We start from the raw sequence: 1,054,133 nt of genomic DNA, 5'->3' as shown, positions 1-1,054,133 counted from the left end.
AAGCATATTGCAACAAACGGTGTATTTCTATCGCTACTCGTTTAGTTTTTATTGCCGTTTCAAATATACCGGTCATTTTTGAAACACCCTGTATCTTGTGCATGCATGTGTGCAGAGGTAATTTTTCGATAGCTGCTTGAGGCTTGATCGTTTTTAACTGTGCAAACATACCAACGTACACATGCTTGATGGTGTGAACCGACAACGTTCATGCTTGTACTAGCAAAACTCATTTGTGAGGCAATCGTAGCGGCGCTATGTCCATGGATATGCAAATTAATTGGAAAGGCTGGAAACGTTTGCTAAACAGCACGAAAGCTAGCTTGGTTGAGAAGCACTAAATCGAAAGTTCAAATGGCTCTAAGCGCTATGGGACTTAACATCTGAGGCCATCAGTCCCCTAGAACTTAGAACTACTTAAACCTAACTAACCTAAGGACGTCACACACATTCATGCCCAAGGCAGGATTCGAACCTGCGACAGTAGCAGGCGCGCGGTTCCCGACTGAAGTGCCTAGAACCGCTCGGCCACGCGGCCGGCACTAAATCGAAAGCCTATAAAGATAAGGCAAAGAAAGATGTTGCACACGTTATACCCGGTCCAGTAACAGTAATGTGCCTATATTCGACCGTTCCTTGCTGTAAGACAACTGTAGGAGCAGCACTATGACCTTCCTGGACATTGAAAAAGCGTATGATAGTGTACACAGAAGCAAAGTGTGGAAAGCCCTGGAGAACAGAGAAGTAGCAAAACAGATTATTTGGAGCATAAGGGAAATGTACCATGGAAGTGTGAGCTGTATGAAAGAGGGAGGAGTGAGATCAGCTTGTATTGAACAGAGGAATGGCTTGAGGCAGGGAAGTGCACTTTCACCATTACTATTCATTGTAGTGATGGATGATATAATGAGTACAGTAGCACAAGTAGTTGGTGAAAGGAAGATGAAAGCTACGGTGTTTGCAGATGATCTGATGATTTGAGGGAATGAGGAAGAGGAAGTACAAGAGGAGTTGGACGTATGGGAACGAACAGTACAAGAATAAGGGATGAAATTTAATATAAGTAAGAGTGAGCTGATTATGACAACAAGAAAGAACAACTGGAATAATAATTAGTGAAGAACGATTGAGGAGAGTGGAGAGTTTTAAGTACCTAGGAAGCCTGATACAGGAAGATGAAAACAACGACAGAGAATTAAACGAGCGGGAGACAAAAGCAGAAGCATTTGGGAAGAGTGTAAGAAGCCTGATATGGAGTAAGGATGTACTTCAAATCAGGTAGGTTCTGTACCGGTCATACTATGTCCCAACCCTGACATATGCATCAGAAACCTGGGTTATGAAAGGAAGAGAGAAAAGCAAAGTACAAGCTAGTGAGATGAAATTCTTGAGAAACAGTATTGGAGTGACAAAGATAGACAGGTTAAGAAATGATCACAGAGTTAATGAAGGTGGAACCATTACAGTAGGGCAAAGAAAAATCAAGGCTGAGATGGTATGGACGCGTTAAGAGAATGGAGGACAAGAGGATACCCAGGAGGATAGACGAGATGAAACTGGAAGGAAAGAGACCAAGACCGAGAGACAGATGGCTGAAAGGAGTAGAGGAATGCGTCCAGAGGAAAGAAGAAGACTGGACCAAGGTGAAGACGGAGAGATGGTGGCAAGTCAGAAGACGATGGAGAGGCCTATGTTCCATACGGACCCTGCCAGAGGCTGGAAACTGTCCAGTACGCTGGTGAAGATGTGCAGTGAGCACCCACGGATGGCAGGTGGCAGCACTAGCAGTGGAGGGATGTAAAGTGTGTTGGGGGATGCGGAAAGCAGAGCAGGCATTGTCGCAATACGGAAGGGAAGAGATTAATCCGACGTCCTAAAAGACATGATTATTGGCTTTTCCGAGCGGAGTGGCAGGGTAGTTTCAGGCACCATGTCGTGGATCGAGTGGCCCCTCCCACCGGAGGCTCGAGACCCCCCTCGGGCACGGCTGTGTGTGTTGTTTTTAGCATAAGTTAGTTTAAGTATTGTGTAAGTCTAGTAACCGATGACCTCAGCAATTTGGTCCCTTAGGAACATTTGAACATTATTAGCTTTCTGACCAAGGGTGGACGCATTTCCGAAACGGCTCAGTTTGTAAACCGTTTGCGTGCCGTCCTGGTTACAGTACACCGTGGATGGCAAAATAGTATCCAAAACTGACGCCGAGACAACTGTGATACACCACGTGCAACAGACGACAAGTGTGAACGATGACTACTGAGATATGTACAAGTGAATAGACATGCAACTGCCCGATAAACCAAGAGGCTACTAACAGTGTCTTCTCACTGAGCGTTCTGCGAATGTTGCTATGTATGGGCCTCCGCAGCAAGCACCTGGATGCTGGAATTTGCACGTCAGTACCGCGACTGCATGTCCACTGGTGACAGGTGGACTTTTCAGATGAATCGCATTTTATGCTGCATCGGAGTGACTGGCGTTGACGTGCACGGCGCAGAATGTCTGAAAGCAAACAATCTGCAACAATCGTCTAAATGGGCCCATGAACACAGACAGTGGACTGTTGATGACTGGAAACATGTTGCCTGGTCGAATGAGTCTCGTTTAAAATTGCATTGAGCAGATGGACGTGTACGGGTATGGAAACAGCCCACGAATCCGTGGACCCTGCATGTCAGCAGGGGACTGTTGAAGCTGATGGAGGCTCGTTAATGGGGCGTGTGTAGTTGGAGTGATGTGGGCCCCTGATATGTCTAGATACGACTCTGACAGGTGACATGTACGTACGCATCTTGTCTGATCGCCTGTATGCATTCATGTCCATTGTGCACTCCGATGGACTTTTGCATTTCCAGCAGGATTATGTGACACTCCAGTCCACACGTCCAGAGTTGCTACAGAGTGGCTTCAGGAACACTCTTCTGAGTTTAAACACTTCCGTTGGCCACCAAGCTCCGCAGACATGAACGTTATTGAGTATATCTGGGACGCCTTGCAAAATGTTGTTCAGAAGAGATCTCCATCCCCTCGTATTCTTATGGATTTATGGACAGCCCTTCAGGATTCATGGTGTCAGTTCTCTCCAGCACTACTTCAGACATTAGTCCATGCTAAGTCATGATACAGCATTTCTGAGTGCTCTTGGGGGCTTACATGATATTTGCCTCTTCAGTGTGCCATGACATTATGGACAATGTAGTGAGCTTGTGTACCGTTTAGTATTCGTTTTACTAGGAAAGTTCAACTGTTTGTTCAGTACTCTAGTCATGCTATTCATCTTTCAGTGTTTGAAGTGCATGGTTAGGCTTATATTGCCTGTTATGCCCATTGTCTGTTCTGTTTAGTCAAGAAAGTTATGCGTTAGTGCTTCAGCATGCAGCTGAAAGTGTAAGTAATTTGTTAAATTATTTTGAATTGTGGAAGTACTGTCTAGCCTCAGTTAATTTCTACCAGCACGATATTAGAGTTTTTCCCAGTGGCTGGCAACTGATATGCAATTGCGAGCTTACTTTTGTGGGGAGAGTAAAAGGCTTGTGTTTTCCTGGTCTATTTTGTGCCGTGTGTTCGGAAATCGGGTGTAACATCATAGGAAGTGGTTCTGCTGTGACGTGCTAGCAGGGACCAGGTACACATGTGTCGGGTATGCATTGGTAGTGCAACAGTTAGAATTCTTCCTGCAATCAGTACCCACAAGTTGTTGTCAGGGTCGGTTTGTAGCAAGTGTCAGCGAGATATTTGTTCCTCATTTGTTGGGATCGCATGTTAGGGAACCGGTTATACTTCCACTGGGAGTGGTTCTGCTGTGACGTGTCATCAGTAATGAGACACATGTCTGTCGTGTGTGTGCTATTTTAACAACGTGAAAGATAGTGGCGTATAATTTGGCCTACTGTTGTGTTGTATTAGCTTATACGAAGGCCATGTAGCTACTGTTTGAAATCTGGTTGATTCAGTGTCTTGGTGTTATGACGCGAGTAGTGTTTACTGATGGGGAAATAGTTTCCACATTTCCGAGAGGACAACCGGAAAGTATCTCGTGTGTATACTGTGTGCAGAACCAATACTAAACTGAGACTGGTACCCACTGTGCGTTATATGTCAATTCAGTGGACTCATCCCTGGATATGTCGTTTCTGAGAGCTGTGCCTGACACAGTATTACATTTGTCTGACTGTATTTTGGTTTGGTATGATCTTCTTCTTGCTTGTTCGTAGGTTGTGTTTCCTTGTATTGGATTCGTACGTTCCCCATTGTAATTTCTGAATGATTTGTCTTTTGGGTGTGAAACGTTGGACAGAAAAATTTGTGCCAGAGGTGTGAGAGATTGCAGGGCACTCTCACTTCTCATTCGGTGTAGGGAATACAATCTACTGCGATTTGACTTCTTACATCATGATGAAATGGTGGGCAGTAGTTTATGGCCTTGTTTGCTTGCTCTAGAGAAGGAAATACGGTGAGCTTTACCTGCGTTCAAAGGAACAGAGTGCCAACTTAAACGACTACAGTAAAAGCACGACACTGGTAGGCCAATGAAGCACGTTTTTCTGGGGAACAATGAGGAGACATTTCCAGACGGCTGTGTGCCACGGTCACATTGTGCAAAACACATTAACTTGGCGCCGGAGAGGAGGCAGACGTCCAGTTGTACGGCCTAGCGCCGAAATGTCGCTGACAGCGCATTGTAGACTGGGAATAAAGCAGAGGATGGACCGTTGTTATGGAGCAAGCGGTCAAAAAAATGTAAACGTTCTGCAAATGTCCATGTGACAGGAAAACTGGCGTCCAGACATCCAGACTCTGTTTCAAAAGATGTTTGTGAGAGCATGAAGCTTTTTATGAGTTTATGGCCATTCTTTGGAAACTTTGAAATGGACGCAACAGGGGAGTAAACAAGCTGTTTATGGAGGGTGTGCTTCCATCCTGTATTGTGTTAGCAAAACACATGGCAAACACGTGGGAAAGAGGCTGTGAAGCTGAATCTTTTTTCTGTTTTCTGCCCATTAGCGTTAAAGTCTCTGACTGGTCAAATTGGTTTGCAGTGCAAAAACCATTCTCTGAGCTTAGAATGCCGGGCTCCAGCTTGTGATTGGCTTCTGCGAAAGTGGGGGAAGTCAAGAAAAGAGAAATGTGCTTTTGGATCCAAGCTGAGGAGGAAGAGATGAGAAAGGAAGAAAGATCACTCTTGTACAAGTCTCTTGTACTGGCGCTTCGTTAGTAAAGAACTGCAGGTCTCTACCTAAACTTGTGTCCTTTGCTATTGTGCGACTTAGAACCTGGGCCAGTCACCTTCTGAAGCGTCAGAGGTACTGCTTATATCATCACGGTCACAACAAGTGATGCCTGCATGTACTTATTTGTCTTGAGTCGGCCGTCTAAACATTTGACATAGTTCAACATGCGCAGTCATGGCACAGCATCAAATTGGTTTAGTAGACCATCAAACGGGTGCACCTGCACACTGGAATCCATTGAGGTTTCAGAGGCTCATAGGGAAGTACCTGCATTCTGAATTAACCGAACGCAAGACCGCGACCACGTACTTGAGTTTTTCGGGAACGCGCATTTAATAACAGATTGCCGCCATCCATGACTTCAGTCTCCGAACGCATCATGGTGTGCCGCCTTGACCAGCAGGATGGTAAAGTATTCGCTGCTGCGATGTACGGCTATAATTCTCAGCACCCTGTTCTTTCAAACCATATTTTTCTTTTTTTTTTTGTATGGTAGGATATAGATGCTTGGTGGTGGCGTAGTTTGATGCCATAACCTGGATTCACGTGTATGAAGTGAGATAGAGCAAGTTTAGTGTCGTGTGTCGATCCGAAGGAGATCACTTTGTCCCCCATAGACCCCATGTTAGTAAGGCGCTTGTTAAATAAAAATATTTTTGTGATGTTTCTTTGTTAATTTTGTTGTCTTGCCATGTTTAAGATCAATAAATCGATTGTCAATTAGACTATAACTTCTCCCTGAGTTCTAATTAACAGTTTCTTCGCATTTTATTATGGCAGTCAATATCTGAAACATAAGGGGTAGCGTTTTCACTTGGTGTCCACTGCGTGGGTCTTTTACTTCATTATATTCTTTCAGGTGTTCAATTTCAAGCAAGACCAGCGGCGAGTGGAAGTCGCTCTGGAGTCGCTAAATGAAGTGTAACTTAACGAATGATGATCGTGCCAATACAGACATTTTATAGTAGGCAGAAAAACGGGCGCTTGATTCGTTTTCGCGGAGGCTGCCATCCGAAATGTTATGGAAAGTATGGATGGAGTTCTTGAGAACACTGGAAAGCCAGTGACAACTGCAGTAGCTATGACTGAAACTGATACTGTAATTGGACCAAGGCAGAAGCGGGTAGTGTTTAATGAGGAGATTATGTGTTGTAATTGTGGTGATTCGGGCCACATTCTGTACAAAACCACAATGTCAGAGGCGCAATCAGGTGGGACCTCTGTTCAAAAATGTCCACAGGCACTTACATGGTGGAATTAGCGTTAACACTCGCGCCCTGCGTTAAACGGTACAGGGGGAGGTGTGACCACTATGCAACGTTTCTACTAAGTTCGAGTACGGGACAGACCGATGCAAAATCAGTGGCAGACATCTGTCTATGTGGCTGTGTATAGGGAAGGTCGTGTAAGTTGTTGGATACACGATTACAGGTACCCGTGGTAGCAAGGGTGTGTTGAGGGCAGTGGATTTGAACCCACCATGCTGTGTGTTAAGTGGTGTGGGTGGTACTCGTGTGAATTCTCTTGGTTCCACGTTGTTGGGTTTCCGAGTGGATGGAAGAAACATCCGAATGTCTGTGGACGTTCTGCCATTCATAGGCGTTAGCTATGACGTCATTCTGGGTCTGGATTTTCTGTGTAATCATCACGCTGAAGTCGATCTGCAGCATCGCACGACAAACCTGGATGGGACATTCTTCCATGTCTGTTTTATGGCTGCAAGAGCTGAATTATCGCGAGGAGCACCCGAGACGTTGTGTAAGCTGGTTAAATTGCGTACACGGTCTCTTAGACTCGATTCGTGGGATATAATAGCCAAAGGAACAGGAAGGATGGCCTGGATGAACGTAGGTACTAATCAGCCGGTTCATACCATGTATGAGGTAGAGTCCTTGCCAGACAACGATGTTCTACATCAGGCGTGAATTTTTGTATGACGAAGTTTGTCATGTGTGCAAGAGTTAGATGGTAGCTGAGTAGTACCCGTCAGTACAGATAATTTTGGTTCAGGGGAGGCGAGGCTGTCTACAGGAACCCTGACACCTTACTTAAAAGTTTTGGAGGATGAATTAGAATGGGATTTCAATGTAGAATGTCAAAAGCTGGGACAGTCTGTCGATTTAAGTGCACTGAGAGAAACAGTGTCGCATCTGGAAGAGCGTGAGAGAGTAGATACGGAGGATATGCATGACTGCTTAACGCACCTTGATCCACTATCAGCTACACTTCTGGCACAACACAGAATTCCCATTGGCAACAAGCTGCCAGTATACAATAAACCATAGTCTCCTCCACTATTTGTTGATGGTAAGGGAGGAGTTCAAAAATGGCTCTGATCACTATGGGACTTAAATTCTGAGGTCATCAGTCCCCTAGAACTTAGAACAACTTAAATCTAACTAACCTAAGGACATTGCACACATCCATGCACGAGGCAGGATTCGAGCCTGCGACCGTAGCGGTAGCGCTGTTCCAGACTGTAGCACCTAGAACCGCTCGGCCACTCTGGCCGGCGAGGAGTTAACAGACCAATAATTTCGGGATGGAATCATAAAAGAAAGTACTAGCTCCTGGTTAGCCCCTTTAGTAATTGTGCCCAACAGGTCCTCAGACTAAAAAACGCTTATAGGTTCTGCTGCAGTTACATACTACTAATCTTCGAATGGTCACCGATGCACAGCCCATGCTCAATATCACAGAGGCAATGCCGCTACTCCCTGTTAGAATTATGCAGCAGCTATGACCAATTAGAAGTAGCAGCAGAGGATTGGATTAAGACAGCATTTTGTGCCCCATTTGGACTCTTCCAAAATCATCAGATGCCTTTTGGTCTGTAATATGCATAGGCCATTTTCCAACACTTATTAGACGGAGTTCTATGAGCTCTGAAACCAAAGCAATGCCTATTATATTCAGATGACATAACAGTACATTCCAAGGACATCTAGGAGCTCATGGTGCATCTGTGGGAAGTATTTGAATGGTTGTGTACTGCATGGCTGACCCTCAGAAAAGTGTCACTTTGTGTTCCAGGATGTCCATTATTTAGGACACATTATTGGCCAGGACGGGGAACATTGGACAATGAACCACACACGGCCACTTTACGGTACCTTCATTGATACGTAGGTTACTACTGTGGATCTGCAGGTTAGAGGAAGGTCAGTGCGGGATTTGGGCAGCTCTACGTCTGAGGCAGCACCAAATTACATAGAGAGCAGAGGAAACAATATGTTGAGCACTATGTGAAGAACTGCATCTTTGTGCTCAATTAGTCGAGCCAAGTCGTCAGCAAATACCTTTGTGAAGAGTGGCTGAGGAAGAGAAACCTTTCCAATTAATTGACTTCAACATGCTTGGCCCTTTTGCACAAACACCAGTGGGAATTCATATGTACTAGCCATAAATGATCATTTTCCACGTTCCTTGGCCTTGATCGCCACACCAAACCAAGGAGCAGACACACTGGCTCACGCTTTCATTAACTATTGGCTACTGAAACTCGACACACGAGAAGCAGCAACAACAGGCCAAGGCACGAACTTTGTGTCAGAACTGTTTAAGCACCTATGTCGACTACTGCACAATCAAGCAAAAGGCAGAACAGAGAGACTGCGTAGGACATTGAACAAAATAAGTTATTATGAGAATAATAGCCACAATAAGCAAGACACCCTATTACAACATGTCGTGAGTGCATACAATTCAAAAATACCTGAAACCAGAAGTCTTTCTTCCTTTAGTGTGTAACTTTAAGGCTGAAGGTCCTTTACAAAGGCTGTTTTCTAGGTCAGTTCCGTCGTTTAAGATGATGAAGGATCTGAGGAAGTACTATTGTCCATGATGGAATCACTAGAGTGCAGAAGCAGGCAAGTCACTGTTTGCCCCACAAAGCGAATACACACTGTACCTGAGTCATCAAAATATATTCTGTTTTTCTCTGAGAAGCCTGCAACTAACTGCCACATGGATGTCATTAAAAAATGTTTTCCAGAAGATGGGGTCATAATGTACTCAGTATCAAAACCAATCGTGGTCGTTGCCATCTGCAATGAACAAAGACATTTCAGTAGTGCCCAGAGCATAGAGGTACAGTGTCAGGGATTGCTAATGAGTAGTACGCCATGCAACATTTCAGTTCACACTTCCCAGCTATTTGCCATCATTACCGCAACCAGAACTTCAAAGGCGAGCTAGTCGTTATCTTGACTGCTGGGCCTACCACTCGAAATCTTGGCCGAGGAAAACCTGACTAAATACCACATTACAATCAACTGTTCTGGCTATCCTGGACGAGATGATATCTGCGCAAAACAGTCGTGTGACCATGAAAGACCTACTCAATCACATAAGAAAACAGAATGAACAATGCAACACACTCATAACCATATGAAATAGCACATCAGCTCTCCATGTAATTTTGTGCTGCCTCAGACGCAGAGCTGCCCAAATCCCGCACTTACCTTCCTTCAACCTGCAGGTCCACAACAGTCACCTAGGTACCAGTGGAGAATTGAATCAACCACGCTGAACAATAATAAATTGTGAAAGAAAAGAGAGGAGAAAAAAGTAAAGAGGGTGCAGAAATTCAGAGCTCAAGCATCATAGGAGTGAGATACTGTATCTAGTGTAAAATAAAACAAAAAGGAGGACACGCCAAAGTCTTCTTGAAGCAATGAAGAAACGTTGATACAGGGTGTTTCAAAAATGACCGGTATATTTGAAACGGCAATAAAAACTAAACGAGCAGCAATAGAAATACACCGTTTGTTGCAATATGCTTGGGACAACAGTACATGTTCAGGCGGACAAACTTTCCAAATTACAGTAGTTACAATTTTCAACAACAGATGGCGCTGCAAGTGATGTGAAAAATATAGAAGACAACGCAGTCTGTGGGTGCGCCATTCTGTACGTCGTCTTTCTGCTGTAAGCGTGTGCTGTTCACAACGTGCAAGTGTGCTGTAGACAACATGGTTTATTCCTTAGAACAGAGGATTTTTCTGGTGTTGAAATTCCACCGCCTAGAACACAGTGTTGTTGCAACAAGACGAAGTTTTCAACGGAGGTTTAATGTAACCAAAGGACCGAAAAGCGATACAATAAAGTATCTGTTTGAAAAATTTCAACGGACTGGGAACGTGACGGATGAACGTGCTGGAAAGGTAGGGCGACCGCATACGGCAACCACAGAGGGCAACGCGCAGCTAGTGCAGCAGGTGATCCAACAGTGGCCTCGGGTTTCCGTTCGCCGTGTTGCAGCTGCGGTCCAAATGACGCCAACGTCCACGTATCGTCTCATGCGCCAGAGTTTACACCTCTATCCATACAAAATTCAAACGCGGCAACCCCTCAGCGCCGCTACCATTGCTGCACGAGAGACATTCGCTAACGATATAGTGCACAGGATTGATGACGGCGATATGCATGTGGGCAGCATTTCGTTTACTGATGAAGCTTATTTTTACCTTGACGGCTTCGTCAATAAACAGAACTGGCGCATATGGGGAACCGTAAAGCCCCATGTTGCAGTCCCATCGTCCCTGCATCCTCAAAAAGTACTGGTCTGGGCCGCCATTTCTTCCAAAGGGACCGAGCGAGGTGGCGCAGTGGTTAGCACACTGGACTCGCATTCGGGAGGACGACGGTTCAATCCCGTCTCCGGCCATCCTGATTTAGGTTTTCCGTGATTTCCCTAAATCGCTTCAGGCAAATGCCGGGATGGTTCCTTTGAAAGGGCACGGCCGATTTCCTTCCCCATCCTTCCCTCACCCGAGCTTGCGCTCCGTCTCTAATGACCTAGTTGTCGACGGGACGTTAAACACTAATATCCTCCTCCTCCTTCCAAAGGAATCATTGGCCCATTTTTCAGATCCGAAACGATTACTGCATCACGCTATCTGGACATTCTTCGTGAGTTTGTGGCGGTACAAACTGCCTTAGACGACACTGCGAACACCTTGTGGTTTATGCAAGATGGTGCCCGGCCACATCGCACGGCCGACGTCTTTAATTTCCTGAATGAATATTTCGATGATCGAGTGAATGCTTTGGGCTATCCGAAACGTACAGGAGGCGGCGTGGATTGGCCTCCCAATTCGCCAGACATGAACCCCTGTGACTTCTTTCTGTGGGGACACTTGAAAGACCAGGTGTACCGCCAGAATCGAGAAACAATTGAACAGCTGAAGCAGTACATCTCATCTGCATGTGAAGCCATTCCGCCAGACACGTTGTCAAAGGTTTCGGGTAATTTCATTCAGAGACTAGGCCATATTATTGCTACGCATGGTGGATATGTGGAAAATATCGTACTATAGAGTTTCCCAGACCGCAGCGCCATCTGTTGTTGAAAATTGTAACTACTGTAATTTCGAAAGTTTGTATGCCTGAAATTGTACTGTTGTCCCAAGCATATTGCAACAAACGGTGTATTTCTATCGCTGCTCGTTTAGTTTTTATTGCCGTTTCAAATATACCAGTCATTTTTGAAACACCCTGTATATACGCTGAAGTTTCTGTTACAATCAGACCAACAAAGCAGGAATTCGCAGGACTGGATTAAGGTCGGGACACACATAACCACACCGAGCCCGTGCCAACACATGGCCGAGTGTTGGACGTACTACGGCAAGAAAGAAAAACAAGGCATTCGAACGTGTACGGGCACACACCACCGCACCGCTCCAGCACCGTCGTGGTGCTTGGAGACCGCGCCAAGGCCGCACCATCACGGACTAGTTCAGTTTACTTTTTGGCGGAGAACGGTGAGGGCTTGTGCAACATGGAGAGCGAAAACGTTATTGATGAAGTGCGGAAATTCCCTGTTCTCTACGATCAAAGTGATGATAGAGTATATCAGGAGTAGATGCCTAGCCGGCCGCGGTGGTCTCGCGGTTCTAGGCGCGCAGTCCGGATCCGCGCGACTGCTACGGTCGCAGGTTCGAATCCTGCCTCGGGCATGGATGTGTGTGATATCCTTAGGTTAGTTAGGTTTAAGTAGTTCTAGGGAACTGATGACTACAGCTGTTAAGTCCCATAGTGCTCAGAGCCATTTGAACCATTTTTTTGAGTAGATGCCTATCGGGGTGAGATGCCTAAAGCTGACATTTCCGCCGGCTCTCAACAGATCGCGACACCAAGCTGCACTGCAGTCGCTAGCTGTAGTATGGGGCGAAGGCAGCTCCGTGTATCGCTGTGATAATTGTTCAAATGTGTGTGCAATCTTATGGGACTTAACTGCTAAGGTCGTCAGTCGCTAAGCTTACACACTACTTAACCTCAATTATCCTAAGGGCATGCACACACACTCATGCCCGAGGGAGGACTCGAACCTCCGCTGGGACCAGCAGCACAGTCCATGACTGCAGCGCCTGAGACCGCTTGGCTAATCCCGCGCGGCGCTGTGGTAATTGTTGTCCGCTTTGGAAGCAACAAATACAAGGTAAGAGCTAAAACTGACGCCTTGTTAATAGTGTACACCTATTTTCAAGAGCGTACGAGCGTCTGAATTATGTAGCAGAGCCAAATGCTGCACATGTTGAGGGTAGAAGATACCTTCAGTTTAAGTTACCCTCCGCCGTTGCCACACAACAACAATGTCGTGCCAGTCACGGTAAGTGGCATCTCGCCCCGACCCTCAGGAAAGGCGCCACTGTTTTCTCGGGGTAAGATGCCGAGTCGTATCCCTCAGGTATACAGACTTTCTTTTCATAGGAAATGCCTCGAACGTATGCTAGAACACCAAACAGGGGTCAGTGGTCTGAAGAATCCATAAAAATGGCTATAGAACATGTAAGGACAGGTGGAATGAATTGTTTTAGAGCTTCCCAAGAATATGGGATCCCATATAGAACTCTGAAACGACATCTGGTGAAGAAAGATGAAAGGAAGCATGGCATGGACCCACAAAGTAAGCAATATTCTATTAATTATAATGTTTTCTTTGATTATCGAGCAAAATAAGAATAATTTATAACTAAAATATTAATTCACCTAAATATTAATGATTGAATTAAACTTTTTTAATTCCTCAAACTTTTCTCAGTGATGAATAACTATCACAATTATTGTTATTATTTATAGGTAGCCTTGGTGAAGAGAATGAGAAACAATTGCGCACTTACATAAGACAGTTGCAAATGTGTGGATTTCTACCAACTGGAGAAACTCTTCGTAGGCTGATATTCCGGTTTGCGGAAAGAAATGGAATTCCTCATAGATTTTCTAAAGAAAATCAAATGGCAGGTTGGGACTTGTTACAGTCCTCTCTCAAATGTAACGCACAGCTAGCTACGAAGAAGCTACAAGGTCTCTTTATTGATAGGGCTATGGGAATGAATAGAGAAGCTATTGCACCATATTTTTCTTTAGTTCTGGATGTCTTAACAGCAAATTCTTTACTGGCTAAGCCTGGCCGCCTGTACAACATGGACGAAACTGGGTTTCAGATGAACCCTAGGCCAGACAAAGTGATAACAGAAAAACGTTCTCCTTCTTTGTATCAAGTAATTTCCCAAGAGAAAGGGGAAACCATAATGGTAACCACTTGCTGCAATGCTGAAGGCAACTTCATTCCTCCAGCGTGGATTTTAAAAGGTAAAAGAAAGAAGTCTGAATGGTAGGAGGGACTTCCGAATGGTTCGATTGTATTTATGATTGAGAGATCAGGGTATGTCAACTTTGATATATTCATGAGTTGGATGAAAGACCACTTTATTCGCAGAAAACAACAAGGAAAAGTAGTTCTGCTTCTCGATGGGCACATCTCACATTCTACTGATTCAGATATGCTTGATATTGCAACAGAAAAAGATCTGATTATTATTTGTTTACCTCCGCATTCAACACACTACCTTCAGACTCTTGACAGGTGTGTTGTCCAATCACTGAAACACGCTTTTTACAGGACATTGTGTCATCCTGGACATAAAGTCTCAAGGGCACAGTTCCGCCTTCCTCAGCGAAGCCTGGAAGAAAGCAGCAGTTCCATCCAATGCTCTATCTGGGTTGGAAGCTTGTCGCTTGTACCCATACAACCCGGAAAAAATTCCAGAGGAGGCATTTCAAATTTCTGAGCTGGTTGCTACTGGTGTGGCAGACAATAATGAAGGATATAACACCGACTGAGAGGATCTGCTCAGGTTGTTCTCCCACAGAAAAGCAATAGGAGACTTGAAGCACATGTTGATAATGAGCCACTGCCCCGAACATCGTTCGAAGAAATTAGTCCTATGCCTATCTCGGATCCATTACCATCTAGGCGCAGAAAGAAAGTCGCTGAAGTTCTCACAGAAGGGAGTCGAAAAGAAGCAGCAAGAGCTAGGTCACAGCGAATTAAAAGCAAAAAATCAACTCCAGGTCGGTCTAAGTTTAGAAAACCAAGTAACTCAGCAAATGCCAGTGATTATTGTGCTGAGTCTGCCAAGAATTACTATGATAAAAATGGACTACAGGTGGGTTTGATTCAGTGTGTCATCTGGAATAAATGGTTGCATGAAACCTGTACAGAGGACGAAAACCTGTGCAGTAACTGTGCAAATGAATTCTGATTTCATTTGGATGCTTTCTTGTCATTTGCTTATTCTTAAATGTATTTATATATTTGTTCTGTATTCTATTCCTTACAAACGTAATAAATTTGCTTTTTGAATTACTTATGTAGTTATGTTATATCATAAATACACAAAACTAGTGCTGAAATCTCCTTGGAATACAACTGTCATCTCGCCCCGATGCGTCGGGTGAGATGCCTAAACGACACTGTTCATAAAAAAAATTAAATACACATATAATTACTAATGGTTTCGTAACGCCAACTGGCCTTTACATAGAAAAATCTCATCAGTGAACAATATTTCAGTGCTGGTCCTAAATCTCCAATTCTAACTCTTTTGATACTCCAAACCTTAAGTGTGGCATCTTCCCCCGATCTACTCTAAATATCGGAATGTCGAATATAAGCAAAGGGTGTGGAAAATCATTTCCGAGACATAGGTATGTTACATTTTTATATTATGTCATTTTGTATACAGGGTGTTTTTGAGCTCTCTGGACATGCTTTGTAAAAATGTTGCTATTTTGTTTTTTTCAATACATAATTTTTATCTGAAAAATAAATATTTCTACAAATATTTCTATTTTTCTACAAAGCATGTCCAGAGAGTTCAAAAACACCGTGTATAGTTCATGTACAGGTGTTTGTCAATTGAATTTACGCAGAATTACCGCACGAACACAGTTGAATTTTCCACAGTTGAAAGTTAAAAGTTCAAAATATTAACGCTACTTGTAGGTTAAAAGCCACAGTTAATTGGCGTCAAATCTTGGGTGCACTATATTCCCAGTGCAGCCCTCGCTTGCCATTCTACACTTTCAACTGGAGAGTTGAAGAAATCCTTGAGTATTTCTCGCACTGCAAACGCTTCTCGTGTTGATCCTCCTCGTAGACGGGGTAGGTCTTGAAGGTTGCAGGCCCTGCCAGGGAGTCTGGTGCTCCCAGTACCATCGTAGCTTTCATTTAATGCTGCCATGTTACTTCCTTCATTTTGTCTTATGAAATTGTGGAGGATGCATGCAGCTAGTATTAAAGTCGTTATGTTTTCAGGATTTCCTTGTAACCGTCGGGAGAATATGCGAAACTTCTGTACTAAAATTCCAAACGCATTTTCAGAAATCCTCCTGGCTCGGCTTAGACGGTAGTTAAATATCCTCTTGTCAACTGTCAAACCTTTTCCAGGATAAGGTCTCATCATACAACTTTTGAGAGGAAAGCCTTCATCACCTACAATTACCATTGGCAGTTCGAAATTTGTTCCAGGTAGTGCTCGACTCCTGGGAATATTGAGCTGGCCATACTCCAGAGCTCTTCCAAAATTTGCGTTTAAAAAAATACCTCCATCCGAGTTTTTCCCGTAGGCTCCGACGTCTACTGCAATGAAGTCGTAGCATGGGTCAATTAAGTCAAGAAGTACAGTGGAACATGAGTGTTTGTAATTCCAGTACAAAGTGCCTGATAACTTCAGAGCTTGAATGATAACATGCTTTCCATCCACGGCACCAATGCAGTTAGGGAACTGCCACTTTTCCCAAAACTCAGATACTACAACGTTCCATTTTGCTTCATCTGGCACAGCCATGACCTCCTTTAGAATAACGTCCACAATTACTTTACATGTGCTGTGAATGGTAGCAGCTGCAATCGATCTGCCCAGCCTGTAGCTGAATGAAATTATTTTTAAAGTATCCCCAGTTGCAAGAAACGTGAAAACAAAGATATTTTGATAGATTGTGACTTACAATTATTATTCTGAAAGAGTATTCTTTGTTTTTAGGAGAACCAGAAGAGTGCAGGAAAAGGTGGGCTTCAATTCGAGACCAGATTCGTCGAACTCTACAGAAGAGGAAGATAAAATCAGGACAAGCTGCATCCAAAAAACAGAAGTACAAGTACGAAGAAATTTTGGAATTTTTGCTCCCCCATATTGTGGAAAGAGAAAACCTCTCAAATGTGCCATCAATGGAAAACCAAAGGGACGATTCTGAAATTGACCTAACAGTGGAAGAGCCTGAACATGATCCTGAAAGTGAGCTTGAGAGCCAAAACGAACATTTGCAATATTCTGGAACCAGTTCTCAGACTACAGTTCATCCCACCTCTCCAATTCCTCCAGCTGAGTCCACGAAAGCCATTCCTGGGAAAAAGAACCACTTTGATAGGCCATTGAACATTAAACGAAGAGGATGCCACCATGAAAAACCTGCTCAGGAGTCTCTTTCGAGCTAACTTATGGCGTTCATATTAGCCGAAAAAGAGGCAGAAAAAACAAAGTCAGTGCAACCAATCCTCAACAGCACCTTGTTGATATTGTTCTTGCTGGCTTGGCTTCTACTCTCAAATCTTTCGACCTAGTATTGTTGAACCAGATAAAAACTGTAATTTTCACCACTGTGCAAGAGTTTGAGTTGAAGCAGATATCGAAGAACGAAAGCCACCAACAAATAACAACTCGCTTCGTTTGAATATGATGAGCGATAACTCATTTTGAAGAGTCACAGGCAGCAATAACTCCTACTCAGATTCATCATTCACCAGTGAATCACCTCAGTACAATTCCCATAACGTGGGTTGTCCTACATCGTATTTTGATTTGTAATAATAATAATAATAATAATAATAATATGTTTAATATCAAAAATTTTACAATTAAAGTATTTATTTTTTGACATTATGTGTTTCTATTACAAGTAGTACAAGTAGTACTATAATTTACAAAATTTTTTTATGTCTGAAAATTATGAGTTTCACCAGTAAAACATGGGGCTTGAGAATGAGGAACCTGCGTGAAAATTGTGATCATCTCATTTTGAAAATATGTGTATTTAGTGACCTTAAAAACGCAGAAAAATATGGGCACATACCTTAATCACACAGCCAGACGTTCTCTTGGTGGAATACATCTCCTCCAGAAAGTTTCGTTCTTCTTTAGGTGTTCTTGCAATTTGTTGAGGAGAAGATGGAAAGTATTTTGCGTCATTCGAAAATATCCTTAGAACTTGCTTTCATCATCAATGAGATGAGGAAATAGGGTATTAAATTCCCCTTCAATAGGTCTTGATTTCCATGCACTGTCCACCCAGGATCTCTTTCTTCGCCTCCTCAGAGTTTCCTCTTCTTCTTCTTCTTCTTCTAAAGCCAAGGCACTCATCGCTAGTTCACTGTTCCGAAATATTGAAAACATGATCGAGATCAGAAAAACTCACCTTGCTGGGAACTAAACTGAGAAAATACTGACGGCTGTCGCTCGGAGCAGTGACGGGCCAGTGTGTTCTCCTACCACCGTCACCAACAGTCCGTGCCGCAGCCTCTGCTCGGGATGGACGCGGTGCGGACTCGGTGCGGCTGTGTGTATCCCGACCTTTAATCTAAGGACGGAGGACATGTAACAGCTCAAAGACCGACAGCCGGGCCGAGCAACCAGAAATAGACCACAGTTAACGGCCAGTGCCCTGGCAGCTCAACGACGTCAGCAGCCACGGCTTCCACAGTCGGCGTTTCAGTGTGATGGACGTCACGTGAGTTATCTCCACACATTCGACCGACCTACTGATTACGCCCACCAGATTCTCTGCAGCCTCGAGACAGAGGGCCTTCCGCAACAGTCAACACGCGGAAAAGGGATTTAAACCACCAGGAACAGGCCGTCAACCAGTCGTCACAGCCGGCCATCCGATGACACGCAGCCCGCGTCAGTCGTCGCCGCATCTATGACTCTGCCTCCGCCAAGCCTGTAACCAACGACCTCTGCTGGAGTGTCCAACTGGGGGAAGATCGTCCCCGCCTCGCTGTCGCACCGCCAGCACACAGCCGCCAGCCACTGTCTGCCAGTATGCTGTGACAGCCGGGCCGTCGTCACCGTCCACGGGGAGCGCCTGTGTCGGCACCTCGTAGCGGTCTGATGGGGTACGAGAAACTCTTCCTGTCACCTGCAGTCTGTTTCAGATGTGCTGATCCATATCTTCCCATATTCATCAATAAAGTGTTCTGTCGACTGACTAGCTGCCTTCTTCGCCCGCTCCATCGCCAACCTTTAGCAGAGAACAACTCGCCCACCCCTACGCTACAATAAACTCTGATCCATGTTGTTGTTGTTGTGGTCTTCAGTCCTGAGACTGGTTTGATGCAGCTCTCCATGCTACTCTATCCTGTGCAAGCTGCTTCATCTCCCAGTACGTACTGCGGCCTACATCCCTCTGAATCTGCTTAGTGTATTCATCTCTTGGCCTCCCTCTACGATTTTTACCCTCCACGCTACCCTCCAATACTAAACTGGCGATCCCTTGATGCCTCAGAACATGTTCTACCAATCGACCCCTTCTTCCAGTCAAGTAATGCCACAAACTCTTCTTCTCCCCAATTCTATTCAATACCTCCTCATTAGTTATGTGATGTACCCACCTAATCTTCAGCATTCTTCTGTAGCACCACATTTCGGAAGCTTCTATTCTCTTCTTGTCCAAACTACTTATCGTCCATGTTTCACTTCCATACATGGCTACACTCCATACAAATACTTTCAGAAACGACGTCCTGACATTTAAATCTATACTTGATGTTAACAAATTTCTCTTCTTGAGAAATGCTTTCCTTGCCATTGCCAGTCTACACTTTATATCCTCTCTACTTCGACCATCATCAGTTGCTCACCCTCTGTTACATGAGTTAGCAGAATTCCTTAACTTCATCTCCTACGTGGTCTCCAATTTTGATGTTAAGTTTCTCGCTACTCTCAGCACTGCTACTTCTAATTACTTTCGGCTTTTTCCAGTTTACTCTCGATCGGTATTCTGTACTCATTAGATTTCATTCCATTCTATGGATGCTGTAATTCTTCTATACCTTCACAGAGAATAGCAACGTCACCATAAAATAGTATCAGTAATATCCTTCACCATGAATTTTAATCCCATTCTTGAACCTCTCTTTTATTTGCATCATTGCTTCTTATATGTATAGTTTGAACGCTAGGGGCAAAATACTGCATCCCCTGCATACAGGTTTTCATTCGAGAGAATTATACACCGAAGCGCCAAAGAAACTGGTATAGGGATTCATATTCACACGTAAACAGGCAGAATACGGCGGTGCGGTCGGCCACGCCTGTATAAGAAATAGTTCAAATGGCTCTGTGCACTATGGGGTTAACATCTGAGGTCATCAGTCACCTAAAACTAAGAACTACTTAAACGTAACTAAGCTAAGGACATCACACACATCCATGCCCAAGGCAGGATTTGAACCTGCGACTGCAGCAGCAGCGCAGTTCCGGACTGAAGCGCCTAGAACCACACCGGGCGGCCTTGTATAAGACAGCAAGTGTATGGTGCAGTTGTTAGATCCGTTACTGCTGCTACATACAAAAGAATGGCCCTGACAAACATTAACCTATACCTTTCACAAATCACTTACCTCACAAAAATCTTCGTTACTCGAACTACTACAATACAGCGAGCACCACCACTACCAGCTAAATAAAAGATTCAAACTACTGAAGGCACTAACTACTGATAGGCATAGTTAGCAAATGAAAGATTTTGATAGACAACAAACAATGTATTTACCTCAATAGTGTTCAAAAGTCATAATGTATATAGCAGTTCATGATATCCAGTATTACAAATTTCAAAACTCCACCATCTCTCTCCCCACATCCACCTCTGCTGGCGGCTCACCTCCAACTGCACAATGCAACGCGCTGTTAACAACCAACTGCCCAACACTACAATGCAAATCAGCCACAGACTGCATGCAGCACAGCCAGTGATTTTCATACAGAGCGCTATGTAACGTTGCCAATAAGATAACATAAACAACATACTTACATTTTACAAATTGTTTTGGGCAGCCGCCAATAATGATTTGATAAAATTTTTCATAATTACAATAACAAAGATATCAAATGCACACACATCCTGATACAATGTTGGTCAAAAGCTAAAATTTTCTCACAGTCCATAAAGACACTCTTGATTATTCATCACAGCAAAATTGCAGTGTTTTTCTCAAAGTCTGAGCAGTAAAAGAAAATGCACATGGAAGTAGTGGATTTCCATGCAGTCTTGAAGAAGTAGTGTTGTCCTTCCAATGGGAAGACAGTGCTGACTCTCGACATGCAGACAGGTAATGGGCCACAACAGAGCAAACCCACAGCAGAGTCATTCGAAGTTTTGAAGAATATTGGTAGGTAGGTCATCACAGAGCAGACCCACTGTAGTCCTAGTAGAGATTGTGGTGTTGGTGGGTCTCCAGAGGTGCAGACCCACTGCAGTCCTTGTAGAACTAATGGTACTGATGAGTCAGCAAAGGTGTAGACCCACTGTAGTCCTTTTCAAAAATCCCTACAAAAAATGGCCCTGACTAACATTAACCTATACCTTTCACAAATCACTTACCTCACAAAAATCTTCGTTACTCGAACTACTGCAATACAGCGAGCGCCACTCCTGCCAGCTAAATAAACGATTCAAACTACGGAAGACACTAACTACTGATGGGCATTGTTAGCAAATGAAAGATTTTGATAGAGGACAAACAATGTATTTACCTTAATAGTGTTGAAAAATCATAATATACATAGCAATTCATGATATCCAGTATTATAAATTTCAAAACTCCGCCATCTCTCCCCCCACATCCACCTCTGCTGGCGGCTCACCTCCAACTGCGCAATGCTACGCGCTGTTCACATCCAGCTGCCACTGCCCAACACTACAATGACAGACAACAATGCAAACTAGCCACAGACTGCACATAGCACAGCCAGCGATTTTCATACAGAGCGCTACGTAACGTTGCCAATAAGAAAACATAAACAGCCTACTTACATAGGCCCCATGCTCCCCACAAAAAATTTTACAAATTGTTTTGGGCAGTCGCCAATAATGATTTGATAAAATTTTTCATAATTACAATAACAAAGAAATCAAAGGCACACACTTATTGATACAATGTTGGTCAAAAGCTAAAATTTTCTCACAGTCCATAAAGACGCTCCTGATCGTTCATCACAGTAAAATAGCAGTGTTTTTCTCAAAGTCTGAGCAGTAGAAGAAAATGCACATGGAAGTAGTGGATTTCCATGCAGTCTTGAAGAAGTAGTGTTGTCCTTCCAATGAAAAGACAGTGCTGACTCTTGACATGCAGACAGGTAATGGGCCACAACAGAGCAAACCCACCGCAGAGTCAGTCGAAGTTTTGAAGAATATTGGTAGGTAGGTCATCACAGAGTAGACCCACTGTAGTCCTGGTAGAGATTACGGTATTGGTGGGCCACCAGAGGTGCAGACCCACTGCAGTACTTGTAGAAATAATGGTACTGGTGAGTCAGCAAAGGTGTAGACCCACTGTAGTCCTTGTAGAAATGGCCAGCAGCTATCTGTTGTGACTGTGCAGGTGCACAATCCCCATTGAAGAGTCTTGCAGATAATATAGCAAGTCCATAACCACCACATGTGCACTCACAAAGTTTTTGGAATTGTCCTTAGAACCAGCAATGCCGTCATCCAGTCCCTTGCTGAAATATTAACACACGTGCAAACACTAACAGTCCCTACTTCTCACATATTGTCCATATACTATCACCAACAGAAACGTGTGCAGTGAAATGTAACTTACAAGTTAATAATATGACGAACTGGTATCAATTACAATTTTATAACATAAGAATACAATAACAATGGTACAAAATACATCATTAAAAACATAATAATGCAGATAACATTTGTAGTAATAGGGGCTTTACAAAAGAATGGAAATAAACATATACATCAGTGTTACAGCAATTATGACATAAGTAAATACATAAAAGATCAGAATAATTATTCAAACATCAACTTCGCACATGAGCAACAAAACAGAACAGATAAATAATGTCTAAACATCTTTACAAAGTAAATAACATATTATTAGAAAAAATCCACAACATAACTCATATCAGCTAAACACATAAAGACAGGAAACACAAATATACAAGAGTACACGAACACATAGCAGAATAACGCAAGAGGAAAGGGCAGGGTTTGTTTTCAGTGTAACATTTGGTACTGCAATCCAACGTAAAACTTCATTCCATAGATCTTTTGTCTTATTTCAACATTTGTTTCCACCAAAAAAAAATCCTATCCAAGCATGCTTTCTGTATTTATATGTTCACATATTTCTTACCTCATAATTTATTTTCCATTATCTTACCTCATCATTTATTTCCAAGAAAATCCTACCTAAACCTGTTGTCCCTAAACCCTACTTTTTTGTTCATATCCTCTTTCAAAATACTTTTTTGGCCAAACCATTTTCTTATAGCTTCTCAATGCATTTCTTCCAATTCATCTCAACTCGTTCTCTCATATAGCCTACCCCATCTTAAGCCAACTTCAATCTACTGAGCTCAGATGCTAAACTAAGGAATGAGGCAATGTAGCAGCACAAAACAATTAACACAAACAGCAATGATAAAAAATACAAATGGCAAAGCAAGGAGCATAAATTAGCAAAGCAAATGCAATATTACAACTAATATAAGGCAATGCGCAGCAAACAAGAAAAATAAATCAGTAGTAAAACTGGCTTAACAGAGTAATACAAAGTCAAATTCAGTAACACTACACCTGGTAAACAGCAGCAGCAAATGCAATAACTTATATCTAAACATGACAAAACTCAAGCAGAAAAAATATTACAGTAAAAATGGCCATGTTTAATACCTATGTCACATCTTAACACTAGGGTGATGCATCACCTTAACTGACACTACTAAATAAGTTACCCAGTCATTGACAAAAATTATGTATGCAATTCCTGTGAAGGGAAATGTCTTTTTGTGCTCCCTCGTGTTTTTGAAGTAGATTATAAAATGGTTATTTACTGGATCTGTAGGCATAAAATATCTATATTAGTACATCTATTAAATTTTATTTTAACCAATGCTGCAGTGCAGCTAGAAACTAGATATCAAACAAAATGAGTAATCTCTCAACTAGAAAGACAATATATGCAAGATGTTTCTCATCATTTCATTAGGCATTTTAGTAAATATCATAAATTAAGAGCTCAACAGTGTTATCATATGTTTTCAAGTTTGAGTGTGTCGTATTTGCGATGCTTTCTACAAAGGAATGTCAATAGCGAGGATAATGGCCTCCCCCCTTTTTTTTTTACCTGTGCCTCTGAAAGGCACAAACTAATGGCTTTTTCTCCAGGCGACTGGCACACCTGGGCGCCACCTGGGTGACTTAGCTTCCTTACCGAAATATTTACGACAGCAGTTTGCGCTACAGTGACAGTCTCATATGAAAAATTTCACAGGTCGAGAATTTGCGTTGCAAATGTGTAGAAACAAAATCCTATGAATATAACAGTGTTCAAAAAGTTTTCATCGGCATTGTGATACATTCACGCATTTACACACATTTCATAACTCTTAAAGTACGATTCTTGGTTTCCAACATCCTTTTTCACAAGTCAGAGTCCCTAACCACTACTCATTATTCATATACGTATTCGTCAACACTTCTTCGATATTTCATCAAAATAAATACGTAGCATAATCAAATTCCTCATTTACGGTAGCATCATCTTATTGATCATAAACATACCTCAACAGCATAATACACATTGTCGTCATAAAAATAACATCATAACACCTCAGTCAAATCTCAAAAACGTCGTAGCTTTCAGCTATAATGTCAAAACCTAAAAAAAATTCTCTGCTCATTTCAATAGTGTCATCTACCTCAAATGTACTTTAAAAATCGTGATCCCATACCAAATATATCATTCAAAGTTCTCATAATATCACAATGGGTCCGAAAAAATATGAACAGTTAACAAAGTACGGACAAAATACAATTTCGTAAGTGTGAAGTTACCCAACTGTGTAATTGCATAAAGATGTGTCACTGATGTAGTAAAAAAAATGTTTATCTCTCAGTTAAATGATCAGATAGCTGTGTAATTTGTGTGTTAGAGAAATATGGTACCGATGTGTAAAGTTGTATAAACAAATACCGTATTAGCTAGGGCTCCTTGTGCTTGCCAAACACATGGTACACAAAGTAAACGTGTACCACCCTGAGGATTAATGTAATTATACCCTCAGGTGTTACAGATTACAGCAATGGAATGATATGTATCACGGAAAACCTTTGTATCATTGTACTTCAAATATCTAAAAAAATAAATGTTTTAAGTACAAAATTAATCACTGAAATACGTGTACTGTAGCGCTAAACTGTGCGCCTTGTTGTAAGATAATCTCTGTGGAAGTGTCGTAGTTATCGTCCTCCGAAAGCTAAGTTCTGCAGAAGTCAATGTACTTACCTCATGATAAACAAAAGTGAAATGCTTTGTGCATAGATATCGTAGTTATTACACTTATTGTTGTGATGAAGAAAGTACTGTACTGTAACGTATTGTTGTGCTACGGAAAAGGCTGTCTCATTGTAGCTATACCACAAAAGTTACTACTAAAACATGTTTTACTTTCCAGAATAAAACAGAAAACTGTGCAGATATAAAACAGAAACACTGCAAAAGCAACACTGTAAATTGTCACTCATTAGTAGCGTCGTGATAAAATCGTGTAGCTGTCACATAAACTAACCACTATGTCATCTGGTATCTCACTGAAAGTACTTTAAATCCAGAATGTATTTTCAAGTAAACCAAAATGTTGCATTAAAATCTCATTAGCAGAACCAGTATGTGTCCTAAGTGTGTAAGCCTGATAATCGTGCAACTAACAAGCAAGAATGTACAAATACAACACTGTGTCGTCTGTTCACTATAACAATGCATTAGTGTCTGGAATCTGTTCCACTACGCTTTTCGGCAGTGCATTTGCACCGGCAACATTCACATTTTGACAAGCAGAAAATGTGTCTTGACTTATTTGAGAAAACGGTGAGGACACTAAACCTTAATCTACAGTATTTGCAAAATTGTGTCCTGTCATTTCAGATTCCTGAGGCGAGCTATTGCCGACCGATCGATCGATAGTGCTTCCCTGTTCACTAATTGTTTCACTGCCTACGCCATTGTTTGCCGCCCGCTCCATTTCCCTATGCACAATTACCAAATTACTATGTTGAACATTATTTAATTCATTACACGGTGGCGCTAACACACTGCTTTCGTCTTCACTGTCATTTCTCAGTTTACTTTGGAGCCTAGTATTACGTTTTTCACACGCCATTATTGTCACAATATTTCACACGACAACACAGGAAAACACAATTTGAAGAGCAAAAATAAGAGAACCCATTAACATAGTTCTGAAAATAATATCTAGTTAATTGCAAGCGCAGCAGCGAAATACTTGCTGCAAATCTACATGCATGCCACAACTGTTTTACTGTACAACAATGAAAAACTACAACTACAAAGGAAATTCTCTCTATAATTACGTGCTAGCATTAAACAAAAACTAAACTAATTACAAGAAAAAATCAGAAGATTCCAGTGAGGTATTCTCGGCTAAGGGTCGACATATGAAACGTCTCCTTTGAACAATTTATACACGTGACTGGGCTTAAACTGATACAAATTATTTTTAGCGCAACGCAATCTGACTTTCAAAAATCCCTACAAAAAAATGGCCCTGACTAACATTAACCTATACCTTTCACAAATCACTTACCTCACAAAAATCTTCGTTACTCGAACTACTGCAATATAGCGAGCGCCACTACTGCCAGCTAAATAAAAGATTCAAACTACGGAAGGCACTAACTAGTGATGGGCATAGTTAGCAAATGAAAGATTTTGATAGAGAACAAACAATGTATTTACCTTAATAGTGTTGAAAAATCATAATATACATAGCAGCTCATGATATCCAGTCTTACAAATTTCAAAACTCCGCCATCTCTCTTCCCACATCCACCTCTGCTGGCGGCTCACCTCCAACTGCGCAACGCTACGCGCTGTTCACTTCCAGCTGCCGCTGCCCAACACTACAATGGCAGACAACAATGCAAACTAGCCACAGACTGCACACAGCACAGTCAGTGATTTTCATACAGAGCGCAACGTAACGTTGCCAATAAGAAAACATAAAAGCCTACTTACAATAGTCGGCGTACGAGTGATGGGACACAGCATCTGTTTTTAATCCTAACACTCCGTTCTTAATCTTCCAATCTTACTGGTCCCTCATGGTTCTTGTACTTATAATATTACCCGTCGTTTCTTATAGCTTAACGAGCTATGTGGCGCAGTGGTTGGCACAATGGACTCGCATTCGGGAGGACGACGGTTCAATTCCGAATCTGCCATCCTGCTTTAGGTTTTCCGTGATTACCCTAAATCGCTTCAGACAAATACGGGGACGATCTCTTTGAAAGGGCACGGGCGACTTTCTTCCCCATCCTTCCCTCATCCGATGAGACCGATGACCTCGCTGTTTGGTCCCCTCCCACAAACCACCCAAACAACCGATATACAGGGTGTTACAAAAAGGTACGGCCAAACTTTCAGGAAACATTCCTCACACACAAAGAAAGAAAAATTGTTATGTGGACATGTGTCCGGAAACGCTTACTTTCCATGTTAGAGCTCATTTTATTACTTCTCTTCAAATCTCATTAATCGTGGAATGGAAACACACAGCAACAGAACATACCAGCGTGACTTCAAACACTTTGTTACAGTAAATGTTCAAAATGTCCTCCGTTAGCATGCTCCACCCTCCGTCACATGGAATCCCTGATGCGCTGATGCAGCCCTGGAGAATGGCGTATTGTATCACAGCCATCCGCAATACGAGCACGAAGAGTCTCTACATTTGGTACCGGGGTTGCGTAGACAAGAGCTTTCAAATGCCCCCATAAATGAAAGTCAAGAGGGTTGAGGTCAGGAGAGCGTGGAGACCATGGAATTGGTCCGCCTCTACCAATCCATCGGTCACCGAATCTGTTGTTGAGAAGCGTACGAACACTTCTACTGAAATGTGCAGGAGCTCCATCGTGCATGAACCACATGTTGTGTCGTACTTGTAAAGGCACATGTTCTAGCAGCACAGGTAGAGTATCCCGTATGAAATCATGATAAGGTGCTCCATTGAGCGTAGGTGGAAGAACATGGGGCCCAATCAAGACATCACCAACAATGCCTGCCCAAACGTACACAAAAAATCTCTGTTGATGACGTGATTGCACAATTGCGTGCGGATTCTCGTCAGCCAACGCATGTTGATTGTGAAAATTTACAATTTGATCACGTTGGAATGAAGCCTCATCCGTAAAGAGAACATTTGCACTGAAATGAGGATTGAAACATTGTCGGATGAACCATTCGCAGGAGTGTACCCGTGGAGGCCAGTCAGCTGCTGATAGTGCCCGCATACGCTGTACATGGTACGGAAACAACTGGTTCTCCCGTAGCACTCTCCATACAGTGACGTGGTCAACGTTACCTTGTACAGCAGCAACTTCTCTGACGCTGACATTAGGGCTATCGTCAACTGCACGAAGAATTGCCTCGTCCATTGCAGGTGTCCTCGTCGTTCTAGGTCTTCTCCAGTCGCGAGCGCGAGTCATAGCCTGGAATGTTCCGCGCTCCCTAAGAGGCCGATCAATTGCTTCGAACGTCTTCCTGTCGGGACACCTTCGTTCTGGAAATCTGTCTCGATACAAACGTACCGCGCCACGGCTGTTGCCCCTTGCTAATCCATACATCAAATGGGCATCTGCCAACTCCGCATTTGTAAACATTGCACTGACTGCAAAACCACGTTCGTGATGAACACTAACCTGTTGATGCTACGTACTGATGTGCTTGATGCTAGTACTGTAGAGCAATGAGTCGCATGTCAACACAAGCAACGAAGTGAACGTTACCTTCCTTCAATTGGGCCAACTGGCGGTGAATCGAGGAAGTACAGTACATACTGACGAAACTAAAATGAGGTCAACATGGAAATTAAGCGTTTCCGGACACATGTCCACATAACATCTTTTCTTTATTTGTGTGTGAGGAATGTTTCCTGAAAGTTTGGCCGTACCTTTTTGTAACATCCTGTATAGATTACTTCTAATTTTCGGAATTTCGAACGTCTTGTACCATTCTACATTTTCTAACAATTCCTTCAGAACGAAAAATCCTACGAACGTCTCTTGATATTTCTTCAACCTTGCTTCCATTATCAATCGCAACATCAGCACTGCCTTTCTGGTCCCTTTAGCTTTCCTTAAGCCGAACTGGTCGTCAGCTCACAGATCTTCAATTTTGTTTTCCAGTCTTCTGTGTATTATTCTTGTCTGCACGAATTTTTAAGCTGATAGTGCGATCATTCTCGCACTTACCTGCTCTGTCTGTTTTCGGAGTTGTGTGTATGATATTGTCTTTTTGTTGCTGCTTCTCCTAGTTATTTTAGAAATTCCGGTACAATGTTATCTATCCCTCTTGCCATATTTGATATCAAGTTTTCCATAGCTCTTTTAAATTCTGACTCTAATACTGTATTCCCTCTCTCTTTCACATCAAATCAAATTTCTTCTCCTGTCACAAAACATAATTTCTGCTCCTCATATAGGCCTCGAATTTATTCTTTCCGCCTACCCAGTGAGATTCCCATTGCTTTCTTAATGATTACACTCTTCCTCCTCAGTTTGTTTTGGCAAGTTTATATGCTGAGTCATTCCGACGATCACTTCTTTTTCGATGGTTTGACACTTATTCTGCACCCATTTCGTCTTGGTTTCTTTGCACTTCGTATTTGCTTCATTCCTAAGTATCTGCATTCCTTCCTTTTCCTGAACATTTTTGTACTTCCAGCTTTCATCGATGAACTGAAGTATTTTCCCCTACTACCCAACGTTTCTTCGAAGTTACCTTCCTTGTATCTACGTCTGTCTGTACAGCATCTGTGATTGATATTTTACAGATGTCCACTCCTCTTCAACTGAACTGCCTACTGTGGTATTCCACATCGCAGTACCCGCATATACAGTGAACTTCAAACGCATCCCATCATTCCTCAGTACTTCGGTATCCGACTTCCTTCCGCTCTGATTCTTCTGGACGATTCTCTTTAATTCAATTTACTCATAATAATTACTGAATTGTGATTTGAGTCTATATCTGCTCCCGAATACATCTACAAATCCTTTGTCTGGTTTCTGAATCTGTGTCTGATCATGATGTAATCCAGCTGTAGTTTTCCAGCGTCTCCGGGCCTCCAAATGGTTCAAATGGTTCTGAGCACTATGGGAATTAACATCTGAGGTTATCAGTCCCCTAGACTTACAACTACTTAAACCTAACTAACCTAAGGACTTCACACACATATCCATGCCCGAGACAGCATTCGAACCTGCACCCGTAGCAGCAGCGCGGTTCCGTATTGAAGCGCCTAGAACCGCTCGTCCACAGCGGCCGGCTCTTTGGGCCTCCACTTAGAGTTCTTAAACAGAGTGTTTACTGCTACCATCTTAAATTTATTGCAGAACTGAATATGTCTTTCTACCCTCTCAGCCCTACTGCCAAGCCCATATTCTCCTTCTTCTATTTCTTCCTCTACAACCGCATTCAAATCCACCATGATTATTAGAGTATCATCCCCCTATTACATACCGAATTAAACTACTAACATCCTCATATATTTTCTCTATCTCCTCATATTCTTCTTGCGACGTCGGCATGTACACCTGAACTACTGTTGTTGGCGCTGGTTTGTTGTCGAATGCGATGAGAGAAACGCTATCACTACACTTTTCACAGTAGCTCACTCTCTCCCCTGCCTTGCTACGCATAATGAATCTACTCCCATTATACTATTTTCTGCTGCTGTTGAGTTACCCGGTATTCTTCTGACCAGAAATATTTATCACTTTGCATTTCCATTCATTGAGGCCACTGCAGCTAGACTGGGCTTTTGAATTTCCCTTTTCAAATTTTCTAGTTTCCCTACCACGTTAAAACTTCTGACATTCGACGCCCCGGCTCGTAGAGTGTTACACTTCCATTGGTTGTTCCATTTGTTTCAGATGGCCATCTCCCCCTTGGCTGCCCCATCTCAGAGATTCGAATAGTGGACAACTCGGAATCTTTTGCCAGTGGTGATTTCTACGTAGATTGGAGCTAAGTTCAGTGTGAATTTAACTATTCATTTACGTATGCAGAAGTTTTAATCATTGTTCAGTTGTTGTTAAGGTGACATAGAAGGTTTTCAAGGATATTGTCACGTTACACTGAGGTCAGAAGATACGAGTTCACGATATGTATATATACAGATGGCGGTAGTATCGCATACAGAAGAATAAATGGAAGTGCATTGGCGGAGCTGTCATTTGTACTCAGGTGATTCACGTGGAAAGGTTTCCGACGAGATTGTGGCCGCACGACGGAAATTAATAACAGACTTTGAACTTGGAGCTAGAGGCTTGGGGATAGCTCATTCTGGAAATTGCTAGGAAATTCAATATTCCGAGATCTACAGTATCTGGAGTGTGTCGCGGATACCAATTTTCAGGCATTACCTCTCACATGGACAATGCAGTGACCGACGGTCTTCACTCCAAACATCTAACAGTCGTTATGTACACGGTGTTTCAAAAATGACCGGTATATTTGAAACGGCAATAAAAACTAAACGAGCAGCGATAGAAATACACCGTTTGTTGCAATATGCTTGGGACAACAGTACATTTTCAGGCAGACAAACTTTCGAAATTACAGTAGTTACAATTTTCAACAACAGATGGCGCTGCGGTCTGGGAAACTCTATAGTACGATATTTTCCACATATCCACCATGCGTAGCAATAATATGGCGTAGTCTCTGAATGAAATTACCCGAAACCTTTGACAACGTGTCTGGCGGAATGGCTTCACATGCAGATGAGATGTACTGCTTCAGCTGTTCAATTGTTTCTGGATTCTGGCGGTACACCTGGTCTTTCAAGTGTCCCCACAGAAAGAAGTCACAGGGGTTCATGTCTGGCGAATAGGGAGGCCAATCCACGCCGCCTCCTGTATGTTTCGGATAGCCCAAAGCAATCACACGATCATCGAAATATTCATTCAGGAAATTAAAGACGTCGGCCGTGCGATGTGGCCGGGCACCATCTTGCATAAACCACAAGGTGTTCGCAGTGTCGTCTAAGGCAGTTTGTACCGCCACAAATTCACGAAGAATGTCCAGATAGCGTGATGCAGTAATCGTTTCGGATCTGAAAAATGGGCCAATGATTCCTTTGGAAGAAATGGCGGCCCAGACCAGTACTTTTTGAGGATGCAGGGATGATGGGACTGCAACATGGGGCTCTACGGTTCCCCATATGTGCCAGTTCTGTTTATTGACGAAGCCGTCCAGGTAAAAATAAGCTTCGTCAGTAAACCAAATGCTGCCCACATGCATATCGCCGTCATCAATCCTGTGCACTATATCGTTAGCGAATGTCTCTCGTGCAGCAATGGTAGCGGCGCTGAGGGGTTGCCGCGTGTGAATTTTGTATGGATAGAGGTGTAAACTCTGGCACATGAGACGATACGTGGACGTTGGCGTCATTTGGACCGCAGCTGCAACACAGCGAACGGAAACCAGAGGCCGCTGTTGGATCACCTGCTGCACTAGCTGCGCGTTGCCCTCTGTGGTTGCCGTATGCGGTCACCCTACCTTTCCAGCACGCTCATCCGTCACGTTCCCAGTCCGTTGAATTTTTTCAAACAGATCCTTTATTGTATCGCTTTTCGGTCCTTTGGTTACTTTAAACCCCCGTTGAAAACTTCGTCTTGTTGCAATAACACTGTGTTCTAGGCGGTGGAATTCCAACACCAGAAAAATCCTCTGTTCTAAGGAATAAACCATGTTGTCTACAGCACACTTGCACGTTGTGAACAGCACACGCTTACAGCAGAAAGACAACGTACAGAATGGCGCACCCACAGACTGCGTTGTCTTCTATATCTTTCACATCACTTGCAGCGCCATCTGTTGTTGAAAATTGTAACTACTGTAATTTTTAAAGTTTGTCCGCCTGAAAATGTACTGTTGTCCCAAGCATATTGCAACAAACGGTGTATTTTTATCGCTGCTCGTTTAGTTTTTATTGCCGTTTCAAATATACCGGTCATTTTTGAAACACCCTGTATGAGACTGTATGGATTATCACCGGATGTCCACAAAAATTACCCACATGCGGCCATAGCACCACCAGATATCAGACACAAAGTAGCCGGTGAAACGGAGAGGAAAGAACTGCAAACTGACCCACCGCACTTAATGTACAACCACCAAGCTGTTCTAGCTCATCTTAAGTCGAGTAAGAGCTTTGTCCAACGGACAGTACCGCAAGAAAGACGAGTTGAGATCCGCACGGATCTTTATGGCTGGTCTCTTTGCAAAATACGAATACTCACACCCAAGAGAAATTCACACAAGGGCAGCAAGCATAGTAATATAGATGGAGACCACTAGACACATTAAGGACAGGAATCGTAAAATGTAAAGTAACCACGATCAGCTAGGTTTTCTCTGAAGATGACCAATATGAATGCGGAGAAACACAGACGATTGAACATATCCTCATGTGCGGAAGGTTGCAGTTTGTTTGTACAGTGGAAGATCTATTTATATCCAGTGATAAGGCAATTAAAGCTACAGGGTTTTGGAAGAAGAGAATTTAGATGTTCTCGCCCGGACAAACAAAGTATCCAAGTGTCTACCATCAACATTCGTACGTCAAATACGGAACATTTTCAAGTGAGACAACCATACCTCTGAGGAGTGGCCGTTCAGTTTATATCACTTTCAGTTAAGTTATCCTTGTCCTTGGTTTTGAAAGCCGAAATTAATAAAGAGAGTTGTTATGTTGCGACGATTTTATTTTTAAATGAGACTACGCCACACCAATGTTAGCACTGTGGCCTCAATTGTACCGGAGGTGCAGACTGTGTGGAGGTCGCTGTTGAATATTAACGCATCAGTAAAGATCGCAAGGTCCTATGAATTGTACTGACCTGATGTCTTCACTGCAAAAATGGTTCAAATGGCTCTGAGCACTATGGGACTTAACTTCTGAGGTCATCAGTCCCCTATAACTTAGAACTACTTAAACCCAACTAACCTAAGGACATCACACACATCCATGCCCGATACAGGATTCGAACCTGCGACCGTAGCGGTCGCGCGGTTTCAGACTGTAGCACCTAGAACCGCTCGGCCACCCCGGCCGGCTCTTCACTGCAAGTGATCGTTCCAGCGCAGGGAAATGCGAGGCACCGGATCTTCATTTGGTACTGTAAGCGGAAATTGATTACTACTGTGAGTGACTCAAACATTTAGGCTCAGGCATACAGTTAAGTGACAAGGCCGATATTTCAAAAGGGATGCCAGTTATTTCATTCAGCAAGTTTATGTTGATTCGAATGCAAAACCACACTCATTGCAAAATCGTGTACTCACATCGACAGGCGATCTACAATTCCAAAAACAAAATAACCCACTCATGTAATAAATATGAGTTTCATACACTAATGAATAGATAAAAAAATTTAATAGTCTATAAATGGTCTGCACTGCGCGCAGGCTGGCCGCAAGGAATGCATTTCTACAGGCAGCCGACAATATTTGATATCTGTCTCACCCGCCCATACTCGTCTGTACTGGTTGCCTGTGTGGATCATTCCTGCGGGATATCGTTCGTAACAACACGACAATGCACAAAGTGGTTTCGGGCTGATAACAAATTTTCGTATGTTTGGAATACTACTGTCAGATTATTTTCATTAGTACTTTCTAATGACTACATTGATGATAGGCAGTTTATACACCACTGACCATTAAAATTGCTACACCACGAAGACGACGTGCTACAGACGCGAAATTTAACCGACAGGAAGAAGATGCTGTGATATGCAAATGATTAGCTTTTCAGAGCATTCACACAACGTTGGTGCCGGTGGCGACACCTACAACGTGCTGACATGAGGAAAGTTTCTCATACAAACAGCAGTTGACTGGCGTTGCCTGGTGAAACGTTGTTGCGATGCCTCGTGTAAGGAGGAGAAATGCGTACCATCAAGTTTCCGACTTTGATAAAGGTCGGATTGTAGCCTATCGCGATTGCGGTTTATCGTATCGTGACATTGCTGCTCGCGTTGGTCGAGATCTAATGACTGAATATTGAATCGATGGGTTCAGGAGGGTAATACGGAATGCCATGCTGGATCCCAACGGCCTCGTATCACTAGCAGTCGAGATGACAGGCATCTTACCCGCATGGCTGTAACGGATCGTGCAGCCACGTCTCGATCCCAGAGTCAACAGATGGAGACGTTTGCAAGACAACAACCATCTGCACGAACAGTTCGACGACGTTTGCAGCAGCATGGCCTATCAGCTCGGAGACCATGGCTGCGGTTACCCTTGACGCTGCATCACAGACAGGAGCGCCTGCGATGGTGTACTCAACGACGAACCTGGGTGAACGAATGGCAAAACGTTATTTCACGCAAGAGACAAGCGGGAACTTCTGGGCTGTGAGGCCCGCATCTCGTGGTCGTGCGGTAGTGTTGTCGCTTCCCACGCCCGGGTTCCCGGGTTCGATTCCCGGCGGGGTCAGGGATTTTCTCTGCCTCGTGATGGCTGGGTGTTGTGTGATGTCCTTAGGTTAGTTAGGTTTAAGTAGTTCTAAGTTCTAGGGGACTGATGACCATAGATGTTAAGTCCCATAGTGCTCAGAGCCATTTGAACCATTTGGGATGTGAGGAGGCCAATCGCTCACAATAGCGGGAGGTGGGGGGGGGACATCCGCTGACTGAGAATTGCGTACGGAATCCCGACCCATGGCTGGCAGCTTTCTCTTTTGATCCCGGCTCTCAGGGGCCAGAGCAATGGACGCTCGCTATTATCACAATGACTGGGGGCAGCTTTATTGCTAAAGTCTCATGTTTTAGGCAGGAACTCGAAAGCTCGGGGCCACGGCTGTGTTATTGTTTTGAGACGCTTCAGAGAAATGGTCGCTAAGCGCCCCTGGAAAGGCAACAGAATGGGGCCACACGTCGCACCAAATTATCATATTCCGTTGGCTCCGGTCGCCAGAAAGCTGCCCGTGCAAAGTCCTGTGACTTGCAAAGGCTGTGACAGGTTGTTGGACTGTTATATCAGCAGACGTTTGCAGTCACCGTCGGCAGTTATTGGGCGGGATTAGTGCTGGCGCCTAGGTTGACAGAGTTCAGTAGTAGGAGTCTAGACGAATTTGTTATAAGACCACAACTGGCGAAAGCTTTGTTTACCGGCATCCACTGGCTGAGTTCTTCCACTGTGGGGCGATCGCTCTCTGGACGGGGCGGGAGAGAATGTTGAGGAGGTTTGGTTCCCGGCCATCTGCTGTTATTGCAGACTAATTTCAATCACAGTTTTACTTGTACTGTCGCCCGAGTAAACACTTAGTTTACTTAGCGCTCATGCTTCGATCGGTTCCAAGGCGGAGCCCATCTCCATGCAGCCGTCATCAGCACTCCGTCTTGCGCCGTACTGTCTGTAATATTCGAGGCCAGGCCTGTAGGATTTAAGTTGATTCTTCACTCGCCCAAAATTCGACCTGAGGCTTCTCAGCATTGGCATCCGTAGAATCACTTTGTCTCCTTAAGTGATACCGTGGCGCCGGCCGCGGTGGTCTTTCGGTTCTAGGCGCTGCAGTCCGGAACAGCGGGACTGCTACGGTCGCAAGTTCGAATCCTGCCTCGGGCATGGATGTGTGTGATGTCCTTAGGTTAGTTAGGTTTAAGTAGTTCTAAGTTCTAGGGGACTGATGACCTAAGATGTTAAGTCCCATAGTGCTCAGAGCCATTTGAACCATTTTTGATACCGTGGTACTGCATCCGATTAGCCACTTTGCTTCCACTTCTCATAGTAGAGTAGCACACTAGATTCCACACAGTCGTTTGCACTAGGTTCTTGCCAACACCTCTATCAGGTGAGGACTAATTACGTGTTTGGTTTATGTTAATGTACTTCATTGTATTTGTACAAATTCATAAGCAGTTTGTGTTCCATTTATAGAAAATAATGGTAACTGTAAATTTTTAGGACGGAATTTATCTGTTAACAGTGACACCCACCTTCCATAAGAGGCTAGCCACCACACATGGGTTTATATCAGGGCCATTATAAGATTGCGTTATATACCTTATGCACATGCAGTATAAACCCACTTGTGTGTGATTCGCGTAACATCGTATTCTGCCCCATAACTTTCATGTCAGTTACGGGTACCACTATAGGAAACATGCTGCTAATTTCCATTGTGATTTTATGGCGGGTTGTCATATTCTACAAAGTTCAGTTTGACATTGAATATATAATGTTAAAATCTACAACTAAGTTCTACAACTGTGTTAACAGAAAAAGACTGAAGAGAAAGAAAGCTACAATTGTGAATTGAAAGCAAAAGAAAAACCTACCACCACATTACCTTCTGTCCCCCAATCGTTACACTGGTCATCAGCAGTATCAGAAATGCTCAAGATTGCTGACCATGCAGTCCACTACATCTACGTGTAACCCTATATTAAACAGTTGCCAAAAGATCGTGCGTAACTCGGCAGCAGTCGAGCCTTCGCATTACCATTTGGGCCCCTACAACTAAATTTTGTATACAATTTAAACAATTGTGCAGCGTTAGTGAACACATTGCATCATTAATTAGCCTGCTCATCGACATCTCGTTCCAAATCATCGTCATCTCTTCCCGAACTTTAAACGTCCAATGGGTTTTCCTCCCCACTGTTTCAACGCTCAGCTCCTTCTCGAGGTTCACCTACGGCTGCTGTTCGTCTTGTATGCATACGTTCTAAATCTCGCTGATCTTAAACAATTTGGTCACCAGGTAAGAGTACTTCGACATCAATAGGCTTACAATGAGGTGGCAAAAGTCATGGAAAACCTCCTAATATCGTCCCGGACTCTCTTGTTCCCGGCGTAATGCAGCAGCTCGACGTGGCATGGACAAGTCGTATGAAGTCCCCAGCAGAAATATTGAGCCATGCTGCCTCGATAGTAGTCCATAATTGCGAAGTGTCGCCGGTACAGGATTTTGTGCACGAACTGATCTCTCGATTATACCCCATAATGTTCGATGGGATTCATGTAGGGCGATCTGGGTGGCCAAATCTTTCTCTCGAACTGTCCAGATTGTTCTTCAGACCAATTACGAATAATTGTGGCCCGGTGACATCGCGCATTGCCATTCATAAAAAATTCATTGTTGTTTGGGAACGTGAAGTTCATGAACGACTGCCAATGGTCTCCAAGTAGCCGATCATAAGAATTTCCAGTTAATCATCGGTTCAGTTGGGCTAGAGAACACAGACCATTCCAAGCAAACACAACCAGCACACCATTATGGAGCCACCACCAGCTTGCACAGTACCTTGTTGACAACTTAGGTCTATGGCTTCGTGGGGTCTTCGCCACACTCTTACCAAATAAAATCGAAACTCATGTGACCAGGCCGCAGTTTTCCAATCGTCTAGGGTCCAAGAGATATAGTCACGAGTCCAGGAGAGGCGCTGCAGATGGCGTCGTTCACTTAGCAAAGGTTGCTGCCATAGCCCATTAACGTAAACTTTGCCACTGTCCTAAAGGATACGTTTGTTGTACGTCGCACATTGATGTCTGCGGTTATCTAACGCAGTGTTAGTTGTCTGTTAGCACTGACAACTCTACGCAAACGCCGCTGCCCTTAGTCTTTAAGTCATGGCCGTCGCCCACTGCATTGTCCATGGTGAGGGGTAATGCCTGAAATTTGGAATTATCGACACCTTCTTGACGCTGTGGATCTCGGAATATTGAATTTCCTAACGATTTCGGAAATGGAATGTCCCATGTCTCTAATCCAACTATTACTCTGCGTTCAAAGTCTGTTAATTCCCGTCGTGTGGCAATAATCACGCCGAAAACCTTTTCACATGAATCACCTTGGTACAGTCCGCCCCTGGTAGCTGAGTGGTCTGCGCGACGGAATGTGATACTTAACGGCCCCGGTTCGATTCCCTGCTGGGTCGGAGATGTTCTCCGCTCAGAGACTGGGTGTTGTGTTGTCCTTATCATCATTTCATCCCCGTCGAAGTGGCGTCAATCCGAAAGACTTGCACCAGGCGAACGGTCTATCCGACGGGAGGCCCTAGCCATACAGCATTTCCATGCCTTGGTATAAATAACAGCTCCGCAAACGCAGTGCCATTTTATGTGTACGAGGTACTACTGCCATCTATATACGGTAAGTCCCATCGCTATACCATGACTTTTGTTACCTCATTGTATGTCCATACAGTAAAACGTGGTCTCCAGTTCTGATGTTAAGTTTCTCGGAACTCTCAGCTCTGCTACTTCTCGTTACTTTCTGCTTTTTCGGTACTGCAGTGCTCTTAATATTCTCTTGGCAGTAGATTTACGTAAATTCCATTCTTCTCCTTTATGACCTATTGTGTATATGTTCAAACCAACCAGGCCGTTCCCCCTTATTTCTAGGTATAAATTAGAACGAATCACTACATATCCCGGCGTCTCTATTACTCAATGACGCAGAGAGCTGTGATGATGGTTGAAAGACTCAGAAATTTCACACTGTACTGGCAGTTTGCTTCTCCAGACGCTGCCTTGCATGACTCCTTAGCCAGAGAATTAGCCAGCTGTCAGTTCTGTAGCGAAATAATTAGTTTATTTTTTATATTTATCTGTGTGGTCTACAAATATTATGACGGTATTTGGAACCTGTTTTGCGGACTCTACGTTTTGGCTGAGGGATGAACCAAGTGCATTTACTTCCTGTCGTGGAACGCAAATTTAGTTATCCCGAAATACGAAACGCTGCCAATAGAAGCGCACCATGCGCTTCAGTATGGTGTCATAAGATTTAGTATTTGCAACTATATGGTTCCAGATACCTTTACAAATCTCAGACATGGTGTACGAGGGTAATCCCAAAAGTAAGGTCTATTTTTTATAAGTATATAAACCTATTTATTTCTACAATGGTTTACATCAAATGGTTCAACTGGCTCTGAGCACTATGGGACTTAACATCTGAGGTCATCAGTTCCCTAGAACTTAGAACTACTTAAACTTAACTAACCTAAGGACATCACACAGATCCATGCCCGACGCAGGATTCGAACCTGCGACCGTAGCTGTTGCGCTGTTCCAGACAGAAGTGCCTAGAACCGGTCGGCGGTTTACATCAGTTTACAGCTTGAACATTTAGCTATTTTTCGACATAATCACGATTTCTGTCGATGCATTTTTGTAGACGCTGTGGCAGTTTTTGTATGCCCGTGTCATACCGGCTCGCCGCCATGCTGTTCAGAAAGTTATGAACCTCTTCTTTCACCTCGTCTTCGGAGCTGAATCGCTTTCCGGCCAAATGGTCTTTTAACCTAGGGAACAGGTGATAGTGACCATGTTCTGCTGAAAGTGTTGCAGGAGAGCAATGGTTTGCCGAGCGATGTGTGGGCGAGCGTTGTAATGGAGAATGTGTACGCCCTTGCCCAGCATTCCTCTTCTCCGGTTCTGAATTGCCCGTTTGAGTTTTTTCAGAGTTTCACAGTACCTGTCAGCGTTAATTATGGTCCCTGTGGGCATGAAGTCGACCAACAATACCCCTTTCCGATCCCAAAAAACAGTTGTTATGACTTTACCGGCAGACTGTGTTTGTTTGAATTTCCGCGGATTTGGCGAAGAAGAATAGCGCCACTGGCGTGATTGTTGCTTGGTCTGAAGTGTAAAGTGGTATGCCTAGGTTTCGTCACCCGTGACAATTGAGTCCAGCAAGTTGACCTGTTCGGCGGCAAGGCGGTGAAGAAATGTGCGGGAAGCATCAACTCGTTGCCGCATGTAGTCCTCATTCAGCATGCGTGGCACCCATCTTGTGCACACCTTCCGGTAGTTCCGTGTTTCCGTTAAAATTTTGTGAGCGGCGCTTCGGGAAACCTCAGGAACCAACGTGCAGAAATGAACCAGGGTGATCCGCCGATCTTTACGCATACTTTGCTCAAACTTTCAACACTGTCTCCTCAGAAACTGACGGTCTCCCGCTCCTTTGTTCGCCGTGAATTTCGGTCCGACCAGCTGCAAACTCTCTACACCACTTACGAACATTTGTGACATCCATGCACGACTCACCATACACTTCCGTCAATTGGCGATGGATTTCAATTGACGCAGTGCCCTTTGCGTTCAAAAACCAAATAACTGCGCGCAATTCGCACTTGGCGGTAACATCCAACGGGAGCTCCATTCTCAACGGCTGCTAAGCCAAGACAGCACCTCAACGCGGCGTGTGCATGTTTACACACAGCGCGTAAAGCACTCTTCATAACAGTGTAACCAACTGCCACACAAACAGAGTTCTGTACTGATAAAAAAATAGAAGAGCTTAGTTTTGGGATTACCCTCGTACATATGCAAACTGCAGCGAAGAATCACGGCCTTAGTGGAAATTTTCATTCGTCACTTCGGTTTGCATATATACTAGCAGAGAAAAGTCGCCGCACCAAAAAATAATTAATGCTGGATGTCACTTTGTGGGATGGAGTTCCATGCCTGTTCCACTTGGCCGGTCAATACAGGGACAGTTAATGCTGTTTGTGGATGACGATGGAGTTGTCGTCCGATGATGTCCCGTAGGTGTTCGACTGGAGACAGATCTGGTGGCTGAACAGGCCAAGTAAACATGTCGAAACCCTGTAGAGCGCGTTGGGTTTAACAGCGGTATGTGGCCGAGCGTTATCCCGTTGGAAAACACCCTCTGGAAAGCTGTTCAAAATGGTTCAAATGGCTCTGAGCACTATGGGACTTAACATCTGAGGTCATCAGTCCCCTAGAACTTAGAACTACTTAAACCTAACTAACCTAAGGACATGACACACATCCATGCCCGGGGCAGAATTCGAACCTGCGACCGTAGCAGCAGCGCGGTTCCGGACTGCAGCGCCTAGAACCACTCGGCCACTGCGGCCGGCTGTTAATGAATGCCAGCACAACAGGTCGAAGCACCAAATTGACGTATAAATTTGCAGTCAGGGTGCGTGTGATAACCGCGAGAATGCTCCTGCTGTCATACGAAACCGCACGCCAGGCCATAACTCCTCGTGTAAGTCCAGTGTGCCTAGCTCGCAGACAATTTGGTTGCAGGCCCTCAACAGGCCTACTTCTAATCAGCAATAACTATCACAGGCACCGACGCAGAACCAGCTTTCAGAGATAACACAACAAACTTCCACCCTACCCTCCAATGAGCTCTCGCTTGACACCAATGAAGTCGCAAATGGCGTTGATTTGGGATCAGTGAGCCGGCCGAGCGGTTCTAGGCGCTTCAGTCCGGAACCGCGTTGCTGCTGCTGTCCCAGGTTCGAATCCTGCCTCGGGCATGGATGTTTCTGATCTCCTTAGGTTAGTTAGGTCTAGGGGACTGATGACCTCAGATGTTAACTCCCATAGTCCTCAGAGCCATTTGAACCATTTTTGGGGTCAGTGAAATGGACGGTACAAAGCGTCTGGCTGGGAGCTGTTCTTGAAGTAACTGATTTGTGACAGTTCGTTGTGTCACTGTTGTGCTAGCTGCTGGTCAAATCGCTGTTGCAGATGCAGTACGATGTTCACGTGGCCCACCGGAGCTCCGTCTTCTTGCGACCGTACATTCCCGCGACCACTGCTGCTAGCAATCATGTACAGTGGCTGTACAGAAAAAGGAACATCCGGCTTCTCGTAGTTCTATTATACGACCTCTCTCAAATGGGAGGTGTTGATAATGGCGTCTTTGTCGCCTTAAACGCGTTCTTATCTTACGGCAACTCATCACGTCCAGTCTAAATGGTAACAAACGCTCACAACCGTTACAGCGTGTATTTAAATTAAACACTATTTACGTCCACATATTGGCGCTACTAGCGCCATCTTATGAGACTTGCGTGAAATCTAAATTAGACACCTTCTTTCAGCCGTAGAAACACGCTTACCCACTTCCGTTTACGTTACGCAACTCCTTTTGACGCTGCGATTATCTTTCGTCAGCGTATACGTATAAAATTTTCAGTAGCTACCTTATCAACACAAGCCTGGAAACGAAGGTTCACTGAGGCCAACATGATAAGCGAGCGGTCTTGGGCGACGTAACAGGCTTGGTCAACATTGAAACGATAGCGCAGTGCAACGTCTGCAGCATGCCTCTGCAGATTGCCGTACTGTGTTGTGGACGTTAAGGGTTTTACCGCCCGAGCGACAGACGGCCATGCGATCGCGCTTTCAGCCCGAGGGGTCAACGTCTGCATTATCAGAAGAACGGAGAATGAGGAAGTAGAGTCATTTGTAAACAGCCCAGAGTAACCTCAAATGGCAACAGATAACTTGTTAGCAAATTTTAACATCTTGGACAAGTGAGATATTATCAAGTCCATGAATTCTTCCCCAACTACTTAGTAGAACAATTCTACATTTACATCGATTCTCTGCACCCTGCTTGAAGTGCATGACAGAGGGCACTTCCCATTGTAACAGTTATTAGGGCTTCTTCCCGTTCCAGTACAGAGCATATGATAATTAATGGCGTAAGCAAATAAAGTTGAAAGGGCACGATACTTGAATCAATGAGGTTGCAGGAAGCTTAGGCTCTAAAACGCATACCTTGAGAGCTATGAGCACTTCTTTATCTTCGCTTGTATCGGACACATCTCTTCTACCGAACAAGTGTTCACAGCCTGGTACTCTTCTCAATTAATATGTTTCTTTCTGGTGAACTAAACTTGGACTGTTTCCCTAGTTTCCCGTCTTTAACTTCGTGTATCTGTGTTGGTGTAATGAACAATGCAAACAGTATGACGGAAACACTATGTGGTAAATGTATCGCCAAAACTGAAATTGGGTATTATATTTTAATTAACGTCAAATAATTAATTAGGAAGCCAAAATTCAGCCTGCCGATGTGGCCGAGCAGTTCTAGGAGCTTTAGTCCGGAACCGCGCTTTTACTACGGTCGCTGGTTCGAATCCTGCCTCGGGCATGGCTGTGTGTGATGTCCTTAGGTTAGTTAGGTCTAAGTAGTTCTATGTCTAGAGGACTGATGATCTCAGATGTTAACTCCCATAGAGCTTAGAGCCATATGAACCATTTTGAGCCAAAATTGTAAAGTGACTGTGAAACTCTATTGTGCGTTACAGCGAGCAGTGCCATAATGAGTGACGTCACAATTCGTGCCAACACACAAGGCCAAGAGAAATAAAAAGAAGTACTACATAAATAAAAATTGAATTTTGAAAGAATAAATAACCAAAAATGTTTCTATGAAAATGCCTTGTGAATTCTATGTACGAAATCTGACTAAACAAGCATTCAAACTCTAAATTATACACACGCAAGTGCAACACTGCACTGTGAGGATAATGAAATGAAATCTGAAATGAAGTTTATCTAAATTGAACTGATAATGGCTTTTGAAAATCAAAGCTGATCGAGAATGATGTAACTGCAACCTGACTAGTGTAAAACTGGCTCTAATAAATTTCGTATGGCATACCTGTGGCAGAGCAAACTCGGTACTGCTCTAAGTGATGAACATAAGACATGCAACGCAGCAGTAGCAAGCAAGCTGAAAGGCAATAAACATTGCGCAGTGCAATACAAGGGCATGCAGCTTTTTTTTTTTAGGTCAGACTTTTAAGAGACTGTGTTCCGCTGTGTGCAATGCTGCGATACACATAATCAGAAAAAATGAAAATTCTTTCGAGAGGACGCAGTGGTGGAATTTGAATTTTCTAAATGACTCAAAGTAATTTACCCTTTAAAAACTATATTACGAATACTGATAGTCATTCCTCAGTTTTGTAATAATCGTGGAATGTCTAATAATATTTACAAAAAATATCCTTTGTAAAAAAATCTCTCTGCCATGAAATTAATTACTGAAAATGATAAAATCTATATTATGTGGGTGCTGAACAATAAAATTAACTAACCGAAACCAATAAAGAAAAATACCATTAAAACCTTCTGTTACTCAGACATATAACCACACGCAAGCTGGCAGTGCAGCAACATTACCTAATATCTTCACTTGTCAAATTAATCTGTACTAAAATTCATCATTCTCTGTATCTTTATTTCTGCTTTGCAAGCTATTTGAGACTGCTTAGTAGTACAGCCAACATTATTGTTTGGAAAATGTTTAGTGTACAGATAAGAAACGTCCACTGAAAATATAAAGCTCACATCACTTTCCTTGAGTACAGAAAATAAACTAGAAGCCTTACAAGCTCTTAAGGTATGCGCTTTAGAGCCCATGTTTACACTATTTTTCCCTTGTTTTGGTCTATACTATCTCCTCCCAAAATATGGAAAGCAAAGATCTTGCAGTACAAGAGATTGTTTATCAGAATATGGAAGATGAAGTGCTCATAGTATCTCAGGTATGCGTTTTAGAGCCCAGAAGTGACCCTTACTAAAACAGACTAACAGGTGATACTGAACATATTCAGAGAAAAGGCTTACGAAGGTCACTTTTCTATCCTACTTGGCGTAGGTGGAACACAGAATATGATCACCAGCATTGACAGTGATGCAGGGCTGATGGAATACACAGGCGGTACCTGTAGCCGAACAGCAGAGCGTAACGAGACTACAGAGTTTTTCGAGACAAAATTATTTTAATGGTCGAGATCGCAGTTGTATAACATTCAGTGAATACTAGTTGTAGCTAAACATTCAGCCGTCTTCAGATCAACTAACGGATCAAGTGCAATGTCTGATCATAAGATTAGATAATGACAAACTGTCATCAGTCGTTGTCGTTTATCTAATCTTATGATCAGACACTGCGCTGGAACTGATAAGAGAAGTGCAGTGGATGAATATTCAACTCTAACTACACTCATGCTCATAAATTAAGGATAATTGCAGAATGTGGTGCCACACAACGTGGTACTACACACAAATACCGCTAATAGCATAGGCACATAGGGAACACGCACGACACAGATGTGAAAGTCCACGGTATTGGTGATAGGTGACAAAACTGTCCCGAAACACATGTGCTACAAAACGGCACTGTTTCCTACGCATGTACCCCAACATCAATATGGGGTATGATCACCATGCACACGTACACAGGCCGCACAACTGGTTGCCATACTCTGGATCAGGTGGTCGAGCTGCTGGGATATAGCCTCCCATTCTTGCACCAGTGCCTGTCGGAGCTCCTGAAGTGTCGTAGGGGTTTGACGACGTGCAGCAATACGTCGACAGAGAGCATCCCAGACGTGCTCGATGGGGTTTAGGTCTGGAGAACAGGCAGGCTACTCCATTCGCCTGATATCTTCTGTTTCAAGGTACTCCTCCACAATGGCAGCTCGGTGGGGCCGTGCGTTATCATCCATCAGGAGGAAGGTGGGACCCACTGCACCTGACCTGTTACAGTTCCTCTGTCAAACACACCCACACCATCAAACCACGACCTCCATACAGGTCCCTTTCAAGGACATTTAGGGGTTGGTATCTGGTTTCTGGTTCACACCAGATGGAAACCCGGCGAGAATCACTGTTCAGACTATACCTGGACTCGTCCGTGAACATAACGTGAGACCATTGTCCCAATGACCATGTACTGTGTTCTTGACACCAGGATTTATGTGCCCTCCTTTGACCAGGGGTCATGGAATGCACCTTGCAGGTCTCCTGTCGAATAAACCATGTCTGTTCAATAGTCTGTAGACTGTGTGTCTGGAGACAATTATTCCAGGACCCGAGCAAGGCTACCTGCAGTACTCCGTGGCCATCTGTGGACACGAATGGTGAGATATAGGTCTTCTTGTGGTGTTGTACACTGTGGACGTCCCGTACTGTAGCGCCTGGACACGTTTCCTGTCTGCTGGAATCGTTGCCGTAATCTTGTGATTACACATTGTGGCACACGAAGGGCCCGTACTACAACTTGCTCTGTTTGACCAGCCTCCAGTCGCCCTAGTATGCTACCCCTCATAATGTCGTCAATATGTGTTCTTTGAGCCATTTTCAACACAGAGTCACCATTAGCACGTCTGAAAACGTCTGCGCACGTACTCAAAAATGGCTCTGAGCACTATGGGACAACATCTGAGGTCATCAGTCCCCTAGAACTTAGAACTACTTAATCCTAACTAACCTAAGGACATCACACACATCCATGCCCGAGGCAGGATTCGAACCTGCGACCGTAGCGGTCGCGCGGCTCCAGACTGAAGTGCCTAGAACCGCTCGGCCACACCGGCCGGCGCGCACTTACCCGCTGCACCGTACTCTGAAATGCACCAACACACCTCTGCGTATGTGGGCTGCTGCCAGCACCACCATGCGACGGCCGCAGGTCAAATGCACCGCATGGTCATACCCCGAGGTGATTTAGACCCGCAAACTGCCCACCAGAGCGTTGTTTCACCATGTATCAGCATTATCCTTAATTTATGAGCATGAGTGTAGTAATCACTGAATGTTACACAATTGCGAACTGTACTGTTAAACATTTTTATCTCTAAAATTTTTTAGCTTCATTGAACATTTTAGTTTGTCTGTCTCTTTCCTAGCTATGTCAGAAAATAATAAACAGCAGGGCAGGTGGTTAGCCAGAAGCGAAATCGACAGCGTGATGATAGTCGTTGTAAGCGTGTGCAAAGAGTCCAGAACGCGAACCGAATCGAAAAGTGTAAACGCTTCACTATTAATGGCGTGTATCGAAGGCTACAGAGAACGGTGAGAACAGCCGGACAAGTGCTGGGCTGCGGTGTTTACAGGCACCGTTCCTTCAGTGGACGGACCGACGTGACTCGCCGCGGTAGTGTGGGCTCCCTCCATGAGAGTAAGCTGAGGCTGTGGCAAAGACCTTCTAAAAGAAACTAGACTTCCCGAGGGCGCTCCAGGCGCGGGGTATATTGAAACTTCGGCTGGACGTAAGCAGGACCAACGGTATACACAGACTCTGCAACAAGCTTGTGACGTCACACTAGTCGGCTAATGCGCCACACTTCGCGAACGTTCGGCTCCGTGCACGGCCCACGGGAAATCAATATTTAATTAAAAAGGTACCCACTTAAGGTCTTAAATCTGATGTGTGCTATCGCGAACTTGCATACATTTAAACAAGCAGACAAAAATTATTAAACTCGTCTGAAATAGTTACTCGCTCCCCGACGGAGACGGCTGCTGGCACTGGTAAGACCTGCAGGGTCACGTGCTGTGGCGTACGCGCCGCGGCCTGTCTTCTCGTGGGCCTTGGGTGGTAAGAATCTGGTAAGTTATAGTGTATTGGGGTTGTGAGGATGCAGATCGTACCCTACTGGCCATTAAAACTGCTACACCAAGAAGAAATGCACATGATAAACGGGTATTCATTGCACAAATATATTATACTAGAACTGACATGTGATTACATTTTCACACAATTTGAGTGCATAGATCCTGAGAAATCAGTACCCAGAACAACCACCTCTGGCCGTAATAACGGCCTTGATACGCCTGGGCATTGAGTCAAACAGAGCTTGGATCGCGTGCACAGGTACACCTGCCCATGCAGCTTCAACAAGATACCACAGTTCATCAAGAGTAGGGACTGGAGTATTGTGACGAGCCAGTTGCTCGCCCACCATTGACCAGACGTTTTCAATTGGTGAGAGATCTGGAGAATGTGCTGGCCAGGGCAGCAGTCGAACATTTTCTGTATCCAGAAAGGCCCGTACAGGAACTGCAACATGCGGTCGTGCATTATCCTGCTGAAATGTAGGGTTTCGTACGGATCGAATGACGGGTAGAGCCACGGGTCGTAACACATCTGAAATGTAACGTCCACTGTTCAAAGTTCCGTCAATGCGAACAAGAGGTGACCGAGACGTGTAACCAATGGCACCCCATACCATCACGCCGGGTGATACGCCAGTATGGCGAAGACGAATACACGCTTCCAATGTGAGTTCACCGCGATGTCACCAAACACGGATGCGACCATCATCATGCTGTAAACAGAACCTGGATTCATCCGAAAAAATGACGTTTGGCCATTCGTGCACCCAGGTTCGTCGTTGAGTACACCATCGCGGGCGCTCCTGTCTGTGATGCAGCGTCAAGGGTAACCGCAGCCATGGTCTCCGAGCTGTTAGTCCATGCTGCTGCAAATGTCGTCGAAGTGTTCGTGCAGATGGTTGTTGTCTTGCAAACGTCCCCATCTGTTGACTCAGGGATCGAGACGTGGCTGCACGATCCGTTACAGACATTCGGATGAGATGCCTGTCATTTCGACTGCTAGTGACACGAAGGCTTTGGGATCCAGAACGGCGTTCCGTATTACCCTCCTGAACCCACCGATTCCATATTCTGCTAACAGTCATTGGATCTCGACCAACGCGAGCAGCAATGTCGCGATGCGATAAACCGCAATCGCGATAGGCTACTTTCCGACCTTTATCAAAGTCGGAAACGTAATGGTACGCATTTCTCCTCCTTACACGAAGCATCACAACAACGTTTCACCAGGCAACGCCGGTCAAGTGCTGTTTGTATATGAGAAATCGGTTGGAAACTTTCCTCATGTCAGCACGTTAGTTTCAGGCTTTAATATTGAATATGGTGCATTTGGTTTTACTTTAATTTTTTTAGCTGAGAAGGTGTCGCCACCGGCGCCAACTTTGTGTGAATGCTCTGAAAAGCTAATCATTTGCATATCACATATTCTTGTTCCTGTCGGTTAAATTCCGCGTCTGTGGCACGTCATTATTGTGGTGTAGCAATTTTAATGGCCAGTAGTGTATAACTATTGGTGCATACGTAAAGTATTTGTTAGTTGTAACTATACTGTCTACACATTCCAGCATACGTGAAGAACAATGTTAGCGTTATGCAGCCTGTTTCGTGCTATCGCGCAATAGGGGTGAGAGTGTCATTGATATGATACGCCAGTTGGAGTGGCAGTCACTGAAACGAAGGCGGTTATCTTTGCGACGAGATATATTTACGAAATTTCAATCACCGACTTCCTCTTCCGAATGCATAAATATTTTGTTGACACCCACCTATGTAGGGAGAAATGATCATCATAATAAAATAAGAGAAATCAGAGCTCGAACGGAAAGATTTAGGTGTTCCTTTTTCCCACGCGCCATTCGGGAATGGAATGGTAGAGAAGTAGTATGAAAATGGTTCAATTTAACCCTCTGCCAGGCACGTAAGTGTGAATTGCAGAGTAACGATCTACATGTAGATGTATTGCCACGCGTGTTAGCCGTGCGCTATGAGGCGCCTTGCCATGGTTTATGCGGCTCCCCCCGTCGGAGTCCTCGCTCGGGCATATGTGTGTGTGTGTGTTGTCCTTACCATAACTTAGATTAAGTAGTATGTAAGCATAGCGACTGATGACCTCAGTAGTTTGATTCCATAGAAAAAAAGCTTAGTATTTTCGGAATCGATACATCACTGATTTTGCAATCTTTTTTTGCCAGTAGCTGCTATTTTGGATGGTACAATTCATTTTGTGATTCTGTAAAATAACTCAGATATTGGCGCGAGCACCACGCGGTCCGGTATCAGGATTCACGTGCATATTGCATTTGGCACGAAGCGACAATAATGTAGTGCACCACATACAGGAAAAATCACGTGATGCTAAATACATTTCATCTCAAAAATTTGGAGCAGTAAACAAGGTTCATGCTAATGTAACAACCTGCTTTTAGTTGTGAACAACCTGTTATGGCAAATTTTTATAGTGTGCAAAAAATCGCCGGCTGTGGTAGCCGAGCGGTTCTAGGCGCTTCTGTCTGGAACCGTGCTGCTGCTACGGTCGCAGGTTCGAATCCTGCCTCGGGCATGGATGTGTGTGATGTCCTTAGGTTAGTTAGGTTTAAGCAGTTCTAAGCCTAAGGGACTGATGACCTCAGATGTTAATTCCCATAGTGCTCAGAGCCATTTGAACCATATTTTTTTTTTTTTTTTTGTAAAAAGTCAGTAAACAGTTACTGGTTGCAGTGCACTCATAAATTAAATAGCTATCTTGTAGCTAAATACTTCAATGAGACATTACGTTTGTGACATAAGTCAAAGGAAGATGTGTTATAAGCAAAGGCGCATAGGTTTACCCTAACAATGGCGCCGAGGCCTCTTCCAAATTTTCTGCTGTTCGCAGTAGACCACTCACGGGATGGGCTGTAGTATGAAGCGCTAGTATCTCTGGCCTTTGCTCCACATCGGTACTTAGGTCGGGGGAGGAATCTGAATGACTCTTGGATATTAGAGTCTTGTTCCACCCAGGCAAAAGTGTCATGAGGATTCTGAAAAAAACTGAACTGACAAACGTCTGAAGATAGATGGAAAGTATCCCGTGAATGGCTGCTTAGGACGTTTCAAGAATCACATTTAAGCGATGAATCTAGAAATATATTAGAACCTCCCACATATATCTGCTATAAGGATCGTGAAGACAAGATGAGATCAATTACAGTGCAGAGTGAGAAATTTAAGCAATCATTCTTCGTGAGTTCTATAGGATGTATGGCAATTAATGACGTAAACGCATACAGTTGCAAGTATACAGTACCAGAAATACTTCCAAGACATGTCAAATGAATGTTTTGTAAGTAATCTCCTTTGCAGATAAAAAAAAATCCTTGAATGCTTCATGCTACCCAGCTTACAGATATTTATTAAAGGGCACCTTCTATACACCATGAGTTGTACTTGAAATGTTTTCTTTGCCGAAACCGGTTTTCGGCGAACTGACCTCTCGATTATGTCCCATAAATGTTCGATTTGATGCATGTCGGGTGATCTGGCTCGACTTGTCCACAATTTTCTTCAAACTAGTCGCGAATATCGTGCGCGGTGACGTGGCGCACTGTCGTCCATGAAAATCCCATCGTTGTTTGGGAACAAGCAGCCAAACATAACCACTTCCAGTTAATGATCGGTTCAATTGGACCAGCGGACCCAGTCCGTTCCATGTTAACACAGCCCACACCATTGTGGATCCACTACCACCTTGTACAGTGCCTTGATTTTTGGATGACGTCTGTTGCCATTCTTGTCGATGGGTGTGACCTGTGCTTTCTTACAGTTCCATAATTATCAATGGAAACATAAACTAAGAATTTTCTTTAGTATTTACTAGTCTTATGAACTGGTTTCCGACCGTCGGAGCCCTCGTCCGATAATAACCTTTCGTAGAAAATTAACTTTCTAAGTTAATAATAAAGTTTGAGAAAAATATTACGTATGAAAGGTGTGTTGCAAAACTCACAGATTAAATGTCATCTTACTCAGGGCTATCGTACCATAGGAAACATTAAAATTACCCATTGAAGAAGCAACTGTTAAATGAATTTGTGGAGAGCACTGTGCCACAAGGGACAAAATTGTGGACACAGACAAAAATAAATAAGTAAATAAATACTATCCGCAATGGAAATAGTGAGTTGGAGAAGATGTTAGGAATGAAGAGATCAGCTGGATGATGGAGATGGACTCAATTTTGATACACGAACAGAAGAAGACAAGGAGAAATATATTACCATATGGGTTGTCTAAATGGTGATAGAATACCTCAGAAAATGTGGGCAAATGTATTAAGTTTCTTTCCTTCCTCTTTCCAATACAAACCCATCGCTTTCGTAACACAGCAAGGGTTAAAAGATAAAAATATAAACGACATTACGTGTTCCACTTACTGATTGTATTACATATAAATGATTTGCAGTTCCGTGCTCATACCATGGCGATCGCAATTTGATTACATATAGCACATCTCCATGCAATCCTGATGGAAACAGATATGTATCAGCGTCAAAAAGTGAGCTGCTAAGAAATTCAAAATAATTATTAATATTCTTAAAAATGACTGTTCCGGTAAAGAAGTGTACATAATTACAGAGCAGATTTACATGTGGCAACTCCTCCCCATAAATGGGTTGGGTTGTTTGGGGTAGGAGACCAGACAGCGAGGTCATCGGTCTCATCGGATTAGGGAAGGACTGGGAAGGAAGTTGGCCGTGCCCTTTCAAAGGAACCATCCCGGCATTTGCATGGAGCGATTTAGGGAAATCACGGAAAACCTAAATCAGGATGGCCGGATGCGGAATTGGACCGTCGTCCTCCCGAATGCGAGTCCAGTGTGCTAACATGTGGCAGAACAGTAGAACATACATGATTGAGAAAAAGCAGCAAATCACTAAAACGTAAATACAAAACTATTTCTTCCTTCACTTCTCCTGTTCCCATTCACATGGGGTCGACACTCTTCGCTTCTCTTTTCTTCTGGCTCGATACTTCCCTTCCCCTCAGGTGTTTCTCTCTCAACGTCTTATGTACACAGTTTACACTTTTTGTGGTTGGTCTTCCTCTTTCTCCGTCACCTTCCACTACCATCTCCACCATTACCGTGTGAACAAACACTGAAGCGCCAAAGAAACTTGTATAGGCATGCGTATTCAAATACAGAGATATGTAAACAGGCAGAATGCGGCGCTGCGGTCGGCAACGCCTATATAAGACAACAAGTATCTGGCGCAGTCGTTCACACGTAGACCGAAACTACTGCGCAAACATCAACACTGTAGACCGATAACACTACATACGCGCCCAATACGTTTCCGAGAGAGAGTCAGATACCTAGGTGTCTGGCTGGACCGGAAACTCACATGGGGGGACCACATCGAGTACGTTGCCAACCGAGAGCACGCGAGGCTCAAACAGCTATACGCAATGCTCAACAGGGAAAGCACACTGAATAGGAGGGTGTAGAGGTCCATATATATGACGCTGATTAGACCTCTGATGACGTACGCAGCTCCCGTCTGGGGATATGCAGCTCCTACACGACTGCGCCGCCTGCAGATCATACAGAAGAAAGTGCTACGAATCATTAGCAACGCTCCACGCTATACACGCACCGTGGATCTTCACCATGAATACCGCCTTGATACCCTCAAGGAAGTATTCAAAAAACACGCCACACGACTATACAGGAACTCGAGACACTCGAACAATCCTTTCATCCTCACTCTGGGAAACTACGCTCACAACCATAGGTGGAAGCACAAGCGGCCAAAGACACTGCTAGCTAGGGCATAGCCACCTATGGTAAACCAACATATGCAAACAAGCGACAAAAGTCGGCAAGCCCCTGCATATCAGCAACACTGACTGGTAATTACCAGCTGCTATTAGAGCCGACCAACAGGCCACAGCAGGGACACCGACGAACTCGTCCACTGACGCACAAACAAACCGCCAACATTACCTTACACTGTGCTTCCGATATATGACCTATCGGACACAAAAACGATACAAAACCTAACTGTTGCAGGCTGCTGACGCTGAACGAGAACTCTACACCAGCACCCAGCACCAGCCTCCGAGCAACACAACCGCACAATGTCAAGGTATCGACATGCATGATACCCACTACTAACAAAGCCTATCCTTGCACGACCTATCGCAGGCAGCAAGATATCCACTACTGCTCTTACCACCCGACCTAACTATCTCAGAGGTTTTTTTCCCTTGGCTCTTGCCTTGGCACTTTTTTCCCTCTGCCCATCAAACCGCTACCCTTCGTTCGATTTCGACCCAATCTATCTCCAGATGAGCGCGTATTAATGGTTAACCTTAACCAGACGTACGCAAACATTGCAGTACCCACATCCTGCGACATCTCACTTAAGTGAAAACTAACCCTTATGCAGAGATGGCAGTAGACCTATTGTATTGGCCATCATGCCGGTGTGGGGCTCCACCTCTCAACTCTATTAAAAAAGCGCAGCCGTTAGATCGGTTACTGTTGCTACAATGGCTGATTATCAAGATTTAAGTGAGTTTGAACGTCATGTTATAGTCGGCGCACGAGGTATGGGACATAGCATCTCCGAGGTAGTGATGAAGTGGGGCTTTTCCCGTGCGACCGTGATTATCAGGAATCCGGTAAAACATCAAATCTTCGACATCGCTGTAGCCGGAAAAAGTTCGTGCAAGAACAGCAAACACAACAATTTTGCCGGATGCGTGCGCTCTTCTGGTTCGTCCACTGAGCCTTCAGGTGACATGTAAGTAAGTATCCTGTCTGATCACCTGCATCCATTCATGTCCATTGTGCATTCCGACGGACTTGGGAAATTCCAGCAGGACAATGCAACACCGCACACATCCAGAATTGCTTCAGAGTGGCTCCAGAATGCCTTGCAACGTGCTGTCCAGATGCTTACGTACGTGTCACCTGTTAGAGTCGTATCTAGACGTACCAGGGGTCTTATATCACTCCAACTGCACACGGCCCAAACCATTACAGAGCTTCCGCCAACTTGAACAGTCCCCTGCAGACATCCAGGGCTCATAGATTCAGGAGATTGTCTCCATACCCGTACACATCCGTTGCCCGACCAGGCAACATGTTTCCAGTCAACAACAGTCCAATGTCGGTGTGACAGGGGTCGAGGCGAGGCGTAAAGCTTTGTGTCGTGCAGTCATCAAGAGCGCACGAGTGGGACTACGAAAGCCCATATCGACGATCTTTCGTTGAACGGTTCGAACGCTGACACTTGTTGATGGCCCAGGATTGAAACCTGCAGCAATTTACAGAAGGGTTGCACTTCTGTCGCGTTGAACGATTCTCTTCAGTCGTCGTTGGTCCCGTTTTGCAGGATGTTTTTCCGCCCGCAGCGATGTCGGAATTTGATGTTTACTGGATTCCTGATATTCACGGTACGCTAGTGAAATAGTCGTACGGGAAAAGTCACACTTCATCGCTACGTCGGAGATGCTGTGTCCCATTGCTCGTGCGTCGACTATAGCACCACGTTCAAATTCAGATGGCTCTAAGCACTATGGGACTTAACATCTGAGGTCATCAGTCTCCTAGACTTAGAACTACTTAAACCTAACTAACCTAAGGACATCACACACATTCATGCCCGAGGCAGGATTCGAACCTGCGACCGTAGTAGCAGCGCGGTTCCGGGCTGAAGCGTCTAGAACCGTTCGGTCACAACCGCCGGTGGCACCACGTTCAAAACACTTAAATCTTGATAACCTGCCATTGTACGAGCAGTAACCGATCATCACTGTGCCAGACAGTTTTTGTCTTAACAGGCGTTTCCGACCGCAGCGCCGTAATCTGCCTGTAAACATATCTCCGTATTTGAATAGTCATGACTATACCAGTTTCTTTGACACTTCAGTGTATATTTCAGAATATTTTCTTTGTCCTCCCTGAGGGTTCAAATATTTCCCGGCGTAATCGTTTTTGCATTGCTGTCGACCAAAATTTGTCTAAAAAGACATGCTCGGGTTGGTCATACACTAGACATATGTCTGCTACACCTGCAGCTCAGCTCAGCTCAGGGTGTCACCTTGAGTAAACTCTCCTGGTAGCGTATTTTTTGTTGTTCAGACCAGCTACGTGGCAGTGCATTGCGAAATGCTCTTATGAATACGTGTGGGTGTAGTTTTTTCGATTCATTAGTAAACACCTAAAATTGTCTGTGTTTCAAGAGGCTTTATCAGCTGATACCGACAAAGATAAAGGGTCCGCTCCTCTGGTATGTAACATTAAGCTTGTTGGTGTGTGGTAAATTGCGTGTTTCGTCGTTAACGGTAGAAACTGCTTATAGGTGCCGGAATTTCTGTCGTTAATGTCGTGAGCCGGCAAAGGTGGAGTGTTATCCTCTCGCTTGCCTAACAAACCGTCTGGTATGTTTCCTGTGTTAACTTACTTTGATTCGTTCGAATTGATCCTAACAATGTTCAGTACCGAACGAATGTGCTGTACTGCAGTTTTGATATCGGTGTTTACTTTGTCAATAATTGTCTCCTGTTTCGCAGTCAACGTTTCTACCTCATCGACGTAAGTTCTGTGTTATGTTAGAAATTGTTGTGCAAGTGTGACATCACCGTCAAACATGTCTACACCTGCACTGTCGTTTAATTCCTTTACAACGGTACAGACGTGCTGTTACTGAAGTTTTATGAAACCGACCTCCTCCGTTAATTTTAGTGTCTTTCCGGGAAGATCTTCGCAAACTGTTTCAGATCAGAAATGTCTGTTTGATGCCACGGTTTTTGCTAATTCATCATGAGCAGTTTGTAGGTCGTCTTGTTTCACAGTTAGCTCATCTCATCTAGCTGCAGTTTCCTTTCGTACTTTTACTAGTTTCAAAAATTTCTGATCGAATTTTGATCAAGATTTGTAAGTTTTTGATAGAGGTTCTGATAGATTTTTTCAAACATATCTTTTAGAAATTGCATGATCCCATTTGCGTCGCTTGTATCAACTGAGGCAATGTTGCCTAGTGTTTGTGATGCTACTTCTACATCTACATCCATACTCCGCAAGCCACCCGACTTCGCTCATAAAGACACCCTGTTCGCGCGACATCGTGGTGCCTGAATTTTCCTGTCGTCTCGCGATACCTCTTTCATAACTGCTATGGAAAAAAATACTTTCGGGTGTTGAGCGTGATGTTAATTTGTCCGCTGTCTGCATTAAAATATTGGTTCAAATGGTTCAAATGGCTCTGAGCACTATGGGACTCAACTGCTGTGGTCATTAGTCCCCTAGAACTTAGAAGTACTTAAACCTAACTAACCTAAGGACATCACAAACATCCATGCCCGAGGCAGAATTCGAACCTGCGACCGTAGCGGTCTTGCGGTTCCAGACTGCAGCGCCTCTAACCGCACGGCCACTTCGGCCGGCTTTAAAATATTCCTACCGAAATTTTCTCATTTATATTTTCGTTAAATCCATATCGTGACTGCTGCTAATGGTTTCGTTATTCTGACAGCGTTCCATGTCGATTGTTTGTATTGGCACATCCACATTCACTGCTTCCTGAGTCTGATTATTTATAATATTTACATTACTTTGGTTACCTTTTGTTTGCTCTAATTTTAATGGGTAAACATATGTTCACAAGTGAATATATTACAGTGAATCGTAATTTTTCTTTACATACTGGACAATATTTTTAGCGCGGTATCGCGCCCAAGATGGCTGCTACTTGCTACGAGAATGTTCTGTGTAGCACGAGATTGTTAACACAGAATGCTACGTTCTCCTTAAAGTTGTTACTATAAAAAACTACATGGATGAAACCTATTCGTGCTGTTGAATCTAACTGTACATCGTTTGACTGGAAGAATGGTACAAAATTCCCTTAAAACCACACAGGACCCTCCGAGACGACTGGAAGCTGTTTTGAATGCCAACTGGTTTCCTACTCCGTATTAGGCATTGTAATATATTGTCTTTCTGGTATTACCATGTTTCTGCCACCCACCCTCCCCCCTTCCCTGTGCTGAGAGATCAGTTTTCAGTATCCAGCATAGCAGGCCAGACCAGAGAAAGCAAGTGCCAGCACGGTGAGTGCAACATCCTGGAGCCTTTTTCCGCTGGTCTCACGTGGTCTGGAAACCACTGGAAAGAAGCATACTTCGTCGATTCCCTGTCAGGGCACCCATTTGGTAGGACGAGGCCACCTTCCAACCCCACACAGTGCTATCTGGTTCTCTTTATTACAGTATGATAATCACGGAAATTGACATATTTCTTGGGTTGCCAATGATCTACAACACTTAAAACAGAGCTGTAACAACACCAAATCCTTTCCACATCGTTCTGCTCTTCCTCACGTTCATCCAACATCAATACTTTCCTGCGGACAACACCATCGCCAGCCAACAATTTGACTATGCTGCTGACCCTGTCTAATACTGTTTCTATTCTAGTGACACGCTGAAAAGTAGATTATCAATCATTACTTATCTGTACGTATTATAAACTCGATTATCCTGATGAGTTCTTCTGTCTGTATGTGAAACTAATCTGAGGAAGTACGGTAGGGATTTTGATAATGTTTTCTCTAGTAGATAGACTAATTTGCGAGGAAACTGTGTATGTAATTTATTATCGCTACGCCAACCAAACCGTTCGGCTGTAGACACATCCGTGTGAAGCTTCAGTGTGTCACTAATACACAGGGTGTCCCAGGAGAATGGTCAGTATTCAGGGATATGACAGGAAAGATCATTCGAAGAAAAAAGTCAAGTAAACCCAGGCTCTAGAATGTATACTTTAAGAACACAGAGCAGTTGTTAAGTAGAAGAGATGTGAATCACACAGCAGCTAAGATGAACAAGTGTTCATTGCTCTTTAGGTATACAGTTTAGAGCCCAGTTATACTAGACAATATTTTCTTATTTTGGTCCGTACTACCTACCACCTCCCAAAATACTGAGAGCTACGAGTTTGCAATAAAAGACATTTGTTTTACAGTACCGAAGATGCAGAAGTGCACATAGCTCATGTATTTTAGATTACGCGTTTAGGATACTTTTCGCTTTGAGTGATCGTTCCCGTCATTCCTGAACACTAACTAGGACATTCTGTATATATTCCAATAAGTTTTTGCTTTCTGTTTTCAGCCCAACTTTAACCAGTATTCTGCGTATTACAAGTGAACGCAGAAAAAATTTTAAACCAAAGAGAGACGGAGTGAAAAAAATTAAAATGTCTTCTATTCCTGTCAGCTATTTAGTTTCAATCGTGTGAAAGAATAGACTACATTAGAACATTTCTGTACTGTATGTAAGTAAAAAATTTGTTTAGAAATGAAGTCGTGTTGTACTAGATGTAAGTTATTTACCATCTTTTTATAACTGAAATATCCATACAATTCGTCATCTTTGAAAACTGTACATGTAGAACTTGTGGGGGTTGCTTCACTGGGGTATTAGACGCCAAAGAAGTAATCAAAATTCTCAGGTGTACAGTCTACATACATTCTTCAGTAATTCTGTATGTTTTTCCACGACAGTATCAAACACTTTTCTTTTTCTTATACCTTTGTCACGAATCAGCGCAGGGTCGGCATGATTACTTACAGATTTATCATGGTTAGTTTAATGGATGGCCGGATGCTCTTCCTCTCGCCGCCCCATAACCCCCTAGGACGGAACACGTATACCTCCAAACTATGAGCGCGTTGTGTTATTATGTGGAAGTGAGCGCAAGTTTTCTAAATGTTTCCGAATAGGTTAACAGGCACAAGAGTTGGGAACCAGTCCCCTATTCACTTAGTGGGATGTGGGAAACCTCCTGAAAACCACATCCAGGCCAGCCGGAACACCGACCCCCACCGTTAATCCAGTGGGATTATTCGATCCGAGGCCGGCGCATCTCCCCATCCCGGAAGCGGCGTTTCAACAAGCAAGGCTGTTCCGTCGGATAATACCACAGTTTCACACATTGTAATTAAGACTGCAGCAGAACTTCCACAGGTATCCATTTCTGGCGTGCTCACATCGCAAGGAAAGTCTTGATGATGAAACTGCGACTACGAAATGTATATCGCTGTAATGAAAATACTGTATAGGCGGTAGACGGAGTTTGTAATCGAGTTTTCAGATTCGAAGAGTGTCCAGTATTAATGTACAGACTGATCCATAAAAATTCATCCATCTTCACAAGACTACAGCTTCTGCATGAATGAAAATGGAAACTTGGGATGAATCTTAACTAGCACGTCAAAAATAAAAGCTTGCCTTGGAGCTAGTTGTAAGTAGGCAGTTCTTGTGGTTGCCGGTAGGAGTCTGCCTGGTGCAGCTAGCTCGCTCGTTGGTTACCAGTGTGCCTCAAGACGAGGCGAAGATGAAACAACAATACAAGGCGTTTTACATTCTCCAAACCAACAGGTGCAAGTCAGTGGCAACTGCGCGGCGTGATTTTCGACGGGAGTACAGCATTGTGCCTCCAACAGCGTTAGGGCCTCCAAATCACCTATCTCATTGTTTATGATTTTACTGATGGAGGTTTGTGGAAGACTCCGTCTACATGTCTATCCTTCCGACAATTCTGGATGGACTGCGACGTGGCGTAACTGCAGAAGTGAATGCAGTAATTCCAAACGCGCTCGCAAAAGTACTGGGCGAGTTTGAGTCTCGTCTACATCAATTGGGGGGGGGGGGGGGGGGAGGGAGGGGAGTTCCCAACCTTTCTTAGATCATTACCCCTATGTGCAATCAGACATTAGCTAGTATCCCCGCCGCTCTCCTCCCCCCTCCCCCACCCCCTCCCACTGTCTTTTGCCCCGCCTCACATTATCACCAACTTTAGCACATAACTAAGCCGAAGAATGAAAGACTGTTTGGAACACTTATTTTTAAACCGATGAAAGATGTGACAATTGAATGATATTTTGTGTGTGTGTGTGTGTGTGTGTGTGTGTGTGTGTGTTAGAATGAATGATGAAGCAATTTGCGGTGCATCGTAAGTGCTATTCACAACTCGTTCTCAGATAAGAAAGCTAACTATCCACAGTGACGGTAGACACTTGTTACAAAACATACTTCCCCTGCATTACTCCTCTCAATTGTAGCATTTGTTTGACCTGCATAGTGCACTCCCATTTAAAGTCAAACAAGTTCAGATGTGTGCATTATACTTACTGTTCATACGTCAATTGATTCCTTACTTCTGAACCGGCACAAATTGGACGACTGTTAGTGCTGTGTCTAACCAGTCTTTGTCTAACCAGGGTAATAATAATAATAATAATAATTCTGCACTCAGCCTTTTGAAACTAGTCGTGCTATCAATTAATTCATTTGTCTGTTTCGAAGCGAGTAACGAAGCAATTTCTGGACGACTGCAGGTACTATCTACAACTAGGAGAAGACATTTTCTTGAGATAGCCGGCAGCTGTGGCCGAGCGGTTCTAGGAACTTCAGTCTGGAACCACACGACCGCTACGGTCGCAGGTTCGAGTCCTGCCTCGGACATGGATGTGTGTGTGTGTCCTTATGTTAGTTAGGTTTAAGTAGTTCTAAGTTATAGGGTACTGATGACCTCAGATGTTAAGTCCCATAGTGCTCAGAGCCATTTTTTTCTTGAGAAATTTAGCATTTGTAACGTGTATGTCTGTCTTTTATAGCCAGAAATGTACGGGACAATGTTCAACGTACGTGTGTAGTGGATAGACAATGTAAAAAATCTGTAACCTCCACCAGATTAATGCTACGAACTGAAAAAAGTAGTTATTGATAACTTTTGTAGTCAGTATTATCTTCTTACAAAATTGTGATAATAGTAATGATGTTTTGAAAAAAATATAGTTTCACGACTGAAACAAAATCAGATCGTTTAGTTTTTACCCCTCAGAAAATTTCATTTTACCTCTCGGGAGGGTAATTACCCCCAGGTTGAGAACCAGAGGTCTAGATGTTCGCCTGTTCGTCGTGCGTCCGGTGGGCGGCACATCTAACGTTTCTGAAGATGCGAGAGGCACCCAATAAGTAAAGCAACACGTTTTTTTCACAAGTTTCGGCTGAAAAAACGCAGAATTTGTTGTGGGACATCGTGGAATATTCCCTCTTCAGCTCCTATAGTTTCATGACGTTTCGATAGGTGGCGACGCTATAGTAGCCCTCAAAATGGCGTCTGTAAAGGAAGTGCAGTCCAAGCAGAAAGCTGTCATTGAGTTTCTTCTGGCGGAAAACCAGAGCACCGCAGCTATTCATAGGCGCCTTCAGAATGTCTACGGAGACATGGCAGTGAACAAAAGCACGGCGAGTCGTTGGGCGAGGCGTCTGTCATCATCGCGAAAAGATCGGGCAAACCTGTCCGATCTCCCGCATTCCGGCCGGCCACACACAGCTGTGACTCCTGCATTGTTGGAATGTGTGGACATCCTCATCCAAGGTGATCACTGTCGAACACCTGGCTGCTCAGCTGGATGTCTCCGTCGGTAGCACCGACGCAATCGTCCACCAGTTGGGGTACTCAAAGGTGTGTGTCTCCAGGGTTCCTCGCCACCTAACAAGACCGTAAAGAGCAGCAAAGGACTGTCTGTGCAGAATTGCTTGCGTGTTACGAGGCTGATTGTGACTATTTTTGTCGAACATCGTCACAAGCGATGAAAGATGGGTTCACCACTTTGAACCGGAAACAAAACAGCTGTCCATGTATAAGTAGGCTGTTCAGGTTTTTAGGTTGGTAATGTCACGTAGCGCTCTGTATGAAAATCACTGGCTGTGCTGTGTGCAGTCTGTGGCTAGTTGGCATTGTTGCAATATTCGCTACTGCAGTGTTGCGCAGTTAGAGGTGAACAGTGCGTAGCGTTGCGCAGTTGGATGTGAGCCGCCAGCAGTGGTGGATGTGGGGAGAGAGATGGCGGAGTTTTGAGAGCGGGTGATCTGGTGTTTGGCCGGCCTGGGTGGAAGAGCGGCTCTAGGCGCTACAGTCTGGAACCGCGCGACCGCTACGGTCGCAGGTTCGAATCATGCCTCGGGCATGGGTGTGTGTGACGTTAGGTTTAAGTAGTTCTAAGTTCTAGGGGACTGATGACCTCATAAGCTGAGTCCCATAGTGCTCAGAGCCATTTGATCTGGTGTTTGTGTACTCTTGTGTATTTGTGTTCTTCCTGTCTTTATGTGTTTATCTGATAAGAGTTATGTTGTAGAATTTTTCTAATAATATGTTATTTTCTTTATAAATTTGTTTAGACATTATTTAATCTGTTCTGTTTTAATGCTACTGTGTGAAATTAATGTTTCGAAAACTATTCTGGTTATTTTATTTATTTACTTATAATTCCTGAAACACTGATGTATGTGTTTATTTCTGTTCTTTTGTGAAGCCTGTATTACTACAAATGTTATCTGTATTATTATGTTCTTTAATGATGTATTTTGTAACTTTGAAATTGTATTCTTATGTTGTAAATTTATAATTGTATAGACACTAGTTCTTCAAATTAAGTTTCATTTCACTGCATACGTTTCTGTTGGCTGTAGTATATGCATAATATGTGAAAAAAAGGGAATGTTAGTGTTTGCACATGTGTTAATAATTCAGCAAGGGACTGGTTAACAGCATTGCTGGTTCTAAGGACAATTACAAAAACTTTATGAGTGCGCAAGTGGTGGTTTATGGACTTGCTATACTGTCCGCAAGACCCTTCGATGATGATTGTGCACCTGCACAGTCGAAACAGATGGCTGCTGACCATATCTACAAGGACTGCAGTGGGTCTGCACCTTTGATGGCCCACCAATACCGTACTCTCTACCAGGACTAAGTGGGTCTGCTCTGTGATGACCTACCTACCAATATTCTTCAAAACTTCGACTGACTCTGCTGTGGGTTTGCTCTGTTGTGGCCCATTACCTGTCTGCATGTCATGTGTCAGCATTGTCTTTCCGTTGGAAGGACAACACTACTTCTTCAAGACTGCATGGAAATCCACTACTTCCGTGTGCATTTTCTTTTACTGCTCAGACTTTGAGAAAGAAACTGCAATTACTGTGATGAATGATCAGGACTGTCTTTATGGACTGTGAGAAAATCTTTGCTTTTGACCGACAGTGTATCAATAAGTGTGTGCATTTGACATCTTTGTTATTGAAGTTATGACTTTTTTTTCAAATCTCTATTGGCCACTGCCCAAAAAAATTTGTAAAATTTTTGTGGGGAGCTGTTTATGTTCTTTTGTTGGTAATGTCACGTAACACTCTGTGTGCAGTCTGTGGCTGGTTGGCATTTTTGGAATATTCGCTGTTGCAGTGTTGCGCAGTTGGATGTGAACAGCGCGTAGCGTTGTGCAATTGGAGGTGAGCCGCCAGCAGTGGTGGATGTGGGGAGAGAGAGGGCAGAGTTTTGAGAACGGACAATATGGACGTGTGTCCATCAGAAACAGTAAATCTGTAAGACTGGATGTCATGAACTGATATGTATATTATGACTTTTGAACACTATTAAGGTAAATACATTGTTTGTTCTCTATCAAAACCTTTCATTTGCTAACTATGCCTATCAGTAGTTAGTGCCTTCAGTAGTTAGAATCTTTTATTTAGCTGGCAGTATTGGCGCTCGCTGTATTGCAGTAGTTCGAGTAACGAAGATTTTTGTGAGGTAAGTGATTCATGAAAGGTATAGGTTATTGTTAGTCAGGGTCATTCTTTTGTAGGGATTCTTGAAAGTCAGATTGCGTTGCGCTAAAAATATTGTGTGTCAGTTTAGTGTTGATCAGAATAAGTAAAGAGAGAAATGCGTGAGTACGTTCAGTTCTGCTCAGCTGTTAGAAAATCAAATAACGTAAGGGGTTTACCAGCACAGTAATTCACTAATTTTTCTAAGGGGATGTTTCATATGGAGTGGCGCCACACTACTCCTCCTCCGAAGGAAAAGTTCAGAGTCGCACTCTCAGCCGGTAAAGTCAAGGCGACGGTCTTCTGGGACTCTGAATGGGTTATTCTGATTGATGTCCTCCCTCATGGCGCAACGACCAATTGTGACGTTTATTATGCTATACTCAGGGAATTGATGATACGTCTTCAGCGTGTTTGTCGGCACAAAACTGCAAACGAACTTCTTCTTGTACATGACAACGCAAGGTCTCACGCAAGCCTGCCGAGAGGAGCTCACAAAACCTCAAAACCTCATTGGACCGTTCTTCCTCTCCCACCCTACTGCCCGGATTTCGCACCTTCCGACATCCATCTGTTTGGCCCAATGAAGGATGCACTCCGCGGGAAGCAGTATGTGGATGATGGGGAGGTTACTGATGCAGCAAGATGTTGACTCCGACGTAGATCAGTAGAGGGGTACCATTCGGGCATACAGGCCCTCCCAGTAACGCGGCGTAAGGCCGTCGTACTGGTCGGTGATTATGTAGAAAAATACGGTTCTGTAGCCAAAAGTGTGTGGAATAATATGGTGTATTGGAATCATGAATAAAATCAATCTGCTTGCAGAGAAAAGTGTTACAGTACTTAGTAAACGCCCCTCCTAAATGAAAACCTGGATTCTAAAGGTAATTGGAATAATGTGCCACACGTTTGCGTCTGCACTCATGTAAATGATACCCGCTTGTGAAGATCGATATGTTTCTTTTAACATAAAAACCTTATTGTCCTACGCGTACATTGAAATTTACCCCTAGTTTTTGTCTTCACTCGTGCAGAAATTACACCCCTATGAAGTTGAATAAATCCTTGTGAAATACCTTCTCTATCATAGCTGATGGTGTGAAAATCTTCCTATTAACACGTAGAAGGTCGGAATATTTTTCTGCCAAGTCACTGCGGAGGAAGAGTTAAGGATGAAATATACAGACTCAACTAAGAGAGTTTTCTCACCGACTTCCTCCATATTTGATATATCTACACCCGACAGGCAAGAGGCCAAGTACTGCATGTGATTGAGGACTGAGGAGGGGACTCCCAAGCACATTGTGTTCACGTGCCCCAATTACGCACGAGCTGCCTCGATCGAGAGGCAGCTTTTAGGTGCAATAGAGGTGGGAGACACGCTCCTTAACCATGAACAGATAAAAATGTTTGCAAAGATGGGTAGTAAGAGGCATATTCAGAAAGTAAGTGTAATAGATTTTTACATTTTTTTGTAGAAAAAGTGTATTTGAAAAAAATTACAGGATACTATTGATACACTTGTTCACTGTTTTTCTACATGATCGACATCCCATTCAAAGCATGTGGTGTGCCGCGGCACAAGTTTTTTTATGCCCTCCTCAAAGAACTCCTCTGCCGCTCCCTCCCACACTTCAGAACCTGTTTCAGCAACTGCTCCTAGGTTGAAAATTTAATTCCACTCATGTGAATTTTCATGGAGGTGAAAAGATGATAGCCTGAAGGTGCGAAGTCAGGAGTATACCGGGGATGGTTCAAAACATCTCAACCAAGTGAGTCCAAGAACGGCTTTGTGGCTGAGGCTGTATAAGGACGGGCGTCGTCTTGCAACAAACACAGTCTCATATATATATATAAGTTGCGAATGTGGGTCTCACGGGAGGCGTGCCAGACATCCTACAGTCGCACTATCCTCTGTGTCCTCGGTGGCTAAGATGGATAGAGCGTCTGCCATGAAAGCAGAAGATTCCCGGTTCGAGTCCCGATCGGTGCACACATTTTCAACCGTCCCCGTTGACATATCAACGCCTGTATGCAGCTAAGGGTATTCATTTCATTGTCCAAGCACACTCGTCAGCATTCCCCTCCTTTGGTTTTGAATGCTCCTTGCTCTTTCTGGCCTTTTTTAGGTTCTCACAATATCGTTGCGCATTGATGGTCTCCCCCTGAGGAAGAAATTCGACCGAGGTAGTACCCTTTCGGTCCCAAAAGGCACACTGATGCCATGATTTTGTTTGCCCGAAATAATAGTTTTGATCTTTTTGGCAGATTTGGAATTGATGTAACGCCACTGCGACGACTTTCTATCTCAGCCGTGTAATGAGCCATCCACGTTTTATCTCCAGTCACAATATGGGGTGCTATCGACCTGGTTATTCTTGTGCTGTTGGGTCAGCTGTTTTGGACCCTTCTTAGACACAGTTTCCGGTGTCCCCACCTTTCTGTTAGTGTCTCGTATAAGAGCGTTCTCGAGAGTTGTGGAAACATCGCATAAACTTCATCTATTGTCTATCCACGGTCTTCCTTAACAGTTTCCTCGACTTTTTGGACTAACTAATCAGTCAAAATGGAAGGTCTTCCACACGTCTCTTCGTCATGAACATTTGTTCTACCTTCACTGAACTCCCCACACCACTTAAGCACGTCTGTTCTGCTCATAAAACCTTCGCCGTAAACCGTTTCGATTCGTGAAAAAAATTGGTAATATTATTCTTTCCGCGAGTAGGAAGCCGGTTACAGCACCTGGATCGTGCTTGACGGAATCTCTTACCGATATCTTTCACGCATCTGGACGCTGCAACGTGAGTTTACGTACTACTGTCTTCCTGCGATGCTCAGGCCAGAAGATCTTCCGTCACTCAGTATTCTAAGCCGTCAAAAAATAAAATAACCACAGCCCGTTATGGTCACAATACACATACATTCTGAACGCGTCTCGTAACTTTAACCAAGCTCAAAGAGAGTATGGCAGACATAAGTTCAGAATCAAAACATAAGAAGAAAATCCCCATGTACTGGTGAGGGCCAGCAACACCGACACACCAAATAAAGGACAAGCACCGATAATGACAAAAATAAACTAGGACTGAAGAGCTGTAGTCAGTTTAATTTGTAATCTAGAATACTTAAGACGCTGACTAGGTATGCAAAGTGGTAAATTATTTCATAGTATCTGTCAATCTTCTCGCGATAAGTACTGGTAGTCGCCGTTTGGCGTGCTGGAAGGCGAGAGAATTCTAACAATTGTAACAACACACAGTAATAAAGAATGTAAAATGTAAACCACAAATTAATAAATGCGAAAGAAGTAGATGTTCTTTAGATACAGCTTGTCGCATCATTAAATCTGATACACATTCTGCAGCCTTCGGTACCAATGGGTACCGATAGTTTAATTTACAAGTAGAAAAGTTCTTATGAAACATGTTAACTAAAAGTCATTATTTCATGGATGACTATTAATATTTTTATATAATTAGGATGAAGTTCTTATACTGAAATCCGTAAATCTGTTAAATAATTTTTTTTTAAATTATGTATCCGTTAAATGAAACAATATATTTGACAATGATGTAAATCTGTTAACCCTCTTCGCTTCAAAAATTATCTTCTTACTTCTTGTTCGCACTTGCGAGAAGGGCGGTTGTGTGATGGGGTATTGTGAATACAACTGCAGAAAGCAGAAATGTTTGGTTATGAAAAAAAGAGTCTTGTGGAACCTTTTACGAGACGTATTTTGTCAACTAGATGTCTGTACAGAAGATTCAATGAATAAACCGTTTTATTTGACGTTTAACAAACCATCAACTCTACGCACCTATAAATAGTATCTTTCTTTCCACTGTCAAATCTGGAGACCAACTTCAAGACAATCAGCTAAGTAAAAGGCTACATTTTACTAAAGTGAACATGTCATTCAGTGACAGTTCTTTCAGAGTAATGACTGAAGTCCGCTCAGCACACACGTCATTCAATAGACTTTGTTGACGTGGTGTCTTACGATCTCTCTCTGCATCTACATGACTAGTCTACAACACCATATTTAATTTCTTGGTTCACAGGAACGCTATCTGATTATTTGTCGACCGTTTTACTCTCTAATAGCACGTGGAAAAAATGAACACCCAAATTTTTCCGTGCGAGATCTGTCTTACCTCACTTTACTACGATGTTCATTTATCCCTTCTACGTGAGAGTCCACAAAATATTTTAGCATTCGAAGGAGAAGGTTGATAATTAAAATTTTGTGAAAAACTCTTGCCGCAACGAAAAACGCTTTGGAATTAATTATTTCCACCCTGACTAGTGTACCATATACATGACATTCTCTCCATCTCACGATTATACAAAACGTGCTGCCATTCTTTGAACTTTTTCGATATCTTCCATCAACGCTATCTAGTAAGGATCTCATACCGCACAGCAATACTCCAGAAATGGAGTGACGAGCATGGTTTAAGTAATCTCTTTGGTAGATATGCTGCACCTTCTAGGTTTTAACGAAATGTAGTCGTTCGGTTCGCCATCCCAACAGCGCCAACCCTCGTAGTTCCCAGAGGAGAGGTTTTCAATGTGTGTGATAAATGTAAAAAAAATGTAAAACAGAAAAAAGTCGTACACTGCCTCACAGACTTGGTTTATAGTCCAGCAGAGTATGTGATGGACGTCCCGTACTGCACTGTGCTCATTCTGTACTGGGAGGACAAGGTCGTAAATCGGGTCTGGTAAGAGGGAATAAGAATCGCAGAGGACATGGCGACCTTGTGCACGATGTGGCGTGCGGGTGAGGCCGCCCCGGCAGCCCCCACCACCCATCTGGCAGCGACGCCACGCGGGTTGCCTGCAAAGAAGGCGGAGGCGCGCCCAGTTGCCGCGCGTCCTCAGCAGGGGGCGTCAGAAGCGGTGAGTACTGCAGCAGCTGCCGATCTCAGCACGCTTCTCATCCCTATACCTGCTCAACTGCTTACAGAATATACACACGGTGGCCAGAAACAGTCTCAAAAACCTGTAAGTGTGCTGCAGGAGAGGCTGTACTGAGAAAATACAACTGTTAAGAAAAAAATTCGATATTTTGCGCCGTTTCCGCAGTTATTTAGCATTGAAGTTAGGCATTCAGGCCGCAGTGAGCGCCAATTCATGCAGCCTGCCAGAGGCGGTGTGGCGAAACGTGCTTTTACTCACCTAGCTTACATTCATCACTTCCGAAAAATGCACATCTTGTAATGAGCATTTCGCAAGTGGTGACTCGCGGATCCACAGATGACTGTGCATTACCGCATTTTTAGCTCACGCAAGTGCTTGAATTTACTCGCGAACCGACCTGATTGGCTAAATAACTCGAAAACGGCGCGAAGTATTGAATTTTTTTTCTTAACGACTATTTCTCATCGCAACCTGTCCTACAACACCCTTAAAAACTTTACAGTATGTTTCTGACCATCCTGTATACATTCGCTGTTTATCCAAGGTACCAGTTGTTTATTTTTCGGAATGTTATATTATGTATACGACGACAGATCTGAAATTTCTCCAAGCGTTTCAGAGTTATGTACTACATGGATTTCTTTCTACCAACAATCACATACCAAGGTGTTACTTGTCATCAGCACTGTCACCACACAGCATGTCCTTTTTTCTTTCTTTCTTTTTCGTCATCAGTCGTATGACAGATCTATTGCTGCCCGCCACGAATTTCTCTCCTGTGACAACCGCTTCATCTCAGAGTAGCACCTGGAAGCAGCGCCATCAATTATTTGTTGCATGTATTCCAATATCTGTCTCCCCTACAGTTGTTACCCTCTATAGCTCCCTTTAGTACCATGGAAGTTATTCCCTGATATATTACCACATGTCCTATCATCCTGTACCTTCTTCTTGTCAGCATTTTCCGCACATTTCTTTCCTATCCGATTCTGCGAATAACCTCCTCATTCCTTATGCTATCAGTCCACTTAATTTTGAACATGCTTCTGTAGCGTTACGTCTAAAACTCAACGGATTTTCTTCTTTTCCACGTTTCCGACTGATCATGATTCTCTTTCATACAATGCACTGTTTGAAATGTGCAGTCTTCTAAATATATTCCTTCTAATTAAGACCGATGTTTGATACTAACAGACTAGCATATTTCTTTTGGGCAGGAATGCTCTCTTTTCCAGAGCTAGTCAACCTTGTTTCGTCCGTCAAATGTTATTTTGTTTCCCAGGTAGCAGAATTTCTTCACTTCGTCTACTTCGTGGTAACCAGTTCTGGTGTTAAGATCATAGCTAATCTCATTTCTACGGCTCTTCATTACTTTCGTGTTCCTGCGTTTTACCGCCAATCCTTGAGTGTTCAGCAGACTGTGCATTCCATTCAACAGGTCCTGAAATTCTTCTTTATTTCCACTGAGAGTTACAATGTCATCAGCGAATCTTTATCAGTGACATCTTTTACCCCTGACATTTGATACCACTCTCGAAGCAAACAACGCATCTCAGAATACCCCAAATCCACTGAGGTTGTTAGTGAAGCACTAAATGGTTCAGAATCTAAGGTACAATTCAGGCGAGAAATTTCCGAGCATTTTGCAACTAAAAAAGAGGTGAAATAAGGTGACAGGAACTCTCCGTGCAAAATGGTTCAAATGGCTCTAAGCACTATGGGATTTAACATCTGAGGTCATCAATCCCCTAGACTGAGAACTACTTAAATCAAACTAACCTAAGGACATCACACACAGCCATGTCCGAGGCACGATTTGAACCTGCGACCGCAGCAGCAGCGCGATTGCAGACTGAAGCACCTAGAACCCCTTGGCCACTGCGGCCGACTCCGTTATTTTTCAATTATGTTTTACAAAGTTAGAAAGAGTAATCAAAGAGTTGCAGAACTAAAATCAGAGCTTAAAATTGATCACCCAATCAAAATAGGGAGAACCAGTATAAGGACAGACTGCTTATTTTTTGCACATGACCTAGCGATTCGATGTGAGGACATTCAATCAGCGCAAAAATAAGTAGAAATTCTTAAGGAAATAACACACAGAATGGGGCTCCAAATATCGTCTGAAAAAACAAAATACATGTACAGCAGTAGCTTGGCACCAAAATTCTGACATCTAAATGTGGGAAAATCGAGAGAGTTTCGCAGTTCAGATATTCAGGAGAATGTATTCAAGAAACTAACCCTGAAAAGACTTGGTTGGTTGACTTGAGGGTGGGAACCAAACAGCAAAGTCATTGGTCCCAACAGATTAGGGAAGGACGGGGAAGGAAGTCGGCCGTGCCCTTTCAAAGGAACCATCCCGGCATTTACCTGAAGCGATTTTAGGGAAATCACGGAAAACATAAATCAGGATGGCCGGACGCGGGTTTGAACCGTCGTCCTCCCGAATGCGAGTCCAGTGTGCTAACCACTGCGCCACCTCGCTCAAAGCCGGAAAAAGACTGGTTACGAAATTCGTTGTAACAAAATGGAAGCAGCTTCAAGGCTTACAAGTGACATTTATAACAAAAAACGCATCTCAGAATACACCAGCTGAGGCACTACAACGGGTCATCAAACGTGAGTGTCTTTATAGGGCTCAGACACTCATTTTAAACGAAAAGATAGACACTGAAGAAATCAAAAAGAGAGATGATAAGTGGTGTAAATTTGAGATCTAAATTATATTGAAGAAGCAACGTACAGACTAAGGGCAACCGTTCGGTTAGCCGTGCGGTCTAACGCACGGCTTTCCGGAGTGGGAAGGAGCACCTTGTCTCCTGCACGAATCCGCCCGGCGGACTTGTGTCGAGGTCCGGTGAGCCGGCCAGTCCGTGGATGGTTTTCCGGCGGTTTCCACCTGCCTCGGCCAATGCGGGCTGGTTCCCCTTATTCCGCCTCAGAAACAATATGTCGGCGATTACTGCGCAATCAAGTTCTCCACGCACGCGTACACCACCAATTCTCTACCACACAAACATAGGGGTTACACTTGTCTGGTGTGAGACGTTCCCTGGGGGAGTCCATCGGGGACCGAACCGCACAATAACTCTGAAAGAGTGGAACGGTGTGGGGCGGCGGAGGGGTGAAGTGGACTGCGGTAGTCGTCCTCGGGTGGTGGACCACTGCGGCTGGGGCGAGGACGAAGCCTCTCCGTCCTTTCTAGGTCTCCGGTTAACATACAATACAATACATACAACGGCAAATAAAGAATCTTTAAACTGTACCAAGATGTATTCGGATGTGAAAAATTCCGGCTAAAATTCTATGGGCATATAAAGAGAATGAAGCCAGCCAGAGTAACTAAACAGGTTGTGGAATTCTACGAAACTCGCAATAATGCCAAAGTTGAAACGATTAAAACGTACCGGTTCATTAAAAGAAGAAACTGAAAGATGCAGGTGTATCACAACTGGATGTACAAAACTGGAGAATAGTTAGGCAGAAAATTCAAGACATATTTTGCCTGGCAGAAAAACCCAAGAAAACCGGAATAATTTTGTCCGGTGAGCAGAAAACTGCACATTCTGAAAGTATGAAAGTGACGTAGACACAAAGGAAAGTTGAAATAAAGCGCTGAAAATGCCCCATGTTCTACATCGTGTGGTCAAGTATGGCCCAAATGTGAATAAAAATATAAGTTTAGTTTATAGAGTATTTTCAACTTAGTTATAAATATATTAACTCACTAACATGTTACCGTTAAGAAATATATAATTTTGCAGTTAGTTGTAATTTATTTACACAGTAACATAACATAGCTCATAACATAGGTGGATAGTATCCTTAATTTGTTAAGTAGAGTACATGGGCAACCACTTAGTAGAGTCTGGGAAATCTCGCATCTCGGGCTTCGGTTCGTTTTCACCCACGACTCTATCTCCTTTGATAGAAAGGTAGTTCTTACCCCCAAAGCGATTATGTGTACTAAGTTTGGTTATAATGCGCAGGAAAGAGGTCAAAATTGACTGCCAACATATCAATAAACAGTACAAGATGATGAATGTGTGCATGGATGTGAGAGTGATTTGGAGTCAGTGAATGAACTTTTATCGAAGGTTTGTTTTGTAAGAATTTCTCAATTTTAAAGATTTTAATCACACGCGTCTTGGGATATTCTAGTAATGTTGCCAGTAATCGCGCTGTTGAACGATCGAAAGCGCTGTGGGATTCTGGACCGGTTTTTCTAGCATATATTCCGTCTTTAGAACGTTGGGCACTGACTGACACAGAAAAGGACGACAAAATGTGCTTCACAAAAATGGTTCAAATGGCTCTGAGCACTATGGGACAACTGCTGAGGTCATCAGTCCCCTAGAACTTAGAACTACTTAAACCTAACTAACCTAAGGACATCACACACATCCATGCCCGAGGCAGGATTCGAACCTGCGACCGTAGCGGTCACGCCGTTCCAAACTGACGCGCTTAGAACCGCACGGCCACACCGGCCGGCTGTGCTTCACAGCACAGCACAGCTCAGTTATAAAGACAATCCCGAAACCGTCATCACACCGATTCACAGCTATTTTAAATTATTATTTGGAACTGATTTGACAATCTTAGAGATACTTCAGATATTATTCAACTGTCAGAGAAAACCGGCATTTCCCTGGTATTTATTTGCAGCTGTACGTCCACACACGTACCACGCAGCGTATGGCCTTGTGATTAATATTTATACGTCGTACAATGACACAACTTCGTGGGTACATTCCGCGGCATATGTGCTACTGTCTGCAAAATGCGTCGCGTATGGAGTTGGTAGCAACGAAGTAATAAATTTAAACGTCATGCACGAAGCGGCAGTTTCTGCCACCTATCACTGTTTATTGAGTCATGTCTTCTGAACTATGTGTCAATACAATGATACACTATTGGCCATTAAAACTGCTACACCAAGAAGAAATGCAGATGATAAACGGGTACTCAGTGCACAAATATATCCTACAAGAACTAACATGTGATTACATTTTCATGCAATTTGGGTGCATAGATCCTGAGAAATCAGTACCCAGAACAACCACCTCTGGCCGTAATAACGGTCTTGTTACGCCTGGGCATTGAGTCAAACAGAGCTTGGATGGCGTGTATAGGTACAGCTGCCCATGCAGCTTCAACATGATACCACAGTTCATCACGAGTAGTGACTGGCGTATTGCGAAGAGCCAGTTGCTCGGCCACCGTTGACCAGACGTTTTCAATTGCATCTACATCTACATTTATACTCCGCAAGCCACCCAACGGTGTTTGGCGGAGGGCACTTTACGTGCCACTGTCATTACCTCCCTTTCCTGTTCCAGTCGCGTATGGTTCGCGGGAAGAACGACTGTATGAAAGCCTCCGTGCGCGCTCTAATCTCTCTAATTTTACATTCGTGATCTCCTCGGGAGGTATAAGTAGGGGGAAGCAATATATTCGATACCTCATCCAGAAACGCACCCTCTCGAAACCTGGCGAGCAATCTACACCGCGATGCAGAGCGCCTCTCTTGCAGAGTCTGCCACTTGAGTTTATTAAACATCTCCGTAACGCTATCACGGTTACCAAATAACCCTGTGACGAAACGCGCCGCTCTTCTTTGGATCTTCTCTATCTCCTCCGTCAAACCGATCTGGTACGGATCCCACACTGATGAGCAATAAGTATAGGTCGAACGAGTGTTTTGTAAGCCACCTCCTTTGTTGATGGACTACATTTTCTAAGCACTCTCCCAATGAATCTCAACCTGGTACCCGCCTTACCAACAATTAATTTTATATGATCATTCCACTTCAAATCGTTCCGCACGCATACTCCCAGATATTTTACAGAAGTAACTGCTACCAGTGTTTGTTCCGCTATCATATAATCATACAATAAAGGATCCTTCTTTCTATGTATGTATGAGATATCTGGAGAATGTGCTGGCCAGGGCAGCAGTCGAACATTTTCTGTATCCAGAAAGGCCCGTACAGGACCTGCAACATGCGGTCGTGCATTATCCCGTTGAAATGTAAGGTTTCGCAGGGATCGAATAGAGGGTAGAGCCGCGGGTCGTAATACATCTGAAACGTAACGTCCACTGTTCAAAGTGCCGTCAATGCGAATAAGAGGTGACCGAGACGTATAACCAATGGCACCCCATACCATCACGCAGGGTGATACGCCAGTATGGCGATGACGAATACACGCTTCCAATGTGCGTTCACCGCGATGTCACCAAACACGGATGCGACCATCATGATGCTGTAAACAGAATCTGGATTCATCTGAAACTGCCATTCGTGCACCCAGGTTCGTCGTTAAGTACACCATCGCAGGCGCTCCTGTCTGTGATGCAGCGTCAACGGTAACCGCAGCCATGTTCTCCGAGCTGATAGTCCATGCTGCTGCAAACGTCGTCGAATTGCTCGTGCAGATGGTTGTTGTCTTGCTAACGTCCCCATCTGTTGACTCAGGGATCGAGACGTGGCTGCACGATCCGTTACAGACATGCGGATAAGATGCCTGTCATCTCGACTGTTAGTGATACGAGGCAGTTGGAATCCAGCACGGCGTTCCGTATTAACCTCCTGAACCCACCGATTCCATATTCTGCTAACAATCATTGGATCTGGACCAACGCGAGCAGCAATGTCGCGATACGACAAACCGCAATCGCGTTAGGCTACAATCCGACCTTTATCAAAGTCGGAAACGTGATGGTACGCATTTCTCCTCCTTACACGAGGAGTCACAACAACGTTTCACCAGGCAACGTCGGTCGACTGCTGTTTGTGTATGAGAAATCGGCTGGAAACTTGTAATCATCTGCATTTCTTGTTGGTGTAGCAATTTTAATGACTAGTAGTGTAGATGATAATAACAATAATAAAATTAGTAATAATAATAATAATAATAGTGTGATGAGTTGGTTCAGGACAGAACTAAAGAAGCCTCGGACAAGCGCCGTCATGGTCTGGGACGACGCTTGAACCCTATGCCCGCCCACAATGGTAACGACACTGCTAGCCAACTGGAAAATGATTTAAATCCAAATAGAGGTGTTTTGCAGAATATGCTTCCTGCAACCATCCTAGAAGGAAAACAAAGACAGAGGATGAGATGGTCAGATGAAGTTAATCGACACCTCATGTTCTGTTATTACCAAGCAACAAACCTAGGAACCAACACAACTGGATACAGATCACAAGTATACACAACATTTATTACCAGATACCCAGAATTAAAATTTTTAACAGAACAACGACTAGCTGATCAGATCCGTGTAATAATCAAAAATAACAGGATACCCCAGTCAGAATTAGAAAACATCAAAGTACAACAAATACTGGAACAAAATAATGTGCAATCAGAAGAAGAAGAAAATACAGTAATGGACTCAAACATCGCAGAGCAAACAAACAAAGAACAACATGCATCAATTAAACAATCAGAGGAAATCGAAATCTTAAGACAGCCACCAGAACAAGCACAAATAGAACACGAAGTGACACACATGTTAGATATAGAAGAAAAATTTCAGCTGACATATATAGAATAGAAAGACACAAATACAGACATTAGACCATTCTTGCATAGACCGCCAAATAACCCACAAGTCGAAACAACAATAAAAACTATCAACACAACCATACACAACAAAATAAATGAAAACACAACTATGGAAGAGTTACAACTACAGGTTTATATAGGAGCACTCACTACACTAAATATACACACTAGGCAGAGATCAGAACCAACCAACACAGAGAAGAAACCCACAAAACCAGCATGGCAACACAGGATACAGAACAGAATAGAAAAGCTGAGAAAAGGCATCAGACAGCTAACACAATTTATAAGAAATGAAATGTCAGAAAAAAACGAAAAAGGTTAGGTAAAATCTCACAACAAGAAGCGATAGAGCAATTAGATGAAAAGAAGCATAAATTACAAGCATTGGCCAAACGACTTAGAAGATACAAAAAAAAGTGAAAATAGAAGGAAACAAAACCAAACATTCAACACAAACCAAAAGAAATTTTACCAGACAATAGATAACACACACATTAAAATAGACAATCCACCAAACATAACAGAAATGGAACACTTCCGGAACAACATATGGTCAAACCCGGTACAACGTAACAGGCATGCACGGTAGATACAAGCAGAAACAGACACATACAAGTTGATACCACAAATGTCTGAAGTGATAATTTTGCAACATGAAGTCACCCGAGCAATTAATTCTACTCACAATTGGAAAGCTCCTGGAAAAGATAAAATAGCAAATTTCTGGCTAAAGAAGTTCACCTCAACACATTCACATCTAACTAAATTATTTAACAGTTACATTGCAGACCCATACACATTCCCTGATACACTTACACAAGGAATAACTTATCTGAAACCTAAAGATCAAGCAGACACAGCAAACCCAGCTAAGTATCGCCCCATAACGTGCCTACCAACAACATACAAAATATTAACTTCAGTCATTACACAGAAATTATTGACACATACAACACAGGACAAAATTATAAATCATCGTCATCATCTTGGACAGTTTCCAGCCACTGGCTGGGTCTGTCGGGAACACAAGCCTCTCAATCGTGTCCTGTCTTTCCACCATTCCCCCTCTTCCACCTTCGTCCAGTTCTCTCCTCTTCTCGTCACACATTCCTTCACTCCCTTCATCCATCTATCTCTTGGTCTTCCTCTGGGCCTCTTCCCCTCCAGTTGCAGATCAAACATCCTCTTTGGAATTCTTCCCTCATCCATTCTCTTCATGTGTCCATACCACTGCAGTCTTGATTTTTCTATCCTGTCCTGTACTGGTTCCTCCTTTAGTCTTTCCCTCACATACACATTTCGCAATCTGTCTCGTCTTGTTACACTCAACCTGCTCCTCTGGAACTTCATTTCACTAGCCTGTATTCTACTTTTGTCGCTTTTGTGCATTACCCATGTCTCACTTCCGTATGCCAATATGGGGACAAAGTAGATTCGGTATATAATTCCCTTGGATTTCTGTGGCACCCCCTTGCTCCAAGTAAGCCCCCTAATGCATTTGTAGAACTGCCTTCTTTTCTGCACTTTTCATTTATTTCCATTGCGTTTCCCCCCTTACTTTCAATCATGCTTCCCAGGTACTTGAAGTTCTCTATCACTTGTAGTTTTTCCCCTCCACAAGTTATATCCACATTTGGCCTATTCTTCTTCCTTGTTGTGACAATTATTTCACTTTTATTTGCAGAGAAATGCATTCCATATTGTGCTGCCATTGCCTCCCATACATCTAACTGCTCTTGCACCTCCTTCTCGCAATTTCCCCATAACATCAGGTCATCGGCAAAAAGCACTGCTTTCATTTTATGATCTCCAATTGCATCTGATACTTGCTGTAGGATTTCATCCATAACAATAATAAACAATAAAGGCGAAAGTGCACTTCCCTGTCGCAGCCCATTTTCCAGCTTGAACCATGCAGTACGTTCCCTCCCCACTTTCACACAACTCTCACTTCCCTCATACATTTTTCTGACTTTTCGTGTTATCTCTTCATCTATCCCTTTTGAGTTCAGCACATGCCAGAGCTTGTCCCTACAGATACTGTCATACGCCTTCTCAGTATCTAAAAAGGCCATGATTAAGTCCTTCCCGTACTCATAGTGCCTTTCCTGCAGTTGCCTTACCGCAAATATGAGGTCCGTTGTTGATCTTCCCGGTCTGAAACCATACTGCTCCTCTTGCAGTCTACTTCCAATACTGCTTCTTATTCTCTTCTCCAGGATCTTTTCATAGTTTTTTCCACAGTGGCATATCAGGGTGATTCCTATGTAGTTCTCACATCTCCTTTTATCCCCTTTCTTGAAGATTGGGACTATAATTCCTTTCTTCCAATCCTCAGGAATTCTGTTCTCCTTCCACACCACCCTCAGCACTCTGTATAGCCACTGGGTTCCTACTTCTCCTGCTGCTCATATCATATCCACTGTTACTTCGTCCCAACCTGGTGCCTTGCCCCCTTTCATCCTCTTTGGGGGAACAAAATTATAAATGAAGAACAAAAAGGCTGTTGCAAAGGAGCACGAGGATGTAAAGAGCAACTGATAATAGATGCAGAGGTGACATACCAAGCTAAAACTAAACAAAGGTCACTACACTATGCATACACTGATTACCAATAAGCTTTTGATAGTGTACCCCACTCATGGTTACTACAAATATTGGAAATATACAAAGTAGATCCTAAATTGATACAGTTCCTAAACATAGTAATGAAAACTTGGAAAACCACACTTAATATCCAAACAAATTCAAATAATATCACATCACAGCCAATATAGATTAAGCGTGGAGTATACCAAGGAGACTCATTAAGTCCTTTCTGGTTTTGCCTTGCTCTGAACCCACTATCCAACATGCTAAATAATACAAATTATGGATACAATATTATTGGAACATACCCACACAAAATCACACATTTGCTATACATGGGTGATCTAAAACTACTGGCAGCAACAAATCAACAACTCAACCAATTACTAAAGATAACAGAAGTATTGAGCAATGATATAAATATGGCTTTTGGAACAGACAAATGTAAGAAAAATAGCATAATCAAGGGAAAACACACTAAACAAGAAGATTACATAATGGATAACAACAGTGACTGCATAGAAGCAATGGAAAAAACAGATGCCTATAAATATCTAGGATACAGACAAAAAATAGGCATAGATAATACAAATATTAAAGAAGAACTAAAAGAAAAATGTAGACAAAGACTAACAAAAATACTGAAAACAGAATTGACAGCAAGAAACAAGACAAAAGCTATAAATACTTATGCTATACCAATATTGACCTACTCATCTGGAGTAGTAAAATAGAGTAACACAGACCTAGAAGCACTCAATACACTTACACGATCACAATGCCACAAATATAGAATACATCACATACATTCAACAACAGAAAGATTCACATTAAGCAGAAAGGAAGGAGGAAGGGGATTTATCGACATAAAAAACCTACATTATGGACAGGTAGACAATTTAAGAAAATTCTTTCTAGAACGCGCAGAAATTAGCAAAATACACAAAGCAATCACTCATATAAATACATCGGCTACACCACTGCAATTTCATAACCACTTCTACAACCCTTTAGATCACATAACATCAACAGATACGAAGAAAGCAAATTGGAAAAAGAAAACACTACATGGCAAGCACCCGTATCATCTAACACAGCCACACATCGATCAAGACGCATCCAACACATGGCTAAGAAAAGGCAATATATACAGTGAGACGGAAGGATTCACGATTGCAATACAGGATCGAACAATAAACACCAGATATTACAGCAAACATATTATTAAAGATCCCAATACCACAACAGATAAATGCATACCTTGCCAACAACAAATAGAAACAGTAGATCACATCGCAAGCGGATGTACAATACTAGCAAATACAGAATACCCCAGAAGACATGACAATGTAACAAAAATAATACATCAACAGCTTGCCTTACAACATAAACTTATAAAACAACACGTTCCCACATACAAGTATGCACCACAAAATGTACTGGAGAATGATGAATACAAATTATACTGGAACAGAACCATTATAACAGATAAAACAACACCACATAACAAACCTGACATCACACTCACCAATAAAAAGAAGAAATTAACACAACTAATCGAAATATCCATACCCAATACAACAAATATACGAAAGAAAACAGGAGAAAAAATTTAAAAATACATCCAACTGGCTGAGGAAGTCAAGGACATGTCGCATACTATCAACTACAGGAGTCATACCACACAATATCCACCAGTACATCAATGCAATACAGCTACATCCAAACTTATATATACAACTACAGAAATCTGTAATTATTGATACATGTTCAATTACCCGAAAGTTCCTAAATGCAATATAACACATACCGTACAGTTAAAAGGAAGTGACGCTTGATCAAGGTCCGCGTCACTTTCCATTTTTAACCAGACTTAACGTCTGAGAAAGTAAAGAAATAATAATAATAACAATAATTCTGTTTGGTTTAATGGCTTGGTGCAATTCTTTCTTTTGAACTGATTGACTTGAAAGCAAGCTTAAATTTGTTATAACGCCAAGGAACCGTAGGTCAGGGCTTACCCACTCGCTGGTTTTGAGCGTGAGAACTCGTTCTTGCTCACGCTCTTCCTCGTGAGCAGAGCAGTTTCTGGAGGAAAAATACGGGAAAGGAAGGTGTAAAGGACATGGGCTTTTATAAGAAGTTTTAAGGCTTAAAAGGAAGCTCCCTAAAGAGGAAGAAGAAGTGGAAGAATCGAAGTGGGTGTGCCGGTCGGATGAGCTACGAAACTGCATTACTTTAAGTAAAGTACTTGTGTGGCTTGACAGATGCTGATTTAATAAAAGAATAGTGGGTAGTTGTAAGCTGAAGATTTATGTCAACTTCGGGTAGAACAGTTTCAAGTGGTGCCACTGTCAAACATGACAGTCGTGTATCCCCACAGCACTCATGAGGTGTCCCACAGCCAGCTCGCAAAACCTTAGCAAAGAGTTTGTTGTACTCCATTTGCTTCAGCGCTCTTTGGAAGTGTCGATATTACAGGCGCACAGCCGGATGTGTCATCTAGTGTCATTCTTAGCAGCTTTTAAGAAAGTGTAAAAAATGGAATTTTTTAGTTTACGCATTTACTGACGGAGCGCCTGTTGCCAAGGGAGAAAATGAGGATCCGTAGGGCAACTGAATGGGAAAATGAAAAAGCTTACGGTACCCAAATATGGCTAATCTGCAGCTTGGAGTACCTGATCTGTAAACCGACAGGGAATTTTAAGACAATCTAGATTTCGCCAAGCATCTCCCTCTAGATCGATTTCCCCGTTTATACAAGTCTCCACACGGCTCACCATCCCATTCCCTGTGACGATTGTGTACAGCACTCGCTTCTCGTAGGCCTGGGCTCATCGTCCGCTCGCGGAGTACAGTCGCTGTGAAACCCTGCCGTAGACTTCAATAAGTGACAAATTTCAACTTGATGTCTCTACCCGTTCCTGGGAAAAGGTTCTAGGCGCTACATTCTGGAGCCGGGCGGCCGCTACGGTCGCAGGTTCGAATCCTGCCTCGGGCATGGATGTGTCAGATGTCCTTAGGTTAGTTAGGTTTAAGTTGTTCTAAGTTGTAGGGGACTGAGGACCTCAGTAGTTAAGTCCCATAGTGCTCAGAGCCATTTTTGAACCCCTAAGGATAGATGCATTCTTGTGTTGATCCATTGCGCCTTCCAGAATGACGAGATCACCTAGAGAACACTACGAAAACATCCCCCACACCATAACGATCCCTCCTGTCACCACTCAGTGGACGTCCAGTTACGGTATCGGCATGCAAATATCAACATTCGTTCTCGATGAAAAGCAGTCAGAGCAGTTGGAACCAGGCACCTCCCGTACAGGCCAACACGCAGGAACGTTCGCTGAACGTTCGTCGAGGATACAGTGCTGGTATCTCCTTGGTTCATCTGCGCGGTCAGTTGCTCAACAGTTCCACATCTATTCTCCCGTACACATCTCCGAACCGTTGTTGAGCCCTGTCATCTATGGCCCGTGATGCACCACAGTTGCCTCGCGCGCCGATTTTGGGTAATTCCATTTTGCCATGCACGCTATACTTTAACCGCGGCGGCAAGCGAACAGTTTACAAACTTCGCCGTTTCGGAAATGTTTCCGTCCTTACCCCGAAATCGAATGATCATGTTCTTCTGGAAGTCGGATACATCGCTCTGTTTCCGTATTATGCAACGAGTGCACTGTTTTCTGAGTCTCCCCGAGACGCTTTATACACCGTCCACTGTTAGAGCTTCCACCTGCCGTTAGTGAGTGGCTATTGCACGTTGACGTGGATGGGTGAGGGTCACATTGATATGACTGAACCGTGCAGAAATAAGAAATAAATTCATCAAGAAAAGTATTTGGAACTATGATCGTGAAGAATGGACACTGGGGAAACACGAAGAGAAAATTACAGAAATCAATAGATATGTGGATATGCAGAAGAGACACAAAAACATCCTGGACTGAAAAGAAATATAATAAATACTAAAACAAAAAATTAAGAGGGAAGGACAGTGACTAACATGTTACACGGAAGAAAGAGGAAATTGATTGGATACCTAATTCGACATAAAACTTGCATGAAAACATCTTAGAAGGTGAAATCCTGGGAAAAAATGAAGAAAAATGCCAAGAGTATCCATATTCCCAAGTGTTATCATTGAAATGAACAGCCTCAACTACAACAAAATGGTAAAGATGACGTGAGATAAGGTAGGATGGCTACATCAACGAGGCGTTACTTTTAATGTCTAATTACGATTGCTGAAATATGTTTGATTACTTCCATGTTACAGAATTCTTATGAAAAGGTTTCACAGAGATGACTAGCAGACACAAAATTTGTTGATTCTCTTAAACAATTTAGTGAAGAAACATGTTCTGAGGTACAAATATTTATCTTCAGGCAAAAATGGCAGTACAGAGAAACATCTGAGAAAAGTTCACATAGCTGTTAAAATAGTTCCTTGCAGTCTTGGCACGTACTGTGGTCATTCTGTGCGGAAAGAGAGGAGTATCCTAATATTAAGGAATATTCACTGTTTTGGTGGTCTATTCACATATCTTTTTAGTGGATCACTCTATCTTGTTGTGGTGTGTCCAGTTACCTCCGTTCTTGTGGTTCCTTGGATCTACAGTAGTTAAGGATACTTACGAACGATGCTTTCAACGCGCCATAACAATCAACTCTGCAATGAAGTCGAAACAAGATGGCCGTCAAAACAAAGCTTGTTTCAGTTTAACTATCAATGTGTCGATCCTTGCAATGTCTTCTACCAATCATTCAATATGAACACTGTGAGTGATTATTTAAAAAATTTTATGTGGACAGCAGATCAACAAACGTGAGAATTTCCTTATATTAGGTTCCGCAGAATGGTCACAGAACATGCGAATAAATGGCGTGTGACGAGGGCCTCCCGTCGGGTAGACCGCTCGCCTGGTGCAAGTCTTTCGATTTGACGCCACTTCGGCGACTTGCGCGTCGATGGGGATGAAACGATGATGATTAGGACAACACAACACCCAGTCCCTGATCGGAGAAAAATCTCCGACACAGCCGGAAATCGAACCCGGGCCCTTAGGATTGACAGTCAGTCGCGCTGACCACTTTTTTTTTATTAATCTCATTTTTTTCGTGGTATCTGCTCGGGGCGGACATCGCAAGACGCCCGTTTCAGTTCGTCGTTGATCCGTTAACTCAGTTTTTTTATTACAGAGGGCAGCTAACCCTCTGACCGAACACGCCGAGTTACCGTGCCGGCGTAACATTTTGTTCTGTATTGTTCGCTGAATTTGTTAAGGGCGTACGTCCGATGACACCCGTTCAGTTTGTTCGTTCATCTGTTCGCTCAGTTTTTTTATTATAAAGGTAACTAACGCTCTGACCGAACACGCTGAGCTACGCTGCCGGCAACCACTCAGCTACCGGGGGCGGACAGAACATGCGAAGACTGTAAGCAACAGCTTTAATATGTATATATACTTTTGTTAAATGTTTTTTTATTGCCATTATGGCCTAAGGATTATGTTTGCACTTCGAAACATGTTACTTCACTAAATAATTTAAGTAAGTCGACAAATCTTGTGACTGGTAGCAGTCTCTAAAAAATCTTTTCATATATATAAGACAGTCACAGTCGATTAACAGTCAAGATGGCTTTAAGCAGGCCTCTTAGACTATGACGGCAATGACCCCGCATTGCTCATGTTAAGGTTCATTGAACGGCTGTTATTCCCTTTTCTTGTTGTTCTTTTTCGAGTTCGGAGCGCAACTGCGTGTGCGTGCGTGGCAGAAGGCAGGTTTTCTTGTCGCGTGATTTCCGCGGGCACGCAGGCTCGCTTTCTTTTCCGTAATTTAAGTTGTGACGGGGCTGCCTCCTGCTTCCGCCGTACCTCCCTCGTGGCGAGACTGTGGACGCCACAAAACCAAAGCAGCGTAGCGAAAACGCTGCGTAGTTTGGTTCCGTTTGTTTTGCTTGTGATTGAGTGCACTGCAACATACAGCTCGTTGTGGACGTGGTACCGGTGTACCTTTATCACCACCTTAGATTCGCCAGAGTTTGTCACAGAACCAGTGCACATTTTTGAAGAACGCGTCAGTTTCCAGAATGAAATTTTCATTCTGCAGTGCAGTGTGTGCTGATATAAAACTTCCTGACAGATTAAAACTGTGTGCCGAACCGAGAATCGAACTCGGGACCTTTGCCTTTCGCGGGCAAGTGCTCTACCATATCAAAATAATCCCCCAGACTGTGGCAAAGCCATGTCGCCGCAACATCCTTTCTTCCACGAGTGCTAAAAGTTCTGCAAGTTTCGCAGGAGATCTGTGAAGTTTGGAAGGTAGGAGACGAGGTACTGGTGGAAGTAAAGCTGTGAGGACGGGTAGTGAGTCGTGCTTGGGCAGTTCAGATGGCAGAGCACTTGCCTGCGAAAGGCAAAGGTCGCGACTTGGAGTCTCGCTCCGGCACATAGTTTTAATCTGCCAAGAAGTTTCAACACGTCAGTTGTTCCGCACAATTCCAACATAAGCACGGCGAGTTGATACTGATCATATATAATCAGTATCAACTGGAAAGTCTGCAATAAATGTATCGACGACATCAGAAGGCTGCTTACTACCAACTATAGAGTGCCCAAAGGAAGCGCATAGCACACCGATTGTTCGAGCTGTATTCCGTGTCACTCATGAGGAAAATCACTTAACTTTTCCCTGATATTTCCCAAGACATCTTTCCCTTCTCCCAACGTGCATAAATTATGGTCTACTTCTGCTGCAGTTCTGCGCCTCCTTAACTGCGCTTGCTTAACTGGAATAGAGTTGTGGCACGAGCTCATCAGTAATATTCCTCTTGCAGACAATATCGGTAATCTTGCTATTACAAACTTTAGTCTCACTGCTGGTCCCGCTATAGTCACTAATCTGGTCGCTATGCACTGTCCTAAACTGCGATGAACTGTACCCGCTCTGCGAGTGCACTGACAGAGGCCAAACTTGATGAGTGAGTAAGTGGAGCCCTCCGGTCAGCCGCGGCCGCCTAGATGCACTATGTGATCAAAAGTATCCGGACACCTGGCTGAAAATGACTTACAAGTTCGTGGCGCCCTCCATCGGTAATGCTGGAATCCAGTATGGTGTTGGCCCAAGCTTAGCCTTGATGATTGCTTCCAATTGCTTCCACTCTCGCAGGAATACGTTCAGTCAGGTGCTGGAAGGTTTCTTGGGGAATGGCAGCCCATTCTTCACGGACTGCTGCACTGAGGAGAGGTGCCGATGTCGGTCGGTGAGGCCTGGCACGAAGTCGGCGTTCCAAAACATCTTAAAGGTGTTCTACAGGATTCAGGTCAGGGCTCTGTGCAGGCCAGTACATTACAGGGATGTTTTTGGCGTGTAACCACTCCGCCACAGGCCGTGCATTATGAATAGGTGCTCGATCGTGTTGAAAGATGCAATCACCATCCCCGAATTGCTCTTCAACAGTGGGAACATCGATGTAGGCCTGTGCTGTGATAGTGCTACGCAAAACAACAATACGTGCAAGCTCCCTCCATGAAAAACACGACTACATCATAACAACACCGCCTCCGAATTTTACTGTTGACACTACACGCGCTGGCAGATGATGTTAACCGGGTATTCGCCACACCCACACCCTGCCATTGGGTCGCCACATTGTGTACCGTGATTCGTCACTCCACACAACCTTTTCTCCACAGTTCAGTCGTCCAATCGTCCAATGTTTACGCTCCTTACACCAAGCGAGGCGTCGTTCTGCATTTACTGGCGTGATGTGTGGCTTATGAGCAGCCGCTCGACCATGAAATCCAAGTTTTCTCACCTTCCGCCCAACTGCCATGGCCCTTGCAGTGGATCCTGATGCAGTTTGAAATTCCTGTGTGATGGTCAGGGTAGATGTCTGCCTGTTGCACATTACGACCCTCTTCAACTGTCAGCGGTCTCTGTCAGTCAACAGACGAGGGCGGCCTGTACGCTTTTGTGCTGTACGTGTCCCTTCACGTTTCCACTTCACTATCACATCGGAAACAGTGGACCAAGGGCTGTCTAGGAGTGTGGAAATCTGGCGTACAGATGTATGAAACAAGTGACAACCAACCACCTGACCACGTTCGAAGTCTGTGAGTTCCATGGAGCGCCTTATTCTGCTCACTAGCGATGTCGAATGACTACTGAGTTCGTTTATACGGAGTACCTGGCAATTGGTGGCAGCGCACCTAATATGAAAAACATATGTTTTTCCGGGGTGTCCGGATACTTTTGATCACACAGTGTACGTGCTGTTGAGAGGGTGTTGGCGGCGTGTTGCTTGTGGGTGTGTCTCTGGCCTCTCTCGTGAAAGGCGCGCGTGATCCGGCTCCTACTATCGATCTTCGCGCAACATCTTTGCCGATCGGTGTGCTGGCGATAGCTTACGTCAGCACACTCTTCATCTTTGATGCTGCGAAACAAATCTCTTTTATTGCAAGCTATTTACTTTCCATATTTTGATGATGATAGTATGGGCCAAAACAAGAAAAAAATATCCAGTAAACATGGGCTCCAAAGTGCATACCTTAAGTGCTATGAGCACTTGTTCATCTATGCTACCTTGAAACACATAGCTTCTACTCAACATGGGCTCGCATCTCTTAAGGTACGCATTCCAGAGCCCACGTTTGGTAGATATTTTGCTTCGAATTACCGTTCCCCTCATCTGATTATTCGCCATTCCTCCAGGAACATACTGCATTTTCAGTTTCCAGTCAGTAATGCTCTTAAACTTTCCATGCGAAGCCCGATTTGGTGGTTAAACTCGTTTTGCTTATCATTTCAAGCAAATTGCTGTATAAAGTGAATTGCTGTATAAAGTGTAAGAGATAGAGTGGTTCCATATCATTATGGCATGATATTCGATTGAAGGATAATTATTTACGCCGAGGAGGAATCAAATAGTCCGGTTTCATATTTGCATGATATTCAGTCTAAATACAATTGATTACGATAAGGACGTTTGATGTCCATTACCTTACGGAATCATCTTTTGGAGCAATGCAGTTAAATTAAGTAAGTGGTATATAAAATAAACTGTTAAATTAAGTAAGCGGTGTATAAAATAAACTGTAGGTGTAGTGTTTCAAGTGATACAGAAACTTCTGAGGAATAGCTGTGCTTGAGCACGGAGACAAGACTTTAGAAAAATTGTGACACTTTAATAGGACTTATCGATCTAGCAGATGTGTTCAAACAATTAAAGTGAAGCAGGATATTTGAAATTCTCAAAAAATGGGTACGACCTATTGGGAAAGGCAAGTAATACACAATGTGTATTAGAACCTGAAGGGAAAATAAGAATGGGATGTAAAGAGAGATATTCTCAGACTGAAATAACGAAAGGTGGAGATACAATCTTCCCCAGTACAGATTAGCCTGTACGTCGAGTGGGCGATGGTAGAAATAAAAGAGATTCAAGAGTGGGATTAAAATTCAGGATAAATGATAAGATTCGCTGATGTCATAGCTATTCTCAGTGAAAGTGAGGAAGAATTACAATAACATTTGAATCGATTTAACTGACTAACGAGCACAGAATCCGAACTGCAAGTAATGCACAGGAAGTCGAAAGAATTAAGTAGCAGCAGATAGAAAAAGCCACTAAGTTAAAATCAATATAGTGCACCAACTAGTTGACGAATTGATGTCCGAGCGCGGTGGCACAGTGGTTAGCATACTGGACTCGCATTCGGGAGGACGACGGTTGAAACCCACGTCTGGCCATCCTGCTTTACGTTTTCCCTGATTTCCATAAATCGCTTCAGGCAAATGCCAGAGTGGTTCGTCTGAAACGACACAGCCGACTTCATTTTCCCATCCTTCCGTAATCCGATTGGACCGATGAACTCTCTGTTTGGTCCCATCCCCCTAAATCAACCAACCAACGAAATGATGGAATTCTGCTACCACGGAAGAAAAATGATGCTTGATGGCCGAAGAATGAAGTTGTAAGAAGCAGGATAGCAGAGGCAAAGGGCATCCCGTGCACTAAAATTTTTTTTCTGGTTCCATGAGTAGAAAGGAGAGTGCGGTGTGGAGGGACAGGCACCACGACCGCCGCGGGGATGAAGGAGAGCAGAGTTCTCGTAGTACTTCGAACGGTCACAGTTGGCGGTTCATACCGATTGCTTGCTCTGGTACAACTGACGCGCGTGAGAGACAGTTTTCGAGAAAGCTCTTATTTACGTAGTCGTTTATTTTCGTTATTCCTAGTACATCATAAAGGAACATACGCACACCTATTCACTGCAAACTGAACGACTGCTCGCTACCGCCCTCTATAATGGTAGATACCATGCGTTGACAGTAGATACAAAAGGCACGAAGCGTTCCGAATTATATCAGAGAGTTCCGAACAGAACTATAGATCTCAGCAAAAAAGGAAAAGTAAGCAGACTACAGTTTGTGAAATAGCACCTCCAACAATGGGTTTACACAGGTGGGTGACATTTGGGAAAGTTTTTATCCGTTAGATAAAACAAATGTGGGACTATCTAACAACAAATATTTATTAAGTAAATGAATGAAAAAGTATGACATACATAAATAAATCAAAACTAAAATTATTGATAAACATACGTTTACACTCTTAGCTCATAATACAGATATTTCTCTATCTTTGGCAACAGTAAACTCCTGAATGACTTCATTGAAATCCAAGCATTATGTCAGCTTACAATCAGCAGACACCGTTGCCAACCCACACAGTCGTACCTCGCCCATTGTTGACCTCAGGTACGTTTTAATCAGTTAAAGCTTCCAAAAACTTCTTTCTCTATATATGTCTTTAATTTTACTAACGTCGTACAAAAAATAAAAAAAGTTCGCTGTGACAGAGCTGTTAAAATCTTTCCCTAAGAGCACATATATAACATCGAGTACTTTAAAGCAAAAATCTGTTTTGTACTGCGTTTCTGGATTTAAAAAAAAAATGTTCAAATGTGTGTGGAATCTTATGGGACTTAACTGCAAAGGTCATCAGTCCCTAAGCTTACACACTGCTTAAACTAAATTATCCTAAGGACAAACACACACACCCATGCCCGAGGGAGAACTCGAACCTCTGCCGGTACCAGCCGAACAGTCCATGACTGCAGCGCCTGAGACCGCTCGGCTAATACCGCGCGGCTGGATTTTCAGTTTTCTAGCCTTTTCACTCATACTCAAACTGTTTCTCCTTCTGTGTCTTTCATATCTGCGTTGTACCATCTACGTCCGTTTGTTCTGTGTCAAGTTGTTCAAATGGCTCTGAGCACTATGGGACTTAACTTCTGAGGTCATCAGTCCCCTAGAACTTAGAAATACTTAAACCTAACTAACCTAAGGACATCACAAACATCCGTACCCGAGGCAGGATTCGAACCTGCCACTGTAGCGGTCGCGCGGTTCCAGACTGTAGGGCCTAGAACCGCTCGGCCACCACGGCCGGCTGTATCGACTTGTATTTCCAGTTCCTAATGATTTTGTAGGTAATCCTGTAATATGAGGTCTTGCTTACAGCTTCTGAAATATTGTATTTTCGAGCAAACCAATAATTGTCTATATGCCTGTGGTAATACTTTGTAGATTTTTGCTGACAACGTTAATATGGTGTAATATACTGTTGTGTACAACTTTGTATATAACGGTAAAGAGAGGTGAGCTACAGAGTGCCGCGGCAAATGCTGGACAGGAGCAGAAATGATCAGTGGACAAGTTAATACAAGAACCAAAAGATTTACTTGACTTATATTTCTCCGAATGTACAAAGACTCATTACAAATAATGCAGCAAGTAACAGAGTCCAGCTGTCATAAAGTCAACAAGGGTGTAGCTCGCTGTACTTCAAATGGTTCAAATGGCTCTGAGCACTATGGGACTTAACATCTGTGGTCATCAGTCCCCTAGAACTTAGAACTACTTAAACCTAACTAACCTAAGGACATCACACACATCCACGCCCAAGGCAGGATTCGAACCTACGACCGTAGTAGTCGCGCGGTTCCGGACTGAGCGCCTAGAACCGCGAGACCACCGCGGCCGGCAGCTCGCTGTACTAAGCACTAACGATGCTGTCGCAGTGAAGTGGCTCCAAACTTGCAATACCGTTGCCAAGTGTGACGTCCGTGGAGTCATATCGATATATAACACCATATCACCACTGATCAAAGGAAGGTAAACTCACAAATAAGGTTTGCCAAACTGCCAGCCTCATGTGAAACCATCCTCTTCATGTTCTTGTCTTCGCTTATTTCAACTAGAGCATCATAGACATCTCATATTTCATACTTAACACGGGCGAGTGCATCAAGCCTACTTTCCCACCTTATTGTTCTCAATGGTTTTAATGTTAGTGCAGATATATGATCATTCAAGACAGCCGAATGGATGCAGAAAAGGAACCATGAATTTTAAAAGAATGAAACTGTGTATTCTGATGTCTTTGCAGCATAATTCAAAACTAGATTTTGGGAATGATTGCTACAGGAAATTAAAATATCTTAGGATTCATATGTAAAATCCGGTTTTGTATCCCTAGGTTCTTGCCTTTCATACTAGAACCGTTATCGTACTCTTGCCTCCTATGTCCTCCAAAGGTATTTTCATTTTCTCTACCTGTTTAAGGCTACGTCTGTAAGCCCGAAACCAGAAGTGACCTACAGCTACAAAGGCAAGGAAATGGTCACTAATGTCTATATGAAAATTGTCAATATAGTACCATCCTCGTTAACGAAACGCACTATCATTATTTGCTCAATACCAGAAATGTTAGAAGTACAGTTCAAAATTATATTAGCAACTTTGAGTAAAGCTTTAATTTTTTTTTATAGAAGATATGAATTATTCCACTTTCTAAGTTTTTCCCCAGATAATGATGAGACTTATTTTCATCACCTGTTGTTCTCCATATATCTTCGCAGGAAGCAAATCAAATTTTCCAACTGATTTGACCGACTTTAAAAATCGCATTGTTGTAAGAAAATATTTGTCTGAAGCTCATCTCAAAAGAAGACACTGTCAATCCAAATCTGCACTTTTTGAATAAACTAACCATTTTCTCTGACCAATTTCACAACTGTACAAATTGCAATTTTTTTGAAGTAAAGCAACGTTTGAAATCATCCTTAGGACAGCTGCCAAATTCACTTATTTGGTCTGGAGGACCTCTTTTGACTGAGGTCATCCTAACAAACTCGTCTATTTTATCAGATCATTTTGTGGTATCTCAATCGATTACATAATTTCTGCTTTGAGTGTGAGATGTGCAATTACAAGACTGAACTGGAAAACGTTTCACATTCATTCGAGAGCTCGCACAAAATGGCCAATTTACACTACGATGTTGAAAGTGCATATTCACCTGCCGAAAGCTTATCCTGATTTATGTCTGCATCTGCATTTGTGTGTAGATAATTTTTATCAAAACCTTCTTTAGGTCGAAAAAATCGAAAATTTCAATTTTTATCCACTTTTTTGTATACCGACTGCCATAAAGGTGTTTCCTGCCGTCAGACACTGTAACACTTGTAGTTCATCAGCCACAGGCGTCATCAGTAGTATATTATTATATATTATGTCCCAGAGCTTTTTGTAGGGAAGAATCAAGGAAAAATATTATGTATGGAACATAATAGGCTGTATCCTATATTTAGAACAGTTTAAAAAAGACGGTTGATAAATTCCTATAACCTAGATATTCTATTACATTATAGTGGTAAAATTGAATAAACTGAAATACATTTAGTAATAAACATTTACGTGCCATCATTCCCTTGCCTTAAAAAAAAGACTACATTGATGAATTGCCTTGTACTTTGTTCATAGTAATTACTCTTGATACATTCACTAACTATTTTTCTTATTGTACAAGAACGTCTATTAAGTGTTATCAGTTAAACTTGGAGATGTTCGTTCAACGGTGTTAATTTTTTGTGAATTAAGATACAAACAATTGAAACTGCTTTTCAAAAGATATTGGGAGGGTAGTTCTCCCTGTTCTCAGCGGTCATGACGCCCGTGTACATAAAATTCGTAATATAGCCTAAAGAAAAACATTCGCAACATAGCGTAAAGAAAAACGTCACGACGCAGTGAGAAAGTCTTTTCACATCACATCAATAATCCCGGGAAACTGTAAGCTGAATGTACAAATATAAACTTTTAACATAATCGTAGCTGTGGTCTTGACTGGACAGCAGAGTACAAGAGAAATGATAACGACTGGTGACAGAATTTTCTTCATCTACACGATTATTGCTCAAGATTAATACATAAAAATAAATGCGTTTGGCTAATGAAATATGTTTCTAGCAATTGGAGATCTCTATCAGCGATACAAACCACTGTTAGACCACCATATCGTGTTTCATTCGCTACTTAAACAAAGGGAGCGAACGCTGTTTCACTACAATACAGCTGCCAACCGTCTGCTGCTAGAAGCCGCGAGAGTAGGGTTTGCAACATCGCTGTGGAAACAGAGTGACATAAGCGAAGACAACAATTGCGCCGCAATACCTGCAGCACACCTAACTACTCATTGTCGGCGGTATACGTAGACGCTTCCTCTGTACAAAGTGGATGGTCATAGAACAGCGAGTGAGAAAGTCCACCTTCACACTCTAACAACGCTACCACAGCAAAGGTCAAAAATTAATCATGATTGTAGTGTTGCTCACGCTGCTAAATATTGCATTTTCGGGCAACAACAAAGTTATACTATGTGGCAGGTGTCATTAGAGCACAGTTAATAAAGTAATTTAATGAAATAATGGATAAACTAGGCAGTCATCTTTTCGTGTTTCCCACGCTGGTCTCGTTGTGAACTCATGGCTCAGTCGTCGAGAAACCTAGGTGGTGATGATTCCAAACTAGGATGCAAAGAGGCCTAGGTGTTATTCTGCGATATTCAAAAGTTTTATAGATGTGTTTCATAAACCATTCTTGAAGATTAAACTTTTGCAGGTTAGGAGAATGGCGATGTAAAAAAGTAATCAGCACTCCGAATTTAAGTTACACTTCTTTTTTATTACTTTTGTCGCAATATCACGTAACTCACAAAACATCACTTCACAATATAAAACATACTTGAAAATATCTTCCTCACTGTTAAAGTTCACATTTCATAAACTGACTACAATTTGCGTCTTTTCAACATGATGACCAAGACAAGACTCTCCAATAACCGCTTACGCGCCCAAAAATCAGAGTTACAAGTACGACAAAGATCATAGTGACAAAAGAAAGAATACACATAAGAATAATATCATTGCAATATAAACATATCGATGTATCGAAGTACCTCTACATTAATGAAATCAAATCTGAATGTTGTCACAGAAATATGTTAACTATTTTACAGAAACACAGTAGAATATTGCTGGTATCGATAGGTTGAGGTGACGTGCCATAATGGTCACGTAATTGAAGTTCCATTACAACACGGAGCCACTGAGACCGCCAGCAAAGCGTTGGTTTGAATGGGCGCCTCCAGAAGTGCACGGGCTCCGTGCTTCTATGGCGCTCAGTGGAGAACCGCAGCCACCGCAGAAGCGTCGCTGGGCCCCCGCTCGCGGAACACTGCTCCTTATAGCGGCCTTCACACGTCGCCATTCGGTGGCGCTGCTAAACAGCCAAGCAGCAGGTAACGTCGCATATTAACAGTCGGCTCGTGACGTGCTGGGATTGCTGCTCACTGGAATTTGGTATTGCGGTCGTGTAGGCTATACTGTTCGCTAGAGATGGAAGTCAATACAGAAGACTTCATCTGTGATGCTGAAAAACATCCCTCGATATGCGACATGGAGAGTGAGTTATATTCAGATAAACTTCAAAAAATTGAAGTTTACACCGGATGTAGGGGGCAAACATTCTTTAGAGAAAACGATTGGGCCGGCTGAAGTGGCCGTGCGGTTCTAGGCGCTGCTGTCTGGAACCGCGAGACCGCTACAGTCGCAGGTTCGAATCCTGCCTAGTGCATGGATGTGTGTGATGTACTTAGGCTAGTTAGGTTTAACTAGTTCTAAGTTCTAGGGGACTAATGACCTCAGAAGTTGAGTCCCAGAGCCATTTGAACCATTTGAAGACGATTGGTAAGCGCCGCTCACATTGCTTCCCGCTTGTGTGGGATCTATTGGCATGTCATATAACACACAAGTACGCAAAGTGTCTTCAAATATGTATCTCTCACGAACAAAACATTGCAACAAACAGCAAGTTTTGATAATATCTGTAGCAAATTCTGAAGGTACATTCGAAAGCCAATAAAAAATTCTGCACTCTTTAGCAAGAGCGCCAAAAATACATTCAGCTTATCATCTAGCTCGACAGAGACTCTACCTGAAAACTCTTTGAAAAGGAAATGTCTCCGTAATAACGCAGTAAGATGATGACCTACCGAAAACTTAACCATCAACGATTACAGAAGGAAGTAATCACACTCTTCATACAACTACCTGCTTTGACGAAATTTAGTTTCATTGTCAATTAACTTCTTATGAAGAAATCAACTCTTGAACATAGTTCAATCTGGCGATCTTCTATTTGCTCCATCGTCAATAAACGTGTGTCTGTTGTGGGGATCATCCATGGAAAGCAATTTGCTTATTCAATTTAAGCCGTCCTCACACGGGGCGAGGCACCTGACGTACACGTGGACACGGGCGTGATATGAAACCTCACGAGAGACAGCGCCATCGTCGTACAATGCGTGCTGTTCAATGTGATCAACGCTCTCCAGCGCCCGTTGCCGACTTTATTTGCCTCGCGAACTTAAGTTGCTTTACAAAAATGGACGCACGTGAAATAGCTGCGTTAATTTTATTAGGGATTGTCGAAGAAGAGCGGAGAAAATCGTGAAGAAGATTCTCGGCTCGTCGATGGCTTGAATAGCGAATTGCTGGTAGAGAACATAACATAATGGTGTACAATGATCCGAGATACTTACTGGTAGAATATTTTGACTAAAGTTCAGTCTTGATCATACCATTTATGTTTCAATGACATAGGTAACCGGTTTCGGTTATTTTTACATAACCATCATCAGACCCATGGCTCCCTTAGGATGGTAGGCGGAGCTCTCCTCAGCTGCTACGAAGTTGCTACGAGTTGACTTCGTAGCAGCTGAGGAGAGCTCCGCCTACCATCCTAAGGGAGCCATGGTTATGCAAAAATAGCCGAAACCGGTTACCTATGTCATTGAAACATAAATGGTGTGATCAAGACTGAACTTTAGTTAAAATATAATAATTTATTGATCACTGTATGCCAAAAATGTTTACCAAAATTTTGCTGGTAGAAGTTGTTCATAAAGTCATTTGCATTTTCATCCAATTTTCGGTTTCAAATTCAATATATACTTATCAACCAGAACATTATGACCACCGACCTACTATCGATATAAAGAGCGATCTGTCTGAGTTCGACCGAGGGCAGATTGTGATGCCTGGAGGCTCGGCACGAGCGTTTCGGAAACTGAACGTCGGTTGTTCGAGGACTGCTGTGGTGAATGTCTTCAACGCGTGGTGAAACCACGTCCAGACCTTGTGGGGTTGGGCGGGCACCCTCATTACAGGTGTCGGACGTCGTAGGCTGGGTAGACTGGTAAAACAAGACAGGCGGCGAACTGTGATGGAACTAACATCAGGCACTAATGCTGGGCGGAGTAGCGTCTGTACAGTGTCTAAACATACAGTGCACCGAACACTCCTAAAGATGGGCCTCCGCTGCCGACGACCTATGCATGTGCCAATGTTAACACCTCGACATCGGCAAATACGACTGAAATGGGCATGTTACCATCGGCATTGGAAGATGGCGCAGTGACAGAGCGTTGCGTGGTCTTATGAATCTCGATACCTTCTTCATCATGCCAATGGGAGGACGCGAATCCGGCGTCTTCCAGGAGGACACCTTCTTGACACCTGTAGTGTGGGAAGGAGGGGAGTTGGCAGCGGCTCCATTATGCTCCGGGGAACATTCTTGTGAGCATCCAGGGTCCAGTGAAGCGCATGCAAGGCCCCAAGACAGCCGAGGAGTATCGTAGTTGCAGACGACGTACAACCCCCCATGACGATCAGTGACGTTTCTCAAAAAGGTAATGCTCCATGTCACAAGGCCAGGAGTGGGACGGAGTGGTTTGAGGAACATGATGGCGAGTTGATGTCCTGGCCCTCCACCTCTTCAGATCTGAACTCGATCAGACACATCTTGGGCGTGACTGAACATGACAGAGCTCATAGCCCTCCTGTCTGGAACTGACGGGAACTAGGCCTCTCCGTGGCCTAGGGGTAGCGTCTTTGACTCATAATTCGAATCCCGCCGCTGCTTAAATTTTGATTAATAATCAGCATTGGCGGCCGAAGACTTCCGGCATAAGAGATCACTCTCATTCTGCCGAGGGCCTTGTCAAAGAAGGCAGAGGCGCGGGCACTCTCTTGTCCTAGTGGTGGGAAACTGCCCCTAAAGGCGGAAGAATCAGCAATGATCAATGGCATGAGGATGCAGAAGGCACTGGAAACCACTGCATTAAAGATATGTAACGTGTATCCACAGGACATGTGGCCTGTAATTGAAGAAGTGTCATGATGATCTCTCCATTGGCAAAAGATTCCGGATTAGTGCCGCATTCAGATCTCTGGGAGGAGACGACTAAGGGGGAGGTTACCATGAGATAAAGATTGAATACTCAACGAAAGGATAACGTTCTACGAGTAGGGACGTGGAATGTCAGTAGCTTGAATGTGGTAGGGAAACTAGAAAATCTGAAAAGGGAAATGCAAAGGCTGAATCTAGAAATATTAAGGATCAGTGAAATGAAGTGGAAAAAAGACAAGGATTTCTAGTTAGATGAGTATAGAGTAATATCAACAGCAGCAGAAAATGGTATAAGGGGAGTAGGATTCGTTATGAATAGAAAGGTAGGGGAGAGAGTATGTTACTGTGAACAATTTTGTGACAGGGTTGATCTTATCAGAATCGACAGCAAACCAACACCGACAACGATAGTTCATGTATACATGCCGACGTCGCAAGCCGAAGATGAAGAGATAGAGAAAGTGTATGAGGATATTGAAAGGCTAATACAGTATGTAAAGGGGGATGAAAATCTAATAGTCATTGGGGACTGGAATGCTGTTGTAGGGGAAGAAGAAAAGGTTACAGGAGAATATGGGCTTGAGTTCGGTAACAAGTTCCAGCTAGTAACAGCGAATACTCTGTTCAAGAATGACAAGAGGAGGAGGTATTCTTGGGAAAGGCCGGGTGATACGGGAAGATTCCAGTTAGATTACATCATGATCTGACGGAGATTCCGAAATCACATACTGGATTGTAAGGTGTACCCAAGAGCAGATATAGACTCAGATCACAATATAGTAATGATGAAGAGTAAGCTGAAGTTTAAGACATTAGTCAGGAAGAATCAACACGCAAAGAAGTGGGATACGAAGTACTAAGGAATGACGAGATACGGTTGAAGTTCTCTAAGGCTATAGATACAGCAATAAAGAATAGCTCAGTAGCCAGTACAGTTGAAGAGGAATGGACATCTCTATACAGGGTCATCACAGAAGTTGGGAAGGAAAACATAGGTACAAAGAGGGTAACTGCGAAGAAACCGTGGGGAACAGAAGAAATACAATTGATCGATGAAAGGAGGAAGTACAAAAACATTCCGGGGAATTCACAAATACAAGTCGCTGAGGAATGAAATAAATAGGAAGTGCAGGGAACTAAGACAAAATTGCTGCAGGAAAAATGTGAAGACATCAAAAAAGAAATGATTATGGGAAGGACAGACTCAGCATACAGGAAACTCAAAACAATCTTCAGTGACATTAAAATCAAGGGTGATAACATTAAGAGTGCAACGGGAATTCCACTGTAAAATGCAGAGGAGAGAGCGGATAGGTGGAAAGAATACACTGAAAGCCTCAATGTGGGGGAAGATTTGTCTGATGTGATAGAGGAAGAAAAGGGAACCGATTTAGAAGACATAGGGCATCCAGTATTAGAATCAGAATTTAAAAGAGCTTTGGAGGACTTAAAATCAAATAAGGCAGAAGGGATAGATAACATTCCATCAGAATTTCTAAAATCATTGGGTGAAGTGGCAACAAAACGACTGTTGACGTTGGTGTGTAGAATGTACGAGTCTAGTGACACACCATCTGACTTTTGGAAAAGCATGATCCACACAATTCCGAAGACGGCAAGAGCTGATAAGTGCGAGAATTATCGCACAATCAGCTTAACAGCTCATTCATCCATGTTGCTTACAAGAATAATACACGGAAGGATGGAAAAGAAAATTGAGGTTGCGCTAGATGACGATCAGTTTGGCTTTAGGAAAGGTAAAGGCACGAGTGATGCAATTCTGACGTTGCGGCTAATTTTGGAAGCAAGACTAAAGAAAAATCAAATTCATAGGATTTGTCGACCTGGTAAAGGCGTTCGACAATGTTAAATGGTGCAAGATGTTCGAAATTCCGAAAAAAGTGGGAATGAGCTATAAGGAGAAACGGGTCATATACAATATGTACAACAGCCAAGAGAGAGTAATAAGAGTGGACGACCAAGAACGGAGTGGGTGTAAGACAAGAATGTAGCCTTTCACATCTACTGTTCAATCTGTACATTGAGGAAACAGTGATGGAAATAAAAGAAAGGTTCAGGAGTGGTGAAAGGCTATCAATGATACGATTCGCTGATGACATTGCTATCTTGAGTGAAAGTGAAGAAGAATTACATGATCTGCTGAACGGAATGAACAGTCTAATGAGTACAGAGTGTGAATTGAGAATAAACCGAAGAAAGACGAAGGCAATGAGAAGTAATAAAAATGAGAACAACGAGAAACTTAACATCAGGATTGAAGGTCACGAAGTAGATGAAGTTAAGGAATTCTGCTACCTAGGCAGTAAAATAACCAAGTAAGGAGAGCATCAAAAGCAGACTAGAAATGGCAAAAAGGGCCTTCCTGGCCAAGAGAAGTCTATTAATATCAAATGTCGGCCTTATTTAATTTGAGGAAGAAATTTCTGAGAATGTACGTCTGGAGTACAACATTATATGGTAGTGAAATATGGACTGTGGGAAAACCGGAACAGAAGAGAATCGTAAAATTTGAGATGTGATGGTACATACGAATGTTGAAAATTAGGGGGACTGATAAGGTAAGGAATGAGGAGGTTCTGCGCAGAATCGGAGAGGAAAGGAATATGTGGAAAACACTGATAAGGAGAAGGGACAGGATGATAGGACATCTATTAAGACATAAGGAAATGACTTCTATGGTACTAGAGGGAGCTGCAGAGGGCAAAAACTGTAGAGGAAGACAGAGGTTGGAATATATCCAGCAAATTAAGGACGTAGCTTGCAAGTGCTACGCTGAGATGACGAGGTTAGCACAGGAGAGAAATTCGTGGCGCGCCACGTCAAACCAGTATGAAAACTGATGAAAAAAAAAAAGTGACTTGTGTGTGCAGATGCGCTGACAACCCCCACGCGTCGGCGCTATTATCCGTGCCAGAGGTGGACATAACGGCTGTTGGATAGGTGGTTATGTTCTGGCTCATACGTATAGATATGGTATAATGTTACTTTGCGCGTGCATAATATCCATATTCTTGATGTCGAATTTACTACCAACACTAGAAAATAACATACTTCCGTACATAGAGCCGGCCGCTGGTGGCTGAGTGATTCTAGGCGCTTCAGTCTGGAACCGCGCGACCGCTACGGTCGCAGGTTCGAATCCTGCCTCGGGCATGGATGTATGTGATGTCCTTAGGTTAGTTATGTTTAAGTAGTTGTAAGTCTAGGGGACTGATGACCTGAGATGTTAAGTCCCATAGTGCTCAGAGCCATTTGAACCATTTGAGCCTTACATAGATTTCAAGATCAAGATTCGCTTCGTAATTTCATTCGAATGGAAGAGAAGATTTTTTCGAAGACATTTACCGGCACGATACGTAAATGAACCAGTCCATTAACGCATTGAGAGGTATATACACACCTCAAAAAAAGTTTTGCATCACCTCGCTTCCGAGAGTTCCGAAACCTGTACAGAAAATTGGAATAGACATCAACATAAAAATCATTTCCGCCATTTTTATTGCTCATTAAAACCACACAATGCATGTTGTACCACCGGACAGCGAGACCTTCAGAGGTGGTAGGTCCCTCAGAGTGGTTGGTGTGTCACGTCGTCCATAAACAGCTCTTTTCAATCTATCCCAGGCATATTCGACAGAACATTTATTGTTACTATTGCAATTTCGGCCTTATGGCTACTTTCAAGTAACACTGCAAAGTTACCTAAACACAAAAATACAAAAGTGAACCATAGGGTATATATACATAATTAAGCAAACATTTCATTAAGAAAGTAGCTTAATTATAAAAATTGGAGATAAATGTACATTCTGTCAGAATGTAAAACTATCTGATATGAGTACATGTCGTCGTCAATATGCAGCCTTTTGACTGTGAGAGTCCCGATGAGTACGACACTTATTACATCGTAACATGTTGTTAAGTATATATTGAACTTAGGATGTTACTATCGTTCTAATAATCTATCACACATACAAGTTCAGGTACACTGACAACATGTGGAGCTAAGTAAGTTGGCGCGAAAATACATTTACTAAAGATACTGCCTGTGCACGTAGCAAAGATAGTGCACACCAAGGATACAACTTATAAGCTTTATATCGTAAAGTCTTTTCATCTGTCGACATCATATAGCTTTCTAAATAGTGCTATGATTGTAATGGGCAGTAGGATAGGATGGGAATATTTATTTATAACGTAATAGGGGATAATGCATGTGTTATCTGTTAATCATATTCGATAGAGTTCATGTCTGGAAAACATGCTGGTCTATATAGTCGAGCGCTGTCGTTATCCTGAAGGAAGTCACTCACAAGATGTGCACGTTGGAGGCGCGAATTGTCGTCCATGAAGTCGAATGCCTCGACAATACGCTGCCGATATGTTTGCACTATCGGTCGGAGGATGGCATTCACTTATCGTACAGCCGTTACGGCGCCTTCCATGACCACCAGCGGCGTACGTCGGCCCCAGATAATAACACCCCAAAACCGAAGGGAACCACCACCTTGCTGCACTCGCTGGACAGTGTGTCTAAGGCGTTCAGCCTGACCGGGTTGCTTCCAAACGCGCATTATTCAACATGGTGGCGTTGCTGTCAGGGTTCCTCCGAGCCACGATCCGTAGGTAGTGGTCATCCACTGCAGGAGTAGCCCATGGGCGGTCTGAGCGAGGCATGGCATCGACAGTTCCTGTCCCTCTGTATGTCCTCCATGTCCGAAAAACATCGCTTTGGTTCACTCCGAGACGCCTGGACACTTCCCTTGTTGAGAGCCCTTCCTGGCACAAAGTAACAATGCGGAAGCGATCGAACCGCGGTATTGACTACGGACATCACGAGCCGTGTACCTCCTTCCTGGTGGAATGACGGGGCCTGATCGGCTCTCGGACCCCCTCCGTCTAATAGGCGCTGCTCATGCATGGTTGTTTACATCTTTGGCCGGGTTTAGTGACATCTCTGAACAGTCAAAAGGACTGTATCTGTGACATAATATCCACAGTCAACTTCTATCTTCACGAGTTCTGGGAACCGGGATGATGCAAAACGTTTTTTGATTTGTGTATATTTTCAGAAACTTTTGTCATCATCATCATCATCATCATTTAAGACTGATTATGCCTTTCAGCGTTCAGTCTGGAGCATAGTCCCCCTTATAAAATTCCTCCATGATCCTCTATTCAGTGCTAACATTGATGCCTCTTCTGATGTTAAGCCTTTTACTTCAAAATTATTCTTAACCGAATCCAGGTACCTTCTCCTTGGTCTACCCCGACTCCTCCTACCCTCTACCGCTGAACCCATGAGTCTCTTGGGTAACCTTGCTTCTCCCATGCGTTTAACACGCCCCCACCATCTACGCCTTTTCGCCCTGACTGCTACATCTATAGAGTTCATTCCCAGTTTTTCTTTGATTTCCTCATTGTGGACACCCTCCTGCCATTGTTCCCATCTAGTAGTACCTGCAATCATCCTAGCTACTTTCATATCCGTAACCTCAACTTTATTGATAAGGTAACCCGAATCCACCCATCTTTCGCTCCCATACAACAAAGTTGGTCGAAAGATTGAACGGTGCACTGACTTCCTTCTTGCAGAAGAGAGTAGATCGTAGCTGAGCGCTCACTGCATTAGCTTTGCTACACCTCGCTTTCAGTTCTTTCACTATGTTGCCATCCTGTGAGAATATGCATCCTAAGTACTTGAAACCGTCCACCTGTTCTAACTTTGTTCCTCCTATTTGGCACTCAATCCGTTTATATCTCTTCCCACTGCCATTACTTTCGTTTTGGAGATGTTAATCTTCATACCATAGTCCTTACATTTCTGATTTAGATCTGAAATATTACTTTGCAAATTTTCAATAGAATCTGCCATCACAACTAAGTCATCCGCATATGCGAGACTGCTTATTTTGTGTTCACTTATCTTAATCTCACCCAGCCAGTTTATTGTTTTCAACATATAATCCTTAAATAATATGAACAACAGTGGAGACAGGTTGCAGCCTTGTCTTACCCCCGAAACTACTCTGAACCATGAACTCAATTTACCATCAACTCTAACTGCTGCCTGGCTATCTATGTAAAGACCTTTAATTGATTGCAAAAGTTTGCCTCCTATTCCATAACCTCGTACAACCGACAATAACTTCCTTCTAAGAACCCGGTCATACGCCTTTTCTAGATCTATAAAGCATAGACACAATTCCCTGTTCCACTCGTAACACTTTTCCATTATTTGCCGTAAGCTAAAGATCTGGTACTGACAACCTCTAAGAGGCCGAACCCACACTGATTTTCATCCAATTTGTCCTCAACTAATACTCGCACTTTCCTTTCAACAACACCTGAGAAGATTTTACCCACAACGCTTATTAAAGAGATACCTCTGTAGTTGTTACAATCTTTTCTGTTTCCATGTTTAAAGATTGGTGTGATTACTGCTTTCGTCCAGTCTGATGGAACCTGTCCCGACTCCCACGCCATTTCAATTATCCTGCGTAGCCATTTAAGACATGACATTTCACTGTATTTGATGAGTTCCGACTTAATTTCATCCACCCCAGCCGCTATATTACACTGCAATCTATTAACTATTTTCTCCACTTCCTCAAATGTGATCCTATTTCCATCATCATTCCAATACCATTGTACATCGAAATCTGAAACATTACTGATCGTATTTTCCCCTACATTGAGCAACTCTTCAAAATATTCCCTCCATCTGCCCAAGGCATCAACGGGATTCACCAGCAGTTTTCCTGACCTGTCCATAATACTTGTCATTTCCTTCTTACCTCCCTTTCGAAGACTGCTAATTACACTCCAGAATGGGTTTCCAGCAGCTTGACCCAAAGTCTCCAACCTGTTTCCAAAGTCTTCCCAAGATTTCTTCTTGGACCGAGTGAGGTGACGCAGTGGTTAGACACTGGACTCGCATTCGGGACGACGGTTCACTCCCGTCTCCGGCCATCCTGATTTAGGTTTTCCGTGATTTCCCTAAATCGTTTCAGGCAAATGCCGGGATGGTTCCTTTGAAAGGGCACGGCCGATTTCCTTCCCAATCCTTCCCTAACCCGAGCTTGCACTCCGTCTCTAATGACCTCGTTGTCGACGGGACGTTAAACACTAACCACCACCACCACCATCTTCTTGGATGCTGCAATTATCTGTTTGGCTTTGTTTCTTTCTTCAACATAACTTTCTCTGTCTACCTGAGTTCTAGTATGTAGCCATTTTTGATACGCCATCTTTTTCTTTTTACAGGCTGCCTTGACTGTGTCATTCCACCAAGCTGTTTGCTTCATCCTACCTTTACACACTACTGTTCCAAGACATTCTTTAGCCACTTCTAGTACTGTGTCCCTGTACCTTGTCCATTCCTTTTCCAATGACTGTAATTGACTACATTCAACTACCTGGTACCTTTCTGAGATCACTGTTATGTACTTGTGCCTGATTTCCTTATCCTGAAGTTTCTCCACTCTTATCCTCCTACGTATGGACCTGACCTGCTGCACTTTCGGCCTCACAATACCAATTTCACTGCAGATTAAATAGTGATCAGTATCATCAAAGAATCCCCTGAATACACGTGTGTCCCTCACAGCCTTCCTGAATTACTGATCTGTTATTATATAGTCAATGACAGATCTGGTTTCCCTGCCTTCCCAAGTATACCGGTGAGTGTTCTTATGTTTAAAAAAGGATTTTTGATTACTAAGCCCATACTGGCACAGAAATCCAAGAGTTGTTTCCCGTTCCTGTTGGCCTCCATATCCTCTCCAAATTTTCCCATAACCTTTTCATACCCTTCTGTTCGATTTCCAATCCTGGCATTAAAATCACCCATGAGCAGAACACTGTCCTTGTCCTTTACTCTAACAACTACGTCACTGAGTGCGTCATAAAAACTATCCATCTTATCTTGATCTGTCCCTTCACAATGCGAATATACTGACACAATCCTAATTTTCTTGTTAGACACTGTCAAATCTATCCACATCAGTCGTTCATTTACGTACCTTATTGCAACTACGCTGGATTCCATTTCTTTCCTGATGTAAAGCCCTACACCACCTTGTGCTATTCCTGCTTTGACTCCTGACAGGTAAACCTTGTATTCTCCCACTTCCTCTTTTTTCTCACCCCTTAGCCGAATGTCACTAACAGCTAAAACGTCCAACCCCATCTTACTTGCAGCCTCTGCCAACTCCTTCGCAGAGTAGCCCCCATTGATATTAATAGCTCCCCATCTCCTTACCATTCGTTTGCCGAGTCGTATCTTAGGAGTCCCTGGTTTGTCAATTAGAGGTGGGACTCCGTCACCTCCAAAGGTCCGAGGCATTTTGCTCTGATTGTTGCCAGCATCATATTTAAAGTACCAGGAAAGCAGGTTGCTAGCCTTGCTGGCCCCGGGTCCCATTGGGTTTTACCCCTAACGGTTGAGGGATTTGGTAGTCTTTGCCGTCTGAGCACAAAGGTGACCACGACTCAGAATATGTCCGAGATGCCCAGCCTTATTCCAAAGTAACTGGTATCCTGACTGTCAGGACCACTTACTTGGCCACTCATACGTTGCCCGTGGTTCATGAACTAGGACATGACAACAGGAACCCACACCATGAAACCTTTGTATTATCAAAAATTTGCAGCGTGTAACTCGTGTTTAGTTTCATAGACAGGCAGTCACGATAAGATTTCTGGCCACTGAGGAAACATTCCAGTCGTTGGCCTTTGTAACAAGAACTGAAGCAAATACATTATTTACAATAAATAATATTGATTTTTGAGGTAGTACTTCTATTAAATGAATAAGAAAGATCCAGAATCTCTTACAGGAGAAATTGAGCAAAAAAATTTATAAGGCGCAAACCTCCTGCCTTGTTGACTGTAACTCATGTTCTCACGATTCTATCCACTGCGCTAGACATTCGTCATAACAAGCGCGTCTTCGTATATGCTTTATAATCTCTAAAAACTGCATCTACAAGTGTCGTTTGATATTTAATATGAAAATTGTGCCAGAAAGACACAATTTTCATAGATTAACACTGTTCCGTAGCACTGCAACGGTATCGTTTCGGAACACAGCAGTTATAACACTAAAAACAACTTCTGGTAGTCTTTTCCTACCGATATGTAGTGTCCTGTCATTTTATTATAACTTATCGTAGCTAAAACAACCATTTTTCTAGAGATCTTCAATTTGTTGATGCTCTAAAAAGGGTTATATTCGTGCCACGTACTCCGTGAGAAAGAAAACCCACCAAATACGATGTTTAACGCCATACAATATGGTGGTTCCTATCTTCTGCTTGTAACGTAAAACGATATCGCATTTCATGGGCTGTTACTCTCCAAGAGGCAAAAGTCTGACGTGCCATTCTGTATTTCAAGCTCCGCATAGTGGCACGTGGAATTCCACGCTGTGGCGTCACCAGCTCCTCATCCACGAGCTTAAGAAAGGTAAATACGAGGCATTCTGCAGACTCCACGACTGAAGCGAAACACGGCGGCGCGGGAGCAGCGGCAGATCAAAGCGGCGGCAAAGAAGTCCCTTCTCTTTCTAGTAACATCGCTCCGTGTGAACGTTCGGTAGATCTTGTGAGAGGGTACTTACACATAAATGCTTTATTTGTTGAAAAAGACCGTATAAATCGCCAGTGCCTGTTTGGCGTGTCCGTTGTACATAAAGGATGTTCGGATATCGAGAAGGCGTGCTTTCCGACATGCCTCGACGTCGATTTATGGCTCAAAACAAGCAGTTTTGAAAGCACTTTCATTTAGTGTAGCGAAAAGTAACAGTCAAACCCTAGATTAAGTTGATGGAACGCAAAACATTTGAGATACGACGAAACTGGATAAACAGTTCATGCAGTGCATTTTAGTTGCTTCGGCTTTGTTTGTTCGATTTTCCCCTATTGTCTTTATATTAATATCTGTTGATAATGGCTTCAACACCGAGACAGAAAAGGCAATGAGGGAAAACTTAAAAGAAGTTACAGGCAAAGCAGAAAAAAATTTAGAGGAGTGGGGCAACAAGAAGAGCAGTGTAAATGGTATTAATGCCAGATCCAAAGGAGAGAGAGTGGTGAGGGAAGATGCCACATAGCTTTCCACGTGCAAACGACGCGTTATCACAAAGTCAATATTCAAAAGAGTATACATGTGACGGGCAGAGCATAATTTCCTTATTCTTTACTAATTTGTTAGAAAGTGTTCATTTTTGTCAGCGACACTATTGCTTAAGATTGCTGTATAGGATCTGTTAGGTTATCATATGCTGACATTTATCTTTAGTTCTGCAGTATACATTTTATTCCTTTCTTAGTGATTTTCAACTTGAAGGCAGAAACTGAATTGGTAGCACTGTCGCTAGCAAACTTTCACTTTTGAAAGAAGCATCCAATATGACAAACTCCAGCGCTTAATTTGTCACCTGTTTCACAATATCGTAACCCATAAAATTTTATGAATAATATGTATTTCCAGCTTATTCTTACACTTCCCCATTTATACAAAACTTTCGTTATGTTGTTGATTAATCCTTTTGGAGCCGTATATAAGATTCCCCCCCCCCCCCCCCCCCCAGAACCTGCCTCCCTGGACAGTGGCACAGTTCGCCCTCTACTATAACCAGCCCTCATCAGAGAGAAACGTATCTAGAAATGTGTGATCGTTCTATAATGAATATAAAGTCTGTAACCCAGATTTCAGGAAGATGTAACCCCTCCTCTTTTTTCGAATGCATATGATTGGATGTAGATGCACGGCGATACAAAAAATTTCGAATCTCTCGCAGCTGAATTTTGTAAAACTTGTATATATAAACTCAATGTACACAATAATAAATGCCCATGCCCCGACAAATGATAAAAATAATAAAAAAGAACACAGAGAAGAGGTAGAAAAATTTTGGGAGCTCTTAGATCAAACGACGAATAACATTAATAAAAATCACATCAAAATTTTAATTGGAGACTTCAATGCCCAGCTAGGAAGGGAAAAGAGATATAGAGACATAATAGGGAAATGGACAGCACAAAGAAGAACAAACAAAAATGGCATAAGACTAGTGGAATTTTGCAGAAACCATGACATGATCTCAAAGTCGACGTATTTTAAGAGAAGACCAAGTAAACTAAAAACTTGGAAACATCCAGACTGGAAAAAAGGAGAATGGCAACTGGACCATGTCTGCATGGATAAGAATTACCACAAGGAAATTTACAATGTGAAAGTACTGAGAGGGACAGATACCGGATCAGATCATTACATGATAAAAATTAAAATTAAATTAACCCCAATAGCAAAGAAAAAATCCCACCAAAAGAAGAAGAGAACCTATGACCCTCATAAACTGATACAAAATGAGGATTATGAAGCACAAACCAGGGATATAAAAATAACAGATGATCTGGAAGAAATAATTCCCAAATTGAAACAAATAGCTGAACAAGTTGCCCCTATAAATCCAAGGAAAAAACACCAGTGGTGGAACGATGAATGTGATGAAGCAGTGTTGGGTCGACACCAAGCCTGGTTAAGGCATCAAAATGAAAAAACAGAAAAATCATATTTGGAACTCACAAAACAAAGGAAGACAACACAAAAAATAATAAGGAGAGTTAAACGTCAGTACCAAAAAGATATACTTCTAATGATAGAAACAAATAGTGAAAAAACAAACTCAAGAGACTATTACAAAATATTTGGCAGACAATTACAAAGATATGATCCTCCAACATTAATGTTAAAAGATAAAGATAATAACCTAGCCCATAGCAATAGTAAAAATACAGAAATTCTAGCAGAAACATTTAACAAGTTACTAAATTGTGAAGATCCCCCAGAACTTCTTCAGATAAACACAGAAACCCCAATTAAAACACCAGCAGAAAATATAAATCCACCTACAATTAATGAGGTCTACAGAGCTTTGAAAGAACTCAAAAACTACAAAGCAAGTGGAGAAGATCAAACGTTTGCTGAACTTTGGAAATATGCAGCAGAACCAGTAAAGATAGCATTACACCAATGCATAGTAAAAATCTGGAATGAAGAGAAATTACCAGAAAATTGGACTACTGCTATAATACATCCATTACATAAGAAAGGAGAAAAATCAAATCCAGACAACTATAGAGGAATTTCCCTTTTGGACTGCACGTATAAGATCATGTCAAGAATACTATACAACCGCTGTAAAGATCAACTAGAACTGGAACTGGGAGAATATCAAGGAGGATTTAGATCCTGGAGAAGCTGCCCAGAACAGATAATCACCTTGAAATTAGTTATGGATGTCTACAAAAGAAGGCAAAAACAACTAGTCATAACCTTTGTAGATTTCAAAAAGGCGTATGATTGCATCCATAGATCTTCAATGATGAAAATATTAAGGAATTTTGGACTTCATCCTAAATTAATAAAAATGATACAGTTAACCTTAACAAACACCAAATCCAAAGTAAAATTTAGAGGAGAAATATCTGAACCATTTACGATTAAAACAGGGTTGAGACAGGGAGATTGTTTATCACCATTGCTATTCAATTGTGCTCTTGAATATGTAATGAGAGAATGGTACAAGGAAAATCCTATGAATATTAAAATTGGAACTAAGAAAGATAAAATAAACCTAAATTGCTTGGGATTTGCTGATGACCTAGCATTACTAGCTAATAATATTCAGGAAGCCACGAAACAAATAACAAGCTTACAAAATATAGCACAAAAATTAGGACTCCAGATATCATTTGAAAAGACTGAAATAATGGTAACGGATCCACTTGTAATAGATCACATCACAGTGAACAATAGGGAAATTAAAATAGTGAAACAATTTAAATACCTGGGTGAAATTATAACACACAAATTGGACGAGAAACCTGCATGGCGAGCAAGAACTAATAAAATGATAAAAGCTCAAAAACTAACATGGTCTACGTACAATAAAAAATGTCTATCAATTAAAACAAAATTAAAACATTACAAGACGGTGGTTCAACCAGAGGTTACATACGGAAGTGAAACTCTTTTTAAAGTCACCCAGAAAAACAGAATTGACAAAATTTTAAAAGTAGAGAGAAGAATTGCTAGAACATGCATAAATAAGAAATATCAAAAAGCTGGGCAATGGCGGATAGTTCCAAATGAAGTGGTATACAGAGAACTGGAGCCCATCACCGATACTATACGAAAGAAAAGGATCTCTTTTTGTGGTCACATTCTGAGGACACCAGAAACCAGATTATCAAGGAAAATTATTGAGAAACTCTGGAATTTGAAACAACAAGGAGGATGGCTTAAGGAAATAAGAGAGGATATGGAAGAACTGGAAATAACTCTGGATGATTTGCAGAACAAAACGCCAAATTTAAAGAAGTTGAGGGACACAGAAATAAGATTTAAACCAAAAATTGACAAACGACATACAATGAAAAGGGTATTTACAGATGAGGAACGACGAAAAGCATCGGAACGAATGAAGAGATACTGGGCCACTCGGAAGGGGAAAATACCAAAGAAGAGGACCAGAAATGATTGACTGAAGTGGTCCAATGAGGCCGTAAAAGCAGAAGAAGAAGAAGAAGAAGAAACTCAATGTTTTGTTATTGTTGTATTGAATAATTATACGATTCCTCTTCGCCTTTAGGTATATGATAGTTGTAATTGCTGTATTCGGTTATCATACAATCCATCTCCAGTAGATAGGCGATAGTGGTGTATCGATAGCATGTTCTCAAGTTACGTCAGTAACAAATTTCAGTAGTGGTGTAACGATAACAAATCCGAAGTTCGATCATTATGATCAGGTAGTCAAAAGTGGTGTAACTACATTACCTGAAGGTGTATCAGTAACAATTTCCAACAGCAATGTAACGATGATATTTTCGAAGTTCCATCCGTAACATATCCCAAAACTGAATGTTGATCCAGTTCTTGATACCTTTGATTGTGACTCGATATCCTTGATTGTGAGACACGTGCAGTTACTGAAAACCTGATTAGGCATATTTTAACAGTGTAGCGATGATATTTTTTCAGGTTTTATCAGTAGCAAATTCCAAAGGTTGTGCAAGTTGTATCATTAACATATCCCAAAATTGAATATAGTCCCATTTGTCGATACCTTTGATTGTGAATCGATACCCATGATAGCGAAACGCGTGCTGTTACTGGAGACACTTTGCATATTTGCAGTTGGAAGTCCATTTGCTTCGTAAACATCTTTCAGTATCTGGCTGAAAAGAAGTGTCCTCTTTAATGTGTCGGATCGCGAACTGTCCGGTGTACCCCCAGGGATAAAAAATAACATAACATACCTTTGTTAATGAATCTTGTTTGGTGCTTGGAGATAAGCAACAGTTCTTAAGTAATTGACTGAGAGAATGTCGTTTATTGTCCCAGAAATAAATTAACAGATTTTCTCAATCTATTTCTTCTGGTCAAGGCGTTATTTAAATGAAAATTTATGCAGAACAGTCTCATATCTACCAGAGTTTTTGCGGGGCTCCGTTCAGTTATCTGGTGATTGCCAGAATTGGAAATTATCTCCCGAATATACCCGATTGAGAACTACGCCACTCGCAGTAGGCTGGGGTTAAAGGCTGAAACGAACAAACTTCTGCTATCATAGATACGGCATAAAATATGTAAAGTTAAAATCCACACTCGTGCATGGGTGCTACAGGGTTTGTTCTTTAGGATGGGTCAACTCGTCCGAAGACCGACCTTGTGCGCCGTTAAGTGCGCGACGCTGCCGTCTTCCCCCGCAGTTCGCACAATCTGCAACGTCACGTGTCTGTGGCAATATCATCGCCTGGACCATCAAATGGCGGTTTAGTTTCAACGCCGTTAAGGTACGCTGGACAGTCATACGCGCCATCGCGTCCATCAGAACCTGGAACAGGTCTCATCAATCGGAGAGCAGTCTCCAGTGGTGCCTGAGCACGCGTCCAACTTTCCGAGCAGTTGACATCACAGCTCGAGAAATCTCGGAATTTGTGTCTTCCCAGAACCATGTACATAAACGATAAGCAGGTCTCTGTAGTTTAGTGGTCAATGTAGTTGACTGCCATGCGAAGGATCAGGGTTCGATTCTTGGTACTACCAAGGATTTTTCCTTGGTTGAAGGACTGGTACAAGGTATATCCAACCTCGTGATGCCAGCTGAGGAGCTAGTTGATTCAGAAGTCCGGAAAGTCGGCAAAACGGCAGGGAGAGGGGACGCTGGTCGTATATCCTCTATACTGCATCTGTTTGGCAGAGGATGTCACGGCTGTCGGGTGACATGCTTTATGCTTTCAGGGCCTGGATAAAAAATTCGTTTCACACAGGGTGTTCCAGGAGGAATGGTCAACATTCAGCGATATGACCATTAAAGCAAAAACATCCAGTAAACATGGGCTCTAAAATGCGTCCCTTAAGTGCTATGATCATTTCTTTATTTTAAGTACTGTGAAACAAATCTCTTCCAACGCAAGCTCTTTGCTTTCCATATACTGAAAGGTGGTAGTTCAAATGTTTGGAAATCTTATGGGACTTAACTGCTAAGGTGATCAGTCCCTAAGCTTACACACTACTTAACCTAAATTATCCTAAGGAGAAACACACATACCCATGCCCGAGGGAGGACTCGGACCTCCGCCGGGACCAGCCGCACAGTCCATGACTGCAGCGCCTGAGACCGCTCGGCTAATCCCGCGCGGGAAAGGTGGTAGTATGGACCAAAATAAGAAAAAAAATCCAACAAACATGAGCTCTAAACTGCATTACTTAAGGGCTATGCCCCATTGGTAATCTTTGGTGCCGTGAAAAGTATCTCTTCTACTGAACAAGCTCTTAAGGTATACAGTTTCGAGCCCGTAAGGACCAGACAATCTTTCTCCTCCCAGAATATGGAAAGAAAAGAACTTGCTGTAGAATAGATTTGTTTTACGGTATCGAAGATGAAGAAGTGCTCGTAACTGTTAAGGAATGCATTTTAGAAACCATGTTTAACAGACTTTTTTGCTTCGAATGATCGTTCCTATCATGCTGCAGAATACTGAGCATTGCTAATGGAGAACCGCTTGCAAACGGTTTGTCCACCTCTATAGCCGAGTGGTCAGATGGTTGCCATACAGAGGAGCCGGGTTTGATTCCGGTGCTGCCAAGGATTTTTCCAGGGTGGGAGGACTGATACGGGATGCACTCAGCCTCGTGAGATATTTGAGAAGGAGCGGCTCGAAGGTCCGAAAAGTCGGCAAACCGGCCGGGAGAGCAGTATGCTGACGATATGTCCCTCTATACGCATTTGCGGCCGGTCGTCATCGCTTGGACCTTCAAGTCATGGATTTAAGAGCTTCTTTTATACAGTTTTATTCAGATGCCACTACCAATGGCTTTATGCAACTGATAATGCCTTCAAATACCACGCGGAATATTTCCATATTCTCTCGCTTTTTACGCGCAAGCTATTAATCCTTAGAAAAAGATCAATGAGACCTTTTTCTAGCAAATTTAATGTAGTTAAATTTTGTACTGGTACACGTTTACGCTAGAGGCCGCAGTTTTGGAATTATTCAAGAAGACCGTACAAAAGTGACTTTCAAACACGTTTTCCTCCAATAACTCGCATACAGTGGCCTCTAGCGAGAACGTATGCCAGTTCAATATTCAACTACATTAAATGTCCTACAAAAAGGTCTTGTTAATTTTTTTCTGTAGGACTAGTAGTCTGTGCGTAGGAAGCGAGAGAACTTGAAAATCTTGCGCGTGCTTTTTTAAGCCGTTGCGAGTTGCATAAAACCCACAGGCAGGGGCAGCTGAATAACCCTGTATGAACGATTTTGCTAACATGTTTTTGATGTTTGGTTTGTGGTGCGTTTAACTGCGCGGTCATCAATGCCCGTACAAAGACCCAATTTTTACACTGTCCAATCTAGCAATTGTCAAAAATGATGATGATGAGGACAACACAAACATCCAGTCCCCGAACAGAGGAAATCCCCAACCCGGCAGGGAATCGAACGCGGGACCCCGTGATCCAGAGGCAGCAACGCGAGCCACTGGATCACGACCTGCGGACTAAAATGTTTTTGGGGAGTCATGACCTCCTCCTTACCACGCCTGGCATCCGCTCCTGTTTGAAGAGATCTTGGTATGCACACAACGTGCACGGATAGCGAGGAATACATTACGGTTCTCATACTGGATCGGGTGCACGACGAGCGACAATTTTGGGATCTCTCTCCCTCTGTGCACACAGGTTTATTTCTTCTTTGTAGCTGCACAGGAATTGATTAGCGAACTTTTCCAAGTTTGTCGCCACGAATGTGCTCCTGCACAGGCAGAGATTTAGCGGGGACGGCGGAAGGTCGGCGCTATTTCGAGTCGGCGGTCGCGTGCATCATTACGGGCGGCGATGCGATGCGATGCGCCTTTGGCGACGTCGCGTGGTACGGCCCGGCGATGGCTGCCGCCTTATTTATGTGCGAGCGCCGCTTCCCGCCGCCGCCTGTCGCCATCGCCGTCGCGGTCGATCTCCGCGAACGACGCGACCGAGAACCGGCAACCGCCCACCGCTGCAGCGGCAGCAGTGGCACGCGGCTCGCGACGTCGCCTGCCCGTTCGCCGCTACGGATGTTCCGATACCATCAAACCATCGATACCTACACAGATGACTAGGACCCAAGATGTAGGAGAAGGAGGAGATTAGTGTTTAACGTCCCGTCGACAACGAGGTCATTAGAGGCGGAGCGCAAGCTCGGGTGAGGGAAGGATGGGGAAGGAAATCGGCCGTGCCCTTTCAAAGGAACCATCCCGGCATGTGCCTGAAGCGATTTAGGGAAATCACGGAAAACCTAAATCAGGATGGCCGGAGACGGGATTGAACCGTCGTCCTCCCGAATGCGAGTCCAGTGTGCTAACCACTGCGCCACCTCGCTCGGTACCCAAGATGTACTGCGATACTACTGTTGCACAGCAAATTTTCACTGAAGAGCAAAAGAAACTGGTACTACTGCCTATTATCGTGTAGGGTCCCCGCGACCACACAGAAGTGCCGCAACACGACGTGACATGGACTCGACTAATGTCTGAAGTAGTTCAAAATGGCTCTGAGCACTATGGGACTTGACTTCTGAGGTCATCAGTCCCCTAGAACTTAGAACTACTTAAACCTAACTAACCTAAGGACATCACACACATACATGCCCGAGGCAGGATTCGAACCTGCGACCGTAGCGGTCGCGCGGTTCCAGACTGTAGCGCCTAGAATCGCTCGGCCACACCGGCCGGCGTCTGAAGTAGTGCTGGAGGGAACTGACACCATGAATCCTGCAAGACTCTCTCTAAATCTACATCCATACTCCGCAAGACATCTGACGGTGTGTGGCGGAGGGTACTTTGAGTACCTCTATCGGTTCTCCCTTCTATTCCAGCCTCGTATTGTTCGTGGAAAGAAAGATTGTCGGTATGCCTCTGTGCGGGCTCTAATCTCTCTGATTTTATCCTCATGGTCTCTTCGCGAGATATACGTAGGAGGGAGCAATATACTGCTTGACTCCTCGGTGAAGGTATGTTCTCGAATCTTCAACAAAAGCCTTTACAGAGCTACTGAGCGTCTCTCCTGCAGTATCTTCCACTGGAGTTTATCTATCATCTCCGTAACGCTTTTGCGATAGCTAAACGATCCCGACGATCCCGTAACGAAGCGCGCTGCTCTCGGTTGGATCTTTTCTATCTCTTCTATCAACCCCCCCCCTCCCCCCTCCTCCCCTCCCCCCCTGGTACGGATCCCACACTGGTGAGCAACATTCAAGCAGTGGGCGAACAAGTGTACTGTAAACTACTTCCTTTATTTTCGGATTGTATTTCCTTAGGATTCTTCCAATGAATCTCAGTCTGGCATCTGATTCACTGACTATCAACTTTATATGATCATTCCATTTTAAATCACTCCTAGTGCCTACTCCCACATAACTTATGGAATTAACTGCTTCCAGTTGCTGACCTGCTATATTGTAGCTAAATGATAAAGGACCTTTCTATATTCGCAGCACATTACACTTGTCTACAATGAGATCCAATTGACATTCCCTGCACCATGCGTCAGTTCGTTGCAGGTCCTCCTGCATTTCAGCACAATTTTCCATTGTTACAACCTCTCGATATACTACAGCATCATCCGCAAAAAGCGTCAGTGAACTTCCGATGTTATCCACAAGGTCATTTATGTATATCGTGAATAGGAACGGTCCTACGACACTCCACTGCGGCACACCTGAAATCACTCTTACTTCGGAAGACTTCTCTCCATTGAGAATCCATAAGAGTAGGAGGAGGTGGAGGTCTCTTCTGAACAGAACATCGCAAGGCATCCCAGATATGCTAAATAATGTTCGTGTCTGCGGATTTCGCGGCCAGTGGAAGTGTTTCAACTCAGAAGAGTGTTCCTGGAGTCACTCTGTAGCAATTCTGGATGTGTGGGGGTATCGCACTGCCCTGCTGAAATTGCCTGTCGGAATGCACAATGGACATGAATGGATGCAGGTGATCAGACAGGATGCTTAAGCACGTGTCACCTGTCAGAGTCGTATGTAGACGTATCAGGGGTCCCATATTGCTCCAACTGCACAGGAGTACAGAGCCTCCGCCAGCTTGAACAGTCCCCTGCTGACATGCAGAGTCCATGGATTCATGAGGTTGTCTCCATACCCGTACACGTCCATCCGCTCGATACAATTTGAAACAAGACTCGTTTGACCAGGCAATATGTTTCCAGTCACTAACAGTCCAATGTCGGTATTGACGAGTCCACGCGAGGCGTAAAGCTTTGTGTCGTACAGCCATCAAGGGTACGCTGTAACCTCCCTCTTACTAATCGGCCTATCCTCTTTGCGATATAAAATATGACCTTGGATCGCACGTATGTCAATTTGATTTTTTCTAATTGTATAAGGCTATCTTTCCCGAAGAAGTGATATCGATAAGTAGGAGGAAAATGTGCAATCGACCCTTCTGATGGCAAGTCTACTAAAAGTAATTAAACCGAAAAGGGCTATAATTTGGAAAATGAAAGTTATTTTGTGCATTCACTCACGGACAACACTGGACAAAAAAGGCATACCACTGATCATGAATCCAAAAGTTACACTAATGAACGAAAAGGAAATAATTAAAAGTCGCCAGCCCACTAGGGCAATTTAAATCCAAAATTCTGTATAAGATGATGGGAAAGAAAAACATGCATTGTTAAACACTGATGTGGCAACTGAAGGTTGTCACGTTTTTTTGACACTAATTTAAAGTGAGTATGTAATGATAAAGATAACTGAGGAGTCACTCTTACGATATGTTTGGCATTAAATTTTGAAAAAGGCAATCGAGTAATGATTTGAAAATATGCAGTTAGACTGCATGTTAGTACTGAACTTCGTTACGTGAACAATGACTTTCAGTGACTTCAGCATAACGTCATCAAAGAATTTAAAAAAAAAGCAAGCACTTTTTACTTTGCCGTACTTATTTTGCAAAGTGGATATCATATTATTGTCTGAACAACTGAGCCTTTTTTACTGACTTGAACAGAATTAAGTACTAGAATACGTACCAAACCAAACAGCCATGTGCTCCAAGCTATATGTAAAATAAATAAAACTTCCGCACTCTTAATTTGTGCATTTCTTTAGATTTGGATTTTTTCCATTGATTGATTCTCAGACTTGAAAAATTAAATTACTTTACTTTAGTTATATACTGAAGCCTCTGTTGTACAACAGTTAATTGAAAGTAGACTGAGGCTAACATTCTTAAAAGAGAAATTATTCATTAATAAACTGGCTGTAACTATTAAATTTGTTTCTTATGACACTCAGCATATTAGGAAAAAAAGGAACTAGGATCCTGCTCGGTAACAATGTCTGGGTGGCAATGAGGACACAATCGCCCTGAGTTAAACTGATTATTATTTAAATAAATCGTATCAATCAAATCACATTCAGTTGCGCTGCTGGGTTAGCCATTAATACTTCCTACCAATGAACAGTCTTACTTCAGTGCTGTGCATACGACGAAGCTCGGAACTGCTGCTGTTGTTGAAGACGGTAGCATCTTGTGGGGCCACGGCTAATTATAGGAACAGGCAACCGTAATTAATACTGACTCTTCCACCAGTCCACTGTCCGTACTCCTGCTCTAGACATCTGGCCGGCGCGCCTACATGATGCCGCCGAAAATGGTACTCTCTACTGCGAGAGCGTTAACACCACACCGCGCTGGAACCTGTCTCTCACTCTCTCTGCGCGCTCTGCCCAACAACTCCCTATCCAAAGATTTTACAACGCACAAGCACTGCTATTATCGTTGCTAGTCGATACAAATAACAATTCCTTTGGCTTTTTCCCAGAGCTTATAAGTTTCACAGTAAAACACAGATAAATACAATGAAAAGTCATCAGATTTCTACCTAAATGTACACATACAGTGAAGCAATGACCTTACTTATTAAACGAAGGCGTTTAAATTACAAATATTTACATACAATTAAAAACAAGTTATATATCGGCAGCAGGTGCCATGCATCCTGCATTTCCGGTGTTACAACACGAGTGGTTCTTTGGCTCAGAAAGCCCACATCGATGATGTTTCTCTAAATGGTTTGCACACTTAACACTCGTTGATGGCCCAGCATTGAAATCTACAGCAATTTGTGGAAGGTTTGCACTTCTGTCACGTTGAGCGATTGTCTTCAGTCGTCGTTGGTCCCGTTCATGCAGGATCTTTTTCTGGTAGCAGCGATGTCGGAGATTTGATGTTTTACCGGATTCTTGATATTCACGGAACACTCATGAAATGGTTGTACGGGAAAATCCCCACTTCATCGCAGCCTCGAAGTTGCTGTGTCCCATCGCTCGTGTGCTGACTATAACACCACGTTCAAACTGACTTAAATCTTGATAAGCTGCCTTTGTAGCACTTGTTGTCTTATACAGGCATTGTCGACGTCAGCGCCATATCCTGCCTGTTTGCATATCTCCGTATTTGAATATGCATGTCTGGCGCTTCAAATAGATTATTAAAAGTGTTACAAGAAATGTATATGCAATTGCGAATGTGAACAAACTCCAACAGCTCAATGTATTGGTGACAGTCACAATTTGTATCCGACCAGGACATGAACCCGGATTTCCCGCTTTACGCGAGTAGTCGCCTTAACTGTGTCGGCCATTCGACCAAGCCTCGGGGATCGACTCACACTGCCGTATGTCACTGTGTATCTACATTCTGTTCTCGCGCAACTGCCCATGATTCCCGCACAGGGAGGAGGTTACAATTATTGTCGTGACACGAAATACTGTATTGCAGTGCCTCATTGCAGCATCGTAGTTTAAAATAGTTACTTGGCGCAGACGGAAGAGAATCAGATCTGGCTCATACTTTCATAACCGCAACGAGTGCTATGTTGCAGAAGAATCCATTGCCACAATCAACCGAACCGTAATCAAGATGTGCAAACGACAGTACGACAGCACCTCATGTGTCATTCAGCGAGCCTTCATCTACGGTGCCGTAACATGTAAACTCCGAGCTCAGCCACTCCACTGATGGAAAAGCGGAAAGGGTAGTGGAACTCGTAATAACTGAAACACCACGATGGGGACAAGTCAGCTGATGCCTCCGGATAATGAGGGCAAATGACGGCATCACCGGCCATGACATTATGTCCAGATTCAATTCTGAAGCCTCAACCTCAGTGTATGGTTATACGACCATTTCTGAAACCTCAATCTCAGTGTATGGTCATTCCATCTGTAACTCTGATCCTCTCGCTAGTTACAGGATAACTTGACTAGCGAATCGTGTTCTGCTGCCTGATGTCGAGAGAAGACTTCGCCTCCAAGTCCACGGCCAATCGGCTGTAGTGGACCTTAGCTACTGCTAGCTGCCACTGCTGTTTGGTCACCGCCGTGATTGAGGAAAATGCGGGAGAGCCTGGGCCTCCCCTTGTGAAGGACCGTACCGAGCAACTGCAAATTACCGCCTAAAACCTGTTGGGAGAGACAACTGAGAACCGCCTACCTGGCAATGCGATGTATTGCTAATTCGAGTCCTGAGCTTCTTCCTTCACGACACCCGCCGTCAGTGACACACCGAGGTGACAAGTCATAGGATACCTCCTAATGTGTTGTCGGAGTTCCTTTTCTCCAGTGTAGTGCAGCAACTCTACGTGGCATCGACTCAACAAGTCCTCTGCAGAAATATAGCGCCATGCTGCCTCCATAGTCATCTATTGCGAACGAGTTCCCGGATTTTGAGCACGAACTGACATTCCGATTACGACCTATAAATGCTCGATGGGATACACATCGGGCGATCTATATGGCCAGATCATTTGCCTGAATTGTCTAGAATGTTCTTCAAACCACTGGCGAAAAATTTTGGGCCAGCGACATGGTGCTTTGTCATCCATAAAATTCCATTGTCCATGAATGGCTGCAAATAGTCTCAAAATAGCCACACATAACCGTTTACAGTCAATGATCGGTTCAGTTGGGTCAGAGAACCGAGTACATTCAATGTAAACATAGCCTCCACCATCATGGAGCCATCAACAGCTTTCACAGTGCCTTGTAGACAACATGCATTCACGGCTTCTTGGGGTCTGCACCACACTCGAATCCTGCCATCAGCTCTTACTAACTGAAATCGGCACTCGTCTGACCAGGTTACGGTTTTTCAGTCGCCTAGGGTCCAACCAATATGGTCACGAGCACAGGAGAGGCGTTGCAGTCGATGTAATGCTGTTAACAAAGGCATTCGCCAAGTCGTCTGCTGCAGTAGCCGAATTCTGCCGCACTATTCTAACGGATACGTCCGTCGTAAGTCGCACACTGATTTCTGGGATTATTTCACTTAGTGTTCCTTGTATGTTAGCAGTGACAGCTCTACGCAAACGACAATACTCTCGGCCGTCAAATAAAGACTGTCGGCTACTGCGTTGTCCGCCATCAGGGCTAACGCCTGAAAATTGATATTGTCGGCACACTCTTAACACTGTGGATCTCGGAATGTTGAATTCCCTAACAGTTTACGGAAGGAAATGTCCCATACGTCTAGCTATAACTACCATTCTGCGTGCAGAGTCTGTTAATTGCCGTCGTGTCGAAAACCTTCTCACATGAATCATCTGGGTACAAATGACAGCTCCGACAAAGCACTGTCCTTTTATACCTTGTATACGCGATACTGTCGCCATCTGTATATGTGCATATCGCTATTCCATGACTTTTTTTACCTCTGTATATGCTGTCGACACTCACTTAAATGCATGTCCACCTTCAAGAGCGCTAAGGCAGGCCGCTCTAGCTGCGAGCGACCCGTGATGGGCCAGCGCCTGCACACTCCTGCTCCGGCCACCCGCATAACTTCAGTGTGGTGTCCTGACCTGCACAACGGACGCAGCAGGTGAGGCAGTGTCCCCGTTCCTTGTCGCGCTCGAGTGTGTGAATCTGCTTGTCTACCACCGCGCCGAAGAAGACAATCTACACCGTAAAATTACTAGTAATAAATATGATCCAAGGCAACGCCGTTTCACTGGCCCCTTAGGGTGTTGTTGTTGTGGTCTTCATTCCAGAGACTGATTTTATACAGGTCTCCATGCTACTCTATCCTGTACAAGCTTCTTCATCTCCCAGTACCTACTGCAACCTACATCCTTATGAATCTGTTTAGTGTACTCATCTCTTAGTCTCCCTCTACGATTTTTACTCTCCACGCTGCCCTCCAGTACTAAATTGATGATCCCTTGCCTCTGAACATGTTCTGCCGACCGATCCCTTCTTCTAGTCAAGTTGTGCCACAAATTTCTCTTCCCCACAATTCTATTCAGTACCTGAGTACTTATGTATTCTACCCATCTTATCTTCAGAATTCTTCTGTAGCACCACATTTCGAAAGCTTCTATTCTCTTCTTGTCTAAACTATTTATCGTCCATGTTTCACTTCCATACGTGGCTACACTCCATAAACGACTTCCTGACACTGAAATCTAAACTCGATGTTAACAATTTTTTTTTCAGAAACGCTTTCCTAGCCATTGCCAGTCTACATTTTATATCCTCTCTACTTCGACCATCATCAGTTATTTTGCTCCTCAAATAGCAATCTCATCTACTGCTTTAAATGTCTCATTTCCTAACATAATTCCCTGAGCATCACCTGATTAAATTCGACCACATTCCATTATTCTCGTTTTGGTTTTGTTGATGTTCATCTCATATCCTCCTATCAAGACACTGCCCATTCCGTTCAACTGCTCTTCCAGGTTCTTTGCTGCCTCTGACAGAATTACGATGTCCTCTGCAAACCTCAAAGTTTTTATTCCTTTTCCATGGATTTTATTTCCTAGTCAGAATTTGTATTTTGTTTCATTTTTCTGCCTGTGATGGGCAATACACATATTGAATAACATGACAGCCATACACACTACTTCCCGAGTTCGATCTCCTACACCAGTAGCGTCACCACAACACAAGCTCAACTTAGACGCCCACTAAAAATCTGGATCCGAGGGGTGGCCGCTATGTTATTCATATGAGTACTGCAAAAGTATCTATACCTACTCATATCGACACTTCAATTTTTGTATGCAAATGATGTAAATATGGTATTTTATTTGATTACTTACATTGGGCAGTCTGAAAGAGCACGCTAAATACCTCAATTTCTTTATTAATGGTAATCTTTAAACAGAAAGTCGTCTTTTAGAAGGTCTCTCAAAAATATCAATTGCTGTAAGTACTTAAGAGACAACTTATTTGTGTTCTGAGTCATACTTGCACCATATTTTGAAAATAGTCACTAGGCATAGATGCAGTAATGACGGCAACATGTTATTGAGCATACCTGTACAAGCACGGAAAAATGAATTAAGTCGTATTGATGCGTTACAGTAGACGAAGCAGCATCTTCCTCCGATTCACTTGAGCTACTTCGTTGCTCACAAACTATAATTTTCAGTTTTTGTATGTCTCGCCCACACGCTACTCGGTCTTGAAACTGTAGGTTTTGATGCGTTGGTCCAACAGAGTGGCAATGGCTGCATGGTCATTTAATTGATTTAACACATACCTCTTCTTCAGCTCTCTCCGTAAAATGTTCTTGCATTCTCTGACAGTTTATGGGTGTGATACTATGAAGTTATGTTGTCCAACAATGAATCATTTGTACAATTTTGGATATTGCACATATTTTGTCCAGAAGCTGTAAGTAGGCTGTTTATGTTTTCTCTATGTAAGTAGGCTGTTTAGGTTTTTTATTAGTAACGCCACCTCTAGGCTGTGCTGTGGGCAGTCTGTGGCTGCTTTGCATTGTTGTAATACTCGCCATTGTAGTGTTAGGCAGCTGGCTGTGAACAGCGCGTAGCGTTGCGCAGTTGGAGGTGAGCCGCCAGCAGTGGTGGATGTGGGGAGAGAGATGGCGGAACTTTGCAATTTGTCATGAACTGATATATATATATTATGACTTGTGATGATATTAAGGTAAATACATTGTTTGTTCTCTATTAATATCTTTCATTTGCTAACTATCCCTATCAGTAGTTAGTGCCTTTAGTAGTTTGAATCTTTTATTTAGCTGGCAGTAGTGGCGCTTGCTGTATTGCAGTAGCTTGAGCAGCGAAGATTTTTGTGAGGTAAGTGATTTGTGAAAGGTATAGTTTAATGTTAGTCAGGGCCATTCTTTTGTAGGGAATTTTGAAAGTCAGATTGCGTTGCGCTAACAAAGTATTGTGTGTCAGGTTAAGCACAGTCTCGTGTATAATTGTTCAAAGGGGACGTTTCATATGTCGACCCTTAGCCTAGGATACCTCACTGGAATCTTCTGATTTTTTCTTGTAGTTTGTGTATTTAGTGTAGCTTTTGTTTATTGCTAGCGCGTAATTGTAGAGAGAATTTCCTTTGTAGTTGCAGTCTTTCATTGTTGTATAGTAAAACAGTTGTGGCATGCATGTAGATTTGCACCAAGTATTTCGCAGCTGCGCTTGCAATTAACTAGATATTATTTTCAGTGCTATGTTAATGTGTTCTCTTATTTTTGATCTTCAAATTGTGTTTTTCTGTGTTGTCGTGGAAATACTGTGACAATAATGGCGTGTGAAAAACGTAACACTAGGCTCCAAACTAAACTGAGAAATAATAGTGATGACGAGCGTAGCTTATCAGCGCCGCCGAGTAATGAATTTACTAATGTTCAAAGTAGTAATTTGGTAACTGTGCACAGGGAAATGGAGCGGGCGTCAAACAATGGCGTGGACAGTGAAACAATTAGTGAAGAGGGAAGCATTATCGATCGACCGGTCGGCAATAGCTCGCCTCAGGAAGCCGAAATGACACGACACGATCTCGCAAATACTGTAGATTCAGGTTTTGCGTCCTCACCGTTTTCTCAAAGGAGTCAAGACACATTTTCCGCTTGTCAAACTGTGAATGTTGCCGGTGCAAATTCACTGCCGAAAAGCACTGAGGAACATGTTTCAGACACCAGTGCATTGTTATTACAATTAATGCAACAAATGGGACAAAAGCTTGAAAAGTTAGACACAATGGAACAAAATCAGAGACAAACACAGCAACAGTTAGACACAATGGAACAAAATCAGAGACAAACACAGCAAAAGCTTCAAAAGTTAGACACGACGCTTGAACAAACTCGTGAAGATTTAACTACTGAGTTACATAACATCGAATCGAAATGTCAAAAAGTCTGTAATGACGTAAAAACACAAATTTGTGAGCATTTCCAACCTATTTTTTCGCGGCATGAAAATGCACTACAGAATCACGAAGCAGCCATAAAAGAACTGCAAACTATTGTTCATGAAAATCACAACACCTTGCAAGCTAAAATTGACGCAGTTGCATCTACCGATTCGGTTACGCAACTTGCAAAAAGTCAAGAAAACTTAAAGGACACAGTAGATTCGATTTCAACACAAATGGACACTCTGAAACTTGGTTCAGAAAAACACACTGAGGAAATGTGTTCATTATCAGAGAAAGTAGTTGAACTTTCGGATCAGCTAAATAATTTATCTACGAAGGTAGATGATAATCTGAATGACGCAAAACCGGTAGTCTTTAATGACACAGAACAGAGCGAACAAATTAGGAAACTGAAACAAAATCTGAATCAAATTGATACGCAACACCAAAGAGAAATCCGGGAAGTACAAGATCAGCTGACACAGGTAATACAAGAATTACGTATTTCAGAAGACACTCGCGCTCCAACACGGGAAGAGGAACTTAGAAATACGCAAAAGCCACAAAATAATAACACAGGGCATTTCGGTAATTATGAAAGAAATTGGCAAGGTACACCGAATTTTGAGATGGAACGGCCGACACGACCTAACAATGACCGATATGCGACTCGCCGACATGATGATTTTGACTATAAGCTGTTCATTACTACACGTAAATTCAAAACATTTAAGAATTCTGGCAACGACATTCATCCACAAGCATGGCTCCATCAATTCTCTCATTGTTTTCCTCCCAACTGGTCATTGGAGCACAGATTAGAATTTATGTGTGGCTACTTAGAGAATGAACCAGCTGTAAGAATGCGATCGGTCATTCACGATTGCCACAGTGAAGGAGAATTTTACCATGCCTTCCTCTCAGCATATTGGTCTCAAGCCACACAAGACCGCGTAAAACATGGCATCATAATGATGAAACATTTCGAACAATCTGAATTCTCCAGTCTTGTGAAATATTTTGAAGACATGTTGCACAAGAATCAGTACCTGTCAAACCCATACAGCCCCTCAGAACTCATCCGCATTTGCTTAATCAAATTACCTGAACATTTACGACATATTATTTTGGCAGGACGTTGCAAAGACGACATTGAAGCTTTTCAGGGACTGTTACAAGAACTGGAAAGTGACACTGACAATCGCGGAACACAGGAACACAACAATTACAGATCACATCAGTCGCAATTCCGCGATGAAAGAAATAATAACTGGACACGACAAGGCTATTCCCACAACACATATCGTGACCAAAACAGACACCACCCGTATGACAACCGTTGGCAGAGTAGTAATAATTACAGGGAAAGATCACCTCTCCGTGGTAATGACTATCACAGAGACAATCAGAGAAACAGACAATATGGGAACCAAAACAATTATTATCAAGGGAGACAGAATAACTTTAGACGCAACGGTCCAGCGCGCAGTTACGATTCAGGGAGAAATTCTCCACCACTTAACCGACAAGAAAGAAACTACAGGAGCTATCGACATGGCGACAGACGATGTGATCGTAACGACAGACCTGAATTGCATCAGAACTGGCGGGATTTAAACAGGGCAGGGCCCTCTCGAGGAGGTAAATTTGTAGAAGTTAGGTCTCCAAATCCGAATAACGACGCGCGCCAACAAAGAGACAATAGGCAATGACTCACACCGCTGGCAGCCACAAAACATACTTATGAAACTGACGACGCAGCTGCCGTAGCTAGTAATTACGTAAAAATGGAAGACATTAGAGACATCTTACTCCAGGAACACGACATAAAACATAACAACATTGCATATCCTGTGATTCACATTACTGTAAATGACATAAAATTTACGGCAGTACTTGACTCTGGCAGTCCCATTTCAGTAATCAGTGAAACAGCCTTTAGCAAATGCAACAAATCGAACGATTGCCCCACACTTCCGTTACGTAAGATTAAATTACAAGGTGCAATCTTTGGAAAAGGTGTAGATGTACGCCAACAAACCAATTTAGAATTCTTTTGTCAAAGCCACAGCTTCTCTATGAACTTTCTCATTGTTCCATTATTGTCGACGGAAATTATACTGGGAGTAGACTTTTTAAATGAATACAAAGCAATCTTAAGCTTTCACGATGCTGAAATAAGTTTAGAAAAAGAAGGTAAGTCAGTAGCTTTGAAATTTGAAGATTGGCTCTCAAACCATGACGAGGAAATTAATCGGCTTTACCTTCTGTTAGACAACAGTTCGGACTTTTCTACGGAACTAGACACTAACAATCACTCTGCAAGTACTGACAGGGATGATATCGACGGCGCATTTGACACTAATAAGTTAATTCAGAATAAAATTCAAACAATTGAGAATTGTAATGACACTGATAGGCAGGACCTTTTTGAGATTTTACAAGAACATTCCACAGTTTTTACTCACAAAACAGGAACAATCAAGGGATTTCAATACCAATTTCGTGTTCGTGAGCATACTAAATTTTGTGTTAGACCATATGTAATTCCGGCGCATTATAGGGACCGTGTTAGAACAGAAATACAATCTATGCTTGACGAGGGCATTATTGAGCCTGCAGTAAGCTCATACAACAATCCGTTACATGTTGTTGAGAAGAAAAATGGATCGATCAGGCTTGTCTTAGATTCGAGACAAATCAATACTATCATTATTCCTGAAACAGACAGGCCGCAGACGATGGAAGAACTTCTTCAAAATTTTAATGGTGTAAAAGTGTTGTCTTCCATTGATCTCAGATCCAGCTTTTATCAGATCGAACTTCATCCAGAATGTAGAAAATACACAGCTTTCCTTTGTTTCGGCGTTTGTTATCAGTTTCGGAAACTTCCCTTTGGTTTGAACATTTCTTCAGCAGCATTCATTCGCGGGCTAAATTCGATATTACCTGAGTTCTTAAAACGTCACATCACCTTATATGTGGACGATATTCTAATAGCAGAAGCTTCATGGGAACTACATAATCGCATCCTCAACAGTTTGTTACGTATTTTTGCAGAATCTGGAATTACAGTTAACTTGGAAAAGTCTGAATTCGGTAGGACAAAGGTGAAGTTTTTGGGACATATTATTTCTTCTGAAGGCATTCAGCCGGATCCTGAAAAGTTAGAAGCAATCAGAGCCATTCCAGTTCCATCCACAAAAAGACAAGTCCGCAGTTTTCTAGGTCTCGTAAATTTTTACCGTCGTTTTCTGAATATGCAAATTCTTGTTACACCAAAACTTTGTTCTCTCACTGGAAAAAATACTATTTGGAACTGGGACGAACAAGCACAGTTGGAATTCAATTCTTTGAAAGAAGCGTTACTTCACGCGCCAATCTTAGCTCATCCAGATCTGTCACAAGATTTCTGCCTTAGCACGGATTCTTCTAAAGTCGGTCTTGGTGCCCATTTATTTCAAGAAGTCACAGAAAATGACACTACTGTTCAGAAAACCATTGCTTTTGCTAGCCGAGTGCTAACAAAATCTGAAAAAAATTATTCCGTTACTGAATTAGAAGCTTTAGCTATCGTTTGGGCATTTAACAAATTCCGTTTCTTTCTTTCTGGTAAGCACGTAAAAGTATACAGTGATCATCGTGCATTACAATTTCTTATGTCTTCAAAATTAAATCATGACAGGTTAAAACGTTGGGCATTGTTTCTGCAAGAATTGCGCTTCACAATAGTCTACATTCCCGGCAAGGAGAACATTGTTGCGGACGCACTGTCACGCGCACCGGCTGGGCTTGAGAAAAGTACCACAGAAGGCAACCTCGAGAAAAATTTCAGTATTCTTTACATTCAGAAAGTCGCCTTTGAAAACTTCATCACCACATCTTTAAAGGACATTGCTCATGAACAAGATAAAGATCCGATTTGGAAAGACATCAAGAGCAAATGGCATGAAAAGACACACACACAGATTCGGCATTATTACCTGGTTAGAAACAACATACTCTTCAAACGCTGCACTGTTGATGACAAGCTATGGGTACTTTGCATTCCAGACGATTTTGTTAATAAGCTCATTTGGTACATTCATTTCAGCTACGCACATTTTGGTCCACGAAAATGTTATCATATTCTTTGAACGACTTGTTATTTTAACAATATGGAAAAAAGAATTCGAAGAGTCTTATCTATTTGTAAACTTTGTCAAAAGGCGAAACCATCTACTGTCTCACATCGTGCTCCGTTGTTTCCTATTATTCCTTCTAAATTAAAAGAATTTGCTGCTGTTGATCTCTTGGGACCGCTTGTCAGAACATCCAATGGATTTTCGTACGTTCTAGTCGCTGTTGAACTTACTTCAAAATTTGTTTCTTTCACACCGTTACGTAAAGCCACCGGACGGTCTGTATCCAACGCATTTGTTAAAAATTTCTTACGTGAAGTTGGCCACGTTGCTAAAGTCATTTCAGATAACGGACCGCAATTTAGATCTGCTGTTTGGTCACGCATGCTTCGCAACCATAAAATCAAACCTGTTTTTATTTCATTGTACTCACCACATTGTAACCCCTCCGAACGGATTATGAAAGAAATCAATAAGCTTTGCAGGCTTTATTGTCACACAAAGCATCAGCATTGGGACAGATATTTACACTTATTTCAAAACGTGCTGAATGAAATGCCTCATGATTCCACTGCTTTACCACCTACTCTTGTACTGAAGAATGAAGAACCACCGAACAGAATCAGAGAGCTTGTACCTTTCCCAAATACACGTAAACTTCGACACAAAGACATAATTGATTTGGCTCTTAAAAATATAAAATCTGCAGCAGACAAAAGGAGAAAACTACACGGTAAAGCAAATGCAAAGAAATTGTATATTGGTCAGAAGGTTCTCATTAAAGCTCATTCATTGTCACATAAGAAGAAACACTTGAGTCACAAATTCTTTCTAGTTTACAATGGACCATACAGAATCCGACGTATACCACATGATAATTGCGTTGAAGTTGAAACTCTGCGTATTAGGAAGAGTAAAGGTTTACACCACATTTCACATGTAAAACCATTTATTGAAAGATAATCTGCTCTTTAACTTAGTCTTTGTCATAAAATTTTTCGCTTCACATTTCTAGTATGCTTTGTCAGATTTGGAATCTGTTAACATGTAACAATGTTTGAAGTGAAATATCCAGTCAAGAACCAAGAGAACTTATTTAAACAGAAATTACGAATGCATTGTTATAATGAACAGACGACACAGTGTTGTTAGTTGTACATTCTTGCTTGTTAGTTGCACGATTACGTAACGAATATCAGGCTTACATACTTAGGACACATACTGGTACTGCTAATGAGATGTTAATGCAACATTTTGGTTTATTTGAAAATACATTCTGAATTTAAAGTGCTTTCTGAGAGATACCAGATGACACAGAGGTTAGTTTATGTGACAGCTACACGATTTTTATCACGACGCTACTAATGAGTGACAATTTACAATGTTGCTTTTGCAGTGTTTCTGTTTTATATCTGCACAGTTTTTCTGAATTCTTCTGGAAAGTAAAACAGGTTTTAGTAGTAACTTGTGTAGTATAGCTACAATGAGACAGGGTTTTCCGTAGCATAACAATACGTTACTGTACAGTACTTTCTTCATTACAACAATAAGCGTAATAACTACGATATCTATACGCAAAGCATTTCACTTTTGTGTATTATGAGGTAAGTACATTGGCTTCTGCAGAACTTAGCTTTCGGAGGACGATAACTACGACACTTCCACACAGATTATGTTGCAACAAGACGCACATTTAGCGCTATAGTACACGTATTTGAGTGATTAATTTTGTACTTAAAACATTTATTTTTAAAGATTTTTGAATTACAAAGAAAGTTTTCAGTGATACATTTCATTTCATTGCTGTAATCTGTAACACCTGAGGGTATAATTACATTAATCCTCAGGGGGGTACACGCTTACTTTGTGTACCATGTGTGTGGCAACCACAAGGAACCCTAGCTAATATGGTATTTGCTTATACAACTTTACACATCGGTACCATATTTCTCTAACACACAAATTACACAGCTATCTGATCATTTAACTGAGAGATAAACATTTTTTTACCACATCAGTGACACATGTTTACGCAATTACACGGTTGGATAACTTCACACTTATGAAACTGTATTTTGTCTGTACTTTGTAAACTGTTCATATTTTTTCGGAACCATTGTGATACTATGAGAGCTTTGAATGATATATTTGGTAAGGGAGCATGATTTTAAAGTACGTTTGAGGCAGATGACACTTTTGACATGAGCAGAGAATTTTTTTTAATTATTGGAGGAAGCTACGACGATTTTGAGATTTGACTGAGGTGTTATGATGTTATTTTTACGACGACGATGTGTATTATGCTGCTGAGGTATGTTTACGATTAATAGGCTGAGGCTACTATATGAGTTATTTGATTATGCTTCATATTTATAATGACGAAATATTGACGAGTGTCGATGGATACGTATATGTGTAATAAGGTAAGGAGTAATGAATAGTGGGTAGGGACTCTTGACTTGTGAAAAAGGATGTTGGAAACCAAGAATCGTACGTTAAGAGTTATGACATGTGTGAATCATGTGTGAATGTATCACAATGCCACTGAACATTTTTTGGACACTGTTATATCAATAGCATTTTGTTTCTACAGATTTGCAACGCTAATTCTTGACCTGTGAAATATTTTTATATGACTGCCACGGTAGCGGAAACTGCTGTCGTAAATATTTCCGTACGAAAGTTAAGTGACCACCTGCACGTAATGCGTCGCGGGCACCCAGCTGTGTCAGACGCCTGGAGAAAAAGCCATTATTGCGAGCCCTTTTCAGCGGCACAGGTAGAAAAAAAAAAGGGGACGTGGGACGTGTCAAACACCTGGAGAACAAGCCATTAGGGTGTGCCTTTCATCGCTAATGTGACACCCTCGTTACTTGAAAACATATGATTACTCGCACTTTGTGCTAATTACTGAAATGCTTATGAATTGATGGGAAATATTCGTACATCTGCAGACCTGATTACGACAAGCGTCTTTCTACGAGAGTTGAGAGAATTTCTACTAACTTATGAAATGTCACATGACTACTGAATGATATTTTTATGCTTTGCTTTTCATAATTGCTTATTTCACTTGATATCTGGTTTCCAGCTGTGTTGCAGCATTGCTTTTATAAAATAAAATGCATTTGCTAATGTGAACACTTTCTGTCAACAGATCTATTAAATAATTATTTTATGATCCACATTCTTTAAAAAAGGAGCACTTGGAAAGGAAAGAACAATAAGAAGGAACTAGTAACTGCATTCATAATTTTCTTTTCAAGTAATTGGTAACTTTTTGGTAGAATAACTTCTTGTGGTGCACCACTTTAATTACTTAGACATTAAGATGTGATTATACATTTGCCTTATCTGCATTGTTATCTTTAGTGTACTATTTTTTCTGCTTGAGCTATGTCATGTTTAGGTATAAGTTACTGCTGTTTGCCAGGCATAGTGTTACTGAATTTTAATTTGTGTTACTCTGCTAAGCCAGATTTAATTTTTTTGTTTACTGCGCATTGGCTCACATTAGTTGTAATGTTGCATTGCTTGTTAATTTAGATTTACTGTAGCTTGCTTTGCAAATTTCCATTTTTTTTCTCATTGCTGTTTGTGTTAATTGTTTTATGTGCTGCTGCATTGCCTCGTCCCTTAGTTTAGCATCTGAGCTCAGTAGATTTAAGTTAGCTTAAGAGGGGGTAGACTATATAAGAAACTGACTATGGAGAATAGGTAAAGAAATGCATTGAGAAAACAGGTTTAGGTAGGATTTTCTTGGAAATAAATGTTGAGGTAAGAAATGTGTGAACATATAAATACAGAAAGCATGCTTAGATAGAATTTTTTTGGTGGAAACAAAGGATGAAATAAGAGGAAAGATATATGAAGTTTTGGGTTGGACTGCAGTACCAAATGTTACACTTTCCTATTGGTGTTATCCCACTATGTGTTTGTGTACCCTTGAGTATTTGTTTTCTTCCTGTCTCTGTGTACTGTTTCATAGAATTTTTTTCTCTTCTAATACTAAGCTATATTCACTATGAGGAGGAATACTGTTATCCTCAAATATAAGTTGCATTAATAATATGTTATTTTCTTTGTAAAGTTGTTTACAATTCTGTTCTGTTTCAATGTTCATGTGTGAAATTAATGTTTCGAAAACTATTCTCATTATTTTATGTATGTACTTATGTCACTATTTTTGTAACACTGATGTATATGTTTATTTCTATTCTTTTGTAAAGCCTGTACTACAAATGTTATCTGTATTATTATGTTTTTAATGATGTATTTTGTACCTTTGTAATTGTATTCTTATGTTATAAAATTGTAATTGTCACCAGTTCATGACATTATTAACTTGTTAGTTACATTTCACTGCACACGTTTCTGTTGGTCATAGTATATGGACAATATGTGAGAAGTAGGGACTGATAGTGTTTGCACGTGTGTTAATAATTCAGCAAGGGACTGGATAACAGCATTGCTGGTTCTAAGGACATTTCAAACAATTTTTTTTGTGAGTGGACAAGTGGTGGTTTATGGACTTGCTATATTCTCTGCAAGACTCTTCGATGGTGATTGTGCACCTGCACAGTCGCAACAGATGGCTGCTGGCCGTCTCTACAAGGACTACAGTGGGTCTGCATCTTTGATGACCCACCAATACCATTATCTCTGCAAGGACTACAGTGGGTCTACATCTTTGATGGCCCACCAATACCATTATTTCTACAAGGACTGCAGTGGGTCTGCACCTCTGGTGGCCCACCAATACCATACTCTCTACCAGGACTACAGTGGGTCTGCTCTGTGACCTACCTACCAATTTTCATCAAAACTTCGACTGACTCTGCAGTGGGTTTGCTCTGTTGTGGCCCATTACCTGTCAGCATGTCGAGAGTCAGCACTGTCTTTCCGTTGGAAGGACAACACTACTTCTTCAAGACTGCATGGAAATCCACTACTTCCGTGTGCATTTTCTTTTACTGCTCAGACTTTGAGAAAAACACTGCTATTCTCCTGTTATGTACGATTAGGACTGTCTTTATGGACTGTGAGACAATTTTAGCTTTTGACCAACATTGTATCAATAAGTGTGTGCATTTTATATCTTTGTTACTGTAATTGTGAAAAATTTTTGTCAAATCTGTATTGGCCAGTGCCCAACACCATTTGTAAAATTTTTTTTGTGGGGAGCATGGGGGCTATGTAAGTAGGCTGTTTATGTTTTCTCTATGTAAGTAGGCTGTTTAGGTTTTTTATTAGTAACGCCACCTCTAGGCTGTGCTGTGGGCAGTCTGTGGCTGCTTTGCATTGTTGTAATACTCGCCATTGTAGTGTTAGGCAGCTGGCTGTGAACAGCGCGTAGCGTTGCGCAGTTGGAGGTGAGCCGCCAGCAGTGGTGGATGTGGGGAGAGAGATGGCGGAACTTTGCAATTTGTCATGAACTGATATATATATATTATGACTTGTGATGATATTAAGGTAAATACATTGTTTGTTCTCTATTAATATCTTTCATTTGCTAACTATCCCTATCAGTAGTTAGTGCCTTTAGTAGTTTGAATCTTTTATTTAGCTGGCAGTAGTGGCGCTTGCTGTATTGCAGTAGCTTGAGCAGCGAAGATTTTTGTGAGGTAAGTGATTTGTGAAAGGTATAGTTTAATGTTAGTCAGGGCCATTCTTTTGTAGGGAATTTTGAAAGTCAGATTGCGTTGCGCTAACAAAGTATTGTGTGTCAGGTTAAGCACAGTCTCGTGTATAATTGTTCAAAGGGGACGTTTCAAAGCTTCTCTTGTCACCTATTCAAAAGGATTTAATGAAACTGGTTGAGATATCAGATGATGTAACACTACCAATTACGATTTGAGATATCAATTTTCTCGAACGTAAGAAGCTCTCCAATATGAAAAAGCTTGAATTCCACCTTATTGAAAAATCAGCACACAAGCAAAACAGTCTCTCACTCGTTGCTGGGATACCCGCATAAAATCGATTCGATACAAGTACTTTCCTTTCGATACCGAGGGTGTCGGAAGACTGATTATATTATGATAGTACTCGGTATCGAAACAAGAATATCGAATACTTACTTGTATTTACATGTATCAGAACATCCCTAGTTGCCGCTGACATGCACACCGCTTTCGACGTCAGTAGAATGATTATCCATGTTCAGACGCAGTCGATTGTAATGTATCGCATGCGAAGCCCAGTTCGCACTCTCACATGAAAACGTGAAGGTCGCGCTGAAAAGTCCCGTTTGCCCGTCCTGGAAGCTTCCATGGTGCCGGATGCGGAGCTACTCTCTGCATTGCCACAGATCTAGTCACTTTAGATAAGGGTCGCCAGCCTCGCTTTGACCCTCGAAACAGGGTTAAATTATAAGCCTTGTAGGTAGCTACCTAACAACATTCATGTAAAGTTTCCGAGGTACGATCCCTGGACTGGAATAGGTCCACCGCTTATAGTTGAGTGTATTGCTTCCAACTGGTTACTAGCAACTCCCGCCTATAATCACAACATAAAAATTGTAATCCACTACAATGTCCATAAACAGAACATTCTCACAAAAACACCGCACCACACCACATTTATTGGCATGAATTAAACTTAGCGAATTTCGTAACTTTTATTTAACACTATCTCCAGCTAGCTAGTGATACCACACTCTCCCGTGAGGTCTCTTTTGACCGAACATGTTCACTAATCCACAAGACTTTGAAATGTGCAGGTTGTAGGGATCGTTGCTCTGAGCGTGACGTGCTGAGGACCCACAGTGAAAAGTGCTATCTGCCTGCCACACCTACATGCTCATCACACAAATTATATCCAAACTGGTGTAAACCTTATGTTGCCTTAACCCAGCAAATTGCTTACCACAGTAACTGAAAAAGCTGTGTGATCTCAAGGTTGTATTGAATGCAAATTAGAGTAGTTCTCATTAGACATTTGGCACACAAATTAATTACATTTCCTACTAGGGAAACAGAATTCCCCTTACAAACTTTTAGGCAACGGCCTTGCCGCAGTGGATACACCGGTTCCCGTCAGATCACCGAAGTTAAGCGCTGTCGGGCGCGGTCGGCACTTGGATGGGTGACCATCCAGGCCGCCATGTGCTGTTGCCATTTTTCGGGGTGCACTCAGCCTCGTGATCCAATTGAGGAGCTACACAACCGAATAGTTGCGGCTCCGGTCAAAGAAAACCATCATAACGACGGGGAGAGCGGTGTGCTGACCACACGCCCCTCCTATCCGTATCCTCATCTGAGGATGACACGGCGGTCGGATGGTTCCGATGGGCCACTTGTAGCCTGAAGAAGGAGTCCTTTTTTTAAAACAAGTATTAGGACTTGAATAGTAGAAAATATTTTGAATTGGAAACCATTTCCGCAAAAGTACTGTTTCCGTGCTACAGCCATTTGAAAATAAGTTTGCTAAGTAGGTATCCAAGAAGGCAGTCATGGAGGGGGGGGGGGGGGGAGCTGCTTACGTCGGATCGGCTGATGTTATTTGACGCGAACGAAGGGTCGAATGATGTTTGGTTTTTGAGATTCCTATACAGGTAGAAGAAGATCTGATGGCACGAGTTGTCACTGCACGGCAGATTGCAGAGACCAGGTATGACAGAGCGTGCGTAGCACAGCATCATTCGTAGGTACAGTGTGTGCACCGATCTTTGTGGCCGCCTCATCAAACCTTACTTGTAGAGGATCAGAATGCTAACTCTCCTTTGAAAGGGACAAAAACGGTTTAACTGTAAACAATAGCGTTTGTGAAAACTGACTAACTTTTCTGTTCGTTCCTTTGGTTATTAATGACTGAAACTGTAAGATGATATACTGGGTCACACGTAATAAATTACCTGTAAAAGTAGTCGCATTACAAGATGTTTTCAGAAGGTTGTAGCACGGAGACGGTACGTTTCCGACCACGGGTCCCAATTCAAAATATTATCTACTCTATCCCCTCTACAAGTAGTTTGTAAGGGGAACTTTCGAGCACCCTGTTAGTTCTGTGTAGGGGCACCTGCATTACAGCAGAATGCCGTCACAGTGTGAGCACAATTCAGTTATGCAGAACAAATCGGTCAAGTTGGTTATTTAATGACGGTCGCCAGGCCTGAACTGTTGTTGGACAATAAAAAAAGGAGGAAAAATTCAGTTCTTTTAATCTCTGGACTCGTTTTCTTTAAACTGCTTCAAAAGTAAGGTGAACATTTTCTCGAAATAGGTCTATGAACAATTTCTTATTTAACGCTCGGATAAGAGATAGATCATCTCTACAAAATCTAACAAATCAAATTCCATAATGGAATGCACATTGTTGTGCCCAAAAGTACAATAAATAATTGATTGAGCGAAGATCGCTTGGGACAGACAGTTCTGCTAACAAGTAGTAGATATCTGTAATTGAACAGATGATTGGAACTACAATTGGCTTTACAGAAACTGTGCAGCCCGCAAAAGCAAGTTGAACGGGATCCAAGATCCAAACAAGGAAACACACTGAAAACGCAAAAGAAGCAGCGGAATTGTTCCTCACAAGTTGTGAACTGCTCAGAGGAAAAGCAGCGCTAGTGATAAAAAACGATACTTAGTCGATCGAATCAGCGAAAACTGCACCAGGCTGCGACCAGGCGCCTGTCTCTCTCTCTCGATGTGACCTCTCTGTCACCCGTCACCGCACCGACTGTTCGACTCCTGATTCATCTCCCCTCCCTAAGAAACACTATTTGTTGGGGAGGATTCAAAACTTTCGGCACAGTGACGACCAAAAATTCCTCTCTGCATGATGAAATGCAGGTGAAACCTGCCAAAACTAATCCGCTATCGCTTACAGTATGCTCATTAACTGCCCAGAGGCTGGCACACTATACAGGGTGGTTCATTGATAGTGATCGGGACAAATATCTCACGAAATAATCATCAAACGAAAAAACTGCAAAGAAAGAAACTCGTCTAGCTTGAAGGGGAAACCAGATGGCGCTATGGTTGGCCCGCTAGATGGCGCTGCCATAAGTCAAACGGATATCAACTGCGTTTTTTAAAATAGGAACCCCCATTTTTTATTACATATTTGTCTAGATGGCGCTGTAATAGTCACAAACATATGCCTCACAATTTTAGACGAACAGTTGGTAACATGTAGGTTTTTTAAATTAAAATACAGATAGTAGGTACGTTTGAACATTTTATTTCGGTTGTTCCAATGTGATACATGTACCTTTGTGAACTTATAATTTCTGAGAACGCATGCTGTTGCAGCGTGATTACCTGTAAAATCCACATTAATGCAATCAATGCTCAAAATTATGTCTGTCAGCCTCAGTGCATTTGGCAATACGTGTAACGACATTCCTCTCAGCAGCGAGTAGTTCGCCTTCCGTAATGTTCGCACATGCATTGACAATGCGCCGACGCATGTTGTCAGGCGTTTTCGGATGTTTACGAAAGCAAATATCCTTCAACTTTACCCACAGAAAGAAATCCGGGGACGTCAGATCCGGTGAACGTGCGGGCCGCTGATCAGAATTCCGGAATGATCACCTCTTCAAAACACAAACTCCATCCAGTGGGCCTACGACTTGTTGCTTCAGACACAGGGTTTAAGGCGAACCTCTCGGATTCGCGAATTCAACACATAGCCTTTCAGCCTATTAGAAATAGCAGTGGAATGAAGGAATTCTCATTGGCCATTTCCTGCTCCCGTTTTCGACGCTTCTGTAAGGATGTCGGAAACACCGAATGTCACTGGGGAAATAACCACTAAAATCTGATTAGTAAAAAACCCAGCCCATAAGCTCCTAGCTGAAACAAGCTTCCTGCTCCCAGAAACATGACCCTGTCCTTGAGAATGGCCATAGTGGTGGTACACCGTTACGGCCAGGAAATGAGATGTTACAGAGGATCAAGACAGTCATGCAGATGAAGTGTTTCTTGACTTCCGGAAAGCAGTTTACTCGGTACCAGACCAACACTTACTCTATTGAGCCGAAACATTAAGACCAACTCCTTAACAGTGACATGGCCCCGAAGGCGTTAGCTGAGATATATACCGTGGAAAACAGACAACACCCAATGGCCAATACCTTGAATACGTGCAAGTTGTGGGGAGTACTGGCGGGCACCATTTCTCTAATAAAAGTCCTTTTTACCTTTAAAGTTTTACTACTTTATTAACTTGATTTTAAAATAGTAAGTGAGCATTCGTTATCATGAACAGCAAGATCCTCAATATAGTTTCTTAATGAAAGTTCCTGAATCGTTATTTTAACAAATCAAAAAACCGCTCTCAGAATCAATCTACGACGCTTAAAACTCAAAATTCCTTTGTAAGCAAAGGAAAAAATTACTAATTGCATAACACAAAGTTAAATAAAAGATTCTAACGCCACATGGCAATACCAAAAGTTTCCTAGATATCCTGTGATCTCCAGAGGCAGTAAAATACTGATCACAAAATTTTAATTAAAACAAAACTTAAATGCAATAAAATCTGATTACTATCAACGTATGCTCAAACCCTGTAGCCTCTACGATTCGCACCATGTCACAAAATATTATCCTTCCTTTTAAACACTTTAAACCATAAATCTCCCTATATGTGATGCATACTTCATTATTACAACGAATTATGCCAAATAATGAAGGATAGATATTATAATTAATTAGGTATGTAAATCTTTTCCTTTAGAAATAAATAAAAAAGACACAAATCAACTCTTAAGCTCAGTGGTTACATCCGTTAAAAAATATACAATACATATCTTTTGATTTCGTCGTGGGCATGCACAGTGCTCTGCTTCAGGATCACATGCAGCACGGGAAAGATTTTCTACGATATTCAAAACGTTAACAGGGCGCAACCAACTTACACAAATTGCATACTCGGATTATACGTCGATGTGGATGCGGCTCGCAAATCTTGAAACGGGCGAAGGAGTAGATGCGGTACTACTGAACACTTCGACTATACCGCACCGCACCAAACAGCAGTACGGTGGGATGGACAAGAGACAAATCAACAACTGATACAAACAACCTCAGCAAGGCAGTAAGAAAAATATTTGGGTCTTTAAACTCTTGGAAGTGCCACTCCAAACCACAGAATGACGTCCCAAGCTAAATTACGAAAACACTATGGGTGATTTAGTCACGACAAGTAGTCTCGTAAAATACCATCAGAAGTGAACTGCAACTAACACGATTCATAAGCGTCTGACTGAAAAGCTCCACAGTCAATCTTTCCCTTACTACAAACACTTAACAGTACCTCCCAAGTTCACTCGTGGACACTACCAGAGTGTCAATTACTCGTTATAACTGTAGATACAGAGTTTAACGCGCTGAGGGCCGACTAAGGTCTCTTAATAAGACAAGCAATGATTCGGTCCCTCACTTGGACCCACCTTCGATCCAAAACAATTTACTTTAAAGTAGCTAAATAGATGACAATGCCGATATCAACGCTCTCCTCCCATGCAGCGCTATAACTGGAGACTGCAGTACCGAAGCAAAGTTTACACCACTCAACTCTGATATACGTACCACCAACGTGCACCTCTTCAGAATTCTCATGTTCACCTCATACACCAAACCTGCCGTAATTTGTCGGGATCCAAGGGTAGAATCAAGAAATCACTTCTCAGCCCTTGAGTGACCACACAATGATCGCCATCGGAACAACACCGGCCCTCCACACTATGATCTTCGAGCCCACGGCGTTCCGTCCCCAACCGACTGCTTCCCCGGGGCCCACCGACCAAGCGGCCTTCCCCTCCGGCACCGATGTCGCTCCTGACGCACAGTCCAGAGCTAACTCGCAACAACCCCCTCCTTCCTCATTCTCTCGTCTCGCGGCGCGCGGGAAGCCAACTCGCCTAAGAAATACAGCGACTAAGTTTAAATAGCGAACCGCACCGGCTCAAATAGTGCGTTGATCCACCTCTGGAATGCAACACAGGAGCAATAATGCGAGGCATAGACTCAACAAGACCTTGACAGGTTTCCGGCGAGGTTTCCGCTCAGACCACGTCAATTTCTGTAAACTATGCACCGGTGCTTTATGGCCGCGGATATGATGACCGATAGCGTCCCAAATGTGTCCCATCAGGACCACATCAGGCGAGTTTTGTGGCCAAGACATCAACATGACCTATCACGGCTCTGGGCTTGTTACACGGACAGTTATCCTTCTGGAAGATTCCACCGCTGGCGGGAAAGACAACAAGCATGGCGGAATCCATGTGGATCACAGCTGTTACGGTGCATTCAATCATTCCGCTAAGCCCATGGAAGCCCAGGTGAATGCCCCATAGCGTAATCCTCCTTACACTGGCCTGTGTCCGTGGTGCGGTGATTGTTTTGATTATCCATTGGACTGGATGACGCGTAACCGGGCAGGATCATTGACCTAGCATAACTCAAAACATGATTCATCCTACCAGGCGACACGTTTCCGTTGATCTACGACCCAGTCTCGATGGCTCCGTGTTCACTACAATCATAATTGACGATATCGTCGACTCAACATGGGAAAACGTACGGGTCATCTGCCACAGAGCGCTGTGTTCAACAATGCGCGCCGTATGGTGTATCACGAACACTTTTGCCTGCACCAACAGTGCACTCGGTCGTCATATCTCCCACAGTTCGCCGACTAACCTGCTTTACGGAGCAAGCAAGTCTCCGACCTCCATGTTCTGTGATGAGGCGTGGATATCCAACACCTTATGGCCTACGTGGTTTGACTGTACTTCAACCAGTTTCCATATATACCGATCTTCACCTACATCTACATAGTTACTCTGCAGTTCACACTTAAGTGCCTGGCAGAGGGTTCAACGAACCATTTTCATACTACTTCTCTACCATTCCACGCTCGAATAACGCCCGGGGAAAAGGAACACCAAAATCTTTCCGTTCGAGCCCTGATTCCTATTATTATGATGGTCATTTCTCCCTACGTAGGTGGGTGTCAACAAAATATTTTCGCATTCGGAAGAGGAAGTTGGTGATTGAAATTTCGTTAATAGATCTCGCTGCAAAGAAGAGCGCCTTTGTTACAGTGACTGCCACCCCAACTCCCATTACATACCAGTGACACTCTCACCTCCATTGCGTGATGACACGAAACGAGCTGCCCTTCTTTGCACTTTTTCGATGTCCTCCGTCAATCCTAACTGATAAGGATCCCACACGGCGCATCAATATTCCATCAGAGGACGGACAAGTGTAATGTAGGCTGTCTCTTTAGTGGGTTTGTCGCATCTTCTAAGAGTTCTGCCAACAAAGCGCAGTCTTTGTCTCGCCTTCCCCACAATATTATCTATGTGGTCTTTCGAATTTAAGATTCTCGTAATTGTAATTCCTAGGTATTTAATCGAATTGACAGCCTTTGGACTTGTGCGATTTATCGTGTACCCAAAATCTGTCAGATCTCTTTTACTACCCATGTGGATGACCTCGCACTTTTCTTTGTTTAGTGCCAATTGCCACTTTCCGTACCATAGAGAAATTCTCTGATGATATTACTAGACGGTAAATTACAGCGTCATCCGCAAACAATGTAAGGGGGGAGGGGGTGTGCTCAGATTATGACCTAGATCATTTATGTAAATCAGGAACAGCAGAGGGGCTATGACACTACCTTGCGGAACGCCAGATATCACTTCAGTTCTACTCGATGACTTACCGTCTATCACTGCGAACTGTGACCTCTCTGAGAGGAAATCACGAATCCAGTCACACAACTGAGACCTATTTTCTTTCTTGAATGTTGGTGTGACCTGTGCTACTTTCCCAGTCTTTAGGAACAGACCTTTCGTCAAGTGAGCGGTTGTATATAATTGCTAAGAAAGGCGCTATTATGTCTGCATACTCTGAAAGGATACTGGCTGGGCCGGCCGGAGTGGCCGAGCTGCTCTAGACGCTACAGACTGGAACCGAGCGACCGCTACGGTCGCAGGTTCGAATACTGCATCGGGCATGAATGTGTGTCATGTCCTTAGGTTAATTAGGTTTAAGTAGTTCTAAGTTCTAGGGGACTGATGACCTCAGAAGTTAAGTCCCATAGTGCTCAGTGCCATTTGAACCATTTTTTGATCCTAGTTGGTATATTATCTGAAGCGGAAGACTTGCCTGATGACAGTAGCAGGAAAGTTTTGCCGTTTCCGAGCTGCTTGTTCACAGAATCCGTCTTAACAATTTGACCTTTGTCAAAGTTGTTCACGTCAATGGCTTTCCCCAACTGCGGCCCATATCGTCGATAGAATGATTCTTAATAAGTCTCTGATCCGTTTATATAATTTCCTTACTGTTCCGGCGAAAGTCAAGCGCCGGATCGCGAGCCCTAATCGTTAGAGCAGTGAAGAAGACGTCAGCCAATTGCACGCTGATCGACCCCTTTCCAGGACGACAACGCGACGGCAGCGCCCTCTACTCGAAGAGGACATATACTTAAGTGCGGCGCCGACTGGTCACGGTCCAGTTCTACCAGTTCTACAGAAGCGACCTGGATAGTAGCACCCACTGTATCACTTCACTTGTACTGGAATCGCTATTCTTAAGGACATCGATTATATGACATGTCGTCCTTTGCATGCGACACATCTACGTATTTCTCAAAGTTAAGTTTCGTTGAATGGTTCGCACGATGACACTTGTTGATGGCCCAGCATTGAAATCTGCAGCAATTTGTGGGAAGGTTGCACTTGTGTCATGTTGAACGATTCTCATCAATCATCGTTGGTCCTGTTATTGCAGGATCTTTTTCCTGCCGCAGCGATGTCAGAGATTTGATGTTTTACCGGGTTCCTGATATTCACGGTACACTCGTGAAATGGTCGTATGGGAAAATCCCCACTTCATCGCTACCTCGGAGATACTGTTTCCCATTACTCGTACGGCGACTACAGCACCACGTCCAAACTCTCTTGAATCATGATAACCTGCCATTGTAGACGGCCCTTGTGGCCGAGCGGTTCTAGACGCATCAGTCTGGAACCGCGCTGCTGCTGCGGTCGCAGGTTAGAATCCTACCTCGGGCATGGATGTGTGAGATGTCTTTAGGTTAGTTAGGTTTAAGTAGTTCTAAGTCTAGAGGACTGATGACCTCATATTTTAAGTCCCATAGTGCTCAGAGCCATTTGAACCTGCCATTGTAGCAGTAGTAACCGATCAAATAACTGCGCAGGACACTTGTCTTATACAGGGTGTTACAAAAAGGTACGGCCAAACTTTCAGCAAACATTCCTCACACACAAAGAAAGAAAATATGATATGTGGACATGTGTCCGGAAACGCTTACTTTCCATGTTAGAGCTCATTTTATTACTTATCTTCAAATCACATTAATCATGGAATGGAAACACACAGCAACAGAACGTACCAGCGTGACTTCACCTCTTTGTTACAGGAAATGTTCAAAATGTCCTTCGTTAGTGAGGATACATGCATCCACCCTCCGTCGCATGGAATCCCTGATGCGCTGATGCAGCCCTGGAGAATGGCGTATTGTATCACAGCTGTCCACAATACGAGCACGAAGAGTCTCTACATTTGGTACCGGGGTTGCGTAGACAAGAGCTTTCAAATGCCCCCATAAATGAAAGTCAAGAGGGTTGAGGTCAGGAGAGCGTGGAGGCCATGGAATTGGTCCGCCTCTGCCAATCCATCGGTCACCGAATCTGTTGATGAGAAGCGTACGAACACTTCGACTGAAATGTGCAGGAGCTCCGTCGCGCATGAACCACATGTTGTGTCGTACTTGTAAAGGCACATGTTCTAGCAGCACAGGTAGAGTATTCCGTATGAAATCATGATAACGTGCTACATTGAGCGTAGGTGGACGAAACTAAAATGAGTTCTAACATGGAAATTAAGCGTTTCCGGACACATGTCCACATAACATCTTTTCTTTATTTGTGTGTGAGGAATGTTTCCTGAAAGTTTGGCCGTACCTTTTTGTAACACCCTGTATAAGCGTTGCGACGGCAGCGCCGTGTTCTGCTTGTTTAAGTATCTCTGTATTTGAATACGCATGCCTATACCAGTTTCTTTGGCGCTTCAGTGTATTTTCGTACTGCGAAAGGCTGAAAGAAAAGGGAAACTGCTGACGCTATATTATCCGAGGACGTGCAGCTCCACTACATCGCGCAATGATGACGGCTTCCTCTTAGGTGAAATATTCCGGGTGTGAAACATACACTACTAGGATTTCAGGACGACATTGTCGTCGAGAGAAACAAACAGCTTATGAGTCCGAGGCGAGAATAGGATTATCAACCAAAATTAAGTAAGTATACGCGGGAGTTGGTCTAATAATGAATACGAAACTAAAATTGTAGGTAAGCTACTACGAACTGTATAGTGGCAGTATTATCGTAACTAGCAAAACAAAGCAAACATCCATGACAGCAGTGCAAGTTTATATGCCTACTAGCTTCGCATGTGAGACTGATACACAAAGGATTGGTTTAAAAGAAATTACTGAGGTAAATGGAAATAAGCGTTTGGCATCACTTGCCGGGAGGCCCTTTGCGGGGCAGGTCCAGCCGCCTTGGTGCAGGTCTTATTATATTCGGCGCCACATTGGGCGACCTACGCGCCGGATAGGGATGAAATGATGATAAAGACAGCACAACACCCAGTCCCTGAGAGGAGAAAATCCCCGACTTTGCCGGGAATCGAACCCGCGTCCGTAGGACGGCAACCCCTCATGCTGGCCACTCAGCTATCGGGGCGAATATTACTGATATATTTAAGGAAGACGAAATTTAATTGTGATGCGGGAACTGGAATTTGATTATAAGAAAAGGATGGATACATAGTGAGTGAACGTGAACTGGGGGAAAGGAATTGAAAGGGTAACAACCTTCTAAAATTATATGCATGTTTATGATTACGAACACTTCAACGGGCATATTTTAGGCTATCGCCCTAGCAAGCTGCGCTAACGCCAATGCTCAACGGTCGGCGTTCGGAGTACTATTCAGCGGGCGCGTAAAACTTTGAGCTTCGTTTTCTCGAAAAGCGCATCTTATTAGAGCAGTATTTATTACATCTAAGTGTGTACTACTAACAAAGCGAAATATCGGTAACCCGGTGGGTGTATGCTTGCCTCGAGTCACAGGAACATTTATTCTCGCCTATCATGCCATTTAAATATTACTGATAGTTTTTCTGCCCTTTTCCCCCATGACGACGTCAGTTGTACGCTAGCTGCAGCCCCCTCTGCTACAAACGCGCCCCATGCTTTCATGTCGATCAGGCAGCAGGCTACACGATGGCTGGATGACGGTGTATCATTACTTTGAGAACAGTTAATTTTATTTTTGATCTTTGTATTAGCCATAATATTATTTTCATAATACAGATATCGATAGAGCACCTTTACGTGTTCTGCAATTTTTTTCTTTGCAGTACCATTTCACATTTCGCTACAAATATTGTTCTTTTTGAGTTCCAAATTATATGCTTTTCTCATCGGGTACGTCATCCAGCTAGAAGCCACACTTTCGCTTAGACTTTGGCCTCGCTACACTCACACATTCCGCATAGTTTCCCTTATAAGGCTATGTTGTGGTGTTTTTTGCAGTTTAGCATCACATCGATAAGCTACACAGAGAATTATAGGCGTTGCGTCATCGATAGTTTCTCGATTAACGACTAATAAGAGCTCAAAAACGCTACAAGTCTGCAAAGCGGATTGTTTACAAAACACTTGAGTACCTAGTTACAAAATACTGCCCAAATGTGAGTCTTGATAAATATATTGTTATACAATAATTTTGCCGTGCGGGGTAGCTGTGCGGTCTGAGGCGCCTTGTCAGGGTAAGTGCGGCTCCCCCCGTCGGAGGTTCGAGTCCTCCCTCGGGCATGGGTGTGTGAATGTGTTGTCCATAGAGTAAGTTAGTTAAAGTTAGATTAAGGAGTGTGTTTAAGCTTATGGACCGATGACTTGAGCAATTTGGTAAAAAAAATATAATAATTTCTTTTGTCCTAAATAATAGGTTCCTGTAATTTTAATTAAGTTATGTTGATAGTAATATGTTAAATCAAATAAATTACATTACATTAAGTTATTTACATTATACAATAAAAATAAAAAGGTCATTTCGAAAAAACAAAAATTAATAACTTTAAACATAAATGCATATAAATAAAAAACAACAAATTAACATACATTAAATAAAAAGAATTAATGAAGAGCTTTACTAAAAGGTTCCATTGATAGTATAAACAGGGTGATTCAGCTGCCCCTACCAATTGGTTTAATGCAACCTGCAACGCCTTCAAATACCATGCACAAGATTTTCATATTCTCTTGTACTTTACATACAAACTATTAATCCTACAGAAAAAAATTAATGGGATCTTTTCGTAGTAAATTTAATATAGTAAAATTTTGTACTGGGATAAGTTTCCGTTATATGCTATAGTTTTCGAGTTATTCAAGAAAAATGTTAGTGACCTTCAAACGCGTTTTTCTTGAGTAACTCAAAAACTTTGGCCTCCAATGAAAACGTATGACAGTACAAAATTTATGTACATTAAAGTCCTGCGTAAAGATACTGTTCATTTTTTTCTGTGGGATTAACAGTTTGTGTTTAGCGAGCGAGAGAATGTGAAAATCTCGCACATAGTTTTTTTGAAGCTGTTGCAGGCCGCATAAAACCCATCAGTAGGGCCAGCTGAATCGCTCTCAATGAAGTAAACAAACTTACCTCCATTAAATAACTCACCTCCTATAGTAGCACAAACTAACGTGTATCATACACATTATTGTAATATTATAAAAAGTCTTAAGTACACTAATGGCCATTAAAATTGCTACACCAAGAAGAAATGCAGATGATAAACGGGTATTCATTGGACAAATATATTATACTAGAACTGACATGTGATTACATTTTCACACAATTTAGGTGCATAGATCCTGAGAAATCAGTACCCAGAACAACGACTTCTGGCAGTAATAACGGCCTTGATACGCTTGGGCATTCAGTCAAACAGAGCTTGGGTGGCGTGTACAGGTACAGCTGCCCATGCAGCTTCAACACGATACCACAGTTCATCAAGAGTAGTGACTGGCGTATTGTGACGAGCCAGTTGCTCGGCCACCATTGAACAGACGATTTCGATGGGGATCCAGCACGCCGTTCCGTATTACCCTCCTGAACCCACCGATTCCATATTCTGCTAACAGTAATTGGATCTCAACCACTGCGAGCAGCAATGTCGTGATACGCTAAACCGCAATCGCGATAGGCTACAATCCGACCTTTATCAAAGTCGGAAACGTGATGGTACGCATTTCTCCTCCTTACATGAGGCATCACAACAACGTTTCACCAGGCAACGCTGCTCAACTGCTGCTTGTGTATGAGAAATCGGTTGGAAACTTTCCTCGTGTCAGCACGTTGTAAGTGTCGCCACCGGCGCCAACCTTGTGTGAATGCTCTGAAAAGTTAATCATTTGTATATCAAAGCTTTTCTTCCAGTCGGTTAAATTTCGCGTCATCTTCGTGGTGTAGTAATTTTAATGGCCAGTAGTGTAGTTAAGCTAATGGGTGCATATACCATTTTTAGAAACACATAAATTTTAATCACTAATCCTGCAGGGAACGCCATCAAAGGTTTAGCCTAATTATAGCGCACACAGACGCATTCAAGCCATCAATCTTCTGACACTCTACAGGGTGTTACAAAAAGGTACGGCCAAACTTTCAGGAAACATTCCTCACACACAAAGAAAGAAAATATGTTATGTGGACATGCGTCCGGAAATGCTTACTTTCTATGTTAGAGCTCGTTTTATTGCTTCCCATCAAATCACATTAATAATGGAATGGAAACACACAGCAACAGAACGTACCAGCGTGACTTCAAACACTTTGTTAAAGGAAGTGTTCAAAATGTCCTCCGTTAGCGAGGATACATGCATCCACCCTCCGTTCCATGGAATCCCCGATGCGCAGATGCAGCCCTGGAGAATGGCGTATTGTATCACAGCCGTCCACAATACGAGCACGAAGAGTCTCTACATTTGGTACCGGGGTTGCGTAGACAAGAACTTTCAAATGCCCCCATAAATGAAAGTCAAGAGGGTTGAGGTCAGGAGAGCGTGGAGGCCATGGAATTGGTCCGCCCCTACCAATCCGTCGGTCACCGAATCTGTTGTTGAGAAGCGTACGACCACTTCGACTGAAATGTGCAGGAGCTCCATCGTGCATGAACCACATGTTGTGTCGTACTTGTAAAGGCACATGTTCTAGCAGCACAGGTAGAGTATCCCGTATGAAATCATGATAACGTGCTACATTGAGCGTAGGTGGAAGAACGTGGGGCCCAATCAAGACATCACCAACAATGCCTGCCCAAACGTTCTAGTACTGTAGAGCAATGAGTCGCATGTCAACACAAGCACCGAAGTCAACATTACCTTCCTTCAATTGGGGCAACTGGCGGTGAATCGAGGAAGTACAGTACATACTGACGAAACTAAAATGAGCTGTAACACGGAAATTAAGCGTTTCCGGACACATGTCCACATAACATCTCTTCTTTATTTGTGTGTGAGGAATGTTTCCTGAAAGTTTAGCCGTACCTTTTTGTAACACCCTGTATATAGGAATGGACGTAAACACTAATATGCGATAATTGAAGAAAGTACTTTCTGTCATTAATTTCACGGTGGCTTGCTGAAAATGGCTGTATACGTAGAGTCCACACCACGACACGTTTGCTGCTCTCTCTGAGCAAAACCAGTTTACTACACTGAACTATGTAAGCACAGTAAAATGCACGCAAAGAACTCATTTACATGAATACTTCTACCCATACATGTGCCAAGAGGTGCTCCGTTCCACGCAAACCAATTTACGTTTTTGTTCTGAACCAATTTCAGTAGGCAATTTGCCTTGCAGTGGAAAATATGTAAAGAACGGTCCACCGTACGTTAACCACAGCTAGGCCGGCCGTGTCACGCTAAGCTAGAGCAGGAAGGAAAATTTTCCGCCTAACAAGTGGCGTTTGCCCGCAGCACGGCAGCGGTTAATACGGATAAACACGCTGCCGCCAGCGGAAGATCACGGGGACAAGCGTGCGGCGGCTCGAAGCCGCGTGGCCAAGTTTGAAGGCTGCGCTCGCAAAGTTGGCCCGCGTTCCGGAAAAGAACATTAAAAGTTGGGGCGCATCGCGCGCCTGCGTGAGCGAAGGCACGACATCCGTGTCTGCGCTCGATAGACGGCGTACGTAAGTTTCAATCTCTGCTCTGCCCAAGATCTCGCGCATACTGCTGGTCGCTAATTCTTTAGATGGAAGGAAGGGGAAAAATGTGAAATTATAATGTTATGTCGGCACCGATGTCACTAAATAGGGAAACAAAGCTCGGTTTGGACACAGATGGGGATGGAAACTGGCCAATGCGACAGTCTCCTGATTTAAGGAAATTACGGAAAATGTAAATCACGATGGTTAGATGTGACTTTGATATCTGTTCCTCCCAAACAAGAGTTGTAGTGGAAGTGACCTGGTTTTCGTAGTGTAACCTCCCCAACAGTAAAAAACAGTATAACTTTCACATTCAGTGTATCCTCCCCACAGTAAAAAATATATAATTCACATTTAGCGTAACTCCCAATAAATAAATTCCTTAACCTACCAATAATAAAATGTGACTAATCTCTCAACAAAATTGTGGCTCTCTTATAACTTTGCAAAAATTAGCTGACTGTGAATCTAAATTGGTAAATTTGCACGTCAGCAGTGCTGTGTCATGGCCCTGAAAGATCATACTGAATAAATTGAAAATTCTTATCTCAGTGAAGTCGCCGGATAACGCGTATATATCTGCTCGCATATGAAATTTTTCTAGCACAGCCCAGTGCAATGCTGGCCGATAGATTTGTCATGTATAAAAAGAAACAACTGATTTTTCTTTACAATAATCGGGATGACCATGGATTGGAGAAATTAGTTAATTCTTTAAATTGAGATTAATGATTGTCAAAAGTTAATTTTTATAAGAGAGATTATTACTAAGATTTTTTTTAAAACATTTACATGGGACTTGATATAACAATAGTACATATGCGCGAGGCTGCTTTTACCTTATACTACAACGCTCAGGCGCCGCCATAGCTCCCCACGACCGGCCCAGCCAACTCCATACACCAGACTGCAGTGAACTACTTACTGCTACTGCTACACAGTTCCTACTGCTGACAACACTGCTCTCTGGTCTGAGATTTTCTTATAGCTTACATATCGCAGGCAGCGCATGAACAATCCATCGAAATTACATCTGCTCGAGTGCGCTAGCAACAAATTCCTTAATCATGGACCTCTTACAGTAGTCTCATTCTCGGTAGCACCAGACTCGATCACCTCGAAGCTGTAAGCTGAAATGTGAGCAGAGTGGTGTTTGCCCAAAGACGTACAAAAGGTTATAATTTGAATTGCATAACACAGATATGTTTATTCCATGCGAAGTTTAATTATTAGAGCGGTGACCAGTTCATGCACCACGAAATTCATAAGCAAAGGTATTCGGGCCAGAACCTACTATTGCCTATCAACAGTCACAGTTCAGTGGTGAAGTTATTTATTCTATTATGACATATAAACAGTGCTCACATTTACACGAAAAACGTCACTGTTTTTACTTAGCACTGTCCTGAGGTAATCCATTGAACAAGATTATACTTCAGTATTTCATTTAATTCAGTCCAAAACGAGATTCACCATGTCCAACAATCACTAGTTTCTATGGCAATAGCCGGCTGGTGTGGCCGTGCGATTAAAGGCGCTTCAGTCTGGAACCGCGTGACCGCTGCGGTCGCAGGTTCGAATCCTGCATCGGGCATGGATGTGTGTGATGTCCTTAGGTTAGATAGGTTTAATTAGTTCTAAGTTCTCGGCGACTGATGACCTCAGAAGTTGAGTCGCATAGTGCTCAGAGCCACTTGAACCAATCTATGGCAATAACACTCTACGGTGCTTGCTGAACACATTACCGTACAATGAAACTTCACTAATTTAGGTAACGGAAATCATTCGAAAATTCTTTACGTACTAAGGTTCTTGAGTTGTGCGGTCATCGGTGAGCGTAATTTCGCGCACAGAACATGCATCACAGTGGCTCAATACTAACAGCGCGTCCGACAGAGACCCTACTCGTCAACGCTAAAACCGCGAACTGGCAATTTCCGGTCACACCCGACTACTTATAGATGGGCTAAAAGTAAACTGCCATTTCGTAAACTACACTACTGGCCATTAAAATTGCTACACCACGAAGATGACGTGCTACAAACGCGAAATTTAACCGACGGGAAGAAGATGCTGTGACTTTCAAATGATTAGCTTTTCATAGCATTCACACAATGTTGGCGCCGGTGGCGACACCTACAACGTTCTGACATGAGGAAAGTTTCCAACCGATTCCTCATACACAAATAGCAGTTGACCGGCGTTGGCTGGTGAGACGTTGTTGTGATGCCTCGTGTAAGGAGGAGAAATGCGTACCATCACGTTTCCGACTTTGATAAAGGTTGGATTGTAGCGTATCGCGATTGCGGTTTATCGTATAGCGACATTGCTGCTCGCGTTGGTCGAGATCCAATGACTGTTAGCAGAATATGAAATCGGTGGGTTCAAGAGCAGAATAGGGAACGCCGTGTTGGATCCCAACGGCCTCGTATCACTAGCAGTCGAGATGACAGGCATCTTATCCGCATGGCTGTATCAGAACGTGCAGCCGCGTCTCGATCTCTGAGTGAACAGATGAGGACGTTTGCAAGACAACAACCATCTGCACGAACAGTTCGTCGATGTTTGCAGCAGCATGGACTATCAGTTCGGAGACCATGGCTGCGGTTACCCTTGACGCTGCATCACAGACAGGAGCGCCTCCGATGGCGTACTCAAAGACGAACCTCGGTGCACGAATGGCAAAACGTCATTTTTCGGATGAATCCAGGTTCTGTTTACAGCATCATGATGGTCGCAGCCGTGTTTGGCGACATCGCGGTGAACGCATATTGGAAGCGTGTATTCGTCATCGCCAAACTGGCGTATCACCCGGCGTGATGGTATGGGGTGCCATTGGTTACACGTCTCGGTCAGCTCTTGTTGGCATTTACGGTACTTTGAACAGTGGACGTTACATTTCAGATGTTTTACGACCCGTGGTTCTACCCTTCATTCGATCCCTGCGAAACCCTACATTTCAGCAGGATAATGCACGACCGCACGTTGCAGGTCCTGTACGGGCCTTTCTGGATACAGAAAATGTTCGACTGCTGACCTGAGGAGCACATTCTCCAGATCTCTCACCAATTGAAAACGTCTGGTCAATTGTGACCGAGCAACTGGCACGTCACAATACGCCAGCACTACTCTTGATGAACTGTGGTATCATGTTGAAGCTGCATGTGCAGCTGTACCTGTACACGCCATCCAAGCTCTGTCTGACACAATGCCCAGGTGTATCAAGGCCGTTATTACGGCGAGAGGTGGTTGTTCTGGCTACTGATTTCTCAGGTCAATTCTAGTATAATATATTTGCCCAATGAATACCCGTTTATCATCTGCATTTCTTCTTGGTGTAGCAATTTTAATGGCCAGTAGTGTACATTACACTTTGAAAATCAGTTACGTTTGATTTTACTGTTCTTGATGAACTACAAGAACTAATGTGACTTTAGCTTATAAAAAATGTTGCAGGTCGAAATTTAGGAAAATACACAGACGGTATTTTTCTTACACAGTGTGAGTCCTCTTGCTTATGTTTATGGGAAAATTAAAATAAATTACACTATTTTGAATTACTCAGTTAATCAGTCAATTCTGTAAGTCTATGTCATTTTACACGGAAAATTTAAAATAAAAGTATATAGGGAAAGTTCGGAATCTAACAATGGTAATAGCAAAATTTCCAATTGAAAATAGCAATGGCTCTGAACTTGAAGTTTAATCATTTTGAAAGAAAATTTAGGTTAGGTAATTTAAAATACGTTATTGGAAAGTCAGAATCCTCAGCTTTCTGTTGTCCTGGGACATTATATGGAGTTCCGTTGAACAGCTCACAAAGTTTTACAGGTATCGAACTATAGTATAGCAGTGGTATTTCTGGAGTCAGTACAATCAAAAGGAATGTAGTAACAATAAATGTAAATGGGGAAAGCTTAATCACACTTTTGTAATGTTAGTATGTACGCTCCATACTTATATAACAGTATTAAAAAATTTAGTAGAAAATTGAAGAAAGGAAAAAAATTACACAGGCGAACGAAAAATTCTTTTTGAAAAACTTTTTTTACTTTGATAGCTGATCTTTATAGATTTTTATGAGCTGAATCCAAATCTAGCAGTAGTTTTTTTGCGTCACCCATAGTTTTCGAGCAATATGCTTTTTATTATATAGTATGAAAATCCTATGCTATACGGTAAACGGGGAAATTAATGAAACGCTTTGTTACAACATAAGCGTGGCTTGTATTTACAGTAAGCTACTTAAAACAATGATATGTGTTAATAGAGGTTTCAGTTGTCAGCTGGAACTGGTTTGTATTATCTTTCTCTTTTTTCTTTGAAGCTTATTGTGTAGCTTTTTCTACGATGAGTCGCTTGCTGAACTTCTCGGTGAAGTGACCAACAATAGTCCCCATCATGTTGGTGTTCCAGCTGCCTTGGTAGCGTTTTTCCATAACTTTAATGTCCCGGTGAAAACGGTCTCCTTGCTCCTCACTAACGTCTCCCATATTGACCGGGAAATAATCAAGGTGACTGTTCAAAAAGTGAACTTTTAGGCTCATTAAACATCCTAAAGTTATAAACTTCTTTAATATTGCAGCTGTAGTAGAAACACATTCTGGGTCATTTTCATGTTCTAAGAACTTTGTAACGACTTGCTTGAATGATACCCATGCTTCTTTCTCATTTAAAGTCATTGTGGATTTATAATTAACATAAACATCAATTTTCTAATGTCAGGTCCGACAAAGACGCCTTCTTTTAGTTAACTACTGAAAGATGTGGAAACATCAGAAAGTACTTCTGTTGGCATAGATTTTAAATCATCTGGTGGTTCAGGAACCTGCAAATCGACACCATACCCACTGGCCGGATGGCAGACGGAAGGCTAGGGTAGCTTATTACCTTCTTGTTTTTCGAATTATGACCAGTAATATCAACACTGCAAAAGTAGCAATAATCGGAATGATTTCTTGGCTCCCTCCATATCATAGGAACAGCAAATACAGGGCTATTACAAATGATTGAAACGATTTCATAAATTCACTGTAGCTCCATTCATTGACATATGGTCACGACACACTACAGATACGTAGAAAAACTCATAAAGTTTTGTTCGGCTGAAACCACACTTCAGGTTTCTGCCGCCAGAGCGCTCGAGATCGCAGTGAGACAAAATGGCGACAGGAGCCGAGAAAGCGTTATGTCGTGCTTGAAATGCACTCACATCAGTCAGTCATAACAGTGCAACGACACTGCAGGACGAAGTTCAACGAAGATCCACCAACTGCTAACTCCATTCGGCGATGGTATGCGCAGTTTAAAGCTTCTGGATGCCTCTGTAAGGGGAAATCAACGGGTCGGCCTGCAGTGAGCGAAGAAACGGTTGAACGCGTGCGGGCAAGTTTCACGCTTAGCCCGCGGAAGTCGACGAATAAAGCAAGCAGGGAGCTAAATTTACCACAGCCGACGGTTTGGAAAATCTTACGAAAAGGCTAAAGCAGAAGCCTTACCGTGTAAAATTGCTACAAGCCCTGACACCCGATGACAAAGTCAAACGCTTTGAATTTTCGGCGCGGTTGCAACGGCTCATGGAAGACGATGCGTTCAGTGCGAAACTTGTTTTCAGTGATGAAGCAACATTTTTTCTTAATGGTGAAGTGAACAGACACAATGTGCGAATCTGGGCGGTAGAGAATCCTCACGCATTCGTGCAGCAAATTCGCAATTCACCAAAAGTTAACGTGTTTTGTGCAATCTCACGGTTTAAAGTTTACGGCCCCTTTTTCTTCTGCGAAAAAAACGTTACAGGACACGTGTATCTGGACATGCTGGAAAATTGACTCATGCCACAACTGGAGACCGACAGCGCCGACTTCATCTTTCAACAGGATGGTGCTCCACCGCACTTCCATCATGATGTTCGGCATTTCTTAAACAGGAGATTGGAAAACCGATGGTTCGGTCGTGGTGGAGATCATGATCAGCAATTCATGTCATGGCCTCCACGCTCTCCCGACTTAACCCCATGCGATTTCTTTCTGTGGGGTTATGTGAAAGATTCAGTGTTTAAACCTCCTCTACCAAGAAACGTGCCAGAACTGCGAAATCGCATCAATGATGCTTTCGAACTCATTGATGGGGACATGCTGCGCCGAGTGTGGGAGGAACTTGATTATCGGCTTGATGTCTGCCGAATCACTAAAGGGGCACATATCGAACATTTGTGAATGCCTAAAAAAACTTTTTGAGTTTTTGTATGTGTGTGCAAAGCATTGTGAAAATATCTCAAGTAATAAAGTTATTGTAGAGCTGTGAAATGGCTTCAATTATTTGTAATAACCCTGTATATTTTTGGACCATTTTCTCAGATTTTCAACGTACACATAACAGACCTTACGTGGCGCCCAAGATTTATCTTCATCACCAAGTTTAGATCCAAAGTATGACAGATAAACCTTTTTCACAAAGTCTGTCATGTTTCTTTGGTGTTTTTTAATCACAAATTCACCACAAATATAACAAAAACTGTGCTTGTTAGTTTTGACGTGGCATCACTATACACCAAGGTACCTTTAAAGGGCTCTTTATCTCTTGTTGGCCAACATTTTCATAAGAACATCACCGTGCATAGACCATAGGTGTCCTTAAGACCTTAGTGCATAGGGTGCACTGTGTATCCGATGAAGATAGTTTGCTAGAAGAGATCACATACGTAGAACATTTTTAAATCGAATGGATTTTCTCCGCAACAAATTTGTAGAGCATTCAATGCAAAACCTAGAATGCAGGTATGTGATGGGGAAGGAGATAGTAATCCATTCAGATATAGTGCGTTTTTGCCCTATGTGGATGCTCTTTCCTCGAAGGTAAGCCGTATTCTTGAGAAACACTGTGTTAAGGTGATCTACCGGCCCCCAAGAAGACTGCAGCTTTACTCGGCTCTGTGAAGGACGATTTACAGCTTTGTAAAGCGGGTGTGCATCAGATTCCTTGAGGAAATTGTGAGAGGTCGTACATAGGTCAAACAACATGTGCCATTCACGAGATATGTGTGGGGCATCGAAGATACACACGGTTATTACAGCCACACAAGTCAGCTGTGGCCGCACATTGCATTGATACAGGGCATTCCATGAATTACAGTCATGTGAAGATTTTGACATCCAGCTCTTCCTTTTGGGAATCTGTCTTCAGGGAAGCTATAGAGGTTAGATTAGATAATAATTTAATAAATAGAGATAATGGTTTTAATTTGGACAAAGCATGGAATCCTGCTCTTGGGGTAATTGAACTGCAGAGAAATCGTCATGGTGTCACCGCTGCTGATCATACATCGATAAGCTAATCCAATTGTTGTACGCCTTCGCCACAGGCGGCGCATGTGTAAGCACGTTTCTTTGCCACGAACCAGCATCTCTGACCCGTATGCGCAGTACCGCCGCTGTGGAGCATTTAAGGCCGCGCTTGGCGTCTTGTTGTCAGTCTTGTGACTCACTCTGAGGATGGCTGGACGACACGCGGCCAAAATATCAGTGGAGGAAATTTTATTAGCACTGCTGCATGCCCGAAATTAATGGACATATAAAATATATCCTGAGTAATAGTCCCCAGCTATTATTTCGGGGTATGTTTAGAATACATTACCGTTAGTATCTTTTCTACGCACTCTGGTCCGACGTTTATAAATTTTTGAAAGTGGACATCAGTTTCTTTATCCCAAAGTCGAATACGTGACCTACAGGCTCTTTCAACATTTTTACCACCGCTTTTCGAATCTTATCGTTGTCGTCGGCAAATGCCTTTCAACTCAGCTATCGGACGTCTTAATTAGTTTGCTATCCGAGATTCGTTTTATGTCATAATTCAGTACATTTATTTATTTATTTGCTTATTTAGCCTGATTAGGGCCTTAAGGTCCTCTCTTACATCTGACCAGGAACAACACATACAGATATATTAGCAAACCATTCATGAAAATGATAACAATCTTAGAGATGATAATAAGAATAATAATAGTAACAATAATAGTTCAAAATAATGAAAGTAAGGATAAATGGCAATAATAACAGTAATAATAAAACAAAGTGCATTAAAATAATATAGACTAGTTTAGAACAACTTAAATCATGTGTAGTACTGTCAGAAAAAGAAAGGATGAAGAACAAGAAAATTGGAATGACAGTAACAGTGGCTGTTAGGAGAGGACGTGATTTAAGCAAATAACTCTGTAAGCGGGGATAAGGGTGATGTGTTGGCAGAAGAGCCAAAGCCGTGTTGCTAAAGGAGGCCGAAATGCACGCGTTTAAGATCACGCAGACTGGCGTGAGGTCTGGAACAATTAAAGGAGTTGAGTCTACTAAATAAAGTACGGAGTTGCTTGAATACTTAACTTTAATCCACAATTGGAGAACATCGCTCTTGAGGATACATTAATAACAATCTCAAAATAAACTGGTAATGGCGCCTTGCTAGGTCGTAGCAAATGACGTAGCTGAAGGCTATGCTAACTATCGTCTCGGCAAATGAGAGTGTATTTGTTTTTTTTATTTATTTTTATTTATTTATTTATTGTTCCGTGGGACCACATTTAGGAGAAGTCTCCATGGTCATGGAACGAGTCAATACATGAAATTATAACACGATTGTAGAAACAGATAAAATGAAATATAAGAAACATATTCAGGCGACAAGTCGTTAGTTTAAATAAAGAAAATCAAGAATGTAACACTGGAATTTGCTTAATTTTTTAGCTCTTCCAGGAGCTCCTCGACAGAATAGAAGGAGTGAGCCATGAGGAAACTCTTCAGTTTAGACTTAAAAGTGTTTGGGCTACTGCTAAGATTTTTGAGTTCTTGTGGTAGCATATTGAAAATGGATGCAGCAGAATACTGCACTCCTTTCTGCACAAGAGTCAAGGAAGTGCATTCCACATGCAGATTTGATTTCTGCCTAGTATTAACTGAGTGAAAGCTGCTAACTCTTGGGAATAAGCTAATATTGCTAATAACAAACGACATTAAAGAAAATACATACTGTGAGGGCAATGTCAAAATTCCCAGACTATTGAATAGGGGTCGACAAGAGGTTTTCGAACTTACACCATACATAGCTCGAACAGCCCGTTTTTGAGCCAAAAATACCCATTTTGAATCAGAAGAATTACCCCAAAAAATAATACCATATGACATAAGCGTATGAAAATATGCGAAGTATACTACTTTTCGTGTTGAAATGTCACTTATTTCAGATACTGTTCTAATGGTAAATAAAGCGGCATTTAGTTTCTGAACAAGATCCTGAACATGGTCTTTCCACAACAGCTTACTATCTATCCGTACGCCTAGGAACTTGAACTGTTCCGTCTCGCTTAAAACATGCCCATTCTGTCTGATTAAAATGTCAGTTCTTGTTGAATTGTGGGTTAGAAACTGTAAAAACTGAGTCTTACTGTGATTTAGCATCAAATTATTTTCCACAAGCCACGAACTTATATCATGAACTGCATTATTTGATAATTTCAATATTACACACAAGATCCTTCACTACCAAGGTGGTGTCATCAGCAAACAGAAATATTTTTGAATCACCTGTAATACTAGAAGGCATATCATTTACATAAATAAGAAACAGCAGTGGCCCCAGCACCGACTCTTGGGGAACGCCCCATTTAACAGTGCCCCATTGGGACTGAACATCATTACCACTCTCAATATTGCGGAGGATTACCTTCTGCTTTCTGTTCTTAAAGTACGAGGCGAACCAATTGTAAGCTACTCCCCTTACTCCATAATGTTCCAACTTCTGCAGTAATATTTTGTGGTCAACACAGTCAAAAGCCTTCGTTAAATCAAAGAAAACACCTAGCGTTCGCAACCTTTTATTTAATCCGTCCAAAACCTCACAGAGAAAAGAAACTATAGCATTTTCAGTTGTTAAGCCATTTCTAAAACCAAACTGTACATTTGACAGCAAATTATGTGAATTTAAATGCTGCAGTAACCTTGTATATACAACCCTCTCGATAACTTTAGCAAACACCGATGGCATAGAAATAGGTCTATAATTGTCAACATTATCCCTGTCTCCCTTTTTATAAAATGGCTTCACTACCAAGTACTTTAATCGGTCAGGAAACCGACCACTCCTAAAGGAAAAGTTACAGATATGGCTAAGTACTGAGCTAACATACGTGGAACAATACTTCAGTATTCTGCCAGATACCCCGTCATATCCATGAGAGTTCTTGGTCTTTAGTGATTTAATTATTAACTCAATCTCCCTCTTGTCAGTATCATAGAGGAGCATTTCAGGTAACAGTCTCGGAACACTTTTTTCTAAGAGCGCTATATGATTCCCTGTTGGGACTAGGTTTCTATTTAGTTCACCTGCTATATTCAGAAAGTGATTATTAAGTACTGTACATATATGCGACTTATCAGTAACACAGACATCCCCACTACGCACTGATTCTATATTCTCGACCTGTCTCTGCAGACCAGCCACTTCCTTTACGACTGACCATATGGTTTTAATTTTATCCTGAGACTTAGCTATTCTATCTGCATACCACATACTTTTTGCCTTCCTAATAACTTTTTTAAGCACCTTACAATACTGTTTGTAATGGGCTGCTGTATTTAGATTTTGACTGTTTCTAACGTTTTGATATAATTGCCACTTTGTTCTACAAGATATTCTTATCCCTTTAGTCAGCCACTCAGGCTGCCTGTTTATGCTAGTACCCTGTTTTGAACGTTCTAACGGAAAACAACTTTCAAAGAGCACGAGAAAAGTCTTGAGGAAAGCATTATATTTATCGTCTACTGTATCAGCCCTATAAACATCTTGCCACTCTTGTTCCTTGATAAGGTTTACAAAAGTCTGTACAGCAACTGGATCAGCTTTCCTAAAAAGTTGGTAACTATATTTAACATGTGTTGCAGCACAAAAATCTTTTGGACTTAAAATTTGTGCATCAAATGAACAAAAATATTGTCTATGGTTGTTCTACTGTTCCCTTGCACTCTCGTTGGAAAGAATACGGTTTGCATAAGATTATATGAATTAAGGAGGTCTACCAGCATCCTTTTCCTTGCACAATCACTTATACAATTAATATTGAAGTCACCACATATAACTAACTTTTTGTATTTCCTATAAAGTGAACCAAGAACCTCATCTAGCTTTAGCAAAAATGTTGTGAAATCGGAGTCTGGGGATCTATAAATAACAACAGTAAGAAGTTTAGCTCCACTAAATTTAACCACACCTGCACAACATTCAAACACCTTTTCAGTGCAGTACTTTGAAACATCAATTGACTCAAATGGGATACCGTTTTTCACATACATGGCTACTCCCCCACACCGCAAAGAGCTCCTAGAAAAGCTGCCAGCCAACCTGTATCCTGGTAAAAGAAGCCTCTGAATTATCTCCTTATTTAAAAAGTGTTCAGATATACCAATAATTTCAGAGTCAACATCTATAAGCAGTTCACAAACTTTATCTCTAATACCTTGTATATTTTGATGAAACATACTAATTCCCTCATTAATCGGATACCCAAGCTTTGTAGAAAGTGGCTTCTTTGTTAGAGAGACTTCCCTTAAGCAGGAATACCTATCAGCTGACTTCAATCTAAAAAAGGTACAGCTCTAACACCCACAACTACCGGAATTTTCCCATGAGTGATCCCACCACCCCCACCTATGCTGTCACCTACAAGTTTTGCCAACCTCCGCTTACCATACCTGTTGAGGTGCAGGCCATGTCTAGTGAAACCCGTCCTACAGATAGACTCCACCGACACCACTGAAATGTGACTCATGCCTTCCGTCATCAGCGCACCCCCAAGTCTCATGTTATTACGCCTGACGGCTGTATTAAGATGAGGCCGATCGTGACGCTGAAACAGTTCCACGAAATGCACATTCGTGTTGCCAGTCTGAGTGGCTATCTTTTCCAGGTCAACATCTATGTCATACTCCCCATCCCTATCAATACTATTACCAGCCCCACCCACAATCACTACCTGATCCTCTTTAGTAAAATCCCTACATAACCCCCCTATGTTAAAAGTCACCTGAGCCAATCCTGCATTAGGCTTCACAATGCTGGTGACCTGGTACTCACTCCCCAAAACTTCCTGCAACTGCTGGCCTACACCTCTGCTATGCGAACTACCTAACAGCAGAACCTTCTTCTTCCTCTTCGACTTTGCAACTGTTCTAGCCACCGTAACTGCTGAGGTCTGCTGCATACTTCCTACATCTACAGCTACTAGAGATTCCTCTCCACTAGACTCTGACAGTTGGTCATATCTATTACAAACACCAATAGTAAAACTATCTGAAAATCTCCTTCTCCTAGCAGATCTCTTGCCAACAGCCAGCTCCCATTCCCCAACCCCCTTCTCCCTCCTCATCCTATCTAGCTCCTCCTGTGCGTTTTTCAACTGCACCTGAAGGGCACAGATCTTACGCTCCTGCTCCTCTATCAACTTACTCTTGCTACATAACCTGCAGTTCCAGGAGAGGATCTCACCAGAATGCCCACTGGCTTCCCCACTGCATTCCCCCCAGTGAAAATACTTCGAACAAGTCTCACACCGTAATCCACTACTCACGAACCTACGGCAAAGCCCACACTTCTCACTCATGGTAAAATTTTACAATTATTGAAACAAGAAAACAACTTTATCTAAGTTACGCTACTACAATAAGAAGATGTTAAAAACTGACTACAATTATCACAAACTTGCTCTACAAGGGAAGTAACTACTATTATTGACAGTATTAATCAACAACAAATGAGAATATAACAAAATACTAACACAGAAAGAAAATCAAACGTCTAATGACAGTAACGAAACTGAAAGCAGTTCGCAAAAATTTCTTCTGAAGTTATTTCACCGTAAAACACCAAGAACACCGGTTGAAGACTACTAAAGTTCCTAAATAAACTACTATACACGAACAATTAATTAGTACTTAGCTTTCGATGCGCCGCTACAGCTGCAACTGGTGAACGCGGAATGTAAACACGGGTAAGAGGTTAAGTTGCTCGATACGAAACACTCACAAATATCAGGCCACAACACAAGAAATGCAGAGGTGAATGAAGAAACCACTAATAAGTCACTTATATAGTAAATATTATCACAAAAACAGTTAAAATATATATCTGAAACCTAAAAATAGATGAAAACTTAGAGAGCGATCTCACACGCCGTCACGCGCTTATTTGTCAGTGAACCATTCCCAGCAACGTCGACTGTACAACTGGGGCGAGTGCTAGGACGTCTCTCTAGACCTGCTGTGTGGTGGCGCTCGGTCTGCAATCACTGACAGTGGCGACACGCGGTCCGACGTATACTAATGGACCGCGGCCGATTTAAAGGCTACCACCTAGAAAGTGTGGTGTCTGGCGGTGACACCACATTCCTCACCCCGCAAATCGGCGTACGGTTGTGTTATAAGGCTTCCGCCCGCCGTGGGGAGGACCCCATGTTGACGTATGCGACGAGGTGGGGAGCCTAACAACAGGCGAGGCTGTGCCACTCGCACCCAGCCATTCGGTCCGAGGGGAGCTAGGAAACGCCTGAAAACCTAGTCCAGGGTGCACGCCAACATGCGGTGTATGCGCCCGCAGAGAGACAGGAGGGGCCGAAGGGTCGACCTCCATCAGAACGGGTCACCCGACGGGCGAAGACGCCATGTGGTCCGGAGCGGGCAAGAGTTCCATGGCGGAGGACAGTTGGTCACGGGAAGCGATCGGCGGCGCGTGACCCAGGGAGGCGCTTGGCGGCTGCAGCGAAGCGTCCACTGCGGGCGTCGCCGGCGGGAGAACAGGCGGCGGCGGCGGCGGCGGCGGCGCGTCGCCATGGGGCAAAATGGAAGGCAGCGTCGGTAACACCTGGGAATGAGGCGAGCCAGTAGATGGGTCCCCAGGACGCTGACCGGACGGCGCCGTCGCTGAAAGCAGACGGGGAGCGGCAGATCCCATGCGACGACAGAGGCGCAGCTGATTGAGATGCCGACGCGCCTCACCAGAGGCCCCCAAAACCAGATACATAGCGCGGTCGAGGCAGCGAAGAATGCGCCCTGCGAGCCAACGCCGTGAACCTCGAGAGTTGCGATAGTATACAACGTCGCCTGGAGCAAAAGCAGGCGTCTGCCGCTGCACAGGAACCTGATGGGGCGGATGTAGCAAAGACATCAAGGTTCGATGAGGACGACCGTGGAGCAACTCAGCCGGCGAGCGACCATCTCGGGGCTGAGAGCGATACGAGGACAAGAAGAGCAATAACGCGTCCTCCCGAGAATGCGACTCTTTGAACTTCAACATCTGTGACTTGAAAGTCCGGACCAATCGTTCAGCGGCACCGTTTGACTGAGGCGAACACGGCGCGGACGTCAGATGTAGAATACCATTGGCCTTGCAGAATGACTGAAATTCTGCGGACATGAATTGTGGGCCATTGTCGGAAACAATAGTCTGTGGAAGACCTTCTATGCAAAAGATAGCAGATAACGCTTGGATGGTGGCAGATGACGTCGTGGAACACATCCGGACAACAAAAGGAAAATTACTGAAAGAATCGACCACAACCAACCATCGAGCATTCCAGAATGGACCAGCAAAATCGATGTGTAAGCGTTGCCAAGGGGAAGTGGCTTTCGGCCATGCAAAGAATTTCCGCGGCGGTGCGGATTGTTGTTCGGCACACGCCATGCAAGAAGAGCACATATTCGTAATCGCAGCATCGATTCCGAACCAAGTACAGTGCTGACGAGCAAGTTGTTTCGTTCTCACGATACCCCAATGTCCTTGGTGGAGAAGCCGTAAGACAGAGGACTGTAACGAACGTGGGACCACGACCCTGGACTGATCATTATCAGAACGCAACAGCAAAACACCACATCGAACAAAAAGTCTCTCCTCGTGAGCAAAAAATCGGCGGACCAACGGATCCTTGATCCGTGACTTTGACAAGGGCCATTGAGTAGCAACAAAACGCAAAACGGTAGCAAGGACAGGGTCAGCAGCTGTGGCCGCAGCTACACGACGAAAATCAATCGGAAACGATTCGACCACGTCATCGGTTTTCGCATCAATGAACATGCAAGCAAGTTCGGAAGAATCGAATGCTCTATCCTCAGCAACAGGCAAACGGGACAACGCATCGGCGTTTCCGTGCTTAGCAGTGGACCGATACAAGATATCGTAGCGGTACTGCGAGAGGAAAATAGATCAGCGAATGAATTTCTGCGTTGTACGTGGAGGTACAGGCTTGTTCGGATGAAAAAGCGACGTCAAAGGTTTGTGGTCTGTGATGATGGTAAAGTGACGACCATACAAGAAATCATGAAACTTTGTAACACCAAATACGAGAGCCAATGTTTCTTTCTCAATCTGTGAATAATTTCCTTGCGCAGTCGAGAGCAATTTGGACGCAAAGGCAATAGGGCGATCATGCAATCCATCTTTGTGCGCAAGCACAGCACCGATCCCGAAATCCGATGCATCTACCATAAACAAAAGGGGTTTCTGGGGATCGAATGGCGTAAGGCAAGTAGTGGAAAGGAACGCCGATTTCAACTGGCGAAAGGCGCGTTCGCATTCCGCCGTCCAGATGAACGGAACACCCTTACGGCGTAAGCGATGAAGCGGAGCTAAAATGGAAGAGGCGTGGCGCACATATTTATGGTAGTAATTGCTTTTTCCCAGCACACTCTGTAGCTGCTTCAAATTCTGCGGCGAAGGCAAGTCTTGTATGGCACGGAGGTGCTCGGGACTGGGATGTATGCCTTGGTCATTGATTACATGTCCCAGATAGCGTAAGTCACGAGCAAGAAACACACATTTGTCCTTCCGCAAGCGAAGACCATTTTGTCGCAAGACCTGAAATAATGTTCTGAGATTGGCTAAATGTTCTTCTTCCGTCTTTCCGGAGATCACAATATCGTCCAGATTGTTTGCTGCAGTAGGGACCGAGGCGCAAATGGTTTGCAGATATTGCTGAAACAATGCAGGGGCGGATGCACAACCGAATGGCAGTCTTTTGAATCGATACAAACCAAGATGCGTGTTAACCACCAAAACTCGCTGGGATTCGTCGTCCACCGGTATTTGCAAGTACGCATCCGCGAGGTCCAACTTCGAAAAATATTTACCCGGGCACAGTTTGTCAAAAAGATCCTCCGGGCGGGGTAAAGGAAAAGTTGCAATCACTAATTGTGGAGTCACTGTTGCCTTGAAGTCCACACAAAGTCTCAATTTTCCGGAAGGTTTTGGCAAAATTACTAAGGGTGAGGCCCAGAGAGAAGCTTGCACACGTTCAATTACACCTTGTGATTCCAAATCGTGTAAGGTTCTTGCGACCTCATCACGCAATGCGTGGGGAACATTGCACACTCGGTAAAATTTCGGCTGCGCGTTTACTTTCAGTTCCAAATGTGCTTGATAGTTCTTAGCGCAACCGAGGCCTGGTGCAAAAATGTCTGCAAACTGTTCACATAGACGAGAAACACTGTCTGAAGGCACAATCTGGTTCACTGATAGGACCTGATTGAATATAGACAAGTTAAACAACTGAAATAAATCTAAACCAAACAAGATCACAGCAGAAGACGAACGAAGAACGTAAAATGACACAAGTTTTGTTTGTCCCTTGTATGTTGCAAGAAGGCTGCACTGTCCTAACACTGAGATAGCTTGTCCTGAATAACTATCGAACTTAACATTTGCAACATGCAACGGAGGTGTGCCCAGTTGTTTGTACGTGTCTTTATTGATCAGTGAAACTGCAGCTCCGGTATCGAGCTGGAATGAGATCACGTTGCCATTAATGACCAAATCTACAAAAAGTTTATTGTCCTGCTGATGACAAGAGCGACTTTCTCGTGCAACGTGAACTGACACTGGTACAGAATCACTTGCGACTTGACGGGATTTACTGCGACGTCGACGCACACTTTTTGTGGGATGAACACAGTCACTGTTAGAGAGAGTGGCACTGGGCGGAGTGGAATGAACTACATGAATTTCCATGGGCGAAGGTTCACGAGCCTGAGTATTCTTGGTTCGATTCCGATTCCGGCGCGAAGCAAAGGGCCTAGAATGGTTGGGAGTGTCCGATCTGAGCTTTTTCTGGCAAACACTTTGAACATGCCCTTTTTTATTACAGAAAAAGCAAATAGCCTGGCGTGATGGGCAATTCTCACGTGAATGTCTAGTTGCACACCACGGACATGATTTGAGCACTGCATTTGCTTGCTTGTGCGGCACACGTAGCAGAGAGCTTGGCGTCAGCTGCGCGGACGGGCGCTAGGGCTGTTTACTGTTCCGTGCAGCGAGACCGGAGGGCCGGTTAACGTGACACACTTCTGGCGAAGTTGCAAATGATTCCTGAGCAAAGTCAAGTGTGTCTTGCCGATCCAATATGTCTATCACTTGTTGAAGGGAGGGATTGACTAGTTTCAAAATCTGTTCCCTTACACGAACATCAGAAACGTTCTGTGCAATTGCATCACGTACCATAGTATCTGAATAATGGAGTCCACATTCACACTCAAAAGCACAATTCCTAGTAAGGCCTTGCAAAGTTGTAACCCACTCCCGATTAGTTTGACCGGCCGTACGTTTTGTACGAAAGAAAGTATACCTTTTTGTAACTACATTGACTGATTCTTTGAAATATGCATCTAATGCAGACAAAATTTCTTCAAAGGACAGAGTTGCTACGTCGCGTCGGGGAAACATTTTCACTATCACACGGTAGGTGGACACACCTACACAAGAAAGCAAAAAAGGCTGCTGCTCAATACCTTGAATTCTGTAGGCGGTGAGATGGAATCCAAATTGGCGTGACCACTCCGTCCAGCTTTCCAGTGCAGCATCAAAAGGACGAAAAGGTGGTACCACAGCATGTTGCGGCTGCGGTAGCGGTGGAGCGGCGGCTGCCGCATCGTTTTGTGTTGCACGTTGACCCTGGACGAGATGTCCAAGGGCATCCAAGAAGGCCTGCGTCTGCTGATTCTGCAAGCAATAAAATTCGGACAGTACATCTGGAGATTGTGGCGAAGCCATGACACAAGTAAATTATTGCAGTATAAAGAAGAAGACCGTTTTTATACTCGTCGCCATGTGATGTGTTGGCAGAAGAGCCAACACCATGTTGCTAGAGGAGGCCGAAATGCACGCGTTTAAGCTCACGCAGACTGGCGTGAGGTCTGGAACAATTAAAGGAGTTGAGTCTACTAAATAAAGTACGGAGTTGCTTGAATACTTAACATTAATCCATAATTGGAGAACATCGTTCTTGAGGATATATTAATAACAATCTCAATATAAACTGGTAATGGCGCCTTGCTAGGTCGTAGCAAATGACGTAGCTGAAGGCTATGCTAACTATCGTCTCGGCAAATGAGAGCGTATTTGTCAGTGAACCATTCCTAGGAACGTCGGCTGTACAACTGGGGCGAGTGCTAGGACGTCTCTCTAGACCTGGCGTGTGGTGGCGCTCGGTCTGCAATCACTGACAGTGGCGACACGCGGGTCCGACGTATACTAATGGATCGCGGCCGATTTAAAGGCTACCACCTAGCAAGTGTGGTGTCTGGCGGTGACACCACAAAGCGAAAAGTTGTAGGGGGAGGGGGGATTGAAGAGTGTGGGCTGCAGACCAGTATGTGGGAGAGATAGTTATTGCAAGAGAAGGTGAGCCATTAGCTGCTTTTTGAAGACTGGAAGCGATTTAATTTCTCTGATAGTTTGAAGAAGATTGTTCCAAAGTCGGGTTCCGGATACAGAAAATGATTTAGAATACATGGTGGTGCTGTGTGGTGGTACTGAGAGGATCTTACTTTGTTGAGAACAAGTATTTCTGCTGTGCTGTTCAGAGAGTAATATAATGGCTGAGGATAAGTAAGAGGGAGTCTGATGATTGAGAAGACGATGGAGTAAACATAAAATATAGTAGTCCCTACGTTTATCAGCACGTAGCCACGATAATTGTGTATAGGCTGGAGTGATATGATCGTAATAACGAACGTCACAAATATATAGGACGCAAGCATTCATCGCCAGTTCAAGCCTGCGAGAATTTTCGTACGAAAGTCCTTGAAGTATAGCATCGCCATAATCGAGAATAGGGAGTATTAGAAATTCTACGAGCTTCGAGATTCTACGAGAATTGTGAGTCGTCTCTCTGTAACTCGTCGGGATTGAGAAACATCTGCGGCCACTGAATTTCGTTCGTGACTTTTATTCAGCAGATTCGATATTCCACATGCACCATCAAGCTCGCTTGCGATTTCCAATGACCTAATCCGTCTATATGAATCAGTGTGTTGTAGTGGAATTCGTGGTTATATCCCAGCAGGGACGTTTTCTTCACTAATTGAACAATGTGAGAAGTGAATACAGAAAGTCTTCCACTCTTTCTTTCATCAGGAAGATCGCGTTTTCGTCCTTTGAAAGTCTCGAAACGACAACTTCACAATAAACAGAATCGAGTTTTCCATAAAATACAGCGTCTGTTACCCAGCCACGTACAATAAACGAGACATTTCGAGAGATATACTTGAAATGCTCCTCCATGATACTGACAAGATGGAGATTGAGTTAATAATTAAATCACTAATGACCAAGAACTCTCATGGATATGACGGGGTATCTAGCAGATTACTGAAGTATTGTTCTATGTATGTTAGCCCAGTACTTAGCCATATCTGTAACTTTTCCTTTAGGAGTGGTCGGTTTCCTGACCGATTAATGTACTCGCTAGTGAAGCCATTTTATAAAAAGGGAGACAGGGATAATGTTGACAATTATAGACCTATTTCTATGCCATCGGTGTTTGCTAAAGTTACGAGAGGGTTGTATATACAAGGTTACTGGAGAATTTAAATTCACATAATTTACTGTCAAATGTACAGTTTGGTTTTAGAAATGGTTTAACAACTGAAAATGCTATATTCTCTTTCTCTGTGAGATTTTGGACGGATTAAATAAAAGGTTGCGAACGATAGGTGTTTTCTTTGATTTAACGATGGCTTTTGACTTGACCACAAAATATTACTGCAGAAGTTGAACCATTATGGAGGAAGGGGAGTAGCTTACAATTGGTTCGCCTCTTACTTTAAGAACAGAAAGCAGAAGGTAATTCTCCGCAATATTGAGATTTGTGGTGATGTTCAGTCTCAATGGGGCACTGTTAAGTGGGGCGTTCCCCAAGGGTCGGTGCTGGAGCCACTCCTGTTCTTATTTATATAAATGATATGCCTTCTAGTATTACAGGTGATTCAAAAGTATTTCTGTTTGCTGATGACACCAGCTTGGTGGTGAAGGATCTTGTGTGTAATATTGAACATTATCGAATAATGCAGTTCATGATATAAGTTCGTGGCTTGTGGAAAATAATTTGATGCTAAATCACAGTAAGACTCAGTTTTTGCAGTTTCTAACTCACAATTAAACTAGAACCGATATTTTGATCAGACAGAAAGGGCATATTATAAGCCAGACAAGAACAGTTCAAGTTCCTAGGCGTTCGGATAGATAGTAAGCTGTTGTGGAAAGCCCATGTTCAGGATCTTGTTCAGAAACTAAATGCTGCTTTATTTACCATTAGAACAGTATCTGAAATAAGGGACAGTTCAACACAGAAAGTAGTCTACTTCGCATATTTTCATACGCTTATGCCATATGATATTATTTTTTGGGGTTATTCTTCTGATTCAAAATGGGTATTTTTGGCTCAAAAACGGGCTATTCGAGCTATGTGTGGTGTAAGTTCGAAAACCTCTTGTCGACCCCTAAGTGTATATTTTCTTTAATGTCGTTTGCTGTTAACGGTATTAGCTTATTCCAAAGAGTTAGCAGCTTTCACTCAGTTAATACTAGGCAGAAATCAAATCTGCATGTGGAATGCACTTCCTTGACTCTTGTGCAGAAAGGAGTGCAGTATTCTGCTGCATCCATTTTCAAAAGCTACCACAAGAACTCAAAACTCTTAGCAGTAGCCCAAACACTTTTACGTCTAAACTGAAGAGTTTCCTCATAGCTCAAACCTTCTATTCTGACGAGGAGCTCCTGGAAGAGCTGAAAAATTAAGCAGATTCCAGTGTTACATTTTCTTTATTTAAACTTACGAATTATCGCCTGAATATGTTACTTATATTTCATTTTATCTGTTTCTACTATCGTGTTATAATTTCATGTATTGACTCGTTCCATGACCATGGAGACTTTTCCATAATTTGGTCCCACGGAACAATAATTAAATATATATATAAATAAATACAGTAGAAGAAGAATGGATAGCTTTGAGAGATGAAGTAGTGAAGGCAGCAGAGGATCAAGTAGGTAAAAAGACGAGGGCTAGTAGAAATCCTTGGTTAACAGAAGAAATATTGAATTTAATAGATGAAAAGAGAAAATACACTCCTGAAAATTGAAATAAGAACACCGTGAATTCATTGTCCCAGGAAGGGGAAACTTTATTGACACATTCCTGGGGTCAGATACATCACATGATCACACTGACAGAACCACAGGCACATAGACACAGGCAACAGAGCATGCACAATGTCGGCACTAGTGCAGTGTATATCCACCTTTCGCAGCAATGCAGGCTGCTATTCTCCCATGGAGACGATCGTAGAGATGCTGGATGTATTCCTGTGGAACGGCTTGCCATGCCATTTCCACCTGGCGCCTCAGTTGGACCAGCGTTCGTGCTGGACGTGCAGACCGCATGAGACGACGCTTCATCCAGTCCCAAACATGCTCAATGGGGGACAGATCCGGAGATCTTGTTGGCCAGGGTAGTTGACGTACACCTTCTAGAGCACGTTGGGTGGCACGGAATACATGCGGACGTGCATTGTCCTGTTGGAACAGCAAGTTCCCTTGCCGGTCTAGGAATGGTAGAACGATGGGTTCGATGACGGTTTGGATGTACCGTGCACTATTCAGTGTCCCCTCGACGATCACCAGTGGTGTACGGCCAGTGTAGGAGATTGCTCCCCACACCATGATGCCGGGTGTTGGCCCTGTGTGCCTCGGTCGTATGCAGTCCTGATTGTGGCGCTCACCTGCACGGCGCCAAACACGCATACGACCATCATTGGCACCAAGGCAGAAGTGACTCTCATCGCTGAAGACGACACGTCTCCATTCGGCCCTCCATTCACGCCTGTCGCGACACCACTGGAGGCGGGCTGCACGATGTTGGGGCGTGAGCGGAAGACGGCCTAATGGTGAGCGGGACCGTAGCCCAGATTCATGGAGACGGTTGCAAATGGTCCTCGCCGATACCCCAGGAGCAACAGTGTCCCTAATTTGCTGGGAAGTGGCGGTGCGGTCCCCTACGGCACTGCGTAGGATCCTACGGTCTTGGCGTGCATCCGTGCGTCGCTGCGGTCCGGTCCCAGGTCGACGGGCACGTGCACCTTCCGCCGACCACTGGCGACAACATCGATGTACTGTGGAGACCTCACGCCCCACGTGTTGAGCAATTCGGCGGTACGTCCACCTGGCCTCCCACATGCCCACTATACGCCCTCGCTCAAAGTCCGTCAACTGCACATACGGTTCACATCCACGCTGTCGCGGCATGCTACCAGTGTTAAAGACTGCGATGGAGCTCCGTATGCCACGGCAAACTGGCTGACACTGACGGCGGCGGTGCACAAATGCTGCGCAGCTAGCGCCATTCGACGGCCAACACCGCGGTTCCTGGTGTGTCCGCTGTGCCGTGCGTGTGATCATTGCTTGTACAGCCCTCTCGCAGTGTCCGGAGCAAGTATGGTGGGTCTGACACACCGGTGTCAATGTGTTCTTTTTTCCATTTCCAGGAGTGTATAAAAATACAGTAAATGAAGCAGGCAATAAGGAATACAAGCGTCTCAAAAATGAGATTGACAGGAAGGGCAAATGGCTAAGCAGGGATGGCTAGAGGAGAAATATAAGGATGTAGAGGATTATCTCACGAGGGGTAAGATAGATACTGCCTACACGAAAATTAAAGAGACCTTTGGAGAAAAGAGAACGACTTGCATGAATATCAAGAGCTCAAATGGAAACCCAGTACTAAGCAAAGAAGGGAAAGCAGAAAGGTGGAAGGAGTATATGCAGGGTCTGTACAAGGGCGATGTACTTGAGGATAATATTATGGAAATGGAAGAGGATGTAGATGAAGATGAAATGGGAGACATGATACTGCGTGAAGAGTTTGGCAGAGCACTGAAAGACCTGAGTCGAAACAAGGCCCTGGGAGTATACAATATTCCATTAGAACTACTGACGGCCTTGGGAGAGCCAATCCTGACAAAACTCTACCATCTGGTGAGCTAGATGGATGAGACAGGCGAATTACCCTCAGACTTCAAGAAGAATATAATAATTCCAATCCCAAAGAACGCAGGTGTTGACAGATGTGAAAATTACCGAACTATCAGCTTAATAAATCACAGCTGCAAAATACTAACGCGAATTCTTTACAGACGAATGGAAAAACTAGTAGAAGCCGATCTTGGGGAAGATCAATTTGGATTCCGTAGAAATATTGGAACACGTGAGGCAATACTGACCCTACGGCTTATCTTAGAAGCTAGATCAAGGAAAGGCAAACCTACGTTTTTAGCATTTGTAGACTTAGAGATAGCTTTTGACAATGTTGATTGGAATACTGTCAAATTCCGAAGGTGGCAGGGGTAAAGTACAGGGAGCGAAGGGCTATTTACAATTTGCATAGAAACCAAATGGCAGTTATAAGAGTTGAGGGGCACGAAAGGGAAGCAGTGGTTGGGAAGGGAGTGAGACAGGGTTGTAGCCTCTCCCCGATGTTATTCAATGTGTATATTGAGCAAGCAGTGAAGGAAATAAAAGAAAAATTCGGAGTAGGTATTAAAATCCATGGAGAAGAAATAAAAACTTTGAGGTTCCCCGATGATATTGTAATTCTGTCAGAGACAGCAAAGGACTTGGAAGAGCAGTTGAACGGAATGGACAGTGTCTTGAAAGGAGGGTATAAGATGAACATCAACAAAAGCAAAACGAGGATAATGGCATGTAGTCAAATTAAATCGGGTGATGCTGAGGGGTTTAGATTAGGAAATGAGACACTTAAAGTAGTAAAGGAGTTTTGCTGTTTAGGGAGTAAAATAACTGATGATGGTCGAAGTAGAGAGGATATAAAACGTAGACTGGCAATGGCAAGGAAATGGTTTCTGAAAAAGAGAAATTGTTAACATCGAGTATAGAATTAAGTGTCAGGAAGTCGTTTCTGAAAGTATTTGTATGGAGTGTAGCCATGTATGGAAGTGAAACATGGACGATAACCAGTTTGGACAAGAAGAGGATAGAAGCTTTCGAAATGTGGTGCCACAGAAGAATGCTGAAGATTAGATGGGTAGATCACATAACTAATGAGGAGGTTTTGAATAGGATTGGAGAGAAGAGAAGTTTGTGGCACAACTTGACTAGAAGAAGGGACCGATTGGTAGGACATGTTCTGGGGCATCAGGGGATCACAAATTTAGCATTGGAGGGCAGCGTGGAGGGTAAAAATCGTAGAGGGAGATCAAGAGGTGAATACACCAAGCAGATTCAGAAGGATGTAGGTTGCAGTAGGTACTGGGCGATGAAGAAGCTTATGCAGGATAGAGTAGCATGGAGAGCTGCATAAAACCAGTCTCAGGACTGAAGACCACAACAACAACAAATAGATGCTGCCATTTTGACGTCAAATTTCTAACACCAGGAGAATTGAGGAAGTTTTGCAAGTATTAGATACACTCCTGGAAATGGAAAAAAGAACACATTGACACCGGTGTGTCAGACCCACCATACTTGCTCCGGACACTGCGAGAGGGCTGTACAAGCAATGATCACACGCACGGCACAGCGGACACACCAGGAACCGCGGTGTTGGCCGTCGAATGGCGCTAGCTGCGCAGCATTTGTGCACCGCCGCCGTCAGTGTCAGCCAGTTTGCCGTGGCATACGGAGCTCCATCGCAGTCTTTAACACTGGTAGCATGCCGCGACAGCGTGGACGTGAACCGTATGTGCAGTTGACGGATTTTGAGCGAGGGCGTATAGTGGGCATGCGGGAGGCCGGGTGGACGTACCGCCGAATTGCTCAACACGTGTGGCGTGAGGTCTCCACAGTACATCGATGTTGTCGCCAGTGGTCGGCGGAAGGTGCACGTGCCCGCAACCTGGGACCGGACCGCAGCGACGCACGGATGCACGCCAAGACCGTAGAATCCTACGCAGTGCCGTAGGGGACCGCACCGCCACTTCCCAGCAAATTAGGGACACTGTTGCTCCTGGGGTATCGGCAAGGACCATTTGCAACCGTCTCCATGAATCTGGGCTACGGTCCCACACACCGTTAGGCCGTCTTCCGCTCACGCCCCAACATCGTGCAGCCCGCCTCCAGTGGTGTCGCGACAGGCGTGAATGGAGGGCCGAATGGAGACGTGTCGTCTTCAGCAATGAGAGTCGCTTCTGCCTTGGTGCCAATGATGGTCGTATGCGTGTTTGGCGCCGTGCAGGTGAGCGCCACAATCAGGACTGCATACGACCGAGGCACACAGGGCCAACACCCGGCATCATGGTGTGGGGAGCGATCTCCTACACTCGCCGTACACCACTGGTGATCGTTGAGGGGACACTGAATAGTGCACGGTACATCCAAACCGTCATCGAACCCATCGTTCTACCATTCCTAGACCGGCAAGGGAACTTGCTGTTCCAACAGGACAATGCACGTCCGCATGTATCCCGTGCCACCCAAGGTGCTCTAGAAGGTGTAAGTCAACTACCCTGGCCAACAAGATCTCCGGATCTGTCCCCCATTGAGCATGTTTGGGACTGGATGAAGCGTCGTCTCATGCGGTCTGCACGTCCAGCACGAACGCTGGTCCAACTGAGGCGCCAGGTGGAAATGGCATGGCAAGCCGTTCCACAGGAATACATCCAGCATCTCTACGATCGTCTCCATGGGAGAATAGCAGCCTGCATTGCTGCGAAAGGTGGATATACACTGTACTAGTGCCGACATTGTGCATGCTCTGTTGCCTGTGTCTATGTGCCTGTGGTTCTGTCAGTGTGATCATGTGATGTATCTGACCCCAGGAATGTGTCAATAAAGTTTCCCCTTCCTGGGACAATGAATTCACGGCGTTCTTATTTCAATTTCCAGGAGTGTATAATGACATTGTTGCCGGCTGTACAAAGAAGCGACTTAACCTTGGATATTTATTTACTGGGCTCGTCTATTTAATTTATAAACGCTGTCTTTTACCTGCAGGTAAATTGTCGGACGCAATGGCGTCGGAAGGCGGGCCTGACCCGCGGGTGGAGTTCCTGGGCAGCTACGTGCAGAAGACTCTCAAACTGAAGCCGGAGAAGTGGGGGCGCGTCATGGCCACCGAAGAGTTCCGCCAGATCGTCATGGACTTCCTCAACAAGCCGGAGCCAATGGTGAGTGAGCAAAACACATTGACCCTCCAGAAAGCACAGCTGCGCCCAGATGCAGTACTCCATCTAACAGTAGTCTTGAGATATCACTCAGGAGGTTTCTTCGATTTGTAACCTGTACAACACGCTGCTGTACCGGAGTAAATACGTTTCGACTGTATGTTCTTCTGCTTTCTACACCATCTTTGGAATTTCACCATCGTAGATCTGATTTCCTAGGAGCCGCCAATGAAGAGGACGATGCATGTGACTGAAGAAATTGTTATTGTAGAAATGATTTTCCATCTAATTTTGCTTTCAGAGTTAATTGTTTGGCCTGGCCTGCTTACATTCATTTTGTTTCTTTTGGAAATGGTAAAGTTCTTCTATAACACCCGAAAAACATAATGTATTCTATAAATGCGAAGACACTTCAGCTGACGTTGATAGAACGACCTGTTAAAAAATTATCTTAAATGCGAGTCTGTGTGAATTATTTACTTACAGAAGTGTACCCCTTCGACTATACTTTTCTCAAACTACCATGTTTCAGTATCAAACTGCTATCATTATCTGAATCCTACACGTAGCAGTCGTTTTGATTGTGTTTATGTTCTCCAAAAAATGGTTCAAATGGCTCTGAGCACTATGGGACTTAACATCTATGGTCATCAGTCTCCTAGAACGTAGAACTACTTAAACCTAACTAACCTAAGGACATCACACAACACCCAGTCATCACGAGGCAGAGAAAATCCCTGACCCCACCGGGTATCGAACCAGGGAACACGGGCGTGGGAAGCAAGAACGCTACCGCACGACCACAAGCTGCGGACTATATTCTTCAAAATCTGTCACTAATCACACACAGATATTAGTTAAATGCGAGTGCCCTGTACTCTTAACTGTACTGCTACAAGACGTCTCCGTTAACGATTCACTACAGCGGAGAGACGTATACCTCTCAACCACTATAATAAGACAGAATAATATTTATCTGAACTGGGCAAACACTAACTGCAGTATGATATCCGCAGGTGCTCATAGACACCTTCTCTAAAAGAGTAAGTACATCAGGGTATTATTCGCATTACAAGCGGGTGATGTCAGCATGATAAAGAAATTGCGGCTAACATCAGCATTCCTGCTGAACAAACTCCACCTGCACAATAATTCATTCAACGATAATGAAGAACTCGCTCTAACTACTGTACTACCAAAAACACTTAGACCGAACTGCTGCTATCTACACTCCTGGAAATGGAAAAAAGAACACATTGAGACCGGTGTGTCAGACCCACCATACTTGCTCCGGACACTGCGAGAGGGCTGTACAAGCAATGATCACACGCACGGCACAGCGGACACACCAGGAACCGCGGTGTCGGCCGTCGAATGGCGCTAGCTGGGTAGCATTTGTGCACCGACGCCGTCAGTGTCAGCCAGTTTGCCGTGGCATACGGAGCTCCATCGCAGTCTTTAACACTGGTAGCATGCCGCGACAGCGTGGACGTGAACCGTATGTGCAGTTGACGGACTTTGAGCGAGGGCGTATAGTGGGCATGTGGGAGGCCGGGTGGACGTACCGCCGAATTGCTCAACACGTGGGGCGTGAGGTCTCCACAGTACATCGATGTTGTCGCCAGTGGTCGGCGGAAGGTGCACGTGCCCGTCGACCTGGGACCGGACCGCAGCGACGAACGGATGCACGCCAAGACCGTAGGATCCTATGCAGTGCCGTAGGGGACCGCACCGCCACTTCCCAGCAAATTAGGGACACTGTTGCTCCTGTGGTATCGGCGAGGACCATTCGCAACCGTCTCCATGAAGCTGGGCTACGGTCCCGCACACCGTTAGGCCGTCTTCCGCTCACGCCCCAACATCGTGCAGCCCGCCTCCAGTGGTGTCGCGACAGGCGTGAATGGAGGGACGAATGGAGACGTGTCGTCTTCAGCGATGAGAGTCACTTCTGCCTTGGTGCCAATGATGGTCGTATGCGTGTTTGGCGCCGTGCAGGTGAGCGCCACAATCAGGACTGCATACGACCGAGGCACACAGGGCCAACACCCGGCATCATGGTGTGGGGAGCGATCTCCTACACTGGCCGTACACCACTGGTGATCGTCGAGGGGACACTGAATAGTGCACGGTACATCCAAACCGTCATCGAACCCATCGTTCTACCATTCCTAGACCGGCGAGGGAACTTGCTGTTCCAACAGGACAATGCACGTCCGCATGTATCCAGTGCCACCCAACGTGCTCTAGAAGGTGTAAGTCAACTACCCTGGCCAGCAAGATCTCCGGATCTGTCCCCCACTGAGCATGTTTGGGACTGGATGAAGCGTCGTCTCACGCGGTCTGCACGTCCAGCACGAACGCTGGTCCAACTGAGGCGCCAGGTGGAAATGGCATGGCAAGCCGTTCCACAGGACTACATCCAGCATCTCTACGATCGTCTCCATGGGAGAATAGCAGCCTGCATTGCTGCGAAAGGTGGATATACACTGTACTAGTGCCGACATTGTGCATGCTCTGTTGCCTGTGTCTATGTGCCTGTGGTTCTTTCAGTGTGATCATGTGATGTATCTGACCCCAGGAATGTGTCAATGAAGTTTCCCCTTCCTGGGACAATGACTTCACGGTGTTCTTATTTCAATTTCCAGGAGTGTATTTGCGCAAAACCAGATTGCTGTGACGATGAGGAAATTAAAATTTAGGAATGGGTTACAGCCAGATGGCATCCGTCATGAATGTAGTTCCATAGAGACTTATAGTACAGGTAACCCCATAATTTACTACGTTTATTACTGAGGCTGTACGTCTTCGAAGGGTACCCTAGTTCTGACTATAAACAATTCCAGTAACAGCATTCGACAAACTGTAAACCCTATAAGCCTATTTGTCCCACGAACGCCATGATAAAAGATCAGAAAGGTCTCTCGTGCAACTATTCCCAACTATGGAGTTAGCAAGCGACATGTTGTGTTCAGGAAAAGACATAAGCTTCGTGCAGTCGGCAAGTGTCAGGAAATATATGATACACTCATTACGAGACACGTCTCTGTCGTTCTGCGAAGCTTGTACCAGCGTCTGGGCTCAATGACTGCCGTGACAGGGACAGAGTAACCGTGCAGAGGGGTGTCCTTTAACACGCACTGGTACCTTCATCCGCAGTTTTGGTATCCATTGACATCATCACCAGGGACCTATGTGCAAGCTATCTACTTACAAAACACTTGTACAGCCCATCCTGGAATTTTTTTCGAGTGTGCTGGACCCATTACAAACAAGACTAGTAAGTAAGTAGAACGCATGAGAAGAAGGGTTTTACTGGCACTCTCATCAGTAATATTATCATTGCTATCGCACAGTGAAGGTACTGAGCATGTCCTGCCGCTAGTGCGCTTTACGTACGACTAGCATCTGTTTGGATTTTTTTCCAGATTTCAAGACAGAGTTTCGTTGTGGAAAATATTAATATCATCTCGTCTTGATGTGTGCACTACGTTCCCAGCTTCTGTAAAGCGTCGCCAAACTTGGAGAGTTTGGGTTATTTTAAACTTGGCGCGTTTTTTTCGTTTCTTCTGCAACAGAATTCTGACATGTTTCGTGTACCATGGGGATTAATTTCCACTCTTGCTCATTTCTTTGTTATAAATCACTCAATTGTTGTTGATACTGTTTCTTAGAATCTGAGTCACACCTGGTCTCCACTTACGTAGTTAGTTGGGAAGGAGTGGAGGCCGTCTCTTAGGAAGGCGTTAAGTGAATTCTTTCTGATTTTTTTAAGTAGATGTTTTTTGCGTTGGTTTTTCGCGGTTTTAGATGTTACGATATTCAGCCTCGCTAAAACGACGTTGTGGTCACTAATCTATGTATCTGTCATGATGTTCCTTATTTACTCAGGATTATTTGTTGCTAAGAGGTCGAGTATGTTTGCGCAACCATTTGGAATTGGAGTGGGCTCATGAACTACTTATACAGGATAATTTTCCGAAAAAGCGTTTTTATGATCTCGGGTTATGTTTGATGCCTAACACCGATTTTAAACGTGCGTTTTCGCCAGTATACCGAGGGCAGATTGAAATCACTACCAACTATAATTACATAAGTAGGTACTGTCATACAAAGTATTAAGAAGCAGTACTCAGAAATGTAAGAATATACCGTAGTGTCCTATTTATTGCCCACAAAAGTACCGTGAGGACATGATTAGCTTAAATACAGCGTCCATAGACGCGTCTAAGCATTCTTACGTCATTCCTTACACGAAAGTGACGGGAAGAAACATTAACATGTTGTATGGTGGAAATACCCCCTTCCATGTACTCCACAGTGGTCTGCATAATATGGCTGTGGGTGTAGACTTCGGCGCTCCTTCTGTAGGAAATCGTTCTCATTCCATCACTGTGCAATTTATGACTGCACTGTATGCGCACAAAATAACTTGACCTATACCTGTGTATACGGAATATCAGGGGAAGAGACAACGGTAGTGGTAAAGACAACACATTGTGAACGCCCACTATTTCGTGGGGAAGTGCATTTCGCTAGCTGAAGCCTATGTGCAATCGCGTATCTTGCGGAACTCATAAGCTACAGCTAGTGAGTTTGCAAACGAATGTATTAGAAGGTTATGTCGGTACCACCAATAATTCGAGAAATATAAACGTCCAAAAGACAATAGCTTCTTACTACAAACACAAAAAGAACTAATCACGGTAACAAAGAACTAACCAAAAAAGAAACAAGTCTGCCAACACACTAGCAGAAGGAAATCTGATAAAAAAAGCAAAAAGATATAGTGTAGTGGGCAATGTCGCTTAGTACAATTGTAAGTCGGCTGTTTAGGTTTTTATATTGGTAACGCCACATAGCGCTCTGTATGAAAATCACTGGCTGTGCTGTGTGCAGTCTGTGGCTGGGTGGCATTGTTGTAATATTCGCTATTGTAGTGTTGGGCTGTTGGCTGTTAACAGCGCGTAGCGTTGCGCGGTTGGAGGTGAGCCGCCAGCAGTGGTGGATGTGGGGAGAGAGATGGCGGAGTGTTGAGAGCAGATGATCTGGACGTATGTCCATCAGAGATAGTAAATTTGTGAGACTAGACGTCATGAACTGCTATATATTATGACCTTTGAACACTATTAAGGCAAATACATTGTTTGTTCTCTATCAAAATCTTTCATTTGCTAACTATGCCTATCAGTAGTTAGTGCCTTCAGTAGTTTGAATCTGTTATTTAGCTGACAGTAGTGGCGCTCGCTGTATTGCAGTAGTTCGAGTAATGAAGATTTTTGTGAGGTAAGTGATTTGTGAAAGGTATAGGCCACTCTTTTGTAAGGATTATTGAAAGTCAGATTACGTTGCGCTAAAAAAATATTGTGTCTCAGTTTAGTGTTGATCAGAATAAGTAAAGAGAAAACTGAGTACGTTCAGTTTTGCTGAGCTGTTTGAAAATCAAATAACGTAAGGGGTTTACCAGCACAGTGATTCACTAATTCAAGGGGACGTTTCACAATATTGACAGTATAAATGAAGAACATTTGTCATGTGGAAATTGTGTATGAGTCCTCTGACAACCTGTTCATCAATATAATCTAAATATAATTTTCATTACTTTTTTCTCATTCTTCCACGTCTTCACTGAAATATTGGAGCCTTTGAAAGTACTTGTAGCTATGTCTTCCCCCTCCTTTATTTTCTTTAGTATGTAAGAGGAATAGCTAGTGGCTCCGGCAACCCTCTCAGGCACACTTCTTAATGAAATTTTAGCTACCTCGTTTGCCTCTCTCACCTTAAATGTAATGGCATAGCATATAATTCCACGCGCATGATTATGAAGAACTTCCCACGCACCCACTGTGTGTGAAGACAGCGATGCCATGGTATGTAGCAGAGCGGTAGCAATGAGAAAGTTGGAAGAGTGCTCGTCGCCAAGCGAAATTCAACTCAGGTGGCCGCCCTTCGGAACAAAGGGTTCGCCTCGCCTAGGTGCTGCGATATTTTACACGGCCTTAGCCTCCGGAGGCAACGGCCTTGCCGCAGTGGATACACCGGTTCCCGTGAGATCACCGAAGTTAAGCGCTGTCGGGCGTGGTCGGCACTTGGATGGGTGACCGTCCAGCCGCCATGCGCTGTTGCCATTTTTCGAGGTGCACTCAGCCTCGTGATGCCAATTGAGGAGCTACTCGACCGAATAGTAGCGGCTCCGGTCAAAGAAAACCATCATAACGACCGGGAGAGCGGTGTGCTGACCACACGCCCCTACTATCTGCATCCTCCACTGAGGATGATACGGCGGTCGGATGGTCCCGATGGGCCACTTGTGGCCTGAAGACGGTGCTTAGCCTCTGGCCATAGCTCAGTTTTCACTTCGGTTTGCCCGGCAGAGCTGACTTCAAGTTGCCACGTGTTGCAGATGCTGCTGGTGATGCAGAACAACGCGGCGCAGCTGTCGGTGGCGTCCGCCTTCCCGCTGAGCCTGAAGAACAAGTCGGCGTACTTCGTGAAGAGGGCGCGCACGCCGGTGCCGCGAGAGGACATCAACAGCTTCCTCATCCTGGGAGACCTCGCAGCCAGGCCCATAGAGCAGCTCGCCGCGCTCGTAGACGAGGTGAGCACACGTACACAGTGTCAGCTGTCTCTGCTTGTCGTTACACTCGCCTTCACGCTGAATGTGTAGACCATTAAGCGGAAAGCCACTAGTCTGTCAGCTGGTTTGACGCTATCTTCCACCATTTTCTATCTCGTGCAGATCTTTTCTTGTCTACACTATATTCCTTTCTAGGTAGGATTAATTTCTTCACTTCTTTCACTGTTGTGTCTTTTGCAGTTTTCATTTTAAGCAACTCATTACTCTTCTTTCTGCCACACTTCATTATCTCCCTCTTCGGTTTCTTTACCTTTAAGCTATATTATTGTGGTGTGCGTACTGTAAGACCTTCGGTACACACACCATCAGATTATTTGACTTGTCGCTCTAACGAAGTAGGCGAGTGTCAGCAATATGTCTCGTGGTCTTATTGTGGCGCGTTTATCTCCTGCCGTTAGGTCAGACGATAGAAATGCCACTTGCACGCTTAGAGTAGCAGATTGACGGTGACCAACTTTAAACAGAACTTGATTAATTTTCACACACATTTATTAAAATAATTAAAAGCATAGACATTGCGTAACTTGATTCTGGATGCTATTTACAATTGACAATCTGAAGTTCCTTTGGTCTTGGTACGTTAATCTTATTCTCACATATCTCTGATACTTGACAAAAGTGTCTATACATTTATCTTCATGGCTATGTACAGGAATGTGATAATCTTATTAGGTGCAGACTGAAATAGACTGGAACAGACTAATGCAGATTGGTACAGACTGGTGCAGACAAATGCAGACTGACTAATCGGAGGTCTGTACACTCGTTATACATCGCGCCTTCAGGTATCACTGCGCGAGTGTGATCCGCGAGGAGAAAAGGTTCTACGTTAGCAGCAATCTCATTGACTGCGTTACATATTAATACGCGGATCGGCGGAAGCAGAATTTTGTCCGTCTCGAAGGCAGCGCTATTTCGAAGTGCAGAGACGGACGAGTGCTGCGCCTGCGCTGTTGTGCTTAGCGGGGCGCGCTCTAGTGGGAAAGTTATGTACGCGCTGACGCTGACCACGTGGAACTATGTACACAACAATTATATTCCAGTTAAGCCCTCCATTCCTCCCGACGTGTCTTCCAAGAGCTTTTTACAGCCTACCAGAAGGGCTATGTCGTTTTTGAACCTTCCCATTGGTGCCTGACGTACCAGCTCCTTATTTTCGCGTAATCGCAGTTCGACACTTCCATGTACACTATCAGATCAAAGGAATTGAACGAAGAGTATGGAGAATTCATACGTTGCTGCAAAGTGCTTTAATTAAGTCAAGCGGCATGCCGGAGCGGTTTTTCGGTTTAGAACCCGTTGTTGTTGAATTTATGAAGGGTAAAGCATCTCAGGAACGAAAATTAGAACACCTGGAATGGATTGCAGACTTCTCATTTTAAGTGGACATGACTGCACCCTGCCACAGTAAGACACTGCAAGGTGAGAAACAACTTATTCTGATTTAGACAAACCCAGTCCAGTTCCCTGAGCACTGGCGTTGTAGAAAACGCGAAGTTTCAGGAATTCATTGTGGCTTTAAAGAATTACAAGGATAGTTTTCTAAACATTCTGAAGACAGTGCCAATCTTAAATCCTTATCGAGATGTATTCGAGACCCTTTGCCGTTTCAGTTGAAAGTGCCCCTGCACATGTGCAGATGTAACTGATTGTTCTGCAATATAATTTCCGTTTTAAGTACAAATCCTTTTATGTTAAAACTGTCCAGGATGTCTGCGTTGTTTTCGTGAGGTAGAGTTTCTACTTCACCACAATGAGGTTGCAAAAATGATATAATATTTCGATCAACATGTACGTGTGTATGACCTGTTTTCGATTACAAAACTAAATGAGTCGGGGTTACATGGCAACCTGAGTGCGAAAATCTGTGGTACTGTCTGCCTATGTCCGACAGTTTGTATTAGATAAAAATTATGTCTTCATCGCTCAAAAAAAAATTAATTAATTAATTAATAAAAATAAATAATACTGGAAATTTGTAAGTGATGTGTGCTGTCAAGAAATGTAAAATGTAAAACCAAGTCGCATGCAATGCGACTGCATTGTCATTTAAATTCGGCGCTTCCACAGTTTCCCCCTCTTCTCCCTCCTCCCATTAAGACAGCGTGCTGTGGCAGCTGAGGAAATGTGCTGCCAAGCTGAGCTCTACGGCACTCTTGCCTTGGCACGACTCGCAAGCCGAATTCTTGGCCGTCCCTGGTGTAGACCATACGAAAATGTAACAAAAACGCTCGGGGAACAAGAACCCTGTTTCGTAAATTTAGAGAACTTGAATCCGAAGAAGACTGCACAATCATTATGATGCCACCATCGTATATGTCGTATAGGCATCGTGAGAGTAAGACGAGATGTATTACAGCGCAGAGGTACATTCTTCCCTCGCTGACTACACGGATGGAATTCGAAAGGAAATCGATAATATTGGTGCCATGTACCCTCCGTCATGCAGTGTACAGAGCCTTACGGAGTACATTTGTAAATATAGATGCACATGTAGATGTAAATTACAGAAGATGTTCAGTGTAATATTTACGTAGAGATGAACGACTACATTAGATGGGAAAAGGTGAGAACATCATCAAACCAGTCGGAGTCTGATGATTTAAAACAAAAATTAAATGGCAAATGGGCGAGTCTGCATCTATGCACGGTTTAGTTGGTGCTGAGATGCTGAGTGCTGTGGAGGAGGCAGTATAGGAGAGCGAGGGCGAATAAAGCAATACATCTTGCAGCGAAGTTCATCCTAAAAAATAAATTGAAAAGGCGATTAAAATGTAAAAAAGAAGAGAAAATGAGTACGAAAAGGGATTGGTCTTAAGCTATGCATGTACGATGCAATGGACTTCTCAGAGAATTCGCAGTTACAGATCAGAAAGAGTACTTTTTTACATTCAGGACGTCAGAAAGTTCATTCAGCGTCCTTTCCGAAAAAGTGCGAGTTAAAAATTCAGTATGTTGATATTCATCTAAGAGAAGTCATATCTGTATCAAGCAAACTGTAGACTGTATTCTAACTTGATGCAGTTTCCTGCCGCATCTCTCCCGAATAGGGGTCAACTGTTTCTGTATTCATCCGTGAAGTTCGTGAAACAAATCGAGGAGTACCGAAAAACTTCATCCAACTAAAGAATGAGAAAAAAATTGTTTACTATCAAAAACAATCTTGATCACAATTTATTTATTACCGTAATAAATAAATTGTGATCGAGACTGTTTTTGATAGTAAATATAACACTTTGATCACTGTTCATTCCTACCATGTGTTCAAAAGTAATTGAGAAAAAAGCTTTTGGACATTTATGTGTTTATTTTGACACGCCATATTTTTAAATATGAGTAATGTAACATAAGCGAATAAAACATTAAGCGAAAACTAAAGCACACTCAAATCGATATGTCATGTTGCTGATCGCAAAGTAGGCGTACTACTATTGCACTCTGCTTAACGGATGGTTTAGTGGCGCACCATTGATTACTGAGTTGGAGAAGGGGGGAGCGTACTATCCAACTTACTGAACCGGACCCAGTAGATTCAAACACATATCACGATACAAAACTGATGTCGACTTATCTGCAGATCGTTCTTGTTTTTGGCTTCTGATGTACCACATTACGTCCAGCTTCAAATTATAAACCTTAAGTGCAACATACAGCTACATGATATCTTCACTATGCCAATAAAAATATTCAAATAAAAATAGATGGGCAGACTGCGAAACAGGAATATGGCTTGAAATACACCACCTTATCAGAAGTATTTGGACGCCTATGAACATTAATGTACGGTGTGTCCGCTCTTCGACGTCGTGAGGAACTCTGCTGGGGATACATTCAATGAAGGGTCTCAATGTCTATAGAGAAATGGCACGGCATTCTTCTTCAAAAGCTCAAACCAGAGACGGTAGTCATTTTGAACGCTGGGATCTGGAGCGAAGTCGACGTTCTAACTCATACCAAAGGTGTTCTTTTGGCATCATGTCGGGACTCTGGTTAGATCAGTCCATTTAAGGAATGTTATTGTACCCGAATTGTTCCTCTACCGCATGCAGCACACAATACCGCAATACCGTAAAATGTGTTCATACACTACTGGCCATTAAAATTGCTGCACTAAGAAGATGACGTGCTACAGACGTGAAATTTAACAGACAGGAAGAAGGTGCTATGATATGAAAATGATTAGCTTTTCAGAGCGTTCACACAAGGTTGGCGCCGGTGGCGACACCTACAACGTGCTGACATGAGGAAAGTTTCCAACCGATTTCTCATACACAAACAGCAGTTGACCGGCGTTTCCTGGTGAAACGTTGTTGTGATGCCTCGTGTAAGGAGGAGAAATGCGTACCATCACGTTTCCGACTTTGATGAAGGTCGGATTGTAGCCTATCGCGATTGCGGTTTATCGTATCGCGACATTACTGCTCGCGTTGATCGAGATCCAATGACTGTTAGCAGAATATGAAATCGGTGGGTTCAGGAGGGTAATACGGAACACCTTCCTGGATCCCAATGGCTTCGTATCACTAGCAGTCGAGACGACAGGCATCTTAACCGCATGGATGTAACGGATCGTGCAGCCACATCTCGATCCCTGACTCAACAAATGGGGACGTTTGCAAGACAACAACCACCTGCTCGAACAGTTCGACGACGTTTGCAGCAGCATGGACTATCAGCTCGGAGACCATGGCTGCGGTTACCCTTGACGCTGCATCACAGACAGGAGCGCCTGCGATGGTGTACTCAACGACGAACCTGGGTGCACGAATGGCAAAACGTCATTTTTTCGAATGAATCCAGATTATGTTTACAGCACCATGATAGTCGCATCCGTGTTTGGCGACATCGCGGTGAACGCACATTGGAAGCGTGTACTCGTCATCGCCATACTGGCGTATCACCCGGTGTGCTGGCTTGGGGTGCCATTGGTTACACGTCTCGGTCACCTCTTGTTCGCAATGACGGCACTTTGAACAGTGGACGTTACATTTCAGATGTGTTATGACCCGTGGCTCTATCCTTCATTCGATCCCTGCGAAACCCTACATTTCAGCAGGATAATGCACGACCGCATGTTGCCGGTCCTGTACTGGCCTTTCTGGATACAGAAAGTGTTCGACTGCTGCCCTGGCCAGCATATTCTCCAGATCTCTCACCAATTGTAAACGTCTGGTCAATGGTGGCCGAGCAACTGACTCGTCACAATACGCCAGTCTCTACTCTTGATGAACTGTGGTATCGTGTTGAAGCTGCATGGGCAGCTGTACCTGTACACTCCATCCAAGCTCTGTTTGACTCAATGCCCAGGCGTATCAAGGCCGTTATTACGGCCAGAGGTGGTTGCTCTGGGTACTGATTTCTCAGGATCTATGCACCCTAATTGTGTGAAACTGTAATCACATGTCAGTTCCAGTATACTATATTTGTCCAATAAATACCCGTTTATCATCTGCATTTCTTCTTGGTGTAGCAATTTTAATGGCCAGTAGTGTGTATTCCCGCATTTGGCGTTGTCTTAAGCGCAATAAGGGAACGACGCCCTATCCATGAAAGACAACCTCATAGTGTAACACCACCTCCCCTGTACTTATGGTACTAAGCACAACGGCAGATCCTTCCATCGGACTGCCACAGGGTACAGCGTTATCCATCGTTCCTAATCACTCGTTTCCATTCGCTCTGTACACCACCTCACTGACTACAGAAATGTGTAGCGTATGAGGAGCTACTGACCCATGGTACTCATTCTCTTTCACTCCCTGTGCATAGTCATTGTGATAGCTGGACAACTGGTAATACTTTGGACTTCACGACTAGTTCCTTCCGCTGATTTCGTGTGAATTTTCACACAGTGCACGACGGCTCCTGTCCGTCAGTGCATGAGGTCTGCCTGGTATGGTTTATCTGTGGCTGTACCTTCGTGTTTCCACTTCACAATCACATCACCAACAATCAACTTCGGCAGATTTAGAAGGATTGAAATATCCCTGATAGATCTGTTTTTCAGGTAACATGCCAAGACTAATCCACATCCAAAGTCACTGAGCTCTCCTGACGACCCATTCTGCTGTTACCGCTTTACTGTTTCTCTGCTGATAATACAATCGGCCCCGCCTGTTGTATACTGATGGTTACGCCTCTTGTGACATCTAGTGGTTAATTCCGCGTTATATAGAAGTGTCGATTGAAGACTGTCACAATTGACAGTGGAATAATGCAGGTGACTTCAGAATTTTTAGTATTTCTACCTCCAAATCTCCAAGAGCTGTCAATTTAGCACAAAGTGCTTTTTCATGTGCAGAGCAATGAAATCTGTCTGTCGATTGTTGCAATTTTTTGCTCTTTCGTTGTCAAATGAACCTTTAAACTCTTTCTGCATGATATTGTAATGTCGTTTCATAGTAAATTTGCAGTACCTGTCGATTATGCGCCTGCATAATAGATACTATGTATTCTTGTCATGTCCTGATATAGGTGGGAGAGGGAGAAAAGGGGTTACAGGTCAGTCTGCGCTCCCGAGCGCTACAGAGCAGAAGGCAGAAGGACAATTCACAGTGAAGGCATTTCATTGTTTTTTTCTATCTGAACCAACACTGGTACAGAAATACAGGTGATGAGACTTGGTAGGGAACTCGTTGTGGAGATTCTTGGACAAACAGGGTTTTTAAATAGTTGTTTATCCAGACTAACTAATCCTCTGGAGGCTAGTTCTAGGGTTAGAAAAAGCATGAATAACACTGTTACAACAGAAACCAGTGCAGAAGTCCCAGGAGTGGATACTAACCACAGTAGAAAATACTAGCAGCATCTTAAGGCAACAACTTACTTGCAAAACAAAACATACTGAATGAGACGCTGTTCACTGAGGCACTCCAAGTGAGAGTAGACTTACGCGGAGCTGGACCGAGGCTGGAGTCGACGGACGCGGATTCGGCGCCCAGATCGTCTCACTGAGAACTCCGCCAAAATGCGGAATCTAGGGGTTTTAAAGAGTCGCGTGGAGGCACTGTTTTTCCCACTTAAAGCCACCCTGCCAATCCCGCAGGTCTCTTGCAGGCGCCTGCCAATCGCGATTTAGTTAGGTCCCGCATACAGCTCCTAACGCGGGGATGTTAATGCAGTTGCACTGACCAAGTTCGTATTTGGTATCAACATTGTTCAGCTGAAAGCTAAACGTAACTGTTCTGCCAAATAAGGCTTGCAACATTATTGTTATACGTCATTTAGCCTTGCCCCTCGGGCCCCCTGGAGTAGGGACTGCTAGGTCAACCGTGTTTTGGCGTTTAACGTTGCTGTTCTCAGGGCCGGTATCAAGCTGGCTTTATACGCTAGTACGTGCCTGTTGGTTACAAAGTTCTACGGTGGCAATCTACCACAGCGTCTAGACGACACATGAAGTTAGCCGGCCGGTGTGGCCGTGCGGTTCTCGGCGCTTCAGTCTGGAACCGCGTGACCTCTACGGTCGCAGGTTCGAATCCTGCCTCGGGCATGGATGTGTGTGATGTCCTTAGGTTAGTTAGGTTTAAGTAGTTCTAAGGTCTAGGGGACTGATGACCACAGATGTTAAGTTCCATAGTGCTCAGAGCCATTTGAACCACATGAAGTTACATGTTAATTCCTTGAGGAGTAACTAGCGCCCTGGGACCGTGTCTGGGGGCACCTGCATTTTCGCAAGGCTCTCCCCTTACGGTTTACTTTTATGTAACAATATTGAACCGTCAATATATATATATATATAAAGTTAAGATCTTATTATTGGGAAGTTGTTAACGTCATACCTTGCAATCTCCTTTTCATAAAGAAAATTTGTCAACGACTGGAGTTTTTTTTAATTTTTGTCCTATATATATATATAAAGTTAAGATCTTATTATTGGGAAGTTGTTAACGTCATATATATATATAGGACAAAAATTTAAAAAAAACTCTTTTAAAAATAGCTCTATGCAAAGGATATTGCAAAGTTTGACGATAACAATACGAAGATTTTAGACTTGTTATATCAATAAGGGAACAATTCCAAAAAAAACTTTAAGTAGCTAGCTTGTACCAAGCAAAAATAGTTGTCTCTCGCCAGTTACATAACTTATATTTGTTACAAGATAAATATGAATAAGCCAGCACACATACCTTCATATTAAAGGCAGTCCCCAAAAAAAATTTTTCCTTAGCTCGGTGAGGGAGTGACACGTCTAAAGGGACCCAGATCACAATAGTCGCAATAGTTATTGGTGGTCTATAGGGCCACAGAAGATCAACCCCAAAACTTGCATTCCAAGCCACCATCTCTCCGAGTTACCCAAAACCAGAAGATGTAGCAAGGGCGGTGTCTGTACAGACTCTGAACCACAGAGACACACGACACCGACCCTAAATCACCCAATCAAGGTGTGAATGAAACGGCCCGACCAAGAAGCAATTACCACATTCCCGCGGACAGGCAAACGAAAACTGTGGTGGGAAGACCCCAACAAAACCACTGGTGAAGAAAATATATAACTCTGTTACATAAAAACGGTACCCAACTTCTCACACTCCACCACAGCGCCGGGAACACGTTGCACTTCCTCATGCTCGTCAGAGCCAACCGCTGCCTTTGGTTTCAAAGGCCGATAAGAAGACATACGGTCCCACGCGCTGATCTCCTGCACCACGACTTCTAAGCTTCATAAGCCACGTACATGCGGGTAAGGCAGACTTAGCCCCTGACAGCCAAGAGGTCGGCCAAAGCACGTGGCGAGCAGTTGACGACCCCCAACAACACGGCCCCGTTCGCGCCATCACCTCTCTCGGTCACCGCCCAGTACGTACTTCCCGATCGTCACGCGACCGTACACTTGCTCCACCTCCCGCCAGAGGGCGGTAGTAATCCAAACACCGCGCCAAACCGAAAGTGCAACCGCTAACACTAGACGCGAAGCGAAAGCACTCCGCCTGGCGCGCTTTTCGAAGAGCCAGACACCTACGGCTCAAATATCTCTCCTAGTTTCGTCTGCCCTCAGCATCTTCTCTGCTTCTGCGCCTTGGAGCGCCTGTCCTCCTTTCTCACAGCTTCAAGATAACACTACAGTAGCAAGGAATAATCAATATATTACATTCTATCGCTCCTTCTTACAGGCTTTAACTGTTGTATCCCCCTTTATTTTCGCTGTTTCAGTTAATTATTGCTTAAGGTCAATCCTTTCAAAACCCAGGCGATCATTGTAGGCAAAACCACCCCTTCTTTCCGCCTCCTCGATTTCTACATCACCATCTATGGCCGTCCTATCGCCCTCACCCCCACCCTTAAGTACCTTGGTGTCACCCTCGACCGTCGTCTCTCCTGGACCCCCACCTCCGGACGATCCAAGCCAAGGCACGCTCCCGACTCTGTCTCCTCAAGCTCCTTTCCGGCCGTACTTGGGGTCTGGACCCCTCCACCATCCTCCATACCTATAAATCCCTCATTCGCCTTTGCTACGCCCACCCTGCCTGGATCTCCACTCCCCCTACCTTTTACAAATCCCTTCAGGTCCTAGAACGCCATGCTCTTCGCCTCGCCTAACGCATCCGTCTCCCCTCCCCCATGCGGATCATGTACGACCTTATTCCCTTCCCCCACCTCCTCCTTTTCCTCGAACGGATACGGATCCTCTACACCTCCCGCCAACTCGATCCTCCTCACCCGCTGATCTCTCCCATCCTCTCCCGCCCCCGTCCGCTGCCGCGCCTGTACTTATTGGCATCTTTGCTCTCCCCTCTCCCTCCCCCTCACCCTTCTTCCCCTCTTGGCAGGTCCCCGGACTCGCACACGTTACGTGGACATTCGCGCGCCGGAGATCATCGCCATCCGTTTCTCGTGTGTGCCGTCGTGTTTTGTGTTCAGTGTTCACCGTCGCGCTCCATCGTTCACTTGTGCCATCGAAATCATCAGTGTTTGTGCGTCGTGTCAACAGTTTGTAGTGTGGATTATCGTCGAGTGTGAACGGCTCCATGTTTTGTATTCTCTGTCTACTGTTTTTTACACGCCATTACGTCAATTATAAGTATTCTTTCTGTTTTTATCATTGTCTCCTCTAAGGCTGAAGAGCGGCGTAGAATGCTGCTGCCAGCCTACTTGTTGTTTGTACAGGTATAAAATTACAATAAAGAAAAAAAAGCAGTGATTAGAGCAAAACATTGTCAAATTTGGACAACGCAACTTCGGCAGGCAATCATTCTTGGCAACTAGCCAGATACCTATTAACCCTTCCATTATTCCGGTAAGTATCTGCCAGAGATTCCTCTGCAGTATGGTCAATGTATTGTTCATAAGCTGCATACAGTTTGCGAGTGTATTTATATTTTTCTCATTTTTGCTGCAGATCTGATGATAGTCATTAAAGACCGAAACCGGTAATCTGTTAAACAAAAAGATTGTGACCATAGACGTAAATTAAAGGAAACTTATTACAAGTATTTTTGTAACGCTCTTCTTTTGTCGTTGCTGTAGTGACCAACGTAACAAACTTATAACGCCCGCCAACCGAGTCGCATGATCGATTTACGATCGCACGTTCGATATGTATCGTTTGGACACCGCGACTTCGATAGGCAATCATTCTTGGAAACTTCCCAGATCCTTATTAACCCTTCCATTATTCCGGTAAGTATCTTCCACAGATTCCGTTCATCTCGTTTAGCAGAGCTACAGAATCATTCGACGGCCACTCGGCTTCCCACGCACCAGAATTGTGACGAAGAAGACCTGTCTGTGTGAGAGGTGGGTGGGCTCGGAGAGTGATTTTGTGTGTGTGTCCGGGCAGGTGTTCGTGCCGCTGCTGTCGAACCCGGGCAACAGCCGCGCGTGGCCCAAGGTGGTGGCCCAGGACATCCAGCGTCACGTGCACTCGCTGCAGAGCACCGTCTACCAGGTGCGCGGACAGGTCAGCGGACACACCGTGCTGCCGCTGCCCGTCGGCGTCGACCGCGTGCACGAGGCAGAGCGAGCGCTCGTCTCCAGGTAACCTCTCTTCACTAACAACTAGCTGGCCGCCCCCTTAAGGGGAGAAGAAAGTCAAGTAAGCATCAAAAATTCGATTTTTAGATTTTAGCATATTTGAAATGCCCGGTCTTTCCTGCTTGAAACAGGTTTTGTTTTATATAACTACGACATTTTTTTCGTGAGATATGATGGTTTTCCTGACGCTCTGTGCAATCTGACATTTAAATGCCACGCCTTCCTTTTTGCGCCATGCAGAGAGAACGCACAGTATTCTTTTACTTCTTGTTTATTATTTCATGCCCGCACCGCGCGGGATTAGCCGAGCGGTCTTGGGCGCTGCAGGCATGGACTGTGCGGCTGGTTCCGGCGGAGGTTCGAGTCCTCCCTCGGGCATGGGTGTGTGTGTTTGTCCTTAGGATAATTTAGGTTAAGTAGTGTGTAAGCTTAGCACTTAAGTCCCATAACATTTCACACACATTTGAATTTTTTTTTTTTTTTCATGCCCACCCGGTTGGCCGTGCGGTCTAACGCACGGCTTTCCGGGCGGGAAGGAGCGTCTGGTCCCTGGCACGAATCAAAAAATGGTTAAAATGGCTCTGAGCACTATGGGACTTAACTTCTGAGGTTATCAGTCCCCTAGGACATAGAACTACTTAAACCTAACTAACCTAGGCACATCACACACATCCATGCCCGAAGCAGGATTCGAACCTGCGACCGCAGCGGTCGCGCGGCGGGCACGAATCCGCCCGGCGGACTTGTGTCGAGGTCCGATGAGCCTGCCAGTCTGTGGATGGTTTTTAGGCGGTTTTCCATCTGCCTCGGCGGGCTGGTTCCCCTTACTCCGCCTCAGTTATACTATATCGGCGATTGCTACGCAAACAAGTTCTCCACGTACGCGTACACCACCATTACTCTACCACGTAAACATAGGGGTTACGCTCGTCTGGTGTGAGACGTTCCCTGGGGGCTCCACCGGGGGCCGAACCGCACAATAACCCTGGGTTCGGTGTGGGGCGGCGGAGGGGTGAAGTGGACTACAGTAGTCGTCGTGGGGTTGTGGACCACTGCGGCTTCAATGTTTCCTACCCTGTATTTACTATCGATACTCGTTTTTGCGATCGTGTTTGTTATTGTTTTCGGGCGTTAATGATTGTATGTCATTTGGAAGCGTTTACCGAAAGCTGACAACCCTCAAATTTGGTGTTTATGGTGCTATTTTATGCTTCAATGATGGTGTAATTAGAAACTGGATGTTTTGGAATTATTGGCGATAAAATCTACTGGAAATACTGCAAAATCCTTGGTGCAAGAGAGAATCCGCAAAGCAGATATTGCTAATTTAAAATGCACAAAAGAAGCCAGACGGAAAAGAAGAGGGTCCAAGAGAAGAAAAGAAGACCAGTATGATTCAGATGATGCTCAGTACGGTGCAGGAAAATATTAGTGGTCAGTAATTCTCATCAATAACTATACTAGAATTGCAGTATTAAACTTTAAACGGATTTTTCTCAAAACTACAGTTTTTTTTTACTTTCAGGTACCATTATTTGTTAAACTAATGGTGTTAGACACATGAAATTTGGTCAATTTGTACTGCAGGTGGTAATAAGTTATTACAAGTAAATTGAGAACCACCAAACAAAATGGCTCTGAGCACTATGGAACTTAACTTCTGAGGTCATCAGTCCCCTAGAACTTAGAACTACTTACACCTAACTAACCTAAGGACATCACACACATCCATGACCGAGGCAGGATTCTGACCTGCCGCCGTAGCGGTCGCGCAGTTCCATACTGTAGCGCCTAGAACCGCTCAGCCACCCCGGCCGGCACCACCAAACAATCAGAAACTGTTTTATAATAATTAACGTACGAAAAAAAGTTAAATTTTACTAGTGAAAGAATAATTTTTTTTCTTCAAAACCATAAGAGATGTTCATTTTACTTGTAAATTGAGGCATATATATATATATAATATGCAGTAAAAATTTCATTGTTTTATCACTTATAGTTCGTTTTACAAGCGTACCTATTCAAAGGGTAAAATAGCATTGGCAAAATAGGGATAAAAATTTCCTTCCGTCTCCCCTTAACTGAGTCGTCGGCGCGTCTAATTGCCATGCAGGGGTCCCGGTTCGAATCCCAGTCCGGTACACAATTCACTCGTCGCCGCTCGTTCCGCGTGATATCCCGATGCAGCTAACATCAGTAATCCCTTCCCTTTCCTTTCCTTTCTCCGCCCTCCACCTTCAATTTACGTAAAATGTCCAAAAGTCCGCAGCAGCTGTATTTGTTCAGATCAATTATAAACTCACACAACCGGTTTCGCAACTTTTAACTTGCATCTTCTGGTGCAAATATAAATGCTGTGTCATAGGTTACAGAATGCCGCAGGGTAACAATTGGGGTGGCTAGTGAGGCGTGCGCTGTTCGCGCTCATGCCGTTTATTGCTCGTCATCTTTTTTTATGGTTCTGTTGCCTCGTTTTTCTTTTAATTCGATATACCGGCGTCACTAGGCGCTGGTTTCCTTGCCCGTGAGTGGCAGCAGCAGCGCTTATCGATAAGTGCACCGTCCTACTATCTCTCGAGCGACCTCGAGTATTTCCGGGTCGTCGTGTGTCGGGAGTTCAGTGGGGAGCTCGGTCGAGACGCAGCAGCAGTCGGGGACGGAGCGCCAGTGAGACGCGGACATTGCTCGCCGACCGCTGGCGACACACATGAACTGTCCGACGGAAGGAGATTGGAGCGGGACGACCGTTGGTCGGTCGTTCGGTTGGTCGTATCATCGGGAGACGTATATTTGGTCTTTTGACCGTTTCAGGGCCTCGTCACTTGGTCATCTTGCCGGACGTGTGTCGGTTCCTTCCTTGTGCAGAGGTGTCGGGTGGACAATTGCATGGTTGGGTCCGAGCCAGGGTGCCCGGGTCGCCGTGTCTCCGAATTCCGAACGGACATCGAGTTGAGTCGGGTTGGAGCTGCAGTCAGCTTCGGACAGCCAAGACTCGCCCGATCGTCGCCGACAGCCGTAAGTTCAGTGGGAACGACCTGAGTTGGTCGTTCGGTCGCTCGTCTCATCGGACGACGTGTATTTGGTCGCCGACTGCTTGTGGAAACTCTCTGTGTGTCGAATTGATTCGTTCGTGTTGTTCCACAGTGATTGCTTTTACGACTGTGCGGGTTCTTGTGCAAGTGTGTAGCTTCTGTGATTTCCAATGAGCAGATGAATGCTGCCTGCGCACTGGAATACGCAGTTGGTCGGTTGCAATAGAGGGAATTGATTAGGTTGTTGGTTGGTTCTTCGGCCGTCCCTAGGTCGTGTTGCCACCCGATTGTTTAGTTTACGCTTGGCTGCCTGTCTCAGCTAAACTGTTGTTAGACGTTTCTCCCCAGGCCGACCTTTGGAACACTTCTGAGCACCACTGTTTGTTGTTTGTGATTGTTATTTTATTTGGTCGCAGGTACTGTGCCAGGCCTTCAGCCGTGTATTAATATTGTCTCTTTTTATGTTTAGTATATGGCCTTCAGCCGAACTTCATAACAGCTTTAAGATTAGGCCTTCAGCCGTGTTTCTTTTAAAATTATTGTTTCTCTGTATTTAGGCCTTCAGCCGCGTTTGTTTCAAAATATGTGGCTTTAATATATAAATCCTTGTCTGTTAGGTTTCTCTTTAATTATCTTGAATTCTGGCTTTAATATAAAAATCCTTGTCTGTAAGGTTTCTCTTTAATTATCTTGAATTCATAAAACAGCCTTCAACCGTGCTCTGTAAATGTTTATCTTAAGGTTGTCTTTAATTATTGTTTGGGCCTGCAGCCGACAAGATACTTCAAGTTTTCTTAACTTGTTTTTCTGTTGTACTGCGTAAACGCTTATTTTTAAAGCCTCTCTTTTATTATGTTTTTAAAAATTTTATTGGGCTTTCAGCCGAATAATTAATTTGAATTTTAATTGGCCTTTAGCCGAAATTTGTAAATGCTTGGCTTTTAAAGAATTTCCTTAGCTGATCTGAAATATTATAAAGAATTTCCTTAGCTTATCTGAAATATTATTTCGGCCTTTAGCCGAGAAGTTATTTTAATTTTACTTAAGAAACACCTTCAGCCGTTACTCAGCCGTGAATTGATGTTTGTTGTTTTAAAGGAAAAACTGTGCATTGGTTCGAGGTTCAAATGGCTCTGAGCTTAACTTCTGAGGTCAACAGTCCCCTAGAACTCAGAACTACTTAAACCTAACTAACCTAAGGCCATCACACACACCAATGCCAGAGGCAGGATTCGAACCTGCGACCGTAGAGGTCGTGCGGTTCCAGACTGTAGCCGTTCGGCCACCCCGGCCGGCTTGGTTCGAGGAATAAAGTGTGAATGTTCTTGTATAACTAACAGTAAATTACCGGCCCCTTTCCACAACCTGATCCGCTCTGTTCTGCGAAACCAGATTTCAGTTAGGTAAGTTTTCAGCCCTTCTCAGTTGATAAAAAACCGTCGTCAACTGATAAAAAGACCATCTTCAATTATGTCTATGTTAAGTCGCGAACAATAAAATTTCCGATTAAAATATGCTCTTGTCGGCTTGTGTCAAGCAACAAAATGCCCCTCATAGATGTTATAGCCGTGTTAGTAACAGTTTTCCGGAAAGTGTTAATTCGCACTGAGCAGTATACGAGTGCACAAGCCCACAAATACGAAGCAGCTACCGCGATGGAAGACCAAATTGACAAGCAGAGGATCGAATCGAGATATATATCAAATGATCGATTCATGTGTGATCGATTGTTTTACAGAAGTTAGAAACAATGGACATGCTGTTACTACACGAGCACTGTGGTAGCTAGCGGGCAATGACTGCAGCAGCCTAATCAGCATTAGAAACTTTTGAACTCAATGCATGGAACACCTGGTGCAATTCATTCATAGGGAAACACGGAATTCTGCAGCATCTTGTCACTAAGGACAGCAGCGCCAATGACAAGCTTCCATTTGATGAACGATTGGGAACAGTAAGATTCTTTCAACTTCAAACCCCCAGTATAATTCTTGAATTTAACCTTAGTTTTGATAAAAGTACCGATTAAACATAATGTATCACGTCTCAAGTAAGATAATGTTATCTTTTGAGTTGAGAATCTTACAGAAATAACTGTCAACCAGTTGAGACGAATCTGTCGTAAAGTTTTGGATGAAGTTTTGCGACCTTACGTAAAATGTAGCCGCTTCTGCACATTATTGATTTGTGGGCTGTACAAAGCTATCCCTCGTTATAAGCCGGCCGTAGTGGCCGAGCGCCTGCAGTCTGGAACCGCGCGACCGCTACGGTCGCAGGTTCGAATCCTGCCTCGGGCATGGATGTGTGTGATGTCCTTAGGTTGGTTAGGTTTAAGTAGTTCTAAGTTCTATGGGACTGATGACCTCAGCAGTTAAGTCCAATAGCGCTCAGAGCCAATCCCTCGTTATACGACGGTCTGATTGTCGATGAAACCGGAATATCGACGTGTTAGAAGTAATTCTGTCAAAGTGTATGCCGTTCTGTCAACCGTACGACGTATAATTTTACTGGCAGGTGAAAAAATACATTCCTCCATTACAGAAGTGCCCTATTCTCACCCAACAGCAAACGGAAGCGTTGCAAGTAATAAAATCTACGCCGGGATTAGTAATCAATCGCAGCCTTCAGTTTTGGAGGAAATGCTTTGATACGTTTAGTTTGCCGTGAAATTATCGCCAGATCGCGAGGTATTTGGCAACGTTAATGATGTTGCTTTCCCTAATGATATTCGCATTAAAGAATGTGAAAGAATGTGACTGTGGCTTCGGAATACACTGGTTCTCTTGATGTATAAAAGCAAATATCAAAGCAAAAATTAATATACTGGAGTTTATATGTATTTAATTTTCATTATTATTAGTTACATAACATTATGTAAGATTTGTGATGATAAAATCTAATTTTAGTAAGAGTTGAAATACTTAATTCTTTCGCAAAAAGTTCCATTGTTTCTCGACATCAGTAAAATACTGATCCCATTGAAGTTGCATACTTCTGCGACAATAAAACGAAAAAAAAGACAATATCACATCAGATTTGAACACGGAGTACAAAAACTCGAAACTTTGCTCCTAGTTACTACCGTGCCAGCTCGGTTGGTGAAGCACCGCGCTTGCGAAATGAAGCAGTAGCATCAAGACTTTGTCATTTTCTCGGAAACTATTCAGTGTTACCACAAAGCATAATATAAATGTCCATTTTCACCCTTCTTTCACCAAGCAGAGTTTCGACTGTGTCAGAGAGCAATCTATTTCGGGTGCCGCTTGCCAGTATTCATTCCACTCCTTTATGATTTCCAATGTCATCCTACCATTTTTCATTAGGTCGTCATCTCTACTTATATCTTGGACTTCTCCACAGATGCCCCTTCTATCTGTTCACCAGGCTACATGTCCCAACCACTTCCGTTCAATTTTCATTAGAGCACGAATACGACGACCACTCCAGTTTGTTGTCTTATCCTTTTGCTTATTTTCCTGTCTTACTGAGTAATTTTCATCACGCTTCTCTACACTTGTAACTAAGGAACTCCCGTTTCAGTGATTTTTACGTTAACAGCTCATATCCGAATGCAGTATGTAAAAACTGGTGTTACGTACTGACTATGTTCTCCGTTTCAGACACGTCGGATTTTCATTTTGAAAACTATTTGGTTCACCAAAGGCATTACAGGCAACTGTTACCTTGTTCACCGAGCAAGAAGGCGCAGTGGTCAGCACAGTAGATTGGCATTCCAGAGAACTACAGTTCATATTCCCGTCCGGCCATTCAGTTTTAGATTTTATGTGATTCCCTAAATGTCTTAAGGCAAATGCCGGGATGGATCCTTTGTAAAGGCAAGGGCGATTTCCTTCACAATCCTCCCAAATCTGAGCTTGTGCAAAGGACTATAAACACTGAGCTTTCTTCCTTTTTTTCAAATGGTTTCAAGACTACATTTTCAATCTGTACTATTTTCTTCTCAGTATGTTGATTACACATTGTCCTGTTATTATTCCAACAGATTTCCAGGCCTATTTTCAGTCTTGTTCTACTAAGCTCATCCTTTATTTGTTGAAGTTTTTCTGCACTAGAAGCAAACAATGGCATTTTATCAGTAAAGGTACGGTGGTTCAATTATGATCAATTAACGTGTTTTTACGCAATTAAAAATCTGAAACCTCATTTTGAGTGAGCTGTCAGATTTGTAAACAACAAATAACCGAGCTACCTACGCTCAGAAAGATGGACTGTGGACTCAAACTCAGTTGCAATACCGTAAATAACACACATTTATTTAAACAACAATTACAATTATCCACATCTGTAAGAACGTCAGCATTACACTACTAAGAACTAATTCCCTGTTGTCAGCCCAAACAAATTCTGCTTGACGTGAGTCTTTCATACGAAGCCCATAGTCGACAGAATGCGTCGGTTTGTCTCCCGTTTCAAACGAAATGATATTTAATTCGTAATTTTACGTGGCCATTCGATAGAGCGCTACCAGATTAGTCTAGTGCAGTATTCGATTTATCGATTTGTATTAACATAAACAGAAAAACGTGGGACATAACGAGTACTCCAGCAGCGACTGAGCAGCACGCTTCTGTGTGACGGCGGCAGTCAGCGCGGGCCAGCGCGGTGCTGTCGCTGCTGCAGTACTCGTCACTCCTTGCGTTTTACTGTCCCTCTATCCATCAATCAAATGTCGCACTAGATTAATTTGAGACGTCTCTACCGAAGGAGTACGTAATATATGGTTTTAAAAATCATTATGTTTGTATATGAAGATGGTATCTGTTCTTTCGGACATGTCCGAGAGAACAAATACCATTTTCATATAGTTAAGGCTAACAGGCCATTGAACTTCTTCTTCTGTACGGATGCACATGTATTACCGAACTCTTATGGGGCTCGGTAAGGTTGTCTGCCGTGAATAACGAGTGAAATGAGCCGGGGATCTACGAATGTATTGTGTGGACTTCAAGTTGGGAATGTGTGTCTCACGGGGAGCGTGCAAGGGATAAGTCCCTGCAGCCGCACTATCCTCTGTCCTCTTGGTGGCTCAGATGGGTCCGTCGCTGCTTACGTCTGCCGGCATGGTAGCTCAGCGTGTTCGGTGAGAAAGCTGGTTGGCCTCTGTAATAAAAAACTGAACGGAAGGATCAACAAAAGAACTTGAACGGATGTCATGTGACGTCCGCAACGACCAAACACAATGATCAACAACGAACAAAATGCAAAAAAAAAAGAAAAAGAAGATAGCGTCTGCCATGTAATAAGGAGATCCCAGGTTCGAGTCCCGGTCGGGGCACACATTTTCAACTGTTCCCGTTGATGTATATCAACGCCTGTCGGCAGCGTAGGGTCTTGATTTAATTATCATTTCATTTTGTTTATGACTTGAAACGAACCGACGCTTCCCGTCGACTGGGCGTCGCATGAAAGACGTGACGAGCAGTAATTGTTTGGGCTGACACGAGCTGCACGATGCAAAAACGAAATTGCAAATATCTGCCGAAACACCAGAGAAAATGCGCCTGACGAACCCCACACACACACACACACATATATATATATATATATATATATATATATATATATATATATATATATATATATATATATATATATAGAGAGAGAGAGAGAGAGAGAGAGAGAGAGCACATACATATATAAGAGCAGATACAAAATAACAAGCGTCCGTGGTCCAGGAAATACCAAAAACTCCTTTGTCTACAGCGGCGGCGACGTGGTGGACCTGTACCTGAAGAGCGCCATTGAGGGCGTCATCATAAAGTGGGCGACGCAGATCAACGACGTGCTCAGCGAGGACTCGTCACAAGCCTTTGGCGCCGGCCACCACCCCACGCCTTCCGCAGGTAAGTGCTGTCAGTTTGTCCTGCCGCATTTTGGTGGAATGTTCCTCTGTGTGATCGGTGCTCGCCCCTGGAAACGGGAAAACAAAATTAATTTTTCTTACGAATTTTTTTCAGGGCTGTTTCCGCTGAGAAACTTATCGGGATGGCACAGAGTTAGCGTTTATATCTATGGAATTTTGTATTTATTCTATTGGTACGTGTTGCGCAATAATGTAAGTCAAATATCAATTCATTTGCGGAATGAGCTAGTAGAAAAGATCTAGTTGTGGCGCCTTTGACTAGTGGTCAAAACGTTATGACTCCCTGATTCCATTTCAGCCACTGGTTAAAATCATGAATAAAAACCATAAGCAATGGTGGCCGAAGACTTTTGTTATAAGGAGTCTTCTTCGTTTTGGCACCGGCCTTGTCAAAGGTCTGGGCTCACTCCCACCCTTAGGGTGGGAAACTACCCGTAAAAGGCGGAAGAATCAGCAGTGATCAACAGAATGAGGATGCAGTAGACAAAGCAAACCAATGCATTAAAGACGCATAATGTATATTCACACTAGATGTGGTTTGTAATTGAAAAAGTCTCATGGTGATCTCTCTACTGGCAAAAAAATTCCGTATTAGTTTCATATTTGGATCTCCGAGAGAAGACTGTCAAGGGGGAGATGACCAACAAATGGGTAACGAGCGGCAGTTGGAGCGCGGCACGTTAGAAGTTTGAATGTGTATGGAAACTAGAAAATATGAAAAGAAAAGTGCAGTGGTTCCGTCTCGATATAGAGAGGGCCAGTGAAATCTAATGGAAAGAAGATAAGGATTTCTAGTTAGACGAATAAAGGGTTAATATCAGGAACAGGAATAGTATTCCTTATGAATGGAAAGGTAGGACAGAAATCAAGCTACTGTGAATAGTTCAAAATCGACAGCAAAACGATATGGACAACAATAGTCCAAGTACGAGCATACGTGCCGAAGTCACTAGTAGAAGATGAAGAGATGGAGAAAGTATATGAGGATGCTGAACAAGTAATTCAGTACGTAAAGGGTGATGATGATCTAACAATCATAAGGGATTAGAATGCGATTGCAGTACGAGGATTGCCCAGAAAGTAATACACCGATTTTTTTTTTCTCAGCCGAAAACAGTGCTACGAATGCGAAACGTTACGTACGAATTATTTGAAGCCTCCTGAGTGAGTGCGTCAAGTTTCCGTCACTTCCGACAGATAGCGAAGCTGCAGGACCGTTTCAAAATGGCGTCTGTAGATGATGTACGTTACAAGCAACATGCCGTTACAAGCAGAGAAAGAAACTGCTGGAATATTCACAAACGCTTGTGCAAAGTCTATGGGGCATTTGCTGTCGACAGAAGTACAGTTAGTCGGTGGACACGGAGGCTGAGGTCATCAGAAGGCGGTTTGGTGGAGCTCCACGATTTGCAGCGGTCGGGAAGGCCATCCACGGCTATCACATCAGACGCATTGCAGCTAGCTGATGTTGTCATTCGAGAGGACAGACGCATTACGAAGAGACAGTTGGCGCTGAATCTGTCAATCAGGAATGGAAGTTCACACAGTGAAGCACTGGCTCCGCCACCAGAACAAGGATTGGTACCGACAGGGCATAAATGCCCTTGTTTCGCGCTGGAGGAAGGCCATAGAATGGGATGGAGACTACGTGGAAAAATTCGATGTGTAGATGAAACACCATTCTTTCGTGTGTATAATTCTCATTATGCTCAATAAAGAATTGTTGAAGAAAAAATGCGGTGCATTACTTTCTGGTCATCCCTCGTAGAAGCAATATATGGCAAATGGGCTTGGTATTATAAATGAGAGAGAAGAAAAGTTACTTAAGGCCTGCAATAAATTTCAGCAAGTGAACTCACTGTTCAAAAACAGTAAAAGCAGAAGGTATACTTGGAAAAGACTCGGGTAAACGGTAAGACACCAGCTGAACTACGTAATAATCAGACAGAGATTTCAGGACATTAGATTGTAAGGCATACTGAAGAGCAGATATAGACTCAGATCACAAGATAGTAATTTCGGAGAGTAGACTGAAGTTTAAGAGAATCGTCTAGAAGTATCCATGTGGTAAAATATGGGGTATTGAAGTAATGAGGAATGAGATCCATTTACTTTAAGACGGTAGATACATCGATAATGAATACCACAGAGGGCAGTTCCGTTGAAGAGGAACAGCTATCACAAATGTTGAACAGGCCGATATAGGTACGAGGAAGGCAACTGCAAAGAAATCCTGAGCAACCGATGAAATACTTCCGTTGATCGACGAAAGATAAAAAAACAAAAATCTTCAGGGAAAGGAAGGAATACGGCAATGTCAATCACTTAGGAACGAAATAAATAGGAAGTGCAGGGAAATAAAGGAAAAATGGCTACGGGAAAAATGTAAAGAAATCGAAAGAGAAAGGATCGTTGGAAAGACTGATTCAGCATATAGAAAATCCAAAACAACCATCGCTTAAATTTAAAACAAGGGCGTCAACATTGCAGTGGGAATACCACTGTTGAACGCAGAGGAGAGAGCGAATAGGTGGAAAAAGAACGCTGAAGACATCTACAATGGGAACGATTGTCTGATGACGTGATAGAAGAAGAAATGTGACTCGTTATGCAAGAAACGGGCTTCAGTATTAATCAGAGCTGCGGCCAAATAAAACAGAAATAACAGTTAACATTCATTCGGAATTTCTGGTATCATAGGGGGAAGTGGTAACCGACAATTCGAGTTGGTATGTAGACTATATGAGACTGTAAACACACCATGATACTAACGGGAAAATATCATCCACACAATCCCGAAAGTAGCAAGGTCATGTAAGCGCGAGAACTATCACACAACCAATTTAACATTTCATGCATACAAGTTGTTGACAATAATAACATTCAGAGTAATAGAAAAGAAAACTGAGGACCTATAAATAACGACCAGTTTGGCTTTAGGAAAGGTAAAAGGACCCGAGAGGCAGTTCTGATGTTGAGCTTGATAATGGACGTTATACTAAAGAAAAATACTGTAAATACACGTATGTAGGAATGTAAACGTAGAAAAGCATTCGACAACGTGAAATGGTGCAAGAGGTTTACACTTCTGAGGAAAATAGAGATAAGCTTTAAGGGATGTGCAATATGCACAAGAACCAAGAGGGAAAAATAAGATTTGAATATCAAGAACGAACTGCTTGGCTTAGAAAGGCTGCAAGGCAAAGACGCAGTCTTTCACCCCTTCTGTTCTGTCTGTACATTGAAGAAGCAATGACGGAAATATAAGAAAGGTTCAAGGGTTGGATTAAAACTCAAGGTGAAAGGATGTCAGTGAAAAGATTTGCTAATGACATTGCTGTCCTCAGTGGAAGTAAAGAAAGTTACATGATCCGTTGAGGGGATTGACAGTCTAATGCGTACAGAGTGTAGAAAAAAGAAAGACAAAAATAATAAGTTGTAGCAGAAATAAGATCAGCGATAAACTAAACAACAAAACTAGTGACCAAGACGTAGACGAAGTGAAGGAATTCTACTACCTTGGAAGAAAAATGACACACAACATACGAGACAAGAAGGATATACAAAGTATACTATCACAGGAAAAGAGGGTATCCCTGGCCAAAAGAAGTCTACTAGTATCAAACATAAACGTTAATGTGAGGAAGACATTTCTGAGGATGTACGTTTGAAGCACAGCATTGTACGTTGCTGAATCAAGGATTGTGGGAAAAAAAGAGAATCGAAGCATTTGAGATGTGCTGTTATAGAAGAGTGTCTAAAATTAAATGTACTGATAAGATAGGGAATGAAGAAGTTCTCCACATAATCGGAGAAGAATGGAACGTATCGAAAATGCTTACAAGATTGCTGTGTGCGTATACGAGCTGGGTTGATGGCACTTTGCTTTCAGCTCCAGGCTGTGTTGGCTTCTGTTACTCAGCTTTAAGCTGAAGTATGCGGGAATCATTGTTGTGGGCTGGCCGTGAGGATTCAACGGACGTCCAATGTGACCCACGAGTCTGCCGATTGGTCTGCTCCGGTGGCTAGTCCAATTACTGCTCGCATTGTAGTTGACCCCTCACTCGTGGTCGAGTGTGAGGTCGCCTCGAAGGGTGGCAGGCTGCGAAAGACTTCCCAGGAAACTGAACGTAAGGCCTCCCCAGTTAGTCTGAGAAACATTTTTCAGGCGCTATCTGCAACTGATGATGTCCCTCCGCCAGATACAGTTGTCGTTTCAGAGAAAACCTCTCAGCCTGCAAGATCCGAGCAGTCAGAGCATGTGGCATTATTGGTAGCTAGGAGCTCTAATGTTAGGTTCCTTATACGGCTCTTAGGGACATGGCTGCCAAAGGGGGGGGGGGCGAGGGGAGGAGGAAAGCCAGAGTGCACTATGCATGCGTACTGGGTGCAGTCATTCCAGACGTGGAACGAGTCCTCCTGGATGCTATGGACTAGAGGGTGCAGCCAACTGCAGGTGGTGGCTGACATCGGTACCAATGCTTTGGATCGGAAGAGATTCTCTCTGGTTTCGAGCCGCTACCTGAAGTGGTAAAGGCTGCCAGTCTTACCTGCAAGATGAAAGCAGAGCTCATAATTTGCACCATAGTCGACAGGACAGATTGCGAACTTCTGGTGCACAACTGAGTGGACAGTCTGAATCAGAGGCTCAGACGGTCCAGCGACCTTGTAGGCTGCAGATTCCTCGACCTGCGCCATAGTGCGGTGGGGTTTCAAGTTCCTCTAAATAGGTCAGGAGTCCATTACACGCAGGAGGAGGCTATATGGATAGCGGGAGCTCTGTGGCGTGGATTGCAACGTTTTTTAGGTTACTGGGTCTCGGGAAAACACAAAAAGGGCTTCAGTCTCAAAGAGTGCAGGTCGAACGCAAGAAGAATGTAGAAGTAGGAACCATCGGTATAACAGTTGTAAATTGTAGCTGTGTTGGGAAAGTATCAGAGCTCAAAGCGCTCATAGAAAGCACTGATGCTGAAATCGTTTTAGGTACTGAAAGGCCAGATATAAATTCACCCGAAATTTTTGCGGGGGACCTAACCGTGTTCAGAGAGGATAGGCTAAATACAGTTAGTGATGGCGTGTTTGTTGCTGTTAGAAGTAGTTTATCTCGAAGCGAAATTGATGTAGATAGTTCCTGTCATTTTTGGAACCGGGATAAAATAATAATTGGATCCTTTTACGGATCACCCAACTCAGGTAATACAATTGCTGAGAGGTTAAAAAAAAACTCGAATCTAATTTCAAACACGTACTCATAGAATTATAGTTGATGGTGACTTCAATTTATCCTCGATGTGTTGGCGAAAATGCATGTTTAAATCCGAAGATACACATAAAACATCATCCGTAATTCTGCTAAACGCTCTCTCTGAAAATTATTTCGAGCAGTTAGTTCATAACTCGAATAGTAAACGGTTGTGAAAACACACTCGAGCTCTCAGCAACAAATAATTCTGAGCTAATAACAAGCATCAAAAGGGATACAGGGTTGTCGTAGCAAGACTGAATACCGTAACTGCCAAATCCATCAAAAATAAACGAAAAATATATCTATTGTAAAAAGTAGATAAAATTTCGCTTGACGCCGTCCTGAGAGACAGTCTCCACTCTTTCCAAATAAACAATGTGAGTGTAGACCATATGTGACCTGAACTCAAAGAAATAGTATCGACAACAATTGAGAGATTTACACCTAACTAGTGTAGCCTGTGGTCGAAATTCGACCAATTGCGTCAGTGGACATGTTGTGTGATGGCAGATGTCATGTATCTTAAGGTGTCTGAAATTTTAGCCGCAGAACTGATCCGTGGCAAATGCTACATAATACTTACGTATATTCTTGAAATATTTTTTGCTTTCTCTTCAGTTGTTCCATAATTTGAAGGGAATATTTGACACACTGTGTTGAAAATAAATTTTGTGTTAATGGCGGCAAATTAATTTTACCCTTACAACAACTCAATGTGAATGCCGTTGTATCGCATAAAGTCATCTCAAACGCGAAATGATTTGCACTACAAAATCTGCACTGTAAGTTCATCAAACCACAATTACACTTCTCAAAATTAGTTGTAATTATGTTCAGCGAACATTTAAATGTATCTTTCAGAACGACAATAGAATTATCGTTATCAGCAAACTGCATTGTTCCTATTGCTTTCTCTAAGCAAAAATTGTCTCTCTCTAGTTCTCCGTCTTTCAGTCCGACTCGTGAATGTTCTTCTTCGAGGTGTAACCTAAAACAAATATAGTTTCCCTATAATACGAGATAGTAGCTACTCAAAATTAAGATACAGAAAATTAGGGACACTCTAAATTTTGTGGTGATGGCGGCATTCGAACACAGAGCTAGTTCCGTTAACGCTTGCTCAAGCGTGTTTGACAAGCATGGAGTTAGGTGTGTAGCCGCTCTTAGATCAAAGTAAGTGAAAAAACGACGATAACAAACAACGTTTGTTGTCCCCAACGGCTTCATTGCTACGTTTCGTTTTCGACTGTTGACAACATCAACAATGTGGCATTTGGTGCAATGTAGCTGTCCTACACACGTATGATACCGAAAACCAGTTATATGCAACATTTAAATACGAACTTCCTTCGATAGCAACTTCACGAAACGTTATTTTCGTGTGTCGTTTCTGCTGTAGCACCTGATCGTTACGTGTGATAGAAGCTAGCAGCAATGCCAGAGACTTTCCAAATGTGTGTGTCTACTTTCTTTTACCTCATGTACATACATTATTTTTTTCTTTTGTACCCATCTACTGCAAAATTCTTTCAGAGTTATGTAAGTTTCATTGGCCTCTTTCAATTTTCGATGCTCACGCATTAATATTATGATCGTTAAATAAAACGGATGCATTGTCATTATGAATGTCCGCATTGCTGCCACTTTCTCTACGCAAAAATTGTGTGTGTCTAGCTCTGCGTCTCTCACTCTGACCCTTTAGCACTCTCCTTCTAGGCATACCCTTAAACAAGTATAGCTTTCGCATAATAAGGGAAGTCGGAAATCCCAGTTATTGAAAACAAAGAAATTAAAAATTAGGAACTTACTTTAAATTTTCTGGTAATCGCACTAAATTATCACACATTTACTCTAACAGAAAAGTAAGTGAAATAACGATGCCAATATACAACGTTATCTACAGACTTCGTTACTACTATATATTGATTTTCACTGCTGACAACATTATCAACTTAGCAGTTGTCGCATTGTAGCTGCCCGGTATACATGTTACACTGCAAATAAACCGTGTCAACTTGCAAGCCTCTAGAATACCATTTCACAAAAAGTTATAACTTCCGTGTGTCATTTCTACCATAACACTTCATCGATTCGCAAGACAGAAGTTGGGAGCTCTTCAATTTAAGATGTTCAGATAGTGGAGATTTTAATGCGTGATAGAGAATAAAACATCAGTGTTATGAATGTAAAAGCTTCTACATCATTTTACCACTCTTAACGGCTACAGGCACATATTATTTTTTTCATTGTGTTCATCTGGGGTAAAGTACCTTCCGAATTATACACTGAACGCCGAAGAAACCGATATAGGCAATAATGCCTGTATAAGACCTGTACCTGGCGCAGTTGTTAGATCGGTTACTGCTGCTACAAAGGGAGCTTATCAAGGTTTTAGTGAGTTTGAACGTGGTGTTATAGTCGGCGCATGAGCGATGGGACACAGCGTTTCCGAGGCAGCGATGAAGTGGGGACTTTCCCGTACGATCATTTCACGAGTGTAACGTTAACATCAAGTATCCGGTAAAAAATCAAATCTCAGACATAACTGCAGCCAGAAAAAGATCCGGCAAGAACGGGACCGACGACGACTGAAGGAAATCGTTCAATGTGACAGAAGTGCAACCCTTCCGCAAATAGCTGCAAATTTCTGTGCTGGGCCATCAACAAGTGTCAGCGTACGAACCATTCAACGGAGCATCATCGATACGGGCTTTCGAAGCCGTAGGCCCACCCGTGTACCCTCGATGACTGCACGATACAAAGCTTTACGCCTCGCCTGGGCCCGTCAGCACCGACATTGGACTGTTGATGACTGGAAACATACTGCTTAGTCGGAAGAGTCTCTTTTCACATTGTATCGAGCGGATGGACATGTACGGGTGTGGAGACAACATCATGAATCCCTGGGCCCTGCGTATCAGCAGCTTTGTAATGGTGTGAAGCGTGTGCAGCTGGAGTGATATGGGACTCCTGACATCTCTAGATACGAGCCTGACAGGTGACACGTTAGTAAGCATCCTCTCTAATCACCTGCATCCATTCATGTCCATTGTGCATTCCGACGGATTGAGCGATTCCAGCAGGAAAATGCGACACCCCACAAGCCGAGAATTGCTACAGAGCGGCTCCAGGAACAATCTTCCGAGATGAAACACTTCCGCTGGCCACCGAACTTCACAGACATGAACGTTATTGAGCATATCTGGGATGCCTTGCAACGTGCTGTTCAGAAGAGATACTCACCCCCTCGTACTCTTACGGATTTACGGACAGCCCTGCAGGATTCATGGTGGCAGTTCCCTCCAGCACTACCTCAGGCATTAGTCGAGTCCATGCCACGTCGTGTTGCGGCACTTCTGCGTGCTCGTGGAGGCCCTACACGATATTAGGCAGGTCTACCACTTTCTTTGGCTCTGTAGTGTATAAGGATCATTGGTCTCCTTGTACAATTAATATTAAAAACCAGTACTTCAGTTTTTGTGTTCACGTATTAATATTATGATAAATTAACAATCGACGGAGCTGATCCCCCATGATACACAAAACAAGGCAGAACACTGCGGCAGAAACAACGAAAAAGCATGCTAAATTTAAAAGAAGGTAAAACCCACAAAATTGGTGGTCTTTTATAGAAGCTCGAAATTTAACACGAACTTCAACGCAAGATCCTTACAACTGTTTGCACAACGAAACTTTGTCTCGAAAAGTGGCAGAAAATTCAGAGAGATTCTGGATGTTAAGTATGCTAGCGGCAAGACACAATCAATGCCTTGTCTATGCGATAGGATTCGAAATACTGTCGATGACAGTGCTGATAAAGCAGAGCTATTAAGCACAGCTTTCCGCAATTCCTTCACCAAAGAAGACAAATTCAATATTCCAGAACTAGAATAAAGAACAGCTGCTAACATTAGTAACTTAATAGATATCCTCGAAGTAGTGAGGCAAATTAAACATATATTGTGTTCGAACATTATGAATTACCTCGAAGAGAACGGTCTATTCACACACAGTCAGTATGGATTTAGGAAATATCGTTCTTGTCAAACACAACTAGATCTTTATTCACACGAAGTGCTAAGTGTTGCGACTTGGCAAGACAGCCAAGACACTAGGAGGTAGCCGAAAGGCACCCGTTTAAGCTCACGCAGGCTGGCGTGAGGTCTGGAACAGGTAAAGTAATTATACTAGCAAAACAGGTACGTAGCTTCTGGAATACTTAACTTTAATCCGTAAATGGTGAACATCGCTCTTGACGGTACATGTTTTACAGCAACAATAGTAACTGGTAATGGCGCTTTGCTAGATCGTAGCAAATGACGTAGCTGAAGGCTATGCTAACTATCGTCTCGGCAAATGAGAGCGTAATTTGTCAGTGAACCATCGCTAGCAAAGTCGGCTGTACAACTGGGGCGAGAGCTAGGAAGTGTCTCTAGACCTGCCGTGTGGCGGCGCTCGGTCTGCAATCACTGACAGTGGCGACACGCGGGTCCGACGTATACTAACGGACCGCGGCCGATTTAAAGACTACCACCTAGCAAGTGTGGTGTCTGGCGGTGACACCACACTAAGTGCTATGGACGAGGGATTTCCAATTAATTTCGTATTTCTAGATTTCCAGGAGGCTTATGACACCGTACCTCACTAGCGGCTTGTAATCAAATTGCGTGCTTATGGAATATCATCACAGTCAAGCGACTGGATTCATGATTTCCTGTCAAGATAATAACTGGCGGAAAGTCATCGAGTATAACAGAAGTGATTCCAAGTGGTCCCCAAGGTAGCGTTATAGACTCTCCGCTGATCCTTATCTACGTACATAAACGATTTAGGAGGCGATAAGAGGAGCCATCTTAGATCGTTTGCAGATTATGTCGTCGTTTATCGTTTAGTAATCAGAACATCAAACCAAAGTGCAAAACGGTTTAGAAAAGACATCTGAATGGTGCAAAATTGGAAATTGACTCTAAATCATGAAATGTGTGAAGTCGTCCTTACGAGCACTAAAAAGAAACCGCTAAATTTCCGTCACACGATAAATCATACTCACACAAGTCTAAAGACTATAAAGTCAACGAAATACAGTGATTACAATTACAAATAACTTAAATTGGAACGATCACCAAAGACTGCGATGCAAGTGTTTTACTAAAGAGACTGCTTATATTACGCTAGTCCGCCCTCTTCTGGAGTATCGTTGTGCGATGTGGGGTCTGTATCAGACAGGATGGATGTAGGACATCGAAAAAGATCAAAGAAGAGAAGCTCGTTTTGTATTATCGCGAAACAGGGGAGAGAGTGCCACGGATATGATAAGCGAATTGGGGTGGCAATCATTAAAACAAAGGCGCTTTACGTTGCAGCAGGATCTTCTCATGAAATTTCGATCACCAGCTTTCTCCTCAGAGTGTTCGAATGGCTCTGAGCACTATGGGACTTAACATCTATGGTCATCAGTCGCCTAGAACTTAGAACTACTTAAACCTAGCTAACCTAAGGACATCACACAACACCCAGTCATCACGAGGCAGAGAAAATCCCTGACCCCGCTGGGAATCGAACCCGGGAACCTGGGCGTGGGAAGCGAGAACGCTACCGCACAACCACGAGCTGCTGACCCTCAGAGTGTGAAAATATTCTGTGGGCGTCGGCGTACATAGGGAGAAACGATCATCACAATAAAATAAGGGAAATCAAGTACTCGAGCGGAAAGATACAGGTGTTTGTTTTCTCTACGCGAGATTCGAGAGTGAATAATAGAGAGTTACTGTGAATATGTTTCGATGAACTCTCTGGCAGGCACTTAAGTGTGATTTGCAGAGCAACCACGTACATATAAGTTACCTGATGTGCAGCCTTATCTCCTTTTCTAAGGGGCACAATAGTTTAGCAAGCGACACTATGTTTATATCGTCAGTTGCGCAACTGATAATGGCGACATGGCCTACTGCCGAAGTATTGATCACGGAGTTGCAGCCGTACGCCCAAGAACTGTTTTCTCGGCATAAGTTTCTTTGCTTCGAACAGTTTGTTGCCAACGGAAGTTCACCTAAACTTGGCGAAAGTTTGTAAGGAGTCTGTCATATCATATTCAGCACTTGATAAATGGGTGACTGAATTCAAATGCAGGTTCACTTCTCTTGAATTTGAGCCAATCGAAAAACGCCCACAAACTGCAAACACAGTTGAAAATATCAAGAAACACCACAATATAGTATTTTGTTAAGTCTACAAAATACATACCTGCGGATGCGATATAGACTCGAAGAGTTTTCCAGGGACAAATTTCTTTTGATCTAGGAATCGTTGCAACTCAGAGACTAACAAATCTGTTGAATAGATAGACGCTCGAACAGTTTTTACATAAAGTCCCTGTGTTTTGCAACTTTTCTGGACAAGTGCATTGTCCTAATTAAAGACGATTTTTCTTTTCTTTTGCAATCCAGGATTCTTCTTAACCATTTCCTCCAAGTAGTTTTCGCTAGTGATTAATATTTTGTAAGGTAATGGGTAAGAAGGATCTCTGAAAACACTCCTCACAACCGCTTCGACAGCCAACATGAGCTTCGCGTTTTTCGTGCAACTGCCAGTCAGATTCGACCCACTGCTTTATTTCCTATTTGGCTTCTTGCATGGAACAGACTACCCATGTCTCATCGACAGTAGCAAACCGAATACCAAAGAAGTTGGATTCTTTTTAAATGATCAACAGAGTCCGGAGTTTTTAGACAATTGGTCAGCTGTCATCAGATTTTTTCATCATGAGTTCTTGTTTAATGTACGATTTATCCTGATGAGACTATGTCGTAGCTATTTCATAGATCATTAATCTGTACATCTCTAATAGAACACTATGAATTTGAATACAATCCTTTTTGTCGTTGACCATTGTGATTTAAAAACTACTATTAAAGCTGACTTTTAGACTGTCTTTGCAGGGGTTCTATTCAGAGTAACGTAACTATTGGGTACTGGTTTCTGATTTTTGCCTATATATCTTTCCATTTCGGTTGTGACGCCAATTTTGTGGCCCCGAAGAAGACCACTGCTAAGATATTTGTTTGTTCTTCACATGACACCTTATTATCTAGAAAGCAAACATAGGCCATTCAGTCGGGTTTTCTGGATAGTAAGAAATATATGGATTCAACATCTGTTTCTGGTACTTTATAAATTCCGCTGCTGGATTCGCCCTCATATTGCCCAGGTCGGCAGCCATTGTCTACTGAATTCGTCGGGCTTAGGACAGCACGTCAGCTGTGTTTCCACATTATAAGTGATTACACATTGCACTGTAACGTCTTAGAACTCATGCTTCCGTGATCACTTGCACCAACACAACTTAGATTCTTCTCTCTTTCTGTAGAGTATCTCGTCTACCCAGGATGGCAGTCTACTGCCATGTGGTTGAGTCCCTTGTGAAGTTTTCCTTGTCCTTCCTGGATACGGCGGCTGTAGTAGCGTCCAAGATGCACCAGATTGACTCGTTCCCCAGTGCTGCTCGGGGATCCAGCGCCCTTAATGCCTGAAGACCATTACCCGCTGCATCTCGAAGAGCACACAGTCCCACAATGTATGCTCTGGGGTGCCTACACTGACGCAGGCGCAACTATTATTAATCTGCATTTTGATTTTATACGCATGCTTATCAAACGGGCTATGATCAGTCAAGTAGTGTATCATTCCACTCGACCGCTGAGGAAATCTCATTTTTATTCTTTCCCTGATGTTAGTCATAAATTGTATGTCTTTCTTCCGGTGCCTAAAGAGTCCCATTCATTTTGCCACAGTTGCAATATGCCATCTTACTTTAACTTTTCGTTCTGGCGTCAGTTTCAAGTAACTTTCGTAGCTACTTACATTTGGACCATAAAGACCTCCCCTCTTCCTAATTTCCAAATCCAATAGCCATGTTCCTTAAATTACTAACAATGTCATTCGACGTAGTGGACTACAAAGATTGTCGAGACACTGATTTTACTGTGGTTTTCGGTTCAAACTGACGCGGGCTACTGGTCAAAAGGATTTTAATTAAATTGACACTGGACGTGGAAGATTTCACACATATCTTTCTCGATATTTTCATCTTTGGATCTGGCTTTGGGATATGCATCACGTAGATATATTTCAAGAGAACTACTGCACGTCTGAATATGGCTGTCCATTTCTCATCGCATGTAAATGATGAATCAGTCTCCTTATATGTCTCCTTATATTTCAATTGAACTTCTGTTGGTGATACATCCTGCAAAAGAAAGTTACATGTCATAGCGGTATTTCAGTTTATCCATCTGAGCGAACGGCACAAAGCATGACTACTTTGACAAGCCCTGTAAGTCAAATTAATGGGCATATAAAGTTGGCGGCCGATGACTTCCGGCATAAGAAGCCAGCCTCATTCTGCCAACAGCCTTGTCAAAGAGGGCGGAGGAGCGGATAGAGGTTCAAGGCACTCTCTTGTCCTAGGGGTGGGAAATTGCCCCTAAAGGCGGAAGAATCAGCAATGATCAACGGCATGAGGATGCAGAAGGCAATGGAAACCACTGCATTAAAGACACATAACGTGTATCCACAGGACATGTGGCCTATAATTGAAGAAGTGTCATGATGATCTCTCCATTGGCAAAAGATTCCGGAATAGTCCCCCATTCGGATCTCCCGGAGGGGACTGCCAAGGGGGAGGTTACCACGAGAAAAAGATTGAATAATCAACGAAAGGATAACGTTCTACGAGTCGGGGCGTGGAATGTCAGAAGCTTGAACGTGGTAGGGAAACTAGAAAATCTGAAAAGGGAAATGCAAAGGCTCAATCTAGATATAGTAGGGGTCAGTGAAGTGAAGTGGAAGGAAGACAAGGATTTCTGGTCAGATGAGTATCGGGTAATATCAACAGCAGCAGAAAATGGTATAACAGGTGTAGGATTCGTTATGAATAGGAAGGTAGGGCAGAGGGTGTGTTACTGTGAACAGTTCAGTGACCGGGTTGTTCTAATCAGAATCGACAGCAGACCAGCACCGACAACGATAGTTCTGGTATACATGCCGACGTCGCAAGCTGAAGATGAACAAATAGAGAAAGTGTATGAGGATATTGAAAGGGTAATGCAGTATGTAAAGGGGGACGAAAATCTAATAGTCATGGGCGACTGGAATGCAGTTGTAGGGGAAGGAGCAGAAGAAAAGGTTACAGGAGAATATGGGCTTCGGACAAGGAATGAAAGAGGAGAAAGACTAATTGAGTTCTGTAACAAGTTTCAGCTAGTAATAGCGAATACCCTATTCAAGAATCACAAGAGGAGGAGGTATACTTGGAAAAGGCCGGGAGATACGGGAAGATTTCAATTAGATTACATCATGGTCAGACAGAGATTCCGAAATCAGATACTGGATTGTAAGGCGTACCCAGGAGCAGATATAGACTCAGATCACAATACAGTAGTGATGAAGAATAGGCTGAAGTTCAAGACATTAGTCAGGAAGAATCAATACGCAAAGAAGTGGGATACGGAAGTACTAAGGAATGACGAGATACGTTTGAAGTTCTCTAACGCTATAGATACAGCAATAAGGAATAGCGCAGTAGGCAGTACAGTTGAAGAGGAATGGACATCTCTAAAAAGGGCCATCACAGAAGTTGGGAAGGAAAACATAGGTACAAAGAAGGTAGCTGCGAAGAAACCATGGGTAACAGAAGAAATACTTCAGTTGATTGATGAAAGGAGGAAGTACAAACATGTTCCGGGAAAATCAGGAACGCAGAAATACAAGTCGCTGAGGAATGAAATAAATAGGAAGTGCAGGGAAGCTAAGACGAAATGGCTGCAGGAAAAATGTGAAGACATCGAAAAAGATATGATTGTCGGAAGGACAGACTCAGCATACAGGAAAGTCAAAACAGCCTTTGGTGACATTAAAAGCAACGGTGGTAACATTAAGAGTGTAACGGGAATTCCACTGTTAAATGCAGAGGAGAGAGAAGATAGGTGGAAAGAATACATTGAAAGCCTCTATGAGGGTGAAGATTTGTCTGATGTGATAGAAGAAGAAACAGGAGTCGATTTAGAAGAGATAGGGGATCCAGTATTGGATAACATTCCATCAGAATTTCTAAAATCATTGGGGGAAGTGGCAACAAAACGACTTTTCACGTTGGTGTGTAGAATATATGAGTCTGGTGATATACCATCTGACTTTCGGAAAAGCATCATCCACACAATTCCGAAGACGGCAAGAGTTGACAAGTGCGAGAATTATCGCACAATCAGCTTAACAGCTCATGCATCGAAGCTGCTTACAAGAATAATATACAGAAGAATGGAAAATTGAGAATGCGCTAGGTGACGATCAGTTTGCCTTTAGGAAAAGTAAAGGGACGAGAGAGGCAATTCTGACGTTATGGCTAATAATGGAAGCAAGGCTAAAGAAAAATCAAGACACTTTCATAGGATTTGTCGACCTGGAAAAAGCGTTCGACAATATAAAATGGTGCAAGCTGTTCGAGATTCTGAAAAAAGTAGGGGTAAGCTATAGAGAGAGACGGGTCATATACAATATGTACAACAACCAAGAGGGAATAATAAGAGTGGACGATCAAGAACGAAATTCTCGTATTAAGAAGGGTGTAAGACAAGGCTGTAGCCTTTCGCCCCTACTCTTCAATCTGTACATCGAGGAAGCAGTCTAACAAATGACGAATGATAATCTGCAGAACCTACCTAACGTCCGATAACCAATGCAACGGTGGAACACCACGCCAAAGCCGGAACCGGCGGTCAGCGCAACGTCCTTAGAATGCTGTGTTTAGAACGTCCGAAAGGAAAAAGGAACCACTACTACCAGAGTAGAAGAAATACCAACCGATCCACAAATTAAGGAAACTGTCAAAACTACACGCCTTACCAGACAGCAGCGGCAAGGCGAGGAAACGTACACTGCCGTTGCATACACTAACCTCCAGGGCAGGTAACTGGGGCGTTAGCGGCCACCAGGCAGGAAAAATACCGCTGGTTGAACTTAACAAATACACTCCTGGAAATGGAAAAAAGAACACATTGACACCGGTGTGTCAGACCCACCATACTTGCTCCGGACACTGCGAGAGGGTTGTACAAGCAATGATCACAGGCACGGCACAGCGGACACACCAGGAACCGCGGTGTTGGCCGTCGAATGGCGCTAGCTGCGCAGCATTTGTGCACCGCCGCCGTCAGTGTCAGCCAGTTTGCCGTGGCATACGGAGCTCCATCGCAGTCTTTAACACTGGTAGTATGCCGCGACAGCGTGGACGTGAACCGTATGTGCAGTTGACGGACTTTGAGCGAGGGCGTATAGTGGGCATGCGGGAGGCCGGGTGGACGTACCGCCGAATTGCTCAACACGTGGGGCGTGAGGTCTCCACAGTACATCGATGTTGTCGCCAGTGGTCGGCGGAAGGTGCACGTGCCCGTCGACCTGGGACCGGACCGCAGCGACGCACGGATGCACGCCAAGACCGTAGGATCCTACGCAGTGCCGTAAGGGACCGCACCGCCACTTCCCAGTAAATTAGGGACACTGTTGGTCCTGGGGTATCGGCGAGGACCATTCGCAACCGTCTCCATGAAGCTGGGCTACGGTCCCGCACACCGTTAGGCCGTCTTCCGCTCACGCCCCAACATCGTGCAGCCCGCCTCCAGTGGTGTCGCGACAGGCGTGAATGGAGGGACGAATGGAGACGTGTCGGCTTCAGCGATGAGAGTCGCTTCTGCCTTGGTGCCAATGATGGTCGTATGCGTGTTTGGCGCCGAGCAGGTGAGCACCACAATCAGGACTGCATACGACCGAGGCACACAGGGCCAACACCCGGCATCATGGTGTGGGGAGCGATCTCCTACACTGGCCGTACACCACTGGTGATCGTCGAGGGGACACTGAATAGTGCACGGTACATCCAAACCGTCATCGAACCCATCGTTCTACCATTCCTAGACCGGCAAGGGAACTTGCTGTTCCAACAGGACAATGCACGTCCGCATGTATCCCGTGCCACCCAACGTGCTCTAGAAGGTCTAAGTCAACTACCCTGGCCAGCAAGATCTCCGGATCTGTCCCCCATTGAGCATGTTTGGGACTGGATGAAGCGTCGTCTCACGCGGTCTGCACGTCCAGCACGAACGCTGGTCCAACTGAGGCGCCAGGTGGAAATGGCATGGCAAGCCGTTCCACAGGACTACATCCAGCATCTCTACGATCGTCTCCATGGGAGAATAGCAGCCTGCATTGCTGCGAAAGGTGGATATACACTGTACTAGTGCCGACATTGTGCATGCTCTGTTGCCTGTGTCTATGTGCCTGTGGTTCTGTCAGTGTGATCATGTGATGTATCTGACCCCAGGAATGTGTCAATAAAGTTTCCCCTTCCTGGGACAATGAATTCACGGTGTTCTTATTTCAATTTCCAGGAGTGTAGTAACGCATAGAATGCAGCAGTTAGTAACAAGAAGTCGAAGAAAGCTAATGAGATCCGCCTTCCCCAAGCACTCCACTCGCTGTTCTTCGTCTCGGCGACACTGCGAACAGCAACACGAACTCAAGTCAATGGAGAATTGCGAGATGTCACGATGGTGGTGGTTTCACTGCTAGGATTAAAATCCACTCAGCTTAAAAGCTTGTTGGATCAGGTTGACGACTAGGTCGTGTACCCTCGCGACCACAGCCCTTCCATCTGGCAGTGCATGCGTGCCGCCAGCAGCCCCGGCGTGTTCCCGCACTGCCCTCTTGGATCTTCCGGAGTTCCCAACCGAACTGCCCACTCACACGACCCGAAAGCACAACGACTTCACCCCAATGTTAGGGCCACAGTTTCTACATATCGATAACGCCGATGCTGGCACTAGCCGACAGGCAACACTTGCGAAACCAAGTGGCGCCAGTCAACACAAGGAGAATACAAACAACCGCAACCATGTCAATTAAACGATACAGTCTGGACTCCAACAGAGGACAGAAATCTACAACAGCACCAATGCAAGCCGCAGCACGGCTCACTGTAATTTGACCTGAATTGCTGCATAAAATGCACCATTATAAAAGAAACAAAATTTCATTGATGTCAACGCTATCTCCGTACAAGGCTAAGATAGTTTTACTCTCGTACTGCTTTCAGGTTCCGGGGGGTACACTTTATCTAAACTGGCAGTTTTATTTTTATTCGTTCGGCTTAGAAATAAGACAAACTCATTTACATAAGAAATAATCCGGATGAGGTTTCAGTTGAACGATGGTATATAAAAAACATCCTTTCACTTATCGCGCTTGTTTTACCCAATTTAGTCTTGGAAAATTTCACAAATCTAACAACAAAACTACTGGATTTTGCATCAAGAGATAGTAACGTGGGCACGTACGAGGAGTATTCATAACGTTTCGACTATCACCTCAAAAAGTCAAGCCGTAACCATGAAATTTGGTGACGCTGCAAGCCCTTCTACACGTATTCGCGTTCAATGTGATACACTTCTCCTATAGACGCCTGACTTGGAGAAGACCTTGATTGTAGAAGTCTTCGTTTTGGCTCTTCACGAAATGTTGCAACTCGAAAATTATTTCTTCAACATTCTGGAATAGCGTCACACGTCATGTCTCTGACGTCCGAGGAAATCAGAACAACTGACTGGGTACCATGTCAGAAGAATACGGGGAAAGAGGCAAAATGTGACAGATGAACGAAGCAGCATGTGTGGCTGTATGTTGTGCAGAATGAGCTGGGGCGTTGTGTAGGAAAAACACCCCCTTGGGCAGTTTCCGTGACTCTTCCTCTTGAAAACGTTCATACCTTGGTTCAGGGACTTGGGTAGCACGCTCCTGTGACACCTTGCCCGTTAGGTCCACACTTTGGTTGTACCAAAAAACACTCAGCATCATACTGCCTGACGATGGTTGGGCCTTCGGCTGTTTCTGTGGTGACGAATCCACACGTTTCCACTGCTTTCTTCGTTTCTTTGCTTCGGAGTCATACTGATACACGCTACACTCGTCCATGGTGATTAGGGGACTGAAAAAGTCACCTGAATTGGTCTGGCACAGTTCCAACATTTCCACTGCTGTGTTGGATCAGCGAGCTTCTTGAATGAGTGATGAAACCCAGTGGTTTGCCACCTATGCCATGTTCAAAGTTACCATAAGTTATTTGAAATTGGACCATCACTGATTTCCACTTCTTCCACTATCGCCTTGATATTGGTGCCCAAGCCTTTGAGCACCAAGACCTTTCCACAAAGGAATGCTCTGCTACTTCGTTCTTCGTCGGTCGTTCAGACTTGTCTGACTATATTGGAAGCATTTGAGTCACTTACCCATTGCAATGTTGTCGTGCCTTGGTGCTGCACATTTGCATCAAATGCAGAAATCTAATTCTCTCACGACAATGCATTTTGTCGATGGGCTGGGCCATTTTCCTATGGCTCTTCTAGCGGTGTGCTATGGTAATGTGGCACGCGGATTTCAGTGTGTACCAGAACTCCACACAGGTACCTGCATACGTATGAAAATGTAATTACGTAACTTAATGTTCTCTAAATAATAGTCAAAACTTTGTGACAACCCACCATGAGTGAGAGATTGTTTACACAGAGGGCTTCTATACTAACCCATGGACCGTCAGGGATAAATACATCTGCTTATCGCTTAATCTTCATATTATACAGTCCATCGTACAACTAGAAGATTGTATAAGAATGTCTATTTCGCCTTCTTTTCCTCGATAATGTATTCGATTGGTGCACAGGTTCGCAGCGTTTTTCCATAAGTGTAATAAATACAAGAGAGACACATAACAGACTGTAGTTATCAATAGTACACTACTGGCCATTAAAATTGCTACACAACAAAGATGACGTGCTACAGACGCGGAATTTAACCAACAGGAAGAAGATGCTGTGATATGCAAATGATTAGCTTTTCAGAGTATTCACACAAGGTTGGCGCCGGTGGCGACACCTACAACGTGTTGACATGAGGAAAGTTTACAACCGATTTCTCATGCACAAACAGCAGTTCACCGGCGTTGCCTGGTGAAACGTTGTTGTGATGCCTCGTGTAAGGAGGAGAAATGCGTACCATCAAGTTTCGGACTTTGATAAAGGTCGGATTGTAGCCTATCGCGATTGCGGTTTATCGTATCGCGACATTGCTCCTCGCGTTAGTCAAGATCTAATGACTGTTAGCAGAATATGGAATCGGTGGGTTCAGGAGGGTAATACGGAACGCCGTGCTGGATCCCAACGGCCTCGTATCACTAGCAGTCGAGATGACAGGCATCTTATCTGCATGGCTGTAACGGATCGTGCAGCCACGTCTCGATCACCGAGTCAACAGATGGGGACGTTTGCAAGAGAAGAACCATCTGCACGAACAGTTCGACGACATTTGCAGCAGCATGGGCTATCAGCTCGGAGACCATGTCTGCGGTTACCCTTGACGCTGCATCACAGACAGGAGCGCCTGCTATGGTGTAGTCAACGACGAACCTGGGTGCACGAACTGCAAAACGTCATTTTTTCTGGTGAATCCAGGTTTTGTTTAGAGCATCATGATGGTCGCATCCGGTTTTGGCGACATCACGGTGAACGCACATTGGAAGCGTGTATTCGTCATCGCCATACTGGCATATCACCCAGCGTGATGGTATGGGGTGCCATTGGTTACACGTCTCGGTCACCTCTTGTTCGCATTGACGGCACTTTGAACAGTGGACGTTACATTTCAGATGTGTTACGACCCGTGAGTCTACCCCTCATTCTATCCCTACGAAACCCTACATTTCAACAGTATAATCCACGACCGCATGTTGCAGGTCCTGTACAGGCCTTTCTGGATACAGAAAATGTTCGACTGCTGCCCTGGCCAGCACATTCTCCAGATCTCTCACCAATTGAAAACGTCTGGTCACATCACTGCTCCTGATGAACTATGGTATCGTGTTGAAGCTGCATGGGTAGCTGTACCTGTACACGCCATCCAAGCTCTGTTTGACTCAATGCCCAGGTGTATTAAGGCCGTTATTGCGGCCAGAGGTGGTTGTTCCGGGTACTGATTTGTCAGGATCTATGCACCAAAACTGCGTGAAAATGTAATCACATGTGAGTTCTAGTATAATATATTTGTCCAATGAATACCCGTTTATTATCTGCATTTCTTCTTGGTGTAGCAATTGTAATGGCCAGTAGTGTATATCCTCCTTCACTATTCACAACAGTCTGCCAACGCTGGTGTAACTTTGTGATTCCACGACTGTAGAAATCACCTGGTTTTGGATGGATGTTATGGGCGCCCAACGGCGAGGTCATCAGCGTCCCGGTTTTGAGGAGAAGAACTCCTCGAGCCTTGTTCGGAAACATTTTCTCCGGCAAGGAAGTTCCTTGAAATTTGTTTGATAGAGAGCGGAAAAGTTGAAAATCTGAGGGTGGAAGATCAGGTGACTAACGTGTGTGCTAGCTTCCCTACTCAACGCCTGTAGTGTGTTTATTTTCAATCTAGCAGAATGCGGGCGGGCATTATCGTGGAGTAACATCACTTCACGCAGTATTCCTGGTCGGTGTTCTTGGATAGCAACTGCGAGACATCTCAGTTGTTGATAGTATATGTCAGCAGTCATGGTAACATCTCATGGAAGCGATTCGTAGTAGACCAACCAGTCTCTGTTGCGCCATGTCCGTAACATTACCTTTTGTGGATGCGCGCAGATCTTTGTATAGGGAGCTGGTGCTTTGTTTGTGCTCAACCATTCCGTTCTTTTACTCACGTTACCATAAAGGCACCATTTCTCACCAGTAATCATACAGGATAGGAATGGTCGGTGTTGTTCACAAGCCGATTGAGGACGAGCAAGCAGACATGCATATATGGTCACAAGGTGATTTTTGTGATGCGGTACCCACACACTCGATTTCTGAAACTCCACATGTCACAGAGTGATGGAACGATCACTGTGCATCACATTTTCCAGTTCTCGAGTAAACTGACGTGGATCATTGTCGATCAATGCGTTTCAACGGTCTTCATCAAACCCCGGAGATCTTCCTCAAAATGGTGGGTCACTAATGTCAAAACTATCCTCATTAAAACGAGAAAACCGCTTTCTTGCCGTGCTCTGTCCAACGGCATTTTCCCCGTACACGCTGTAAATGTCTCTAACTGCCTCCGCCAGTGTCTCTCCTCTTTTGAACTCAAACTGAAGAATAGGTCGGAAATGCTCCGATTTGTCCACTTGGCACTCCATTTTCTAACGTTCACAACTCCACTCACTATCTCCAAATTACAAAATGACAATATGAGAAGTGAAATAGCAACAGTGAACTATAAATGAAGAATGGCAATCGATAAACAAGCCCATAGCAAACGGAATGCCAACACGCAAAAGAGGAACAACACGAACTTATGCACCGACGTAATATCAGAATTATAATTGCTGCCGTAATGTGGTAGGTAGCAGGCTCTGCCATCAGCAATTATATAATCTGAATGTCAGATGTAGCATCTATGTAAGAAGATGACAGCTGTGTGATACGTACAACGTACACCAACAAATAAATTGTGCCTGTTCCAGAGATGACGTACTGGAACAAGCGGCTGGACAATCTCCAGCACATCTACGAGCAGCTGAGGGACGAGCGCGTGCGCAAGATGGCGGTCATCCTGGAGCGCACGGACAGCGCCTACTTCCCCTGCTTCAAGACCATCTTCAGGAACATCGTCGCAGGTCAGTCTGCAGCAGAAGCAGCAGCAATGCTCCATTTTCTGAGGACGCCCTAGAGCAACCGGTTTAACCGGTTTACAAGTTATAGTCTACTTCTAGCACTACCACACACTGAGGTGACAAAAGTCATGGGACAGTGATATTCGCATAGATGGCGGTGGCATCGCATACACAAGGTACAAAAGGGTTCTACATTGACAGAGCTGTCATCTGTACTCGGGTGATTCATGTGAAAAGCTTTCCGACCTGAGTATGGCCGCGCGACGGGAAGTAACAGACTATCAATGTAGAGTGATAGTTGGAGTTACAGTCATGCTCATAAATTAAGGATAATGCTGATACATGGTGAAAAAACGCTCTGGTGGGTGGTTTGCGGGTTTAAATCACCTCGGGGTATGACCATGCGGTGCATCTGACGTGCGGTCATCGCACGGTGGCGCTGGCAGCAGTCCACACACGCAGATGTGTGTTGGTGCATGTCAGAGTACTTTGCAGCGAGTAAGTGTGCAGACGTTTTCAGATGTGCTAATGGTGACTGTTGAACCGTAAAATTACTACTGGTTCACCAAAGGTTATTAACCTCAATAAATACACAAAATGTAAAGTGGAAGTACGTGCCAAGGAATAACTGGTGAAATTACACACAATTTTCAGTAACGCTTTTTATTCAAATTTGGTGCAAGACTTTACGATATTTAAAAAAACAACAATCATTTAACAAATAAGTGACAATTTACGATAGGAAAGGACTTTTAAATTATTATAAAAAAATTCACGCCAGTAAAAGGCAAGTACAGGCAAGCAATTTAACGTACACAACGCGACGCTGTATAATATTTCAAGCTCAGCTAAATTACGGGTGAATTTCACTCCATTCATTAAATGGCGCAGAATCTAACTTGTCTGCAACATATAAAGCCAATCCTGTTTACAAAAGTTCACAAAATAGAAATACCAAATCCCATGAGTCATGCACACGGGGGGACACTCACAATTAATAACATTAACATTTCCAAAATATATAAAAAAACAAATTTTACAAATTTCTGCCAGTTAACTTACGGCAAACACACACGCTCGCCAGGTAGGACGTGCGAACTTTACAACATTCTCCTTTCAAGGCAACAATTTCTACCCGCAATGAAATGGCGAACATTTGCATGGCAAGGAAACACACTAATAACCAACTACCGGTATAAAACACATATGCACGTTGAGTAAAAGCCTTAAAAGCTATTGAATTGGAAAAACACACAAAAGTTTTTCCTGACTAGAAACAATATCAAAAATCCACTACGGCGTACATTAACAACCTTGCTTAATTATAGCCAAATATACATAAACACAAATTTACGTAAGTTACAGCTTCCAGATGAGCAGGAATTCTTTATGCAATTGACTCGTTTTACCACGAGGCAAAAGAAATTTTTCTTCTTTCTTAGAGCACCTTTTACACGTGACTCTAGTAATACCAGTTATGGCAGGCGAGAGAATGGATCAGGTCTTAGTGCCTCGCATTTTAAACAGTACAGTCATTGGTGTCTTAGACTTTCACAGACATTGCAGAGGCTAACAGTCGAATAAACCCGTAGGTAAGCTGTAAGGAGAAAGAAGCAATCCGAACCACAGATATACTCTGACTCCCCCATCCCCCTTTCGTCCTCAAAAGGGGACAAACGGACCACCCTTTCTAATATTACCACCTTCCCGCGGGTGGGCAGACGAGAATGAATGGCGGGAAACCCCCAAAAACTACGGCTGGTATAATTAACAAGAATCAGTAAATTGAATTCAATTAAACTTCATAAAATCTGTTAACAATCAATACTCAACTTCTGGTGCGTTACGACTCCCAGGACTGAACCAACGCAGCACCTCCAAATGCTCTGCCGAGCCGCCCGCTGCCAGCCGTTTCAACGGACGCAGGAAGGCGCGCCGATTTTCAGAACCTCCTCGCCGACCGACAGCATACGGCCGAACTGCAGATTAGGCCCCTTGCGGACCCACGCTCAGGAAGATTCCTTTCGCGTCGAGCAGTTAACGCCCCATACCACGGAGCCGCTGCTCGCGTCGCTTACGCTGATACCGCGGTCTGCGTGCTGTCCCCCTAGCACCGGCAGAGAAGTCGCTTCTTCATGCCCCGACTGCCAACTCTCCACGACAGCCCATATAGCCACTTCTTAAACCCACGCGTACAGCCCACTTTTCCCCTTTCCCGCAAGAGGGAGACACCGAAGCCTTCAATTGCGACAACGGCGCCACCGCCAGAAAACGGAGGGTGACTGCTTCACGCATAATAAGAGCGGAGACATCAACATGCCTTCTGGACGATCGAAGAGTGGGCCAATGTTGTCTTCACAGATGAGTGCCGATTTAGTCTGGAGAATGATTCTCGATGGATTCGCATCTGGAGGGAATGTGGAACACGGTTTATGGATCAAAACATTGTTGAAAGAGGCCGATATCAAGGAGGGTCCCTAATAGTGTGGGCAGCGATTATTTTTACACTCAAACCCCTCTTCATGAAATTGTAAGGGTCAATCGGCAAGATTTAAATGCTGTCATGTATCGTGACGAGATCTTGAGACCTTATTTGCGGTTGTTGTGAAGTTCTGCGGGCCCAGACAACGTACTGAAGATTGCTGATGAACGATAATGCTCGACCTCATAGAGTAGGGAGATGGCTTGCATCACTTCAGCATCCACCAACCGCTCTCCAAGACTGTGAGCGGCCCTACAGGAAGATTGGGCGTTATTGCCCCAACATGAAACTGACGACATCATTCACGGCATGCCCCGTCGTATTGTTGCCAGAGGCGGTCACACGCCATACTGAGCACGTTAACCAGTTGTCGGATTGTGTGCGCAAATCCGTTAAGTTGTAAAAAACCAAGAACATTTTTTCTACCGTTATGCATGTTGCAGTTATTTACGTTCTGTATTCTTTACATTGTTTCTACATTACTATCGCCGGCCGGTGTGGCCGTGCGGTTCTAGGCGCTTCAGTCTGAAACTGCGTGACCGCTACGGTCGCAGGTTCGAATCCTGCCTCGGGCATGGATGTGTGTGATGTCCTTAGGTTAGTTAGGTTTAAGTAGTTCTAAGTTCTAGGGGACTGATGACCACAGCTTTTAAGTCCCATAGTGCTCAGAGCCATTACCATCTACATTACTATCACCTGTTTATACTGTTTTATGGCAAAATAAAAGCAGCCTTCCTAAATTTCCGTCTGTTGCTTTAATTTTGTACCAGTGTATGTCAAACATTTCTATCATTTTCTAACCATTTTCACAATTAAAGGTTAATTTTGTGTAAACTAATTTATAAACACCTTGTTGAACCGTGAATTTACTTTCATAACTTTTTCTTAAGAATTTACTTTATTTACTAGCGATTCATCAAGAACATTAACACATTTAATCACACTATGTGAGCGTGGAAGTAGTTGCCAGTGGGTAACTGATGAAAACAAATTACATTTATTTCAACAAATGGAAATTTTATTCCTAAAAGCGTTTTTTTTGTTTTTTTTAACAAAAAAAATGGTTCAAATGGCTCTGAGCACTATGGGACTCAACTGCTGAGGTCATTAGTCCCCTAGAACTTAGAACTAGTTAAACCTATCTAACCTAAGAACATCACACACATCCATGCCCGAGGCAGGATTCGAACCTGCGACCGTAGCGGTCTCGCGGTTCCAGACTGCAGCGCCAGAACCGCGCGGCCACTTCGGCCGGCTTTTTTTAAACAGATTTAAAATTATAATCAGAAAGCACCCTCTAAATATCAAGTTACAATTTATTCAGAGGCAGAAGGAACAAATTTTTGACAGTATGAGCTTTTGGGCTGAGAACCTTGGCGCTCCCTTTTGACACGGCCGTAGTCACGATCGCTCACAACAACCTCTGAAAGACTGCACTGGTGCAAATCTGCAACACACCAGACTACTTTAAACTAAAAATTTTAACAACTCACACAAGCTATGCACCCCGTAGGAGGGATGGAAATGGTACAAAACACTAACATTAAAAGGTTAACTTGCCACCGGAGGTGCAACTTGATTTTAAAAAAAGATCTTACGGTGGAACGGTGGCAACGTAATATACTAAAATGACCATTTAAATAAAAACCCATGAAATGCAGTCTTACATAAAACATACAAGGTTGGCCAAACATGCTCTACATTACACATATGCCGCCTTCCAGGATGATAGGCAAGATAAAAACATATTTCAGGAATTCGGCCGTTACACTTCAAGCAATAAATTCGTTAACACCGAATCCGACAAACATGACAGAGGCAGCTATTGACGTACGGCTGACCGACAGACAGACACTAACTGCCTAACAAGTGCGGACGGGATACAGACGAGCAAGCTGGGGACGAGAGACTGACCAAGAAAACAAGTAGAATTTAACAAGTAAATGAAACAAAATATCACGAATCACTTAGCTTCTAACAAACTGCGATTTCTGGCGAAGACCTGGCGCAGCACCCCCAAATCGCTCTCCCGAACCGTCCGCTGCCAGCCGCTTCAACGGACGCAGGAAGGCGCGCCGATCTCCCGTCTCACGGCGTCGCAGCTCGCACCGACCAGACCGATGTCGTGGGTTGGCTCCTGTTGCTCTCGTTTCGGCCGCGAAGCCACTACCCCCCGCTATACGGCGCGGCCCACTGGACTGACGTGGCGACCTCACATGCGCCGACGCTCAAAACGGACAAGTCATCTTGTGTCCCAGTGCGCGACCGACCAACTGATCGATCCAACCGCCGATGACCATTGCCTGAACAAAGTCGAGCAGACTGGCGGCCTAAACGCATACTAGCACTCCGGACGAGAGACAGACACTGACTGCCCCACAGTGACCCGGCTGACCAACTGACCCAGACTGACCGACTGGCGAGCTCATAGCGCCCCTTAAATGCACGTGAACAGGCAACTTTTCCCCTTTCCCACCAGAGGGAGACACCAAAGCTGCGATTGCTCAGCGGCGCCACCGCCAGAAACGAAGGGCGACTGCTTCACACTACGCCCTGCGGCGCGCTCTTCAAAACAGCAATTTTTACCACGGCTCACTCGTAGAAAGAAGGTTCAAATCGAAGCACGTTGGAGTAGTTATTCAGATATGAAAAGACTTGCACAGGATAGACCAGTGTGGAGACATGCATCAAAGCAGTCTTCGAACTGTTGAATACAACATCAGTTCCAGTATTTAAACTACACTAGCGTGCTTAGCATCATTTCAGACTACGACCGTTTCAAAAACTAACTGAGACGTTCGGCGCTTTGGTGGTTGCAGCGTTGGCGGAGGCGAAGGACATCGTGCTGTATCTGAAGCCGTTGCAGAAGCACTTCACGGCACTGGAGGAGACGGACTTTTCGGAGGTGCAGCCGCTGCTCAAGCCGCTGATGCACGTCGTCTGCCTGGTGTGGGCCAACTCCCGCTACTACTGCAACTCCGCCAAGATCATCGTGCTGCTCAAGCAGATTTGCAACCTCCTCATACAGCAGGTGCGTCACCTGCCCAACTGCTCACGAGTTCTGAGCGGCGACCTCAAGTGCGGTGAAGAGCGGTGTGTTTTCATTTGTAGTAAAGTGAAAGCAAGTTTGATAACTCATTATTACAGTCCTAGTTGCGATTTAATACAGTCTACACTGTGAACAGGCTGAACAGATCTGCAAATACCAGTAACTGACGAAACCTGTAATCAACTGCATTACATCGCAATACATTATGGTGTCTCTCTAATACGTCTTCCCTAAAACGTTTAGTCCACAAATGATTACGGAAGCGTCAGTGAATATATCTAAAACATGGCAGACAGAACTAACTGGTAATATCGCATTCGTTACTTTGAAATGACGTGTGTATTGACTTAACGTAAAAGTGCCACCATTCAAAAGTATGCCTCTCAAAATAAAACATTTATGTTGAAACAACCTATTATTTTTTTCCTTTATTGATTTTCGATTCCCCCCGAAGGGGGCAGCCTGGCAACAGCTTAGTACGCCGCTCTTCAGCCTACAGAATTGTTAAAACATAAGAAGAAGATAATAAACAATAAAAGCAGGCGATAAAACGGTGACTTAAATTGCAAAATGGCCGAAAATTGTGGAAGTTAAAACATAAAACAAATGGTTGACAATGCTAATAAAACACACAGGAAGCAGGCAGGTGGCCCGCATCTCGTGGTCGTGCGGTAGCGTTCTCGCTTCCCACGCCCGGGTTCCCGGGTTCGATTCCCGGCGGGGTCAGGGATTTTCTCTGCCTCGTGATGGCTGGGTGTTGTGTGCTGTCCTTAGGTTAGTTAGGTTTAAGTAGTTCTAAGTTCTAGGGGACTGATGACCATAGATGTTAAGTCCCATAGTGCTCAGAGCCATTTGAACCATTTTCTTGAAGCAGACAGGTAAAATAGTAGACAGACAATTTAAAAAAAACCACGGTGACAGTCTGGTTTCTGTTCGTAAGAGATATAAAAAAATCACACCCAGCAACAGTATATTTTCTGTTCGCAACACTTCGGAAAAGACGCACAACACTTAACACTAACTTAAAACACTGCACTAAAAAGTTGAGACGACGATGACACACCACAGCTAAGGGCAGATGGGGGGGGGGGGGCGACCTGGACAGATGAGGGGAGAAAATGGGGGAGGAGAGGAAAAACGAAGTTTGTGGGGGGGGGGGAACCGACAGAGGGAGAGACTCATAAGGAGGGTGCAGGGCAGACGCGAGAGGGAGTGGGGAAAGGCAGAGGAGGGAAGAGCAAAAGGACTCGGGGGAGAGAAGGGAGGCAGAGAGAGGGTAAAGGGGTAAAATGATGGAAGGAGGAAAGGGAGCCCAGGAAAAGGACAGAGGAAGGGAGGGGGAGGTAAGGACCAGAGTTGATAGGAGGGATAAATGGAGGGAGAGAGGGCATCATCTGGGAGGGAGCATCGATGGAAGCCACCTTGGGAAAGGAGATGAAGGGTGTAGAGGTGGAGGGTAGGGGGGATACAATGGTGAAGGTGCGGCAGAGGGGGTTGGAGAGGAGAGGAGCAACCAGTGGATGAGGAGGACCAAGGCGACGGGACATGTAGAGGACGCGGATATGTTCAAGGAAAAGGAGCAGATGGGGGAAAGGAATCAGGTCATAACCTATTATTTATATTTTATTTCTTTTGTAGATAACTGTGATGCCTAAAACAATTAGACGAAAAACGTTTGGATAAAAAATGAAATAAAATTCCATTCCAAAATCATTGTAATAGCTGTTCTTATCTACAATATGTGAGAAGCATTCAATATGTAATGCAACACTTTTTTTCTCGGCAGATTTCGATTGAAAAATGCTGAATTTGGTGCAGGACATCGTCGAATATTCTCGCTTCAGCCCCTATAGTTTCATTAAGTTCCGTTAGATGGTGGCACTGTAAGCAGCCTTCAAATGGCATCTGTGACATAGGTGCGTTCTAAGCGGAGAGCTGTCATTGAGTTTATTTTGACGTAAAATCAAAGCATCGCAAATATTCATGTCTGCAGAATGTCTACAGAGACCTGGCGGTGAACAAAAGCACGGTGAGTCGTTGGACGAGTAGTCTCTCATCATCGCAACAAGGTCGCGCAAACTTGTCCGATCTCTCGCGTGCCTAATGGCCACAAACACATATGAATCTTGCACTGTTGGAACGTGCAGACACTCTCATTCGAGGTGATCGCCGGGTCATAAGCATCTCGCTACACAACTGGACGTCTCTGCTACACTAGTCTGTACGCCGGAGAGGAGCTCACAAAATTTCATTGGGCTGGTCTTCCTCTTCCATCCTACAGACTGGATATCAGGCCTTCCTAATTCAACCTGTTTGGCCCAATGAAGGATGCACTGCGCGGGAAGCAGAAGTTGGATGATAGGAGGTTATCGATGCAGCAAGTCGTTGTCTCCGACATCCACTAGTAGATCGCTACCATGCTGACATCTGGACTCTTCCGGCAAGGTAGCGTGAAGCCGTTGCATTGAACGGAGATTATGTTGAAAAATAGTATTTTGTAGCCAAAAGAGAGGGGAATATTATGCTCTATTGGAATCTTGAATAAAACCGACCTGCTTTCAGAAAAAAATATGTTGTGTTACTTATTGAACGCCCTCGTATACAGCATAAAAGCGGAACATTTGCGATAGAGCGAGGTAGCACAGCAGTTTAGGGCAGTGGCGTTGAAGTCCACTTTTCGTCATTCTGGTTCAAGTTTTTCTGGTTTCCCTGGATCACTAGAGACGAATTCCAAGACAGTTTCTTACAGAAGGTCACAGTCAACTTTCTTCTCCAATCCTGCTCAAATCAATTTCCGTCTCCATCTGTGAGCAAACTGAAAGGTGTCCAAAGATTTCAGTGACAAAATTATTCAGACGGTCTAGCATACTACACTGAGTAGTTTGAGATAAGGAAGAAATGCACGGAAATGAATATTTGAGGCAGTAATAGGTCTTCAATAAGCAGTGGATGTGAGGCATGTATTTGCAAGGTGTTTCACAAAAACATCTGCCCCATTCTGGGTCTACATCTATACTCATGCTCATAAATTAAGGATAATGATGATACATGATGAAACAACGCTCTGGTGGGCGGTTTACGGGTTTAAATCACCTCGGGGTATGACCATGCGGTGCATTTGACCTGGGGTCGTCACACACCACAAGAAGACCTATATCTCACATTGTGCCCATAGACGGCCACGGAGTAACTGTTGTCTCCAGACACACAGTCTACAGACGACTGAACAGATGTGGTTTATTCGCCCAGAGACCTGCAAGGCGCATTACACTGACGATGACGCCTGGTCACAGGAGAGCTCCTGATGCCTGATGTCAAGAACACAGTACACGGTCATTGGAAACGTGGTCCCAGGTTATGATCACGGACTAGTCCAAGTATAGTCTGAACAGAGATTCTCGCCGGGTATTCATCTGGCGTGAACCAGGAACCAGATATCATCCCCTTAATGTCCTTGAAAGAGACCTGTATGGAGGTCGTGGTTTGATGGTGTGGGGTAGGATTATGATTGGTCCACTTACATCCCTGCATGTCTTTGACAGAGAAACTGTAACAGGTCAGGTGTATCAGGACGTCATTTTGCATCAGTACGTTCCTGCTGATAACGCACGGCCCCACCGAGCTGCCATCTTGGAGGAGGCGAATGGAATGGCCTCCCTGTTCTCCAGACCTAAACCTCATCGAGCACGTCTGGTGTGCTCTCGGTCTTCGTATCACTGCACGTCTTCAAACCCCTACGAGAGGCACTGGTGCAAGAATGGGAGGCTATACCCCAGCAGCTGCTCGACCACTTGATCCAGAGTATGTCAACCCATTGTGCGGCCTGTGTACGTGTGCATGGTGGTCATATCCCATATCGATGTTGGGGTACACGCGCAGGAAACAGTGGCGTTTTGTAACACATGTGTTTCGGGACGATTTTCTCAACTTACCACCAATACCGTGGACTTACAGATCTGTGTCGTGTGTGTTCCCTATGTGCCTATGCTATTAGCGCCAGTTTTGTATAGTGCCACGTTGTGTGGCACCACATTCTGCAATTATCCTTAATTTATGAGTGTGAGTATACATACGAACACCACAAGCCAGCGTACGGTGCGTGGTGGACGGTACCCCTGTACCACAACTAGTCGTTCCCTCTCCTGTTCCACTTGCAGACAGAGCGAGGGAGAAGCGACTGTCTATATGCCTCCATATGAGCCCTGATTTCTCGTATCTCATCTTTGTGGTCCAATGCGAAATGCATGTTACCGGCAGTAGGATCCCTCTGCAGGCAGCTTCTCTAAACTCTGTCAGTTTTGTTCGTCGATATGAATGTTTCTTCCCTCTAGGGATTCCCACTTTGACTCCCGAAGTACCTGGTGATCAAAAAGTCAATATAAATTTGAAAACTGAATAAATCACGGAATAATCTAGATAGAGGTACAAATTGACACCCATGCTTGTAATGACATGGGGTTTTATTAGAACCAAAACAATACAAAAGTTCAAAAAATGTCCGACAGATGGCGCTTCATCTGATCAGAATAGCAATAATTAGCATAACAAAGTAAGACAAAGCAAAGATGATATTCTTTACAGGAAATGCCCAATATGTCCACCACCATTACTCAACAGTTGCTGTAGTGGAGGAATAATGTTGTGAACAGCACTGTAAAGCATGTCCGGAGTTATGGTGAGGCATTGGCGTCGGATGTTGTCTTTCAGCATCCCTAAAGTTGTCGGTCGATCACGATACACTTGCGACTTCAGGTAACCCCAAAGCCAATAATCGCACGTACTGAGGTCCAGGGACCTGGGAGGCCAAGCATGACGAAAGTGACGGCTGAGCACCCGATCATCACCAAACGACGCGCGCAAGAGATCTTTCACGTGTCTAGCAATATGGGGTGGTTCTAATAAAACCCCATGTGTGTCAATTTTTACCTCTCTATCTACATTATTCCGTCGTTTATTAAGTTTTCAAATTTATACTGACTTTTTGATCACCCGGTATATCCGTGACGCCTGCATGCTGATCGAACTTACTGGTAATAAATCTACCAGCTCGCCTCTCAACTGTTCCGATGTCTTATTTCAATCTGACCTGGGGCGGGTCCCAAGTAGAGCAGTTCTCAAGGATAAGCCGCATTAGCGTCCTGTATGCGGTTTCCTTTACAGATGAACTACACTTTCCTAAAATTCTCCCGATAAACTGAAGTCGACCATTCGTCTTCGCTACCACAGTCGCCACATCCATTTCATACCGCTTCGCAACGTTAGGCCCAGATATTTAAATGACGTGACTGTGTCAAGCAGACACTACTAATGCCGCACTCTAACTTAACAGATTTATTTTTCCTACTCCTTCGCATTAATTTACATTTTTCTACATTACAAACCAACTGCCATTCATCACACCAACTAGAAATTTTGTCTAGGTCATCTTCTATCAACCTACAGTCACTTATTTTCGACACCATCCTGTACACCACAGAATTGATGTTAATAACGTCAAGCTAAAAGAAAGATAATACACAGTTGTTTGTGCTGTATCCACAGTACAATATGCCTCTGTTTGCAGTTTATGGTGGGTTGTCGAAGATGGGCATTACTTATAGACATTTGCACTGTCTGACACACACACACACACACACATACACACACACACACACACACACACACACACACACACACAAAAGGGCCCAAAGTATGAGGAGAAAATGAAATGAAATTTCTGGAGTTGAGAGGATATGCATTGTTATTTCAGTGATTACAAAGTCGAGTCAAATTTTCCCGTATGACACCACGATGGTCATCTGGGGTAGTGATGAACCAAGATTCATCGCTGAACACAGTGTGACACCATTAATCAGCAGTCACAGCACCACTCCCATCACTGCTGTTCGTGTTGTGGTTCTAACGGCACCCTAAGCGTGGGGTGGTAATTCGCTAGTCTGGCTATTGCTACTCTCCAACCAATAGTGTGGGATGATATCGAATGTTGCAGAGAGTCAGTTACTTGTTCTCGGATGGTAGGCACATAGGTGAAGCGATAATGATGTGTCTGGTGCGATTCTCCTTTACGATGGTCAGATATGGCCAGCTGGAAGCTAGACGGCGAGTGTACCTGCCCTCACGTTCTCATTCAGTCCAGCATCGGACCAGGGCCACTGTAACATCCGAATTCCGCATAAATCTGGACATTACACGGTTCAAATATCTGGCCAAACAGAGACCCACAATGAGGCCCATTTCAAATACTGTCAACTGCTGATAACGCTGTCTGATACGAATACGTGTCATCTCTGTGTCCTTCACAGTTCTCACTCAACCTTTGATGTTTTTTTTTCCTTTATTGATTTTCGATTCCCTCCCACCTGGGAACGGTCGGCTGACAGCAGCTTAATAAGCTGCTCTACAGCCGAGAGAAAAATTAAACAAACAATGGAGAGAGAACAAATAATAAAAAAAGGCGATAAAACGGTGACGTTGTTAATAACAGTAAAATGGTGGAAAGTTGCGGAACTTAAAATACAAAAACACGGCATTGACGATGGGGATGAAGACACACAGGAAGGAGACATGCAAAATTATAAAACAGGGCGACAGTCTGGTTTCTGTTCGCATGAGATAAAAACACAACTAGCGACAGTGTGGTGGCTGTTTGTAACACTGACAGTGGACGCACAACACTGAACACTCACTTAAAACAGCACTGTAGAGGGGACACGGTGACAGATGGGAAGGAGGAGGGACACGAACCGATGAAGGAGAAAAACGGGGGAGGGGGGGGGGGGGAGGAGAGGAAAGGAAAAAAAAGGGGCGAGCAGATGGAGAGAGAAGACAGAGAAAAAAATGGGGGCTCGGCGAATGCCAGGAGGAGTGGGAAAGTCAGTGGAGGGAAGATCAAAAGGCCTCAGGGAAAGAAGGGAGGCAGAGAGAGGGTAGGTAGGTGGGGAAAAGACAGGATGGAACTGGGGGGAGAGAGAGCCCGGGAATAGGACAGAGGAAGGGAGGGGCAGGTGAGCATCAGAGTTGATAGGAGGGATAAATGGAGGGAGAGAGGGCCTCATCTGGGAGGGGGAGTGAACGAAAGCCACCTTGGGAAAGGAGATGAAGGCTGTAGAGGTGGAGGGTAGGGGGGACACAACGGTGAAGGTGGGGCAGATGGTGGGGTTTGGAGAGGAGAGGAGCAACCAGGGGATGGGGGGATCAAGGTGGCAGGAGGTGTAGAGGATGCGGATATATTCGAGGTATAGGAGCAGTTGGGGGAAAGGAATCAGGTCGTAGAGGATCCACGTGGGGGACCTATCTTTGATGCTGTACACGCCCCATATATACTCTATCAGACCTGGTGACAACACTAACGCCCTCTGGTGGTATCTGTTCTACCTCTCTCAGAGAAGTACAGCGTTACTCATTTACATACCCATCGATAGTGTGTACGTGCATGACATTACCTTGACATAGTTGAGCATATTTGGGATTGCTTTCAACGTGCTGTTCAGAAGATATCTCCACCCCATCGTACTCTTACGGATTTATGGACAGCTCTGCAGGATTCATGGTGTCACTTCCCTCCAGCACTACTTCAGACACTAGTCGAGTCCATGCCACATTGTGCTGTGATACTTCTGCGTGCTCAAGGGGACCCTACACGATATTAGGCAGGTGTACCAGTTTCTTTGGCTCTTTAGCGTATAAACAAATGTGCTTAAGTGATAAGTGGATGTTTCGTTACGTTTCCTTTCGAATTGTTGTCTAATAATTCTACCTGCGTCACATTTAATTCAATCCCTCAAGAAGAAATGCATGAATCAAACTTCTGAACTGAAACCGTCGTAGAACGGAAACTGTACGTTTTTGGACAAGGGGTCCTATTCAAAATATTATGTTCTCACTCCCCTCTACAAGTTCTAGAAGTTTGTAACGGGAATTTCCGAACACACTTATAGTATAATTACATAAAAGTAGCGTATACTTCATAAAAAAAATGCACTGCGCCAGCTAACGACTACCTCAAAAAATCAGAGAACAATTTAGGAAAATGAAACTTGTTAGGTTTATTAAGTGCATCTTGCATAAGACCATAATCATATTTACCTTTTTTGTCCTTTCTCCAAACTTGGAATAAACACGCTTTCCACTTCTGCACCAGGTTGAAATGCACAAAAAATCCCACACAGGTACTAAACAAATAATTGACAAACATGAATGTTATTAATATATTGAAAATACACAACGTGCTTCTTATTAGATAGTTTCGGCGTGAATTAACCGTGGGCTATAAGCTCTATTTCACACTTCAGGAAAAGCTGGACTTTCCACATACTGAATTTTATTGCCGTTTACCGAAACACTTCATTGTTTTCGACACTGCTTAGCTGCAAACTATTTCCCAATGGAGTTTCGTTATTTACTCGGTAGTACAGTACACGCGTTCTGGGGCAGAGGGCAGTACACCAACCATTAGACATTCCACCTGAAAGTTCTGTTCTGTTTATATATTAATGAAATCTTTGTTATTTGGAAGTACTGCTTTCAAAAAGAAACGATGAAAACAGTGTACCCACCAATCATACCAAAAAAACTTCAGAAAGGTTTGACACCTAATGATAGCATACTTTCTTTCTTCTAGGCCAAAAAGTACCTCGATCCGGCTTCGATATTCCAGTCTGATGTTGATGAAGCCAAACAGAGGATACAGGAATGCATTGGCACACTCAAGTTCTTTAGGTAAGTTTTCCACAATTGCAATTTTATTTTGAAATTTCTCATGAAAATGCGATTGATTTTCAATTATTCACGTAATATCAGCAAAGCTGTAATTGGTTACTGCACAGACATACTGCATTTCATACTAAAATATGGGAGTACAGTAACTCACAAGGGAAGTGTCCAATCTGACAGGTCGAAAAGTGCCCTGAATTTTTTTATGCGGGTAGAATACACGGAAAGAAACACAATGTTAGAAATATAACAGCCAAGTTTGCCAAATTCCCAGCTCTCCAAGCAGTTGGAGAAGTGTACACCTCTGCCGAAGCTGTAGCAACAGCGCATGTGCAACACGGCGGACACATATCCTTGATTGAAAGTAGAGCAGTAAACATGTAACACATGGTACAACGCGATATTAATTTGTAAAGCGAATTTCAGTTTCCGTTGATAGTTTGTCTAAGGCAGTTGTTTTCAACTACTATTGGCTCAAATTTGCAATTCACGTGGTAATAATAATAATTAGTAGCTGCCTTTGTGTTATCGCTAAGTGTTAACAATGAGGATAGAATGGAATGAATTTGCTTTGTGATTTCTTCATATACTCGTATGCTTGTAATAGCATCTGTCTTTGTGCAGCTTCCAGAATTTCACAGTAATGTAAAATCCAGTTAATGCTTTCAACTTTGCAAAGATAAAATATGAAGAACGTGGTATGCAGTCGAAATCACCTACTTCTCCTGAAGACCTACACAGGTGTTATTTATTAGTTAATTTCTTCGACATTCATTGGAACGATGTCGACATTTCGTTAGATATTTTGGAAACATTAGAGGAAACAGGAAGTAACAAACAATTCCACGAACTGTGGTTCAAATGATGATTGTCGTTCTAATTAAAGTTCAGAGCAAAAACAGAATATTTTCCGGGCCGAAAGAAAGTATGACAGTAATAGGTTTCAGAGACGAAGAAAATGCTGTAAATTTTTTGGAGCAATGAAAGAAGAAGAACAATCTTAAGCTCAAGCAGTGTGCAAAGTTGGCTTTGTTTCATAGAATCTGAATATAAATTGTATAAATGGTAGAAAGACTTAGACGAAATACGAAATATGTGCCAAAACTAAACTCACAAAAGTGCGAAAGAAAAAGCATTTGAAAGGTTTAGAACAGCTCGTGAGAGTCAATATACCTTACCGAGGGAGATCTGAATTGCAGGTAAGATGAACATTACTGATTTCCTGACTTCTTTCAAGAAATTGTACAGAAAAGGAAGTCACAAAATTACGAAGTTTACTTCAAGTAAACGACAAGAAGAGAAGTCATTAATAGCCGTGCGGAGTGGTCGCGTGGTTAGAGGCGTCATGTCACGGATTGCGCGGCCACTCCCGCCGGAGGTTCGAGTCCTCCCTCGGGCGTAGGTGTGTGTGTTGTTCTTAGCATAAGTTAGTTTTAGTTTAAGTAGTGTGTAAGTCTAGGGACCGATGAGCTCAGCAGTTTGATCCCTTAGGAATGCACACACATTAGAACATGTTGAAGTCATTAATAGGTAGTACTATAGAGAAATTCGAACCCGATGTGAAGACGAAGCTTCTTGTGCATATCGCACTTTAATGTTTCGAGAAATCTGGCTACCTTGTTGGCCGAGGCAGGAATTGGCGAGCACGAAGACAAACAGTAGAAACACTCACTGTTTGCGGGTTGGTATTATCTTGCTGAAATGTAAGCCCAGGATGGCTTACCACGAAGGGCAACAAAACGGGACGTAGAATATCGTCGACGTACTGTTGTGCTTCAAGGGTGCCACATATGACAATCAAATGGATCCTGCTATGAAAAGAAATGACCCTCCAGACTCCTAGCTAGTGGGACGTATGGCGGGCGACTGTCAGTTTGGTATCCCACCCTTGCCCAGGGCGTCTCCAGACGTGTCTTCGGTCTGGAATTTCACTGACCGGAGTAAAATTGTTTTCAGTAATGAGCACCTCTTCAGACTGAGCCCCGATGACATGTAAAGAGGTGTCTGGAGTCGGTGCAATGACGATGAAACTCACGTGTATTGATGATCGCATCTCACTTCAAAACCCAGCTGCATACTGCAGTGATGCGACATGGTAACATCTGGGTACATATGGTTAACTCCTACGGAAATAATATTTTGTGGAATCATTAATTTTAACTGGCACAGTAATGTTGTTGTTGTGGTCTTCAGTCCTGAGACTGGTTTGATGCAGCTCTCCATGCTGCTCTATCCTGTGCAAGCTTCTTCATCTCCCAGTACTTACTGCAACCTACATCCTTCTGAATCTGCTTAGTGTATTCATCTCTTGGTCTCCTTCTATGATTTTTAACCTCCACGCTGCCCTCCAATGCTAAATTTGTGATCCCTTGATTCCTCAGAACATGGCCTACCAACCAGTCCCTTCTTCTTGTCAAGTTGTGCCACAAACTCCTCTTCTATTCAATACCTCTTCATTAGGTACGTGATCTACCCATCTAATCTTCAGCATTCTTCTGTAGCACCACATTTCCAAAGCTTGTATTCTCTTCTTGTCCAAACTATTTATCGTCCATGTTTCACTTCCATACATGGCTACACTCCATACAAATACTTTCAGAAACGACTTCCTGACACTTAAATCTATACTCGATGTTAACAAATTTCTCTTCTTCAGAAACGCTTTCCTTGCCATTGCCAGTCTACATTTTATATCCTCTCTACTTCGACCATCATCAGTAATTTTGCTCCCCAAATAGCAAAACTCCTTTACTACTTTAAGCGTCTCATTTCCTAATCTAACTCCCTCAGCATCACCCGATTTAATTCGACTACATTCCATTATCCTCGTTTTGCTTTTGTTGATGTTCATCTTATATCCTCCTTTCAATTCCGCTCAGCTGCTCTTCCAGGTCCTTTGATGTCTCTGACAGAATTACAATGTCATCGGCGAACCTCAAAATTTTTATTTCTTCTCCATGGATGTTAATTCCTCCTCTGAATTTTTCTTTTGTTTCCTTTACTGCTCGCTCAATATACAAATTGAATAAAATCGGGGAGAGGCTACAACCCTGTCTCACTCCCTTCCCAACCACTGCTTCCCTTTCATGCCCCTCGACTCTTATAACTGCCATCTAGTTTCTGTACAAATTGCAAATAGCCTTTCGCTCCCTGTATTTTACCCCTGCCACCTTTAGAATTTGAAAGAAAGTATTCCAGTAATATCTAGCTGCAATTTTCCAAAAAAAAAAAAAAAAAAAATTCAAATGGCTCTGAGCACTATGGGACTTAGCATCTGAGGTCATCAGTCCCCTAGAACTTAGAACTACTTAAACCTAACTAACTTAAGGACATCACACACATCCATGCCCGAGGCAGGAACTAAAAAGGTCTAATAATCTCATGTCCGGAAATGCATGATTTCCTTGCTAGAGACCACTTATTCAATCATACGTTGTTACAAAGAATGCCGTTTAATACAGCGTCAAAGGCAGCATGAATACGCTGCTCCACTGTCTCCACATCTGGAATGGGATCTGCATACGCAATATTTTTGAGATGGCCCCATAACCAGAAATCGCACGGGTTGAGATCCAGTGAACGAGCAGGCCATGCAACTGGACCCCCTCATACGATCCCTTGACCAGGGAAGACACGACTGAGATGCGTCCGAATGTTAACGGCGAAATGAGCTGGAGCACTATCATGTAGCAGCCACATAACCTTTCTAATTGTCAATGGCGCTTCTTCCACCTGGGGAGGAAAAGTCCCCCACAAGAAACGCCTATAGTTCCGGCCTGTTAGGCGACGTAGAAGGAAGACTAGTTCCAAAATACGGTCGCCAATCATCCCCGCTCACACATTCCATCTGCACCGACGCTGATGATTCACTGTCATCATGCCGTGGGGGTTCTGCTTACTGTCCAGAAGATTGTTATGAAAGCTGGACTACCACCCGTAAAGGTGGCATCTGTGAGTAGGATGGATGACACAAATTCCGGTATCGTGGTTGCCTGGTGAAGAAACCAGTGACAAAACTAAAATCTGGTTTCGCAGGAAAGAGCGTATCAGGTTGTGGAAAGTGGCCAAGGTCAATTACTGTTAGTTATACAAGAACACCCAACTTTATTCCTCAAACCAATGCACAGTCTTTCTTTAAAACAACAAAGATCAATTCACGACTGAGGGCCCAGGTAACTTCTCCAAAATAAGTTTAAATGATTCCTTCTAAAACACCAGGATTTAAAGTAATGGCTGAAGGCCTTACTTAAGTAAAATTGCAATATCTTCTCGGCTAAAGGCCGAAATAATATTTCAGATCAGCTAAGGAAATTCTTTAAAGACCAAGCATTGCTTGGCTAAAGTGCATATTAAGGAAAATTCAAATTAATCCTTCGGCTGAAAGCCAAAAAAAATTATTTTTTCTTTTTACATAATAAAAGAGAGGCTTTAAAGATAAGCCTTTACACAATACAACAGAAAAACATCTTAAGAAAACTTGAAGTATCTTGTTGGCTGAAGGCCCAAACTACACTCCTGGAAATTGAAATAAGAACACCGTGAATTCATTGTCCCAGGAAGGGGAAACTTTATTGACACATTCCTGGGGTCAGATACATCACATGATCACACTGACAGAACCACAGGCACATAGACACAGGCAACAGAGCATGCACAATGTCGGCACTAGTACAGTGTATATCCACCTTTCGCAGCAATGCAGGCTGCTATTCTCCCATGGAGACGATCGTAGAGATGCTGGATGTAGTCCTGTGGAACGGCTTGCCATGCCATTTCCACCTGGTGCCTCAGTTGGACCAGCGTTCATGCTGGACGTGCAGACCGCGTGAGACGACGCTTCATCCAGTCCCAAACATGCTCAATGGGGGACAGATCCGGAGATCTTGCTGGCCAGGGTAGTTGACTTACACCTTCTAGAGCACGTTGGGTGGCACGGGATACATGCGGACGTGCATTGTCCTGTTGGAACAGCAAGTTCCCTTGCCGGTCTAGGAATGGTAGAACGATGGGTTCGATGACGGTTTGGATGTACCGTGCACTATTCAGTGTCCCCTCGACGATCACCAGTGGTGTACGGCCAGTGTAGGAGATCGCTCCCCACACCATGATGCCGGGTGTTGGCCCTGTGTGCCTCGGTCGTATGCAGTCCTGATTGTGGCGCTCACCTGCACGGCGCCAAACACGCATACGACCATCATTGGCACCAAGGCAGAAGCGACTCTCATCGCTGAAGACGACAAGTCTCCATTCGTCCCTCCATTCACGCCTGTCGCGACACCACTGGAGGCGGGCTGCACGATGTTGGGGCGTGAGCGGAAGACGGCCTAACGGTGTGCGGGACCGTAGCCCAGCTTCATGGAGACGGTTGCGAATGGTCCTCGCCGATACCCCAGGAGCAACAGTGTCCCTAATTTGCTGGGAAGTGGCGGTGCGGTCCCCTACGGCACTGCGTAGGATCCTACGGTCTTGGCGTGCATCCGTGCGTCGCTGCGGTCCGGTCCCAGGTCGACGGGCACGTGCACCTTCCGCCGACCACTTGCGACAACATCGATGTACTGTGGAGACCTCACGCCCCACGTGTTGAGCAATTCGGCGGTACGTCCACCCGGCCTCCCGCATGCCCACTATACGCCCTCGCTCAAAGTCCGTCAACTGCACATACGGTTCACGTCCACGCTGTCGCGGCATGCTACCAGTGTTAAAGACTGCGATGGAGCTCCGTATGCCACGGCAAACTGGCTGACACTGACGGCGGCGGTGCACAAATGCTGCGCAGCTAGCGCCATTCGACGGCCAACACCGCGGTTCCTGGTGTGTCCGCTGTGCCGTGCGTGTGATCATTGCTTGTACAACCCTCTCGCAGTGTCCGGAGCAAGTATGGTGGGTCTGACACACCGGTGTCAATGTGTTCTTTTTTCCATTTCCAGGAGTGTATTAATCTGGAATAATTAAAGAGCACCTTAAGATAAACATTTACAATCACGGCTGAAGGCCTTTTCAAGAATTCAAGATAATTAAAGAGAAACCTTACAGACAAGGATTTATATATTAAAGCAACAGATTCCGAAAGAAACGCGGGTGAAGGCCTAAATACAAAGCAACAAGAATTTTAAATAAAACACGGATGAAGGTCTGGTCTTAAAACAGTTGCCATGAAGTTCGGCTGAAAGCCTTATACTAAACATAAAACAGACAATATGAATACACAGCTGAAGGCCTGGCACAGTACCTGCGACCAAATAAAATGACAATCACAAACAATAAACAGTGGTACTCAGAAGTGTTCCAAGGGTCAGCCTGTGGAGGAAACTCTAACAACAGTATAGGCGAGACAGGTAGCCAAGCGTAACACTTAAGAATCGGATGGCAACACGACCTAGGGAAGGTCGAAGAACCACCCAACAGCCTAATCAATTCCCCTCCACCAGACACACTCACTGCTCCATTTCAACCGACTGACTGACTGCTCCAGTACGCAGACAGCATTCATCTGCTCAGTGGAAATCACAAAAGCTACACACGGTTCCACGTAAACACACTTGCACAAGAACGCGAACAATCGTAAAAGCAATTACTGTGGAACAACAAGGACGAATCAGTTCGACACACAGAGAGTTTCCAGAAGCGGTCGGCGAACAAATACACGTCGTCCGATGAGGCGACCGACCGAACGACCAACCCAGGTCGTTCCCACTGAAGTTACGTGTATCAGCAACGGTCGAGTGAGTCTTGGCTGTCCGAAGCTGACTGCAGCTCCGACCCAACTCAACTCGATGTCCGTTCGGAACCCGAAGACACGACGACCCGGGCACACTGGCTCGGACTCATCCATGCAGAGGTAACTCTGGCCCATTGGCCACGACATCTCTGCACAAGGAAGGAACGGACCCACGTCCGGTACGATGACCAAGTGACGAGGCCCAGAAATGGTCAAAAGACCAAATACACGTCGCCCGATGAGACGACCAACCGAACGACCAGCCAGCGGTCGTCCCGCTCCAATCTCCTTCCGTCGGACAGTTCATGCGTGTCGCCAGCGGTCGGCCAGCACTGGCTGTCCGCACCTCACTGGAGCCCCGTCCCTGACTGCTGCGTTCCGACTGCCGCGTCTAGAATGCACTGCTGGTCCGTCCGCAACTGAGCTCCCAACTGAACTCCAGACACTAGCGGTCGCTCCAGAGATAGTACGACAGTGCAATTATCGATAAGCGCTGCTGCTGCCACTCACGGGCAGGTAAGGCAGGAAGTTAGTGACGCCAGTAAATGGAATAAGAAAACGAGGCGGCAGTACGGTAAGAGAAGATGACAAACAATAAACGGGATGAACACGAGCCGTGCACGGCTCAAAAACTGCTCCTGATGTGGAAAGTATGACGCTAGTAAGGCCTGCGCACGCTGTAAGTAATGAGGGTAGCAACAATTGTCATAGAGAATGTTCCACACGGTTGTCTTGCTTACCCTGTACTGGCGGGCCAACTGCCTGGTACTGACACGGCGATCACTTTGCACAATATTAATCACATTTTCCTCCAAGTCTGGTGTCCGAACATTTGGAGTGCGTCCTTCATGATTTCCTGCTTCTTGAACCGAGGTCTCAGACAAACGGCGAAACACTGTTACAAACATTGAAAGCTGTGGTTGCTGTCGGCGAGGATAGGCCTTTGCTGTTCGTCACCCGTCGCCACTTACCTTTCTGGAAGTAAACACCGCCGCGTGGTATTAGCCGTGCGGTCTAGGGCGCTGCAGTCATGGACTGTACGGTTGGTCCCAGCGGAGGTTCGAGTCCTCCCTCCGGCATGAGTGTGTGTGTTTGTCCTTAGGATAATTTAGGTTAAATAGCGTGTAAGCTTAGGGACTGATGACCTTAGCAGTCCCATAAGATTTCACACACATTTGACGTTTGACAAGTAAACATCATGTCGGCAAGCTCTCGTTTCGAGAACGGAACTACTGTGTGCAACGCTGTATCACATCCACTACAAGGTTAGTCAGCAAGAAAAGTGAATCGGACACAACTTTACCAATTACTACGGCAGAAGAGGGCCCTAGGGCGTGAGGTATGAGGAACAGTACCACCCTCTCGGAGGAAACCATGCATACTGTAATTGTGTATGGCACAGAGCAAATTAGATCGCAGTCTCTGTAAGAAAGTATGATTGAATAAATGGTCTCTAGCATGGAAACCATGCATTTCCGGATATAAGTTCGTTAAACCTTTTTTGTTCCGTATCCTCTTATCAAATAATCCCTAGAGTTCGTACACGGGGGAAAAATCATCATGCATATGGCTATGGAATGAATATATTAAACAGCAGTCGCTTTAAAATTATTGCCAAGCAAACTCGAAAACAAAATTTAAAACTCGAAGTAGAAATACTAACCGATTTCCCATAGCATTACCAAGTATAAAAAGAGAAAACGTTAGAACCGTTTTGAAATGGTTTTCGCTAAACAGTAATGAAATGTATCTACGCGTATTACTCAGAGCTAGTACGGAGATAGTACATTCCTGATTTCGCTACTGAAAAATGTCTTTTCTGCTTGAAGGGAGATATTCGATGATCGCAGAGAGAACTTGGCAGGCTACTTCAAGGACCGCGAACCTACCATGTGGACCTTCCATCCGAGAATGGTGTTCGAGCGTTTTGACAGCTTCTTGGAGAGAATGCAAACGATATTGGTAAGCCAACTTAGTTTTTCACACTTCTCATTCTATCTTTTTTTAACAAGTGTTTGGGATGCATAAAATTATGAGGGGAATGTCACAATAGGACAGCAAATCTGTAAAAACGTCGCTGACTACACTGATCGAATGTATTCGGACACCCGTATTTAGTGCGAAATTGACCCTTAGATGCCACGAGAGGTGTAAACGCCAGTATAAAAAGAGGCGGGGAACACTGTAATGTCAGCAGAGAAGCAGTAACAGAAAAATTGGTCAGTAAGGGGAGTTCATTGCCTTTGAACGTGGACCAATCATTGGATAAGAAATCCACCAGCGTCATTTGAACCCTTATAAAGCCACCAAAGTCAACTGTTGATGATGTGACTGCGAATTGGAAACGCCAAGGAACAACCACAGCTGACCAAGACAGGGCAGGCCTCATGTACTGTCGGCCAGGGACCGTCGAGAATTGTGGAGGATGGTTCTAAAAAGTCGCATGAAATCAGCGGAACAAGTCAATCATGACTCCCAAAGTGCTACCATGAGTCCGTCTAGCACAATGACTGTAACCAGGGAGTTAAAAGGAATGGGGTACAATCGTCGAGTATGTCCTCAAAGCCACATATTTCTGTTGTCAATTCTAAGCGATTTTGAGGTGATGTGAAGAGCGGCGCCAGTGAATGACTGCAAGTGAATGATCTGAAGTGCTGGATCACGCAGTACCCTGTGGCAATCCGATGGAAGGGTGTAGGTTTGGCGAATACCTGGAGAACGTTACCTGCCATCAGGTGTAGCGCCAGCAGTGAAGTAAACCAAGGTGACAAAAGTCATGGGCTACCTCCTAGTCTCAATTTTCCCGGCGTACTGCAGCAATTCGACGTGGCATGGACTCAACAAGTCGTTGGAAATCCCTGCAGAAATACTGAGGCATAGTCGTCAATAATTGCGAAAATGTTGTCGGTGCAGGATTTTGTGCACGAAATGACCTCTCATCTACATCTAAATCTACGTGATTACTCTGCTATTCACAATAAAGTGCCTGGCAGACGGTTCAATGAGCCACCTTCAAGCTGCCTCTCTACCGTTCCACTCTCGAACGGCACGCGGGAAAAAGGAGCACTTAAAGTTTTCTATGCGAGCCCTGATTTCTCTTATTTTATCATGATGATCATTTCTCCCTATGTAAGTGGGTGCCAACAGAATGTATGCGCAATCGGAGGAGAAAACTGGCGATTGAAATTTCATGAGAAGACCCCGTCGCAATGAAAAACACCTATGTTTTAATGATTGCCACGCCAATTCACGTATCATGTCTGTGACACTGTCTGCCCTATTTCGCGATAATACAAAACGAGCTGCCCTTCTTTGTACTTTTTCGATGTCATCCGTCAGTCCCACCTGATGCGAATCCCACATCGCACAGCAGTACTCCAGAATAGGGCGGACAAGCGTGGTGTAAGCAGTCTCTTTAGTAGACCTGTTGCACCTTCCAAGTGTTCTGCCAGTCTTTGGTTTGCTCTACCCACAATATTATCTATGTGATCGTTCCAATTTAGGATATTTGTAATTGTAACTCCTAAGTATCTAGTTGAATTTACAGCCTTCAGATTTGTGTGACTTGTCGCGTAATCGAAATTTAGCTGATTTCTTTTAGTATTCATGTGAATAACTTCATACGTTTCCTTATTCAGGGTCAATTGCCACTTTTCGCACCATACAGATATATAAATCATTTTGCAAGTCGTTTTGATCATCTGATGACTTTACAAGACGGTAAATGACAGCATCATCTGCAAACAATCGAAGACGGCTACTCAGATTGTCTCCTATGTCGTTAATACAGATCGGGAACAATAGAGGGCCTATAACACTTCCTTGGGGAACGCCAGATGTTACTTCTGTTTTACTCGATGACTTTCCGTCTACTCCTACGAACTGTGACCTTTCTGACAGGAAATCCCGAATCTAGTCGCACAACTGAGGCGATACTCCGTAGGCACGCAGTTTCGTTAGAAGATGCTTATGAGGAACGGTGTCGAAAGCCTTCTGAAATCTAAAAATATGGAATCAATTTGACATCCCGTGTCGGTAGCACTTAATTTTCATGAGTATAAAGAGTTAGTTGTGTTTCACAAGAACAATATTTTCAGAAACCGTGCTGAGTATGTGTCAATAGATCGTTTTCTTCGAGGTACTTCATAATGTTCGAATACAGTATATGTTCCAAAACCCTACTGCAAACCGATGTTAGTGATATAGGCCTGTAATTCAGAGCATTACTCCTACATCCCTTTTAAGGTATTGGTGTGATTTGAGCAATTTTCCAGTCTTTAGGTTATGTTTCATGTATGTTTGATGGGATTCATGTCGAGTGATCTGGGTGGCCAGATCATTCGCTCGAATTGCCCAGAATGTTCTGACGTGGCGCATTGTCATCCATAAAAATTCCATCGTTGTTTGGGAACATAAAGTCCATGAACGACTTTATATCGTCTCCAAGTAGCCGAACATAACCATTTCTAATCAATGATCGATTCAGACGGACCAGAGAACCCAGTCCGTTCCATGCAAACACAGCCCACACCATAATGGAGACGCCACCAGCTTGCACAGGGGAACTTAGGTCCATGGCTTCGTGCGGTCTGTGCTACACTCGAACCTTACCATCTGCTCTTACCAACTCACATCGGGACTCATCTGACCAGCCAACGGCTTTCCAGGGGTCTAGGGTCCAACCGATGTGGTCACGAGCGCAGGATGACCTAACGGATCGTTCGTCGTACGTCCCACATTGTTTTCTGCTGTTATTTCATGCATTGTTACTTGTCTGTTAGCACTGACAACTCTACGAAAACACCGCAGCCCTCGTTCATTATGTGTAGGCCGTCGGCCGTTGCGTTTTCCATGGTGAGAGGCAGAGCCTGAAATGAGGTATTCCCAGCGCAGTATTCACACTTTGGATCACGGAATATTGAATTCCCTAACGATTTCCGAAATGGAATGTCCCATGCGTCTAGCTCCACCTACCATTCTGTGTTCAGTGTCTGTTAATTTCCGTCGTGCGGCGACAATCGCGTCGGAAACATTTTCACACGAATCAGCTGAGTACAAATGACAGCTGCGCCAACATATAGCCCTTTTATACATTATGTACGCGATATTACCACCGCTTGTATATGTGCATATCAGTATCCCATGGCTTTTGTCACCTCAGTGCATATGCGATAGAGATGTGGCCTCAACGAGAAAACTTAGGGGTAAGATTAGAACAGTGGAAATGGATTATATTAGAATCCGGTAAACTCGTGGTTACCTCAATGCACAGAGGAGGTAATGTTACAGTATGGTTGTGTTTGTCTTGGTTGGGGTGTAATCCCCTTGTTACGCATTAAGAAATTGTAATATTAAAACATTTACATCACTGTGTAGTGCTTCCAGAGGAGGAACAGTCCACAGACGATGATTGCATCAGCATGATGATATACCCTGTCATAAAGCAGAATATGTGAGGTAATGGTTTGGGGTCAATAACATTCCTGAAATGGACTGACCTACCCAGAGTCTCGATCTGAACCCAATGGAACATCTTTGGGATGAGTTAGAACCTCGACTTCACTACAGACCCCAGCATCTAACATCAATACCTTCTCTGGTCTCGTGCCTGAGGAAAATTGGTCTGTAATTTCTCCACAGGCTCACTGAAAGTGTCCTCAGCAGAGTTCAAGGCACCATAAAGGTTCAGTGTGAGACACCCCCTATTAGTGTCCACTAATAGGTGTCTGGGTACTTTTGATGAGATAGTGGCCAGCCGTTGTGGCCGAGCGGTTCTAGGCGCTGCAGTGCGGAACCGCGCTGCTGCTACGGTCGCAGGTTCGAATCCTGCCTCGGGCATGGATGTGTGTGATGTCCTTAGGTTAGTTAGGTTTAAGTAGTTCTAAGTCTAGGGGACTGATGACCTCAGATGTTAAGTCCCATAGTGCTTAGAGCCATTTGAACCATTTGATCAGATAGTGTATATGTGGCAGTCTGGTGATGAGCCTAGGCTCCAGACTAGTTTTGGAAGAATAATTATTCCTTCAGAATTAATGTGCCTGGTTGCAGGTTTCTTCCCGACTGATCTATTGAATTATCCATTTGAACCTCAGACTGATATTTGGTACTAGCGATGGCGTCAGTTTGTGAGACAACTGTGGTAGCAGAGCGCTGGTGCCCGCAGCACTTCTTCGACACGGTGGTGGAGTTCCTGAAACTGGAGAAGGTGGAGATCGGCGGAATGAAGGGGCGCACGCTGTCGGCCAAGGTGTGCGGCGTGTACCACGAGTTCAGCGAGCTGCTGGTGCAGTTCGGCGCCAAGTCGTACGACGCGCTCGACCCGGAGGACGACTCGTTCACGCGCGACTACGCCGGCTTCACCGCCAGGATCTGCGACCTGGACCGCCGGCTCGCCGCCGTCTTCTGCCAGGCCTTCGACGACTGCGCGAACCTCGAGAGCGTCTTCAAGGTGGGCAGTGGCCGCTCTTCCCAAGCTGCAGCGCTCCTCTTGCATATCCATGTTGTGCACTGCCAGCTTTTCCTTTAGCTGTTCTTGTACGCTTTGAGCCAAAACATTATGACCACCTACTTAAAAGCGTGTTGGTCCACCTCCGGAACGCTATTCAGTAGTGGTTCTGCATGCCATGGATTCGACCAAGTACTGGATAAGTTTCCAGAGGTTTGTGGCATCAGATGCCATGGATTAGACGAGTACTTGATAGGTTTCCAGATGTTTGTGACACCAGATACCTAAGCACAGGTCACACTCTTTTATTACATACATCTGAAAGAGCGACTGACATACTATTTTTCCACGTAGTCGCCGAACACTTTGAGGCACTTATCATGGCTGAGCACAGCTTTGAAAGTCCTTCATCGTAAAATTCTGCGGCCTGAGACTTCAGACAGTGCGTCTCGCCCGCCTGGAGTTCCGTGTCGTCATCAAAGCGCTGCGTTGCAAGCCAATTCTTCATCTTGGGAAACAAGTGGAAGTCGCTTGGTGCAAGATCGGGGCTGTAGGGCGGATGAAGGAAAATTTCACATTTGAATGAATTAAGGAGTTCTTTAATGCGGTTTCCCGAGTGGAGTCGGGTATTGTCGTGCAAAAACAAAATTTTGGACGTCAACTTTCTTCGAAGTTTGTTTTGAATTGCTAAGGCTGCGCAAAGTTTGACAGTACTGGAGAGAATTTACGGTTGCTCCACGTTCGAGAATATCAATAAGAAGCACACCTTTCCTATCCCAAAACACTGTCGCCATCAACTTCCTTGCTGACAAGGTTTGCAAACATTTTCTTGGTTTTTGGGGGGACCTTGTATGCCCCCAGTCCATGGACTGTAATTTTGTCTCGCAACTGACATGTTTCACCCAAGTATCGTCACCGGTTACGATTCGATCCAGTAATGAATCACCATGTTTGTGGTAGGCCTCCAGAAATGTCAACGTTCACCCCATTCGCTGTTATTTATGGTGCTCTGTAAGCATTTTGGGCACCCATCGTGCACAAAATTTGTGGTAGCCTAGCTTTTGAGCAACAATTTCAAACAACAAAGTCCGTTAATCCTATCTAGTAAGGATCCCACACCGCGCAACAATACTCCAAAAGAGGTCGGAGATGCTTAGTGTAGGCAGTCTCCTTAGTAGATCTTTTATATCTTCTAGGTGTTCTGCCAATAAAACGGAGTCTTTGGTTGGTCTTCCCGACAATATTTTCTATGTGTTCTTTCCAAATTAAGTTGTTCGTAATTGTAATTCCCAGGAATTTAGTTGAATTTACGGCCTTTAGATTCGACTGTTATCGTGTAACCAAGTTTAATGGATTCCTTTTAGCACTCATGTGGATGACCTCACACTTCTCATTATTTAGAGTCAATTATCAATTTTCGCATCATACAGATATTTTTTCTAAATCGTTTTGCAGTTTGTTTTGCTCTTCTGATGACTTTACTAGCGATAAACGACAGCGTCATCTTTTTTTTTTTGGTCATCAGTCAACTGACTGGTTTGCTGCGGCCCGCCACGGATTCCTTTCCTGTGCTAACCTCTTCATCTCAGAGTAGCGCTTGCAACCTACGTCCTCAATTATTCCCTCATCTCTTAGCAGATGTCCTATCATCCTGTCCCTTCTCCTTATCAGTGTTTTCCACATATTCCTTTCCTCTCCGATTCTGCGTAGAACCTCCTCATTCCTTACCTTATCAGTCCACCTAATTTTCAACATTCGTCTATAGCACCACATCTCAAATGCTTCGATTCTCTTCTGTTCCGGTTTTCACACAGTCCATGTTTTACTACCATACAATGCTGTACTCCAGACGTACATCCTCAGAAATTTCTTCCTCAAATTAAGGCCGGTATTTGATATTAGTAGACTTCTCTTGGCCAGAAATGCCTTTTTTGCCATAGCGAGTCTGCTTTTGATGTCCTCCTTGCTCCGTCCGTCATTGTTTATTTTACTGCCTAGGTAGCAGAATTCTTTAACTCCATTGACTTCGTGACCATCAATCCTGATGTTAAGTTTCTGGCTGTTCTCATTTCTACTACTTCTCATTACCTTCGTCTTTCTCCGATTTACTCTCAAACCATACTGTGTACTCATTAGACTGTTCATTCCGTTCAGCATATCATTTAATTGTTCTTCACTTTCACTCAGGATAGCAATGTCATCAGCGAATTGTATCATTGATATCCTTTCACCTTGTATTTTAATTTCACTCCTGAACCTTTCTTTTATTTTCATCATTGCTTCCTCGATGTACAGATTGAAGAGTAGGGGCGAAAGGCTACAGCCTTGTCTTACACCCTTCTTAATACGAGCACTTCGTTCTTGGTCGTCCACTGTTATTATTCCCTCTTGGTTGTTGTACATATTGTATATCACCCGTCTCTCCCTATAGCTTACCCCTACTTTTTTCAGAATCTCGAACAGCTTGCACCATTTTATGTTGTCGAACGCTTTTTCCAGGTCGACAAATCCTATGAAAGTGTCTTGATTTTTCTTTAGCCTTGCTTCCATTATTAGCCGTAACGTCAGAATTGCCTCTTTCGTCCCTTTACTTTTCCTAAAGCCAAACTGATCGTCACCTAGCGCATTCTCAATTTTCTTTTCCATTCTTCTTGTAAGCAGCTTCGATGCATGAGCTGTTAAGCTGATTGTGCGATAATTCTCGCACTTGTCAGCTCTTGCCGTCTTCGGAATTGTGTGGATGGTGCTTTTCCGAAAGTCAGATGGTATATCGCCAGACTCATATATTCTACACACCAACGTGAATAGTCGTTTTGTTGCCACTTCCCCCAACGATTTTAGAAATTCTGATGGAATGTTATCTATCCCTTCTGCCTTATTTGACCGTAAGTCCTCCAAAGCTCTTTTAAATTCCGATTCTAATACTGGATCCCCTATCTCTTCTAAATCGACTCCTGTTTCTTCTTCTATCACATCAGGCAAATCTTCACCCTCATAGAGGCTTTCAATGTATTCATTCCACCTATCTGCTCTCTCCTCTGCATTTAACAGTGGAATTCCCGTTGCACTCTTAATGTTACCACCGTTGCTTTTAATGTCCCCAAAGGTTGTTTTGACTTTCCTGTATGCTGAGTCTGTCCTTCCGACAATCATATCTTTTTCGATGTCTTCACATTTTTCCTGCAGCCATTTCGTCTTAGCTTCCCTGCACTTCCTATTTATTTCATTCCTCAGCGACTTGCATTTCTATATTCCTGATTTTCCCGGAACATGTTTGTACTTCCTCCTTTCATCAATCAACTGAAGTATTTCTTTTGTTACCCATGGTTTCTTCGCAGCTACCTTCTTTGTACCTATGTTTTCCTTCCCAACTTCTGTGATGGCCCTTTCTAGAGATGCCCATTCCTCATCTACAAACAATCTAAGAGGGCTGCTCAGATTGTCTCCTCAATCGTTTATACAGATAAGGAACGGCAGGGGGTCTATAAGACTACCTTGTCGAACGCCTGATATCACTTCTGCTTTACTCGATGACTTCCCCTCACTTGTTAGTTTCTACGAACTGTGACCTCTCTGGCCGACCGGGGTGGCCGAGCGGTTCTAGGCGCTACAGTCTGGAACCCCACGATCGCTACGGTTGCAGGTTCGAATCCTGCCTCGGGCATGAATGTGTGTGATGTCCTTAGGTTAGTTAGGTTTAAGTAGTTCTAAGTTCTAGGGGACTGATGACCCCATAGTGCTCAGAGCCATTTGAACCATTTTTTGTGACCTCTCTGACATGAAATCACGAAATCAGTTGCATAACTGAAACGATATTGCATAAGCACGCAATTTGATTGCAAGCCGCTTGTGACGTACGGCGACAAAACCCTTCTGGAAACCTAGAAATACGGAATCAGTTTGAAATTCCTTGTCGATATCACTGAACACTTCGTGTGAGTAAATAGCTAGTTGCGTTTCACAAAATCGATATTTTCTAAATGCGTGTTGATTATGTGTCAATAGTACGTTCTCTTCGAGGTAATTCATAATGTTCGAACTCAATATACGTTCTAAAATCCTGCTGCACTGCGATGTTAATGATATGGACCTGTAATTTAGTGGATTACTCATATTGCCTTTCTTGCATATTTGTGTGACCTGTGCAACGTTCCAGTCTTTGCGTACGGAGCTTTCGCCGAGCGAGCGGTTGTATATGATTCTTAACTATTGAGCTCTGAAAGGAACCTAATTGCTATACAGACCGGAAGACTTGCTTTTATTAAGGGATTTAAGTTGTTTCACTACTCCGAGAATATGTACTTCTAGGCTACTCATGTTGGCAGCTGTTCTTGATTCTAATTCTGGAAAATTTACTTCGTCTTGTTTGGTGAAGGAGTTTCGGAAGGCTGTGTTTAGCAACTCTGTTTTGGCAGCGCTGTCATCGGTAGTGTTCCCATTGCCATCGCACAGAGAAGGCATTGCTTGTGTCTTGCCGCTAGCATACTTTACATACCATCAGAATCTCTTTGTATATTCTGCCAGGTTTCGAATCAAAATTTAACTGTGGGAACTATTATAAGTGTCTCGCATTGAAGTCCGCACCAGATTTCGAGTTTACAAGTTCGCCAATCTAGGGGATTTTGTGTTCGTTTAAATTTAGCATAATAATGGCGGAAATATGTGTGGGATAGTGTCTAGAAAAGAAGTTTCTAGCATGAATACAAACAGAAGTAAATTAAGGTAAAGGAGTGTAGTCGAACTACGAGGGGCGTTTGAAAAGTCTGTGCAAAAATAAGAACTACTTACGTGTTTGGGGTAAACCTCTTTTATTTTTCGACATAGTCTCCTTTTAGACTTATACACTTCGTCCAACGCTGTTCTAATTTGTTGATCCCTTCCGAATAATAGGAATTGTCCAAGTCTACAAAATAGCTATTAGTTGCTGCAATCACATCCTCGTCTGAATAAAATCCTTGTCCCGCCAGCCATTTCTTCAAATTGGGGAACAAATAGTAGTCCGAGGGAGCCAAGTCTGGAGAATAGGGGGGACGTGAAACGAGTTGTAATCCAATTTCCAATAATTTTGCGACTACAACTGCAGAGGTGTGTGCTGGTGCATTGTCGTGATGGAAAAAGACTTTTTTGCGGTACAGTCGCCGGCGTTTTTCTTGCAGCTCGGTTTTCAAACGGTCCAATAACGATGAATAATATGCACCCTTTTCCAGATAGTCGATAAGAATTATCCCTTGCGAATCCCAAAAGACAGTCGCCATAACCTTTCCGGCCGAAGGAAAGGTCTTCGTCTCTTTTGGTGCAGATTATCCCTTGGTAACCCATTTTTTAGATTGTTCTCTGATCTCAGCAGTATAGTAATATATCCATGTTTCATCCACAGTGATGAAACGACGCTTAAAGTCTTCCTGACCAGCTGCAAACCATCCTTGCAACACTTCACACGATTCCGTTTTTGGTCAAGCGTGAGCAATCGCGGAAACCATCTTGCGGATAGCGTTCTGATGTCCAAATGTTTATGGAAAATATTATGTACCCGTTCATTCGAGATGCCCACAGCACCAGCAATCTCACGCATCTTAACTCTTCTGTCATCCATCACCATATAATGGAGTTTATCAATGATCTCTGGAGTCGTAACCTACACGGGGCGCCCAGAACGTTCATCATCACTTGTGCCCATATGGCCACTCAGAAAATTTTGAAACCACTTATAAACTGTTCTAATTGAAGGTGCAGAGTCACCGTAATGTTAATCAAGCTTCTCTTTAATCTCCTGAGGCGTTTTGCCTTTCATAAAGTAAAGTAATGTAAACGGTGCAATTGAGGCTGTTGATTATTAATTAAAATTAATAGGATTTATAATAGTTTTATCCTTTACGTAAACACGAGCAGACGTGAAGAAAGGACATAAGTGTCTGACTGGCCAGAGAGGCCCAAACTGCCTTCCCGAGAGCCAGTCTTCTCCCATGTGGGACCTCTCTGTTGTTTTGCCAACATGGTCAGTGACTGCGCACAACAGGTGAGTCGGAGCCTTGTCTAACGACCAGAAATTTGCAATTCTGCAGCACTGATTTTCGCAGATCCTGGAAGAAACCTCAGAGAACTAAGCGTTAAAAAAGAATACTTTTCAAACGACCCATTTTTGGCAATTAGTTATTGTACAAGAGCAACGAAACTAGCGAAAAAATAATTCGATTATCGGGAGAGAAAGCTTGACGGACCCAGTCGAAAGTAAGAACACGTTCAAAGTGAATTTTGCGTAACAAGAAGGAAAACATGAGACTTGGATGTACTGCTACTGTGGGAGGCTTTTCAATTGCACATGATGTGTGATAGTACAGCTTCTGCTGAAAAGTCGCACTGGAGACCGATTGTGAAGCATAATTATCGGGCCAGCGTTATTTCTGCTAGACACTTACTTCATTCTTGTCTGGCCTCGCTGCAACATTCGTGCAGTCGTGTTGTTTCATTCCCAGATCTGCGTACAAAAACGAGATGGACGTATTCGTGGATCAAGTGTGTTAGCGGCAAGACACATCAGTGTCTTCTCTGCGCGATAGCAATGGAGATACTATCGAAGACAGTGCTGCCAAAGCAGAGTTACGAAACGCAGACACCCGAAATGCCTTCACAAGAGAAGACGAAGTAAATATTCCAGAATTCGAATCGAGAACATGAGTAACGTAGTAAATATACTCGGAGTAGTGAAGCAACTCAAATCACTTAATAAAAGGAAGTCTTCTGGACCAGACTGTATCCCAATTAGGTTCCTTTCGGAGTATGCTGATGCATTAGCTCCATGCTTAACAATCATATTCAACAGTTCAGTCGACGAAAGATCCGTACCCAAAGACTGGAAAGTTGCACAGGTCAAACCCGTATTCAAGATAGGTAGTAGGAGTAATCCACTAAATTACAGTCCCATATCGTTAATGTCGATATGCAGCAGGATTTTAGAGCATATGTTGTGTTCGAACATTATGAATTACCTCGAAGAAAACGGTCTATTGACACACCGTCAACATGGGTTTAGAAAACATCGTTCCTGTGAAACACAACTAGCTCTTTATTCACATGAAGTGTTGAGTGCTATTGACAAGGGATTTCAGATCCAGTCCGTATTTCTGGATTTCCGGAAGGCTTTTGACACTGTACCACACAAGCGGCTCGTAGTGAAATTGCGTGCTTATGGAATATCGTCTCAGTTATGTGACTGGATTTGTGATTTCCTGTCAGAGAGGTCACAGTTCGTAGTAATCGACGGAAAGTCATCGAGTAAAACGGAAGTGATTTCTGGCGTTCCCCAAGGTAGTGTTATAGGCCCTTTGCTGTTCCTTATCTATATAAACGATTTGGGAGACAATCTGAGCAGCCGTCTTCGGTTGTTTGCAGATGACGCTGTCGTTTATCGACTAATAAAGTCATCAGAAGATCAAAACAAACTGCAAAACGATTTAGAAAAGATATCTGAATGGTACTAAAAGTGGCAGTTGACCCTAAATAAAGAAAAGTGTGAGGTCATCCACATGAGTGCTAAAAGGAACTCGTTTAACTTCGGTTACAGGATAAATCAGTCTAATCTAAAAGTCGTAAATTCAACTAAATACCTATGTATTACATTTACGAACAACTTAAATTGGAAGGAACACATAGAAAATGTTGTGGGGAAGGCTAACCAAAGACTGCGTTTTATTGGCAGGACACTTAGAAAATGTAACAGACCTACTAAGGAGACTGCCTACACTACGCTTGTCAGTCCTCTTTTAGAATAGTGCTGCGCGGCGTGGGATCCTTACCAGATAGGACTGAAGGAGTACACCGAAAAAGTTCAAAGAAAGGCAGCACGTTTTGTATTATCGTGAAATATGGGAGAGAGTGTCACAGAAATGATAGAGGATTTGGGCTGTAAATCATTAAAAGAACGGCGTTTTTCGTTGCGAAGGAATCTTCTCACGAAATTCCAATCACCAGGTTTCTCCTCCGAATGCGAAAATACGACCTACATAGGGAGGAACGATGACCACGATAAAATAAGGGAAATCAGAGCTCGTACGGAAAGATATAGGTGTTCATTCTTTCCGCGCGCTATACGAGATTGGAATAATAGAGAATTGTGAAGACAGTTCGATGAACCCTCTGCCAGGCACCTGAATGTGATTTGCAGAGTACCCACGCAGATGTAGATGTAGATGAACAGAACGAACACTGCCAGATTGCTTTCGTCTGTCGTGATTTGGAACAACTGCCGCCGTTGTTAAGATAGGAGCAACCAAGAGGTGAAATCGGAAGCTCTAACTAATACGGACTGACAAACAGTAGAAACGCAAACTCTTTTGTGTGTGAGTCCCACCGCATACAATTCCATCTCTGGAACTGCCCAGCTGGATCGCCGCGCCGGAGCGCTCAAGGAATTACCTTAACCTATGGGTGTCAGTTGGTCGCAGTAAGGTTTCCATTCGCAGAATTGTTTCAGACGTGCTGTAAGCACGTGGTTGCGTGCTTACACTCGTGCGAACAAATAGTCCAGCAGTCTTTTAGGCTTGGGAACGTTGAGCAGAGGCATCATGCCGGAAGTCTGCACTGTGGGAAAGGAAAACTAGCAACAGGCGGTCCCCAACAAAAGCAGTACAGGGGATAACTGTTATTATCATTTACACCAAAAATGCCAAGGAACAGTGCATTTCCGTATCTCGCTTCTCCGCACTTGACACTGGTACCAGTAAACATCTCGTAGAACTTCAATTTTTGTGCAGTCTATCTGCACCAACTGCGTATTTCTTGTATAGCAGCTTATGGTCGAAGACAGAAAAAAAAATAACTACCGAACTTTTGGCTCCTTGGGATTTCTCATTTTCCAAAGATTTACACTGCCGAGTCCAATGCAGTTGTTCCTACCACAGGACACATTGTAGTTAATGTGATATTCAGTCCAGAGACTGGTCTGATGCAGCTCTCCATGCTACTCTATCCTGTGCAAGTTTCTTCATCTCCCAGTACCTACTCGACGGTTCAATCCCGTCTCCAGCCATCCTGATTTAGGTTTTCCGTGATTTCCCTAAATTGTTTCAGGCAAATGTCGGGATGGTTCCTTTGAAAGGGCACGGCCGATTTCCTTCCCAATCCTTCCCTAACCCGAGCTTTCGCTCCGTCTCTAATGACCTCGTTGTCGACGGGACGTTAAACATTAACCTAACCTAACCTAACCTAACCCAGTACCTACTGCAACCTACGTTCTTCTGAATCTGCTTAGTGTATTCATCTCTTGGTCTCCCTCTACGATTTTTACACTCCACGCTGTCCTCCAATACAAAATTGGTGATCCCTTGATGCCTCAGAACATGCCCTACCAACCGATCCCTTCTTCTAATCAAGTTGTGCCACAAATTTCTCTTCTCCGCGGTTCTATTTAATACCTCCTCATTAGTTATGTGATCTAACCATCTAATCTTCAGCATTCTTCTGTAGCACCACATTTCAAAAGCTTCTATTCTCTTCTTGTCTAAACTATTTGTTGTCCATGTTTCACTTCGATACATGGCTACACTCCATACAAATAGCTTCACTTAAATCTATAATCGATGTTACAAAATTTTTCTCCTTCAGAAACGCTTTCCTTGCCATCGCCAGTCCACATTTTATATCCTCTCTCCTTCGACCATCATCAGTTATTTTGCTCCTCAAATAGCAAAACTCCTTTACTACTTTAAGTATCTCATTTCCTAATCAAATTCCCTCAGCATCACCCGACTTAATTCGACTACTGTACATTCCACTATCCTCGTTTTGCTTTTGTTGTTCATCTTATATCCTCTTTTCAAGACACTATCCATTCCGTTCAACTGCTCTCCCAAGTCCTATGCTGTCTCTGACAGAATTACAATGTCATCGGCAAACCTCAAAGTTTTTATTTCTTCTCCATGGATTTTAACACCTACTCCGAATTTTTCTTTTGTTTCCTTTACTGCTTGCTCAATATACACATTGAATAGCATCGGGGATAGGCTACAGCCCTGTCTCACTCCCTTCCCAACCACTGCTTCCCTTTCATGTCCGTCGACTCTTATAACTGCCATCTGGTTTCTGTACAAATTGTAAATAGCCTTTCGCTCCCTGGAATTTGCCACCTTCAGAATTTGAAAGAGAGTATTCCAGTCAACATTATCAAAAGATTTCTCTAAGTCTACAAATGCTAGAAACGTAGATTTGCCTTTCCTTAATCTATCTTCTAAGATAAGTCGTAGGGTCAGTATTGCCTCACAATGAACAATATGACAATCAGCATGCACTACGTCCAAACATGAAATTAAAGCTTCATCGCCTATAGCAAATTCATTTGACACAAATATGACCAAGCCTCGGTGTTTGATAACCATGCCAGACTTGTTCTTCACATTAACAGTCACAGGTCGTCCCTCAACAATGCGCTTCAAAATTGACGCATACGGACGCCACCTAGACCACTCAAATTCTTCAAACACAATTACATTATGAACACGGAGGCGCGTGCAGGCCAAGACGTGCCTGACCGCCTTGGACATGTTCCAGACGCTTGCGCAACGCCTCGCCGGCAGGGGTATAAAAGGCGGAGCGACAGCTTTCTGATTACAGTAGATGCTACTTCTGTTGGCGGGAAACGTCACTTTGTTAACACTGTATTGGCTATTTGGAATCTTATTGAGTATTGTGTTTCTGAAGAGCGTTTTGCACAAGGTAATTTAACATATATACATGCATATTTAAAGTTGAGTGAAGCAAAGCTTTTAACGGAGGTTAGGAGCGGTCTTGAGTTTATGTTTGGTAGTATAAGTGGTGTGTTTGATGTTCAAAAATGTAGGAGTAGGAAAACAGCTTTGATGTATATAACTAAGTATGATGTCGAACCTATTTCTAATTGTAATGATTCTGCTTTGTCTTTTAACGTTCGTGTTCGAAGGTGGGCTGAACGTACTAAGGTTATAGATTATACGGACCCTTTTTTAGTTAATAACTGGTCACGTATTCGGTTCATTGAAAAATATTTCGAATCCTTTCAGGCTAAGAAGATTATAGTGAGTTCGTTGTCCGAGTGTCATTTGCAATATAATGGCTGGGCGGGCCGCGTGGTACGCTGGTATAACCAGGCCTTTCGGTCCAAGGTGGTGCGTAAAAAACAATTGTACCTTTATGGCGACACAAGTATTGGCAAGTCCACGTTGATTGAAAAAATCGTTTCTCGTAAGCAACATATGTATCTTCCTTTTTGTTCCGAATTCGGATTTGGCGGATATGACCCCCGTGTTCATAATGTAATTGTGTTTGAAGAATTTGAGTGGTCTAGGTGGCGTCCGTATGCGTCAATTTTGAAGCGCATTGTTGAGGGACGACCTGTGACCGTTAATGTGAAGAACAAGCCTGGCATGGTTATCAAACACCGAGGCTTGGTCATATTTGTGTCAAATGAATTTGCTATAGGCGATGAAGCTTTAATTTCACGTGTGGACGTAGTGCATGCTGATTGTCATATTGTTCATTGTTTATCTATGAAGGCGGAAATGGCGTCGGACTCGTCGGATATGGAGGCCCCGTAGGAAGTTGTTTGCCTTTCGTCGGATGAAGATGAACCGCAGGGTTCGCGCTGCACGCCCGAGGCGTTGGATACGCCGTAGGTCGTCCGGGTAATTTCTGATATGATCCCAGTTGCCATAAAAAAACGCCAACGCAGACATTAGCTGTAAACAACAATCTTTATTCAGAACGTTACTGCTCCCTTGCGTTTACAAAAAGTCATATACACTCTATTTCTAAAAACAAACGTTACATATTTCACTTCACTTTGTATTACATCATTCTTAGCAGGTTCATCTCCAGCAATTTGCAAACCATTATAAAAAGGATTCACACCTTGAAATATCTTATTTCTTGGTCTACATTGGGTCTCCAAATCCGTCCATGATTTAACTTTTGAAATATCAGCACTTGTCTCGGGCTTGGAATAAGTTACAAACTGAACGCCAGATGAACGTTCCGGTCTGAGACGAAATGGACCTATTTTATTGCTACAGGCTATACGAACTTTTCCCAAAGCTCCTTGGTCTTCAAAGATTTTCTTATTTGCTCTATCATACAATGTTAAACGTTCCACTCTTACATTAATTCTATATACATATGTTACTACTTTATTAATTATTACTGATGCATATTTGTTAGCAAAAAACTTAAACTCATCTGTTATGTCATAATGTTTTAATGTAGTAAAATTCATGGCGTTCTCATCGTATTTCTCGGTGTCACAAGTTGTCTAAGGAATCCAAACTGATCTTCTCCGAAGTCGGCTTCTACCAGTTTTTCCATTCGTCTGTAAAGAATTCGTGTTAGTATTTTGCAGCCGTGACTTGTTAAACTGATAGTTCGATAATTTTCACATCTGTCAACACCTGCTTTCCTTGGAGTTGGAACAGGACACAGCCATTTTAATCCTCAGCGTTAACCTTACAGCAGACATAGGACGTCAAATTAAGTACCTTTCAGCCGTCCAGTTTACAAACTTATTTTATCTGGCTATCAGTTTCAGTGTTTTAGTACGCCATCTTCAGGCCCCTGGCCGACGCGTGGGAAGAACCTGTCTCGGTTCTCATCAAAACAATGGCTAGCAATACTGGTATTAGTAGATCTTTGCTATAGCGATCACTTCAGCAATCATCTGCTGACTGTTCTGATGAGAACCGAGGTAGAATCTTCCCACACATCGGTCAGGGTCCTGAAGATGCGTAGTAAAACGCTGAAACTGGTAGCGAAATAAAATAAGTTCGGAAACTGGACGGCTGAAAGATGTTTAATTTGACATCCTATACCGAACAGCCGAGTCCCGCAACCATCTCTAAAAAGATGGAAATACAGAGACTTACAGCAGATAAGTGTTATCTACATGCGATGCCTTGAGGTGATGCACAGACCGTCTTGTCACAACACATCGTCGTCAGTTGGTCACACCCCTGGCCTGAAAGCACCACTGGGTGGACGACAAGATCACCTCTGGTTCGCATAGCCAGTAATTTCGACAGTAGGCGCTATATTTCTGATGTATTAAGGCTAGTGGCAGTCCCTTATGTTAGAAGTCTCCGTGACATTGTTTTCCAACAAGACAACACAAGACCGCTTGTTGCCTTGCTGTCATGACCTCGTTCGACGTAGTTCAACTGTTACCCTGGCCAGCAAGTTCCCCACACATCTCATCCACTGAAAACATGTGATCATGGGTTGCCGGGAAATGGCTCTGAGCACTATGGGACTTAACATCTTAGGTCATCAGTCCCCTAGAACTTAGAACTACTTAAACCTAACTAACCTAAGGACAGCACACAACACCCAGCCATCACGAGACAGAGAAAATCCCTGACCCCGCCGGGAATCGAACCCGGGAACCCGGGCGTGGGAAGCGAGAACGCTACCGCACGACCACGAGATGCGGGCAGGGTGGGGGGGGGGGGTTGCCTGGAGAATGACACGTCAGTATTCGCCAACCGCAAAGATTGATGAACTCTGGTATGATCCAGAACTGAAACACCATGCAGTGGCGTACACTTATATGTCATCGCATCTGTATTCGGTTCCATGCCTACTCGAATTAGAGTCATTCTTGGTGCCGCAGGTGACAGCTCTATGTACTAAAATTCAGACCCGGTGCAACCTCAAATCACCCACAAAGTTGACCGTTTATTCTTTCTACAACATTATATACACTCCATAAGTAAATTTTTTTAGTTGTTATACTTGCTGGTGTTTCAGTTTTAATGTCCAGCAGTGTACTTTGGTTACTTCCCTGCAGATGGTGCACTTAATATTCGTCTAAATTAGATTTTAGCGGAATTTCCATTATTCTGCAAACACGGCTGTTGTTAGAGCTCCAAAACTAAACGATAATGATTACTTATTCATTTTTCCATTATTCCACTGATCTGTCGGTATCTGTGTTAGTACATTCGCATTATGAATGTGTGATACTTTCCATCCCTTTTGGAGCTGCAGACATCTGCAATCGACCAGTATTCCTGACAAGAAAGCACACTAAACACATTGTTATCTTGACTGACCGCCATCTTAGCAAACTGCAGTCCAACCTAAAAACTTATAACTGCTGCCCAAAGAGTGAAGAGTTGCAAAAAAGTGACTGCAGGGAAGAACACCTAAGGTTTACAACAGCTGAATATTCATGATCAGTTAAAGCGAGCCTCTGCTTGGGCATCAGGTTACAAGGATAATGACATTCCAGTCGACGCTTCCAGAATTGTATGCCACCAATTCCGGAACAGAAGTTGTGAACATTTCACACCGTGCAACAGTAATAATTTTTAAACAACTACATCTACATCTACGTCTGCAAATCACACTTAAGTGCCTGGCAGACGGTTCATCGAACCACCTTCACAATAATTCTGTGTTATTCCACTCTCGAACAGTGCCCGGAAAAAACGAACACCTGTATCTTTCCGTGCGAACTCTAATTTCCTTTACTTTATTATGATGATCGTTTCTCCCTATGTAGGTCGGCGTCAGAAAAATTGGAGGAGAAAGTTGTGATTTAAATTTCGTGAGAAGATTCCGCCGCAACGAAAAACGCCTTTTTTTTAAGGTGTCCACCCCAAATCCTGTATCACGTTCTTGACACTCTCCTATTTTGCGATAATATAAAACGTCCTTCTGTTCATTGAACTTCCTCGATGTACTCCTTCTAAAAGACGATGGACAAGCGTAGTGTAGGCGGTCTGTTAGTAGATCTCTTGCATTTTCTAAGCGTCCTGCCAATAAAACGCCGTCTTTGGTACGCCTTCCCCACAACATTTTCTATGTGTTCCTTCCAATTTAAGTTGCTAATAATTGTAATTCCTAGGTATTTATTTGAATTTACGGCCTTTAGATTAGACTGATTTATAATTTCGCTTCCCGCACCCGAGTTCCCTGGTTCGATTCCCGGCGGGGTCAGGGATTTTCTCTGCCTCGTGATGACTGGGTGTTGTGTGATGTCCTTAGGTTAGTTAGGTTTAAGTAGTTCTAAGTTCTAGGGGACTGATGACCATAGATGTTAAGTCCCATAGTACTCAGAGCCATTTGAACCATTTTTTTGATTTATAATTTAACCGAAGTTTAACGGGTTCCTCTTAGCACTCATGCGGATGACCTCACACTTTTCATGTATTTAGGGTCAACTGCCAATTCATGCACCATTCAGATATCTTTTCTAAATCTTTTTGCAATTTGTTTTGATCTCCTGATGAGTATATTGGGCGATGAAGGACAGCGTCATCTGCAAACAACCTAAGGCGGCTACTCAGATTGTCCCCTAAATTCTTTATATAGATAAGGAACAGCAGAGGGCCTATAATACTACCCTAGGGAACGCAACTCGATTACTTTCCGTCAGTTACTACGAACTGTGACCTCTCTGACAGGAAATGACGGTTCAAATGGTTCAAAAGACCTAACTAACCTAAGGACATCACACGCATCCATGCCCGAGGCAGGATTCGAACCTGTGACCGTAGCGACTGAAGCGCCTAGAACCGCTCGGCCACTCCGGCCGGCTAGGAAATCACGAATCCAGTCACATAACTGCGGTGTTAGTCCACAAGCACGCAATTTCACTACAAGCCGCTTGTGAGGTGCAGTGTCAAAAGCCTTTTGGAAATCTGTTAGAAACCCATTTTAAATAGCACTCAAAACTTCGAGTGTATAAAGAGCTAGCTGTGTTTCACAAGAACAATATTTTTTTAAATCCGTGTTGACTGTTTGTCAACAGACCGTTCTCTTCGAAGTAATTCATAACAGGCGATAGACTAGATCAGAGAGTGATTCAATGAAAGAATCTCCTCGTATACTGACTGAGAAACCGAGCGAGGTGGCGCAGTGGCTAGACACTGGAGTCGCATTCGGGAGGACGACGGTTCAATCCCACGTCCGGCCACCCTGAGTTAGGTTTTCCGTGATTTCCCTAAATCGCTCCAAGCAAATGCCGGGATGGTTCCTTTCAAAGGGCACGGCCGACTTCCTTCCCCGTCCTTCCCTAATCCGATGAGGCCGATGACCTCGCTGTCTGGTCTCCTTCCCCAAAACAACCAACCAACCGACTGAGAATGCTGCCTTGTGTTTGTATCAACAGTCCAGTAAATACATCGTGCATTCTGAATTATGTTATACATTAGCAACTTTCTTTTGCAGTGGATCATTATATTGGAGAAGGTACTGAGGTGTGTCGCGTGTTGCTTTCCAGCTGGTGGAGATCGTGGGCTCGGTGCTCGATCGTCCTCTGATCAAGCAGGAGTTCACCGGCAGGTATGACGCCATCGTCGACATGCTGGATGCCGAGGTCACCACCTCAGAGGTAAAGCTGCTAAAATATTTCTGCAAAATGTGTTAATTTGTTCGACATTATAGCCTACCACTTGGTAAGCACGCTGATTAAAAAATTAATCACCCTAGGAAACTTCACGCTAAACCATGTAGCATTATCCTTGATAATGGCCTTCATTCGGGAAAGGAGAGAGGCCGGTATACGGTAGCCAGCTGAAACCATTCTACGATTAGATTCATTGAAGCTGCCGAATTGTGGGGATGTTGATTGTATATTGTCATCCACTGTTCCGAATGTCCACATCCATTTTCTGTTGCAATAGAGTTCCACTCACACCAACGCGGGACGGCAGGAGCGGGAAATTTGCTACACGTGTTTGCGCTGCGCGATGTGAGCCCGTACAGCCACGCACGGCTGCGTCCCAGTCACAGTTCGCATCGTGCACGGTATTTCCCGCGTTCCGCATCCGTGTCGCAAGCCGAGAAGCTCCTTACTCTCGTCAAGCAATACCCACTTCTGTATGACCTCAGTAATGAGGATTACAGGAACAACAGGAAGAAGCAAGTGTTGTGTACATAGTTCCGCGTGGTCAGCGCATACACAACTTTCCCACTAGAGCGCAACCCGGCTAAGCCCAACAGCGCAGGCGCAGCGATCGTCCGTCTCCGCACAACGAGTTGGCGCTGCCATAGAGACGGACTTAATTCTGCTCCCGCCGATCCGCGTATTAATATGTAACGCAGCCAATGAGATTGCTCCTAATGTAGAACCTTTTCTCTTCACGGATCACACTTGCGCAGTGATACATGAACGCGCGAGGTATTATAATGAGTGTACAGACCTCCGATTAGTCAGTCTGCATTTGTCTGCACCAGTCTGTACCAGTCTGCATTAGTCTGTACCAGTCTGTACGAGTTCTACATTTGTCTGTACCATTATATAGTCAAGTTTCAGTCTGTGCCTAATAACATTACCATATTCCTGTACTTAGCCATGAAGATAAATATATAGACACTTTGGTCAAGTATAGAGGTATATGTGAGAATAAGATTAACGTACCAATACCAAAGGAACTTCATATTTTCAATTGTAAATAGCATCCAGAACCAAGTTAAGTAATTTTTATGCTTGTTATTATTTTAATAAATTTGTGTGAAAATTAATCAAGTTCTGTTTAAAGTTGGTCACCGCCAATCTGCTACTCTAAGCGTGCAAGTGGCATTTCTATCGTCTGACCTAACGGCAGAAGATAAACACGCCACGATAAGACCACGAGACATATTGCTGACACTCGCCTATTCGTTAGAATGACAAGTCAAATAATCTGATAGTGTGTGTACCGAAGGTCTTACAGCACGCACACCACAAGTAGTTTTGTCAAAAACTGACATTTTGAGCCTGTGCCTGGGTACAAAATATAGGTTGACTCTTACACAGAAGATTACAGCAATCAACCACTTTTTACAATGCTATTTATTTATTTAAACAGCGCCGTTAACGGTTTCGAACCGACAGATTCACTTAGACGGCTAGTCCACGTTTTACGTTAGATTTCGCCTTTTGTTTCCACAACTGACGCGAAATGGCGCCGATTCTTCATCGTAAGCAACCGAAACATCTTCCCTTTAATAATAATAATTTGTTTTCATCACTTAAGATCGTTGTAAGGCACAATTACAGCTAAAAAAACGCTGTTTGGCATCTGTTTTTGGTTGTAGGGCACCACCACACCAAGGAAATTTCGTCAGTTGGGAAAACAAAAGGCTAAATCCAATGTAAAACGTGAACTATCCGTCTGAAGACGAACCTTTCGGTTCGAAACCGGTAACGGTGCTGTTTAAATAAATAAATAGCTTTGTAAAAAGTGGCTGGTTGCGGTAATCTTCTGTGTAAGGGTCAACCTATAACAGGAAGAAGGGTGGAGGATATGAGATCACATTGGGAAGCAGCTTAGTGAAGATGATAAGTACATAACTATTTTCAACTTCAGTTTTTGTACAAGTTTTAAATTACATTGATTAAATTTATCAAAATTATTGATTGAGATAATTTACACTCTTTTCGAGTATGTGAAACGTCGAAACTGTGGCTCTCGTCTTGAATCGTGTTCCAAATCTTGAAATGCATTTGTTCAATGTTCTGCTGGCTCCAGTAATTCAAAATTTTCGTCTTCATTGCCTATTGTTCTTAAATAGTTCTGAAGAATACAAGTTCTACGTACAATTAACGTGTCATTGTTGACAGGAAGTTCAATTGGTCTATAAAAAATTCTCAACTTTTCAGCTAAAATCCCAAAGGCATTTGCTACAACTCTTCTCGCTTTGAATAACCTTTTACTATAAAAGTTTTTCCTTGCATCTTGTCTCGATTGTCTATAGGGAAGTGGTCTCAAATACATTCCTTTAGTGTAAGGCCTTCATCACCTATAAGAACATAAGAACAGAAATCGTCTTGCTTAGGAAGGCTTTTCTTTCTTGGCACGTTCATTTTGAAACTTCCAAATCTTTTTCGCTTGTTTGAAGGTCCAAAAATATCTCTGTCACTGTTTTTCCCGTAACCTCCAATGTCAATACATAAAAAATTGCAATCTGCTCCAATGATTGCCAAAAGAACTATAGAATACTTTTTTAAGTAGCGGTGGTATTTAGAGTCACTGTTATTTGGACATTTCATACTTACATGTTTTCCGTCAATACTGCCATTGCAAATTGGAAATCCTCACATTGTTTCATATTTTTCAGCAGACGTCTTCCAGGTTCCCTCTGTTGGTGAATGCACCTGCATTTCCTGCATTCGCTCACACATTCCTTTACAAAATTCTGTAACAACCAGCTGTTGAAAACTCGACGCGAAAACTGTGTCCGATTGTGCTACAGGAATCACCAGCGGCCAAATACCTGAAATATTTTTTTTAGGTGAACAGCTTAAACAGAAGTGGAGGAATATAAGAGATGCTTATGGCAGGTATCTGAGAAGTAAAAAGAATAAACCAGGTGCAGGTACCCAAAAATCTATGCAAATTGGCAGTTGGCCCCGCGTATGGAGTTTTTTGTTTTTGTCGATATCGTATCGAATATTGAAGATGAAGAAAGTAACCAAAATCGGCATGAAATTCATAGGACACATGTTAATGAAGAGGAACAATATGAAGAACAACCGCCTGAAGATGTAGCTTCGTAACCTCAAGGTGGAAATATTGATCCTGTGGACATATTACCAAAAAATAGTTCTACGAAGCGTAAGCTAACAGCAAAACAGCTCGTACCAGAAGAAAAGTGTTCGAGTAACGTTGTTGTAGAGTACCTAAAAAGTAAAACAACTGACCCAAATGTGGATGACGTTGACATTATTTTTCCATGCTACACCCAGACTCTGAAGCAATTTTCACCAAACAGGCAGGCGAACATTAAAATTTCCACAAAACATGGCTGAAGAAGAAATGCTGCATTAACAGGAACAAATATTCCCTTCTGAATGTTCGCTCTCATATCTTCGACGTTGCTCGAGTTCCTCGCATGCCGCTCAATCTCTACCATTTCCTGAACTAACAACACAGTATAATCAGTCATCAGAAGTGAGACCATTTATAAAAGAATTACAACTCATGTTCCATGTATTTTGTACATTACCATATCAATAAATTTTATTTAATTAAGTAAATATAGCAAAATCAAAAAACTGCCAAAATTTTTCCATACGTGGGGCCCACTGTCATTTTGTATTTTTTTGATACTTTGACCTGTTTTGGGCTTCTTGGTTCTCAAACACTTGCCATATGTGTCCCTTATATTCCTCCATTTCCTCTTAAGGTGTTCACCCGAAAAAAGGTTTTAGGTATTTTGTCACTGGGCATTCCTATACTACAACAGGACACAGTTCGCATCAAGTTTTCAATAGTTGTACACGATGTAAAGCAATGTGTAAGCGAATACAGGAAATATAGGTGCATGATCCAACAGAGGGAATATGGAAGATCTCTGCTGCATAGTATGAAACAGTGTGAGGGTTTTCAAATTTCAGAGAAAGTATTTATGGAAAAAAAGAAATTATCAAATCATTTCATCGCTACATGTCATTGTAAGACGTTCTTCAGGGCATGTTGGCTCACAATTAGTATATTCAAGACACATAGGAATTAAAGGCATTAACTACCATTGGGCACTGATTTATATCAATGAGGAAAGTAAAAAATTTGTGTCAGACTACGATTTGAACCCGGATGTCCTGCTTACTAGGCAGAGGCGCTGATCACTATGCCATATGGGCTCATGGGTCCACAAAACTTCACGGACTATCCTAGCACACCTTTTAGTGAGTGGATGAGTTCGGAATTAGAGTGTGATAGGAGGCGTGCTCTAGTGCAGTACATGCAGCCAGGTGTGTTGACCACTGTGTCCGGACGGCGAGTGGCCAGCACATCTTCCTAGAAATCAGGATTCCAGGGTTCAGATCCCAGTCAGGCACAAATTTTCAACTTTCCCCATCGATATAATAAATGACTACCAGCAGCTAATGTCTTTAATACCTTTGTGTCTTGATTCATAATGGCAATTCGATCAGTATGGTCTCTGTTCTTTTGGACAAGTCCATAAGAACAGACACCACATATACGTAGTTGGTGTATTGCTTTTTAATGTCATTCTTAATTAAATTACAAATTTAATCAAAACAGTCAGGTGTCATTCTGAAGTAAATGTAAAATCTTTTAATATCTCTACGGAGCGCAGACATGGGCGTATGATATTCCTCGAAGTTGTACGTTTTGTATTAATTTCATGTAGGCCTATTGTTATTCTTAGTTTCGTGAAAAAATAAAATTTATAACAAACAAGGTATAGTCTGGTAATTTATTGTCTTATTGCTTATTATTCTAATGACTTACTTAGCACAATGATCCTCTTTAGCTAGAGCTAGTAACGAGAGCCTTTTCTTCACCTGAAGACATTAAGTAAAACACAATCTTAGCTCAAATTTTTAAAAAAAGTTTATTATTTTGAGTGAAACTCCCGTATAGGAAACGTTTCCCGACAATTACACAGGAAGAAGCCTAGAAAATGACATTCCCGTTCCCACTGAGGGGACACTGTCACGCACGTGAAGTGGGATTCTCGCTCCTGCTCTCCCGCTTTGAGATGAGTGGACTTTAAGACTGAGTGACTTAGCGGGCCTGTCGACCTGTGATAGGGTACTTGGTTGTTCGTCCAACCAGAAACTTATGCGTGCGGCCCTGCGAACCCGGCTGTTGTCTTCTTAGAAGGCAGGAGAGTCCACAGTAAACTTATCTGCTACTATGGATAGGACAGGACAACACTTGGTCACAGAGAATGTTACGAAAACATTTTTTTCATTCATTTCCATGGGTCCAAGTCGTGTTGTGGAAAGCCGCCACTAAACATCACAGAATCACCCCTGGTGTCAACTACACCTTCCACGCATCACCGATTAAGCACATTGCACCTACAGTGCACTCGACGCCTTTCGTAATTTCAAAAAGCAAAATCAGGACTCGTCCGCCCACATTAACTCGCCTCCATCCAGCTACTCTCAAGTTTCTATGGAGTTTGGCCCAGTGAAGAGGGTGAAGCTTTTTTGTTTTGCCACCGTGAGAACCCCAAAATGCCCATTGAGCCACTCCTTTTACAATGTTGCCTCGGAAAGTCGTTGAAAGGCATCCGCATTCACTGACAGCAACAATTTCTGTGATGGTGAAAGCACTCTGATTGACACTGCGTGACAGTCGCAGATGCACCAGTTCACCGTCAAGGCCAACAGTGAATGGTCACGTGAGTGTCTGGTGCCAATTCAGTACCATCTACTGCTACCAGTGTGCTTGTTTAACGGCGTGACTGGTGTCATATTTTACGCAGGACACATTTCCTCACAACTATTTCGTTTCGATTACCTCATGTCGCTGTGATAACAAATAAAAGAATTATTAACATTATACGATGGATGTTCAGTAACTACTGCAACGCAGTTTTTTTGTGAAAGCATGTTGGTTTTATTCAGAATACAAATGTACCATATTACTCCCCACTCTTTGGTTACAGAACCCCATTTTGAAACATAATTTCCGGCAACGCGACGGCCTAGTAGCACCTTACTGGAAAGGCTTGTATGCCCGTATGGTATCACTCTACTAAACGACGTCGGAGCTGCATTAATAATCTCTGCCTCATCGACGTACTACTTCTCATTGAATGCACCCTTCATTGAGCCAACATAAGGCCGTCGTAAGGTGCGAGTCTGGGCTGTAGAATGGATGAGAAGGAACAGCCTAATGAAGTTTTGTGAGCTACTCTCGGGTGCGCCGACTTGTGGGTGGCCTTAAACAGTAACGGGAAAGGAAAAGTTCGTTTGCATTTTTTGGCGAAGAACACGCTGAAGTCGTTTCTTCATTTTCCTGATGGTAGCACAGTACACTTCGAAGTTGATCGTTGCACCATGAGGAGGGCGTCAAACAGAATAACCACTTCAGACTCCCAGAAGAGCATTACCATGCCTTTATGGGCTGAGATTGCGACTGTGAACTTTTTCTTCGGAGGAGAGGTTATGTGGCAACACTGCACGGACTGCCGTTTTGTTTCCGATTTAAAGTGCTGAACCCATGTTTCAGCGCCTGAGACGATATTCGACAAAAAATTGCTACGATCAGCCCCGTAACACGGAAACACTTCCGCACAGATGCTCTGTCGTTGCCCTTTATGGTCTTCTGATAGGCGAAAAGGAATCCTGGTGACACACACCTTTGAGTGCCCCAACGAGTGGACAAGTGTGTCAGCACTACCAACAGAGGCGTCCAGTTGTGCAGTGAGGTGTTTAACTGCGACCCATCGATCACTTCGAATGAGAGTGTCCGCACGTCCCAACACTGCAGGAGTCACAGCTGTGTGCCGCACGCGTGTGATCGGTGAGGTTTGCGCGACGTTTTTGCGATAGTGACAGGCCCCTCGCCCAACGACTCACAGTGCTTTTGTTCACTGTCTGATTACCCAAGACATTCTGCAAGCGCCTATGGCAATTGCGGAGCTCTGTTGCTATTAGCAGACACAACCCAGCCCCAATAAGAAAAGAAATTGAGAAAAAGGAGATTTTTTAAATATTCTTAATAATTATGATTTATACTGTGAAGGAACGCAGCTCGCTGTCATACTCACCAAAGATGGTGATACGAGGTAGCGCAGAACCGCGATTCATCGTTTAACACTGTACGAAGACATTCATCACCAGTCCATGCTTCCTGGCCAACTGCAATTGAGCAGACAAACGGCAGCCATTTGCGTAGATTGTTATCGATATATTTTTTAAATACCTGTGTTTTACGTGTTTTTATTATGTTAAGTTCAACTGCAGTGACTTAACAGATAGTTTCTCCTATACTGACGTCAACACACTGACGGAAAAATGCAACTGCTGATCGTATACTCCATTTTGTAATCAGTGAAATAATAAAACATACTACCTCAACCCGTGAAATTTCGTTTCCTTTGATCCTCCCCCTCCCGTGTGCTTCCTTAATGTACGAAGGGCAGTCCCTCATAACCTAATTTTCACCGTTCAGGTGCCAAATTGAACAGCAATCAGCTCTAAAAAAAAAAAAAAAAAAAAAAAAAAAACGCGATTTTGGTGCCAGCGTGTAAACATAACCAGTCGTATCAGGCGAGTCTCACAGCCTGTCACGAATAATACACGAGGACCGTTGTAGTGGACTCATTTTCCATGACTAACCGACTGATACAACAATGTCACGCTTGTAAAAATGACATAAGGATTTGGCGCTGACCATGACTGGTACACGTCAGATGTCGCTTTCGTAGCAGTGCACAAGGCGCTGGCTGTAAAATCTCAAACTCTAAGTGTTCCAGCGGCCGGTCTCACTCATAGCACGGACGGAACACGGTATCATCCTTGCCCCCCCTCCAAAACCCAAAGATGGTGGTGCGAGGTAGTGCAGCACCGTGATTCATCAGGCCACGGAAACATTCCAAACGAAGCTGTTTGCTTCGTGTTGTTAACTGCAGCCAACGCATGGAACGGTAATTCGCTAGCCTATCCGCTGCTAGTTTCTGACTAATGGTCCGGGATGACACAGTATGTTGCAGAGTCCATTACTTGTTGGACGGCTGACCCACACGTGAAGAGGCTACGATGTGCTTGGTGCACAGTACGGTGTTCCTAGCTTGTGGTCGTCCAGCACCTTGACTACCAGTATGACGGCTCTCACGTTCCCATACAATCCAGCATCAGGGCAGTCAGAACAAACGCTCCACAAGTCTGTATGCTGCACGTTTCGAGCAGATGGCAATATGGAGACGCACAATGAGGATTCTGTCAGGTGCTGATAACAGTGTCTGTCATCAGTACTCGACATCTGCATGTCTTTCCCAGTAATCACTCAACATGTCTCGCTGTTCAGCCCCTCACCCAGGAATCTGGAGTACGAAGTTTCTATTCATTATAGAAATTTCATGTACTTCTAAAAGTAACTGGACAACTAGCAATTCTCTGGAATATAGTATGTTCTCTGTATCACCTACCAAATTTAGTTGTGGCATGACAAGAGGTGTCATCAACCAACTCATTTACATAAAAATGGCCATTTTAGCGTCTCGCCTCTCCCTTGATAAACTTTTTCGGATGCCCACGATTCCGCCGGCTGTTGCAGGAGCTGTACGAGGAGCAGATGGGTCAGCTGCAGCGGTGGGGCTTCATGCCGGTGGACAAGTGCATGCCGCCCGTGGCGGGCGCCCTGCGCTGGTCCGAGATGCTCCGCAAGCGCATCTCGGCGCCCGTCAACTCATTCGTCGCCTTGCAGCACCCGTAAGTACACGACCACCTCACCCCACTGCACACGACATTAGCACTTGCTCGTATCGAACGACTAACAAGACATGTATTCTCAGCGTTGGGTAGTTTCAACAAATAGGGTAAATTAACGTTACTTCATGATATCTAGTTAATCCGTGGTAGTTCGTATTTCCCCATTCACAAAGTTGCCTGAACTCCGAAAAGTTTCAAGATTTCGCCAACAGATGTCAGAAGAATACAGGACTCCAACGAGCTCTGACACGCCATCTTTTATCCCTTATACAAGATTTTGGACATTCTTTCTTGAATACTTGGGTGGTGGTCATTTTCCTTCAGTGAGATCAGTAGTGGGCATATTATTTTCATATGAACAGAATTTTCGGTTCAAAAATTGCGTATTGACATACCGGGTGATCAAAAAGTCAGTATAAATTTGAAAACTGAGTAAATCACGGAATAATGTAGATTGAGAGGTACAAACTGACACACATGCTTGGAATGACATGGGGTTTTATTAGAACCAAAAAAATACAAAAGTTCAAAAAATGTCCGACAGATCGCGCTTCATCTGATCAGAATAGCAATAATTAGCACAACAAAGTAAGACAAAGCAAAGATGATGTTCTTTACAGGAAATGCTCAATATGTCCACCATATTCCTCAACAATACCTGTAGTCGAGGAATAATGTTATGAACAGCACTGTAAAGCATGTCCGGAGTTATGGTGAGGCATTGGCGTCGGATGTTCTCTTTCAGCATCCCTAGAGATGTCGGTCGATCACGATACACTTGCGACTTCAGGTAACCTCAAAGCCAATAATCTGGGGACCTGGGAGGCCAAGCATGACGAAAGTGGCGGCTGAGCACACGGCATCACCGAACGACACGTGCAAGAGATTTTTCACGCGTCTAGCAATATGGTGTGGAGCGCCATCCTGCATAAACATCGTACGTTCTTGCAGGTGTTTATCAGCCAGGCTGATGATGATGCGATTCTGTAACATATCGGCGTACCTCTCACCCGTCACGGTAGCAGTTTTGCTGTCCAGCGCCATCTGTCGGACATATTGTGACCTTTGTATTTTTTTCGGTTCGAATAAAACCCCATGTCATTCCAAGCATGTGTGTCAATTTTTACATCTACATTATTCCGTGGTTTATTACGTTCTCAAATTTTACTGACTTTTTGATCACTCGGTAGACTGAAGGTAAGACACTAGTGCATCACATGTAAAAATTGGATTCATGTAACATTAAAGGTTTACAATGTGGAAGCTTAGTGTTGCATCCGTTTTTCTTGGGTTTTGCGAACAGTGATGGTGACCAAGTGGAGAAAAGATTTACGCTCCTATTGATTTGAAACTCTTAACAAGCATTGCGGCTGATGAAGGAATAAGTAAACATTTTCGGATCCCGTAAGGAGTGTGAAACTTTTGGCCTATCGAGATAGTGAGACTGTTGCAAAAATAGAAAGTCCGTGTTATGTCGCTTGAAATGGAAGTAAAAGTTATTAAATATGTGATCATTATGTAGTCTTTAGGTTTCGGACTTTCTGCTTGTAAAATTCGACCCAGGGGTCATAGGCTCTCTGAAACAGGAGGAATTAACCACCCGTGTTTAAAAGTAAAGGAAATTGCTGTCTAGTACTGGTGGGATAAATTGAAACAAAGATACGGTTTAACCCTCAGGACACCAGAAAATTTTTCACTTGTGAGCTCTTCTACGGCATCGATATTTTATTGTAAAAAAGCTAATGGCTGAACGTAATAAATGAAGTAAGTTCTCACGGCTTTGGAGATGTGATGAAACAGGGTTTTCATTCGTTCTCCGGTGACTGGGGAGCCACCAGAGCTCATTTCTTTGTGGTATAAATGTCTCCAGCATGAGCATCGTCCCAATGATGATGAGGATGAAAAACTAACTAAATCAGCCAAGGTACCACCAGTTCGTCTTTCCCCAAAAGACTGGACAAATGTGGAAATATTTCAGGAATGGTTCAAGCAGTTATTGGAAAACATTCCCCCTTATCGACCGATGACTCCGGAAACGCTGCTCATGACATTCCAAAACCTAGTACCTACTGTGACTTTACCGGCGCACACCACTCGTCTTCTTCAGCTATTGGCCATGGGTGTTTATAAGGCGTTAAAGGAAACTTAGAGGAAGCAGTTGGTCTTTTTCTTGCCTAAACTTCCTGGAAAAAACCAGATTGCCATGATTTCAACAGGCTCTTAGCCAATGCTTATTCTGACGCCTTCCAAACCACCATTAATCTGTAATACATTTTTCAAAACCTAGAATATTCCCATATAACAAAGCTGGTGTTCCAAATGATGCTCTGTATCCATTCCTTGTCACTCAGCAACGACCATCAGGAAAGATTGATACAGTAGGAGACGTTTAAAAACTTCCCATAACGTATCGGAAAGAATCAAAAGGAAGGAATAATGTTACTTCGGAAGAAAATGATTCTGCAAATAAACCTAGGTTCAAATGAGGTTCAAAAATTGCAGTTGTTTCAAAGAAAATGCCTTTTTTGCATGCTGCAAATCGAAATTTTTATTTTATTTATGCACCCAGACGCGTTTCGCCTTTTTTACAAGGCATCTTCAGTGGGTGTCCTGAATTATTACATGATTTGTCCATTTTTACACATAGGTTATGGTTTCACATCCAGGTTATAGATTTAAAAACTATTCCTTAACATTTTTATATGAAATCGAAAGGTCCTTGCAGGTAACGCCTAATTCATTGTTCAAAAAGGCCGCTGATGACAGTGTGGTGCATCTGATGACGTAAATAATATGACTGGGGCAAAATAAATGGAATTTATGGTATCAAGAAAAGTGCCAGAAATTGATAGACAAAGTCTACTTTATGGGTGTCAAATTTCTGACAAGTAACTGCAAAAATGTTAGTTTTATGTAAAAAGGCTTTCTTTCATTTTTTATAATAGTCTCATACTGCTTAGTCTTAAACGACATCTGGTGAAGTTCATTTTTCGTGATTAAATAGTCGCATCTATAGAGGAAGTATGATATATTAGTGAATTATTTTGCTATCACAGACTAACTTGAATATCACAATGTTATGAGCTTTCACTAGCACATTTTGCAGATTAATTTTAAGTAGTTCTAATATAGAAACTTCTTACTATCATCATCAGAATTTGTTGATAACGTATTTTTCTTGTCACAGAAAAGAAACATATATACATAATCCAATATTATGACCATGTGGAAAAAAACTGTAGTGTGACTATACAAAATCAGTAATTGTGCATATCTGTTAACTTTTGTTTATTTTCTATTGAGTATGTGGTTTCAAACATCCCATGAGAATATTGTTTAATGACTGGTAAAGTTGGTACACTGGTGTATTCTTTGAGTTAACACTCAGTCTAGCTGGAGAGTTAGGTTCATGGACTTTAGTTTTGCTTTGAGTCTGGGGGATAGTGGTGGCCATTAATGTGGAATTTTTTGTTGTTTATGAGATAGGAATAAGTTGTATTAGTTAAGCATTTTCTTTATTTTTCTCTGGAATCCAACCTCTAAATTCCAGAAAAATTGAAGAAACTGATTAACCAATCTAACTGCCTCCTATCTGATAAATAAGTAGAAAAGTTCACATTCATAAACGCCACTGACTCCAAACTCAGTGCACAATCAAAGATCCACAAACCTAATTGTCTAGGTAGACTGATTGTTAACTGCAAGCATACACCAGCATACAATCTTTACCAACTATTAAATAACATTCACAGGGAATTTTACACTTAGAAACCACATACTCCATAAACACGAGTTAACAACGCTCATAAAAGATGTAAAAATCCCCAGAGAAGCTAGATCTGCCTCATCTGACATTGTTAACCTATTCACAGATCTACCTATCAAAGAGACAATTGAAATTATTAGAAGAAACCTCATCAAGCACAAAAAACTAACCATACAAGAAATTTTGGAGTTGGTCAGTTTGCTTCAGCTAGTACTATCTTACAGCTGCACCTCATTTAATGATAAAACCTACCAACAGAAAGAAGGTTTGGCTAAGGGAAACAACATGTCAAGCTATTTGGCATACATCTTCATCAACTACTTAGATAATAATTTTTCTGAAGGGAAAAATAAACTTGCTGAAAAAATTGTTTATTACAGAAAATATGTGGATGACACCTTCCTCCTGTCTGAAGGCACAAAATATGAACTTGACGAACTTCTTTCATTATTCAGTTCACTGCACAATAAAACAGAGTTCACAGCTGAACATGAAAGAAACCAGTCTATAAATTTCTTTGACTTCAAAACTGTCAACAGCAAGAACACACACACACACACACACACACACACACACACACACACACACACACACACACAGATATATATATATATATATATATATATATATATATATATATAAAACTGACCTACACTGATACCATAGTACACAAATCATCACACCATCACACCATCCTAATCACATAAGTATGCTGCATTTAGATCCATGTTGATCACGGCACACACACTTTACGTATAAAACCCAAAGCACTAACAGAAGAAATGTATACCATCAAAGCAATTACTATAAATAATGGGTATTCAGAAAAATCAGTTGACAGACTATCCAACAACATACAAACCAACTTGGGTAATAGAAGCACTACATGATTAACAACTGATGCAATACATATTTTCACAAACATTCCCAATTTAGACATAGCATCACAAAAATTCCTAACTTAGAAACAGTAACATTATAGTAACCTTCTCCTCAAACAACAAACTTGGACACCCTTTACCTCACACACTAAACATCAACACCCAACAAAAGAAGGCAGTGGATTATATAAAGTACAAAGTAACAGTCACCCTACATTTCACTGAGGCAAAACAACAAGTATTTTCCCTATACATTATGAGCAACACACCGATTCTTTTAGACTTAACCAACACCCAACAAAAGAAGACAGTGGATTATATAAAGTACAAAGTATCAGTCGTCCTACATTTCACTTAGGCAAAACAAGAAGTATTTTCCCTGTCCATTACGAGCAACACACCGATTCTTTTAGACTTAACCACCTTGAGATATCCATAATCGCTAACAACATGTACCTAAACAGACACAGACTGCATGACATTCATAACAGCCTAACTGTACTCCACACAAAAATAATCTTACAAATTTTGATCTACTAGAACAATTAGACACAATGTTACACAGAGAAAAACATTCTGAAAACGGTTTGAATGAATTAATGGAGTTTAGTAGCCTCAGGTTTTTCAGTAGTTTTAAAAGTTTATGTTTTCCTATAGAAACACATATTTAATATTGCAAACATTTGATAACATATGTGACATATTCACAAAAAGATTATAAATAAATTATGTATAATTAATAATATTACAACTTCGTACCTCCTTTGAAATAGTATAGTTCAATTCTTATATCTTGGCGCCTCGCGCATGCCCGCCCAGACGCTGGAGATTGCTGCGTTGCCAGTTGCACACGACGCACGCGCCAATAGAAGCAGCGCCATAGTATAGCATAGTTCGCAAGCTTACGTGTAGGGGGGGGGGGGGGGGCGCGCAGTTCATGAAGTAAAGCCACCACGGCCGCATTAACCCTTTCGCTGCTACAAAGACGTGCTCTCTGCATTCCGCGCTGTGCGCGATTTTGTCACTGCACTGCTCGCCTGTGCAGACACATTGTGTTCCGACTGCTTTGACACTCTTTATCATTCGATTCCACAAAAACTATTTGGCTCAAAAATTAGATTTTTACCTATCTTCTTGACTGATACCTTCCCCCCATAAATGACTTAATTTTGTTTCGATGTTCAACGCAGTTATTATGCAGCATTAAATATAGTAAACCTTTGCACGAAATTTTCAAGAGTTTGCAGAGGTAAAAGTCCACAGAGTATACTTTCCGTATGGTCGATTTTAGTTGCCACAATGTTGAGAATGAAATGTGGACAAGATACCTATATATTTAATTTAATTTAAGTACCACATAAGTGTCGTATGTAATATTGAGAAATATTCCACCTTTCGCGACTGTAACAAAAGTTTTACTTATACTGGGCACGTTTGGCTTTATTTTAAAGCACTTCAATCAATCAACAGGAAGTAGACAAAATACATTAAACAAAACTGTGGACTTACAAAAATATTAGGACTTGAATATACCATCTGTCAGTGAAGTGCTCAGAACTATGTCAAATATAATTTTGTGTGTGACACACACAAACAGCATTTATTTGCTAAAACACTGATGAGCCAACACAAACGTTGAATATTGTGCTACCGCAGCACAAAACTACGAAAGGTGACTTGGCAATGGAGGACACAAAATACAGTCCTCTTATGATGCTTCAAAAGAGAGAAACGCGTCTGGTCTAAATAAGTCGCTTATTACAGTTGCAGAAGAGGGATATATTTCAATACCATTGGTAAAACTGCGACTGTGGAACAAAAACAAGAAATAGAACATGAATACCATTGTGCATGTGCCATACCTTTCACCGATGGAAGTATTTTAAAATAAAGCCAAACGCGCCGTGTGTATATAAAAACTTTTATTACAGTCGCGAAAGACGAAATATTTCTCAATATTACATACAACACCTATGTGGTACTTAAATTAAATGAGATATTGTTATACAGTAAATATTATATGAAATTTAGGTATCTTGTCCACATTTCATTCTCAACATTGTGGCAACTAAAATCGACCATACGGAAAGTATACGCTATGGACTTTTACCTCTGCAAACTCTTCAAAATTTCGTGCAATGTTTTACTACATTTAATGCTGCACATCAAAACAAAATTACGTCATTTATGGGGGGAAGGTATCAGGCAAGAAGACGTGTAAAAATCAAATTTTTTGGCCAAATAGTTTTTGTGAAATCGAATGATAAGTGTGTCAAAGCAGTGGGAACACCATGTGTCTGCACAGGCGAGAAGTGCAGTGATGACAAAATTGCGCACAGCGCGGAATGCGGGGAGCACGTGTCTGCAGCAGCGAAAAAGTTAATGAAGAGGCAAAGCACTAGAAATTTCATTCAAACGAATAAAATTCGTGAAGTAAGGCACTCCAATATTGTTTTTAAATAAAGAAAATATTAAGCACCGCACGAGGTATGAACTCATAACCTTTCACTTCGCAGCCTAACATCTTAACCGTTCCACTACCTCAGCTCATCAAACAGTGTAACTCCATACGGACTCTTTTCTTTGCTATCGCCTGAATTAGGAGTCTTATTGCTTGTTTGGTTTAATTAATTAATAGAATATGAAGCAATTGGTATAAAGAATGCTTTTTCCAAACTTTCTGTAAAAGAAAGTCTGCTATCAAGACATTGCTTTTGTTCTATTACTTTATTTATGACTGAACGTTTCTAAAACTGAAGACACTCGTCCATGCTCTGCACTGCTGTCGAGCTCTGGCAACGTCGTTCTCTGTTCATTGGCTGACTGTGTTTTGTGACGTCAGATGCGCAGACTCGGCCGCCAAGATATATGACGCGCACTTTAACACCTGTGTATTTGTAAAAATGCAACAACTTTACGTTGAAAATTCTTGTTTTGAATTGTGTTTACAAATGTGGTGTAGAATGGAAAGTATTTATATGTATATAAGTATGTCTACTCCTACCATACTTGAAAACCATGTATCAACTACAGGAAACAGTAAATTATTTTTCGATTTGTCTCTGTTTCGTAAACCTGATTCACAGCGTGCCACTTTATTAGTCAGTTCCACAAGGAAGTATACGCCATTATCTGTATGAAATAAAAGACACCATTATAGATATAAGTTTACACGATAATACATGTTAGTATTAATTGCATAATTACCTAGTAGTTGATCCAATCACCACCATTATCGATTATAGCTTGGCACCTTAGCCCTCTCTCCAGCAAATAAACCACATTTCCAAACTCTAAATATCATTTGACCCACTTCGCAACAAATGTCTTTGACTTTCAAAGAATTTTAGCAGCAGCTCCGTACGAAAGCTTTGATAATTTTGAGTGATTTACAAGGAACGCTGCCTTGTGATGCTTCAGATATTTTGCCCTCTTTTTCAACTACAACCGACAAAACGAAACAGTCAACCCACACTTAATCTATACAATGTGCAAAAGCGCATTGATTATGGATTAGAGGCAACTACGAGAGATATCGCTGCGGACATTACATTTAAAATTATAGCGTACACTGTCTTGTAGATCTGACTGTATATCACAGCAATCTTACTGGGGCCAGAAATAATCTAAATTTGGCGAAAAATTGATGTAGACTGTCAAAGCACCTGAAGATGAGCCCCCAGGGCTCGAAATGGATCGTGCATTAAAATAAAATCACAATTTGTGACTCGAGGTGGTTGTTCTTTATTTTACAAAAGTCATTATACATTCGCATTATACATTATGTAAATATGGCTGCATGCTGACTATTTAGGAGTGTTCTTTTTTATTTTTTACTAATTTTTTAAATTCAGATGCAAATTAGTTAGTCTTACTCATAACCTTTTACACATTATAAAAGCAGAAACAGAATAAATGGGCCACACAAAACATGAACTGAGCTTTAGCTGAATGGAGGCGTGTACTGTGGTCCAATGAGTCGAGATTTTGCCTCTTTTCAAAAGTTGAAAAGCGTGGAGTGCACTGATGGGTCATTGAGGCGTTTAACGAGCAGTGTGTCTAAGTAGGCCTCTATTGAGGCCGAAGGTGGTTCTGTGATATTTTTAGGGTTATTTTGTACCACATTTGGACACTCTCATTCAGGTTCTTTGAACATAAAGAACTCTGGTGTTTGGGCATAGGGTTTTAAACAGTAGTTGGGTATTTAAAATTCTCTCTGTGGCGAGTGCTGCAGTTTTGGTGGAAATGGTAAGAGTTAAGTGTATGTTGATTTATATATAAGGACAACAATACCTCATATATGTAAAGGGAAGGAATATATAGTATATTTAGATTTTGTAACAATGGCAACACACTGTTCCTAATTTTTTTATATATATAACTACGAGTCTCATGACATTCGCTGAATTTCTCCTGAAGTTTTTGCCGTGAAATCAAGAGCACTAGACTATCTTTCTGATGTCTATGCTTGTGGCACCTGATAAAATAAACACTGCAAAAGTAGGCTGTTAAGTTTGTTTGTTAAAAGCCTATGTGTGCCTTCGAATTTAAATTTATATGAAGACTTATGCCTAAGAACTTAACGTGGCTCACTTCTGTGATATCCTGATCATTTGAAGCTACCTTTATTGCATTTCATTCTAACGATTTAGCTTCACATGTCTTCATTTTTGTTTTAGCTACATTTATTTTCGGTCCATTTTGATGGAACCAAGATTCAAATTTCTCTCAAATATTTATGACAAGTTCTGGAATTTCCTAAGTCACCTCATTTTCAATTAGAAATGATGTATCGGCAGCAAACAAAACTGAATGAGCATCAGTATCAAGTGGTAGGTCGTCTGCGTAGAAAAGGAACAGATAGGACAGAATATCGAATCCTGCTGAATTCTTGGCCAATTATTTTCTAGTTTGAGGACCAATTTCTTGAATTTGAAGTTATTGTTGTTCTTTGTTCCCTATTCTGTTAAAGCTGAACCATTGTAAAGCAGTGTCTCTCTTTCAGTATAAACGTAATTTGCGTAGAAGTAAGGAGTGGTTCACTGAATCGAAAGCTTTTGTCATGTCACAGAATATTCCTATGACCTTTCTACTCTTATCTAATAGGAGCATATTTTTTGACTAAACTCATTGATTGCGACACCCCAGGGCATCTCGACTGGCCCACTTAATAGCTGATCTCACTCTCACAGAAATTGTCTGAACTTATTAGGACAGCTGGTGGAATGTAACATGTATTATACCCTTCAATTTGGTAACTCAACGGGGTCTAATCACTAATGAGTGTATCGTTATGAATATGGCATACTTGAAGAAGATAGTGGATTCTCTTTTCCACCGAAATGAGGACATTGTGAAGTCTGGCAGAAGTGGTGTTACAGGATATTAGCAAAATGCCTCTTGAGGATGACGAGTTCTTTGTCCAGTGTGATTACTACACCTACACGCCTAGAGCTACACGAGCACTCTGCAGTTCACAATTAAGTGCCTGGCAGAGCGTTTGTCGAACCACCTTCAAGTTATTTCTCTATCATTTCACTCCTGAACAGTGTGCAAGCAAAACGAACACTTAAATCTTTCTGTGCGAGCTCTAATTTCTGTTATTTTAATAGAATGATCATTTCTTACAATGTAGGTGAGCGCCAATAAGATATTTTCTCATTTAGAGGAGAAACTCGGTGATTGAAAGTTCATGAGAATAACCCGCCCCTACGAAATGATTGCCACCCCAGCCCGTGTATCATATCTGTGGCACTCTGTCACCTATTTCGCGGTAATATAAAACGAGCTGCTTTTCTTTCATCTTTCTCAATGTCCTCCGTCACTCTTGTCTGATGCGAATCCCAGGCCGCATAGCAATACTCCAGAAGAAGACGACAAGTGTAATGCAGGTAGTCTCTTCAATAGACCTGTGGCATCTTCTAAGTCTTCCGTTAATTGGTTAACCCACTCTATAGAGATGAAAATATTGTTCAATAAAGGTAAACCTATCTAACTTCGCAATATTAAGGAAGTAAATGAAAATCCGAATATTCAATATAGAAATTGCATATTTTAAATGTAAGAGACAATTACGTAATGAAAACTTTTGAAGTTATAAAATATAGTAAACAAAGTAGACATGCTACCTAATTTCACCATAGCATAACTAATTCTGTGGCGCTACATGCTTTAACTTCGTGAAAATGTGTTGAATTCCGAGATAATTTTGTTTTGTATTGTTAAAATTCGCTCAACGCATTTTTAATTCATTTCCGCATCAGTGTCACTGTCACAAACATTTACAAAAGTATTACACATAAAAATGGTAGCATCAGGTGAAACAATGGACGAGCAACTTTCATCGAACCATCACAGATAAAAACAACACTGAATCCAAGAACTTTTATCCTTACCACAGCAATAGCTCTCTTTACAAGTTGCACAGATGCCCTCATTTCTTGTCTTCTTTCACTTAAACACTGATTTCACTGTGTAATAGTGGTTTACTTGGTTAACGTTCATGCTGAACCCTATTTCCTGCATCTGTATTATGAAATTAACTTCTAGTTCGCTTGTAAGAGCAAACGATCTCCCCATTTTCCCAAATGTCACATTGTCTTTGTTGTCATCACTGTGGTCCATAGTTATTAAAGTACTCCACAGAATGGAGAAATGTTTAGCATCTTTGCATATCGATCACATTTCTTTCAAAAACTAATGAAGTGCTCCACAAAATTCATCAGCTGAATAAGACTGTCTTCTCTTGCTCACATAGCTCTCATTTCAACTGTAAGCTCTATATATATTGAGACATGAAACTTCTTTAAAAAATTGTATATGTGATTGTGAATATATTCCAGTATATAAAAAGTCGAATTGCTTTACACAAGCAAAGTATGAAACAAACATCTGAAGAACGAATAAATCACAATATATCAAAATGATGGGGCTATTTCACCCAGTCAAGAGGCTATTCCGCCCAGCGTATTTCTGTGTCAAAGTCGTAAGCATTTACCACGTTTTTTTGCACTTCTGCACTCACACATACTTCGTGAAACCATGTAGCACACTAAAAAAACAAAAAAAAATAACTCTGCCCGAACAGGCCCTGAGCCCAACGGTACCGACTGGCCGATGTGTCATCCTCAGCCCACAGGTATCAATGGATGCGGATATGGAAGGGCAAGTGGTCAGCACACCACTCTCCTGGCCGTATGTCAGTTTACGAGACCGGAACCGCTACTTCTCAGACATGTAACACCCCAGTTACATAGCACATTGCTAGCACGTCATCCAGAGGAGCTGCCTGTAACACTTGTTAGTGCTTGTTTGATATCTTCTTCAGACTATGAAGCACTTGGCTTTTGCCTTTTGTAATATACGAAACATCTGTAAAAAGGAAACAAAGAAAACGAGTTCCGTGGAATTTTCCCAATAATACCTCAATTAAACTAGTAATTTCACTGAGAAGAAATAGCCCCACGTGAACAGGGCGAAAAGCAACTCCATCTGCAGATATTTCGAAAGATGCAGCAAATCAGACCTTTGTGAATAAAGTCAGCAACATTTGTTGATACATACACTGCATATGTTCTTATACAGTGACAATAACAATTTAAAATGTCACGTTATTGTGCATTGTACACCTTAATTTGTAAGGTTGTTTTCCTTAACTATGGCAATAACCCATCACATTTCGCTCACCTCTAGAGCTTGTTCTTCTGTCCTGTCAATAATGTAACAAAAATACTCTTACTGCAACCACACGCGGCCACACAGAGATACTGGCGCACACTGGCAAACCGACCTTGACTCTGTGAGGAACTATTGCATCGTTGCAACATCTCTTATTTCAGGCTGAATATCCCCATGAGCGGAAGAGCCCCGCTCTACTCTAACCCTTCTACGCACAGTTGCTTGGACATGGAGCCATTGTTTCTGCTATGGACACAAAACTTAAGAGGAGTCGTCGTTTTCCTAAGCGAATGATTCAGTAATAAGGCTTCTAAGCGAAACTATGGTGACTAAGATTATGAGTATGTTCCACTGGTAATACAAATTGATATGAGTGTCTAACTAATTGCTTGACCCTTAATGAATGTGCATTGCAGGATCAGTGCAGCAAACCACGTATTTCTCTCCACACACCAGTGAATTACTTATATGATCTGAGACTTTCCCGGCGTATATGCTGTTTGAAGAGTTCTCGGGTGTCCAGCCGGGTACGATTGTCGAAGGTCCACGATACTTCGGCGAATAATCATCATCAGCACCACCTGATTATGGCGGAACGGTCACGCGCCGAAATATCGTGGGCATTCGACGATCGTATCCGGCTGGACACCCGAGAACCCTTCAAACAAAAAAACAATAAATTACTTGTTCCGCACACAGCGTTCATTCCCGCTCAAAATGACTTCCCCGTGTGAAGACATTCCTGCCATTTGTTGGGGACGGTTGGAACTGTGTGTAGAAGGCCTACCTTACTTAAAGACAAAGAATGTGTCTGCTATCACGAAGTAAAGTATGTCACGGAGTTAGGTAAGTTTAGCCTATTTTATGGCATTACGCAGGGTGCGTCAAAAAAATGTATACACACTTTGAAGCGTCAGAGAAAATTGATTTCCCGTTTTACAATGTTAAATTTCTGGAAATGGAAAGCTAAAGTCAAATTGGAAAAATAAATGTACTTTGCAAATGTGATTAATGTTCAAACTGGTGGCCTTCAGCATCAATACATTTCTGAGTACGAGTCACCACTGATTCCGACATCATACCAAAGTGTCCAATGAGATTTCTGTCCACACCGCCTGAATCTCATTCCAAAGTGTGTGCAGGTAACGTGGTTTACGTTTGTACACCCCATCTTTTACTGTGCCCCATAATAAGAAATCCAGCGGCGTGAGGTCTGGAGAGCGTGCAGGAAACTCGATTGGTCCCCTGCGTCCTATCCACTGGCCTGGCACATTGTGATCCAGGTATGCTGGTACGTGATAGTGCGGCGGGGCGCCATCTCGTTCGAAATAAAACTCATCATTACCGTATAATGCACGAATGGCAGGGAATATGGAGTGAGCAAGCATTGTTAGGTACGTTTCTCCAGTAACAGTACCTTCAGGGCGGAAAGGCCCAAATCAGTCCCCTTGCAGACAAACCACACCACACATTTACACCAGACAAATTCACAGCCTTTTCAACTGTAATGTAAGGATTATCTTCAGCCCAGTACACACAATTGTGCCTATTGACAGTTCCATTGAGTTTGAATTGGGCTTTATCCGACCAAATTATACTACCCATAAATCCCGGTTCACGTCTCACCATCTCCTGAACCCATTCACAAAATTCTAACCTTCGATCTGGATCGTCGTCACTTAGCTGTTGCACCAGCCTTGGAATGTACACTTGAAACTTGCCTTTCTTCAGAATGTGTAGCACACTACTAGCACTTACATTACTCTCACGTGCCGCTTGCCTTGAAGATTTTTGAGGCGAACTCTGAAACAGTTCCAAGACCGCAGTTGTGGAATCATCACTTGTAGCTGTACGAGGTCGCCTTGACCGACCTTTTCCCGGCGGGGTCAGAGATTTTCTCTGCCTCGTGATGACTGGGTGTTGTGTGATGTCCTTAGGTTAGTTAGGTTTAAGTAGTTCTAAGTTCTAGGGGACTGATGACCATAGATGTTGAGTCCCATAGTGCTCAGAGCCATTTTGAACCGACCTTTAAGCGCATCACACATTGTTCCATGAATTTCGAATTTGTCTCGTAGACTTGTAATTGTTGACCTTGAAGGTGGTTCTGTACCATACTCACTTCTCCACTGTCTTCGAACCGCAGCTACAAACTTGCAGTACCACTCAATTATCTGCTTCCGCTCTTCAAAGCTCAAACGCACGTCCGCCATGTTGTAGTTACTTCCTTGCGACTGCTGCCACCTGTTGAAGAAACATAACATTACTTTCTCACAGATATTTAACCTTGTTGAACGGGAAAGAAATTGTCTATGACAGTTCAAAGCGTGTATACATTTTTTTGACGCACCCTGTAGATCACTGCCATATGGAAAGTGGAAAAGAAGTCCTTAAAGAATAACACGACAATATTTCCAATTTATATTTCAAATTTTATGTCTTAAGTGGACTTGCCTTCGTATCGCAAGTGTTGTACTCGGCCCTGCTGATTTCTCACGTGTCTTGTTTCAGCATCGTTAGCAGTGCGCAGGCGCAAGCGATCCTGTCTCGCCACGCGAGCCTGCTGGAGCGCATGGACGCGTGGCAGAAGCAGATGTTCGCCGACTGGGCCGCGCAGGTGCCGCAGCAGTGCAGGGACAACCTCAAGCTGAGCCTGCTGGCGCGCAAGCAGGACGCTAGGGACCTGCTGCTCAACTTCCACCCGCAGGTCAGCACGACCGACATTGCATATTTGCCCTGTCTTGAAACGTAATGTTCCCTGGAATCACCGAAAGAGTCTGAAGTGTAAAACTTAAACAGCCCGAATTAGAAGATACCAACATCAAACTTCACGTGGCATCTACATCTGTATTAATTACACCTACTGCCTCGTGATGACTGGGTGTCTGTGATGTCCTTAGATTAGTTAGGTTTAAGTAGTTCTAAGTTCTAGGGGACTGATGACCATAGCTGTTAAGTCCCATAGTGCTCAGAGCCATTTGATCCAATTATACCTACAGCAATACACAGCAAGCCACCTTACTGGGTGTGATGTGTGGTATCCGGAGTGCGCCAGTCACACTACTCCCCCTCTCCCCTCACACTCGCTATTACACTCTCGGGGGGTATGAAGGAGTAACAACTGTCGCTAAGCCTTCGTATAAACTCGAAAATCAATGATTTTTCGATTACTAGTAAGAGTATCGACAATGGTTCCTTTACACATTGGTGATCGATGCTTGCTAAAAGAAGCTAAAAACTCCGATAGGGCACATTCCAACAAGGAACCCTTTGAGTGCGAGGTCACAAGTTAAATCTTTATTCAGGCTCATTTGAAAGTGTTGTGTTAACAATTGTTGTTGTTGTTGTTATGGTCTTCAGTCCAGAGACTGGTTTGATGCAGCTTTCCATGCTACTCTATCCTGTGCAAGCTTCTTCATCTCCCAGTACCTACTGCAACCTACATCCTTCTGAATCTGCTTAGTGTATTCATCTCTTGGTCTCCCACTACGATTTTTACCCTCCACGCTGCCCTCCAGTACAAAATTGGTGATCCCTTGATGCCTTAGAACATGTATCCCCAATTCTATTCAATACCTTCTCATTAGTTATGTGATCTACCCATCTACTCTTCAGCATTTTTCTGTAGCACCACATTTCGAAAGCTTCTATTCTCTTCTTGTCTAAACTATTTATCGTCCACGTTTCACTTCCATACATGGCTACAATCCATACAAATAATTTCAGAAACGACTTCCTGACGCTTAAATCTATACTCGATGTTAACAAATTTCTCCTCCTCAGAAACGCTTTCCTTTCCATTGCCAGTCTATATTTTATATCCTCTCTACTTCGACCATCACCAGTTATTTTGCTCCCCAAATAGCAAAACTCATTTACTACTTTAAGTGTCTCATTCCCTAATATAATTCCCGCACCATCACCCGATTTAATTCGCCTACAGTCCATTAACCTCGTTTTGCTTTTGTTGATGTTCATCTTATATCCTACTTTTAAGTCGCTGTCCATTCCGTTCAGCTGCTCTTCCAGGTCATTTGCTGTCTCTGACATAATTAAAATGTCATCGGCGAACCTCAAAGTTTTTATTTGTCCATGAATTCTAATTCCTGCTCCAAATTTTTCTTTTGTTTCCTTTACTGCTTGCTCAATATACAGATTGAATAACATCGGGAATAGGCTACAACCCTGTCTCAGTCCCTTCCTAACCACTGCTTCCCTTTCATGCCCCTCGACTCTTATAACTGCCATCTGGTTTCTGTACAAATTGTAAATAGCCTTTTGCTCCCTGTATTTTACTCCTGCCACCTTCGAATTTGAAACAGAGTATTCTAGTCGACGTTGTCAAAAGCTTTCTCTAAGTCTACAAATGTGAGAAACTTAGGTTTCCCTTTCCTTAATCTATTTTTTAAGATAAGTCGTAGGGTCAGTATTGCCTCACGTGTTCCAACATTTCTACGAAATCCAAACTGATCTTCCCCGAGGTCGGCTTCTACCAGTTTTTCCATTCGTCTGTAAAGAATTCGTGTTAGTATTTTGCAGCCGTGGCTTATTAAACTGATAGTTCGGTAATTTTCACAGCTGTCAACACCTGCTTTCTTTGGGATTGGGATTATTATATTCTTCTTGAAGTCTGAGGGTATTTCGCCTGTCTCATTCATCTTGCTCACCAGATGGTAGAGTTTTGTTAGGCCTGACTTTCCCAAGGCTGTCAGTAGTTCTAATGGAATGTTGTCTACTCCTGGGGCCTTGTTTCGACTTAGGTCTTTCAGTGCTCTGTCAAACGCAATATCTGTCACGCAATATCATATCTCCTATTTCATCTTCATCTACATTGCCTTCCATTTCTATAATATTGTCCTCAAGAACATCGCCCTTGTATAGGCCCTATATGTACTCCTTCCACCTTTCTGCTTTCCCTTCTTTGCTTAGAACTGGGTTTCCATCTGAGCTCCTGATATTCATTCAAGTGGTTCTCTTTTCTCCAAAGGTCTCTTTAATTTTCCTGTAGGCAGTATCTATCTTTCCCCTAGTGATACGTGCTTCTACATCCTTACATTTGTCCTCTAGCCATCCCTGCTTAGCCATTTTGCACTTGCTGTCAACCTCATTTTTGAGACGTTTGTATTCCTTTTTGCCCGCTTCATTTAATGCATTTTTTTATTTTCTCCTTTCATCAATTGAATTCATTATCTCTTCTGTTACCCAAGGATTTCTATTAGTCCTCGTCTTTTTACCTACTTGATCCTCTGCTACCTTCACTATTTCATCTCTCAAAGCTACCCATTCGTCTTCTACTGTATTTCTTTCCCCCTTTCTCGTCAATCGTTCCCTAATGCTCTCCCTGAAGCTCTCTACAACCTCTGGTTCTTTCAGTTTATCCAGGTGTCATCTCCTCAAATTCCTACCTTTTTTCAGTTTCTTCAGTTTTAAACTACAGTTCATAACCAATAGATTGTGGTCAGAGTCCACATCTGCCCCTGGAAATGTCTTACAATTTAATACCTGGTTCCTAAATCTGTCTTACCATTATATAATCTATCTGAGACCTTCCAGTATCGCCAGCCTTCTTCCATGTATACAACCTCCTTTTATGATTCTTGAACCAAGAACTATGATTAGGATATGCTCTGTGCAAAATTCTACCAGGCGGCTTACTCTTTCATTCCTTCTTCCCATTCCATATTCACCTGCTACGTTTCCTTCTCTTCCTTTTCCTACTATCGAGTTCCAGTCACCCATGACTATTAAATTTTCGTCTCCCTTCACTATCTGAATAATTTCTTTTATCTCATCATACACTTCGTCAATCTCTTCGTCATCTGCAGAGCTAGTTGGCATATAAACTTGTACTACTGTAGTAGGCGTGGGCTTCGTACGTATCTTGGCCACAATAATGCGTTCGCTATGCTGTTTGTAGTAGCTTATCCGCATTCCTATATTCCTATTCATTATTAAAGCTACTCCTGTATACACCTGACCAGAAGTCTTGTTCCTCCTGCCACCGAACTTCGCTAATTTCCACTACATCTAACTTTAACCTATCCGTTTCCCTTTTTAAATTTTCTAACCTACCTGCTAGATTAAGGGATCTCACATTCCACGCTCCGATCCGTAGAACGCCAATTTTCTTTCTCCTGATAGCAACGTCCTCCTGAGAAATCCCCGCCCGGCGATCCGAATGGGGGACTACTTTACCTCCGGAATATTTTACCTAAGAGGACGCCATTATCATTTAAGCATACAGTAAAGCAGCATGCCCTCGGGAAAAATTACGCCTGTAGTTTCCCCTTGCTTTCAGCCGTTCGCAGTACCAGCACAGCAAGGCCGTTTTGGTTGGTGTTACAAGGGCAGATCAGTCAATCATCCGGACTGTTTCCCCTGCAACTATTGAAAAGGCTGCTGCCCCTCTTCAGGAACCACACGTTTGTCTGGCCTCTCAACAGATACCCCTCCGTTGTGGTTGCACCTACGGTACGGCTATCTGTATCGCTGAGGCACACAAGCCTCCCCACCAACGGCAAGGTCCATGGTGCATGAGGGAAGGGGTGTTAACAATTATGACAGGGAAAATATTAGCTGCTAGTAACTCACCATGTGCATCAGAAGGGGGACGGAAAATAAGTGTTCGGGAGGTGCAGACATCAACCATCTATTGGTAGTATGTGTTACACTTCATGTAATGGGCATCGTCGACATCAAGAAATGTTCGAAACAAACCATTAAGTTCCACCATGAACGCCGAATTAAAACTGGCGTGTCGAATGGTTACACAGGTACACACCGTCAAGATTGAAGGCGAACTAATTGAGAGTTACAAACCGTTCAGGACTTTCAGCTAGATATCCACCCTTAAGGAATGCATATAGAATCATGTCGCTGTAACGGCATAATGGAAATTAATGGCATATGATGGCGTGCAACCGAATGCGAAACAGTCTGTCGTGGAGCTCATCGTGAAACTGGCCATCCTTTAAGGCGTAGCTGCAGGTAGTGCGACAATATGTTTTATAGGCACAGTAAAAATAAACAACCAGAGGCTTAATTTGTCCAGTTGTTTCAGGATCACCGACGTTGAGCGCTGTCGGGATGGGCTAGCACTTGAATGGGTGACCATCCTGTCTGTCGAGCGCTGTTGGTAAGCGGGCCGCACTCAGCCCTTGTGAGGCAAATTGAGGAGCTACTTGATTGAGAAGTTGCGGCTCCGGTCTCGGAAAATGACATACGGCCGGGAGAGAGGTGTGCTGACCACATGCCCCTCCATGTCCGCATCCAGTGACGCCTAAGGCCTGAGGATGACACGGCGGCCGGTCGGTACCGTTGGGCCTTCATGGCCTGTTCGGGAGGAGTTTAGTTTTGGTTTTAGGTGGTATGAACTGCAACGTCACACACTTTTCAGGAGCGATAGTTTGCTATAAAGGAGTATGATTTTATTACACAGACCAGAAATCAAGCAAAATCAAGATCTTTCGACCAGCTATTCACCAAAATCAGTGGTCATATCATGGTTGTAGTTCTCTTACGCCCATTTTCCCATGCTTGCTTGCTGTGATGTAAATATTCCCTACTACCCTACGCGCGCGAAAAATAGTCGGAGGAGGCAGAGCCCTTTCAACTTCTCGCAGAACAAGAAATAACTTTCCAGCCAATTTACCATCCATATTAACAGTCGGCATAATTCTATACGAAAGCATTAAGGCACTGATGTTAATTGACCTCGAACAACACTCTTAGTATCTCTAATTTCCAGGGTCCCTTTCATATGGCTCTGAGCACTATGGGACTTAACAGCCATGGTCATCAGTCCCCTAGAACATAGAACTACTTAAACCTAACTAACCTAAGGACATCACACAACACCCAGTCATCACGAGGCACAGATCCCTTTCGTATACATTTCCTCTTCAAATCAAAGTTGAAAACAAATTTCGTACTGAACGATGGGAAAAATTTGTTTATCTCATCTGCTCATTTTCGGACCATTTCCGCAGTTTGCTGTGCATCGTCAAATCGTTTGAAATTTAGTAATCTTAAGTCTTCCAGTTCTGTAGCACTGTTTGAAGTTCTACAAACATCCACTGCTTCGCTTGAAATCACTGTAATCTTCATCGCGCGCAATTTGATGTTCATAACCTAATAGGTAACTATCATGCACGTCCTGTAAATTGTATCGAAACACTCAAACACCAGTTTTTGTGAAAAGTGTTCCTTGTCCTCCCTTGAATATCCGTAGTTTTCTTTATGGACCACAAGGGCATATTGCTGCGGACTTATACTAAATCTCTTCATAATCGTTTTAACTACGCTGCGGATGATCTTTCACGTACGTAATCATATTCATTACCCGCTCCTTGAACAACGGTTGTCCTTTACTACGTTTCACTGGGGACGCGATTTGTGGCTTCCTGACGAAGATGAGTAACTACATGGTTCGACATCTGTTTCAGTATCACTCTCGCTTGTTAAGCACGTACCGTCATCATTGTACTCCTCGAGTACATTGTCCACACAGTCGAGCGTATACCAGACCACACATTCAAGAGACTCATCTTGTAGAAACATTAACATTTCATCTGCCACTTCTTTCTCAGTCTGCGAAATCCTTTGGGTTCCTTTCTGAAGAAATGTCAGCTTCGGCAGCTGTTGTTGTGGATATAATGCAATGTTCGCTTTGTCTATTGTTGGCATTGCTCCGTTTTGCATCAACACCACTAACACTGTAGCACTGTTGTGAATTAGTCACCGTTTAAACAGTTCAACTGCACTTCGTAGTCTCATGCTGTGCACACCATTGTAAACCTCGAGTCCCGCCCCCTGTTGCCATTAGCAGCCAATACCGTGAGTGCATGGCAGACAATATGTAAGGCATCGAATGCCATTAACATCATTGGCCTTTTACGACCTCGCACTCACTGGGTTCCTTGTAAGAAGAGTCAGTAACATCCAGCTCCTGAAATGACCACGACAAGAAAGGTAAATGAACGGGAGGAAATGGCTTCATGTTGTTTGATTTCAGTGATATATGTTTCTGTCCAACAGTTTATTTACAACTCCAACTTTCCTCTTTACTAACAAATAGTCACTTATTGAATATTTCATACTAAATATTACGGCCAAAAATAAATTACATTATACAACGATAGCTGTTATTACTCCTACACAGGTCATCACCATCTGGACGGAGAGTTAGAACTACACGAATGTGCAACATGCGGGATCAATAAAATCTATCTCTAGAGTTACCAGAATGAAAATTTCACTCTGCTTCGGAGTGTTCGCTGATATAAAACTTCGTGGCAGCTTAAAACCGTTTGCCCGACTGAGACTCGAACTCGAGACCCTTGCCTTTCGGAGGCAAGTGCTCTACCGACTGAGCTACCCCAGCACGAGTCAAGACCCATCCACACAGTTGTACTTCCGCCAGTACCTCATCTGCTACCTTGCCCGTGAAAGAAAAAGGTCCCGAGTTCGATTCTCGATCCGGCACACTCCTTCAATCTGCGAGGAAGTTTCTTTAATAATTGAGGAATTAGAGAGCAGAATAGTAAATGAGTCCCGACAGCAACTGCGCTCTGGTCAAAGGTGTACCAATTCCGCTTTTAACCTGCCAATGCTTGCCCGACGGGCAGACAGGCAAGCTGTTATACTCCCATCCAAGCCGATCTATGCCTAACCCAAGCAGGCTACAGAAATCTTGCTTGCCTGCCCGTCTTCCCGCTCAGCTATGCAACGTAACAGTTTATTATGTACACTTTTATTGTAGTGTTATAAATAGGTTCGGAAGCTGACGAATAGTCCGTTTAATATCAGAGTATTACAGGACGAGGTTCAATATACAGGGTGTTACAAAAAGGTACGGCCAAACTTTCAGGAAACATTCCTCACACACAAAGAAAGAATATATGTTATGTGGACATGTGTCCGGAAACGCTTACTTTCCATGTTAGAGCTCATTTTATTACTTCTCTTCAAATCACATTAATCATGGAATGGAAACACACAGCAACAGAATGTACCAGCGTGACTTCAAACACTTTGTTACAGGAAATGTTCAAAATGTCCTCCGTTAGCGAGGACACATGCATCCACCCTCCGTCGCATGGAATCCCTGATGCGCTGAAGCAGCCCTGGAGAATGGCGTACTGTATCACAGCCGTCCACAATACGAGCACAAAGAGTCTCTACATTTGGTACCGGGGTTGCGTAGACAAGAGCTTTCAAATGCCCCCACAAATGAAAGTCAAGAGGGTTGAGGTCAGGAGAGCGTGGAGGCCATGGAATTGGTCCCCCTCTACCAATCCATCGGTCACCGAATCTGTTGTTGAGAAGCGTACGAACGCTTCGACTGAAATGTGCAGGAGCTCCATCGCGCATGAACCACATGTTGTGTCGTACTTGTAAAGGCACATATTCTAGCAGCACAGGTAGAGTATCCCGTATGAAATCATGATAACGTGCTCCATTGAGCGTAGGTGGTAGAACGTGGGGCCCAATCAAGACATCGTCAACAATGCCTGCCCAAACGTTCACAGAAAATCTGTGTTGATGACGTGATTGCACAATTGCGTGCGGATTCTCATCAGCCCACACATGTTGATTGTGAAAATTTACAATTTGATCACGTTGGAATGAAGCCTCATCCGTAAAGAGAACACTTGCACTGAAATGAGGATTGACACATTGTTGGATGAACCATTCACAGAATTGTACCCGTGGAGGCCAATCAGCTGCTGATAGTGCCTGCACACGCTGTACATGGTACGGAAACAACTGGTTCTCCCGTAGCACTCTCCATACAGTGACGTGGTCAACGTTACCTTGTACAGCAGCAACTTGTCTGACGCTGACATAGGGTTATCATCAACTGCGTGAAGAATTGCCTCGTCCATTGCAGGTGTTCTCGTCGTTCTAGGTCTTCCCCAGTCGCGAGTCATAGGCTGGAATGTTCTGTGCTCCCTGAGACGCTGATCAATTGCTTCGTTCGTCTTCCTGTCGAGACACCTGCGTCCTGGAAATCTGTCTCGATACAAATGTACCGCGCCACGGCTATTGCCCCGTGCTAATCCATACATCAAATGGGCATCTGCCAACTCCGCATTTGTAAACATTGCACTGACTGCAAAACCACGTTCGTGATGAACACTAACCTGTTGATGCTACGTACTGATGTGCTTGATGCTAGTACTGTAGAGCAATGAGTCGCATGTCAACACAAGCACCAAAGTCAACATTACCTTCCTTCAATTGGGCCAGCTGGCAGTGAATCGAGGAAGTACAGTACATACTGACGAAACTAAAATGAGCTCTAACATGCAAATTAAACGTTTCCGGACACATGTCCACGTAACATATTTTCTTTATTTGTGTGTGAGGAATGTTTCCTGAAAGTTTGGCCGTACCCTTTTGTAACACCCTGTAATATACATACTCGTTTTGAGTTATGGTTGGCCAGAAAATGGTGGATTTAATTTCTGCTTTTTCCCTTCTCGGTGTTTTTCGGGCTTATTTATTTGTTTATTTATTTATTTTCTATACGAATGGTTTTCTCTGCAACTTTACCTTCCCTCGACGGTTATTGGCTATTGTCAGCTCGAACCACGACCAGGTCACCTAAGTATATGTTTTCTGTAGTAAGCAGAACCATCTCTGAAAATAAAGATCGGTGCAGTGGGGAAGAGTAACTTAGAAGGATAATGTGCCGAGGTGAAACAGCCAGAAACCTTGGTAACGAGGTCATTACAGGTGGAGCACAAGCACGAGGACGAGGATGAGAAAGCAAATCGGCTGTGTGCTTTTAAAGGAACCATCCCAGTATTCATCTTAGGCGATTTATGGGAACCATGAAATACCTACATGTGACTGGAAGGACTAGTACTTGGACCCTGCTCCTCCCGAATGTGAATCCAGTGTCCAAACAATCCCGCTCGATAGAAGAAGAATTGCTGTTGTCCACCGTCAAAAGTAACTTCTGGAGCTCCCGGTAATCCCTAAAAGTTCTTCCTTATATTCAACACGTATTCTCACACTGTCTCCTTCTTATTCAGTTTCCTCTACTTGCGTTCTTCGCTAATTTTTTGCCTTTGATCTCCTCTTCACATCTGCTAATATTTATGTGTCCTTTCTCCTAACCGTCGCCAACTATCCAATCTTTCTTTGTGATTTTGCAGTTAAAATCTATAACTATTGTAGTAAATATCAGATTTTCGATACTATGATTTTTTAAGTTTATTTCTGATTAAGAAGAGCTGACAATGTCTCCATTCAGCCTAATGAGAGCATATGATAAGCTACTTGAATTTTATTTTACAAAATTGCACTCAAGCTTCTAAAATGGGGACCAATCGAAAAGCTACCATCACCCTGGAAGCGGCAATATCGTTTACGTTTTAACCTCTTATCCTAATTTACCTGTCACATATCGCAAATAATAATTTAATTTACTGCAACATGTCGAGGATATTCCACAAATATTCTGTAATAATGGAATCTCAATCGACTGTCTTTTCAAGTGTACAGGCGCCCGCAGCTGTCACACTTATCCCATTCCTTCTCCCAATGTCCCCTTTGCATCCCACCCCCCGCACCTCCTCTCTCTCTCTCTCTCTCTCTCTCTCTCTCTCTCTCTCTCCCCTGTGTGTGTGTGTGTGTGTGTGTGTGTGAACTCATATCAGAACAAAAAATGTTTTTACGGCTGAGGTGATAAGATAAAAAAAATTGTTTTCTTGCGCGCTTGTTACAGCTGAGCGCTATCCTGCGAGAGGTACATTACTTGCAGCAGATGGGATACGAGGATATACCGCAAGAGGCCCTTGACCTGTACGAGAAGGGAGAGATCTTCCGCAAGTACACCAACAGCCTCAACCAGACCATCACCTGGTGCGTAGCTCCAGCAGTACCTACGTAATTTACTAATAGACTAGAAATAGTCACATGGTTAAAGATCAGTGGCCAGAAATATTACAACTGTATTGTTCATTAACAAATACCAACACTAGAGTACACGCCCTTGTCTTTCAAGAGCACAGGAATTGAGAACTGAGAAACTATTGTTACTTATGAAGCGAGACAAATTGTTTTATAATGATTAGAAAGTACGATTTTGCACCTAACGACTTATAAAAGAAAGTATAGTTGCCGAGATATAAGGGGCGATTAAAAAGTTTCCGTTTGAAGGCCATGGGTCCAGAATCAGTATACCAATCAGGCAAAATAGCCGTGGGCATTGAGGAAGTTATCCCACCCACGCAGCAGGTTGAAGATACACATTTGGTGTCCTGCTGCGTGAAAAGGCCCGTAACTGCCTGCTGCATATTCTCGTCTGACAGGAATAGTCGACCCTTCGAGGCCTTTTTTAACAGTCCGTCCGAAGGCGTGATAATCGCATTGGCAGAGATCAGGGTTGGAGAGCGGTTGCTCGAGTGCCTCCCTCTTTAATTGGCGTAACTTCTGCGTTGTGAAATTTGCGACATGCGGACGTACGTTATCTTGAAGTAGCAGCACACTTTGTCGCAATTTCCCGAACATTTCACACTGATTGCACACGTTTTTCATTTTCGCATAGATGTTTGCCGGTGTTTGGTCTTCGGCAGCCAAGAAAAAGAATAACAGCGCGTTGGTCCTGTTAAACGCATTTGTAAATAACGCCGCCTTGATTTACGTTTCCGCATGTACTACACTACTTCGGAAAGACACGAATGCCACACTACTCGCTTGCTTACATGTGGGTGCTTCTATATCTGTATCGAAGTCGCGCTATGTATAGTCGTATGCCCACTGGCTACGGATAGAAAAAGAAAGTTCCAAGTCGCTTATAAGGATTGTACGAGGCGTATTTTTTGAGTAAGTACCGTTTTGCCATACCGCGGCCGCAGCGCACTGGGTACCTACATCTGTTGTCTACGCACTGACGCCATTACAGTCCGATTCTTCCTTGTTTACGTTGTGTACGGAGTGTTTAAGATGCCTCCGATAATCGTGAGTCCCGCCGACTGTGAAGTACGGTTCAAATGGCTCTGAGCACTATGGGACTTAGAATCTCAGGTCATCAGTCCCCTAGAACTTAGAACTACTTAAACCTAACTAACCTAAGGACATCACACACATCCATGCCCGAGGCAGGATTCGAACCTGCGACAGTAGCGATCGCGCAGTTCCAGACTGAAGCGCCTAGAACCGCTCGGCCACCAGAGGCCGGCGTGAAGTACGGGCTGTTGTAAGATTTCTTAGTGCTAAAGTCCTAAAAGCAATCGATATTCATCGTGAGATCTGTGCAGTTTACGGAGAAAACTAATGAGTGATGGACTGGTAAAAATGTGGGCGAGAGCATTTAAAGACGGCCGCACAAATGTGCATGATGAACAACGGAGTGGGCGTCCTCCGGTCGTCAATGAAAGTTTGGAGCAGGATGTGGCCAATAAGGTGAGAGAAAACAGACGCTTTACGATTTCATCCTTGCGGGATGACTTTCCTAATGTTTCTCGTAGTGTTTTGTATGGCATTGTGACCGAGCACTTGAATTACCGAAAATTGTGCGCACATTGAGTACCCAAAATGTTGACGAATATGCACAAAACCAAACGTTTGGACAGTGCATTGACTTTCCTTGAGCGGTACCACAACGACGGTGATGATTTCTTAAGCCAAATTGTTACGGGCGATGAAACATGGGTGGCCTACGTCACACCAGAATCAAAGCAACAGTCCATGGAATAGCGGCATTCAGATTCATCCAGAAAAGTGAAGTTTAAGCAAACAATTTCTGCCCGGAAAATCATGTGCACAGTTCTTTGGGACAGGAAAGGAGTAGTGCTTGTGGAATTTCTGCCTTGTAATGAGACAATCAATGAAGCCGCTTACTGTAAGACATTGCACAATCTGCGCCGTTCAATTCAGAACAAAAGACGTGGCAAGTTGAGCAAGGGCATCATTTTGCAGCAAGACAATGCCTCTCCGCATGTGGCGAGTCAGACCGAAGATCTCATCATATCTTTTCGATGGGAAACTCTAGATCATCCTCCGTACAGCCCCAATCTTGCGCCCAGTGGCTACCATTTATTCCTGTATTTGAAGAAACACTTGGGCGGTCAACGTCTCCAAGACGATGAGGAAGTCAAGACAGTGGTGATGCAGTGGTTAACAAGTCAGGCGGCAGACTTCTATGAGGAGGGTATTCAAAAACTGGTACAACGTTATGACAAGTGCCTCAATATTGAAGGAAATTATGTAGAAAAGTAGATTAAGGTACAGGCTTCCATGTAAAAATAAAATTATTGAGATATCTTAGCATGTCTTTTTTTTTAATTTCAAAACGGTACTTACTAAAAAAACACGCCTCGTATTACAGGTCTAACTGCTAACCAAAAACATTCTTCAGACATACAAACTAACCGTTTTACTAGCCACTTCTGTGGCCTACAATAAAGAAATTAACCACCGAGCGAGGTGGCGCAGTGGTTCGACACTGGACTCGCATTCGGGAGGACGACGGTTCAATCCCGCGTCCGGCCATCCTGATTTAGGTTTTCCGTGATTTCCCTAAATCGCTTCAGGCAAATGCCGGGATGGTTCCTTTCAAAGGGCACGGCCGACGTCCTTCCCTGTCCTTCCCTAATCCGATGAGACCGATGACCTCGCTGTCTGGTCTTCCCCAAAACAACCAACCAACCAACCAATAAAGAAATTAAATCAGAAAATTATACCAGCTCAAACACAGTAACACCACGCACGATGGAAGTCCGACCCTGCCTTAAGAGTTAATCAACAGAATAATTACTCGAGTAAGCCTGGATTAGCATCATCGGAGACCACGTAACCGTCTACGATGCCGATGACGTGACGACTTCCAGGCTTCGACGTGTCGACGATCGGAAGATGAGGACGGCACCTCGGCTGCTACCAGGAGCGGCTCACTCGATGAGGACACCTCCCGTGCCTCGGCGCGGGCCTATGTAGTACGCCCGCTCCAGGATACATTGCTGACTACGCCCGGTCACGTGGCGAGAGGAAGAAAATGGAACAGTAGATACCGCGACCTCTGGTGGCGCAAGTGATGTCGCCTAGAGGCCGCCGACGAGAGTTTGCGTACGCCGGCAGAGAGGCAAAGCTAACCCCTACTCTGTCCGGGACCAGCTTCACTGTCTGGTTTCGCGGGAGGCCGGCACTGCAGGCGCTCGGCGTAGAGACTGCTGCAGCAAGGCCATCACACGGAAACTTTTTGATCGCCCCTTATAATATGGAATAAGCGAACTAAATACAATTGAAAACTCTTTTCTGGAGTTTTTTGAAATATCAGAGCAAATTGTAGATAAGTGAATGTTTTGATCATCGCAACACAGCGTGTATCAAAAATAATCATCCGATTTGGCACGTCTATATTTCTGAAACTAGTAGACATAGAAAATGAATTTTGTTTTTTGATGAACGGGACACTCATTTCATACCTTTCCGTAGGTGTTCAATATGCCCCCCTTGCGATGCATGGCATATGTCAGTGCTGTGTTCAAATTGTTCCCAGCAGCGAGCATGTCTTGAGTTACAACTTCCACAGTTGTTATGCAATGTCTCAGTTCATTCATTGTTGCTGGTAACGGAGGCACATAAACAGAATCTTTTATAAGCCCCCACAAGAAATAATCACATACAGTCAGGTTCGGTGACCTTGGAGACCAGAAATGTAACTCAGAATCATTTGCTCCAGTGCGACCGATCTGTCGTTCAGTAGTCCTTTGATTTCAAAATTCCCACACTTCCACATGCCAGTGTGACGGTGCCCCTTCCTGTTGGTAAATGAAGTCATTCGAATCAGTTTACAACTGTGGGAAAAGGAAGTTTTCAAGTATATCGAGATATGTGCTTCCTGTAACACTGTTCTCGGAAACGAAAAATGGACCATACACCTTTACTCGAGAAAGTGCACAAAACACATTAAGTTTTGCAGAGTCCCTCTCATGTACAAATTCATGTGATTGTTTTGTACCCCATATTCTCACATTATGACTGTTGAGCTTTCCATTTAAATGTTGCCTCGTCATTAAACACTAAACGTGGAAGAATAATGTCATTCTCCATCTTACCATGAACATAATTACAGAACTCCACACGGTGTTGTTTCTCACCTTCCCACCTTCACGAAGAGCTTGCAGTAGCTGAGTTTTGTAAGGTTTCATGTATAGACGTCGACCCAACACGCGCCAGTCGGACATCAGGAGCACGTTGAGCTGTCGTGCTGCACGGCGAAATGTTCATGCCATCATCTGATGCTCTGTAGCTCGTGGTCTCGCGGTAGCGTTCTCGATTCCCGAGAACTGGGTCCCGGGTTCGATACCCGGCGGAGTCATGGATTTCCACCTGCCCCGAGATGACTGAGTGTTGTTGTGTCGTCTTCATCTTCATCATTCATCCCCATTGCGTTCAGAGGAAGGCAACGGCAAACCATCTCCACAAGGACCTTGCCTAGTACGGCGGTGCGGGTCTTCTGTATCGTTCCCCTACACTCTGTCAAGAAGCATGGAACTTCATTCCCATTTCCATAATGCTCTGCGCTGCAAAAGGATCCACACCGTGCCTAGTCTGAAGATCATGCTGAACAGTTATTACCGACCCGCACTGCGCAAAAGGTAGAACACAAAATGCTTTCTGTTGTTCCGACACCATTTTCACTACATACATCGAAAAAGGTTTTGCATCACCCCGGTTTCGAGAACTCCTGAAGACAGACGTTGACTGTGGATATTGTATGACAGCCACAGTCCCTTTGACTCTTCAGAGCTGTCACTAAACCGCCCAAAGATGTAAACAACCATGCATGAGCAGCGCCTATTAGACGGGGGGTGTCCGACAGCCGATCAGTTCCAGTCGTTCCACGGGGAAGAGGTACACGGCCCATGTTGTCTGTAGTTCAACCATGCCTAGACGGTCAATAGCGCGGTTCGACGGCGTCCGCTTTGTGACTCTTAACATACAAAGTGACCTTTTGATGTATGTTGCCCTCTTTACAGCCCTTAATCTGTAAATAGCTGGACAGCTAAAATGGAAATATAATTACTGACTTCATCCTTCACATGTGACTCAAGATCCACAGACAGGTGCACTTCCACATTTATGTCTCGACTGGAAGTATGCTAGATTTCTGATAACGCAATTCCTACCTCCGAACTAACGGAGACAGCTACACTACTGCCCAATTAAAATTGCTAAACCTAGAAGAAATGCAGATGATAAAAGGGTATTTATTGCACAAATATATTATACTAGAACTGACATGTGATTACATATTCACGCAATTTGGGTGCATAGATCCTGAGAAATCAGTACCAAGAACAACCACCTCTGGCCCTAATAACAGCCTTGATACGCCTGGGCATTGAGTCAAACAGAGCTTGGATGACGTGTACAGGTACAGCTGCCCATGAAGCTTCAACACGATACCACAGTACATCAAGAGTAGTGGCTGGCGTATTGCGACGAGCCAGTTGCTCGGCCACCATTGACCAGACGTTTTCAATTGGTGAGAGATCTGGTGAATGTGCTGGCCAGGGCAGCAGTCGAACATTTTCTGTATCCAGAAAGGCCCGTACAGAACCTTCAACATGCGGTAGTGCATTATCCTGCTGAAATGTAGGGTTTCGCAGGGATCGAATGAAGGGTAGAGCCACGGGTCGTAACACATCTGAAATGTAAAGTCCACTGTTCAAAATGCCGTCAATGCGAGCAAGAGGTGACCGAGACGTGTAACCAACGGCACCCCATACCATCGCGCCTGGTGATACGCCAGTATGGCGATGACGGATACACGCTTCCAATGTGGGTTCACCGCGATGTCGCCAAACATAGATGCGACCATCATGATGCTGTAAACAGAACCTTGATTCATCCGAAAAAATGACGTTTTGCCATTCGTGCACCGAGGTTCGTCATTGAGTACACCATCGCAGGCGCTCCTGTCCGTGATGGAGCGTCAAGGGTAACCGCAGCCATGGTCTCCGAGCTGATAGTCCATGCTGCTGCAAACGTCGTTGAACTGTTCGTGCAGATGGTTGTTGTCTTGCAAACGTGCCCATCTGTTGACTCAGGGATCGAGACGTGGCTGCACGATCCGTTACAGCCATGCGGATAAGATGCCTGTCATCTCGACTGCTAGTGATATGAGGCCGTTGGGATCCAGCACGGCGTTCCGTATTAACCTCCCGAATCCACCGATTCCATATCCTGCTAACAGTCATTGGATCTCGACCAACGCGAGCAGCAATGTCGCGATACGATAAACCGCAATCGCGATAGGCTACAATCCGCCCTTTATCAAAGTCGGAAACTTGATGGTACGCATTTCTTCTCCTTACACGAGGCATCACAACAACGTTTCACCAGGCGACGCCGGTGAACTGCTGTTTGCGTATGAGTAATCGGTTGGAAACTTTCCTCGTATCAGCACGTTGTAGGTGTCGCCACCGGCGCCAATCTTGTGTGAATGCTCTGAAAAGATAATCATTTTCATGTCACAGCATCTTCTTGCTGTTGGTTAAATTTCGCGTCTGTAGCTCGTCATCTTCGTGGTGCAGGAATTTTTATGGCCAGTACTGTATTATACTACATGCTAATAATAGAGGCATGCATCAGTGCAAGAGGACGTGCCACTGGGTATCAGAGGTACGGGTGTGAACAGCAGTCTGGACCGCCACCTCTGAAGGTCTCGCTGTATTGTCGTACAAGATGCAATGTATGGTTTTCATGAGCAATAAAAAGGGCGGAAATGATGTTTATGTTGGTCTCTATCCCAATTTTCTGGATAGGAACATGAGGGCAGGCATATTCGCCGTCAAGGTTGCGGTGGACCACGTCTGACCTCCACAACGGAGGATCGGCGTATTGTGCACCAAGCACATTGTGTTCCCTACACATCCACGTCTGCCATTGAAAGAAATATTCTCTCATCCCGCGCCATTGGTTGGAGACTAGCAGCAGTCAACCTAAGGAATTACCGTCCCACGCATAGGCTGCCGTTCACACATCAGCAAAGACGGCTGCATTTGGAGTGTCATCGTGATCAGGAAGCACGGACGGCTGATGACTGGCGTCACATTGTACTGAATGATGACTCGCAGTTCTCCATTACCTCGAATGACCATCGTCGGCGAAGATGGCGTCGATCCGGGGAGAAATCCCACTCTTCTAATGTTTTGGAGACGCACAGCGGTGTTAATCCTGGCGTCATGGAGTGGGAAGCCATGGAGCATAGCTGTGACGGATGGTTGCGACTGACAGACCTCTGACGGCACAGCGTCTACACCTTCATACATCACTTATGGTGGGGTAAAATTGTGGTGCCAGTTTTCAAGAAAACAAAACTCGTCCACATATGGCAAGTGTCTCCATGAATTATCTGCATGATGCTGAGGTACTCCCGTGGCCGACAAGATCCTCAGATATTTTCACAGTAAAACATATTTAACTCCGTTGCAATGCCCGTCTGCAGGATTTAAAGGATCACTTAAAAGAGTTGTGGGCTAGCGTACCTTAGGAGGGGATATAACGGATTTATGACACCCTTTCCAACCGAATCAGTGCATGCTTCCAGATCAGACGGGGTGGAACGTTACGCTTACACATTGAAGAGCCAAAGAAACTGGTACAACTGCCTAATATTGGGTAGGGCCCCCGCGAGGATGCAGAAGTGCCGCAACACGACGTGTCATGGGCTCGAATAATGTCTGAAATAGTGCTGGAGGGAACTGACACCACGACTCCTGCAGAGCTGTCCATAAATGCGTAACAGCACGTTGCAAGGCATCCCTGATATGCTCAGTATTGTTCATGTCTGCCGAGTTTGATGGCCAGCCGAAGTGCTTAAACTGTGAACCAATTCTGGACGTGTGGGAAGTCGCATTGTCCTGCTGGAATTGCCCAAGTCCGTCGTAATGCACAATGGACATGAATGGATGCAGGTGATCAAACACGAGCGCTTACGTACGTGTCACCTGTCAGAGTCGTATCTAGGCGTATCAGAGGTCCCATACCACTCCAACTGCGCACGCCCCACACCATTACAGAGCCTCCACCAGCCTGAACAGTCCCCTACTGTCACGCAGGGTCTATGCATTCATGAGGTTGTCGCCATACCCCTACACGTCCATCCGCTCGATACAATTTGAAGCGAGACTCGTCGGACGAGGCAACATGTTTCCAGTCATCAACAGCCCAGTGTCGGTCTTGACGGACCCCGGCGAAGCGTAAAGCTTTGTGTGGTGCAGTCATCAAAAGTACACGGGAGAGTGGGCCTTCGGCTCCGCAAGCCCACATCGATGATGTTATGATGTTTCGTTGAATGGTTCGCACGCTGATACTTGCTGCAGAGCAGATTGCGGAAGGGTTGCACTTCTGTCGTCGTTAGTCCCGTTCTTGAAGGATCTTTTTCCGGCCGCAAAGATTTGGGATCATGGGATCAACCTGCCTAGTCCTTTGTAAAACTGATTCGATTTCCTTGATCATTTGAATAACACCACATACTGTCTCAACTCGTGAAGTTTGACACCTTCTGGGTGCTCACTGTTTTTGTCAGACTGTCTATACACAATATTCCACAGATGTAAACTAGTGACTCAAGAATGCCCATAGTGTTGATGTAAAGGGAAATAAGACCCCTGTTTGAGACCGTAAATTACTGGCCCAGAATATTTGCACACACGAGTGGGTGAATTAATTGTAGCTGCTGAGTTTGAGAGAGAGCGCTCCTGGCACCACGGCGAATCCATAGTTCTGCGTGCTACCTGAAGGGAATGCCATCAGACCTACTACTGACTGTCAGCGTGTCAGTAGACCGCGAGATGCGTGCTATGGCAACTTATTTGATAGCGACCTGATAGCGAGTGCCTGGCGCGTGGTGCATTCCACCCCAAAGTCCTGTAGGAACTATGAACCGTGTGTAATTAGATTTGGGGCAAACCTTCGCCACCAGCTTCACCACCGTGTCGGTGACAAGGATTGTCGTCGACTACAGCGTATTGTAACAGTGAATAAACCGGCCACAGTGCAGAAAATAACTTGTCAAGTAAATGTTGGACAACAATTACCAATGGGCAGAATAACCAGCAAGTAATATGGGAGTTATTCAGTCTTTTGCGACCATATAAAGCCGTAGTTGGACCAAACGGGCTTCGTTTTATTTAAAAGCATCCCCAGTAGTCACTGTAACTATTGTGTTTATCCTTTATTTTTTTAACAGGATCACAAACACTTCTCGTGTTTGAAATTACCTTTTAATAATCACGTTATTTCGCTTGAACATTATTTCAGTTTCTTCTGCTATACACTCGCGTCCGATTTTTAACTAATTGTACTGCACGAGCCACAGTATTTTCTCGTTTGCATGTTTTTATATATCCACATTCACCTCGTGATTGCTGGTATTTTGTTTGTATCGATCGCACAGAATGTTATCCTCTTTTTTGTTTGTTTTTTTATTTCGTATAGACGGTTTGCACTCTATTTAGCTGTCTAAAAATATGTTTTCCTTGTATACTTAAATATACGGGGAAAAAACATAAATGCTTTTTTACAGAATGAATAACTCAAGGTGTAACAATTTGTTCCACAATAAATACAATATGGTTATAAACTGTCTAAAAATCATGTAAGAATGTTGCAGTGTAGGTTGTGTTGACAAATAATTGTTAAGAAAAAAATTCGATACGTTGCGCCGTTACCAAGTTAATTAGCGTTTAAATTAGCCAATCAGGCCGTTGTTGGCGCAATTTCAAGCTGCTCGCCAGATACAATTAGTGTCAGTTGTTCTCATAGCGGAAAGATGATAGCGCACAAGACTGCTCAGTCTTTGGCTCGGATTCGATCCTTCCTACCGCTCCATGTACAATTTTTGTATCGCTCTCGTGTTCGGTTTTAGGAAACCAAACGAAGAACACGTCTGTCGACACCTTCTCTGACGGGTCGCTCGAATTTGCACGCGCAATATCCTGATTGGCTAACTTCAATGTTAATTAATTCGGAAACAGAACAACGTATCGAATTTTTTCTTGACAATTATTTTTCAACACAACCTGACCTGCAGTACCCTCACAAGATTTTCAGACAGTTTCTGGCTATCCTCCATTTAACAAAAACCTTGATGAGTAAATCAGATATTTTTGTATTATCAGTCCATATAATTTGCATAATTAATCATAGGGGTCTTCGAGAAATGAAAATATGAATACTATTAAAACTATAGATTTTTCCCTATACTTTTAAGGAAATGAGCAATCATTTCATAGTGGCGTACGTTCTTACTAAATCAAGTAGAGAAAACTGGTCACGGAAGATGGTATTTCATATTCAATAATGTCTTCCAAATTCCGATCTTTCACATTCAGATTTGGCACATGAAAACAATATGGGGTTTACATAACCTTCTGTCTCAAAATCGCACTCACATGCAAGAACTAGTATCACACCAACACACAAAAAAGTTTCATCCAAACAACTGCTTTACTTTTGAACTCCCTGTATTTTACATCTATCTGATCAATTAATCCAGAACTAACCAATAGATGGCACGAGACGCGGACTCGCCAATATACACAAAAGAACCAAAGAAACCGGTACAGCTGCCTAACATCGCGTAGGGCCCTCGCCGGCACGTAGAAGTACCGCAACACGACGTGACATGGACTCGACTAATGTCTGAAGTAGTGCGGGAGGGAATTAATACTGTGTATGATGCAGGGGTGTCCATGAATCTATGATAGTATGAGGAGCCGGATGTCTCTTCTGAACAGCACGTTGTAAGGCATCCCAGACATGCTCAATAATCTTCATGTCTGGGGAGTTAGGTAGCACAATGGACATGAATGAATGCAGTTGATCAGACAAGATGCTTACGTACGTGTCATCCGTCAGAGTCGTATCTAGACATATCAAGGGTCCCATATCACTCCAACTGCACACGCCGCACACCATTACACAACCTCCATCATCTTGAACAGTCCCCTGCTGACTTGATGGTCCATGGATTCATGAGGTTGTCTCCATACCCGTACACGTCCATTCGCTCCATACAATTTGAAACGAGACTCGTCTGACCAGGCAACATGTTTCCAGTCCTCAAGAGTCCAATGTCGGTGTTGACGGGCCCAGGCGAGGCGTAAAGCTTTGTGTCGTGCAGTCGTCAAGGGTTTACGAGTGGACCTTTCACTCCGAAAGCCCATACCGCTAATATTTCGTTGAATGGTTCGCACGCTGACACTTGTTGATGACCCAGCACTGAAATCTGCAGCAATTTGCGGAAGGATTGCACTTCTGTCACGTTGAACGATTCTTCTTCAGTCGTCGTTGGTTCCTTTTTCGCAGGATCTTTTTCCGGCCGCAGCGGGTCGGAGATTTGTGTTTTACCGGATGCCTGATATTAACGGTACACTCTTGAAATGGTCGTACGGGAAAATTCCCTCTTCATCGCTAGCCCGAAGATGTTGTTTCCCATCGCTTGTCCGCCGACTATAACACCACGTTCAGACTTACCTAAATCTTGATAACCTCTCATTGTAGCAGCAGTAACCGATCTAACAACTGCGCCAGACGCTTGACATCTTATAAACGCGTTACCGACCTCAGCGCCGTATTCTGTCTGTTTATACAGGGTGGTCCATTGATAGTGACCGGGCCAAATATCTCACGAAATAAGCATCAAACGAAAAATCTACAAAGAACGAAACTCGTCTAGCTTGAAGGGGGAAACCAGATGGCGCTATGGTTAGCCCGCTAGATGGCGCTGCCATAGGTCGAACGGATATCAACTGCGTTTTTTAAAATAGGAACCCCCATTTTTTATTACATATTCGTGTAGTACGTAAAAAAATATGAATGTTTTAGTTGGACCACTTTTTTCGCTTTGTGATAGATGGCGCTGTAATAGTCACAAACGGATATGTACGCCGTATCACGTAACATTCCGCGAGTGCGGACGGTATTTGCTTCGTGATACATTACGCGTGTTACAATGGACCGTTTACCAATTGCGGAAAAGGTCGATATCTTGATGTATGGCTATTGCGATCAAAATGCCCAACGGACGTGTGCTATGTATGCTGCTCGGTATCCTAGACGACATCATCCAAGTGTACGGACCGTTCGCCGGATAGTTACGTTATTTAAGGAAACAGGAAGTGTTCAGCCACATGTGAAACGTCAACCACGACCTGCAACGAATGATGATGCCCAAGTAGGTGTTTTAGCTTCTGTTGCGGCTAATCCGCACATCAGTAGCAGATAAATTGCGAGAGAATCGAGAATCTCAAAAACGTCGGTGTTAAGAATGCTACATCTACATCGACTGCACCCGTACCATATTTCTATGCACGAGGAATTGCATGGCGATGACTTTGAACGTCGTGTACAGTTCTGTCACTGGACACACGGGACGATGACAGGTTTTTTGCACGCGTTCAATTTAGCGACGAAGCGTCATTGACCAACAGCGGTAACGTAAACCGGCATAATATGCACTATTGTGCAACAGAAAATCCACGATGGCTGCGACAAGTGGAACATCAGCGACCTTGGCCGGTTAATGTATGGTGCGGCATTATGGGAGGAAGGATAATTGGCCCCCATTTTATCGATGGCGGTCTAAATGGTGTAATTTATGCTGATTTCCTACGTAATGTTCTACCGATGTTACTACAAGATGTTTCACTGCATGACAGAATGGCGATGTACTTCCAACATGATGGATGTCCGGCACATAGCTCGCGTGCGGTTGAAGCGGTATTGAATAGCATATTTCATGACAGGTGGATTGGTCGTCGAAGACGCACGATCACCGGATCTGACGTCCCCGGATTTCTTTCTGTGGGGAAAGTTGAAGGATATTTGCTATCGTGATCCACCGACAACGCCTAACAACATGCGTCAGCGCATTGTCAATGCATGTGCGAACATTATGGAAGGCGAACTACTCGCTGTTGAGAGCAATGTCGTTACACGTATTGCCAAATGCATCGAGGTTGAAGGGACATCATTTTGAGAATTTATTGCATTAATGTGGTATTTATAGTTAATCACGCTGTAACAGCATGCGTTCTCAGAAATGATAAGCTCACAAAGGTACATGTATCACATGGGAACAACCGAAATAAAATGTTCAAACGTACCTACGTTCAGTATTTTAATTTAAAAAACCTACCTGTTACCAACTGTTCGTCTAAAATTGTGAGCCATATGTTTCTGAGTATTACAGCGCCATCTATCACAATGCGAAAAAAGTGGTCCGACTAAAACATTCCCATTTCTTTACGTACTACACGAATATGTAAAAAAAATGGGGGTTCCTATTTAAAAACAACGCAGTTGATATCCGTTTGACCTATGCACCGCCATCTAGCGGGCCAACCATATCGCCATCTGGTTTTCCCCTTCAAGGTAGACTAGTTTCGTTCTTTGTAGTTTTTTCGTTTGACGCTTATTTCGTGAGATATTTGGCCCGGTCACGATCAATGGATCCCCTGTATATCTTTGTATTTGGCGCTTCAGTGTAAAAGGAGACAGAGAGCACTGCGTTGTCAGCAGAGAAGCAGTAATAGCAGAATGGGTCGGCCAGGAGAGCTCAGTGGCTTCGAACACGGACCTGGCATTGGGTGTCACCTGAGTAACAGATCCATCAGGGGTATTCCAACCCTTCTAAAACTGCCAAGTCGAACGCTGGTGATGTGAAGTGGAAACGCGAAGCACCAACACAGCTACACCAAGGCCAGTCAGACCTCGAGTACTGACGCACAGCGGTCTTCGAGCATTGCGTAGAGTGGACGTAGAAGGACAGCGTGAAATGAGCGAAAAGAATCACTCGTAAGCAACCCTTGAGGCAGCGGAAAGAGCCAGTGGATGACTAGAAACTAATGATTTTGAATGATGAATCATGCTGTTGTTTGTCGCAGTTTGATGGTTTGGACTGGGCGATTGCCTGGAGAACGTCGCCTGTCATCAAGTGTAGTGCCAACAATGACGTACAGAGGAGGTGGTGCTACTACGGGGGGGGGGGGGGGGGGTGATCTCCGTCATCCTCTAATTGCAAGCGAAAATCTGAAATTTTTTGTATTTTTCAGAACAGGTCCTATAATTTTGTGCACTTTTTCCTGTGTAAAATAGTACACAATTTATCTCCGTATGATCCTTAGAAATATTTTGTTTTTAATTTTATTACATTTTTACGCACCTGCGAAATTACCTAGTTTTCGACACATATCTCTTTATATATAGATATCTTTGAAACTACCATGAAAGGCTGTAATTTTCGCCTATCGATATACACTGAAGAGCCAAAGAAACTGCTATAAGCATTCGTATTCAAATACAGAGACATGTAAACAGCACACCGCTCTCACCGTCGCTATGACGGTTTTCTTTGACCAGAGCCGCTACTATTCGGTCGAGTAGCTCCTCAATTGGCATCACGAGGCTGAGTGCACCCCGAAAAATGGCAACAGCGCATGGCGGCTGGATGGTCACCCATCCAAGTGCCGACCACGCCCGACAGCGCTTAACTTCGGTGATCTCACGGGAACCGGTGTATCCACTGCGGCAAGGCCGTTGCCTTGCGAGTAATTACAAGGGGCATTCAAAAAGTTTCCGTTCGAAGGCCGTGCAGTCCAGAATCGGTATGCCAAACACGCAAAATCGCCGTGAGCATTGAGGCAATCATCCCGCCGATGCAGCGGGGTGTAGATACGCGTTTGGGTGAAGAATTGCGTAACTGCCTGTTGCACATCCTTCTGACAGGAATCGTCGACCGTTAATGGCCGTTTTTTCAGGAACAGAAGATATGACAATTGCGTGGACTGTAGGAGAGGTGCTCGAGCGTCTCCCACTAGGCCGGCAGGAGTGGCCGTGCGGTTCTAGGCGCTACAGTCTGGAGCCGAGCGACCGCTACGGTCGCAGGTTCGAATCCTGCCTCGGGCATGGATGTGTGTGATGTCCTTAGGTTAGTTAGGTTTAAGTAGTTCTAAGTTCTAGGGGACTGATGACCTCAGGAGTTAAGTCGCATAGTGCTCAGAGCCATTTGAACCATTTCTCCCACTACAGTTGGCGTAACTTGAGGTTGGCCTCCCAGATCGACCAGCTCATGTGTCGAATCGCCCCCAACACGGAACTTGGCGCACCAGTCCACAACGACATGCTGTCTCATACACATTATTCTTTCTCCGATGGATGTCTGCCAGTGTTTGTCCTTCGGCAGCCAAGAAAGTAATAACAGCACGTAGGTCCTGCTCGGTTGGTTGATTTGGGAGAGAAGATCAAATAGGGAGGTCATCGGTCCCTTCCGATTAGGGAAGGGTGGGAAAGGAAATCGGCCATGCCCATCGTGTGAGACCCAACACGCTTTATTTGTTCATGAGACCCAGAAACTATTAGATACAGGCTACCAAGTAGATGCCATTTTCCTTGACTCCCGGAAGGCGTTCGATACAGTTCTGCACTGTGGCCTGATAAACAAAGTAAGAGCCTACGGAATATCAGACCAGCTGTGTGGCTGGATTGAAGAGTTTTTAGCAAACAGAACACAGCATGTTGTTCTCAATGGAGAGATGTCTACAGACGTTAAAGTAACCTCTGGCGTGCCACAGGGGAGTGTTGTGGGACCATTGCTTTTCACAATATATATAAATGACCTAGTAGATAGTGTCGGAAGTTCCATGCGGCTTTTCCGAATGACGCTGTAGTGTCCAGAGAAGTTGCAGCATTAGAAAATTGCAGCGCAATGAAGGAAGATCTGCAGCGGATAGCACTTGGTGCAGGGAGTGGCAACTGACCCTTAACATAGACAAATGTAATGTATTGCGAATACATAGAAAGAAGGATTCTTTATTGTATGATTATATGATAGCGGAACAAACACTGGTAGCAGTTACTTTTGTAAAATATCTGGGAGTATGCGTGCGGAGCGATTTGAAGTGGAATGATCATATAAAATTAATTGTTGGTAAGGCGGGTACCAGGTTGAGATTCATTGGGAGAGTCCTTAGAAAATGTAGTCCATCAACAAAGGAGGTGGCTTGCAAAACACTCGTTCGACCTGTACTTGAGTATTGCTCATCAGTGTGGGATCCATACCATGTAGGGTTGACAGAGGAGGTAGAGAAGATCCAAAGAAGAGCGGCGCGTTTCGTCACAGGGTTATTTGGTAAGCGTTACGGAGATGTTTAGCAAACTCAAGTGGCAGACTCTGCAAGAGAGGCGCTCTGCATCGCGGTGTAGCTTGCTGTCCAGGTTTCGAGAGGGTGCATTTCTGGATGAGGTATCGAATATATTGCTTCCCCCTACTTATACCTCCCGAGCAGATCACGAATATAAAATCAGAGAGATTCGAGCGCGCACAGAGGCTTTCCGGCAGTCGTTCTTCCCGCGAACCATACGCGACTGGAACAGGAAAGGGAGGTAATGACAGTGGCACGTAAAGTGCCCTCCGCCACGCACCATTGGGTGGCTTGCGGAGTATAAATGTAGATGTAGATGTAAAGGAACCATTCCGGGATTTGCTTGCAGCGAGTTAGGAAAATGACAGAAAACCTAAATCAGGACGGCCGGACATGGGTTTGAACCGTCGTTCTCCCGAGTGCTAGTCCAGTGTGCTAACCACTGCGTCACTTCGCTCGGTATAGGTCCTCTTTCGACGCATCTGGTAATAGCGTCGTCATAAGTCAAGTTTGCACATATACTGCACATACGTCGAAAACACACGAATGTTACACTAATCCCTTGCCTGCACGTCGATGCTTATTTATCCGCATCGGAGTAGTGCTACGTTGCATATACACTGCAGCAGCGCTATCGAAAGGAAAAAGTTTTGATCGTCTCTTATACGCTACTAGCCTTTTAAATTGCTACACCAAGAAGAAATGCAGATGACAAACGGGTATTTATTGCACAAATATATTATACTAGAAGTGACATGTGACTACATTTTCACGCAATTTGGGTGCAAAGATCCTGAGAAATCAGTACCCAGAAAAACCACCTCTGGCCGTAATAACGGCCTTGATACGCCTGGCCTTGAGTCAAACAGAGCTTGGATGGCGTGTAGAGGTACAGCTGCCCATGTAGCTTCAACATCATACCACATTTCATCAAGTGTAGTGACTGGCGAATTGTGACGAGCCAGTTGCTCGACTACCATTGACCAGACGTTTCCAATTGGTGAGAGATCTGGAGAATGTGCTGCCCAGGGCAGCAGTCGAACATTTTCTGTATCCAGAAAGCCCCGTACAGGACCTGCAACAAGCGGTCGTGCATTATCCTGCTGAAATGTAGGGTTTCACAGGGATCAAATGAAGGGTAGAGCCACGGATAGTAACACATCAGAAATATAACGTTCACTGTTCAAAGTGCTGTTAATGCGCAGAAGAGGTGACCGATAGGTGTAACCAATGGCACCCCATAACATCACGCCGGGTGATACACCAGTATGGCGATGACAAATACACGCTTCCAATGTGCGTTCACCGCGATGTCGCCAAACACGGATGCGACCATCATGATGCTGTAAACAGATCCTGCATTCATCCGAAAAAATAACGTTTTGCCATTCGTGCACCCAGGTTCGTCGTTGAGTACACCATCGCAGGCGCTCTTGTCTGTGATGTAGCGTCAGGGGTAACCGCAGCCATGGTATCCGAGCTGATAGTCCATGCTGCTGCCAACGTCGTCGAACTGTTCGTGCTGATGGTTGTTGTCTTGCAAACATGCCCATCTGTTGACTCAGGGATCGAGACGTGGCTGCACGATCCGTTACAGCCATGCGGATAAGATGCCTGTCATCTCGACTGCTAGGGATACGAGGCCGTTGGGATCCAGCACGGCGTTCCGTATTACCCTCCTGAACCCACCGATTCCATATTCTGCTAACAGTCATTGGATCTCGACCAACGCGAGCAGCAATGTCGCGATACGATAAAGCGCAATCGCTGTAGGCTACAATCCGCCCTTTATCAAAGTCGGAAACGTGATGGTACGCATTTCTCCTCCTTACGGGAGGCATCACAACAACGTTTCACCAGGCACCGTCGGTCAACTGCTGTTTGCGTATGAGAAATCGATTGGAAACTTTCCTCATGTCAGCACGTTGTAGGCGTCGCCACCTGCGCCAACCTCGTGTGAATGCTCTGGAAAGCTAATCATTTGCATATCTCAGCATCTTCTTCCTGTCGGTTAAATTTCGCGTCTGTAGCACATGCTCTTAGTGGTGTAGCAATTTTAATGGCCATAGTGTACTTAACCACGGCCCCATCTCGTGGTTGCGGCGCAGTTTTCAGTCCGGCCGAATATTGCCATCTGTTCGCTAGCAGGTTTGGCCTTGACTCGCTGTCGAGGCCGATTTGCCGTGTCTGAGTAAAAACGTCAGACGTCTCTAGTTTCCGCCAGTGTGACGTGTTGACAGAAATCGTGTGCTCTCCTTTGCAGGTACAACAAGGTGTGCCGCAGCAGCATGCCGGTGGAGTTCGCGCTGGTGCGTGAGAGCGTGCAGGAGGTGGACGGGCTCATTGCCAAGGGGCAGTCCGAGCTCACCTGGGACGCGGGACCAGGTCAGTACGCTTCGGCTGGGCTGCTAGAGAAACGAGAAGCAGCAGAGGTGTTATCATTAGCCAATATGTTGTACGCTGCGTGTCGTGTTCAAGTTCTGGTGTACTTGAATTTCGCACAGTTTGTGGTAGTCCGCAGTTGCATCTTGCGTCATATTTAGGTACTCCATTTAACAATATTAGTTTTGCATCTTACAATGAGGGACCAGTCAATGCAATCCCCGATTCCGACGACATTCGACACACTAGTGGGAGCGGAGACGGAGGGAGAGAGGTGGGGGTGGTAGGGTTCCTGCACTTAACTTAGGATCCACATTTTTTATTTTTTTATTTATTTTTTTTTTTGGTCATCAGTCTACTGATTGGTTTGATGCAGCCCGCAACGAATTCCTTTCCTGTGCTAACCTCTTCATCTCAGAGTAGCACTTGCAACCTACGTCCTCAATTATTTGCTTGACGTATTCCAATCTCTGTCTTCCTCTACAGTTTTTGCCCTCTACAGCTCCCTCATGTCTTAGCAGATGTCCTATCATCCTGTCCCTTCTCCTTATCAGTGTTTTCCACATATTCCTTTCCTCTCCGATTCTGCGTAGAACCTCCTCATTTCTTACCTTATCAGTCCACCTAATTTTCAACATTCGTCTATAGCACCACATCTCAAATGCTTCGATTCTCTTCTGTTCCGGTTTTCCCACAGTCCATGTTTCACTACCATACAATGCTGTACTCCAGACGTACATCTTCAGAAATTTCTTCCTCAAATTAAGGCCGGTATTTGATATTAGTAGACTTCTCTTGGCCAGAAATGCCTTTTTTGCCATGGCGAGTCTGCTTTTGATGTCCTCCTTGCTCCGTCCGTCATTGGTTATTTTACTGCCTAGGTAGCAGAATTCCTGAACTCCATTGACTTCGTGACCATCAATCCTGATGTTAAGTTTCTCGCTGTTCTCATTTCTACTACTTCTCATTACCTTCGTCTTTCTCCGATTTACTCTCAAACCATACTGTGTACTCATTAGACTGTTCATTCCGTTCAGCAGATCATTTAATTCTTCTTCACTTTCACTCAGGATAGCAATGTCATCAGCGAATCGTATCATTGATATCCTTTCACCTTGTATTTTAATTCCACTCCTGAACCTTTCTTTTATTTCCATCATTGCTTCCTCAATGTACAGATTGAAGAGTAAGGGCGAAAGGCTACAGCCTTGTCTTACACCCTTCTTAATACGAGCACTTCGTTCTTGATCGTCCACTCTTATTATTCCCTCTTGGTTGTTGTACATATTGTATATGACCCGTCTCTCCCTATAGCTTACCCCTACTTTTTTCAGAATCTCGAACAGCTTGCACCATTTTATATTGTCGAACGCTTTTTCCAGGTCGACAAATCCTATGAAAGTGTCTTGATTTTTCTTTAGCCTTGCTTCCATTATTAGCCGTAACGTCAGAATTGCCTCTCTCGTCCTTTTACTCTTCCTAAAGCCAAACTGATCGTCACCTAGCGCATTCTCAATTTTCTTTTCCATTCTTCTGTATATTATTCTTGTAAGCAGCTTCGATGCATGAGCTGTTAAGCTGATTGTGCGATAATTCTCGCACTTGTCAGCTCTTGCCGTCTTCGGAATTGTGTGGATGATGCTTTTCCGAAAGTCAGATGGTATGTCGCCAGACTCATATATTCTACAAATCAACGTGAATAGTCGTTTTGTTGCCACTTCCCCCAATGATTTTAGAAATTCTGATGGAATGTTATCTATCCCTTCTGCCTTATTTGACCGTAAGTCCTCCAAAGCTCTTTTAAATTCCGATTCTAATACTGGATCCCCTATCTCTTCTAAATCGACTCCTGTTTCTTCTTCTATCACATCAGACAAATCTTCACCCTCATAGAGGCTTTCAATGTATTCTTTCCACCTATCTGCTCTCTCCTCTGCATTTAACAGTGGAATTCCCGTTGCACTCTTAATGTTACCACCGTTGCTTTTAATGTCACCAAAGGTTGTTTTGACTTTCCTGTATGCTGAGTCTGTCCTTCCGACAATCATATCTTTTTCGATGTCTTCACATTTTTCCTGCAGCCATTTCGTCTTAGGTCCCCTGCACTTCCTATTTATTTCATTCCTCAGCGACTTGTATTTCTATATTCCTGATTTTCCCGGAACATGCCGGCCGGAGTGGCCGTGCGGTTCTGGGCGTTACAGTCTGGAACCGAGCGACCGCTACGGTCGCAGGTACGAATCCTGCCTCGGGCATGGATGTGTGTGATGTCCTTAGGTTAGTTAGGTTTAATTAGTTCTGAGTTCTAGGCGACTGATGACCTCAGAAATTAAGTCGCATAGTGCTCAGAGCCAACCCGGAACATGTTTGTACTTCCTCCTTTCATCAATCAGCTGAAGTATTTCTTCTGTTACCCATGGTTTCTTCGCAGCTACCTTCTTTGTACCTATGTTTTCCTTCCCAACTTCTGTGATGGCCCTTTTTAGAGATGTACATTCCTCTTCAACTGTACTGCCTGCTGCGCTATTCCTTATTGCTGTATCTATAGCGATAGAGAACTTCAAACGTATCTCGTCATTCCTTAGTACTTCCGTATCCCACTTCTTTGCGTATTGATTCTTCCTGACTAATGTCTTGAACTTCAGCCTACTCTTCATCACTACTATATTGTGATCTGAGTCTATATCTGCTCCTGTGTACGCCTTACAGTCCAGTATCTAATTTCGGAATCTCTGTCTGACCATGATGTAATATAATTGAAATCTTCCCGTATCTCCCGGCCTTTTCCAAGTATACCTCCTCCTCTTGTGATTCTTTAACAGGGTATTCGTTATTACTAGCTGAAACTTGTTACAGAACTCAATTAGTCTTTCTCCTCTTTCATTCCTTGTCCCAAGCCCATATTCTCCCGTAACCTTTTCTTCTACTCCTTCCCCTACAACTGCATTCCAGTCGCCCATGACTATTAGATTTTCGTCCCCCTTTACATACTGCATTACCCTTTCAATATCCTCATACACTTTCTCTATCTGTTCATCTTCAGATTGTGACGTCGGCATGTATACCTGAACTATCGTTGTCGGTGTTGGTCTGCTGTCGATTCTGGTTAGAACAACCCGGTCACTGAACTGTTCACAGTAACACACCCTCTGCCCTACCTTCCTATTCATAACGAATCCTACACCTGTTATACCATTTTCTGCTGCTGTTGATATTACCCGATACTCATCTGACCAGAAATCCTTGTCTTCCTTCCACTTCACTTCACTGACCCCTACTATATCTAGATTGAGCCTTTGCATTTCCCTTTGCAGATTTTCTAGTTTCCCTACCACGTTCAAGCTTCTGACATTCCACGCCCCGACTCGTAGAAAGTTCTCCTTTCATTGATTATTCAATCTTTTTCTCATGGTAACCTCCCCCTTGGCAGTCCCCTCCCGGAGATCCGAATGGGGGACTATTCCGGAATCTTTTGCCAATGGAGAGATCATCATGACACTTCTTCAATTACAGGCCACATGTCCTGTGGATACACGTTATGTGTCTTTAATGCAGTGGTTTCCATTGCCTTCTGCATCCTCATGTCGTTGATCATTGCTGATTCTTCCGCCTTTAGGGGCAATTTCCCACCCCCCGGACAAGAGAGTGCCCTGAACCTCTATCCGCTCCTCCGCCCTCTTTGACAAGGCCGTTGGCAGAATGAGGCTGACTTCTTATGCCGGAAGTCTTCGGCCGCCAATGCTGATTATTTATCAAAATTTAGGCAGTGGCGGGGTTCGAACCCAGGACCGAAGACATTTTGATTATGAATCAAAGACGCTACCCCTAGACCACGGGTACAATTTTTGGGATCCAATTAGCAACTAATAAATACACGAAACCCTCCGTTGCCAAATTTACCTTTATTGTAATTTTAAGTAACGTGGAAGCCATAAAAGCATCAAACATAGAGGCAAAATGTACGCATCTAAAGGCGACTTAAAAAAGGAATAAAATTACTTAAATTTGTTTCCACAAGAGGAGAATACAACGTCCCAATTCGGACCTCGCTATCACTTGCATTTTTTTTTCCTTTATTGTATTTCGATTCCCCCCGAAGGGGGCGGGCTGGCAGCAGCTTATTACGCTGCTCTGCAGCCTACAGACTTTTTAAAATGTAAGGAGAAGTTAAGAAACAATAAAAGCAGGCGATAAAACGGGGACTTAAATTGTAAAACGGCGGAAAATTGGGGAAAGTTGAAACATAAAGCAAAGGGTTGGCAAAGCGAATAAAAATACACAGGATGCAGACAGGTAACATAGTAGACACACAATTAAAAAACATGGCGACAGTCTGGTTTCTGTTCGCAAGAGATCTAAAATCACACCCAGCGACAGTATGATGTCCGTTCGCAACACGTTGGAAAAGACACACAACACTGAACACGCACTGTAAACACTGCACTAAAATGTTGGCACAAAGAGGACACACCATAGCCTGGGGCAGATGGGGGGGAGGGGGGGGGGTGGACCTGGACAGATGAGGGGGAAAACAAGGAGGGAGGAGAGGAAAAACGAAAGGGGGGGAAACCAAAGGAGGGAGAGGACCCATAAGGGGGAGGAGAGGCAGGACAGACGCGAGAGGGAATGGGAAAAGGCAGAGGAGGGAAATGCAAAAGGACTCGGGGGAGAGAAGGGGGGCAGAGAGAGGGTAGGTGGGAAAAAAAAGAGGATGGAAGGGGGGGGAGGGGAGAGGGCGCCCAATAAAAGGATGGAGGAAAGGAGGGGGGGGGTGAGTATCAGAGTTGATAAGAGGGATAAATAGAGGAAGAGAGGGCATCATCCAGGAGGGGGAGTTGATGGAAGCCACCTTGGGAAAGGAGATGAAGGGTGTAGAGATGGAGGGTAGGGGGGACACAACAGTGAAGACATGGCAGGGGGCAGGGGTGGGAAAGGAGAGGAGCAACCTGGGGGTGAGGGGGATCAAGGCGGCGGGACGTGTAGAGTATGCGGATATGTTCGAGAAATAGGAGCAGATGGGGGAAAGGAATGAGGTCATAGAGGATCCACGTGGGGGACGGGAGGCATACACAGAAGGAGAGGCGGAGTGCATGACGCTCTAGGATTTGAAGGGACTTATAGAATTTGGAGGGGGGGGCAGATATCCAGGTGGGACTGGCATAACAGAGGATGGGACGGATTAAGGATTTGTAGGTGTGGAGGATCGTAGAGGGGTGCAACCCCCATGTCTGGCCAGAGAGGATTTTGAGGAGTCGGAGGCGGTTGTGGGCTGTGGATTGGATGGAGCGGAGATGAGGGATCCAGGTGAGGTGACGGTCAATGGTGAGGCCAAGGTAGGTGAGGGTGGGGGTGAGGCAGACAGGACGGGCGCAGACAGTAAGGGAGAAATGCAGGAGCCGGAAGGAGCGAGTGGTACGACCTACGATGATTGCCTGGGTCTTGAAAACACTTACATTTTACTGACATTAAATATAACAAGATAAATAATCATACATGTAACGAGGACAAATGAATAACACTATCAATCTTCACAGATGAGAATACGACTATATCCACGAAGGTTCGCGCCCTGGCAAGGGAGATACTTAACTCCAACTTGTAAGGTGATTACGGTAAGCCCTAATTCCACTCGACAAAGGTAGTAACGATATAAGCGAGACAAATGTACTGAAGGAGGATAGCCGGATGTGCCGTAGTAAAAAGTGCCACTATCAACCCCGTCCGGACGCGACCCCCGTGAATACGTCAGTTTCAGCTACCTGCAACATACACAGAGTCATTTGTAGCTTCTTAAAAACAATTAACATCAACAGACACAACGCGTAACACACTAATAAAATATAAACGACTACTTCACAGAACTAGCTCCTCTTTAGACAAAGAAAACAGCAGAATATTAATAATACGTAAAATACTTCTAACCTATAACAAACTAACGTACCACGTAACAGAATATCGTCTTGAGCTCATAGAATACTGACTTGCCTGTTTATAGGTCTTACAACTCAACAGTATCAGCTTAAGGAAACCCACGAATACAAAACTCGAAATATAACAGAAATAATTATTGAAACCACTGACAATGCTAGGCTGCCACACAGAGGAGACAATAGTAATTTACAGAGGCACAGAACCGGCCTTACATCTCCAATTTAGTATAATCATAATAAACAATTTTGTGTATAATAATTACTTACAGCACCATGACAACCTCCGAATAACACTTATTACCCAAGGTAGGTGCTGGTATCGAAAGGCACCTTTAGTAACACAGAGTTCGAGTGTATTCGCTTATTGGAAGGGTTTCAGCTTTACATCCGTTTCCACATAGCTCTCTGTTTACACACTTCTATAACTTCTGCAACTAAAGAAGGGCATATAAATGCACATATAGCTGACACAGATTTGAGCAGAATAAAACAGTACCTTAGCATGGCGCAAATGGCTTCATTTGCGCCGGCCGGAGTGACCGAGCGGTTCTAGGCGCTTCAGACTGGAACCGCGCGACCGCTACTGTCGCAGGTTCGAATCCTACCTCGGGCATGGATGTGTGTGATGTCCTTAGGTTAGTTAGGTTTAAGTAGTTCTAAGTTCTAGGAGACTGATGACCTCAGATGTTGAGTCCCATTTGAACCATTTTTGCTTCATTTGCTTCGCACGTGAGATATCTTCACCATTCAGTAATTCCGAAATATATTCAACAACGCGTGAGAGCAAGACGTTGCCGTGGTATCAGCTATTTACTTCACATAATTTCCTGCACAGACACAAGGCAGACGAAGCGTTTTCACATGCAACAGCGGCGAGCATCACACATTTCCTCCGTCACGCCATAGACACATCTCAATTTCAATAGCCAGTAACAAGAACCTATACGTGCAAAAAAGCCCCAAAACACAACAGTGCACCACCGCGATACCAAACCCGAGGTCCCATCAAGTCACTGCCGGGATCTCTCGCTGACCCTGCCGATAGCGTACAGGCGTCGTACCACAGGCTCACGGTAAAGGTCAACAAGCCACATCTCACCCTCCGAATATCCACTCCGCTGCCTCTCTTCTCTCCGTTAACCACCCGACCACCGGCCTGAATCGCGGAAGGCAAAGATGGTGACCCTATAATCGATGGCAGCGATGCCATTGTAAGTGCGAGAACACTGGCGACAGCCGCGCCACGGCTCAGGGGGGAAGGGAGGACTCGAAAATAGCTCCTCGTAACTACTCTTCCGTTTTCGAAAAGCTTAAGTTCGTAGATTGTGACTTAATGTTGGTTTCGGACAACGCAGAATCCTTAAAACACTCGAAAATAACTTTTTTCATGTAGACGCGCAACGTACAGTTTCTGAGAAATCTAAGAATTTGATGTTTACACGTTCCGGATATACAATGACAGAAAAAAATCGCAACACCAAAAAATAATTAATGAGGAAAATGAAATTCCGAGAATGCATTTATCTACGTAGCATGTATAGGTGATTAACATTGCAAAATCACAGGCTAATGTAAGCGCAAGATAAGCCATTGCAAATGTGAAATGCTCGTACATTAACAACCGATGTTACCATCAGAATGTTGAATGCCAGCATGCAAACGTGCATGCATTCTGTTGTACAGGTGCCGGATATCAGTTTGTGGGATGGAGTTCCATGCATGTTGCTCTTCGTCTGTCAATACAGGGACGGTTAATGCTGGTTGTGACCGAGCGAGGTGGCGCAGTGGTTAGACACTGGACTCGCATTCGGGAGGACGACGGTTCAATCCCGCGGCCGGCCATCCTGATTTAGGTTTTCCGTGATTTCCCTAAATCATTCCAGGCAAATGCCGGGATGGTTCCTCTGAAAGGGCACGGCCGACTTCCTTTCCCATCCTTCCCTAATCCGATGAGACCGATGACCACGCTGTCTGGTCTCCTTCCCCAAACAACCAACCAACCAATGCTGGTTGTGGATGATCCTGGAGTTGTTGTCCGGTGATGACTCATATGTGCCCAACTGGAGACAGATCTGGCGATCGAGCACTCCGAGGCAACATTTCGACACTCTGTAGAGCGTGTTGGGTTACAACAGCGGTATGTGGCCGAGTGTTATCCTGTTGAAAAACACCCCCTGAAATATTGTTCACGAGTGGCACCACAACAGGTCGAATCTCCAGAATGACGTACAAATTTGCAGTCAGAGTGCGTAGGATAACCACCAGAGTGCTCCTACTATCATACGAAATCACGCCCTACACTATAACTTCACGTGTGAGTCCAGTGTGTGTAGCATGCAGACAGGTCAGTAGCACTCCATCAACTGGCCTTCTGCTAATCACCAGACGGTCATCACTGGCATCGAGGCAAAACTAACTAACCTAACAAACGATGACAAGCAGATAGAAGAAGTGGACAGTGTTAAATCCTTGGGATTACAGCTAGGTAATAAATTCAACTGGGATGAGCACACCACAGAACTGCTGAAGCGTCTTAGCATATCCCTATTTGCAATGCGAATTGTGTCAGACATAGGGGATATAAAAACGAAAAAGCTGGCATACTATGCTTACTTTCATTCCATTATGTCATATGGGATTATGTTTTGGGGAAATTCATCAAGCCAAGCTAAAGTTTTCCGGGCACAAAAACGTGCAGTAAGAACTATATTGGTGTGAACTCAAGAACATCCTGCAGAAGCCGATTTAGGGAACTAAGGATACTAACTACTTCTTCCCAATATATTTATTCCTTAATGAAATTTGTCATTAAAAATATATCACTTTTTCAAACCAATTCATGGAATCAATACTAGAAATAAAAATAATCTTCATAAGGATTTAAAGTCACTTTCTCTTGTACAAAAACGTGTGCATTATTCAGGAACACACATTTTCAATAAATTGCCAGCAGCCATAAAAAGTTTAACAACCAATGAAATTCAGTCTAACAGAAGCCTAAAGGATTTATTGGTGGCCAACTCTTTCTACTCCATTGATGAATTTCTCAATAGAACCAACATTTTTGTGTGTGTAAACTTCTGAACCATTTCAGTAATTTGTTCATTGTAAACAAGTGTGTGTGTGTGTGTGTCTGTAAGTAAGTACGTAAGTACAATCTAACATCTGCGCCATTTCAGTGCAGCAATGTGTTCATTGTAAATAAGTATTGTAGTAGTTCTATTACTTGTTTATCATCTTATAAATAAATCAATAAATTATTTTAAATTCAGTGCATTAGTGTTTTTAAAATGATTCTTTCATATAGTGTTCATTAACAAAAATGGCGATCATTCCACTTGGGACCTGTGGAAGGCCGGCCAGGGTGGCCGATCGGTTCTAGGCGCTACAGTCTGGAACCGTGCGACCGCTACGGTCGCGGGTTCGAATCCTGCCTCGGGGATGGATGTGTGTGATGTCCTTAGGTTAGTTAGCTTTAAGTAGTTCTAAGTTCTAGGGGACTGATGACCTGAGAAGTTAAGACCTCAGAAGTTAAATGGCTCAGAGCCATTTGAACCATTTGAACCTGTGGAAGGTACATTAGCTTATTTGTTTCAGTTGTAAATATTTGTCATGTATTATTGTTTTTCTGACATGTTCCACATTCTTGAGGACCTCCTCACTACGGATCAATTGGAATGAAAGTAAATCTAACCTAACCTAACCTTATCATCAGAAAACACAACGGACCTCCTAACAGTCTTCCAATGAGCTCTCGCTTGCCACCACTGAATTCTCCAATGGCGGTGATTTAGGGTCAGTGGAATGCATGTCACAGGGCGTCTGCCTCGGAGCTGTCCCTGTGATATCAACTGCTGTTAAATTGCACTGCAGATGCAGTACGATACTCCAGAGCCATACGCCGAGTACGATGGTCTCCCCCCTCTACAGTGCCTCGTGGCCGTCCGGAGTCCGAACTTCTTGCGACCGTACTCGTGATTACCGCTGACAGCAATCGTGTACAACGGCTGCCTTCCTACCAAGTCTTTCTGCAGTATCCGCCGGCCGGTGTGGCCGAACGGTTCTAGGCGCTTCAGTCTGGAACCGCGCGACCGTTACGGTCGCAGGTTCGAATCTGCCTCGGGCATGGATGTGTGTGATGTCCTTAGGTTAGTTAGCTTTAAGTAGTTCTAAGTCTAGGGGACTGATGACCTCAGAAGTTAAGTCCCATAGTGCTCAGAGCCATTTGAACCATTTTGCAATATCCCAGAAGGAACATCCATCTTCTCGCAGCCCCATTAGATGACCTCGTTCAAACTGAGTAAGGTGTTGATAAAGGCGTCTTTGTCTCATTAAAGACGTCCCTGACTAACAGTCTCAAAGGTAACTAACGCTCACGACCGTTATAGAGTGTATTTAAAGAAAACCCGATTTCTATTCTCGTCGTGGCGCTACTAGCGCTACTCTTACGCGACTGGTGCGAAGTTTCAATCGACATCATCTTTTACACATAGAAACACGCATAGCAACTTTCGTTTATGCCTCACAACTCCTTTTTGGTGCTGGGATTACTATTTCCGTCAGTGTATTCGAGGAGGAAAGCGCTTGTGAAGTGGCACGGTGGCCTAGTGCCGTAAGTCCTGTCTGTTGAAAATAGTCAGTTTCCACGGGCATGGGTTCGAATGGCGCTGTTTGCACCAAAAATTACATAAAGCGCCTAACTTTGTACAGAAGCAGTTGTCAACGCCAATACTGTGCTATCGTATGGATGATATCTGCCGAAATCAAACGTCAATAAAAGTATCTTAGTTACCGTAATTCAAATTTGATTTTCATCGATTATTGGATGGCAAATATGCACTACGTCCAGGAAAATGGCTTGAAAGAGAGTGAGAGAGAGAGCGCGAGAGAGACAGAGAGAGACACAGAGAGAGAGAGAGAGAGAGAGAGAGAGAGAGAGAGAGAGGGAAGGAGGGGGGAGGGAGGGAGTGGGGGAGGGAGGAAAAGGGGGAAGGGTGAATTGGATACCAGCAATAACTGCGTAACACATTTTCCATATTCATATTCTTTAGTAACTGATTAAGGTTTAGTTATAAAAACAGGAAAAACATAGATACTGCACCGAGGATCAGTCTCGTGTTATTAAGCTCACAGATTACTTGTTTCCTTGTTTACAGAACATTTTTATTGTTTAGAATAACAATGTACAGTATTTATTTCGCGAAAGTCTTCATTCTTTTGCCAAAGCGGAAAAAGCATATCAAAACTTGAGATTCGAATCCACGATCATCGAAGTTGACTCTCATCTCACTCCTGGTCTTATACCAATTGATTAACTCCCCAGTGAGAAAGTTTTCTCCTCTTAAACTTTATCTCTAGTATATCTACATTAATAATTCTAAGAATCCTCGTAAACTGGGAAAGGGATTTGATAGATCAGTGTAAATAATCTCTTCATATTGTATAAATTCACACTTGGGTCTTGAAAAGTCTAAATCGCTCTCCGTAAAAATTATTATTTTTTTTCTCATGCCACAAGGTTACCGTAACATATCTGACAACAGTAAAAGCCAGGGGAGAGGGGTTACACTATTATCCCACTCACTCTTGAACACTTCCAACCTTGTCTGGGAAGTGGTGTGAGGGTGAGGGAGGAGGAAAATTATCATTTTGGAAGGTGCAATCCCCTACTGGTACATGCATGCGCCATTAAATGAGCCTGTTCAAAAAATTCAAATGGCTCCAAGCACTATGGGACTTAACATCTAAGGTCATCAGTCCCCTAGACTTAGAACTACTTAAACCTAACTATCCTAAGGACATCACACACATTCATGCCCGAGGCAGGATTCTAACCTGCGACTGTAGCTGCAGCGCGGTTCCGGACAGAAGCGCCTAGAACCGCTTGGCCACAGCGGCCGGCAAGCCTGTTCAACTACAAATTTTAGAGATCTCTGAGAAACGCGATCTGATAGCCCAAATTATTGAAGTACATCCTATTGTATCAAGATGAAAAAAATACAGTCGAAATAAAATAATTCTGAGATGGCCATAAGCTTCCGCAGAAACATCTAGCATCGCCCTGCAATGATCAAAATTAGATTCATAAAGACATTTCAATGGAATCTGCTTAAGGGCGTAACCACTTGAAATCCAGATTAGAAACATAAAATATCACAAAATTATGGAACTCACAACTGATGTCAGCCACAATTCGTTATTCAACCATACCAACAGTACATAAAATCTCGTACAACCAACTTCCGCCAAGAACGATAACCAAAATGATTATCACGTTGACGAACGTTGACTGCCAACTGATGAGCTACTCTAGTATCCAAAAGTTATTGTAATGTTCTTGTTGGTCGTATGGTGCTCAGCAAAGAGTGAAACTAGCTATCGTAATAAACGTATTTTTACATGGCAACCAATGCTTTTCTCAAAATGAAATCCTAATTTCAGAAAGCGTGGAGTACTGTGGTACAAGGTATTCCAATATGGCCTCAGCTTTAGTTCCTTCCTGGTGTTATCCGTAGGTAATGAACAGTGTAAATGTAGAGTAATATTTCATGTTTCCACTGGTTGGTAAATTTAGTGGTCCTTTCACCAACGAAGCCTTTTTTCTTTTAATTAATCTAAGATACGAGGTGCGAGAATAAAGTAATGAGACTGATGTGAAAAAAAATGTTGCTTACCGTTTTAGTCAAGGTCAGTGTTGTCTGCTCCAAAGTAGTTCCCTTCTGATTGCACACACTGTTTCCAGCGCTTCTGCCATTGATGGTAACATTTCTGGAACTCATCTTCTGTAATATCCTCCAAGACCCTCGTCACAGATTTTTCGACTGACCTCAAGGTAAAACATATCTTATAAATGCATTTGTGTTGTTTGAAAATGGTGTCCCCTGACCACCGTTTTGACTCTTGGAAATAGAAAAAAGTTGCACAGAGCAATATCTGGTGAATAAGGTGGCTGTGGTAGTACTGAAATTTGTTTTGAGGTTAAAAATTGGCGTACTGACAGAGCAGTATGGGATGGCGCATTATCATAATGCAGAATCCAATTATCAGCAATGTTGGCACGGACACGAAGAACTTTATAACGAAGTCTTTGTAAAATTCCTTTGTAGTAATACGGGTTAACCGTTTGTCCAGGAGGCACCCACTCTTTATGAACAATTCCCTTTTAATCAAAGAAGCACACAAGCATGCATTTCACTTTTGACTTTGACATGCGAGCTTTTTTTGGTCTGAGTGATCCCTTTCAGCAGCATTGCGAACTTTGGCGTTTTGTCTCTGGATCGTACTGAAAAAACCAATTTTCATCACCAGTGATAACATGGCTCAACAATTCTGGATTGATTTCCGTTTGCTCTAACAGATCGGCTGCCACATTTTTCCGTATTTCTCGCTGTTGTGGTGTGATATTTTTGGTGACCAGTTTTGTACAAATCTTTCTCATCCCAAGATCTTCAGTTATTATTAGATGAACCATTTCTCGATTGATGTTTAGTTCTTCTGCAATCATTTTCACGGATAATCTTCGATCAAATCGTACGAGTTCACGCACCCTACCCAAGTTGACATCCGTCCGTGCCTTCACCAAACATTTATGCCAACGGAAAACTTGAGCTCTTGACATAACCTCCTCTCCAAAAGCCTTCTGAAGCTAACCGTAAGTTGTCGTCGCGTTTTCACCCAATTTAACGCGAAAGGAAATGGCATACCGTTGCGCATTATTATACAGTTACATTTCAGTGACGAGAGACACAAACACGTGTTAACAAATTACAGCACAACTCACGACTGAGCAGTTGCATCGATGTGCCACTTGGACTAGAAGCAGTTATAGACCAAGATATTGTGCCGACACAAGCCTGCAGGGTTGCCACATCTTGCAAAGAAAATCAGTCTCATTACTTTATTGTCGCACCTCGTATATGTAGTTTGGTATGTTACATTCAAGCTTTATGTGTCGCCCTCTTTTCACTGACACTCTGTTCTTACACTAACATGAAGAGCAGCACTTAGCTTGGACGTCAGTGACCACATTATAAGAAAAAAAAATCTCTTTAACACCTCAATTTTTATCTCACTATTATACTTAGCACTCATTTTAAGAAACTATTTACACACTTACCAGACGTTTATGTAGTGGAACAGTGATGTTGAAATACTTCTCATTATGATGACGTGTGTGCCCTACAATTCATAAGGACAGTTGTAGTGAGATTTCCTGGTAAATGTAGGTCAGATATTTCCATGGAGATAGGACTGAAGGAAAATTACGTGAAAAATCGGTTGTATCCATAGGAGGGATCTAACAGGTGGAACAGGGTTGTCAGAAAGTGTGTAAGATTATAATTAGGCAGGGGAAAAGTGAATTGAAAGTTTCGTTTGGGTACAGACCTGCGCCATAGGTTATCGTTGATGGTTTGGTTAGAGTTCAGGAAACATATCTGCGAGAGGATGGCGTTTAAAATTACCCTCAGAAAGAAAGTAGAGAGTTTCGAAGTGGAGAGACAGCGGTAAGTTCCGGTACAGACGCTACAGCATTACAGGATTTTAAAGCATAGGTCATTCAGTGGTGTGACAGGATTTATGTTTACTGGGGATGTAGGACAGGCTAAGCTGATATACGTGTGTGGTACAGGATGAAGGTAGGAGAAGGTAGTCGAATACAGAAGCCAAGGAGAGGAAGGGGGGGGGGGGGGGGTTGTAAAGACGTGGAGAGAGTTGTCGAATTTTAGATAAGTGAGCATCAAATGGATGAAGGTCTTATATGTGTTGATAATCCGACGGCTAATCAGTAGTTTTAGGCTCTGATTTTTAGTGTTAATAGGTAGGAATCCCATGCTAGTTTTTAAGCAAGTGTTAATTCTAGATATTTTATTGAGGCAGGTTGTCGGTTGTGGACGCTTAAGAGGAGGCTCTTACGTCATTTCATACGATTATTGTATGGGATTTTGCGTGGTTGATGAAGATGGAGTGCTGGTGAAGGTGTTAAAGAGGAGCTTGACAGCGTCGAAATTCGTGCAGGAACTGGGAATGTTATTAGCTTTTATACTGGGGCCATCAAACTATATAATCAAAAGGAGCAGATATAACTTTATCTTCACGCTTGTTATTCTTAAGTGTCGTCAGAAAAATAATTCGCATGAATCATGAGCCATATCTACTATTAAACTATTATTAATTTGGTACAATGGAGTAGAAATAACTACTTTTTTGTTATCAAAATATGTTGCCAACCGCGAAATGGCTATTATAGCTGTTGGCAATACTCAATCCTTAGCTGTTTGCATTATTTTGAAGGTTATATTCACTGACCTCCCCCCATGAACCATGGACCTTGCCGTTGGTGGGGAGGCTTGCGTGCCTCAACGATACAGATAGCCGTACCGTAGGTGCAGCCACAATGGAGGGGTATCTGTTGAGAGGCCAGACAAACGTGTGGTTCCTGAAGAAGGGCAGCAGCTTTTTCAGTAGTTGCAAGGGCAACAGTCTGGATGATTGACTGATCTGGCCCTTTTCTCTGCCTCTTGATGACTGGGTGTTGTGGGATGTCCTTAGGTTAGTTAGGTTTAAGTAGTTCTAAGTTCTAGGGGACTGATGACAATAGATGTTAAGTCCCATAGTGCTCAGAGCCATTTGCTTTGATTTGCCCTTGTAACACTAATCAAAACGGCCTTGCTGTTGTGGTACTGCGAACGGCTGAAAGCAAGGGGAAACTACAGCCGCAATTTTTCCCGAGGGCATGCAGCTTTACTGTATGGTTAAATGATGATGGCGTCCTCTTGGGCAAAATATTCCGGATGTAAAATAGTCCCCCATTCGGATCTCCGGGCGGGGACTACTCAAGAGGACGTCGTTATCAGGAGAAAGAAAACTGGCATTCGACGGATCGGAGCGTGGAATGTCAGATCCCTTAATCGGGCAGGTAGGTTAGAAAATTTAAAAAAGGAAATGGGTAGGTTAAAATTAGATATAGTGGGAATTAGTGAAGTTCGGTGGCAGGAGGAACAAGACTTCTGCTCAGTTGAATACAGGGTTATAAATACAAAATCAAATAGGGGTAATGCAAGAGTAGGTTTAATAATAAATAAAAAAATAGGAGTGCGGGTAAGCTACTACAAACAGCATAGTGAACGTATTATAGTGGCCAAATTAGACACGAAGCCCATCCCTACTACAGTAGTACAAGTTTATATGCCAACTAGCTCTGCAGATGACGAAGAAATTGAAGAAATGTATGATGAGATAAAAGAAATTATTCAGGTAGTGAAGGGAGACGAAAATTTAATAGTCATGGGTGACTGGAATTCGACAGTAGGAAAAGAGAGAGAAGGAAACATAGTAGGTGAATATGGATTGGGGCTAAGAAATGAAAGAGGAAGCCGTCTGTTAGAATTTTGTACAGAGCATAACTTAATCATAGCTAACACTTGGTTCAAGAATCATAAAAGAAGGTTGTATAGATGGAAGAATCCTGGAGATACTAAAAGGTATCAGATAGATTATATTATTGTAAGACAGAGATTTAGGAACCAGGTTTTAAATTGTAGGACATTTCCAGGGGCAGGTGTGGACTCTGACCACAATCTATTGGTTATGAACTGTAGATTAAAACTGAATAAATTGCAAAAAGGTGGGAATTTAAGGATATGGGACCTGGATAAACTGATTAAACCAGAGGTTGTACACAGTTTCAGGGACAGCGTAAGGGAACAATTGACAGGAATGGGGGAAAGAAATACAGTAGAAGACGAATGGGTAGCTCTGAGGGATGAATTAGTGAAGGCAGCAGAGGATCAAGCAGGTAAAAAGACGAGGGCTAGTGGAAATCCTTGGGTAACAGAATATTGAATTTAATTGATGAAAGGAGAAAATATAAAAATGCAGTAAATGAAGCAGGCAAAAAGGAATACAAACGTCTCAAAAATGAGATCGACAGGAAGTGCAAAATGGCTGAGCAGGGATGGCTAGAGGACAAATGTAAGGATGTAGAGGCTTATCTCACTAGGGGTAAGATAGGTACTGCCTACAGGAAAATTAAAGAGACCTTTGGAGATAAGAGAACCACTTGTATGAACATCAAGAGCTCAGATGGAAACTCAGTTCTAAGCAAAGAAGGCAAAGCAAAAAGGTGGAAGGAGTATATAGAGGGTCTATACAAAGGCGATGTACTTGAGGACCATATAATGGAAATGGAAGAGTATGTAGAGGAAGATGAAATGGGAGATACGATACTGTGTGAAGAGTTTGACAGAGCACTGAAAGACCTGAGTCGAAAGAAGGCCCCCGGAGTAGACAACATTCCATTAGAACTACTGACGGCCTTGGGAGAGCCAGTCCTGACAAAACTCTACCATCTGGTGAGCAAGATGTATGAAACAGGCGAAATACCCTCAGACTTCAAGAACAATATAATAATTCCAATCCCAAAGAAAGCAGGTTTTGACAGATGTGAAAATTACCGAACTATAAGTCACAGCTGCAAAATACTAACGCGAATTCTTTACAGACAAATGGAAAAACTAGTAGAAGCCGACCTTGGGGAAGATCAGTTTGGATTCCGTAGAAAAGTTGGAACACGTGAGGCAATACTGACCCTACGACTTATCTTAGAAGCTAGATTAAGGAAAGGAAAACCTACGTTTCTAGCAATTGTAGACTTAGAGAAAACTTTTGACAATGTTGATTGGAATACGCTCTTTCAAATTCTGAAGGTGGCAGGGGTAAAATACAGGGAGCGAAAGGCTATTTACAATTTGTACAGAAACCAGATGACAGTTATCAGAGTCGAGGGGCATGAAAGGGAAGCAGTGGTTGGGAGGGGAGTGAGACAGGGTTGTAGCCTCTCCCTGATGTTATTCAATCTGTATATTGAGCAAGCAGTAAAGGAAACAAAAGAAAAATTCGGAGAAGGTATTAAAGTCCAGGGAGATGAAATAAAAACTTTGAGGTTCGCCGATGACATTGTAATTCTGTCAGAGACAGCAAAGGACTTGGAAGAGCAGTTGAACGGAATGGACAGTGTCTTGAAAGGAGGATATAAGATGACCATCAACAAAAGTAAAACGAGGATAATGGAATGTAGTCGAATTAAGTCGGGTGATGCTGAGGGAATTAGATTAGGAAATGAGACACTTAAAGTAGTAAAGGAGTTTTGCTATTTGGGGAGCAAAATAACTGATGGTGGTCGAAATAGAGAGGATATAAAATGTAAACTGGCAATGGCAAGGAAAGCGTTTCTGAAGAAGAGAAATTTTTTAACATGGATTTAAGTGTCAGGAAGTCGTTTCTGAAAGTATTTGTATGGAGTGTAGCCATGTATGGCAGTGAAACATGGACAATAAATATTTTGGACAAGAAGAGAATAGAAGCTTTCGAAATGTGGTGCTACAGAAGAATGTTGAAGATTTGTTGGGTAGATCACGTAACTAATGAGGAGGTATTGAATAGGATTGGGGAAAAGAGAAGTTTGTGGCACAACTTGACTAGAAGAAGGGATCGGTTGTTAGGACATGTCCTGAGGCATCAAGGGATCACAAATTTAGAATTGGAGGACAGCGTGGAGGGTAAAAATCGTAGAGGGACACCAAGAGATGAATACACTAAGCAGATTAAGAAGGATGTGGGTTGCAGTAGGTACTGGGAGTTGAAGGAGCTTGCACAGGATAGATTAGCATGGAGAGCTGCATAAAACCAGTCTCAGGACTGAAGACCACAACAACAACATATTCACTGATAGCCCTAACAAACTATTTCAAATTCAATGGAAGGCGAGTCATTCAGTGTCATCAGCACCTCGGAGTAGGTACACGGCATGGGATAGTTTGGGACATCAGCAGTGAATAGGAGATGAAACAGTGGTCATAGGGCGGAACCGTGGGGCACACATTGAGTTGGGCAGGAAATACGGTAGAAATGCTGAATACACTCATGAACCAAAACATTATAAGTACCTGCTTAATAGCCTGTTTGTCCGTCTTCGTAAAGAAATACGTCACTGATTCTGAGTATCGATAGTTTGTTGGAAGGTTTATGGAGGTATATGGCATTAGATTCCTACGCATAGGTCATGTAATTCACATAAATAACTAGCCGCTGATTTGAGTACGCGATGGTGGCGCTCGATAGCGACCCAAAAGGGATCCATAAGATTTATATGAGGCGAATTTAGTCTCCGAGACATCAACGTGAGTTCATTATAACGCTGCTCAAACCACGGTAGGGCAGTTCTGGTTCCCAGACACGGACAATTATGCAGCTGAAAGATGGCATCGCAATCGGGGAAGTTATCAAGCATGAAGGGACGCAGATCGTGGCTGTCAGCGTGTCTTCTATTATTACCACTTGTCCCACGCAAGCGCAGGAGAATGTCTCCCACAGCATAATACTGCTCCCACCAGCCAGCATCCGTGGAACGCTGCACGTTTCGAGCCGCCGTTACGTCGATGACGGCGTTTATGGAGACGACCATCGACCTAGCGTAGCAAGAATGTGATTCACCCGAAGAGCCCAAACGTTTCCATTGACTGACGGTCGAGTCCCGATAGTCCCGTGCCCACTGCAATCGTAATAGACGATGTCGTCGGGTCAACATGTGAACACGTAGGGGTGGTCTGCTGTGGAGCTCCATGTTCAACAATGTACGACAAACGGTTTGCTCCGAAACACTTATGCGTGCACAAGCATTTCGGCAGAAATGTTACAGATCGCCACTTGTTTTGTTTACAGAGCAGGCAAGCCTTTGAACCCTGACCGAGCGAGGTGGCGCAGTGGTTAGCACACTGGACTCGCATTCGGGAGGACGACGGTTCAATCCCGCGTCCGCCCATTCTGATTTAGGTTTTCCGTGATTTCCCTACATCGCTCCAGGCAAATGCCGTGATGGTTCCTTTGAAAGGGCGCGGCCGACTTCCTTCCCCATCCTTCCCTAATCCGATGAGACTGATGACCTCGCAGTTTGGTCTCTTCCCCCAGAAGAACCCAACCAACCTTCGAACCCCACGTTCTGTGCATTTAGAGCCTACTTGTAGTTTCACTATCCTTCTACCTCTTTCCGTAGGTGCTCACGACAGTAGCACGTGAACATTAGACTAGCTTCGCCGTTTTTGGGACACTCGTTCACAGTCTCTGCTTAATAATAATCTGCCCTTCGTCAAAGTCGCTTATCTCAATGGATTTCTCCCATATCTTCGCTAGAGTGATACCCGTCCGTATTTGCTCCACTTATATACTTTTGTTACCGTGCCCGCTACGTCACCAGGCGCCATCCAACACCACAGTGGGCGGTGGTCATAATGTTTCGGCTGATCCGTGTATGGTTGCATAGGGGGGATAGAAAGTGTGCAGTTAGGCAATTGTGGCACTGCTTTTCCTATTCATCTACATCCCCATGGTCTTGAATACCGTTGACTAGAGTAGAATTGTCTTCAGTGATGAGTCCCGCTTCGAACTGAGCCCAGATGACCATCGAAGACGTGTCTGAAGGCGCTCCTGACAGCGGTGGGATACCAACCTGAATGTCGCTCGCCATTCAGCCTGACAACTGGGAGTGATGATCTGCGGTCCCATTTCATTTAATAGAAGCGCTCCTTTGGTTGTCACCCGCGGCACCCCTACAGCACAGAGGTACGTCGACGATATTCTGCACCCCGTTTTATCGCCCTTCATGACAAGCGTGGGCTTACATCTCAGCAAGATAACGCTCGCTCGCACACGGAAAGAGTTTCTACTGCTTGCCGTCGTGCTTGCCAGACCCTACCTTGGCCAGCTACGTAGTCGGATCTCTCCCCAATTGAAATCATTTGGAGCAGTATGGGCAGGGCCCTCCAACCAGCTCGATATTTTGACGGCCTAACTCGCCAATTGGATAAAATTTGGTGCGACATCCGTGAGGACATCTAATAAATCTATCAGTGAAGGCCAAGCCGAATAACTACTTGCATAAGCGCCAGGTGGACCAACGCTTTATTGACTAGCTGAATTTGCAAAGCTCTTTCTCTTGAAAATATTATCCAATTTTTCTGAAATTGTAATCATTTGTTTGTCTTGTACGTGTACATCACATCTACCATATCCGAGCCATTCGGATTATTACTTCGTGGCAAGTCGCTTTTTTTATTTTTGTTTTTAGTGTGCAGTTGACATTAAGCATGTAACCGAGAAAAGTTTAGGATAGTTTTGAAATTTATTGAAATCGCTAACTGCTCTCATTAACAAATACTGGATGGATACAGCTTGGGTAACTTGTGGTACATTTTAAGCAAAAGGTGGTTTTTCAAGCATCTCAGTGCTTATGACGTCATGTCTCTTGATTTATGCTCCGTTCGACGTTATAAGTTTCCAGGTACACTCAGAAGTATTTGTTCATACTGTCTGAAAAATGTGTTGCAAATAGAAGTAAAAGTAAAGTTGTTATTGTTGTTGTTGTTGTTGTTGTGGTCTTCAGTCCTGAGACCGGTTTGATGCAGCTCTCCATGCTACTCTATCCTGTGCAAGCTTATAAACTAAAGTGTCATGTCTTATACCGTAGTTTTATTACATGAACAGCAAAAATGTGGTAAGTGGTTAACTCTTTCCCTTTCAAAACTTTTTTTGTGGGTGGGATGTCAGTCGTAAAAAAATTCGAGAAGATTTGAAATTATGTGTTAAGCTGGTTGGAAGTCGCTAAATGCTCTCATTCTCAAATACTGAATCAATGTAGTTTGGGTGATTTCTGCGCTGTGAGTTACCGTACCGCAAGACATATTCACATTTTGTAACTGTAATACTTGTCTTATTGTGGTAAACTTTTAACATAAAACTACATCTCTTAATGAGCAGATTATGACAATATTTTAAATTTTGAAATTCGCTCAATAGCTATATGAAATACGTAAAATCAAGTTTTTATTGCCCGCAGAAGCTGTCAGATAGTCAACCTGCAACTTGATCCCTGCACCATGAATCGTGTTTGCCGTTTAGTAATATACAGACTGGGCGAGAATTAACTCCCTATAAAAATTGTTTATAACTTTTTTCGTACTTAACCAATTTTCATAAAGTAAAAAAGTTTTGTACCTTCCAATGGTAGAATTGTCACGCATTGCTGAATTTCAACATAAGCCCCATCATTATCTACTAGTTTTCGTAAATGGATGTGGATGTTTGCGACAGACTTCTGAAGATAAACCATCGCTACATTCCCAAGAACTTGTCAATTTCGGTCCTCCAAATAAGCTTTCTCATTCACCCACCCCCAGAGAAAGAAACCGCAGGGCGTTAGACCACGATTTCTTGCTGGCCATTCTAGGGGGCATCGACGTTCCAACCAGCGTCGTGGAAAATAGATGTCCAGCCACGTGTATACAGGTTATACGAAGTGATGCTGGGCCTCATCTTGCATAAAGATTAGGTCATCGTAATTGTCTCATGTGAATACAGTACCGTGAACATAATTTTCAAGCATATTAAGGTACCGTTTTGCATTCATTGAGTTACGAAAGAGATGTAGACCCACAACTTCCGGGGATGTCATGCCGCACCACACCGTGACCTCTGCGCGATGCTGAGTTGTTCAACAACCACCCCCGGATGACCTGTTGCCCAACAATAACAACTGTGCCAGATAACAAAGCTCTCGACATGAAACCTGGCTTCATCTGACCACATATTACCGAAAATATCGGACCAATCTTCACACCAAGCAAGCATCATCTCCCCTTATTACAACTGATGATTACAGTATTTTGGGAATAATTCCTGGCAGTAATGTGGTTTCTATGAACGAAAATTCAGCTCTATCTTCGAAACAGTTTGGACTATGTATCGGATTAAACCAATTTCACGAGACGTCTGTCTTTGTGATTTCTGAGGGCTACGAGTGTACATTTCCTGAACCACTTGCACGTTTTCTTCCGTCTTGGATGTTGAGGGTCTTCTAAAATCTGGTACAGAACCTGTGTCCATTATCTTCGAGTCTTTGTGTCTACCGAGGCGCGAGGCCCTTTCAACATCTCTGTACTTGTACCACGGGTCGCCATACTTCGTACGAAGATGTCAGCTCAGTCCTCTCGCACCATGGTCTGCCATTGATATTTGCCATGGCATAAATGGGATATAATGTAACCAGCTAAAAAAAAGCTCCTATCAGAGAAGAAAAAATGCGAGTATGTTCCTGTTTATTTAAAGGATCTCACTCACTCATTCAGCCCAACTCACTGTCATTATCTCTTTGTGTCTCTCTGTAATTGTCTCCTGTCTCAGAGCCACAGTCCGTTCTGTCCTATTACTACACTTTCTTCTCATTGTTACTGTCTCCCTCTTGTTCTCTCTTACTGCTAATGTGTCATTCCTTCATTCCTACTGTTGCTGTCTCTTCTCACTGTCACTCTCTCTCTCTCTCTCTCTCTCTCTCTTCCTCGTTCTCATTGTCATATACTCTGTCACTCATTATCACTGGCTCTCACCCACTTCCACTTTCTCTTTCTCTTTGTTGCTCCTCCCCTGGCACTGTCTCCTTCACTCTTTTCTTAGCACTTTTCTGTCACTGTCGACCGTGTTCCACTGCCAATTTGTCTCTCTCTTCCTCTCACACTGCTACTGTTTCCTTCGTTTTTTCTACAGGGATCGAAAATTCCAGTTACAAACTTCTAGGAGTTGTAGAGGGCAATGAGTACGTAATATTTTGAACAAAAACCCATGTCCGGAAACGTACCGTTTCCGTGCTTCAGCTTCAGCCCGCTTGAAAAAAAAGGACATTTTTGTTGGGCTGATATCAACAGGATAGTCATGGTGGTGAGACGATGGGGAGGGTAACGTCGGATCGGCTGATGGTATTTGGCGTATGTCTTACCTCTCTGACCTGATTCGAGCCTCATTCACGTGTCTGGGAATGTTAGAGCAAAATGGCTGAGTAGACGATCGCGGAATACATCGACACGATCCTTCTGAATGGCGAAGCTCACGGTAATGGAAGACCTGCTCCAAGGAGACGCCGCTCTTCCGAATCGGAAGAGGCCGTACTGCATCACGTGGAAGAGAATCCGTCGACGAATACACGAGCAATTTCTCTGGCTATTAATGAGTGAAACAGTAAAGCAATTGATGCACTGACTCACACCGAATCAATTACTTGTAAAAGCGGTCGCGTTACCAACTTGTTTCCAAAAGATTGTAGTACGAAGGAAACGGTACGTTCCAGGACATGAATTCCAATTCAAAATATTATCTACTCACTCCCCTCTACAAGTCCCAGCAGTTCGTAACAGGGATTTCCGAACACCCTAAAAACACAACCACTGTCTACTCCCTTCCACTATTTATTACTTTCCCATCTCTTAGCCACTATCTTATTCTCTCTCGGCGTAACAAAGCGCAAATACGTTTGCATACCAAAATTTTTGGTAAAATTTTTAAAAGCGCTGAGGAAGGCAGAATGAGGGAGCTGGTACCACACTTTTCAGTCAGTCTTTTAAGTAAACAGGAACATATTCGCATGTTTTGTGCTCAAATACGTGCATTTTTCAGCTGGTTCCCTCCTTTTCCCGGCTGCAGCAGGGCATGTAAGTCGTATGAAAAGAAATGTAAAATTGAAATAAAGCAGACAGGATTTTACAAGCAAAAAAATTTGCATATGCTTCAGTACTACAGCATGGGATTCTCAGATGATAACGGAAACATTTTACAGCATATTTCTCGTGCTATTTCATCCCAGCTAAGTTTTCGTCTCATACCGGACTTTATGTATACAAATGGTTCAAATGGCTCTGAGCACTATGGGACTTAACATCTGTGGTCATCAGTCCCCTAGAACTTAGAACTACTTAAACCTAACTAACCTAAGGACATCACACACATCCATGCCCGAGGCAGGATTCGAACCTGCGACCGTAGCGGTCACGCGGTTCCAGACTGAAGAGCCTAGAACCGCACGGCCACACCGGCCGGCTTATGTATACAAGTGAATTTGAACCTCTGTACCTCGGAAACGGATAAAGGTATGATGAAAATTTTGAAGACCGTTCGAGATAGTGATCTTAGGAATGCATCGTAAAAATTACAGCCATTTGTTGCGCAGAGTCGTTTTGGAATCCTCGGCTGGGTTTTAGCCCGCTGGTGAAGGAAAAATATAACAACAACAAAAAAGCCATTTTTCGCTGTCTTTCGAGGAACTGTCCATGAACTAATGGTGCTTACATAAGTCTCATCAAGCCTCCGTAGACCACATAAAATGCAAAAAGAACCAATCGATTTCCTCCATTTGCTTAAGCAGGAGGAAGTCGTAATATTCATACTTTGACCCTGTACTGTAGCGTAGTGAGACTATGGGTTATTTGGTAAACGTGATAGCGTTACGGAGATGTTTAGCAAACTCATGTGGCAGACTCTGCAAGAGAGGCGCTCTGCATCGCGCTGTAGCTTGCTGGCCAGGTTTCGAGAGGGTGCGTTTCTGGATGAGGTATCGAATGTACTGCTTCCCCCTACTTATACCTCCCGAGGAGATCACGAATGCAAAATTAGAGAGATTCGAGCGCGCACGGAGGCTTTCCGGCAGTCGTTCTTGCCGCGAATCATACGCGACTGGAACCAGAAAGGGAGGTAATGACAGTGGCATGTAAAATGCCCTCCGCCACACATCGTTGGGTGGCTTGCGGAGTATAAATGTAGATGTAGATGTAGGTGTAAGACGATTCTTCGGCTGGATTCAAATGGTTCCTAGCCCAAGGACTATCCAGAACACTTAATCCTACCTTTTTATCACCAGTAGAACCCGGGGTATAAGCATCTGAAAATCCCATTTTTATGCAGGGCGTTTTGGAACATATTAGTTATGAATACTGTCGCATGAATACCGATAAATTCTGCCATTGTAAGGATCAAGATGCTTTCTTTTTAGAAAAATTAATTAAGTATCAAAAAAGTTGTAAACGATTTTCAATAAGGCGTTAATTCTGACCCACCCTGTAAATGGGAGTGCGAGACACGAGTGATGTGATTGTGTGCGCAGAGCTGTGGGAGTACATCGAGAAGCTGCACGGGCTGGTGCACAACCTGGAGAAGCGGCTGCAGCGCACGCAGGACAACGTGGAGCGCATGCGCGCCGTGCTGGCGCCCTGGAGCCGCTCGCCCGTCTTCACGCGCCGCGACGGCCGCAAGGACGCGCTGCTCAGCCTCGACGACCGCCACGACCGCGTCCACAAGCGGTACGCTCTCACCTAGGACTGCCTCACACGGAGACACAACGTCCCCAAGCTAAGGCCCATGTAAACCATCAAACAGTTCGTCAGACGCCACTAGTCTGTCAAATTACAATACTGGCCATTAAAATTGCTATACCACAAAAAAATGCAGATGATAAACGGGTATTCATTGGACAAATATATTATACTAGAACTGACATGTCATTACATTTTCACGCAATTTGGGTGCATAGATCCCGAGAAATCAGTACCCAGAACAACCACCTCTGGCCGTAATAACGGCCTTGATACGCCTGGGCATTGAGTCAAACAGAGCTTGCATGGCGTGTACAGGTACAGCTGCCCATGCACCACAGTTCATCAAGAGTAGTGACTGGCGTACTGTGACGAGCCAGTTGCTCGGCCACCAAATGACCAGACGTTTCCAATTGGTGAGAGATCTGGAGAATGTGCTGGCTAGGGCAGCAGTCGAACATTTACTGTATCCAGAAAGGCCCGTACAGGACCTGCAACATGCGGTCGTGCATTATCTTGCTGAAATGTAGGGTTTCGCAGGGATCAAATGAAGGGTAGAGCCACGGGTCGTAACACATCTGAAATGTAACGGTAACGTCCACTGTTCAAAGTGTCGTCAGTGCGAACAAGAGGTGACCGAGACGTGTAACCAATGGCACCCCATACCATCACGCTGGGTGACACGCCAGTATGGCGATGACGAATACACGCTTCCAATGTGCGTTCACCGCGATGTCGCCAAACACGGATGGGACCATCATGATGCTGTAAACAGAACCTCGATTCATCCGAAAAAAATGTCGTTTTGCCATTCGTGCACCCAGGTTCGTCATTGAGTACACTATCGCAGGCGCTCCTGTCTGTGATGCAGCGTCAAGGGTAACCGCAGCCATGGTCTCCGATCTGATAGTCCATGCCGCTGCAAACGTCGTCGAACTGTTCGTGCAGATGGTTGTTGTCTTGCAAACGTCCCCATCTTTTGACTCAGGGATCGAGACGGGGCTGCACGATCCGTTACAGCCATGCGGATAAGATGCCTGTCATCTCGACTGCTAGTGATACGAGGCCGTTGGGATCCAGCACGGCGTTCCGTATTACCCTCCTGAACCCACCGATTCCATATTCTGCTGACAGTCATTGGATCTCGACCAACGCGAGCAGCACTGTCGCGATATGATAAACCGCAATCGCGATAGGCTACAATCCGACCTTTATCAAAGTCGGAAACATGATATTAGGCATTTCTCCTCCTCACACGAGGCAACGCCGGTCAACTGCTTTTTGTGTATGAGAAATTGGTTGGAAACTTTCCTCATGGCAGCACGTTGTAGGTGTCGCCACCGGCGCCAGCCTTGTGTCAATGCTCTGAAAAGCTAATCATTTGCATATCACAGCATCTTCTTCCTGTGGGTTAAATTTCGCGTCTGTAGCACGTCATCTTCGTGGTGCAGCAATTTTAATGGTCAGTAGTGTATTTGGTAGTGTACGTCTGTGTTTGACGTGTTTGTCCAACATTGACTGTATTTGACGTATATTAGAGAAATAATGATTGACAGCCGATTTGACAGTTTGGTGGATGTTGTTTGTGTTGATGTTTCTCCACGCATGTTTAGCGATAAATAGTATTTATTACGGTTTATCTCACTGTAATGTGAATTTCCACAATTGGGGGAACTACAATCAAGGATTAAACCAGAAAAGCAGTAACAGTTGCGAAAATGATAGAGATGTTGCGTATTTAAAACGCATATATTACGCAGGAAGGCTTTGCGCTCAAAAGTAATGCAACACATTTTCTTTCTGGTTGATTTTATTCAGGGTTGGGTTGGGTTGTTTTGGGGAAGAGACCAAACAGCGAGGTCATCGGTCTCATCGGATTATGGAAGGACGGGGAAGGAAGTCGGCCGTGCCCTTTGAAAGGAACCGTCCCGGCATTTGCCTAGAGCGATTTAGGGAAATGACGGAAAACCTAAATCAGGATGGCCGGACGCGGGATTGAACCGTCGCCCTCCCGAATGCGAGTCCAGTGTGCTAACCACTGCGCCACCTCGCTCGGTATATTCAGCATTCCAACAAACAGTATTATGCCCCAATCTTCTGGCTACAAAACCCAGTTTTTCGACATATTCTTGGTTCAATGCGACGGTCTTATGCCATCTTACTGGGAGGCCCCGTATGCTCGCGTGGTACCACTCTACTGATGGACATCGGAGCCAACGTCTTGCTGCATCAGTAACCTCTCCATCATGCACGTACTGCTTCCCACGGAGTGCATCCTTCATTGGGCCAAACAGATGGAAGCCAGAAGGTGAGAGTTCTGATCCGTGTAGTGTATGAGAAAGAAGAGTCCGATGAATTTTTTTGAGCTCCTCTCGGGTGCGCAGACTTGCCTGAGGCCTTGCGTTCTCTTGGAGAAGGGAAAGTTTGTTTGCATTTTTGTGCCGACGAAGACGCTGAAGTCGTTTCCTCAATCTCCTGAGGGTAGCACAACACACTTCAGAGGTGATTGTTGCACCATGAGGGAGGACATCAAACAGAGTCCCAGAAGACTGCAACGATGACTATACCAGCTGATGGTCAGGCTTTGAACTTTTTCTTCAGAGGAGAGGTGGCGTGACACCACACCATGGATTGCTGTTTTGTTTCTGGCTCGAAGTGACGAACCTATGTTTCATCGCCTGTGATGATGTTCGACAAAAAATTTTTACTAGTCTCATAACCCGTAAGCAATTCCACACCGATTGTCCTTCGTTGCTCTTTATGGTCTTCTGTTAGGCAGCAAGGAATCCAGCGGGTACACACCTTTGAGTACCCCAGCTTTTGGATGAATGTGTCAGCAATACCAACAGAGACGTCCAGCTGTGCAGCGATGTGTCCGTCGATCACCTCGAATGAGAGTGCCCTCACGTTCCAACACTGCTGGAGTCACAGTTGTGTGCAGTCAGCCCACATGCGGAACATTGGGCAGGTTTGCGTGACCTTGTCGCAATGGTGACAGATGGCTCGTCCAACGACTGATCGTGCTTTTGTCAACTGCCAGGTCTCAGTAGGCGTTCTGCGATGCTCTGGCTTTCGACCAAAAGAAACTCAGTGACAGGTCACTGCTTCGAATGCACCTCCATTGCAGATGCCATTTTGAAGTCTTATGTATAGCGCCATCACCTGTCGGAACTTCATGAGACTATAGGGGCTGAAAAGGAAATATTCCACGATGCCACTCAACAAAATTCAGAATTTCTTTTAACCGAAATTAGATGAGAAAATAAATGTGCTGCATTACTTATTGGATGTCCCTCATAGTAACAGGAGTGTAATACGAAAAAGAAATCGAAGCTCTCCGGTTCTTCCACAGATGATGCGTATGCATCTACATTGCAATATTTAAATGAACTTTCACCAGAGGACGAAGCAGACGAGAACTTTTCGTGTAACTGGGTCCTCCTTTTCCATATGAGTGCAAAGTAATTCTACAAGGTTATTAAAAGTCAGAGTCACAATTCTGAGAAACTTGTGAGCATCAGGTTCTGAGTGTAATACATCCTTTGGCAGCTTTTCGTGGGTATATTTATCTCTTAATTTCGGCCATTTCGTCAACCAGCGTCTTCTTTTCTTTTCCTTCTTAATGCTAAAGTCAGTGCAAGAAATGCTCTATCTGCAATACGTCGACAGATAGCATCCCAGACGTGCTCGATGGGGTTTAGGTCTGGAGAACAGGCAGACCACTCCAGTCGCCTTATATAATCTGTTTCAAGGTACTCCTCCAGGATGGCTGCTCTGTGGGGCCGTGCGTTATCATCCATCAGGAGGAAGGTGGGACCCACTGGTGCAAAATGACGTCCCAATACACCTGACCTGTTACAGTTCCTCTGTCAAAGACATGCAGGGGGTATGTGCGCCAATCATAATCCCACCCCACACCATCAAACCACGACCTCCATACAGGTCCTTTTCAAGGACATTATGGGATTGGTATCTAGTTCCTGCTTCACGCCAGATGAAAACCCGCTGAGAATCACTGTTCAGTCTATACCTGGACTCGTCACATATCCTGGGACCACTGTTCCAATGACCATGTACTGTGTTCTTGACACCAGGCTTTATGGGCTCTCCTGTGACCAGAGGTAAATGGAATGCACCTTGCAGGTCTCCGGGCGAATAAACCATGCCTGTTCAGTTGCCTGTAGATTGTGTGTCTGGAGACAACTGTTCCAGTGGCTGCAGTAAGGTCCCGAGCAAGGCTACCTGCAGTACTCCGTGGCCGTCTGCGGGCACTGGTTGTGAGATATCGGTCTTCTTGTAGTGTTGTACACTGTGGGCATCCCGTACTGTGGCACCTGGAGACATTTCCTGTCTGCTGGAATCGTTGCCATAATCCTGAGATCACACTTTGTGGCACATCGAGGGTCCGTGCTAGGACCTGCTGTGTTTGACCAGCCTCCAGTCACCCGAGTATTCTACCCCTCATAACGTCATCAATATATGTTCTTTGATCCATTTTCAACACACAGTCACCATTAGCACGTCTGAAAATGTCTGCACACTTACTCACTGCACTGTACTCTGACATGCACCAACATACCTCTGCATCTGTGGTCTGCTGCCAGCGCCACCGTGTGACGACTGCAGGTCAAATGCACCACATGGTCATACTCTCAAGTGATTTAAACCCGAAAACCGCCCAAGAGAGCGTAGTTTCACCATGTATCAGCATTATCCTTAATTTATGAGCATGAGTATAGTTCACAAGCGCGGCCCGCAGTGGCATTAATCGTTGCCAAAGATAATTCTGTTTCGGGGCGATTGCGGGGTTCAGATTTATATTTCGTCGCTGCCACAGTCGGGAAGGCGAAAAAACTTGATTGATTCTCCTTGGATCTGTTTTTAATTCCATAGAAAGGTTATCACATTAATCACATATGTTAATGTTGAAGTCGATACAATGGCAAATATAGAATTCACATCCGAATCAGCAGGTGACCCTGCTGTGCTGCATAGCAAGTTAATTGCTTCCGGAAAACCTACATATGAACACAATGAACAAAAGCAGAGAGGGGGGCGGTGACGGGGTGGAGGCGAACCAGACTTCTAATCTCAATAATGACGCCTAACCATGTGCAAGTATTTTATTCCTTCCTGAATTTAAAAAAGGACAGAAGGATAGTGGTTAGCTACTACCTCTAACTTCGACAGCATAAGTATTCAGGAATTAAAATAAGAATAATAAACAGTTTTATATATTACTATTGACATCAGTACTGAATAGCGATTCAGGGTGGAAAAATAAGTAAAACCATATTGTCGTGCATGTTGCTCTGCAATTAGAGATTAAGACACAGTCCAGTCACATTCATGTAACCTTCATCTATGTTCGACATCATTGTGCAATAACCACTCACTGAAAGCAGGTGGCAACACTTGCAGTGGAGAGTATATAACGCGTGCTGAGGGGACATGGACACAGAAACCCCCCCCCCCCCCCCCCTGAGACCCTGCACCCCATCCTGGCCTCCTTCCCCCCCACGTCCTTCCCTACCTGGCCCTCTTTGGCACGCCCCCCTCCCATCTCCCCCCTCTCTTCCCCACCCACCCTTCTTCCCTTCTCCCTTATCTCCTTGGTCCTGGCAGATCCTCTGTTTTGATCATCGTCAGTGTGCCACGTCAGTGTTGTGATTAGTGCTGTTTCTCCTGTGCATCGAGAGGTGTGATTTTAATTATTTTAACTGTGTGCTGGCCTTGTCCTTAGTGTTGCTGTCAGTGCTTACTATGTGCTACGCCATCTGTCAATACTTTTATGCTCCGGTCATACTGTTCCTTGTGTTCTTTTAATCATCCCAGTGTGTGCTTTTTGTGTGTGCTACTTTTTTAATGTTTTTATCTCCATTTTACAGTCGCCCCTTTTTGTCTATTGTCTTCCATGATGTCCCCCTTTTTTGTATCTATGTTCACCATGTTTTCTCCTTTGTTATTTTTAAATGTCTTCTATTGCTTTTTCTGTCTTTCGGCTGAAGAGCAGTGCATATGCTGCTGGCAGCCTGCCCCGATGGGGAGTTGAAATACAATAAAGGAAAAGAAAGGACGCAGAAAACAGTGCAGTCGTTCTTGTAATGTGGAAACGGAGCGATTTATCTGACCTGCAAAAGGGCGTGATCATTGAATTTCAGGCCAAGTGTGGAAGCATTTCTGAAATGGATAAGTTCATAAACTGTGCTGCTGTGGTTGAAGTATACCATGCATGACAAAATGGCGCTATGCCAACTGTGATGCACTATGGGCCATAAATGACATAATCTTCGTTGATCCATTATGGATTGTGGGACGAGGGCTGCCATGAACTTCTTGATGCAATAATTTATCAACAGCCGTATGTATTGTAGAAATTTATTTTATTTTATGAACTTCTATGTGCTACCAGTTTCGGCATTACATTGATGCCATCTTCAGGCCCCACTCGTCATGCTCTAGAGCATAAAACACAGTGTGTTGACGTCTTTTTGAAACTATTATTTGCCCCACTGTTTTGTATTTTAGATTAGATTCACGGATCCAGTTATATGGCTCCTTCCATGTATAGCGATTTTACGACTATGACGAGTGGGGCCTGAAGATGGCATCAATATAATGCTGAAACTGGCAGCACATAAAAGTTCATAAAATAAAATAAATTTCTACAATACATACGGCTGTTGGTAAATTATTGAATCAAGAAGATAAATGACATAGGTGAACTACAGATGCAGAGATGTGTACGGGCGTATAGATGTGCAATTGTTGAGCAACTGGCCATCCAGATGGACACTGGAGCTACCAACAATGTCTCCTCAATGAACGTTCAGCGAAAGTTGCTGCGTACGGGCCTTCACAGCAGTTGCCTGCTTCATGCACCCATGCTGACTGCTGTTCAATGGCGACGAAGGCTGGAATTTACACGCCAATACCGCAACTAGATGTCCACTGAGTAGGTCCTGCATCAATCGTCAGAAAGTTCCAGGTCAGAGGAGGGAGCACTATGGTCTGGGTAACGTTTTCGCGACATTCCCTGGGTGATCTAGTCATTCTGGAAGGCACAATGGGTAACACAATTATGCATATATCCTTAGGGATCGTGTCCATCCCAACATGCAGTTCGTTTTTTCCTCGGTACAATGGTATCTACCAGCAGGACAATGCAACGTGCCACACAGCTCGCAGTGTACGTGTGTGATTCTAAGAGCACTAGGACGAGTTTAACGTACTCCCCTGGCTAGCAAACTCTCCATATTTCATCCAAATCGATCGAGCCGTTCGGGCAGTGGATCCTCAACCCACATACCTAGGGCAGCTGGCCACGGCACTGCAGTTGGCATCACTCCACATCCCTTTGGTACCTTCCAGAACCTCACTGACTTTCTTTCTATCTTTCGCTTACGCCACAGTCGCACAGCGATCGCAGGGTCGGCGTGGTTACAACAGATTTGGCAATGTTAATTTTAGGGATGGCCAGATGCCCTTCCTGCCGCCAACCCATACCCCCCAGGATGGAATCAGTGTACCCCAAATGTCTGCGTCTAGTGTAAAGCGTGAAATAGTGCGGGCATGTTGCAAATGTCTGTGACGCGTGTAACTGAGGCGGAACGTGGGGACCAGCCCAATATTCACCTAGCAGGATGTGGAAAACCGCCTAAAAACCACATCCAGGCTGGCCGGCACACCGGCCCTCGTTGTTAATCCGCTGGGCCGATTTGATCCAGGGCCGGCGCGCCTACCCGACTCCAGGAACCAGCCCGTTAGCGCTCTCGGCTACCCTGGCGGGTCCAGAACCTCACTGACTCTCTTCCTGCATATCGTTTCTGAAAAGGTTCTTATTCAGACTTTAGATGGGTGGTCATATTAATGCTACTGGACAGTGTATTTCTCTCAAAACATTCGAGAACTTTCGAAACCGTTCATTCACCGGCACAACTGCTACGTTATATGACACAGAGCAATTTTCTCGACGATATATTTGCAGGTACGCTGAAATTGAAACTGCATCTAAGGAGATACATTCGCTGCTGTCGGACAACCTGAAGCTGTTCGGGATGGAGGGGCAGGAGGACTGCGACCGCTGGCAGCAGTACGTGGCCTACGTGGACGGGCTCGTGTCGGACGCCCTGCTGCGAGCGGTGGGCTGCAGGTGCTCTCACCATTCCTAATCGCCACTCGTGGCTTGTGCACCACGGCTCCGATGCAAACCAGGGACCACGTTGTTGGCTGCTGCGCTCTGCTCCTGCGTCTGCCTAAACCAGCTAAACGTTCCACGCTTTCCGCTCTATGCTAGTAGCGAAATGCGCATACTTCACGAAAGAAGGGATTTTTTTAAAGATTGATCAGATGCATTGTCTAGTCTTTTCATAATTTCTTCCAGTGATGAACCTAGAAGAAAAAATATCAAGAGAGGATTCCTGGAGGGTAGGTGGATGACAGCCAAAAGCTGAGAATAGAGCCTCCTCAACAGCATAGACAACGATGGGCATGCTAATGAGGCTACTGGAGAAATCAGATTACATCAAGAAGTACATTCGACCTACAGTAATGGAAATAAGTATTCATACACTACAGCGTGGAAAAGTAAACTGCCTTTATTGACAGTACACATTGACCAGTCGCCAATGCAGCTATGCTGGTATATAGAACGAGAATGAACAAGCCTTTACAAAAAAAAAAATACAAAAACGTCTGCCAAGTTATCTACTGAGCTGGGAATTAAGTATTCAACACCAACAGAAAATGACACTTCTAACAAAGCCAGCCGGCCGGTGTGGCCGTGCGGTTAAAGGCGCTTCAGTCTGGAACCGCGTGACCGCTACGTCGCAGGTTCGAATCCTGCTTCGGGCATGGATGTGTGTGATGTCCTTAGGTTAGTTAGGTTTAAGTAGTTCTAAGTTCTAGGGGACTGATGACCACAGAAGTTAAGTCCCATAGTGCTCAGAGCCATTTGAACCATTTTTGAACAAAGCCAGAACATGTTTAATACTTCGTATGCATACCCTTCCGATGTATTACTTCTCGCAACCTCCGTGGCAGGGTATGGACCAATTTTCTTGTAGTTTCCGACGTGATACCTTGCCATTCTCGAAGGAGAGCCTCTTTGAGAGGCCTTACTACGGATGTCGTGTTTTCTCACTCGTGTTTCCAGCTCACTCCACAAGTGTTCGATGGGATTCAGGTCCGGACTCTGAGCTGGTGTTTTAAGAGTGTGTGGTGTGTTGTAGAGCAACCACAGCCGAACAATTCGCCCCATATGTTTGGGATCATTGTCCTATTGGTAGTAATAATTTCTAGGAAGACCCAAGGCGTCAACACTCTGTTGTAAGTTCTGTTTGAGAATGTTTATATACACAAATCTGTCCATAGTACCTTCCACAAACACTAATTTTCCGACACCGGAGGCTGACATACAGCCCCATATCATCACTCCACCACCTCCGTGCTTCACCGTGGGTTGAATGTTGTTTCGGTCGAGGTCTGTATTCGGTCTTCTCCAGACCAAGATCCTACCATCATTGTGCACGATATTAAATTGGCTTTCATCACTAAGCAATACAGTATCCCAGACGTCTGCTGTCTTGGATACATGCTGTTTCGCCAATTCTGTCCTCCACTTCCTGTTCTTTTTGCTGATGAAGGGCTTCCGTCTCGGGACCCTGGCTCTGTAGCGCGAACGGTTGAGAATGGTACGAACTGCCCTTGGAGTGATGTCCTTTCGGAAGTGTTCATGTGCATATGCGGATAATGCCGACGCTGTCGTTTTCGGGGTTTTCTTGACGATTCTTAGTAGCATTCTGGTCTCTCTTGTTGTAAGCTTCTGTGGACGACCGTGTCGTTCACTGTTTATTACTACATGTCTGTCCTTATACAGCTTAATGATAGATTGCACAGTCACTTGGCTCTGTCCTCTGATGTTCGCAATTTCGGTATACGACTTGTGTTGAAGATATTGGGCGACAACGATGTTTCGTTCCTCAATGGTCGTTTCCTTCCCCTTGCGGCCCATTCTGCTGTTCCACCGTACCCACGTCCGACGTGCTGTTGCTTCACGGCCGCCACACGACTAGACAAGTGTGGCATGCACTCCGGGGCTGCGTCAGCCGTTTGTTTGTTTGAAAGTAGTCCGCTGTATGAATACATTTTGCCCTGTCGTAGACCGTGCGGAGTGTAACATATTTTATTTTCCCAGAATAGATTCATGGCATACGGGAAGCTTCATTACCTAGAACATGGTTATCTGACGCTACATCATCGTACTTATTCGTATCGGCGCTGTGGGTGATTTGCTATCCCAATCCACCACCGTAGTTTGTCGCCACCTACGGTATGAATACTTATTTCCATGCCTGTACGTCATATCAGGAACGAGACAGACCAGGCACTCTCATTGGCGTAAACTGAAATTGGTGAGACTTTCTGAAGCTTCGCCCATTTCAACAGTTAAGCCGTGGCATCCTCAGTTTGTTATTGGGCGAGCCACTCTGAAGCTTCTCCCGGTCCAACAGTTAAGCCGTGGCGTCTTGTTTCTTATTGGGTGAGGCATTTTGAAGCTTTGCCCGTTTCAACAGTTAAGCCGTGCCATCCTCAGTTTCTTGTTTATTATAACGATTGTTTCCATTGTTCCATAATTCCGGATAAGTGCATTATTCTCAAAAGTCTCGCATAACTAGTTGAATAAGAAGCTATAGTGTTTTCCCCAAGGAAACAAAGATAGTTTATCGCACAACAGATTGTGTTATGTATTCTTTGTGTTAAATGTATTGTAATCAGATTTTTCGTCTGACTGAATAAAATGTTTCAGAACACTTCAAGAGAGTTTCTTTTTTTGTCTGCAATTTCATGAAAGCATCTGGATTTATCATACTACAGGTTTATTGGCACCCCGCACTAACGCTTTTCGGATATTAATGGCATACAGAGATTCGCAATCGGTAATAACACTGCATAGAAGCCTCATATCTCACGCATGTTTACAGCATTATTGGCAGCTTTACACACTGCGTATGTGACGTATGCGGATTGGCCATTTTTATGATTTAGTTACAATTATTTCCTTATTATAATAGGGTCAACCATGGACTCCATGGGATCAAAGGCCAAGAAAATTATGATGATAAAATAAAATTGAGTAAAGATAAAACTGCTAGCAACAATATCTTCTTGGTCTCTACAAGGATTAGCTGATGCATTTTTAATTCTGCAGCTATTTGAGAAAGCATCTCTATCATTTCTTCTATCACCATTGCCGGCGGCGGTGGTCTCGCGGTTCTAGGCGCGCAGTCCGGAACCGTGCGACAGCTGCGGTCGCAGGTTCGAATCCTGCCTCGGGCATGGATGTGTGTGATGTCCTTAGGTTAGTTAGGTTTAAGTAGTTCTAAGTTCTAGGGGACTGATGACCACAGCTGTTAAGTCCCATAGTGCTCAGAGCCATTTGAACCATTTTTTTCTATCACCATTAAGAAATGCAAGATGGAGTTAAGTGCATCCTGATGTATCACTCGGTCGCTCGTTCTGACTGTTCAACTGTACTTGTATCTAAAAGTACCTCCACCAACACCCCTATCCTCGTACGCTGTCGCAGACGCACGTGAACAACAGTGCGTTCACAAAAATTAGTACAAAGAACGCATGTAGGCCTACACCACGCATTCTCGGGCTACGCACGTTACCTCACTGTTCAAGCAGTTTGCTGCGGACCACTTCTTTGCTCGTGATTTGTGATGACCTTATTGTGACATACAAAGTGGCACCGAAGTTTTATTTTGAAATTTTACAAGAATGTCAAAGCACGTTTTTAATTGAGAAACGAAACGTGTATCTCTAGGCAAGATACTGCTACGCGAAATGCAGTTTATGTAGAGATAAGGCTGGCAACCTGTGATTCATATACAATTTTGAGCTATTTGTTTCGCACCTTCAACTTTTGTAGTCCTGTCTTCCTCAGTTGCGTGTAGTATTACGGTATATTGATAATTTTTACTTATGGACCATCTGACAGCAACTGAATAAAACACAATTTTAGTGCGATACGCGTTTCGCCTCTATTCTCTGCAAGGCATCATCAGTGGCAGGTTGCGTGGACAATTTCTTACATATTACGCTCCTGTTGCGTTTTTGGTGTTGTTCTTCTTATGAATGCCAGTTTGCGGTTTTTTCCACGTTGCACAGCACTATGAACTGAACGCTTGTTTCAATGCAATGTTTCAGTTGCTGTCAGACGGTCCATAAGTAAAAATTATCAATATATCGTAATATTTGTTTCGCGTTTCAAAATAAAGCATTTCAGTGATTATTCGTGAAAATGAGTAGCACTAAACAGATTTTGTGAAGGTTAGTTATCTTTCATTATATAAGTACCATTTAATTTTATATAAAATACAAAAATTGTATTTATGTTTTATATTTGGGCGCTGAGTTCCTAAAGCGCATCGTGCCTCACAGTTTTATTGAAGTAATTTTGTGATGAGCAGCTCCACAGAAACGCGGTACGTCTTTCTCCTTGTGGTCTTCAATAAATTTGAGTGCCCAGTCTTCAAGAAATTTGAGTGTCCACTCTTTGGAGTCAGCAGTCATCATTGCCGCCAATAACTCGCGTGGAACACAAAAACAACGCAGTTCTTAAGAACACACCAGTGAGCAATAGCCGACCACGAATACTTGTCTGCTGAAAAGCGCAAGATTCGTTTCAGGGAAATTACATATGCACAAATGTTTATACGTATTTGTGCTATTGGAAACGAGGAGCAAACGCGCTAAGTTGAACCGAAAAAGCCACCGTGTGGGATCATTTTAATGCAAAATTTGCTGTTACAGCAAGTGATTTGCCAGAGCTCCTATGAGCATATATAAACTGAAGCACATGAAATTAGACTCTGTAACTAAGTAACATTCAAGACGAATAATTACGTATCAACCAGTGGTAAACATAGCGTAAGAGTTTTTCTAGGTGCAAGTAATATAACGCCTTTTTTAAAAAAAATCTGACAGTGCATACCGGGAAGCAATGTGGACTAGTAACTGCAAAAAAGAACACTACTGCTCACTAACAATTATGAGACATATTGAAAACTGTACAAAATAGTATTTATTGTCCAACAGGCCCGTTTTGACTTTTTTGTTGAGAAGGCAGTAACAGTAGCCTAAATCGTTTGTAGTTTTGAGATAGGGGATTGAGACTAAAATGGTACAGGGCATTTCTTTCAGGTTAAATCTAGATCACGCGCTATTCAATAAATATCTGTCTGTTAAGATTTTTTGCTACTGCGCTTTCAATTTAGCTCTATAAGCGTGAGCACTAAAAAAAGTAGCCCTCTGAATAATTACGATAATAGTACCGGTAATAATAACTTTACTGTCGCTAAACCCTCAAAGCAGAAGAGTAATGGCCTCTTTTTCGATAACTTTAGTATAGTACATGTGATTGCATCCACCGATAGGTCTTTGTTCGTATTGCATGTAATTTACATGCCTATTTTTTCTAAAGTTGGTAGATCCTACACACTGTAGAGAGGGCCCAACGTTGATGAATAGGAGTCATTGTTACAAATGAGCTATTTGTTGCTGAGATTTTTCATTGTTGCAAAGATAGCACCAAAGAAACTGTGTTTTTAAAGAAGATTAACGTCACGGGTACGTTATTAGCTAATCATTGCCCTGTAAGTAAGGCGTGCAGGAGAGGTGCAAGTAATCGAAAAAATTACTGAAACGTATGTAGACCCTATACCGGTACCTTTCCAATTAAAATTTCAGGTTCGTTTTCAGTATCCTTTATAGGTATCATATGTAAATGAGTATCGGTTTTTAAGAACTGCTATTTCTTTGGCGTGTTAATTGTAACTTGCAAAACGTCTCTTCAGAACCGACTGGAACCCAGATATACAGGCCTACCATTACCATTCTCATTTGGACTGCTTAAAGATAATTATCCGCGTGCAGGTGTATAGGCTTTTATCTTCAGTGTAACGGTTGTAAGGGAATTGTATAAGGCAGGGATGAAAATTGTATTTGAAGGCTTAGTGTGGCTTTCAAAATAACTACAAAATTAATTTTTACACTAGGCACTTTCATTTATAGTTCAGTAGTCTTGCAGTTTAGAAATTCACACCCGTATCCCATGAAGTATTAATTTTCTAACTATTCATTTGCTGTATGGAATGTAAAATTTGCTGCCATAGATTCTACATCTATATCTGTACTCTACAAACTACTGTGAAGTGCATGACAGGTGGTATGTCCCATTCCATCAGTTCAAAGGAGCTTTTTTCGAAAAACAACTTTCAGATAAGGTTAGGACTTTGTTATTGAAGGTGTTATATTGTATTTGAAGGCTTAGTGTGGCTTTCAAAATAACTACAAAATTAATTTTTACACTAGGCACTTTCATTTATAGTTCAGTAGTCTTGCAGTTTAGAAATTCACACCCATATCCCATGAAGTATTAATTTTCTAACTATTCATTTGCTGTATGGAATGTAAAATTTGCTGCCACAGATTCTACATCTATATCTGTACTCTACAAACTACTGTGAAGTGCATGTAAGGTGGTATGTCCCATTCCATCAGTTCAAAGTAGCTTTTTTCGAAAAACAACTTTCAGATAAGGTTAGGACTTTGTTATTGAAAGTGTTATAGGCCTATTTCTTGTTCATGTCATTAGGTCTGTTTACATCGTTCTAGCACATGTCTTTGAAGGGCATATTAAAACTAATTAATTGCTGGCTTACTAAGTACACTCAGAACTAATAATTAGTAGATTTTGCATCCTGATCAGTATTAACGTAAGAAACTGTGTGATGGTCAGAGAGGCCATTGACTATTGGTTTCATAATATAATTTTGTACATTAGACATTTCTATAAAGATTATCTATGGCTGTTTTTGAGGAGTTAGTTACCTTAGTTGGAATATTAACAAAAGATATTAATTTGAATAACAATGTCACTAATTTTTTAAGAAAAATCTGTAGGCATGTTAAAATCATCAGCAATCACTATTTCAAACTAGTCTTTGGACTGAAGACTACCACAACAACAATACAACAATTTTATTCAGTTTACTTATTTTCAAGTTACATATGCATGGAATAACTAGTTGACTAGATAGAATATAGCAAACGAAACAGGCTTTAGGCCATTGCCGTATTATAAATTAATGGCAAAAAAACAAGTTACACAGTTTGGAAATAAAGACCAGCAGCTACTGTGGAAAGTAAAGACCATGGCAGCAGACATCAGAAGAGTGTATAACTAGAGTTCTAGTAAGTTCTAGAAAATACATGTTGTCTTCATTATGGGAGTGATTAAAGAGATTGTATGTGGCAATATATATTGTACTGCCACAACAATGCTGTGTGTTGCAGTGAAATGATTTTAGGCAGGCAAGTAATGACATAGATTCACACGGAAGAAGAAATAACTGTGGAAATAAAAGCACAAGACGAAGTCAACGTGCAAGGATGGGTTGGATTGTTTTGGGGGAAGAGAGCAAACAGCGAGGTCATTGGTCTCATCGGATTAGGAAAGGATGGGGAAGGAAGTCAGCCGTGCCCTTTCAAAGGAACCATCCTGACATTTGCCTCAAGAAATTTAGGGAAATCACGGGAAACCTAAATCAGGATGGTCGGACGCAGGATTGAACCGTCGTCCTCCTGAATGCAAGTCCAGTGTGCTAACCTCTGTGCCACCTCGCTTGGTCAACGTGCAAGGCTTATGATATATCATAGTAAGCTGAGGGCAAAAATAACACATTGCAGCTTTGTGTTCCATCTTGGTTGATGTTCATATCCAGGATGAATACATTGTTATGTGCCAGTAATCCGTGCCACCTTAGAGAAAAATGGTTGCTATTCTCCTGAACAAAGAACAGAATACTACATGGTTGCCATCCTACTAGCAATAGTTTATTGTAGGTTGTTGGAGTAACAAAGGGTCCACAGTGACTGGAAAAAAATGCAGGTCATTTGTGTTTTTGAGAAGGATCATAGGACAGATACACATAATTATAAGTCTATATCATGGACATCAATCTGTTGTAGAATTATGAAACATGTTTTATGCTTGTGTATTATGATGTTTTTGGAAAATGAAACTTTCCTCCATAAAAGTCAACATGAATTCTGCAAACAGAGATCTTGCAAAACTCAGCTCATTCTGTTGCTCCATGAGATTGTGCTGTAGACATCAGCGCTCAGGTTGATGCCTTATTCTTAGACTTACGGAAGGCATTTGACATGTTCCTGGACTACCCTTTAGTGAAAAAAAAATCCATTCTTACTGAATACTGGACCAGATTTTCAACTTCCTTTCAAAGGGAACTGAAACTTCATTCCTAATGGAACAAAATCTAAAAATGTGAAAGTAATTTCTGGATTACCCCCAAGGAAGTGCTTACAATATTTTAAATGATCTAATAGAACATGTTGGAAATTGCATAAGGCTATTTGCAGATAATGTTCTTGTCTACAAGACTGTAGCAACGCCAAAAGACTAGCGATTTGGTAAAGGACCTGCAGTGGATTGACGAATGGTGTAGGGACTGGCTGTTCATCTTGAATGTAAAGAAATATAAGATATTGCACTTGCGTATGAGAAGATATCCACTACTGTACAACTATACCATTGATGACAAACTGCTGGAAACAGTATGTGTTGTAAAATATCCAGGAGTAACATGCCAGAGTGACCTTATTTGGAGTAACCACAAATAGTAGGGAAAGCAGATGCTAGACTGTGATTCATAGGAAGAATATTAAGGACATGTAACTTATCCAGTTCACCTATGTACTCGAATGGTCAACATGACGGATACTCTTGTGAGGAACCTGGGTTTGATTCCTAGCACTATCAGGGATTTTTCCTTGGTGCTAGTGCTGTATCGGGAAGCACTGAGCCTCATGATACCATCTGAGTAGCTACCTGATTGAGAGGCAGTGACTCTAATGTCAGCATTTTGATAGCAGTCAGAAGTGGGATGTGCTGACATCGTGCCTCTCCTTCCTGATCCAGAATGAGCGACAATAAAACAGGGCTTTTGAAACTTCCTGACGGATTAAAACTGCGTGCCAGACCGAGACTTGAACTCGGGAGCTTTGCCTTTTGAGAGCAAGTGCTATACCAACAGAGCTACCCGAGAACGACTCACGACCCGTTCTCACAGCTTCAATTCTGCCAGTACCTCATCTCCTACCTTCCAAACTCTGCTGCAGAGTGAAAATCTCATTCTGGAAACAGGGCTTTTGCTCGACTGTGGCATGGTCTTCAGGACCAGATCATGGGGTTTCCTTTCCTTTTAATACACTCATGAAAGAAGTGACTTACAAAACACTTTTTCACCTGATTCTTGAATATTGCTCATAACTTTAGCATGGTTACCATGTGGGACTAATATGAGAGCTAGAGAAGATACAATAAAGAGCAGTGCATTTTGTCACAAGATTTTTTAGTTGGTGAGAGAGTATTACAGATATGCTCGACAAACTCCAGTGGCAGATGCTACAAGAGAGACATTATGCATTATAGAGTGGTTTACTATTGAAATTCTGAGAGATTACATTTTGGGAAGAGTCGGACTACATATTAACTGACGTACATCTTGCAAAGTGAGCACAACAAGAAAGTTTGAGAAGTTAGAGCTAATACAGAGGTTTATCAACAATCATTCTTCACACCACACAATTCATGAAAGGAACAGGGATGGGGGCTACAGATTGTGTAACCAGAAGTACCCTCCACGACACTCTGTCAGGTGGCTTGTGGAGTATTGATGTAGATGTAAATGTTGTGACACTTAGTCTGTGGTCTGAGCCAATGGGAGATGGTGACATATGGGTGTGACAGATTCAGACCTGACAGAGGCTGACAGAGACAGAGAGTGGAACTTGGCCTGGCTGGACTGAAGATGGGTAGTGAGCCAACAGTTTGTGTTGTGATACAATTTTGTTTGGTTAGCTATTGCTACTGATAATTTATTTCTGTAACAACTCCAGCTCTAGCTGGCTCTGCAGTAATTGTTGTAGATTCTTCATCTGTGACTATTCTGTTTCTGTTGCTGCTCTACAGATTTCAGAATGCTTTGTACCATAATGAATGTGGAAATGGCCTAATGTTAAATAAAGACAGCTAATGATGCTATTAGGGTATAAAATCTGAATTCCGAAAATTATCATATCATCTTGTTTCCTTCAAAACTTACTGGCCCAGTTTCAGAGCTGGCTTACCAAACACAGATCAGATGATTTCTGTACATATCTACAATTGCCTCACAGCAAACAATGTGAATCTTAATCCCAAAAAGACATATATTGCAGTTTCAAAAAAGGAAGATTGAAATGCCAGTGCCAGAAGTAGACATTATTGGTTGTACATCACAAAATTAAGTACTGTACTGTATAAAACTCCTTGCAGTCCAGCTGGATAACAGGGTCAGGACATGGATTCACTAATTAAGAAGCTTAGTCCAGCATATTTTGCTCTTACAAGTCTCTCTCTCATATATGCATAAGCTGCACAATAGGATATGTTTATATATTGTTGGACTCGTATTGGACACACATGCCTATAATCAGCATCATCTTATATGCGTAGGTTTCTTAGCACATGTCAAAGACATTTTATGATAATATAGACGTATAATTATCTAATCATAGCCAGATTTAATATACATATAAATTTGGGCATTGTGTAATTGTCCAGATTTATATGCTGATTGAAACATAATGTATTTTTGTTTTAAAATTTTGTACATGGCTGGAGCAGCAACAGTAGCATGAAATTATCTTGTTCAATTAATGAACAGCCATTCAGTTGCAAAATGGGAGGTTTATTTAAAAACCCTTGAAACCATGGTTGAGATGTTTAAATAAATCTTCCATTATGCAACTGACTGGCTGTTTATTAATTCCAGAAGAACATACTTTTGTGTTTCATAAACAGTGAGAAGTCCATGTTGGAATATGAACGGTCTCGAAAAGAATACATTGCTACTCAATCTAAAGATGACAGGTTGAGCAGCAGACAGGCACAACAAAAAATTGTTACACACTGAGCTTTCAGCCAAAGCCTTTGCCAGAAAGGAAATGAAAATAGACACATTCACACAAGCAGATGCACCTCATGCACACATTACTGCTGTCTCCAGCCTCTCTGGCCAGACTGCAGTTGTGTAGAATGAAAACAGCAATCCTGAGTGGGACAGGGAAGGGGAGGGACAGCAGGATATGGATGGGGCAAAAGAGTGCTGTCTGTTGGAGCAAGCCGGGATTAGAAGGCAGCAGGACAAACTTGCTAGGTGCAGCATTGGGAGGATGTAGGGGTGGGAAGGGGCAGAAAAAAGGGGAGCAGAGAGGAGGAAAAGCTGGTTGATGTGTTCACAGAGAGTGACACACATTGAGACTGAGGGGATGTGAATTGGGATGATAGAATGAAGGAGTGGAAACTTTTGGGTGAAAGGTGTGGAGACAATAAACTATTGTAGGGTGAAGTTGGTGTAATTTCAGGAGCAGAGTAAGTGTTGTAAGGATAACTCCCATCTGCGAGTTCAGAAAAGCTGGTATTGGATGGCCCAGTGGCCCAAGTTGTGAAACAGCCATTGAAATCAAGCATGTTATATTCGGCTGGATGTTGTACCATTGGGTCATCCACATTGTTGTTGGCCATAGTTCAGGTGGCCATTCATCGTGCTGGACAGCTGGTTGGTAGTCATACCAATATAAAAAGTTATGCGATGATTGCATCAGAGGTGGTATATGATATGGCTGTTTTCACAGACGATGTAGTGAAGAAACCTGCATGTTGTTGAGTGGATATAAGGTATATTTCTGCTAAAGGTCAGGTCTTCTGCTATTTACTAGCCATTGTTTTTTGTTCTTAAAAGAAAAAAACATTCTCCAGTAAATATCTACAGGTTACAAGAGATACATAAATAAACTGTCCTGTTATGTACCATTTCATACCTCCCATGGTCCTTACTAAACTGAAGAAAGACAAATGTGATCCATTTTTAGTTATTGCTGGTTTTTGTGGCATTACACACACTCAATATTGTAAAAACTATGTTACAGATCAATGTAAATTCAGATATGTAGCTTACTGTCCGCTTGGAGCACAAAAATGAGCAGGAGTGTCGTGACTGTGTGTGTTCCATTGTATTATTAGTCTTTCTACATGAATGAAAAGATAGTTTTGTAATCAAGATTGTACCTGATCCGTATCTAATGACTAATAAAACTCAGCTAGCACTCTGTTTCTACTGTTGACAGAGAAAAAGAACATATTATAGGATAGGCAGTCCTAAACAGTACTGTAAAATAATACGGTCACCTGAATTATATTACTATTAGCTTGGCACCCATTGCCTCACTCTCATAGACTGTATGGTCTGCACATGTCTTTTTTTTCCTTAATTGAATTTTTATGTTTTTCATAAATTCCAACACCTTCTAAACTTTTCTCGCTAATTAAAGTCATGGAAGCATGGTCTTTGCCAAATGTCCTTCTGACCAAAATGCGATTCTGGTAGTTGAAGTTCAAGGTATTTTTTAATCATGCCTTTCACATTCTTGAGGTGATATTTCCATAGAAACTTTCGTCTTCTAACATGTATTACTTTATATCTAACTGGGGAGTGAAATAACAGTTTTCACAGATTTAACTTAAATTTTTTTTATATAATGAAATATTTCCTTAAAACTTTTGATCTCATTTCACCCCCTTAGAACTTGAGTTCCCAAAAAAAGACTTTTATTTCCACCTATCAACACAAATTCAAATTTTCATGGATTTAGCATTCAAATTTTCATAGAATTTAGTTTAAAAAATGCTTCTTAAATAATTTCATGAAAATTTTCATCTCCAGTTTCATCCACTTAGAGATTGAATTTCCAAAAAACTGAAAGTGTGTTTTTTTTTTAAAAAAATTTTTAGTTTTATTTTATTTTTTTTATTTCCAAGTGAGAAGTCAAATAGCAATTATCATATATGTAGCTCTAAAAATTTATTAGTTCTTTAATAATGACTTATTTTCAAAAAACTTTCACCCACTATTTTACTCCCTCCATGATTGAACTTCCGAAGTACCCTGAAACACTTGTTCTTTTATCTTGGACTGAGAAATCAAATACCAATTTTCGTAGTTGTAGACTCAAAATTGTCTTAATAGTGAAATATTTTCAAAAAGCTTTTCATTCCCTATTTCATCTCCTTAGGAGTTCAATTTTGAACAATGCCTTCCCAAACAATGCCTACAGTATGATAAGCATCCTCTCCAAATTTCAAGTTTCTATCTTTAGTGGTTTGGGCTAGGTATTGAGACAGTGAATCAAGCTGGCCGTGTTTCACCCTTTAGGAGATGAATTTCCAAAAACAGTTAAACACGCATTTTTTCATTTGTAACTGAGAAGCCAGATACCAATTTTTAAAGGCTTAACTTTAAAAATGGTTTCATAATGAAATATTTTCATAAAACAGTTCATCGCCAGTTCATCTCCTTAGGGATTGTATTTCAAAAAACCCTGAAAAATGTATTTTTTAAATTTGTAACCAAGAAGTCAAATACCAGTTTACATGGATGTAGCTTTAAAATACATTACTTTCAAAAAAACTTTCATCCACTATTTCACCCCCATAGGGGTTAAATTTCGAAAATTGCTGAAACACGTATTTCTTATTTCTGACCAAGGAATCAAATACTAATATTTTTAGGTCTAGTTTCAAAATTGCCTTAATAGTGACATAATACCACGAAGCCTTTCATCCTCTATTTCAAACCCTTAGGGATGGAGTATCAAAAAATTCCTTCTTAATTGGTGCCTACAGCACAAGATCAACACCCTCTGCAAATTCCAAGTTTCTGTTAGTGGTTTAGGGCGAGTGATAATGAGTCAGTGAGTGAGTCAGTCAATTGGGACATTGCCTTTTATATATATAGAGATGTATTGTGCAGATAACATAGACGATAAATATAATGTGTTTCTCAACACATTTCTTATGTTATATGGAAGCTGCATTCCTTTAGAACTTATGAAACAGGATATTGGCAGTAACAGGCAACATGGATGGCTGAATAATGGGATAAGGATATCATGTAGAAGAAAGTGGGAATTATATCAAAACGTTGGGGGTAGTAACAATGGAGCTCCAGTAGTCCATTATAAACATTACTGTGAGGTGCTTAAAAATGTCATTAGGAAAGCAAAAAACATGTGGTACACAAATAGAATAGCTAACTCTCAGGATAAAATTAAAACCATATGGTCAGCCATGAAGGAAATGTCTGCAACCAGCACAAGGTCAGGGATATAAAGCAGTTCATAGTAAAAATATTTTTGTTTTTTTAACTCAGTTATATGCACAGTATTTGACAATCACTTTCTAAATATAGCAGGTGAATTAAATAAAAACTTAGTTTCTACAGGAAATCATATTATCCTCTTAGAAAATGGCTTTCCAAGACTGCTATCTGAAATACACCTCGGAAGTACTAATAAGGGGTCATGGGTAAGATGGGGCAGGATACTAAAGCACTGTGTTGCCCATGTTAACCCAGTATTTAGTCAAATTTGTAATTTTTCCTTTAGAAATGGTCAGTTTTGTGAGCGGTTAAATTGCTCAGTACTGAAACTGGTTTGTAAAAAATGAAAATGGGGTAATATAGACAACTTTAGATCTATTGTCCCTCTCCATAGCATAGAGATAGCATTACCACTTACCACACAGGGGGGCAGGGTTTGATTCCTGGCCAGGGACTGGGTGTTGTGTGTCCTCCATCATCATTTTCATCATCATTGACTCGCAAGTCGCCGAAGTGGCATCAACAAAAAAGGACTTGCAATACGACGGCCGAACTCCCTCGAGTGGGGCCTCCCGGCCAACAATGCCATACAATCATTTCATTTTTTTAGATCTATTCCTATGCCATCAGTGTTTGCAAAAGTTATTGAAAAATCTGTGAATATAATGGTAATTGATCATTTCAGTTCACATAATTTGCTGTCAAAAGTACAGTTTGGTTTCAGAAAAGGTGTAACAACTGAAAACACTATATTCTCTTTTTGTGCAAAGACTAGGTGTCTTATTTGATCTAAGGCACTTGAATGTGTTGATCATAAAATTTTACTGCAGAAGTTGAACCATTATGGAATAAGAGGAGTGGCTCACAGTTGTTCCTCTCGTACTTTAAGAATAGACAGCAAAAGGTCATTCTCTACAGTAATTGGAATGGTTATGAGGTGATATCTGATTGAGACATGATTAAATGGGGGGGGGGGGGGGGGGGGCCTCAGGAGGTCAGCGCACCTGTTTATAAATGCCTTCAAATATGACAGGTGATTCGAAAATATCTTAAGTGCAACATAAAGGCAATGTATCAAATAGAGCAGTTCCAGACATATGTTCCTGGCTTGTAGAAAATAAATTGATGATAAATCACAGTAATATTCAATTTTTACAGTTTGACACACAACTCAACCATAACTGACACTTACGTAACATTGAATGGGCATATCATTAGGGAATCTGAACAGTTTAAATTTCTATGTATTCAAATAGATAATATGTTGTCATGGACGGCACATGTTCAGGATCTTGTTCAAAAACTTAATTCTGCTATAGGCCTATTTAGCATTAGAATAGTATCTGCGGTAAGTGGTAGTCCAACACAAAAATTAATCTACTTTGTATATTTGCATTCGCCTGTGACAGACAGCATGATATTCCGTAGTAACTCTTTCCATTCACAAAGAGTATTTTTGGCTCAGAAATGGGTAGTTTGAGCAATATGTAATGTAAGTTCATGAATCTCTTGTCAACCCCAGTTCCGGAGTTTGGGAATTCTGACATTGACCTCTCAACATTTTTTTAATGTCATTTGTTGTTAACAATATGAGCTTATTACCAAGAAATTGCAACTTTCACTCAGTTAATGATAGACAAAAATCCAGTCTGCACTTGGATCTAATCTTCTTGAGTCTTCTGCAGAAAAGCATGCATTATTCTGCGGCATCCATTTCCAGTAAGCTACCACAAGAATTTAAAAAGTCTTAGCAGTCATCCTCACACTTTCAACTCTAAACTGAACCCCTTTTATTCTGTCGGGGAGTTCGTGAAAAAAATAAGGTGATTCCTGTGTTTTATTGTTAATTATGCTAATACATACTCACAGTTTGTCATCTGCATAGGATTCATGTGCATTTTATTTCACCTATTGTTGTTTTGCTGATGTTAATTTTGCGATGTTAATCCCATCACCATGGAGATTTGCTCCTCAATTTGGCCCCTGTGGAACTATGTATAAAAACAAGAAAAGGTCAATGTCTCATTGCTCTTTTTATATTTTTTATGATGCAGTCACATGAGCATTTCAGTCCTTATTTTAGTTGTGCTAATATTGATACTGCTATCAAATGTCTAATGAACTTTTACTGAAGCACAATCATATGAAAAATCTAATCAATAACAATGCCCCAACATCTGCTTTCTGTGCTGAAGAGTCCATTCATGATAACCAGTGAGTTCAGTAAATGATTGGTAATTGAAGCTATTCTGGGCACAACCTTAACACACAGCCATTAAATGAATGAGGTTTGTCATAGGCTTCAACAATAAATAAATAGTAAGTTAAATAAAATGAGTGAAAATTCGGTGATAACAAAAGAAGTGGTGAAGTTAAGTTGACTGCTATATATTGTTCACTTAAAACACAAAAATAGAAATGAAAGTCCCACATAAAATCATTAAACATGAGGCTTATAAAGTTTCTGTAGCAAGGTTAATAAGATTTCTATATCAAGGTTAAATAATTAAGCTTGTAGCCAAGTGCAGGTAAGATAACAGGAATAGCTCATAAGATGTGGCAGATGCCTCAGGCAGAACAGCTACTGTGGAAGTAGAACCAAAATCCAGATCCCGACTATATTTTCATCTTAAAGTTCTTTAGTAACAGTACTTCATTGCTTTTAAAGTCCAGCATGACACACAGAATCAAGGTCTTTCAGTTATGAAAGGATACAACACTTGAAAGAAATTTGAAAGAATGTTATGTACCCATATGCTGCACAAAGAGTCTATCACTCATAAAACTTTATAAAGTGTTGGAACAGTGCAGCTGGATTGCCACCCAGAGACTTAGTTCAGCTCTTACTGACTGCTGCCCTGAGTCATAACCAAATGACTGCCAGATCCAACCACGTGAAACAGACAGACTACAATAGAACATGAGGTGCAGCAGTGCCACCTGTTTAAATTCAGGAAACCATACTCCACTAGTCATGCTAACAACATCTTACAAAATTATGATAAAATAATCATCATTGAAAGTGTATAATTTTCTTAAGACTAAACTTATTGAAATAAGCATGTTCCCATTCTGATCTTACACACAAACTACAACACTATACGAAATTACAATACTACACTAACATTAATGAAATCATGATAAAATTTCACAACCCCATTCACAACATTTAAAATAAGCAAATAAAAATAAATATTTCTTTTTATGTGTGGCATGTGAAAACAGTGTACAATTTCCTGATAATTTGTGCTGTGCTCTGTATTGTTATGTAACACTCACCAAATTTGAAATACATCTAATTTAATTGGAGGCCTGCTGTAATCAAACTGCATAATACTTTAGTGTTAGCAGAAATGTCTTACCTACCTAAACACAGGGCTTGATTTGTGAAAAAGAGGTTTTGGTACTGTGGCCTTCTTGGGCGTTGGTGTTGATGGAGGTTTGAAATTTAGATTTCTTATTTTCAATGCTTTTCTGAGCATTTTAAAAGTGTGAATACAACATTTGTATTGGTAAAAAATAAAACTCCCATGTGCACCAACAATTTTTATTACATTTCTATTAAGTCTTCTGTTTCTCATTTTGCCTTTTATTATAAAGAAGAAACTACAGTAAAATTAAGACACATAAATTTGAACTACAAGGTACTGAATAAGGAAAAATCTTAAATGTTTTAACTTACAGTTTATATATCTGGCCAAAACTCTGAAAGGATTTCGTTGTACATCCCTCATATGTCTCTTCCCCTGCTGTTGGTATCCATAGTGAAGTGTCGTCCATGAAGCAGCCGAGATTCCACATACTTTGAAGGGTCAAAATGAGTCAGTGGTGGGCCATTCCACGTCAGAAAAAATAGAGAAGGAACAGTATTTGTTAACAGAGAGGCTCTGCAATCACTAATGATCAGATTCACATTCACTAGACGGCACTGGGACTTTTTGGTGGTCGTTGTCAATAGAAGCTAATTAATGGAATAATTTTCTTTGTTTCACAGTTTCCACCAAAGTTCTCATAATTATTAAAAATATACTCACCAAATGCTTTAATCGTATCTTGTGCATTCAACTGAAAGTGAACTGCAAGTCTCTCAACACCATTTTCCCCTAAATTTCTATTCTTCCACATTTCAAAATCTGTGGTGTAAATTTTTTTTCATCAGAGGTACAGGTACAGAGTACTGTTGAGTACCATCACAAATCAAGCAATGTCTAAACATAAATACATTTAGGAGAAGGGTAAAGGTATGGTTCCTGTATAGTCATGCTGCACCATGATACATATGGTTCTAGAGTACATTTTGCTCTGGTGAATTTAACTGAGTGATTGTAATCAAATGGTCGATACTCTGGATCCATGAAAGTTACAGGCAAACTGTGTTGGTATGTGTTCACTGGACAGTTCTTCATCTGTTTCGCATATTGTTTATGATTGTGGCAGTTTCGGTTTACTAGTGGTGTGGTGTAAAACGTTTTTGCAATCATTGTTCATAAAGTTCATAGTCACTTAAAATCTAGAGTTTGCACAGTGTTTTGCAATGCTGCATTGAACTCGTGATGTTGAGGTGCACAAGTTGATGTTCATATTTACTACATTGATCCAGTGGACTCACATATAGTAATTTTCTATATAATACAGGCAAGTAGTATTTTCTAGCTGCAAAGTAACATGTTGACAGTCAGCCATGCATCTGCAGCTGGCTTAACCACCAGAATCCTTTCAGGGATTTCTGGCCATTACCTGTGGCAGCCTAACCCCTTTGTACTTAGCGCCCTACTATGGCTAAGCATATGAAGCTCCACCTTGCCACTACATTAGTGTCTTTGTCTAAGTCAGGAGCCAGCCAGGCTTGTAAACTCGCAGCTCCCTCTGTGCCCTACCTTCCCGCCCACCTCCACCATATCAGAATTTATGGTCAATCTGAACAACATAATGTATTTTATTAACTGTCAACCAGCAAGCATTGAAAAAAATACTAGCAGGATGATGAGTGTGGTTTATGGCAAAGCAACAAATATATTAACTTTTAGTTAACTTTCTTTCAGAAATATTTAACCTTATCATTAATACTGTCCTTGTCTCCTCCATTAAAGAAGCGATGTCTTCTTTCAGTAGCAGAAGACTCTAGATGTGTATGTGTGTGATATTGTCATGACTTACTTTTCAACTGGATGCCACACATTGGTGTCTCTTTATGTATCAATTCTGATGTGATATGCACAAACATTAGCTTTCCAGAACACTGATCACTTACAATAGATCAAGCAAAGTTGAGAGTTTGAAATTATGAAAAGAGGATAAACATGCTCTTTTAGTCACAAATATCACAAAATGCAAAATAATGATTGTATTTGAACTCATAAAATATTAAGGTCCTGAAATGATATAGTAGCATACCCCATTCCACTACTCCCACTGTGTCACTTATTGTTGGTGTACTCAGCCATTGGGAAAAGACACATTCAGTCACATTCTCTTCCATTTTAAAACATATTTGTATCTGAGCAGTCCTGTAAGTTCATTAACTGATATTATAATATCTCTATTCTGAATCTCGACTGATTGTACCTGCTCCATCTGTCAGTTTCCTGAAAGTAAGAAACACTAACCTGAGCTGCATGCAGGTAAAGTTGACTGTGATTTATACTTTGTTTTCCATTATGTTTATTCTATGTATACTATATTAAGTTGTGTGATGCCATTCAATTTTTGAAACAATGACCAAGTGCAGCAGATATTTCAAAATATCATACATAGTGCTTACTGTGACAAATGTATCCGTATCATTGCTACAACTCTAGGGGTCAGGTAGGTAAGTAATGTGTTATGCTTTATCTTCTTTTTTTATTTTTATTTATTTATTTATTTTTAAATTGCTGTGCATGTGCTGTACAGTACAGTGAAAGAGAAATTTACACATCACCATTAGAAATTTATGACAATTATTTACTATGTTATACACAACAGAATAAACATTGTATTCAGAAAATGTAGCATCAAGACCTTCAGAGACATTACAGCAAGAAAGGAGTAGTGGAGAGGTAAAGGAGGAAGAGTAGATGGAGAAGGAAGAATTTTTAAGTTTGTGAAGTTGGAGAAATTGTATGTGGAAGGTAACAATGTCTTTCCTGGTATATTTACATATCATTGACAACTATGTATAAATGTAAAGAAAAGTTATTAAACAACTCAGTTCTGATTTTCTTTTCTTAACAAGTGTGATTTTACATTAGATGTAGTAGAAAGATTGCAGCAATTTTCAAAATTAAAGTCTGTATGAACATTCTGTCCTGTTATGTTAGTCTCATTCTATTTTCATAAATAGGAACTATTTTTAAGCTGCATCATAGATGTAATTGGATAATATTTTTGTTGCTCATCTCTATGCTTAATAACACCAACAGGCAAATGTTTTGTGTTTATATTAAATTAAGCTTTAAGTTTTTAATGAGCCACTTGCTTGAGTCTTTTGCCTGCTGACTTAATTGCTATCATTGAGGACTGAGTCCTTCATGAGGGACTATAATGTGAGAGATGTTAATAAAAACCTGAGCTATATCTTTTTGTTTCATTTGTAATGTTGTAGGTGCTTGAAATTCATTTAACATCTTGCATTTTCACTGCAATGATTTCAGTCTGGGAACACTATGGGAACAAATGGATGGTGGATATGCACCATTATTTGAAGCTCAGCTGCAACTGCGTGAACCTACTCTGGAGCTGGTGCCACCCCTTCAGCCACAGGACCATCCTGATGGGTTTCAGAAGCTTGTTTCTGGTCTTATTGATGATATTATGCACATGGCTGCACTTATACCACGCATAAGTGCAAATTGTGGCCGGACATATGAGGTATCAGATAAGTGTAATTAGAAAGGTGCAATAGATATCCAAACAAATTTGACCTAAAAACCCATTGAATAACATTTGCATTTCAACCTGTTAACAGGTCATATTAATAGGATATAATAATAATGAACTTCTCTTTTCAAAATAATGTTTAAGTTGTTGTTGTTGTTGTTGTTGTTGTTGTGTGTGTGTGTGTGTGTGTGTGTGTGTGTGTGTGTGTGTGTGTGTGGGACAATGTTTTCTATTCTTTTCTTTTTTTCAATTGTAGGTATTACTTTAATAAAGCTTTTCAATAATGCTTCACTCCTATTATATAGTACTGCACCCAAGCCTCTTGTGTAGTCCATGATTAACTGTCTGATATTTTATGGAAACTTATACTTGAATATTTGCATATAATAGCTATAAAATGTACACCCCTTTCTGACAAAAACTGTATCACAAATAGTTCTTTATTATGAAAGATCAAACACCTCGCAGTTCTTGCAAGTCTGTGTTTTTTTCCTAATTACTACTATAAAAATATTTTTTGTGTCATTTCTTTATGTTGTACTTTCGATTATGTTTCATCATAACTATATCTTTCTGTAACTCATACTAAATAAACAATTTTCGGTTTTTGAAAATATAATGTAACTGGATAGATAAAAAATCTACTCACCAAGTGGTGGTAGGAGACTGCAGTCCCCAACAATCAATCTTTCTTTCTCATCGCATCTGGTAAGTCTCCACTGAATCATGGCTCTGAGCAACTTTTCCAAACTCTCCTTATTTCCTAAACCTTATCAGTCCCTTTTCTTTATCCCTCTTGTGCCAGAAGAAAGGGCACTGGCTTCAAAATTTTACAAATCACCTTAACCTTTAAATGCGTGTATTCTCCTTCTGCCGCTTGATGAGTAGAGTTTTTATGTATTCACTTACATTAACTGTAAACAGAACTGTCATCACAGCTTTAATTCTGTCAGTACCTTGTCTTCGATCTTCCATTCTTCACAGAAGCTCCCATGTGAATCTTGCAGAACTAGCGCTCTGGAAGAAATGATAATATGGAGACATGGCTTAGCCACAGTCTGTGGGATGTTTCCAGAATGAAATTTTCAGTCTGCAACTGATATGGAACTTTCTGACAGATTAAAACTGTGTACCAGGAGCGAGACTCAAATTCAGGACCTTTGCCATTTGTGGGCAGGTACTGTGCCAACTGAACTACCAAAGCATGACTCATGGCACACATCCTCACAGCTTTAATTCTGCCATTACTTTATTTCCTACCTTTCAAACTTCACAGAAGCTTTCCTGTGAACCTTGCAGAACTAGCTTTCCCTGAAGAAAGGATACTGTGAAGACATGGCTTAGCCACAACCTGGGGGATGTTCCCAGAATGAAATTTTCACTCTGTATTGGAGTGTGTGTGTAGCTCAGCTGTTCTATTTTGGATGGTCACCATGCGAGTATGGGGATGGAGAGGCTCCACTTAATATTTACAAAAAATATGTGCATAGGCTTTGGCTTAGAATAGCACTTCCCCTCCAGTGCTCAGCATTTCCCCTGCAGTGTGCTGATGCCCTGCTGGCAACCCCCACCACTATCAATATCTCCACACTTTCCCTCCTGACTGCATATCTACTGACCACTTTATTAAGCATGCTCCATACCGAACATTTCTTGAAGCAAATCTTTCACCTGGCAAGCGACATGTGGTGTCACCCAATCTTCCATGAAAATAGTGGTGTGGACACAGTTGCATTCTACACCTGACAGGTACACGAGGCATCATCTCGTCAAAGAAAAATGGACAGAGAATGGAGGAGCTTGTGAAACCACACCACACAACCACATATGCTGAGTGTAGTGAATGTTCCTGCACAACATGTGGCAGAGTAGAACCCCATATGCAACAGTTCTGTGCAGTTGTGGCACCATGGAGAGCAAAATCAGGGTGGTGATTCTTCTGAAAAACCTGGAATCCTTGATGTGTAAAAACTGTGGTTAAACTACTGTTTATAGCTCAGCTGAGAGGAAAGAAAAGTATTAAATGGTATGCTGCTTGTCCCACTGCTTACCATTAATTTTGTCAGGAGCTTCTTGAAACCATCTTTCTCCTCACACCTGAAATTCTCAGGGATTTCTTTTTCCAAGTTTGAGTAGCCACACTGTAACTGTGCCTCGTCCATTCCAAAGAATATTCCCCAGCCACATATCAACCATTTTCATCCATATCAAGAAAGTAAGGGCAATATTACGATGTTGTAGTGTATCTTGGGGCTTCATTTGTTGCACATGCTGAATATTGCCTTCAAGATAACAGTGTAAAATGCACTGCAAAATCTTTTGAGCTGTTGACCAGGAGAGAGACAATTCCCGTGACACAGCTTGAGCATTGGCTGCAGAGTTTGAGGCATGTACTGCATGGTCAGTTATTGTTGTTGTTGTGGTCTTCAGTCCTGTGACTGGTTTGATGCAGCTCTCCATGCTACTCTATCCTGTGCAAGCTTTTTCATCTCCCAGTACCTACTGCAACCTACATCCTTCTGAATCTGCTTAGTGTATTCATCTCTTGGTCTCCCTCTATGATTTTTACCCTCCACGCTGCCCTCCAATACTAAATTGGTGATCCCTTGATGCCTCAGAACATGTCCTACCAACCGATACCTTCTTCTGGTCAAGTTGTGCCACAAACTTCTCTTCTCCCCAATCCTATTCAGTACTTCCTCATTAGTTATGTGATCTACCCATCTAATCTTCAGCATTCTTCTGTAGCACCACATTTCGAAAGCTTCTATTCTCTTCTTGTCCAAACTATTTATCGTCCATGTTTCACTTCCATACATGGCTACACTCCATACGAATACTTTCAGAAATGACTTCCTGACACTTAAATCAATACTGGATGTTAACAAATTTCTCTTCTTCAGAAACGCTTTCCTTGCCATTGCCAGCCTACATTTTATATCCTCTCTACTTCGACCATCATCATTTATTTTGCTCCCCAAATAGCAGAACTCCTTTACTACTTTAAGTGCCTCATTTCCTAATTTAATTCCCTCAGCATCACCCGACTTAATTAGACTACATTCCATTATCCTTGTTTTGCTTTTGTTGATGTTCATCTTATATCCTCCTTTCAAGACACTGTCCATTCCATTCAACTGCTCTTCCAAGTCCTTTGCTGTCTCTGACAGAATTACAATGTCGTCGGCGAACCTCAAAGTTTTTATTTCTTCTCCATGAATTTTAATACCTATTCCGAATTTTTCTTTTGTTTCCTTTACTGCTTGCTCAATATACAGATTGAACAACATCGGGGAGAGGCTACAACCCTGTCTTACTCCCTTCCCAACCACTGCTTCCCTTTCATGTCCCTCGACTCTTATAACTGCCATCTGGTTTCTGTAAAAATTGTAAATAGCGTTTCGCTCCCTGTATTTTACCCCTGCCACCTTTAGAATTTGAAAGAGAGTATTCCAGTCAACATTGTCAAAAGCTTTCTCTAAGTCTACAAATGCTAGAAACGTAGGTTTGCCTTTCCTTAATCTTTCTTCTAAGATAAGTCGTAAGGTCAGTATTGCCTCACGTGTTCCAGTGTTTCTACGGAATCCAAACTGATCTTCCCCGAGGTTGGCTTCTACTAGTTTTTCCATTCGTCTGTATAGAATTCGTGTTAGTATTTTGCAGCTGTGACTTATTAAGCTGATAGTTCGGTAATTTTCACATCTGTCAACACCTGCTTTCTTTGGGATTGGAATTATTATATTCTTCTTGAAGTCTGAGGGTATTTCGCCTGTTTCATACATCTTGCTCACAAGATGGTAGAGTTTTGTCAGGACTGGCTCTCCCACGGCCGTCAGAAGTTCCAATGGAATATTGTCTACTCCGGGGGCCTTGTTTCGACTCAGGTCTTTCAGTGCTTTGTCAAACTCTTCACGCAGTATCGTATCTCCCATTTCATCTTCATCTACATCCTCTTCCATTTCCATAATATTGTCCTCAAGTACATCGCCCTTGTATAAACCCTCTATATACTCCTTCCACCTTTCTGCTTTCCCTTCTTTGCTTAGAACTGGGTTTCCATCTGAGCTCTTGATATTCATACAAGTCGTTCTCTTATCTCCAAAGGTCTCTTTAATTTTCCTGTAGGCGGTATCTATCTTACCCCTAGTGAGATAGGCCTCTACATCCTTACATTTGTCCTCTAGCCATCCCTGCTTAGCCATTTTGCACTTCCTGTCGATCTCATTTTTGAGACGTTTGTATTTCTTTTTGCCTGTTTCACTTACTGCATTTTTATATTTTCTCCTTTCATCAATTAAATTCAATATTTCTTCTGTTACCCAAGGATTTCTACTAGCCCTCGTCTTTTTACCTACTTGATCCTTTGCTGCCTTCACTACTTCATCCCTCAAAGCTACCCATTCTTCTTCTACTGTATTTATTTCCCCCATTCCTGTCAATTGCTCCCTTATGCTCTCCCTGAATCTCTGTACAACCTCTGGTTCTTTTAGTTTATCCAGGTCCCATCTCCTTAAATTCCCACCTTTTTGCAGTTTCTTCAGTTTTAATCTACAGGTCATAACCAATAGATTGTGGTCAGAGTCCACATCTGCCCCTGGAAATGTCTTACAATTTAAAACCTGGTTCCTAAATCTCTGTCTTACCATTATATAATCTATCTGATACCTTTTAGTATCTCCAGGGTTCTTCCAGGTATACAACCTTCTTTCATGATTCTTAAACCAAGTGTTAGTTATGATTATGTTGTGCTCTGTCCAAAATTCTACCAGGCGGCTTCCTCTTTCATTTCTGTCCCCCAATCCATATTCACCTACTATGTTTCCTTCTCTCCCTTTTCCTACACTCGAATTCCAGTCACCCATGACTATTAAATTTTCGTCTCCCTTCACAATCTGGATAATTTCTTTTATTTCATCATACATTTCTTCAATTTCTTCGTCATCTGCAGAGCTAGTTGGCATATAAACTTGTACTACTGTAGTAGGTGTGGGCTTCGTATCTATCTTGGCCACAATAATGCGTTCACTATGCTGTTTGTAGTAGCTTACCCGCATTCCTATTTTCCTATTCATTATTAAACCTACTCCTGCATTACCCCTATTTAATTTTGTGTTTATAACCCTGTAGTCACCTGACCAGAAGTCTTGTTCCTCCTGCCACCGAACTTCACTAATTCCCACTATATCTAACTTCAACCTATCCATTTCCCTTTTTAAATTTTCTAACCTACCTGCCCGATTAAGGGATCTGACATTCCACGCTCCGATCCGTAGAATGCCAGTTTTCTTTCTCCTGATAACGACATCCTCTTGAGTAGTCCCCGCCCGGAGATCCGAATGGGGGACTATTTTACCTCCGGAATATTTTACCCAAGAGGACGCCATCATCATTTAATCATACAGTAAAGCTGCATGCCCTCGGGAAAAATTACGGCTGTAGTTTCCCCTTGCTTTCAGCCGTTCGCAGTACCAGCACAGCAAGGCCGTTTTGGTTATTGTTACAAGGCCAGATCAGTCAATTATCCAGACTGTTGCCCCTGCAACTACTGAAAAGGCTGCTGCCCCTCTTCAGGAACCACACGTTTGTCTGGCCTCTCAACAGATACCCCCCCGTTGTGGTTGCACCTACGGTACGGCTATCTGTATCGCTGAGGCACGCAAGCCTCCCCACCAACGGCAAGGTCCATGGTTCATGGGGGGGGGGTCAGTTATAGCTACAGCAAATTCATCAACAACTGAAATGGGGTTGGTCAACTTCCTTCTCCCTGCTTCATCATGTAATTCACCTGTTTTTCAGTTTTCTTGATCATACTCTTTGCCCATGTATTAACACTTCCCCTCCACTGCTCAGCATTTCCCCTGCAGTGTCCTCTTTGCAGCTAGTCCTGTTGGCAGTATTCCTGCAATGCAGTGGTGCTATTGCTGTTATTTTGATAAAACAATTTCACCAGCAGTGCAAGATCTTCCTTCTTAATAGCCTCCATACAGAAAACGTAAATCTTCGTCACTTCACACTCACTTCACAAAGGAATTCGACACACATTATCATATGCCTAGTGCTCGCAAGGAGACATCAAACATACCATTTACATGCGTCCTCTAGGAATAGGAAAAAACTTTTGTAGATTCAATTTGTTGGCTAATATCTTGTGGATACTACGGTCATTTATAAATTTATCTTGTAGGGCTCGTACTTCTATTCATTCACAACTAGTAATCTCCTTCACAGTGCTTGGAACCTCTTCCCCGAAGATTTCATCAATTAGCTGGAAAAAATTTCAAACAATGTAAAACATTCATAGCCAGAGTTACATCATAATTAATCACGCATTCTCAGATTAACCATTAATACTATGTACTTTACAGTGAGTACCAGGCTCCTCCTCCTCTCTGGACCACGTACAATGAAATAAGTCAAATATATTACATTTTACATAATGTTTATTGCTGATACAGGCTCTTTGGTTATGCCTTGGCGAGCCGACATAACACTTTCCATAAACGGCTCCACAGAAGGAAATATCCATCACATCAAGTGACAATGTCTGTTCGCCACTCGTGCCCACAGGTGGTGCAGCTCCTGCATATAGTCTTGGCTCTGCATAAACAGAAGTGTAGCAACAGTATTTTGTTCCATTCTAGATCAACTAACTTAAAATAATATCTTTTCTCTCTATATTCATGTGAATATCTTGCATTTCTTGAAGAGCTTAAGGGTGTACCATGGCATTTCCTAACAAAATGTCATGTTACATTACAGTGTCACCAAACACAGCATACTGATGTGAAAACAGAAAACATTTCACATTATGTCTTTTTGCAGCGTAATATTTACACCTAGTGGCAAAAGTGGAACCATTATTTTTTCAGCATACTCCACATGTTCACCGATTAATGAACATACCTACAATGTTTTAGCATCCCGTGATGTATACAGCCAATACTGCAGTACTCGGAACACTTTCAGTTTAAATTATAACCACCCGGTATAGGGGATCCATCATTGTGAAAACTGGATAGTTGTTAGTAAATAGTTTCCTGAGGAAAGATGTATAATTGATTGTTTCTACAAAAGTAGAATACTGTTGCTTTATTGCTTAATCCAGAGTTGCGGTTTAGAGGAACCTACCTGAGCTTTAGTTGTACGTTAGTACATTAGTAAATGAAAAGTAAAGACACAAGTCTCTGAGCTTCGAATGCTGTTCCTCATGCAGGTAATAGGGGGTAAAGGAGTATAGCAGGCATTACTACAGAAATTTACTATATGCCCTAAAAATGTAACTTACTGCCTGATGCCAGAGATGCAGGGAATAAAAGTATCATAAGTAGGTGCTGTGGTAAAGAATAAAATATCTGTTGATGAATATGTTCAACGTGATAGTATGTATCCAGTGACTCATGTGGATGCATATTTGGAAGTATAATTTTTTTATTTTTTAGCTTAATTTGGGGTAAGTAGTACAGCTGTTTACCTACCCCATTTTACTTGAATGGATTGGAGACCCAAGTCACAGGTGTGGACCATGAGTCAGACTTTTCATAGTAGTTTAGTCTGCAAACTGTACAGAAGTTGCTGTTTTGTTGATACTTTCTCAATAGGTTTCAGTAGTAGGATGTTAAAACCAATTTTCTGGACCTGTGGGGTTGAAGCTGGGTCTGCCATCATTTTATTAATTGGTTTTAGCATAATCTTACTTTTTCTTTCTTTCTTTTCCTCCACCTGTCCACCTCCTCCTCCCCCTGTCTCTGCCATCCCCTCTTCCCCCTCCTCTGCCCATATGTTCCTCATCTTCTCTCTCCCCATCTCCTTCTCCCCCTCGCTCTGTCCACCTCCTCTTCTCCCCTCTCTGTGTCCATGTTTTCCTCCCCCTCCTCTCTCCATCTCCTCCTCCTCTTCTCCCTCTCTCCTTTCATCTCCTGCTGTCTCTCCCCCCTCCGTCTCCCGTCTGTCCTCTTCTTCCCTCTCTTCGTGTATCTCCTTCCGCCCACTTTCTCTGTCCATCTCCTCCTGTCCCCTCTGTATGCCCTTGTCTTCTGCCCCCTCTCACTCCATCTCTTCTTCCCCCTCTCTCTGTCCATCTCTTCCTCCCCTTCTCTGTACATCTCCTCCTGCCCCCCTCCCCGTGCACACACTGTCCATTCTCTCTCCTCCCTGTCTCTGTTCATATCCTTCTCCATCATCTTCCTTCCCCTCTCTCTGTCCATCTCCTTCTCCTCTTTCTCTGCCTGTCCATCTCCTCCTTCCACCCTCCCCTTGCTCCTTTCCCACACACTCAGTGCATTCCTTCTGCCCCTGTCTCTTTCCATATCCCCTTTCCCCTCTCTGTGTCCATATACTTCTCCCCCACACCCTCTTCTTCGAAATCTCTCTGTTCATCTCCTTTCCAGACAATAAGTGTTGTATGTACCCGGTTTTGTTGTAATTGACCCAGTGGCTTTGGCGGAGATGTGGAACACACACATACACACACACACACACACACACACACACACACACACAAACCTGGCCCACTCTTGCATTGTACCCCTGTTTTATTGTTTTTATGTCCTTGTACTCATCTGACCAGAAGTCCTGTTCTTCCTCCCACCCACCTTCAATAATTCCCACATCATCTACCTTCAACTTCTCCTTTTTCCCTTCTTAAATTTTTAACCTAACTACCACACTGAGGGATCTAACATTCCATGCTCCTGACCGTACAATGCCAGCTTTTTTTCCCTGATGATGATATCCTCCTGCTACATAATGGTATAGAAATAGGTTAAAAATAGTATTCTTATAGGACTGTGCCAGTATTGATGGTAATGTAGTCAGTGCTTGTTATAAACACCTTTAATAGAACTATTGAATATACAACCAATAGCGGGAAAGCTCTAAGAAAACAATATTTTAACCTATTTCTCTGTCCTAATATAACATCAAATCCCATGTCTGAAAATAGCGTAAAAGTTGAAGTTCCAATAGCACAATAAAACAGTTATAACTGAAAGTGAGCATGATATCATTTTAAAAGTACTGAAAAGACTTGAAAGATTACAAGAAAGATAGTCCATATCATTGATGCCCCTGATCTTTGGCACCCAATAACTTCCAACATGAGTTTTCAACCTCTGGTTGTTGATTGCCTGTGTCGGTCAGTGACATTCTACTCACTCACAATATGTTACAAACTTACATTGCTGCCTTTGACCTTTCGTTGCTCAAAGAACATCTTTAGATCCATATGTTTGGCTCTTTCTGAAGCTTAATAATTTTCAACAAGTTCCTTCATTTATTAATTATCAATGAAAATATTCGTAGGATGGGACAGAAAGCAATCTTAACCAGTCTTAATGAAATGGTGGGTCATCCACATTGCTTTTGTTACAGCTTCACTCATGCTGTAATGAAACTATCCATTATTTACTGCTGCTCCTGCATATAGTCACTCTCCCAGAAATAAATATTCACCATAGAATTTACCGTGATTTGGTCAGCTCCACAGTCTGATCACTAAACATTTCAATTTCCTTATCAGTTTTGCAATAAGCAAACACTTTTTGTTCTGCCACCCAAATAACTTAGAGTGTGATGATGGCACATCATTTTTCCTCACTCAGATTGTTGCTGAACTGGCTTAACTACATCATTGGATGTGCTCAATCTGGTTGTGTACACTGCCAAGTATAGAAGACTTCTGACTGTGGTTCTGTACTTTGATGCATCCTGTTCACTAAGCTTGTCATCATCTGTTGCATTTTGTAGCTGTACAGTAACAGTGAGAGGTGTTTCCACAGGTCTGCAGTTTTCCATTTGAGATTCTTTTAAAATTTCCTATGCACATGTTGTTTGGTCTAAAATCTGTCATCTCTACTGATTCTAATTGACTGTACAATTCATTCTACTCTGATGTCTCTTATTCAAATTTTATGCATCAGATATTTTTTTATTTTGTTTGACAACTCGGCAATTGGTTGTAATTTCTCTTACTTGTGCAGGAACTCATTGAATGTCTTGTTTCATCTTCTGGTGGGCTGATTGAATCCATCAATCCACTTTTCAAGTCTACAGAACCACCCAACATTGTGAATTTTCTCCTGATAGAATTTTCTGTGTAGTTTGTCAGTTAATCTGTGAAATGCATGGGCAGGTCCACACAGACTTCATCTTTCATATCAGCTTCAAACATGTTGCAACAACATGGTCTTTGGTCATTACCTGAAGCTATCACTGTCGACTACAATTATTCTGTTTTCATTGTATTTTTTTATTGTTATTAGTATGTGGTACAAATGCCCAGGTTCAATTTCATATTTTTCCATTTTTCAGTTCTGACATTGCTTGTTGCCATTGTTTTTATCATCATCTGACATGGTTTCGTATATGATTTGTGTACATTTTTTTCTTGATGTACTCGCCTTTGCAAATGGACAGATCTTCTTATTTTATTTTATTTTGTAGACTTCCAGTTATTCTGATTGTTTAGCTTTCTGCTCTTTTTATTTGAGAATGGTTCCCGTAATTCACATTGTTTATCATCTGTTGGTGAGTAATCATTCTCAGCACATTCATCCTCCCCTTCAGATTCCTTTCCCATTTTCATCTATTCAGAAGTCACACAATTCCAAATCTTCACTTTGTATGAGATTACATGCTTCTCGTGTATCCATATTGCATAAATTCTGTAATGCTTGAAGTCACAGTCTGTAGTCCTTCATGATTTCTGAATATTCAACTGTTATGTGAGGTTGTCTGGTTCCAATTTGCCATGACTACTTTTCATTTTCAACAGTACACGACATCCAAATAGTCACAGATTTTCTCCACCATTTTCTGTTTTTAGCCTTCTAGTTCATAAGTAATTTGCTGTTAATATAGTGCTTTAAGCCCCCGCCCCCTATAAATTTTGTGACAATTCATTCTCCAGAAACGATCATCGCACATTATTTTTGGGGGTTTGGTTGACCTGTTCTGCTACACCATTTTGTTGAAGTTTGCTAAGGAGAGTCAGCTGCTCCAGATTCCTTTTTTTTTTTGCAGAAATTCTTTGAATTATTTACTCATATATTTGCTTGCATTGCTCAGATGTAGCAACGTGGTTTCTTCTTTTGATAAATATGGGGTTATTCAAAATGATCTAGACACTCTCAAGTCATTGTTATTAATGTTTGTATTGACGTAAGGTATTATGCGACTGTATGTATGGAATCAGCAACTCAAGACATTTTTAGTGTTATGTTCACAAATGGTCTATTATATTGTCCAATTTGGCTGACATGTGGCCTACAGTGCCTGTATCAGTGTCAGTCACAGCTGCCTTGTTACGTTCTCATAAGTCAAGGATGTTGTGGGAAGAGGAGGTGTGAAAATCCCACAGGTAAAAATCACATGGTTTTGGGTTCGGTGAACATGGAACATCATAATGAAAGAATGATGGAGAAGTGTCCTGTTGTAAAATGAAATTATGACTGTCATTTTACAATTGTGACATGAACAACAGCTGAAGCATGTCCATGTAAGAATGCCCAGTGATCATCCACTCAGCAAAGACTAAGGGCCCAAACACTTTTTACCTTGACCACCTTAGTTAAGGGCTGCCCACTCCTTTTCCTCAATTCCTTAAACTTCTGTTCCAACTCGTAAGTGGATCTTCCAGTAGATTGAGCCTTGTAAAATGTGGTCCCACACTTCTGACACACTGTGGTTGCAGACTTGCTCTTGCAGAACTTCGTTACACAAAATGCATTCTCCATTGGCCTATTTGCCATATTGCTAGAGATCAGTAAAAAAATTCTTGAGTTGCTGTTTTCATACTACCATGTATCTCAAACAATAATCATTAAATGGTACAACATATTTCACTCAACCAAGTGATTGTGGGCCAGAGGTACATATTACATCACTCTGTATCAAATGCAGGAGCTCATTTCCTCTGTTTTCAGTCTGTTTATCTTGTCTTTGATGCACACTCTGCACATCTGATTTATCCTGTCATCTGATGCTTCGAGAGCTATTTCACTACATTTAACATATTTCTTAACTTTCTCAGTACAAATGTAGCCCAACCTTTGGTGCCATAAGACAATTACCTAACTAGTGGTGAGATTCACAGCAGGGCCATACTGGAATTGTCTTCACAAAAGTAGCACAGTTGCTATTCTTTGAAGCTTTAGCAATTATCCTCATTTTTTTCATGACTCTAGCTCTATCTTTTGTCAATTGTACCATCACTTCTTTGTCTGTTGCCTGAGAGATTGCTATCAAATTCCACATGATGTCTGTAATGTACAACATATACTGCAAGTCGACTGTTTGTCCTTCACATTCTTCTGGTGGTACATGTCCACAATGTTGAAACCTGTGTGTAACAGTTATCCATTGCTAGGTACTTTTACTGTCCATTAATATGCATGAAAATGACATATTTATCATGTTGATAAGTCACATGGCGTGTTGCTCCACTGTTCAGAATCCATAAATACGTTTCTATCGTTTTGTCAGAAAATTAGGTACATGTCACATGTGGATATGCAGCCATGTGCAATATACTTGCACTTATTTCATTTATAGCTTGAAATTTTGTGTCATTATGTTTCATACTTACAAATACACTCTCATTGGCAGTTAACTATCACAGAATTGGAAACTGTTTTGTTTGCCTCCTTTCTGTGATTTATATTACCCGTTGTATGAACCCTGATCACCATATTGTGGACAATGTTTTCCAATATGTTCATAAACTTGACAATGAAAATATTGTGAGCCAAGGCCATAATGATCATCACTTATTCATTGTTACCACAAGGGCTGCCACACTGGCTGTTGCTGCAGCCTTGTCTCCTTTAAATACTTTTATCCCACAGTATTTGTCGTGGTTGCTCTCTTCTGACTGCCAAAACTTTTAATGCTCTCACTTCAGAAATATTTTGTATAGGCAGTGTTGGACACCTTTCATAACTGTTAGGAAGTGCATCATTTAATACTCAACTATACTTATATTTTAAGTCAAATTCAAAATATATTCAGGCTACAAAAAGTTCACTCAACTGTGTGTTCTACAACACAGAAGACAATAGAGGATTTCAGAAATGATTAGTGATTGCTGTTGTGGAATACCAGGTGCCGATTCTTTTCAAAAACCTGGAATTCTCAGAGAACTACACTTTACTTGGAAAAATCAGGGAAATCTCAAAGAATTTCAGGAATTTCATAAACTTTCAGGGACTTAACCTAGCAATGACATTGAATTTTACTGAGTTTTATAAATCACAAATTTTAAAATACTTAATATTTCAAAGTGCATTAATTATATGATATTATTCCATGTAAATTATTGTTGTTTAAAAACTGTGGTTAAACTACTGCTTATTTCTTATGGTTGTTACACAGCTCAGCTGAGAAGAAAGAAAAGTCATTATTGTGGTATGCTGCTCCCTCCCTCCTCTCTCCCCACCTGCTCATTATTAATTTGATGGAAGGTTCTTCACACCACCTCCTCACACCTGGAATTCTCAGGAAATTTTTTTCTAAGTTTGAGTAGCAACCCTGAATACACAATTGAATACATCTTTTGTGATACGAAGATGATCTGAAATTTATTGAAATTGATAGCTGAAGTAAAAAAAAAGTACAGTTGTATAATAAATAATGCAATTCCTAAAAATCACTCTATTCACTTTCACATTTCAACTTTAGAAGCCATCATTCTTCCTCCAAAAGACAATTTGTGAATTTCTTAAGAGAGATACCTGTCTCATTAGATCACACTCTTCTTGCAATAGTTTTGAGTTTGGTAGGTAGAGCCCTCAAAGTATGTGTAGTTGCTTCCTTAACTGATAATTCTGTGCCAAAACCATGGACTTTGAATAGTAGTGCATTTCCCAAAGTAATTTAACATTGGTTTATCGGCTTTCTTTTCAATGTTCACACATTTCTCTAACACAAGGATTCCATCGCACAAATCAAAATGTGTATAAGAATCTTTTAGCGCATTCCATATTTCTTTCATTATGTTTTTAGTCTTGTATGTCATTCAGATAATTATAGTCCACTGTTGTTGTTAGAATTCCCATTACCTGTTCATTTTCCTTTCGTTTGTTTACTGTGAGTGAATTTTCTGTGCTTGGATTAATCCCACATGGACACTATTTACTGATGATTATGCCCTTAATTTTTGAGACCAGTAGAGGTAATTAATTACCTTTATTCAGTAGTCTAGAAGACCTGCTGAATACATTTTAGGGGTAAGCAGGTGTAACCAATAACATAGATGTCACTTTAGTAAACCACATGGCAGGAGCTAAGATTAATAGTTGGCATCCAGTAACTAGTGACTGTAATGCAATTGTCATTGGAAGGAGGAAATGACCATAACTCAGGGAGACAAACAGAGGAAAGCAGGACTGGGTTAGATATCAGGAAAATGGATTGCCTTCCTTGTAGAATTTGCAATCGAATGACTTCCGGTACATTTAGTATGCAGCTACTAACTGTGCAAAGAGCACCGGACTTTTTATTCCTTAAAAAAAAGAGAACAAAAAAGGTAAACAGGCACGCTACAGCTTTTGGAGCCCAATCAGAGCACACTGCAAGCCTTCATGAATACCAGGCAATTAAGATGTGGTACAAAACATTGCTCCAGGAAACTAAAAGAATATACTGGGAGAAATTTCTACAAAGGCAAATGCAATTTGACATATGGGAAACACCGTATAAATTATTGATTGAAAAGGTTAAGGGACCTGCTGTTGTGTGCACAATTCAAAAAGAGGATGTCTCAGTGATGGCTGGATGGAGGGAGTCAGCAGAAATCTGCTATGAAATGCATGCACAACTTAGAAGTGAACTAGACACTGAATTCAACAATCAGATGTTGGTGGTACCATTAAATCAAGAAGAAGTTGCTGTCGCAATTTCCAAGCTCTAAACTGGAAAGACACCTGGCCCAGATGGCGTCTACCCTGAGGTCGTGTGAATGGTAGGTCCACTGATGGTGCCATAATTGACAGCATTACTAAATGAGGCATTGTGAATAGGTAGGATCCTGGCGATATGGAAAACTGTGAGAGCTGTAGTGATTTAAAAAGGAAACGAAAAAGATCTGGCATCACCAAAGAGCTATAGACCTCTTTGCATATTAAACATCATGACCAAAGTTCAGGAACATCTGCTCTGTGATTGGTTGCAGGTGCACAGGCAGCTCATGGGTCTAATCCAGTATCAATATGGATTCAGAAAAGGGAAGTCTATAGATGATGTGGTTAATGGAGCTCTTCAGATTGTAGAAAATTTGACAATGAAGTATGAATTCAACTATGAAGTATGCAGTCACGCTTGTGACATCGCAGGTGCATTGAACAATCTTTGGTGGTGCAATTTTCACACGCCTTCGAGATCTCAATGTCGCCAAGTGTCTGTATAAGAGCTGTATAAGAGGTTACCAAGGGCTGTCCACAAGGCTCCGCAAGTGGTCCACTGTTCTGGGATCTTAGTATTGAACCCGTATTAAATCTGTTAGATGAGGTAGAAGCTACAACAGGAGTTATTGCATATGCAGATTACATTCTAATAGTTGTGTATGCAGTTTCCAAGGTGAAACTTTAGGAAAAGGAGGGTGACATGCTTGCTCAGATGCAGCTTTGGTGCAAGAGCGGAAAACTGACTAGAGCTGTTTGTAAAACCACATACACACTTCCGAAGGGAAGATTTTCTTTTGTGAGAAGCCCTCCCTGACACTTGACAGAATACCCGTAAAATGGAGCACTGTTTGTAGATATTTAGGCATTCTTCTAAATGAGAAAAGAAAGTTTCAATAACGTATATAATCTTTACTCAGGAAGTGGACAAAATTATGCATAAGACTGCCTGTGCTGGCACTGCTTACTATAAATTACTGCTGCATGTGGTGTGATCATATCCCAAAACTATCCTCAGTGCCATTGTGGGCTTAGCTGCCAGTGTCTGGGCACATCGCCTCAGGGTAAGCAGCTACAAAACAAGATTGTGATGATTTCAGCAGTGTGTACTTCTGAGGCTCTCCAGTGCCTTTTGTACTATGGCTGTAGAGGATTTACTGGTGATCCTCAGGATATGTTCAATGGATATTGTGATACATTACAGGGCAATGCTGTATTGGTTGGAGCATGAGCAATATGATTGTGTGTACAAGATAAAAGGAATGCATATTACTGATATAAGATATTTATGAGCCTGGAAGTTAGATGAATGGCAGCATGGCTGGGACACTAGGAGCACTGCAACGCATGTTTATAGCATATTCCCAAGCGTCAGGGACAGGCTCAGACAGGCTCAAACTGTGCGACATTGCCACTACTCAAGGTATGGTGCACCTGTTACCAGGTCACGGTTCATATCCAAAACATCTGCATCGAGTGGGGTGTAGTGACACACCAGTCTGTCAATGTGGAGAAGAAGGTTCCGCTGATCATGTTGTTCTCAGATGCCACCTTCTCCAGGTAGAAAAAGACTGCAGACAACTGGACTGAGTTCTGCAAACAATTACAGTTGACCAAAACTTGTGGACTACAGTCAATATGAAAGCTTGTCGGATATCTACAAGGAAACTGCACAGCAAGAAACATCCCTGTTTGAATATTGTTTGCTTCCAATCCTCCACAGTAAATCAATCAACAGTCTGGCACTTTCTCAACTCTTTAACTGCATTTAACTGGAATTTATTTGCAAAATTTCCTTTCGTCACTTAGATGGCACACTCACTCTCTGTCATTGGAGATAATTGAATCTGCCCACATAACCTGTTAATCTTCTCTTAAAATTGGTAGGAGGGACAAATAAACATACAGCATTTTTTGAACATATATACAGTTAGAGATTTCTGCTTTATAGTACACCACATTAAAAACACTGGAAGATCACAAGAAAGGTACAGTATTACACATAACTGACATAATTATACTTTCCGAAAAGAGAAGGAAACTAATGTATATAAAAGTAGCGCAGATGGAAGAAGGATGAAAAATGTTCATCATACAACTTTATGAGGAATGAAGATAGTTAAAGGAAGAAGAGTATTATTACACTGTAGTTGGCAGAAATGTAGGTTTTTTTATATTTTTAGTACCATTATTCCTAAGTGACATCTGATATTTGTGATGTAGGTCATGTGCTTTGGCATAATTTTCTACCTAAAATTTTATCTCGTGCTTTGGGATAGCCTGTTAGAGACTATGAAGATGAGTTTAGATTATCCAGTGTTTATGGCTCTGTGAAACAAATATTTTCTACATTTCACTGGTACAAATAAATAGAACAGTTTGGATGTCACAGATAATGGAGTAGGGAGTATTCATTTACAAAATAAAAGTTGTGGAACTGAAACCCTTATCTGCATACCATCTGATGATGTCTCCCACTATGGCAAACTAAAAATTAGGTAGAAAATTGTGCATAATACTATGATCTAAATCCCAAACACAAGATATTACTGAGGAAGTGTACACTGGACATGAAACACTGCACTGCATTTTTGTCATTGTTTCTATAGTGTAACTTATGTGTATGTTGCGATAGCAGTTTCTTCCTGTGTCACCATTTGACATCAGTTCCTTCTTTGTTTTCTTCATATGTTTTAATGAATGGAGTTCTGGTTTTTCATAACTAAGTATGGTATGCTGTTTTCAGTTCTATTCCATTCTCATTGTCTAGCAATAATGTGTTTGTCATCATTTGAGTAGAGTTTGTAAGCCTACTGTCCCATCTGTTAAATCAAATCATCATTTGTGCACAGTATAGTGTTATTACTTGCAGGCTCACATGTGTAGTAATTTTTTTGTCTTGCATAAAAGCTACTGATGCAACCCATGTCAAACTGCTTCTGCAGTGTATTAGTTAATGCTTACCTGCTGTGTGGGTGAAATTATTATTTGAAATTAAGTGATGCATGTATTTAAATGTTGCAGGAGGATCTGGAAAATAATGAGGACATTAAGGACATGAAACAAGAAGTCCTTGATGGTGTGAAGAAAGTTGCAAAAGAGGTTTGTTTTAAACCATGTAGGCAAAATTAATTTTTGTTGCTATTTCCATTTCAACTTTATTACTCCTTTTGGCTTCTGTGGAATTGTTGTTGCTTTATAGAACAATTAAATTATATTAAAATCTACTTCATCAAATTGCATTTTATCGAAAAAAAACTATTGTTTAGTCATTTGTCTGCGTCAGTGAAGAAAATTTTTGTTTTTCATTCCATTGTGATCTTCAGGTACTTGAATAAACAAAATATCACAGTACTACAATTTATGATCTTATAATAACACTTGTAATTTATTATGTATTTGATGTGTAGCCTTTACATAGTGGAAAAACATTATTTTCAATATATTTTCAAGACTACTGTATATAAATATTAATTTTATTTGCAGACCAGTATTAGGCTAACACCTATTATCACCTGCCCTTTTTACAGAAGACAAGCACACTGTAGAAATAATTACAATTCAGTGTATAAGTTATGAAAGAATTGCTACCACATTCAGGTGGCAAAATGTACAGTACTGTCAATTGACACATACAAAAGTGACATACTACATAGCTTTTAGAACTAATAGTACCTTCCTTGGGAAGGATCAACAGTGTCTGGCAACAAAATAAATTATCGCAAAGAAAAGTTTTGGTTAATAGTTTATTGAAAAATATTCTTCCAGTATTGTCATTCACATCAGACACAAAAACTAATTAAAAAGCTACTGTTAGTATACGGGAGCAGTTCAATGATTCATAAATTTTATCATAATTGTTGTACTCTTCTGCCACTACAATGATTTGTCCCGGTGTTTTCTGTATAGAATGCCTTAAGTTGGAAAGTTTGCATCAAGTTATCAGCCAACTGTTTTACAGGCAACAGAATTTTCTAAGAAGTTTGAAGAATATTCATACCTGTGGCTTGATGATCGTGCAAACTATATGCAGCAGTTCTTGGAGTATGGACGACAGTTGACTGGCGATGAGCTAGAGATGCTTGCATCAGAAGAGGAGCAGGATCCTGAAGGCTCGCCTCCTACATTGGACAATTTCAAGGAGCAGGTAATCAATAGATACATTTAATTTTGATTCATTTTGATAGAATACTATTGCCAATAATTCTCTGCACAAGAAAGAAACATGGAAGCAATTTTTATTTTTATATTTGACATCAAAGTTGTACAGAATATTTACTGTCTGTAATAATGTTGGGTAATTAATACAATAAGTAGGTAAAAATGAAAAAGAAACAGAATTAAAATTTTATAAAGCCATGGCTACACTTGTATTGCTATATGGAGGTGAGTCACAGATCCGCGAAAAACACAATAAAATTAAATGACAAGCAGTAGAAATAAATATATTAGGACTCAGATAGATATTTCTAATATTAATGAAAAGACTGAAGAAAATAAAACATCGGGGAAGTATCACATGCAAAGATTGAATGTAGAGGCAATGCTGTACAAGCTAAGAGAAAGAAGGGATGTAGGAAGACACAGAACAAAATGGCATTGAAAAGTGAAGGTGGGACAGGCACAAGTGCCTAAACCTCAAGGAGCTGAAGAAGAGGGAGAAGAAGAGGAAAAAAATATCCTAACTCAGAGCCCCTGCTTTTGTGAGAATTAAACAAAATCTGCAACCTATCTACATGTGAAGTTTACTTCAGTTAGATAGTTGTGATCCTTATTCTGAACAATATTATATAAATTCCTTTCTTTTTTGATATTCATAAAACTATGTCTATATGAACACTAGAATATTGGAAGATGTGAAAATTACCTATGGCAAAAGATGTGAAAATTACCTATGGCTTATGATTTGTGTTTTTAGTTATAATCCATTCAGTTCTTCACTTATTTGATGCAGTTGAGTCTGTTGCAAAGTGTATAAAATTTGATTTCATAGAAACAGCATGAATGGAGGAGGGTGTTGATTTGGCTCAATATTAATTTTTACTCTGAATCCAGAATAAAGAATATTAGTTTGTGATAAAATTCTAGAAATTCTAGCAAATATTTAGTAGCTGCTGTGAATTTCAAAAATGCTCTTAACATTGTGAGAATAGCTGAAGTACATATTTCAGCTCCAGGAGAAGATACCTCAAGGTGCAGTAGTAACAGCAGTATTTGATGTTGCACAATGCACCTTCACACTTCTTAATATCTGCAATTAAGATAATCTTTTTGAATACTGTTCAGTAATCAGTTTTTATTTCTTTCCTAACAGATTGACACATTTGAAAATCTTTACCTTCAAGTGGAAGAGATTTCATCAACACACACATTCCACTCTTGGTTTCAAGTTGACATACGCCCATTCAAGCAAGCACTGTTAAACACAATATGCAAATGGAGTGGTATGTTCAAGAGCTACCTTGTTGATTATGTTACATCTAGGTAAGTATGTTATATTCTGATTCTTTTAAATTTTTTCTTCATTTGAACTCATTTACAAATATTTGTTTTACTATGCCTTTAGTTTACATTAATCATCATTTGCATCATATGTTTTTGCATTCTGCATACCCTTCAAGATAGCTACAAACTATTAGTGTCAGACAGTAAGTAGAGCTCGTATTTATTTGGAGATTCCTGAAAACTTTACTTTCAGTCCCTATAAGCATAGTAATTTATTACCTAATCTTCAGATGAAATTGCAGGGCAGGGGGATTAATTGAACTTTTCTCCCACAGTAAGCCATTAATATAGTTCATGATGCACCTTCATTTCTAATGTGCTGTCATTTCATGCAGATAATTTCAACCAAGTATTATGTGACAGGCTACTCATAGAAATTGCAGTATTTCTGAAACTGCATGGACATTTAGATAGCAGTTATTATTTAAGACTGCTGTGCAATTGGAAAGGAATATGAAAATAAATGTCTTTCCCAATGCGTAGCTTTACTTTTGTGTGCCATTAGCAGTTAAACCATTTATACCATGGTGAAATCTGATGACAAAACTGCTCAGGTTCAGTGCAAAACGTGAGACTCTTTATTAGATTAAAGATTGTATATGGTTGGTACTATGGCATGGAATTCTAGATGTTGAAGGTTTTCAGAATTAAAAAGGTGTCAAAATTTTTAGATATGGATATTCTGTTGACTCCTGAGAAGCCTGTGGACAGTTTAAGTTAAAAGTGAAGAAGCTTTGTTACAGCCAAATAAAAGCTAGGAGAGATGATTTCCTAGTTGCAGAATGTAAAGCAGTTGATAGGACTGTGAACTACTGAACAACATCCACAAACTGCAATGAACTGGGATAACATTAAGCATTAAATAATGGATAAATATCTAAGGAAGAAAAGTTGAGAGTATGGGATGAGGAAAAAGGTAATAGAAAAGATGCGAAAGGGAAGTATTTCAGTTAAATCTCTTACCATTGAGTTGAGGTGCTGATACAGCCTACTACCTTTTGAATGGTAGGAGCCTTATTGGCTGTAGAAGAAAGTAAGGTGCAGCAGACCATTGATAAGAATTTAAGAGACAGTTCAGAAACTGTGTTGAGTTAAAAAAGAAAACCTTTTTGCTATGTAGCATTCATGCGAGGGCTGTGGACCAACAGCTGCAAGAAAACATAGAATCCAAGTACTAGGTCAAAAGTATTTGAAAACTTAGTGCTAGACTTGTTCAAGTAATAGAGAACATTAGGACACTGACTAGGTAAGTAAATAAAGGGGATTAGGTATTGGTAGCTGGGAGCACAGCCAAAGTCTGGCCAAGAATAACTACTACAGTATCAGGAATGACCTGGATAAGCTAGATGCAGCAACCTCACACACTAATGTGGCTTTTGTTAATGTTCTGCAGTGCACCATCATCTGTGATGTACAATGTTGTCAGATGAGTTAACCAGGAATGGAACAAGTTGCTGCTGACTTCGGTGGGCACTCTCATCAATGTTGTGTTAGTTGCTGCTATTTGGAGGCGGAAACACACAAGACATGATGTACACTTTAAGAGGATGGAGAAAGGTGAAACGAAATGATTGTATGGCATTGATGGCTGGGAGTCCCCACCTGGTGAAGTTTGGCTACCTAGTTGCAAGTCTTTTCAGTCTACATCACATAGGGTGACTTGCGTGTTGATGATGATGAAATGATGATAAGGACAATGCAACAATAGAAAATCTCTGACTCGGCCAGGAATTGAACCTGGCCCAGCTCCATGGCAGTCAGATGCGCTAACTGCTCAGCTAAGGAAGCAGACTTGACTATAAATAAATTAACAGAACTGACAGGTGGAAATATAAAGGGGCACTGTCACCAATGAGCTGTGATTACAGGTGCATGATGTTAACCTTTTTTAGGCTAAATAGCTCATTCATTCAGACAGACTGCTTTAAAATAAGTGAAAATAAATGCAACATCTCATTCAAAAGAAACTTGTTTGAATGAAGCTACTGTGATGCATCAAGTGTTTTTTCTTATTTTTTCTTAAAAAAAGACATATTTAATTAACTTCTTGTCTGTTTACATGATCTAAAATGTCAAAAGGGAGCTAATCTATTATGCCTGTTTGAGTACTACATTAACACACAAATCCATATGTTAAACATAGCAGCCTATTTCTATAGAGAAAATGTGAAGAAAGGAGGAGTCGCCATGCACATTAAAAATAATATCAAGTTCAAATCTACTGAAACTAGTAGCTTCTGCTTGGACTGATAATTGAAAGCCTCTGAATTATTACTTCCAGAAGCTATTTATAATTATTATAGGACATAGATACATGCTAGGAAATTTTTCAGATATCCTTAGAGAAGTTTTAGATGTTGTTATGTGATCTAACAGACAAAAGGAAGCAAATGATAGTTTCTAGGGGTTTTAACATTAATTTTCTGGAAGACTGAGAAAAAAGAAACAATTTGTAAATGCTACTTAACACATATAACATTACTTCTTTTGTTAATTTTACCACCATAATTATACAGGAAAGAGTACACAAATAGATAACATATTTGTAGGTGAGCATGTAATCAGTGATATAAACATTCACTTGTTAGTGAGAGACCTCTCTGACCATGATGTGCAATGAGCCAAAGTTAGTAACTTATTACAATTAAGTGGTAGTATGGGAAACAATGGGACTAATTAATGAACAGACAACAGGAAGCTGAATGGATGGATTTGTATAATGTGGCATGTGTCAGTTAAAAATTTAGTGTAATTACAAATGGATTTCTATCAATCTTTAACAGCTACTTTCTCAAGAAAACAAAGAAACCTTGGATGGTAAAAGGAATCAAAATATCTTGTACAAGAAAAAGCAAATTGGGTGAAATGGTCGGAACAAACAGAGAAGGAGCACTGATTTCATATTACAACAAACAATATGCTTCCATAACAGCTTAAAGTCCCAAGTTATCCCATAATGGCAGAAACTTAAAACCTCTAATTTACTTGGGAAATGAAGGAACAAACTTCAGAAAAATTAAAATCATGTCTATATTCATTCAGTGCATCTTGTGCACCTTTGCAAAATCAAAAGCAAATTGCATGGTCTCAGCCTCTGTCCTGTATTGTTCTTTACGCAGTACATATGAAAATGAGTATCAATAGTGATCCTACATTCGACACTGAATTTAGTGACTCAGAAAGTGATGTAGAATATGTCATTACTTTATTGGAGGCTGTAATTGATGACTGTTCACCAGATGACTATTTGGTAAATGCTCACCAGTGGTACAAAATAAGTACAAGAGCTATGCTCTAGCCAGATCCTCCAAGACTTCCTTTCACAGAAAATGCTTCAGTTCATCTAGCGAACAACTGTGCAGATGATGTCATGCCATATGTGTATCAGTTCATTGGCAGTGACTTGCTGCACATCATTTTCATGAAGAAGAATATGTAAAAAGCAATATATATCTAAATGGAAAGTCAGTACCAGCAATAAAATTTGCTTATTTATCACTGTTGTATAGCTTCAAAGCATTGTGATGAAGCCCAACTACCAAATGTGTTAGACAAAACATCTGATGCTCACTAAACCAGTATTCTGATAGCTACTGAGTTTTCTCGATTTAATTTAATGGGAAAGTGCCTCAGTCTTTCTGACATATCTGCGTAGATACCCTGAAGGCCAGGCAGAGATGTGCTATTTGAGTATCTGATATTGTATGGAGGCAGGCTTGGATGTGTACAATACGTATCACTGAAAAGGACAGGGTTCTGAAGCAAGACATTCATGCACAATTGCAATTCAGAGTGTGAAAAGTAGCCACCAAATGTGATAAATGTTCAATTCAAGTTAGTTTTATGGCAACAGGACTGGATCTGAAAGCATAGTTGACTCAAGGGGTGTTTAAATCATGTGAATGCCAGTGTGTCTTAAATGAACTTCAGACATTGGTGGCAAGTTTTGTTTGAACTTATAAAGTATAATTAATTCAGTGCTCAATAGAAACTGTTCTGATTTCAGAAGACCTTAATCATCATTTTTAAGAGGTTATTGACTTAATTATATAGAGCAGTGAGAGCGAGAGGTTGATAGGTTATGGACCACAAATACTTGTCATCACCATTTTCGTCCAAATTCATGGTATATGCAGAGGTTAGCCACAAACGAAAGTGACAGAAGTGGAAGCTTCAGATAGCCAAGCATTCAGAAAAAATAGCGGTTTTGACATGGGTTGCATGAGACATGAGTCACTGATGCTGGTATAGTTGCCAAGCAGTGATTGGCACAGCAGAAAGAGTACATACCAGTAACTCGAAGTTCATGGGGTTCAGTCCCTTTGCGAAAATATTTTTAATTTTAAATATTTGCATTACTTATGCTGCAGATAAACCAAAATAATGGTCAATATATTGTATTTATTAGTACTTTCATAAAAGGCTTGAGAAGGAAAAGTAAAAGAAAATTTGTGATTGCAAATAAGTATCCGAGAAGGGAAGGTACTTACAGGGTCCATGAAGACTCTGCAAATGATTTTCCAAGAAGGGACTGTAAATAAAGTGCACTGGACTTTGTATCCCACTGGCCCTTGGCGGTTAGGAGTGAACAATAGGTTCCCACTGCTGGTAAAATTGGCCCATCATGAGAGAAAACAAAATCACATCCCAAGAAGACTGCTCCAAAATACATTCCATAATATCTCACCAGCTATCCTTACCATATTTAATGTTATGAAATGACAAGTTATGTGTGCTTTGTGCCAAGCTGTGCGCTGAGATGTTTACACTCATAAAAGGTTCTTTCTCACCACATAGCTTGGCAGATGGCATACATAGCTCGTCATTTCATTAAATATGGTGAGGATAGCTGGGGACATATTATGGATTGTACTTTGATGTAGTCTTCTTGGGATGTGGTTTTGTTTTCTCTCTCAATGGGCCAATTTTACCTGTACCAGACACACACACTCACACCCAGAAACTTAAAACAAGCATGCAATTGTAAAATTTCACCATTTATAATGTGTGGAAAATGTCAAGACAGTTAGTTGTTCCCCCATTTTACGACAAATGTTAACAGAAGATGTGTAAATCATCAACTGTGAAGCAATAGAAGTTTCTAATTATAAATATGAAGTTCTCATGTACGTCTTACAATCTATTCCTCAAAATTTATTTGCAATCCCAAATTTTCAGTTGCCTTTTTTCCATGACTCTTATAAAAATATTAATAAATACAATATATTGAGCATTATTTCAGTTCATTTATAGCGTAAGAAATGTGAATATTGAAAAAAAAAAAAAAAAATTCTCCATAGGGACGCAATTCCACAACCCTTGGATAACCATTTCATACTCTTTCCCCCTCCATTAACTGCTACCTGGTAATCACACTAAGTTATATGTCTCATGCATCACCTTACCCCAAAAATGAAATTTTTTCTAAATGCTCAGGCATCTGAAGCTCCTACTTCCTTCACTTTTATTTCTGGCTTAGCCATGAATATACCATAAATTTGAACAAAATCAGTGATTATGGGTAGGCACAAGGTGCACTTTGTTAGTCACATGGTTAGAAACTTAATTATTGTAATACATGTTCCTTGTGAGTAAAGCTAATCACACATGCTATCACAATCAAGAGTCCAGTGCCAAACAAATACAGCAATAATCTAAAGTATTTTGCATGTAAGAATCATCATCGAATCCAAAGGACTCAAGAATTTAATTAACTCTGTCAAAAGCAGAAATTGTCTGGAGTTGATACCACTCAAGTAAATTATTGAAATCTTCACCTACGTGCAGTGCATTCACCACATATAAAATACATCACAATCACAGGCTATATTTCCAGGCACACTGAAATATGCATTTTGCTGCTTATGTCCTTTTGAAAGGTACTGGAAAATTATACACGCAAGGACCATAATAAACTTATCTCAAAATCAGGTGCTTAATCAGACTCAATTTGGATTTGAAAAGGATTTCTCCACCAGACATAGGTTTTCTGAGATGCTTTCACACTTACGCTTAATGTGCAGTATGGATTCCAGACAAATGAGAAATATTCAAGTATTGGTTGAATGAGCTACTTCTTTTGTGTGTGGCTACACTGCCTGAGGATTCTTCCAATGAGTCACAGTCTGACAATCAGTTTTATGTAGTCATTCCATTTTAAATCACTCTGTATGCATTGTTGTTGTTGTGGTCTTCCGTCCTGAGACTGGTTTTATGCAGCTCTCCATGCTACTCTATCCTGTGCAAGCTTCTTCATCTCCCAGTACCTACTGCAACCTACATCCTTCTGAATCTGCTTAGTGTATTCATTTCTTGGTCTCCCTCTATGATTTTTACCCTCCACGCTGCCCTCCAATACTAAACTGGTGATCCCTTGATGCCTCAGAACATGTCCTACCAATCGATGGTTGTAACTGCTTCCAGTGTCTGTTCTGCAGTTGTATAATTCTGCAATACTGGATTTTTCTGCCTGTTATGCACAACATGATAGATTTGTTTATGTTGAAGCTCAACTGCCAATCCTTGCACCAAGCATAAATCCTCTGCAGGTCTTCTTGCATTTCACTGTGATTTTCTAGTGTTGCGACTTCTACGTACAATACCATCATCCGCAAAAAGCCTTACAGAACTTCCAATGTTATCCATGGGCCTATAATATACACTTTGGGTACACCCGAAGCAAGTTATACATCAGAAGAGATAATTCTGTGTTTTGTTTAACAACTCTTCAATCCAATCAGATGGCTGACCTGATATTCAGTATACTCATACTTTGCTCATCAGTCATCAGTGCAGAACTGTATAAAATACCTTCTGGAAGTCAGGTGACATGATGTCAATCTGTGAGCTGGGATTGACTGCTTTCTTGGTATTGTTGGTGAAATGGGTGAGATTCTACAGAGCTTATGCAAAACATTATGCTCTCCCTCTAGCAATATAGCACAGTTAATTGTAGGTTGCTGGAGAAATGAAGGGTATGAAATGATTGGAAAGAAATATATGTCATATCAATTTTCTGATAGTGTCATTGTGCAGAAGCACGTAATTGTAGGCCTATATCACTGATACCAATTTATTGTAGAATTATGGAGCATATTTTATGATACTTATTTCGGACATTTTGAAGAACAAAAATCTTCTGTATAGAAACCAACATGGAATCTGGAAAAAGAGATGTTGCAAAAGTCAGCTCATGCTGTTCATCGTATTAGATCCAGAGCTCCACAGACAATGTTGATGCAGTGTTTCTCGAACTGCCTAAAGCATTTGAACAATTCCAATCTTTCATTTAGTGAACAGAATACAAGCTTATTGATCATTGGATCAAATTTATTATTAGATTCAGGACATTGTAGCAGACAGGAGTCAACACATAGTTCTTAATTAGATAATATTTGACAGATATAAAACTAATTTTGGGAATACCAGGAGGAAATGTTGTAGGGTCATTATTATTTATATTGTACAGAAGTGACATAGTGGATAAAAATAGAAAGTCCAGGAGTCTGTTCATACACAACTGTGTTGTCTATAGGAAGGTTACAGTGTGCAAAGACATTAATCAAATGCAGAAAAAACTGCACAGGATTGGTGACTGGTACAGGTATTGTCAGTTCACTCTGAATGCAAATAAATGTGATATATTTCACATAAATAGGCAAAGAGATACATGAATGTTGGAAAACCCTTTTGGTGATACATCACTGGAAACAGTAAAACTACTAAAATACTTACAAGGAGAGATCCCCTAAATTGGGATCAATTGTTTGAAACCATTTAAATGCTGGTGTAGGTTAGGGTCCCCAGGTGTGACATCTTGCAGCCATTCACTGTTGTGGACCATCATTTGTGAGTAATCAAGGAAAAAAATTCCAGAATTTCACATGATGGTCTAGAACTGTCAAAATAGGAATAATACACTGAATGGCAGCACAGTGTAATGCTTAAGTTGCTTTCCTCACATGCAGAAAATTGTGGGTTCAAATTGTGTCAGGTGCTTTGAAGCTTTTTATTTATAAATCTTTAGCAAAATGACATTGATAATTATTTTTAAGCAACTGATTGGTTTAAATGTAAATTTTTTGTTTCTATTCCTTTGTCATCTCTTTTAACCATCATATTAGCTTTTTGATTTGCTCTCATTTTCTCTTCCATTCATTCTTTTCCATTTCAAATCTATGTGCATGTGAGACTATTTTTTTAATTTACCTATTATAATATTTAAACATTTGAAAATGCCAATCTATTGGTTAAAATGTGAAGTAATCTATTTATATTGACTGCAGAATGGTGTCAATAACGTATTTTTCTGATATGATTAATTTTTCCTCAAGTTTGTGTTAGGGTAGGCATTACGGTAGGGTAGTCCATGTCTTTATGTTAGCAATAGTGCGATGGTGGTGTAATGTCTAGCAAACCTACCTAGTAGCAAGGAGACTGAGGTGCAAGTCCCAATCATAGCACAAATATTAATTCATTTCTTCAGCTTCCATCATTAATGTATTTTTCGTTACAAGATGTACATACTTTTGGTAGCTAATCTTCATACAGACATATAAAACAAAAATTCTTATTGCGCTATGGATAAAATAATGTAAATGAAGATTTAAATGAAAAAGGGGATTATAAGCGAAATGAAATTCAAGCAAAATGAGAAGTAGAAATAATGAATGCATTAACCTAGATGATAATGTAAAATGATAAAATGGAATAAATTAAATCAAAGTTAATAACAATAATAATAAAAATAATTATTATTATTATTAAAATTACATGGACATGGATTCCAAATAAAAGAAGAACTAAAGAAAAAATGACTGCAAATCAAAAAGTTAATCCAATGATTAAAATGACATAACAAAGGATTAGAAGTAAATAATTACATTTAAACCAATTAACTGAATACGAAATAATGTTCAAGATTATTTTGATAATGATTTAAACTTTTTTTTGTCTATTACTTGCAAACTATGCCCCACCAGGCTGAATGGCTGCAGGGTGTAATAACTGAGACCCTACCCTACATCACCGTATAAACGGTTTCAAAAAATTGATCCTATCCTGACCTCTTCTTGTTAGTAGTAACAATGGGGCCTGACCTAAAGTGAAATGATCGCACAAACTAATTGTATATAAAGTGGATGGATTCATTAGAAGAATCTTATGGATATGTAATTCTGAGACCCTTACAGATTGATTTTATTGAGGAGACAGAAATGATGTAGTGAAGATTGGTGGGTTTCATTACTGGTTTGTTTAGTAAGTAGGAGAGCATTATGAAGATGCACAATGAACTTCAGTGGCAGACACTACATGAGAGGCAATGAAGAAGTTGAATGTTGAAATTAGATTCCGAGAAGAGTTGGGCAACACTTTACCTCCTCCCATATACATCTCTCAAAAATCAGAGAAATTAGAGGTGATATAAATGTGTCTCATCAGTTGTTCTTCCCATGCACCAGTCTTGAATGGGACACAGGGGAGAGGAAACAGCAGTGATACAAAAAGTACACTCTGTCATAAATCATGAAGTGGCTTACAGATTGTACACATAGATGTAGATGTCATAAATATTGTGCTGAATATTTGCCATATTGTTACTTAGTAGTCATTCAAATTTTGTTCTTGTAAGGAACTAAATACAACAGTATGTCATTTGGATTGCTGCCATAATTTTCTACTTAACTATCTGCATCTACATCTACATTTATACTCCACAAGCCACCCAGTGGTATGTGGCGGAGAGCACTTTACGTGCCACTGTCATTACCTCCCTTTCCTTTTCCAGTCGCGTATGGTTCGCGGGAAGAACGACTGCTGGAAAGCCTCCGTGTGCACTCAAATCTCTCTAATTTTACATTCGTGATCTCCTCAGGAGGCGCACCCTCTCGAAACCTGGACAGCAAGCTACACTGCGATGCAGAGTGCCTCTCTTGCAAAGTCTGCCACTTGAGTTTGCTAAACATCTCCGTAATGCTATCACACTTACCAAATAAACCTCGCCACTCTTCTTTGGATCTTCTCTATCTCCTCTGTCAGCCCAACCTGGTATGGATCCCACACTGATGAGCAATACTCAAGTATAGTTCGAACGAGTGTTTTGTAAGCCACCTCCTTTATTGATGGACTACATTTTCTAAGGACTCTCCCAATGAATCTCAACCTGGCACCCGCCTTACCAGCAATTAATTTTATATGATCATTCCACTTCAAATCACTCTGCACGCATACTCCCAGATATTTTACAGAAGTAACTGCTACCAGTGTTTGTTCCACTATCATATAATCATACAATAAAGGATCCTTCTTTCTGTGTATTCGCAATACATTACATTTGTCTATGTTAAGGGTCAGTTGCCACTCCCTGCACCAACTGGAACTATAATTGTAATGAATATGACATTAGGTTCTTCAACAAATGGCATTAAAATTACAGATGTTAATTTCAGGATAGGATTTGAAGGAGCTGTTGTATCTACTGTTTTATTGCAAATAAAAAAGTATGCAGTAAATACAGTTGCAGTGACAGACAACCAGAGATTGTGCACACACTTGTACAGAAGCAGTGCAAAAACCAGTCCAGGCCAAATCCGGTAACAAGCAAGTTTGTCAAAACAAATCACAGAACAGTCCTAATTGGCAAGTAGAATCTTCATGGAGCACAGATGACACAAGAGACAGTAGGATGTGCTGCTGGAGTGTGGCTATCCCCACTTGGTCGACAATGGTGTCGGCAGCATGCGAAGCAGGTGGTCTCATTTCATTCTCTCTCCAGCAGTGTTGAACATAAACTCTTTGGGTGTGATGGAAGCGGCACCCTTTTGGGGAGCTGACAACACAGCCATCGGAGTAAAAAGGCGGAAGGCCACACACGTGGGACTGCTACCAGAGACAGTCTGTTGTGTCTGAGTAGGCCATGAAGCCTGCTCAGGTGACACTGCAGCAGTCGCGGCAACACAACAGCAGCTGCTCGTTAACAATATTTGCCTCCATTGGCTCATCCATGTCAGATGAGGTGTCGTCATCACTGTGCTGCGCTGTCAGTTGTCACTGGACTGATACGTCACATAGCTGGAAGTGTCCTGAATGATGACGAGCCAGCAATGAGGGATAGATGCAATTATGACTGTGGGAGGGCTGGTGGGTGCACTTGTGGGAGGACAGTGTTCAGGCAACCAATGTTGTGCATCGGCAAGGAGTTTGGCACAGCTGGTGCTCGCATCTCGACATTGTCAGTGTCCAACAGGTCTTCACCCAAAGGCGCCACTACGACACCTGACCCCTGGAATGAAGCAGTGCTTGAAGGCAGACTACCCACTGACATCTGCTGTGGCTGCAGGCATGATGGGTTGGCAAGCACTGAGGGCACAGATGGTTCTGATAGAGGGAGAGCAAACAGCTCCAGTATCTACAGTTTTGTATCTGAGAACAACTGCATTGAGCAGCTGTCAAGGTTTTAGAGGAATGCAGGAGAGGCTGTTCAGAACCATCAGTGTTTCTGTGAGCTAACACCACTTCAACTCCTTATTGGAGAGCATTTGTGGTGTAAAGGTACTGAGGCATGGCAATGTCTTTAGCAGTGTCTTTATGTGGGTCAATGTTCTGTCACGGGCTGCTGACCAGATAAAAGGAACACCATTTTTCCGTAACTTGTTCGGCTGATGAGATGAGCATTCTACATTAATGATAAATTATGAACAATAACTGACTTTGCCCAGAAACAATTGGCGTTTCTTGAGGTTCCACAATTTAGGGAGGTTATCAGTAGCTGCTATACAGTTCTTCATGGGTCTGATGACATCCTTCAAAAGAAAGTAGCCTAAATATTCAACTCCTGTCTGGAAAACTTTAATTTTTGCAGATTGCAGTTAAGTTTTGCCCCTTGTAATTTCGTGAACAGAACTTGAATCTTAGCGGGATGTTCCTGCCATGAAGAACCTGTGTTGATGATGTCATCAAGATAGTTTATGCAGCACAGAACAACTTGCATTAACTGTTTTAAAAGTCCCAGTAAAATGGCGAGTGCACTGACAATACCAAACAGCAGACATGTGTATGGAACACCCATAGGTCAAGCTGGTGACCATTATCTGTTGAGAGGCAGAATCTGGCTGAAGCTACAGATACACCTCCAAGTCAATTTTAGAGAAACACTCACTGCCCACAAAATTACTCAAATATTTCTTCTGGGTGGGGAATGGGCCAGCGATCTGCTGCAGATTGGTAAAATTAAAATCCTTGCATGAACAAAGTACCCCCATAGGCTTTTATGTAACAACCAGAGGAGTAGCTCACTGGCTGGAAGGAAATCATTCAATGATATCTAGGCCATGCAACCTGCCTAAGTCTTCCATAACAGGTGGATACAAAGCAAATGGGATAGGCTGAGGTTCACAAAATTTGGGTATGGCTATCGGTTTAAGAATGATGCAGGTCTTGTAGCCTTTTGCAGCACTCATTGCCAGTGAAAACAGTGACCCAAACTCATGACAGAGGTTGTCTAATGCCTGGAATGGGATGGAGTCAGAAACAAGATGTACAGCACCTTGAATCTGTAGAGCAAAAACCCTGAACACATTGAGGCCAAAAATGTTTTTGGACTTCGACCTTTCAATGGCCAAAAATATGACTGCCTGTGTGACATACTGATAATGAGCATTGATAGTGAACCGGCCTTAAACAGGAATTGGCTAATCACTGTAACTGACCAAATAATGATTGATGGATGAAAGAGAAGGGCATCCCAAGTGATGATACATTTCAAGAGTCATGGAAGACACAGGCCATGGTATCAACATGGAAACAGAATAGCCATTGCCGGATTTGCAATCTTGCTGGAACACTGAACTCCTGGCTGATCACTGGCATGACAGTTTGAACCTCCAGGAACTCCATCTCCACATCTGAGGACTGGCCCCATGGGCAGCCACAATATGCTGTGCTAACCGATGCGTGGAGCTGCTGTGAACATTTGCTCAGAAGAAATGAGGGCACAAGGGGATACTGCATCAGGAAGAGCCACAGGCTGACAGCGAAGAGTGTGAACTAGAAGAAAACGATGAGACTGTCCATGAATTACTCTGTTCCTATGGTACTGAACACACCACCACTACACCCACTACATCATCAAAGTGTTCACTTGCAGTCTGTGACTCTTTGAATGCCTTAGCAATAAACATAATACACCTCTCTATTTGGAGCAGAACAGACCATTACATCATGTATCAGAGAATAACTAGAGGACTGTTGAAAATGATCACACTTAAGTCTGCACTTCTGTCTTAGCCCCCGAAGGTTGGTTACCTGTGCATGACACAACTGGTTTAAGTGCACAAAGTTGGGTTTCTGATGTTACTAATTATTCATCAACACACCCATTTGAGGAAGTGACAAAGCTGCAGGGTCCATCAATGGAGCAGCTTTTCGAAGCAAATGAAATGTTTTGAGCTTGACCTCAGACAAGAAAAAGATTTTTGCAAAGCCAGTTTCTCTACTTGAAACATTGCTGCAAATGCCAGACATATGTGTCCCACTCATCCTTCATCTTGTGGAATAGTGCTAAAAGCTGGGCACATGGGTGGTTGTGCTGATGGCAGGTGCTGAAGAACTGTGGCACCCTATGAAGCAAGTTTAACTGCTGTTGTTACTGTCTGAGCCACTGCTGCCATTGTAACAATGGAACCAATACCAGATCCATTGAACTCACAGAACACATGTGGAAACAAAGTGAGCTCATTGCCAAATACTGTATTATCTGTAGTTTTAATGCAAATAATAAAGGACACAGTAAAATACTGTAATGGGACAAAACAGTAGGAGAACTTGGAGGAGAAGTCAGAGCCCAGAACTGCAACAAGGCCACAGCGAGACAGCAGGTGCTGGTCAGTGAACTGCGCAATTGGCTCCCAATGTCATCGGACCACGAGTACCTGAATCAGGCCACAAGCCACGGACATCGGCCACAACCAGACGTTGCTCCTGCTTGATCACCACCCCCCAGCAGCGCAAGACATCCGTGACACTGTTCCAGGTATCAGTGCCCTGGGGCTAGCCTTCGAGAAGCCACTCCAGCTCGACTGACTTCGAAAATTATGCCAGATCCCAGTCTTTGCCTTGTTCCGGATGGTTCACAGTGGCCCACAAACACAGCCCTTGCATGTGTCAGTTGGGAATCGTTGCTGTAAACTCAGATGCCAATGGACCACAAAGGAAGGTCATCTGCCTTTCTGCCCAGCCTGGGCAGGCAACACTACACCATCTGCCTGCCCCTGCTCCTCACCATTGGTCCAGACTTCAACTCCGGGCAACGCCATCACCATGCCATTTGAACGATGCAACATTGTGCATTAGAGAAGACCTGGTGACCACCTAGGACCACAGCACAGCTGCATCAGTGCTTGCACGCCACCTGCTATATGACAATGTCTGCAGCTATGTCAGCAGAATATTATGAGGAACTCTGGGGCGCACCAGAGAATAGATCACAATCAGAAGAATGTCTGAACTGTATGAATTAGTAAGGAACTAATAAAGAGATATGTTGTGGACTGACAAGACAGCCAGTCCACAGTGACGGGTAACCGAAAGGCACGCACTTAAACTCACGCAGGCTGGCTTGAGGTCTGAAACAGGATACGTAATGAATGCTATAAAGAAAAGTACGTAGCTGCTGGAATACTTAACTTTAATCCACAATTGGTGAACATTGGTCTTGTTACTGTACATGCTTCATTAGATACATAGCAAAGGATAAATGGCGCCTTGCTAGGTCGTAGCAATTGACTTAGCTGAAGGCTATGCTAACTATCGTCTCGGCAAATGAGAGAGTAATTCTCAGTGAACCTTTCCTAGCAATGTCGGCTGTACAACTGGGGCGAGTGCTAGTAAGTCTCTCTAGACCTGCCGTGTGGCGGCGCTCGGTCTGCAATCATTTATAGTGGCGACACGCGGGTCCGTCGTATACTAATGGACCGCAGCCGATTTAAAAGCTACCACCTAGCAAGTGTGGTGTCTGGCTGTGACACCACATTCCTCCCCCGCAAATCTGCGGACGGTTGTGTTATAAGGCTTCCGCCTGCGTGGGGAGGACCCCATGTTGGCGTATGCGACGAGGTGGGGAGCCTAACTACAGGCGAGGCTGTGCCACCCGCACCCGGCCATTCGGTCCGAGGGGAGCTAGGAAACGCCTGAAAACCTAGTCCAGGGTGCATGCCAACATGCGGGGTATGCGCCCGAAGATAGTCAGGAGGGGCCAACGGGTCGACCTCCATCGAGTCGGAGCACCCGACTGGCGAAGACGACAGATGGTCCGGAGCGGGCAAGAGTTCCAAGTCGGAGGACAGCGGGTCACGGGAAGCGATCGGCGGCGCGTGACCCAGGGAGGCGCCCGGCGGCAGCAGCGACGCGTCCTCTGCAGGCGGCGCCAGCGGGATAACAGGCGGCGGCGGCGCGTCGCCATGGGGCAAAATGGAAGGCAGCGTCGGTAACACCTGGGGATGAGGCGAGCCAGTAGATGGGTCCGCCGGGCGCTGACCGGACGGCACCATCGCTGAAAGCAGACGGGGAGCGGCAGAACCCGTGCGACGACAGAGGCGCAGCTGATTGAGATGCCGACGCACCTCACCAGAGGCCCACAAAACCAGATACATAGCGCGGCCGAGGCAGCAAAGAATGCGCCCTGCGAGCCAACGCTGTGAACCGCGATAGTTGCGATAATATACAACGTTGCCTGGTGCAAAAGCAGGTGTCTGCCGCTGCACAGGAACCTGATGCGGCGGATGTAGCAAAGACATCAAGGTTCGATGAGGACGACCGTGGAGCAACTCAGCCGGCGAACGACCATCTCGGGGCTGAGAGCGATACGATGACAAAAAGAGCAATAACGCGTCCTCCCGAGAATGCGACTCTTTCAGCTTCAACATCTGTGACTTGAAAGTCCGGACCAATCGTTCAGCGGCACCGTTTGACTGAGCCGAAAATGGCGCGGATGTTAGATGTTGAATACCATTGGCCTTGCAGAATGACTGAAATTCTGCGGACATGAATTGTGGGCCATTGTCGGAAACAATAGTCTGTGGAAGACCTTCAATACAAAAGATAGCAGATAACGCTTGGATGGTGGCAGATGACGTCGTGGAAGACATCCGGACAACAAAAGGAAAATTACTGAAAGAATCGACCACAACGAACCATCGAGCATTCCAGAATGGACCAGCAAAATCGATGTGTACGCGTTGCCAAGGGAAGTGGCTTTCGGCCATGCAAAGAATTTCCGCAGTGGTGCGGAATGTTGTTCGGCACACGCAATGCAAGAAGAGCACATATTCGCAATCGCAGCATCGATTCCGAACCAAGTACAGTGCTGACGAGCAAGTTGTTTCGTTCGCACTATACCCCAATGTCCTTGGTGGAGAAGCCGTAAGACAGAGGACTGTAACGAACGTGGGACCACGACTCTGGACTGATCATTACCAGAACGCAACAGCAAAACACTACGTCGAACAAAAAGTCTCTCCTTGTGTGCAAAAATCGGCGAACCCACGGATCCTCGATCCGTGACTTTGACAAAGGCCATTGCGTGGCAACAAAACACAAAACGGTAGCAAGGACAGGGTCAGCAGCTGTGGCTGTAGCTACACGATGAAAGTCAATTGGAAACGATTCAACCACGTCATCGGTTTCCGAATCAATGAACATGCAAGCAAGTTCGAAAGAATCGAATGCTCTATCCTCAGCAACAGGCAAACGGGACAACGCATTGGCGTTTCCGTGCTTAGCAGTGGACCGATACAAGATATCGCAGCGGTACTGCGAGAGAAAAAGAGACCAGCGAATGAATTTCTGCGCTGTACGTGGAGGTACAGGCTTGTGCGGATGAAAAAGCGATGTCAAAGGTTTGTGGTCTGTGATGATGGTAAAGTGACGACCATACAAGAAATCATGAAACTTTGTAACACCAAATACGAGAGCCAAAGCTTCTTTCTCGATCTGTGAATAATTTCGTTGCGCTGACGAGAGCAATTTGGACGCAAAGGCAATAGCGCGATCATGCGAACCATCTTTGTGCGCAAGCACAGCTCCGATCCCGAAATCCGATGCATCTACCATCAACAAAAGGGATTTCTGGGGATCGAATGGCGTAAGGTAAGTATTAGAAAGCAACGCCGATTTCAACTGGCGAAAGGCGCGTTCGCATTCTGTCGTCCAGATGAACGGAACACCTTTACGGCGTAAGCGATGAAGCGTAGCCAAAATGGAAGAGGCATGTGGGATATGGTTATGATAATAGTTAATTTTTCCCAGCAGACTCTGTAGCTGCTTCAAATTCTGCGGCGAAGGCAAGTCTTGTATGGCACAAAGGTGCTCTGGACGCAGATGTATGCTTTGGGCATTGATTACATGTCCCAAATATGGTAAGTCACGAGCAAAAAACACACATTTGTCCTTCCGCAAGCGAAGACCGTTTTGTCGCAAGACCTGAACTAATGTTCTGAGATTGGCTAAATGTTCTTCTTCTGTCTTTCTGGAGATCACAATACCGTCCAGATAGTTTGCTGCAGTAGGGACCGACGCACAAACAGTTTGTAAATATTGCTGGAACAATGCAGGGGCGGATGCACACCCGAATGGCAGTCTTTTGAATCGATACAAACCAAGATGCTTGTTAACCACCAATACGCGCTGGGATTCTTCGTCCACCGGTATTTGCAAGTACGCATCTGCTAGGTCCAACTTAGAAAAATATTTACCCGGGCACAGTTTGTCAAAAAGATCTTCCGGGCGGGGTAAAGGAAAAGTGGCAATCACTAGTTGTGGATTCACTGTTGCCTTGAAGTCCACGCAAAGTCTCAATTTGCCGGAAGGTTTTGGCAATACTACTAAGGGTGATGCCCGGAGAGAAGCCTGCACACGTTCAATCACACCTTGTGATTCTAAATCGTGTAATGTTCTTGCGACCTCATCATGCAATGCATGGGGAATATTGCGCACTCTGAAAAATTTCGGTTGCGCGTCTACTTTCAGTTCCAAATGTGCGTCATAATTCTTAGCGCAACCAAGGCCCGGGGCAAAAATGTCTGCAAGTTCTTCACATAGACGAGAAACACTGGCTGAAGGCACAGTCTGGTTCACTGATAGGACCTGATTTACGATAGACAAGTTAAACAACTGAAATAAATCTAAACCAAACAAGTTCACTGCAGAAGAAGAACGAAGAGCGTAAAATGACACAAGTTTTGTTTGTCCCTTGTATGTTGCAAGAAGGCTGCACTGTCCTAACACAGGGATATGCTGTTCGGAATAACTATGTAACTTAACATTTGCGGCATGCAACGGAGGTGTGCCCAGTTGTTTGTACGTGTCTTTATTGATCAATGAAACTGCAGCTCCGGTATCGAGCTGGAATGGGATCACGTTGCCATTAATGTCCAAGTCTACAAAATGTTTATTGTCCTGCTGACGACGAGAGCGACTGTTTTGTGCAATTTGAACAGACACTGGTACAGAATCACTTGCTAATTGACGTGATTTCCGGCGACGTCGACGCACACTTTTTGTGGGACGAACACCGTCACTGTTAGAGAGAGTGGCAGTGGGCAGAGTGGAATTAACTACATGAATGTCCATGGGCGAAGGTTCACGAGCCTGAGTATTCTTGGTTTGATTCCGGTGCGAAGCAAAGGGCCTGGAATGGTTGTGTGTGTCCTTTCAGAGCTTTTCCTGGCAAACACTCTGAACATGTCCTTTTTTATTACAGAAAAAGCAAATAGCCTGGCAGGACGGGCAATTCTCACACGAATGTCTAGTAGCACACCGCGGGCAGGACTTTAGCACTGCATTTGCATGCTGGCGCGGGACACGTGGCTGCGCGGACATGCGCGAGGGCTGTTTACAGTTCCATGCAGCTCGCCCGGCGGGCCGGTTAATGTGACACACAGCTGGCGAAGTTTCAAATGATTCCTGAGCAAAGTCAAGTGTGTCTTGCCTATCCAATATGTCTATCACTTGTTGAAGGGAGGGATTGACGAGTTTCAAAATTTGCTCCCGTATACGAACATCAGAAATGTTCTGTGCAATTGCATCACGTACCATAGTATCTGAATAAGGGAGTCCACATTCACACTCAAAAGCACAATCCCTTGTAAGGCCTTGCAAAGTTGCAACCCACTCCCGATTAGTTTGACCGGCCGTACATTTTGTACGAAAGAATGTATACCGTTTTGCAACTACATTAACTGATTCCTTGAAATAGGCACCTAAAGCAGACAAAATTTCTTTGTAGGACAGAGTTGCTACGTCGCATCAAAATATAATGATCTATTGATCACTGTATTCCAAAAAAAAAAAAAAAAAAAAAAAAAAAAAAAAACTGCTTTAAAAATAATTTTGTTCGTAACAGGAAACAAACCAACACTTTCTGTTGACACTAAGCATCGCATGAAAGACATTACAAGCAGTATTTGTTTTGGCTGATTCCAGCTGCACAGTGCAAAAGCAGAACTGCAAATATGTACTGAAACACCAAAGAAAATGTGTCTGATAACTTTTAGGAGAGACACCCTGTATGTTTAAAAAATTGGGTACAGTTGCTGAATAGAGCCCTCACAATTAATCACTGCTACAAGTCCCACTCATCATTAAACTTGTCCTGCTGTGGGATATTGTGAATGCTCATACGTCATTCATGAATAATTTACCATATCATTCATTATTATTAGTATTGTTATTAGTATTTCACACGGTTTATAGTGTGTCATGGCTGACTGAAACTTTTTTTCAGCTTATCCGACCTTGCAGACTTTATACACCAAGCAGATGAAGGATTGCTGCAACCTGTTGAGGAGGGTGACTATGAGCGACTTGTCAGTGTTATGGGCTACCTAATGAATGTCAAGGAGCGTCAGGCTGATACTGACGAGATGTTTGAACCGTTACAGCAAACTATTGATTTACTAAAGCAATATGATCAGGACTTACCTGAAGAGGTCAATGTGCTCTTGCAGGTAATGATGCCAATATAATGTCGCAGCCCCTGCCCATTGTGGTGCTCTGTGTTACATTCTTAGATGTAATAGTTCATGTGATACCATTATTGTTGGTGCGCTAGTCAGTAGGAAAATTAGAAACAGGCAGTCTGCTGGAGAACATCTGTTGACATGAGAGGTTACTAAGTCTTTTATTAGGAAAAATTTCTGCAGCTGTAAAAATCACCCTTTATACAAAGCAGTCAATCTTTAATGGTTTTACTCTTTGTGAGATGTTTCTTTGAGGGGAATGTGACAGTGTTTGGATAAGATGAAAATTATCATCAAAATGTGTAATTTGTAACATTGTAGTGCAGAGAGCAGACTGGATGTGAAACAATAACAAATGAAAAAAATGAAACATACACAATGACGTTACAACCAAAGTATATCAGGAGGATAATGGAAGGATGTAAAGAGAAACAGAGAATTTAAAAAAAAAGACCCAGAAATGGAAAAATAGGGAGTGGATAAAGCCAAATATTGAAGAAATGGAGCTTCTGAGAAGGAAATTTCATAGAGGCAAGGAAATTTCATGGAGAGGTGAATAGGACATGGAAACCTTGTATAGGCAGAACAAGTTTAATAAAATATGAGAAGGGCAAAATTATAAGCATGAAGTAGAGCCGCTACTATGATAAAGTCCTTAATCCAATACCAGTTATACCATGGAACTCAACAGAAATACAGGAGGAAGAGGACCCAAATAACAGAGTGGAGCCACCTAATTTAGAAAAGGTGAGAATGCAACGAGGAAATTGAAGATCAACAAGGCGACAGGAAAGGACAGCATTCCAGCAGCATTTTTCAAGCAAGGAGGCTCTGAATTGGAAAGCAACATCCTGAAAGTGGTTAACCTAATATGGGAAGAAGAGGAAATGCCTCAATCATGGAAAGACAGAATTATATGCTCTGCATATAAGAAAGGAGACAAGATGAAATGGGGTAACTATAAAGGGATCACAGTGCTTAATCTAGGATACAGAATCCTCTCTAACATACTGTACAACTGACTCCTTCCAATAATACAGAGGGAAATGGGGCTGTTGCAGTGTGGATTTGTCCTTGATAAGTTAAATATCAATTAGATATTTACCCTTAGACAAATTCTGGAAAAAACAAAGGCATATGGGGTCAGAATGGTAAGGACAGTAACATTGAAACTTCCTGGCAGATTAAAACTGTGTGCCGGACCGAGACTCGAACTCGGTCCCAAGTTCGAGTCTCGGTCCAGCACACAGTTTTAATCTGCCTGGTAGTTTCATATCATCGCACACTCCACTGCAGAGTGAAAATATCGTTCTGGATAGTAAGATTCTTATTCAATGCCACCTTAGAGAAGGTGATGAGAGAAGCAAGGGTGATGAGAGAAGCAAATCTCTTGAATAGGGGAACAATCTTCATAAATCTGTGCAGATACTGGCCTGTGTGGATGATATCGACATAGTAGCTAGAACTCTCACAACTCTTGAACAGGCTGGCAGGAATATAGGACTAAATATCAATGAGCAGAAAACAAAATACCTACCTGCTGGGAGAGCCACAGGCAGGACTTGCCAGCCGGAATAACACCTTTATAAGTATTGATCATATCAATTACTTAGGTTCAATTGTATCAGTCTTAAATTATACCTGCTATGAAACAAAGCAGAGACTAATGGCAACCAATAAAGCTTATTTCACCACAACATAGCTTCTATCTTAAGGCTCCTGACTAGAACCACAAAACTAACAATCTGTAAAACACTGATCAGACCAATGTGTACATACACTTCTGAAACCTGGGCTCTGACACCAAAGGATGCTGAATCACTGGATACATTTGTGAGAAGGATCCTCAGGAGAATCATTGGCCCAGTTTGTGAAAGACGAAGATGGAGGAGGAGATACAACCGCGAGTAGTACGTCATCTACAAAGATCAGCCGGTTAGAAAAATTGTGAAGTCATCTAGGCTGAGGTGGGCACAGATGAATTATATGGAAATACCAAAAAAGACTTTACAAGAAAAGAGAGGTGGACAGAGAGGATGTGGCAGACTGAAGATTAGATGGGAGGACAGAGTCATAGAAGGCCTTTAGAAGACAGGCTACAGAAATTGGAAAATGCTAGCAAGGGACAGGGATAAATGAAAGGAGGTAGCTGAAGAGGCCAAGACTCATCATTAGTTGTAGACACAGAAGAAGTGCAAAGTATTCAAAGTAATTCATGAATCATCTCTTGCTTCGGAACTGGTTGTCTTTCTCACTCTGAGTACCATGTCCGTTATGGATCATAAGCATTCTGTGAACAGGGAAAAGTGAAAAATGGTGAGGCTGTGATTGATGTAGCAGATTCTGACTTGACTTAAATATCATCATTCTGGTTATGATTTTCATTGTTTCACATCACTGACATTAATATCTCAGTGATTTATGTCTGCAACTGGGCAAACTTATGCAGTGATACCACTGAAAGGGCAGTGGTTCAAATCATGGACTCTTTATTTGAATGTATACTTCCTTAGTTTTGTGATGAATTCCAATACTTAACCAAAGATGGCGTTGCTAGATGCCACCAAGTGATTAATCTTTAACAGTCTTGATCATTCTATCTGTAGTGATGAGCAATCCCTCCCAGAAATGCAGAGGGTATCACTGAGGCCTTCACAGACTGTAATTACCCTCTAAGCCTTGTAAAAAATGGATCTTATCTCAAAACTCATCTATCATTCCCCACATACCCTCTGTCTGACAACAAAGGAGCACTCCTCTTGTGACTCAGTTTAATCCAGGACTGGAGCAACTAATCAGGTTCTCCTCCAGGGTTACAACTCACTGTCATCATGCCCTGGAATGAGAAATACCTTCCCCAACATATTCTCCACATTTCCAACAGTGGTACTCCACCACCCACCAAACCCATGCAATATTGTTGTCTGTTCCTACTCTACCCCTGTTCTCAACCCTTTCTCTCATGGCTCATATCCCTGCAATAGACCCAGATGCAAGACCTGCTCCATACATCCCCTCATGACCATCTACTCCCATCCTGTCACAGGCATCTCCTGTGAAGGCAGCCATGTGAACTTAGGTGCAATGACTGTGCCACGTTCTGCTTTGGCGTGACAGCTAGCAAGCAGTCTGTCCATATGAATAATGGTGAGAGGCAGCTGAACCACCCAGTTGAAGAACATGCTGTCAAATATAATGCCTGTACCAACTGAATTGTTCCGACCAAAATCAGCTGCCCTGGTGTCAGTTTTCACTATACCCTGTCCTCCATCTCCCTAACCACTTCCCTGCTCCCATTTCAGCCTCACACACACCTTCTGTGCTGCCAGTACACCTTTCTCTATTATCTGTTTCTCTCCTCAGCTCTTTTCCCTCCTCCATCTGCCCCTCATCACATGGAATAGCTTCTCGATGTTGCCCACAGCAGCCCACTATTTTGCCTCAAACATGTCTCTGCATACTCCCCGAGGCAGCACTAGCATCTTCTCCCACCTTACACTGCTATCCCTCCTCCTCTCAACACAATTCCTCTTCCTTAACCTCACTACCCACCCTAACCACATTCCAGTTCACATCACATGCAGTCACAGTCAAGCCTTATTTTCTGGAGAAAATGGCAATATGTGTGTGAGTTGCTGTTATGCGAATGTGTGTGTTTTCTGCTTCTGTAGAGGAAGTTGCCCAAAAGCTGAAATATTTGTAGCATTCTTTTTCGTTGTGTCTGTCTGTGACTCAGTATTTCCTTGTTGTGGAGACTAGCAACCTATTTTTTCCATGTTCTTGTTATCCAATCCTGGACTTTCCATTCTTTAAATTGTAATGATAGTAATTATGACAAAATACGTAGCTAATAAAGAAAAATGAAATCAAACTGTCCTTTCAGCATTATGAAGACTTCCTCTAGTTGCCATTCCTAAATTTAAATATGTGTTCTGTTTCAAACAATACCAGTAAATGTAGTGAAACTAACTGTGTACTTGGCTGAATGAATTGAATGTTACAATGCTATATATTTACAACACATTCAGTACAGTAATCAATGATACAATATCACTGATACATAAACGTTCATTTAGGAATTACCAGAGCAATGGAATAATACAAAGAAGATAGCTACACAAGTAAAACAACAGGTGGCTCCACTGCAAGCAATTGAAGTGTGCTGCATAAGAAGTCGAATCCAGACCTTTGACAATCAGCAGTTGCAGTACCGTGATCGTTTCCGCAAATACCGTTTCCTCAGGTATTATTAGCAGTTTATTAAAAATAAATGTTAGTATATTCTAATACAAATATCATTTCATTAAAATCCGTCAAAGAGTCAAGATTGCAGTTTGTATTAGATGAAATAAAATGAAAACACATCAGCCTCCAAAATATATTACTGAAGATTTGCCATCTCAAAAGTAATCTGTACACATTTTGGTATTAGTCTAAGTTGGAAACGAGGTGGAAAATCCCTATATTACCAGTGTTTTAATCTATTGTGCTAGCTAAAATTGAATCATTAAAACCATGTCCTGGACCCAGACTTAAATTTGAGACCTTTGCCTTTCATGAGCAAGTGCTCACTATCAGTGCACACACCTTCACAGAGTGAAAATTTAAAGAGTTGCACACATCCTCATCTTCGCTAAAATCTTATATATTACTGTACTTTTCCACATTACAGAAAATGTGAAAATATAAGAAGATCTAGACTTTATAGAGATGCTCAACATTTACAAGAATAGTGGTGAATTAAGTACCATTTTGTGAGACTGCATTTTGCTCATAATGTTGTGGTATGTACTTAAGTAATGCAGCTTAGAATTAATTCACTTTAAGTCACTTTAAAATCAAAACAGTTTGCTGTGGAATTTTCTCATTTCAGTGGTCTGAAGAAGTCTTTCATAGGTCTCGTGTTGATGCCTTCACTCAAAACAAAGCTATAAGACAAGTTTCAGTCTAAGTTTTAGCTGACAGCATATTGTCATTTATAATCAATGCCATTCTGTACCATTCTATGCTATTCATTGTCTTTCTACATGTTGCACCATCTGTCTCTTTATATGTGATCTCCTGCTTCTGTTTTTCTTTTACTTATTGGAGCAAGGGCTGCTGATTTAAAGACTGACTAAAATATGGTGGAATCAAGTGTTGTCATTGTTATGATTAATAATAACAAACGAAGAATTGTAAAAAAAAAGTTTATACACCATGTTGTTACCATAATTATTAAACACAAAATGAAAGAAGGTTTAAACTGACCTTACAAAAACTGCCTAGGATCGCCATTATGGTACTTAAGACATATTTGACTGATCTCATTTTTGATTTGTGTGAATAATGATCTATGAGAAAAATATCTGTATTCTTAAAAACTGTGCATAAAAAGTGATGATTCTGTATGTTCTGTTCATTTGATGCAGGTATGACTGTAAGGATCCATATGACTTGGTGGATAAAACACATTTAGAAATTAATAAATTTGAAGAGGACATGCAAGCTATCCAAGACTCCGCTTCCTTATTTGAGGTTAATGTACCTGAATTCAAGCATGTCAGACAGTGCAGAAAGGAGTTGCGCATGCTAAAGGTACACTAACAATTGTGCAATTTGGTAGCTGGAGCAAAATAAAAATATTTTTCTTGTGAAATTGTTAAAAGTTTCTCTGAAGGGACTTGTTTATAACTGTATGTATAATTATATTGTAAACTGTAAAAAATGAAAATCTGGGTGATACAAAAACAGTGATACGAGGAGAAATAACTACCTGGTCATAGCATCTTGAGCTCTTACTGTACCAAAATAAAAATATGTTTTTTGTCAAATTGTTAAAAGTTTCTCTGAAGAGACTTGTGTATAACTGTATCATATAATTATATCATAAATTTAAAAAATGAAAATTTTGGGTGATACAAAAACAATGATATGAGGAGAAACAACTATCTGGCACAAAAACAATGATATGAGGAGAAACAAACTATCTGGCACAAAAACAATGATATGAGGACAAACAAACTACCTGGCTATGCCATCTTGAGCTCTTGCTGTACCATCTTGTAGTTTTATATATTCGTGTAATACATTTTTGATAGTAAGAGATTTTTGATTTCAGTAACAATTGTTTCTTCTTTGGATTGTAGCAACTGTGGGATTATGTGCATATAGTCCAGACATGCATTGATGATTGGAAGACCACCCCCTGGAGGAAGATTGATGTTGAAAACATGGATATAGAATGCAAGAAGTTTGCTAAGGAAATACGAGGTAATACAAAAAACACAGAAGATGTAATTAATATGCAATAAATACTCACAATGTAACAGTGAAAAAACATTTTTTACAAATCTTTATGTATTTCTGACGTCTAAATTCAAAAATTATACTCAAACCATTGTATCACCCACTGCTGTGCCACCAGTCATATACTTAGTCAATTTGCTATCACATATAGAAGTAGTACATACATATATGGCACACGAAGAGGGGTGCTGACTTATAAAAAATATTGGGGGTGCCCATACTGGGGGTCTTGCCTCAGGAAACTTTCTGAATTTTAGATGAAAAATAGTGAGTGTTTAGTTATTTTAAGCATTTTAGAGTCATATGATCAACATTAGAACCCTGAAAATTGGACTCTCGATAACTCGACACTCCAGAAAATTCAACAAGCCTGACAAATTTTTTCGATCTTAAAGAAGAAACAAAACATAAACACGAATGGTATTTTCATAAAGAGCTAATTTAATTTACAGTAATAATCATGCTTATAGACTATTACAGAGCAGGGAATATATAGCTCTGAAAAGACTGAAATTATATGTAAATAAAACCTAAACTATCATTAGAAGAATAAAACATAAAATATTGCTGCCGCACAGTAATAGCACTTTGAATAAGGCTCAGGGTTCATTAAATAAAAACAGTGTCTCAAAGTTAATGCTTTTATACAGTTAATAAAGTTAATATGTTCAGTCAAAAAGTATGTAAATAGCGGGTTTTAATTTGGCCTTATGTCCGCCCCCAGTAGCTAAGTGGTCAGTGCGACAGAATGTCAATCCTAAGGGCCTGGGTTTGATTCGCAGCTGGGTTGGAGATTTTCTGTGCTCAGGGACTGCCTGTTGTGTTGTCCTAATCATCATCATTTCATCCCCATCGGCGCGCAAGTTGCCGAAGTGGCGTTCAAATCGAAAGACTTGCACCCGGTGAATGGTCTACTCTACGGTAGGCCCTAGTCACATGACATTTACATTTTTATTGGGTTTTACTCCCGAAAAATATTTAAGTATTTGAAAATAACTAATACAATACTATAGTAATACAGTACTAAACTAGCACTAATATTTCGAAACTAAAAATTTAACATTATGCATGTATTTAATTAACTATTTTATAAAGAGTTTTAAGATTGCTCTAAATGCCATTATTAGGGCTAGAGTGTCTTTAGAAAGGTGCAAATGTCGACCGTCTGACTGGAATACTGAATATGAAGCTGTTGAATCGCTTCTGTCCCATTGTTGATTGGAGATATGACTTCAGACATCTAAAGGCACTAAATGACCATTCTGCTGTTACTGTTATGACTGGAACTACTTGGAGAAGCTTAATGCACTTCACTACTTCACATAACATTTCTCCAACTGCAGGCTCTTGTGTAATGTACTTTCTTACATCACGCATGTTTTTTAAGACCAGTTGTTTTTTGTTAGCGATATTGGCTAGCATAGTCAAGTGTAGTGCAGTCTCTCAATATCTAGGTCATTTTTGAAAAACTCAGTTGATTTTTCCAAATTTGTTTCACCTCTGTTTACTAAAAGCAAGCACTCTTGTTTAACTGCAATGACCTGTGTGAGTCCAGTTGAAGCAAACCACTCAGCAATGCAAGATTACACCATTTCACAAATTTCAATTTAAATAGCTTTGTAGTATGCTTTTGGGGTTTTGAAAGTGTGCAGTGAGTTGGCTTCATTGTTTTCATATTCCTTTGGTATACTTTGATTCCGAGGAAGTGAAGGATCATCAACTTGTGAAGGTTTTTCTTTTAAGCACAATTCTCAAAAGTGTACAAAACTGTCATGCCTTCTATTCAATATACAAATCAAGCCCTCACATATTTTTTCCATATCAGCAACACTTAGATGAGGGCATTGAATTTTTTCATTGACATTCTCTACTGGGTTCAGTGCATGGCAATAAAGATGTAAAAAGAAATAAGTCTTGAATTGTAACATTGACTCAAGGTAGCCTGTACATTTGTAACGTGCCTCTGTTTTGTCCTCTGCAGCAAATGTTTCAAAAAACCCTAGAAGTTCTTGAAAGTTTTTCAATATTCTCAGGATACTAGAAGCTCGCATAGTCAATCGAGTTGGGCAACGAGGTCGTAGACCAGCTTGGTCATTGGCGCTCTCACAGCGTATGCTTCTGAAAAGACCCATCCTTTTCTTTGATTCCCTTACGGTGTTTATTAAGTCTGTTGCTAAAGCCATAATATCCCTCATAGACATAAGATGGCAGAGGCTGTCTACAACTGCCAAATCTAAACTGTGAGCAGTGCAGTGCATGTAACGTGCTTTTGTTTGTATATATATTTGAGGCACCATCATAGCATTGTCCTCTTAACTTATCCCTTGACAAATCAAGATGAGCAAAACCATCTTTTAAAATACTATACGGAGTTTGTGATTCAGTGTTGGGCATCTTGTATAAGTCAATAAAATCTTCATTGATGATTAAGGAATCATCGACAGTACGAATAAAAAATGACACTTGTTCATGAATCGAAGAATCACTTGTTTCGTCAGCCATAATAGAAAAGTGTTCAGTCTCCTTGACTGAAGCCAATACCTTTCTCAACACAGACTTTCCTAGTAGATCAATGATCTTGTTTTGAATATCGTGTGATGTCCACTTATACCCCAAATGCCCTAACCCATCTTTAAAACCAGATATGTCACTCTTTCAGAGTTCCAACAACTGAAAAAAATTTTAGTTTACATCTTTGTGCCGTCTAATTGCTAGTCCTTGTCAGCATATAAATTGCACGGTAGTAAAAATTGTGTCAAGAGCTAAATGTCCTTTTTTCATATCACTATCTGACTGTTCATTCAATTGGGAGGCCACACTTCGGTTAGTGATAGAATTTAGTTTCAGAACACCTTCCTTATGCGTAAACGTATTTTCATCAAGACGGAATTTTTCCAAAGCTTTTTTCCAGTTAGAAAACCCAACGGAAATAAATGCATTTTCTTTTATTGAAGAAAATTGTAATAGGTTTTTAGCATCTACCTCTCTTTTTGGTAGATGCTTCATATTCTAGCCAAGTAAATTTGATCAACCAAGACTTCTGAAATAATCTTCCCTTACCAGATTGTCCAGGTTTCAGCTATGAATGGCTCTCAGCTGAAGACGACAAAGCAATTGACTACACAATAATTGTTGGAGTTTGTCTTGCAGTATCATCTACTCCCAAGTGCACCTTTTTGGCAACAAATTTATCCATTGCAAACTTAATTCATTATACACTAAGAGACTAAAGTAAATGAATAAAATATCATCACATAAAACAGTCCACTGGACACTAAAAGTCGGAACACTAAAGACTTCTGCAGCATATACTGAAAGAAACTATCCACACTGAATGACTGCAACAGCAGGGTGGGCTTTATATACCCACGGCATCGTAATGTCTCGAAGTGTCAAGGCAACGTGAGGTGGAGGGTTCCAGGCGCTTCTGCTCCAGTCCTTTTGATGTTGCCATGGCCGCAGTGCTGGCCTGCGGGCACAAGACTTTACCTGAAGGTTCGCACACCGTGACAAATTCTAAGTGTGCCCGCAGCACCATAACACTATCATGATTCACACCACTCGTTTTCAGTTAACCTGCTTACTACAGTAATAATTATTTGTTTTAACTCATTACTGAACGTATTTTAAAAGGTAACTATTGTCAAACAAGGAAAATAGAAAATTCCAACATAATTTTGTGATTTTACAAAGCATAATATAACTAATAAACCCCCAAATGAACTTTTGAAGGGGCTCAGGCCCCATGGAGTTGGTGCCTGTGCAGACGAATCATGCTGAAGTAGAATACAAGTTTAAAACAAGAACATACTAAAATATGTACACAGTGAACTGATGCATACAGAGAATGTGGTACAAAACGCTATCCTCATTTATTCCCTGCTTTCTTAGTTGCCATGGCATGGCCCCTGCTTGTTCTGTTATGGGGCAAATCCATATCCTCAAGGTGAAACATCCAGCAGTAGTCGCCCATTATCCAAACATTCCAGATTCCCTGGTTTCGTCGTTTCATGTCCTTGATATCCTGAGGGAATATTTCACCCTGTTCTTCATTAACAGAGTCTGGTTTGGATGAAAAAAATCAAGGTACAAATTTAAAAAAATGTAACTTTAAACTCATTGGGCATCCCTGCATTTTGAATTATGTCAACATATCTCAACTATGCTGACATACTCTGGACTGTGATTATTTCCCACGAAGTTCTGAACCACAAACTTTAAGATAGTCCAGGATCTTCACTTCATGGCATTCACTGAATGAAAAAATCTTCATCTAACATTAGTTTCTGAATATTGGGTCCAGTGTACATGCCCTCTTTCAACTTAGCATCTGATATGTTGGGAACTTGTAACACAGATATCTGAAACAGTTTTCCCACTCAGGTAATGCCTTGACAAACTGCTTCATTGTGCCCCGTTTTATGTGAAGAGGTGGCAAAAGTATTCTGTCTCTTTCCACTAGAGGGTCACACTAGATATTTATGTTCCCTTGAACCAGTTCCAATCTTTTGGGCTATTGTGTTTGCTCCCAATGTTTGTCAAGAGCTCAACCGTCTCATTCACGGGTGCAACAAGGGAATTTGGTACATCCTGATTGTAGTCCTAGCAGCATACCCAAACTTTAAGATCACCACACACCATCCAGTTGCGATCCTCAAAATAAATGGTAGTAAGAAGAACCTTCATGTTGTCATGTTTTTCTTTCAGATGCACAGAATGACCAACCGGCACGGAGGCATACATGTTACCATTGTGCGGCAGAATTGCCTTCAGGCTTCGTTTAGATGAGACAGTAAACAGTCTGCAGTCATGTAGCACATATGGGATGTTGAATTGACCAATCAAAACTTGTGCCTCATGCAGTACACTAACAAGTCATTTTGAGTAAAATGCTATGTGAAAATCAAGTCTCTTTTTCTGTAAAATGTAACAGCTGTTAACAAATGTCTTCCATGCAGTCTTGACTGTAAGAACTGTGCTTCATTCTTGTTCAGTCCCAGATCACACAGAGGAGAGCTCTCATCTGTGCCTACTTCAAAGTCAGTGTCATACACCTCCTACACAATATCTCTGTCGTCACTACAATCCATATGTAACGTCTATGGAACTGTTGTATAAGTATATCCAGGACATGTGGAATATGAATAATTGCTGAGAGGATGTTATTTGGGTACTCATACTCTTCTTTTTCTTGCTGAACTAGTAACCGTACAGTAGCAGGAGTAGCAGTTGTCTGTATGATTCTGTTTCCCCCACCAGACCATGAGGATGCCAAACCTTAATTACTTCTTCTTTCCTGCCACCCACCATTGTAAATCTTCTATATACATGAACTGTGGAGCCCAAGCTTTATTGATGTCGCTTAGTTTCACTCCAAAATAGGCATGATAGGACTTTCTCATGAAAGCAATAATGTTTGGTCTATTGTCACTACATTTTTGCTACAAATTAGCAATGTTTACAAAGTCTTGGGTAGACATGGTACACTAACATGTGACCTCAATGGTGTTTTTGTGTATATTATCATTGCTGCAAATGTATGCAATTTTGGCAAAAACTGTGATATGATGTGAGTGTATCAGGAGCTCGAAATACGTAGAGAACACCTACAATTTCGAGAAAAGTTTTTGTAACTTTACAGTTTATTGCATTGTGTAACAATATAGGATACATAATGGAAATAATTTAATATCACATCAAGGAATAGTTAATTCGTTAATGGAGTGAACTGTGGCCATTAAAAACTGAGGAAGACCAAGGCTTGAGTTCAGTAAGCAAGTTTAAATGGATGTAGGGTGCAAGAGTTGTGCAGAGATGGTGAGGCTTGTGCGGGATAAGCTAGAAAGGAGAGCTGAATTGAACCAGTCTTTTGACTGAAGACTACAACTACACATATACATATGTATATGTGTTGTACATGTTAGGTGGCTTCATGGATGGAGAGAAAAACCCCTGTCATCATCCAGTAGTTCCAGGGCAACTTATGCAGACTTTATCTTGTATGTAGGAAAGTCAATTAGGTTCAAATCAACTAACGGACACACAGAATAGGCCACACAAAGAGATCAGTTATTTATGAAACATCAACACCAGTAAATGCTACCGTGAGTGCAATGTTGTTTTGAGGAGTGAAAAAATTGCATCATATTTAATAGCTATTGCAATTTAGTGATACATTGCTACTTCTTGTAAGAGGAGACAGAAAAAAATACACTATAAATTTGTCTGACACTGTATCTCTACACCTTAAAGAAAGATTTTTATTTTTTTGTGTTCATCTTATAAATTACAAGTTTTAAACAATCTTTTTCTTTATTAATATGTTTACAATAAAAACAGCCCTTGGTTTTTCTTTGCAGTAGCCTGTAGTTGTGGTATAAAATTATTCTTATGGGTAAGCAATTTATAAAACAGAGAAAGCATTAATCAACTTTTTCCTCAGTTGTCCATTTCTTATCATTCATGGCTATGGACAGTGGTAATATATGCAGATAATCTACATCATTAATATGAAAAAAATATTTTAAACACAGGTATTTCTGTCAACATTAACATTTGTAACCTTATTGAACAATGCTTGAATAGAAACGTTTACACAGTTTATAGCATCTTATATCTGTAATTAACAAGGTAGATACATGAAAGTTTTGCTTTCAGCACTGGATAAGGAAATGCGATCATGGGATACATATGTGACACTTGAGGCTACTGTCAAGAACATGCTAACATCTCTGAGAGCAGTTGGTGAACTACAGAATCCAGCAATACGAGAACGGCATTGGCATCAACTGATGAAATCAACAAAGGTCCTTCTGTTTGCTGTTGTTTCTTTTGATTGACAATGAATATGTTTTTCTCATACGGAAACTTACTTCTTCCTGTCTCTATTGTTACGTCTCCCTTAAAGCTTTACATTGAATTCTAAACTTTTATTAGATATTTCTTCCATATTTTCTGTCATAAGTAAGGATTTTTGTTGTGTGCCATCTGGTATTTTTAAGATCAGTTCCAACATTTTTATTTATCTCTTCTTTATCTGTCTGTGTATTATGGATTTGCACACAATACTTTCCACACTATCTCATGCTATTAAAACTAGCAGAAAGTCATACAAACTTTTTATTTTATTGATAATGAAAGTAAAAAGATTATTGTTAATAATATTTGAGACAGAAAAGACCACAAAAAAAAAAAGAAAAACTTAGAGCTGTTCTAATAGACTCAAAGATTAATACTGTTAACTCAGTCCTGTTTCTCTCTTGGGGTCGTTGCATTTATTTGAATGTTCCGTGGATCATAACTGTGATCCCTTGCAGTGACATGCAACAAGGAAATCTACAGTTATAAACCACATTACTACAGAAAAATTTGGGAAGATACTGATCCTTTATGTGGCAGTCATTTACGTTCATTAACCATACCCATCTTTTACTCAACTAAACACAGGGAGGTTTTAGGGCTGGAGGTGCAACTGGAAAAAAATATACTGGTTCCTGTTATAAGGAAATACTATTCATCAGAAGAGATGTTATGTACAAAAATGATTTGAATCGACTCTCCTTCTGGGTCTATGTATTCCTTTTTCTAGAGCTTAGGGAAATTTTCTCTTCAGTGTATGTTCATTGTACCACTTATTTATTTTTTGTTTCAGGCAATTTAATTTCAAACATAAATTAATGTTATCTGTGAGACCTGCTCCAAATTTTTCAATTTTGGCAGCCTAACATATGTATTCATTTTCTGTCTCAAATATTGTTGACATTTTGATTTATATCACTTAATAGCTTTCTGCTGAGGCCGTGTTAGTATTTTTAGCACACATCTAAACAAATTTCACAGACATTAATTAATTTATCTTCTGAAATGTTTTTGTTACTAGATATCTGTTAGATATGAATGCAAAGAAAGAAAATCCGGAACACATTGAATCTTGGTAAAAGGCTCCTTACCTACAAGTAATTAAATTTGTGACTGATTTAATTAAATCAGCCTCCCTTCACCCATGGGGGGGAATGACTGGTTGTGCCATGCCAACAGTGGTTTCAAATTACCTAGCTTGAGACAATCGTTTTTTTTCACAGGGAGGCCTGCCCTGAGTAAAAAAAATCTCAAAGTGGCGATCTGCAGTCATGGTAAATCTCAAATACAGCTTCTACATCTACATCTATACTCTGCAAACCACTGTGAGATGTATGGCATAGGGTACCGTATTTACTCGAATCTAAGTCGCACCTTTTTTCCGGTTTTTGTAATCCAAAAAACCGCCTGCGGCTTAGAATTGAGTGCAAAGTAAGCGGAAGTTCTGAAAAATGTTGGTAGGTGCCGCCACAAGTGACTTCTGCCGTCGAATATAGGTAGCGCTGCATAGGCATGCTTTGCAGGAACAAAGATAAATACTAGCGCCAACACCTCCGCGTCAGTAAATAAATTAAAAAAATAAGGGTGGAAGACGACCCTTCTTCTCCGCCCCGAGTTTCGACCACTGGATTTTATACCTTATCCAATGAAGTAAATACAAATTCCGTATTGTTCATCTTTGAATGTAGCAGCATTTCAATATACTACGAAAATCCGACTGGCAAGACTGTTTGGGATGTTTGCCAATATGGCCAACGCCACGTTCTGAATTTTTTCCTACCTGTGAGAAGAGATGGTTGCTAATAGGAACTTTTATGAATTGTGAATTGTTGTGGATTGGCAAGACAGCCAATCCACTATGACAGGAAGCCGAAAGGCACGCATTTAAGATCACGCAGGCTGGCGTGAGGTCTGGAACAGGACAAGGAATTTGTAGTAGCAAAGAACGTACGTAACTACTGGAATACTTAACTTTAATTCATAATTGGTGAACATCGCTCTTGACGTACATGTTTTACAGCATCAATAGTAACTGGTAATGGCGCCTTGCTAGGTCGTAGTAAATGACGTAGCTGAAGGCTATGCTAACTATCGTCTCGGCAAATGAGAGCGTAATTTGTCAGTGAACCATCGCTAGCAAAGTCGGCTGTCTAACTGGGGCGAGTGCTAGGAAGTCTCTCTCTAGACCTGCCGTGTGGCGGCGCTCGGTCTGCAATCACTAATAGTGGCGACACGCGGGTCCGACGTATACTAACGGACCGCGGCCGATTTAAAGGCTACCACCTAGCAAGTGTGGTGTCTGGCGGTGACACCACATGAATCACATACAGTATTCTCTTTGCCATAAGAATAATACGAATATAAACATTTTGCCATGTATTCTTTCATGTTTGCTGCTATCTCATTTAAATCCTGCCTGCCTAATAAGCTACGAAACTAGGGTGAGACAACAGCAAACGCGGAAGAATATACATATCATGTCATGTTTATATTCGTATTATTCTTATGCCTAATAGTGATACAGTCAGAAATGAAGCACGGCAATTGATTAGATTCTTAAATCTAAGATGACTCTAATTTCTGTGCAGAATGTATTGTACTGAAGAAGCGTCTGCAAAGATTTTCAAACGGAGAAAAATTTTCGCTAAACTCTCGTTCAGAACGTCTTCTATCAAAAGCAGTCTATTATTTGGTTCTTGTTGATCATTATCAAAGAACGCAGTAGTGTAAGTAACAACAAATAGCAGTCTCTTGCCGTTGTTTTGCTAATGATATGATTCCTCTCTTTTTTTTATTGTAAGTGGCGGTAGTGCGCATGAAAACAAGCCATGCCGCGAGCGGGGACAGGCCGTATACACTCATATTAGAATGCGACAAACAATTCATGACACAGTACAGTAATGCATTTTCAGCTTAGAGTGACGTAAACACCTATAACAAAGAGAACGGCACTTACCAGATAAAAGCAAAATAAGCAATCAATTCAAACCAAACGTGAAAAAGGAAAGGTACCCGCATAAATACGGACGGAGCGTGTGACACATAGCAAAGGCTACCCACTAAAGCTGAACTGCTAAGCTTACGACTCGAACCTACTGTAGCTGTATCGTCATTCATTCGACCTAAATTGTGTCTCATATTACAATGGACCAACTTTGTTTCGATTTGTAGGTGCGGCCTAAAACTTTTCTCTCCCCTTGAATTTCGAGTCTCAAATTTCAGGTGCGGCTTAGATTCAGGAAATTTTTTTTTTCTTGATTTTGAGTCTCATTTTTCAGGTGCAGCTTAGATACGAGTGCGGCTTAGATTCGAGTAAATACAGTATGTCCCATTACACCAGCTAGTAGGGTTTCTTCCTGTTCCATTCACTTATGGTGTGTGGGAAGAATGATTGTTTGAATGCCTCTGTGCATGCAGTAATTATTATAATCTTATCCTCATGATCCCTATACAAGCGATACGTACGGGGTTGTAGTATAGTCCGAGGGTAATCATTTAAAGCTGATTCTTGAAACTTTGTTAATAGACTTTCTCAGGTTAGTTTCTGTCTATCTTCAAGAGTCTTGCAGTTCAGTTCCTTCAGTATCTCTGTGACACACTCCCACAGATTAAACAAACATGTGACCATGTGTGCTGCCCTTCTCTGTATACGTTCAATATCCCCTGTTAGTCCTATACGATTTGGGTCTCACCCACTTGAGCAGTATTCTAGAACTTGTTGCACATGTGATTTGTAAGCAATCTCCTTTGTAGACTGATTGCACTTTTCCAGCATTCTACCAGTAAGCCAAAGTCTACCACCTGCTTTACTCATGACTGAACCTATGAGATAATTCCATTTCATATCCTGATGAAGCATTACACCCAGGTATTTGTATGAGTTGGCCAAATCCAGCAGTGACTGACTGATATTATAGTCATAGGATACTACTTTTTTTCATTTTGTGAAGTGCAAGATTTTACATTTCTGAAAATTGAAAGCGAGTTGCCAATCTCTGCACTATTTTGAAATTTTATTAAGATCTGACTGAATATTTATGTCACTTCTTTCAGATAGTACTTTATCACAGATAATTACATCATCTGCAAAAAGGCTGATATTACTATGCCATTGTATGTAAGGTCATTAATATACACCATGAACAGCAAGTGTCCCAACACTCTTTCCTGGGCAAACCTGAAGTTACTTCTACATCTGACAACTACTCTCCATCCAAGACAACATGTTGCATCCTCCGTACAAAAAAGTCCTCTATCGAGTCACAAATTTCACTTGATACCCCATATGATCATACTTTTGACTGTAAGTGTAGGTGTGTTACTGAGTCAAATGATTTTTGGAAATTGAGAAATACAGCATCTGCCTGATTGTCTTGATCCAAAGCTTTCAGTATCTCATGTGTGAAAAGAATGAGTTGGGTTTCACATGATCAATGTTTTTGAAATCCATGCTGTTTGACTTTCAGGAGATCATTCTGTTCAGATACCTCATTATGTTTGAGCTTAGAATATGTTCTAAGATTCTACAACAAATTTATGTCAATCATATTAGATGGAAGTTTTGTGGATCAATTTTGTTACCCTTCTCATAGACAGGTGTGACGTGTGTCTTTTCCCAAGAACTGGGCACAGTTTTTTATTCAAGGTACCTATCATAGATTAAAGTCAGAAGAGGTGCTAACTCATCCGCAAATTCAGTATAGAATCTGACACAGAATCCTACTGGCACTGGAGCTTTGTTCAATTTTAATGATTTTTAACTGTTTCTCAACACAACTGACACTAGTACTTATTTCATTGATCTTGTTAGTGGTATGAGGATTAAATTGGGGCAATTCTCTCCTTGGTTTTCCATTGTAAAAAACATTTGAAAATGGAGTTAAGCATTTTAGCTTTTGCCTTGCTACCCCAAATTGCAAATCCTGTCTTATTCACTAGGGACTGGACACTAACTTTGGTGTCACTAACAACCTTTGCATATGGCCAGAATTTTTTTGGGTTCTGTGAAAGATCATTTGACAGTATTCTGTGATGGTAGTCATTGAAGGAATCAGCCAAATGCATTTCATTCAGTATTTCTTTATCTATAGCCCTACACTTTGTTTTCTACCTATTATGCAGTAATCTCTGTTTCCTTAGAAGATTCTTTACAGTGACTTTATACTATGGAGGTTCCCTCCCATTGTTAACTGTTCTACTGTGTACATACCTGTCCAGTGCACTGTCAACTATTCTTTTAAAATTGAGCCATAGTTCCTCTACATGATCCTGCCCTGTGCTGAACATTTCAATTCCTCACTGAAATATGACACTACTGATTTTTTGTCTAGTTTACTGAACATATAATATCTTTCTGCTTGTTTTAGTTGTCCTTCATACTTTGGTAATCATTGTTGTCACAACTGTGTCCATGGTCACTGATACTGGTTTCGATGTGGACATCCTCAAAGAGGTCAGGTCTATTTGTTGTCATTAGATCCAATATATTTCTATCATGAATGGGGTTCCTAACAGTATGTTCTAGGTAGCTTTCAGAGAAGGCATTTAGTAAATTTTTCACAGGATATCTTGTTACACCCAGTGTTAACAAAACTAATTTTCCCAGTTAATTGTTGGATGATTAAAGAAAGTCTCTGCTGATGGTTACAGTATGATTGGGGAACTTACACACAAGTGGATGGAGGTTTTCTTTAAAGTTTTCTGTTACATCAAAGATGAGTCAGGAGGGCAATAGAAGGATCCAACTATCATTTAATTCCCTCCCCTGATACTGAGTCTTGCCCAAACAATGCCATATGGAGCTTATTTCTACCCCAGTGGATTTGAGTTTCATGTCTACTGTGACAAATAGACCATCTGCATTTCCCATTTTCCTATCCTTTCAGTATAGTCTTAAATTTTCCCCAAAAGTCTCACTGCTAGCAATTTCTTGTTTCAACCAGCTTTCTGTACCTAGTATTATAAGAGTTTCACTTCATTTCATGAGTGCTTCAAACTCTCACTTTTTTGTGAATGCTTTGGCAGTTTACCATTAGGATTTTAATAATTTCATCTGTGGGAGGCATTTGTTTCAACACTACATTGATATTTCTGGTTTTTCTACAGCTATTGTTATCTGGATTGGATGGGGAGTCACCTGATATAAGTAAAACCTTATGTTCACCCCACACACAGTCAGTTACCTGAGTAACAGCCTCTCATGTATAGTACACACCTGGCCCATTTAGGGGGCCCCTACTGCCCCATGGCACAAGTCCAGAAAGTCACAGACTAGCTTGTCATGGAAGTCTCAAAGTGTCTGCTTCAGTCCTTGCACTTGACTCAGAACCAAAGGACCATGATCAGTTCTGGCGACAGTGCTAGAAATTGTGAGCTTTATTTGGTTATAGTCCTGCTCTGATGTATAACGTAACAGTTACTGTCTCGCTTAATTCATTTTATGATTTTTTTTTTCAGTTATATTTATTCTGAATGACACTATTTTATGTGGTTACTATGAAAATTAGCCTATCATATTTCCCCACTGTAGTTTATAATTCACTTTTGTTTCTAAGACAGTATACCCTGGAATTTTGTTCTATATCTCTGAATTTATTTCTGTGGCTCGACCAAAAATTACATCATTTACCGTTTAGTTGCCACCATAATGTAGTTGTTCCTTTAGGCTAACTTCAGATGTTTGGGTTATGCTGGGGAGGTATGCAAGCTTACTTCATTAAGCCGTCTGACAAAGACCTTGTGTAGTAGCCACCAGAAAGATCGCGGGAGGCGCACATTGGCACGGCGGGTGACAGACGGTATTTGCCGCAAGTAGAGTCCCGTCCACCAGAGGGCACGCGAGAAGTCGGACGCGACCTCTGCCGGCATAACAACAACAACAACAACAACAACAACTCCGGCAGCACGGGCCGTGCCCAGTCAGTTAACATCGGGCATGCCTAGGACACAGTCCCGTTCTACGCTAAGTGAAGTGCGACGTAAACGTGAACAGTGTTACTACACAATTGGCGACGCGTGTTGCGTCGTTGTTCCGGTTTCGCAGCTTCTCCACGGCATGGAGGATTTGGTGCGAGTTTTGGTTGCGCAGCAGACGGGACTCATGGCCACCATGAAACAAGTGCTTCCGGCGTTGCTCTCCACGCCGTCTGCTCCGGCGCCGTTCCCTCCTCCCTTTCCCCCGTATGACGAGACGGCAGAGGATTGGGATGCATATGATCATCGCCTTCGGCAGCATTTCCAGGCGTTTCATGTTGCCGATGCGGAGGTATGTCATGCTCTCTTCTTGTCTTGGATATCTCCCTCGCTGTATCAGGTTTTGCAGCAGCTAGCGCCGTTGCAGGAACCCTCGTCCTTGTCTTTTGACGCATTGTGTTCATTGCTGTCTTCATATTATTGCCGCCGCACGCATGTTGTGATGGCTAGGGTCGAGTTCTATCAATGCAAGAAACAGCCCCATCAGTCTTACCGGGCGTGGGCCACTACCCTGCACGGTCTTAGTCGCAAGTGTCATTTTGTCACGGAGCAGTCGTGAGAGTCGTACGCCCACGTTATGGACGCGACGTCATTGTTCATTTGGCCCCTGATAGGGAGGTCCGGCAAAGGGCCCTACAGTTAGAAAACCCTTCCCTCGAGGAAGTCCTGTCCATTGCTCAATCGTATGAAGTCTCTCACACAGCAGGTCAACAGCTGGAAGCGTGGTGCGACGTCGCGGAGGTTCAGAGCGGCTCGGCCGCGTCCACTGTGTCAGGGGTGGACGACGTGCGAGCGGTACAATCCGGCCGTTACGGCCGCTCCCGCACGGTGCGTAATCAGAATTCCGGCCGCCGGCCCCTGTTGCTGTCCTGTGCGTCGTGCTATATACATCATGATCGGTCAGAGTGCCCCCAGCTTTGGGCCGTTTGTCGCAAATGTAATAGAAAAGGTCACATTGCTAAAGTTTGCCACTCAGCCTCAAAAGAATCGAAGGAAGCAGGTACAGAGGACATGGACGTTGACATTCAGGAAGTACGTTGACATTCAGGAAGTTTCATCGGGCCAGGCTCCCGACGCATCGGCACGCAAACTCTTTATCGAGGTGTCGGTTCGGTCGCGCCGGTTACAACTGCAAGTCGATACGGGCGCGGCAGTTTCATTGTTGAATGCACAAACTTATTCCGACCTTGGATCGCCCCCGTTGGCGCCAGTTTACCGGCATCTACACGGTTATGGTAAACAGTTCATTCCCCTACTGGGTCAATTCACTACCGACGTGACTTACAAATCAGTCACTCGGCCTATTACTTTTATTGTTGTCAGTGATGCGAGCTCAGCTAACCTTTTTGGCCTGGATGCCTTTCAAGCTTTCGGTTTTTCTATCGCTGACACCATACAGTTGGTCTCCGAAGACGTTCCCTATCAATCATTGGAATCTTTGATCTCCGACTTTCCAGATATTTTTGAGGAGGGCCTGGGGCGTGTTTCAGATTTTGAAGCTCACTTAACGTTGAAGGCGTCTGCTCGCCCGCGTTTTCTACGCGCGAGGCAGATCCCCTTGGCTCTCCGCCCTCAGGTAAAGGAAGAGCTAGACCGGCTGACAGCCCTAGGGGTCGTTCTTCCCATTTCTTCCAGTGAGTGGGCTTCGCCCCTCGTTATTGTAAGGAAGCCCTCGGGAAAATTACGTCTTTGTGGCGATTTCAAGGCCACCTATCCTTTGCCTCGTGCTGATGAATTGTTCTCCTCCGTGGCGGGAGGCCAATATTTTTCGAAAATCGATCTGTCGGAGGCTTATCATCAGATACCACTTGATGAGGACTCCAAACGGTTGGCAGTCGTCAATGCCCCGTTTGGCCTTTACCAATACCAGCGGTTGGCCTTTGGAATATCCAGTGCCCCGGCGATATTCCAGCGTTATCTTGAGCATGTCACGTCGGCAATTCCTCATTGTATTAATTACCTGGATGACATAATTGTCACAGGCCGCAGCATCAAGGAACACTAGCACAACCTTCGCGCCCTCTTTCTCAAATTCAGGTCTGTGGGCTTGTGTTGCAACCTGCATAAGTCAACCTTCTTTCAACCATCCATTGAGTATGTGGGCTACACCATCTCTGGGCACAGCATCCAGCCACTAGGAAGTTTGGTCCAAGGTATCGTCAACCTTCCTCGGCCCGCTTCGCTGAAAGAGTTACAAGCTTTTTTAGGCAAGATAGCCTATTACCACCGGTTCATTCCCAGGGCTTCCACTATAGCCCACCCCCTGCACTGCCTTCTTCACAAGGGTGTTCCTTTTGATTGGACGCCTGCATGCGAGCGAGCATTCACCTCATTGAAGGGCCTCCTCACGTCAGCCCCTTGTTTGGCTACTTTTGATCCCCATAAGCCGTTGGTCCTGGCTACAGATGCTTCGCAGTATGGGGTGGGGGCGGTCCTGGCCCATCGCAATGCAGATGGTTCCGAGCAACCACTGGCGTTTGCGTCTAAAACGCTTAGTCCCGCACAGGCCCATTACTCCCAGGTGGAAAAAGAGGCTTTGGCCATTGTCTATGCTGTTACCAAGTTTCACCCTTTCTTGTATGGCACGAAGTTTCAGTTAATCACTGACCATAAGCCGTTAATATCGTTATTTGGCCCCACCTCTCAGATTCCGGATAGGGCGGCCCACAGACTACAGCGCTGGTCCTTGTTCCTCTCTAAGTACCATTATGACATTCATTTTCGCCCTACAGGACAGCATGCCAACGCCGACGCTCTTTCCCGTCTTCCGGTGGGCCCGGATCCTACGTTCGATCGAGAGGAGATTATGTGTTTTCATTTGGATGTGGCGTCCTGCCAAGTGGTTGATGGCTTCCCGATCACTAGTTCTCGAGTCGCCAGGGAAACGGCAGCTGACCCGGTTCTCCGGCAAGTAGTTCGCCTCATTCAGCAGGAGTGGTCATCCCGCCCTCCGGGCCGGGCCTCGGACCCTCTTCGTAATTATTTTCTTCTACGAGACTGCCTCTCAGTCTTGGAAGGAGTTCTCCTTCTGGCTACCGATGATACAGCTCCTCACGTGGTTGTTCCTGCAAGTTTACGAAGGGAGGTCCTCACGTTATTACATGCGGGGCACTGGGGTGTTTCCCGTACTAAAACCTTGGCTCGCAGATATGTGTACTGGCCTGGTATTGACAGAGAAATTGAGCATTTGGTGGCCGCCTGTTCCCAGTGTGCGAGCCAACAAGCATCTCCCAGGGCAGCGTTCTCTTCATGGCTGCCAGCAACCCAAGCATGGGAACGTGTTCGCATCGACTTTGCGGGCCCGTTTCTCAATGGCTTTTGGCTCATTGTCATTGATGCTTATTCCCGATTCCCATATGTGGTTCGCTGCTCCTCAACCACTTCAGAAGTTGCAATCCAGGCACTAGCAAAACTCGTTTCTGTGGAAGGTCTGCCAATCACCCTGGTCTCGGACAATGGACCACAGTTTATTTCGCAGACCTTCCAGGATTTTTGTAGGCGCTTCGGTATTCGGCACGTTTGCTCTCCCCCCTTCCATCCACAATTGAATGGGGAAGCCGAGCGCATGGTGCGCACATTTAAGACGCAGATGAAAAAGTATGTGCACGAATTTCCTGCGGAGGAAGCATTAACGTTTTTCTTGACGGCATACCGGACCACACCAATGGGAGAATGCAGCCTCGCAGAGCTCCTCCATGGGCGTCAACCTAGGACTCTGCTGCACCTCCTCCGGCCTGGTCCTCGCCAGTCTTCACAAGATGGAGTACCTGGCTTTCCTCTGGGTATGTCGGTCTGGGCCCGTGGGTTTGGTCGCAATCCACGTTGGATACCGGCGGTGGTCCTGTGCCGAAATGGCCGCCGGCTCTATACTTTGCAGGCGGGGGACCGGGTGGTACGTCATCACCAAAATCAGCTATGTCCACGTTCGGGCACCCACCCTCCGACCTCTTGGACACCGGCTTCCCCATTGCCGGCACCGGTGTTGGTTTCACAGGGGACGTTACCTCCTCTCCCCACTGTGACTCTGCCGAACTGCGATGGTTCTCAGCCTTGGCAGCCTCCAGTAGCTCCAGCACCGGCATCGCCATCGTTCGAGACGCCCCAGCGAGAGCCGGCCCCCCTAGCAGGCCTGGTTTCTCAGGAGGCTGGTTCACCTGTGGTCGTCCCTTCCCCTTCATCCCAGCCACTGGGTCTTGCCCCTCCCACGGTGGAACAGGATCCGGAGTTCGACAGCTTGTCGCCCGTTCTGTCCCGGGCTCCGGTTGTGGGACGACGGGGGCCTCTTCGTGTGGGTCACTTCCAGCCGTATTCGAAGGTTCCGGCTCGAGGGTTGGCAGATCCCCTCGACTCCGGCCATCCAATGGATGTGGAGGTCATCGCTCCTGCCCGACGCTCCACCTTCAGATGCAGTGGATCACAGTGGCTTTCCCCCCGAAGGAGGAGGAGTATAGTAGCCACCAGAAAGATCGCGGGAGGTGCACATTGGCACAGCGCGTCACAGACGGTAGTTGCCGCAAGTAGAGTCCCATCCACCGGAGGGCACGCGAGAAGTCGGACGCGACCTTTGCCGGCATAACAACAACAACAACAAGAACAACTCCAGCAGCACAGGCCGTGCCCAGTCAGTTAACATCGGGCATGCCTAGGACACAGTCCCGTTCTACGCTAAGTGAAGTGCGACGTAAACGTGAACAGTGTTACTACACCTTGACCTTTCATATTGCCTCAAAACAGATCTAATTTACAAAAACTGACTATAATTGATCTTGTAAGTTACGGTATTAGTGTTCTAATTATTTCCTCCGGGAATCAAGGATTGAAAACTAAAGTTGGAATTTTCCGTCTCATAAATTCAGTAAATAGATTTTCATTTCTTTGCATTCCTTCCCAATGTATCATTTTTTTCCAAAATTAATGTGTGTGATGTTTAATGTATGTTCCTTCACTAGTATGCAAAGAAACATGCTTTTATAGACAAGAAAATATAATAGAAATGATATAGTGACTTCTTCTCTGTCCTTTGCTATGCAATTCTGACTGGGCGATTTCGTGTGTGTGTGCACTTGATGATGCAGAGCTTAGCTGCATTGCCACCTGAAGTCACTGTAAGTACTACTCTGCTCAAAAAAGTTGTTACACCTGATTTTTTTTTTTTTTAAACACACTAACAATGTCCACCATTTGCTTGCTGAAATTTCCAAATGTGGTATGTTTGTGATACACTGAAACATTAATAATAGTTTCCCTTTCTTATGACAGTTCTGTCCAGTGCCCAAAATAAATTTATTTCTAACCAGAATAGTTTTAAAACGCTTATTGGTTTAATTAAATCTATTTTGTCACATCTGATGATGAGTCATGTTAATGAAATAAATTAAATATTAGTACAATAGGTACAACTTAAAAATAAACTTATTAAAGCACATGGCTATATTAAAAGTATTTACTTGTGTTACAAACATAGTTACACCATTACAGTAATTGGCATGTCATTTATTGTCCAAGTGAATTACATTCATTCATGGCTTTCTAAGTTATGTTATTAATTCTTATTCATGCCATTATTATTTGTGATGAGAAATAATGCAGGTTCATATGTACAATATTCCTTGTGCATTGTTTTTGCATGCATGAATTTGTATACAAATGCACACACCAAAGACATCATCATTTTCATGAATATGTATGTACAAAAACAAGGGTGGTTTGATAAGCCTGGTAAATTTCCACGAAAGAATGGAACACTTCTTTTTGTCTCACTTTCATAGTTAGTAAGCTTGATTCTTTCAAGGGCCGTATAAAGAATTTCAACAATGTACAGTATGCCGTTCATTGTTGATGCTATCTGAATTAATCAGTGTGTTGACTTCTATTGAAAATGTAGAAAACTGTGTTTTGTGCTGTTACTAAACATTCTCATTTGAAGGATTGGATTGCTGCACAAATCAAAATAGAAATAGATGAAGTTCACATAGACTCTGCATCACCACTGAGGACCATTTTCTTTGGGATTAACGAATTTAAATGTGGTTGGACAAGCACCGAAGGCAAAGTGTGCTCTGGTTGTTCAGTTGAGGTCACCATGAAGGAAGCCATTGACATAATCCATGATATGGTAATGGAGGAGAGCCAAATAAAAATTCGTGAGATTGCAGAGACTACATGCATCTCAGCTGAGTGAATGCGTAATATTCTGCTTGGAGAACTGGCTTTAAAGTAGGTGGGTGATGCGACTGTTCACAGTCGACCAAAAGCGTATCCGGCAAAATATTTCAATATAATGTCTGGCGAATTTAATTACAATTTGCAAGAGTTTTGCACCAATTTGTGACTGTTGATGAAAACCAGGTCCATCATTACTCACCAGAGTCTCAACAGCAGCCAAAACAGTGGACAAAGGCTCATGAAAGTGCACTGAAGAACACAAAGAACATTTTGTTGTATGGTGTAAGGTGAAGGCCACTGTTTTTTGGGATTCTTAATAAATAATCTTCTCAGATTGCTTGGAAAAAGGCAGAACCGCAACCGGACCCTATTACACTTCACTGTTGGATCATTTAAAACTTGCGTTGCCTGAAAAAAAGTTGAAAGTTGGTATGCAAAAAAGTGTTCCTTCACCGGGATAATGCACCATCCCACACATCAGTGATAACAGTGATGAAAGTACATGAATTGGGCTTTGAATTGGTTCCTCATCTTCCCTATACACCAGACTTAGCCCCAAGTGAGTTCTTCCTGTTACCTTACTTGAAACTTTGGTTTGCTGGGAAAAAATGTTCATCAAATGTGGGTGTGATAGCTACAGTCATTGAGTTTGACAGAACCTGCTTTTGTGATGGGATGAAAATGCTGGTGGATCACTGGTCCAAGTGTATATCCTACAACGGAGACACTGTTGAGATGTAAGGTGACTTGTTTACGAAACCATGATTTTTTCTTGCTTTTTTACCAGACTTATTGAACCATCCTTGAAAGAAAATCATGTTTATTTTATTAGAACTCTGAAGCAACCAAGTCTTATTTATAGTAGAACTTTTTTCATTGATATCTAGAAAAATGCACACATTACCTGAAAGTAAATGACAGGAATAGTATGATTTGAAGTGATATAACTAAGTTTTAAGCTGACTACACCTTCCTCATATTATCTAATGATCCATATAGTGGCCTCTGAATGCAGTCATGGCTGATAGACTATGCTTTGTGGATTATTGCTGAGAATATTTGAGACTTTTTAGAAGTATGTAAGATAATCTAATACTTTTAAAATTAGAAATTAATCAGAATATTTTATGTTTGGACAATCTTGATTTCAATGCTTCGGAAAGTAACATGCAGTGTCCGATGGAATTTGAATTTATACTTTTGTAATATGAAAATATGCAACGTAGATGATGCACATCAAAGATCTTTCCAAAATGTGTTCCCCCCCCCCCCCCTCCCCTTAAGTGCCGGGAAATTCTACGCCACTGTATAAAACCATAACATTTCAAAGGATTGATAAATTTTAAAGTTCTGAGGGAAAATATACTGTCAGTTACCAAGGAAAAAGTGTATTTTCACCCGAGAGAAAGTGTATTTTTAACCAGGAAATCCGAAAATTTGTTTCCTTGTCGGCATATACACCCTGTTCCAGGAGTTTGCATCTTGAGTTCACAAAGCATATTCATAACACTCTTGAGTTGCCTTAACGTACCGATATCAAATCTAGCAGCATGCATCTGAAATTCTTCAGTGTCTTCCTGTAATCTGACCTGGTGGGGATCCCAAACATTCAAGCAGTATTTAAGAATGGGTTTAAGTAATATTCTATATGCAGCTTCCTTTAGATTTGACTACACTTTTCTAAAATTATCCTAATATCCTGAAGTTGACGCTTCTGTTTCTCATGGTATGAGTGAGCAGAGATATAAGACTCAGAGGACAGGTACGTGGTGGACCCAGGTTTTTGAGAAGGGGGCTGGAGATCCTTCTGGATTTCTGGAAAGGGATCACTGTGTTAGGGCTTGTAGAGAACATGTGTGGCAGCTGGTTATGGGCTGCAGAGATTATCTGGCAGAGGTTCTCCACGCGCTTTCAGACACATCCATCTGCAAGCTTCTCTTCTGTTTCATGACTATCAGTGCACCCTTTTCATATTTTTGTAAGAATTAAGTAATGGATAGCATTTCATTTTATGAAAAATTAAGCAACGTATTTGATATTGATGGATTCACTATGATATACGGTGCGATATGGCATTTAAGACAGGAAAAGGAAAAGAGGCCATTGCAGTAACACTTGTTGAAAGAGGGATATGAACCATCTAAATACACAGTAGATGATTATCTCTGCCACTCATTAGAAAAACATTGTGTACAGGGAGCCAAAGAGGAATGGTCCATACCCGAAGAAGTGACAAAAGTGCTCAGTCAGACCAATAATTTGTATGTAGACAGAATCTCTGTTCTGAATAGTTTCTCACTTTTCCTTCTAATCTCATTGCTTCATGCATCTATGCTCTGAATATTGTTGCGTTCAGGGAACTTTACCTTTGAATTTCTGCTTATTATTGCTTTTTGTAATTCTATGACTGTTAGGAATCACAAGTACATCGGGTTAGTATTTCATTGTACAAGTGAATTTTAAAAATGCCACAAGAATTTCAGTAATCCATTGTATGAAAACATGATGTATGCTTGTACCTTCTGCAGTTGTAATTGTCTTGTATCTGTTAAAAGAGTACCATTGGTGCTTGTGACATTCCAGATCATCAAATTTCTTAGAGCACTTTTTTGTGTAATTTTTTTTTTGTTTTTGTTATTTTTTTTATTTAATGTGTTGTGTGAAAGTGGTAGCCTTCATTGTGCATGTTTCATGTAAACAAAGAGTTTTCCAATAACAGACCAAAACAGCAACATCATATTAACATCATTCAGCAGAGTCATACAGCTAGCTCAGGATGACTTTCTTCACATCTCGATCCCAAGAAATTTGTGTATGGTCAACATTATGTCTTGAAGGCTTATAGTGATTTTATCTACAATGCAAGCAGCATCTCCACAGTGAAGACAGTGCCGTGTGACTTGAATTATGTCACTGGTTACATGTCAGTTGAAATGTTATTCTGTCTACTCATGAAGCCACTTTTATATGGGATAGAATCAATAGTACATGTAATGGCAATCAAATAGTACTATTATACCTTACGTATATGAAGGTTGGTTGGTAGCATGCAGGAAATTTTGAACTTTTAATGTTAGTATGTGTACCTGTTAAAAACTCATTCTTATTAGCAGTATAAATACTTAAAAACGGATCTCAGCTTCACAAAAATGGTTATTTTATCGAGTTCTGTGAAAGATAAATAAAATAGGGAAGCTGTAATGAAATTCAGTTGCACAAAAACCCAAGAATGATCTAAACTCAATTAAGTGATTGCTAACTCTGTCAAAATTTCTGCTGGTAATACGTAAACGGCCTTGCTGTGCTGGTACTGCTCAAAGCAAGGGGAAACTACAGCCGTAATTTTTCCCGAGGACATGCAGCCTTACTGTATGACTAAATGATGATGGCGTCCTCTTGGGTAAAATATTCTGGAGGTAAAATAGTTCCCCATTCGGATCTCCGGGCGGGGACTACTCAAGAGGACGTCGTTATCAGGAGAAAGAAAACTGGCGTTCTACGGATCGGAGCGTGGAATCTCAGTTCCCTTAATCAGGCAGGTAGGTTAGAAAATTTAAAAAGGGAAATGGATAGGTTAAAGTTAGATGTAGTGGGAATTAGTGAAGTTGCAGGAGGAACAAGACTTTTGGTCAGGTGATTACAGGGTTATAAATACAATATCAAATAGGGGTAATGCAGGAGTAGGTTTAATAATGAATAAAAAAATAGGAGTGCGGCTTAGCTACTACAAACAGCAAAGTGAACGCATTACTGTGGCCAAGATAGACACAAAGCCCATACCTACTACAGTAGTACAAGTTTATATGCCAACTAGCTCTTCAGATGATGAAGAAATAGATGAAATGTATGACGAGATAAAAGAAATTATTCAGGTGGTGAAGGGAGATGAAAATTTAATAGTCATGGGTGACTGGAATTCGTCAGTAGGAAAAGGGAGAGAAGGAAACATAGTAGGTGACTATGGATTGGGGGGAAGAAATGAAAGAGGAAGCCGCCTTGTAGAATTTTGCACAGAGCATAACTTAATCATAGCTAACACTTGGTTCAAGAATCATAAAAGAAGGTTGTATACATGGAAGAATCCTGGAGATACTAAAAGGTATCAGATAGATTATATAATGGTAAGACAGAGATTTAGGAACCAGGTTTTAAATTGTAAGACATTTCCAGGGGCAGATGTGGATTCTGACCACAATCTATTGCTTATGAACTGCAGATTGAAACTGAAGAAACTGCAAAAAGGTGGGAATCTAAGGAGATGGGGCCTGGATAAACTGAAAGAACCAGAGGTTGTAGAGAGTTTCAGGGAGAGCATAAGGGAACAATTGACAGGAATTGGGGAAAGAAATACAGTAGAAGAAGAATGGGTAGCTCTGAGAGATGAAGTAGTGAAGGCAGCAGACGATCAAGTAGGTAAAAAGGCGGGGGCTAATAGAAATCCTTGGGTAACAGAATTCAATTTAATTGATGAAAGGAGAAAATATAAAAATGCAGTAAATGAAGCAGGCAAAAAGGAATACAAACGTCTCAAAAATGAGATCAACAGGAAGTGCAAAATGGCTAAGCAGGGATGGCTAGAGGACAAATGTAAGGATGTAGAGGCTTGTCTCACTAGGGGTAAGATAGATACTGCCTACAGAAAAATTAAAGAGACCTTTGGAGAGAAGAGAACCACTTGTATGAATATCAAGAGCTCAGATGGCAACCCAGTTCAAAGCAAAGAAGGGAAGGCAGAAAGGTGGAAGGAGTATATAGAGGGTTTATACAAGGGCGATGTACTTGAGGACAATATTATGGAAATGGAAGAGGATGTAGATGAAGACGAAATTGGAGATAAGATACTGCGTGAAGAGTTTGACAGAGCACTGAGAGACCTGAGTCGAAGCAGGGCCCCGGGAGTAGACAACATTCCATTAGAACTAATGACAGCCTTGGGAGAGCCAGTCCTGACAAAACTCTACCATCTGGTGAGCAAGATGTATGAGACAGGTGAAATACCCTCAGACTTCAAGAAGAATATAATAATTCCAATCCCAAGGAAAGCAGGTGTTGACAGATGTGAAAATTACCGAACAATCAGTTTAATAAGCCACAGCTGCAAAATACTAACGCGAATTCTTTACAGACGAATGGAAAAACTGGCAGAAGTGGACCTCAGGGAAGATCAGTTTGGATTCCATAGAAATGTTGGAACACGTGAGGTAATACTAACCTTACGACTTATCTTAGAAGAAAGATTAAGAAAAGGCAAATCTACATTTCTAGCATTTGTATACTTAGAGAAAGCTTTTGACAATGTTAACTGGAATACTCTCTTTCAAATTCTGAAGGTGGCAGGTATAAAATACAGGGAGCGAAAGGCTATTTACAATTTGTACAGAAATCAGATGGCAGTTATAAGAGTCGAGGGGCATGAAAGGGAAGCAGTGGTTGGGAAAGGAGTGAGACAGGGTTGTAGCCTCTCCCCGATGTTATTCAATCTGTATATTGAGCAAGCAGTAAAGGAAACAAAAGAAAAATTCGGAGTAGGTATTAAAATTCATGGAGAAGAAGTAAAAACTTTGAGGTTCGCCGATGACATCGTAATTCTGTCAGAGACAGCAAAGGACTTGGAAGAGCAGTTGATCGGAATGGACAGTGTCTTGAAAGGAGGATATAAGATGAACATCAACAAAAGCAAAACGAAGATAATGGTATGTAGTCAAATTAAATCGGGTGATGCTGAGGGAATTAGTTTAGGAAATGAGACACTTAAAGTAGTAAAGGAGTTTTGCTATTTGGGGAGTGAAATAACTGATGATGGTCGAAGTAGAGAGGATATAAAATGTAGACTGGCAATGGCAAGGAAATCGTTTCTGAAGAAGAGACATTTGTTAACATCGAGTATAGATTTAAGTGTCAGGAAGTCGTTTCTGAAAGTATTTGTATGGAGTGTAGCCATATATGGAAGTGAAACATGGACGATAACTAGTTTGGACAAGAAGAGAATAGAAGCTTTTGAAATGTGGTGCTACAGAAGAATGCTGAAGATAAGGTGCGTAGATCACGTAACTAATGAGGAGGTATTGAATAGGATTGGGGAGAAGAGAAGTTTGTGGCACAACTTGACTAGAAGAAGGGATCGGTTGGTAGGACATGTTTTGAGGCATCAAGGGATCACAAATTTAGCATTGGAGGGCAGCATGGAGGGTAAAAATCGTAGAGGGAGACCAAGAGATGAATACACTAAGCAGATTCAGAAGGATGTAGGTTGTAGTAGGTACTGGGAGATGAAGAAGTTTGCACAGGATAGAGTAGCATGGAGAGCTGCATCAAACCAGTCTCAGGACTGAAGACCACAACAACAACAACAACAATACGTAAGAGCTTCTTGTATGTTTGAACATAGTTCAGTTGTGCCACAGTTTTTATTTTATCTAACAATTTATTTAGAATAGTGTGTAATAGCCCTAAAAACTTTATGATGATCACCCATATAGAATTTGCAACTTATAGAAAAAACATCTGTGTAAGGAAAGTTACAGATTCTGTCCTCAGAATTTTTATTTGAAAATTGTTTTTATTTATTCAAAGGTACGTTTTGTGATGGATGAAAGCACCACCCTATCTGACCTCCTCGCTCTTAATCTTCATGAATGTGAGGAAGAAGTGAAGAACATTGTGGACAAAGGTATTATTCTTAGTCAAATGAACTACATTTATAATTACATGCAGTTGATTTGGAATGTCTTTATATGTAGCAAACAATGAGAGAACCAAATGCCCTCATCAACATATGTAACAGCATAAAGGAAAAATTTTGTCTGTAGTTTCAAAAGATTTGCAAAGGCAGTGATGTGCTTGGTTGCATTTAAGCCACTGGCAGTCATCTTGAGCATCTTTTGTAATGGTCAGAAACTCTTAAGAGTCACAAAAACTTTATCCGAAACCATTAGCATGTAGTAGGGGTAGCAAATAGAAAATGAAATACCACTGTGACATGTATGGAACATCAGTAACAATGATGTATGTTTTAAAGCATTACCTGTGTCAGCTATGTATGCAGTCTTGCAGAATGTGTAGATAGGAATACTGTTGTGAGGCAATACTGTGAACTGGTCAAAGATGATGGCACGTAACTGAATGCTTACCAATCTTTCAAGCTGCTTATCTTGAAGACAGTCAGTTTTTATGGCATAAATGCAGATGAAGAGGTATGTGGGCCTATGTTTTATGGGAATTGATATATGCTTTTGACTAAGGTGTCAGTAATGCCTTTCAAGAGTGTGGTTTGCTCAAATATATTTTCTGTAATTATCCATAATTAACCAGTAAGAAATTATTATCACTGGCCATGCACAAAAAGATGTTTTCATTTGGCTGCTGTATTTCATGTAAACTTATGTTTCCACTCCCAGAATATACATTTCATAATTTTGTACCACCATACTTCAGACATTACAGTAAATATGTTCTTATATCTCAACAGTTGCTCGCCTCATCAAAAACAATATGAGTTTATTTCTTTGCTTGAAATGTTGTTTTCTTATGTCCTAATTACATTCCATTGTTCAAGGATTTGACTAATTATTTGGTAGTGGACTACTTTAACAAGGCCCCTGTTTTTACTTCACTATCATATAAATACAGTTTTCCTTCATAGCAGTTCTTAATTATATTGTTTTTGCATCATAAGCAGTAACATAACACACATTCCACTAACTGTTGTTAAAAAAAATGTATCTCATCTGCCACTTCATTCTCAGTTTGGGAAATTTCTTGTGAAATGTGAATGGTGTTAATTACTATTGCAATAAGAAAATGTTGTACAGTAAAATGCCGCTTTTATGCTTTTCAAGGAACTTTAAAAAATTGTGTAAAATGTGGGAAATAAGTGTGGAACTTGTAAAAGGACCGTATAGGATCTCTGCCTTGCATTTTTGTACTTTATGTGAGATATGTACGTAATAGGCATCAAAATGCAGGTCAGGGACTTATTTCATATCTAATAAAGGTTTATTATCTCGTAAAAGCTGTTAATGTAACTGGAACTGCTAACAGTCTGGGAAGTAAAAACATTTAACTTCATACATCGTAATTAATGTTTTTGAGAAGCCTACAACTGTCATTCATTATGTAAATAATTCCATATTTTTTTCATGTTTATCTCTACATGTTTCGAAAATTTATTCTCCATGTAGCAGAGATGCTGAGTCACAGATAGGCATAGCAAAAAGACTGTCAAACAAGTAAGGTTTCTGACAAAAAGAACTTAATTGGAATTGGACAACATACAAATGCAACTCACACACACATGGCCACAGTCATTGTCAGGTTCAAGTATAAGTTTTTAGTGTGGCGTTGGTTATGTTTTAGGTGCCTCTCACATCATGGTCATATTTTTGAGTTTATAAGGTACTGTTCTTCCTCCATTGTGTAAAAAATCAGACACATACAAACTGTCACTCATATTGTTTGTTTGTTAAATATCACAAAAGTTACATATGTAAATATCTGCACTTGACAATGAGAATAAATTCTCTAAATGTGTCTTGCTAAATGTTAAAAAATGTGTAACTGGTGCTATGTTTAAGTCAAAAACATTTGAGCAACTAAAAGTGAGCAAAGGTGTCAACTAGTGGTACAAATGGCCACACTACAGAGCGTGATGATCACAACAGTCATGAAGGTGCGCATGTGTAGCAGAGAATATTTGGACATGGTCCTGATTGGTCATGATACCTTTATTTGAATAAACCTAAACTCTCCCATCAGCCACTGTGCCAAGTAGAGCTTGGCAGCAGCAGGAGATAAAGCCAAAGGAATTAAAATAAATCACAAATTGTTCCTACTTTTACTGATTCATGTGTGCTGGGTAGAACGTCCTAGTGCCAAGATACTTAACCACGTAATGTTACCATGTAATGCTTGTAAATGCTATTTGATGGCCAACAACACCAGCGTGATGATAGCATCATTTTATGTCAATTACATTTTTTCATAACGAGTAATTTGTTAGAAAATTTTAAATATGTTGGCTCAAAATCAGGTGCGAGTTAACACTATGAATATAGGAAATTTGATGGGAGCAATAAAAAATGTTATAAATGGCAGGAAAATGTTAATTCTGGAATGTAAAAGCAGGGTTATACTTTATTTATGTTGCCACAATCTCAACACTATTAATACTGTAACATTATTGTTCTACAAACTTCAATGTTATTATTCTCTGAACTCTTCTTTTTTAACATTATTGTTGTATATGAAAGAAAATAAGTAAGTTTTGAGTTTAAAATCCCATCAAAAACAAGGTGACTGCAGTTGAGGTACAGATTGAGGAAGGAAATTGGGCTTGGCTTTTCAAAGGAACTGCCATAGAATACCACAGTGTTTTTATATGCATGGCCATCCTCCACAGCCATCTTATTTGTCTTTTTTTTTCTTTCTCTCTTAAGCAATCTGCAGATTAGCTGAGTTTTTCACCAGATTTGTTTTGCTTGATTAGTAAAGCATAACCAATGTTGAATTTGCATATATAATAAAGTCCTTACATTTTGTGTCCTATGTAAGCAAAACTGTTTTCATCTCTAAAGTGACCAAGACATAAAAATTTATTTTGTATGTTAAATGTTTACAAACTCAGCACTAATGATTTACTGTTAAAGCTAAATGTATGTTGTGAAAAACTTTCCTAATGTGCAGAATGCTTGAAACAGAAAAAAATAACAAAGGGAAATAGGTTTCATGTAAAATGACAAACCACACAGACTGAAGTCACCTCAAGTTCAAAGCTAGAACATACTTAGGTCACTGGGAATAAGGAAAAGTAGGTTCACAATCCCAATAACAGTAGACAATTCACGTGAATGTAACTGGCAATCTTTAGGATTCTGTTGTTCCATGGTAACATATATTCCTTATATGATGCAATATGTGTCGACAGTTGTTTCTTCGAGGTGAGTGTTAAAGCTCACCAAATCTTTGGTGTGATTGGTGTGTTGTGATAATAAGTATAATTCTCATTGTAGGCCATGTTTTTTTCTAAGAAAATTGAGCACATTGTCACTCAGAATATGTTATTTTTAACAGGTTATTAAGTCACTAAGGTAGAGACCACAGGGAATTACTGGCTGTTTTGTTGTTTTTGAGTGAAAGCTGTAAGAAATCATTTTCCAGTGTGCAAATTTTATAAAGCAATATCTGACTGGAAAAGTTTTAGAATTTTGAAGGATGTGATAGAAAGAAAAATAAATTACTGCCAAATGTACTACTATGCCATATTCATCTATAATCAATTTGTTATTGTTCCCCTCCTCCCCCCTCCTTCGTCTTGACTTCTGATGAAACTGCTAGGTGTCTAGAAATTATCAAAGTATTAAAACTGCACTAACACAATTCTGCCAAGAGAAAGTAGTCTGTGTGTATCTTGTTAGCTTGAGAACTGTGTTGATTAAAAAAAAATTGGAAGTATGTGCTAGTTGTGTTTGCAAACTTCCTCAAATGATAGGGGCCAGATTCTTAATGTTCTACAGTCATTTGTTTAGGATATGTCTCATAGCTTACTAACATCCAGCCAGGCATATACAGGAACTGCATTGTGTAGTATTTCACTGACTTTCATGAAAAAAGTTGTTTAATATTTTTCCAATTGTGTGTGATGGGCCATATACACTCATTTAACATCTGAAGGAAGAAGGATTCAGTGTCCTGTTGGTGATGAGATGATTCAGAATAGAGCACAAGCCCAGACTCGGGAAATATCGGGAAGGAAATGACTTTTTTAAGGAACCATCCTGGAATTTGTCTTAACAATTTAGAGAAATTACAGGAAACCTAAATCTGGTTAACTGGATGACATTTATGGTGGCATGCAGCACATAGAGTCCAATCACATCCACAAAGGACGTTCAAAAAATGTTGCACAGTCGTCTCTAATTTTTTTATTTTTTTCAGGAGGAGAACGAAATTTTTTGTGAACATACTTGGAACCTTTAGCTATACATTGAACCTATTCAATGTACCCTCCATCAGCTGTTACACATCTGGCCCAACATTCTTTCCATGATGTAAATGCACTTTGGTAAAATTCTGGGGATTGACTTTTACACCATCGCTTGACACAGTAAATAAGGTCTTTCTCACTATCAAATGTTTTACCACACAGGTGGGCCTTTAGATGACCAAAGAAGTAAAAATCGTCACACATCTGTCATTTTGGTTGATTTGATCAATGGTCTCCTTATTCACATCACTCACTGTCGTCAATGGTCTACCACATCATGGATTGTCCAGTAGAGAGAAATCACCTTCTTTAAACCTCTGCAACCACCACTGGATACTGATGTGATTCACTGTGTCCTCCTCATAAATAGGGAGCAACTTCCTGTGAATCGATGTGGCAGAGTCATAGCCGGTCTTGAAGAGGAACTCCATCACTGACCATTGTCGCAACCTGACATCTACTTCATGGTCCATTATGGCTCACCTGTAAATAAAAGAAAATACTTTTATATACCAACTTATAGCTAAATATTCCAAGCATGTTCACAAAACATTGCATTCTCCTCCTGCAAAAAATAAAAAAATTAGAGACGACTGTTCAAAACTTTTCGAACGGCCTTTGTACATACATACTCCGCAAGCCACCACACTGCGCAAAATGGGGGGCAGCTTGTACTAGTCATTCCCTTTCCTGTCCCACTTCCAAATGGAGCAAGGAAAAAATGATTGTCTATATACCTCCATAAGAGTCCTAATTTTTCTTATCTTATTTTTGCTGTCCTCACGTAAAATGTACGTTGGTGACAGTAGAATTGTTTTGCTGTCAGCCGCAAATGCCGATTCTGTAAATTTTTCCCAATAGTATTTCACAAAATGAATGTCATCTTACCTCCAGGGATTCCCATTTGAGTTCACAAAACATTTCTGTAATACTCACATATAGGTTGAACCAGTAAGGAATTAATCTAGCAGCACACCTCTGAATTGCTTCAATTTCTTCTAATCTGACCTGGTAGGGTCCTCAAATGGTCAAGCAGTATTCAAGAATGGGTTGCATTAGTGTTCTATATGTGGTTTCATTTATAGATGAGTTACACTTCCTTAGAATCCTCGCATTAAATTGAAGCACTTTCCCTACTATTTACCTTACTTGCTTGCTCCGCTTCATGTAGCTTTGCAACATAATAGCTAGGTATTTGATTAATGTAACTGTCAGTCAGCACACCACTTGTACTCTATTCGAACATCTACTGCCATCATTCCACACCACACGGTCACTTTTGAATATTTTTGTTCGTACTCTGCCATCATCTTAGTACCACATTCAGACCAGTGTTGGCAGTGAAGGCTGTTTATAAAACCACAAACTTAGAAAACATACCTCATTAGGCCAGATGTTTGAAAAATGTTGACAGTCTTTGTGCCAACTCAGCAGGAATTATTCAAATTTGATTCTGTGCCAACAATATGTAAGTGTAAGTTCTTTTATGCAATGAGGCTCTGGTGGGCAAATATAAGAAGTGTAAAAGAATGGACCCACAAAATTACGGGCCAATATCCCTAACTTCGGTTTGCTGCAGAAACCTTGAACATATTCTCAGTTCAAATATAATAAACTTTCTTGAAACTGAGGAGCTAACGTCTACTGATCAGCATGATTTTAGACAGCATTGCTTGTGAAAAACTCAGCTTGCTCTTTTCCCACATGATATACTGCGAATTATGAACGAAGGGCAACAGGCTAATTCCATATTTCTAGATTTCTGGAAAGCATGTGACACGGTGCCCCGTTGCAGGCTGTGAATGAAGGTAAAAGTACAGGGTTATTACAAATGATTGAAGTGATTTCACAGTTCTACAATAACTGTATTATTTGAGATATTTTCACAATGCTTTGCACACACATACAAAAACTCAAAAAGTTTTTTTAGGCATTCACAACTGTTCGATATGTGCCCCTTTAGTGATTCGGCAGACATCGAGCTGATAATCAAGTTCCTCCCACACTCGGCACAGCATGTCCCCATCAATGAGTTCGAAAGCATCATTGATGCGAGCTCGACGTTTCTTGTGAATCTTTCACATAACCCCACAGAAAGAAATCGCATGGGGTTAAGTCGGGAGAGTGTGGAGGCCATGACATAATTGCTGATCATGATCTCCACCACAACCGATCCATCGGTTTTCCAATCTCCTGTTTAAGAAATGCCGAGCATCATGATGGAAGTGTGGTGGAGCACCATCCTATTGAAAGATGAAGTCGGCGCTGTCGGTCTCCAGTTGTGGCATGAGCCAATTTTCCAGCATGTCCAGGTAGACGTGTCCTGTAACGTTTTCTTCGCAGAAGAAAAAGGGGCTGTAAACTTTAAACCGTGAGATTGCACAAAACACGTTAACTTTTGGTGAATTGCGAATTTGCTGCATGAATGCGTGAGGATTCTCTACCGCCCAGATTCGCACATTGTGTCTGTTCACTTCACCATTAAGAAAAAATGTTGCTTCATCACTGAAAACAAGTTTCGCACTGAACGCATCCTCTTCCATGAGCTGTTGCAACCGCGCCGAAAATTCAAAGCGTTTGACTTTGTCATCGGGTGTCAGGGCTTGTAGCAATTGTAAACAGTAAGGCTTCTGCTTTAGCCTTTTCCGTAAGATTTTCCAAACCGTCAGCTGTGGTACGTTTAGCTCCCTGCTTGCTTTATTCGTCGACTTCCCCGGGCTACGCGTGAAACTTGCCCGCACGCGTTCAACCGTTTCTTCGCTCACTGCAGGCCGACCCGTTGATTTCCCCTTACAGAGGCTTCCAGAAGCTTTAAACTGCGCATACCATCGCTGAATGGAGTTAGCAGTTGGTGGATCTTTGTTGAACTTCGTCCTGAAGTGTCGTTGCACTGTTATGACTGACTGATGTGAGTGCATTTCAAACACGACATACGCTTTCTCGGCTCCTGTCACCATTTTGTCTCACTGCGCTCTCGAGCGGCAGAAACCTGAAGAGCGGCTTCAGCCGAACAAAACTTTATGAGTTTTTCTACGTATCTGTAGTGTGTCGTGACCATATGTCAATGAATGGAGCCACAGTGAATTTATGAAATTGCTTCAATCATTTGCAATAGCCCTGTATAAGTAGTAAGTCACAGATACGAGAGTGGCTCAAAGACTTCTTAAGTAATACAACCCAGTACGTTTTCCTCAACGGGGAGTGTTCATCACATATAAGGGTATCGTCAGGAGTGCCCCATAAGACCGCTGTTGTTCTACTGTGTATGAACGATTTTGTGGAGAGGGTGAGCAGCAGTCTGCAGTTGTTTACTGATGATGCTGTGGTGTGTAGTAAGACGTTGAAGTTGAGTGACTGTATGAGATACAAGACGACTTAGACAAAATTTCAAGTTGGTGTGATGAATGGCAGCTAGATCTAAAAGTGGAGAAATGTAAGTTAATGGAGATGGGCGGGAAGAACAAACCTATAATGCTGGGTCCTGCTTGACACAGTGAAGTCATTTAAATATCTGGGCATAATGTTGCAGAGCAATAACAAATGGAACGAACATGTGAGAACGGTGGTAAAGAAGGTGAATGGTCAACATTGGGTTATTGGGAGAATTTTAGGAAAGTGTGGTTCACATGTAAAGGAGACAGCATCTAGGACACTGGTGCAACCTATTTTTGAGTACTACTGGAGGTTCGAACAATATGTAAGTGTTATTGAGATGATTTGGGAACTCAAATGGGAATTGCTGGAAGGAAGGAAACGCTATTTTCAAGGAACACTACTGACAAAATTTAGAGGATTGGTATTTGAAGCTGACTGCTGAATAATTCTGCTGCCACCAACATACACTGCATGTAAGGACCACAAAGATTAGATACAAGAAATTAGGACTCATACGGAGGCATACAGATATTTTTCCCTCACTCTATTTGTAAGTGGAACAGAGGAGAGAATTACTAGTAATGGTACATGGTACCCTCCACCATGCACCATACTGTGACTTGCAGAGTATCTATTTAGTTGTAGGTGTAGATGTAAAAATTTACATGTTTGTGGAGTGCTGTATATACTGCATGCTTCATGAATCTGCTTTCATATATAGCCTGACACAATGACTTTTGGATGGCATACATGAATATATTCTAAACCAACTTCACATTTTCCTCAGCGTGTGACATCAGTGCATATGTCTATCACTCATCCTATGGCCAGAAACTTAGCATACAATTTCCATAAGCTCAGTATAACTTTAACTGATTGTTTCTGGATGCATCACTCTAAAGGTTTTGATAAAAAATTATGGAAAGAACTGATTGGGGCTTCATTGACAAAAAATGTTTACTGGATATATCTCAACATGGTTTTAGACACAACAGATCTACACAAACAGCTACTAGAACTTTTGGGTACAAAACAACCCATTTCAGCCATATTTATAGATCTATCTCACTATGGTGAGCATCAATGGGTCATAAAATATTGCTAATAAAAACTGAACATTACTGATATCAGAAGACTGGCAATCAAAATTGCATTGTTTCTTAGAAATTACTTATAGAAGGTCAGTGTGATATACACAGACTAACAATTCTGTTCAGTAACTGAAATTTTATCTGAAAGTAAAACAACCACACATAATGTGCTTCAGGGCTTAGTACTGGGACCTCTGCTACTCCTTCAGTGTGTCAATGATTTTAGCCTGAATGTAGATGCTCACTGAACCATTACACTTGTAGATGACATGGCTGTACTCTCAAAGCGGATAATCCTGGAGCAGTACAGAAAGCTTAGTTACTGAACAACCTTTAAACAATAGACAAATGATAACAACAAAAAGAATGTATCCAGAAACTTCCTTACCACACAAAACACAGACCCATCTCAACAATTGTAATTGTTAATAAGCATCCAATTGAAACTAACTCTGTGACTTCAAAATAACTTGAAATGGAATAAACAGATTAATCATGTAAATGCTAAAATAAGTTTTGACTATTCTTTGAGTGTGTTGCAAAAATGTACTTGTCACAAAACAGTCAAAAGTGTATACTATGATCACATACAGACTCACATGATATAGAGCAGGACATTACGCTGTAATTCTCCAGCTGCCCTCAGCACTGTAGAATTGCGAAGAGAGCCATGAGGATCATTAATGGAAGCAAAATTAAAGACTCTTTCAAATCAAACAGTGGAAAATGCAGGATGGAATATGACAATACTATGAAAAGGATAGTTGCTACTCACCATATAGCAGAGATGCTGAGTCGCAGATAGGCACAACAGAAAGACTGTCAGAAAGTAAGCTTTCGGCCATCAAGGCCTTCATTGGAAATAGACAAAACACACACATACTTACACAAACACAACTCACACATGCATGACCACAGTGTCTGGCTGCTGAGGCCAGACTCAGTTGTGTATTTCTGATGAAAGCTTACTTTCTGAGAGTCTTTTCACTGTGCCTATCTGCGATTCAGCATCTCCACTATATGGTGAGCAGCAACAATCCTTTTCGTAATGTTGTCAGGCTCATTAAAATCTATTGTCATAAGGACAGAGATCCTAACATTGCCTCACATATATATTCTCATGAGAAAAAAAAGTTCCGACTGAATGCAGACTAAAGAAAAACAGTGAATTTAATAAACATTACAAAAGAATGAACTCCAGCCTACAAGCTAATACACAACTTTGTCAGAAGGAAGCATTCCACATGGGCCTTCAGCGATTTAGTAAGCTCTGTACATGTATAAAGTCTACAGAAGATAATACATAATTTTGATCTCATATAGACCTGTTGAAATGTTTGTAAACCATTAGCTAATCAATGTAAATAATTTTGTCTGACAGCTGAAGCACATTGTTTAAAGTCAAATCACATGAACAAAATAAATAAATAAATAAATTTCATCCCTTCAATTTATGCCACCATCTCTTCAGAGGAACCATTCAACTGCAGATCTTGTAGTGTGGAATGATTTAGTATGATACATTTATATTTGGCATCAGCAAAATGAAATTGGTGTTTTCATTAACTGAATTATATTTTTATAGTGGTTTATAATGAGTGTTATGGTAGTCATATATTTTTTGTAATAGGATAACTAATGCAGGTTTCATAATAGTAATGTAATTTATTACTTCACTGAAGTGTTCTCTTTGATTCTTCTCTTTGCTCTAGTACTAACAAAGATTCAGTGCACTATAATACACAAAAAGAAGAACATTTTGCTTCTTTCAAATTTTCTGAGAACCATGTGAAATTCAGACCAGAGTCTTAGTTCAGTAAATGATTTTCTGAATATTTTTGAGTATTGTGTATAAAGAAGTTCATTTTTACAGTATAATAATAATATTAGTATTACTCAACTTTAGCTGTCAAAGAGATGTCAATGGAGAAGGTTCTACGTGATCTTCACACAACATGGTCAAAGATGGAATTTGATCAAGAGACGCATTCACGTACCGGATGTACATTGCTGAAAGCCAGTGAAGAGCTCATTGAAACACTCGAGGACAATCAGGTACAGTATAATAATTTTTGTTGCAGTATATTTGTGAAGCTTTCACTTTTCTTTGTGTTAGCACTTCATGTGGAGATATGACATAAATTCAGTAAACATGAAACACAGACAGATGATTGCTGGAGTGTATAAGAAATGCAGACATATGCTCCCAAATGCACATAAACTAAAATAGCACTTTCACAGTGAAGTGTGGTGCCCCATTCATAGTGCAAGTATTTAGTTATTACTGTGTGTCACATGTCTGGATAGAAATGCACTGTCTGGTTGTCATAGAGTGAGAGGATGGCACTCCTTTTGTGATTGTAATGGCTGTTACACAACACGCAAAATTGTTTCAAAAATCTGGAAGACAAACACAAATGCAAAATTAAAATTAACACATGTCCATGTGTATGGATTTGCAATGCCCTTTGCTTTAAAACAGGGTTATATGAAGCCTCTTTCATCAAAATGTGTTTGTAATCTTTATTTTACGAGTCAGTGACATGTTGTAACATTTGAATTTAGAAATAATTAGGCAAAAAAAGTATGCTGATTTCCTATCTGAAAGGAGTGTGGTTACTTTTGACTTTTGGATTGCCTAACAGTATCCCCAACATACACATAACGAAAACCACAATAAATTAGAATTTAAGTAAACAACCACGTACAAAACACATAAAAGATTTTAATATAACTTTTTAAAAAAGTGTGAGAACCTCATGTAATAACATAAAACACTGTATCAGGAATGCAGGTTCATTTCAATACTGTTAACAGCACCAATTTGATCTCATAGAAGGAGAAATCAAAAAATGGAACAAAATGCATCTGCACATATATTTATGCCAGAACACACATATCATGTTCATACACAAGCAAACAACAATATGTTTGGACTAAAGTAAAGAATAATCTTGCATAGAACACAGTAATATTAGAGGTGTGTGACTGCCAAGAGTCAGCTTTGTCAATAAAAAATACTGAGTTAAATATTAGCATTATGGATTGGATTGTTGCAAGTGTGAATACCTCATTTGAAGACCTATTTCTGTCTCAGCTTCTGATACAGTATATTTTGTTAGGACTTTTTAATGAGCAAATCAACACTGCCAATATAAAAGAACTACAAAAAATTTGATGTGCTTAATAATTTGTTTGATTACCCTGAACTAAATATTGAAAAATAAAATTTTAGTGTATTAGGACCTTGTAGTGGGTGATGCACGCTTTTACTGAGTGTTGATTGCGACGTTGAACTTCAGCACACATTCACAATATGTTTGGTTCAGCTAACAACTGAAAGATTGATTGTGATCATAAATGAGAAACAGAAACAAAGTCCACTGGCATAATACCAGTTCCGAAGGGAAGCCTCATCCTGGGTGACTTTAGGATGACATCTATAGGGTGTCACAGCATGTGGCATACCTTGAATCGGTGCAGAGATGGTGTGGTGAACAACAAAGCATCCGGGCTGGTCTCAACAAGTTTTGATTGATGGGTGACAAGGTGTAACTGGCTTGTGGCCCAGAACTGAGTGGGCAGTTGAATCCTGCCTGCTGGAGGTTGAGCTCTGCCTTAAATATTCAGCAGGGTGGAAGTATATCTGCAACCACATGACATGCAGATGGAGCTTGTTTCGATAACATCACCACCAGTTTCCCGATGTGAGCCCAACACTCAGAAGTTGTCTGGCGCCCATTAGTAGCACCTGTAACAAAAGCCTGTTTGTAAACAGTACTGCGTCCACAACATCTGATGCCCTGTGGTATTTGTAAGTAGAGTATGTAGGAAGAAATTCCTGTAGGCCAAGGAGGAGCAAACCTGCAGCAAGTGTGATGGTCAGTGGCAACAAATGCATTTATAGCAAATTATCAATGAAACAAAGTTCTTACCATAAATGATAATCAAGAAATAATCTGTGAGAAATCATTACAGGACAAGATAGAAAATCATTTCAGTGTGCCAAGTATTATAAAACCTGGTTCACCAATCAAGACAGTTGTTAAAAAAGTAGTCAAATTAACTGAATAGTGAAATTAACTGAATACTGAAAGAATTTCAGAGGAAAATGATGTATTCTCTGGATTGCATGTTGAAATTTAACACCCAAAATGAATATAATGGTTCATCCAATACATCTAGACATGAAGTTATTAGTTTGTGAATCACTTCATGATAGATGAAATCGACACTGTTACATGTGTGTGTGTGGAAAGGGACTTTCTGTGAATTTTGAAATCAAAAGGTCATAAAGAAATGAATGTACAATCTGTAATTTTCATCTAAACAGATGAAGAAAGCCTCTCATTTGCAATAAGCTTGCACCTTTCATACATTTGGTTCAAATAAAAAGACCAGTACAATAGTAAAGCAAACACAAGTGGAAAAATATAAGAAATGACTGTCATGTAGAGAAAGAACAGATAAAAAGACTGTTGTGAAGTGAAAGTACCAAACAAGAAAAACAGACAGGTATGGACCAGTATGTGAGCAGAAACAACCAAAAGAGAAGAAACACACCTGGCGAGCTGAATTTCAGACTTACAAATACAGTAACAGTATAATGAAAAATATAGTTGCTGCTCACCATATAGCAGAGATGCTGAGTCACAGAAAGGCAAAACAAAAGGATTCCTACAAAATTAACTTACTGTTTGAAAAAAAAAAAAAAAAAAAAAAACTTAAAGAATTCCCTGTTACAAGGTTATTTTACATTTAAGAAGAGTTCCTTAACCAATGTACCTGTAACTCTCAGATACATTCCCAAACCTGTATTTGTGATTATTTCTATTTATTATTTTATATATATATATATATATATATATATACAGGGTGTTTCAAAAATGACCGGTATATTTGAAACGGCAATAAAAACTAAACGAGCAGCGATAGAAATACACCGTTTGTTGCAATATGCTTGGGACAACAGTACATTTTCAGGCGGACAAACTTTCGAAATTACAGTAGTTACAATTTTCAACAACAGATGGCGCTGCAAGTGATGTGAAAGATATAGAAGACAACGCAGTCTGTGGGTGCGCCATTCTGTACGTCATCTTTCTGCTGTAAGCGTGTGCTGTTCACAACGTGCAAGTGTGCTGTAGACAACATGGTTTATTCCTTAGAACAGAGGATTTTTCTGGTGTTGGAATTCCACCGCCTAGAACGCAGTGTTGTTGCAACAAGACGAAGTTTTCAACGGAGGTTTAATGTAACCAAAGGACCGAAAAGCGATACAATAAAGGATCTGTTTGAAAAATTTCAACAGACTGGGAACGTGACGGATGAACGTGCTGGAAAGGTAGGGCGACCGCGTACTGCAACCACAGAGGGCAACGCGCAGCTAGTGCAGCAGGTGATCCAACAGCGGCCTCGGGTTTCCGTTCGCCGTGTTGCAGCTGCGGTCCAAATGACGCCAACGTCCACGTATCGTCTCATGCGCCAGAGTTTACACCTCTATCCATACAAAATTCAAACGCGGCAACCCCTCAGTGCCGCTACCATTGCTGCACGAGAGACATTTGCTAACGATATAGTGCACAGGATTGATGACGGCGATATGCATGTGGGCAGCATTTGGTTTACTGACGAAGCTTATTTTTACCTGGATGGCTTCGTCAATAAACAGAACTGGCGCATATGGGGAACTGAAAAGCCCCATGTTGCAGTCCCATCATCCCTGCATCCTCAAAAAGTACTGGTCTGGGCCGCCATTTCTTCCAAAGGAATCATTGGCCCATTTTTCAGATCCGAAACGATTACTGCATCACGCTATCTGGACATTCTTCGTGAATTTGTGGCGGTACAAACTGCCTTAGACGACACTGCGAACACCTCGTGGTTTATGCAAGATGGTGCCCGGCCACATCGCACGGCTGACGTCTTTAATTTCCTGAATGAATATTTCGATGATCGTGTGATTGCTTTGGGCTATCCGAAACATACAGGAGGCGGCGTGGATTGGCCTCCCTATTCGCCAGACATGAACCCCTGTGACCTCTTTCTGTGGGGACACTTGAAAGACCAGGTGTACCGCCAGAATCCAGAAACAATTGAACAGCTGAAGCAGAACATCGCATCTGCATGTGAAGCCATTCCGCCAGACACGTTGTCAAAGGTTTCAGGTAATTTCATTCAGAGACTACGCCATATTATTGCTACGCATGGTGGATATGTGGAAAATATCGTACTATAGAGTTTCCCAGACCGCAGCGCCATCTGTTGTTGAAAATTGTAACTACTGTAATTTCGAAAGTTTGTCTGCCTGAAAATGTACTGTTGTCCCAAGCATATTGCAACAAACAGTGTATTGCTATCGCTGCTCATTTAGTTTTTATTGCCGTTTCAGATATACCGGTCATTTTTTAAACACCCTGTATATATATGTATATCGAAAAACAAAGATGATGTGACTTACCAAACGAAAGCGCTGGCACGTCGATAGACACACAACAAACACAAACATACACACAAAATTCAAGCTTTCACAACCAACGGTTGCTTCGTCAGGAAAGAGGGAAGGAGAGGGAAAGACGAAAGGATTTGGGTTTTAAGGGAGAGGGTAAGGAGTCATTCCAATCCCGGGAGCGGAAAGACTTACCTTAGGGGGAAAAAAGGACGGGTATACACTCGCACACACACACACATATCCATCCACACATATACAGACACAAGCAGACATATACAGAGGCAAATATATATATAAAAACACAGATGATGTGACTTACCGAACGAAAGTGTTGGCAGGTCGATAGACACACAAACAAACAAACACAAACATACACATGAAATTCAAGCTTTCGCAACAAACTATTGCCTCATCGGGAAAGAGGGAAGGAGAGGGAAAGACGAAAGGATGTGGGTTTTAAGGGAGAGAGTAAGGAGCCATTCCAATCCCGGGAGCTGAAAGACTTACCTTAGGGGGAAAAAAGGACAGGTATACACTCGCACATACACACATATCCATCCGCACATACACAGACACAAGCAGACAAATGTCTGGCAAAGGCCTTTTAATATGTCTGCTTGTGTCTGTATATGTGTGGATGGATATGTGTGTGTGTGTGTGTGTGTGTGTGTGTGTGCGCGAGTGTATACCTGTCCTTTTTTCCCCCTAAGGTAAGTCTTTCCGCTCCCGGGATTGGAATGACTCCTTACCCTCTCCTTAAAAACCCACATCCTTTCGTCTTTCCCTCTCCTTCCCTCTTTCCTGACAAAGCAACCGTTGGTTGCGAGAGCTAGAATTTTGTGTGTATATTTGTGTTTGTTTGTGTGTCTATCGACGTGCCAGTGCTTTCGTTTGGTAAGTCACATCATCTTTGTTTTTAGATATATTTTTCCCACGTGGAATGTTTCCCTCTAAAATATATATATATATATATATATATATATATATATATATATACCATACGAAAGCGCTGGCAGGTCGATAGAAACACAAACAGACACATACATACACACAAAATTCAAGCTTTCGCAACAAACTGTTGCCTCATCAGGAAAGAGGGAAGGAGAGGGAAAGATGAAAGGAGAATTAAATATATTTTTCCCGCGTGGAATGTTTCCCTCTATTTTTTATATATATATATATATATATATATATATATATATATATATATATATATATATATATATATATATATATATATATATATATATATATATATATATATGTGATAAATTTTCTGTAATATTTATTTTCTGTAATGTTTATTGCTTCTGTAATATTATTTAACTGCAAGACTTATTTTACTGTAACAGAACCTGAGCTGTAACTACTTTAATATGAAACTGATTGGCACTATTTACATACTGCACAACAAATTTGTAAAACTGAGATGTTCCATAGCATGTGATAAATTCACAATGTGGATCAGTGGAACACAAAATAAATAAATAAATAAATAATTCATTTGACTGCCCCATCTAATTAATTGAAAATGAAATCAATTATTAAAAAGTAGTTGGTGCAAGCGGTATGTAAGTAGATGCCTCAAAAAAGAGTTTCTGCCATTAATTGCACACTGATGCCAAAAAATCCATTTGAATTGAAGAGGGATGCACTATGTACTTTCCATAAAACTTGTGTTTATTTTTATCTGTAATTAGATTTACGGTTCTAAAGAAGCAGTCATTTAATAAATTTTAATGGACACAGGTGCAGCTGCAGAATCTCATCACATCAAAGTTCATAGCTCACTTCCTTCAAGAAGTATCAGCATGGCAGCAAAAGCTGTCAGCAGCTGACCAGGTTATTACTACGTGGTTTGAGGTACAGAGGACGTGGATTCACCTTGAATCAATTTTCATGAGTTCTGAAGATATTCGCAAGCAATTGCCTCGTGATTCAGAACGTTTTGACTACATTGACTTTGAATTCAAGGTTTGTAAAATTTGATGCTTGTTACTAAATTTAACCATATGCTGCCTGGTGGCAAATATAGTCGTGAGCTGAAAATACACACACTGTCAAGTCACATCATTATGACTATTTTCTTGACATATATAAGGTGATACATAACTAATGAAGGTAAATTTGGTTGTGACCATTTGTCTGTAGCCATTTCACTTGCTATTGTCATGGGTAAATCTGCATTAGAAAAGAATATGTCCATTGGCTTTGGCCAAGAGAGGTAGTGTGTATGAAATGACGAAGTTCACCGACTACTCATATATATGTCTGTTATAAAAATTTAGAATGAATGCCTCAGTATGAACATTGTGAATAGCTGTAACTTAATCTGCAGAATTACTACATGCCACTGATGTCTACAATGAGCATCAACCATAACACTGCATTGAAATGTTACTGTTTATGCTTGGTTGTGTGGTTACACTCCATGTACGATCTTTCACCCTGATGTACAAACGTCACCATTGGACTTTTTTGTGATGTGTGGGTCTGGAAAAGAGCTCCAGACTGTCCAAGCTAGTAAATGACATAACAGTTTTACGTCAACTGTTCTGTATTTTACATGCAATGTTTTTCTTGTACAGCTTCAGTTACAATAACAGAAGAACAGATGTATCTTACTTTGTTGCTCATGACAGATTACAACATATATGTGATTACAACATATTAGCTATCAAATCAATGACAGTTCTTATAATGATGTTTCAGTTGTTTGTGAAAATTTACATTCTTGCACTCGTCTTTTCACTCCTTGATCTCCAAGGCACTGCCAAGCTGCAATGTTAAAAGAACAAGCGAGTTTCCACAGCAAGTGAATACACATAACTGTCATTGTACTTTGTTGATGTCCAGAGCTGACAACTTTTGCATCTCATCTGTATATTCGTTAATAATATTTCTCATAATGAGAAGACCCAACACTTATCAACTACCTAAACTACATTTTCAGGTACCACCAACATCTTTTGTAGACCTAAGAGGATGAAGATGGAAGATATAATTTCAAAGAATCCCTTCTTACACCACAGTATGAATGTCAACTGATTTGTTGCAGTGTGATAGGAATGCCATCTGACATGCTGCAATGTGATGACTCATGAATCAAAACTATCAGGGGCATCTTTACTTCTGACTGCTGCAACAGCTTGACAGACACTGCTGTGTATGGAGCTCCAATCTAGACAAATGGTGTTTGCTTCTGTACTATGATAACAAGGTGAAAAATCCATGGTTTTGCAGTGAAGGACTTCAACATAATCAGATTTCAAGTTAGTGCACTTGTCCAATGTTTTTTAGATGAATAGCTTCCATCCCTGAAATGTGATCCTGAAAGATCTGCAAGCAATTGGTATAAGATCTCCAAATATGGTTGTAAGGTCTGCAAAATACTCATGGAAAGCTCCCATAATCCAACCCCTTCATTGGTCTCAAACCATTCTCAACACACAAATTTATTTTTGGAAAAAATAGAAGACAGAGGCTACTAAGTCTGGTGAATAATGATGATATTACAATGATTTGTAGGAAATGTTCATAAGTTTTCATATTGTCAAAGCTTCTTTGTTCACAGGAGCATTGCCATGATAAAATATCTATTTATTTATTGGAAGTCAGATGCCTTACTTACATATTTTTATCCGGCTATTCCAGATTATTTGTACGGCATTTATCACTTGTTGTTTTACTTATTTCAAGGGACAAATTTTTGATTTCCTCTTTGCAAGGAAATTAATAAAAATAATTTCTTTTAGTCCCTGATAGCAATAGTCAAAACCTTTCTGGAAGTCGAAATCAGCTTGCAGAGGCTATGTATTTTGTCATAGGGGAAGAAAGGAATTTCCATAACAAAGCCATTTTTGAAATGTTTTCTGTTCTATTATGGTCTATTCTCCCTGTCTTAAGTGTCTTTGTTTTGTCCATCTCACACTTATCTAATAGTAGCTTGATTGAACAGTTCTTTTATACTGGCTTTATAATGTAAACTTGCAGCCAATGCTGTTCAGTTTGCCTCAGGCAGATCAAATCTGGAGGTGGATATCATTTAACTCAGTTCTAAAGTATGTTCCACTTACCTACACCAAAGTAAATTTTTAAGTAGTTTTTGCTTTGAGAAGTATATATCTCCCAGTAATATATCCAAAAACAAAGGTGATGTAACTTACCAAACAAAAGCGTTGGTATGTTGATAGAGACACAAACAAACACAACAGACACAAGCCTTTACATATGTCTGCTTGTGTCTGTATGTGTGCTGATGGACATGAGTGTGTGTGCGAGTGTATACCTGTTCTTTTTTCCCCCTAAGGTAAATCTTTCTGCTCCCAGGATTGGAATGACACCTTACCCTCTCCCTTAAAACGCACATCCCTTCGTCTTTCCCTTCCTTCTTTCCTGATGAAGCAGCCGTGGGTTGCGAAAGCTTGAATTTTGTGTGCGTGTGTGTGTGCCATTTCTGGCATGAAGTGATGGATCCACTCTGCATCTACTGTAAAAATTGTTACTCAGAATAATGGGACTTTTTAAAAAAGAGTTTAAAAAAAGAAGAAAAAGGTTTTAAACATATGGTACTGCATTTACTTTCAGTCTACTTTAAGAAATGCAACACCAATCTTACACGTGTATATGTGTATTACAGTTAATGTAAAATGTACTGTACTCTGTCTTGTGATGTCAGTATGGTGGTAAGTTCCTTTGAGGCCAAACTACTGAGGTCATCAGTCGATATCAGTATAGTGTTACATATTTCACACGCCTTTAATTACCTGTTTTCCAATACAATATTGTTCACTTCCTCCACATTTTCACCTTTGGTTGCAGTTTCAGGACATCGTTCATATGGGTCAATGTCAGGAGAAGAACAACCACAATTGAATGCAGATGTCCATTTCTTAACTGTTGAAAATGATGGAGCAAATCCCTTATTATCTTCACCAACTTTGGATCAATTTCTGTTGATAATAAACGGTTGAATACAAAGGATTTTGTGATGACATAGTATCCCAGTTCCCCCAGCAAATGAAGCATTCACACATTAACCACCCTGAAATGTCATATGTTTACAAATGCTCTGTGCTTGGCAGAAGAGAGAGAAAGATGGGATGGAGGAATCAAAAGAAAAAAGGGAAGCACAAAATATCATTGTTATCAGTACCTTGCTGTTGTAATATTGGTGCACTTGTAGAAGAGACTTTTATTTACTGCTGTTTCTGAAACTAGACAGGTGATAGTTGACAGTATGTATCCACATATGAACATTGCATGTCTAGTAAGAAACAACATGGAAGAGACAAAAAAAACTTTGCACTTGAAAAATGATTTTCCCTTGTCCTAATGTCCGCTTGCCTCTATGTGGTGCACACCTGGTAACACTTAAGAGTGTGGTTGCCAGACAGTCTTCAAATATCCTCTCTGAAGCACATTATAGCACAATACACTCCACATGACAGCAAATTTAACTGGCCCTTCTAGGGGCTTCCTAACAAGGAATCTTGGACCATGTATCAAGATCTGCCAACTCAACATAGAAGGGATACAGTGGGCCAAACGACAGGTCCAGCTTAAAATCCTGGTAGAAAAATATTGATATCTTAGTTACTCAGGAAACCCATATTGACAGTGAAGCCTAGTTAACCAAGAGAGGGAAAATACCAGGATATGACTTGTTACAAGCCAGATACCATACGGAGTCGCTTCTATCATTTGCTCCTCAATGGATCATACCCACCTGGTTAAAATAAGATATCCATCAGCAAAAACAATCATGAAGGCATCATCGTATTGGGAGAATGCCTTAATAGTGCAAAAACACAAACACAACATAAAGAGAAATATCAGTGGTACACTAATATCAATTCCAGTTGAATAGCTGTCCAAATTGAGCTGCATTTTGTCCTTTGGACTTTGACAAAAAGTAGCTCTTCTTCATGAATTTAAACTGCATATAAGGCAACCTGTAACTCCCTATCCATAAATGCACTTTTATCCTAGAAAGAAACCAGCTTCAATCATCAAAAATAGTACACATGTCAGTTCAAATTAACTGACTCATGGGCATGAGACTGGACAGAGGCCAGAAACTGTCTGCGTTAGAAGTGAACCACCTGCCTTTGACCAGTCATGCAGAATGTGGACAACAATTAACAGAATATGTACCACTCATGCCAGAAGTGCGAACTCTCTTCGTAGATGGAGTAAGGCTTCATTTCCAAAAAGCGATTGTGGAGCAGCTAAGCAAATCATTCATCACATTGTTACAGAATGTCCCAACAGGAAGTATTGTGGAACTTGTGATGATTTCCTTATGGCAATGAATGACTTAATTGATTATATTAGAAATTTGAATGACTGTTTGTAAATTATATGTGTTATGGTTTGTATTATATTTAATATTGTACTTAAAAACTATTTGATAAAATAATAAATTTATCTTAAACAGAATAGAGTATTTTAACCCCATGTGCATACTGGGGGGAGTCATTCCACATGTGGAAAGAGTGCTTCTGGATGCCATGAAGATTACAGGGTTCAGCCAACTGCAGGTGGGGACTCATGTCAGTACCAATGATGTGTGCCACTTTGGATTGGAGGAGCTTCTCCCTGGTTTCGGGCAGCTAGTGGAAATGGTAAAGACTGCCATTCTTGCTTCCAAGATTAAGGCAGAGCTCACCATCTGCAGCATTGTCAATAGAACTGACTATGGTCCTTTGGTGCAGAGCCAAGTGAAGAGTCTGAATCAGATGCTCAGGCAGTTCTGTGACCATGTACGCTGCAGGTTCCTTGGTGGTGGGTTTCTGGGTTCCGCTTAGTATGTCAAGAGTCCACTACACACAGGAGGCGGCTACATGGGTAATGGGGGCTGTGTGCAAGGGACTGGATGGTTTCTAGGTTAGAGGGTTCCAGGGAACCTTAGAAAGGGCGTTCGTCGAAAAGGGGGCAGATAAAAGCACAGTAAGGTAGGTGTAGAAATGATTGGTATTGTAGCTGCAAATTGTCACAGCTGTGTTGGGAAAGAACAGGAGCTCCAAGCCCTAATACAAAGCACTGAAGCTCAAATAGTTATATGTACAGAAAGCTGGCTAATGCCGGAAATAAGTTCAGCTGAAAGTTTTTCAAATGATCTAACATTGATAGATTAAATACAGTTGGTGGCGGAGTACTTATTGCTGTCAGAAGTAGTTTGCCTTGTAGTGAAATTGAAGTAGATAGTTCCTGCAAAATAGTGTGGGTAGAGGCTATACCTGATAATCGGACTAAACTATTAATTGGATCATTTTACCAACCTCCGGCTCAGAAGATATAGTTGCTGTACAGTTCAAAGAAAACTTGTAGTTGGTGGTGACTCCAATCTACCCTCTATATGCTGGAAAAATTATATGTTTAAAGCCAGCAGCAGGCATAAAACATCATCCGAAATTGTGCTGATGGTTTCCCAAAAAATTATTTGGAACAATTTGTTCATGAGCCCACTCAAAGCATAAATGGTTGTGAAAACATACTTAAGCACTTAGCAACAAATAATCCTGGATAAATAGCAAGTATTGTGACAAATATGGGGATTAGTGACCACAAGTGTTATTGTGATCATTTCTCAGTTTTGATTGCTGATAATAACTTGATACCAGTGCCCAGAGTTTAATTTGTACACTACAGTACTGAAGATGATCACTATGTGATTGAAAATCGATTTTGCTATCAATAAACCATCAATATTACAGCCAATGCTGACCTTCCTGTTAATTTAATCACCACATGGCAGTTGCTGCTAGGCTGAATACCATAACACCTACAACCATTGAAAAGAAATGTAAAGTATATCTATTTAAAAAAGCTGATAAAAATGCTCTTAACACCTTTTTAAGAGACAGTCTGCACTCATCATGTAAGCGTGAAATGATTTCAAAGAGATAGTATCGAGAGCAATTGAGAGATGTGTATACCACATAAATTAATGAGTGATGGTACTGATCCCCCATGGTACACAAAACAGGTCAGATCGCTGTAGCAGAAGCAGTGAAAAAAAGGATGCAAAATCCCCAAGACTGGCAAAGTTTTGCAGAAGTTCGAAATATGGCACATACTTCAATGCGAGATGCTTTCCATAATTTTCACAACAAAATTCAGTCTTGAAATCTGGCAGAAAACCCAAAGAGATTCTGGTCATACATAGAGCATACCAGTGCAAGACGCAATCAATACCTTCACTGGGCGATAACAACGGTGAAGTCACTGATGACAGTGCCACTAAGGCAGAGTTATTAAACATGGTTTTCTGAAACTCCTTCACCAAAGAAGATGAAGTAAATTTTCCAGAATTCCAGTCAAGAACAACTGCCAAGATGAGAAACATAGAAGTAGATATCATCGGTGTAACAAAGCAGCTTAAATCATTTAATAAAGCTTTCAAGTCACACTACTATCCAAAAAGAGAAGTTGGAGTAATCCACTGAATTACAGGCCCATATTAGAGATGGGTAGTTCGCGAACGAACGGGTGCAAAGGAACGGTTCACCAAGATGAACGAAAGGAGGGAGGAACTAATTCCAAGGAACGATTGGTTCATAATTCACTTCGGTCGCTGCGGTCTGCTTATAGTTCTCGGGAACGAGGAATGATCGGTTCATACTTCATTTCGGTCACGGCGGTCTACTTATAGTTCCCGGGAACGAGGAATGATCGGTTCTCACTTTGGTCGCGGCAGTCTACTTATAGTTCCTGGGAACGAGGAACGATCTGTTCTCATAGTTCACTAGTTCACTTCAGTCATGGCGGTCACTTCGGCAGTTCTCGTTCCAGCCTTGGTCGCGTGCTCGTCTCAGTCTCGGTCTCCCTCGGCCGCACTCGTCGTTCTTCGCATGACCACCTGTCTCTGTTCCACTGGTGACTGCTCCTAGTTAGTTCAGTATCCAGTTGTTCGTTTCGTTCACTGTGGTCGCCCATTTAACATGTGTTCCAAACTGTTCTTGCACTTGGGTCTGGCTATTCAGCGTCCACGATCGGTAATCAAAAAGTATTTTATAGTTACGTAAATTACATAAAAATTACATTGTATGTAATAGGTACGTCTTTTCAGGTAACAAAAGGGCATATCAGGTCACTTCATTATATCGATGAACAGCAGAAGACATACCTATAATAAGACAAGCTTTTTTTGTTATTCATATATTTTTTGGTTTCATTGACTTGATTTAGCAACTAACTTTCAATAATTTGCTTAATTTTTAGTGTAAGAAAATTCATATAAAACGATTTTCGTGTATCTTTCACATACAAAACATTACATTTAGAAAGGCTCTAATTATTTTTAAATTTGGTTGTTTCCAATTTGCATTACCTGCTAGTTTGGTTTCTTTGAAAAAAAAAAAAAGAAAAAAGAAAAAAGGGTTGTGGGTCATTTTGGCTTAGTAGGAAAAGCGGTGCCTCTCCATTTGAAAAGACATAGATTGCCATAAAATCGTATTTACTTATTATCTCAAAAACATTTGTTCAGAAGGAGTTTTCAAATTAAAAACTTTATTACTGCAAACTTAATTATTATTGCTGCATTAACTTTAATAATGCAACATAAAAACCTAATTTTTACGAAGTGTGTGACGCAAGTATGAGAAAACCACATTTTATTTTATGCTTCCATAAAGTCTACTTCACCTACGTACTCAGAGACAACGTGAAGTATATATTGGGTGTAAACGATTATTGTTTACAACTTAGCATAGCTATGTAGTGGAAGTCGAAATGAAGAATTTTATACAACACCCTTGTGGTCTATTAAGCTAGGAAACAACCACCAACAGGTTTACAAGACTACATGTGCTATAGCCCATGCGCGTCACGTGAGATTTTTGTGATTGTCATGTCCTCTTCTCCAGCTCTCTACACATCGTCATTGATTGTTTCCCCATTGTTGCTTGCATTAGCTTGTTATTTCTTCACTGCCTAATTATTACATGTTTGTCTGTTTGTAGTATCTGCTCGTAACGGGCAACACATCGTCCGTAATTGGCGAGCAGTCTGTACTCGGGGCCGGTTTCCTGTGCGCCACCCTACATTATTTCCCTGTGATCAGCCACACAACGCTACAGTTGGCTGAACGAGAGGTTCTGCAGAATCACAGAAATCACTTCTAAAAGTGTGTAAGAATTCTGTAATGAATAAAAATTCTATACTCCAGGGGGGAGGCAAGTGTCCCCTCTTGGTGCCCTCCATCCTTCAGTCACCTACACTACTAGTTTTCAGTTTTTCATAAGAACCATATACCAAGCACAAATGATCAGCAGTGAACTAGTTCCCAAGGATGAACGAGTTTGCCTATCTCTAGCCCATATCACTAATGTCGATTTGCAGTAGAGTTTTGGAACATGTACTGTACTCAAGCATTATGAAGTACCTCAAAGAAAATGATTTATTGACACATAGTCAGCACGGATTCAGAAAATATCATTCTTGCGAAACACAACAACTAGCTCTTTACACTCATGAAGTAATGAGTGCTATCAACAGGGGATGTCAAATTGATTCCATATTTTTAGATTTCTGGAAGGCTTTCGATACCGTCCCTCAGAAGTGTCTTCTAACCAAAGTGCGTGCCTATGGAATATTGCCTTAGTTGCGCAACTGGATTCGTGATTTCTTGTCAATAAGGTCACAGTTCATAGTTATAGACAGAAAGTCATTGAGTAAATTAGAAGTAATATCCGGTGTTCCCCAAGGAAGTGTTATACACCCTCTGTTGTTCCTGTTCTATGTTAGTGACATAAGAGACAATATGAGTAGCAGATGACGCTGTTATTTACCGTCCTTAAGGTCATCAGATGACCAAACCAAATTGTGAGGTGATTTAGATAAGATATCTGTATGGTGTGACCCTGAATAAAGAAAAGTGTGAAGTTATTCACATGAGTTCTAAAAGATATCCACTAAATTTCAATTACACGATAAGTGACACAAATCTGAAGGCTGTAAATTCAACTAAATACTTAGGAATTACAATTACAAATAACCTAAATTGGAACGATCACATAGATAATGTTGTGGGTAGAGCAAACCATAGACTGTGATACATTGGCAGAACACTTAGGTGTAACAGGTCTACTAAAGAGACTGCTTACACCACACTTGTCCACCCTGTTCTGGAGTATTGCTGTGCGGTGTAGGATCAGCATCAAGTGGGACTGGGAGAAGACATCGAGAAAGTACAAAGAAGGGCAGCTCGTTTTGTATTATCATGAAATAAGGGAGATAGTGCCTCAGACATGATATGTGAATTAGTGGCAATCATTAACACAAAGGGATCTTCTCATGAAATTTCAATCACCAGTTTTCTCCTCATGAAATAGGGGAGATAGTGCCTCAGACATGATATGTGAATTAGAGTGGCAATCATTAACACAAAGGGATCTTCTCATGAAATTTCAATCACCAGTTTTCTCCTCTGATGTGAAAACATTCTGTTGGCACTCACCTACGTATGGAAAAATGATCATCATGATAAAATAAGAGAAATCAGGGCCCGCACAGAAAAATTTAAGTGCTCATTTTTCCTGCACGCCATTCGAGAGTGGAACGGTAGAGAGACAGCTTGAAGCTGGTTCATTGAACCCCTGCCAGGCACTTTATTGTGAATAGCAGAGTAATCATGTAGATGTAGATAATATGCCTTACCACACAATTGGAATTATTTGCAGATGGCTCATAATGGATGACTGAAACTTCATATCAATTGCTTGGAACTAAATACACTTGAATCTTAACCTGATTGAACATCTGTGGGAACACATTAGTGTGTTTTCACAGTCTGAGTCCTCATCATGCACCACTGTACAGCTGCAAAATGCTTTACAGACAATGTGTGTCTATGGAACCCTATCAGCACCAAATTAAATCACTTTCAGCTCATCTGTGTTCTCTATGGCACAAATGTAAGTTGGCTAGGGTTCTAATATTTGTTTGTACTGCAAATGGCAATTAATCTGGGTGTTAACAGGTACTCATCATGATGTGGCTTGACACTGTATTATATTATCCACAGATAAACACAGTGCAGTTTTTCACTTGTGCAGTAGTTGAGTTCAGTGCAAATAGCATGATATTGTTTGTGAGGAAGTGAATGGTTCAGTAAGTTTCAATTAATGCAAATTAGTATTTGCTGACACAATAGCTTATAAACTATAACAACCCAGCTGTATGGTAGTTATTTTCCATAAATACATTTTTGCTGTTGAGTTTAGGATGCACTAAAGACTTATTAATGTGCACACATTGTGGAAGTAATCCCATACTGCTCAGCATTTTTACTGATATTTCTTTTTTGTAAATTATGGTCCTGTAGAAACTAATGGAGGAAATGGCAAAGACACCAAATGTAGTGGAAGCAACTAATAAGGAGGGTGTTATTCAGCAACTAGAGGAACTTCAGCGTGAACTTACACTTTGTGAAAAAGCATTAGCAGAATATCTGGAAACAAAGAGACTTGCGTTCCCAAGGTTCTACTTCGTTTCATCTGCTGACCTGCTGGATATCTTGTCTAATGGAAATTTGCCAAAAGTTGTTGCAAGGTATTGTATATTACTGTTATTAAGCCATTAAATAATGAAAATATGCATGTCAATGAGTCAGGAAGCTGGTTCGGGGGTAAATAGTATCAACAGTTTTAAAATTGTTGGTTTATTTTATGAAAGTATTGCTGTTGCTCAATTATTTTACAAGGTACATTTTTTGTTGCACATATGGGTACATGGAAAGCATAATTCTTCAGCATTTGGCTGTATATTGGTTTCCAGGGGGCACAACATTTTAAAAGTTGGACACGTTGCATAACCAGGTGCATTTGGGTATGGCAGTATGCGTGTTTGCTGAAATATTGTGCCCATGAGGTTCATCAATACTTGAAGCAATTATTTAGGTATATTATTGGTATGACACAAATTTGATTATGTTATCTTTATATTACATAGACCATTTAAAAAGGAAAATAAATATTTTTGTTTGTACTGTATGTCATGTGCTCTGTGAGGTTATACTTTATTTTTCAGATGAACAATTGTAGCTAACAGGTATTAGTCCATCAGTTTCAATAGCACCTCTGCTGAGACCTATTTCTCACTAAGTACTTTCAATACCAAGTCACATTTGTCACTTTTTCTAGTGTAAGCCGTAAAATTAAAATTTCTTTTTAGTTCACAGAACCAACTTTCCAGATACCACTGCTTATTACCATAACTCAGTACACTCAATATGCACAGCGAATTCAGATTAGATTAGATGTGTGTAATGTGATCTAACTATGATGGCTGCAGCTCACGAAATGCTCCATTATTACAGATTTTTACAGCTGCTAGGAACAGTTTCTGTGGGTCCATGCGAGCTAAAGTTACTTAGTTATGGAAAGCTTGACTGCTCAGCCTCTATGACATTGACAACTAAACTTATTTGGCAACTATCCTAAGCAAGTGTCATACAGTAATAGTAACAACAAACTGGAAAAATAGCATGGAAGATGATACCTAAAAACACATAAAACACCTCTCTGATTTGATGACTTGACTGATGGAGCCTGCGTTCGAGTTGATGCCTGGCTTTTATCACTCACTTAGAAATAAATGAAATTGTCTGAATAAAACATAAAAGAAAAAAATATTATTTTTGTCTTTAAAGTAAAACAAAATAAACCAAAACACTATTTTCCCTATTGGCAGGTGTTCTTTAATTGTCTTTCTCAGTGTGAAATGCACAATGTTGCCAAGTGTAGTGAAAATTAATAGAAAGTTTATGCCAGAGTTAATCTGTCATCTACTAATTAACAATCCTTCCTCAGTCATCTGAATAATATTATATATTACAGGCATCTAACAAAGCTATTTGATTCAATGGCACATCTGAAATTTACGAAGGATGAGCAAGGGAATGATGAAAAGCGTGCTAAAGGAATGATTGCTAAGGATGGAGAATATGTTGAGTTTAATTCTATATGTGAATGCACAGGACCAGTAAGTAAAAAAAGTTCAATTTTGATGACATTTTCTCCTACAATGCATGTAGCTTTGAAACATTATACTTTTAAATCAGATGAAATCACATTCATGTTGTGTGAGTGATAGTCTTTGCCGTAGAACCACTTAAAACTGAATGAGAATAATTGGACATATATCTCATTCACAGCTGAAACTTACAAATAGTTGTTTGTTGTTTTAGTTTCTTTGAGATTTTTGCAGTCTTTCTTAGGCATTTTGTATAAGCTTAGGCTTTGTAGGTTTACCTCTACACTGATAACATGCCACTCTTTCCTCACCAAAATGTCTCTCTCCCTCAGCTTTGTCAGTTGTGGATGCAATCCCTTTCACAATATTCTGAAGGACTTTGTATATGAGAATTATTTTCCCCATCTGACTGAAAAATAATTACGCAGTTCACAGTACCACCCTGGCCTGGCAAATACAAATTTTAACACAATAGAATTACATACATTGGCTGAGAGTGAGAATTGATTTAAATGAATGGGGCAATTTGAAAATTTGGGCCAGACTGGGATTCAAACCTGGGTCTCCTAGGTACTAGGCATATGCTCAGATCACTAAGCCATCCATACACAGTGGTCATCACAATTGCCTCGACTACTGTAGCATTCCTCCTGTCAGATCCAAATTCTCAGCCTATCCACGCACTACTAATGTAGAACACCTTGCCCATTATTGTCATTATTCAAGGCATTTCGCCCATTTCTATAAGAGTTCAAACCTGTTGTGCATCTGCACTTAAGAGAGCAATGGCCCTCCTCAACTTAATTATATATATGTGGTGTCGGTTCTTTCCGACACGTTGGCTTTTGTTCCAGATATTTGAGTATAGTCTCAAATACTGCTGCAGAGTGGCTGGTCCTCTCCTCTTCTTCCTATTCATCATCATCATCTCCCTCTTGCTGAACACTGTTGTGTCATTCCCTGTCAAATTGTGTAATTTCAGAATATTTTCCTTCTCAGCCACCACGGATTTACATGAAATTTTCTGTGAACATTTACACACCTCCCCAGTGAACATTAGTGAAGCTAGATTTTTGTCAAAGCAGTACTTGCCGAGATATAGTCTCTTGCTTGACTCCATGTGTAACATTGTGCAGAGTGACCCTGAATTTCTGGCAGCTTTGAGCTCTTCTATCTCCTGCAATATTTTGTTGAAACAAACGAAATTTGGCACCTTGTAGCACTATAAGCATTCTCTTAAGAATAATAATGAGCAGAATTTTATGAACCATATTCAGGTGGAAAATTTTAGACAAAATCACTCGAAGAAATTGTGCCCAAAGAAATTTCAAAGATTGACTTCTTATATCTCAGGGACTAAAGGTATGATGAGCACTTAAAGCTTGGCCTTTAGTAACCTAACAACACAAGGTTCTCAAATATAAATTTTCATTTATGTTTCACTTTCCAGTACTGAACAATGTAAGTACAAAGCTGAAGATTTTCTAAAAAGATAAAAAAATGTGATATTTTCAACCTGAATTTGCAAAAAACTCTGTTCTATAAAACCCTCCAAACTACGCTCATTAGAAAGACTATGACTTTGCTGACTAAAAGTGTGCTTGATTGTCCATCATGGACTAACAATGCTAAATAATTAGAATCGAAGTTGGGCACAAAACAAACAAGTGACCATATCTCAGCCAGTATTGCTTCAAAGAACATTAAACTCTACCAATGTTCATTGGGGACATGTGCAAATGTTCACATAAATTTTTGTCAAAACATATGATGGTCAAGCAGGGAGGCCTGGGTGAGTTGACAAGAAATGACTCTATAATGTTGCAGAATAAGATCAATGATCTGATCATCATTGAGTTCTTCATTGGTAATAGCAGCAGTATTGCTTTCAGCTAGCCATTCCTCTACATTAGGAGGCTGGATATCATTTGAAGAGTTTGCAAATGAGTGACTAAATCTGCAGGGTGTGACTAATTATTTTTGAAAGTTCTTGATTTGTTTTAGGCTATGACAGACTTCTTTCCATGGCTTTTGAAGAGTGGTTTTCTTAGGCTCTTGGCAAGCTTTAGTAACTGTGTAAATTGTGTGTTTTACATTGAAGCTTTCCCTTACTTCATAACAATCACAATGCTCTTCTGTTTTCTCTAAAGAAGCACTGACCTCCTTCCTCTTATAATGTCATTTTAACTACACACTTAACACCAAGCTCTATTGCTTGGATTGTTGAAGATGTGGGGGAGGGGGGACACACAGCTTCTATGACACCTTGTTGAAGTTCAGTTTTAGAGGATTGCCTATCAAATACTAGAGCATTCAGTGGTAGGTTTTTTGATTTCAGCCATTTTTGAGCAGCCAGAACAAATGCATCAAAAAACCATTCTTTAAACAAATTATGACATATTCAAGCACTTTTTTGAGCTTTGCATTGAGCAGGAAGCACTGCCATGTTTATTTTTTGAAGGCTCTTGGTTTGTTAGATATACCAATTATAAAAAATGGCAGTTTATGGTCACCAACTTTATTGCTGCATGTTGAAATGGTCGTTCTGCCCTTTGCTTGTTTGATGCCTGTTATTGTTTCATTCTGGAAGGCAAGTGTTTTTTGAGGGAGCATTTTACAGTTTAGTCCCATCTTATCAATGTTGTATGATTCATCAGTTATTTATCCAAATTTTTCAGCATATTCCCTACCTGTATCATCATCAAAAGCAAAAGGTTTTTCACCTGCAGTAGCAACTTGCATTTTGCCTTGATGATTTATCAGCTGTGCCAGGGGGCCCGGGTTCGATTACTGACTGGGTTGGAGATTTTCTCCACTCAGGGACTGGGTGTTCGTGTTGTCTTCATCATCATTTCATCCTCATCGACATGCAAGTTTGTGAAGTGGCGTCACCTCAAAAGACTTTGCACCAGGCTATCAGATCTACCTGCTGGGAGGCCGTCGCCACATGACATTTCATTTCATTTATCAGCTTTCCTCCCCCCTCCTCCTTTCCCCGAAACTGAAAAGCTTTTACTTTTATGAGAGGGCCTGAAAATTGAGTCCCCTTACATCTTTCCTTACAAAGTCAAACACACACAGCATCATCCAAGAGCTCACAAATTTTTTGTCAGTGCTTTTCTACTTTTTAATGCATTTTCATAATCTAGAGTCAGTGATAAAGCATCAAGACCTTTTCTGTTATTTTTCCAGACCTTAATTGTTGTTACTCCAACATCCATTTCAGAAGCTAGTTTAATAACTAACTCGCCTTTGTCAAGTCTTTGCAGTACAGTTAGTTGCTGTTTGATTGTGCACACATCATGTTTCCTTTTCTGATTTGTAGCCATTTTTGGACTTTCAGACTCCTTTACACTTCTCAGTCACACTGTAATAAATTAATAAAATTACACTGCAACCTTAAAATTAAAAAGGGATATGATAATAAACTTACAGATCACACAGATCAGCAGCAGATTAAAGAGTACAGTAAAGTGAACAGTCTGTCAGTACAGTAGTCTTGTCAACTAAGCATGCCTGAGGAGCATGACTCAGGTGGACACATGTTGTGACAGGAGTAAAATTGGTCAGTAATTCTGGGATGCTGTTTTGCATGGAGTGCAGATGGATGGTAAGAGGCATGGTCAGATAATCCAAGGAGTCAGTTAATCGAAGGTCAGATAATCTGAGTTGTACTGTGTGTGTACATATGAGGTGACTAAACTAAAGCTTGCATTGCAGAAATGGGAAGTGCTACTGATGTGTGATTTTCACAGAATGGGTTGCTAGTCGGGCTCATGCTGTTAGCCAGGAAAAAGATTGTAATAATATTTAGAAAGTGTATTTTTTTTTTTTTTTTTTTTTTTTTTTTTTGTGCAAGCATACACTTTTTAAAATGGAACAACACCTGTTGACATTAACAAACTGAAAGTAGTGTAAATTAAAATGTCAGTGGTGTGTGTTGCATGATTCTAGTACAAGTTGTTTATGAGGTATCACAGTTTGAAAAGTTCCCACACTAGTACCTGTACAATACGTGTGGTACCACACATTAAAGAGCAACACAAGTGTATACATTAGTTATGTGAATTCTGATCAGTGACAAGACTGTCGACCATCACAGGATGTGTCCAAAATGACCACCAGCAGCAGCAATACATGCTCCGGTCTGGTATTGAATGACTGCTGCACAAGTGCTAAGCATATGAGCAGAGATGTCCGAACAGGCTGCAGTAATATGTCATTGCATATCATTGGGTGTAGTAGACAGTGTCTTCCAGCTTTCCCCACAGAAAAAAAAATCTACAGGCATCAAATCTGGGGATGGACCAGCCAAGGTACAGGTCCTCTGCATCCAGTCTAATTACTCGGAAACAATTTGTGAACACATTCTGTAGTACTTGGTGCACTGTAGCGGAACAGCCATCATGCTTGTACCATAGGTCCCTTGTCTGCAGAGAGAAGTCTTCTAGCATCTGTGAAAGATGGCCTCTTAGGAGACTATGATACTTTTGTGCATTCAGTAGTCCATCTATGAAAAAGGGTCCTATGAGCTGATGGTTTGTTATCCTACTTCACACTTTTACACTCCATGGATGCTGACATTCCGCCTGAGGAAGCCAATGAAGATTGTCAACAGGCCAATAGTGCATGTTTCACCAGTGCATGATTGGTAAATTTGGCTTTATCACAAAACAAGGTATGTGATATGTCTCAAAAATCCTGTCTTAATGCCCATGTACAGAAGTTAACATGATTCTCATAATTGTTTCTGTGCAACTCTTAATGGAGAGAGATGTCATAGGAATGGAACATTTGTCAATGGCAAATGTGAAGGACACTTGCCTATGTACGTGTTACAGTACCACTTTCACTGGTTGAAGAGGCTGATAAATAATTGCTGAGATTGTTTATGTCCATTGGGATGTCTTGCCGCACACACTGTACAAAAATGAACTGCATTCTTCCTACACTGTCCATTACCATGAGCATGTCAGCTTTTTCTGCATCGGTAAATGCCATCATCCACTCACAGTCTACTTCTTGGACTGACACACACTAACTTACTAAAGTTGCAGTGCACTCAAGGAACACATAAGCACACTGTAAGCAAACATAACAACATCATACTTAGCAACTACACAGGTTGAATGGCTCAAACAAGTGTCAGTGTGAAAACTTTTGAAAATACAATATCTCGTAAGTGACTCGCACTAGAATCCTGAAACAGACACCACTGATATTCTAACTTATCCTGCTTTTAGTTTGTTAATGTCAGTAGACATTGTTCCATATAAAAAAAGTGCTATTAGCCCAGAAAATATACTTTCTAAATATTATTACAATCTGTTAATTAAATAACAAAGTAAGCCCCTAATTACCAATCTGTTCTGTGAAAACTACACATTAATAGCACTTTACATTTCTGCAATATTTGTGGTGCAAGTTTTAGGGGAGTCACCTTGTATACTATCAGATTCTTCTGAATTGTGATTTGCACAATCACAGTGCGAGAAAAAAAGTAATAATATTCTGACAATAAAGTAAGAAATTGGGAACCCGTGTCAGTCCAAAGAAAATTAAACACATATCTCACTAGCCATTCTTTTTGCAAATTATCTGAATATCTAGAGTCAAGGATTGAAAAATTCTTTTAGCTGCATGGCAAGTAGCAGAGTACATTGTAAAACCACATGACAAGTATATTGTAAATATGGCTCAGTATTTACATATGTAGGTAAGTATTGCAATCAAGTAAATATTAAGTTGCCAATAGCAGATATATAGCATTTATCTAATAGAACTGGGAACAAACACTTAAAGTCAAGTAGCAGCTTTCCTGCTAATTAGTTAATTAAATTTTGCTAGCATAAGCATGACTGTCATTAAGCAGTATAGTGATAGTTCATTGTTAATACAATATATAGATTAAGTTTCTATGATTTCCTTGTCTTTTGTTAATGTGTACCCTGACTCATTCCACATCCCTGAAAGTTCCTATTCTTAATGGGATATATGGAACACATGAATGAATGTGCATTAGTTACACGTATGATAAAGTGATTGAAAAATGTAAGTATTGTGGGATGTAAGGAATTATTTAGCACAGTAAGGGAGACAGAAAATTAATTGAAATGGGAAACTTGGAATTCAGTAGTAGGAGAGGAAGGAAGTATTGTAAAAAAATGGGCTGGAGAAAGGTAAAGAAAAGTGAAGCTATGACATAGAATTTTACACAGAGTACAAATTAACCATTGCCAGCAATTGTTTTAAGAATGATTGAAAAAAGTTGTTTATTTGCGAGAGGCCTGGACATGCTGATAGGTGTCAACACACACTTTTGTCTACCTCGTGACTTAGTGGATGATGTGCCTACCCCTACATGGTTATGGAGAAAGAGCAACTGATCTTAAAATTCAAATCTGATCCATCAGCAGCACAAACAGTATTAGAACACTTGTGAGCTGCAGTTAGCACTAGTTAGGTTAGGGATAAGGCATGTAACTGGACTGTAGTTAAAGCTACTAGAACAGGCAAGAGGTTCAAAAGATGCTACAATTCTGCTAGCTTTAGTCTAGACATCTCTAACAGCTTCACTGCTTTGAAGTCTGTTGGAAAAAGTATGCAAACAACTAAAAGAGTTCTGAAACGCAGAGACATGAGTGCGAAAGAAATGCAACTTTAGTAGTACTCAGGTAGTTAGAAAGATCAAGAAGGAGTGCTAGAGAGTAGTAATGGGAGGGGAATGTGTGAACTAGTGCAGATCTCCCTGAGCGATGAATACCAAGTAAGTAGTATTTTAAGCCAGTTGCCAGGCTTAGTGATGTCATCCCAAATTAGGGGAGAAAAGTAATTTCGGGAAATCTTCAGTTTAGTGATGGGGGGAAGAGGGCGGGTGTATTGAAAGTGACAGAGGGAGACCAAGGTTGATTTCAGTAAGCAGATTCAAGTGGGCATAGGTTACAATAGCAGGCAGAGACTAGTGTGACTAGATGCATCAAACCAGTCTTTGAACAGATAACCACATCACAACAAAGTGCTTGGGAAAAACCAACTGAGCAAATATAGAATTATTTACTGAAGACCAAAATCTATGTTATTGACTTGTTAGAAATCAGAAAGTCAGACTTAACAAGAATAGCATAAATGTCATTGGATTAGTGAGTGGATTTATGTACCTATAGCAACTGAAAATGTCTCATGATAACAAATGGCAGAAATGAACAGATGAATAAAAAATCATGGCCTTTATAAAAGAAACTGATTTTTGTATTCAATCGTAAATTCCTAATGTGCCTGAATTAGAATGCTTATGTCAGCTGTTGAAATTACAATATAATATTACAATTAAAAATCAATTAAAATCACAGATAGGTGAGCAGCTAATCAGCATGAAATACATGCAGAAAGGTCTTGTACAAGTAAAGTTTATTAAATAATTTATGCCCTATCATCACATGGCTTTTAACTGTCTAATTCTTTAGATTAGAAACAACCTTGATGATGGCCTCATAAAATATTGGTAGACTATGTAAGGAAACAGACAAGACAGACATGGATATTTGAAGCCTTGGATTGTATGTATAGAGAAGAGAATAGATAATTGCTGGATATGTTTATTATTTTATCAAAAATGTTAATTACATTTCATAAATATTCTTTGAAGTGTCAAAGTTGCAAAATCTTCTCAAGACTTTTAAGCAGTTTCTAGACTTTGAAATGTTAGACTATTTTATTTATTTCATTTGTTCGTGTTTTTTTTATTATTTTAAAAATTTTCTCCAGTATTCATATGTTCCTTATTGTTCTTATTAATAGTGTGCTACACTCCTGGAAATGGAAAAAAGAACTCATTGACACCGGTGTGTCAGACCCACCATACTTGCTCCGGACACTGCGAGAGGGCTGTACAAGCAATGATCACACGCACGACACAGCGGACACACCAGGAACCGCGGTGTTGGCCGTCGAATGGCGCTAGCTGCGCAGCATTTGTGCACCGCCGCCGTCAGTGTCAGCCAGTTTGCCGTGGCATACGGAGCTCCATCGCAGTCTTTAACACTGGTAGCATGCCGCGACAGCGTGGACGTGAACCGTATGTGCAGTTGACGGACTTTGAGCGAGGGCGTATAGTGGGCATGCGGGAGGCCGGGTGGACGTACCGCCGAATTGCTCAACACGTGGGGCGTGAGGTCTCCACAGTACATCGATGTTGTCGCCAGTGGTCGGCGGAAGGTGCACGTGCCCGTCGACCTGGGACCAGACCGCAGCGACGCACGGATGCACGCCAAGACCGTAGGATCCTACGCAGTGCCGTAGGGGACCGCACCGCCACTTCCCAGCAAATTAGGGACACTGTTGCTCCTGGGGTATCGGCGAGGACCATTCGCAACCATCTCCATGAAGCTGGGCTACGGTCCCGCACACCGTTAGGCCGTCTTCCGCTCACGCCCCAACATCGTGCAGCCCGCCTCCAGTGGTGTCGCGACAGGCGTGAATGGAGGGACGAATGGAGACGTGTCGTCTTCAGCGATGAGAGTCGCTTCTGCCTTGGTGCCAATGATGGTCGTATGCGTGTTTGGCGCCGTGCAGGTGAGCGCCACAATCAGGACTGCATACGACCGAGGCACACAGGGCTAACACCCGGCATCATGGTGTGGGGAGCGATCTCCTACACTGGCCGTACACCACTGGTGATCGTCGAGGGGACACTGAATAGTGCACGGTACATCCAAACCGTCATCGAACCCATCGTTCTACCATTCCTAGACCGGCAAGGGAACTTGCTGTTCCAACAGGACAATGCACGTCCGCATGTATCCCGTGCCACCCAACGTGCTCTAGAAGGTGTAAGTCAACTACCCTGGCCAGCAAGATCTCCGGATCTGTCCCCCATTGAGCATGTTTGGGACTGGATGAAGCGTCGTCTCACGCGGTCTGCACGTCCAGCACGAACGCTGGTCCAACTGAGGCGCCAGGTGGAAATGGCATGGCAAGCCGTTCCACAGGACTACATCCAGCATCTCTACGATCGTCTCCATGGGAGAATAGCAGCCTGCATTGCTGCGAAAGGTGGATATACACTGTAGTAGTGCCGACATTGTGCATGCTCTGTTGCCTGTGTCTATGTGCCTGTGGTTCTGTCAGTGTGATCATGTGATGTATCTGACCCCAGGAATGTGTCAATAAAGTTTCCCCTTCCTGGGACAATGAATTCACGGTGTTCTTATTTCAATTTCCAGGAGTGTATAATGATTTGGAGTGTTGAAGATCAAGATGTATAAGTTAGTCATAAAACTGAATATTATCCAATTGAATCCTATGAATTCTCCCATTTTAATAGCGAAGTTAAGGACAATAGAACAAATACTCCCCATATTCATTAAGAAGCATATGAACTCTTTTGAGTAATATTTTCAAAATATAAATTTTGGTCTCACAACATATAAAATAACAAGTAACTCTTTTAGGTTGAACAATGGCTAAACAGACTGCAGGCAGCCATGCGTGTATCTATCCGACATTACTTTGGTGAAGGGGTGGTACTTTATGAAGAAAAACCGCGTGATCAGTGGCTGTTTGATTTTCCTGCACAAGTTTCACTTTGTGGTACGCAAATCTGGTGGTGTACAGAAGTTAATCTAGCATTTGCGACCCTTGAGGAGGGCTATGAAAATGCTTTAAAGGACTACCAGAAAAAACAGGTAAGCTAAAGCTGTGAATTAAAAGATATCTTACCTACTTTGGATATTGGATTAGGATAACTCGAAACCTAAATAAGGAAAGTGCTTTATTGGTTTCCAACTTGATAGATGTTGCAGTGGGCACCAATACTTTTTCGGTCATGTCATGTTGTGTATTCTGTTTCTAACTGCAATTTCATTATGCTCTTCAAAACTTTACAGATGTACACCCATGAGGCTCTAGGATTAGCATACCTTGAAGACAGAACAGAGTCCCTTTGTACTGATGATTACATACAGTTCACTCCGTGTAGTTGTGGGCCAGTATAATGTAAATAATGATAAACAAATGAAACTGAGAGAGGAAACCAATTTATTGATGAGAGACATACAGACACAGTTAAAGACTGTTTATGAGTCTGAATTATTGTCCACCACAAAGATTCAGTTTGCCAGCAGTGGTATCTCACCCCTCTTTCCCAAATTCCAAAGAGATTCTCTTGTATACAGAGCTTAACTAGCATCTTTGGGAGAAAAATATGATAGACAGTGGCTCAGGTTTATTCCCGGACTAAATTTTACACATGCTTGTAGACTGTATATTGTAATGAAATTTCTTGACTTTTTAAGTGCCTGGATTCAGTCTCATATGGGTCCAAAATTTTGATCTGTCAGTAAATTTTATTGCAGTTATGAAAAGCAAACATCATTCTGCAGACCAGACATCAGTTATGTTATTTAGGAGGTGCATATTTGATTCTTGGTGACATTTGAAAACAATTCACTACCAAAACGCCAATCTATGACATCAGTGACAGGTGATCTAATTGCTAGGTAGCATAGATTTTATTTGAAATCTTACAAATTTAAATCCATAGTCATCCTCTCTGTGGCTTGGTAAATGTTTCTATGTTTGCCACTTTCTTAATGTGCTGAGGTAACTGTTAACTTTAGCTCTGTATGAAGTGTTTCATAAATTAAACATGTGAAATGGAAAATATCAGAGACTTCAATCCCTATAGTTAATATAGGATAAAGACACAGAATGTATGACAAAGGTGATTTCCTGGTAGTACTTTCACACAATTACTGTGAAAATTATTGACGACCCTATCACTTCTATGAAAGATTCCTGTTTAACACAAATAAACTAATCACATTTGAAAGTGGCATTAGTAAACTTGGTTCTTTGTCAGTCAGTATCTGAACATATTATTTTGTCAGAGAAGTGACTGCAAATTACAGCACTGTGAAATGCTCTGTAAATTGAAGACATTTGCTTCAGAAAGTGAAATGGCAGCTTAAGAATGTAGAAAAAGTGAAAGAACATTAAGTTACTATTTATACTTTGACTTTTTTACTAGTTACAGATCTAGTCCTTCTATTACATCAATTCATTATTATTGTATAGAGAGACAAACAAAAAATAATAACACTACTACATATTTAGTAATGTAATTCTGGTACTGCAAGTTACTTTTTGATTTTCTGTCAGTGCCTGACGGAAGACAATGCTCGATTACTTATTCAATACATTTGTTCCTTGTTAACCATTACAACAAATGCATATAGAAACACTTGAAATTTGGTGTCAGTTTTCAGGTATTGCATCGAAATATGAGGTGGTTTAGTCTGTTCTAAATTATTAAAGAAATGCAGTAGAACATCTGTAAATTTTGTTTCATTCCTAAATATTGAACTGAGACTTTATCCAGATCAGAACGTATCCTTAATACTATAACTCATCAGTTCCCTAACAAAATTTTGTCATGTCCTTTATGAAAGCTCTTGACATCACAGAAAATACTATGAGAATATATTTTGTTTACCAGCACCTAGTGACACTAAATTTTAATGTTGTTTTCTGTGTAGACAAGATTTGGCAGAAGCCAAGCAGAGAAATTATTTAAAAGATGTTTGTGTTCAAAATTTGTAGTTTGTCATAGACTATCACATTTTTAAAAGTGGTGGAAGAAGGAAGATGAGTCCTCAATTATATGTTATTCAGTTATCTCTACTTTCATTGATTATATTTCAGTCTGCTGGGAAATAAATACTTAGTAACTACTTGCTAAGAAATTTCAATAATTCACAATTTTTTCTCTTTTTAATAATACTACAGATCAGTTTGATCCTTTTTTTTTCTTTGTTCATTTTCTTTGCATGGTGCATCCTTTATGATTTATGATTGCACAATCTCAAATTTCATTTCTTAATTATAACTAATTGTTTGGATTGAATAACATATTCTTGTTGAACATTACTTTGATTTAGGTGTTAATCCCATTTTCTCTCCAATTCATTCCTCTTTTAAGATACATTTAAATTAAAAGTGTTGCAGCAAAGAATTTAAGAGAAAATCAAAATTCTTATCATCTGCAATTTCTGCTTAATTAACTTCACTCCACTGTTCTACTAATTTTTTTTCTAAATAATGCAGTTAAATCATTATTTATCGTACTGGATGATACAATACATCTTTAGTTAATGATACCTACCTTAAGATGTTTTATTATCATCATTTGGTCGTCTAAATTTATCTACCTGGATAACTGAGTGCATTAAAAAAGTAAATGCTGGGCTGGTTCCTATATCCCACCTCAGATACATGATATGCAAACATCTAGAAAATGTTCTCACACTTGACCATGTGCTTTACTCTAGGTAAAGACGGATGGGGTAAGGTATCCACCTCTAGATGCACCGAGCGAGGTGGCGCAGTGGTTAGCACACTGGACTCGCATTCGGGAGGACCACGGTTCAATCCCATCTCCGGCCATCCTGATTTAGGTTTTCCGTGATTTCCCTAAATCGCTTCAGGCAAATGCCGGGATGGTTCCTTTGAAAGGGCACGGCCGATTTCCTTCCCCATGCTTCACTCACCCGAGCTTGCGCTCCGTCTCTAATGACCTCGTTGTCGACGGGACGTTAAACACTAATATCCTCCTCCTCCTCTAGATGCAGAAAGATGGGGTACACAGAATATGAGGGTATACAGAAACATTTTGATGGGAGTGTGGAATCAGGAAGCTCATCCAAGATGGCGGCGTATATGAATGTAGTGGCAAATCGCTCCGTGAATATCGGTAAATTACCGTCAGTGAATTGTATGCCATGTGCAAAAAAAGTGATAAAAGGTGTTAAAATATGTGTAGTGGCGCATAAATGGTATCATTCTTGTTGTTTCGTGGAAGCAAATCTCGGTCAACATAGGCCTACATGTGACTGTGGAACTGAGTGCAACGGTCTTGAAACTGCATTTGAAATGTGCAACGCTGGACTCGAAATAAGTGTGAGGGAAGAACTGCAAAGTGACTTAAGTAAGGCTAGACAATATGAAGAAATGCTGAAAAGTTTGATCGACTATATGGACCTTCCCACAGATACGCAAACAGCCAAACGAGAGTGTGTATATACTAGGCCTAAGAAAATCTCTCGACCTGTCTTAAATACCAATGTTTTTCGTGTTCCACTAATGAATAAATACGATGTTCTAAGTTCAGACAGCTCAGAATCACGGACAAAAAATCTCAGTGTAACAGGTAACTGCTCGGAAAGATCTGTTGAACAAAAAAGTGCCAGCAGAAACACGTTACCATCAAATACTATTAAACGAAAAAATCATGTGAGAGCAACTTGTAATAAAACTGAACATGAGACAAAAAAGGAAACAGAGAAGAAGAAGGAAGAAATATACATATTATCGACGAGTCATGGCAAGGGACTGGCTACAATCATGTCTGATATGCAGTCCGAATATAAAGTGATTGGAATTTCGAAACCTGGTGCTCCTCTACGAGAAGTGCTGAAAAACTGTGAAAGTTCCATGAAAAGCGACGTCAACTGTGTCATAATCGAAGGGGGAAACGATGTCTATAAAAATGAAAGCAGCTTTGCTGTAAGAACACTGAAAGAATCGCTAGGAAAAATTTCACAGGCGAAGGTATTTGTTGTAAACATTCCCTACAGACACGACTTAACGGAAGACTCGTGTGTAAACAAAGAAATCATCGCGACAAATCGGAAATTCAGGAAGATTTGTAGCGGTTTTGTGCACACAACTTTCATTGAAGCAACGAGTTCAGTAAGAGAGCATTTTACCAGACATGGACTGCACAGAAACAACCTAGGCAAGAAAGTGCTGGCGAAAGAAATTCTCCAGGTGATAAAGACAGCAGGAGTGGGTGCCTATGTAAAAATAGCACTACCTGCAACAGGTTTTCTGCCAATGACAACAGAAAAGAAAAGTGCACCAACAGCATATGAGGAAGAAACATCTGCAGATACACCCTATGATGAAAAAATTACAACTGTGCAAACATGTAAAGCGTCACAGTCACCAGTGGCATTATCAGTAGCAGCAGTGGAAAAGGAAGTAACAGTAGCATCAACAGCAGAAGTTTCACCAGCAACAGTAACTATAGTGCCTCTAAAAGGAGAAATGAGAATTGCAGCAGGAGAAGCAGCATCAAGTGTTACGTGTAGACGGAAAACAGCACCTCCTGTCTGTCTAAATGATTTTTTAGTGGAAGGCAGCAGGATGAAGCAGCCCAGGAGATAAGTAGTGTAACAAATTTCACATCACCTCACCAAAACGTTCAGTCTAAAATAAACAACAATTATGATCTTAAAATTTGCTATCTGAATGTTCAAGGACTAATAGATAAAGAATTTATTGTAAACAGTTTTGGACTAGATAACAAATTTGATATTTTCTGTCTGAGTGAGCATTGGGTTACTGAGAGTGTACTTACAGTTGTCAAACTTGATAACTATAATGTAGCAAATAGTTACTGTAGAATACTGCATATAAGAGGTGGTGTGGCAATATATATTAATCAGTCATTCAGTTGCTCCATTGTTAAGTTGGACCTAGATTATTTATGTGAGGAACAGAACTTTGAAGCCACTGGTATAGTTATGGACAGTCTTAAGTTAGTAATAGTATCCCTTTACAGGTCACCTAAGGGTATCATCAATGTATTTCTAGAAAAATTGGACATGCTGTTAGATGTACTAAGAGGGACCAGATGGTTGCATTATGACATAGTAATTGGTGGTGATCTGAATGCAGATTTTGATATAACAACACATAAACGTACTGTGACTGAGTTGAAAAACTTTTTAAGACAGTGCAATTTGCACTCAATCAATAACAGGCCCACAAGTGATAAAGCATGTCTTGACAATATTTTTGTCAACTTTAAAACTACAGAAGAATCATGTGCTGTTACAGCGTTTCCATTTTCAGATCATGACTCTGTATCTTTAAACTATACAAGTAGGTTCTGTATTGATAATAGTAATATTCCTAAGCCTGTCCCAAAAGTTATAATCACCAGGCCTGTCACAGATGACAAAATTGTTCAGCTCTGTAAGTCCCTTGCTGAGAGAGACTGGTTCAACCAATGTCATGGTGACACAAGTTATAGTCTTAGTGCTGATTTGTCAGGGAAACTATTATTTGAGAGATTTTTTAAAACATTTCTGACACAATTTAATGACAATATCCCCATAAAGAAATGCAAATTAACTGACAAAGGCTTTACAAACAGGGCTACAAACAGACAAAATTCATGGTTCACTAAACAATTATCAAGTATGAAAAACCAAGTTATGGTGTTGCACAATATATGTAGCAATCAGAAAACAGAACATGCCAGATTAGCCTACATAAAATGCAGGAATGAGTATAAAAAAGCCATCGTGGAAGCCAAAAAAGCACATAATTTCAATACCATTGATAATTCCACAAATAAGTGCAAAGCTGCATGGAAATTAATAAATGGTGTTGCTAAAGATGTAAGAAGCAAAAAAATTAATATAAGTCCCCAAAAATTCAATGATTTCTTTATTAAATCCGCTGAAAATGTAGGAAATACTATAATCAAACCTGATACCAATTCATCAGAGTTACTTTCTAAAAATGTTTGCAGAACACCAACAGACACAGGTACGTTTATGTTCTCCGAGGTCTCACCTAGTCATGTCCTAAGCATTGTAAAACGGATGAAATCTTCAGACAGTGTAGATATATACGACATATCCTGTAATTTACTAAAGAAAGTAATAGACTATATTGTGTACCCCTTAACATTCTGTATAAATAAATGCATATCTGAAGGATATTTTCCCGAAGAACTCAAAGTGGCTAGGGTAATTCCAATATATAAAAAGGGAGATATGGACTCACCTTGCAGTTACAGACCAATCTCCATAGTCCCAGCTTTTTCTAAAATACTGGAATGTGTAATTTACCAACAGCTATCTGTCTATTTTGAAAAATTAGGAATAATTAGTGAATCTCAGTATGGTTTTAGGAAAAAGTTGTCTACTGTGGATGCTATAGACTTTGTAGTCAAATACTTACATCAAGTGTTTGAGGATAAGGGCTATGCTCAACTCACATTTTGTGATCTAAGCAAAGCTTTTGACTGTGTAAAGCATAAGCCACTCCTAGAAAAACTGGAATTCTAGGGCATTAGACATAACAGCCTTAAATTAACGAAATCATATCTTCAGAATCGTAAGCAAGTTGTTTGTGTAGGGAGAGAAATGTCGAGTATAGAGCAAGTCAAGGTAGGTGTTCCGCAGGGATCTGTGCTGGGCCCCTTTTTGTTCCTGATAATGATAAATGATCTGCCGTCATTTATCAAGTCCACCACTGTGTTGTATGCAGATGATACAACATTTCTTCATGCTAGTGAGGATTTCAATAGCCTTAAAACTTGTGCAGCAAAGACAATTGACCAAGCATCCTATTGGTTCAAGGCAAATGGATTCCTGCTGAATGAAAACAAAACACAGCAGATGGTCTGTAGTCTTAGAGACAAGTTTCTGTCAGACGATCCAAGTTATGTCAAATTTTTGGGGGTATACATTGATGATAAATTATCTTGGGGTCAACATGTACAATATATTAGTGGTAAATTGTCTAGAGTTATTTACCTGTTAAGGCGACTTATGGATTGTGTTCCTGAAAAATATGTTAGAACATCCTATTTTTCATTCTTTCAGAGTATAATAACATATGGAATTATTTTGTGGGGGAACTCTAGCTGTGTACACGACATATTAATACTGCAAAAAAAAGCTATTAGGATAATCACTGGTTCTGCATATAAGGCACACTGTAAACCATTGTTCTGTGAACAGAAAATCATGACTGTTATAAACTTGTACATATACTATGTTCTAATTTATACGAAGAAGAAATTACCAGAAACAAAAACCAGAGAAAATGTACACAGCCACAATACAAGAAGGAATAGGTGCCTCTATATTCCTTACCACAGGTTGTCAAAGTCACTCAACAGCTACGAAATCATGGGGTACAAATTATTTAATAAACTTCCTCAATCTGTTCAAGAATTACCTGAACAATTATTCAAACAAACAATTCATGACTGGCTAGTCCTCCACCCATTCTATGACATAAGAGAATTTATCAACTGTAATATAATACTATAATGTTAACAAGAAACCTGTTGTTTCTTTCAAACTATTAATTGTATTTTAGTATGTATATGACGTTGTCTATTGCTGTAATGGCCGAATGACAATAAAATTATTATTATTATTATTATTATAGCTGCCACTAACATTGCCAAAGCGTATATGACAATTATGACTGCATAAAGAAATGGTAAAAAGACAAAGCAGAAGAAGAAATTTGGTCATCTAACTTGCTAATGTTGTCTTGTCCATAGATACAGCATTTTATTGCTTGAGCAGCACTGCATTTGTCTTTTGGACACACAAAGTAGTCTTATTTAAATTTTTTATTCAAAGATTAAGTTTGGGAGTGCAATAAAAGTTTTCAGTGCACTTTCCTTAGAATTTAAGGGGATAATTTCTGATATAAAGACATTCTTATTTTGTGCATCATGTTATCTTTATTGTTTTAACAGATTCAGCAACTAAGCACTTTAATTTCATTACTGCTTGGAGAACTGACAAAACAGGATCGACAAAAGATAATGACCATCTGCACAATTGATGTTCACTCTCGGGATGTTGTAGCAAAATTGATACAATCCAAAGTGGAGGCTGGATCCGCATTCCAGTGGCAGTCACAGTTGCGGCACAGGTAACAAAACTGATGCTGTTACATCTTTGTCATGTTACTTTAATTGTTACAGTGGTGGTAATTGTTCACTTGTCATCAGCTTTGTAATAAAATTTATCAGTCCAAGAAATAATTTCTTGGTAGGTTATATGCAAGATGCACAAAATTACAAAGATTCACTTTTTAGCTTTGAGTTTATGATGTGTGACTGTCTCCTGGGAACAATAATTGTACTCATTTAGAAAGACTGGACAGATCCATTACGACACCATAATAAGCTGGACAGACGGGTGGCATGCATGTAACCATGTCAGTATGGTAAAGAGAGTTAACTGAGACATTCACATGGGGAAAGCATGAAAGTCACCAAAAAAATTAAAAAAATGATTTTTTTTTGTGAATAACGTAATATGGATCAATGGAAATGATACAGCAAATCTAGTAAGTCTGTAGATGAAATAGTAAAGTTCCTACTGTCCAAAGGTGGAATTAGTGACAAGTTTGACAGCAACCCCACATCACAGGACGACAATCTCACAGGGCAAGAGTAACCTTCATACTTTTCACTATTGCCACACTATCAACAGCATTTTTTGTTATTATTATTATTATTATTATTATCATTGTCATCATCATCATTATTGTTGTTATTAACAGCTTCTGTTTGATCACTTACAAGTCTTGAGACACCAAACAACTTTATGAATGTAAGCTGTATTATGAGTTTTGGAAGCAAACATTGTAAAATAAAAAAAAATTATTATTTCTCTAATTCCCAATGTGACAGTAAAAAAAGAGATGGCTGCAAGGATATGACTCTGAATCTCATCCTTTTGGAAGACAGATGTTAGTCAAGCAGAGCACATTCAATCATTCAATGTTGTCTTCATGCAACATGAAGATTTCCGTCATTTGGCAAAAGCAAACTAAACACAATGACCTTCAAAGTCAGTATTTTCTCTTGGTTATCAAAAACTGATTTTCCCTCCTGGAGTAGGGCCAATATTATGAAGAGAGGACATTTCCTGGACACCATCTTTGAGATGAGACCTCATCTACCTCTTGAAACCAGAACTTAAATTAGTGAATGTAAACAGAAAATTTTTCTGTGGTACAGTTTTTATATGAAAAACATCACTCATTTTACAAAGAAAATGAATTTAAAACTTATTAGAGCTGATTTATATTCAACTTTTTATTGTTAACACATCTTGAGGTTGAAGCTCTTTTGTCCTTGTTTCCTTCAACAATACTTACGTTTTTGGATCGGGTCCACCTTTAGCAAAACACAGTTTTGTTTTGTATCCCAAACATGTTTCACTGCAGTTGCAGCATCATCAGTGGGCTTTTATTTTATGGATGTTAAACATAAAGAATTTTCTTTTTACTATGGTAAAAAGGTATGAATACATAACTTTATGTGTTCTTCAAAATTTGTCACTACAATTTTAAAAACTAACATTTTACTTAGGTAAAAAAGTATGAGTACATAATTTCATGTGTTCTTCATAAATTTGAAACTTCAATTTTACGTACGTACAAACAGAACATTCTTTATGTTCAGCAGCCATAAAATAAAACCTGCTGATGATGCTGCAACTGCAGTGAAACATGTTTGGGATATAAAACAAAATTGTGTTTTGCCAAAGGTGGACCCCATCCAAAAAAATAAGTATTGTTAACACAATGCACTTCTTTAAGTCTTAGTATTATTTCAGTTTCTTTGCTTCACATTAGTTGTATATGTGTGTCCCCATCCCCTTTCCCCCCAGTTTTTATAAACAAACTTGTTTTTAACTCTCTTACAAACATTTTATGCTTCTCCAGTAAAAGGTAGCTTTTTTAATTTACATGCTTTCCCATGTCAACACCCCAAGTATATTCAGAAAAATTAAGATGAGAGCCATGAAAAAGGAACAAGGAAAAATCAATACCACTGACTGAAGGAAGAATCATAACAGCTTATCCTTTGCCAAAACTGTGGGATTTGTTGGTTTTTAGCATTGTATGTCCCAGTGATTTCTCTAAGCATTTGTTGACTAGTGGAATGGTTTCCTATGGACAGTTTTGTTTATAGTTTTTGGACGTATACTTAGAATTTACTATGATGATCTGCAGATATTTTTGATACACTATTGACTACTGTATTGGTAAAGAGATATTGATCATGTAATCACATCTTAAGTTAATTTTCAATATAATTCTATGATTAAATTCTGTGGAAGACAATAGTAAAAATACTATGTTATTGCTCTAATTGTTAAATATATTTCATACTGCACTTTCTAAAACAAAACAAAAAAAAAAATAAAGAGAAGAATTAGTCTTCTTTCACCAAAAATTTGGGAGTGCATTTTACTGAAATTACTGGAGGGGAAAGTGTCCAGTAACAGAGCAATACCCACATGTGGTGCTACAAAAGACTGCTGAAGATTAGATGGCTAGATGAGATGACTAATGAAAAGGTACTTAATGAATCATGAAGAAAAGAAATTTGTGATACATCTTGATTATCCTCAGCCATTAAGGGATTGTTAAGTCGGTAGTGGAGGGGGGAAGTGTGCAGGGTAAAAATTGTAGATGGAGACTACCATTAAGAGGTTCAAAAGAATGTGGGCTACAGTACTTCTGCAGAGATTAAGAGACATTCACAATGTTAGCCAACATAGAGAACTGCAACAAACGAGTCTAAAAAAAAATCGAAATCGTTAGAGATGGAATGCATTTTAACTTGGAAAAGAATTAAAAAAGAAGCAGTCTTGGCCTTTTTAGGGACCTATTCTGTCATATGTAAAATATCCTGTCATATTGAAAACTTAAATTAAACAATGGAAAATCCAGGATGGAATGTAACAATATTATGAGAAGGAAAGTAGCCACTCACCATATAGTAGAGATGTTGAGTTGCAGATAGGCACAAAAAAAAAGACTCTTATAGTTAAAGCTTTCAGCCATTGGCCTTCATCAACAATAGATACACACACACACACACACACACACACACACACACACACACACACACACATGACTGGAGTCTCAAGCAGTTGAAATGACACTCACACACTTTAATTGTGAGAGTCTTTTTGTTGTACTTAAATTAAATTAGTCAGATGAAAATTTGAACTTTGCGACTCCCATATGTGGACTTACATTGTAACTTCAGCACCACCACCCTTCGTTGTTTATTTCATTGTAGATGAATAGTTTCAGAAACTGCCTTCTATGACAGTTCTTTTTACTCATAATGATGCAACCCATAGAGCAGTTCCTCCACAAACATAATGTACTTTGTTTTATACTAAGTGCTTTTGAGAAATGCAGGTATTGTGTATGAATAGTTCTTGTTTATATAGTATCCACACTGTGCTAAAAAATCCAGATATAAGTAATATATTAAATGATATTATTTCACAGAGTGGAGAGTGGAATAGCCAGATTTTACACCCACAAAAAAAAAAAAAACAGAAAAAAAACAGTTTTTCAGAATAGACAATAATTTAATACAGCCACAAGAAGAATCCAAAATTACATACTCATCAACTAGGATTGTAAGATACATGAAGACAGTTAATACAATATAACAGATAAATAAAACAACTTTCAGATCAAGGTTTAGATTAAAAGTCATGGAGCAAGTACAGAGATTAAAACTTAACTGATTTGTCATAGCATTGTCATCATCATCACAACCATTTGACATCTAATGCTGAGTAAATCTCACCATTGACTTTATCACAAGTTGTGGGCCTCATCTATATCTCCATATTACTCATGCATGTTTTGTAATGTCATCAACTTGAAATTTACTATCTTTTGGAATGTAACAAAAAACTTTTGTGATCCCTCTGACAACCGCTTAGTTCGCTAAATATCTCACCCATCTTCATTACATTCATAATTATACCTTCCATGCCACTACATTTCCTGGTCCACATATTTGTATTTATGACACTCCTAGTAAATCTGAGCATACATTTCTTGATTGCCCAGTGAGAAGTCTTCAGTTCTTGGTTTTCACATTTGAAAACTTGTTTGGTTTACCAAATGCACACCATACTTTTACTATTATGTCTATTTTTTGTGTCCATATAGTTGCTGTCTTCAATTACTTGAAATACAAGAACTTATCAACTGTTTCTGTGAATTATTCATATAATTATTCATGCATGCATCATCTTACAATGATACATGGTTTGTCATCATACACACACAGGGTATGTCCTTTTATAAGGATAGGACATGTGGTCACTTGCTCATTGTAAATTTGTATTATTTAATTTTTTGTCAAATGTTTGAGAGGAGCGAAAACAAAACTCACTATAAATTACACAATGGAATTTTGTTTGGATTTTCATAGGCAAATGAAGAGTGAAAAATGGACAAATGTGGTTAAAACTGAGTGGTCAAGTAGGGTGCCAAATTGATCAGTGGAAAAAAATATTTAACTGTTTGACAGTAATCTGAGTAATTAAGAAAAACTTAATGATTGATCCAAACCAAAATTACACAATCGGTTTTTGTCCTAATGTTCTGAGCCAAAGGAAGACTAGCTCTGTTAATGAAGTATCAAAAAATATAAAATCACAGTGAAAATTGAAAGACCTCTGCTGTCTCTTGACCTATATATTTTTAATAATAGAATACAGATTGATGTTTAAATATATTATGTATCAAGCTTTTTGATCAAAACTTTGAAATAAAGTAAAAATTTGAAAAAAAATACATTCAAAAGTTTTGTGAAATGGCTTCTCTAAAATAGAGAAATAAAATAGATTAAAGGAACATCTGAGTCACCTTTCAATAATGGTTGAAATCATGTACAGCAAATGAGATGCTGGTTGAGGATTTAAAGTTCCACTTAGAATCTTGGAGTTATAAAGAGTACTAGCAGATATTTGTGTGACAGAATTTTGCTTAGTGGTCTCCTTATATGACTAACGCATGAGCATCTCAGACTCTGTACATCTGTATTTATTTGGAGACTACTGTTTGTAAAAAGTGAAACACTCACAAGCAATGGTAGAGAATGTGTAGAACAGCAGAACCATAATAAGTGACTTACATGACAGAGAGGTGTCATTCATTCAGGCCCAACAGCGCCCACTTTTGTGTGACTCAACAGATAGTGTTAATGCAATACTCAATCCGTATGAAGACATTATACAAAGTGGAAACGTGTAACCAAGTGCCACTATCCCTCGCCAACATCACAGTGTGGAATAGTGTGTTTTAACCAGGCAGAATGACAGATCTCCAGGAGGCAGGTCTGTCAGTTTGTCACATTGTCGCTCATATAGGGCACACTACATCAACAGTGAGGCACATATGCAGCTAGTGTAGAGAGGACGTCTGTACACAGCATCGACAGGGTGCTGGACTGCAATATTTGACCACAACGCAATATGACTGCTGTCTTGTCCACTTGGCCATTGCAGAGAGAACCATTTTGTCATTGGTGTTAGTGTGATGTTGGCGCATTGCAACAGATGTGGACATGTCTGAGTCAACAGTTGGACACCATCTTCTGTGGGTTGGGCTGGTGGCAGGCATGTCATTGCATCGGCTTCCATTGATTAGAACCCACCAGTGCTGCAGACTGCCTGGGACATGTGAATGCCGACATTGGCATGCTGAGTGGCAACGTGACATTAGTGTGCTGAGTGGAAAATATAGTGTTTTTGGACGAGTCTCTCTTCAACTTGTCCTACTGTGATGGCTACATACACATCCAATGGCCCCATGGTGAATGCAATAGGACAGACTGTATTGTTGAGTGGCATAGTGGACAAACATCAAGTGTGATGGTTTGAGCACCACAGTTCATAACATGTGATCTCGCCTCCTATATCTTGAGGACAATCTGAATAACTACCACTGTATCAGGGTGGTTTTACAGCTCAAGGTACTGCCCCTCTTGCAGGCTGTTCCACATGCCATATTTCATCAGGACAACATTTGGCCACACATAGCGAGGAATGTGCAAGCCTTCTATGAAGAACGATGGGTGCCAATACCTCCCTGTTCTGCCAGTTCGTCTGACATGCTGCCCATTGAAGACATCTGGGATATGGTCGGTCACCTACTTGTTCGTTCAGGTCGTCCTGCAGCTACAGTTGATGCATTGTGGACGTGCCTACAAACCACATGGCAGAGTATTCCCCAGCAGCATAATCATGTGCTTTTTGACTCCATGTCATGATGTTTAGCAGCTCTGATTGCACTATGTGGTGGCACTTTTCCATGCTAAATTTCTGCAGTCACAGTGCACATACAGGTCTGTAATGGTAATCATCTGTGTAGTTTCATGTCCCTCATATGGGGAATAAATTTGATTGTAATCACATCTCTCCAAACAGTAGTGTATTATTTTGTTTTTGATGAGCTGAAAAATGCTTCAAATGGCTCTGAGCACTATGGGACTTAACTTCTGAGGTCATCAGTCCCCTAGAACTTAGAACTACTTGAACCTAACTAACATAAGGACATCACACACATCCATGCCCGAGGCAGGCTTCGAACCTGTGACCGTAGCGGTCGCGCGGCTCCAGACTGTAGCGCATAGAACTGCTCATGATGAGCTGATTATATGTTATTTTAGTCTTATTACAATTGATTTTCATACCTACTTTCCAACTTTTTCCATAATCTTCTATTCAGTAATATTACAATCATACTTTATGGCTGCCTATCAATTACATTCAGGAGGTGAAATTCTGGTATTGCCAGTAGACACAATAAAAGTAGAAAGAATCAATTTCTAGCTCTTAGGACTGTTAGTTCTTTTGTCAAGGAGGAAGAAGATATAGTTTGTTGCAGTTTGGAAAGGAGGGATTCACTCAGACGTAGGGATCCACCTGATGTGAAGGCAAGGGGAGACAAACATCGTCCTCTGTGGTTTTTGTTGTTATTGAACATGATTCAGTTACTGAAGCCTGACCATTGCACTGCTTTATCAGATGTTGTCTGCTCCATGCATAGTTATGGCTGTAGGGAAATCCTACTGTGACTTTTCTTGAATAGTGTATGAACACCTTCTGTATATATAATCCACATATTGTCTAGCAACATATATAACGTCAACTGGATAACATAAGACTTCAGTCAGGTCGTAATGTCCAACATAAATCCTTCAAGTAGGAGCCTGTCCAGGGATGGACGAACCTGAATGACATTTCATTAAAATTTTATTTTTCTGTGTAAAATCATATCTGTTGTCAGAAACATGTATATCCTCAAAGGACTTTGCAGTTCTCCATAGTATGACGGTGATGCTAAGAACTTCTATGTACTTCCTCTGGCGAAGCTACTGCGATTGTCATCGTATCTTTAGGACATGAGTTGTCCCTCAACGTAGTTCTCCACATGCAAATAAAAAACAAATTTGCACAATATTTGCACTCTCCTCTAAAATAACTTGTTTTATGGTTTTCATTTGCAATTATCTTCTGCTGGCAGGGATATGTGTCACTCCTCTGGAATCATGTGTAACACTGCAAATCATACCCTATAATGATCTTCATGTTGACTGGATGTTAAATCGCTGATGACTTGTATCAGGCAGGTCTCTCGTATCCTGCAGCCTGAGTGACCTGCCTCTCCTTCCCTGTGCTCCAAAGCCTATCCTTCTTTCTTCCCTGATGTAGGAACTGACAGTTCATAAAACTAGGAATAGACTTTTTTATTGTCATTTTTAGTATGTTCAACAGTAGGACTGAAATTTTGCTTCCTGAAGATAAGTATTGGTGAACTTTACTGTCTATTTGCAATGATATCTATCTGCATAATAGGAAAATAGTAAGATACCATCTGCAAAATGAAGGTGATTTATGTGTTGTCAATTAATGCATATTCTTTATCATCCTACTGTGTGAGTGATGCCCATTTCAAAAAGAGAGATGTACCCAGGTAACCAAGAACAATAGAACTTTATTACTGATACAGAGAATACATAATAACATTAGGTTCTAAATAGCAACTGAACAGTTTCTGACTGAAAGCAACTGAAAGAGTACCTTGATCTCATGAGAAACTAGACTACTCAATAATGGTTCCTGAAGGTACAATATGAATAAACATTCTGTCACTATAAGGAGACACTGTTGTAGGCATGTTAGTATCTGATACGCTGTTGATCTTGGCTCCAGCCAGAATGCATTACACTCAGATGAATAGAACTTGGTGAACACCAATGTCAGATTTGCGAACTAGAACTGGAACTCACACACTCGCAGGCTGACTGGCTTGCTGCAGGACGGCATCTTACAAAGCCATCTGGTGGAGGAATACTGGGAAATGCTTGTGTCACATTGTCTGTGGGGATGAGCTAGTGCAGGCAACAGCAATGCTGTGGCATCCCCAGACACTGCAGCAGCTGTTGTAGATATGATGAGTTGCAGTAAGGTTGTGTGTGCCTTTACAGGCAGTCTGTTGTATGTCTGTTGGCTGGATCATAAGGTGCCAGCCAAGATGCCACATCCCTCTTCCTTATGGAGGAGGTGTCATAGTCATTGTGCTGTATAATCAGCGGCTGTGTCATAGGTGACAGCTGAAGATGCAGCATCCCTTCCCCCTACAGAGGAGATGGCGGAGCCATCTCACTGGAGTCTCTCGGTTGTGATGTATTTCGCAACCATGGATGTGCGCATTCATTTTTCCCCGAGGGACATACAGTGAAGCCATCATATAGAAGAAACTTCTTCTGGAGAAAGATGTCATGATGTTGGGTGGCAGATCCACAAACAGATGCCTGCAGTGGCAGAGACTGGGACCAGAAGCATGGTGAAGAGAGAGAGAGAGAGAGAGAGAGAGAGAGAGAGAGAGAGAGAGAGAGACCTGCACAGTGGAAAACAGAAAGGGGCAGACCTGGAAAATAAGATATGTCTCATGGAGGGTGCTCCAAGGAGAAGAGCCAGAGGCTCTGCTGAGACTACGAAGCCCAGAAGGATGCAGGAGAGGACCACAGCTGAAGATGTCCAAAGGCAGCAACCAGGTTGGAGCGATGTAGAGCAGGACCCAGAAGAAAGCAGATCGCATGAAATAGAGGTCTCTTTTGGAGGAGAAAGTAAGTGCCTGAAGCGAATGGGAATCACACACTGAAGGGAAGGAGCTCAGGAGAGAAAACAGGGCACCAAGGATGTGGTGGAAAGTAGAAGAAAAGGCCAAACCCAGGACAACATGCCCAGAGGGGACAACATGTCATCAGTTGAGTTGACAGAGGAGAGAGAGTCGACACCATCACACCAAGAAAGTGAGGCCATGGAGAGGACAAGAGCTGAAGGCACACAAAGCACAAGGGTGGGGCCAGTGGAGGAGAGCATCAGGTGTGCTATCAGTGTGTGGACTGGTGGCATGTGGGCCAGCGTCATGCATGTCAGCAGCAAGGAGGTTGCCAGTGTTGCCGGAACTTGAAGAGGTTTTGGGGTCAGCAGGAAGGGCGCTGGCAGTGCTTGAATGGATGAGGCACCTGTGCCGGCACTGAGGGTGCCAATAGTGCTGGGACTAGTGGCACCTGCAAGAAATAGCAGGAGGCACTGGACCAGACACCGTCAATTCAGTTTTGAATTTCTCATTATCCAGATAAAGTCTAATAGAAACTGTCCCATTGATTTATATGTACTAACATATTCTAACATATATTAATTTAGTGCAATGTTTCTCAAGAATTATTAAGGACAGATTTCATTGGAACAAAGCTTTCTCAAAATGTATAAATTCCAGCCAAAATGGTTACTGATATTCAGTGCTTTGTTTTGTAATTTTAAAGACAACTTCCTGATCAGGTACGGTGATCTATATACTTTTACAATCAGATCCTTCCAGCTGTCTTGAATGTGAAAATTTTAGTGAATACTTCGTACATTACACAGAGGAGGCTGACAAGTCTATAGTTTTTTTAAATTCCTTCTCTGTCTACTTTCTTGTGCAGTAGAATAACTACAGCATTGTTCTAGTTCTGGGAAATAGTCTTTCTCTGAAGACATTCTGTGAACAGTGTTGCAAGTTCCTTTGCTTGAAACACCATCATCTCCGGAAGATTTTCTTTATACTTCAAATAGCGTTATAGACCTTACCTGCCTTTACGTACTAATATTCATTATTTTCTTTATTAACTGCCTGTTTTCCTGATTCATCTCACAAACTATACAAACATTTAGAGAGCTTATTCAGTTTTCTCTCTATTATTAGTTACTTTGCTGTTTATCATCTTAAGTGTTGAAAAGAAAGAAAGATTTGTATGGCATTGTTGGATGGGAGGCCTGAAGGATTTCTTCAGCTGTCTGATCAGGAATGGTTTTTCTTCCTCCAAAAACGATGACTCTTTTCCGTCTGGTATATGATATTGTTGCCTTAAATGTATCTTTTGACTGTAGGTGATTGTAATGTGTGTGTACACAATGTGGTGTCATGTTTATTTGTGTTGTATGCTGCTAAGAGAGGGGATAAGGTGGACCCAATACCGGCATAAAATCTGCTTCCCTTGAAGGGCACCAAGTGAACTGCCAGGCTTAATGTTCCCATCCAAAAGATGGACCAGATGGTCTCAATTTATGAAACAATATGGAGATATGATGAAGAACTTCGTCAGTTCCTCTCCACCCAGTGTAGGTGAAAATTTTTCTACGACAAAGATTATAACCAGCTGCCTACAAGTTGAGTGCCACTGCACAGGCATGTAGGCATGTCATAGAGACATTGACTACAGAGGCAGTTCCTGATGAAAAGGCACCAGCCCAACATAAGATTATGATTTGCTATTTTCCATACTTTTATTAATGACAGTTGTTTCTCTTACTGAATTTTAATTACATATATTCTAAAGACATTTTAAAATCATTTTGTTCAATTCGGCATGTTATATCACATTCTTGTTATCACTTTCTTAGTCCTCAAGGAAGTGCAGTGGATTCATATTTGGGAGGATGGCAGCTCAAATTCCCATCCAGCCATTCAGATTAAGTTTTTCTATGATTTACCTAAATTATTAAGGTATATGCTGGGCTGATTCACTTGAAAGGGTACAGCCAATTTCTTTCCCCATCCTTTCAGATCTTTAGCTTATATGTTTAATAAGTACCTTTGGTATTAATTGCAATGTTCAATTATATCTGTAAAATATTAATTTTTAAATGATGCTGCACTTACTGCTTAATTTAATCTAGTTTACTTTCCCACTCTTATAATCTACAGTTAATTAAAGTTCCAGTTTCAAAACACTGTTAAAAAACGAATGAGTGCCCAGAATGCTGTCAAATTTGAACTGAATATTATTAAAGAAGGGGGAAATGTTGTGGGAATAAAAAGAAATTTAACGAAAATTTTACCACTAGATTGATTTTGTTTCTGCTTTTTTGTAGTTTTTGTCCTCAGGACAGTTAAAAGCCAGTTTTTCCCATATTATGTGATACAACCTTGCCATGGTGGATGGGCTGACTTAACGAATGATGTGACAACTGTTGAATGCCAGTCTTGTGCAGTCACGTACACTACACATTATGGTAGGTTTAATGTGCTGTTCACAGTGTAGCTGTTGTATTGTGATTCATCTGTCACTTGCAGCTGAATCCATTTATGGCATGATGCCTACAGTGCCATCTAATGGTAAAATTTTCCTTAATCCCACCCTCTGACAAAGTTTCCCCCTTCTTTGATAATATACTGTTCAAAATTGACTTCATTCTGAAAAGCAATTCTTTCTTTACAGTTTTTTAAACTGGAATATTAATTATTATCACCTTGTACATTTCTGATTTCCTGCAAGATAAATCTGTTTCTTTCTAGCTTTTTATATATTTTTACTATGCACCATATGTCTCTATTATTATCTCAAATTCTGAAATTGTTTAGATTGTCACATTCTGTACAAAATTTTCATATTGTTTCTGCTGTTATCTCTGTTATTCCATATCTGAAACTTCACTTAAACAATGTATATCTTTACTCTTCAGCATTTTTTGAGTTGCCAATATAGAGTTGAAATGTGTTGAAACACTGAGACATCATGGATTTCAGTTTCCAAGTGCACATGGTCCCCCACTACATTTTTAGGCTTAAATATTGTATGTTTGTTCAGCTAAAAGCAGATGTTATATGGGAAATCAATGAAGTATCATAATTTGTGTTATGTGGAGGTTAAAAGTTTTGAGAAAAATGGTGGAAGTACTAGGAACATGCATGCATTCATCTTGTTGTTTTTACACTGAGCATATCTTTTGCCTTCATTTCCATTTCAAATATTTATCATGTTAAATTGTTTTGTAATGTAGGGGGACAGTGGCACTCAAAACATGCAACAGATGATCTATGATGCATCCCATTAATATACTGTAGCCATCTGATGAGGAACATACCGAAATCTAGCATACAGGAATTCTCAAATACCAGTCAAATAAGCAGCACATGACCAAAAATGAAAACAGCGGAACTTACTTTAAAACTAAGTAATACGTTTAGTGTGGTTGAAAATAACATAGAGAAGAAAGAACAATCGAATTGTACTATGAGCCACATGGACAGTTCAATGATCAACACTAAATTGTGCTTACAAAGAAAAACAAATAGCCCTACTATTTGTAAACAAAACAAAAAACACATGTTAGAAAATAGACATGAAATCCTTATTCTTGCAGACTGCCATGGAAGAGGTGTAGCCAAAATTATGAGTTCTAATAAAACAGGATTCATGGTAAAAAGCATAATCAAACTAGGAGTACCACTATGTGAAGTTTTAAATAGCTGTAAACAATCTATGACAGATGGCAGCACATGTGTGATAAGTTGAGGTGCCAACAATATATACCACAATGAAACTAGATGCGCTACAACAGTTTTAAAGCAAGTAATTTGTAAAATGCCTGAAGCGAAAATTTTTGATGTCAGTATCCCTCATAGGTATGATATCATGGAAAACTCTTGCGTCAATACTGAGATTATTACCGCCAACAGACTTTTCGCCAAGATATGTCGAGGTTATCCTAAAGCTACATATGTTAGGATAAATAGTGATTGCAGAGAGCATTTTACAGAGTATGGACTTCACAGAAACATGAAAGGGAAAGAAGCCATGAGTGCTGAAATATTGAATGCTATTAAAGAGTCAAAAGTAGTACAAATCACTATCACACTTTCTGAAAATGACCTTATTATAGTATCAACATTAATGGAAATAGGATGGGCTGATGTCCCACAATTATTGGCAACAACAGAAGATTCTTCAATGTTAGAAGAAGTAAAACCATCTGATGTGTCATTCAGTACAACAGTCAAATCAGCCAACTCATCAGCGGTGTCAAAATCATCAAAAACAGCTGAACCGTTATCGTCAGCGGCAGATGTACCACCTTCTCTAGCAGGTTCAAAATCAAGCACAGCATCTGTGACCAGTCCAGCAACCAGAAGAACAGAGGCAAAACCAGTTGTACAAAATGCCACTCAGACATCATCAACAGAAGAAAAATCAACACCATCAAAGCATCATTTATCAGCTTCATACGCAGCTTCACCATCCACAGTAGCGTCAGTGCCAACCATTGTTCCAGTTTTAAATGAAACTACAGTCTCAGCAAAAGTTCCAGTATCAATTGGAACACCAGTTACAAAAATGGATTCAACATCAAAACTGGCAGCATCTCCAACATCCAAGAAGACATCAGCTTCAGAAACACTTCCAGCATCCACTGAAACAGCAGCTACACCAAGAGATAAAAGAAGTATGCTGACACCACCAGGGGTAAGAAATACAAGGAGCAGGAAATGTGTAATTCTTAAGGATTTTTGGTACCCAGCCCCAATACAACTACCTTGAAATGCAGTACAGCCATTGAAGAGCACAACAAAAGGCAATACACTACTCTCCAAACCCAGTCCACAAACAGAACTTCCATACAATATCCATATGTACCCCTCATCCTCCAACAATCCCCATGAACTAGTTGCAATAGAGCAATCCTCTCATTTTCCAGTATTACTCTGGTCTAACCTAACCATATACTTCACCATATATTTTGACTTCTTATCATTGTGTCCAGAAATGTGTTCTATAGTGATATTCCATTGCCTAGACAATCTGCAAATATCATGCTTACTCCTTACACTACACCTATTTGTAACCCATTTTCACATAGGTCATACCACTGTGGAAAACAAAAATGCAAGATGTGTTCTTTTACTCATAGAGCATTTCCTATTGCTCCCATAACAGGCAAATACTCTCCTGTCAGAGGCTATGCCATCTATGAAATCAGTCATATGATATATGAACTCTGCAGCAACTTTTATTTAACGTTTCATTTGGGCATGATGAGCTGTTCACAACCCATTAACAAACACACTACTGAGCACAACATGCTTGACTCCAGTGCTTCAGTGGTTGCTTCATAGCCTGTGCCATCGAAATCTCCCATCCCCCTCTCAATATCAGTTTCTATGAACTACATATGTGGGTATTGTCATTACTACAACTCATCCTTTGATTCTGCAATCCTCTTGGCATCAGTCTCTGCTGATCCTGGCCCATTCCCACCTCCATTTCTGTCCCGATGCTTCCAATGTTTTATTCATTCTGCACTCTCACCCTCCTCTCTGCAGAACACTAGTCCCCCTACCTGCTCCAAAGTGAGCTCACTACTACCACATTCTTATCTCATAATCTCGCTGGTTTGCCCTCCCAGCTATCAGCCACCCTTCCCTCTAATGTTTTCTCCCCTTCCTCATCTCCTTTGCCCCTTTCCCACCATACCCAATACAACCAGTCCAATGTAGTTAATTGGTACAGTGGAGCCATGCAGACTTATTTGTGTGTACATATATGCATGCACATGTATTTTGCAGTAATCTCTCTAAAATAAATACATACATAGTCCCCTTAATTAATGGTGTTACACATAGACATATAGCCCTTTAAGCTCAAAATAATGAGTCCTTAATGAGGACCTTAAGGGGGGACGTTGATGAAGTTGACCAAAAATGTCAATTTTCGATTTATTTTGTATTTGTTAGTACAACTCATGGACAATAAGTTCCCAAAGTTTCAATGTTGAAATCGGATCTAAAGTGCCTGAAAATTAATTAAAAGTGTGACGCAGCCTCCCTGCTATGGCCACATTTTGAAGCAGCACTTCAATACCAGCTCAGTGAATAACGATTCTGTGTATTACTTTCAACCAAACGTGCACGGGATACATCTAGAAGGCCATGATACAGAGTCTTTGGTTTTATAGATCATCTTTGACTCTGTTCTTTATCTTATAAACTCATATGGAAACGATTCCCTAAAAAAACATTTGAATCTTCTACACTTATGATGCAGTTATTGTATTTAATGATGGGAACCTCAGGAGGATGAAGGTATTAGAAAGAATGGGCTTCGAGATAGGAAATTTTACTCAAGACATCCTGAGAAAAATATATTTACAGTGCGTCTCTGCAGCTGAAACGTCAGATGAAGACCTGATAAAAGAAAGAAGACAGACAACAAGAAACCAGAAGAGAAACCTTAAAGGGAAAGATAACCCAGAGTACAAATGTGGGATGAAGAGATACCATCAAACTACAGACCGATTTCACTGTTGCCAGCATTCTCAAAAATTTTAGAAAAAGTAATGTCTGGGCAGCTTCTCAACCATTTGACCACAAATAACATATTATCAAAAACACAGTTTGGATTTCTGAAGGGCTTTGATATTGAGAAGGCTATATACACCTACAGCGAAAATGTACTTCATTCATTAAATAACAAATTACAAGCAGCATGTATTTTCTGTGATTTGTCAAAGGCATTTGATTGTGTGAACCACAACATCCTTTTAAATAAATTAGAATTCTATGGTGTCATGGGCAGTGCTGCAAAATGGTTCAAGTTATACCTTGCTAACAGGAAACAAAGGGTGTCAGTGCACGGGACTAGTGAATTAAGTTGTCAGTCATCATCAGAATGGGAAGAAATTACATGTGGTGTCCCACAAGGATCCATCTTAGGGCCATTGCTTTTTCTACTGTCCATTAATGATCTCTCATCAGTTACACTGCCAGAAGCAGAGTTTGTTTTGTTTGCAGATGACATAAGTATTGCAATAAATAGTATGTCGAGTGTAGTTCTAGAAAGATTTGCTAGTGATATTTTCATGGATATTAATAAATGGTTTAAAGCCAACTCACTGACATTAAACTTCGAAAAGACTCGCTATATCCAATTCAGAACGTATATGAGTTTTCCACCCAGTATTTGCATAAAGTACGATGAAGAGCAGATAGAAGAGTTTAACAGTCTTAAATTCCTGGGATTACAACCTGATAATAAATTCAGTTGGGAGGAGCACACCACAGAACTGCAGAAACGCCTTAACAAATCTGTATTTGCAATTTGAGTGTTAGCTGACATAGGTGACATAAAAATGAAAAAGTTTGCATACTTTGCCTACTTTCATTCCATAATGTCATATGGTATAATATTTGGGGGTAACTCTTCAAGTCAAACAAAAGTTTTCAGAGTCCAAAAGCGTGTAATATGTATTATTTGTGGAGTAAATTCATGGATGTCCTGTAGAAACCTCTTCAAAGAACTGGGTATATTAACTACTGCCTCCTGAATAATATATCTCTTTTTCCAATAAACAGCTCAGTTCATACATACAATACCAGAAACAAAAATGGTCTGCACAAGGACTTAAAAGCACTTACTTTAGTTCGAAAAGGGGTCCACTACTCAGGAACACTGATCTTCAATAATTTGCCAGCAAACATAAGAAATTTAGTTACAAATAAAGATCAGTTTAAAAGGAGCCTGAAAGACTTACTAGTGGCCAACTCCTTCTACTCCACTGATGAATTTTTTAATAGAAACAAATGATGTGTTGTATATATTCATACTATTAGTATTGTTATTTCAGCTTTAAAAAAAAAAAAATCTTCTCAGCATGGACCAGTCGAACGAAAAACTAATCTAATCTAATCTGTCCTCTGAAGTAGTGACATAAGGAAAAAAGTTAGGTTGAACTTTAAATTGTGTTTCCTAAAAGTTTGTTTTTTAAAGTTTATGTACCTTTTCCTCAGATTCTATGAATGCTAGAATTATGAAATTTTGTACACACATTTCTGTAAACCTAATAAACATTGTCTCAAGAGCTAATTTTGAAATTCCAATTGCAAACTGAGGTATGGTACAAAGTGCTTCGAATTTTGCATGAATTTAAAATTGTACTTGTGGAATTATAATTAAAAAATTATGAAAATTATCCTATTCGACCTATTCCAAAAACCTCATGAGAGAAGCTTACAACATATAAAGAGATAAAACAGAGAATTTTTTGTAGAAATCTCTTGAATACTTTCTGATAAAAAGGAACATACATTATTTTTTTGAAAATAAAACTTCAAATTACATTAAAAAAAGTTGAATATATATAATCAAAGGATTTTGTATGTAAATGTGTTACTTTCATGTAAAGGGTGGTATAAAATTTCATTGCCATATCTCAAAAACTGTGGATTTGGTGCACTTTTAGTGTCCCTCCTTAAGGAAAATCACGAGTATACTTGTGCATTGTACGTCAACTAAAATATCTTGTAACTTAAACACTTTTTTTTGTTTTCTGTGTGGATGTGAAGTCTGAGTATGAATATAAGAATAGTTTTAAATGTATGTAGCTGTGTGATTTATCTCATACTGCTGGCGAGCACTTCTCAGAATGTCATCACTTTCGTTTTCTGGTACAGTGACATCACATTCTTCTTCACTTTGTGAGCTACTGAATTCAGTGTCAAACTCATGATCACTCTAGCCATCCATTTTCAGAAGTGCTTTCTAACAATAATACAGAACAGAGGCAGAAAGTGTGTGTTTTGTTGTTGAGTATCCGAAGCTGCACACAGTAAAGGTTATATCTAGTGCCAATCATCTCAGTGGCAGCTTGCCACCAAGTCTTATCTGTCATAGTGTCAGCCAGAAGGCTTTGATTTCTTTAAGTATGGCTTGTTTCTCAGTGACTCTCTGTTTTCATGTCACGGGTTGCATCATTTTTAGTCTTGTAGTGACAGTCAGAGACCCCAGGGACCTAATGTTGTGGGGTAAAACCAATTCTTATCTGTCATAGTGTCACCCAGAAGTCTTTGCCTTCTTTGAGTATGACTTGTTTCTCACCAACTCTGTGTTTTCATTACATAGGTTTGCATCTTTTTAGTCTTGTATTCAGAGACCCAACTTATCATTGACAACAATGGCCCAACAATTTCTCCAACTGTTGCCCACCACCATATGGTACAATTGTCTCTTGACAGTTACAAATCACTGTGAAAAATATATTATACATTCTAGTATTAGCACTCTATCTTCATAACTGATTTTGTGTTTATAAAATATTTGTAAATTCAGCCACTATTTTATCTCTCTTTGAAACTTTCTATATGTTTCATATTTCTGGAGCTTTTAGCAATGAATTTATAGGCATAAATGTGCCTCCCAACATATGACTAGTTGCCATTTATGCTGAAGGAAAGCATTTGAACAAATCGGAAGTCATAGTTTGATATGGTCAACCTCTGCAGCTGACATCTTGCACTCCATTGATGGCACGGACAAAATACAAATTTGTTTTATTGATGGTTTGTGTCACAATTCCAGAGACAATGTATGTCAGTATCAGGAAAGAAACAAATAACATTTTGGAGAACGGTTTCTCTTATACAAATTATTTTCTGCCCTATATGATTTCAGTTTGGGAATACCGCAGTGGTAGAAATTAGCATACGGGCATTTCAAGACTCTTACACCATATTTCATAAAAAGCCTTCATCACTAAGGTAATAGTGGGGACTTAGTACTTATGGTAGCATGAGAGCAGTTGTTACAAGGTTGTATCATGTCTTATCAGAGTTCTCACAGACAGAAGAATACATTTACAAGGTCATCTTTGTTAGAAGTGTCAAACTTCTGTGGAACTGTACATTAACTTAAACATTATTCAGAAGAATAATGTTGATTATTACTAGGCCCAAAAACTAGAAAAATAGTACATAGCATTTCTTCCACAAAGATACATTTGTGTACCCTTAACAGATTATAGCACATTTTTGATAGCTCAAGCAGTTTTTATTTAACAATACAAAACAGATTTCACATTAATTGCCACCTACCATACATTAACAAGAATATTACATATTCTTGCATTGTATAGGACATTCCAACTTTACAGGCCTCTCTCACACACTGAACACTGTCATTACCTTTGTGGGGTGCACATTGTTGTGGGATCCACTAGCACAAAGTATGGAGAACTGCATACTTACCTGAAATTATAGATTTCACTCCCAGAAGTACTTTAGGAGTAACTGGGAACTGTTGAGGAACTCAACATTTTTTTTTAAAGTCTGTTTCTTAGAACCTATCATCTAAGAAGTCTTGTAAGATGTTATTCCATGTTCTATATGCAAAGTGTTTGAGCCTCACCACCCTGAAAATAAAATGTATTTTCCACTATTTCATCTCTTGGAGTATATTATAGGGGATGAATTAGACGTCAACCAACAAAGATTTCTTTATTTGACATGTTCAGATAAATTTTACCCAATCATGTGGAACAGTGATTTCCAGATAGGAGAGATTGGCCTTCTTTCAGTCATTGATAGAATGAACTCTGTCAAACAATTGAAAAGCCAGGTAGGAATGTCAACAAGGAAAAGAGAGATTGCTACTCACCATAAAGAAGACATGTCATGTTGCAGACAGGTGCAGTTAGAAGACACTCACATGTAGCTTTCAGCCACAGCCTCAATCAGTAAAGAGAGACACACACACGGAAGCCAGCCTGAGATGCTGGAGTTGGCAGTCATGCGTGCGTAAGGTGTGCTTGCTTGTGTGTTTATGAATGTTGTGTATGTGTCTCTTTTTACCAAAGAAGGCTGTGGCTGAACGCTACATGTGAGTGCCTTTTAATCGTGCCTGTTTGCAACTTGACATATCTTCTTTATCGTAAGTAGCAACCTATCTTCCCTACATTGTAGAATGAACTCTGTTGATCTCCACAGTTGTGTGGCCTTTTAGGATATATTTTTCATGAATTTATTTCAGTTTAGAAGAGCTTTAAAATGGACAGGTATACATGATTGCAGTTTAGATATTTCTGTTTTGCTCAGTGCAATCATCAGACCAGACTGCTGGAATCCTTATTTCATGTAAGAGATTTTCTACCACCCATTTTAACTTCCAGGAAACAATTTCATTGCCATTGCACCCACTAACTGTTTCATCCCAAGTCATACAATAGCTATTTTTTGTCCACAGATGACATGTTCCAAAAGTTATTAATACTCTATTGCCTTTCATTATCAACTCTCTGTGTGCTGCACATCATTCTACAAGCTCATTTGAGTACACGAAGGCCTGTTTCCATACCAGTCAGTGGTGACTTGTATAGTAGTAGTATTTTCCTAAAGCATCTCCCATTATCTTTTTCATTAGTCTTGCTGGGCAATTAGTGACTATGAAGTCATCACATTGACTTTGGTTACTAAAGTTAATAAATAAATCAAGAAGACTGGGGGAGTGTTCCTGCTACAAAGAACAGATAGACAGTTGTTAGCATCCCACTTAGACTATGAATTGACAACATTTAGTTCCAGTACGATGTACATAGAGGAATGAGGGGCAAAGTTAAAATTATAAATCATACCCTGGAGAATCATGTGCCTTGTTAGTGGGTTAAGATAGGAAAAGACTCACTTTGGTTAAGCAATGTAAAAAAAAAAAAAAGTGCTGACAGAGCGAAGGCTGTTGCACTCTCAGTTCAAAAGAAAATGTGCAAATGATGACAGGCAAAAGTTAATAAAAATTCATGTGTATCCAAAAGATTGATGTGCAAAGCTCACAACAACTACCACTATCATACATTAGCAGTAGATCTTGCCACAAGCCCATGACAAGTTTAGTCCTACATAAAATTGCTAAGTAGGTCTAAGGCTAAGTTACTGATTGACCAGCCCTGTGTGACAGCAGAAGATAGTAAAAGTAAAGCCAAAGTTCAAAAATTTGCATTTAAGAAATTGTTGATGCAGAAGAATCATATAAATAAACTCATTTGACCATCACACAGACTCCTGTATGGAGTTCATAGTAATAAATATTACTGGTGTACAGAAACAACAGAAAAATCTGAAAGCAAATAAGTCGCCAGGTCGTAATGGAATCCCAGTTCAGCTTACAAAATGTACTCTATGGTAATGGTACCTTACTTAGCTTCCATGTATCATGAACCTCCAACCCAGTGCAAGTCCCAAGAGACTAGAAAGAAGTGCAGATGTCTGCTGTATATAAGAAGGGTAAAACAATGGACTTGAAACATTACAGGCCGATATCTTTAACATCAGTTTTTTACAGAATCCTTGAACATATTCCCAATTCTAATATAATAAATTTCCTTGAGAGGGAAAAGCTTCTGTCCACAAATTAGCATGGTTTTAGAAAGATCGCTCATTTGAAACTCAGCTTGCCCTTTACTCATATGAGAAACGATGGTTGAAGGGCAACAGGCAAATTCCATATTCATAGATTTACAAAAAACCATTTAACGTGGTACCATACTGCCAACTGTTAGAGAAGGTACGGTAAGTCGTCCTTGATGGTGAGTGTTCATTAGAGATAAGGGTATTGTCAGGAGTGCCCCAGGGAAGTGTGATAGGACCACTGTCATTTTCTATTTACATAAATGATCTGGCAGACAGGGTAAGCAGCAGTCTGCAACTGTTTGCTGATGACGCAATGGTGTATGGGAAGGTGTTGTCATTGAGTGACTGTAGGAAGATACTAGATAACATAGACAAAATTTCTAGTTGGTGTTATGAATGGCAGCTAGATCTAAATGTAGAAAAATGTAAGTTAACTCAAATGAGGAGAAAATACAAACCTATAATGTTCGAATACGGTATTAGTAGTGTGCTGCTTGACACAGTCACAACAGTTAAATATATAAGTATAAAGATGCAGAGCAACATGAAATGTAAAGAACATATAAGGCCTGTAGCTGGAAAGGTGAATGGTCGACTTTGGTTCATTGGGAGAATTTTAGGGAAGTGTGGCTTTTTTGTAATAGAGACTGCATATAGGACACTAGTGAAACCCATTGTGGAGTACTACTAAAGTGTTTGGGATGTGCACCAGGTCAGATTAAAGGAAGACATCGAAGAAATTCAGAGGTAGGCTGCCAGGCTGGTTACCAGTAGGTTCAAACACCACACAAGTATGACAGAGATGCTTTGGGAACTCAGATGGGAATCACTGGAGGGAAGGCAAAATTCATTTTGAAGAGCACTATTGAGAAAATTTAGAGAACTGGCATTAGAGGCTGACTGCAGAGTGATTGTACTGACGTCAATGCACATTTTGCATAAGTACTAAGAGGATCAGATTAGAGGGATTAAGGTTCGCATCGAGTCATATAGACAGTTGTTTTCCATGGCTCTGTTTGCGAACGGAACAGAAAAGGAAATGACTCTTGGCTTGTGGAGTATGTATATAGATGTAGATGTAATTGTGACAGTGCAATCATTCTGCAGAAATACAAAAATAGAATGCAATGTTGTATACATTTTCCCCAGCAACAGATTCTGTTGAAGGACATGGATGGATTTCAGAACAAGAAATGGTAATGGATGACATGATATCTGAAAGGATTAGTAAAGTAATGTAATGATGCCACCAATAAAATCAGCGCTTTATGTTTTTACTATGATTGTACAGGCTGTTGCATCTGAAACTGTACCAGTGAGTATTGAGGTAATTCAGGTATCATAGGATGGAATTATTAATAACAAACAAGCTGTATTGAATAACATAAACATACCTTCACTCTGCTCTTTCTGCTGTAGAGCAAATTATGTAATTAACTTTGCTCTTGAACAACTCAACTGTTCAATAATTTCTTATCCAATAATTTCCTACTAAATCTTAACTGCTAACAGTAAAACTGCATGAAAAGAATGGCTGGTATCATTTACTGTTAAGGCTCTTTACTAACCAATTGTTATCGTGAGAATGCATGAAAAGTCCAGAGATTATCATCACTCTGTGTTTAGAAGTAAAAGTGTGGGTGTCTCCATTGCATCCTGTAGGAGCAGATAAGTATGGTAACCATTTGTGTAATGATGGTAGTTCCACTTTTGCCCTATTATCTCCACGTGAGAAATGGATATGTGCCTTTTTAACATGGCCAAAATCAGCCCTGGGCTGGAGCAAGAAATCTGCCTGTCTTCCACCAGTGTCTGGGCATTACAAATATGAAATTAAGTTGAAACTGTAAAAACTGGATTTTAGCTTTTACCTCTCAGGTACATAAATATTCCAGCAGTATTCACAATTGTAATCAATACAGTGGCAACTCCTTTACCTCTCAGGTACAGAAATATTCCAGCAGTATATTGTGATCAATAATTGGCAAACAAACAAATCAAGGGTTTGTGATGCTAATATTCATAATCATGTGATGGCATGACTACATGACTTGTAGCTGTTTATTTTACTGAGTTGCATAAACAATATATATTTTTGTAATTGTCAGTATAACCACAGTATGCTGAAGTTATGAGCTTACGGGGCACTTGTGTGCTGTCTGGTAACAGGCTTTGGTTACTGCCAGCCTGACTGTAAGAAATGATATGTTCACAGAGCCTGGCTTTCATATGTCCATACCAGGTGCAACTGGTGTTTGGCATATGTGGGGAGTACTTGTACCACTTTGCTAAGAGCTGCATTGATGAAGACTAACAAATTATGTTTCATAGGATAGGCAAAAAACTATACTGAACGCAAGGGCAATGGCAAAAAATCTGTCTGCAATGGAACTTACCACAAGTTTAGCCCATTATGTTTGCATAGGCTGCACTCAGTTTGTGATGAATGCTTCTCAAATCTCACTCCATCTTTTCTGTTGACTTTCCTAGTTAGTCTAATTCCTTCTCAGCTTGCAAGATGCCATTCTCACTTGATTACTGTAACAAAATTAATTATTTTTTCAGGCAGATCAGCTGCTTGGTTTCAACTCTGAAAGATCACTAAACAATCACAATTGACTCATGTTTAATAAACTGACTGGTGTAAAATGCATGTCCGTCCCTTGCATTCATACAGTACTGTCCACTTGTGGGAGGCACTTTTTTGCGGTTCTTCTAGTTCTTCTGTAATTATATTCTGAAATCCATTAGGTAGGGCATTTATTTCTGTGTCCTTCTGCTGTCATATCCTAGCTATATGACCATTCCAGTCACGTGTTGTAAAATACTAGAAGTGCTTATGAAAAAAATAATGGAGAAACATGTTTAATTCTTCTAATTGCATGCACACACACACACACACACACACACACACACACACACACACACATGCTGTATTTCTTAAATTGTACGAAGAACAGTCTTCAAATATATGGAATGAATAAAGGAATTACATAAAAAACATAAAATATATTATGTACAGATAACCACCAATTCATAAGATGAGGCTTGTGTGAATTCTGTCATTATTCAATATTAAATAGCCACTGTTAAAATGTAACTCTTGCAGCTAAAGATTCTGTGTATAGAAAACTTGCTACTTTTTTATCCATAAAAAATAGTGATGGTATTATTTGCCACTGCCATGCAGCGAATAGCAGAAGTACAGAATGAGTGTTTGGACCCTCACAGGAACATTTATGTGTTTGTTCAATGTTTTTCTTTTCATTGAAAAACTAGTTCTTTTACGTGATGTTTTAGTAGTTACATTTGCTCGTAATTAGTCTGTGACCCTAAAAATTCATTTACTTTGTAAGAGACATAGCCTATAAATATAAATTTATGCCTATCTAGATAACAATAGAAATAATAATTAAAATTCATTTTTCTCTTGAAATATTGAAAACTAGGATGAAAATAATTTGATTGCATTCACTTGTTTATAATTACAAACTGCCACGCAGATGGGATGAAAAGGAACGGGACTGCTTTGCCAACATCTGTGATGCACAGTTCAGATATTCACATGAGTATCTTGGCAATACTCCACGACTAGTGATAACACCACTGACTGATCGCTGCTACATTACTCTCACGCAGTCACTGCATTTAGTGATGGGTGGAGGGCCAGCGGGACCTGCTGGTACTGGAAAGACAGAAACTACAAAGGACCTTGGGAGAGCACTGGGCATAATGGTTTATGTATTCAACTGCTCAGAGCAAATGGATTACAAGGTTGTAACACATTCATTAGTTATGTAAGACTAAATTATGCTTTTATATACGTGATTACCATCATTATTTTATGATAAAACAAAGCTACAGCAGGCTTCTTTTTGTATATGCAGTTTATTCTGCCTATGACTGGTCTATAAATAATGAGAGATCACCCATCCGCAGTCAGACAATTATTATTTTTTAATTCTTTATATGCCTGAGTGATCTTTATAGTGTTGCAAATACAGGGTGTATCAAAAAGAATCATCTGATATGAAAGAATCATAACTAATATGTTATTTGAGATATGTGAGCGAACAATGCACTGTTGGAAAGAGCAAACTTGAGAGTTTTACATGGTCCCCACCAGGTAGCAGTAGTGTGCACCCACTTCAGTCCTAGTAAAAATGGTATCGGGACAACAGAAAGCATTTTGCATTCTACATTTCTCGCAGTGCGGGTCAGTAATAACTGTTCAGTGTGATTTTCGACTGGGTGTGGTATGGATTCTCCTACAGCACAGGGGCGTTAGACAATGACATGAACAATTCCAAGAAACAGGTTGTTTGTGCAAAGGCAAATCGCCGGGCCATCCCTTAGTGTCTGACACAGATGTCGAATGCAACAGCCGAAGTCCGTTTGCTATGCAGCTCAACAGCTCAACATACCCCTGATGTCCATCTGACGTGCAAGCTATTCATGAAGGTGACAAACAATGATGTGTGGAGTTCTGTAATTTTGTTCTAGGTAAGATAGAGGATGACAGTTTTCTTCCATGCTTAGTGTTTAGTGATGAGGCAACATTCCATTTAAATGGAAAAGTGAACCATCAAGATGTGAGAATATGGGGTACAGAACAACCACATGAAGTTGTATAACATGAGAGGCACTCTGCAAAATTTAATGTGTTTTGTACAGCTTCACGGGAAAAGGTGTGGTACATTTTTCTTTGCCGAGAATACTTTTACAGGAAACACATTTCTCGATATCCTTAACACTTTCTTTTCCCACAATTGGCAACTTATTCAAATGACGTCATTTACAAACAGGATGTGCCGCTGCCACACTGGCATCTGGAAGTATGGGAATTTTTAAATCAAAGGATTACTGAATGATAGATTGGTCACACTGAACCAAATGATTCAGCCTTACATTACTGGTGTCCAAGGTCACTGGACCTAACTGTATGTGATCATTTCTTGTGGGGGTTCAAAAAAGATTCATTATGTGCCTCTGTTACCAATAACAATGAAAGAACTGCGACATTGCATAGCAGCAGCTATGGAAGCTTTAACTCAGGACATGCTCACTGCAGTATTTGGATGGTGTACTGACATATGCCATGCATCTCAAGGGGAGCATATCAAACACACATCAAAGGTATGAAAAAACCTTTTGAGTTTCCTGTTCATCAAGAAACAAAATTCATTGTATATGTTTATTAGTTTCAGCAATATAGATGTGCCAAAGCAAATGATTGTTTTGATACACCCTACATTTTTTTATGGTGAGAGATGGGAATGATATGCATCACCTGTCTGAATCATTTAAGTTTGTTGTGTCTTAATTCATCTTATAACTGTATGTACACTGAGATGACAGAAGTCATGTGATACCTCCTTTCCTGGCTTAGTCTACCAACTCGATGTGGCATGGACTCGACAAGTTGTTGGAAGTCCCCTGCAGAAATATTAAGCCATGTTGCCCCTATAACTGCAAAAATGTTCCTGGTGCAGCATTTTGTGCACAAACTAACCTCTTAATTGTGTCCCATAAATGCTCAGTGGGTGGCCAAATCATTTTTTCAAACTGTCCAGAATGTTCTCCAAACCAATCGCGAACGATTGTGACCCAGTGACATGGTGCATTGATATCCATAAAAATTTCATCATTGTTTGGGAACATGAAGCCCATGAATGCCTGCAAATCATCTCTTAAGTAGCAGAGCATAATCATTTCCAGTCAATGGTTGGTTCAGTTGGACCAGAGAACCCAGTCCATTCCATATAAACACTGTGCACACCGTTGTGGGGTTTGCGTCAAACGCTACCATCAGCTCTTACCAAAGGAAATTGTGGTCTCATCTGACATGGCCACAGTTTTCCAGTCAGCTAAGGTCCATCCAATGTCATTATACACAGTATTGCTTGTCTGTTAGCACTGACAACTCCATGAAAATGCCTCTGCTCTCGGTCATTACATGAAGGCCGTCAGTGTCTGTGTTATCTGTAGTTAAAGGTAATGCCTGAAATTTGGTATTCTCACTACAATCTTCTTGATATGGATCTTTGAATATTGAATTCCTCAATGATTTCCCAATGAAATGTCCCATGTGTCTAGTTCCAGCTACCTTTCCACATTCAAAGTCCATTAATTCCCATCGTGCAACCATAATCATGCAAAAACCATTTCACATGAATCATCTGTGTACAAATGACAGCTCCGCCAATGCAATGCCTTTTCATACATTGTGTATGCTATACTACCGCCATCTGTGTATATACATAATGCTATCCCATGACTTTTGTCACATTAGTGTATATTCTGCTTCTGATGCAGAGAACCAGGCTGGTTTCTGCATGGGATACTTTGTAATTATCATACACAAGCTAGCTGCTGTGCTAGACCAGCAGCCATTAACTGCATGTGTGGGTTTAATTAAGGTCTAAGCTTAAGCTGGCATGCTGTGTGTTAAACTTCAATAACTTGTCAAAGGTCTTCCTAGAATTACCAAATGTATTACAAGCTTCTTCATAAAATTTCCCTAGACGAATACTATAATCACAGTATCATCTGCAGACATGTCATTTTATGATATCTCTCTACGTTTTTATACCACATCAGCATTTGCCAAATTCATTGTCTTTCTGTTAACTAGCTAAATTGAAAGCCTTTCTGTTCCCAACCATTCCACTTTATTCATTTTTCGAAATTAAAAATCCCATGACAGAATTTGTTATCTTATTTGTTTCTGATGAATGTTTCTTTTAAGAACTCAGTGACTGTGCAATTCAAATTTTTGTGACATAAAATGAAATGTGCTATGTTAATAATAACATGATTTGTGTCTTGAAACATGTAAGTAATGTTTTAAAATCCACGGGAAACAAATTTGAAATGACTGGAATTATATAATACAATCTCAAATTATTGACTTTAAAAGTATACCAATTTAACAGAGGTGTATGCAGATATAGCTGAGAAATCTAATTCAGGGTTAAAATATGGCTGAATTTTTGATTGAGCCATCGTGTTAATGACTACAGAAACAGCAGTGACCAGTGAAAAATAACATTTTTTCCCCAGTCCTGCGGTAACATCTACAAAGGCTTAGCACAAACGGGTGCCTGGGGATGCTTTGATGAATTCAATCGAATCTCTGTTGAAGTTTTGTCAGTTGTCGCTGTGCAAGTCAAATCTGTTCAGGTATAGTTTTCCAAAATTCTTATTTGTGATACTCTCTATAGATAAGTTGAAATATAAAAATTGTTGCCTGTTGCCATCAAGTTATTGTAGAAACTTATGGAATATGTTTTAACACATCTTGAACATAATGAGAATTAAGATATTTAACAATGAAATTTCCTGTTTTCAGGATGCTATAAGAGATAAAAAAGAAACCTTCAATTTTATGGGTGAGCAGATTGGTCTTGTTCCAACTGTAGGAATTTTTATCACAATGAATCCAGGATATGCTGGACGCACAGAACTTCCTGAAAACTTGAAAGCATTGTTCAGGTAAACTTATTTCATCAGCTTCTTATTGACATATAATATTCCTCATGTGGAGATATCTTTCAACTTTTTGTCAACTGTTTTACAGTACCGATAGTGATTAATGTCTCTGGTCATTATCAGTATTTCTTCTTGCTTTATTCTCTGGTGCCTCTCTTTTATCTTTATCTCCTGTTGTCTTCACAGCGGGTAGGTCTCCCTCATCCTGGAGTGTGAGTGACCTGTCCTTCCTTTTGAATCTACCCAACCAGTTCCCCTTTCCTTCCCCAGCAAGGAAGTAGTAATTCTGAAAGCTTCTAGCTAGTTTTTTTTTTTACTTTTGTATTTGTCTGTTTGCAGTACTCATAATTTCGCCACCTATAGGTATGTAATGGCCAGAAATGCTTTCAAAAAAGTAACAAATGAGCTTTTAATTTACTTTCTGATTTCTAAAGATTGTTGACTTGTGGCAGTAGTTCTGGTAGGTTTACTGGTGAAGGTGGCAAAAACACTGAATCTTTAACATAACAACATACTGCAAGTGTGCAGGCCATGATAGGAATTTCTGATCATTGTTTTCACCATGACCTGCCTATTTGTTTCCTATTAGCATGTTTAATGATACACAAAAATTGATGGGAGCATTATCTGTAGCAGGTCACAAGCCAATTTTGCAGCAGTGACCGTTGGCTGATCCATTGGTGTTCCTTCCAGAGGAATCTTGTGATTATAATCTGTTGACAGCACTGCCAGATGCAGATGACACTTATTTCTTTATGAAACCCCATTCTGAAATATAGTTGCAGTGTCCTGCGAAACTGAGGCAAATGAAGTTCAAGAACAGTATAAGCTTTCTCAACGTTTATCACAGTCTTCAATAATGCCAACTCCTATGCTCTGTTAGAAAAGGAAATGCCAGGCTGTCACCCACAATGACAATAGGAAGTTCAAACATGTTCTGGGAGGAATTTCATCTAGAAAGCAGAAGTCATCTATCCAGTAAGATTCCATGTTTCAAGACTGAAGGGGAAATACATAATATTGTCTTTATATCAACATTCAAAGATGCTTTTCCATCAGTGCAGAATGATAAAAAGATATCAGAGTATCCAAAGAGCAAATCTGGAGATTGGGGTCCTTATTGTGAAGGAATTTTAGAATTGGGAAGATTTTGAGTAGTAGTGTGGAGAGAAATTTTAGTGATAGCATGATTCCTACAACTTTGTATCCCAACTTCCTTTACAAGCACTTTCTCAGCACTTTTAACATCTGTGTGGTTAGCCATCTCTGCCATCTACCTATTAGTTTCCTGTAACCTATTCTCAGTATTCACTACTGTTTTTACGAAATCTGTAGGTACTGAATGTATACTCCCATTTACCTAGCCAGATTCCCAGATCTTGATGGAAAGTTTCTTTCAATTCAGTAATCAAGTGACTGTTGCACATCAACTGTTCTTTACAATGTGGAATTCCCTTAACTCAGTGGCTACATGTATAAAACCCTTCTGTACTTTTCTTTGGGTGTTTGCATCAGATGACATTGCCTGCACAATTTCCATGACTTCAGTTTGCAGTGATTATAAACTGTTGTGAAACTTCTCATTCAGACATCTGTAATTTTTTGCCAATTCTTCTTCTAATATAATTGTTTAATTTATCATTAATTATATTTACATCTGATCTTAACTGTGCCATTTCTACTCTCAACTCCACAATATGACCTTCCAGTTGTTTGTCAAGCAAATTCAAATTAACATTTAATTCAGCTGTCTGTATTATGTTCATTAGAAGCTGCAAAAGCAGTTGTCAAGTGGACTAATTTTTTTTATTGTGACTATTTAGTTCTTTGTGTAAAATGTTCATTCAGAGATTTAACTCTTGATTTTGATTTGATACCTGCAAGTGTAATTCTTTGTTTAAATATTCTAACTGCAGGTGCATTTCCTTGTGCAAATCTACTATTAGATTGCCCCTGCCCCCCCCCCCCCCCAAAAAAAAAATCTAAGTCAGAGATTGTCAACCTCTTTGCATATCCCCCTACTTTTGTTATTTCTGTTAATAGTAAAATTTTCTAACTGGCCACCAGTTCCACAGTGTTGGTGATTTATGAAGTAAGGAAGTAACTGTATGTTATAAAATGTATAAAGCAGTGTTGCAACAAATTAAAGCATATAATAATAATTACTTAGCAAGTACTATATGTCAAAATATTATGAAAACCTAATAGAAATGTCTTGAACCCCCAACTGCTAACTGCCCCCCATGAAAGCTGGAATGCACACTAGTGGATGGTAAAGACCAGGTTGACTACCAATGAACTAAGTCATTAGTGACTGTGCTCATTGTTACTTTAGTTATTAACTTTTAACAATGAAGTAGTTAGTTTTGTCTCTTCTTGCTATATCTTTCACTGATAAAGTTTCATGATCTCACTCACTCTTCACTCTCATGGTCATCTTGCTGCTGGTCATCATCGTTGTCTGTCATCCTAGCGGTGGTGTTGATCGCATCAATCCAGTACTGCATATTGGAAAACTGTGTAACTCAAAAAGAATTCAATTGCAATCTGTTTTTCATTGCAATTATGTAAAAATATGATCCAGTTATTTCTCCTAAAGTATAATATATTTTAGTAAAACTGATGTTACATCTCGCTCAGTAGAGCTAATTAGCATGTCTTATTCCTTTTTGATAACTTCTTTCAACAAAACAAGAAAAAACTACTAACAATACATATTATATAATTGAATAGATAAAAAAATCTACTCACCAAGCAGCAGCAGAACACACACATAAAAGATGTTTGTAATTGGCAAGCTTTTGGGGCCAGTGGCTCCTTCTTTAGGCAGAAGGGTTGAAGGGGATGGAAGCAGGGTGAAGGAAAAGGACTGGAGAGGTCTAGGAAAAAGGAGTAGATTTAGGGAAAAGTCACCCAGAACCGCAGGTCAGGAGAGACTTACCATACAGGATGAGATTAAAAGACAGATTGTTGGGGACTGCATTGGACAAGATTTGAAAAACTGAAAGCTTAAAGGAGGAAGACAAGGTGATATGCAGACAGAGATTACTGCTTAAACATTATGCATGAGTTAATAAGAGCGAAAAGCTAAGTGCATTGTATGTAATAGAGGTGGGAGTGGGATGTTGAAAAATAGACAGGAAAAACAATGAAAGACGTAGAAAACTAAAACGGAGTGAAGCAAAGAGAAGTTAAGTGAAGAAATGCTGAGATGGAAGAAATTAATGTAAATTAAGGCTAGGTGGGTGATGAGAACCAAAGATACGTTGTAGTGCTATTTCCCACCTGCTGAGTTCTGAGAAACTGGTGCCTGAGGGGAAGAATCCAGATGGCACGTGTGGTGAAACAAGTGCCGAAGTCATGAAGGTCATGTTGTAGAGCATGCTCTGCAACAGGATATTGCAAGTTGCCAGAATACATCCTCTGCCTATGCCCATTCACCCTAATTGATAATTTGGTGGTAGTCATGCTGATGTAGAAGGCTGAATAGTGTTCTGTAACTGGTATATGTAACTGGTAAATGGTATATGACGTGTCATTTCATAGGTGGCTCTCCCTCTGATAATATATGTTTTGCCAGTTACAGAGCTATTATAGGTGGTGGTAGGAGGGTGTGTAGGATAAGTCTTGCAGCAGTAGGAGCCATAGGGTAGGGAGATAGGTGCAGAAGGAGCAAGAGGTCTGACAAGAATATTGTGGAGATTTGGCGGGCAATGAAAAGCTATTCTAGGTTGGTGGGCAAAATTTCGGACAGAATGGATCTCATTTCAGGGCATGATTTTAAGAAGTCATGGCCCCGCTGAAGTATCTGATTAACGCATTCCAGACCAGGATAATACTGAGTCACCAATGGTGTGCTCCAAAGCTGTTTTGTGGAGGGATCAGCCGTACCAGGATTGGATGTGATGGCCCAGAAAATCTGATTTTTAACTAGGCTATTGGGGTAATTATGTGCAGTGAAGGCTGAGGTGAGAATGATGGTGTATTTCTGTAATGAGTCTGCACCTGAATAAATATGTTTGCCTCTGATGCCAAGGCTGTATGGGAGGAAACATTTGACATGGAAAGGATGGCACCTGTCAAAATATAAGTACTGTTGTTTGTTGGTAGGTTTAATGTGGTATCTGGCGTTCAGTGAGGACGAGGTCAACATGAAGGAAAATGGCATGGGATTCAGAATAGTACCATATGAAATTTAATTGGGAGAAGGTATTCAGAGATCCCAGGAATTTTAGCAGGTCAGTCTCACCTTGAGTCTATATGGTAAAGATGTCATCAATGTATCTAAACCAAACCTGGGGCTGAAGACTTATGGATCCCAAGAAAGCCCCTCCAAGCGACCCATGGAAAGGTTGGCATAGGAAGGAGCCATCCTGGTTCCCATGGCCGTACCCACTGATCTGCTTGCATGTCTGCCCCTCAAAGGTGAAGTAGTTGTTGGTAAATATAAAGTTGATTAAGGTGAGTAGGAAGGACATCATAGTTTTGTAATCAGGTGGGCACTGACTGAGGAAATGTTCAGCAGCAGACAGACCATGCACGTGGGGGATGTTGGTATAGAGGGAGGTGGCACCAATGGTGACAAGCAAGGTGTGTGGTGGTGGGTGCAGGATGGGCATGGATTTCAGATGATCTAGGAAATGGTTGGTATATTTTATGTAGGAGGGGAATCTTTTGTTCTATGGGTTGCAGGTGTTGATCAGCTAAGGCAGATATACATTTGGTGGATGCTTTGAAGCCAGTAACTATGGGACGGCCAGGATGACTGGGTTTCGGAAAGTTAGGAAGAAGGTAAAAGGTGGGGGTGCCTAGTTTGGGTGGAGTGAGAAGTTCTATGGATTGAGGTGTTAGTCCTTGTGAGGTGCCTGAGGTTTTAAGAAGGGACTGCAGGTCAGTTTGAATCACAGGATGGGATCTTGATGGTAGATGCTGTTTGTAGAGGTGTCAGACAGCTGGCATAGACCTTTACTATCATATTCCTTTCAGTCAAGTACTATAGTGATAGATCCTTTGTCTGCTGGGAGGATGATGATGGAGTCATCAGCTTTTAGGGAATGAAGATCTTGGAGTTCTGCAAGAGACAGGTTAGGGCCATATTGTAGGGACCTGAGGAAGGGTCGTGAAGGCCGAACATTGAAAGTCCATCTTTCTGCATGCAATCCTACCCTACACCAGTCTCTTATACAGTTGCAAATATAGTAATCTCTTGCTCTTACCCATTTAATCTGTGATTTGTATGCATCATCAGCAAATTTTCACTCAATCAGACTTCTCTCCTTTTACAAAATCCTACATTTATCTGCCCCTCATGTTTCCTCAAATGGTGTAATCTGCCAAGCCAACTTCAAACTTCAGAAACATGCCAGACTTCACCTCAAAAAACTATCACACCTTCTCCTAAATTATCTGAACAGTGCTATTTCCCTTCCTGTCCCTCTGCAACTCCCTAAACAGCCACACCATCAGCCACTACTCCTCTCCTACAAGCCAAGCTTGGCCAACCTCCTAAACATACCACAACCTGCACCACTGCCTCCCAGACCAAGAATAACACATAATCCCAAGAACCAGACCCAACAGTAGTGTCCTTAACCTCTCATCTGAAGAACTCTCCCCTCCTGAATTATCTGTATTGTCTGAGGGCCTCACTTTTATTTATTTATTTATTTATTGTTCCGTGGGACCACATTAAAGAGAAGTCTCCATGGTCATGGAATGAGTCAATACATGAAATTATAACACGATTGTAGAAACAGATAAAATGAAATATAAGAAACATATTCAGTTGTAGGTAGTAGAAACAGATAAAATGAAATATAAGAAACATATTCAGGTAACACTGGAATTTACTTAATTTTTTAGCTCTTCCAGGAGCTCCTCGACAGAATAGGAGGAGTGAGCCATGAGGAAACTCTTCAGTTTGGACGTAAAAGTGTTTGGGCTACTGATAAGATTTTTGAGTTCTTGTGGCAGCTTATTGAAAATGGATGCAGCAGAATACTGCACTCCTTTCTGCACAAGAGTCAAGGAAGTGCATTCCATATGCAGATTTGATTTCTGCCTAGTATTAACTGAGTGACGGCTGCTAACTCTTGGGAATAAGCTAATATTGCTAACAACAAACGACATTAAAGAAAATATATACTGTGAGGGCAATGTCAAAATTCCCAGACTATTAAATAGGGGACGACAAAAGGTTTTTGAACTTACACCTCACGTATCTTGAACAGCCCATTTTTTAGCCAAAAATACCCTTTTTGAATCAGAAGAATTACCCCAAAAAATAATACCATATGACATAAGTGTATGAAAATATGCGAAGTAGACTACTTTTCGTGTTGAAATGTCACTTATTTCAGATACTGTTCTAATGGTAAATAAAGCGGCATTTAGTTTCTGAACAAGATCCTGAACATGGGCTTTCCACAACAGCTTACTATCTATCTGAATGCCTAGGATATTGAACTGTCCCGTCTCGCTTATAATATACCCATTCTGCCTAATTAAAATATCAGTTCTTGTTGAATTGTGAGTTAGAAACTGTAAAAACTGAGTCTTTCTGTGATTTAGCATCAAATTATTTTCCACAAGCCACGAACTTATTTCATGAACTACATTATTTCATAATGTTTCAATATTACACACAAGATCCTTCACTACCAAGCTGGTGTCATCAGCAAACAGAAATATTTTTGAATCACCTGTAATACTAGAAGGCATATCATTTATATAAATAAGAAACAGGAGTGGCCCCAGCACCGACCCTTGGGGAACGCCCCATTTAACAGTGCCCCATTGGGACTGAACATCACTACCACTCTCAAATTGCAGAGAATTACCTTCTGCTTTCTGTTCTTAAAGTAAGAGGTGAACCAATTGTAAGCTACTCCCCTTACTCCATACTGGTCCAACTTCTGCAGTAATATTTTGTGGTCAACACAGTCAAAAGCCTTCATTAAATAAAAGAAAACACCTAACGTTCACAACCTTTTATTTAATCCATCCAAGACCTCACAGAGAAAAGAGACTATAGCATTTTCAGTTGTTAAGCCATTTCTAAAACCAAACTGTACATTTGACAGCAAATTATGTGAATTTAAATGCTCCAGTAACCTTGTATATACAACCCTCTCATTAACGTTAGCAAACACTGATGGCATAGAAATAGGTCTATAATTGTCAACATTATCCCTGTCTCCCTTTTTATAAAGTGGCTTCACTACCGAGTACTTTAATCGGTCAGGAAACCGACCACTCCTAAAGGAAAAGTTACAGATATGGCTAAGTACTGGGCTAACATACATGGAACAATACTTCAGTATTCTGTTAGATACCCCGTCATATCCATGAGAGTTCTTGGTCTTTAGTGATTTAATTATTAACTCAATCTCCCTCTTGTCAGTATCATGGAGGAGCATTTCAGGTAACAGTCTCAGAAAACTTTTTACTACAAGCGCTATATGATTCCCTGTTGGGACTAGGTTTCTATTTAGTTCACCTGCTATATTCAGAAGGTGATTATTAAATGCTGTACATATATGTGACTTATCAGTAACACGGACATTCCCACTATGCACTGATTCTATATCCTCGACCTGTCTCTGCAGACCAGCCACTTCCTTTACGACTGACCATATGGTTTTAATTTTATCCTGAGACTAAGCTATTCTATCTGCATACCACATACGTTTTGCCTTCCTAATAAATTTTTTAAGCACCTTACAATACTGTTTGTAATGGGCTGCTGCATTTAAATTGTGACTGTTTCTAACGTTTTGATATAATTGCCACTTTGTTCTACAAGATATTCTTATCCCTTTAGTCAGCCACTCAGGCTGCCTGTTTGTGCCAGTACCCTGTTTTGAACGTTCTAATGGAAAGAAACTTTCAAAGAGCACGAGAAAAGTCTTGAGGAAAGCATTATATTTATTGTCTACTGTATCAGCACTATAAACATCTTGCCACTCTTGTTCCTTGATAAGGTTTACAAAAGTCTGTACAGCAACTGGATCAGCTTTCCTAAAAAGTTGGTAACTGTATTTAACATGTGTTGCAGGACAAAAATCTTTTAGACTTAAAATTTGTGCATCATGATCTGAAAGGCCATTCACCTTTTTGCTAACAGAATGCCCTTCTAGTAATGAGCAATGAACAAAAATATTGTCTATGGTTGTTCTACTGTTCCCTTGCACTCTCAGTGGAAAGAATACGGTTTGCATAAGATTATATGAACTAAAGAGGTCTACCAGCATTCTTTTCCTTGCACAATCACTTATACAATTAATATTTAAGTCACCACATATAACTAACTTTTTGTATTTCCTATAAAGTGAACCAAGAACCTCCTCGAGCTTTAGCAAAAATGTTGTGAAATCGGAGTCTGGGGATCTATAAATAACAACAGTAAGAAGTTTAGCTCCATTAAATTTAACCACACCTGCACAACATTCAAACACCTTTTCAGTGCAGTACTTTGAAACATTAATTGACTCAAATGGGATACCGTTTTTCACATACATGGCTACTCCCCCACACCGCAAAGAGCTCCTAGAAAAGCTGCCAGCCAACCTGTATCCTGGTAAAGGAAGCCTCTGAATTATCTCCTTATTTAAGAAGTGTTCAGATATACCAATAATTTCAGAGTCAACATCTATAAGCAGTTCACTAAATTTATCTCTAATACCTTGTATATTTTGATGAAATATACTAATTCCCTCATTCATCGGATACCTAAGCTTTGTCGAAAGTGGTTTCTTTGTTAGAGAGACTTCCCTTAAGCAGGAATACCTATCAGCTGACTTCAATCTAAAAAAGGTACAGCTCTAACACCCACAACTACCGGAATTTTCCCATGAGTGATCCCACCACCCCCACCTATGCTGTCACCTATAAGCTGTGCCAACCTCCCCTTTCCATACCTGTTGAGGTGGAGGCCATGTCTAGTGAAACCCGTCCTGCTGATAGACTCCACCGACACCACTGAAATGTGACTCATGCCTTCTGTCATCAGCACACCCCTAAGTTTCATGTTATTATGCCTGACGGCTGTATTAAGATGAGGCCGATCGTGACGCTGAAACAGTTCCACGAAATGCACATTCGTGTTGCCAGTCTGAGTGGTTATCTTTTCCAGGTCACCATCTATGTCATACTCCCCATCCCTATCAATACTATTACCAGCCCCACCCACAATCACTACCTGATCCTCTTTAGTAAAATCCCTACATAACCCCCCTATGTTAACAGTCACCTGAGCCAATCCTGCATTAGGCTTCACAATGCTGGTGACCTGGTACTCACTCCCCAAAACCTCCTACAACTGCTGGCCTACACCTCTACCATGAGAACTACCTAACAGCAGAACCTTCTTCTTTCTCTTAGACTTTGCAACTGTCCTAGCCACCGTAACTGCTGAGGTCTGCTGCATACTTCCTACATCTACAGCTACTAGAGACTTCTCTACACTAGACTCTGACAGTTGGTCATATCTACTACAAACACCAAACTATCTGAAAATCTCCTTCTCCTAGCAGATCTCTTGCCAACAGCCAGCTCCCATTCCCCAACCCCCTTCTCCCTCCTCATCCTATCTAGCTCCTCCTGCTGCACCTGAAGGGCACAGATCTTACACTCCTGCTCCTCTATCAACTTACTCTTGCTACATAACCTGCAGTTCCAAGAGAGGATCTCCCCAGAATGCCCACTGGCTTCCCCACTGCATTCCCCCCAGTGAAAATACTTCGAACAAGTCTCACACCGCAATCCACTACTCACAAACCTACGGCAAAGCCCACACTTCTCACTCATGGTAAAATTTTACAGTTATTGAAACAAGAAAACAACTTTGTCTAAGTTCCACTACTACAATAAGAAGATGTTAAAAACTTACTACAATAATCACAAACTTGCTCTACAAGGGAAGTAACTACTATTATTGACAGTATTAATCAACAACAAATGAGAATATAACAAAATACTAACACAGAAAGAAAATCAAACGTCTAATGACACAGTAACGAAACTGAAAGCAGTTTGCAAAAATTTCTTCTGAAGTTATTTCACCGGAAAACACCAAGAACACCGATTGAAGACTACTAAAGTTCCTAAATAAACTACTATATACAAACAATTAATTAGTACTTAGCTTTCGATGTGCCGCTACAGCTGCAACTGGTCAGTGCGGAATGTAATCACGGGTAAAAGGTTAAGTTGCTCGATACAAAACACTCACAAATATCAGGTCACAACACAAGAAAGGCAGAGGTGAATGAAGAAACCACTAATAAGTCACTTATATAGTAAATATTATCACAAAAACCGTTAAAATATATATCTGAAACCTAAAAATAGATGAAAACTTAGAGAGCGATCTCACACGTAGTCACGCGCTTATGATGTCACACCAAAGAGTGGCAGACGCTCGCTTATCTTTCAGCACTAAATCTGCAGTTGATCGTACTGCTTTGGTGAGGGACTTACTTTCCTTCACACATAATATCAATTGGAAATATTAATTTGCAACCCAATTCCAAAACATTTCCAACAGCAGACTTGACATTGAACCCTATCTTGAATAGTTCAGACTATGATCCCAACTTGATCCACCACCACTACCTCAGAATCACCCCCTATAAGCCTTCAAAGAATTCCTCACATCCAGCATTGCTTCACGATCCTTCCTTAGGTCTCTATAACATGACCCAAACCTGTCCTCTGTAGAATTCCGGGGTCTATGTTTCCTAAAAGTTGATGACCCCATCATTATCCTCCCAGCAGTACATCTGCTGTTTGCTGAGTTGTTACCTTTACTGCTTAATTTATCAACATCCTAAATGTTAGACTTAGAAGTTTTTTTCAGATTCTGCTTTTGAAATTTCTGTAGATTGCTTAATATACAGAAGCTATGAATTTAATGATGAAAATAATTTCATGATAGATTGACTGTTTAATTGGCCTGCACCTTGAGGGTGTTTCATTGGAAAGATAACATCACAGAAGAGAGGATATTTCCCTTTTTCTACATGCAGAGTAGCTATTTTCTCTGTCACTGAAAGAAAATTCCACTTATGCTGCACATTCATGTCTGCAAATCAAAACAGTGACATCTGCCCAATGCACACTTTCTGTTTATCTAGTGACACATTTCCTTTTACTAATATTTTATTTAGATTAGCAGTGTCTTTAAAAACGTTGGTACTCATTCTGCTGTGTCTCTATGGATTCATTACCCTACTCTCCTTTATGATTCAGCTTATTTTTCAAACATATATAAGTCTTGTGTTCTCCTTTCAAACTTGTCGACTGTAGCAACTACTGCTTCACATGGAAGAAATGTATGTCCTGGCAGTTGTGCAAGGATTTGTTTCTGCTGCTAGTAATACTAGTTACATTAGCTTGAACACTTGGTAAATCTGACGTACTTCACTCACTACCAGAATAACACAAGCTATGTTTTGCCACTGCAACAATGCCAATTAGAGCTCTAGTTTGGGGTGAGCCCTTTTTACACTCAGGTGTGGTAACTTCGGAATCATGTACTTAAAGACAAACTGTAACCAACAGAAAGAGACATAGTCATGATATTCTGTAAACTGTTTGCAGGCAGAGTCAGGATGAGTGCTGTGTGTGAAACTTATTTTTGATCATAGGTTGGAATGGGCCTTCTGTCATTGAGCCACTGAGTTACAGAATGATGCTATGTAAATTTCTTCTTAACTGAAATTATATGTATGAAACTTGTGAACAAAAGTTAGAGTTTATTGAAGCACCTGTTATTTATTTTCTGATTTTTTTGTTGCAGACCCTGTGCAATGGTGGTTCCTGACTTTGAGCTGATCTGTGAAATAATGCTTGTAGCAGAAGGGTTCCAGGATGCCCGTGTACTAGCTCGAAAGTTTATTACATTGTACACTCTATGTAAAGAACTTCTTTCTAAGCAGGATCACTATGACTGGGGTCTTCGCGCAATTAAATCAGTGCTTGTTGTTGCCGGCTCCCTAAAGGTAGGTTATTTTTGGTGTATGTAAGTAAATTATGCTTCCTCAATGTTTTTATGAGTTCATATATTAAGTTATCTATAATGATTAGTGTTTTTAACAGCCTTTTTTGTGCAACAGTTATTCCTGGATGGAATGATATGCACAATAATGGAAAGGCAACCACTCACTCACAGCTGACTGATGTGTTCCACATAGAAACACGTGACAAAAAACAGTATTCACATTAACTTTCGAGCTCTTGCTCTTTCTCTAGCAAAAGTACATGCATTCACACACACAACTACACAGACAGCAAAATGCACATGCCAATGACATTGTCTTTTTTGTGGCAGACAGATAAATCAATGTTTTAATACAGGTGCTGCTCCTATTACCATTAAACATAACAAGAATTTAGAGCTTATGTAAGCGCTCACCTTTGGTTTTTATGCATATCGGTTTTTACTCACATTACATTAAACTGCAAAATTTCAAACATGTTTTTAACTATGAATCTGATGCAAGACATGTTCTAGTGATAAAAAGGATGAGGGGCAATAGACTGAATGTTCTATATCCACACCATGCAAAGATGTAAAAATTGAGACATATGAGTCCTCATGAGATAATGGTATTGAGGCATCATCCATAGATAATATTTAGCAGATCAAGGAACTTGGCCATTATGCCTAATATTGGTAGGCTGGAGTGCCCAGCTTACCACATCCTATAAGATGACCACTGCAAGTCATAGGCAGTTTGATTGTTTCACGAAGCCTCTAGTAATGCACCTCAGATAACACAGGATGGCTCATGGGATTTATTACATTTTTACTAGATTATTGTAGGGTTTAGGATTGTTGACAACAATATAATTTATAGATAACTGTTGTACACACAGTAACAATACTGAAATGCCAAACACTGTTCTGTTTCTAAAAAATCACATCATACAAATGGCTACCATCATTTGAAGTGCATTGCTGAAGACTTTCACTGAAGCTCCTCATCAAGTTCTCAATCATTTCTTGAGAAATTCCCTCTATCTCTTTCTAGATTGTAGCTTTCTTCTGATCAGTATTGTAAAATTGCTGTGAAGAAACTTTGTTGTTGAGATGACCCCTCGGAAAAACCATGGGTTCAAAGAATGGGTAACATCACCAATCATAGGACATTACTGAATGGTGAGAGCAATCTATATGAAAGCAGTACCTCAGTGTAGTCATTGAATTATGGGCTTGCTGAAACTGTATTGCATTTAGAATGTAGTGTCCACGCAGCTGTGAATGGTCAGCCATTCTTGTCTTCCAAAAAATATGGTCCAGCTATGCTAATGGATTATCCAGTAGCACAACAGATGATGACCTTTTGCCTGGTTTGTGTCCAACTAATATAAAAGTTTTGTTTATTGACAAACCAATCCAGACGAAATTTTGCCACATCACATATCACAAGATTTGCCAGAAAAGCATTATCCTGGTCAAGTCTGTCGAATAATGTTATGTAGAAAATGCACCTACTCACTTTTTCTCCCAGCCACAATTGTTAAGCCCCCTTGCAGTTTATAAGAACAAAACTTGAAATCCTGTTTCTCAATCCTTCACAAAGATGAGAAGGGATTTGTAATGTTCTGTAATGGAGGATAGATCACTGTGGGCTTTGTTACATAACTGCATGAACTCATGGGATATTTTCCAGTGTTTAGACTGTAATTTCAGATCTCTTATGCTGCACATTGGCTGCAGAACCTGTCTCACATCATTGTTTTATCCACCTTGATATTTTTCTTTTGTCTAGGGCCTGAAAATGGCTGTCTCTAGCAAGGCACATCGTGTGTTGGACAGCGGTAATGCTCTGAAAGTGAGAAGAACTCCTCCACTGCCTCAATACACACTTGTACTGGCCAGTGTCCTGTACTGAAATGAATGGCATACTTTGTAGGTCCAATTAGATGCAATAGATGGCATGAGCACATCTACACCTTAGAAGGGGGGCAGTTTAAAATGTACTATTTCCTGTGGGCCACCCAGTATGATAGAAATTACCCTGTTATTAAAGCAGGAATTGCATTGGTTACTACTTCTACTCTGCAACTGTTGAAGAAGATTGTTTAATAATCACCACTGTTATGGTCATTGAAATGAGTAGAATTTTAATGTATCCAGAATCAGATCCAAGAAATAATAATTCAGACTTTTATTCAAAGAAGGAATCTCAGCTTAGCAAATCACTGAGATACTTGCTGCATCAGAAAATGCAGAATAAGGGCAAACACATAGATTGATTTTTACCATCTCAAATGGGTGCTGTACATGAGAACCACACAGAAAATCTAAATATAGATGGGAACTGGGACCTCAATTACTTATTGTGTGTGTGTGGGGGGGAGGGGGGGGGGGTAATGTGTGGTCAGTGAATTTAAGGAATTGAGAGTCTTTGGTTTTTGTCTTGTATAATAACATAATGTTTTGAAATCCAAGTAGTTATCACAGTGTTGTGGAGTATCCTTCATTGAATTTGTATATCTATGATGCTTTTACAAACTTTTGTATGTGTTGCAGAGAGGTGATCCTGGTAGGCCTGAAGAAGAAGTTTTGATGAGAGCCCTCAGAGACTTCAATATCCCCAAGGTTAGTTCACAGCATTTTTCAGCAAACTTATGATTCATTGTAGATTGCTACTTACAGTAAAGATGTTACATTAAGTTGTGGACAAGTGTAATTAAAAGACACTTACACATTAGCATTTGTCCACAGCTTTTATTAGAAAAAGAAAGAGAAATAAACTTACATTCATTCACACAAGCAAGCACACCTCATGCACACACGACTGCCATCTCCGGCAGCTGAGACCAAAATTGCGTTCTGGTTCGAGATGCCAGAGATGGCAGTCGTGTGTGCATGAAGTGTGCCTGCTTGGGTAAATGAATGAGTTTGTGGGTGTGTTTCTCTCTCTTTCTCTAGTGAAGGCTGTGGCAAAAAACTAGTGTGTAAATGTCTTTTAATTGTGCCTGCATGCAACTAAACATGTCACCTTATGGTAAGTAGCAATCTATTTTTCCCTACATCGTTGATATTCCAGCCTGGAATTTCCATTGCTTGATTAAGATTTATTATGTTAATTATAAATGGTACATATATATTTTTTCATATTTTTAAATTGTGTATAGCTTGGAGACATTTACTATATTTTCATGTGACTGATTTTTCCCATGGTTTGTATACTTTCTGAGCTAAGGGATTTACAAAGTGAGAAAATCTTCCGGAATATTTAAGAAACAGATACATTTATCAGAAGAACAGTGAAATCAGCCATGACTTCAGTTCATAAAAAGTACCTGGTTAAAATGATTCACATCAGAAGCAACAAGGAATGTATGATTAAGATTAGAGGTCATAAACTTTGAAGTAAACCAGAAGAATCAAGAAACGAGAGAGGAAAAAACAGTTTATGAACACTATGTTGGGCCAAAGAAAGAACAACAAACAAGGAATAGAAAATACAGAGATAGCAAAAAGAATTAAAAGAGGTAAACTGAAGACAATTAAAGACTTCGAAGAAAACATTTGTGATACAGTGACAGTGTGTGCTCAGTGGGGACCTAAGCCCCAATCCATGTATTTTGAGGACAATGGGCTACTAATATTACATCCCATGCATGCTTCATGAACCGACTCAGAAGTTTCAACATCTCTGTTGTTGCTCTCCATCCCTTCTCAGCTGCCACTTGTTCAGCACACAATTTTAATTTGTTGCAATGTCTATCATAGTCTATACTCCTACAAGGAGGAGAAAAGTGTCATATCACACTTCTAAAATGTTTTAACAAAAGTAGGGTAAGACTGACAGAGCAGAAACACAGATATAAATTAAGTTCAGCTATGTCTATCTTTATGTTTTTGTAGCAAAATAATTCATCCATTAAATTTCAGGGGTGCAGCTAACAAGTTTATTTCGTATTTCCTGTGGTTTAAAATGACAGAACAAATACTGTAGCTTTTGTCTGCTCTCTCTAAAGATGGCTGAAAAATATAAGGTGAGGATATTACGTAAAGGAATAATAAAGTTTATGATGCTGCACCCTCAAAATTAAGGGATAAGTTAAGGAAGTTTGTGGGAACTTAATGCTTATTGGAAAGAATCTGATGTCTTGTTCTTAACACCAGTGTAACCTGTCATACTTGGTGACTACCAAGTTACTTTAATGTGGTGTAAGTAAAACTGCGAAGAGTTCACATGATCCAAACGTATGAATTAATAGAGGAACTTCCAGGAATGTTACCATAAGAGTGGTAGAAAGAGAAGAAACAAGAAGAGTATATCAGATTACACTGAAGAGGATGCTGTTAGATTACCATCAATGGTAGAACATTCTGTCATAATAGGTAATTATGAGAATGTAGTTTTTCTTGGAGACATTCTTGGGCAAGTTGTTTCTTGGTTTACTTGCTGCATTAGATTTGTTTTCATACACAGGCTTTCAGTGGCTTCTTCTGTCACCATCATCAGGAATTAACTGTCCTGATAATATGTTGTGTGGTATTTTCATTCAGTGATGCTTGAGATGAAGGAACATTAGTAGCATTGCTGATTCCAATATATGCTAGATAACTCAGCTTATTTACCTGTAACCTTTCATCATTGAATGCCCATTATTTGGTGACCATTAATATCCTTGAATTGTATAGCAGACATGATAAATTAATGAGTTTCAAGAAATAAAATTTATGAGAAGCCGTCACCTTCATAACCATGTGACAATCAGATCTTATTTGTAACAGTGATATTTACACTTTCAGTTTCTGAAATAACCCAGTTCATTCTAGACAGGTAGAAAGTCATTAGCAAACGTCTCTCTGCAGCATTACTCCACAAGTGGCTACAATAACAAGCACAGTTTTGCTTCACAGTATTGGCCTTTCAAAACCTTCAACTAGGGTACTTTGCTGAGCATTCATCATTAGATGTTCAGTCCATGTAGCACTTGCAGGCACATGGGCTCATATTAATTTCCCTTTTGGAACAATTCTTTCAACCCCATATAAAAAGTTAAAGGTTTTCCCCTGTAATCACAAACCTCTTCTGCTTAGCATGTCATTTTTGACTACTGTGTTTCCTGAAAGTTTCCCGTGCCGAATATTATAATCTACTTATTTACACAAAAAATAGTTATTCACATTCTGCTTTATGTGTCACTTCAGATGATTTGTTAGAGAGACCTAATGAATCCTGACTTTCATGAATTACTACTACCTTATTCAAGCAATGTTATGAAATATTTTACTCTATATCACATAGACGAATTCCATTTTCTCCATTAGTCTGCAAGAACTACTGATTTTATCAGAGGTATTGATCTGATCTGACAGGATCCTTTGAACAGGGAAGGACTTGTTCACCTCCCAACTTCCAGAGATTTTCTGTAATGAACCCTCTTTAACCCTGCAGTACGTGCATGTTGTATCGTTATGGGGATAGGCGTGTGGGGGACTCTGGTCCCCCATTTGTGTTTCGTAATTACTCATTGAAATGATTATTAAATGTTATGTAGTTACTTTTTCTATGTTAGTATGTGTATAGGGATTGAAATAAAACACAAATATCCAAAAAAATATTTCAATAATTTATTTCAGAGACAGTTAACACATACGGTATGCAAATAAGGCAGACACACCCTCCTTTTTTACTTGTCTTTCTGCCTTCCACACTCATAGCAACATCCTTTGGACCTTCTCTGGGATTGTTTTGTGGTGTAACTGTTGAAGTTGTGCCCAGCAGAACATGTGCACGCTGCCGTAATTCAATGGGAATTTGAGGGACAGTAGATCTGTGAGGTTTCATCACTTCCCTGGCCAACGTCTGCAGAAACTCCGTACTTTTCAATGGTTTACGTGTTCTAGAATTTGCTCAGTATATGGACAGTGTGTCTACTGCAGAAACATTACATAAATTATAGAAAACAACCATAGACCACCTACAAGTGTTTCGCGGCACATCATCTTTTTGAATTAGATAATCAAGTAAATCAACTCCAATCTTTGTCATTTTGTAAAAAGTTACAATTCCTGGTTTCAGTGAATCTCTTGTATCTTTATCAGTGGTATCAGAATGATGCAATGTAGATATCGAGAGAACATTTTGATTAACTTTAGGGCAGTATGAAACTATCGCACAATTCTCTTGGAAGCCAAACAAAGAAGAATATTGAGGTCCTTGCTTATTAGGTAAAAAGTCCTTGGGGATTTCCTTCTTGTTTTTCTGGCGCACTTCAATGTATGTCAATCCCTGATCTTCTAGTAGGTACTTAGCCAGTGGTATTCTGCTGAACCAACTGTCACCAGTAATGTTACAGAGGGTCCCACTGACAGGTTCCACTAATCTCCTTACTACATCTGTAGAATTACTGTGCTTGAAAGGACCCTCTGGCTGTGTGCCAGAATAAGTTTCTCAGTTGAAAGTATTGACAGTTTTAGCATCTACCAAATCAAATGTCTTAATGGCATATTTGGTGTGCTTTTTAGGAAGGTACTGTCTGAATTGGCATTTTCCCTGAAAAGAAAGTAACTGTCATCGACAGTCAAATATTCACTTGGAATAAAGTGTTTTGAAAAATTATGAACAACATTTTCAAAAATGTCTCTAATTGGGGCTAAGTTATCAGTTTCTTTTAGTAGACTTCTGTCCCTTACATCATCAAAACGTAAATATCTCAGAAGAAATTTAAATCTTGTTCCACCCATAGTTAGGTAACGGAATTCTAAGTCGTTTCCTCTAGAGTTATCCCAGAGCATGTTAGTGTTTTTTCTAGAACTTCTTAGGATTCCTATTAGATAGAGTATGCCAAAAAGTGCTCTTATTTAAGTCTCATCAATGAGTTTAGCATTTCTATGTCTCTGAAATTTGATTTTCAAATTTATTACATAAATATATGTGCACTTAAGTATAATTTTCTAAATGCTGCTGTCTAAGAAAAGATCCAGTAACTTATCTTCAGAAAGTATTGCTGATGCTTGCATCTTGGGGTCAGGTAGATGAGTTATATTCTCTGACCTAGTTCTCACATTTCTTTTAGGAAAAGACTTAGACCATTTTGTTTTACTGTCCTTCCCAAGATAATAGGAAATACTTACTCACTGTTCTTGTTATCATATTCATCTGCAGATTGTTCAGTTTCAGTATCACGATCATTTTCCATTAGTTGATCATCTTCATTTGAATCAGATTCTTCAGAATCAAATACGTCATTTTCATTACTCTCTGCATCATCTTTGAGCCACCTCATCCACACTTCAGGAACGGAAGACCCATCCACTCTTCTTTTCTTTGGATCTGACATCACTAACATAGTTATTTTATTCAGATTAATAAAAATTTTAAATCTTCAACAATGCACCCATTTGAAAGTTACTGAGTATGGGAACGCTGCAACTTTAAACATAACAAAAATAATCACAATGTAAAACTGCTGGGTGACAGGTGTACCCCACTCCAGGGTTAAAATCAGCTCCCCTATTTCAAAATTTTGTTCCTTAACTTATTCATTTTGTGATTTTACTCTACAACTTGCATTCTCTAGTTTTCTTTCTTTACCTCAATCTTCATTGTAGTTGGGAAGGACACAAACATTTTTTAATAGTGGTTTTTCCATAGTGGGCCCCCTTAGAACTATGATCGGCATGAATCCTCTGGTAAATGAGGCAACTCAGTAATTTTTTTTCCAAATATTTCACCACTATACTCCATCTTATGTCTATCATTTCTAAATTGAGGTCCACTGTTGATTAATTTTCTGCTAAGATTTGAAAATCGACAAACTGATTATGTGCAGTTACTATTTTCAAAATATAGGGCTGAACATATTTCAGATAACATTCCAGAACCACAAAGATATACTTCACTGCATGTAAGTTCAGTTCAGTTTCCACTAAATCCCGTAATCCTTTTTGTATAAGTTACTGCAATACTTTAAATACTGCTTGGGACAGACACTAGTTTTTACTTTCTGGCAAGATTTGCTGCTTCTTATACTTGGTTTATCCTGACTTTTTAAATTCCTAAAGTAATAAAACTTGCTCAAATACCATATGCATTTTGTAGTCCCAAAAAGTCCATATCATTCATATATCCACCAGACTAATCTTTTCACAAGACAGTGAGAAATGTAAAGTCACCACTGTTCTTTGTTTTCAGTGGTACTTCTTTATGATTCATGGAGAAATACCTGCCAGTGTTAATTTTGTTCAGCAGCCAATTCCCCCATCTCAGTAACATTATTAAAATGAGAGTCATTACGTTGGGTCCTTATAATTTTTTGAGCTCGTTGACTTACCTCTGTGTTGTGTTCACCTTTTCTTAATAAATAAACCTCAGCTTCAGCCCTTAGCACTTCATACTCTTCCTTACCAGTCCTACTTAAAGGTTAACAGGACAAGACAGCCTGTTCATAATGACCTGATCTCTTGCATATTATCTTCAGTAACAATTCTTGCAACTATGACACAGGCCTCCATAAGCTAATAATGAACTAAGTTCCTCTCTATTAAAAAGGTAAGTACTTGATAATTGGTACACTGATGATGTTTCAGTTCATTAACAGATATCAATGTGGTTTGCAACTCCACAGTGCTTCTTTTTCTGGGGGCTTGTAATCCAATTTGCCCCTTCCCATGATGTGATTGCCAAATACTAATGATCTGGATCTTTGTCATTTGGCTTAAACTGAAACTGTTCACATCGTTCACTATAATATGAAGCATCAGTTGCTAATTCAAATTCTTAATTGAGTTGTAGATGATGAACCACATATGTCTTTAATGTGGCTTTATTCCACAATTTCCTTGAATAGATAAGTATCTAAATTTATCCCATATCACTTACTGCTTGTATTTTAACAAATCTATTAGAGCCGGTTTGTTAAACACTGTCCTTTGAAGAATTTCCAGTAGAACCTGACCAGACCCAAATATGAGTTTAATTGTTATCACTTTTGTGATTCCACGCATTCCTTAATTTCTCCATTGCTTTTATTCTTGTGTATCAAGCCTTGTCCCACATATACCCATCAGGCAACATCAGAAATCTGATCTGTTCCAAGGTAAAATATGATGTGTGTTGGTACCTTTTGTTCTTTAGTCTTCTTACAAGCTCTTCCAACAATCTCTAATGTTCATCCCATGAGGTGATTGCCATTTTTGATAATCTTCCCCATTATTTTAGAGGGAGAATATTCCTTCTGTGGCTGTCTCTGATAAACTATTTTTTGGGATGATAATTCCACAGTAAAGAAAGAAATATAAATAATTAAAATAAAAACAATAAATTGTTGCTGTTTTTCCCAATTGGTCAATATCTTTCGGTCTCCACCTGATTGAGCGTGTATTCATATTTTATGATACATATTCCTCCATCTGTTTTCTTTGCTATTTACTGGTATGTGTTGTAAGCACTATCAGATGTTTTGATTCTAGTCCTTGTTCTAGCATCCCTTTCAGTTTTGCTGTGACAGCTTCTTCTAGACCTGTAGGAATAGGCTAAGATTTCTGGGAGGATATCATTTGTCAGTTTTAAATTAACATCGAACTCTTGAATAGTTCCTGCTTCCTTCAAAAAGGCTTCTTTGTACCTGCACTTGATAAAAAGGTTTTCTAATGCCTTCTTTGTCTATCCAAAAGTGTGTCTTTGTTTCAGACAACTGAGTGCTTGTACTTTTTCTCAATCTTGGCCAGTTTTTAATCCAGATTTTCTTGTATTCACCCTTTATTGATTGCTGTAATTATTATCTCCTACTTTCTTTCTGTCTTCTAGATGTAGTTGGACTGTTTCCCCAGATGTTGTAGTTAATTTTATGTCCTCTTCATAAAATGCAAAGTTGCCTAGGTCTTAAACTTATCCCTACAGTGTTTCATTCCATAACATTTTTAGTTAAGAGTATGAACAATAAATTCTACAGATACTGTATTCAAGATATTGTAATGGGAAATAAGACATCTTCTTTAACCTTCTTATTGTAATGCTGTGTAATAGCACAGTCAGCCATGACATCAGGCATTTTCATTGGATAAAATTTTGTTCTAATAACTTTTGAGTCTTTTGCACTTATTTCCACCCAATATTCTTTCGAGTGAAAATTGAGTCTGTCTTGTTAGGAAAACTGCTCCCAATTTCTTGTTATTGAAGCTTATTTACATACTTTCTTTTTGATTTGTCATTACTTTTAACTTTGAAGAAGGTAACTATCTTCTTACAGCCCCCAAATTTATCAAGATTGGTATAGTTATTGTCTGTGAATCTACTATAGAGCTTCTTCTTTGGTTAATGATTAGTTAAATGATAATTTTTTTCTTTATTGACATTAAATTTATGAATATATTACACTTCATGATGCATTTCAGGCATGTAACCAGAGCACATTTTCTGGATTGTTACCATTATCTCATTAGTCATTCTATTCTTGTGGCTGTTTAAGCCCAAATTCCATACAATTTTTCCACAGCATCCATCTACCCATTCACTAAGTGGGGTGTTCCACTGAGTGGGATACTTGACACAAAATTTAGTACTGGATGTCTTCACATTCATGTCTGTCCATCCAGATTGAGGTTTTCCACAGTTTTCCTGAATTAATAAACAAATCGCAAGATAGGTCCTCCCCATCTTTCTCCAGGCTGAGCTTGCTCTCTCTATAATGACGTAGTCATTAAAAGGCCATTAAAATCTCATTTTCTGTAGATTTGCTCATTTACATAAGATAAACACTCCTTCCTATTTGTTTCCATTCCTGTCATTTGATTCCATGTTAAGGCTGCTTTATCATTAAAATTATACTTTTGCTCTCACAGTTGTTACAAGGATGGCACTGTGAGAGCTGTTGCCTTGGTTTTTGTTTTTAGAGTTAAAATATGTAATTACAGTTATTTCTAATGTAAATACTAATTTAATGATCTGGATGTAGAAACTTCCTGGATGTTAGCATCGACAGTACAAAATAGTATGTATAATCCAAAATCAGCAATTTTAGATATAGGTTACTAAGATCAAAATAGACCTGACAAACACACACAATGATTTAGTAATGGCTGCTTTGGTTTGGACTTCGTTCATAGAGCTGTGACCAGTAGTCCTACCCATTGTACATGTGTTGTGAGTACAAATGGGCTGCTGCTGCCCATCTCAGCTGTGTGTGTTGTGTACAAAGGTCTGCAACCCCAAAGGAGTATGCATTCTTTGCACATGTGATGGCAAAGCCCACAAGTAGAAATGGCATTTTGTAAAAGACACTTGTCCAAGATATGTAACATTGATGTTGAAAAATTAAAAGTGAATGGCCATTGCATGTAAAGTTTAATTCCAGATTTTCAGAATACATCCTTGACCTCCAAAACCAGGTTTTATCCACATTAACCAATGCTGTAACTATATTTTTCAGTGTTCACAGGTTTTTTTCAAATAATCCTGTATCACTTGTCTTCTTTAATTTGCTTGTCAAGTTAACAAATGGTTCAAATGGCTCTGAGCACTATGCGACTTAACTTCTGAGGTCATCAGTCGCCTAGAACTTAGAACTAACTAAACCTAACTAACCTAAGGACAGCACACACATCCATGCCCGAGGCAGGATTCGAACCTGTGACCGTAGCGGTCGCTCGGTTCCAGACGGTAGTGCCTAGAACCGCACGGCCACTCCAGCCAGCTGTCAAGTTAAAACCCTTCTCTTCAGCTTCCTCAGACAAACTTTTTTCCTCACTCTTTTTTCTGTTTTTCAGAAAAATCTCTATAAACTTAATCTTCCCTCAGTGTTCTTGTTGTATGTTTTAAAAATCATCAATTTAGGGCTTGTCTGTTATGGCAACGAAGTGTGAGATATCACTTTTATGTTCACCACCAGTTTTTCAAATGAGATCATCAGATATCATACTCATGTTCAGAATCTTTTCACAATTCTCAGTAATCCACTAACTGAATTTTTCATCATTACCTGACAGTACCTCACAACAATGTTAAATAGGTAACACTTTCCTGATGTTTTAAAAACTTTTATCCCACTAATTATAGTAGGAAAGTTCTGGTAGAATGTAGATACTTTAGGAGTAAAGGAGACCAATCTCCAGAAATGAATAAACGTGTTATCGACAGGCACACATGAAATAGAAAGAAAACTTTCTAGCTTTTGGAGGAATTCTTTCTTGAGTTAGAGTACAAATACATGCAGAACGCCCCCCCCCCCCCACCCCTCCCCCCCCCCCCCCCCCCCCCCCCACACACACACACAAAAGGGTGCACGCTCTTGCGCATCCCTACACGACATCAGATTGATGCATAAGGCAGTTCGTTAGGTGGATTAGGTTGGAGTGATGGTTATGTCCCATGGGATAGGTGGAGGGAGAGAGAAGTAGGAGGCAGGAAAAGTGGTTTAGGGTGGGTGGCTATCACCTCAAGGGTAGGCAGCCTGTATGCTGTCTAGGAATTTGTGATGGAGGAGTGGCAGGTGCAGGTAATAGGCATGTGGTGGACAGGTGTCAGAGCTGGTGGAGTGTGGCACACTCTGACGATGAACTCGGATCCGATTTGGGAGGGGGTGGTAGGAAAGAAGAAGGGGAGGCTGATGGATAGAGAATTTGGGGACACTGTGTTACCGGAGATTGAGACCAGGACACTTAAGGAACTGAAGGACATGTTGCAAAGATAACTCACGTCTGTGTAGTTCCTGAAGTTGGTGGTAGAGAGAAGGACCCAGATATCCCAGGTTGTGAAGTATCTGCATTTTGGCAGCTGCCGTCCCCTCCACACCAAAAAATCCCTCTCACACAACCTGGTCACCTGTGGACAACTTATCTGCATCAGTAAGAGCTGTCATGCGCAGTATACTGAAGGTCTTGTGAAGGCCTTCAGAGACAAGCACTAACACCTGAACCTACACTGCAGGCAAAGTTCCCTTGCCATATCCTCACACATCCTCAATCCTCCCCCTGCCCACGAGAATCAGCTACAAAGGTGTGCCTCCCTTGATACCAAACTTCAACCTGGACTGAAGCAACTGAACCATACCATTAGTAGCCGGCCGCTGTGGCCAAGCGGTTCTAAGTGCTTCAGTTCGGAACAGTGCTGCTGCTAAGGTCATAGGTTTGAATCCTGCCTCGGGCATGGATGTGTGTGATGTCCTTAGGTTAGTTAGGTTTAAGTAGTTCTAAGTCTAGGGGACTTATGACCTCAGATGTTAAGTTCCATAGTGCTTGGAGCCATTTGAACCATACTATTAGTAACGGCTTTGATTATCCAGCATCAAGCCCTGGAACAAGAGAAATCCTACCGAAGATCCTTCCCACACCTACTAAAGTAGTGTTATGTCAGCCACCCAACCTACACATAATCTTAGTCCACCCCTATCCTATTCCCAATCTCAACCCCTTGCCTCAATGATCATATCCCTGTGGAAAACGTAGATACAAGACTTGCCCAATCCACTCCGCCAGCATTTCCTATTCCAGTCCTGTCACAGGCTTATCCTACCCCATCAGAAGCCAAGCCACTTGTAACATGTAGGGACATAGGTGTGTTTCTGTAAACCAGCTTGGGAGAGGATTGCTGTGAAATCTTTGCAAGTTTGTTTGTTTGTTTGTGTGTGTGTGTGTGTGTGTGTGTGTGTGTGTGTGTTGGTGGGTGGGTGAGCGGGTAGGTCAGTGGGTGGGTGGGTGCAAGCACCTGTCGATGATTCAACTCATCTGATTTTATCCCGGTAACCGATACTAATACATGAAAATTATCCATGCCATCCATCAACCTAAATGTAATGACTACGTGAGACTGTAGGCTAATTCAAAGGCAGAATAACATTTTCACATCAAAAAAGTTTCATTCATTGCATCTACCAAGATCATTGTTTATTTTACACTATCTACTTACCAACTTCTTTGTGTGAATGAGCTGTGCCCAGTAATGGCTTTTGTGTCTGATATTCGAGTGTAAATGAAGCACAAGGTCATAGTTTCTTACAGCAGTCATTCTTCAAAAAGGCCCTAAACATAAAAAAAAAACAAAAGCTCCACATTCTGGCCCTGATGGACCAATCTGAACTGACCAACCACTGTGCCATCTTCCACCAGTAATATTATTGAATGCAGTATGGAGGGTCATGGGGTCAGGACACTGCTCTCCCAGCAGTTATTGGCTTTCTTGACCTTGGAGCTTCTCAGTTGGCATTGTAAGGCTTAGTGCAGCACCTTCCACTCTTCCCACCAAGGAAAAATCCCTGGCAGTACAGGGAAGCAAATCCAGTTCCTGTGCACAGCAGCCAGACAAGCTGACTATTGAGATACAGAGGCAGACAACCATCAGATAAACCATGTGTTAATAATAAATTAACGTAAAATCAGTGCTAAAATTAACAAATTGGACCAAAGTCTAACGCCCAGCAATATTGCAAATACAGGCTGTGAAAGCATGCATTCTATGTATAACTTAATTAACTTTATTGTTTATGTTAAATTAATGCCTTTTATGTCAACTGAAACCAGTTTACACATACAAAAATCCCATAATGAGCGTTTGTAACATTCTGAGATATTTTATCCAGTCACAAGACTCCGATGCTGATTAGTAAATATTCATTGGCTTATGAAAAACCCCATAATAAAGCAACTGTAAATAATATGTATATGAACGTAAGCTAAATGAAGTAGATTAATAGTTTTTTTCTCAACCTAAGTTCTTCCAGGATAGTAATTTTCCAAAATTTCTTCATACTTTCTTTCAAAAATCAGAAGTACTAAATTACATTTCACATAAAAATTGAGATAAATGTCTGAAAAGTGGATGTAGCATTGAAAAGAAAAGAAAATAAATTTAAATTTGTGATCAAAATTTTTTCCTCAAAATTTGATTTGTTTGGTAGCTGAATGAAAAATTATCTAACTTATTAGACATGTTTCTTATGTATAATGTTATTCAATTGGATCTCTAGGATCACAAGATGCTTACGGCTAGAAGCAGTAAATGGAGTTTTATATTTTATTGTAGGTGGTAACTGATGATGTGCCAGTGTTCATGGGTCTCATTGGTGATCTGTTTCCTGCTTTGGATGTACCTCGAAAGAGAGATGTTGATTTTGAACGTAGTGTCAAACAGGCTGCAGCAGATCTTCTTTTACAGCCAGAAGATGGTTTCATTTTAAAGGTAGAGATAAATATAATTATTATTGCATGTTTTGAATCACATCTCTTTGAGATAGATATGTGTGATGTGAGTAACAGAATATGATCCTAGAAAATTATGCCTGCAAATTTCTTTTATTACTTATTTACAAGCAAAATAGATTTTACAATGATTAAAAACATTCTCATTGTCAGGTCTTTTGGCCTGTTCTCCCTCAGTTAAAAACATTTCTTCTGTGAATAAATGTCATTAATGTAGGTTTATAATATGGCTTTTTTTTTTAAACTTTCAAAAGTTTCTATCTTTCTCTTTGGGCATCAATTAGTAATTGACTCAACTTTCCAGAACCTCTGTAGGCAACTTGGCACACATCTCACAGTGCCCTCTTAAGCAGGTACTTATGAAGAACCTCCATCCTTCATAGCCTGTCATTTCTTTTGTGGGAAGTGTGGACATTTGTATGAAATAGGATCTGGTTTGTAGGTGGGAAACTCCAGTACCTTTAAGCTGGTACTTAACCAAATACTCACTCAGACTCTAGGCTCTAGACTGTACTGAGTAATGTCATTCTGAAAAAAAAATCCGAATTTTTATCTTTGAGTATTTTCTGAGTAATTTCTGGTATGCAATTCTCAATCTGTGAATTCACCCTGATTGTTACTGCACACATAACTTCTAATATTCTTTTCTTCACATAACATGTTCCTTACACAGATGAGCATGTATGTCTTCATCTTCAAGCAGTCTGCCTCTGTTATGAACTTCACTCACCATATAATCATGAGAGAGGCAGGTTTCATCAAAAGATGCTTTTGTCATAGTGTCTTGTTACTGTATACTAACTGCATAATAATAATGTTACTTCGGAATTTAAATGTTGGCTATCAATTCATTGTTATTTATTTTACGAGCGTTAGGCTGTGGTCCAAGGCATATTCCTCTGCCATTTTGTCTTCTGATCCTGGAGACATTATCAGAGGCTGCAACAATTTATAAAGCAGTTATAATTTCAAACTAGCTCAGTAAGCAAAACTGTTTGTATTTATACACTCAACGATCAGTACGTGATGTCAGTAGACTGTTGTCAAAGATCACAGAATTGCACTGACGTCTGTTATGGAATTTATATAGTACTAATGGGCCCACGAGTTTGCTAATTTCCATCCTTCTTCTTTCTGGTCAAGTTATTTTTATGTTGTCAAATTTCTATAACCCCTCTGTACATTCTATCATAGTAATTATGATAAAACCTTTGTATCAGAGAAGCAAATTTGGTGGTTCCGTGGTCTCAGTGAATGATCTGCTTCTGTCCATTTATCTGTGTTGCCCAGAAAATTTCTCTTTTGCTTGTTAAGGCAGGTGTTAATGCTTCTTTTGTACAGAGAGACCATACATATTCAAAAGCACAAAAACAACTTTAAGAGAAAAGAATAGAGACTGAAATTAGACAAGCTGTGGGTCTTAGTAACAAATAAAGCTCCTCAACTTGCACAACTTGTCAGCATGACTCTACAACCTTTGGTGACACTCTGATGATATCACAAACTGTCTGTTGCGTTGCATGGATACAGATAACCAGTTCAGCTTGGTGAGCTTCTTAGGCATTGTAACTGCTTTGTAAGTTTTGTATCCTCTGATGATATCTCCAGTACTGGAAGACAAACATTAGGCAGGTAAACATGTCTTGGATCATGGCCTAATACCAATAAAACAAATATCACCAAAAACACAGACCATGAAAGCCTGCATCTTTGTTAATCATTTCCTGTAACTTATATACCATCTGGTATGAAATAAATTTTCCTTTTCTTTAGAATTTACATTTAAATTCTTATCTTTTTTATATGTTCCCTGTCCTAACGAGTGAATTGTCAGATGCCCAGAAAGCTTGCGGATTGACAGAGTTTCTAAATTAATCTGTCTCTTTGTACCGTTCCAATGGTTATGTTGTCGATGAGTAGTAGATGCTTCCTGTCGTGTGTGTGTGTGTGTGTGTGTGTGTGTGTACTCTCTTGTAATGAAGGAACATGTTTATATATTTGTCGTATATCATTTATTTGTATATTTATATATGTATGACTTGTTTTTACGTATGAACCATTGTGTATTGTAGTAACCACATTTATATGAAACTGAAGTGGCATTTGAAGATTAGTTCTAGGAGAAGAATTCAAATCTGGATGTCCAACTTTTCATCGTATGATTTGGATATCCAATCAGTGTGTCCAAAACCTTTAGGATCAAAATTAGATGAGATAAAGAACACATTGAAAATGACAATTTAAGCTCATTGCTACAGTCTCAAATATCCGTGTTGTCTGTTATACGAGACAGGCAGCTGATCCCATAGCGGTTTCATTGCTGTTCCACACATACTCATGTAACTGTAATCTTCAAAGTGTGTGATATGATACTGTCTCATAAATTTCTATTATTTGAACAGTTTTGAACAGTTCTTTTCATGTGAGAACAGTTTGGATACTCCCTGTTGTATTAAAACTGTCTGCTGTATCAGAAATTGAATCCCGAACCTTGTCTTTTATAGGCAGTACTCTTACTGTCCGAGTCCCTTATGTACAACATGTGACCTGTCCACAAAGCTTCAATTCTGCCATTATCCCTCTTCTAACAGGCTTGCTTAACAGAATCTCTTCTGGCTTTCAGAACACAATTTAGGCTACGAGAACAGTTGATATCTTACATAGAAAGCTCATACATTAAGAGCATTGCCCGTAAAAGGCAAATTTCTCGATTCAACTCCTCAGTCGGCAGACTATTTTAATCCACCTGGATGTTTTACATATCTGTTCATCTGCTAACTCCTACTTAAGTGATATTATTCTGAGTTAACTGTTTACATGTTGACTGATGGGAGTATACTGACGGACACTTCAGGGCCTGATGGCTGATAATGCACGTCTGCCGGTGGCCAAAAACTCCACTCTGTTTAGTACAGCCTATCTTTGGATGGTGTTTTTGTATTGGAACCACAGTTACATGTGGTCTGTTGATGAAACACATACTTTAGAGAAAAGTGGTGTGTAAATGCAATTTTGGGCTGGGGACATATTAACAGTTTAACCTTGATCACAGTATTGGCATCTTGCAGATCTATTTGCTGTAGATTTCTTGCAGTACTGTGCAATAATTTGTATTTCTCGATTGAACTGGTGCTGCTATACAAGAAATCAGGTGCAATATCCATTAAACATTCTCTGGCAGCCAGAAATGATTACAACAATCTCATGGTCCAATATCAGGAAATACAAAAACCCACTGCCTGACAGTTACACAATAAAAATATAACAGAAACAAAAAAGTGCAAATAAGATGCCGGAAGTGTTACATGAAGATTTCTAAACTCATAGAAGGTTTGAAGTTTTTAAACATGTGAGGAACGTAGTAACACCTCTGCCAACCACATTATTCACAAACACACTGATTTCCATGTACTTGCATCCACATTTCTGCTTGCATACTCAATAAACTGTATATTGTGTGCATGATTGTTTCTTCTCTTTTCGTTCATAGCGTTGAGGGACTAGATAATTAACTTTATTGGAACATAAAAGATAAACCGTAACTCATACTACTCCATTAAATAATACATTCAACAACATTATAAAACATATAACTGCATAGGCTTCTGTGGCCAGAGTCAGTTGACATAAAAGTTTTCTGGATATGGTGCCGTGTCATAATGTATAAAACAACTGCTGCTGGAGAAAAACCAACATTTCAGCAACAGTTGCAGTGGCCTTCTTCTGGGTCTAGTGGTACATTTTAGCTGTACATGGTCCCTTATATTTTTTGTTGTTACTGTTCACTGCGCAAGCCATTACATCATTATTTTTGAAGATAGTTCATTTCATTGGTCACTTAAGGAAGAAGGAGAGGGGACTTTATCATAATAGATTACTGCAGAGAAGGGAGAACATAATCTCTGCTGTCTATTGGCTCCTGTGTTATGTGCTATGATTGGAGGTCAGCATCGAATGAGAAGTTGGCTGCTGTTTACCAAATGCTGGACGTCGTCCACACGGTGACAGTTACTTGCCAGTAGTGCTCGAGCCTTGTGTTGACAGTGTGGTCTGTTGGGCTCTGATTGCTGGTAGCCAAGACGAAGTATACAGGACAGACGTCGAAGTATGCAGTACAACGGAGATCACACTGGGGCACAGAGTATATCGCAAGCCAACACATACAGACAGGTATCTGCACACCAAGTCCTACCACCACCCAGCGCAGAAGAACTCAGTCATCTGTTCTTTGGCAATCCATGCACAGCACCTAAGCGATGCCCAAAACATAACATATGAACTTAAAAGGCGATGCACAACGTTTCCACCCAATGCTACAGCCATAAGTTGATCCACACAGCCTAGTCGACGAAACCAAGTAAGAAAGATAAGCAAGAAATAGAGAAACTGCAGCCAACAGTGCGCTTACCTTATGTGGAAAATGTTACTGACTGAATAGGCAAACACCTTCTTCGGGGTGGGATGCAGCCTGTCTTTCATAGTGGTCACAGGATCCAGGATGTGCTAGGCTCCACCAAGGACAAGCTGGATGCATTAAACACTGCAGGTGTGGAATGTGAATGTGGAGAGGCATACATTGGCGAGACTGGCAGGCCAATAGCAATGCGCATTCGGGAACACGAGCGCTATATGCATCTAAGGCAACACAACAAATCTGCAGTGGCAGAACATCAGCAAGACTGCGGAAAAGAAATAAAATTCAGCGAAGCCTGTGTGTGTTGGCCAAGCAGGCAGTTACGACGAAACGCAAAATTGAGAGGCCATCGATATACTTAAATATCCTAATAACATGAATAGAGAGGATGGACTCAGGCTTGCCCCTTCTTGGCTGCCAGCAATCAGAGCCCAATTGACCGCACTGTCAACACGAGGCATGAGCACTACCGGCGAGTAACTGCTGCCGCATGGCCGACATGCAGCATTTGGTAAACAGCAGTCAACTTCTCATTTGACAGTGACGACCAGTCAGGGCACATAACACAAGAGCCAATAGACAGCAGAGGTTACGTTCTCTCTCCTCCGCAATAAAGCATTCAGTCTTCAGGCCATGAGTAGCCTACCGGGACCATCCGGCCGCCGTGTCATCCTCAGTGGAGGATGCAGGTAGGAGGGGTATGGGGTCAGCACATTGCTCTCCCAGTCGTTATGATGATATTCTTGACCGAAGCCGCTACTATGTGGTTGAGTAGCTCCTCAATTGGCATCACGAGGCTGAGTGCACCCCGAAAAATGGCAACAGCACATGGCAGCCCGGATGGTCACCCATCCGAGTGCCGACCACACCCGACAGCGCTTAACTTTGGTAATCTCACGGGAACCGGTCCTCTGCAATAACCTATTAAAATAAAGTTCCCTCTTCTTCTTCCTTAAGTGACCAATGAAACAAACTGTCTTTTATGACATAATGGCTTGCACATTGAACAGTAACAACAAAATATAAGGAACACTGCATAGCTAGAATGCACCAGTAGACCCAGAGAAGGCTGTTGCAACTGTGGCCGAAACATTGGTTTTTCTCCAGTTGCAGTAGTTTTATACATTATGACGTGGTACCCTACCCAGAAAACTTTTATGTAGAATAAAACATATATACATAAATAGAGAGAAGACGTAAGTCAGTGACTGCACCAAAGATAATCTTCAAAAATAATTATCATTTGTGTGTAGCATTACACTGCACTTCACCACTCCCCCCTTAGTGTCAACAATATTTTCTGTCGAATGGGAAATGCCATCTGGATGAGGTAACAATGGGTCATGCATAGGCTGCTGACAGTACATTAGAGATTGACTTTTACGTCTATTGTGGCTGACCTGTAATGAATGGTGGAGCAGCTGGAGTATTTGTCAAGTCCGTGTCACAGTGTGCTGTTGCCAGATTTACGTATGCAGCTTTTGTCTGAAATCTGATGGAGTAATGCAGTCATTTGACACATTTGCAAAGAAGTCGCCAGACAGTCATATCAGCTGGCCATAAACAAGTTCCACAGTCATGGCTTTCAGGCCTCCTCTCTGTGACACATTGAGACCCAGGCAACATCTCTGTCCACCACTGTGAGTCATGACATCGAAGTGACACTTTCAGTTGGCAGTGATGCTCTTCAACTAAAGCATTCACTGCACATTGTTAAGCTGTAGTCCTGTTCTGCTTCATACGCAGTAGGATGCCAAATATGGCTCAAATTGTTTACCGTGCTCTGTTGTAATTCCTAGAGGCACACAGAAATGGCTGATCCATCCCCAGAAGAACACAAACACAACAGTTTCTATGGTAATGTTGGTGATTGGGAATGCTTCAGAGCAGCGTGTAAAATGATCGATGGCTGTAAGGCAGTAGGTGTATCCTTCTGATAATGGGAGAGGTCCGGGTGGACGATAATTATTTTTAATGATTATCTTTGATGTGTTAGCCAAATATTCCTCAGAATGTCATTACTCACTGCACTGTTCACTAATGTATGCAGTCATCATGTAGCTGCAATGGAGTGTGATCGACTAGCTCTTCAGTGTGGAGTAGTTTTTCCAACTTCTTCACCTCAAGACTGCGAGAGCAAGGCAATCAGGGTGTTCTTGATGATTAAATAATGACCAGTGCTCAGTGGTGATGCCAGAATGTCTTGTACTTCTGTGACCATATTTTCATTGAGTGCAGCAACTACATAACTGTACTTCATGTCGTCTGTAGTTACATGCGTTAGCACAGACTCTGTAGTTGCATAAACCACAGCATGGATTCTGTTGCCAAAATGGCTATGGGTTTACTGTCATGTGATTAATTAGTGGACTGTTAAACATGTCTGTAGTTGGTGGCAGGTCTGACATCATGGAGTTAGGGTGAACAGGGGCACAGAAGATCGGTGACATGGTTGCAGATGTTCGTACTTAGTGTGACTTGACGGGATACCAAGTGTTAGTGACTGTCAAATTTCACATTAGTGACTATCAGAAACCATGTCAGAGTCATCAAATGTTGTGGGGCTAGGCAATTAACTTAACTGCAACATAAAAACTAAACTGCAACTTATGCAACTCCATTAAATGGCACATTCAACAACAGAATAAAACATATATAAAAACAGAGAGAAAAATAAGTCAGTGACTGCCCTAAAGATGTCACTTGCGAGTAGCATTACACTGCAAATAACATTGCAGTTCAATAGTTTACATACTATTAACAATTAGTTTTTGTTTCCAATTCTCATTGTGAAATAAATATCCTGCATTAGTCAATGTCTTCAAGGTACACTGAATTCACATGTTACAGTAAGATGTGATTTATCTGCAGGCATCCAGATTTTGACCATAAAGGACATCTATAAATCAGGATGGAGCGAAATAACTTTATTTTATGTGGTTTACAAATCTTTTTGTTCACATGAACCACATTGGCCTTGTCAGTACTGGCAGTGTGTGGCTGAATCAAATGTGAGGCTCTGCCATATTCAGTGATGGCCTCATGGCAGTCAATGTGTTAACTAAGATATTAACATGGAAAACCATTTGCTGACAAAAAAATAAAACATCTGTTTCATGGCAGACATATTACAGACCTATGACTTTTTTTTATTTAAAAAGAAAAAGCAGTTCCTTACATATCAATAAGTAACCAATTCTTGTTGTCACATAAGGTAATAATTTCTTTGTAGGTATTCTCCTCAGCCATATGATGATGATCCCATATCTGAATCCTCTAGGGGACAGGTGTCAATAACCATATGTTACTAATGCCTCTCAGTCGCCTTCAAGTATTCAGACAGTCATTTAAATCAGTTTTGGGTCTCTCTAGCAGACATATTGTCACATTTGTCATGAAAAAGAAAACAGTGGACATCATTTAACAATACCTCTAAGGAAATAACCTACAGTCTTATAACTATAAGTTGAAATACATAAGATAGACTAATGTTCTCATCAAAGCTCACATTTTCTCTTTTTCAACATAAGAAAGTCATTATTTATGACGAAACTGAGATAGGCTTTTCTAAGGTCCAGATTTAAACATCTAAGGAAGTAGCTCATCCCACAATCAGCATTGATCAGTGGTTCTCTCATGTGTGTTTGGGAAGAAATTCAAATACCTTTCATTACGCCATCCTCATTCAAATATGTCAAACTTGTGACTAAAGAGAAATTAAATGTAGCACTAGTGAATTTGAGATGCGTCAGTGATTGAGAATTGCATCCATGAAAATTAGAAAAAGCTGTGGAAACCCTCATAGATGACAGCAGTAAATCTCAAATGCCTTTAAATACCAACTGCACAAGTTGTATGGACATGTAGAAGGTGATATTCATGCAACACGGATCCATTTTAATTTGTTTCGTTGTAGATGGTTGTCCAGCTGTAATACGTGGCTGCATATTGATAATATTGGGCAAAATTTCATGTGTTTGTGGTATGTGAATACCCCATTATACCTCTGAAACTCCTTTTTAACATGCCTACAAATATTTTCACCTCTGAAAAATCTAGTTTTTGTGCCTTATGTGTTTCCCATGTCAGTGCCCCCAATTGTTGTTTCAATAGGACAAAACAATGTGAGTTTGTTTGCATTTTCTCATTAGGAAGCTACTTACTGATTACAATTTTCGGGCAATAGTGCAGAGAAGTTATATTGAATATTTGATGAATCTCTTCAAATCTTCTAATTTTTTTATCACCTATGACACCTTATTCAGGGAACGGGATTGTGGAGTGTTACAATAGTTTCATGCTAATGTGTAGAATAGTATGGATTCTCAGTACTAACTGTCAGGGGGTCCAACTCCCTGTGCAGCAAATAAGACACACATAAAATAATTAAAGATCTTATCTCTAGCTTTTGTCTTCATTGACAGAAGGGAGGGTGGGGAGGTATGGGCAGTTCACCCAGAAATCAGATGAAGAGAAACCCACTCCATCTGAGGGTAAAAGGAGGCACAGATCTTGTCCTACTGAGACGAGATTGATCACTTTTAATCTGGGTTTTGAGTGATCTTCCACTACTTCTTGCCATCCCCAATTTCGCCTAACAATATCCTCTTTTCTGCCTTGGAGAATGAATTTAGTGCCAGAAATCCAGGAGTAATGTTTTCATTTACTTCATGGGTGTCTATCAGATATACTGGAAGTTGTGACACCAGCTTATAGCTAAATATTGGGTAGCCCATCTGTCTGTGAATGTAGTGTATTTCTGAACAGAATCTGCCTTTTTTATATATAATATAGAATGTTTGAAATGAAAACCCACATTCTTATTACTGTGATAACTAAGTCTAAAAGGTTTACATTTTATATGTGAGACACATAAAGCTCTGTAATCAAACCAATTATCTCCGCAGGTGGTACAGCTTGAGGAGCTGCTAGAAGTACGCCACTCAGTGTTTGTTGTGGGAAATGCTGGGACGGGAAAGACACAGGTGTGGAAAACACTTCTACGAACATATGTGAATATGAAACGCAAGCCAGTATTCAATGACCTTAATCCAAAAGCTGTTACAAACGATGAACTCTTTGGAATTATAAATCCAAATACTCGTGAATGGAAAGATGGTAAGTCAGAGAATTATTTATTCATAAGTTGTAGAATAATAGCTTTGTTCAGTTCACTGGACCCAATATTTCAGATACCTCATCTCATTATTAATTCCTCTAACAGAAACTACCGAAGTAAAATCTACTTTTAAGGTTTTTAGCACATAATGTGTTAGGCTAGTCTCATATTATAATCAAATTAGAAGAAACGTGTCACTGTTATTCATTAACTCAGCAAGTGAGAGAGTGCCACAGTCAAATATTATGAATCTTAAGGATTTGATCCAAGAGGGCTCCTCTTGGATGCCCCCTTCTCCCATCTGTATCATTTTCTCTACATCTTCTAATATTTTACACTGTGGTTCAGAGTCCACATTAAACTTTGGGACCCCTTGTAGTAAGTCACTTGAAAAGTAGGAGCAAGGCAAGGACATACTACATCCAATAGGACCATGCCTATTAAATCACCATGGTGTTCAAACCAGCCTTTGGGTTGAAGACAGCTTTATCTTCCTTTTTATCCACAATTAGGTAATAGGTACCAACAGAGCAGTCATTTCTAACAATTGCCTGTAATATTATGCTTTTGGTTAGTTGTTCTAGTTTTAGGGGGTAGCAAGTCAGAAAGTTAGTCTAATTCAATCTGTTTTTAGACGCTTTACATATTACATTTTTATTATTTACTTTTAATTGTTGAAAGACAAACTTGCAGAAATACACACTTAACGTAATGGTGCCAGTGTAATTCATGCGTAATGACCCAGACAAAAGTTATGTAAGATGTAGTCTTTTAATTTGAGACTCATTTATTATGATTACTTCACAGCCCCATGAGAATGAAAGCCTTATTGTCAATAATTTTCAGAAGTGGTGAACATAGCTGGTAAAAAACTGAAAACAGAATCAGCTGAGCGAAGTTTTACAGCGACTCATATTCCTAAACTTTTAACGTATTTTAATCAGTGTATTTGTCAGACTTAAGAAACAGATAAAACTTGGGAAAAATAATGATGAAAAGGTTCACAGGCAGACACTGGAGGCAAGAAGGTATTACTCTGTACAAAGTATTAGGGAATGCAAAAGATCTAAGATGAGTAACAAAGTATAACAACTAGTATCCAGCCTCCAGTGTATCAATGATGAGCTTCACAGAGTCAATACATCAAATATGAGAACTGTAGCTGCAAGTGAAAACTATTGAAGAGAGCTAAGGAACAACAAAAGAAAAAAAAGCTAGTGGACAGTAAGAAACAAGTACCTATCAAGGAGCATTTATTTTGGCAGGTAGGTTCAAAGTCATGAATCAAGTGCCAATCTAATCCATTTAGTGGACAGTAAGAAACAAGTACCTATCAAGGAGCATTTATTTTGGCAGGTAGGTTCAAAGTCATGAATCAAGTGCAAATCTAATCCATTTATGTTCCACACATATTAAGCAACCAGATATAGGGTTTTGTTATTGGAGACAGTTTTTCTGTAGGCATTCATGGTTTCAAACCTCACTTGAATGACCAACCTACCATACACAGCCCAAAAGTACCACAATATTCATTGTAGCTGCTTGCAAGAATTTGTAACCCAAGTGAGAGTTATATGTCAGATTATCCACTTGATCTATAATGATTGTATGCAGCATCTTTTTGTCAAAGATTTTCTAAAATGTAAAAGCAAGGACAAGGATATTTGTTTTGCTGTGTTCAGGTCATTAGGACCTGCCCCTCTAATGCCAGTGTTTCAGGTCTGCATAAATGAAAAGTAATGTTCAGTATGTAATTGGCCTTGGCTTCCTCCTGACCTTCACACATGCTAGCTTCTTGTCCCTTTATTTCCTTCAATTTTTTCTGTTCATTTTCCTGTTTAATTATGTTGATGAATTTTTTGTTTCCATGATAATGCGTATAATTCACTCTCTCTCAGTTTCCTCCTTACCTCATTTTTTGCCCTATTGTTATCTTGTTTCATTCTGTACCTTTTTCATTTCTGCCAAATTTTAGTTCATGCTAACGACCTACCAGTCAGTTATTCTAGTCTAATGTTACTTGCAGCTCCCTTTTGGTATCTTTTAACTTTCTTGGGTTATGATTTTGGATTGATTTTTATTTTTCTTTGTCATTTTCTCTTACTTCATGTGCTTTCCCATATTTATTGTCTGCATTATTTTCCTCTGAAGGAAGTGCATAAAATATTCCAGAAACTGAAATGTAATATCTAGCATTAACCAGTCAAATATTAACAATACCATTGAATGTAGAAGGCTCAAACAAGTCTCATGACAGCCATATCATGTAACATTCGGAAGGACGACGGTTCAATCCCGAGTCCGGCCATCCTGATTTAGGTTTTCCATGATTTCCCTAAATCGCTCCAGGCAAATGCTGGGATGGTTCCTTTGAAAGGGCACAGCCGACTTCCTTCCTCTTCCTTTCTTAATCCGATGAGACCGATGACCTCGCTGTCTGGTCTCCTCCCCCAAGACAACCCAACCCATATCATGTAAAACCATAAAAAAGCAGTGCAAATGTTGGCAGGCTCCTCTCCAAAAGATATTCACTGTTATATATATGATATTAATCTAAAGTACTATTAGAAGACTGCTGAAATATCTGTCTAGGACCGAAGCCTAGCAGTTCTAGTCCCATTCCAACCTTTATATCTGCAACCTGTAAAGACGTTTGGTGTGACCAACATAACTATACATGTATGTGGGCTCTCATTTGCTCTTTTACATGTGATAGCAGTCATTTCAAATTTATTTATTTATTTATTGCTAGAATACAAATTTCACATTGGAAGTTCATTTAGGAAGCCAAACTTACCTGGGAACTTTTTCCCATCCTTTTCTATATTTATTCATGTTTTCCTACCAATTTTCCCTTTCTGGCATCATGGAAAAAACATGTAATTTATCAAAAATTGTTTTCTTATGTTTATCTCTGTTGTCTTTAAAATGGTTGACATCATGCACGAAAGTCTAGAATAACTTCCTTTGACATTTATTTAAATTCTGAAATTGTCATCATACGCTGTCTAACAAAAAATGTACAGTGTGGAGGAGAAAAGAAAATGAATTGCCATAGGTTGAGAGGATATGTGAGGTTATTTCAGTGATTATGAAATTGACTAAAATGTACTAAGAACTTCACTGTATGAGCACACTTAACAGCATGAGGTTGCACTCCTTTAATCCTGAGGCAAGCTGGTCCACAACTGTTGTAATTAGTTCTTGGTATCCTGCTTACTGGCCCTGGGACAGAGTTGAAGTCTGAACTGGCCTCACACATGTTCTGTAGGGACAATTCTGGAGATCTTGGCAGCCACTGGGTTACCTTAACACCATGTGAACAGTTCACAGAGACACACACCTTGTGTGGACTAGCACTTTTCTTTTGAAAACACATGAGTATTCATGATGTTTGTGAAATACTGCTATGCTGTCAGTGTTCCCTGAGTCACTATCATCCATGACGTATAGTCAAACCCAAGGTCTGTGCATACCTTGACACCAGGAGTAGCACCAAAGTGTCTCTTCAGAAAATTGGAAGAAACAGATCTTATTATGAGGTCACCACCATACTCACAGCGATGGTTATATGGGGTAGTGCAAACAAAGGTTCTTCACTGAAACACAGTGTGGTGCCATTCATCAGCAGTCCACTCCTTATGGTATTGGCACCACTCCAGTGGCAACCATTTGTGTTGTGGTATAAACAGTAGCCTCCACATAGGACAGTCATTCCCTAGTCCAGATGATGCCAGTTTCTGACCACAGGTGCAGGATGATACAAAATATTGTAGGAAGTCCATTACTCATTCTTCGTTGGGAGGTACAGATGTGAACGGTTTATTATATGCTTGGTACACACCATGGTGATCCGTGATCCTCCCTTGTGGTTATCAGAAGTGGCCCACGGGAAACTAGATGACAAATATGCTGGCCCTCACTTTCCCAGTCAGCCCAACATCGGGTGACTGTCACATCTGAATGGTGCATGAATCTGGATATTACACAATTGGAAAGCCAGCCAAATTGAGACACACAGTGAGACCCCTTTCAAACTCTGTGAGGTGCTAATGATGATGTCTCACATGAGTACACATCCGCATGTCCTTCACAGTGATCACTCAACATCTGATGCTGTTCCTGCCAACTATATATCCTACAAGGCCTGTTGACAACATTAAACATGAACAACAGCAGAACTCTGATTGCTGTTCTACCTGCCACATGAAATTCAACTTAAGTTATTTACGTACCCACCAATGGTATGTACATGTACAAAGTTACATTGACATACAATCATGTCTTCTGGGTGCTTCGCTTTTTGTGTCAGGTAGTGTGTATGCAAGGCTTAGCTAGATAATGATATGCTCCATAGGTGGCGCACATATGATGGTTAGGACTTCTAATGCTGAAATTGGCTCATAATATAATTAATTCTTATTGTGTTGTACCCAAGCTACAATTGACAATGAATTAACAAGTTAATTATATTGGATATGTATTGATCTCCACTTCCATCAACTCAGCAACTTTAATATTTTTTGCTGTAGTATATCAGAAAAACTATTACTTTATTTTTCTTTGATCAACTTTGCCATTCTCTGAAGAACAAATAACTTCATAGGTTTTCTTCTTGTATGTGTAAAAACTTTATAGCATTTAAACAACTTTATTCTGTTTTCTTTTCATTTAATCATGTGCATCTGCCTCTAGTGTGTGAGTGTGTGTGTCATTTCATTCTGTACAAATTACTTTATGCAAAGTGAACTGGCGATTCTTGCTGACTACACAGAACCGCAGTTGTCTTTCCAAGTCCCATCAAAACAGCAACTGAGAAGTTCTTTCCGTTCTGTTTATCCTGATTTCTTTCTTTTTATAACTTCAAACAATGGAAAATCCAGGATGGAATGCAACAATATGAGAGAATTAAAGTTGCTACTCACCATATAGCAGAGAAGCTGAGTCGCGATAGGCAGAATAAAAAGATTCACACAATCATAACTTTCGACCATTAAGGCCTTTGTCAGCAGTGGACACACATACACACATGTACAAACACACTCATGCTCATGCAAGTGCAACTTGCACACAAGTTTGCAGTCTCAGAGAGCTGAAACTACACTGCGAGCAGCAGCACCAGTGCGTGGTGGGAGTGGCGACTGGGTGGGGGTAAGGAGGAGGCTGGGTGGGGAGGGGGAGGGATAGCATGGTGGGAGTGGCGGACAGTGAAGTGTTGCAGTTTGGACGGAGGGTGGGAAAGAAGATGCGGAGGGGGGGAAGGGGGTGAGTAGTGGAAAGGGGAGAAATAAAAATAAAAATAAATTAAAAGACTGGGTGTGGCGGTGAAATGACGGCTGTGTAGTGCTGGAATGGGAACAGGGAGAGGGCTGGATGGGTGAGGACAGTGACTAATGAAAGTTGACGCCAGGAGGGTTACGGAAACATAGGGTGTATTACAGGCAAAGTTCCCACATGCGCAATTCAGAAAAGCTGGCGTTCGTGGGAAGGATCCATATGGCACAGGCTGTGAAGCAGTCATTGAGAAGAGGGGTATCATATTTGGCAGCGTGTTCAGCTACAGGGTGGTCCACTTGTTTTTTGGTCACAGTTTGTTTAGCGGCCATTCATGTGGACAGACAGCTTGTTGGTTGTCATGCCCACATAGAATGCAGTGGTTGCAGCTTAGCTTGTAAATCACATTACTGGTTTCACAGGTGGCCCTGCCTTTGATGGGATAGGTGATGTTAGTGACCGGACTGGAGTAGGTGGTGGTAGGAGGATGTATGGGACAGGTCTTACATCTAGGTCTATTACAGGGGTATGAGCCATGAGGTAAGGGATTGGGAGCAGGGTTTGTGTAAGGATGGACGAGTATATTGTGTAGGTTCAATGGACGGCAGAAAACCATGGTAGAAAGGGGTGGGAAGGATAGTGGGTGGGACATTTCTCATTTCAGGGCATGACGAGAGGTAATTGAAACCCTTTCGGAGAATTAATTCAGTTGCTCTAGTCCCAGATGGTTCTGAGTTACGAGGGGAATGATCCTCTGTGGCCAGACTATGGGACTTTAGGAGGTGGTGGGAGACTGGAAAGATAAGGCACGGGAGATTTGTTTTTGTACAAGGAGGGGAGGATAATTACAGTCGGTGAAGGCTTCAGTGAGACCCTCAGTATATGTAGAGGGGGACTGCTCGTCACTGCAGATGTGAAGACCACGGGTCACTAGACTATATGGAAGGGACTTCTTGCTATGGAATGCGTGGCAGCTGTTGAAGTGGAGGTATTGCTGGTGGTTAGTAGGTTTGATATGGACAGAGGTACTGATGTAGCCATCTCTGAGGTGGAGGTCAACATCTAGGAAGGTGGCTTGTTGGGCCGAGTAGGACCAGGTGAAACAAAGGGGGGAGAAGTTGTTGAGGTTCTGGAGGAATGTGAATAAGGTGTCCTCACCTTCAATCCACATAGCAAAGATGTCATCAAAGAATGTGAACCAGGTGAGGGGTTTAGGATTCTGGGTTTTTAGGAAGGATTCCTCTAGATGGCCCATAAATAGGTTAGCTTAGGATGGTGCCATGTGGGTGCCCATAGCCATGCCACGGGTTTGTTTGTAGGTAATGCCTTCAAATGAGATGTAATTGTGGGTGAGGATATAGTTGGTCATGGAGACTAGGAAGGGGGTTGTTGGTTTGGAATCCATAGGGCGTCTGGAAAGGTAGTGTTCGATGGCAGTAATGCCATGGGCATTAGGAATGTTAGTGTACAGGGAGGTGGCATCAATAGTGACGAGCAGGGCACCGTGTGGTAAGGGGAAAGCAACTTTGAAGAGTCGGTCGAGGAAATGGTTGGTATCTTTTATATAGGAGGATGGGTTCCAGGTAATAGATTGAAGGTGTTGGTCTATGGGAGCAGAGATAGACTCCGGGGAGAGGTTCTGGGATGGGCCTAAGGATTTGAGTAGTGACTGGAGATCTTGCTGGATTGCGGGAATGGAATCACTTGGCATGGTTTGTAGTTGGAACGTATGAACGGCCACTGACAAACTGTGGCCAAAAAAAAGTGGACCACCCTGTAGCTGAACACACTGCCAAACATGATACTCCTCATCTCAATGACTGCTTCACAGCCTGTGCCATATGGATCCTTCCCACCAACACCAGCTTTTCTGAATTGCGGAGGTGGGAACTTTCTCTGCAATACATTCTATGTTCCCGTAACCCTCCTGGCCTCAACCTTGATTAGTCACTTTCCTTACCCCTCCCTTTTCCCATTCCAGCACTACACAACTGTCATTTCACCGCCACACCCAGTCTTTTAATTTATTTTTATTTTTATTTCTCTCCTTTCCGCTACTTACACCCTCCCCCCTCCGCACCTTCTCTCCTACCCTCCGTCTAAACTGCAACACTTCACTGTCCGCCACTCCCACCATACTATCCCTCCCCCACCCGCCCCAGCCTCCTCCTTATCCCCACCCAGTCGCCACTCTCATCATGCAATGGTGCTGCTGTTGACAGTGTAGTTTCAGCTTTTTATAACTTCTATTGAATGAAATGTTTTTACTTGATTTTGCTTTTGATTTTTAGATGTAAAAGAGTTAATAAGTTTTACTTAGTCAAACACAATATTTTTAATCATTTTATTCATTTATTTTATTTTTCTGTTAGTAACGTTGTAGTAGAATGTTTTCATTAGGACTTATAAAGGAATCTTTGATTCTGAAAATAGGCATTCTTGTATTCTATTTTGACATGCGGCTCATCATAAAACTCTAATATACATCCACTGTGTTGCAGGTTTGTTTTCTGTTATAATGAGGGATCAAGCAAACTTAGGTGGCGACAACCCTAAATGGATTATACTGGATGGTGACATCGACCCAATGTGGATTGAATCACTCAACACTGTTATGGATGATAACAAGGTATGTAAAAAATGACAATAGATTAGGATAATCTTGTGCAACAGTGGGAACATCACATAAAGAACACTTATGATGAGAAGAAGTGCTTTAGACATCCAATACATTCAGCATCTTAATAATATTAATATAAAATTCTCAGTAAGAGCACAGCAGTTTTCTCCCTAGATGTGTATATTGAAGATGTGTTGCAAATATTTCCCAGGAAGTGATTTTAATGTTGCAAGAAAAAGCGTGTCAATGGGATAAAATTGTGAACAACTTTAAATTGTGGTTCAAACTGATAAAAGTAAAAACAATTCTTATCTAATAAAATAAGATGCTGAATCTTCTTGGATCTGCCAAAGAGTTTCTCTGTTAATTATATAAATCTGTTAAGTTAGTGTATGTGGGCTACATAGACATTTTTTTACTCGTGAGTATCTATGAAGAAACAAACATGTAGAGCACAGAAAATTTTTGACATGTGATCATTTTGTATTGTAGTTGGAAGAAGGGGATGTAAACATTGAGCAAGTGCCAGAGCAGCTACAACAATATTATTGTCACATCAAAGATCATGAATACTCATAGAGTATTGTTGCTATGCCCACTTTATTACATAGATGGAAGTCATAATCTATACCCTCAAGTAGCTCTGCTCAGGGTAGAGACATTTCACTTTGTGTTTTGATCGTGCTGCATATATTTACTTTATAGATTGTGCACAATTTATATTTGTTAGAACTCACTCTTGAATTTTGGATGTGTACTGGAATTTACCATTTGCTTATATGGTTTATGGATTTGGCAATCCTTCCTGGTTACTCTTCAGTCCCCAACATTTCAAGCTTGTGACAACTGGCTCTGTGAATGACTAGAAAGTGGGCACTGCTTGATCACACTTAATCTTGTTACTAGAGTCCATGTAGGATGTGGTGGCTGATGCACAGTAACCAGTTTTGGTTCAGTGTGCTTCGCGAGTTCATTCATTTGTTCGGAAGGGGAGGCCAACATTTTTTGCCAGCTGTTGGCAGGTCAGTGATGCGCTGCAGGGACAGAATTGAGGCATACACCCTGAAAATTTTCACAAATGATTTTACTGATACTATACAGTAAAAATAATTCATTTTTGCATTATTTATAGCCTTATATGTCATTTGTTGATGATGTGCCCATCTTTTCATTAATTGTCATAGTTATTGCATAACGTGCTGCTGCATTTGAAATTTAGCTAACATATTGAAGTTTTCTTTAGACTTGGGTGGCGATCACTACACATCCAGTTTCAGGAAAATTGACCCGATGTAGCACATTCATTTGCTATCATACCTGCCAGCAATAAAACCCGAATGAAATATACACAACATTCCACATATTTCATAAATGATTTGAGATATCAAAATTAGATTATGCCAAACGATAGCATGCAAAGAAGAGACTGTTTTTCCATATAGTTATTATGCAAAACTTAATTACCTACTGTGTTATTCAACTGACTACAGACTTTTTGATGAAAGAATGTAATTTTTAAAGACCGTTGATAGCTAGTAAAATGAGGAATTGTTTAGGTTTTGGAACAACATAAGTGAAACATTACATGTATATTTTCTATCAAGGACGTGCTTTTTCATAAGCTATTGACCTTACTTCTCCTCAGTTCCTCACTTAATAAACTTAATAAACCACTGTTTCAGAACTCTCTTGCAATAGTGTCTGTACAACATGCTAGGGAGGTAACATTGTGAAAACACTGCTGTGTTTTGCGGAAAGAAGTAAATTTTAGCATGACAACAATGAAATGTGGGTTGCACTCAAAATTTTCCACTCCTGTTGCTTCTCTGAAAGTTACAAATGGTTAACAAGCCAGGCAAGAGTAAGTCGTTGCTTTTGTTGTATTTTTAACTGAATTTCTTTTAGGTGTTACCCAAAGTAGAGGTGACAGTAGATCTATTTGAATGTTCATCGTGCAAGTGTGAGCATCGTGTGGCTGCACTTAATATTTACAAAAAATAAAAATATGAGCACAGTCTTCAGTTCAAAATGGCACCTGCCCTCCAGTGCTTGGCATTTCCCCTCCAGCGACTGCCCCTGACCTGTACCACTACTGCTCCCCATGAATGCCCCACCGATTACACATCTACTTGCCATGTTATTCTGCACACACTCTAAATATACCAGGGAGGCTAGGAAGGTACCAGTGAGGTTAACACTGACCATAAGAGCTCAGATTTTCAATCTCTGTATTCCTAGCAGTCATTAGATTATCTAACCAGCTTCATAAAATGAAGCAGTTTTGGCCAGCACAACCACTGTCACTGTCATCAGCTTCAGTCCAGTCACATATCTTCACCATGTGGGTCAAGATGTTGAAACCAAGCTCCAGTGAGGTGTCCTTTTGTTGTGCACTCTGCCCACAATTCTTCAGTTGTCCCATAAGTTGTCACCATTGAAAGTCACAGAGGGCAGCAGTTAAGTCATCAGTCTCACACCCAGAGAATGGTGTTTCAAATCTGTGCCTCACCATCATGATTTAGATTTTTCATAGTTTCCTTTAGTCGCAACAAATGATGGGATTGTTCCTGTGAAAAGAAAGCAGTTCATTTCCTTCCCCATCCATTCCAAATCCAAGCATATGGTATGTCAAAAATGATCTCATCATTGATGGGACATTACACCCTAAGATTCCTTTACTCATTGAGAGACTCTACTGACCTGTCATTTGAGGAACTAAAACATTTCTTTTATGTCCACTACTTTGTTTAAAAGAAAGGGATTAGGGGGACTATGTAGTGTTGGGTTTTTTGAAATTTCATCAGCACCAAAATCTACTGTATTTATCATATACACCTTGGACTGCTGGTCTTTGAAAGTGCCGATTCAGTTTTGATAACACAATATCGAAGAAATCAGATCCCAACTCACTGTGGTAGGGTTTAAAAATTAGCTTCTTTCCAGATGAGCAGGTCCCATGTTATGCATTAAAACTTTTATATATTCCTCAGTGGAGTAAGTGCTATATGTCATACATCTGTTTCAGAATCTCAAAAACTGCAAACCTGAACATGCTTGTTCTCCCATTGACAGCTCAAGCCAAAGAACAGCAGCTGTGTCTTCCACAGAACTGTACTCCTCCCTGTCTCTATCATCATTTCCTTTCATTGTGCAGAACTTCACTTCCGTGAGTCGAAACTGATAATGCCCATGGATGATAAACTTTTCTTTTCAGAAACATCAGCTTAAAGTCGTATTTAATACTCAATTGCTCTGTCTTTGAGGAGCATGTGTTAAGCTGAGATGACAAGGGAATTTCACTGTAACTTTCTAACATTATTGTTTCTGCTCACAGCCTCTGGCCATACATCTATAATGTGTTGATTTCAACAGAATAAGTTCACACAAACTGGAGCCACATAGAGTGCCACTACATGTGTTTTGTTTGATCTGAATGTTTGTACTCATCTTGCATATTTTCAAGTTGATACTAGTGCATAAATCACATAATTGTGATACCTATCAGTGTTTGGATTCTCCAGCATTCTCACAGACCTCACAAATGTTAGTAGGATACAAAAATTACCAAATCCTAATAATAGGAGCCTTCACAGTTGATATCACCTGCCAAGAATTGTATTATTAGTAAGAAATTACCTCAATATATGAAGAACATGTTGACTACACATCTTAACAGCATTACATTCTCCTACACAGAAACACCGAGTGAGTGGCACAGTGGTTAGCACACTGAACTCACATTCGGGACGACAGTTCCAATCCACATCTGGCCATCCAGATTTGTTTTATGTGATTTTCCTAAATCACTCAAGGCAAATGCCAGAATAGTTCCTTTGAAAGAGCATGGCCAATTTCCTTCCCCATCCTTGAAACATTTCAAGTTTGTGCTCCATCTCTAATGTTGTCAATACCAGTGGGATGTTAAATCCTTATCTTCCTTCCATCCTTACAGATACAGTAAATTTGTTTTTGGATTCTATGTTATTCCAATTACTGGACATGTCTAAACAGTTTGCCACCACATTCATGTACCTGTGCATCTTCCTATCCTGCTGTCAATGATATTGTGAGCTGCCATGAAGTCAACTTCATCGGTGATGGATTTCCACATGGGAGGTGCCATGTGAGATGTACTTTTAGCCTATGCGAAGGGTGGATAACACTGACAGACAATAGGCGTTTTGCATCTCTTTCAAGGCTCACTGTACTGAGCCAGAAGTCACCAGATATGCAGCAATGCTACACGATGTCTCCAAGATCCTGACTGTCATTATAGCCAAGGCTGATTGCAGTGGGTAGTGACCCAGCTGCTCATCATAGAGTTGGTACTTGAATTTTACCCTATCACCACCAGCTCCCATTGCCTCCAACAGAGTTACAGCCACTACCACATATGCTGCTGGTCTAAACTCCATTCACTATGTATAAACCAAGACTTCTCTGTCATTACCAATTCCAGTTACAGTTCCTGCAATTCCTCCACAGGAAACAGCCAGAACAGTTGTGGAAGCACTGGCTTGATACTTCAGCTCAGTCAGCTGGCAACTACTGCTGCCAGGGCAGCTACATGGAGGAAAAAACATAGATTTAGGATCAGAGAGGCTTTACCAAACAGCAAGCAGATATATGAACTCTGGTCACACCTGTCATGTTACCGCATATCAGAGAAATTGCCTATAACTGTATGTAATACCCTCAATGGCAGTCACTCTTCACTTCGTGTTTTCCATTAGCTGCAGCTACTTATTCAATCGATTTTGCACTGTTTACTCTCCCCAGGAGACTTCAGCTAGAAGTACGCGGGTGGCGACCACGGGGACCCGAGCTGAGTCTGACATTGCTTCCACTTACTTGTGTCAGACCCCTACTTCTCCTTCCCTATCGGCCTCCCTTGGCCAACTCTTGCCTTTTTGACCCCAACAGTATTAGGTTTTGAGACCCGAGGGCGTCTTTACAATTTTCTTAATCCTACTTATAACCCAACTCCTGAGGGGAGCCCACCCCTTAAGAAAAGCCAAAAGTCCTGTAAGCTGTGAGGGTAACACCGCAGGTTGGACGAGAGGCCAGCACCCTCTCTTCATAAAAAAAATTAAACATGCTTTCAAGACTACAAGTAAGCCTCGGAACATTACTGACAAAAATAGATGACGTCAACGGCAAAGGAACGGTGTACGATTTGGAACGTGGAATGTAAGGAGTCTGTACAAGACAGGAGCTGCAATCAGTGTGGTCAAGGAAATTCAGAGGTACAAACTAGACCTAGTTGCACTGCAAGAAATCTGGTGGGACGATGCTGGGAGCTTTGATGTTGAAAACTTTACAATTCTGTGTGGAGCCTGTGAACGAAGTCACCTGTTAGGCATTGGTTTCTGCGTTAGTAAGACGTTGGCTACTAATGTTTCAGAATTGGTTTCGGTCAACCCAAGAATATCTGTTCTAACAATGGACGTAAAGCATATTAAGACGACTTTTGTGAACTGTCATGCTCCTACAGAGGAGAGCGAATGTGAAGTGAAAGACGAGTTCTATGCACAGCTAGAGGCAGTGATTGACGCTATACCAAATGGACACCTGAAGATCCTCCTTGGTGATATGAATGCCAATGTTGGGAAAGAACAAATATTCCAAGACACAACAGGAAGGCACAGTTTACACAACCTAAGCAATGACAATGGGGTTAGGTTCATCAACTTCACTACATCATTAGTGTTGTTCATCTCCAGCACAAACTTCCAGCGGAAAAACATACATAAAGGAACCTGGGTGTCACCAGATGGGAGAACTGTAAATCAAATAGAACATGTTGCCATTGATCTCAGAGCCAAGAGATGGGTGTTAGACGTTAAGACAGCGTGAGGTGCCAAAAGTGGGAGTGATCATTTCCCGGTCAGAGGCCGTTTAAACATACAGTGTAAAGGAAGAACGGGGCCTAGATTAAAAAGAGTGGAAAGGTACCATGTGGAGAAACTGAAAGATGAGGCAATGAGGACCGGATACCAGTTGCAACTAAGTAACCTCTTTGAATCACTCAGTGAAATGGACGCGAATCAGGACCTTGAACTAATGTGGGGAAACATCCAGAGCTCAGTTAGGGATACAGCAAAGGAAACACTCATGGGAAACCCAGTGGGCAAGATCTGGTTTGGAAAGGAATGTGCAGATGTGCTGGAAAGGAGAAAGGAAGCCAGGAACAAGTGGCTAAAGGGGACAAATCTGGCACAGGCCAAAGCACAATTTGAGGAAGTCCGAAAGACTACGCAAGCAATTCTGAGAAGAGCAAAGAGGAAATACATAAAGAATATCATCACTGAAGCATAAACAGACTTCAGAGGATGAAAGAATAGGGACATGTTTCTGAAGGTGAAGTATCTCTGCAAAGGTCACCAGGCCAAGCAGAAATTTGTCAAAGATTCCCGTTATAAGATCCTGACGAATGATAGGGACATAGCTGAGAGATGGAAAGAATACTTTCGACAGCTGCTAAATTGTGATGAACCTGAACTGCAGTTTGATTTCCAGTACCCAATTACAGCCAATGCAGACAAACCCCACCTACCCAGGATGAGATAAAAACCAGAATCAGACACCTTAAACAGAATAAGAGTCCAGGCGAAGATGGAATACAGGCTGAAATGATCCTGGCAGGAGGAGAGAAACTTGCAGAAAAAATACACTGACTGATACAGGCAATATGGACCAAAGAAGAACTACCAGCAGAATGGAAAACAGCTCTGATTTGTCCAATACATAAGAAGGGCGACAAACTGACAACTATCGAGGAATCGCCCTGCTTAACGTCTGCTGTAAGTACCTGTCCAATTGCCTCATACATAGAATTCAGCCGGTGGCAGAATCAGTGATTGGGGAGTACCAGGGAGGTTTGCGGCCAGGACGGTCAACAGTAGATCACATCTTCAGTCTCCGGCAGCTCACTGAGAAACTGGGTGAATATGGTAAAGATTTGCATATTTTATTCGTTGATTTTAAGAAGGCCTATGATTGCACACATCGCAAGAGCCTGCTCAACTGTTTAAGGGAGTTTGCCATAGCAGAGAAACTCATCAATCTGATGAAGATCTGTCTGAACGAAACACGTGCAAAGGTGAAGATGGGAAATCTCGTAACTGAGGAGTTTGAAATTGTGGCAGGACTCAGGCAAGGAGATGGCTTGTCCCCTATGCTGTTCAACTTTGCCCTCGAGAAGATCGTACGTGAGACCTTCCAAGAGAACGAAGGGATTGATATCGAAGGAAAGAGATTGACATACTTAGCCTGTGCAGACGACATCTGTTTATTCTCTAAGTTGGAAGAGGAATTGGAGCAAATGACCAAAGCACTATAGGAGGCTGCCAGCAAATTTGGGCTAAACATAAATGAAGCCAAGACTGAATACCTCGTTATGACGCGTGGTCATTGTCAGACTGCTGATCATCTACAATCACTGCAGGTTGGGGACCATTCCTACAAGAGAGTGCAAGAATTCAAATACCTAGGGGCACTTTTCATTGAGAACTCGTCATGTGAAGCAGAGATCAGTGCCAGAATACAAGCAGGAAACTGATCTTACCACAGCCTAGCTGAACTGCTTCAGTCCAAATATCTCTCCAGACAGCTCAAGATTCGACTGTACAAAACCCTGATCCAGTCTGTTGTTCTATTTGGCTGTGAGACATGGAGTATCCGGAAACAGGACTTCCATAAGCTCTTTGTTTTTTAGAGAAAAGTGCTTCGGAAGATCTTCTGTCTGGTTCTGGATGCAGATACAGGGGAATGGATGATCAGATACAACCAAGAACTTGAGGAACTATACCAGCAGCCCAACATAGCAGGAACTGTCAAAGCCAAACAAATGCAGTGGGCCGGCCATGTGGCCTGGATGGAGAATCACAGATGGCCTCGGAAGCTCCTGGATTTCACACCTACAGGAAAGAGACCGCCAGGGAGATCCAAGAAGCGTTGGAGGGATGGACTCCATGAAGATTTAATCCAAGTGTCAATAGATGTGAACGAATGGCAGATAGCAGCAATGGACAGAATACAGTGGAGGAGGAAATTAGTAGATGCGTGTGGTCCACTGGGCCTGATCACATAGTAGTAGTAGTAGTAGTAGTAGAAGTAGTTACTCTCATAGAACTTGGACTTGGTTTTTGGTGTAAATGGGCAATACTGTTTGCAAGTGTTGTCTATGGACTTTGAAATTCTTTCTGATACTCATAGTTCTCTATTCATAACGTCACACGTGAAGCTTATGACAGGTTTCATGAAAGAATAAGGAATGGCCATTGTGAAAAGTGGTATTTGAGTCCTCTATATGTGTCAGTAAATACTCTATACAACTGGGTTAATGGAGGGGGATCTGCTGTTTTCACTTTTAATGAAGTGATGTACTTGTTCTAATAGCAACAGAATACTCTTGTACAGACAAATACATGACATTATTTTATTCCCAGCGCAACATGTCAGAAAGTATAGCTCTGAAACGTTGTAGATACGAGGATCAGGCTTTGACTTTGGGCCATTATGTTTGTATGGCAGTAAAATAGAAGTCCATTGTACCACCAATTGTGTTACATAAATTTATCATATTTGATATATACATTACAAACCAATTGTGAAACAATGCGGACAGTGGTAATGTTGCATGAATTGTTAAATATCTCATTGCATTTGATATATATATAATTCTCATTCTCATTTTTTTCATTTTTTCCTCATATATGCACCTATAAATGCTCTTGTAGTGTTTCATTTATGGCATAGCATTAGGCACATTTCATATTTTAAAAATAATGCACAAAATTTAGACCATGTAATCGAGTGAACATTCAAACTAAATTATAACAACTGTAAAAGTTTCAGGAAAATTGTCAAGATTAAAACAACATTCCTAAATTTCTGTTTAAAATGTGATGCATACTGCACCAGTTTGACAACAAAATTTCATCTTCTCTGTAAACAAAGTTTTTTTCGGCTTATGGCTTCAAAATCACTTCAAATGGCACACACATATAAACAAAATTAATTGAACACTAAATAAAATATGTTACAGTCTGCGTTTACACTCTGTCAAAGCAAATTATACCATTGTCCAAACTGCCTACTTTGCCCAATTCCACAGCATCCTACTGTACAGAATTATATTCTTGGAAAATACACCACCTAGTTCAGTCATATTCTGAACTCAAAAAAGAACTGTAAGAGCAATGCAACATGCTCGACAAACAGATTCTTGCAAACGCCTTTTTCAAAAGTCATCAATTGTCCCTCTTCCCTGTAGGTATATACTAGAAATCTGTAAATATATTAGAAAGAATTTAAAAGATGTAAATGAAAATTTTAATTTCCTTGAACATGATACAAGACAAAAGGAAAATTTTCATGTCCAGTCAATAAGGACACCAGCCTATAAAACCTCCACACTAAGCAGCAATATACAATTTTACAATAGACTTCCATACAAAGTAAAAGACAAGTTATCATACTTACTCTTTTGTAAAACCCTAAGGGCATTCTTACTGCAAGAACCTTTGTTGATATATATTACTTGTTCTATATTAAATCACTCATGATTAAAACCCTAACAGATTACCTGAAATTCAGTTTTACCATCAAGAAATAATGACAAGATTTCATGGTCTCATGAAGTTTAGCTAATAATGTGACCATTCTTATTATTACATCATGCATGTTTCCCTATGTCAGATGAATTATGTGTGTGAAACTGCAGACAGCCATTTAAAAAAGCCATTAATGGTAGTGAACAACTATTTCTGAAGGCAGTTAATTTAACTTTTGTCTTAAACTAGCCATATGTTTTCTATCATACTAGAAAATCCCGAGTGAAATACAAATAATGAAAGAATTAAAGGTAACCATTCAATGTGCTTTTAAGGTTTTGAGATGCTAAAATGCACAGAAACAAGACGCAAATTGTTGCTGAGATTTCAACATTCTTTCTTAGAGCTGACTGACTAAGACACACACAAACATGGATACTTATAATTGCATGGCTGCATAAGTGAATGAGCTTTTGTTGGATGTTGTATGAAGACTAAAATATAAGGGACATTCAAAAAGAAATGAGCCGGAGGCATAATTACAGAAACCATTACTGTATGTTGGAAGTATTGACCGTGGCTTGTCCCACTGTGACACAAGGCGGTGAATGGCTGTCTCGTAAAATTCCCGGGCTGCGATGTTAACCAGTTCCGCATGTACAGCTGGACGTCATCGTCTGAAGTGAATCGTTATGCTGACATTCTTCTTTGTCCAAGACGGCCCCCTTCTGATTCACTTCATGCAGGATCGGACAACAGTGAATGCTCAGTGTTACTGACAAAACTTGACCAACCTTCGCCAAGTGATCAAATCAAAACAACCAGGCAATCTCACACATGGGGGCATTCTGCTCCATGACAGTGCAAACCCTTATACGACCAACACAGTCACGGCACTCCTGCAGAAATTCAAATGGGAGGTTGTTGGCCACCCTCCATACAGTCTGGACCTCTCTCCCTGTGATTACACCATTTTTGGTCCCTTTAAAAAGGCTCTGAGGGGCAAACGATTCACCTCGGACGACGACGTCCAGCTGTACGTGCGGAACTGCTTAACATTGCAGCCCCAGGAATTTTGTGAGACAGCCATTCGCTGCCTTGTTTCATAGTGGGACAAGTGTCTTAACAGCCAGGGTCAATACTTCTTACATACAGGTACTGGTTTCTGTAATTATGCCTCCAGGTTGTTTCTTTTTTAATGCCACTTATAATATCCACTGCATTAAGTGTAATTAATTTATGCATGAGCAACTGTGATTTCTTTACATTAAATAACATGAATCATGTTCCATAGATGCCACTAAGAGTAGTTTCTGATAGAGTATCTGAAATAAGTCAGATTTGGAAACATTATAAAATGATGGTTGTATGATGTTATGGTTTTAACGTCATTTAAAATATGACCTAGTTTTAAAAAACAACATAAATCTTTTTTTTTAATTCACTCTTAAACTTCAGTATATTTCCCAAAATACATACATCATTAATTGTTATGATATCTGACTGGTCAGCACACGTATTATTACTACATGGACATGCATATGCAATTTATCAGATGTATATATAGAAGTGTGTATAAAAGTTTCAGGCAATCTGCACTGAATGACAGAAAGTGAAGCACCCAGAAGACATGAATGGGTGTCAGTGTAACTTCATACACATACATACCATCAGCGGGTATGTAAATGATTAGAGTTTCAGTTCTCTGCAGTGGGTAGAACAGCCACCAGAGTGCATTAGTGTTCTTCATGTTTAATTTTCTTCTTACCAGGCCTATCAGGGTATACAAAGGACATGAGCAGCATCAGATGTTTAATGGTCACTGTGGAGGATACAGAGATGCTGCATACTCATGTAAGACAGCACCTGACAGAATTTGGAAGGGGCACCATTGTGAGATACCATTCGACAAGCTGGTTGAATAGTTTTGTGGAGTATTCAGATGTGACAGTGGACCAATGTTGGAATGAATGGGAATTTGAGGGCAGGCACACTTGACATCAAGGTTTCAGTTGGCCATGTCTGACCACCACAAGGGAGGATTACCATATTGTGCATGAAGCACTTTTTAATTCCTTCACACCAGTATCTGCCATCCAAGAACAAGTAATGGACTCCTTGCAACTTTCTCTGTCTTACCCCATACCATGATCGGAGACTAGCGGCAGCAGGGCTATGGAATTACCATCCCATGCATAGGCTGTCATAAACACCACAGCACAAATGGATGTCTGTGGAGTGGTGCCATGACCAAGAAGCTAGGACTGCTGATATATGGTGCCACTTTGTGATCTGCAATGACTCGTGTTGTACGCTTCCCCAAATGTCCATCATCAGCAAGTATGACGATAGTCTGGGGAGAAGTTCCATTCATCCAATGTTTTGGAGAGGCGTACCAGAGTTAGTACTGGCTTCACAGTGTGGGGAGCCATCATGTATGACTTCAGGTTGTGGCGGGTAGTGTTTAGGGAAACGCTGACAGCACAGTGGTATGTCACAGGCATCCTGCGTCCTCACATGTTATCTCTTGAGACATAACTGTGGCACCACTTTTCAACAAAACAGTGCTTGTCCGCACTTGGCATGTGTCTCTGTGAACTGTCTGTGTGATGTTGCGGTTCTTGTTGTTGTTGTTGTTGTTGTTGTGGACTTCAGTCCTGAGACTGGTTTGATGCAGCTCTCCATGCTACTCTATCCTGTGCAAGCTTCTTCATCTCCCAGTACCTACTGCAACCTACATCCTTCTGAATCTGCTTAGTGTATTCATCTCTTGCTCTCCCTCTACTATTTTTACCCTCCACACTGCCTTCCAATACTAAATTGGTGATCCCTTGATGCCTCAGAACATGTCCTACCAACTGATCCCTTCTTCTAGTCAAGTTGTGCCACAAATTCCTCTTCTGCCCAATTCTATTCAATACTTCCTCATTAGTAATGTGATCTACCCATATAATTTTCAGCATTCTTCTGTAGCACCACATTTCGAAAGCTTGTATTCTCTTCTTGTCTAAACTATTTATTGTCCATATTTCATTTCCATACATGGCTACACTCCATACAAATACTTTCAGAAATGACTTCCTGACACTTAAAGCTATACTCGATATTAACAAATTTCTCTTCTTCAGAAACACTTTCCTTGCCATTGCCAGTCTACATTTTATTTCCTCTCGACTTCGACCATCATCAGTTATTTTGCTCCCCAAACAGCAAAACTCCTTTACCACTTTAAGTGTCTCATTTCCTAATCTAATTCCCTTAGCATCATCTGACTTAATTCGACTACATTCCATTATCCTCATTTTGCTTTTGTTGATGTTCATCTTGTATATCCTTTCAAGACAGTGTCGATTCCGTTCAACTGATCTTCCAAGTCCTTTGCTGTCTCTGACAGAATTACAATGTCACTGGTGAACCTCAAAGTTTTTATTTCTTCTCCATGGATTTTACTGAGCGAGGTGGCGCAGTGGTTAGCACACTGGACTCGCATTCGGGAGGACGACGGATCAATCCCGTCTCCAGCCATCCTGATTTAGGTTTTCCGTGAATTCCCTAAATCGTTTCAGGCAAATGCCGGGATGGTTCCTTTGAAAGGGCACGGTCGATTTCCTTCCCAATCCTTCCCTAACCCGAGCTTGCGCTCCGTCGCTAATGACCTCGTTGTCGACGGGACGTTAAAACTAACCACCACCACCACCTCCATGGATTTTAATACCTACTTCGAATTTTTCTTTTGTTTTCTTACTGCTTGCTCAATATACAAATTGAATAACATTGAGGAGAGGCTACAACCCTGTCTCACTCCCTTCCCAACCATTGCTTCCCTTTCATGTCCTTCGACTCTTATAACTGCCTTCTGGTTTCTGTACAAATTGTAAATAGCTTTCGCTCCCTGTATTTTATCCCTGCTACCTTCAGAATTTGAAAGAGAGTATTCCAGTCAACATTGTCAAAAGCTACATATGCTAGAAATGTAGGTTTGCCTTTCCTTAATCTAGCTTCCAAGATAAGTCGTAGGGTCAGTATTGCCTCACGTCTTCCACTGTTTCTATGGAATCCAAACTGATCTCCCCTGAGGTCGGCTTCTACTAGTTTTCCATTTGTCTGTAAAGAATTCGCATTAGTATTTTGCATCCATGACTTGTTAAACTGATAGTTCGGTAATTTTTGCATCTGTCAACCTCTGTTTTCTTTGGGATTGGAATTATTATATTCTTCTTGAAGTCTGAGGGTATTTTGCCTGTGTCATACATCTTGCTCACCCGATGGTAGAGTTTTGTCAGGACTGGCTCTCCCAAGGCTGTCAGTAGTTCTACTGTAATGTTGTCTACTCCCGGGGCCTTCTTTCGACTCAGGTCTTTCAGTGCTCTGTCAAACTCTTCACGCAGTATCATATCTCTCATTTCATCTTCATCTACATACTCTTCCATTTCCATAATATTGTCCTCAAGTACATCACCCTTGTATAGACCCTCTATATACTCCTTCCACCTTTCTGCTTTCCATTCTTTGCTTAGAACTGGGTTGCCATCTGAGCTCTTGATATTCATACAAGTGGTTCTCTTTTCTCCAAAGGTCTCTTTAATTTTCCTGTAGGCAGTATCTATGTTAACTCTAGTGAGATAAGCCCCTACATCCTTACATTTGTCCTCTAGCCATCCTTGCTTAGCCATTTTCCACTTCCTGTCGAGCTCATTTTTGAAACGTTTGTATTCCTTTTTGCCTGCTTCATTTACTGCATTTTTATATTTTATTTTCTCCTTTCATCAATTAACTTCAGTATCTCTTCTGTTCCCAAGGATTTCTACTAGCCCTCATCTTTTTACCTACTTGATCCTCTGCTGCTTTCACTACTTCATCCCTCAAGGCTACCCATTCTTCTTCTACTGCATTTATTTCCCCCATTCCTGTCAATTGCTCCCTTATGCTCTCCCTGAAACTCTGTACAACCTCTGGTTTAGTCAGTTTATCCGGGTCCCATCTCCTTAAATTCCCACCTTTTTGCAGTTTCTTCAGTTTTAACCTACAGTTCATAACCAATAGATTGTGGTCAGAGTCCACATCTGCCCCTGGAAATGTCTTATAATTTAAAACCTGGTTCCTAAATCTCTGCCTTACCATTATATAATCTATCTGATAACTTCTAGTACCTCCAGGATTCTTCCATGTATACAACCTTCTTTCATGATTCTTGAACCAAGTGTTAGCTATGATTATGTTATGCTCTGTGCAAAGTTCTGCCAGGCGGCTTCCTCTTTCATTTCTTGCCCCCAATCCATATTCACCTACTATGTTTCCTTCTCTCCCTTTTCCTCTTATCGAATTCCAGTCACCCATGAGTATTAAATTTTCATCTCCCCTCACTACCTGAATAATTTCTTTTATTTCATCATACATTTCATCAATTTCTTCATCATCTGCAGAGCTAGTTGTCATATAAACTTGTACTACTGTAGTAGGCGTGGGCTTCGTGTCTGTCTTGGCCACAATAATGCATTCACTATGCTGTTTGTAGTAGCTTACACCAACTCCTATTTTTTTTATTCATTTTTAAACCTACTCCGGCATTACCACTATTTGATTTTGTATTTATAACCCTGTATTCACCTGACCAAAAGTCTTGTTCCCCCTGCCACCAAACTTCACTAATTCCCACTATATCTAACTTTAACCTATCCATTTCCCTTTTTAAATTTTCTAACCTACCTGCTCGATTAAGGGATCTGACATTCCATGCTCCAATCCGATAACACCAGTTTTCTTTCTCCTGATAATGATGTCCTCTTGAGTAGTTCCCATCCGGAGATTGGAATGGGGGACTATTTTACCTCTGGAATATTTTACCCAAGAGGACGCCATCATCATTTAATCATACAGTAAATCTGCATGCCCTCGGGAAAAATTACACCTGTAGTTAATTCTTGCTTTCAGCTGTTCGCAGTACCAGCACAGCAAGGCCGTTTTGGTTAGTGTTACAAGGTCAGATCAGTCAATCATCCAGACTGTTGCCCATGAAACTATTGAAAAGGCTGCTGCCCTTCTTCAGGAAACACATGTTTGTCTGGCCTCTCAACAGATACCCCTCCATTGTGGTTGCACCCATGGTATGGCCATCTGTATTGCTGATGCACACAAGCCTTCCCACTAAGGCAAGGTCCCTGGTTCTTGGGAGGTTGGGGGGGGGGGGGGGGGGATGTTGTGGTACACGTGTGAAATTATTGTATGGCGCTGTTGGCTGGGATGTCCCATTCTGGTTTGGCCCCCAAGTGCAAGTCTTATTTCAGTTGGCGCCACATTGGGCAACTTGTGGCTGATGATGAGGATGAAATGATGATGAGGACAACACAACACCCAGTCCCTGAGCAGAGAAAATATTCGACATGGCCAGGAATCGAACCCAGGGCCCAATGTGTCGCAGGCAAGCGCATTACCACCCAGCTAAGTTGGCAGACAGTTACACCTGTGCCAGTAAGATACTGAGAGCTTTCCCTAATAGAACATGTGTGGGACCAGTGTGGAAGTCGACTCTATCCTAGTGCCAGTTCCGCGATATCACGGGCCATTTACAACAGTTGTGGGCCAGCTCACCTCAGCAGAGGATACAACAGCTCTAGGTACCCTTCCCTATTGAATCAGTATATCCATCTAAGCCACAAAGAGTGCAACATCATATTGATAAGTGGGCCCATACTGCCAAGTTCTTTCTAATTTTACTCAATTTTGTAATCACTGAAATAACATGACATGCTGCACCATTTCATTCTGTTTCTTCCTGCCCTTTTGAGCTCTGCTCTTTTTTCACCAGGCAGTGTTTTTCATTCCCTTTGTTTTAGTGAGATCCACTGATGAGAACATCAAAGGCTCCTGAGAAAGTCTTGTATGTCTTTAATGATTGCAGTATTATATCCTCAAAACCACAATTCTTCACATTGTGGTCCATGGATAAAACATTTTTTGGAGAAACAGCATCATTCAAATGTATTTTATGTTTTGATAACTGTTTTTCCCATCTGATTTTAAATTATTAAAATTTTTTTAAAATTCAGAAGTCTCTCTCTTTAGAAAGCCACCTGGCAATTAAACCCTGTACATGTGTGATTCTCATTATGGATCTCAGGCTGACTGTTTGGAACAGGCGTACTTCATTTAGAATGAGTATTGATTGCATATTAAAATTGTGTTCCTCTGACACCATAGTGGAACAAGATGTTTTTGTAATAGATTGCCCTGAACAACACAGTGACCAGAAGATTGCAAACGGCAGCAAACAGCTGCTTATAGAATATGATAGGCTTATTTACAGCATTAAACAACCTGCAACAGTTGTTTATGCAATCAGAAGATTATATATTGCTAAAAATGGCGGAAACATTTTTCAAAATTTTCCGTTTCCAAAAGAAATTCTCAAACTCTTGTGAAGCATCTTATAGTGACATATACATATACACCTTATAATGACATAAGTGCATATACAATTTTTTTTTATTGAGTTCAGGCTAGCAGCATTTTGAGTAGTGCCTGTTGCAGTTACTATGTCTATGAGTGCCTACCACTTGTGACCCATTATTGCTGTGTAATCTGTTTATGCCAACGATTTCTTTCTGACAAAATAGTTCACAGGTGAACAGCCAGACTTCAGTGTTCAGTGCACCCAGTATTTTGGTATCCAACCACATTGCTGTCGTCAGCTGTGCTAATGAAGTGATTGGCTAGGAGCAGGTGTATTGCCAAGGAGCAGTTGTAGGGCTTGTTTCCCCCGACCCTCTCCCCCCTCACTTTTCTTCCCTCTGACGTAACACTGTACATGGTCTGTGCCCAGACATCGTTGCATGTACAACATCTCTTCCATGCCCCCTCCCACTGACAACTCACTTCATATGAGATTCACACTCAGGGATGCACACAGGCAGCATCTCTGCTATTGCCATTGTTCCACTGGAGGCCAAATTCAGTTCATTGTGGGGTATTTCCTTCCTCTTCTTATCAAACTAGCAAAGGAACTTTTCCAAGTGTCAATAAACAGTCTTGATGGTACTCAACAGGTATGTAAAATGGGCAAAATAATGCAATACATTCACACATTAAAAAAAGTTTTGCATTGCCCCAGTTCCCAGAACTTGACTGTAGATATTGTATCACAGACACAGTCACTTTGACTGTTCAGAGTTGTCACTAAACCCACCCAAAGATGTAAACAACCATGAATGAGCAGCACCTATTAGTAGGAGGGGTCAAACAGCCGATCAGTTCCATTCATTCCACAGGGAAGGAGGTACACGGCTCATGTTGACCATAGTTCAGCCATGCCTGTACTTCGATCACGTCCTCAATGTTACTTTGTGCCAGGAAGGGCTCTCAACAAGGAAAATGTCCAGACATTTCAGAGTCAACCAAAGCAATGTTGTTCGGACACGAAATATATACAGAGAGACAGGAACTGTTGATGACGTGCCTCGCTCAGGCTGCCCAAGGGCTACTACTGCAGTGGATGACCGCTACCTGTGGATTATGGCTCAGAGGAACCCTGACAGCAATGCCACTATGTTGAATAATGCTTTTCGTGCAGCCACAGGACATCATGTTATGACTCAAACAGTACGCAATAGACTGCATAATCCGCAACCTCACTCCCAATGTCCGTGGTGAGGTCCATCTTTCATCTTTGCAACCACAACACCATGCAGCGCGCTACAGATGGGCTGAACAACATGCCAAATGGACCGCTCAGGATTGGCATCACGTTTTCTTCACTGATGAGTGTCGCATATGCCCTCAACCAGACAATCATCGACGTGTTTGGAGGCAACCCAGTCAGGTTGAATGCCTTAGACACACTGTCTAATGAGTGCAGCAAGGTGGGGGTTCCCTGCTGTTTTGGGATGGCATTATGTGGAGCAAATGTATGCCAGTGGTGGCCAGGGAAGGCGCCGTAATGGCTGTACGATACGTGAATGCCATCCTCCAACTAATAGTGCAACCATATCAGCAGCATATTAGTGAGGCATTCGTCTTGATGGATGACAATTCACACCCCCATCATCCACATCTTGTAAATGACTTCCTTCAGGATAACATCATCGCTTGACTAGTGGCCAGCATGAAACTTCCTGGCAGATTAAAACTGTGTGCCGGACCGAGACTCGAGCTCGAGACCTTTGCCTTTTGTGGGCAAGTGCTCTACCAACTGAGCTACCCAAGCATGACTCACGCCCCATTCTCACAGCTTTACTTCTGCCAGTACCTCGTCTCCTACCTTCCAAACTTTACAGAAGTTGCTAGAGCACTTGCCCGCAAAAGGCAAAGGTCCCGAGTTCGAGTCTCGGTCCGGCATGCAGTTTTAATCTGCCAGGAAGTTTCATATCAGTGCACACTTCGCTGCAGAGCGAAAATCTCATTATGGAAACATCCCCCAGGCTGTGGCTAAGCCATGTCTCCACAATATCCTTTCTTTCAGGAGTGCTAGTTGTGCAAGGTTTGCAGGAGAGCTTCTGTAAAGTTTGGAAGGTAGGAGACGAGGTACTGGCAGAAGTAAAGCTGTGGGGATGGGGTGTGAGTCGTGCTTGGGTAGCTCAGTTGGTAGAGCACTTACCCGCGAAAGGCAAAGGTCCCGAGTTCGAGTCTCGGTCCGGCACACAGTTTTAATCTGCCAGGAAGTTTTATATCAGCACACACTCTGCTGCAGAGTGAAAATCTCATTAGTGGCCAGCATGTTCTCCAGACAGGAACCCTATCGGACATGCCTGGGATAGATTGAAAAGGGCTGTTTATGGACGACGTGACCTGCCAACCACTCTGAGGGATCTACACTGAATCACCATTGAGAAGTGGGGCAAACTGGATTAGAGGTACCGGTGTGTACAGCATTCTGGACCACCACCTCTTTAAGCCCCAATATGTCCTGGTGACAGCAAGGAAATCTGGTAAACAAACATCTGACCAGGTCAAAAGGTGTCTGAAAGAAGTTTTCTTTTCCACTGCTGGTGTAAAATCTGTATCATTATTAGATTCTTGGTCAGTGTGAAAGAAATATTCAGAGCATCATTCAGATTCTTGGGGTGGCTGATGTGAAAGGATCATTCAGAGCATTGCACCTGAGCACAAGGCGGGAGGACAAGGAATTTCTTCATCTGGTGATCCAAAGGGCTCAACAGCAGAGTTACAGCCACAGGATTTATACAGCTTTTGATGTCAGAATAAATTTGTGAGAAAAATTTCGGCTCTAATTCTGTTGAGTGATTATGATTTCAATCTCCACTTGTGAACCAATATAATCATCACTAGTACGTAATCAATTCTCTTCGCCAAAGCATACCATTGTACTGAAACAAATCAGCAACAACTTAAAATCCTGCTGAATTTTGTTTTATGTTCTGTTGTTTGTCATGTATATTATGTGAACAAATTTCATTCATTTTGTGTGCATGGTGTAAGAAAAATGTTATGTTTTAATCATTTCTTTACAGAGTATCATTATTGTTATGATTTTGTATCACACTAATGAGGTACTTATTATTTTCAATTAACGAAAGGCATGTATTAAACAATGGGAAATCCAGGATGGAATGTAACAATACCAGGGCAGGAAAGTTGCTACTCACCATACAGCGGAGATGCTGAGTTGCGATAGGCACAATAAAAAGTTTCACACAATCATAGCTTTCGGCCATTAAGGCCTTTGTCAGCAGTAGACACACATACACACTGCACACACACACACTCATGAAAACACAACTTGCACACATGTCTGCAGTCTCAGAGAGCTGAAACTACACTGCGAGCAGCAGCACCAGTGCATGATGGGAGTGGCGACTGGGTGGGGGTAAGGAGGAGGCTGGGGCAGGGAGGGGGAGGGATAGTATGGTGGGAGTGGCAAACAGTGAAGTTTTGCAGTTTAGACAGAGGGAATAATAAGGAAATAATAAGAAATTAAAAGACTGGGTGTGGCGGTGAAATGATGGCTGTGTAGTGCTGGAATTGGAACAGGGAGGGGGCTGGATGGGTGAGGACAGTGACTAACAAAGGTTGAGGACAGGAGGGTTATGGGAGTGTAGGATATATTGCAGGGAAAGTTCCCACCTGTGCAATTCAGAAAAGCTAGTGTTGATGGGAAGGATCCATGTGGCACAGACTGTGAAGCAGTCATTGAGATGAGGGGTTTCATGTTTGGCAGCATGTTCAGCAACAGGGTCTCCACTTGTTTTTTGGCCACAGTTTGTCGGTAGCCATTCTTGTGGACAGACAGCTTGTTGGTTGTCATGCCTACCACCAGCAATACCTCCACTTCAACAGCTGCCACCCATTCCATAGCAAGAAGTCCCTTCTGTACAGTCTAGCCACCCGTGGTCGTTGCATCTGCAGTGACGAGCAATCCCTCTCTAAATATACCGAGGGTCTCACTGAAGCCTTCACAGACCATAATTATCCTCCCATCCTTGCACAAAAACAAATCTCCCGTGCCCTATCTTTCCAGTCTCCCACTAGCTCAGTACCATCTGGGACTGGAGCAACTGAATTACATTCTCTGCCAGGGTTTCAATACCTCTCATTGTGCCCTGAAATGAGAAATGTCCTACCCACTATTGTTCCTACCCCTCCTACCTTGCTATTCCACCATCCACCCAACCTACGCAATATACTTGTCCATCCTTGCACAACCCCTGCTCCCAATCCCTTACCTCTTGACTCATATTCCTGTAATAGACCTAGATGCAAGACCTGTCCCATACATCCTCCTACCACCACCTACTCCAGTCCGGTCGCTAACATCACCTATCCCATCAAAGTCAGGGCTACCTGTGAAACCAGTCATGTGATTTACAAGTTAAGGTGCAACCACTGTGCTGCATTCTATGTAGGCATGACAACCAACAAGCTGTCTGTCCACATGAACGTCTACCGACAAACTGTGGCCAAAAAATAAGAGGACCACCCTGTTGCTGAAAACACTGCCGAACATGATACCCTTCATCTCATTGACTGCTTCACAGCCTGTGCCATATGGATCCTTCCCACCAACACCAGCTTTTCTGAATTGTGCAGGTGGGAACTTTCCCTGCAATACAGTGTGTTCACTGTAAGACGGCAGAGTTGTGAGGGGAGTGCGGGGAGAGGAGGAAGCAAGCATTTGCTGGCGAGGGGAGGGGTGAGGAGAGGAGCCGTTGGGGGGTGGGGGGCATGCCTACCAGTTGCAGTGCTGGAACTACAAATCGCACGTCATGCTTACACGAAAGCAGACGAAAGGCTTCAAAGTAAAACTCGCTTTAAATGTTGTTCGTAAACGAAACTGAAATCATCATGTACATTAAAATATATATATATATATATATATATATATATATATATATATATATATATATATATATATATATATATATATATATATATATATATATATAAAAACAAAGATGAGGTGACTTACCGAACAAAAGCGCTGGCAGGTCGATAGACACACAAACAAACACAAACATACACACAAAATTCAAGCTTTCGCAACAAACTGTTGCCTCATCAGGAAAGAGGGAAGGAGAGGGGAAGACGAAAGGAAGTGGGTTTTAAGGGAGAGGGTAAGGAGTCATTCCAATCCCGGGAGCGGAAAGACTTACCTTAGGGGGAAAAAAGGACAAACACAAACATACACATGAAATTCAAGCTTTCGCAACAAACTGTTGCCTCATCATGAAAGAGGGAAGGAGAGGGAAAGACGAAAGGATATGGGTTTTAAGGGAAAGGGTAAGGAGTCATTCCAATCCCGGGAGTGGAAAGACTTACCTTAGGGGGAAAAAAAGGACAGGTATACACTCGCACACACACACATATCCATCCACACATATACAGACACAAGCAGACATATTTAAAGACAAAGAGTATTGATGAAAAACTAAAAAAGAACATGGAAAGAAAGCATTTTTGATAGTACATTCAAATATTAATGTATTACAGTAAACAGATCTAAACTATCAGTGACAGTGCTTTTCTCCAATGAGCTCAATTCATGGATGACTTGCTTTAATATGAGAATTTATTTGAGAGCTATCACCAGCATACTTCTCAAGCATGAAAGTCTATTTTAGGCATCTGGAATACACCAAGCAGATTCAGAAGGATGTAGGCTGCAGTAGGTACTGGGAGATGAAGTAGCTTGCACAGAATAGAGTAGCATGGAGAGCTGCATCAAACCAGTCTCAGGACTGAAGACCACAACGACAACAACACCGGTAGGGGTTGTTGGTGACTCCCGATATGGGCCAGCAACTGCCTCTTCACTCATTTTGATAATGTTTAGCACAACTGCACAATAAAAACATGCAGAACAGTACAGCGTAAAACAATAACGAAGCAGACGACAATGACTACCTTGTACAACACAGTCAGCTACGTAATGTTGGCAGCAGTTGAAACTGCGTGCCTCAGGAAGCCTCCCGACTTCTACCGATTCAGGACTAGGGAGAGGTCCGCCATCTAAAAGTTTACACATTGTACATCCTACATTTCCATAAATCCTCCTGGCCTCAACCTTCGTTACTCACTGTTCTCACCCATCCAGCCCCCTCCCTGTTCCCATTCCAGCACTACACAGCCGTCATTTCACCGCCACACCCAGTCTTTTAATTTCTTTTAATTTTTATTTTTATTGTTATTTTTATTTCTCTCCTTTTCATCACTTACCCCTTCCCCCCTCTGCACCTTCTGTCCTGCCCTCTGTCTAAACTACAACACTTCACTGTCCGCCTCTCCCACCATACTATCTCTCTCCCTCCCCGCCACAGCTACCTCCTTACCCCCACCCAGTCACCACTCCCAAAATCTATGTATGTACACACGCACAAATTGAATGTAAAATTTAAAATAACAATTTAAAACATAGAGCAAAAATAAGTAAAGCAAATAATTAGACTAATAATATACATCTAAATATTATAATAAGTTATGGTGAAAATACTCCAACAGCACACTGCAGCTTATTTTCCCAAAGTGGTGTTTCAGAAACAAGTTTTATTACAGATGCATATATGTTCCTTGAAAGCTTCTTGATTTTATGTTGTAACAAAAGTGTTCATTTTTCAAAATTAATTAATAGTGGTAGTGTACATTGCAAAATTTCAAATTATTACAAAAATTGATAATACAGTTTTCAGGAAGTTGATTACTTATCAAATTTATATGAAAATTTATATGAAAAAATATTTTATGTATCATAATTTCTAAGATATTCCCTCTACACCTAATGTGCCTCATTGCCTTTCAGAGCTTGGTTTGCCTCTTAACCCTGTAACTGCTCTGGACGTGTTAAACACGCGCAACTTTGTGCCTGTCCCTGTGTGCTCTGAACGTGTTTACGCGCGCCACCAGTCCTTCTACCTGGTACTCTGAACATGTCTACACATAGACACGTTCAGAGTACCAGGTAGAAGGATTGGTGGTGTGTGTAAACACGTTCAGAGCACGCTGGGACCCCATAGACACATTCAGAGTACCAGGTAGAAGGACTGGTGGCATGCATAAACATGTTCAGAGCACACAGTGACAGTCACAAAGGCGCGCATGTTAACATGTCCAGAGCAGTTAAAGGGTTAAAAGTGAAATTGGGCACAAACAAAAAAACATGTATTGCATTATGCTGCCCCCTCTACACAACCCCCAAGTTTCATCAGCATCGTTTATTGATACTTTAAGAATGTTCCCTTGTAAGTACAGTTTCCCAGGGTTTATTAAAAACGTAGTCACTTTCAGAATGACTCAGCAGTTCCTTTACTTGGATCTTGATAGATGCTTTAACGACAAAGTCTCAGAAGTTAGATGTCTGTGTCAGAACCTCAGTTTGGTCATAATCCACCCCTTCTACTTATGATAGCAGTGTTCTATGACCACTGACTTGCTAGATTGCTGCAGTTTGGTGTTCTTGGCAACAATTTTCAACTGTATGCACTCCCTGATTTGTGCCATGCCATATTAGCATCTGATAGAACCCCCCCACCCAACCTCCATAGTCAAAGTTTGTCCTTGACATTACCAAGCAATGTCCATGTTTTATCTGGTGAGTTGAAGACACTCTTCATTTAGTGTTTTTCTCTGTTACCGTTGGTTGTACAGTCAGTGTAGGATGTAGGGCTCTTGGAATGTTCCATCTGTGTAGCTATTCTTTTGTTACACTGTCAGATGTTCAAGTTCTTGGTTGAGACTTCCATTTTGAGAGAGGGTGCGTGTCTATGTACCAATATCCTGAGCACCCTGTTCCTCTGCACTTGGTGGTGGCAAGCTGTCAGCACGTTAAATACAGGTTGCCATGTGATCTCAAGGTGCACACTGTGATCCAGTGTACTGTCTTTTAACAAGGCCTTAGAGAAAGGTGAGCACTCTGTCCACTCTGACTTCCATGATATAATTGGAGGTCTGGTATATGTGATTGAAATATATGAGTAAATTGTTCAGCTTGCTTCTCACCATATGATAAAAGCATTGTCACATACCAGGAAAAATATTCCATATACATGTTAGAAAAATCTGGTGAAAGTGAACCACCAAGGCTATTTCTTCCATCTGCTCATAGTAACTGCTGTTGAAGAAAAACTATGTAATCACTAAGACATGCCTAAAATGGTTGGTCACCTCTGTGTCAAATTTCTAACCAGTTAAATTCTAAGGGTTCTTGTAAAGACACTATGTGAAAAGAATGTCAAAGCTCATAGGGGTGTCAGAAACCTCAAGCTTAAAGTTATTAAGATGCCCAACAAAATCAACATACTTGAGAGTATGATGTGGACATTTTCCGACACAAGGACAAAGCATATCCTATAGGTATTTATTGAGAGAGTGTGACGGTCACCAGTGAGAGAGTGTGACGGTCACCAGTGGTTCTAACAATGGGGTGTAAAGGCACCCTGTAAAATTTCAGTGGATCCTGCTCTCTGTTGTAACTTCTTAATAACTTCGTCTGGCGAGCCGGATTCATTGAGAAGTGACATGGTCTTCCTCTCTCCTCTATTATTAGGTTCAGTGCTGATCTTCCAATGTGCAATGTCTTCTAACAGGCCTCACATCTTCTCAATGTAATTCTAGTTAGATAGGACCATAGTTGTGTTGCCTTTGTTTGCTGATAGGACTACCATGTCTAGATCATTTCTTAGTTCCCGTATGGCACACTCTCCCTGCTAGACATTTTTGGTTTCGTAGGTTTTGTTCAGCAAGAACACTACAGGTTTCATCGTGACATAATTCTTCATCAGCTACAGTTGTAAGTCACACAGCTACCTCAGTAGGTCCTTTCTTAAGAGCTGAAACTGCATCCTCATCCAGTTGCTTGGCTATGTGGTTGATGATGTTTCGCAAGGATTATCGATGTCAAGAACAAACTCAGACTATGGAAATCCAGGGTCTGTCAGATTCCCTGCCAATGTGGCATGTTGTACGTAGGTCAGACAGTGCATTCTGTTGAAGGCCATTGCCAAGAACACCAACAGCACACCGAACTGGAGTAGACAAACAAGTTGAGAGTTGCAGAATTGTTGCCTATCAGAATTACACAAAATGGGTTATGACCATACAAAGTTTCTGATATGGACGTATAGCTTCTGGATCCGTTCATTAAAGAATATATGGAGATTGAGTAAGGGAGTGGCTGATCAATTGCGATTGTGGCCACATTCTTAATATGGCCTGGAAACCTGTACTTTACCTGATTAATAAGAGGAAGGAAATATCCCACATCGAACTAACTTTAGGGAGCAGGTGGAGCAACAGCAGTAACGGAAACTCTTGCAGCATGCATCCCTAGGTGTGACCTTCGGACAGAGCTTGTGTCAGTGGCAGGAGGAGGATGGGGATGTAGATGCTGTATGCACCCCCGAGCCTGTACGTGGACTGTGTACAGGACACCAGGTTGGAGGGTGCACTAGGAGGATGTGGGTAGGAGATATAAGCTTCAAATCAAATCCTAGGTAACCTGTTGATCAATGCACCTGATGATGGTAACATGTTGCTTCATGAAATATTGTAACCGTTGGACACTGACATTCAGCTGTTCACTTGTGAACTATTTTGTAGAAGTTGAAGAATCACAGTTCCGTTCTGGCATTAATTTGTATTGATTTTTCTCATATCTGACAATATCATATAAATTTAGCTTTCATATGCATTCACAGTAAATTCCTTTCCTATCCGTTGAATATCTATTGAAGTTATTACAAATAAAAGTCATTTTCATTGCAAGATGCATGTTTTTTATATAAGTGGTCTAGCAGAGGGAGTGAAACTATATTGCTTACTGCAGTATATTATGAAGGCTGAGAGTAGTAATCTTGCTTTATTATTGAATCTGTATGTTTGTTACAGATTTTGACACTGGCAAGTAATGAAAGAATAGCACTGAACCCATCAATGCGTTTATTGTTTGAAATATCTAATCTGCGCACTGCTACACCAGCAACAGTATCACGTGCTGGAATTCTTTATATTAACCCTCAAGATCTTGGATGGAATCCGTTTGTATCTAACATTTTAGTATTAATGCATGAAAATTATAAATGTTTCTTACTTGCACCCCTTCTATTCCATACAAGCGTTTTTATTTAAATATGTATAGCACCTCCCTTATAAAATGAAGCATACAAGCGTTTTTATTTAAATATGTGTAGCACCTCCCTTATAAAATGAAGCATTATTGCTGCTACATAAATTCATCTGTAAATGGACAATATGTAGTCATATTTAACTACAAGTTAATTTAATAGCCTGTGAGTAAACTCATTTCATTTCTAATATTTGGTAACTGAATTTTTTTTCAAATCGCAGGATTTAACATGACACTCATAGCTTTGTAGCAATCTGATTAGTGTTGTTCACAATTTCTTACAAATATTGTATGTTATTACTTTTAACTTAAATTATACGTAAAAATATTTCTGGTGATAAATGTACTGAAAAACCAGATGCATAGTGATGAAGCTAGTGTAGGATCCTGCATCTACCTCCATATTTTGGAAACAACTGTGAAGTGCATGGCAATGGCTATTTCTCATCATACTGACTGCGTATTAGGATTTCTTTCTGGTCCATTTGTGTATGCAGTACGGGAAGAATAACTGCTTCTCTGTTATTTCAATCTGGTATAGTGCACAGAAAGAACAAACATTTATATCTTTCTATGTTGTTGTTGTTGTTGTTGTTGTGCTCTTCAGTCCTCGGACTGGTTTGATGCAGCTTTCCATGCTACTCTATCCTGTGCAAGCTTCTTAATCTCCCAGTACCTACTGCAACCTTCATCCCTCTGAATCTGCTTAGTGTATTCATCTCTTGGTCTCCCTCTACAATTTTTACCCTCCAAGCTGCCCTCCAGTACTAAATTGGTGATCCCTTGATGCCTCAGAACAAGTCCTACCAACCGATCCCTTCTTCTTGTCAAGTTGTGCCACAAACTCCTCTTCTCCCCAATTTTATTCAATACCTCCTCATTAGTTATGTGATCTACCCATCTAATCTTCAGCATTCTTCTGTAGCACCACATTTCGAAAGCTTGTATTCTCTTCTTGTCTAAACTATTTATCGTCCATGTTTCACTTCCATACGCGGCTACACTCCATACAAATACTTTCAGAAACGACTTCCTGACACTTAAATCTATACTCGATGGTAACAAATTTTTCTTCTTCAGAAACGCTTTCCTTGCCATTGCCAGTCTACATTTTATATCCTCTCTACTTCGACCATCATCAGTTATTTTCCTCCCCAAATAGCAAAACTCCTTTACTACTTTAAGTGTCTCATTTCCCAATCTAATTCCTGCAGCATCACTCGACTTAATTCGACTAAATTCCATTATCCTCGTTTTGCTTTTGTTGATGTTCATCTTATCTCCTCCTTTCAAGACACTATCCATTCCGTTCAGCTGCTCTTCCAAGTCCTTTGCTGTCTCTGATAGAATTACGGTGTCATCGGCGAACCTGAAAGTTTTTATTTCTTCTCCATGAATTTTAATACCTTCTCTGAATGTTTTTTGTTTCCTTCACTGCTTGCTCAATATACAGATTGCATAACATCGGGGAGAGACTACAACCCTGTCTCACTCCCTTCCCAACCACTGCTTCCCTTTCATGTCCCTCGACTCTTATAACTGCCATCTGGTTTCTGTACAAATTGTAAATAGCCTTTCTCTCCCTGTATTTTACCCCTGCCACCTTCAGAATTTGAAAGAGATTATTCCAGTCAACATTGTCAAAAGCTTTCTCTAAGTCTACAAATGCTAGAAATGTAGGTTTGCCCTTCCTTAATCTAGCTTCTAAGATAAGTCGTAGGGTCAATATTGCCTCACGTCTTCCAACTTTTCTATGGAATCCAAACTGATCTTCCACAAGGTCGGCTTCTACTAGTTTTTCCATTTGTCTGTAAAGAATTCGCGTTAGTATTTTGCAGCTGTGACTTATTAAACTCATAGTTCGGTAATTTTCACGTCTGTCAACACCTGCTTTCTTTGGGATTGGAATTATTATATTCTTCTTGAAGTCTGAGGGTATTTCACCTGTTTCATACATCTTGCTCACCAGATGGTAGAGTTTGGTCAGGACTGGCTCTCCCAAGGCCGTCAGTAGTTCCAACGGAATGTTGTCTACTCCGGGGGACTTCTTTTGACTCTGGTCTTTCACTGCTCTGTCAAACTCTTCACACAGTTTCATATCTCCCATTTCATCTTCATCTACATCCTCTTCCATTTCCATTGTATGGTCCTCAAGTACATCGCCCTTGTATAGACCCTCTGTATACTCCTTCCACCTTTCTGCTTTCCCTTCTTTGCTTAGAACTGAGTTTCCATCTGAGCTCTTGATGTTCATACAAGTGGTTCTCTTATCTCCAAAGGTCTCTTTAATTTTCCTGTAGGCAGTATCTATCTTACCTCTAGTGAGATAAGCCCCTACATCATCCTTACATTTGTCCTCTAGCCATCCCTGCTTAGCCATTTTGCACTTCCTGTCGATCTCATTTTTGAGACGTTTGTATTCCTTTTTGCCTGCTTCATTTACTGCATTTTTACATTTTATTTTCTCCTTTCATCAATTAAATTCAGTATTTCTTCTGTTACCCAAGGATTTCTATTAGCCCTCGTCTTTTTACCTACTTGATCCTCTGCTGCCTTCACTACTTCATCCCTCAAAACTACCCATTCTTCTTCTACTGTATTTCTTTCCCCCGTTCCTGTCAATTGTTCCCTTATGCACTCTCTGAAACTCTGTACAACCTCTGGTTCTTTCAGTTTATCCAGGTCCCATCTCCTTAAATTCCCACCTTTTTGCAGTTTCTTCAGTTTTAATCTACAGGTCATAACCAATAGATTGTGGTCAGAGTCCACATCTGCCCCTGGAAATGTCTTACAATATAAAACCTGGTTCCTAAATCTCTGTCTTACCATTATACAATCTATCTGAAACCTGTCAGTATCTCCAGGCTTCTTCCATGTATATAGCCTTCTTTTATGATTCTTGAACCAAGTGTTAGCTATGATTAAGTTATGCTCTGTGCAAAATTCTACCAGGCGGCTTCCTCCTTCATTTCTTAGCCCCAATCCATATTCACCTACTACGTTTCCTTCTCTCCCTTTTCCTACTACCGAATTCCAGTCACCCACGACTATTAAATTTTTGTCACCCTTCACTATCTGAATAATTTCTTTTATTTCATCATACATTTCATGAATTTCTTTGCCATATGCAGAGCTAGTTGTCATATAAACTTGTACTACTGTAGTAGGTGTGGGCTTCTTATCTATCTTGGCCACAATGATGCGTTCACTATGCTGTAGTAGCTTACCCGCATTCCTATTTTCCTATTCATTATTAAACCTACTCCTGCATTACCCCTATTTGATTTTGCGTTTATAACCCTGTAGTCACCTGACCAGAAGTCTTGTTCCTGCTATTTATTTATTTTTTTATTTATTTATTTTTTAATTTATTTATTTATTGTTCCGTGGGACCAAATTAAGGAGAAGTCTCCATGGTCATGGAACGAGTCAATACATGAAATTATGACACGATATTAGAAACAGATAAAATGAAATATAAAAAAAACATATTCAGGTGACAAGTCGTAATTTTAAATGAAGAAAATCAACAATGTAACACTGGAATTTGCTTAATTTTTTAGCTCTTCCAGGAGCTCCTCGACAGAATAGAAGGAGTGAGCCATGAGGAAACTCTTCAGTTTAGACTTAAAAGAGTTTGGGCTACTGCTAAGATTTTTGAGTTCTTGTGGTAGCTTATTGAAAATGGATGCAGCAGAATACTGCACTCCTTTCTGCACAAGAGTCAAGGAAGTGCATTCTACATGCAGATTTGATTTCTGCCTAGTATTAGCTGAGTGAAAGCTGGTAACTCTTGGGAATAGGCTAATATTGCTAACAACAAACGACATTAAAGAAAATATATACTGTGAGGGCAATGTCAGAATTCCCAGATTTTTGAATAGGGGTTGACAAGAGGTTCTCGAACTTACACCAGCTATAGCTCGAACAGCCAGTTTTTGAGCCAAAAATACCCTTTTTGAATCAGAAGAATTACCCCAAAAAATAATACCATACAACATAAGCGTATGAAAATAGGCAAAGTAGACTACTTTTCGTGTTGAAGTGTCACTTATTTCAGATACTGTTCTAATGGTAAATAAAGCAGCATTTGGCTTCTGAACAAGATCCTGGACATGGGCTTTCCACAACAGATTACTATCTATCCGAACGCCTAGGAACTTGAACTGTTCCATCTCGCTTATAATATGCCTATTCTGTCTGATCAAAATATCGGTTCTTGTTGAATTGTGAGTTAGAAACTGTAAAAACTGAGTCTTACTGTGATTTAGCATCAAATTATTTTCCACAAGCCACGAACTTATTTCATGAACTACATTATTTGTTACTGTTTCAATATTACACACAAGATCCTTCACTATCAAGCTGGTGTCATCAGCAAACAGAAATATTTTTGAATCACCTGTAATACTAGAAGGCATATCATTTATATAAATAAGAAACAGCAGTGGCCCCAGCACCGACCCTTGGGGAACGCCCCACTTAACAGTGCCCCATTGGGACTGAACATCACTACCACTCTCAATATTGCGGAGAATTACCCTCTGCCTTCTGTTCTTAAAGTAAGAGGGGAACCAATTGTAAGCTACTCCCCTTACTCCATAATGGTCCAACTTCTGCAGTAATATTTTGTGGTCAACACAGTCAAAAGCCTGCCACTGAACTTCACTAATTCCCACTATATCTAACTTTAACCTATCCATTTCCCTTTTTAAATTTTCTATCCTACCTGCCCGATTAAGGGATTTGACATTCCACACTCCGATCCGTAGAACGCCAGTTTCTTTCTCCTGATAACGACATCTTCTTGAGTAGTCCCTGCCCGGAGATCCGAATGGGGGACTATTTTACCTCCAGAATATTTTACTCAAGAGGAATATTTTACCCAAGAGGACGCCATCATCATTTAATCATACAGTAAAGCTCTCTGCTATGGCTTACAAAATGCTTGTGTGCCACATCTTAGAATACTCTGCTATCTTGGAAGCAAAACAACACATGTTGTACGAGACAAGGGAGATACAAGAAGCAGAGTAGCACAAGCAAAGAGATAATTCTTCACTAAAAGAAGTTTGCTAGTAGCAAATAAAGGCTTTAATTTGGTGAAGTGTAATGTGTGAGCAAATAAGGTTTTTTTTTTTTTTTTTAAAAAAAAAAGAAAAAGTATTCCATATTTTGAGAGGTGATAGTATGTATCCAAACAAGAAATAAATGTCCAGTAAACATGTGCTTTAAAATACATACCTGCAGAGCTATGAGCACATGTTCATCTTTGCTACTGTGAGACACATCACTTCTGCAACTCCTTGATATTACAAACAACCTACAGAATGAAGTAAACGAATGAATAAATAAAAAAAATAACATTATTCTGTTACTTTGGAACATCAGAGCTTCTAATGTAATCTGCTTGCTATCCCATACCACCTGCACTTGTGCACCATCACTAAAGGTGGTGCTCAATACACTAGTAAGGTATGCTTGTGTTCAATGTCTAAGGGAATCACGCATATTCCGAAAAACTTCAAGTTGGGCAATGATGTGCTTCACATTCATAGGAGTAGTTTCTACACTGTGTTCACAGCTGACACACATGTGCAACAATGGAAAATCTAGAATGAAGTAATGATAATATTATGAAAAGAATAGATTGCTATCGATCATATAGTGGAGACGTTGAGTCACATGCCAGTCTGACCTCGTAAATGTGCGTGTGTATATGTAGTCTAATTCGGAAGAAGGCCTTTTGGCTGAAAGCTCACTTGTTTAATAGTTTTTTTGTTGTGCCTATCTGCGATTCAACATTACTGCTATACGTTGAATAGTAATCTATCCTTTTCATAGGCTGATGTTGACACATGAGCAACAGGTGACTAAAAGCATCTTTAGTAACTACACACTGATGAGCCAAAACATTATCGCTACCTGCTTAATAGCTTGTTTCCCATCTTTGGAACGAAATAGATCGGTGATTCTGTGTACCAAAGATCCACCAGTTTGTTGGTAGGTTTTTGGAGGTATGTGGCATTAGATGTCGACACACAGTTCATGAAATTCACGTAAATAGCGTATTACTGATTTGCGTATGTGGTGATGGCACTCAATAGTGACCCAGATGGGCTCTATAGGATTTACATCACACAAGTTTGGTCGCCAAGACATTTTGAGTTCACTATAATGCTCGTCACATCACTGTAGCATGGTTCTGGCTCCAAGACACGGACAATTATACTACTGAAAGATGACATCACCATCGGGGAGGACACTAGCATGAAGGGATGCAGATGGTTCGCAGCTGTCAGTGTGTCTTTGATTATTAGTGCAGGTCCCATTCAAGTGTAGGAGAATGTCTCCCCTAGCATAATACTGCTCCCACCAGCTTGCATCCATGATGCTCTGCATGTTTTGAGCCACTGTTCACCTCAATGATGGTGTTTGTGGAGATGACCAGCAACCTATTGTAGAAAAATGTGATTCACACAAAGAGCCGACATGTTCCCATTGATTGATAGTTGAATACTCATACCCAAAGAAATTGTAACTGACAATGTCACTGGATCATTATGTGAACACTAAGGGGTGGTCTGCTGCAGAGCTCCATGTTCAACATTGTGTGATGAATGGTGTGCTCCGAAACATTTGTGTGTGCATTAGCATTGTGCTCTTTTGGCAAACATGCCACAGATCATCAGCTATCATACATTACAGAGTGGACAAGCCTCTGAACCCCACATTCTGTCAAGAGTCATGGATGCTCAACCATTGAGTGCCTAGTGGTATTTTCACTGCCCTTATATCTATTTCTGTAGGTGCTCATGACAGTGGCACATGAACATTAACCAACTTCACCGTTTACGAGGTACTTGTTCACAAACTCTGCTTAATAATAACAATAATAACCTGCCCTTTTCCAAAGCCACTTATCTCAATGGATTTCCCCATTTGTTGCCCATATCTTAACTAGTTTCCACCGTCCATGTCTGTTCCACCTATATAGTTTTGTTACCGTGTCACATCCCCACAATGCTGCCAGGTTGCATCCAACGTTGCAGTGGACAGTGGTCATAATTTTTTGGCTTATCAGTGTAGATTGTTAGATATGACAGCAAATTTTATTCTTCTCTGGCCCCTCAACTAGCGTATTTCAAAGTTTGCTATATAATCCCTTAGTAATGTTGATTGTTCCAACAGTAACTCTTTTACCAAATGAAGGAACTTCAGAGGATAGTATTTTTATCATGTTTATTTCTATGTATATTATTTTTTGTCTGTTAAAGGGGAAGCTATTTCTGTCTTTAACTGTTTGAAGTTCCCTGTTGGAAGTACATTTCCTTATAATAATATGAACTGCTGTAATTCCTTGCACCTCCTTGGTAGCTCCGTGTAACTAGTAGTATAAGTGAACTCATTTCCCTCTCTACTTGGCATGTACGTAACCAGATACTAAAATTCAATAAAAGATGAATAATTTTTCAGATATGTTACAAGCTGGATAGAGACAAGAACTTCAACCCAGGAGAAATCTTGTCTTGTAGCACTGTTTGATAAATACATACCTTCATGTCTTGAGTGTCTACGCGTTAGGTTCAAAAAAATTACACCGATTGCTGAGATTGCCCATGTACAAATGCTGTGCTATCTTCTGGACTGTTTGCTGACTCCTGCAAATACACCTGCAGGTAATCAACCTATTCAAGTTGAGATGGTAACTACATGAAATTTGTTGTAGCTGTTGACTTAGCCTTCAGTAGCCTCCAAACCAATTATATTTAAATTAGCTTCTACTACCTTAGGTTTTAGAATTATCAAACTAAAATTAATATTGTGACACATATAAAAGTATTTTTGAGGCAGTTCACATTTTATATGTAGCTTAGAAGTGTACAGTGGCATTAGAATTCTTGAAATCAATTATTTTTGTTACAGACTCAGTACTTTAACACATTTAAGACTGAAGGTTGCCCATAAGCAGTGACAGCTCTTACATCCAATTAGAGTAATTGTGCATGTAATTCAATGCAGCAAGCCATTCACAGCAAAAGAACAGAACTCATTAATTCTATGCTGTGTCTTGATGAATACGGCCTCTCTGCATGTGGCCCCATGTTTAGTTCGATACTTACAATATAACTTCAAAGACAATAGAGTATACAACTTCCCATGTGGACCACATAAAAGGAGACTGAGTTTTATTATGTAATGAGCCACAGTATAGAGTTAGCCTTGACAAAAAATGTTTACACATGGAGAGAGCATGTAACACAAAACAAACCCAAAATTCTCCACCCAAAAAATACCAGTCTTACAGTTATTAAAGGTGAGGACAGTAATTAGCATTGGTGAATATACAGACTTGCAGACCAGCATTTTCTTGGTACAGAGCTTCTTCCAATTTTCTGGTGAAAGGAATGATACTTTCATTTTTATTTTTTCCATTGTTTCCATGGAAACATGTGACCTAAGCTACATAATCACGAACTGAGTTACAACACAATCCACAGAGTATTGATGAAAAACTAAAAAAGAACATGGAAAGAAAGCATTTTTGATAGTACATTCAAATATTAATGTATTACAGTAAATAGATCTAAACTATCAATGATAGTGCTTTTCTCCAATGAGCTCAATTCATGGATGACTTGCTTTAATATGAGAATTTATTTGAGAGCTATCACCAGCATACTTCTCAAGCATGAAAGTCTATTTAGGCATCTGGAATACACTTGAAAAATGTGTGACAGCTGGTCAGTCTGTTTACGACTGCACTAGAAGTGATGTTTACTTTTCTTGAGTAGTAATAAAATGTTCTTCATGAAGCCATCAGTAATCTGTTTGAATCCATGCCACACAGGTCGGAATACATACTGGCCATTAGTCTCCAACATGAAAGTGGCCAGCAAAGATCATTGCTTACCTTGTTGCAGTGCTGTTCCAATGATGTAAAAGTTTCTGCCTCATTTCTTACACCATAAAGACAGGGATTACAGGAAACCTATGTCAGTATATTTTAGTGTATCTGAATTATATACCCATGTGTATGAGATAACAATGAATTAAAAGTTTATCTTCATTTACCATGTCATGTTTCAAAAGATCCAGTTTTTATTTCAACTGATGTAAATACTCAATGAAAGACTCCTTAGTATGACCACACTAAAGATAAATCCAGTTTTCCTAGTGAAACAAATAGTTCATTAATGTAAATAAAAAACTGATGTAGTGTGTAATATGCAGGACTACTGAAGAATGGGATACAACCCTTCAGCTTTGACCAATGATGTCAGAATTTTCCAGAGATTACACAGATTTAACAGCAAAGACAAGTATTCATAAACAAAGGAATGCAGGAGATAAAACAGATGGTAGACATATATCACGTCCAGTAATATTTTGATCATAATGTTAAGGATATTACAGTCCTAGTACGTCTGTAAAAAATAAAGGGAAAAATGGGATAGAAGTAGCGGTAGCGTAGAATACCTCATTTGCCACATATATGAGTTGTATCTTGAACTTCAGTCGATCTGTATAGGTTAACTGCAATACGGGATACAAATATAACATACGTCGATTCCTTCATTTTTGTTAGCACTCATATCCTATTCTTCAGTTGAACTACACAGGTCAACTGAAGTACGGGATACAAATTTTGCAGGTATTGATTCTTTTGCCTCTGCTACTACTAGCATTCTGTTCTTACAAAAATAGTATTAATAGTGAAGATGAAAAGATCTACATACATAATATTTGTATCCCATACTTCAGTTGGCCTTTATAGGCCAATTGAAGAATAGGATACTACTGCTAATGAAAATGAAGAAATCGATGTACATAACATTGGCAACCTGTACCTCAGTTCAACTACGTGAAGGGTGAAGAAGATGACACATAAAATTTGTATCCCATACTTCATTTATAACATGTGTATCCTGTACGGCAGTTGACCTATTAGTGACATTCACTATGTGATCAAAAGTATCCGGGCACCTGGCCGAAAATGACTTACAAGTTCTTGGTACCCTCTATCAGTATGGTTTTGGCCCACCCTCAGTCTTGATGACAGCTTCCACTCTCGCAGGCATACATTCAGTTAGGTGCTGGGAGATCTCTTGGGGAATGGCAGCCCATTCTTCACGGAGTGCTGCACTCCGTATCGATGTTGGTCGGTGAGGCCTGGCGCAAAGTCGGCATTTCAAAACATCCCAGAGGTGTTCTATAGAATTCAGGTCAGGACCCTGTGAAGGCCAGTCCATTACAGAGATGTTATTGTCATGTAACCACTCCGCCACAGGCTGTGCATTATGAACAGGTGCTCGATCATGTTGAAAGATGCAGTTGCCATTCCCGAATTGACTTCAACAGTGAGAAGCAAGAAGGTTCTTAAAACATCAGTGTAGGCCTGTGCTGTGATAGTGCCGTGCAAAACAACAAGGGGTGCAAGCCCTCTCCATCAAAAAACACGACCACACCCTAACACCACTGCCTCCGAATTTTACTGTTGGCACTACACACGCTGGCAGATGACATTCACCGGGCATTTGCCATACCCACACCCTGCTATCGGATTGCCACATTGTGTACTGTGATTTTACACTCCACAAAATGTTTTTCCACTGTTCAATTGTCCAATGTTTATGCTCCTTACACCAGGCGAGGTGTCGTTTGGCATTTACTGGCATGTTGTGTCGCTTATGAGCAGCTGCTCAACCATGAAATCCAAGTTTCCTCACCTCCTGCCTAACTGTCATAGCACTTTCAGTGGATCCTGATGCAGTTTGGAATTCCTGTGTGATGGTCTGGATGGATGTCTGCCTATTACACGTTACGACCTTCTTCAACTGTTGGCGGTCTCTGTCAGTCAACAGACGATCTTGCCCTGTATGCTTTTGTACTGTAAGTGTCCCTTCACATTTCCACTTCACTATCACATTGGAAACAGTGGACCTAGGGATGTGTAGGAGTATGGAACTCTCACGTACAGACATATGACACAAGTGACACCCAATCACCTGACCACGGTCGAAGCCTGTGCGTTGCACGGAGTGCCCCATTCTGCTCTCTCATGATGTCTAATGACTACTGAGGTCGCTGATATGGAGTACCTGCATGCACATACATTCATGCACATACAACCACACAGGATATCTCAAACACCAACAGTATGTAATTTTTATTCCTACCCTCAAGGCCAGTTTTGATTTCTCAAGCCATGTTTCTTGTTTAATTGAGTGCCATAGTCAATCCTTGCTACACCTCCATACAAATAAATCATGAGTACGATGACCAGACACACATAGCAAGCGCGTATGTTTGCCACACTCACGACATCAAACATAATCAGCATGAAGACCAGACATTTGCAAAAATCGAATGGTTGCCATCATTTGCCACACTCACAACATCAAACATAATCAGCATGAAGACCAGACATTTGCAAAAACTTAATGGTTGCCATCATATCTGCATCCAAAGCCTGCTTTAAGTCTTCCATATTCATGGGAATAGATAAATCCTTATCTACAAACAAAAATGAAAGACTAAAAATTCTCCTAAATGAAAAACTATTCTTCCAAATTCTTTCAAAGTTATTAATTAACCACCAAATGAATTGGAAAAAACCAGTTGCTTAATCAATGCAAATCAAGAAAATGTCTAGCGCTGTCTTTTAAAACCACATTTTTTTTTTTTTTTTTTTTTTTTTTTTTTCAATTTCCAGGGATGGCACTTATCCACAGAAGACAACCAATTATCTATGACTCGAAAGTAAAGACATTAATATCTATGAGTAACCTATGATGTCATTGGTCAAAGCTGACAGATTGTATCCCATTCTTCGGTTGACCCTAATAATCAGTACATAAGAAGAGGTAGCATTATATCCATAAACCATCAATCACTGAGCTTATAGTTCCTTATGTGAAATTGTTTCCTGTCAGCCTCTATTATAAAAAAAGTCTGCAGTCATTATTTGTCAGCTGTCTAAAAGTTTAGATAGTATCTGACATTTTTATAAAATTTATCAAACAGAAGTGGTTTGCAGGAAACCTTTTAAATATGACATTTTTGTGTCAAGTGTAAGTCAAAACATGGAAAGTATTTAATTTTTGTGTGGGGGTATTTTGTGACATTTATTTTATATATTTTTTTTACTAAACATTTCAGTGATAGATAATTTTTTATTTTCCAGATTGTCCAAGAGACTGGTACGATGTCTACTTTGTATTTGCTTGTGTATGGGCATTTGGCGCAACTATGTTCCAGGATCAGGTATCTGAAATATTTTGTGGTGTGTATAGGAAACTTTATACAGGCAGGAAATCATTATTATTAAAATCATTTGATCACATTATTTATTTGTGTTCCTTAGCACTGTGCTTGCTCTTCTCATATGCATTCATGAACATCTAAATCACTTGGTCTGTAAAAATCTGTCACCTGTTAGGAAAAATAAAAACTCAAGGAGAGGTGACTGTGGCACAACATTGTTGTGCATTACATAATAAAAATGGAAAAGGTTTGCCAGTTTGAAATATGTTATGGCATGGTTCTTCTGAAGTTACTAGCAACTCAAATAAATTTAGTGTTTCATTGTTCGCATGAATGGTGGCCAGATCTTCCAGTTTGTTCATAAGTATGGTGCAATCACAAATGGAGCATAGTCCATATCAATTCAGACAGGCTAGGAAAAAATCATATGTCCATAGCCTCGGATGTCATGGAATTTAGCATACATTAAAATGAAGGAATATGTAACAAATACATATTTTTTTTGTTTTATCCAAAAAAAATTCTGTTCTAAGATACAGCCCTCCAAAGATGACACTGCACATACCATTTTGAAGATGCGAATTTTGGAAAAAATTTTAAAATGCTATATCTCTGGAACAGTTCTAGATATTTTGTTGTTTGTATTTTTTATTTGAAAGATAACTGCTTTATGTTTACAAATAAATCCTTCATTTGGACTTATCTGTCAAAGTTCTTGTACTATAGCATTCTGAACTTTTTTAATAATTTATGGATTTTTTTTAATGCCAATCCATAAAATTTTTATTTTTGTTTCTGTTGGTTAGTACCATATATTTCTACATTCCCTGAAAAGAATCGCTTCCACTTTTACTTAGAACAGGTTTTATAAGTAATTGAAATTTTTGCCATACATAAAACCTGTTTTAGAACCACATTATCACATATCAGGATCATAAAAATCAAAACCTAGCCTTATTTAACATAATTTTAGTTTTGAAAGATGAGCAAGAAACTCATTTTTCAAGCATTTTGAATGGTTCCAAAATGTATGTGCAAGTTCCAAAGACTTAAAGGTTTCAATTTATACAACTTCTGTGCACTCTTGTTTTGTACTGAAATTAGTCAGTCAGTGAACTAAAAATGTGTTCCACTGCTTCAGTATCTTCCTTTGATATAGAGTGATGCCTTCTGTTGAACCAATAAGAACTGGAGCACTTACAATCTTCAAAACATTGTGAACAAGAAGTGAGCACTGATGGCATTGTTGCTGTTCTTCAGCTGGAAACCTATATCCAGCAGCTGCTCCATGTGGTAGAATAAAGTTCACTACAATTTTGTTTTCCTCATAACTGGTGTCTATAATTCCTGAAATCCACCAGTCACAGTCATACACACATGCCACAAACGTCCCCCGTCTCAAGTTGTGAATCTGAATATTATCCTGCTGGTTCTGAGGTGTTGGCCGAATGAATGAAATTTCTTCTTTCTTGCTCTTAAAAGTGCGTGCAATACGAGTTCGCCCATCACTTTGAGTGCAAAAATGTGTCTTCTGAATTCCTTTCACAGGAGTTGTTCGTTTGGACCATTATTTTTTCTGATCACGGAATTCTTTGATTTCCTCTTTGGACAAAAGAAGGAAGGCTGTGGATGTGAAAGACTTCATGACTCTCATAATATCCTCAGCATTCTGAATCGCAGCTGTATTGGGTCTTGAAAGATTATGTTTTGTAGCATGGTGCTTCAGCAGGCCTCCTACACCATCATAAAGCCACTTCCTGTGACCAGTAGCTCCGTATACCCAGTCAGTTGGCAGCAACAGCTTACTCTATTCAAACAGCTCGTAACGATTTTTAAAATGACTAGGAGCACCATCAGATGTAATGGTGATCTTCTCTGGCCCTGTTTACAGTTGAAGAATTTTGTACATTGCTAGCAAGGCATGTGCTGAGTCATGTTCTGTGTCATCACTTATAACTGCAACCCTTGTGGTCTTGTTTATATGTCACTCCTGTAAAAATTGAAACCTGGTCATTACTCCAATGATACCCTTGTCGGGTCCAGCTAAACTGGTGGCTGTCCGACCTTTGCTTAACGTGATTCAGAAGAATAAAGACCTTCAGTTCAGCAACAATAACTTTATTGCGAGCGCGTATCTGACGACGACTGACTTGCATGGACTGATCGGAGATACAAAATTTGCTTCTGGCCTCTACAGAAGGATCCTTAATCCTGAGAAAACTTCTGTAGTTATTAGAGAGAAAACAGTACTCGTCCACACAAGCCAGGAGGCACGGAACTACTCATTAACTCAAAAAAACAAGGAATAATAATAATAAACAGAAGGTATATAAAAGCTGGAAAACACAGTGCCTCTAGAGGCTGGGTGCGGAACTACGCAGACGTCGTGTACAGTAATTACTACCGCACAGCACTGCACTGACACACGTGCGCACACCACACACACACACACACACACACACACACACACACACACACCGGCAAGCTTGAATTAGTGCGCGGCAACGTCGCTACATCAGCCCCCCTGGCGGAAGCGGAGCGTCGGCTTCGAGATACCGCGTCGGAAAGTGCACCCGACGTCCAAAACGGATCATCTTTGTCGGAGGTGGAGGAACAGCGTCAGGAAGCGGATGTTGTGCTGTATTGGTCGGCGGATGTTGAAGAGCTGGCGCCGGAGATATGGTGTCCGTGTCTGGAACAGCGGTAGGTGGATGCCTATGATGAGGTGCTGCTAGTAGGGTGTCAGGAAAAACATACGCAGGTTTAACCTGATTCAACGCAACAGTCGTGGTTTTGCCATTCACTAGGATATCCATCGTGTGGGCACTGCGCCGTAGCACTTCATATGGACCAGAATAAGGAGCTTGTCGAGGCGGTTTGACGCCCTCAGTGTGGAGCATGACGTGACGGCATTGTTCCAGGTCCTGGTGCCAGAAAGTGGGCAGCTTGCCGTGACGAGTGGCTTTCGGAGGGCGAATCTTTGATACATGGTCCCTCAAGCATCACAAGAAATTCGGCTGGCCAGTAGCAACTGTCTCTGTGGCATCAGCATCTACAAAGTCACCATGAAGGCGCAGTGTTTCTCCATAAACCAGTTCTGCCGCTGACAAACCCAGGTCTGGTTTGAAAGTCATCCGTAAGCCTAACAAGACCACTGGTAGTGCAGTTGTCCAGGTTTCTTCGTGGCACATCAGCGCGGCCTTCAAACAACGGTGCCAGCGTTCGATCATTCCGTTGCTTGCTGGATGATAACTTGGGGTCTTATGGTGGGTGTAACCACAGAACTTGGCCAGCTGCGAGAACAGGTCTGATTAAAATTGCCGTCCACAGTCAGTGGTAATATGTAGTGGGCACCCAAATCTTGCCAACCAAGTCATTGCAAAAGCGGATGTGTCTGCTGTGATATTATCCACCGGCACTGCCTCCGGCCAATGTGTAAAACTGTCGATCATTGTAAATAGATATCTTTGTCTGTTCGAATGTGGAAGTGGTCCGACTACATCCAAGTGAACATGGGCAAAGCGGGCGATGGTATCAGGAAAATTGCCGATCAGTGCATGTAGGTGGCGGTTAATCTTGCAGCGTTGGCACTGAAGACAAGATCGGACCCACTCACGGCAGTCTTTTTGCATGCCCGGCCACACAAAAAGTTGCGATACTAGGCGGAATGTCGGGCGTACCCCTGGATGGCACAATCCATGTACTGTATCAAAGGCTTGTCTTCTAAAAGCCGGCGTCAGAAAGGGACGAGGTCGGCCGCGAGATACGTCGCTGTATAGCTGTGTATCTTCCCCCGGAACATCAACGAGTTTCAGTTGCAATGCGGAAGCAGTATCTTTAACATAGGCAAGGAGTTCTTCAACATCTCTCTGTGCCTGTGCCAGTGCAGGAAAGTCTATGGTAATGGAAACACTGCTGATCCGTGATAGGCAATCCGCAACAATGTTGTCGATCCCAGAAATATGTCTAATGTCGGTAGTAAACTGGGCCACGAATTCAAGGTGATGAAATTGACGGGGGGAGCAGTTGACACTATTCCAACAGAAGGCGAACGTGAGTGGCTTGTGGTCTGTATATATCGTGAAACTTCACGCTTCCACTTGGGAGCGGAAATATTTCACTGCTTGGTATACTGCCAGGAGCTCACGGTCATATGTGCTCCATTTTCTCTGTGCAGGCGAAAGCTTGTGGGAATAATATGCCAGTGGCTGCCATGCGTTGTCCTACCATTGTTGTAAAGCGGCTCCGATTGCTGTCTGGCTCGCGTCTACGACAATTGCTAATGGCACGTCGAGCCGTGGGTGTGCGAGAAGCACCGCGTCGGCCATGCTCTTCTTTGTTGCCTCAAACGCAGAACACATGTCCTCTGTCCACTGTATCAGAGACTTGCTATTTACTTTAGGGCCTGATAATGCCGCCGTCAAAAGTTTTTGCAGCTCCGCAGCGTGAAGAAGGTGTCGTCGATAAAAATTGAGCATCCCCAAAAAACGACGTAATTCTTTGATCGTAGTTGGTCGGGGTAGCTGCAAGATATCGTCCACTTTCTCAGACAGAGGAAGAGAGCCTTCAGCAGAAATCTTATGGCCAAGAAATGTCACCTCTGACTGCCCAAAAACACACTTGTCCACGTTCAAGACGACACCGTAGCGCTCCAATCGCTCTAAAATCTCTCACAGATGTTGTCGGTGTTGTTCACGGTCAGCAGAGAACACTAACACATCGTCCAGGTAGGCGAAACAAAACGGTAGCCCCTGGAGAACCGAGTCTATAAACGTTTGCCAGGTCTGAGTGGCATTGCGTAAACCGAGAAAGACATAAATTTGCTTTCAAATAAACTGAAAGGCGTTATTATTTCAGTTTTGGAATGTCTTCATTGGCCACCAGAATCTGTGTATATGCTTTAGCGCAGTCCAGAACTGTGAACACCGTGGCACCATGTAACGTGTGATTATAATCCCTCAGTAACGGAACGGGATATCTGTACGGCACTGTTTGCACGTTAAGCGCATGCTAGTCACCACATGGGCGCCAAGCTCCACCCTTCTTTGGAACAAGATGTAACGCGGAGGACCACAGGCTCTTTGATGCCCGCATTATGCCTTCGCAAATCATGGCGTCAAATTCTGCCTTTGCTATCTTCAGTCGGTCCGGAGCGAGACGCCTAGGTTGGCATGCTACTGGGGGACCATCAGTCATTTGAATGTGATGCACCGTGTCATGTGGTATGAACCTGGAAGCGTCGGGCGGCCTGGTCAAGTTCGGATAGTTAAGCAGTAATTCAGTGTACTCACCCTCCGTAGCATGGACCAGCTTGGCACTGTGCGTTGTGGTGTTGCGACGGAAACCCGTGACTGCTAAGCCAGTGACGCTGTCTACCAAGCGTACGTTCTCGACGTCCAGCAGCAGGTGGTAGTGCGCCAGGAGGTCAGCCCCAACAATCGCCTCCATGACGTCAACCTCTGTAAAATTCCACACGTACGGGCAACGTAGGCCGAGATTAAGCTCCATCCTCTGTGTGCCATATGTTGCGAGGAAGAATTGTTGGCAGCCATCAGACGAAAGGCAGTTGGCAGCCGGCAACGATGTATGATACTCAGGTCCGATCCAGTGTCAATTAAAAACTTTACGCCAGAACCCCTATCGGTAATGAACAGGCGCTTGGAGGATAACTGGCAGTCAGTTGCTCCTATTGTCAAACACCAGTGGCGTTTGGGTGCGAGCATGGCGATGTGCACTTCCTTGCCTGATCGCTGAATCGTCGGTGGTACCAGCGCAACGGTACCTCGCCTTGCGGAGTGGTAGTACTGCCGGAAGATCTGCTTCTAGAACGCCGCCGTCTGTATCAGCTTCTTCTATTGTTGTCGTCATCACGTGCCAGCAGCGCACTGACCTGGGCGCACAAAAGCTCAACCTTGGCCGCGAGTGAATCATGGTCAGCCCGTGCTACAGACGCGGTACTGTTTGTACTGTTGTCCAACCGCGACTGGGCTGACCTGAGCCGGTGTGATCGCATCCTGAATCCGGTCTGCTAGCTGCGCCATGGCATCCAGCGGCATGTCCGTTTGTGAGGTGATTATGGCTTTTATTTGTGGCAGCAATCTACTGCTCCACAGCTTTCTGAGCAGATTGTCTGGCACAGTAACGGTGTCTACTTTGCTGTGTAGATGTCTCAGGTATTGAGAAGGCTTCCTGTCGCCAATTTCTTCCTGTGTCAGAACCTGACGTATCCGGTCTTCTTGTGATGCGGCCACCCGTCGAATCAACTCTGATTTTAACCTGGCATAAGCTCCAGTCTCGGGCAGTGCTGTGATTATGTCCTACACCTCGGCTGCGTAACATTGGTCGAGCTGGCTCACAATCAGCGCAAATTTATTTGCTTCGACCGTTATTCCAGCGCAGCCAAAACTGGCCTCTGCTTGTGCGAACCAGAGTACCAGGTTGTCAGGCCAGAATGGCAGCAAATGGACTGCAATCCTGGAGACGGCCTGCTGTTCGGTCATTATGTGCTCGTTACTTACGTAGCTCATGCCTGCTTCTTCTAGCTCATGCCTGCTTCTTCTTAATCACGTCGGTTTCTGCTTTAATCACGCTGGGGTCACCACTTGTCGGGTCCAGCTAAACTGGTGGCTGTCCAACCTTTGCTTAATGTGATTCAGAAAAATAAAGACCTTCAGTTCAGCAACAATAACTTTATTGCGAGCGCGTATCTGACGACGTCCGACATGCATGAACCGATCGGAGATACAAAATTTGCTTCCGGCCTCTACAGAAGGATCCTTAATCCTGGGAAAACTTCTGTAGTTATTAGAGAGAAAACAGTATTCGTCCACACAAGCCAGGAGGCACGGAACCATGCATTAACTCAAAAAACAAGGAATAATAATAATAAACAGAAGGTATAGAAAAGCTAGAAAACACAGCGCCTCTAGAGGCTGGGCGCGGAACTACGCAGACGTCGTATACAGTAATTACGACCGCACAACACTGCACTGACGCATGCGCACACACACACACACACACACACACACCGGCGAGCTTGAATTAGTGTGCGGCAGTGTTGCTACACCCTTGTACTTCTTGTGGGAGAATTACAGAACAATTCTCAGCAAAATCACAGTGAAGTACTAAACACAGCTGTTTAGCCTGTAGACACACTTCCACTTCTGCAATGTGTTTTGCTGCAATTTCTTCAGATGCTGGTGTATTACTGCTTTCACTGACCATTTACCAAGTTCATCAAGAAACTTTCAAAGGCAACAGTTTTCTTAATTAGTTTATTTTCTTCCAATAATGCATATGTAATTTCTGCAGAGTTATTTGCTATGTCTTCCAGGCCAAGTATCTGTAAAGACAGTCTTCCCTTTCCAGGGCAGTCACCACATTCAGGAAACAAACAAGTCTCTCGCTTTACGTCACAGACTACTAATGATTTCACATGCCCAACCAAGATGTCTTATGTCATGTGTTCCAGTAAGTTCTTCAAAGTTACCACACAAAGTTCAATATTCGCACTGTACACACATAGACATATATCTCTAGGTGAATGTAGAATTACCCACTAAGTTCATAGTGCATAAAATTTTGATCTTCCAATATGTAAAGTTGTATAGTTGCTCTTATAAATTGCAAAAGTTTCTTTAATACTGCAAGTCATGACCTCTTCACTTTCACAACTTTTTGACCTTCAACTGTTACAGTTATAGTGTCTTTTTGTTGGCACTCTACCAAGAACAGCCCCATTTATCTTCCAGATAAAATAACTGCACTATTTGGACTTAAGCTGCCTGTACAGGATGACCATAATAGGGATCTGGTCTTCCAAAGAGTCCTTTTACAGACCTCACACGTCTTGATTTGTCTACCATGTACTTTGATACTGATGGAACATGGTTCAAAATTGTTTTCTTTGAAAATGTCTCTGGAGTCGTAGTTAAAACTTGCACCTTTTCGCTGTAGGATGCACAATATTCAACAACTGATTTGATATTTGTGAAAAATTGCTGGCAAGAGGTGCAAGAGTGCTTTGGTTCATTTTCTTCTGGAGACGGAATTTCTACTTTGAAGAGTGTGGTCAGTTTTGCTGTAATGTATTCATCCATAGTTTTAGTAATTTCTCTTGACTTTCTTGATGCATAGAGCTTATGACTCGACTTCACTGACCACAGTTTCTTAACGGGACTAACAGCTACCTCTGTAGTTGACTGATTCAGGGTATTTAATTCTTCCTCTATTGATTAAAATCTGCACTATGAGAGGCTTCACCTTGTTCAGAAACTATCATTGTCGTTATTCTGTCAAAACATTTACAACACAAAAAGTCATCACTGGAAACATCTTCACTTTAAAACAGAGTCTTCAAATGGGAACACTTATTCCCAACCTGAACAAAGTCTGTTTTTTTGTTTGTCTTATATATCACTCTTTTATGGATATGCAAATAGTCAGCACACTTCACTGTCCTGTGGCCCCAGTCAGAAGACATTTCAAACGTATCTTTTCACAAAACACACTGCAAGTGTTTCAACTGGCAAATTCCTCCCAAAAACACAGAACTCACTGGATGGTCTCAGATTTCTTAGAAGTCTTTTCAGTAAACAAATTAGCACTGAACAACTACAATACAGAAACCTGCAAAGAAGAACCACGACAAAGAAACTGACAAGAAACTAAAACAAAATGTAAGAAATATCTGCAACAATGAAAGTGAAAAGAAATAACTGTAACAAAGAAAGTGATAAGAAATAACTGCAACAAAGACAATAGAAATAAACATTGTAACAAAGAAATTAGTGAGAAACAACTTCAGTGAAGACATACATTGCCTTTGAAAGTCAAAAAAAAATGATTTTTTAAAAATAAAACCTGTCCAACTTAAAAGTGGAAGATCTCCATTATAGAGAATATCATACTACATGGTACTAATCAACAGAAAAAAACTAACTTTTCTGCATTGGCATTCTTGAAAAATAACTTTTTTCTTTAAATTATAAAAAAAATTCTGAAGGTTCCAGTAAAAGAACTTTGACAGATATGTCCAAACAAAGGATACCATTGTAATCATAAAGCAATTATCTTTCAAATAAAAAACTCTAACAAAATATCTAGAACTGTTACAGAGATACAGCATTTTAAAAAAATTTCCAAAATTTGCATCTTCAAAATGGTGTTCGCAGTGTCATCTTTGGAGGCCTGTATCTCAAGGCAGGAATTTTTTTGGAGAAAACAAAAAGATATGTGTTTCTTGCTTACTCCTGAATTTTAACATATGCTAAATCAATAACACCCGAGATTACAAAGGTAATCCCCTGCCTGAAGTGTTATGGATTATACCAGCACAATTTTGTGTGGTATGGACAGAGAAACATTACATGTCAGTTGGATCAGTTGCCCCAAACACACTACATGAAAGGTCAAACAACATTTCTGTCCATATGCAGTAATGGTCTGTGGCATCTCCTCAAGAAAGATCCTGATGGCCACGGGACTTATTGCAATTTTCAAGCTGAACAAGAGCCATATGTTGCCACATACAGGAGTCTGGCATCAGTAAATGGCATTTTCTGTGTTGTATATCTGTGATCTCACACTAAACAGGATCGAAGAAGGTTCGGGGTTTATGGTCTACTCAACACTGAAATCGTTAGAGATAGCACAAATTTGAATAGGAGAAAAGAAATGGGCCATTTCTTTATCAAAAGAACCACCCTGATATTCGTCTAGATATCTACACAGGCAATATCTGAGGCAATACTGACCCTACGACTTATCTTAGAAGCTAGATTAAGGAAAGGCAAACCTACATTTCTAGCATTTGTAGACTTAGAGAAAGCTTTTGATAATGTTTACTGGAATACTCTCTTTCAAATTCTGAAGGTGGCAGGGGTAAAATACAGGAAGCGAAAGGCTATTGGCAATTTGTACAGAAACCAGATGGCAGTTTAAGAGTCGAGGATGAAAGGGAAGCAGTGGTTGGGAAGGGAGTGAGACAGGGTTGTAGCCTCTTCCTGATGCTATTCAATCTGTATATTGAGCAAGCACTAAAGGAAACAAAAGAAAAGTTCGGAGTAGGTATTAAAATCCATGGAGAAGAAATAAAAACTTTAAGGTTCGCCGATGACATTGTAATTCTGTCACAGACAGCAAAGGACTTGGAAGAGCAGTTGAACAGAATGGACAGTGTCTTGAAGGAAGGATATAAGATGAACATCAACAAAAGCAAAACGAGGATAATGGAATGTAGTCAAATTAAGTTGGGTGATGCTGAGGGAATTAGATCAGAAAATGAGACACTTAAAGTAGTAAAGGAGTTTTGCTATTTGGGGAGCAAAATAACTGATGATGGTCGAAGTAGAGAGGATATAAAATATAAACTGGCAATGGCAAGGACAGCGTTTCTGAAGAAGAAAAATTTGTTAACATTGAGTATAGATTTAAGTGTCAGGAAGTTGTTTCTGAAAGTATTTGTATGGAGTGTAGCCATGTATGGAAGTGAAACAAGGTCGATTAACAGTTTGGACAAGAAGAGAGTAGAAGCTTTCGAAATGTGGTGCTACAGAAGAATGCTGAAGATTAGATGGGTAGATCACATAACTAATGAGGAGGTACTGAATAGGATTGGGGAGAAGAGGAGTTTGTGGCACAACTTGACTAGAAGAAGGGATTGGTTGGTAGGACACATTCTGAGGCATCAAGGGATCACCAATTTAGTATTGGAGGGCAGCGTGGAGGGTAAAAATCGTAGAGGGAGACCAAGAGATGAATACACTAAGCAGGTTCAGAAGGATGTAGGCTGCAGTAAGTACTGGGAGATAAAGCAGCTTGCACAGGATAGAGTAGCATGGAGAGCTGCATCAAACCAGTCTCAGGACTGAAGACCACAACAACAACAACGTCTACACAGGGATTTGAATGCTGTCAGCAGAAATGTAAGTTCAGTGTTGTAACAATAGCATCACATAAAACTCGCCTCCACAGCCTAGGTTGCAAATGCAGCCTGTGCAGTGGCACTAGACTGGAGGTAGCCAATTAAAGTCCTGCTGGCAGAAGAAATTTTTACCACCCAAATTTGGCTTGCAAGGGAAGGTGAGGTGGTGGTGTAAAGTTCCTTATCAACATACTTAGCGCCAATGTTCCAGAATTAAAACTCCAAATCCCTAAGCGATGTTTCATGCAAAGAGGACTTGTGACACTGCTCATGGGGATCTATCCATCAAATGGGGACATTAAGCTCAGCAGACCACTTGGGGCTTTTCAAGAGTATTAGCCTATGTGCCAGCACCAAGTTTCAAGCTTTTCCTGTTCTCACCACATTAAACACAAACGTGTTACAACACTGAGCACACTCCTGTTATAGTCACCTACACTTGACATTAAGTTAAACTTTTCTGCCTTTACAGCCAGTTACCATTCATAATACCAACTAGAAATTTGATTTAAGTCATCTTGTATCCTCTTACAGTCAGTCTACCTTAACACCTCCCGTTCACCACAGCATCGTCAGCAAATAACCGCAGATTGCTGCCCACCCTGTCCACCATGTCATTTACATGTATAGAATACAACAGCAGTCCTAACACATTTCACAGGGGCACTCCTGATAATACCATTGTCTCTGATGAACACTCATCATTGAGGACAACATACTGGGACCTCTTACTTATGAGGTCTTCATGCCACACACATATCTGGGAAACTATTCGATATACTCATACATTCAATAAGAGTCTGCAGTCTTATTCCTCAACTTGCAAATATGTCGTTATACATAGGAGGTAATGTAACAATTCAATGGGGAAGCACAAATACAAAGCATTAAGGACCATAAGCATTATGGTTTTTGTGAGAAATGAGTTATGTTTCGTAATCACACATTATATTTTTTACAAGTAAAATACATAGAATTACTTGTTTTACACCACTATATAGCATGAGTGTGCATATCCCATGATATTCTGTGATCTGTAGACGCCATTCCTGACCTTATCACTGGCAGAATAGTTTTGAAATACATTGGAACATAGCTCAATCCATTCTCAGCCTCTGGTGTGATACTGTGTGATATGCACACAAAAATTCAGTATGTTGTTCTTGATGATAAGTGTTCATCAGAGACAATGGTATCGTCAGGAGTGCTCCTGTGAAGTGTGTTAGGACTGCTATTGTTTTCTACATACGTAAATGACATGGTGGAAGGGTGAGCAGCAATCTGTGGTTATTTGCTGATGATGCTGTGGTGCACGGGAAGGTGTCAAAGTAGACTGACTGTAACAGGAAACAAGATGAGTTGGACAAGTCCCTTCTTGAATTCATGTTTTTTATTCTGTAGCATTGGCTGATTTACCAGTTGCCATTGGCTCCATTCGCAGCACTTTCGTCTTTTGCAAAACATCATTTCTGACACTCACATAAAAAACTACTGTGACCTTCACATTATAAAATCACTGTGCTATTTTATTACAGTTTTGGAGTTTAAGGATTATATTCATATAATGTAGATAGCACTTTGAGCAGCACTGCGAGGTGTCAGACAAGTAATACAAATAGGAACATGGCTAGATTGTAAAGACTGGGATGCTTTTGAAGATCGTCTCAAAATAATGTGCTATTTTTAATTAAACATTTTGTTCATGGAATATCTGCGTAGACCATCTGTGAAATCATTCACCTGGCCAACTCTTTATTTGCTCATTGCATCACACTCTTATATGAGCAAGCATAATCTCCATTTTATGAATATTGATAAATGCAGTGTTATTTCCTTGTTGGATAGCAAATGCAAAGCAGTAATGCATAAAATATAGATAGTTGAATTTTTACAATAGGATATTGTTTCATAGGCAATACAAGAACCTGATCCATAAAGTGTGAAAAGAGTGCTTAAATTATGTGAAAACGATAGTGTGATAAATGAAGGTTAAGAGCATCTGCAGCAAAGTGAATGATAAAGTTGGGAGAGTAGGAACAACTGAGTGTCTACCTGTAAGCTCTTGAGAAGAAACAAGTGAGCCAGCATGTCAGTTAATTATTCAATTTGTGTTTTTGTCTTCCAGTGACAGAGAATTGTGTTACTCAAAATATTCACATTATACTAGGGAGGAGTGAAACTGGCAGCTGGAGGGGAAAGTATAGAAGTATAGACAGTACTCACTCCACTTTTTTTGCATCCTTCCCCCCTCAAGTGCTGACTGTACACCTTAGTCATCACAAGGCAGAAGACTTCAGCCTACATGTGTCAAGGTGAAGCCAGCTAAATATGCCATCAGGCAATGCTGTTTGGCACATGTAAACACAGTGCATTACAACAGATTTATTTGAAAATGATATGATAATCAAAATTGGCAGACAGCACATTGCAATAAAGATTTGGTAGTTGGAAGTGGACAGTTACTTATTTTAAACACTTTATTATGAAGGCAAAATTATATGTCAGGGAAATGTTTGGAACACACTATAGTGAAGCATCAGACTTTCCATTTACTGTATTATTCTGAGATTTAGATAGTATATTACAGCCAAATACACTGTTACTTCTCATCTGTTAAATTTTAAAGCTATTACAGTTTTGACTGTGTGAGCATTTAAGAATTACTTAACTTTGCATATTGGCTTTAGTACAAAACACAAAACAAATGTCATCTGCTCCCTACATATAACATTGAGAAAACTGCTGGCACAGGCAGTGTATGCCTGGCAACAGACCTACCTCATCTTGAGAAATTTTTTGGAAGAGACAGAAAAGGAAGCAGAGAGTGGAAACAGTCTTTACAGCTTTGGGGGGGGGGGGGGGGGGGGAACATAACATTTTATGCAATTTACTGTTGTTTAACTGCCATGTTATGAAGAACTCAGAGTATCAAAGCTCTCTACCTGTGGAGTCAACGCTTTCAACTAACTATTTTTAAGATTTTACTGTAATTTTCAGTGTGGAAAGTGCACATCAGAAAGCAAATCCATCATTATCCTTTTATTTATATCAGTGCAACCTAGCTAAACCAAAATCATACTAAGAAGCATATCTGGCAGAATATGAATGTCAGCACATAACTGCTGCTAAGCTGTCAGGTTCAAATTGCTTGTGGTAGCTGACCTGGTTCAGAATTTCCACTTTTGTATAGCAGCCCAAAGTTGAAATAGTTTTCTCTCAGCCCAAAATTGAAATAGTTTTCTCTTGTAGTCATTGTTCAATTTCTTTTTCCTTCTTTGTATTTGAATCAAGAATTTTCTGCTTTTTTCTTGAACAACATAACTAGCTATGTCCATTACAGTCGCACAACCCTCTCTTAAATTGTGCAATAATTCTAAAAATCAGTGCTTATGTACATCACTACTCATGTTTTCATGACAATTGCTTGATTATGCAGGATGTAAATTGTAGCCTTGCAGTTTTTGTGAAACCATATTCAGGGATCTTGAATGACCAACAATAAGTTTCCAGAATGAGATTTTCACTCTGCAGCGGAGTGTGCGCTGATATGAAACTTCCTGGCAGATTAAAACTGTGTGCCCGACTGAGACTCGAACTCGGGACCTTTGCCTTTCGTGGGCAAGTGCTCTACCAACTGAGCTACCGAAGCACGACTCACGCCCGGTACTCACAGCTTTACTTCTGCCAGTACCTCGTCTCCTACCTTCCAAACTTTACAGAAGCTCTCCTGCGAACCTAGCAGAACTAGCACTCCTGAAAGAAAGGATATGGCGGAGACATGGCTTAGCCACAGCCTGGGGGATGTGAAAGAAAGGATATTGCGGAGACATGGCTTAGCCACAGCCCCAGGCTGTGGCTAAGCCATGTCTCCGCAATATCCTTTCTTTCAGGAGTGCTAGTTCTGCAAGGTTCGCAGGAGAGCTTCTGTAAAGTTTGGAAGGTAGGAGACGAAGTACTGGCAGAAGTAAAGCTGTGAGTACCGGGCGTGAGTCGTGCTTCGGTAGCTCAGTTGGTAGAGCACTTGCCCGCGAAAGGCAAAGGTCCTGAGTTCGAGTCTCGGTCGGGCACACAGTTTTAATCTCTCAGGAAGTTTCAACAATAAGTTTGTTTCCTTTGCCAGTCATCACTTGCAAACCATCATTGACTTTTAAATTGTGCCAGCTGTGCTTTGTAGCATGATTTTTATTTTACCAGATATCATTGAGATAAATAATAGGACAGCAATGCTTTTCTTTCTGATGTGCATATCCCTGCCACAGCTGTAAAATTCATATTGATTCTGGTGAACAATGTCTTTCTAGAGATAGTCCAATTCAGTGACAGTTCTTCTTCCATTAACATCTTTCCTTGGATATTGTACTTTTATAAATATTATCTGTATGGTTTTTAGTGGAACACTGCACACCCTTGCAGTCTGTGATGTTGATACAATTTCTCCTCTTGTAGCATTGTCTTTAAAGTCATCAAGAAATTTGTGTTCCTTGTACATGACTCTACTGTTGGGCTCTGTGGGTCTTAAGACTCAGTCATCTTAATTTGCAAATAAGGATATCAATGCCATGTGATGAAAATCTCAAGTCTCTTTGCAAATGTACAGCACTTCCATACAATGAACATATAAGCAAATGGTTGGTAGCAAAACAATTGCAAAGCCATAGCAACAGCAGCATGAATGAAATGCAGAGTTGCCTCATAAATGCTGATAACAGTTAGTGTTTGGGTCTTTGCATCTTATAATCGAACCTTGATGGCACTAGTGGCAGAAATGACACTGTGATAACAGTGTAAGCTTAGAGTCATGGACCAATCCAGACTGTCTCAATGGCTTCTCATTCACACTCACAAAGTGAAGCTAAGGGGTGGGAGAACTAATCTACCCCTCCCAGTTTCCACTCTGATCTGTAGTACAGTAGATTAGAAATAAATATTAATAAACCAATAATAGCTCAACTAGTAAATATATGCATAAGTTTCATCAAATACAAAGAGCAAAGAGTACTACTTATTTCCTAACATTTGTGCTCTTAACGGCAATGGAAAAACCTGGAATGTGTTAGGCTTCTTTAAGGGGGTCATAACTTGTGTAATTTTCTTTTTTTAAGTATTTTCATTCAGATGCTATCTTTCAACAACAGTATTTTTGATAGATTAAATTAAGAATGTTCATAATACTGATATGAAAACACAACTTTCAGCTGTAATTAGTTTGGTGGAAACAAGTATTTTAACCACACTTCTCTCAGTTCCATGCTATCAGTTCAGGTAGACAAATATTTTTAATTTCTTTTAATTTATTATTATTATTAATTTATTTATTTATAATTATTTGTCTAAGTCTTGCAGTTTATGGGATAAAAAATTAAGATAAAAAAAATTAAGCTGCTTCATCAATGAAAAGAACAAATAAAATTTTTGATTTAAATTTTTTTCTTTATTTTTTTCTTTTTTTTTTTTTTCTTTATTTTCCTGCTTCACTTGTAAATAGATATTTATGATTTGGATTTCATTGTGGTAAAAAGAGATATTTTAATGGTTGTGTTATTTTGCTGTCAGTATTACTGCAAAAAATTTAAAATAAATTCTTTTTTCAGAATATTGACTACCGTGTAGAATTTACAAAATGGTGGGTGAATGAGTTCAAATCAGTGAAATTTCCAGCCCAAGGAACAGTCTTTGACTACTACATTGACTCAGAATCCAAAACATTTGTGCCATGGACCGAGAAGTTACCTCGTTTCATACTTGACCCAGATATACCACTTCAGGTAATTAGATTAGATGAAGTGAGTAATTCAAATCATGTTATTTTCCTCTCCTCAGTGGGCACTGTATTTTTTAATAAGATGAAATTATTGCAAAAATCTGTTATGATGTTGACCTGAAACTTTCACAATTGACAACTGAAGAACAGGCATATGACCTCAAAATACTCTTTGTTTATAACGTTCCCTTGTACTGAGGAGAGTTCAGAGACGGTTTAAACAGGATGGTGATTCTTCTGTAAAATGTGGAATTCTTGGGGGATTACATTTAATCTGAAAAATCAGGTAAGTCTGAGGAAATTACAGGAATTTCATGAAATCTCACGGCAGTCTGCATTTTTAACTTAGCTTTGAAATTGAACTTTATTGAGTTTTATAAATCATAAATTTTAAAATACTTACTGTTTCAAAGTGTGTTAATTATATGAATATTATTTTTAATAAATTATTGATGATTAAAACCTGCAGTTACACTACTGCTTATGGCTGTTACATAGCTCAGCTGAGAGGGAAGAAAAGTCATTATTGTGGTATGCTGTCCCCCCGCTCACCATTAGTTTATCAGGAGCTTCTTGACACCATCTTCCTCCTCACACTTGAAATTCTCAGGGATTTTTTTCCTGGTTTAAGTGGCTATCCTTTTAAAAGAATAACTTAATAAAATAGCATTCATCTATAATGTCCTTGGATGACTATCCACACAGCTCAATACAACAGAAATATCTCTCCTACGATTTTTTTGTGACATACCTACATGATGCACTCTAGAGTCATGGTAAGTAGCATCATGAAGACCTGGGATGTTACTGGACCAGTGTTCACAGCATGTGAACACTGAACTTATAACAAGACTGACATTTTCGCATACAGACAATAGAAGGCCCGGCCAGGACAGGACTGGCAATGTCCGGACTGATGTCGGGGCTGATGTCACCACCGACAGGCTTGATGGTGAAGGGGGCAAACCATAACAGGGCCAGTGCCAACAGAACTGACATTTAGATTAAGAGAATTGGTGTCCAGTGGCATCATGGGCTATGCCAAGAGTGGCAGTACTGCCACCATAGAACTCTGAGAACAAGACACAGAATGGCACATGACACAACAACAACAATCCAAAGAACCTGATGGAAGATGTACCAGCTGGCCACATAAAAAACTGACAGATGCCCTGTCTGGACTCTGTTCAGGAGCAAGCTCACTCAAACATTGTGAAAATGACTGACTGTCATTAACTAAGGACGTGGGGCGTGCATTTCTCAGCCGGAGGTGAGTGACATGAAGAAAATGTACTTTTAACTGTTCCACCAGTAAATCATACTCTTCTAAGTTCTCCAGGTGCAAGTCGGGGAAGAACTGATGACACAGATAAAAAATTTCTGCAACTACACTGGTAAGAAAATGAGCACTGCGTTGCATACCTTTGATGCCATAGGCCATAAAATGCAACTCAACTGTTGATGGTACAGTTCCCAGTCTTCTGTCTGACCGTTGAACACGCACACACAGACACACACACACACACACACACACACACACACACACACACACACACACACACAAACAAACAAACAAACAAACATTGCAAATATGGGAGCTGCGTGCTGAGACACAACTGTAGTAGGCAAAACCTGAGTGAGCTGAATTACACTACCCTGTAACAACATCTGAACCTGCTGCTTCTGAAGGGAATGACATGAGACAGTAGCAGCTCTGACAATGAGACAGGCATTATAAGGAACTTGAACATGCAGTCTGTGCATGAGAACACTGTCCATGAATGACAAACTTGAACCTTAAAATACTGAAAACAACAGACCAGCAGCTTGAATGAGAATATGCATTACTACACATGGTAACGAGTCACCTGAACTATGCAGAAAGGACAACTACTAAGAAATTTGATGCATAGATCTAAAAACATTACGAAACACACTTGTACCAGGTGGGAGAGACAGATTCTTCACCAACAAATTAGGGTAGATATAGAACAAAACTGTTTATCTCATCATCAATAAAGTACTCACATACTGATGAGTGATCAGAGATGCTTCATAAGAATAACTTTATTAACAAAATGAAACCCAATTATAATGCTCTTCAATGAGTATCTACACAACTGTGTAACAGAGACATCTCTCCTATGACACTGTCTGTGATGTACCTACACAATGTACCCCAGAGTCATAGTAGGTATTGTATGAAGATGTAGGACATTAATGCCCAGGTGCTGCCAGCATGTGACAGCTGATGTGCTGCTGGTGCAGACCATGATGAACTGGAACAGGTCTGCTGGCATGGAACACTGAGATGAAACTGCTGGTGTGCCAACTTGTAGTGCTGGGACTGAACTGCTGATGTGGCCAGATGGTTCTGCCGACTTGAGGTGTAAGGTGTAACTGTCTTTGCATGGTCCATTGGTACCCTAAATTGTTGGGAGCAGACGGATGTCAGCATGGCACAGCAAGGGCATATGACCTGGTGCAGCAAAGTAGTGCCCTGCCGACAATGGACTTTGCTGCGACAGGCGCAATGCCTGTCGGTGAGGTTGATGCCTCCAGATGCTGTGGAGGCAACATGTAACTTCATGGTAAACATCCCAGGTCATTCAAGGAAATATCTTGGTGTTGATGAAAGCCATTTACCCATGTAAACCTAGTAGATAGTGTCGGAAGTTCCATGCGGCTTTTCGCGGATGATGCTGTAGTATACAGAGAAGTTGCAGCATTAGAAAATTGTAGCGAAATGCTGGAAGATCTGCAGCGGATAGGCACTTGGTGCAGAGAGTGGCAACTGACCCTTAACATAGACAAATGTAATGTATTGCGAATACATAGAAAGAAGGATCCTTTATTGTATGATTATATGATAGCGGAACAAACACTGGTAGCAGTTACTTCTGTAAAATATCTGGGAGTATGCGTGCGGAACGATTTGAAGTGGAATGATCATATAAAATTAATTGTTGGTAAGGCGGGTACCAGGTTGAGATTCATTGGGAGAGTGCTTAGAAAATGTAGTCCATCAACAAAGGAGGTGGCTTACAAAACACTCGTTCGACCTATACTTGAGTATTGCTCATCAGTGTGGGATCCGTACCAGATCGGTTTGACGGAGGAGATAGAGAAGATCCAAAGAAGAGCGGCGCGTTTCGTCACAGGGCTATTTGGTAACCATGATAGCGTTACGGAGATGTTTAATAAACTCAAGTGGCAGACTCTGCAAGAGAGGCACTCTGCATCGCGGTGTAGCTTGCTCGCCAGGTTTCGAGAGGGTGCGTTTCTGGATGAAGTATCGAATATATTGCTTCCCCCTACTTATACCTCCCGAGGAGATCACGAATGTAAAATTAGAGAGATTAGAGCGCGCACGGAGGCTTTCAGACAGTCGTTCTTCCCGCGAACCATACGCGACTGGAACAGGAAAGGGAGGTAATGACAGTGGCACGTAAAGTGCCCTCCGCCACACACCGTTGGGTGGCTTGCGGAGTATAAATGTAGATGTAGATGTAGATGTAGATGTCCTCCTAGTGGGGTGGCTGCCCGCACTACTTGCCTGGTGTGTGGAGGAAATGACTACCAGGCCGAAAAACAGTTTCATTCAAATTTATTTAAGATAAATAACTTTCAATATCTGTATTATCAAGGAAGTGGTTTTCTGAAACCACAGAAAACACACAAATACAAATTGTTTAACTACGGAATTGCATTATATGTTAATTAAGGAATCCAGAATGAAAACCAACTTGTAACAAGAACTTAGGATTCAAAACTCACAATATTTTTCACTGTTGGATATTTCATAATGTTAACCTAATTTATGTGAGATCTGTTAATTACAATTCCTTAGATTGTGGAATCATCAATTGCTTGGATAGAAGAGGATTAAGGAATAAATTGTAGTTTAAAATTGTTTCAGAATTGGTTTACTATTAAAATGTATGGATTTTTCACAAGTTAGACTGACACAAAGTTGTTTGTCCACCTTTGCTGCTAACTGTCTGGTTGTAAGTTACCCTCCACAAATTGATATCTGACGATGTACAAAATCTGAGTTTCCTACATTTCAACAATAGAAAATCTTGTATGGAATGATCATTCAAATTAAGGATATACAATTACTCATCTGTTGTGTGTGGTGCATAGAAACACAAAAGGAAACAGTATTTACACTAGCTTTTGAGCTCTTTCTCTTTCTCTAGCAAAAGTACTCATATTCACACGTGCAGTCGCAGAGACATCCAAACATACGAATGTGCAGCTGCTGTGAAACTGATGTTGAATACTAGTTATTGGGAGCATTGCCTGTGAGGTGGGAGGTGGTGATGGAGTTGGGTAGAATGTATGAGGCAAAGAGGGGGTAGCGAGTTAATGAGAGCAGGTCTTTCGACAGATGACTCAGCAGCTGCACAACAACACAAAAGGAGTTCAAAGGGTAGAGCATATAAGAGGTAGAGAGAGGGAGGGGGCAAGGGGGAGAGGAAAGCTGGAGTTGAAGAGGAAGACAGGGAGGGAAGAGAGAGAGAGAGAAAGTTTGGTGGAGAATGGGGGGGGGGGGGGGGGGGGGGGGAGAGCTCTCAGATGTGAAGGGAGGCAATACACAGTGTGGACAGGGAAGGAATGGTGTGGACAGAAGAGAGAAAGAAATAGGTGAGATGAAGCGGTGGGAAACTGGTTAGCAGAGGTTTAGGCCATGAGGTTTGCGAGAGTGCACAGTATGCTGGAGAGATAGTTCCCACCTGTGTAGGTCAGAGAAAGTACTGCTGGAGTGGTGTATCCAAATCACTCATGTATAATATCTGTTGAACTCAGTTGTGTTGTGGTATGCAGCATGTTCAGCAACTGGATGGTCAATTTTGCAGTTTGTCATATTTCTGTGGTGGCCTTTCATGTGATAAGGAAGTTGCTTGATTCTTCAGTTTCTCCCTCATCTGGAAATAGTTCGTGGATGAAGTGCCAGATGTCAATGTCCAATGTGAACAATATTTTGGAGTAAGGGTGATGTGTAGAAATCTTGGGCTATGGGGGAGAGGGGGAGGAGATAAAAGCACAGTGCTGGCACTCCAGCAGCCAGCTCATCAGTGCATCCGATGTTGGCAATGTGGTCACTTGCTGAAATGTTGTGCCTGTTGGACACTGATGTCCAGCAGTTCACCAGTGATCTATTTTTAGAGACAGTTGTTTACTTGTCGTTCCCACATTGAATGATGCACAGCTCTACTGGTGTCAGATCGATTTGTGAATGAGCTGGACAGGACAGTATCCTTTTCTCCACACCCTTCATCCACCCTCCCCCCTCCCCTGGCCGCCCTTTTCTTCGTGTCCTTGACTTTTACACGTCAACCCTCCAAATGCCTTTTGTCTCATGCAGTGGCTGATTGATTGGTTGAAAGACCTGCCTCACACTACCCCACTATCCCCTCATGGCCTTGTATGTCCTTCACTACCTCCTTCCCTGCATATCACAGAAGACTGTTTTCAGTAATTGATAATCAATGCGCAGTCTTGCCACAGCTGCAGATGTATATGTTTGGGTGCACCTTTGCTAGAGCAAGAGCAAGAGCTAGAAAGCTATAGGTGAGAGATTGCCTTCCCTTTATTATCCCACATTTCAGTTATTTGTTCCTTTCCTCATCTGTGTCATATGACAGTTGCTCTGCCAGAAAATCATCAAGTGTAATTTCTCTGGCGTTTTAAAAGATATTTTACCATTTGAGATGGCACAGAAGTTAGCATTTGGCAAGAACATAGATCAAAAATCCCTGTTTGGCCATTTTGATTTCAATTATCCACGATTACTGTAAATTTGTTAATGTGAAGAGCATGATGGATCCTTTGAAAAGGACATGGCAGATTTTCTTCCCTGTCCTTGCTGTTAGTGCTCTGTCTCTAATGACCTCACTGTCAACAATACACTCTTCCTTTCTTTTGAAGATGTTTTCAGTTATTATGTGATGTGTAGGTGGAGGCAGCCCACAATACTTTTATGTCCTTAGTTGTACGGCTGCACACAAATAATTTATGACCCATAAGTGATGATTCACAGGTAGTATGCCAGTACCACTTTTTTACAGCACCACCCAACTAAGCTCAGTTCAGCATAATGCAGATTAAGATATAACACAACTAAAAAGATGGTCGTGATCAGATACGAATGAAACCCAATCATGACTGTGGAGAGGGCATGGCTGGTGCCTGGCATGATGCTGTGGCATAGGCATTGCTGGTGCTGGACTTGAGCTCAGCACAAGCTCAACAGTATCTCCAATAGATGGTCCGCTGGAGGCGGCTGACATTAAGCCCAGTGAAAGACTGCCTGCTGGAGGTCTGGTGGTGACTTAATGGCATCTCCTAGCATTCAGCATATCGGTAGATTGTTTGTCAGCAGTATGGTGTCCATAACAAGCTGTGCACTTGTAAACAGTCTTCGGAAGAAGAAATGCCTGCGGCACTGAGAGCAGGCTACTTTCACAAGCTACTGCCGTAGTGCTGAAAGCTGACACAGCCAGTGTATGGCTACTACTGCTGCTCATGAAATGTTTCATATAATGCCCAGTGTCACTGGAAAATGTCGTTTTTGTGCTCATAATAAATAAATAGTTGTGTGAATTGTAATTTTATGCCTCCAGTCAATAGAGCAGTCTGAAGTTAGTGTGACATTGAGTTTAAAGAGATTTATTTACAGTAACAACAAAATGTGAAAAATAATAAATGTTTGCAAACCTACTGAGTAGGCTGTAACTGCTGTGCTATGCTATACCTTCTTCATACTCCCATCACACTTTACCGTCTTTGTTCCTGTGTTAAGAGACTGCGAAATCAACACAACACAGCAGCCAATCTGTGTAATTGCTGGAAACAATGATTATTCTCGAGGCCGTTTTGTTGCCGTCAGTGTATATCATCAAACTCAATATCACACCAGCCTAATATGGGGTAGCTCTAATAACTGAGCTATGATTTGTACAATGTTTTATTTTTGATGACTAAAATTATTTTTTCTGTTATCATTAGATGTTGTATGTAATACCACAGGATTGGTATTTCTGTTTGTAGATTATATTTACTGCTGCTAAATTACCTTTAGAAGCACTAGAATGATATCCTGTAGGAGAGAGACCTAGTATACTGAGAGAAGCCTGGAATAGCAATACTGGACTGAATTGGTTTGGTAGAATATAGTTTTTGATACTGCTTTCGTGTGTAAGTTTCCAGTTACCATTTCAAAAGTAAAGAGAATCTCACATTCCAGTATGTCTTACAGCTTTCATCTAATGCATTTTGGGACCGTCTAGCTGAGAAATAAAGATTATTTCTGTGCAGTTTCTAATGAATCATAATTTTACGATGTTTTCATTAGGTCGCTATCTTGTCTGTTTCTCCATTTGGCACTAATTTTAAATTATCTTCTCAATAAGCTAGAGATTTGAAACTTTTAACACAACTCAGAACAGGATGTCAGTGGAATATTAACTTCCTTGTCAGATGTGTAGTGGAGTTTACTTGTTTTACCATTATCATTTTCCAATGAGCTAGAGACTTTTAAATTTTCAATATAGCTCAGAACCAGATGGCAGTCCAATATTAACTTGCTTCCTTGTCTGGTATGTGGTGGAGGTTACTTTGTGTGTCACTGCCATGCTTCTGTTTTCGTGTTCCAGTTATGAATGGTTCACAGGAACAGTAGTTGTTGGTAAGCTCCAATGTGAGCTTGAATCTCTCTAATTTTTACTTTCACAGTCTTTTCATGATTTTTACACATTAGAAGCAATATATTGGTTAACACAGGTGAAGAGAAATTGAAAAAATTGACATTTACTACGTATCTCTGTTGTAATCTCATCAAAATGTTTGAAATTGATTGAAAAGTGTCACACACCCGAGACCAAATAACACAGACTAACTATTTAAATCAAAATAAATTTTTAATGTACCACTTTTTAAATTGGATTAGAAGTATAAAATAATTTATCCTGCCCCATACAGATTCGTAACCCCATACAGATAGTCCTATACCCACATTTTTCATTTTAAATTTTACAAGTCTTTTCATAGCGATTAAAAAATCGCTATCACATATTTTCAGGACTATGCACATGGGGTTAGGAACTGGTATGAAGCTTGAAGAAATTATTTTATACTTTTTAGTCTGACTTAGAAATGTAGTATATTAAAAACTGATTTTATTTAAAGAATTATTTTCTGAAATACACAGTTTTGGGGCATATTCCACACACCATCTGATCTGCTGATTATTCTTTCTGCCATATACCACCACTGTTATTTTCAGAAAATAAAAAAAATATTATCAGATAAAGCTACACTGTAAATTGACATGATTGTTAACTCGTGAGGTAAGGATGCAATGGAAGAAAGTTCATATTATGGATTGCAGTTTACTGTAATTGGAACCATCCAAGGCTGAAGACTTCAAAGGCAGGAGTCTGTGCCTTCCATCTACAGAACAAAGAAACTAGCGTGAATTATGTATAAAATGGTCAGTAACCAATGTGCAGACATGGTTGGCAATGGCCACACATTTCACAGATGTGAGTTCCGTATGTAAAATGGTAAAATCCAATCCAACCTTTTTGCAGTTGTTTGTCAATGTGCCAGTGTAAACACATTAAAATCCATTAGTTTAGATTTCAATGTGGTTTATGTAGCTACAGTGGCACAGAACCACATAAGGGTTGGATTCTATCATTTTACATATGAAATTCACATATGTGAAAGTTGTGTCCATTACCATCACATTCATAAGGAACTTGTATTAAGGATACAGTTAGATGATACTTCCTCTAATGTGTGGAGATCAAATATGTCACTACAGTTTTTCACTCTGACAGAGGTACTATGAAAATGTCCAATGGGCAAAATTAGCTAATAAGGAAAAAGAATGAAATAAAGTGTTTATTTCAAAAATAAAAACAGCCTATGCAGGACACTGTCTTCCCTCAATAAATTTATAGTCGTTGTGGTCCTGCACATGCAATAAGCTATTTAAATTATCATTGGCCAGTTTTATGTTAATAAAAAGTGCTGGCTGTTGAGACGTGTTTTGAGAGATGTAAATTGAACAGTTTGTTACTGTACTTAAGACTAACAGTAGGCTTCTAATGATATATTTTTGAATAGTTAGAAACAGTGCGTGATCTCAGGTGTCCATTTCAAGCTCTTGTTTCAGTGTAGTCTCATTGATTGCAAAAACTGCCACAAATGGTACCCCATGATGGGTATTTTCCAATTTTATGACATTCAGAATTCCATCACATCAGAATAACATTCTTGGAGAATACTATTTTTCTTGTGGAATGGAGGAGGAAGAGGTCCCAGTTAATTCAGGACATTCCCTGGTATTAATATGTCTAGCTACATTACATTCATATGAAATCTATAATGAAAACAATAAGTCTGTCTGAATGTGGCTGCTGCAAAACACTTTAACACAGCTTTCTTTATTTTGGAACAATTTCGTGCCAATGAGTAGGTGCGGGTGAGGCCATAAAATATTCATGGAGAGGAAAACAATTAATCCGTCTCCCTGATAATGCTTTTGTCTTCAGTGCCACACAGATTCAGGATGAGGTAATGATTTTCTTTCTAGTATTAAGCAAATCTGCAATTATTTTTAATATACAGGATGATTCAGGAGAAATGTCACATAATTTGTGAGGTGATTGTACAGGTGAAAATAAACTGAAAAAGTCTTACGAACATGTGTCTGATTATGGAACAGGAGTGGGTTGAAGACTACACATCCACGAACGAAATGCTGTGTAGGCATGGTGCTGGACAGATTAAAGATGGGATGGATGACTGATCCATCCTGCAAGAGGTGTTCAAAAAAGCCCCTCCCCCCAACTCAGTGCACTTGTCAACATATTGGAGAATGTGTTGTGTTGCACATTGAAAACATCATCTTGGCCGACTTTAATGCACACAACAGCATTGATGATACAAGTGATAAAGTTTCTTCACGTGTATCCATCTTTGTAGCATATACACCCCCTTTAACCAGCCCCATAAACAGAAGTCCAAAAGGATTAGGTCAGGTGATCTGGTGGGCACTTAGTGGGTTGTCCATAGCTAATCCACTGTAGAGGAAATGTGCTACTCAGATACTGGGATACTAGTCTGGGACAGTGAATCGGTGATCCATCATGTTGCAAGTACATTTGCCATCATTGCTCTAATGTCACATCTTCCGTAAGTGCAGGTTGGTCTTCTATCAAGAAATGTGTATATGTTGTGGCTCTCACGCAGTTTGGCAGGAACACAGGCATTGAGTCATCAATCTTACCACACTAGATTCACTGAGAACCTAATTTGGAATATTTTTTCTGTAGTGTCATTTGGCTTCTCCGTTGCATATGTATGAGAATTGTGGGTGTTCATGAACCACTACATTTAAATGTAACATCATTTGAAAATAAAGTATATTGCATGACATCTGTGTATAGTCATCATTCACAAAATTATTGTCTCGTTACTGAGTCACCTGTATACAGATGTTGCACGGGCTGCACATGGAATGGGTACAGGCCTCTTGAATGTAATGTGCACCATACTCGCATTTGAGGAATATTAAGCTGATGGCTAATGTGTTATGTACTGGTGGTGGGACTCTGTTGTACCATTGCAATGATCTCGTCCCTTTCCTCAACTGACTGGATGGCCTCATGTTCCAATGTTATGTGTACACTAGGTAATGTTCCGGTTTCATGTAATGTTTGAAAACTCCTGGGAGATAGTCCGGCACAGGGGATTCGTCGATCAGGGAAACATCTCTGGTATTCTGCCGAAGCTGCATGGGTACTGACACTGCAGTAGGCACACACAAACAACATATCCGCGTATTCTTCGTGGGTGAACGTATGCGGCATGTTGGTATTCATGGACACAGTGGACTTGCTCAATTAGTCAACATTCAAGCACAAAATCCACATGACCTCATGGCTGCTTATTGTTTCAGCCCATGATTGCAGACTAGTACACTTGCTGCTGTTGCCTTGGTGCGACATCACAGTGCTGCTATGTGTTGGGAAAACCCCACATCTTTTATAGGATGGATTAGTCATCTGTCTCACCATCACTCAGTCCACCACAGTGTTTACACAGCATTTTGGTAAATAATAATCACACTTGTCTTCTTATCCATTTGTGGACATGTGTAGAATTCAATCTGCTCCAGTTCTGTAATGATCATAAATTGGACACATGTTCATAGCACATTTTTTGTTTGTTTTCACATGAAGAATCACCTCGCAAATTATGTGACTTCCCTCCTAAATGACACTGTATATCCCCTGAACACCTACCACTTCTTCACTTCATTTTGTAAGTTGCAAATGGTACTACTGCAAAGGCCTGTGTAAGCTGTAATGTCATAAGTATTATGACAAAAATATAAAACTATTTATCTGTATAGTAACTTACATGTAGTATCTGTTTCTTTTAGGCTGTTTTGGTGCATACATCTGAATCCATTAGGGTCCGGTTTTTTCTGGATATGCTTATGGAAAAGAGGCAACCAGTGATGCTGGTAGGGAATGGTGGAGTTGGGAAAACAGTGCTAGTCAGTGACAAACTGTGTAACTTGTCAGAGAATTATGCAGTTGCTAATGTGCCATTCAATTTCTACACCACGTCAGGTAAGAAAATGTGTTAACCATGGGTCGTCATGTACTTGTTTCAAGAAGCAGCTTTATTCTGCAAGTGAGATCAGTGCTGCTCTTTTCCAAATCCATTATCATATTGTAAACGCTTTACAACAGATATTTTACTCTGAAAAATGTACACTGCATTTGTTATTCAACAGAGATGCTTCAGAAAATTTTGGAACGTCCACTGGAGAAGAAAGCAGGAAGAAATTATGGTCCTCCAGGCAACAAAACATTAATTTACTTCGTTGATGATATGAATATGCCAGAGGTAAACCATTGTTACTAATTTCAGGAAAATAGAATTATATGTTATAGTCAAAATGGTGTGTATGGTCTTTTGACATAAACAGCGGGAAATCCAAGATGGAACGACAACAATGTAAAAATGGTAGACTGTACTCATGATGCAAAGACGGTATTGAGTGGCAGACAGCCACATTGATAGAAGACTGCTAGATATTACTTATCAGTCGGACTAAGTTCCTTGTCAGATGCTGACAGAAAACACAGACATTCACACGTGCCTGAACACAACAGTGGCCATCCCCCTCCCCCACCACACACACACACACACACACACACACAAACACACACAGTTACATTGTGCTGACTAAATACACAATGTAAGGACTGCTGTTAGGCAGTTAGACTTGGTTAAGGGGTTCTGTCAGTAGGGGCAGGTGCATGGAGAAAAGAGGTGCTAGAGGATGTGGTTGCAGCAGGTTAGCAGCAACTGAGGCCAGGAGGATTATGGACCTGGCCTCAATCTCTGTGAAACCCCTCCACTCAAACCCTCTTCCCAACAGTTTCCCCTTCCCCAGTTCTATCTCTCCCTCCCAGTCCCCTCCCCAATGTCAGTGTCACCATATGCTGCATGAATTCCCTTGCTCCATTGCCCATGTGCTGCATTCCTGTCATGTGCACCTGCTCTCTCTCCCTCCTACATTTTCTATCTCACACAACTGCTGCCTTCCTCGGAGCTGTCATCCACCCATCTAAAACTCTCTCTCATACTCCATGCCTCTTTGCTCCATCCACCCACTCCACCCAACACAACCCTTCACCCTACTGTACATGCCTTACTGCAGATTCAGCATTGTGTATTTAGTCAGTACAGTGTAACTCTCTCCCTCTCTATCTGTGTGTGTGTGTGTGTGTGTGTGTGTGTGTGTGTATGTGTGTGCGCGCGCGCGTGTGCGCGTGTGTGTGCACGTGTGTGTGTGTGTGTGTGTGTGTGTGTGTGTGTGTGTGTGTGTGTGTGTGTGTGTGTGTGTGTGTGCGTGTGTGTGTGTGTACTCTAGCTCAGAAAAGGTTTCATCAAAAAGCTAGTGAAGTTTTCATTCCTGTTGCTTGGCCATCGATGACTCAACATAGAGTTTTTACCTTCACTATTAAATTATTGTTATATGTACCTGATATGTTCTAAAATGCCACGCATAAATATGAGATTTTCTTGTGCTCATACCTCAGGTTCTATTGATGATAAAAAGATAGGATCAAGTGTTTTGGAACACTCTTGTGCTAGAGACAATTTTGTATTCCCGACAGAAGGATCATCTTAGTGTCACTATCCTACAGTAAAAGGTCAAAGTATGAATATTACACACCTCCTCTTGCTTAGGCAAATGAAGCAGATCAGTTGGTTCTTTTTGGTTTTGATATGGTCTGAGCTTGACAGAACTTATGGACAGACACTATTAGTTAATGGGCAGTTCTGTGAAAAATCCCACAAAAAGGATTTTTTTACTCTTATTTTAGGCATCGCCAGCAGACCAAAACCCAGTCCAGGATTCCAAGATGGTTATGCACAGCAAATGACTGAAATTTTTGTGATATATTCCTGAGATCACGATCTTGAGCAACCTTGAAAACTTTCTTGACATCGTCGCCCATTTCCAAGACACAGAGGTTACCCTATTTCTACAAGCAAAATCTGGCATGAGACGAAATCTAAATAATAAATAACCAAAGCAAATAGCTCAAATTTTAGCAGTATATTCTCTCCCCAGTTTCAAAAATCTTTATCTGTTATTGAGAAACATCCTAAGCTTTGTTTTTTGGGACCCAAAACTCAGCTGCAGTTTTTGAGATGACTATGCACAGCAAATAGCTGCAATTTTGTGTGTGTGTGTGTGTGTGTGTGTGTGTGTGTGTGTTCGTAAGAGCCTGATCTTGAACAACCTTGAAAATTGTCTTCGTATCACAATCTGTTTCTGATATACAGAGATTGTACAGATAAAAATAGGTGTGAGGTGAAAATATAGTTTACAAAGTGACTTAGGATGGAGAAATATACTGTAAAGTGCCTCTGTTATCATCTGGGAACCCCATGTTGTAGTACTGGAGCACATGCAAAAATTTTTTGCAAGTAGAATCCGGCCTGAGCTGTATAATTAGTTTGACTAATACAGTTCTTTTCATATAAGTTACTTGCCCTGCTGAAACAGGGAAAAGAAGGGAACAAACAGAAAAATGCTCCTATCAGAGCACAAAAAATTCGAGTATCTTCCTGTTTATGTAAAAGACTGTCTGAAAAGAGGGTACAACTGCCTAATTCTACCTTCCTCAGCACCATTAAGAATGTTACCAAAAATTCTGGCATGCAAACATATACACACTTGCTTGCACTGAGAGAAGAAGACAATGGCTGCAGCAAAATGATGGAAAAGTAATAAATGCTGGAAGATAGTTAGCAGTGGGTGTGTTATAGAAAGAGCAAAGGAGACAATGGCGCTGTGAGAGAAAGAGAGGGGCACCGTGGTATATTAGCAGTAAGAGAGAGCAAGAGGGAGACAGTGACAGTGAGGGGAGACTGGGGCAGTACGACAGAATGAAGGGAACTGTCTCTGTGACACAGAGGACAGAGGGAGAGACAGACAGAGATAATGACAATGAGTTGGGCTGAATGACTGAGTGAGAAAGGGGAACTAGAAGTGGATAGGTATGAGTGACTTACAGTGCTGGACTAGTGGGTATGTGTGAGTTAGAGTTAGGGGAGCTTATGTGAGTTTGAGGTGAGTTGCATGTTAAAAAATACACAAATATGTTTGCAAGCCAAAATTTTGGGGAAATTTTTTAAAGGTGCTCAGAAAGGTAGAATGAGGCAGCTGCTACCCCACATTTCACCCAGAGTCTTTTAAATAAACAGCAACATATTCATGTTTTTCGTATTCCGATAGGAGTATTTTTCTGGTTGCTTACATTTTGCCAGAACTTTCAGTGCCATATTTAAAAGAACTTAGACCAGTAGCTCAGTGATATTTAGTAGTATTTTATCAGTGTATCTATTCGCCACTCAATGCCTTTTCCTTGTTTATTGTTAATTTATGCCTAATTAGTCTCACACATATTTTACAGTTTTAAGGTATTATTTTAATGCAATATTAAGTAAATTTCTGAGTGATGTAAAGTGGTGCAATTACATATCATAAGAAAATACAGTCATCAAAATTATAAATGAACTGAAAATATAATATTAATAGATAATATCTTTTTACCAAATAGAAAGGCATAGAATGACAGAAAATGCTAGCTTTCAGAACCAGGTGTTCTTCCTTCTGTCAAAAGAGAGGTATTGGATGATAAGAGACTGCGTAAGACTTAAGGAGATAGAAAAACTCTCCGGAAAAGTCGTATAGATAATCATCTTATTTTTCCCTTTCCCTTTCATCCTGTCTACGCCCTTTGACCCATAGTCATGGATGACTTCCCCTTTAACCTTTTTATATTTGTAAATCTTAGCAGTCTCTTTTTTGTCCAAGATCCTCCCTTCTAATAGAAGAAGGAACTGTCAGTCTTACTATGTGTTTACAAATGGTGGTGCTAGGTGAAACGTCCACATTATAAATAAAAGAAACACAGGAATTATCATAGTTTGTAACTATGGTCTTAGTATTGGTGATCATTTTTTACTGATGACCCAGCACTGTGCACAACATATTAACAAGGACAGGCAAACACATGAAGACTGAATTTTACGTTATGTATGTTCCCATATTAAATGCATTTGTGTTCTAAACTAATGATTATTTTGCTTCACAGGTAGATGCATATGGAACAGTCCAGCCACATACTCTTATTAGACAACACCTGGATTATAGTCACTGGTATGATCGTACAAAACTCTCATTAAAGGACATTCACAACTGTCAGTATGTGGCATGTATGAATCCCACTGCTGGCAGTTTTACAATCAACCCTCGTCTTCAGAGACATTTTTGTGTGTTTGCTGTCAGGTATGTATTTCAGCTAAATGCCATCTTTTCTCTAGAGGAGCATCTTGGTCATATCACTTATAGATAATGACATGAAAATTGTTGAATTCTGCAGTGAGTTTTGGAAATATCTGTTGTAGAAGGTAGTTAATTTTAGAAAACAATCAAGAACTTTGGAAATTGTGAAAATTAATTATGTCAAATTTCTTTTCAGTGCATTTGAACAGCATCATATATAATGTTTAGAGAATATTAAAACGAAATACAAATCCACTGATCAGAAATTATTTCATATTTCTTTCATACAGTAATATTTAATTGTGTTAATCCTGCAAAGTAACTAGGTCAATTTTCATTTCAATCTAGAATAATTATATTATAAATAATTTGGAGGGTATTTATAATGAAATATATAATTCACTGTTTTTATTTTACCTTACTTTCATACTGTAATATTTAATTCGTGTGAGGTAGTGTTATTACATAAAGGTCTTAAAATACAGTTTGTCCTTTCACACATAACTGCAGTTATGTTTCTTTTTTTAACATTTATTTTCAATAATTAGTTGTACACACATTTTCAAGCATTTCTAATTGTGTGATATGAATTACTCATTCAGTCTTTGTATTGTCATCTGTTGGTTACTGCTGAAGTATTCATTACAGATTACATTCCCTGATTATTGTATTTTCTGTTTTGTATCTTTGCAGTTTTCCCGGGACAGAATCACTCAACACAATTTACCAGTCAATACTGTCACAACATCTGACAGATCCAGATTGTCGCTTTCCATCAACTGTTTGGCGCCTCACTGTCAATGTGGTGTCTGCATCGCTGATACTACACCATAAAGTAGCACAGGTCTTCCTTCCAACAGCTGTTAAGTTTCATTATATCTTCAATCTCAGAGATTTGTCAAGTGTATTTCAGGTATTATCTCTTGATATTTATGTTTTGTGAAATGTTATTGTTGCCATTGCTGCAAAGTAAAACACTCAGATCAAACCTTGAAAGGGATTATAATTGTAGTTTTTATAGAATTTGACGTAGAATCACCTACTTGACATCTCACAAAATATGGAGCACTGTCAGTATTAACAGACACATTGACGAAAATAAGGCCAACTAAACTATGGGACATTGAAATTTAAGCTAGTTCCTTCATTAGAAGCCAGCAGGTAATAGAGACACACTGCAAGAAAGCAGGCATGAACTTCTTGACACTTTGTGATTGCCATGCCGTCTTGTAGCCCTGACCAGGTTGCAAGTTGTGTTACAGTACCATTTCATTAAGCTTAGTTTGCCATAACCCATATTTTTTTGACATTTTGATACCAGCATGTAGAGACTTCTCAGAATATATGCCACACAAATTTTCTTTAAATTCAGATACTTTTTTTTAAGTTGTTTGTTCTTGAGCAAAATTTTTAGTGCAACTTGGTATTAATAGGCTAAATTAAACCAAAATATGCATTCTATTGTGTGGACACATCTTTGAAAACTGTTAATATCATTGTTGCAGAGATAATTAAGTTTTTCAGTTTTCTTCCCGCCGAAGCCATAATCGAAGAAGGTCAAAGACCTTTTGTATCTATTTGTAATCCCTGAAACTTGGCCCATACAGATTTTAAGAGTAATGGAGGTGAATGAAATTATGTATTTGTAAGTTGTATGTAACATAGAATAGAATCCTCTGTATGTAACAAGTGGTTTTTTGTAGCAAGGATGCAACTGGGCAAACTGTCAGCTATTTTGGTGGAATCAAAACATGGTTTAGCTTGATGTCAGTGTTGTAGAGGGAAGACAAGATGACATTGTTAACCAGCTACTTTGCTAAAGGCATATAGCAAGATTTTTTGTAGAGCTGTAGACTGGGATGAATATTGAGGAGTGTCAGGTTTGTGTTGCATTGATGAGACACTTCAAGTGTGTGGAACTCGTAAAACAAAATCACTCATGACTAGGACCAGTGAGACAGGTTTTGCACACTCATATTATGAGTGGTACTAATGAACGAATTGGCTCTATTGAACTGAACCATATTTCAGACATTTGCGAAGGTAGAGAGTGAATTTACGCTTATGTGGCATTTTATTTTTGTGCAGGAATGTTTGAACAGATATTTAAATGTGTGAAATTTGTGTTTCATTTATATAAACTGTTAGTGCATTCCATATCACACAGAGTTATCATTCAAATGCGCAGCATCAAGTTAATTAACAAATGTAATAACTAACTTCTTAGTGTCTTAAGGCTGCTCTTCTTCATTATTTCATTATTAAAATGGCTGAAATTCTCAACAAATAATGTAATTTTTCTTATCTAAATTTGGTTTGTTGCTAGCTCCAGTCCTTATATTGATTTATTGTATGTTGCCTAAAACATTTGACACTACAGTTGTGTTTGCAGCATTGTTCATCATATCCCTTGCAGAAAACATAAATTTATTTTATACTTTTTATAGGGGCTTCTGTTCAGTCAAGGAGATTGTGTGACTGCACCAACTGATTTGGTCCGTTTGTGGATGCATGAGACACAAAGAGTTTATGGGGACAAGCTCACAGATGAAAAAGATATCGAAGCATTTGCAAAAATGCAGCTAGACATTGTGAAGAAAAATTTTGAGGTATGAAATATTTTCTGATTACTTTTAAGTAGATATGAAAATAAAATTCTCAAAAAAAAAAAAAAAAAAAAAAAAAAATGTTGTGAACCACCAGTATATTGCAAATGTGTGTGGACTCAGATTCAAAGGGTGCAGTGAATGGTAAAATAAAACTTGACACTAACAAAAAAAAATTTGCAGAAATAATTTTCACTCTGCACCAGAACATTCACTGTTTTGAAACTTCCTGTCAGATTAAAATTGTGTGCCAGACCAGTACTCCTATCTTCCATGAGTGCTAGTCTCACAAGACATGCAACAAAACTTTTGTGAAGTTTGGAAGATAAGAGATGAGATACTGGCAGAAGTGAAGCTGTGAGGGCAGGACGTGAGTCATGCTTGGATAGTTCAGTCAGTGAGAACTTGCCTGTGAAAGGGAAAGATCCCAGGTTCAAGTACTGATCTCGCACACCGTTTTAATCTGCCAGAAAATGTTTAAAAATTATCTAAACTGTGCAATCAAGATAGTGTGTGAGGAGTGTTTCTGTATGACAGTGCACTGCAAGTTTCAGCTGGTCCCAAGCAAGTTCAGTCAGGTTCATGTCAGCAGGTAGTGCAGGCTGTTCCATTCAGTACATTAATTCTTCTTGGAAGAATTTGTTTGTGAGGTGGGAGCTGTGTGCTTTTGCATTATCCTCATGAAAAATGAACACATTGTTGACATGTTGACTGTATTGCTGGGCAGTTTATTTATTTAGCACCTATTTTATCAAAAGCATGATATAGGAATGCTCTTGCAAGACAAACTGAGGAGCTGCTTGATTGAGAAATAGTGGCTCTGGTCTCGTAAACTGATATACAGCCGGGAGAGCAGTGTGCTGACCACGTGCCCACTCATATCCGCATCCAGTGATGCCTGTGGGCTGAGGATGACATGGCAGTAAGTTGGTATTGTTTGGCCTTCATTGCCTGTTCAGGCAGAGTTTAGTTTAGCTTATGATATAAGACTTGTTAAAATACAAGACAGTATAAAATTCTACGTATAAGTATGTACAAAATATAGGCACATGTATATAAGGGCATGCTAACAAATAATACCTCCAAACTTCTTATTCTGTTCTCAATATTGGTTGAGATATTACTTGTTATGCATATTACTCAGTCGACTTTACCGCTTTGCTGGCACAAGTTACAACACTATGCCACTAGAGGACTCCAAATTGTAATGTGTAACATTGCAGTATGTAACATAACTACGTCAGTGCATGAGAAACATTGTGCTATAATCCAGTTTCTAGCCACAGAAGAGTTCATCCACACATGGAACACCATTTCCTTCAGCATGACAATGCCAGACCACACATGAATGCTGCGACATCTGCACCAATCAGATTTCTTGGGTTCACTGTCATTGATCATCCTCCATACAGTTGTGTTGAGGCTGCATCTGATTTTCATCTGTTTCCAAAACATAAAAAGCACCTTTCAGGACTTCACTTTCATAGTGATGAAGTGGTGCAAGAAGAGGTGAGTTTGTGGCTATGTCAATAAAGTCAAACATTCTAATGTGATGGTATCAACAAACTGGTCTCTTGTTGGGGGAAATGTGTTCATCACCAGAGTGTCTCTGTTGAGAAATAAACATATAGACGTGAAGAATAAAGATGTGTAATGTTAATAAACATTTGTTTTATTTACAAAGCTTTAAGAGTATTCACATGAAAATTTGCAGACATTACTTTCCGGCATGCCCTCGTAAGTTAACATTACATCTAGACTAATAGCTTCCTTATCAACACATACTTCTGTTTTATTCTCCTTGGGGTACCTAAGTGCCATAATTTGTAGGTAGCAGTCATCAGCTATTGTTTTTGACCATAGGCAACCACTACAAGACACATCTTAAATAATTTATGTCTCACGATAGTGGTTAATGGTCAAACGATGTTACTGTGGTGGCCAACTTCCCAAGCTGAAAGCCTTTCTTGCAATATAATGACAATATTGCTTGATCTCAGCTTGAAATTACCCTTTGAGGCATGCTGACTGACTGAACAATGCACACAAGCTGGAAAATCCCATTTACAATTGAGGACAAATTGCCCTCCTCTGATTTGCTTTGAGAATACAGGTTTATTTTTACCTGCACTACATAGGTGGCTGTACATTGTACTTTTGGCCAAAAGAGTAATTGAAAATAGGTTTATGGTATCAAGAAAATGCAAACTAAGCCAGTTACGAGGGTGATACAGAACTTTCTTGAGAAGTTTACAGGGTTGTTGTACTTGTGTGAACAACACATAGTGCTAAAGTAGACTGTATGTAAAGTTATTTACCTGTTATTTTGTGCCATATGCCTTGACAATGACAATGATCAGCTTGTAGTTATTAATTTTTATATTGAACATTTCACATAATATAAGAGTGATTTACCAGAGTTTTTAAAGTGGCTGTACAGACAGCAGACTTCGCAACCTTACATTGTAATGGTTACCACAGTCTAACTGACATAGTAACTGCACATTTTAACTACTCAACATTGACTTACTAATAACAAAGTGACTGTACTGTTTGAACAGTGAGTGCAAATGAATAACTGAGTGTCTGAATTGATTGAATATTTGTCTACCACTGACTCTTGCTTTGTCCACGACACATATGTAAAGATGCACATATTAAAGAAAATTACAATTTGCTAAAATACTAAGCTATTCTGTTTTAAATATTAACATAAAAGATGGAAAATGAAAAAGAACAAAGATATAATAGGCAATGAAGTATGCTTGTGTTTAACTACTAGCTGTAAAATTAGATATTGCCGAAGTATTGGCACTATTTTATGGGAGCTCTGTTTAATGTGCACAGGGATTCCCAATATTTGCCAAAAAGTGAAAAAGTTAACTCTTGTAATTGGAATAATTAACAAACTGACAGATTATTTAAGTAAAAGCACATAATTTCAGAAACAGGAAAATAAGGGCTCCGCAACTGTGTGACTGGATTTTGGAAAGAAATACATTTTAAGATTACAACATTCTGAAGCATGCAAATTTTGAATACAAATAACTTTTGAAATATAGAGGTTTTTGAAAAGTAAAACATTTGTTGAAAAGTGGAGAATGAAATACTTTAGATGGGTTCTTCCTGTTGGATAACTGTCCATATCATAAGGCCAAACTCATTCTACACTTGTTTGAGGTCTATCATAGTGAACTAATGTTGATTTCTTGTTCATAATATTCACCTGACCTGAAACTGGTGGAGCACATTGTGGACCCTATTGGGATCCAGCTCTCCACCCACTAACCAACAGCCTGTAATTTATGGGTATTGCATGACCTGAGCATAGACATTGTAAATAACTTTTAGCAAGATTGAATTCTGAAGTGCATGTTGCCCACAGGTATCGTAAATCAATATTTAAATGGGATGTTTTAATATGAAACAATGTACTGCTGTTGTTGATCATCTTTATATTGTACAGGGGGTAATGAAGACTGATGAAATAATGCCTGAATAAGGATTTAGTAGTTCTGTGTAACTCTCATATATGTCCGCCCCATGAACCATGGACCTTGCCGTTGGTGGGGAGCTTGCGTGCCTCAACGATACAGATAGCCGTACTGTAGGTGCAACCACAACGGGGGGGGTATCTGTTGAGAGGCCAGACAAACATGTGGTTCCTGAAGAGGGGCAGCAGCCTTTTCAGTAGTTGCAGGGGCAACAGTCTGGATGATTGACTGATCTGGCCTTGTAACACTCACCAAAATGGCCTTGCTGTTCTGGTACTGCGAACGGCTGAAAGCAAGGGGAAAGTACAGCCGTAATTTTTCCCGAGGACATGCAGCTTTACTGTATGATTAAATGATGAAGGCGTCCTATTGGGTAAAATATTCTGGAGGTAAAATAGTCCCCCATTCGGATCTCCAGGTGGGGACTACTCAAGAGGACGTCGTTATCAGGAGAAAGAAAACTGGCATTCTACAGATTGGAGCGTGGAATGTCAGATCCCTTAATCGGGCAGGCAGGTTAGAAAATTTAAAAAGGGAAATGGATAGGTTAAAGTTAGATATAGTGGGAATTAGTGAAGTTCGGTGGCAGGAGGAACAAGACTTTTAGTCAGGTGACTACAGGATTATAAATACAAAATCAAATAGGGGTAATGCAGGAGTAGGTTTAATAATGAATAAAAAAATAGGAGTACGCGTAAGCTACTACAAACAGCATAGTGAACGCATTATTGTGGCCAAGATAGACACGAAGCCCACGCCTACTACAGTAGTACAAGTTTATATGACAACTAGCTCCGCAGATGACGAAGAAATTGATGAAATGTATGATGAGATAAAAGAAATTATTCAGGTAGTGAAGGGAGATGAAAATTTAATAGTCATGGGTGACTGGAGTTCGAGAGTAGGAAAAGGGAGAGAAGGAAACATAGTAAGTAAATATGGATTGGGGCTAAGAAATGAAAGAGGAAGCTGCCTGGTAGAATTTTGTGCTGAGCTTAACTTAATCATAGCTAACACTTGGTTCAAGAATCATGAAAGAAGGCTGTATACATGGAAGAACCCTGGAGATACTAGAAGATATCAGATAGATTATATAATGGTAAGACAGAGATTTAGGAACCAGGTTTTAAATTGTAAGACATTTCCAGGCATAGATGTGGACTCCGACCACAATCTATTGGTTATGAACTGTAGATTAAAACTGAAGAAACTGCAGGAAGGTGGGAATTTAAGGAGATGGGACCTGGATAAACTGAATGAACCAGAGGTTGTACAGGGTTTCAAGGAGAGCATAAGGGAACAATTGACAGGAATGGGGGAAAGAAATACAGTAGAAGAAGAATAGGTAGCTTGGAGGGATGAAGTAGTGAAGGCAGCAGAGGATCAAATAGGTAAAAAGATCAGGGCTAGTAGAAACCCTTGGGTAACTGAAGAAATATTGAATTTAACTGATGAAAGGAAGAAATATAAAAACACAGTAAATGAAGCAGGCAAAAAGGAATACAAATGTCTCAAAAGTGCAAAATGGCTAAGCAGGGATGGCTAGAGGACAAATGTAAGGATGTAGAGGCTTATCTCACTAGGGGTAAGATAGATACCACCTACAGGTAAATAAAAGAGACCTTTGGAGAAAGGAGGACCACTTGCATGAATATCAAGAGCTTTGATGGAAACCCAGTTCTAAGCAAAGAAGGGAAAGCAGAAAGGTGGAAGCAGTAATTCCCCCCCCCCCCCCCCCCCCCACCTCCCCTCAGTCTGCTGACTGGTTTAATGCGGCCCGCCACGAATTCCTTTCCTGTGCTAACCTCTAACCTTTTCATCTCAGAGTAGCACTTGCAACCTATGTCCTCAATTATTTGCTTGAGGTATTCCAATCTCTGTCTTCCTCTACAGTTTTTGCCCTCTACAGCTCCCTCTAGTACCATGCAGGTCATTCCCCCATGTCTTAGCAGATGTCCTATCATCCTGTCCCTTCTCCTTATCAGTGTTTTCCACATATTCCTTTCCTCTCCGATTCTGCGCAGAACCTCCTCATTCCTTACCTTATCAGTCCACCTAATTTTCAACATTTGTCTATAGCACCACATCTTAAATGCTTCGATTCTCTTCTGTTCCGGTTTTTCATGTTTCACTACCATACAGTGCTGTACTCCAGATGTACATCCTCAGAAATTTCTTCCTCAAATTAAGGCCGGTATTTGATATTAGTAGACTTCTCTTGGCCAGAAATGCCTTTTTTGCATAGCGAGTCTGTTTCGATGTCCTCCTTGCTCCGTCCATCATTGGTTATTTTACTGCCTAGGTAGCAGAATTCCTTAACTTCATTGACTTCGTGACCATCAATCCTGATGTTTAGTTTCTCGCTGTTCTCATTTCTACTACTTCTCATTACCTTCGTCTTTCTCCAATTTACTCTCAAACCATACTGTGTACTCAGTAGACTGTTCATTCCATTCAGCAGATCATTTAATTCTTCTTCACTTTCACTCAGGATAGCAATGTCATCAGCGAATCGTATCATTGATATCCTTTCACCTTGTATTTTAATTCCACTACTGAACCTTTCTTTTATTTCCATCATTGCTTCCTCGATGTACAGATTGAAGAGTAGGGGCAAAAGGCTACAGTCTTGTCTTACACCCTTCTTAATACGAGTACTTCGTTCTTGATCGTCCACTCTTATTATTCCCTCTTGGTTGTTGTACATATTGTATATGACCCGTCTCTCCCTATATCTTACCCCTACTTTTTTCAGAATCTCGAACAGCTTTCACCATTTTATATTGTCGAACGCTTTTCCAGGTCGACAAATCCTATGAAAATGTCTTGATTTTTCTTTAGCCTTGCTTCCATTATTAGCCGTAATGTCAGAATTGCCTCTCTTATCCCTTTACTTTTCCTAAAGCCAAACTGATCGTCACCTAGCGCATTCTCAATTTTCTTTTTCATTCTTCTGTATATTATTCTTGTAAGCAGCTTCGATGGATGAGCTGTTAAGCTTATTGTGCGATAATTCTCGCACTTGTCAGCTCTTGCCGTCTTCGGAATTGTGTGGATGATGCTTTTCTGAAAATCAGATGGTATGTTGCCAGACTCATATATTCTACACACCAATGTGAATAGTCGTTTTGTTGCCACTTCCCCCAATGATTTTAGAAATTCTGATGGAATGTTATCTATCCCTTCTGCCTTATTTGACCGTAAGTCCTCCAAAGCTCTTTTAAATTCCGATTCTAATACTGGATCCCCTATCTCTTCTAAATCGACTCCTGTTTCTTCTTCTATCACATCAGACAAATCTTCACCCTCATAGAGGCTTTCAATGTATTCTTTCCACCTATCTGATCTCTCCTCTGCATTTAACAGTGGAATTCCCGTTGCACTCTTAATGTTACCACCGTTGCTTTTAATGTCACCAAAGGTTGTTTTGACTTTCCTGTATGCTGAGTCTGTCCTTCCGACAATCATATCTTTTTCAATGTCTTCACATTTTTCCTGCAGCCATTTCGTCTTAGCTTCCCTGCACTTCCTATTTATTTCATTCCTCAGCGACTTGTATTTCTGTATTCCTGATTTTCCCGGAACATGTTTGTACTTCCTCCTTTCATCAATCAACTGAAGTATTTCTTCTGTTACCCATGGTTTCTTAGCAGCTACCTTCTTTGTACCTATGTTTTCCTTCCCAGCTTCTGTGATGGCCCTTTTTAGAGATGTCCACTCCTCTTCAACTGTACTGCCTACTGCGCTATTCCTTATTGCTGTATCTATAGCGTTAGAGAACTTCAAAAGTATCTCATCATTCCTTAGTACTTCCGTATCCCACTTCTTTGCGTATTGATTCTTCCTGAGTAATGTCTTGAACTTTAGCCTACTCTTCTTCACTACTATATTGTGATCTGAGTCTATATCTGCTCCTGGGTACACCTTACACTCCAGTATCTGATTTGTGAGTATATAGAGGGTCTATACAGGGGTGATGTTCTTGAGGGCAATATTATAGAAATGGAAGAGGATGTAGATGAAGATGAAATGGGAGATATGATACTGACAGCCTTGAGAGAGCCAGTCCTGACAAAACTCTACCATCTTGCGAGCAAGATGTATGAGACAGGCGAAATATCCTCAGACTTCAAGAAGAATAAAATAATTGCAATCCCAAAGAAAGCAGGTGTTGACAGATGTGAAAATTACTGAACTATCAGTTTAGTAAGTCACAGCTGCAAAATACTAATGCGAATTCTTACAGACGAATGAAAAAGCTGATAGAAGCCGACCTCGGGGAAGATCAGTTTGGATTCCATAGAAATGTTGGAACACGTGAGGCAATACTGACCCTACGACTTATCTTAGAAAATAGATTAAGGAAAGGCAAACCTATGTTTCTAGCATTTGTAGACTTAGAGAAAGCTTTTGACAATGTTGATTGGAATACTCTCTTTCAAATTCTGAAGGTGGCAGGGGTAAAATACAGGGAGCAAAAGGCTATTTACAATTTGTACAGAAAGCAGATTGCAGTTATAAGAGTCGAAGGGTATGAAAGGGAAGCAGTGGTTGGGAAGGGAGTGAGACAGGGTTGTAGCCTATCCCCAATGTTATTCAATCTGTATATTGAGCAAGCAGTAAAGGAAACAAAATAAAAGTTCGGAGTAGGTATTAAAATCCATGGAGAAGAAATAAAAACTCTGAGATTTGCCAATGACATTGTAATTCTGTCAGAGACAGCAAAGGACTTGGAAGAGCAGTTGAACAGAATGGACAGTGTCTTGAAAGGAGGGTATAAGATGAACATCAACAAAAGCAAAACGAGGATAATGGAATGTAGTCGAATTAAGTCTGTTGATGCTGAGGGAATTAGATTAGGAAATAAGACACTTAAAGTAGAAACGGAGTTTTGCTATTTGGGGAGCAAAATAACTGATGATGGTCAAAGTAGAGAGGATATAAAATGTAGACTGGCAATGCCAAGGAAAGCGTTTATGAAGAAGAAAAATTTCCAGAATGAGATTTTCACTCTGCAGCAGAGTGTGCGCTGATATGAAACTTCCTGGCAGATTAAAACTGTGTGCCCGACTGAGATTCGAACTCGGGACATTTGCCTTTCGCAGGCAAGTGCTCTACCAACTGAGCTACCGAAGCATGACTCACTGCCGGTACTCACAGCTTTCCTTCTGCCAGTACCTCGTCTCCTACCTTCCAAACTTTACAGAAGCTCTCCTGTGAACCCTGCAGAACTAGCACTCCCGAAAGAAAGGATATTGCGGAGACATGGCTTAGCCACAGCCTGGGGGATGTTTCCAGAATGAGATTTTCACTCTGCAGCAGAGTGTGCGCTGATATGAAACTTCCTGGCAGATTAAAACTGTGTGCCCGACCGAGACTCGAACTCGGGACCTTTGCCTTTCGCGGGCAAGTGCTCTACCAACTGAGCTACCGAAGCACGACTCACGGCCGGTACTGACAGCTTTACTTCTGCCAGTACCTCATCTCCTACCTTCCAAACTTTACAGAAGCTCTCCTGCAGGGCTTGCAGGACTGAAGACCACAACAACAACAACATCATATATGTACTGCTAATGAAAGGACATTAGAAAAATATGATATTGTTCATCAAGTGGGGTATAACAATAAGCAGGATAATCCCACCTTGCTCATCTCCTACCTTCCAAACTTTACAGAAGCTCTCCTGCAGGGCTTGCAGGAGAGATTCTGTAAAGTTTGGAAGGTAGGAGACGAGGTACTGGCAGAAGTAAAGCTGTGAGTACCAGCCGTGAGTCGTGCTTCGGTAGCTCAGTTGGTAGAGCACTTGCCCGCGAAAGGCAAAGGTCCCGAGTTCGAGTCTCGGTCGGGCACACAGTTTTAATCTGCCAGGAAGTTTCAAGAAAAATTTGTTACCATTGAGTATAGATTTAAATGTCAGGAAGTCGTTTCTGAAAGTATTTGTATGGAGTGTAGCCATGTATGGAAGTGAAATGTGGATGATAAATAGTTTGGACAAGAAGAGAATAGAATCTTTCGAAATGTAGTTCTACAGAAGAATGCTGAAGATTAGATGGGTAGATCACATAACTAATGAGGAGCTATTGAATAGGGGAGAAGAGGAGCTTGTGGCACAAGTTGACTAGAAGAAGGGATCGGTTGGTAGGACATGTTCTGAGACATCAAGGGATCACCAATTTAGTATTCGAGGGCACTGTGGAGGGTAAAAATCAAAGAGGGAGACCAAGAGACGAATACACTAAGCAGATTCAGAAGGATGTAGGCTGCAGTAGGTACTGGGAGATGAAGAAGCTTGCACAGGATAGAGTAGCATGGAGAGCTGCATCAAACCAGTCTCAGGACTGAAGACCACAACAACAACAACATCATATATGTACTGCTAATGAAAGGACATTAGAAAAATATGATATTGTTCATCAAGTGGGGTATAACAATAAGCAGGATAATCCCACCTTGCTCTGTTGCAAATAGCTTTATAATTTCAGAAAATTTCTCTGATTTCTTCCTGAAAGTAGGAGGAACAGGATCAAGATATAAGGTGTTAGGTCTTGAAAGTGATGGAATAAACAATAATGAACCAAAATATTGTGAACAGCTATTTAATAGCACTTTGGTGCATATGTGGAATGCAATACAATACTACAGTGGTCTGTGCACAGGTCATACAGTTCCCATAAATTACAGGCTGGTGGTTAGCGGGTACAAAGCTGGATCCCAATAGCATCCTAGATGTATTCCAACAGTTTCAGATCAGGCAACTCTGTTGACCAAGACATCAACATGAGTTCACTATGCTAGCTCTGAGACAAGTATATCATAATTCTGCACTTATGACATGGACAGCTATCCTACAGGAAGCCTTCAGTTACTACAACAGGTCCCACAGAAGCCCAGGTAACTGTCCCCCAAAGCGTTATATTCCTACCACCGGCCTGTGTCCTTGGCAGAGCCTGTGTTCGAGCTGCCATTCACCTGTGTGATGACTTATCCAGGTGCAACCATTGACATGGTGACACAAGAAACATAATTCATCCAACTAGGTGATATGTTTCCATCGATCCTCAGTCCAGTCTTGATGATCCGATGCCATCTGCAATCATGATTGGCAATTTTGCTGAGCAAGCATGGGTACACATGTTTGTCATCTGCTGTAGAGCCCCATTATCAGTAATGTCGGCTGTACAGTGCTCCCCAAATAACTTGTACCGTCACTAGTACTATTCTGTTGTAAGATGTGCCACAGATTGTCACCTATCCTGGTTTACAGGGCCAACAGGCCTTTTATGACCATGTTCTGTGATGAGGCAGGAATGTCCAACAACTTGTCACATACTCAGTGTTACACCATTCTTCAACTACTTTCCATAAATGCTCACAACAGAAGCACAATAATAGCTAATCAGCTTCACTGTTTTTGAGATGCTTATCCCCAAATACTGAGCCATAACTATCTGCTCAGTTGCATCAGAGGATTTACCCATTTGCAGCCTATATCAGTCGAGGGACATGAAAGGGAAGCAGTGGTTGGGAAGGGAGTAAGACAGGTTTGTAGCCTCTCCCCGATGTTGTTCAATCTGTATATTGAGCAAGCAGTAAAGGAAACAAAAGAAAAATTCGGGGTAGGTATTAAAATTCATGGAGAAGAAATAAAAACTTTGAGGTTCGCCGATGACATTGTAATTCTGTCAGAGACAGCAAAGGACTTGGAAGAGCAGTTGAATGGAATGGACAGTGTCTTGAAAGAAGGATATAAGATGAACATCAGCAAAAGCAAAACAAGGATAATGGAATGTAGTCTAATTAAGTCGGGTGATGCTGAGGGAATTAGATTAGGAAATGAGGCACTTAAAGTAGTAAAGGAGTTTTGCTATTTGGGGAGCAAAATAACTGATGATGGTCGAAGTAGAGAGGATATAAAATGTAGGCTGGCAATGGCAAGGAAAGCGTTTCTGAAGAAGAGAAATTTGTTAACATCCAGTATTGATTTAAGTGTCAGGAAGTCATTTCTGAAAGTATTCGTATGGAGTGTAGCCATGTATGGAAGTGAAACATGGACGATAAATAGTTTGGACAAGAAGAGAATAGAAGCTTTCGAAATGTGGTGCTACAGAAGAATGCTGAAGATTAGATGGGTAGATCACATAACTAATGAGGAGGTATTGAATAGGATTGGGGAAAAGAGAAGTTTGTGGCACAACTTGACCAGAAGAAGGGGTCGGTTGGTAGGACATGTTCTGAGGCATCAAGGGATCACCAATTTAGTATTGGAGGGCAGCGTGGAGGGTAAAAATCGTAGAGGGAGACCAAGAGATGAATACACTAAGCAGATTCAGAAGGATGTAGGTTGCAGTAGGTACTGGGAGATGAAAAAGCTTGCACAGGATAGAGTAGCATGGAGAGCTGCATCAAACCAGTCTCAGGACTGAAGACCACAACAACAACAACATCATTGCTAGAAGGAGTCCGCAGTCCTCATTGCTCCACTTGTGTACTTTCCTTACCGCATCATGTGCCCACACTGCCACCAGGCAGTGGTCAAGAATGATGTTTTGGCTCACCACCATGGTTATCTGGAAATTAAATTTGAATGCAAATGAAATAGTGCACTGAAAAAATCAATGTATTAAGTCTTTAGTAGTCAATAAATACTACTGAAGAAAAGATAGTGGGGAATTTATTAATTTTATGTAATGTTTTCACAGTATTCATGCCACACCAAACTAGAGAAAAACTCAAGCATTTGATGACAGTTTCCCTAAATTTTGTTGGGAGAAACTGGCTGTTGTAACCACTGCTGTAATTGCCTTATATAATAAATAAGCAACCTGTGATATGTTGACATGCATCATTATGATGTCAGTTTGTCAGCTGAGAGCAAGTGAGTGCATCATTCTGACAATGCAGACATTGTGAAAGAAGAAGAAGAAAGTCTGGATTGAGGAGAGCAAAGAAGAGATAAAAATTAATGAGGGATGACAAGGGGGGAGGGGAAGGGAGAGGCAGCGGAAAGTGGGCAGAGAAATATAGAAAAAGTTTAGCTTTTTTAATGTTTATGTACTCAGTCTTCAGATTGTTTTCCTTTCCTTCTTTCTCACTAGAGCTGGCTAGGAAGAATTATAAAGTTCCAAAATCTTAAGATTTCATAAACTTCTCAATATTTACAATATTGAGAAAAGGATAGATTGCTACGTACCATGAAGATGAGACATAAAATTGCAGAAAGACACAATGAAAACACTGTTACACATTGAGCTTTTGACCACAGCTTACTTTAGACAAGAAAACACATACACATTCATATAAGGAAGCACACCTCACCCACACCTACTGCCTTTTCCCCTTTCCTGCTCCCCACAACTCTCTCCCCTTTCCCTCACAGCTTCCCAGCACTGTGCCTGACAGCGTTGTTCTGAAGCAATCTAATCCCTGCATGCTTTGCCAGACAGCACTCACGTTCCCCCCATCCTCACCCCCACCCATAGTCTGTTACACCTCCCCTTTCTCCATTCTACTCTGGATTACTGCTTTTGTACAGCGTAACAGTTAAATTCTGGCTGGAGCCGCCAGAGATAGTGGTCTTGTGTGTGGTGAGGTGTGCTTGCTTGTGTGAATAAGTGTTTTCATTTCTGAAGTAGGCTGTGGCCAGAACCTCAATAGGTAACAGTCTTTTCATTGTGCCCATCTGCAAATCAATGTGTCATCTTTATGCTGAGTAGCAGCTGATACTTTTCATAATATCACACTAGTCACCTTCTTAATCCAGAGCGTTTACAAAGGTCTTTATACGGCTCAATTTGATATGAAGGGGAGGCAAAATGATTTTATTGGGCTCAGCCAATGGGGTACTGTTCACATTTACGTTTCCAGGAACATATGACTTCATTATAGGTCATTCCTTGACTGTATAGTGGTTCCTGGTGTCACAGCTGCCCCAAAGGCACAAAAAGCAGCAGTATTTTGTGAATCCAGCCTGTGAACCTGTAAGGAGTGCAACAACTTTTAAATCACAGCAAAGCTGCCATTCATGATCCTTACATTTGATTGCCTCTAGCAGCAAAGACATGGTTTCATAAGTTTCTTTCATGTCTCCTGTGTAAGCCAAAGGTACCGATGGAAATGCATTGCCATTATGCAGTAGTTCTGCTTTCGAGCTGGTTTTACTGGAGTCAATAAATAGTCACCACTCCTGTGGATTATGTTGTACGCATAGCTGCATCATCAGACCATTGACATCTCTACATACATTGAATTCTGCATATCGAAATATTGAGCAAAGGAAGCACCTTTTGATCTGAAACAGGAAATTTTTGTCCCTGGAGCTAGAGGGTTCCGCTCTTGCAGTCTCGACCCCAAGAGTTCAGCTTGCTGTTTCAAAAGTTGTAGATCGCGAACCAAATCATTCAATTCCTTTTGATTAAAGAGCGGAGGCAAAGTGTCTTTATATTGAGGGCAGTACACTTCTATATGTTCAATACTTTCTGATTCACTTGACATAGTGTCTGGTTCTGTGGCTTTCAAGTTACAGACAGAAACAAGCAAACCCTCATCATGGAGCACAAGCAAATGCACTGAAGATACATTTGGATACTTTATTTTATGTATAGTTTTGCTTGAATGTCCCGAAATATTTGTAAGACAGAAGTAACAGTCAGAATAATGGTCTTTAGGCTCACACCACCCCATTAGAACAGCAATTAGCATTGCTCAATGTTTTCCTTTCAACTACTCGGTTAAGGTTGTAGTATGGGTTATGCAGGCAATATGAAGTGCAAAATTTTTATCTTGATCACCAACAGGACAATCAAAATACAGTGTATATGCCTTCTTAACCAAATCAGTGATTAGTTTCTTTGGGCTTTTGGAGTGAATTTCCCATACACATAACAAAAGTTGTCGGGATGGTTTGGACAGCAACGAGATTTACTAGTTGCCATTTTTCTTAGTGTAAGTATTAAACACAAAATTTTGCAGTATCTATCACAGGAAAGACTCACTGAAGATCTCTTTCACACTATCAGATTACCACACCAACCATTTACTGACGATTTGTACATCTTCTAGCTCGCCTATGCAAATCAAAAACAAACACTTAAACATCAAAACAGAAGAACAGTAAAATGCAAAATACTGAATACCAAAAAATAAAAAAACCTTTAAAAACTAAAAAATGATAGATGCTAGAACATTTTGAAAGGTACATTCAGATTCTACACACCAAAATACATACTAGTTGATGTATCACATCCCAGATGCAAAATGGCTGTTGACTAGTGTTATTGTTATTCGAACATGGACTTTCTATTGCTTGACTTCATTTTGCACAGTTGTATTATTTATTTTTTATTTCTCAATGTTTATTTTTATTTTTTAAATACTTATTTCTTTCTTTGTGAAACATAAGGCAATAGAATAATTAATTTTATCACCAGAAAAATTATTTACTGTCATAAACTATAATAATTCCAATTTGTAGGTGGAAAGGTTGATACACCTACATTCTTCATGGCAACAAAAGATTGTTTTCTGCTCTTAATGTAACTGTAATTCTGATATTTGAAATTAATTGTTGCATTCTTACATAAATTTTAAGTAGGCCATTACTTATCAAACAAAAATGTAATGCTTGCTTTTTATTTTGACACAGGATATGGATGAAAGTATAGTGTTAGAAAAACCAAACTTGTTTTGCCATTTTGCTCAAGGAATTGGTGAACCTAAGTACATGCCAGTGAAAGAGTGGGATGTTCTAACTAAACTACTTCAGGATGCCCTTGTTAGTTATAATGACCTGGTGGCTGCGATGAACCTCGTGCTGTTTGAAGATGCTATGATGCATATCTGCAGGTACTTGCAATACAACTTTTTTGAAAAATTATGTGAATGTTGATCATGAGTCCATACATGAATATACTTAATGCAGATGAGCAATTACTTCCTTAAGTTTTGCTCCTGACTGAAATGATGCCAATATGAGCTGTTAGAAGTTAGATATTTCATATAAGAAATAGGTGCATGTTTCCCTTGTATAAAACAGTGCAAAAAGTGCAAGCACAAAGAAATTTTACAAACACTGATTGCCACATCCTATATATGTTTATAATCATAGCCCAACACTGTAATAATATGATGATCATGCCAAATAACTCTACCTACATTTCCACCTCACCTATTCTCAGTGATTTAGGAGAATTTTGTATACATGGGGTACTTGTTATTGTAGCACAAGCCTTTTACCCATGGTGTTGCCCACATATGCATTTGACACATATATTGCACACATCTCCTCCTCCCCTCTCTCTTTATCCATCTCTTCCTCCCACCATCTTTCTCTGTCCACCTCAGCCTCCCACCTCAATCTCCCTGTCTCCTTCTCCCCACTCTTACTGGGCATGTCATCTTCTCCCCTCTCTCACTATACATCTCCCCCAGCTTCTCTGCATAGCTGTGCCCATCCACATATGTAGCCTTTGCACAACAAACTGCTCTCCTCTGTACCTAGATCTGTGTCTATACTCTGCAAATCAGCATGAAGTGCATTGAAGAAGATGAGTCTCATTGTACCAGTTATTAGGATTTCTTCTGCTTCCATTCATGCATGGAGTGTGAGAAGAATGATTGTTTGAGTGCCTCAGTGTGTGATGTAATTATTCTAATCTCATTCTCACTCTCCCGACGTGAATGATACATAAGGGTTTGTAGTATACTCGTAGAGTGATCAGTTAAAGCTAGTTCTCAAACCTTTGTTAGTAGACTTTCTTGGGATAGTTTATGTCTATCTTCAAGTCTGCCACTTCAGTTTCTTCAGTATCTTTCTGACACTCTCCCATGGATCAAACAAACCTGTGACCATTTGTGCTGCCCTTCTCTATATACATTCAATATCCCCTGTTAGTCCTATTTGGTATAGGACACACACTTGAACAGTATTCTAGAATTGTTGCATGAGTGATTTGTAGGCAATCTCCTTCGTAGACCGATTGCAATTCCCCAGTATCCTAACAGTAAACCAAAGTCAACCACCTGCTGCACTCATGACTGAACATGTGTGATCATTTCATTTCATATCCCTACAAAGAGTTAGACCCAAGTATTTGTGAGTTGGCCGATTCCAACTGTGACTCATTGATATTATAGTCATAGGCTATTATGTTTTGTTTTTTTTCCATTTTGTGAAGTGGACAATTTTCCATTTCTGAACATTTAAAGCAAGTTGTCAGTCTTTGCACTACTTTGAAATCTTATCAAGATCTGAATGAATAGTTATGTAGCTTCTTTTTGACAGTACTTCACTATAGATAACTGCATCATCTGCAAAAAGTCAGAGGCTATTGTTAATATTGTTTGCCAGGTCATTAATATACAAAATGAACAGCAAGATTCCCAACACACTTCCTTGGGCACACCGGAAGTTACTTCTACATCTGACAATGGCTCTCCATCCAAGATAACATGCTGTGTCATCCCTACCAAAAAGTCCTCTGTCTAGTCACAAATTTCAGTTGATACCCAATATGATTGTACTTTTGACGATAAGTGTAAGTGTGGCACTGAGTCAGGTGCTTTTCGGAAATAACAAATTCTGCATCTACCTGACTGCTTTGATCTGACCATCTCCTCCTCCCTGCTCTCTCTGTCCATCTCATCCTTCCCCCTCTCTCTGTCCATCCCATCCTCCTCCTTCTTGTAAATTACTTCCTTCCCCCTCTGTCTGTCTCTTCCTCTCCTTTTCTCTTTTCCTTTCATCCTCCCCCTCTCTCAATATCCATCTATCCTCCCCTCTTGTGCTCTGCTGTGCCTGTCTGCACATGCAGCCCCCAGAAAGGTATGCTGTTACTACCAGCATAACTCACCTGTTATTCAGGGTAGCTTACATGTCAGGGGTAGAAAAACGGTTTAGCACCTGTATCTCCATTCGTATGGGAGCTTGGAGGTTCTAACCACCTCGCTACTTATTTTCATATAGCAGGCAGTGTGCATACAAAATTTGTTTGAAATTGATCCAGTGATTTATGAGAAGATGCTGGACATACATACATACATCCTTTTAGTCTCACTGCTACCACAAGCATGTATGTTTGGGTCTCAGTGTGAATGTGTGTACTTGGAAAAGAGTAAGAGCTCGAAAGCTAGTAGTGTTAACTGCCTTCTATTACCTATTTCTGTATGCCGTGCATAAGTTCTCTACAGGTAACTGGTTGCTTTTTCCTCATATTCCCCTAATTTTATGTATTTTTACATCCTGGTTTCTTCTGAGGTCAGTGATTGTTTATACACCACTGTATACATTGTTATTTATTTAAGTGTGTCTTCTTAACCTCTGCTAAAATTATATGTAGAAAGCTACAAACACACACACACACACACACACACACACACACACACACACACACACACACACACACACACTGACATTGTTAGTATAATATACTTCAACAGTATCTCAATATGAGTCATGAAGTTTTTTGTAAGCAATCACTTTTATTGATAGCTTTCAGGTAAATTACCAATAAATCAACGCCTGCCATTCACTTCACTTACAGAAGAGCCTATGTAATGGTTACCCTTCATGTCACCTCACACTATTACCTGACAGTGTTTTATGATATTTATGACTCCTGTAATGACTAATTAAAAATGTAGTCAACAGCTACTATGTTTTTAGGTTTCTTGAGTTGTTCCTCTGCATTAAGGGCTAGTTGCCAGTCAGGTATAATGCTGATATATAGTCAGTTTCTAACTATTACTACTATAATTTTTGCTGGGAAACATTTTATCATAGCTACCATAAGCGTTTACACTACTTGTCTATACCGAGTGAGGTGGCACAGTGGTTAGACACTAGACTCGCATTCGGGAGGATGACGGTTCAATCCTACGTCCGGCCATCCTGATTTAGGTTTTCCGTGATTTCCCTAAATCTCTCCAGGCAAATGCCAGGATGGTTCCTTTCAAAGGGCATGGCCGAGTTCCTTCCCCATCCTTCCCTAATCCAACGAGACCAATGACCTCGCTGTCTGGTCTCCTTTCCCCAAAACAACCCACCCCCCAACCCAACTGCTTGTCAATACCTACCCAATTTAACCTGGGAGTAGTAGTCTCGACAGATCTTGCAGACTCAGATTTCTGTTACAAGTACGATTCTCTAATGACACATCTTCTTACTTCTGAGTGGGAAAATGAGAGTTTCAGATGATGCCATTACTGACTGCAGATGCTTAAAGAAGCAAACTATATACAGTTATTAATAATACCACAGACAATTGAACTCTGCATATAAATGTGTGTTATAGTACATGTTTGAGAAGCCCTATTTGGTTCAATCAATTCTGGAATGCTGCAAACATATTATCTACCTGGATGTAGTGAGTAGATGGCACCAACAAACAGCTATTCACTTTAACTGAATCCACTGTGGGTTCTTGGTGAAACATTGTAAATTAACTAAACAAATACTGTTTTTTCTCTTGTTTCACATATTTTATAATTGTCACTGCACAACCTGGGTTTCGGGTTATAAGCACATTTTCAAGTAGCTTAGTGATTCCCAAAGATGCTAATGCAAAGATGAACTTGATGATAAGGCAAAGGTAGTCATCTTAACTTCTTAATGTATTGATTGTTGGCTTAATGTAAAATTACTTCAGTGATCATTTTTTGACAATTTACATATGGAATTACACAATTCAGCAATTACACTAACATGACTAAATGTACCTAGGAATAAAGATATGCATTAGCCAAGAACTTTTTATCTACTGATGGATCGAGGCCCTAAGTTTTATTTCTATCCTGGAGTTGTGATATCATCTAAAAGAAGTGGTAATTGAATTGGGTTTGCTCCTTTAATAATAGGTGTGCGGACATACACATCTGTTTCTTAATTTCTAAAAATTTCTAACTGGATGAGTATAGCCCCCTTTTTCTCCTGTGTGTGTAAGACTTGTACATCTATGCGTGATGGGAGTGGCAACTGGGTGGGGGTAAAGAGGAGGCAGGGTTGTGGAGGGGGAGGGATGGTATGGTGGGGGTGGCAGACAGTGAAGTGATGCAGGTTAGACAAAGGGCAGGGGAGGGATGAGGAAGGGGGGGGGCAGTGGAAAAGGAGAGAAATAAAAAGACTGGGTGTGGTGTTGGAATGATGGCTGTGTAGTGCTGGAGTGGGAACAACGGCTGGATGGGTGAGGACAGTGACTAATGAAGGTTGAGGCCAGGAGGATTGCAGGAACATAGGATGTATTGCGGGGAAAGTTCCCACCTGCGCATTTCAGAAAAGCTGGCATTGGTAGGAAGGATCCATATGGCACAGGCTGTGAAGCAGTCATTGAAATGAAGGATATCATGTTTGGCACCCTCGAAATATACCGAGGGTCTTCACTGACTGCACTTCACTGACTGCCACCCCCTCCCCGCCCTAGCCTCCTCCTCACCCCCACCCAGTCACCACTCCCATCATGCACTGGTGCTGCTACTTGCAGTGTGGTTTCATTTGCCTGAGACTGCAGTCGTATGTGAGAGTTGCTTTTGTGTGTGTGTGAGAGAGAGAGAGAGTCTTTTTGTTGTGTCTATTTGCGAATCAACATCTCTGCTATATGGCGAGTAGCAACTTTCCTTCTCACAATATCGTTACATTCCATCCACGATTTTCCATTGTTTGATTGTACATCTATTATGTATTTGTGGTTATTGTTAAGGCAATGTTCCGCAAAGGCTGAATCAGGCTTATTCAATCTCCAGCTTCTATGGTGTTTTTTAAGCCTTGTGCAGATTGACCTTCTTGTCTGTCCAATGTAGCCATACTAACACTCACGAGATGTGATTTTATAAACCCGATTTTTTGTCATGGCTGGTTGTTTGGCTTTTGCATTGAACAAGCAACTACCTATTGTCTAAAAGACATAGTGTGATGGAACCAGTTATTGTAGATCATAATGCACTAATTACCAAACTAAATACAAAATCAGTAAGTAATCAGTCAGATATTACTTGTCATTTAAAGTATGTGTTCAACAACAGAATCATTAAGACCTATAAATTAGAACACTTTGTAAATGCATTATAATTTTTTAATTGGAAAGAAGAAACTGAAGAAATACAGAAAGGGATTCATTCAATCTGTATTTGATATTAATAGTTAACATTTTCCAGTACCACCCAGTACAACACAGTGAATGTAGGCAGAGTCAACAGTTCATAAAGTCTTGAAGTGCAGATAAATTTAATGAGTACTTTGTGAGAGTAGTCAAAAAAACTGTAAATGAGTTTCCAGATACGGGTATAGACCATGTAAGTATTATGATGCAAAACAATGAGTGGTAAAAATTGCATGCTAATGAGATCACAAGTGCAGTAATAGCTTACAATCATCAGAGAGTCCAGATTCCTATTGCATGGCTTGTGCTGTCCCGAAGAAAATTGTTTTTGAAATTTGAGAACCATTAAATGAATGCTTCTCCTCTGGTACTTCCCCATACTTTTTAAAAGTATCTTGAACAGCAGTAGTCTACAGAAAAGGTGATCCTGGTGAAATGTCAGGCTACAGGCCAATACCAACTGGCTAAAGTGATGGAATCTACATCTATATACGTACTTCACAAGCCACTGTATGGTGCACGGTGGAGGATACCACATATGACAACGACTCATTTCCTTTCCAGTGCAATTCACAAATAGACTGAGGAAGAAATGATTGCACATAAGCCTGTGCATGAGACCTAATTTTCTGCATCTTATCTTTGTGGTCCTTATGCAAAATGTACACTGGGGGCTGTAGAATCGTTCTGCTGTGAGCCTCAAATCCTGATTCTATAATTCTGTCAATAGTGCTTCATGAGGAGAATGTGTTCTTCTCTCCAGGGATTCTCATTTGAGTTCATGAAGCATCACTGTGATACTTGCTTGCCAGTCGAACCTACCAGTAACAAATCTAGAAGCATGTCTCTGAATTGCTTCGATGTCTTGCTTTAATCTGGCCTCATGGAGATCCCAAGCACTTGAGCAGTCACACTAGTGTTCTGTACATGGTTTCCTTTATAGATGAGCTACACTTTTCCACAAATCTCCCAATAGAATGAAGTTGACCATTCATCTTCCCTTCTACCAATCTGGCGTGCTCATTGCTCTTCATATCACCTTGCAGTATTGTTTTTCCTATGAGGCCGCATAACTTACGTTTTTCCACATTTAGAGCAAGCTACCATTCATTAAACCAGCTAGAAATTCCAGGTCATCCTGCGTCGTAAAGTCACTCAACAATGATATCTTATTGTACGCTGCTGTGTCATCAGCAAACAGCTGTAAATTGCTGCTCAGCCTGTCCATCAGTTCATTTATGTAAATAGAGAAGAGATTGGACTGAATCATTCATCCATGAGGCACTCCTGGTGATATCCTTGTTTCTCATAAACACTCACCATTGAGGAATTGTACTGGGTTCTATAGAAATCTAGACTGTGGAATCTATGTGTTGCCCTTCTTCTGTGGTTCACAGGATATCATGTTAGAAAAGTGCCAGCTGAGTTTCGCACAAGTGATGTTTTGTAAAACTGTGTTGATGTGGATGGAAGCTTTTCTGTCTCAAGGAAATTAATTACATTTGAACTCAGAATGTGTTCAAGAATTCTGCAGCAAACTGATGTCAAGGATACTGGTCTGTAAATATGTGGATGCATTCTTTTACCTTTCTTATATACAAGAGTTACCTGCACTTTTTTCCAGTCACTAGGACTTTGCAGTGGGTGAGAGATTCATGATAAATTCAAGCTAAGTAAGTGGCCAGTGCTGCAGAGTATCCTCTGTAAAACTGGATAGGAATTCCAACTGGCCCTAGAAACTTATTTGTTTTCAACTCTTTCAGTTGATTACCTACTCCACTGATACCTATTTCTATGCCCTCCATGCGGGAGTCAGTGCGACACTCAAACAAGTGTATGTTTGTATAATCCTCCTTCATGAATGATTAGTTAAAAGTGAAATTTAAAACTTCAGCTTTCCTTTTGCTATTGTTGCCACCCCATACTGGTCAATGAGTGACTGGACAGAAGCTGTCAATTGCTTAGTGATTTTACACATAACCAGAATTTTTTGGGTTCTTAGCAAGGTCTCCCTAAGGTATGGTGTTGGATGCTGTTGTATGCTTTGTGCTTTGATCTTGTTACAGATGCATGAATGTCCACTAACTTTTGCCTGTTGACATTTGCACATTTTTTTTTAACTGTGAGTGCAACAATCTCTGTTTCAAAATTGTTAAGGCTTTCATGGCCACTTGCAAATTGCCTATTCCTTCTTTCTTGGGTTCTTTAGTAGATGTTGGTTTGATGGTATTTCTGATGTTTTTTCAGAACATGTGGCTGACATTGTCAAAACTTCACTCTCCATTGTTGGTGGTGGACTGGAGTTGAGCATGTGGCCACAGATTATATGGACCTGCTGCACCAACACCCGAGAGTTTTTGTATGGTCATTACCAGTGCAGGAAAATACAGCATACCATGTACATGTGGAAAAGTCTGTGTTGGAATGACTGGACGATCAATCAACACCGTGGTCACTGTGGACGATCAATCAACACTGTGGTCACTGTGGACGATCAATCAACACCATGGTCACTGAATGTATGTAGTATTTCAGGTTGTAACAGGTGGAGAGATTGGCCATGGAGAAGCACATACTATGTGAGACTGACCACATAAATAAAATTCACCAACACAGAGATCTTGCTGTGGAGAAGAACTACCACACCTGCTTGTTCAGGAAAGTTATAGAATTCCACAAAATGACAATAGCTTCACTAAAAAAGAGGAAAGCTTCAGTGTGAATGTGTCCAGGATTCCTATGTTGCAGCGAATGATCATTGCAAATAGCAAGGAGAGAACCATAGTAATAATGACCACAGAAAAACCCTTGGCTGTGAACTTGACTCCAATCCATCACCAGCAATGTAGGGTGAAGCATTGGCATTGCCAGAGACTCACACTGGTGAAACATCAGAAAAATCATCAAACCAACATTGGCGAGTGTATACCCGTCCTTTTTTTCCCCCTAAGGTAAGTCTTTCCGCTCCCGGGATTGGAATGACTCCTTACTCTCTCCCTTAAAACCCACATCCTTTCATCTTTCCCTCTCCTTCCCTCTTTCCTGATGAGGCAACAGTTTGTTGCGAAAGCTTGAATTTTGTGTGTATGTTTGGGTTTGTTTGTGTGTCTGTCGACCTGCCAGCACTTTCATTTGGTAAGTCACATCAGCTTTGTTTTTAGATATATATTTCCTACGTGGAATGTTTCCCTCTATTATAACTAAATCATAATACGGGTAGAGATACAGTTTGATTTCATTATTCTTATGAGTACGCAAAATTTTCATGGGTTTGATAACAAACAAGTCTTCTGAGATACAAAATTACCTGAGTACATCCCAACATTTGAAAAATAGTTTATACTTGTCACTAATTTGTTACTATGGCCTTACCATTACCACATTATAAAACTTTACAAATGTAAGAGAATGAGTAACTTTGCCAAATTGCCATATTAAAACATTTCGTTTTCACTATTCTCCAGAATCAACCGCATTCTTGAAACACCTAGAGGCAGTGCTCTACTTGTGGGAGTTGGTGGATCAGGAAAGCAGTCTCTGTCTCGCCTTGCTGCTTTCATCTCCAGTCTTGAGGTAGCACAGATACAACTACGCAAAGGTTATGGAATTCCTGATCTCAAGGTCTGTTGTTGATGCATATTTCTTCCATTATTTTAAATGTAATGTTAAGTACAACATTTTTTTCTATTTCATTTGTTTGTAGAAAATGTTGTGTTTATTATCACCAGGATTCAGTGGGCAGTCAAGTGCAGTGATAATGGTGCATTATGTTTCCTTCACAATAAGCAATATGGTGTCTCAAAAAGAAACAGTTTGATGTTTGCAGCAAATAAGCCATTGTAAATATTCAAGCGAAGCATTGAAATAAGATTTGAGCTCCCTGAACAAAAGAGTATCATATTCTGAAAACAATTGTGATGTTATTCTCAACTTCTATCTCTATTTCTTTCTCAGCTATCTTTATAAATTAAGTCATTTATATTTAGTTGATATTTTTCTCTTATAGCTTATTTCATTGCAAACTCTGTGTACAATAATAATGAAGCTTCTGGAGGACATTTTCCATATAGCTATCTATGATTTTTTGGTTATTGTTTTGTATTTTGCCTCAAACGTTTTTGGTAAATTTGACCCATTTGGTAATAAACTCTAAACTATTTAGAAAAGATAAAGAAGAAAGTTAACTAAATCAAGCCTGTCAAAAGAAATTCAGTGCCTGCAGCTGTTTGTCATCCAACTACACTTTGGAATACTTCGATTAGGCACCTGCCAGCATGCTATGAGTATTTTGCAGACAATTTAAGCACAGTCATAGTTTGTGGCTTGTAATGACAAATCAATGTTGAGTTGGTATTTGTAGGCTTATGATGAAGTTAATCCCTCAGAGAACCATCATTCTTACATCTAACTAAACCATCCAAGAAAGACAGACAACCATCTTTTATCATTCCATATTGAACGGTATGCTCGTATCAGTGGAGCTGAATGGTGGAAAAACTCTGATAATTATCTTCTCCTTGAGGCCGCACTATGAAAGTATTACTCATGTACCTCCAAAATACAGTTAGTTTAAGGGCTGCTGATTTGAACTCTCTCTCCCCAAAGTACTCTGTTACAAAGGTTGTCTAACACAGTTGACAAAGTGCTACCCATGGCATTTCTTTTCTTTGAATGCCGCAGAAAAATAATATGGGGAATTTGCTGTGCTCTTTTGAAGAATTGTCCTCAACACAGTAACTTAACCTCCACAGAAAAGGGTGCACTATGAAACGATCCTGACATAATGGTGCTGACAGGTGATGCAACAGTATTGTTACCTTGTAGTGTGTATGTTGATAAGATGTATGGTCTACTAAGTAATCCCACCTATTTGGAAGATTGATTACAATCTTACAGGATGTTTGCAGTGGAAGACTTCTGCAATCCTGAATTTTTCATTGTTATCTCAAGGGACCACCAAAGAGTAAGGGCACATGTTTGCATACCAGCAAGACTGTTTGGCCTTCATAAAATTCATAAATGAGGTCTACCTTTATGGCCAATAGTGAACACCATTGGTGGCCTCACATACATTTTAGCCAAACTTCTTGCTTTGTTGCTGAGGCCACTGGTGGGATAATTCTCACATCATAAACGAAACTCGACTGATGTTATCAACAGACTGGGGGCTCTCCGTCTAAGTAGTTCAGACTATTTTGTCAACTTAAATGTAGTATTTCATTTTACAGAGGTCCCACTCACAAAATCTTTGTCACTAATTGGTGGTAAGTTCCAGGTTGACATCACTGCTTTGTTTTGGCACACCCTTTCCTCAACCTATTTTATGTTCAGTGCCATGGGTAGCCCTCTGTCTCCCCTGGTGGCCACCCTTTTAATGTAGGACTTTAAGGAGAGAGCACTTCAATCAGCAGCTCTTAAACCAACTGTATTTTGGAGATACCTGGATGATACTTTCATAGTGTGGCCTCATAGAGAAGATTAATTATTGGAATTTTTCCAGTACTTCAACTCTATCCATAACAACATCCAGTTCACTAAGGAATTAGAAGAAGGTGGGGTTGGGGGTCTGCCTTTTTTGGGATGTTTTGGTTAGATAGAACGATGGCTCTTTGGGGCATTCAGTTTATCATAAGGCCAGATATAGCTACTTGTATTTACAATCATCAAGTTGTCAACACCCATCGCAACCTGTGAATGTGCTTAAATAGCTTTCACACAGAGATCACACTATCTCACATGCAGAGAGATAGTTTGCCTAAACAGATTGCCCACCTGAAGACAGTGTTCAGAGAAAATGGATATTCTACTTGGTAGATTAACAGGGCACTATCAATTAAAACCAAGATAAAGAGCAGAGCACACGCACCAAATCTCTATCTTTTCTTCCCTTGGTTGCCAATATTTCATTTAAAATAACAAGAATCCTCTATAATATTCAGATGAAAGTGATTTTCCCATTACCATCTGAGATTGCTGACCTTCTGGGATCAATGAAGGACAATTTATTATTGCAGAAGATTGGAATTTTTAAAAAATAGGTTGCCAGTGCAGTTTGGCTTATATATGCCACAGCACCCATGCTGTGGAAGAATGTTGCACCAAACATTAGTGCCGCGCTTGCCTTTCGCAACCAAACAAGTCTGCTGCTGCTGAACATTGCATCTGTATTGGACATTTAGTGGAGTACATAAAACAATAATTTTGACCACAGCAAAATATTTTAGGGATTACTTATTAAAGATTCCATGGAAATATGCTTAGCATAAAATCTGATGAACTATGACAGTGGCTACCACCTGGACAATGTGTGGAATCCTGTCATCTCCATAATCTGCTGAAATTGAAAGCAACAGAGTACACTGAAGTCTGCAGCAAGCAGCAATGCAGAGGACAGCTGAGTTCCACAGTTACACCAGCAAGAATACTGCCATGAAGTAGTGTGTTCCATCTGTCAACTCAGTTTTGACATGTACTCAACATAGCACACTATGTTGTGAAAAGGAGGACTACTTCTTAAGTCTTCAATGGCTCACCTGAGGATGACTGGCTAGTGCCCAGTCAAAATATCATGGAGTGTAGTTGTCCATCTTGAGGCCTTGCTGCAGTGTTAACACCGGCTCTCGTCAGGTCATCAAACTTAAGCATTGTCGGGCTTGGCTAGCACTTGGATGGGTGATCATCCAGTCTGCTGAATGTTGTTGGTAAGCGGGTGCACTCAGCTCTTGTGAGCTACTTGACTGAGAAGTGGTGGGTCCAGTCATGAAAACTGACAACAGCTGGCAGAGCGGTGCGCTGTGACCACAAGCCCCTCCGCATCACGTGACACCTATAGGCCGAGAATGACATGGCAGTTGATTAGTACCGTTGAGCCTTATGAGATCTGTTCAGATGGAGAAGCTGTCCATCTGCAAGCCGAAATCTCTTCAGACACTCAGTTTGCCAGGAAAATTTTAAAACTCACATAAATCAAGTCTATTATAATCATGAAAACCAGGTAGAGCTCCATATCAATGATCAGCAGAAGAATGGTGCAAATATTTTCAGGAGAAAAGTTCTCTTTATCTAGAGAGCAGAAGAAAGGGGAGAGTTAGAGTGTCTCTTAGGGGATTGACTAATACAGTTTTGCGCCAATATATACTCTCTAATCCTGTTTGTGGTTAATTACTAGAATTTAGGACAAACCATGCAATTCACAACCACAATACTAGGAGTAAAAATTATTCCCATACAGGCTATGGATGCTTTTCTAGGGTTCGGAACAGAGTTTTATATTCTGTTGCTAACATCAATAACACATTTCCAGTAGACATCAAGGAGGAAACTGAAAATCTCCTGATATTAAAAAACCAAGTAAACTTTACCTTATTAGCCCTTCTTTCTGTAACTTAACAGTATATTTGTATTCAAGGGCGTAAATTTCACTGTCATTTCTACTATTTGTGTTAAACATACCTGTATTTCTCCTATATGTTGACAGATGATGTTGTGTTTTGTGCAGAGTTAAAAATTTGATTTTTTTAAGTATTGCATACACTGACAGAAAAAAATCACAGCTCTAAGAAGGAATTGTGCAACACAAACAAAAGTTGGTAGGCATGTTTCTACATCTGAAATATGATTTCTGTCCAAATTTTGCACTAGTTGCTTAAGAATGGCACTAGTCACGCCACTATGAGGATGCAAATAAGGTTTTGTTTTAAATATACGTTGCTGTTAGTTACTTTTTAGATTGGATGCTGTGATTTGATTTTAGTCAAGAATGCCTTTAAGGTGACAAAGATGCCAGTAGCAACACTTCACTGAGTTTGAATGATGTTGGGTAACAGGGCTATAGAAGGTGGATGTTCCTTCTGCGATATTGCCGAAAGACTTGGCAGGAATGGAGCTGTTGTGCATGATTTCTGACAGTGATGGTTACAGGAATGTATGGTCACAAGAAGGCTGGGCTCCAGATAGAATGGCCATATGGCACTACTGACAAGGAAGACTATCCTGTTTGGCATATGGTTCTGGCGCATCGCACTACATGTGCAGCAGCAAGTTGAGTTGCAGTTGGCACCACAGTGACGCAATGAACTGTTATAAATTGGTTATTTCATGGACAGCTCCAAGCCAGATGCCCTATAGTGTGCATTCCACTGAACCCAAACCATCACCATTTACGATTTGAGTGGTGTCAAGTGAGAGCTCATTGGTGGGCAGGGTGTAGATCTGTTGTGTTTTATGATGAAAGCTGGCTGTTCTTCAGTGTCAGCCATGACTGTGTTTTGGTTAGGAGGAGGCCATTTGAGGGCCTGCAACCAACCTGCCTGTAGACACACTGGACCCATGGGGTTAAGCTCTGGGAGGCGATTTTGTATGACAGCAGGAGCACTATCATTGTTAGCCTATGCACCCTGACTGCAAATTTGTACATCAATCTGATGATTCGACCTGTTGTGCTGCCATTCATGAACAGCATTCCAGGGGGTGTTTTCTAACAGGATAATGCTGGCCCACATACCACTGTTGTAACCCAGTATGCTCTGTGGAGTGTTGACATCTTGGCTTGGCCTGCTCAATCACCAGATCTGCCTCCAGTCAAGAACATATGGGACATCAGACGACAGCTGCAGCATCATCCATAGCCAGAATTAACCATCCCCTGTATTGTCCAATCAAGCGGAACAGGCATGGGACTCCATCCATGAACTAACACCTGGCACCTGTGCATCAGAATGCATGCATGTTTGCATGCTTGTATCAACATTCTGGTGGTTACACCAGTTATGAATGTACCATCATTTCACATTTGCAGTGGCTTACCTTGCCCTGTGATCTTGCAATGTTAACCATTTAAATATGTATTTCTGAAATTTAATTGCTCTATATTAATTACTTTTTGCTGTTGCACTTTTTATTCTGTAAGTGTAAAAACAGCTTCAGAGGCTTTTGACCCATATCTATGTAGTCCTTTTCTACATCTACCTCTGCATCTACATCTACATGGATACTCTGCAAATCACATTTAAGTGCCTGGCAGAGGGTTCATCAAACCACCTTCACAATTCTCTACTATTCCAATCTGGTATAGTGCGCAGAAAGAACGAACACTTATATCTTTCCGTATGAGCTCCGATTTCCCTATTTTATTGTGGTGATCATTTGTTCCTATGTAGGCTGGTGTCAAGAAAATATTTTTGCATTTGGAGGAGAAGGTGGGTGATTGGAATTTCGTGAGAAGATCCCATCACAGCGAAATACACCTTTGTTTTAATTATGTCCGGCCCAAATCCTATATCATTTCAGTGACAGTCTCTCCCATATTTCACAATAATGCAAAATGTGCTGCCCTTCTTTGAACTTTTTTAATGTACTCTATCAATCCTATCTGGTAAGGATACCACACTACAAAGCAGATTCTAAAAGAGGATGGACAAGTGTAGTGTAGGCAGTCTCCTTAGTAAATCTGTTACATTTTCTAAGTGTCCTGCTAATAAAATGGAGTCTTTGGTTAGACTTCCCCACAACATTTTGTTTCTTCCAATTTAAGTTGTTTGTAATTGTGATTCCTAGGTATTTAGATAAATATACGGCCTTTAGGTTTGACTGATTTATTGTGTAAACAAAGTTTAACAGATTCCTTTTAGCACTCATGTGGATGACCTCACGCTTTTTGTTATGTAGGGTCAACTGCTAATTTTTGCACCATTCAGATATCTTTTGTAAATCATTTTGCAATTTGTTTTGATCTTCTGATGGCTTTGTTAGTCGATAAACGGCAGCGTCATCTGCAAATAGCCTAAGACAGCTGCTCAGATTGTCTCCCAAATCATTTGTATAGATAAGGAACACCAAAAGGCCTATAACATTACCTTGGGGAGTGCCAGAAATCTCTTCTGTTTTACTCAATGACTACTACAAACTGTGACCTCTCTGACAGGAAATCACAAATCCAGTCACATAGCTGAGATGATACTCCATAAGCACGCAATTTCACTACAAGCTGCTTGTGTAGTAGAGTGTCAAAGCCTTCCAGAAATAAGGAATCAATCTGAAATCCCTTGTCAAAAGCACTCAACACTTCATGTGCATAAAGAGCTAGTTGTATCTCACAAGAACGTTGTTTTCTAACTCCATTTTGACTGTGTGTTAATAGACCATTTTCTTTAAGGTAATTCATAATGTTCAAACAAAATAAATGTTCCAAGATCCTGCTGCATATCGATGTTAATGATATGGGCCTGTAATTTAGTGGATTACTCCTACTACCTTTCTTGAATACTGGTGTGACCTGTGCAACTTTCCAGTCTTTGGGTATGGATTTTTTGTTGAGCGAATGGTTGTTATATATGGAGCTAATGCATCAGTATGCTCTGAAAGGAACCTGATTTGTATACAGTCTTTCTTCACAGAACACATTGAGAAAATCTTTACTGGCTTAAATGGTATTCCTTAAGGCAGTGTCCTCAACGTTATTATCTTTACCATTGCCATCAATATTGTGATCGCAGTGTGTGTGTAACTGCAGTGTTCATTATACATGGATGATTTCATGATATTTTGTGCCTGATCAAATTCATCGACAGTGGGGTGCTGATTGCAGACATCAAATAAAAAGATTGAAGCATTGAACACTGTACACTGCCATTTGATTTTTGAGGGAAACATCGCTGTTCGTCAATCCTAACCAGATGTGACACATTTTTTGCAACTGAGGAACAGTATTCTGAATGTGAAAGAGATTGCAAGGTTTCTAGATGACCTCTTGAGTGGTTATAAACTGACAACTGATGTGGTTAGCACATCTCAGAAAATTGAAGCCAGATCTCTTAAAAGACACTAAATTTTTGGATTAGCACATCTTATCGCTTCAGTTTTACAAGATATGTGGTCCCACTCAAGTTGTAGTTTTTTGAGATCCAGGCACCAGCATAGGCTTTATGAGCACATGAAGATGCTAAGATGTTATCCTTCTGAGGAAATTAGATTAACCACAGATGCATGCAAGGACAGCCCCATACTCCCCCTCTGATTGGAAGCTGGTGAGCCACACTGTCCATACTCGTGTTTGATCGAGAGTCACCCATATTCCACCTTGCTGAACAACAAACAACAAAGAAAATGGCATAAACTAATCACCCACAAGTAACAAAGTCATTTGAGGTTCACCTAAAAGCTGACCTAGTGATATTTCGTGTCAAACAGATTTCAGTTCCTGCCCAGAGGCCAACTGGTACTGTATTCTTGGATTTAAGAGGAAAATTCAGCAGTAAAATAAGTTTTTGATATATTGTGACAGCACCACAATTATTTGACAATTTAAACTATGGGAGACTACCTTGGCTGCTCTGTAGTTCACCCTGATAATACCTTCAAGATTCAATTACCAAATAAACTTAGCATCTGTGATGCTTAGGTAAGTGGAATTTTGAGGGTACTGGAGCAAAAAGGACATTTTTTTGCCAAATTTAAATGATTCCTTGCAAGTCATCTAGTGCTTGCACCCAGCAGGGAAATCAGTCCAGTCCACAAGATACCGTGCTTTGCTTCTAACATCAAAAGAAGGAGGCTATATTCCTGTGGATGATGGATGAGCAAATTTGGTGCAACAGACTGGCAGATGCAACTGCCAAGTACATTTGTGGTGTACCTATTGTGACATCATGTAAATGTCCTAACTCTTAAAGTGCTGGACAACATGCCATTGGGAAGAACAAGCTGCAGTTGGTAAATTCCAGTACTGGTTCACAATAGACTTTCTTCCAGCAGCCACTGATGTGAAAGTGTTCCTCTCTCCTTCAAAATAGGACACTGCCCTCTGGAATATGGTTCCTTTTGTAGATAAGAGGACTCACCAGTGTATGGTGTTTGTGGCAAGTTTTTACACAGTATGTTGATAGTAAACTTACCTTAACTATTTAGCATCTAACCAGTAAACCATTCCCATTTGGAAATCTTTACAATTTATTACAGCTAATTTATATTGCATTATTTTTTTACTATGGCAGCATAATAATAATTACCTTAGTACTTGTGAGTACAATGTCATGTGCCCTTAACACAAACAACAACAATAGTCTCTGTTAGCTGCAAAAATTCAAACAACAATAATAGTTCCCGTTAGCCGCTTAACAAATATCAATGCTCATTGTACATGGGTGTCTATTTATATTTTATTCTTTGATAAATGCCATTGTGATAGATAGACATTAAGCTACAAAACAGGTGAAAGGCAGCCATTTCGTACAAGAGAGGAAGCAGCAGGAGTAATGAAAGATAGTTAATAATAGTTTCATGATTGTCAATTATTAATGCAGAATCTAACATCTGGTTTTCAGCTTTGTTCATATACACCTCGTTCCAAAACAAAAAAAGTTCTGCTTCATGATGTAAACTTTGGGAGAATGATGTGGCTTTCGCACATTTTAACAGTAATGTGGCTGGTTATGATTATTATCAATTGGTTCTTATCCACTAAAACATATGCTTCACTTCTGAACCGCAGCCCATATTCGACAATATAAGAAAAGGGTGGTAGATTGCTACTTATCATAAAGATGAAATGTTAAGCTGCAGACAGAAACAACAACATTTACACTTACACATTAGCTTTCGACTACACCTATCATCAAAAAAGGAAACACACAAGCTTGTGTGAATGAATGTATGAGTGTTTCCTTTATTGAGGAAGACTGTGGCCAAAAGCTAGTGTATAAGTATCTGTTAGTTGTTCCTGTCTGCAACTTAAGTGTTAATCTATCTTCCCTTATATTGTCAATATTCCATACTGGAGTTTCCAGTGTTTGATTTTACAACATGTATTCACATTCACCAGATGATAAATGCTTTATTTTTCAAAGTATTGATGCTGCCTCAACTCAGTTTACTCAAGTGGAAAGGCACAGTTTTGTTATGCTAAGCACTTACTCTTCAGTGAGTTTCATTCTTTTACACAAATGACTGAGTCATACAAATACAATTCTCAGTCCATTAATTACCAGATATATATTATTAGTTGATGGACATCTCTATCTACTGAACTTAGTCAGAACTAGAAGATACAAATAATATCAATGATGTTGATACTACAAAAAAGTGCTTCTTATTATAAATCAGTGGAAAATATTTACGAGTTCACTGCTCACTAAATAGAAGAAATATTGAGCAAAAGGCAAAAGTAACTGATCTTTTCTCTCTACCTTTTACATTCTTCCAGCTTAGCAGTTATAACTGGGAAGAGCAGCAGTCTTGTCCGGAATGAATTAGGAAACAATGTGTAATATGTAGGTGTACACAGTGGAGATGTGCGGAACCAACACAGGAATGGAGGAGTAATGTCTAATTCGATCTATATGGCCCATAATGTACAATTGTGAAATCATGTTATCTCTGTATATAAAAGGCATTGTCTCAGCTGACTGACTGGCTATCTCACTCATGACTCATCATCACCCAGCCCAAACTACTAAGGATGGAAACTTGAAATTTGCAGATGGTGTTGAAAAACTTCAGCCATTTTTTAAGAATGAATTTTTCATCATTCCATCCCTAAGGGGGTGAAATAGGGGATGAAAGGGTTTTGAAAATATGTTGCTGCTAAGGCAATTTTGAAGCTAGATCTACAAAATTGATATTTGGCTCCTTGGTCAGAAATAAAGAAACCCTAGACAGCAATTTTGGAAATTTAACCCCTAAGAGGGTGAAATATTGGGTAAAAGTTTTTTGGAAGTAAATCACTACTGAAGAACTACTAAAGCATTTTTAAAGCCACATCTACGAAAATTGGTATTTGGTTACTCAGTTACAAATAAAGAAATATGTGTTTCAGTGTCTTTCAAAATTCAACCCCTAAGGGGGTGAAATAGGGGACGAAAAGTTTTATTTAGCACGAACACTGAAAAATGGTTTAGGGAATAGTGGATTGCCTGTAGTGGGAAAGATCTTAATGAAGGGTCTCATCAAACTGTGGCCAAATACCAATTGAACCATCCAGTTCTGGAACACCTGCTCAGTGTATCTGATTGACTTTAATGGCAGCTTTGCAAGCTCTGCCAACTTCATCGTCTGCACCAACAGCAGTTTTCCTGAGCTGGACACTGCACAGATGGAAGAGTTTGTTCTCTAACAAATCTTTCATTCCCATAAGCTCACACCCCCTCCCCGCAATGCAGCCACAAATTTTGTTAATCCCTGTTTCCCACTTGACTCCACATTCAGCTCCATTCCCATCCAGTTCTACACTTTTTCTCTCACACTAGCTTCACATTTCCTACGGTATTTTTCTATTCCACCCTATCTTGTATTTTTCTTTACTTATCTCTATCTCACATTTCTGGATCATCCATCTTCCTCCTGTACCATCTTTGTTAGTATTTCTCATGATGACTCTTCACTTTCTGCCATACTCACTTACTGTGGATGTCACCTACATATTGCACACTGGATTCATCTTCCTTGGTGTTTGTCCCTCTACTATCCAATCATGTTCAGCAGATCTATCACATTACCCAGATAGATCACTATCCATCCTAGAAAGGCTGTAGTATCAAGGCAGTGGAAGATAGCTATGACCTGTTCTATGTTGTTGTTTTGGGTAGGAGACCAGACAGCGTGGTCATCGGTCTCATCGGATTAGGGTAGGATGGGGAAGGAAGTCGGCCGTGCCCTTTCAGAGGAACCATCCTGGCATGTGCCTGGAGTGATTTAGGGAAATCACGGAAAACCTAAATCAGGATGGCCGGACGCGGGATGGAACCGTCGTCCTCCCGAATGCGAGTCCAGTGTCTAACCACTGCGCCACCTCGTTCGGTGACCTGTTCTACTAATGGTTTGCTGCCAAATGCCTCTTCTCCTCTTTTAGTAGTGGTTTGTTCCCACACAGATGTTCATTTTCATATATTTTCAGCCTTACATTGCCACATTTATTGTGCCTTCTCTACATTTAATATCTACTGTTGATTACTTGTTCAGTGATAAATGAAACATGGCATTTCTTAACAGATGGAGTTGTCAGGTTTGTACCTGAAGTCTGGGCTGAAGAATGTGGGCATAATGTTCTTAATGACAGATGCCCAAGTTCCTAATGAGCTCTTTCTCGTACTCATAAATGATATGCTAGCATCAGGTGAAGTTCCTGATTTATTCTCAGATGATGAAGTTGAGAACATCATTGGTGGAGTTCGTAATGAGGTATGATAATTGTATTCAATCTTTGCAAAGAAGAGAATAAAACATTCCTTAGCTGTAATAGTTTGAGAAATCAATTGATTATGAACTTGTAAGTTCAGTTACTGCTTTCTTAGAAGGTTATCTTCAAATGTCTTTAAATTATCTAGTACTGTCTTTTCAGTTGAAATTAATTGCATGTATGTGTCATTTTGTGTTATTTATAGTCAGAGTAAAAACATGATCAAAGGTATTAATGATGTCTCTATTTTTCTTCTATTTATTCATTTAAGAATTTGTTGATTGACCTGTGATAGATTAATCAAAAGTGATGCACAATCATCAGTCACTTCCAGTATTGTAATCATGAGAACACAGTTTCTTCATCTGGATACATTGTGATGGGCTCCATTTTCAACCAGCAATCTTTTTTATCATTTCCATTCAATAAAAATGTTGTAACAAGGAAAAATAATTTAGCAAATTTGAAGAATGAGAATATGTGACAAACACCATGAAATTTGGTTTCTGTATTAATATTTTACCACATTTCTCTATATTTGTGGTCAGTTATCAGTGATTACAAAGTAAAGAATTTGATGACGTACAGTGGATATTTAAAATTCTTATACAGATTCAAAAATATATGTACAAAGACAGCAAACATAATTGATTTTAATAACTTTTCGTTATCAAGAGCCATGCTGTCTACATCAGTGTAATATCTCTCATGTTGCTGTTATAGGGAACAACAGTTAGGTTAGACTCAGAAAAAAACAAAATATATAAAAACAGACTTCATTGGACCATATGCTTGGTGGGAAAATACTTGATGATAAAATTATTATGGGCTGCCCTTATCCTATACTGTATTAATATCCTGTTGTGACAGTAATATAAAATAAATTCTTTGACATTTTAACCATTTAAAATAAAAATAAAAGGCAATATCTGTTCATTCTCAAGCATGTGTTCTTCATTTCAGGTGAAAGGTGCTGGCCTTCTTGATACTCGTGAAAACTGTTGGAAGTTCTTTGTGGATCGTGTGCGTCGTCAGCTGAAAGTAGTACTGTGCTTCTCCCCTGTGGGTTCAACTCTGAGAATACGTGCTAGGAAATTTCCAGCTATTATCAACTCCACATCAATTAACTGGTTTCATGAATGGCCTCAGGAAGCGTTAGTGTCTGTTTCCAAAAGATTTCTTGGAGAACTTGAACCTTTGCCTGTAAGTATCAAACACGAGAAAATTATAGAATGTGTAGAGAAGTGAAGTTTAATTGCTTTCAGTTAAATGAATGATTGTAGTAACTAATTTTCACTTTTTCACAATTAAGAAATTGTAACAGGTGGAAGCTATGACCAGAAGCTATTTACTTTGTGTACCGCTCCTTTAATAATTTGATGTAAATGTCGTGTGGCTTGACTAGGGCCTCTCATTGGGTAGACCGATCGCCGGGTGCAAGTCTTTTGATTTGACGCCACGTCGACGACTTGTGCGTCGGAGAAATAATTTGATATTGAAATGTCGTTCAGTATTCTCAGCTGGAAATTCGAATGTACAATCACAATTTATATGAGTTTAGCACAGCAAACTCCACAATTGTGCAAAATACCGAGTGAGTCAATAAAACTTTACTTATCTTGGGTCACGACAATCTCCTTGATGTTGAAGTTACATTGTCAATTCCTCCAGGACAGTTTTCAATGCTGTACAGTTTTAGTATAAATACGCTCTACTGTATTTGAAATAGAAACACTGATCATGTAACTCAGTTGTATTTATTTCATTGGATGATTAATTTCTACCAAGTGTAACATCATACTACATAATTCAAGTTACTATTTTGTAATACTTTAATAAAAAACAGGACTTTACAAACACATCTGATCTATACAGTATCAGAAAACAAAGTGCAAGCCAGGGTCTCATAATCTAAAATGGATGACACCTTAAGTAGCAATTTAGTAGTTACATTTTCCGTCATTTACGCAAACAATAGATATAAAATAATATTTACCATAAAAGAAGAGCAGATGTTTTCAAGTAAGTAAAGTCATATGGCATGAATGGGTGGGAGATCTCAAAGAGCAGTTTAAGTTGCCCAATTGGGAGGGCTTTTCCTATCCTGGGCCCCACAGGAACCTTCACTTTGCGAAGTATGAAAACTGTGTTTGTGGCTGTAATGTGTGTGTGTGTGTGTGTGTGTGTGTGTGTGTGTGTGTGTGTGTGTGTGTGTGTGTGTGTGTGGTACTGGCACCTAATGCACTCCTCTTGAAGAGCACCAAGCCCCAAAAAATGGACACATCACCATCAACAGTGTCATATTTCCATCAGATGTTAATGATTTTCATGAAAAAAAAATTCTATATTTTTGTAGTGGATCTTACTTAAGGAATTACAAATTGTGGTGTTTTCATTTAACAGTACAGGTGATCTGACTAAGTCAGTTGTTTTGGAGAGCCTAGAGAACATTAAACTTTAAATTCTATTCCTTCTGGGTGTGTCTTTTAAAGTGTTGTTTGTTACAACAACTGTGTAAAAATCCAAACAGTGTTCTAGTGTTCATAAAAGTACAAATTAGGTGTTTTTGAAATTGCTAATTATGACACACTTTAATTATTTTATATTTAGATAAGAACTTAATCCAACTTGTTTGACAAAATTTTAAGTGCAGCTCTGGTGCTCCATCTCCTAAGCACCTGAAACACTATAAATTCTTAAACTAGTAATTACTTTTTGTAATGAGCAAATTTTATAAGTTATGCGTTTCATAACTATACATCTCGTTAATACCTGAAATAGCTTCTTAGTCTCTTACACACATTGCAGTCATTATCAAACTAGGTTGAGTGCTACTAATTTCAACTTTTTTTTCTTTTAAATATTTGCATATTTTAACCATGGCTGTAATTATGGCTTGTCAACAAACTTTGTTGTCTTTGCTGAACATTATATTTTCACATCTGTAAATTGACTGTTATGATATTGTATAGTTAAATGTATCACAGTTTGTGCTTTGAATTTTTGTATTCAAATTACAAGTGTCATTTGGTGTAATAGCACGTGGAAACTTCAAGAGAAGAGTCTGACACCCAGCAACGTGTGATTTAGTGCTCAACAACTGATCAGGTTACTTATTGCATTAATTGCTACCATGCTTAAACCATTATAGTATCCCTATTGGTACAGAATTGATAATTCACCATGATTAAAAACAAACATTTTTCACTCACAGAATAATGCAGCCAGAATTCAGTCTAATGAGGGATTTTTCAGGTAGTTCCCTGTCACTTGTGCACAGTGCACATACCATGTCTGCCAATCATAGAACCTGACAGAGGTTCAGTCTTCTGACAGTGGCATCAGAATTCCCTGCATCTTCATTGTAATGGCCTTTGATACTTCAAAAATGTTTGCCACTCACTACAAACAAGAAAAGAGGCATAAAATACTTTGAGAGAAATGTGTGTGGTACGGAAGTTACAGCACACATTACGTTTTCATTTTAACCAAAAACCAGATGATTCTATTGATAATGTTATGATGTAAATCATAATGGTGAATTTTTTGGAGGAAGGTGTAGGACGTGGCAGCCTCATAATGATAAACCACTCCATGACTATCAAAGGAAGACATCAACAATAGGAAAAGGATAGGTTGCTACTCATCACATAAATGAGGCATTAATTTGCAGACAGAAACTATGAAAACGGCTGCTGAACATTTACACTTTCAGACAATAAGATTCTTCTTCCAAAACAGTAAACAAACACACACACAAGCACAACTCACACACAAATGGCCGCCATTCTCGGTGCAGTGTGGATGTACCTATTTCAAAAGAAGGATGTTTTTGTCCAAAAGCTTAAATTTTCAATGTCTATTTTTTTCATTGTCTCTGTCTGTGACTCAGTGCTGTATGTGGTGAGTAGCAATCTCTCGTTTTCATATTGTTGTTATTCCATCATGGACTTTCCATTGTTTAAAGAAAGAAGCCTTTATTACCTACTTTCTCTTCAAAGTAAACATCCATGGACCTTTCTGTGCTTCATAAAGATAGTTCTAGTTTAGTACCTCATAGTCTCCCAAACTGAAGCCAAAAATAGTTCTAGTTTAGTGCCTCATAGTCTCCCAAACTGACGCCAAAAATGTAAGCAACTAGATACACATTCTGAAAACTCAATGGTGAAAAGTCTGAAGCAAAGCCTGATGTGAAACAGTATGTTGAATACAGATGACAAAACCAGTTTTTACCCTTGGCATGAATTCACAATGAACTAATCCTTCAAAGTAAAGTAAGGTCATCGGATTAGGGAAGGATGGGGAAGGAAATCGACTGTGCCCTTTCAAAGGAACCATCCCGGCATTTGCCCAGAGCAGTTTAGGGAAATCACGGAAAACCTAAATCAGGACGGCCGGACACGGGATTGAACCGTCATCCTCCCAAATGCAAGTCTAGTGTCTAGCCACTGTGCCACCTTGCTTGGTCTATACTTATAAGAAACTTATATATGTAGCTGTTGTGTTGGGGAAAAGAAGAAAGAAGAGAGGTATTTAATATCATATCAACAATGAGGTCATTATAAATTGAAAACAAGCTTGAAATGTGTCAAAGGATGCTGGAGGAAATCAGCCTTGCCCTTTCAAAGATGGCATTTGCCTGGATCAATTTTCGAAAATCACAGTAAATCTAAACCTGAATGGCAGGATGCAGATTTGAATTGTTATCCTCCCAAATACGAATCCAGTATGCTAACCACTGCAGCACCTTGCTCGGCTCTTGCTGTTATGGAGAAGTGCTGCCATAGAGAACGGAATAGTTTCACAAGTCAGATGACTGTGATGTCATTAGAGCTTGTACTGCCCATCAGGTTTACAGTCAAGTGAAGGAATAGCAAGACATGTTATATCACTGGATCTGATTATGGGCAGATACTGGGTGTGCTACGAATGGTGCACTCCATCTCCAAGGACACACAACACTGAGTTTTTCACAGAATGCCTTGTCAAGGGGTATTTTGTGAGTACCTCAGTTCAAGTAAAACTACCACTGTCAGTGGCAGCTGCTGTATCAATGATAGGAGGATGTGCTTGGTATTGCAGATTGTAACAGAAGAAACACAACCCACAGTGCAGCAAATCACTCACTGTTTCATTACTGGGCTGCAATAGTTGATGATAAGTGGTATCATCCACATCCAGCTTCTTGTTATTGGGCTACAGAGATTATTACTGACATAGGATTATGGCTACTGGATGCTCTGATGTATGGAAAAAAAGTCACCAGGTTCTAAAAGTCACAGTACACATTGGTGCTCGCTAATGTAGAGTGGCAGTATACCAAAAACCACATCACGTGATGCATGTCGCTCATCAACAGGCCATCATTAATGCATGTGGTAGAGGTGCTATCACATGGGGCCTGCTTACACGGGATGAAATAGGCCCCTTACCATGTGGGGCCTGCTTACACGAGACTAAATAGGCCCCTGATACAGCTGCCAGGGTCTCTCACTAGCAAGTGACACAGGAAAGTACTGTCCAGTTATGTGCATATGTTTGTTGGCCTACAGCACATTGCATAAGATTTGAACCTGTTGCTAGACAGTGCATCACATTGTCATATGCAAACTCTTAAGAAAATTTTGAAAAACACTCCATAGGTAGTCTCACTGGATCTCATCTAGGCTACCATTGAGCAAAATGAGCATGCCATACCACAGCTCCAACAAATATTCATGTCTTGTGGGTAGTGGCTGAATGTCATTAAGTCAGTCATGTTCTGAAGTTCATGCCATATGTTTTTGTTACCACTGACATCTTGGTGGAAAGGAGTGGTACACACTAGTTGAAAGGGATGTCTAATTCTGTTGACTATTAGTGTAAACATTCATATACTTCTGTTAAAGAAATATTGGTTCATATTTTCACATGTATAGATAGTTCAGCATACTGTCAGTGTAAAAGCATTCAGACTAGTTTGAAAAGTGGTGTCCTGAGTGTGAGTGATCAAGGGGTAAGTGTGCATATTTTTTCACACAATGTAGCCGGGAACTGTTGACAAATTTTATATGATACTCATTGTCATTTATCTGTTGCAAACTTGTGCTACTGTTACCAGCTTTCAGGGATGATCATGATTGGTAAATGTTTCAATTTGAGGTATGAGGCCATGGTCTGGAAATGACGGAGTTGAAAGTTATAAGTGAAAATCATTCTCATACCTCTGACAGTGTAATATGTGTGCTGGTACTGTTGTTGGTAATATTGAAGGGTAGGCAACTTTCAGAGGTGGTAGTATGGGCCAAAACAAGAAAAATAAGTATAGTAAAAATGCAGGCCTTAAGAGCTATGAGCACTTGTTCATCTTCAATACTGTTAAACAGGTCTCTTCTACTGCAAGCTCTTTGGTTTCCATGTTTCTGGAGGAGGTACTATGAACCAAAATAAGGAAAAAAGTCCAGTAAATATGGACTGTAAAATACAAACCTTAAGGGCCATGAGCACCTCTTCATCTTTGCTAGTGTGAAACACATCTCTTCTACTGAACAAGTAAAATTATTAAGATATGCATTTTAGAGCCCATATTTAATGGACACTTTTTTCTTGTTTTGATCCATGTTACCTTCTCCAAAAGTATGGAAACTGAAGAACTGGAAGTAGAGGAGATGTGTTTCACAGTATCGAAGGTGGACAAGTGCTCATAGCTCTTAAGGTATTCATTTTAGAGCCCTTATTTACTAGACTTTTTTTCTTGTTTTGGTTCACACTACCAACTCTGAAAGTTGCCTACCCTAAAATCTGAGCAATAAATGGTAGTGATACATGTATTTCACTATCAGAGGCATCAGAATGATTTTCCTTATAACTTTTGACTCAGTCATTTCCAGACCAGGGTCTTGAACTCAAATTGATGGATTTACCCTACTCCATAACCTCTTAAAGTCTGTAAAGTAACCAGAGAATCACCCTCTACTTACACTCTTTAAATCAGTTAGTATGTAAATAAAACTGCCTCTGTGCCACAGTTTTTTACTAGGCACAGTCCAATTGGAGGTGGTAACATATTATCTTCTTCTAGTTTATCACCTGATTTACCATCCAGTTGTATGGAGCCTTCTATTTAACGTGTGATTCAAACTATGCTGCAATTTGGCATGTTTACATTTACTAAGTATTGTGAGAATGGAAGAACTGATAACTGACAGAAAAAGTTGTAAGACCAACCACAGATTGAACTTTAAATCTCTGAATTTTTAGTCTTGATGCAACAAGTCAACCACAGAGTCACACAATTAATCTGAGAATATGCTAGATTAATTTTGCTCCTTTAACACACATCCATTTTTAACATTTCTCTTGATTTATAAATTTTTAGCAAGAATTCCTAGAGTCTGCAGCCAGGTTCATGGCTTATGTGCACACATCTGTGAACTCTATGTCTCGGGTGTACCTGCAGAATGAGCGGCGATACAACTATACAACGCCTAAGTCATTCTTGGAACAAATTAGCCTTTATGGCAAACTCCTCTGTCAAAAAAGTGCTGAACTTCATGGGAAGATAGAACGTCTTGAGAATGGACTGGAAAAACTGAAGAGCACTGCTGAGCAGGCAAGTATACGATATGTGCATACAGTAAATAACAGGATATGGAAAAAGACAACCTTTGCATAAAATTTGAAGTTTTATGTAATATTTGTGCACTTAATTTAAGAACCAACTCCTTATTATTGCTAACATTTGTTATGGTCTTTGATAATGTTTCCTTTGATTAGTCCTTTTATTGGTATCATACAGTGTGGATTTAAAAAAAAAAAAAATATTACTGATCGTAATATCCTAGGTTGATGATCTGAAAGCCAAGTTAGCTGTTCAGGAAATAGAGCTGAAACAAAAGAATGAAGCAGCAGATGCACTGATTGAAGTTGTAAGAGTAGAGACTGAAAAAGTGTCAACAGAAAAAGCAGTTGGTGAGTAAAAAAATTAACTCTTATAAAATGATTTGTAGATATAGACTTAAAAAAAAAAAAAAAAAAAAAAAAAAAAAAAAAAAAAAATATATATGCATTCAAATCACAGATGCCAGTATGTCAAAAGACATAACAGTAGAACCTTAGATTCCATCCTGAAAATCAGATTGTAGTACTGTGTTATGAATTTCCAAATTCTAAAAAGAATGTACACCAATAGTGCTGAAGCCACTGTGGCTGGAAAACAGTTGATAATTTTGGAACATTTTCGCCATGTGAGCGAACCTGGCTCCCTAATCAATTGCTATGCTCTGGTTCAAGCTTCTCATAATAGCACTAGAACAACAAAAGAGATCAAACAACACTTTTCAACTTTTATTTCTGCAATAACAAACTCAGTTTTTGGCATTTTTTCGCCAGAATTTGTGACTTTTTCTTATTTCTTGTACTTTTGACAATAGTGTACTACAATTTGCTGAAAGAGAGGGGGGGGGGGGGGGGGAGGGAAGGAGGAGAAAGATATAACCACATTTATATTATAGATCTGGCACTATGTGTCATTGCTAGACAGAAGAAAAGAAAACTTTAGGGATGGCAGAAGACAAGGTGTTGTAGGAGCATTATAATAACATTTAAATCTGGCATGCTGTATTTTCAAAGTGACAATGAAGTTATTGCCGTAATCCTTATTTCATTAAAATCAGAATGTATATAAAATATCCTTTCTGGGTGTACAATAATTCAGTTTCCACCAACACATCTATAGTAAGAGGAGTTACATAAAGTGTACAACTTTCCAGTCTTACTAGCCTCACATATGAACATCGATAACAATGTAAATGAAAGTGAATGGTAACAAGGATAAAATATTAAGTAAGAAAATGAGTTTTGGAGCTCACCAACATATGTTTTGCTTTAACAATGATATGAAAAGTGCATGACACCATTGTAACATTACACCAATAACAGATAAACTTGTCATCACAAGCATAAGATAAGTAAAACCCACAAATCCTAAATATCACAAGCATAAGATAAGTAAAAATCACTAGTTGTAATCTTCAGATTAGAAAATAGGAACACCACTCCCATCATACTATCCCTCCCCCTCCGTGCCCCAGCCTCCTCCTTACCCCCACCCAGTTGCCACTCCCATCATGCACTGGTGCTGCTGCTCACAGTGTAGTTTCAGCTCTCTGAGACTGCAGATGTGTATGCAAGTTTCGCTTGCGTGAGTGTGTGTATGTGCGTGTTTGTATGTGTGTCTACTGCTGACAAAGGCCTTAATGGCCAAAAGCTGTGACTGTGTGAATCTTTTTACTGTGTCTATCGCGACTCAGCATCTCCACTATATGGCGAGTAGCAACTTCTCTTCTCTCGTATTGTTACATTCCATCCTGGATTTTCCATTGTTTGATTTCATTTTATTTCATGATGATGCCAGTGATGTACATAATTTACATCAGATCTTCAGCAACATGCATCCTTCATTGAAGTTTACCACCAAAACAGAGACAGACAATGGGATCATTTTCTTAAATTTGAGAACTGCAATATGTAACGGTACACAACCATTCAACATGTTCAGGAAAGAAATAACTACGGATGTCATTATCACTAGTAACACATGTCATCCAGTATCTTACAAGCATGCTTTTCTATACAGTAGGACAGATAGAGTTACCAGACTTCCTTTGTCAGAACAATGTGTAGTGGAAGAACTTAACACTTTAAAGTATATAGGTCTGAAGAACAGGTATGATTCACAGCTAGTAGATAAACTATAGAACAAAAAATTAAAGCCCAGAGACAAAATTGAGAAATATGAAATTACTTCAGAAGAAGTTATTGCGGAACCAGAACCTAAGTATGCTGTTTTACTGTATTTTGGCAATGTCTCAGACAAGATAAAACAAATTTTTAAAAGAAGCAATATTACTTTGGCATTTCAGACTGAGAGGGGGGTTAGGAATGAAAATGTAACAACATACTGAACAAGGATCTATTTGTTATCAATCTGGTATTTACGGTATGAATTGCTTACAGTTAAGATTTATATTGGCCTAATAGGTAGAAAATAAATTATGAACAAGGTTTAAAGGGCACACATATCTGAGCAATTCATATGCATTTGGTATGCACCTAAAACCATACCATCACACCATGGGGAACATCTCTGATCAAATGCAGGTATTACACAGAGTATATAAGAATGTTATTGTGAACTTATTGGAGGAAACTGAAATATTTGCAGGGATGATTGTACACCCATAAAGAATACTAAATGAATGAACTGATTCAAGAATTAAAAATTATCTCATCAACTTTATTGATGTCTTTTAGAAAATAGGATGCAAGGATTAATTGTAAAGTTTGTTTACTAGGACGGAATCTTGTAATCTTCCATTCCAACAGCTTTTCTTCTTTCTGTTTTGTGTTGACAGTAGGATTATATAGTAGTATAAATTGTTGTCATATTTACTTTGTTATTGTTGCTTCCTGAATGTGACAGCTGACCATAACTGTGTTAGCATATTTTTCTGTTTTAGAATTTGAAGTTTAGGACTTGTGATTTTTACTTACCTTATGCTTGTGATGACTACAACTTCTGGTTTTTAATCATCTTATGCTTGTGATAGCAATTCATATGTTGTTAGTGTAATAGTTATAACAGTGCCACATAATTTTTGTATTATTATTAAAATTTAAGTTGGTGAGTTTCTCAGCTCATTTTCCTTACTTAACATTTTACCAATGTACACCATTCACTTTCGTTTTTATGGATAGTTATATGTGAGGGTAGTAAGACTGATAAGTTGTACCCTTTGTATTACTCCTTGTACTATAGATGTGTTGGAGGAAACTGAATTATTCACAAGGATGATTCTACACCCAGAAAGGAAACTTGATGTATATACTGATTTTAATGAAGTAAGAACTACCTCAATAACTTTGTTGTAACTTCGAAGGTATAGGATGCCAGATTTAAATGTAATTTTCATGCTACTACAACATTTTGTATTCTACCATCCCTATAGTTTTCTTGTCTTCTGTCTTGTGATGACACATAGGGGTAGATCTTTAATATAAATGTTGTTATATGTTTATTCCTTTTTGTTGCATCCTATATTCTAAAAGATGTCAACAAAGTTGTTGAGATAATTTGTAAATCAGTTTATTCATTTAGTATTTTCTATGAGTGTGCAATCATCCCTGCAAATAATTCCATTTCCTCCAATAAGGGGATTATGACCTGCATTTTCTACTTACCGTGTGGTGTTGACATATTATGCCTGATGTGAGCTATAATAATTACAACTATATCACTCATTTTGTATATTGTTACAACAATAGTGGTTAGTTTTATAGTTCATTTTCTTCTCTTACTTAACACTTTACCTAGAATTCTTTTTAGGGTCTCACCATATATGTGGATAAATTGGTGTGCAAGTAAACATAAAGGGTACTGCTTGTGCCCTTTGTGTTTACTTTATGTTTGTAAGATATTTGTTCTTAGTCATCAATTGTATTGTAGAAACCAAACTCTCCTGCAAAAATAAAATAATAAAATAAAATTAGCCCTGACTTCTATTTTAATCTTTCACTTAAGATGCAGCATAGTATTTTATGTAAATGTGTTTTACATTTTGACCTTGTGATCTTTGATGTCTTCAAGTATGTTCAATGTTGTAGTATCTTTGTACTCCATGGTGCTTGACCATGATATTGTGACTATATGTAATTCTGTTATTGACTATACTGAGCCTATTTAATGTCTTCATTTGTAAGGATTAGTACTTGCATTTCACACAGTTATTGTGTTCAGAGTTGTCCTGCTTAACTGTAATTATATACCTCAAATTTTAAAGAATGTGTGTTGTGTAATGTTCATAAAGTTGTGGAGGCATCAATGGTGACAAGCAAGGCGTGTGGTGGGAGTGAGCGGGCACAAATTTCAGATGAAATAGGAAATGGTTGATGTCTTTAATGTAGGAAAGTACTCTTTATACTGTTGGTTGCAGGTTTTGATCAACTAAGGCAGATATATGATTGGTGGATGCCCTGAAGACAGTTACTATGGGACACCAGCGTGGTTGTGTTTGTGGAAGAACCTTCTAGTAAACAGTATTGGTTAAAAACAGTCTTGGTTGTAATTTTATTTTATTTTATTTTTCAACAATGCGTTTCGCCTTATTTAGGTATCTTCAGGTTATCTAAATAGAAAACAGAGAACAAATACATCTATTTAAGAATCGCGATCGTGTTGTGCAGACTTGGATACCTTTTAAGCATGTATAAACAGATCACTTATTGAAAGAGCAAATATCTTAATTTGGTATTTCTTAATAATCCTTTAGTCAGTGTAGCCAAAGGGCATCATCGAATATATCAGGCCAACATCACCTTCGTTAAACTCAGTCAAAACTAGAAATATAAAATAGTACAATCATTACCTTTTCTAGATGGACACGAGAGGCACCAAGATCTGCATAACGCGTTCCTGTTCACAGGAGTGAGTAACAGTAAGATGGGGGCTCAGCTAGTAAGCATAATGCGCCACAGTGTCGTGTGCCAGTACTGAAGCCTAATACAGAATCACCTCAAGAGGTGGCGCTGCGATGCAGCAGTGATTAAAAATGAGAGATCGTAAACTGTATACACATACCCACTAAAACTTTATAAATGTAATGCACATAAAACGTTGATAAGATGGAATTACTAGGGGCAACACCTGTGCAAAATTTTGATGAAGTAAAATATAAATGAAGGCAGTAAATTTAAAATGAGAAAACAAGTTGTTTAATACAACACACAGATGCAGTACATAAACAGATTTTGCGTATTATATACCACTAGAATGAGAACATCAAAAACACAGGACCGTAATTTCAAATAAAGAGGCCACCCATTTAACACTCAATACTGAATCATTCGGAGCTAGAACATCTAGCAAGAAGACTTTTTTTTTATAAAATACAAGTAAAATTATTAGGCTTCAAAAATACACACCAACGTGGAAGATAGACGTTATGCGGGTAAACCCCCCCCCCCCCCCCCCTACCCCCCACCCCACCACCCCCTCATTTTCTTATATCTACATGGAAATGAGTAAAATGCGTCATCATTTAAAGGGACAAACTCACAAGTATCCTATTTGAGTAAAAAAAAAACCTAATGGCCTTGCTAAGAAGACGACATGAAACCAGAGAGGAACAGGGCTGATATTAGGCAGAACTACGAGAGCTCCAGGATTACATTAATAACACTGATTTCATAACTTCTAAAAAGGCCTGATTGTCACCATATATTTGTCCATTAAGGAGAGACAAATCTTTGTCTTCCATATGCCTAAATATTTCAATTTCTTCCAAAATGTTTCACTTCTTACCCTTTTGTGCAAAATGCAAAATCTTAAGATTTTGTACTTGTGGAGGACTGGTGGCCACTGGCTTTAAGGTGTTGGGCAAAGGCAGAGCTCTGTTTTACCTGTCCCCATCTATTAAGAAGATGTTCTTGCAATCTAATTTTGAAGGTTCTGCCTGTTTGTCCAACATATCCTGCATTACAATCGCGACACTCCAGCAGATATACCCCCGATGCCAAAAAGGTTGTTCTTTTTAGGTGATTCATTATGTATATACATAAACTGGAGATTGGTAGCTGCGGAAAATACTATACAAGAGCCCACTCCCTGGAAAAGTTTTGCCAGTTCATAACTAAAATTGCACATAAATGGCAAGGAAATGTAAATGTGCTCCGCGACAGAAGGTGCATCGGGTGAACTCTGAAGGGGCATCATTGTTTTGTCTTGGTATATCTTATCAACGAGCGCAACACTGTAGTCATTATTATGGTCGATATACTTTAGATTGTCAAGTTCCCTATTAACTGTGTCTTCAGATAATGGCAGTTCGCATAGACGCGTGATCATAGCTCTAAAAAAACTAATCTAATGCTGGTGTGGATGGCAGGAAGAAGCATGAATAATAGCATCTGTGGTCGTGGCTTTCCTAAAGGTATCTATGGATACCTTGTTATCTAGTGGTATATGATACGAAAAATCTGTTTATGTACTCCATCTGTGTGTTGTATTAAACAACTTGTTTTCTCATTTTAAATTTACCGCCTTCATTTATATTTTACTTCGTCAAAATTTTAGGATAAGTTAAGCTCAGGTGTTGCCCCTAGTAATTCCATCTTATCAATGTTTTATGTGCATTACATTTATAAACATTTAGTGGGTATGTATATACAGTTTACGATCTCTCATTTTTAATCGCTGCTGTGTCACAGCGCCACCTCTTGAGGTGATTCTGTATTAGGCTTCAGTACTGGCACACGACGCTGTGGCGCATTATGCTTACTACCTGAGCCCCCATCTTACTGTTACTCGCTCCTGTGAATGGGAACGCATTATGCAGATCTTGGTGCCTCTCACATCCATCTAGAAAAGGTAATTATTTTACTATTTTATATTTCTAGTTTTGACTGAGTTTAACGAAGGTGATGTTGGCCTGATATATTCGACGATGCCCTTTGGCTACACCGACTAAAGTATTCTTAAGAATTACCAAATTAAGGTATTTGCTCTTTCAATAGGTGATCTGTTTATATTTTCAATAGGTGATCTGTTTATACATGCTTATAGGTTATCCAAGTCTGCACAACACGATCGCGATTCTTAAATAGATGTATTTGTTCTCTGTTTTCTATTTAGATAACCTGAAGTTGCCTAAATAAGGTGAAACACGTCATTGAAAAATAAAAATAAAAAATAAATAAAATTGCAACCAAGACTGTTTTTAACCAATACTGTTAAGCACTGGTTTGCTGTTATGCCACATATGGACTGGAAGAAATTCCTTCTAGTAAACAACAGTACTTACATTTTGGCAGTTGTCATCCTTTCCATGTTAAACATTCCCTTCCATACACCCTTGGCATTTGAGACAAAAGCATCTCAAAGGTGGTAAAAAATTCTAGAAAACTGCAAGGTATCTTTAATGTAGGATACTTTTCAGATGCTTGCCCATATGTCTGACCACCTGTGGAGCACCGTCCAACCAGATAAAGATATCCATTTACGGGCTGACTGTAACTGCTGCCAACAACAAATCTGACATGGCTCAGAGGTCCACAAGTGGTAACAGAAAACCATAGAAAGTTGAGTGAGCTAAGACAGAAAGGGAAAGACCACCTTTACACTAAAAAAAAATAAAAAAGAGTAACTGACTTCCCATGGCAGAAATGACCAGGAAATGAGACGAGGGGGGAGGACAACATTACCCTCATTTAGACATCAATTTTATATTGTGTAAATTATAATCTTGTCAGAGTAGTGAGGCATTGTTGCTATTATATGAATTAAATTATATAACACAAATAATACTCAAATTTGTGGACAAATGCTTTTCAAATTATATATTTCTCTGAACTGCAATTGCAATTGAAGTTATACCAAAACTGGTTTAAACAAATTACTGGTGTCTTAAGAACTGTATATTTTATTGTTATTATTATAATCAGAGGTGTAAGTGAGACATTAAAAGTACGTAGGTGGGACAGCAATTTAATTTTGGGAAAGGGGAGGGAGGAGAGAGACTGTAGCAAACTGCTACACCCCCTATCCTCCACAGAACAGAACCCTGAATCCACACTGCATGGAGAAAATAACTACCAGCTCTTAAACATTTAATTTACAGAGTTTCTGTTTCCTTCCAGCTACGTAGTTCTTTCTCTCTCTCTCTCTCTCTCTCTCTCTCTCTCTCTCTCTCTTTTAGCTCATACAGGAAGGAAAGAGGGAAGGAAGATTAGGGTTTAGATTCTGTCTACATGGAATTTTCAGAACATTTAGATTTTATTCCATGAGGCCATGATACTCACTGACTGAAAAAGCCAGTTCCTCTTTCACTTTAAGAGCAAATTTATGTCAATTGTATGTTCTTTTAGTGAGACCACCCATGTGCTTCATGTGTTGCAACAAGTGTCACTCCACATAATTTTATGCACTGAAGATGTAAGGCAGCAGATATGCAACACTATATTTGTCACACAACTATTTTTAGCCTTCCCACACATCTTAGGGATAGGGACAATCTACATTTAGCAAACAAACAACACCTGTGGCCAATATAACAGGAATTTCATCCTTAAACTGAAGTAAAATGAAATATAAAACCAATCATAAAAATAGCACACAGAAAAATACATTAATCCGTGCATTATGACTATGACTCACTTTGTTGTAGTGATGCATGTGTGTTGTCACAGACAAGCAACCGGTCTCAGTGACAATGATGTAGGCTGCAACCACAGGAGACTATTGCAAGCAATAGTAATTAGCTGTACTGTAATATTGTTATGTAGAATGTTCACTCTTCTTGCAGTGTGATTTCAGGTTAACATCTGAATGGTTATGAGGGTGGATGGCTGTTGGTTGGCATGTGGTTGTCACTACAGATAAATATATGACAGTTTTGGCAGAAATATTATCTGAGAAGAAAAGTTGTACCTCTGCATCACAAGAGTAGCATATTGAGAGAGAATATTGATTCACAACCTGCTTTACTTTATATTTGACATAGCTAGAAAACAACACCGTATTTAAAATATGGAAAGCTGCTATTCCTTAAGGAGGTCACAGTTTACCATTTGTAGTATTCACCTCATGTGTGCCTTTTTGTACATAATGTTATATCACCTGTATACTGTAAATGTAAAATTTGTTTTGCTATGGTTGTTCCCCCTGCTGTTGTGCTATGGATGTTTGTATGGAGAACTATATTTGTATCAACATTTCTATTTGCTTCTTGTTTAACAATACTCCATTCTGTATTAGCATTATCCTTGGAATAAAAAAAAATTAGATGTATGTAGGGCATTTTCTAAACAACACACAATTTTTGATATAATAACTACTGTACATTTTCAGCCGATGAGGAGGAGCAAAAAGTAGCATGTATTGCAGAAGAGGTGACCAAAAAACAGCAGGACTGTGAAGAAGACTTGGCTAAAGCTGAGCCAGCCCTTACAGCTGCACAAGAGGCTCTTAACACTCTGAATAAGGTAAGAAGTTTAGTAATGGGGCTGTAATTCATTTCTTAAGCTATTGTAATAGTATGTATTGTGTCTGTTGGGTTTTATATGTTCACAGTATTTTGCTGAGTATTAACTGCATTTCTCAAAAGACAAAAACATCCACGTAAAAGGTGAGGTACAGACGAAACATACAAGTTCATTATTGAATTGAGGCAGTGCTGTACAATGTCAGAAGAGCTCTGATGGTGGGCTTGCGAGGTGGATTTGGTGCAGGCAGAGTATATTAAAAAATGCATTCTACCTTCACCAAATCTTCCTCACAATTCTGCTGTCAGTCACAGACTTTAAGAAAGGGTACTCTCACATGTAAGCTTAACAAAGTAACAATTTGTCAACAAGAAATTAATTAACCTGCATAAAAAAGTCAAATTTTGTAATTCAGAATCATTATATGAAACTATGAAAAAAGTGGCTGTGATTTGTGTAATTGTGTAAGGAACAATGTGTGTTCAGTTGTTGAAAAGTATTCTATATTTTGATACATGAAGACTCTGGAACCATATCTAAACAAAAGTTAATACATTTTTGTAAGTAAAATTGTAACAATCTCTAAACAAAACTGAATGCATTTCTGTAAATGAAATTGTAACAATCCGTTAAGACATGAAGTATTGTAATGGGAAGTCTAGGATGTAATATAAATGTCTACATGAGAATGAATCACTGTGCATCTAACAGAGGACACAATGAGCAATACATACACACACACAAAATCACCACCACTATAACCACTACCACCACACTCCAGGCACTGCACGGATCAAATGGGATGAATGGTAGTCTCAGATGGAATGATGAATGAGTGGATAAGATATGGAAGAAATGTGGGCTGGAGTAGCTGGAGAGAGAGAAGCATAGCAGGGGAAAAGTTAAATAAGATTGTGAAAATGTGGAACACATGAGTGTGCCAGAAGTGGCTGAAAAAAATATGGTGGGTGGAATAATGTGGAAGAACATCATGTGTGATAGAAAGGGAATACAGGTGGATTAGTATTGGGTAGGAAAGTACTAGCATGAAGTGTGAAGTTGGTATTGGGCAGAGTGACTGAATATTGTTTTGGGGAGGGAGTGGAGGTTGAAGCAGATGGATTATGGGGCTATCAGAAATTGAGAGCAGCAGGATTGAATAAGGAAAGCATATGTTGAAATAACAGTTCCAATCTGTGATCTGTGCAATACAGAAATGTCCGTGGTAGGGGCAGAGGATGAAGGATTCGTGTTTACTGAGTTTGGAACCAGCTTCTGAAGCCAGCCACATTATATTGAGCTGCACTCTATAGCCCAGCAGTCCTTATAGAGACACACTACGAGGTACTGTTCATGCTTGATGGTATAGAGACAATGTGCAATGGGGATGTTAGCATAAAGGAATGTATACCAGCTGTGGCAGAGTAAAGGTGGTGAAGGAACAGCAAATGAAGGGAACTGATAGAAGAAGTTGTTTGTGCTTTGGTGGATGCTGTGGTGGTATCTTTTTAGTGGAAGAAGTTATTTGTCTCTCTATGGAGGAGGATACTTTGTGAATGATGTGTAAACATGTTGGGTTGTAGCTGGAGTGGTTGATTTAAATGAATTTAGCGAGCATATAGAAAGTGGGAGTTCAAGGAGTAGTGGTGACTTTGGAATGAGACAGACTTAGAGAAGAGATTTTTGGATGGGCCAAGATATTTGAGAAGCACAGCACTTCTGTAATGACAGTGCTGCAACAGGGCATGTATATGGGTGTGTCCATCAGCTTACTACATCCTCCTCCCCCCATTCTCTGTCCTATATCAGGTAATCTGCAATTCTTGAGAGTGGTGAAACTTTTATCTGTAGAAAGCTCGATCAGGTGGTGGATGCAATGTCCTTCTGAGTTAATATGCTCTCATTGGGGAGGAGTCAAAGGAAGTAAGGTGAAATGAGGTTGGAGGTTAGAATCATGGAAAGTAGTGGGTAGTTGGGTTGGAGCAAGAAAAACACATGAGGTGTTGTTCACTTCTGGTTTCAATCTGATTTCCTTCAAATTAATTAGTCACCAACAATACCTTCATCTGGATGGGTCCAACTCATTTAATTCCAGAAAGTCCATCCCACACATTTTGGTTACTCATAAATGCCAAACCTACAGTGGTGTGCAGTTCTTCCTCCAATATTCTGGAAATTGAATTCATGCTTTCACCATTCAATATTACCCTGCCCATCTTGTCTAGAAACAGATTTCTCATGTATCACCTGGATACATATTCTAAGCTTCTCACATGTCAGTTGGTGAGACACAGAGAAGTGCTGCCTTTGGCACTCAAATCTACTCAGCACTGGAACAACTATGTCATGTTCTTTCCAGGATTTAAGCTACACCTCTTGCCTTGAAATGAGGAATATCTTTACTAAAAGCCTTTTGTCCTTTCCACATTGGTATTCTCCAAACAGGCCAATCTAAATGATATTCTTGTCAATCCCCATATCACTCAAGCTCCCAAGCCAGTGATCCATGTAACAAATCCAAGTGGAAGATCCAGATACGTCTACAGTCACTGTAAACTATTATAGCTTAATTAGTGATTTTTCTACTCCATTAGAGGAATGCTTATCTTTCAAAATATCCAAAACAGCCACCAACTTCACTACAACAGCTTTTCTGCACAGAGTAGGCAAAGACTGTCCCCTAGCATATTCTGCATCAAAAAACCCTTTGTCACTATAAACCAGCTATTTGTCTGTTATTGTGTTCGTTGATCCATAGAAAATAATTCTCAGTATTTATCACATCTATAAATTAATTTTTTTATATTTGTAACAGTAACATGGCCTTTGTTGGAAATGGAACTTACTCACACATATTCACACATACATAACTCACATAAACATTGCCACAGTCTCTGGCTGCTGAGGCCTCAACAGCCAGAGGCTGTTGTCATATGTGTGTGTGTGTGTGTGTGTGTGTGTGAGACAATTCTTTTTGTTGTGCACATCTGCGACTCAGCATCTCCACTGTATGGTGAGTAGCAACTGTCCTTTTGATAATATTGTTGCATTCCACCCTCGTCCTGGATTTTTCATTGTTGAATTTTTTTGATATTTGATCATTTTTGAAAAATGTAACCACATTCCAATAAACAAAGATAGGAAATGGCCTGTTCATTAGATTTTAATGTATAAACATTGGCCAACATAATAAAACAAAGTATTGTAATCTTTTGGACAAGATCTTCTTTCACCCAAAGAAAAGAGGTAAAGAACGTGAAGTTTCTGGGGTCAGGGATTAGAAGGGACAGCATTTTTCTTTAGAACAAGTTACCAAGTGGGTAGTTCTGAGGTACTGGTGTTTATATGAAGAATTAAATTTCACACCCTTAATGTATGAAGTATTTAGGGCACTGGAATCCTGTTGCATAGCGTGCCCTTCAACATAATATTTCACGCTGTGAGTCTGCTCAGAGGCTGTCTGTGTACCATCTTTCCATTCAGGTATGTGACCATTACAAAGATACACAAAGCCGGGTTAGGTCAGCTGGTATCTGGTACACATAATCTCATAGCTGTCTCTTTAATAAATAGGCTCTTTGGAGTGATTAAAACTTATGTAGATAATTGTCATAGGCTACACAGGACGAGTTTTATAGAGGATAAAGCCACAAGAATAAGCACACCCTTTAATAACAGCCTCATCTGTGAAGAAGAGAGACTGCCACATAGAGCTGAAGCCACTCATTGATGATTAGATCCCTAGCATTACCAGATTGCCAGGTGGCTAGTTGCTCTGTTTTACTCACTGTTTAAAAATCCTCAGGCATTTGCTCCGGGATTAAGATTAAGTGATATTGTGGTCTACTCATGGTGTAGTAGGGTGTCCGAGTGTTTGTCAAAGGAGGAAAGTATGTATGCAGTTCTATGAACATGACTGTTGTCTTCTTGGAAGATGGGAGTGTTCATAGCACACTCATCATGAAAATGTAGATGAAAGGGCTACACTTACAAAAAATATTGAAATAAACATCTTGGTTCATGTTCACAGAAATCTAAATGAGTAGGCCCATGTCGTGGTAGGACCTCCTCAAACCTGAACCACACACTGCAGGGTAAATTCTACATTGGGGAGCTGGTGCACTCGACACCTTTCATCATTTGAAGAGAGGCTAAATTGCTCTTTGTCAGACTGCATTACTTGCCCCCAATCAGCTGCTATCCAGTTTCTGCATTGTCTGGGTAATTTGAGAGGCTAAGACTTCTTATGGTTCTGTGAGAAATGGCCTTTTCATTGGTACACGACTCCTGATGTACATTGTATGCAGTTTCCTGTGCACTGTTAGCTCAAAAACGGTCCAAGGTGGCTCTGCATCACTAACAGCAAAAATTCCTGATGACTCTATAACCAATTATCATTTATTTGTCACTGATCCATGTCAATTAGGATCATTTTTACAACACTACCCTTACACCACATTACATGGCTTCGAGTATCTTGTAGAGGTGTTGGACGATCCGTATTGATTCACCAAGAAATCTAGCTACATTATTCACAATGTGGTCATGGGCATATCCAAATGTGATCTCTCCTTTCTGTCATTCTTTCATGTCTCCATGTTGAACCATCTTACTGCGTTGGCCTCATAAAACCATCTGGCACGTGACATACCACATCACTGCCATGGTGTTGGTCAGAAATGGAGAGTAACATGACTGTCTGGTACCAATTCTACACCTCTTGCAGCACTAAATAGAGAATATTTTGTCGATAGAGACTGTGAAACCAGGCAGAGAAGTGGGCAGAGTCCTGTTGACAATTCTGTAAGTTATGAGCTCTTGTCATCCTTGTAAATTCCAGCATTACTGTTGTCCGTTATCATGCAGTGTCATTGTGCAATAAACTCAAGATGTGAGAGATTCTCACAGGGACATGTGGCAAACTGTTGTCATTGGAATGCTGTGTTAGTAGACTTTCATAGCAATAGCACATCATTTTTCAAACTCTGTAAGCTTTTTGCACTTTTGTCATGGTTAACTTGGAGCATAGCTCTGTGAGAAAGCACTACTTTGCGTTGAAAGTAGTAAAAAAAAGAACCAAAGCCTAAATATTCACTGGTCATGTACAAAATATGCTTGATCAAATATGAATCCATTTTTTATTTTATTTTTCCAAACAATTGAAAGCCCAGCATGGAATAACAATGATACTATGAAAAAGATAGATTGTTTCTCACCATGTAGAGGAGACACTGTCCCACAGACAGGCACAACAAAAAGACATCTACATATTTTAGCTTTTGGTCAAAAGGCTTTCTTCTCAAGAAGAAAACTCACACACATCTGCAGAAGCACAAATCACACAGATGTGTGTGAATTGCGTTATGTGTGTGTTTCAGAAGGAGGCGTTTTGGCTAAAAGCTAAAACGTATAGCAATCTTTTCGGTGTTTCTGTCTGCGACTCAACTCTTCCCTTGTATGGTAAGTAACAACCTATCCTTTTCATAATATTATTTATACTTTTTAATTACTGGTAATGAACCTTTACTTTTGTAAAATGATGAATTCATAGCTGTATTACAAATGTAATATGTTTGCAGGGATGCTGGATTTGATTATAATATATGAACATATCGTTTGGTAACAGGCACACTTAAGGCCAGGTGACAGTGTTGCATGTACAAATATTATAAAATCTGTAATGCACCAAGCTAGAAATGGCTTATTGTCTTTCTTCATAGAGGTAGTATGTTTGTTACTCCTTCACACTGAAGTGGCTGGAGATAGCCTGTACCCGAACATTAACACGTAGGCTACAATTTATTCTGAAAAGATTCAGTGTTCCCATGGGTGAATAATGTGACTAAAAAGTCATTCATGAAAGTTAACTATCAAATGAATGCATTAAATTTAGTGTTGAGATATTGGCACCCAAGTATGAATTGGTGTGAAACATCATTAAAAAAATCATTGATCAAGTACCTGGTGAGATAACCACCTACTGGTCGGTCAATACTGTGATGATAAGTAACGAAGTATCTATGTAACCTGTAGATTTTTTAAACTCATTAGAGCTGTCGGGGTGCATCCCATAAGTTGGAGCCGAAGGTGGGTGTGTCTGTCATACTGATGCATAACCTGGGTGCACCAGGCGTGCCGTGCAGACCACCATCATCACTGGCAGAACCAAAGGATGGACTGTATTGATACCACAAATTCCTATCATCTCAACAAACTTGCCTTTCTAGTTTAAACACTTGCAGTTTCCCTTGTAAGTGATAAGGTCAAGGACAAACATCAAAAGTGGCAGGTATTCATCTGGGAACATCATGTTTTTCACGCGGATAGCTCTACATTGGCTGCCCCCATGTATCAAGAGTGAGATATCTCTACATACATACAGAGAATAAGAAGTCTCAGAGCATTGTTTATAGAGATGTATTACTGTACATTTCTGCTCCATACACAGCAAAACAATTATGATCTTTACTGTGCTAGGCTTGCCAGTAACAGTCATGTGGTATTTACTTCCTTTCCTGGCACATTTTGTAATCTGCTACCTTGTCATCTAAAATTTCTTTCCTTAAGTAAACGAGTAAGTTGTGAGCAATATGTATTCTGTCAGCTACAACCCGCACCCCACCCCTCTCCACCTTCTGACACCGCGGGTGTACTGAGCAACCAGTGGATTTCACCTCAATACCTCCAAGAGATAACTTTTGTTATGGGACTTACGCATGGATGGTGAGTTTTGACATTAACATTTCTTTATAAATAAATGTTAATCACGGGTAACACCACAGGGTTCAGCTAGTAGGATATATTACTGAAAGAGGAAATAGTAGCTAGATAGTACTAGTTTCAGTATGTGAGAGATATCCTATGTGCACCACCTTATTTATGTGCTTCCATGGTTTTCCTAGATAGTTTTTATTCTTTCTTCAATAATGAGGACACAACTCTATAAATAAACTAGATCAACTTTCTCGTGCTGTTACAGCAAAAATTGGCACCTTCCCTTTTTTAACTATTAATTTATGTATCTCACTGCTTCCTGCTTAGGTTAACTATTAGTCAGCTGGTGTTGGTGGGAAGGATCCATATGGCACAGGCTGTGGAGCAGTCATTGAAATGAAGGATATCATGTTTGGCAGTGTGTTCAGCAACAGGATAGTCCACTTGTTTCTTAGGCACAGTTTGTCAGTGGCCATTCATGTAGACAGGCAGCTCGTTGGTTGTCATGCCTACATAGAATGCAGCGCAGTGTTTATAGCTTAGCTTGTAGACCACATGACTGGTTTCACAGGTATGGTATGGTGATGTTAGTAACCAGACTGGAGTAGGTAGTGGTGGAAGGATGTATGGGACAGGTCTTGCATCTAGGTCTATTAAAGTTGTAATAACCATGAGGTAAGGGATTGGGAGCAGGGGTTGTGTAAGGAAGAACGAGTATATTGTGTACCTTTGGTGGACAATGGTATACAACTGTGGGAGGGGTGGGAAGGATAGTGGACAGGACATTTCTCATTTAAGGACATGACGAGAGGTAATTGAAACCCTGGTGGAGAATGTAATTCAGTTGCTCTGGTCCTAGGTGGTACTGAGTTACAAGGGGAATGCTCCTCTGTGGCCAGACAGTGGGGCTTTGGGAGCTGATGGTAGACTGGAAAGATAAGGCACAGGGGATATGTTTTTGTACAAGGTTGGGAGGAAAATTATGGTCAGTGGAGGCTTCAGTGAGACCGTTGGTATATTTCGAGAGGGACTGCTCATCACTGCAGATGCGATGACCATGGGTGGCTAGGTTGTACGGAAGGGACTTCTTGGTATGGAATGGGTGGCAGCTGTCGAAGTGGAGGTATTGCTCGTGGTTAGCAGGTTTGATATGGATGGAGGTACTGACATAGCCTTCTTCAAGGTGGAGGTCAAGATCCACGAAGGTGGCTTGTTGGGTTGAGTAGCACCAGCTGAAGCAGATGGGGGAAAAGTTATTGAGGTTCTGGAGGATTGTGGATAGGGTGTCCTCGCCTTCGATCCAGATGGCAAAGATGTCATCACTGAATCTGAACCAGGTGAGGGGCTTATGATTCTGGGTGTTTAGGAAGGATTCCTCTAGATGGCCCATGAATACATTGGCATAGGATGGTGCCATGCAGGTGCCCATGGCCGTACCCTGGGTTTGTTTGTAGGTAATGCCTTCAAAGAACAAGTAATTGTGAGTGAGGATATAGTTGGTCATGGTGACTAGGAAGGTGGTTGTGGGTATGGAATCTGTCGGACATTGGGAAAGGTAGTGTTCAATAGCAGTAAGGCCATGGGAATTAGGAATGTTAGTGTACAGGGCAGTGGCATCAATAGTGACGAGCAGGGTGCTGTGTGATAAAGGGACAGGAAATGTGGAGAGTCAATGGAGGAAGTGGTTGGTATCTTTTATATAGGAGGGTAGATTCTGGGTAATATGTTGAAGGTGTTGGTCTATGAGAGCAGAGATTCTCTCAGTTGGGGCACAGTAACCGTCCACAGTGGGGTGTCCTGGGTGGTTAGGTTTACGGAGTTTAGGAAGCATTTAGATGGTAGGAGTGCAGGGAGGGGTAGGGGTGAGTAGAGAGATGGACTCCAGGGAGAGGTTATGCTATGGGCCGAAGGATGTGACTAGTCACTAGAGATCCTGCTGTATTACTGGAATGGGGTCACTGCGGCAAGGTTTTTCTGTATCTGTTTCTCTCCTTTTCTGCTAATCTCCCCCATCCATCCTGTCCACACCTCTCTCCTGCCTGTCACCCAACTTGCAGCACTTCACTGTCTGCCATCCCCACCATACTGTCCCTCCCCCTCGTTAACTCAGCCTCCTCCTTTCCCCTGCCCAGTCACCACTCCCACCATGCACTGGTGCTGCTGCTCACAGTGTGGTTTCAGTTGCCTGAAAATGCATTTGTATGTGTGAATTGTGTTTATGTGTGTGTGTGTGTGTGAGAGAGAGAGAGAGATGTGTGTGTTGTGTGTGTGTGTGTGTGTGTGTGTGTGTGTGTGTGTGTATTGTTGACAAAGGCCATTGGCTGAAAGCCTTAAGTGTGAAAATCTTTTTGTTGTGCCTATCTGCAACTCAGCATCTCCGCTTCTCATAATATTGTTACTGCCTTTTATCTTATAGTAAATTTTTCATCACATATATTGTGATGCTTGGGAACAGAGTGTTAAATGGAGTACTGGAAGGAAGTCAACACCTCATGTACAGGGTTATTCAGTTGCACCTACCAAAATTGTCAGATACTTCCCATCAAACGTGTGAAGTTGTCAAAAGGTCAGTATCCCCTTGCTGGCATATTGTGTGGTACTAGCGTCCAGTAAGCTCATCTTATAAACAATGCTGAACACACCTGACAGGTAGTATAGTCCATTTGCAAAACATCAGTCCTTTAAATTATTTATCTATGTCATTCTACCATGTAACTATGTTAGTATGTTGTGCCTAGCAACAGATTTAACAGAGTGAAATTAATCCTTAATACTAAGTAACAGTGAAGTAAATACTGTATTAGACAATGAACTGATGGAGTTTGTATTCTGGCCTATTTGTAATACAAGCACATTCCCAAAAGTCTAGTATGGTGATGTGGTTAGGCATTAGCCAAGTAATGAATGAGACATGTCATCAGTGGTTCGAGTCCTGCATTGCTCAAAAGTTTTTGCATCGGTACAATGTGTTAGTATGTAAGCACAGGGCAATGTTTACCACATCCCAACAAGAAAACAATGCTGTTATTGATATTGTGCCCTGTGTACACTGTTCTGGCATAAGGCCTGAATATAGTCTTTGCTGTCAGTCGTCATGTTTTCCACAGACGAATACGTTGACGTTATCCTTATTTATGGGGAAGCAAGAAAAAATGCGATCAAGGTGCTATGCCTGTATCAGGAACATAGTCAGACAGGCGATACATGACTGCGAAGACATTGCACAGTGTTGAAAGAAGTGTAAGGAAAGCAGCTGTAATTCAGAAGTACCATCTGTCTGAGAGAGGACTGTAACATCTGGTGAAAATGCTGGATACAGCTCAAATCAATCCACACATGAGTACAAGGGCAATTGCACAACAGTTGAACACCAGCCAGTCGTACATATGGCAAATATTGTATTCACATAAATATCAACCATGCCATCCACATCACACTAAGAGCTCCATGGGTAGTATTTCGAAGCTTGAATGACTTTCTGTTAGTGGCTTTAGGAAATCTGGAAAATGATACAGCATTCCTATTTTGCATCTTGGACAAATTATGATTCCACAATAATGGTACCATCAGTCACCACAACATGCGCTACTGGAGTACTGACAATCCTCATTGTATGTGATGGTCAATCTATCGTGTACAATGGGGAATGAATGTTTGGTGTCAAATCTTGGGTGATTGTCTTATTGGACCATATTTCTTTGAGAGTCATTTGACAGGCACATGCTACCTGCACTTTCTGTGTCAGGAACTGCCACTGCTGCTGGAGGAAGTGCCATTGCAATATCATTTAACGATGTGGTTTTAACAGGATGGAGCTCTACCACATTCAGATTTACCCATTCGTAACCATCTGAATGAGGAACTTCCAGGAAAATGGATAGGAAGAGGAGGACATATTGCTTGACCCACCAGATGAGCAGATTTAACACGTCTTGCACACATGGTTTAGGGGCAGTGCAATTGGCTAATAATCAAAACATTCTCGGTCCTGTGTTCCAACCCTACCACTGCTTAGATTTTGAATAAAAATCATCAACAATGGTGATTGAAGACTTCTGGCATAAGACGCCACTCTCGTTCTGTCAGAGGCCCTGTCAGAGAGGGCAGAGGAGCACTAAGAGGGTCAGGGCACTCTCTTTCCCTAGGGGTGGGAAACTGGTGGCAAAAGATTCCAGACTAGTCCCTCACTTGGAACTCCAGGAGGGGCTGACAAGGCGATGTGACCATGAGAAAAAGATTGAGTAACCAACAAAAGTATAATATTGTAAGAGTTGAGGAATGGCATGTTAGAAGTTTGAACTGGTAGGCGAGCTAGAAAATCTGAAAAGATAAATACTAAGACTCAATCTAGGTATAGCATGGGTCAGTGAAGTAAAATGGAAAGAAGATTTCTGGTCAGATGAGTATAGGGTAATATCAGCAGCAACAGAAAATGGTTTAACAGAAGTAGTATTCATTATGAATAGGAATGTAGGGCAGAGAGTGAGTTACTGTGAACAGTCCAGTGACAGGGTTGTTCTCATCAGCAGCGACAGCAAATGAATACCAACAATAATTGTTCAGGTATACATGCCAACATTGCAAGCAGAAGTGAAGAGATAGGGAAAGCATATGAGGATACTGAATGAGTAATTCAGTCTATAAAGGGAGAATAAAATCTAATAGTCTTGGGAGATTGATTGTGGGGAAGGAATAGAAGAAAGGACCACAGGGGACTATAGGCTTAGTAGTAGGAATGAGAGAGGAGAAAGACTGAGTTGTGCAATAACTTTCAGCTAGTAATAGCGAATACTCTGTTCAGGAATCACAAGAGGAGATGGTATACTTGGAAAAGGCCAGGAGATATGGGAAGATTCCAGTTAGATTACATCATGGTCAGGCAGAGACACCAAAATCAGATATTGGATAGTAAGGCATACCCAGTATCAGATCACAATTTAATGATGAAGAGTAAACTGAAGTTATGGGACTAGTCATGAAAAAACAGTGTACTAAGAAATGAAGAGAGATGCTTAAGTTCCGTGAGGCTACATATATTTTGACAATGAAGAGCTCAGTAGGCAGTTTAGTTTCAGAGGAATGGAAATCTCTAATAAGGGCAGTCACAGAAGTTGCTAAGGAAAACTTCAAGACAAGAAGATAACTGTGAAGAAACCATTGGTAACAGAAGAAATACTTCAATTGATCAATGAAAGAAGGAAGTACAAAAATGTTTAGGAAATTACAGGAGTGCAGAAATAAAAGTCACTTGGGAATGCAATAAATAGGAAGTGGAAAGAAACTAAGTGAAATGTGAAGAAATTGAAAAAGAAATTATTGTCAGAAGAACTGATTCAGTATGTGGAAGACTCATAACAACCTTCAGTGAAATTAAAAGCAGGAGCAATAACATTAAGACGACAATGACAATTCTACTGTTAAACACAGAGGAGAAAGCAGATAGGTGGAAAGAGTACATCGAAGGCCTCTGTGAGAGAATGCCTTACCTGATGATGTGATAGGAGAAAAAACAGGAGTCAATACAGAAGAGATAGGGGATCCAGTATTAGAATCAGAATTTAAAAGAGCTCTGGACAACTAAAGATCAAATAATCCAGAAGGCATAGACAACATTCCATTGGAATTTTTAAAATCATTGGTGGAAGTGGCATCAATAAACTGTTCATGTTGGCGTGTGGAACTTACAAGACTGGCTAAATACCATCAGACTTTCAGAAAAATGTCATACACATAACTCTGAAGATAGCAAGAGCCAACAAATGTGAGAATTATTGCACAATAAGCTTAACAGCTCATACATACAAGTTGCTGAGAAAAATAACATGCAGAAGATAGGAAAAGAAAATTGAGGATCTGTTAGATAACAATCAGCTTGGCTTTAGGAAGGGTAAAGGCACCAGAAAGACAGGTCTGATGTTGCGGTTGACAATGGAAGCAAGACTGAAGGCAAACCAAGACACATTCATAGCTTCTATTCAGCTGGAAAAAGCGTCCAACAATGTGAAATGGTGCAAAGTTGTTCATAATTCTGAGAAGAATAGGGATAAGCTACATGGGAGGACAGGTAATGTATGATATTTATAAAAACTAAGAGAGAACAATATGCTTGGAAAACCAAGAACAAAGTGTTCAGATTAAAAAGGCTGTGAGACAGAGATGTTATCTTTCACCCTTCCTGTTCAATCTGTATGCCAAAGAAGTAATGACTGGAATAAAAGAAAGGTTCAAGATTAAAATTCAAGATGAAAGGATACCAATGATGAAGATTTGCTGATGACATTGCTATCCTCAGTGAAAGTGAAGAATAAGTACGGAAGGTTGAAACGTAACAGCTAGGATTTTACCAATTCTTTAAAAAGTTTGTTACCAACAGTTTCTCACCCACATTAATTAGTTGACAAGCTAACAGCATTTAAATAACAATCCTAAGCGTGGTCAAATATGGAAAATATGAGTAATACCATACTTAGGAAACTGTAGACACTTAACTGGTACGAATGTTTAAAACTATTCATTTTCTCTTAATATTGCTAAAATTCTGCTACCATTATTGTTGATAACACTTTTAAAACAAAAGTGATTTGAAGGTGATTAAAATCAGTGAAATTCAGTTATACTCATTATCAATGATAAATAGTTTAAAACTAATGCATTAAAAAAAAACACACACACACACACACACAGAACAAAATCTGATTAAAATACGAGCATAACTATGTAATTACAAAGCATTATCCTGTCTGCCAGACTCAGTTTCAAAAAGATTGTTTTACTGAAATGGAGTATATTTTTATTAAAGCTAGGAAGCATCCTAGGAAGAATTTATGTTCTATATTTTATGAACGATCCACTAAGATGTAATATGTATTGTTATATTTACATATCCAGGGTTTCCACAGGTTCTGAAAACCAGGGAATTTCAAATGAATCGGGGGGGGGGGGGGGGGGGGGGAGGGGGGGGGGGAAGAAAAATAAAAAAACCACTGGAAAAATCTTGCTTTTGCCTCAGTAGATGAAATGGTTTGCTTACTGAGGTGTCATGCATTGTCACTGGCTGGGTGCAGCTGATTATATGTGCCGCTTCCCTACTCTGTTATTACTACTGCTTCTCCCCTTCCTACCACTTCCCTCGGCTTGCAGTCAGTGTTGCCACTACTTCTTGCTGGTACCCTGGCAGCTGCCAATGGGAGTGGTTTGCTTGGATCTGATTCTCAGAGACTGTAAAGGCAGTGGCTGAAGATGGCAGTCATGTGTGCGTGAGTTGTGTCTAAGTGATTGTGTGAACGTGTATGTGCTCTCATTTCCTAACAAAAGCTATGTCTGAATATTTGGTTGTGAGAGTGTGATAGTCTTTTCTACTTGCCTGTCTGTGGTTCAGCAATCATCTTTATGGTGAGTTGTTACCTATCCTCATTATTATTGGTCCTCTGAGTATTTGAAAAAGTTATCTGTTGCCTGTATTGATCACCATGGTCTCATTTCATCAACATGCTGGGATGTGGCTTGTGAATAGCTGGCTTCACGTGTGGATTTCTGCAATCTGTAATGGATTGGGCCTGCCAGTCTGAAGCCATTTGGTTCCCACTAATGTGCAGGCCGTGCCCAGATCTAGTCCCACCAATCTGCCTGCAGGCCAGGTGTGTTTGTGTATGGCATAATGCATCGGATTTTCATACTTTATCCATGGACCCAGGACTGCGGTGCTCCTCAGCAGGCCGAAGGCCGTGGGCAATGGATTTCAGGAATTGTGACTGTCTCACCACCAGAACATTGTACAGTGTGGCGTTTTATGGACATTTTATTTGGCCTAGTAGATTTTGGCCCTTCAACAGTAGTTTATACGTTAGAAAATATGGACGATAGGAAGAGGAATATTGTGTTAGTTGCTGGCGGTTTGTAAGCTATGTACTCATATATTTCTTGAAATAAAAATCACACAATACCTGTAAAATAATAGATATAACACAGTGGGTAACAACTGACAATAACGAACATAGTAGAACCAACATTTTATTGGCGGTCAATTACAGTGTTTGTTTACACAATTCTTCCTTACCTGATAAATTTCTTTCAAGAGGCCTACTTTTTTCTGAGATTATTTCTGAAATCAGTAAAGGTATTTTAAATCTGTCTTGTGACTCCAAAGAAATGCATATTTTTGTCACCAAATGTCTTTCGTTTTATTGAAATAAAATAATGAAATAACATAATGAAACACATATACCATTTGGCTTGCTTTCTTCATCTGAAAACGGTTCATTACAAAAGATGTTGGTGTTGGTACTTAAGATTTTCCTCACATTATCTATCTATCTTCTCAGCAATCACAGGCCCTGTAGACCACATGCTGCGTCAACAATCTGCTTCCACTGCCTTCTATCTCTCGCAGCCTCTCTCCACCCTGCGGAAATTTCTAATGCTGTGATGTCCTTCACTGTGTCATCTTTCCACCTTGTTTGAGGTCAGCCCAATGGTCTTGTTGCCTGGAGAGTTCCTTCAAATGCTTTCTTGATGATTCTGTAGTTTTCCATTCTGGCCACATGTCCAGCCCATTGCAGTGTCCTACTTTTTAATCTCTGGATGATAGTGGGTTGCTTAATTAACTGATAAATTTCATTGTTTTTTCGAATTCTCCATATGCCATTCTCCAACACAGGTCCCCAGATTTTTCTCATTACTTTTCTTTTAAAAACATTCAGTTTTTCTCTTTCAATATTTGTAAGCGTCCAGCTTTCTGAACCATATAGTACTATGGGGCAGATAATAGTGTTGTATATCTTCATCTTTGTGGTGATTGACAAAGCTTTACTTTTGAGTGGGTTGCTTAGTGAGTACAGACATCTTGACCCTGAGGCTATTCTTTCATTTATATCCATTGTTATGATATTTTTACTGTTGAAACGTGATCCAAGGTATTTAAACTGGAGAACTTTTCAGGATTTAGAATGTTGGTTAATTTCAAAGTAAGGATTTGGGTTTATGACTCGACCTGTTTCCATATATTTGGTTTTCTCTTGGTTAATCAAAAGCCCGATTTTGCTGGCACTGTGCCTGAGAGATCTGTACATGTCTTTCAGTTTCACTCAGCAACACTGTATCATCTGCATAAGCCAGGAGTTTTACTTCACTGTGTTCAAATTGGAGACCAATACATAGATGTAAATTACTCTCCCGATCCACTTTCTCTAATGCAAGGTTGAAGAGGACACATGAAAGAGCATCTCCCTGTCGTGAGCCTGTTTTAATTTGAAAGGTGAGGGATATGGATCCTCTGAACGTCACTGCTGTCTGGGAGCCATCCATGCACAGTTGTATCATCCTAATGATTTTACTGGGTATACTAAATTCTCGTAATGTGTTGTAGAGGCTACTTCTGTGGATGCTGTAATAGGCTCCTCACATTGGGGAACATTGGGGAACGCCATCTACTTACAAGTTTTATTTAGATTTCGACTCATTTGCCTTATTGCTTTTTGTACCATAGCTGTAAAGACACGTTATCAACTTAAATTTTAACTTTCCCTTGAGATCTCAAAATTTATCAGGGAAAAATGGTAAAACTTGTTTGGAAATCAGGAAAATATCAGGGAATTTCACTTGGGGAAACTTGTGGCAACCCTGACTATTTTCATTGTGAATGAGACTGCTCTGTAACTAAATTCATATATTAAGTAATGTCATTTTATTTTATGATGTATTCAGTGTTATTTAATATACTTTTACCTGTCAAAATTTATTGTAATTCTTTAATTTTCTGATTTTAATAATCACTATCATTGTAGCAAAATGTATATAAGCCCCATGTGGAACCACTGTTATACGCCCAGTTTTGCTTAAAGTATTGACGCAGCACCTGTACTGATCAGTTTAGGAAACATGTAATCAATCTAAAAGGCACATACTGTGCCAGTTTTGTATAGTTCTAGCTCAAAATAAGCAAGATAGAAACTCAAAACTGCATGTGGCACAAATTAATGTGAACATTACTACCCACTTGTCCAATGTTTGTTACACCAGGACTTCTGTTTATTCATGTTTTCTACAGCAACAACAGGAAGACCAACTCTTTGAAGCAGATCTTCTTGTGGGAAACTTCTCAATGTATTGAATGGAATGAACAGCCTAATGAGAACAAAATATGGACTGAGAGTAAACAGAAAAAAGATCAAAGTAATAAGAGGTAGCAGAAATGAGAACAGCGAGAGACTAAACATTACAATTAGTGATGACGAAGTAGAGTTATGATGGCAGTACTTTCCTGGTCAACCTTGACAACTTCAATTTCGTAGTAGCTTTTCCTCATGTCCATAGCTGAGAAGCGCTTTGTTCTTTTCAAGCAATCTAGAGTGTCTTCAGTGTTTGGCAACAGATAGCATCTTTCTTCGTGATCTTGTTCAGTCATCAGTAGTTGACACAGAAATACCATGTGCTGTTCTCCTTCTTCACAAGGATCACATTAGAGGACTCTGAAGGTCTGATGATGTCATCTTGCAATATCTTGTCCACTTTCTCCTGAATTATCCATAGTTCTGCTGGTGACTATATGAGTGCTGAGTAATTGGTGGACAACCCTCAGTTTTGATATAGTGTTTTACCAAGGGCCACTTGCTGTCTCTTCTCCACTGCTGATTTGAAAGTACACAAAAATTTGCACAGAATGGCTATGACTCTCCAACATTGCTCCTTGGTCAGGACAGATCCTATTGGCAGTTGGATAGTAGCTTACTCCCCTGCATTGCCTGTAGTAGTGGTGAAGAATTATTCTTCATCAATGACACTGAGCTACCCTTCAAGTGCTGATTCAGTTGCCATACACATATACTTTTAGAGATGAGTGGTGGCTGTTGATGACAGTTAGTGGTTGCTGGAAAATAAGAGTTCTGTTGTGAATCTTAGTTGCTTTTTGCACTCAACAAAAGAATCGCCGTTTCACTAAGCATCCTGATTGAGAACAATGCTGATAAACAAACGCCTAGAGCAATCTTCATGTATATAGATACTTTTGGATTGCACTAATTCGAAAGCATCCATGAGGTACACTCCCCTCCCACTTTTCTGCACTTCAGTGTGGGAAATGGAAGGGAAACAGAGGCAGTTCACTTTTAGACATGTGTCACCACTTTTGGATACCTGCAAACTACAAATAAAGTAAAGCAGTTCCTTCAATTATCTAACTGGCATCTTGCACAGAAGAGGACTTCGCTGCATGCAGTAGTCAAGGTAACAACCTGTTTCTTTGGGAAAATCATTCCTGTGACCTTAACCTAATCTCTTCAGAAGAATATTTCCTCACTACCTGAAGTTATAATCCTCACAGCCAGTTGAATACAACACAGTGGATGATTTAGTGCTGCCGTACAACCTCCTCCTACTTTTTAACTTCTCATAGTTGTGTGTATCAAGGCTAAATACACACACACACACACACACACACACACACAGAGAGAGAGAGAGAGAGAGAGAGAGAGAGAGCTGTGATTTGATAATACCATGTCTCCCTCTTGACTCATTGAACATACTTGACATGTAAAAAATGTCTCAGTGTTCACAAAATTGGTAAATTTAACCATTGTTTTCAAAAAACTGTGAATGGCTCTAGTGTCCAGTATTACTTGAGTGATTCACACGTGATTCTGTTATTTATGACAATAATTAATTTACGAGTGTGCTTTCATACTGCCGTGTACTTATTGCAAGAGATCTATAATGCATAATTTTGTATTATCTTCCAGGCAAATCTTACAGAACTGAAGTCATTTGGATCTCCGCCCGGAGCTGTCACAAATGTTACTGCAGCAGTTATGGTTCTCCTGGCTCCCAATGGAAAGATTCCAAAGGATCGTAGCTGGAAGGCAGCAAAGGTCTGCACAGATCTTAACTCCGAATTTTAATAGCATTGTTTTCTGTTAATTACTTATCACCAATATCATAACGAATTTACGTAGTCCTCGCATTTATCTGCACAGTTTTTTTCTGTTTAATTTTGAAATGAACAATATTCCATCTGTCTTCTCATTCATTTTGAGGCTGGACAGTAATATTTACTGAGAAGTGAAGATTATATGAGGTGGGACATGCTTTGCATGGGGGCAGTAAATTAATTTGTCATAAATTTTGTGTTTAAGTAGGTTCAAGAAGATGCATACTAGATAGCTGCCTTTACTAACACCTTCAAAATGAACTTTTTTGGACAGCTTATTTGTGGTGGTTGGAGCAAGGGGGAGAGAACAGAAGCATTCAACAGGGCAATTGCTAACATTCAATTGTAGTTAAAAACTTACCACAGATGGTAACTGAAGTATTTATATCTTCCAAGATGTCACGAAATTAAAACAAGAGCACTAATGAACTGTGATTGATTTGCTGTCCAAAAGGATGAACAATTAAACATAGAAGATGCCTTATTTATCATAGTTCTTGGAAATTATAGGTTGCTTTAAAAAAACTAAAGAATATGTCTGTAACAAAAAAAGCACTAGTGTTCTCAGCTATTTTTGTTGCTACTTTCAGTTTTTCTCTGTAACATTGCTGCAATAAATGAGTCAAGTTAAAGGTAATTTTATCAAAAGGAAGACTCACTTGAGAAAACTTTCTTCCCGAGGAAGGAATTAAGACCTCTGAAAGTGGGATGATTTCCATTGGGACAATTACATGGGTCTCATCAGCAGTACTTTGAATTTTGTCTCCTGATGTCAAGTAAAGGACACTGCATCACCCATATGAGAAAACTCAAATGTCTGTAGTTTGGGCTCTCACAGTTTATATTTCAGTACACCAGTCGCCACAAAAGAATAATCAATGTTTATACTTTTTAGAACTGATTGTAATCCTGGTCCTGAAATAAGGGGAACAATGAACTAAAATCTTCAACAAATTTGTGACCAACTGTTGTGCAAGAGCCATTTTATATATGTGATTTAAAAAAAAAAAAAGAAAAACACCAAATACAAGGTTTTTTCTCCGATCAAAAGCCCACTATTATTAGTCTTTATCCATGTCTGCAGTATATGCTCAGTGCAATGACTTCCCATTTTCTTTTAACTGCCTTGGAAATAGCTTTTGATCTGTCAGTTTTCTCAGTATAATTATTTTATGGTTTGCTCGAGAGCTTGATTGAAGTATAGGCAACTGGTATGCACAATAATGAAAACTACTCGCAGCGCCTGCATGAGATGACTGGTCAATCAATATATACCATGGCTAAAACATGACTAAAAATGTGATCAAAGCAGCTAAATTCTCAAATTACTATTACTGCTGCAATGTATAATGGTGCTTTTCTTTGTGAAAGAGCAACTTTTTGTGCGTCAATGGTTTTTATTGCAAAGTAACCTCAATAATCATTACTTTTTTTGGTACACACTCCCAACCTCTGTCAAGGTTTGGGCTGTTTTACTCCAGTGTCTAATAACAGATCTGGATTTAATCGATAATCACAAATTGACGTATAAATCTTGCAGATTGCAACTGTTGCCAGTCGTTGTGATGAGACATTCTTCTGGTGCTATTTTGTTCCACAGTCAGCAATTGCAGCTTGAACTTCACACTCAGCTATTTTATTTCCAGATTTTGTGCAGGATATTGTGCACTCATCTGATTGGGATGTTTACAGATTCATCTTATGGTATGATAGCATGGATTTTTTCATTGATCTCTGTTGTGATGATGTCAGCTGTTGGCCAAAGTGTTTTAATCTTAAGTAATTCTATACCCATGTTTACATACTTTATCCATCTTAGTTTTCATACTTCCAGCAATCCACCTCTGCACGGGATTTTTTTAATAACGGTAGAAACCCCTCTCCCTATTTCTTCTTCTTCTTTGTAAGAACATTTTTTTAATTTTCTTCACACTTTGTTTGCAACTGTACAACTGCTAAAAGAACCATGCTTGCCATCAATGATACTATTTGTCAAATTTATGCATCACATCATAAAGTTTTGTGAGAAGGAATGTTGCTACTCACCATATAGCGGAGATGCTGAGTAGCAGATAGGTACAACAAAAAGAGTCTCACAATTAAAGCTTTCGATCATTAAGGCCTTTGTCAACACTAGACACATATGCACACGCAGACACTCACACTCATGCAAACACAACTCACACACACATGACTGCAGTCTCAGGCAACTGAAAACGCACACCCGTGTGTGGTTTCAGTTGCCTGAGACTGCAGTCAAGTGCGATTTACGTTTGCATGAGTGTGTGTGTGTGTGTGTGTGTGTGTGTGTGTGTGTGTGTGTGTGTGTGTGTGTCTAGTGTTGGTTTCATTGTGAGAGTCTTTTTGTTGTGCCTTTCTATGACTCAACATCTCCAATATATGGTGAGTAGCAACTTTGCTTTTCATAATATTGTTACATTTCACTCTGGATTTTCCATTGTCTGATTTCATCATACAATTTATTGATGCATACCAAACAACCCTAGTACAAGTTTGTTAATCAGACCACTTTTGTAGCTAAGTCAGTCCTGAACCTTTAAGTGTTTTTAATTCACACAATTTTGAGACCAGCTGACTGGCTACTAACATCCAGACAGGTGTAGATCATCATGAAAGTTCCAATGAGATGAAAATATCAATTAACTATGGAATATAATGTAACTGGATAGATAAAAAATCCACTCACCAAGTGATGGCATTACATTACATTACATTCTATTACACTATATTACATTTTATAAACTGATTGTTTTCATTGATAAGTTAAGTAGGGAAGTATTTCCAGCATAATGCCTGAACTGGAACAACTTCCAGAAAATCAATGAGTGTCACTAGATACTTGGTCCCAAATCTGATGATCGAAAATTAGATTACAGTGATATCTTCAAAGAATGTATGTAAGTGTCAAAAAGACATTATGATGGAGTGGTGGCCATCCACTCCTGTCTAAATGAACTGTAATGCGGATAGTTAGTTTACACATGATAAGAAGGCCAGTACTTGTACAGGACTCATGCTTCATTGGACTATTTACTGAAAGCTGAGCGTCATTGAGAAATTCAGGTGATATATATTCCTTAATTGTAACATAATAGTTGGAGAATATATGAGCTCTGTAATAAATTGTGAAAATAACTTTTGCAGATTTTGAGATCAATTTAAAAAAAAAATATTTAGGGGAACAATTAAGAATAGCTTGACAGGAAATTCACTGATGCTGTTGATGGGGGAAATCAGTTAGGACTAGGCAACTGTGGCACAAATGATCCAGAGCTCACATTCTTTAAATCATCATAATTATTTCAAATGGTATGATGCTGTCCTCCGTCTTTTCCTGTACTGAGCTAATATTTTCATCTCTACATAACTATTGTATCCAACATCCTCTAGAATATGCAACACAGATTATAGTCTCAGTCTACCTCTACTACTTTTATCATCTAGTGCTCATTCCACGTCCAGGTAGTCTGCTTGTTGATGTTGCAGCATTCCCCTCTAGCTTGTCCCTTCTTCTGTTGTTTTCCATAGACTTCCATTCTCACCTATGCTGTATGTGGGGTGCTCTTTCCTAATCTGGACCACTGTTTGCAAAATGCATTCACATGGAACTGTCAAGTTGCACATAGATTTAAACAATGCAGTGCAGTGAGTTCTCTTAGCACTTTTTCTTATAATTTGTACACCCTTTTTCTGTAGCTTAAGGATAGTTGCTATATTCTGCTCATTTGTTCCTCAGAAGATTATGCCATAAAATACGATATTCTGGTGCCCAAGCTACTACACACTGAATTTGTTATTATGCTTACTTAGCATCTGCTGTGAATTTTTATATTGTTCACAAATTGCAACACCTTCAAAACTTTTCATGCTAATTAAGGCCTTAGAGGCATGGTCTTTTCTGAGTGTACCTCTGATCAAAAAGCGATTCTAGTTGCTGGAGTCCAAAGATTTTGTTCATCATGCCTTTTGTGTTCTTGTGGAGATATTTCTACAGATACTTTCATCCTCTAACACATATATATTTCTACATCTACATTTACGTCTACATCTACATCTATGTAGATACTCTGCAAGACACTCTACCGTGGGTGGTGAAGAGTTCCCTGTACCACTACTTGCCATTTCCTCTCCTGTTCCACTCACAAATAGAGTGAGGGAAAATTGACTGTCAGTACACCTCCGTATGAGCCAAAACTACCTTCATGGTCCTTATGCGTGATGCATGTTGTCGGCAGTAGAATCATTCAGCAGTCAGCTTCAAATGCCAGTTCTCTAACTTTTCTCAGTAGAGTTTCTCAAAAAGAACATTGCCTTGGTACTGGGCTAAGATAGGCAACAACCACAAACAGAACATCACTGTGCCCAACATAATAAACAGCGGTCTATACAATGGTCCAGTGAATAATTCTCTGGGATAGTTCTGTACAGAAAACAAAGTATTGCTCTGAAAATTAAAATTGAAAAATAATTGTAACATGCACATGAATTACTAGCTAAGGATAATATCAAACTGCACCCACGACAGAAAAAAATCTGTTCGCTTCACAGTAAATAGATATTACTAAAGAATAGGATATTGTTACATATGGCAGGTGAAATCATTTTATTGGAATGCACAAGTGCAGATAATATTAAAAAGCATGTCTTTGCACACAATCCCTCTGAAAAATGAAGCTGTTTTAATGAAAAATGTCTATACATTTTAATACAAGTAATCATTATGTGAAGGGAAGTTGCTACACACCACGTAGCGGAGATGCTGAGTCGCAGATAGGCACAACAAAAAGACTCTCACAATTAAAGTTTTCAGCCATTAAGGCCTTCATCAACACTAGACACACATGCGCGCGCGCTCGTGCACACACACACACACACACACACACACACACACACACACACACTCATGCAAACGCAACTCACACACACGTCCGCAGTCTCAGGCAACTGAAACTACACACGGTGTATGGTTTCTGTTGCCTGAGACTGCAATTGTGTGTGTGATTTGTGTTTTCATGAGTGTGTGTGTGGGGGGGGGGGGGGGGGGGCACGTATGTGTGTCTAGTGTTGCCTATCTGTGACTCAGCATATCCTCTATCCTCTATATGGTGAGTAGCAACGTTCCTTCTCATAATTGTTACATTCCATCCTGGATTTTCGATTGTTTGATTAATACAAGTTATCAGTAACATAGATATCCAACACAGTGCACGGGAGGAGTAACACAGAAATAGTAAGAATTTGTATCATTTTTCAACCTGGAAGAGGCTACAGTTTAGTGGTGATACCATAATACACTGGAATTGCTTCATTTCACACCTATACAATTATGCTACTAAGTTGCATACAGTCATTTCTCGTTTGTATTAATGCTTTCTGACACTAAACCTGACTAACAATCTACTTTTATGCCTTCAGCAGTATTGGTAAAATAATTTCTGAACTAACATTGATGCTTATGCTGATATTGCTTACAGGTTGTGATGGCAAAAGTGGATGCTTTCTTAGACGCTCTTATAAATTATGACAAAGAAAATATACACCCTGAAATTATAAAGGCTATTCAACCATATTTAAAGGATTCAGAATTTGAACCAGAGTTTGTTCGCAGCAAGTCTGCAGCTGCGGCAGGTCAGTCACATAAAGTATTTTTATGTATTTGTCTGAAAATGTAGATTAGTGTACACCACTGTTATAATGATGCATTAATTGGCTGTGCACAGAATAGCATTGACAACAGTGAAATGAAAATGAAGTCAATTGTCAGTTCATCTGTGGAATACCTTTGGTCATACTACTCTTTAAGTAATTATGTATTGTGTGTTCAAATATGACCGTAATCTTGATCTACATGACAGGCATTCCAAACTGATAAAAATGTAGTGTATACATATAATAGGATACTGGAAATTACATTTTATGTTTAGAATTAACTATGACAAATTTTTATGCATTTGTTGAATACTGACCAAAAGGAAATTTGACCATATGAAGGAGACAAGGTGTCTAGTTTTTCATGCCAGAAATGAAACAGAAACTAAAAAAGTGAATGCAAGCCATAGGCCCTGCACCAAAACATTTTAAGTCTATCTCATCTGTCATGAAGGTTATGATTAGTGAAAAGGGAATTTCACTCATTACTTTGCAAAGGATAAGGGAGTAGCTAGCTTACACTGTCAGTGTCTTTTGTAACAAGTGAATTTTGCGGGGGTGGGGGATGACAAACTAAGAGGCAGCCTGAATTGGAGGAGGGGAAGGAAACAATTCAACAGGGCAATGTATGCACTATCAATATGAGCACAGAATATAGGATTAAGGCTCAAACCGTCCAGAATGCAAGTGGTCCCAGTTCGTTATTCTAGGCACAATAGCCTGATATATTGCAAATCCCTACTAAATTTGATCATAAATGGTACAAAAATCAACCTCTATCCCTCAGCAAAGAGGCTTGGAGTAATAAATAATAGAGGAAAAGCTAATCTGAGCTGAGCACATAACTGCAATATCCAAGAAGACACCATCATTTCTCCATGCCCTCCAGAAATATAAAAAGCTCTTCCTTTTTGACAGGAAAAAGAAACTTGTACAAACACTCATATTTGCAGATGTTAATTACAGTGATATATGACAAGATGTTACTCAGCAAAGCTTGTTGTTACCACAAACTGGCGATAAACACATGTATTCAATACATATCATATTAGACTCTTTGATATTTCACCATCTTATGCATAGCTAGCTTGGCTACATAGAGACAAGTGCAGAGATTTCCATAACTCTGTCTCCTCTACTGCCTTATCAAAATACACTGTCCCTCATCCCTCTCCTTAACATTAATGGTCTTGTGTGAACAACATGGCAGAAACACACTCTCCATCAAAGCAAAGTCCTTTCCAGCTGCAAGAGCCTGACTCTGGAATGACTTTCCTCATTACATCAGAGGACTGAGTAATCTCTCCAGCTTCAATAGACACCGTTAATGACATGTTTACTGAAGCAACAATGATGTCTATCTTTGCTCTTGTACATACTTGTTACCACATTACATTCTTCATTCCAAACAGATATCATCATTTCCTAATGCTCTTAGCTGGTGAAGTTGATGTAAATTTCTCCCACTTCAAACTCCCCATGCCAGAAAATATTACTCTCGTACACCTGTAGATAGATTTTATATCTGCCACTATCAGTGTCATTATTATCAGTGGCAGCAGCAGTAGTAGTACTGCTACTATTAAAGTAAGGTCAAGTTGTATGGCATTGGCTGGGAGACACTGTGTCCCATATGCAGTGAACCAGGAATAATCCCCAGAGGAAGGACACAAAAGGCAAATTCTAGGAAGATTGTAAAATTTTAGGAAAGACAAAACATGGAAAACGGGAAATATAAAAGAACAAGGAGAAAGGTAGGAGCCAGGCTGGTCCACCGAGCAAGGGCCGCCATGGCCCTCCTATGCTAGGCAGGTAAGTGCTGCCGCCTCCCAGCCCCTCATGGGGCCAATGAGGCCAAAGGCCCCACCTCACACAGACAAGTAGAAACCACCTTCACATGTGAAACATAAAAACCAGATCAGCTGCTTTGGTGTTGTCTACTAGCAGGCAGCATGCTAGGAACTTGAAGATATTGTTGCAAAGCAACCAAAAGTTTGGCAGTGTAGTAGGATGTGGGCCACAGTCAGGCAGACACCATATCATCAGTAAGCTGAGTTCTAATGTTGGAGAATGTGGCCAGTGGTCAGCCAAGTGTGACCCATGGATAGCCAACAAAGGACAGTAGATTCCCTGCAAAAGCGCAAAGAGAAGACTGCCATGTGGTCATGGTGTCCTTTATTGCCCTCAGTTTGTTTGAAGAGTTCAGGCCAAACTGAGTTATAGACATCCAACTGAAGGTCCAGTTCTGGGAGCCCCATTTCCAAAATTGCCATCTTGAGAGCCAGCTTTGCCAATCAATCAGCATGTTCATTCCCTTAGATCCCAATGCGTCCAGGGGCCCAAAAAAAGACGAGCTGCTGTTCAGCTTGATGGAGGTCAGAAAGGAGATCTTGGGGAGTTGTGACAAATAGGTGATGAGGTAGTACTGTTCTACGGCCTGAAGAGTGTTCAGGGAGTTTCTGCAGATTAGAAGCATCTTGCTGGTGCAAGAAAGAGCAGACTTAAGGCTTGTTTGATGGCCACCAATTCAGCAGTGAATACTCTGCATCAATTCGGCAAGGAGAGTAGATCACTGCACCTTGTATGTGTGTATACAGACCCAGTTTGTCCATAAGCCATTGAGCCATCACTGTGTACCACTTCCCAAAGCCAGAAATACATTGAGGACAACTAGGAACAGGTGGTGAAAAACCTTGGTGTCAACTGAATCATTTGGTCTAAAGGATAAATCGACACAAATCCATGGTTGGTGTACACACCATGAGGGCATACACAATTGCTCCCTGATGAGAGATGACAGTGGGAGAAGTTGGAGTTCAGAGCAGAGACATTGTAGTCAAACCTCACAGTGGTGTATCATATCTAGTGACTGAAATACTGAGGGTGATGCTGAACTCTATGCGAGACTCCCTTAATCAAGAGAGATCAGTATCAGGGCTTTGTAAAGCTGCACAAGGTAGAGCAGCCTGGTGTTACTGAGGCAGTGAAGTGAATTAAGGTATAGCCAGCACTTTTGTTTAAGTTGACAAAGCTGGGTAAGCCATGTCAACTATAACTGAAGACCAGTTCCAAAAGGCAATAACTCTCCACCACATTGAGTAAATGGTCACTGAGGTAAAGTTCTGGTTGTTGATAAACGGTATGACATTGACAGACTTACTAACAGTATTTGACTTTAACATGCAGTTGGGCTAGTCAGTGCAAGAGTTCCAATCATTGCAAGTTAGCGGAACTAGAAAAAAGAAAAGGGGGAGGCCCAGTAATCGAACTGACCTAAAAATGTAATGTCCAGACAGTTCCCTCCCTTTTTCTTTTTTCTAGTTCTCTAACATGCAGTGATTGGAACTCTTGCACTGACTGGCCCAACTGCATGTTATGTATTACCACATACTATAAGTAAGTCACCTTGTTCCAGTAGTTTGCTCCTTTTTATATAGGTATTTTATATGTAATACATACAGCTGACATTTATGTACAAATAAACTCTGAGTTTGAACACATTTGTTCAAAATATTCATTTCCATTTAAATAAGCACATGAATTAAAATGCTATTGTCATCAGTAAATGAATATAATTATTTGCTGCAAGCGTATTTCAGGTATTAATTTACACTATAATAGCATAAGATCATTAACATTCTGAATACTGTACTGTTTCCTTAAATGAAGATAATTCTTTTTATTTGTTTTATCTGTTATGATAGTTTGTTGTACCGTATGTTACCCAAATATTTGTTGGTTTTTGTGTTACAGCCCTGTGTATCATTTTTATGTGTATGTCACTGCACATTCTTGCTTTGCAGGAATAAAAATCTGAATTAGTTTTGAAACTATCAATGTACTTTTTATATTAATTACACTTCTTTGTGTACAGAGGCAAAAAAATGGTGGAACCAATAGTTGTTGAAGTAAATGTTTTGAGGGTGTTAGCCTTGAACTGTTGATAATTATTCTGACAGCTAGATTTTGTATTATGAAGATGATTTTAAGGTTTGTCTTATTATGACCCCAGAAGGTAAGGTCATAGATAGTAGCAGGAATTGGTTTCTCTCAGCCTCCTGATATGCATTGATGTGCTATTTCATTGAGTAACAGTGGCTGAAGACCACAAAAACTGACAGCGGCTGAGTGAGTGTCGTGCTGTACCGAAGCTCCTCCATACTGCATCCAGTGATGCTTCTGGCAGAAGGGTGCCATGGCAGTCAGTCAGGACTGATGGATATGCCAGGGCCTGTGGACGGAGTTTAGGTTTACATTCGTATACATTCTAAAGCTTTGGTTGCAGGTATTTGTAATATTTTATTTATATCAGTTACAACAAAATTTATTGACATAAGCAAACAGTTATGTGAGTACCATGAATTGGAATCTCAACATCAATTACGTTAATAAAAAACAAGAGAATTTACATAAATAAGAAACAAGAGAGGTCCTAGGCCATTGTTCTGTGGTATCCTATTGTTGCAGCCCATTTCGTATCTTCTTGGGTACTAATAGAATGCTTCAGCTGTATTTAATACTTTATTTTTAGATCACTACCAGTTTCATGGCACTAAGAGCCACATCTTCAGGTGAACATCTGCATAAAATAAATCAAGAAAGAATAACAACCCTGAGACACCCACTGACATGATACTTTTCTAATTTTTAAAAACTTTTACATTATAATATTAAAATATTTGTACTCATATAACTAAAGCATTTATTGTCCATCAGAATAAAATAGTACTAAAAGGCAGTAGCAAAACCAGCAACAAAAGCATATTTCCATGTAAAAAACCTGATCTATTGTTACATCCCATAAGAAATTAACACAATTACTCACATAACTAAAGCATTTATTGTCCATCACAATAAAATAGTGCTAAAAGGGAGTAGCAAAACCAGCAACAAAAGCATATATTCATGTAAAAAACCTGATCTATTGTTACATCCTATAAGAAATTAACATAATTACAATAGCAATTTAGATGTAAAATTGCAGATAACAGACTGTATTCAGAGATGAGCTGCAAGGAAGGAGGCAGCCAGCATCACGAACAGCAGCTATATAAAGTATTGTGAAACTTATTGAGGATGGTGTACAGCACTGAAATATCTATGCAAAACACTGAACATGTAGAAATTGTGTTTTGCTCAAGATGGAATACTGAATGTATTTTTAAAACAGCAAAACAAAATTCGTTACAGAAGTTCAAATAATGGGATAATTATTAAATTCAATTTTTTTTCTTTTGAAACAGACATTTATAGATATTCTCTACAAAATACTATTAAGTGTAAAATCCTTCCTAAACAATCAGAATCATACAAATCTCAAATGGCTCAGATTCACTAATGACATGGTGATCTGGACTGAGGGTGAGGACGCCCTATACACATTCTTCCAGAATTTCAACACCTTTTTTCCTTTCACTTCACCTGATCCTCCTCAGCCCAACAAGCCACCTTCCTCAATTTTGATCTCCACCTCAGCTACATCAGTACCTCCACCCATATCAAACCTACCAACCACCAGCAATACCCCCACTTTGACTGCTGCCACCCATGGCTGTCACATTTGCAGTGGCAAGCAGGTCCTCTTGAAACACACCAAAGGTCTCACTGATGCCTTTACAGGCTTTAATTACTCTCCCAACTGTGCACAGAAACACATCTCTCATGCATTATCTCTCCCAAAGCCCAACCATTTGGCCTCAGAGGAGCATTACACTCGTGACTCAGTATCACCTGTGACTAGAGCAACTGGATCACATTTTCTGCCAGAGTTTCAGCTACCTCTCATCATGCCCTGAAATAAGGAATGTTCTACCGCATCCTTCCCACCCCTTCAGCAGTTGTATTTTTCCCCCGACTGAACCTACACAATATTCTCATCCATCCCTATACAATACTTACTCCCATCCCCTTGCCTCATGGCTCATATCCCTGTAATAGACATAAATGCAAGATCTATTCCTTACATCCTCCTGCCACCACCTTCTCAGTCCAGTCACAAGCATCACCTACCCCAGCAAAGGCAGGGCTACCTGTGAAAGCAGTCATGTGGTATACAAGCTAAACTGCAGTCACTGTGCTGCATTCTACATGGGTATAGCAACCAACAAGCTATCTGGCTGCATTAATGGCCACCAACAAACTATGCCCAAGAAACAGCTAGACAACTCAACTGCTGAATGTGCTGTCCTTCACAACATTTTTCAGTGTACAGCCAGTGCCAGCTGGACCCTTCCAACCAACACCAGCTTTTCTGAATTGCATGCATGGGAACTCTCCATGCAATATATCCTATGTTCCCATAACCCTCCTGACCTCAACCTTTGTCAGTCACAGCCCTTCACCCACTTATCCTGTTCTCCAGCACTACACAGTCCTATATTCCACCAGTGCAACCACACTATTTTTACTTCATTCCTTCTCCACTCCCCTCCCCCACTACCCCCAATCCCTGTGTAACCTTGTGACTGCACCTACCTGCCCTAACCTCTCCTCACCTCATTCGTGTATGCTTCCACAAGCAGCACTTTTACCCTGCTGTCCTTCCCCTCCTTGGCTCAGCCTCATCTTAAACCTCATCACCTCAATTGCTTCTCTCGCCATGCACACTGTTGCTCACAGTCTGGCCTTGGCAGCCAGAGACAGAGATCATGTGTGTAAGAGTTGTGTTTTTGTGAATGTGTGTGTTTATGTTGTCTAATTTCAGAGGAAGGCCTTTTGGCTGAAATCTTACTTGTTTAACAGTCTTTATGCTGTGCATGTCTGTGACTCAATGTCTCCACTGTGTGGTGAGTAGAAATCTTATCATTTTCACAATACTGAAACAATCAATTATTGATAAAATTATCTAATTAGATAGATAAAAAATCTGCTCACCAAGTGGCGGCAGAACACACGTATGAAAGAATGTTGTGATTTGCAAGCTTTCGGAGCCAGTGGCTCCTTCTTCAGGCAGAAGGGTTGAAGGGAAAGGAAGGGTGAAGGAAAAGGACCAGCCTTTCCAATCATAACAGTCTGTTATGTGTGTGTTCTGTCACCACTTGCTGAGTAGATTTTTTATCTATCTAATTAAATAATTTTCACAATACTGATACTATTAAGTGTGTGAAATGTAAGTTACACATTTAGTTGTATTGTTAACAATCTGTCAATGGAAAATAGTATGTGGCTTACATTCACACTTAGTGAAGTTAAAATGAATGTTGGTTATTGTTGCTTTCTTGATGACAGTGCTGAATGATCCAGAGAACTTGCTGATACATTTACCAGTTCTCACAGTTCAGGGAGACACTTATTGTAGGTATTAACTGCATTGGTCCTTGCCCCTGTCCCCTCCCTAACCACCACCACAACCACCACACACACACACAGAACTATACTGTTGGTTGCACGCCTTGTCTCATTACTGACATGGAATTTGCTATGTTGGTATTTCATACAGATAAAAATAAAGGAAAACTACTACTGTTATATTTCCCAAGGGATCCCTGGGCAGGGTCTACTCAGGACAATGTTGTCATTACTAAAAACAAATCTGATTTTCTACAGGTTAGAATGTGAAATGTATCATCCTTTAATCTGGTAGGTGCTCTAGAAAAACTAAAAATAGAAATGACAAAAATATGAAAGGATAGATCCTATGTATCATATACAGGAGACATTGAGTGGCAGACGAGCACAGTGAAAAATGTTGCCTAGGCATAATCTAGCTATCATACTAAGTCCTTCATCACTCATAAACAACAAAACTCACACATATTCATCTCCGGGCTCTAATAGCCAACAGAAAACAGTAGTTGTGTATGTGTGTGTGTGTGTGTGTGTGTGTGTGTGTGTGTGTGTGAGAGAGAGAGAGAGAGAGAGAGAGAGAGTGTGAAGAACTTAGTCCAGTTGCTGAATTATGTGCAGCAGTCCTTTTCATTGCGCCTGTCTGCCTCACTGTCTCCTCCATACGGGCAGTGGCATTTATCCTTTTATATTGTTATTCCGTTTGGGATTTTCCACTGTTTGAAAACAGAAATTGAATGATTGAAGTTATAGTTGCAATTTGTGAAATGTAGTGGCTGGATGATCATGGTTTCTGGTCAGGTGAGTAGAAGGTTATCAAAACAAAATGAGAAAGGGATCATGCCAGAGTAGGTCTAATAGTAAACAAGAATGTACAAATCCAGGTAAACTACTTTGAATGACACAGTGAATGCTTTATCATAACACAGACAGATACCAAGCCACAAACTCCACAGTAGTACAGTTATATATATATATGCCTACTAGCTCCACAGATGATGAGGACATTGAAAAAAAGTGTGATGAAATAAAAGAAATTATTCAGTACCTTAGGAGAGATAAAAATTTCATTGTGATGGAGAAGTAGAATTCAATAGTGGGAAAAGGAAGAGAAGAAAAATTAGTAGGGGAACATGGACTGTGGGAAAGAAATGAAAGGGAAACCTGCATGGAAGAATTTTACATAGAGCTCAATGTAATCATTGCTGACATATGGTTTATGAATAATGTAAGAAGGTTATACACGTGGAAGAGATTTGGAGATACCAGTGCACTTCAGATATTCAGATCTATCCTAATTACAAAGTAACTCATCAATTGTAGGAGCTAATAAACATCCATGTGATAAAAGGATGTGATGTGTTCCTTTTAGAGAATAGTAAGAATAATTGCAAGTAAATCTCATATGATTGTACAAATTCACTGATCTGCAAATAAATCAGACAATATATTACTTCGTATTTTGTATACATTTATATAGTGTGATAGATATAAGAGATCTTTTATTATACACTCAGTGTAATTAATCATCTCAAAACTTTAAAAATTGTTTTATGATCTAGGTCTCTGTGCATGGGTTATCAACATCATAAAATTCTATGAGGTATACTGTGATGTTGAACCTAAGAGAAAGGCTCTGGCACAGGCAAATGCAGAATTAGCAGCTGCACAAGACAAACTCAGTGTCATCAAACGAAAAGTTGCAGTAAGTTATGTACTATTTTGACACTGCTGTAAATTTCCCCTGACTGTATATGCCATGGTTTACAGAGGGCTGATTTTGTCGTATATGAGAAAATATATTCAAAAAGAATATAGTAAAACTTCCAATATCAATTTAAATACTATCTCCTTTAAAATTTTCTAAATTTATAAACATTATTAACATTTTTTCCACTTTTGGGGTAAAAAACTGATATTTTTCCAATATTTGTGTATTTCTTAGTTATATCCTTGTTGATGCACTTTGATAAAATATTTGCATGAACTGTATTAAATAATCAAGTTTGGTTGATTGTGTAAATATACAAGTATTGTGTTTACAACATTACTTTCTTCATATGATCTCATTGTTCTAAAATATCATACCGTGAAATTAACAGTTTAATTTTAAATTCTCAAAATATCTTGAAGTCTTGGAGAACTATACCCATTGTTTAGGTGGCTTCATTAACAACAGTACATAGTTAGTTGTCAACAAATATTGACTGAAACTTCATGGCAGATTGAAACTGTGTGCAGGACCGGGACTTGAACCCAGGAACTTTGCCTTATGTGGACAAGTGCTCTACCAACTGAACTACCCAAGCACAACTCCTAACCCAACCTTACAGCTTTGCTTCTGCCAGTACCTCATCTTCTACCTTCTAGACTTAACAGAAGTTCTCCTCAGTAACTTGTGTGACTAGCACTTTTGAAAAAGGATACTGGGGAGACATGGCTTAGCCACAGCCATAGGCGATGAGGTGCTGGCAGAAGTAAAGCTGTAAGAATGGGTCATGAGTCATGCTCTGGTTGCTCAGTTGCTCGAGCAATTGCCCATGTAAGGCGAAAGTCCTGGGTTTGAGTCCCAGTCTGGAACGAGGTTTTAATCTGTTGGGAAGTTTCATATCAGTGCACACTCCGCTGCAGGGTGAAAATTCACTCAGGAAATATTGACTAAATCAAGTGGAATGAAATCAACTATTTCATAATGAAGGTTACTCTTAAAAGCCTCCGTTATAACAAATGGCATCATACTCACCGCTAATAATGCATTTTGAAACCTTCTTTGAAATTAAATAACAGTGTTCCTCAATTAGAACTCTAGTGACATGCTGTGGATGTTCATTATTTGTACTGGTAATATGAATCTTCCATTCTTTGTACAACCACTGCATTGTGCTCATGAATCTTGCCAGTTGTTTCTCTTTGTGCCTTCACTTTTATGTCAAAATTCATTGTCATATGATGGTCCTCCACATGCTGTCATGTCATCCAGATGTAATCATAATAATGTAAAGAAAATATGATACAACTAGACAGTCACTAGACAGTGAAGCAAATGAGAGTAAAGTGTTCTGGGATCCATGTATGCATTATACTATCTACATCTATACTCTGCAAACCAGCGTGAGATGTTTGGCAGAGGGTATGTCCCACTGTACCAGTTATTTGGGTTTTTTCATGTTCCATTCATTTACAGAGCATGGAGAGAATGATTGATTGCCTCTGAGGGTGTGCAGTAATTATTCTAATCGTGTCCTCCTGATCACTGTTTGAGCGATACATGAAGGGGGCGGGGAGTGCAGCATATTCCTTCAGTATCTCTCTGACATTCTCCCATGGTGACCATTCATGCTGCCCTTCTCTGTATATGTTCAATACCACTGTTAGTCATATCTGGTATGGGCCCAACACACTTGTGCAGCATTCTAGAACCAGTCACACGACTGATTTGTAAGCAATTTCTGTTGTAGACTGATTGCAGTTCCCCAGTGTTCATCAATAAACCAAAGACTACCACCTGCTTTACCATGACTGAACCTATGTTATCATCCCATTTCATATCCCTGTAAATTCTTACACCTAGGTACTTGTATGAATTGCCTGATTCCAGCAGTGACTCATTGATAGTATAGTCATAGGAAACTGTGTTTTATCATTTTGTAAAGTGCAAGATTTACATTTCTGAACTTGCAGAGCAAGTTGCCAATCTCTGCACCATTTTGAAATCTTATCAAGATCTGACCGAATATTTATGCAGCTTCTCTCAGATAGTACTTCATTATAGATAACTGCATCATCTGCAAAGATCCTAATCTTACTATTAATATTGTCTGCAAGGTCATTAATATAGAACATGAACAGCAATGGTCCCAACACACTTCTCTGTGACACACCTGAAGTTACTTTTACATCTGACAATGAGTCCCCATGGAAGATAACATCCTGCGTCCTCTCCACCAAAAGTCCTCAATCCAGTCACAAATTTCACTTGATACCCCATATGATAGAACTTTCGACAGTAAGTTTAGGTGTGGTACTGAGTCAAATGCTTTTTGGAAATCGAGAAATACTGCATTTACCCTGACTGTCGTGATCCAAAGCTTTTAGTGTGTCATGTAAGAAAAGTGAGCATTGGGTTTCATATGATCAAAGTTTTCAAAATCCATGCTGGTTGTCATTGAAGTCATCCTGTTCAAGATATTTCATTATGTTTGAGCTCAGAATATGTTCTAACATCCTACAACAAACCAATGTCAAGGATATTGGATGGTAGTTTTGTGGATCACTTCCACTGTCCTTGTAAACAAATGTGACCTGTGGATTTTTCCAAAATCTGTATGGAATCAGTATAGAATCTGACAGGGATTCCATTGGGCCTTGGAGCTTTGTTCAGTTTTAATGATTTCAGTTGTTGCTCAATACCACTGACACAAATATTTATTTCATTCATCTCTTTAGTAGTACAAGGATTACATTGGGGCAATTCTCCTGGGTTTTCCTTCATAAATGAACATTTGAAAATGGAGTTAAACATTTCAGCTTTTGTTTTGCATTCTGTCAATGTTACTGTTATACAATCTTTACTTATCTTGCAGAAAATTAGGTCATGTGTGCTTGAGTGGAATTTTGTGCTCACTCAGACAGTGCTGTAAAACTGTTAACTGTGGCAGTTTTCAGATGTTAGTCAGTTGTTTTTAGAAGACTTCAGCCTTATTTTTGTGTATCTGTTGTAGAGCCTTGAAGAGCAGCTCGCACAACTGACAGCAGACTTTGAGAAGGCAACAGCTGAGAAGTTACGATGTCAGCAAGAGGCAGATGCCACAACACGCACTATTGAGTTGGCCAATCGACTTGTTGGAGGCTTAGCATCAGAAAATGTGCGGTGGGCAGAAGCTGTTGCCAAGTATGTTCTTTATCCGTCTGCTATAATTTTCCTGTTTCTTGTACATGCAGTCTACATACATCTGTTCTGAGAATTTTTTACTGAGTATTGTTGTACATCATCAGTTGCTGTTGTGATAATTACACAGAATTTTCTATGTAATGGTTCATTTTCACTGTTCACAGTTATATGAAGCAAGGGACCACTCTTCCTGGAGATGTATTACTGGTAACAGCTTTTATATCCTATGTCGGTTGCTTCACTAAACAGTTCAGACTTGATTTGCTTAACAAGATGTGGTTGACATTCCTGCGCACACTTGAGGTACATTTTAGTCTTATTGTTTGTAATAAAATGTAAGCTATTGTGAGTTTTTTATTTCATTTTCGTCCATGGCTACAATACTTGTTCATTTTTATTTTATTTTGAAAGCTGTGCCTCTGCGCCATCTTACATGTGCTTTGCTGTTACTGAGGTTTCAGACCGTAAAATCATAATTGTGTCATGTGAATGATGGTGTGAAATGCTCGTACATTGTAGTGTTGTATTTGTGTTGTTAATGATGACTGTGCAAATGAAAGGAATAGATTCGATATAAAACTTCATCTCAGAACACAGTATTCTTCTCTTGAACAGCATGAAGATGACCATCTTATGAATTGATCACCATGAAGAATGCTACTTGCTCTCACTTCATGAGGCACTATACAGCAGTTTGAGATTAAACTCAGGATATTGGTACACAGTCTGATGACTCACAAACTGTACACCATCACATTTCCACCACATCGCCAGTTTTCTGTTGATAATGATTACATAAAATGATGCTTCAAAATATGCAGTAAAACTGCAATTCCAAGCAAGATACATACAAATGAATAGAATTTATCCCATACATTTCCTGTTGTATTACAAATCAATGGTACAGTACCCAAAGAAATAAAACTATAGTACATGTACAGAATTAATTGTGGAAAAAGTTGTCATTCACCATAATAAAAGTACGTGTTACGGAATTGTATCAGACATACTTTGGAGAAGCCATTAAGGAATATTATCCAAGACGCTTTTATCTGACTACAAATCTTAAATGTATTGTCAACTGCATGAGTATCATGTGAGTCACTGACTGACTGAATCCCATATGTCTTCATGGAGAAGAATACTTCTGCTTTCTAACAATTTACGCATGAAAGTTGAAGCGTGAGTACATCTCCTGAGATGTGTGGGCTTTCCAACTTGCGTGATACTGTCAAGAATACTAAGAATTTTGTGCAGCTGGGACTGATCATGACGCTTATGGCACCACAAAGACAACCTGACATAATCACACCACAAATTTTTCCAGTACAATAATGGGATCTAGTAGATAGTAGACTATAACAACTGAAATATGCTTAGCCATAACAGTTGTCCAGTTACAACCAAGAATTACCAGAAAAGAATATTAGTTGCTCATAAAGTATGTGTTTTGATCAACTATTTGTAGCTGAAGGCAACACTCATTTCTAAACAGGCATGTTTACTGAAAGAAATCTGAGCATGCAATTTACATGGCAGCAGTAACCTCCACATTGTGGGACAGACAACAGCACATCTGTAACACCAGCTGAAATTGTGCAAAATGACACTGCTGGATAAATGAGTTGTTTGTCACTTACACAATACAGGGTGATTCAAAAAGAATACCACAACTTTAAAAATGTGTATTTAATGAAAGAAACATAATATAACCTTCTGTTATACATCATTACAAATAGTATTTCAAAAGGTTTTTTTTCACTCAAAAACAAGTTCAGGGATGTTCAATATGGCCCCCTCCAGACACACGAGCAATATCAACCCGATACTCCAACTCGTTCCACACTCTCTGTAGCATATCAGGCGTAACAGTTTGGATAGCTGCTGTTATTTCTGGTTTCAAATCATCAATGGTGGCTGGGAGAGGTGGCCGAAACACCATATCCTTAACATACCCCCATAAGAAAAAATCGCAGGGGGTAAGATCAGGGCTTCTTGGAGGCCAGTGATGAAGTGCTCTGTCACGAGGTACTGTAGTCCAGTTACAGTAGCACCTTCGAAGAAAAAGTGACCAAAAACTTTATTGGCTGAAATGGCACAGAAAATGTTCACCTTAGGCGAGTCACGTTCATACTGAGTTATTTCCCATTAGTGTGGAAAGTTGCTTCATCACTAAACACAATCTTTGAAACGATTCATCTGTTTCCATTTGAGCAAGGATAAAATCACAGAAATCGATTCTTTTAATCTTATCAGCTGCAGACAGTGCTTGAACCAATTTCAGACGATAAGGTTTCATAACTAACCTTTTTTGTAGGACTCTCCATACAGTTGATTGTGGAATTTGCAGCTCTCTGCTAGCTCTGCAAGTCGATTTTCCTGGGCTGCGAACAAATGCTTGCTGGATGCGTGCTACATTTTCATCACTCGTTCTCGGCCGTCCAGAACTTTTCCCTTTGCACAAACACCCATTCTCTGTAAACTGTTTATACCAACGTTTAATACACCACCTATCAGGAGGTTTAACACCATACTTCGTTCGAAATGCACGCTGAACAACTGTCATCGATTCACTTCTGCTGTACTCAATAACACAAAAAGCTTTCTGTTGAGCGGTCGCCATCTTAGCATCAACTGACGCTGACGCCTAGTCAACAGCGCCTCAAGCGAACAAATGTACAACTAAATGAAACTTTATAGCTCCCTTAATTCGCCGACAGATAGTGCTTAGCTCTGCCTTTTGTCGTTGCAGATTTATAAATTCCTAAAGTTGTGGTATTCTTTTTGAATCACCCTGTATAATGACTATTTTTCACAGTTCAAACTTTGTCATTCTCAAGATATTGTGATTTCTCGTGTAATATATGTCACTAGCAGAAAATGGTACACAGTGTTTAGCGCTCCTTAATTTCCATCTTGTACACCTGACATACCCTTAACCAATGGACATTTTACTATGCTATATATCAAATTGTTTATCTGTCATTTTCTGTTTTGATTGTATTATTAGTTTTGTCTGCCCCAGTAGCTGAGTGGTCAGCGCGACAAAATGTGAATCCTAAGGGCCTGGGTTCGATTCCCGGCTGGGTCGTACATGTTCTCCACTCAGGGACTGGGTGTTGTGTTGTCCTACTCATCCTCATTTCATCTCCCTCAACGCACAAGTCAACGAAGTGGTGTCAAATTGAAAGACTTGCACCCGGTGAACGGTCTACCTGACGGGAGGCCCTAGTCATATGACATTTATTTGTTATTAGTTTTCATATCATTTATATACTTCATTTATGTTATAATGTGAACAAATAGAAGTTTTTGAATGATCACATCTCTCTTCTACTTTAGAATCTCTTAAGCTTTGCCCCATGCAGTATATCAGGTAGGAGATGACACTATAGCCTGATGTTCAGTTCCTTTGCAGGCTCCCAACAAAAATGTAGATTACTTTAATCATATATTATTCCATATCCATTCTGTCATCAAAATGCAGATAAAGTGAGACAACAATGGAACATCTCCTATTTTTAGTTTTAATTTGACATTATTAAATAGTGATGACACTTCCTGTTACTCTGTGTCCAAATCATTATAACCACATGTTTGGTTATGTTAGTGTGATACACAGTGCAATTTTATCAAATACTGTTGGTTGTTCTCCCCATTTTCACAAGTTTAAAATGATTGGAAAGAACCATGTTTTGAACTTCTCCCATCAATCAGCTATTGGAGTAGTTAAGATATCTGGTCTGGATCTGCTTCTCCTTGGTGACCAGGCATGTGAAACCATAGATTTGTTTCTGAACATGTAAAACAACTGCATTGTTGTCCCAAAAAATAAAAAACCAAAATTCATGTAAAAACATATTAATTATTCATTAATAAGCGTCTACTCCAAAGTCTAGATATGATGCCAGAGTGAGGCACCAGTGTTGGATGAGAGTTTGAGGACACTACAGAAAGCTCTTGGTCTCAAATAAACTTTTCTGTCATCTGTCAGGTGAGCTGCCAACATTTCAGATGATGGTCCAACCTTTTACGAAGACCTGTGGCACTATGTTCCATACTGAGTACCACTTGATGGCCAAAGTAGTGAGTCTGACACAGGTAATCCTAAAGTGATGTCATGCAAGGTTGACAAGTGATCTTGCAGGTCAATATGACTGTGTCATTTATATACAGTGCCAGAGCCATGAAGCTGATATTATACACATATGTGATACACAGTGCACTGAAACAGGTTTATTCAGTGTGTCTTTCTATGTTTGTACTGCAGCCTCTTCCATTTTCCTTGCCATAGAGGAGGTGCTGATGTTTTGTCTTTGACCTGATTCCCTTGTGCTCATAGAGAAATGATAGAAATTCTGTACATCATGTAGTTCATAATGGTCTCATGTGGTCAAGCCTAACTCACTTCCCATGAATGTAAAGTGGGTCCTCTGAATAACCCGTGCTTGTCTAGCTGTATTCGAACTCTTCTTCTGATGACTTTGATATCAGTTGGAGATTAAACTATAACTTTTCTTCTTTTCCTCATTAGTTTGTGCACTCTCAGTATTAAATCTATTAATCTCATTTGTTGTTAGGCCATTATTTCAGAAATCACTGAATGTCACTGTTTGTTATGATCAACTGCGTCTACTACAATGAAGGATGAAAAGCAATTTTGTTTCAGCCCCCTATACCAATAACGGAAGGGTTGGACCCATTAACATTGCTGACTGATGATGCATTGGTAGCTGTCTGGAACAATGAAGGTTTGCCCAGTGACCGGATGTCCACTGAGAATGCAACAATTCTTACAAATTCTGACAGGTGGCCACTTATGATTGACCCACAGGTGAGATTCTTTTTATTAAAGGGGTTAACTGAATTTTTGTCAGTATTCATCATGAAGGAAGTATCTTTTTGCTAGCTTCAATATAAGGTAGTAGTTTTCTTTTTGTTATACTTTCTATAATTTCGTGTGTTCTACATTATTGCAAGCCTGGAAGATAATTTGAAATTAATGACAACTATGTTTGTTAGATACATTTCTTGTCTGGGATTACATTTGTATTAATATAAACCTTACTTGCCATCTTTCCCGGGATACTATTCACATTTCTGTCACACTTTGTTTATTATCTAAGGCAAGAGATCACTCTTCATCTGTAAGCTCACCATGATGATGTTCAAAGAAATCTGTACAGCAAATATAAAATTTGAATACAACAAAGCTAAGCACAAAAGTTTATCTTTTTTATTCTCATTATATATGTAATAAATATTTTTTTTCTTGGAACTTACACTATGTAAGATGCATACAAAGTGTATTTTCAGATACTGCACTGTACATTGTGACTTCCTTTTCACAAACAGTTGCAAGGTGTGAAATGGATAAAGCAGAAGTATGGTGAGCAGTTGACTGTTCTACGCCTGGGCCAGCGTGGCTATCTTGATGTAGTGGAGAAAGCTCTGACAACTGGAGCCACACTGCTCTTTGAGAACATTGATGAAGATGTCGATCCTGTGCTGGATCCCCTTCTTGGCCGCAATTTGATAAAGAAAGGCAGGTAAGACATCGGTCGGCCTCACTATAAGAAACAATTGTTGGTTGATATATGGTAGTTGACCTCTGAGTGACAATGTGTGTGTGAGAGAGAGGGGCTGGTCACAGGTCGACTCCTGCCTCGGGCATGAATGTGTGTGATGTCCTTAGGTTAGTTACGTTTAAGTAGTTCTAGGCCTAGGGGACTGATGACCTCAGATGTTAAGTCCCATAGTGCTTCAAGCCATTTGATTTGAGAGAGAGGGAATTTCAAGTACACAGGTAAATGCAACACAGTCAGAATTCTTGTTCTGAATCTAGAAGCAATATAAACATTTAAGGAATGAAGACATGTTGGAAATATTGATGACAATAATTTCTTGGGAAAAAATAGATTATACTCAAATTTTTTCTCCAGGAATTGGCTATCTAAAAAAACAAAATCTATTCACCAAGCAACTACAGGAAAACACACATATAAAGATATTCATTCTGGAAGAAGCATTGAAGGGGAAGGAAGAGGCGTGAAGGAACAGGACTTTGGTTGAAGTTGCTGGTAGATGTCCACCTGCTTAGCTGAGTGGTTACATGCTTGCCTGCCATGCAGCGGGCACCCAGGGTCGATTCCCAGTCAGGTTGGAGATTTTCTCCGCTCATGGACTGGGTGTTGTGTTGTCATCATCATTTCATCCTCATCACCGGCATGCGAGTTGCCCAATGTGGCGTTGATTGTAATAAGACTCGAACTCGGCATCCGAACTTCTTTGGAAGGGGGTTCCCAGCCAGCAATGCCATATGATCACTTCTGCTGGTAGATACATTCAAGACCAGGATAACACTGAGTTTTTTGGAGGGATCAACAGTTCCAGGATTGGATATAATGGCCTGGGAAATCTGCTTTTGAACTAGGCTGGTGGAGTAATTGTGCCTGGTGGATGATGTGGTGAGAATGATGGTGTATTGCTCTGAATAGTCTGCATATGGACATATACATTTACCTTGAATCTCAAGCCTGTATGGGAGGAATCATTTGACATGGAAAGGATGGCAACTGTCAAAATGCAAGTACTGTTGCTTGTTAGTAGGATTAACGTGAATAGAGGTGTGTAACTGATCTTTGGTGAGGGTAAGAACAATGCAAAGGAGAGTGGCATGAGATTCAGAATAAGACCATGTCAAACTTAATTGGGAGAATGTATTTAGAGATTCAAAGAATTTTAACGGACCAACCTCACCGTCAGTCAATATGATAAAGATGTCGTCTACATACCTAAACCAAATCAGGAGCCAAAGGCATATGGATCCCAGGAAAGCCCACTTCAAGTGACTCACGAAAAGGTTGGCATAAGAAGGAGGCATCTTGGTTCCCATGGTTGTGCCCCTGATCTGTTTGTATGTCTGCCCCACGAAGGTAAAATAGTTGTTGGTAAGTATAAAGTTAATTAAGGTGAGAAGGAGGGATGCCATAGGTTTGGATCAGGTAGGTGCTGACTAAGGAAATATTCAGCAGCATACAAATCATTTACATGGTGGATGTTGGCGGAGAGGGAGGTGGTATCAATGGTGACAAGCAAGATGTGTGGTGAGAGTGGGAAGGGTGCACAGTTCAGATAATCTAGAAAATGGTTGGTGTCTTTAATATAGGAGAAAAGTCTTTGTGTTGTGGGTTGCAGATGTTGATCGACTAAGGCAGATATATGTATGATGGGTGCTTTGAAGCCAGCAGTTATAGGGCGCCAGGGTAATGGGGTTGTGGATCTTATGGAGAAGGTAAAAGGGGGGAGGGTGCATGGTGTGGGTGGAATAAGAAGTTCTGTGGATTGAGATGTTAATCCTTGTGAGGGGCCTCAGGTTTTAAGGAGGGGCTGCAGGTCAGTTTGTATCACGGGGCTGGGATCTTAATGGCAGATGTTGTACATAGAGGTGTCAGGCAGCTTGGCATAGACCTTTGCTTATATACTCCCATTGATCAAGTACCACAGCAGTGGATGCCTTTTCCACTGGGAGGATATTAATGGAGTCATCGGTTTTTAGGGAATGAGGAGCCTGGATTTCTGCTGAGGTACAGTTGTGGTCATGTATGTAAAAAAAAAATATTGACTGCTATATGAAAAATTCATTAGTACACAGCTATGAAACTAGAAACCAATTCAATCTGCATCTAGAGAGGAAAAATAAAGTTAAAACTCAGCAGAGCTTGTTGTACAATGCTGTTAAATTATATAATAAATTACCCCAAAAAATAAGAGATATTGACACAATCGGACAGTTCAAAACAAAACTAAAATTTTTTTTATTAAATAAAAGTTATTACGCAGTAACGGACTATCTGAATTAAAACATGTAGTGTAATTAAAGTAGCCTGCATTGTAATACATGAGGAAATAATTATGATATGTAATCAAAAATTGTTCAGTACTATAAGAAAATTACAAATTACATAAAGATATAAAACTAATTTAAGATACCTCAAAAATGTGTGTAAATACTAATTTTATGTGTATAATTGTAGGTATATTGTATTGTATATGTTTTTGCTGACGAAATCCACACAATGTAAATTGTTACATGGATTAATAAAGAAATCAATCAATCAATCAATGTTGTAGGGACCTGAGGAAGGGTTGTGAAGCAATGCTGGATGTGAGGAATTCTAGGAAAGCTCGTGAGGGATGATTTTGATGTAGTGGTGGTGGATCAAGTAGGGCTTGTGGTTGGAACTGTTCAAGGTAGGGTTCAACGTCAGGTTTGTTGTTGGAAAGATTTTGGGATTGGGTTGCAAAGTGATATTTACAGTTGATGTTATGTCTGAAAGAAAGTAGGTTCTTCACCAAAGCAGCATGATTAAATGCAGGCTTAGGGCTGAAAATGAGACCCTTAGATGATATAGATAATTCAGGAGGAGAGAGGCCTTAGATGACAGCTTTAGAATACTGTACTGTTGTGACTGGTCCTTGTACATCTTGGAGGCAGTGGTGAAGGCTGGGGGATGTTAAGAAGGTTGGCCGAGTTCAGTTTGTAAGAGAGGAGTGGTGATTAATGGTAAGGCAGTTTATGGAGCTGCAGAGAGACAGGAAGGGAAACACCACTGTTGAGATGGTTTAGGAGAAGATGGAATAGCTTTTTGAGGTGAAGTCTGGCATGTTGTTGCAGTTTTGAAGTTGGCTTAACTCATTATACCATCCAAGGATACATGAGGGGCAGATAACTGCAGGATGTTGAAGGGGAGTGGAAATTGGCAGATGAGGCTTATATGTTACAGATTAGCCAGGTAAATGCAGGAGCTGTTGTACTTGAAACTGTAGAAGAGGCTGGTGTAAAGTAGTATAACATCCAGAAACAGGGGCTTTCAATGTTAGGCCTTTGGGAATAAATCCCAGGCACAAGCAGGCTTCAAGAAACTGAATGTGGGCTCTCAGTTTTGATTGTGCAAAAGCATGTTTTCAAAAGAAATGGATATAATTAGAGAGGAGCTCATCATGGCAAGAGAGGAGGGTTTGGAGTGTTAGAGAAGACAGTAGTGGCTAAAAAGAAGAATCAGATGGTGCAAAAATATAGAAAGAAAGAAAAGCAAGGGAAAAGATCACAAAACCAGAAAATTTCATACAAAAATTGTGAGAACAGACAAGAATTAACAAGAAATCGTCAGTGGGTGAGAATTTCTCTCCAGAAAAGTGATCTATATGATACAAAAAAATTATAATTGGAAAAAAAAATTCCATTGAAAAAGTTGTGAAAACAGACAAAATATTTAAAAACAGGGCAAACAGAAAGAGAAAGTCATCGGAGAAAATGTAATCTATTGTGTTTCATAAATAAAGTAATGCAGGTGACAGCAGTAAAAATCGATCAAACTTTGTGAGAAACAAATGCACAACAATGTGAAAGAATTGCGTGTAAGTTAGGAAATGGAGGATGGGAGAGAAAATTGATGTCAAATTTGCAAATAAATCAGTGAAAAGCAAATATGAGAAGGCCCTGCAGTTTAATGAACCATAAACAGAGTATTATATGCAAATTTGTAAATAACAATATACCAACCTGTGTGGATGGAAATCAGTACTAGAAGATTCATAGAGATAAGATTTTGATTAATATAGGTGGTACAGAAAAAGAAATGAGCGGAATAGCATGTATGGTAGAAAAAAGGCGACCGTTTGACAAGATACATGGCAACAAAGACTGACAAGGGAATTACATAAGAAGGAATGATGGCCACACAGGCTAATACAGCAATGAAAATAATCAATTTTTGAAAATGAAATATAATTGGATAGCTAAAAAATCTTCTCACCAAGCTGCGGTTGGAGAACACACATACAAAGATATTTAAATTTGTAAGCTTTTGGAGCTCCCCTTCAACCCTTCTGCCAGAAGAAGGAGCCACTGGATCCAAAAGTTTGCAAATTTAAGTACGTTTACATGTGTGTTCCCCTGCAATTGTTTGGTGAGTAGATTTTTTTAGCTATCCTATTCTGTAATATTTTCAAAAACTGTTTTCATGGAAATATTAAAATGTTTATTCAGGAACGTTGAAATGAACATCTTCATTCTTGTTTCATGCTCTGTTGTGTTGTACACACACAGCTCCAATAACTTAATACAAATGATCGCGTGGCAGCTTGCACGAGAGTCCATTGAATGGACAGTCCACATCTCCAAGAATATAGAGCAACAAAGGAATGATGTAAAACAGAAAAAGGACCAAATTCATTTAACTACTCTCAGGACAATGAGAATTACTGTCAGCAAAAAAGTGAATGATATCAGAAACAGTAAATTTAAGTGATTATGCCCCAGAAGCGAAAGGAAAGCAAGTGACACCAAATTCAGTGTATTTCAAGCATAACATTGTAAATAAATTGCTAGTTTCTAGTGAGTAACATGTAAATAATGAAGTGGATTTTCAAATTTGAGATGCAGAATAATTGTAAACACAGTAAATAGTACTAATCTAATCTAAACGGGCACCAATGCAAGCAGTGCATGTTGAGTTTCATGGGCAGTGTATGGGTGAGCATTATGAGCATTATCCAATTAGAACAAACACATCATTTTTCTGTTGCAAGAACAGCAAAAGAACATGCCCAACAACATTCTGCTCATACTGGGTGTCAGTTAGCTTCCTCTCCCGAAGCACCAAAGGTGAACGAGAGTTGTAGTTTATTGCACCCAAACCATAAAGCCTGGGTTGGGGCCAGTGTGTCTTGGATAAAGTTGGATGAAGTCTACAAGACAGCACTCATACAGTCTGTGTTGTACGCACAAACGACCCTCACTTGCATGCAGGCAGAATCTGCTTTCATCACTGAAGACCACAGCACACCATTCCATCTTCCAAGTGATCCTCTGTTGGCACCAGTCAAACCATGCACATTGATTATGTGGTGTGGTTGCCCATAGTCCCATTACCAACAATCAGCTCACAACACATCCGGGCTCACAAGCCATCTTATCTGTGCTGTGGTAGCTGTATGATCTGCCACTGCTGCCCTTACAACACAATGATCCTGGTGGGAGTCTGTGCTGTGTGAACATCCAGAACCTTGTCTATGGCAGTGAGAATGTTCACGTGACCACTGATACCAGCATTGTTGCACAATTGACACAGCACATCCAACTTGCATGGCAATTCTCCAAAAGGAACATCCCGCCACTCCAAAGGCCACAGTTTGACCCTTTTGAAACTCATTCAGTTGGCTGTATGAAGGACAAATGCTTCTCCATTGCAGGCTTGCCTGCTTGTTTCACACGTTTGCACAACACTGGTCCTTCTGGCTCTGAGTATTCCCTATTAAGGCATAGACACAGATGGTGCTATGATAGCTATGCCACTATGCTGTCTGTTGGTGGATGATGTTGAAACCATTGTTGGCACATCTACTATCCTGCGGGTGGCATACATTGTCATCTGTCTCCGGCAGAGAGAGAGACAGTCAACTTGGAAATCTTCAGAGTGTAGCTGTATGTACAAATTAATTTGTGATGTGAATGTGAAATAAGTCATTCCACATCTTTGCAACCTATTGTGCAAAATGATCCTTGGAACGTGTAACTAACTAACATGCAAAGTGAAGGTAGAGCGCCACAATGATGAAAGCTGGCAGAAACAGTGAATCGCTACAGACTATGTGTCTTTGTGGCTGTGTCAAAGACTGTTGTTTCTTAACACCAGATAGAACAGGGTTCCATGTTTACTTAAAGGGTAGCCTTTGTCTCTGTTTATAATTTTATCTGATAATCTAATTTCAGTTACTTCCTTTAAGAGACAATCCCAATAGTAAGACAATTTTGTATCTCATCATACAGCATTCTGTCTCCCTTTCTTAGCTAGTGCTCCACCACCACAGATTTCTCAGGTTGTAGCAATCGTGTATGGTGATGGTACTCAATGCCTCTTTCATGAATGGTGTGAATTGTCTGGCCAGTATAAGTTTTCCTACAAGGGGTTTTGGAAATACCAGACTTTCTCAGTTGTAGATCATGTTTAACTGAACCAAGGAGAACTCTAATATTAAAAGTGTGTTTCATTTGCCATCCAAGATTAGAACTGTTTTTGTTTTGGTTAAAAATGATCTATGACTGAGGAAGTCCATTGTTGTCAAGAAACATTTCCCACATGGTCTTCACAGTTAAAGAACTTGAGAGGTGAAACTTCCTGGCAGATTAAAACTGTGTGCCGGACCGAGACTCGAACTCGGGACCTTTGCCTTTCGCGGGCAAGTGCTTTACCGACTGAGTTACCCAAGCACGACTCACGCCCCTTCCTCACAGCTTTGCTTCTGCCAGTACCTCGTCTCCTACCTTCCAAACTTTACAGAAGCTCTCCTGCGAACCTTGCAGAACTAGCACTCCTGAAAGAAAGGATATTGCAGAAACATGGCTTAGCCACAGCCTGGGGCACATTTCCAGAATGAGATTTTCACTCTGCAGTGGAGTGTGCACTGATATGAAACTTCCTGACAGATTAAAACTGTGTGCCGGACCGAGACTCGAACTCGGGACCTTTGCCTTTCGCGGGCAAGTGCTCTACCAACAGAGCTACCCAAGCACGACTCACGCCCCATCCACACAGCTTTACTTCTGCCAGTACCTCATCTCCTACCCTCCAAACTTTACAGATCCTCTCCTGCGAACCTTGCAGAACTTGGAACGCCTGCTAAACCGGCTGGGCAGAACAGGTAATAGGATTGTGGAAAGGAGCCAAAGGTTGAGGTCAGTTTCTCCTTCTAATTGACATTTGTTGTAATTTAATAACCTTTACAACCAAAGCGGCACATAGCCGGATCTTTACCGAATGCAAGTCTTTTACGGCTGAAGGCCTCCAACAACAAATTTTAACAAGTCAACAAGATAACAGGGCGTGAGTCGTGCTTGGGTAGCTCAGTTGGTAGAGCACTTGCCCGCGAAAGGCAAAGGTCCCGAGTTCGAGTCTCGGTCCAGCACACAGTCGTAATCTGCCAGGAAGTTTCATATCAGCGCAAACTCCGCTGCAGAGTGAAAACCTCATTCTGGAAACTTGAGAGGTATCTCTTCATCCTACCATATATTTGTAATACTCTAACACTATTAAATATATTCCATAATCATTTACCTTAGAGTGTTGCACTGGCACAACATGAATGAACTAATAGTCATTAATTAATTTTCTTGACATAAACCAACCTTTTTCTTTACCTGAAAATTTGTGATACATAATGTGAAATCTTGAAATAATCTAACAAGTGCAGAAATGGGCCATAAATCATATTCTTATGTTATTTTGTTTTAATTATTTTATAAAAAGTGAATCACTGATTTACAAAATTCAGGAAAAAATGGTTAATAAAATAATACTTTTCTTGTCATGCCAGTTACCTTATAACAGTAGTTTGCCTGTCCTTCCACAGTTGGTATAAAGGGAAGAACACAAGCACTCAAGTACGTATCCTGTCCATCTTTGTTTGGTATATCGTTGAATTCTGTCAACAATAGTTCCTTCTCGGGAACTGGGAAGTTCTTGAAACCGTGTATGATTAACCAATGTATTTCATTGAATAACATATTTTTACCAATTTCCTGTATTACTTCTTAAATATAAATTAAAAATTTATGGACGTGAAAGGAATTTATAATCACATTTTAGTATAATATTTCAATACATATTGATACAAAGGGTGAAAGTTGTATGACTGTTTACTTGCAATCTGCATCTGTTTCCCTTTTAGGAACAATATTTTACTTCCAGTTGGTATGCTCCAAACCCATGACCTTCTTTTGTTTAATCATATTTCTCTTCCACGATTCAGGGCATCATTTCTTCCTTCTAAATTCATGTAAGTTTGCCATCATATCTCAAGTTCTTTCATGCATTACAGGGGGCTGTTCTTTAAGTAAAATGTGGCATCTTCATGTACCTGATATTAAAAATCATTGCTCTTTCACTCAGAAGGCAGAGCTACATACTCCACAGCAAGTCATCATTTCTACCAGCTTTCATCACAAGGGTGTTCACTTTGCTGTTATAGAGTAGCAATGACAATTTCTCACTCAGACACTTTTGGTTCCCTGTGCCTTATAAAAGAGCCTCCATTCACGTTAGGTATCAGCTCCAGTGAGATTTAACAAACAGCATTCTCACTTGAAGATGACGGCCAATGGACTGCTGAAATATTGTATCAATATGATTGAATGATCTGGCTGCAGATCTGACAAGAATATTATTAGTTAATATGTCAGGAAAATTTACACAGTCACATTGTGTATCTTATGTTGTTTGCTTGAATTTCCTTCATAATTTACTTTGAAAAAGATGTTGTATGTCTTATATCATAGCACCTACATTTATTGACAGGGCTATTAAGATTGGTGATAAGGAAGTTGAATACAATAGCAAATTTCGGCTTCTCTTGCATACAAAGCTAGCAAACCCACACTATAAACCAGAGATGCAAGCACAGACAACCCTCATTAACTTTACAGTCACAAGGGATGGCTTGGAAGATCAGTTGCTAGCAGAAGTTGTGAAAGCTGAACGGCCAGATCTAGAGGAACTAAAAGTAAGTAAACTATTTACTAAAACAGTATTGAAATGCTAGTCACTAATTTACAGATCTCGGATTATAAATGAAAATTTATAAACTGCAGACTTCAGTACGTTTTTTGTTTTATACATTAAACCAACTTTCTAAGTTTATAAATCTCTAACTCCAGAGATAAATGATATGGTGTAATTACTGGATTCTTTTTATTATTCCTTGCAGTAGTCTTTTATGTTAAAGAGGACACATGTTATAATTGGTGAAGATCTACAGTCTGATAACATTCTTAATTAAATATCAGAGAAACTCTATAAACAATGAAAGAGGTCAAAGGACACATTTACTCTTTCATTTTTGTAATAACAAATCGAGTTTTTAACATCTCTCTGCGAAACTTTTTGTCTGCCCTTCATTTCTTATACGGTTGACAATATTGTACACCAACTTACTGAATTTTAAAGTTTTCATGAAGAATACATAGAATAGCAGGACAGATCAGTTACTCCTGACATGACTCCTTTTTAGAATATAGCTGTCATCATAATTACAAAGGTACAAATGTTGCATTTTGTTGTGGTCAACAAACACTGCTTCAAATGATGATAATATGCATTGTCAGAAAGGTTTCCACACTGGATATTGTAAACATAATAATAATATGATAACTAGTTGTATTTCCTCTGATGTGCCTCCCCCCCCCCCCTCCCCCCCCCCCCTCCCCTCTCCTCCCCTGCTTCCCCTTTATTACTCATTTTCAGTTAGGTCATGCCAATGTGGTCTTACTAAAGAAGAGATACTGGGTACTCTGGAGAACTCAGATTCAATATACTGAATTAGAAAATAGCTTATTGTAGTCATGTAGTGATTTTATGCCAGAGACAAATGGCAGTGAAGATATGAGTTGTTACTGACAGTAGATGACTCCCCATCTCAGTTCTTTACACAACAATGTCAGAAGTCAACTCATGTAGCACTGAAGATAGCAGCAAGAGATGGAAGGTAGCTAACATGCTGTCACCAGGAAAGTACTGACAGTACTGATAGAATATTGGTAGACATACATAAAACTTCATTCTGTCAAACAAGCTAATTCAGTTACAGTAATAAAATGTTTAAGAGGCTATTTTAAAGATGTCAGTAGGCCTTGCTGAATCTTCGTGGATAATGGATTGCAATTTACAAGGAATAATTTCAAAGATTTTCTAGTGTGGGAAAGAATAAGACATGCAGCTATTTCAAAATATCCCCCTCAGGAGATGAAAGAGATTGGATGTCTGTGTAGAATATACATTTGTTACTAACATACAACATGTGATCAGGTGATTCCTGAGTTCCAAATTATTTTGAATGAACTTCCACATATGTCAACAGTTATAACCAGTAGAAATTATGAATAACACTGTCATTGGTGAACTAAAACTGTCATTGGTGAACCAGTATTAAAGTTATTTTTAAGTGGCCACCTTCAACAGAAATTAAAGCTGAAGAATTACACAGTATGATGAAGGAAAATTTACAAAAAATAAGTGCAAAGTTGAATATGGAAATACAGTAAAAAAGCAATAATTACACCAGTATTCCAGGTTTGAGAACTTAATATTAAAATTTCCTGGAAGATTAAAACTGTGTGTCGGACCGAGAGTCAAACTGTGACCTTTGCCTTTCGTGGGCAAGTGCTCTAGCATCTGAGCTACCCAGGCACGACTCACAACCCATCTCCACAGCCTCAATCTGCCAGTACCTCTTTTCTCCCAAACTTCAGAGAAGCTCTCCTGCAACTCATGGAAGAAAGGATAATATGGAGACATGGCTTATCCACAGCCTAGGGAAAGTTTCCAGAATGAAAATTCTGGGGACTTAATATTAGTTAAGGGTTTCCATCCTAGTTCTGATTTGAAAAAGGATACAAGCAATTTTTTCCACGCTATGGGGGAACCTTCAGGGTACTGGGCTTACCTGATCCAAAAGCAGTATTCTTTGTAGACCTGCAGACCAATCAAGAAAAGGGATTATACATTATGACATGTTAAAGAAATTCAAAATCCCAGGAGAATTTGCATCCTATGAAAATTCAGTGGAGTATCGTCTGCCAGTAGTCTCAGTTAATTGCTTCATTACTTCCTTTTCCATTTTCCATCAAGCAACTACTTCCTCTTCAATTATCCCATTATTTAAAGCAAAAATATCATCCACTATCCTCTCCTGGTTTTAGTGGTAGGACAACACTTAGATTACATGGAGACATACCAGTGTTCTTTGGCGGGTAAAATAAACAGGCACATTCATATATATCTGATAAGGGAGTGCTAACAAATAAGCAAGTTAAATGAATGAAATTAAAAGGCTGTAGTTATTAATACATTACATTAAGAGAAATAAAACTGAAGGATTGGTGAGCTGTTAAGTAGATTTTATCATCATATATGTTGTTGTTGTGGTCTTCAGTCCTGAGACTGGTTTGATGCGGCTCTCCATGCTACTCTATCCTGTGCAAGCTTCTTCATCTCCCAGTACTTACTGCAACCTACATCCTTCTGAATCTGCTTAGTGTATTCATCTCTTGGTCTCCCTCTACGATTTTTACCCTCCATGCTGCCCTCCAATGCTAAATTTGTGATACCTTGATGCCTCAAAACATGTTCTACCAACCGATCCCTTCTTCTAGTCAAGTTGTGCCACAAACTTCTCTTCTCCCCAATCCTATTCAATACCTCCTCGTTAGTTATCTTCAGCATTCTTCTGTAGCACCACATTTCGAAAGCTTCTATTCTCTTCTTGTCCAAACTAGTTATCGTCCATGTTTCACTTCCATACATGGCTACACTCCATACAAATACTATCAGAAACGACTTCCTGACACTTAAATCTATACTCGATGTTAACAAATTTCTCTTCTTCAGAAACAATTTCCTTGCCATTGCCAGTCTACATTTTATATCCTCTCTACTTCGACCATCATCAGTTATTTTACTCCCTAAATAGCAAAACTCCTTTACTACTTTAAGTGTCTCATTTCCTAATCTAATTCCCTCAGGATCACCCGATTTAATTTGACTACATTCCATTATCCTCGTTTTGCTTTTGTTGATGTTCACCTTATATCCTCCTTTCAAGACACTGTCCATTCCGTTCAACTGCTCTTCCAAGTCCTTTGCTGTCTCTGACAGAATTACAATGTCATCGGCGAACCTCAAAGTTTTTACTTCTTCTCCATGAATTTTAATACCTACTCTGAATTTTTCTTTTGTTTCCTTTACTGCTTGCTCAATATACAGATTGAATAACATCGGGGACAGGCTACAACCCTGTCTCACTCCTTTCCCAACCACTGCTTCCCTTTCATGCCCCTCAACTCTTATAACTGCCATCTGGTTTCTGTACAAATTGTAAGTAGGCTTTCGCTCCCTGTATTTTACCCCTGCCACCTTCAGAATTTGAAAGAGAGTATTCCAGTTAACATTGTCAAAAGCTTTCTCTAAGTCTACAAATGCTAGAAACATAGGTTTGCCTTTTCTTAATCTTTCTTCTAAGATAAGTCGTAAGGTTAGTATTGCCTCACGTGTTCCAACATTTCTACGGAATCCAAACTGATCTTCCCCGAGGTCCGCTTCTACCAGTTTTTCTGTTCGTCTGTAAAGAATTCGCGTTAGTATTTTGCAGCTGTGACTTATTAAACTGATAGTTCGGTAATTTTCACATCTGTCAACACCTGCTTTCTTTGGGATTGGAATTATTATATTCTTCTTGAAGTCTGAGGGTATTTCGCCTGTCTCATACATTTTGCTCACCAGATGGTAGAGTTTTGTCATGACTGGCTCTCCCAAGGCCATCAGTAGTTCTAATGGAATGTTGTCTACTCCCGGGGCCTTGTTTCGACTCAGGTCTTTCAGTGCTCTGTCAAACTCTTCACGCAGTATCTTATCTCCCATTTCGTCTTCATCTACATCATCATATATATACACATAAAAAAAAGCTTTGCATCACCTCAGTTCCGAGAGTTCCGGAACCTGTACAGAAACTTGGAATAGAGATCATCATAAACATCATTTCAGCCCTTTTTATTTCTCATGAAAACCACACATAGCATGTTGTTCCACCATATTGCGAGACTGCTGTACACACCGATACCTCTAATACCCAGTAGCACATCTTCTTGCATTGTATTCGTTGTTGCATACTATCCACAAGTTCATCAAGGTGCTGTTGGTCCAGATTGTCCCACTCCTCAATGGCGATTCGGCATAGATCCCTCAGAGTGGTTGGTGGGTCACTTCGTCCATAAATAGCCCTTTTCAATCTATCCCAGACATGTTCGTTAGGCTTCATGTCTGGAGAATGTGCTGGCCACTCTAGTCGAGCAATATTGTTATCCAGAAGGAAGTCATTCACAAAATGTGCGCAATGGGAGCATGAATTGTCGTCCATGAAGATGAATATGCTGCCAAAATTATTGCACTATCGGTCGGAGGATGGCATTCACGTATTATACAGCAGTTACGGCGCCTTCCATGACTACGAGTAGCATATGTCCTCCCCACATAATGCCATCCCAAAACAGCAGGGAATCTACAACTTGCTGCACTTGCTGGGCAGTGTGTCTAAGGCGTTCAGCCTGACCAGGTTGCCTCCAAGCATGTCTCCGACGATTGTCTGGTTGAAGGTATATGCGACACTCATTGGTGAAGAGAACATTATGCCAATCCTGAGCGATCCATTTGGCATGTTGTTGGACCCATCTGTACCGTGCTGCATGGTGTTGTGGTTGCAAAGATGGACCTCACCATGGATGTTGGGAGTGAAGTTGTGCATCATGCAGCCTATTGCGCACAGTTTGAGTCATAATGTGACATCCTGTGCCTGCACAAAAAGCATTATTCAACATGGTGGCATTGCTGTGAGGGTTCCTCTAAGCCATAATACGTAGGAAGTGGTAATCCACTGCAGTAGTAGCCCTAGGGCGGCCTGAGCGAGGCATGTCATCGCCAGTTCCTGTTTCTCCGTATCCCCTCCACTTCCGAACAGCATCATTTTGATTCACACCGAGACACCTGGACACTTCCCTTGTTGAGAGCCCTTCCTGGCACAAAGTAACAATGCAGATGTGATCGATTGCGAATACATAGAAAGAAGGATCCTTTATTGTATGATTATATGATAGCGGAACAAACACTGGTAGCAGTTACTTCTGTAAAATACCTGGGAGTATGCGTACGGAACGATTTGAAGAGGAATGATCATATAAAACTAATTGTTGGTAAGGCGGGTACCAGGTTGAGATTCATTGGGAGAGTGCTTAGAAAATGTAGTCCATCAACAAAGGAGGTGGCTTACAAAACACTCGTTCGACCTATACTTGAGTATTGCTCATCAGTGTGGGATCCGTACCAGGTCGGGTTGACGGAGGAGATAGAGAAGATCCAAAGAAGAGCGGCGTGTTTCGTCACTGGGTTATTTGGTAACCGTGATAGCGTTACGGAGATTTTTAATAAACTCAAGTGGCAGACTCTGCAAGAGAGGCGCTCTGCATCGCGGTGTAGCTTGCTCGCCAGGTTTCGAGAGGGTGCGTTTCTGGATGAGGTATCGAATATATTGCTTCCCCCTACTTATACTTCCCGAGGAGATCACGAATGTAAAATTAGAGAGATTAGAGCGCGCACGGAGGCTTTCAGACAGTCGTTCTTCCCGCGAACCATACGCGACTGGAACAGGAAAGGGAGGTAATGACAGTGGCACGTAAAGTGCCCTCCGCCACACACCGTTGGGTGGCTTGCGGAGTATCAATGTAGATGTAGAACCATGGTTGAACTACAGACAACACGAGTTGTGTACTTCCTTTCTAGTGGAATGACTGGAAGTAATTGGCTGTCAGACCCCCTCTGTCTAACAGGTGCTGCTCATTCATGGTTATTTACATCTTTGGGCAAGTTCAGTGACATCTCTGAACAGTCAAAGGGACTGTGTCTGTGATACAATATCCACAGTCAACATCTGTCTTCAGGAGTTCTGGGAACCAGGATGATGCAAAAGTTTTTTTTAATGTGTGTATATTGTACAGATTAAGGGCAAACTGAAACTTATGCTCAACACAGCTGTAGAATCTAACTTTTAATATATCCAGTGAGAATTTGTATAAAGAAATCAAGAAAAAAATACATTTCATACAAATAAACACTTAGTATTGCATTTTTTCATTTTTTATGTGAGCGAACTATGGCCATTTTAGTAACAAAAAATAATGATAAACATTATAATGCAATGAAGAGATCCTTAGGGACAGTCATTGACAACAAGTATCTATTAGAATATGAAGACTTCTTGAAGAAGTGTGCATCAATGTTAGTAGTAACAAATGGTAATATGAATGTAGGAGATAAAATATTTGTAAGCTATTGCATTAGAAGAAGTAAAGATGAAAACATAAGAAAGAAGGAGTCATCAGGAAACATATGTTTGGAGTAACCGGGCAGAGTCAATTTGCTATGGAGAAACTTTGTCACTGAGATGCAGAAAGATAAGGGTTAGAGGCTGTGCATGTCGTTAAAGATTTAAGACAGGGCATACCCAGTTTTATGTATGCATTGGAGAGGAGAAGGATAGTTGAAAACAGGAAACGGACGCTCTAATCCATAGTTAGGTGAATCCACAGATGGAATGACTTGAACTGTTTTTTGTATAGACGGATTAATAAAGGGATGCTCACAATGAAAAGATAAAAATGCATTCATACACTATCTTCTTGTAAGACAAAGTGTAAATGCAGTTCTTACAGAGGTGGGAAGCTGTACAGTGACTGTTTGTCACATGGTTGAAGTGGTCAGACGTACATGGGCAGTGATGATTCTTTGAATTTACTTTTCTGCACATGTTTGACTTACCACAGTCTTGAGATTTGAAATTGTGGAGAATGGTGTAGATCAAAATGTCAGGATGTAACTCCCTATGGTAAAATGAACTTAAATATTTTCTATCTGAATAAATTTGAGAAAATCATGCTATTGTAATCAGTGAATTGAAAGAAAAGTAAATGCAATTACCTTTGAGTAAGAGTATTCCAATAATGATGTAGCTGAACAAACAAGGCAAATATCTCTTATAATTTTAGCTACGAGAATGAAATAATAAGTATAAACTAACTGGATAATGTACGAGAGAACTCCAGTACAAATAGAGCAATAAAATGCATAATTGCAAAGTCATTTACTACATTGTAGCATGCAATGAACAACGGTTGAATACGCATAAACTGTTGAATAGACATAAACCAATATGTTGAATGAAGTATGTTAAATGTGAAATGAGGCTATTTTAGACTCTCTGTCTTTCATCCGTAAAAGCTGCATTATGCAACAGATATTTTTTCTAAAATGAAAATGCAAAGGGGAGAGTTAAGCTCTCATAAATACCAGTAACTGAATGAAAGTTAAAACTATTGTTATTTGTTGACATTTTTCAGTGTTATGTGATGTTTGTGAGTAGTCAAGTAAGATGGGTTTCATGACATATTTCACCTCAGTGGGGGAATCGGTAGTGTGACGTGTTGATTCTGCAGAAAATATGTTTCACTTCTAACCACTCAGGCCAACAAAAGCTGTTTGTGGAAACCAGAAATGTTGTTTAGGTTGTGGAACAATCCATAGTGCATGCCTTGCTTTGCATATGTGAAGACTGTGTGCAAAAGACATCAGCTCAGAAAATTGACAACACATGATGAGTGAGTGTCTCTATGCACTGTGCAGGGTCCCTTAAGCTATGGGGAAGCAAATGACCTGGATGATAATGACAACACCAGAAAAATTAAAGATTATATGAGACCTGTCATTGTGTAATATCATATCAGTACTTGAATACATGTTGTGATCTGTTTTGAGGTACTTTTTAAGAGAGATTTGTTCACCCACAGATGTAAATGCAGTTGTACAGTTGAAAAATTGCATTTATAATACAGAAGAATGATCTCAAAAGTTACTTTGTTGTTTTAGTAGCTTGAATAGATCTGAGCTCTCTTTCAGCATCTGCCCCTGTGAGACTTAAAGAAGTCTGTTGTCAAGAGGTCACAACACTTTCTAGAAGCACTGCATAGCAGGTCCACTACAGTAAATAACTTCAAGAACAGTGACCACAAGATATTTATAGGGTAAAAGTTGGGACATATATTAGCATGGTGACAGATTGTGCTTGGATTGTAACACATCACACAAAAACCCTCATTTGTTTCTTTCCTAAACCAAGTTCGGCTTTAAAGAGAGTACTCTGCTGTATTGGCCCCTTATTTAGCTGGCATTTATTGTGAATGTCTCGCCCAGCACTAAGACCCAAGTGAGTGGAAAAAAGCTCAGGTAACTTATGTATATAAGAATGGTAACAGAAGGGACTCATAAAATTACAGAGCAATATCAGTTTGCTGCAGAATTATTGACCATATTCTCAGTTCAAATATAAATTACCTTGAGATGGTGGGGCATGTATCCACAAATCAGCATGGTTTTAGAAAGCATTGGTTGTGCTAAACTCAGCTTGCTGTCACATGGTAACTGGTGAAATATAGATGAAGGTCAACATGCAGATTCTGTATTCCTACTTTTCTGGAAGGTATTTGAGATTGTGCTCCACTGCAGACTGTTAACCAAGCTATGAGCATATGGAAATATGTTCTCAGAACTGTGAGTGGCTCGGCAACTTCTTAAGTAACAAAAACAAGTACAGTGTCCTCAGTGGCAAATGTTCATCAGAGACATGGGTATCATCAGGAGTGTCCCAAAGAAGTGATAGGACTACTATTATTCTCTAAATTCATAAATTATCTGGCAGGTTGGATGAGCAGCAGTCTGCAGATGTTTACTGATGATGCTGTGGAACAGGAAGTCATCATTGCTGAGTGACTGTAGGAGGATACAAGATGACTTTGACAAAATTTCTAGTTGGTATAATGAATAGCAGCTTGCTCTATATGTAGAAAAATGTAAGTCAAAGCCGATGAGTAGGAAAATCATTTCCATAATGTTAGCATACAGCTTGAATAGTGTTACAATTATTTCAACTAAATAAGTGGGTGTAATGTTGCAAAGCAATATGAAATGGAATGAGCAAATGAGGACAGTAGTATGGAACATGAATGACCTACTTCGGTTTATAGAGATAATTTCAGGTAAGTGTGGTTGATCCGTAAATGAGACTACATATAGTACACTAGTGTGACCCATTCTTGAATCTTGCTCGAGTGTTTGTGATCACCACCAGGCTGAATTAAAGGAATATGTCAAAGCAATTCAGTGGCAGGCTGCTAGATTTGTTACTGGTAGGTTCGATCAACAGGTGAGTATTATGGAGATGCTTTACAAACTCAAGCGAGAATACTTGGAGTGAAGATGACATTCCTATCATAAAACACTGTTGAGGAAATGTAGAGAGCTGGCATTTGAAGCCTGACAGGAGAACAATTTTATTGTAGCATAGGAATTACGAATTTAAGATATTATGAACAGTTATAATATAGAACAGCAATAAACACTGGAGATGTGTAAAAGGAATTACAAATAACAGCAGAAAAGATGAGAAAATGCAAAAAGTTCTTGTGTCAAATTTGGAGGTATGGAAAGAGTGCTACTCTAGAATCAGTAGCAGACAACATATGTGCTAATGTGTGCTGCTACATGAGGTGAGGTATAATTATCTGGTAGGAAAGTAATTGTAAAGAGGATTAAAAGTAAATAAACAAATATGCACAGTTCAGAATTAAAATACAGAGCACCTAAACATGGGGACAAATATGCAAGAAAATAGCACGCATCCAAGTAACAATACAAGGCAAGAAGATTTAGCAACATATGCCATAAAAAGTAGAAGTTAATTCTGCAATGAAAAGTGGTTGAAAGCCATGAAATGAGGACGGCAGTAGGAAAAGGAAAAACATACTGGTTAAAACCGATACTGGTATTTTTGTTCTGAATAACCAGTACTCTTAGGTATTTGTTTGGTATTGATTATAACAGTTTTTTTTTATTTGTTTCTAATAACAGGGTCATTAAACCGGTATATAAACTTTCCATTGCAGTAGTCCTAAAATTTTTGGTTTTTAAGCAAAACTATTTTTAAGAAACAAGGTATTAAAGAAATTTTATTTGCTTTCTAATAAAAAAAGGAAAAACTGAGTAGTGCTATTTTAATAACAATGCTGACAGAAATGAGCAACAAACACGTGATATAAGAATCGATACTACATTGCTGAGACAATAATGTGCCTGTTGCCACATGGCATGGCCTATTAGCTGCTACGCGTATACATGAAGTGTACGAGACATGCTTTCGCCTGGTCTGTGTGGCAGTTTCTTCCCATCATAACTGAACATCAGGTATATTGCAGAGTGGCACCATCTGTAGTCTGTAAGTTTTAAATTATATTGACTTATTGTCAGTAACATTGGATATTTTAAAGTCTTTTAAAAAGGTTGCAAAGGAGATTTTCAGAAGTCAGTAATATCAGGAGGTTATGTTATTGTTCTAGCAACCATTCTTGAAAAATTATTAAGAAAAATCTATTTGAAACACAGTGTAAACAAAATCCTATCTGAAAAACCACCTCATTACCAGAAAAGCTTTTACAGAATTTAACCCATGAGGTAAAAACCTATTTGGACAAAATTGGTAAACTTTAATCTTTACTGCAAAGGGAGGAAGTCAGAACAACTGCATCACATGATCAGGTAGTAGCCAAGAGTGGGCAAGTGGAGCCTGATGGTTTGTTTCTGAATGTAATAGAGCTTGATTTTCAGCATTCCTTTACTATTCAGAAGTCATTCCTTTTGTTTTTTGGGAGCAGTGTAAAGGGTGTAAGCTAGGCTTCTCATTTATAGCCCATATACGATGTTATGTGGCTTCTGGAAGATTAGTTTGTCTTTCAGTGATATTGTTTCTTATAAGAGGAGTCAACTTACAGATCAACACATCATAGACTGAACAATAAATATTGGCCTATAGATTAATTCATTACGAAAATTTTAAGTATTGTCATGTAATTGTCCCTTGCAAATGTTATGTTCTGCATAGTATCTAAATTGTTCATTTGTTTTCTTTTTTATGCCTTTTTATTTGTGTTAGCAAAAAATCAATTATGTTGAAATTCCTGTTGAAAAGTAAATATATTTGACTTCAAAACAGGATTTTCATTGGAAATAATTAAACACAAAGAATGCTACAAATTTTACACAAAATCTTAATTTTTGTGCGCCATTTCTATGAAATAATAAAAGAGAAAGTAAATTATGGCAACAATAATAAATTGAAAACTGGACAGTTCATTTATTGTTTATAATAAAAATAAGAAGTAATTGATCTGCTGCCTTTGTCTACATAATGTGCCTTTATCAGCATGTAGCCCCTGGAAACAGACAACTTAACATGAGAAAGTCTTTACCAAGCTCAGTTTTCACCATTTTGCATTGACTATTTGTAATGTCTAAATACTAATATGATGCTCATTTACAACATGATTTGTGAGCAGAGTATCAAAAATTTAAAATCATCAGGTGAATACTGGTGATTTTTTGTAGTATTCAACCCCTTATTACTTTTTTGTAAATTTAGTTAATGGTGGATGGATCGATTTTTCTTTTATTTGCATGTTTTATTTGATGTGTTGATTCTACTTGTCTTGAAACATATAATGCAAATGTCTGTTGGAGTCTTACAATACTTGTATCTTTATTTCATGGCTTACATTTTTGCTGGAAATAACAGAAAAAATCAGTAATTTCAGAAACCTGTTATATTGAACAGTTTTCACAGGCAGGATAAAAGGGAGAAAAAAAAATGGTGTAACCAAAAACCTAATGGTTCAGCGATAGCCACCATCCCTAGTCTGATGGGTTGTGAATAGGATGTTCTTCATTTATCAGGCATGATGATAGGCAGCTTAAGCCCTGGCAAAGAATGTGGTTAAGACTTGTACATTCACTCTCTCCCCTCTTTCATCCTCTGCCTCTGTTGTATTCCCTACTCCCAAACTATTCCTCCACTCCATCACTTGCTCCACACAACTCTCCCTGCCTGCAATAACGTAGCTCACTGGCACCACTTTCCTATCTCATCCTCTTACTACCTCTCCCTATATATACAACCAAATTTGCATAATGATTTGACAGTCAATTTGCCACAGGAATTGTTTGTGTACGTTTAATTTATGCTTGTTCTATGAATGCATTCTCTTTCAGGGCACAACAGTATTGAGCTTCGCAAGTAGGGAATGAAACATATAATCTCTGACTTTATCTTGAAGTGTCATAATTCAAATAATTTGCAGAAAGTAAGTTCCACTAGCCAATTAAAAGAACACAAAATTTTCCAGAACACAATGTTGGGTTATAAAGGAGTTCATGTACATTGGACTGTGTTCTAACATGACAGTTATTGTGTAGTAAGTAGATAATATGTTTTGTTTCCCCATAATGAAGAGTTATGCTATCCATAATGTTAACAAATTGTTAGCATCTTGTTCAGTAGTATTTTAGTGGTGAAATCTCTTGCCAATTAAAAACACTTTAAAGTGCAAAAGGAGATGAAAATTAAATTGAATGGGGTATGTTGGGACTTTAGGATGAAAGGAAACTGCTTCCCAGCCATAGTATGTAATGTTCCAACTGCTATATGGAGATGAACAATTGTGGATGAAAAAGGAGAAGAAAAATATAGCTCAGCTTGCCACAGCACTTGTTTTGAATTGTACAGCATTTCTCTTTGTGGAATGCTGATATCGGTGCTCCAATATGCTCCAAAAAATTCAGTGGCAGTATTGTTTTCTGTCCTAAACAACCATGTGCAGGTTATAGCGGTTTCTGAGTGGTAAGAAGCTGTCATTTTGTTTGTGGAGGCCCAAGAAGCACCAAGTTTCATTGACAGTCACAATATGATTACAAAAACCATAGCCCTCTGGACATTAGGCCTACCACTTTGAAGCATTTATATGCCAATTCTTTTGCAGCTTTGTATGTTCTTCTGTTAGCAAATGTGGGTTCTTGCAGGCACATAATTTGCAGAAGTTCAGTTCTTCTGTGACAGTTTCTTGCAGTAGTGAACAAGAAATTTGTGAAAATGCACGAAGTTATCATGGTGAGTTATCCCTGCCTTGCCTCTCCTTTTCTCTACTCATCCTGTGCATCTTGTTGGATCCTTTATTGAACTGTTTCTGTTATCTCCATAACACTAATGCACCCAGTATCTGTTCACCGTACACTTTTCAGTGTGGCGATGAATTTCTGAGCTGTGCATTAAAGAACTGGCTGTCTAAGTGTACTAAACATGCTGTGAGCATACAGATACACTTGGACATTATTGCAAGCTATTCAAGCATAGGAGTTCCTGTTCTCTCTAATAGTTGCATGTATTCTGATGAACTGTGGTAGTTAGCACTTGTTCACATTTCTGTGAATACAATATGTCTGTCACATAAATTGTAAACATTTCTTACTTCCTGAATACCCCTCTATGACACTGCATCAAGTTTGCTGTGTACTTAGTACTACAGTATCAAATCATTGTTATTTGGTGGGTGTAACTGACTATTATTTGCCTCTTCATATTTTCTGCAATATACAGAATGGACTAGCAGATAATTAAAAGTGGGCTCAATCCTGTGCATTGACAAAGAATAAGTGGCATCCATTTCCACCAATAGGCTTCGTACTTTACTTGCAGCTTCTAATTTCTTTAGCATGGGAACAGTCCATTTTTATCATCTTGAGTATGTGTTGGACAATATTGTCTTGAAATAATTACTCTTTTATTTACAGGCTGACTTAACAAAACAACAGAATGACTTTAAAATAATGTTAAAACAGTTAGAAGATGACTTGCTGTCAAGGTTGTCTTCTGCTGGTGGTAACATACTGGGTGACACAGCACTTGTAGAAAATCTAGAGACAACAAAACGGACAGCAGCTGAAATTGAAAGAAAAGTTGCTGAGGCCCGTGTGACATCCGTTGAGATTGACCAGGCTCGGGAGCTATACAGACCGGCAGCAGCTCGAGCATCTCTCCTGTACTTCATTCTCAATGATCTGAATACTATCAACCCTATCTACCAGTTTTCTTTAAAGGTATGTACTCCTATACAGTTAATGTTTACAAAATACCGGTGTGGATTTCATTATAAAACAATAGCACTTCCTTATATTTATGGACATATGTTATTCGAAGAGTATTTGTGTAATGCACTTGTGGGATGTTTCTGTTCTGTAAGCATAAAGATTCCCCATGAACCACAGACCTGCTGGCAAGGGGTGGCTTGTTTGTCTCAACTATTTAGACAGTAGTACCGTAGGTGCCAACACAATGGAGGGCCAGACAACCGTATGGTTTCTCAACAGGGGCAGCAGTCTTTTTAATGGCTGCAGGGGTCACAGTCAGGATGATGACTGGTCTCGTCTTGTAAAATTAGCCAACATAGCCTTGCTATGTTTGTAATGCAAATGGGGGAAAGCAAGAGGAAACTGCAGCTGCTATTTTTGATGAGGGCCTGCAGTTTTTTTTATATGGTTAAATGATAATGGCATCTTCTTGGGTAAAATATTCCAGAGGTATAATAGTCCACCATTTGGATCTCTGGGTGGGGACTATTCAGAGGTATGTTGTCTTCAGGAAAAACAAAACTGGTATTCCACAGGTCAGAGCATGGAATGTTACTTATCTTAATTGGGTGGGTAGATTAGGGAATTTAAAAAGGGAAATTGATAGGTTGATGTTAGATATAGTGGGAATTAGTGATGTGCAGTGGCATGATGAGTTGTATTTCTGTTCAGGTGAGTACAGGCTTATAAAGACTAAATCCAATAGGGGTAATGCAGGGGTAGTTCAAATAATGAATAAGAAAATAGTAGTTCATTTAGGCTACTATAAACAGCACTGTGAACAAGATATCAAAGTCAGGATAGACACAAAATCAACATCCACCACAACAGTACAAGTTTATAAGCATTCCACATATGATAAAGAAATTGAAAGAATGTATGATGAGATAAAAGAAATTATATAGTTAGTTAAGGGAGACAAAAATTTAATTGTGGAGGGGTCTGGACTTCAGTAGTAGAAAAAAACAAGAAAAGGAAAAACAGTAGGAGAACTTGAACTTGGGGAAATGAATGAAAAAGGAAGCAACCTGAAAGAATTTTGCACACGAAAGAATTTTGCACCGAGCTTAAGTTAATCATCACAAACACATAGTTTACGAATGATTTAAGAATTTTGTATATGCAGAAGAGACCTGAAGACACTGGGAAGTTTCAGATTGATTATATAATGATAAGTTGAGACTGAGATTCTGAGAGCTCTGAAAAGATAGGAATCCTTTGCTTATCTGAGTACCACATAACCATAAGTTTAGATAAGTTACATATAAAAGATTACACCCTAGCAGCTTATTCATGCAGAACTAATATGGAAATGGGAGGAGTTGTTAATATAGAACACAAGTTCAAAAACATTGAGGCAAGTAGATTTTGTGGTGAACAGCACCTAGAAATGTGTGCTTGTGAAGTAATACTGGAAAATAGTTCAGTTTTTAGGTAACTGTATATAGGTCCCCACTGAGAAATTTTGAACCCTTTTTGACGAATATGGATTTCTTACTACGCTATCTGTCAGACAGCTGCAAGAAGTTGATAGTCTGTGGTGACTTCAGTGCAGAGTTTCTTAAGGACTCTGATAGGAAAAATGATCTGGAAACTTTATGTGGATCATACAGTTTGATCTCAGTAATTAACTTTCCAATGGGTGGATAAAGTCAGTTTTCGTTGGTGAAGCTCAAAGCAAGAAAATAACAATTGCTCTCTCTGATCATGATGCACAGTTAAATGGGATAGATAACATATTTCCCTACAGTATGGATGCTCCTCAGTGGAAATCAGTTTGAATAATAAAAACTCCAAAACATATGTTTTTAAGAATAGTGTACAAGAGATGAACTGAGATGAAATTTATAGTGAACCAAATTCTAACATAAAATTTAATCTATTCCATGATAAATTCATATCATTACTTGTAAATAGCTTTCTGCATAAGCTAACCAGAAAAAACATTAAATATCCATGTAAAAAACCATGAGTCACTAGAGGGATTAAAGTAGCTTATGAAAGGAAAAGGGAAATGAATCTGTTAGTAAGAACAAGTAGAGATCCTACAGTAGTTTCACACTACAAAAGCTGCTCAAAATTAGTAAGAAAAGTTATTAAAAAAGCCATAAACATGCACATAATGTCATAAATCAGTAATTCTGACAACAGACTTAAGGCTACATGGAATGTAGTGAGATGAGAGACAAGTCATCCAGCCACAGAACAGAACAGGATAATATCACTGTTGACCTGAATCAAAGGGCTATAAATGGTGAGTCACAGGTAGCAAATACTGAATATTTAATAATAATTTCCTAAATATAACAGAAAGTATGGAAAAGAAAGCAGCAGCATGTTGAAAAAGCAACTCTCATAAAATTTAATCATGTGAGTGTATCACCTACTACTTCTGAAATTTAGAAAATTATACATTCTCTCAAGAATAAAAGCTGATATGGTTTCGATAGTGTTTCCAATAGAATACTAAAGATACGTTCCCATGTAATAAGCCTGGTTTTATCTAAAATGTGTGATGCATCAATAACTCAAGGTATTTTTCCAAAGAGACTGAAATATGCCATTGTCAAACACCTATTGAAAAGTGATATGAAAGATGTCAATAACTACCAATTTGTTTCACTGCTCACAGCATTTTCCAATACTTGTGAGAAGGTGATATACAAGTATTCTAGAACAGTATCCCACCAGAGCAACAATAATATTCTTAACAAATCACAGTTTGGATTTCAAAAGAGATGCTGTACTGAGAATGCAATTTACATGTACATTCATGAAATTGTACAAGCATTAAATAGTAAAATGGTGCACAGTTGGAATTTAATGTGACCTGTTTAAGACATTTAACTGTGTCAATCACATTATTCTCCTAGATAAATTAAAGTTTTATGAGACTGATGGTATAGCCAACCAATGGATAATGTCATATCTAACCAATAGAATGTGCAAAGCTGTACTTAGTAATTCAGCCATTCTGATCTGGGGTCATTACTCTGACTGGGGAGAAATCATGTATGGGATTCCCCAAGGATAACATAAACAATCTTCCATCTAGTATACAACAAGCAGAATTAGTTCTTTATGCTGATGACACTAGTATTGTTATCAGTGCAAGCATACATATAGAAACAGAAGAGATGGTAAACTATGTTCTTAAAAGTGCCATTGCTGGCTTTTTATGAATGGTCTCATCCTCAGTTTTAAAAAGACAAAATATTCAGTTCTGCACATTTAGGGGTACTACACCAATAATAAGTTAAACACATGGTGAGGAAATAATAAATAGGGTGGAAACTTCAAGTTCTTGTCTGTCCACGCTGATGAGAATTTAAACTTGAAAAGGTGCATTTTGGAACTCTTAAAACAACTTATTTCAGCAACACTTACACTTGAAATCATTGCAGATCTTGGGAACAAATGAGTAAGTTGACAGATTTTGCTTGTTTCATTTACTAATGTCATAGGGAATAATGTTCTGGGAAATTCATCTTTAACAAAAAATCTTCTTTGTTCAAAAATGTGCTCCACGGATAATATGTGGTGCCCAACTACGATCGTCTTGTAGGTACCTGTTTAAGGGGCTGGGCATTCTGATTACTGCTTCACAGTATATTTATTCCTTCATGAATTTGTTGTAAATAATCCACTAAAGTTCGAAAACAACAATGACATACAAAATTACAATTCCAGAAGGAAAAATGACATTCATTAGTATACATTAAAAATGTCTTCAGTAGAATGTGGGGTTCACAATGCAGCAACTAAAATTTTCGATCACTTATCCAGTGCTATAAAATGTCTGACAGACAGCAAAGTAAAATTTGAAAACAAACTGAAAAGTTTCTCCTTGATAACTCTTCTATTCCAGAGAAGAATTCCTCACATCTCTATATTTTAAAAAACTTATTAATATTCAGATGTAACAATATTCAAATTAATTTGAGATATGAATGTAAAATGACTCATTTCACATGATTACATTTTATCATGCAGAATGATCCATAGGATATGAAACCAACTAATTGAAGGGATCCCTGTTTCAAGTCTATTTGTGTTCCATTTGAAGGAGCTGGAGGTCTTCTTTTATATTGTTTAAAAAAGTGGAAGATCTTGGTCAACTGTTCCTGTCCATTCATTTGAAGTGACCATAAAATTGTATACATCTTTTACAGATTGAATCTTTAATTTTTCATATTTTGTCATAGACATCCCTCATTGATCTTTTTTGGTGCATGTCATTCCTCCAGTTGATTCCCATGATTTCTTTTTCGTAATTTTGGGTTCTTTTTCCTCATTTCTTTGAAGAGGCCTATATTTACATTTGGGCACAGGGTTTCAGCTGGCTTCAGAACCATTTCATACTGATGTGTCTTAGTGTTTTGTGAAAAGCATTTTATAGCTATGCATTGAGCACAATGCTAGTTAGACTATTTCAGGTTCATGTACTTTTTCCTTAAGCGCTTTCCTGTCCAGTGCATTTTTCATAATGATCTCACCCAGATACTTAAATTTTTGTACTTTGCTGATATCTTCATATTTTGTCCAAACTTTTGCAGGGGCATCTTCGATGTTAGTGAATACTTCTGTTTTTTCAAATGATATCTGCAGGCCAGTTTGTTTGGAAGTTTCATTTAACAGTTCAATTTGAATCCTAGCATTTCTACATTGTTTGACAGAATGGCCATACCATTTGCTAAAAATAGACAGTTTACCATAATCCCCTTGGATTTAGTTCCAGTTCTCATCGGGCACTGGTCAGTTTTCACAGATGACTTTTTTCAAAAACACCATTGAAAAGCTTTGGAGACAGCCTATTCCCTTGTCAGACTCCTGTTGTATCTCCAAGGAATCTTGAGGGCATCATAGGATTTTAACTTGGATTTCTACATGTTAGGGTGCTTCTAATTAATGCCAACAGTTTAAGGTCAACCATGAATTCATTAAGGATGTTTAACAGGCTTCACAGTCTATTGAATCATAGGCTTAATTGAAGTCCAGAAAGACTGACATGTACTGTTTATATACATTATAGAGTGTAACGTCTGCTGATGCTTCCTTCGCTAGAGCTCCTTTTGTATTCCCCTCTTTTATGCTCAACTTGGGCTTATAAACATTCCAGGATGGCAGTTTTCACAGTTGATAGAAACACCTTACTTCAGTTATCATCTTGATGTGCCTTTTTGCTGTTCAGTTAATGCACAACAGATTTTTTTCTTTCCCTTTGCTACCTTCAAAACTCTGTCAGAAGATTTGACACATTTTAGATGATATATCATCTTTCTGTGACCAGAATGTTGTCTAGAGCTTTCTTCCAGTTACCTTATGGCCATATTTTAAAGGACCCAAGTGTTGTTGTACACATATCCCAACATTGTCTGCTTGAAAAAGAATGAAACTTTTACAAGGTGCTCCTTGAATGTGTTCAGAAAATGCCAACCAAGAGTACCTGCGAGGCCACTGTTTTCAGAAAAGTAGGTTTTCTGTGGAATGTGCTGGGAATATGTAGCCTTCAAGTGGCACCCATAGGGATTTCAGCAGTTCGTTGCAGAAGTTATCAATGTGAACTTCATTCACATATTGTCTGATATTCCATTTACTATTGCTAGCTGCTGTGTTCACTGTGATGTCACTTGACTCAGGATTAATTTGGGATGTACTGGTATCAACAGAAGTTGAGTTTGCATTTGGTTAAAAACATTTTTATTTGCATAGAAAAAAATCAGTGGAGATAATTGTTCCTCTCCCATCCACTTCATTTTTATGCGAATCTAATTGTTGATCTCACTGTGTTAAACACATTAATCACATCCAGAAGATGCAGTTACAAACTTGTGGAAATCCAATATACATTTGGAGGATGTGCACTCTTTTTTCTGAGCCATTCACCATTACTATCCGTCATTGACATTACTGTGTGTGAGTGATGTGCACTGATTATTAGGAAAATGTAAGATTTTTCTTACTGGCCTAGTGCTCTACAGGATGCTTTCCCACACTGAACATTTGCAATCTGCTGTCCCTGTGCTTGCATGTTGTAGAGTTAGCCATGCGTGCATATGCTTTGCACATTGTTTTAAATCACACACCAACCTTTGAATTAATAGTCATTTCCCATATACCAATCACTATGAAGTCTTTCAGAATGACAGTAGTTAACTTCTGTATGTTTCAGTTCTACACCGTAAGTAATTTTAGAGATAATCAAAATTACCTAAAAGCTAGATTTTATAACCTTCCATTAAAAGCAACATCCTGTCATGTTAATATGTTTTTGTAAATACATCAAGGGATGACTAAACATTTTCTTACTATATGGTTAAATAAAAAGTATTTCGTTCCTAAAAGTATAAGTTACATAATGTTTTAACTTTTAGAGCATTAATTATTATTTTCAGTTGTTTGATGTTACTAATTACATTTATACTGGTATTAGAATCAGTGGAGAGAACACATTGGTTAGTTCACTGGACTTGCATTTAGGAGGATGATGGTTCAGATCTGCATTCAGCCATCATGATTCGGATTTTCCATGATTTCCCGTAATTGCTCCAGGCAAATATCAGGATGGTTCCTTTGCAAGCACATGGCTGATTTCTTCTCCTCCCTTGAAGCAAACCGAGCTTGTCCTCCTTCTCTAATGTCCTTGTATTCAATAGCACAATCAGTGCTAAACGTAAGTGATGAAGTGAATGCAGCGTGTATGTGACATATGAATCTTGAAATTTGTCAACACATATGAATCACATTGTGCAACATGCCATGAGTCACATATGTGACATTAAATACTCATTGTAAAGTAGTCACTTTAAGAATTCTAGAAACAAAGTCTTTTTGTCCTTAAGACTGTTAAAGATGGGACTGTTTTGAGTCCATTTGCTTTTTGAAAGAGACAAAGTGTGGGGAATAATTAAATGAAATTTGGAGTTGGGAACTGGTTAAGGAGAAATATTACCATGCTGTATGTGAAAAGCTATGAAGTTGATTTGCTAAATTATACTCCAGTAGTCAGAGAGAAGAATGATCATGTGTTCTGGAAGCAGGAGAGATTTACTCTCTCTTATCTGGAGGAGTTGTGCTTAAGCTTTAGTAGTGGGAGGAAATTTTGTTCAATGTACCAATAAGTAAATATGTTGTAATTTGCTTTCACCTAATTAATGGCTCAGAAACTAAGAGAGCCATTGTAAATGACATTTTTGAAGTTTTAAGATTTTTAGAGAAAATTGTGACGTACTCCTGATGGGCTGGAGAATTTTACGTAGCTTGCTACGTAATTATATTTCAGAACATTCAGATTACTGCAAGTTGGTGAACAGTGTAGTATTGTGTGAGCATACTAAACTGATGACCATCATGTGAACTTAACAACTGTTTACTGACTGGCAAAAGTTTTGGTTTATTGGACAGCAGGTCACAAGTTCTGTACTAGAGAGAGATTTTTCTACATGAGTGAATGGGACAGTGCAAACTATGTGCAAATATATGCTGGGAACTGTGTTCTAAGGTGGACTCAGCAGCACCATTTGTATTACTAAACTTAGTTTAAAGTACAGACATTCTAGCCAAGGATTTGTTTCATTTAGTAGCTTCTATCACACATTACAGGATGAACATTCTCTTAAGTAATGCCACAGAACAATTTATGCATCCTCATCACACATATAGTGCAACCTGCCTTTTAAATAGATTTTCCAAGATGAACCACATTATACATTGCTTAATGGCAGGCTGTGGTTCAAAGAAGCTCATTAACGCAAGTGAGTAATTTCTCAAAATAGAATGACACTGTGCCAATGCATGTGTACCAAGGAATATAGGATACAAAGAATGTAGGTCATTAGGGAGCACCTGTTGCATTGGTCAGTTACTTGTTAAGACAACACAATCGCCTCTTTGTATTAGGAATGTGTTGGGAGCAATGCTAAATAAATTTGTAAACACAAAGGACTCAGGGATTCAACATGCTGATCCCGCATGCGAAGGAAAGCAGATACATGTGATAATGAAGAATCTAATTCTTACTTAGAATATTTCAGGAGGCAGAGGTGTTCGATCCCTCTAACCCACCTCCTTGCCCCTCTCCTCCTCCTCCACATGTCCATGCAGTTTTGAGAGTGCTGATAAGTTCATCCACTGAAATATTGAATATTTTAATGATATTCCTTAGATGTGTGCCTGAGAGTTTATCAAACAATTTTATTTTACATTTGTAAATAATGTATTATGGGTCTCTTTTTATAAATTTCAGGCATTTAGCGTGGTTTTTCAAAAGGCAATTGAGAAAGCTGTACCATCTGATGATGTGCCCACAAGGGTTTTGAATCTAATAGACTGTATTACGTACTCTGTTTTTGTGTACACAACTAGAGGGCTTTTTGAATGTGACAAACTTATATTTGCTTCACAGATGGCTTTTCAGGTGAGTGCAGCCTATCACTGTGTGAAATACAGTTTTGTAGTATATATGTTTTGTTATGTTGTTCCATAACATTTTCAGATTTTATTGATGAATGAAGAAATTCAGCCTGCAGAACTGGATTTCCTGTTACGCTTTCCCATAATGCCACATGTGACTAGTCCAGTTGACTTTTTATCTGACAGCAGCTGGGGTGGCATTCGTAGCCTCTCATCTAAAGATGAATACAGGTTCTACTGTAGACCTACCATTAGTTGCCTTAATGCTTTAGCCTCAGCGTCTTAGCAGTGACTACTCCATTAGTTTAGGTGATCTAAATAAAGTTGAAGTTTTAAACAATTTTTTTGCAATTACCATGACTAAAAACTGGTCATATGATTTGCTATATTCTAAAAGTTATAACAACCATTTGAGAAACTTTACATCAGAGACATTAGTAGATTTCTATTGTGTAAAAATGCTCTGTCTACGTAAAGATTACTATGAATTCACTTGCAGGGTATTGACAGTAGTGTTGTAGTGAACAGTATTTTTTGCAAGTAACTGTATTAGCATGAGTAAAGCACAAGCAAAATTAATAGAATCATTTTTCTTATCTGCCAGTTAATGTCTGGTTCACTCTTGAGATTTAGAATGATGCAGCAGAACTATTACCATTTTTGTGCTGATTTTGAAGGCATACATTTAGTTCTTTTCCAGAAATGGACCATCCAATGTAATAGTCTCTTGTGGGTATAGAATTTGAAAGTACTTTCTTTTTTGTTGTAATGATACTTCTTAACCATCATGTAGTTACACAAGGAATGAAATATGAGCATCTTTGGCTGGCACAGCTACAGTTTGGCATCCAGTTTACCACAGATCACTGAGATGAAGTCAAGTTACATCTTAACAGACAGAAGCAGCCACTGAAGGGAGCTACTGTAAAACAGGAGAAAAGCAGCTACTTAGGAAAAAGCCAGTTCTCCTCCATTCACAGTACTCAGTACTTCAAAACAAAGTATTTATGTAACTTCACAAATAGCAGCTGTTTACTTACTGATAAAGTCAACCTCTGTCCAGTTCCCCAAGTCCAAATATCCTGATAAAATATAAATACTCTAACTACTCTAATTAAATAAACAGAGCTTTCAGTGAGCTTAGTACTTTATTTCAAGAGATTAATTTGGAAAAGGAAGGTCAGGAAGGACCTACAGCTACATCTACATCACTACTCTGAAATTTACACTTAAGTTCCGGGGGGGGGGGGGGGGGGGGGGGGGTGCTCAATAAAATATTTTCACATTCAGAGGAGAAAGTTTGAGACTGAAACTTTGCAAAACATCTCACCATCTAAAAAAGAGATAGACTTTTGTTTTGTTTTAATGATTGCCAACCCAGCTCTCATATCATGTCCCTGTCCTATTTCACGATAGTACAAAACAAACTGCCCTTCTTTGAAATTTTTTGACGTCTTCTGTCAACCTTATCTGGCAGTGATCATGTACTGCACACTAATGTTCTAGTAAAGGATGAACAAGCATAGTGTAGGCAGCCTCTTCAGTGGATCCAGTGATATGTCCAGTTTAAGTTGTTCATAATTTTTATCGCTAGGTATTTGGTTGAATTCACAGCCTTTAGATTTGTGTATTTATCATGTAACCAAAATTTAATGGATTCCATTCAGTAATAATGCTTGATGGCCTCACACTTTTCATTATGTAGATTCAATTGCCACTTTTCACACCATACAGATATCTCGTCCGAATCATTTAGTAATTGGCTTTGACCTTCTGATGGCTTTACTAGTCACCTTCAAACAATCTAAGAGATGGCTTTACTAGTCACCTTCAAACAATCTAAGAGGGCTACTCAGAGTGTCTTCTAAATCATTTATATAAGTTAAGAACAGCAGATGACCTATAACACTTCCTTGGGGAGCACCATAAATCACTTCCTTTTTACTCTATGACTTTCTGTCAGTTACTTTGAACTGTGACCTTTTTGAAAGGAAATCACAAATCCAATTGCACAACTGAGACGATACTCCATAGGTACACAAATTGAGTAGAAATCACTTATGAGGAATGGCATGAAAAACCTTCTGGAAATCCAGAAATATGGAATCTATTTGAGACCTTTTGTCAATAGCACTCATAACTCCATAAGAATAAAGAGAGAGTTGTGTTGTACAAGAATGATATTTTCTGAATCTGTGCTGACTGCATGTCAATAGATTTTTACTTCTAGGTAATTCATAATGTTCAGTCATTGAACATGTTCAAAAATCCCGCTGAAAATCAATGTCAGTGATATGGATCTGTAATTCAATGGATTACTCCTATTTTCTTTCTGGAGTATCGATGTCAACTGTGCATGTTTCCAGCCTTTAGGAACAGATCTTTCACCAAGATATGTTTGCTAGACATGGAGCTATTACATCAGCATACTCTGATAGGAATCTAATTGGTATACAATCTGGAGCAGAAAACTTGCCTTTATCAAGTGATTTGAGTGGCTTCTCTACACTGAGGATATCTACTTCTAAGTTACTCACGTTGTCGGGAGTTCTTGATTCAAATTCTGAAATGTTTGCTTTATCATTCTTTGATGAATGAATTTTAGACAATAGTATTTAGTAACTCCACTTTAGTGGCACTTTCATTGGTAAAATTATCATGACTGTTGTGCAGTGAACTTTAAATATGACCAAAATCTCTTTTTATTTTCCATCAGTTTTTGAGATAGAGTTTCTTTGTGGAAGTTATTAAAAGCATCTCACATTGAAATCTGCACTAAATTTCAAGCTGCTGCGAAACACTGCCAATCTTAGGGATTTTGATTGTATTCAATATGGTATGCTTTTTTTGTTGCTTCTGCAACAAGTATTCTGTCCCGTTTTGTGTACTGTAGATTGTAGCACACATGCACCAAGCATTTTCTTATCAGTCCAGAAGACCAGTGAGTATGGAAATAAAATGGAGCTAATTTTTTCTTAAATTAACATTAAATAATTGGACTGTTACAAAACTGATTCGTTGTTTGTGGAACTGCTTGTTACATGTAGTGCAATGCTTCTTCCTTTTCTCTGCTTACACTCAGGAAGTGACCATTAAAATGTTTGCTACCTGCATACAGCCATGTACTATTTGGTCATTTTCTTCAATAAAAAAGTCATACTTGTCCTGGTGCCATTTTGACTTGCATTAGTCTGGTATGAATACAGTTATAATGACCTTCAGTTAAAGGTGCAATATTTGTTGTCTAAGCTTTAAAATTGTCTTCCAGGGATCCTGTAGCACTTCCAAATGTAAAGATTGTTGAGCTCCATATTGATATACCTTTACCTGTTAAAACTTCCTGATGGATTAAATTGTGTGGTGACTGGAACTCAAACCAAGAACCATGGAATTCATAGGCACTGCTCCAAGTACTCTCACCACTTAGAACTGCAGCTGTGACTCATGACATGACATCACAGCTTCATTTCTAACTCTCCTGCGTTCCAAACATCACAGAAAGTCTGCTGTGTAGCTTGCTGGATGAGCACTTCTGGAATAAAGAATATTGTGGGAGCATAGGAAGTAGAACTTTTGGAACCATAAAACTTTTGTCTGACTCATTTTATTGTCACATGACTATTAACACGTTTCTTTTCAATCCCCGCCATGTGGAACTCTCTGTGTATATGAAAATCCATATGAAAACCCAAGAATCTACTACTGCAGGGCACAGTGATATCACATATGATTTAGTCTCTCTGATAAAATACCTTGATAAAAAGGTCATGTAGTGGTTTTTGCACTGCGGGGGTAAAGCATTCTGTCAAACTTGTAAATTCACAATTTCAGAATTTACTCTGTAGGTTGGGATGAACACACATAAGTGTGATTTGTATATCATCCCTCACATGGCTCCACCATAGATGGAGCCATCTGATTGATGATGCACACATCTGGATATTTCTGAAAAGAGATTATTGCATCACTAAGTTTTAGAAGCATTCAGTGCAACTGCAGTACTGCCTGTCAAATCCATGTGATTTTTAACATTTTCACTAAGCCTGTTACAGAGCAAATGTTTCTGAAAGACATAACTGCTGAATATCTGTAAACATAGTAGCAGCAGATAATGAAAAGAGAGCAGTTGCTTGGGTTGTTAAATATGAAAGATGAGCTTCTCATAGCAGAACAGGATAATGAAACATCTAAAGGTATATTTAGAGAGGTGCTATGTGTAATGGAACACAATTTTAAAGTCACAAAAATCAAGTGACGCACATAGATGGCAACAGACAGGGACGGTATAGGGGAAGGGTAGTCGCTGTATACATAGAAAATGTATCTGCATCCATAAGCCTAAATGAATACTGCATTGAACAGACCTTTGACTGCCACACTTCAGTAAGAGACTTGGAAACATACAGGGTTCTGGTTATGACAGTGTACACTCCCCCAACAGGAAATGTAAATTTTATAGAACAGTTAGAGAATATTGATAAGACTCAGTAGAAATAACTAACTAGTGACTGTGTTTGTAAACTTTAGTATTGACTTCTTCTTGTACTGTACTTGAGGGCAGTTTGAGTTAATGTTGTCCTGATTTGCTTTGTTCCTTACAGTAGCATTCTCATTAAGAACAGAAAGACAGACTGCATCAATGATTGGTGAGTTTTGAATCCAACTGCTTTTCATCAAATAGGCATATTGTTGTTGCACCCTTCAGCCTGAAGTCTGGTTGAAGCAACTCCCTTCATCTCTGCATACCTCCTGAAGCTTACATCATTTGAAACTCCTTGCTGTGTTGAGTTGTCTTCTCCTCCTACAGTTTTGATTGCACACCCCCCACTTACACAGATTTTCCTCCATTATTACAGTAACTATTTGTTGATGCCTCAGCTTGTGTCCGATTAAGCTAGGATTTACTTAGGTCAGTTCAGTATCTCTTCATTAGTTATCTGATCTATCTACCAAATCCTCGGCATCCTTATGCAGTACTATGTTTTAAAATTTTTTATTCCCTTCTAGTATGTACTCTTTATCATCTGTGTTTCACATCCATATAAGACAACACATGAGACAAATACTTCCAGAAATACATGCTAACACCTAAATAGAAGTTACCTCTGAAGCAAACTGTTTTCTGACCATGGCGGTCAAATAGAAGCAGTAAATCACCTCCAAAAATCCGGTTTAGCTAAGAGGAGAAAAGTAAAATTTCACAGAATTGTAAATGCTGACTAAACTACACATTTCAGGGAGAATTTACAAGATGAAAAATGGAAAGATATTTATCAAGGGTACATAGTAGGTGAGAAAGTTAATCATTTCCTAATAATATTTTTACAACACTATAAATATAAATAGTCTTTACAGTGGGTCAGGGGCAATTACAGTGGTATCCAAGAGGAGGAATGGCTAATCTCTGAGATTAAAGTATTTTGTGCTAGGAACAGAGTTTTATTTATTGCAAAGGACTTGCTCTGATCAAGACCTTAAGGTGTACTACTAGCAATACTGCTAAGTTATTTACCATGTAATCACAAAAACAAAAATTATACATACAAACAATCAAAAAATAAAGCAAAGGTAGAAAGGAGCATTATTAGGCACACGAATCAAATCAATAAGGGATAAAATACTAAAGTATTAGATGGCAGTAACAGTGAAACATAAGATGATGAATTCACACCATTTGTCATAAAAGTTGATGTATTCTTCCTAACAGTGGACTAAAACACAGTGAAAAAAAAATGTACCATAAAAAGCAGATCCACTGGATGTACTGGCACTTAGATAGGCATTAAGTATAAGAACATAGGCTTCTGTGACCGGTGTCATAGTGATTAAAATTCTTCTGTGTATTATGCCGTGTCATCACTAAAAACTAACATCAATAATAAACTAAAACCGACGTTTTGGCCGAATTGCAATGGCTTTCCTCAGGGCACAACTGGTTTTGCATAGGAATAGGTTCTTCTATTTATTACAGACTATCGATGTCTGGCGTCACTGTTGTAAAACTTTTAATTGACCCTCTAATATGATTTGGTAGTCGTGACATAACGGAAGATGGAAGGAGACAGGCTATTCGTGGATGTCCATGTCATCAACGATTGGTAGCTGTCCGCCAATCAGCGTTTGGCTTCTGGTCAGCAAGTTTTGCTCCTGGTGTGCGCGGAATTGGACTGACAGTTGCTCTACAGCTGCTTGTGCAGATACGTCCGTGTCCAATGTAGCTTCTGCCCCGCGACTGCTTACAGCCCGTTGGACTGGGATGGGCGGCAACCAGGATGCCAGGAGTTTGTAGGCATCTTCTCTGTTGATGTTGTCAGGCTGCTTAATAATTTTGATCGCCTCCTGTATTTTGCGTTCTCGCATCCACAATTCTTTCACCAGTACTCGGGCTTTCTGGAACCTGATAGGTTGTCCACAGTCACAGTGGTGTTCCGCTATTGCCAATTTATTATGTTGTTGTAATCGTACATAGTGTTCATGTTCTGCTACTCTTAGCTGACAGTTCTCCCTGTTTCTCCTATGTAGATAGCACCGCACTCACACCGTAGTTCGCAAACACCTGTAATGTTAAGATTGTTGACTACATCCTTGGTGGAACCTATCATTTCATGGATCCTGTGACTGCTTGGAAAAATAGGTTTGAAACCTTGTCAGCGGAGGACATTGTCTAGCCATTCACTGAAGCCTTTTACATATGGTAAGTGTACAAGTGGAAGCTTCTCTTCTTTGCCTTCTTCTCGTGTTCTGCTCCGTTTGGTTTTAGCTACCTTTCTTATGATGTTGTCATCATAGCCATTGGCACAAAACGTATGTTGTAGTTCCTTTAATTCTTCTTTGATGTTATTTTCATCTCTTATCCAGTAGGCTAAGACAGTTAATGTATGCAGTACAGAATACTTTTGAGCTGGGTGGTGGTGGCTCTCTGCATGCAGGTACCGATTAGTGTGCGTTGGTTTCCTGTGCAGTTTGTGTCCCAGTTTATCTTCAGCAGCTCTGTATACTTCCACATCCAGAAATGGCAAGGTACCATTGTTTTCAGTCTCATGTGTGAACTTTATGTTTTTGTGCAGGCATTAAATACTCCACAACCAGATACCAGTTTTGCCAAATCAACTTTTAAAGATATGACAAAAAGCATTCAGTCACTGAAGAAAGTAAGTGTTCTGGTATTTAAGAAAAGCATCAAAATCTTGTACTAACTGGATGAACCATTATTTAAATTATTTTGTAATCATACAATGAATTAAGCCATATTTCCTGAAATACCAAAGTATGCAGTAGTAACACCAATGTATAAAAGTGGAAATAAGCAAGTAAGCTCTAGTTACAGATTCATTTCCATCTTTAAGAAATGAACTTAAACCAAAATATTGAACCATCTTTCTGACGATAAGTTAAGTATATCTTCCTTAAAAGATTCTGTACAGAGAAAGAAATATATAGAATCGGTTCTTGTAGAACTAAGCTAGAAATATTACCCTATATCATTATCTGTCACGTTTCCAAGAACATAAATTGATTATTCTCACTAAGACTTAATATTATGCAATTACAACTAACAGAAGTAGAGGTCAGTTATTGAAAACCACATGAAATTCTGCATGTGACACTCCTGGACATGCTGATAGATAAGAAACTGAGGTGGAGCTGGAATTTGGATAAGTTAATCGAAAACTCAATTCTGCAAGCTTTTTACTTAGAATTTTCTCTCATTGTAATAATTTGCAGACTAGACTCCTAGCATACATTTACTCAGTACCGCCCTATGCCATGTATTTCTGTCACAATGATGCTAAGATCAAGAAAGTTTTTGTTCTACATAACCATGTGGTATGCATATTATTTAAAACTGATAACCAAACACCTGGTAGAAGCCTCTTGAGGGACTTTGGGAATTCCAGGCCATTTACTTCCTTTGGTTTGGTATTTGTGGTTAATAGTAAGAGCTGTTATGGGATGAACTGTGATATTCACAACCACAATAATGTATGTAAAAATAGTTTCCATACAAAGTGTCCCAGATAGGGTTTAGAATGAGGTTTTGCATTTTGATATAAAATTCTATAATATGTTGCTAGTAGATTAACGCATACAGAAATGATGATTATGTGGACATGCTTCTGGTCCTTGGTGTATCTGATAATCAGGCCCGTGTTGTCGCTCGTGAATATGCTGCTAGACATCCTCGTCGATGCTATCCAAATAAAAATGTGTTTTGTCATCTGGAGGTGCATCTTTGGGACTCAGATTCTCTCCTTCACCATCGCAAGACAGAGGTCGTCCACAGACTTGCATTACTCCAGCTACTGAGGAAGCTATTCTGGAGGTCATACACCAAGAACCTCAGTGAACTACACGTAGCATAGCAAGGCAGTTGCGTGTCTCACAACACATGGTTGTTAATGTGCTGCACAAGCATGGGCTGCACCCCTATCATTATGCTTTCACGCAATACCTCCATCCTGCAGCTCGCCATCAGCGAATGTTATTCTGTGAATGGTTCCAACAACAACAGGAAGCCAACTATGACTTTGTGGACACCATAATATGGTCGGATGAAGCAGCATTCACTCATGAGGGTGTCTTCAATATGCACAATGCCCACCATTGGTGTGAGGTTAACCCACACATCACCTGTGACTGTGGATATCAAGTTTGTATGGTATCAACGTCTGGGCCATAATATTGCACGACAGGTGTTTGGGCCCCTACATGTTGCCTGACTAGTTGACTGCATGAAGATATCATGCATTCCTCTCAAACTATCTGTCTGATGCGCTGGATGATGTTCCACTACATGTTTGCCAGAGGATATGATTCCAACATGATGGTGCACCTCCGCACTCTGGAATTAATGTGCGATAGTATTTGGACATGGAGGTCCAGTTGGATGACTACCGCATTCACCTGATGTAAATCGCCTGGATTTCTTCCTGTGTGGACGCTTGGAGGAACATGTGTATTCTACTCTGGCGAATGTGGAAGAATTGGTAGCGCATGTTCATGTTGTTCTTGTTACTGTGGATGCAGCTTTGTTGCAAAGGGTCCAGAGCTGTATGATCTGGTGGGTTGCACAATGTTTGGACGTGCAGGGAGGTCACTTTGAGCATCTGTTGTTCTGAGGACAATGTATTCTGTTGTGAAGGTCATGCAGTCATTAATATGGACATTATTATTGTCACTGGTTGCTAATGTGCGACATCTGAATGCTCATATTACATGTAGTATAAATAGCAACTAGATGTTGTGTTATTGTACTGTGCTATCGTCTTTAGCATCTCGAAACAGGTATTGATTTTGTAGTTATTCTGTCCTATGACCGGCCATTTGTTTCAACTGTCTGTTTCTTATCTGCCTAACCACGTATTTGTTATGTTCAGCATTACAAAATGTTGTAAATTTAGGGTATATGTTACCTAAGAAACGCTGTATATTACAGTATGAAATGTCAGAATGAAATTAGCAAACAAAAAAATGCACCTCAACCCAGGATCGAACCCTTGACCTCATGCATGCTAGCCCAAAACTCTATCCACTGCACCAACTGTACAGCACAACAAGTAAGTGCTGACAGAAGTACTCACAGGACATGTGGTTACAGCGTTGCCAGATTGCCACTCTTTAACATCCTTTTTCTGCCGGATGTACTTGCCGGACAAAATTTTGTGAGAGATATTTTTTTTTATCACTGGCATGTGAGGAGTCATGCTGCAAAGCCCGAGTGCGCGAATTTCACTTCACCCTGATTGAATGGTTGCATGTACATTGTCCATTTTATACAATCTAAAATTCTTGGCAACAAAAGAGATTATAGAAAGATTGTACTGCAGTGTCATTGTGAGCGTGGTCAGATGTTTGAATAAGTTTATACATAAACCCCTCTTCTGGGATCCACACACGACACTGATCTCTCACTTTTGTATGGTAAATATCTTTCTTGCATCTGGTTGGTTGCCCTTGAATATTATGCCATAAGATGTGGTTTAATGGGGTTATATCCCAAGCATACAGCTTTGGTTTTGTCCTTATCACTGATCAAAGCAGCAAGATGGATAGTAAATGTTGCTGTACTCAATCTTTTGTAGAAGTGTGTATGGATAAATTTAGCTCACTGTCTGTGTAAAGTCTCAGTAATTTGAAGGACTGCACTCCCATTTATTAATCACCACTACATTTTATTTATTTGTTTATTTTGTGTGTTGTGTGGAACTGCATAAGTTTTGTCTCGTTGACATTAATAATAGGATGGATCAGCTGTGAAACTGACAATCATAATACAAAAGTAAATGAACATAAATTACACTTACAGTTCAGAAAGGAATTTTATATTCTGGTGAAAAAGTAGTTAACAGATAGTAAATTGGAAATCGCCAACTATTCAAAACTAAAATAAATTAGTACTTCATTCCTCCAAAATGTATGAAATATTTGTATTGAGAGGTGTAAATTCTGGCGTACATGTTCTCATTAAACAGACTTTAATTTTACCATTATATACACAGCTAATAGTGTTCCATGTAAAGTTACACATATACTTCATTTACATCAGACATAAAAAGCAGCTGAATAGTGTAATAGGAAGAGCAGTAGCATTTTTCAAAGCAGCCTCCTTTCTGCTAATATATAAAACATAAATAACACATGTGGATTAGGCCTTATGCTTGATCCAACACCAACTGCTTCATACAAGGGAGCATTAGAAGCAATCTATGATTGCAGGACATGTGAGCAGCATGTCACCCATCACTTCAGATTCATTGCCAGTAGATCAATCCTGATGGTGCCATTACATATTTATTCAAGCAGCACTCCATTTAGCCTCACAAGACTGAGTGGACCTCTTTCTCTACCTGAAAAAAAATCCAAAGGCAGCAATATTAACCATTTGGTTATGGAGTTAGTGTCTGCTAATTACACTGAGACAGAATGGATGGCCAGTATATACCATCAGGAGAGAGAGTTCTAAGTACTGCTGATAGACACAGATAAAAGTAGAAAAAAATTATCTTGGCTCTCATGGCTGTTAGTGCCTTTCTTAGGAGTAAAGATAATTGGATTGGGAAGTTAGAAAATAAGAGCAGAGGGACACATGTTGTGAGGACAGGGGGAGACAAAGATCATTATAAAATTTTGGAACAATGAAAGATATTAAGTAGCCAAATTTTAGTAGTGCTATGGCTGTTAACAATTATTTTTGCTAACTGTTTTCTTCAGTGTTGAGATTTTCACACATTTATCTGCTGGGAATTTTTATGATTCTTTTTTTGCACATTTTAATTTCGTGTTGTTTATTAGACATTATATTATGCTTATACAGTTCCACTGTTGATTTTACATGAAGGTGAATATCTTATATCTAGATTGTGTCATAATTACTAATATTACTTTGTTATATGCACTAACATTAGATGTTATGGTACTGAAAATACATTGGACTGTAGCACACATGCTTTTTCTTTAGGCAATTTTATTACATCTTCTGTTCAGAACAATACATTACCAATAACTGTGTTATTTTTTTAAATCTTCATTCTGTCTGACAGACACTCCACAGCAGTAGCTGCTAAAAATTTTGTTCAAAATATATTGCATCTTCATGAATGCTGCCTCATGTTTTGCTTGTTAAAATTTAATAAAGTGTCTTGTTTGTAGAACTTAATATGATACCATTACTAAATAAAATACTCAACATCTGCAATATAAAGCATGCAATGTTACAATATGATAATCATTAGTGTTTGAGACACGTCTTTGAATGGACAACAGTGTTAAGATAACTGTATTTTCAGAAATCTGGATCGCGACATTGAAACTAATCCTAAAAGATGGAAGAAGTTAATTGAGTCAGAGTGTCCTGAGAGAGAGAAGTTCCCACAAGAGTGGAAAAATAAGACTGCCTTGCAGCGACTGAGCATGATGCGTGCATTTCGTCCAGACCGAATGACATATGCTATGATGTAAGTTTCAGGGAACTGTATGATATTAGAGATGTATCTGATATAATTTGGACAGGTAAAAAAAGAAAAAAAAAATTTACTCACCAAGCGGTGGCAGGAGAACACACATATAAAGATTTTGAAATTTGCAAGCTGTTAGAGCTACTAGCTCCTTCTTCTGGTAGAGGGGTTGAAGGGAAAGAAAGAAAGAGCCCTGGAATTGAAAACTTGAAGATTTTAATACCTTTACATGTGTGTTCTCCTGCCATCACTTGGTGAGCAGATTTTTTATCTATCGAATTAAATTATATTTTCAAAAATTGATTAATTTCATTGAGAGATGTATCTAAGTACTTTATTTATTTATTTATTCATGTGTTTCATGGTGGCCATGAACAAGTGTTTCAACATCTTACAGTATAGCTGCAAAGCACAGTGACAGTATTCCAGAACATCAAATCTTAAAAATTTAAACCAATAATTGGGTAAAATACAAGAAAATATAAATATTTCCAGACTGAAGTATTGTTTGTGCTATACAGACAGCAGTACAATTGTGGGATAGTATCATCATATAAATATGTAGCTTGTCAACAACATAGGCAAAGACAGATTGCTGCTTGCTTAAAGAAGACACATCAAGTTGCAGGCAGGCACAATTTAAAGACACTCACATATAGATTTTGGCCACTGTGTTCATCCGTAAAAGAGACACACAAATACACACCATTCACACACATGCATACACAAGCAAGTACACCTCAAGCACACATGACCACCAACTCCAGCACCTTGGGCCGGAATGCAACATCATATGGGATGCAAGCAGCAATCTGGAAGGGGTGGGGAAGGGGAAGGGATAATGGTGTATGGATGGGAAGAAAGACAAACACTGTCTTGTGGAGCGTGCAGGTACTAAACTGCCAACAGACACAGTGTCAGGAGGTTGTGAGGCAGGGAGGTGGAGGGAAAAAAAGGAGAGGAGTGGGAAATGACAGTCGTTTGCATTGGCCAAGGGTTGCAAATAAACATAGTGGGAGATGAGGCTGGGAAGGAGATGATAGATCAGAGGGGATGGAAACAGTTGGGTGAAGAGTGTGGGGCAATATGTTACCAAAGTTGAGGCCAGGATAATTACGGGAATGGAGAATGTGTTGTAAGGACAACTCTGATCTGCACAATTCAGAAAAGCTGGTGGTGGAAGGAATCATCCAGATGGCTCGAGTAGTAAAGCAACCACTGAAATAAAATATTTTATGTTCAGATGCATGTTGTGCCACAGTGTGGTCTACGTTGCTCTTGGCCACAGTTTGGCAGGGGTCATTCATCCTGGTGGGCAGCTAGTTGGTAGTCATACCAGTATCAGAAGCAATGCAATAATTGCAGCAGAGCTTATAAATGGCATGGCTGTTTTCATAGGTGGCCCATCCCCTGATGGGGTAGGACAAACCTGTGATAGGAGTGGAACTGTTAGTGCTGGGTGGGTGGATTAGGCAGGTTTTCCACCTGGGTCTTCAACAGGGATATGATCCTTGTGTGGCAAGAGGTTGGGACTGGGAGTGGCGTAGGGATGGACTAGGACGTTGTGGATGTTGTGATGACAGAACATCACTTTAGGAGGGGTGAGAAGTATCGTGGGTAAGATGTCCTTCATTTCAGGACACAATGATAGGTAATCAAAGCCCTCACGAAGGATGTGGTTCAGTGGTTCCAGTCCTGGGTGGTACTGGGTGATGAAGGGGACACTCCTTTGTGGCTGGTTCTTGGGGGTGGCGGGAGGATTGTGGGTGTGAGGTTGAAATGGTGCAAGAGATCTGTTTGGAGACTATGTTTGGGGGATAGTGCTTGTCTGTGAAGGCCTTTGTGAGACCCCCAGCATACTGAACAAGGGAGTTTTTGAAACTTCTTGATGGATTAAAATTGTGTATTGGAACTCAGGACCTTTGCCTTTGTTTTTGTCACTGCAGATACACCACCCCCAGGTAGCCAGGCTATATGGGTGCGATGTTTTGGTGTCAAACAAATGGCAGTTGTCAAAATGCAGGTACTGTTGGTGGTTGGTGGGTTTAACGTGGACAGAGGCACAGATGGTGTCATCAAGAAGAGGAGGTCAACATCTACGAAGGTAGCACACTGGGTTAAGGAGGCTGACATGAAGCTGATGGGTGAGAAGGTGTTGAGATTGGGAAGAAACAAAGACAGGGTGTCTTGGCCCCAAGTCCAGATAATGAAGGTATCATCATTGAACTTGAACCAGACTAGGCGTTTTGTATTTTGGGAGGCTAGGAAAGTCTCCTTTAGATGGCCCATAAAAAGGTTGGAATAGGAAGGTGCCATGTGGGTGCCCATGGCTCTGGCATGGATTTGTTTATAAATAAATATAAATATATACCTTCCCATCAAATGAGAAGTACTGTATTTACTCGAATCTAAGCCACACTTTTTTTCCGGTTTTTGTAATCCAAAAAACCGCCTGCGGCTTAGAATCGAGTGCAAAGTAAGCGGAAGTTCTGAAAAATGTTGGTAGGTGCCGCCGCAACTAACTTCTGCCGTCGAATATATGTAGCGATTCACAGGCATGCTTTTCAGGCACAAAGATAAATACTGGCGCCAAAACCTCTGCGTCAGTAAATAAATAAATAAATAAAAAAATAAAAAACGGTGGAAGACGAGATTTTTTCTCCGCCCCAAGTTTTGATCACTGCATTTTCATACATTATCCAATGAAGTAAATACAAATTCCGTATTGTTCATCTTCGAATGTAGCAACATTTCAATGTACTGTACTACGAAAATCCGACTGGCAAGACTGTTTGGGATGTTTGTCAATATGGCCAACTCTACGTTCTGAATTTTTTCTACCTATGAGAAGAGATGGTTGCTAATAGGAACTTTTATGAATTGTGAATCACATGCAGTATTCTCTTCACCATAAGAATAATACGTATATAGACATTTTGCCATGTATTGTTTCGTGTTTGCTGCTATCTCATTTAAATCCTGTCTGCTTAATAAACTACGAAACTAGAGTGAGATAACAGCAAATGCGGAAGAATATACATATCATTTCATGTTTATATTCGTATTATTCTTATGCCTAATAGTGATACAGTCAGAAATGAAGCACGTGAATTGACTAGATTTTTAAATCTAAGATGACTAATTTCTGTGGAGAATGTTATATACTAAAGAGGCGTCTGCAAAGATTTTCAAACGGAGAAAAATTTTCGCTAAACTCTCGATCAGAACATTTTCTATCATACGCAGTCTATTATTTGGTTCTTGTTGATCATTATCAAAGAAAACAGCAGTGTAAGTAACAACAAATAGCAGTCTCTTGTCATTGTTTCGCTAATGAGACGACTCCTCTAATTTTTATTTATTTTTTAACTGTAAGCGGCGGTAGCGCGCACAAAAGCAAGCCATGCCGCGAGCGGGACAGGTCATAAACACTGATTATCAGAATGCGACAAACAGTGCATGACACAGTACAGTAATGCATTTTCAGCTTAGAGTGACGTAAACACCTATAACAAAGAGAACGGCACTTATCAGATCAAAGAAAAATAAGCAATCAATCCAAACCAGACGAAGCACATGAAAAAGGAAGGGTACCCGTATAAATATGGACGGAGCGCCTGACGCATAGCAATGGCTACCTGGCAAAGCTTAACTGCTAAGCTTACTACGCGAACCAAACTACTGTAGCTGTATCGTCATTCATTCGTCCTAAATGGTGTCTCATATTACAATGGGCCAACTTTGTTTCGATTTGGAGATGCAGCCTAAAACTTTACTCTCCCCTTGAATTTCAAGTCTCAAATTTCAGGTGCGGCTTAGATTCGAGAAAATTTTTTTTCCTTGATTTCGAGTCTCATTTTTCAGGTGCGGCTTAGATTCGAGTGCAGCTTAGATTCGAGTAAATATGGTAGTTGTTGGTTAGGATAAGGTTAGTAAGGTGTACGAGGAATGAGGTAGTGGGTTTGGAGTCTGGAGGATGTTGGAAAAGCCTCACATATCAAAAATACCCACCACTTCCTTCACGTTGGGAAAAGTAGTGTTCAGTGCAGTAAGACAATGGGCATGAGGGATGTTGGTGTATTGGGTGGTGGCATCAACGGTGATGAGTAGGGACCCAGGAAGTAAAGGTCTGGGGATGGTGGAAAGTAGGTGGAGGAAGTGGTTGGTGTCTTTGACATGGGAAGCTTTCCCAGTGTTCTTTATACTCCAAACCCACTCCCTCATTCCTCATATACCTTACTAACTTTCTCCTGACCCACAGCTACTTCTCATTTGAAGGGAAGGTATATAAACCAATCAGCGGTACAGCCATGGGCACCAGCATGGCACCCTCCTGTGCCAACATTTTTATAGGCCATGTGTTGTAATAATAAAAAAATACACAATAATACTAACATTGCTATATGAATGTATATGAATGGAAAGAAAAATTAATTTAAAGTATATTACAATGGCATTATTAGAAATGTTGTGCTTGTATGATTTTTGGCAAATTGAACTTCCTTTCTTACATTTAAATTGTAGGTGCAGGCAGCAGACTTCAGGTACACCAGTGCATGTCAAAAATAAGAAAATCCTCCTTACTTAGTTCCACTTAACTTCAATAAAAAATACTTAATAGTGATATCCAATCTTCTCTTATTTTGCAGCATATATCTGTTTCCACCCCATCTGTCCTCTCATCTTCTCTCTACTCTCATCTCCCACCCTGTGTATTTGCAGCCTTCTGCCAATGCATCCGCCTACCTTTCCCCTCTCCTCTTCTTTTTTGCTGCTTTTTTTCCCACCTCCCTGCCCCACAGCCTCCTGTCACTGCGTCTGTTGGCAGTCTAGTCCCAGCACATTCCACCAGACAGTGTTTGTCTCTCTCCCCATTCGTACACTACTATCCCTTCCCCTTTCCCTTTTCCCCTTCCCCTTCCCCTTCCCCTTCCCTTCCAGATTGCTGCTTGCTTCCCTTGTGATGTTGTATTCCAGCCCGAGATGCTGGAGTTGGTGGTTGTATGTGCATGAGGAGTGCTTGCTTGTGTGTGTGTGTGTGTGTGTGTGTGTGTGTGTGTGTGTGTGCATGTGTGTGTGTGTGTGTGTGTCTGTCTTTTACAGATGAAGGCTGTGGCTGATAGCTTATGTCAATGTCTTTTAATTGTGCCTGTGTGCAACTTGATGTGTCTTCTTTACAGTAAGTAGCAATCTGTCTTTTCCTACAATGTTGATATTCCTAACTGGACTTTCAGTTGTATGAAATATGTAACTTGTCTTTTTTTTAGCCTAGTTTGATATAGTTAACATCTCCTGAGTTCTTTTAACAGCTTATTTGTAATAATGAATTATGAGGAACACAAATTTATTCAAATAACTAATAAAAGAGAGATTATGGAGACCTGTATTGCATGAACAATGTATTTCTGCTCTTGAACATGGAGACTGGATGGATGCAGAAGGCCTTGCAGACATCATCAACCAAGGATGCCTTGCATAGTTTTTTCGTGACATATAGATCCATTCCCGTGGATGGGGTCAGTCCAGCCAAAATCCTGTGAGGGCCCTGGCATCACACTCAGTTAGATTTCAGCATTCCATGCAGTGTGCCCATCCTTTGTACAAGCCTACCTACATGAGGGGCACGTATGCCTGAGCATGCACATCCAGCTGGCATGTAGGGTGGACCAAGGGGTCATTGTAGGCCACAGGGACCATTAGCTCTTTGACGTCACAGTTGTTCATGTCCACCTGACCTGTCACCAAAACCAGCTCCAACCACAACTGCAGTTGACACACCTTCCCTCTTCTCCATTGCCAAAGGGTAGATGAGGGGTTCAAGGTTTGGGAAACATTCCATCCTCTGTGCCCTTTTCCCTCATTCCATTGGTACCAAAGCAGTCTATTAACATGGCACATTCTTGTATCCTCCTCCCCTGCAGTCCCTGGGCAGTCACTGGGCCTTGTGGCAGGGGGAGGCGGGGTGTTGGCCCTGAGCTCGTGGTGATATGCCAGTGGTGAGTTCTGCTATTCCAAGTGTCCTCCACCTCTACCATTGACCATTTTTGGCCCTACATGCCAATATCAAGGGGGAGTATTTAATAATCCCTCCAGTGAATGGTGTCATAGTGGCTCTTAAGACAATGCAGCTCAGGAGTGAAGGGCACTGTGAGAGACACAGAAAGCATGTCTTGTGGACTTAGCCACACACAGCAACAAGCTGAGCAAGCCACCATGGCTCAGAATAGTATTCTGAATGAGCTCTTTGAAATCTCACCCATTTGCTATTTTGAAACCAACCTGGTTATCATTATTGAAATTCATTCTGTGTTTGTCCCACAATGAACTTGGCTTTGTTTAGGGATTCCATATTTGTATCAGGCACAGACACAAAAGCCACTAGTTTCTGAGTTTACTGTGAGTCTGAGATTAAACCTGGTTCAGATCAGAGATCCTTCTGTGTGTTGTCTGGGTCCTGACCCAAAGGGTGATGGATGACATTGTGATGGGAATGCCAGGAGTCCAACACCAGGGATATAGGATATTGTCTTTGAACTGGACCCTATGTCTGCTTTTGCCAGTTCATGGAGTGGACATTGCAGGCTGCTGCTGCCAGTGTGGCAGATCTGAGGACAGAGCTTGCCCCAGATAGTGCAAACAGAGCTGGTTGCACTGCTAATGAAGACTGCCTTTTTAATAGAAGTAGAAAGCATTTTGCAGTGTGCCTCATGATGCTGATGTAAATGCCGTGTAGGTACTCCATTCAAGTTGGGCATCGTGGAGTCACTTAAAGTGCAGCTCTCCCAAAACGGCACAGCAGCATTGCCAGAATTCCACTTACTCTAATAAATTCAAATATTGTTTGGGAAATCAGGGAAAAGTATGTCAAATTAAACCAGTGGAAATTTGGATAAACTAAGTGTCATAATTAAATATTGGGGACATAGCCCACATGTATTATGTTAATTTCCAGGATGGCAGAAAATCTGTTTCTCTTTGTGAGTATTTAAAACAAGTCAGTTGTATGAATTTAAAATTCTGGCAAATGCTGGTCAAAGATGGAGCTACATATTAAGCCAGACATATGTCCCAACGTACATGCCCAGATGGGTATGCAAACTTTAAAATGGTAGCTTCTTCTTCTTTTTCTTGTAGTAATGGGGACTGCAGCAAATCTAGCAAGGAACAATGATGATTTTATAAAGATGTCCGAAATAACAGATACCATCTTCATATAGTTAAGGCTAACCAGCCATTGACCTTCTTCTGTGTGTATCCACATGCATTGCCCCAACTCTTACGGGACTCAGTAAGATTGTCTGCATGATTAACGAGTGTAATGGGCAGGATCGCTACGAATGTAGTGTGTGGACATTAAGTTGGGAATGTGGGTCTCAAGGGGTGTATGCAAGAAATAAATCCCTGCAGTCGCACTATCCTCTGTCCTGGTCGGGACATACATTTTCGATTGTCCCTGTTGATGTATATAAATGCATGTGGGCAGCTTAGGGTATTGATTTAATTATTGTTACAATGAGGATTCCTTGCAAAAGTTCCACCAGGCTTTGATCTGGGAACAATATTGACTGGCATGAGGATAAAAGAGAGATCAGTGCATGATCAGTAAGAGTGGAATTTTTCATCTGTGTCTCAAACGAACTCACAAGACATCTGCAATGCCATTAGATGCAGGGTGAAAGAGAGATGTGGTAGTACGTTTAGTTCTATTCTGAAAACTGTAGAAAGTTGTGGAAGTTAACTGTTTACCATTGTCTATAACAAGAGTTTGTGGGCTTCTTCAATAGAAAAAATAGTTTTGGAAGCCCTAGGGCTATTCGCAGTTCATGGTTTGTTGCATTTTTATTACATATGGGAAATGAAGATAAGCATCTATCAGAATCTACCACTAGCACCCAGTCATACAGCTGAGTACATGCAGGCCATGATGCACAGATGTGGTGTGGTGCTGATTACTACAACTGATTAGCCCAACATTTTTGAGCCACTTGATTAATATCCTCTTCTACACGTGCCCAATACACATGTTGTCATGCAAGGTTCATCAGTCTGGAAATACCCCTGAGAATGATACAAGACTTGCAATATATGGTATCACAGAACCTGTGGAATGACTACTTGACACTAGCAGTCATCTTGATTGAATAACAGTGGGATGCTTTTGAGAATATGAAGGCCGAAAGAACAACAAAGTTCCATGGAAGCTGCCAAAGGAAGGACATGTGCCTAGCTTGTTTGTACGAACTGGCAAACCTGTCTCTAGAGTGGATCCTTATGTGTGGCTGCTGCAAAATACCTAGAAATGATGGGAATCTCTTCCACTAACTACTCTGATTGTGAGTTGATGTGAAAACAGTCTCTTGTTTATCAAATTCTTCATTAAAATTGTAGGGAATCTTGACAGCATGTTGGCATTCACATGGTAAGCTGACATATGGCAGTGAATGGAATATTGGTGATTTTATAAGGAAAGAGCCCAACATCGGAAACCTCTGAGATGCCCATTTAGGTAAATTTGATTTACAGCCAAATATGGACACCAATGGCTTATGATCAATGAGCAAATGAAATTTGTTGCAGGAAAATGAATAACTTCTGGGTAGCAAATTTAATTGCCAGTGCTTTTTCTCTATCTGTGAATAATTTCCTTGTGCCTTGGTCAGCACCTTAGAGGCAAATGCAATAGTTATTTCTGAACCAGCCAAGCACTTCTGTTACTGAACAATCCCAATGTCATGTAGTGATTGCATCCACTGCTAACAGAAGTGTTAATTGAAGCTGATATAATGTTAGGCATGGAGCAGTTTGGAAGCATTGCTTCAGCTTAAGAAATGCTTGTGGACAATCTGCAGACCAATGTAAAGGGGTCCCTTTTCTCTACAGATGATTCAGAGAATGGGCTTTTGTCACAGTTTTGGAGTGGGGGGAATCAGGCATCATACACAACTTTGCCAATAAAAACATGAAGATCCTTACATTATTTGGTATTGGAAAGTGAGAAATAACTGCCACATTCTCTGACATGAGAAATGACTGCATCATTCTCTGACATTGTTTTGAGGCCTTCCTGGATAGGAATACAACATACATACTCAATAAAGGCTGGAAGAATGAGCATTTTGATGAGTTACACTTCTGTCTGGCTTTCAATAGGACTAAAAATACTTGCTGGAGATTCTATATATGCTCCTGCTGATCCCTTCGTGTCAGTACTATATCATCCAGATGATTGATGCATTGAGTAGACAACAGTTTGCTGCACTATCAACACCAAAAAGTACTAATAAAAATCCATAAGGAGTATTTATTACCAAAATGGCTTTAGAAGCATCGTCAAAAGAAAGATGAAAATAAGCTTATAAATGATGGACCTCAGAGAAATTCTGACCTCCTACCAATTTTGAAAATAATTCATCAGAATTTGGAAGAAGGTATGAGTCACAATTGACTGAGTGTTCGCTGTTTTCTTGAACACACAATCTGGTATATGAACAATTACTATAGGTGATGTCCAATTATGAAAAGTACAGATTGCTACTCACCGTAAAGACAGTGCATTGAGTTGCAGATAGGCACAATGAAAAGACTGTTACACACTAAACTTTTGGCCAAAGCCTTCTTCATAAAAAAAAAATGAAAACACACATAGATTCACTTGAGTAGGTGATCACTATCTCAGGCCAAGCAATCCATCCACACTCCTGTCCACATGAAAACCACCAACAGTACTTGCATTTTGGCACCTGTCATCCCTTCCACACCAAAAAAATTCCTCCCATACAGCTTAGCCATTCAGGTACAATGTGTCTGCAAAGAACTCCCTTGTGCTGTATGCTGAAGGCCTCACAAAGAGACTTAGTCCACAGACTGATTTACCCTGCCACATCAACACACATCCCCAATCCTCCCATCACCCCCAAGGACCACATGCAAATGAGTGTCCCCTTTGTTAACCAATACCATCCCGAACTGGGGCAACTGAACCACGTCCTTCATCAGGGCTTTGATTATTTGTGATCATGCCCTGAAATGAGGGATATTCTACCCTAGGTCCTTTCCAATCCTCCTACTGGTGTTCTGCCACCCACCCAATTTCCATAGCATCCTAGTTCATCCCTATGACACTACCAGTCCTATTCCCTTGCAACAGGGATCATATCCCTGTGGAAAACCCAGGTGCAAGACCTGCCCAATCCATGCACTCAGCTATTTCTATTCCAGTCCTGTCACAGGCTTATCTTGCCGTATCAGAGGTCAGGCCACCTGTGAAAGTAGCCATATGAATATCAACTAGCTATCAATCAGGATGAATGGCTACTGCAAAGCTGTGGCCAAGAGCAAAGTGGACCATGCTGTTGCACAACATGCAGCTGAACATAACATGCTTGATTTAAATGGTGCTTCACAACCTGGGCCTTCTGGATCCTTGCCTCCACCACCAGCTTTTCCTAGCTGTGCAGGTGTCAAGTATCCTTACATTCTCCACTCCTGAAATTACCCCAGCCTCACACCCTCCATCCCTCCACCCAACAGTTTCCACCTCCTCTGTCTCCCAACTTACATTCCCTCACTGCCATTATGCACTGCTCTCTGACAACACCTCACCGGTCTTTCCCCTTTCCTCATCCTCTTCCTTTTTTCCATTCCTCCCCCCCCCCCCCTCTCCCCTCTCAACCTCAGACTTCTGACACTGCATCTCGCAACCCTGTCCTGCTCCAGCCATACCCTGCTATCCCTCCCCTTTCCCTGCTCCCCTCCGTATTGCTGCTTTCTTTCAATGCAACAGCTGAAGTCTGGCCTGAGGAGCTTTAGATAGTGGTCATTTGTGCATGAGGTGTGTGTGCTTGAATGAATGTGTGTGTGCATATGTGTTTTCATTTATTTTTTGAAGAAAGCTTTGGCCAAAAGCTTAGTGTGTAACAGTCTTTTTGTTGTGCCTTTCTGCAACTCAACATGCCATCTCTACATAAGTAGCAATCTATCCTTTCAATAATTATTGATACTTCAACTTTGACTTTGCACTGTTTAAAGGTGATGTCCATGTGCTACAATGAATCTGGTACAGAACTTGTAACTGCTCTGTGTGATCCAGTTCTACTTTAACTTCAACCCACAAGGCTAAAGATACTGGATAGGGTTTGAAAAATTTTTCACTGCCTACTCTTTTAATGCAGTGTGAGTGGAAAAATTAGAAGCCTTTCCTAGGTCTGTACAAAACAAGGGACTACATTGGTGATACAAAGAATCCAATTCCACATGTAGGATGCTGTTACAACTCGCCTGAACCGAGTGTTAGATATCAAACCCAAATGCTGTATCACATTGAGGCCAAAAATATTTTCCACTGGAAGTTTTGCCACTTCAGACAAAATAAGGGTTCTAGTTAATGTCTTTATGTGTTAAATACAGAACTACCTTGTCTAGTAATGGAATTTCATGGTGAGAGTAAGCCCGTAGCTTAACTGCTCCTGATTTTAAGGGTGGAGACCCCAGCTGGAGATATATAAGCTGAGGAGTAATGGAGACTCTGGCCCCTATATCATATTGGAGTGCTGTGAACCAATGTAAAGTGGCGTGGTGCTACTCTAGCATCTGTAATTAAATTTATTTACAGAAGTGCACTCAAACATTGCTGGCTTTGTTGTCTCTAACAAACATCTGCTATATGATTTTGGCAAACATTGCTGCCCGATAACATAATGATATGGGTAGTTAAGTCTAGCTGTGAGAATTATGCCCAACCAGTCAAATGACAGCTGTAATGTATTATGTTCAATGGAAAAAATAGCTTGAACTGCCTGTGAAATGTCAGCAGACCTGGCAATATCCCAAAAGTTTGCTAAAGAATGAGCTGACTGTCTAAATGCCTAGCACATGTCACAATGTTTTGTGAAAATCTGATCAACATGTCATGTATTAATGATTCTGCATGTGATTTTCCAAAAGAACATGTAAATTTGTATTTTATACCCAGGTCCACAATTCATGATGCATAATTATCTCACAAGTTATCTTATTTACCTTACAATGTTGGAGAAAACAACAAAAATTCATTTATTAGCTGCTCTTTTAGTAAAGAGCAGCTAATAAATGAATTTTTGTTGCAAAATTTTCACTTGAAAGTGAGTTAATAGTATTTAGGGGTCGCACTGATGGTTCAGACAGAGAGGCCAATTTTTTTTTGCCCATGATAATAGAGCCGCAGGTTCGTAGATAATAAAAAAGTGGATAGTAAAAAATGTGGCCTCTCAGGCCATTGAAAGTCACTTGCCTTGAAATAACATGCTAAATGCTTCTGGTATGCTTCACAGTCCTATTGGGCTCATTAAATGGCAGGAAAGCCAAGATTGCCAGAAGCAATTGTAGACATGCAAGATACATCAGCTTCTGTATGAGATAATGCTGCTAATCAAGCTGATGCTTACAGATCTCAAAAAAACTACTTGTTCATCTTGGCTGTCCTCAACAAAGTGGCCTGATAAGTGCTATTATGGCTTGGTGTAGGCTGTAGTTCCAAACAATTCTTGTTATCACAGGTTTCATTGAACACCAATTAAGTACAAACAAATCACAGAATATAATAGATCCTACTCTTCTTGAACTAAACAAACCAAAAACATATACCTAATGGCAATTAAAATACTTTGGAGATTTAGTGAATAACTGAAATTTTACTGCTGGAGAACACTGTAAGTTTTCAAGACTGGGAAGCACTCAAATAAGAACCACTCCTTGGTGCATGCACAAACAGTTGGTGCACTCACAATGGGCACAACATGCCTACCAGTGGAGAACAGAGACGGCACTGCATTAGAGAAATAAGATACGTCCATGTAAAAGCCAAATGTCAATGACTGGAAGTAACAGTTTCTTAATCAGTGTCCTGAAAATAATCAAGTATCACGAGATCACTTTATAAGTTTACTAGTGAGCATATAGTGCACACCAGTGAACTGAGACAAGTGAGTCTGAGATATCCACAGCAATCTTTAAATCTTCTGCTGTTGTTTATCCTCATGATCTGGTGCCCCACACTTAATGACCTCACCTGGTGTATGCATTGTACCAATTGAGCCATCAATATGTCCAATGGATATACAAGACCCAAAAATGTGCTTGATTATGAGAAGCATAAAATATGTCTATGCTGCTGTGGCTATCTGTTGTAATGTTACACCTGCACTCAACACCACAACTAAATAGTTAGTGATTACATTCACTCCTTTTGTTGTTTGTATCCCATCCATGACTTTTCAGTATCTCACCAAATACAAATGTAGTAGACTTACTTTAGCAGACACGATATGCATCACCAGCAGAAATTAGTTTCAGACATGCAAAACCAAAGAAATTGCAGATTTCATCAGGTCCTTAAAGGTAGTAATGCTAGTGGCTATGATCATGAGTATCAAAATTTTGCCGATATGTGATGTAGCTATCTTTTGTTTCTGTCAGTGACTCACAGCATATTTCCTGACAATTAAATATGTTTTAGTAACATCTACCTAAACAACTGGAGATAAGCAAACCACCTTTAATTACAGATCCATTCAGCTCCATTTGGAAATGTAATGTATGGTAGGATTCATTTTACATAACTTGTAAAATGCCTCTCAGTTCAGGCTTTCATCAAAGATTCTCCACAGAGAAAGCCCTACAGGGTCTCGGAAATTGATTCCTGACTGAGTCAAGGAAGAAACATCTTCGTGTTCATGTGTTCTGTGACCTTGTGAAAGTTTTTGATTGTTTAAACCATAAACTTCCAAATAGAAATGTTGTGGCATTAATGACATCCATTTTACATGAATGAAGTCTCACCCTCATAACAAAAAGCAGAGACTGTATCACAAGAACAAAACTAAACACACTGTAGGGAACAAAACATGACAGTCACATAAGCATTGGTATTATGTCCACTCTTTTTCTTAACCAACATAAATAAATTATCTTCCAGTGACTTTAAAGGATAGTTCAAAGTCTATAATTGGCCAACATTTCTGCCTCTTTATTAATTAAAATTCTATTTCTGTGTTTACACTGTATTTGTTATTTGTCGCACAACCTCCATGATTTTTAATAATTCTTGATGGCGCAATAATTTTTGCAGTGAGAATGTTTTTTTGCTATGGTCTACCAAAATAATAACAGTTTTTCTGGAGTATTAAGTGTACTCCTTCTGCAGTATTTATATATCCCAGAACAAATGTTTTTGAGGTAAAAGGTAAAGAAAGTTCATCTCTATTGTCTTTTACACATTACTTCCTACATGTTCTCTTCATGCAGAGCATTCATTGAAGAAAAGCTTGGCGCCAAGTATGTGGAAGGAAGAACAATAGAATTTGCTAAGTCATTTGAAGAATCTAGTCCTTCTACACCCATATTTTTTATATTGTCGCCTGGTGTTAATCCCCTGAAGGTAAGAAAACTCATACAAACATTTATATCATTGTGACAAACAAGAGAATGCAATTTCCTCTGCATTATATTATGATAAAACTAATATTAATACAGTTAACTCTATTGTGTTGTACCAATTACTACCTCTGTTCAATTAGTAGTATACATACATACAACAAGGATGTGAAATGTATTCTTGAAAATTCTTGAGATAAATGTGTTCCAAGATAGATGTCACTAGGAAATGACTATTACCATTAATTCAAGTCCATTTTTACAAAGTTATTGATCAGACCCTGAAAGTTAACAGTACATTCTATGTATGTGTCACATGCTAATAATAAAGTAAAAGTTAATGTACATGAGATTCTTACTACTAGCCACTCATACTACAATTTTTCATAATTGAGATTCTGACTATTAGCCACTCATACTACAATTTTTCACAATATTTGGACTCAGCAATGTCAATTACACTTAGCTCCAATGTCTGTGTTAAACAGGTCATGGTTTTACCAATACATTGACAACTTCTAATGGTCTGTGTAAAGAAAATGTAAAAACAACAGTTGAGTAGTGTAATAGAATGAGTAGTAGCTTTTTTTAATTGTAGCTTTTTTCTTGTAGTATACACATATAAAGTAATCCAGAAGCAAGTCCTGCAACCATCAGTGTGAGTATATTATGACTAGCCACAATTCAGCTATTAGTATACTTCTAAAGAAATCACCTACAATGGATGCTTTTTTTTCTGCCTGCTTGATTCATTCCACATCTGTGAAGGCTCACCTTCATGATGGAATTTGCATAACATGATGTGAAGGAATGTAGAAATGTAAATTCTCTTCAGAAACTATATGTTTGCTGATGATGCAGCTATATTAACAAACAGTTCAAATAAAGCAAAGAGAATAATGGAGCAGATTCATATTACTCAGTTCAAAACAAATAAAAATAGCTTGCAGGTAACAGATGTAGAGATTAATGGGCACACACGCTAAATGAAGCTCCATGTGTGAAATTCCAAGGCATAACAAACTGAGGTGGCATGAGGACATGAGTGCAATGGGTAGTCACGAAGTTTTAATTATCTTCATGAAAAAAAATAAAACTGTGTAATTAATTTTTTGTTAACAGATTCATGCATGCAGCTGTTGTACACATTGAAATCCCTGGGTCCCAGTACTGTAGCATAGCCAACCACTAGAGTAGCCAAAACAAAATAACACTGCCCATAGACAAAGTGGTAATGTGTTATCTCCATGTGGTGGAGAACAACACTTCAATAATCCATGCTGAATTGTTGGAAGTGTACGGTGATGCTGCGCCATCATATTACACTTTGGTTAGATAGCACAGGTGCTTCCAGTGTAATCAAGCAAATGTCTTTTCTGAATACCAAAGAATGAATTGGAAGACATTCTCTTTGTGAATAATAGGGAACTGCAAAAAAGTAGAGATCCTGGTGCTTGAAATTTGATGTATGACAGTTGAGGTGATAGTCAGAAAAATGAAACTCAGTTGTGGATGAATTTTCAGCATCATACATTATATTTGAAAGCGGAAAAAATTGCAGACATCTGTGACTGCTCATACCCTTTTAGAAAGCCTATGAAATTGAGGCAGTGGTGAATGCACAGCTGTGTCAAACCATTCCAGAATCACCATAGAGGATTGCTGGGTGTATCACTATTACCTCAAGAAAAAGCAGCAAAGCGAACAGTGGAAATGTTTGGGTTTACTACTGCTGGAACAGGTGAAGACCCAACTATCACTGGGCAAGGTGACATTTCCAGACTGATGACTAGGTGATTTTTATGGTGAAACATTTCCTGAGCAGCCAAAATGTAGACTTCTACCAAGTCATCCATCGTGAGAACAATGAGTCCACTTTATTGATGGATTGCTCCATATTGTTTTGGCTCCTTGAACACATGCTGTAGTAATGCATTTTCAGTGACTTGCAGAACTTCAAAAATGTACATGCAAAAAAAAAAAAAAGTAATAATAATAATTATAATTATTATTATTATTATTATTATTACATATCTATTTTTTCTAGGTATAACTAAATTAAAATTAATAGAACAAATTCCACGTCAGCTGAAATAAAACAGCACGTCCTAAGTGGTAATAGATGCTTCCACATGTTTATGAAATGGTTGCCCTGTAGGTCATTAAATAGACAACTGAAACTTCAACTTTATGAGATCATGATCAGGCCAGTTACAACCTGTGGATGTGAAACATGGCACTAATGAGTGCTGATGAGCAGCAGCTCAGGATATTTGAATGCAGATTCTGTGCCATGTCTTTGAGGCAATTCAGGATAAGTAATGTTTCTGGAGATGAAGAATGAATACTGATCAAAAAGGTTTTTTAGTGGAAGCCGACTGAAAGAAGACAGGGAAGGAGGTCACAGAAGTGGTGGATAGACAATGTGGAAGAATATATAAAATCTCTCGCAGTTAGAGGATGGCAGAGGACTATGTTAGAGAGGGCAGAATGGAGGAAACATGTTGAAGAGGCTAAGACCCATGCAGGGTTGTAACGCCATGAGAAGAAGAACTAAAACATTATGACTACCCCTTGAAAAGGGCAGTGCCAATAATATGGTTTTCATTTATTTACATTATATGCACATAAGTAATGTTTGGTATAAAATCAGTGAATCTACCATCAACATTTTTCTTGTGTATATTCACAAGTACATAGTAGAGTTTTCATTTCTGTTATAGTGCATTAATGTAAATTTTATAAACAAATTCTGACTAACAGTAACTAGTATGTGACAACAACTTGCAATTCAGCTTCATTTTAGAGTTAATTGTTGCCAAACTGTTCCAAGAAAACTTCACAAAAACTGTTTCAGTGATAATGACAGAAAATTGTAAGTTATAGATAATCTCAAGAATATGATGAGCTTTCTTGTATTAAAGTTTGGGCCTGAACATCCTCAACTTTAATAGTGTATAGAATGTAAACTATGTGGTTCAACATTATCAGATGAAAATTCATGACACTTGCAACCCTACCATCACAGCTTTGGCTTACTGAATGGGTTAAATTGGTTATCCATCCAAGAGAGTTGTAGGCGTTGATATCTTTTTTCTTCTCCATGCACACCTGTAACTATAGGTCACACATGCAGTATGTTTTTCATTTCTGATTATTCCTTTCTTGTGTTACAGCTCTCTCAAACATAATGCTATGTAAATGTAAGATTGTAATGTTCAAATATAAATGTAAAGGGAAAGTACCCAGTTTTAGCTGGTGGTTTGTATTCTGGAGCAGGCTGGGGACTGTGTTGGCTACCTTCTGTGAGAATGCTAGTAGACTTTCCAGTTACCTCCCTACAACCCTGATAGAAAATTTAGAAAGCTGTTGTTTTCCTTGAAAGAATAGTATGTTCCAAACAACCTCTGTGCAAGGAGGTAATATATTAGGATGCTACAGCTAGAAATAGCACATTATTAATGAAGGCAACAAATTCCTTAAATGAGATTGTGATCATAATGAATTTTTCTGAATAATACTGTCTAGATTACTAGGAGTATTATTATATTTTCATTTATTATGACATATTTCAGCTACTTCTATCATCAGACCTTCTATTAAGATCAAAGTAACATAAGAATCAGTAGATATTAGTGTGTGTGTGTGTTTTGGGAGAGGGGGGGGGGGGATGCGTGTGTTATAATATAATATGGTGAAAAATGATTTTTGTGTGTGGTGAAGTTTGGGATGTGTATCATTGCTTAACATGAGAAAACAGAATACCATGTCATATTATGGATATCCTCCACAAAATACATAATATGTATCTTGTGTAATCTGGAGCGCTGCTTCTTAATGCTGCCATAGGCTATCTTGATGTTACAGCATCATCACTCAGGAATCATGCAATGGTAAAAATAAGCTCCAGAAATTCGTGTTCACGAGTTTTATTTTGCACACTAGATGTTCGGTGGCGAACTGCATATGAAATTGACTTAACACTGTGTCATGACTGACGTTAAACTAACTCCAACTGAGATATGGCGGCGTACAAATTACCTCTATCTATATGATAGATACTAATATTGTTGCATATTAAGTTTTTAGGTTTAACAATTAAAACTTTTACATATACCTTCCCAAATTATCTCGAGATTTACATGAAATAAAAGTGAAAAATTTCCTACAAAGACAGGAAAGAAAGTGTTTCTATTAAAATTATATGTTTTATAATTACAACAATATAATTCATTAATTTGCATATATCATTTTACTTACTTAAAGGATAATTATCCAACCATTTTCAGGTGAACAGAGGGATTAGTTTATTCAGTGAAAGGCCGAGATTCAATTAAGTATGTTTTGTACCAGTAAAACTTTACATTTCTATATAGTCATAATTACAATTCCATTAACTATCAATAATTAAGACATTAGTATGCTGAATTATCATGTCATATTTCTATTATGGATAAAATTTGTTTTTTTAGTTTGAAAACATAAAAATAGCTGTCTTTTGATGACTAGACATATTGGAACTTTAATAATTAATTACTCCATAATTACAATAGCAATTTTATTCCTACCCTGTGCCTGAAGTTTTTATAATGTACAAATTGTGAAGGTACATCAGCTTTTAACCCAACATGTTTCTTTCATTCTGCTTATTGCTGATGCACAACATAAATAATGTCAAAACAACAGCTTAAATTAATGAAATTTATTAATTTGCTGCAAAAGAAAATCTTCAGTGTATTCAAATCCAGATAATTAGAAAAGACAAAATCAAACCAGCACACTGATATTACACATATGCCCTCTTTGGGAGAGTGGGGATGAGACTGGTAAAAGCATATAGGATCCCAAAAGGTTGTGGTATTACAGTGTGTGTGTGCGTGTGTGTTTTACCATTTGACAAAAGTAAAAATTCACTCATCAAAACTTTGGACTCATGAAACAAAGTTCATTTTCAGTTGCAATGAAACACAGTCTGAATCAGGGCATCAATTGTCAATTTGGTCCAAAAGTTCACTGAAATATGAGTACTAACTGAGAAGTGGTCTTAGTGGGGTGCCTTCATTTTTCAGGTCATATCTGCATAAAATGAGTGAGCATCTTCAAAGCTATAGATACTATAAATAAAATTATAAAACATGATTTCAGTGAGTGCAATTCTAGAGACATAAAGTTATAATTTCAAATCGTACAAATTATTAAGTTTGGAGTATGCCTAAATACAACAAGTATTCATTATAATTATCTTCCTTGCAATCATATGTCCTTCATCTTGTCTTAACATGCTGCTCTGTGTATAAAAACAGTTCTTGCAGTGATAATTATCCATGCTCCAAGAGTTATGACCTTATCAGTGAAGTTTGGTCAAAAATGTACTAAATTGTGTGGACTTGTAAAACAGATAGAAAGAATCAATCATTTTACTCATTTAATTAAAACATTTTGAGACAGTAACCCCATCTTGCAGTGAGTCCAGTAACTTGCACTCAGACAAGTGGTCAGTTGCACACTGCCAGCAGGAGCACTGCTGATCCAATAAGTGCAGAATGTGGCTTAGCAAACAGTGGGAGAACACACCATATATCACAGCAGCAAGTCTCAAAAAATTTGAGAAAAATAGTTTAGACTAAAATCACATTGTTCATTTAACATTGTTTGAGGATCTTGTATATCAATAAAAATTTCAATGTCATCCAGCTTGTTTAAGTCATGTCCTTTTGGTGTTCTCTGAATCACACCCATGTTTACATTTATCTCACTCAGCCTGTGTTTCTGCATTTTTTTTTTTTTTTTTCCACCAATGTGTTCCAGCTCCCGTCATAGAAGTGCTATCTAGATATTGTTGTGAATTTCCTCCTGGTCTGTCATACATAAAATTTATCTCAGTCATTACATTCTATTTTGTATGCTCCTGAATAGCTGAGCTGTGTTTGTTGCATTCTTTCCCAATTTTAGGATTTAACTTATTTTGCAAGCTACCTCTGGTTTGGAAGCCTATGCTGATATTGGTTTTTATAAAGCTGTATGCAAGACTTTTGCTGCGTACATCAAAAAATGTTAATGCCACATATCTTTTATTGTTCTCCCAGCCAAGTATATTTTTCTGTGCTAAATCTAGTATTTATGGATACTCCCACTACTCCCGTATCTCTTTACACTACCCATCAGCATAATTACCTGATATCCTTTCTCCATCTCACCCTCACTTTCTGCATAATTATCTGAAGTTCATTCTCTATTTCATCTTCACGAAAAGGTAACTTTAAGATTTGTGTATCATATACTTGAATAAGTTGTTCATATATCTACTGGGATGACACGACTTTCCATTTGTAACGACATCTTCCTAGCCACTTTCTGTATTTATCAGCATTACATCTCTGTAATAAGATAATGTCATCTACATATCTTCTGCAGTAGATAACATTTTCTTCTGTTTCCAGGTTTGCTTGAACAAAGTTATAATCCGTATCATTTATAAAAAATTTTGCCATTGCCCATTGATAATTCATCTGTTTGTTGATTCATATTGTCGCAGAAGAAGCTGAGGAGCACTGTGGTGTGGTGGTTATGATACTAAACTGTTGCATGGAGGATCGTGAGTTCAGAACTCACCTGGACTGTACAATTTTGATTTACATATTTGGTTCGAGTACATTCTAGAAGTATCCACAAATGTCAAGCATCATTGTACTGAAATGTTCTGTAGCTGTATATATACTGTATATGTTCTGGCCGGAGGCAGTTCACTCCGTGCTCTTCTATGTGCAAGTGCTGAATAAACCTTCATTAAGTGAAGTTAGAGTTCGTCATTCATCTAATTACACCGTCTTCTATGTGATATTATTCTGGTGGAGGCACCAGGTATTGGAACTTGTGATTATCAACGACACAGTGGCTGCCATTAGGCCACGACAGAGCCGCCGTTTACATGGCAAGAAACCCAAGTTCAAGCTATATTCAACAGATCGTAATCTACCAGAGACAGAAGAAGAAGAAGCCGTTACGTTGACAGCAACGGTGTGCCACTACATGAGACATTGAGACATCCTTCCGAGTTCTCTGGTGACGATGGCCAAGATCCAAACAAGTGGCTGAAGGTATATGAGGTTTTTTTTTTTTTTTCTTTATATATATATATATATATATATATATATATATATATATATATATATATATATATATATATATATATATATATATATATATATATATATCCATTAGTCTACTGACTGGTTTGATGCGGCCCGCCGCGAATTCCTTCCCTGTGCTAACTTCTTCATCTCAGAGTAGCACTTGCAGCCTACGTCCTCAATTATTTGCTTGACGTATTCCAATCTCTGTCTTTCTCTACAGTTTTTGCCCTCTACAGCTCCCTCTATTACCATGGAAGTCATTCCCTCATGTCTTAGCAGATGTCCTATCATCCTGTCCCTTCTCCTTATCAGTGTTTGCCACATATTCCTTTCCTCTCCGATTCTGCATAGAACCTCCTCATTCCTTACCTTATCAGTCCACCTAATTTTCAACATTTGTCTATAGCACCACATCTCAAATGCTTCAATTCTCTTCTGTTCTGGTTTTCCCACAGTCCATGTTTCACTACCATACAATGCTGTACTCCAGACGTACATCCTCAGAAATTTCTTCCTCAAATTAAGGCCGGTATTTGATATTAGTAGACTTCTCTTGGCCAGAAATGCCTTTTTTGCCATAGCGACTCTGCTTTTGATGTCCTCCTTGCTCCGTCCGTCATTGGTTATTTTACTGCCCAGGTAGCAGAATTCCTTAACTTCATTGACTTCGTGACCATCAATCCTGATGTTAAGTTTCTCGCTGTTCTCATTTCTACTACTTCTCATTACCTTCGTCTTTCTCAGATTTACTCTCAAACCATACTGTGTACTCATTAGATTGTTCATTCTATTCAGCAGATCATTTAATTCTTCTTCACTTTCACTTAGGATAGCAATGTCATCAGCGAATCATATCATTGATATCCTTTCACCTTGTATTTTAATTCCACTCCTGAACCTTTCTTTTATTTCCATCATTGCTTCCTCAATGTACAGATTGAAGAGTAGGGGCGAAAGGCTACAGCCTTGTCTTACACCCTTCTTAATACGAGCACTTCGTTCTTGATCGTCCACTCTTATTATTCCCTCTTGGTTGTTGTACATATTGTATATGACCCGTCTCTCCCTATAGCTTACCCCTACTTTTTTCAGAATCTCGAACAGCTTGCACCATTTTATATTGTCGAATGCTTTTTCCAGGTCGACAAATCTTGTGAACGTGTCTTGATTTTTCTTTAGCCTTGCTTCAATTATTAGCCGTAACGTCAGAATTGCCTCTCTCGTCCCTTTACTTTTCCTAAAGCCAAACTGATCGTCACCTAGTGCATTCTCAATTTTCTTTTCCATTCTTCTGTATATTATTCTTGTAAGCAGCTTCAATGCATGAGCTGTTAAGCTGATTGTGTGATAATTCTCACACTTGTCAGCTCTTGCCGTCTTCGGAATTGTGTGGATGATGCTTTTCCGAAAGTCAGATGGTATGTCGCCAGACTCATATATTCCACACACCAACGTGAATAGTCGTTTTGTTGCCACTTCCCCCAATGATTTTAGAAATTCTGATGGAATGTTATCAATCCCTTCTGCCTTATTTGACCGTAAGTCCTCCAAAGCTCTTTTAAATTCCGATTCTAATACTGGATCCCCTATCTTTTCTAAATCGACTCCTGTTTCTTCTTCTACCACATCAGACAAATCTTCACCCTCATAGAGGCTTTCAATGTATTCTTTCCACCTATCCGCTCTCTCCTCTACATTTAACAGTGTAATTCCCGTTGCACTCTTAATGTTACCACCGTTGCTTTTAATGTCACCAAAGGTTGTTTTGACTTTCCTGTATGCTGAGTCTGTCCTTCCGACAATCATATCTTTTTCGATGTCTTCACATTTTTCCTGCAGCCATTTCGTCTTAGCTTCCCTGCACTTCCTATTTATTTCATTCCTCAGCGACTTGTATTTCTGATTTTCCCGGAACATGTTTGTACTTCCTCCTTTCATCAATCAACTGAAGTATTTCTTCTGTTACCCATGGTTTCTTCGCAGCTACCTTCTTTGTACCTATGTTTTCCTTCCCAACTTCTGTGATGGCCCTTTTTAGAGATGTCCATTCCTCTTCAACTGTACTGCCTACTGCGCTATTCCTTATTGCTGTATCTATAGTGTTAGAGAACTTCAAACGTATCTCGTCATTCCTTAGTACTTCCGTATCCCACTTCTTTGCGTATTGATTCATCCTGACTAATGTCTTGAACTTCAGCCTACTCTTCATCACTACTATATTGTGATCTGAGTCTATATCTGCTCCTGGGTACGCCTTACAATCCAGTATCTGATTTCGGAATCTCTGTCTGACCATGATGTAATCTACCGTATTTACTCGAATCTAAGCCGCACTCGAATCTAAGCCGCACCTGAAAAATGAGACTTGAAATCAAGGAAAAAAAATTTTCCCGAATCTAAGCCGCACCTAAAATTTGAGACTCGAAATTCAAGGGGAGAGAAAAGTTTTAGGCCGCATCTCCAAATCGAAACAAAGTTGGTCCATTGTAATATGAGACACACTTTAGGTCGAATGAATGACGATACAGCTACATTAGTTTGGTTGGAGTCGTAAGCTTAGCAGTTAAGCTTTACCAGGTAGCCATTGCTATGCGTCAGGCACTCCGTCCATATTTATACGGATACCCTTCCTTTTTCACATGCTTCGTCTGGTTTGAACTGATTGCTTATTTTTCTTTGCTCTGATAGGCACCGTTTTCTTTGTTATAGGTGTTTACATCATTTACTGTGTCATGCATTGTTTGTCGCATTCTGATAGTGCATCTTTACGGCCTGTCACCGCTCGCGGCATGGCTTGCTTTTGTGCGCGCTACCGCCGCTTACAGTTAAAAAATAAATAAAAATGAGAGGAGTCGTCTCATTAGCGAAACAATGACAAGAGACTGCTATTTGTTGTTACTTACACTGCTGTTTTCTTTGATAATGATCAACAAGAACCAAATAATAGACTGCGTATGATAGAAAATGTTCTGAACGAGAGTTTAGCGAAAATTTTTCTCCGTTTGAAAATCTTTGCAGGCGCCTCTTTAGTACATTACATTCTGCACAGAAATTAGAGTCATCTTAGATTTAAAAATCTAGTCAATTTCCGTGCTTCATTTCTGACTGTATCACTATTAGGCGTAAGAATAATACGAATATAAACATGACATGATATGTATATTCTTCCGCATTTGCTGTTGTCTCACTAGTTTCGTAGTTTATTAAGCAGACAGGATTTAAATGAGATAGCAGCAAACACGAAACAATACATGTCAAAATGTTTATATTCGTATTATTCTTATGGTGAAGAGAATACTGCATGTGATTCACAATTCATAAAATTTCCTATTAGCAACCATCTCTTCTCACAGGTAAGAAAAAATTCAGAACGTAGAGTTGGCCATATTGACAAACATCCCAAACAGTCTTGCCAGTCGGATTTTTGTAGTACATTGAAATGCTGCTACATTCGAAGATGAACAATATGGAATTTGTATTTACTTCGTTGGATAATATATGAAAATACAGTGGTCGAAACTCGGGGCGGAGGAAAAAAAGCTCGTCTTCCACTTTTTTTTAAATTTATTTACTGACGCAGAGGTCTAGGCGCCAGTATTTATCTTTGTGCCTACAAACCATGCCTGTGTAGCGCTACATATATTCGACGGCAGAAGTTAGTTGTGGCGGCACCCACCAACATTTTTCAGAACTTCCTCTTGCTTTGCACTCGATTCTAAGCCGCAGGCAGTTTTTTGGATTACAAGAACTGGAAAAAAAGTGCGGCTTAGATTCGAGTAAATACGGTAATTGAAATCTTCCCGTATCTCCCGGCCTTTTCCAAGTATACCTCCTCCTCTTGTGATTCTTGAACAGGGTATTCACTATTACTAGCTGAAACTTGTTACAGAACTCAATTAGTCTTTCTCCTCTTTCATTCCTTGTCCTAAGCCCATATTCTCCTGTAACCTTTTCTTCTACTCCTTCCCCTATAACTGCATTCCAGTTGCCCATGACTATTAGATTTTCATCCCCCTTTACATACTGCATTACCCTTTCAATATCCTCATACACTTTCTCTATCTGTTCATCTTCAGCTTGCGACGTCGGCATGTATACCTGAACTATGGTTGTCGGTGTTGGTCTGCTGTCGATTCTGATTAGAACAACCCGGTCACTGAACTGTTCACAGTAACACATCCTCTGCCCTACCTTCCTATTCATAATGAATCCTACACCTGTTATACCATTTTCTGCTGCTGTTGATATTACCCGATACTCATCTGACCAGAAATCCTTGTCTTCCTTCCACTTCACTTCACTGACCCCTACTACATCTAGATTGAGCCTTTGCATTTCCATTTTCAGATATGAGTGTATAGCCAAATCTAACAAATGGGATGACACCGTCAATTTGGCTAATGTATTTTTCTGTTTGGAGGGCACTGCCAAGCAATGGTATGAGAACAACGAGGAGAAGTTCACAAGCGGGGAAGTATTCCAGGCGGCACTGCACATGCATTTTAGCGACACACAACGACATAAGTGCAAGGCTGAAGATAAATTAAAGCGCAGGGCACAGCGTCCAAGAGAAACTACAGCATCCTACATTCAAGACGTCTTGGAGCTGTGTAAAATAGTGGATCCTTGAATGAAGGAGGAAGGCAAGGTTGCACATCTCACGAAAGGTGTTGCTGAGGACATGTATCAAGCCCTACTCCTGAAGGAAGTTTCGACAGCAGACGACTTTATAAAATGGTGCCACTATGTCGAGACACGCAAGTAGTTTGGATGGCTTCCAAATGTCGTATCGATGTTAGTGATGGAGGAAGGAACTGACTGCATGGCAAGCAAAAAACTGAGATGCTGCAAGAGGTCATAAGGGAGGAAGTGGAACAGAGATTAAACCCAATCTCTCGTCCTTCATTTCCCTTTAAAATGGTGAAAAAGTCGAGACCCAGGTGAAGTTATGTTCCTACAATGCCGCATGAGGAACCTGTTTGGGCACCAAGGAAGACTGACGTCTGGAGGACCCAGGATAACCAACTAATATGTTTCCACTGCAGATGACCGGGACATGTAGTGCAGTATTGTCGAGAAAGGCAGCAGATATTTAATGATGCCTGTGCCAGAAGACAGCAGATCGATCTTAACTGACACCAACTCCAGGACAACAAAGATTAACAAGCAGAAGTGGGTGCAGGACGATGTAGGTCACCATCGCTGAAAGCTAGCTGCTGAAGAGCACGCTCCCCAACATGCCGAGCAAGTTCTCCATCGCCGTTTAGAAGCTCCAGCCGATCACCTAGCTGCCAAAACCTGGAAAACTAAAGGGTGTGACCTTCCTTGGAGATGAGGCCGCCGAAGAGAAAAATCCTCCACCATCTATCAGTACAGAAATGATAGGAAACTACGTCGATATGCTCATGGATGGCCAACCAGCCCAAGCTCTTGTGGACTCTGGAGCATCATATTCAGTCATTTCGGAGAAGTACTGTCGCCAGTTGCAGAAAACTGTATTCATCGACAGCAAAACATCTCTGCAGAAGCTGGCTAATAGGAAATATGTAAAACCTGCAGGAAGATCTACCATACATGTGGGTATAAGTGGCCATACACAGCCCTTAGAATTTATCATCTTACAAGAGTGTAGTCATGACATTATTTTGGGATGGGACTTTTTGAAAGCTTCTCAGGCAATATAGATGGTGGTCACTCGAAGATTATGCTAGACAAGACGAGGTACTGTGGACAGGAAGATGCGCATTCGAGTGTGTGAAGACTACGTGTGCTGGATGAAGTGATCATTCCTGCAGTCAGCACTAGAAAGGTAACTGTTATGTGTCATGCCATGCATCAACCCATGGAATTTGTAGCTGAATGTAAGAGAACCATACCACTGAAGAATAACTTGGTCATCCCAACCTCTGTCATCTCGTTTAAGAACAGATTCGGTGAATTGTGGATAGTTAACAGTTGCCAAGAACCGCAGATCCTTCCAAGATGCTTGTGCGTAGCAAATGCTGAGCCATTAATTGAAGAACAGTTGAGCGTCATAGAAACCTCCCATGCCGAGTCTGTGGGTGAATTAGCGCTACCACTACAAGACAAGATCTTCTAGCTCGACTATCACCAGACCTCACTAAGGAACAACAGAACAAGCTACTTGCCATTCTTCAAGAGTTCTCTGAATGCTTAAATCCACAGGTGAAGGGCAAATTAGACAAATCAACAGTGAAGCACCAGATTAGCACTGGAGACCATCAGCCAATAAGCCAGAGAGCATACCGTATAATTCGCTACGAGGTAGAGAAAATGAAGAATGACATCATTCAGCCTTCGCAGAGCCCATGGTCATCACCAGTGGTCCTTGTCAGGAAGAAGAATGGCAGTTGGCGCTTTTGTGTTGATTACAGGAAGTTTAATAAGATAACTAAAAATGACATTTATCCTCTTCCATGAATTGCTGATACACTAGATTGTCTGAAGGGGGCTAAGTTTTTCTCAAACATGGACATGTACTCGGGATACTTGCAAATCGAAGTAGGTGAGGTTGATCGTGAGAAAACTGCATTAATCACCCCTGAGGGCCTGTGTGAGTTTAAGGTAATGCTGTATGGTTTGTGTAATGCACCAGCAACTTTTGAATCGATGATGGATAATCTTCTATGTCACCTGAAGTGGACGTTGTGTCTTTGTTATTTAGATGACATTATAGTGTTCTCAGAGACATTTTATGACCATATAAAAAGACTGAGGGCCATTCTTAAGTATCTCCAACAAGGCGGACTGAAACTTAATCCAAGAAAGTGTCTGTTTGGAGCAAAAGAAATCAATATACTTGGGCATCTTGTGACAAACGGAGGTGTGTGGCCAGACCCAGCAAAGGTGAGAGCTACAACAGAATTTCCTATTCCTAATAGTATTAGAGATGTGAGAAGCTTCCTCGGATTATGTTCTTATTACAATCATTTTACCAAAGACTTTTGTATCAAATTCAGGCCACTCCAAGAGTTGTTAAAAGATGATGCTAAGTTTATCTGGGGTGGTGCTCAACAAGATTCTTTCAATGTGCTGTGAAAAGCTCTGATGACTGACCTTGTACTTGGTCTGTATGATGAGAGAGCACCTACAGAACTACACACAGATGCCAGTGGGTATGGGATCAGTGCTGTTCTGGTGCAAATTTCGGATGGAAAAGAAAAGGTTACAGCCTATGCTTCTAGGACACTTACAAAAGCTGAGAGAAACTACTCAACTACAGAAAGAGAATGTCTTTCTGTGATCTGAGCCATGTGCAGATTTTGACAGTATCTCTATGGAAGGTCATTCACAGTTGTTACAGACCATCATTCACTTTGTTGGCTGACAGGTCTTCAGGATCCAACAGGACAACTCGCCAGGTGGGCACTACATCTTCAAGAGTATGACATTACCATGGTGTACAAAAGTGGAAGAAAACACCAAGATGCCGGGCATCTCTGTAGAAACCATGTGCAAGACCATCAAGACTTTGATGAAAATAGTGACTGTCTCGCTGTACTCCAGGATCTCTCTGCTGAGCAGAAGAAGGATGCAAAGATATCTCTCAAATTATGCTTGCCTTAAATCAGTCAGAGGTTGTGAAAGGACAATTTAAGGTAGTTAATGGATTACTTCGCAAGAAAAACTGTGATCTGTTTGGGAAGAGGTGGCTACCAGTGATTCCTAAACACATGCACTTAGATATTCTACAGAAATTCCATGACACACCTGAGACCGGACATTTAGGATTTATTATGACATATGATAGAATCTGAAAGAGATTTTTCTCGTCAGGTTTATTTAGGAGTGTCTGTCACTATGTGCCACACCGTTTAGAGTGCCAGAGGAGTAAGGGAATCCCTCAGAAACCAACTGGCCGACTCATACCAATTCCACCAGCCAAAACACCATCCCAGCATGTTGGTATTGACCTCCTCGGCTGATTTCCAACGTCTGCTAGTGGCAATAGCTGGATTATTGTTTGCACTGATTATCTGATGCACTACGCCATTACAAAAGCCATTAAAGCAGCCAAAGCATTCAAGGTAGCCAAATTCATTGTGGAAGACATCATATTAAAACACGGAGCCCCAAGGTCATTAATTACGGATCGAGGTAAAGTTTTTCAATTGTGACAGAGATAAACCATCAGTGCAACATTACTCATCACATGACGACTGCCTACCATCCACCAACTAATGGGGTTACTGAACACGTTAATAAGACCTTGGCTGACATGCTATCAATGTTCATCAATGTTGAGCAGAGCAACTGGGATGAGCTGCTATCTTTCATGACGTTTGCCTACAACACCGCCAAACAAGACACCATGGGATTTACGCCCTTTTTCCTGTTGCATGGGCATGAGGTGTTTACGTTACATCCTGTTAATGTGGATGATGACTACATTGGCCAGGTGTTAACCAGAGCTGAGGAAACTTGGCAGTTAGCTCAACTCCGCATGCTGCAGGCTCAAAAAAATGATCGCCGAAGGTGTGACGCGAGCCACCGCCCTGTTGTCTGCCAGCCTGGTGACCTGGTCTGGATCTCCACTCCTGTTCGGAAGACTGGTCCCTCTGAGAAGCTCCTTAGGTGCTACTTTGGACCTTATACAGTTGTAAGACAGTTGTCTGATGTTACTTATGAAGTTGAAGATTTCAACCCCAACGCAGGATGACAAAAGATCAGACATATGGTCCACGTCCTTTGAATGAAGCCCTACAAAGGTCCTGCAACCCAGGGTAAATTTGAAGCTCCAGCAACAGGCAACAAGCGGAAAGGTGACGAAGAATGTAGAGGCAAAAGAAGTTCTAAGAAGATGACTGCCAAGGCAAGCATCAGTCATCAGGAGTTGGAGTATGCAGGACTGATGACTCATTCCCGGACTAGGTGGACGTAACACCAAAACACTGTTCCCTTAAGGAGGGAGCAATGTCACAGAAGAAGCTGCGGAGCACCGTGGTGTGGTGGTTATGATACTAAACAGTTGCATGGAGGGTCGTGAGTTCAGAGCTCACCTGGACTGTACAATTTTAATTTCTATATTCGTTTCGAGTACATTCTAGAAGTATCCACAAATGTCAAGCATCATTGTACTGGAATGTTCTGTACCTGTATATATACTGTATGTGTTCTGGCTGGAGGCAGTTCGCTCCACGCTCTTGTATGTGCAAGTGCTGAATAAACCTTTGTTAAGTGAAGTTAGTGTTCGTCATTCATCTAATTATACCGTCTTGTAAGTGACAATATGATTGTTGACCTTATAATAGCTAAAAGAACGCACTAATGCCAGAAGGTTTATTTACTCCACACATTTGCCTTTACCAATTTTCTGTCACTTCTATAAGTCCTCTTGAATTATTTGAACAGAACTGTTAATCTGTATATCTGTAACAATCTTTACAATGCCAGCATTGCCCCTTTCCAAGATTTCAATTCTGTTAACATATGTCACATAATTATAACATTTCTTAACACTAAAGAGCTTATGAACATAAGCGGCTTTGATTTTATTATTATGCTCCCTATTTATCTTAAAATTTGGCCAAGAGCTGTTGTTCACTATAGGTTTTATGAGATGGCCATCCTTATGTTAACTTGTATGCAAATGTATTTCAGGTATCATAAATTCAAAGCTTTGGTGGGTGAATTTTTGCTTTTGTTGACTATTGAGGTGTGTACCACTTTTCTCATTGTTATGTAACTATCATCTTAATTACAGATCTGCTAATGGCAGTAGCCAGAATGTGTTATAATTGGAAATACACACCCAGATGCATTTCGAATTAGTTACAAGGCATCTTCAGTGGGTGTCCTGAAACATTACATGATTTTTGTTCACACATACAGGTTATTGTTTGCACTTATAGGTCATAGATATAAAACAGTTTATTCAGGTTTTTATAATAAAATGGAGAAGTATTACTGATCAGCACGTAATTCATTATTATCATAATGAGTTAGACACTGATCCATAAGTACCTTTCCAAATGGCTCTAAGCGCTATTGGACATAACATCTGAGGTCATCAGTCCCATAGACTTAGAACTACTTAAACCTAACCAACCTAAGGACATCACATACATCCATGCCCGAGGCAGGATTCGAACTTGCGATTGTCACAACAGCACAGTTCCAGACAAGTGCCTAGAACTGCTCAGCCACAGCAACTGGCTGAGTACTTTTCCATTATATTATAAAAACCTCAGTGAACTGTTTTAAATCTGTAAACTATAAGTGCAAATGATAATCTGTAAGTGCAAACAAAAAATCATTTGATATTTCAGAACACTCACTGATGATGCCTTGTAACTAAGGTGAAACACATCAGGCACATGAGATAAACAAAAAGACTTAATGTGCAGCATGCACATGCTTTTGACCTACTATAATTTATTGACATCAGTTTGATAACTCAAAGTACCAAATGGCATTTATACAAATTTGACAGCAATCTACGTTTTCTCTTTCAGGATGTTGAAACACTTGGTTTCAAACTGGGTTTTACAATTGATGCCCAGAATCTGCACAATGTCTCTCTGGGACAGGGCCAAGAGGTAGTTGCTGAACAAGCTATGGACATTGGAGCAAAAAATGGACACTGGGTTATATTGCAGGTAGTAATACAGTTTTACTAACATCATGCAGTCACATTGTTATTACTCCCCATATTACTGTGGTTTGTTGTGCTACACACTGATCTTAATCATAGTTTTGAAATACTAGATAAATAATGTACTCTCATGAGTAGACGAATTAGTGGCACCTACTTAATTGTGTGCGTCACCACTTTTGTGGATGACATCAGTACTGTTATGTAGAATGGTCTCCATGAGACAACAAAACTTGGGGAGCCATCTTAATCCATAATTGGTCAAATGCTACCCATAAGTCAAGGATATTGGTTGTAGCTTATTCAGTGCCACTCTGTGGTGCCTAGATGTGCTTAATAAGATTGAGTTCAGGTGATGTGAAGAAAGGAAAACAGTGGGTGTACGTAAACATCTTCATGTCTGTGGAGTATTTCTCCAATCATTTTGGCTAATCAAGAGCTATGGAATGGTGTATTATTTTGCTCAAGGTAGAGGTAAACATACAGATGCATATGATTGGGCAGTAGGTTCACTTGAGGTGCAGCATTTCATCCAATGTAAACATTTCCAAGATGGAAAATACCCCAACCACTTGCCTGCACAGTGCACTGTTGGGAAGTGAGATACATCTGCTCCAAGATTTTCAACATACTGATACCTTGTCATCAGTATGTACCTACATTTTTGTGCATTGTTAGTCCAGGAAACCTTTTTGTATCTCCAAGCATCCAGTGTCAGTGTTCCGATGCCTATGTTAATTCTGTTCAGTATGTCTGGTGAGCAAAAGTATTCAACACTAGCATTCCCAATGCTTGAAACATTCCCAACTTAACAGGCTCCTTCTTAGTCACCATGACCTCATCCACAATTACTTCTCCTTTGAAGACATCACCTACAAACAAATGTATTGCTATAGGCACCTGCATATCCTATGTTCCCATAATTTTCCTGGCCTCAATCTTCATTAATCCTTCTCCTTTACCCTTCCCTGTTCCTATTCCAGCACTATGCAGCTCTATTCCTGAAGCACAAGTCTTTTCACTTCTCTCCTTTTCTGCTGCCCCTCCCTGCGCTCAGTCTAACCTCCCAACTGCTTCTAGCTCCCCTACCCTCTCACCACCTAGTTCCTGTTTGTTCCGACAAGCAGCACTTTATTGCCCCTTACCCATCCCAGCCACCTCCTTACCACCACCACCCAGTTTGCTTCTCCCATCATGTGCTGCTGCTTGCTGTCTGTTCTTGGCAGCCAGAGACTGCTGTCATGTGTGTATGTGTGTGTGTGTGTAATTTTGTGTGTGTGTGTGTGTGTGTGTGTGTGTGTGTGTGTGTGTGTTGTCTAATTCTGATGAAGCCCTTTTTGGCCACGTAAAGGGTAGGATGAAAAAGGCTGACGCTGTATGAATTGCAGTATGCAATATAAGAGGTGTAAATGTTGTGCGTGCACTGGAAAATCTGTAGAGAAAATAGAGAGACGGAATAATAGGATAAGTGAAATCAGTTGTATATAAAGTAATAGCTATGACGTTAATGAATGATGTTACAGGTATTGGTATCACTATTAATAGAAAAGTCCATAACAAAGTAATCAGTAACTCTGACTAATGTATTGATTTAATTTCTCTCCTCAGAACTAAAATGAAACAAGCAGCTAACACTAACACCATCATAAAGGTTATGATTATGGAAAGGGAGAATATGGGAGTAATTTTGGGCATCAGTTAATAGTAGAAAATAATAGAATATTTGATAGCCTCTCAAAACTGGAATGATATATTAGATTATGGATATCAAATAGGTAGGGCTGTGTCATGGTCATCTTGAGATTCATTCTTCATAAAGTTCTGGCAATTTGCTGAGATCTTCTTGACATGGTGTGAGTGTTCAGCTAACTGGAGGCACCAGAAGATCCTGACAAAGTGGTGAAAACATCTGTTGTGAAGAAGAAATTTGAAGAGAAAGATGATGTACACTGAAAACCTAAAACAAATAACTTACAATGACAGTAGACCACATATGCTATGCATGTAACTACTGCCAAATTTCCTCAAACAAATTATTGATTACTACTTTAAATGGGAAGTATTTATAGGGACATTTCAAGACAGCCATAAAGTCTGTTTAAGGGTACACTAGGGGAGGTACTGCCAGTTATCAACAGAGAAACAGCAGAGAATATACGAGGAGGTGAGCACCATGTCCCCAAGAGAGAACATGGCTAGGACAACACAGTCAATAAGAAAACAGAACCAGTGATCTGGGGCAAGTGTTATTATTGACAGCTGTACTGTGGCCAAAACTGCTGTTACTGCTTTTTTGTACATGAAACATAATTGTGGTGTGCTTCTAATTCCACTTTCTTCATAACAAAATGGTTCCAATTGCTCTGAGCACTATGGGACTTAACTTCTGAGGTCATCAGTCCCCTAGAACTTAGAACTACTTAAACCTAATTAACCTAAGGACATAACACACATCCATGCCCGAGGCAGGATTCGAACCCGCAACCGTAGCGGTCGTGCGGTTCCAGGCTGTAGCTCATGGAACTGCTCAGCCACCCCGGCCAGCTCTTCAAAACAGATTGACTGAGCTAGTTCATAGATTGGAGAAAGGTAAGACCGTACAACCTTCATGCGGATCATGTGCATCATACAAGTATGGTTTTTTAACCATGCTTAAGATTCATTACTGCTATACGTTTTATGTAAAGTAGTGTTAGTGATTACTGAGAGGGAGCATTAAGCAATGACTAACTGAAATAAGGGAAAAGAATATCATACAGAAGGACAGCTTTGAGAGTTAAAGAAGTGAAGGCAGTGGAAGAACAACAAAGTATTCCTGAATTTGATTCTTGATACGAGAAAATGTGAAAGTTAGGTAAATGAAACAAGCAAATTGATATATCAATTTTTGCCTAATTTTTATATTTCCTCCTATCAAGAATCAAATTTACGGATTTCTGTTGGACATCGTCCCTATACATTTTTGTTCTTCTGCTGCATTCACTTCTGCATCTCTCAAAGCTATCCTGTTCAGAGTTTGACAAACCAATTAAACATCAAAGATGAAATAAGGCACCTAGAGTATCTGACAATTCTCCAGAATTCCTAAGCTCTTGGGAGAACCAACCAGGATAAAAAATATGCCACCCGATATGCAGTATATGTGAATCAGTTCAGATGATCCCATGACTAAATAAGGCAAGCACTGACAGATATATTATTAAACTATCAGTTTAAGGTATCTTTGTTATTTAGAAATTCTTAATATACGCCATATGATAAATAAATAAAATTAATCACTTTAATAAATCATGTTTTCAGAATGCTAACATAGTTATCTACAGAGAATGGAGTGTCTGGTAAAGGGAAAATCAGGTTAGGTTCAGGAAAAATGTAGAAACGCTGGTAATAATATGGATCCAGTGACATATCTTAGAAGATATACTAAAGAAAGACAAACCCACATTTATAGCATTTGTATATTAAGAAAAACTTTTGACAATGTTGACTGGAATGCACTTTTTTGGACTCCTGGAGTTATCAGGGATGAAATATAGCGAGTGAAAGGTTTGTCATAAAACAGACTAACATTCTAAGAGACAGAAAATGTGAACAAGAGGCAATAATTGAGAAGGTAGAGAGAGAGGGTTGTAGCTGATGTTACTTAATATGTACATCTGGCATCAGTGAAAGAAACTAAGACGAAATTTGAAAATGGAATAAAATAAAGATCAGGGAGAAGAAATAAAAGTTTCAAGGTTTGCCCGTGCAATCCTAATTATGTTAGAGACAATAAAAGATTTGAAAGATCAGTTTGTCAGAATGGGTACTGTTTTTAAATGAGATTATTAAGATGAACATAATGGAGTAGCATCAAGTTACACAGGTGATACTGAGGGAATTAGTTTAGAACAAGAGACACCAAAAGTAGTAGATAAGCTTTACTATTTTTAGCAGCAAATAAGTGACAACAGCAGAAGCAATCAGTATATAAAATGTGGATGGCAATATTAAGAAAAGTTTTCTGAAAAATTGAAATATGCAAACTTTATTTCTTACAAAATCTTTAAAGAAAGTATTTATTTGAAGTGTAACATGGATGAAAAGAATCAACAGAACAGACAAGAAAAGTACAGAAATTTTTAAAACTTAGTGCTACAGGAGAATGCTGAGAATTAAATGGGTAGTTAGAGTAACTTCACTAATTAGTACTAAATCAAACTGTGAAGAAAACGCTATATGGCACAACTTATTCTGCACATGGCTTTCACTGTCACTACAGCCACTGTTAAAGATTTTCCATCAACCATTTTAAACATGAAAAAATTATGATTACTTGCTGTTAAAGTATTTTGGCCCTCCGTTGTTGTTGTTGTTGTGGTCTTCAGTCCTGAGACTGGTTTGATGCAGCTCTCCATGCTACTCTATCCTGTGCAAGCTTTTTCATCTCCCAGTACCTACTGCAACCTACATCCTTCTGAATCTGCTTAGTGTATTCATCTCTTGGTCTCCCTCTACGATTTTTACCCTCCACGCTGCCCTCCAATACTAAATTGGTGATCCCTTGATGCCTTAGAACATGTCCTACCAACCGATCCCTTCTTCTGGTCAAGTTGTGCCACAAACTTCTCTTCTCCCCAATCCTATTCAGTACTTCCTCATTAGTTATGTGATCTACCCATCTAATCTTCAGCATTCTTCTGTAGCACCACATTTCGAAAGCTTCTATTCTCTTCTTGTCCAAACTATTTATCGTCCATGTTTCACTTCCATACATGGCTACACTCCATACAAATACTTTCAGAAATGACTTCCTGTCACTTAAATCAATACTGGATGTTAACAAATTTCTCTTCTTCAGAAACGCTTTCCTTCCCATTGCCAGCCTACATTTTATATCCTCTCTACTTCGACCATCATCAGTTATTTTGCTCCCCAAATAGCAAAACTCCTTCACTACTTTAAGTGTCTCATTTCCTAATCTAATTCCCTCAGCATCACCCGATTTAATTTGACTTTATTCCATTATCCTCCTTTTGCTTTTGTTGATGTTCATCTTATATCCTCCTTTCAAGACACTGTCCATTCCATTCAACTGCTCTTCCAAGTCCTTTGCTGTCTCTGACAGAATTACAATGTCATCGGCGAACCTCAAAGTTTTTATTTCTTCTCCATGAATTTTAATACCTACTTCGAATTTTTCTTTTGTTTCCTTTACTGCTTGCTCAATATACAGATTGAACAACATCGGGGAGAGGCTACAACCCTGTCTTATTCCCTTCCCAACCACTGCTTCCCTTTCATGTCCCTCGACTCTTATAACTGCCATCTGGTTTCTGTACAAATTGTAAATAGCCTTTCGCTCCCTGTATTTTACCCCTGCCACCTTTAGAATTTGAAAGAGAGTATTCCAGTCAACATTGTCAAAAGCTTTCTCTAAGTCTACAAATGCTAGAAACGTAGGTTTGCCTTTCCTTAATCTTTCTTCTAAGATAAGTTGTAAGGTCAGTATTGCCTCACGTGTTCCAGTGTTTCTACGGAATCCAAACTGATCTTCCCCGAGGTTGGCTTCTACTAGTTTTTTCATTCGTCTGTAAAGAATTCGTGTTAGTATTTTGCAGCTGTGACTTATTAAACTGATAGTTCGGTAATTTTCACATCTGTCAACACCTGCTTTCTTTGGGATTGGAATTATTATATTCTTCTTGAAGTCTGAGGGTATTTCGTCTGTTTCATACATCTTGCTCACCAGATGGTAGAGTTTTGTCAGGACTGGCCCTCCATGATATCAAATTTTGCTTTTGCTATGCAATTCTTTATGTACTGTTGTGTAGCTTGTGAAGTACAGATGCAGATGTAGTCTGTTCCCTGTGTTGCATATTTTCTTATTGTGATAACCTGTAGGACTTCTCCATTTGTGACAATATAGCAATACATTCAGAGATAATGCGTGGAACCCACCATATACCATTCGTTTTTGGGTATGACAAAGTGCAGACCCTATACTATCTAGGATAAATCATTTGTATTTCCTGTAAATACTGCAAATTTAATAATTACTAAACATTTCTAGTGTACTGTTATATTTTGAATGCACTTTTAACTCTGTGCAGAATATCCACTTAGTGAAAAAGTGGTTGCCAGCACTGGAGAAGAAATTAGAGTTTTATGCTGTAGGGTCACACCCGAGTTATCGTCTGTTTATGAGTGCGGAACCTGCAGCATCTGCAGCTGCCCACATCATTCCACAGGTAATATTCTAAAAACTTAATCCTGAGGAAGAGCTTTCGATTATTCTGTAGACAAAGAGATTAATGTGGTTTTATTAGTGGTGCTTGCAACATGTTTTATGTGTCTGCTTTTATTACCCACACTATTAGGCACTCCAAAACACGTTTCTGTAGTTCACATATTTTATTATTTTGTAGTCTCTGTAAATTCAAAATACTACCTGAGTATACAAAGTTTACATGCAGAATTACAATTCAACTCCTGTAGTTGAAACATTATATATCTACTGTCATTATTCATTAAGACAGATGTCATATGAGGATTAACTGTAATTGCAGTTTACCCAATGTTATTTATGAGTATTTTGCAATATATTTTAAAGTTTCTTGAGAGCAGGAAATACACGTTTTTTTATGTTAACATATGTCTTGGTCCTCAAGGTGATTGTTGTATATGATCACTCCATTACCTGCAGAAAACTCCTGTGTTAATTTTTGTAACTTCACAAGATTCATGTGAAACAGGATTTACCAAATGAAACATCTGGAAAAACTTTACTTGTTTTTACAATGTAGTAAAAGATAGAGTGCTACAAACTGTAAAGAAGACACGTCAAATTGCACCAGAAAAGGTTAAAAGACATTCACATATAGCTTTTTGCCACAGTCTTCATTAGTAACGTAGCAATCTCTCTTTTCCTTCATTGTTGATATTCCTACCTGGAGTTTTCATTGTTTGATTTCCATGTGTTTATTCACTTTTAAATCTCTCAATGTCACTCCTTATCATAGAATTATGACTGTTCACATGTTAGTATGCTTCGACATCCTGACCATTCAGCAACATCTTACTCACTCCCTTGCTAAGCTCAAATCAGTCACACCTCTCCTGCCAAAAGTGCTTGGTACCAATCCAGATATAATACAATTAATAGTAAATACTTTACAGTGATTTATTTGGGTTAATATAACAAAATTTGAAAAAAAAAAAAAAAAAAAAAAAAAAAAACACTAATAGTTATTTTAGATGCAAGAGGATGATATCCATAATTGATTAGCTGTGCATTCCCTATTTTAAAAGTAAATATAGATATTGATTTGTCAGGATTTTCATGTACAATAATGCCAAATAGAGCTTATTGATGCCTCATCACAATACAAAATTAAGAGCCCAATAACCATTGGGGGGAGGGGGGATAGCTTCCTGTTTGTTAAACATGTTGCACACTTGAAGAGAAAATCTCTTGCAGTAAGGAAAATCAGCTTTGAAACTGTATAATTTTTGTACATTGTGATGGATATAAAAAATAATGCTTGGCATATAGACTGAATGAACTTCCAACGAACCATACTTCAAAGCAGAAGTACAGAAATATGCTCACTATTAATGTAGAAATATGAATTTCTGCTTGACATTATGCAGTCGTCAAGCAACACACCTTCCACACATGTGAGGGCCATGAAGTCTTCCAACATTGTGGGGAAAAGTCACTACCCGTCTTTATTGTTCAGCTATATCTGAAAGACAGACAAATGCATAGTTATTTTCTTTCATTTGTCTCTGTGTGGGATCTTCAAGTTAAACATTTGTTTGTAGAAAGTTTGTATAAAATTCAGTTGTGTGGTGTAAAGTCAGACACCCTAAAGAGAATTGGGCGGCCTGGTTATACTAGTGAAAAATTGCAAGTCAATAGTATTAATCAGAGTGTTGTAGGGATCAACAACTTACATTGACTGGGTATTTATCAAAAGAGAGTAATGTTGGATCTGAGTCAGAATAGCAATGACATCATAGTGGTTTTTCCAGATATGGTAGTTCTGTGTCTTTTCAACTGGAGTCTCTGAATGCCTCCAGTTAAAAGGGGAACAAGGGAATTTCAAACTCCCAGCCTTCATGGATTCTTGGTACCTTTGCTTATTCAAAACCTCTTGATAGCATGGAGCATCTCTTTCATTTCAGATGCTTTTTGATATGCTAAACATTGTGAGAATGTATTTTGGCTTAGACAAGTAGCCACAGTGGACTCACAAAATAATTATCAGTGTGTTTTTGCAACTGTATTAACTGTTTTGTTCTTTCTCCCAATTGGAACTATGTAAAATCATTTAAAAAACATTAAATATTCAGCACTTCAAATATTTTACAAGCAGAGTATGTCTTAGTACACCTGATCTGCACAGACTTTGATTCCACATTACTTCATTCAAATTATCCGAAAGACAATACGCACATAATCAGTTATCTCCTACCTCAACAAAACATTTCATTCTTGAGATCAAGTGCTGTGCCAGCTTCAGTACAGAGATGATAGAGGAACAGAGTGGGGAGTAAAGATGGAGTTAGAGGAAGGGAAATTAAATGAATAGTGCAATTAAGAACTTGCAAGGCAAAGGAGCTGGGAAAACCAAAGAGACATAGTGATCGGGAGGGTAGTGGGTATTGGTGTTGGGGGGGGGGGGAGATTCCCCAAGACGTTGTACAAATTTATCGATAACACATTTGTGATGTGGACCTACAGTGAAGAAGAACACCTCGATTTCTTTCAACAGATTCAACTCAGATTCACCTGATTCTTTTCCAAAGACAAAGCTATCTTCCTTGATGTTGGGTTCAACCTCCTGAAGTCCACATTCAAACACCCATCCATTTAAAACAAAGAATATTCAACAAAACCTCTACTTTGACAGCTACCACATCTTCCACATCAAATGATTCCATCTCTTCAGCCTAGCAGGCATTTGGGGCAAACATATCTCTCAATAGAACCCTCAGTGCCTTCATCAGCAGCCTCTCCCAGCTTCACATCTCCCACAGTTGCTCTCACCACCAAAAAACACAGAATCCCCTTTGTCATCCAGTACTTGAATGCCTCAATATAGTAGTTAAGGAAAGCTATTACTTTATTCAAGTCATGCCCTGAAACAAGCTAATCACATTCTGACATCCTCCGTCACAGTATTTTCTGACCATATGACATTCCCAGACCATTGTCATTATCCCACAGTTCTTACCCCTGCAGTTGTTCCCACAGTGAAACATGTTCCATGCCTCAGGTGCTACCACTTACTTTAGGGACTTCAGAATACAGTCACAACATTTAAGTCAGCAATAGGAAAATTATATAAAAGCTCTGCATCAGAATATCCAATACATTAGTAACAAGAAACTAGAGGTAGAAGTATTCCTAAGTGAAATATAACCACACACATTACAGGAAAAATAATTCTAACTTACTACAAGTGAATGTGAAGAGAAGAGTGGTTGCATATGGAGACTTCATTTTGAAAGGATCAAAAGCAAGACAAGATTTTGAAGAATTATTAATGCAGTATGACATTGGGGCAACTATGTCTGCACCTACAAGAATGACTTCTCAAAGTCAAATAGTTATTGACAACATCATTACCTGTATTAGTAGAAATGACTATGTCACAAAAAGTTCAGACAGAAATATCTGATCACTGTGGACAGCTGATCCACTTCTGCAGAAGTTATGTCATAACATCAGAATCAAAATGAACAACCAACAAACAAATCAGGATTGGCAGTAATCAAAATGTTAATATCCTTATAACAATATTAAGTAGGGAACTAGGACTAAAACCCACAGGATCTGAGAGAGATGAACCAGGCTGTAAATTCCACAATACTACAAAAGTGTGCTGCACAGGTAAAAAATGGGAGGGAAAAGCAAGAGCAATTAACACTACCATAAAAAATTTAAAAAATCAAAATAAAGGGAGCTTGGGATGTAATTAATGTTGAAATGAAGAAAGATGTCTAAAAAGAACAGAGATATGTTCCATGGAAAAACACAAAATAATGGTTACAGGTAGTAGAGATATAGTAAACATACCACTAATAATGTGATAGGGAACAACATATGATTGAAAAGAAACAATCCAAAAAAGAAGGGTAATACATCTACAGCAACATGTTCTTGAAACCAGTTGCAAAAGATGAACTGAGAAAAACTATACAGGAACGAAAAGCCAAGAAATCAGTTGGTGATGATGAAATATTGCATCACATGATATGGCGTTATGTTAATCACATCTTTGCTGGATATATCTTTCAGCTTTTTCAGAGATGGAATTTTCCCAAGAAAACTGAAGATAAGTGTGTTCTGCCAGTGTACAAGGAAGGGAATAAAGAGGACCCGGCAACTGTAGACCAGTTTATCCCATATCAGTTGTACAAGCCATTTTACTGATTTGATCTACGGGACAAATAAATAATAAATAAATAAATAAAATTAACCTTCAGGGTTCTCAAAAATTGTGGAAATGCTTAATAGAGAAGTTGTTTATCTGGACAAACACAACATTCTTGTACCAACACAGAATAATTTTATGTATGATAAATCCACAGAATCAGCAATTACCATTCTGACAGATTATGTTATACATACATTAGGTGAACAAAGAGTTGTATCTACAATGTTTCTGGAAGCTCTTGACACCATTTTCCATGAAATACAGACACGAAAACTGGAAAACTATGCCCTGTGAGGGCAAACAGGATACAGTCATATCCATACAAGAGGAAAAATAAAGTATCAATAAGGAATGCATATGAGTCAGAAACCAAAACCTTCAAATCCAGTGTGTTGGAGGGTTCAGTAATAGGGCCATTGCTGTTTAATCATTTCATAAATTATACAGATGTTGAATAGAATGAGGGGAAAATATTATATGCAGATGACACAACAATACTGAATTCTGACCAAAATTTGGAACAGCTTGAAAGAGGAGCATAGATTTCTGCAAACATCACAGCCTAATTACTTATGGAAAAATAAACTGGCCAGAGACCTGAAGAAGGCTATGTATGCAGTATTCACAAACAAAGAAAAGCCTGAGTCTATGGATTTAGAAGGGGATAAAACAAGGCTAAAGTAAGTTGAGCCCACTAAATTCTTAGGTGTTACAGTGTATAATGAGCTGAAATGGAAACAAAATGTTAATCATGTCTGTAGGAAACTCAGCTCCACCATATTCATAATGAAGTAGCCATTGCAATATGTAGACAGATGGCTTTTGTACACAGTATACTATGGGTTATTTAAACCATACCTGCAGTATGGAGTGACGACACGCTTAGGAAAAAAAGAGTGTTCACATTGCCCCAACAACAATAATAATAATAATAATTCTTAACTTAGATATAACAAAAGATAGTTTGGAGTGGATTACTAATGCTAGTGTACACATCCACAACACACAGAATAAGAGGAAGAATGACATGTGAAGCATATTCCACCAACTGACGATGCTTGAAAATGAACCTCAGTACTTGGTTATCAGGTCTCTAAGAAATCTGATTAGAATGCTCCATTGTAGTACAGATTACACTAACTTTCCAAAGAAACAAAAAGAATATCTAGTGCAAAAGGATTTTTAAATTATCAAAAAGTATGTAATGAATTAAATTTGTGTGTATAGTTCTCCATAATCATCGGCGTTAAAGTGTGTAATCAGAATTGTTGCACCTAAGTAAATAAGTGCTACTGAATCTTTTCTGGTTTTGATATGTCCTATACATTTACAGCTGCTGTACACAATGTAATTGTACATGATCAAATAATGTTCATTTAGTTCAAAAGCTTCACCACAGGTCATCCTACAGTATTAAAGACAGACCAACATACGAAATGGCATGTTGTTTAACAACTGACATGTATTCATTGCAATATATTTTATATAATAGTATGTAAATTGAAGGTGGAGAGGGGAAGAAAGGAAAGGAAAGGGAGTGGATCACTACTGTCAGCTGCATAGGGACATTACGCAGAGTCAGCAGCAATGAGGGAAATTGTGTGCGGGACCATGATTCGAGCCCAAGATCTTCTGCTTACTAGGCAGCTGCATTGACCATTGCACCATCTGGGACACAGCATTATCACAACTGCTCAGATAACCTTGGCACACCCATAGCCAATTCACAATCCCATTGAGTGCCACCTGTCCGCAGTTGTTGTCCATTTCCTTCATATTCGCTACTCTGAGGTTCCCACAGGAGGTCAGATGTATTTTTGCATCCACATTGAAGAAGATGGATCTATTGCCCAGCTAAGTGTATCAATCAATTATATGAATGCATGATGTTTTCTTTCAGACGTGTCCAACAAAATAACAGACACCACGCAGAATCAGGTGACTGCGGATAGGTGGTGCTCAATGGGAGTGTGAATCAGCCATGAGGTGTGCCCACTGTGTCCCAGATGGTGCAGTGGTTAATGCACTTACCTAGTAAGCAGGAAACCCAGGTTGAAATCCCAGTCTGGTACACATTTTCTCTCGGCGTCACTGACTCTGCATAATGGCACAATTCAGCTGACAGCAGTGACCCCCTCCCTTTACTTTCCTTTCTTCCCCTCTACATCTTCAATATACATATAATGTATCATAGCTGCAGATTCTGTATGATGTCTGTTCTTTTTGACATGTCCGAGAGAGCAGAAACCATGCTTTCATATAATTATATAAGAATGGCAACTGCTAAATTGGCTGAGTGGATAAATGGGCGTTGAACTGTCTGTCTTGGAGACACTCAGTATCCAATGGCTGAACATGCTTGATAGCATAATTCAAGGGACCTGATCGACTGTTATGCCACTCAGGATATTTGGATCCTTCTACATGAAACTAGTTTCTCTGAACTCTGGATACTACTTACTTTGAACTCTGGACATTGGAACCTGCTCTCTGACATATCCTCACATCCTGACACCATTCTGGACATAAGCTCCATTAACGTATATTCCACTGATTCTCCCTACCTTTTTTCATTATTTTTCATATATACATTTACTCAATTATTTTCATGATTAAATTGAATTTACTTTTTCATGTTCTTTCTTCCAGTTTCTGTCTCTTTACTTTTTCACATATTCTTTTCCTTGTAATTCTTAACTGCACTATTCATTTTTTTTCTCTTAATCCATCTTTAAATCTGAGCTTAATCTTCTTTCATCTCCAAACTTAGGCTGACACTTTGCTTTCAAACATACTATCTTTGCCCTCCTATGCCTCTCTCTAATGCCTACACATTCATCTTCGTCTCCCCTTGTCCTCGAAACAGATAGGTCTGTGTCATCATAGCCTTGAGTGGTCTGCAGTTCCTTCCTAACCTTCCCCAGTGCATCCTTCCGTAAGGAAGGAAATAATAATTGGAAAAGCTTGGGTAGTCTCTTGAACAGTTATATCAGATCTTCTGATTAGTAATTATCTTCATGAGACGCAATTCCAATACTGCTGTTAAACGCATTTAAAAGCACAAAGAACATTAATTTTTTTAACCATCCATTGTCTTTCATCAGCTGAATGTCAATGTATCCTCATTGCTTCCTATGATAAGTACTGAAGATAACTGGAGGGAGCAATCAGAAACTCTGCTTTACTTGGTAAGTAACTACATCTACTGACAAGCCATACTGTGATCAGATGACTGCCTGTCTGTTTCTTCTGGCTGGCATCTGATTTTCTTGTCATAGCCTACATCAGTACAGAATATAGCCGTACAGAGTGCACTAGTTGGAAACTCTAACTTACTGGCTAGTTAGCAGGATCTGTTGAGTAGCCCTCATTCAGAAGATTTTGGCCAATAATCTCACACAATGAATATTGCAAATGCTCAGCTTGTAAAAGACAATTTGAGACTCTGTGACAACTCCATTTTAAGTTAGAAGTGTGACAACTGATGAAGTTACAGTAGCTATAAACGAATTGAGAAATACTCAACCGTGATAGATGTAATACCTTGCATGTTGATAAAAAAAAAAAATGTTGCTTAAACATTGTTCAACCACAGATTCACCCCTGTGACTGCAGTCTTCAGTCTGGAACTGCTCCACACATACTAAAATCTGTTAAGTCATAACAAATGATAGGAGTGAAATTAATGATTACTGTACCCTTTCAGTAATAGCCAGCCTATCCAAAATAATTGAAAAAGTTATGTATAACAGATTAAATTTTGTTTTAGGTAAGAATATTTCATTAAACAAATCATGAATTTAGAAGCCAAAAATTGACCATACTGCTTAGATGTTTAAATTATCTCTTAAAAGTAACGGATGAGAAAATTATGGTATAAGAGGAATCACTAAGGTGTGATTCACTTATTTACTGAGAAATGACAGACAGCATTGTATGAGATTCACACATAAGGAATCTAAACTAATGATGGAACATCTGTCTGAAGAAGGTTCAGTCACCTAGAGCGTCCACTAGGTTTCTGTATTGGGACATCTGATCTTCTTATAAACATAAAATGATCTGAATCTGAATGTAGAGGCACATAAAATAATACTGTTTGCAGAAGGCATACCAGTAATAAACAAGAATAAAAGCCGGGATGAAGTACAGTATTCAATAAATACTGCTACAAATCAACATAGTTGCCCGCCCTGTAAGAACAAACTAATAATCAGCAGTAAGAAAACTTTTTCTGTAAGATTTTCCCATTCAGCAAAGAGACTTGAATTCTCCAGTATGTGGTTCCAAAATAACATCAAATGGAATAAACATACTTAATCCATGAACTCATAATTTAGTAAAACATGCTATGCATTAAGAATGCTACAGAAATGTACAAATGAGACTACTGTAAAGAGTGACTGAAACATCTTTGAGCAGAGTTACTTTTCTAACTTTTTGCTTCGCTTTCACAAGAAATGGTTATGGGCACATTTACTACAATGCAGTATCCATTTCATATTTTGCCTAGTGCAAGGCAGTATCCATTACATATTTCACTGTAACTCAGATTGATGCCGAATTGATATGTCTATCAGTATGACAGAGCGCGATGTGAGTTCACTTTGTGATTATTTTTTCTATAGGGAAGAGGGGGGGCAGCTGCTTCTCGCCTCTTTCATTCTCCCATTCCCCACAGGGTACACCTACAGTGGCACTTATTTTTGATTGTTGTGTAAGAGTTGATGGGTGGCACAGTGGTGACCAGTCTTGATGTTGTTATAGTGTTGTTTGCTTCTGCTGTTGTGTTTGCAGTGTGTGTGCATGTGTGTGTGTGTGTTTTATATATCAACAACCAAGACCATTCAAATTCTTGAGTACAAATAATATTGTTGTATAACTGATGACTGATATTGAACTTTGAGTCAGTATATATATTTTATAGCAGTTTTCACCAACTATAATACCTCTCTTAGTCAAGAAACTGAAATCATACCAAACTCCAGCCAGCTTTGTGAGTCATATACTACAAGTACTCTCTAAGTAATGTTACAAAAACTTACAGTTATCAGATACCCCCTAAGAGAAAGTGCAGAGGTTTTCTGTAGGTCTCTGTTTTGTGAATCCCCATTTTTTCCAATTCCTCTTAAACTTCATCATGGGCTTACATGACACCATAAACCTGTACCTACATCTTCTAAAGTGATTAATGAACTTACACAAAGTGTGAAATAACTAGCAAGCACTTGAATAAAATCAGCCAATCTGTGACTAAATTACTCACATACATAGGGATAAATTGACCAAACATTTCAGATTAGCAGTCATATTCACCAGGCACTGGCTACCAGACAGGCAGCAGTAAAATATTTCTGTGTGTTCATTGAGAACACACTACAGTGGAATTTGTACAATAAACATGCTACTGAAAAATATGAAAATTCAATACATATTTGTATGCTATATTCACTTCTGGGAATCTGGAAAGCTGGCAAAATAGTCAGACTAATGTAATACTGTGCATTAGAATAGATCCATTTTGATTATGACTGCCTGCACTTTGGTTTCGCTAGTGTTTTAGCTTTATGGCACGTTGGCATCCACACCAGTGAATCTCCTATTAATGGAGAGGAATGGCCACTTACTTTGTTTATGGTATATCAGTGTAAAATTCTTTCTAAAACAAGCTTCAGCCAGGGAAGTGTAGAACAAAGAATAGCTGGAAACCAAAACTAGGGAAAGAGATTACACACAAATATACCCCTTGTTACCATTATATCACTGATATGACAATTGCCGATATTCAAGGAGCTTCAGAACTACCATTTTATGCCTGAGCTTCAAACAGGCTACTTCAAGAAACATTTATGCTGCATTAGGTTTACATTGTCCTTAGTATGTTCATGTGCTGAAGAGGAAGACAGCAACCATATCTTTTTCATTTGCATGAATTGGCACAGAGCCACAATTCCTTTATTGTGAGACAAGCTAAAACTTAATTATCTCTGCTGATGCCAATAAGGTTGTTTTTACCATAGAAGAGCTGTATGTATACAGGCATTCATTCATTTATTCATGTTCTGTTGATCCCATAAAGAAGGAGACCCTTCAGCAATGTGGAACGAGTCAAGGTCTACATTAACAAAAGACAAAGACAGCTGCAACCTGTATATTTTATTAACAATAAACTAACAGTATACAGCTAAATGCCCTTCACACTTACACCATCAGCTTTGGATTGAGTAAATCAATAAGAAAGCTGCTACTTTGAAGAAAGTTGTGGGCTCCTCAGTTTTACTGTATAGCTGCTGTTTATTATACATTTTAGTGCACTAGGAAACCTGCCTTTAGTAGTATAGCATGTAATGCACTGTGTGAAACTGATTAAAATGGTAAACTGTTTTTTACAGTGCATTGTACTTATTATCAGTCCAATAGTGCTGACTGTAAGAGACCTTCCCAGATGTCAACTAAAAAGTAAATAAATCCTCAAAACAGTAAAGTGACACATGAATCAAGTACTTACTTAAGTTACTGCAAAATGATCATTTGTGCAGTTAAGTATTTATTGTGCAGAACAAGTAATAAGAATATCATGGAGAATTAATTGTAATGTAGCAGTCTGTAAATGCTTCTTTTAGGAGAGCTAAATTTGTACACTTACATGTTAGTACATTTACCTTCCATTTATTCACAGCTATTAATAAACATGTACTATGCACAGTAGTTTACCCTGCTAATATTACTGTGTTAAATTTAATCTGAGTACAGGTAAACTCATTTACTTTATAAAAGTGTAACAGTTAATTATTAACCCTTTTGAACCTCTTTTTTTTTCTTTCAGCCCTTTGCATATTCTTCAGACTTATTTATGTTGGGTGAGAAAATGCATTTGGTCTACTGTGCAACAGGGCAGTGAACTTATATTATCTATTGGTAATACATGTGAAAACATGTCAGGCTGCTTATGACAGCACAGCAGATCATAAATAGTAACAAAAAAGTGTATACTAGATGTTGTCTATCATTGGATAATGGAAAAATCATTTAACTCTGAATGAGATTCAATACAGGATTAGTAATCATTGATGTAGATTCCTGCTTCTTTTTGTTAATGCGTAACTTGACTCCTTCTGTAGACCTGAAGGAATAGTCTCTTTCAGTGAAAACGAGGGATAAATGCATGCTTGCTCCAAGAACAATATATGAGGGGCATTCAATAAGTTATGCAACACAGTTTTTTCTTGGCCAGTTTCAGTTGAAAAAATGGAGAATTTGTTGTGGTACTTTGTGGAATATTCCTGCTTCAGCCCCTAAAGTTTCATGAAGTTCCAATAAGTGGTGGCACTATATGTATCCTTCAAAATGGTGTCTGTATTGGAGGTGCATTCCAAGCAGAGAGCTGTCACTGAGTTTCATTTGGCAGAAATACAGATATTCATGGGCATTTGTAGAATGTCTAAGAAGACCTGGCAGTGAACAAAAGCATGGTGAGTTATTGGGTGAGGCGCCATCATTGCAAAAAGGTTGCACAAACCTCTGCTGGCCAGCCACGCATGACTGAGACTCCCGCAATGTTGGAGTGTGTGCACACTCTCATTCGAGGTAATTGATGAGTCACAGTAAGACCACTCACTACTCAAAGGGACCTCTCTGTTGGTAGTGATGACACACTCATCCACCAGTTGGGATACTCAAATGTGTGTGTCTGCTGTGTTTCCCACCACCAAACAGAAGACAAAAAAGAGCAATGAAGGACCATCTGTCCAAAATTGCTTGCATCTTACAATGCTAATCACAACAATTTTTTGTCATCACAAGTGATGAAATGTGGGCACAACACTTTTATCCAGAAAGAAGATGGCAATCCATTGTGTAGTGCCACAGCACGTGTCCTCTAAAGAAAATGTTCAAAGCTGCACACTCAGCTGGTAAAGTCATGACAACAGTCTTCTGAGAATCTGAAGGGGTTATTCTGTTTGATGCCCTCCCTCATGGTGTAACGATCAACTCTGTAGTGTATTGTACTACCGGCAGGAAATTGAAGAAACGGCTTCAGTGTGTTCATTGCCACAAAAATGCAAACAAACCTCTCTTTGCCCACGGCAATGCAAGGCCTCATGCAAGTCTGCGCACCTGAGATGAGCTCACAAAACTTGATTGGACTGTTCTTCCTCATCCACTTTACAGCCTGGATCTCACACCTTCCAACTTGTCTGTTTTGCTCAATGAAGGATGCTCTCTGTGGGAAGCAGAAGGTGGATGATGAGGAGGTTATTTGTGCGCCAAGACATTGACTCTGACATCGACCAGTAGAGTAGTACCATGCGAACATACAGGCACTCTCAGTAAGGGGCATAAAGCCATCACATTGAATGGAGATTATGTTGAAGAATAGAGTCTTGTTGCCAAAGAAGTGGGGAATAATGTGTATTGAAATCCTAAATAGATATCATTTCTGGCTAGGAGATAAAAAATTGTGATTTTGTTTTTAATTTTTGTACAAAATTTTTAACTAGTTTCTCACATGTACATCACAAGAAATTGAGAATCTCCATGGATTTAAAAATAAATCATACATTTATCTATGTAACTTGCATTAAACCCTTCCATTCATTTTTATTTTATTAGCCAATACCTATATAAAACATGTAAATTCTTGGGCTAAATAGTATAATATGTATGGAAATTTAGTTTTAAGTGGTGACCCAAGTGTAAGATGATAAGCCTTTTTAAGTGTAAATAGAATTTAGCTTGAGCCCTTGATACATATGCCATTTAAACTTAATCAGAATCAGTTACTGATGTGAAGTGAAGAGTCAGCTTACAAGTCTGAGTTGTGTATCTGTAGTGGTTTATATCCTGAATCATTCCACATTCCAAGGAGTTCCCTCTCATTACTGGATCAACAGAACACAATGGGTGCATGGATGAAAATCCTGCAGAAATTCTCTTGGCCCATTGTCCTGCTATTGTCCCTATGTTTGTAGCTTGTGCAGTATTTATGGTTCAGAAGTGTGGCTTAGTGGTAAAATGACAGATTACAGATTCAAAATGACAGATTACAGATCAAAAGATCTTGGGTTTAATCTTACAAATTTTTTATCGCTTTTCACTTCTTTTACATCTGGTAATGTTTGTTAATGTGAAAAATGCTGAGCTGAACTGTGGTTCAATATCAATTGTAGTCCACCAAATAAGTCAATTCAAAGTCAGAGGAAGGCAATAGCATAATACCCCTAACAGGACAATGCCTAGTAGAGTACTCAGGTGTTCAAACCTACCTTTGGATTGATGAAATGGCGAGGACACTTACTACATTTTGATGTTAGCATTCCATTTCCAACTGTGCTATATATGGGTACATATTTAAACTGTTTTCATGAGCATACATAGAATGAATATGAATCTGGGTAGTCTTTGCAAATTATTAAAACTATCTCTATCTGTTTAATACATCTGCTGCTGTAATGGTTTCAAATTAGTGTCACTCCCTCATAAATTTTTATGATTTTTTATTATTGAATTTAGCTTCATGCTTGGATGATTAACTAAATTACATATGTATTCACTTTTTTGTATTGAATTAATCTTGTAACAATCCTTCATCTTTATTTTTAATACAATGCTTGTTGCTGAATATTGACAGAGATGTAAATATTTTTAGGGAATCCTAGAATCCTCCATTAAAATTACAAATGAGCCTCCAACAGGGATGAATGCAAATGTGCACAAAGCCTTAGACAATTTCAATCAAGACACTCTTGAGATGTGCAGCAAGGAAGCGGAATTCAAGGCAATTTTATTTTCATTGTGCTATTTTCATGCTGTTGTTGCTGAGAGGCGGAAATTTGGGCCACAAGGCTGGAACAAAATTTATCCCTTCAATGTTGGTACGTATTAATGGTAAAAGAAATAGATGTTCATTTGATCTTTGTATATAAACTTTGCATACTGGGTAATTATTGCCAACGCTAACTTGCTCATATTTTCAGTAACACAGTACAAAGTATGAACATCAATAATATTAAAGAAATATGTGTGGCATTAATGTACAATGGCCAGAATGTACAATGCAAACATACATCCATCATGTGAAGGTGAAGTGATATTATATATGAGTTATGGCAATTAAATAACGAGACTATGGGATATGATGGACAGAGGTGGCAGGTAAAGTATCAGCCTGAGGTTGCTTTCATAACAGCAGCTGAGAACCATGTGGTGCCAGGAGGAGAAGTGTAATGAATGTACTGCACATCAATATTTTTTTTGCGGCAGGCTAGGCTTTCTGGAAGGAGATGGTGACATTTTGTGCACATGTACAAAATGCTTGGTAACTTCCATGTTGGTGGCTGCAGCTTTTGAAAAGGATGTCATTGCATCTAGTGACAATCAAGTTATTTATCATCTTTTTATGCTATGAAAAATCTGAACACACAGGTTTTTTCAGTCTGTGAGAAATGCTCATTGACACTTCAAACAATCTGTACAAATGAAGATTGCCAAAGTTATGACATATAAAGTAAATACATCAGTATACTAATCACTCAAGCTTTAACTGCTGTTAGATCACTAGCTACAGATACCTTCTGTCAACAGACATATCTGATCAGAATATCTGAGATGCTATTACACAAATTAAAAGTAAGCAGCGTACAAATTCAGCCAGAATGTCATATACAAATTCAGCCAGAATGTCATAATTCAGACATATACTTGTAATAAGACAACACCACTGTTCTGATTCTGAACACAATAAAAGGCACAGTCATAAAAATTACACAGTTTATTACGTCACGGTGCAACAGTGTAAACATAAGTAGTACAATATAACATAATGACAAGTATAAGATAGTTTAGAGACAGGTACAGGCTGCTGGCTGGACCCAGTGCATGACACTATATACAACATTTGCCCACCGGCAGCAGGCAACTGTGAGGTGCTGGATAATGATTGGTGACCTCTGGTGGGAGCGTGGAGCAGCCAAATCATGTGCTACTCAAATTGTGTGATGTGCACTGCGACAGTGTCAGCAAAGGTGTAGTAATGTCCTTCCTTTCATTGGGGGGGGGGGGGGGGGGGCAAAGAATGACCAGTTGCTGTCTCCTCTGTGATGTGCTGATGGGTGGCACATTCATAGTGTCAGAAGCAGTTGCCCCACAAGTACACATCTACATCCACATAAATGTTCCACAAGTCACCATATGGTGTGTGGGAGAGGGTACTGTGTACCACTAGTGGCCAATTCCTTTCCTGTTCCACTTGCAAATAGAATGAGGCAAAATGACTGTCTGCATGCCTTCATATGAGCCCTGATTTTCCAAATCTTATATTTGTTGTCAGTATACACAATGTATGTTGACGGCAGTACAATCATTTGGCAGTCAGCTTTAAATGCTGGTTCTCTAAATTTTCTCGATAGTATTTCTTGAAAAGAATGGTGCCTTCAGCTAAGGATTCCCAAAGTATCTCCATAACACTTACGTGTTGTTCATAGGTACCAGTAACAAATCTAGCAGGCCTCCTCTGAATTGCTTCAAAGGTTTCCTTCAATCCGACCTGATACAGATCCCAAAAACTCAAGCAGTACTCAAGAATAGGTTACACATCCATTCTATGTGCAGCCTCCTTTACAGGTGAACCACTCTATCCTAAAATTCTCCCAATAAACAACAGTTGACCATTTGGCTTCTCTACCGCAATTCTCACATTCTCATTTCATTTCATATTGCTTTGTAACATTACATCCAGATGTTTAAATGATGTGACTGTCAAGCAGGACACTAGTAATACTGTAATTGAACATACAGGTTTTATCTTCCTACTCATCCACACTAACTTGCATTTTCTGACATTTAGAGCTAGCAGCCATTCGTGGCAGCAACTAGAAATTTTGTCTAAGTTGTCTCATATTTTCCTACAGTCACTCAACTTCGACACCTTGCCGCACACCACAGCATCATCAGCAAACAACTGCAGATTGCTGTCCACCCTGTCCGACAAATTATTTATGTACATAGATAATAATATCAGTCCTATCACACTTCCCTTGGGGCACTTCTGACAATACCCTTGTCTCTGATGAACGTTCATCGTCAAGGACAACATACTTTGCTCTATTAATTAAGAAATCTTTGAGCCACTCACATATCTGTGAAGTTATTCCATATGCTTATACCTTCATTAAAAGCCTGCAATGGGGCACCATGTCAAATGCTTTCCAGAAATGTAGAAATGTGGAATATGCATGTTGCCCTTCATCCATAGTTTTCAGTATGCCCTGAAAACAGTTCCAGGACCACAAAGACCAAAGAATAGGGCCAAGATAGAGGGAGTGTGCACCCATGCCTTCCTACCCCTGCAGTTGAGCAGGTGGGTGACCTTGGCACCCCACAGACAGGAGTAGCTCAACATTGGACTCATTTCCAGGTGCTGTGTGCTTAGGGGCCACTGTATGTGGAGGGAAGATAGGCAGCACCAGCAGGAAGGCAGCAGGTGCTGTCATCATTTTAGGTGGGATCTGTGTCAGTGTTGGAGGCACCTGTGTTGGTGCAAGAAGTGGCTGCTTCCTGGGTAGTAGGTACCCACATTGGTGGAGAAGGCACCTGGGCTATTGGAGGAGGCACCCACATCGGAGCAGGAGACAGCTATGGGCACACTGAGGAAGCCTGACATCTCCCACAACTCTCACCCCCCACCGCAACCCCCCCCCCCCCCCCCTCAACCACCACCCCACCGCTTGCTCCTGCCATGAGAGAAAGGCACTGCAGGGGTATTGAGTGGTTGAGTGGCCATACCGTGTCATCCACGTAGAGGCGATCCATCAGCAGAAAGGCAGGAGGGCACTACCTGGGCAGTGTGCTATCGGCACTGAACTGCGATACCGATAGATGCCATTGCAGGAGGAAAAATTGTAAAAAGAGGAGTAAAAATGGAGGACTGTCATTCAAAACCACTGCACAAAATAGGCCTTTGACAAAAATTTGTTTGATGGTGGTGTGACAGTTGCATCTGCTGCAGTAGACAAGCAACATTGCAGGAGAAAAAATTGTAAAAGGAGATTCGTAAAAATGGAAGCCTGTCCTTTAAAACCACTGTACAAAATAGGCCTTTGACAGAAACATTGTTTGATGGTGCTGTGACAGTTGAATCTGCTGCAGTAGATAAACAACAAACAACACAAGGGAACATGGAAAAGGTGCTTATAACCAATAACCAGAAGAGTCAAAATTGTCCAGCAAAGTGGATATGGATTCTGCCCCAAGATAGAGGGGCCAAGAGGAAAAGACTGTGCAGTGCTTCGTAATGATTTGAACACTTGTTGCAGGACACAGCCAAGCATTCCACCTCATGATTGATTCTTTTAAGCACTGTGTCCAGAGCAACTGTGGATGCATCCCTGGAACTGGTAATGGTGACACCATCAATAGTTGTCTTACTTCTATGTAAAATGGAAAACACAATGATTTGTTGTGATCAGACAGTGGATCAGGCCCCAATGGGCAGCTGAGACAGTGCGTCCACATTTGCATGCTTCGATGTATGGCAGGCAGAAGTATGTTGCAATAAGAGAAATTCCAAAGGCAACAAAAACATGTAACCCAAACAAATTTATAATATGAAGACTGGGAACAACTAAATATGTGGTAGGATAGACAACAAATTTTTAAGTTGTGGCAGCAGTAAATCAACCAAGAACAGAAATATTTTGTATGCAGTAGCTTAGCACGCAGTGACTGACAGGAGCCAATGGTGGGGAGCCCAGATATGAATACTTTTGCAATTAGAGGAGTGAAACAGCAGTTCAGCTGTCCACATGCAGCTCTCAAGTTGCACAAAGCATGAGGGTCATGATTGAAGTGCCACACAGTGCCCTTGTTATTGTTGCCAATGTGGTTGTCCATTACAATGCTTCATTTCCTGGTGTAAATGGCAGTGACTTCCTTTTCGCCCAATGGGCTTGTTGCTATGCATCGATGTGGTTCACTAACAAAGATGATGATGTCACTCCCCCTCCCCCAGTTCAGTTTGAGTGCTCACAGCACAGAAAACAGCATTCAAGGATGGATCCACACCAAAGGGCACTGTGACAAACTGCCTCAGCAGGTGCTAGGGAAAGGATCGCACCCTTGACCATGGAGTTTTCATAGGAGTCAATGAGGGTGCAGAAGAAAGTGACATTTATATTGATGTGGCTGCAACAGCACTGGGAAAATTCCACTGAGTGTCAATAACATGGGTGTGCATGTGATGAAGGTGATGGTGACATTAAAACTATGTTGACATCAAAGGAAAGTGAAGCCAGCCTCTGGAAGGGGCCTGAAAGACACAACTGTTACATGCAAGGAGAAATCTAAGACAAAAAGAAAACGTCACGAGTACCCACATCCATTACCCTAAATGCAACAAAACAGTGGCGGAGCCATGTGACAAAAAGGTTGCAAATGTGCAGGAGAGTCATCAGTCAGCAGAAAGCAGTGGTCGGTACAGTGGAAACAGTGGAGCCTGTACTGTCGATGTAGCCTTGCAGTGGTTCAAGATGGCTGGAAGAAGGTGCTGTCACTGTAGAAGCAGTTGCTGAATCTGAGCACACAAAAGTTCCGAAGTTGAGCACACGAAAGTTCTAACCATCGCAACTTGTGTTATGGGTCTGAATGTGATAAAAGACACACTTATAAGAAATGTACAGTTTATTAGTTCACAGTGTGACTGTGTAAACACAAGTAGTACAACACAGTAGAGTGAGAGATACAAGGTAGTTTGGTAACAGGTACAGACTGCTGGCCTGAGCCACTGCATGACAATATGTAGAGCATTTGCCTGCCAGGGGCTGCTGGCTATCGGCTGTAGGTGACTGAGGTGCCAGATGATGATTGGCAACCTCTGGTGGGGGTCTGGAGAAGCCGAACAGTGCACTACTCAAAATGTGTGATGGGCACCATGGCAGCAAAGTTGTAGTAATGTACAGGTTTTCAGATCAAATCGTTTCCACTTTTCGCTGTGATGACACTATTTATTGCAATTGCAGTTTTTACATGTTATCATTTACAGGTATTCTTAAAACAATGAGTTGTCAAATATAATAAATGTAATTATGAAATTGACAAACACTGGTCTGCTTGTGTCTGTATGTGTGGATGGATATGTGTGTGTGTGCGAGTGTATACCTGTCCTTTTTTCCCACTAAGGTAAGTCTTTCCGCTCCCGGGATTGGAATGACTCCTTACCCTCTCCCTTAAAACCCACATCCTTTCATCTTTCCCTCTCCTTCCCTCTTTCCTGATGAGGCAACCGTTGGTTGCGAAAGCTAGAATTTTGTGTGTATGTTTGTGTTTGCTTGTGTGTCTATCGACCTGCCAGCGCTTTCGTTCGGTAAGTCACCTCGTCTTTGTTTTTATATATAATATTTACCTATTCTTTTAGAAACAGATCCTCCATGTGAAAGGGATAAATATTTAGTTTTAGCTTCTTCCTCTTTCTGCAATGTGATCTCATTACTAGCATTGTGACTGAGTAATTTTGCAGCAAATATTTTATCAATCATTTGTGGAAGGAAGCCATAATTTAGTGTTACATGTCTAAGGATTGCTAGTTCTTTGTTAATTCTGTTTTGTTCTGGTGGAAGACTGTTAGTCTGTGACTCACATAATGGAACAGGATGGCAGTAGTTATTGTGGATGACATTGTCAGTGCAATCGGGCTTATGATAGATGCCAAATCTATGAGTGTCATTGTCATTCTTTAGAGTCAAATCCAAAAAGTTAATAGCATGTTGTTTTTTTGATTCTGTGGTGGAATTAAGTATTAGTGTGCATACTATTGAATTGTGCTAAAATGATGTCAGTGTCACTGAGTGATCCTTTAAATAGCACTGGCGTGTCATTCACACATCTTCTATAGTATTCAATTTTATTAGCTGTGGTGAGGAATTTCTTAAAGAACTGACTTTCAAAATGGTTAATAAAAATGTCAGCAAGTGTATTGACTATACAATTATCTTGGAAATGTCCTCAGGTTATAAAAAAGATTTCATCATTGAACTTGAAATAGTTATAAGAGAGTGTTAGATGTATTAAAGTAATGATTTCATTAATTTTTTGTACACTGACTTTCTTGTGTTGGAGAAGATTCTGTTCAATGATTTCAATAGTCTCTTGAATCAGAATGTTATTAAATATTATAGCTATGTCCAAGGAAGCAAATTTATGATTAGCAGGAATGGAGATGTATTTAATTTTGGCTCTTAGTTCATTTAATTTTTAACAGTATAATTTTCTTCCAAAACATAATATTCTTTAAACAGAGTATCTAATTTTTTGCTGAATTTATAGACAGGGTTGTCTACATAATTAACAACTTGGCAAATTCGGATACCGCTTTTATGGACCTTTGGTTGAGCATGTAAGGTAGGGGTGTGCGGGTTCATAACCAAGATTCATTTTATTTTTTTTTTCATAAAAAAATAAAATCACACTTATTTACTTCTTTTGTAAGAAAGGCATTAAATTTAACTTTACAATACCATTGGCAGAAAAGAAATTGTGCATTTTAGGAGTGTAATTGTCTCAAATTATAGTTACCAAACTATTCCTTTTATATGCCTTGAGGGTGATAGCATTGTTCTCAATTAATTTCTTGTTAATTTCAAAAACTCTCTGGTTCTGGTTTTCCTTGTTTGCAAGGTTGTTATTTTCTATGTCTTGGTTTATCTGAGCAGTAATAATCTTTGTGACTTTAACTGTGATTCTATTCTAAGAACAGTAACTGGTAACTGGGCCATATCTAAGGCAATTTTAGTGTTAGGCAATTATATTCTTAACGATGCTATTGTTCATGATCCAGTTACCATGCCTACTACATGAAATTTAATACCGGTATGAACTGAGCTTTTTTTTTTAAATGAAACATTAATTTTGAATTGAAAAGTAAAAGCATTTTATTCAAAGTACTGACCATTGCTTTCTATACATTTTGACCACCTTTCTGGCAATTTGTGGACACCACGCCAATAGAAATGTTCGTCTTTTGAAGCAAACCAATGAGATCCAATTTTCGACTTCTTCGTAGGAGTAAAAGTGTTCCTCAGCCAATGCATGTCCCATTGGTGAAAATAAATGGTAGTCAGAAGGGGCCAGGTCTAGTGAATACGGCAGCGGGTGGGGTAGCAGCTCCCAGCCAAGTGTTTTGATTGTATCCTGAACCAGTTTTGCTTCGTGTGCAGGTGCATTGTCGTGTAAAAAAATTACTTTGCCATGTCTTCTGTCCCATTCTGGTCTTTTATCAATCAATGCATACTTCAGATTGATCATTTGTTGTCTGTAGCGATTAGTATTCACAGTTTCACCGGGTCTTAGAAGCTCATGATACACCACACCTTTCTTATCCCACCAAACACAGAGCATTGTCTTCTTGCCGAATCAATCTGGTTTTGCAGTCGATATTGATGGTTGTCCTGGATTAACCCCTGATTTTTCCCATTTAGGATTCTTAAAATAAATCCATTTTTCATCGCCAGTAACAGTTCGATGCAAAATTAATTTTCTTTCATGTCTTTGAAGCAAAATTTAACAAATGGTTTTTCGGTTTTCCATCTGTCTTTCATTCAATTCATGTGGCATCCATTTTCCACACTTTTGGATCTTTCCCATAGCTTTCAAACGGTCAGAAATTGTTTGTTGTGCAACATTTAGCATTCCTGCCATTTGCTTCTGACTCAAAGTATCATCTTCATCCAATATTGTTTGCAATTCGGCGTCTTCGAAATTTTTTAGTGGTCTTCCACATTCTTCATTTCTTACATCAAAATCATTATTTCTCAACCGTTGAAACCATCTTTTGCATGTTGCTTCTGATAGAGCATGATAACCATATGCCTCGACAAGCATTTGATGTGACTCTGTAGCACTTTTTTTCAGATGAAAACAAAAATTAATGCTTCCCGCAAATCATCACTTTCTGGTACAAAATTTGACATTGTTAACGTGATGAAAACATATGATGTTGTTTGTTCCTTGACTTGATGCATACTAAATATCTTTGACAGATGTCATGCCAACCAAACAAAAAAAAATTAAGGCTCGTTCACAACAAATGTTCCTTATCGACACATTTGTATCTTAACGCTCATTTTATATCGGTACACTTGGTATATGGCATATAGAACAGCTGATAAATTTATAACATTTCGTGCAAATGCTCTTACACAGCATAGCACAGCTTTTTATTATTCAGTGGGTTAGAACATTCCACATAAGTAGTTTAAAACCCACCATTGTTTGTCAATTTCATAATTACGTGTATTATATTTGACAACTTACTGTTTTCAGGATATTTGAAAATAACAACATGTCAAAATTGCAATCACAATAAATAATGTTTTAACACCCCAAAAATTTCATTTAAAAATTTTTGTATAGGCTGTGGACCCAGTTATCAGCAAACTTCTAAATTTACAAGTAACTATAGCCACAGTGTAAACATACATATTATCTATCTTTTTATCTAGAAATTTTATAGATATAATTATGATTTCATGGTAAAATTAGCATATAATTGAAAGAGTGAGTAATAAAGTTTCCTGTAATTCAAAAGTGGTGTGTAATAATACGAAGTTTGATTGCAATAGAGAAAACTGTATAAAAATCCAACTCAAAATGACATACTGTCTTAATTAGTAGAATAACATTTGGAGATTTTATCTTTATTTCGTGGAATTCTGTCAGATAGATTTACCATTATTGTGGTTAAAAGAGACCCAGTGGACCTGTTACAGACTGTAATACTGTGCAGGTCTAGCATGACAGTGAAGTTGCAACATATAAATAGATCTATTAAATGTTGAACCAATGTTTGTATAATTTGCTATGCGACAGCTGTTTTGCACAAATACAAGTACATATATTTCATGTTATAAATATCTCTCACTTGGCATGGAAAAACAAAAGAGAAAAACCATTGTAGTAGACTTCATTGTAGTGAATGTCTAAATTTAAATAGTGGGCTTCTTACTAAATTTTGCTCTGGTCAGTTGAAGCAGGTCAGTGACGGGGATGGAAAAGGGTACTTTCGCTAATGTGTTCCATGCTTCATGCTCTAACTGTCTTCATGTTTGGAAAATAAACGCTGCATCAGTGGCAGTAGAGGTTCAGCTTTGGGACTTGGTTAGATTGCAGTTTAAGACAGGAAGAAGAACCCAGTCTTTGAGCAGATTGCTGTCAACTACAAAATTTTTGTGGACTTTATATAGCCAACAGTCTCTAGTATTGTAAATGGTTTTGTTTTCTGTAGAGATGATTTGGACATTCATGGCCAGAGATGAAAAACTGAATTTTAGTGTATTACGATACTTAAACATCACGAGTCAGGATGACTTTGTGGTCAATGAAAACAAGTTTTCATAGGTGTTAGGACACTGCACTATATGAGCACTAGTGTGGGTGAACTTGTATGATATTATACATTAAGTTCTTCCTCTAGACTACAACAGAAGCTTTAAACTGTGTTGGAGAACCTATGCTTGCTGGGTATTTTAGAATCAGTTTATATTAACAGAAATTGATATAATCTGATAAAACTACTTTTCAAGGAAAAGCGAATGGGTATAATTACTAACATTTATTTGTCCAGCATTATTTGCAACTATACAGTTAATGAATACATAACATATTTAGTGAAGCTAGCCATGCTGTGTTCTGTGTGGTTGTGGGCAATTATTTGTAAAGTAGATCCCATGAAGAAATAAAATGTGCATGTGTTTTTGTGGTCACCTGGTGAAATTCTTTTTATTTGACATCACATCAGTGACTTGTGCAGCATTAATGATGGCATGATGATGAAGCAACACACACACCCAATCCAGGGCAGAGAAAATCCCTGACTCAGACAGGAATTGAACCTGAGGCCCTGTGAGTGACGGCCAACAACATGAATCACAAGACCATGAGCTGCTAACTAGTAGATTCCATGAACCAAGTACGCTAATTTTCAGACTGCAGAGTTCTACAGGTAGGAAGGGGGATACAATGTCAATGATGAGTCATTGCTATTCAAGTGAGGATCACACATTGTAGTGTAGCCGCATATAGGCTAAACTTACTACTTGTGTAAGAAATGTGATTTATTGTGTTCCCTTCAACATGTTCTACTACTCTGTCTATCCACTGTTGCAAATGTGTCTTCTGTTGTTCATATCAGTACTGTAGCTCATCAGTTGTCACTATGTACAAACCCCTGTGATGAATCTACCTGTTCCACAGACCAAGATTGTGTTCCTTCAATGCAGTTTTCACTTTTGAAAACAGAAGTGACACTGACTAAGATCTAGTAAATACAGAGGATGCTGGAGCATAGAAATGTGCTTGTCTGCTAAAAACTGCTTGACACATAGGGTACTGTGAGCAGGAGTGTAGTTCTGCTGCAAATCCATAGTATTTCTGATCATTGATTTGATCTTTAGGCATCCAACCAGCCACAACAATTACTCTTGATAATGGAAAAAGAGATCCGCATTGCCTTCAGTTTTGTCTTGCACATTCATGTTTTTTCTTTCTTGGTGAACTGAGGATCTTCCAATACATTGACACCTGAGTCTTGTTTGAAGATCCATGTTTGATACCTGTTATGACATATGTGAGCAAGTCTAGTTCTCCTGATTGTGTTTTTGTTCCCGAGTAAGGTTTTTCAGGACCATTCTTGCACAAAATTTTGTATGTTAAATTCATAATGTAAAATTTTTGTTACTGCCACTTTATTAATGTTTTCCATAGTGGAGATCATCTGCACTGACGACCATGCTCTTTAATGCTTATCCTACACACACACACACACACACACACACACACACACACACAAATATGGTGATCATCCAGTTGCTCAGACAACAGTCATTCCTCACAGTTTTATTCATTTGTAATATTTCCTTTAGAGGTTGACTGGGATGTTTGTAATCTTCAATCTCTTCCCAAACTGCAGAGAACTGTTAGTGTCATTACAAAAACTTGTGCCTGTGATATAGAATTAATACCAAAAATCTTCTTTAACGTTTGAAAAGATTATGTTGTCTTTTTTATTTTACAAGGAATTTGAAGTGTATGTTCCTCAACTTTTATGTCAACGATAATTGTGGCATTATTATACAGCAGTGCCTCTCCAACCAATGTTCAAAACAATTTAAAGCAGGCAGAAAGACTAAATGATGATTGGTAGTGCTAGAAGTACCCAGGTGTACTGCATTCTAATATCAACCTTGTCCCATGTGACTAAGCAATTAGAGGATCACAGTCTCATTACATACTTACCACATTTCATTTTTAACACCAGAATTTCAGTTGTCAGCAACATAATCCCTGACCAAACATTTTCTAAAGTGTTTAATATATTGTTACATAATTTAATGCATTATTGCAAAATATATTTCAGGTGACCTGACAATTAGTGTGAATGTCTTATACAACTATTTAGAAGCAAATTCTAAAGTTCCATGGGAAGATCTGCGTTATCTGTTTGGTGAGATTATGTATGGTGGACACATAACTGATGACTGGGATCGCCGACTCTGCATTTCCTACTTAGAAGAATTAATGCAACCTGGACTTGTGAGTATTCACTCTATCAAATCAAAATGAAGGAATAACTTTAACTATAATGCATAATATCATATGTAATATGAATCACTAGTTCTAACATTTTATAGCTATTTCAACAGTTTCTTTCTGTTTATTGTGAGTAGACCTTCTCCATAATAAACAGCATTTTCTATCAAACCTGTGCACGATGTTATTTCGCCTTGGCCACTACATTTTGTATTTTCTGTTCTGATACACAGATCTAGTTATTTTTAACTTTTTTTATTGAGTTATCATGTAATCTTCTGCTTTCAAGATGTCATATTTTCAAATTTTCTAACAATGTGTGTGTGTGTGTGTGTGTGTGTGTGTGTGTGTGTATGTGTGTGTGAGTGTGAGTGTGGGCGCGCACATGTGAGTTATGTACATGCTCATACATTCAGTGTTTCTCTAGGATTCTAACATTACTATCCAAGTATTTAAATAAAACAGTATTTTTTTATTTTTGCAAAAAATAAGATGTACTTTACAGGTGATTTAGTTGAAACATTAAAATAATATGCATCACCATGATTCAGTATTCAATCAGGTAATGTTAGAAAAAGATAATGTGAATGCCAGTACTTAACTTCATTGTTGAATAATTAGGTCCAGGGATCTCAATTGTAAATAGTAACTTGACAACATTTCCATGCAGCTTCCAATTTACTCTTCACAGATATAACAAAAATATTCTCAAATTTTTCCAATTCTTGACCTTTCCAATCTTCAAGATCATTTTGTAACAACTTACCTGAACCATGACTTTAACAGCTGAATTAGATCTTCAACACACACTCACAAACTGTTTGTTGTGGCTGCAGCCACTGTTGGATATATAAAGAAGTAACAATAGCAGATTACTAGTGTATAATCAAAACAGTTACTTTTTATAATGAAAAATTGTGTTTTTACAAATATTCAAGTGTGAATTACTCTTTACAAAAGAATGAAAATGTTTGATGTAAACCAAATTTTTACAAGTTTTGTAACATAGGTCTATACAACTATTACTATAAAGATAACCAAATTTCAGACATTATGCTTAATTATTTTCATTACTATAATTAATAGAGTTATAGGCACATTATTTCTGCACCTAATTATTTTATTAATCAATTTAAAGTGCATTTTTACAATGTTAATAACCAAGTCAACATTACCTTGTGTTTATTCTAGATCTTTCTATTCATTAATTTTACATGAAAACAACTCCACCACAAAAATCTTACTAATACTCATCCAAATTTGACAAGCTTAATACTCATCCAAATTTGACGAGCTTGCTTCAAGCAATCAAAAACTTATAAGTACACTATTACAAATGATTGAAATTTTGTAATTTTTCACAATGATGCATTACATTTATCATCATTAGGCACACAATTCATAATTCTTTGATACAATATTAATAAGTGTGAAATATAGTCACATAATAATAATATAAATAACATGATACAGTATCAGATTTTTTAAAATTGGATGTATTCTGTAGTAAAACAATTGAGTCTCAGTCACTTACATTACAGGGTAAACCCCACAAAAAAAAACAGAGTGTATGTGTGTATATTGGGGATCTCCTCCCAAACCCCTGGATTTTATTTCAACCAAATTCGGCACAGAAACAGCAGACCTCAAGACTGTCATCACTGTGGGATTTATCACCTCCTAGCTCCAACAGGTGCAGATATAAGGGCAAACAAATATTTTTCCAGCCTCTGGCATATAGGTTGCCCAGCATGACAGGCATGTTTTGTGGGAATAGAATTGCAATGCCAGTCAACCTCATTTGCAGGATAGCCAATATGTCAGAGGGAAGAAATTGTTTTGTGGACCCCAGCTTGTATGCTACCCTGTGCTATAGGTGTGTTGTGTTGGTGCAGTAATGATCTTGTTCGTTGACCTGCTTTCTATGATGTTCTGTATGTCAGAGGCAAATAAATGATTTTCAAGCCCCTGAAGTCTAACCTGTCCTGCATGACAGGCATGTTGTGGGAGTAGTATCACCTGTTTTCTTGAACTTATTGTTGGGGCTGTACTTGCCAATGAACATTGCTGGGGACGGGTTGAGATGGATAGAGGAGGAAATGGACAAAGAGGAAAGAGGAGGGGGAGATGCATGAGGCAAGTGGAAGGTATAGAAGGGTAGTAGGCAGATGGGAAAGTAAGAGGAGGATGTGAAGATTGAAAGAGAGAAGGGGAGGAGGATATGATCAGAGAGACTGGGGTGGAAGAAATGGACAAAGAAAGGGAGAGGAGGAGATGAAGAGACAGAGAGAGTGGGAGAAGGAGACAGACAGATAGAGGTGGGAGAGGATGTGGTGGAGAGACAGAGGTAGAGGTAGAGAGAGGTGGACACATAGGGGGAGGAGAGGTGTGTTCAATATATGTGTCAAAAGCATACATATACAGGGTGTCTACGACCCAGGACAACCGGGAGATCCGGGAAAAACCTGGGAATTTTTTCATCCAGGAGAAAACCGGGAAAAACCCGGGAATTTTTTTGAAATCCAGGAATTTTTTCATTGTGTTTGTTCTCTGTTAAATTTTTGTTACTTTGACTGGTAAGAACCAATACTCTAACAAAGGATATTACTGTATCCTGCTACTGCAGAATAATACTGCAGCCATAAAACATGAACGAGAGAAAAAACTAAAATAAAACTTAAATTGCAAAGGAAATGCGCCATATACAGCAACACAGTGCACAGAACACAGTGCTCATACAAGCGTCTGCCAACAGCAAAATGTGTCAAAGGCTTTAGTAAGACTGCAATGCTTTGTAACAACAAATTGCCTCCGATGAGCATGACGTCACAACTGTTAACATTAGATTTGTTTTAGCAGTTATGAGTGGGATAATGCGCATGCGCAGTTGAGTAGTACCTTCTTCCACTTCTGGCTACAGAAAAAAAAAAAAAAAAAAAGAAGCAGCTAGGTGCTACCGGGAAAAAGTTTACTGGCATGCCCAAGCTGCCAGATTGCGCAGCTGCCCTGGATCTAGGAGTGTGGGGGAGGGGGCAAATTCATATAAAACTTGTTTCACAAAGCGCCTAGCATCCACCGCACGTTGGTCTATCGATTATTCGTATGACTTTGAAACGTGTCCCTGTCGGTTTGTGAACATTGTTGAACACATTCTGAGTTGATTTCTGAATGAATCATAAGTTGATTTGTGAATGCGTGCATCGTGTACGTGATGTCTCTGTCAGTGGAATCCTCGTCACATCTAGAAATAAACTTTCCTGCAGACAAAGGGGGCTATACGAGCTGAGCAGAGTATAGCCGAACGAAAGAAAGCCAACCACTGTCTGACTATTTGGTTGATAGGGTTTGCAAATGATGAGCGTTGTTACGATTACCAGCCAAATCCATAGATTCACACTACCAGAGTGCGAATAAACGACTAACAGAGATAACAGGTAAGAAAGATTACGTATTATCTTCTCAATGTATCCAAGAAAATGAAAATTTGACAGAAAATTTTTGGCCAGATCGCAATACTAGCAAGGGCCAGTTCTACAGTCTCCGGCTAGCAGCCGCTTTAAGGTCTATTCTGGAAGTAGCGCGGAAAACGCGTTGTACAAACACGTAACAATGCCTAACCGGAGAATAATCGCAGGCTAACTAAACTGGTGATTCTGGCAGAGTTAGTGAAGTTAACTAGCGAATAAGATTTGACATTGGCAGGAATAGATACGGAATTAGTGATGACAACATTGTTTGTTAGAACGAGGAAGGAGAAGAAACGGGGACATCACACAAATTATGGAAGAATAAGACGATATCAAATTTCTATAAAAATTTCCCATTACTACTTATCGATCTCAAGCTTGAGAAACTGGAGCGTATGAATGAAGTGTAAAACTATTTCCTAACATAAAGATTTTTACTTGTAGTAGGCCTAATAGGCATTTGATATTGGTACTTTGTGAATTATAATCTGCCGTGTTATAAAAACAACCATTTCTGCCAAAACGATCTCGTTTATTTGGCGTGTGTTACAATTGCTGCAGTATTCTAAAGCCCTATTTTGTTTTATCTCGCAGACAGTGACAAAATACAAGTAATCAGGTCGAGAAACCACACCAGTCTTGGGCCTATTTGTAATTACAGCTTTTTCAGTATTAGACAACGACATTTCGATTTTTCATGTAGCAAAACGTTTGACAAACTTTGATGAGGTAATAGATCCTTTCGCAGAAAGGAAAGCACGCCATGTAAACCTGTAACAAGATTAGGTAGAAAAAAATCTAGGAGCTAAGGATTGAAGAAATGTGTACTGTCTTGCTTGTCTCTTCTCCTTACTGGCTTTATGTATCCTATACTTAATTTTATGTCACACAAAGCAGCAAGTTGTTAGCTAATAGGGAATAAAGAGTGCAAATTTTCTGAAGAGTTTTTATTCTAAAAAAAAAAGAAAAGAAAGAAGGGCAGGATGTCAAACTGGCAGACTGGAAGCAGGAGAGGCACCATAGGACATTTTAATTTCCACTGTCCTGAATATAGTTTGATGGAATCCAGTACAAAATATACACGTTTCAATTCCACAGAGCGAAATACAGTGACGTGCGATAGAAGAATGTTGTGTGAAGAGGTGTGGCGCTGCACTTTGGCACACTTAAGGTCAGATAACATGTCTTACAATTCCTCGGACACGTATGTTTTATGTATCAGAGTCTTCAGAAAGATGTGCGCTACAAAATGAATGTATTTTTCAAAATTCTATTTTTTTAAATTTTCGACGTCCTATCTCAAACGCTCGAGGGACGCCACTATCTTCTATTGCCCCGGTTCGGAAATATCGTAGATACGGGTCTGATGCGCAGAGCAGCCTGAGTTATAATAGGGAAGTGGGTTGTCTCCATGTGACCCGTGTTTACATTTAGTGATTTTGCTGTTTCCTCTTCGTCTACTGCACTCATGTCAAATGAAAACAAAATTGATTTCTTTGGCCGGGAGCTGTCATGTGAATTAAAATACATTCACATAATTACGGATCGCCAAAATACGTTATTAGTTTCAGATTTTATTTTATTTCCACCTTTCTGACAGTCAAGCATTAATTGCCATGCAGAACAATGAAGTTATTTTTATCGGTTTGCTGAAGAAATTTTCTTTCACTAATCTTTTCCGCTGAGGCAGTCAATATTTTTGAAACAAAGGGTTTAATTTCAAACTATTGGCTAGTTTCAACTGTTCAGAGCATTTCAAGTGTACGTTTTCATCTCCTAGAATGTATGGCATTATGCCATAACAAAGAACCAGACATGAGATAACAAAGTACTGGTACCCAAGGAAATTTACATCCTGAAACAACATTGAAAAGCTTAATATAAGGTCGATGCCTACTTCACTGGGAATCTGGGACTCATTTAAAAATCAGCTCTTTGATGACGAGCTACTTAGAAGAATTTATAGCCCAGAAGATCACACTTTTATGTCGTTATTAAAAAATTTACTGGTACATTTGTGTGATATATCTTAAAATGTAATACGTGCATAAAAGCCCAATATTATATGTGAAAGCTTAGCTTCTCTTGCAGCGTATGGGCCTTAGAGATCAATATTATATGTGAAAGCTTTGTTTTTCTTGTAGCAACATTATATATATTAATTGAAACCATTAACTTTTCCTGTTCATGTGTTTGCGCTACTTAACAGTGATGTTGCTATTGGCTGACTACACCACGTGTCCGAAGCTCTGAATATATGCTGTCATCGGCTGGCAAGATCACGTGACATGAACTATGACTGGCTTACAAATTCGCATCGCAATTTCGATTTCAATGCTTCGGAAAGTAACATGTGGTGCTTGGTGGAATTCGAATTTATACTTTCGCAATACGAAAATATGCAGCGTACATGTTACTGCACATCAAACATCTTTCCAAAAGGTGTTTCATTTTCTAAAGTGCCGGGAAATTCTATGCGCATGTATAAAACAATATCCATTCAAAGGATTGATAAGTTATACAGTTCCGAGAGAAAATATACTGTCAATTAACAGGGAAAAACTATGTTTCCACCCGGGAGAAAGAGTATTTCTAACCGGGAAATCCAGGATAAATCCGGGAATTTTCTTTCCTTGTCCACGTATACACCCTGATATACGAAGCCACTGGGCAAAGGCTAGTGTGACTTGTGTGTGTGTGTGTGTGTGTGTGTGTGTGTGTGTGTGTGTGTGTGTGTTTTCACAGAAGGTCTCTTCTCTCTCTCTCTCTCTCTCTCTTTCTCTCTCTCTCTCTTTCACACACACACACACACACACACACACAGTGAACAGTAAGTATTTAATGATAGTGATGGCCACCAGGTGAGATAAGCCATGGGCACTGTCAAAGGCTGTCTTTCACAACTTTGCCAAAGACTCTCTTTCGCAGCTCTTCAGAATTTATTGGTTTGGTCTGGGAAACATCACACCACAATTTCAACTTAGAGTTGGGCACAGAAATTTGTTCAAAATTTGTCCCTTAGATGAGTCACTTAACAGTTGTCATAACTGCAGGTCTGTGGCCGTTCCACAGTGGGTTTTTTATTGTTTGTCTCTGCCACCCCAGAAATATGAGAAAAGTAGTAAGCCACTACATTTTTTGTGCCTTTTATGTGGCGGATGACTGTTGTCAACTGGCTTATGAACGCAGCATACATCAAAAATGTCTAAGTGAACATTTGTCACTAACATTCTCAAATGCAGGGGTAATGAGTTTTTGATCTGATTAATAGTCGAGCTTCTATTTGAGGTCAGAAGTACCTGACTTTCTTGTATATTTCCATCAATTCACTATCATATGTACTCCACCTCTATTGGGATGGTTGTAAATTTTTAGAGAAAATCTTTGGTGGTCACCAGTGCTGATGTGAATGTTGGTTGTGCGTTACACTGATTGCCAAATGACTCACATCAATGGCTGAAGCAAGGTGTGCATGAGGAAATGGGTGAGTGAGTAACACCACCTGGCTTAAGTTCACTTGGGGGTCATGGAATGCCTTCTCCATTTTGGGTGTCCATTTAACAGATCAGCATCCTGTGGCATCATGGTCTGCAAGTGCACCCACGAGCTCTGTCTGTACAGCTGCCGTTATGGGAAGGTGATGTCGGTAAAAATTTTTCATTCCCAGGAAGCATCTCAATTGCTGATAATTTGCTTGTTTCAAGAGAGATTGTAACATTGTAACTTTACCTGTTAATGGGCAAATGTCATTGACCAAAACAGTGTGGCCCAGGAAGGTAACTTTACTCTTCCACTCCTTGGTCAAACAGCTACCAGCATATATTGCACAGATGTTGTTCACCCACTCGAGCACAATGCAAGAACACCAAAATTTAATACAAGTATGTGATACAAAAGTTCTTTATTACCTGCTTAATAAAACGTTGCTGAGTCTGGGCAGTATTTTTTAGAACAAAAGGCATGAATAAAAATTCAAATAAACCAAATGGTGTGATCACCTCAGTCTTTGACATGTCACTGGTAGCGACTGGTATCTGATTGTATGCTTTTTCACAGTTAAGGGTTCTAATTTTCACAGTCAAGGATTCTAAAAACTATTGTGCTGGACAGCATACACATGAGGTCCTGTATGTTGGGCACCAGACACCTGTCCTGGATTGTTACTGTGTGTAATGTCCAGTAATCACCACATGGCCTGCACGAACCATCTATCTTGTGAACAAGGTGTAGGGGCAAAGATCATCAGCTGTCCAACTGGCAAATAACTCCAGACTGTAACATTTCCTCAAAAATCGCCTTCATCTCTATCATCTGTTCTGGTGTGATTCTATGTGTGAGTAGTGAGACTGGCCATCCTGGTCCAGTACAGATGTAGTAATTGATGCAGTTGCAGTGAACTTGTATTTGCAACTCATTTGCTTGCTTACTTCATGGTCTGCATGTTGCAGTTGTGCTGTGTGTCTTTGAGGGGCTTAGGCTGTCTGTTATTTGTAGCACACTCTAAGCTTGATTGTCTCTAGCTCCTGCTATATTACTTCTGTCCGCTAAACTTAGCAACTATGTTCCCTGCCCTAATGCAAAATGTGCTAGAAAGTTGGCACCTAATATAGGTTTGGTGACACCAGTGACTACAAAAGACCACATGAACTGATAGAAGAAACCAACGTTGATGGTGCACACTTTGTATCCATAAGTGTTGATCATGGAACTATTAACTGCCTTCAGTTGTGGTGTAATGTCTGTCTTGTTGTGTGGTGTGTGGCTAACAGACAGCATGCTGATGGGTGAGCCAGTGTCCACAAGGAACACTGGGCAGGTATGCCACTTTGCCACATGCAGTCTTTTCAGCATAGTAGAATATGTGTACAGCGGTAGCTTCTGACGATAGCATGCAGACACCATACTGTCATTGTGGACTCTCTGAGCATCTCAATAAATGCACAGTGACATACATTTTGCAGTGTACTGTCCAAAACATTTATGATACCAGCATACCTCATGAGAGCCTTTCTGCTGTCATTGTGGTTAACATACTAGTGGCATCAACTTGAACTGGCCCTGGTTTTGACAATTGGCACCTTGTCATTGTTTCTGCATGTGCAGCTGCATTGCCATCGCTTCCACTGTGGCTGCATTGCCATCACTTCCTTTGTGGCTCTTAAATCTTGAATTTTGTCAGAAACAGTCGATGGGCATTGTTGTGTGATGGCCGCACAGTCCACAGTTGTAACCTCAGGTGGTTTTGGCCAGCAGTAATCGATTCTGTCAGGCAGGTCTGTTGATGTCATTGCAATTGCTGTGGGTGGCTCGAGTGTTACATAGACTCCCTCTGTGGCCTGCAGTAATTTGTTGGATTGTCTATCATTGTATGCTGCCAACATTTTTTGTACTTGTGTCGGTAGTTGTTGCAACCAAACATGAGGCAACAAATTGTCAGGAACTCCAGAGCTGTCTACTAAGTTTCGCAAATGTTGCCAGAATTCTGATGGTGTCTTGTCACCGGATTTCTCCTGATAAAGTACATGGCTCACTCTGAGGTCATAATCCAGTCCCATCTGTATTATGGGAGCCTAGCTTATGGTTCAGCATCCCCTTCTGCGTTGCGGGTGCTGGACCCAATCCTTCACAGCGGGATGCGCCTTGCCACCAGTGCTTTCCGGACCAGCTCTGTGAACAGCTTATTTGTGGACGCAGGTGTCCCTCCACTGCAGTCACGGCGCCAACGTTTACTGGCCGCTTATGCTGCCCATGTTTTTAGCTTGCCCCGGCATCCTAATTATCGTCTCCTGTTCCCGCAGTTGGTCGTCCGTCTCTCAGAACGTTGGCCCCGGTCGGGTTGTATGATCGCCGTCTGCGTCAGAGAGCTTCTCTCCGGGCTTGGGGTTTTCCATCTCCCACCTCCTTTCCGGGCCCCTCCACGCGTACACCCCCATGGTGTGTGCCCCGCCCTTGCCTTCGGCTCGAATTGGCACAGGGCCCGAAGGACTCAGTCCCTCCGGAGGCCTTCCGCCGCCGCTTTTATTCCATCCTCACCACGTATCAGGGTTCTGGCGTTGTTTACACTGACGGTTCGTGTCGACTATGCTCTAACTCTAGGGGACCATTCCGAACAATGTTCATTGCCGGCTGGCTGCAGCGTTTACACTGTTGAGCTGGTCGCCATCTTTCGTGCCCTAGAGCTCAGGTGAGTCCTTTGTTATCTGTAGCGACTCCCTGAGCAGTTTACAAGCTATCGATCAGTGCTTCCCTCGCTCTTGTCCGGTGATGGCTGTCCAGGAGTCCCTGCATATTCTTGCCCATTGCGACCGATTTGTGGTCTTTATGTGGGCCCCAGGCCATGTTGGGATACCCGGCAATGAAAATGTTGACCGCCTGGCGAAAGAGGCCACCAGTGACACATCTCTGGAGATCGGCCTCCTGGCGACTGATTTGCGGGCAATCTTACGCCACAAAATTTTCGAACTATGGGACACTGAATGGCGCAACCTGCCCATGCCAAACAAACTCCATCCTATCAAGGAGACGACGACTGTGTGGCGGTCCTCCGTGCAGGTCTCTCACAAGGAGTCTGTCGTCCTCTGCCAGCTATGCATAGGGCACACCCGGCTGATGCACGGCCTCTTATTGCGCCGTGAGGACCCCCCTCTGTGTCGCTCTGTGGCTCCGTTTTGTCTGTGGTCCACATTTTGTTGGAGTGTTGCCTTTTAGCTGTGCTCAGGCAGACGTTAGCACTGCCTGATATGCTCCATGCCCTTTTAACAGCTGACTCTGCCATCGCGGACTTAGCTTTGCGTTTTATTCGGGCAGGAGGCTTTTATCACATGATTTAAGTGTTTGTCTATATTTTGTGTCGAGTCTGGCCTTTGGCCTACGGTTTTAGTCTGAATTTTGAATGTGTTCTCGGTGATTGGCTTTTCCTTTTTTGTCTCTATGCTCGGCCAACCACTGTCACACTCTGTGTGATTGTAATTCTTTTCGTCTGTTCTTTGTCTGAGTTTATTTTGACCTGTGTCATCTGTTGTCTCCATTATCCGTTTTTTTACTCTGTGTATGTGTTTTTAAGTTTTTGGAACAAGGGACCGATGACCGTTGCAGTCTGGTCCCTTTAATCCCACAAACCAACCAATCACTCTGAGGTCAATGAACTTCGTATAGTGAGAGATCAGCTATTCTTTCAGCTTATTGTAAGCTCTGTCTGGTGGCAGGTGCACTAAAATGCTAGACACCTTTGTTGCAGTTTCTTGGTCAACATTGCTTATCACCAGTGTAAACTGTCGTGGTCATTATCTACCTTTTGCTGCTGGAATGTGTTCTCCATTACCTGAACTACGTTTGCAGTGATGGTGGTGTAAATGGAGGGCTTTTAATTGCAACCATAATGGGGGTGAGCCACTGAAACATCTTGTTGCTCTGAACTGTGATTGTGGTTCCACTATAGAATTCTGGTCACCACACAGGATCATTTATTTGAGCTGGCAGATACTGTAAGTCTATTTTAATATTGTCTGTCACCTGGGAAAAAGTATCCACTGTGTTACAATGTGTGGGTGTTGCAGAGTTAATGCCATTTTTGTTGTCCTGTATGGAACTCATACCCAAATGTATTGGAAATGCTAGCTCTGAAATCTCTATGTCCTTCTGAAGTTTGTTAATTTTGTCAGTGATCTCATGGAATAACTTGTCACCATTGCACGTTTTCACCCATGTGTATTTAGCTGCTTGCAGCCTACGCCATTTGCTGAAAGATACAGAAGTTTTTAGATGGTGTCGCCAATTATTTGGCTTCATAATTTATCTACATAAATAACTGCAAGTAATTCTGGAACATACATAAGTTACTTTTATATCTGAAAGCAGAATATACAGTGATGTTTTATAAAAACAGACTTAAAGCATCAGAACTTCTATAATGTGGCAAAGATAACAACTCAAAATATGTCAGAGAGTTCATGTATACCACCTAGTGTATTACTCTTACAATGTACAAGTACACAAAAACAGATCACTGTCATATTTATATGTTCTCTGATGTATTTTATGATATGACCTATATAATTTAGGAATAAGAGTTATAGAATTACAAATATGCGTCGTCTATTCAAACACAGGAACACATTGTATACCGTTCTAAAAAATATGTGTGGTTGTGACATCATTGTAACCAATGTTTCATTTCAAATCCTATGAATTCATAATCGTGCATCCTCAGTGAACCTTTTAGTGACTGGTAGTACTTACCACTACAGTATCACAGATTATTATAATTTTACATCCAAAGTATACTCATATTCTAATGTGCTACTTGTCCCTTTGTAACTAATCAGCATAACAACAAGATCTAACATAAATGCAGTAAAACGGTTATAAGATACAGAAATGTTCATGTGGCAGAAGTGTGAAAAAGGACTGCTAGTCCCAAGTTTCAAAATAACTTATTTTTCCTGAGAATAAAGTATCTGTTGAGTAACATTTAACTATAGATTCAGGCATGCGTTACATGAAAACTTTTGACAACAAGATTTGATAGTAGTGTACTGAAGATTTACATGAATGACAATATTAATTTCAACTGAAGGCAAAAAAATTAGGTATTTTTATAGCTTTAATAGCCATAGTCACGAGAATCATATATACTGTATTTTTTCATATTAAAAATTCAAGGCATCCATAAAACTGTCAGTCTTCGGTGCAGTACAGCATATATTAACTACACATTTTATAAAGTTGTTACCTTTGTTGTGTGTTAAAAGTTAGTTGTTACCTTTGTTGTATGTTAAAAGTTAGATTTATTGTATTTGACTCATGTCATAGATAAATAATTCTTTCAGGTTGATGGTGAGCTGATGCTGGCACCAGGATTCCCGGCTCCTCCCAATACAGACTATCAAGGTTATCATGCATATATTGGTAAGTATCTGTATGCTACCATACATCAGTTGTGTAAATGTCATCTAGATTATCTTATAATAATGAATCTGCAGTTGTTATTTTCTATTCAGGTATTTCGAAATTATGATACTATGTTTTTCATTATTACCATCATAAAAGATGGGGAAAAATATCGCATTTCAGTATATTTATTTTTACCACTTTGAGAGTTGGCTTAGTGGTTTAGTGTATTGCTGCATGTAAATGCATCCTTTCAGGAATACGAAAGAAATTGGAAATAAATAAGCAGCTAACTAAACTCCATGAGGCATCTAGTGTCTGTATGATGTTGACTGATAATTGTGTCATATCCAAGGGGACTAGATGCCATAAGATGCAGACTGATCAGTGTATTTTGCCTATGCTGTTATTTTACCACAAGTGTGGAGATTCATGTGGCTAATACACCACTCCTCTGGTTGATATAGTCACTATTTCCAGATAAGAGTTCCTTCCTCCAGTTTAAGTAGATTGTCAGATGTTCTCATGAGGCTGAGTGCACCTTGTTCCTATCCTTCTGCAAAGGAAAGTTTGTTGGCAGTGCCACAAATTGAATCTAGGTCTTCCAAAATGCAATTAGGCATGATAACTGTTCAGTTGCAGTATCTGGCCATCACCAATGATTCTCATTAGCATATAAATCCTCCCTGGTATGTTTAATTCTTTGTGTTCTGACTCTCTCATGTGTCTTCCATATCTGCTTGTAACAGGATTCTGAATGGCCAGTTATTTACTTGTGCTATGTTACTGTTACTCTGATCAATCTCTGCTTTTGGTAATTTCATAGATATTAGGCCCTTTTATCCCTCTTGTCTTCTGAATGTTTTGTGACAATTTTAATCAGGCAAATACAAAAGTATGGTTATATTATTTTTTTCTTATCTGCTTTGTGATATTAAATCATCACACTGAATCCCCAGAACAATTTTCACTCATTGATAAGGTCACTTTGAATAATCATATGTGCATATTCAGAAGAAAAGTCATCTTCTGGGAAATACTAAACTGAGAAAGAGAACTTTATCTAGTTATTGAAATTTTTTCTTCAGTTATAGATAATGTAATGTAAATTATTTTTCTCTTCTTCAGATGAAGCAATGCCCCCAGAGTCCCCATACTTGTATGGTTTGCATCCGAATGCTGAAATTGGTTTTCTGACAACAACATCTGAGAATTTGTTCCGTACAGTATTTGAGATGCAGCCAAGGGATGCTGGGGCATCTGGTGGTGCTACAGTTACCAGGGAAGATAAGGTATTTTCCTAAGACAAATGTCCAAATTTAATATGTTTAAATTGAGTGAAAATATTAAGAGATATTATCAAAATAGTAGATGAATTAATAGAGGGAAACATTCCACATAGGAAAAATATATCTATAAACAAAGATGATGTGACTTACCAAACGAAAGCGCTGGCACGTCGATAGACACACAAACAAACACAAACATACACACAAAATTCAAGCTTTCGCAACAAACTGTTGCCTCATCAGGAAAGAGGGAAGGAGAGGGAAAGACGAAAGGAAGTGGGTTTTAAGGGAGAGGGTAAGGAGTCATTCCAATCCCGGGAGCGGAAAGACTTACCTTAGGGGGAAAAAAGGACGGGTATACACTCGCACACACACACATATCCATCCACACATATACAGACACAAGCAGACATATTTAAAGACAAAGAGTTTGGGCAGAGATGTCAGTCGAGGCGGAAGTGCAGAGGCAAAGATGATGTTGAATGACAGGTGAGGTGTGAGTGGCGGCAACTTGAAATTAGCGGAGATTGAGGCCTGGTGGGTAACGGGAAGAGAGGATATATTGAGGAGCAAGTTCCCATCTCCGGAGTTCGGATAGGTTGGTGTTGGTGGGGACTATCCAGATAACCCGGACGGTGTAACACTGTGCCAAGATGTGCTGGCCGTGCACCAAGGCATGTTTAGCCACAGGGTGATCCTCATTACCAACAAACACTGTCTGCCTGTGTCCATTCATGCGAATGGACAGTTTGTTGCTGGTCATTCCCACATAGAATGCATCACAGTGTAGGCAGGTCAGTTGGTAAATCACGTGGGTGCTTTCACACGTGGCTCTGCCTTTGATCGTGTACACCTTCCAGGTTACAGGACTGGAGTAGGTGGTGGTAGGAGGGTGCATGGGACAGGTTTTACACCGGGGGCGGTTACAAGGATAGGAGCCAGAGGGTAGGGAAGGTGGTTTGGGGATTTCATAGGGATGAACTAACAGGTTACGAAGGTTAGGTGGACGGCGGAAAGACACTCTTGGTGGAGTGGGGAGGATTTCATGAAGGATGGATCTCATTTCAGGGCAGGATTTGAGGAGGTCGTATCCCTGCTGGAGAGCCACATTCAGAGTCTGGTCCAGTCCCGGAAAGTATCCTGTCACAAGTGGGGCACTTTTGTGGTTCTTCTGTGGGGGATTCTGGGTTTGAGGGGCTGAGGAAGTGGCTCTGGTTATTTGCTTCTGTACCAGGTCGGAAGGGTAGTTGCGGGATGCGAAAGCTGTTGTCAGGTTGTTGGTGTAATGGTTCAGGGATTCCGGACTGGAGCAGATTTGTTTGCCACGAAGACCTAGGCTGTAGGGAAGGGACCGCTTGATGTGGAATGGATGGCAGCTGTCATAATGGAGGTACTGTTGCTTGTTGGTGGGTTTGATGTGGACGGACGTGTGAAGCTGGCCATTGGACAGGTGGAGGTCAACATCAAGGAAAGTGGCATGGGATTTAGAGTAGGACCAGGTGAATCTGATGGAACCAAAGGAGTTGAGGTTGGATGAAAATCTGGAGTTCTTCTTCACTGTGAGTCCAGATCATGAAGATGTCGTCAATAAATCTGTACCAAACTTTGGGTTGGCAGGCTTGGGTAACCAAGAAGGCTTCCTCTAAGTGACTCATGAATAGGTTGGCGTACGAGTGGGCCATCCTGGTACCCATGGCTGTCCCCTTTAATTGTTGGTATGTCTGGCCTTCAAAAGTGAAGAAGTTTTGGGTCAGGATGAAGCTGGCTAAGGTAATGAGGAAAGAGGTTTTAGGTAGGGTGGCAGGTGATCGGCGTGAAAGGAAGTGCTCCATCGCAGTGAGGCCCTGGATGTGTGGGATATTTGTGTATAAGGAAGTGGCATCAATGGTTACAAGGATGGTTTCCAGGGGTAACGGATTGGGTAAGGATTCCAGGCGTTCGAGAAAGTGGTTGGTGTCTTTGATGAAGGATGGGAGACTGCATGTAATGGATTGAAGGTGTTGATCTATGTAGGCAGAGATACGTTCTTTGGGGGCTTGGTAACCAGCTACAATGGGGCGGCCAGGATGATTGGGTTTGTGAATTTTAGGAAGAAGGTAGAAGGTAGGGGTGCGGGGTGTCGGTGGGGTCAGGAGGTTGATGGAGTCAGGTGAAAGGTTTTGTAGGGGGCCTAAGGTTCTGAGGATTCCTTGAAGCTCCGCCTGGACATCAGGAATGGGATTACCTTGGCAAACTTTGTATGTGGTGTTGTCTGAAAGCTGACGCAGTCCCTCAGCCACATACTCCCGACGATCAAATAGTAGATGATTAGATAGTAGTAATGTTATTAGATGTAATATATATTAATGGATTGTTTAAGAATGTTTGAACCATTGGAAATAAAGGTTTTTGATTTATTTCCATTTGGGGAATATACAATTTGGATCTTTGTTCTAAGCATATGTTTTATTCTTCCTGTATTCATATACCTTGGTGTTTCCTGAATTAAGCTCAAATCTTTTGCTTCAATAGTAGAAAAGGTTGTAAGCATCTAGATAATAATTGTATACTGTGCTTGATTTGGAAAAAGCTACAGGTTGAATATCATAACAGATTTTATTTGTAAGAGAAACTGTGACTGTTGCTAAAATAATCATGGAGTTTTTTCTCCACTTACCTAGGCCTAGTTAGTGAAAGGGAAATGAGCATTTCATTTCTTATGACCAATTAATAGGATGTGTTTGGAGCCATAATAAAAAATTATGGTACATGCACATATTTAATTACATATAATTACTGCTGTCAGCTTGAACATAATCAGCACAACCTTTTCTAGTGTGTCTTTTACCTCTCCCACTATTTTCCTAGTTATACCTGGTAGACTTCTACATAGCACAATTCTCACTTGCTCCATTTGTTCATTATATTTTGCAGACCAGTAAAATCTTTTGCATGAAAATATCCCTGCAACCAAAACAGCTTCATCATAAATAAGACCACATTCTACACATGAAATTACAATTCCCTAAACTGTAACACATTTCCTGAAAGGAGAGAAACAGTGATTTATACACTGAAGCACCAAAGAAACTGGTATAAGCATACATATTCAGATACAGAGATACGTAAACAGGCAGAATACGGCACTGCAGTTGGCAATGCCTAAAGACAACAAGTGTCTGGTGCAGTTGTTGGATCGGTACTACTGCTACAATGGCGGCAGGTTATCAAGATTTAAGTGAGTTTGAGCATGGTGTTATAGTCGGTGCCCGAGTGATGGGACACAGCATCTCTGAGGTAGTGATGAAGTGGGAATTTTCCTGCACGACCATTTCATGAATGTACTGTGAATATCAGGAATCAGGTAAAACATCAAATCTTCAACATCACTGTGGCCAAAAAAAGATTCTGCAGGAACGGGACCAACAACGAACGAAGAGAATTGTTCAGTATGACAGAAGTGTTACCCTTCCGCAAATTGCTGCATATTTCAATGCTGGGCCATCAACAAATGTCAGTGTGTGAACCATTCAACAAAACATCCTTGATATGGGCTTTTGGAGCCGAATATTCACTCGTGTACCCTTGATGACTGCATGACACAAAGCTTTAGGCCCCACATGGGCCTGTCAACACCAACATTGGACTGTTAATGACTGGAAACATGTTGCTGGTCAGATGAGACTTGTTTCAAATTGTATTGCGTTGATGGAAACGTATGGGTATGGAGACAACCTCATGAATCCATAAGCCCTGCGCCGGCCAGGGTGGCCGAGCGGCTCTAGGCGCTACAGTCTGGAACCATGCGACTGCTACGGGGATGGATGTGTGTGACGTCCATAGGTTAGTTAGGTTTAAGTAGTTCTCTAAGTTCTATGGGACTGGTGTCCTTAGAAGTTAGTCCCTTAGTGCTCAGAGCCATTAGCCCTGCATGTCCGCAGGGAACTGTTCAAGATGCTGGAGGCTCAGTAATTGTGTGGGGAAGTGCATTTGGAGTAATATGAGACCCCTCATATGTCTAGATATGACTCTGACAGGTGACACATACGTAAGCATCCTGTCTGATCACCTGCATCCATTCATGTCCATTGTGCATTGCAACGGATTTGGACAATTCCAGCAGGACAATGTGACACCCCACACATCCAGAATTGGTATAGAGTGGCTCCAGGAACACTCTTCTGAGTTTAAAAACTTCCACTGGCCACCAAACTCCCTAGATATGAACATTATTGAGCATATTTGGGATGCCTTGCAACGTGCTGTTCAGGAGAGGTCTCCACCCTCTTGTACTCTTATGGATTTATGGATAGCCTTGCAGAATTCATGGTGTCAGTTCCTTCCAGCATTACTTCAGACATTAGTTTAGTGCATGCCACGTCATGTTTTGGCAGTTTTGCATGCTCACTGGGGCCCTACACAATATTAGGCGGGTGTACCCATTTCTTTGTCTCTTCACCATATTTTGAAACAACATCTGCATCTATTGAGAGAAATGCCAGTGAGAACTGAAGTATTTCATTGCTCCAGCAAAAAAGAATGCATATAACTTAATATTTTTTCTCCACATGCTGGAGAAAAATGTGGTATGCCTCAAGTGGTAATGGAAATGATGCACTATTGCCTTTCCTTTTACACAGTTTTCCCAGTGGTAACCTTAGACTAAGGTTTAAGAGTTTTGGGGACTCTGAGTCAGCTGCCTGGAACACACAACACAACAGAAAGAAACTTAACAGTCACCCTCAGTCAAACTAGGGACTATGAAGGACTAGCATTAAGTAGAAGATACTTTAATAATTGGACAATTAGTTAACAAAACGAAAAAACTTTGCTCTAGATGCATACCTATGATAGTATGTGGGCTAAAATTCAAGAAGAGAGAGGGGAATGAAAGAACAAGCCTTATGAATGTAAAAAGAATTAACTTTACTGTGAAATAAATAACCAAAACAGAGGCAGTCTGTTTAAATGTGCATATCTCTCCATATCTCGTTCCAGTATGTTTAAAAGTGCACATCTCTCCATATCTTCCTTTCCAGTGCTTTATATGCAGCCAAAGCCGGATCAGGACTAATATGGGACTTCTGCAGTTTTGAGGAGAACCAACTGTACCTGTATATTGGCTGTTATTACAATGAGGTCGCCAATGCCAAAAATATTTTAAAAGCTACTGCCAGAACCCCCCCCCCCCCCCTCCCATATACTCCTTCTGTCTGCATCTACTGTACTGCATACAATCAAATGCGACAACATTTTTAATAGTGTTTGCACATCATGTAACTGAGGCAGGATATGGGAACCAGCCCAATATTTACCTTTTGGGGTGTGGAAAACTGCCTAAAAACCACATCCAAACTGGCCAGGACTCTGTTCCCCATTGTCAGTCTGTGTGGTGAACTTGATACGGGGGTGGAATGCCTCCCCATGCCCTGGAGGGGAGCACTTTAACATGCTCAGCTATCTGGGTGGGTGCACACTCTGCATATCTGTGTAATCAAATTCTGCTGCTGAGTAAAATTAAATACCATGTTGCTTGACATGCTTTGATCCTCCTTATCATGCTGTCCACATGGTGGTGATGTTGCAGCTCACACAGATCACAGTCTTCAGTGACATTCATCATGTCATCATCCAGTGTTTGAGGAGGTTCCTGTGATGATGCACAGTAGGTTTCAGCTTATCCCAAGTATGCTCAGTTGGATTCAGGCAAACAGTTACCCCAGGCTATTTTTTTAGTTGGCCCCTGCTTTCTAGAGGAAGGTGACCAAGAGGTGAGCATGGTGTACTTGTGCATTGTCATCTTTAAAGCTGAAGCCAAATAACTATTGATAGTGATGAGAGGTATTTGACATCCATACAGGAGTTTGTGGCACAACTTGACAAGAAGAAGGGACCGGTTGGTAGGACATGTTGTGAGGCATCAAGGGATCACAAATTTAGTATTGGAGGGCAGCGTGGAGGGTAAAAATCGTAGAGGGAGACCAAGAGATGAATACACCAAGCAGATTCAGAAGGATGTAGGTTGCAGTAAGTACTGGGAGATGAAGAAACTTGCACAGGATCGAGTAGCATGGAGAGCTGAATCAAACCAGTCTCAGGACTGAAGACAACAACAACAACAACATGATACTGCCACACCTCCCTGCTGATCACATGAAACTGGATGCCTAGGAGGTGCATTAATGTGCAGCCACCTCCACACTCTCTGTGATGATCATCAGGCATCAGACGCATCTTGCACTTGTCAGTGAAGATGACTTGATGCCACTAATTTTGTTGCATTCTCTTTTGGGTACCTACATGCCATAATTTGTAGGTAGCATTCAATAGTTGGTACTGTTTGCCATGTGCTACCACTAAAAGGGAGACCAGCAATGTCTTGTGCCTTCTGATTGTGTTTGAATGCTGAAATGACACTGCTGTGTTGTACGTTAATTCTATGGACAACTTCCCATGATGTCAACCCTTCTTCCCACGAATTGATACTGTGTGCACAGTCTAGGACTGAAATGATTCTTCAAAGCATGTTGATGGACTGAACAGTGTATGGAAGCTGCACTGTTCTGTTTACACCCGGAGACACTGCACATTCTGCTGAACTGTACTGAGAAGGCAGGGTTACTTTTATCTCTGTTACACAGATGTGTATAACTATGGCCAAAAATGCACATTATGAGAAAGGTACAAAGTATTTTATATGAAACTCACTGAAATACTGGATATTTTGACTGTTGACAAAAAAAGGAAATCCCATAAAATCTTTCAGAGATCTGTTGGAAGGAATGGACATCATATTTAAAAGGGAATATGGTCTGAGGGTAAACAGAGAAAAGAAGAAACTGGTGAAGAGCAGTAGAAAAAGGAATTATGACTTGCTCAACACCAAAATTGAGAATATCATAACAGCAGAAGTCAAAGAATTCTCCTATCTAGGAAACAAGATTACACAGGATGAATGAAGCAACGAAAATATCAGAAATACACTGACAGAAAACAACGGCAACACTGAAAAATAATTAATGTGGAGTAATGAAATTTTGGGAATATGTCTGGGTAACATATTTAAGTGATTAACATTGAAAGACCACAGGTTAATTAAGTGCATGATAAGCTGTTGCAAATGTGAAATGCTGGTATCTTAATAACTGCTGTAACAACCAGAATGTAGAATGCAAACATACATTCATTGTGTTGTACAGATGTCAGCTGGTGGGATGGAGTTCCATGCCTATTGCACTTGGTCGATCAGTAGAGGGTCAGTTAATGCTGTTTGTAGCTGACTCTGGAGTTGTCACCTGATACTGTCCCATACATGCTTGACTGGAGACAGATCTGGTGATTGAGCAGATCAAGGCAACAGCTCGACACAATGTAGATCATGTTGGGTTACAGCAGCACTGGGTGGATGAGTGTTATCCTGTTGGAAAAACGCATCCTATAATGCTGTTCATGAGTGGCAGTACAACAGGTCGAATCATCAGACTGACATACAAATTTACAGTTAGGATATGTGGGATAACCACAAGAGTGCTCCTGCTGTCATACAAAATTGCACCCTAGACCAAACTCCAGGTGTAGGTCCAGCATGTCTGGCATGCAGACAAGTTGGCTGCAAGCCGTCAACTGGTCTCCTTCAAACGAGTGCATGGCCATCACTGGCACCCAGGCAGAACCAACTTTCATCAGAAAAATCAACAGACCTCCACCCTTCCCTCCAATGAGGTCTTGCTTGGCACCACTGAAGTTGCAAATGGAGGTCGTTTGAGGTCAGTGAAATGCTTGCTACAGGGAATCTGGCTCAGAGATGTCTTCGACGTAACCAATTTGTAACAGTTCATTGTGTCTCTGTCGTGCTAACTGCTGCTCAAATTGCTGCTGCAGCTGTAGTGTGATGGGCCAGAGCCGTACACCAAACACGATGGTCTTTCCTCTTGGTAGCGCCATGTGGCTGTCTGGAGCCCAGCCTTCTGGTGATCACATTCTTGTGACCACTGCTACCAACAGTCAAGTACAGTAGTTACATTTCTGCCAAGACTTTTGCAGTATTGCAGAAGGAACAATCAGCTTCTCATAGCCTTATTACACAATTTGTTCAGACTCAGTGATATGTTAATAATGGTGTCTTTATCACCTACTCTTTTCAACCTGTACTTGGAAAATATGATTGACCAATGCTCATTAGATGACAAAGGAGTAGAAATTGGAGGAAGAAGAGTAGGGTGCTTGAGATTTGCTGATGACATGGTCCTTCTAGCCACGGGGGAAAAAGAATTACAGGATTTGGTGGACACCATTGCAACTAACGGAAAAAAATATGGAATGAAAATTAACACAAATAAAACAAAAGTATTGGCAATAGGAGGAAATAAGGAACTAAAAATTGTGCTGAATGGAGAAAAACTAGAACAGGTGCAAAATTTTAAGTATCTTGGAAGCAGGATAGACATCGACTGGAAGTGCACCACAGAAATTAAAACAAGGATAGCAATGGCAAAAGAGGCGTTTTATAAGAAAAGGAGAATCTTCTGCAGCGGTATGGACAGAGAACTCAGAAAGAGACTCATAAAATGTCTTGTATGGAGTGTTCTTCTATATGGTGCTGAAACATGGACTATGAGGAAAAAAGACAGAGAAAGGCTGGAGGCTTTTGAGATCTGGACATGGTGGGAGATGGAAGGAATAAGTTGGATGGACAGAGTAAAAAATGAAGAGGTACTGAAAAGAGTGGGAGAGAAAAGGCAGTTACTAGATGTAATAAAGAGAAGAAAAAGAAATTGGATTGGGCATATATTAAGAAAGAATGACGGACTGATAAAAACAGTTTTAGAAGGTTATGTAGAAGGGAAAAGGAAGCGAGGAAGGAAGAGATTGCAGATACTGGATGACATGATGGACGGTACAACATACAGCAGCCTTAAGAAGGAAGCAATGGATCGCAGAAAATGGAGAGGCAAAGGACCTGCTAATATAGCAGATAACTGATGATGATGATCACCTTTAAAGACATTATTGACCAACATCAACTCACCACATCCAGTCTCAAAGATAACTAATGCTCACAACTGTTACATCTTGAATTTAAAGCAAATCTGATTTGCATCCTCATAATTGCACTTCTAGCACCACTCTTATGTGATTGGCTTGAAACTGGAATAGACATTATCTTTCAGATGTAGAAACATGCCTACCAACTTTCATTTATGTTGCATAACTCAATCTTGGTGCTGTGATTTTTTCCCATCAGTGTGTATATGACCACTTGGGCCAGCAGAGCAATTTTCTCTGATGTTTCAGCAGACATTTGTAGTTTAATTTTTGCAATCTGTAGCTGGAGTCAGCCCAAACAAATCCTATTCATCACATCTATCATACAATGCACAGTGTCGACAGAAGGCACCAGCTTGTTTCCTATTACAAACAAAACAATTTTTAAATCAAAATTTTATGTGCCCATTCAATAGAGCAATCTCAAATTAGTCTCGTGTGTTTTTTGTTTTATTAACAGGAACAATAAAACATGAAGAATAATCAGTACTCAAGCAGTGATTGAGCATCGCTTCTGCATGGCAGCAGTAGTCAGTGTGGGCTAGGACACTGCTAGAGAACTGATTAGTCTTTTGTGTTTTACTGTCTGTGAATAAATATCATAAGATGAATATTGCCCTTGACTAATTTGTGACAGTTCTGTTAAATGAGCATTTAAAATTCCACTTTAAAAATCATTTCATTTGTAATGGGGAAAAAGGGGTGCTTTTTATTGACACTGGGTGTTGCATGAAATAAGTTATGAGCGGTATTATATTCAATAAAAGAGTTCTAGTGGTATTAATATTAATACTGAAATGAAGAAAACGGTCTTGACAGTCTGTGTCTGGTGCACAGTGTGGAAGTGAAAAATGGACCATTGGAAATGTGGTGAAGAGGAAACTGGAAGCATTTTGAAATGGGGTGATATCAAAGAATGCTAAAAATTATGTGGACAGATAAAGTATGAAATGAGGAAGTAATAAAAAGAATATCTGACAAAAGAAGTCCATGAAAGACTCTTACAAGGATATGGGGCAGGTTAGATGAATATCTGGCACTAGGCAAAGCAGTATAGAGGAAACACAGACTAGAACATGAAAAACTTATTATAGAGAACGTTGGGTGTAGTAATTAATGGAAAGAGAAGCACAAGACGTGAAAATATGGAGTACAACATCAAAGCAGTAAAAAATTGATATTTTTGAAAAAAAAAAAAACCTCTGTAATTCCAGGTGATTATTATTTTAAAAAAGTCTCTGTAGCTCTAGGTACATAGAGATAACAGATTAAGTTTGTGAGTCATCTTCATGGAAATAAGAGATGATAGCCTGTGTATTTATATGAAGACAATTTTGTTTCAAAGTGAATATTTCTAGGGTGTGCCTCTCAAAATCAATTAAAAAAGGTTAATGTGAAATTAATGTAATTAGTATTTATAGGCTTGCTCGCAATTCTGTGAGTAACATATACGTTACAGGCTGTGAGTTAACATATTCATCATCATAATGTGGAAGCTAACAAATTGTTTTCTCAACTACAGTTTCAATGGTGCAACATTTAAATAACAAAATACAGCAGCAGAAAGCACAGTCTATACCTAGAATCGAATGTGTGGGGCCTGTACTAGATAGGACTAAGATGGGATATGCTCATAGAATGTTTAACAATAAGTACAGCATGAATTGTCACTGATTTGTTTGACACATGGGAGAGCAACACAGAGATGCTGGAAAAAGTGAACTGGCAGACACCTGAAGATACAGTGAAACTATCCAGTGAAAGTCAAGGTACTAAGATTCAGGAACAAGCTTTGAGTGAGGAATCCAAGAATATACTACAACCCCCTGTGTATTGCTTGCATATGGATCACAAAGACAAGACTAAACAAGTTATAACGTGCACAAAGCTGATTAAGCGAACATTTTTTCCCTCTCTCCATACTTGAGTGGAACAGGAAAAGTCCTAATAACAGACACAATTGGAAGTACCCTATACCATGCACTTGGCAGTGGTTTGTAGAATATAAATGTAGAAATAAACTGTTTTTTTAAAATAAAATTAGGTTGTCATAGTAATATACTATTGTAACCAACCAGCACAGAATAAGAAAGAAAGTTGTGAAAATGAATTAATTCTGGAAAATTTGAATTATAAAAATCTTCATAAAAGTCCTAGTAGCCATAGGGTCAAGCGATAATTACAAACAATGCAAACTAGTAATGAAATTGCATGCATTGTGAAATCAATAAAGTCCGGAAGTTTTCAGACACTCATAAGTCGTAAGCTAATTTTCAGTGTTTGATATTGATTTCTGGTTTTTCTCACAGTGCATTTACTGTCAAGAGTGAAAAATCTTTTACTGTGGTAACATGCTTGCATTGCAGCCTTTCTCTCACATACTCTCCTCACTACTCATCTCAGTCACCTTCCTGTGGACAGTGATGCTGTGGTGATAATTCATTTTTACAAGATACTGGAGTAAAATATCCAATACAAAGCAATTGTTTAGCCTAGAACACATGAAGTACCTGGCATCAGCACATGAAATTGCTTCCTGGTCCACAGAGTGCTGGAAATGCATATTTTATTCACAAGCATGCTGGAAGTGATTGGTATTATCTTAACAGTTGTTGATTCTAGCTGACAGTTAGTTTGAGTATGGCATAGACTACACGAGGTTATTGATCAGTTGAAAGTACTTTTTGTGCAAGGCACTTGGAGACAGTTTTCTTGCACCTTTATAATTCATATGGTATGGAAAGTTTTGGCAGAATGTGAACAAATAATTTAGAAGTAAAGGTATGAAAACTTTTTAAGCTAGAAACATTCCACGTGGGAAAAATATATCTAAAAACAAAGATCATGTGACTTACCAAACGAAAGTTCTGGCAGGTCGATAGACACACAAACAAACACAAACATACACTCAAAATTCAAGCTTTTGCAACCAACGGTTGCTTCATCAGGAAAGAGGGAAGGAGAGGGAAAGACGAAAGGATGTGGGTTTTATATATATATTAAAAACAAAGATTCCATGACTCACCAAACGGGAAAGCGCTGGTAGATAGACAGTAAAAAACAAAAAACACAATAAAAAATACACACACACAAAAACACACTAAAAAACACTTGCACAAACACACACACAAATTTCTTGCTTTGAAATTTGTTTGTGTGTTTTTTATTGTGTCTATCTACCAGTGCTTTCTCGTTTGGTATATACACACACACACAGGCATAGCTACATTTGTACTGGTTCCATGCACAATGTCAGAACTGCAGTTCTGCAGGTAGAGTGGGGTGATGCGTTGTGCTGGGGGGACAGGATGAGGCAAGAATGGAGCCAGGGAATGGGAGAGAAGATTGGAAAAGGGCAGCTGGTGGCTCAGAATGAGGCAGCAAGTCTGGTTATGGGAATGTGGGAGGGTGAGTCAGCAGATGCACAAGACAGGAATACAGCATCTGGGAACTGGCACAAACACCAGGGAGTTCATGCAGTGCATGCTAATGATGATATGGAGAAGTGGATTGCGAGGGGCTGGTGGTAAAGAAGAAGGGGAGACTGTGTGGAAAAGAGTGTGTGTGTGCAGGGTGTTGGTTATGGGGCTGGGGATTAGTGGAGATCGAGGCTAGGAGGGTTATGAGAGCAAACAATGTGTTGCTACGAAAACACCAACCTACATAGCTGTTGCTTGGCAGAAGATTCCAGAGAGCCAGAGTTGCAGACATTGAAATTGAGCATGTTGTGTTTAGTATCATTTTCCACCAGTGGCTGCTCAACTCTGTTCTTACAACAATTTGGCGGCGGCCATTCATTTGGTTGGACAGTTCGTTTGTGGTCATGTGCAGGTAATATGCTGTGTAGAAATTTCAGCAGAGCTGGTATATGACATGGCTGCTTTCGTAGGCAGCCTTGCCCCTGACAGGACTGGATAAGCCTGTGACAGGACTGGAGCAGGGTGTACTGGGTGAGTGAAGAGGACAGGTCTTGCACTTGGCGCTTCCACAGGGATAAATGCCCTGTGGGAAGGAGTTGGAGTTATGTGTGGCATAGGAATGGATTAGGATATTATGTAGCTGGGTGGGCAGCAGAATACCACTATAGGAGGGGTGGGAGGAATTGTGGATAAGATGTTCCTCTTTCCAGGCATGATGATAGATAGTTGAAGCTCTGTGACCAAGAGCAGAGCTGATTACCCAGTTATGAAACATGCTACTAAGCGGAACATGCTAAACTTTAATGGCCGCTTCATTTCCTGTGCAGTCTGGATCTTTCCCCTCAACACCAGCTGTTCTAAATCCCATGGAGGGGAGTTAACCATGCAACACTTCCTTTGTCCCCATATTCCTCCCGGCCTTAATCTCTGCTAATTCCCTACCCCACACCCTCCTCCACCCTGCAACAGCAGCCTATCATAAATCATCCTGTACCCACACACTGTTTCCCACAGTCTACTCTTCCTCTATTCTATCACCCCTCACAATTCACTCTGGCATTGTGTATTCAACCAGCACAATGTAGGTGTACAGGTGTGTGTGTGTGTGTGTGTGTGTCCTCAAATTTTCAGTCTTGTTTATGTGCCTATTGATGACTCAATGCCTCTACTATTTAGAAAGTCATTACCGTTCATATTTTCTCAATTAGTCAATACTATTTGTGTACTCCTAGAAGAGACAGGATATGGTTGCTAATGAGGGCTAGCTCCACCAATACAAATTGTATTTACTCAGCAGGCACTGGCTGTTTTTCCTTGCTACCAGCCTAACCTGCCTGCATTAGCAGACACCCTCTGAGCTTAGCATGTTGTCAGCTTTTCTATACAAAACTGGGTGTTAAATACGGAGTTAACAACACAGTGAAGATAATATTGAATGATGAAAATGCCAGTGTACACTGCACTGTATGTTGATTTGAGGGTGGTAGCAACTTGAAACATGTGGATAGTGATGCAAGTTGTACACTGTCTTGCAAATTTTGTTAATTCTCCTTGTCCCATCAGTCACAGTGCTGGGTCTTACCTTGTAGTGTGCAAACAGTGAAGGGACTGTATCAGCAAGATGGTGGACTCACTCATATGGCAATGACAATTTATGAGCTGTTGAAGAACTCCTTACAAGTAGTTAATATGGCCACAGTCAGTTTGTATATGGCACAAAGTGGCATCTGCTTAATCACTCACACCTAACATCCACCTCCTACTAATTCCCTCATACTAATTCCAATGACCTGTAGGCAGGTTTTGAAGAAAATTAGTCCAGGTTTCTTCAGGGATCTTCCATCTATTTATTAAGTAAATAGTAAATGTGTTCTTGCATTTTATGAAAAAAAGGATGCGTTCTATCCAACAGTATGTATCTGTATACAATTTCTGTCCAATAAATGTGCAAGAAGTAGTTAGGTTAAAAATTGAGCAGTGGAATGCAACCATCAAAATTTGTAGTACTGATATGATGTGAGTATAACTACTACAGTTACAGGCATTTCCCATTCAATTTATTGTGTACCATTTGTTTTTTATGCAAAAACAATAAACGGGGTTGCTTGTTTGTAAGACCAAATTAAAATCTTCCTGAGTCACATGTCTACTAATAAGGAATCCATATCTTCATACTCAGAGATATAAACCAGCTCATCTCGTATCTTTGCTTGGGAGTGAAGAAGTTTACTTATGAAGTGATGTCTCGGAAGTTGTTCACTCTGAATAATAGTTACTTGCACAGTTATTTTGTGACTTAATGCTGTCATGCTGTTGATATTACATACACACATTACATAAATTACCTTACCAATTTACACTGTTTATTTATTATGAATAAGGAAGCTAAAAGTGCTGAATTTATTTTTCTGACTTTTTAGGTAAAACAAATTGTGGATGAAATAATGGAAAAATTGCCAGAAGAGTTTAATATGGCAGAAATTATGGGAAAAGTGGAAGAACGTACTCCTTATGTAATTGTAGCCTTCCAGGAATGTGAGCGCATGAATTACTTAACTGGAGAAATGAAACGCTCACTTCGGGAACTGGATCTGGGTTTGAAGGTAATAGTTGCGTATAGATTTTCAGTATCTAGTGAATATGTGAAACATATGAATATGTCCAGAGGGAATTGTTTTTAAATGAGAAGATGAAGAGTACTGAGTCCTCCTTCAGTCTTAATGAGAGCATGACCGTGAAGCTTGTTATGGTAGTCCGCTGCATATCTGGAACATCAACATAGCTTGCAATTCATATCAACTATTACATGATCTGAATCAGCACCAAGAGGTTCCATTATATCTTCTTCATTTGAGGAAATTTCTGTATGTATGTAATAAGATATTAAGGACTCCCATTCAAGGGTACAATTCATTGTTCTTCTTTTCTTTTTGTGTCACAAATAAATATTTGGCAGTGCTTGACAAGTCTACTACATGACAGGAACTATTCCACAACTACTCAGAGTAACTATCATTGAAAAAGTGAAACAAAGACTTGGTTTTCTCTTTGATTTATTGTATAGTTATATTATAAAAGATGCAGCTTCAAGTTGCAGGTCAGTGCTCCCTTGTGAAGAAGTCATAAATAGTTCTACTGTGGAACCTCTCACATAGCGAGCATTAATTCGTTCCAAAATCTTACTTGTAGTGCAAAACACTCATTAAGTGAAACAGTTTATCCCATATAAATTAATGTAAAAAATGCTAAAGCGTTTCATGCAGGAAAAGTACTAAAAGTTTTATTTTATTCATGCCATTTATTCAAACAAAATTGTGCATGCAGTATTAAGTACTTTATTATTCACAAAACATAACTAATTTTTTTTTTGCTAGGAAGCTATCAACAGTCATTTGCTTCTGCTCATGCTTCAACACTTAGCGAAAATGCGACACAGCTTTATCGTCAAATAAATTTGTATCGCATGTAGCCACTGCTTTATTGTGGTGATGATTTTCAATGTAGGATGCAACCAATTCCCATTCTTTCAGGATTTCTCTTATTGTGCCAGAAGATTGCTGTTTTGCTGATACTGTCTCCTCCTCCTCTGAAGAACTTCTATCCGTAACTTCCTGCTGTGAAACACATCTTAACTTCATAAGCTCTTTGCTGGTTATTTCTAGGCTGTGATCTTCCACAAGCTCATCGATATCATTTCGATCATCTTGGTGCAGACAATGTTGTTAAAGTGATGTTTCCAAAACTCTGTTAGAGTGAGATTAGTAGCTTCAGTTAACTCAAAGCAGTGCTCTGAGAATGCTTTAGTGTAGAGCTTCTTAAAGTTAGAAATAATCTGCTGGTTCATAGGCTGGAGTAATGAAATGGTGTTGGGAGGCACACATTGGATCTTGATGAATTGAAACTCTTCAAGGAGGTGTTTTTGTAGGCCTGGAGAATGGACAGGAGCATAGCAAACAAGACATGGAGTGGCAGATTCATCTTAAACAAATATTTTTTCACTGAAGGAGCAAACACTTCACTGATGCAATCACAAAAACCATCACATGTCACCCAAGTCTTGTTGTTGAGCCTCTACATCACATTTAACCTTCTCTTCTGAACTTAACATTTCTTGAAGTCTCGTGGAGTTTTTGAACAGTAAAAAAGCAGTGGTTTAATTTTCAGATCACCGCTTGCATCGGCACAGAATAACAATGCAAGACAGTTTTTCATTGCCTTGTTACTGGGCAATACATTATAAAGGTATGGTTCAGCAACTTTTTCCAGAATAAACTTGTCTTGACACAATTAAAAACCTGTTGTAGCAGATAACCCCCAGAATCTATGAGTATCTGGAAGTTGCTGATGAAGTTCTTTGCTGCTTTTGTGGCAGAGCTGGCTGTTTTACCATGCCTCACAATGCTGTGGATGCTGGTTCTTCTCTTAAACTTCTCGAACCACCCATAACCTCCATTAGACACTGCTTTGGGCTCTGATGATCATGGTGTCTTCTTAATGAGGTCGGCAAAAATCATTCTTACCTTATCACAAATGCTGTTCTTGTTAACAATGTCACATTAAAATTGCTTTTCATTTATCCACATAAGGAGCAATCTTTCAACATCATCCAGAATATGAAACCATTGTTTAGATACTCTTGTCACTCCCTTTGAAGCATCTGTTTCCTTAATCTCATCCTAGGTATTGAGGATAGTGCAAATAGTTGATGTAGGCCAATTGTATATGCTTGCTAAATCAGCAATGCTCACACCAAGCTCACTTTTTTCAATGATTTTTCATTTCATTTCTACGGTCATTTTCTTTCTCTAATGGTCATCTTCTTGCTGCTCTACATTCAGGGTCATTTCTATGAAGGTTATTAAAATTTGTACACAAAAAACACTGTTTAGAAAATGTGTGATCACAAGCTGCACTAAGATGGTAGCAGAAAGAGCACTAAACCCAGTCTGCAGTACATACTAAAGACATTGTTCATATGCCACTGGTGACAGTGAAAGGTGTTCATATTGTTGAAAGTTTCTCCCTCTGGGTGTAAACAGCTGGAGACACCACACTGAATTGTTGTCACTCATTAATTGAAACATTGTTTGCTAAGTGAGGCATTTTTTTGCAATTTGTTTTGTTCATTATTCAAATTGGGCACTATGGGAGGTACTCGTTAAGTGATGTTCCACTGTACCTGCTTCAGCTCAGAAATTTTGGTCAGTTCATACATTCTTGTTGGATGGTGCATGAATTTATGATATAGTGGTGGGCAGGGTCAGTACATTCAATTAATGGAAGGTGATCCTCAAAAACCACAAAGAATTAGCTTCACACACTTGAAGCAGGAACAAATGCAGTTTGATGTGTAGCCTAAGTATACAATGTTTGTAGCATACAAATATCTGCATCCTGTCACAGTGATACCTGTGACGTGTAGGTGTTCTTTAATATACATAAAGGCAGTATGATGTGAAATTTTCCCTTTGGCACACTTACTTTGATACCAGTCTGAACAGAGGTAAAAGGTATTGTTTCCATTAACAGTAGTAAACTTATATGTTTTAAAAACATGGTAAATAATTTGAGAAATATGCGGTGTGTAATAAATGAACTAGTTTTATTGGAGCTCAATGAAATATAAAAATCAGTATGAAGTCTTCTATTTATGTTTTGAAGCATTAAATGGTTCATGACACAGTTCCTGAAATTTTACAAAAAAAATGTACTGCAAAATTTTGAAAAGAGTTTTTCTTCCAAAAACCAAAAGAATGTAACCACATGTTCCAAAAACAAAACTCAAACACAGTGTCAATTATGTTGTCTAAAAGTAGACATTTTAAACTCTCATCCTTGGCAATTTAAACAGGAATGAGTTTGTTTATTTGGGAATAAGTTGCTGTATAAATATAAGATTATAGAGTAGTATCATCCTTTCTAAAACACACTATGTTAGAAAAGCAATAACTTGAAAGGATAGTCAGCTACTTATAAAATAGACAAGGTTCTGAATGGCAGATAGGCACAATGAAAAAGACTGTTAGATGTCATTCAGCTGTTTGACCAAGTGTTTCATCAAACATAAATAACAAAACTCACACACATCCACACAAGCACAACTCACACATTCATGGTCACTGTCATCTAAGGGCCGACAATAACTGTGTCTGAAGTGAGCAGTGATCTTTGATGGAGTGGGCAGTGGGGGTAAAGAGAAGGTGTGGGGCTGGGAGGGATAACAGAGCAGGGAAGGGAGGGGGAAGATGTTAGTGCTGCCTGTAAGAGTATTCAGGGACATGGTGGGGACAGGATAGGGCCATTACATTCTGCATTGGATGGTATTGTGGAAGAGGGATGTTTATGGGGAGGGGGGAAAGAAGAGGAGAGGTGCATAGAAGGGTAAAGGATGTGCAAATATATATAAAAATAATAACTATTATTATTATTATTATTATTAATTGAATTAATTATAATATTATCAAATTTGATTTTTATAAATTTTGAAGTAAATGAATTGTCTTTCAGTCTTAATTTACCAATCTTGTAAATTGTAAGTCAGTAGTAGCGTGAAATTACATCGATTTTTACGTTCTCTATAGCGTTGAGATTTACACAATCTAGTTATGTGCTTCTTCTTCCACCATCAGTACTTCTCATTTTTGACTGTGAGTACAGTACTGATTTTTATCAGACTTCCTCTTCAGATGCAGGCAGCTACAGTGACATGACGTTAGCATAATGTGTGGAAGAAAATAAAAACTTTCATGGTTTTTCACTAATAAGAATCCCCACACTTCATATTTTCATAAATATTATTATTCAGGCATCAAAAATTCTACTACACAATTCTCACAAAAATATGTCTGCTCCCTATGAGGACTAAAGACAGAGTCTATTAAATAATTGACAAAAAAAATTGAACAAAGTTTCCATCATTTGTCATTCGCCTTCCAGTGTAACAAAATACATTTTTTCTGATGCTTACAGTGACCGCGCTATTGTTTATTGTCATTTTGGGGAACGAAATAACTGATGATGGTTGAAGTAGAGAGGATATAAAACGTAGAATGGCAATGGCAAGGAAAGTGTTTCTGAAGAAGAGAAATTTGTTAACATCGAGTATTGATTTAAGTGTCAGGAAGTCGTTTCTGAAAGTATTTGTATGGAGTGTAGCCATGTATGGAAGTGAAACATGGGCAATAAATAGTTCAGACAGGAAGATAATAGAAGCTTTTGAAGTGTGGTGCTACAGAAGAATGCTGAAGATTAGATGGGTAGATCAGATAACTAATGAGGAGGTATTGAATAGAATTGAGGAGAAGAGGAGTTTGTGGCACAACTTGACTATAAGAAGGGATCGGTTGGTTGGACACATTCTGAGGCATCAAGGGATCACCAGTTTAGCATTGGAGGGCAGCATGGAGGATAAAAATTGTAGAGGGAGACCAAAAAATGAATACACTAAGCAGATTCAGAAGGATGTAGGCTGCAGTAGGTACTGGGAGATGAAGAAGCTTGCACAGGATAGAGTAGCATCGAGAGCTCCATCAAACCAGTCTCAGGACTGAAGACCACAACAACAACAACAATAACAACAACATTGGTTTTTAACTTTTATCGTAGCGTGTCAGGGCTTTTCGGGGCTTTTCCTATACGAGGACTATGCAGGTTCAGGAAAAAATGTAGGACTGGAGTGGGATCAGGGAAGTGTACTCAGCATTTGGGTGCTCCAGCTACCTCTTGGCCTCAGTTTGCCAATGGGCATTCTCATAGTCAGACAGCTTGTTAGTTATCATACCCACGTAGAAAATGGCACATGGCTGTTTTCATAGGTGGACCTGCCTTTGATGTGTTGGGAGACATCTGTGACATGACTTGAATAGATGTTAGTGGGAGTATATCTGGAACAGATCTGGCATCTAGAGCTATTGCAGGGGTATGAGCAGTGGGGCAAGGGTGTGGGAGCAGGGGTGGAATAGGGATCGATAGTCAAAACCCTGACTGAAAATGGTATCAGGTTTCTCTAGTCCTGGGTGCTACTGAGTCATGATGGGGTTGCTCCCATGTGGCCAGACATGTGGGGATGACAGGTGCCCGGGAAGACAAGGTATAAGAGATCTGTTTCTGGAGTAGGTGGGGATGGTAATTTTGGTCTTGAGCACCTCTGTGAGACACTTGCCTTATTTCGAGTGGGACTGTTCATCACTGCTAATAGGATAACCATGGGTGGCTTGGCTGTATGGAAGGATCTTCGTGATGTGGATTTTGTGGCAGCTGTTGAATTGGAGGTGTCTTTGGTGGTTGGTGTATTTGATGTGGCTGGAGACACTGATGTAGCCATCCCTGAGGTGGAGGTCAATTACTAGAGCAACGGAATCACATTCTATACCAAGGTTTTGACAACATCTCGTCATACCATTAAATGAGGTATATCATCCCTACTATCCTCCCCACTCCTCCCACAGTGGTATTCCACTATCCACCCAATCTATGCTCATCACTCCTTGTCCATCCCTATTACCCCTGCTCCCAGCACCTTGTCCAGTAGCTCATATACCAGCAATAGTCCTAGATGCAAGACTTGCCCCATACATCCTCCCACTATGATCTGCTCAAATTCTGTCACAGTCATCTCCATCCATGTCAAAGTGAAGGCCATCTGTGAAAGCAGCCATGTGATCTACCAGCTTAGCTGCAACAATGGTGCCTCATCACTTGTGAGCATAACAACAAACAATCTGTTAAAAACTTTAATGAGCTGTTGCTATTTTTGGTCTGTACTTGGATGGTGATGGTGTAGCAATATAAATAGATCTGTCATGAAAAATTTTGCAGCTGTGGTACACCACATTAAAAAACATTATTCCACACTGCATAAACTATTCCAAAATAGTGCACCTTTTGAAATGAAAGTGGGCCAGAAGAAATAATTTTTTCCATGTGTGCTGTAAAAGCAAGGCTGAGGCAGTATTGTATGCAGCTTACCAAAGGTAATTGTGCTCCATCAGGGACAAGTGATATTTGAAGATAGAGGAATAAGGCAAAGAAGTTATTTTATGCAGATTGGTGGAATCACATTTTAACGGAGTCACACTGCCCCTCTCATTATGGTTCATCACGTAAACTACTATATTCCTCCTCCGAGTGGCATAGTGAACATAACTGGGAGCCAGGGCACAACACTTTATTTGTGCCCGTCCTCCTCCCACTGGCGCCTTGTGTACAACACTTCACTTTATTGCACCCCTCCCCCCCCCCCCCCTCCATAAAAACATATATGATATATAGAATTTACTTATGTAATAATATATTTTCTGAAAAATCTTGTTAATCTCGGAGAACATTTGGCATGATAGACATTTGCCCCCTCCCAGCCTTGCTGCATTGCTGTGTCCCTCAACCTTCCTATCCTGATCCCTACACCATCATTTCCTCTCCTCCTAAACTGCAATGCAATTTATTGATGACCCCATTAGAATTAATGCTAATGTTGAATTTTCATTTTATTCTCATCGATTTGTAATGACATTAACCCATGATTTGAACTGTTGCATTATAGATGAAAGAATTTTAGAAAACTTAAGTCTAGAATTGTATTGTAAATCAAGGAATTGAAATTTTTTCTTGCTGCACATCAGTTCTTTACCTTACAGTCAGAGTGTCCTTAATAATTTCATTAGAACCTATTTTCAAAATATTTCATTCGCTCATGATGTTCATGATTGTTTCTGAAAATTATTAGAACAGTTAATAACAAAATTTTATGGGGTTGTGTTTATGCAAAAAGAAGTATTCAGAATCCAATGCCAAACTCTTTGTAACACCTATAAAGCTGTGAACACTTACGAATATTGTTCTGGTTCTGAACTTGTATTCTACTGGCATGTGATAATCCCAAGTAAGAAACAGGTGTTCTTGTTCTTGGTTCTGATAACTTACTACACGACAGCTATTCTCAGTATTTGCAAGACGATTTTGGAACTGTGAACTTCTCAATTGCTCAGTCTTCCACCACTAGCATGAGCAAATATTTTTGCACTAGGCAGAACTGTACTTTTTAAAGAAATCATGTACTGGGAGTCATTAATTTAGGACCAATAGGTACAGCTTGAAGTGATTTCTGAGGATGATAGAAATTCCTAAAATGTAACTCAGTTTCTAAAACTTTGAAATCTGTGTAGTTCGAACATTGTAGAGCTGTACACTGTTACTGATGTTCGATTTTCTGTCTGTGTGCGCAGTGCCATTGTGTGTGTAGCAGATTATACTTTTGTTTTTGTGGAAGAGTTTCGTTTCTTTTATTTTTTTTTTTAATTCTTTTTTTCATTGTTTATATATTGTGATATTAGTAATGTAGCTTCTCTGCGTCATTTGTAGTACAAAAGGTATGTAGGATAATCTATGGTTATTGCAGTCCTTAATTTTTCATTTAGTCTCAATTTCTTGGGTTAGTACAGTATATCATGTATGCAGTTCTGCAACGTGGAAAATTGATAAAAACTCAGTTTGTTTTTGGATGTAAGGAGAATTCTCTGATAGAGAATCTGGGTATGTTGGTAATTGGGCATCCAAAGTTAGTTGGTTAATTGTGTCTTGCAAGAAAATAGCTGACAACTTGGGAAGGGTGGCCAGTGCACAGTCAGTATGTTTGACAGGACGTCAAATATGAGATGATGGGGAGACTCTGACAATGGCTACATAGTGCACAGGGTAAATCTGGCTGCAAGTTTTAAGCTTATATCAACAAGAGTAACACCTGCCTTAGTTTGAAGCCTTCTTCAATTCCTTTAGATAGCTTGTTGAATTTCTGAAGACAATTAGGCTCACATGTGGATGCAAGTATGGTTCATCATTTGCAGCCTTGTATACAGAACTTCTGGTTTGGAGCCAAGTCGAGGGCTTAAACGGGAGGATCATATGGTTCTGCATCAATCTTAGATGCAGATTTCTGACCTCCAGTGTTGAGTGAAAAATTAGGGCCATCTTTCATACATCAAGTGTACACACCACAGAGTAAGCACAGTATGTATGACATGCACATGAGGGATTTTTAAGTTATAAGCATGTCTTTATATACTTGGTGATCAATTACATGCTGCGATGAGTGAAGGTGATATACCAGTTACATTAATTACAGATAATGTACATCCTTGCTGATTAATAAAAACAAAATACATTATTAATGTGGTATAAGTTAATAGGAGGAGTGTCCATGGTAGGGTTCCAGAATTAGTCTCACTTATTAACAGCACCAGTACACACATAGTACTAAGAAAAAGAAGCTGAGTGAAACCAGAATCAAACAGTGACAAAATCTTATATTCCAATTGAAATATTTATCACAAAGATAGGCTCTACACTAATGGCGGTGATGTATTTATTGTCATAAGGAGCTTGGTCATTACAGATTCTAAATGCAAAAGAATCTACATGAAGTTAAGCTTCAAAGGTGGGTAAAACATGGTAATCTGATGGTTCTATTGAACTTCTACCTCAGATGTAGTGGTGAAACTCTTTAGAGAAACCTGGTGTAATTTTCTTGACCAATAGGCAGACATTTTAATGGGAGAGCCTCAAGACTGAAGCAGGGATTAATGTGAGATTATTGTAAATATCAGTGATGTAGAAAATTATAAGATTGCTACTTACCATAAAGATAACATGTTAAGTTATAGACAGACACAATTAAAACTTACTTAAACATATCTAAGTGTCTTTTAATTGTGTTTGTTTGCAACTTAATGTGTCATCTTTAGGGAAAGTAGCAATCTGTCTTTTCCTACATTGTTGATATTCCTATTTGGAGATTACTGTCTGAAATTTACCTGGAGCAATTAGTTAGGAAACCATCATGTGAGAATGGTGTCATAGATATATCAGTAACTAGTGTACCCAAACTTCTTGAATAACCATTTATGCTATAGTTTTTCTGTAATAGACTATCAAATATTTTCGACAGCGGCCTTTTGGTAATGATCTTATGCATTTTGCAGGGTGAACTGACAATAACATTTGTCATGGAAGAATTGGAGAATGCACTTTTCTTAGATCAGGTAAGATCTGTTTTCCATACACATAATAAAAGTTAATACAACCACATTATCTTCTTGTGGTATAACCCTAAAATATTCAGAAGATCAAAGTGGTGTTAGATTCCATATTAAAGCTATGTTATGCTGAATATGTTGTGAAAGTTGTTAATGAGACACGTGTGGCTGACAGCTTTCAGCCGAATCATCTGGTTCCTTCCCTCACCACTAGCTTCTCTGAACAACGCAGGTGGGAGTTATTCTTACAACACATCCTCCACTCCTATAATCTTCTTGGCCTCAATCTCAGATAACCCACTGTCCCCGCACCCTTCACCCAACAGTTTCCAGTTCCTGTGTCCTGTCACCCCCTCCTAATTCATGTTCCCGAGTCACCTTCAGTATGTACTGCTTCCCACCAATAGCTACACTCATGCCAGCCAGTATGCTTATCGACAACGCAGTGCTTCTGATTTCAGGTGAATGATCTCCTTTAATCCAAAAGTATTTGCATTCTACAAGAACTACCCTACAAGATTCATATAAAATAACTTTTGTTAAAAATTGTTCTTACATGTTTGAATTTTATGTGTATTGAATTTTGAACATGATAAACTTTTTCGTGTTTGAATTGCATATGCATTGAATTTTAAATATGATAATTTTTGTCCACTTTGAGTGCAAACAAGATTTGGATTTGGCAACCTTATTTCCTGAGAACCAGAGGAAAATATTTTAGGTGGGGAGAGACTGTTAAATACATAACTTACAAAGAACTCTTTTGTCTAAATTCCAATTTATATTTAAGAGTAAATGGTTTGAAATAGCTATGAAGGATAGAAATTATTCAAGACTATATCCTTACACGAACATGCTGTGCAAAATATGTAATTGTAATAAATTAATAAAGTAAAATGTACTTTTTGAGAAGTTCCTGTGTAAAACAAGTGATACTACTCATTCCAACCATACAACTTTCAAAAAGTTATCAAATACTAATCAACCTGTCATGGGCTCATATTATCTACACACATAAAAAAACGTTTTGCATCACCTCGGTTCCAAGAGTTCCACAACTTGTATAGAAAATTGGAATAGAGCAACATAAACATCATTTCCGCCCTTTTTATTGCTCATTAAAACCATACATCGCATATTGTACCACCTTCAGAAGTTGTGGTCCAGATTGCTGTACACACCGGTCCCTGTAATACCCAGTAGCACATCCTCTTGCATTGATGTATGCCTGTATTCATCGTGGCATACTTCCACAAATTCATCAAGGCACTGTTGGTCCAGATTGTCCCACTCCTCAATGGCGATTCGGCATAGATAGTGGTTTGTCACATCATCCATAAACAGCCCTTTTCAATCTATCCCAGGAATGTTTGATAGAGTTCTTGTCTGGAGAACACGCTGGCCATTCTAGTTGAGTGATGTCATTATCCAGAAGGAAGTCATTGACAAGATGTACGTGATGGGGATGCGAACTGTCATCCATGAAGATGAATGCCTCGCGAGTATGCTGCTGATATGGTTGCACTATCAGTCGGAGGATGGCATTAACGTATCATACAGCCATTGCAACGCCTTCCATGACCACCAGCAGCGTATGTTGGCCCCACGTAATGCCACCCCAAAACAGCAGGGAACCTCCACCTTGCTGCACTTTTTGGACAGTGTGTTTAAGGCATTCAGCCTGACCGGGTTGCCTCCAAACACTTCTCCGACGATTGTCTGGTTGAAGGCATATGCGACACTCATCAGTGATGAGAATGTTATGCCAATCCTGAGCGGTCCATTTGGCATGTTGTTAGGCCCATCTCCCATCTGTACTGCACTGCATGGTGTCATGGTTGCGAAGATGGACCTCGCCATGGACGATGGGAATGAAGTTGCACGTCATGCACCCCATTGCGCACAACTTGAGTCGAACACAACGTCCTGTGGCTGCACGAAAAGCATTATTCAACATGGTGGCATTGCTGTCAGGGTTCCTCTGAACCATAATCCACAGGTAGTGGTCATCCACTGCAGTAGTATCCCTTGGGAGGCCTGAGTAAGGCATGTCATTGAATGCGATTGAACAACTGTATTAATCATCTAGGCTTGGTTGAACTACAGACAACATGAGCCATGTACCTCTTTCCTGATGGAATGACTGGAATTGATCAGCTGTCGGACCCCCTCCATCTAATAGTTGCTGCTCATTCATGGTTGTCTACATCTTTGGGCGGGTTTAGTGACATCTCTGAACAGTCAAAGGGACTGTGTCTGTGATACAATATCCACAGTCAACATCTGTCTTCAGGAGTTCTGGGAACCGGGGTGATGCAAAACTTTTTTTGATGTGTGTATATCATTTGACCTTCACAAATCTATCAGTCGCAGTACTAACAACCATTTATCAAACTCCAGAACATCTTCCAGGATGTACCTGGAACTGAGACCCCCCCAGCCCAGATTCCTTATCCAAACCGCCGTTGGTACTCACTTATTCACTAGTACTAAAATTGCTTTAGAAGGTTCATTATTTCCACTTTTCAGCTCTCTGCAGCTTTCTTTTCCCACCATTTCTACAAATCCGCCCCCCCCCTCTCTCAACTCCCCCCCCCCCCCCCCCCCCCCCACACACACACACTTTCCTGGTTTTTCCCATTCTCTGTATGTTTTGACCATTGTCTGCTTTCCTTTTCTTGTGTAACTTGCATCCCTTGACTTTTCCTTCAACTATGAAAGTTTCTTTCCTCAGCTGCATTTTTCTCGCCCATCCACTTTTTACCTCATATACCTACTTCAAGTAAGCTTGTGGTGAAAGTGGTACATACAAGTTGTAGTAGTGTTAGGTAGCCCCAGCTCAGACTTGAGTCAGCTTACAAAATGTAAACTCCGGAAAAGTACCATTCCACCATCTCATTAAGAGGTACAGTTGTGCTTGAAATCACGAAGTTTTTCTACAGGAACCTATGCTTTTTCAAACAATTTTTGCAGTGCGTGTCTAATTACGTGTGACAGTATCATCAATTTTGTGTAGGTTCCAGCTGTGTGGGCCCAGAGAGCATATCCTTCCCTACTAGGTCTTACTGCCTGGTTTGCTGATCTTCTGCTTCGCTTACGTGAGCTTGAAACATGGGCCACAGATTTTGTGGTAAGTATTAAAAATTTTGTTATTCTTAATATGAAACAAACAGTGGATTAAAGTACCGTATAGTGCCCAAAATATGGAAAAAACTTATCTTTATGTAGTTCAGAAATACGAGGGCAGTTCAATAAGCAATGCAACACATTTTTTTTCTCTGCCAATTTTGGTTGAAAAAACCGGAAATTTCTTGTGGAATATTTTCAAACATTCCCGCTTCGTCTCGTATAGTTTCACTGACTTCCGACAGGTGGCACCGCTGTATGGAGCTGTTAAAATGGCGTCTGTAATGGATATGCGTTGCAAACAACGGGCAGTGATCGAGTTTCTTTTGGCGGAAAACCAGGGCATCTCAGATATTCATAGGCGCTTTCAGAATGTCTACGGTGATCTGGCAGTGGACAAAAGCATGGTGAGTCGTTGAGCAAAGCTTGTGTCATCATCGCCGCAAGGTCAAGCAAGACTGTCTGATCTCCCGCGTGCGGGCCGGCCGTGCACAGCTGTGACTCCTGCAATGGCGGAGCGTGCGAACACACTCGTTCGAGATGATCGACGGATCACCATCAAACAACTCAGTGCTCAACTTGACATCTCTGTTGGTAGTGCTGTCACAATTGTTCACCAGTTGGGATATTCAAAGGTTTGTTCCCGCTGGGTCCCTCGTTGTCTAACCGAACACCATAAAGAGCAAAGGAGAACCATCTGTGCGGAATTGCTTGCTCGTCATGTGGCTGAGGGTGACAATTTCTTGTCAAAGATTGTTACAGGCGATGAAACATGGGTTCATCACTTCGAACCTGAAACAAAACGGCAATCAATGGAGTGGCGCCACACCCACTCCCCTACCAAGAGAAAGTTTAAAACCATACCCTCAGCCGGTAAAATCATGGTTACAGTCTTCTGGGACGCTGAAGGGGCTATTCTGTTCGATGTCCTTCCCCATGGTCAAACGATCAACTCTGAAGTGTATTGTGCTACTCTTCAGAAATTGAAGAAATGACTTCAGCATGTTCGTAGGCACAAAAATCTGAACGAACTTCTCCTTCTTCATGACAACGCAAGACCTCACACAAGTCTTCGCACCCGAGAGGAGCTCACAAAACTTCAGTGGACTGTTCTTCCTCATGCACCCTACAGCCCGATCTCGCACCGTCGGATTTCCATATGTTTGGCCCAATGAAGGACGCAATCCGTGGGAGGCACTACATGGATGATGAAGAAGTTATTGATGCAGTATGACGTTGGCTCCAACATCGACAAGTGGAATGGTACCGTGCAGGCATACAGGCCCTCATTTCAAGGTGGCGTAAGGCCGTAGCATTGAATGGAGATTACGTTGAAAAATAGTGTTGTGTAGCTAAAACATTGGGGAATAACCTGGTGTATTTCAATGCTGAATAAAACAACCCCTGTTTCAGAAAAAAAATGTGTTGCATTACTTATTGAACTGCCCTCGTAGGAGATTATAGAGACTTATTCATTTGCTGTGAACTCCTTTAAAACTCCAACAGACTCTAAGGCACAAAAAACAGTGATATAAAAGTGATTCCAGAAAGCATGAGAATCACTGTTATCATATATTCAAGTTCTGTACATGTGTATGGTTTAAATCATGGTATTCATAGAAATTGCCATTGTAAACATACTCATGAATGAGTAGTGCAGTTTTTATTGAATTAATTAAACTGTAAATTAAAAGCTTCCTTCTGGTAACAAGAAGGTTTTCCAGACTGAATAAGCAAAATATTCACAGAACATCTGTTAATTGCTAGGAATAAATTCTGATCTGCTGACCTGCTAAAATTCCTGGAATCTCTGAATACCTTCTCCCAATTAAATTTCACATGATCCTATTCCGAATCCCATGCCACTTTCCTTGATGTTGATCTCATCCTCACCAAAGGCCAGCTACACACTTCCATCCACATTAAACCTACCAACAAACAACAATTCTTACATTTTGACAGTTGCCATCCTTTCCATGTCAAACATTCCCTCCCATTCAGCCTTGGCATATGAGGCAAACGTATTTGTTCAGATGCAGACTCTTTACAGCAATACACCACCATTCTCACCTCAGCCTTCACTGCACATTATTACCCTATCAGCCTAGTTAAAAAGCAGATTTCCTGAGCTGTCACATCTAATCCTTGTACTGCTGATCCCTCCAAAAAACAACTGGATCACACCATTGGTGATTCAGTATTATCCTGCTCTGGAATGTGTTAAACAGCGACTTCAGCAGGGCCATGACTTCCTAAAAGTATGCCCTGAAATGAGATCCATTGTGTCTGAAATTTTGCCCACCACACCTAGAATAGCTTTCCATTGCTCTCCCAGACACCGCAATATTCTTGTCAGATCCTATGCTCCTTCTGCACCCATCTCCCTACCCTATTGCTCCTACTCGTGTGACCATCCCCACTGCAAGACTTGCCCTACGCACCCTCCTGCCACCACCTGTAACAACCCTGTAACTGGCAAAACATATACTATCAAAGGGAGACACTGCTCGGCCTTCTACATCGGCATGTCCACTACCAAATTATCAATTAGGATGAATGGGCATAGGCAAAGGGTGTTTACTGTCAACTCACAATATCCTGTTGCAGAGCATGATCTACAACATGACATCCATGACTTCGGCACCTGTTTCTCCACACGCGCTATCTGGATTATCCCCCAGATACCAGTTTCTCAAAACTCCACCAGTAGGAACTAGCACTACAACATGTCCTTGGTTCCCACCACCCACTGGACCTTAATTTACATTAATTTTTTTCATCTCAGCATTTCTTCACTGTAACTACTTTTTGCTTCAACCTATTTTATTTTTCTACATCTTTCTTTGTCTTTCCCATCTATTTTTCACTGTCACCCCTCTCACTTCTGTTACGTACAATGCACTTAGCTTTTCACTCTTGTTAACTCATACATGATATTTAAGCAGTAATCTCTGTCTGCATATTACCCTGTCTTCCACCTTTAAGCTCTCAGGTTTTCAAATCTCACCCAATGCAGTCCCCAACAATCATTCTTTCCTTCTCATCCCGTACGATAAGTCTCCCCCGAACCGCAGTTCTGCATGACTTCCCCGAAATCTACCCCTTTTCCTAGACCTCTCCAGTTCTTTTCCTTCACCCCTCTACCTTCCCTTTCAACCCTTCTGCCTGAAGAAGGAACCACTGGCTCTGAAATCTGGCTAATTACAACCGTCTTTTATGTGTGTGTTCTGCTGCCGCTTGGTGAGTAGATTTTTTATCTATACAGTTAAATAATTTGGTCAGTAATTGATCGTTTTCATTGTTATATTTTTACATTTTGTAACAAACACTCAGCCTTGGGGAGTTTTCCTTGTATGTCAGTTCTTAAAGCCTAGGAGAATCCCTGCTCTGCTATGAAGGTAATTGGACTACTGTGTCTACACCACTTGCAGCTTCATCGATGATCATCTGCCCCTTCACAGTTGATACTTTTCATCACAATTTTGATATAGGGCCTTTCACAAAATATAAATCACCACCCAGTCCAAATGGAACAAAATCTTTTTAATTTGTGTATGCTTAATTTTTACTCCTCTCATTATTCTTACTTAATCTGTGGTTGTCACAGCTGTCTTGTCTCCAAAATGTCAAATTTATTGAAAGAGTTTTGCAGTATTTTTATTTAAGGAACAGTTCTCTGTCTTTCATAGCTACAAAAATTATATTATTACCTAGTCACACTGTTTCCTTACTCTTCTGAACTATCTCAAAGTGCAGATCTCTTAGATATTATTTTTCCTCACCACCTGTTTTTTCATTCAGTTTGAATACTTTTATTGCTTCATCGCACGAATGTGTTTTGACCATTGTGGGCAAACATTCCTCTGTCAATTTTTTCTGAAGATCTCAACTGTGTTACTATTAGCTTCATTATTAAATCAAAATATAGTTTTCTAAAGACTCTCTTCATTTAGTGAAGATGTTACTGCAGTTACTTCCTGCAGTATCATAGAAGTAATTGTGAAAATGATTTTCTTGTTTTGGTTTTCTCGTTATTATCATAAGCAATTTTCACTTCATCATCAACCATAGCTATTTGACATCTACTGCTGGATAAATGTCTCCTTTAGACATCTTCATGCATTGTGGTCTGCAGCTATTGGGCTGGACAAAAATGTGGAACACTGCAAGAAATGCATGCTTGAACATAAATGGAGATGCTAACCAGTCTGCAGGTTGCACTATTGTATTTGACCTGAACTATTGTATTTGACCACAGATGGTACCATGCAATATCTTAAAAACATTGCAGGTGTCAGTCATGGTCAGAACAGGGTTCTGTGTAGTTGTGAGTGCATCATGTCAGAGCAAAGTGAAGTGCAATATGGGCTTCTGTAACCAAGGGAGCTGAAGTGTTTGGCATTTCATGAGGCACCATATAGAAGATTTATGCTGCATAGCAGGCAACATCATCCCCTAAGTCAGACAGTGCGGATGAAAGTGTGTGTTGAGTTCTTGTGAGGGATGGTCATTGAAGAGGATAGTGATGAAAAAATAAGAGGACGACAGTTGCAAAAGTCACAGCAGAAATGAATCTTGTTAGCACCAAAAAGACATGAAGGGAGCTCCAGAGGGAGGGAATTGCAGAGTGAGCTGGAATTCCAACGAACACCCATAACAGAAGAATGTGGTGCTGAAGCTATATAATCTGGACTATGGAGTAATGGGAGAAAGTCATTTGGCTGGACGAGTCTTATTGCACACTATTTCCAACTTCTTGTCAGTTTACGTCCCAAGAGGAAAACATGGTGGGGGTTCAGTGATCTGGGCAGCTGTATCATGGCATTCCATGGACTCCAAGTTTACTCTGTAAGTCTGCACAATTGCCAAGGATTATGTGACCATTTTGGCTGCTCAGGTCCATCCAATGATACAATGTTTGTTCCCCATTGGTGATGCTGTGTACCTAGACCCCCTGTTCATATAGCTCGCATCATCCATGACTGGTTTTTCTGATTATGAGAGTGAATTGCTGCATCTTCCCTGAAGTTCATCTGCACTAGAGGCAAACAGTAAAATCTGACCAGCAAAACAACAGTGGTTCAGGAATATTTTGCCGCCAGATATTCCTTCTTCTATTTTTAGTTTCAGGTATCTGAAAAGTTAATAGTTTTAATGTTGCGGAATCTTCTTACCTGACCACTCTTTCATCACTTTTACTTGTCTTGGTTACAAAAAGCAAATTTTCAATACTTCACACGTTTTTCTGACTACTCATATGCTTTGCATTTCCAAAAGATGAGAAAACATGCCCATTAATCAAATCACTTATGAATTATACATCTTTTGCATAAGAAGGGCTTATTTAAATAGTGGTACAAGTCCATTTTTGTTCATTCTGAGATATGGAGTCCTAAAGTTAAAAGAGTGCTGAAAAATCTGCAGTTGAGATACCAGAAATATTCAAGTATATGTTGTTGTCGTTGTTGTTGTGGTCTTCAGTCCTGAGACTGGTATGATGCAGCTCTCCACGCTACTCTATCCTGTGCAAGCATCTTCTTCTCCCAGTACGTACTGCAGCCTACATCCTTCTGAATCTGCTTAGTGTATTCATCTCTTGGTCTCCCTCTACGATTTGTACCCTCCACGCTGCCCTCCAATACTAAGTTCGTGATCCCTTGATGCCTCAGAACATGTCCTACCAACCGATCCCTTCTTCTAGTCAAGTTATGCCACAAACTCCTCTTCTCCCCAATTCTATTCAGTACCTCCTCATTAGTTATGTGATCTACCCATCTAATCTTCAGCATTCTTCTGTAGCACCGCGTTCGAAAGCTTCTATTCTCTTCTTGTCCAATCTAGTTATCACCCATGTTTCACTTCCGTACATGGCTACACTCCATACATATACTTTCAGAAACGACTTCCTGACACTTAAATCTATACTCGATGTTAACAGATTTCTCTTCTTCAGAAATGCTTTCCTTGCCATTGCCAGTCTACATTTTATATCCTCTCTACTTCGACCATCATAAGTTATTTTGCTCCCCAAATAGCAAAACTCCTTTACTACTTTAAGTGTCTCATTTCTTAATCTAATTCCCTCAGCATCACCCGACTTAATTCGACTAAATTCCATTATCCTTGTTTTGCTTTTGTTGATATTCATCTTATATCCTCCTTTCAAGACACTGTCCATTCCGTTCAGCTTCTCTTCCAAGTCCTTTGTTGTCTCTGACAGAATTACAATGTCATCAGCGAACCTCAAAGTTTTTATTTCTTCTCCATGGATTTTAATACCTGCTCCAAAGTTTTCTTTTGTTTCCTTTACTGCTTGCTCAATATACAGTTTGAATAACATCGGGGAGAGGCTACAACCCTGTCTCACTCCCTTCCCAACCACTGCCTCCTTTTCATGCCCCTCGACTTTTATAACTGCCATCTGGTTTCTGTACAAATTGTAAATAGCATTTCGCTCCCTGTATTTTACCCCTGCCACCTTCAGAATTTGAAAGAGAGTACTCCAGTCAACATTGTCAAAAGCTTTCTCTAAGTCTACAAATGCTAGAAACATAGGTTTGCCTTTTCTTAATCTAGCTTCTAAAATAAGTCATAGGGTCAGTATTGCCTCACGTGTTCCAACATTTCTACATAATCCAAACTGATCTTGCCCAAGGTCGGCTTCTACCAGTTTTTCCATTCGTCTGTAAAGAATTCGTGTTAGTATTTTGCAGCCGTGACTTATTAAACTGATAGTTCAGTAATTTTCACATCTGTCAACGCCTGCTTTCTTTGGGATTGGAATTATTATATTCTTCTTGAAGTCTGAGGGTATTTCGCCTGTCTCATACATTTTGCTCACCAGATGGTAGAGGTTTGTCAGGACTGGCTCTCCCAAGGCTGTCAGTAGTTCTAATTGAATGTTGTCTACTCCCGGGGCCTTGTTTCGACTCAGGTCTTTCAGTGCTCCGTCAAACTCTTCACGCAGTATCATATCTCCCATTTCATCTTCATCTACATCCTCTTCCATTTCCATAATATTGTCCTCAAGTACATCGCCCTTGTATAGACCCTCTATAAACTCCTTCCACCTTTTTGCTGTCCCTTCTTTGCTTAGAACTGGGTTTCCATCTGAGCTCTTGATATTCATACAAGTGGTTCTCTTTTCTCCAAAGGTCTCTTTAATTTTCCTGTAGGCAGTATCTATCTTACCTCTAGTGAGATAAGCCTCTACATCCTTACATTTGTCCTCTAGCCATGCCTGCTTAGCCATTTTGCACTTCCTGTTGATCTCATTTTTGAGACGTTTGTATTCATTCAAGTATATATATATATATATATGTAACATATATTCAAGTATATATACTGGAATATTTCTGGTATCTCAACTGCAGATTTTTCAGTGCTCTTGTAACTTTAGGGCTCTGTATCTCAGAATGAACAAAAATGGACTTGTACCACTATTGAAATTAACCCTTCATATAAGGTTTTGGCTCACTATACAGTAAAACCTCATTTTACATATTTTAGCAGACTGACCCAAAACAGGAGAGTGTAAAATACTGGGAACACAATAGGTAAAAATAAATAACTTACTTGTACTGCCGTTCTCTTTATATTGTTCAAAATATGATATTAAAACAATTTTAATTTTGCCAATTTTTAAAAAAAATCTCAAATAATTAATTGTTTTTGTTTCTTTGTAACAGCAATTAGCTCTACTCTTTTGCGAAACCACATTAAAATGATAGTCATGTTCTAATGTGAGACTTATTATTGATAATAATTATAAAATTATTGTATGTAACACAATATTGGTTAACTTGTAGGCACAAAATCTAGAGCTTGTTGCTGACAAGGAGGTTACTCGATTCAGGGACATCCTGGGTGAGGAAGAGGACAGAAATTGTCATCACATTACAGAGCATCTTGAGCATGAATGTTTACATCTGATATCATGTTGTAACAACCTAAGACTGCATGCCTAATTCAGATTAGACATTTCACGCGGAAGTAACAACAGTTCCTAAAAGCCCATTGTAGAGATGGCCATCTCCAAAAGCAGTGTTTACTCGCATAAATGACTGTGAAATTAAATTAAAGCTATTGTAATACAACACAGTGAGCAGAAGGAAGGTTGGTACTGGAGTCACTATCGTCAGATCGTGATTATCATTATGGCAGTGACTCAGCATACTATCCCATCCTTCCAAACACTGTGAACCTATAATACAAGCAGCCGTGACCCAACACGCCAACATGAAAATCCTGTTTACTGCACTAACACTATGTTACACGATCAATAACTTTGCGTATCATTTGCATTTTCTGCTTTCTCCAAGGCTGACTTTGACCAGGATTATGATGCATTTTTTGCATATATTGGGAATGAAAATTGATGTTAGAAGTTGTGAAAATATCAAAGAAAACTTAAAATGTTGTAATACTGAATCATTAATGACAGGAAAGCTTCTATTTAGAGAATAGGACTTGTGTTGGGATGGACAAAAATGAACATAAAAAGAAGGAAAATGTAAAAATGGGGTTGTACTGTAGTATAAATGCTCAAATTTTTTTCCATCTTACACACTCCTGTTGTGACTTTTCTGTTTACAGCTACCAGCATCTGTCTGGCTGGCAGGATTTTTCAATCCACAGTCATTTTTGACAGCCATCATGCAGTCGACAGCTCGCAAGAATGAACTTCCTCTTGACAAAATGTGTTTACAGTGTGATGTGACAAAAAAGCTGAAAGAGGATGTTGTGTAAGTTCTCCAGAAATTTCAACAATTTAAAATCTGAAAGGTTCTCATTATGTTAACACAACAAATTAACAATAAGTATAAATGCAATATAAGAATCTGAAATAATTATCATTTCTTCACTTTAGGTTTACACTCTACAATGTTGCATAACAATTTTCTGCTGAGAGACACTCAGTAATGTACTTATTGGTATTTGAAAGTAGATTGTGCCTAATCTAAATACTTCCTGTTTTCTTCAACTCCACATTGTTTTCACCTAGTGCACTGCTTAGAAATGGTGCAGTGAAAAAGTTATGGGTAGCAACAAGACGGAAAGAGGGAAGAATAAACTTTCAGACACCATATATGCAACAGAAATGGACAGCCTTTGATTTAAACAATACATTAGTGAAGTATCAGGCATTGTGTTTTTATCACAGCATCTTACACTTTAAATTCTTTTATCTGAGGGAAGTACTATTTACAGTGTTACTGGTCATAGCTTCATAAATATCAGCCAATTCATAAGGGAATGTAACTTTCAGTTACATTACTCATACAATTATTAGTCACTTTTCAACATTAATCTGACCCTTTACATGTGATCCACATGAAGTATAAAACAGAGGACCCTTATTTCCTGCAGCAGTGCTATGTGAGCAGCCCTGTAAGAGCAGTTCCTGTTCAACACTTGCTGCAGCGTGTGGATAGTGAATGACTGTTTCTTTGTACCTCACACCCACTGCATGATAATTTTATTCATAATTTCAGTGTGTAATAAGTGTGACCTAACTCCTGAAGTTATTTTATTATGCATTTGGTAATTAATATACTTTGAGTCCTATAGTCGTATATTAGGACAGCGGACCCAGTCACAAAAATATTCTCATGAGGATGAAACTCATTCTGGATGCTCAGAAACAACTGCTACCAAGCAAAATGTATATAGTGCTTGAAAACTGGTTGAGGAACACAACCACCAAAGTAGCTATATCCTTAGGATTGTACTGGAAGCCATCTCTAATGTTTTTCGTGAGACACTTTCTATAAGAAAATGTCCAGTTGGTAAATACCAAACCATCTGATTTTGGAACAGGAGGCTCTGAAAATAATGCAAAATTGTTTTAAGGAGCATGACTGCAAGTAACCTAGTTATTGTTAAACAGTTCTGCTAAAACAGAGAGAAGTAATACTCATCTGGTTCTCTCTCTCTCTCTCTCTGTCTCTGTCTCTCTCTCTCTCTCTCTCTCTCTCTCTCTCTCTCTCTCTCTCTTTTTGGCAGCTGTCTTAAATGATTACACTTTTTGGGCAGCTGTCTTAAATGATTGCACATTTTGTAAAAATAATTGTACATGAACATTATGTTGTGACAAAACATTTTTATCTAAAAAACTAATGGACGCATTATTTGATACATTAATTTAAATTTAGACATTGCAATGTTTGCAAGACAGCTCTCTGCTGAGATAAACTCAATAATGGACTATACTCTCTCATTATTTTACAGTCAATAGTGTCTAATCCAAATATTTCCTGTTTGCATTATGATTAGAACTGCATTGTATGAAAAACAGTTCACTGCTGCTGAAAACAATATGCTGTACGATACTCAACTTTTCATGCACACACAGAAAGAGAGATTTATTGCTCTATTATTACAATCAAAAGCTGCTGATTTTTGTGTTTATACTCACATTGATGAGACGAAACATTATGACTAGTGCCCACCTCAAGATTGATTGCCACAATGTGGCAATGTAGATGTGTTGTGATGCGAAAAGTATATAACCAATGCAGAGACAAATGACGAATCTTTTTAGCAACAATATGGCTCTCAAATGGGGAAATCCAGTGGTGTAAAAAAGCTTGACAAAGGGCAGATTGTTTTGCACCACAGACTGGGAATGAGCATCTTATAAATTCGGAATCTGTTCAGCTGCTCATGTGATACTGTCATGCAGAGCAAATTGTTGACCGTGGGGCTCTGCACCAGACAACTTCCATGTGTTCCCATGTTGATGCAACGACATCGTCTTATTCCTGTAAGCTGTGCTGCAGGCAGTATGATATAGAGATTAGCATCATTGGCTGATAAGCATTGGGTTGTCATGTTAAAACTGATCCCCAGCAGTTATTTGATGTTTAATATTTATCATTTCTGGAATGTTCTCAAAATTTCTTATGTTTGTAATGTTTGTATATTCTGGAATAATTAATGTCTATATAAAAATAGGCACACTCTATCCAGGTGTTCAGTTCCATTGTGGATTTGTGTTGGTATTCATAATAAATGTGCCTTCTGTTTTGGACTTCATTGCAGCTTTCTGATTTGGATTTTAGTGTAGTTTTAACTTGAAATTGTTTGGTGTAGGTACCATATACTGTAAAACATTTACATCATGATGGCTTCCATTAGGCAACATAAAAGGCATAGCTTACATGGGCAGGTACTGGAAGACAAGCAGTATACCAGTCCCAGGATCCATATATTCAGGCTACCAATGAATTCCAAAACACAACAAGTCAGTTACATGTCAGGCATCCGTCAGTGTTTTCAGAAATGTTGATCAGGATTCAACAAATGGATGAAAGGACTTGACTAAGTTGCCAAATACAATAGGTGGATTGATGAGATGTGTTAGGTGAATGTGTAGTTTTCCGTTTATGGGACAGCCCAGCAGTGGTTTGAGAAAGATGAAGATAAGCTTTATAACTGGGTCAGATTCCAGAAACTGAAAAAAAACATTTGTTGATAATCTGTAGCATATCTGCTTACAGATATTTGGAGGACATAGGACAAGATGCTGCTATGTTTTCACTGTGGACACCCTGGACACATTGTAAGAAGGCAAGTTTTCGACAACTACTATGTCGAAAAGTGTGAACAGCAGATTCTTATAGCACACTTCTGGGATGAAGCCCATCACCTACTCTGGATAAAAGTTGCTCCCTATGATGCCACAGCCATTCCTCGTAGTGATACAGAGGGACTAGTTGCTTGCCTAGCCACAAAATTCAGGAAAACTAAGATAGGTGACCATCTATGTAGGTGAGGCCACCGCAGATAAAAATCCTCCCAGAAGAACAATCACCAAGATGTCAGGAAATATCATTGACATCATCATCGATGGCCAATCTGTATGAGTGTTAGTCAGCTCAAGCTTTCTTTTATGTAGTGTTGAACTTTTATTGTTGTCAGATAAATAAGACTTATGTCCTGTGGTATAAAAGTGATTTTGGTGAAAGTTGCAAATGGGAAATATGTCCAGCTGACAAGAAGCCATATTGCAAGAATAAATATCAGTGAGAGAATGCAGTCCTCTGGATTTGTCATTTTGACAGAATGTAGTCATAATATTATTCTCAGATAGGACTTTTTGCAGGCATCACAAGCAGTCATAGACTGTGGAAGATTAGAGGTCCAGAGTGGTGAATCTATTCCAACAAGCACACATCAAAAGACTGCTTTAGGCAGTTGTGTGGTGATGAAGACATTGATATTTGGCCATCATATATGAGATGAATTAGTCAAGATGCTCAGTTAAACAGTGAAGCTTTTGTCAGTTGCAAATTTATATCTGGCTTACGAAAGAAGTCTACAAGCCATCAAAGATCATAAGCATTTTATGTGATCAAGGAGACCCTTGATCACTAACTGTCCCAACCAGGCCCAATTCATCTCTAAAGTTATGTGCATAGGAGCAGCTGAATCAGTCCAGGAAGGGCAGTTTAGTGCCATCAATGAAAAATATTCCTCACTGGCCCTACAGACAACAAAGGAGAGGAAGGTACTATAGAACTGCCAGTAGGATATGGCTGTCCGAGGAACAACATCAGCAAGTGATAGCCATTCTGTATGAATTTTTGGATGCTTTCAAGTCTGGGGTGAAGAATAGACAGACCAAGTGGCCGATGGGAAGAGATCTTATTGACACTTGGGATCATTCACAAATTAGACAGTACTTGTATATGGTGTCACTGGATACTGGAAAAACAGAGCATCTGGGAGAAGTGTAGAAGATGCTAAAAGATGACATCATTGAACCTTCAGAGTCTGTGGTTCATACCTGTGGTCCTTGTGAAGAAGAAGGATGGCAGATGATGTTACTGCATCGACTACTGACAACTGAAAAAAATCATGAAAAAAGATGTCTACCCATTTTTGTGCATTGATGAGACCCTAAACTCCTTGAAAGGAACAAAGGAAAATCCAGAATGGAATGTAGCAATACTTTATATCACCATATAGTGGAGGTGCTGAGTTGGTGATAGACACAACAAAAAGACTGTCACAAATAAAGCTTCGGCCAGTAAAGCCTTCATCAAAAATAGATGACAGATACACACACACACACACACACTCAACACACACACACATACACACACACACACACACACACACACACACACGTGCGCGCAAATGGAACTCACAGACTTATGACTGCAGTCTCAGGCAACTGAAGCCATACTGCAAGCAGCAGCACCAGTGCATGATGGGAGTGGCAACTCGATGGGGGTAAGGTGGTGGCTGGGGCGGGGAGGGGGGGGGATAGTAGGGTAGGGGTGGCAGACAGTGAAGTGCTACTGGGGAGTGCGCAGGGTGAGGTGGAGAGAGGGTAGGGCAACTATGTGCAGTCTGGAGGTTAGATGGAGGGCAGGGCAGAGGTGGGGAGGGGGAGGGGAGAGGGTTAGTGGAAAAGGAGAGAAATAAAGAGACTGGGTGTGATGGTGGAATGATGGCTGTGTAGTGCTGGAATGGGAACAGGGAAGGGGCTGGGTGGGTGAGACAATGACTAACAAAGGTTGAGGCCAGGAGGGTTACAGAAATATAGGATATATTGCAGGGAAAGTTCTCACCTGCACAGTTCGGAAAACTGATGTTGGTGGTAAGGACCCATATGGCAAAGGCCTTGAAGCAGTTGTTGAAATGAAATATGTCATGTTTGGCAGTGTGCTCAGCAACAGAGTGGTCCACTTATTTTTTGGCTGCAGTTTGTCGGTGGCCACTCATGCAGATAGACAGCTTGTTGGTTGTCATGCCCACATAGAATGCAGCACAGTGGTTGCAGCTTAGCTTGTAGATCACATGGCTGGTTTCACAGGTATCCCTGCCTTTAATGGGATAGGTGATGTTCGTGACTGGACTGGAGTTGGTGATGGTGGGAGTATGTACGGGACAGATCTTGAATCTAGGTCTATTACAGAGGTATGAGCCATGAGGTAAGGATTGGGAGTAGGGGTTGTGTAAGGATGGACGAGTGTATTGTGTAGGTTTCATGGACAGCGGAATACCTCGGTAGGAGGGGTGGGAAGGATAGTGGGCAGGACATTTCTCATTTCAGGGCACGACAAGAGGTAATCGAAACCCTGGTGGAGAATGTAATTCAGTTACTCCAGTCCAGGGTGGTACTGAGTTATGGGAGGAATGCTTCTCTGTGGCTGGATGGTGGGACTTTGGGAGGTAGTGGGAGACTTGAAAGATAAGACATGGGATATTTGTTTCTGTACCAAGATTGGGAGGATAATTAAAGTCTGTGAAGGCTTCAGTGACACCCTCGGTACTTTTCAAGAGGGACCACTTGTCACTGCAGATGCGATGACCATGGGTGGTTAGGCTGTATGGAAGGGACTTCTTGGTATGGAATGGGTGGCAACTGTTGAAGTGGGGGTATTCCTGGTGGTTAGTAGGTTTGGTATGGACAGAGGTACTAATGTAGACATCTTTGAGGTGGAGGTCAGATCTAGGAAGGTGGCTTCTTGGGTTGGTTAGGACCAAGTGAAGCAAATGGGGGAGAAGTTGTTGAGGTTCTGGAGGAATGTGGATAGAGTGTCCTCACCCTGAATTCAGATCAGATTGCAAAGATGTCATCAAAGAATCTGAACCAGGTGAGAGGTTTAGAATTCTGGGTGTTTAGGAAGGATTCCTCTTGATGACCCATGAATAGGTTGGCATAGGATGGTACATGTGGGTGTCCATTGCTGTACCCTGTATTTGTTTGTAGGTAATGCCTTCAAAGTAGAAGTAATTGTGGGTGAGGATATAGTTGGTCATGACGACTAGGAAAGAGGTTGTTGGTTTGGAATACGTCTAGTGTTGGGAAAGGTAGTGTTCAGTAGCGGTAAGGCCATGGGCATTAGGGGTGTTAGTGTCGATGGAGGTGGCATCAATAGTGAGCAGGGCACCGTATGGTAAAGAGACAGGAACTGTGGAGAATTGGTGGAGAAAATGGTTGGTATCTTTCATATAGGTTGCGGGTAATAGGTTGAAGGTGTTGGTCTATGAGAGCAGAGGTTCTCTCTGTGAGGGCACAGTAACCAGTCACAATGGGGCATCCTGGGTGGTTGGGTTTATGGACTTTAGAAAGCATGTAGAAGGTAGGAGTGTGGGGAATGGTAAGGGTGAGTAGAGTGATGGACTTTGCGGAAAGGTTCTGGGATGAGCCTATGGATTTGAGAAGTGCTATCTGGATCATATTGTTGTTTCCTTGAAGACATAAGACATTTGAAAACCATTGCTGCTGAACAGAGGAAGGATCCAGAACTGATGAAGACTATATCAGTCTTGAAGAAGGATGATCCAGCCAAAGGAGAATTCAAGTTAATGAACACTGTATAAGAAGAACTATGATAAATTGGGACAGAAATGTTGCTCATCATCCCAGTTCCTGTAAAGTCAGCTATCCTGAAGTATTTCTGTAATGCTGTTACATCTGGTCACCTAAGATTTGTGAAGACTCTAGGTACTATCAGACATGGGTATCATTGCCCAGGTCTCTACCAATCTATTAGATACTATGAGACACTGCAAGGGATACCACCAACAGAAGCACTTATTACAATTACATTCAAAATCGGAATCAACCTCTTGGAAAGGTTCCTGAAATCGACAAATGGGAACTGATGAATAATAGTCAGCACTAACTACCTCACCCGCTGTGCTATTGTCGAAGCAGTTCTGACTGTTGAAGCTACAGGAATTGCAAAACTCCTTGTAGAAGACATCTGTCTGAAATGTGGATCACCCCATGTAATGACGTATAATCATGTAAAAAGTTTCCATTTGAGACCAGTATAAGAGATAATTTCACGTTGCAGCATCACCCACAGGATGATAACTGCATATTATTTACAGATGAATGGTTCACAGTATGCCTTAATAATAAACTATCAGATACGCTCTCCATGTACAGTGATGTAGAATAGACAGATTGGGATACAATGCTGCCCTTTTGACATTTACATACAACACAGTGTAGCAAGACACTACATGCTTCACACCTTTCTTTGTGCTCCATGGTTGCAATGCTGAAACAACAATGGGGACATTGTTCCTGTTTCAACTGAACATACTCAGGATGACAACATGAAACACTCATCACTAGGACCAATGAAGCAAGAGAGCTGGTTTGCTCACAGAACCCAGACACCCAGGAAAAAGACCAAGAGCATTATAACACCAAGCAATATTCAATGAGATACAGCACAAGAGACTTGGTATCAATTTTTACACCAGTGTGGAAAGTACAGCTACTGGAAAAGTTACCAAAGCAGTACTTTGGATCATATTTCCTTTGTTGCCTGCCGGATGTCACATATGAAGTCAAGATTTATGACCCTTCATCAGGAATATAAAAGTGCAGAGATATCCACATCCCCCATTAAAAGCCCTATGACATTCCTGAGGTGTAGATTGTTGAGGAGAGGGGGGGAAGACCTGCTTGACTGTTGCGAAGCTTCGACAGATGGGGGCTATCTCCAATGCTCATCATAGTGAAGAGGATGTGACAACATGAGCAGAATGCAAGGATCCACCAGCACTGCCATAAAGACGACCATTGAAAAGTTCAAGATCTACGACGCTGCAGTCAGCTCTGATGAGAACTGGAACAGTGGATTGCTTTTTCTCCAGGAGAGAGTCCAATGCCGCAAGCTGTGGTGCATGATTTTTCGTGTAGGGGTTAGTGTTACTTGCTGGTGGCTTCCAGGTTGCCACTCCCACACTGACCACCAGCAGTTATTTGTTATTTAGTATATTTATCATTTTTGGAAGGTTATCGAAGTGTGCTGACCAGGAGCTCAATTCTGTTCTGGTTTTACATTGATGTTCATAATAAATGTGCTTCAGTTCTAAGTGTTCCATTTCACTGGTGACCCTGCTTTTGGTTTTGGAGTTGAGTGTGGTTATGACATGACAGTATGATAAATTTTAACATGTTCTCATTGACGGGTGATAAAGACAGAAAAGCACAAATAGTTAGTATATTACAGTTTATATTGTATTGCTCTAGTACTTTTACACAGCCTGATAAAGGCTATAACATTGGTTCATCATTTTACCGAATGAAGTGGACTACAACCCAGAAGAATTTCATGGCAACACTAACATTGGAACCCTACAAACATTTAGTACATAAATTAATATACTGATGTGTCATATTCCGTTATTACAGTGGCTCACGAATAACAATTAGATACAATGACTGGACCTACTAAATAATGTGTTGAAGACATTATAGCCACAAACTGATCTTATGAAAATAGTGTTGCAACAAGGAGACCTAGTGAAACTGAAATCTCACATAGAAACCACACAAACAAATATTTGTGCAAAAAAATCTGTCTTAGTATAAAAATTCCTGGCAGATTAAAACTGTGTGCCTGACCGAGACTCGAACTCTGGACCTTTGCCTTTCGTGGGCAAGTGCTCTACCATCTGAGCTACCGAAGCACGACTCACGCCCGGTACTCACAGCTTTACTTCTGCCAGTATCTCGTCTCCTACCTTCCAAACTTTACAGAAGCTCTCCTGTGAACCTTGCAGAACTAACACTCCTGAAAGAAAGGATACCGTGGAGACATGGCTTAGCCACAGCCTGGGGGATGTTTTCAGAATGAGATTTTCACTCTGCAGCGGAGTGTGCGCTGATATGAAACTTCCTGGCAGATTAAAACTGCAGAGTGAAAATCTCATTCTGTCTTAGTATAATTAGTATATACTCGTAGTTATCCTATGGGTAGCAAAGGGGTGATGTAACAGTAGTGTAATGTAGTATATGTTATCCTAGGCAACAAGTATTTCATAATTAACCAAAGAAACCTAGCCTTAATTCCAAGCCTGACAGTACTTCTTAAAACAGTTTTGAGCCTTTCATTTCTATGTATTTTTGGAATGAAACATTTCCAATAAGATAACTTAGCTTTCTCAAATGTTATTTCGAGGGTCAACTGCTTTAGTGGATATTCTCCATCTAATGGTCCTCCAAAACATAAGCGGGACGTTTAGCTTACAATGTCATAACTGTCAAGATGATTGAATTTGATTATATCAGTACCAAATGTCTTGTTTAATAGCCTACCCTAGTTCAAGATGACTTTTGTGAACACACGGCCTTTTATGCATAGAAAGATGAATGAAGTATTGCATACTTCAGCAACCAGTACCCTACAGTGACTAGCTATAGAAACTAAAATAACAAACAGTATCCAACTTCATGTTAGTATTAGATTCCTTTCTGAACTTTGAACAGGCATACTGAACCTTTGTACACTGTTTTAACAGTGGCATTCTATTCCCAATCTACCTAATAATTCCTTTTATTGTTTGCCAATTACAGCACAAAGACTTGATATACCAGCATATAAGTATAGAGGCATTAAAAGTCTTGAAGTGCCATAATTGCATTCAGTTAGTAACATTGTGTAATTTTTTCTGAACTGATTTCTGTGGGATAAGCATTACCGGAATTCTAGTATTGTTCCATGGGCTATAACTTGTGATATTGTTCAAAATGACATAGTATCTGTGAATGTATGTGGATCACTGAGTGGTGTTAGTGCCTCTAACATCTAATTGCAGAGGATGTTAAACTTCGTTTAGTCACCAAAAACTGAATGTGAGGACATTTTTATTTCAATCATCTGGACACCCAAAATTTTACTAATGAACTTTCATTCATGGTTTCCCCACTATTATCAATTTCTTAAACATGTGATTACTTATTGCCTAGAACTGGATTAGGTGGACAGCATATACTTAGGCTAAGGAGCTTTGTATATTGTGTGAGGAAAGAAATAACTTTCATAGAGATAAGAAGTAAGCACAAATATTTCCTAAGGAATTTCCACTTGAGGATGTGAGAGGGAGAAGCTGCAGGCTTACATACATTTTTTTTTCTGCACAGTGGAAAAAGTGCAACAGTACGCAGTGCACCACGTGATGGAGCATATGTGCATGGTTTATTTATGGAAGGAGCACGTTGGGATATCCAGGCTGGTGTGATTAGTGAGTCACGTCTCAAAGAACTTTTTCCTATGCTGCCAGTTCTCAACATAAGGGTTGGTATTACTCTAATATATTATTTACTATTATATCACAGATTAAGAATTTACTTTTGCAATCAAGCATTGACTATTTATCCACTTTTACTGCTAGAGACAATAAAGTTCTTGGAACCTATACGTTTTCATCATGTGCCACTGTAATAATTGACTTCTTATTATCAGTTACTTACTATCTTTTCATTTATATACTTTTTCCTCAGGCTATTACACAAGACAAGATAGATACTAGGAACATTTATGAATGTCCTATCTACAAAACACGAACTAGAGGACCAACTTATGTATGGACTTTTAACCTCAAGACTAAGGACAAACCAACAAAATGGATATTGGCAGGAGTTGCACTACTGCTTCAGATTTGAAATTATTAGAGATGCAAATATAACAGTGCTAGTGCTTTCCAAAGAGTGATATCTAGTACAAATTCTTTAAAATATGGATTCTTGCTATTTTGCTTTATAATTTACTTTGTTGTAGATATGATATTATGTTTGGTTTTTTTTTGTAGATAAGAGTAATGTTGTGCTTCTTAAAATGTACATGCATCAGGTAGCAACCCTGTATCTGTGTAACTGGAAAATGTGTTTTATTGTTTAATGGTCAGGTGTTCAGCCATGTTGTTGATTCCATTTCTCTAGACAGTATTTTACATCCTAAGGTACTATTTATTCTTCAAAGCCTGCATTATAATCCATAAAACACTCAGTCTCTCAGTGTTTTCGAGTTCTGGTGGATGAGATAGCCAGTGCAAACTCAACAAATTTAGTGCTGGATCTCAAGCATTGCTTAAATTGAAACCTCTGCTGTGGTATATCAGATTTTCCGACATGTTTATTTCAATAGGCTCTTTAAATGTGTTGTCCCAGAAGTTTGCCATTTGCATCATGATGCTGCTATTATTTTGCCACAGCATTCAATATAGCCCACTCCAAACAAAAGTCTTCTTTGTAATGTTAAGAAATGTCTAGGTTTCCAAAAGCTGGCTATGTACTGTATTGCGTGCGAATGTGACAAATTGTTAAAATAGCTCAGAAGTGTAAGGAACATCATCAACACACCTGACCAAAACAACGAAGCAAATTTCTGAACTTTAAATGACATGCAGCAAATTTCTGAACATTAAATGACATGCTATGAGACTGGTATTGTGTTACAAACACCAACTTCATTCTTTCACAGCATAATTAGAGAGTCATGACAAACCCCAATAGAGGTTTCAGTGTAAGCAAAATTTTATTAAAATCCACCCGAAATCTCATTCATAGATCTGGATAATGCTCAGACAATGTGCATTTTATAGAATAACAGCTCTGGCTCAAAAACCCAAATTAGCATCAAAGAGCATAGAAACCACTGGAAGTCAAACTCAGCCATAAATATCAATAGTACTTCACAGTTGGGTTGAAGGCCAGGTAGCAAGTATGGATAATAACACAGCTTTCAGCACCTGCAGAGCTGACTGGGTTGGTCACTGAAGTATAGCACAGAAAAATTTAATCAAAAATGTGACTGAACACCCAAGCCACACTGTTATGATTCATACCAGGAAAAACTGAAGAGAGCACATTGCCTTATTGTTAATCAAGTAACCAGCTGCTTGTTATATTGTGTTTCAAGAGCCTTATTTCATTATAAAAGCCAATTTCACTATTTTTTCTAATAATAAGACTCAAACATAATGTATTTTTGTAGTACATGTTCATATGGACTGGATTGGGAGTCCTCACATTTTAAATCACCCATTTTACATACAGTATGTGAAAAGCATATCAATAGATAATTTTGTGTATAATTTCTGTTTTAATAAAATCTAGTTTTATAGTAATCATTATAAGCTGTCTGAAACAAAACTTGACATACATGTAGCGACTGTTTTCCAGTATTTTATTGTATTTTGTGGTAGCTCCCATACCTATATATTGAATACAGTTATATACTTAATTAAATGTTGTTGAAATATTCAAATTTGATTTATTGCTGAAGATGTAAAACCATTTATGCATCTAAATATAATTTATGATTTCAATACCCCCCTTTGATTTTATATTTTTCGTAACTTAAGTAACAATTAAATAATTGACTGACTGGTAATTATGCACTCAAGTTGAAAAACAGATTATCAATTTGCTTAAAAACATTGATAAATTAGCAATTGTTTGTTTTAGGGAGAATCTGTAGCCTTCAACACAAGTTGGATAAATGTTGGACAGCATGAATAATAAATAACTACCCTGTCAATAAGAAATACCCTGTCTTGTGGTGTCCCCTATTTAACTCCAGTATTTATTTATTTGAAACATTCTCTGCTTAAGATGAGTCAAAAAACAGTTTATGAAGTGAAATATAATAAATGCAACATAAGCACAGAACTTTGGAAAATAAAATGTAATCATTCAATTTTCTTATTTACTAATATTTGAAAGAAGCTTTAAGATTACTACTAAATTGAAAATCCATACACAGTACTGAGTTAGAAATGAAGTACACTGGTATCAGATTAAACAGTCACAGTAATATTTTCAAATACAAAGTGTTCGAAAAGTATATCAGTCTTATGTCAAAAATAACACAGTTCTAAAAATTGTTGAAAGTGGTCTTGATTTTGTGATTCAAGTAATTGAATATAACATTGCATGTTTTTAAATAGCTGCATGGTCTAAGGTGCCTTTCCACGGTTCACGTGACTCTCCCCGTCGGAGGTTTGAGTACTCCCTCGAACATGGGTGTGTGTGCTGTCCTTAGTGTAAGTTAGTTTAAGTTAGATTAAGTAGTGTGTAAACCTATGGACTGATGACCTCTGCAGTTTGGTCCCATAGGAACTTACCACCACAAAAATAGTTTTTAAATGCAGTTTGTAATATTTGTTGAGGAATTCAGCAACATTTTGTTCAGTTTCCTTCTTCACTTTGGGGACTGAGCTTGGTAAGCAACATTAACTCCACATATAAAAGTCAAGTGGGGGTAATGAGGAGGCTGAGTGGCTCACAACCCATTAGAAATCACTTGTCTGTAGATATATTAACTCAAGAATGGCATGATGTTGTCAGTAGTATGACTTATAACGTCACCCTGCTGAAATTATATTTACTTCAGCTGATCTTCTGGTGTACTGTTAACAAATTGTTGTGCCATCTGTGTGTAGTGTACACAGTTCACTGTACTATGGAAGAACGATGGTGGTATCAATTTATTCATTTGAGCAGACAGCAGCAGGGTTTCGAGTGCACATACTAAAATTTTATGAAATGAGTGTGGATAAAAAGCGCTAGAATAATAAACCTTTAACCTTAATTATAATATAAAACTGCCCAAAATACACACACACACACACACACACACACACACACACACACACACACACACACAGAACTATGAAGACCATATTGCGACCCAACAGAAGTCAAATTCATGCAGTATCAGAGCCCAGCCAGTTGACTAACAGAGCCCAAAGAGTAAACATACACAAACCAAGTTTACTGTGAAGATCAAACCAATAAACTGACCTGCATGCATTTCCACTGCATCAACACTGTGACAGAATTACAACTGGCTCAGGCCACCCCTGAGCCAGCTTATATGTAGAATCCTGGTAGGCATGCGCCACCTGGATAGTGGTGCTATGGTAGTCAACAGTAATGGGACACCACTGTGGAAGGCCAGGTCAGGGTAAAGATGGATGGATGTCGCATTAGCTGCCATGGGACTGGATGGTCCGCTGGGTGCGGAGAAGCAGCTGGCTGCTGATCAGGATGGTGGAGGCGAAATTGATTTTGATGGCACTGCAGAAGGTTGTGGACAGGGTCCATAGTATACATTATGGAACTGCGGCAGGCAGAGACTGTTCCATAGATCGATGTTGGGTGGTGTCAGAACTTGTGGGTCCACACGAGGGAGCACACTTGGAAGGTAGAGATCTTGTTGATGAGTGATGACATATGCCAGCAGCAGATGCACCATGTCCAAGAGGGTGTACTGGGGGTAGCTATGAACCCTGTTTACTGGGCTGTGACCTTCAGTTGATGTGGCCCTGTAAGCTGCCAGAAACTACTGAGGGCATTATGTGCAGTGTTGGGTATCATATGCTTATAGAAATGAATGTGCAGACAAATTATCCTGCAGTACTGTTGGAGACTGAGTGAAAAGGAGGGGATGAAGGTGTTGAATCCCATTATGGCACAAAACCATTCAGAGTCATGGGTGTTCCTCCTGTTACCTGAAACCAAAATGTGTGGGGTGCCTTTGAGGGTAAAGACTTTTTCCAATGCCATGATACTCATGGTGGAAGTGGCCTGGTACAAGGAGAACACAAAAGCAAAGTAAGGAAATAAATCAGTGTCAATCAACAACATGAAGCCCAAAAATGGGCCAGAAAATTCTAAGTCAATACAATCCAACATCCTTGCAGTGTTGGGCCAGGAAGAGAATTGCTGGGGAGTTGCAAGTCAATGGACCTTGCAGGCACAGTCTGCAATACTGGGCCAAAACACATGTTGTGGTGCCAAACTTGCCATACAGGACATGCTACAGTGGGCAGTAAAAAAGGGAGAGGAAAATTATGATGCAGCAGTATCCCTTGTGTGAGATGAGACCCACAACAGAACCTCTTGGTTTAGGTGCAGTTGATTTTTTCATGGCTAGTAAGGTTGAATATTAGGGGCAGGGGGAGATGTGTCTGGCCAGCCATGTTGCACCAAGTGAGTGAGGTGGAGTAACCTTGAATCCAAATAGGTGGCAATCACACTGTTGCATGAGGTTAAGGGGAAAGCTGAAATGGCTGAATCCAGATCTAAGTCAGGTTGGAGACACACCAGTTAGTGTTGGTCCAAAGCTGACTCCTGTTGAGAACCAGGACAATGTGTCCACATTAGTTTGTAACGTCTCTGTCTGATAGTGGAGGGAATAGTAGAAATTAGACAAGAACAGCACCCAGCACTGGATGTTACAGGTGGTATGATATGAAGTAGTTCTTAAAGCTACAGAGGGTGAGCTGTGGTAGGTGATCTGCGAAGAGACAAAATTTCTGTCCATAAAGTAATAATTTAAATTTCTGGACTATGTAGTTGATAGTGAGGGCCTCCCATTCTATTTGAGAGTAATGCTGCTGAAAGCTGGTTAAGGTCTTAGAAGCATATGTTATCAGGCACTCTCTGCCATTGGTATATTTATGAGACAGGACCGCGCATATACCATTGGTGGACAAAGCAGTCGCTGCTGCCAGCAACATTCTAGGGGTATATGTTGATAGGCACAGTGCCCACTTAAGGCAATCTGTAAAAGCCTGGAAAGCTTGTTGACTGTCTGAGCAAAGCCACATATTTGTCTTACTTTCTCCTTTAATGCATCCAGCAACTCTCCTCCTGACAGTCTCCAGTAAAAGACTTTTTCAGTAAGCCCCTTGTTCTGAAGCAAAAATTGTTGCCGCTTCTAGAGATACAGAGTCCCATTGTTTAATGGAAACAGTTAAGAGGTGATCATTCAAAATGCTTGCCTTGGTGCCACGCTGGTCCAGTGGATGAGAGTTCAGGATGAGAGAGTTCAGCAAGGTTTGCAATGATGGGGCCAGGATAGTTGATCCTAACCAAAAACACTCATAGCTTTTTGTTTTTTACATTTGCAGCTGCCACACAGTGTCGATCCCCACAACATAACCTTCCATTCGTTCGAGTCCATTGTCTGAGAGTTTGAAAGTCAAATATGTCAAGGAAAATTCAATGAAAGAACACTTGTGCAGTTTGCACTGGAGTCCTTTGTCTCCAGACTCTGGAACAATAGTCCAAGGTAGTGTAGGCGGTCCTCTGGAATTGCACTTGTAACCAAGATATCATCAGAGTATGAAGCATTGTTTGGAATACCTTGTAATAATTTATTCATAGAACACTGGAATTTGGTAGGGACTGATGATATTCTGAAAGGTAACTGATTATAATGTAGAAACTATATGGCATATTAAGCACTGTGTAAGATTGTAATACTGCATCCAAGGGAATTTGAAAATACGCCTCTGTGTGGTCTGCTTAACAAAATAAGATGTCATGATCTAATCTTGCAAGAAGTTTGTATGCAGTCATTAGGGGGATAAGTTTCCACTTCAGCTTGTGCATTTATCATCATTTTAAAGTCACAAAAAAGTCTCAAAGTGGTGTTGTGCTTGCATACTGTTACCATTGGGGTGCTCATTGAGTGTGGGGAATAAGTGTTAACACATCCTCATGAGTGAATCAGTCCAGTTCTGTTTGTATGGCATCTTTTAGAGCCAGGGACACCAGGAGGGCTTTGAAGAAACACAGGGTAACCATTGCCATAAGAGTGATATGAGCTTTGACATCTGGCAGCATCCATAACCCAGGTGAGGTGATATGAATACATCTATCACAGAGAGACTTTAGGGTAGCACAGGATCCTTCTGACTGCATGGCACATACTGTTTCATAAACTGTACAACCATAAGTGCAGAAAGAGACTACACCAAAAACATTGTCCACTTTGCAGTCAGCTACCACAAGAAAATTTACTGGATGAGTACTTGGCAGTGAGTGTATAAAACTGTAAGTTTTATTAGCAATGGCATATGATGTTGTTCAGAGGCACTAGTTTTGTCTTGATTCCTTGCAAGGGCAAAAATCTTAAACTTAAGTAAATGGATGAGTTTAACAAGGATACAGAAGCACCAACATCAAGCGATAACTTCCCAGTGTTTGCCTATGAATGCTGCTAAGTACATTTGCTGTGCTATGTTCTGAGGAGTCTGCATTTCTGTATCACTCACACTATTCACTTCTACAAACAGGGAAACATTTGCAAGTGTCCCTTTTTACCACACACAAGGCATGTCACATGCTAATGGGTGCTTGCACTAGATTAGATTAGATTAGATTTACTTTCATTCCAATTGATCCGTAGTGAGGAGGTCCTCCAGGATGTGGAACATGTCAGAAAAACAACAATACATGACAAATATTTAAACTAAAACAAATAAGCTAATGTACCATTCCACAGGTCCCAAGTGGAATGATCGTCATTTTTTAATGAACACTAAGAGTCATTTTACAAATACTATTGCACTGAATTTAAAATAAAAAAGTTTTTTATTTATTTATAAGGTAAGAAACATGTAATACAACTACTGTAATACTTATTTACAATGAACACATTACTGCACTGAAATGGTGCATGATGAAATATGCATGATGAAGGAAGTAATGTTTCCAGCCTGATAATGGCACTGCAGTGATGGGATTTCATTAATGTGTGTTCCTCACTTCTGAGACAGGAGGCCATAATATTCGTAATTAGAGAGTCAGCATAGTTCTGCCTGCATAAATATTCAAAACTGTGATTCCTGCTTAATCCATAAAGGTCAGTGGCCATGTGTGCAACAGACTGATTGTGGCCCATTTTTTGCTGCTAAAATTCTAACCTGATTGCAATAACATGTTTCTTCCTTCAGAAATTTTCTTTCTAATCCCCACCTCCTCCATACTGCTACACCTCCTGAACGCTATGTATCCCATTATATGGCTCTACTGTACTCAGTCATGGTACACACAATTAATATTTGTTCTTAACCCACATCATTTAACAATAAGCAGTACTTTTAAACCATTAAAACACTATTTTTAATAATCTGTGATTTTGGGAAAACTATTAGTTGTATAGTCGAGACAGCGTATGAAGATCACTGACAGCTCATAGTATTGTTGCCAGCTTCCAATTGTGAAACACAAATGGCTGCAGGTGAAAGCAATAACTGTCTCTAGGACTGTGATAACACTGAGGTTTTGCCATAGAGGCATTCAAAAACTCTGATTATGTTATTGGCTGAGTTAGGCATGGGAAGCTGCCATGTCTAGCCCAACAGCTGTCTAGGGTCAGCTTAGGTTGATTCATCTATAAAGCGAAAATGAATAGGACATTTTTTGCAGGAATTTAATGTGGTTTAATTTTGAACAGGCAAACATTTTCTCTAGGCTCCAGATGTTTGTTTGGCAGTAGCCATTTTTGTATGATGCTACTTGCATTAAATATTCTAAGCAACTCAAGTATCATGATTAGTTAGTGGATCTAGTTTCTGTAGTATGTTCACAGTTCAGGATTTCTTGATAAGAATATGACATTTAGTATTTTCTTGTCAGAAATTTGGCAAGCTGTAAAATGTAACTGTAGTCATTGGTGGTAAGCAGGGTGTGGCAGGGCAGGTTTCTGCGAAGGGCTCAATCACATGGAGGGCATGGAAACTGACCAAAAAGAAAGACGCTTTAAGAATTAAGCAGAAGAGGTACGTGAATTCTTCTTCCTCCTGTGTTTCTGTCTTCTGTCTACCAGAAGACTTTCTCTCTGCCCACAACTATAAATGGACAATGTTGTCATAATGTCATTTAATGCAAGTAGCATCATACAAAAATGGCTACTGCCCAACAAACATCTGGAGCCTAGAGAAAATGTTTGCCTGTTCAAAATTAAACCACATTAAATTCCTGCAAAAAATGTCCTATTCATTTTCGCTTTATAGATGAATCAACCTAAGCTGACCCTAGACAGCTGTTGGGCTAGACATGGCAGCTTCCCATGCCTAACTGAGCCAATAACATAATCAGAGTTTTTGAATGCCTCTATGGCAAAACCTCAGTGTTATCACAGTCCTAGAGACAGTTATTGCTTTCACCTGCAGCCATTTGTGTTTCACAATTGGAAGCTGGCAACAATACTATGAGCTGTCAGTGATCTTCATACGCTGTCTCGACTATACAACTAATAGTTTTCCCAAAATCACAGATTATTAAAAATAGTGTTTTAATGGTTTAAAAGTACTGCTTATTGTTAAATGATGTGGGTTAAGAACAAATATTAATTGTGTGTACCATGACTGAGTACAGTAGAGCCATATAATGGGATACATAGTGTTCAGGAGGTGTAGCAGTATGGAGAAGGTGGGGATTAGAAAGTAGAAGCGAGAGGAGTGGTAAGTCACTGGACTGTGTCCATGGACTTCATAGGTCTGCAAACTGAAGACTGAGCAGGTGTGTACCCACTCTCTCCACTCCATCATGTCACAAGAAGCAACTACAAGGTGCTTCAAAAAGTGTTCTGACCTTTCACAGTGTGCCTTATAAACCACTGATGATGCATTGCGCAGACATCCCCAGGGGTGTCTATTTTCCACAGAGTGCATTAACACTACATGAAATACAGATATGAGTTACTAACAGTACTAACACAAGTAATGCATACGGACGGAATCTATGTAAATCTCTGCATACTTTTCTGGACTTCTAGAAGGGAAACTGATTTATAATCATCCTGTTGAGAGATGTTGTGTTCTTCTAGGAAAGGCAACTTCCCCCATTGTGAGTGCTACTTGCTTTTCATTTTTTCTGACAGACTATACCTCCCCAGCATTTCCTATGTCAGTAGAAAAAATAACTTCACTGAGCTTATGTTTATGTAGTGCAGTAATTTATTAAATAAGAACTTATTTGCCACTGTTAAGTGAGCTATTACATGAAAAAGGGCAACTATCTACTACCATGAAGAGCCTGGCCCAAATGTAACATACAGTCAGTATGTATTCAACAATGTTGATTTCATTGTCTCCACTATGACTAGCTGGAATACTTTTCACAGCATGAGTGGTATCAAGTGCATCACCCCATTCTCAGCTCTCACAATATCTGAAGAGACCCGGAGTCTTAAATCATCAGTCTGTGCTACAGAAAGAGGTCACTTCGGTTTTATGGAACTTCAGATATTTTAACATAAGTAAAGCAGTGCATTACAGAAGATTACTGTTCCAGATTTGAGCATTATCAGCCCCATTCCATCAGACATATTGACACTCACCTTTGACAATACACTGTGGATGTGTGGTAAGTGGCTCCACTTGGCACAAGACATTCTACAAGTGCTAGCAATTCCTGAATGGAAGAGACTTCTTGCTATCTATCAGTAACATAATTAATGATGAGTGAAGTGCAGTAACCTTCTGGTCATTTATCTACTCACCATCAGGTGACTACAACACAATTACACAGCTTCACAATACGCTGTCAACAATAGACAACAGCAAAGTGCCACACTTACAAATCCAATACTTTTCCCACCAAAACTACAAAGGTCAACATCACATTTGACAACTACATGTTTCTCAGCCACTGTTTTTAGGAACATATTTTACGTAGAGCTCACTTAACAACTGCAAAAAAGCATTCATTTAATAAAATGAACTTTACTCCACTATACAAACATGTGGTCAGTGAAGTTATTTCGTCTGCTCACACAAGAGAACTGGATAAGAAATGCTGGGGAGGTATAGCCTGTCCGTACACTGAAAAGTGAGAGCAATCTTCGTCGTGAACGTTGCCTTTCCCAGAAAATGCAACAGCTGCCATAAAAGAATTAATTTCCTTTCTAGCAGTGTGCAGATTCATGTAGATTCTCCCCATATATATTTCTTGTATAGCATACCATACAGTCTTTATGAGACAGCAAAGGACTTGGAAGAGAAGTTGAATGGAATGACAGTGTCTTGAAAGGAGGATATAAGATGAACATCAACAAAAGCAAAACGAGGATAATGGAATGTAGTCGAATTAAGTCGGGTGATGTTGAGGGTATTAGATTAGGAAATGAGACACTTAAAGTAGTAAATGAGTTTTGCTATTTGGGGAGCAAAATAACTGATGATGGACGAAGTAGAGAGGATACAAAATGTAGACTGGCAATGGGAAGGAAAGCGCTTCTGAAGAAGAGAAATTTGTTAACATCGAGTATTGATTTAAGTGTTAGGAAGTCGTTTCTGAAAGTATTTGTATGGAGTGTAGCCATGTATGGAAGTGAAACATGGACAATAAATAGTTTGGACAAGAAGAGAATAGAAGCTTTCGAAATGTGGTGCTACAGAAGAATGCTGAAGATTAGATGGGTAGATCACATAACTAATGAGGAGGTGTTGAATAGGACTGGGGAGAAGAGAAGTTTGTTGGCACAACTTGACTAGAAGAAGGGATCAGTTGGTAGGACATGTTCTGAGGCATCAAGGGATCACCAATTTAGTATTGGAGGGCAGCGTGGAGGGTAAAAATCGTAGAGGGAGACCAAGAGATGAATACACCAAGCAGATTCAGAAGGATGTAGGTTGCAGTAGGTACTGGGAGATGATGAAGCTTGCACAGGATAGAGTAGCATGGAGAGCTGCATCAGACCAGTCTCAGGACTGAAGACCACAACAACAACAACAGTCTTTATGTACTTTGTGAGAAATGAACACACCCACCCTTCCATTCACACAGCATGCATGTCCACTTTGTTGCCAGTGATTCATAAGGAGCACCACAGAGGTTCAGTATAACTTTTTAAAACACCTGGGCTAGTTCAACAAAGTTTTTATGCACAAGAAACTTATCATTTCTCACCTCCCTACCCTTTTTCCCTCACACACAGATTCCACTTCTAACTCTGGTATGCACTGTAGACAAATTTTGCAGCCCTCCACTTGGAGCCTCAAGTGACCGCTGTCAGTTGTGAAACGTTCTGTGTAGAAATCTTATACTCGTGGCAACCCTGATACCCCTGTCATCTGCTTGTTTATCAGTTTGCAGACCCATGAAGGAGGCGTTTTAGTATCACAATCCGTTGCCCTATCTTCCCTTGCTCTTCGACACTCCATTCAACCCTCCCCCTCCCCACCCCCTACCCCCCATTTCACCTTATTACATCGCCCAGAACACTGCACTTAGATGTGGTACACCCATCTAATATTTTTTCTGAATCCACATATTAACAATAACAATTAATTTTATGCCATTAAAACACTATTTTTAATAATTTGCAATTTTTCAGTCTCCTGCAATGTGGATTTTTCCATCTCCTGCCACACAGAAACTATTAGTCCTAGAGAAAAAATGAATACGATTTTTTGTGGGCAAATGAATGTAGTTTAATTCCGTGTTGGGAAGCCATGGTTTTCGAGCTATTGAAGAAAAACGTAAAAAAGTGAGGTTTAGATACCCCCATCACCACACTGGCGGCGATTGTTCACGACACTTCTTTCTACCACTGTTGAAAAATTTGTGACTGCGATTTTTGTCGCCTTTTTTCCCTTCAATGACTGGACTACTGTCAAATTTCGAACATTTCTGGGTGCCGCGATGAACTCATTTGTCAGTTGTAAGCTAAAACTTAAATTGTGCTCTTTTAAATATTTTTGACAACAGTAGGTCTATCCTCGTTCATAAACAATCGTTCCTTAATTGCGTTGTATAATTACATGAGAAACACGCTTATATTAGAGAATTTTTGGATGCTTACAAAAGTAGATATATTTTTGAAAACTTCCGTAAGTTACGAGTGTTGTGGATAACTTACTTCGCAGCAAATCAGCATTTGTGATTTAAAACTACTGTCAAAAATTTGATCACTCAAAATTTTTGTGTATATCTACGCAAATAAACATACGTTTTTGAGAATTTTCGGGAGTTACCATTGTTGTGTGCATAAGTTATTTCGTACTAAATTAGCATTTGTGATTTACTTACTGTACCATATGTAGCACAAAACTATAACTAATATATCATATTACACCTGGTTTTCCCTTTCAAGAGGGGTGTATATTTCTACATTTACCATACATAAATTAAAGCTGTTTTCGAGTTTGTTTGCGACTATAACTTCAAAAAGTTTTAGGAAACAAGTTTTTCTGTTACCTTAATAGAAACCTCGATTTCTGTACTTCTTAAAGGAAGTTATAATATTATTAGCTTTACAAACTAAAAGATAATCAGCAGGCTTAGTTTAAAGCTATTAGTAGTCACTGTCCTGTAAAACATTACACCACCCACAACACAGCCCCACTGTGAATGGTATTCTAGAACACAGAAAGAGGTACTAATTCAAGTTTGTAAGCAGCTGGAAGTCGCCCTGACAACTTTCAAACGATTGGTAGCTGTTACGAATCATTTTTATGGAAGAGCTCCCAAGAGTCCTGTATCAGAGATACCAAAGGCACCTCAAGCACATACCTCTCTTGTGGATCCTGTCTCCGTCTCCTCTGCAGGAAGTACGAGATCTGTCATTACTTTTCCACTTGTCTGTTAGTGGTGTGTCAGTGATATGTGTAGGAGTCCTCCACAGGGATGAGTTATGATGTTATGCCAATCACCTTAACTAACAAATTCGAAGTGTTGTCTTTCACTAGAATTGAAACTGAGCCAATAGGACTCACTTCACTTGTTGGGAAATCTGCTTTGCCTGTGTCAGGAGGGGGCAAACACAAAAGGATAGAGATCTGTTAATCGTTGGTAATTGGGTTGGTTTTTTTTGGGGGGGGGGGGGAGCAGACCAGACAGCGAGGTCATTGGTCTCATCGGTTTAGGGAAGGACGGGGAAGGAAATCAGTCGTGCTCTTCCAAAGGAACCATCCCGGCAGCCTGGAGTGATTTAGGAAAATCACAGAAAACCAAAATCAGAAATCAGAATGGCAGGACGTGGGATTGAACCGTCGTCCTCCCGAATGTGAGTCCATTGCGCTAACCACTGTGTCACCTCGATCGGTCCGCTGGTAGTTCAAACACAGAAACGAATTATGGTTGTCCTTGGGAAACGGCAGCAAGAGACAGAAAGGAGTACCAAGTTCACTCAGTAATGTTTGCCTGAGGGCCTCTTTCAACATGTTGAAGAGGCTACTTTGGCAATCATTGGGGGGACAGGGTGCAGTGAACCAGATACTACAAAGGTTCTGTGACACCGTCCGCAGCTCGTGGTCTAGTGGTGAGCGTTGCTACCTTAGATCACGGGGTTCCAGGTTCGATTCCACAGCTGGGTTGGGGATTTTTCTCTGCCTGGGAACTGAATGTTTGTGTTGTCCTCATCATTTCATCATCCTCACCACCATTCGTGGCTAGATTGGATTAGGTAAAAAAATTAGACTGTGTAAAAACTGGGACTAAGTACAGGCGCTGGTGACCGCGCAGTTAAATGCTCACAAACCAAACATCATCACCGCATAATAATAAATACAGAAAGCTGGTTAAAACCTGAAGTTGATAGCAGTGAGATTTTTGGCGAAAATTTAACTGTCTATCGAAAGCATAGGCTAATGGGAAATGGAAAAGATGTATTTGTTGCAATAGACAAGACACTCAGATCCACCAAGACAGAAATTGAAGCTGCATGTGATTAGGCAGGGCCCAGTAGCAGTGATGGGCATAAAGTGATAATTGGATCTATCTGCTGACCACCAGACTCACATCCTGCTATAACCAGAAATTTTAGAGAAATCTCACTTTGTTCTAAGTAAGTTCCACATCGTATTGTAATCATCAGAGGAGACTTTAATTATCCAACAATCAACTGGGAAATACACAGTTTTGCTAGTGGTGGGCATGTAAATATATCTTGTGAAACATTACTAAATGCCTTATATGAAAACTACCTTGAAAAGATAGTTTGGTGCCACACCCATGATGGAAACAGTAGCAGAAAATAGACCTGCACATCGAAACTAGTACCAGAGACCATGGCACAGTTGTGACAACAATGATTACAAACGTACAAAAATCAATTAATAAAGTAGAAAGAGAATGTTCAGTAACTAGATAAGAAGCAGTCGTGTCATGTCTCAATAACGAACTTGAAACTTCTATCACACGGGAGGAGCATGTAGAGAAAGTTTAACAGACTGTACATAGATATGTACCCAGGAGAACAGTTCATAATGGGAGGGAGCCTCTATGGTGTACAGTCTCTGTAAATAAACTTCTAAAGAAACAGAGAATATTGAGTAACAGGTGTAAAATAAAGCATAGGGTTATAGGTAGAGAGATACTGAATGAAACATGTTTAGTTGTCAAAAGGGCAATGTGTGAAGCCTTCAATAACTATCGTCGCAGAATATTGTCAAATGATCTTTCACAGAACCCAAAGAAATTCTGGTCATCTGTAACGGCTGTTAGTGGCACCACAGTTAGTACAAGATACTCATGGATTAGACGAGGACTGGAATTTAGGGTATTAACTTCGTTTTCAAATGTTCCTTCACAAAGGGGAACCCAGAAGAATTGCTCCAATGTAATCCTCGTACCGACAAAGTAGTGTCTGTCGTGTTAAGAAACAGCTGAAATCCTAAAAATTGAACAAAGCTCCAGGTCCAAATAGAATCTCAGTCAGATTCTGTATTGAATTTGCTGCTGAGTTAGCCCCTCTTTTAACTATAATCCATCGTAGATCCCTCGAACAAAGAACTGTACCCAATAGTTGGAAGAAAGCATGGGCCACACCCGTTTACAAGAAGGGTAATAGAAATGATCCACAAAACTATTGTCCAATATTCTTGACATCAGTTTGTTGTAGAATCTTAGAACATATTCGGAGCCCAAATATAATATCTAGAACAAAATGACCTCCTCCATGCCAACCAGCATGGATTCTGAAAACATCGATCATATGAAAACCAACTTGGACTTTTCTCACATAACGTACTTTAAGTACTGAATCAAGGCACTCAAGCGGATGCAGTATTTCTTGATTTCTGAGAAGCATTTGACTCAGTACCACATGTACACTTATTATCAAAACTATGATCATATGCAGTATCAAGCGAAATTTGTGGCTAGACTGAGGATTTTTTGCTAGGAAGGAGGCAGCATGTTATGTGGAGAGCAACCGACAAATGTAGAACTAACCTCGAGTGCGCCCCAGGGAAGTGTGTTGGGACCCTTGCTGTTCATGTTGTATATTAATGACCTAGTGGACAATACTAATAGTTACATCAGACTTTTTGCATATGATGCAGTTGTATATAATGTAGTACTGTCTGAAAGAAGCTGCATAAATATTCAGTCTGTTGTTTTATAAGATTTCAAAGTGGTGCAAACATTGGAAACTTACTTTAAATGTTCAGAAATGTAAAATTGTGCCTTTCACAAAAAGAAGGAACGTCGTATCTGTGACTGGGTCACAGCTGGAATGAATCAACTCATAGAAATGGCTTGATGTAACACTTCATAGGGATGTGAAATGGGATGATCACATAGGCTCAGCCATGGGTAAAAAAATTTGGTTTATTGATAGACTACTGGGGAAATGTAATGTCTATAAAGGAGACTCGTGAAACCCATCCTAGCATATTGCTCAAGCTTGTGGGGCCCATGCCAAATAGGAGTAACAGTGGATATTGAACGTATAGAGAGAAGGGCAGTACAGATGGTCACAGGATTGTTTGCCCTGTGGGAGAGTGTCACAGAGGTGCTGAAGAAACAAACTGCCAGGTTCTTGAAGTCAGACGTAAACCATCCTGAGAATGCCTGCTTACAAAGTTTCAAGAATCGGTTTTAAATGTTGACTCTAGGAATATGCTACAACCCTCTACGTATCACGTTCGTAGAGGTCATGAGGATAAGATTAGATTAATTACAGCACGCAAAGAGGCATTTAAACTATCATTCTGCACTGCATACATGAAAGGAACAGGGGAAAAATGCTGACAGCTGGTACAATGGGACGTACCCGCTGCCATACACTTCACAGTGGTTTGCAGAGTATAGATGTAGATTTAGGTGGTTCAAAAAGTTCGCAGTATGACCACTAAATGTCAGCACTAGTACACGAGGTTCCTGCATTATAATAGGTCATCGTTTATGAGTAAACATAAGATGCGTCAGTGTTCTATGGTGCGGAAGTCTGTTGTAAGGTAAGAAAGCAAAACACAGGATCAAAAACGCGTCAGACCAAAAATTTTTGAACAACGTTTGACCTATTTTCAGAGCAATCAACAAGATTTTTTCCGCCAATTTTGACCACAAATGAAACTTGGGTGCACTAGACTACTGTAGCCCAGAGACAAAACAGCAGTCATAGCAGTGGAAACATGTTGATTTACCAAAACCAAAGAACTTAAAGGCAACACGGTAGTCTGAAAGGTGTTGGCGTCAGTTTTCTGGGATGCGAAAGTGATTCTGCTGATATATCATCTTCCCTCTAATTAAACAATTGAAGGACAATATTACGGTAACCTCCTGGACCAACTGAAAGAAAATATACGAAAAAGGTTAGGTTTGGCAAAGAAGAAAATCATCTTTATCAAGACAATGTGCACGCAAACGCAAGTGTCGTTTCCATGGGAAAATACTTGAATTAAGATACGAATTGTTGCCACATTCCCCCTTTCCTTATCCTCGATTTTGGTTCCATCAGACGTCTGTCTCTTTCCTAGGCTGAAAATTTTTCTCAGTGGATGGAGAATCTCTTCAAACAAAGAACTAACAGCCGAAGTTGACGGATATTTTGCAGGCCTGGTGGAACCTAATTTTCGAGATGGTCAAGGCATTGGAACATCGCTGGACTAAGTGCGTTAGTGTACCTAGGGAGAAGATTGAAAAATAAGAAAAATGTTCACTAAGGTACACAGTTTCTTTCTGTTCCATTCCGAGAAATTTACAACCTCCCGTTATAAAAGAGAAAATCGTATTCATTTTACAGGTAAGTTATCATTATTTGCTATTACAGCTTATCTGGACATGTGTGCTGATGTCTCTGAGTCTACATGTATCTTTACCTGCAGCTGGGTTTGACAAAATATCGGGTAGCCTGCTGCCTTGGCCGAAGTTTTTCATCAGTTTTGCTCTTGCTGCGACAATTCTTTGCCGTATTCCCATATTTGTTGCAGTTAATAGCGCTTGGGACCTTTTTGCCAGTGGCAGTGGCATCTCGCGCAAAATTATATCAAGGTTAGTAATCACAACAAAATTGAATCCATTAATTTTTCGTATGTAAACTGTTCTATTTAAAGATATTTTAATTTTATAGTAACAGTTTAATATTCCGAGGGATAAAATAAAATGAGGAAAAGGTTGGTACCACCAGAAACTGAACCCAAGTCCACGAATATTCTCTGTGCATTTGACCTCTTCGCCACTGACCGTTACGACAGTATCTCCTCAACAATCTCTCATACTCTTCTATTGCGCAACACACTCTATGCAGTTTCAAAGACAAATATGGACCTGATGTTGTGAGCAACGCAGCACTCACAGTGTTGGGAGGAACAAAGATACATCAGAGCTCGCGCAGTTGTTAACAGATGTAAAAAATGGCACAATTTTAGTGCGATATTTACAATGTGCTGTATCACATTAGCACATCAGAACCAGGCCGCCACTGTAATTGAGCGTAACATCATTCTTTTCCTTGTTCACTTGGAGGGCACTTTGACTAGTCGATTGTTTATTGCAACTGTCATCGTTCTTTTTTTGCAGTAATTTTTTGTAGTGGTGTCTCCTGTAAAGTGCATGTTTGAATTTTTTTAAGCTGATAATCATAGATTTATATTCGTCTGGTAGTCCAAGTGGAATAAAAACAGACCATCTTTCCTTAACTTCACAGCTGAGACCATTTAATTTTTGTGATGTGGAATTTATCTTTCACACATTCTCTCCTACCAACGAAGAATTTTCAAGTCTGGTTGTCAGCACTGTCTTTAGTTACCCTATTCGTTGGAAGATGGCACAGTCCCTGTAGACTTGCTTTGCATCCTTGTAGACTTGCTTTGCATAGCCAACTGTCACATATGTTCATTGATGGAAAAAATCGCAGCACCAGGAAGAAGTTGTGGGACGTAAACGAAAGTTGGTAAGCGTGTTTCTGCATGTGAAAGATAATATCTATTCAAATTTCGCGCCAGGCGCATAAGAGTGGCACTAGAGGCAAATCAGGTGTGCTTTAAATTCACGCTATAACGGCCGTGAGCGTTAGGAACCTTTGAAATTGTACGAGTTAATGTTAGTTAAGAACGCCTTTAAAGCTACAAAGACGCCATTATCAACACCTCACTGAGTTTGGACGAGGTCATATAATAAGGCTACGAGAAACTGAATGTTCCTTCTGCGATACTGCAGAAAGACTTGGCTGAATGTAGCCACTGTACATACATAATTGCTGTCAGCTGTGGTCACGTGACTATACAGCCACAAGAAGATCAGGCTCCGAACGGTCATGTGGCGCTAGCGTGACCAAAGACCTTAGTATTCGATGTATGGCTCTATTGCACCGTAATGCATCTGCAGCATCTATTTCAGCTGCAGTTGGCATCACAGTGACACAACGAACTGTTAAAAATAGGTTACTTGAAGGACAGCTATGATCCAGACGCCCTGTAACATTCCATTGACCCCAAACCACCATGATTTGCGACTTTAGTGGCGTCAGCTGAGGACTCAGGGGAGGGCAGTGTGGAAGTCTGTCGTGGTTTCTGGTAAAGTTGGTTCTGCCTCGGAGCCAGTGATGGCTGTGTGTTGGATAGGAGGAGGCCAGTTGAAGACCTGCAACGAAACTGTCGTTATGCTACACACACTAGATCTACACCTGGAGTTATGATCTGGGATGTGATTTTGTATGACAGCAGGAGCACTCTCGTGGCTATTCCAGGCACCCTGATTGCAAAATTGTTCGTCAATCTGATGATTCGACATGTTGTGCCGCCATTCATGAAGAGTATTCTAGGAGGTGTTTTCCAACAGGATAACGCTCGCCCACATACCCCTCTTGTAACCCAACATGCTCTACAGAGTGTTGACATGTTGCCTTTGCCTGCTCGCTCACCAGATCTTTCTCCAAACCCGCACATAAGGGACATCATCGAACGACAATTCCACCATCATCCACAAACAGCACTAACCGTCCCTATATTGACTGACCAAGTGCAACAGGCATGGAACTCTGTCCCACAGACTGACATCTGGCACTTGTACAACACAACGCATGCACGTTTGCATGCTTGCATCCAACATTCTGGCGGTTACACCAGTTATTAGTGTACCAGAATTTGCAATGGCTTATCTCGCGCGTACCTTAACCTGTGATCTTGCAATGTTAATTCCTTAAATATGTTACCAAGACAATTGTATTCCCGAAATTTCATTACTCTACATTTATTATTTTTTGTTGTTACGAATTTTTTCGCCTCAGTGTAGTTTTCTTTTCCCTTGAGTTTTTCATTCGGATGCAATGAACTAGCATTTAGAAAAACCATTGCATTAAAGATTACCGGTAATCGTTGGCTGCGAGCTGCTGTTGATTTCTGCTAGCCAATGATCTAGTAGACTATTTTTTATTTAGAATATTATGCCAAAGTATGCAGTCTGGGAACATAACCTTTTAAAAGAGTAATATACAGGCTTCCGAGCGAACAATTGTGTTGCACATTCATTAACAAGGTAAAACTGTGACACAAATTCTTGTACAATGTTTTACACAGAGCAAAGTCACAGAGCGTCCATAGTTACATCACAGATACTTTAACAAACGAGTCATAGACTCTAAATTTCAACATAAGTAAACTGTAGAATTCGCACTCTTGATTCACAATTTATTTGAATAGGGAACTGGTTTCGGCTTTATGGCCATCCTCAAATCTGTAATAGGATAATAAAAAGAAAGGTATTCCAAAATTTGTGAAATATGTAGTTGAACCTATTACAGTTATATGGAAAACAAGTAAGCTAATTACCTTAAAAAGGCTGGAGCAACACAGAAGACACGTCGTTAATTGAACTGATTAACAAGATAATTGTAAAACCTGCATATCTTACCACTGGTGGAGGGCCTAGTGGAAAACCTTCAACAAGCGAGTATTTGCCAAGAGAAATTAAATGTCAATAAGTTTTAGTTAAAGGTTCATACGTTTGTCAGTAACATATAATAATTATTTCAGCAAAATGATATAAGAAAATGTAGCGCAATGTATAACAAAGCACTTAACAAATGAACGTGATTTCATAAGATACAAACCATTGTGTCCGTGCAGTGAGACTCCTACTGACATCGCCTTGGACAGCGACAGTCATACTTATGATTCTTATGTACAGTGTGTACGGGATAGAGGTATACAAAAATATTTGTTCATGCTTCAATACCTTAATGGCTTATAGTTTTATTAGTCGAACATTGTACGCAGGACCTCAAATATTTTCATGCATGTTGATACATGTGTGTGCACTGTCACTGTATACTGCATAAAAAACGGTCCACTAACACCATGTTATATAAGCCCAACTTCACACTAACTTTTGATGTGCCCCTTTGATACTCAGTCTCTTCAGCTCGAGTCTCTTGTCTAAATGTTAAAAAGTTATGTTGGTTAACTGTGCCACAGCGGCCTGGTGCAAGTCTTTCAATTGGACGGCACTTGGGCGACTTGCTTGTGCTGAAAGCCAATGGCACCTGGTGTTCCCCGAATGGATGACCTATCCAAGGTCCGAAATTGCTTAAATTCGGTGATTGGGCGGGAACCGGTGTCACCAACGTGGCAAGGCCGTCGGCTGCCAGAGATGTGGAGAGTAGACTCATCACTGAGAAGCACTGCATTGAGGTAGTGCTCGTTTTCGTCTGTGCGATGCAACATTTCAACAGCACAGTCACATTGTCTGTGGTGATCCTAAGGTGTAATGTGATGCAAAAGTCGGTGTATGTACACACACTACCAGGGACGTTTGTGCACAATGTCGTGCACCGTCGAACGGGGGCCGCTAGTTCCTTACTAGCTTTCCTAATGGATTTGCATGGGCTGCTAGCGAATGCTGCGTCTGTATCTTCCACGGTCTATTCATTAAATGTGATGCGTTTTACGATGTTTTCCATCATCTAAAATCAAACGTCCCTTTCCTCGAAGAGTTCTGCCCCACTGATCAAGTTATTTACATTTGGGAGGTTTCATGTTCCACTGTCTTCTTGCACACCATTGAACACGTGTTACAGATTTTAACTCTGCTAACCATAGTACACACTGCACCTTTCATTGTAGCCGGCCAGGGTGGAACCGCGCGACCGCTACGGTCGCAGGTTCGAATCCTGCCTCGGGCATGGATGTGTGTGATGTCCTTAGGTTAGTTAGGTTTAAGTAGTTCTAAGTTCTAGGGGACTGATGACCTCAGATGTTAAGTCCCATAGGGCTCAGAGCCATTTGAACCTTTCATTGTAGCTGTCACCTTTAACGTCAGGAATACGTCTGCATACTGCACAGTAAACATTTGTGCGCATGCGCAATATGACTCGACGCTGTTAATGAAATGGTGAGGATGAAATCTAGGAGAGTGATCTCTGTCGATTGTGTATTTACCCAACATCGTAAACTGTCAAGTTCTTTAGTTAGCACTTGTTTGTGTGTATCTCTAGCCTGGACTCTGTGTATTTTATTTAATATATTTTGTTTCTGAAGGCGTATTAATATATTACAGCCATTAATGTTATCATGTCAGTTTGTTTCTACGTGAAATTAAATTTCTTTCGTCTGTTGAGTTCAGAAGCTAACCATTGTAATAAGATTTCCTCGCATTTTATTAAAATGATTATTATGAGTGGTAGTCATGGAGTTTTAATTATCACCTTGAAATAAATGAAGAGGACTTGGTGATTGTGCTAGTCCTCCACTGTATATTGTAGCACATTTTTCCCCTCAAAGGACGTCTTGTTGGAGACCTTCTGCATTTTGGCTGTTCAAGAAACTTTCTTAATGTACCCTCTCCTTCCTACTTGCAGCTATTGTCCACATAAGTCTTGTATGAAAATTTGAGAGGAGTGAAGATTACAATAAACTTTCTAGTTTACTTGGCTTTTCATGTAGAGTTGGCTCCAGCTATTCTTGGCTGGGGATCTTATTCTTGAAGCTGAAAATGTCACATTTTAGGTGCTCACAGTTGGACTGATTTAAATAAATTTGAAGATTGCTGTTCCAGAATTTTTATTTTTATGTTAATATACTTTCTCACGTTTTAGTATATCATACAGTCTTGATTTTTCACATTAACAAAGTCGAAACTATATTGTTCGCACAAAATACAAAATACGTCTGATCACATCAGAGGTATGCTTACGACTCTCACACTATGTGGAAATAACCATATTACAAAGAGTTGCAATTTTTCTTAACAAATTAATTTCTACTAGTTTTTGTTACTTTATTACTTTAGATTATTATTTCATAAGTGAATCCAGAAATAAACATAGTAACCAATACAGTATTGTGTAATTAATAATAGAAATTTTAAATGTGGTAATAGTTCGTAATTTCAATTCTTTCTAAAAAATAACTTTAACTGTACATTCAGGACTAGTATCTATCGATTAAAACATCAAGACTAAAACAATTTATAAAGTAATTCATTTTCATAAATTTTACCTTGAAATATAACATACTGTGTATAAAATTATATGGAAGTTTTCAGAAAAACAATTGAAATAATATTGACCCGTCTAAAATTCGAGAAATAATACTGGTATCGACAAGTACTGTTGAGGAAAGGTAATGCTAGAGGAGGATGTCCCGTTACACGTTCCATCTCTAAAATCACGTCGACGTCATTCTGAAAGTGCCTGCCAGTTGTCACACAGTAGTTTCTTCACCTGAAAACAGAGGAAGAAGTCACTGGGTGTTTAGTCCGTTGTAACGGGAATATGGGGGAAGGAGGGGGGGGGGGGCAAAATTTGATGGCCCACAGAAACAGCATGTGTAAATATGTCCTGTGCAGAATGTGCTGAGGCGTTGTTGTGAAGCAAAAACACCTCCGAGGGCAGCTTGCCACGACACTTCATCTAGACAGCCTCTGTACCGTCGGTAGCAGATTTCGGCAGTACAGTCCTGTCCCTAACGAGCACAACCAGTTTACTCCACACCATGGCAGTCTCAAAAAACACTCAGTATCGACTTGGCTTCATCTGTGGTGATTGCTGATGATGGCCTTTTTCGGCAGTGGTGAATATGTTTCCACTTCTCGCTTTGCTCCCTCGTCTCTGGGTAGTAATGATCCACCCAGCGTTCGTCCATGGTGACTAGGTGGCTAAAGAAGCCATCTGGATTGGCCTGAAACAGCAGCAGTATTTTCCCTGCTGCCTCGGGTCGGCGTTGTTTTGAATTGATGTGAGCAGTTTTGGAGCTCAACGGGCAGCGACCTCTGCCATGTTCAAAATATCGTGAAAATCATGAAAATTTATCCATTACTGATTTCAGTTTTTTCCATTATTGTCTCAAATATGATACATCGGACTTCAAGCACCTCCACTTCTATTGCGCTTCCTGGCTCTCCACAGAGAGATAATATGCCACTTACATCGTCATTTAGACTTGTTTGACTTCAATGGAAGCGTCTACGCCACCCAACCACTGTATCATATAAGGGTGCGTTGTAGTAAACTCCCACCAACTCAGCGTGAATTGTTCCACTGTTATTCCTCCTCAAATGCAGAAAACGATGTACCGCACGGTTCTCCATATTAGCAATGAGCTGCGCGCTTTTGTTTTGGTCCCTGTAGCGGCATGCGACGGTACTGTGGCACTGAGATTTCAAAGTTAATCAGAAGTGCAGTCAGATAACTGCAGTAACTTGATTTTTTCGAGATGACAGTTAAAACTTTCGTAAATCCCGTCAGTCCAAAAAGTTTCGAGAATGGACTGATACAAAATAGATGATGCTTTTAATGCTTCAGGTGTTCTATACAGTCTTCCCTCACTTGAGCAGTGCATAGAACTTCCATACAGTCATGTGAAACAGTCAGAAAAGTACTTCTTGGGGATGTTGTTTAAACTTGCGCATCACATTCATACTTTCTTCAGTCTTGGCGCACCATCAGAGCTGTTCTGCATTTTGTAAGTTTTTGGTAGTTACTTACGGATAACACTAAGTCTCATCATCGAGATGTCCGGTTATTCATTTCACACAAGTTGCGTAGGCGTCCGCATTTCACTGCCTTTTTTCGGAAATTGAGGTGTGTGGTCATTCTTTCCACACAACTTTCTCTTCTTCAAAACTTTCTGGAGAATATCTTCAACACTTGATTCAGAGATGTTCATTTCCTCGTCCCTTTGCAATTTGTGACACAAAAAAGGTGACAAACAATGGACGCACATCCACTGCTTTATAGTGCCTGCTCACAACTGACTGAATGCATTTCTATTGTTTACAGCCGTTAGTTCCAGCCGCCACCGTAGTTACTGCGCTGACGTCGCTAATACGTCAGCAGTAAAACTAGTCTCAGAACTTTTTGGACTGACAATTGGATGAACTTGACATTTGATTGCATTTTCTGACTTTTAATTAGTCTTACTAAATGTCTGCTTATCAAAGGTCTTTAACCCACCCTTGCATCAGCGTCAATACTGACCATTGTTTGTAACTTCATTGTGCAGGGTGATCCCGTGATGATGGTTGGTTGTTGTTTGGTTTAAATGCGGGAGAAGGGACCAAACTATGAGGTCATCGGTCCCTTGTTCCTAATAAAACAATGCCACAAGTGTGAGAATAAAACGGACGAAACATATAACACAAATCGGAAAGAAAGGAAAAGCCACAAGAACGAAGGGAAGGCAACGGACACTAAAAGGAACAAAAGGGGACAAGAGAACAACAGAGAGACGCTAGAAACAGAAGAGAGTAAAACATGAAAGCAGATTACAGTGGCTGGCCAACTACAAGAATAAAAAGGGAAAGCCAGCCACTCTGCAATACATTAAAACCTCCACCCTAAAAGCGCTAGGGTGGAGGACACAGACAAAACGTAAAAATAAAGCTGCTGTGGAGGCATTGTCACCCAACACCGAAGGCAGAGTGCTGGGCAAGTTAAAAGTCTGCCGTAGAGCGGCTAAAAGTGGGCAGTCCAGCAAGAGGTGGACGACTGTCATTTGGGAGCCACAGCGACACTGAGGTGGGTCCTCGCGACGGAGTAGGTAACCATGCGTTAGGCACGTATGGCCAATGCAGAGCCGGCAGAGGACAACTGATTCCCTGAGAGAGGCCTGCATGGAAGACTTCCACACATTCATATTCTCCTTAATGACACGCAATTTGTTGTGTTTGCCCGTGATAATGTTACATGCTCTGAGGGATGATAGAGAAGGGCCAATGTATCAATTTAGGCAAGGGAATCTGGTCGGGAAATAACTAAGTCGAAAGTTATAAGCGAAAATTGTTCTGATATCTCTGACAAAGGATTACATTATCATTTTACTGTTGTCGATAAGACTGCAGGGTAGGCAACTTTCAGTCATAGTAATATGGACAAAAAACAAGAAAAAAGTCTAGTAAATATGGGCTGTAAAACGTATATCTCCAGATTTATGAGCACTTGTTCATCTTCGCTACTGTGAAACACATCTTCTCTACTGAACTAGTACCTATAGCTCGTAACGTATGCATCTCAGAGGCCATACTTGCAGGACCTTTTTTCTTGTTTTCGTTCACACTAGCTCGTCAAAAAATATGGAAACCAAAGAGCTTGCCGTGGAAGAGAAGTGTTGCACAGTATCGAAGAGGAACAATTGCTCACAGCTCCCACAATAAACATTTTAGAGCCGACGTTTACTAGACTTTTTTGTTGTTTTAGTCCATACCACCACCTCTACAAGTTTCCTAACCTGCAATGTTAGCAAAAACAGTACCGGCATATGTATTCCACGCTCAGAGGTTTCAGAACGATTTTTCTTAGGACTTTCGACTCAGTCGTTTCCAAACCAGGGTCCTTCGTCTCAGATTGATACAGTTACCCTTCTCTATCATCCCTGAAAATTTGTGACATCAACAGAGAATCACCATTTGCAATTATCACCTACATTGTTAATCAAATCTTTTTTACGACTACGTGCTCTGTGTTGTTCCAGCTTTTTAACATAGTTAGCTTACTTGTTTTCCGCGTGTTTGTAGTAGGTTCAAGTTCATGTTTCAATCAATTATGAAGTGGCGATACATTTGTTTCTATTTTTCTGTTTTAGATTTGATGATGACTGTACGGTGGAAACCGGTTGTCAGTTCAAAAATATTAAAATCGATCAAGGCAACGAACTCTACAGTTTATTCTATATCTACAAATGTACTCTGCAAGCCACTGTACAGTGCGTAGCAAGAGGTATATTGTGCCAACATTAGCGATTTTCTGTCGTATTCTGTTCGCATACTGAGCGAGGAGAAATGTGACTAACTCCATGCCTCTGTACGCGTTCCCATCTCTCTTACTTTTTGTCATGATACCCAGACGAGATATACGAGGTGGCAGCGCTTAGTCTTTCCTGAACATCAGCTTCTTTAATTTAACAAATAGAGTTTCCCGAGTACAACATAGCTTTTCTTCCACGAATTTCCATGTAAATTTCCCGAACACCTATGTTACATTTTTACATGGCCTATACCGCCCTGTTACATGTCCCTGAAACTGTTCAATGTCTGTTGTCGCGCCTACTGAGTAAATACTCCAAACATTGGAGCATTACTATACAGTTGGTCGCAATAGTGTCTTGCCTTTGATTTCCTTAGAAATCGCTACGCACTTCCCCTGAACTTTTTCCAACAAATCTAGGTCTTCCAGTGGCCTTCCCTCCAATTAATTTTACGTGTTCGTTTAATTTCACTTCTTAGTATTACTTCTAAATGTTCAAACTGTGATCGGCTCAAAAAGTATGTTTATCTGATCAAACATTAATATGGAGTGGGTACACCCTTCGCCTTGACGCTGAGGTGATAAAAGTGATGGGATAGCGATATGCACCTATACGAGTGGCAGTAGTATCGTGTCCACAATGTATAAAAGGTCAAGGCATTGGCAGAGCTGTCAATTGTACTCAGGTGATTCGTGTGAAAAGGTTTCCGACGTCGTATAACCGCATGTCGGGAATTTGAGTGCGTAATGGTAGCTGGAGCTAGACGCATGGGACATTCCATTTCGGAAATCGTTGGAGCATTCAATATTTCGGCATCCACAGTGTCAGAGTATGCCGAGAATACCAAATTTCAGGCATCACCTTTCACCACGAACAATGCAGTGACCGACACCTAAACTTAAGCAGCGTAGAGTTGTCAGTGCTAACAGACAAGCAATACTGCTTGAAATAACCGCATAAATTGGGGTTAATTGGCTGTGGCAGCAGACGGCCGATGCGAGTTGCTTTGCTAACGCACGATGTCGGTTGCAGCGCCTCTCCCGAGCTCATAATCGTATTGGTTGGACCCTAAACTACTGGAAAACCGCGACCTGATCAGATGCGTCCCGATTTCATTTGATAAGAGCAAGAGCTGATGTTAGGGTTCAAGTGTGGCGCAGACGCCACGAAGACATGAACCCATGTTGTCAAGAAGGCGCAGTGCAAGTTGGTGGTGGTTCCATAATGGTGTGGGCTGTGTTTACATGGAATGGACTGGGTCATCTGGCCCAAGTGAACCGATCATTGACTGGAAATGTTTACGTTCGGATGCTTGGAGACCATCTGAAGCCATTCATGGACCTCATGTTCTCAACGAACGATGGAATTTTATGGACAATAGTGGGCCATGTCATCAGGTCACAATAGTTCGCGATTGGTTTAAAGAACATTCTGGACAATCTGAGCAAATCATTTGTCCAGTCATATCTCCTGACATAGGGCATAATCGAGAGGTTATTTGTGAAACACTTTCGCAATTATGGACAGCTATAGAGGCAGCATGGCTTCATATTTCTGCAGGGGACTTCGAACGACTTGTTGAGTGCATGCCAGCCAAAAGGACGTCCGACATTATTTTGGGAGGTATCCGGTAACTTTTGTCACATCACTGCTGGGGAGACTATCACTGACGTGTCTAAACGCCTGTGGAGGAAGGCAGCCCATTCGTCCTCAAGAAACGAAACCAGGGAAGGCAGTGATGTTGGACGCTGAGGTCTGGAGGGAAGTAGATCTTCGAACTCTTCAAAGATGTTCCCTTGTGTTCAAGTTGGGACTCTGGGCAGGCTAGTCCGTTTCAGTAATGGTATTATCCACAAACTACTGCCTCACAGATGCTGCTTTATGTCAACGTGCATTGTCACGCTGATCAACTGTCGTCTTCTGTGAACTGCTCCTCTGCTGTACACATTACACAATGCTCTAAAACGTGTATGTATCATTCAGCATTTAATGTTTTCTTAAGTGCAGTAAGGGAAACATAACCTAACAACAAAAAAAAGAAACGACCAATAACAATACCTTCTTTGTTCTTCACTACTGCTACTGCAGAAGATTGTACGAGAGTGGTTTGAAAAGTTCTCGGAATCACCACGAGAGGTCAGCGCTAGCGCAACGAGTTGTTCATGTGATATTCATTAGTGTGTTGCCTGTAAACACGTGCCACGTCAGTGCTCCTGGAAGAGAGCTGTGACGGTGATTTGGCTCTGTTGTTGTTCCCGCGTAGTGATTTGCGAAGATAGAAAAAATTGAGATTCAAGCAGTGATTAAGTACTGCGTAAAGAAAGGTATGAGAGCAAAGGACATTCATGCCGATTTCCAGAATACATTGGGCGACTCTGCTCCTTCATATTCAGCTGTTGCCAAGTGGAAAAATGAATTTAGTCGGCTGAGCTTAGATGATGATCCTCACAGTGGTTGGCCAAGATGTGTCACTTCCCAGAAATCATTGCAAAAGCGCACAAAATGGTCATAGGGGAGCGCAGATTGAAAGTGCGTGAAATTGCTCACGCTTGCCAGATGTCCTCTGGCAATTATCTGCAGCATGGGTGGTGCGACTCTTGACGCTGGATCAAAAAGTATGAGAATTGACATATTGGAACAATGTTTGGCCTGTTTTAGGAGAAACGAACAAGATTTTTTGAAATGGTTTGTAACCACAGATGAAACTTGGGTGCACTACTATACCACAGAGACAAAACAACACTCAAAGCAGTGGAAACATACTGATTCTCCGCCACCAAAGAAAGCAAAGACAATTCATTCGGCGGGAAAGGTCATGGCATCAGTGTTCTGGGATGTGAAGGGGATTCTATTTGTAGATTATCTCCCCAATGGGCAAACAATTGTTGGAGAATACTATGCTAAACTTCTGGCCAAATTGCAACAAAAGAAATTCGAAAAAGGGCCAGGTTTAGCAAGGAAGAAAGTCATCTTCCATAAAGACAAATGCCCACCTGCACACATGTGCCGTCGCCATGGGGAAATTACACGAACTAAAGTATGGATTGCCACACCCGTCTTATTCACTTGATATGCCTCCGTCAAACTTCCATCTCCTCCCAAAACTGAAAATTTTTCTTGGTGGACGAAGATTCATTTCAAACGAAGAATTGATAGCCGGAGTATTTTGCAGGCCTGGAGTAAACTTATTTTCGAGGTGGGATCAAGGCACTGGAACATCGTTGGACCAGGTGCATTAATCTACAAGGAGACTACATTGAAAAATAAAAAAAAAAGTTTCAGTGACTTACTAAGTACTTTTTTTCTGTTCCGTTCTGAGAACTTTTCAGACCACCCTTGTAGGTAACGTTCTCTCACTAAATTCATACTTCTCCATTGCGCTGGCACACAGTATCGCGTGATTCATCACCTCAAATCACTTGTTTCCAATCGTTGTTCAGAGGCATCGCCCTTTATCCCTCCTCAAGCGTTGCTTAGTATTTGCTTCAGAAATGTGTGGCTCATGAGGAGCTGCTCGAGCATTGCACCCACAACTCCCCATGCAAAGTCATTGTGCTGGCTGGACTGTTGACAGCTCTTCGGAACTCACGAGGTTTTACTTCGCTCTTTTCATGCGTTTTTCTTAAAACCACTCTCCACAGTGCTCAACGATACTTGTCCGTCAGTAGGTAAGGTCTGCCAGGTCTTGGTTTCATCTTGGTTGTTCCTTAACGTTTCCATTTCACAATTACGTCACCAACAGTAGAACTGAGTAGCTTTAGAAGGGTTGATTGTTGCTGAAGGATTTGTTACTCAGGTGACACCCAACGACTAATAGACAGTCGAAATCACTGAGCTCTCCTCACCGACACATTCTGCAGTTACAGTTTCTCAACTAATAACACAATACTTCCCATCTACTTTTATAGTGGCTCATCTGGTTCTCATGTCCTCTAATGGTCAATTCTGCATCACATAGGGGTATCAGGACACCTTTAATCTGGTGGTGTACTACCAGTAATCTTGTGATCATTCACTATCGGCTTCAATCTGTTTGTAATGGACATTACCTTGCGTTTATTCAGTCTCAAAGAGTGGCAATCTTGTCCCAGTCTTCCTGCATTTCTTTACGACTGTGTTTTATGAATAGTTAAAAGTCGTTAAGGTTTCTGATTACGTAGGTGTTCCCGTTATGCTGAAAACCATACCTCGTTTTTCAGCTGCAGTAATGTAACACTGTGCAAGTTTAATAAATTTCGCAACACGCTTATTGTTGTTTACTTCCGTCGCATTATCTCACACAGATACAGTAGCAGCTTACGCTACATGGTTGGCGATAAAAGAAGATCACGTTGGCAGTAGTTAAGAGTGTCAGTAATTTATGGAAGGTCAATCAGAATGAATGTAATTCTATATTTAAATTGCAACGTACAACGCTGAAGCAAACCACATGAGAAAAGAATACCAGGCAACAGAATTAAAATACAAGACATGGATATTGCGTAAATGCATTTTTTGTCGTTAATGGATTACGTAGAATAACAATGCCCATTGCCATTTTATTGAAAACATTATCAAACCCTGAATAAAATATGCCGAATATACATTAGACCGGCTGTTGCGAAAAACAAATAGCACAAATAAATTTGTGACACAGTACTGCTATTCCACTGAATAGTCAAAGAAACCGGTACACCAGCCTAATATCTTGTAGGGCCCCCGCGAGCACGCAGAAGTGCTGCAGCACGACGTGGACAGGGAATTGACACCATAAATCCTGCAGGGTTGTCCATACGTCCGTAAGAGTACGAGGGGGTGGAGATCTCTTCTGAACAGTGCGTTGCAAGGCATCCTAGATAGGCTCAATAATGTCCATGTCTGGGGAGTTCGGTGGCCAGCGGAAGTGCAAACTCAGAAGAGCGTTCCTGGAGCCATTCTCCAGCCATTCTGAACATGTGGGGTGTCACATTGTCCTGCTCGAATTTCTCAAGTTCGTCGGAATACACAATGGACATAAATGGATGCAGGTGATCAGGCAGGATGCTTAGGTACGTGTCACACGTCAGAGTCGTATCTAGACATACCAGGGATCCCATATCACCCCAATTGCACACGCCCCACACTATTACAGATTCTACACCAGCTTGAACAGTCCCCTGCTGACATGCAGTGTCCATGGACTCATGAGGCTGTCACCGTACCCGTACACGTCCATACGATCGTTACTATATAAAACGAGACTCGTCTGACCAGGCAACATGTTTCCATTCATCAACAGTCCAATGTCCGTGTTGACGGACCCAGGCGAGGCGTAAAGCTTTGTGTCTTGCAGTCATCAAGGATACATGAGTGGGCCATCGGCTCCGAAAGCCCATTCGATAATATTTCGTTGAATGGTTTGCACTCTGACACTTGTTAATGGCCCAGTAATGAAATATTCAGAAATTTGTGGAAGGGTTGCACTTCTGTCACGTTGAACGATTCTCTTCAGTCGTCATTGGTCCCGTTCTTGCAGAATCTTTCTTCGGCCGCAGCGATGTCGGAGATTTGATGTTTTATCGGATTCCTGCCATTCACGGCACACTCGTGAAATGGTCGTATGCGAAGATGCGCACTGCATCGCTACCTCGGAGGTGCCGTGTCCCACATTTCGTGCGCGGACTATAACACCACGGTATAAGTCACTTAAATCTTGATAACCCGCCATTGTAGCAGCCGTAACAACTGAACTTATTGTCTTCCACGAATGGCACACTTTAATGAACCAGACATGTGGAAGTCTGAGGGAGCAAAGTCAGGGCTGTAGGGTGGATGTGGAGATACTATCCAATCCCGTTTAGTGATGTGTCACTAAACTGTCTTATGTAGTCATTGCCAACCGCAGCGCCGTATTCTGCCTATCTCTGTATTTGAATACCCATGCTTATACCAGTTTCTGTGGCGCTTCAGTGAAGGACGCTAGTGTTACCTATTCTTGCGTACTGCTCGAGTGTTTGGGATCCGTACCAGGTCGGACTGAAAGAAAACATCGAAGAAATTCAGGGGCGAGCGGCAAGATTTGTTACTGATAGGTTCGCCGGCCGGAGTGGCGGAGCGGTTCTAGGCGCTACAGTCTGGAACCGCGCCACCGCTACGGTCGCAGGTTCGAATCCTGCCTCGGGCATCGATGTGTGTGATGTCCTTAGGTTGGTTAGGTTTAAGTAGTTCCAAGTTCTAGGGGACTCATGACTTCAGAAGTTAAGTCCCATAGTACTCAGAGCCATTTGAACTATTTGTTACTGATAGGTTCGAACAACACACAAGTGTTGCGGAGGTGCTTCGGAAGCTCAAATGGGAAATGCTGGAGGGAGGGCGACGTTCTTTTTTTAGGAACACTATTGAGAAAATTTAGAAGACTGACATTTGAAGCTGATTGCTACTGCCTCCAACATACAATGCGCATAAGGACCACGAAGATAATGTACGAGAAACTAGGGCACAGATGGAAGGATATAGATAGTCGTTTTTCTCTCGTTCTATTTGCGAGAGAAACAGGAAGGAAACTGCCTAGTTGCGGTATAGAGTAAGGTGGATTGCGCAGTATCGATGGAGATGTAGATTGCTGCTGCCAGATATGGCAGCTCTGTATACTAAATTTCACACCCTGTTTGCCCTCACATTATCAGAAAATTTAATCGGGTATTCTTTCTACTATACTGTATACGCACAATAAGAAAAAATGGTTTGTGCTATACTTCCTGGTGTTACAATGTTTCTAACCAAGAGTGTGTCTTAAGCGACTTTCAGCTGTTTACCTGATGTATATGTGAGACACAAAGGGAAATGAAATACACATTAAAATTGGCCAAAATGTAATGCCCTATATTTTTTCTTCAACAATTGTTTATTGAAACGAAAACACAAGAAAGAATGGTGTTTCTTCTACACTCCTTATTTTTCCACGTAATCTCCTTCCCATTCTATAGCCTTCCTGCAGCGAATCACTGGGGCGTGTATGGACAGCCGGTACCACTCCCTTGTTTTCGTTATGAAGCCATTTCTTTACTGTGTGAGTCACCTCTTCTTCATCCTAAAAACGTCTTCCACGAATGACACGCTCTAATGAACCAGACAAGTGGAAGTCTGAGGGAGCAAAGTCAGGGCTGTAGGGTGGATGTGGAGATACTATCCAACCCCGTTTAGTGATGTGTTCCGACTTCCTCAGGCTTGTGTGAGGCTGAGCGTTATCATGTTGAATCAAACAAGCACCTGAGTTGTTATGGCTCTAAGAAGGGAAAGTCCCCGTTGCACCCCCCTCATATTTAGTGGTAAGATGGCCCAGTGGACAGCCCATTAAAAACCGAACACAGATCAAGCTTGAAAACAGGAAGAAGATGTACTGATCTCTGAAAAGAAAAGCAAAACAGAAACAGTGAACGATCCAAGATTAACAAGTGCAACATTGCGCGGATTGGAGGGGCCACGGCGTCTTGGTTAAGTGGTCACGGTGTTGGACTGCAAAGTGGACGCGCCATGTTTCAAATCCACTGGTGTCATTTATTTATTTTGCAACGTTATGAATTGTCCGTCCGGTCATTGAAATGTTTCTCTTTTTGTAGTCTTTTTGTAGTCTTGCAGTTGTCATACTATACATCGATTACACAATAAGTTACCGTCGCAAGTAAATGTGACGAATAGTGAGAGCAGGCAAGATACCACGTAGAAGTCCTACAGAAATGAAAACAACAAGTAAAGGGGTGTGAACCACGTTACAACAAAAGAATCCAAGAGTCAAAACTTCCAAAATGGAATGCAATTTCAAAAAACGTTAAAAACGTGTGTTTTGACAGAGCACAGAGAACTCTGCGATTGTGAAGTTCTTGCGTTCATTTGTTGCAGCTTAAGTGACAACGTATTATATTTTCATCATTCCCTTGGGAATGATCACGTTCACATTCATACAAACACCTAAATCGGGCGTGTAGGCATATCTCACACATTTACCGGGCGTATAAACTAGGTGCGTCAATAAGGGATCCCTATCACACGACGCACGTACTGGCACCTAATGCCATGTATGACACACCAGACGTGTTTTGCGGTGGAGGATTCAGTTGACTTTTCTCCTTGTCGTCAAACGTTTGCGGTCCCCATTCGGCTGCTAATAGAGTAGTACTGCGGAATCAACTTTCATTATAAGTCCCTTCCTTACACTTCGCTGTTGCAAACGGACACTACACCACGACACAGACACAAATTTGAGTACAGCGGAGTGCAAAAAAAAATTTTAAAAAAAAAGTGGACACTGGTACGAGAGAACTTTGAACACGGCGCGACCACTCGGCAGTCCAACATCATGACCCCGTAACCACGACGCCGTCGTCCGCACATGTTTCTATATTTCCACTTCTTGTAGTTGGACCGTTCACTGTTTCTATTTTGATTTTTTTTTCTTGGTTCAGTACACCTTCTTCCTGTTTTCATGAGTGATCTATGTTCAGTTTTTGACGAGCAGTCCACTGTGCCCTCTTACCACTAAATCTGAGGAAAGTTGCCACTCACCATATAGCGGAGATGTTGATGCAGTCGGAGATAGACACAACAAAAAGACCTGCACAAATAAATAAAGCTTTCGGCCATTAAGGCCGTCGTTAACAATAGACACACACACACACACACACACACACACACACACACACACAGACACACATACAGACAACTTACATACAAGACCGCAATCTCAGGCAACTGAAACCACACTCTGGGAGGTGTGCTATGGCGAGTTTTCCCGGCATCTGTCATCATCACAACAAGGTCGCGCAAATCTGTCAGATCTCCTGCATGCACTGAAGTATACAGTGCTACCCCCAGGAAATAGAAGAAACGACTTCAGCTTGTTCGTCGACACAAAAGTGCAAGCGATCTTCTCCTTCTCCACAACATACAAGGCCTCACACAAGTATGCGCACCTGAGAGAAGCTCACAAAGCTTCGTTGGACTGCTCTTGCTCTTCCTACAGCCCGGATCTCGCACCTTTCGACTTCCAGCTCTTTGGCCCACTGAAGGATGCACTCCGCTGGAAGATGCACGTGGATGAAAGGGGGGGGGGGGGGCTATTGATGCAGCAAGACGTTGGCTCCAACGTCAACCAGTAGAATGGTACCATGCAGACATAGAGGGTCTCCTACTAAGGTAGCCTAAGGCCGTCTTACTGAACGGAAATTACGTTGAAAAATAGGGTTTTGTAGCCAGAAGAGTGGTGAATAACATGGTGTTTTGGAATCCTGAACAAAATCAACCAGCTTTCAGAAGAAAATGCGTTGCAAAACTTATTGACTGCTCCGCGTAAGTCAGGGCTGTAGGGTGGACGGGGTAACACTGTCCAACCTTGTTTAGTGATGTTTTCCAAGGTCCTCAAACTTATGTGAGGCCGAGGGTTATTATATTGAATCAAACAAGCACCTGCGTTGTTGTGGTGCCGAAGTCGGTGGGCGCGCTTCTTGAGTTTGGTTAATGTGTTCACATATGCTTCAGAATTAATAGCATCTCGGATGAGCACATCAGCAAGTTGCATTTTATCAGGTGTGAGAGCCGTCGATAGCCTCCCCAAACGCTGCAAATCTTGGAGCTCCGCCGAACCGCGTTCTCGTAAATGCCTAACCCTCTTTTCCCAGTGATTGAAAGTACTTCTATCGACTGCAAATGATCCATAAACTACACATAAACGTTTGTCAATGTTCCCAACAGTTTCTTTCTGCAGAGTGAGAAATTTAATGACGACGCACTGCTTGTAACGAATATCACTTATAAACGCCATTTTGAAACATTGCTGCAGCTACGCTACCTGTCGGAGGAAACATAACTTTGCGCGCCCAGTCCGGAAACTTCAAGCAATGCGTACCGAAAGTCTCTCATTCGTACCATTATTGTTGGCTGTTGGGCGAACCTCACAGTTAAATCCGATGAGGCTAAAGAGCATGCCGGAGCATACAAGGTGCGTTCAATAAGTAATGCGAACAAATTCATAAAAAATCATTTATTGAATATATTCGTAGAAATAATCAAAAATTTTCAAAATAGCACCCTCTTGCGTCGATACACTGCTGGAGGCGGTGTTTCCATGCCTGGAAGGGATCCTGGAATGCCTTTTCCGGAATGTCCTTTAGAGCTGATGTAACATGCGCCTGGATGCTTTCAATCGCGCCCCAATGTTTTCCTTTCATGACTCCTTTTAACCGAGGAAACAAAAAAAAGTCAGCGGGAGCCAGGTCAGGACTGTAGGGAGGCTGAGGAACCAATGGGGGCTTGGTCCTGGCCAGGAAGTCATTGACAATGAAGGCGCTGTGACTCGGCGCGTTGTCGCGGTGAACTTTCCACGCCTCTGACGTCAAAGAAGACAATGAGCACGGTTTTGATCCTGGACTTGCTCATACGTGCCTTCTTGAGGCGGGGCGACGATGGGGTGTGCCACTCTGAACTCTGCCTTTTTGTCTCAGGGTCGTACTCAAAAATCCACGACGCATCACCAGTGATAACTGAGTTTAAAAAAGAAGGATCATTTTCACACATTTCCAAAATTTCTCGGCACCGAATCACTCGCATGTGCTTGTGTTCGTCGGTCAACACTTTTGGGACGAGTTTGGCACACACCTTTCTCATGTTCAAATCTTCGGTCACAATGCGGAAAGTGGATGCTTTTGACACGTTTAGAGTTAGTGCTATCAATTGAAGGCTCAGCCGTCTGTCAGAGTTCAAACAATCACGCACCCGCGTCACATTTTCTTCGGCTCGTGCGGTTGATGGCCGTCCACTGCGAGGTTCGTAGGTGATCTCCTCTCGGCCCTCCATGAGCGACTTGTGCCATCGGAAAACTTGTGATTTGGACAAGCAATCATTCCAAAGGCATGCTGAAGTAATGGAAACTTTTCGGTGGAGGACTTCCCAAGTTTAACGCAAATTTGACAGTGCACCGTTGCTCTGCAGAATGATCCACTGTGCGGAGTTACATAAACTCAAAACGGGGTTGACGGAAACGCACGTCCTGACTCTCCGGCAGCTCGCAGCCGAATGAGACAAAGAGCATTTTGAAGCTAACACCGCCTCCACTTATACCCAGCTCGTTACAACACGCTGTGGTGTACCGTTGTGTCGGAAAAGAATTGGTCGCATTACTTATGGAACGCACTCTGTATATCGTCGATCCACAGCACATGTTCCAATTCTGCTATTCGTAACAATAACGCGAATTTTCGCCCTTTCATACACAGTTTTCTCCGAATACTCGAATTATCTTCAACCACCTAAATCATAGTTTAGTTTTATGATGCTCGTAGGCAATGTGAATACTTGTTTTTACCAAAGAAATAATGCTGCTCCAACGTTGTTGGGATACAACCCAAACTTGCAGTGCATTGTGTGACTGGCAATGAAAAGACTGCTATTACGTAGCTACTGCTCCGGCTATAAGATTGACACAGCAGCAATAAACATTGTATGAATGGTGTAAACTGGGAAATGTCACCTCTGTCCCTGACGTATGAGATTAGAAAACATCAGGCCACTGCTAAGCTTCATATGATAATTTACAATAGTGTATAAATCGTCCTGGCCTGGCTGCTGTCGATGGGTATCGCGCTTCCGAGGCAATTATATCCAAAGGAATATAATGATAACAATCTCTGGATCCTAGCCAGCCATACGGCGATAACATCTCTGTTTATCGTATGATCACACGATAGCTCCAAGGGGCAGACAAATACGGATGACGACACAGTCCCAAAATTTTAACTTTTTACGATAACTTGGACATCTACGTCGTTTTAGCAATCTTTCCTTTTTGATCTGAAACATAATCTTGAAAGACAATTACTAGATACGATTTTTTTTCACGTGCTTTTTCCTCATTTATATAGTTCTTCCTTCAAATTCGGTATTATTCATTCTGCATACTCCAATTTAACACAGTTTCACAAAGTGTTATTAAGTATGCCCATTTCCACACACTACTGAGGTAATAAATATAGAATTAAGAACAATTTTTAAACTTGAAAACTTTACACCCTAAATTGCATCATGTATCGAAGACATCAGCTTGTGAGATTTTAAGTTGTAAATTTATTTGGTGTGCAACCTATCAACATCAAAAACAGGTGACATCGTTGCATGAACGATCGAGTCTGGTATCTTTGATTGAATTCTTCAGTGTTTGAACTGACTTAGTAGTGTTTCTAGTCTTATTTATCCTTCACAGAGGCTGTTTTACCAAAACTAGAGGAATGAATTATTTAACCGTACATTCAGCAACATTCTATACTGAATCCAGCCCAAGTGTGAAAATGGAAGGATAGGTCAATTTTGAAATTACCTGGTTTAGCACAGAGCTAATAAGTCTTTGTTCTTTGTTTTTTAATATTCGTTCTTTGAGGTGTCGTGCTATACTGTACAGCCAAAGTTCTTGCATGTTAGTGATATATTTTTCGCAAAACTCCTTTTGGTCTCAATGAAACACTTCCGTACAGAAGGGTTCTCCCAATAAGTAAGATTTTCAACTGAAAACGATTCAGAACTTTTTTCTGTGCCTTGAATTTTCATAATTGAATGACCGAGAAAAAAAGTTTGCCATCGACGTTGCATGGTTAATGTTAATATAGACTCCATTTAAACATATTTATAAATTTTTTTTGAGAAATAATACACGTTCAAGGTCATTTAGCGCAAAGACATTCTTTGTCCTGAACATAAACTTTGAAATTCACCTTATGTGTCATTACTATCAGTTCAGGTATTTGTAGTTGATTCCGTATCTCGTCTCTGGCCCAACTTCTGTCACCCCATAACCTCATACACATCTCCACGGAATCATATGCAGACGGAAAAAAAACAGTATCTCTCTTCCAAATCGCAACACCTCTACTGCTTGTGTTCCATTTACTTTACGCTTTACACTTTCACGGAATTTTTTCTTCATATTAATTTTGCTTTATGTATTATTCCCGAAACTGAAACAACTTCATTGCAATGGCGTAATAATACGGTACATCGCTGAAGCTGAACTTATCTCTGGTATAATAAAGGCTCTATCAATTAGAATCAAAAGCTATTGCAACCATGAACAGAACTTAACATATATTGGCTAGTGGAAACATCTGTATTACTCTTGGTAAGAACTAATGCTTTGAAGCAGTTAACTCCGGTTTTGTAATCGTGAAAGCATGTAGTACATTTTATAAGGTGTATAACTGTACTGAAGCTATGGTCCTCATAGTGTTTGCTTTCGACAGGATAGTGTGGTGGTACATTTTCCTCGGTAAGATAGAGACCTCTATGAGATCAAACGTATAAGATGCTCAATTACAGAGCATGTAGGTTGGCTTTCGTCATGGTTCGCACCGTTGGAATATGGACCATCTTCTTGCACTAATGTTTTGGCTTAGATGAGTGCAAAATTTTCACCGCGGAGAACGGAGCGAAAAGCCCATGACATAAAGAAGTATTCCACGTTAGACCCTTTCTGTCTGATAGAAGGATTCATTATGTTGGATATGATTAAACAGAAATCAGCAAACCACAAGATTAAGGAAATATATGTACTTTTCTTCACTTTCAAAAATTCAGTTTGTATTACCGCAGCTTATGTTAAAGTGACATGTCATTCCGACTTCTCTATGAACGCCACTATAACATTAAATTATGAATGTTTTCATCACCAACAGTGCTGAGCAATAAACATTTCACGCAGATAACAGAAGTTGTCAGCAGAGCTAATGCATGTACGAGGCGATTTGTCTGATTTACGCCCAAGAGATATGGAACTGCTACGCACTTACCTACCAAACTGCAGCTTGTAGTGTTGTACAGGAAGGTGCTGGATTAATTATCTGCAAATTCCTCTCTCGACGTCACGCTATACTAGAAAATTATGAAAGGGATACTTAACATCGCTATATTAACGAATGGAACTTCAATGAATTGTACACATTCATCGACCATCTGTTATTAGTCCAAACAATTGTCTAAAACTATGGGAGATCTATGTAGGAGGCTCCAGAAAATTTTTAGAACGTCTTCGTGAGTCGAGAGATACCGTTTTTCGTAGGCCATTTCTGATTTTTCAAAATTTATGTGACACTCTCAAGTGTCTCATACAAACCTGAAGTAGAAATACGATAGAGACGGAAATTCCACTTTTAAAAGTTTGTTGACGCAAAAAAATTGAACGAAACTAATGCCATTCGACCGACGCTGTAGGTTCCAACTAAATGGTCTAGAAGGAAGCAGTGATAGTGGTGGAAAGCAACTGAAACAGTTAAAAATACGGCGAACTGCTTAGAGAAGCTGTAACCTGATTTGCTTAAGCGCGAACCCAACTACTTCTTATGAGAAACTAGCTTAGTGCCCACTGTATGGTGTGCACAGATATTTTAAAATTTTCTTTAATCGAATTTTTATGTTGTTCACAAATTGCAACACTTTCTAAACGTTTCACGTTAATTAAGGCTACAGAAGCGTGGCCTCCTTTTCCGAATGTGCTTCTGACCCGAAAAGCGATTCTGCTAGCTGGAGTCCAAGGTTTTAGATAATAACGCCTTTTGCACTCTTGTGGCGATATTCCCATAGAAACTTTTATCCCTTAACAGATATTTCTTTATATCTAACCGGAAAGTGAAATAACAATTGCTATAGATTTGGATTAAAATTTTTTTATATACAACAAACTATTTTCGTACAAATTTTCATCCCCTTTTTAACTTCTTAGGGGATGAATTTCCAATAACAGTAAAACACCTTTTTTTTAATCTACCAGAGAAGCCAAATACAAATTATCATAGATTCAGCGTTGAAAATGCTTTCATAAGAAAATAATTTCATAAAACTTATTATCCTCAATTTCATTCCCTTAGGGGTTGAATTTCCAAAAAATCTGAAACACGTATTTTTTTCATTTCTATGCGAGACGTCAAATATCAATTTTCATAGATGTAGCTTCAAAAACAGTAATGATTTATTTTACAAAAACTTTCACCCACTATTTTACTCCCTTAGTTCTTGAATATCTAAAACGCTGAAACACTCTATTCTTTATTTTTGACCGAGAAATCAAATACCAATTTTCGTAGTTCTAGCATCAAAATTGGCCTATTAGTGACATGGTTTCAAAAAGCCTTTCATCCCCTGTTCACCCCCTTAGGAGCGGAATTTCGAACATCCCCCCTTAAATGTTGCCTACAGTATACGATCAACATCCTTTCCAAATCTCAAGTTTCGGCTGGGTGATGATGAGTTAGTGGATAATCAGTCTAGCTCTAATTCACCCCCTCCTATTTCACCCCCTTAGGAGTTGAATTCCCCAAATCAGTGAAATATTTATGTTTTATTTCTGACAGAGAAGCCAAATATAAATTTTCATAGATTTAGCTTCAAAAATGCTTGCACAATGAAATAGTTCCATAAAACTATCATCCGCTATTTCATCCTCATAGAGGCTGAATTTCCAGAAATCTCGAAACACATTTTTTTAAATTTGTAACCGAGATTCAATACCAATTTAGAAATCCTTTAGTAGTTCTTTAATAAAGATTTATTTTAAAAAAATAATCCACTATTTCACACTTATACGGGTTAAATTTCCAAAAATTGCTGAAACAGGTATTTATTTATTTCTAACCAAGAAAACAAATACCAATTTTTGTATGTCTAGCTTCAAAATTGCCTTAACAGCGACATGTTTTTTTAAAACCTTTTCTGCTCTATTTCACCCCCTTAGGGGTGAAATTTCGAAAAATCTCTTCTTAAACAACGTCTACAGTATAAGATCAACACTCTCTGCAAATTTCAAGTTTCTATCCTTACTGGTTTGAGCAGTGGGATGATACGTCAATGAGTCAGTCTATCGGGTCATTGCCCTTTTTTATATATAGGGTGGCCCATTGATCGTGACCGGGCCAAATATCTCACGAAATAAGCGTCAAACGAAAAATCTACAAAGAACGAAACTTGTCTGGCTTGAAGGGGGTAATCAGAAGGCGCTATGGTTGGCCCGCTAGATGGCGCTGCCATAGGTCAAACGGATATCAACTGCGTTTTTTTAAAAATAGGAACCCCCATTTTTATTACATATTCGTGTAGTACGTAAAGAAATATGAATGTTTAGTTGAACCACTTTTTTCGCTTTGTGATATACGGCGCTGTTATAATTGTGGTTGTTGTTGTTGTTGCTGTGGTCTTCAGTCCTGAGACTGGTTTGATGCAGCTCTCCATGCTACTCTATCCTGTGCAGGCTTCTTCATCTCCCAGTACTTACTGCAACCTACATCCGTCTGAATCTGCTTAGTTTATACATCTCTTGGTCTCCCTCTACGATTTTTACCCTCCACGCTGCTCTCCAATGCTAAATTTGTGATCCCTTGATGACTCAGAACATGTGCTACCAACCGGTCCCTTCTTCTTGTCAAGTTGTGCCACAAATTCCTCTTCTCCCCAATTGTATTCAATACCTCCTCATTAGTTATGTGATCTACCCATCTAATCTTCAGCATTCTTCTGTAGCACCACATTTCGAAAGCGTCTATTCTCTTCTTGTCCAAACTATTTATCGTCCATGTTTCACTTCCATACATGGCTACACTCCATACAAATACTTTCAGAAACGACTTCCTGACGCCGGCCGCGGTGGTCTCGCGGTTCTAGGCGCGCAGTCCGGAACCGTGCGACTGCTACGGTCGCAGGTTCGAATCCTGCCTCGGGCATGGATGTGTGTGATGTCCTTAGGTTAGTTAGGTTTAAGTAGTTCTAAGTTCTAGGGGACTGATGACCACAGCAGTTGAGTCCCATAGTGCTCAGAGCCATTTTTTTGACTTCCTGACACTTAAATCTATACTCGATGGTAAGAAATTTCTCTTCTTCAGAAACGCTTTCCTTGCCATTGCCAGTCCACATTTTATATCCTCTCTACTTCGACGATCATCAGTTATTTTGCTCCCCAAATAGCAAAACTCCTTTACTACTTTAAGTGTCTCATTTCCTAATCTAATTCCCTCAGCATCACCCGACTTAATTCGACTACATTCCATTATCCTCGTTTTGCTGTAATAATTACAAACGTATAAGTACGTGGTATCACGTAACATTCCGCCAGTGCGGACGATATTTGGTTCGTGATACATTACCCGTGTTAAAATGGACCGTTTACCAATTGCGAAATAGGTCGATATCGTGTTGATGTATGGCCATTGTGATCAAAATGCCCAACGGGCGTGTGCTATGTATGCTGCTCGGTATCCTGGACGACATCATCCAATTGTCCGGACCGTTCGCCGGATAGTTACGTTATTTAAGGAAACAGGAAGTGTTCAGTCACATGTGTAAAAGTGTAAGGACAGCAATTACTACGCGCTAAGCAACGTAAGGCTGATCGAACGACACTAAATAAAAGTTAAGAGGCGAGTTGGTAGGGCGTGCGTCGTCATGAACAGGGAAATATTCTATGCCCATAAAGCATTATCGAACAGCATCAATGTGCCTCAAAGGTCATAATTAACAATACAATACCAACCGTAAACAATTTTGTGATCACTCCTGTGGTAAACTACTAAACCCAACCAAAGAAAAACTTGCTAATATAGGATTGTTTGAATGGCTCACGGGCTTTGCGACGAAGAGTGCTGTGTAAACTGCACAATATTGTGAGTAATATAAGAGTCCTAACGTACGCTGAGCTGACAAATTCATGTTACAGCGGTATGCTCATATACGGATGGTGGTAGTATCACGTACAGAAGGTGTAAGAGGGCAGTGCATTGGCGGAGCTGTCATTTGTACTCAAGTGATACATGTGAAAAGGTTTCCGACGTGATTAGGGCAGCACGACGGGAAGTAACAGACTTGGAATGAGGAATTGTAGTTGGAGCTAGATGCATGGGACATTTCATTTCGGAAATCGTTAGGGAATTCAATATTTCGAGATCCGCAGTGTCAAGATCGTGCCGAGAACACCACAGTTCAGGCATTATCTCTCACCACGGACAACGCAGTGCCCGACGGCCTTCTCTTAACAACAGAGAGCAGCAGCATTTGTCTAGGCATGTCAGTGCTAACAGAAAGACAAAAAGGCGTGAAGTAACCACAGAAATCAATGTGGGACATACGAGGAATGCATCCGTTAGGACAGTGAGGCGAAATCTGGGGATGATAGACTATGGCAGCAGACCACCAACGCGAGTGCTTTTGCTCACAGCATGATATCGCCTACAGCACCTCTCTTGGTCTCGTCACCACATCGATTGGATCTCAGACGACTGGAAAACCGTGGCCTGGTCAGATGAGTCCCGATTTCACTTGTTAAGAGCTGATGGTAGGTTTCGAGTATGGCACAGACCCCACGAAGCCATGGACCCAATTTCTCAACAAGACACTGTGCAAGCTATCGGTGGTTCCATAATGGTGTGGGCTGTGTTTGCAAGGAATGGACTGAGTCCTCTGGTCCAAATGAATCGATAATTGACTGGAAATGGTTACGTTCGACTATCTGGAGACCATTTGTAGCGATTCACGGGCTTCATGTTACCAAACAACCCTGGAATTTTTATGGTGATAATGGGCCGTGTCACTGGGCTACAATTGTCCGCGATTGGTTTGAAGAACATTCTGGACAATTCGTACTAATGATTCGGCCACCCAGATCATCCAACATGAGTCCCATCGAAGATTTGTTGGACATAATCGAGTGGTGAGTTCGTGCGCAAAATCATACCCCGGCAACACTTTCGCAAATATGGGCGGCTACAGAGGCACCATGGCTCAGTAATTCTGCAGGGAACTTCGAGCGACGTATTGAATGTGTGCCACGTCGAGTTGCTGCGCTACGCCGGTTAAAAGGAGGCCTGACACGTTATTAGGAGATATCCAATAACCTTTGTCACCTCTCTGTACTAGTTAGCAAAACATCTGGCTTCTCTCTTGAACCCTTTGATAGGGAATTGTGAATATGATATTCGGAATTCAGAGAATTTTATATGGCAGCTGAAGAACCTGCGTCTCGAACCATCCTACGTATTAGTGAGTTTCGTTGTGGTCTGTTTTTTCTTACAAATACCTCTGGTGGGTTCACTACAACTGCTACAACTGATAGAAGCTAAACCGGAAGAGGACATCTGACATTTTTTTTCGCCTGTCGATGGTGCTATGGGTAGCTCTCGGTCTCTCACAGTAGCTAACGTTTTTATGGATGAGTTCAATCGGCGGATTTGAAATCTAAACGTTTTTGGAGGGATATAGACGATACTTCTATGGTACCGTCACATGGAACAGCAACGCTTCCATTATTTTTGCAACATGTTCACTCCCTCCATACGAGCAACTGCTTCATCGTGGAAGTGGTGCAATGTGATAACCTTCCTTTTCTAGACGTCTTGCTTCGTAGAAAAGAATGCGGTTCCTTGGGTCAAAGTGTGTTTTGTAAACCTAGAACACATCGACCTGTACCTACGAGCTACGAACTGTAATCACCACTCCGAAATGCATCAGTGTATTACGAACTCTCTTTCGCAGGGCTAGAGCTATCTCAGATCCAGAGAGCATACTAGGAGAGTTTAGCTATCTGCTCTCTGTGCCTGTCCAGAACGGGTACGAAAAGCAGATGCGCAATGCTTTTAGACCAACACGCGCTAAACCTCAAGAACAGCCGGAAGAAGCCCAGAATACCATGAGGACAGTATGCTCTTTAAGGTCGGCAGACTGTTCCATAAACATCAAATAAAGTGTCTTCTGCCCTCTGGCGCGAGTGCAAAGGTGCTGGATTTCGTTAAAGGCGACCTGGATCTAAGGAGACCACGAATATGTGAGGGACACTCAAATAAAACAGAACACCCGCCACAACGGGACCATGGAATGGTTCCATTCGGTAGTAATCACCACAATTGTTAAGAATTTATCGCCACACGTGTTAATAATTTTTCCCACTGGGAGACAAGACGATTAATTCTTGTTTCGCAGAGCGCGATCGGCCGCTGAAGGTTCCACAACCACACCAACTCTTGCAATTCCTAGTCCGACTGAAACCGATGTTCAAGTATGTCTTTCTTGAGGCCGCCAAAGATGTGAAATTGACACGTGTAGGATCCGGAGGATGTTTCCGAATCAAATCTCTGAAGGCAACCTTCGTCCAGCTGGCATTGTGGGGGAGGGGATTATCGTGCATCAGGATGATTCTGTCCAACAGCATTCCTCGGCGCTTTGGCTTTATGGCGCTTTGCAGTTTCTGCAAAGTGTCTTCACAGCAATGTGCATTGAGCATGGTTCGACGCATTGAGCATGGTTCGACGCTCCAGGAACTCGACGAGCAGAGGGCCCCTGCAGTCAAAGAAGGAGGGCATCGTGACGTTAGCGGAACTTGTGTGAACAGCTGTGGATTTCTTTGGTGGGGGAGATGTGGAATGTTTCCACCGTTTGCTTCGCCGTTTGCCCTCCAGCCTGAAATGGGGGCACAACGTTTCGTCCCCAGTAACGACATAGGATAGAAACGTATGCCCTTCCTCGTGTTACCGCAGCAGATGACTCAGATTTGATGCCCTTCTGTTCATCTTTTGTTCCTCCGTCAGTGATACGGCAGCCACTGCGCACAAATTTTGCGGTAATGCAAGTGGTCTTTGACGACAACATGCATGGACTCATCGCTAATGCGGACATGAACACAATTTTCATCCTCCATGTTTCGTCGGTGTCCCCGGATACGATCATCAATCCGGCCCATCACATCAGGGGTAATGGTTCGATGGGCGCGAATCGTTTTGTGGTGATGTACGCCCTCCGAATTTCCTCATCCATTCGTGCACACATGTCAGTGACATGCAGTGTTCGCCATTCACAGCGGACATGCGACGATGAACTTCGCGTTCTCCAGCACTCTCAGCCACAGGAAAACGAACCACACCTTTCTGCTATTCTTCGCTTGCCGTCATGTCAACAGCTGGACGAACAAACTAGACCAGGCCGCCATCAACCAAGGTCATAACCAACAATACATCTACATCTACGTGGATACTCTGCAAATCACATTTAAGTGCCTGGCAGAGGGTTCATCGAACCACCTTCACAATGCTCTATTATTCCAATCTCGTATAGCGCGCGGAAAGAATGAACACCTATATCTTTCCGTACGAGCTCTGATTTCCCTTATTTTATCATTGTGATCATTCCTCCCTATGAAAGTCGGTGTCAACAAAGTATTAACGCATTCGAATGAGAAAGTTGGTGATTGGAATTTCGTAAGGAGATTCCGGCGCAACGAAAAACGCCTTTCTTTTAATGATTTCCAGCCCAAATCCTGTATCATTTCTGTGACACTCTCTCCCATATTTCGCGATAATACAAAAGGTGCTGCCTTTCTTTGAAATTTTACGGTGTACTCAGTCAATCCTATCTGGTAAGGATCCCACACCGCGCAACAGTATTCTAAAAGAAGACGGACAAGCATAGTGTAGGCAGTCTCCTTAGTAGGTCTGTTACATTTTCTAAGTGTCCTGAGAATGAAACGCAGTCTTTGGTTAGCCTTCCCCACAACATTTTCTATGTGTTCCTTCCAATTTAAATTGTTCGTAATTGTAATACGTAGCTACTTAGTTGAATTTATGGCTTTTAGATTAGACTGATTTATCGTGTAACCGAAGTTTAACGCGTTCCTTTTAGAACTCATGTGGATGACCTCACACTTTTCGTTATTTAAGGTCAATTGCCACTTTTCGCACCATTTCGATATTTCTTCTAAATCGTTTTGCAGTTTGTTTTGATCTTCTGATGACTTTACTCAGTCAATCCTATCTGGTAAGGATCCCACACCGCGCAACAGTATTCTAAAAGAAGACAGACAAGCATAGTGTAGGCAGTCTCCTTAGTAGGTCTGTTACATTTTCTAAGTGTCCTGAGAATGAAACGCAGTATTTGGTTAGCCTTCCCCACAACATTTTCTATGTGTTCCTTCCAATTTAAATTGTTCGTAATTGTAATACCTAGGTACTTAGTTGAATTATGGCTTTTAGATTAGACTGATTTATCGTGTAACCGAAGTTTAACGCGTTCCTTTTAGAACTCATGTGGATAACCTCACACTTTTCGTTATTTAAGGTCAATTGCCACTTTTCGCACCATTCCGATATTTCTTCTAAATCATTTTGCAGTTTGTTTTGATCTTCTGATGACTTTATTAGTCGATAAACGACAGCGTCATCTGCAAACAACCGAAGACGGCTGCTCAAATTGTCTCCCAAATCGTTTATATAGATAAGAACAGCAAAGGGCCTATAACACTACCTTGGGGAACGCCAGAAATCACTTCTGTTTTACTCAATGATTTTCCGTCAATTACAACGAACTGTGACCTCTCTGACAGGAAATCGCAGATCTAGTCACATAACTGAGACGATAGTGCATAAGCTCGCAGTTTCGCTACGAGCCGCTTATGTGGTGTGTCTAAAGCTTTCCGGAAACCCAGAAATACGGAATCGATCTGAAATCCCTTGTCAATAGCACTCAGCGCTTCATGTGAATAAAGAGCTAGTTGTGTTTCACAAGAACGATGTTTTCTAAACCCATGTTGACTGTGTGTCAATAGACGGTTTTCTTCGAGGTAATTCATTACGTTCGAACACAATATATGTTCTAAAATCCTGCAGCATATGGACGTTAACGATATGGGCCTGCAATTTAGTGGATTACTCTTACTACCTTTCTTGAATAGCGTGTACCTCTGAGTTGGCGCTATGGCATTCCCCTACCACAGTGGCGCCAGTATCAAAAATGGTTCAAATGGCTCTGATCACTATGGGACGTAACATCTGAGGTCATCAGTCCCCTAGAACTTAGAACTACATCACACACATCCATGCCCGAGGCAGGATTCGAACCTGCGAGCGTAGCGGTCCCACGGTTCCAAACTGAAGAGCCTAGAACCGCTCGTCCACAACGGCCTCGCGCGCCAGTATCGAAATATAACAACAGTGGGGACACTTGTCACGCAAGCCGAACGGTTGTGGCCGAGCGGTTCTAGGCGCTACATTCTGGAACCGCGCGACCGCTACGGTCCTGCCTTGGGCATGGATGTGTGTGATGTCCTTAGGTTAGTTAGGTTTGAGTAGTTCTAAGTTCTAGGGGACTGATGATCTCAGAAGTTAAGTCCCATAGTTCTCAGAGCCATTTGAACCATTTTGAACTTGTCGCGCGAACCGTGTATTATGGCAGGTTTTCAGTTTTCATTTGACTGCCTCTTAAATAAAATCTTGTACCAGTGTCCTAAATCTTACATGGGCCAGATGTATCGCACTGTCAAAAACATATGCAATGAACGGAGACATCATATCAGATTAGATCAGCCACAAAAATCTGCTGTCGCTGAATACTTTCTTGACATGGGACACGGCATGAACTACAGAGAGACTAAGATTCTGTCGTCTGCCTCCATCATTAAAGAAACAGTCGAAATACGTATAGCTAACGACTTAAGAAACAGAGTCACGGAATTTCATCGGCTGAAAGCAAAGAAATCCAGCGAGCTAACACAAATGGCAAATCTAAGCTAGGACAGAATGAGATTTTTCACTCTGTAGCGGAGTGTGCGCTGATATGAAACTTCCTGGCAGATTAAAACTGTGTACCGGATCGAGACTCGAACTCGGGACCATTGCCATTCGCGGCAAGTGCTCTACCAACTGAGCTACCCAAGCACGACTCACGCCCCGTCCTCACAGCTTTACTTCTGCCAGTACCTCGTCTCCTACGTTCCAAACTTGACAGAAGCTCTCCTGCGAACCTTGCAGAACTAGCACTCCTGAAAGAAGAAAGGATATTGCGGAGACATGGCTTAGCCACAGCCTGGAGGATGTTTCCAGAATGAGATTTTCACTCTGCAGCAGAGTGTGCGCTGATATGAAACTTCCTGGCAGATTAAAACTGTGTGCCGGAACTCGGGAACTCGGGACCATTGCCTTTCGCGGGCAAGTTCTCTACCAACTGAGCTACCCAAGCAATTTTTATCTGTCAGGAAGTTTCATATCAGCGCACACACCGCTGCAGAGTGAAAATCTAATTCTAGAAACATCCCCAGGCTGTGGCTAAGCCATGTCTCCGCAGTATCCTTTCTTTCAGGAGTGCTGGTTCTCCAAGGTTCGCACGAGAGCTTCTGTAAAATTTGGAAGGTAGGAGACGAGGTACTGGCCGAAGTAAAGCTGTGAGTACGGGGCGTGAGTCGTGCTTGGGTAGCTCAGTTGGTAGAGCACTTGCTCGCGTAAGGCAATTGTCCCGAGTTCGAGTCTCGGCCCGGCACACAGTCTTAATCTGCCAGGAAGTTTCAAAGCTAGGGCAGTTCAGATGAGCACCTACAGCTTGCCTTGATGCGAGCGTTGCGGTACTCGGCTTCCGGCTGTGAGTATCCTCGCGCCACACATGCGGAGATCGCGACACGTTTCTCCAACATAGGGCTCTGGATGTCGACGCCCTCTGCGATGACGTTATAATCCTGCCCCTAGGCGGCTGCATTTTTCTAGAGAACCAGCGCATAAATCGGTGAGCCACAACACCATTGCGTCAGTAGTACCTGAAGATGAAGCACAGCTGCCTCGAGGAAAACACCATTTGACGCAACGCCTATAAACAATTGAAGTAGGCAGTGCGTGGGAAAGCCTCAAAGAGCACGTAGGAGAATGATGGCAAGAACATTCTTACCATGTTGTCTGGCGGAAAACATACTGCCAGTGTGAAAAGCATGGATAATAACCACATTTTACAGTGTAGACTTCTGTGGTCCCACAGATTCTTTATTGGGTTTAAATCTGGCGGATTTTATACCAGGAGAGTACGGTTAACTCATCCTGGTGATTCTCGAACTACGCGTGTACACTGTGAACTATGTAATATGTTCCATTGTCCGGCTGGTAGATGCCATCATGCCAAGGAAAAACAAACTGCATTTAAGGATGGACATGGTCACCAAGCATAGATACATACTTGTGTTGATCCATTGTGTGTGGTATCGATAGCAATAAGTTTAACGACATTCCTCTCAACAGCGGGTAGTTCGCCTCCCGTAATGTTCGCACAATCATTGACAATGCGATGACGCATGTTGTCAGGTGTTGTCGGTGGATCACGATAGCAAATATCCTTCAACTTTCCCCACAGAAAGAAATCCGGGGACGTCAGATCCGGTGAACGTGCGGGCCATGGTATGGTTTTTCAACGACCAATCCACCTGTCATGAAATATGCTATTCAGTACCTCTTTAACAGCACGCGAGCAATGTGCCGGACATGCATCATGTTGGGAAGTACACGGCTATTCTGTCATGCAGTGAAATACCTTGTAGTAACATCGGTAGAACATTACGTAGGGAATCAGCATACATTGCACCGTTTAGATTGCCATCGATAAAATGGGGGCCAGTTATCCTTCCTCTCATAATGCCGCGCCATACATTAACCCGCCAAGGTCGCTGATGTTCCACTTGTCGCAGCCATAGTGGATTTTCCGTTGCCCAATAGTGCATATTATGCCGGTTTACGTTACCGCTGTTGGTGAATGACGCTTCGACGCTAAATAGAACGCGTGCAAGAAATCTGTCGTCGTCTCGTAATTTCTCTTGTGCCCAGTGGCAGAACTGTACACGACGTTCAAAGTCGTCGCCATGCAATTCCTGGTGCATAGAAATATGGTACGGGTGCAATCGATGTTGATGTTGCATTCTCAACACCGACATTTTTGAGATTCCCGATTCTCGCGAAACTTGTCTGCTACTGATGTGCGGATTAGCCGCGACAGCAGCTGAAACACCTACTTGGGCATCGTCATTTGTTTCAGGTCGTGGTTGACGTTTCACATGTGGCTGAACACTTCTTGTTTCCTTAAATAACGTAACTATCCGGCGAACGGTCCGGACACTTGGATGATGTCGTCCAGGATACCGAGCAGCATACATAGCACACGCCCGTTGGGCATTTTGATCACAATAGCCATACATCAACACGGTATCGATCTTCTCCGCAATTAGTAAACGGTCCATTTTAACACGGGTAATGTATCACGAAGCAAATACCGTCCGCACTGGCGGAATGTTACGTGATACCACGTACTTATACGTTTGTGACTATTACAGCGCCATCTATCACAAAGCGAGAAATGTGGTCCAACTAAAACATTCATATTTATTTACGTACGACACGAATATGTAATAAAATATGGGGGTTCCTATTTAAATAAACGCAGTTGATATCCGTTTGACCTATGGCAGCGCCATCTAGCGGGCCAACTATAGCGCCATCTGGTTTCCCCCTTCAAGTTAGACAAGTTTCGTTCTTTGTAGTATTGTCGTTTGACGCTTATTTAGTGAGATATTTGGCCCGGTCACGATCAATGGACCACCCTGTAGAGAAGGTATAGGAATAGAAAATTATTTGGATAATGGATAATATTGATAAATTGTTATATTTGCTGTGGAAAGTCATTTCAAAATCACAGACAGAAACGATGAAAGCAGAACCAGTACTTCACTATTAAATGATAAAAACTGTTAACAATAGAGAAAGCGAGGGCTGTAGGGTGGATGGCACGGCATATTTTCTCAAGTCACCGACGACAGAGCACTCTAGCCGGAGCGGGAGAGCTCTACGAGCTCCGCTCCAGTTTCAGCCCATTTGATCAATAGTAGACGGCCGGGGCACTTGGCTTCAGCTTGAGACTGTGCTCATCTGTACAAGTTATGTATGCCTCTGAATATATGTTCTGGCTCCAGTAAACCACTTTTACGTACGTGCAGTACCGACGTGTTTTTCCTGCTCCTGCTCCTATCCACGCGCCGCCTTCTAGGCGGGATGCAAAATTGTGGCTTCCAGAATGACGAGATGACCCAGGGAATGCCACGAAAATATTACCCAGACCATCACACACTGACGGTTGTTGACTTTTATACGTTCCGCGGCGTACACACCAATGGCCATCTGTCTGATGGAGCACAAACGTGATTCATTTGAAAAGGCCAACTGTCGTCACTCTGTGGCCTCAAGTTGCGGTATTGGCTGCAAATTCCAGCCTTCGCCGCCGATGAGCAGTAGTCAGTAGGGTGCGCAGACCAGACACATGCTGCAGAGGCCCATACACAGGAACGTTCGTTTAATGATTGTTGAGGAGACGGTGTTGGTAACTGAGCGGTCAGTCGCTCAACAATTGCACGTCTGTTCGCCCATACACATGTCAATCACCCCTGTCGTATATGGCCTGTGGTGCACCACAGTTGCATCCGCTCTGGTTACGGATAGCTTCATTTTGCCATGCACGGTATACTCAAACAACGGCGGCCCTCAAACAGTTTACAAACTTAGTCATTTCAGAAATGCCTCCACGCCTGGGCTGAAAGCCAATGATCACGCTCGTTTGGACGTCAGATGCATCACCGCCGATGAGTAGTAGTCAGTAGGGTGCGCAGACCAGACACATGGTGCAGAGGCCCATACACAGGAACGTTCGCTGAATGATTGTTGAGGAGACGGTGTTGGTAACTGAACGGTCAGTTGCTCAACAATTGCACGTCTGTTCGCCCATACACATGTCAATCACCCCTGTCGTATATGGCCTGTGGTGCACCACAGTTGCATCCGCTCTGGTTACGGATAGCTTCATTTTGCCATGCACGGTATACTCAAACAACGGCGGCCCTCAAACAGTTTACAAACTTAGTCATTTCAGAAATGCCTCCACGCCTGGGCTGAAAGCCAATGATCACGCTCGTTTGGACGTCAGATGCATCACCGCCGATGAGTAGTAGTCAGTAGGGTGCGCAGACCAGACACATGGTGCAGAGGCCCATACACAGGAACGTTCGCTGAATGATTGTTGAGGAGACGGTGTTGGTAACTGAACGGTCAGTTGCTCAACAATTGCACGTCTGTTCGCCCATACACATGTCAATCACCCCTGTCGTATATGGCCTGTGGTGCACCACAGTTGCATCCGCTCTGGTTACGGATAGCTTCATTTTGCCATGCACGGTATACTCAAACAACGGCGGCCCTCAAACAGTTTACAAACTTAGTCATTTCAGAAATGCCTCCACGCCTGGGCTGAAAGCCAATGATCACGCTCTTTTGGACGTCAGATGGATCACCGCCGATGAGTAGTAGTCAGTAGGGTGCGCAGACCAGACACATGGTGCAGAGGCCCATACACAGGAACGTTCGCTGAATGATTGTTGAGGAGACGGTGTTGGTAACTGAACGGTCAGTTGCTCAACAATTGCACGTCTGTTCGCCCATACACATGTCAATCACCCCTGTCGTATATGGCCTGTGGTGCACCACAGTTGCATCCGCTCTGGTTACGGATAGCTTCATTTTGCCATGCACGGTATACTCAAACAACGGCGGCCCTCAAACAGTTTACAAACTTAGTCATTTCAGAAATGCCTCCACGCCTGGGCTGAAAGCCAATGATCACGCTCGTTTGGACGTCAGATGCATCACCGCCGATGAGTAGTAGTCAGTAGGGTGCGCAGACCAGACACATGGTGCAGAGGCCCATACACAGGAACGTTTGCTGAATGATTGTTGAGGAGACGGTGTTGGTAACTGAACGGTCAGTTGCTCAACAATTGCACGTCTGTTCGCCCATACACATGTCAATCACCCCTGTCGTATATGGCCTGTGGTGCACCACAGTTGCATCCGCTCTGGTTACGGATAGCTTCATTTTGCCATGCACGGTATACTCAAACAACGGCGGCCCTCAAACAGTTTACAAACTTAGTCATTTCAGAAATGCCTCCACGCCTGGGCTGAAAGCCAATGATCACGCTCGTTTGGACGTCAGATGCATCACCGCCGATGAGTAGTAGTCAGTAGGGTGCGCAGACCAGACACATGGTGCAGAGGCCCATACACAGGAACGTTCGCTGAATGATTGTTGAGGAGACGGTGTTGGTAACTGAACGGTCAGTTGCTCAACAATTGCACGTCTGTTCGCCCATACACATGTCAATCACCCCTGTCGTATATGGCCTGTGGTGCACCACAGTTGCATCCGCTCTGGTTACGGATAGCTTCATTTTGCCATGCACGGTATACTCAAACAACGGCGGCCCTCAAACAGTTTACAAACTTAGTCATTTCAGAAATGCCTCCACGCCTGGGCTGAAAGCCAATGATCACGCTCGTTTGGACGTCAGATGCATCACCGCCGATGAGTAGTAGTCAGTAGGGTGCGCAGACCAGACACATGGTGCAGAGGCCCATACACAGGAACGTTCGCTGAATGATTGTTGAGGAGACGGTGTTGGTAACTGAACGGTCAGTTGCTCAACAATTGCACGTCTGTTCGCCCATACACATGTCAATCACCCCTGTCGTATATGGCCTGTGGTGCACCACAGTTGCATCCGCTCTGGTTACGGATAGCTTCATTTTGCCATGCACGGTATACTCAAACAACGGCGGCCCTCAAACAGTTTACAAACTTAGTCATTTCAGAAATGCCTCCACGCCTGGGCTGAAAGCCAATGATCACGCTCGTTTGGACGTCAGATGCATCACCGCCGATGAGTAGTAGTCAGTAGGGTGCGCAGACCAGACACATGGTGCAGAGGCCCATACACAGGAACGTTCGCTGAATGATTGTTGAGGAGACGGTGTTGGTAACTGAACGGTCAGTTGCTCAACAATTGCACGTCTGTTCGCCCATACACATGTCAATCACCCCTGTCGTATATGGCCTGTGGTGCACCACAGTTGCATCCGCTCTGGTTACGGATAGCTTCATTTTGCCATGCACGGTATACTCAAACAACGGCGGCCCTCAAACAGTTTACAAACTTAGTCATTTCAGAAATGCCTCCACGCCTGGGCTGAAAGCCAATGATCACGCTCGTTTGGACGTCAGATGCATCACCGCCGATGAGTAGTAGTCAGTAGGGTGCGCAGACCAGACACATGGTGCAGAGGCCCATACACAGGAACGTTCGCTGAATGATTGTTGAGGAGACGGTGTTGGTAACTGAACGGTCAGTTGCTCAACAATTGCACGTCTGTTCGCCCATACACATGTCAATCACCCCTGTCGTATATGGCCTGTGGTGCACCACAGTTGCATCCGCTCTGGTTACGGATAGCTTCATTTTGCCATGCACGGTATACTCAAACAACGGCGGCCCTCAAACAGTTTACAAACTTAGTCATTTCAGAAATGCCTCCACGCCTGGGCTGAAAGCCAATGATCACGCTCGTTTGGACGTCAGATGCATCACCGCCGATGAGTAGTAGTCAGTAGGGTGCGCAGACCAGACACATGGTGCAGAGGCCCATACACAGGAACGTTCGCTGAATGATTGTTGAGGAGACGGTGTTGGTAACTGAACGGTCAGTTGCTCAACAATTGCACGTCTGTTCGCCCATACACATGTCAATCACCCCTGTCGTATATGGCCTGTGGTGCACCACAGTTGCATCCGCTCTGGTTACGGATAGCTTCATTTTGCCATGCACGGTATACTCAAACAACGGCGGCCCTCAAACAGTTTACAAACTTAGTCATTTCAGAAATGCCTCCACGCCTGGGCTGAAAGCCAATGATCACGCTCGTTTGGACGTCAGATGCATCACCGCCGATGAGTAGTAGTCAGTAGGGTGCGCAGACCAGACACATGGTGCAGAGGCCCATACACAGGAACGTTCGCTGAATGATTGTTGAGGAGACGGTGTTGGTAACTGAACGGTCAGTTGCTCAACAATTGCACGTCTGTTCGCCCATACACATGTCAATCACCCCTGTCGTATATGGCCTGTGGTGCACCACAGTTGCATCCGCTCTGGTTACGGATAGCTTCATTTTGCCATGCACGGTATACTCAAACAACGGCGGCCCTCAAACAGTTTACAAACTTAGTCATTTCAGAAATGCCTCCACGCCTGGGCTGAAAGCCAATGATCACGCTCGTTTGGACGTCAGATGCATCACCGCCGATGAGTAGTAGTCAGTAGGGTGCGCAGACCAGACACATGGTGCAGAGGCCCATACACAGGAACGTTCGCTGAATGATTGTTGAGGAGACGGTGTTGGTAACTGAACGGTCAGTTGCTCAACAATTGCACGTCTGTTCGCCCATACACATGTCAATCACCCCTGTCGTATATGGCCTGTGGTGCACCACAGTTGCATCCGCTCTGGTTACGGATAGCTTCATTTTGCCATGCACGGTATACTCAAACAACGGCGGCCCTCAAACAGTTTACAAACTTAGTCATTTCAGAAATGCCTCCACGCCTGGGCTGAAAGCCAATGATCACGCTCGTTTGGACGTCAGATGCATCACCGCCGATGAGTAGTAGTCAGTAGGGTGCGCAGACCAGACACATGGTGCAGAGGCCCATACACAGGAACGTTCGCTGAATGATTGTTGAGGAGACGGTGTTGGTAACTGAACGGTCAGTTGCTCAACAATTGCACGTCTGTTCGCCCATACACATGTCAATCACCCCTGTCGTATATGGCCTGTGGTGCACCACAGTTGCATCCGCTCTGGTTACGGATAGCTTCATTTTGCCATGCACGGTATACTCAAACAACGGCGGCCCTCAAACAGTTTACAAACTTAGTCATTTCAGAAATGCCTCCACGCCTGGGCTGAAAGCCAATGATCACGCTCGTTTGGACGTCAGATGCATCACCGCCGATGAGTAGTAGTCAGTAGGGTGCGCAGACCAGACACATGGTGCAGAGGCCCATACACAGGAACGTTCGCTGAATGATTGTTGAGGAGACGGTGTTGGTAACTGAACGGTCAGTTGCTCAACAATTGCACGTCTGTTCGCCCATACACATGTCAATCACCCCTGTCGTATATGGCCTGTGGTGCACCACAGTTGCATCCGCTCTGGTTACGGATAGCTTCATTTTGCCATGCACGGTATACTCAAACAACGGCGGCCCTCAAACAGTTTACAAACTTAGTCATTTCAGAAATGCCTCCACGCCTGGGCTGAAAGCCAATGATCACGCTCGTTTGGACGTCAGATGCATCACCGCCGATGAGTAGTAGTCAGTAGGGTGCGCAGACCAGACACATGGTGCAGAGGCCCATACACAGGAACGTTCGCTGAATGATTGTTGAGGAGACGGTGTTGGTAACTGAACGGTCAGTTGCTCAACAATTGCACGTCTGTTCGCCCATACACATGTCAATCACCCCTGTCGTATATGGCCTGTGGTGCACCACAGTTGCATCCGCTCTGGTTACGGATAGCTTCATTTTGCCATGCACGGTATACTCAAACAACGGCGGCCCTCAAACAGTTTACAAACTTAGTCATTTCAGAAATGCCTCCACGCCTGGGCTGAAAGCCAATGATCACGCTCGTTTGGACGTCAGATGCATCACCGCCGATGAGTAGTAGTCAGTAGGGTGCGCAGACCAGACACATGGTGCAGAGGCCCATACACAGGAACGTTCGCTGAATGATTGTTGAGGAGACGGTGTTGGTAACTGAACGGTCAGTTGCTCAACAATTGCACGTCTGTTCGCCCATACACATGTCAATCACCCATGTCGTATATGGCCTGTGGTGCACCACAGTTGCATCCGCTCTGGTTACGGATAGCTTCATTTTGCCATGCACGGTATACTCAAACAACGGCGGCCCTCAAACAGTTTACAAACTTAGTCATTTCAGAAATGCCTCCACGCCTGGGCTGAAAGCCAATGATCACGCTCGTTTGGACGTCAGATGCATCACCGCCGATGAGTAGTAGTCAGTAGGGTGCGCAGACCAGACACATGGTGCAGAGGCCCGTACACAGGAACGTTCGCTGAATGATTGTTGAGGAGACGGTGTTGGTAACTGAACGGTCAGTTGCTCAACAATTGCACGTCTGTTCGCCCATACACATGTCAATCACCCCTGTCGTATATGGCCTGTGGTGCACCACAGTTGCATCCGCTCTGGTTACGGATAGCTTCATTTTGCCATGCACGGTATACTCAAACAACGGCGGCCCTCAAACAGTTTACAAACTTAGTCATTTCAGAAATGCCTCCACGCCTGGGCTGAAAGCCAATGATCACGCTCGTTTGGACGTCAGATGCATCACCGCCGATGAGTAGTAGTCAGTAGGGTGCGCAGACCAGACACATGGTGCAGAGGCCCATACACAGGAACGTTCGCTGAATGATTGTTGAGGAGACGGTGTTGGTAACTGAACGGTCAGTTGCTCAACAATTGCACGTCTGTTCGCCCATACACATGTCAATCACCCCTGTCGTATATGGCCTGTGGTGCACCACAGTTGCATCCGCTCTGGTTACGGATAGCTTCATTTTGCCATGCACGGTATACTCAAACAACGGCGGCCCTCAAACAGTTTACAAACTTAGTCATTTCAGAAATGCCTCCACGCCTGGGCTGAAAGCCAATGATCACGCTCGTTTGGACGTCAGATGCATCACCGCCGATGAGTAGTAGTCAGTAGGGTGCGCAGACCAGACACATGGTGCAGAGGCCCATACACAGGAACGTTCGCTGAATGATTGTTGAGGAGACGGTGTTGGTAACTGAACGGTCAGTTGCTCAACAATTGCACGTCTGTTCGCCCATACACATGTCAATCACCCCTGTCGTATATGGCCTGTGGTGCACCACAGTTGCATCCGCTCTGGTTACGGATAGCTTCATTTTGCCATGCACGGTATACTCAAACAACGGCGGCCCTCAAACAGTTTACAAACTTAGTCATTTCAGAAATTCCTCCACGCCTGGGCTGAAAGCCAATGATCACGCTCGTTTGGACGTCAGATGCATCACCGCCGATGAGTAGTAGTCAGTAGGGTGCGCAGACCAGACACATGGTGCAGAGGCCCATACACAGGAACGTTCGCTGAATGATTGTTGAGGAGACGGTGTTGGTAACTGAACGGTCAGTTGCTCAACAATTGCACGTCTGTTCGCCCATACACATGTCAATCACCCCTGTCGTATATGGCCTGTGGTGCACCACAGTTGCATCCGCTCTGGTTACGGATAGCTTCATTTTGCCATGCACGGTATACTCAAACAACGGCGGCCCTCAAACAGTTTACAAACTTAGTCATTTCAGAAATGCCTCCACGCCTGGGCTGAAAGCCAATGATCACGCTCGTTTGGACGTCAGATGCATCACCGCCGATGAGTAGTAGTCAGTAGGGTGCGCAGACCAGACACATGGTGCAGAGGCCCATACACAGGAACGTTCGCTGAATGATTGTTGAGGAGACGGTGTTGGTAACTGAACGGTCAGTTGCTCAACAATTGCACGTCTGTTCGCCCATACACATGTCAATCACCCCTGTCGTATATGGCCTGTGGTGCACCACAGTTGCATCCGCTCTGGTTACGGATAGCTTCATTTTGCCATGCACGGTATACTCAAACAACGGCGGCACGCAAACAGTTTACAAACTTAGTCATTTCAGAAATGCCTCCACGCCTGGGCTGAAAGCCAATGATCACGCTCGTTTGGACGTCAGATGCATCACCGCCGATGAGTAGTAGTCAGTAGGGTGCGCAGACCAGACACATGGTGCAGAGGCCCATACACAGGAACGTTCGCTGAATGATTGTTGAGGAGACGGTGTTGGTAACTGAACGGTCAGTTGCTCAACAATTGCACGTCTGTTCGCCCATACACATGTCAATCACCCCTGTCGTATATGGCCTGTGGTGCACCACAGTTGCATCCGCTCTGGTTACGGATAGCTTCATTTTGCCATGCACGGTATACTCAAACAACGGCGGCACGCAAACAGTTTACAAACTTAGTCATTTCAGAAATGCTTCCAACCCTGGCCCGAAAGCCAATGATCACGCCCTTTTGGACGTCAGATGCATCACTCCGTTTCCGCATTACATTCGCCTCTCCCGTCACGTTTTATATACTTCCACTGATAGTGCTGCCACCAACCGTCTGTGAGTGGTTATTGCAACTTGGCGTCGAACATAGGCGTTGGTCGCGTTAGTGTGACTGGATCGTGCATTACTAGCAAAAGAAGGCCTGTGCAATTTGAAAATTCCTCATCAAGAGTAATATGTTAACTAACGCGCCGAAGGCACGCTTCCTATTTCTGGGAGTTGGCACTTTGTGTTCTGCCTTACGGCAGGTCTTGTCATGGGGGAAGCCTCGTCAGAGAGGTCCACCGCATGAGCGTCTAGGGAAGTGATTCCAGTGGTGGTTTCCCGTTGCCTTCCACTGATGATGATGAAATGATAATGAGGACAACACAACACCCAGTTCCTGAGCGGAGAAAATATCCGACCCTGCCGGGAATCGAAGCCGGGCCCCTTGGCGTGACAGACTGCCGCGCTGACCACACAGCACAATGTCCGGAAAATGTGTAGGTCTAAAATTTAGCTTAAGCAACCTAAATGACTCACGGGAACAAATCACTTTCTAAGGGAGGGTGTAAGTAGGCTGTTTAGGTTTTTTTATTGGTAATGCCACGTAGCGCTCTGTATGAAAATCACTGGCTGTGCTGTATGCAGTCTGTGGCTGGTTTGCACTGTTGTTGGCTATTGTAGTGTTGGGCAGTTGGCTGGTAACAGCACGTAGCGTTGCGCAGTTGGAGGTGAGCCGCCAGCAGTGGTGGATGTGGCGAGAGAAATGGCGGAGTTTTTGAGAGCGGATGATCTGGACAGAGACAGTAAATTCATATGTAACGTCCCCTTAGAAAAATTATCAAAACCGTGCTTAAACTGACACACAATATTTTTAGCGCAACGCAATCTGACTTTTAATAATCCCTACAAAAGAATGGCCCTGACTAACAATAACCTATACCTTTCTTGAATTCTTACCTCACAAAAATCTTCGTTACTCGAACTACTGCAATACGGCGAGCGCCAATACTGCCAGCTAAATAAAAGATTCTAACTACTGAAGGCACTAACTACTGATAGGCATAGTTAGCAAATGAAAGATTTTGATAGAGAACAAACAATGTATTTACATTAATAGTGTTCAAAAGTCATAATATATATATATCAGTTCATGACATCCGGTCTTACAAATTTACTGTCACTGTCCAGATCATCCGCTCTCAAAACTCCGCCATTTCTCTCGCCACATCCACCACTGCTGGCGGCTCACCTCCAACTGCGCAACGCTACGGGCTGTTAACAGCCAACTGCCCAACACTACAATAGCCAACAACAATGCAAACCAGCCACACACTGCACACAGCACAGCCAGTGATTTTCATACAGAGCGTTACCAATAAAAAAAACCTAAACAACCTACTTTCAAGGTGTCGTGTTGGGGTAAAATCAGAGCGGATGACAAAATTTGGGTTCAGACCCTTTCGCTGAACCGAGTACACTGATGTCGCACCAGAGAGCAGCGTCCTACAGCCAGCACGCGGAACAGCAACACTACGCTAACTACAGAAACGACCCCTATATTTGCTGTGAGCTTCATGAATCAAATGCGAATGGAAGTTGCTGATAACAGGACACGAGAACAGTTCCAGAAGAAGGCACTAGCTTTCAGCGACGAAATTTCCAACACACAATAGTGCATTATTTATTTACAGTTTATTGTTAGTTTATTGACTTGATGATCAGCATGATCCGTTACAACACACATTTACAGTTATTTTGTTTGTCGAAATGATGTGGAACGAGTCAGATTATAGGATATGTATACATGATTAGCGTTAATATTAATGAATATATTATCGTTTTATTCCTACTCATGCAACTTCGCTTAAAAACTAGTTTTTTTCTGGCTACTAGTTTTTAAGTAGATATTCCTCAATGGAACAGAAAGAATTGCCCAGGAGAAATGATTTAAAATTAGATTTAAAACTTGCTTTGCTACCTGTCAGATATTTTATGTTATTGGGCAAATTATCAAAAATATTTATTGCTCCTTATTGAACTCCTTTCTGAGTCACTGAGAGCTTTAACAATGGTTAATAAAGGTCATTTTTCCCTTTAGTGTTGTAGGTATGTACATTACTGTTCTCCTCAAATTGTGTTGGGTTATTTATGAGAAATTTCATTAGTGAAAATATGTAGGGCGACGGAGCAATTAAAATGCCTAGCTCCCTTAAGAGGGAACCCTACAGATTATTCTTACTGCTCGCTTTTGTGCTTTCAGTACGTTCTTTATATGTGGTGAATTACCCCAAAAAGTTATTCCGTATATCATTACCAAGTGGAAATATACAAAATATATTAGGAGGTTGATGCGTTTGCTTCCAAGGTTAGCAATTATACGAATAGCAAAAGTAGCTGAACTTAATTGTTTGAGAGCTCAGTAACGTGCTTCTTCCAGTTCAAGTTGGAGCATTCTACAATACTTACTGACTACTGCTCATGTGTCAAATGGTTCAAATGGCTCTGAGCACTATGGGACTTAACAGCTGAGGTCATCAGTCGCCTAGAACTTAGAACTACTTAAACCTAACTAACCTAAGGACCTCACACACATCCATGCCCGAAGTAGGATTCGAACCTGCGACCGTAGCGGTCTCGCGGTTCCAGACTGACGCGCCTAGAACCACACGGCCACACCAGCCGGCGCTCATGTGTCACAGCAGTTATTGGTATGACTTCATTTGTTGCACACAATTGAGTGTAGTGTGTCCTTACAAAATTTGGAGACAGCCCATTTTCAGAGAAACACGTAGTAATTCTTTGGAAAATATGTTTTACTAAATCTTCTGTCGCTTTCTTTCTATCGGGATTTGTTATGATAGAAGTATCGTCTGCAAAAAGTACCAATTTTATTTGTTAAGTCGAATTAAATCTGGTGATCATATGGTATTCAGTAAACAATACAGACAAAACATCCTTATCAAATGCAGTAAACTTATGTGGAAAGTGTAAGAATAAACCTGATTAATCTGTACTCCGTCCATCATAAGAATAAACCTCACACAAACATTACACTATGTATTCTTCCGCGTTTGCTGGTACCTCATTGGATTTCATTTCACGTGGAGCAGAAGCCAATCTGTCTTGAGCACAGTCAAATATGAAATGAGAATACGTTTTATGCTGTGCATTACGTGTACATCGATTCAGCAATAATGGTTCAATTGGCTCTGAGCACTATGGGACTTAACATCTGAGGTCATCAGTTCCCTAGAACGTAGAACTACTTACACCTAACTAACCTAAGGACATCACACACATCAATGCCCGAGGCAGGATTCGAACCTGCGACCGTACCGGTCGCGCGGCTCCAGGTTGAAGCGCCTAGAACCGATCGGCCACTGCGGCCGGCTGATTCAGCGATAATACGGGACGACAGCTTCACTGGCGCACATAATTTGGCAAGCACTGGCCAGCCACCTGGTCGAGCTAACCTGAACAGTTGTAGTAAAGACATAAAAAGGCGACACGTTCTTAGGTGAGATGAAGGAAAACGTGCTCTCGAACTTACCTAACATAGTACTGTAATTAAAAACGAGAGTGATGACTTAAACAAGGGAATTTTTCTGCACGAGCTACGTGCGACATAAAAGCGCACTGCTGGAGTTTCACCATGTACTTAATTATATTGAAGCCACAAGCCACTGGTAACGTCTGAACTTCTTCCATAGCAGACTCCAAGGAAGGCGGTATCTTTCACTACTGCTACACTGATAACGAGGCGATCAACAACAGAATCCCAAGTCACCAAAAGTTTACATTTCCTCCTCCTCTTTTATGACGTGCTGTTCTGCATTTCACCAACTTTCGGTAGTGACGTTTCACAAAGCTTCGTACATTAGTTCCAGTAAGCTTGGCAGCTTAAATGTCTTGTTACTTCTCGCGACATACCACGTAACTTGGCCCCGGATCAATTCCATTGGGTTCAGATATCAGTGGTACAGTGGCAACTGTAAAAACGCAGTATTTGTGCAGTGTGTTCGACGCCGATATTCAAACAAAGAGCATTTGAGTTTTCATTTTCATCCAAAAGATTTAGTTGTGTAATGTTTCCGTAACTTCAAAATCTGTAACAATCTTTTACAAGATATCGATAATGAAGAATGTGTTATTGCAATTAAAACCAGAATTCTGCGTGTGATACGTAATTAGTGCATTTTTCTTGAAAAATGATGGTTGAGTGTGAGTTAATTACCACACATTGATAAATTTCTATTTAAATGATTTAGTATTTAAACGGCGCAAAAAAGAGGTTTCGAACCTCTGCCCGCCAGCTCCATCATTAAACAAACAATGACGCTACCGGTTACGCCAAGTATACAATTTGCAGTTTAAATATTTATGTAAATTATATCATGTTTCTCAACGTCAAAGCTCATTTTTCTCTGTAATGTTATAAAAAACATTAAGAACAACTTGTTTCCAGCCATTAACGGTGTTCCGCGCGTGTTTCTCTACGAAACAGGAGGGAGTGTCATCCATTTTCGCGGTACATATGAACAGTGAGACAAACAGAGCACAAGTGGCGCTTGCAGTCTGTGACTACACGATTTTTGAAACAATTACGTAAAATATGAATAAGAAAAACATTGATGGCTATTTGTACATCAGAATGTCTTAAAGTTTCATTTACAGTAGCATATTAATAAAATATCTAATACGTAAGTTGGACCTACTTCCAATAGCGTAACAACACCAGTGTACAAGAGGTACGGCTGCTGACCAATCACCTCGTTTGCGTTTGTTTACATCAGGTTTATTCTTATGATGAACAGAGATGATTGGTCAGAAGTCATGGCACACATACGCTGGTGTCGTTACGCTTTTGGAAGTAGGTCCCATTCATGTATTGGATATCTTATTACTAAGTTACGTCAAATGAAACTTTAAGATATTTCAGTGTATTAACAACAGTCAATGTTTTTCTTAATCACGCTTCTTATTTCAAAACACGTGTACAGTCACTGTCTCTGTACTGTTGTGCTCTGATTGTCGCGCTGTTAATACGCAGAATGACAATGGTTGAGCCTGCTTTCTGCTCCGCAGTGAAACACGCATGAGGAACACGGTTAAGTGTCGAGAAATAGGCTGTTCTTAATGTTTTTCAAAAAATTTACAGAAAAAATCGGCTTTGAAGTTTTCCAAAGGACCTACTCGATACATTTGAGATGCAAATACACAATGTATGTGTAGCGGAATCGCTATCGTAGTAGATCAGTGGTTCCCAACCTGGGGGTAATTACCCCCTGAGGGGTACATTGCAATTTTCAGAGGGGTGCAACCCAAACGATCCAACTCTGCTTCAATCACGAAACTAAATTATTTTCAAAAGATTATTACTATAATCACAATATTGTAAGACTCTAATAGGTATTACTTTTTCTCAATTAGTAGCATTAATGCAGTGGACATTACAGGTTCCTCACATAGTCCTTCCACTAAGCTCATGTGCTTTCCTTTGCCCCGTACATCGCTGATGATAAAAGTGAGACATGTACGTAACAAATGCTAAATACCTCAAGGACATTTTTTCCATGTTATAGATAATACCTGCAGTATTCCAAAAATTGCGTCATTACCTTCTTCGAAACAGATAAATGAATTCATTGATAGCCGGCCGCGGTGGTCTAGTGGTTCTAGGCGCGCAGTCCGGAACCGCGGGACTGCTACGGTCGCAGGTTCGAATCCTGCCTCGGGCATGGATGTGTGTGATGTCCTTAGGTTAGTTAGGTTTAAGTAGTTCTAAGTTCTAGGGGACTGATGACCACAGAAGTTAAGTCCCATAGTGCTCAGAGCCATTTGAACCAATTCATTGATAGCACAGCAGTAGCTACATAAGAGCTACTATAGTGCTGTACACAGTATTATTATTAATCACTAACAGCCTGAAGTCTTCCAATTTCTGTCAGTTCCGAAGTAAGGAATGCAGCAATCAAGTGATTTACGAACAGTAAGTATAGTGCACACGTTTTAACTTTGATTTGAAGTGAGGTTACAGTGTGCAGGTCAATCAAGTGCTGCAATGGAGGGGAGTAGTGCAGGGGAAGTATGTTTTGTAACGAGTATCTGCCCTCACTCTGGATAGTTAGTTTTCTTATCCGAGAAGAAGTTGTGGGTAGCACTTGCGATGCACCACGAATTCCTTCCACGTTCAAACACACACACACACACAAACTAAATATCATTCATAGTTCGTCATTTCCAAAATAAAAATGTTCCAGAAAAAGTGTGTCATTCTACAGCTTAGTAGGTGCTAAAGTTCGCGATAGTGCAGAGGTGGAGGGGCGGGGGGGGGGGGGGAGGGGTAACGGATAGCAATAGGGGGGGAGGGGGCGGGGGTACTAGCTAACGTCTGACTGCCCTTAGGGGTAATGGTCTAACAAAGGTTGGGAAACACTGTAGTAGATGATAATCTGGTGCAATTCATGGGTCGTTGGTTCAAGTCTCACCTTGGTCACCCTTCCATTTTTTCGTTCAATTTGAAATACCTACATCTCGTAATTGTAAAATTCACCATGATTTTTATGGATAATGCGCGTCGCCCTTTTTCTAATTACGTATTGCACGCAAAATTCCTGTTTTCATTTGGAATATAACTTCATAATAATTGATATTTTATGAAAGGTTGTTAATAAACGTTGCTTAAATTAAGAACACATAACAATTTAATTTGTTGGGACAAAAATGAAAAACCAAATACTCTTTATTTGGATTATGTCCATTGTTTTATACCACAGGTGAAGTCTCACACGAACTAGAGTGATAAGTGTCGTAGAAACATGCAAAACAATCATTTTCACAGTATCGAGCACACCATACAAATGCTGTATTTTTACATTTGCCACTGTACCATTACCAAAATGAAATAAGCGTATGGCATCGTTGGCCGGGAGGCCCCATTCGGAGAAATTCGGCCCCCAAGTACAAGTCTTATTTCAGTCGACGCCATATTGGGCGACTAGCACGCCGGTGATGAGGATGAAATGATGACGAGGACAACACAGCACTCAGTCCCTGAGCGGAGAAAATCTCCAACCCTGTCGGGAATTGAGCAGGGGCCCGCTCGCATACGAGGCGAGCACGTTACCACCCAGCTAAGCATTACCATTACAGTATGAACCCAACAGAACTAATCTGGAGCCAAGTTAAGGCATTTGTCGCGAGAAATAACAAGACTGTTAAGCTGCCAGTCACTTCCTGGAACTAACGCACGTAAATGTTTCACATGTCACCGCCGAACGGTGGCTAGATATAGAACGGCACGTCATAAAAGAAGAGAAAATGCCGGCGCTTGGATGGCCTCGAGGATTCTATTGTTGATCGACTCGTTATCAGCGTAGCAGATGACAGTTCCATAACTGAAATGGATTTCTCGAATTCGGATAAGGAAGGAGTTAAGACATTACCAGACGACTGACTGTAATTAATATCTTCAGTGGCGTCAGTATTCAACAATACAGTGAAATCCCGAAATCCCTGCTGCATGCTTTTGAATCACACATAGCTCGCTCAGAAAATTTACCATGTGTTTGGGTTAGGCATCTTCATCATTCTTGTTTGTAATTAGAATACTATGTTAGGTGAGAACGAGGGCATTTTATGCTTTTTGTGTGGTCAGCTAAGAAGCTTGTAGTAGTGCTGAAGTTTTGCCGAATATTATTTCATTCTCTTTAAAAATTAAATGACGTTCGAAGCTATATGGTCGTTGCTTTTTACTTCTGAATTGCAACTGCTCATATAATTGGAGGTTAGTTGGACCAGCTGAAGCAGTTAAATGCGCCGGTAAAGTTGTTGTTCCGCATTATCGCTCAGTCTATGTACGTGTAAAAAATGGTTCAAATGGCCCTAAGCACTAAGGGACTTAACATCTGAGCTCATCAGTCCCCTAGAACTTAGAACTACTTAAACCTAACTAACCTAAGGACATTACACACATCCATGCCCGAAGCAGGATTCGAACCTGCGACCATAGCAGCAGCGCGGTTCCAGACTGAAGCGCCTGGAACCGCTCGGCCACAGCGGCCAGCTTAAGTACGAGTAAAACAGCATAAAACGTATCCTTGTAGTCGTACTTGACTGTACTGGACACGGATTGGCTTTCACTCCACGTGAAACGAAATCCAGTAGGATTCAAGAAAATGCAGAAAATATATGGTATAATGTTTACATCACGTTTATTCTTATGATGAACACAGTACAAAGTGTAATCAAAGATGTGAAAACTAAGTCCGTTTCATGATCGCAATATATACAAAATATTCACCAGCTCAAAACAGTTCAGAGTTCAACATGATGACTCACAAATTAACTCACGTGATGCAAACTACAGTAACTCATTCACTGTTTATGCACCGTTCAGCATAACAAGCGGAAAGATTTAGAGTTCTACTCTGGGACACATTCAGAGCTCTCGAATTGTAAAATCCCTTCAGAAGTATGATAGCGACCGTTTACCGGCCAGAATCAAACACCTCCACGATTGAATCACATACATGGGCGTACCCAGCGAGGGACAGGGAGAAGGGGGGGGGGGGGGCAGCTGCCCCCCCCCCTAGAAGATATTCGCAGTTTTTCACTAGTTTACTATTTTATTTAATAAGAAATGCTGCATGTTTCCTCGGATTGTACAAGTGCATTCTTGTATTTAAAATGTTTATTAAAAGCAGTTTTTCACTGGTTTACTGTTTCATTTAATAAGAAGTGCTGTATGTTGTTGTCTCGAGTCCTTGTTTCCTGAGACTTGCCCCCCCCCCCCCCTCTAGTTCAGATCCTGGGTACGCCCTTGATCACATATGTTACTGCCGGTGGGTCTGCCTTAAGCTCTGCACTCAAAAAGTCCTAGTCTCAACTTGATTCCCTTAGTACTCCGCTCCTGTCTGCTTCTTCATTGGCTGAAGACCGTCCCCACCACAAGTACATCGTTCTTAAGGCATGATTCTACTAAATATGACCACTTCGCCACTTAAATTAATATATTACAACAGTATTTAAACAAACAAATGTTATAAATATTCCGTCACACTCAAAACATTCACAATAAACGTAAATAAAGGTTTGTCCACGCATAAGTAAGCCAGTATTCTTGTACAAATGTGGTCACAATAAATGACTGCAGATTGTCGTTAAATATGGTTTAAACAGTTATGTAGACCTGCTTGTCAGAAGCGTGTATGGTTCTCTTTTTAATTACGTGTCTGCGAACATATGTAGTTGAACACTTTTAAATTAGTGCCGTTTTTTAATAGCACTTGCAATCAACGTTTGCGTAATGAAACACATATATAAAAGATATAAATCAATAAAGACAATAGACGCAGACACACAGATTTCAGGGATGATAGCTGTAGTACAATGCTATCATATCATATACCGTTTTTTGGAATCACATGAAGCGATTAAAAGTTGTTAATTCAAAAGTTCATTGATTAAATATTAACTTCTGTTGTTTTAAAGATACAGTGGAACTTCGCATAGCGAGCACCTCACAATTACGCGCAATTGGCGTATCAAGCAAAACAAACTGTAAAAAAAATGACTCACTGAACGAGCAATGTTTCGTGTAACGAGTGATGGACGATTTAGTGTGATGTAGCCCAGCGTGGGTGGGGAAACGTTCAACAACATGAACACCTTCCATTGTCGGCAGCGGCATATGGACAATGTCTTTAGTACGTACTGTAGACTGGATTTAGCGCTCTTTCTGCTACCATCTTAGTACAGCTATTGATCACACAGTTTTCTAAACTTGGGTTCACACAGTGCTTTTGTCAAGAGTACTTAAACAACGGTTTTGTATTCTGGGCTATGTCGAAAGGTTGCTCCTTTTATGGATAAATGGAAAGCAATTGCAAGGCGACACTGTTAACAAGAACATCATTTGTGAGAAGCCGAGAATGATTTTCGCTGACCTCGTTAAGAAGACGCCAGGATCATTTGCGGCCGAAGAAGTGTTTAACGGAAGCTGTGGGTGGTTCGAGAAGTCTAAGAGAGGAACCGGTGAGGAACCGGCATCAACTGTGAAGCAGCCAGATCTGGCATAAAAGCAGCAGAGAACTTCATCAGCAACTTCCAAATGCTCGTAGATTCTGAGGGTGATCTGCCGCAACAGGTTTTCATTTACGACGAGACGGGTCTATTCTAGAAATAGATGCTGAAGATATCTTTACAACAGCAGAGAAGAATCCATTGCTCGGTCACGAGCCAATGAAAGACAGTCTCACACTAATATTCTGTGCCAATGCAAGCGGCAATTTTAAAATTAAACCGCTGCTTGTTTGTCATTCCGAAACTCCATGAGCCTTAAAGAAGTCTTTAAGTCCAGAAGAGCACGTTAAATGTGATATGGAGGTTCAACAACAAGGCTAGAGTGGCATGTTATCTTCTTTGTGATCGGATCGATGAAGCCGCTCGGAGTGGCCGTGCGGTTAGAGGCGCCCTGTCACGGATTGCGCGGCCCCTCCCGCCGGAGGTTCGAGTCGTCCCTCGGGGATGGGTGTGTGTATTGTTGTTAGAATAAATTAGTTTAAGTAGTGTGTAAGTCTAGGGACCGATGACCTTAGCAGTTTGGTCCCTTAGAAACTCACACACATTTGAACATTTCGGGTCGATGAAGTGTTTGGTCCTTCGGCGAAAAAATATTAGCTTGAGATGAATCTGCCACTCCATGTCTTGCTTATTGTGAACAATGCTCCTGTCCATTCTCCAGGCCTACAATACCACTTCCTTGAAGAATTTAGATTCATCAAGATCCAATTTCTGCCTCCGTACGCTACTCCGTTACTCAAGTGCATGGCCCAGCAGATTATTTCTAACTTTAAGAAGATCTACACTAAAGCACTATTCGAGCATTGCTTTGAGTTGACTGAAGCTTCCAGTCTCACTCTCAAAGAGTTTTGGAAATACCACCTCAACATCGTAGCCTGCGTCAAGATGATCGAAAAGGCGTGGGAAGGGGTTGCCAAGAGTGCGTAGTTGAATGTGACTCTGAGGCATCTGAGTCAGTACCTATGGAGCCTATAGTAGAAGAGATTGTGTTTTGGCGAAGAGCATGGGACTAGAAGTGGATAACAATGACATCGATGAAGTTACGGAAGATCAAAGGCAACAAAAAAAAAAAAAAAAAAAAATAGTTCCAATTTTGACGAACGGGTGCAAATCTGGCGCTACACTGCGTCTTGTCGACGTCTTCAGCGCTCATATTGAACAAATTGTCTATGCAGCGGTTAGTAATAAAATCAACATCACGCCTTTCTCACTTGTTTGACCTTTTCTGCCCACGTCTCGTTCCTAATCCATTACATATGCAGACATGTGTGTATGTTTTCTTGCGATCACAGCGGCAGATATGCAACTGGTGGCCAAACTTGGAGCTAATTATTTTTCCAGCGTAAATCAGTTTCACATTAAGGCAATAGATTATCTACCAAGTTTCGCTGCCCATACGATAGTTATTGCTCACATTGGGCCCTTGTAAGTAACCTCTTTAATTGCAACGACTCAGGAGGTTATCAAGTAATAATAAGACCGAAGAGCTTATGGAGTTGCAGTTTGTTTCACACCAGGAAGTTGTGGAGAGGAGTGGCCGTGCGGTTGTAGGCGCTTCAGTCTGGAACCGCGTGACCGCTAGGTCGCAGGTTCGAATCCTGCCTCGGGCATGGATGTGTGTGATGTCCTTAGGTTAGTTAGGTTTAAGTAGTTCTAAGTTCTAGGGGACTAATGACCACAGATGTTAAGTCCCATAGTGCTCAGAGCCATTTGAACCAAGTTCTTCAGATGCGCAGGAGGAGGCGGTAACAGCAAAGCAGCAATCTTCTGACGCAATAAGAGAAATGCTGAAAGCATGGGAATCAGTTGCATCGTACATTGAAAATCGTGACACCACTAAAGCAGTGGCTACGCGCGCTACAAATTTATTTGACGGTAATGCTGTGTCGAATTTTCGCCAAAGTGTCGAAGCGTCGCCAGAAATAAATGACTATATGTAGCATCCTATTAAAAAAGAATTAATTAACATATCGCGAACCATAAAGTGCGTAATACTGTGTGTATAATTTTGTTTGGATAAATTGCATGAATGGGATAAATCTTTTCGCACTTTTCCTGTGTGGAACGCATTATTGTATGTTACATTAATTTATATGGGATAAATTGTTTCGCTACACGAGTGTTTCGTACTAGGAGTAAGACTCTGGAACGAGTTATGCTCGCTATGCGAGGTTCCACTGTATCTTCAAATGTTTTTTTCAGTGAACGGTGAATGATTCTGTCATACTCATTGGGCGATTCGTTCCTTGCAAGACGGAATTGTCGTTAGGGAGACATTGGGCGTATCACTAGTTCTGCGAACAGGTCTCATTGCACAAAGGGTTAGGAAGTACTTTCGTACCCTTGCCACTGTTTTACATACAAAAAAGGACTCTAGAAAAGGACGGAAGATTAGAATTTTACTTCCTGTCGATGACGAAGTCATTTGGAACGGACCTCATACATTAATTGAACAGTATCAGGAAGAAAATCGACGTATCCTTTTCGAAGTAATCATGCCGACATTAGCCTTAATGATTCAGGGAGACCATGGAAAATCTGAATCGGGATAGGCAGACGGCCGTTTGAACCTTGCGTCTGCCACAGGCGAGTGCTGTGGTTTAACACCTCTCTCAGTAAAAAAAAAAAAGTTAAGAGAAAAACTAAATAAAGTTATGAAATTATGAAAATGGTGAATTGGCGAATAGGTCGACTTAAAATTAAGTGTTATCTGTACAGTTTTGTAAAGACAAGACAAACAATCATTACTTCAAAAATAAAGCTAATTGGTTATCAAAAGGAAAAATCCTTACAAGTTTTGTGTGTGTGTGTGCGCGCGCGCGCGCGCGCATGTGTGTGTGTGTGTGTGTGTGTGTGTGTGTGTGTGTGTGTGTGTGTGTGCGTGTGTGCGCGCGCGCGCGTGTGTGTGTGTGCCATGACGTTCCGTATGACCTCATCTGGCTACTAAACGTCGCTTACTTGTACGACACATTCCCATATTTAAATGATGTTTCTCAAACGACAACTATGTTTCATATTCCAGCCAATGGCAACTACACATCACAATCCAATCAATTTACTTATATCTCTGAAGACAACAAAGTTAATATTCGAAGTATTCGACATTGAACTTGACGAACACACTGATATATTCAACACACTGATATTCTTAGTACAACAGTGATCTAGTTCATAACCTATCCACACCAAGTCAAAGTACATTACATCATAAAACAGATCACGATAGTTTAACCAGAATGTCCAGGGATCCAAAACCAAATCGTCATAGACAATAGCAAATTCCTTGCCAATGCTAATCCAGTATCTGTGCGGGTTTACAGGCAATGGCAGGTTTTTGACGATCGGTTCAGGTGATGCTAGTAGTAGCTACAAGGTCCGAAGTGTCGTTGCCTGGCCGATGCAGGTCCTTGTATAACGGCCATGCGCCACCGAATTTGAGGGCATAAAAAAAATGGTTCAAATGGCTCTGAGCACTATGGGACTTAACATCTTAGGTCATCAGTCCCCTAGAACTTAGAACTACTTAAACCTAACTAACCTAAGGACATCACACACATCCATGCCCGAGGCAGGATTCGAACCTGCGTCCGTAGCAGTGCCTAGAACCGCACGAACACCGCGGCCGGCTTGAGGGCATCACTCGACGAGTTGTAGGCGCCTCACAGAGCAGGCAGCGCCATTTGTCAGCCACTGTGCTGTTTAGCGGTAATAGTTGTACTGATGTCTGTAATAGTGTTATCCATCCGTAAATAACTTTTACAAAGATATTGGACATGTCTTGGTAATACAATTTAGAAACAGCAAACATAGCCTAATTCATATATACCTAAAGGTCTAGTTCAGGGTCGTCAAATTTTTTTGCTTGAGAAACAATACTGACATTGTGGGATGGCACCTCGTGCTGAATATTGTACGCACCGATCTTATTATTACTTGATAACCTGCTGGGTCATTAAAATTAAAGAGCAGTTACTCACAGTGGCCCAATGAGGGCAATAATTATCGTATGGCAGCGAAACTTGGTAGATAGTCTAATGCCTTAATGCGAAACTGATTTACGCTGGAAAATAATTAGCTCCAAGTTTGGCCACCAGGTGCAAATCTGGCGCTGTGGTCGCAAAAAAACGTACAGACATGTTTGCATATGTAATGGATTAGGAATGAGACGTGGGCAGAAAAGGTCAAACAAGTGAGAAAGGTATGATGTTGATTTTATTACTAACCACCGCATAGACAATTTGTTCAATATGATCCCTGAGGACGTCGACGAGATGCAGTACAGTGCCAGATTTGCACCTGTTTGTTAAAATTGGAACTATTTTTTTTCCAGTGTGAATCAGTTTCACATTAAAGCATTAGCATATCTATCAAGTTCCACAGCCATACAATAATTACAGTCCACACTCAACCTGCGTGAGTAGTTGCACTTTAATAATAACTCCCTAGTATAAGTCGGCAGTAGACTGGAAATAGTAATGGTGTGATAAGTTGACCGCCAGCCTCCAAGTACTGATCCTTAAAACTGGGCACCGTTAGGAACACTCACTTTGTATCGAATAGTGTCTCTTTCACACTGCTGCCACCCTCAGTGATTATAAACTTGTGACACTGTAATCGCCTGACAAAGTGTTGTGGTGCCGAGTTAATGATATATTGATTATAACATTAATTGTACTTATATTTAAATGCATTATGCAATATGAGACACGATCGCAAATGTTTACTAAATGCTCTGAATGTAATTTTTCTTCTGCTAATTACACTGTATTTAACAGCCTTAATTTAATTTTGTATTCCTTGCTACAAATATGTACTACATTTGAAGACGACCACCTCAGTAATACGCATTCATGAATCCATGTTGCTTCCTTTGAAATTTATACCGCACCAGCTGATCGACACGCACACTCGTGACTTGTCAAGGAGATATGCAGCCAACTTTACTTGCACGCAAACCTACAGATGTCAGACATTCAGATCGGCGTGAACGTTAATTAAAAGCAACACCAGAACTACGGAGCACGGGAAAAGCATAACTGTGAGTGACTAATACGCATAGCTTCCGAGCAGAAGTTTGTAGAACTTCATATAGTCGTACCAAGAGTCCTGGGTTCATACAGCAATGACAAATTTTACTATATTATGAGTGAAAGTGTTATATGAGACTATTAATATTCCCGCACGCGTGATGCAATTGTTTCTTCATTCTGCTGTTCAGACTGTTTATGTTTATTCTGTGAAACTACAAATGCACTAGCTGCTTCATCACGAGTGGTGTCTGTTCTGTCGCACATGTCCGGTAGAACACCACACCTATCTATACAAATGTACTTTATAGTTTGCTACTTTAACTAACGAAGCGAAAGCAGGCTGCCAAAAAAACACTGCTACAAACTCTGAAAAGACCTTTCACATGCCAGGAAAATGTTCTCCCATGTCACAGTATCACGCGTCAACAGTTAAAACAAAATGTCATCACTGGGGTTTGAACATGCGACCCTTTTATGACGACCTCGCCCTCTACCGACTCACCCACACATGATCTACAAAACTATCACTCACAGATACGCCGATCCTGTGCTCCGTAGTTCTTGTGTTACTTTTAATTACCGTTTACGCATGTTATACTGGACGACACCTTTAGCACGAATTAAATCGGTGTTTTGGTTGATAATCTAGCGACACAGAATGTTTGGTACCATTCTGGGTGTCTGGCATCTGGAGGTTCGGGTGTTAGCTCCTGGCCGAATTCAAGAACGTCAATTAAAATTAAGGATGCCTTAAAATATTATTGTTACTGAAGTATTTTTGTTCGCTACTGAGCAGAAAATTTACACTCTTAAGAATCTCTTAACGTTATTAATGTTTTTGGATTCTGTGGTTGGGTGCTAGATGCACATTATTACAAAATACAGCTGAGAAATGTGGTTGACACGAATTCTTGATTCGGGTCGCATGGAGCTCATGGGCCGCTCTTTGACGACCATTGGTTTAGTTTGACAAGGATGGGACAGGTAGTCGGCTGTGGCCTTATAGTAGGAACCATCCCAGCATTTACCAGAAGAAACTTAGGGAAACCACGGGAAAACCGAATCAAGATGGCCGGATGAAGATTGCTGACAAGTCGCGCAGTTGGCGCCAGTACCCCTTTCTTGCAGTGTCATCTTTACCCTCGATTTCGCTTTGGCCGGCCGCGAGTTGGTTGTTCACCGCCGGTCCGGCTATTTAAGTCGGCAGCGTCGAGGCAGAACGGCTCTCTCTCTGTGGTCTATTGGTTGCGATTACAACACGGTTGGGAGATTGGCCCTTACTTGGTGCACATGCTCATTTGCGTGATATTACTGGACTGATTAACTGTATCTTGGAACTCTTCCATTTGGTCCGTGTTTGCATAGAAAAACGTCAATATCAGAAATTGAATCTGCCTTGATGCAAAACATCTTGTTATTTGTTTAACTGTTTATTTCCCAAACTAGTTTCAGCAACAAATATCCTAATCGTCAGTAGATTAAAAAAGAAAAAAACCACTGACTGAGTCCGAAAGAACAGACACCACATCCATATAAGTATATACACTCCTGGAAATTGAAATAAGAACACCGTGAATTCATTGTCCCAGGAAGGGGAAACTTTATTGACACATTCCTGGGGTCAGATACATCACATGATCACACTGACAGAACCACAGGCACATAGACACAGGCAACAGAGCATGCACAATGTCGGCACTAGTACAGTGTATATCCACGTTTCGCAGCAATGCAGGCTGCTATTCTCCCATGGAGACGATCGTAGAGATGCTGGATGTAGTCCTGTGGAACGGCTTGCCATGCCATTTCCACCTGGCGCCTCAGTTGGACCAGCGTTCGTGCTGGACGTGCAGACCGCGTGAGACGACGCTTCATCCAGTCCCAAACATGCTCAATGGGGGACAGGTCCGGAGATCTTGCTGGCCAGGGTAGTTGACTTACACCTTCTAGAGCACGTTGGGTGGCACGGGATACACGCGGACGTGCATTGTCCTGTTGGAACAGCAAGTTCCCTTGCCGATCTAGGAATGGTAGAACGATAGGTTCGATGACGGTTTGGATGTACCGTGCACTATTCAGTGTCCCCTCGACGATCACCAGTGGTGTACGGCCAGTGTAGGAGATCGCTCCCCACACCATGATGCCGGGTGTTGGCCCTGTGTGCCTCGGTCGTATGCAGTCCTGATTGTGGCGCTCACCTGCACGGCGCCAAACACGCGTACGACCATCATTGGCACCAAGGCAGAAGCGACTCTCATCGCTGAAGACGACACGTCTCCATTCGTCCCTCCATTCACGCCTGTCGCGACACCACTGGAGGCGGGCTGCACGATGTTGGGGCGTGAGCGGAAGACGGCCTAACGGTGTGCGGGACCGTAGCCCAGCTTCATGGAGACGGTTGCGAATGGTCCTCGCCGATACCCCAGGAGCAACAGTGTCCCTAATTTGCTGGGAAGTGGCGGTGCGGTCCCCTACGGCACTGCGTAGGATCCTACGGTCTTGGCGTGCATCCGTGCGTCGCTGCGGTCCGGTCCCAGGTCGACGGGCACGTGCACCTTCCGCCGACCACTGGCGACAACATCGATGTACTGTGGAGACCTCACGCCCCACGTGTTGAGCAATTAGGCGGTACGTCCACCCGGCCTCCCGCATGCCCACTATACGCCCTCGCTCAAAGTCCGTCAACTGCACATACGGTTCACGTCCACGCAGTCGCGGCATGCTACCAGTGTTAAAGACTGCGATGGAGCTCCGTATGCCACGGCAAACTGGCTGACACTAACGGCGGCGGTGCACAAATGCTGCGCAGCTAGCGCCATTCGACGGCCAACACCGCGGTTCCTGGTGTGTCCGCTGTGCCGTGCGTGTGACCATTGCTTGTACAGCCCTCTCGCAGTGTCCGGAGCAAGTATGGTGGGTCTGACACACCGGTGTCAATGTGTTCTTTTTTCCATTTCCAGGAGTGTAGTTCTGGCAGTACCAGCCATGACCTTCTTCTTCTGTGTGGATGCACACATATTACCCGAACTTTTAGAAGACTTGGTTAGAATGTCTTGGGCAGGGACACTATGAATGTAGTGTGTGGACATATAAGGTGGGTCTCGCGGGAGACGTGCGAGAGGTAGTCCCTGCAGTTACACTATCCTCTGTGCCCTCGGTGGCTCCGATGGCTAGAGCGTCTGTCATGTAAGCAGGAGATCCCGGTTTCGAGTCCTGGTCAGGGCACACATTTTTACCTGTCCCTGTTGATACATATCAACGCCCGTCAGCAGCTGAAGGTATTAATATATAATTCTAAATAGGGCTGCTTGGTGATTTTTCTTTCGTAAATTTATGGAAGTATTGGACTTCAATATCTGCAAAAACACTAGAAAATCTTATCTCCAGAACACCGAGTGTTTGTGCAGCTGTTCTGACGGCGAAGGGTGGAGACTTTGAAGAGGCTAAAATCTGAACCGCCGGCCGATGTGGCCGAGCGGTTCTAGGCGCTTCAGTCTGGAACCGCGCGACCGCTACGGTTGCAGATTCGAATCCTGCCTGGGGAGTTGATGTGTGTGATGTCCGTGGTTAGTTAGGTTTAAGTAGATCTAAGTTCTAGTGGACTAATGACCTCAGATGTTAAGTCCCATAGTGCTCAGAGCCATTTGAACCATTTTTTGGAAAAATCTGAACCATATTGTACTGTACATAATGATGGAAATAGAAAATACTTGTTTTGTTGGTCTATTCAGTTTGTAGAATGTGCTTCTACGACGGTTGCCCAGAAAGTAAAGCACCGCATTTTTTTTTTCTCTCAGCCAAAAACAATGCTACGAATGCGAAACATTACGTATGTATTATCTGAAGTCTACTGACCGAGCGCGCCAAGTTGCCATCATTTCCGGCAGATAGCGCAGCTGCAGGACAGTTTCAAATTTGTGTCTGTAGTTGATGTACGTTACAAGTAACATGCCGTCTTTAAATTTCTCACTGCAGAGAAAGAAACTGCGGAGAATGTTCACAAACGCTTGTGCAAAGAAGTCTATGGAGCATGTTCTGTCGACAGAAGTATAGTTAGTCGCTGGGCACGGAGGTGAGGTCTTCAGAAGGCGGTACGGCGGAGCTCCACGATTTGCAGCGGTCGGGGAGACCATCCACGGCTGTCACACCTGACATATTGCAGCGAACTGATGTTGCCATTCGCGACGACAGACGCATTATGACTCGGCAGTTGGCGCTGCATCTGTCAATCAGCAAAGGAAGTGTGAATGCAATTATCTGCACTCATGGATACTCAAAAGTGTGTGCAAGATGGGTCCCACGGTGTCTAACGGTGGATCACAAATTGCACAGAAAGAACATTTCTCTTGATTTGTTGCAACGTTTGGAAGCTGAGGGGGAGCCCTTCTTGTCCCGATTGTGACAGCAGATGAAACCTGGGTTCACCATTTTGAGCCGGAAACAAAACGACAATCGATGGAGTTATGCCATTCTCACTTCCCACAGAAGAAAAAATTTAAAACCAGCTGCTTGCGCCGGTAAGGTCATGATCACCGTGTTCTGTGACTGTGAAAGTGTGATTCTCATTGCAGTGATTCCAAGAGGCGGTGCCATTAATTCAGAAGCATATGTCAACTTACTAACAAAACTCAAGATGCGCTTCCGGCGACCTCGGTACCACACCAATCCAGGACATGCTTTGCTGCAACACGAAAACTGTCGGCCCAACACGTCTGAGTATTCCAGAACATATCGCAAAACAAGGCTGGACGGTGTTACCCCATCTACCACTACAGCCGTGACCTAGCCCCCTCGGACTTCCACTTGTTTGTGCCATTAAAGGATGCTATTCGTGGAAGACATTTTGAGGACGATGAGGAGGTAATCCACACACTGAAGCACTGACAACGCCACCAGGATAAGGATTGGTACCAATAGGGCATGCACGCCCTTGTCTCGCGCTGGAGGAAGGCCATAGAATGGGATGGAGATTACGAGGAAAAATAGGGTGTGTAGATAAACCGCTATTCTTTCATGTGTGTAATTTTCATTATGTTCAATAAAGAATTGTTGAAGAAAAAATATGGTGCATTACTTTCTGAGCAACGCTCGCACATTGAAATAAACTAATAGTTTTTATCATGGGTGATCGAAAACTTTTGATGCCTAGTGAATACCTGTGTGGGTGTGGGACCAGCAATGGTGGGTGTTCCAGGTCTGATTGAGTCATCATCAGTGGTACAGTCGGTCGTTACAGATGGGTTTGGTTGGTGTGATGGTCCTCCAAACCCCTCATAGTATCAATTGTTGTAAGGCTCCACTCTTGAGTGGAAACTACCATAACCAGTGTTCACGCATCCTCTGCCTCATATGCACAGGCACACATTGTTGCATCCGGTGTGTAGCACCTGGAGTGCTGAGTCCAGGGTTCCCAAGGCTATGGGGCTAGGAGGTGGGGCACAGTAAGCAGTTGCCACCCAGGGAGAAGCTGCGCTGGGCTACCATCGGGCGTGGGAGTGGTCCAGTATGTGCTCAGAAACATCATGAGTGCAATTGTGGTGATGCTTTTAAAATCTGCTGTTTAAACATCTGCACGTGCACTTTGCTGCATCATTGGAGGACAAGTGAAATGGCAGATTAAATAGCCAACTGGTGCCGTTTGAGGTGCCAAATTCTTCTAAAGCCATCGTCATGAATTGGAGCCCATTGTCCAACGATATGGTTGGGGAATCCCTTAGACAGCAAGAATCTGTGCGAGCATTTAAGTATGGTGGAGGCCAAGCTGACCACATATTGATAGTTAGGGTAAGCGTCTATGATAATTAGCCACATGGAGCCCCAAAAATGTCCCTCAAAGTCCAAATGAACGCAGTTTTACGAGCAATGGGACATGGGCCATGAGGCGAAAGACTGGGGCGAGGGCCGGCCGGGGTGGTCTCGCGGTTCAAGGCGCGCAGTCCAGAGCCACGCGACTGCTACGGTCGCAGGTTCGAATCCTGCCTCGGGCATCGATGTGTGTGATGTCCTTAGGTTAGTTAGGTTTAAGTAGTTCTAAGTTCGAGGGGACTTATGACCTAAGATGTTGAGTCCCATAGTGCTCAGAGCCATTTGAACCATTTGAACTGGGGCGAGGCAGCCTGGTGCCAGGCTCAAGCAGGAAAGCTGTGCATCTTAGCCTTCATGTTCTTGTTCAAGCCTCACCAGAAGTGATGCACTTCATGAGGGCTTTCATGCCTGACATACCCTAGTTCTTGAGATGGAGAAATTGTAAAACATGAGGCCATAAGGCAGTTCAGATGATGACATCCTGTGTATCTGCCCCTGTGACAACAGTGACAACTCACAAATGGTGGGAGAGGTGAGCCCAAGCCTAGAGCTCTAGACTGATGTTCCTTGAAAAATATATGGGCCATTCATGGAGCACATAGTGCATGACAAAGATAAGGTCATGGTATGGGTCTGCAATGAATCAAATAGCCGTAATGGGAAATCCATCTGAGATTTGTGGCTGTTCCCCTTCTATGTGGAAACATGAGATTTCCCATTGGTCAAAGACTGAAGGTGTCCCACTGATAGGCGAGATAGAGAGTCCACATTTGTGTGTTGTGCTGTGGGCTTCTATTTAATGATATAATTATAGGAGCTGGGGAAAAGTACCCAATGAAAGAGCCATTGTGCTGTTCGCTCTGGAAGCTGCGAGCAAGGCCCAAAGAGTGCTATGAGCGGTTTGTAGTCTGTAATGAGGTTGAATTTGGTCACAAATAGGTGGATACATGGAACTTATTACTTGCAGAGATAATTGAACAAGTTTCTTTCTCTAGCTGCAAATAGTTCTTTTGAGCAGGTGTCATAGTCTTTGATGTATATGCAATTCGTTGGTCAGTACTGAAGAATCTTTGGCTGAGTGCTGTACCAAGGTTGTGATTGATATGCACACTTTGAAATAAAACTGCTTGTTTATTGATTGTGAGCTCAGTACAGCAACTGTCGGATGGTAGCAGTAGAGGTCCTGACAAAGACCTAGGTCCAGTGTAACGGGGCTTTGTGCAGTGGCTGCCAGATAGCCAACGGCTGTCATTCTGGTGGAGGCACGAGATAGCACTGTCTGATGGGTAGCGGCAGCATCAGGTGTTGGAGTCTGAACCGCATGCTCGAGGTCAGCTGGTGGTCGGTCTGGAGCCCAGAGCTAAACTTGCCATCGAGAGTCTGAGTGGCGACCTATGTACTCGCCAGTGTTGAAATATACGTGGAGTGCCATGTGGACACATGACAGTGAGGAAGCAAATAGATGCCTGGAACTGTAGCACTGTATACCACAACCTGCACTCCACATAATTTCGCGATTTGCGCCCCCAGAAGCTGCGGCAGCTTTAGGAGCCTTGGCAGTGAACAGCTCAGTGAATCTTCTGTTGACGAGCAGCTTCCTGTGGTGAGGTAGGGGCCGTACTTGACCCATGAAGCATATCCATGAGTGTGGTTACTGAAAATGCATATACTACAAGTATTGTCATCATTCCTATGCACGAGCACTGCACCAATGCCATAAGAAGAGGCATCTGTGGCCAAAACCAGTGGATGTGATGGGGGAAAGAATGTAAGGCTCTGAGAGCAGCAGTCACCTCAGCTGTGTGAAAGCATGCTCACAGGCAGCCATCCATCTGTATACGACAGCTTTCTTCTGTAACGGTCTGAGAAGATGCATAATATAGGATACTTGTTGGAGAGATTTTGAATGATAATTCACCTGCCCCGAAAGAGCCTACAGTTCCTTCAAGTTTTGGGGGTAGGCAAGGAGTCGATAGTTGCAACATCATGGTCAGTGATCTGGATTCCTTCTTTGTTGAGCAAGTGTCCGAGGTATTCCAATTGCTCCTGAAATAAATCGTATCGTGTAAGTGGCTCTTGAGCGTTGAATCATGCTACACAGTAAAGAGGGTGCAAAGTAGAGGTGGGTCGTTCGCGAACTAACGGATCCAAAGGAACGGTTCACCAAGATGCACAGAACGAGCGAGGAACGAATTCTAAGGAACAGTCTTTCATAGTTCACTTCGGTCGCGGCTTTCTATTTGTAGTTCCCGGGAACGGGAAACGGTCGGTCTCGTTCCTGCAACGGCACGTCGCCCGGTCTGGTTCAGCGTCGGTCCAGTTGCCGTCTGTCCCGGGAACGGGAAACGGTCGGTCTCGTTCTGTCAGCCGGTCTCGTTTCAGGCCCGGTCCCGTTCCCGTCTGTCTCGGCCTCGGTCCAACTCGGCCGGACTCGTCCTTCTTCGCGTGGCCACTCGTCGCAGCTCCACTGCCGACTGCTCATAGTTCAGTAAAGAGTTGTTCGTTTCATTCGCTGCGCACGCCCATTCTAGATCTGTTTCAAACCTTTTTGAACTCTGAAGTCCTGTTTCTTTTCGTATTCTATTCAGCGTCCACGACCGGTAATTAAAATGAATATTATAATTACGTAAATCACACAAAAATTACGTGGTATGTAGATACATTTATCTTTTTAGGAAACAAAACGGCGTATCAGCTTTCTTCACTATTTCGATAAACAGCAGAAGAAATAATTGTAAAAAGGCAAGATTTTTTTTGTTATTTCACATGCAAAGGAATTTGGCACGTCACATATGAGTGGCTTTATCCGTCGTTTTTTTGAACTGAGGTAAAATGCATGTTCATTGTTACAGTCAAATGAAGTCCGCAATCCATAATCCAGTGTCTGCTGTCACATTTTGTAAAGAGAATATGATAATTTCTACAATACTATTTCAGTGGTACAGGGTGAGGCACGAAAAATCGGCCCCGAGTACTAGACTGTTGATTGTTGCCTACCAATCGTCATCTATTGTTTCAAAGTTGTTGTTGTTTGCATTAGCTTATTTGTTATTTCTTCACTACCTAATTATTACATGTTTATTCTGCTAGTAGCAGTCAACAAATCGTACGTAATTGGCGAGCAGTCTGTAATCGGGGCCGGTTTTTCGTGCGCCACCTTATATTACTTCACTGCGATGACCCACATAACACTACTGTTGGCTAAACGAGAGATTCTGCACACTCACGAAAATTAGAAGTGCGTGAGGATTCTGTTATGAATAAAAACTCTGTACTGCAGGGGGGAGGCAAGTACCCGCTCTTGGTGTCTTCCATCTTCAGTCACCTATGCTATTAATTTTAAGTATTTAATAAGAACGATATACTAAGCACAAATGAACGGTGAACGAGTTAAAATGAACGGTTCCCGAAAAAGAGCGCTCACCAGTGAACGTTCCCAAGGATGAACAAGTTTGCCCATCTCTAGTGCAAAGGTTGTGCAGGTGGTCCTCATGTGTATTGCCCATAACAATTACGTCATCAAGATACTTAGTACATGCAGGATGGACATTGTTGACTGTCCCAAGTATTCCTGGAAGAAGCCCAGAGCAAAACAGAACTCAAAAGACAACTGCTTCTTTTTGTATAAGATGAAGGGTGTGTTAATGATCATGATGCATGGTGACTCCTCATCTACTAGGGTGGATTAGGCACGGTCTATCTTAGAAAAACATTCACCTCTGACAAGTATTGTGAGGAGGTTTTCTGTACAAAGCATGGGGTAGGTTTCCACTTCATCAGGGCAATGATGTCACTATGAAGTCCCCATACAGCCGGAACCATTGGGTTTCTTGACCACTAACAGAGGTGTGGACCAAGCGCTGGCTTTCACAGGTTCAATCACACCAGCTTCATGGAAGCGATCGAGTCCCCGCTTAATGGTCATCCATACGGGGACTGGAATGTGTCATGCCCTGCAGAAATGGTCCATTGCCTCTGGATGTAATGAAGTATGATTCTGTAAATCTATGGCGCTCCCAAGGCCAGTTTCAAATATAGGTGTGATGTTCATCAAATTCAAAGAAAGGAAGCGTGTCAGAGACGACATGAACCTCATCAGTGATGGATAAGTGAAACAGCTAGAATGCAACAAAACTGAAAAGGTTTCCAGCTGAGTGACAAACAGCGTCATCAGCCAGGTGACCTTCTTATAGACAGTGTGACTATGAACTGACCCCAGAGGGGAATCGAACAGTCATCACCCGTGACCAGTGCACAGGAGGAAGGGGCAATTCAGGGGAACCCAGATGACCATACATTTGGAGGTTTACCAAGGAAATGGTAGCTCCTACGTCACCCTTGAAATGGGCGTATGGTTCAGCGATTGTGAGACTGATAAACAGTTTGGTAGTGGAAGGATCCCCCTGGGAAACAATCACCTGAAGTTCATGCACCACACCATGATTCATGAAAGGAACAGGGTCCGACTGTCCCGACGTTTTACGCCAGACAGTTCAGGGACACCCATCTTTCCCACAACAAGTTGCAATGTGCTCAGAAATCCAGACGGTTCGCACTTGGGTGTGCTGTGAAGCAGTCAGGACATGACGGAAGTCCCTGCCGCCCACTCTGATGGGGTGTGACTGGCTGTTCAGAAGCCATCAACACGTCAGAAATCGATGAATCACAACACTGCCATCTGGAAAGTGGGTTACGAGTATTCCGCTCCCCTCTGAAGTGTGGTGCGGCAATTGAAACGCTGCTGTGCATGGCCGCGCCATAAGGCGCTCATTTTCTATCTGCACGATTTAGAAACAGTGTGCGGTTTTCAAAATACCGTCCAAGAGAGGAGTGTCCAGCATGAGGGCTGCAGTGTATACTGCCGAATTTGCAGCCAATTGGATCTCTATACATCGATTTAAGGAGTCAGCACATAAGATTCTGCAAGCTGAGTTCACATAAGTGAAATTGCAATGGTGACTCAAATATTGCGAGTGATACGACTGACCAGGCTGCTTATGGTAGTGATAAAACTCGAATCATGATATGGTCACATGGAACAGTCACGACTGACAATTTGAAAGAAACAAGCACATCTCCTCGAAGGTGAGTACGACTAGATTCGAGAGCAGAGACAATTTTTTCAGCAAGAAAACGTCCCCAAGAAAGCCCAAGTAAGGAAGAGCGACCATGAGAGAGCGTCATCAGACATCCAAATGGCGGTGAAGTGCTGCTTCATTCATTGAAAATATATGTGTCTCAAGCCTCTTTGTTATTGTCAGAAGGCAGAAACGCGGGGCCGGCTGTCCTCTTGAGAAGCAGCCGTTGCCTGTATGGAGTGGGTACTGTCAATCTGCAGTTTACCCTTCAAAAGCTGAGTTTCCTGATGGAGCAATTCAGTTTGCCATTGGAAGTGCTATTGCAGTTGCTGCTGCAACATGGCTGCTGCTGTTTCGCGAGTTGCACAAGGTTTGCATCCATGGAACATTGCTAACGTTTTACGTCGTCGCCATTATTATGCTTTGTCCCGCATGTCGCTGATGATAAAAGTAATACAAATACGTAAGAAATGCTAAAATTTCAAGAAAATGTCTTCCCCAAGTTGTAGATAGTAGCTGCAGTAGTCCAAAAATTGCTTCATTACTCGCTTCGAAACAGATAAATGATTAATTGACAGCACGACACACAGCGGTAACTACATCAGGGCTACTATAGTGCTTTACGCATTATTATTATTGTTATTATTACTGTTATTAGTGGCTGTGAACATACACAAAGCATTAACAGCCTGAAGTCTTCCAATTTCCGACAATTCAGAAGTAAGGAATGCAGCAATCACATGATTTACGAACATTAAGTATAGCACACACATTTTAACTTGGTTGATTTTAAATGGGGTTGCAATGAGCAGTTCAAGCAAGTGCCGCAGTCTAGAAGAGTAATGCAGGGGATAAGTGTCTACCCTCACTGTGATTAGTGTGACAGTACAAACCCCCGCTACTAGATGAACATGTGTAGCATGCATGAATTGCTTTGTGGAAAGCGAGCGCGCGACATGGTGCGTCATTCGCGGAAGCGCGTGGCGCGCCCACGCGAGATAAGCAACGTGTCGGCGAGATGCCTCCGCTGCCGGGCGGCCACGTGCCCGCAGCTTGGGGCATTGTTTAGTTTTTCGCGCATTACTCGAAAACTATGTAACTTACGGTGAAGAGCGATGCGGCAGTGGATTGTGGTCAGCAATATGCACCTTCTGAAAGATCGATATTTATTTGAAGTCATGAGACGCAAAAGTTATAGTAACTTGAAAATTATTTAATATCCTGAATACTGAAAAATTAATAAAAGTAGTAAATAACAACTTACAGAGATGAGCGAGCGCTCATTACAAACGTTTCGTCATAGCGGATCGAGTGCCGTAGTTATATGTTAAGATTCATAAATAATTAAGCTAGTAAAAAGCAATAAACAAAGTTTGATGGGAAATTGTTTATAAAATTCAATAGAAAATTCATGAGGTAAGAACGGCACTATATAATACTTTGGGTGGCATCACACGTATTTTAAACTAGTTAAGTTATACTATACACTTAACTTGCAATAGTTTTCATTGTTTGCAAATTATTATTAACATTTATCCCCCATAATTAATTATTATAGATATGAGGATTTTGAGCAGCGCAATGTGTAGATCGCTATAGTTTACGTCTAAAAACAGTGCTATATGCAGTTCTATGTTAAAATTTTGCAGCACAGATGTAAACAAACAAATTTACGCTAAGTGGCGAAATTTTACAAAAACTAAAACTTGATTTACGGGCGATAGAATAATCCTAGAAATTAATGTAACGTTGTAAATTAGATGTACTTTTTAGCACGGTTCCGATAGTGTACTTATTTCTGTTGAAGGGTGCGCGTGTCTAAATTTGCAACCTTAAATAGAGAGGTTGGTACTTGCATAACCAAGAGTGGGTAGACATCCGAGCCTATATAAGCGAGCGGCCATCTTGTCCAAGGGGCAGTCAGTCGTTCGTCAGTCGTTGGCCGGTGGGTGGCGAGCGAGCCCCACTTGTGGGTGGCCCATGTGGTCGTTTGAGTAAGAATTTTTCGCGCCGATTTATTTCGACAAAGAGTGTTGTTTAATAGTGCAAGTGTGCAAGCATATATCTGGTGAACTGGAAGTGCTACGATAATTTGTGTGAGTACGAATTACGAGGTATACATCGGCGTAAGTGAACATGTGGCAATCTGTGATTTCGCGCCAAAACTGTTAGAACAAAGAGGACATTGGGACTTGTGTTTCTGTTCGAACTGATAGAGTAATTTTCGATTACAGCAGCCTACATTACTGTTATTGGGTGCTCGGAGTCAAATTATTATTTAAGTAAAACTGTAAAGCGTCTCACCAGTGCTAATTTCATTGTGTGAAAGAAAAGGACGACGCTAATAAATAGTGATTGAACTGTGTTGTGAAAAATGATTTTACTATAATAATCGCCTAATTTTTGTTCTCTAGCATAAACTGTACTAATGTCTGAGTGAATATTAATACAAAAACTATAACTAATGAGCGGGTGTGGAACAGTGTACTAATGCACCAAGTGTGGAAATTATCCCCTGAGACTTACGTGAGAGCCAAAATTTACATTAACATTTTTTAACGAACAATTATATATGCACATTCGTGTGAACTCTTCAACCGCACTTATTTTCCGCTCCGTCGCAATAGTTAGCTTTTTTTTTTTATCTGAGAAGGAGTTGTGGGTAGCACTTGCGATGCAGAACGAATTCCTTCATCATTTATTCTAACATCACCCCCACCCCTACTCTCCCCCTCTCCCGCTCCGCTTCCTCCCCCCTTGCTGCCCCCTCCCCCCCCCCCCCCCCCCACACACAGAAATTAATATCATTCATGTTTCATCATTTTAAACATAAATCTGTTCCCAGAAATTCTACAGCTTAGGTAGTAGTAAAACTGGTGATAATGTGAGGGAGGGGGGGAAAGATGGCAGGGCAAGGACGCTAGCTAATGTCTCATTGCACTCAGAGGTAATGGCCTAAGAAAGGCTGGGAACCACTGGTATAGTGGCTGTCATCGAGTTCCATGCCCTCCAGCAGGATTTCGGAATCGCTGGGCTGGGGTACCAGAGAATTCCGATAATTTTATGGATTAAGTGATACACCATGAAAGCAAGAAGTTTCACATCTTTAAACCACTGTCGTTCAACCAGATTACTAGTGCGGATTTTGAAATCTTTCGCGATAACTATATACAAAAAACTCTCAACATAATGCCATATGCCTTAGGAGAACATTCCTGAATTTAACCTCCTGATAAACAATTGATATGGTTTATAAGTGCTGAGAACTGATTTCGGGACAATTGTCGAGAAATTGTAGAGCATGTATTAAAATAGGACCCCACTGTTCAAAAAGACTTAAATGGCTCTAAGCACTATGGGACTTAACATCTGATGCTAAAGATACTTAAACTACTTAAACCTAACTAACCTGAGGATATCACACACATCCATGTCCGAGGCAGGATTTGAACCTGCGACCATAGCAGCAGCGCAGTTCTGGACTGAAGTGCCTAGAACCGCTCAGCCTCAGTGGCCGGCGACCTCACTGCCATCTGTTTAATTATGAAATAAGGATAACTATCTGCAAATAACATCTCAGAAAAATATAACTGGACAAAGTGTGATACTTAAGTTTTAGGGCATAACAGTGTGTCTTTCAGGTTCTCAAAGGCTGTAGATACTGCGACAGTGAATATCACAGTAGGCAGTTCAGCTGAAGAGGAGTTGACATCCCTAAAAAGGGATGGCACGGAAGCTGTACAGACAAATATAGATACAATGAAGGTACTCGAAGAATCATTCAGTCGCAAGGGAAATGATTGACAAAGGCCGGCCGGTGTGGCCAAGTGGTTCTAGGCCCGTCAGTCAGGAACCGCACGATCGCTACGGTCGCAGGTTCGAATCCTGCCTCGGGCATGGATGTGTGTGATGTCCTTAGGTTAGTTAGATTTAAGTAGTTCTAAGTTCTAGGGGACTGATGACCTCAGATGTTAAGTCCCATAGTGCTCAGAGCCAATTTAACCATTTTTGATTGACAAAGGAAGGAAACACAAAAACATTTGATAAAAGAAAGATATACACTAATATAAGTTACATAGGAATGAAATCATTAGAATGTGCTGGAAAGCTAAAACGAAATAGATACAGGAAAAATGTAAAGAAAGAGAAAAGAAATTGGACGTCGGGAGCAGAAAGTCAGCGTACGGAAAAGTCAAAATAAATTCCGATCACATTGCAAGTGAAGACGTCAGCATTGAGAGTACAAAAGACATTCCACTATTAAATGCTGCAGATAGATCGGCTAGGCAGAGAGAGTACATTCATGGCTTCTGCGAGTAGATGGAATTTACAGAAGAAGAAATGAGTGTCGCTCTGGCAGACGCTGGAGATCCAATATTAGATCCAGAGTTTGGAAGAGCTTTGTAAGACTTGTGCTCAAACTAGGAAGAAGGAACTGATAGCATTCCTTTGAAATTTCTAAATTCATTCGGGGAAATGGCAACCAAACAATTATTTAATATTTTGTGTACAATCTACGAGACTGGAGATATACCATCGGGCTTTCCAATGAATATCATCAACACAATCCCAAAAACAACAGGGTCAGGAATACGCAAGAACTATGGCAGGAGCAACTCAGCAGCTTGTAACTCTCCCCCTCTCCAATTGGCTGTGCAAATGACCATGATTGGGTAAGCCTAATTGGATGCAAAAATTGAGGCAGTCGTTTCCAAGATAATAACTGATTCGTGGGGAATGTGTACAAAAAGCTACTTTTAAAGAACTTACACAATTTCCTTTACATTAAATTTTGAATGGTCGCTATAAAGTAGTGCAAATTACACGTAACAAAGACAATGAAAAGTACCACGATATTTTGAACAGTGCAGAGCAAGTCAATGAAATTATTTATAAATATGGTTGGTGGTATAATTAGACAATCTCTGTTCGTTAACCAGTCGGGTATAAGAACAGTAAATTATTACGTAACTTATCTGAAAGAACATGTGCTGACTAAATACACTGGTGTGCGAAACTAAAGAACGGAAATAGCTTTCGCATGTGTTAAGTGCCAAGTAACATACACTCTGTGATCAAAAGTATCCGGACATCCCCAAAAACATACGTTTTTCATATTAGGTGCTTTGTAGTGCCATCTACTGCCAGGTATTCCATATCAGCTACTTCAGTAGCCATTAGACATCGCGAGAGAGCAGAATGGGGTGCTCCGCAGAACTCACGGAGATCGAATGTGGTCAGGTGATTGGGTGCCACATGTGTCATACGTCAGTATGCGAGATTTCCAGACTCCTAAACATCCCTAGGTCCACTGTTTCCGATGTGATAGTGAAGTGCAAACGTGAAGGGACACATGCAGCACAAAAGCGTTCAGGCCGACCTCGTCTGTTGACTGACAGAGACTGCCGACAGTTGAAGAGGGTCGCAATGTGTAATAGGCAGACATCTATCTAGACCGTCACACAGAAATTCAAAACTGCATCGGGATCCACTGCAAGTACTATGACAGTTAGGCGGGAGCTGAGAAAACTTGAATTTCATGGTCGAGCGGCAGCTCATAAACCACACATCACGCCGGTAAACGCCAAACGACGCATAGGTTGGTGTAAGGAGCGTAAACATTGATGATCCAAACGTTGTGTGGTGTGAAGAATGGCTCTCAAATAACTCTGAGCACTATGCGAATTAACTTCTGAGGTCATCAGTCGCACACACATCCATGCCCGAGGCAGGATTCGAACCTGCGACCGTAGCGGTCGCTCGGTTCCAGACTGTAGCGCCTAGAACCGCACGGCCACTCCGGCCACACGGCCACATAGTACAGGAGATAACTTTTGTTCAAAGACAATAATTACCGTGAAGTCACCGCGGTATATGATGGTCGACTGGATAATACAAAAGGTAGCACATGGTTCTCAGTAGGATGTGAAGTCATCACGGACGCCACACGGGGAAGGAGTACAGTGTCAGAACAACGCTGACTGTGGAGCGTACCGTGTTCAAAGATCGGAAGTCAGTACGCCCGTTAACACCACTCCAAATCACCTGGACCACCAAAACCATCATGTTCGACAATGTACCTGAGTGCATTACGTATTCTCACCTGACACCTGACCTGCAACATTGTCGAACATGATCGTTTCGGTGGTTCAGGTCATGTGTTATGGGGACGCATAATGATGCATAGACGTACTGACCACCAGAGTGCTGAAGACGGTACACTAATCGGTCAACGTTATTGTGACACTGAACTCCCTCCCCATGTGCATCTTTTCAGGGGTGCATTGGGGCCTGACTTCATTTTTATGGAAGAGAATGCTAGACCTCATCCAACAGCGAAGGTGGAGGAGTTCTTAGAACAAGAGGATATTCGGCTTAATGGATTAGCCTGCCCGTCCCCGCGACTTAAATCTCATGTACGCGGCACATCGAGAAGCGCCGACGATCATCCAGCAACTGTCAACCGTACTGATGGGGGAATGGAGCGCCCTGCCACAAGGACCCCTTTCCAACTTTGTGGCCAGCATGGGGGAACAATGCAGAGTATGCTTTGTTGTCTGTGGTAATCTCATATCCTATTAACAACAGCTATTTCTTGCCTTTTGTAATGTCCAGGGGGCAGTTATTGTCTTTGAATAAAAATGTCATTTCTGTTCGTCTCACTGCGCATTTCTTTCAGTAACTTTTTGTACTATACTGTAACATATCTTTCTATGTATGGTCCAAGATTCATCGAGCTATGTCACTTGGCAGTGAAACATCATACGAAAGCTATTTTCGCCCTTAAGTTTTGCACAGCAAAGTGTTATACCTTAGTACACTTCTAACATTCTGCGTGATGTCTGTTTGTTCTATATCGTGTCTCCCTACCACTTTCGCAGAACGACGCTCTGAGCGTGTTTTTTAGGGAATTGACTAGTTTGAACCTGGGACCTGTTGCTGGTAAGGAGACGCCAGACCACACATGACATGTAGAATTCAGAAGAGTTCAGTGAGACTAGCGATGATATAACCAAATACTTAATGATTTCAGCGTCAGCTCCACTGCACTCCCTGTAAAAGAATCTTAATACTAACTAAATTTAGTGGAAGGGGTTCAAGGCTTTCCTATTTTTAGTTAGACGGTAAAATAACGTCGAAAAAGCAGTTAAGTTTACCATTGGAAATTTTATTCTACTCACAAAACATTGTTTATAAAATGCACTATTGATAAAGGAAATGTTTTAATACAGGATGGTAAAAACTAACTGCGTTCAACAAAAATGTGAATGAATATTCCCTGAATGGGTTTCCAAGTTTTACAATGGATCGAAGGATGACCTATGCCATATCACATCTATATTCTAGGTTTAAATTAAGTTTCACAAAAGAGAAAACTACAAAAATGGTCTACAGTGACCCTCAATTATCTTTAATTACTTATCTAACTTGTCGTAAATTACAGTGGCTGATGTGGCTTCTCAATAACTATATAACAGAAAAATCATCGCGTTTCACATTTTTACTTCAAGTGGCAAATGTGAACACCATGAGCTTTAATTGACGATCGACACTAGTATTACGCAAGAAGGGGATGTAACAGATTAGACTTCTGCAGTTCTGAGTGAAGCCTTATGCGCTCAAAAATGCGGCATCGCGTGTGTTCATTACCTTGTCGGTGTTCGTCAGGGGGCGGCGGACAGCACAGCTCCGCTCACCTCGCCGTCTCGGAAGCAACTCTCTCCTAACTTCTCCTTACTACAATTTACCGAAGTTGGTTTAAAAAAACTATCTGGCTGTGTTTTCATCTGACTAATTAGGGTCTCAATGTTAACCTTAAGCTCCGCCTACAAAAATTCTGTCTATCCAATGAGAAACGTTGTACTTTTCGTGGTGGGGCAATGTTTTTTAAAGTTTGCAACGTAACAGAGACGGGAAAAAGTCTCTGCTAAACTTGCAAAACTTGCAGCTGGTGTGGTCCTTTTAGCGTTATCATAAGATCTATACTGTTCTTCTGGAGGGCTCTAGCTTTTAACATGGGCTGGGGGGTGGTCCTAACGTAACAGAGACGCGAAAAAGTCTCACGCTAAAAACTTGCAGGTGATGTGGCCCTTTTTGTGTTATAATAAGATCTATACTTTTCTTCTGGAGGGCTCTAGCTTTTAACATTGGCTGTGGGGTGGTCCTGACGTAACAGAGACGCGAAAAAGTGTCACGCTAAAACTTGCGGGTGGTGTGGTCCTAGCGGTTAGCTGGCGACGTGGGTGTCCGTCCGTCCCTGATCGTAGGGCCTTCCAGCTTAACACGGTTCTGCTCTCGGCTTCTGTTCTCATTTCTCCCCTCGGAACTGCGTCTGTCTCACGGTGGGAAGGTATGACATGCATTTAGGCATTCTTGTGTTAGTCTGTGGTATTCCATTTGCTCACTCGTTACTCGTATTACTTTGGTTAATTTAATGTCACGATTTATTCGGAGTTATGTGACATACTACTGAATTTGCTTATCATGTCAGGGTTTTCATGGAAGGTGTTGGATTTGCCTGACACCTTACACACCTTTCAGCCTTTCACCCCCTGTCAGCATTGTAACCAGAAGTTCAATGCACTTTCTTATTCCACTTGTATATGATGACATTTAGTTTTTATGTGCTGCAGTTTTTTTAAAAATTGCTTCGGAAAATTAAGGTTTTTTTCAACTGTGAAAGCATTTTCCAAGGTACAACAAGACCATGTACCAAGAATTTAAAATTTAAAAGCATTGCAATCTCGGAAATGGTGTAGATGCTCTACTGAATCGTCTATCTGTTACTCAACTACAAGCCAATAATCAGTATGGAAATCAGATTAAGCGGAATTATCATCACAAAGTTACAAGTTAAATACATTTTGACATAGAAGCTACTGGAAACTACTAAAACGTCCATTTTCAAGATAGGTAAAATTATTTAGATGTTATAGAAACTCATTTCATTTGCAAGTATCACATGTTCCATGCTAAAAGGGCTCCTTCTGTTTCAAGGAACATGTTATGCCAATTATTAGCCGACAAACCCGGCGTCGCCCAGGTATTCATTTTGCCGGATTTCTATTAGAAACATGCAGTTTCTATACGCTAGTCGCAGTTGCTTCACATATCTACAACGCGATTTTGTAAACGTACTGTGGCAACGTTGTAGAGACGGCTATTGCTTTCGCGCCGGCCAGAGTAGCCGAGCGGTTCTAGGCGCTACAGTCTGGAACCGCGCGACCGCTACGGTCGCAGGTTCGAATCCTGCTTCGGGCATGAATGTGTGTGATGTCCTTAAGTTAGTTAGGTTTAAGTAGTTCTAAATTCTAGGGGACTGATGACCGCAGCTGTTAAGTCCCATAGTTCTCAGTACCATTTGAACCATTCTATTGCTTTCGCCCACAGCTGTTAGCGCTTCGCAGTTGAAAGCTGTCAAAAGCGCTGGCAGGTGACACTTGACTCGGCTGTAAGAGCGTCTTAGCAATAAAGAATAAATATATTGAAAGTTAATGCATCAAGCGGCATTTGTTTATGCATCTCAGTGCTTATGACATCATATCTCTGGAAACATTTGTCGTATTGTGATATATTTGTGTAGGTATGTTCAAGAGGCATCTGTGGGTACTGTACGCGAAATATGTTGCGAATATAGTCATTACCAAAGAAGTAATAAATTTGAACGTCATGCACGATGCGGCAGTTTTTTACTTATCTCACTGTTTATGACGTCATATCTCTTGAGTTGTGTGTCGTACAATGATACAATTTCTTAGGCACATTCAGCGGCATATGTGGATACTGTGTGCAAAATGTATTACGATTAGATTTAGTAGCAAGTAAGTAATACATTTAAACATCATGCACAATGCGACAGTTTTTCACACATCTCAGTGTTTATGACGTCATGTTTAAGGACTATGTGTGGTACCATAAAATAATTTTGTAGATGCAGTTATCGATATATGCAGATACTGCCTGTGAAATTTATTGCTAGTTGAGTTTGTAACACAGAAGTAATAACTTCAAGCGTCATGCATGATGCTTCTGTTTTTCACGCTACTAATTGTTTATGGCGTCATATCTCGAACTATGATAGGTAGGTGGATCTTACCCCCACAGTGGTTGTTGCCTGACAGTAGGAGATATGTGTATCATGTTTGGTTGAAATCGGTCCAGTGTTTTAGGAGGATATGTGAAACGTGTACACACACTCACTCACTCACACACTCACACACACATACCTCCATTTTTATAAGATTTATCCATTCCAAAAATAATAGCATTTTATTCAGCCTAAAATTCTAAAACTGAAGAATTAACAATATATTCCAAATAGCACTAATACATTTTACAGTATTCAAATGTGCAGAAAGCGAAATATTTGCAGATTCTGCACAAAACACAACCTTATGTCTAACAACAAAAACTGCAGAAAATGACGGGAACGGCTTATTTCGGTCTCTAGTGCTCATTACCTCGTGTGATTCGCTAGACTGAATTATCGACCAAAAACATAATGTGTTCCGAGGTATGAACAACACTCTCCCCTGCCTCATTGTTTGTGGGTGACTGTCGTTCGAGATTTAGTTGTTTATCGAATGGCGACACAGAAAATATTGAGAAATACATACAGTTTGCAATTATACATTTATGGATTTCGGCACAGAGCTAATGTATTCAGATTCTTAATGTTAATACTTCAGTATTGCTAAAAGGAAGACATTTAAATTACAAAATTAGGACAGATACATTTAATCAGAGTTCAACATCCACTGAATGCAGCCAATTGATAGAGGAGTGAGCAGCATCAATAAAAACACTGAATGGTCCTGGGTACTCTCTCAGAGGGCAGTCTCTGACACTATTCAGAACTGTTTGTTCTTGAGCCCCACAAATGCAGGCTGGAGAGTCTCGGATGCCCCTCTTGTGCATCAGATCCTTGTACTTGGCTTGATCGGTTCTTAACCTGTTGAATCGTGTCCACTTTTCAGATCAAATCCTGGTAGACTAGCGGATGGTTCTTGAACTTCTTGCCATTTTATTGTTGCAGCATTCCATCTCTTGCACTACTCTTCTTTAAGGTCAAACTTCTTATTGTTCCTTCCATTATGCCGCAGTGGAGTGAGTGATATCAAGCGGTCTAGATGAGGGTCATTTAAAACTGTGGAAATTGTAAGGTCTTGGAGGTAGTCGGGATGATGGAGCTTCCTGCATTCTCGATCGGTTGTTTCTTGGCGTAGCAATGAAGGTGGTGGAATATTGTGTGTGCTGCTAACGGATCGGTGTGGATTTTAGTATACCCTTAATAATTCTTATTCATTCATTCTGATGGATGTCTAGTTTCCTTCTATGAGCACTGTGTTGCCAAACAGGGGCACAGTATTCAGCTACTGGGTATATAAGTGCCAGAACTACAGTCCGCAGAGTGGATGTTACAGCACCCTGGATTGTGTCAGATAGTTTCTTTGTTATGTTGTTTCGGGTCTTTACCTTCTGGCTAGTGTTTCTGATCGAGTAACGCTAAGCTATTTAGGCTGAAAATAGTGTCTAATCCACTGATGACAGCAGTTCACATTGAGCTGTTGGTTTGCGTTTCTGTCGTTTAACTTGAATGCGCAGACTTCTGTCTTAGCTGCGTTTGGTTGAAGTCTCCATGCTTTGTAATACGTATTGAGATTTTCTAAGACTGTAAAAATATATTTTGACTTTCCTCGAGTATGCTGGTTTGTATGGCTATGGCAAGGTTATCGGCACAGCAAAACTTATTGCTAGTGGTATTTATCATGTCATTGGTTTGACCACCGCGCTGATTTACTGTTCATGATCCTATTACAATTGTTACGACGGAGGGACATCACAGTTTAAGGTGGACCACGAAGGACAGGGAAACTGAAAAAGTAGAAATCAGGCAAGGGAATTCCTACACAGAGCACACTGATCGAGATACGAAAGTACTTTCGATTTCCACGGTCTTGGGCACACGTGGTGTTGTGAACGTGGTTGGCAGTCATTTTCTGGAGGTACATAAAACAATAAAATGTCTTCTTCAAGGAATGGGGCTTTGAAGGACACTTTCTAAAGTTAAATTTGGCGTTTGCATTCTACATAGTAATATGTACATACAGCATGTAAATCAAATAAGAGTGGCAACACATCCTTATCTGACCCGCGTATTGATGATTAAGAAGTCTATATTTCCAGATAAAGTCTTCAGCAGCAACTGGAGTTCAGGCATCATACACTGAAGCGCCAAAGAAACCGTTATAGTCATGCGTATTCAAATACAGAGATGTGTAAACAGGCAGAATACAGCACTGCAGCTGGCAAAGTCTATAGAAGACAACAAGCATCTGGCGCAGTTGTTAGATCGGTTACGTCTGCTGCAATGGCAGGTTATCAAGTTTTAAGTGAATCTGAAGGTGGCGTTATAGTCGGTGCACGAGCGATGGGACACAGCGTCTCCGAGTTAGGGATGAAGTGGGGATTTTCCCGTACAACCATTTCACGAGTGTATGTGAATATCAGGAATCCGGTAAAACATCAGATCTCCGACATCACTGCGGCTGGAAAAAGATCCTGCAAGTTCGGGAGCAACGAAGATGGAAGAGACTCGTTCATTGTGGCATAAGTATTACTCTTTCGCAAATTGCTGCAGATTTCATTGCTGGGCCATCAACAAGTGTCAGCATGCGAACCATTCAACGAAACATCATCGATATGGGATTTCGGAGCCGAAGGCCCATTAGTATACCCTTGATGACCACGCGACGCAAAGTTTTACGCCTCGCCTGAGCCCGTCAACACCGATATAGAACTGTTGGTGACTGGAAAAATGTTGCCTGGTCGGACGAGTCTCGTTTCAAATTGTATCGAGTGGATGGACGTGTACGGGTATGGAGACATCCTCTTGAATCCATGGACCCTGCATGTAAGCAGGGGACTGTTCAAATTGGTGGAGGCTCTGTAATGGTATGGGGCTTGTGCAGTTGGAGTGATATGGGACTCCTGATAACGTCTAGATACGACTCTGACAGGTGACACGTACATCAGCCTCCTGTCTGATCACCTGCATCTGTTCACGTCCATTGTGCATTCCGACGGATTTGGGCAATTGCAGCAGGACAATGCGACACCTCACACGTCCAGAATTGCTACAGAGTGGCTTCAGGAACACTCTTCTGAGTTTAAACACTTCCGCTGGCCACTAAACTCCCCTGACATGAGCATTATTGAGCATATCGGGGATGACTTGCAAAGTGCTGCTCAGAAGAGATCCCCACCCCCTCGCACTCTTACAGCCCTGCAGGATTCATGGTGTCAATTCCCTCCAGTATGTCACGTCGTGTTGCGGCACTTCTGCGTGCTCGCGGGGGCCCTACACGATATTGGGCAGGTGTACCAGTTTCTTTGGCCCTTCAGTGTATTTTGACGAAACATTGCGATACTTCAAAGTGATTCTAGATGGATTGAATTTAGCGCTTTCCTGAAGTCGACGGAAGTTAACGCTAGTAGCTTTCGAACAATAACGATCTGTTGAGGTACGTTTTTCAAATCCACATCCTGCAAGGTGTAACAACTCCCTTGCCTGATTTCTATTAGCTCAGTTTCTCTCTGGTTCGGTGTCCACTTTAAACTATAGGTTCCCATATAATTCGCTGGGTTGGTCAGTTTTGAGATTGGAGAAAGGCAAGAGCGTAGCAACTGCAATAGAACAATGAAAAGTAAGGCATTGTGGTATTCATACCAACCTTCAGACTGAAGGTAGATTTACTTCTTTTTCTAATTAGCTCTTCTCTCAGTGTTAGTTGGTTTAAAGCAACAGCCATTGGAGAAATTTAACACATTTTTACAGGAATTAACACTTACGCTAGCACACTTCTTGAACGGTGGATCCCTTTTTAATGTCATGTATTCATTTTTCGTCCAGGTGGGTTTGTCATGTAGTTTGGTTTACAGAATTTCCAGTTCAGCTACTTGCTGTATTTTTTGTTCCTAACGTAAAATTTCTAGATGTGATGTATTTGTGTTTGGCTTCATGACAATGTCCTGAAAATGCAGAATTAGTTGCCATACTTAGTTTCTGTAGTGTTCTTTTAGTCTAGTACAAATCCATGTCGCATCTTAACTTTGTAGCACCCTAAAAAATAGGTCGAAAAATAAACAATGAAAGATAAAAGGGGGGAAGAAAGGGAATAATCACTGAAAAGAAATACTCAGATCAAAGACATTAACGACAATTTAGGCTAGCTTGGTGGCGAGAACAAAGCTCATGTTGTAAAGACAGTTCACACATAAGAAGTTCTGTGAAACTGGCGTGAGGAGGGAGAGTCTAGACGACATACGCAGTAAAGCAGGCACCGAGGTCAAGACTGTCATGTTGCAGGCCGTGCTTTTGCCACTATACACGCTCTGTCTATTCCCATTCATCCTTACTGATAACTTGGTGGTAGTCATACCAATGTGTAGGGCCGAACAGTGTTTACAAGGCAGTTAGCAGACGACTTGTGCCATTTCCCAGATGGCACATCCTTTGATAGTATACGTTTCGCCAGTTACAAAGCTTGTGTACGTGGTCGTAGGAAGGTGTTCCTGACAACTCTTACAGCGGGAACGGTACCGTGGGTATAGAAATGGGTGCAGAAGGAGCATGCGGTCTGGTCTGACCAGGATAATGCGGAGAATGGGAGTTTGGGCTGTGGAGCGGGCGGGGAGCAAGGAAAAGCTGTTCTAGATATGGGTGGGCAAAATATCAGACAGAGAGCACCTCGTTTCAGGGCACGATTTTAGGAAGCCTTAGCTTTGTCGAAGTAGCTGATTAATATTCTCAAGACCAGGTACATTCTTACTGCTTGCTTATATAACTAAACTCTTATGGTCAATGTCTCTGTTGTGTAGATGTGGCATGCTTCGCTACAAGACTATTCTAATGGAAAAATTGTCCAGCTTACGTCAAAACTCATTACGTTTCGAGTTTTAACAGAAACTCTACCACACGTCTTAATAACGTAATTATTACAATCTGTCACCAAGCACCAACGCTTCAATGAGGAAGTGTGATAATAAGCTTACACCATTCAATTCTTGGAGTCTTTGTCTTTATTTGGTAGTGGCTTGATAGTCACGCCCAGTTTGCCTCTAATACGCATTTTAAGTTCTCTACAGCTGTTCACCAGTCAGGCTTTATCATTCTTAAGGTGCCTTGTCTACATCTGATCTACGACAGGTATTTAGAAACGCTTCACCAACATTATGACATTTTATGCTTTCGCACTAGTGATTGGTTTCTTACGTATCTCCAGTTTCTAAACCTGTAAAGTGCTGGCAAAGCAGCTGCTTTTAGCTGGATCGAGTTCTGATTTCTAGAAAAGTGTGAACGCTCAACTAAGTCTCTCGCCATTCTAGCGCAGAGTAGTCATTATAGCAGGACACAACTTCCAGGATGAAGTCTACAATATTTCCTTGCACTCAGTGTCGTAGTCATAGCATTTCTGTGAAGAATGAATTGCCGTTTGTTGCTGTACTACAGTAACATGAATAGCACGTCAAGTATTCATCAAAAAGAAAATGTTGCTTATGCATTCGACAGTTGTTTCTCATAGGCAACGAAGCAATAACACAAAAAACCCAACCTTCAAGCTTCCCTAAATCCGTAAATCCCACGAGATCTCCTCCTGAGCTACACCGTCGGGCAACTGCGATAGCCTAAAGGTACATTATCAGATAAGAGCAGAATGCAAACGTGATAAATGCACGTACAGGAAGAATTCAGATTCGGGAGTAACGACAGCAATGACATTTCTAAACAAACCACAAAGCAAATCCCTGTGAATATCAGACGTGAATCATAGATTTTCATTTCCATGTAATCAAATGGCAATCACGTGCGGGGGAGATGTTGGGAATTCTCCGCCTTTTTAGTTCCAGTCCAATGTCCACACAGTCAATCAAAATGTGTCATTCGCTATGCAAGTCACGGATGAAATAGTATTGCAGGATGAAAGCGACACGTGGACTAGTATCTGATCCGAGTCGATCTGGTTATCAACTCTGATTTTCTGCTCGCACTTTAAGTGTTTATGAGAGGAACTAGTATCGTGCCCCACTATAGGCTTGTGCGGAAACGTTTTCTTAAATTTCAGCATCAATTGAAGGCTGTTAGAACATTTGTAAGAGGAGGAAAATGGCTGACAGCTGATTGACAAGCATATGATCACATTTTCCCCCTGTGTATAATATCACGATAGTTTGATCTGCGAGGCCGCTACGGTCGCAGGTTCGAATCCTGCCTCGGGCATGGATGTGTGTGATGTCCTTAGGTTAGTTAGGTTTAAGTAGTTCTAAGTTCTAGGGGACTAATGACCTCAGAAGTTGCGTCCCATAGTGCTCAGAGCCATTTGAACCATCTGAATTTAGTTTGACCTACAGCAAACGTTTGGTGCGTGACGGAAACTTCATGATGAACGATAATCACTCTCTTCGCCACCGCTTGCGCATTCCTTTTCTCTAACAGAAATTTGTGCAAGCGAAGTCAGATGGTATCGCTCTGTGCACGTCTGAGTTTCCCTAATTTTGCACTTTTAGTCTTGCACTCGATATAAGTTGGAAAAAGTAACGTCAGTTTTGACTCTCGCGGGGCGAAGGCTCTCGTAACGTTACAATATGAGTCTAAGCGATGTACGAGGGGTGTTTGAAAAGTCCGTGCAAAGTCCGAGAGATTGTCAAAAAATGGACGAACAAGAATTTCGTGTGGTGATTAAACATTACTTTATGAAAGGCAAAACGCCTCAGGAGATTAAAGAGAAGCTTGATAAACATTACAGTGACTCTGCACCATCGATCAGAACAGTTTATAAGTGGTTTCAAAATTTTCGGTGTGGCCATATGGGCACAAGTGATGCTGAACGTTCTGGTCGCCCTGTGGAGGTTACCACTCCAGAAATCATTGATAAAATCCATGATATGGTGATGGATGACAGAAAAGTTAAGGTGCGTGAGATTGCTAGTGCTGTGGGCATCTCGAATGAACGGGTACATAATATTTTGTACAAACACTTGGACATGAGAAAGCTATCCGCAAGATGGGTTCCGCGATTGCTCACACTTGACCAAAAACGGAATCGTTTGAAGTGTTGCAAGGATGGTCTGCAGCTGTTCAGGAAGAATCCGCAGGACTTTAAGTGTTGTTTCGTGACTGTGGATGAAACATGGATACATTACTATGCTCCTGAGACCAAACAACATTCTAAACAATGGGATACCAAGGGAGAATCTGCTCCAAAAAAGGCGAAGACCAGTCCTTCGGCCAGAAAGGTTATGGCGGCTGTCTTTTGGGATTCGCAAGGGATAATCCTCATCGACTATCAGGAAAAGGGTAAAATTATTACAGGTGCATATTATTCATCGTTATTGGACCGTTTGAAAACCGAGCTACAAGAAAAACGCCGGCAATTGGACCGCAAAAATGTCCTTTTTCCATCACGACAATGCACCTGCACACACCTCAGCAGTTGTGGTCGCAAAATTAATGGAAATAGGATTCCAACTTGTTTCACATCACCCTTATTCTCCAGGCGTGGCTCTCTTTGACTACAATTTGAAGAAATGGCTGGCGGGCCAAAGCTTTTATTCAGCCAAGGAGGTGATTGCAGCAACTAATAGCTATTTTGCAGACTTGGACAATTCCTATTATTTGGAAGGGATCAAGAAATTAGAACAGCATTGGGCGAAGTGTATAAGTCTAAAAGGAGACTACGTCGAAAAATAAAAAAGATTTACCCCAAACACGTAAGTAGTTTTTATTTCTGTACGGACTTTTCAAACGCCCCTCGTAGATGCAGATGTAAGCGCCACTCATTGGAATCTGTTATGCATTTCTGTTAGGTTCTCTTTCTGACTAATTGAGTCAGTGATGAAGCACAAAACTACTCCTTTAATTTCTGCTCTGCTTGATTAGGATCTTAGGCTGAGAAAAAGCTCATAAATACTCTACGACAAAAAAGGCGACACAGCGAACGGGATTGGATCCTTGATACGCAGAATCAGTGATGTATTTCGTTCCAAAGACGGACAAACTAGCTATTAAGCAGCTGATCATAATATTTTGGTTCATCCGTGTATGTCGTACTGACGTTCGTGCAACGATATAACAGAGTAACCACAATACGATCTTCCTCAGTGAGACTGTTTTGGAGAAACGCGCTTAGTATTACGAACTGGTCTGTCACCCTCCGTTTGAATGCCATTAGGTCGTAGAGTGCCTGGACCACTGGTTTTAATTCATTCAATGATTTAACGTAGTACCGAAACTTCCTGGTATTTTCTGTCAAGTTGGTAGATGTATGTTTATTATAGAATTTGTTGAATGCTTCACACGTAGCTCTCCTTACGCCAATTTTGGCTTCCTTTAATTTTTGTTTGTCTGTGAGGCATTGACTGTATCTAAATTTGCAGTGAAACTCTCTTCGCTCGCGTAACAGGTTTCTAATAACGGCCGGCCGGTGTGGCCGAGCGGTTGTAGGCGCTTCAGTTCGGAACCGCGCTACCGCTACGGTCGCAGGTTCGAATTCTGCCTCGGGCATGGATGTGTGTGATGTCCTTAGGTTGGTTAGGTTTAAGTAGTTCTAAGTTCTAGGGGACTGATGACCTCAGATGTTAAGTCCCATAGTGCTCATAGCCATTTGAACCGTTTCTAATAACGTGTCGAACTACAGCGGGTCTTTCCCATCCATCGCCACTTTGCTCGGTCTAACGTGCACTGTATACTACGCTGAGTCAAAAATTCGGTACTGATGGTGATCAGGAAATTAAGTATGTTGCCTTCACGACTTAGATCTCTGACATGTTGCACAAGTTAAATTTCGGATTAGGCATTTAGAGCAATTTCACACGATTCCCTATCCCTAATACCCATCTTAATTACTTGAGTCTCTCAGTTTATAACTGGTAAGTTAAAACTCCGCCTAATTCTATAACATGACCAGAAAATCGGCGCGAAGCCTTCTCCAAGTTTTCTCTCAAATGACCGGCCGGGATGACAGAGCGGTTCTAGGCGCTTCAGTCTGGAACCGCGCGACCGCTACGGTCGCAGGTTCGAATCCTGCCTCGGGCATGGATGTGTGTGATGTGCATAGGTTAGTTAGGTTTAAATAGTTCTAAGTTCTAGGGGACTGATGACCTCAGATGTTAAGTCCCATAGTGCTCAGAGCCATTTTTCTCTCAAATGTTCCGCCACTACAACTGCTGCTGAGTCTATAGAAGCATCCAATGAACATGTTGATCCTCATATTAACAGAATCTTCCGTCGGTTCTTGGTAGAGCAACATTATAATAAATGAAAAGCAAACTGGTGCTTTTCATTTATTATGTTGATCCTCCTTTAACACTTACCTTCACCCAAAATACATTCGGAATCTGTACTAACCTCACTATTATCGTGTTCTACAGCCAAAAACACACCTCCACCACTGGTGCTCAATCAATCTTTGCCATATACGAGTACATTCCAATCGTAATTTAGAGTCTCACTGCTGTCCCTAGTACTATATGTGTATTATTACCATTTATAAGCGAGATTAGGACTGGGGACCTGGACGTCCGTAGAGATCCCTGCAGTTAACTATTACTATATTACCATTTATGTTCTCTGCTCTGCCATGACGAATGACACTTTCTTTACTTTAATTAAAGGGGATAGTATTCTTCCTAATGTGAAGTCAGAACTTATTGTTTCAGGCCTGTGGAGGGATTTCTTTATTCTAAAATACCTATATGCGCACGTCACACGTAGACCGCTAACCCAGTAGCTGCTTCCTGTTAGTGCACGACAGATTTGTTTGGGGTGGGGGGGGGGGGGGGGGGGAGTCCTACTACGACTCTCCACACGACAGCGGAAATCGAAAAATCAGCATCCAAGTCACAGAACCACGTGAGCCTCTGGTTTAAGCCTTGCACTCGACTCCAATTGAGAGTATCGTAATCAGTTCTGGGGACGATGCAACAAAACGCTAGTTCTGCTTCCACGCCATGTCGAAACCAGCTGTCTTCCCCAAAGCAACAGCCGCCCATCGGAACAGTAGATAGCGTTTGAACCCAGACAGCAGACGTCATTCGTGCTGACATGAGCCACGATTCGCAACCGGGTGCACCCACTGCGGTCATTTGCTGCAGGCAGGACCTCCTTCACATCTCGGACGTACTCCTCTGTCATGAGAGTGTGCCTTCCTTCCTAATCCGTCCGCTGTTTTCCTAATGGGCTCCATCGCCCTTTTAACGTTGGAGCTCGGAATGATAAGCAACCCACCCTCTGTATTTGTTCAGATCTATCAGGAAGATCGGATCCAGTCCCAGCGGACGAGGCGTCCCGTGCTGTTTCAGATGTACTTTCAGCAGTGGCCAGTATCTCATACCTGTTTTAAGGTGTAAGGGGACAGCCATACGACCAGCACCCACTTTCGCTTTCCGTCCTGAAATTCCCGACTGTTTGCCGTTCACCGTCAGGCAAGTAACAACCAGCCATAACGAACGAATCGGAAGCGTTGCGACATCAGGGACCATAGGCGACGCTACAGGTATTAGGGGTGCCTAAGCATTCTTCTCAGGTGCCCCATTCCCAGGGCAGCCCACCGCGAAGAGCATGAAGTCTGTCGACAGAGGCCACCACAGCTTCTACACCAAATCCACATCCACATGGTTACTCTGCAATTCACACTTGTGCCTTGCAGAGGGTTCATCGAACCATTTTCATACTACTTCTCTACCATTCCTCTCTCGAATGGCGCGTGGGAAAAAGGAACACCAAAATTTTTCCGTTCGAGCTCTGATTTCTCTTATTTTATTATGATGATCATTTCTCCCTACGTAAGTGGGTGTCAACAAAATATTCACATATTCGGAAGTGAAAGTTGGTGATTGAAATTTCGTAAATAGATCTCGCGGCAAAGAAAACCGCCTTTGTTTCAGTGACTGCTATCCCAACTCGCGTATCATATCAGTGACACTCTCATCCCTATTGCGCGATAACATGAAACGAGCTGCCCTTTGTGGCGTTCGCTGTGTTATTCAGTGGTTTGGTATTTAACTAAATTGTAAATGAAAATGATAATGCTATTTCATTACAGTGAGTAATTACAAAATAATTTTTTCTCCCGGCTAAAGATTTGGTCAATTTGCTAAAGAAATCCAAGTTAACGTTGTGTTAAAGTGTTGTCTGTAAGTTGTGTAAGTGTCGTTAAATCACAGTTCATACAACAGATTCTATACAACTATTGATTATGATGGAAACAGTTATCTTCAGCAAAATGATCATTAAAACCATCGAGTATCAGCGCGCACAACACTGACGTACGTTACCTGAAACAATATTCTTCGCGACTCGTGCGTAATTAATTTCGGCTCCATACATCAGCAAGAAAAGTTTGTTGTATGGATCGTGCTATGAGCACTGTTTTTAAAGAACCAATCTGATTCGAACTACGAGGGCGGTTCAGAAAGTAACCTCCGATTGGTTACAGTGCGGGTTGTGGGGGGAGTAGCGACGCCATCTGTGCGTTCACGCACTCAACAGGTCAGTCGGCATCAAGCCGTGGTCGAGTGAACGTCGTACCTGCGCTAGTTTAGTTTTTGTGGCAGTTTGAAATGTGTGCTGCAATAGAAAACCCCGCCAAATGTGAAGTGCGTGCTGTCATAAGGTTTTTTACAGCCAAAGGATATTCTGCAGCAGCTATTCATCGTGAGCTTTGTGCCGTGTACGGACCAAGAGTTATGAGTGAAGGAGTCGTCCGTGAATGGGTACGTTTATTTAAAAGTGGACGAGAAAACGTTCTGATGAAGAGAGGAGTGGTAGACCATCATTGGTGACTGACGAACTCGTTCAGATAGTTGATGCAAAAGTTCGTGAAAATCGACGTTTCTCAATGTCGGAGTTGTCTACTGGTTTTCCACAGATTTCTAAGACTCTCTTGTACGAGACAGTGACAGCAAGATTGGGTTACCGTAAGTTCTGTGCACGATGGGTGCCCAAAATTCTTACCGACCACCACAAAACTCAAAGAATGGCGCCCCCATCTCGTGGTCGTGCGGTAGCGTTCTCGCTTCCCACGCCCGGGTTCCCGGGTTCGATTCCCGGCGGGGTCAGGGATTTTCTCTGCCTCGTGATGGCTGGGTGTTGTGTGCTGTCCTTAGGTTAGTTAGGTTTAAGTAGTTCTAAGTTCTAGGGGACTGATGACCATAGATGTTAAGTCCCCTAGTGCTCAGAGCCATTTGAACCATTTTTTCAAAGAATGGCCTCTGCATTAGACTTTCTGTCACGTTATGAGGACGAAGGAGAACCATTGTTAAACAGAATCGTGACCGGTGACGAAACCTGGATTAAGTACGTGAACCCTGAGACAAAAGAACAATCAAAGATGTGGGCACATTCAAATTCGCCTACCAAACCAAGAAAAGCCTCGCAAGATTTTTCTGCCAGAAAACTGATGGCAACGGTGTTTTGGGATGCCAAAGGGGTGTTGTTGGTTGAATTCATGGAACGTGGTACGACCATTAATCAAGACGTGTACTGTGAAACAATAAAAAAGTTACGACGGGCTATACAGAACAAATGCTGTGGTATGCTGACTTCCGGTATCGTTTTTTTGCACGATAACGCCCGTCCTCACTCTGCTCGCAGAACAACGGCCCTTCTTGAGTCCTTCAAGTGGGACGTTATCAACCATCCACCTTACAGCCCAGACCTGGCGCCAAGTGATTATCACCTCTTCATGCATTTGAAGAAATGGCTCGGGTCACAGCGGTTTGATGACGACGAAGAGCTCAAAGATGCGGTCACAGGCTGGCTCCAGACACAAGCGGGTGATTTTTATGCAGAAGGAATTTCAAAGCTTGTGAAGAGATACGATAAGTGCCTCAATCGCTATGGAGACTATGTAGAAAAATAGTGCAAAGATGTAGTTGTAAGATGTATATATTAAAATATTTTCATTTAACTTGGTGTATTTTTTTAAATCAACCGGAGGTTACTTTCTGAACGGCCCTCGTATTTTCATTAAAATAAGTTCGAGACCACTGGTGCACATTTATTTTTACACATTTTTGTTACCTTCGGCATTTATCTCTGCAGAGTTGCGTAATTTGAATTTGCGGCTGAGATAATTGTTAAGATGGCAGCAGACAATTGACAGAGACTTTCTATTGTTAGAGCAAATTTCCTTTTAACGTGATATATATTTGAATTAATGCCCATTAAACTTTATTTTTATATTGTGCACAATTTAGACTAATTTCAATCAAGCAAATCTTTGATACTTTCATAAGAAACACAGATAAAAATGCGATACAAATCGCTATCATCAATGGCTGCGCGCATTGCAGCGGAAAGAAATAATTAACACAGATAATGATTATTGAGAGAGGAATTAAAGTTACAAATAATTATTCACTCATATTTATAATAATAATGAACTCTATTCTCAAGTAATAATTAACAAATAATTACAATTTCTTACAGACCTCAGTTTGATATGCGTCTTGCGTCCGCAACCTACAAAAGCCAACTAAAAAAAGGTAAAAACAAAGGAAGACGAACGCAGATCATAAAAGGAATTTACAATTATCATTGTCTTTGTATGATACACATCGATATGTCCAATTAAATCATAAAATATTATATAAATAATTAATATTTACCATCGTTTTGTTTTATTTCACTGTTTTCTGTATGTCGGATGGATAATGTTTATAACTGTTAGAGGCATAATTTCCGCTCGTCGCACTGTAGCTAAAATTTATCTTATGGATGTTACCCTTCTTTGCACTTTTTCGATGTCCTCCGTCAATCCTACGCGGTAAGGATCAAATACCGCGCAGCAATATTCCAGCAGAGGACGGACAAGTGTAATATAGGCTGTCTCTTTAGTGGGTTTGTCGCATCTTGTAAGTGTCCTGCCAACAAATCGCAGACTTTGTTTCGCCTTCCCCACAATATTATCTATGTGGTCTTTTCAGTTTAAGTTGCTCGTAATTGTAATTCCTAGGTATTTAGTCGAATTGACAGCCCTTAGATTTGTGCGTTTTATCGTATACCCAAAATTTATCTGATTTCTTTTAGTACCCATGTGGATAACCTCGCACTTTTCTTTGTTTAGTGCTAATTGCCACTTTTCGTCCCATACAGAAATTCTCTCTAGATCATTTGTAATTGGAATTCATCGTCTGATGATTTTACTAGTCGGTAAATTACAGCTATTTATGGACGGTGATGAATTCTCCTGCATCCACACCCAACAGGCGTATTTCCTGTCTATCTTTGTTCAGTCTTTGTTGTACGAGGTCAGTTCAAAAAATTCCGGAACATTCGTAATTTCGCGCCAGTGGTGTGTTGGAGCGAAATGGTTGTCATTCCTGCACACGCCTGTGTTTAATGTGTAACTGCCGGAAGTTTCATTGCTGTATGTCTGTTAGTTATTGTCGAGTGCTGTTTTGAGTAGAACGTTGTGTCTCACAGTTTGCGAATATCGTGATCGTAGAGTTACAGGAACAACGGGTCTGCATTAAATTTTGCGTGAAACTCAAGAAATCCTTTACAGAGATACACCAAATGATGCAGAAAGCCCACGGTGATGAGTGCTTAAGGCGTACTGGGCAAGGTAGCTAGACATATAAGGTAGGAAACTTGGCCACTGTTTCTGTTTCGATACAGTGTATCGATACGTGGAACTGTTTCAGTGTTTCGAAACGGCTGTGGTTCACTGTTTCGAAACAGTGGTGTTTCATTCCGTCCCTGTCTCGGATAACCGGACCAGATTCGATCTCGAGCCAGACACAGAAACTGTATCGTTGTTTCAAAATAAGGCTGTTTCAGTCACACCTGTGCTTGTATCGAAACAGTGATGTTTCAAGCCGCTCCGTGTCGGACGAGATTCGGGCTTGGCACAGGTACTGAAACACAACATAACACTTCATGAAACACTTTCAAGAGTGTCGAAATCTTTTTGACAAGCAATAGCGTGAAGCCGAAGATATCCGAAAATAAAGCTTCGTTTCTAGCTGACTGTCCTATTACGAAATGGCGTAACATCTGCTTTATAAACACTAACCAAACAATAAAACAACGCATACTATTCACATTCAAAATAATAAATATGCGAAAATCATTCAGTTAAATTACACTTTTTTATAACATACGCTTCTCTGTTCATGTACAGTAATCACATTAAGAAACGCAAATAAGCCTACAACATTTTGAATAAAAAAAGGCGTAGAGTGACAGTTATTAGACATACACATAAATTTGATGTAGGTATAATTGCAAGCAATCTGTTTGACGTATCACTGATGGTGTAATGGTGAACAGGAAAGGCTGGGAAGCATGGTGAATAACGATTCGAAAACCCTTGAAAGACAAAAATTTTTTCTGTTATACTTCGTTATTGATTCGAATTATTTGGCGTTATTTGTGAGTCTATAGTCACTGTGCCTATTATCCACAATGATTCCCTTTGTGTGAATGGAAATTAGCAGGATGGGTATATTACCCATACTAACAGAATATGGGAATCCCAGTAGCATATCCGTTGTTTCTGCAGTTTGCTCCCACTTCCAGTTCCGTTTGTGGTAGTTCTTGTCTTCAGCTATGGCTGTCCTCAGCCAATTGAAAAGTATGGAAGTCACACGACACGAAAGCAGCGCATTTGCTGCAGGAAATACGAAACTGCCAAGACGCCTAAGTGATAGTTTCATGCTTTCTGCGATATGATTAGCGCTCTCGCACCTCATTTGTGTTTATATGGACATACTTATAGAGTAGACATTCAAGATGATAAAATGTGTGGGTTCATTAGATTACAAAACACAAACTGTTTCACTGTTTCGAAACAGCGTATCGAAACATTACGTTGTACTGTTTCATTTGTTTCGAAACAGTTATGTGTTTCAGTTTGCCCATCTCTATAAGGTAGGCCATTCCGGCAGTGTCCGCGAACAATTTACCCACAGTACCCTTCGCGCTGTGACGTCATCGGGCAGAGCACATTGAGTACGGCAGCGGTGTGTTTATTAGTGGCGCGCGTTGTGAGCAGACCGAATTATGAATGGAAATACGAGCAATTGTGCAGTTGCAAACTGTAAAAATTATGGAACTAAGACTAGTGGTATAGTGTATCATCGTTTTCCCAAGAATTCCCTACAAAGGGAATGGATATCTCGGTGCAAGTGAGCTGACGACATTAATGTTATTAATGCCCGTATCTGCTCCATTCATTTTCTTCCTGAGGATTATGAGCGGGATTCAAAGAACGAACTCCTGGGGTTGCCGCAAAAGAAGAAACTTGAAGCAGACGCAGTTCCATCTCAACATTTACCCAACTGGCACGGAGATTTACGTACAGCTGAAAACATTACTGAACCCGACAATGACGTAAGCAAGCTGCTGTGTTATACTGATCAAGTAGATTAAGGTACTAATTCGTTAAGTTTTATCTTCTCAAAGAGTTATTTTTTAGTGGAAAAGTATCATGTTAGTACTAATTATTAATCATAAACGAAACAATTAACAGGCTTTTTTGTTCCTGTAGCATGTTCGCGAGCGAGCTCTACGTTATCAGAAGAGAGATGTGCGCAAGAGAGCACTTGATACCTAGCAGTCTGTGTCCCCAAGGAAACTGGACCAAGACACAAATACAGTGCCCATTTGTGAACTCTCTGATTTGAAAGTGAAGGACGTAGAAATAAAAAGCCTGAAACCAGAAATAGAAGTTCTTTATAAGAAAAATGCCGTGCTTGAAAGTAGCCTTAAAAGTGTGAAGCAGACCTGAAGAAAGCCAATACTGTTAGGCGCGTCTTATTAAATAAGACAAAATTAAGTGCTACAGTGAAAGAAAGTGTCGTAAAGAAAAAAGTACAAAACAGATTAAAACTGTGTGCCCGACCGAGACTCGAACTCGGGACCTTTGCCTTTCGCGGGCAAGTGCTCTACCAACTGAGGTACCGAAGCACGACTCACGCCCGGTTCACACAGCTTTACTTCTGCCAGTACCTCGTCTCCTCGCAGGAGAGCTTCTGTAAAGTTTGGAAGGTAGGAGACGAGGTACTGGCAGAAGTAAAGCTGTGAGTACCGGGCGTGAGTCGTGCTTCGGTAGCTCAGATGGTTAGAGCACTGCCCGCGAAAGGCAAAGGTCCCGAGTTCGAGTCTCGGTCGGGCACACAGTTTTAATCTGCCAGGAAGTTTCATATCAGCGCACACTTCGCTGCAGAGTGAAAATCTCATTCTGGAAACATCCCCCAGGCTGTGGCTAAGCCATGTCTCCGCAATATCCTTTCTTTCAGGAGTGCTTGTTCTGCAAGGTTCGCAGGAGAGCTTCTGTAAAGTTTGGAAGGTAGGAGACGAGGTACTGGCAGAAGTAAAGCTGTGAGTACCGGGCGTGAGTCGTGCTTCGGTAGCTCAGATGGTTAGAGCACTGCCCGCGAAAGGCAAAGGTCACGAGTTCGAGTCTCGGTCGGGCACACAGTTCTAATATGCCAGGAAGTTTCATATCAGTGCACACTCCACTGCAGAGTGAAAATCTCATTCTGAAGTACAAAACATCTTAGCTAAGTGTTTCACTTCAGGACAAATTCGCTGTTTGTTGCAAGGCAACAGCCGTGTTAAATGGACTGCTCAGGATATTGCCAATGCCCTAACTCTAAAAGCTCTTTCTCAAAAAGTTTATGCATATTTGAGGAAGCGAAATATTCCTTTGCCATGTCGAGCAACACGTCAGAAGCCGGCCGCGGTAGTCTAGCGGTTCTAGGCGCTCAGTCCGGAACCGCGCGACTGCTACGGTCGCAGGTTCGAATCGGGCATGGATGTGTGTGATGTCCTTAGGTTAGTTAGGTTTAAGTAGTTCTAAGTTCTAGGGGACTGATGACCACAGATGTTAAGTCCCATAGTACTCAGAGCCATTTGAACCATTTGAACTTGTCAGAAATGGACTACGAATTTTAAGTGTAATCCAGGTATTTCAGAAGACGTTATGGCAATTTTGAAAGCAAAGAGTCGTACATTTACTCCCCTACAGAAGACAACTATGTTGTGTTTCGATGAAACGAACATTGATGCCAGAATTTGCTATGATGCTTCGGAAGACAGGATTTTAGGACCTCATACAAATGTTCTAGTTGCAATGATTCGTGGTTTGTGTTCATCTTGGAAGCTGCCGATTTATTACAATTTTGATGTCACAATGAACTGTGGCCTGCAACTAGATATAATATTAAAAATTGAAAATTCGGGACTACATGTTAAGGCTGTAACGTGTGATATAGGTGCAAAAAACTCTAAAGTGTGGAATGAACTTTGTGTCAACATCTCAAAAACCTTTTCAAAAATCCAGCGCACAATGAAAGGAAAATCTGGGTTCCTACGATGTGCCACATCTATTGAGGTTCCTTAGGAACCACTTTTTAGATGAAGGGTTATCTCTTCCTGATGGAACTTTGATAACCAAGAATGCAATTGAGAATTTGTTAGACAGCCAGAAAGGCGATCTGAATGTAGTACATCACATTTCAGAAGCGCACATCAGTGTTACAGGACGTGCTCGAAAAAATGTTAGGATGCCAGCCCGCTTATTTTTACGTCGCACGGCTAAAGCTCTCTTGTATGTTTTGGGAAAAGAACGGGAAAGCATTCTCTTTGATTTAGTAAACGATGTTTTCGACGTTTTAAATTCCAGAACTCCCATTAATGATGTTACGCCTTTACGTTGCGGATTTGGTCTGAATTTTAAAACTCAAGAGAAAACTTTAAAAAGGTTTCGCGATGTTTTCCATGACATGCGCTGTGGAAACAGGAACGATTTGTTGCCATTTCAGAAGGGGTTTATAGTCTCAATCACATCCCTTCTAGGGTTTCTCGAAGAGGTAAAGAAAGATAACGTGAAGTTTATCTTAACATCACGTCTAAATCAGGACTGCTTGGAAAATTATTTTTCTAGAATTCAAGGACTTGGTGCGTTCTACAATAATCCCACAGCTTCTTCTTTTAACTGGAAATGCGGACAACATACCTTTATCAGGCAGTGCAGCAGTTGCTGCAGAAAGAGTCACTGCCGTTTCTGCAGATACTGTTACTGAAACACACGATGACGACATCTTGAAGTTCATCCCAAGTAAACTCTGTATTGAGAAAACAGACGAACGACAAGTGAAACGTGCAGATAGTTGTGACATCTTAGATATTGTCGAAGAGGAAGAAGAATTCTCGAGAACTGTCCACGAAATAGATCAAAATAGTGCTGATATAGAAGATGCTACTCCCGACTCTGTTCAATACTTGGTTGGCTATCTCGCATTTGAAAACCTTAAAACCTTGGGATCGCGCACTGAAATGTGCTCGATTCCTGGAACAAGTTCTCAATCATGGATAAATACTATTTCTCGTGGGGGTCGCCTAACACCAACAACAGATTGGGTGAATACCGTGAAACAGTTCGAAGTTATATTTCCAGGCTTCCATGGACAAACAATTTCTAAATGTAACAACGTAATTAAAAGTTTAACTTCGATTATCAGAACAAAGTTTCCTCATGTACACGGTAACATAATTAGTTTGTGTGTTAGAAGATGAACTTTTATACATATCGGGCATTTAAATAAAGAAAGACTAATTGAAACAAGAAAGAAGAATGACACAAGGAAGAATCTCATGTGGACGGCATCTAAACCATGTAAGAAATGAAGGGCCGCTTGTCGTCAGTAACTACAGCCGATCGATACACTTGAAAATTACGGAATCGTGGTACATTAATTAATGTGACCGTGTACCTAATGGGGCTGGCAATCGGAATGGACTGCTACGGAGTTGTTACATTCCATTTTGTCCTTCTCAAATGCTGTAATAATGAAATGTCTGGTGACAAGAAGAACGCCAAAACAGCTTCACTGATCAAGACCTATATTCGTCTAAAAAACACAAGAAAAACGAGACAGCCACTGCCTTCGTCATACATATTTAATAATGGCTAATCTCAGCACAGGCTTCCTCGCTATTCATTATCGTCACACGCAAATTCAATCACTGTAATCCAACACTGCAATCCAACATTGCAATCCAAATGATACCGGCGCGGTAGACGCGAAACCACAAATATCGGCACAGAAGAATCACTGATCACTCTCGTAATTGTACTTCTTCACTTTCCCGTATTATTTTAACACAAAGGGGTTAAACCGCGGCGATGGCCACTCCCTTTGTCGGTCAGCCTTGTATTACCGCAACAGGCCTCCGCGCGGCTCGGCCCGCAACCTGGGAACTGACTCAACTCTACGCTCGCTCTCGCAACACGACACACTATCGATTGTTTGCCCCCTCGACCTGTGCCGAGTGCAAACTTATAGTAAGGGCCTACGGACCCCTTACATCCCCGCCCTCGAAAACTTCTTTGGAGCCTCCGGCGTAAAAGAATTGACAAGGGAATTAGACACTGCTACATCTGAACAAAACACAGAGTGTAAATAATAAACGTAATTACAATTCACCAAATAATCCCTCGACTCCGGTAGTGGGCTGCCTCCACAATAATTTCTACAAAAGGTTATTACATCTCATAAACATGGCATTGTCCAAATTACAATTTTTTTATCAAGCAGCAATAGTCCTCTATAGTCCATATTGAATGAAACACACAACATACTATCAAAAATTATTCCTTGGGTCATTACTTCCCCCTCGGTTTTGATCATTAGCTTGATTGTGTTCCTGTGATCGAACGGATTGCAACTGTTCCAGTATTTCCACCAAGGCCTCCCTGTCTTTAATTAGGCTCCCGGACACAGTTTCTTGCATTCTCCGGCTCATTCTTCTTTTTATCGCTGATATGATTACGTCATCACTCAGGGGTTGTTCCAAGGTCTCGTTCAATTCCCACAAATGTTTGGCAAACTCTCTCAACGTTCCTCTCCATGTACTAAGTGACTTGCAGTGGAGTAGGTCCTCAATTGCTGCACACTGATGACTTTTGGACCAGTATTTCTTCAAGAATTCCTCTTCAAACTGATCATAACTAGTAGTTCCTTCCTTCTTCCTGACTCCCCAAGTGAAGGCCTCACCTTCCATTCTATCTATTGCAAATTGAATCTTGTCTGAGTCTTTAAGATGTGCTGGGAAAACTCCTTTTAACCATTTTATAAATATCATTGGGTGCAACCCTCCTTTCGGTCTAAATTTCTGCCCTGTATTATTTTGGACGTACCGATTATCACTGCTCATCAAGGTAACGACTCTACCTTCCCCAATGGTTAAAGTGGCATTGCTAATTCGTTTATCAATTTCTTCTGTCTTTCTCTCCAATTGCTGCACTCCCTGTTGTAATTGCCTGACCTCCATTGCAACCCTCTTGTTATCCTCTTCTCGTTGCACGGCTATAGCATTTCTCAGATTGACAGCCAGTTGGTTTTGCCTATCTCCTATCCCCTTAACTGCATCATTGCATTGTTTCTGCATCTGCGTCACCTCGGCGATCCTTTCTCCCAACTCGGCTTTAGTTTCTTCAACATCGTCTTCTATCTTTTTTGTCAACTTTCCTTCCATCTTCTCCACGTCTCCCTGGACTTGATCTATGCTCTTCTGTAGCTTCCTCTCTCTCTCGTCGATGTCCATCTTCAGTCGTTCTTGTAACTCCTGCATTTCCTTCTTCAGATTACATTCCATCTTCATCTGCGATGTTTTGATCTCTTGTGCTATAGTTTCTTGTAAATCTTCCTTTAATGATTTGCGGAATATTTCTTCCCTTTCTATAGAGTATTGTAAACCTTTCTCTAATGATGCGTTATTTTCTTGTAAACCCTTCTCTAATGATTCTCGGGCTATTCTTCCCTCTTCTCTAGTTTCTTGTAAACCTTTCTCTAACGATTTGCAGAATCTTTCTTCATCGACCACTTATCTGCATCCTCTGAAACTGACTTATTTCTCATCGTTTGTCCCGGTGTCTTGGGATAACTAGTTGAATGTGCTAATGGGCTGTCTAATGACACTCCATAATCACTGATTCCCGAATCCTCTCTGTCTTCCTGTCCTATCCCTTTCCTTTCAACTACTGCCTCACAAACCTGCTTATCGTCAGTAGACATGTTTGGTTTATTTTTAATGCACAGGCAAGTAACACAAAATAACCTCTAGTAACCAAAAACACTCCTAATTACCATGAAACTAACCAAACAGTGCCTGCAGTATTTTCAGTTAATCCCAAAATTGATACAATACGTATGAATACCGAACATAACAACTCTCAAAACCTAATAACTTCAAATATCAATTCTCACATACACAGCTTATGTAAAATGTTATAAACAAGATAAATCACACCACTCATAAAATCTATAAATGTAAAATCCCCAAAAACAATGACCATATCTGTATAATTACCATTTAGACAGCGCAGTATGCAAAAATAAGTATGCTATATTTCAGAGTATGTTTCGCAAACTTTTCGGAAATTACTGTAATTGGGCACTTTTCCTAATGTGAAATTCCGTTTATCATTGATTATTTACCGCGAAAACAGTACACTGCAATTTAATATTATGCTAACCAGTCGCCTCCACTCACCAACTGACGTTACCACGAGTCGCGATGTTTTGACGTTTGAAGTGGGCGTGGCGCTGTACAATTTCAGTCAAAATATTACAACTAAACACTTCTTTAAAAGCTTCCGTGACAAATTCTTAGTTCGTTTTGCTATAGTAATGTTCACACGTGTCTTTCTTTAGTGTTCACTTTTCACAGTTTTTTGCGCGGATTTACGCATTTGCACATTATAACACAGTTTATCAACACTATTATTCTTATCAAATATGGCGAGAAGAAACAGTTTAGCCACAATCGTAAGATATTATTAATTCGTATTGTTCAAAAATTAACTGATTCTTGTCGCGATTTTAAAGTCTATGCTCTGTCCCGATCCAACATTGAAAAATATTTTCTCGCGTTAAGCAAGATAAAATTACCTACTGTTCTTTACGATTCGTCCGAAAATTGCACTTGTCCTTTCACGGTAAGCCAAGGGTGTAACACCTCCGATTTATATATCCCGCTCGATCGGGATCAGGTAGCAGCCCTAATAAATATTAATTAATGTGACCGTGTACCTAATGGGGCTGGCAATCGGAATGGACTGCTACGGAGTTGTTACATTCCATTTTGTCCTTCTCAAATGCTGTAATAATGAAATGTCTGGTGACAAGAAGAACGCCAACACGGCTTCACTAATCAAGACCTACATTCGTCTGAAAAACACAAGAAAAAGGAGACAGCCACTGCCTTCGTCATACATATTTAATAATGGCTCATCTCAGCACAGGCTTCCTCGCTATTCATTATCGTCACACGCAAATTCAATCACTGTAATCCAACACTGCAATCCAAATGATGCCGGCGCGGTAGACGCGAAACCACAAATATCGGCACAGAAGAATCACTGATCACTCTCGTAATTGTACTTCTTCACTTTCCCGTATTATTCTAACACAAAGGGGTTAAACCGCGGCGATGGCCACTCCCTTTGTCGGTCAGCCTTGTATTACCGCAACAGGGCTCCGCGCGGCTAGGCCCGCAACCTGGGAACTGACTCAACTCTACGCTCGCTCTCGCAACACGACACACTATCGATTGTTTGCCCCCTCGACCTGTGCCGAGTGCAAACTTATAGTAAGGGCCTACGGACCCCTTACAACATCAATTGTGAAGGAGAGTATCTCTAAGGAAACCAAGCGCAATAAGTAAAAGGTAAGCGCAGAATAATTTTTTGGTCAAAGTTCCGGAACTTTTTGAACAGACCTCGTATACCACAAGGAACGTAACACTAACCAAGCAGCCACTGGATGCAATCCAAGTACGAGGGCGAGCCAAATGAAAACCTTAAATTTATATTAACAAATCGAAATTTCGCGCCGTTATCCTCTAAGTTATTAAGCGTGCTAGAAACAGCGTGCAGAATCGACTGTAGGTGGCAGCATAGTGCAGATGCACACATACCGTCGCAGTACTAGTATAATAATGGCCGCCCCACTTGCGACTTGCACCAGAGAAGAACAGCGTTCTGTTATTCGGTTTTTGCGTAGTGAAGGTGTGAAACCTATTGAAATTCATCGACGAATGAAGGTTCAGTACGGTGATGCATGTTTGTCACAGCAGCAAGTCTACGAATGGAGTAGGAAGTTCGCAAATGGTGTGACTTCAGTGGAAGATGCTCCTCGTCCAGGTCAGGCACAACGAGTTGTGACTCCACAGAACATTGCAGCAGTTGAAGCGATAGTGAAGAAAAACCGCCGAGTGACACTGAATGACTTTGCAGCATGTTTACAGATTAGTCATGGGTCAGCACACCACATTGTGCATGATGTGCTCCAGTTTCACAAAGTGTCTGCAATATGGGTGCCACGGCAGCTGACTCCTGAAATGAGAGAACGACGTGTTGATGATTTTGAAGAACTTCTTCGGCTCTTTGACCGAGAAGGTGATGGCTTCCTTGCAAGAATCGTTACTGGGGACGAAACCTGGGTTCACTTCCACCAACCAACTTCCTCATCGCCAAGTGATTTCCATATGTTTGGACCACTCAGAGACGCAATGGGAGGAAAGAAGTTCCGTTCTGATGAAGAGGTACGCCATGCGGTGGATGAGTGGTGGCGCGGACTACCAAAAGAATTTTTTTCTAAAGGAATTTATGCACTTTGTAAGCGCTGGAGGACTTGCATTGAGCGTGGGGGAGATTATGTTGAAAAGTGATACAGCTTTGTACCACTTCTGCACAATAAATAACATTTAAAAAAAACATTTAAGGTTTTCATTTGACTCACCCTCGTATTTCTGCTACGGTACTTTTGCTTTATATTACACTACAAAACTGAGTCACACAATGCAGATGAATTGAAGTTTATGCAAAACGTAGTATAAATTATGTAACCCAAGTCAAGACGGTAAAATATTCAAATACAACTCACTTCTACGCAGAAACTCGCGAGAAAAAAACTAAACTAAATCCAATGTACAAACAGAAACTCCTGGTGCGACGGCTGTGTTCTATAGCTACCGGTACACTAGCCATTGAACATTTTAATCAACGGTCACCGAGATCCACGCTGAATCAGGCGGCAGTAGAGCTTATGTTGGCACGAAGGTACACTAGTAAATCAGTTAACACAATGCAGATGCACTAAGGCTTACGAAAAAATTCAAATTAAGTTCCAGTCAACACTGTAAAAAGTACAGATACAATTCACTTCTTCGCAGAAACTAAACCGAAATAAATCCTGTGTGCAAACAAACACTGCTGATGCTCCTGTTGTATCCGTTCCATTCCCCGTTTGCGAATACGGAGTGATTCAAGCATTCTTATTTCAGAAATCGCCTGTAATATTTGCATCAACAGACACAATAAAAAATTACACAAACGAGTTATATGCGCATTTCTAGTTCATGTACACCACTCCTGTAATCAACTGATTTTGCTGTGTAGTTTGCAGTTGGACGGCGCCAGTATTATTTCGTAATAATCCAATTACTCAGCCGATGTAAATACACTGTCGGAAAAAAATCGCAACCCCAAAAAATAATTAATATAGAGTAATGAAATTTCGGTTGAAAATGGTTCAAGTGGCTCTAAGCACTATAGGACTTAACATCTCGGATCATCAGTCCGCTAGACGTAGAACTATTTAAACCTAACTAACCTAAGGACATCACACACATCCATGCCCAAGGCAGGATTCGAACCTGCGACCGTAGCAGCAGCACGGTTCTGGACTGACGCGTCTAGAACCGAATTTCGGGAATACATTTATCTAGATAATACATTTAAGTGATTAACACTGCAAGATAACAGATTAAGGTAAGCCATTTCTAATGTGACATACTGGTACATAAATAACCGAAGTAACCGCCAGAATCTTTAAAGTAAGCATGCAAACGTGCATGCATCGTGTTGTACAGCGGCCGAATGTCACTTTGTGGGATGGAGTTCCAAGCCTTTTGCACTTGATCGGTCAGTGCTAGGACGGTTAAGCTGTTTGTTTATGGCTCGGCAGTTGTCCTCCGAAGTTTTCCCAGCTCGATTGGAGATAGATCTGGTGATCGAGCAGGCCAAAACGACATGTCGACACTCTGTAGAGACTGTTGGGTTACAACAGTGGTATGTGGGCGAGCATTATCTGTTGGGAAACACCCACTGGAATACTCTTCATGAAAGGCAGCACAACAGGTCGATTCACCACATTGACGTACAGTTTTGCTGCCAGGTTACGTGGGATAACCGCGAAAGTACTCCTGCTGTCATACGAAATCACACCCCAGACAATAACTGCAGGTGTATATCCAATATGTGTAGCAGGCAGACAGGATGGTTGCAGGCCCTCAAATGTCCTTCTTCTAACCAACAAACGGTCATCAGTGGCACCCAGACTGAACCATCTTAATCAGAAAACATAAGAGAACTCCACTCTGCCTTCCAATGAGCTCTCGCTTGGCACCAGTGAAATCGCAAACGGAGGTGGTTTGGAGTCAGTGGAATGCACGCTGCAGGGCGTCTATTATTTATTTTAAGAAGCAAGGGGCGATCTGTGGTAATGCATTGAAAAGCCAAAGAAACTGGCACACATGCCTAATATCGTGTAGGGCCCAAGTGAGCACTCAGAAGTGCCGCAGCACTACGTGGCATGGACTCGAATAATGTCTGAAGTAGTGCTGGAGGGAATGGACACCATGAATCCTGCAGGGCTGTCCATAAATCCGTAAAATTACGAGGGGGGGGGGTAGATCTCTTCTGAACAGCATGTTGCAACGCGTCCCAGATATGCTCAATAATGTTCATGTCTGGGGAGTGTTTAAACTCAGAAAAGTGCTCCTGGAGTCAGTCTGTAGCAATTCTGGACGTGTGGGATGTCGCATTGTCCTGCTGGAATTGCCCAAGTCAGTCGGAATGCACAATGGACACGAATGGATGCAGATGTTCAGACAGGCTGCTGACGTAGATGTCACCTGTCACAGTCGTATGTAAACGTACCAAGGGTCCCTTATCATTCCGAATGCACACGCCTCAAATCAAATGGCTCTGAGCACTATGGGACTTAACATCTGAGGTCATCAGTCCCATAGAACTTAGAACTACATAAACATAACTAACCTAAGGACATCACAAACATCCATGCCCGAGGCAGGATTCGAACCTGCGATCGTAGCAGTCCCGCGGTTCCAGGCTGGAGCGCCTAGAACCGCTCGGTCACCGTGGCCGGCGCACGCGCCTCAAGCCATTACAGAGCCTCCATCAGCTTGAATAGTCCCCTGGTGAAATGCTGGGTCCTTGCATTCATGAAGTTGTCTCCTTACCTGTGCACGTCCATCCGCCCGATACAATTTGAAACGAGACTCGTCCGACCAGGGAACATGTTTCCAGTCGCTAACAGTCCAATATCGGTGTTGACGGGCCCAGGCGAGGCGTAAAGCTTTGTGTTGTGCAATCATCAAGCGTACATGAGTGGGCCTTCGGTTCCGAAAGCCCGTATCAATGATGTTTTGTTGAATGGTTTGCACGCTGACATTTGTTGATGGGCCAGCATTGAAATCTGGAGCAATTTGCGGAAGGGTTGCACTTCCGTCACGTTGAGCGATTCTCTTCAGTCGCCGTTGGTCTCGTTCTTGCAGGATCTTTTTTCCATCGCAGCGATGTCGGAAATTTGATGTTGTATCGGATTCCCGATACTCACGATACACTCGTAAAGTATTCGTAGGTAAAATTCCCACTTCATCGCTACCCTTTAGATGCTGTGTCCCATCGGTCGTGCGCCGACCATAACAGCACGCTCAAACTCACTTAAATCTTGATAACTTGCCATTGTAGCAGCAGTAATCGATCTAGCAACAGCGCCAGACACGTCTTATATAGGCGTTGCCGACAGCAGCGTTATATTCTGCCTGTTTACATATATCTGTATTTGAATAAGCATGCCTATACCAGTTTCTTTGGCGCTTCAGTGTTTATTAGAGAAGCTAAACTTCTTTACCACGATCGGTAATATTAACTTTTATTCTCGATAACTGGTTTCAGTAATCAATGTGACATTCTTCAAAATGTGGAATAACCTGTCTGTTGAGATATGAAAATGGAAACATTGATTACCGAAACCCGTTATCCAGAATAAATGGTATTACTAGGGATCTTGACAAAAATATTAAGCTTCTCTAATATGAAGCAACCGATTTATAAAAGTTCGTTGCGTCACTGTGCTGCCAACTAGTAGTCAAGTTGCTGCAGCAGATGCAGTACTATGCGATTTGTAAAGTCCTTCAGCAACGTAAACTGAAGGTCTTAACAATTGCATAAGCAAGATAGGCACTTCCTCACGTTGTGGTGTGAAGACTGTGACGATGTACATGACATTAAAAACTTAAGTAATTAACATACAATTTTGAATTTAGCGCTGAATGAATCAAAAGGTGAGTGTAAGCTTTCTCTGTCCGCCACCAGGAAGCGCTACGAGCTGCAGACCCGTAAGACACGATATATGCCGAGCGCAACCGACCGGCACCAAGATTTGCTGTCCGTAGGCACAAGTCATGTGTTTGGCATGCAAAGATGTTTCATCCTTGTATTTGCATTCCAAGATGGACCAAGTGGTAACATGCCAAACAAACTGTAATTTACTACCATTTCACTTAACATACAAACCTTATTGTGTAAGGATTTACCTCGTCAGGACAACTAGAAATTACTTCTTATTATTTGGGAAGACGGTCTGCTGTGTGTACCTGCTTCATAACCATCGGTTTTAGACCGAGAGAGGTGGCGCAGTGGTTAGCACACTGGACTCGCATTCGGAAGGACGACGCTTCAAACCCGCATCTGGCCATCCCGATTTAGGTTTTCCGTGGTTTCCCGAAATCGCTTCAGGCAAATGCCGGGATGACATGGTCTCTTTCCTTCCCCATCCTTCCCTAACTCGGTGGTACCGATGACCTCGCTCTTTTATCCCTCCCCCATATCAGCTAACCAATCACCCGTTTTATCTCATCTCATCTTTCCACTCGACGAAACTATTGTAAGACATTGTCGGCCGCTGTAACCGAGCGGTTCTAGGCGCTTCAGTCTGGAACCGCGCTGCTGCTACGGTCGCAGGTTCGAATCCTGCCTCAATCATGGATGTGTGTGCTGTCCTTAGGTTAGTTAGGTTTAAGTAGTTCTGAGTCTAGGGGACTGATGACCTCAGATGTTAAGTCCCATAGTGCTTAGAGCCATTTGGACCATCTGTAACACTCTTAAGTCTATCATTTTATTTATTTGTAAAGCATCATATGATGATCTTCGGGCATGTAGCCTAGCGAACTGGCATGTCCACGATTTCTCCTTCAAATGGACGATTTACTAAATATTGAACTGACAATGTAGCACGTTAACTATTGAATAACTCAATGTTTGTTTACAATTCCAGTCCCTAGTAAATCGTTGTACATTACATAAATAATCATTAGCACTGTATAATGGCTCCCCACTTATACCACGGGCTTCGTTTGATCTCCTCCTTCAGTGAGGGTTCTAGCGAACACCTCTATTTATTTCTCAACCTTACTTCTGTTTCTGTAAGCTGGGAAGCACCACCTTTTATTACGGTACAGAGATACTTCGGTACAGTTAACAGGAAATAATGCCATCTCCGCCAAATCTTCGTTGTAGCCCAGGTTCTTCTGTACCGAAAATTACGTAATCGGTCATAAATCAACGCTGTGATGTGTGTGTGTTCACATTCCACGCAGAGCTCAACGTTCGAATTATCCAGCTGATACCTAGCTCTCACGGCACGTTATCATTCTAACTTTGTAGCAGCAGATATACAGTCTGGACCAACTGTCAATGTAACGTGCTGCTGCGCCTACACGGTCGTTACACGAAAACGAAACGAACAAGGACACATTCTCAGAGCAACAGAAAATCGAAATAAACTATAACACATTACGATAACGCTTAGAAATAAATACAGAGGGGCTATAAACTGTTAGATCACTCAGTGATGTTTCATTTCTACGAACAGTGTTTACAGGCAACAGGGGCCAGCTCCACGCGTAAAACGACAGTTGTCTAGTTAGCAATATCATTCGTGCCAAGCTTTCTCAACTAATACATTGAGTGCTATGGTTACGGCAATGCCCCTTCTCAGCACATAGCTGCAGGTAGATGTATGTAAGCATTGTCTTAGTCCAGAGCTCAATGAACGAACAACCATATGGCTGGGGGAGTAAATGAAATACTCTTGGATGGTGGTACATCAGTGTGGCGAAGTCTTATTGGGAAGAAACTGTGTCCCTCCAGTACCACCGGAAGTTACAGCACTAACTATGGCACCTAAACGTCCTTCTGCATGTTCCTGTAACTACTCTGCCGCCGAAGAAAAATGACCGCAACATAATCCGTTTGGAAACGAGGAAAAACAACAGCTACTTGAGGCTGCCACGTCCGATCCATTAGGTCAATAAGCCACACTTTTTACCCACGCGAGTAAAGAATGCATAGGTAAAATGCTATGAAATATTGAAGCGTAATTTTATTGTTATATAATGCTATCCACGCTAAGAAGTTTGTGGAACACATAAAATAGGCATTATCGCCCGCTAGTACACAGCTATAAAAGCCCTCCGGAGGATTGCTTCCAATTATATGAGCAATTAATAATCCCTAAAAAGTCAATGATGGGATTCGTAGACTACCATGATATAGCTGCCCAAGTCATCACCTAATCCCCCTCCCCCCCTCCCCCCCCCCCCCCTGCCCACACGTTTCAGTGTTGAGACGTAAACCCGACCAGGAGTTGGAAATAGTGCGAAACAAGATTCATCCGACCACATGACTTTCTTCTATTGCTCAATAGTCCAGGTTTTACGGCCTCGGCAACATGGTTTTGTGTTACGGTCATTTTAATCACTGCTGGGTGGCTATGGAATTCGAGCTTGCCCTGCTGTTCTCAGCTTACGGAGTCCCTTCGTGTTGTTTTTGGGCTGATAGGGTTCGCGAGTGCGACATTCAGCTTTGCAGTGATTTTTTCAGATGCCGTTTTCTTATTTTTCGTCAAAACCGTCTACAATGACCGTCTGACATCATCACTCAACGCACACTGACACATGCGAATTATTGAGGACATTGCACATGTCCCGTTCGTGGTCAAATACAGCCGTGCCAGCCGCAGGTTTGGCTGGCATCTAAATTTATATTCAAGCATGCGTTTCTCACGATGTTTCCATATCTTTTTCCAACCCGTGTGTTTTATACTTCACCATGGAAATGAAAAATGTTTTCGTAACATTGCAGAGTATTTGGACTTTCTTTTTTTATTGTAAAACATTTTAATTATTAACTTGTTCTACCAACGAGTGACACAAGAATCTTATCATGCTTCCACTAAAGTAGACGTCATGCACGGAAATAAAGACTGCTTGAATTTTGTTTGTAATCGAAAGTGAAATAGTTTTATGTATTGACATGCACGTTTAACAAAGATTCTAACTGCAACAATTAATTACACGTATCACAGGAAAAGAAAGAATATGAAATAGTAACGTATGAAATAGTAACATAGCAGACAACAATGGCCAATCCCTTCTGACTTCGCCGGCCGCAGTGACCGAGCGGTTCTAGGTGCTACAGTCTGGAACCGCGCGACCGCTACGGTCGCAGGTTCGAATCCTTCCTCGAGCATGGCTGTTTGTGATGTTTAGGTTAGTTAGGTTTAAGAAGTTCTAGGGGACTGATGACCTCAGAAGTGAAGTTCCATAGTGCTCAGAGCCATTTGAACCTTCCGACTTCTAGCGATCCCAGACTAAGGATCTGATTGGACAACTTGCAGCCAACACCGTGTTCTCATGTGATGACCTGCTGCTACCACCCTCTCCTTTTAAATAGCTGATTGCATTGCGTTCATAATACGGAAAAATTCCATTTATATCACTGTCTGTATCTAATTGGGAATCGTTTTCCTCTGTACTGCTCGAACTATCACTGCTCCCTCTCAGGAGCAGTCTTCCTCATCGCCTTCGTTCTTGGCTGCCACTGGAGGGCTGTTCATTATTTTCCTCTATATCTCATTAGTAACTCGATTCGCAGCTTCTACAACATCTCTTCCAGAGATCATGAACTTTTTGTTGTTTACAGGAAAGTATTGTTCTATTCTGAGGGAAAGATACGAAATAATTTCAGGCCTGTGTCTTTCAGTAATTTCACGAATATTATAGTTGGCAATTGCAGTGGAGCATTATCTGCCTAGCAATGTAGATGACTAAAAGGCAATTCATTTGTTTATTTTTTAAATTACCTAAATCTGTGGCTTCTCTAATGTTACGGCGAAATTATTCCACAACCGAGTGGTTTCAACACAACAGGTTAGCCATATGCACTTGTAGTATGAGGAAAAAAGGAGTGAAGGGGCTATTAGCCGTATCTGGTGCACTCTTTACACGCAGCGTGGCGGCAGTACACTGAGGAGACAAGAATCATGGGATAGAGCAATATGCACATATACAGATGGCGCTATTATCGCGTACACAACGTGTAAATGGGCAGTGCAGTGGCAGACGTGTCACTTGAACTCAAGTGATGTATGTGAAGAGGTTCCCGACGTGATTAAGGCCGCACGACGAGAATTAACGGGCTGTGAGCACAGAATGGTAGTTGTAACGGGACGTCCTCGTATAGCATTACTTTTCCTCAACAGTAGTTGTCGATACCAGTTTATTTTTCGAATTTTGGACAACTCATTATTATCTCAGCTGCTTTTCTGAAAACTCTCATATAATTTTATACAATGTATGTTGTAAGCTAAAATGTATGAATAGGAATTACTTTATCTTGGATGTTATGATCGACAGGTACTAGTTCTGTATGTACAGTTAAAATTATTTTTTCAGAAACACTTGAAATTACGAATTATTGGGCACACTTAAAATTTCTATTATTAATTACGCAGTTTAGTACTGTTTATTATGTTTATTTCTGGATTCATTTATGAAATAATAATCGAAACCAATATAAATTAATTTGTCAAGAAAACTTGTAAACCTTTCAGTTCAGTGATACTGACGTAAGCATGTCTCTGATGTGATCGGACGTATTTTTTGTATTTTGTGCGAGCAATGTAATTTCGGCTTTGTTAATGTGAAAAATCAAAAGACTGAATGATACGCTAAAATGTGACAAAATATATTAACGTAACAACAAAAATTCTGCAAAAACAATCTTCAAATTTATTTCGATCAATTCAACCATGTGGACCAATAATGTGAGAATTTCAGCTTCAAGAATCAGACCCCTAGAAAAGAACCGGAGCGTGAAAATATAACTAACTAGAAAGTTATTGTAATCCTCGCGCCGGCCGCTGGTGGCCGAGCGGTTCTAGGCGCTTCAGTCTGGAACCGCGCGACCGCTACGGTCGCAGGTTCGAATCCTGCCTCGGGCATGGATGTGTGTGTGATGTCCTTAGGTTAGTTAGGTTTAAGTAGTTCTAAGTTCTAGGGGACTGATGACCTGAGATGCTAAGTGCCATAGTGCTCAGAGCCATTTGAACCTTCGCTCTTCTCAAATCTTCATAAAGACTAATGTGGATAACAGGTGCAGGTAGGAAGGACGGGGTAGATTATGGTATGGATCTTTCCACTTTGCAAATTATTAGGGAATTCAATATTCCGAGAGACACAGTATCAAAAGTGTTCCTAGAATACCACACTTCAGGCATTACCTCTCACCATGGACAACACAGTGGTCGACTACTTCACTTAACGGTCGAGAACAGCTGCGTTTGCGTAGAGTTGTCAGTGTTAACAGACAAGCAGCACTGTGTCAAATAAACACATAAATCAATGTGGGTCGTAAGACGAACGTATCCGTTAGGACAGTGCGGCAAAACCTGGCGTCATTGGCTTATGGCAGTAGGTGACGGTCGTGAAGGCCATTGCTAACAACACGACATCTCCTACGGCGCCTGTCCTGGGCTCATAACCATGTCGGCTGGACGCTACACGACTAGGAGACCGTGGCCTAGTCAGATGACTCCCGATTTCAGCTCGTAAGAGCTGATGGTAGGGTTCGAGTGTGTCGCAGACGCCACCAATATACGGACCCAAGCTGTCAATTACGCACTGTGCAAGTTTATGGTGGCTCCGTTATAGTGTGGGCTGTGTTTACATGGAGCTGACTGGGTCCTCTGGTCCAACTGAATCGACCATTGACTGGAAATTGTTATTTTCGGCTACCTGGAGACCGTTTACAGACAATCCTGGGGTTCAAGTTCCCAAATAGCGATGGAATTTTTATAGATGACAATGCGCAATGTCACTTGGCCACAATCGTTCGCGATTGTTTTGAAGAACATTCTGGACAATTCGAGAAAATGATTTGGCCATCTAGGTCGTCCGATATGAATCCCACCGAATATTTATGGGACACAATCGAGTGGTCAGTTCGTGCAAAAAATCATACACCGGCAACACTTGCGCAATTATGGACGACTATAGGGGCAGCATGGCTCAGTATTTCTTCAGGGGACTTCGAATAATTTGTTGAATCCATGCTACGTCTTGCTACATTACGCAGGGCAAAGGAGGTCCGACACGATATTAGGAGGTATCCCATGACTTTTATCACCTCAGTGTATAGTGACAATTCGATGTGCATTTTAAATTCTGCTCCTCTTCCCATGTTTATCTAAGTACTTCTGCTCCTCTTCCCATGTTTATCTAAGTACGGTCTGACAAACATAGCCACTGAATCTGTATCTATTGTTGATGAAAATTATGTGTTTGAATGCCAAACGATAGTGAACACGCAGCAAAAACGGAATGTGAAGTTTCCCTACAGAGCACGCAGAAACCAGCTAGGCCAGGAAGTCACTTTGTACAAGCAAGTTGAAACACACAGTCTGGGAGACGATTTTTTTTTTTTTTTTTTTTTTTTTTGTGGCGCAAACAGCTGAGCAGCGTTATTTCGTTGCCCAGCGACCGCAGAAAGACAGAAAAGATAGACGGTGCTAAAGTGGGTAGTTATGAGCCACTTTGCTGCGCTGCGAAATAAAACTGCGCTGCGAAATAAAACAAATGGGACAACAGCAATTCTTGTTGAAAAAGGTGGAAAAGTTATTGTCACTGCCTCTTATTGTTTCGTTCGAAAAAATTTGGGCCATCATGACTAGTGTAGTTTTCCGAAGTTGTTCGAAACATAGTTGTGACAAATCTCACATCAGCTGTCGTTATGGATAATGCTCCGTATCACTCTATTGTTCGTGGTAACACACAAACTTTCGCAACAAAGAAAGACGAAATTGTTCACGGCTGAAAAGATAAGATGTGGATCTCAGAAGCTTGGACTAGCTGAGTTGCTCGAAATTGTCTCACAACGGAAGCGACTGTCCTCAATTATGCTATCTGTGAAATTACTAAAAGACACAGGCATGAATAATCTCTTCGAAACGTCAAAGAAGCCACAAATTTTTAGGTACCTTAAAAAATAAACTCTTAGGTTTTCGTTTGTTGCATTGTTACCTTGATGTGTTACATTGATCTGTCATCAGCTACAGTCTGCTCTATATGTACTAGCGCAAATTTGTTTTAATCGCAGATGTACCTCTTGTATGCTTCTATCTGCATGACACACGCAACAAATTCCAGTGAAATAATCTAAAATAAATAAGCAGATAAATGCGTTCAAAGTATTGTCTTTCACTATCGCACAAAACTGTTTTCATTTAGATTGCTAATTGTGGGGCGTCTGATTCGATGTAAGAGAGCACTCAGGGGCCCCAATCTCCAATATCCGAAAAAAAACCATCGTTTATGTGTAAACATCGTTTAAGAGAGTTTGCTATTCATTTTTCATTCATGCACTTAATAACGCATATTCGAATAAAAATTATGTGACTGACTACTTGTTACAATTGTGTGTCTGTGGCTTTTAAGATGTTGTGTCTGCTCTTTGAACAAACAATGTACCCAGTTACTACGATTTTCCCGTGTATTCCAATTTATGACAAGGTATCTCAGGTATCTGCGGGTAAAACTAATATTAGTTGTTAGCAGCAAACTAGCTGGAAGATGCGTCCGTTCAGCTTATGCAGTTCACAACTGACCCAGTGATATTCGAAAATTTGGCCCTCGTACAGTGTTAGGACTCATCTGTGCAACGAAGATGGAGTATTGATGTAGATGCTTCACAACGAGCCTCCTGAGAAGCATGCACGTTGGGTCCCGTTAGTCACCAACACTGCCTTATCTATAGCTTCTGCTCAGAATTCCCTGCGTTCAGATATCTCTTTAAATGGTCACGTCCGTGAAACCAACAGACAAAGGCTAGTCACTTCAACAGCGCTTTTGGTACATTCAACCTGGATTAATGCATTGGAATGCAGAAGGAGACGGCTACAATAGCTCTTGCGTCAGTGGACATGACGTTATCAGCTATTTCCTTCGTATTCTACTTGAGTACAAAAATGTCACTTAACCTCTTACTTTAGATATGCTGTCGAAAGTAAAGACGTTTCTCTAAAATATTAGTCGAATTTCACTTCCATTGCGATCGATTTAACGCAAGTATATACACAGACTGAAAAAAAGGCAAGGCCCCAACCAAAAGGGAAGGAGGAAACAATTTAACTTCACGGGTTCGGGAGATACGTGGTACAGTGTTGTTGTTATGCTCTTCAGTCCAAAGACCAGTTTCATGCAGCTCTCCATACTACTCTATCCTGGGCATCTCCGAATAACTGCTGCAGCCTACATCCTTCTGAATCTGCTTACGGCATTCATTTCTTGGTCTCCCTCTACGATTTTTACCCCACACACTTTCTTCCAGTTCAAAATTTGTCATTCGCTGATATCTCAGAATGTGTCCCATCAACCGATCCCTCGTCTTAGTGAAACTGTGCAACACATTTCTCCCCAGTTATATTCAGTACATTCTCATTAGTTACGCGATCTACCAATCTAATCTTCGGCATTCTTCTGTAGCACTATTTTCTCCTTGTTTGAACTATTTATCATCCATGTTCCACTTCTATTCAGAAGTGGAACCTTCAGAAAAGAGTTCCCAACACTTGACTCTATATTCGAGGTTAACAAATTTCTCTTCTTCAGAAATACTTTTCTTCCCTCTGCTAATCTACATTTCATATTCTCTCTACTTCGGGCATCATCAGTTATTTTGCTGCCCACACGACAAAGCTCATCAACTACTCTTAGTGTCTCGTTTTCTAATCCAGTACTCTCAGTATCACCTAATTTAATTCCACAATGTTCCATTATATCCTCCTTTCAAGACGCAATCCATTCCGTTCAACTGCTCTTCCAAGTACTTTGCTGTCTCTGACAGAATTACAATGTCATCAGCAAACCTCAACGTTTTTATTTCTCCTCCATGAACTTTAATTCCGACTCCAAATTTTTGTTTTGTTTCCTAAACTGTTTGTTCAGTGTACCGATTGAATAAAATTTGGGCTGGCTACAACCCTGTCTCAATCACTTCTCAACCTCTGTTTCTTTTTCATACGCATCGACTCATAACTGCCGTCTGGTTTCTGTACAAGCTGTAAACAGCCTATCGCTCCCTGTATTTTAACTGAGTGCAGAGACTGGTGTTTGGAAACTGTTGTATACTCCCCCGAAACAAGCTAGCCTACATCTGTTGTAACCGACCATTAACATCGCCGATAATGATATTTGGATGGAATTGGTGGCCGAACTGGTCGCACACATGTTGTATCAGGGCCAGATTTGGGGATACCCGCTGGCCACAGCTGTACTTCAACATCACGCAGACACGTCATAGAGAGCTGTGGCGTGTGTGGTTGAGCATTGCCGTGTTGAAAAATAGCCTGTGACGTAGAGCTGTTACGTCAGAGTTCCCGCAATCACTACAGGCCGTGGCCTGAAGTCATATCTGGTGACTCCCCATACGATGACTCCCAAGAAAAACACCGCTATACCTTGTAACCTCCCCGCAAAATTTCGAAATAAAGACAATATTTAAATGTTAATGGCAATAGAACCCACTGTAACCTCCCAACAAAAATATAATATATGGACAATGACAATTAAATGTGAAATAGCAATCTGAACCAAATGTAAGCTGCCCACAAAAATGAAAGTCAATTCAATAAAAATGAAATCTCAGTGACAATGAAAACGCAAATAGACCGAAATGTCGATCTTAGGCCCTGTCAAATAATTAAACTCAAATTCTTACCTCAGTAAAACTGCATCTGCTCTTATTTTCGCCATAGCTTGGAGGAAATGCATCGCAAATATTCTTTGAATTTTAGTAAATTTTTTTAAGGAAATGCATGGGAAATTTTCTTTCAATAAAATGTTTGTTCTCTTAAATATTTGGTTTGAAAATAAAATTATTATTGGGGCATTTCTTGGACAAATTAATTACACTTAAGATGCATTACATTATCAGATGTGCGCAATGCTGCTTCATTACCTTATTAAAAAATATACCTTGTCCCGAATCTTGACCAGAGGGCCATGTCGACGCCCGCCGACTCCTCACACAACTCCGACTGTCTCTCACGCGCTACTAGCACAGACTGAGTGCAACTGCAGGGTGTTTCAAAAATGACCGGTATATTTGAAACGGCAATAAAAACTAAACGAGCAGTGACAGAATTACACCGTTTGTTGCAATATGCTTGGGACAACAGTACATTTTCAGGCGGACAAACTTTCGAAATTACAGTAGTTACAATTTTCAACAACAGATGGCGCTGCAAGTGATGTGAAAGATATAGAAGACAACGCAGTCTGTGGGTGCGCCATTCTGTACGTCGTCTTTCTGCTGTAAGCGTATGCTGTTCACAACGTGCAAGTGTGCTGTAGACAACATGGTTTATTCCTTAGAACAGAGGATTTTTCTGGTGTTGGAATTCCACCGCCTAGAACACAGTGTTGTTGCAACAAGACGAAGTTTTCAACGGAGGTTTAATGTAACCAAAGGACTGAAAAGCGATACAATAAAGGATCTGTTTGAAAAATTTCAACGGACTGGGAACGTGACGGATGAACGTGCTGGAAAGGTAGGGCGAACGCGTACGGCAACCACAGAGGGCAACGCGCAGCTAGTGCAGCAGGTGATCCAACAGTGGCCTCGGGTTTCCGTTTGCCGTGTTGCAGCTGCGGTCCAAATGACGCCAACGTCCACGTATCGTCTCATGCGCCAGAGTTTACACCTCTATCCATACAAAATTCAAACGCGGCAACCCCTCAGCGCCGCTACCATTGCTGCACGAGAGACATTCGCTAACGATATAGTGCACAGGACTGATGACGGCGATATGCATGTGGGCAGATTTGGTTTACTGACGAAGCTTATTTTTACCTGGACGGCTTCGTCAATAAACAGAACTGTCGCATATGGGGAACCGAAAAGCCACATGTTGCAGTCCCATCGTCCCTGCATCCTCAAAAAGTACTGGTCTGGGCCGCCATTTCTTCCAAAGGAATCATTGGCCCATTTTTTAGATCCGAAACGATTACTGCATTACGCTATCTGGACATTCTTCGTGAATTTGTGGCGGTACAAACTGCCTTAGACGACACTGCGAACACCTCGTGGTTTATGCAAGATGGTGCCCGGCCACATCGCACGGCCGACGTCTTTAATTTCCTGAATGAATATTTCGATGATCGTGTGATTGCTTTGGGCTATCCGAAACATACAGGAGGCGGCGTGGATTGGCCTACCTATCCGCCAGACATGAACCCCTGTAACTTCTTTCTGTGGGGACACTTGAAAGACCAGGTGTACCGCCAGAATCCAGAAACAATTGAACAGCTGAAGCAGTACATCTCATCTGCATGTGAAGCCATTCCGCCAGACACGTTGTCAAAGGTTTCGGGTAATTTCATTCAGAGACTACGCCATATTATTGCTACGCATGGTGGATATGTGGAAAATATCGTACTATAGAGTTTCCCAGACCGCAGCGCCATCTGTTGTTGAAAATTGTAACTACTGTAATTTCGAAAGTTTGTCTGCCTGAAAATGTACTGTTGTCCCAAGCATATTGCAACAAACGGTGTATTTCTATCTCTGCTCGTTTAGTTTTTATTGCCGTTTCAAATATACCGGTCATTTTTGAAACACCCTGTAGCAACTGCTACTACCGACTCCCTACATGCAACTGAACTCTCGCGCGGTCAAGCGCAGACTAGCAACGGTAAATAACTCTCTGGTCAGAGATTCTGTCATGCCTCGCCATCGCTGTACTAAATACATACGCGTTTCATAACCCTCCAGTGGGCGGGCAAAAATTTGGCAGCGATGGTGAGTCATTTGGACTTGCCATGAGCAACAAATTTGTTCTTAATTAATTAACTAGAACATAAATTAAATGTGGTGCACATGCACCAAGTACAAAACATTTCAGACAATGACAATGAGTACAGAACATATGACATAGGTGCACAGTTACTGACGTTCAGCACAAAACATATTAACACATGACATAATTGTACATGCACTGAAAAACTCTTTCGCATTTGCATAACAAATAAACGCAATGGTAAAAAATCATGTTGACAAGTGACATAAGTGCACATGCACTGCAGTTGAGAATATATCAGCATATCACAAAATGTATTAATAAATGGCAAAAGTGCACATGCACTGTAGTACAGAACATATCAGAAAACCACAAAATATATACGTAATGAGTACAAATGGCATAAAGTGCACACACACTGAAAAACTCTCTAATATTTTTGCGACAAATAAACCTAATGAGTACAAATCATATTGACAAATGACAAAAATGCTGACGCACTGTAGTACTCTCTAGTATTTTTCTACAACAAACAAACAAATCAAAGAGTGTAATAAAGTGCACATGCACTATAGAAGTCTTTAGTAATTTCAGGATAACTGATCTTATTAACAATTGAAAGGAAGTGCACACGCACTGTATATGACTTTTTCATTTTACAAGAATTAGGGAAGGAATAGGAAGGATTGCGTCATGGTTGTAGCACTTAGGTTGCACGCAGCTGCACTGAAAGTCCATATCTTTCCACAGAAATACAACACCAAGTGAGACAATTTGCAGTTCTTTTCCCAGAAGTATTTATCAGCGTATCCAAGACACTGAAATGTCGTAGTAATATTCCCTGTTATCATTTTGGCAGTACATCAGGTACACCAAACAGTGGGACCATAATAACGTCTTCATCGCTCACGGTGGTGGACAGCATGTCGTGTCAACACCACGCTCTTACAAGGCACACCAACGTAGAATCAGTGCAAAAACCAAATATAGTGCTCCATGATCATGAGGATAGACAGGACAAATGGATATTACAGTAATTCTAGGTAATTAGGTCATAAGGTGAAGGACATTAAGTCACATAGTAGTCTTCATTGAGGATTACATTAGTAGTTTGCGGCATTCATAGCCCAGTTATTGAACATTTCTGTACCATGTATTTAGTATTACAGAATAATGTTCATAAAATTAACTGAATATAGCAATTATTGGCATCATGGATGATCGTATTACAATAAACAGTGGCAGTCCTTGGCCAGTTACAAAGCATATTTAGTATGACAGAATAATGTTCATAAAATTAACTGATTATAGTAAACATTGGCACTTATTGGCCAATTATAAACCATCAGAAGTCATCATTGAAAAGGAGAGTCAATTATTGGCATAGCATTAACATAATTCATTGAGTTATACTAATTATTGGCACTCATTGGCCAGCAAGTATTGAATAGTACAACTTTTTTAATTATTGGCAGTCATTGGCCTGTTACAAAGCATCAAAAGTCATAATTGAAAACAGGAGCTAATGAATGGCATAGCATTAACATAATTCATTTAGTTACACTAATTATTGGCACTCAGTGGCCAGTTACAAAACATCAAAAGTCATCATTGAAAACAGGAGCTAATGAATGGCATAATATTAACATAATTCATTTAGTTACACTAATTATTGGCACTCAGTGGCCAGTTACAAAACATCAAAAGTCATCATTGAAAACAGGAGCTAATGAATGGCATAGTATTAACATAATTCATTTAGTTACACTAATTATTGGCACTCATTCGCCAGTTACAAAACATCAAAAGTCATAATTGAAAACAGGAGCTAATGAATGGTATAGTATTAACATAATTCATTTAGTTACACTAATTATTGGCACTCAGTGGCCAGCAAGTATTGAATAGTACAAAGCATTGTTCATCATTCAGTATTATTCAGAACTCTCTTAAATGGGTAGCATTATTTGGAACTGGTGATACACACCTTTTTTTTTGTTAGCAATGCATTGCTTTGGGTAATTATAAGGGAAAGCAAGAGGAGAAAAAGAAAAAAATTTGCTTCTAGGTTGTTCCTGTAAATGAAAAATGTGTAATGTCATTCGTCATGAGTCAGCTGTAGCAAGGTTGTGAAACAAGGAAGTATATGTGGTCACATTTATAAATGATAGACACAACTGGGTAAAAAAAAATGCAAGTACTAGTACAGGTTTAATAAGTAACAGGTTTAGTAAGTATCATGAAAAGCTTCTCCTGAAAAAAATACAAAATGGATTATTGAGCTGAAAGAAGAAACGCATACTATGCTGAAAAGTAGTGAACTTCGAATTAACAGGTAGTGAAATGTGCATAAAAAATGTGTTCCATAGCTGTCCTTTCCAAAACCTTCAGTCATCATACCATACGATATAAAACATACTGTCAAAACAAACTGCAACAAATACTTAAATAACTACATAGCATAAATACATAAACTTCAACATCATCCTCATCTGTAAAGAAAAAACTTCATTATCCATCACTTCATTATCCATATTATCATAACTCCATTATTATCATCACCTGTAAAGAAAAACTTCATTATCCATAGTAGCATATTCTTCATCAGCATTCATTATCATCTGCAAAAAATCACTTCATTACTCATTACACAACTATTCCTTATCTCTAGCATATTTCATCACTAAAACTAAGATGTGTAGTTCTGTCTGACAGCCTGCATCAATCGCCTTGTATTCTGAAAGAAAAAATTAGTTAAGACTGCTATTCTACGATGTATAGTATATTCTTGTTAATGCTTGTTAATTCTGATCCATTTACTCTTCCTCACGAGGTTTGCATCTTCTTTCGATCATTCCGCAGTTGAAATTCCCATTTCTGTTTAATTTATTTCCTTTACACGTTATTTCTTTCTGAAAATGATGAACAAAGATTAATGTCTTGCATTTACATCATATACTCACTAAATAATGACTGGTTTATGGTGACATAATTAAGCATACAGCATAACATGACAGAAAACGTAATATGTCAGAAGCATAGACAGTGTTCAAAGGCAAAAAAGTACAGAGAATATCACAATGCAGCAGCAAAAAAAAAAAAAAAAAAAAAAAAAAAAAATGTAAAACAGTCACGATGTTGAGATATCATAGGGCAAAAAATGTCAAAGTCAACTGGTTTGTTTATACCTTAACCATTTCACAGTGCATACAAACAAAACATGAAATAATCGTATATATGTGACGTTCGTTGTGTTCAGCTTGTATGTAGTGTAGTTAATAGAGGCGAGAATTAAAGACTTTAATGGAGAGAGAATTTGATAAAATTAATACGTCACTACATAGAATTGCATAATTATTCATAAAATACGTAAGTTTGTCTGGAAAAATATGCACGATCTGATGTGTAACGACAAGAAGAGCGACCTGCTAACCTTACCTTGCCGGGCACTTGCCAAGAAAAAATACGATAGTCATCAATAATTAATCACGTGAATATAATTGTATAAGTGGTCATAAGTGGCATCATAGCACGTTAAATCATAAAGTGGTTTCATTCAATAAAGGGTTTAATGTTCGACACATGGTGGTTGCCCTTACTTTTCCTGGTTCTCAAAGTTTCGACGTGTACAACATTGGGGTGAGGAATGCTGCGAATTCGATATGGACCTGCGTATAGAAGTTCAAATTTACTGCACTTACCTTTTATTCTGCTGGATAAATAGTGTGTACGTACAAATATCTTCTGTCCAATGTGAAAGTCACGGCGTGTACAAACCTGTTTTTGCTGTCTTCTTCGGCGCTCTGCGGCACGTTTGATGTTGTTCAGCGCAATGTTAATTATTTCATGGTGTCGTAATCGACGAGATGTAGGAAAGTGTACTAATTCTTTAATTTTGTTAGGTGGTTCAGCATTTTTCAGTATAACAGACGGAGATAGCATAGTAGATTCATTTGGTATGGAATTAATTACATCTTGGAAGGAGAATATGTGTGTATCCCAATCAATATGTCTTTTGTGGCAGTATATTCTACACAGTTTACCAATTTCTTTCATTAATCGTTCACAAGGGTTCGAAGAAGCATGGTACCTGGGTACATAGATCGGAGAAATGTTTCTAGCTCGTAACATGCGTGTCCATATAGCAGAACGAAATTGTGATCCATTATCAGAAATTACTTTCAACACATACCCTACATGAAATAGAAAATGTTTTACAAATGCTCTCGAAACGGTTTTAGCAGTAGCTTTGCGTAACGTAGTGAAAGTAACAAATTTTGAAGTGAGTTCAACAGCGACAAAGATGTAGCAAAAACCTCTGTTAGTTCTCGGAATTGCACCAAAAATGTCTACTGCGGCCATATGTCTTAATTTAACAGGTATAATGGGATATAATGGAGGAATATGTGAAGTTGTGTCTGACTTAGCTTTCTGGCAAATTTTACATGACGCTAAAACTCGTCGTATACGTTTTTCCATGCTGGTAAAATAACAGTTCTGTCTCAGTATAAGGAAACATTTTCTGGCTCCGTAATGTGCATAACTTAAATGAGTATACCATATTAATTTGTTAACCAGTTCATCAGGAATGTATAATAACCAATTGTTGCTGTCAGGATGAGAGCGGCGAAACAGAATGTCATTGCGTACAGTGTAATGGTTTCTAATCGTAACATTATTCCTATCTTGCCAAAGGTGTTTAATTTCTTTCCACACGTTGTCTTTATTTTGCTCTTTTGCTATGTCCTGTAATGACGACGAAATAAAATTTTCAAATGCAACTTGCTGAATGTACATGACACTGAAATTTGCTTTGCAGAAGTTGGTTGCTACGTCTTGCTGATTGTTGCCGAGAGAACGCGATAGTGCTTCTGCTATAACATTTTGTGTGCCGGGAATGTGAACAATCGTAAAATTAAATTCCTCTAAATAAAGTTTCCATCTGCTTAATCTGTCGTGAGTGAATTTAGCCGAAAGTAAGAATTGTATAGCTCTGTGATCTGTGTAAACGGTGGTATGTCTGCCATAAAGAAAGTGCCGAAATCTCGTAAAAGCCCATACAACACATAATGTTTCCAGTTCTGTAACGAAATAATTTCGTTCAGCAGGCGACAAGATGTGGCTTGCAAATGCGATGTTTTTAATTACTGTAGAGCCATCTTCTTCAATTCCCTGAAAAATATGTACGCCTAAAGCAGTGTTGGAACTGTCGGTGGCAATGGAAAAATTTCTGGTAAGATCTGGGTGCGATAAAAGTGGAGCATGTTTCAGGTTCATAAATTCAGAATGTGCTTGCTTATCCCAAGACCAAATAGTGTTTTTACCTGTTAATTGGCATAATCTAGGTGTGTCTAAAGCAGAGTGATGAATAAATTTGCGAAAAAAGTTAATTAAGCCCAAAAAACTGCGTAATTGTTTTTTTTTGTCGTAGGAACAGTAATGTCACGTAAAGCTTGAAGTTTTTCCGGGTCAGGCGTAATGCCTTCTGCTGAAATCACATGTCCAAGAAATTTTATAGAAGTTTTACCAAAGTGCGATTTACTGAGATTAACTGTGAGTCCTTGTGCACGAAAAGTTTGTAACACTCGTTCAAGAATCATATTGTGTTCAGACCAGTTAGCTTCTGCAATAAGAATGTCGTCTACGTACGTCGTGATTCTGTCCTTAAGTTCTGTCGGAAGTATTGTATTCAAACCGCGAATAAAAGCTGCTGAAGAGATAGTTAACCCAAAC

At 41.0% G+C, this 1,054,133-nt stretch overlaps 1 protein-coding gene and 3 pseudogenes across 1 annotated transcript; 3 read left to right on the top strand and 1 right to left on the bottom strand.

Moving 5' to 3' along the window:
* Positions 1 to 137,294: 137,294 nt before the first annotated feature.
* Positions 137,295 to 137,412, top strand: LOC126475872 (5S ribosomal RNA; annotated as a pseudogene).
* Positions 137,413 to 177,890: 40,478 nt separating this feature from the next.
* Positions 177,891 to 912,258, top strand: LOC126474748 (dynein beta chain, ciliary-like). Its single transcript, XM_050102225.1, has 82 exons — positions 177,891 to 178,046; positions 184,444 to 184,638; positions 195,461 to 195,657; positions 204,411 to 204,550; positions 227,400 to 227,552; positions 232,851 to 233,062; positions 241,701 to 241,798; positions 250,340 to 250,472; positions 254,674 to 254,958; positions 271,196 to 271,306; positions 279,942 to 280,096; positions 294,929 to 295,124; positions 305,154 to 305,290; positions 323,849 to 323,970; positions 349,873 to 350,068; positions 358,068 to 358,232; positions 379,002 to 379,218; positions 397,146 to 397,223; positions 398,083 to 398,268; positions 399,436 to 399,605; positions 419,404 to 419,626; positions 423,715 to 423,881; positions 425,050 to 425,215; positions 425,767 to 425,890; positions 432,584 to 432,732; positions 444,832 to 444,861; positions 452,495 to 452,591; positions 463,275 to 463,423; positions 469,569 to 469,793; positions 480,148 to 480,374; positions 481,661 to 481,805; positions 491,246 to 491,479; positions 499,369 to 499,547; positions 524,462 to 524,732; positions 528,021 to 528,140; positions 528,310 to 528,452; positions 540,250 to 540,451; positions 542,989 to 543,057; positions 555,440 to 555,595; positions 564,937 to 565,147; positions 572,924 to 573,051; positions 599,928 to 600,076; positions 607,642 to 607,844; positions 612,353 to 612,432; positions 628,948 to 629,121; positions 640,579 to 640,771; positions 640,939 to 641,051; positions 644,825 to 645,018; positions 645,709 to 645,928; positions 647,463 to 647,624; positions 662,757 to 662,956; positions 671,667 to 671,823; positions 683,185 to 683,373; positions 684,335 to 684,574; positions 690,729 to 690,962; positions 691,195 to 691,321; positions 700,254 to 700,387; positions 718,834 to 718,962; positions 724,517 to 724,670; positions 733,538 to 733,680; positions 736,697 to 736,866; positions 737,031 to 737,169; positions 741,536 to 741,700; positions 742,222 to 742,415; positions 751,224 to 751,428; positions 765,192 to 765,497; positions 773,773 to 773,943; positions 774,022 to 774,170; positions 785,726 to 785,893; positions 800,174 to 800,306; positions 817,911 to 818,054; positions 824,143 to 824,280; positions 838,127 to 838,352; positions 849,881 to 850,056; positions 862,349 to 862,427; positions 863,538 to 863,701; positions 878,562 to 878,744; positions 888,117 to 888,176; positions 891,187 to 891,300; positions 899,892 to 900,040; positions 910,210 to 910,354; positions 910,561 to 912,258. The coding sequence occupies exons 1-82, from the start codon at positions 177,891 to 177,893 to the stop codon at positions 910,720 to 910,722; spliced, it is 13,452 nt and encodes a 4,483-aa protein (XP_049958182.1). The 3' UTR covers positions 910,723 to 912,258.
* LOC126476276 (5S ribosomal RNA) lies at positions 184,052 to 184,168 on the top strand (annotated as a pseudogene).
* LOC126476216 (5S ribosomal RNA) lies at positions 319,870 to 319,986 on the bottom strand (annotated as a pseudogene).
* Positions 912,259 to 1,054,133: the final 141,875 nt, after the last annotated feature.

The sequence above is a fragment of the Schistocerca serialis genome, chromosome 4 (genome assembly GCF_023864345.2).
Source record: "Schistocerca serialis cubense isolate TAMUIC-IGC-003099 chromosome 4, iqSchSeri2.2, whole genome shotgun sequence".
NCBI lineage: Eukaryota > Metazoa > Arthropoda > Insecta > Orthoptera > Acrididae > Schistocerca > Schistocerca serialis.
The sequence above is the reverse complement of the archived record's forward strand: the minus strand, read 5'-3'. Positions and strand labels throughout refer to the sequence as shown.

Coding starts and splice junctions, on each gene's coding strand:
- LOC126474748 (XM_050102225.1), top strand. CDS start 177,891: ATGGCGTCGGAAGGCGGGCCTGACCCGCGGGTGGAGTTCCTGGGCAGC. Junction 555,596..564,936: donor AAGATGGTTTCATTTTAAAG/GTAGAGATAAAT, acceptor TTATCTCCGCAG/GTGGTACAGCTTGAGGAGCT. Junction 600,077..607,641: donor CAAGATCTTGGATGGAATCC/GTTTGTATCTAA, acceptor ATAATTTTTCAG/ATATGTTACAAGCTGGATAG.